This window comes from Vicugna pacos, chromosome 1, assembly GCF_048564905.1.
Source record: "Vicugna pacos chromosome 1, VicPac4, whole genome shotgun sequence".
NCBI classification, from domain to species: Eukaryota; Metazoa; Chordata; class Mammalia; order Artiodactyla; family Camelidae; genus Vicugna; species Vicugna pacos.
The window spans coordinates 85337307-86346670 of NC_132987.1; the positions used below are offsets into that span (position 1 = coordinate 85337307).

At 34.1% G+C, this 1009364-nt stretch overlaps 1 protein-coding gene and 1 long non-coding RNA gene across 3 annotated transcripts; one reads left to right on the forward strand and one right to left on the reverse strand.

Annotated features, from left to right (window-relative positions):
• Positions 1-6466: 6466 nt before the first annotated feature.
• Positions 6467-730595, reverse strand: EPHA6 (EPH receptor A6). The gene is made up of 18 exons (XM_072966895.1): positions 730214-730595; positions 667194-667258; positions 585876-586539; positions 415112-415267; positions 400265-400600; positions 287851-287975; positions 249588-249750; positions 220911-221019; positions 217117-217187; positions 212645-212770; positions 185655-185840; positions 130582-130707; positions 115507-115568; positions 98737-98946; positions 33545-33694; positions 18576-18769; positions 7612-7761; positions 6467-6581 (listed from the first exon to the last, which is right to left on the reverse strand). The coding sequence occupies exons 1-18, from the start codon at positions 730593-730595 to the stop codon at positions 6467-6469; spliced, it is 3390 nt and encodes a 1129-aa protein (XP_072822996.1).
• Positions 730596-780259: 49664 nt separating this feature from the next.
• Positions 780260-955995, forward strand: LOC140698072 (uncharacterized). Of its 2 annotated transcripts, XR_012075491.1 has the most exons (4): positions 780260-780409; positions 911065-911185; positions 935218-935409; positions 955742-955995. It is a non-coding gene; the product is annotated as an uncharacterized lncRNA (long non-coding RNA). The 2 variants fall into 2 exon arrangements; XR_012075492.1 differs by lacking the exon at positions 935218-935409.
• Positions 955996-1009364: the final 53369 nt, after the last annotated feature.

Here is a 1009364-nt window from a genome sequence, read left to right on the forward strand (position 1 = left end):
CATGTACAGTTAAATAAAAACTTCATTACTTTAATAATGATATTACTGGGTAAATAATTCTAAAGAGAGCAACAGTTACTACTTTGTATAAAAAATTAACTGATATAATTAATGATATTCTGGCTTCTAAGTGAGTGAAGACATGTTTAAGTGAAAATTTAACAAAAACAATTTCTATCTAAATGCATACATTTCATTCTACAAATTACTGAATGTGGAAGAGTTTTAATTTATTGTAAAAGCAACTGAAGAGGACATTTTAAATTAGGTAAAAATCTTGAAAGTGTGTTGTTTATTAATCTTTATGATTTAGCACTATTCACTCCATCTATCATGATTTCAAAAAGGTAAATGATATTTGGTCTTTTTAGAACAAAGGTAAATTAAGACTGTTTTAAGGATGATGATCTATAAACATAGAAAAACGTGTATAGAAATGTTCGCATCAATATTGCTTGTCATGTAAGCTCATATTTAACTCATGATAATGAGGACATCTATCTTCAAAGTTAATAATGCCTAAATATAAAATTTGAATTAGATATATGAAAAATGAAGGTTCTCATGTCCTTGGAGTTTTCTTTATAACAATGTATTATTTTGGAATAAAAACAATTTTCCCTTCAACCAGGGCTAATGAGATGGAGACTCTGATGCTAACTAAACAGGAAACCTGAAGCAGAGCTGTCTTCCTTTCATTATTGTGTTGGACACTTTAAAGCCATTATCTCAGTTGTTCTGATTTACTATTTGAGTTGATAACTTACTATCTTAACCAAAAGAAAGTTTATCATGACAAATTAAAGACAGCCAGAGGTTACAAGTAATAGAGAAATATGGATAAGGACTGAGCTTGAGAGATTTTCACTAATTCTGATTATTTTTCTAATTTACAACTCTCAGGAAATTGTGTCGTTAATCTGTACTTTATTTTCCAATCAAAAGTAGAAACCACATCTTTATATATTACGTTTAAAAGCTATCTTTCATCCTCATCTGTCAGGTAATTTTCCTTTAATGCCTTTGTTATTCTTAAGGATGAATTAAGTCTAAAAGATAGTGGAATTCTTCTTTGAGATTTTTTCCCTTTTCAATGAAACAAATAAAAAATGCTTACAGAGATTTAATATTCTGATAAACCAGTGTGGAAATTCAAGCACGAACCTTCTTTGTTTTGCCGAGAAAGAAACTTTGCTTTCAATGGGCAAGTGCAAAAACATAATAAAATGGAGGTAACTTGGTACCATTAAGAGACACACAACACTTCATATTTGCCAGATTCTTTTCTAAGAGATGAAGTTTATTTATTTTTTTTAGCAGTGCTTTGCTACCAATAGTAATTGAAAGTTTTTTTTAATGTTTTGTTTCACTTTTAAAAACAGTAATTTTGAAACAACACTTATAAGCAAAAGAACACTTTCAAATCTACTCTAAAATCCTAAAAAAGCCAGCGTCACCCAAGTCTTTCAATTAAGATGTAAATATCCTTTTTTAAACATTGTATATAGATCATCATTAATTTGAAATTGAATCTAATTATTAGTCAGAAGAAAGAGGATTAGTTAAAATTACATTTTGATGATCTGGATCCTCTTCTGGATCTTTTGACCTTTTCCCTGAGGAGACATGTATGTGTCATATGTGTCCTCTTATAATATAAAAAATATATTTTATCCTAAGAAATCTTTGAAACACTTGTCTAGTATTTGCCTTTTTAAGGGAACAGAAAAATGGGGTATTTACTCTTCTGCAAGATAAGACTTTTCTTTTTCTTTATTTCATCTAGTAATATGTAGATCTGGTCATGAGTAATCATCTCTTTCCCTTGTTAAATATATCATGTTTGAAAGAATTTTATGTAACCACTGCAGGTGTATACTTACTATTACATTTCCTAAGACCAGTGAATTGGCTTGGGCAAGAGTGTATCCCAGAACTGTTTTTGAAAAATGGCTGATGTTGTCTAATTTGAGGCCTCTTTGAGCGAGTCTACATGTGAACTGAAAAGTTTGCCACGAGAATGCAGACATCTGACTCCTGAGGAGGATCAGCTGTTAACAAGAGAGATCGTCTTAGAGAATCCAGCAGGTGTGCTCCCCTCTGCCATAGGAAGTGTGGAGTGTTCTGTGAAAATCTGAGGTCCAGAACATTTCTTTCCATTGGGATTGCAAATCCAATTCACACTGGACAAGGTTTTACTTACTTAATGTATTTTTGTTTTATGAAAAGAACTAACCCTTAGTGACATGGCAGTCACAGCCAGCATAGCAGATAGGCTCTGACTTCTAAGTTTTAAGCTTAAGAGTTACTTAGAAAATAAGGACAGTATAGTCAAACTCATCTTTGCCATAAAACTTTATGCATGTAGGAGATACCTTATAGACATTTGTTACATTGAACTAAATAAAGCTTACACTGCCTTTATTGAGCATTATATAAAAATTGAAAATCTGTCAAAAATATTGATCATAAAAACCAAACATTGGGTGACTTCAGTGCCTGGTATTCTAATGGAAGAATACCATCAATCTGACCCAGTGTATTCCTCTACCTTTTGGAGTCTTCATATAAAAAGCTTTAAAATATTCTTGGATTGAATGTGAATATCAGACTTTTCTAATTAATGGAATTTGAGCTTGGAGAAGTTAAGGTGATGATACTAAAAGAAGTGATGACATCTGATTCTAATCTCTTTGTTATATAAAGACATGTATACCAATCTTGAGTTGATAATAACAGTTTTTGATTCTTAAAATATTCATTTCTTTTAAATTAATAATTATTTTCTTAGCTAAAGTGGTAGAAAAGGATTATCTTCATCCATCTTGAAATTATTTTCAAAGCACTTAATTTCCAGTTAATGAAAAGCCAGAACTCATACTCCTTGTGCAAATGCTCCCATTTGTGTGGTAGGACCCAAAATATTAAAGTATGACTTTTGCTACATTCCTTTTTTCCTCCACCCTCTGCCTCTTCTAAGGAGATCTGTAAGATATTTGTAGATTTTCTGTGCTAATTTTCTTTAGTTGATATGGAGAGGAGTGGTAGAAGCTGAGAACGGAAAAAAAAGATGGGATGGAGGAATACAGAGAGAGGAATGGAAGGAGCTGGGAAAGAATGTTGTAGAAAACTTAATAAGGGAACAGAAAAAAAGAGACCTAGTACTGGTGAAAATTTTGAGGTAAGGGATTTAACTGGCTGCTTTACAGAACAGAAACTTGTTCGGGCAAGACAGAAAAATGGATTTTTAAAGAAATTGTGGTTGGGAGAGAGGTAATGTAATGTGTTCTTCACCACCTCTTCAGAAGACCTTCTGTAAAGATTTTGCTTTCGAAGGATTGGATTTGGATTTGTTTTTCATTCATGGGCTAAAATAGGCCTTAAAGCTGTAGCTGGAAAACTGTTTTCTTCAGATGATAGCTGGATAGATTTTAAAGAGTAATACAAAGTGAAATAAGATAAATCTTTTTTGATTATGGCATGCATAACTTATTTATCTAAAGTTATAAGATAAGTCAGTGCAAAAGTGCTGTGATTCTTAATTCTTGTTAGGCCAAGAGCTTTGCAATTTCTGATGGCTTTTTTAGTGTCATGATTTACATACCTAATCTCTCTTCTTGATTGTGCATTGTTTTTACAATTTTTTCAGTTATGTCTTATACTATGAGAGAACGAGTTGGCTACAGACTGGAAACTGACCACCCAGAAAATAAAATGAAAACGGTTCCTTCAACTGTCCGATTTTCAAAATCCAAAAAGCCCCTCAGTAGTATAGCCTAGGACATTTAAAATAAAGCAGTTACTGAATGTATATACATATTTTAGTTATCAAAGATTACTTCTGAAGGCTTGGGATTTATGGAAGGTACTTATATTCTGTCTATAATTAAGTTTTATGCTTATGTATATTAAACAGTTTTAATTACTGAATATGTGCACTAGTAAATCTCAAAATATTTCATGTAAAAATTTTGAGTCTGTGATTGGTAGGCAGTAAAGAAATAGATATCCTTATTTTTTAATGTTTTTGTTTAATCTTGCACACCTTGCTCTGACCATGATGAGGTTTAAATTTACAGTAAAGATTATCATGCTTACAGTTCCAAAAAATATAAATGTAATATAAATGTAAATTTTAAAGAGGATTTGGGGTAAGAGACAAAGTGAAAAGGCAGTTTTATAATACTAGAGAATGGTGTTTGGGAAGAAAAAAAAGTATAAATTAATAGGTATAGAATAAGATCATTGGACTTTTTAAAGAAAAAATATCTTAACAGAGAACTTCAATCTTTCAAGCACTGAATGCCCATCCCATAGAAGTTTAAATAATTTATAGACTTTATTTCATCAAAGAATACAGATGTTGCTGACAGAGTCCTATGGAAGACCATAATTATTCTATTCCTTATTTTTCTAAATATTTTTGTTGTATTATAAAAATAAATATATATATGATTAATAAATTTAATCTGTTTTACATCTGTTCTTATTTAATATATATTTGAAGACAGGTAAATATGGAAATTTTATATTTCCTCTAAATGTATCTGGGTTTATGTAAATGTATCAAGCAAACTGCAGCTAGTCTGTGAGTGATGCATGACCGTGCAGGTGATGGCTGGAAAATGTTGCTAGCTATTTCTGACACACTTACTTAAAAAGTGATGGATTTCCCACTTTTTTCTGTTTTAGTGTACTTTAAGGAATACTTTTAAAACTCCTCCTTCTAGCTCTCTCTCTTTTTTTAATGAGAGAAATTTAGCTGTGGTAGGCAAAAAATCAGGAGATAAATCAGCAAAAGAAAATATGTGGAAGGGTCTGGTCTAATGGGACAATCAACGAACCTTAAAATAAGGAAAAGAGAAAAAGCAAGGCTCCTTTTATAGCAAGAAAGCTACTATTGCTAAAAAATGTAATTTAGGTAGGAATCTGAGAATATGGGTAGGGCACCTTTATCTCTGAGATCAAATAAAAACTAATTTTAATTAAATCAGCATCTTCAGACAACCTGGTCTTTTTTCTCTTAACACATTCTCCCTACTCTCCCACCTAGCACAGCCATCATTTTTTCAGTTTCACAGGAAACAGCTGATTCTATAATTGAATTTTTTCATAAAACAGTACTATTTTGATAAGCTGACTCAGCTTAATTCAATGAAAAGTGTATTTGCCTGTTTTTGCAGATTATGGCAACAGTACACCTTAGCTGTGTTTACGTTTTTATGTTACTGTATCAAGGACCCAGATTGACACACAATTCATATATGCTCCTGTGCCAGTTCTGTTTATATCCTCTTTGGTGTATGCAATGGCATACCTGTCTCTTGGAAGGTTTGGAAAACAGCTCAGCATGTTCATGTAACTTATTTTTATGAGTGAAACATAAAAATTCTTAAATTTGCAAAATGCACCAATATCAGACAGTTAGCTAGATGTGCCAATTTTCTTGGGCTACCATAAAGCTATCATAAAATTCTGCTTAAATTAAATTAATTATTATTTTTACATTTAATCTAAGGCTATAATCTGAGATCTTTTATTCAAAGCAACCTAGAATAACTGATTTCCTCAGTGCTTTGATAATTACTTTTGCAAACTTGTGAAGATGAACCAAGGGAATAGTCATGGATTTATTCCATGCTTCACTCTATGAAAGCCTTTAGAGCAAAAAACTCACTCTTGGTCTTTCCAGGGGTGATTTTTGAAAGGTAGTAGAGAAGTATATTATAGCTAGTAAAAAAAAATTAGAAGAGAAAGCCTCTAAACCACCACCTACTCTGAAATATGTGGGACACAATAAAAAGAATTAAAGAAAAAAAAAAGACAAATCAAGACTTAGAAGATTTAAAAACACAGTATGTTTCCCCTCGCCCTCCTGGATGACTCTTGTCTCACCATAGTCACACCTGATAAGAATTCACTACATGAGATCGTTGGTCTTTCTGCAAAGAATTCTGACAACATCAGACATCACCAGTTAAACAATTATAGAATAAAGCAACACTATGACCCACAGAGCTGAATATAATTATCTAAAAAACAAATATCCATGTCAATTTGAATGCTATTTGATCACAAAACATGAAAGAAAGAAAGGTCAATTACTTCTTTTTCATCTACCATCAGACTCTAAATACATCATTAAGGAAGCCACAACTGGGCAAATTCCTTTGTGTCAAGTCCTTGAACCCTTCTGAAATACTGTTGTATAAAGTTACACATCCATGCTGAGTTATTTACCATTGTGTAGTGATAATCTGCAGTGGGTCTGATTTGCAGCTTATTCAGAGAAGAACTATGAAGAGTGATTTTAAAATCCAGGTTGGAAGCATAAACGAAAGGTGTGTGCCCGTAGTCTGAACAGGAGACTGCAGTTTGTGAAGTGATGTTTGGAGAATCAGAAGAGAGGGTGGTAGAGAGGATATCAGAAATGCTGAGGCACAAAACACAGGTGCTTATAGTACGTTCATACATGAAATCCTTTCTCCTGTATGTGCATCATGTGTAAACGTAAAGTCTGTATACTGCTGACTATTCGTCTCTGGTGTCCAATGAGTATGACTCCAATTCTTCTAATGTCACTGTGAGATTGAGGGAGAGAGAGAGAGAGAGAGGGAGGGAGGGAGAGAGAGAATGTGAACATTTAGGTCTGGTAAGTACATAGAGAGGAAATGAACATTTAGATATGGTAGCTCTGCCCCATGTTAGACTTGCTTGAAGAATTTGCCAAAAATTGTTTATCTGCTAAAATGAGAGTTTAAGTAGGAATATAAATGACCATCAGGAGTCTAACATTTTTCTTTTCCCTAGTGCCAGAGAGTGCATCAAATCAACCTCAAATATAAGGGTACAAAGAATTCAGGTACCAATGTAATGTTCAGAAATTTCATAAGCCTAATGGTTATATAATCTATATAATTATACAAATTTTCAACAGAATTAGCAAAATAGCAAGTAGGATAGAAAGTATAATGTGGACTCCATTTGTATTCTCATGGTCTTTTAATAATATGAAAAAAATTCCATTGCATTACGTTGAACAATATGAATTGCCATTATTATTTCAAAACAATGGCAACTTCACATAGCTCAATCTACTAGTTTTAGTACCTATCCTTTAAGCATATGCTGAGCATTTTCACTGCACCTAAGGCAAAGGATAATCTTTGAGGCAGTGTAAAAATGCCCAGCCATTACAATATAGAGAAAAAGCTCTGGTAGGACATGGTAATACTGTATTATCACAATGATTACATTTGATGAAGGTAATAGTAATTCATTTAGTCTACATGACTCATAAATAATTTGCCAGGGTAAAACTATGTTGATGTAAGGTCTACAACGTGAACAAGAGTAATATGCATTTTAGAAAGCATTTAAAATTTTTAAAATAGCTATCTGAGTTAAATATATTATTTCAAAGGAAAAAAGTTAAAAGTGTAATGTCCAATTTTCACTAAAATGATCATGAGAAATGGTGAGGAAAGATGTGGAAATACCATACTAGTGTTAGGAAAGTTAGTTTAACCATGATGTTCTTGATACAGTATTTGAATTTATAATCTCCTGAGTGGAGCATCTAAGTATAATAATAAATCTGGTATCACCTACTCGATGCTCATTCTTGAAATCAGGTCAAAAGTCGTAAACCCTGCTGCCATGAAATTATTCTTATATTGCCCCATCTTTATAGAATCCAGCCAGTCACCAACTGTCACAAACAAAGGATATTCGGGAACTTCGCCAGGGGACTCTGGCATTCTACAAGGGAAAAACAAACAAACAAACAAACAAACAAAAACCTGTGGAGACCATTTAAAAGCCAGATACTGCAAAAAATACCCAACTTTATTTTTCAATTTTACAATATTCTTATATCTAAGTTTTTCATCCTCCATGGAAAATTAGAGATTTAAAACTTTTCCATCATATTCAAATCAGCCATTTTTATCTGGTCAGTTTTACTTGCCAGTTTCTTTTGTCTTTTCCTGCTTTTTGCCATGACTGGGTTTTTATACTTGATATATCTTGAGAAAACTCACATCTTGCTAACTTCTCTTTACTTTTTTCTCTGGCATGAAATTGTGTTTTAAAACTTGAGGAACAGCCCAAAAGAAAGTAACTAGCCACACATAGGTTATTCACTCTTAAACTTTCCAACCTGCCACCGAATCCACACTCTTGTCTTTTTCACAATTGCTGATAGCCCCTTCTCTTTTTTACGGTGAATTCATTGATTAAACTTCCACTTACTTGTTTTCAAACATTCAACAGAAAAATTATTCTTTATTAAAAAGTAATTTCTGCTATCAGAGAGCTCAATTGCATGAATAAGATGTACATACATCCTAGCATAGGATAATACAGCCTAAAGCACAGATACTAATAAAGTACAAAACTAAAGCAAAATCAGTGGAAGTTTGGGTTAGTAAGAAAAAAGAAACCCAGCACTGATGGGTCTTTTAAGTGATACAGAAATCTGTATTTCTGTTCCTAAGATCTGATGCAAAGGGCATTCCAGCTGGGGATTTTTTTTAGCTTTAATATAAAAATTATATAAAGGTATTATTTTGAAGAGGCTAGTGAATTTTGTGTACAAAAAGAGTTTTATATAAGCTAAAGCCAGAATAAAAGTGGAAATAACCTCAGAAATTATAGTAGAATACATACATATATTTTAATGATTTATATAATTATATAATTATATTATATTATAATTATAAATATATCATTTAAAAATTATTATGTCTAGAATTTATATTAAATAGTAAATCAATAGCAATTTTTTAATGTTTGGTGTTTGAGTCAATCAGTATTTTCTAAGCAATGAAAAATTTCCCATTAGAAGTAAACCACTGAATTATTTTTATATTGAATATTGAAGGTTAATCCAACTTTCATTTACTTTGCTTTTAATATTTTACAAAGTTAAAGGATGACACAATCCACAGAGGTTTAACTAGAGCCAGAGTTTTCAGCAATAATATTTGGAATATTTCATCTAAATAGTTTTACCATTCATATTTGAACTGTTTCAACTTTAACTACAAACTAATAACATACGACCACATATGATTAAACCACATGAAATAAGAATTTCTCTACTGTGAAGCAGAATGGCATATGCAAGCTATATAAACCTGGTATTGCTCTGTTAAGACTACATGGGAGTGGGAGTTAGGTTCTTGGGTGAAAACTGAAATTCTCTAACAATCAAAATTACCTTAAAAGTCCTTTAAATTACCATTAAATCACGTGGACCTGGGTTTTTAGGAGCATAAAAGCCAGAGATGTACTGCAGAGCCATACAAATTGTGCACTGTGATTCTCAAAGACCCTAAAATGCCCCTAGGGATTGTTCAAGACACAGTCCCTTCTAAAGACCTGAAACTAGTTTCTTTGGTTTTCCTTTGACTGCTACATGGACTTCCCTTTTTCTAAACTATTTTCTAGTTGAAGGTGGGTGAAGGGGTGAAGGATGACAAAGAAATCCAGGGGTTTTCGCTCTTTCTATATAATTGAAATTTGCATAAACTAAATGCATGTGTCTTGTGATCACACCTCAGTCCCTACAGAGTCTGATTACCCTTCACAGAGACTTGTGTCCTTTTTACCACTACTCAATTCTGTAACCATATTCTCTATTTTGGAGGCTGTTAAGCCACATTCTGTTTTCCTGTACTATAAGTTGCAATGCTATTTGATCATGGACTATTTCATTCTAATTAATATCAGAATGATTTATAATTTGACCCTAAACAAAGTTTAGTTATGTTCAAAGATTGAAAAGCTATCATAGCATCTACCAGTAAACACTGTAATTATTGCTATATTTCTTTGTTTCCTAGAGGTTTATACTAATAAGTATTATCAAATAAATACAAGTTTGTATATAAATACAAAATAATAAAGGTCTCCGTGGCAAATAGAGTTAAACAGGGTTTTTAATTGTGGCATCTCTTAGAGTCTTCACTATTCTAATATGCAGTATGAATATGTAGGAGGATTCAGAATAGCTTCTGCACTATTTTCCCAAATTACCTGACCAGTTTCTATGGAACATACTTTAGGAAATACTGTGGTAGTAAGTTCACTGACCAAGTTTAAGTATCAAAATGACCAGGGTATCCTTACTGCTTATAAACATAAACAAAACCACACACGTTAGAAAACTGAATGCCCTATTTCAAAACAATGTGGCTCTCATATCTTTTAATTACTTGTCAGAGAAATTTGTTGAAACTGAACAAAGTTAAAAGCATGTGTCTAAGTGACTTTCTCTTCATCCTCCGAGGCCATTCTTGATGCACAGACATAGTCAGATGACTTCCACTTCTCTCTCCTGAGATAACTCCGGAATAACTCTTGAGCTTTCACAATTTCATATGATTGGTGAGTGGAAATGTAATTTGCTAATTTTATGTCCTTAGTATAGAAAGGTCATGGAAGGACATTCTGTACACCAAATGACTTAAAATGGCCTATTTCTCTGTTGAAAAGCGTCTACTGTCTGCTCCCACAATGTTTCAATACCATAATTTCCTTTCTCTCCACACATCTTTAGTAACCTAGTTACTCTTTGGCCTTTATATGACTGCATTGGCAGCTGATTTAGTAAGGTCAGGGTCCCCTGATTGTTCACAGCCTCTGGGAAATAACTTTTCTTTCCCCTTACAACGAAATTGAAAAATGCTGCTATCTTCTGGCTTTGAGGGCTGGGTACCATCACCCGCACATGAATTCTCTGGAATATTACCTAACAAACAATAAATGCCCTTTCTTATCAACCACATACAATGATAAATTCAGTCTGCTATTTGCTGAGCATGTAGAAATTTCTGCTGTTGGATGATTAGTGGAAGCTGCCCACCTGAGAAATGTCTTTACAGCAAAACCTGTAACTCACATAAAAAGTACATATTGTAGAACAGAAGGTCAAAGGTCTACTACTTTCCTCAGAAAAATAAGAAGGGGGTAGAATTAAGACATTCGAGGTATAAATTATAGTCCATTTAGATTGGAGAAAGGGCTGAGCTATAGCTAGGATAGGTCATACTATAGTTTCAGGTGCAATAAATACATAATCCCAATACATCTAAACATGTAAAAATGAACAGCATGGATAGGGCCAGGAAGTGTTTATTCTAGTGAGCCCTTTGAGTTCACAATTGTACCAGTCTTTTAATTTACAGAGCTCTTAGGTTGCCAGTAGGTATCAAAACTCCTGTTAAAAAGCAGGAGGGTTTTTACTCTCCTAAGTTTTCCATGTTTCATACCCATCATGTAAATATAAAAGTAATAGACATATTAATAATGATTCAAGAAAGGTTATGTTTTGAGAAACACTATTCCAAGGTAGGATCTCACTTTAATATGAAACTATTACATGCTTAAAGGCTATTCTCCCCTCACCACTCTAATGTAACTTCTTTCTTCCTAGCTCTGACATTTATATATGGTGAGCAGAACTGCGCAGATTCTATTTTGTATTGCCTTTATTTCACATATGTATGAATATTTGCCATGTTTCAGTGGTCTTCATAACTAATACTCAAATAAGCACATAATATTCTCTATGTTGATGCTTAGTAATTTGTTAATTCCCTGAAGTCAGACTCTTAGATTCCTATTAGCCTTATTTTGTAACGGATGATTATGCAACATTAGAGTATGTATCTTTTTGCTTCATTTGAATTACTTCTTTGGGAAAAATCCATAAGACAGAATAATTTTTTTTAAAGAGTAAGTTAAAACTCCCTGATGGCAGGAAGCATACCTCACATGTCTCTCTAATTTTCTGTAGGCTTTAGCACAATGCTGAAAGTATTTACAGGAATTTATTAAATAAGTAATGATTTAGACTTGACTATTCTCTACTGAAAAGTCTGGCCCATGACATAATCACCTATTAATGATGAATGATATATTTTCATTTAACTCATTAAACGGAAGAGTATGTGCCTGCTGATGTAATGGTCCATCTGTTAATGAATATGCTGTTTATTTAACTGCTTCCTTGTATCGTGGACGTGTTTGCTTATCTCTGTGTCGGTTTCGGAGTGGAGGAAGAGGCAGGTATAGGTGAGTGAGGCAGCACAGGGTTAAGGGACTCAGAACCACACAGCACAACTGCAACACTCACCTTATTCAATATCACTGTTTTAAAATGAATTTCTCTTCTCATGACTAGGGGATTATACTTCACATTATTTAGTTAATCCATAAAACAATCTAATACCACATACTACTTACCTAACCTTTGAAGGGAGAATTTATTTAATAAAATCAAAAAGAAAACATTGCCCTCCCTACAATTATGCCTAATTGTCAACTTGAACACAAGTCAAATTAGTGAAATAAATTAGACAGTCTTTAAAAAATTTGAAGTGTAATTTTTCATGAGATGCTATAAAATCCTAAGAGCAGAGAACCATCCATAAATCTTGTGACTATTTCATGGCTATGGGCAATATCTCTTTGTTCCAAACAATCTGACTCTTCACTGCGCTAAATTGGGAGCATGATTTATTTTTTTGTCAGTCTTTTATTTTCAGTAAGTCTTCAGGTTATTTTTTTTAATTGCTATGATTATTTAACTCTCATAATAAGGCTGATAATTGGTAAAAAAAAAGTATGAAGGAATGAAATTCAAAGGAAATTTTAAAATTAAAGATATGTTTAAATATTATAGGGCTAGACACAGGGTAGGAATAATACTGTTTACATAGTTCCCATAGTCTGAGTAGAGTACTTAGCACAAGGTCACTATAGTAACAGTAATAGATCAGTGAACCTCAAGGAAAGCCTATTTCAGTGGGTAAATAATTCAGGGGCAGAAATAGATTTCATATCACATGCCAACTACAATTCATTGGCAGTGGTTATCAAAATGTGGTCTTGAAAAGAAGGAGTGTTGTGATGATTAGTAATGTCTACTATAACAAGACAAAGAAGCAAAAAAAAAAAAAAGCATACATTGCCAACACTGCAAAAATTCAATCTAAAAAATGCCTGAGGATGTAATTCTGGAACTATGTTGCTGCCATATTTTCCTCATTTCTTTATTTTGTTGTAGTTACTACTTTCTTTTTTCAAGTAATGCTCCCCAAGTGGCTGAGCATTGTGGAAGGATGTTAGGGGGATACGCAGATTATGTGTTTGCTTCGTATTTCCATGAATACTCATTCTCTCCATTCTTCTGTTTGCTTAGTGGAACATAAAATAACAGGCTGTGCCCTACCACAAGTTCTTTTTAGGATTTTAATATACTCCATCTATGCAGTCTGATAAGTCCAGAGAAAATCTAGTTGGAGATGTAAAAATGTATCCTCTTTTCTTATAATCATATTCCTGAAACAGTGCTATACAGGAAAAAATCTTGTAATTTTGGATGACTGTATACTGTGTAGTGGAAAGAAGGGTTTTGCAATTGGTGGACCACATTCAAATTCCTGATCTAGGAATTACTTGCTGTGTACCCTTGGGAAATTTATCCCTTTGGTCTCCATTTCCTTATACGAGGGATGGAGATAATAACAGTGAGGATTAAATGGCATGACAGCTAAAAGTGCCTAGTACAGTGAGTGGCACAAAGGAGGCTCCTAACAAAATGCAGGAATGGTTACTGTTGATACTGTTTATTAGAATTTGTATCAGTGTTAGTTTTGGTATTATCATTAGTAGTATGATATTGTGGCAACAGTTCATATGAACTGAATTTAGATTTTCTAATGGGCAGAAATTTCACACTTCCTGATGAGTAACATTCTGTCTTCCACAAAGCTTTGCTTATCACTCAATTACAACACTGGTTTTGGCCAGCCAGTTATTTCTCTGTCATAAAAAACAACATTAAAAGTGCTAGTTACAAAATTTAAACAGAACAAGTTGTCCGTGACTTAGTTTATAGAGATAAACAATTTAGCAAGTGCTGATTATGTACCGCCAAGGCAGCGCTGAGCAAGATCTTTGAAAAATCAGGAGAAAAATTTATATCAAATTGTTGAAAGTTGGTGCCCTCAGAAGACAGCATTATAGGTGCTTTATTAAGTGGAGGGAAGCAGGTAGCATCATTTAGTCTTACGATGTTTACCCACAATTCTCTAAAGCGGAGGTTCTTAATTACGACACTGGTTTGAGCCTTTCCCTTCTTCATGATTCACATATTACAGGAATCCAGTACTAAGGAAGTGGTGGCTCCAGTTACTAGAGCTCAAATATTAAAAGATTCCTAACTGTGGTCCAGTGGGTAGCGAGAATATTCCTATGTGCCTTGGCCTGGGCAGAGTATGATTTCTGGGGCAGGTGACGATCATGGACTGGTCCATCTGGTCAGTCGCTGCTCATCTCTGAATGCTACCTTTTAGCTGATGTTGTCAAGGAGCCTATAATCTGTAAAATTCTTATCAGTGATGAGCTGCGGATCTGAAACAGGAACTGGAGGAAAGAGCTATTTCCCTAGTACCTGGTAGCAGTCTCCAGAACCGCATTGGCCAGCTGACTTCAACCAGTGTGTTCAGTAGGCAGCAGCATACGGAGGAACCAGGGGTTGGGGCTGAACAGGCTGGAGGGAGAATGTGTAGGACAATGTGGGTGGGTGGTGACGGTGGGGCTGGGTGAGGGAACATCCCTACAGTCATCAACCTACTTTGTGCTATTAAACTCCTGGGCCCCAGATGTAACTCTGGCCTCCATGGCAATATCCTTGACTTGCGGCTGACAGTAACTCTTAAGATTGATCCTGAGGGTCAGGGGAGAGGGAGCAAGAGGTGTTTCAAAGAGCACGGCCAGGCACTGCTCCTGACGCCATTCTCCACGTGGCCTTGGTCTCGAGCTGGGCTTTTCCCCAAGGGCTGTGCGTCATTTTGACAGCTACAGATACTTCTTTGAAGGGAGGTTATAAGGCCTCATTGTACTGTGAATGAAAGTGAAGGTAGTTTGAAATTCATTCACGAAAAGATGACTATCTATATGACTAAGGTAATTTCACAAACTACTTTTTACAATCAATTGGATTTACGGTTGTGCTTATTAATATCACTACATTCACGTATACATTCAAACCCTTTCTTGAGTGGGAGAGAAAGCTGGAAGGCTGGGAACTTCACAAAGCTCTGAACACTCCCATGGGAGTGTGTCAGGCACAAGACTGTCGGTATTGTTTGGAGTGGTTACTCCAAATAATAAAACTCTTCTCTGACCAACAATTTTTTTCTATTAGGTGTTCTGTCTTTTGAAAGAAAAATTACAGATGTAAGGTTTATGAAATTTCCAATATGCTAGTATAAATTTAGTAAGCTGTGGGTTTCTCAGCCTTCCTCCTCCCTGAGTCACCTTAATTTCCTCCCCTCTTCCTACTTTGTCAAGAGAACAGATAAAAGCTTCTCAGGTGCATTCCTGAGAAAAAGCAATTAGAGTGGAATAAAGGCCATGGGGACCTAGTGAGTGAGAGTTATGTCAGTAGAGAAGCGTGAGAGAACCCTGGGAGTCTGGGGATAGTAGAGAAAAGGCGGGCATAGAAGAAGTTAGTAAGCGTTGCTGTGGATTATAAGCGCTTAGACTCCTTTACCTGCTTGAGAGACACCTGAGAGGAAGCACCGCAGCCCTACACGCTGTCGTGTTTCCTCAGCCCAGCGCCGCTCTGGGGCGGACCACTGGGCTTTGGGATTTGGGGGATGGAGAGGCAACATCACGGTTTTGTAAGCATAAAACAAACCAGGCATTCTGTCGCCAACATTGCCATCCTTCAGTCCTCCACCTCTCTTCTGCCTAAACAGTCTCAGTTCTCTGGGGTCAGGGTGGGTGGGTGGCACTGGGGAGAGGGAGTAGACAAGGAGGGTACACAAGGGGAACCCAAACAAGAATGCTGACAGAGGTTCAGGGATGATACCCTTAGAACTCTTGCTCCTTTTGCTTCTCAAACAAAAGTATATTAAGGGCAAAGGCGGTGGCACATATGTCTCTGCCAGAAACAAGGACAGCACATCAGTCCTCAAAACTTCCATTTGCTCTCCCAGAGATTAAACTTCAGAATTGAATCAAACTGCCAGCTTTATATAAATCACCCAACCGCTAGCCCATGTGTGGCAGTGCCGGCCCGGAGCCTGACTTTCTCTGGCCTGTTCCCATTAAACAAAAACTTCTGGCCCTCAGACCCACACCCTCATATTGACTTTACCTCTGGATCATTTTGACTTTTTGGCATCATTATTTTCCAAATACGATGAACATTCATTATCTTGAAAAAGCAGGGAAGAAACGGTTTTATCTGGTTTTCTTCGAAAAGAAGGCTCTTACCTGCCTGCTTCTACAGCCATGGAACAGTCAGAGAGCTCCGTGGACGGGCACTGGCTGTGGAGTCCGTTAACCCTATACCACGAGAGGCCCAGATTAAATGATTTCACACTCGCTCTGGAATTCCTGTCTACTAGCTCTTTCTCCCCAACATTAGAGCATGCATGTCTCCAATAAAACCTATGAAAACAAAACCCCCAAAATATTTTCTCTAATTCCTTCTCTTTCTCTTCAGAGACAGGTTTTTTGAGAAAACAATATGGAGCTTGGCACTTTGTACTGCTCCTCTCTCTGCCCTCAGATTCAGTCCCTCTCCCACCCCCGCACTGAGCTGTCTCACACAACTTTATTGGAAATGCCCTTGCAGAGGCTGCTTGTGAACACCTAAACACACAGTTGCTAAATCCAGTGGACACACTTCGTTTTTATCTTACTGGAGCTTTGTGGCACCTTGGACATCACACTCCTTAAAACTGCCTCCTCTTCTGGCTTCTAGAATACCTCTCCTTTTCTGCTTTCCTCACTCCCTGTCTGCCTCTTCTTTCTCAGTCTCCGTTGGGGACACCTCTTCATTTCTTAAATCCTGATGTTCCAGAGGGTTGAATTCTTTTCCTGTGTCTCTGCATTCTGTATATTCTCTCTGGGTTTTCTTAACTATGCTTAAAGCTTCAGGTATAATCAATACGCTGATATTGGTCAAATCTACATCTCTAGCCCAGATCTTTTTACCCGAGTTAAACCAATGTAAATATAAGGGCCTCTTGGATAACTTCTCTTAGATGCCCTTCAGGAATCTTCAACTCAGCAGGCTTGAAATGGTCTCGTTTCTATTGCAAAAACTTGTCCTTCTCTCTCTGTCTTAGTGGTAATACCATTAACCTGCTTGTCGAAGAAAAGAACCTGACAAATGTCTTATTCTTTTCTCTCTTTCTCCTTCCAAGTTCAATCAATGACCAAGACACATTCGTTTTTCCTTGCCTAACAATAAGTCCATTCTCTTATCTCCTGACTCCAAACTTACTCTCATTTCGTACGTCAGGTCCTGGCCTTCCCAAGCTTGGATTGTGGAGACATATTAACTGTCTCTGTGTCCAGTCTTGTTCCTTGTTTTGCACTTGGACTTTAAATCAGCCCTGGAGTGATCCTTCAGAAATGCAATTGTGATCATGCCATTCTCTTGCTTAAAATCCTCCCATGGCTGCCCGTTGCTTTTATGATAAAATCCAAAGTGCTTCCCCTCTCCCTCCACTGCCTCCCTCCGTCACAGCTTCCCGTGGTGGACTGCTTCAGGGAAGACGGACCAGAGTAATAGTTTAATCTCTAGCTATTTCATGCTTGGCTTCACTTTACTGAGGCTGCCAATTAGTGATTTAGAGGTGAACTCTCATGCGCTCCGCTGTGAACTGAGGCCAGCTTCAAGTAGTCCTTGAAGAGCCTTCGGCCTTTTTATCACTAAAAACCTGCACTGGCCTGAAACTGTGACCTAAAGTTGAACATCTGTATCTCCTATTGGCCATCCCCTGAGTCGGGAAAGTGAGCTTTGAAAAATGCTTTGGTTATTTTAAGTCCAATTTGGCCTAAATTAAGAAATATATTTTCAACTTAATAATATTTTAAATGTAAAACGTTCAGACATAGATGGTAGTGTTTTTTTCTTCTACTCTCCCTCCTCTTATAATTGCTTTTCAGAGAGAGGTGAGTAGATCTTCTCAACTCTGCTGACTTTTATGAAATGGTGGATGAGTGGCTTCATTTTCTTGTCTTGTCATCTGTCTTTTGCTGGTTTGAGCAATGGAAAGTAACAACAGCTGAGTGTGATCAGATCAGCAGGAAACATCCTTGCTCCCGGCTGATTCACAAATTGCCCCTGTCTTGCTTGCCATTTCAAATAGAGGGATGGAATATGGAATGGACAAGAAAATTAAAGGGGCTGCAGGCACACAAATTCTACTTATAAAGGTAAGGGAGGGTCAGTAAATAAAGAAAAGAATTATAAATACCATAGACTTACATAGAAAAAATATTTAAAAAGTGATTCAGAAAGATTAGATATGGAGAAGAGAAAAGGGGAACCTGTTTTCTTATGAAAAAGATCATTTAAAAATGTTAATAAATCGCTTTTCAGTTGATAAATAAAATATGGTTTATACACACTATTCTAAAAGGTCAACCACTAGACGGTTATCAGAGCAGACTTTGTCCTCTTTACCTGTTAGTCTTGTCTGCAGCCTGAAAGAAATTATGATTGTCAAGGGGAAAAAAATCAACATTATGCATCTTACACAAGGATGTCCTCTACCAAGGTGTGAAGGGCACTGGGATTGCGGATCAGTTTGTCAAGGAAGCTGACAATGTCAGTAAATTTTGGTCTGTGGTTTCTCTCCTTCTGCCAGCAATGGAGCATCAGCTGGTGTAGAGATGCCGGGCAGCCCATGGGAGCTGGAAGTCTGTAACCTTCTTCAATGGACAGAATGACCTAAATGCAAACATACACAGGTTATTCTCTTACCTTAGGGGAAAAATAACACATAGGTTAAGTTTTAATTCCTTTTATACAGGAAGTAGAAGCCAAAACATTGGTAAACATGAAAACTACTTGCGAGTACACGTGGTCCAGACAAGGATAAATACAAAAGTTGTGAACAAGAATTGCAAATATGTTCGTACCATCTGATCACCCAGGTTTTTTAACCTTGTGATGTACGGATGGGAGGTTAAGTTTCATCACAATGTCCCAAAATAGTTTTTGTGGGATTTACCTGGAATCTCTCAAAACCCAATTAGGACATCAGAAAGCCAGCCTAAGATCGATGCATTTAGTGAAAACCACGTGTGACAAATGTTTTAAGCAAAATTGTACTTCTGCTGAAGCACTGAATTCCTGAATCATTTTTCATCCTTTTATAACAATGTCAGGGTGTATTCTTTTGCAGCCATCATTTCTTCTTTCTTCTTTATTGCCTATTTAACTCCTCTTCACTTACTTCTGGCTTTCCCTTAGTCTGACACTGATATGATTACGAAGTCCTTTTATAACTTCTAAGGTCACTTAATCTTTGAAATGCTATCAGTGCCTAGCTTAAGGCCACAGAGCAACAGGACATTTGGCCTGAGTATCCTCTGGGCCAGCACTCTCCAGTGGAACTTTCTGTGAGGACAGAAATGTTCTCTCTGTCCAACATGATAATAAGTACGCACTTGTGGCAACTGAGCACTTGAAATGTGGCTAGTAAGACTGAGGAACTGAATTTTTAGTTTTAGTCAATTTTAATTAATTCACATTAATTTTTAAATAGCCACATGCAGCTACTCTATGGGACAGTGCAGCTCTAGGGAAAGGAATTGCTATAAGTTAAGAGTAACAACAAGATGATATTATTATTATTATTATTAGTAGTAGTAGTAGTAGTAGTAGCAGTAGTAGTAGTAGTAGTACTTAGGAAATCACATACAAAATAAGGCAAGATATTTATCTATTTATCTGTTTACTATATGACCCACTGGGAGTTTCCTAACAATGCAATAAAATTGGTTTGGAATTTATGTAGCTTATTTTTAAATAAAGTGTTCAAAGGTGTTCATGCGACTCTTTATTTTTACATCATCTCTGGAAAAAAGACAAAGGAAAGGGCTTATTTCCCCCATTTTTGATGTGGGAATATTGAGGGACAGACTAACATTTAAAGAGAGGCACAATTCAACCTCCCCTCTTCCTTGTGTCAACAACAGAAATACAAAAGTGCAAGTGTAAATGTTGTTAGCAGCACTCTCTTTTTTGTAACACCATCTATATACACTTCCTATAATTTTTAAAAAACATACCTCATTTTAATTTCTCTTTTAATGCACACTATTTGACATGACTCGAAAATATCCATAATTAATGCTAGAGGCAGTTTGTTAAAAGGAGCAAAAAAACACCTTCAGGAACTTAACTGCTAAGCTTTCATTTTTTTAGTAACCAGGAATTTCTCATAATCCCATCAGTGTCTTTGTGACCAGAACACTTTCACCTGTCAGGATACTAGCTTTTTTCTGTTCACTTTATTTCCCATTATTGGATAGGATTTTTTCTTATCTGTTTTCTGAGTACTTTTGCTACCAACTAGGCTTAGATTTTATGACATTTTGCAATACATTTTAGTAAAACAGGATGTGTGTAAAAATGCTTGTAATGTATCAAAACTACTGTGGATAGTGAGAAAAATAGAATAGAACTCCATTAGAGAAAGACTTTAAAATCCCACACCAGGAGAGCTCTCTAGTCAATTCACCACAGTTACCTAATTATAAGTGCACAGAGTAAGACAGATGACAAGTGAAGCTACAGTCTGAGAAAAAAAATTAGCTGCCTTTATTGAGTGTCATGTGCTAAGTGCTTTGCATATTCTTCTTAATTTACTGCTTTAAATAACTCAATATGGTGGTTATTATTACCGTACTCTTAAATGAGAAAATTTACACTCAGAGAGGTTAGGAAACTTGCCTAAATTCACACAGCATAGGTGGCAGAGCTGAAGTTTGAGCTTAGTTTCTTTTAGCTTCCAAACTTTCCCTCTGGCCATTCCCCAGAAATGCTATTCAGCTCTCATGACAACATCTTCCTCTCCAATCTCATATCACCTGACCTGATTTTAGGACTGATGATTACCATTTTATGTTTCTTATACATCTGCTAACTGGACTTCAGTGTTTTTATTTGGATCCTAAGTTTTGTATTCTGGGTAAATCAAAAACATATTTACTTCATAGTTTGTAAAATGTAATCTCTGGCTGAACAGGGTCATTTCTGAATGCTTCTGAGTCTTGTACACATTTCTATTATGGAAGCTATTACATTGTATTGTAATTTTCACCTGCTTTCCTCTAAGGCTAAACATACTTGAAAGCAGGAACTACGTCTCTATATTTTGCATTCTCATCCTTTATGTGTGGTTCCTGACATATTAATAAATGTTATTGACCAAAACTAAAGCTGTTAGAAGAAATTTTGGGATTTGTCTTGATAGAGGAGTGGATTCTTAGAAAATCTAGAGTCTCAAGCTACCCAGGATGGAGTGAAAGCACAAGCATGTCAGCATTTGGAGTACCTCTGAAGGAAACACTAACAAAAAAATTGGTGCATCAAGCAGCATTGTCCAAAATGATCTCATGACTCCTCTCTGGTTTGCTTGGACAATGAACCAGGTGAGACGGGGCCTTCCTTGCTCTTCCTTAAGAGAGAGGCACTTGACCCAAACTCCACTTCCTGTAAAACTGGTGGCTTCTTCCTCCTGTCCAAAGGGTTTACTGTTTCCCATTGGCCCCAAGGTCCTTAGCTGCTGGGGAGCTGACTTTCCCAGACAACTCCTGTAAACAGTTGACACCCAAATCCAGACTGCTTGGTGCCAAGCAGGCTGTTTATTCTTTTTTGGCAAAAAAGATTGCTCTCATGATTGCCCTGTAAGAAGAGAGAGTGACAAGGAAGTGTGGTCCTTCGCCTGGAACCTTTATCCATAATGTGTTCAGCATGTCTGGTCCCAGCATGCTTTTCTGTGGGGACAGTGAGAGGCTCAGGGACTCCTGACATTTCTTCTTGCTGACCTCTGCTTTTGCGAGTTCTTTATCTCGCAACTTTGTGAAATTTGTCCCGAGCCCTGGTACATGACAGAGGTCAAACATGAAGGTCCCACCTTATAGGACAAAAGTATTAACAACAATAATAGCAGTGGCAATAATAATACTGGGAGCTCTTGGATACTTCCAGGTGCCATTTCTAAATGATTCACATGTGTCAACTCTGCTAATCTCCAGAATAATACTATGAGGTGGGTACTGTTGTTACCTCCACTTTACAGACAAGGTTTACATAGAGAGGTTTAACTTGCTGAATGTTACACACCTAAAATTTATGGCTTCAGAGGACAGATTTAAGCAATATGATTCACAAAAATGGTTAAAAGACACAACGTCTTTCTAATGGGTTTTTAATTTATTCATCCAAACACAAAAATATTAATCACTTAAAGTGTACTATTGAGCATCCTATGTATAAGTGATAACATAATGGGTAGGAAATATCTCTGTCTTTAGGAAACGGATAATCTGGCGAAGGTGACCAAAGAGTCTGAATATGGTTAAGTGCCATCTAGCACAGGGAGTCATGGGAGCATGTCGGAGGAGTACCTAACCCAGCCTTGGGAAGGCTTCTCAGAGGAGATGAACTGAATGTGTAAGGTAACAGGGTCAACTAGACAGGTCCAAGAGAGGAGATGTGACCTGATCAGGGGGTGAGAGTAGATTCATGCGACTAGAATAGAGTCTTCAAAGAGAGAAATGGTGAGATTGGAGACTAGAAGGTTAAGTAAGCACTGTATTTCTTGAGATCATGAATGATTTTGCATGCTATAAACAGACTTTATGCAAAGGGGACAAGGGTTTTAGCAAGTAAAGACAGTAGGTTTGCCTTTTGGAAGCTCACTCTGGAGCCCTGCAACATGAAGAGTGCACTGGAGGGCATAGGAGGCCAGGAAGAAGGTCGACAGTGATCCAGGCCAGAGGTGAGGAGGGCCTGGTGGAAGCAGTGCTGTGGGGTACCAGTAGACTGATCTGACAGGGATGCGGGCTTGGGTGACATTTGATATGGAAGTAGAGGGAGAAGAATGACTTCTAGATTTTTGGGTTGGTCAACTCGTAAAAATAGAAGACAAAGGAGGAAAAGCAATTTAGGGGCTGGAGTGACCATGAATAAAGCTTTCTATGAGCTTTCTGGTTTCAGATTCAAGGAACATTATATAACTTCGATAGCTTATTATACACCAATTTCCAGGCTAGGTGTTTTAACACAGCTCACCTCATTTAGGTCTCAAAATGCCTAAGTGAGTGTGGTTTTACATAGTCTGTAGGTAAGAAAACTGAAGCTGAAACTGATGAGATTAACTCAATATCACAGCTTACAATTCCACAACGGACAGACTAATATTATCATCTTGGTAGCCCCTCAGTCATGATGGTGGTAGAGAAAAGTCTGTCCAGAGTCTTGAGTCATCCCTCCAGAATCAGATCTTGAGCCTCTTTATACACATATACACTGCATGCTTTCACACTCACCTGCCGGCTGGTGACTTTCATACATGCAACCCTCGCTCAGCTTTCTTTCCAGATCTCTATGTCTATCACCCTTAGGACATACCAACTTCATAAAGTTGCAAGTGCAAAGTCATACAGGTACCGTGATTCATTTTGTTCAGAACTAACCCTGTTCCTCCTGTGCCATGTGTCTTTTGAAGAGGGTACCACTCTTCAAGTCATAGGTTAGGGAGTTGCTTGCCCTCTGCCTTCCCTGATGGTCAAAATTAACTGAAGACACGTTGATTTTCCACCACCTTTACATATTTTAAATCTGCCCACTTTTAATCCTCTCTCCAAAGAATTTATGTTTCATTCTGATCACTGCAACAGCCCCCTAACTTGTCCCTTTGTCTCCCCCTTTCCACCCTCAGTCGTCTCCCACAGTGCAGCCAAAGCAATCCTGCGGAAGTGGAGCTGTGCTCGTGTTCCTCCCACGTCTGAAATTCAGCAGCGGCTCACCATGCCCCTGGCTCTCAGCCCTCGCCTCTGGCTGTGTCCGCTTCCCCTCTGCTTTGGCTGCTACAAAACACTTGCAGTCTCTCAGCTGGGCCAGCCGAGCTCCTCCAGAGCAGGGACTGTTTCTTTTTTGCATGTTCCCAGCATCTAAAACAATGCCTTGTCAAGTTGAAAGAGTAAGCTCCCATTGTCATATATGTGATCTATGAAAACAGTATATTAACATTTATCTTCATAAACAAGCCTTTTGTGAGAAGTTTTGCTTCATAGGTATTTTCTTATTCCTTAGTTAAGGATTGACAGGGAGCCAGGAGCATATGGGGTGCTTTGTCTAAAAGACTAATTGAGGTTTGTTGTTTTAGGATATGAAGGGGTGATAATTAACTCGAGAGAATTTTGTTAACAGCTTGGTTTTATGATAGTTCTAGGCTGTCAACCTTTGAAGAAGAGTTATACAAGGTTATACCCTTATTTGAAAATGTAAGAAGATTAAAATAAAGTGAAAAAATATGAAAATGACTGCAGTGATAACTTCCATGCACAGGAAGAAGGAATCAGATTTTGTCAGAAATTATTATCTAAAACCTGGCTGGTTATTCTATGCAGACCGTACTGGTTCTTTGTCATTGACACTGCAATTTTTAGCAGCCTAGAATCAACACAAGGCTCTGCTGGGGCACGTAGCTGACTGTTCTGCTCTCGCTGAATCTGATGAGTTTTCCAATTGTGTTGACGCTTTCTGAATCGAAGCAGGCAGTGTGAACCTTTTATTAAGCTAGACAAACAAGGAGTAGACAGTCAATACGAGGACACTGAGACATCCCTGAACGATACCCCTGAACAAGGGCTGCTTGGGTTGGGCAGGGAATCACATTTTTATGTTATAAGACTGCTAAATATCTCCCAAAGAGAAGTGCATTGAATTTACTTATTCATACTTGCTTTTAAAAGAAACTGTCTCAAAATTTTAGCAAGGACTGAAATGTACACCCGTACATGGAGTATGAAATGATTTCATTTTTATCTTCCCTCTCTTCATCATGGCTTTATGGAAAACCTATAATTTCAGGTTGAAGGGGGACGGTGAAGGGTCCCTCAAGGGTCCCAGTCTATCCTTACTTTTTGTGATAATGAATACTTATAGATATCAGCATGCTTAAATTTATAAAACAGTGATAGTCAAAACACTGGCAATGTATTTTCTGATATTCAGTATAAAGGTTGTGCCTACATAGGCACAAGGAAGAAAAGAAAAAAAGAAAGGAAAGAAGTGGTTCTAAGAAAAAACCATTTATAATCTTATACCTATTTTCTTAGTCAATATTTTTCAACATACAGAATTTATAATTCAGTACAAATAATCAAGACCCAAGTGAAATTCAGTATACATTAAGAAAAAGGGGGACAGGGTGGTAAAAGAACATACAGACAGAAAACAATTTTTCATAGGCTAATTTATAATTTATAAATCATTAGGGTTTGGAAACCTAAGATTTCCTTTCTAACTTTAAGACAAAGAATTTCTTAAAGCCCTATACTTAAGACAGTTCTCCAACTTCATTTTTTTGGAAGTCACAATAGAATGTCAAGGACTAATAAAAATGGAGAGGGCTTGTCTTTGGTAGCTTACCATCTTTCAGACAGTTGAATGAGTAGACAAAATGGGGAAAAATATGCAGTGTAGGACTCTCCTAGGTTAAAAGGTTGCTGATGATAAGATTTATGGTTTGGAAAATCTTTAGCCCTAACAGCTGAAAGCCCTGAGATGATTAACACCCTCTGTGCAACTACGCTTCAGTGTGTAAGTCATGGAGAGAGCATTAGTGAAGGAATCACCTGAACTGCATCTGAGCCCTAAACTGTCACTAACAAGCCCTGTTCTTGGATGAGTCTCTGTCTCCTCATTAAGGAAAGAAAAGAAACGGAAACGGGATTCAGTGCTTGCCGTAGTACCTTTCAGCTCAAGAAGCGATGTTTCTGGAGGCAGTGAAACTGAAGACCTAATCTGCGGGAACTCTGGTGACATCTCTTGATCTCAAAGTTCTGTCACCTCCAGATCTAGATCTGGTCTCCTTTGAAAGGACTGTCTGCCACAGAGCTCCAAGCGCAGGGAGACAAAAATCCAGGTGGGGTCAGAGGATATCGTGGTAAACTGAGGCCAGGAAGGTTTGGGGAGCCATGATATTCATTACTATGCCAGTTCTCCTCCAACAAAGTATACTTTTTGGGACTATAAAGACATATTCCATGTTCTTAAAACTCAGGCCCATTTCTGCAAGTACTCTCTGTGAAAAAACTAAATATTTCTTCACTGGTGCATCATTTCCATTATAGAAAGATAACAGGCGACTTAAATACTGTATTTCCTGGGTCCATTAAAAGTATCTGAAAGCTATGGAAAATCGTTTATGAGTACAAAGGAAAGGGGGATTTTAAAGTACCCTCTTTGTAAAAATGCTTTACACAGAACACAAGTTATAAAAGTTATAAGAGCAAAAGATTGTATATACATTTCTTCCAAACAGAAACTGAAAGTATAATTAATTTTCTATTAAAATGTTGCTGACATGTTTACATTTCCTAGTTTTGTGGTCATTTAGTTTAAAAAAATTTCCCTTGAAAATTACACTGTTGTGATAGCATATTGGCTATTGGTTTCCTCTAGTTGGAACTTTACTATTTGAATTATTTACAATGGCGATTGATTGACTCTCATAATATCTTGGGTATTACTCTTGTCTCTGTAAAAGACATGCATCATGCTGGCATGATTAGCATGTATTTAATTAAAATGTTGCTCTTGCCTATAGACCAATAGTAGGAATTATCGAAAAACTGAGAAAAAGAAGGCCATTTTGAAAATTGCTTTGGTAGAAACATATTCAAACAAGTGCAAAAATTCCCTCCGTAAAGTGGAAGGTTGAAATAATGGGAATGCGCCTTTAGCAATTTACTGTATCTTACATAGATCATTACACAAGGACCATCACATAATAAAGCAGAGTTTGGAAAATCTAATCAGAGACAAAAATTGGAAATGACTGGACTCTCTAAGTCATAAAATCATACAGCATTTGTAGGTAAGTGGATTCTACACATCCACATTCTTGGCTGAAATACTGACCTATAACTGAGAAACAAGAAATATGGTAAAAGGTGATTTTCTTCCTTCTCAAATTTTGAAAAGAGGGATCAGTTCAGATAAGGTTGAAAGGTGATTTCCAACCACATCATCTATAAAAAAAAAATCTTAAAGCTCAACTGTAATTTTTTTTCTTCAGGTAAGCTTCAGAGAGCAATCTAAAGCAAAACTCATTATTATATTAAAAACTTTTGAAAAGTAAAGAGAAAAAAATACAAAAACACTGAGGCAGCATTATGTTTCCTAGTAAACCTCAAATGAGATGTTCACTGACAGCAGTTCTCTTTTTGGGAAACTGAACTCAGTAGCATATGCCTAAATGATACCATACCCAGGAGGCATTTGGGCTTCAAATTGCTTCAAGGTGAATTGTTTCCTTCTTTCTTTTTTCCTTTTTTTTTTTTTTTAACGGCAACATGTCAGGGAAACAACAAAACAAACAAAGCCCCAGACGCCAGTTTTGCGTTCAGATCATTAGTTCAAGCTAAGTCGCCTCTCATTTACATGGTGCTAGTTTTCCCTCACATATTAGCTCTGTGGGGACTTGGTTAGCTGATGTTGCCTGCTGTTCATGTTTTGCTTGCATATTCTTCTGTTAAGCACATTATACAGTGTAAGTGTTGGAAGGACGGCAGTGCCCTTGGTGTCATCCTTGGAGCCAGCGTAGCTCCTAGCATTACAGTGCACTCCTATTATGCAGTAAACAACAATTATTTTGAACTTGGATGAAAATAATATAAAACACTACCTTGCAATATCTTTTAAAAAATGCTAGAAAATAGCAAGGAGCTGTACACCTTCAGTGTGCCTGTGACGGGTTCCTGGTAATCAGCTAAATATACTGATGATTAGAATTTTATTTTAAGCTACTGCCTTAAATATTTTTAAGAAATATAATAAATACAGTGCATTTTATAAATTTTTAACATCAAAACAAAACATACTGCAGAGAAGAGTTATAGTTCCACACAACTAGGAGTCAATCCACATTCTTTTGCTAATAGGATATGATGAAAAAGCTTCTCTTTTCAGAAGCAGAAGTAGCATATTCCTCTGAAAATTAGACTTCTACAGTATAGCTTAGAGGGGAGAAGCACACACTTTGGAGTAAGCAAGGGGGCTTCAACTTTGGTTTTACCATTAACCAGCTAATAACATTGGGTAAGTTGCTTAAACTTTCTAGAAAGCCTCTTATCTATAAATGGGAGTAATAATAGTTTCTATCTCAGAGAATTATTTTGAAGATTAAATGAGCCAATAATCTAAAATACTTGGCTCATAATAAACTTAGAAATTGTAAGCTATGATTATTACCATTTATAATCATAATTAAGTGTCTTCTATGTACCAGTTGCTTTATGTGTATTATCTCTAATTCTTTCAAATCCTGCAGTTGAGTATTTTGAAGCCCATAATAGATAGTATCTCAAAAAGCTTAAAACACTTATTTAAGATTACATGATCAGTAAATTGCAGAGCTGGGATTTCAATCCAAATGTTTTTAGCTCTAAAGCAGTGGCTCTTAACTGGGAGTGATTTTTATATCTCACCTCTGACTGGGGAACAGTTTTGGTTGTCATGACTGGGAGGCTGCTACTGTCATCTAGTGGGTAGAGACCAGGGATGTGTTAAACATCCTACAACACACAGGACAAGCCTCCCCCCACCCCAGTAAAGAATTATTTGGCTCAACAATAGTTCTGAGGTTGCAAAACCCCTCTTTAAAGCTTTCAGGATCTTTCCAATACACTTGCTGCTTCAGGAGAAGATAATGATGAACAATGTTAATATTTTGGTGCCATTTGATATTGTAATAAATACAGCTGCTCTTGGAAACAATGTACAGAAAAGAATAATACAGTTTATCTCTGGCAGCACAACTGATTTCCTTTGGGGACTTTCTCCCTCACTCTATGTGCTTATGGGGGATATTGGCAGTCACAGTGCTCCTTCCACCTCCTAATGCACAGGCTGGTACCATAACCTTTCTCTGTCAATCACAGTATCCATTTTCAGGCATGATTTTGGTTCAGCGTTGGCTAACAGAGCCAGTCAGTCTTTTCTGGGATGGGTGTATGAACTTTCACAGGGAGAAGGCCCCATTTTACTGAGATTGCTAAGCCAAAATGCTGAGTTCTGTAGTATAAAGATGAATAAAGCAAAGAAGAAAACTTCTGCAACTGCAGAAAATGAGGTCAATGGACCCACTGCTTGGGAAGCACTGAAGTCCTGCATGACCCCTCAGATACGGCACTGCCTAACCACCTTCTCACGAATCAAAAAAAAATTTATTTGTTGTTAAGTTAGTTTCAGTTGAGTTTCGTTCATTCATAAGCAAAGGAATCTTGAATAATAAAGTATGCGTGCTTTTAGGGGCATCTATTAAAAACAGCCATGTTGCAGTCACACGATGTTTTTTATAAGAAAAAGAAAAAGATAGAAGGCCTGAGGTCTACCCATGAGAGGATACATTCTACCTGGGGGCAGGGGCAAGACTTAGACAAAAGGCAGAACTTCACCTCCTCACCTACAATGAGGGCTCCTTGAGAGTGAGGGCTGGGATTTCTCGTTCTCCATCTCCACCCCCATGTCCAGTGACTGGCACGTGTGTTATCAGTAACTGCTGAATGGCCTTTTATAGACTAGTCCTCTGCACTCTATTTTTTCTCATTCTCTAATGTATATTATCACTCATCTTTGGGAAACTCATTATATTATTCACCAAAATGGATTCTGCAAACTCAGAATTATTCATTGTAATAAAATATGCCACAGTCTGCAGAATGGAGGGACCACTTCATAAACACTATATGAAATGTCCTAAACTCATTTAAAATCTTAAAGCATGTTAACATTCCATATTTAACTATATCCATAAATTAAACTCACCAAAATGAAATAAAAATATAAAACAGTAACAGAACATACTTGAAATTTTGTCTAAAAATTACTTTCCTTATTGAAAATACACTTTGGTCGCAAAAAGTCAAACACAAGACTGTACTTTGAATGAACAAATGAGAAATGTAGGACAAATAGAAAATAACCAGTATTTGGAGAAAGCAGCTCGGAAAGTTTTGATTAAGCTATTTGTGCTTCCAAACAGAAATTCTGGTTACAGGATCTGTCACAGATATGCTGACTTCCAATGTGTTAAGCTAAACAGAATTCCAACTCTCTTTACTGCAGCAGCAAAAAATATTCACAAGATACATGACAGATTTTAGCTCTTACTGCTTTCCTCTCCTCTTGTATTGATCTGAGGACCTCAAGGGTTTGGCTTCCCCTCACCCCTGCCCCCCCCCCCAAACTTTTTGTTCTCCTCCAATTTTCAGATTCTTGCTTGCATATTCTTTGGTAGCCACTCAAAGACCATGAAAATAACCAGCCTAGCCCTTAACCGGTCCTTGAAAAACAACTAAGCTCTGGGTGGAGGGAGCATTCAGCCTTGTGCTGCGGGCACTGGAAAATCTTGAACAAAAGAGAATGGGCTTAACCTCAGATGTCTATTCCTGGCTGCAAGCAACTTCTGATTCCAGGTAAAGTCTTTATGGCCAAGGGAGGTTTAATACACAGAACGGCTCTCTAAATGATCATTTTGGATGCAGATCATCAATGTACATGGACAGAATGGCTGGGTAAACAATTGGACGAGAGCCAGGAAGGGAAGGGGTGACTACAGGGTGTGGATGACTCTAGGCAACAATTAAGAACAATGGACAGGGGGTCTATGTCGGGAACTATACATCTGGGCTTTTTCTCTCAGAGGTTGCTCTCCTAGAAAGTCTCTCTTGTGGCCTGGTACCTTCACCTGCACCTGCTCTGCTCCGTGGGAGCTCTGTTGAATTCTTGCACCTCCACAGAGGTTCAGGAAAGCCCTCAACTTCAGAGAAGAACAATCTGAGTCACTCACTTGCTGAGGCAAGAATGATAACTATTTTTCTAGAGACTATAAGTTCATAGCATGTTACTGTTAAAAGGAATATTAAAACATCATTTAACCAAGTCCTTTTATTGTATTTATTGGTCATGAAACTGAGGCATTTTCATGGTTGAATTTCAGTCTACATTAATGATGGCCTTAGTTACTAGCTTGGTGGTACAATGTAACCCCAGGTGGTAAGATGATAATCCAGGGGGCAGGAAAAAGAATGGAACTTCTCTTTATGTTTATTTGTCTCATCCTACTATTAGGAAGACTATTTGTGCATGTCTAATAAGAGTAACTAGACTTTTATGACCATGACAAAATGACTATCATCAATGTATTTGGCAATATGCATATTTAAACCCAAACCCCTAGCATTTCTTATCCTCCTTTCTTGCTTTTTCCCCCAAAGCAGTGATCATCATTTTATATACTGTATATATTTTACTTATTTACTTTGTTTAAAGTCTGTTTCCCTCTCCCTAGAATTGCTGGCCCATGGACTGTAAACTCAACTACCATCCAAGAGGCAGTGATTCTGTCTTCTCCTTGTCCAAGGCTTCTTCTACAAGGTTCTTACAACTGACTTCTAAGATCATTGTCAAAGCGTTTATTATGTGATTCTGGGGATATCTTAGTGCTTCTCTGTGCCTCAATTTCATAACCAAGTTCAACGTGGGTTGGACTAGATCATCTGTATGATCCCTTCTAGGTGTAACATTTGTTTTCTGTTGTATCTTTAGTTCCTGGAACAGAGAAGACCCCCAATAAATATTTTTTAATGAAAAGGAAATATATTAGTACAGTAGTACTAGCACATAGTGTGCCAAGAAATATACACATGTTAGCTGTGAAGGCTCAAGAACTTTTTCCTGCAAGGCTATATGATTAGTAAAATTTGGAGCCCTCTGAATTAGGCAGTTTTTAATTTTAAGTCTGTCAGGGAACTGGTCAAGACAAGGACTAAATGAGGTTCTAGTTAAGGAGGGTACTTGAACTGAGGGCTCTTCTGTGCAGTGAAGACTTTGACTCATCTGGAGGAGGACTTTTTATTCTAGAGATTTGCTTGAATGGCCTATTTCAGTCGTGTCAAAGTGAGACAGGCAGGCAAGCGTTAAAGTGGGTTCAGAGAAGAACAAGAACTATGGAGACTGAAGCCAGGCTTCTATTACCTTGGATAACTGGTTAAAAAAAAAGGTGAGTTCTTTCTGGGAGAGAAGGAACACATTTCATTTCTGCTTCTGGGATTTAATCTTAAGACGAGTGTGAGAGGTAGTCACAAGTCACCCCAAACAAGGCCCAGAGGCAGGAAGGAGCAATGAGGTCCTTCAAATAAAATTCCCTGAATAGTAAACTCTAGGCAAAAGGCCTGGATCTAAAAAGTCTAAGTGCTGGGAGTGGAGCAGAGGTTGCTGGTTACAGCACACTCTGCACTCAAAGGCACATGCTCTGCAGGACTGAGCCACCCAGCTGTGTGTTTTGATGATGTGCTTTAAAGAGCAAGCCTGGGCAGTGTGTATGACCTTGAATCTGCTGCCGTGCAGTTTCTGGACCTGGCGTTCTCCACAGAATAAGCAGGCACCCACAAGCCTGAGCAGGACTCAGCTTGGAAGCAATGCTCCATGTCAGAGAGAATTGATAGCCATGGTGAGCTAACCACAGCCCAGGCTTCTCCGTGCCCGGCATTCAGAAAGGAGAAACTCTGTCACTGAACAAAACCTTAAGATACCTGGACGACTTGAGGCTGGGGTTGAGTAACAAGGGTGACGTGTGGACGGCTGGCTCAAACAAGCGAATGGAAAAAAGGGAAGAGATCTGATAAGAGTTGACTCTGCTTAGGGTGTACAGTCACACAGTCTTTGTTTTCACCTCTGAACATTCAGAATCCCATTAGAGCTAATTTCCCACTGCCATTGTCTCAGAGACCATTAGATGCTTTGAGAAAGGACAAGGTCTAAATTCTGAGATGAGGGAGTGATATTAAAATGTATTTTCAGTTCTGACAGCACACTTATTTACACTGTCAGGATGCTAGCATATTTTGACGACTGTCTCTACTACTTTGGACAGGCCACAGAGGTCAAATGAGTGTTAACTATCTGGTTCTATAATATTACTAACCACCAAGGTAATTTTTACAGATAAAGCAAAAAGAAAACAGATTGTGTAAAGAGTCATGCATGCTAGATGACATATTGATAATACACTGCCTGAAAGCATTCAGTCTTTTTCTATTAAGTGATATCTAGTCTCAATTAATTTGCTCTTTACAGCAGTGCATTATACTGCCCTAAGGACGAAATGAGGGTAAACATGATTCTTGGTTTTCTGTCACTTGTAGATCAAGGCGTTGCATAAGCATTAGAACAATATGTGTGGACGTATCAGATGGAAGACATGGGTCAGGTGCTCACATGGCAAACACCGCCAGCTGGCCCCTATGGCAACAAACACCTCAGAGTGAAAGGCTACTTAGCTTCCTAAGTTCAGCCACAGACCCTGAACCACTCTCAGGAAGACAAGGGCTAATCTGAGGGAGGGTGAAGCATGTTTCCCCATGCATGCTATTGTGTCTGCATTCACAAGATGGCAGTTTAACTCTGGGTGGCACTTACATCTTGGTTAGACATTTCCCAGTAAGGTCTCTCTCCATAGGACATGACCTCCCACATGACGATGCCGTAGCTCCATGCATCACTTGCCGAGGAGAATTTTCTGTAGGCAATGGCTTCTGGGGCTGTCCACCTTATGGGTATTTTCCCACCCTGGAAAACAAATTGGAGATTTTTTTCAGCTGGGTCACAAGTGTATTAAAAACTGAAGTGGCATTCCAATTAAATAACTTTTATTAGAAAGACCTAAACACTGCATGATAGCATTGGCATTTTAAATAAAAGTAAAAACAAAACCAGAGTAATGTAAAAATGTCAGGAATATTTTTCCTGTAATAGCTACTTGGTGAACACAGTTTTAATGGGACATAAGTCACACTTCAGAAATATTTTATTTCATTCATTAGAGAAATTTATTTTCACTTTAGAATCACACAATTAAACTCACTATCATGCCATTTGAATAAAGTTCCAGATTATAGGACATTAAAACTAAATATCATCCAACATTCATTAAACACTGTACTGCATGTATAAATAATAATGATAAGTTCTAACCTAACTGAAGTTAAATGGTTAAATACAGAATTGAGACATCCTCTACAAATTCAATTTTTATCAGAAATCTATTTCCCTTTCATTCTTTTTCATCTGTTTTGATTATGTTTATTTGAAATAAAAAAAAATTCTTGAACATTATACAAGAGCCCCTGAGAAGGCTGATCTTTCCTTAGAACTCTTTAGTCTAGTTTATACTTTTCATTCTTCAGTGTTCAAGTTAACATCTGAACACATTAAAGAGACTAAATTGCATGAATTTAATCTATACTGTTCAGGTATTAAAGCCTGCGATGCTGTTATACTTATTTTTATCAACACATCACATTTTATCTCTAGAAACACCTTATAAGTCCCTTTTTCCTGTAATGACAAGAATAAAACAATTCATCCATTTGATTGACAGTCTTTGAAATCTGCTGCTCTGGACAGCAGGTTGGGCGGTCGGGAGCGACCGGGACGCCACTAGATGGCGGAAGAGAACAAGGAGCGGCTCCCAGACGGCGGACTCGACCCCGCGGAGACGGCTTCTGTTTCCAGCTGATTTTCGACAGGCAGAAAACCCACCACCACGGAACTGTTTCCTCATTGTCAGCACTCTCATGATCACGGCATCCGATCACCTGCTGTGCTCAGAGTCTGGTGTTGGGGTGAGTGGGGTGGGGGGAAATAAAGATTGCATTCTCCGGCCCTTGAGGAATTGAGGGCTGACATCCTTAAACAGGAAGCTGTTAAAATCGAGTAACCGAAGTTGAAGGGAAAAGAGTTTCTTCCGAAATAGGAATAACTAGATTTCACAAGGCAAATGAGAACATTAACAGAACCCTCATTTTAAAGACTTGTAGCAAGGAATTGTTAGAAGGAACCCTGAATTCGGTCTTGTCATTTTACAGGAGAGCATACTGGGCCCAGGGTTCAGAGATTTAGAGGTAACTTCTCCACATTATCAAAAGCACAGAGTGTCAACTTATGTCACCGTAGGAGTATTACGGGACATTGATACAAAGACGCAAATATTTCAGCATGGGGGGAAAAGCGGGGCCAAACTAACTTTAGCGTTGTTTTAACTTTGAGTATCTATAACCATAGATCATAGCAGTGGAACGGAAGGGAGCCTAAAACCTGGGGTTTTCACCTTTTGGGGCAAATTAAGACCTGGAAATTGATTTTACAAAGTTGGTGACCGAAGTTTAAGAGGGTAGTGATTTGGGGGAAGGAAGCTGCAAGGGGAGGATTCATTCTTGAACCCAAGCGGAGTTCCAGATAAAATATAGGACCCATGGTTAAATTTGAATTTCAAATGAGTAACACATACTTTTTTTTCTTAGTATTAGTATGTCCCATGAATTATTTTTTTTGTATAAGTATGTCCCAAATATTGCATGAGACATGTTTATACTAAAAAATATTCATTATTTATCTGCAATTCAAATTTAACTGGGCATCCTATATTTTTATTTACTGCATCTGGTAATCCTTAATCCAGAGCATTAAAAAAAATTCAGAAATGGGAACATTGATCCTACAGAATACAATTTTTCTGAAAAAACTAGGTGGTCTGTAGTGCACGAGGGGACAAGGATGCTGTGATGTATGTTCGTGCACCAGCACGACAGCAGCCTTTGTTTTACTGCGTTTGTGGCTGAGGCTCCTCTGTCTTGTTGCTCTGCTTTTCGAAGCCACTTAAGTCCGGCTCAGGCTTCTTTAAATTACGGAAGCCATCCTTCCAGAGAATAAATACCAAATCTGTAGATTTGGCCTCAGAACAGATGCAAGAGCAGCAGTCTCATCCAGCATTTCTGATTCTGGATCTTTCTTGGCCTCTTCTGGTAAACAGGATGTGGAAGTGTGACTTGCTAGTCTGCTGAGCTGTCCCCTTGCTAGATTTTGCTGAGTTTTATTGAGACAGGCTAAAAACTGGAGTTAAGGGCTATTTTATGTACATTCACTTATAAAGGACATCTCATATAAATGAGCCATATAAATGTATATTTCCTGTAACTTGATATCACATGTAAATGATAACTTTACCACTTTTCTTCCTAAGATTTTATTTTTTTTTTTCCTCAAGGGGAAGATATTGCAGAATGTTTGATTAATAGCACCATTGCTACCTGTTGTGGACTGAATTGTAGTCCCTTAGAATTCATATGGTGAAATTCTAACCCTTAATATGACTGTAATCTGGAGGGAGGGCCTTCAAAGAGATAAAGTTAAATGAGGTCAGGAGTGTGGGCCCTAATGCAACATGACTGGTGTCCTTATAAGAAGATGAAGAGACACCAGAGGCCGGCAGGCACAGGGAAAAGGCCATGTGAGGACACAGCAAGAAGTGACCACATGCAAACCAAGGAGAGACGCCTCAGGAGAAACCAAAACTGCCTGCACCTTAAATTTGGATGTCCAGCCTCCAATAACTGTGAAAAATTTGAGCCACCCAGTCTGTGGTATTTTGTTGGGACAGCCCTAGTGGACTAATACACTATCCCCTAAAAAAAATTTTCCCCCTAAGATGAGCAACATTGCAAAACTGACAGTACATCTTTATTTCAAATTTTATTTCAAGTGTCATATTGTAATGGAAAGTGAGCTAGAATGAATCTTAAAATATGAAACATTGGCACAGAAGTTTTAATGTAGGAGACACAATTCTAATTAACAAAAATGCGTGGTACCAAGAACCTGACGGTATGCACAAACAGTAATTCTGAGCATACACGGGATGGAGATAAGAAAGCACTCAAATCTTTGTTTTTTCAAATGGAGGATATATACTAGATAACAGTTTATATCTAAGTGCAAAATGAGACAGAAGGGACGAGGCCCTTAAGATTATTGTATTGTCTCTATTGCCTTTCCTACTTTAGAGGAAACAATGAAGTCCAGTTCTTTTTTTTTTTTATTAAATTGAATGGACCAACAAACTTCTGTGGCTTAATCTCATCTACTTATTTTTGCCCAAGATCTTGAATCATAGACAGAGGTAATGCACTGATGTATTTTTTTCCTGAAAGCATTAACCACCAGATGTTTGTTTCAGGTTTCAGTGATGAACAAACAGACTTTTAGATTTGAAATCACAATCACTGGAACATTACATGTTGCTTTACCATATGTTTATAAGAAAAAGGAAGTTACCAAAGATGCTAATCAAAATGACTGAATGTAACTCAAAAGCCTTCTCATTTACTAATACCTCTGTTACCCAGCAAGCTTAATCACTGAGGGAACAAAGGAGAAACAGGAAGTAAGGAAGCTGGATATCACCACTGAAAATGTTATTAAGAAAACTTTTCTCTGTTTTTCAAGTCACATTCAGATCTTGATTTCTACTAAGTAGGTTATAGGGGTTATAGCAGGGAAAGTGCTAAAGGGGGAACCAGGAGCCTGGGTACCTGTAAACTCTGCACCCCTTGTGGAGCTGTATTAACTCACATCTGAGTTTTAGAACCTAATCCTCTATCTTCAGTGGAGGAAACAATCAATTGAAATATAGTAAGGTTTAGAAGCGTAGTACTGAAAACAAATGGAAAAATTCCACTGAGCAATAAGAACACAGTAAAAATCTCCCTCTTTTCTCATTCACTGGATTTGATGGTTATCTTAAAGGCAAATGGTTTGAATAGGCACCAACCTGCCTGCAGACTTTCCTTTTTTTATTTCCTCAGGCTACCTCTTTAGTACCCAAATTCCAACAAGTATAAAAATTACAGTACAGAAAACACATATACTATGCTTAAAGATTAATTTAAGGAATTTCTAATGGCAATTCTGGCTAAACAATATTTTTCCTCACGAGCTGCAAATTAGAAGTGAGATGCAGTTTTACTGTAATCCATTGTGTGATCCTGGGCAAGTCTTAACTCTGAGTCTTATATTTCAGATCTGCAAAATGAGGGGATTTGAATTAAAGATCATAAAATGGTAAACTATAATGGGTTTTAATATTGCCTACAATTTCTCAGCTCCAACAGCTCTGATTAAATTGTAAGGAGATAGGTCATATGAGTTGGTACTTATACTGTGTGAACAGACAGCCTGATGACAGACAGCAAAGCATGGAGGCACACTCTTAATTTTACATCCCAGGTCAATAATTAATGGTCACAGTGATCATATTGAGTGGGAAGAAAGAGTTAAAATAATTCAATCACTTTTTGTTTAAGAAGGTTACAGCATGAATAATACATCTTAGGAGGGCATGGAATCAAGACATTGACTTTTTTCCCCTTTTGTTTTTTAATAGGGTTAATTAATCCCCTTAATGGGTTAAAATACTGTTAATGAGTAACCATTGGTTATTTGGAAAACTCATTATAAGGAGACTTATTGATGGCAGATGAAAGAGGCATTAATGTGTTTACTGAGAGATCACTTTACATTATAATTTCTTGTCAGTGGATTATCTGTGGCAGAGTGGTCTAGTTTTGGGAGCATTGATGGGGGAATCAGCATCTGGGATCTTCTGCCTTAACTCACAGTGGTGTCCTGGAAAGCCATAGCAAATCACAGAAAGATCACACAGTAGTTATACAGACAACCCTCACTGAGGGGATATTTTTCTTTCTCTTGGGAATTACTGATCTTGAGAAATAAACCCATCTCTGAGCATCTATTTCTAGTCTGTATTCTCAAATCAACAAATTAAAACAGTCCAGTGCACAACTGTGTAATTCTGTGTAAGCCTTTAACTACTCCCTCTCCCTGCTTCTCAGAGGGGCACATAGTCTCCTCCTTCACTAAGATCTACTGATCTAGGGCAACTTTGGTACTTTGTGAAGCTTCATTCTCTTCTGAAGTATGGGGGTAATTTCTATCCTTCCTTGAAGAAAGTCTGAGAACCACAATACAATGAATTCTCTTGTGGTCACAAAGGAGAAAGCTTCTTATATTTTGGCTTCCAGCTAACTGTTGAGGGGATTAAACAAGACAGTATGCATGAAGCAACTCTTAGCTGCCAACACATGGTAGGCACTCAGCAAATGTTACTTGTTTCCTTGATTTATGTATTTAAAATTTGTCTTTTGAGGGGACTTGCTTGGCTTCCAGCACAGACCAGCATCCCAGGTCGCTCATCTGGAGTCACTGAGCCTACCTCCTACAGTGCCCATGTTCAAGGGTGATCTTCTCAAACCAGAAGCACCAATTCTGCTGATGGACAAGCTCTGACTCAGCTCTTGTAATTCAGACCATGTCATGTCCAGTTTGAGTTTGGTTCCATGTCTATGTTTATCCTGTTGCCCCACCACTGCCCTTTCAAACCTGAAGACCTATCTCATTCATCTTATTTTTTCATAGGTAGATTTCTATCCTCAAAGAACATTATCTGTGGCTGAATGTTGGCACCCACATTTCTGCCTACAGTTGGAACCATCTGATAATGATTCTCTCTGGAATTCTTGCCTTTTCCTTGAAAGTTTCTCTTCTCTTTGTAGAGCTGTGACACACTGGATGAGTTACAAACCTTTTCCCTCAAAAATGCATATGCAGATACACACACACACCACACGCACAAGATTTTGCATCAGTATCATGAGATTCATAGATGTCGATCAAGATAATCTTGCAAAAGACCCTTTTAGGCATAGTATTTTAAAAATGTAAGTCATGGGTTAATAACAACCAGTTTTTATAGGATGATAAGTACTGTAGAAATCTATGGTACATAGCATTGTTTGGGGCCAAAAACATATGAAACACACCATTTTTTCTCTTTTACATAAAATAAAGACTTCCTTAACAGTTGTTTCTTGTTCCTGTGTGGGTGTTCTCTGAGGTCTCAGGGTCTTGGATTTTATGAATCCAGAGCTCACTATTTGACCTTGGGCTGAAATAGGCCTACAGTTAGGCTTTCCATGGCTAAGTTTTTTAAGTGAGTATAAATGTCTTCAGACAGGCCGTGGGCTGCCCAGAGCACCGCCACTCCACTCTGCCGCTTCACCAAGTCTTTCATCAGACGCACTTGCCCTATTTCCATTACGCTCATGGCTCCTACAGGCGTTGCTGTTCCCCTGTCCCCACCCTGACTTTAACCCAACCTCCTTGTTCTGATTAGGAAACAATTATCTACTTCTGAAATGTATTTAACCGTATTTTTCATAAGGAATAGGAACAGCTGAGGAATGACTTCAGATAAAGTTGAATGGCTAGCTTGTCAGCTTTGTTTTCCACTCTCTAAAAAAACTCCTTACTGTGGAAAGACTTTCTCATTCTTCTCTCCTCACGCTATCTACTTGGAACTACACTACATACTTATTCACTGTCTAAATGTATAAACAACTCAGTGAATGCTATTTTTTTTGTTCCTTTAATGAGACAGTGCTTATCATGCTACTCAAAGCCTCAAGAATTAGAATCCTTTTCACATGTTTCCTCCTAAATTGCTCCTGAAAACATTTCATTGCCACGTATCTCTCAGTACGTACTCTCTTTCTGATGAGAATATAGTTGCTTTATCATTAAATGAATAACACTATTCTGAGGGTATCTGTTAAATTAGATTTTCCATTCCATCCTATAAGGTAGATAAAGGAGGACACAATGTTACTATCATGCACGGGGAATTAAACATATATATATATGTTTAATAATATATAAAATATGTTTAATAATATATAATAATTATATATATATATATAAAATTTTATCTGAGTGTAGATAACTTAAACGCCACTGACAGTAAAGGCAGATTAAAAAAATAATCTATCATTCATTATGATTTTACAAATATACTGTATGGTAAGGTCCCAAGGGGATAACTGATACCAATAGAGTGAAAAACACTATTCCACTCTTCTCTGGACAGTACACTGTTCCCCTAGAACGTCCTCTCCCTCTCTATTTTTCTCTCTCCCTCCATTTTGCATTTTAATCCAGCTCTTCAGAAGATTAGCTACCCCTCCACTTCTTCCCCAATGTATTTTAACGAGCTTTTCTTAAGCGTCTCACCTATAGTTCTGATGGCAAAGACTTATGGAAATTAGCACAGAAGTAACAGATTTTTAAAAAATGTACCACATAAATCATAAAGGGGAATAAAAGATTACTTATTTTGGGCCATTAATATTGAGACAGTTAATACATTAAATGCTAATGTAATATACAAAATGATAATATAATGCTTCCTACATATAACACTGGAGCATTTACAAAGCATTTTTATCTGAATGGCCTCAAATTGATGTATACCACCAAAGAGCGAATACTTTGCTTTCTTGTCAAGTGGCCCTGCGAGAATAATACCAATACAAAGCAGTGATTAATCCTATACATCCCATCCCCGTCAATAATTGGATGCTATTTATTTGGGGAAAAATTCAGATCCCAAAGATCTGACATTCAGATGTCTTCAGGAAAAGAGACTGTGTAAAAGGAGGTATGTCTATATTTACAGTAGTATTATTTGTAAACCCTGTTTAAAAACAAATATTTAAAAAGGACGGAGAAAGTGTATAGGACTCCAGGCACACACAGTAGTGATTCTCATAATCCCAGGGGTGCCTACTTTGGAGAGAAAGTGTACTATGTGGAGTGAGAAAGCAACTGTGAAGCAAAACCCCCGGCTTCTAATTCCTCTTTCCCCCTAATCTGTTGTGTGATCTCGGGCAAGCTACAGATTCTCTGTCAGCTGAGAGGGCTTGACTGTGTGATCTTGCAGGTCATGGGAAGTTTAATACTCTGTGATTTGTCAATACACATCGCACCCCAGTGAGTTAAAACAGAAGGCACAACCTCCACTTCCGTCTGAGGAAATGCAGCAGAAAGGGTGAGTGCGGAGCTCAGTGGCTTCCTGAGTCACTGTTGTGCCCACAGGCGCTTCATACATGAAAGCAGACTCTTCCTGACAGACCCACAGTGCTTTGACTGAACGTATCTGAGAAGCAGGTCTTCTCTTGCAGCTGTGGCATGTAGTGTTGTGATGTGTCAGTTCAGAGTGCAACTGTGACCTCAAATTACCCACTGTCAGAAAGGCTAGCTCTGAGTGTAACCTGAGGAGGAGAGACAAGACGACATAATGACATCTTTAGGGGCAGTCTGTTTGCGACCGGCTACGCTGACTGATGAGCACTCGACAGAAGAGAGGGCAGTCTTCTGAAAGAGCGAGAAAGCATCGCTCTGCGGGCAGCACAAGGCTGAGGTGCTCACTTGCAAAGGTGGGTAAGAACTGGAGAAAAGTCTGCAAGTCCCTGGGACTGGAAATACCAAAACAATGTTTAGTGCAAATACATCTATTTTAAAGGTAGACTTTGGCTGTGAGAATTATTAAAATGCTAGTGTGCTCAGTAAGTTTTAAAGTTGGGATCAAACGATTAAAATATGGAGAACAGTTTTCTTATATCCTCGGGTTTTTAGTAGAGAAAATTTCTACAAACCTTTGTTCATTCCATTATTCCAACACGGCATGCTGTCTTGTCAGTTTTTCCTCAGGTGCTGTTTTGTTCATGACTAACGTGCTTACTCCTCTTCACCCTGCCTGAAGCACCCATTGTCTGCCTCACTCATTTGGCACTTAGCATCACGTACCTTCTACATACCACTATTTGGCTTTTAAAAATGTGGATGTGCTGTCATCTCAGGAAGGTTATAAAAATCTTGGAGGGTCTTCTATTCTTTGTAATCTACTTTACAGTGCTATGATTATATAGGAATTTAATGATTATTTGCTGAGGGGATGACTGGATGGGATGAATTAGGCAAATGATGTAAAATGAAAACCACAGTTTCAGAACCATACGTGTGTGAGTGGAATTCAAATGCCACTTTTTAGTTTCTTCTTAGTCACCATTATGAACTTGGTTAATGACAAGGAAAAGAAGAAAGGGAAGTTTCCCATTCTAAATTTTCAGTCTATAAAGGGCATCACACAGAGAGGCGCTGAAAATCCCTGGTGGCATTCACATTCGTTTCCTTCCTTCCTTCCTTTCTTTCTTTTTTGATCAAACTGTTTTTTTTTTTAACACATCTCACATGCCAGGTGCTTGAGTCACAAAGACATCCTCCTTGTCCTTAGGGAGATTATGTTAGAGCAGGAAAGACATCAATGTAAACAAATAACGGCAGCGCAGAGGGTAAGGGCTCTAACAGAAGTCTGTACAAAATTCATCTGGCAGCAAAAAAGGAGGGCCAGCTGTTTGGGATGGCTGTGGGGAGAAGCAGAAAGGTGTCATAATAGAGCTAATGTCTTACACAGAGTAAAAAGAAAAGTAGGAATTTGAAGAGTAAGACAGAGGCCAGGGCTTCCTTTCAGAGAGAACGGTGAGTTCAAAGGCACACAGAGGGTGGAAGAGCATAATATGTCCAGGGACTTGCAAGCTGCCTAAAATTGCTGCTTCCGAGAGTCCAAGGAGGAAACCAGTGGCCATGAAGGTGGAAACATCGGTGGCCATGTCACTGAAGGCTTGGTTAGGCATTTAGAATGGTAGTCAGTACAGTTTCATAACGTCATCGTAACTTGAAACGTGTCCCTGGAAAACAGAATCTTGTAATTTGGGGTGCTGTCACAATTTCTGTATGCAAAATTACATACAACTTGGTTTGATTTGTTTGTTTGTTTTCATCCTAATTTTGTTGTGGCTTAAAGATCTGTATCATTTGATAAAAAGTGCTATAAATAAGTTAAAAAAATTATTTTAAGCATAAGATAACAGGGATCCCAAACCTCTTTCTTGACCTTTTGCACTAAATGTCTAATAAAAAATTAAATTACTTTTAATTCTGGCAGAATCACCTGCAATAAGTGTGTGCAATCATGCACCATACCAAGCAGGTTGAAAGGTCTGCTTTTACTTGCATAACATAGTCACTGTTTTATAGCAGATTTTCCCAGTGACTAAATTTTGGAAAAGCAATGCTTTTAAAATAAGCTTCCAGCTTGTTTTTCTCAGGATTAAGTACATCATCTAGGTTCTGAAGTCTTGTTCCTTGTGGGCAGCAGATGGCTCTGGGGGACATCGCTGGAATGCTGAACAGCATAATATGGCAGAATCTGGATGTGATGAAGCAAGGAACCATCTCTACCACCTTCAAATAATATCAGGAGGCAACCACAAAGTTTTAAATGAAAGAGGACCTATCTAGTTGTGGATGGGGTCTCTTAAGAGATCAACCTGAATTTTTATGAGCCCATTCCATTTTTATCTTGAATGTCTCCTGGTTCTTATTTCACTCTGTACACTCTTCTCAATCTATTTTTTTTTCTTTTGCTCTCTACTGTCCTGTTTCCTTTTACTATTCTTGCCAACAAATACTTGTTGTGTCTGCAGATTTTCCTGAGGCAAATCTGATCCTTACTTGATCCTTTGCTAATTTTCTCAGAGCTTAGAGATGAGTCTGAGCATAACAGACAATCAATATTAGTTAAAGGAATTGGAGCTGTAGCATAAGATCATGACAGTGCTTATTATCTAATGGGAGATAATAACACACAACAAAGGATGTTCTGAAATGTGACAGGTACCATGAAAGCAGAGAGTCAGGGAAGGCTTTCGAGAGAAAATGGTGTCTAGGCTCGGGCCTTATGGAAGACTGAAGTTAGATGAATAAAAGAAATTGGGAGAGGAGGAGACCAGGGATGGAGAGAGGAAAAGACTGGTCCAGGCAGAGAGAAGAGCAGGTAGACAAGAGAGAGCATAACAGAGTTAGAGGTACTGAGAGAATTTGACTGCAACTGGGAAGTAGAATGTGTGATGAGGGAGTGGGGAGAGAGAGAGACTAGAGAAGTGAGCAAGGTAGTGATCATGGGGGGCTTAAATGAACTTAAAGGAGGTGGGCAGGGATAGCTCAGTGGTAGAGTGCATGCCTAACATGTATGAGGTCCTGAGTTCAATCCCAGTACCTCAACTGAAAAAAAAAAAAAAGATCTTGAAAGACTTCAAGCAATGGGGTGATAAAAATAGAGGTTCTGCGTTTATTATTTTTTAGATCACTTTGGCTGCATTATGCAAGAGTGATGGGGGAATAAGGGACCAAAAGGGGGAATAGCAGAAATAGGGAAGTCTTGCCATCTCTAGAAAGTTACTACATTATTTAATAATCCTATAATAGTCACATATGACACCAAGTTTATGTTATATATGTTTAACACATTTATGTCAATTTCTCTTACTAGATATTTGCCATATTTCAGAGAATAATGGAATGACATTTACGCTGTCTAACATAACATGTCTAAATGAGAGTCCATATTAATTATGTAAACAAAGTTGAGGGAGGGATATTAAAAAACTCATTTTGGAAAATTCTCAAGGACCATCCTGAAGCATCATTTACACACACTATGTATTAGAGAAAACCCTCTAAGGACCTGCTAATTACACTAGAAAGATTTCTTATAATATTTAAAATTAATAATACCATGTTTAAAAACAATCTACCTTTTCCCTATTTAATCAGTAATGGTTTTTGTGTGCTTAAGTCTATATAAAATTCATAGTTTAACTAGTTTACTTGAAAGGTAGAAGGATAAATGTCCAACTTTTTGTCTTGTTTTATTTTGTTTCCTCACATATGTATGTGTACTGGGTAGAAGAAAGAAAATTCACTCAGAAAAGTTGCTTTTCAGTGCTGTCATTTATGAAATTCTATAGGATCAATTTTTTAGTTGTTTTTCCCCTCTGACAACAGACTTGCTCAGGGAAAAGGACTTCACAGGGGCTCAGTATTATACTCCAGAGAAATACACCCAAGGTCAAGTTGCTGAAGCAATTCAAGGCATCAAAAACAGCAGTTACGGTTACCAGAAGCTTCATCCATTATTTAAGCATAAAAGGTAATTTATTTGATAGTGTTTTTGATATGGTTAGTTTTTACCTATACTCTTGGTCTTATGTTTGTATTTTGTTTTGTTTTTCAGTTTACTGGTAATTTTAGAGCCAGTGTTGGTTGGAAAGTTTTATGTGATGTGCAAGTTGCTACGTCTTCTGTTCTGCTTGTCATATTATGGCTCTAAGTAAACATCTTTCACAGCATTAAACTTGTTCTCGTATCTTTCTGGTAAACAAAACTGAACTTAAAGCAGAGCCCTGAGAATTCAGGAAGGAAAAATATATCTACTTGTGGAAAAATACCTGAGATGTTAAACCCAATATAATATTAAAAAATAACACCTTAATTTACACGAAAGCTCCTTTCATTTGAGGATGGCTGTGCTCATATTCTTCATTTAAGACTAACTTGGTCATCTCCAGTTAGTCTTGGGTAGGCTTTGGCTAGCAGTCCACAAGCAGAAACATTTGGCTCAGTTTTACATTATTGACCGGCTCTTCCCAAATGCCTTCTTTCTGGAATCTAGAGGCAGTTTCACGTCAGCATCGTAGTGCATTAGCGTGGCTGTCAGCAGTGCCTCCCCGGGGCCGACTGCTTTCTGCCTGGCTTCAGCCAGTGTTGTCAGTCTTTTACTTTCATGAGCCCTAAGATGATCCCATCCCCTTTCTCCTAAGTATCTCTTTTTAAAAGGCAAAATTACCTTTTATAATTCAAGGAAAAAGATTTAGTACAGTGGGTGCTCATGCTGATGATGGTAACATGAGGATGATAGTTTAACTAAATTAAACTTGGATTTCTTTATTTAGGACTCTTTATTTGTTTGAAGAGAAACTCCTAGAGGTTTTAGTAGTTCACTGCATTAAATGACGGCTTTTATGATCTAATCAGTAAAACCCCATGTTTCAGTCAACCCATGCTAGTTGAAGCCAGAATGATTTGCATGCCACCTCCTAAAAGCATGACCATTGGAATGACAATAAAAAGAAATAGTGATTAGGTTGTACCCATTACGTGACAGAAAAGTGCAAAAAAGCTCATCATTTTTAGGCATTATGATAAGAATTGTCTTACATTTAAAATAAATGGAAAAAAACCAACTTCTAAAAGGTTTTTTCTTTGCTTAGATTTATAAGTCAGGGCTTTTAGAGTTTTTAACTTTTTGCTGAAACATGCTGCAACTCTTCTTGGAAGCATCATGTTTCTAAGAAAATTCAAAACTCCACACTTTTATCCCTTTTCTAAATGTGCATCTATTTTGAACAGATGCTTAGTTTCCAAAAGTACTATGGAATTTAAACACTGCATCCATCTTTTTAAAAATATAACTTTCTTATTTTGTCCAATGGGAACTTGCAGTAAGCAATAAAAAAAAGTCCTTGTTAGTGTTTCCCTCGTCCCAAATCACTTCAGCAGTAAAGAAGAAAAAGTTCTTCCTCTATTCTAATACATTGATCTTCACAAAGGTTGAAAGATAATAAAATATCTGATAAAAATGCATAGCTTTGACTCTCAAAATCTGTGTAAGTGAAAGGGGAGTGAATATTTCTGAATGCTAAAATCGGTACTACAATCATATTTTCTTGGCAGGCTGATTTAAGGAGCTCCCCATGACAGTCAAGTTATACTATCCTTGACAGTACAACTGGGTGAAAAGATTCAGATCTGTTTTTATATTTAATTGGAGTGTAAGGGTCAGGCTGTCAGAGCAGGAGACTCGTGCCAGCTGTCAGGAAGGGCTACTTTTGAGAACACTGAACTAGGAATGCAGATACCTTACATTATCTTCAACCTGGCACTCAATTTATAAATTTGGAGAAATGGCTAGGTATCTCTATAGATTATTTCTACCACGTATCATTTATTATGCATTATGTTGATGGGGGATGGAAAAGAAGAAGGAAGGGATTACAGGTGAATGTGAAAGTCAGATAAGTATAATTGATACTGTGTGACAGTTAAGAAGGTAGGTAATCATTATCAGACAAATTCAAATAGTAATATTAAATTTTAGTATTTAAAATGAAATTATATATATGCATATATTCTATGATTGTGAGAAGTATGTTAACTTAGAAATATGTTAGAATATCAAAATACACAATAAATGATAGAACTTTTGTATTTGTTGCCAGTCTGAAATAGTATTAAGCATCAGATATAATAAGTGCTCAATAAATTTTTGCTAAAAGAATATCGTTAGCTGTCAGTGTACTGACTAACTAATGTTCAGGAAAATTAGTAATTAAATGACTTTAACCTGACTTTCTGCCCTCTCACTGTCTCTTCTCCCCAAGAATGAATCCTCAGCCATCACTGGCATACTATGCTCTCTCTTAAGCTCTGGGGCCATTAACTACCCCTACCAGGGAACCCTGAAAGCTTTAAGACTCAAAATTGAGTCAGCCTTGTGGTGTCCTCCTTGTCCATTAGCTCCTGCTTGGTTCTTTGACACCAATCCCTGTTTAGTTCTCATACCTGGATAATTGTCCTGCCCCAATATGGTGTAAAGGTCACAACAGAGTAAGGTGATAACTACAGTTCTTGACCCTAGACCCCATAAACCATGTCTAGCACAGTTTGCTTGCCTTCCTGGACTGCGATTCATTACCTGCTGCCAGGTGCTCTGCCCACCACCAGGGAAACCCTTCTCTTTACCCTTTGACACGACCCACCTGCCTCCTGGCCTTTGGCCTGTGATGTGGCCTGTGTTGAGTTTTCCTAACATTCTTTTCCTTCTGAATGCCATTTCCATTCTTCTCCCTGCTGGCCTGCCCTGGTCTACCATCATGGTAGATGGACTACTGCCTCTGAAAACCCACATCTTTTCAGAATTGTATTTCTGAAAATCCATTGTTTCTGTTTGGATTATAATATGCAGGACCAAACATTTTGTGAGATTGAAGGAAATGAATATACATGTGTGTATACATGTATAGTGTGTGTATATGTGTGTATTTCTTTTTTCCTCTATACGTCACACTTAGAGATGTTGTCATACCTTAAAGGAGATAGTTCTTTCTTAATGGCCTTGACTTTAGATATTCTGTTCAGCTCAGTTGAAGAAGCTGATTTCCTAAGCTGCACAAATATGAGGGGATGTGTCAGCTTCTGTTAGCCTCATCCGCTCCGTGGACCATGCCGTCACCCCTGAGTGCTGACGGGGCACTTGCCTTGGGAATGCCAAGTCCACCTCCACTCCTTCAGGTCCATCAGCTACAGGCTCAGAACTGGTGACTTCCATCATCACTCTGGACTTGAATACACTACACACAGAATGTGGAACCTGGCATCTCATGTGGTCACTGAAGGTGCCAGTTCACTCAACTTGGAAGTCTGGGGGAATTAATTCACAATATGGTGAACACTGGCCAGTGGAAACAGGAGTCAGGAAGGAGCTGCACAGAGAGATCTCTCCTTCTTCCTTCTTCCCATGAACGATGCCAAGCGTGGTTCCTCCGTACAGCCCATTTGGAGACGTTCTACATGGTGAGTGGACATGTCTCTCAACCGCTGTGTCCTTCACGGTCTGCGCGGAGGGGCAGCAGCACAGTGATCCGTTGTGATGCTGGCCCCATTCTTCCCTGTCTCACCCCCATTCTTCCCTGTCTCACCCCCGTTCTCCCCCATCCAGGTGCCCTAGTTTTGTACCCCACAAACAGAGCCTCGTCAGTTTACATCCTTTCCTGAGGCTCTGTGTTCCAGGGAAACTGGGTTCAGACAGTTTCTACAGAATCACTGTATTTACCACCCCTCAAAAACTCAGGGTATTTGTTCTAGTCAAATGTGAGTTTAGATGAAATACAGTTAGTTAAATGCTGAATTGAACACATGTTCTAGAAGATTGTGGCATAAGGGAAACGGCAGCAAAAAGGGATTCATTTTCACGTTTTCGAGACCGTCCTCATCTCTCTGTGGGGCACAGTGTTGCGTTCTTGCTGAGTTAAGGTTTGGCGTCTGTGCTGAACTTGGGAGTTGCATATCAGAGTCCTTTCTGTGTGGCCTCTACTTTATTTACTTTCTGGGACAGTAAAGCGTAGAGGTTAAGAGCTCAGGCTCCGGGTGGCATCGCTTAGATCGGATCCTGCCTCTGCTACTTAGAAGCTGTGTGCCTTTTGGCCAGTTCCGTTACCTCACCATAGCTCACTTTTCTCAGCCGTAAAGAGGAGATAATGATCTCTCAATGAACCTATGGGGCTGTTCCGTGGATTAAAAAGGAGAATGCATGTAAAATGCTTGTGACAGTGCTTAGCTCACTAAGAGTAATTATTAGTATTATTTCTTTTCATATTTAGTTTCTGTGCTAAACACTGTGCAGAATACACTCAAGAAAAAGGGAAACAACCAATTCTACCTATTATTTATTCTTTATCTCCACCAAGAGGGATGGCATTTGTTGCTAACTGTAAGTATCTGCAAGGAATGAGGGGGAATAAACTAGTTCTCCAATGGACCCCTGAAGTACATGCTTCTGAAATCTTGTCTGTATACACCGGGGGATTCTGTTCTGGCATGGTGAAGAGAATTCCATGTGTCACAATGCCCAGTATTTGATCTCTTCTCACAACCACCATGGCATTTTCCTTACCGGTTGTGTAACACTAGGTCACTAAAACTTTGGGGGACTCTGCTTATCTGTAAATGGAAGATAATTCCTCACTGATTTATTTACTCGTCATGAAGCATTTAGTGCCAGGCACTGGGCTAGGACCTGTAGACACGGAGATAAATAAGGCCAAGATCCTGTACTCAGTTTATTTATTGCTAATAAAACCAGTTGCCACCCTTTTCAGACAAAGAAAATGAAGATCAGAAAAGGCAGGAAAAATGTCCAGGGCAACACGGCCAGCCAAAGTGCCAGACCTAAGACTGGATGCAAACCTCTGCCTTCAAACCATTGCTTCTTCCATATTATAATTCTGCCCTCCTTTTGTCAACATTCAGTAAAGTATTATGATTAAAATATTCTATAACTATAAAGACCTTCACACATTAAATTTATCGTGCTATTCCCTTGAAACTTGTTGTTTCACTTTTTAAAGCATTAGAATGTCCTCTTTCAACTTTTAGAGGCAAAAGACCAGTGGAGGTAAATTTTCCACAAGGAAGAACTGGTAGGTGGTGAAACAGTTTTATAAAGAAACCTTTTATGTCAAGAATTAGACGGTGAAGCAGCTTGCTTGTCACTATTTTTTTTCTTCTTAAGACAATGACTCTTTATCAGTAAATGAATGAATAAGAGAAACATACAGTAGTTATTTTTACTAATTTGCTTTTATCTTAAAATTCACTAATAGTTTAACTGGTTTACACTTAAGTTAAATGAACATAAATTAATAATTCACTTAACACGCCAAAAAAACTAAGGACGGGTGCAGCATGTAAAAGAGGCTAGAATACTCGTTCAGCCCATTTTGGGAGTGATTTTTTAAATGGAAGCAGTCTGGGGAGGAAGGCCAGCAGCACCCGCACGTGCGGGGCAGACTGACACAGTGAGGCGGAGACGCAGAGGGCCCCACGTCCTGTCAGTTCAGGCGACTATATTGGATGCTCTGGAAATGGATAACCCACCTCCAAGCCAAACTACACACTGACAGGTTGATACCAACTTCATCATGATCTAACCGGTGGATCCCTGGGAGCACTCTAGAACAGACGGCCCCATGGAAATTGCACACATAAATCAGCCGAAGTGAAAACTCCTTTCACGACCCTGAAACATTTCTTGAGGTCTGGAACACATTCATCTTCTAGGGTTTTTACTACTGATGAAGAGACATAGCCACTCGTTCCTAGAAGCCATACGCTCTCGTGTCCTTGTCTTTCAGGTTACAGAAAATGGCCTTTATTTCTGTAAAGGGATATTGAAGTTGGGCTCTTTCTGTCTCAATTTCAGTCAAGGCCCAGGAAGGCCAAGGAGAAGACAATAACAGTAGCGATCCCACTTTATAAACCTCTCCCACGTTATAACAAGGCTTCAAAAGGGAAACTTAAACACAAAGGAACAAAACCACCGGTTTTGTCACCTGTTGCTCGTCTCCCAGACCATGGAGGAGGTTGGGGTGGAGAGAACTGTTTCTGGAGAATGTAGGTGGAGTGGTGGGGCACCCCTCATGGCAAAGCTAGTGAGGGACCTCTATAGGAACACTGGGAGAATTTTCCTTTGCCATTGGAGTTTGGGGAAATACAAGGCACTTGCTTTGAATCCATGGCTGGAAAAGCTTAAAGGTGATACACTGGCTGGTTGCTACCTGTACCAGTGAGAGGACACTAGTATATAGTTCTAAATCTGAATTTAGTATTTAGTGCTAATATAAAACTGATAATTTAGTGTCATAATTAGGAGCTATGACCACCAAGGTTTGAGTTTTGGCTCTCTCTCATCTCTGGGTCTTGTAACTTTGGTAAAATCAATCTATGCTTCAATTTTTTTTTAACCTGTAAAAGTGAGGATAATCATAATCATACCACTCTTCTCTTCTTGGGAAAGTTCAATAACTTAATACATGTAGACAATGCCTGGACCATCGTATGCCCTCTGTAAAAGTTAGTTACTGTAATTATGATTATGTCAGTATCTGGTTGTGTTTTCACTAACAGCAGGGCAAAGGAATGTATCTCTGAATCAGATGTGGGCCTTGTAGGATGGGACCAGCTTCATTTTTCTTTTTTCAAAGGCACTTTCTCCAAAAGTGTAAGATGCCAACAGAGAAGTGAACAGCTGGAAAACAGAGACTACCGAAATGATTGTGAGCTCTAAAAGGCACCGAATCTGTTAGGAAATCTTCAGGAAAGAGGTGTATACTGATTGGGGTAGGGGGTGGTCCGAGAGCACCTATGAAAGTAATGAGAGAGTTTGAATTCCCCAGCATGTGACATCATCAATGCCAGATCGGGAGAGTACCAGTTAAGTCAAATCTTACCTATTCTTCTTCCCATGACTATGAAAGGGTCAGAGATCTTATACAGAAAGCTGGGAGGAAGAAGTCCTATCTTTCAAGATCACAATAGAACAAGCAGCACCAAGAAAAGTGAAATTTTTTCTATTTGCGATCCATGATGTCTGGCTCTTTCAATCTAACAGTTTGGTGTCAGATATTATTCTGTGGTTTTGAATATGATACAGAAAGTTATTAAGAAAATTATTAATTTGGGGAGGAGGGTATATAGCTCAGTGGTTGAGTGCATGCCTAACATGCATGAGGTCCTGGGATCAATTTCCAGTACTTCCATTAAAAACAACTAACTAACTACCTAAGTAGACAAAAACCTAATTATCTCTTCCCAAAAAGTAAAAAAAAAAAAAATCATTAATTCAATGTAGCAAGTATCTTTTGAGTGCCTAATGTGTGCAAGATTCTGTGCAAAAGAAGATGCTGTAACAAAAGTGATCAGCTTACATCCTGAAAAAATTAGTTGTCACTCAACAACTGTTTTGTGATACGTCTGGTTGGTCAATGACTTGGGGCATAATGCATGTATCATTACAAAATGTCACCTGTAGACTGTAAATATACAGGATAACCAGTAGTCTTACAACAGACAGCTTCTTACAAGAAGTTCTCAGGTTTCTTAAAGATAGTTAAGCAGAACTAAGTCTGTGTCAAATGTTTGATTGAAGGACAAAGGATGACTTTTGGTTTCTACCGAGCTATCCACTCTCTCTACAGTAACAATATTAAAATTGACAGTGCTTTTACAACCTTACCTCGTGGACTCATCTCTTTAACTTGTTTTCAGTTTCAAAGGACATTTTAATATACTACTATACATGAGTTCTGGCACTAGAATATCACCAACCCTATTAATCAACTGAACCTGCCTGTGGTTTTCCATGATGGTGTCATTTCTTGAGTAATATGAAATCAGATAATCTCTCACTGATGGTGTATCTCACTAAATCACTCTCTGAGTGCTGATAACATAATGACAATAACATATTAGCATAATTCATCATCACATGTACCTTTGCTCTGGGGATGTTTTATTGTAATGTATAATACACTGGCTGTCACGCTGATGATGTATTACAGCAAGACTTCCTCAGGAAAAAAACGCACTTTGATGGAATAGTATTCATATCAGATGGTACTGCCCAGGGATAAACAGTTGAAGAAAGTTTGACTTCGTTTGCCATGGAATTCTCATGAAGGTCAAAGGCACTACAAATAGTAAAAGATAGTTTGAAGACAACAGGGATCTACCTCTCTGTTATAGAACAGGTTCTAAAAGTTCAATTTTTGGTTTCAAGAAGGTTAAGGCAGGTTTTTATCCCTAGTAAATATTTGATGTCCCTCGCACGCTGCAGTGAAGTTTCTGCAGCCCGCGGTACTGCTCAGCAAAATGATGCTCTTAAACCAGATGCGGAACTTGCTTGGGGCAGAAGTAAGGTGACTTCCAAGGACAGATTAAAAGTGAATGCCATACATTATAATCGTTTTCCTGCAATTTTGCCCCTTGAGCTACCCCACAGAATACTAGGCAAGGTACTCATAAATATCACTGATTTTAACTGTGGCCTAGAGAGAGTAAGACTTCCTCTAGGTCACATAATAGTGAGAAATGTTAGAAACTAGATTTTTGGGTAACTATTTCAGTGCTTGATAGAAAAAAATCAAAATGAATGGTGGGTCATTTACAATTTAAATACTACAATAGGGTACACGTATGGGGACAATATGCTGAGTATTAAGGAGTGCTTTATTTCTGTTCCCTTTGAAGGAGGCCTTCATGCAAATCAGTGTCTACTTGACTGAGCACAACCCCAACCATATGGTAGAAAATAATAATGATGGCTAATAATAATAACAGCAATGATGATGAAAACAGGTAACACTTACTGAGTGCTTACTGGACACTGTGATAGACGTTTTGCCTTTTCAGTTTGCCTAAACACTTGCTCTAAGACATGGATTTCAGAAAACAATTTTATTTTTTCAGTTCAGAAGCAAAATGAAGTTTTGTTCTTTGATCAAAGAAAGGAGAGGTGCGAGCTCCAGCTCTAGAGCACATGCTCTTCTCCCAGAAAACAATGGTCTTAAGTCAGCATACACAATCTTATTAACATCATTTCTTCTTCCATACAAAATCCTGCTCAGCATGGAAATGCACAAGGTTCATATGTCCTTGGTGCAATCACTCTTGCTAATAATTACAGTGATTGTATACATCCATCCTGAAATCATCCTGATCATATTTTCCAAATAGTAAAAACAATTGTTCCTTAGAAGAAGACTAGGCATGATTTGTTTTATTTACTCCAGTTTTCCGAAAAGAAAACACTTTTATTTCAACATATACTGATGTTGTTGATCCAGACATCTGAATTTCTCTGCCAGCAATTTATATGCCTCTCCTTATTCAGTTGATGCTTTTTGGTATTTTCCCCAGATGCCTAATTTAAATGATAAGGCACCCGCACTGTGGGCCCTCTGCATCTCCTTATGCTCTGTGTAGGGCCGACTGAGCACTCCGTAAGCGCTCAATCTTATTTACAAATGCCTATCTCACTGAACCAGACAATATTTCCCTCATTTACCTTCTTTATTACTATCAAGCCATCATGATGCCTTGACAAGGGCCACTTACCAACCACACATGCCGCTCTCTGAGTCACCATCATAGCTGCAATGTAAACATTCCAGCTGACCCTAAGAAACATTAATAATATTACAGCTTTTAATATCTCAGTAGATGCTCATAATATTCTCCTTATTTCTAAAGGTCAGGTAACCGTTGGTAATGGCAGAATGCACACAGACTAATGATCTCTTGAGTAGTGCTATTTAATGTATAACTTTGTGAAGAGACTGCCCACGTGTATTTTTTAATTTGAAAAACAACAGGGCAGAAAATTGAGGTCACTGATAACTGAGCCACAGTCATCTGAGGATGAATGGAAAAATATAATGTTTCAGAAAAAGTTTTCCAGCAACTTTCTGCTACTATGAAAAGATGTCACTGTAAATCAAAAGCAAACAAGTAACACACGGAGATGTTTCAGTGCTTTTTACAAGGTACTGTAAATCACATAAATTATTCAGAAAATGGCAGCGAGGTCCAGTAGAACGCCCGAGCTAGCTGAGGATTCAGCACTGAAGGGTCAATCGGCTTAGGACAAGAATGGCCTTTTTGAGATTGATGGCATTTCCGGCAACTCTACCATAAAAGAGACCTGAGTCAGAAAAAAATGACAACGAAATCTTGTTTTTGAAATGCCCTCCAAGCACCTTCTTTAAAAATTCTGATCAAATACTGATTATTTGCAAAAGGTTCACTACATATGCCAGAGGTACTTCTTAATAATCTATCATTGAAAAAGACGAACACAAGGGATAAGAGAGTTAATTACATTCAGCTAGAAAACTTTCGTGTAACTATAAAGAACAAGAAGAGGAAAGACAGATGAAAATGACCTGTTTTAACAAACTTGGCAGTAGGACATGATCTAAATAAAAAAGCACGTCCCATGTAATAAAGAAGGTGCTGACAATGGATTCCAAGTTTTATAGTACAAACTTTTTACCTTGAGAATGGAGAGGTGAGTCCCTTAACATCTTAGGACTATTATGAAAGCCTCTTCATAACACCTTTGCTACCAAAATAAACTCAGATCCAAGGAAAGACCATGGTTGTCGGGCAAAACATGACATCAACAACATTTTCCCAGTTCTGTGTATTATTTCTATGACTGCTCTTCTCTGGTTTTAAGGAAATATTCATGTTTCTTCACAAAACAAGTTTGTAGAGTTAAAAGGTCAAAGTAAGAATAACAGAAGGGGTTAGAAGTAGATTTTCTCCTTTTCTAAAACTCCTGGTATCATGTGGTTTGTGCCCTCCCAAACTCAATCATGCTCACATCAATGTTAGTTTACAACTATTCCTTCAGTGGATATTTTAGTGCAAGGAGATAAGTTGCCATGTGCATTGAGTGTTAAAAGTTATTAGAGTATGAAATTCAAATATACAGTTTTTCTTAAGCAAGAATTTTATGATAATATCCAAAGCTCAGAGATGTTTAGCATGTGAATGTATGTATATTTATAAAGTCAACAACTCTTCTCTCTGTCACACCCATGTCATTCATTTATGAGATAATTTACTAGACTTTCTATGTGTAATTAAGGCAAAACAAAAAAGCAAATGAACAAAAAAAGAAAATGGGCTAAAAGGAGCTTCCCATTTTGATTTTAAGAATCAGGTTGAGTTGCAAGGGACCCACAAAAGCCAAGATAATCTTGAAAAGAAGAACAAAGTTAGTGGACTCACACTACTGAATTTTAAAACTCACTGCAAAGCTATCCTAATCAAGACAGTGTGGGACTGTCATAAGAACAGACATACAGATCAATGAATAGAATTGAGAATAAAAATAAATGTTCATCAATAAATATTATGGTCAGTTGATTTTAGACAAAGGGGTCAATAATTCAATGAGAAGAAATAGTCTTTCAACAAAAGGTGTGGGACAACTGAGTGAAGTTAGACACCTACCTCACCGCACAGACAACAACTGACTCAAAGGGGATCACAGATCCAACTGTGAGAGCCAAGACTGTAAAAAATCTTAGGGAAAAAACCACAGTGGTAAATCTTTGTGACCTTGGATTAGGCAATGATTTTGTAAACATGACACCAAAAGCACAATTAATAAAAAGAAAAATAGAGAAATTCAACATCATAATAATTAAAATTTTTTGTTTCAAATGACACCGTCAAGAAAGTGATAAAACAACCAACAGAATGTAAGATATGATTTACAAATCATATATTTAAGGGACTTATATCCAGAATATGTGAGGAACTACTATAACATAGTAATTTAAAAAACACTCTACCTATCCAAAGAAGATATATGAATGGCTAATAAGCACATGAAAAGATGCTCTACATGATTAGTAATTAGAGAAATGTCCATCAAAGTCATAGTGGGATACCATATCACACCTACAAGAATGGCTATAATCAAAAAGACAGACAATAGCAATGCTGGCAAGGATGTATTGAAATTAGGACCCTCATTCATTGCTGGTGGAATTGTAAAATGGTGCATCCACTTTGGAAAATAATTTGGCAGCTCCTCAAAATGTTAAACACAGACTTTCAGTCCACCATGACACAGCAATTTCACTTCTACTTGTATATCCAAGAGAATTGACAACATACGTGCACACAAAACCTTGTACACAACACCTTATACACAACACAACAGTTCACAGTGGCATGGTCCATAACAGCCAAAAAGTGAAAACAACTCAAATGTCCATCACTGATGAATGGATAAACAAACATACTATATCCATACAATGAAATATTACTTGGCAATAGAAAGGAATGCAGTACTGATTCACGCTGCAACAGAGATGAACTTTGAAAACACTATGCTTAGTGAAACAAGCCAGTCACAAAAGATCCCATGTTGTATGATCCCATTTGTACGAAATGTCTGGAACTGGCAAATATATAGAGATGGAAAGTAGATTTGGTTGCCCAGGGCTGTGAGGTGGTGGGAACAGGATGGGTCAAGACTGCTAATGGGTAGGGGAGTTCCTTTTGAGAATAATGAAATGTTCTAAAATTAGGTTATGGTGATAGCTGTACAACTCTGAAAATAAATGAAAAAAAAAAACCCCATTGAATTGTACCCTTTAAATGCGCTTTGTGGTATATAAATTATATCCAATAAAGTTGTTGGGAAAAACCCACAGCAATACAAAGACTGGCTCACTCAGCTGCTGGAACGAGGCTCCGAGTTTCTAGCTGTTCAGTCGCAGCCCAGAGCAGGCTGTCAGACAGGGCAAGTGAGGCTTCCCCTCAGGCTGGGGTCACAGCTGCAGTGACCCTGTTCACCTCCCTCATGGGCGCCATCTCTCAAAGCCCACATGCAAAAGACAAAAACTGGCTTCTAGAAGAAAATTTATCTCTGTATATCTAGCCAAAATCAAACAACATGCTTTTCAGACCATCACTGATTTCAGTCAGTGGAACTGAACATTTATCTTACTATGATGCTGGAAGGACAAATTGTTGGCTGTACCACATTTACTGGGACTTGTAAATGGCTGAACATCACAGATGTTTGAACGAACACAAATCATTTGGCCAACCTCCAATACAAACACCAAAGTTTACTCTTTATTCTGTGAAGTTTCATAGGACTACTTAAGTTCCCATTATCTGCAGATGGTAATATTTGGCAAGATGCATTTACTTAACATGATATCTGCTGTTATGAGTTTAAAGTGTCTAAAACTAAACCAAAGATTTTTAAATCTTTTTACTATTTCAAGTTATGAAATGTTATAGCAATTACAAGGCAGGTCAAATTTCACAGGGAAGAACTTTGAGGAGATAAAGGTCAAACTATATTGAGCATTTATAGCATTGGTATCTATATTTTTGGTATACTCACTGAATAATGACAATTTTAAATATACAAAAATATTCTTAAAAATTAACATATTTTAAATGATTTAGGAAGGAGGGTTTGGCTCTCTTGTGGATAAAAGGGGCTTTACTGTTTTAACGAAATGATGATTTCTTTCTTACAATTAGAAGTGGGCCAAAGCTCAAGTTAGTTTTTTAAAAAGTTATAATCTTATTCAGAAAAGAAGTGGGTAGAAGTATATGTTATTGTTTTTTTTAAGTGATAATTTCATTTGAGAAAGAACCATATTACTAGGTGGTTTTATATTAATTCTAAAGCATATGGTAGAAACATGTATCATTCTTTGACCTAAATTGAAGGCATGAAAGACAAGTAGAAAACTACGTATCAAATAACAGAAGAAAAATCCCCCCAACCCCAAAATAAGGTGGTTTTGCTTAAAGTACATTGAAACACAATCAGAAATTTCCACTGGCAATTTCCATATTCCATACGAGGAAGACAGAGTCATAATTGAGACTTACAGTAGACTGTATTATTTGGTCACAAGTCTCCCTTCACTCCCTGTACTGGCCACTGTTCAGTGGGAGTGAAGAGTACTTCCCTGCCTCATTAACAGAGCTTGGCACGAGACTTCCTTGGCCAACATAAAGTGAGGTAAAGCATGTCGTATCCAACCCGGGCTTTAACGTGCTTGGCTTGTTTGGCTGCCACCCTGGCACTTCTGCCCTCCACCACCAGGGGGCGTGCTCTGGAGAACAGCTGCTGCTTCAACCTAGGTCCCGAAACAGGAAAGGAAGAACAAACGTGAACTTAACTGATATTTTAAGTAGAGCTGCGGCAGCTGACCTGCAGACTTATGAATGAGAAATAAAGGCTAGTTGGAAACCACTGAGATATTTTTTGGAGGGCTGCTTATTAGGCGGCATTACTACAAAAATAGCTCTTTTTAAATTTGTTTTGTTTTCTCAAACTTTCTATCATACTAAAAATGTTAATGGTTTCAACAAAATTATATAGAGTCTGCTGTAAAAGAAACTATGTAGAAAGGAGGTGTACCTCATACCCAGAAAAGAGAATACCGTACAAAATAACTTAACTAGGGATCCTTCCTCAGTCTCAGTCTGAAACAGGGAATATGCTCATGACATTATTGTATTACAATCTCTGACAACTAAGAAGGAAACAAAATACTTGCTCCCAGTTTGAACTTCTCCCAAAACATTAGCATTTTTGGATACATTATACCACCGTGTCCAATGATATTTTAACAAATATACAACCACCTGTACTTCTATACAGAAAACTGAAGACACAGATTGAGATAAAACACTAACCAGCTAAAACATCACACAAAGGTTATCTTTGTTCTTTATAGTGAAGGAACTATGACAGACTAAAATACATAAAGCATCTGAAGAGATGTAATTGGACAAGAAAGCAAAATTAGACCTCTGACACTAAGAGCGGAGACAGGATATCATGCCAGTAATTAAAGTTTGGAAAAGCAACTTTTATGAGCAGGAGAGATATTGCAGGGGAAAGGACTTTCATTTGTCCTCTTCATGCACCATAAGAGACAAAAAGCCTGACACACAAATCATTGCAGGTGAAGTACAAGTAAGACTTTCCACCAGATGGCTGTAAACAACTCTCAGAACCATAAGAGTCAGACACAGAATTTCCCCCCACAAAATACGGGAGACGTTTTCTGCTGCGCCACAGGTAAACAATGTATACCCTAAAGCCAGTGAAGGAAGTAAGATATTTACTAACAGATGTCAAAGAACACAGAAGCCAAGAGCCAGCGTTCCCTGATGGTTGTAAATGCATCTCTTTACTATAATTCTGAGTGATTTCAGTGAAAACACTTGAAATCTTATCTAGGTAAAAGCTATAGCACCATGTGTCACTGTAAACAAATGTGGGTACGAAAGCCAGGAAAGATAGTGCATGTCAGCTATAAACATATCAGTGAATGAAACCAAAAGGTCTTATGCATTAGAGAGAATGTTAATAAATTCATGATGAGAGCTGTAATAAACATATCCTGGCAAATTATAGTCTGGTTCTGTGCCTATAAAATCAGGCATATGTGTGGAGTTTGAATTTCCGAGACTTTCAGTGTATCTCCTTGAATCTTGCATTGCATTTATGCATCTCATTTATGGCTGTGATTGTGAGTGCCATAGGGACTAGATTTTTCTATTCCTGTTTCTCTCTCCAATTCCAAATACCTGCCATAGAAAATGCAATACATTTTTGTGAAAGAGAAGGTGGAAGGAAGTATGGGAAGAGGGAGAGAAGGAAGAAAGCAAAGAGGGAAGGTAGGAAGGAAGGAGGGGAGGTAGGAAAGGCAAGCTATTGATCACTGGCAATGAATCATTACAGCTGTTAGATGTCCAGTAGGGATCATAACAGCTGTAATGATCTAACATTGGATAATTCCTCCAATGTTACAGGAGTTTCCTCCCCTTATTTTTCTGCACGAAACTGATGTGACAATTTATTATAAACGAATAACTATTCATTTATAACTTCTGAATGTGTTTCAGAAATATTTATTGAATGAGCAGGATGATTGAGAGCTTAAACTATGTTGCTCGTTAAACTAGAAAATGCAGGGATCTTAACTGTATTACTTGTCATAATTGTTCAGCAAGGGCATAGTGCTTGGAGTCGTGCCTTTTGCTATTTCAGGGCTTAGGAATTTACCAAAGAATGTACATCCAAGGAGGTGGAAGCACAAAGGTTAAGCTTGTGGACGCTGGAGCCTGCATTTGAAGCTTAGCCTTACATTTTATTATTTCTGTAATATTTGTCTAGTTACTTACTCTTTTGCATGCTTCGGTTTTCCTATATGTCACTTAGTGATAATAGTACCTGTCAAAGTCATTATTGGCTGTTTACAAATATCTGTTCTTCTCCCTCTAGGAGAGATTGTTTTTGCCCATTTCTTTGAAGTTAGGCACGGCCATGTGACGTGCCTTGGTCAACAAAATCTACATAGAAATGGTGGGTGTCACTTCCAGTCAAAGCTTTTAAGAGTCCATGTGTATCTGTCATTCCCTTTCTCCTTGTTCCAGTGACTGGAGATATTCCAGATGGTGGAAGCACTGCCATATTGTCTTTATGTGACAACCATATAAAGCACAATTTCTAGCTACAGGATATAAAGAGTGAGCAAGAAATAAACCTTTATTGTATCAAGCCACTGAGGTTTGGGGGGTTATATGCTACTTCTGTATAACATCGCCCATCCTGCTGATATGGTAACTTCACTGAGTTGTTGCAAATAAAGAAGTAAACACGTGCAACATCCTTAAGAAAGCATTCAGTAAGAACTAGCTATCATTCTTATTTTAGGCTGTTGCTTCATTGGAACGGGGTACCCACTGGCTGCATTTGTGGCTGAGTAACTTTGCTCACTTCTTCATCTGACAACAGTTTTATAACGTCATTTTCTATAAAGAAAATACAAAGGAAATTCAGTCCTTCCCCTATCATGCTGGGTCAAAATTTGGTTTTATTATTAGTTTAGAAAAATTTCTTTCTGCTTCATAATTTTTTATGGGTGATACCATGTAAATTTTTATGAGGGTTGCTAAATTTGGGAAAACCTATCAAGTTTAATATATTAGCTTTTATAGGCAAACTTGCTGTTTTCAGTATTATTACAGATTTGCTTCCTACAAACAGGAATTGATATCTGTTTCATGCACTACCCATTAAAAGTGAAAAAAGTTATAGTGCTTTTAAAATTATATAACTGCACTATCAAAAATATTTTTGACAGGAGAGAGATTCTGTTTCTGTTGGACCTTGATAAGAACTGACTCCTCTACTTATAATTTTCTATAGCCGATTGAAAAAATTTTAAACTGATCAGTTTCTGGCACCCTCCCTTTCAATCCTTGCTTCTCCTTCACTAGTAACATTTTTTCAGGGCTGAGTACGGTGTGTTCAATCATGTTAATGTTTCTGGCCCCGCACCTTTGTATCCTCTTGCAATGATTCAGCATGGTGGGTGGAGGGGTATTTCTGGAAGCCATTCCTATACCAGGTGGCTACTTGTAACTATACATGGAAATGACTGAGAAACACATGAATATATTCCACCGAACTGAAAATAAATGTATCCCCAACTCAACTTTCTGATAACTGAATTCCCAAAATGCTCATGGTCATTCCAGCACTGGGAGAAATGTGATGGAGGACAAGTCAGTCGACTGGAGTCAGCGATTTGAACCAACTGCTGTTAAAATATCTTACTTTAACAAATTTTATACTAGATGATCATAAGAACACATTTCTATAGCTCTTCTTAGGTTCTGACAAGAGACCACTAAAACTTAAGCTTTGTTAACTTCACAGTAATTTTTTTCTATTCTTATGGATTAAATATTTGTTCTTATATTCATTCATCCATCCATTCATTGAGAAGTATTTGCTGAATATTTAACATGCTTCGAAGATACAAATGCACATAAAGCAGGACCCATAATCAGGCAGCATAATTTTCATGGAGAGGTTAACATATATATACATAAACAAGAAGTAAACCTGGGGAGTAGCAGATACTTTTAAATGTCTATCCAATAATGACTCACCAAACTATTTCTTCTTTTTGAGTAGAACTAGGATTGTGTTGGGTAACCCACCATATTCCACATAATTATATTCACAAAACCATTGGTGGTAATGGTTTCTCATTGCCTGTGGCTGATGTAGGAATGGGCACTGGCCACTGTGAAGTGGGTGGAAGTCAGCTGAGGTGCTTCCATAAATGCTTAGTGAACAACTCCTCTTCCTCATGCTAGACAAGTCTGGATGAGATGACTAGACCTGTCTTGGCTATCTTGCAACCAGGAAAAGAGCTAAGCTGAACACAGAGGGGCAGAGCAGTAAAAAGGAAAGAAGTATCTAAGGCCTTTTGTGGGGTTGGTGAGCAGCTAAATTAATCAACCCTCAGGCTACTTTGCTCCTGGGCTGACAATGCTTCAGGGAATTCAGAACCCAGAAAAAAAATTTTTTAATAAGCTAGAAAGCTGCATATTAAACTGTGACAGGCTATTTTCTTGCCAGCTAGACTCTCCTCTCTGTAAAATTATAAAGTTTCATTTTTCATTGCTTTAATTCTGGTCCAAATATGAAAAGCAACTAAATACCTCAGAGGGTGATCTGATTATCCTTTTATAGTTACTACATCTGCACTAATGTATTGGGGGCTATTATGCTGTTTATTTTCTATAATTTTTCCCAATAACAGTTATTATCAGGCGCTATCTTTGTTAAATGAATGTTGCTGCATACATCAGAGAAAGTGTAGTGATAGAAGGCAGACTACCTTTTTATACAATAGTCAGGAACTAAAATAGCACCTTAATGCAATTAAAACTGTACATGTTCGCAAGAGCATGGTGTCAATAAAGGCTGAGTTAACTGACATTAGGAGAATTTAGCCTAGTTAAAAATTATGATTTGAAAGTATTCTAAGACCTCTTTTTTTTCCTTAAAGGGGAAACATTTTTTCTAATGGTTTCTGACTATAAAATGCATATATAGCCAATAAAAATGATACCTGGGAAAGTACTACAGACAGTTCCTATAAAACTTTTAAGAATGCACTCGAAATGGAAGGGAAGATTTTGTTGTTTGTTATTAAGATGTAGTCAGGTTACAGTCAGTTGCTGACAGTTGTTACATTTGAGCTGTAAATAGCTGAGTCATCTCCGTGTTTATAAATTCCTACAGTCCAATATGGGAGAATGCATTTTGTTTTCAGCAAGTGAGGAGTGACAGACAAGCTGTCCACAGAGTATACAGATGACAGATCAAGAGGAAAATGAGCTCTTAGATAGATTTTCAGTGTTCTTCTCTAGAAAAATAGCCATGTGACATGTGCACTGTGCACAGTGGGCCTCCGTGTGAGTGTTCACGCTGCTGGAAAATGCACTGCTTGAACTAAATGCACCCTCTATTGAGCACAAATGATTCAACCACAATTTAATAGGGAGATCATTACTTCTGCAAAAGGATTTTCAAGATGAGCAGCGAGGAGTCATTGTCTACAGAGGAAACTGAGACATTACTTGCTCAGCATTATAAAATTGTATGGCAATACAGAGAGACATTGTCTGCTCTTTATGTCAATAACTGGAAGGGTCAGTTTAAAAAAAAAGTGCATGCTTCAGGTTGGTTGTAAATACTAATACTTCCAGACAGCCATATTAATCCCTGGGAATTATTTACTTTCCTTAAATCATCTTATTTTCAGCTTCCAATGGTACTCTGAAAAACGATCTACTGAGGGATCAGAGTCGAAACATTTCACATCATCTCTTTTCCTTCAACCTGTTTAAAGTCAGGATGGTTTTCATCACATTATTCACCTTCCACTGATAGACCGAAGATGTACAGGAGGGTTGGCTAACTGCCTCATAGCCTACTAGGTGATCTGAGAAATAGTCTACATAAGAAGGAAGTTTAAATCATCGAATTAGATGGGCTGCCCATGATTAAGGAACAATGTGGCTGCTGTCAGTGCCTGAGAGTCTGAGTGTGATGCTGCTCACATCTCTGGAATCAGTTACCCTAAACTTTCAACTGCTTGGCATATAAATATGAGCTTGCCGGGCTTTATATGATGGCTGTAACAAACCTTATGGTTATAGAGGCCAAGTATACTTTTAAAATTACATGTGTCATACTTTTTTTTTTAAAAAAGGATTCAAATTATACAGAACTACATAGTATAAAATATATTAGCTCCTTTTCATCCCTCTCCCAGTCAGTATCAACTGATGAGCTTGGTGAATATCATACCAACTCTGTTTCAGCATATTCTTCTTCTTTATTTGTCATGTAGTTTTTAATTCAAAACAGATCAGAGCATCAGATATTTGAGGAGTTTAAAGAGCCTCTGCAAGCAACAGAATCATGAACTGAATGAACACACACAAGTTTATGTAAAAAAGTATTATGCTCAAAATCTAAATTTCTAATATGCTTTTAATTTCTTCCTTGCATACTATGTTCTAGAGATCTTTCCAAGTCAATCCATGAAAATTGGCTTCATTATTTTTAATATCTGCATAATATTTCATAGGATGAATGTATAATTATTTATGTAAAACTATAGTATTAGAGAATACTTAATTTACCTTCAATTTTCTCTGCATAAACAATGATGCTATCAATATCCTGTGCATAAGTCTGTTCTCATATGAAAGTATTTCTGTAGGCGAGAGTTGGCTAAAAGTTGCAAATTGAAATTTTGAGATACTGCCAAATGTTCTTCAAAACAGGTTTATCAATTTATACCCCCACCTACAGTGTATGAAAGTGTTTATTTCTACTTATCACTGCCAGCCCTGGATAGCATAAATCTTTTTAATTTCTGCTAGTCTGAGAATTGACAATACAAGCGTGTTGTTTTAGTTTGCATTTTTCTGATTACTAGTGAGGTTGAGCAGCTTCTCATATGTTTACTTTCATTTGCATTTCACCTTTGGTGAATTCCTCTTTCTTTTCTCAATTTTTTCCTATTTGGCTATTTATTTTTTTCTTACTGGTCCATGCACCTAATATCTTACCATTTTTGTCTTTACCTACTTACTTTTGCCTTTTATGAATCGTGATGCTGATTCTGTATACTTTTCCTATGCATGTGTGTGGTAGAGCAGTTACAAAAAGCACCAACTTAATAGATTTCCATTATAAAAGTAAAAATACAAAGACTTTTTATTCCCTCATTTTGTAGAAAGTACCTTTAATTTAATGTCTCCTTTTATTTTAAACACCTCAGTATGTGAAATATTTGGAAACTGATATGTAAACAAATCATGTTGATATAAACTCATGTCTTGGCATTTTTAGTCAAATGCTTACATCTGAAATAACTGATGAGTTGGAGAACTCAACCATTTTTCACTTTTCACATTTGTTGTGTGACTTATTCATTCAGCAACACTCCAGTACCTACACTGCAAACAGTAGAAATATAAAAATAAATATGTCCTTAGATGCCTGCTTCAAGGAATTGAGAGTCTACTAGAGAGACGCACATGTACATGGTTGTTGAGAGACCCCAGGTCCACATGGTACACCAGGGACCTGGCCTGCCAGAAGTCTGCTTCCACAAGGCTCCTCTCTCAGAGAAAGCACAGTAAGGGATAGGGGAGTGAACATTATGAGCTTGACACATTACCAAATCCTTAGATATCAGATAACAGAAGGGCATCTATGTGCCCGTGGCTGTAATTTCTTGGTCCATTCCCATCACTGGGTTTATATTTGAGTTGTCTGCAGATCTGAGCAGAGAGTGGGGAAGGGGAGCTAAACATCAAAACTGACAGAGGTATTTCATGAAAAGCCTAAAAGATACAAGAAACACTTTGGGAGATCTGTAATCGAGTATAACTGTAAGGAAGTTAAAGTGACTCCTCTACCCATTTTGCAACAGAACATCATGCAGCAACATTCCCCAAAGTAGGTTGTACTGAAAATAAATTGCCGATGGTAAGCAAGAAAAAGACTGTATGGTCAAATATCTTTGGGTCACAAAGGGTTAAACAAATGTCTTAATGTTGCGCCTTCTGACAGCCTTTTTAAAATTGATGTCCCTTGGTGAATCAGCCACAGAGAAATACAAACTCAGAATACCTTAAAAACAGACCATCTGTGGGGTGCCCCAGGAAAGCATTTCTCAAAGAAAGAAGCTTTGGCATTTTGAGGGGTCTGGTACCTCTGTATGTGCCACAGATTACCCTCTACTCACGTTCAAGACAAGATGAAGGTAAGAAACCAAAATTGCTGGGGTTATTTACTCTTAGATGTACTTAAAAGCAAATGATTGACTAGGGACTGAATTAAACATCTAATTATATTCCAGTTAATGATTCTTTCATTAAGCATGTGCCGTATTATAGGACATTAATCAGGCATGAGATACTTAAAGTTACTTTTAAACAGCTTCCTGCAACCTTGTTTATCACGCCCACTAGTACCACAGAATGCATTTCACATACTAGAAGCAGTGATTTATTGGTTTAGGTTCTTTGGGGAACCAATACACTTTGTATACTAGTACACATAGAATTCCATGATTATCCTGTAGTTCAGGGAAACTACCTGACTGTGTGTGACTAAGCCCTCCCCATTCCAAACTCCCACTGAAATAAGAAAAGGGATTAAATAGATTCCAGATTAATTGCTAAAATCTTGGAAGCAGTGGGGCAAGAGAAGTAAAAGAAAGGTAAATTTTCTTCTGAGAGTTGAAAGGGTAGGGATACAAAATATGTTTTAAAAGCAATTTAAAGGTAACCACTAGTGGAAAATGTCTAACTCACTGATGAATAATAGATAAGCAGAGTTACTTTGATTAATGGAGCAAAACTAGGAAAATAGGAAAAGACAATTTGGAAAACTAAGATCACAAAGTAACAGTAAACATATCAGTTACCACAAGAAACGGAGATGTGTTGAATTATTTATTAAGACATAAAGATCTCACTGAGTCTCATGCATACATGTCTGTACTCATTCACCTAACTATGTGTTACTTGGAAGACAGATATCCAAAATAAAATGACCCACAAAGGCTAAATATAAAAGAATATGCAAAAATATTTCCCATCAATCAAAACAAAAGTGAAATTAGGGTTGTACTATTCATATTAAAATGAATGAAAAGAATACTTATAAAATTTTGTACATCAAATAGCCATCAGCAAGGTACATAAAGCAAAACTATCAGAGTCCTGGGAGAAAAGACAAAACACAATTGTACGGACAACTTTACTTCTCTTAGTTTAAATGCTAGGCTTTCAGGTCAAATGCTAGTAAAAGGACAACTGAATCACCTTCCTGGGATCTTTACCTCCACAGCAGGAGTGAAGCATATTCCATATTTTTTGGCCCACATTTTCTAATAGAAATATAATGTGAGCTGTATGTGTAAATTAAAACTTTCCAGCAGGCACATTAAAAATAAAATAAAAAGTTTAAGTTAAAATCAATATATTTTACTAAATCCAATATATTTAAATATTATTACAACATATAATCAATATAAAATATTAATGAGATATTTTACATTTTTCATTCTATGAAATCCAATGTGTATCTTACACATATAGCACTTCTCCATTTGGATGCTAAATTTTCATCAAAAATGCTTGATCTATATTTAAGTACCATAAAATTTATGATTGTTATCGTAGGATTACATATTCAAGATTTTCCGAGATTCTTAAATTTTTCAAAAGATTGAAATGAGCATCAATTTTTAAATCAAAATCAAAATTAATTAAAATTAAATACAATTAAAAATTCAGCTTCTCAATCACACAACTCACATTTCACTGTTCAATAGATACATATGTCTAGTGGTTGCCACTTTGGATGGCAAAACCTTGGCTAAATTTCCTACTCTCTGAGATGACTATTCCATATATATCCTTTCTTCCTAAGCTGGTTAACACCTCCTAACTTATCCTCAATTTTAACTGATTGTATTTCTAACATGATTGATAAAACAAATATCCTGAAGAGAACGTCGACAAACGGGTAGGACCACATCTGGTTCCCATGTACCCTGTTTTCTTTTCAGTACTTGAGATGAACAGTTCTTACCCCCATCTAAAGCCAACCATTCCTCTTGGGCATTATATTCTATTCTCAAGGATATAATTTCAGGAAATCTGTCCTTCCTCTCTTATATCACCTACTTTTACTTTCCATAAAAAAGTTCTACTGCTCTCATTTCTCCTTCCAAATGGTGCCTCATTTCTCTGCTTCCTTCTATAGCAAAACTCCTCAAAGGTTGTCTGTACTTCCTGGCTTCACTGTTTCTACCCTCATTTTCCTTTAAATCCATTTCTGTCAAATTTTACCTCTATCATTTCACTGAAACTACTCTTTTGATGGCACCAAGACCTCCTTTTTGCTAAATCCAATGGTCAGTTCTCAATCCTCTTCTTTGATGACTCATTTCTCCTTGAAATACTTTTTTCCATTTTTATCCCTGGATACCACCCTCCATTTTTCTTCTGCCTTGATGATTATTCCTTCTCACGTTTCTCCTCATCTTCTTCTCAACCTCTTAGCTTAGAGTGTCCCACGACTCTTTCATATCTTGGCCACTGATGTGCTAGTAACTCGCAAGTGTACACCCGCAGCTGGACTTCTTCCTTCAACTCTCACTTATATACATATCTTTCTGCTCAACATCTTCCCTTGGATATATAATTGACACACAAAACTTAACATACCTAAAATCAAGCAATTTTTTCCCCCCTCTAACTACTCTTTCATGTTTTCTTCCCTTTTAGGTTGCCTCAGAAGCCTTGGAATTTTCCTTTTTGCCTTTAATTTTTTTTTCTTCTCATCTCCAGTGTAATAGAAATGCTATTGGCTCTACCTTAAGAACACACCAAGAACTGGATCACTTTTAATCATTTCCATTTTTTCTTTTTACTCCTGCATACATTTTAGAATTTAGAGAAGGCAGCCATTCTTTGCCTTTTAAGCTGAAAGACTGCAGGCTGACATCCATTCTAACAATAATCTATTTTTGATTTAAGATCTAATTTCTCTATGTCAGCATTCTGGAAGTTCAATGAAAAGATCTGATGGAATAAACTAGTTTTTGTTCTTATAAGGTATATAGATAAATATTCAGAGATCATAGAGAACAAGTGTTTCATATAAGGTTACTATCTCATGTATCATAAAAGGCATTCCAAAGTTATGCTAGTAAAGTTGCATTCTGTTCTCCTAGGGCCCAAAATAAGAGTTATGCTATGTAGATTCTTTGTGTTGTCACTTTCGGTTGGGTCTTTGTTATTCTTTAAACTTCCCATCCAAGGCTTGTGGATTTTGTTTTACCATAAAACCAAAATTGAAGCAGGTCCCTGACTGCTTTCTGCTGTTCTTGTTGTGAAGTGAATGAATAACAGTACTTCTATTTCTTAGCTCGTCTCCTGCAAAGCACAGGCCCCAGAGATGGGATTTTCATCTGAATTGAAGCAAGAATCCCCACATGGTTGTGTATCTTGACATATTAGAATCTTGCAAGGTTTTAATTGCTTGTGTAATCTCACCCCAGATTCTGATGCACACCCCATCTTCCAGCTGAGAATTCCTGGTGAAGTGAGTAAAAAATGGGTTTCTGCCATAGCCTTCAAATAGACTAGGATGGGGAAAGACAGAGAACCACAGCTTATAAGGTTGTGGTTTAAAAGATGTGCTTTAGATGACAGCAGTGAGTAACAAACACAGTGCCTGCTCAGCAAATAGTTTTCCTGTCTCCTTTTAATTGAATCAGTCAGTTATTAGACTCAAATAACCATTTCCTAAAGTGGCTGCAATAAGCAGAAGCCATTGTACTGTACTTCTCAAGGACTTGATTCAAACTCAGTAATTAAATTTTGCTGATTCCTCTAAGTCACAGGGCCACAATGCTAGCAGAAACCAGCAGAAGCTGGTTCTGTCTAGAGAAAATTTGTTTTCATCCTCTTTAGGTTGAAAATGCATATTAAGGGTCTATTAATTAATACAATAATTAAGTAAATTATTTTATTGCCTAAAAAGGAAAATTTTGCATAGCAAGAAGTACCCAAATATTCTTAAAAACTGCACGCTCAAATGGATACAACCGAATTGCTGAAAAGAAGTCCATTGCAATTGTTCTTGCCTGAGTGTGTTACGAAGCATCAGTAAGCGAGCTGGTGTGGATCAATGCAGCCTTATTAAAATCCTTAGGTGGCTAGTAGAATTCAGACAATACGTGCATTTGGTTGGAATGCAGTTTCAGATACTTAGAAAAGAAACATGACACTGTTAATATGCTTCCATTACCATTTCACACAGACATCATTTCTTGGGCAATGAATCACTACCTAATGATCTAGGTTTTTATTCTTCTCAGTATAGTGTTAGGCTTAGCTTTTAGGTTTCCTTCTATTTTTCTGCACACGCATTTTAAGTATAGCTCTTTCTTACAAAATGCTACTCTTTTCTTCGAAACATTTTAAAAGACTTTTGGAAAAGCTTTTACACTCTACTACTACACAAGCTATATTATTTAAATCGAGAGTAAAATATATTCTTGTTAACAGTAGACAAAGTTATAATTGAAGAATTATTGCAGGAAGCAAGACGCAGTTTTTGTCAGAGCAGTCAGACGTGTCAGGCTAAAGTCGGTTGAGACGGCCCTGGCCTGCTACTCGGGGTGAGACCTGTGCTCCTCAGGTCACTCAGAAATGCACTAAGTCTGGAGCAAAAGATTCTTAGGAAGATGGACTTGGCCAACGGCTCAGTCTGTGGAGGCCTGTGGAATAAGGTTTACTCTGATTTGGGGGCCTTTCCTTGGGAAAACTTGTTTTGAGGTCCTCATATTGTGGTAAATCTCTCCTTACATGTGACCTAGAGAGGGACAAATGGTCTCAACCTGAGCCTAACCTGTTTTCTGCCAGATTAGGTTAGGCTGCTGGCAAGACATCCCAGCACTCCATTGGATAAACACAGAGAAACTTTATGCCCCAATAACTAACTAATTTAGCTCCCCTTCCATCAGTTAAAAGTGAGTGGATGGGAGTATTATCCATTCAAAGCCATGGTTTTATGTCCTCCCCTCGCCTGCTTTGTCTGTAATTTGTTGGAATATTCATAATATTCCCCTTCCTGGGTAACCCCGATTGTCTCTTCCTCTTCTTTTTCTTTCTCCCTCTTCCTGTCTCTAGGTTTCCCTTCTTCCTTGAAGCTTTTTTTTTTTTAACACCAAGGTTATAGAAATAATATCTCAGAAATGAGTTTTTGCAAACCAAATACTTGCAACTCTGACTTTAAAGAAACAGAAACTAGTGATATGGAAGTGGTGTGAGGATAATTAACCTTTAAAGAGGTTTCTTCAATTAAAAAGTGAATTCTCCACAGGGTTCTGTTAATAGCCTGTCTCCTTAAAGACTTTTTTTTTTTCATGGTCCGACATATAGGCATTTGATTTGCAGAGACTCAGTTCTGCACACCTCTCCTACGAGGTACGGGGGAGTTACACCTGGTGAAGTTTTGATTTCCTTCTCGCCACCCAGATCATTTTCACTTTGGAATGCAATTGCATCAAAGCTGAAGTTTCAGTATGAAAAATCCATTTCAGCAAAATCAATTTTAAGGAAAAATACAGAGTTAAGTTTTTGAGAGTAAGGAATAAGTTTCTGCTCACACATGACCCTGCGAAAAGTCGCTTATACAAGATGGTAACAAAATCAATCTTATCAGAGTTTAAGGAGGACTTCTTTTGACATGTTCAAAGGTATTCTTCCCCTCCCATCCTCCCTTTCTCTTCTAAAGGGCTCCTTCCCCCTCTCCCTTCCTCCTTCCTCCCTCTTTTTTTCTTTCCTTCTTTCTCCTTCCTTTTTTTTTTTTTCTGTCTTTCTTTTAAAAGTAAAAAACAGCCAGCTAGGAGCGCAGCAGGATACGTTCACTCTCCTCCATGTATTTGGCTATCTTGCCCCCACATAACCTTCATGACTTTCAGAGACCTTGCAGTTCTTTACTATCTAAATTTCCCCTAACTACTCCCTGACTCCTCTCAACATGTAAAAAGAATTGTAATAAATAAACCTCTGGTCTTGAAAGCCAAAAGACCCACCTAATTTGCAGAAATAAGAATAGTCTGGAAGAAGGACTGGTCACAGCAAAACACTTTCAGAGAGAAGATGCAGGTAGAAAAGCATAGGATTATCATTATAAAGGTAAGAAGTATTCAGCAGAAAGTAGCATTCTTTTGAGTTGGAAGTTGGAGCGTTATTTGGTAGACCTGTAAAACCACTTTGGGTGATTTAATAGGTAAGAACCAGAACCTGGAATTGGAATTGAAAAGATATAATAATTTAATCTCTTTGGCTAGGAAAGGAACAACACAATTTTGGATCTAAATTTAATTGGGATTTAACTAGATTCTCTGAAACTTTTCCATTTTTCATCTGGAAAGCATAAAGTGCTCATGCTTTCAGGAACAATGATGGACTGCATAATCCAACTGTGCATGGGGTATCCTAAATCAAGCTCTCAGCAGCCACTGTGGGGCAGTCAAAGGTATTCCAATGGAAATGAGAATCTAAACAGCTTTGCAGTGTGCATAAGGAAGGAGGTTAAACCTTTTGGAAAGAAAATTATCAAAATCATAGCTTCTATTCCTGCTTTTTTTTTTCCTTTTGATATTGAAAATCTATGCCAGGATTTCATCTTTTGCCCCAAAATTCCTGCTGCAGTTTCTTAACAATTCCCACTGACATAGGGCATTGGAAAAAAAAAGCATTAAATCATTTTGGCCTGAGTCTATCCAAAGTCAAAAGTACTTTAAAGTACTATCTTCCATGCAAACAATACCAAGATTACAGCACGGAGACTTGATATTAAAGAATAATAAGGCAATGTGTGAATTAAGCATATTATATTTGACTTCCATCAAGGACTTTGCTGCTAGCACAATCCAATTGAATACGCTCTCATAAACCCAGACTTTCCAACACATAGCTCTCATATACCACTCTGCGATCATGCAACAGCAGACCAGAACAGGCTTTTTCAGAAATATTACAGTGACTGGGTAAGCACTTATCTCACCTGCTTCTTCCTTATGAACATATTATAGAAGTCCACATGTCATCTGTCATTATTCCTCTTCTCCCTCCTGCCCCACTTCCTACCTTGGCCCAGCCTTTGGGGATGACAGAATTGAGAGAGAGGGCAGGTGATGACTGAATGGTGTGGCTATTTGTGAACTCAAGTCCCATGTCTCCTGGTCTCAGCCAGCTTTCGTTTCACAGGAAGCTATTCATGCTATAGACAGGCCAAGTTTAGAATAAACCACGTAAGTGGTTATATTTGATGGAAAAATGGAGTCTCAGGTGATAGGCTATAAAATGTATGGTCAGGGACTAAGTCAACTGTACATTTTTTAATTTTACTTTTAATTTTAATTTTTAAGCCACCAAGGATCCTGAAAGAAGCTAAGACCCTCTGGAAGACCCTCCATGATAATTTAAACTTAGGTATTCTTAGAGTTCCTTTGCTGTCCTGTAGCTCCCGGATCTGATGAGTGAAACCCTCATTTGTGGAAGTCCTAGGAATCCTAAGCAGATGAATAGCAAAGTCTAGTACAAAAGTTAGAGGAGCCTTCACAAAATCTATTTGGAAGAAAGAAATGGAAGAGTGTGTGATGTGGTGAGAGACAAAGGACCTCGGCAGACAGCAAATATACTAGAATGGGGTGAGTATACTATATGCTAAAAATTCATTAAGTTAGTAGACTTAGCTGAAATCAAAGAGTTTTTTTTTTCTGTTTAAAACTATCATGAATCATGATGTTGAGCTGCCCATAAATTAGCTGAAAGTGCATGATCCAGGCTCTGTATGTTGCAAGACCAGACAGTTGCAGATACACAAGAATCTGCCATTGAGTAAGAAAGGTCCTAACACTTGATATGCCTTTAATCGTATCATATGGCAGTAATATCCCAGGAGACCTGAGAAAGCCATATGGAAAGAAAGATGCATAAGAGACGGAAAAAGTGGTGAAATAGGTGAATCTTATTAGAGATAGCCAAATATTGTTTTCTACTGTATTGTGTGAACGTATCTGAGAAGAAAGGGTTACCTTTATCCCTTTTTGTTTAATTTCTTCCCAGTTCGGCTAAGGATATCATCAACAGCATTTTGAAACCCTTATGGGAAGCAATTTTTTACTCTCTGCTTAATTACCTGATAATCTAGCTGTATTTATGGTGTTTTGTGTGGATATTTAGCGACATGTTTTGTAATGATAATTATGAGGTATTTTATTCCCAGCAAATGGGTCAGGCCAATGTCTTCTGCTCTTGTTTGACTGCTGAATATAAGAGCTAGCTCTTTATTATCTGCAGAAGGGATGGTCCTTTTTTTTTTTTAATTGAGGTACAGTCAGTTTACAATGTTGTGTCAATTTTTGGTGTACAGCACAATGCTTTAGTCATACATGAATATACATAAGTGACGGTCCTTTTGGGTAGGATATTTATTACACAGAAAATCCCCCAACTACATTTCCATATGCCTAAAAACTTGGCCTTTCATCAAACTTGCTAACAAGTTGCAAGAGACGAGTGACTTATTCCCCAGAGAAATAGCCAAAACGCATTAAGGAGAAGGTGGAAGAAGCTGAGAGCTTGGATAATCCATCAGCTAGTTAATTCACACCTGAATAATTGGGAGTTTGCTTTACGGTTATTGAATATTTACGAAGGTTCCACAATGTGCGGAAAAGTAGATGCACCAAGTAAAAACACAAAAATAAAACCAATCTGCACACAGTTTATGTTTAATATGGACCTTACTACTTACTTGACTGGAACACACAGAACAGAATGTGTTTTCAAATATTAGCGTGTAAGCATCATGAAGAAGTTGTGTCTGTTGAAACTGCAGATTTCTAGATAAACCTCAGAGGTGCTGCTTGGGAATCTGCATTTCAAACAATTTATCCCAGAAGATTCTGAAGCAGGTGGTCTAGACTTTCCTTGGAGGAAATATCACTGTAGGTAGGGACAGGAAAATTCTATTTCCCAGGAGGCACAAGATAAGAAATCAAAAATACACTGACCTATGAATTGGAGAAAGAAGCCAAAAGAGAATGCCTGTTTGCATAAAGGAGAGGAACAGGTATAAAGAAAAAGAAAAAAAGGAAGGAAGAGAATAGAATCATGGTACCATAAAAGAGCTCGGTATCTTAGAGATCTGCTATAATGCTATGATGTCTGTAATCTACTGTAAATTAGTTAGTGTAAGTTACACTTTGGAAGTGGCCATTTACTGGGATCTTGCAGCTCAGTGATGCCTCACTAGCATTCTAAAAGAAAGCCAGGACTCTGGAGAGGGCTCATACACTGATTTAGCTATTTACGCTGGATCAATACCAAAAACTTTACTAATTAGTATAATGAACATCAGAAAAGGAATTCCACTGGTTAAACTGGTGGATTGTTAACCAGCATAATGCGGTTAGAAGTGGACCCTCACTGGTGAAATTAGGGTCATTAATGATATGTGGATCAGCTAAAATATTTTAGCAGAGAAGCCTATAGCTAGCCTGTCACTTGAAGGATGGGTGGTGATTTCTCAATAATCCCTAAATGGTTGGGACAGTTAATCTGAAGATGTCCGATTGCCTGGCCTATAAGGCTACAGAATCTTGGCTCTGGGATGTTGTTTAGGCTTCCTTAAGTGATTTTTTTTTTTTCAGGCAAGACATTTAGGGATACCCTGTAAGAGTGGAGAGTTAGGACTTGGTTTCACAGAATAAATATACTGTATGAATGTCTTGTACCTGCTTGTTAATAAATATTCTTATGATAAATGTTGACACACAAGGCAGAATTGTTCTGACTTGCTCTAATTTTAACTTGAATCAAGTTTGTGGTGGTGGTTGCTCATTCTCAATCCCCTCAAGTGTTTTTATTGGTACAGCTAGCCACAAAAAGACTTTATGAGTTGTCATGCCTCAAATGGCACAGGTTGTGCTTAACACAAATGTAAAAATCACAGAAACAAACAAACAAAAGACAAAAACTTAATTGGAAGAGACATTTGGTTAACCTTCTCTTGGTGATCTTTCTCTTTTGAGGAAAAAAATTGATAAAGGGAGCTATAGTTTTTGTGCTTTCTGTTCTCACAAGTGTATTCATTGTTTTGCTCTTTCTGTTCCAAGAAAATAGGGTCAACAGACGCTTGAAAAGAAGGAGTTTCCAAAGGCATATAATTTCTACTGGGTCATTCACTTCTCTCATTTGCTCCATGAAAAAGAGCAAACAGGAGAAACTGGGGATAGAATTTTGACTTTTCAGACCCTGGTCCACTATACTTTCCAATGGGCCATGATCTCTATGTTATTTAAGATCTCATCTAGGCTATTCTCTAAAAAAAAAAAAAGGTACTTTAAAATATTTGACTGTCTCATTTCCTCCAACCCGCAAGTAATTGTTGGTTTAAAAAAAAAAGAAAAGAAAAGAAAAGCTAATCAGAAAGCTCTAGTTGTGTGTTCCTTAATTTTCCTTGCTTAAATATTTTGAAGTGATCAGATGCTTCAGCATATCTGCCTAGAAGGGAAGTTATATCAGTTAATACCTTTCACATTTATTTATATATAGGCATTCAGATATAAAAATGTTCAAAAGTGTTGCATGATAATTTGTTTTTTTCTACAGTGAAACTGAAACTGTAAATGGGAAAATGGAAATGTTGTTTCTATATCTATATATCCATAGCAACATCTTTCCAGAGGTGATACTGTACAAAAATAAATTCAGAACATTTAACCAAAAAGCCTTCCATGTTGAATGGTAAAATATCTATGAGGTCATTTCAAGATATTAAAGAGTCAAATTATGGAGAAGCAGATTAATTAAGCCATAGACACCGTGAATGTTTAAGAATGTTACTCTAAAATGTCACACTTTCAATAAATGTAAAAGATTCAGTTGGGTATTCTGTAACTTTTATAATTACATGATTTATTAGACAATGTTAACATGCAGACAGAAAGGGGGAAACATCTATAAATAACTTTGTATATATTTGCCACAACTTGCCAGCTAATTATCATTTTGAGATATGATGATTCTGATTAATAAATCAAAAGGGAAACTCAATTATGAATGCATGCAATCAAACTTCATATGCAAGCCAAAATAAACCCTGTATTTGTAAGTCAGAAAAATCCATTAGGGAAATGAATATAGTAGTGTTCCAAGGCTACATTGTGTGGAAAATAATGCTCTCCTGTTTAATGGAAAGGGGTAGGTAAGAGAATACTTAAAAGACGAACTACTTGGAGTATTTTGTCTGAAAACAGGACACTGACTAAAGTAAAGGGCTCAAATTGAAAAAGAAATGACAATGTCTTCAGTTCTTTTCAGTTGAGTTCAAGGAATATTTAATGAGTAATAAACTAATTAGTTGAGTCAAACTAATGTTATGAGTTGAACTGTCCCCCCCAAATTCCTATGTTGCAGTTGTAACCCCAGTACTTCCGAATATGAACTTATGTGGAAATAGAGTTGCTGCAGATGAACTTAGTTAAGTTATGATGAGGCCATACTGAAGCTGAGTGAGCCCTTAATTCAATATAGCTGGTGTCCATAAAATAGGGAGGAAATTTGGACAGAGAGGCATGCACACAAGAAGAATGCCATATGAACATGAAGGCAGAGATTGGGATAGTGCTTCTGTGAGCCAAGGAACACCAAAGATTGCCAGCAAATCACCAGAAGCTAGAAGAGAGGCATGAAACAGATTGTCTCTCAGCCCTCAGAAGGAACCAACCCTATAGAGTACTTGATCTCAGCTGTGTAGCCTCCAGAACTGTGAGACAATAAATTCTGTTGTTTAAGCCACCTAGTTTGGGGTGCTTCGTTGTGGCAACCCTGGCTAACAAATACAGGTATAGACATAACAATGGAGACATAATCTCCATCCTCAAAGTGCTACAAACAGTTATTCTCATGGAAAAGTTTGTAGAGAATCCTACTGGCGGAGTTTTGTCAGTCAAACGGCAAAAGTCAGGAGCCTGGAAACAGAAGAAGATAAAAGGGAAAATGCATGTTATCCCCGGGTGGATTTTGACAAGGTTGAAAATGAATAGGGCAGGGAATTCAAGGCATGAAGGTGCATTCTTAAAATAGCTGATCATGAGATCAGGGTTGGGAAGACAACTGAGGGAAAACAATGTGGAAAAGTGTGCTTATGAGCTACAACAAGAATAGGAAAAGTGGAGTCAGTAGGAGAAGTGAAAGATTAGGTGGTTATAGAATTCTGCTTTAAGGACTTTTTCATCTCTAGATTTGGACAGATATACTCTTTTTGAAGGACAAATGTGAGGATGCTGGAACTTTTAACATTTTTAATATGACAATATATGTCTTAATATTAATGAAAAGCATGTAGAATTACCCTTCAATCTTTTCTAAAAATCATTCTAAAATATTATAAAATACTTCATACACGTAAATCACATAAAAACAAACTTATGGTTACCAGGTGGAAGGGGTTGGGAAGGGATAAATTGAGAGTTTGAGATTTGCAGATAATAATTACTGTGCATAAAGTAGATAAACAACAAGTTTATACTGTCTAGTATAAGGAACTATATTCAATATCTTGTAGTAATCTATAATGAAAAAGAATATAAAAACGAATGTATGTATGTATACGTATAACTGAACTATTATGCTATACACCAGAAATTAACACACTGTAAACTGACTATATCACAATTAAAAACAAACAAACAAACAAAATCTAATACAATGATCACCCATATATCTACAACTTGGTTTTAAAAATATGTTATTTCTCTATTAGGTTTCTTGATTGTGGTGATGGTTTCATAGGTGTATACATCTATTAAAGCCCCAGGGGTTCCCCTTCCAGATCTCATTTCTTCCCCTGACAACCACAGCCGGTACCTCCTACTCTGAAATCACTCTCATGCATTCTTTTTTATATTCTCCCGCAGAGTTGTCCAGGTCAGAGGCAAGAGTGCTGGAGCCTTTATACCCTTGTCTCTGCCAGTGCCAGTTACTGGTCCAAGACTGTCCCTGGTGGGTTGTGAATCTCAAGTTGCTTCCCAGGTCTTATTACTTGTAGGCAAAGTAGATGCCAGCCGTCTTTAGGGGAGTTTTCTCATAAAGTCCCAGGTACTGTCTGCTGGAGTAAATGTGTGACTGATCCTAGTGAGACTTCCCAGGACAAACCCCACCCCAACCTCATGTCCTCTGCCTATAGTTTTTGTAGGAAAACTTTAGCCTCCTAGGCCTTCACTGAGTTCCAAAGAATAAATTTAATCAGAGAAATGAGAAAATGCAGAAGCAAAGAAAAACAGCCAAGCAAGACAAAATAATAGTAGTTTAGCCATTAAACAAAGTGAAGGACTTTTACTTCCTTCTCAAGGACTACAGATAATATTATGAGTCATAGCCTTTGAGCTGTTTTGCAGATACTGAAACCCCCACCAAGGGGAAGAAGTTAACTGCATGATGACCACATGCACTTAGACCCCAGACCATTGGAACCAGAAGGTTGATGATACTGACTCTGGATTACCGCACCACCAATCCACTAGAAAGAAAGTCCACAAGCTGATCATGTACCCCACAGGCCTCTCTCTCACCCTGTCTTTAAAAACCTTTCCTAAAAGCCTTTGGAGGGTTTGGGTATTTTTGAGCATTAGCTGCCTGAACTCCTTACTTGGTACCTGCAATAAATGCTGCACTTTCCTTCACCACAACCAGGTGTCAGTATATTGGCTTTACTGCACACAGGCAAATACACTCAAGTTCAATTCGGTAAGAAATGCATATTAGGGGCCTGTGTACATAATAATGGTGAAGGGAGGTAAGAAATACAGGAAGCCCAGTGTTAATGTCCGCTACCTCTCCCATCATATGGATACACCATACTTAATCTATTTTCCTGTTGGTGGACATTTAATTCAAGTGAGTATTTCATTTGTTCCAGTTTTTAAGAGCAGATGCTAAGACTACCATAAAAAATAAGCATTCCTTAAAGATTTATTTTATTTTGCAATTCAAGAAAAAAGTCTCCCATGAAGTCCCCCTCTATGAGAAATCAGCTGAAGGGGTGGAAGACTGTTCTGGACTATCAGAGAGGAAGGGGGCTGTGAGATGAGCTAGAACCCCTTCTCACAGAGGGCAACTCGTTTTGATGCCTTAGGTTTGGATGCTGCAAGTGAGAGCTCCTTGCTGCAGTTGTGGGCAGGGTCTGTGTCCCGGCCTCCTAAGATATCCTCGACAAAAAGAATCCTCCATTTCCCAGGGCACTGTCAAATCCTTTAAAGTTCCATTTTATATCTTGCTTAATTCTTGGTTACTCTGTTATGTTTTAAAACACTTTTTTCTTACTCATTTAATTAATATTTAATTTTTTTAAAGTTTTAAAAAAATTTTATTTTAGGTGGGAATCAGAGGAGATATTTGTAAAACGAGACAGGCTGACTGCCCAAGCCCAGGGCAAAAGAGGCTTGATATCTCTTCCTCCTTCCTTATTTCCCTCCTCTCCCCACTCCCTCAGCTGTTAAATTTTGAGGTACTAAAGAGATCTCTGTTTCTTATTTGAGCCCTGGATTGTCTCCAAGACATAAAAGGAAGTCCTGTGGGCCAGGACAGCAGCCTAAATCATACATACATAATACTTTTGACATCTTGACATACACTAGGGGAGAAGCATCGTTCTCTACCCAAAGAGCAAGTTACTTTTCACAAATTTGCCAAGAAGCAGTGGTGATTTTGTTCACACAGCTCATGAACTATGTATCAAAGACTACAGGGACATCTAAGAGAGAAAATCCAACTGTGTAAACCTCCAACTTGAGCACACTTATTTGAGCCCCAAAGAGGAACTGTAAAAGATGTGACTGGGTAGCATTGCTTAAGGAGGACCCTTCAAATGAATGCAAACCTCGTCACAACTTTAATTTTAGGATTCTTTTACTCAAGTATTAAAATTTCCCCTTAAATGGCTTGGTTGAAAGATAAACAACCAACACACAACCACCACCACAGAAAAAGCAGGTCTTCCAGGGTAAAATTTTACACATCTCCTAGTTTTCAGCTCTTAAGGATTTGGTTAGTGTGATGGACTGAATGTTTATGTCCCTGCAAAAATCGTATGTTGAAAACCTACCCTCCAATGTGATGGTATTCAGAGGTGGGGGCTTAGGGGGGTTATTAGGTTTGGATGAGGTCATGAGGGTGGGGTCGTCATGATGCAGTTAGTGTCCTGATAAGAAGCAGAGGGATCAGAGTTCTCTTTCTCTTTTCATCATGTGAGGACACAGTGCGAGGGTAGCTGCAAGCCAGGAAGAGAGTTCTCACCAGGGAACTGAATAAGCCAGAACCCTGATGTTGGGTGTTCAGCCTTCAGAACTGGGAGAAATGAATTCATACTGTTGAAGCCATGCAGTCCATGTTGTTTTGTTATAGCAGCCCAAACTGACTAAGAGAGTTAGGTTGAGAAAATTTCTGATAAGTGTTTTAGATTGGATGTCTGAAAACCTGATTATATACTTAAAGACTGTAGAATGGACAGCTTAAAAATCAAAGTTTCATGAACTAGAAAATGTCTCAGTCATAGTTCCTCGTCCATCATAAACTCCAATGTTCTATCAAGTTTCTTTAGTGTTTGTAGCCAATGGAAGAACTCTGGAACTATGTTAAAATCTATCTTAGGATGAACATGGGGGCTTGAGACACTTCCAAGTAAGCTGAACAACATTAGGGAGCTCAGTCTTTACAATTCCTTTTGCTCTGAATTTCTTTTGATAATATTGTACCAAAAAAAAAATCTTTATCAATATTTCCCATTTCTATGAAAAATGCAGTGCATAGTATGAGGACTTGGAAAGAGACTGGCGGTGCTATGGCGTGATGCAGAGACATGTTATTTCTGGATTTACAAAGCCAGCAGGAAACTAGTATTTCCCACTTTACTAAAGGAAGTAACTCATCTTAGAATTAAAGTGAAAAAGAACTGCCCTTAACATGAACTTTGAGCAAGTGTACTGATAGAAATGATAAGCATTAGAAAGGTGTCATTGAAAACTGGAAAAAGAATTCAGATTAGGCCAAAATAGATCACTGTCTTTGACACTTTTCCACAAATTTTGACTGAGAAGAAATTGGAATTTCATATTAATATGTTATTTTCTTGTATGTTGAGCAGATCTATGGTTAATTTAATATCTGGTAAAATGTATTTTGTTTTATTTTCATAACACAGGTTCAGGCTATTCTGAGTCATCCTTTGGTCATCCCCGCGAACCCAGAACTGAAGAACTGTCCAGATACTGTATCTATTGATAACTACTGGTAGAGCCTCTGAGACTGTGACAGCTAAGATTCTGGGCCAGTACAAGTAAAATCAGGCAAGGAGTACACCTTACAGAACGCTGCTTTAGTGGGGCATATTTTTGTCACGCTGTGCCACATTCGAATTTTATTTTTGTTTTCCTTATTTTTGTTTATTTATCTCTTGTAAATTGTGGCATATGTCACTTATCCTCTCTTCTATCTCGGATTGTTCTAGGCAAGCTATATTCAATCTACGTAGAGTGAAGAACAAGGGACTTTATAGTCTGGTCTCAACACCTTTTGAAATACAAAGTTCAGGTCATTTCCTGCCAATGTGAATGGCAGGATGACTGCAATTTAGACAGTGGAGGGACATGAGTTTTAAAAAATACTTTCATTAGAAATGTGATCTAGATTAACCTCAAAAATTCAAAGCTAGAAAACTAGTAAAAATGAATGTATAGTGATATTTTAAAAAATCAAGAGAACAGTACAAAATACCAAAGGGAGTACAGTGAATGATATCTTAAGATTGTTTTTATAATCCTCTTTCTGTCAATGTTTTATAAGCTTTCAAGAGTAGGAATTAAAAAGAAGAATAGCCAGAAACAGATTTCAAAATATCACAGAAAATGTTCTGCTTTGTTCTTGAAACTTCCTTATATTCTCTTATTTTAGGATGAGGAAAATAAACATTTACAAATAGTTTTCCACATGCTCTTACGAGGTGCTAAATTGGCTTATATTTTTCTGTGCTGTTTACAACACTTGAATAAATTTGTAATAGTTTTAGTGGGTCAGGGGAAACTGGACAAATTTGGTCTAAATTCTATGGTAATATAACCTGTGTATAATCTCTAGTAATGCTGGAAAATAATTTTGAATTGTTTTATTCAAAATTAATTTATGTATTACCACCCTCATATCCAAAATAAATTTGGGAAAACATATCCATAAAATAAGTATCATTTATTTTTCAAACTAGTGTCTGCAATTGCTATTATTATTTCTGGTAATTTTCCTGATACAAACAGAAAATCCACTGGAATAGTTTGTATTTCAGTATTCTTCTCTGACAACCCTTGAGAATTTCTCTCTTCATTAATTAGGGCTTTATCAGGTTGCTGAATTTTATCTACCCTTTTTTCCACTTATTTGTATCAATTATATATAAGCACAGAGACCAAATCTGTAGAATCTCTCATTGCTTTAAATCTTCCAAGATCATGGTTGCCCTCTTGCCCTTTAAGACATCCTCAAGGTCTCTTAGATGTTCTCAGAACTATGAGTTTCATTTATACACACAAAAACTTAGCATTGGCATTTAAAAATGTCAATGAAAAGTCTGCATGTTTTATTTTCTTTTCCAATAAGTTTCTCTCTACTTCTTTCTGTCTTCAACCCGATTTGTTTTAAAGATGCTGCTTTCACTTACTTTAACAATTCCTTTTTCTGACTTTACATTTGATCTTCTCACTGGGATTATGTTTCCATTTATACCTTAAATTTCATAGGTAATAACACCAACTAAATCTTTTTAAAGTCCAATATTGGAATCCCAATATAAATTTGAGTAACTTCTCAGTTTGAATATTAGGAGTCAGTTTTCTCTGATCCTTCCTTCTATCTTAGGAGTAAATAGTTTAAAGTCATTAAGCTTTAATAAATAACATGTAAGTAAAATCCTTGTGGCTCAGGGCTTATTAAGATGTATGTCTTCTATCTCAGACAATAATAAACTAAGAAAAACAAAGTTACTCTTCCTTGATTTCCAGAAACCTTTTCAAACGTCCTGTGTCCCATTCATTCACCACAAGGGGGCACATCTGTACAAGTGTATAAAGACCTCGTGGTAGCATTTTATGATGATTACACAAAGGTTTAGTTTTGTTTTATTTTGTTTTGTTTTATCATGCTTTTGTGTATTTTTTCCCTCTAGTATGTATAGATTTTATAAAGTGATCCTAATACTACCGTATTTTCTAATGTTGAGTGTGGAGAATGAATTTCATTTTAGAACCAGAAGGCGTATTCTAGGTCAGACTCTAGAAACTGCAATTCCAGCAGTTTCTGCTATTTCCCATCAGACATACTGGAGTTCAAGCAAAGTCTAATCATGTCCAAGTATCCTGAAACCCTATCAACTTTAGAGATATTAAGCATTCAATGGCATAATCTGAAATATACATAATTATTTTAAGACTCAGAGAAAATTCAGCACCTGGGGCAACTAAATGACTTTGCTGAGCAAAGTTATTCACGTTTGGCCACATATTATATTTATATCATAGTTTAAAGTACTTTCACAAAATTTTACAGGTCTTTTACAAGTGCCTAGAGAGGGGCATACATTTCTATATTAGTCAATATTGGAGGAAAATGACCATCACAGATAACTTACACCAAAGAAACTGCATGAAAGTAGCAAAGCAGAGACTCCTGAAGCCATTAAAACAATGGTAACACCAGAATAAAAAACTGACATCGGGGCTAACAATTTCTCTCTTTAGTTAGTAAGCATGTTTTACACTGAAAACTATCTTCTGTGAGAAAATGAAAACAAAATACTTGGGCTACACGGAACATTTATTTGAAGAATAATATCAGAGAGGCAATTACTTTTTGTTGCACAGTGTAGTCTCTCCATGTGAGCATAACAAGTCTAACTTTCCATTGTCCGCGCCACTCACCTCCCCTCCTCTCCCACGCACCTTCCCACTGTACTGACAAATCTTTTACCTGCCTGTGATTTCTGTTTTATTTAAGGCTGGAGGAGGAAATAACTGGTTATGTGTCTAGATTACATTAGGGCAGTTAATCAAAATGAGGCCTTTAGATTGCCTGTTTCACAACCACCCGGGGGGTTTATTGAAAACCCAGATTTCCAGATCATACCTTGCTACTCCTCCCCCAGACCTACTGAATGAAAATTGATCTCTGGGGCTGAAAACTGGGAATCTGTATTTTAAATAAGTGCCTTAGGTGATTTTTAATACTGTTCATCTCAATAGCAGCTGTAATCTATACTTAATCTTATTTATTATCTTGTTGGTTATTGTAACATTTTTATAGAATGGAAAGTTTTATCAAATCTATTCAAGATGCAGAAATTGAGGCGTAAGGATTTTAAATTGCTGATTCCCGTTTGTTCACTGGATTATGGCCAGACTGAGATTAAAATCCGAGCTCCATGTATACAACCCACCATTTTTTTTTCCGTATTTGTTATAGTGTTTTCTCCATTACTTAGTGATTCCATCTACATATTGGCCTATTGTAATGCCCTCATTATGAAATTCTATAGAGGGTGAGGCAAAGATTAGAGTATAACAGCTTACCTCTTATCTTTGTTAGCTATTAATTTCTATGAAGAAAACTTGGATCTATTGAATTTATGCTTTTCTTTTAGTAGCAATTATTTCTAAAAGCAAATGTATTTGCAACTTAACTAGGAACAACCATAAAACTTTCCTAAAAAAAGAAATCTGAGCCCATAGAAAAATACATGCTATAAACACTTAAATTAAAAATGTTGCCTTCCCTTAAAGAGAGTTTACTTTTACAGCATGTATGAAAAATAAAACTTGGAACCACTGAAAAGAACAAAATGATTCAGTTTCTATAAAAAGAAGAGAATTAAGGATCAGAATGTGTTAGGACCTAAATTATGCAATATATACAGGCAAGAGTAATCTAGAAAACATTATCTTTATGTATAATTCATTTAGCAGCTGCCTATTTGTGACACATATTATACACTGATTAAGAGCATGGTTAAACAACTGAATAATGTGCATGCTTCATATAATAATACCCTGTTCTTACTGCAAATTTGAAGAAGCAGAACTAGGTATAGTGAAACTTTGTTCATGTTAATTAGAACAGGTCATGATCTGAATATACGATAATATTGATGGATTATAGATGCATTCAGAGCTGTTCCTTGCAGAGAGAAAGGTCCAAGTGAGACTTTAGGGAAAGTTCCTTGCAGTTACCTTTTCAGTGACCTCTTTTTGCTTTCCTGTAATGAGCCATGGCTGCAAATGCTGGCCCTATGTAAACCTGATTGGTAAGTGGCTAGCATAAATCAAACAAGGAATAGACAAGTGAGAAAATGGGGTAAGTATTTATTTCATGACAAGGATGCTAATACATTTTTGAATGTTTGGAATTCAGTTTTATGTCTTTTAAAAGTACACTTCAAAATTCCGTAGCACTTTCTCTAGCTTTTGATCTCCTAACGATTGTTTACAGCTTGGAAAACTTGATGACTGTGGGGCTTAATGGTAGGCCCTGCGGTGACAGCGAGGGATAGGTACTGAATTTGAATCTGTGGAAGAATCTGAGGATTCTTGGAATATTGCCCAGAATTCCATCAAAAATATCAGTAATGGTAATGTTCATTTACTTCATCTCTTCATCTTTCATTTAAAAATAACTGTTGCCCAGCGAAATGACCTCCAGCCATCTTTTTGATTACAGAAGTCATATTAAAACAATCAAACATGTTGTTTATTCACTGACTAATACCAGGGAGAAGAATTTTTAGATATACTGATCAGAATGATATCTTGGAACTCTGCCAAGAGCTATTTCTCTCTATTTTTATAACATACACTGTTTTCTTTCTCTTATCAAGAAAGTAAAATATTCATTGCAGAATAATTTTAAAAATTCGGTAAGTAAAAGGAAAAAACATTTTGAGTTACATGTGCGTTTGTGATATATCTCACCAAAGACTAAGAGATCATTCTCTTTATTTCTCAGTCTTCAAAGACTTTCAGCTACAGTCATCTATTACCTTGTGCATGGGTCTCAGGGGTGAGAGACAGAAGGAAGTTTGCATATGATAAAAGAGAATTTGCAGTGGGAAGTATCGAAAGAGAAGGAGGAAGATTCAATTGTGGAATGGACACTTTCCTTCAACAATGTCATTACAGCAATAATTAATTGACATCGTTTCCTTTGTAATAGCCATGTGACTTGAGCACATCACTCAATTTCTTTGGGCCTCAACTTCCTTATTTAAAAAAAATTATAAATACATAAATACACACACACACTCTCACATATCTTGGTGGACCTACTGACCCAAGATATCCCAAGTCTCTTCACCACTCTTCATTTTTTTTTTTATTACCACCTTACAACAAGCTACTATCATTTCCTGTCTAGCATGGTGCAAATGGATCTTTTGCTCTCTCTCTTTGACCCTCTACAATTCATTCTCAACATGTCAGGCACAGTGAGCTCTTAAAAACACAAGTTTTATTATGTCACCAATTGCTTAAAATCTTCCAATGGCTTCATTTTAGTTACTCTACTCCATTCCATGAACTCTGAATTTCTGCAGGATCTGGCCCCTCAGTCCTAGTTTCCTACCACCCTCTCTGATCTCTCAGTCTGCCAACCATACTGGCCTTACTCCTACTATAAAATATGCCAAGCTTGTTCCCATTTCCAAGCTATGCCTTCCAAGGTAGCTACTCAGTTTGATTTTTCATGTTTTTATTTTACATCCAGAAATTATTACCATCTAAGATTGAGATTCCTTTTCTCTTTTTTAAACTTTATTTATTATCTTTAGTCCCACTGTACTCAAGGCTTTAAACTCCTTAATAAAAGTTTGTTTACTGGAATATCTCCAATGTCCAGAACCATGTGTAGCACAGAAAGGCACTCAACACACGTGTGTTGTGCAGAATCTCAGATTATAATTACACATGATTATTTAATGTTGGTCTTCTCCTCACATGTTAAGTATTTTTATCTCCAACTTAGCACCTAATAATACTAAGAAACACATGTTAAATGAATAAATTATGATTACAGAATCCTCAAACTTACATTTACAGTCTGCTTAGATAATCTAGTCAGGTGTGTATGACTGAGGTGATAGTTTACTTCAACTAATCTTTTCATTTTTTAATGTATACTATCTATTAATCTGGAAGCTTTCTCATGTGTTGATTACTGTACCAGAATATCTTCAGATACAAGTCATGGAGTCATAGACTGCACAATTTTCGGGAGCTTAAGTAAATAAAGTGTTTAATTAAATTACAAACAACTAACTGGAGTAAGTGGTTTCTGTATGGACATAGAAATGTAACAATTTCATCAGAGAACCAGGCTCTTTGCTCTCCTACCCAGCCTTCTTCAGAACTGGTTTGCCCCTTAGGCTTGTTGCCTCCTGACGGAAAGATGGCTGTCACAGCCCCAGGAGCATGTCCTTCCAAAACTGTATTTGAGGCGATAAAGAAAAAAAAGACCAATACTAGAAAGCTCTCTATTCATGCCTGTTTCTAATAGACCTCAACACCAAAACATTCACCAAAGTTGCCAGTCTCACTTTACTTTGCATTTAAGTGACTGAAGTGTAGAATTTAAGTGTCAAGTGTCAATGTAACTAGCTTGTATATAAATCATGATTTATTTCTTGGACCTGAGTTCATTATAAACATCCAAATACAGATTTTATTAACAAGGAAGGTATGACAAGAGAGGTCAGATAGGCAGCTAACAGGGTCTGCCACTAACAGCACAACTAACTGATCACCTTTTTCAATTTATTTGCCATTGATGTAAAGCTCTTTACACTGGGAATAAGTAAGCTTTTTAAAGACTTTTCATGTGATTTATGCTATATTTATGTTTTCCTTTCCAGTTTCTTATTGTTAGAGGAAAAAAAGCATTTTTTTGACCTCAGAGATGAAACTAGCAATTAAGCATTAGTAATGACTTGATTTCTTCAGATGCTATCTTTGGAACTCTAGGTCTAAAGTCAGCAACTTTGTGTACACTGTCTTACTTTGTCTTTTTTCTGTGCAAGCAAGATGGGCCAATGAACATTGTGCTTTCTGCTTGCTGAACATCTGCTCATTGATCTTCCCCAGTAAATCAATTTAGTCTGGGTTTGTTCGAAAATCATTGGGAGCAGGGAGAGTAACTCTGAATTAGACAGTGTTGGATGTTGCTGAAACAAAAACAGGCAGTACTTAGTATTTCCTGTGGTTCCTGGCTAATTATCAAGGTGTATCCCAAATATCTTGAGAACTGTGACTGGTATTTGTTTTTTCCTCATTGATTCACCGTTTCATTAGACAGACTGGATGCATTTCAGATGTTTGCAGGCTTTAAAATATTACGTACTATGCGTTTTTCTGAACAATTTGTCTTGGGTCTTACCCATGCACATAGGCATCTTTTTGTGCTCAAACATTGGTAGGATGTTTTCAGAGACTTTAAAACTGAATTTTTCCCTTTGTTTGTGAATACCCTGACTCACTGTTGTAAGTTCTTCAATGTTGTTCCATTTGCTGCTTTCTATTGTAATTTTTTCATCTCTTTATGATGCATTAAGGATTATTTTAAACTTCTTTATTTGGTGGGTTGTGATTAACTCACCTGGTGGTTGTGAAAGTGATATCAGAGGAGAAGTAAATGTAATTTTACAATGTTCTCATAGTTTCAACCACTTTCTACCATTCATATTGGTGTAATTATCAGCAATTAATTAAGCAGCCAATAAGCAGTGTATTAATCTAAATGCTGAAAAGCTTTAAAAAATGTAAAAGATAAATCTCCTGCTCTCTAGGATTCTATAAAAATCTATAAGGATTCATGTTTTTAGGAAAAAATAAAAAAAAAGAAAACTACTTGTAAGTTACCCTAAGCCTTGAGAGCTAAACAGGAAGTTTTTCAGTGGCTTCTTGTCTTCAATAATGCCTCCCCAGGTCTAAGGCCTTAGCATCCTTTTTTTAAAATGCACATTGGAAAGAGACAGGGCTTACAACTACAAAGGACATGATTTTGTACAAGCTTTGCACAAATGATAGATGGAGATTCTCCCAAAGCATGGCTTGGTGTCTTAACGGGATGCATGACTGAAGTAGATGGTCCTCTCGAGCTTCCAGTGTTCTGATGATAGAGCTGTCTGTCTGCACAGTACTTTTCTACTCAGTGTTTGACAAGCTTCAAACCTTTTTCATTTATTTTACTACCAACAGCTCTGTAATGATCCCAAACCCTTGCTTCCTAAGCTTCAGAAATGAGACTTTTTTAGCAAATCACTTCTTAGATACTAATCTCCTCTAATATTGCTGATTGACTCCCATTTCCTTCTTATGCTCAAGATTTGTGACCGTCAATTCACCCAACTAGTCCACTTCAGAGAATTCTGTGCCCTCTGACACCACTGTCCCAGACAACTGCGATGAAGATTTTGGGTCTCTCGGTCTGTGATCCAAGCTGGTATGTAAACGCTCACCTTTTGAACAATTATTGAATAGTCTTGTTCACATTCTCCTGGTTTAGTATAAAGCTTTGTTGCCCTTTTGTCTCCACTGTTGTGGATTTGCTTTCTGGCATTTGGGCTCAAAGTGTGAACTATATTCCTGAGAATATAGTTCTTATGCATTAGGTCATTAGAATTTCCTTTACAAAAAGTTTATATTGACAAAGATAAATAAAACTGTCAGATTTTCTGCTCCTGAATTAGTCCATCAAACACTTGCTGGTTCAAGGGTACTTTTTCCCTTTGAATTTAGGAAACTTAATATTGGCACATCAATTTCTTCCTCTTCAACTAATTATAATGGTCTATATATGTGACTGAGTTTGACTGACTGCTATCATAGTATCTGTCAAGTGAGAACTGTTTTTTGAGAAGAATCATGTTGTTGTTTTCCCCAAATGGAGCAGCTCCCTTCTCAGAGATGAATTTGGTTTATCAAGCCAGGATTTTACTGTTTTTCATTCTTCCAAGGTTTATTTGTTCGCCATCTTTTTATTGAAAAAGAAGTTACTTAAATCTTCACATTACAGCCTTCTGATAACACTGCTATTTTTCTCACTTTTTTCCTTTAAATTCAGGCTGCTGAATTACATTTGCCTAGAAGAAACTGTCATTTCCTTTACCTGAATTTTTCATTGAATTCTGTGCAGAAGACTACTCTTATATTCCATTTATGCTAATGATATGTAGCTTTTGGGGGGCTCATAGGTTTCACAGTCCTCTACCCCAGCGTCTGCTTTTGTGCCCGAAGCTGTCATATCACTTCCATTTTCTGCTTGGTTAAATCTTAAGGAACAACTGAAGTAAAAGTCATTCTTCAGTCTGGCCCTGGTTTACCTATGCAGACTTAGTGTAAGATGCCTTCTACCACGTGGTGTATCTTATCACAGTGTCACCTCTACCGTCAATGACTTGATGGACAGTATTTTAAAAAATTCTTACTGTGTAACTTTTTACAGTGATTCTTTTATTTAAAAGAGACAGAAATGAGCGAAAATTCTGTGTATGTTTTACTAGCTGGTTAAGTATCATCTCCAGGCAAATCTCAACCGTTAACAAAGTAAATTAAAGCACTTAAAGGCAGAATAGTTAAGATCCAAAATAACTTTTATCACACTTTTATTAAAAATACTTATTCTTAAAGCTGGACGTGTCCCAAGATTTAAAAATTCATGTCAAAAAGTCAAGCTAATTTAGAAACATTTGAATTAGCAAAGGAGGATCTTCCCTCAACTTCAGAACATACATGGAAAAAATGCCCCTTATGCTGCTCCATTATTTGCTATAATTATCTCCATGTTGGGTATAGATTGTGTTTCCTTAGATTGACTTCCCTCATATCTTATGTGGACTAGGGGAGGTGAAGAGTTGGAGAAGTCTTATGAATGCAAAGTAAATAGAATTAAGATGTCAACATAAGTGTGATTTTGCAGATTATGTGTGGTCAATAAGGAGACTTTGTACTTCAACTAAGAAAGTACTAATACGGAAATAAGTGCTTTCTTATAAGTAACATGCTGCCAACTAAGAAAGAAAAAAAGCAAAATTTATCTTGGGTAACACAAAATAAACATAATGGAAAGTTAGAATCAAGGAATTTTATAATTTTTAGCAAATATTGTGATAAAATGACTCATTTTGTTTTGATCTTTAAAATATAAGAAATAGGGTTACTCTTTATAATTAAAAAAAATTCTGAACAGCAACTGCCATTATATGTATTTTAAATACAACTTATTTCTTAAAACAGGTAAGAGTGTGCCATAATTTATCTTTTAATGTTCTTTTTTGGTAAATCTCATTTCCATAACTGAGAGAAAAGAGGCTTAACATTTTCAGTGTAAGTTTAAGACTGGTTGCTTAGTAATAGTCAAATGAGAGAGAGTCCCTTCTCTGGAACTGGGTGTAAAACAATTGTCCACGTGAATGTGTGTCAGATTCAGTAAAGGAAAAGATTTCCTAGCACTTAAATCATAACCAGAAAGGAGACCATATAATCAAATGAGAACAGTCCAAACTCAGTAAATTCCGTGCAGATTGTTAGCCACATATCACTGATTGTATATGTATTGTTAGATGTGGTTCATAATCATTCACCAGTCTCCCTTCCCTGTGTGCCTGGTAGGCTCTGCACAGAACTGTCACGTAAAAGCAAGGCCTCTCAGGCCTTCTCTAGGTTCTATTTTTGTGCCTTTTTTTCCCCACAATGCATACTTCTTGGTTTTCATGCCATCAGTACTTAAGGTCCCTTTGCAAAGGCTTGATGTATTTTATTACAAGGCTTACCAAGAAAATCTGCTACTTCTGTTGCTTTTCATGCTGCACTGCCCACTCTTGGTGTCCACACATCTATTGGTTTTATTACGCTTCATTTGTTTGGTTACTCTTGGTTCTCCCTCCGTACAGCCATCTATTCTCAAGAATCCTTTTATTTTTGGTAATTGGCCTTCCAAGGAACAGAGCCTTTAAACATGGTAGCTCCATAATCAACTGTGTTGAATACATGCTGAATGAATTGTCTTAGACTTGAAGTGGGAAATGCAAAAACACTCTTAAGTTGCAGGAAGAAATACTAAAATTTCTACTTATGACCACTTGTAAATCTCATCCTTTTACTTACTTTAGTGTATTTTAGAGTGTAGACAATACATTTTCATATATTACATGCATAGGTCTTCTGAATAGGGCACTAAAGGACTCACTAATTGTTGGCAGAGCAATCTTTCTTGTCATATTCCTTTCTGGTCTGGCCAGTCTGGTTCCAATGGTCATTCTGCTCACCTACCACATGCTGACCAGTTCAGTACATTAGCCAGTACTGGAGTCATACTGGTCACTCCATCTTTCCAGCCTGTCTTTTAACTAGTTGTTACTGCTCTTTGCTGTGATATGTGCTCTCTAAATTGGCAAAGTCACCTTAATGGAAAATGTCTATTTATTCTGCCCCTATTTTGTCTCAGAAATGATAGTTTCAATGGGGCATACTGTTTTAAGAACTATTTTCTTGAAGATTCCAAAAAACCCCCAAAAAACAAAAAAAAAAACACTTTATCCATGATGTTCTCCTGTTTTTAAAACCATTTACAAAGCCTCCCTTTCCTCCAAACCCTTTGTGATGCAGATTATAAAAACATGTATAAAGAAACAAGGAAATAGCAATTATACTTACACAGCAAGAGAAAGGATCAGAATCATTTAAGGTAAAAGATATGTTTCAAGAAAGTTATATACAGTTAAAACTTTAAAAAATGGAATCATACTTTAAAAAAATGTATCAAGAGAGCTTGCTATTTATTTTCATGTTAATGTTTTTATAAAGCAAAGAATCATTTTTATATAAATGACCATTCTTCTTCAGTATTTTATTTTGTAGGGTTTGCTTGTATTGAGGCATATATTCACCAGGCAGTCAAGTTTTGTAACTATCTCATTCCTTTTAACAGGAACTAGAAAAAGTACATTTACATGAAATCCTAAAATTTTTATACAGAATTGCAACAGAATGACAAAGTTCAATCAGGCATTATCTTGTTGAGTTTGAGACAGAGTACCTGTAACCTTTTGTTATAATTTTGCTTTGTAATTTAATGCTATTAGCTAAGCCATTGCTAACAGGAACTCTTGTCTTGATTAATAAAACATCTCCAGTCAACTAGTTGTTCAATCTAGAAATATTGGTGTTATCTTTAAATCCTTCTTCATCTTTATAATTTGTATCTAGTTAGTTACTGAGCCATGTAAATTGTACATTCATGAAAATTTTCAATTTTCTACCCTCTTTATTCCAAATACCACTGTCCTTATTAAAGCCATATGACCTTTATGGTCTACAGCAATAAGGCCCTAACTATTCTCTGTTACCAGTCCTCCTGTCCTTCAAGCCTTCCTTGACACTGTTTCAATAATACTTACTAAAACATGCATGTATTTTATTATTTTTCTATTTAAATCTATCGATTTCTGTCTCTTCATTACTATAGAAAAACCTTCAAATTTCTTGAATTGTCATCTCACTACCTTCACAATTATTCCTAAGAAACCTGGCCCATCTGCTTTTCACCCTCATTCCAAACTGTTCACATTTGCATCAATATGCCCATCCACTTCCTCAAATTGCCGTGTCTTTTTCTCTGTTTCCTCTATCTGGACCTTTTCTTCAACTGTCTGCCTAATGAAATCTTTTAGTATTTGGTTCAAATTTTATGTTTTTTTGTGATGCTTTCCCCAGACCTTTGTTTTCTGAAACTTCCACATTTCTTTTACAGAGCCTTACAACAATACTTAATGCACTGAATAGCAAAGAAACATGAGTCTGTCTACCTAGTCAAAGGGGAAGAAGCTCTTTGAAGGCAAGATGAATGTCCATGCTTATTAGAAAGTCAAGTAATCAGTGTATGATATTTTGCACCCCAGGATCCTTTGAGCAGTTAGATATTTCTGAGTGTTTTTTTTAAGTACTTGGTTACATTATTTACCATTTGATTGATACCTCAAAATCAGAGACTTATTTCTTAATCGAGATAGAATCTATAGCTTTTTAGGGGTATTTTTTGGAGTCTTATTCTCTGGTTACCTAATTTGATGTTTAATTCAATAGTCATATTTAAATTAAGACAGCACTGTTCCAGGCCTGTCTGTTTCTATAATCATATATGACTGAAAATGTCTGGAATCTGGATGTCAAATCTGACCCAACAAAATCTATATATGCTTCAAGATTTGGGTTACCCTGCCAATTTTATTAGTATTTTAAATTTAGTTATGAGCTTCCCATTTTAAAAAAGCAGTTAAAATATTTAATAAAGGATTTCAAGTGTATCTATATAGGTATACACCAAGGAGCCTCGTAGTTACTTCCTGTACTATTCATTATTTCCTATCTTATTTTGTTCTTTTAGTAGATTGTATTTGTTGCAATTTTTACAAACTTTGTGTTTTATGATACTTACATAATAACTTTAAACATTATTTTCTAAGGTTGGAAATAATACACATAATGGAAAAATCCTACATGAATTGCTCTATAACTCGAAAAGTTGCTTCAAGTATTACATTTATAAAAAATAAAAGAGGAGAAAATAAAAACTTTGAGAAAAAAGAAAATAATTATGATGTTTTCCAATCGAATTGAAAACAATCCTTTTTCTAAAATGAACAATTTAGTTTAAAATTTGACAGATTTTTATTTTTATGAAGCTTTTTGGTCAAATTAAAAGATCAATAGATCTTATACCTTATATATTAGACTCCGAGAAATTAATTTATCTTCCTTAGAATTGTATTTCTTTCTTGGAGAAAATCATGAAAATATCATCAATAAATTAATATAAAAGATTTTTCAAAGCAAACATAGTAAGGGCATAAGATGTTTTTTGCCTAATATTAAACTTTCATCCATTCTAGAGCAGTTGAATACAGTGAAGTTTCAAAAAATCTCATAGAAAATGAAATAAAAGAGAATTAATTAAAAGATTTGCCTCTTTTAAAGTAATGTGTAAAATCAGAAAAACAGAAGAGAATAAAAACATCTTGGATTAGTTTTACTGACTTACTTTTCATTGAAGCAGACTATCAAATGAGTCAATGGTGAGAGTTTTGTTTAAAAAAAGAATAATGGTGAAGCTTTTTGACAGGTGAAGAGAGACTTTGAGGCTTAACTCCTTGAAATAATAATCAAAGAGATGAGTGGAATAAATTGGTTCATGAGTTAAGTTGAGATCATATAATTTACAGAGGATAGTTTGATTCTAAAGTTTTACCTTCGATTGCTGGTCATATATTCCCCAATTACCATTCAGAAAAAGGTTTAAAGTGTATTCCTATGTCTCCAGAGAAACCTATGTTGTTCATTTTTAAGCATGATCAGATCATTCCATAACATTTGCTATGAGAAAGAAATTATCATTTTATAACCACTATTTTTTCACTATCACTGACTTAATTGATGGCACCACTGGCCTGTACAAAATGCCATGTAAAGAAGATAATTATCGATGCATCAAAAATACCTCAGGTGAAGGCAGATTTTTGTGAGCGCTGTCATGACATAGACCTCAAGCATGATGTGACAGTCCCCACACAGTGGAAGAAAGAAAACAGTCAAATATACCAATTCTTTTTAAACCACACACTCAGATAAAACGAATACTTCTCAATTAGATAAAGTTGTTAAATTGAGAAAATGATGAATGAGAGCAGAAAATTAGGAAGACAAAGCCAGGATTACTCTAATGACATTACCAGCAATACAAGTAAACAAACTATATTGGAAAAGGGTGTGCAAACTTACAGTTGTCGTATAAGCAGCTTCTGGATCATCTTCTAGCACCCGGGAGAGACCAAAGTCAGACACTTTGCATACTAAGTTGCTGTTGACCAGTATATTCCTGGCTGCTAGATCTCGGTGAACATAACCCATATCAGAAAGATACTTCATTCCTGATGCAATGCCTCGGAGCATCCCAACCAACTGGATGACTGTGAAGTGGCCATCATGTTTCTGAAAGAGAACCACAATTATTTACATAGATTTTCTTTATTGTAGTGTATGTGCATGCATGCAAGCTGTGTGTGTGTATGTGTGTGAACAGTATTAAATAAAAATCTTGAATTTATTTTACTGGATCCAATGAATATAAGCATCAAGTTTGCCGATCATCGACTATCTTCATAACCAAGGGTAAAAATCTGTTTGAGATTTAAAGGAAAGCAAAATCTAGCTTGAAGTGATGAAGGAGGACAAAGGATAGAGGAGAATCAACCAAATCAACTTCCAGAAAAAAAAATGATTTCAAAAACTTTAAATGACAAAAGGGAATGAAAGTCAAGGAGGGTAACAGCAATGACTACCGAGAAAAGAGAATTCACTTTCCATAGTAGCGAGCTCCCAACCAGCTGTACAGGTGGGCAGAAGGGCAGCAAACCCTAGGATTGGATGAAAGCTGTGTAATAACTGGAAATATGGTGAAAACTGATCACTCAGAGAAAAAGAAAAATTGCATAAACAGAACAAGTTTAGGAAAGTTGTAGGAGAATGAGGGAAAAAAAAACACATGCCAACAGCAAATAACTGGATTTTTCCATTCTTTCCTTATACAGTTGACCCTTGAACAACATAGGTTTGAACCTCGCAGGTCCACTTATATCTTAACTTTTTCAGTAAATACACAGCTGGCCCTCCACATCCACGGCCTCCACCAACCGCAGACCATGTACAATACAATGTTTATGATCCTCAGTTGGTTGTTATCTGAGGATGCAGAATCTGCAGATACACGGGGCTGACTAAGGCACGGAAGCACCTGCGTATTACTGTACCTGGGGTGGGTCCTAGAACAAATCTCCCATGACACACAGGGACAACTGTCCAGAACAAATGGAAAGAAAGGTGTTGGCAACTGACTGAAACAGCCCTATTTTAGCTTCCAGCTGGGAAAATTATAAGAAATCATATGAATTAACAAGCCAACAACAGCACTGGTATGTAGTAATCAATCCCTTGACTACTTATGCCCCTCCCTTTGATTTAAAAATAATATATTTTTAAACTTAGGTACAACTGATTTACAATATTGTGTTAGTGTGAGATGTACAGCATAGTGATTTAGTATTTTAGCAAGTCAGATACCAGTATAGGTCATTACAAGATGATGGTATACAGCATTCCCTTGTTGATTACCTATTTTATATACAGTAGTTTGTATCTATTAATCCCATTCCCCCAATTTGTCCCTCACCCCTTTACTCTTTCATTTGGTAACCATAAGTTTGTTTTCTATATAAAAATGATTTTTTTAAAAAGGAAAATTTTCCAATTGTCATTATGTAAGGTGTGCATACCAATAAGACTAGATACAAATAGTGCAATAATACAGGTAGTAGAGAAAACGAAAATAAAAATAGTTTAAGTTTGAAAATAATGCATATTCTACTTAGTTATTTGGAGATTTTTTTGTCATTAATGGGGTTATAGAGAAACACAAAAGATTCTCAAGCTGGTTTTACACATCAGGTAACGTTTATTTACGAATGATATTAAAAATTAATATCTAGTAAGACACTAGAGGACTTTATTACTTTATACAGTGTGGGAGAAGCATACATTAAGAGTATCTTAAAATTTGCAAAGTTAGAGCAGTTTTCATGGATGTATGACTTAAAATTGTAGAGTAGCTTAAACACAGGGATGATCTGACCATAGCACAGTGACAGTTTCCTGTACAATGATGACTCATTGGTCAGTTAAAAGAATAAGCTCATACTGCAAACAAGATGAACTTTGTCTTACTATATCAACTTATCTCCCTGATAGCTCTCTGACAGTATTTCCCAACTGAAGTGCAGAGTAAGGAAAAGAACCCCCTCTTAAAAGAAAGATTCTACAACAAGCATATCCATTTAAGCAGGCTCTTCTGTATACTTAATGTATGAAAGATAACCTTACAAAGAAAATCTCTGGTGTTATTAGCTCTTTATGTTTCCACTCTGTCTTCCTAGACAGTTCACTGTTGGATGAGATCTGCCTTTTCTATCATTAGATACCTACCTCTCCCCTATTAGGAATCTCAAAGCCTTTGAGTAGAACTGAAAGCATAAATTCTTTGGGCCTAGAAAGGATTACACTAAGTTTGAAGAGATGTTTCCTTTACATATTAGTAATTGAAGTTGCCTAGTATCACAGTTCTTGTCAATGCATAATTTCTGTATAGTAGACAGTATTAATGGGTGATCTGAAAACAATAAAAGAGTGTCTCAGTTTTCTTATCTGTATGAGAATAGAGTAATCTAACTCAGTATCGTAGTGAGAATCACATACAGAACACATGGTGCAGTCCATTTATTTTAATAATAGTTATTATTTAATAAAAACTTATATGTAGTCTTTGTAATTTTAACAAGTCAGAAAACTCTCCTCTCATTTTCCTAAGAAATCAATTGGCAACACAAACTCCTAGGTCATGAAGAGAAGTAGTTACTTAAAATTAAATTTCCTATCTTGTTCTGAGGGTTGTACAAAGACCAAGTTATTTCTTTAAAAAAAAAAGACTTCATTTTTTAAGAGCAATTTTAGGTTCATGGCAGAATTAAGAGGAAGGTACAGAGATTTCCCATATCTCTTCTGCCCCTACACATGCATCACCTCCCTACATCCTTTGTCAGAATGGTACATTTGTTACAACTCATAAACCAACCTACAATGACAAATCATAATCACCCAAATTCCATGGTTTGAACATTAAGGTTCATTCTTGGTGGTGTACATTCTATGGGTTTGGACAAGTTTATAATGACATGTACTCAGTGTTACAGTATCATGTGCTACATATGTATAATATCATATATCAATAACAGTATTTTCACTGCTCTAAAAATCCTGTGTTCCACCTATTCATCACCCCTCCCCACTAAGCCCTCTGGCAACCACTGACCTTTTTATGGTCTCCATAGTTTTATCTTTTCCAGAACGTCATATAGTCAGAATCAGTATGTAGCCTTTCCAGATTGACTTCTTTTACTTAGTAATATGCATTTAAGGTTCCTCCATGCATTTTCATGGCTTGAGAGCTCAATATTTTAGTGCTGAATAATATTCCACTGTCTGGGTGTGCAGTTTATTTACCCATTCACCTACTGAAGGACATCTTGGTTTCTTCTAAGTTTTGGCAATTATAAAGCTGCTATAAATATCCCTGTTTATAGCATGTTTATAGCAGCTTATAGCTGCAGGCTTTTATGTGGACATAAGTTTTAACTCCTTTGGGAAAATACCAAGGAGGGAAATAGCTGGATCATATGGTAAGAGTATGTTTAGTTTTGTAAAAAACTGCCAAACTGTCTTCCAAAGTGGCTGTACCATTTTGCATTCCCACCAGCAATGAAGGAGAGTTCTTATTGCTCTACATCCTCATCACAATTTGATGTTGTCAGCGTTACTGATTTTGGCTATTCTAATAGAAGCATAGTGGTATCTAATTTTAATTTGCATTTCCCTGATGACTTATGATGAGGAGAATCTTTTCATATGCTTATTTGCTATCTATATGTCTTCTATTGTGAGGTGCCTGTTAAAGTCTTCAGCCTTTTCATTATTTTTTTTCTTTCCATTGTCTTTGGTTTTCTTTTAGCTTGCTTTTTTTAAAAGAAAAATTGAAGTATAGTTGATTTACAATATTATATTAGTTTCAGGTGTACAACATAGTAATTCAATATTTTTATAGATTACACTCCCTGAAAGTTATTAGAAATACTGACTATATTTTCTGCACTGTACATTACATCCTTGTAACTCCAGCTTATCAATAATTTCTTTCTTGTATGGTGCCTTTGGTGTTGTATCTAAAAAGTCCTTGCCATATCCAATGTCATCTAGGTTTTCTCCTATATTGTCTCCTGGGAGTTTAATGATTTTGCATTTCACATTTAGATTTGTGATTTATTTTGAGTTAATTTTTGTGAAGGGTGTAACGTTCTGTGTCTGGATTTTTTTTTTAACATGTGGATGTCCAATTGTTACAGCACCATTTGTTGAAAAAACTATTTTGTTCCATTGTCAAAGACCAGTTGACAATGTTTATCACAGTCTCTTTATTCTGTTCCATTATTCCATTTGTCTATTCTTTCACCCATACCACACTGTCTTGATGACTATAGTTTTACAGTAAGTCTTTTTTTTAATGAAGTATAATTACAATGTGTCAATTTCTGATGTACAGCACAATGCCCCAGTCATGGATATATATACATATATTCATTTTCATATTCTTTTTCATTAAAGTTTATTATAAGATATTGAATATAGTTCCCTGTGCTATACAGAAGAACTTTTTCAAAAATCTATTTTTATATATAGTGGTTAACATTTGTAAACCTAGAACTTGTATTATTAATAGGAGTTATCTAAAAAATAGCTGGCCCAAAGTTTGCCATAATGACTCAGTCTGAGCTGGTTTGGGCAGCAAAATTTAGCTTAATAAAGCAAAGTATAAAAGAACTTTGAGACCATTAAACCAAAACAAACAACAAACAGACAAATAAGAACACTCCAGATAAGCCAACAAATGAGGGTCTATTTATCTACATCTGGCTGAGAGAATAGTCCCACTTATTCACACATGAGGTATGGCAAAAATCTGTTTCTCGACAAATGGTGCAGCTCCCTCCTTCAAACAAAATCTACATTCCTCTTTCTAGTCCTTGTCAACATAGCCTCCTTAAGTGTGGTTTAGGATATATTGGTTTTCTTGAATATGGTGAATGGTTAATAAACGGTGACTGAATTAAATAACCTTTAATATTATCTTGTAGTGCACTGGTTGCTGTTGCTACATTATTCCTATTGCCTTGAAGAAAAAAGACTGCTTTCTCTTTTTTTCAAGGTAGGACACTGGTTTTCTCCTGTTTTTTTTGTAGCAGTTCTATCACAGCATCTACTATACTGCCATGCCTGGTGTCAGCACTCAATAAATATTAATTCCAATTGAATTGAATTGTTTATGAGGGGAGGAGGAAAAAAGTGAGAGCTCTGAGATTTAATATCTTTGGGCTGCCTTCTAGAGATTAATCAAAAAGAAACTGAATTTTTTTTATGACATATGTTTTTTTTTCCCAGGAAGGCAGATTCAAACGAAAGAGAGCGAATGTGGCATATTTACACACTGCATCTCAGAGCTTAGTGACTGAAATTCAGTTTGTCTTCATTCTTTTTCTTTGCTCTCTCAACCTGACTGCTGAGAAACATGGAGCTTAACCTCTAAGTGACAGAGAGGGTGAGTCTGATGGGAAGGTGGCTTCTGAGAGCTATACATAATAATGCCTGCTACTTCCAAAACCACAGAGCTCCACCAGATTCTCTCTCTCAGACCCTGGAGCACAACGTCCATCAGATCTCAGCAGTCACTGGCATGCCGCATTGTGCCCCCACAGTAATGATAGCTGTTAACAATGGCTTTCAAAATCCTGACTTATGGTTGTGCCCCACAAATACTTTAAACTTCTTGGTGTCCATTCATCTTAGGTTGAGCTCAAGTACTTAGTCTGTGCTCAGGGCAAATGTAGGATTTGAGTGCTATGTTGTCCTGAAGTCATCACATTATTGTCTAACAATGTTTTGGGTTATTTTAAACAAATACATTCAAAATTTCTGGAAACACAGAGATTAACCTCTCATTCATTTGCTGAAAACCCTTCAGAGACCTTCAAAGACAGAATAAAATATAGTATTCAATATAAAGGCATGACCTTTGCTTTTATCTCTAGTCTCATATCCTATTCTGATTCAACTTTTGTGTATGTGTATTTAATTCATCCCTACAACATGTTATTTCATGTCTAAGGTGGTTTGTTTATATGGTTCCCTCTCCCAGGAATGCCCTTCCAGTCTTTTGTCACCTAAGCTTTTCATGATCAGTATCATCTCTTCTAGGAGATCCTTGATGAATCCCCAAGGTCACTCATTCAAACAAGACTCATTTAACATCTACCATGGGCCAGTCATTGCTCTAATGGCTAGAGTGAAAGTGGGAACAAAAGAGAAAGGTGTCTGCTCTGGCTGTAACTATATTTAGTTGGAGGCAGGGAGACAGAAAATAAATATTTGAAAAATAAATGTGATACTTTACAATGTAATATAAAATCAATAAAATGAATGATATGAAAGAGAAAGACATAATGGAGCCTGGGACTAGTTCCCAGCATGTACAAAGGGCTTAAGACAGGAATGAACTTGGCATGTGCGAGACTTGAAAGCCTGGGAGGCTGGAGCTTGCTGAGGAAGAGGGAGAAGGAGCCCGGAGAGGTGTACAGAGGCAGAATCAGGTAGGGCCTTGTAAGCCACGGTAAAGCGTTTGAAATCTATTCTAAAAGTAATGAGAAGTCAGAGAAGAATTTTCACTGGGGAGTGATATACTCTGACTTGTGTATGGAAAAAGGAAGCAGAGAGATCAATTTGGAAGCTATTAGAGTAACACGACAGAGAAACTAGTGGCTTGAGTCAGATTTGAGATCTATTTTAGAGGCACAGCCAGTGGGACCTGCAATAGATTGGAAGGATGGGGGTGACTGGTCAGAAAAATGGAGGAATAAAGTAGGACCAACTGTCTCTCCTTGCTCTCAAAGCATCCTGCCTACAACAGAACTGGCTAAAACCAAATGCGTATCTGTCTTTCTCTCTCACTCCCCCACTGGCTTAAACATAATCTCATTTCAGGAAATAAACATTCCTTGTCTTGTTCGTCTTCAAAATCTCCAGATCTAGTACCATGCCTGACACTCAGGAGATATTCAACGGATAGTCACTGGATTAAACTGAACTGAATTTATTTTTCTCTTAATGGAGTAAAGGACTTTAAGTTTTTAGTCAGTAGTAGGATATTTTCTTTGAGCATTTTTCATGGAAATTTAGGTTTACTATAAGAGATTCTCTGAGGAAATGATGAGTAAATGAGAAATATTGACTGTACTTCAGGCATCTTCACTTCTGAGGGCAAGACTCTGGTTTGACTCAGATTATGACCACCAGATTCTTACATTTCTGCTGCAGAGTGAGGAAAAGGGGACTAACTAGATTATACAGATGTCTGCAATATTTCTTTCTAGGTCATCACTGGAGAATTTTAGTAATGTTGAGCCCACCAACAGAATAGCCTTACAAAATATCAAAGGTCTGTGGGCCACAATATAAATCACTGTCCTCAAACTTTCTTGTTGAAAAATGTGCAGTACTCCTTTGTACAGAGTAAATGATTACTGTGGTGACTCACAGTCCTGAAAACATTAAATATGAGTGATAAAAAATACTATACCTAGCAGATGATAAGCTGCTATTCTAGAGTAGAGTTGATAAAAATCTCACATCATCATTTAATAAACATTTACAGAGAATTCAATTCACTATGCAGTGTCTTGGTTACCTATAATAAATAAATCAACTTCCATATTCCTCACAAATCTGGTGCAATAAACACTATTAGATAATGACAATTATGCTGTAAAATGAAGCAATGGAAGTTTGGTTCATATGTATGCCAAAAGACTTTTTGGTTTACTAACTATGAGTTGTAAAAAATGGCAACAGCCTTTCAGAACAGAATGACAACAGTAGAAGGGTTAGCTGCAGGGCTGTAAAATTATTATTTCCAAAACACTGATTTGAGCTATAATATGTACGCAGGAAATGTGCTAATTTACTACGTGGTTTACTCATGATTGAAGTATACAAACAGTGGACACTTTGTAAACTTCTCATCCCCTTACTTCTGTGTTGCTTGAGGGCTATTGTGAGAAAACTGCATGTTGAAAAAAACACATTGGTTTCTTAAGACACAGAAGATGAGAATCTATGAAGAGCCGCAACAACAGAAAGGAGTGGACCTCTGTGTTCCTAATTGCTCTTTAGTCTAAAAATATCCTCACTCGTACGGTCTGAATGTTCTCATTTCTTTTTGGTTTGCTACCTGAAATTCCATTATTAAATTTCGATTTGGGCTAAATTCACAGAATCTAAGAGTGGAAAAGTGGTTGCCAGGGGCTGGGGAAAGGGGGACATGGGGAATTAATCAACAGGCATAAAGTTTCAGTTAAGCAAGATGAATGAGCTCTAGAGACCTGCTGGACAGCACTGTACCTGTAGTGAACTACACTGCAGTGCACACTTAAAATTTCGTCAAGAGAGTAGATCTCACATTAAGTATTATTATCAGAATAAAGTTTAATGAAAAAAATTATTTGGATTTACAAGTTCATGTAAAAAGTGCAAAATCATCTGGAGGAATTAAAACAGTATTTGTGAATCACGTATAAATATGAATTAGTCTCACTTTATATCCAGTTAAGATAATGTAAATGAGAGAATGTGAGCTAAGGTCAGGGCAAGGTGAAGGTCCAGGTTACAGGTGATTCTATGAAGTGGAAAAAGGCCTAGCCTGGGATAAGAGGGGATGGCGACAGTGTACTACCATATGGAATTTAAAACAGTAAAAGTTGAATATTTGAGGACCTAAGAAGAGGAGCTGAAGAAAGGGGTGGATGCCATAGCAAAACAGCCTTTACATTGTTTTTTATTTTATTTATTTTTTGTCCAAGACCAGGCAGGGAGGGGGTAAAAAACACTCTTTTTTTTTGGGAAGGAAACCATAGGCTCCCTTCCATATTGAAAGTTACATCCTTTACCTGTAGTCTGTGTTAAACAGGTTTTTATGGGTCTGCCTAGGGACTTAAGCAGAAACTTTAAAAGAAATATTTATGGGAAAATGCTTTCTGAGTTCTCAACAATTGATTTATAAGTGACTTTGCAGAAAACAGTCCTTGGAGAATTACTTCTATAACTAAAGTTAAAATTCATTTTTTATATGTTTCTAAATCAAAGTTGACCATGTTATGACTTTTAAAAATGCTCCTGAATTTGTAAAAAAAATGGCTGAGGTTATTTACAGATTTGAAAAGACCAGATCACATTTTAAAACAACCACTGAACAAATAAGAGTTGGTAGCTCCTTTTTATTTAAATTTTGGCTCCTGTGGCCTCTCCAGTTGAAAATCTTATTATAATTTCCCATAGAATATTTATTAAATCCTTCAAGGAGTTTTTTCTTTTGTCGTCATCATGGATTTGGACTTGAGCTAGGCAGAGTTGTATTTTTAGTTATAGAAGGGAGAGGCCACCAAGAGTGGAATCAGAAATTCCAATCTTAAGGAATAAAACTGTCATTTCTAATATATCTAAAAAATCTAGGAAGAAAAGTAGCTAGGGATTTGTGAAACATGGAAGTTGGATTTCTGAATTGCATTTTAAGAGCTTAAAGTGAATCTGAATATGATATAGCTTTAACTTACAAAGCTTACTACTGAATTTGATTTTTTTTTTTTTTTGGCTTAGGTTTGTATAAAGGTAATCTACATTAGCTACTGTGTGCTGCACTTAAACAAAGCCAAGAAAATTTTAAAAAGTTTTTGCTTGGCATCTAGGGCAGGGTGTCACAGAGTGTCAAGATCTTGATGAAGCCTCATTAGTGTGCATCAGAATTACCTAGAGAAGCTTTTGCAAAATATATGTGCTTGGGTATACATGTATATTTTGAAAAAAAAAATCTCACTAGGATGATGATTCTGATTGCAGGCATGGCTGAACACCACAAGTTTTGAGTCTAATATTTAGTTCTGTAAATCCAAAATCTCCTGTATGGTCAAAATGAGGGGTAAGAATGATAACAGAGAAGTTCAGGAAAATGCATGGAACTTCTCTAAATATCACTATAGCTATAAATTACACACCAATTAAAAAAATCAATTTAAGTCCTGTATGCAAAAGGAGAATTAATAAGGAGTATTATAAAATACAATTTCACGGTACCAGGTGCTACAAATGACACAACACATTTACAGTATTAAAATGTTTAAGGAGATAAATTTAGGCCATTGGAAGTTGCTACTCTAACTCCTAATTTAAGAATAAAACATTCAGCCATTCATCGGCTTGGTTCCAAGCACACTATGCTTTCACATATTTAGGTGTTTACCATCACATTATTTTTAGACTAGTCTTTGGCATTAAGCTGGTACAGGCTTAATAAATAATAGCATTTGCCTACATGAAGTTTCACATATTTTCTTCTGAAAAATGTAATCAAGGGGGTGTAATTCAACTGTTACTTTTATGGTTTAAAAACATATTGGTGGATAAATGTAACTTCACTTTTTTTTTTCCACTGTTGAATATAAAATGAATGTGATGTAGATTAATTTTGCTCTTATACCCCAGCACAAACATAACTCCACACAACACAATTTACAAGAAAAGTGTGCTAATAAAACACAGCTCTCATTATTAATATATAACTAGCATAAGGTAAAATGCCATCTTTACTAAATTTATAATTTGAGTACATAAATATTTAAAAGATCCCTTTAATTTTTTAAATTAATATTTGCTTTGCATTTGTTCAAGGAAACTTCACATGACTCACATTGCTTTTGAAATGCTGATACGCACTTACATGTATTATTTAAATACTCATATTTGTGGGTTATATCTAGATTTTTTTAAATGGTGAAAATTAAAACTACTTTGAGTCACTAGAAAAACAGACCAAGATGTAACAGAAAAATAATTTTTAAACTCTTAGTGATGTCTTCTGAAATATACTATAATAATAATAGATAACATTATGGAGACCTTAGCATGTGCCAGACGTTTTCTAGGAGTTTTAGGTCTATTCGCCAGCTATTCAATACAATAAAGTCACAATAACCACAAGAAATGGTTATAGCCTATTCCTGACCTTATTTTGTGGATAACAGTCATCCTCGAATCTTCTCTTTTGCTTAAACACTTTATTCAATCCCCCAGCAGCAAATCCTATTGGCTCTATGTTCAACATACATCACAGAATCTATCATTTTCCATCAACGCAACTGCAACTAACCTAACAAAGCCGTCACAATCTCCTTGCCTAGATTATTGCAAAAGCCTCCTAATTTCCCTGCGTGCATCTGTACCTCACTACGGTCTCTTCTCAACGCGAGAACAAGCCTTTTAAAACATGATCAGATTATGTCGTGCCTCTACTCCAAAGCCTAGGATGGCTTCTCACCTTACCCAGAGAAAACTCAAAGTCCTTTCAATTGTCTACAAAGTCCCACTTCACTGGCTTTCCAACTTGGTTGTATATTGGATGCAACTGAGGGAACTGAAAACAAATATTGATGCAAGTGTCCCACCCCAGGAGATTCTGACTTAATTCATCTGGGGTGCACGCCTGGAATTTGGGATTGTATAAAGCGCTCAATTGAATGATTATAATGTGCAGCCAAGGTTGAGAACCATTTCTCTCTAAGATTTGATCCTCTTTCTGCCTTCATCCACTCTCTGACTTCAGCTTTTACCATCTTTCCCCTTACATACTCTCTTCTAGCCATAATAATAGGGCGATTAATAGATTTTATCATCTCTACTGTAGAGTGAAAGGGTCACTGTTATAATTATGAAGAGACAATAGGCATGAATCAGAATCATAGTAGGAAAAACAAGCTTATAGTCATTGAGCTTAAAGACGTAATTTGCAGTTGAAAAGGAATAAAATGTTCCTACCTCAGGGCATTGGCGATTTTTGATTTTACTCTCTGGATTATTTTCCCCCAGTTCCCTTACTCCCTTGGAGTTCCCTTACCTTCTTCTGATTTTTACTCACATGTAGTTTTTCAGTGACACCTTCCCTGTCCACTCGATTTAATACTGAAAGTCAGTCTCACTCATAACTTCACTTGTGTTTCACTTTTCTCCCAGTTTTATTTTTCTCCAGTATCTGATGTACCATATATTTTGCCAAATCCTTTATTTTTCTTCCCACTAGATTTTTAATTTCTGTTTTGTGTGCTTCTGAAGTCCAAGATCTGGAATAGTGCCTGGCCTACTATAGTCTGTCAACATATACTTGTGCAAAAAAAAAAAAAAAAGAATGATTTATCAGCTATTTTAACATTAGGCAAGCTACGTAATTTGCTTTGCCCCAGTTTCCTCATTGGTAAAATGGGGATAATAGTAACACCTATCTCATAAATGCATGAGATTGGAATAATGCCTGAGTCAGAGAGAGCACATATAAATGTTAGCTACATTAGTTAATTAAAGACATTTATCTTTATTTTTACTTTAGCTACCGACTCCTAGACCACACCTGGAAACTGTCATCCCTGAAATTTCTTATTCAGAAATCTTAGATATCAATATAGTGTGTTGGTAAACTGGCTCTCTGGAGGAAAACAAAACAAAAAAGCTCTGATTTGTAATATTTGCCAATTTCTGTAATGTAAATCTTTCAGTCATAGCTAATTTCAAGTGATGACCGTTTAACAACCCACTCCCCAAATTCCTGACTATTTATTTAATCATCTCTTACAAGTTGGTATAAGCTGACTCTAACAACCACTGTCAATATTCTACTTTCTGGCCACATTCTTTTTTTCCTTAGCTCTCTCACCTAAACAAACAATTATACTTCCTCTTCTACCTAATAAAGACTTCCAGCCCATAAAATTTCTATTTATTTCTAGCCTAGCAGCCTCTTTATTGCCTTCATTTTCTAACCTGCTTTTACTGGTTGCTTACCTCAACTACCATCCCCAATTCCCATTTTTTTTCTGTTGTACCTGCTCTTCAAACAATAGCCTCTATTATTTCCATTCTACATTGGCCAGAGCAAGGGTTGGGGTGGGAGGTCAGAGGGAGGCGGGTAGGGGGCAGGTGGTGAACTGTTCCTGCAGGAAATCACAGAAGCATGCATGCCACTGTCAAAACACAGTCATGTTCTCCACCATCACCTGGATGTCAGCATGACTAGTTAATCATCTCATTTTCTCCAAGACCAAAGATGGAGAGTGGCAGGAGTGGAGGCAGAGTGTGTGTAACTAACACAATCACTGGGTTAGCATGACCCAAATTAAACTCACCATCTTCTCCCACTACCAGCCCATCCCCTTCCTCCTTTTCTGTATCTTTATTGCAGTTGGTGGCACCACCTTCCCCACATTCCTCCTACTCCCAACTGTCCTTCTCTGAGCGTGGTTTTGGCTATGGTTCCCTTTACTCAGCCTCATTCTGTTTGCTTTTTGTCTTTGTTCATTTCTCCAATTTTTTCTTGTTATTATTTCTGGATGACACTCTTGCTTGCTTGTTCATGTGACTGTATGCTATAAACAGTGTATATATATCTTTTCTCTCATGTCAAAAGTTTTTAGGTGGGAGCAGGAGGCTGCAGCCTGAACACAATATACCATCTTGAGCTGAAACCAGTGGTGTTATATTCTCCTATAACTGAATTTGTGATTTGATAAACAAATCCACACTCAACAAATGTTATAAGATAAAGGATTAATATTTTGTGGTTGATATATGATATCTCAAAATTTTCAAGTATTTTATAAGTATTTGTATTTTGATTGCTAGTTAATGTTGCTGTAAACATGGAGGTCCAAAGACTGAGGGAAAAAGAGTTGCCAGGTAAGTGCCACAAAGTATTTATGAAATCCATATGAATAGCTGGAGAGAGACTGTTCAGGGAAGATAGTCAAACTTGCACTTAATTCATACTAGTGTATTTCCTTGGAAAAGTTAGGAAAACTTGAATATTAGTGAGGTCATACTTAGTGGGCAGCCAGGCTGATGCTCTGCTTGCTAAGTCAGAATGCATTTTATTTTAAAATTTAAAACACACACATACATATGCACCCACACCCCTTTTGCACAGGTATGTGTATGCATGTGCGCGTGCACACACACACATACACACACACATAAACGTACTCACTTAACCACACTACCCCCTGCTAATATATATCTGGAGGAATGTCCACAAGGATCCAAACAGTAGATTTATGACTTTGGTGCAATATCACAGCCAGCAAGCTACTGCCACTAGATTGTAATCTTGTACTTAGTTTGCTACCAGTCTTTCATATAAAACAGTGAATTGAAGTGAGTTTCAAACAGTGTGGGAGACCAAAGGGAAATCTTTTCTACCCCCAGCAAGCACAGAATGCTATTAATGAGCCATGGATGGCTCCCCCACTACGCTGTGCACTTAGCCACTTCCTTCTCTCTGTGCTCACAGAAGCTGTGATTATCAAATTCTAAAGCAGTAGTTTGAAAAATGACTTCGCTTTTGAGAGTTTGTTGGAGATATATATATAATTTCTGCTTGCCATAGGGAATTGAGTGTCTGCTATTGACATAAAGTTTATAAAGCACTTTGAGCTACTGGGATAAAAGAGATATGATTACAAAGCAGGGTAAGAATATTAAAGGAAAGTGAAAAGGGAGTATTGGCCTTATGTTTTTTTCCACTCATCCATATGATTTTTATTTTAATAGAAATTCTATGTGCAGAGGGGGCTCAAGACCATATGGGGAGATGGCAATGGGCTTAAAAGAAGAAGCAATAAGTAATTTAATAAAAAGATAGAATTCACAGTATATGAGAATATGGCTTTTTGCTTCAGAGATGAGTATGAATCCTCACTCTACCCCTTAACAGTAAGTATATCAGGCATTATTCTATATGCTTTACAGTAATCAACTCAACTAACCATTATAACAATTGTATCAGGTAGATTCTGTTAATATTTCCATTTTATATATGAGTAAACAGAGGCATGGAGAAGTTAGTCACTTGCTCAAGTCACAAGGTCACATAGCCAAGTGGCAGAGCCAAGATGAACTGAGATAATATATGTTAAGGTTCTCATAGGATTAGTAATGGTAGCCACAATTATTTGAACATTTACTCTTTTCCAGACTGCATTGGGTCTTACCTACACGGTACATAAGGGCTGAAAAATATTAGTTTTTAAATTTTAAATGATGAAATATACCACTTTTAAACATGTAGTAGGATGTTTACAAGTAAATATTTTATTTATAACATATTATCTTTCCCTTATAATGTATTTTAATTAATTCATGGTTTATCTCTTAGCAGGCTAAAAAATATATCTGAAGCTAATATTTCTCTCCTAATTTGCTTAAGGAAGTCATTTGGTCCAATTTTCAGCAGCAGTTTAGATGAGTATCTGTTACATTATTTGCCATTATATTCAGCCCTAGGATATAGTTGATAAAAAAATCCTATCACAAGTATCATTAGAAAATAAGTCATTTTGATATGTATCAGATAAAAATGAGGTTTTGGATAACCATAATGGAAGCGTGTAAGTATATATGCATTTCAAGTACCATAGGTGGTCCTGATAAATTATTGTAAAGTAATTTAGCACATTTACTGGAGAAATGTATACAAGCTATAAAATAACATTCTGAGAATGACTACAGAAAAGAACAAATAGTTCACGACCCCAAACACCTATGAATTTCATTTTGCCTTAAAGAGCATACTTGGCTGAGAGTATGCACTGTGTGAGGAGTACTGCTGTATAATGACTCAACGATTTTGCTGAATTCAGCTTCTGGCATTGAATCTGCACATCAAGTCCAGTTACAGTGTAAATATATTATTGTTGCTAATACTGAGAGCAGTTGGAAGAAGAGGGCATGGAATCAAGAAAAATACATGAAAATGAGATCAAGAGAGAGAGTAGATGCACATAGCACTTGTCCAAATAACACTGAACAAAAAATGAAGTGAAGAAAGAATGCTTGAGATTGTTTATTCACATAGAAATGAAGAAAAACAATATAACACATTTCAAATAGCAAAAGTCCACTCATTATATAAGTAAGAAAATTGGCGATGTTTCTGTAGATAAATATATATAAAAGAAAAGAGTGACATGCAAATATGTGACCTATGCTGGGGATAAAAATATTTACTCTATTGATTATTTTTTATATTTCTTTTTTTTAAACTATCAATGAATATTTTTGAAGCAAATTGTAGCTTTTTAAATATTAAAGTTATTACACATACATTTTGAAATATAACTTCATGCTGCCCTCTCAGCTATGTTATCCTGTACCATGATATAAAACAAATAATTTTTTAATACACCATATTTTAAAGGATAAGTCACTCAAAAAAGAATGCTTTAAAATTTTTTCTAAAACAAATCTGTGCCAAAGTTTCATTCTTTCTCCTTCTATTTTCTGAATAGTTAGCCAAATGATCTTAAGAGGGATAAAGCTGATAAAATCCATTTTCTGATATGAACTCGAATCATTATTGGTAAATATACATCAACATAAGGGGTTCAGCATTATAGATAATGCATAAAATATCATACTGAATAGTTAAATGTGATAAAGTCGAATGAATGGCTATGAGAAGCAACTGAGGTCCATTTAATCTTTCTTTATACCATCATTTGAAATATGTATATATTTATATGGCAAGTGAATTTATAGGAGAAATCAATTATATTATTACGTGTATCTACTCCCTCTTTAGTAATACTCTAATGTATCACAGTATCAGAGAAATGCACCCTAGAGAAAATGCTGTTATTCTTCATAGAAAAATCCGTGAATAACATTATGCAAAAATTAATTTATAATGAATGATTTAAATCTAGAACTCAGAATAGCTTATTTAAATGCTATCAGAAAAGAACACCTCACCCGCAAAAAGGAGTCTAGGGATCCATTCTCCATGTATTCCACCACAATCATTACTGGTCTGCCTGCAAAAAGAGCAAGAGAACACACAAGAATTAGAGCAATTACAGAAATATGTGCTCCAGTTAGAGATTTCCAGCTGTGGCAGCTGAATTACTTGTATTTTAGTAATAGGAACCTCATTTTCCAACATGCTTCTATAAATGTACTCATGTTAAAGATAGGGATTTCTCCATTTCTTTATAGCATTATTCCCTTTGAGTTCGTAAAAAGAACATGGATTACAAGATGAATTACAAAGGAATTAAGCACTTCCTTTTCTAAAGTCCTGCAATCTCTTGTTTAGATTGCATGCTTTTGGCCCTGATCTTTTTCTTAAAAGACAGTCAACAATCTAAAGTCAGAGTTTAAGCAGTTACTGTAGCTGCTTTGGCAGTTGTGGTACAACTTCTCCTCCAGTGATGCAGTAATTATGGCTGAATTACATTAGACCGGGCATTTCTGAAATACTCCTAAGGCAAAGCAGAAGAGAGAAATTCATAAATTCTCTTTAAGAAATTATAAACCATCGGTCATAGTCTGCTTTTAAGGGCTTTTAAGTAGAAAAACGTCAGTAAATTGATGAGTGCTACAAAGTTAGTGGGATTTGTAATAGTTCTTGATCATCTCTTTGTTGGACAAAGATTAGATCAACAGAACAATAATGGCAGTACATAAAAATAAGTAACTGATTTCGTAGTCTAGTGCAGAAGCTAAAATCAGAAACTGAGCATCATTTATTTCTTTTTATCACATCTATTTGCAGTTGTTACAGTTCCCAATATACCTCTATTAGGTAGAATATTCAACATAAATAACTTTGATTTGTTTCAAAGAAAAGAATCTATTTGTTCTGCCCAATTGCCCAAGTTTAAAAGATAAACTCATTTCAGATGGAGGGAAAATGGTATTTACCTGAAATAAACATGTATGACATATTTACTTTTTACTTCTATATTCTTGCTTCTTATTGGAATTTTTAGCAATTCAATCTGGACTGTGCACAGAGTTTTTCCTCATGAGCACAAAGAAGATCTGGAAAGAAATATGTGTACCAATGATGGAAGTATTAGATCTCATATTGTAATTCATGTCCCTTTTATGAACTCAAATCCTTGAGGGTTAGAAAGGGTGACTGTGACAAATTAGTACAATGTCTGCAAATGCTAGATTTTATATTTGAATCTGTATTTTAAAGAAAGATGTGTTAAAGGTTAAATGTAGTAATAAAGCTCCCAATTTATTATGCATAGAATTAGAACCCAAAGAAGTTTTCCGTTTTGGTGAGTTTCTATAATGTTCTTTAAAGTCATTAATTTCACCCAAATACAGATAAAAAAATTTTATCAGAACATACTGAGGTCAAATGGACAGAAAGCATTACTGCAGGCAGAGATCTAGAAGTTTCAGGTTTTAAATCTGAAAGTTTGTCATGAAATCTTCTATTTGGCCATTGATTTCAGAGAGCTTGGAGCTGGGCGCCTAATGCAAATACTTGGTTAGCCACATAGCGATAATAAAAGGCCATTTTTATAGTTAAAAATAAAATTCTGAGACATATTCCAGTTTGAATGATAACAGATTATGAATGTTAAGGGGGAAATTTGGGCTATTACAAAGCATGAGTTCTTATGCTCACAATCAGAACTTTTCAATCAACGTTGACCATTGCTGTCAGAGCAACATATTTAGTTTTATGAAGATATATTTAAAATATATATATTAAAAACCCCCTGGCATTCCCTAAGAATACTAACATATTATTATTATCCCTATTACACAGATAGGAAAATGAGGGGTAGAAAATTAAACTACTTCCCAGACAGCAAGTGAGTGGCAGTATCAGGCATCTGTCTCAGAGCTTAAGCTCTTAACCTTTATGCCACAGGTGCCTCTCAGGCACGATTTATAGACTGGAGTGTAAGGCCCATCCTGTCAGTCAGTCCTCCTCAGTAATGGACCTCTCATCTCTCCTAAGTAGCCTTATCTACTGCCCCATCAATTGTCATTATCGCCTATATTTGTTCAGTCCTGTCTCTTTCTGACTTTCCTTTCAGTATTCCCCTACCAGGATTATCTCCCAACTTGCTTCTCTCCCTAAAAACAACCTATACCTCCCCAGAAAGTATACACTCACCTCTTCCTTGAAATTCTCCCCCCGAGACATTTCCTATAGTTGCATTCCCAATATATCTATTGTCTGCATTACAAACTGTGTGCCTGATTTTGTACTGAGTTGTTTTTCTTTCTCAACTCCCTGCGGATGCTTTGTATCCCCATTCACTGGGTTTCTCAAGGTCACCTCCCACAGAGCTGAGCAGAGTAGGTGCTTCATGGAAACAAGTTGATTTTTCTCATCAATTTCACAAATCCTAAGAGAGTAACACTGAACTATTTCAGCAAGACTCTGATCTATGTAAATACAAAGTACTTTAAGATTAGTTCTATCTATAACTCCTTGGGAGACACTTTATACAATCTTAAAATTCATCAGTGACAAGTTTCATCTTCTCATTAAAGATAATAAAGAGTCAAATGAAGACTCCCCCTGGTTTCTTGTGAATTAGAAGTTTCACACCTGAGCTCTGCATCTTTTGTATTTTGTTCAGTAGCATCAATTGAAAGCAGGTGTCATTAAATTAAGGATTTTTTTTTTTTTAGAATACCACTGGCATCTAACCTGTAATTTGTTTCTTAGTGGTTTTCTATAGGGAAGTTAGTTACACTGTGAAGATTACAAGCTTATAGTCTATGATTACATTTTAAAATCAAGAAAATAGATAAATACAAGGCAAATTATAAAAGTTAGGATGGTAGTCTTCAAATATGTAGTTAGGTGAGAGAGAACAGTGCTTTTCCTGTGTTATTTTTAAATACATAAAAATTATATATTGCGTTTACACTCCTGGAAAATATATTTGGAGGTGATTAATTCTCTTTTTTAATATTTTCTACTTCAGCTTATTTCCATTTTTATAGTTTTTTTTTTTTAGAGACTTTCTGCTGGATGTAGTGTTTTGTATTAGTTTGGAACTTTCTAAGGTGTAGTCATTAATTTCAAGAATCTACACAAACCTCAACAACCCCAAAACTCTTATCACCAATTTAAATCAATTCTAGTTTATTTAATGTTATAGTACATCTACATTTTGTCTGACAGCTAACAGAATTTGTGATGATAATTTGGATTGACGGGTTGCCTATATTTTTTCCTCCCTAATTGCAGTTCAGGACTTTTTGAGTCAGTTAATTAATCACTTTCTACTTCCCTATTTCTGCTGTGCCGAGACTTATAATTATAATCTCAAATGGGTTTGATAATAAATGAAATAATTTTCTTACCCCTCTAAGGCATTCAAAAGATAAGGATGACATAAATTTGAACAAAGTTACATATTTAATATTTATTTTTAGGCACAAGATGAGTCCTAAAATTGGAGGATTGTTTTTCTCTTAACACTGCTGCCTGGTGATTATCAGATCATGTCCTAAACAAATTCTATCCTCAGTGAGTTCAAATCCAAACTTTAAAAATTTCCCTTGAACTTATCTTTTCCTTCTATATTTCTGTTTTGGTTAAAGCATCACCATCTATCTAGTTACCCAGGTTTGAAAATCTGTGGTACTACTGGACTTCCCACTTTATCAAATTCCATTAGTGGTTTAATATTAAGTCATTAAATGGTGCTGATTCTATGCAAAATCTATTATTACCCATATTCTGCCTTTGTTTTCTTTTGCTTGTTTTGCTTGTTTACTGGTTGTACTTGTTAATGCTTGTATATCGTTATTTTAAACATTCAGTGACACAACAAATATGCATTTCTAAATGGCTACTCTGCATCAAGTACTCTTCTGGTTTCTGGAGAGACATCCTCAGTAACTACAAGACTCCTGCTCTCACAGAGTGGACACTGGAAAGGAGGACAGCCAATTACTATAAAGGGCCAATGTCCCCTCCCCTCCTTTAAAGACTGTCTTACTTATTGTATTGTTTGCTGCAGGATTAAAGTCTAAACAGCTTGGCAATTAAGTTCCTTCGCAATCTCTCCTCTACCTTTGTTTCTCTTGTCATCTTTGACTGCCCCTGTCCCCGTACCTCCTGTTTTTCAAATTCTCTAGGGGACTCATAATTCCTTAAGTATGCCTTTACTTGTACTTTCCTTCTCACTATCCCCATTTGGTAAAATCATATACTTAAAAATAAAAAAAGGAACTTAAATACCATCTTCACTGTCAATTCCCCTATGTCACTTTTTTGTTTTAGGAGGACCTGATTGTTTACTTTTGCTTCCCTTTATATCTTAAAAAATTATATAACACTTATAGTATGGCATTGATACTGACTACAGTGTGTCTGCCTCCCGCTGTAAAATGATGGACTTGTGCGTAATGCTTCTCTTTAAGTCCGCTATCTACTACAGGGTGTGGCATAGAGTAGGTATTCAATTTAATTTTTTTTGGACTGGAATGTCAGAAGGAACATACAAATAAAGATGCTTCCCAGGAATAATTGAGACCTAGAGAAGAGTTACTGAATTAAAGGACTTTAATCCTAAATTACTTGTATTATAAAATATACGGTCTTGAAGAAAAAAACAAAATTCAAATGTCAGCTCTGCTACTTATTCATTGCATGATCTTGGGAAAGTTATTTTAGCTCTTTCAGTTTCTGCATCTATAAAATGAGGATAATATTACATACTATACATAATTTTCAAAGGATTAGATGAGAAAACATAAAACTGACACAGCGTCTGGCAACAGTTGGCATTTAAAACTGTTGGTGTATGTTCACTTTCTTTCCCTTTTGGGCACAATTATCTGCTTTCCCCTTTTTATTATAATTGTCCACTATGTAGCAAAAAATAGCTCTATGAAAATGCATCATTTTCATGTTCCATTGTCGTTTGACTGTCATGAAGATTCTTTCATATCCTACAGCAAAGAAAAAAAAACTGCTGGTTACATGTTTAATATATTAAGCAGCATATTTCTGGTTTTAGCTCTGAAATCCTTGTGTCCCAGGCAAATTGGGATGGTTTATTACCTTATGCTTTGTGTGCTCAGCACAGTGCAATTAGAAGATGTAGAATTAGAGTAAGACTGCATGATATTGAACTTTTCCACTTTGGGCAGGTGACCTTTCATAACTCACTTATCACTCTGCTTCATTCTCATTTGTACACTATATACATTCCTTATTTGTATATGGAATATTATTACATAACAACACCTCCATTGCTTGAGATGAATTAAATTACGATGGAGGAGGTATTAATCTCCGTCCTCCACTGAGTGAGATGTGAGATTAACTGAAATAATGTGTTTACAACACAGAGAATAGTATCTGATACTATAAACATTGAAACATCCAATAACAGCTTAAAGAATGAATGGATAAATGCAAGTGTTATATGTTACTGTACTGACTAGACGTTGAATCCTAAGCTAAGAAGTGGTTTTCAGAGTTAAGAAGGTTCATTACTGTAAATGACTAAGGTCAATACATTTTGGAACTTTCCTGATGGTCTCAAAAGTCTATTTAAATCCTATACAACTGAAATTGATAGGTCTGAAGTTGCTTTAAAGAACAAGATGGTTTCTCCTAGAGTAGAGTTAAATAATCAAAAATGGGTATTTTCTTACTTTAAATAACATACTGTAATATACAGTGTGAGCTGGTCTTGAGTTAAGGCCGTCGGACCCAAGGCCACCATCAGAGCAATGAGATGAGTTACAGCCGTGGAACCCGAGGCCACGATCAGAGCATGTTTGTAGTATGCAGTAAATAATTGCTCCACGCATGCGTCAATTATATAAGATTTAGAACAAAGAAAATACAAGTACGCATGTGCTAGAGATACTCTGTAAGCCTAATGAACAAAGAAACTCAGACCGCGCATGTGCTGACAGAAAACAGATAAAAGCGGGACAGGTGCATCATAGGCGCACCTCCCTGTGGCAATAAAGTGGTGTTAACCCCATGGTGTCTCCGGCTGAAGTCTATCCGGCGGTACGGCAACTCCTCGTGCATTTTCTCGCTTGGGCCGCTCACCTCCTAGAACCCCATATCAGCCTCCCTCGGCTGACATACAGTTTCTTAGAAATAGCTTTTATAGGAAGTAAATTCTTATTCTTACCTAACAAGCAATCTTGTGTCTTACATACTCTATTTACAGATTTGTATCTGTATCAATATGTCTTAGGTTAATTTGGAATTGATTTCAACCTTAGAAGTATTTGAAACTCCTACATCTATATAATAACTATGTTGATTTGGTCCCATGCTTTGTCTTAATTCTTTATTTTGCTTTTTGAATTTAAAGGGATCTAAATGCCTTTGGATTAACGCTGAAGAGTATTTTTATTCTGTGATCAAACATAACTCACTTATGAGTTATGTGAGCAGAAATCAGGAGGAGTGATTTGCATTTATGAACACAGTAACATTTCTTAATCTAGATTTGTTTTCGAGTAAGTCAAAGATGTGAGGCTAACGAAATGAAACAAATTTCCTGACAGTTCCAGAAAACAGTGACATACCATCTGCATCAATTAATGTCAGTAATATTCAGTACTGTCCTTCCTTTTACTGGAAATTACCATATGGGCAAAAAGATTTCTCCTTAACTAGAAATGTCTTACTGACAATGAGAATTATTGCCAAAGATGCCTGATGTTAGATTGTGTTTTCAACGTAAGACATTAATTACACTGCAAAATTTTAATAACATAAAAAATTTTTAAGAATGATTGATTTTGTATTACATCCACATTTATAAAAGTAATATAAGATTATGATCAAATTAAAAGCAGATGCATTGAAATTAGCTGAATTATGACTTTTAGCTTTCCAATTATTATGAAAGAAATAATTGATTATATAATAATCAATAGTTTAATTACCACTAGGTAGCAATGAACAAAACACATCAGAGAATTCTCATGACTTGAAATACTGTGGAATGGCTAAGTTCAAAACCAAATTAAACTGCATGTCAAATAAATAATTTTATGTTACCTTTGTTTGAGGTTTCTTTCTGCAAAATCTGTAGTGTGGGTAATTTAAAAATAGATACTATATCTTAATCAACACATATGTAACAACAACTTAAAAAATAAGTTCTTCAATGTGCCAGACATTGTTCTAAGGGCTTTACATGGGTTTACTCATTTAATCCTCGCACCAACTCCTGTGGTGAGTATAATCGCTAGTTCAATTTAACAGATAAGATTACAGATGTACTGAGAGTTTAAGCAAATTGTCCAAGAATACACACTGAGCAACTGGCAGGGCCAGAGCTTGAAGCCAGGCAATCTGGCTCCAGAGTCTGAATGCCTGGCCATCTTGTCATACCCCCAAATAATACTTGGGTTTCCATGAGAAATTTGGAGAACAGGAAGCAATCAGTACCCCAGATCTCTGTGCCTCATCTTAAAAACACATCTTAGAGAGCCATAATGGCCTGGTGACCATGTTGCTGCCAAAGACATTTTATCCTTGAGAAGTTTTAGGATTTTAAAGCCCAATAAAGCCTTATAATAATCTATATAAACAGGAAATACGTGCTAATGAAACTTGCTGGAAAAGCCTTTAGATTTTGCTTTCTCGGAATCCCAAACCTCAGTTTATGATAATGATCTCAAGGTTCCCTTACAAAGGAATCTTTAAAGAAAGAGTCCTGAAGCTTTTGGAAGAAGCTGTCATATTTTCCAGCAATGTTTCAAGTGCTATGTTTCACTTCTAGTTTCAAAAGTGGGTTATGATTACATAAGTGATCAAATAGTCAACCTTTTGGTCTTTCGTATTATTCACTAATTAAAAGAAAATCAACAGAAAACTTAAAAATAAAACAAACCTCTGGGCAGGATATATTTAATCCTAATTACATAGGTTATTTGTGGTGAGATTTTAATTATAATGGAGGAAATACTGTCAAATGAATCATACATATGATATTAATTAACTACCAACTACCTTCCTTTTTTTCCCCCAGGAAAGTTATGACATTTTTGAAGGCTTTCTGCAACTTCACAAAAGGTTTATTTTTTTTAAAAATGTTCAGTTTTGCTAAATGCACTTTCTGTGACACCTCTGTGAATAGAAGTATGAAAAGCTAACATTGTGCCACCGGGCAACTTCCAGTGTGCTTTGTCCTACAATGTAAAAGAATGAACAGGGAGACGAGACATGTTTTATATCAGGGCTGGTCTTTCCTAGCTTACTTACGTTCTTAAGTGGCCCAGCAGCCCAGGAGGGCAAGAATGCTGCCCTGCGAGAGAGCAAGAGGCATTGAAGCAGCTCAGCTTCTTATCGTGTATCCCATTAAGTTGAAAACACACCGACACAACAATCTCAACCAACGCAAAGATTAAACACTGACTCCCATGGAGACCCAGCTCATTTAGCAAGCTGTGTAAAGTTACCCAGAATTTTTCTTTGCAAAAAGAAAATGACTCTTGGATGAATCTTTTGAAAGTGTTGCTAGTTTCTGTGAATAGGCCAAAGTAGACGGCACGATTTGCAATAATACAACATGGAGGTCTCTAGGGGGTAGACATATATTCTCGACTGAGAATTTAAACTGTCATATAAAGTTCAGATTTTTTTAAGATTCAAGCTTATTCAAGTGATATGTAGATAAAAGAAGCACTCATGCTAATAAGAAAGCACAGCTAAAGTCAGAGGCTAAAACTATTTAAGGAACCTGAAAATAGAGAATTAAAAAGAACTAGTAAAAAAAAAAATAATTGGAAATTACTTAAAGGCTCTTGAAAGATTTTTTTTCATGTCTTTCCAGCAGGAAAAAAATAGAAATTCTCTTTGTAAATGTTCAAGAGCTCCATATCAAATAAATTGTGCTTTTTTGTTTTCTTTTAAATGCACTGTCAGTCTCACACAAAGATGTTGCTGCTCACTGTGTTAGTTAAACATGACTTAACATAAAGAAACTGAGTTGTTAATAATCTGTGAAATTCTTCATTTATGAACTTCAGGATATCCAGAGATCTCCTGAAATTATATGGAATCATGTACATATATGATCAAATGTCCATTTTCTTGGAGAAGAGAGTCTTATTTTTGGCCAAGAAAAAAAAGTATAATCCATAAGGAATCTGAATCTGTGACCTATACCACAACATCAGGACTGCCTATACACAGGAGTCCTTAAACTCATAGACTGTGATAGATTAAAGTTTTTATAAACTAAATGTTATTTGAAGGCTTGAATTACACCTTCATCTGCAGGCTTTCCTCCTGAAGTCTGCAGCTGCACAAACTTTCTGGGGGAGAGATCTCTAGGCGACAGAACTGTGCAGATGAATATTGAGTAGGGCCTATTGGGGCTTGAAATCACACAGCTGACAAGGAATAAAGAAATCAGGGGTTAGGAATCCAGATGAATGTTTTACTTTTCACCATTGTTTACATTTTTGAATCATTTATTCAGGACTTTACTTTGCATATTTAATCCAGTTTATCCTATTATTATTATAATTAGTTTCTGGTTAAAGGAGGTACATACACAAATACTCATTGACACACACATCATTCAGGGTAATTGGCAACATTCTCAACTGCAGAAATACATAAAATGTACATCGTTCAATTAAAAAGTTTTTTTTCCCTGAAGATCTCTTACTTAAAAAGTGAACCATCGTCTCTTATCTTTTATGTATATTTATTACAACAATATGTGTTAAAGATAAAATAAGGCAAACTGCCATATACACCACAGAAAAAATATAAAAAGAATAATCATCTCAGAAGAACTATAGCAAGTAGAAATTCTGTCAAAAGTGGTCAATTTTTAAAGGCCCAATTGTAAATCTAAAACAAAGTTACTGACTTTTTTTAGAATGCCTGAACATATAAAGGAATGAAATGGTTTACTTTGATTTTCCTGAACTGCAGTTTGATTGTATTTAAGAGATATATATTTTTCCATTGTTGATTTCCCTTGGCATACTGAGTTCATGCCAATTTTCCTTAACTCACTGTATATTCTTTCAAAGTCTGCCACCCAGTCATATATTTGCATTACTGCTTTTCTGCAGTCCTCTATATGCATCAAAATCTGATAACATTATATTTAGTAGATTTTAGCTTCTTTGCAGCTTCAACCTTATTTTTATTTTTCCTGGCTTATTTCTAAAATCTAAACTATATGCCTTTTCAATAGAAAAACTTTTTTTTTTGACTGGATAATAGTGCCTGTGATATTTGCCCTGCCTCCATATCAGATAGGATTTCATATGAAATATGGAAAGGAAAATATTGGAAATCATTGTTAATGGACTTTGAAGACATTTTAATTTTGGCTCAGCCTTGTAAGTCCTTTGCTATAGAAATGGTCTAGTGGGATCTGTTACTGGCTTATAGAAAATTGGACTGTGAATTCATATCCTAGCATGACTAATCAGGGGACAGTAACAGGGATATGAAAAAGTCTCACTATTTGTGTATAAGGCTCATCCAGATCTCTTTCCAAGGGTAAAAAATAAACAATATTAAAATTACTATTAATCATATACTTAGTATTGCAGATCTCGTTTTTCAGTCCCCATGTATTCGCATTTCTTTTTTTTTTTTAAATTGATTCAGAACAAGCAGAGAGGAAGTCTCATGGGATTACACAGCAAAAAGGTGAAGACAGCTATTCACTTCATCTTTGCCATTTACCTTGAACTTAACACGTGGTATGCAATCAAAAGAAGCTCAGGTAAAAGTGTAACAAGAGGTGTTTTATATATATACCATTAGATTTAAAGCATAGACAGACAAACTGAGATGGTGTTTCAGAAGAACATTCTCTCAACAATTAAAGAGCTTCCAAGGTTAACCACAAAGGAAGTATTAGGAAGATCTTAGCATTGATTTTTTTTCCCCAGAATTTATTTATTTATCTATTTCTAAATCCTACATGCTGCCTTTTTCTGTGTTTTCTCTTTCAGAGACTTTGCTTATAATTGAGAAATTAGTTTTTTAGGTTAAGGCCTACATCTGAATTTGGCTTAGAATCTAATCAATATATAAGTTACTTCATTAATGAAAAATGTTACCAAGTTTCCCACAACTGACAGAAAACTTCTAGAAAGTAAGGTAGAATTCTGTTGATCTAATCATATTCAACCAAAGCTATTATTTTCTAAGTAATTTTTAGATAATGAATATGCCTTTATATAACATAAGTAAGTCTAGTTTTTAAGTAATATTTGGACCTCATGTAAATTTAAGATACCACATGATATCAGATAGTTATTGCTGTGAACTGACAGAGAAGACAGTGAATCAGTGAAACTTCCATATATTATTCCATCATTGGTGCATAATTCTATTTCACAATGACTTTATTACTCTCTTTTTATTTGTGTGTGGTAAGCATATGAAACCACTCACAATATGAAGGGGTTGGGTAGAGATGAAGTCTATCATAAGGTGAGCCACCAGTCTAACACCCTATGTCTTAGGGTCTTGGCAATTCTGAAACTAATGCTGTAGGTTTACAAATGGTTTTGAAGAGTAATAGGAATATTAAATCACTATCCTGGGAAGAACTTTTATGTGGGAAAGCTAAAACTTTCACTGGACTTCAATGCTTGAAGAATGCTCATATGTGGAATCTAAAAAACAAAAACAAACAAACAAACAAAAACAAAGCATAAATACAGGACAGAAATAGACTCATGGACAGAGAATACAGACTTGTGGTTACCAGGGGGGTAGAGGGTGGGAAGGGATAGACTGGGATTTCAAAATTGTAGAATAGATAAACAAGATTACACTGTATAGCACAGGGAAATATATACAAAAAATGTTATGATAAATCACAGAGAAAAAAAAAAGAATGTTAATTCTGAATTGGGAACCACAGAATGTTCTAATAAAATATAAACTGTTCAAGTGTGTAGGTGCCCCTTTTTGCCAGTTGTCTTAGTTCTTAAGCAAGTCACCATAAATAGGAAATGAAGAAAAGAAAAAGAAAAGAAAACTGGAGGCAATTCTGCCCTATGTATAAGCAATACCTTATGGTATATAAAATTTCTAACCCGTTTTCAGATATTGTTTGACTATAGAAATAAATTAAAGAAATAACTAGAGGAGCAAAGAGAGCAAGCTTATCAACATTTTAGAGTATGTACCTGAAAACATCTTTCTAAGAGTGACATTAGTTCTTTCAAGAGGGTAAAATTTGATTTTTATAGGGAGGAATCCAGTGGGGAAGACTAGATTTTAAAATATATAATTTCAGTTATGTCATCCTAATTTCTCATCTCTTTCCTCATCCTCTCCTCTTCTCTCCTGGGATTTTTCTTACCTCACTGGGTAACTACTACTTGAAAGGCATTGCAGTAAATATATGAATATACTTGCTATTCAACTTTCAGTCAATTATTTCCTGGTGTTTTTCTCTATTTGAAACTAAGAATAATTACCCTTTACTGTAACCTTTCTGGAAACAAGAAAGGTCATATAAACAAATGACAACCACTGCATAAATACTGATTTCAGGCTTGTCTGCTTTCCGAGTCTCATGATTCAATGATTTTCTTATTACTGAGGTTGGTATAAAAAAATACTGAAAAAAAAATTGCTCCTTGATAGCACAGTGTGACATGAATGCAAAGAAACTATTTTATACAAGACATCATTATGTATCTCATTTAAATTTGATTAAGGTAACTGGGGACTAAACAAGCATCATCATTAGAACAGATTTTGTGATTCCTTGAATGATACAGCAGATGACTTATGAGACCCTAAAAGTATTGTGACATACATACAATTGATAGAAAGGAAATTAATTTCTGCTCAATAGGCATCGTCCTTTGGCTAGCAATTTAAGGTGCCATGATACAGGTCAAGAGAGGAACTGCTTCCTGCCCCCAAACTGAAGAGTCACTCAACTATTATATGGCAAAGAACCTGCATAAGGCTTTTTTTTTTTTTTAATATGAAACAAAAAAAAGAGTCTCATGATCATTGCTTCATTTCTCTTTATACAAAATTATAAAGAGAATTCTTGGGAAACAAGCTATAGGTGAATGGAAGAGGATAAAAATTATATTTAAAATCATAGCAGTTATAACTAAAAAGTAGCAGAGAAAATGACCAGGGACCACTTATCAAAGTGATTTAAGTCAGGAAAAGTGAGATGAGTTAATTTCAGTTTGAGGGAACAGGAACAAGTTTAGACCTATAAATTTTTTATGAAGCAATTTTGTTAAACCTGATTTGTATGTAAGTCATGAAAACTGAACTGAGTTTTCTCTCCTATGAAAGCTGGAGGCAAATTTGGCTTACAGCCTAGAAGAATAGAGTGCTAGAGTGTTCTTTTACATTCCTCTCTGGAAAGTTGTTTCTATGTATGTATTACACAAACATCATCTTGCTTCTATCATTCTCAGTGGCTAAATGACAAAGGTTATCTTTTTTACCAGTGATGTTGAATAATTCAAGTCACTACTGAACTTTGTAATGTTATTTTTGCAAAATATACCTAAATCCACCAAGATTTGCCATTCAGAGTTAAGGATTAAACCATAAAACTACAAATCATTTGTTCAACTCTTTAATTCCAATCACTGAAATATTAATAATATATGTGAATGCTACATTTTTGTATTTGCAGTTAACTCTGAGAGCTCAGTTTATTAGATTTTTTATCTCCAACTTTTTGCAACACCACTATCACTGCCTCCACCGCCACCGCCGCCGCTGCTGCCACCACCGCCACCACCGCCACCACCACCACCACCACCAATAAAATTTTTGCGCAACTTATACTATTTTTGTTTCTAGGGAGAGAAAGCGTGGTATAACATTCATTAGAATTAAAACTACTAATTTTTATTTCATATAATTTTGGTTCCTACTCTGTCAGTGGCATTATTGGCCAGAAAGTTTCCAACCACTTCAGTAATTAACCCATGATAAAACCAGATGACACTGGAGCATAGTTATGGTTTGTTACTGTTTGTATGTTTTAATTCAGCAGGCAAAGGTGATTGAAAGGCAAAAGAAAAACATCAGTGTAATAACTTTAGGCTTTGATGGCATCATTTTGCCAAGAAAAATAAGAAATGTGCATGATGGCATTTTGTTTCCATTCTATTTCCTGATTTTTTCAAATGGTCCCATTATACTGCTAGCTGGGCCAGCCCTCCTCAAAATACTGGTGTCATCACCATAATTTGTAGCGTAATTACTAATTATGATAGAAACATAAGAATTATGATAAAAAAAACTCCAAGAATCAATATCCTAGTTCCATTTTCTACGACAAATGTAAAATACAAAGTAGATATGTGTGCTTCTGGTGAAAGGGAGCAAGGCAGCAGGATACTCTACAAAATGGTAAGAGTAAAACAATCTGTGACTGTAATACCACGGATAATCTACAAAATGATTTACTCAACTTCAAAATTGTACTTTAAAATGCTCAATATCTTATATTTTGTTTTTTTTCTCATTGATGAAATATGGCTTTGGTAAATTGTTATTTTTTTTAGGGAAAACTGCACATTAATTTTCTTTCTCAAAAATTTCTTCCAAACTTACTACTTTTTTTTTTCCAAATCATTTTTTTCTTAAGTGACATGGAACTTTATTTAAATCTCTATAAACTCACCCAAATATGGAATTACTTTTTCTGTGAGTAACACTCAGCTTTAAATTCTCTTTTCTAGCCAATTCCAAGTGGCAAAGTGGCTCAAATTCATCCTTGTTTTATTCTTAAGTTACAAATTTGGGACCTGAATCTCTAGTTTTTATTAATGAAAAAACTTTCCTTGAAAAAGAGGCAGCACTATGCTGACTGGGTGCCCAGTGTATAGATCCTTCATCCACTTCTTTTACATCATTTTTAAGGCTTTAGAGATCACAGATGTGGTTCCTGCATTTTAACAAGTCACTTGCATTTCTTTTCAACAATGTATTGTAGAAATATTTATTTCTGTATTGTGGGTCTATCAATTATGAGCACAGTCCTACTGCTGTATGTGGTGGCAGAAAATTTCATTTGAAATACCTACCAGCAGGTATCCTGGAGGGCAAAGATCCTCCCCCTGGCACTGGATGCGGGGCCTGGATGCTATTTAAAAACCCTGCCCTCAGGAAGCTGGGGCAAAACGTTTCCACCCCAATGGCCGGGAAGGATCCTTTCAAGAGATAAAAATTAACATTAATCATAAAGTTTTCTCTTTGGAAAAGCTGTTGATCATTTAATTGGAACAAAACCTATAATCAACAAAGACATCAAACCGTACAAGGAAGCTATAAAATTAAAAGGAATGAAATGCATTTTTATTCACAGATTTGAAAAATAAACCTAGTTTTCTGAAAAGAAAGTTACTCTTAATTAGGTACAATTAAAGAGGATTTAGAAGCATCAGAATGCTAAGATAAAATTTCTAAATCTACATTTGAGAAAGGGGATTTAATGCAAGCCACTAGTGTTTTCTATCTGCAGAATTCACGTCCACACGAGATATAGATACATAGAAAACAGCCCCAATAGGATCTGAGATCTGTGCTGCACTAGAAGGCACAGTGCTTTACTTTAGGTGTATTAATCTGAGAGTTTAAAATGAGGACAGCTTTTATACTCCCCAGTAATTATACAGGTTTTTGAAATAGTGGTAAGAAAAACAATATACACATTTCTTAATTTGCCTCACTTTTCTGTTAGGGACAAGACATGAGAGTTTGCAAAGGTAGAACCACATGCTTTTTCATTTTTAAGAAGGCTATTGAGAGGGAAGCAAGAAAAAAAAACTACTTAGATATTTATCCACAAAATTATAATATAATGAACCCTAGAATAAAAGAGTATCAGTGCTGAAAAGGACTTTGGAGATCATCCAGTCAAAAAAATCTACGTTTTACAGACCAGCAAACTGAGGCCTGGAGTAGGGAGTGATATTACATTGCTGGCAGTCTCCCAGGACAGAGTCTTTCCAACATAGGTTAAAAATAAACAATGAGCCACTTCCTATCTGAGAGATTTTGGGAGCTCTCCCCTGAATGTGAATTAGAAACTTTGCACTTTGGAATAGTGTTATTACAATTTGGAGTCTCAATGACCTGAAAGACACTAAAATCATTCAGAAGAAAATTTAATATACATGCAACATCAGTGCATGGACAGCCCTGGTAATTGATATAGTACATCTAAGTTTAAATCACAATAATACCCTGAAAGCAAGTTCCACTGATGGTTGTAAGAAATACATCTCATTCGAGACCTCTGAAACTCCCACCAGTCACAACAGTTTTCATATGTAGAGAGTTGGGATCTCTCCTCCCAAGTTCAGATTTAGCAAGTCCTGTATTTTTGAAGAGACTTCACTCTGCTCTTTGACATAAATTTCGTACCTAAAATAAGTTAAAATTTGAGGCTTCTTTGAACTTTGACCAGGGTTAAAGGGATTTGGCATACCATACCCTATACATCCTGCTTCTATGGAGAAAGTTGTTGCTAAAGAAAAAAAGCAGTATTTCCTGGATCTTCAGAGATGTTTTTATGAAAGAGCAAAGTTACAATGAATGTTTTAATGGGTGAGGGCTATACATTGTGCACTGGGTTAAAGAATACATAGAAAGAAAGTCATATACTGTGAATTAACTGGTTTTGATGTGGATTTTATGTGGCTTTAGTAAAATGACCCAGCAGAGTTAGAGTGCCTTAAACATTAAGAGGTGTGGCAAAAATGCCTATTAGTAAGGCTTAAAGTGCTCTGAGGTAGCCTTCGAGGAACAGTGAAATTAATTTCTCTTCTGTTACTACATGGGATATTTATCATCGAGCATAAAGTCAACATAAGCCCTTGTGGAGTCGCTCACACAAGGCATTTCCCACATTGCAGTGTTTCATCACCATCTGAGAGAACACTCATTAACGTAAAGAGCGTCAGTGAATGCCAGGTGGAGATAATTATATCATATATTTATAAGGCATTCTTATTTAAAGTTATGAAAGAAATGGTGATTTTACAAGAGGGAAAATAATTACAAGAAATTCAGATTTTATTTTATGCTCTGAAAACAAAAATAATCCAATTTTAGCTGATCATGGATTTGTTGAAGTCAAATAATAAGTCTGGTTTAAGAACCTACACCGTAAAGAAAAAGAATAACATCATTGTGCCCAAGAAAAAGAAAGGGACATAAATGTAATTATTTTAAGGGAAATTTGAAGAAAAACAAAAGCATATCTAGCGGTAAATCTAAAAAATGTTAATCTGCTTCACTTTTAGAGGTTTTTATCTGAGTTTCTGCTATTTTTTCTAACATTATTTAAAACTGTTACCTTAGAAAAGATGTCAATTATTTTAACTCCTTGAAAGAAACTAATTACAAATATTATTTTATTGCTATGATTACATTACTATTTTTGTTGTGACAGCCTGTCATATTTAATAGTGGCTTTCATTTTCCTAAACTTGGTGCATCATTTGCAATGGTTTTGTTATGTTTCATTACTGTGGGTTAAAAGGACTTTCACTTATTGTGGCAACTTTTCCTTAAGGAACTATCATTTTTTTATATCTGAAACAAACAAGCAGAAAAGCTGGTTGGTGGGCATGAATACATATTCCATTGAGATATCATGTTATGTGATAATAGTGGCTTATCATTTTTCTTCTTAAGGCCAATCATGTCAATAGAAATTGCATGAAACACTGAAGCTCTATGTTTTCACAGTTCAATCAGGAAAACTGAAATTATTCTTTGTTATAATTCCCTTATCTCTTAATCCACAAGAAATTAAGTTCATGGAGCTTTTGGAATTTGATATGAAATAATTTTAGCATGGTTTGCACTATTGCTTAAGGTGCTGACCCTCTCTGACTGTTTATTTTTTAAAGTAATTAGAGAATTTATTAATCAATTATATTGCAGGGGTATAAGAAATGATGTCTAATATCTTTAGCAGAACCATATAAATTTCCACGAATATTTTCTTTTTAGTTACTTTCAGTAGACTATTTGTCAATATAAATTAGATTTTTATGTAATGAGAATATTCCTCTATCCTTACAAGTTTGAAGTAGGAGTCACTCCAGATGCTTTTCTAAATCTCAAATACTTGAGTTTCCCATTTGTCAGTGACCTTGAGTCAGTGGGTTAAAGAGAGACCAAACTGTGACATTAGCATTATATTGTCTCTAATAGAGAGTTGCCAGATAACTGGGTGTTCTGTATTTTTTACTTGCTAAATCTGGTAACCGTACTCTAATATAATTTTAAATACTTATGGATATCAGATGGATATGGATGAAAGACACAATTCACTACTGGTGTAAGATAAATTAACAAATGTCACTAACAAAAGATAAAGTAACAAATTAACAAATGTCAACATTGGTGATTTATCTGTCTTTCATTAGCTCGGTGGTTCTCAATGCATTTAGGGAGCCCTGAAAATTATGACTGGGGAAAGACACCTCTGGTGTTTAGCAGGTGGGGTTAGGACGCATGCTGAAGGCATTGCAGTAAGTAGTATACTCTCAACACAAAGGAGAATTCTCTTTCAAAATGCTGGTGGCATCCACTGGAAAATGTTGTCCAAGAATAAAGAATCTTAAGAAAATAGTTGCTAATGAACAAGTCATATAAAGAGGCCACAATATGAAGAAACAAGGTGAAGAAGTTGACGTGGCCTGTACTCTGACATTTGGCTTGATCAATTAATGGAGGACTGATTACTCAGATTATGTGACAGTAATCTGGCCTGTAGAATAAGCAATTTTCAAAGAATTATAATAAATATATTTAACACAAACTCAGTGAAACAAAATCCCATTTTAACTTGATATCACAGCAATCTCCCTGAAATAACTTTACATTGGAAACTAGACAACGTTAAGAATTTGTGTAAGAGATAACAAGCTATAACTTGAAAGTTTTTGTGCCTCAGTTTTCTTATCTGTGAAATGAAAATAACTGACCCTACTTAATGGGGCTGTTTGTGAGGGTTAAATGAGAGTAAATTATCATAAATATAAGGTAATATTATTAGATACTTCTAATGTTTTTAAAAAAGAAACCATTTTAGGTTAGAAAGTGAGAAAAAAATTAAATTTTCTAATGTAGAAACCCCCCACTCTCACATACACAAATTCCTAATAGAACAAATTTCATCTTTGAAGATTACATACCAATAATTTAATTTTGATGCCATGAAGTTTAATAAGGGCAATATCCCTATAACATGTGAAATTTTGAGATCTCACTTTTTCAAATTGTTTTCACTAGGCTGTATTTTTGCAGATAACCATTTTGATCTATGGGTTGACAGAGAATGCACAGGCTTAATCAAAGATAAAGACTTTAGAATTGGAAACTGAAAATACATGCATGCAGATGTATATTAGATAAATATAGAATATGGAAAAATCTGTCTACAACCCCTAAAATGAATTCTTTGTCGACTATAATATGAAATGCAAGGATGATCTAATCTGATCTAAAAAGAGGAGATCACAAAAAGTCATTGGGAGCAGTATTTGGATTTACACTTACAAAAATATGAATTTACACTTATAGCAAACCTGGCCTGAATATGTAGCATTTTATGTATATTTTGCCTAGTGTGTGGTGTGGCTATTATTTCTAAGTATTGAAATACACTGAACTTACAATCAGATCCTAAATTGATAAAGTTTGCACTGTTAATATAGAGATGAATATTTCAAAATATTGTAATTTCATTCCTTTATGATATTTTGATTGGATTATAAATATAACAATATAATAAATACAGTAAAACCATAGAGATATATATATATGACTTGCAGCTAAATTTGTATTCATATAGTAGAGCATTTTGCCTCAAAAATATTTACTGTTGGAGAACTAAGAATTGAGTATGTATAGGTTCAGAGCAGACATCCCTTCTTCACCCTTAAATATCCAGTATTGAGTTCTACAACTGACACACAGTAGCCTCTTCATAACTGTGTGGTTTAGATGAATGATGGTATCTCCGCTACAGTATGAATAACTTCAAAATTCAATGAGAATATAGTCTGTTAAACCAAATGCTGTGTCAAGGGCCATTTTTTCTGAGAAACTCTAACTGCTGGAACCTGTAATGATTCTCTACCTCTTTATCTATCTATCTATCTGTCTAATTTCAGTTGTCCTTTCTTTGTCAGACTGTTTGTGTTTCCCTCCACTCCTTGTGTATCTCATGTTTTCTCTTCTATGTGCCTCTTTCTTCTTTTTCTGTTACAGTAATTTATAGTATTACACATTCTGTCCTCCACTGGAAGAAGTAAAAGAAAAACATAAATTCATTAGGTTTGTTTGAGTATATGCTTCCTAGTTTTCTGCGAGAGTAGATGAAGCCTCAGACTCTCACATTTACATAACCAGTGAAAAAGACCAGTAGTAGTCAGAAGAGGCATTTTCATGTAAGGCATTGGAAGAATACATCTTTTACTGCACTGAGACCTTTATTTTGGGTCTCTACATAATAGCATAAAGGACTAAGCTGCTCTGCCTATTTTGGTAGAGAAAAGATTCCTGCCTCGTTGTGATGCATGAGATGGGCTAGCTGGAAGTTCAACATGGTCTCTTCTAACCTGATCAGAAGGTGCACAGATTAGGGTTTCAATAAATATAAGCTGAATAAGTGGATACATAGATGATGGAATCAAAAGTGGCAAATTGCTCCTTGGGCAAATCCCCTGGCTTCTCATTTGCTCCCTAGGCCAATGACAACTTTCTAATGACTAGCCAAGAGCTACTTTTCAATTAGGCTTAGAATGTGAAAAAGGATAAACTCATTCATTTATCCTTTTATCCATTTATGGATTTATTCACTTATTCAGTAAATATTTATTAATATTTACTAAATATTTATTGAAATACCTGTATTTTACCTGGCACTATGACACATTTCTAGTACAAGAAAAGGAAATCAAATAACTTTTGATATGACACTATTATTTTCAGGAAATGATTTTAAATAAGCTAAGCAATAAAGATGCAATTACAAAATATTGTCCATTTCCTAAATTCTTATAGATGGAAATATGCCTACAATTAAATTAGTGTTTTCCTTTTAGCATAGTTAATCTCCATGAAGATTCTTTGCACCAAATACAATTAAAGATCATACGACCATTATTGTTTTGTTTTGAGTTTTTTTTTTTATCTTTCAGGTCACTGCAATATGAATTTTACAGATTCCTCATCCTGCTGTTGTTCAATAAGTCACAAAAAGTTATTGAAGCCAAAAGGGGAGTTTCATGGCTAGATTTTTATGACTTATTCTTCACTGCTTTTAAAAGAAATTTTCAGCTCTCCCTGAGTTTTTTTGAAACTTGTAAGATATGTATGATAAAATTATGATTATGTAAATTATTATTTAAAATCATAGCATTAAAAAGGATAACTAAAATATTTTGAAGCTAATTAAGAACAAGACATTTATTGAAAATGCATCTTAATTAATATATAATACAGAAGTTCTTTGACTTTTTAAAAACAAATATTTAAAAATAACCGTTTTCTTACCTACAAGATGAACTTGGACTAGAACTTCCCTGAATTTCCTTTAAGCTTAAAAGTCTGTTTACATAATTTTTATCCACTACCCCAGTGAATTAAGCATATATTTTCCCCAGATATGGGTTATGTCCAGTGCTCTTACCTATGTTTATGTTCAATAAGACTTGGAAGTTTAACTACCAAAAAACTGTCCTGACTAAATTTGCAATCTGCCAATATATCCATCAGGTTTAATAGTGAAAATGCCTAGGCCTGAGGCCAAGCAAAACTTTGACTCTACCATTCACTGTCTGATTAATCTTGGATAAGTTATTTACCTTCTCTGATACTTAGTTTCTTCATCTGAAAAATGCAGCTAATAGTAAACACCACTTACACTGGGTTTTAGTGGATCATATGGGAAGTACCTACTAGTGGCTGACAGTAAGTGTTCGATAAATGAGGGACAAATATTTCTTCTCTTTAATTCCCTAAACTTGACCTATCATTTCATGTGTACACACCTCCATGATATTTCCCTCTCCTGGAAGGATTTCTGGCCTCTGTCAAAACATGCCTGACATACCTGGGGAGAACTCGCTGTTCCCTCCTCCATGCCCGCCTATAATGTTAGCTACTATGATAGAGGTAGCACGCTATCATAGGTACCATATTTTCTCATTTACAATTTTGTAATACCAAACTCAAATGCCTCTAGGGACCTGTCAAGTGCAATAAATAAGTATATCAGGTTGGTGACAAAGGCATTCAGTCACACTGAAGGGTGAAAGTTCTGGCTAAGGATAATGAATTAAAATGTTTTAAAAACCAGTGTAGAAATCAAATAAAACACAGCTCTTGGCTGACTTCAGCCTGTGGGCTGCCAGCTGGTGACTCTTGGCTGACATGTTACTTGTGATTCCTGAAGAACAGGGCTGAGTCATGCACATCTCACTCTCTCCTGCGTGGCCAGTCCCAGAGCTTGTGCCTGGTAGGAGCTCAATGTAATATTTATCAAGTTGAATTAAAATCATCTTAGATGAATAGTTCAAAGGGAGTTTGACTTTATCTGGATAAATAATAGGTTGAGTTTTCCTGATGTCCGAGTTTTAAAAACTATGTATACTCTAATACCATAAATATCCTCAAAACTGTATAATTATTCAAGTTAAGTGAGTGACTTACCATTTTAAACACTATGAAGAGCCGGGGTTTGGGAACCAGGGACAGATTTGTAAAAATTCTAAAATTCTTTCATTTAAGAATTGGGGAAGGAGTGGGGAAGGAGTGAACTGAAATTGCAAAGTGTGTCCTTGGTTGGCAGATGCCTACCAAGCCTTTTCTTTTTTGGTCAGACTTTCAAACTATTTGTCCTTAAAAAAAATGCTTTTACAGTTCAGGTGCCAAGGAGTCAGCTAAGGAGCTGTTAAGCAGCATTTATCAGTGTATATGAAACTGATATCTATTTAGCGCACAGCCTAAGTATGTTGTACGTTTAATATTTATGAACTAGTGGTGTATCTGTCACATTACGAAAGGGAAGGTTACACCTTTAGCACACCTGCTAAAGAGGTCATGAGGCAGGCTGCATCTGCCTCTTTGTAATTTTCCAAGGCTGTCTACAAACCAAACTGGCCACTAGTTGCTAGCATGCATCCTGCTGTCAGGTACATCCCATTGTTGCTCTCTCCCGTACAAAGCATGAAAGAGCATGTCTGGGATTTCATCTCCAGTTATTGAGGATAACACCCTTGGCAGCGTTATCTACAAACAAATGTATTAATACAAAGGGCAATTCTCAATTAAGGCTAAGATATTTACATTCCTTTGTAAGCCTTGCTGGCTTTTTCAGGTCAGAATCATACTCATTTGGCATCTATATGGTGTGGAGTGTAGACGGTAGGATAATTTGGCTTGGTAAGTACCATTCTGGAAATTGGATTGGTTTTGAAATAATCAGGAGAGTCTTGAAAAGAACTGAGAGCACCCAACAGAGAATAAAATTCATCAAGCCCCTAACGACTTGACATCAATTCTGATACCATAAATGGATGACTGGGGTGGCACCATAACGACGGCAGTGGTGGAAGGACATCCACTTTTCCAGGTAGCCACTTTTTGCTTGAGATAAGCATGTGGGATTTCTTTTTTTTTTTTTTAATGTGCTTCCTAACTGCATGTTTCTTTTTTTTTTTTAACATTTTTAATTGATTTATAATCATTTTACAATGTTGTGTCAAATTCCAGTGTTCAGTGCAATTTTTCAGTCATTCATGGACATATTCACACTCATTGTCACATCTTTTTCTGTGTGAGTTATCATAACATTTTGTGTGTATTTCCCTGTGCTATACAGTGTAATCTTGTTTATCTATTCTACAATTTTGAAATCCCAGTCTATCCCTTCCCACCCTCCATCCCCCTGGCAACCACAAGTCTGTATTCTCTGTCTATGAGTCTATTTCTGTCCTGTATTTACACTTTGTTTTTGTTTGTTTGTTTGTTTGTTTTTGTTTTTGTTTTTTAGATTCCACATATGAGCAATCTCATAAGGCATGTGGGATTTCTGTCCATGCCACTACCTGCAGCCATGCACGGTGGAAACACTAACAAGGACACCTCCCTGCATCCTTCCAGTTCAGATCATCTCACTCCTCAGCTTAAAAATGTCAAAATCTCCTTACTGCTGAGCACAAACACAAGACCTAAGAATGGCTTCAAAATCCATCACTTCTTACTCCAAACATACTATTATAACTATTCTTATTGGAATGTGTTGCTCACTCCTGGCACAAAGTGAGAATGTTCCGCCTTGGTCTGACCCATTCTAAATGTCCTGCTTCAGTGTCGCCTCTTCTAAGAGACTTTGCATTTTGTCACTGCTGGAATAAGCCTGCCTTCATCTGTGCTCCCCCAGGAGGAAGCAAAGATGCCATCGGATGGGTACAAGTTCTGGAGTCAGAGGGGTCCAGGGTCAAACCTCATGTGCCACAACTCACTGGATGACTGCATGCAAGTCACTTCAACTCCCTGAGGCTCAGTTCCCACTTTGGTATCATGTGGAAATGGTCAGTTATGAAGACATTTGTACAAGGTAGCATTTATAAAATGTCGAGCACTAGGTGGTCAGTCAAGTAAGACAGTTCTTGGCTCTTTTCAAACTCTTTCATGTATAACACTCTTGCATTTTGCCTTGTACTATATAATTCTTTCTGTTCATGACATATCATAAATTTCTTGAAGAGTTTCCCATTTTGAATTTCCAATAGAACTTAGCATGCTATGTTGCATACGGGGGTCAATTGTGAAGGCAACTTTTAAAAACAGGAACTAGAATAAAGCATATCTTTTTTATTTATGACAATGTTATTGATGGCTTTGATAGCAGCTTCTAAGGGTGAAATGATAAGATTCATGCAATTGGTTTAGCAAGTTAGTCAGAATGCCATTAGAGTCATAGAAATGTTGTGACTTGTGAAGTCACTCTAACATTAACAGACAGACACTGAATGACACTAATGGCCAGGTGTAGGGCCTCCTCAGGCGTCCTCTCCTTCATTTCTCTCAGTTTTGCCTAGCTGCCCTCTCATTTGTGTTCTTAAGGGACAAAGAGTAGCTCTTGAGGGCAGAGCAATCTGAACTGCTTAAGACCACAGGAAAGGTCAGGCGCAGAGCTGGAGATGACGTTCTGTGGAGGGAGAGGCTGACTCCGTGCCCCAGCTCTCTTAGAAATGAGCCAGCAAATTCAACTACAGCCTCAGGCAGATGAATAACCGTGCTGGGCTCTATTTTCAAAGAAGATTGTACGTGTGAAAGGGCCTTGGAAAGAGTCAGGCGTTATCCAGTCTAACGTGTCTTTTCATTTTTATCGAGGTTATTCCTTTTTTTAAGCTAGATCTCTTTGGGGCCTATATTAACTTTCAGGTCTGATCTGAGGTAACACTCACTCCTGATAATAAGGCAGAAAATGGAAACAGACTCAAAGAAGCCTGATTTGATTACTCTTACGCCACATGAACCGGGCATGTCAAGATGGCCTGAAATAATAGCTCCGCTGCCAACCTTGCCACCCCTCGCTGTGCTTCCACGCCTGTCTGCCATTAGGCTATCCCGGGCAGGCCATTAGCCGGAGTTCAGACTGAGGCTCCAAGTACAGCTTGTTCTGTGAGAATTGTTGAGGGAGATTCATGGATTTTATAAAGAGAAAAAGTGAGAGAGAGAGCTAGCAGGTGTTCCCTGTTGAAAATGCTCCTCTGAACGTTCGCTTCAGAGCTAGTTCTGAGGCCCTTTCAGACTCTTGTATCATTAGATTACTGGTTCACTTAACATACATGCTTTTTATTACATTCTAAATATTGGCTCAGATGTAAATTTGGGTAGTTTGCAAGAATGTTCTGCTAGCGGTGGTGAATGATTATAGCTTCTTGAATATAGTGACAGTGTGGGAGAAACGGCAGCTTTTGACATGATATATGCGGAGAGGAAAACATTTGAAAGCAGTTTGAGTGTGTTTTATTTCTGCATGGGCTCTTTGGGCACTCAGCCATTGTCAAAGCATTATTTAGCAAATTACGGCACCACAAAAAACATTTTATGCTCTGGATATTAGTTTTCAAAAAAGGAACCAATAAATATCTGGAGTTAGTATCTAAGAAACAGGACTGAGTTAAAATTAAGAGAACGTTTCTATTTGCAAGTGAAAAATAAAACCTTACTGCTTTCAAAGTATTACATTCAATTTTATTGCTATTTAAATAGACTCATTTTATGTACATGTTGTTGTGTTAATACTGAAAGAAAAAGATGCTTGTTTATTGATACTTTTAAGGGGCCACATCCTTTTATTATACAGTGGTAAATTTATCACCAAATTTTACAGTTTCAGAGTTTCTAGAACAATGATGCACTTTTGTTTACCTTTGATTTATTAAAAAATAAATCCAAACAAAACAGCTCTTTTATTTACCCCTTAAATACTGGCATGTGTGCTCCTAAATGCAGCAGATCATTATAGAGTCTTATTGTCTGTGGTTGTGGGTAAATATTGTGTCATATGAATCACCCTTTATCATCAATAAAGTTGGGTCAGTGGAGAACTGGGGTGATGAAACTACTCCTTGGAAGAAAGCTGTTCACCCATGTGAGGCAAATTTAGTGTGCTGGGTGAGGTAATTTGCTAAATGGTACCCTGGTGCCCTGGAAGACTTAATTCACTTCAGCTGAATGAGCAGTTGGCTCAAACTCAATCATTGAGAGCTACCCATTCATACTCAAAGGCATATAGATCTCAAATTGAATGTTCTTTAATTGGGTGCATATAACTCCAGGGTGACCCAGGTACAGGGCTGGGAAAATAAAAATGAGTGCAGCCTAATTAGAAAGCCCCATTTCAACTTGCTTTTCAAATCACATTTTCACCACACTGAATGGCAGTGACCTAAGGAGATAAAGTGTTTTCAGGAAAGGAAAAAGTAAGTGACAATATCATTGCTTAACTGTAACCACAACCTCTGAGTTTGGAGAGAGACCCAGAAAGTGTGTATTTAAGTACAGATTTAGCTATAATCTAGCAAATTGTATTTATAGAAAAGTGCTGGCAAAGATAAATACTGAATAGTGGAATAGGCTTGTCAGGAAATGAACAATGAAGAGGAGACAGATATGGGGGTAAATGATTTATATAGATCAAAGAAAAATGGGTGCATAAAGTTTTATGTTTGCGTGTCTCTGTGTAAGTTTATCAAATATTGATTTACCAAACTTTTAGTACAATCTCATACAATAAACAAATGTATAAGACTTTCTCAAACATGCAGTCTTGAATGAAACAACAAATTTTATTTTCATGAGATATTTTTCTTTGATTTATAATGTGTATCTTAAGAAAAAACTTCGGAATAAGCTCCACTATGTAACAATATGCCAGCTGAAACAACTTTTAAAGACAAGCATGCTTAGAGCACATGCTGGGTATCCCACAAAAGGAATGTCAGTTCATATTTGATGCCTGAGGAAAGTCCTGCATCTCGAGTTGTGCTCTGACCTCACGGTAGCAGAGACTGTTGGTGACCCATCAATGTCTGTTTCTTTCTTCCTAGTTTTAGAATCTCTGATTTTGAGCGGGCACTTGCTGGCCAGAATAAATACAATATTTTTTCAGCTTCCTTGTGCAACCAGATGAGGCTATGTGATTAAGTTCCGACTAATGAGTATAAGGGGAAGTGTCCATAAATGGAGGACATATGACCATGTTTACCCTTTCCTCTTTGAAGCATGGAGCTTAAGCTTACAGAGCCATCCTGGACAGTGTACTAAAGACAGCCACCCCAGGAAGGCACTTGGTCTTTGAGATTCATGAAGCCATCCTCCCAGCCATAGCTGCCTACCTCTAGATGTTGCTTATGTGTGGAGAAATAATTTTTATTCTTTCAATCCACTGTTAATTTGCAGTTTTCTGTTACTCCCAAAAGAATCTATCCATAAACTGGTAGTTTAATGTGTCCTTTTTTAACACTCCTAGACCTTGAATTAACGGCATCAATATCCTGTGATGACTTCATCCCACACTTTGAATTTGAAACAGCTTTCATACTTATCATTTTGGCTACTCTAGACTATTCTTCTATACCTCCACCATTAGACGGCAATTTCTGAGGCCAGTATCATGTGATCTTGTTCACTATATCTCCTGCACTTAAAAACTGATGAATGACTGAATGAATCTTTTTTACTATATATTTTCTACCATTATTTAGATATAAAAATTTTACTTTTGACAAAGATGAATACTGATTAGTAAATGCAAACATCCCATGGGTCATTTCTAATCTAATTTTAATGTCACAGTTTTATATACAAATGAGATCTTATTTTCATTTTTCAACAGTAAAGCAAAGTATATTGATTAAGTAAGGATGGTGCTTTGAACATAGAAAGACAAGTATTTTCTCTTTTTTGAAATGAATTCTTCCACTTAAGTTCCACAACTTTGGTATCAGCTTGAAGGCAGAAAATTATGCTGATCCAAAGGATCCAAACTTGTCCAGACTTATGAGTCAAGTGCACTGGGACGATTCTAACAGAAGACATTGCTCAACGTTTGGGCTTTCGCCTGAATGTCAGCTCGTTAGGCTGGCTGGTGAGCAGGACACAGGGAAAGTGGGAGGGGACAACTCTTTAGAAGGTGAGACTGATACACTTTCTCCCACAATGATACCATAGGTAGATGTAGCTGTTCCTTGGATAACTAAACCAAAAAATATCCATTGAAAAACTTTGTGGAATCTAGAAATTTCTTGAAACTTCATAGAAATCTAGGATATTTAGATGAAACTCATTTGCCACTGATTCCTTCTATGGAAGATGGGTACATTTTTTGTGGAAAAAAAGATTAAATAGGAAAATATCTTTGAGATAGCCATCCTATTCAAAACCTCAAATTCCTCAAGATAGCAAGGATCTAAGAATTACAACTTCTGTAATCCATCCTCCAACACGCACACATATGTCTTCGTATCTCTAACTCAGTGAATGGACTTGACCATTCAATTAATTGTTAAGCTGGAAACGAGGGTCATTTAGACTCCTTTCTCACAATCACCTTCCTATCCTAAGGGGCGATGTCCTATGGAGTCTATGCAGTAAATATCTGTCTTGGTCATTTCCTTCTTTTCATTGTCATTGAAATTGCACAACCTTGTTTAGGCCCAGCATTAATTTGTACTCTGGATTATTGCCTTACTTTTTAATCGACTTCCCTAACTCCAGTTTGACTTCTTGTCCATCTCCCTTATATTCAGCTGGCAGAAGAATATTATTAAGATGCAAATGTGTTTATGTGATTTCCCTACTTAAAACCTTTTTAAAGGTTCCCTGCAGATTTAAGAATAATGCTTATAATTTAAATTACAATATAATACACCAGTATATACTAATTAAAAATGCAAACAATTTAGAACAATGAAAATTCTCTTGTATTATTCATCTAATCCCAACTGCTGTCATTTTGATGTGTGCCCTCTCGGATGTTTTTATATACCATGTATATTTATATACATTGATTGAAAGTTAATAGTTTTATGCATTCTTAACTAAATGAGATTATACAATGTATCTTATACTTAACTTGCTTTTTTACATTTAAAACTGATTACATGTTTTGGAGATCCTTCATGATACTGATTTAACTTTTAACTGCATCATAATATTCACTAGTACAAATATGCAATGATTCATCAAACCATTTCTTTCTTGGAGATTATTTAGGCTACTATATGTAATCTAGGATAGTAACATAGTGGTAGACTTCTGGAGTTGAACGATATGATCATTTTAAGATATGGTAGATACTTTTAAACAGTCCGCCAGAATTCTGTGTCAGTCTATACTCCTATCAATGACAAGTATGTTCTTATTTCCCCATAACCTCCCTGGCACTAATATTATCAGTCTCTCCAATTTTTTTTTTTGCTAATTAGATATGTTAAATGATTTAATTTTGGTTTTAATTCGCATATTACTAGGTATTTGTGAAATAGAGTATATTTTCTTATTTTTATTGATCATCATATTTGTTTTTATGCAAATTGGCTCTTCATATTTTTGCCCCATCTTATATAATGGGGTCTTTTAAAAAATGATCTGTAAGAATTCATTGTATAATGTCCATATTAACCCTTTGCTTAATTAATATTGCAGTTTTTCTAACAGTTGTTATTCAACTTATTGATCTCTCTGGTCACATCTACTAATATCGATTTAATATACCCTTTGCTCCCATAATAAGAAAATGCTTATAGATTTGTTTCACACTTCTTCCTATATGCTTTCTCTGCTAGTAATATATCCTTTTGAGACAGGAGGGAAAGGGGCAGGACACAACCATTAAAAGAATGACACAGCAAATGAGGATAGGTTAACTGGTTAGAAACAACTAAATCCAAGATGGTGGAAGACTTGACTTATAGTACCTTGACCTTCATTATATGCTCATTGTAATACATTAGCATGCTAAATGACACACCCACAGGTGCCAGGACAGTTCTGAGGCTGGCCATAAAAGGTCAAAAAGTAGATGGGGGCCCTATAATTGGAAATCCTTGCCCCTTCCCCAAAACAGCTGGAATAATCCTATTTGTTATGAAATTACCTGGCCCACAAAAACTAACTACCCCCACACCTTGTGGCCAATTTCAGTTTCCCAGATGACCTCTTGCTCTGGCGCCACCTCTTGCCTTTTGAGATGGACTGCATTCTGCCTGTGGAATGTGTATCTCCTAAGTCTCTCTCACTTTCTAAGATGACCCTATCTCCTGGGGCCACTTCTCTTACCTTCTAAGATGGCCTGTACTCTGTCTATGGAGTCTGTATCTCCCTGAATAAACTTGCTTTCATTTTACTATGACTTGCACTTGAATTCTTTCCTGCACAAAGCCAAAGACCCTCACTTGGAGGGATGCATCACAAGGACTTGCTGAAGACCTGGGGCATGACCATCCTCTCACCCCATTTTCCTGCAACACTTTCCTCACCCTTCTAACCAAGTTAACTCTTAGTCATTTTTCAAGAATCTGCTAGTGTTACTCCCTCTAGGGAACCTTCTTTTATTCTCATTCTTCTTTACAGAGATCCGATTTGCTTACCTTAAACCTCATTCACTCATCTATCACATAGTATTGCACCCAAGTACTAATCCTCAACCTGTCTGTCACTTCTACTAGACTTATATACTCCTTGGGAGTAGAGACTGAGCCTTATTTGTATTAGTGTCCCACTAGCTGTTCAATATACGCCTGCTGATTGAATGACTCGATAAGTGCAAACTTCAGGATAGATTGTTGAAACCATTCCTCCATTAGGTAATGAAATTTGGATTTCTCTGAGAGGAACCCACAATTATTTCTGAAAGCAATCAAATAAATACTTCTTTCTAAGTTGCTTAAGTAAAAAGAGGGTGAAAAGTGGCTTGGTCCATATTACATGATAGGTTAACAAATAAAAGGAAAGAAAAATACCACGGCTTTCATTCAGGCAAAAGATCTTAGAATTGAGAAAAGCCTGGACATCCTAGACATTCTTTTGCTATTCTATTTGCATCTCTGTGACTATGCTGCTTGCCAGTATGTTTCATTGTTGGGCTTTCCTAATTAATGTAAAATCAATATAAAATTTGTCTTCATGCAACTCCATCCAGTGGTTTCAAAGTTGCATGTGACAACACAAATTATATCTGGAGAAACCTATTACTTTTCCTTCCATTTTCTTCCTACATTTTTGAATGTAGGCCAAACATATTTTGATCTATCAGACACTTATTTTAAAGATTTCACCATCTTGGTTACCCTACTGGTGCAAAAAAAGCATACTCTGTCAATGTTAACTTTAAGATGTGTCAACTGGAACTGATACTGTATACCAGACGTAGACCATCAACAGGCTCTTTCATTCCTTAAATATGGTATCTTATATCATTGATATATATAATAGCTTATATCAGTGGAACCTAACATGTAGTTAGCTTTTTTGTAATAGCCATGCCCTGCTGCTATCTATTGTTGAACTTGTGGCCAACTAAAATCCCTTGGTGTTTTTCAGTTGACCTGCATTAATGCCTTCCTCTGCTTAATATGATCTAAAAGCACACTGCTTCCTATTTATTCCTTTAAGTTTCTCTTGCTTGTTTTGACCCTTATGACTCATATTGAATTCCTCATACACATATAAGAAGATTAACAACCTCATGCTATACTTTAAATAGTCCAACAACTTCCAAACCAAGTCACTGGGAGGCACAGTTGTTTAATATAGACACAGTTGTTAGTAAAAAGCTGTGGTAAGAGTTTGGTACAATTCTTTAGTAAGAAATGTCAGTTTTCTTGCTTTATGCTTAACTCAACAGTGTCATATAGATAATGGATTTTTAAAAATAAATTTGTGGGCAGAAAGTAGAAGATTAACCTAATTAAAGAGCATGAGCTTTACAGTAGGAAGGACATGGATTCATATCTTGACTTTGCCAATTACAAGCTGTGTGATATTGAATACACTACTTAACATCTCTGACTTAAACTATTTATTGTGAAGTGGGGAAAATGATGATGATGATGATGATGATGATGATGATAATAATAATAATAATAATAATAATAATAATAATAATAATAATAATAATAAACCTTATAGTGTTTGTGAGCATTAGTAAAGCTAGATATGAAAAATGCATAGCATAGTGTCTGGTATGTAGTAGGCATAGAACAGGCACATGAGAAGGAAATCACATCAGCAAAGTTGGTCCGTCCTGAACCAGCTCGACAACAACACAGAGGAATCCTAAAATAAAACTTATCTTATACATTTATACTCTCCTAAGACTTCATATCTGGGAACCAGAAGGCCAAGAACCATGTGGGGTATCATTTACGCCATTATATGCCATTACTTGGCTAAGGTCTTATATTACTATGAGTGCTTTATAACCCAATAAGCATGTTAAAGGATAAGTATAACACAAAATCAGAAAAGCGGGAAAAGAGAACAACTAAGGGATTAGTGTTTAAAGTGAGGCAGGCGTTAATCAGAACCATATAGATTTCTGGTCCAAGAAAGCTTCTACTTTAGATAAATTGCCAAGATTAAAAGGATAGTTTGCATATATACATAAAATGCTGACCGAAGGGAAAATGCAAAACTGGATGAAAATAGCCTCACGGTTTTGTGGACAGAAAGTGGCAGTGGAGGTATAGTTAAAAAGCTGCTACTGTGCTATACATTGCAATGGCGGTTCTGAGTACAGTGCAATTTTGCAGGCAAGTTTCATTGACCTTCTACATTTCACATTGACCTTGATGCTTATAAATGCTGCAGGGCTCAGCAATTAGTCTTTTGTGAACTGAGAATTCACTTCTTTGTAGGTTCTTAATGTTCGATCTCAATTAAAACCTATTAAACAGCAAATTCATGGTGAGTCAGAGTAACAGAAAAATTAGGGTCTAATGTGTATCTGTTGTGTAGTGTGAAACAGAGGAAAGAGTTTTATTATGAGTTTCAAGGCAGAATTTCTTTTGGTCCTAGGGAGATAAAATATGACTTACATGTAATTTTTGTCCTTACATCATAATGAAATAGCAAGCAAAAACGCCATTTGAGATGATAAAGCAGTAGCCAGGTCACTGAGACAGTGACTTTTCTAAAAGTACAAGAATTTAGCTTGTAAGTCAGCTTCAGAATCTGTCTATTAGTACTTAAATTTTGGAGAAATTACCTAACATATGCAACTGCTCCAAAAGAAGTTTCTTTTTGTTTTTTGTTTTCATTTTTTTTACCTTTAGAACTTTTAAAAAAGGACTGTTTTTCTCTTGAATTTTCATGTCTACCCCTATAATCCCATTTCTACCATTTTACCTCTAGCCCTTAATTACCTGTAATTTTGACTATTGCAATAGGCTGCTAATTGGTCCCTTTGTTTCTACTCTTTCCCTGTTAGGGTTTATTGAGTTCCCTGGGTACTCTGGCAGCAATATTTTGTAACAGGCGAGACTGCTGTCCCAAATGACAGCTTCCTACTGTGACACATGTGATACATTTATATGTGATAACATAATCTGACCTGGGCTCTACCTACCATGTATCAGTTCTGTTCAGTCCAGACTCTACACGTGAATTTAGGCTTTGAGTTTCAAATTCTTTTCCCATGACTCTGTAAGTGAACTATTCTAATCTGATCTTTCTCTGGCCCACCCCTCAGTTTTTACCAGAATCTGAAGATGACTACTCTGTTGCTACATTCTGGCTTCCAGACCCTACAATTGCTGGTGGAAGGAAATTATTTCTTTGAAGTCTGTCCTGAATTCGACCTCGAGCTTATCCTAGCAATTCTGCACACCATCCCCTTCAGGAAGAATTGTCATCTTTCCATTCTTCAAAATTTTCTAATCTTCAAAACAATCTTTCTAATCTCAAAAACTCTTACATTTCCATAGTATGGTCTCACACACCTTTCTAATTTATATTTTAATTCCTCCCCATCGAAACCTAATGCTTAAAGCAGACTGAGATGCTCTCATCTCCAAAACACAAGAATGCTCTTGCCTTGTGCCTCTGCTCACATTGCTTCCCCACCTGGAATGCCTTCTACATCATCTCCTTGACTTTTCAAATCCCAGGTATCCTTTAATTTCCAACAGATCTTTCTCTAAATGAAGTTTTCCTGACCACTCACTTCTATGAATTCCTCACATTTGTATTTGTGTCACAGATATATTTTATTTTATTTTGTATTCTTATTATCATTATGAGTTTAAACCATAAAGTGGTTGGTGGCAGCTGGGGTAAAATAAAAATTAGTAGTGCAGCCCAGTACCAGTGCCAATGGATTCTGTACATAAAAGGAACTTTTTCATGTGGAATTCAACAGGGTTTGATTCAACAAAAGCTATGGTCACGTACACAATCCCTCTCTGGTCCTGTACCCCAGTACAGAGAAAAGCCACAAGGGAGTAAAAACTGATCACAGTAATCATTCGCTCAACCAGGAAGGAAAGAACTTTGCTCTTTACAATAAATGGGTGTATTTTTATCTGTATATTGGAAAATACCAGAAACTACAGAAATACTGTTTATAATAATCTAAGTTCAGAGTTTTCCAATATATGCAGACAGAAAGCGTAAATATTCTTTCCAATTAAAACAAAAGCCTTGCCTCCAATTTTGTGTCTTTAAAAACATTTTAATAACAATGTATATCACAGTTACTATATTCTCATTTGATAATCATAAAACATTCTTAATAATATAAATATATATTCAGCTAATCTTTCTAAAAGATTCTAAAGAAAAATCCTTTCTAAAGGATTCACCTAATCCTTTCCCTCATTGGGAAGGAACTATTACATCCCAACCTCTTTGCATAGAATGGAAGTAACTTGCCCAAAGTCACTTAAATAAGTGACCGAGCAGAGAATCCCAGCAAGTTCTGTGCTTTTAACTGTCACCAAAGCACAGAGAATCCAGCATTTATTTCCTGCCAAGTGAAACACTTCACTGGGGGACTGCTGGGCCCATTCAATATTTCCTCTTACATTTGCTCATCCATTTATCACTTTATTTTTTTTTTCATTTTGTTCATTAATGAAGCAGACACTTACTGAGCACTTGCTATGTGGCATATGGTGAGATACGGCATAGAGACTTCCTGCTGTCCTCATGAGGTACTTAGGGAGACAAATGTATATCAAGTCATAAGGACAACACTGTGTTCTAGGTGCTATGTTAGATGTTTGAGTAGGTAATCACAGGAATAAAATTTTAAAATAATAAAATGTTTGGGTAGGGAAAATAAAAAAGAAGTCATAATTCTATGTGGAGGAGGGAAGTTTTGATTTGAACCTAAAAAGGAATAGTGTTTGTCACTGAGAAAAAGGAGAGGGACATGCCAGGCAGAAGGAGCTGCTCTGGGAGCGTAAGTGGTTAACAGAGCTGAAGTATGCGCAGCAATTAGCAAAAATCAGCCCAGAGAGGAGGCAGGTGCCAGATCAACGGGGCGTTGAGTACTCTGCCAAAGAACCTGGACTCTGCCCATCAGTCTGTGGGAAAACTTGGAGATTTTTATGCAGGGGAGTAATTTTATCTATTTTGTATTTTACAAAGATGAGTCCTACAGCAGTGGGTAGGACGAACTGAAGGATAGCAAAAACTGAGGAAGGGATACAAGTTATGTGATTCTTTCTCTAAAATTAAGGAAATAAATGATTAAAAATTTATCATTTTCAAGTTAGTAATGGAAATGAAAAGGATGAGATAAATTTAAGAGTAGAGACAAGATGGTTTGGTTCTGGATTAAATGTGAAGAGTAAGGGAAAGGAACAATCTATGATAATTCCTGAGTTTATGCTTGAGGAGAACCATATTTGGGGAAAAGATGATGACTTCTGTTCTGGGCATAATCTGAGCTGTGCATTTGATATCTAGGTGCAGAAAAGCATCCAGCTGGTACATATTTCGAACTCAGGAGAATGATGTTGCCTATAACTTTGAATTTGGTAACCCATGAATGGCCATTGATGCCCAGAATAAAAAGAGAAGAGGATTGATGCTCGAATATTGGAATGTATCAATACTGAAGAGCAGAGGAAAAGGAGGACATAACAAAGACATAAAACAGCTAGTCAGAGGAACAGGTGGAGAGCTGGGAGAGAAGAGTATCAAATAAGACTAGAGAGGCTTTCTAGAAGGGAATAGGCCAACGTGGCAAGTGTTATAAAGAAATATGAGATGACCAATACTAATCCAATGGTTGTTGAATATTCTTATTTTCAAAAGTCAATAGACTTAAAATATATGAGCAGTGCCACATTTAGAAAATAATAAAATACTTCCAAATTTAACTATGACTGACTTTAATGTGGCTGTTATATTCTCCTAAAGATGCTGTAACAAAGTACCATGGATGGCCTAAAACAACAGAAATATGTTCTCCCACAGTTCTGGAGTCTGAAAGCCTGAAATCAGGGTGTTGGCAGTGCTAATTCCTCCTGAGGGCTTTAAACGATAATTCGGTTTCATGTCTCTCTTAGCTTCTGGAGATGCCCTCAATTCTTGGTATCTCTTGGCTTGTAAATACATCACCCCACTCTCTGCTTCTACCTTTGCAAGGCTGTCTTCTCCCTACGTGTCTCTGTGTCTTCACATGGCATTCTCCTCCTTGTGTATCTCTTTCTCCTCTTCTTATAAGGAAAACCTGTCATATTAGATTAAGGGCTTATCCTATTCCACTAGGACCCCATCTTAACTAATTACATCTGCAGCCAGTCTATTTCCAAATAGGGTCATGGTCTGGCAGGGAGAACATCAAAATATCTTTTTTGGGGGACAAAATTCAATCCATAATAGTGGTCAACTTTACATTGGACACTTTCACACATTATCATATTAAATCTTAAGAGCACTCTGTAAAGAATCATTAGCTCCATTTTATAGATAACGTTGCTGGATTTCTTCTATTGTAATCTGTGTGAATGATGTCCTCTGAAGCTGAGTAATACAGCAGGACTGATTTTAGTTCTGGCATATGAGCCTTTAAGTTATTTTTTCTTTACCATATCATACATAAAATTGCAATGATGTATATACTTTTAAACCAATTTACATATGAAGAGAGTAGACTCAGAAAGGCTTGGCAGCTTACTCAAGGTCACACAATTAGGTCTCCCTGCTCCAGTACCAATGCTCTTTCTGTAATATCACAATATTAAGTGGGCCAGATGTGATGTCATCTTAATAATTAAATAAAAAATGAAGCCAACTGAAAGTAATGGACATCTCCTGATTTTGCTTATCTACAATTCATGTTCCTTCAGTCTTGGAAGAGCCCATGAATTTTCCTTAAAAAGCACCCTCCCCTTCTCCGATTTTGTGGGTTTCTATTTGGTAGTGGTGGGGTTTAAATCTATCCCTCCATCCCTGTTGAGCTCTAGGGGTGAGCCTATGGCATGTCAGGCCAATGAAGCTCAATTCCTGGACTTTGCTACAACTATTAGGGAATGAAGGACATTATTCATTGGAATTGAAGTAGGTAGGGGGTTAACCTCAAGATACAGTGGCTGCCATATTAACAATAGCTCAGAATAAAGAATAAAGCATAGCTAAGAGACTAAAAGACCAACTTAAAACAAAACAAAACAAAACCCGCCTAGATTCAGCCATACCTGCAGCTAAATGATCCTGAATTTCTAGTTGCAAGACTTAATAAATTCTCTTTGGATGAAGACAATACGACCTTGATTTCTGTGACTTCTCACCAAAAGTGCCCTGACAAATAATACATTTGGTAATAAACATGGATAATCAATATGTAAAATTGACTTCAAGTCATTGCCCAGTATTAGATTTCAAATCAATGTTATTTATTAATCCAAGATTTAGTGATAATTAAGGATATGATATTTAGCAGAATCATTCCTTAGATTCTCAAGTTTCTCATTGAAATTTAGGGGGCTTGGCTAGAAAACTTTACTACTGAGATTCCCTGCCAGTGTTTACTTGGTAAATTATATATTCTTCCTTTCTTTATGAGATCGTCCCATGGTAAGAACTTGAAAATTTAAAAAATGTTAATAAATATGTGGGAAATACATTTGTATTTATAATAATAAATTCTGACATTTTATTATATTAATATCTAATCTATTCAAGGTACATTCTGCTATTTAGTTACTATCAGAGCTAATGACTTGTCAAAGGTAAAATTATTAAGAAAGCAGAATTTAAAACTTTCTTTTCAGAATTAATAAATCATACACATAATTATTCCAACACAAATTCTTCTCACTTAAAGCTGCAATTATAGGTTATAATGGCCATCTGTAATAATAAAACTGTTAATATTACTTCAAATGCACAATTACTTGATTATTTTCTTTAAGCTAATTTACCTTAAATATTTATAATGTGCTTTATATATCATGGCATCTGGTTAAGGTAGGAAGCTTCATGGAACTGTTCTTGACTGCTCAAATTCCTTTAGATATTTACTCAATTGATTTCTTTAGATATTTACTCAATTGATTTCTTTAGGTGCTTGTGAAACAAAATTGTCTTTCTTAACATCAAATTTTGGTAGGGGACTCCTTGACTCACTTCTGGTTTTTATTGCTCTCTGTAAACCACCTCTCCCTTGGCATGTGGACTGGATGTCAGGGATATCATCTAAATGCTGATGAAAGTCACCTCTATCCTTCACTTTCTACTCTCTTTTCTGACACTGGGAATGGTAATTTTCAAGTTTTTTCTGCCTCCAAGGTGCTGTATTTGCCAGACATTTACTTGGAACATGCGTAAGCTTTCGTTCTCTTATGAGCTCTGATTATGCAGTGATTGGTCTTAAAGGGTATAACAGCTGCAGACAACTTTTCCAGCTTTGACATTAACATCAGAGATCTTTGCACATTGAAATTTTTATATTGATTAAATCCAACAAAATGTTACTATTCTCTTCTTTTTTTTTTTTTCTTGTATGTAACTCATTATGTATGAATTATTTACCTTTTGGGAAAAGAAAATGTTGGATGGAAATTTTTGTCATGACCCAGGTATCAGTTTTTAATACTCAGTATTACTTGCAATTTTTATCTATTTATTCTTTAAATTTCAACCATGCACTTTTCACCAGTGGGCCTGAGGCACTGAGAACAATTTTTAAAATTTGCCTTTATTGTAGCTGAACTGGCTTTATGGCCCATTTTTGTAAATATGCCATTTTTAATGTGTGTTGTGGTTACTTACAGTAAACAAAATACACATCAAGAAAAAAGAAAGTGAAACATTATTTAGCATTTAAAATTTGTAGTTTTGCCAATCAATATAAATTCTATTGTGAGAAAAAATATCTGTAATATAAACATAATATAAGTCCCATGTAGTAGAATTATTATAAAGCATGGCAAGCACATAGTTAAAAATTCAAATGCTTCGATTCAAAATGGTATTAAACGACAACTAAAAGGTCTACCAGCCCTTGTAACCCTTTTGCTCCTTAGAGATAACCATTTTTTATACATTTCTGATTTGTTTTTCTAGGGATCATAATAATTATAAGTAATAGATTTTTACTGGTATTTTTTGATTTATCTGATTTAAACAGAATCAACTGACACCCTGTTAATATACTGACTTCTTCCTGAGTTTTGTTAGTTACTTTTGTTAGTTCTTTTCAGTTTTTTCCCACTAATTAACTCAATGCTTTTAAATAACATTTTAAATTCTATTAATTATTCCACCAACATTTCACTATGTGAGAAGAAAAAATTTCATTAGCTTCTACCTTCTGATTTGTCAGTTTTATCATTCTTTTAAATTTGTATAACCTCGTATCTGTAACTATTAATATGATTTTGTTTCATTCTTGGCTTGTAGATTGATTATGAACATTTGATACTAAAAAATCAGGTTTATATTAGCTTGTTCACATAATTATTTTCTGCAAAACCCACTATTGTGATTAATTTGTAGAAAAGGAAGTACAATTCTATCACTAATCCTGTTATTTTTGAAGGAGAATGTTTCAGACCTCAAGGTTAAATGAAAGTTTAAGAATTAAACTCCATTCACTGGATAGCTCACTCCATACTTCTGTCTGTATCCTGTTTGAATTAGGAACTTTCTTGTAAAATATATTTACTTTTTCTGAAGTTTTTAAACAAAATTTGCTTCTACACTTGCATTTCTAGCATAAGTTTGATACCAAAACATCTAAAGTGATGGTTTGAAAACATAAATTTGATCATGTTACCCTCTCCCCCTATCACAAATTTCCCACCTACTCCCAGAATAAAATCCATACCCCGCCTTTTGTCTGTGAATTCCTGTAGGGTCTACCTCCTGCTTACTTCTCTGGCATTCTTTCCTGTTACCTCCTTCCTTGTTTGCTATTTTATAGCCTTTTTGCTGTTGTGTTACTTTTAAAGTTTTTCACCTCTGGGTCTTTTTTACTGGTTTTTCTCTTTACCTGGAAAATGCTTCCTACAGATTTTCATGTGACTATTTTTTTACCTCAGTCCCCTCACACATCACATTCTGAGAAATCTCCACTCACACCCAACTTCAAACAGTCCTTGCCCTCACCCTCTATCCTTTTATACTGCTTTAGTCTTGCTTTTAGCAGCTGTCAACCTGTCCATTATATTACGCATTATTTATTTATTCTCTATCTGTCTGTTACACACTAAGTCCTCCACGAGAACAGGGTCTTTGCTATCTCGTTGTGGATGCTACATTCTCAGCCTTTCTAATTGTCAAAAAGAAGCTATTCAATGGATTTTGTCCAAAGATGAGTGAAAAATATATGCTCACCATACCAGTAAGACCAAAGCTGTTCAATAGAGTCTTCAGCGATGACGAAAATATTTTATATACGTGCTGTGCAATCTAGTGGCCACTAGCAGTATATGGCTGTTGAGCACTGAAAACGTGGCTAGTGTGACTAAGGAAAGCAAATTTAAATTCAAATACAAATAGGTGTGTGTGGCTAGTAGCTAGTCACTAGTGACTGGATGCACTGGCTTCACAATCACACTGTTGAACAAGACCCTTACCATTCTTCTATTTAAAGATACTCTTTTGGAGATTTAAGACTACTTTTCTAGTTTAGGCTAATTGTTCTCAAGGCATTGTATATAGCTGTCCTCAATGGATATCTTTTATTTCAGCTCACGTAACACATTTTTGGGAACCCAAGTCTTCCTATTTATAAATGTGTGTGTGTGTGTGTACATACATATATATGTATATATGTGTGTGTGTGTATATATATAATTTCAATAATGATTTCAGAAAGAGGAAGTTTCTTGTTCCTTGCACATCTAAACAGTTCTTTGTTTTTGACTTTCATTCTAGATAGTTTGGCTGAAATTTTTCCCTGAATGTCAGCCAGTTCTTATTTTATGGATGCTATATATTTTCCACTCTTTCTGAGAAAATAAAATAGCCTTTTAAAAAAAGAGTTTCTTATGTTTCCTGAGTAGTTTTTATGGTCAATATTTGTATTTTTTCCTCTTACTGCTTTGCTTTTGTGCCCTTGGTTCTTCTCAAAATCTGGTAAGCCTAGTTGTCCATTCTCCATTCCCAGAGCTGCTTCCCTAACTAAGAAGGCTAACTAATTGCTATTGCCTGGCAGGTTTTAACTCTAGGATGCACGAATGGATGGTGGGTAGGCAAATCTCCCCGTGCATTTTCCCATGCAAAAAATAAGGGAACTTTACTCCGGGCTGCCAGTGCCCACATAGGAGCTCTGCTGCTCTTCAGGCATCTTGCTTTACTTTAGAAAGCCTGCATCCCCTCTTAGCCTGAGGCTGTATGCCACCCTTCCAGCACCTCAGAATAAAAGGAAGTGGGGGAAGAAGTATGTGGAGAAGGAGTAGTTTGGTAGAAATTTATTCATTAGCCCACTCTGATTTCTGATTACTTTCCCACCTTCCCTCTCTCTGATGATTCAGAACTTCATTGTTGCTCAAAGAATGGCTCTGACAGTTTTACTTGTGGATTTTTTGAGCTGTAAGTTCTGCTTCTCTGATTAATCTATCTACTCAAAACCATCTATTTGATGGTTCTATTTGCACATATTCATCAAAATCTGTAGAGATTTCTCCCATTGTTTTTGATATTAATTCAGATTTGTTTTCCCTTTTGTGCATTGTCATTATCATTTCAGTGGAATTTTGGGAGGAAGGTAAAGTTAATTCAAGCTTTCACCTTGCTTTTATTAATGGCTGTGTGTACTGTGTAATACTGATAATACTGGTTATATGTATTGTGTAATACTGGTAATATTGGTAGTTTGTTTTTATCTTACCTGTTCTGGACTGGCCTCTTGCCAGCCTTCTATATTATTTACTCTGAAGTTCTCAGAGTATGCATCTTTATGCATGCCACACATTACTTACAAATAAATCCTATTATTTCCAATATTTTCAACATTGAGATGTATTTTTTCTCTAAATTAAACCTATGCATGCCTTGCACATGTTGGCTGGTTTACTATCAATTTCTGTAAGTTATCAATAAATATTATAGAAACAATTCCTAAACAAATATTTTAAAGTTATAAATAATTGTATTTTGTCTCATTATTAGTATAAATAGAAAGGTTCAATCTAACAAAAATATTCATATTCTAAGTTCTGATATTCTTGGTAAGTCCAGAGATAAAGCTGATTGTCATACTTATTTTTGCTTAACATATATCAAATACTACATGTATATTTCCCACAAATATTGTAAAGCTGCACTGCTTCCTAAAAAACGTATTTGAGATGAAAAGCTTAGACATATTTTATCAAAGCCTTTTAAAGTATTATTTTACCTCCATTTTTCTAAGATACACTAATATTGCCTTATGCACATATATGCTTGCAAATATATACATATGTATATAGGAGATAGAAATGTAGCAGAAAGCACAGGGAAAAGGAGAAAGAGGACATGAGACAGAACAGCCAAGGCATTGGGAGAGACAGGAAATAAGCAAATGTGAGGGGGAAAACAGAAAATCTAAGATTTACTCATTGACTGAACAGATGGTAGCCAGTGGCCTGGTAAAACGCTCACCTCACTTGCAGAACCTGAGGTGAAGTCTGTCGATTCTGAAACTATTTTGGGGAGCCCAGTAGCTGAGTGGATGCTCTTATCATGAGAGAGGAAGTTCTGCTGCAGTTAGCTGACTGTGGTTGTGGGAAAAAAAATTGCCATTCCTGCTTGAGATGAATATGCCTTCAATCAGCTGGAAAAGGACCTCCCATCCCTGCTGCAGAAACCCAAGAATCAAGTGGCCCCACTTCCTCCATCCCCACTTACGCTTCAGCAGATAAGCTCTACAATGGAAAAGAAAATCTGAGTAGTATTTTAGTGATTGCCAAGTCTCCCACTATTTGCCTTGCACCTGCGCTGAGGGACCAATCCTCTGACATTAATCAGTAAGGAAGAGTTAAGCAGAGTTTAAAAAGGAGACCAAGTTGAACCACCACAGCAGATGGCTCCTCTATGGCAGATACGGTTGATGAAATGGAAGAGTAATCAAAAATGTGTGCTGAGAATTCTTAAGGTGATACAATAAGATATTGTTACAGAAAAAGAAAAAAGCATTAGGAAAATTTTACAAAGGGAAGGACCGTACTGAAAACTCAATGCTCATTTTTTAAAAATATGAAAGAACCATCTTAAAATCACACAAGAATGGATAATCTCAAGTTAAGAAATAAATTATAAAGGAGGATTAATTCAGGATATCTAGTGTGAATATTCTGAGTTCTAGCAGGAGCAAAAAAACTGAGGTGAAGCAATTTCCAAAGAAATAACTGAAGAAAACTCCCATAGAATGGAGGAAAAAGTGACTTTTCCTCAAGGGCACACTGAGAACTAGTCAGAATTAATGTAAAGAAGACATATTCTTAGATATATATTGGGGACATATAAGGTGCAGAGACTATCTTATACATTTCTAGACAGAGATAGGAGGTTAAAACTAATAATAATCAGTTATATACCCTAGGTTAATAAAGAGTGAGGGTCATGAATAGGCAATTGTCTGAGAAAGAGATGAAAAAAGCTAATAAACATAAAAATAATGCTAAATAACCCATATAGTCGAAGTTCTGCAAATTAAAGCAGTAATGAGGTGCTTTTACAATCAGTCACATTGGTAAAAATTAAAAAGATGAGTAACAGGTATTGCTAAGTAAAAATTAATAGGCACTCAATCCTTTAAGAGGATCCTAAATTGATACAATATTTTAGAAAGTAACTTGCTGTATCTATTTTAAAAGAATATCACATATCCTTTGATTTAAGTATTACACTTCTAAGAATCTATCCTATAATAATAAAAGCATGATCTGCATGTAAATTACAGCATAGTCTAAGAACAAGGAAAAAAGGGAAGAAATCTAAACATTTATTATTAAGTGAAAGGTTGAATAAAATATAATATGCTAATATAAGACACACAAAATTGAAAGATTTTCATGTACTAATCTGGTACATGATATTTTTGTAGCATGGCTATCACCCCCTCAATATCCATTATTTCATTTTTTTTTTTACTGTAACAGAGCCCATTGTTTTATTTTTTATTTAACTTTTAAAATTTAGATATAATTCACATACTATAAAATTCATGCTTTTAGTTGGTTTTTAATTCTGTGATTTTAGTATATGCACAAAGTGGTATGTAAACATCACTATCATCTGGAGATGTTTTAAAACGTCTCCAGGATTTGCTTTATCAGGTAGAGTAAGACACGCAGACTGAAATGACAGTCATGAAGGAAGAAGCATTTTATACTCAAAGATCTCTAGAAACAGGAGGCATAGCACATCACAAAGGGCCACGAATGGGAACACCAGGGTTGGTCAGGAGGAAGAGGGAGTGAGGGGAATGTGGGTGAGCCTTTGTTAGGATTTTAGCAGGAAGGAGTGGGTCAGGTGGTGTAAGCAGGAGGAGCAAGTTTAGGATTTGCTAGTCTAAATAATTTTGCAGACTTTGGGATATAAGGGCTGCTCCTAGTTGTCTGATACCTGGCCCTGGGGTGATCAGAATGGGGAAAGATAGCGTGGGATGTGCTCAATAAAGAAGGTGGGGAGTGTGGACTTCAGATCTATCGGTTTGCACATGAAAGGTCCATGTAGATATAGGAATTGGCTAGCCCTGGAAGGGTCAGTCTCTCCAGCATCAGTAAGGTCCATATGTCAAAGCATCAAAAAATACAGAAAATAAAAAGGCATGATTAACACTGATAAACATGATCACCAAGGTAAGAACTACATTCCCCAGCCTCCCTGACAGCTGTTCTCAGCATAATCTTCATGAAGTGTTCTTCATGTGACCAGCAAGCAGTGTTCTCTCTCCTGCTGGCTAGAGGGTGGACAGATAGTTAGAACTAGGGCAACATCTTGGCTTATGAGGCTGAAGTCCCATTGAGAGGAATGAATAAATGAGATAGAAGGAAACTGACTCCTTAATGCTCATGCAACCAATCAGTGGGGAAGAATAAAGTTTTATCTTACTTTTTTAAAATCGAAATATAGTCAGTTTACAATGTTGTGTCAATTTCAACCTTCCTACACTGCTGGTGGGAATGCAGTTTGGTGCACCCACTATGGAAAACACTGAATGGAGATTCCTCAAAAAAAAAACTAAAAACAGACTTACCATATGATCTATCTTATTTTAAGCCACCATGATTCTAGTTGTTCAGCTACTCAAACATAATTCTAAATAATATAATTGCTAAATTAAAAATACTGCAACTAACTTGCATAGCATGATTTCAGTTCTGTTCATTAAATAATATAGAGAGACGTATACATAGAGATGCATCTATGTAAGTTTATAGAACATTTAGGAAGCCTATCTCTGGATTATTAACAGGGGTTAACTCTAGGGGATGGAGCAGTATGGCAGGAAGATAATCATATTTTATATTTTTTTCTAGTGAAAATATTCAACCTTTTCACTTCCATTTGCAATTTCATAGTCTTTTACATCATAAATCTACTTTGCTGTCATTTATTTTAACAAAAATTTTCAGAGCCCCTTATCACTTCTGTCCAAATCTTTTTTTTTTTTAACAGACTTTATTTTTTAGAGCATTTTCAGGTTCACAGCAGAACTGAGCAGGAAATACAGAGAGTTCGCACATAGCCCCCTCCACTCACATATATATACTGCCCTACCCTCAACATCCCTTATCAGTGTGGCATATTTGGTATAATCGATGAACTGACATGGACACATTATTATCAACCAAAGTCCATAGTTTACATTAGGGTTCACTCTTGATGTTGTACATTCTTTGGGTTTTGACAAATGCATAATGACATGTAGCCACCACTATAGTACTATACAGAGTAATTTCATTGCCCTAAAAATTCCTTGTGCTCCACTTGTTCGTTCCTCCCTCCCTCCCTCTCCTCAAACCCCTGGAAACCATGATCTTTTTATTGTTTCTGTAGCTGTGCCTTTTCCAGAATGTCATTTGGTTGGAATAATACAGTTTATAGCCTTTTTGACTGGCTTCTTTCATATGGCCTTTAAGTTTCTTCTATTTCTTTCATGGCTTGATAGTTCATTTTTTTACTTTTTCCACCGCACATATATTTTTTAATTTACATATATGTACTATTCATTGTTTCTAAGAATGTTTAGAGCTTCAGCTTTTTGAACTTACATAGTTATCAAAGGAATAAAGCCAACCACAAAATAAGAATTAATTCAAAAAGATACATACACTCTGTTATTAACAGCAACATTATTTATACTTGCCAAGCTATGGAAGCATACCAAGTGCACTTCAACAGTTGAATAGATAATGAAGATGCAGCATATCTATAATCACATTTTACATTTAATAATACTTTTTAAATGGCAGGGTTATGATTTACTTTCACTGTTTATATTTTTGGTTTTGTTCAAATATAAATTTTAAAAAATCCATTTATTTTCTTAACTCCTTTTATTAAGCTCATATTGAAAGAAAACATAAATTGTAATTAATGAACATCTCAATCATGGTTACACTAAAAGCTGTTGCTGTAAACAATGCATTTTTCATAAAATATTTGTTTTTTATCATTCTGTTATTTCATGACTCACCCTGCAAATCTGATAATGTATGTTATTGTCATCCATAGATTGCAATACAAATATAGAAATAGTTATGCTTGTAATTATCAAAATCAAACAAGTAACTTTTCTAGAGATATTTTTAAACCCATATAGTGAACAGCAATCACTTCTTTTTTTGTTTAATCTTTGGGGAAATCCCCTTGCTAATTCCAAGCTATTGTCAGTCTTTCTTTCCAGAGGGGACAGTGTGTTACACAGTTCAGCCAGAGCATCTTATCCACCTGGACACAATGATTACACCAAAGATTTGCATATGGCCCATCTAGGGACAACTCAGTCACTAGATCTTCAGGGAACCATCCTTCCCACCAAGTGGAAAGAATCTGCCTAAAAAGGAAGCCAAAGAGAGCACGCAGAAAAAAGTAGAGGTAATGTTTTGGTCTGTTTGTGATTTCACTGTCATGTAAGCCCTGGATCTAGCTATCCCTGTCCCTGGATTAATGTTGGACTTTTTAGTTATGTGACCCAATAAGTTATTTTTGTTTCCTTAAATTAGTATGAGTTGGGTTTATGTCATTGATTAGTTTACTCCTTTATCTGGCAAGATGTTTTCCTCAATTGTTTGAAGGGTTCAGTTATTAAAAAACATACTGTGCATACATGTAACGTTCCATTTCTAAGTTGGCCAACTCACTTGCAAATTTAATTTATTAGAAATGGTTCCTCATAGGTAGAACCGTATGAAATTTCCAACATTCAAAAAATTTTGACCTACAAAAGTGGCAGTTTCATAAGGTTGTTTAATTTAGTGTAAGGACATTTTTCAACATTCCTTAGAAACAAAATGCCAACACAATATTTGTTACATTGTAGGAAACAGACAATGTGCAAAAATACAAAGATGAAAACAAAATTATTCCAAAACTATAATCCAAAGTTGAACGCTATTATATTTTTGGTATGTTCTCTCTCAAACAATAAGTTTGGTTTAGAAAATAATTTAATAGAACTAACAACAAGTTAACGACAAGTCTGTTATTTTGGGAATACATTTAATTAAAAAATTCACCTTGCTTTCCAACAAACATGCTTTGTAAAACTAACTTACTATATAAAAATATCCTCCTTTAAGCTTTTCTTTAGGGTTCTTTTTATTAACTAATTTGCAGACAGGCTAATCCATCTAAACTGAAAAGAGTTCTCTATATAAATCTCAGCATATGCAGTGTGTGATAATTCTATTATTTACTACATAATCCAAATTTTAGAATATTTAGAGTAATTATATGCCTAGCTCATAAATAATTTTAAAAAATCCTACTAATATCCAATTTGATGTATTATAAAAATATTTTACAGAAACACACATAATTGTGCTCTGGTCTACATTTTATTTTAAAATTTAAACTGAATACATTTATTTGGTCTGAATAATCTGCATTTGTTAATGTCCCAAAATAAAGGCATAAGTAAAACTGGAAATTCCAGAAATGCTAGCATGGTATCACTTCAATGATACTGTTGCTTAAAATGGTTCATTCACTTATAAAGCAACTCTCTACTGAGTTCTTACTTCCATACATGCTAGAACTTCCTTGATGCAGAATATTCTGAACACATAGAAACAAACCCTACATGATTTCACAGAATTATATATACAAGGAAAGAAAGCAGAACAACGGTACAGGATAAAGACTGTCTGAGGGTGAGGAGGCGGATTACTTTAGATTTAGGCAGGGTTTTCAGGTTTTCAGAAGCCAGTCTCGTGAGGGTATTTGGGAAGGTGGTGGCAGTAAATGAGAACATATGGAGCTCTGAGCAGAAGTGAGCTTGGCGTGTTCACAGCATGCAGCTAGTCTGGAACAGCGGATTAGAAGGGGAAAGAGATGGAAAACAACAGCTGAAAGCTAAGCAGGGTCCAGATCATTAAAGGCATTGTGGACCAAAGTAAAGACTTTAGATTTTTCTCCCTGAGTGCAGTTTGCAATTTTTTTTTTTTAATAAAGATCCTTCTGGCTGAGTATGAAGAATGGGTTGTGGTGAGAGCAAGAGTGACAGCAGGAAGAGCAGTTATGAAGCAGTTGCCTCAGTCTAGGGAAGATTTCTTTAATTTAGGGTGCCAGAGAGCCACAAAGTAGACAGTGACAGGTCTAATGTGTTCATTGAATGGTAGTTAATTTGACCATTGTGAACAACGTTTTGCAGGACAAGATTCAATTCAGGGAAGCAAAACGGTTGTGAGATATTAAAAGGAAAAAAAGAAGTCATAGCTTTAAAAAATCAGAATATACAGTATTTATAACTAGATAATAATTTTTTTATTATTTCTGCATCAATGAAGAAGTGCTTTTGGGACAAAATTTAGAAACTACAAAAGTAATATTTACTGCAATACTTACTTCTAATGTTACCCTTTGAGGTTAATGTTTGAAGTAGGTTTATTTTTGTCTTTCCAAAATTGACTTGCCAAGATTCAGAATTGTAGTGTGGCTTTTATCACACTGTTTCTGAATAATTTTTGACGTTTTTAAATTGAAATATAATTGACATACAATATGATGTTCATTTCAGGTGAACCATATAGCAATTGACACTTGCATATACAGTATTATGAAATGATCACCATTATGTGTAACACCCGCCTGTCCCCATACAAAGCTTTTACAATATTATTGACCATATTCCTTATGCTGTACATTACATCCCTGTGGCTTATTTACTATATAAGTAGAGGTTAGTACCCCTTAAGCTCCTTCACCTATTTGCCCCCACCCCTCATTCCTTCCCTCCAGCAATCACCCATTTCTTCTCTGCAATTGAGTCTTTTTTAGTTTTGTTTTGTTTGTTTTCTCTTTTAGATTCTACATATAAGTGAAATCATATGATGTTTGTCTTTCTTGGTATGACTTATTTCACTTAGCATAATAACTTCTAAATCCATCCATGTTGTTGCTAATAGTAAGATTTCATTTTTTAAAATGTCTGAGTAGTATTAAATTGCATATATAACACAGATTCTTTGTCCACTCATCTATTGATGGACACATTTAAGTCTTTAATTTATTTCGAAGGTTTTTTTGGGTAAATGATGTGAGAAAGCAGTCCAATTTGATTCTTTCACAGTTTTTTCAACATCATTTATAAAAGAGGCCGTCTTTTCCCCACTGTATATTCTCACCTACATTGTCATATATTAATTGACCACGTTAAGAGTGGGTTTATTTCTGGGGTTTCTATTCTCTTCCTTTGATGTGTTTTGGTGCCAGTATCATACTGTTTTGATTACTGTAGCTTTGCAGTATAGTTTGGAATCAGGGGGCATGATACTTACAGCTTTGTTTTTCTTTCTCAGGATTGCTTTGGTTAATCGGGGGTCTTTTGTGATTCCATACAAATTTTAGACTTATATATATGTTCTAGTTCTGTAAAAAATGCCATTGGTATTTTGATAGAGGTTGCATTAAATCTGTAGATTGCCATAGGTAGTATGAGCATTTTAACAATACTAATTCTTCTTATCCACGAGCATGGCACATCTTTCCATGTGTTTGTGTCATCTTCAATGGTTTTTCATCAATATCTAAGTTTTAAGAAAACATATTTTACCACACATTTATTCTTAATTATTTTACTATTTTTTAAATTTATTAAATAAATTTATTAAATTAATTTTTTTATTGAGGTATAGTTAACTAACTGTATCATATTAGTTTCAGGTGTACAACATAGTAATTAAAAGTTGTATAGATTAAACTCCATTTACAGTTATTAAATATTGGGTATATTCCCTGTGCTGTACAATAGATCCTTGTAGTTTATTTATTTTAAATAACAGTTTGTACTACTTAATCTTGTACCCCTATCCTGCCTTTACCCTCTTCTCTTCCCCTACCATCACTAGTTTGTTCTCTATATCTGTGAGTCTTTCTTTTTTGTTATATTCACTAGTTTAATTTTTTGATTCCATATATAAGTGGTATCATACAGTTTCTTTCTTGGTCTGACTTAACACACTAAGCATAAGACTCTCCATGTCCATCCATGTTGTTGCAAATGGCAAGTTTCATTCTTTTTTATGACTGAGTAGTATTCCACTGTACAAACAAAACACATTTCTTTATCCATTCATCTATTGATGGACACTTAGGTTGCTTCCATACCTTGGTTACTGTAAATAATGCTCCTATGAACACTAAGGTGCATTTACCTTTTTGAATTAGTGTTTTTGTTTCCTTTGTATATATACACAGGAGTGAAATTGCTAGATCATAAGGTAATTCTATTTTTAGTTTTTTGAGAAACCTCCACACAGTTTTCTACAGCGGCTGCAACAATTTACATTCCCACCACCAGAGTAGAAGGGTTCCCTTTTCTCTACATCCTCACCAACATTCTGACAGGTGTGAGGTGATACCTCACTGTAGTTTTAATTTGCATTTATCTGATGATTTAGCAATCTGTTCATGTGCCTGTTAGGCCATCTGTATGTCTTCTTTGGAAAAATGTCTGTTCAGGTATTCTGCTGACTGTTTAATTGGGTTGTTTGGTTTTTTTGATATTGAGTTGTATGAGCTGTTTATATATTTTAGATATTAACCTCTTATTGGTCATATCATTTGCAAAGGTTTTTCTCCAATTCAGTGAGCTGTCTTTTTGTTTTGTTGATCATTTCCTTTAATGTACAAAAGCTTTTAAGTTTAATTAGGCCCCATTCATTTATTTTTGCTTTTATTTACTTTGCCTTCAGAGACAGATAAAAAAATCATTACAGTTATTTACGTCAAAGGGTGTTCTATGTTTTCTTGTAGGAGTTTTATGATTTCAGGCCTTATATTTAAGCTTTTAATCCATTTTGAGTCTATTTTTATATGTGATGTGAGAAGTTCTAATTTCATTCTTTTACATGTAGCTGTCCAGTTTCCCCAGCACTATTTATTGAAGAGACTGTTTTTTCTCTGTTGTATATTTTCCCTCCTTTGTTATAGATTAATTGACCATAAGTGTATGGATTTACTTCTGGGCTCTCTATTTTGTTCCATTGATCTATGCATCTATTTTTGTATCAGTATCACACTGTTTTGATTACTGTAGCTTTGTTGTATAGTCTGAAGTGAGGAGTGTGATGATTCCAGCCCTATTCTTCTTTCTCAAGATTATTTTGGCTATTTGGGGTCTTTCTTGTTTCCATACAAATTTTAGGATTATTTGTTCTAGTTCTGTGAAAACTGTCATTAGTATTTTGATAGGGATTGCATTAAATCTGTAGATTGTCTTGCATAGTATGAGTATTTTAACAATATTAATTCTTCCAATCCAAGAACATGGTATATCTTTCCATCAGTATGTGTCCTCTTCAGTATCTTTCATCAATGTCTTACAGTTTTCTGAGTACATGTATTTTACTTTTTCAGGTAGGTTTATCATGAATCATTTTATTCTATTTTTGATGCAATTATGAATGGGACTGTTTCCTTAATTTCTCTTTTTGATAGTTCATTGTTAGTGTATAAAAGCACAACAGATTTCTGTATGTTAATTTTGAATACTGCAACTTTACTGAACTCATTGATGAGCTCCGGCAGTTTTTTGGTGGCCTCTTCAGGATTTTCTATGTCTAGTATCACACTATCTGCAAACAGTGACAATTTCACTTCTTCCTCTCCAATTTGGCTTTCTTTCATTCCTTTTTCTTGTCTGATTGTTGTAGTTAGGACTTCCAATACTATGTTGAATAAAAGTGCCAAGTGTGGGCATTCTGGTCTTGTTCCTGATATTAAAAGAAATGCTTTTAGCTTTTCACCTTTGAGTATAATGTTAGCTGTGGCCTTATCATATATGGCTTTTATCGTGTTGAGGTATGTTCTCTCTATACTCACTTTCTGGAGAGTTTTTATCATAAATGGATGTTGAATTTTGTAGAAAGGTTTTTTCTCAACCTATTGAGGTGCCCATATGGTTTTTATTCTTCAATTTGTGAATGTGGTGTGTCACACTGACTGATTTGCTAATACTGAATGATCCTTGTATTCCTGGGATAAATCCCATTAGATCATGGGGTATGATTCTTTTAATGTATTGTTGGATTTTGTCTGCTAATATTTTGTTGAGGATTTTTGCATCTATGTTCGTGAGTGCTATTGGTCTTTATTTTTTTGTGTGATATCTTTGTCTGGTTTGTGTATCAGGGTAAGGCTGACCTCACAGAATGAGTTTGGAAGCATTCCCTCCTCTGAAATTTTCTAAATTGTTTGAGAAGGTTAGGTGCTAACTCTTCTTTAATTGGTACAATTTATCCGTGAAGCCATCTGGTCCTAGACTTTTATTTGTTGGCATCATTTTAAAATCACTGATTCAATTTCATTATTGGTAATTGGTCTGTTTATATTTTCTATTCCTCCTGGTTCAGTTTTGGGAGATTGTACATTTCTAGGAATTAGTCCATTTCTTCTAGGTTGTCCATTTTATTGGCCTAGTTATTCATAGTAACCTCTAATGATCCTTTGTATTTCTATGGTGTCAGTTGTAACTTCTTTTTCACTTCTGATTTTGTTGATTTGGATCCTCTTTTTCTCTTGTTGAGTCTGGTGAAAGGTTTATAAATTTTATTTATCTTTTCAAAGAACCAGCTCTTGTTTCATTGATACATCTTTTCTATTATTTTTTAAGTCTCTATTTCATTTATTTCCGCTCTGATCTTTATGATTTCTTTCCTTCTCCTAACTTTGGGTTTTGTTTGTTCTTCTTTTTCTAGTTCCCTTAGGTGCAAGTTTAGGTTGTTTGAGAGTTTTCTTGTTCCATGAGGTAAGCTTGTATTGCTATAAAAGAACTGCTTTTGCTATGTCTCAAAGATTTTGGATTGTTGTGTGTTGTTTCATTTGTCTCAAGGTATTTTTTAATTTCTTCTTTCATTTCTTCACTGACCCATTGGTTGTTTAGTAACATATTGTTTAGTCTCCACATGTCTGTGTTTTTTGTAGATTTTTTCTTGTAGTTGATTTCTAGTCTCATAGTGTTGTGGTAAGAAAAGATGCTTGATATGATTTCAATTTTATTAAACTTACCAAGTCTTGTTCTGTGAACTAGCATATGATCTGTCCTGGAGAATGTTCCATGTGCACTTGGAAAGAACATGTATTCTGCTGATTTTGGATGAAATGTTCTATATGTATCTATTAAATTCATCAGGTCTAATGTGTCATTTAAGGCCAGTATTTCCTTATTGATTTTCTGTCTGGATGATCTTTCCACTGACATAAGTGGGATGTTAAAGTCCCCTCCTATAATTGTGATACTGTCAGTTTCTCATTTTATGTCTGTTAATATTTGCTTTACGTATTTAGGTGGTCCTATACTGGGTGCATATATATTTATATTTGGTATATCTCCTTCTTGGATTGATCCCTTGATCATTATGTAATGTCCTTCCTTGTTTCTTTCTTTCAAAGTCTACTTTATCTGATACAAACATTGATATTTCAAATTTATTTTGATTTCCTTTTACATTAAATACTTTTTCCATTCCCTCACTTTCAGTCTGTGTATTCCTTTATATATGTAATTCTCTTGTAAGTAGCATATGTACAGGTCTTGTTTTTATATCCATTCAGCCACTCTGTATCTTTTGATTGGAGTACTTAGTCTATTTACATTTAAAGTAATTATTGATATGCATATACTTACTGCCATTTTATTAATTGTTTTGGGGTTGTTTTCGCAGTTCTTTTTCATTTCTTTCTTCTTCTTTGTTCTATCCCCTTGTGATTTGATGACTGTATTTAGTTTTATGTTTGAATTCCTTTCTCTTTTTTTTGTATGTATGTATCATAGATTTTCGGTTTGTTGTTACAATGAGGCTCATATAAAAACTGATACATATGATGAGCTTGAGTTGTTGATCTCCTTATTTTAAATGCATTTTAACAACTCTTCGTTTTTACTCTCCTCCCCTCATGATTACTATTTTTTGACATAGCTTACATCTATTTGTTTTGTATATTCCTTAGCTTCTTATTGTGGATATAAATGATTTTACTGCTTTGTTTCTTTAATCTTCCTAACTAGCTTTATATGTGGTTGAATTACTACCTTTACTGAATATTTGTCTTTACCAATGAGCTTTTCCCTTTCATAATTTTCATTTCTCTAGTAGTGATATTTTCTTTTTCACTTAGAGAAGTTTCTTTAACATTTATTGTAATGCTGGTTTGGTGATGTTAAACTCTTTCTGTTCTGCTTTCTGTAAAACTTTTGATCTCTCCATCAAATGTGAATGAGAGTCTTGCCTGGCAGACTATTCTTGATTGTAGGTTTTTGCCTTTCATCACTTAAAATATATCATGTCACTCCCTGCTGGCTTGCAAAGTTTTTGATGGAAAGTCATCCAACAGCCTTACGGGAGTTCCCTTGTATGAAACTTGTTGTTTTCCCCTTGCTGCTTATAATATTCTCCCTTTACCTCTCCTTATATTTAATTTTTTTCCATTTTAATTATGATGTGTCTTGGTGTATTTTTCTTTGGGTTGATCTTCTTTGTGACTCTCTGTGCTTCTGGGACTTGGATGTCTATTTCCCTTCCCAGGGTAGGAAATTTTTTTTAGTTATCATGTCTGAATATGTTCTCTGCCCCTTTCTCTCTCTCCTCTCATTCTGGGATCCCTATAATGTGAATGTCAGTATGCTTGATGTTGTCCCAAAGGTCTCTTAAACTGCCTCATTTCTTTTTATTCTTTTTCCTTTTTCTGCTCAGTTTCAGTGATTTCCACTCTGTCTTACAGCTTGCTGATATGGTCTTCTGTATCGTTTAGTGTACTATTGATTCCTTTTAGTGTATTTTGATGTTGTCCCAGAGGCATCTTAAAATAAACTCATTTAAATTTTCCCCCCCTGTTCAGCTTGGGTGATTTCCATTAATCTATCTTCTAGATTGTTCTGTATCATTTAATTTACTGTTTATCCCTTCTAGCATATTTAAAATTTTCAGTTATTGTATTCTTTAGCTTTGTTTAATTCTTCTTTATATTTTATAACTCTTTGCTGAAATTTTCACTGTGTTCATCATTTCTTCTCCTGAAATCAGTAAGCATCTTAATGATCATTACTTTGAAGTCTTTATAGGTAGATTGAAGTGAATAAAATATTTAGAAAGGAGTTTGCTCCATCTGTATCTCTTTCCCTACCATTTTTTTTCTTTCTGCTTTCTTAGCCAGTTCTCAATTTCTTAATTAGTAAGAGGCATAGGTTCTTATAATTAGATTGAAGGGTGGGCCTCCTAAGCAATTAAGAATTCCCCTGTAGCTAAAATCTGGGAAATATATCAAAGAACTGGTAACGTTATTTTAGTTTAAGCAATTGTTTAATTTGGCCTATCTTATTAAAAACAGTAGTTTTAAGCTTTACAAGTTGTATGATTAAAACTTTCATCATTTGATAAACATAGTCTTCCAAATTTTTTTACTTGGAGGTAGTCAGTATGAAATATTTTCTGAGTCTGTTACCGAACACCTGCATGACCTAAAAACATTGTTTCATTTAAGTAGATTAATTGGAACATAAGAGTTGACATAAGGGAGGTTTTAGTTTTAGTTTTAGTAAATTTATTTAGCTAACATGTAAGAAATAATTGTATTAATTATAAATCCTCTTTTAGGGAAAAAACTAGTTTCTCCATTTTGGGGGAACAAACTAAGAAATTCCTCTAAGGTTTACCCTTGAATCTTCCTCTCTTTATGCAGCCCTTGTTTTTGCTTGAGTTTCTCCAGCAGACTTATACTTCCAATCCAGAACTGCTTTCTCTAGGGAATATCCTGGAATTTTTTGCAATGAGATATAATCTATATTAAAGAAATCATTAAATCACAGAAATTCTAGCTCATGGAAGGCATTTTTGTATACTTTCATTCCAGTGTAATGGAAGACTTCAGTGATTAGGTATATGAAATAGTGACAAAGTCACAGAGGTGCTACAGCTTTTTGTATTTATGGATTGCTGCACCAAATACAATAGCATGTCCCATATAATATACGGCTATGCCAAAATGAAAACTGAACTTATTTCAAGAGAATCATGCCATTAATGTTTAGGGGAAAGGTCAATGCATTATTTTCAGGCCTCAGAATCCTGAAACAGCCATTGCATCTGAATGAAAAGTAGAAAGAAAATCACTGATGTCTTTGGCTGACATTTGTGAGGAGTGGAAAATGAATAAATTCACTTGCAGTGATTGATGTAACCTAATAAAAATGTCAATAAATTCACATTATTCTGTTGCTGTGTCTCAATCATGAGTGGCTAAGTTGTGCCTACTTTTATTTCTCAAGTCAAGAAATACCATTATGTCTTCATCCATTCCAAAGTTGAGATTGAGTGATATAACATATAAGGTATAGACTAAGTAATGTGGGGGTACATAAAGATGAATTATCCACGGTCCTACTTTCAAATTGACTTTAGCCTGTAGTAAAAAAAAAAGACATGTACCTAAATATATAATGTAATATATATATAGTTAAAATTTCAGAGGAGAAAAACAATTAAAATATGATTGCTGTTCAGAGGAAGGAGAAATTACAGAGGTACAGACAAGCACAATTATGAAAAAAGCTGCCACTTTCATATAATTGTAACTGATATTAGAGCGTATTCAAATTTAGAACTGGGCTTGAAATCCTTAAAAAATTAGGTTCCTGCTTTCCTTTACTTTCTTCCGTCTTTCTCTTCTTTTTATTCTACCTCTATCCTTTCCTTCTTTTCCCTCTTTACTTACCATTTTCCTTCATCTACATGTACTTAGTGTTTACTGTATGCTCAGCACCATGCTAGGCACCACAATTAATAAAATAAAGGTATCCTTAACAGATTATTGCCTCCCAAGCCCCCATTCCAATATAGTATAGCATTTTCACTCTATCCAAAAGCATGTAAGTTTAAAATATATATTAGGGAATATATATTGGAGATTTGGGAGGAGGAAGCTTAAGGGAAGAGTGAGTTGAAGCTAGAACAGAAAATTAAAATTAAGTCAAAACATCATAGTACTGGCACAAAAACAGATTTACGGATCAATGGAATAGCACAGAGAGCCCAGAAATAAACCCACATACTTACGGTCAATTCATCTTTGACGAAGGAGGCAAGAATATACAATGGAGAAAAGACAGTCTATTCAGCAAGTGGTGTTGGGAAAACTGGACAGCCACATGTAAATCAATGAAGTTAGAACATGCCCTCATATCATACACAAAAATAAACTCAAAGTGGCTTAAAGACTTAAACATGAGACAAGACACTATAAACCTCATAGAAGAAAATATATAGGCAAAACATTTTCTGACATAAATCTTAGCAATGTTCTCCTAGGGCAGTCTACCTACCTGGAAATAAAAGCAAACATAAACAAATGGGACCTAATTACACTCGTAAGCTTTTGCACAGCAAAGGAAATCATAAGCAAAACAGAATGACAACCCACAGAATGGGAGAAAATATTTGCAAAAGATGAGACTGACAGGGCTTAATTTCCAGAATATATAAGGAGCTCATACAACTTAATAACAAAAACCCAAACAACCCAATCCAAAAGTGGTCAGAGGATCTAAACAAGCAATTCTCCAATGAACACATACAAATGGCCTATAGGCACATGAAAAAATGCTCAATATCGCTATTGTCAGAGAAATATAAATCAAAACTGCAATGAGGTGTCACCTCACACCAGTCAGAATGGCTATCATTCAAAAGTCCACAAGCAATAAATGCTGGAAATGGTGTGGGGAAAAGGGAACCCTCCTATACTGCTAGTGGGAATGTAGTTTGGTGCAGCCATTATGGAAAATAGTATGGAGATTCCTCAAAAAACTAAAAATAGACTTCCCATATGATCCAGCAACCCCACTCCTGGGCACATATTCAGAGGAAACTCTAATTCAAAAAGAAACATGCACTTCAATGTTCATAGCAGCACTATATACGATAGCCAAGAAACAACCTAAAGGTCCATCAACAGATGACTGGATAAAGAAGATGTGGTATAGTTATATAATGGAATACTTCTCAGTCATAAAAAGTAAAATAATGCCATTTGGAGCAACATGGATGGAACTGGAGGATGTTATTCTAAGTGAACTAAGCCAGAAAGAGGAAGAAAAATACCATATGATATCACTCATACATAGAATCTAAAAAAAAAAAGAGAATTAAAAAAAGACACTAATGAACTTATCTACAAAACAGAAACAAACTCACGGATGTAGTAAACAAACTTATGGTTACTTGAGGGAAAGAGGGTGGGAAGGGATAAACGGAGTTCGAGATTTACAAATACTAACTACTAAATATAAAATAGCTAAAAAACAATTTTCTTCTGTACAGCACAGGGAACTATATTCAAAATCTTGTAGTAACCTGTAATGAAAAAGAATATAAAAACGGATACATATTATGTATATGTATGACTGAAACATTATGCTGCTCACCAGAAACTGACACATTGTAAATTGACTATACTTCAATTAAAAAAAAGATTAAATGGAGTAAATGGGGTAGGCAATACACTATGTTCAACCCTTTTTTTAACAGGAAATTAAGAGTAATCATGAACCAAATGAATGGCTCGGTAGTTTTTCTCTACTGATGGGCAGTGTCCAGGCTGCTGGAGCCTCTACGAGGGATGTGGACAAGCAATGTGCAGGTGAGAGGAAGCCCCAACAGGGGTAGAAGACAGTGCAGATGCTGTACTGCTGCACCTGAGAGCCTGGTGGGACTGTCCCAGGAAACACTTAAGGGCATTGCAAAAGGGTGCTGAGGTCCTAGTATTATGGGATAAGGGTTAAGAAAACAGTAGACTTTTGGGCCATATATACAAATGATAATTATAGGACAATATGTTAAGTGCAATGTAGATATCTACCAGTAGAGATTAAGCAAGGATATTTCATATAAACTGAGTCATCCATCATAAAATGAATTTGCTGGCTGAGTTAAGGGTGATGGGGGTGGGGGAAAGAGAGGGTTTTCCAGGAAGAGGGTCAAGTACGATTCACCTAAACATTCACTTGAATATTTCATTTGAAATCTGAATCAAATAATGATTCACTGTTAATAGAATATAAACTAAGAGGTAGAAAAGGCAGGATATAAGGCTAAAGATATGTAAGTGGAGGCCAATCATACAGAACCTTGGATTTCTATATTCAGTGGCATGGCATGATTTTAGTCTTGTGGGTGAAAGAAAGCAGTGAAGGATTTTAAGCAAAGAAAAAAAGTTAAAAATGAGGAAAACTAGTTTTATATCTTAAAATACTAATTCAACAAATGGTGCTGAAATTATCTATAAGCCAAGAAAAAAAAACAAACAGAGAAACGTTGGCCCATACCCCAAGCTTTCTACAAAAATTAACTCAAAATGGATCATAGACCTACATGTATAGTGTAAAACTATAAAACTTCTAGAGGATAGTAGAGGGGAAAATCTTTGTGACCTCAGACTAGGTAGAGTTCTTAGATTCCATGCCCAAAAGGACAATCCATAAAAGAAAAAAAAATCAAAAAGTAGACATCATCAAAATTAAAAACACTTACTCTGCTAAAGACACTGTTCAAAGAATAGAAAAACAAGCTACAAACTTGAAAAATATCTACATACCACATTTCTGACAAAGAAATGTATTCAGAAAATATTTTTAAAAGACCTTCAAAGCTCAACATTAAGAAAAAAACCAACTCAGTGAAAGAAAGTGGATAAATGGAAGACACACTTCACCAAAGAAGATATAAGGGTAACAAATAAACATATGGAAAAAGATCTAAATCAGTCATCATAGGGAAATGCAAATTAAAATGACAATATGATACTAATATTGACTCACTAAAATGACTAATTTTTTTTCTTAAATGACACTATAAAGCATTGTTGGTGATGCAGAGCGCTGAAACTCTCATTAAGTACTAGTAGGAACATAAAATGGTACATACAGTTTAGAAAACAGTTCAGCAGTTTCATATAAAATTAAACATACATTTACCATCTGATCTAGTCATTCCACACCTCGCTGTTTCTCCAAGATAAACATAAATACATGTTTACACAGAGACTTATACATGAATGTTCCTAGCAGTTTTGTTAATAATTATCTGAACTGGAAACAACCCAGATGTCCTTCAATCACTGAATGCAGAACCAAAGGATAGTACATGATACAGTTTTCGCTCAGCAAAAACAGAGATGCACGAATTTCAAGTGCATTCTGCTTAGAGAAAGAAGCCGGACTTGAAAGTCTATACATTGTGTACATCCATTTACAGAACATTCTGGAATACAGCTCTTCCTTAAAGAAATGTTTTGATTAACAAACAGAGAAGGAAAGAAATAGAAAAAATCACCATTAGAATACAACAGTAGTAACTGCTGCAGGCAAGATCTACTATGGATGTTGAACTTAACAGGAAAGAGTTTGAGGAAAGACAAGGTATTTGCAAAGTCTAAATTAGCTTCCCCTAAACATGCATTAGTGACAAAAGGAGAAAAGTAACTTTTCAGTGAAGTAGTCTGGAAGATACCACCCTTAACCAAGTGATCCATGTTAGCACCCCTAGGAATATTGCATGTGAACACCATGTATCCCCTGATATAATGCCCTAAAGAGAAGATACAATGCTTGTGATTGTCCTGCCAAAAATGCATAACCACAAACCAAATCATGAAAACAGAGGACACACCCAAACTAAGGAACATTCTACAAAATCACTGGCTAGTACTCTTGAAAAGTGTCAAGGACATAAAAGACAAGTAACGACGCAGAGCTGTCACAGATCAGCCACAGACTGGAATAAGAAGATGCGAAAACTAAGGCAATGTGGGATCCTGGATGTGGCTCTAGAACAGACAAAGGACACTATCAAAAAAGCTGGTAAAATCTGAGTAACAGTCTGTAGTTAAGTAAATAGTACTGTATAGATGTTTATTTCTTGGTTTTGATAATAGTCCTATGGTTATATAAAACACATTAGGGGAAACAGAGTGAGGGTTACATGGGAACTATATTATTTGAACAACTTTCTCGAAGTTTGAAATTATATCAAGATAAAAATTTAAGAACAGTTATAGTAATTTATTCCCACAAAACAAATATTAAGATATTCATCATGGGATTAAATAATAAGGACTTTGCTAGATTTCCACTCATTAATTTCACATGTAATTTTTTATCAAAAAATCACATGTACAAGAGGCCCATAATCATTTTCAGTTGTTAAGATTTCAACTGGTCTTTTTCCATTCCTACGTAAGAGCATCAGGAACTTGGTGAAAAAGTGTCCAAATAATCATTGATTGCAGCCTGGAAGGTTGGTACTCATTCTCTTGAGATCATGGATGCAAATTAATGTCTATAATACAGGTTTATCTATAGCCCTTCTCAAATTCAGAGCCATCAAACTCTACCAGAACAAACTGCACCAGGAATGATTTGGAAAGAATGTTCACTTTTGAAGATGAGTAAGATTTCACCCTCTAGATATCTCTATTCAATTTTATTTAGAGGTATTAAAAGGAACATTATGTATGCAAAAAGTCATATTATATTCTTTTTCTCTCCTAGTTCTTACAGTGACAGTGTTATGTTCAGAGTGAGCATTTGTTACTTGAATTTTTTAACCTGTTACTTCTTGTTATAGCCTACCTGATAATTAGCAGACTGGTTTGGGAAAGGGAGAGGATCACAGGAAGGAGACAGTACTTTAGAAGTAGATCTAGGGAGGTGATTGGAGTGAATGACCTTGAGAAAACCCAGATATTTAAACACTGAAGAGACAAGAATGAATTCGTTCTGAATACAAAGGAAGTTTATTCTCTCCTGTAAAGAAGGTAGTACTCTCTGGCAGAAAGAAAATAAGCTGGTGATCCCAGTTAGCCCCAGTGCTGCTCGAACAGTGTGACACACAGAGCCACCAGACTATGTCATCTTGTTACTGTTTGTTACAGTCACACTGAGGTTCATTTTCTACTTATCAATATGTATACGTTATAATTCCAAGTGGCAAATACTCTGCAATAAATATCCCGAGATTCCACTGAGACTCCAGAAATCACACAACAATAATTCATCACTATTTCAGCAAATAGTAGCAGTAAATAGTAAATATTAAGAATGGTAGGAAAAGAGAGAAAATATGGAAAATCTCAATTTCTTCCTTTTTTGTTGCCTCTCATGTCTCCTTGTCCCTCATTTGCATCTCTCCCCACTTTTATGCTATCAACAGCTTCTGTCCTGATCTCTATTTTCTCTTGCATCTTCAGTGATACCCACAGTCTTTATAATCTTTCTTAATCAGTTTTCTTTCATACTTTTCCTAAGAGCTACTTCAAATATTCACCAACACCTCAGGCCCTCTACCTATGACCTCAGCAAATGATCTAGCTTTGCAGATCATTGAAAAAAGGAAGGCTAACAACTCCAGAGGCAGCTGGGCCTTCTAGGACCAACAATCTGCATATCACAGTTATCCATGTACCCATTTAGTGTCAGCATGGTACATTTCCTTCCAGTTTCTCAGGGATTCAGAAGAGACGCAAGGGAGAAATGACAGTAAGTTTTGAGATGCTTTTGCCATTTAGTATGAATGCAATCTAGGATTCAAGACAGACTTCTTAATTTGCACTGGCAGCCCAGACTCCCACCCAGGCTTCAGAGGTTTCCTGGAAATCTTTAAATATTCAAACACCTCAAACTTATCATGTCCAAATTAGAATTCATTGTTTTCGCTCCAAATCTATTATTTCTCCTGAATTTCCTCTCCATCTCCCTGCTTATGTAAACCAGACGCTTAGAAGTCATCTGAAACCATCCCCATTCATTCCCTCATTCCCCATCTATAATCAGTCACAGAAGTGTCTTAATTTAACCTTGGAAATAGCTCTTGAATCTACTCCTTTCTTCTTATCTTTACTTACTTCATCTATTTTCTTACTGTTTTTTCACTTGGATTACAACATCAGCCTCCTTACTGTTTTGCCTGCCTCCAGTTTTTACTTTCAACATGTAATCTCTACTGTTATTACTTTGCTCCAGTTCATTTTGATGTTCCGCTAACATGCTCAATTCTTTCCTAGTAAAAGGGTTTAGAACTTGTTTCCTCTGCCTGTAATACTCTCCTACCAAACCTTGGGATGGCTTTCTCTGGCACTTTACTCAGTTTTTTTTTTTTCCTCTCTTTATCTAAAATTGTGTTCATATATTTAGATTCCTTTTTGTTTCTTCCAGCAGGTAGAAGCTTTGTCTTTTTCACTACTCTGTTGACTAGATTGGCACCCAGTAAATATTCTCTGAATAAAATAATGAATAAGTTAATGAATAACTGTATCCAAAATAGCACACACTTCACCTATTTGTTTATTGCTCCCTGTGGGCTGGAGCCAACAAATGAGCTTCTCTAGAGCACTGAGACCTTCTTTTCTGTATCTCTAGGTTTTAATCAGCAACAGAGTCTGACACCTTGGTGGTGCTCAGCAAATGTTTCTTGGAAAACAAAACTCTTAACCTGCCTTTGCTAGCTGAGTAGCTGAATTTCAGGGAAAACATTCTAGATTCTTTCATTAGAATCAGTTTTACAGAATGTTTTATCCTATACAACATACATTCCATACATCCAAACCTTGATTTTGCTTACAGCAAAATTTTACCTATATGTTTCTACTTAACAGATTGCAAGATAAAAACTTCACTGAATATGAAAACAAACATATGTATGTATGTGTCAGACTGGGACATTGTGCTGTACACCAGAAATTGACATACAATAACTGACTATACTTCAAATAAAAATACAGACCCAGATATCTCTGTCTGTAGAATCCATGTTCTTTTTACTGCTCTAGGAGTTGTCATTTGTCATTAAAATTCTACTGTCAGGAAAAAAAAGTAGTGTTTGTTTCTTCCTGAGCCTATCTTCTTGATCACTGATATGTTATAATATATATTATAGTTATAATATATATTATAGTTATATATAATATATATAGTTATAATAAAGGTAGAGGTGGGGTGGTAAGTTATCACTGGCACAAACTTTCTTCACAAATATCCCATGACCCTTCTCTTGGCAAATGCATGGAATACAAAAATATCAGGGCTAGACGTGACCTTTATTGTTTTCTAATCCAATCCTGCACTTTTCCATTTTTTGTGCAGAGGAAAATATTGAGGTCTAAATACACTGACTGACTTACACAGGACCCTGCGGCTAGTAGCAGAATATACAATCAGGTGGACAGGCAGCTATCATATTGGTGGCAACAGTAATATTCAAAGTCTTGGGGATTCTATTAATTGACAAGTAAAATGCAATTCTTGGACCAGAGAAACAGTTCTCATGCATTTACTGTACAAGGTATTTGACTGGCTTGAATCTACTCTCTGACTTAGATTCCATGTGGACATTTCAAAACTATTTGGAAAGAACCCACTATACTCTGAAATATTTAAAGATGGTTTGTGCAGGCTGGTACTTTCTGTTATAGTTTCTGTGCTGTTCCATGAGTTCTGAGGAATGTCTTATGCTGAAATGAAATTATGTTTGGGAATTTGTTTGCTATCATGACTGACTTCTATTATTCCTCACTGGATTTACGATTTATTTGAGATATAGTCAGTATATCTAAATTTAGTTGTTACCTAAGCTGGGATATAAAAGCACTTCATTATCTCTCCTTTTGGTTCTTTCATATTATCATGAATTCAAACTGTAGGGCTCAGTCTCCAGGAGTATGGTTACTGCAGTATATTTCTTTATCATTTAACCACAATTCTCATTGTTTTATAGAAGGGTAGAACTTTCTCTTTTGGTTACGTAGTTAATGATACTGGTATATACATTACAGTTACACATTGCTACTATCTATGGTACTAATGGCTACACATCTGTTGTCTAACTGATGGCTTCTATTTGCTTCTTGGAGAAAAAGAATATGCTGAGCATATGGTGTAGCTGGATTTATTTCTTTTTGTATCAGTTGTACCTTAGCAAGTTAATGACATTGTGATGTGTATCAAATAAACAGGTTCAAATTTCATCAGACATACTTTTTACATAACACAGCTTTTAATCATTTAATTTTGAAGTTTAAAATTATGTAAAAGTAGTTATATGCACAAGTATGAAAGAGCAAAATGTTCCCCAGAACTTTATATGTATCACTCAGTGATAAAACTTTATAAGATAAAAGTATGCATATTAAGAATTTATAAAAGGATCTGATGAAGATTTTGATCTATAATTTTGCATTACTTTCAACTGAGAGTCTGTGCATTTATTTCTCAGAATCCCAGAATACTCTACTGACATGACCAAATAAACCTATACTGCATCTTTATCTTTGTCAGTATAATCTTTTATGCAATATGGTAGTCCTTAGGGAGCGTTAATTGTTAGCTATCTCTTAGCTACTTAAAGGCAATCTTGGAACAATTACCATGTATTTATGGGAATGAGGCATTCATTTCTTTATTGCCTTTCTCCTAAAAATCCCATAGCATTTGAGTTAAGAAGACAACAGTATAAATATGCTCATTTATCTTTGCGGGAATTATTTTCTCCACCTCCACCTCCCAGCATCGCTACAACGCCCTTATATGGGGTTCATGCTAACAGGTTCAAATTACTATGGTTATTGCCACTCAAAAGCATACTGAATATACCTTTCTCAATTATTGTCTTCTCTCTCTCTTTTTTCTAAAATGAAACTAGGAACTTCACTTAGGAATCATACAAACTAAGCTATGTAAAGATCCCTGGTCTCAATTTTAGACAAGATTGCCAGAGATGTAGAGCAATCACTGTGTTAACTGTTTGGATGTTTTTTTGTGAAATAAACTGAGTGTTTCAAACTGGCAGACAAGAGCCATAGATTACCTAATTAAACCTATTCAGTTAATTTAGAATAAATAATTCCTACTACTACATAGGGCCAGATTATATAATAACTATTCTATATCTAATAAAATACATCAGAATACATGAGAAGTTCACAGAATATGATTTATCAAAGGTAAAAAATAAAGATACAATCTTTGAATTTAGTGTTGGACACTTATTTCCAGATATTTCATGCATAAATATGCATGTGAGGACTTTAACAACATACTTAAATTATTTTAAATGCTTTGCTAAGAATCATAACCTAACTTTAAAATTGTCTTCTTCCTTCCAGAGAGATTAAAAACAGAAGGAGTACCTTGAAATGTTCATGTTACAGTAATGACAAAGAAGTCAGAAAATATAAAAGAAGTAATTAGCATGTTGTTTCTTCTCTGCTTCTTTCTTTTACATGATTTTTTTTTTTTTGCTAGCTATCGAGGCATATCTGGATCTCTCCAAATTTTACATACTAGAGATAATTCCATACCTAAATATCTTCCTTATTTTAAAAAAGTAATAGTGTGTTATTTTATTCACATTGTCATTTATTTTATGTCATTTAATTCAGAGAAGACAAAGTATAAAACTCTTGACTTATTCACTGTGATACAGCAAAAAAAACAAAAAACAAAACACAAAACCCCATTGGTTTGTCAAACAGACTTCAGTTTGAACATCAGCCATGCCACTTACTATGGGTTAGAAGTCCTTATGTGGGTTAATTGACCTGTCTGAGCTTCAGCAGAAAATGAAGGTTCAGCAGATACTCATGAAGGTTACCATGAGAATGAAATCGTGAACTACATGGGTAGAGTTCCTGACACATAGTACCAATATTAGCTACCATGTAATATGGCTTACTATGAGTCCCATGCTATACTACATGCTTTATACATTTATAAAATTAATCCTTACAGCATTCCTATTAACTAAGAGTTATTTTGGCCCCATTTTATACATGTAGAAGTAAAGGATAGAGATGTTAAATAATTTACCTAAAACTGAACAAATCTTCAGTACCAGGAGTGGAATTCTAAGTGGGGCCATCTGTGTGGTTATCTACTGCAGTGTAATAAACTATCCAAAACTTAGCAACTTAAAACAACAACCATTTTCTTCTCTCTCATGATTTTATGTGTTAACTGGACAGAGCTGGATGGATCCTCTGCTCCACAAAGTATCAACTGCAGCTGCAGCTACCTGGTGGCAGTGGTAGTGGGAAGGGGTTGTAAGTTGTAATGTCTGGGATGGTTCATCACAAGGCTGGCACTCAGGTACTATCTGCTGGGAGCTCAAGTAGAGCTGCTGACTAGAATGCCTCAGTTCTTCTCTTTGCTGTCCTGCATGTGGCCTCACCATATGGATTGGCTTCCCTTAGCATTGGAGGATGGGCAACAGGAAGGAGTGTTGCAAGAGGACAAGCTCCAATGTGCAAATAGGTAAGATGCCTCCACTTGCATCGCACTTGTTAATGTCCTACTGGCCAATGCTAGTCACATGGACAAGCCCAGAATCAATGTAAGACAGAACAACACAAGGGCATGAAGATGAGAAGGGTCTACTAAGCCCATTAAAATAACAGCCCACAGGAACAGCTGTCATCAAAAGCTCTCTTTTGTGCCCTCCAGACTATCATGGGTATCAGTAATCAGCATGTTGGTCAATGCTTTGTGAGAAGGACTTTGGAGCTTCAGACACAGAGTCAATTAAATGTTGTCAGCAAGCGTTTACACTTTCCTGCTTCCAAGTATAACATAAAATTTCAATTTCACTTAAATGATTATAAAAGAAACTTCAGTTTTATGAAAGAAAAATGAATCAAAGATTCAAAATTATTTTTATGAATTTTTAAATGCCATTTGTATTGGGTTTTATATGCTATAATTCATTAGTGAATAAAATAAGGAGAAATATTAAGCTTTATGCCTTATTATTACCCAAATAAAAGTGAATATTGCAATCTACTTCTTAGAGTATATGATTAATTTTGGGTTTTTAAGAAACTTTTTCGAAGAAATGGTTTTGATTCCACTATTTCTGTAAAAACAGGATTTTTATTTCAGAAACTGTAATCCTTTTCTGCATTTTGTATAAATTAAAATAATATAGTTCTAATGGCATTTATATAGACAGTTTCCATAAAGAACGTTTTGTTTAAAAGCTTTACTTTAGATAAAGCATTCTATATTTGTATATGAAATTTATTTCCAAAAGAAGTATTTTACCTTAATGACCCAAAATATTTTGTTTTTCCTATTAATATTGAAATTTAGGCAGCTTTAGAAGTGAATAGCTTATAGAAATTAGGGAAAAAATACATATGCCCCTTTACTTTTGATATATTACTTCATGTTAAATTAGGCAAATGATTTACAGGTAATAAAAAACATTTCAAAGCTGTTTGGTGACCAATGCAAACTCTGATAATGTCATAGCCTAATATCAAGACTCTCAGGGGTGATAGCTGAAGATGATATTTGAACGAAGTTATCCCCTAAATGGCCATGATATTGCTACTAAGCCTTTTTTTTTTTTTAAGGAACTGAGCTAGATGTATAAAAGAAGTAAAGAAGATAACCAGTACTTACTTTTTGTGACAACACCTTCTAAACGAATGATATTTGGGTGGTCAAACTGACCCATGATACTAGCTTCTCTTAGAAAATCTCTTCTTTGCCGATCCACATGGCCACCTTTCAAAGTTTTGATGGCAACTGGGATCTCTCTTTTTCCTGGTGTCTTCAAACGCCCACTACAGACTTCTCCAAATTCACCTAAAAATATGAACAAAAGTAGTTAGTTGTTTAAACAGAATACTTATATTCCAGAAAAACTGAATGGTCATACAGTACCGTCTTTTTGTGTTTTAACATAATGACTCTGAAGTGTGTTATTTTTATATAGAGATCTCTTTCTTAAAAATTAAATTTGTAATGTCAATATGTTTGTCAGCATCATTTATAATGAATAATGGAATGCATTTTCATATGCTGTACCACAGGAACTACCATTGACAGATAACCCTGATCTGCTGAGAAATTATGACTAGCAGAATGGGTGATGCTAATGTAACTCTATAGAAAAACAATCACTGCATAACATTTCCTGTTCCTGTTCTCAATACCGATATATGGGCCAAATGCCTGCTCTGTTCAGGGAATCCATCAGGCATGTGTAGTTGATTTGATCCCATAGGTCATATGTCTGGGCTTCACTGCCACTAGAAATCAATGCTAGGGTCAACTGGTATATGAACATACTGAAAAACTACACTGAACATAACTATAGTAAGTGATTATACAGGCTAAGTTATAAGTCACATGGTTTGAATACAAATACAGTAAGATTATCCATGGTTCAGCAATGGCTCCATTGGGTAGATTAAATACTAGCCAAGTATTTATCATGAATTTACTACATATATCCAGTGCTAGAGTGCTGTGGATTTCAAAGAAGTATAAGACTCTCTGTTCTTAGTATAGCAGGTCTCTATTATAGTCTAGTACAAGACTTTAGATGAAACACGAAATAATGAAACACTTAGGAAACTAAGAACCAATTCCTGCAAATGCTGTATATAGTTAAGTAAAAAGAATGGGAGCTGGACACTTCTTGGAGGAGGTGGACTTCTGCTGGATGTTGAATGATGGGTAGGATTTGGATATTCAAGAATAGCATCAAAATTCTAGACAGAAGTACATGGAGTGAGGGGAGTGAAGACAAAGATTTAAAGGTCGGAAACAGTAAAGAGAATGATGTGGACACCGGACATTAAGGAGTCAAGGCTGAAGAGAGGGGTTATTGTGGAAAAGAAGGTTGGAGGCTTTCTCAGCACAATGCAATAAATTCAATAAAGCTTGAGATTCCAAACTTAATTTTTCTAGGGGCAATTACCTGCATTTACTTAAGAGCATACTGCTTGATCCCAAACTTCTTCACCTATGAAGTGAACACAATAATAAAACCTTCCATAATTATACAATGTCCCCTCCACATAAGGATGCTGGGAAGATCAAAAGTGATAAATTTGTGAGAGTGCTAATAAACTGTAAAGTACTATTCATGTGCTTTAAGTTACATAAATCTTCAGAAAAGTGAAGAATGAAAATTAAAATATCTTCAGTTGGTTTATTAGGCAGCAGGTCTGGCCAAAAGCAAATGCTCTATAAGCTGAAGTGCAGAGGATCAAGTTAAATTTTTGTAGTACCTCAGATTTCAATTATCCCTATTTTCTTTAGACCAATTCATTATAGTCAACTAAATGTTGACTATTCATGAATATTAACTACCTTTTGGTATAGAAGCTAAGATTTTCTTGTAAGTGAAAAAAAAAAACTAGAAAGGAATGAAGCCAAACTTTGCTTCCTAAATTATGTGTTAACATGTCCATTAGAAATAGAAAGCAGTCTAGCAAGAGCTTATTTTATATATATATATAGTCATATATATATATATTTTATATATATAGTCATATATATATATGTCATATATATATATATATGTTTGTCATATATATATATATATATATGACAAACAAACAAATAAGCAAACAAAAAACGCTGACTAGAATGTGGTCCGTAAATTCAGTGCATATGATATTGGGGTTTTACAAAACTTGCATAATTTGACATCAAAATAAGAATAGTCTTTTTTTTTTTTCATAATGATGCTCTCAACCTGTTGGAAGTTAAATGTTTTTATGTTCACGGGAGAAAGAAGCCATAGCTTTCCAGTTTTGTTTGTAATAGTATTTTTGATTTTTTAAAGATTTTTCTATTGGACATAAAAAAATTGGAAACTGATAGAAATTTTAAACATTTTTCTATTGATACTCTGAACCTTGAGAGTAAAAGTACATGTACCTGTTTAAATTAATGTCTGATACAACCAGGCCTACTAAGATACTTGAAATTCCTTCTCACATCACTCTGGTTTGCTACAATGAATATCCAGAACAAGGAAAATACTTTTTCTTTTTATTTTGTCTTAAAAAATCTGTTAGTACAGCTAACAATTTAACAATATTTTAAAACCCCTCACCTGCCACAAGCCTAGACTGCAAGTGATTTTCTGTTAACATTTCGTAGTCATTCATACAAACTTTTGAACATAGTAAAATGAATAGCAAACTCTGTTGGTATTTTATCAAGATAGACATAGTGGCAATTTACTTTGGTTTTCTGTTGTCTGAAATTCATGTATCTTATTAACAGTAGGCAGGCGTTTTCTTCATGTCAAGCTTTGCGTTATCAAGCTGTTATCACACTTATTTCAGTGACACTAAATATGGCTGCCTCAATTAAAGATCTGAGACTCCTAGGGCATTCTTCAGTCAAAATCCAGAAAATTCAGTCACAGAATGTATTAAAACCCTTATCTGTGGTAGGCCTGGATGTATCAGACAAATCAGGCAGAGAGGAAGAAATATTTTAAATTAAATGTGTACTGTCAGATATCGCCAAAGACTGATCCATTATATGACTAAGTCTGTAGCACAAGTAGAGGACCTGTATAGAATAAGTAAGAGAATTCATTCCTTAATAAGATCTGTGAATGTTTATATATACTGGTTAGTTTATCATTAACTCATTGACTATAGGAATATTGTGTTAACTACCTTCTTTTTTTCTTTAACCAATCATTGTCACCATCATTATTACAAAGCCAGCACTTACACAGTGCTTATCATGAGCCAGGTCTAAAAACTTAATATATATTTTAATCTTGACAACAAATCTTTGAGGAAGGTACCATTATTATCCCCACTTTGCAGGTGAGGAAACTGAGGCACATGAGTTAAATAACTTGTCCATGGTGACATAATTAGAAGTGGTAGAGTTGTAATTTTAACCTAGGCAGTCTGGCTCCAGAATCCATGCTTATGATCACTATTCTCTGCTGTCTGGGATGCTTGTCATTATTAATGTTGTTAATACTTCCTTGCGTTACTATGCTAAATTCCCAATTGGTAACAATGGTGTCCTCAGATCAACTATTATACAGTGTTCAAACACATTTACTGGATATGCAAAGGTAGATGGAATGATAAAACCATATGCTAGGAATCGTTCACTATACAATGAAAACGGAGACCTAGCTTAATCATGCTGTATATTAGCTGGTCTGGAAAAATCAATACATCCTACCTAGTCTTAAGAGAGCAAAGAAAAATATATCTAGGCTAACTGATCTGCCACTGACAGCCCATGCACTAGCTCACAATACCAATCATCTCCCTGGATGGTGGTAAAACCTTTCTGGACAAGCAATTTTGTTGTATAATATACAGGGTCATATGAAAATATCAATTAGAATTGGGTTTTCCACATAAAGCCTATATAATCTAACTGAAACTGTGAGAGGAGAGTGGAGGCAATGAGGGGCAATCTGCCCTAAAGGACTGTCACTTCACCATCCCCTGGAGGCTTTCAGATATTTGACTCCAGCTGTTCTGAGATTCTGGTATTCCCTTACCTACCACCCCTTGAGAGTTGCTGAAGCAAAGAGCCACACTTCTGATTTTTTTTTTTAAACTTACCTCTCAAATGTAATGAGGTGTTTCCTTCTTCACACGTGCTGTTTCCCTTTGATGAGGATGCTGCCCACAAGTTGCCCCCTTCCTCCCTTGTCTCCACCCTCAGTCCTTCTCTATGTGATGGCTTCTTATTAGCAGTAAAGGCCAAGCTTTGAGATCCCCCTTCAGAAACTTTCTCTGATTTAGTCCCCAACCACCATCAGTTCCTTATAAGTGAGAAAAAAATGGCAGCTCTACAATCAGAAGCTGGCCTGGCTCTCAGAGCTGGGCACTGTTATTCTCCTGTAAGACATGATATCAATCTCGACAAGGTTACTTTGAGACCTTGATAAAATGAGACTAAGCAAGGTTACTGTATAGCTTTGCCTAAGCATAGACAAAGGCCAGGTCACATATCTCCTCCTCTCTTGGCTAAAATGAATGGCTGCTCCTTCTCTACCAATTATAACCTTATTCTTGTTCTAGTCTCCCCTTCCTGTAGATAAGATTCACTAAGATACTATGGCATCAGTCCTATAGTTAAGGCCCAGTATTACGTGCTGCTTTGACATCTGGGGGGAAACCAGGAGGGCCTCCAATACCCTCACCGTAGGTTCTCCTCCTCACTCTACTCCCACAGATAAGGTCCTCCAGCCAAACAACCCTCCTTATCCCTGAATAGCAGATTTCACTTTCCTGCCAGTCTGTGGAATGATTCAAGCAAGCTGATCACATCCTCCTGAGGGAAGGCAGGGGGCACCCTACCCTCTTGATACTACAAAGCTTGCTTCCCAGAATCCCTGGCTGTCCACTCAGTTCTCAAGCATAACCCCTGAGTGGCCCTAGGTGGCATGTGGTGTTTTGCCTCCTCCCCTGGGGTCTTAAATGTATGTAATTTATAAATACCTGCTAATCGCATCTGTCCAATGTCAGGTGTTGCATATTTGGCAAACCCTGGGAGAATACGAGGCAATGAGAACAGATACTCAACCACAGTTTGCCGCTGCTTCCTGACAGCATTTAATATGGAGCAAACGTCTGCTTCCTTAGACCCTCTCTCAAATCACCCAGCCAAAGCCCAAATGCTTTAACAGGTTCTTTCTAACACCCTCACTCTGAGACACACTATGGTTCCCTAAGGTATGTATGTGTTTTCCCTCACTGAAATAAGCAGTACACCCAGCTTTTTCAACTATAGTGTGATTCTGGGGTCTTTGACTTGAGATTATTAGCATAATATATTTACTGCATGGCACTTTTGACTATGTGAAATGATCTTTGAAATTCATTTTTAACTAGTTTACACATTTATTAACTATCCCTCCATTTCAACACCTCCCCTTAACCCCATCCTGTCAACTGTAATATAAGTCATGTAGGAATGAGCCTTAACTATTCCTATTACAAATTGTATGTTTAGTACATCATAAACACTACTTTAATATTTGTTGCCTGAATGAAATGAATGAATTAAAGGAAAAAATGACTCTAGACCCAAAGTTGGGATATCTTAGAGTAGAGATAGACAAAAGTCTCCAATATGCTAACTTTTAAAATTTGCATACTGTCTTTTCCTTTTGTTTCATTTTGTACAGCTAAGAGACACCTTGAAACCTTTTTAGTCAGTGGGTTTTTTTTTTTTTTTTTTGGTCTTAACTCCACAATTCATTTTCTGTAAAGGAAATAGGAAGATTTATGTGTCGTATAAAGAAAGAGTTAAAAAGAAGAGGTATAGAGGAAAAAACATATAACAGATTTTAAATTCAGTTCCAGAGAGATTTGTTAGTCTCTTGAGGTCTTAAGGTAAATTCCATTATTATTAATGTTATCAAGAGGGTCACCTACTCAATCGTATTCACTGCCTGTCTTTCAAGGATGAAATATCAGAATCCTTATGACTAATTCTGCTTGATTTCTTTCTGATACATAGCACACATTCTACATACAAAAGAGAACAACATTTTTTGAAAATATAACCTGACACCAGTTGAAGTCATATTTGAATGCCTCTGATTCAACTTCACAGAAAGGTTCAACACAATGCAAGATTTCTTATGCTTAACAACCTGTCAGTAGGAAGAGTCGACTAAGACATGGAAGAGGACAGGTTCTCACAAGTCAAGGCTTCTATTTCTGGCCTCGCCACTAATCTGTTTTGCGGCGTTGGAGGAAGCCTTATTATTTTTCCTGCTTTAGTTTCATTGTGGGTAGGTTAAATACATACCACCTGTCTACTTCTTGAGAGATAAAGATTAATGTGTACGTTTTTGCAAAGCTTTTGGAGTCTAAGAAAAATTCCATGTAACCGCTGGGTTTTTTTAAATTATACCGATACCAGAGAGGAGATGTTAAATATGTCACTCTAAGTATCCTCCACTGATTGCTAGGTTCTTAAAGCCCAGGCCAGGGAGCAGGATTTCTCTAAGACATGAGAATGAGGTTTTTAAACTTCTTACCAAACAGCATGTCAGGATTTTTTCAGTGACTAAGTTCAGTAACACATTCTCCATTTTTCCCCATGCCACATTCCAAATGTCAGACAGCCACCTTTTCTTTTTCAGCAAGGTCTTATTCTTTTCTGCTATAACATGCTCTCAAATACAGTACTGTCCTCAAGGAGATCAAAGATTTCTCTCTCATTCTGATATCATACAGTCCAGTATATTACTTACTTGTTGGATACTCTAATTCATATTATTTTGACTTTTCAAACTCACTGATACCTCGACCCCTAGAAGACCTTTTTAATCCAGTGTCTCTGCCTCTACCACATGGCCTCTCTGACCACCTGCCTTCTTGCCTCAAGGTATATTAAAAGAGCTTCTCTTTAAACTACAAAATATTTGCATTTCAAAACTCTGCTTGATGCTCTGTCAAAATTGATTCTCTATTCTGCCATCAGAAAAATCGTTTCAGAAATAAAATCTAATTTAAAAACTCTCTGTGACTTAGAGAAAGTTACTGAATGTCTTCAAATCTCAGTTTCCTTATCTAAAAAACGTGACTTATCTGTTTTGCAGAATTATAAGTAAAGGGACCGCCTCTGGCTTCCACTAGCTTCCATACGCTTCCACTAGCCCTGCAGCCACCATTTCTCTACAAATAAAACCTAGGACCAATCCAACCATCGGCCAGTCTCTCCTCCCACAGTCAGGTTGCTGAGCACCCTGCACTGGATCTCGGTGTTACTAGAAATGTATGGTTCTTTTCTCAGCTATATTCCCTTTTCAGTACACAGACTATCTCAGGGTAATAGCTTTCACTACCACCAGCTACTGCCTTTAGGCTGTTAAGTTTCAAATCTACACGTGCAGCTCAGACTTTTCTCTTGAACTCCAGACTTGTATAACCACTGAGAGGTCTCCTAAGGGCAGTCCTGTCATTATCTTTTACACTAGTAGCATTGGGCTACTGTTAAAAAATACTATAGATTGGGTGGTTTAAACAACAGAAGTTAATTTTCTCATAGTTTTTAAGGCTTGGAAAGAACAAGGTGCCAGATAACTGGGTTCCTGGTGAGAGATCTCTTTCTGGCCTGTGGATAGCCACATTCTAATTGTGTCCTCATGTGGCCCTTATTGGTGAGGCCATGGGGAGAAAAGAGATCTCTCTCTTCCTCTTCTTATAAAGCCACCAGTCCTATCAGTAGGTCCTTATGATCTCATTTAACCTTAATTAAAACCTAGAAGCCCTATTTCCAAATTCAGCTACATTGGGGGTTAGGGCTTTAACATACGAATTTTCAGGGCTGAAGGGACACAGTTCAGTCCATAGCATCTCTTCAAACTCATTTTCCTGTCTTCATTCTGTAATTCATGTAGTAGCTGTGGTTGGTTGAATATTGGCTCTCCAAAGATGTCCACATTCTAATCCACAGACTCTGTGAATATGTTACCTTGCATAGCAATATTACAGATATATTAAGTTAATAATTTTGAGATGTGATTATCCTGGATAATCCAGTTGGGCCCAATGGGTTCTTATAAAACGGAAGCAGGATGACAGTCAGAGAAGGAAATGAGATGATGGAAACAGAGGTAAGAGAAGTCAGAGAAAGACTTGAAAATGCTAAGCTGCTGGCTTTGAAGATGGGGAAGGGGACACAAGCCCAGGAATGCAGGAGACCTTTAGAAGTTGGAAGTCAAGGCAATAGATGGTTCCCTCATGTGCCCAGAATCCATCAGTACTGTCAACTCCCAGGGTTTTAACCCAGTGAGACTGATTTTGGACTTCTGACTTCCAGAACTGTAAAATAATTATTTTGTATTTTTATTAAGGCAGTAATTTAAAAAAATACATGGATGGAGAGATTTTGCAGGTGCTAACTACTATATATAAAATAGATAAACAACAAATTTCTTCTGTATAGCACAGAGAACTCTAGTCAGTATCTTATAGTAATGTATAATGAAAAAGAATATGAAAATGAATATATGTATGTGTATGTATAACTGACATATTATGCTGTACACCAGAAACTGATGCAAAATTGTAAACTGACTATACTTAAATTAAAAAAAAAAAAAGAAAGAAGAATCCAAAAAAAACCCATGGATGGCTTTTAGCACAGAATGAGTGCTCCAATACTAGTTTCCATTTTAGGCTGGATAATATCCCCCTCCTAACCATGACTCCTTATTACTTTCCAATGTGCACCTTTTACATTCTTCTGTTAACAAGACTTCTCTCATTAGCTGTGAGTTTCTGTTCACTCATTTCTCTCACAACACTGTGAAAATTTTGAGCACAGGGATTCTGTCTTCATTGTAATTCCCAGTGTCTAGCATTGTGACCAGCACGGATAACTAACGTTTACTGAACACACGATTGGACAGACATCCTCACGTTGGACACCTTCATCAGTATTGAGCTCTCTATGTGGAAGTACACACTAAACATCTTCCACTGTTATTTGAGAGGGAAACCATGAGAGAATATCATTTACCCCAGCATGTGTGAATTCTTGCACAAGCCAAGTAAGACATTTTGGAATTCAGTCAGGCAATAAACATGATCAGTATTCACAGTGGAGGACTTGTGTTTAGACAAGCATGACTAAGAGACGCTAGTGGACTGTCAGCTCTAGTGGTCAAAATGTTTTCAAAAGAGGGAGAAAACGCAGCTTTCCAAAAACATGTAGATGATTATTTTGATTTAAAAAGCCAATGAGTGTCCTGAGTTACTATTAAAAATGATATTATGCAATTTTTTAATAGCAATAAAGACTTTGAATAGCTTTAATATACCAAAGGTTTATAATGGAACTAAATAATATTAGTTCATTTTATCTTAGACTACAGAAAATATACATTGATAATCACTAACACCTCTGTAAATTAAACCATGATTCAGAATTGTAGACATTTTTATGTGATTATTTATTCTCAAGGGATAATAACAGACAGATATTCTAATAAAATAAACATTAAAAAGTTTTTCATGTTAAAGTGCTATTTTCACTAATGTAAACATTATTTTAGGCAAACTTTTATTCAGTCAGTTTTGTGTCTCAGAAGACATTAATTGTGTTTCATCTATTAAAAAGTTTATGCTTCACTATTTTATTTATTCAAAAGATAATGTTTTCACTGAGTCCTAGATTGCAATATATACCATTATTATACGTACTTCTAGGAAGGAAATACTATTGTCAATTAAACTATGAATGCTATCAATTGCAGGATGCTACCTAAATTCACTGATATTAAAATGAGAAAATTTACTAGAGCAAAACCAAAAGAAGAGGAGAAATCGCCCATATGCCCAATAACTGGAATACAATCTTATTTTGGTGTATATATTTCTAATCTATTTCACAAGCATAAAGTTTATATTGTTTTTTCTTTAAGTTATGCTCCTTCTATATGGTATTTTTATGTATATACTTAAGACACTTTATTGACTTGGTATTATAATATATGTAGTTTCCATGCTATTACATATAACATAATTTAATTTAACAAATCTCTTTTTAAAGAGCTTTGTAATCAGTCCCCAATTTTTCTATTACTGAAAAAAAAGTTTTTACTATCAAATGTCATATAAGTCATTATTGTAAGCATTACAGAGCAACATTTTTGCCATTTAAAATTTGTTACAATTTCACTAACTAAACAAATAAGCACTTTCAATATAATTAATGAAACAAATCCAAAAGAAGTGAAGAAATAATTTTTGCCCAATGATATATCCAACCTAAGAAAAACGCCGAGCATTACATTTCATTAATCTTAAAATATAACTAAAAAACTTTTTTCCTAGCTCACAGCTTTGTCTGGAATAAAATTTTAATATTCTTTGAAAGAGTTAGTGTATCTGTACTTTTAGAATTATGCATTTGGTAAAATTTGCTCCCCAAACCCTAAATTTCTGGATCTGAAATTCCTTTGTGGGCAAAAAGTTGTTAGATACTGATACAGTTATGGAATGAATATAGAACAATATAGGATCTTAGTTCTCTTGAATTTTTGTAATATACAATGTTCTAGAAACTTGTCTGCTTTATCCAGTTTTTACATTTACCATCATAAAGCTGTTTATATTTTCCTATTGATTTTTAAATATTTGTTTATTGGTATTTATAGCCTTCCCTTTTGCATCTGTAATACTGCTTACTTATGCCTTATATTTTTCTTGATCTATTTTGTCAGTTTTATAGTTTAATATTTTTAAGAAAATAATTTTTGATTTTGTTGCTATTTTGTTTTCTATTTACTATTTTAAATATTTTCTTTAATATTCCTCTCCCACTTTCTCTGTGATTATTTTACTCCTCTTTTTCTAAATTGTTAAGTTGGATGCCTAGATCATTAAGTTTTAGTAGTTCATTTCTAAAATAAGCATTTTAAGGCTATATATGCATTAACCTCTCAAATACTGCATTTGTTGTACCCCTTAAATTTTAAAATATTTTCATTATTATTTAGTTGTTCAGGTTTTCTAATTTATATTAAACTAACCCATGAGTTATTTAAAAATACGTCTTCAGCTAATTTTTTATGTTACCTTTTTATTATTTCTAAGCTAATTGTATTTTGGTTAGAAATATATTCTGTAAAAATCTGAGTTGTTGCAAACTGCTTTATGGCCTAGTATGTGATCAGTTTTCATTAATATTTTGTGTACATAAAGAGAATGTGATTTGGAAAATTTAGGATTATTATTTTATCTACATATTCATCAGGCAGAATTTGTTAATTGTATTGTTAACGTCCTCTAGCCTCACTGATTTTTTTCAACTTGATCTAGCAATTATTAAAGGAAATTTATCAAAAATTACATTCAAAATCTATACTTTTGGGATGGTACCTGCAACTCTAAGTTTAAAACTATATACTATTTCAAGTACGCCCAAATTAGCCAGGAATAGCAGTAGCCACCCCAGATTAGATGGCACCAGATATCACCTCTGAAAGGAAAAATAATGAGTTCAACTCTACGACTTTAGCTCTTCAAGAGTATCTGCTAAAACTACAGAAACAACATCTAGTCTTACTTATCAGATTAAAAGCTCAAGAAATGGTTGATAGCTGCAATATTATCATAAGTTTCAAGTACTTTCTAAGTTTAACCAAATTTTATTTTACTTTGTAGATTTTTCAGGGGGAGGTTAATTAGATTTACTTATTTACTTATCTATTAATTATTTTTTAATAGAGGTTCTGGGGATTGAATCCAGGACCTTGTGCATGCTAAACATGTACTCTACCACTGAGCTATGCCCTCCCGACCACCACATTGTGTTTTAAAATCAAGAGTGAAAAAGCATAAGTTAAAAAAAAAAACTCACTAGGCCAATGGAAGATACAAAGACAAAAATTCATAATAATGTAAATATATATATATCATATGACTCATTGAAATTTGAGATTAATAAGTCACAGAATTTTCAGAAACTTCAAAAAACATGTGCAGACATAGAAGACTGCAAGCAGAGAAGAGAGAGATACTAAATATTTGTCATTGTTTCTGTTTCTTTTTTCTCTTTTGAATAATGAAAAGACAGATGATTCCTTTGAATTTCACCACGCAGAAAATCATGAATCAGGGAAAATAGGACAGTGTCTGTGTTCATGTTAGTGGAATAAACGAAAGCTGCATGTCACTTGTCATGGATGCTGTTTCTTTTTGATTAGAAAAGAAGTCAGAAAAAATATCTACAGCTAAAAAGTAAAATCTATTGCAAATGTATATAGAGAGAAATTTTTGTGATATTATAAAACTGGTATTTCCACACACTGGCTGCTATCTTTAGATAAAAACAGATCAATCTATTTTTTGATCCATCATTTGCTTTCATGTTTTATTTAATCAAAAGTAAGCACAACATGCTCTTTAAACAAAACATGTTGAATAATATGGATTATTAATTGGTTTTTAATGTCAAACATTTAAAGTTTAAGAAGATAAACAGGAAACAATTCTAATAGTCTTATTTCACGTTGTGAAAAATGACATGAAAAGGGTTTGGATTAAAAATAAGGCAGAGTCAGAAACCAATATATATTAGAAGATATTAGAAGAATACATTTACTTTTGAGGGCTCTCCAGGGCTTGTCTCAATTTTGTAGAGAACTGAAAACACAGTAGGTCTCGCAATTGTTTAAAAATGGTAGCATGAACATGTGCTTATTTCCCTTCCCTGTCTGATATCCCTCTAACAATAGAAAAGAAAACACTAAACCCTTAAAGACAAAGGACCAGTGAGGGGACTTCAGTGGATGAGAGCTTGAAGCAAACTTTTGAAGATGGAAAGTGACTGGAGAGTATTGATGGGTGCAGTAGGGCATAAAAAGGGAGAGAAGAGGTTGCTTTTGTTGAGAGGAGAGAAATTCACATGGCAGAACCATAGATGGACTCTTGGCTGGGTTGCAACCATTATGGCAAAGGGCAGGAGTGAGACATGGGCTCTAAATAGGGCAAGGGTATAGTGTGAAAGTTCTACAAGGAAGAGTTGACCTCTAATTTCCAAAAAATATCAGAAAATTCTTTTCTAGAAAAAAAATATTTCCATGGAAAATACAAATCACATATTGGCAGTTGAGTATCTCCAATGAAACACTTCCGTCACCAACCAAGTGTTGTCTGCATGCTCACTCTGGCTCCAATCAGTGCCTCACTCATGAAGATGAATGGAAAGTCACGCATCACCAGACATGTGAGAAAAATACCCAGTATGAAAGAGAGGCAAAAATAATAAAACAGAAACAAGTAAACTAGAAGAAAAAATGATGGTGTGCTAGAAGATATTTCATCTATCAAGAAAAATCTGGATGCTCAAAGAATGAGCTAATAAGAACATTAGAGAGATATATGGAAATTAAAATTATAGCAGAAAAAATGCTCAGTAGAAGTCTTGAAACATAAGTAGATATAGCCGAGGAAGTCTGCTACAAAACAGAACAAATCTGCATCTATGAAGAATAAACCCAAAAACCACATATATGAATTTAATGTTTAAGACGGTAAAAACTCAATCCTGGGTTTCCATAAATGACTAATAGGAATTCCAGAGAGAATAAAGAGAACTAAGATGAGGAATATTGTCTAGAAATACTACTAAAGATTTTCAAAGAACATCTCCAGATGAAAGTACCTGTATGTGTACAGCACATCAAAATGTAATTTCAAGGTAGACTCTCCTGGCATTGAATTGGTCAGGAGCAAGGCTGTCTCCTAAAACACAGTAGAGCAGTGCCATTAAAATTCAGAGGAAAATTTTTTTTAACTTGCAATTCTATGCCTAGATTATTTATTGCATTTACTGAAAAGACATTTTCAGATGCAAAAGAAAATATAACTTGTCTGCAAACTTTCCACTCTCAGGAAGCAAACGGAGGGTTTGTTTCAGCAAAATGAAGATGGTAAATAGAGAGAGAGGAAAGTCCTGGGATATAGGAAATAGTAACTCTAACTTAGTTAAATGACTAGGATAAAGGATGAGTCCCATGTATCAGTCCAAATGGAAGGAGGAGAACAGGATTTAGGAATGCAGGTGCTCATGTGGCAGAGTCTGGATATACTGGACGATGCTCTAGTCTTAAAGCAGCCTAGAGCAGGTGTTGGCAAATATTTTCGTCAAGGGCTGGATATTAAATATTTTAGGTTTGTGCAAAATTCTGACTCTGTTGCAACTACTTAATTCTGCAGTTGTAGCCCAAGGGCAGCTATAGACAATAAGTAAACAAATGCATGTGGCTGTGTCCCAATAAAACAGACAATTTGGTCCATGGGCCAAAGTTCGCTGAAGCCCACTCTGGAGAAGCTCAGCCATGAATTCCCAGCAGCATTACCAATAGGACACAGAAGAGCAAACCTACTCTGGAGAAGGTGGTATCATGAAAAAGGATCTACACAATTCAGCAGTCAGGTTAAGAATGGCTAAACCTTTCTCTTTTCTCAGCTTGGCAAAAAAATGACATCTGACTACCAGGAGCTCCTGTATTACAAATTTAGCAGAAAGGGCCAAAACATTTAAAAATACTATATAGTAATTTGAAAATAAGTTGTTTTTACATTTCCTCTTTGATTATAGGTAAGAAACTACCAAGTGCATACAAATAGTATGTCTATTTGTTGGAAAAATATATAGACTTAAATACAATATTTAAAGTCATAAAGGTAACATCAGTTACAAAGGTAACAACTATATTGAGAGGACAGGTGGCTGTCTAAGGAAGTGAAATATTTATCTATGACAAGAAGAAGTCAATAGACAATGTCTAAAGTAAAAATGGATATGGAAGTAATCATGGGAATTATAAAAGAGAATAAGTTAAAAAGTATTACTGCAGATGATGGAGAGTCAAGAGGAGGAGTGGTATGCTTGTGCTTTTCATTATAAGCCCTTTTGTTTTCTTTAATAATTTAGGCATGTGCAAGCTATGCACTGTTAGCATCAAAGAGAGACTACCTTTCCTGATGGGATGAAGCAATGTAGGAAACCAGAGGACAGATTCTGGCAGGAACAGAAAGTCAAAGGTTTCCATTTAAATAAGGAAATGCATTAGACCACACGGAAAGGCCATGGACTTCATGTTCTAAACAATCCTTACGTTAACACACTTTCCCATCCTGAGAGTTTATTTACTCCACCATGAAAGCAATAAATGAGGGGCTATAAAATATCATAAATACCTGCCTTGCTACTGTTTCCATCTTTCAAAAAGTCATCAGGAGTTGTTAGTTGGATTTAATTCTGAATAAAGACCTATGAAGTGTAAGGGGTGGGAACTTGGGAAAAACTGAAACGATTTTCATTTTAAGATACCTAACAGCCTAGGGGGAAAAAAAAAAGCATTGGCCATAATTGTAGATATTAAACTTCAGGGTGGCAATTAAAAAAAGTCCATGGATTGAGTACAAATTCATGATCAGAGATTCTATAAAGGGTGAGGAATTAGTATCTATAAAATACAGAATTCCAACAATGCAAACACAATTATTCCAAAGAAGAAGAAAATTAGAGAGTATACTAAATATTTGCTGCATAGAGAGCTCTAAGTTTAGATAGAGACATAGAGCTAACTTCTAAGGCAGAACAACTTTTGGATGACTGGAAAAGGATGATAATTGTACCAACTCAACTAACTGAGATGGAGAAAGACCTCAACAGTTTGTGAAAATTCACCTGTAAAAGCATGATGAAATTGAATAGGAATATTTACAAAATGGGAATATGAGACTATATGAGTTTGGATAGATAGATACACAAGAGATATGGTTTATATAGATACATAGTGTGGGCATATTAATAAAATATAGCTTGCACTCAGCATCATAAAGTCAGTTGGGCAGGTACAGAAACAGGCCTGGCTTAAAAGTAACTCATTTGAGAAAGACCACTGGGGATAAGCTGGTAGTAAGCCATCCCTATGCCAACAGTGCATGGCAGCTATTCAAAAAGTGAATGGAAAGCCAGGCTGCATTAATTGAGGCCCAGCAGGAAAGGTGCTCTAGCTCTGCTTTCTACGCTGATTAGAAAATGTGGGGAATATTGGGCTCAATTCTGAAAAGATTTAGAGAAAAACTCCAGTTCTCCAGAGGAAGGTTATCAGCATGATGCAGTACCCACGAACCATGTCAGATGGACATGGTTGAAAGTTTTAGACAATTTAGGCAGGAAAAGAACAAGATTTATGAGGCTCACATGTTGTCTTCAAATATCTGAAGGGTCATGAAGTAGTGCAGAAGAAGGACTAGGTTTACTTTGTATAAGTTCCATTTTGCAGAACAAGTACCAGTGGGAGGTGTTATGAGATTACATACAGTGCAATAAGGAAGCACACTTGTACTCAGAAAGATTTCCAATTTATTAGAACTGTTCCTAAGAGAACAGGCTTCCTGGTGAGGTCATGAACACTGTCACTGGCAGTATTCTGATAAAGTTGGATAGTCAGTTAGAATCTTTTGTATCTCATTTGCTTTTCACAATAATCATGAAGTAGAATGGCATTTTATTTTTACTAGTTGCCCAATAAAAGCAAAAATCATTCCTCTTTTCTTTAATCATTTTTCACTCACTAAGTGATTAAAAACTAAAAAGTCACCAAAATAAAAAGGCACTAACCATTACTAATAGCCAAGAAGAGGGCTTGAGTCACAATTATGTCAAAAAAAAGGAAAAGCCTAGGCCTTGAGGAAAAATTAGACATAATAAAGAGCAAGTGCTACCAAACTAAAATCTCTTGGAAACGTCCAAAATTCCTCTTCACCATCTCCACATCGCTGTCCTACCACTTCTCTCTCCCCCATCTAACCCGCCTTGTCCTCACCTCGGCATTCCTTATCTTTCAGATGCCATCTCCCTGATGCTGTCTGATCCACTCCTCTGCAGTGAGCTCTAGATTCTTTGAATTTCAATAGTGATTTATATGTATGTTCTGCTCACTTACGGTGATGCTTCTTTCTACCCTGTCCTTTCTATCTTCTTTCTACCTTATATATTAGGCTTTCCTTAGCTTCCCTCTTGAGGCTGAGGTTCTTTTTCATTCATTTTTGTAAACCTCACAGTACCTAACCCATGGCAGATTACCTAAGTAGTTGCTAAATAAGGAAAACATGAGTATCATTCATTAGGTATATGAAGAAAAAATGGTCTTGAAGACAAAATAGTAAATAAATTCCTAATCTGTTATTCATAATAGGCTTGAAAAATAATGATTCCTTTTTAATTTTTTTTAAGAATCAGCTATGTGGTGGGTTGCAAAACATGACTACAAATTCCTCCCAACTCTGGGAGGAAAAATGTGTGTTCCTTTGCAGTGTGACTTTGCTGCTCTTCTTGTCAAGAGGTAGAATCTGTTTCTTCCCTTTGTTATGTTTGGGCTGGCCTTGTGACTTGCTTTGACCAACATAAAGTGTCAGAATTATGTTGTAGGAGTTCAGAGCCAAGGTTTAAAGAGGCCTTACAACTCTTTTTCTTATCTGCTTAGAACACTGCCTTGAGACTGTCTCATCTAGCCTGTGGGTGGAGTTGAAGCCATATGGAGTACAGATGCATCATCCCTGCTCAGAATCCACCAACTACCTGACAACAACATGTTCATTTGAGCCACCATTTATGGGAGTAACCCCAAGTGAGACCAAAAGACAAAATCCCCAGCTCCAGCTGAGTCCAGCCCAAACTGCTGACCCACAGAATTATGAATAAAATGAAACAATTATTATTTGAAGCCATTTAGTTTGGCGATGGTTTGTTACATGGCAACAGACAATCTGGACAGGCTACAAAGACAAAAGCTATTAGTTAAATACACAGACAATTAGACTGAGAACACAAGTATCACTGTGGGAACAATCAATTAATTACCTTATGCTAGATGAACATGGTATGGTATAAGCAAATCATATAATCAAATTTATTACCTTGATTCACATCTTACTGTTCACCAATGTAAGAATGCACATGGTCTCTCAGGCGGCATTATTAAATAATTGTAGAACATAAACCATCTTTTACTTCCTTATAAGAGAGAAATTTAGAACTACACCCATTTTAATGTAAATTTTTATATAAAACTTTTTGGGTTTTATATAAACAAAATATCCAAATTATATTTTAAATGAGCTTGCCATCGTCAGTATATTCATACTAACCTTAAAACTCCAAATGAACTTCAAGTTTGGAAGTTTACTATATGTGGTAGTAGGTGTGGTAAGATGTGGTGAGATGGCCTGCAATGATCCCTGCATCCTGGCATGAATGTCCTTGTGTGATTTCCATTGTGGATGAGACCTAATACCATACTTAATAGCCAACAGAATATAACAAAGTGATGTGAGGTCACTTCCATGATTAAGTTACAATAGATAGTGATTTCCATCGTGCTAGCAGACTCTCTTGCTGGATTTAATGAAATAATCTCATGATGGAGAAATCTACATGACAGGAATCTGAGACTGTTCTCCAGCCAACTAGCAGTAGGAAATTAAGGCCTTCAGGGCAACATACCTCAAAGGAACCATATAAATGAGCTTGGAAGCATATATTTGCCCAGCTGAGCCTTTAGATGAGATCACAGCCCTGTCTGACACCTTCATTGCAACCCTGTGAGCAACCCTGCAGAAGCTAAGCCATGACTGAATTTGTGACCCTAGAAACTGCAAAATAGTAAATGTTCTTGGTTTAGGTTTTAGGGCAATTTGTTATGTAGCAAGAGTTAACTAAATGTACTGTAGTAAGGAATAAAAATTGTTGCTGTTGATGTGTGGGTCTTTTTTCTCTTTTGGCTTTTAGAACCTTAAGAAAATATATCATTATTTTCTTTTTTTCTTTCTATGTAAGATGTATCCACTCTGCCCCTGTCTCTCTGGAGTACTTTTTAAAAAATAGGTGTCACATTTCCTTCATTTCACCAAACATTTTAACAATACACAAATCAGAAGAAAAGGGGAAAAAGTATGAAAATTAATAAATTCCTTATAAGTTATAAAAATTTTTCAAAATTATCTCATCTGTTATACAAATACAGTGAAAATAAAGTATCAATGTAATCTTTTCTGTAAGATTGTGAATTTCATTATGTGACTACAAAGGTATATAATAATTTCTATAATTTTAGGCTAATTTATCAAGTAAATTGTTAACATGAATTATTTCAATTACCATAATTCACAACTATCCTCTAAATTTGTTCTTTTGTCTTATTTTTACTTTGTATATATTAGGTATTTGATTTTATATTAATTGTGTTATACTTTAAGTTACACTTTACATTAGGATTTTGTTGATAACCAGATAGATGTAGTCATTTAAAATAATTACTTAGAAGTAATTCTATATCCTTTCAGTCGTTCATTTATTTACTAATTTATTTATTTAACAAGTATTTCTCAAATAACTACTATGATGAGGCAACTTGTAAGATTGGAAAATGTATACGTGAGATAGCAAATATAAACTAAATAGCCCCCAACATAAGATGTAGAGTGTTGAAATGTAAGTAAAATAATATTAACTTAAGTCTATTATGATAGGCTAAGCTACTAAGTTCTTAGATGTGCCAGGAATAAACTGATAAGATTAGTTTACAATGATTTTATATTAATATATTGAAGTAAGGTTTCTTTTGTTAACCTCATTTCATCACATGGCTTGTTAAGTTTAAAACAAAAATAAATACATATCTAATAATTATGACCTCACAAGGTATAAGAAAAATTAAGTTTTGAGTTTCTTCCAAAAAAAAAAAAAGAACTTCTTGATATGGGGATAGTCCTTACCGCATTGACAAAAAGAAAACTTCATTTTTAATTACTAATTTTCAGCAAACTCTGAAAATCATAGATATCATTCCAGTTAACTAAGGCACTGACTTTGAACTCTTCATAAGCACATATTTACATTATAAAATATTTTGAAAGTTGGGCATAAACTGTCATTCTTACCCATCTCAACTGTATGTATAAACTATATCTCTTTTTAACCTAATAGTCAGTTTTCCACCTTTTTACTGAGTGTCTATAGTATGACAGGTCTTCAATATGTGTCATCTCTAATCCTTATATTAATCTTACAGGATAGCTATTATTATTATGAATCTATTTTATAGGTGAACAAACCAAATTTCTGAAAGATTAGTAAACTGCAGAAGGTCATTAAGCGAATTAGCAGCAAAACTGTGATTTAAGATTGCAACTGTCTGCCTTCAGTCTCTTTCTTTTTCATTCATATCATAATGTCCAGTGAGAATGGATAAAGCCCGTCTTCCATTACATCATTTGATTTAGGAAGTTATGGAATTCTTGAATAAAAGGCACTAAGGTCTTGCTATAATCTGTCATTGATCCCATTCTAAGTTGGTTGGGCAAAGAAATTTCTAAGAATGGAAAAGAAAATGAATCTGACCTCTACCACAAATCCTTTAAGTTGATGGACAAGGACAAAATTTGTATCTGATAAGATCATCTCACCTAAATATAGAGGAAATGAGCCATAAATTCAAGATTCTTTTTGTAAAGAGTGAATTGTGGATTCACATCTGGAATACTGCTGAAATTTTTCACTGTCATGTTGCAAGAAAATATACTATAGCTGTAGAAGAGGAACAAAAATAATAAAGGTGATGAGAGAATTTCAAGATAGCTAAAATATAATAGATTCTATAGTACAGAGAAGAGGCTGGCTGGGGGATCGCAGGGAATTAGGAAAAGTACGTAGAGTAAGCGTTTTGCTTTGCACATTATCATGTGAAACTATGACCTCAAAGGAGGTGGCAACACCTGAACCAAATACTAGGCTGAATAAATCACTGGTTTGATACTCATTTTTTTATATCCCTTTTACTGTCTTTTTGACTTTCTTTTACCTGCAGGTGATTGCTGAGACACCAACAGTTAAAACTTTCTGATTCTTCCATGAAAAAAAAATTATGGAGACACTAAGCCAGAAGAGGAGAGGGTTGATAGCGGAAGCAACGATGAGTTTTTATAGATAAAGGGATAGAATATGAATGACGGGGAGATATTATGCATTTCCACTGAGGCTATGGAAAGAGGGAAAGCCAAACATAAGAAGGGTGCCCTATGGGCTTAGAGACACAAGAATGATTTTTTTTCAATGGAATAATGTTTCAAAATTATACATACTCTGCTGGGCAAGTTTTTCATTTAATGGTTTAGGTTCAGTACTACCCCGAGAAATGGATAGCCTTTCAATGACCTTTTCAGCCCATGATTAAAATTCAGTTTACTAGTTTTCTCATTATCTCTCAAGATATGTGTAAAATAATGATTCTACCTTAATCTGGCTCTTTTAGCCTGGGAATTTCTGTTTTACAGTCCTCTGGCCACAGTTTTTCACTTTATGATGCAAAAAGTCAAAGGAGATAGATGATCTTGATAGGCTCCTATGCAACAGAGCTCCTCACTTCATTTAAATGGAAATGTGCATTTTCATGGAAATTGAAGCCTGTATTGATCAACAAAGATAAGTTGCAACTACTATTCAGAATAGTGATATACAAAAAGTGTTCTAGGAAACTTATTAAAAAAAACCCAGTAAGATATACACTGAAAGACAGGGATTTTTAAGAATATATATATAGCCTAGACACTGGATATGTTAGGTAGTTAAATAAGTGGGGGCACCAGGCAGATAAGGTGGAGGAGAGGGAAGATGGTCTGGAAGATGGTGATATGCCCATGCTTGTCTTCAGCATAAAGGGGCTTTACTTCCTCTAAATGAGTGCCAGCAAGAAATCAATTAGAAATCAATGGCTGTGACTGCACAGTAGTGATAAGGACCTAATCAGACACGACCCAATGCTCATTGTAATATAATAAGCTTTGCGTTTTAGGCCCCCACTGTGGGTTTTTCTGTGTGCATCATGGGTAAGGACATGTACAAAAGGGGAGGAGCAAGACTAAGCACTCCAGGGACAAGAGCCATCAATCAATCATGAGACCACCTCTAAGCGAGGGTAAAAGAGGAGGGGCAAAAAAAGACCATTGTTACCCACCCTTGGATCAGCCCACCTCCTGTTCTTGTAGGTGTACTTTTGCGTTACTAATTAAATTGTTAAAAAATCTTTCACTACCCACAGCACTATGCACTTCTTCCGTCTGAATTCTTCTCTTTTGGGCAAGACAAGACTGAGGTTTTTCCCTTCCCCTTTTGGGGTAATGGATAAATTAAATTTTCTCAGGATTTACTGCATAATATTTGGATGGTTATAAAGTTGAAAATCCCAGGACAAAGGCTACAAAACATATATTGAAGACATATGTCTTTAATAAGCATAGTGACTTAATATGAAAAAAACTAATTAATTAGTACACTGTCTTTTTATATAAGTAGATATTAGCCATCTAATAAACATTCTTCAGTGAACATGTTAGAAATGTCACAGGTTAGGTGTGATATGCCATGGCCTTTTCTTTCTTAAAATTTTAATGTAACTATTTTGGGGTTCATTTTTTAATAACACATTTAAGAAATACATAATGATTATATATTGTGTCTCCCATCTGGAGATCTAAAAAGCATCCTTAATTATTTCTTTGTGAAAAGCCCTGCAGGTCTTGTAGATTTTTCCTCAGCAATGAATTGTGAATCTAGGTATCCCTGTCTACAGCTACTCTCAATGCCTTAGTCAGACCTGGTATCTTTCACCTGACAGTTACCAAGACCTGGTGTTTTGCCTCTCTTTCCCATCTCCCCCAGTCCCCTTCACCTCTGTACAGCATCTACACTGCCCCTTAAAGCATTTAGTTTACACTTTCAAGGGGAATATCTAATGCACTCAGATGGTGAAGAAGTAGAGTTTGAGAAGAAACAATCAAATGGGTGGGGAAAAATAAAGGTAGGAGACAACTTAAGGAAACTATTACAGTAAAAAGTTGGGCAAGTAACCAGTCGTGCAATTATGTTAATGGGGTTCAGGGCAGGCTGCCCCGGAATGTTCCACTTTGGCATGTAGATTATTTTGAACCAAAAATCAAGGCTCCAAAGACTCAGGGAGTGGTTTATGCCATCCCCTTAACTGTCTAAAAGCATCTGGATAGAGGGCCTGGTCCAGGAAGAGAGCTATCACCAAAGATGACTACGGAGAGTAAGTCCTAGGAGTGATCAGCCTGCAGGAAAATGGGAGTGGGTCTGGGGATCACATTCCTCTCTGCCTTCCATGGTCAGTTTGGCTTGGCAAAATTTGTGTATGAAACATTTGCTCTTCCTATCCCCCTGTGAATTATCTTCCTTTCTTTTGAAACCCCAGGCCCACCCTCTTCTTCTTAGCTCAAAGTGGCCTGTAAACTTTAACATTCCTCTCCTACAATGTCATGGATGGTATAAAACTCTGTTAATTTTCCTTTAGTTTGATTGAACAATGCTTTTTCCACACTGCTGCTGTGGGGAATGTCCACATATTCATTATATTTTCATATGCAAATAGAGTTTTAGGAACAAGACCTAATGGGTTTAATTAACAACAGAGCAGTACAGGCCAGGGGCACAAAGAGGGATGTTGCATTACAACAGTTTTTTTTCTCATAAAGCATTTTTATTTATATGATTTTTCTGAAATGGACAGTAAAAGGTCACTTAGCATGATGTTTGAAAGTTGAAATAGTCAAAGATGAATAAATACAAAAAAGAGACACTGACTTATAGTATTAACCCCATGGTTTAGATATTCCATTTTTGCCAAATAAAAGGAAAACCCTTATGACTTATCAGAATTTAGACAGGAAGAATATGATCGTAAAATAGTCTCTTTAATAGTTATTGTTTGATTTGGCAACATCTGTCATATTTTTTTTTAGGACAAAATGATATTTGGTTAAAAAAAAACACTAGAGAAAAACTGAATTTCTTCATTTGTTCTGCCAACTAAAGAATGTGCATAACACTAGCCATCCGGCTCTACAAGGACTGAGTCCTTGGCCACTGCAGCTGCTGGCCTTTGACATGTCTTGAAAGGAGTTCAGGGCGGAAGTCAGGAAGGAGGCACTCTGTACCCTGGGAAAACTGGCAGAATAGGGCTTGGAGACAGTTACATATTTTATGGAGAAATTTTTTATGAACTTAGATTCTTGTATCTTCCCATACTTAGAAAAGCACTAAATTAACCACATGTGTCCCAGGTGACTAGCAGCAACCTTCTAGTGAGATGTGAGATGTGTACTTGGTTGCATATACACTCTTTGCCAAAATCACACATATCCTGACCTTCCCACTTACTAAAAGGGAGCAGGACTCTGTGTGCCCACAATCCCTGACTCATGTTTATAGAAAAGCTGAAGTCTCCAAGGCCTCTCCTAGTCACAGAAGAGCAGGCTCAAGCAGTTGATTAGGAAAAGCCTGCAGGCATTGGGGGATGGACGACTCTGACCCCCTATCTCACCAATTAACTGAGATTACTCCTGCGTTTCCTCTTAAAACTTTCATGGCTGAACAGAATCTTAGGAGATGGTTTTTTTGTGTGTTTGTTTTGTTTTTTTTTTAGGAATGCTGGGTGCATTAGATCGCAGGCATTCTGATTAAAAGCAGCCTTCCTTTTTGTTACCAAGGCTGTTTGTTTCCCCCAGGATATACCCCTGCCCTTCCCTGGAATAGAAACCAATTACTCTTATCTAAGTCTCAGGGGGCAGCTGCAGAGAAGAAACAAGAATTGTTTAGAACCCAGTTCAAGATGGTAGAGGATTTGACTTCCAGTGGACCTTGAGCCTCACTGTAATGTATTAACATGCTAAATGACACAGCCCTCAGCACCATGACAGTTGATGACTGCCATGACAAGAACCGGAAAAGCCCATACACGGACTGAAAAACTCGAACAAGGGCTGATTGGCTCCATCACACTAGGAAGAAAGATATGTTGGCAGAAGCCTCCCATGAGAGTACATGTGGCCCAGCCCGGCCTGGAGCTGTCCATATCGCCCCTCTTGGCTGATGGTTCCCACTCGAATGCCTTCTCCTCACTCAAGTGCTTTTCTTCCCTTCTCCCTGCTCAAGCACTTTCTTTTCATTTCCCCGTCTGAGCAATAAAATGGCTGTTCTCTTTGTCCCTCTGCCTCTGCTGTGCGAATTCTTTCAAAGCCAGTGGCAAGAACCCACACTTTGGTGGGCTTCCTAATTTAGGGGTCCCTCCATCTGCTAACATTACCTCTTCAGAACAGTTTCTCAGAGCTATCTAAGAGGCTGTCTCTTGGGCAATATTCCTCAGTAAGGCACTAAATGAACTTAACTCACAGCTTTTAAGTTGTGCATTTTAACTTGACAGTTTACCTCTCAGATACTTGATTTATCTCTCAATATTATGATTTCAGACATTGGTGTTTAATTCCTGTATCTACAGAAGCAATGGAACAATGCAGTATAAAAGGTCACACCACTTTTTCTTGGGGACCAGAGGAAGAAAGCAGTAGGGTGCAGTGAAATTATTCAACCTCCTCTCTTTTCTATTTCTCTGCTGTCTTAAGAAAATAAACCCCCAAACTAAATGAATATAATGCAATCACTCTTTTCAAGTATGCCTTAATGCCTGTTGATATGCTTTATGTGCAGCAGAATAGAATAGAGGATCTGGTTCTATTCCAGGTTCTTAATCTTTCTGATAAGACAGCCTCTTTGGCTCCAAGCAGTAAGATTTAAGTGTATAGGACCCTTATGTCAGATTTCAGAGGGAGAATTGGCCATGCAGGAGATGAGATGATCCATTGTGCATGGGGAATAAAATGATATAAAGTAGGACTTTCTCCAAACATCCCTGGAATTCTTGATGTGGTGCTAGTTCTCTGTGCACCTGGAAAATGGTCAGTTTAATGGGCAGAGTCACGTAGAGCCTTGAGTTTAGGAGGGCCCTGCTGTTTGTTTAGAACTCTGCTGTCACTGTCTTGAAATTCTTAATCATTTTTTAACATTTTCTATATTTTCATTTTTCACTGGTCCCTGCAAATTATGTGGTCAGTCCTTCTGGTGAAGGGTTTTGGAAGAAGAAAGCCTTTTAGACCTTTGCAAAGACATGATGCCCAGATGGAATGGTATATTCTGCTCTCTGTAAAGGATTACACAGATATCTAACATCTAGAGGACACTAGTACTCCCCTTCAGGATCCAGTCTTTCTTTTCTATTTAGTAGCACATTCCCCCTCCACTTTTAGGCTGCATAGCTGCCTAGTCAGAGATTGTATTTCCAAACTCTCTTGCATTGAAGTGTACCCATGTGATTGTATTTGGAATATTGAAATGTGAATAGACATGGTGCAGTTTCCAGGTTATTGTCTTAAAGACAAAGCTAATTACCTAAAGACAAAAAGACTGAACTCTCTTTTCCTTCTGATAGGCCAGAAGGAAGATGTGCTGGTGACCAGCTTTGACTGTTCAGAGGAGGACGACACCATAGGGGAAGGCAAAGCAAAGAATAGAAAGAACTTGGGTCCTTTCAAGACCTCCTGAATGAGAGCCACCAGGGACTACTCACCTTGGGTCAAGGACTTGAAAGAGGAAAACATTTTTATCCTGGGTCTCTTTGTTATACTGGTGCGGCCTCTGCCCTAAGTAACATACAGAAGAAATTCTTGGGAGCTCACTCATAATAAATTTGTATTTATCCAGAACAGTTGAATAATATAGAGGGAAAATTATTAATTTGTATTAAAATTATATAAAACTATATTGAACCTAATTGTATATGAGTGATTCTCAGAACACTTCTAGATCTTGCAGGGCCTTAAGGCCATCAGTGTGAATACTAATTATAGTATATGCCTATAGATGTTAGGACTCAAGTAAATATATAATAACCTATGACAAACTCCTGAAGCTGCACTTTCAAAATAAATTCTTGATTCACTCTAGTTTCACTGTAATTTATCTCAATACTGAAAGAATGACTACAGGATGTTAAAAATAACTTTCGTGGATTTTCTCATTGTTTGGAAACTGAATTTGGGCATTTGCAATACTTTTTAAAACAGTAACAATATATATACAAGATAATTTTACTTCTCATTAAAAATTTTTTTCAATGACTAAAACTAATAAGATTTAAAATATTATGTTGATAAACCAGTTACAAAACCGCTAAGAAACCATATCTTCAAAAGTGTAGATTTTATGTTTACCTGCCCCAATGACTCTCTCAATCCGTATCCTTGAGGGATCAATCTCCTTTGCAAATTCATGGACTGCTAGGGATGGGTCTTCGTATGTATCAGGATCTATGTAAGTTTTAATTCCTGGGAAGCGTACTGCAACAAAACAAAAGACTGAATTAGTTCAAGAGTATTCTAGTAACCACACATCTTGTGATTATGTAAAATGAGGTGTGATGTACTGAAGTAGTCATTTTTTTTTATTGAAGTATAAATGACAGTATTATGTTAGTTTCAGGTGTACAACACAGTGATTCGATATTTATATACATTACAAAATGATCACCACAATAAGTCTTGTCACCATCTGTCATGATACAAAACTATTATAATTTTATTGACTATGTTCCCTGCGCTGTACATCACATACCCATGACTTACTGTAAGTCTGTATCTCTTAATATCCCTCACCTATTCCACTCCTCCTCTCACTCCCCTCTACTTAGGCAACAGCTAGTTTGTTTTCTATGAGTCTTTTTCTGTTTTGTAATGTTTGTTCATTTGTTTTTTTTTTTTTGGATTTCACATATAAGTGAAATCATACAGTCTTTCTCCGTCTGACTTATTTCACTTAGTATAACACCCTCTAGATCCATCCATGTTGTCGTAAGTGGCAAGATTTCATTCTTCTTTATGGCCGAGTAATATCCCATTGCATATACATACCACATCTTCTTTATCCATTCATCTATCAATGGACAGTTAGGTGGCTTTCATATCATAGCTATTGTAAATAACGCTGCTTTGAACACGGAGGTGAATACATCTTTTCAATTTAGTGTCTCTGTTCTCTTCAGAAAAATACCCAGAAGTGGAATTGCTGGATTGTACAGTGGTTCTATTTTTAATTTTTGGAGGAACCTCTATACTGTTTTCCACTGTGGCTGCACCAATTTTCATTGCTACCAATAGCATGAGCTTTTCTTCTCCTCCACATCCTCCCCATCACTTTTATTTGTTGTCTTTTTGATAATGGCCTTCTAACAGCTGTGAGGTGACATCTCATTGTGGTTTTGATTTGCATTTCTCTGATGATTAGCAATGTTGAGCATCTTTCCGTGTGTCTGCTGCCCATCTGTGTGCTTTCTTTGGAAAAATGTCTATTCAGGTCCTCTGCCCATTCTTTAGCAGATTGTTTCATTTTTTGAGGTAGTCATTCTTGTTAATCACTTAAATTCAATTCTGTCTTCTCTTCCTGTCTCCCTTCTCCCCCGACCCAACCCCATCCCCATCAAAACTTTGAATACTTGGAATCAAAATTTTATTTACCTAACTGTTGATGTAAAATGACCTGATGGTTTTAGAGAGAGTGAGCTGACAAGTTGAAGAAAAAAAAATTTTATTGTATTTCTGTAAAAAATGTAATTAGCTCACTTAGCCACTAGCACCCAAAAATTTTACATTGACGTAGCTCATGGCTTGGGGGAAACGAAGCATAAGCCTTCCCCTCAAACAAGCAAGCCCCTTAGCGTCCCTCCTGGACTCTATACTCTAAGGCAGTAGGTTTTCCTGAATTCATGTCCCAGTCCTGTAGTCTCTCTCCTTCCAGAAACTCTTGGGCAGTAAAGCATAGACCCCCACAGCACAGTGGCAGGGAGGACCACTACACTGTGGATAACAGGCCTTTCCTGGGTCTTGTAGTTGCTTCCACGGTCAGACTGCACACTGTCTGTCCTGGAGGCACAGATAAGAATCAAAGGTCCAAGTCTGATCACTGGCTGTGTAACTGTTCCTCCTTCTCTGGTGGGGGTGGAGTGTTTACAGCCTGTGGGCAGTTAGGAAGACGAAGGGGGGTGGCTGGAAAACTTGAAAGCCTGGTTGCATATTAATTTTCAACTTCTTCATTATGTGAGGAAGTAACAGACTGCCTGTGGATTTTTCTCTGTTTTGCTCATTGGTTTCTGTTTTCCACATTAGATTGCTAGGTCCTGGAGAACAGGAGATAATTTCTTATACATCTTTGCATCTTTCCAAATACCTTAGGTATGGTTTTACAGGCAATAAGCACACAGCACATTTTTATAGAATATGAATTAGTAGGGATTAAAAGATCAATGCTAAATTTGTGGCATAGTGAAAAACATTTGGTTTTGTTGCTTCTTAGATTTTGAAAGCCATACGACACCCTGAGATAAGCATTGTCTAGGTCTCCTTAGAAATATGCTCTTGCATGAAAATCTCAAAGCAAACCAATGAAAGGTAATAAAGTGAGTTGACAGGAGGTGATGAGATTATTAGCAGTAATTGTTTCATGAGTTCTACACCTGTTGTCTTCTTTCATTAATTTTGCCTCCTGTCTTCTAGTACTGGGTATGTACCCATGAGATTAGTAATTCCAGAAATAGCACTAGTATGGCATATTTCTAGATAGACTTGACAATGATTCTGAAATGCTATATTTTTCTTGACTTTCTAAAGGCAAGGTTTAACTTTAGACTGGAGGAAAGGAGAACAGATCATTTGTAACTCTAGTTCATATTCTTAATGATACTTTTGTAATATAGGAGTTGTGATTTCAGATTGAATACTAGAAACTCAAATCTGGTGGCTACTATTAGATGATTAACAGTATCTAACAGGATATGTGGTCACGTTGATAACATTACTTTAGGCACAGATAACAGATGTAATTTATTAACTCATACATGGTTTTAACAATTCAACCACTCAATTTTTAAAAAGTAATATACATTTCTACAGAACAAACTGTTTAGTTAGCATTGTAGTAGAGAATAACCTTTGTTTTGTTGGAGGTTTACAGGGACACCATGACCTAGCCCAGGGGGATGGCTGCAAGAACAAAGAATGCCTGCAGCAAGAATATTGCAACAATCAACCACACCCCTTCCCTTGTTTTTTTGTATAAAAGGAGCCTGTATTCTGACTACAGCAGGATGGTTCTCCAAGATATTAGTCTGCCATCCTCTCTGTCTGCCGGCTTTCTGAATAAAGTCGCTATTCCTTGCCCCAATACCTCATCTCTGGATTTACTGGCCTGTCATGCGGCGAGCAGAACGAATTTGGACTCGGCAACAGCATCACTTTATTTTTCTTGTAAATACAGTATTTATAGTATAGGGAAAAAAAAAACACCAAACTTAGTTCCAGTTTTGAATATCTGGTTACTTATTTAACGTACTCTTGTTTCCTTAAACATCTATTACCTTTCTTCTACTTCCTTGTCTGCCTCAGGTTATTTTCATTGTTTCTTGCTGGGCCCATCTGGTTTAGTTTATGCTAAACTGCTGGTTAGAAAACAGATTAATAAATACCTCAGGAGCATCTTTTTCTTCTGCATTTCAGTACTAAAAGTCCTGTAGCGAATCTTAAGGTTGCTCAGCATAAGTCATTGGTCCAGGTGTCTGGACCCAGGTTTCTGCATCTGTCTATATTATTTTCAGCTTATCCCATGTCTAGTATCAGCTGCCTCAGCTCTCCCTTCCCAGCTAGGGTAGTTTCTCAAATTCTTTGTGCAAAAGAACAACCTGGGAGAGCTTGCTAAAATGCATTTGTGCTTAGCCCTGCCCTGGACCTTCTGAGTCTGAGTAAGGATGGAACATTCTAATGCAGATGGTCCTTAGACCTCTCTTTGAGAAACCACGTGAGCTTTAGAAATAGCCCTAAAGCAGCTCTCTGGTTTATAATTTCCTCACCGAAATCCTTTCTGTCCTCTGGAGGGTTATATAGATTGAAAAGCCCCTTATTACTTCAGCTTAATTTGAAATGGAAGAAAAGTTTAAATAGTTAAACAACTTGCCTCACATATTATCTCTATATTGTGGTTAATTAGAGAACATCCCTTTCTTGTTAATTCAGCATCTCATGACAGAGAAACTGTCTTGACAAAGTAGTCTGCAATTGGGAGGTGGAGGTGGAGGTGGGCGTTGGGGAGAAGAAGGTGGCAATTATCAAACCAACTATACTGGTAATTACAGCTTGCTTGGGAAGAGATCCTTCAAATGAGTATAACCTTGTAGTCAGCTCAAGGATTTCATACATATTCTACAAGTTAAAGAGCTGATTTTCTTTTTTAGTGTTACTGAATTGTAAATTGATTTGTTATATGTTAAATGACAGTCCCTACAAGAAAGAATAAGAATTCCTTAATATTTCTATGGCTAATGCTCCACTAAATAAAACTAACTAATGTTTTGGAGCCACTGTGAGTGGTAAATAACTAGATTATCATCAGTCATCTTGTATTTTTAGCATATTCAGTCTGTTGTTTTCTAGCTAGCAGAATTAGGAAAAAGGTAGAATCATTTAATGAGAAGCAGGTGCAACTTCCATCAACAAACCTAGAAACCAGATGAAAAGTCTTAATGCTGAAAGGTTGGAAGTGTATTTCTTTGGTTTTCTCAACTCAATGGATACAAGTTTAAAACTAATTCTTTAAGTGCTGGAACAATAGAAAATAATGGATGAGTCACTGAACTACTTACAATGCCCATTCTGCAAGTCCTTTCTTCTCTTCTCCTCTGACTTCATTTTGGCTTTTATGTACCATTGACACCTTTAAGAAAGGTAAACAGACTCTTAAGAATTATGCTGGATACCAACCGAAACCAGTTAAAATGCATTTCACCCATGGGCAAAGCTCTTATCATAAAGACCACTTTTAAGAACATCCTTGTAACATGTGGAAATATTCCACAGAAGGTTTTATTTTTATATCAAAATTAGCCCCACATAAGAGTAAAATACTCCCAAGTGGACTTATTGATCCAAATGATAGGAATCTTAGAAAATATTTAATAACCAGCAATAACCATCAAGTCCTTCCTTATATGGCTTCTAATAGCTAGTCAATGAAAAGCATTAAAAGTCAAAATGGAAAAATTATTTTTGATTCAGAATCTCAGAAATTTAGACAACTGTCTTCCAGTTTCAGTGCTAAACAGCATGTTGTTTTTGTTTGTTTTTAATATCAGAGATGTAGTAGAGGCATGTTCTGTTCTCTCTTGGAAAAATCGTACTTTGAAGAACAGAGGTAGGTGCTTATTTCCTAAGACTTCTTTGACGTGAAAAATGCATCAATATCCATATGATTTGATAGTTCATCAAACTGCTAACTCCAAATGATTAAATGGAATACATCTGTGGTGCACAATCCAATCTTTCAATGTGAATTTGGCCTCAAGTCCTATGACATATTGAGTATTTATTCAGTTATGCCTTACCATTTTCATAGACTAATTTCCAATGAATGCTCCCCTAGCAAAGTGCTTAAGAGGTGCTTCAAAATCAATTTTTTTAACTTATGTAATTGAAATTGTTTTCTCCAGTTAAAGCAGTTTCTGATGTCATATAAATTGGCAAACATAGAAATTCAAAGCTGAAAATAATCTAGTCCAATTTTTTCATCATTATTAAATTCTCTTTTTAAATGGTATTCAAATTCTGTTTCAGGAATCCCAAATAAAGATAACAGATGAGCCTCTCTTTCAAGTTTATTAGGCAAATCTTATTTAGCCTACAATGAGTATAAGATCTTCTTTCAAGTTTGTCAGATTTATGTGTTAAGGCAATATTTTCTGATATTTTAATGAAATGCTTTTCCACATATGTATGTCCTATTTAAATCACTGTTCACTGAAATACTCTGAGGAAATAAGGCCTTAACTCATGTTCTACAGATACATAAAATATAACTCAAAAGTTACATCCAATTTTGCTATGCATTGAATCATTATTAAATAAAATATCATTTGAATCAATTTCCATTATGTACTTAGTTGATAAATATTACACTGCTGTTTAAATGAAATCATGCTTAAGAAAATTCTCCAAACTTCTTCAAAGAAACTTTCAAATAAGAAAATAAGAATCTTTCCGAATGAAATTAATCATCACATCTAAATTATCACAGCCTAGTTAACATGACATAATTTGTGTCTTTGGAGTTAAGATCACCTTATAGGACCTTATCATACTTGAATAATTAAACAAACTTTCCGGGCTCCAAACTGATTGTCTTTATCCATGCAAAGCATAGTATTATCAAGATATCAATGTCCCCAAATTCACACTGCACGGGCAGTACCCATGTTATAAATGGCAATGAAAATACAGTTTTTCTCCATAACATTTTTATAATGGTCGACTAAACTTATTGCAACCCATAAAGTGTTGGTATTTTAATTTTTTTACCTGTCCAAATTGTCATTGTGACTTCACATGCACCAAAATTCTTTTATTCTCTTCTTTCCTTCCTTTTACCAGACTTAGATCTGTAATTCTCTCAGTGAAATTTTCTTGTTTCCTTTCCTAGCCATTACTGTCCTTTAGTCCCCTCTGCTTGCAAGAGAGTTCTAGATAGAATCAGAACTTCAGCATTTTTTTTTTTTAAGCAAAGAAGCTTATTCTTCCACCAGTACTTTCGCTTGTTTATTTTATAAGCTGTCCCCTGTTAGTGATTAAGGTTTTTGTAGGTCATATCTGGTATTTGTAGGCTATGGTATTGAATACGGTGTTTTCAAACTAATTGCAGGTTAGTTTAGAGACTTCAAAATTTGTTTCCTGTCCACTGGAAAAGATGGTAGTATCAAAGCTGTGATAATGGCTAAGAGCTGTCAGAGAGAGGTTAGGTCTAGGTTCAAGGAGAGGAACAGGAGAGTGCTGAGCAGCAGTATCTGACTGTGGTACCACAGTAGGCCCAACCAACAGGAAGACTTCAACATTATTTCCTGCATTCCTTCTTATCAATTTTTTTTTCTTAGTATAGCTAGCATTCTTCTATCAGCTAATCAGCCTCCTAAAGCAGGAGACTCAGACACTCTCCGTTAATTGAAAGAGTAATACTGTCTACTTATACACTTGAAAATTTTAAGTAAACATAGGGGTAAATGTGCCCCTTTTACAACTGATTTCATGAGGAAGTCACCATTTCAATGTAACCACATTAGAATATTCATCTATTTCTTTGTTCCTTGATAAATCTTGTAAAACTGGATTTGTTACAACTAAATCTGATACTTTTAACAGGTAGGTAACAGTTAAATTTCCTCAGGGACCAACACTGGATAAGTGCCTTTCTAAGTATTTATCAATTTATTGGTCTATACTTTTAGTCTGCTGTCAACACTTCAGATAATATTTTTCCATATATGCATAACTTCTATAATTTTGTAATAAATTTTAATAAAATATTGGTATGTAAGAATTCAAAAAATGAATAAAACAAAGGGTGTTCATAGTTCATTGAACTATTGGCCCTGAGGTAGCTATATGTTATTTCTGGTAATTATCAAATATCAGGGTGTACTAGAGTCAATTAGGATGTGTACTATTTGGCTGGCACTATTAGCACAGTTTTAAATCATGATACTGATATTTTTTGCAGTATGTGTGTTTCAGATTATCAAGAAAACTCTCGAGATATTTTGTGCCACTGCTGATCATCTAGATGGAATATTTTCCCCTTACAGCATTGAGAATATGAAGATTTCACAATTTTTGACAAAAGTCTGGGCCAAATAACAAGGGCTAAATAAAAAATAAAGTAATTCTTTTAAATAATTTCATACACACTTTCTTCATTCATATCTCTGTATTGTCACAGCTGGCTCATGGTAATAATCTAATATACTTAAAAGTCAATAAATATTTTAATGCGTTGTCACACCAAACTGTGTAAAAATTAAAATCTAAGGTTTAGATGGACAAAGCACTTTCACCAGCTGGTCGGGATTCAAACTGAAGTCTTTTGCTCAGTTAAATTTATTGGTATTTTAAATTTTTACCCATATTACTCTTAAGTGGATAAGTAACTTGATTTATAAAACCAATAATACAATTGTAATATAGATACTTTCAATATTTAATGGCTAAAATAAAACATTTCTGTAACATTATATTTATAAAACACTTTAATATAAATTGTTCAGTGTCTCTGTTGAAATACAATTTTCTAAGCAAAATTCCCTTTGTGAGAGAATGTGACTGTAGCAAAGAAAAAATTCAGAAGTAACTTAGTATGTAGGATTTTATCATTCATCATTTTCAAAGTGTTTTTATCAAGTCTCTGGTTGCTTCCATATTCAGGGACCTGCTAACACTGAGAACCAGCCATAGTGGTTCTGTTGCCACATAAAGTTCACTGTCAGAGAGGAATCTGCCCTAATCCTTTTTTTTCCTACAGGTACGCTTTGTTAAGTTTAAAAGCTCTTGAATACACAGTGTATAAAAAGAATGGCTATTCACAAATCTTGGAAATGATCCGGTGTGCTTCCGTTACCTCCCAGTGATTAGGAAGAACAAAGTGAGAATGACGAGGAGAGTGAATCCTCCCACAGCCGCGGTGGCTATCACGAGAATCTGCCCCTGTTCTGCCGCCATGTCCGAAGCTGAAACACAGAAACAACACGCGCATTTCCCTGGGTGACATTTCACCACCACAGTTATTCTACAACTTAGTACATGCTTGAAAGCATGGTAATGGATTCCAAAACCCCCACCATATATGCCCTTTATCTGCTGTCTTAAGATGCAAACCCAAAAGGAGGGCTGAAGATTGAGGTCATAACCCACAGAATAACCTTTCCTTTTTTTTTTTCTCTTTTTTCACAAAAATACCAAGAAAGTAGATGGATTCTTAGTACCCTTCGTTTTAAGATTAGGTATGTTTTGCAAACTTAAATCGGCAGATGGACTAAAGGATTTTGTTTATATAGTTGCTGAATTATTTCCTTAAATGGTTTTGCCAACTGTTGGGCCGAACTCTGTAAACCTGCTAACCTTGTAATTGCCCAGCTGAGAGACCAAAGAAAGAGTCAGGGGACAGAGACATCAATAGTCTATTGCTAGGGAATCTTACAAATCTGAAGCAGTCCTGGAGTGACACGCCACCACGTAAGGCAGACAGCAGGCAGGATGCAGCAGCCTTCACTGCAGGACCAGGAGGTGGGGGTGGGGTGGGGTTACCATTTATAGGGGGAATTGATGGCAGGTTGGCTCATCAGTTACCAGGGAAACCAGCAGGTGGGGCAGGGGCAAGCACATGGGCAGTTACTGATTAAGCCCAATAATTAAGAGGATTGGGTAGTCACATAAGTAGGGTGTAGGGAAAGCAGGGACTGGTCGAGCAGGGGATGTCCAGAGAGCAAGAGAACAGCTGTCCTGAGTGTCCTGATCATATGCTAGTGAGCCAGGCTTTACACATAGTTTTGATGCCTGTATTCACAAAGTGGAAAATTACTGCATAATTTGTTTTAAGAATGAACTTCTTTAAACTTCATAGAGCTTAATTCAAACATCAGTTATGAATTCACCCTCTGCAGCACAAGGTTGTACACAGTAGGTGCTTAGATGTTTGACTGGCAATCATTTAAAAACTGACATTTAAAACCGTCCTTGTTTGAAGAAAAGTATCGACTATGGTTGGTAATAGCATATTACTTCTCTCACTGACAAAACTGTATCAAAACCACATGTGCTTGCTGCATGTTTCACTAACCTGCCAGGAATCTTCTAAAAATATCTTAGCTTATTTAATTCATTAATACTTTTTGTTCTCTGTATTACTGAAGTTATCATGAGATATACTTTTATGGGATGGGATATGGACGATTGCCTAATAATAGAGTTAAGGAAACTGAAGCCCAGAGAAGTTAAAGAACTTGACCCAGCTTACACATGACCATCACCAGAAACCAGGCTTTAGATTTTTATTTCATTTCTTCTTCCAATGCTATAACTCGCTATAATAATTCACTTAATTATCAATATTACAAACTATTAAATTAATCAGTATCTCCAATATCCCTTAACCTGAATAAAGCTTGACTTCTATTTTGATTACTATCAAAACATTAATCTAATCACTTGTAAGTAGCAAACTGAATCAAAGAAAGAATATAACTGAAAAGCAAACCACTTAATTCTCTACCATAATAATTTAAATTTATTATACCTGAATACTTTAAGGTTTCCACAGAAGTAGCTCTTTTTCTGGGAATCAAGTTTGTAGTATACTATGTGCAAATTAATATCCAGAGTAATAACTTTCTCATAAAATTGACATATCTACTAGAGAATGTCTAAACCTTAAACACTATTGTTGAGTCAGTAAGAAACAAGTCACAGCATTTAAGAGGCTTTTTAGGAAATCTAAATGTAAATAAAAAGAAGTCACTTATGTCCAGTTTTTAGTAAGAAATTTACTAAACATTGAAATTAGATTTTGGTCACTATGATTATATCAAGGTATTTCAGGCAATCTATTTCAGTGTTGAGTTGTAGCTCATAATCTGTGCAGAGACAAGTTAAATAGTTACATCTTACCCAATAAATAATGTACTGAAAATTTTTATTAGGCCCACACTGGATTTCCTAATCTTCAAAATAGCACTGATATCATGGGAATTAATGTGTGCTCTAAAATGTCACATTTTCTCATTGAAAATTATTGAAATGCAAATTTTAAGGAATAGATGTTATAGGAAACAACATTAACTTTTTGAAGATAAAGAAGGTGGCATTTAAAAAGAAAACATTATTTACTTACCAATTGTTACATTTATAAAATATATAATATAGTTCAAGAGTTTTAAACTTAGAGCATGTTATTTTCACAGTAGTCAGGTAGCAAGTGATTTATTGAGACCACGTATTCAAAGCTCAGATGGAGGAGAAGATTATGTAATTGGGTGCCTTTGGAAAATCAGATTACTTTCTTATAGAAAATTGTGCTGTTTAACTTAAATAATTGCTTAGTAAACTGCCAGCTCTACTAATACATCTTCTTTTTCACTCTTGTGATTACATGCTTATGAACTTTGCTTCAATTAAAATTTTAATTGGATAACAATATTAAGTTGTGACATTTTGAAAAATGCCTATTTTGCATAATTGTTTCTTAAACCTCTGTACTAGGAATTCTAAATACTCTTCTGTTGAGAATTATATATATATATGTGTGTGTGTGTATGTATGTATATATATATATATGCAATAAGTCATTTGAAAATAAGAGTATAAAATGTAGATGCACTGTTACACTGGGAGTAAAATTCTATGGATGATGGGGCTGGGGTGATTATGTAAATATTGTGAATCTCTTCATCCTCATCAACAAAAGCCACTATGTATTTAATAGTAAACTACCCCTAGAATTATGCTTAGTGCTTAAAAGTCATTATCAAATTTATCTGCACAACAATCTTAATAGGTAGGTACTATCATTATTCCTAGTTTAAGTGGTTGTGTTACTTGCCTGAGGTCACACATCTTGTACACAAGAAAACTGGCCACTCAGCCCTGATTTGTCAGGCTCTAAGCCCATACTTTTGTCACTATCTTGCACCGTCTTCACTAACATCACAACTGGCCAGGGGCTGTTTTGTGTGTTCTAGAACAATCATAGCCTTGCTTGACCTTTGTTTCATGTGTGTAAAATGAGAAAGTTGAACTAAATATCCTTAGCATGACCCTTCAGAGCAGTTTTACTATGATATTGGCTTATTCATTCAGCAATCAAACACTGGGAAGAACGAGGTTTGCCATAAGGAAATAAGAGGAAAATTCAGGGTCTGTGCGGAGGCTTTTGGTCCTGACAGAATTTTGGCCTTTTGATTGTATTCATGTTGGTCAGTTACAGGGCTCCGACTTTATCTCAGGAGAGAGTCCAAAGCCCTTAACTTTGTTAACAAGACTCTCTAGAAATGGCTCCAGCATACATCTCCAGATTCTTCTCTTATCATTCTCTATGCTACATTTTTTCTAGTTCCTTCAATGCACCTAACTTTCTCTCACGGCCAATTCCTAGTCAGTCCTCCTACCTAAGCATCACGTCATTTTCCGGTTGTTTAGATTTCGTTAGGTCCCCAGACACATGTTCCCATAGACCCCTGTACTACTTTTACCTACATATTTCTATCATGTTTTATTGAAATTACTTTAAAAAAAAAGTACTCTGTCTTTTAATTAGATTGCAAATTCCATGAGGGCGGGGACTGTATTCAACATAGTATGTACAGTGTGTCGAATGATGACATCCCCTCCTTCCTCCACCCAAAAAAAGGAATTTGTAGGTATAATTAAGGACCTCAATCAATCTAGATCAACCAGGTGGGCCCAAAGCGATGACCAGAGTCCTTATAAGAGACAGGAGAAAAGAAAGAGGACAAGGCCATGTGAAGACAGATGAAGAATGGAGTTATGCAGCCATAAGCCAAGGAAGGCCTGGAGCCATCAGACGATGGAAGAGGCAAGAAAGGATTTTCCCCTAGAGCCTGAGGAGAGAGTGTGCTTCTGTTCTAAGACACTTGTGTGGTAATTTGTTGTACTAGCCCTAGGAAACTAATGCAGAGCCTGATACATGGTGGTAGCTCAATAAATATTTGTTTGTGTGAATGGATTGAATGCATTCATTGACTGCATTCATGTACATTGGATGATTATGATAAAAAAAAAGAAGTCAGATTAACCCCAGATAATCCATAACCTCATCTTCCCCTTGATAACATAGAAATTTTACACTGAAGGTAAGACGTTTTGTAATGTGAAGTAAGTCTATCCAACACAATCTTAATCAGAAGAATCCAATTCCGTATCCTTGGAGATAATGCTTCCGGGAAGGCAGGGACTACTACAAAGTACAGACTTCTACATTTAATTAGGCTGAGCAGATAAAGCTTAGACATGTGAATCCAAGGTTGAGAATTTATTACTTCATTCACCAAATGTTTATTGAGCACTTATTACACGGCAGGCACTGGGGCAGACACTGGGGATACAGTGGTGAACAACAGACTTTCCTCCTGGATTTAAGGCTCAATGGGGAAGATAAATGATGAACAAATAATTACAAGAGTAAAAACTGTTACAAAAGAGAAACTGCAGTGTGCTCTGAGAGAATAAACAGCATCTGGCAGTGAGTCAGCAAAGTGGGAGTTTGGAAATATAACATGTTGGAGGGAGGAGAAAGAGGAAGGGGAGGGGAAGGAGAAGGAGGAAGGAAAGGAAGGGGAGAGGAAGGGAGGACGAGGAGCCGTTCTTGGTTAGAGGCCTCAAAGACTTGACTAATCGACAGACACTTAGACAAACAAACCATAATATTATCTACCAAATGGATTCCATAAAAATATAGTATAGCTATAAACTTCTCTGTTGTGAAAACTTGCCTGTGGTACCACCTATTAATTTTTTTCAACTCTGAGAAGAAGTTTATTTCTAACTAGCTTTGTAGGAGAAAATGTATATATATTTATAATTTACCCACACAAGAACACCATAGAGAGCAAACCTGTCCTTAAAAAGAAACACAGTAAATCCACGGTAAAAAATAAAATTTATTTGTGACTGGCTCATTGGAAATGTTTCTTTGCTCTATGGAATGAGTCTGTAGTCTTAGAAAAAGATAAGTATATTAAAATGATATATTTCATTTTACGGTTTGGAAAGAAGCACACTTCCTTAAGAGGAAGCAATTCTCCAAAAAGAGTTGCAAAATTGTTGGTGAGCAGGTCTTAGCACCTAGCCAATGCCTGGCATAAGTCACGATGACATTATTAAGAAAGGTTTGCTTTAGTTGTTTGTATTTAAAGAAAAAGAAACTGAAGGTCTTTACTTGGAATCCAAATTCTTAAAAAAAATAGATTTCGTGTCTTTAGGAAAGTATGAGGGAAAAGCAATTTGGCTATTTTTAACCAAAGAATTTTCTTATATGAAGGCATATGATTTTGTCTCTGTGTAATCAAGATTATTCTAGTTTATATTTACATTTCAAAGTAAAATCTGTTATTTGTATTTTGTGTCATTTTCTATGCAATAGCTTTTTAAAGTTAACTCTTTTCTGTTTGAACATGTTTTTAAAGTTACTGAAAACAGCAGTTACATGATTTTTTTTAATAAAGCATTTCTCAAAATGCTGCCCAGTGAAAAATGGTGGAATGCATTTGTTTCATATTCACATGTTTTATTTATGACTCTCAATTTTAGAGTAACTATTAAAATTTCAAATGATATTATCTCATCACTCCACCAAAATAATTTCTTAAAACACAGCAGAAATCTCAACAAAGTAATGGATGGACAGTACCTAGTAAGTTAATCTTAGGGTTTACTGGTAATCAGTTCAGGATCTCCTTTGCATTATTTTTTTTTTCAGGAAAAAAAAAAATTCCCCCTCTCAGAGGGTATATATTGCAATCAGGATTGGTTTGACCTTCTGAAATGAGGCATATATATAAACATGTAGCAGTATACAACGGAGACTCATCAATCTGTGAAATCTCAACACTGTATGGTCATGTGGACATAGGAGTGTGAGATAGGAATGAAAGCTGAGGAAATACTTCTCCTAGATGAAGATAATCTTGTGACTTTGCAAATAATCTTATACTCTTGGCCGCCTGGACTTGAAACCTGAGGTCATCTTTGATTTTACCTTTCCCTAAAACTCCAGGTCCAGAGTCAGATCTTTATTGTGTCTTCTATTGTCTTATTACCACTGGTATCACCTCTAAGGCTCCAGCCTCACATCATTAGGCTAGTTTTATGATTTTCTATTAGATTGCCTTTCTACAGTGTCTCTTTCTAACTCATCCCCCAGTATGTGGCCAGATAATTATCTTCAAAATAGTATTTTGAAATATTCAGACTTTCTCATTTCCCTAGAGGGTAAAATCATCCCATCTCAGTAAGTACACCATTCTTAGAAAAGTCCAAGTCTGAAACCTTGGACTTAAGCCCTCACACAATTCAGGTGGTTCGTCCCTGCATTTCAAAGTATTTCTTAGATTCATTCCCATTCTCTCCCACCCCCACAGGGATTTTCCTGGTTCAGATACTCATGTTATCACATGTATTTGAATTCGGCTAGATAGCAACTTCAATTACGTGGAATGCAGTGGAGCAGTGGTAAACAAGACAGACAAAAAGAGCCTCTGAAGAGAACATTTGACAGGTGCTCACGTACTAAAGAACGCAGGGTTTACTCGTAGAACAGCCGCAGTGCCTCGCACTCTTACTTCAGACATGTTTATTGATTTCCAAGCTCACAAAGCAGTGTAGCAGATGTAAATTAAATGTTAAGGCCAGGCATGAAATATCTAAAGAGAGGGAGTTGAATGGAAGTGCACACTGCTAGGCTGACTGAAAGAAAAAGCAGGAAAACTGCAAATCTCATATAAAGCTTCAAAATATATACTACTCTGGAGCCAGGAATTTAGGATCAATAGTCCTATAAAATTCAAGGCACACCAAAGGGCTCACTATGTTAAAACTCAATACATTAACATGATCATCCAAGGCCAATTAAAAACTGCTGAGATTATGTCCAATATATTTTATTTAGAAGATAGGAGTTTGTGGATGCATGATTAGAAAAATGTTTCTCTCCAAAATATTTAAAAATTATAAAAATAACACTTTAAAGGCCAAACCTCTGTCTGAAAACTTCAACTATCAAAAATGGTTCATTTTCTGAAGATTTTCTTTTTTTTTTTGGCCCATTTCAACTATACCATAGGCTTCTTGAGGACAGAAAGAATATAATTCAACTTTCTATATCACATGAAGTCAACATAATGCCTTACACAGAATAAGGATTAATGAATGTATACTTTCATGAAGAAGAGATAAAGACAGTGTTCTAGATACAAGGATTAAATGCCTCTGACTAAAAAAAAGCTTTCATATATGATTAGTTTGGTAATAGTAATGCTTGAAAACATCCCAGTGACATAAATAATCTCTTATTCATTTGTATTTTGGTATTTAATAGATTCAGAAATAAATTAATAGAAAATAGTGTGAGTTAACTTTTTAATTCAAATATCCCTGCCTAGGCTTTGAATGAAGTAGATATTGAGAGGAAGAGGTACTGGCCTGAAACTGTATTAACACGTTCCTTTTACATTCATTCAGTATTTGATGCCATCTGCCAACAGGAAAAATATCTCTAAGACTGGTTTACAAAAGAGAGAGGAAGAGAAAGACAGAGAGAGAGAGAGACTACCAAGAGACTCTCTGTTCTACTCTTCTAAGCCAGTTACTGAATCTGTCTTCTCAGCTGGATGGAAACAAACCTCATGGATCGTTTCTATTGACGTAAAGACCCTTAGCTGGGATTATACTTTTTCAGAAAATGGTTTCACAGATGTCTTTCCTCCACTGCTCTGTCACTTCCCCAGAAACAATGCAATTCAGTACACCAAACTGTGGCTACTCAGGGACACAGAAGATTTCAAGATTCACTCCTCCTGATGATCTTAATTTACTTGTCAGATAAAAATGCCAAATGACACAGGGATAATTGGAAAATGTGAGTCTGGTACGACTTGATGGAAAGGCAGAAGCAGAGGCAGGTGCTGTAGCATGATGAAACACTTTTTGTCTTTTTTTTTTCCCCCAGAGATTCTTATCTGCATTAATAAATGGTCAAGAGGCCTTGCTACAGGTAGGCTTCATGTGACAAATGTCAAAGAACAAAGAAAAGAGATTGAAGCATTTAAATTCCTGGAACTATTGTTAACATACTAATTGTCAAGAATTTAATTTGTAATTTGTCTATATTTCATATAGTTACTGACAGTTGAGATAGGTCTTTGATAACATTTTTTTTCAAGTGAAATACTCACATTACCAAAATACATACTTCAACTCTTTTTTTTTTTTTTTTTTACAGATTCAGTGTAGAATAGAATTCCTTACAAATTTCACAAATTCCCTGAATCACTGACCTGGGGCCAATGATGTTCAATTTCAAACAGTATTCAACATGAACCATAATGTTAATAGTAGGTATTTGCATATTGGTAGGCACATACATGCACTTAAGGTTATAGCTTCTTAATATAAAGGTTAGGGTGGTTTGAGGTAAACAGGTTTGTAATTACATGTACAGAGATCACAAGTTTCATAAGTCTTATAAAATAAAAAATTTACGTAGAATCTGTTTTCCATAGAAAAAATATTTAAAGAAAACAATCCACCAGAAATTGACACATTGTAACTGACTATACTTCAATTAAAAAAAAAAACGAATAAAAAATACACATTGATTATTTAGAAAAAGTTCTAGAAAATTTCCTGAGGACATTCTTATTCATTGAGTCATTATTCATTCGAAAACAAAAAACGTTAAATCATTTAGAATGTGCTGAACACCGTGCTGTAAGGGTTGGGGAGACAAAGCAAAGCAAAGCATATTTTCCTGTCCTCACAGTAGTTTCTCCTTAGTGAGGGGGACAGACGTGTAAACCTTCACTGTAACACAGTAACACTGTTGCTAAATGGAGGTATGTGTGAAGGTCATGAGGGAAGAGTAGGAGAGTAACAGCCTTGAAAGGAAGAAGGAGAGGAAGGTTCACAAAGGAGGTGATTCTTAAGCTCAAGCTGGAATGATGAGAATAAATTTGCAAGTCACCAAGGTGATGAGTAGCTTTGGGACATTCTAGTCTGAAGAAACGACATCACAAATATGGAGACCCCAAACAGCACAACATCTTCAGGAGCTTATTCTGTGTACTCTGGGAGGTCTGAGGTAAAGATCAAGAGGCCAAATAAGAAGCTGGACAGAGAGGCAAGTGATGGATTATGAACATTTAAATTGGCATCAGTCATCATGCCTGTTTTTCTCAAGTCACCTTTCATACTCAGGGTCAGAAGCAGAGTTGATAGACATGTGAATTTTATCAGAATTGCACTTTTTACTGGAGATATAAACTCTTGCAAAAATATGGAAAAAATCTTCCTAGAAATAAATCCAATAGAGAAGAAAGCAGAACTGAGACTGAGAAAGTACTGAGGACATGCTGGAGAGCCTGAATCTCACACTACTCCTTGACTTTGGTTACAGAAAGCAATGATGACCCATTTTTTCAATAAGCCAGTTGGGGTTTTGCTACTTGAAATTGATAGTCCTATTTAAGATAATGAACCAAAGAGGGAAGAATTTAGCTATATTTATCCATATACATATCCTAATACAAGGGGAAGGGAGGGTATGTGGGTCTTTATATTTCTATACTATGTACAATAACTTCTCATTGTTTATTATGTTTCTTGAGCTGGATATTCTCTTTCTCCATTTGCTATTTTTTAAAATTTGATGTTGGACACAGCCTTCTGAGTATGTCTGCCCCCATGACTGGATGGTTGGGTTGGAAGGATAAGGTGAAATGGGATGGTGGGGTTTAACCTTTATAAAATAACCTTTTGTTATACAAAGAATACCAAATACTCTGCCAAGAGATTCCCCCTCCTTTTTTTCTTTAATAGACAGATTGGTTTCAGGGGGAAATTAGTCCTGTTTATCATATATTTAAAGGATCTCACTCACCGATTTAATAAAAACTGAGTGAATGTAAAAACAAGCAAATCAAAATAAAAACACATGAACTGACATTTCTGGCAAGTTTAGCAAGACAACATGTCAAAATCAGACTGTGGAAGAATCTGCCCAATTTAAACCCATCTAATTATAAACTCATTACCACCAAAGCTGGAGCTAAACAAATTCCTATGGAAAACCTTTACTTAATTTTCTCAGTTAATGAAAGCAGATTTGAGGCTACACTTTTCCTTTATATGGCTTCAGTATAAGTATTTTTTTTAGATAGAAGTATAGTAGGTTTACAATGCTGTGTTAGTTTCTGGTGTACAGCATGATTCATATATATATATATGTACATATACATATATATTCCTTTTCATATTATTTTTCATTATAGGCTATTACAAGGTATTGAACATAGTAGGACCTTGTTATTTATCTATTTTATATATAGTAGTTATCAGCACAAGTATTTATGAAAGCACAGAAACCAGCAGTGTTGGAGTGGGGATGCAATCTCCCTTAGCTTTATGGACACAAGCGCAGTGCCCCAAGTGATTTAGATCCCAGGCATCTAACAGGGACCTGCTACTACTTATGCCAAAACTCATTTCATCATCCCCTGAAAGTGAGTAAGTTGTAGGGTAAGTTTTTGGATTCATTATTGGAAACTGGTTGAAGCCTGGTCTGAATAACACCAAACTAGTTACGCTGACTCCTAGCCAATTGCTACCACTGGTTCTGGAAAGATTTAAGGAGAATCAGCTCTGTTTTAAAAAGGACCAATCCATAGTCCTATAAAACTATGGCTCTATTAATTTTCTCTGAGCCCATCAATTATTTAAGTTACATTTTCCCTTAAACCACAAGTGAGGTGTCCAAGTTAAACAGTTTGTACTAGAAGCAAGAGGGTTTTGGGTACAGTATTTCTCTACTATTTACTGCTATTCTTTTCAAGAAAATAAGATTGTGTGTTTTGCATATTGCTCTTTCACTAGACTTTTACTTCACTGCCCAGAGAATCAGGTTAACTCAAAACTGAGGCTTAGTATGATGATTCTGGAAACATGGGAGTAAAAAAATACCACGCTAAAAATTGGTGAACTAAAGGGGAAAAACTTCCTGACATACCCATTCACAATTTCATGTAATATAAATCAGCATTGTGTTTTATTTATTTATCTTTTAAACTAATATCTTCACAATATGATACTGATTGTAGACAAACTGCTTTTGTGCCATTTTGGTAGATAGACTCACACCCTCTTTCTATATGCTTGTTGATATGGGTTTCACTTTCAACAACTAGAATTGATTTCTGGATACAAATAATTCTGCCATCCTACTGCTGCTGTAAAGAATTGTGCACCATCAACTTTATCAAAACTGAAATCGTTTTCTTTGGCAGACAAAAGGCAATGGTTCAAAACTCAACAAAATGAGACAACCTATTCCATTTTGTATAACATACTTTTTCCATAGCTTGTCCTAGAAAGTATACTGCAGGACTACGCAGCTCAATATATAATGTTTTCCACAGGAAAAGTCCTCCGTGGGGTTCCTTTTGATGATTTGGAACACCTGCTCTGAAAATTTTCCAGGTCAGAATCATCATTTTTTTTGTCCTGTGGTTTGGAACTCTGGGCTTTCAATTTAGAATAGGCTTAATTGTGGGAGTGGATTCAAATCTGCTCCCCAAGGACAGTCTTTGCTTTGTCTGCGGCCCATTTCAGTGCTAATGTGGGGAGGTTTTATTTTTGCCTGAGCAAAAATGTCGGTTGGGCACCTTAGCTTTAACAGCAGAAAGATATCTGCATTTCCTTCACCTTCCACCATCCCTCAAGACAAAAATCGAGAATTCACATTATAAGCCTTCATTAAACACTAGTAAGCATCTTTTAGGGTATTTGTTCAGAGTACACAGAAACAGCTCCTGTCTCCAAAAACTGCCTCACCCAGGGCAGGGCCTTGGAAGACTGTTCTCTCTGTCTTCAGCTCCCAGTCTTGAATTGGGAGATCTGATTCAAACTGGGCCACTCACATTCTCTCTTCCAGGAATTTGGGATTAGGATTGTGAATGAAAATACTGCAACTGTATCAGTAAACAAAGAATGCTGAAACCAAGTCATCAGTGGCTGCCGCCACCCCCAAGTGAGGACAGGCCTGCAGTCCAGCCTCTGCAGCCACTCACAGTGGTGCCCTCTGAGCGGACTCAGAATAATAAAGGACAAAATAATGACCCTAGATAGCTAGATGCTTGTCAAAGGAATGAATTCAATAAACCCAAATGTTTGCTTCCTCCCATACATAGAAAACCGCTAAATTCTTTAACTGGAGATGCCTGCTTTTCTTTAGATAACAAGTAATCTTTTATTCTTCCAACTACCTGGTCTTTGTTGTAAAGCTCCTCTATATCCTAGCTCCGCCCCTACCTCTTCGGGGCAGTCCCTCAGAGCGTCTGAGAGGCTGTCATCTTGGCTCGAGTCCTCCCACCAAAGAAAACATAAGTCTCAACTTTTAGGCTGTGCATTTATTTCACTCGACAGGAATTCACAGTGTTGGCTATTTTGATCAATGGTTGAAATGAAGGGGAAATGTGAATTTGCAAGCCATGGGGCAGATAGATACTTTTTCCTAAATGAACATAGATGCAGGTAAAACTATCCTTGAGAGAGAGAAACAGAGATGTGTGGCTTTGTGGACCAAGAAAAAGATTGGCTGCCTTTCATTTCCAGGGCTGTCCGATTTCTTGTTTCAGTCCTTTTTGAAGCCTGGATTTATGCCCCATGTTTCCCCTGCAGTCCTGTCTGGAACATTTTTGTAGCTCTTTTCCCTTAACTTAGCTTATGTTATTTTTGGTACTTAACAATCAAAGGGTCTTAGGGTATTCTAATTTTCACTTCCTGACCAAAGGACAAAACATTTAGAAAATCGATTTGAGGGGTGATTCTTTTCATTCGTTCACTGGGTATATTTTCTCTTTTGAAATCTGTATGCATGGAATACACTAAGTAACCTTCCTCTCTCTTTATCTCACTCCATTCATAGGAAAACCACCTTCAGTCAGTGACACTTTACTTCAGGTCTGCTTCTATCAAAGGCTGTGGTCAGAAAACACCACGTGAAACAAACAAACTTCTGCATTTGTTGAAAAAACTCTGCTTGAGGCCATTATCCTCAGTGGCCTCCATACAGCTTACCTCCAGCATTTGTGCTTCATACTGTAAAAGCATGATCACTTTTCTATTCTCTGGCTGCTGCCAGAAATCTCAGAGGCAGAGATGGTGAACACACACAGCATCTCTAGCAATAATGATCAACACAAGACTTTGTTCTCTCTTGTTTTTATGGATCTAATTTTCTACTTCCAGTTCTAATTTATTAAACATTTTATACATTAACATTTTGTCTTAAACTGCCTCAAATGTTTTTAGGGAGACAAGTAAAAATCAACATTCCTCTGTTTAGTTAGTCAAGCTTTCTGAGAAGGCATCCCCATAATAATTAAGGGCAATTTAGATGTGTTAGCATAAATGTGGGAAAAGTCATGCTACTAACTGGCTGAAAGCATTCAGCTTTCTTTCTAGAACACGAAATTTGATGATCTGTGTAATTCTCTCACACCTCTAATAAGTGATATTAATGATTTAGATTAGTTATATATGTTTGGGTGTGCTCTGTTAAGCAATATTCTTGATTAAATAATTCTGAATGATTAACAAAAAAATTTAAGAGAAGTCACTCTATCACCTTTTAAAGCACATGAGAAGAATTTCTAAATTTCATATTCTTACTGGATTCACTAATTCACGTGTTAAGCTCTTCCCTCCCATTCCTTCCCCCCTGCCTCTCGGGCAACAGAAGTGCATATATCTAGCTTCAAGTACGTTTTTCTATTCTGCTTCTCTTCTGAAGATCAACAAAAAGTATTTTTCTAATTGTTTTCATTTTCCAAACTGAGTTTTGGCATTCTTCACCAGTCCGGATCCCCCGATTTCCATAGTATTAGCTACTGGAAGCCTTAAGTTAAGGATGCATATAAGACTATCTCAACTATCCTCCCAGTCATGGACCAAATACGATGCCCCTTCTCTCCTCATCTGTGTTAAATTCTCAGGCCTCACTCTAGTTGTCACTGATCAGTGCTAAGGTAAAATTACTCCATCAACTTCTTATTTACCCAATTTGCTTTCATTTCCAGTAAAATACTATCTTAAGCAGACAGAGTTTCATGTGTGTAGGTTTCATCTGTGTAGGTTTTTTTTGTTTTAATAAAAACATTAAATTTTTCTTGCCTGCTTCTAGTAATAATCTCAAGGGTTGGGTAGAGCCTAATCATGAATGATATACTTTTATAGTCCTTAAAAATATTGCTGAATTCAAGCAAATAGCAATTTCAAGGTACATAACTTAAAAGAAGATCACCATGGGTGTTACTGGGTGTCTTAATTGCCTGTTTCGTTAATACAATTTGAAATCCATCATCCCAGAGGACAGTTAAGCAAGAAGAGAGAGGGAAAATGACAAAAAGACAGCCAGGTAGTTATAATAGGATGCAGTTGGTAAGATGGATAAATACAAATAGTGAGAAGTGGGTCTCTAATGGACAAAAATTGGCTGTCAAGGATTTAGAAGGATTCAAAAGGCATTTTGAGCTGCAGTACAAAACACGACAGAAAAAAGAAGAGTGTGCTAAAGGCCCCCTAGTCGCCTTGGTTTGTTCCCACTTGGTGCTCTGTCTGCCGGGCAACTTGGGTTAATTTGGAAAAGAATGCAGTAGCCCTCTTTCCAGTCATTATGCAAGGTAAAATGTGATTTTATAAAAGTTCAAAAATTCTCAAACTTGTATCCATTCCATAGTTGGAAAAAGTTAAATCCTTCTTCAAATAGGATACTCATTCTTATTACTTACAGAAGTAGTTGCATAACCAATACCTATTCTGAGTCACAATATAGTTTTCAATATACAGCTGAACATGATTTTCTGTGGGATGCTTATTCCTTTGCAAGGAAATCAGTTATTCAGTTATTTATTTCATTCTCAAACATTTATAATGGGGTAGGCAGCTACGGGTAATAAGTCATGTCATTTCTTGTTGAGAGCCAGAAGAGGACTCCACAGAGGGTACCCTAAGGGAGGTTTCTTACCAGAATTACATTATTCTACTTCCTTCTTAATTTTTTTCTTTCCTGTTTATGGAGATGAGTGGCAGCTGATTCACAGCCCAGGATCACTCAAAAAATCACATTAGACTCAGTGAAGGAGTCCCCCTCAGAAGAGTATGTGATTATTATAATGACACTTTTAAAGTGCTTACATGTACCATCTGCAGTTCTGACACTTCACGTGTCCTGACCTCTTTAATCTTCGCATCATATGAGACAGTAGTATTACAAGCTTCACTTTATAGTTAGAGAGACTAAGGCACAGGGAAGTTAATTAACTTGCCCATAGTCATGCAGACAGAAGTGGCAGCACCAGACTTCAGTATAGATGGTCTAGTTCTGGAGTTTGAGCTTCTAACCACTATGCTATGCTGTCCGTTGGGACTAAGACTTTTTATAATTTAAGTACCTAAAAGAAAGGTGGCCCAACCCATACGTAGTTTGATTACCACTGAAACAGGATGGACAGTGATTCCGAGTCCACAGGATGATGTTGCTGGAATGGGACTGATGGAGGCTCCCTGACTTGCCTACTATGCTGGCTAAGATCTGGTATCTTAGAAGTTCAAGTGTGGAGCTTCTTTCCTTGTCTGAGTCCAGTTCTCCACTGCTTAAGCCCTGGAAGGTCAACTCATCTTGGAGCACCTCACTCATTCTTATACATCACCTATAAAAATTAAATAAAAACTAACACCAAGATTAGCGAACCATCTCAAGGGTGAGCTAAGGAGCATGAAAAAATAAATGTCAAAGGGAAGGATCAGAGAATGACTTGATTGCCATTGTAGGATGTCTACATGCAAGAAGACAACAAAGAATATTGTCTTTTTTTTTTAAGTACAGCTTTGAATTTGCTAGAATGGAATTTTACAGTTGAAAATTAATATCAATAAAATCTGTATTAATAATCAACACTTACTGAGCTATAACCACATGCTGGATAATCTGCCAAGTACTTTACACACACTGAACCACTGCATACTCAGAAGAACACTAGAAAGTAGGTGGTATTCTTATATCCATTTTCAAGATGTAGAAACTGAGGCACATGGTGGTTAACTGACTTGCCCAAAGTCTGGTATCTAGAAAGTGATAAGATCTAAATTCAGGGTTCAGTACAAAGCTTGAGCTTCTTACCAAAATTCTTCTTCACTAGTTCTCTTTAGTTGTTGATTTATCTGTGATATATCTGCCAAATGGAATTGCTTGAATCAGCTGATATCATGAATAATCTCCTTGTTGTTTATGCTTATTTATATCCTTCCTTTTCTTCAAGGCCAACCGCAAAGCCCTCCTCCATGCAGTCTTTTTGCCAGCTGCCTAGCTCACAGTCATAATTAGGATTTTAGTGAGAGTTAACATTTCACGACCACATCAGGAGGGAGGTACTCGCTAACCTCCTCCTCAGCTGTACTCTCGTCCAGAGCACTTCTCATCACCTGTCTGAGATGGACTTCTATGACACACAGATTCTGCACCAGGGCTCTGTCTGTAGCAGGTTTATTGAGAAGTGACCTCAGCACAGACATGCAGGGGAGGGAGGGAAGTAGAAATGGGAAAACGGAGCAGTTGAACTGCGATGTGGTGGCTACAAAGACCTCAGCCAGCCTCAAGGAGTTCTGGAGCTGAGGTGGTCCCTCAGAGCTGTCCTGAATTGAAGCAATGGGACCAATCTTTGTGCCTCCTACTGATCAGTCTTGTGTTCTGGCTGCCCCTGTGGCACGCATCCTCTTTTGGACAGAGGCGATGTTGGGGAAAGGAATTCAACGGTGCGTCTTCAGCAAGCAGCACAGCCACGAGCTGAGAGTAGGTCTGGGTCCTGAAGTGGGGGTTGAGGCAACACACTGAAGCTCTGCATCACCTGACATTCTAAATATTTTACTTATTGTTGGTTTATTGGCTCTTTGTCTATTTCTGCTCTATCCCTAGCATGTGGAATAGCACTTAGTACAGAATTCAGAATGGGTTCTCATGAATATTGGTTGAATGAATCATTGTACAAGCAAATGAATACATCTAGTTTTCGGATGAGGAAACCAAAGCTTAAAGAGACGAACTTGCCCTCCTTAGGTCCTAATGGCTACGGAGCATCAGAGCTTGGATGCTGATCCAGACTGGTCTAGCCCAAGTTTTTAATCACTTTGCTAGGAAGTTTCTCATTTGTAGAGCATGGTAAGATAATCTGGCACATTCCCTTTATTTTGCTGATGAGGAATTAAAGCCTAGAGTGCAGCATCCTCCGGGACCAAAACACCAAGTCCTATGCGGCCTCCCTGAATGTATCATTTTCCTTTAGCAATCAGAACACACAACAAAGTTACTTAGCCTGGGACGAGTCAGTGACACATTTGTGTGGCACATGAGTCTTGGTGTCTAACTTTGCTTTGCTAACATATCACTGTTACCTCTCTGATATCTAGATTCATGAAGTTTCCCAGATAACTTAATTCCCAGGACTTCTGCAGCTGACCAATTTTTATTGAAGGTTTGGTATGGGATGGCTCAGCTCATTTTCTCAGGAGGCTCTGGTGAGCAGGTCATAATTCACTGTGTCTTGAAAGTCCAGAGACCAACTACGAACTGTCAAGGAGAAATATGTAGGCTTACACGCTGGCAGAGAGCAAGCATGTGTTAGAATTTAAATTGATAATTCCCAAGGTTCCAGCACCTTCAGTAGGTGAATTCTTAAGGCTAAAATAGTCTCCAGGAGATTTGGAAGTTATGACATCTATAGGCATGACAATGAAAAAGATATCTGGAAGGTTTTATTTTTAGTGTGGATAAAGTGAAGGTGTGGAAATAATTAGATGTGCCAGCAATGGTTCCAGAAAAGTCAGTTATGGAAAGCTTGCTCTGACTGGCTTGCCTGTGTCCAAAACTACAGAAAACTGGAAGAAAAATTAAAACTCAGGAAGGTTTTAGCTTCAGTAGCAAGGTAAGGGGTGGCATTGTATGGCCCCTGCTTATGAACCTAGCCCCTTGTCTTATGTTTCCTGTACCAAGATTATCACCCCCACTGCTCCTTACCCGTTTCCTTGTACTCTCTGATGAAGCTACTGCTTCTCTAACTAGAGTGTCCATCAGAATTACTTGGAGGGCTTGTTAAAACAGAATGCTCAGTCCCATCCCCAGAATTTCTGACCCAATAAGGCTGAGGTAGGGTCTGAAAATTTGCATTTCTAACATGTTCCCAGGTATAGCTGGATGCTTCTGGTGCAGGGTTCACATTTTGAGAACCACAGTTCTAGCCATATTGAAATTCTTTCAGTTACTAGAAAGTTCCATAATCTTTCATCTCTACATGCACACACGAGAGACTCCCCAATCCTCTCATCCCATCCCCTCACCCCACCCTCCATTCCCAATATTTTCATGGCCAAGTTTTATTTAACTTTAAAGTCTCCTTCAAGATATTATTACTTTTTGGAAGACTCTGTAGACACAAGTTGGTTTGGGTTTTTCTCTTTGTGCTCCTCAAAATATCACATGTAACCTTGTTTAATCTCTTGTAATTTTATAAAAATATCACATGTAGCCCCATTTAACCTCATGTAATTTTATGAACTGCCCAACTAGCTTTTGTGAAAGCCAGGAACAAGTTTATTCTTTTCATCTCTGAATCCTTAGTGCCTGTCTCTATATCTGGCCTATTCTTTAATATTTTTCAATTGAGTGAAGGAGTGAAAAAATAAACTCGACAATTAAACATTCTTCTGCCTACTCTAGCTTTTGCTGCTTCCTTTCAAGAGCTCTTCACTTTCTTTCTCATTATGTCAAATTTAGGAACAAACTTTAGATCAAATTTAGAAATAAATCCTTTTACGTCCAAGGATAACAGCTTATGCAGCAATACTGAAAACAGAGCCAATTTCGCTCCATTTTAGAATGAGAATAGGAAGTGTGTATAAATGCAGAATAAATGCATTAAGTATATGTACATATATATATATGTACATATGTATGCTAAGTTCAGTAAGTGTATTGTGATTTTATTATAGCAATGTTTATTGTTTACAGAAATGTTGAAATTGATTGTTGAAAAAGTCATTTGGTCTGCTCTCCGGTTTTGTAGCCAGTAAATACAAGATAACTATTTAAGTTAAAAATACCTACAGTGCAAGAACATTTTAAAAAGGATGCTCAGTTTTCCAAAAGCATAAGAGAATATGAAGCTCAGTTTGTTGTGACTCAGCTATTTTACATCTTGTGGTCAGGTTGCTACACTCTGCTCCTTTGCCCATCACAGAGTCCGTAATCTGCTCACGCCTGTATTGCTCAGGTTTGTGCGCACACAGCTAAATCTTTCAAACAGCTCCTGCTACTTTGCCAAGAATTCTTGTTACTCAATTTAAATTCAGGGAACTACTGTTTCCCTTGAAAAAGTAAAGTGTAACGCAAATACTTAAGCTGCTTCTTAGTTCTTCACATAGGCCTTGGTAGAGCTGGCTGGGTTTATTTTATAAACATCCGTCCATTCAGTACTGTGACGTCACAGTAAGATAAAGCAAAAACACATGCCTTGTGTTGGGTTCGTACACATTTAAAAGATAGTACAGTAGATAATTTAAAATTATTTTTACTGCGTACTGGTACTCTGGCAGATAAAATTCAAACTATATATGCTATGTTTTGACATTGGCAGAAAATATTTACTGTTCACATATTTCATATAAAATACTTTTTACCTGACTTGGACATTTTGAATAACTCTTTCATTCAACTCTCAAAAATTTTTGGCTCTGAAAATGATGGATTACCAGGTGAATGGAATTCAATCAGGAAATAGGAAATAAATAGGAAAGGATCCAAGGCAATGCTGTGTCATCCTTGCAGTCCATGACTTCTAAAGGATACGTCCATCCCAGCATCATGTGTTTCTAGCCTCTTCCTGTAAGAACTACATATTGCCCCTGGGCATCACCCTATAGCTAACTGGAACTACCCTCATGCTTTAATACACCATTCCAGAAGTAACGAGTGAACAACACAATACTCCCAGCCTGGTCTTGAGAACAGCAAGCGATCATGCAATGGATGAGGGTGAGAGGTCAACCACAATTAAGAATCATACCAGCAGTTCCGGATAGCTTCCACAAACCTGTATTAAGGGATTAGGTTTTCTTCGCTTTGCCCTTGATGCTTTTCTAACAACTAAAATATGACATTTTTAAAAGCCACTTCACAATATAAGTCAATAAAGCTGATTTGTGTAGTCTAAAGAATGGCTCTAAATCTTCAAGTATTATACAGGGAATGTATTTTTCACTAAATTTGGAGCAATTTGAAATGTCTTAGGAACTTTTTTTGCTCTGTTAAAGAATTCAAGGTTGTAAAGTCAAATAGCTTGACAGAAAAATTCAGGCAATTTATATCATGGCTGATAGAAAAAAATCCATCTCATCTCAAATCAAGTCAAATTAAAATTAGACTTTGGGAAAGACATAAATAAGGAACTCTGTATAAGAGCCTCTAGTGATGTTTAGTGTTGAGCTTCCTGAAGACAGAGAACATATATTATTTATCTTTTTTTTCCTGCAGCTTTATTGAGGTATAATTGACAAATAAAAATTGTATGCTCTATGGTGTACAATGTGATGTTTTGATGTAAGTATACACTGTAAAATAATTACCACACTCAAGCTAATTAACATATCCAACATCACTTCACATATTTTGTGTGTGTGTATGTGGGTGAGAACATTTAAGATCTCTTCTCTTGGAAAATTTCAAATATACCATACAGTATTATTAACCATAGTCACCATGCTGTACTTTAAATCTTCAGCTTATTCATCCTACATAATTGAAACTTGCACCCTTTGACCAGCATTTGATATACTGCATTATTAATATATACACAAATAAACAAATAAAAGTAAGGTACTAAAAACATATAGATAGACTAATAGAACACATGTAGTTTGTTTGAAACAACAGATGTATGTTCATTAAGTATTTACTGGATAACATCAATTCATCTGATATTCACTGAATGCTTTCTATTAGTCAGGCACATGCAAAGCAATACATGAGGTACAAAAATGAAAAAATAAAAGGTTCCTGCTCTCAAGAAAAAGATTTCAGTCAAAGAATGATGGTTTTTAAAAAAATAAAAATAAAAATAAATAAAAAAAATAAAAAAGAATGATGGTTTATATTCCAAAGAAGTCACTTTTTTTGTTTTGCTGTAGGCTATTGGCTTAAAATAAAGCTATATTCTGTTTTAAGAAACAGATCCATTGCTGTTTGTTAGTTCCCTTTCAGATATGATTCAAATTGTAACACTCCATATTGATATGCACATTTTATAACTTCTAAGTACCTGTTAATAGTTAATGATTTTCTTTCCAGCCCATTTAGCAAAGTTATGATCCTTAATATTTTTCATATTAAGGCCTTCAATCTGTCTTATGGTACATAAGCTCTGTTCCCATCATTTAAAATCTTTATTGGATCCATGCAGAACTGAAGCAAAATGTCTTTTGTTTTTGGTCAGTGCAGGTTTCTGAAAAGGAGACTTCCATCTTCTATGCAAATAGCTATTCTTCATCAAGTTCTTGCACATTTAAGATAATGGGGCTAACGGCATTATTTTACTTTACTGCTTTCGAGTGCTATACTAGGTCTACTATGTGTGCATTAATCCATAAAACCATATGAAAACACAACTCTCTGAACTTGTTGCATGGTGATTTGTAAACAGTTACAGTCTTCTGAAAATCTGTGTTTATATTCAAACACATATTATTCTAAGGAGGAATATAATTAGTTAAGGGATGGTGGAGAGGTAAGAATGAAAAATAATCATGTAGAAAATTAGAAGCACTAACCAAGCTGAATAAGAAAAGTGAAAACACTGAATAGGCAGAAGGAGAACTCAGTCCTAGCTGTGGGAATTTGGTTAAGTAACTAAATTTCTTTGTGCTTGGTTTTTCCAGTCCCTAAATAGTGGGTATGATAGCAGTACCCCCTTTCCAAGTTGTAAGTATGTTAGTAGCCATAAAGAACAGAACAGTGCCTGAAACATAATTAGAACTCGATAAATATTACCTGTTGTTATGAAATCTCAGTATTAGAAGTTACATCAAGCTTCTAACACATCGTCCTAAACAAAGCAGGGACATCCTTAACGACATGCTGAATAAGTATCCAGTTAGCTTCAGAAACAGTCTTCATCACCTCGTAAGGTAGGCCAATTTATATTCAGACAATCTAACTGTTAGAAAGTTTTTCATTCCTACTGATGTTTGCATATAGATAGCTATGGCTGCCAACACTGAAAGTGTGCTATTGATTGGAGATTATTTCAAATTAAAGTCTTACATACTGGAATTCATCCTTCTCTGGGTACACTCATAAATATGAAATCTGCCTCCTGCTTGATTAATTAACTTTATTTATTGCTCCACCAGGTCAGCTGGTCCTCTTTCTGCTTCATGCTTCACCGTTAATAATCATCCCCAAATTTCTGGCTGCTGTTAATATTGATGCAGCTAATTTCATCCTAAGTCATTAAACCATACAGGTTGGGTTTCAACCAATAGACTGGATTACACATAGCAGCGATTTTTCAAAAAGGTGTTTAAGGAGGAAAATACATTTAACAACAAAAAGGTCATTTTACTCTATTCAAATACTCCCAAATGTTAGAATTAACAACTAATTTGTAATTAGAATTGCATGTATCATGTTAAATACAACTCAAGTCAGTTATAGCTTATTACCCAAAACATAGCAAGTGATATTGCTTATCTGTGGCAAATAAAAATATTTGATTCTTTCTTATTTTTACTGGTAGGCAACATGCTATTCTTCCATATTTTAGCCTTTTGAAATTATACATTCTTCACTTATCTAATGAAATGTATATTAGAAACTGTGTACCAGACATTTAGGACACACAAGGATACATAGGTTACAGTTCTTGATCTCAAAGAGCTAAGAACCTGGCAAAGAATTAAGCCTTCCCACAATAAAATATTATAGAAAGTTTGAGGAAAGAGTGATGACGTCTCATTGGACTGATCAAAAACACTTCAGGAGGAGTAGCATGTGAGATGGACTGACCATTCACAATATGATAGGTTTTTGATTATTCCATATAGGAGTCATGATGAAGAATCAGAAAATTTTGTGCATAAAGCATTTACACTTTTTCAAGTATCTGTTAACCAGAGGGAGACAGGACAAAAATGATGTCAACTGGATTAGACTGGAGGAAAACTTGAATATTTGTTGAGAAATTCACATTTTATTTGGTAGAAAATATACAATGACTTGGGGTTTTTAAGTGTACAAAGTTAAGTATAGAAAAATTAGTCAAATGGGGACATAAAAAATAGATTAAGGAAGAAGAAACTGGAGACACAATCTTCTACCTTAATTTTCAGGATCATTTCCCATCTATAAATTGTTAAAACTAATTAAACTGCTTTAATATGAAGCCATACTACAAAAAGCTAAATCTTATGGGTGTTTTCAAAATAATTAAGTGATTAAATTCATTCATTTATATCTACATAACTCATTGTCTAAATGTACAAGACATGACATAGATTCTAATTTGCAATAGTATGATTCAGTAATTTATAGCTTGTTTAGTTAATGCTGTTCATAATGATTTTTGTGTGGTTAATTATTTCAACTGATATAAATTTAGTCCATCGTTACTACTTTTGGTAAACAATAGCATATTTTAAAATGATGGCAGATGTGGCTTTCGTGCTATGAGAATGCTTCATGTAGCTTATGAGTGACAACCTAAATTTACGTGTTGTTAAAATTTAAGGTATAATTAATCTTTTCAGGGAAAAGGAAAGCATCGCTTATATGTTGGCAATGCATTAATTCTCCTGGATCATTCTGGATAACCATAAAGGCAATGGAAGAGGTAAGTTACATGTAAAATTCCAGTTTTCTTTCAAAAGTTGGCTTTAAGCTATGGATTCTCCTACCTTTTGATAGCTTCACAAGCTCTTTTATATTATATAAGTAAAATGTTTAAGTTGACTGCAATATAGCAGGATATATTTTATTTTGGTTTTAAAAATGAACCCACAAAAGTATTTTCTGTTTCTGTAAAATATATTTGAATATTAGATAAATCTTGGTGATGTTTTAAATAAAAACAAATGTTTGACTTTCTTTTCATTAAATTATTTCTTTTTAAAAATATAGGTGTAATTTTAACAGAATTTTCTTAAACTTGAATCAAACGTGGTTTTCAAGCAGTTTTTAAGGATTTGGATAACATTATTGGCTATGTAGATAACTTTTGAGTTTTAATTCTTATCTTTTTCTCCATTGGAAAGGAGCACATTTTCTCCAGAAAATAAGCACAGAAATAAAAATAATCATGAGGCAGTTAAAATTTCCTGTTTTATCTATAAGAGCTAAAAAGGCCTATAATTAACCATTGTATGTGTATGTGTGTGTGTGTGTGTGTGAGAGAGAGAGAGAGAGATACTTTGGGGAATAAAATGATTTTTATTTTAATTTGAGAAATGTCTTATATTAGAGAGCTTCTAACAGCTATCTATTTTTCACCTATCTTTCAAGAAGATTTGCATGGAATATTTATATATTCTTACTTTCTCACTACTGATTCTGTAGCTTATTGTAATTTTGTTAAATCAATTCCAAAAAGGTGGGATAATCAATAACAGTACCTAATAAAAAGACAAGTACAGAATAGCCACTCAATAAATGCTTTTAGTGGACATAATATTTAGTTACATATTGTTAGTCCTGAAAGAGATTAGCAGACACACAAAATGTCAGTATTGAAACACAAAAGGAAAGTCTTTCGTGATTATATATGAGTGACTATCTATTAACCTATTTATCTATAGATTTATCAATCAATTCTATCTATCTCTTCATATACAATATATTTAATGAGGTTGTTCTATAGAATTAGGAAGAGAGGAAACCAATTGCTATAGTTCAAGCAGGCTCTTTTTACAGTGCTAGCAGTCATAATTAGTAATCTTTAAATTTGCTAGCCAGTTTCCACTAGCATATTCTGACTGGAAAAACAAAACAACCACTGGGATAAAAGAGCAAGAGGAGTCACAGTAATTGTTCTTCAGACACCACCAAGTTTATAGAGCACAAGCAGTCAGTTAAGAACATGATGATTTTGAAAAGGAATTATTTCATATTTTATATTATTGTCTCAATAGTTGTGAGCAAACTAAAAGCTGGACAAAGTAAAATAGGTATGGTTAATTACTACTCATTTTGCTTACTATAAAAAATTTGAACCAGACCATCAAATGAGAGAGTACCTAATTTCACCTCCCTACTTCACACCCCATCTCAATGCATTATAAAGTCAGTTAATTAAACAGAATACACAAGAGAGAAGTTAATAAGAAAGCAGACATTACAAAGTTCAGGTACTACCAGAGAAACAAAAGGTATAAAAATTTTAAGATGCACTGTGATGGTATATAGAGAAAAAAAAATCTGATGCTGTCAGTTGGGATTCATATCATTATATTCCTGAATTTATAGTAGACCTACCCATATCTTACTATGACATTATTCATTGAAATTCTCTTCTGGAAATAAACAGCACGCTTTGAAAATGCAATTTAAAGCTAACCAGATAAAAAATGATCCTTTAAATGATTTTCCCTCAGGCTGTAAATTGACTTGGGAGCCACTCTGTGTACCCAAACTCCAAGTTTAGACAAACATATTTTTCAGACTCTTCTCAAATATTGTGTCTCTTCAAGGGTGTAATAAAAGTCACTCACATGACATTTACAAATCAGTAATTCAGAATATGGTTTTGCTGTCTGAGGCTGCCACTGTCAGGTGCCTCTAAAGTTCTCTTATCAGATTTTGGTAAAGCTACTTAGGTCTCCAAAAAGAGATATAACCTTGTCAGAATTAAAAAGATAATTTGTGTAAATTGCTCAGCAGAGAGTCTTGCACATATTACTGGCCATGTTACTCCCTAATTATAATCCTCTCATGAATGCCCAATATCGTCATAAGGCCCAATACCCATAACACGGCCAAAAGAACGCCTTCGTTTGGGCCTCTGTATACAGTTCTTGCCTTTAGCTCCCTATGTTTTATCTTTCATAGTCTCCCCACTGTTGTCACACCAAGTAGTTGGTTCTTCTTCAGATTTTTCATGCTGACTCAGGCCTCAGTGCTTCTGCTCTTTCTTTATTACCTCTCTTCCAAGAATGAGCCCCTTTCCCATCCTCCAGCCCGTCATGATCCATTCATGCTGAATCAGGGCCTCTTCTCTACGCTCTTATAGCACAGTTTCCATATCTACCTGATAGCACGTGTCATCCAATCTTCTATTTTTTATTTAAATTTTCATTTTATCTCCCACAAATCTAGACTATAAATTACGTGAAGACAGAGGCTGTAGAGCTTATCATTACCTTTTTATCGCCAGAGCATCACATAGAGTGTAGCACATATTATCTTAACACATTTTTTGTTGAGTTAGTAAATATTACACTGGGTCATTTGGTAAGTATGGGACCTCTCTGCTAAGGCATTTTAAAGTATTTATCTTTTATAAGACCTCTGAAAGAATTCTAGTCCTGAAAGTGCGATTAGTTCAAATTTCAAGTTAAAACCAAGTCAATATTTTAATACTTAGTTAAGAACTTACTGTTTTCTTATTAGATTAGACTCTTCATCTAAAAGTCCCAGATGAACACAAATGACTTACCTAGATTTAGCATTATAAGTTTGTCTGAGAGTACATTTCTGACTTGATGATATAATACTCAAAACTGTCATACTTGTTAAAAGTTAGCTGAATTTCTTGATCTGTGAAATAAGATGCAAGGATGCAATAACACATCCTGGACAAGACAATGATGTGAGTCTTCCCTGGACAAAACTTACCTTGAATTGCATGTTTGGCTTTGTACCTAGGTTAAGTTTTGATATGGGGACAGGGAAAAAAATAGTCAATAGGAAATAGTAGGGGCACTTTCTGAATATTTTACATTGCTTTTGTTTACAGAGTTTTGCTTTGTGATAATTGCACTCTGCTCCCAATAATTTCATCTCTAGCTTGAAAAGTCAACCGTCTCTGGTAGGATTATAAATGACTATCACTGGCTTTAAACATCTAGGGTATAAGTAATCTTTTTATCCCTTAGTTTTCTCTAATCCGAAACTGTGTTCTTTCTTATTTAGATATGTCAGTGCTCGTCCACTTTTTAGTTAGATATAGTTGTAACAAAAAAGTTCTTATGGATCAACATTGTGCATTACTATAAAACAACAATAAAACACTCTTTCTGTCACATTCAGCTTAGCTTCACTTTCACTGATAAACCAGAGGAATTATGGTCTAATTAGCGGTCTTACCATTAGCACTTTATAATTCAAAGGAAAGGACTTGGCCGGATGGTGGAGTAGTTAAAAGCACAGGCCTTGGAAGAAGATGGCCCTCAGTTTCAAATTTTAGCTTTGCTTTCTTACCAACTGCATGAATACAGACAAATTGCTCAACTTTCCTAGGCTTCTGATTTCTCAGAAGTATAATTAGGAAAATAATGCTGGTCTCATTGGATGCTGAAACATTTAAATAAGATAATACATGTAAAACACGTCACATCATTTTTGGCACTTATGGGAGGCTCATTAAATGGTAGCTATCATTATTGTTATTCATAAAGAATTTTTATAATAAATTTGCTATTTTTACATTCTTATACAAATCTAAGTATTTTAACAATGATGGGAACAGATTTTTATTACAATTAGGTATTTGGATATTTTTCCACCAAAGTACACAGCAAAAGCCAGCTGTATTACCCTTACAAAGATATTAATAGGATGGATTTCTAAACTCAAAAATATAATTCAATGATAGAGCTGAGTTTAAAATGAATATGACATTTAATGCTATGTGACATGACTTTGGAACACCTCACTCCCCTCGTCTCCCATTTTGGTTTTCAGTACATTGAGGCTATGGAATTAATTTGAGTTTCTAATCAAGCTCATGCATCTATATTTAAAACTTTTAATGTGCACTTCAGTGGAGTTTGTCGCCTGATCACTGTTTTTATTGATAACAAGCCAAAGCTACACAATTTTGAACTAACTGCTAACATCATTTGCTCATGGTTTTATTCTCTTTCAAGTTTTCATTAGTATCACATTATGATGCCAAGACTGATGAACAATTAGGCTAACACCACCCACTGAGACTCTATGTTATGGCCTGACTGATGAATTCCGCATAAAGAGACATATTTGGGCCACATTACAATTGTGATAGAGCAAGGCAGTTCATGGAAATATTTAACAATAGCACTAAAACATTAACTGAAATGACTGTTTAAGTATTTACATGAACAGAATTCTGCTTGATGAGACCATTCAAAATTTGGGACATTAGATTTTTTAACTACCAGGTCAGATTCAAACGGTAGTAAAGTAACATCTTACTTTATGTCTTTGTGTGAAACTTACTTTCATCTCCTGTTTCAAATTCAAACTTCTGACTGTAGCTACTGTATCCTGTTGCAGTCCTCACCCGGATGTGAAAAATATACTTTGTGGCTGGCTTGAGACCCGTGATGATGACACTGGGTGCCTTGGACCTCGTGGAGGAATAGGTGAGCTGCTCGTGCTCCTGGGGACAGAAAAGACGAGAAAGGAAATGAAGCAGTTATTCTACTTTTTCCTAGAAACATTCCAAAGTTAAGCTGGGGAATTATGCTCTGACTTTCAAAATACTGATCAAAAAGTGGTGTAAGCATAGTTTTCCATAATTTAGCACTTACTTATTTACCAATTACTATGCACATGGTATGGTCTTGATTTGAAAATTTACTAAGAAAGATGATCATCTTATATAAACTGCACTTGTATTTGTGGTGCCTTGGATTTCTGATCCAACTCTAAGGAATGGTGGTGGCGTGAGAGCACGTTTACACAGAATGGCAGCTGCATCTTGGATAAAATGGGCACACTGGATCAGACCACACCAGCAGAGTGCAAGGAGCAAGGTGGGAGAATTCAAGTACCCGCTACTCACTTCTACCCGCAGGTAGTGCCAAAATGCCGGCGCTATCCGTGGGTAGACCTGTGGGTGAAAGGAAAAATAAATTAATTGTTTTTTAAAGTTTGAAATCTTTTATCCTGAATCAATTGCTTTGTTCTGAAACTCAGTGATTCCCCAGCAGTAACAACTGAAGTTGATTCAACTTTAGACATAAAACGATGACAATTTTCCTTTGAGGGGAAATTGACTCCCCACCAAAGACCACAGTTTTTTTGTAAAGAGGTACAAGTTACCTAGGGATTATGAGGTGGATTTTGAAACTGTCTGTGAAGAAACATAGAAGACAAAGAAAGGTATGAAAGACAGCAGCAAATCAGGCAGGACTGGAGGCTTAATTCCCAGTCACTTGCAAGTAACTGCCAGCCCACCTCTCCCCACTAACAGGAACCACAGCTAACTGAACGCTCTAGTCATTCAGGGTCTTTTAAGTGGGCTGTCTTGTCCACCACCTCAGAACAATTCACCTGTGCACATAAGAGACAGTCCACAATATGCTGGTGGTGGGGACACTTTAAACTCAGTAATGTTTTTGTATAGTGTTATTGTTCAGTAACTTTATAATGGTGTTTTAATACGGTATTTGAAAAAAAAAAACCCTTTATTTCTATGAACAACTCTTCTAAATTCATTGATCAAATCAGGCCACCACGCCCTTGAGTTACAAATCTAAAGACAGAGATTCTCAGAACTGGAAGTGACTTTCAAGATCATTTACTGAATTACTGATTTGATCCTTAAATTCTATCTATAATATTCCCATCAGGATTTATTTCCACCTTTGTCAGAAAAATCTCTGTTGTTCAGGAGAACTTTCAGACTAATAAATAACGTTATAAAAATCTACACACACGCAGAATGTGTCAAACTGCATTTATTGACTGGTGACGCTTTAAGATTTAAAGCTATGAAAATAATTTCCCTTAAGCTATTTTTGAGAAAAGAATCCTTTTCTTAAAGATAAATTTTAAACTGTATGGCCTTTATTTGTCAGAACTTTATATGCTAGATAGTTATTCTGTGTCAGTTGAGTAACTGAATTCCCCACCTATACCCCAAATAGAACTGTTTATTAAACACAAAGTACAAAGTAATAAATGAATTAACAATAGCAACATTTTAAGTAGAAAAGACAAAACAGACAAATTGCAACATACATCTATCCCTAGGTAATTTTCAGATTAGAAAGTAAATAAATATCTGCCTACCATAAAATCCAATGAAATAAAGTCTATAAAATCATTGATGGCAGTCATTATCTGCTAAAAGAAGAGGCTTTCTAAGATCAAGGCCTCTATAATCAGAGGGCTTAACATCCATATTGCAGACAAAAAAAATGTGTACTACTAGAAGAGATAATATTGTTTGTGGTAGAAATTTGCAAAAAACTATTGGATTGTTTATTCTCATATACCAGAGGAGAATATTCTACCTCTCCCAGAATTTTCTGCAACATGAGAGTTATGGTGTATAGTGCTTCATAATATAATAGTGCTTCATAATATAAAATTATGACTAAGAGACATTAAAAATCCTGCAAAAAGAATTTAATTTCATCCTTAGAGGAGATACAGATTCAAAAATTTACTCTCAGAATGGCCTCATAATAATTACACATTATATCTTGGTTGCCTCACCTAAAAACATAGCTAAATAGTAATTTCTTACTCAGTAAAGTTACAGGGAGCAAAGGAGACCTTTTGCAAATAGCTTATGGCATGTCTGTTGTTATACAGAAGTGTATGTGTAGCTACATCCCTGGAATAAAAAACACTAAGTAGGAAGTGTGCTTACATGGTTCCTCAACCTAAATCACAGCAGCATGGAGGCTGCTGCCTTGTCTTACGTATTCCCACCTCTGAGCCTGCCAAAGAGAGCTCAGAAAGCAGAGTCAGGGGAGTCCTTCCTTCCAGTGCACAGCAGCCCTCTCTCCTGCTATTTCCAAGCTCTACTGTCTAGGAGCTTTGGCTAATGGCCTTTCTGCTGACATATCAGAGTAGCTATCACCAGATAGAGACAGTGCTTTGCCACAGAGCCATCTAGATTGCTTTATTTGCCCAGGTGGGCTTAATTCTGAACATGCTTGAATAGGGTATGTGTGAAAATTTTTCTAGAGTTTGTACCATAACAGAATTGCTATTTGTATGATACTTATGTCTTTAACTTTGCTAGGTAATACATTCCATTGTTCATAAAACTCTATTACATGTTTTTCATCTTTGCTAAATGGTAAAACCCTCTTTTCACTCTTAGCATTATTTATTTTAATACTTTCTTTTTTTTCTTGATCAAACTTTTCCAGAGATTTGAACCAACTTTTGGCTTTATCTATTGTTTCTTTATTTTCTATTTCACTTAATAAGTGCTCTTATTACAAATTATTTTCTTTCTTCTTTGTGTTAATTATGTTGTCTTTTAACTTCTTACATTTCATGCTTAACTCACTAATTGTCAGTATATTTTTTCAAATATATTTTAAGTCTATAAATTTCACTCTTAAGTACCGCATAACTGTACTCCATAACTTTTCATGATACATTGTCAATCAGCTCCAAGTATTCACTAATTTCCAGAAATGCAGTATCTTTTTAGTCTTTGTGGTAGATTTAGGATTATTATTTGTACACTTTTAAAGGTCAAGACAGGTTGTCAGGCAGTAAATAAATGACATAAAATGAAGCTCCCAAGGCATTATCCCATGGGCTGCAAAGCACACTGGACAGTGGAGGCTCATTGCTGAGAACACTGGCAGTCTTCTGCACTAATGTTTGTTGGCTGAATGTGAAACAGCCTTTGCACTACTTGGATGGGCATGAATAATAGCACCAATTGTGGAAAAAAAGCATGTAGTAGCAATGCATTTTAACATACTGCTATGTATATCATTTCCTAAAATAAATGTGTATACAATTTCTATTTTATATATTTATATCTACATATATTAAAACAATAGTTCAGAATTAAATAGTGTAAATGCAAGGCATTCATTGTCAAACAGAATATGCATGTATTGTTCTCTAGAGATGTAAACTTTTACTTCAGGTCTCTTCTCAAGGGCAGATCTTGCAGCTTAGACTCAGGAATTGCTCTTTCCTAGCTGCTGAGAATCTAGGCTTTCCTGGGAGTCTAATCTTACTGTCACATTGAACCTTTCATTTGCCTAAAATACTGAATCTAAGCTTATATCTATTGATGTCAACTCTTCATGGAGACTAGCAGGGATGTTCTTACTGGAGTCTACACACTCTTAGCATTCAATCTGAAAATGTAACATAGTGAAAAGAAATAGGCTCAGGTGCCCAGTTAACCGTGGCTGCATCTGTCTGCAAGCAGAGGTAACGTGGTCTGTATCAACAGAAGGCAGCATGAAAAGAATTCTGGACTGGAATTCTCCTGTCTTGGGTTTGATCTTGGTTCTGCTTCTATTATGTACCTTGGTAATCACCTTTAAGACTTGGTTTACTCCTACGGAAAAGTCATTCTTTCCCCAGACATTCATGGAAGGTAAAAGTTCTAGGGTACTGTAGTAGATTTAGCTTGATAGAAGACTGTGGAGATGTCCCCAGAATAATTCTCTCAAAACTAAACAAATTAAAATCACACTTAGAATGTGATTCATTATCTGAAGCAGGATATTTTTCCTGACAGGTCAAGAAATGCATGGCCTAGAAACATAAAAGTTTGAAAGATTATCAAAGAATCTTGTTGCCTAAATATGGTATTAGCAAATCAGAAAACATTTTACTTGAATGAAAGTTATTTCATGTGTAACTGTTAAATATAATTATGTCCAACTTAGGTTTTTGGTAGACGTCCATTTGAGAACTTTTCCTCCTTTTTCTTATACTGTAATTTTGTTAGTATTTTGTTTTTAAAATGTGAAATGGATTTTGAATGTTATAAACAATTTATCTGTTTTGATAAGGTAATTATATGTTTTACACCTTAATGTAGTATACAATTGTGAAGAACTATCTTTGCACTCTTAGGATAAACCCTACATGTTAATTCTTGTTCATAAATAGTTATATAATTTTATTGCAATTTTGGATTCAATTTGATAATATTTCAAATAGAATTTTTAAACTTCTCTTTATAAATGATCTTGACCTAGAGTTTTCTAGGTCAAGATTTTCCCTTTTTTATTATCAATCTTTGGTTTTTTCCCTTTTTTATTATCAATCTTTGGTAAGCTATTTGGGTTAGGGTGTATTTGGAGAATGAATTATAAAATTTTCTATTTTTTAATGTTCTAGAATATTGATACAATATGATAATTATCTATTCCTTAAAAACTTAATTGAAATAGACCATTTCAGGGATAGATATTTGACCATCCTTTTAAACTTTTGGTCAATTAATTGTTGACAAAGGAGGCAAGAACATACAGTGGAGTAAACACAGTCTCTTCATCACACCATACACAAAAATAAACTCAAAATGGCTTAAAGAGTTAAACATAAGACAAGACACCATAGACCTCTTGACAAAAACATAGGCAAAACATTATGTGACATAAATCTTGGCAATTTTCTCCTAGGGCAGTCTACCCACATAATAGAAATAAAAGCACAAATAAACAACTGGGACCTAATTAAACTTATAAGCTTTTGCACAGCAAAGGAAATCATAAGCAAAACAAAAAGACAATGCATGGAGTGGGAGAAAATATTTGCAAAAGATGAGACAGACAAGGGCTTAACTTCCAGAATATATAAACAGCACATACAACTTAATAACATAAACCCAAACAACCCAATCCAAAAATGGGCAGAAGACCCAAACATGTGATTCTCTAATGAAGACATACAAATGGCCAATAGGCACATGAAAAAATGCTCAATATCGCTAATTATCAGAGAAATGCAAACCAAAACTACAATGAGGTATCACCTCACACCAGTCAGAATGGCCATCATTCAAAAGTCCACAACTGATAAATGCTGGAGAGGGTATGGAGAAAAAGGAACACTCTTATACTATTGGTGGGAATGTAGTTTGGTGCAGCCATTATGGAAAAAAGTATGGAGATTCCTCAAAAGACTAAAAATAGACTTACCATATGATACAGCAATTCCACTCCTGGGCATATATCCAGAGGGAACCTTAATTCAAAAAGATACATGCACCCCAATGTTCATAGCAGCACTATTTGCAACAGCCAAGACATGGAAACAACCTAAATGTTCACTGACAGACAACAGGATAAAGAAGTTGTGGTATATCTATAGAATGGAATTCTACTCAGCCATAAAAATAATAAAATAATGACATTTGGAGAAACATGGATGGACCTGGAGAATGTTATTCTAAGTGAAGTAAGCCAGAAAGAGAAAGAAAAATACCAATTTCACTTATATGTAGAATCTAAAAAAAAAAGAAAGACAAATGAACTTATTTACAAAACAGAAACCATCTCACAGACATAGAAAACAAACCTATGGTTACCGGAGGGTAAGAGGGTCGGAAGGGATAAACTGGGAGTTTGAGATTTGCAGATACTATCTAATACCTATAAAATAGATAAACAACAAGTTCATACTGTATAGCATAGGGATATGTTGCAGTAACTTACGCTGAAAAAGAATATGAAAACAAATATATGTATGTTCGTGTATGACTGAAGCATCATGCTGTACACCAGAAATTGACACAACATTGTATACTGACTATACTTCAATAAAAATACATATATACAAAATTACTTTGTCTTATATTCAGATCTTCTTTTCTTTTCAGTTTGATAATTAACAGAAAAATATCCATTAAATTTATGTTTTACATTTATTGATATAAATTTACATCTACCCAGTCTTGTCCTATTATTGAAAATTTCTTCCATAAAGAACATTTTCCTCCTTCTAGCCAAGCTTGTTCACTTTATCAGTCTTTCAACTACACTGGATTTTGATTTTTTAAATCAAATACACTTTTCTTGATTCACTTTCATTAATTTTTTATTTTACATTTATTTACTCCTTCTTCCTCACCTTCTTCTGCATTAGTCATATACAAAGTTTTGGATATGTATGTATCTCAATGTCTTTCATTTTTAAATAGTTTACAATTTAAGTCTATTACTCTTAAACATGTGTTATTTAAGAAAATATTTTAAATCTTCAAATGAATAGATTTTGGTGGTGAGATGGGGGAGTTTTTAAACTTTTTTATTTTGTTGTGTGATTTTCAAGGAATAATTCAAAGAATGATGGAAAAATTTTATACTCTCTGGTTCCTTCTATAGTTATTTCAATGTATAGCAATATATATCCCCAAGTAGACTGTTATTTCCTCAAAAATGTGACCTATATTTCCCTTAGAAAACAAAACAAGAAAGCAAAGGAGTGCTCGATGCATGGTGTTTAATAAATGTCTATTGACTGATATTCAGAGGAATACCTAGATCACTTAACATGTGGTCACATATCATTGGGAAATGGGCTACTAAAACTGCTGCTCCAAAGTAGGAGCACAAATTAGGATGGTTTCCAGCTGACAGTGATTCTCCTGTGACCAGATCTAAGTTAACTGCACCACCAGGGGAAAATGGGGATAGTGTCCCAACAAGCTGATTGCTCCGAAGATAAAAGCTAGCTAGAATGATTACAGATTTCTCCTCCAATGAGACTGAATCCATGAAGAGACGATACAGAGAAAGAACTGCACTGAAGTTGAATAACCTCAGCTTTTCTGGTTGCTGACTTCCAGAGTCTAGGACGTTCTGCTCTGCCTTGGATTCAACATTTTGACACCCATAAATAATCATCAGAGTTGGATTTTGTTGGAGGGAACCAAAAAGAGTTGTTTTCTTTTCTCACATTCATTTAAGTACATAAGACAGAGTTTCTAATTTGGGGCAAGAAGGGGTTAACAAGCTATTTGGTAGGGTGTTCTAAGTAGTGGGTAAGGTGTTCTGAAATATTTTTAGGTAAAAATTGGCTATTGCTATGACAAAATTATAAATTAAGTGTAAGCAAGAAAAATGTAGAAGTAGATATTCTATGTACATAACTACTTTCTGACTGCACTTTTAGAGAAGTATCATTTACCATGGCTATAATTTACTATAATCAACTCTTGATTATCCCCAGTAATCCAAAATAAGAGATAACCCTAAATCACTTTTAAATGCATTTGTGACTTTTTTTTCTTATATTCCTTCCAATGTGTATCTTGTTTCACCTAAAATGAAAATTAAATGCATTCCTTGAACGTTATATGTTGAGCAATAGTAGGAGATGGCCTCAAAGTACACCTGATGGGAGAATGATACAGACCTAGAATTAAGCATTCACAACTGATTTTCAGAAAACAGATAACTTATATGTAGATAACTCACTGCTTGAAATAATGGTTAAATTTACTGTTAGGGAGAATGGCTAAATTATTACAATGCAACCTTTACAAAACTACTGGTGCTAGGATGAGTTCAGTGGAGTCCTAGTTGTAGTCAGTTCACCAATGAAAAATGCAAAGATTATACCACTTCAAAGGGTCAGGCTTTTCGTAAGAAAAAAAGCAAAATAACATGTAAAATCCTTTTACAGGCTCCAGCAGATGTGTTTAGTATTATTTCTTTCTTTTAGGAGTCATTATCAATAGGTGGTACATTTAATCTAGGGCAATAATAGGCTTGTGCATTGAGGTAATTCTGCAGATGCTGTGAGAGGTCTTTCAAAAAATTTTGTATGTGTTTTGTTTCCTGTTAACCTTTATATTTTCACTGCTTAATGCAGTGTGCCTAGCGTTGTAGGCTCCCATGATATATTAGCCAAATATATTGAATAAAGAAATTAATGAATTAATTGCTCTGTAAGTTTAGCTTTTAAATTATACATATTGTTATAGCAATTTAAAATTAGTTTGCATAAATTAATGGTAATTCAAATGAGAGATGAGAAACATTGTTTTGCTGGCTTATGGTACTTCCACAATCAAAGTGCAATAATATTATGTCAGTATAGCTGGCTTGTTTTCTTTGGAACATTGTGGGGAACAGCCAAAATTTTACTTGCCAAAAAATGTTTTGCAAAACGGTATGCTTAAAAAAACTAAGATTTGTGCTGAAATATCTTTTAATACATATTTTTAAAAATATTTATTCACTTTTAACTTTCCCATCTGTCTTCATGTAACCTACCTTTGTACAGACGGGATATAGAGTTTTCTTCTGTGTTCTATTACTCTATAAATATTTATAATGGTGTATAGCTATTCTCTCAGTATAGCTCAAAAATTTCTTAATGATTTTCTTAAAGTATATCACAGACAAACAACAACTTTATATTCATCATTCATTCTTAAGGATTTTGATAACTTACAAGAATTATAAAACCATGCATAAATTTGGTAATAAAAAATAACATACAGATAGAAAAAAGGGGGGAATATATGTATAATAAAATATATATTTAAAATTCATATTTACCTAAGAATTGAGGATAGATAAAATTATTTTATCTAAAATGGGAGAAATGAAAGGAAACAATCATTATAAGAATATTTGAGAGTTACATTTGGTTTAAACTAAACATTTTTAGAAAAGTTTACAAGTTCCTCCTTATGTCAAATAGTTTGGGTCAAATATTAAAATAGCTACATAAAAGCTAGTTAAAAAACAACATTTATCATAAAATTAGGATAGTTATCAATAAATGCCACTGAGGGAAAAAATACATGGCATCTTTGGAAACATTTACACACATATGTTGACATCTTCAAACATAAATGGTATTCCAATTGTCAAACTGAAAGTTTTTGGTTAAATCATTGGAAGAATATGGCTGAATGGAGCAGCAAAAAATTAGAAAGGCAACACATGCACTGTGCTTTGATTAATTCTTCCTAATTGTGGAATGTGGATTAAAAAATAAAACTAGAAGTAATAACATGTTTTTTATAAAAGAAAAATATAGAGGAGTTATATTTTTTCACAATGGCACTCACTGAATTATATGATAGGTAAGAAAAATAAAGAAGAGCAGAGAATAAGTGTTTAAAAATGAAGTAACTAGACAGTAAATCCAAGTGCCTGGCCTCCAAAACTGCTCCTTCATTGCTAGTTATTCTGACAGAATTAAAGTAAATAATAAGGAAGGTAAGATTTATAGATAAGAATACTAAGAGTAATAAAGAAGGCAGAATTTCGCTAGAGTGAAATGGCAGTAGAATATTTTTAAAAAATGCTCTGTGGAAAAATCTCCACTAAAAAACAGTATCATCTGTGAATACCAGGTAGTCTTAATATTTGTCCAAATCAGCCACAGAACATGGTGTTATAAGAGCTGCTTCTTGCAAAGAAAAGGAGGCAGAAATTCATTTAAATATACACGCATGAGAATGCCTCAGTCTCATTTAGAATAGGAAGAGGACTCTTTCTGAAGATTTATTTTTCATTTTTAGCTTTCCATGTAAATGTATTTTGTCACCATGGTGAAATTTTAATTTTTTGTTATATTTGGTGATGGGTCTTTATTGTGATCTGATGACAACTATATTTGTTTTGTTCAAAACTGAAACAAAGATATCTGTTAAAATTGGTCTACAAAGCTACAAAGCATAATTTAGATTTCAAGGAATACAGCCCCATCCCCTCAAAAGAGAGATTTTAAACTTAAAGCTTTCTTTGTAAGTGGTATCATCTTGACTTGAAAAGCATCCCATTATACTCCAAATAACTCAGTATTTTCAGTTGATGATCTAAAGCAGTCACTGGCTTTGAATTTTCTCAGAGGACTGGTGATACTAAGATGTGCATCAAGTGAATGCCTCAAGATTTATAATAAAATACAATAAAATATAGATTTACCAAGATACTGTGACTAGAAACAGAATAATATCTCATCACTGAAACAAAATAAGTAATATAATACTAGTAAACAGATTGTAGCTTCCCATAGACCACACACACAGAGAAACACCCTATATAAACTAGTTTTCAAATCAAATTAGAAAGAGAAAAAATTACCTACCACAAGGCAGTAAGTTAAATTTAGGGTAAAAGAAAATATAACCTGGACCACAGTGAAGAAGCCTCTGTTCTTTGGTTATGGTTACAATGTTGCCCATTTTAAGTATTTATGCAGTTTGTACTTGGGGAATTTCTGGTGTTAGTAATGGACACTTTTTCCTTGGATAAGCAGAAGTCTCCTTATTTTCAACTTAGATAATTTGATCTGTATAATTTTATTTTATTTGTAATGAACATATTGGCACAACCCAATGTATATTGCAGATTCAAAGAACTGAAAACTTTCTCAGTGAAAGTTGTTTTTTTGGTTTTACTTTCATAAATTTACTACTTTTTTTTTACCCTGTAATATCTCCAGACACAATTACATAGATTTTGAATTTTTAAAATTTCATATACATTCAAAATTAATAAATTTGTTTTGACCTAGTACTGAAGAAATTTATTTTTAAATTAGTACAATTAGAAACAAAGCATATAATGTAATGTTATGTTGACCTAAAGTCAAGTAGTACAGTGAGTTAAAATGGTGGCTAGTTCTTTTACACTCCTCTCAATGAAGAGTCAGGTCTGTGTCGCTGCCCCTTGAATCTGGTCTAGCCTGTGACTGATATGACCAATAAAGTGGTTACTTGCCCAGTCCCTAAGAAAACTGACAATTTCCACTTCTGGCTTGGGGCTCTGCATTGCAGTCTAAGATGTATGACTAGCCTGACTGTCAAACTATGTAGACTCCCAAGATAGCCACATGGAGGAATCTTGGAGAGTGGAGTGGACAGGTGGGAGAGGAGAGAGGGAGGGGAGGGAGAAAGGGATGACGATGCGATCTTATGCACAGCCATTCCTCAGGTGTCCCAGTCCCTAGCCTATTTCCTATCATCCTAACTGAGGTCCCAGAAATTGTGGGGCAGAGATGGCTGCTCCTGCTGGGTCCTGTTCAAGTATCTGACCCACAGCTTCATGAGATGTAATACTTATGAATTGTTATTTTTAAGTCACTACATTATCGGGGTAGTCCGTTATACTGGAAGAGGTAACTGAAACAAATAGATTGACCATTGATAAAAGAAAACTTCACATATTGAGATATAGGAAAGTCATTATGGTTTAAATATATATGAGTTAAACTTAAATTTTATGCTAACTAAAATAGCCTGCTTGTGGCCTATCAAACATACACTGTATATCTGCTTTAATTATTAAAGAAAAGGGCATACTGACCAAAAGTAAAGTTTATCCCAGTTGAATATTAAATGCTCCTCTTCCTGGAGCACCAATCACCACTTTGATGATAAGACGCCCTTCCCAGGTACCAAGTCCATACTGACTTGCTGTGTACGTGCCAAGTGCTGGTCTGTTATTTTATTTTATTTTTTTACCTTTGAAGAAATGTAACCCTAACTTGTTTAATGTTCTTTGTTCTGACAAGATATAAAACTGTGCTGAAAACCCTGCTTCTCCAGAGCAGTTTCTCAGAGTAATCTAGTCCTCAGTTTGGCTCAAGTAAAATTCTTTTGTATTCTTATTATTGATTGCTTATTGATTATTTTCATTGACACCATTAACCTGCATTTCACAGACTTCAACTAATATGGAAAAGTTTTGATTCTATTTTTTGTCACTAGATTGGCTGATGGTATTTTGAAGATTCTGTCTTAACATATAAAACTTAATCAACTTAAACATTTCAATTATCTAATTTTTTGAAAAATCAGATAATTTTTAAGCCTGAAATGACAGGTTAAAGTAGTCACAATAAATCAATTAGAGATATAAACAGAACATATACAGCGAAAATTTTTCAATGTTAACATCTCATAGTACTTAATGTTCCAGCCTCTATAAGCACTCCCAATACCCAGAAAATCCTGTTACTCTGTGAGGCCTTACAAATGACAAGACTGAGATACTCAATAAATTGGTCACTCAATAAGTTGGTGATAGAGCTGGGATTTGAATCCAGGGAGTCCAGCTCTGGATTCTGTGCTGCCACTTATTACGCTATATAGCTTCCAATACCAAGTATCTCAATACAGACATATATCATTAGAATTTTATATATTAAGTATGTTACAGTTTATATTCCCTTTTTACTAATATATTGACAAACACAGAGGAAAAGAAAAAAGTTAATCTATATTTTATATATTACAAATAATCCACAATCCTAATGAGAGTATAAGAACATCTGATGTTCAAAGTACTCAGTCTAACAAATGTGTACATAGATTATATTTTGTTACTATTTCATGGGATTTTGTACCACTGGTGGGCTCCAGACAAGTATTCTCTTCCTCTTTTTATAATATAAGGCAAGAAACTCATTAGCAAGAATGAAACTGTTATTTCTTTTATCACAACAATTAAAATTAGTATCTAAGCTCATCTATGAAGGCAAACTAGAAATAGTAAGCCAAACTAATTTCTTTATTTGAACATTCACTTCAACATTTCCATCACAGTGAGTTTAGGAAGTTATCTGTACTACAGATCAAAAAACTAAGAGCTTCTCAAGGCTTTACACTGAGTTTACTTATTCTGTTATAGTTTCAACAGGATATTCTACATTCAGTGATAAACTGATGAACCTACTAATTAAAACACTGAATTGGAATTTGGAGATACAGTGCTGTCTTTTTGTGACTCACAGACAGAGGAACTTAAGCATGTCATAATATTACAGAGCCACAGCATAGTCAGATTAAAAAATCAACAAAACCCCTCAGCTCCATCCACTTCACAATACAGTTCTGATGCATCAAATAAGAGTGCACACAAAAGTGAATTCTAAACTGGAACTGGAGCATCCTCTTCAAATACAAGATGGAATGATTATTGTTATCAATGTTGTTAAATAGATGTCTATGTAGTTGGTGGGAACATCTGTCACTTAGACTAAGACATAACATTTTAATAATGAATTATATTCTGAGTTAGTAAATGGGAACTGCATTGGTTATTTAGTAAATTAATCACTCACAATTATAGAAACTTTCATATTTTAATTCCATGTCAGTGAAGCTACTAGAGTAAGTCTGCTGAAAGCCCAGGAGTCTGATGCCTTACATGATTAGTGGTGCAGTTGAATCCGTGGGTGAGAATAACGCCAGTGTCTAAAAATTTCTTCAGATGACATATCCTCCTTTAGAGTTAGTTACTTGGGCCTCAAGTCAGTCATTTACATTTGTGGGTGGGAGCAGTTGACTAGTTATTAATGTAGCTCTCATTGGTACAATGGCACCATGTTGAGATTAAAAAGAGGGATTTATAATAATCCTGAATGTGCCATGTTTCAGGAACTAAGAGGCACTATACCTCTGTCAGCTACCTCCACCTATTTGCTATGCATAGCAGTATAAAAAAAAAAACACTGTGCTAACCAACAATTGAACTAAGTTGTCAGAAAGACTATATGGCAGTTTTTAAAAAATATGGGGCTGTTAAATATGCTAAAAATGTTATGATGCATGATCCACTAAATAGGAGGAAAATTACCAAGAAGTTGTTGATAGCAGCAGCTGTAATAGCTGTACACATTCAGGCATAACTAAATTAGAAAGATTTCATCCATCCACCTGCTGTGATCTACTCCACGAAATCACAAGAATCGAGGGACATATGGAAATAATGATTGCTTTGATTGCCTTCTTTAAACGTCCTTGTGTGAAATAGAAGGATCAAACACAGGGTCTGGGAGCAATTTGCCTTTGCCAACTGAAATGTAGCCAAAAACAATTAATTTATATTGCACTCAACCATGAAGAACTGCAGAATATTTCCTCAGCTAAAACTTCACATTTTGTAATTACAGACTTAATGATTTTCTCTTACTAAAGGCTTAAGGAGTATCTAAATTAATTATAATATTTTCACTTTTTAAATCATTCTGTGGAAATGTTGATATTTCTAACAATATTTAAGTCATTAGTTTCTAATTAAAATATACAGATACATATAGCAACATGAACCTGTTTTTTCAGCATGTACACATTGAGACAAAATTTTAAGAATCAGCTATCTAAAGAAACTCAAGTAGTATAAATATTCACCAAGAAAGTTAAAGACATTAAAGAAAAACAACTTTTCAAATGTTAAAACGCTAATAATAATGAACTTTTCTACTTTTCCATTGATATATTCAAGTAAATGGGCAGATGTCTATTCTTATTTATTTTCCCCTAAAACAGATCAGTATGAATTCTACAAGGTCACTGCAAATAACACAATATTAAAACACAGCCAAATTCTGTAGCAACATAAATGTTTTTATGAGCAGCAGGTGTATTCTTTGAAAGATTGTAAAGCTATTAACAGCTCAGTAAGGAGTACATAATAATAGGCCATTAACTCAGCCTCCCTTAGAAGAGTACTGAGGAAGGACATTTTGAAATCATTAAGATAAATGCATTTTAAAAAGTAGCCAATATGAATGCTTTATGAAGAGAGGTTCATTTAAACTTTATCTCATTAAAATAATGAATTTAGTCTTCTTGATTTGAATACACTCATTCAAAAGACTTATTTAATTACTCTGAATAAAAATCAAATCATAATTTTGAAACCAAATATGTTCTAGTCAAAAGTACTTGAAAATGAAATCTAAGTTATTTTATTTTTTGCAAGTTCCAGAATTTATTCCAATACAAATCCACAATACCTAGCACAGGTATGTGCCATCTAAGAGTTTAGTAAGCCTTTTTTCATGAATGAATGCATGATGTCCTAAGATATTTTATAAATTGTTGACATTTTTGTTGCTTACCTTAGAAAAATTATTTGTGATTTGACTCCGATGAGGACACTTCTAGGTATCTGTTTGAGTCAGAGAAGTTTTGGTTTTATTAGTTTATTGGAACTGTTTTCTTCTATAGTTGCCTCACTCATTAAATCATTTGAAATTTTCTTTAAATTTAAAAAGAATGAGGCTATTAAAATGTTTCTGGTTACAGGTTATTTGAGGCATAGACTATTTTATGATGCCCAATAAACTACATCTACTTTTTAATTTTTTATTGTTTTGAATAAGAATTTTATAATGAATTATTTAATTTGATTTGGATATAAAATCATGCAATATTTGAAAATTAATAAAAATAGAGTAAAACATATTTACTTTTATTTTTTTTCCTTCCCTACCTCAAATTCATGCTTCAGTGAAATAAACAAAACTACACATCAGAATGGCAGAGTTATTTAATAAAAATGTTGGAGTAATTTACTTTGGCATTGAGGATTATTTTTCATAGTCCTTATTGTGAAAGTAAAGAATAAAGGATAAAGTTGAGAAAAGAATACTTACATCATTTTAAAATAATATTTTCTTAATATAAAGAGTTTGAGAGAGCTAAAGAAGTAAACATTTATGTTTTTGTAATTTCCTCACTTGGCAGCAGCAGTTTGACTTAGAAGATCATTTCCCAAAAAAATTCTATGAAACATTATTTCCAAGGAATGTGTCATTATGGCTAAAGAGAAAAATGTCTTATGATTGTGTAAGTTTGAATCTTCTGGGGAGCAGACTGAAAGTGATGGTGAAAGTGAAGATATTCATGGAGGAAAATACTTGTACAGGGTAAATCTGTGTAAGGAAAGGGATCAAGTAGGCAAGGAGAGCTTTCAGATCACAGTGCATGTCTGAGTCCTGTGAAAAGAGAGAAGTGAAGAAATAGGATTGGGTTGAAAATGCCTCAGCACAACCCTGAAAGTATTGGCCAGGCATTTGGGAGCCTCAAACAGGTTTTGCATTTGTCAAGAAAGGCCTGGCGCTAGTACCAGGGGCTCAGGAAGAATGATGGAAACTAAGGGGCAACTCCCTGCAGCAGTTTCTCAAAGGGAGATATTGTGCACTCTCACGGCCGCCACCAAGGTCAAATAAACTTGGAAAGCACTAGGTTAAATAAAATTAAGTAGGTTAATTAAGCAGGTTTTCCCTGAGCATTTAATTATGCCCATGTGCTTTGTTAAACTACAGAGGTGGAAATATACATGCTGAATTTTCCAAATTGATTTGATACAACCCTATGGTGATTTAAAAAACCACCTATGGAGACTAGCTCTAGAGCACATAGTTTGGGAAATATTAGTTTAAAATATACTAAATTAATACAAATTCTGAGCTATCAGGAGCAATGGCACACAAACTATTTTCTCTCTCAACGATACTATTAACTTAGATTTAGCTCCGTTTCTTGCTATTCAATCCCCTACCTCTTTCACAGAAGTATTTACTAACTTGAATTTTGTGTTGATCATATATCTTTGCTTAAAAAATGGGTTGTCACACCTGTTGAGTATATAAATGATATATTGTTTAGTTTTGTATGTTTTCAAGCTTTCTACAAATATGGTAATACTGTTTGTAGTCGTCTGAGACTACATTATGTTTCTAACGTTTATCATATTGTGGCATTACATTTGTTCATCATGTTCATTTGTACATTATGCTCATGTATATTCGTACATAATGTTTATTTATTTTCACTAATATACATTACTTGTTTCAGTATACAATTTATTTACATCTCCTGAAAACAGAAATTTGGATTTTTTTTTTGAACGATGATTCTTAAACATCCTAGGGAATTTTCTTGACCACATACGTAAGATTTTTAGGGTATACACAGCAGAAAAATTGCTGAGTCACTGGATATGAGAATGTAAAAACTGATAAAATTATTTTCCAAAATGATTTACCAATTTACACTGATAATGTAAGAGTTCCTATTGCTCTATATCATCTCCAATTTTTAGAAATGTCAGATTTCTTAATTTTTGCAATCAATATGTGTAAAATTTTATCTCATTGCAGTCTTAATTCACATTTTTCTTATTACTAATGAAGTTGAGCATCTTTTCTTATACAGGTTGACATTTTCTATTGGGTTGTTCTTTTTCTTGTTTTGCAGGATTTCTTTATGTATTTTGGACAATTGTATACATGGCAGCTATTTTCTCCTAGTTTGTGGCTTATCTTTATACAGTCTTAATAGGATCTTTTGACAGAATGAGTTCTCAAAATGAATGTAATCAAAGTTACTGTTTTCTTTTATGCAAGGATTTGCATCTCATTTATGAAATCTTTTCCTTACTCAAGGTGCAGAAGATATTATTCCATACTTTTCTTTTAAAATGTAAAAAGCTTTTCCCATCACATTTATGTCCTTAAAATATTTAAACTTAATTTTCATAAATGATTTGAGGTAAGGATCCATTTTCTTTTTCTTTTTTTCCATTATAGATTGTCTGGCACCAGGAAATAAATAAGACATAATAAGATATACTTTTCCTACTGATCTGCAATCCACCAATATCATATGTTTAAGATCCACATGTGTGTAGGTCAGTTCCTAGGTTCTTTATTATGACACATTGGTCAAGATGTTTCATTCACAGCAATGTCACTCAGCCTTAATGACAATACTTTGGAGTAATTCTTCATATTCGTCAAGGCATGGAACCCTGACTTAATTTCATCAGCAATGTCATGCTCATTCGGTCCTCCCTTTTTCTTCTTTGCTATATCAATTTAGAATCAGTTTGTCAATTTCTACAAAAAAAACTTGCTGGAATTTTTATTAGAATTGCACCAAGTCTACACATCATTTGGGGGGAAAGCAACCTCTTCTTGATAGTCTCTCTTATCTTTGAATGTCAACTCTCCATTTATTTGAGTGTTTTTAAATGTCTTTCTATAAAGTTTTAAAACTTTTGCATATACTGAAAAATATTTTAGATTTATTACCAAATATTTTACAGATGATGTTGCTATTGTAATGTTATTCCTTTAAAAACTGTATCTTCTTTTTGCTACTGGTATGCAGAAATATATTTGAAGCCAGGCACCCTGCTACAATCTTATTATTTATACAATGTGTATGTAAATTTGGTGAGAATTTCATATCGTGTGGGATAATGTGAATTTTCTTTTTACAATTCATATGATTTTATTTATTATTTTATCTTTATCTATTGAAATGGCTACACCCTACACTATTTATTAGAAGCAATATTAATAGGCATTTTATATAGTTCCCATGTTTAGGAGATTTAGTTTAACATTTCCTCATGAAGAAGTATATTTGCTTGATTTTAATCACCTTAAGGAATTTATATTCTTATTTCTCTAAGAAATTATACTCAAGAATAAATATTAGATATCTAATGCCTTTTCTGCATCCATAGAGAGCTTTCTCCCTTAATCTACTAACATGGTAAATTGCATGTATAAATTATCTACTGTTAACACCATCATGCATTTCTGAAATAAACCAGTCATTTTTTTGGCTTTCTACTTTTATAATCTGCTAGATTATTTGGTTAATATTTAGCCTACAATTTAGTATCTATGTTTTTTCTGAGTGAGATTTGCCTGCAGTTATTATTTCTTTTGCTCTCCTATCTCAGTTAGGAGTTTATTCTGGTGATATATAATAACTTTCAGATAATTCTCTTTTGTTTTCTGTTCTTAGGAAGTGTTTACATATTTTTGGAATAATGTGTTTCTTGATAGTTTGGTAAAATGGCATTTAAAACTATCTAAAGCCAGAAACTCTTAATTTTAGAACAAGTTTTATCCCGTTTCAAATTTATAGATAAACAACTATTTAAATAGTTATTCAAGTTATCTATTGCTCCTTCAGTCAAATTTAGTAAATGACATTTTAATGAAATTTTTGTTTTTGTTCAATGCAAGGTTTCACATTTATTTGCATAAAAAGTTGACTGTAGTAAATTCATTATCTTTTCAATCTCCTACAATATTTGTTATTCTACCCCCATTATTATTGTCATTAATTCTTAGTTCCTATTTCTTTCGTTTTGATCATCCTATCTAAATTTTATATAATTGATCATCTTCTCAATTTTGGTCTGTTGATCTCTATTGTATCTTTGTTTCCTTTATCTCTATTTCTGCTCTTGTAATTATTTCTTTCCTTCCACTTTCCTTGGATTTATTCTTTTTTCCCTTTTGCTAAATTTATAAGTAGAATACTTAGAGGTTTACTTTTTAAATTTTATTATTTTATAATATGAGAACTTCTTCCCACTTATGAACACATTTCCATTTATGAACTGCTTTCCCATAAAGAAATTTATGATTTCTTTTTTGACTCATGTATGCTATTTTTATCCAGTATTTGAGTTCTCTTCTTGAAATATTATTATTTTATACAGGTAATGTTTGTTCAGATTTATATATATGCTTACTATTTAATTTATTCACTTCTTGCTTCTTACACTATTCTTTTGAAATCATTTTTCTTCTTACTATCCCTTAGGATTTCCTTTAGGTAGGCCTTTTAGTGACAAACTCTTTTTATTTATCTCCAAAAGTCGTTATTTTACCTTTGTTCTCAGATGATTCTGGGTTGATAAATGTTTTCTATCAAACCTTTGAAGGAAGTATTCTTAAATTTTCTGTTTTCTGTTGTGCTAAGAAGTCTGCTTTAATTCTATTGTTCCTTAGTCAATTGTTCCTTAGTCTATATGTTTAACTTTAAAATTGCCCCCTTTTTCTGTACCTCTTTTATATTCTGCAATTCTACTATACAATTCATGCATTCTATACATCTAGAAACATGAGTTCTTATTTTTCCTATTTTGGATATGTCACGCTTTGTGGATTCACTGGTTTTAGAAATACAGCCATAATTCATGTATTACTCACTCTCCATTCTTTCAGTTTGTTCTTTCTTCAAATCCAGCTCAGTGTATATTAGATACTGTTATTCTATCTTCCACATCTCTTTATTTTTCTTTTATATTTTCCTTCTACTTGTCTCTTTGTTTTGCATTCTGGGCAATATTTTCATATATATCTTCAAGTTTACTAAATGCCTCCTATTATTATTTATCATGTGTAAAGATACATAATGTGTAACTTTTTAAGCCATTGGTTGCTTTTTTCTTACAATAATTATATTTTTTTCATTTTAGAAGTTCTATTTTCCCCCAATCTGCCTATTCTTCTTGTCTTTTTCTCACTTTCATGATCGCATTTGTTATTTTTTTAACATTCCATATATAGCTGTTCTATGTATGATTCTTTAACAAATGTAGTCCTTGGGATTCTAAATCTGTTGCTGATTGTTTCTGCTGATTCATTCATGTCTTGCTTTTTCCTGTGCTTGGTGTTATTTGATTGTGATATTATTGCCTGATCATAATTTGTGGTGTCTTTGAGTCCTAAATTTTGAAAGCTCTTCTCCAGAAAGAATTTACTTGTACATCTGTGAGTAGCCAGATTGCATCACTTTAGTTTCTCTTGAGCTAGCTTAAGACTGGAGATCCAGGATCTGTTCCCCATTTTAGCTGGTGGTCCAATACTTTCATCCTGATAGTGATGCTTTCAGACCATCTACTCTCAGACAAAGTCCACTGCACAAGAATGACAGCTGTTTCTCCTCCATTCTCTCTCTTGCTCTCTTATTGAACAGGGAAAGGTGAGTCCTTGAAACTTTCTTTTAGCTTTTGCAAGATAAAAATTACTGTCAAGAGTATGTCTTACTTATCCCTTCTTATCTTGCAAAGAAAGATCCTTTCAGAATACCTACTCTGGCATCATTCTAAAAGCCAATAAACCACTTTCTACCAAGCTATGTGACATGGCACTTTTTTTTCAATTAAAATAAACATAGGAGAAAATAAAATGGAAGTTTAAGAGTGACAAATCATCATTAGTACACTTATTCCTCAATTTTTATTTAATTATTACACTAAGTTTATCAAAGTACTGGTTGCTGGAGATGCAAAGATGCACCAGATATGATCCCCAAAGGACTCATAACCTAACATAGTCATAGAAACATCTGCAGAACTTACAATTCCCTTTTGTCCCTACAGAATCTTCTTCACATAGTAATTGACATATATGCTTAAAATAAAGTTATAATTGTTTTAAATACACATTTAATCATGGCATACATTTCCTGAAATACTTTCTATTTTGAAATAATGTAATATTTTGTTTTGGACTCATTCCATGCTAAATATTTTGGGAAATTAAATTTATGAATCAAATGCACTATTATTGTGATTGCAAACATTTTAAAGAAAGACATTTTTAAACACCTGTCTCTTTTTGAGCATTTAGAAAGGAACATAAGTGAATAAGAGCTATAAAACTGATTTCTTTCCTAAGGGTAAAAAATCACTGGAAGTTAATATGGTATTAATGAAAGACATGAAAATATTCTATAATCATGAAAGGCAAAAAGGTTTTAGTGAGAGTTAATAATATCTTAAGCATATTTAACCAAATAGAATAAAAGACTATTTAAAATTTTAAATGTCATCTTTAACATAAAGCTGTAGTGCTAAACATCATACATGTTGTTCAATGGATATCCGTAGAATCAGGGGAGGAAGGAAGAAAGGAGGAAAGAAAGGAGAGGATGACAGAAAGAAAGAAAGGGAGGGAAGATGTGTTTAGCTTTCTCCTGCACACTTTCAATCTCATCTCCCCTTCCTCATTTAGTATACTCAAGCCATAGTAAATTGTCTCCTCCTTGAACTTGCCAGATTCCTTGAATTTCTTTTTTGTCCTGGGTTTTGACACAAGTGTTCCCTTTGCCTGGAATGTTCCTCTCTTCTCATTTTGCCACAATTGTTAATGTTAAAATATCTCCCCATTCTGGGTTAATCCCTAAGCCAAAAATTAAAATCTTTGATCTCTTTAATTATTTAAAGTTGTATCCATAAAGGATTTTTATTACAGAGATTCATTTAACTCTAAATTTGAATGTAACTTTAGACTGCAAAAGAGTCTTGGATTTAATTTTCAGTAGACAGCTTGACATAAAGGAAAGAATTCTGGATTTGCTGACAGATAGCAAAAATGTGTAGCTAAGAACCTGGTACATAATGGGTATCTAACATATTTTAGTTCCTTCCTTCTCTTCTTGTATTTGCTCTTCACTTTTTCCTGTATTAAAACAAAATATTAATACAGGGTAAAGTGTTCATTTGTAAGAATAAAAAGGAGTAAGTATTTTAGATTTTTGTCTTCCACAGATTACAGTACTAGGCCAAAAATTGGGTTCAGAATGTCTGGGTATTAGTAAAATTGAGAAATATATTTTATTTTTGACAACAAACAATATAATGCTAAAGTTAGAAAAACAAATTTTCCCTCAAACAATACTCAAGTAGGAAAACACAATTGCTTTTTAAAATAAAGGCTATTGAATAAATCAGTAGACAATAACTTCAACTGATGTTTTTGAAGACAGAATACAGGCATATTATTGAATTTCAATTGATTGGAGAAATTTTTTTCAAGAAGCTTAGATAATGTATTGCAGACACATTTTTTTTGGATCTTCTAATTTAATAATGGGATAGAAATCAGAGACTGCACATGAAATGTCCATTTTGTGGTCTGCTCCAAATAAATCCTCAAATGAATTTCCTACAAGCTCCAGTTCTCATTCAATTCAGACTACTTGCTTAATAAGTTCTTCTAATAAAACCAAGAAAAATACTTCCTGTCTGCAAACTTTGTCAAAAATCCAGTAGAATTTTTTTCAAACCAAAGGATCTATATATGATCAAGTTAGTAACCATTACACAGGACCAGTTTGAGTTTGTTTTGGTCCTTTCACAAATTCACATCCTAACCTCAACAATATCATGTCTGAAATATTTTATACCATTTTATACAGTTTGTCTTCATTTCAAATTTTTCCTTCAGCTATATTTTCTTCTAGAAAAATTTACAAGCTTCAAGGTATCAAAGGAATAGATAAGACATAACTAAAAACACCATTCTCATCTGGAGACTAACTGATACCGGATGATTATAATCGGACACTCATGCACTAATATTAAGAGAAGTAGAATGTGATAAGTTCAAAAACAAAAAAAAGTGATAAATGCAGATGCTCCTATCAGCTTCACCTTGCCTTAGATTACATACAGACAGCTTATTCCCAGTGACTATTTAAACTGTTTTCTCCTGTAATTTTTCAGTGACAGCAACATCATCATACATTGTTTGCTTCATTTTATGAGAATCAAAGTTTGCATGACTAACGTTGCTAACTGGAGAGGATTTTGAGTAAACTTTTTAGAGCAAAGCCACCTGGAGTACTCCGTTTTCCCCAGAGAGACTCTTCTGTTCTGCAAGAAAGACAATCAGGAAATTCTCTCCAGACCATTTTAATATGAAATACAAAAGCTTAGAAATCCCCTCTAAATAATTGAAGGAAACCATTAGGAGTACAGCCAGCCAGTCTCTTAATGGAGAGGTCATGAGAGACAGTAGGCACAGAACCTCTCTGAAAAGTCTAAGGAACATTTGGTGGTTTATAATTGATTTTTCTGGGCAGATTTCCTTTTTTTTTCAAGTAGTAATTATATCAGTATCATTAATAATGGCTGCTGCAAGGGGCCTTGCTTTACTCTCCAAGGTAAAAATTTTATCTGGTCAGAGAAGCCTCATAATTATTTCTACTTATTTGAAGCAGCACGCAGACTTAGGTTTTTCCCCCCTCATTTAAGAATCTAAGATACTTAAGTCTTCCCCTGAGGAGTCAGGATAATAATAGCAGAGCCGGGAAATGAAGCAGCTTACTACACATCACTTACTATGCGGGAAGAAGCCAAAAGAGTTTTGCTGTAATAGTTTAACTCCCAGAGCACTTTTGTAGTAATTATTTTTTTCCCTAAATTTTAAAGGTCTGATGCATATCTTGAGAATGTTAAGTATCTTTCTAAATTAAAAAAATATGGCATTTTCGCAAAGAAATTTCTTTTTAAAGAGATGCACCGAGTAACAATTAGAAAAGACAAAGATAAATAACACAGTTCAGGGGACTGGCTGAAGCAGGGATGCTTCAATTTTTAGCCATGTTTTTATTAAGATATTTATTTGAGTATAGGAGAGAATACAAAATTCAGGTACAAACTTCTTAAGAAATGATCTTTCTTGATTTAACTTTCCATTTACTCACACACACACACAAACACAGATTCATGTAACTCTTTGGGCTACATTTTCCATACTATGAGTATAACCTATTAGGTCTTCCCATGGCTCCATATATAACTATGCACGTAATTTGCTTATGATACTTTAACTAATACTGATTTATGAAAAAAAGTTAAAATATTTTATTTGTTAATGACTTGAGAAGCACTATGTTGGTTCATATAATCGAGTTTAGAAATCTCTTTAATAATTAAATTTTTAAGAATTTACACAACATTAACTATTTTCCTGTATACCTTTACTACCCTGGAGTGATTATACAAGGAGAAGAGACTTCTGTTGTTTCCAAGGAGGGCTTTATCCTTTCATAAAACCAGAAGATTTTGCTTTGGTGAAATTTGGTCTGATTTAACTATCAAAAATTGTTAAGGTCCTGCAAGAGTCAAAGCAGGATAAATCCTTAGTTATAACTGAATATAAGGCTAAACTTTTGTGTAAAATTTTCTGTTTAACATTCCTAAAGAGGAGCATGCATGTGATTGCTTACTTGGAAATGTAGTTTGGTTGTTTACTTTACTTTTATTTTACAGACAGAAAATCAACTACACAGGCTTTTAAATGACATGACTGAGTTATTTGGAAAAAAGAGATCTGCCAACTGTATGAAGTTAAGCTTTATATGTTGAATTTTGGACAGTATAGTCCAATCTTCCAGGGAAATTCTACAAAATGAAATGGCCATATCACTGAAGTCTTTAGAGTTGGTTTTAGAAACCACTGGTATTTCAGAATAGGTACATCCCTTTACCTTACAGATAATTTTTCTGTTGAAGCCTAATTGAAGCACCAGATTCTTCCAAGAAGCCTGATACAGTGGCCAGCTTCCAAAATAGACCCTAATGATCCCCTCCTTCTAGCATTTACACCATTATGCAATCCCCTCCCATATTATACCAAGGTTGGACTGTGTGTCCAATAGAATATGACAGAAGTGATAGTAACCGCTAAGATTAGTTAACTAAAGACATCGCCTCTTTGGTCTTAAATGTGCATTCTCTTTTAGATGTGATCAAGTTAAGATGTGATGAGCAGCTGAAGCTTTCTGCCCATAATCCCATGAGTGAGCTTGAAAAACAGCTGCCCAGCCTCAGTTAAGCTTTCAGCTGACTGCAGCCCACAACAGCTTGGCTGCAATCCCATGGGAAACCTTGAGATAGAACCACCTAGCTAAGCCACTCTTAGATTCCTGGTTCTCAGAGATTTTGTGAGATGATACCTATTCATTGTTCAAAACTACTAAGTTTGGGGATAATTTGTTATGTGGCAATGGAGAACTAGTGCATTTGATCTGTAGTTGAGGTTAATGTTCAGTATCTTTTCCTGTAAGGGAAGCCTCTGAGACAAGAGAGAATGTTAGAAGAGGACTGGCCTTGCATTCAGGACACCTCTATTGGGCTCTTGGCCAGTGTCACACAAGCTGCAATTATTCTGGGTCTAACTTCCTAATATATTTCAGAGAGTTAAATTAAAGCTGTCCTAATGGCCATTCATATTTTTAAATTCTGTAATGCTAAGAGGGTTCTCATGGTCTCTGGGAATCTCTCTGTAAATGAAATCTTTAATTATTTACCACAGCATTGTCTACTTTTCGATATATTTTCTCTACTTCAATATTTGTCTCTATTTTCACAAATGATTAATAATTAGAGAGAAAAGATTGCTAATGCCAAGATAGTAAATGAGGGAAAGAAAATGTTTGGCTGCTGTGTATCCTTGTATGATCTACTCTGGCCTTTAAAGAGTATGAAGAAAGAAAAAAATGAAACCTTGAGGGAAGATGTGAAAAGGTGGACACATCAGAGTAATTTTCCATAACTACAGAGTGATGAAATAAATCTGCCAAACTAAATAGAATATCGTGCTTCATGAATTATTCTCATATATAAAAAACTTGTCTTAAACAGAAGAGAATCTTGTTTCAAAGCAAAATATAGTCTGCATTGTCATCAATATATCTAATATGTACTTGGAGAGTACATAATAATGAAACTATTTTTCCTTGTTTATGGCCATACTACTGTACATTCATGTCTAATTGGGGAGGAAAAAACCTTTTGGTATTTTATTTAATGTCAAATGTTTTACAGTTCATAAACTATGTAAATCATAATTTAAGACATCAATTCTGTAATTTCCAAATTAGAATGTTATCATATGCTTATACTAAAACTTCTTCAGCGACAATAAAATAATATTATGGGATGGTATCAATTGGTTAATATTGATGTAGATGGTTGTTTTTAAGTGTAGGAACTGGTTCTATACTGTGGTTTACACATTAGTTACTATCTTTACCCTTTACCCCTGCCATTTGATCTATAGACTAGAATAATCCTTTTGATAATTATGCTTGTAGTTTGGGTAAGATGGTATTCTGTTTGGGTGAAGAAAATTTAAAGGTCTTACTGTGCATGGACTAGTACCATCTTAAAACCAAAACTGATACTAATATAGAAATTAATACCAATTTTAGTAGGTTCTATGTATTGAATGCTTACTCTTTCCTAGTAGCATATGAAATGATTTACATTTAAAAGTCTCATTTAATATCTTCCTCATAATAGCTTATGTGGTTGTTATCATTTCTCTCCCAAGAGACGAGGAAATTAAGTCTTAGCGAAATAAATCTAGTTGCCTATGATCACACAGCTACTTGGTATCAAAGCCTGAGTTCTAACAAACACAGGTCTCTCAAAATCCACTATGACTAGAGTATGTATTACTTCCTTTGATTCTCAAGGATCTAGAAAAGAGTTTAAAAATAATATAATAAGGCCATTTTCAATTTGGTTGATAAAAATTAAAGCAAAGAGAAGTTTACAAGCTTGTCCAAGGTCTATAACTAGTTAGAGACAGAGTTGATAGAACTATCCAGTTCAGTTTTGTTTCAACTATTTTATGATTTTTAAATTACAGTATATTTTTGTTCTTATGTGGAAAATATTTTATTTCAGAAATACCAATGTGAATTGACTAAAAAGCCACCAAAAGTTAAAAAAGCAATAGAAGAAAAATAAAATAAGCAATGAGTAGTCCAGTCACTTTGTTCCATCAATATCTAAATATATTTATATCACACGTTCTTATTAAGTTGCCAGTTGGAGGTTAAAATCTAAATGGTAATCATGAATTAGCTAGAAGCTAATTAACTTGTATTAAAATGAATTAATGCGGGTAAAGTATGCTTAGTAAACTACTATTTGTTAATAATATTTTCGTTTTTCCATAATCCAATTTAGGTATTAACACAAAGATTTTGTTCTCTACTTTCATTCATGATTGGAGAAGTAGTTTTAAGGATTAGAAATGTGCAAATATTTTACCTTCCAACTCATTTTTATTTTTCTAATTTATCCAACAAAATAAAATCTTGCTCCTAAAAAACAGGTGTCCTAACTCTGGGTACACTATAAATCTTGAATGTTAGACATTCCTTCCAGCATTAAAAAAAAAAACAAAAAACAAATTGCAAATCAAGTCAGGCAGCAAGGGAACAGAGCAGCTTACATATTTCTGAAATAAAAAGGTTTAATTTTCTTTATAATCTTACAATATTTTGAAATCTATGGAGTCTAATAAAAACCATGTTTAAAAACATGCAGTTTAAAAATATATACACACCTTTCACCAAAGTATTTATTAGAGTGAATTATCCAGGGAGGAAATCCCACCAAATTCCTGATTTGAATACCAAGAAAAATTGCTAATTCCACCTTACCCTGTGAATGGTTCATATTTTCTCTATTAGCATTTCCAAATAAATCCCTGGAGGAAAATGGAGCCAAATAATGCACTCTGTAAACAGCCACCTTGTATTTTATACGAAATCTCTCAAGGTAACTTCACATGATTTTTCATACAATTACAGCCTTCAAAACCTTCAGAAGAAATGAATGCATTTTTGTTTAATTTATTGATTTTTCTCATTAAGTTCATGATGAAAAAAGCAGCAATACGGTATCAGAAGAGAAGAAGCAAATTTATGAATTGGTAATTATGTTTCTACTTCTAGCCCCAAAATGTAATTGTTTAAAGAATAGACAAAAATATGGTTGCATTTGCAACTGCATTTAAAAATGAACAAATCTTACATTTCTCCCCAGGGAGTATGACTCAGTCACCACTTTAATAAGGCCAGTGATCAAGGGGAAACTTGCTAAGGGTTAGATAATATACTCTAACTAGAGTTGTAGCTCTTAGCTTGAAACTTATGTTCGAAAATCTGGCAAGACTTACCCACAGGCATGATATAATAGTATTTACCCTTTCATCATTTTAGGATAGAAAGGTAGATGTTTGACTTGTATATTTGGTTTTCTAAAATAATAACATTATATTCACATTTTTGGTTAATGGAAGAGAGGTTCTTTGAAGGCTGACTAAATGCAGTCTGAACTAATAGAAATGTCACACTCAAATAATCAGTGCCTGTCTGTGAGATTTGTTTGTCTGACTGTCACCAAACTAGACCTGAAACTTAGAGGAAGTTTGAATTTGTGTCCTTGTTACTCCCCAGAAGAAATTTTCTGAAGGAATGAAATTATAATAGAAAAATACCAATTTTGCATACTCCAAGGCTATCTTGATTCAGGTGGGCATTAACCCAAATGCTTTCCTAGAATAGTTTCAGTATTCCTTCCCACCACCTCCCCCTACTTAAAGGGACATTTGATATTGTGGATTCTATAACCTCTACTCCCAGCTACATGTTACAGTGCAATATTTCTTCTCTCCAAATGTAGTAGAGAATAACCTTTGTTTTGTTAGAGGTTTACAGGGACACCATGACCTAGCCCAGGGGGATGGCTGCAAGAACAAAGAATGCCTGCAGCAAGAAGATGACAACAATCAACCACACCTCCCTTATTTTTTGTATAAAAGGAGCCTGTATTCTGACTAGAGCAGGATGGTTCTCCAAGACATTAGTCTGCCATCCTCTCAGTCTGCCGGCTTTCCGAATAAAGTTGCTATTCCCTGCCCCAACACACCTCATCTCTGGATTTATTGGCCTGTCATGTGGCGAGCAGAACGAGTTTGGACTCGGCAATACAAACAATAACTTTTAAGAAGAGACAGAAATTTATGAGTGGCAATTAATCTTTTAAAAATAGCCTTATATTTTTCTCTTTCCTTAGAAACGCAAAACTTGTCTGTAAAATACTATAGATTTTCAAATCATTGAAGAAATTGAACTACTCGTTCATCCTTAAGATTTTTATGTACTTTCCTGTAATTTTTTAAATATTTCATATTTTCATTGGAAACATCAAATCTCTCTTTCCTTCACTACTCTTACTCGATAATTTCTTATCACCTTGCGTAGCAAAGCAAGACACAATAAAAATACTAAGTTTATGCAATCATGGAATTTCAGAATTGGAAAAAAACCTAGTTTAATCTCATCAAAAAAAGACATGAAGACGTGGAATTCATTAAAGTGATGAAGAAGTAATTTAAGAAAAGTCTGACCAGGAACATCCAAGCAACTGATTATGACTTTAGGATGTAAAATTGAATTAAAATGTTACGGACTTTAGTGGGGAGGGTAGAGCTCAGTGGCAGAGCACATGCTTAGCATGCACAAGGTCCTGGGCTTAATCCCCAGTACCTCCAGTAAATAAATTAAAAAGCCTAATAACCTTTCCCACAACAGAAAAAGAAAAAAAAAAAGGTTAAAATGTTACGGACTTTAGAGCTGACTGAAACATACCAAGTTGGCAGAAGTGTGATTAATGTGAAGCCTTAGGTAGACTTACAAAATCAGAGCTAAGATAGGACTTCTCGTGACTACATATCACCAAAAGAACCCCAGGCCCTCTGAGCACACTGAAGAGGGTATAGATTTCTTTTCCTTAGAAACCAAAACATAAACTTTGATATTCGTTATGAAGGAAGATTAATAAAATGGCCGCATTAGGTTAACAGTTTGCTTATTCTTATGCTTGTCCTTAAAACGGTCAACTGACCTGAATGACTGGTTTTTACTCATAGTTCCAGGCCCAAAACTAAATCTATTGATCTTACTGTTTCTACTTTATTCCAGTAATTAAAAGCTATAATCATGCTTGGTCTCTGAGCTGATCTTCAGGGAGAAGGTCATAGGACTTTAACCTTATAGAATAGCCTGAATTACCAAGAAGACCACACGTTGGGTGCTTATAAGATAGAGAGACTGAAAGAGTGACAACCACTAGCCTCTATAGAATTGGTTGCCTGGAGGCATTATGACACCATTCTAAGTCTTCTGATGAGAAAATGATTCTGTTGATTGTTATAGGGGCTTTATTGTTTGAGCTATGGCTATATAACCACCCCATCCCATCTCCAAAGTGGGTTCGCAGTCCTACTGTTAAGTCCCCTTTGCCCGTCAAAGCAATAAAGTTGCCTCTTTCCTTCTAAGCTCTAAGACCTTGTCTCTGGGTTACTTGGCTCATCAGGGATGGGGGCCGATCTTTCAGCAACAATTATGTTTATAACCTCCATTTCAATCTATAAATTTAGATATATTCTGAAGTTTAAATGAAGTACATTTAGAGTATTTAGTTCTACCAACTTCAATTTTTCCTTTTTTGGATGTATCAAATCTTTGACACACTGAATGTAGCTTCTATAATTTTAAAGAAATCCATTTTTCAAATCAAACAAAAGTTAGTGAAACTCTTAAGAAATGAAGACAATTTGAAGCTAGAGGAGTCAGTAGACACTAGTAATTTTCGTGTGGGTGCAAACTCTATACTAGATGCAACAGTGAAAGTATCTTTTAAGTTTTTTCTACTTAGATACACTCAAACCATACATGCAGCACTGGCACCAGTCCCAGGCATGTGACCCCGAGAATCTCTGCTCCAGGCCTTGTGGGGACTCCCTGGGTTCGCTAAACCAGACAGGCTTCTGCACAGTGTACTGTTTGCTACACAACATGGAAATTGGCCGTGAAATGTCCATCACGAGTGTCTGTATCAGTAAATTCTCTCGCTGTCTATTTTTTATCAGGTAATGTTCTTTTAATCAGTACTAAATGCTCATATCTAATTTCTCTGTGGTGGACATGGCAACAAAATAAGAATTACGAAAAGAAAGTAAAAAAAAGAACACAAAACTAGTTACCAGCTCAGGAATTTGATGATTCCACTAGAAACACTCAATTGTATCTGAAACTGGCTCGGTCCCTTATTTACTACATCTTGCTTCAGATTAATATTTTAGATTCAAACATCATACAAGTCATGTAACATCTACAGTGGTCCTAGCCAGTTACAAAGATGGTTCAGTATTTAAGTTCATGTGTATGTTTAGAGGGTTGTGGTTATTTTCTCTCTGTCTATGCCTTTCAGGTGAGGTAATGGAGAAGCAGGGCCTCTAGAGACGTACAATTCAAAGTTTGGTCCTTGGAGTGGCACTGCATTCCCTGGGGGATTGTTCCAAATGTAAACCCTCATCCCACCTCCAGTCAACAGACTCATAGTCTGGATTTAAACAAGATCCTCCTGTGATCCAGCTAGTCCACATGCACTTTACTTAATTACACTGTTCTTAATTCTTATATAATAGCCACATTTGGTTTACATGCAAGTTTACATTTAGGATACAAAATGTACACGTGAGATGGTCTTTGGGGAAGGGAGACACGGAGAATGAACGAGATATGTTTCTGTGCCTAAACAATGGATGGAGGTAAGAGTAGCATTCGTGGAAGTGAGGAAGTGAAGAGAAAATTCTCTTCTTCCCTTGGGCAAACATCTAAGTGAAGGAAATACAACAAAAGAAAATAAAATGTATATTGAACATTTTATAAGAAAGGAAAGCAGGATTTTTTTTCTTTTTCAGTTGATTATTTCTACAATAATTGCTTCATATATTTTTAATCAAATAAAGATGCAGATTTAGTGATCATATATTTTAGAAAAAAAGAGTGGTATTTATTGAATTGTTATTGTTGGAAGAAAAACCTGAGAAAGTAGAATAAGAAGGGAGAGAAGAGAAAAAGAGACTTATTGTGCAAAGTTTGTTATTGAGAAGCATGTGACTTTTATAAAGGATACCAAGGATTTTAAATTACCCCTGAGTGGTGAAAGTATTTCCCATAATAAGCAGCTTCCCACAAACCTCCTCACCTTTTTCATGACATGAAATTATATATTTTTATATAAACCTCATGGATACTTTTTATTCTATTATTGGTGGACTAAGTGAAACAATGGAAAGTTATACGAATTCAGTATTTCATGTGGATAATTACTGACCATCTGTACATAAAAAATGTTTTCTTTCTTATGATGAAATTTCTTGAACAAAATCTAAAAACTGCTGACTGTGGTTAAAAAAAAATTAATGAGAGAATTATAAGGAGAAGAGTTTACCAGTCACAGTGTCTTTAAATACTGGATGTAAGAATAATGAACTATTATGGGGGATTCATGTTTGCAAAATGAGCTACCAGTTGGTAATTAATGGAGCTGTACAACACCCTGGTGAGGTAGGTGTGTTTTATTGCTGCCATTTTACAGATGCAAAATGGGCAGCAGAGAGTAATGAAGTACTTGGCCCCAGGGAACCTAGAAAATCAGCATCAGCAGAAAGCACTGACTTTTCTAAAATATCTGATTGTGATGCAAATAGGTATTAACAATCACTTATTGCCTGGGTTCTTTTGGTGAAATTACTTAGCCTCCCTGTACCTTAGTTTCCTCATCTGTAAAATGGGAAGAGTAATAGTACTTATCTCAAAGGGTTGTTATTACAATTGAATTATTTAATCCATAAAAAAAACTTTTAAAAGTACCTGGCATATAACTGGTCAACTGTCGCTATCTATGAATTATTAACTATGTGCCTTTCTGAGCACTGGGGATATGAAAGTGGACAAAAGATGCCCCTGTCCTCATAAGCATACATTCTGTTTATTAACAGAGAGTTCTCTCAGCCGATGGATATCAGTGTGAGAGTCTTTCTTATGAACAGGTAGAAACAGGAAGTCTCGGGGGCTTGCTTTCTTTGTTTTTTAATTGCTAAGGGTAATTTCACAGTCACTAGGTAACTTGTCTCAATTTCCTGTGAATGAGTTCTGAACAAGGAGGATTTTATTAATTTTTAAAAATTTTTACTGAAAGTAAACAGCTATGTTAGGCACTGACTGGAGTTGGGCAACAAAGACAAGAAGTGATCTTTCTTCAGGGGCTCACAAACTAGTGAGAGAGTCAGATACACATAGACAAGACTTAAATCAAGACGAACTTTGATAAACGTAGTAAAACAGCAAAGAAGCAAGAGAGAGAAAAGTGCTATGGGCAGAGAGAAAAAGAAGAAGAAAAGTAACAATGCAAACACGAAGGATAAAGAAAAAAGGGAAAGAGGAGAGATACTGGAAGGGTATGTTTGATTTTCAGTGAGAGTTTTGGCATTTAGTGACTGCAGGGGAGTCTGCAACATTTCAAAGGTACAGACTGAGACCTGGGTTGGGAGCAGATGATGTCTTAGTTATGCTGAAATAAATTTCTACATCCAGGATGGAGCCACTCCCATCCAGAGTGCCATTATCAGCAAACCAAAACTTAGATCATGTTTGTGTCCTTGTAAATGTTCTGCTTCAAAAACGCAGTATATCCAGTTAGCTAATCCCCAAATGCCAAGCCAACTATTCTTCCTCCCCTGTTCCTTCTCACCCTCAACAAGGTTGACTCTGTGGCTCCAGCCAATCAGATATTTTCTATTTTTTTCTTCCTTGTTCTTTATTCTTTGTCCTATAAAAGCTTCCTGTCTTCCGCCCCATTTGGCAGTTCCCTGAAAGGAGACCATCCACTTCATGAAGTGTTATATAAAGTGTATATATCCCTAAACCGTCTTCATGGTTGTTAACAGTTCCCTCATTACGAGTATGTTCTGCTTTTGGAGAAAAGCATTGTTAGTAAGTAAATACGAAATATAATTTTTTTTGGCAACTTATACTTGACTTTCTTCATTATTTTCAGTGTCTTTTCACACTCAAATGATATTCATGTGAGTTTAAAAAATAAAACATTTTTTGAGTACGAACAGGGAAAACTAAGAATTGGGGGAGTATGATTAACTAAACAGAGAATATCTAACTAATTATAACCAACAAGCAGTATGTTTTCTTCCCCATACCCCTCTCATCACTCACATACACACATGGAAACAGAAGACAACAATAGCAGGGTCTTATTTTTATACATAATTATGATGTGAAGGTTATTATTCCTTGTGGTGAGGAATTTTTTAAATGTGTGTATGCACTTAATTTTAGTATATGTAAGTTACTTGAAAGACAGTATAACCTATCTATACAGCTGTATAACACAAACAGTAGCATTTCAAAACAGCTGAAAATGTAAGCAATTATCTTTCCAGATCCTTATTTTACAGATGAGAAAATAGGATTAAGAGAGGTCTGAGCCAAACTCAAATTTTTGAACACTTAGGCCAGGCCTTTTTTCTAAGCAAAGGTCACTGGTGACAATACTGTGTGTTTGACCTTAGATATTTGCAGACACCCACATACTAAGCAGCTTAACTCCTTTTCTGATTTACAGACCAATGCTTCTAACACAATGAGAACTTAAACAGAATCACTTTTTTCAGAGAAAGGTATGAATATTAATCACTTGTGTATTAATTATAGGTTAGAAATACAGTGTATCTTTGATTGACAGGAAATGTAAGGTTTAGATGCCATAAATTAAAGATGGCTGAAGCACCAGTATTAAAGATGGAGGAGAATATGAATATTGGAATAAGCTGAGGGGTAAGATTCTCTCATAGCTCTCTGAGCACTGAGGTGCTTTAGTTATTAGCTGGTGCACCACCAGATCTACTTGAATCACCTTTACCTGTTCCTGCTCCCATGCCCCAGCTTCTATATGTTTTGCTTTTTAAAGGTTTGTACCTGCCATATTGTTTAGACACCTAACCTTGGGCTTCTGGAGCCAGTCCAGAGAACCAGAAGTGCCTAAGACTTTTTCCTGCACACCACATATATGCCTCCATTCAGGTCTGTATTCAATGACAGACTGAAGCCAGAGTATGGAAGCTCAGCTTCTTTGTCTCCATAGAATGAAACTCTAAGATGTAATTTAGACTCCAGCGTTCCCCTTAGTCGCTGAATTTGATTGGCATCTTCCTTCCCGGCAGGTCCTGCTTCCCCCATTGTCTTACCAGTTCTCCTGGGAGCTTTCTTAACTAATCACTTGCACACAAATTCCCATCTCAGGATCTGCTTTTGGGCAACTAGGTCTAAGATAACTACCAAAGCTATTTAGGATCTATCCATTCCTGCATCCATCCATATTTATTTATATTTGAGACCTCCCTCTCTCTTTCTTGCCTTCGTCTATGTACTTCCATACACTTGTCCCACTCTAACCCAACAGGTCACTTGAAACAGCATGTTTTCATTCTATACTCTCTCTATTTGTATAATCGTACAAATATCTAGGGCGATATTTGTTTTCCCAAAATAAGATCATTTGTACATATATTTCTTTGTATCTTGCTTTTCTTACTGAGCAATATTTCAATTTCTAGTAAATAAGGAAATTAGCACTTTAACTGAGTTCTATTTTAAGTTGCACTAGTTCAAAGCTTTATAAAAATATTCCTTGGAAGGAGAAACCATGTTATAGATGTAGATATGTAAAATGTATAGTAAGAATTTGAAGTCATAGTTGGGGAAAGGTTTAATGCTGTCAATCATTTTATGCTCTCTCTGAAAGGTCTGATATTCTAACATCTTTCATTGGGTGCCTACACATTATGTATTTATGTATGAAGAGATCATGATTTCTGTTTAGTTTGTACATAATTCCCATGCTATTGTGTCCTGATTTTATATCGTATTATACGTCAAATAATTCACTAACGCTTTCTTAAATGATACTGATTTAGTGCACTCTTCATCTTTAGGTCTGTTTACAATTAATCTTTAAAACCCACTAGAAGGGTTGATATCTTTATTTCCAGTTTGTAAATGTGAAGTATGAGACATAGGGAGATTAATTGACTTTTTCCTGGCCACAGGCATAATGAGAGTCAGAGTAACATGAATCAGGAATCCTTGGCTTCCAACTCTAGGTTTACTCCATTAGCGCTGGCTCATTGCCATTTTCTTACAAAATAAACTCCTTCATAACATTATTTATTCTATCATTAAAACATGGATATTATGTTAATGACCATCTTTCAGGATCTTATTATTTTCTAAAATTCTGATTGGATGAATGTTGTTTCCTTTTTATGGAATCTGTTTAATTTGTCTTTAACTAGAAATACTGCAAGTTATCCATCTTCAAACATATGAAGTATAAATGACTATAGAATGAAAGTAATTTTCTGTGTGAAATGTAACCTTTATAAAACACAAAGAAATATTTTCATCCTAAAAAGTTGGTTATAAATATGAGTGCATTGCTTTTTAAATAATCAGAAGGTTTGAGTACATGAGTATATTTAAACTAGATGACAGAAAATATGTATATTCTTGTGACAGGTTGCTACAGGTTGTAACATTTGAAAGGATAGCCCAATAGGATTTCTGAGCACATGACGGCCAGACTAATGTATAGAATCTGTAATCCAATTTAAACCGAGTAAATTCCTCCATTCTCAGACTATGAATTTATCCTCATCAGTTAATAACAATGATAGTTTCCACTGACTACATAATGCTGAAATTACTAGATACAGCTATGCTACTGAGTTGGTCTTCTCCCTTTTTCAAACTTATATTTGCTCTGAAGCAGTGGAATAGAAAAATATAGACTTCTGTTTCTCTTCTTGCCCTATATTTCTTCATAGGAAATCTAAGTTTATTTGTATGTTCCTTTGCTTCTAAAAAGTTACAAAAATTCAAGAAGTTCTTTCTTATTTTGGTATACCAATGGGGAATTACATATAATTTTTAAATTTTAATTTTTTAATGTAATTCTCCCTTATCAATATTCCAGGGTAGTAGTAGCTCAATGAGACATATTATCAGAATTGACTATGTGGTCTGCAATAATATGTATAGCAGCAATATCTTAGTGGTGACAGACAGTGGGGGGAAGCAGAAAGAAAGAATATGAATACAATAAAGCTAAGCAAGTATATAATTTGGGAAAATGTAATTCAGAAAAGTTTTAAATGACAGAAATGGAAATTAAGGTTAACAACTGATTTATTTATCAGATTTATCTTGCTAGCTTATAAAATAAAACAGGTAAATGTAAAGAAAAAAATTAAATTCATCAGCTATTTCCATTTATAACTTAAATCATCCTTCTAAATTATAGCAGACCATAACTTTAAACTTACTGGCAAAGAATATGACCTACACGAACTTGCTTTAGGTTATGGTAAATCCATTCTGTTATTTCTTCCCAATTGAGTTTTAGAAACAATGTTATGTCAATTAAACTGTAAGTTGGAGTTGCTACTTCTTACTATACTGTAAAAAACTCCCTAGAGTAGGTCAAGATAAGAGATGAATATGTTGTATCTTCTATTTTAATCTGACATAAAACAAAACAAAATAATTAAGAAATTATAAGCACAATAGTAAATTGGAGAGTATTCAAAGACATAGTAGGTATGAGATTAGGCCAAAGAAGAACAGGTTTTAAAGTAAAATAATATTGTATATCAACATGCTTAATATATACATATATGCATATATATGTATATGTAGTTTTTTTAGGAAGCTCCAAATAAGACCTACTTTCTCATAGTACTTGATCTCGTAGTCCAGTATGGCTCCATTGGAAAAAGCAGGTGCTTGCCATGATAGGGCAATGCTATTTTGAGATGCCCAGTCCTTCCTTACCATACCTATCAGGGAAGGTGCTGAAAGGAAAGAAAATAACTAAGAATTAATTGGCAGGAATCATTCTCCATAATCTTTTCTTTAATATTTTGTCTTCCAGGGAAAACATAATTCTTGTTGAAGAGGACAGCAATTGTTGATGTCAGATTAATATGATAGCCTTAGGATATACTTGACTCAATCCAAATAAAGTATTAAGATATATTTAGAAGCACTACTAGGGAACATAGGAAAAAACTCAAATAGTCTAAGAATAAGGGCCAGACTCATCATCTCTGGTTTTTTTTAGAGGATGACAATTTTCCTTAAACTGGTTTTGGTTTTGTGCTACAACATGAAGTACAATACACTTGATTCTTATATTTTATAAAATCTAAAGCTGCTATAGAAAAGTCCTCTGCAATCACAAGATCATTTAAGACTTTTTCTTTCCTTTTGACTTAGTACTTCATAAAATCATAGTACTTAATAGACGTTTATATCACAATCTTAACTACAGTAAATTATTGCTTATCAATGTGAAGATTATTTCTTTTGCATGTTTTCTGCGACATCTGAATACAACTGAAATATTTAAGTTCTGAAGTTTATTTTCATCATCATGTTTATCTCCTTATCCTATATAACATTTTAACAATACAATCCTAGTCCAAAGTTATCTTGTATTAAACTTCCAAAATTTACCTAGAATGTATACAGTGTAGGTTCTTTTATCTAACAAAATATTTCTCATTTTTAAGTATTCTAATTATTTTCAAAAGTAGTTTTCTACATAGATTTTAAAACACTCTTAAAAATACAATAAATATACTGAGATTGGGAAAAAATCCACCTAGGAAATTAGAAAAATTCCAAAAATTTGGGGCTCTGTTGGTCAGACTAAGGGGAAAAGCACTTTAATACACTGGTGATGTAAATGCAAAAAACCACAACCCTTATGATGGGAAATTTAATAATTTAAGGTAAATTATATATTCATTTACACTAGTTTGGGAATCTATCCGAAAGATATACTGTACAAATACAAAGTGACATATTTACAAGACTACTTACTGAGATTTATTTATAAAGATTGGAAACAATTTAAATGCCCATCAATAGGAAATCAGTTAAAAAAACTATGCTACATGCACCATAGAATTATGAAGCTGTAAAAATGAATTGTGACTGTCTATAAATACTACAATGGAGTTATTTCAGGATATATTTCTAAGTGAAAAAAGTAAGGTGAAAATGTATAAAAACAATGTAAGGATAGACCTAAGAATAAAAATAATAACAATGGTTACCCTTAGAGGGTGGGAAGCAACAGGATGGACTCTACAGGGTTAGAAGCAAAACATGTCTGACTATATCTCCCCTTGAAGGTTTACTTTGGAACCCTGAAAATATTTTAAATAATTTTAAAAAACGAACATTAAAAAAAATCTCAAAAAAATTGAAAGAAAAATAAAAGAAATCTGTGTATTGAGTTTAAAGCAGAGCTTCCAAGAGGAACTACTTAAAATGATGTTAAAACACAGTAACAACATGTATCCCAATGGGACATATTTTTAGTATTTTAAAAATACTGCAAAAATTATTAAACTATTTTTTAGTAATGATACTGTTAGAGGTAGTGTTGGTATTTTGATTCTGAATATGTTTGTGTAAATTGAAGGATAAAGCAAATGAGTAATTATGTTGGTGTTAGGGTATTTTTCTTATGAGAAAAGGAGATACAGGTATTGGACCAATGAAGGTAAGTAAAAATCCTGTACTAGTAAACTCGAATTAGAAATAACGTTATGAACTCTTGACATCTTTCCAGTTTATTTTCAGATATCCATCCAAATATACCAATTGCAGTTGAGAATAGGATTTGAAAAATTGACTCTCTATGATTACAATGAATATACTTTAAATTTCTAAAAATGACTCAGGTATTAAATTTTGTATTTAATTTCTCAATGTTGTTTTTATATATTAAGGATAAAGTATTATCTTAAATTTGTAAGAATGACAAGTTTAGTTTTCTTAAGGAAATAAATACTTTAGAATCTACATTTAAAACTCTTTCCAGCTATTCAATGAAAGCATTATTGTTGGACTGAAATATATCCTTAAAATGAGTAATAATTATAGAAATTGCTAAGACATATCAAAGTTTATGCCATAAGCTAAGACAGAAATACATAACATGCTAAATAAGAAAGTGTTCAGAATTTACTATTTAAGTTGGGTCACATTCACTACTAATAAACTATCTCTAATAAATTTATCCCACTGCATTAATGATCTTGAATTATAATATAATAATTAAATGGTGATCTATGGAAAAATTATAACTCTAAAGTGAATCATACAAATTAGAAGCTGATTTAAGTATACCAGTTCATTACAACTTTGGAAAATGTCCTTTTCCATGTATACAATCTTTTGGTTAATTTTCAGTCTAATGTACAATGTCACAAAGCACTATTATCAATGTATGACATTTTGCCTCATAATTATTTAGCACTCAAGGTCAAATGATACAATCCTTGCAAAACTTATATGACATTCAATTATGGCAGCAGCATATTAGAATGCCTACTGATTAAAACATAGGTGCTATCTTTTCAATTTCCAGTTCTCCAATGGTTAATTAATTGTACAGACATACCATTTAAATTTTATAGGAGTCTGCTCCAATACTTTTATAAAATAGAAATAAAGATAATCTATTCCCTGACTACACAGATTCTTACTTATACATGAACTTCAGGGTCTAAGAACTTTATAAATCCTAAATTCTCTTCACTTTTGCACATGCCTTTTGTATGGAAATATCCATATTTTACATAGTTTTAAAATATAAATATTTTGGATAATTCTGTTTTCAAACCCTAGTCCTATTCTAAACCCTAGTTCATATTTTAATATAGTTTGCATAATTTCTACTCTAATGATTATTATGTTGATAATTTATCATCATTCCTCTAATGTTAGATGGAGTTTCCAATATTGCCCTGTGAGAGTTCTGATATTTTATGCACTAATTTTTTGTGCATATATTTTCACTTTGATAAACTATTTTATAGAGAAAATTGTGATTATCATTTGGAGTTTGTGCCATATTATTATTAGCATATTGCTTTTGAAAAAAGCTGTATCAATTTATGCTAAGCATACATTTTAACCCCTTAAGTTTTAAAGCAGAGGATGTGGGAAACAATTTATAGGTCAATATACACCCCAAATGCTGCATTTTATGTTTTGAGAGGACAATACTTTATGGAATTCCATTTTAAAATAAGGTTTCAATACATAAAGCTTCAGGCATTTGTTCTGAATGTATTTAATGAATTTGCTTTCTTAATAATCCAAGTTTATATAACATCTGAATTTGGCATACTGTGACAACACTGTAGTTCCAACGAATATAAAGCAGAAAATACATTTGTTCTTCCACATGAGAAAAACTGATTTTAGGACACAAAAGGGCAACTATTGATTTTGACTTCTGGTTCTAAAAAGTCAGAGAAGGAAAGAAATAGTCAGGATAATAATGTCTTTTGGAGTTTGTAAGATCAGAAGTTAACTGAAAGACTTGAAGACTCAAGTACTATTTCCCAAGGAAGAATTAATGTATTCAGTATAACCTTCAGTAGAATTGTATTTCTGACATACATTCTTTCTTAAGTTATCAAAAATCTTACCTTTGACTTTCAAGATAAATGTTGAATAGATTACCACATTCTTGAAAATGGTTGTAATACAAACCTTTCTGAATATTTTCTGAATCACAAATAGTTTACCAAAAAGTATGTAACAAATATTGAAAAGAAAAGTACCAAGCAGAGTTAGTTAACCAAAAAGATCTCACTTACATTTAGAAAAGTATTGCTTTCTTACGCTTATGTGGAGGTACCTGAAGAAATAGTGAATTACTCTAGATAATTATTTTGCTCCTAATTAGGAACTAATGCATTTTTATTAAACATTTACTTTATACCATGTATGTTATCTTATTTCATTCTCATAAATCTATGGGAAAGGGACTGTTTCCACTTTAAAGATGAGGATGTTGAGGCTCAGAGAAGTAATTGTTTAAAGACAAGATGTGAAGGCCAATTTTGACATTAACTCAAAATGCCAAGAAAGAAGTGGAACATTAACATTTTTGCTGCACTTTCCCTTAAAATTCACCCTATTTAGTACTGTAATATGTTCAAAATTAAAATCTGTTCTCAAAACTAGAAGCAAGGAATAAGGCAATGTCACAAATATCCTTGTTGCCTTTGAGTTCGCTACTTCTTGAAATTTTAAAACATCAAACACTAACACTGCTGCTCAAAATCTCACTGTGGATTATTACAAATATGTCTTATTTTGAGCATGTAATCAAGATTTATGACATGGGTCACGAGGTGATGATTTTTACTAAAGATCTGTCAAACGCTGCTAATTCTTGGTCATCTACTGAGCATATGAAGATTTATATCTTAGGATATCTCTGTGTGTGTGAGTTTGTGTGTGTTTTGGTGAGAAAGAGGTCAAAGGGAGAGAGAGTGAGAGGACATTTTTATACATATGTGTTTGTGACAATGAAAATCTTAATGGAGAATGCTAAATCATAGAATCTTAGTATTAGGACAGATCTTATAAGTCATTTAATTCATTTTTTCAGCAATGCAGAAAATCCTTCAACACATCCCTGACAGCTGAGTCTCCACTTCTTGCTGTAGCTATTGCATTAAAGAGAACACCATTTCACAAGGCTATCCATTCCCTGTTGAAAATCTTTAACTGATAAAAATTCTCACTTGGAGTCATTGCTTTCTTCCTATAATTTCCACTTAGATCCTAGCATTGAGCTTTCATTTAAGTAGAAGTAACTCTTCCACTTTGCTTATCTATCAACCTCTTTCTTCTCCTTTTTAATTCTTTCTCTCTCTTCCTCTATCACTCTTCCTTCCTTTCTCTCTTCATTTCCTTTTTCAGTGCTTTTCAGGGTCTCTTTGCTTTATCTTCTCCTTTCTTTTCTTCCCTGTGTCTTCTTCTAGAAAAATACGTGTGTGTGTATGTGTATGGTTTAAGGAATTACAATCAACAGCACGAGGAAGTGTGAATTAAAAACAATAATATAATAAATAAATGATATAAATAAGAAAGTACAACTCAGAAGAGACTTTAAGACTATATGAGTTTTCCGTTTTGTTTGCTAATGAACCAACGAGTACTATTGCAGAGCTAAATTATGTAATAGTATTTCTTCCTGTGTATGGTCAGGAAAGAGACATGCTATATTTAATATGATAATTTTACTTCTGAAATTTTGTAAATGGGTTATCATGTGAATTGATATTTTTTGAAAGCTAAGAACATGCTTCAAAATATCTCTGATCAATATCTTGTTTTGGAAATGTTTGTTAAATACATTGTACTATAGATAGCATAATATATGCTAATGATACTTGCCTCATGTGCGTTTCTTTTGTTGTATTTTTTTCCTGTAATCACAGTTTAACGGTAATATATATATGTGTGTATATTGTTATCTACTTTCCCCCTGTGGTTAAAACCTGATCATGAGCTTGAAATACACATGTGATACTTATACATAGCAGAAACAGTGATTTACTTTCTTTCTAGTTTCTGTTTCGTATCTATACACGAGAGTAACACTGTGGTATGTTAAACCATATGACAGCCATGATAGGATGAATAATGACCTTCAAATATGTCCACATTGTAATCCCCAGAACCTGTGAATGTTCTTCTCTGGTAAAAGGGACTTTGCAGTTTTGATTAAGTGAAAGATTTTGAGATGAGAGGATCTTGGATTATCCAGGTGGGCCCAAAGTAATCATAAGTGTACTTATAAAAGGGAGGTAGGAGGAGATTTATCTACACAAGAGAAGGCTGAGCACCAAGGTATGCGGAAGCTGGAAGAAGGAAGGAATGGATTCTTCCTGGAGCCTCCAGAAGGAATCAGCCCTTCTGACACCTTTACTTTAGCTCTGTAAGACTTATTTTGGATTTCTGACAGGTAGAACTGTAAGATAATAAATATGTGCTGTTTTTGAAACAGTAACTTGGTGGTGATTTATTATGGTAGCAATAAACATCTTAACAACAGTTCAACTGATTTATCTTTGAAGATCTTAATTTTGGATACATTTATGATTCAGCAGAGAAAGTGGGTAAGTTTTTTTTAAAAAATATGTCTAAAGCAGTAATCAAGACATCTATTTAATTAACTAACTCATTTGATGTATTACTTTTAAAAAGGATATGTTTCTTTAAAAAATATTTTGGATACTCTCGTCCTACAGATTTTCCTTATTTAATCTACAGTGTCAGGATTCTCTCTTCTCTGCCTTTCTTATTCAAAAAGGGAGAAATTTCCCTCTTTCTGATGATATTACCTTAAGTTATAGGTGATACAGGACTAATTTTTACCCAGCATTTGCTCAGTGTTAATGTTGTTCTATTTTTTTAAAAAGCCTTTAGCTATGAATTTCAAGAGTCTTTCCCAAGGAAAAATTAATATCGCATTTAACACAAAGCTTGCTCACTCCTTCTCCTTCTTCCTGCCATGCCAACCTGATGCTGGCAGGTAGTTTGACAAGACATTAGTGAAAAATGTGTGGAAATATTTGTTCAGAACACTCTCACTACCTGTGGAGGCCACATTAAAAAGTCACTATTAATAATGAGTCAAAGTGACACAGCACTGTCAGCATTTAATTTTACAGAGTAAAACCTGAACTGTTATCTTTAAAGTTCTTTTCAGTATAATCTGTGTGTTTTAAATTTCTATTTTACGAATTTTATGACTGGCTGATTTAATGTGCTCACTATTATGCTTCTCTTTAGACTGCTGTTTTCAGTAATTTATACCATATACCTATACTGACTATATCATTTCAGAGTCATTTGAGAAATGGTTTATGTGACAGGTGCTATAAAATGCAGTTTCTTTGAAATATATGGGGAAAAAAATCCTCAAATTAGACCAGTCTTAGATTCTTTTGCCCTTATTATTACCTGTCAGGTTTCAGTAAAAGATATATGTTATATCAGTATTTTCTAGGAATCTAGCAAATGCTGTTCATGAAAATCTCAGAAAGACCTGGTCCTAGAGAAAAATCCCTTCTCATCTTAATTTTGAACAATTTCCTTATTCATAGCATCCACTGTATTAAAATTAAAATATTGGTTTTTAGTAATTATTCTAGGTAAAAGTACTATTATTTGAATTATACAATTACATAAATTATATATAAAATTACATAAATATAAAATATAATATCCTAGCTATATATGAATATGGCTTGTAACTTCTGGGTCTCAGGTGATTCAACAAAAAGTTTGTATCATGTTCCAAGTATAGGAAAAAAATGAGCCAACTTAAGAACTATCAAAAAAGAGGAAAAAATTCTGTTAAACTGACCAGGAATGTCATTTATAAGTAAATGACTAAAATTATCCTAATATATATTGTGAAATGGAAGCAGCTAAGTGATAAAGATTGCAAAAGCATACATTTTAAAAATAATATAATGGATAAAATTTTACACACAAATTTTATTGCTTCATTTAAAAAAACTCAGACTTTTAAAATAAATCCATACAATAGATTCCAACGAAGCTGCTTAAAAATGATATAGGTACACAGGCATGGGAAAATAAGTGTAATATTTAAAATAGCAAAAATAAGTAGCAAAATGACATACAGGCCATGATACAATTATTTTTTGTAAATAGTAAATACCTCCCAAGTTGTATAACTCAATTGTGTAACTATTGTATAACCAAGTTTGGAATGGACCATGAAGAGGATGATGACCAGTTCCTCTCCCCATCTTAATTCTGCAATATTAAAAAAAGGTCACTCAGTGGTACACCCACAAGGATGACCCACCTCTTGAGGATGATGAGAACAAAGAAAAGCAAAGAGATAAGGGAGGAGGGTATAGCTCAAGTGGCAGAGTGCATACTTAGCATGCACAAGGTCCTGGGTTCAATCCCCAGTATCTCCCCTAAAAATAAATAAATAAATAAATAAGCGAGCCTAATTAAAGCAAAGGGATGAGATTCTTGTCTGGGACTAAGAATTCCTGAAAGTTTCCCAAGGAATACTTTTTGAACTTACTCTGCCTGCAAACTATTTAGACATCAAAGATTTGGTTGATAGTATGTGCAAGTCTGTTGCCAATATGATCAGGGGGAAAGCTCATGAGGAGATTCCCAAGACTTTCAATATCAAAAATGACTTTACTGAAGAAGAGGAAGCCCAGGCAAACAAAGAGAACCAGTGGTGAGAAGAGAAGTGAAACGTTGTGCCTGAAACTGTAACACCGAAAGGATTGTTCCAAATAATTGCTGTGCTGTTGTGTTTACAATTGCTAATATTAGACGAACAGTAGACATATGCAGCAGTGAATCAACTCTATTTGCAAAACACTGTCCTCATTGCATGTATTGTTTTAGAACAGATTCCAAATCTATGGCTGAGTTTCACTTAGTGCGATCAAAAGTTTGTCTTGTCTTTGCTCTGAATAAAACTGAACTGTGGGTTCTCTAAATAAAAAAAAAAAAAGGAAAGAAAAGAAAAACAAACAACCCCCCCCCACATATATATATATATATATGTAATCACCTGTAATACCATCAAATTATTAGTAGTGGTTTTACCATGCTGGTCTAGTAAAGTTAGATGTAACAAGAGCAAAACAGAAATAAATCTAATAATAGCCCAATAGTTATTGATTTTTAAATTACATTAACAGATTATTATATTATTCATAATTTTTGAAACTGTTTTAAAAGGAATATGATTTTATTCCAAAAAGCCTCACTAGCCTTAGTCTTAGCTTATGTGATATTCTGAAGATTGTTTTCAAAAATATGATTCAAAATTTTAATAAATTTCAAAAGGTTGAACCTAAATATGAATATATTTATAAGCTATGACTATAAAGTAATACATGTGGTTTATGGCGGAGTCATTGAATTTTAGTCTTGTCCTTTTTTTTGTCATCCTTGAATTTACATGATGATACAAAATTGCAAAGAAAGCTAGCTGAAAGACCACTGGCTTCAGAAGTATTTTAAATGAAGAAGCTTTATGAAAATGAGTCTCATAAGTGTTATAGGTTTGCTTATTGGATGTCTAAAGAATGAAAAAAAATTTCTATGCTACTGGGCCCCTAAGGTGCATAAAGAAAGAAGAAAATTTGAGTCACATTTTGGGGCTGTGAAACAACCCATGGATAACCTTGGAAATTTTAGAGGAGGATTCACATGTAAGGACTTCTAATCATATTCATAGATAAAATAGCAGCAATTACCTTTTTTCCCTTAAGATAGAACCCGGACTACCTTAAGACTCCTTTGATCACTTCAGATGGAATTGATTTTGATGTCTGAACTCCTAAAACATTTATTGTCTATTCCACATGGCATGTAGCAATTGACTGCCTTTATCTTAAGCTCTTGCTATTCCTCTTTATCGAATAAATAATAACGTATTGTACTTGACTTTTCAACTTCCCATGCTCTTTCACATACATTCAATCACCTAAAATACACTGTAACTTTCTAAGTACAGCTATTCTCATTTTAAAGATGAGGAAAGAGGATCAGACTGGAAATGAATTACACTTACATAAGAGATAAGGAGCAGACTCCAGACTAAGTCAAGCATTTACTGACTGTACCTTAGTGATTGTGGCACATTACAAGATCTGAACCTCCCATAGGACCTAGGAGAGTACCACACAAACACATTATGTACCTTGCATGTGACTATCTTCTTTATTCAGAACTTGTTTATTAATCTTGTTTCAGGCTTATCAGACAATTGTCCCGCACTCTGGTTTTGTTCTATAAATCCTTTATGGCACCATATGAACACTATCCAATTAATTCACATACTTCAGGTATATAACCATCATTTTGCGAGAGTATAGTTAATGTAATAAAATAATATTAACATACAATATATAGTAATAATAATACTAGAACATAAGGAAAGATTATTGCAAAGTGATGAGTTTGAACATATGGTGATGATGAAAATGAGTATTATGCAATAATTTGATTGTGTAATATTAAAACACATCTTGGGTTAGTTTCTTGAATTTTCAGTGTTTTCCACTATTTAACTGTCTCATTTGAAAAAAAGCATTTGGATTGAGAAATAAATGCACAATCAAAATATTCTAAGTTATTTGATTATTGATTTCAAGTGCTCCCAATATCAACTGCCTTTTCACTAATTCTAAATTCATTTTCCTTATTCCCATACCTGCTCCACCCTATAATCTTAGCTCTCACTTTTCCTAGTCACAGTGTAACACCCCCGGTCCATAAAATTCTGCCAGATTCCATAGATTTTCTATGTTATAAAGCTAAGATTCTATGTGCTTTCTATACAATCCAGCTATAAAATGTTTAAGAAGCTGTGTTTGGGATTTTCTTCTCTATTATTTTTGGGGCATGAAAGCTATAGTCACAATTATATATATTTATATATTTGTTGTAGAAAAGCAAAATTTGCCATCCCAAAATGTGTCTCTTTGGCATGAGGATTCATTTAGGCTAAGTATTAATTTTTAATTGAAGTATAGTTGATTTTATAATAATTTCAGGTATACAGCATAGTGATTCAATATTTTTATAGAATATACTCCATTTAAAGTTATTACAAAATAATGGCTATATTTCCCTATGCTGTACAATATATCCTCATCGTCTATTTGTTTTATACATAGTAGTTTGTATCTCTTAATTCCATGCCCTTATCTCATCCCTCCTCCCATTTCCTCTCCCCACTGGTAATCAGTGGTTTGTTCTTTATATCTATGAGTCCATTCCTGTTTTGTTATACATATTCGTTTGTGTTATTTTTTAGATTCCATATATAAGTGATAACAAAGAATATCTGTCTTTCTCTGTCTGACTTATTTCATTAGAGGGCCCAGAAATAAACCCATGTGCCTATGGTCAACTGATCTATGATAAAGAAGACAAGAACATACAATGGAGAAAAGATAATTTCTTTAATAAGTGGTGCTGGGAAAATGGGACAGCTACATGTAAAAGAATGAGATTACAACAGTAACTCATACTATATACAAAAATAAACTCAAAATGGATAAAGACCTAAATGTAAGATGTGAAACCATAAAAATCCTAGAAAAGAACATAGTCAAAATACTCTTTGACATAAATTGTACCAACATTTTTTTGGATCTGTTTCCTAAGGCAAAAGAAATAAAAGGAAAAATAAATAAATAGGATCTGATTTAACTTAAAGGCTTTTGCAAAGGAAACTACTGACAAGATAAAAAGACAACCTACTAAGTGGGAGAAAATATTTGCAAATGATACAACTGATTAAAGGTTAATATCAAAAATATATAAACAGTGAATACAACTCAATATCAAAAAAGCAAACAGCCTGATTAAAGACTGGGCATAAGATCAGACATTTTTCCAAAGAAGACACAGAGATAGGTAACAGGCACATGAAAAGATGCTCAACATCATTAATTATTAGAGAAATGCAAATCAAAAACACAATAAGATATCACCTCACACCTGCCAGAATGGTTATCGTCAAAAAGTCTACAAATAAGAAATGTTGGTGCAGGTGTAGGAAAAAGGGAACCCTCATACACTTCTGGTAGGAATGTAAATTGGTGCATCTACTATGGAAAACGGTATGGAGTTTCCTCAAAAAGCTGAAAACAGAACTACCATATGATCCAGCAATTCCACTCTTGAGTATATAACTGAAAAAAAAAAAAACCCACCAATTTGGAAAGATACATGCACCCCATTGTTCATGGTAGCATTATTTAAACTAATGGAAGTAAACTAAGATATGGAAGCAGCCCAAGTGTCCGTTAACAGATGAATGTATAAAGAAGATGTGGTATATATATATATAATGGACTATTACTCAGCCATAAAAATGAATGGAATTTTGCCATTTGCAGCAACGTGGATGGACCTAGAGGGTATAGCTTAGTGAAATAGATTGATTACTTTTAAGGAACAGAAGACTCAGGAAGCCTTTTACCTCCTCCTTAGCTGTCTAAAGAATTTAGGTAAAAAGCCTGTTCCCTGAATAGAGGTATCACCACATGGGCTAGATGTGGTGGGAGAAACTTGTCAGGCCTGTCAGAATTCACTGAGTCCCTTTTCTTCTGCTGCATGACACAGAAAACCTATGCTTTTCCATCTCCACATGAATTGCCTTCCTCTGTTCTGAAGCTCCAAATCACTACCCCAGTGTCCTCTTCTGTATTTAGCTGAAGATAGTACATAAGGTGAAAATTTCAAACATTTTGGTAAGTTACTCAGTTTTCCTGAATACCCTCACGCATACATGTTATAAAACTTTTGTTTGATTTTTTTCTTTTAATCTGTCTTGTCAATTTAATTCTCAGACCAGCCAGAAGAACCTAGAAGGGTAGAGGAAAATTTCTTCCTTACCAATACTGTGTGTGTGTGTGTGTGTGTGTGCACGCGTGCACATGCGCACGTGCATGCACTTTTATAGAAAATACAGAAAGGGAGAAGGTACTCATGCTGCTGGCAGCTCTAGGGAATGTTGAATGATCCTGTCACACAGATGCAAGAGGATGCAAGTGTATTCCTGCCAATTCACCAGAAAAGGGACTGTAAAACTGCTTTCATTCTCCCATTAAAGAACTAATGCAAAGCAACAGCAGATTTATTGGCAAGGTTTCTGGTTCAAGCCGAGAGAAATAAATCTTGATTCTTCCTTGATGGAGGCAGTGTTTGTGCAGGACAAGTAGCCAGGTGTTCCCACAGCTGCCTTGAAAAATTCATGACTTCCTGAGGATATGGGTGATTTTGTTTTCATCATTGATCAAACAGAGTAAATCACTGACGTAAAATAACACCTGGCTGAGCCTTGTGTTTTCCTTTCATTTTCTCTAGTTAGTCACTGTTGTTTACAAATCATTACTGTATGTGGAGAAAAAGCTTGTGTTTTCTCATATTGGCTGCTAGCTCATAATTTCTCCTTCATGTTCTCACAGTAGCTTCAAAGGTATTTAGCGCATATGTTATACTTTTTCCTCCTGATTTTTGTGGCTACTTTTCCTCCTGATTTTTGTGGCTACTTTGTGAACAAGACAAATGGCATTGTTCCATATTTATTACAGGAATTAATAGGATTACAAACATGTTTAAAACTAAAAATGATCTAATTATTATTACTTATTATGAATAATGCAAATCTTAGCCACGTTTTCATACTTTATTTAAAATGCAACATGATGTCCTAAATAGTTATGTTTTTTGTTCCGTAAATTCTGTTTCTAGGGGAAAAATGTGTGGATAAAACAACTTTTTTTTAGCCTACACATTTGCAAGTTGAGTTCATGCAACAGAGTAGTATTTGTTTTCTTAACATTAACTTATAATTAATTGTATAGTATATATGGAAAACACATGAGTATACATTTTAAAAACTAAAATTGCAATTCAGCAACGAATACTTTCTGAATATTCAAATTATATTAGGCTAATGTAAGCAAAGTGATAGGATAACAAGGAAATAGTTCTGATGTTTTAATGATGGTATTTCAATGATACACACACACTATCAAAGCCATATCAATAGCTTATAGCCAGCACTCTGCTATCTGGATAAAGCCCATGTCATAAAATTTGAAAGTATTTTGCGTGTCACCCTGAATATATGTACCACTGTCCTTAGAAACTTTAGAATTATGTCATTTACTGTACTTCTTATTGTGGTTTTCTGGCTTTAACTTAAGAGATCAATTTCAATTAACGGGCAGGTTTTTTTTTTTTTAAACTACATACATACCGATGTGTATATATTTGTCTGATTTTTATTTGCAGACTTCAATTGCATGATTTTGCCTGGTTCTTAAGGAAACCAAGTATTTGTTTAAAGAGAAGGGGCCTATCAGGCTAAAAACTGGCCCACATCATAAATCGACTAAGAAATGATCTCTGCTTGCTGGACATTTTGTTTTCCAGATACTCACAGGGATGTTCTCTTGCTCGCAGCTGTGCTTCAGAAAAACCTGAGAATACTTTGTTCAGATCACCTTCCTAACTTTAGTCATTATCCTCCCACATTTGGGCTGTTCTCCTGCTCTCTACACTTTATATATGTCACTGTCCAGTTGAATTTTGAAGGGATCCAGAATATACACCACTATAAAAGTTTTGCTTTTTGTTTTTTTTCAACTTCTAAACTCTACTTATCTGTCTAAAAGCAGAGCTTCCCAAAAGAATTCAACTGTCATAAAGGATCCCCTCCCCAGGAGTTTTGCAACCAGGGAGGACTGACCCCGAACACCAGAGAGGAGAAGTTACACGGGGATAAGAAATCACCTAAACAGACATTTTCACAGAACTATCATATCTGCCATTTATTCTCCTAAGGTCTCATTTATCTTTTCTAAAAGTCATTTGTTTTCCCATAAGTACTCTTATTTCCCTCCCCTCCCCCTGTTAAGACATGTTATAAGCCCCCAATTCTAATCATCTCCTTGAGTCATGATTTTCAGTAAACTCCTATGTATGTACATGAATAAAAATGTCTTTTCTTTGATAACCTGTCTTCTATCAATTTAATTTGCAGGCCCCCAAACAATAAAACAGGAGGTAGAGGACTTTTTTTTTCCTTCCTGACAGTTTCCGTGCAACAGGCCTGGCCTCAGCGTTAGTAGTATAATTGCAGATGGTATTGCTGGCTTAGAAGTTTCATGAGAACATGACTGAAATGCTTATACCTATCAATGTGCCATTTTATGATAATATATGAGGGGTTTAAATAAAGTGATATTTGTAAGGAATTAGAAGGAACTCCACAGGGTGCTACAGTTTAGGGAGTAAAGATCTTTAGATAGTGGATCCTTGAAATAAACCTAGGCCTAAATTTCTTTCCTCTTTTCTTTCCTTATGGATGTCCCTTTAGGGTTTTCCCATGTAGGTGTGCATTGTCCTTTATTATAGACTCCTACATAATGGCTTTTTGTGATAGGAGTACATTTTAAACAGCTATAGCTAGAATTATCAGGGTAGATGCAATCTTGATATGCAACTAATGTTGGAATTTTGGAAGAAAGTCTATAGGGTCACAATTATATTGATAGTGACTTAGTCCAACTGTGACTTTTCAAGGACTGACATCAAGTGAGTGGCCACTTAAAGATAATCAGATAAGATCCTTGAATATAATCCTTAAAAATCCCTTGACCTCTTGTATAATGGCTTCCACATCAAGAGACACTAATTTATGGTGATGTAAGAGGTAATGCTAGATTTTGAGAAGACTGAGAAACGTACGGTGTGTTGGAACTGGCATTTGTCAGCTTATCAGAACCTACTTTGCCTATCTTTTAACAACAACATTCAAACTATGTCACAATCGGTCTTTCAAAAAAAGGATTTCTTTATATTTTGCTCTGGGGAGCCAGTTTTTAAACACCAGCATATCTCTGGTCATAACTCATATTTACCAAACTTAGGGTGGTTGTAATTTTGTTCTTTAAGACAATGATAGGTGTTTCATGAAGAAGATACTCTATCTCCAAACAAGTTTGGATAATGCTTAAACAATGTTACTGTAAATATCCAAAAAAGAGGCAGCAACGTATTTCTTTTATTTCATATTATCTAAAATAAAAAATTTTACTGGCACTACGTTCATAAAAATATCAGAATGCTAAAAAACTACTTTTGGAAACAACGTTAGCCTAAGCTTTGGAAACTTTATTCTGTTGACTCTGGCTCAAGAATTTGTACTGACTACCATGTTCCTGGTGTATAAGAGTCAGAAAGACTATAAAGTGTCTAAAGCTTCTGAAGCAAGACTAAGTTTCCCCTCCACTGAGATACCTGAGTAGCCACTGGAAGCCTCAAGCTACAAATGAGTCGGAATGGAGGGGGATCAGGAGAGCCCCAGTGCAGGCTCTCATGATAAGTGCTGGTGGGGTGCTGTGACTAAGCACAAGGGCTTTGGAGCCAGGATGCTTGGTTCTGAATCCCAGCTCCGCTACTCACTGGTTATGTGACTGTGATCAATTTACTTCACCTCTCTATTTCCTCAGCTTTTTCTTCCAAAAAGTAGAAATAATAATATCCACCCTTCAGGGTTATTGTGAGGATTAAATATATTATTTCATTTAAAGCACTTAAAGTAATTTCTGTCACATGCCAAGCACTCAAAATTGTTGGATACTGTTACTGCTGTGAACAAAAAATAACACTGAACAAACATTGTTATTGTCATAAAAGAGCTATTTCATCAATAAAGGCTATAGAAGATTTTGCAATAGTCAACATCACAAATCCAAGAAAACCTTACTTATCTTACATGCTAAAAAGCCCTGTAGGAAACAACTTGTTTCTTTAGTATGAAAGGATTTTGGCAAAAATTTCCTGAAGGATATTTCTTAAATTTGAATATCTTTGGTAAATGCCACATTAAGAATAATTTTCCAGAAAATTATATGCCTAGAATTTTAATAAATGTCACACAGGAAAAAGGTTTTGTAGTTAAACACATTTTGGTGAACCCTACATGGGAAAAAAAAAAAGCCAAGTAAGTTTTCTTATTGAAGGAATTATCAAAGCTTTTAATGTGTTATTCTGCTTTGTAAGTAGTGAAGAAGGTCATATAGCATGCACATTTCCTTAACGCAACTGACCAAGGAATCACTTTTTTGGAAAGCGTGTCATAGGATTAATCCTCTGTGGAAACACTCTGTAGACTGCTGATCTAGAAAATAAGCTCAGGAAAATCAAACATTTATTCAAACTTATATACTTGAAATGCTTCAGGTCCTGTTAATTGCATACCAGTGAACATACATAAATCTCATGTTCCCCATTGGTACCGGATTAGTTAAAAACATGCCAATATGCTAGAACCTAATTTACAGGGCATGTTTTCGATAAATAATTTCAATAATATGGGCTTGATATTTTTCCCTGTCTTAATTCTGCAAGTACATATTCACCAAATATGGGTAATGCCCTTCTTCCAATGTTTCTGGATGTGTCTAGCATATGTCAGAAAATTTTGGCAGAAAACAGATATAATTCCCATAATGTGTGATGTTAAAGTCTCTATTAAAATCAAATTTTCATGTTAAAATATTATAAAAATTTACATTATAAAAATATTAATGAATCCATTGTTTATTCACTATATCTACATACTGAAGTTCTAATTAATCTTTCACTACCATAGAATAAATTCCTATCTCTTGGTCAGTCCATTAAGTAAATTACTGGTTAAATGCATCAATGGTTTCCTATCACTACAAAGTCAATGTGGTACTTTCCTTTGAACCAGATGATACCTTACTTGTTAAAAGGGTGTGGTGGAACAGATGGCTGTTTTAACAAACATTCAGATCTTCAGTACATGAATAGATAACATCTTATTTACCGTTACTGCTACTGTTTTCTGAACATACTTCAGTAGAAAATAATACTGTCTTTCTTCAAAAGGAATACAAAAACTTAAGCAAGAAGCACAAATACTAAAATTGAACCTAGATTGAATCTCTAGTACAACTGGTTGAAAGTAATCCAATCCATGGTTTCCTGTTTATTTTGTTTTCATATTAAAATCTGAAGTATGTTTGATTTTATCCTCATAAAGTTTTTTTTTTTTAAATACCTGAGTTGTTGATTCATCTCTGTACGAACTATCAGGTGGCTGACTGTGTGACTAGCACAGATCACTAAAGTTAAAAATGCTTTAGTTATGTGAAAGAGCACATCAATTGAGCACTACTGTGTTTGCCCAAGTCAGAGTGGATCCTAATTGCTTTGACAAATTTCCTGCTGGGAAATTGATCTTCAAAGATTTCTTAATGCCTTTTCTTTTTAACCCATTTACTTCATTTTAAAACTTCAAAGTCTTCCTTTCTATTAATTATCACATATACTGGAAAACACAAAGAACAAAATGCTATGATTTATTCATCTAAGCAGGGCAGCTAAACACTAAGTTACAGCAAAGATGGGAACTTATTGAAGCAAAGGTCATCCTCTGTCAAACAAGACCATAAGAGACTTTTCTTTTAGTGGAGAATTCATGAATATTTTATCTGAACATTTCTATGAACTTGCTGTAAAAGCTATGTTTCTTGGCATTTACTGAGGATGTCAAAATCAGTTACTGTAATTTAAATCTTTTGCTAATATGCTTATCAGACTTTCCTTTAAAACTCGTTCATCATCCATACACTAGTTCACCTAAAATATATATTTCTAAATGGTTAACATTATAGACCTTTATGTTAAGTAAAAACAAATTCTGTTTTCGTTTATTTGTAAATAAATACAGGTTATTTTTTCTTCTAATATAAAGTTGAGAATCTACTGGAAAAATCACAATAAAACCATGAGTGAATTAATTCTCTTCATCCGAATGACAACAGAATATCTTTATAAATGCCTCCAATGTTTAGGCTAAGTGCTAAGCAGTCTTTGGGGCCCCAAATGATGAAAGGATCAACCCAAACATAACCACAGCTCACAACCTACAAAAATTTCTTTAATTTACCGAGGCATGATTATTTGATGTTCCAGAGTACTTCTAACACTTACAAGTCTTAAAAGAAAGTTGTTATTTGCATATAACATACACATCAGCAAAACCACTCAACCTGCTAGTATTCTCACTTGGCAAGAAAAAACAGAAAAAAGTTTTTGAGAATTCCTATGATTGCTCTCATGACGAAGACATAGGACTTGAATAAATTGGTGTCTTTTTGACTTGATTTTTCCAAGAGTGTGATGTGGCCTACTACATAGGGGGATATACCAGCAGGACTTTAAAAAGTCAAATCTGGAGCTAGATATCCTTGACTTTGAATCCTATCTCAGCAGTTTAACCCTTGGTGATTCATTTATTTTCTCTACACCTCATCTTATCATCTATAAACTAGGAATACGAATAACATCTATCTATTAGGGTTGTTGTGGGAAGTGTAGGGAGATAATCTGTATAAAGTGACTAGCTCAGAACTTGGGATATAATAGGCATCAATAAAAAATAAATAGGCTATTATTCCCATGATTATGCTAACTAATCTTTCCAGAAACTTTGTATAATAATTATATTTTGAGAAATTATTTTTATCTTATGTATTTCATTTACTTCAAATCTTTCAGGTATATTTCCATTAGAAAAATTTATTTTGTTTTACTCATTTATTTTGATTGGCAAACATAAGCTACCTAGAATATTTGTATTACAGGAAGACTGCAAAATGTTGAAAGTTAATATAATTCCTATGTCATATTAAAGCCAACATAGTCTAAAATTAATAATAAAGTCAGGAAGAAAATGCTACAGTAATGAAAGGGCAATTGACTAGATTAAGGAGAAAAAGCATCTATATGAAGAGGACTTATAACCATGAAGGAGATGAAACTATGCTAAAATAAAGCTAACATGTCATAATAATTTTTGAAACTGCAGTAAGTTATAAGGCAGATGCTGCTTTAACATCTAGGAGTTAGGAGGTCTTAGACTGTACATTTACAAAGGAAACTTAAAATGTTCACTATTACAGTATTACTGACAGACATTTTCTATATAAATAAATTGGAATTGTTTCTTTATTATAAATTCTTAGATAAGTTCCACTTTTTAAATACTCTGTGACTAGCCTATTTGACGTTTTATATTTGATTCACTTTATAGTTGAAATATTTTAGTAAGTACTTTTTTCCTTAAGAATATATTTCCTAGAAGAGTATATCAGACTCTTTTCATTTTTTTCCATAAGAAATACAACTTGTCTGGGTATGAAAGTTTGTGTCACAGTATTTTCCCCTCCACACCTAGTGCACTTTGAAGGCTGAGAAGTTTCCTAGGTGTGCTTAAGGCAGACACTGAATCTCTTTAACTTGTGAGCATCATTTTGCGCATGTAAGTATGTGTGTATGTGCATTTCTCAAAGTGGTCAGTGACTGCAGAAGGTAAGAAGTCCATATATAAGGAGCACCTTCTAGGATTTATTCTGAGTATAGGTCTGATTAATTATTTTCAGTAATTATGTTTTACTATCACAAAACCTGCAAGATATATATTTTTAAATCCTTGTGTTAAAGGGAAAAAAAGTATATACAACCAAAACATGTCTGGAGATTGTATCCATGCAATATAAATGAGATGAACTTTTCATTCTGCAGATCAAGTCTTAAATTTTGTGATGACTAATTTGGGTCTGTTTTCAATTACTTCTGGATGCTTCCTAAGGAGAACCAGTGGGCTAGAGTTGTTCTCTATCCCTCCATGGATCTCTGTCTCACTACTTTAATTACTTTTCTATTACTAAAAAAATGCAGGGTAAGCATTAAAATTTGTCTGCCACATGATTAGTTTGTCAGTCATTTCTACATTTCCTATCATGACAACTTTTATTATTCTCTATCACGTATTGTTTTCCTGATGACTTCAGCACATCTACCTCTCATTTCATATCCAATTGTTTTTTTACCTTATGCTTTTTCTCCCCATGAGATCAAAGCACATCCTTTTGAAAATCATAAACAGTTTTTCTATCTATGTTTGTAGTTTCAATAGTAAAAATATTTTCAGAGGTCTGAACTTCCTCTTAATCATCTATATTATGTTCTTTTCCTTGGTTCTGAAATATTTTTAATTGGTCACATAATGGCTTTTGCTTTGTTATTCACTATATTTCAGATGAAAGAAATCGCTCTAGTCTGAGCTTTGGTAACTCATAGTACAGGAGAACTGCCTTTGTTCCACTTTTGTCCATGTGGGGCCTTGTGTCGTCTACTAAGACTCAGAGCTGGACAACATGTAGGTATGCCTAGACATTCAGATTCTAGATGAGTTTTAACAAGTATAATTCTACTAAATATTCTCCTATCGTCATTATCTGAATCTTTGGCACCCATAATACGGAATCTACATCATGAACTGTTACTTATATTCTTCTTATCTCCCTCAACCTTCCACCAGCATAATTCATCATTTCTTGGCATTGTTTTCCTTACTTCCCAATTTTCTGATGAGTATGAATCCCTCAGTGAATGTAGAAAGTAGCAGTGCTGGCAAGAAGCCTCACTGTCTCAAAAAAGCAGGGCCCACCAGGCAGAAATGATTCGCCACTGTTCTGATTCAGAGCTTACATTTTTGAATCAAAATACAATGGGCCTAGTTCCATGAATAGAGGAAGGAGCAGAAGAAATATTTGAAACTATAATAATGACTGAGAATTCCCCCAAATTAGTATCAGACACCAAACAACAGATCCAGGAATCTCAGAGAACACCAATCAGGGTAAATGCAAAAAAAAAAAAAAAAAAAAAGCAAAAAACAATCCAACTACACACTACACCTAGGTATATAATTTTCAAACTACAGAAAATAAAGGTAAAGAAAACATCCTGAAGGAAGCCAGAGGAAAATAAACATAGAGAAACAAAGATTAAAATTACATCTGAGTTCTCAAAAGTCACACAAGAAAGGAGAACTGTTTAAAGTGTTTAGACAAAAAAAACCCCACCAACCTAGAATTCTGTACCCTCAGAAATTATCCCTCAAACTGAAGGAGAAATAATGACTTTCTCTTAAAAACAAAAACTGAGGGAATTTGTTGCCAGTAGACCTGCCTTGCAGGAAATGTTTAGAGAAGTTTGCAGAGAGAAGGAAAATAATACAGGTTAGAAACCCAGATCTACCTAAAAAAGGAAGAACATTGAAGAAGAAATAAATGAAGGCAAAATAAAAACTATTATTCTTATTCCTAAATGATCTAGCACATTATATTTTCTTCAAAATAATAATACTAACAATGTATTCAACTATGTATGCTTATGTGTATATATATATATGCATATGTATACATCATATATACATGTATATATGCTCATATGTGCTTGTGCATAAGTGAAATGAATGACAACAGTGATACAAGGGGTGGGCAGGACTAATTAGAAATATTTTGTTATTATAAGGTACTCACACTACCTGTGAAATGTTTAGTGCTATTTGAAAGTAGATTTGGATGCGCTATAAATGTATATTGCAAACTCTAGGGCAGCCACTACAGAAAGTATAAAAAAGAAACATAACCAATAAACTAAGAAAAAAAAAAGAAGAAAATAGAATCATATAAAATGCCTAATTAAGAATGATAAAAGGCAGAAAAAGAATGGAAGATAAAAATAGGAACAAAGAACAAAAGCAACAAATAGAAAACAGTGACAAATATAGTAGATATTAATCCAAAAATATCAGTAATCACTTTGGATGCCAATAGTCTAAATGCACCAATGCAAAAACAGATTGAAGAAGGTGGGAAAGGCTGAATACTCTCTTCACTTTCAGAAAAGTAAACAAATGATAACTTATCATTCCAGTTCTTTCTGCCTTAGATACCTAGAGAATCCTTTCAGATTCTGCTAATATGCTATTAGTCCTAACAGACTGCACACCTAGAAATATTCTTTTTTCATTATGTTTTTATTTGTGCTTTATAGACATCCTTAAGAGAAATTGCAACACATGATCAACCAGTTCTACTAGCCAGATGATCTTCTAATCGTGTGCCTGCTTATTTCATTTTGAACACTTCCACATGTAGGTCAGTTTATTTTTTTAAAGTAACTTCATGCTTAAGTTTTACTAAAATTAGTGCCTTTTAGGGAAAAAAACTGGATTGTACTGATTTGGATACCTCTATTATTATATAGTGAATTATTAAAATTTAATGTTTTCCCCTCGCTATTATAGGATGCCTCATATATAATTAACGGTATATATTTACATTGTACAATTTGGTAAGTTTTGACATAAGTATATGCCCATGAAACCACTGAGATACTGGATATTTTTATTTCAAGCAAAAGATACCATTTGCAATCCCTTCCTCTCCTACCACTGTCACGGACAACTACTGATCTGCCTTTTCTCAATATTAGGTTGGCTTGCATTTTCTACAGTTTCACATAAATGAATCATACAGTATGCAATCTTTTTTTGTATGAGCTTTTTTCTTTTAGCATAATAAATTGAGATTCATCCATACTGGTGCATATATTAGTAGTTTGTTCCTTTCATCTGCTGAGTAGCATTGCATAACTAATTTTTTTCAAGCATTAATTTTATATCTGTAAGAAAGGTCAAATATTTTAAAACAATATTTATTAACATGATACTCATACTTTTTCAGGAAAATAAGCAGAGAAATATTACCAAGGATATGCATCAATCATTCTTTTTTCATAAACAATGCCCTTACTTCTACATAGTTATAGTTAGAAAAAATTGATTAATTTCTTTGTGGCTTAAATAAATAAAAGTCAAAAGAAAAATGTATGTTCAAAAAATTTTACTCTATAGCTTTTGCCACCTCAGTCCCTCCCTCCTTGTCACCCTGACCCAGGAATTGATGAGAATAAAACATGGTAAAGTTACCATGTAGCTACATAGTTTAATATGCTAATAATTATGGAATTCACTGAGTACTTCTCCCTGGTATTTTCCCAAAGATGCTAAAGAGACTAATTTTAAATCACAAACAATAAAAGTGGGAGAGAGTAGTTTAATGATTAAGACAACTATTTTCAAAAATACCCTCCCTTTTATTATGCAAGGAGAAAAATAAAGGTCTATGTAACAAGATGATCAGTATATCTAGAAAGTACACTATCTGTTTTCCAAATTTCACAAGCTGTCAGGTTTTGTTAGTTGGGGAATGAGAGATACCCTTTAATTTGTGGAAGAACAGGAAAAAGAGAAACTAAAGAGGTACAGTAAGAACTATTTTTGCCTTGTTCACTATTGTCTGCCCAGTGCCTGCATGGGCTTAACACACAGCAGGTACTCAATAAATATTTGTCCTATAAAAGCATTAGGTTTAGAAGGAAGTATTGACCAAGACCATGTAAAGCCAGAAAACATGAAGTTGTAAATGTCATTGGAGAACAGGGTAAATATTTAAATCCAGTAGTGAAAAGTGTGGGGGAAAAGTGGCGATATAGGTGGCTTGTCAAGATGGGGAGAGAAGGCATCAAAGAGAACAGTTAGAAGACTGTTGCAATAATCAAAGTTCGAGGGAACTGCGGCGGGGGGGGGGTGGGTTCTGGGAAAGAGAGGTAATGAGAGCTACCAAAACAGGATGGTTCATTTGGTAACTGATTCCTGATTGGTAGGTAAGAATGAGGATGTTAAAGGTGAAAGATGCCAAAGGACGGAAGAGGGAAGGTTTTGAGTCTGGGCAGCTGCGAGGGTTGTGACAGCTCCTGTGACTGTGGGAAGCTGGAAGCAGGAACTACTTTGGAAATAGGAGTGGGGGAAGGGTATGAGGTTTGGAATTTAACTTTTACTTTAGTTCTTTAACATGTATAATGAGCCTAGAATACAGGAAGTACTGAGAGAAACAGGAGTTCAAATAGCTACTACTTCCCTAAGTAAAGGAAAATAAAAGTAAAGAAAAAAAATAAAAGGAGAGCATAGTTTGGTTTCTGAGAAAGTTTTGAAAAGTTTTACCTCTGTTGAAAAACAAAAGCCATGGATCTAACAGTGAAAAATAACCTTAAAGAGACCCTCAAAAACCCAAATAATTTTCTTTCAAGAATTACATATCTAACAAATGCTTCATATAAACTATTTTTCTATAATGTTACACAGCAAACACATTTACTTCAAAACAAAAACAGGCAAAGGACTTTTTTATACAAAAGAAGAAGTATGCATTCCACAGAATGAGATAGTTGTAATGGCTTTTTAAATTGACTACAATATATGAAGTCTTGGTGATATAAAGCAAGATAGTAATAAAAGATAAGTTCGGAATCAAATGGCATTTTCTTTTAAAAATGATCATCTCTGTCTTTCAAATCACATTATAATAACTCAAAAGCACTATTTCTTATTACAGGTACTACTTCCTAAAAGGCTGAATAGTTACTGACTTTGTGGCTGATGAATTCAAATAACAAGCCATTCTTGGATCAATTTTCTGACTTCAAAATTAAATGACTTGTGAAATAATATTCTAATTTTACTTTATCTTTTAAAATGACTTACTTTCCTTATTAACAAAGAAATGGATGTGATCACAGTAGCTGGGAACTTACAAATTTTTCAGCTTGACTCATCAGAAAAGAGGAATGTCACCAACTTATTCCCACAGCCTGTTATTGTGATTGATACTTTATGACTAAGCTGCCATCACAAAGCTGAAATGTGAGATCAGAGACATGGTGCATTTTTTAAATTGCAAAAAGAATGTAAAACTACCTTATCCAAAATGTTTGTTCTTAATTTTGCTACAGCCAGTTAAAATAAAAATGTACATTTCAAAGAGGGATTGGAAATAAAAATTTTCATTTCAAAATTACATTTCATAAATAGAAATTACTGAAAAAAATAGTGAAACAAATCTTTTATAATGTAAATCACCAAAATGTTCTTAAAAAGGTAATTTTAAGCACAAGCCTGTTTATTATGAAATTTCATACAGACAGAAAAGTACAATAGTATAATGAATATATATATATATATATATATATATCTCACCATCTAGTTTTAACATATAGAAACTTTGAAGAATTTGGTTCCTATCTATTTTTGTGTAATTAAAAACAAAACAACTTTCCAGATAAATAAGAGTCCTTTTTGTATTCTCCTTAATCAAATTCTCTTGTTTTTTACCCCAAAAGTAACAATTAACCTGGAGTTGGTATGTATCTTTTTCATGAGTGTTTTCATGTTTACTATAAGCAGATGTATAAATGTAAAATGCCTAAAATAATGTTATTGTGATATGTAACAATACAATATATATTATATATAATATAGTATGAAATATAGTATATGGTGATTTAATATTGTTTGGAGTGCTTTTAAACTTTACTTAAAATGAATTATTTTATGTGTATTGTGCCTCTAAGTTAATCTTTCATTTTCTAACTTTCTAAATTTATCTATCAGTGCATCTGCATCAGTTCATTCACTGTAACTGCTGTATACTATTTCATTGCATGATTATATCAAAAGTTATTTACTTATTCCTTTATTGATAAAAATGTAAGCCCTTTTAAAATTAATGCTATTGAAACCAATGCTGCATTGAATGTCTCTGCCCACATCTCCCTAACCACACGTGAGAATCTCTTTTAAGTGTGAACGTGAAACTAGAGTCACTAGACTGTAGGAAGTTAGATACATGTCATCATACTGTCTTGCTCTCCAAAGAGATTATACCACTTGATAGGCTCCCAAACAGTGTATGAAAGTTTCCCTTTTCCTACATCTTTGCCTATATGCTTTCTTTTAAGAATCAAATTTAAAATTTGACAGTTTGAACTTACTGTACCTTTAACATAAAATATATTTGCTAAAATGTTATGCTGAATTTGATATTTATAATGAAAAGGCTTTAGGACCCATGAATCCCTCAGATCATTGTGGATCCTCTTGCATGGATTAAACACATTTAGCTACAATAAAATTCAGCTATGGTTGGGACCAGGCTTTTCATCTCTCACCCTTATTCATGATCTCAGAAATAGAAGAAATTAGAATTCTCTAGCATCCGGGGGAGGATGTAGCTCGTGGTAGCGTGCATGCTTGGCATGCACAGGGTGCTGGGTTCAATCCCCAGTACCTACTCAGAAAATAAGTGAATAAATCTAATCACCTCTTCCACCAAAAAAAAAAAAAAAAAAAAAAGAGTGCTTTAGCATCCAACAGAGGAAATAAATCAGATGATGCCTTACACTCCAGTTCCAGACATGCTTGCTTACATCTCAGCTCCATTTCTCATTAGCTACATGTCTTACACAACTTATTCAAACTTTCTGAACTTCAGATTCTTCTCTGAAAAATGGTGATTCTAATTGTAGCCTAACAATATTGCTTCAAAGATGTAAATCAAATAACGTTTTTAATACACAAACCACAATGCTTAACACAGAGTATGTGCTAGAAAATGTCCATTCACCATACTGTAAGGAACTAGGCAAAAGGTCATGTTAAATCCAATAAAATAAAGAACTTTTAATATATAATAGCTGCTATATATTTCCTTCTCTCCTTTAGATACTGCAGCATTTAAACCAATCTGGTGGTGATATCAGTTAGCATTTCACAAATACTGTCTAATATGAACCCTGAAGTTCGTCTTGTATATAATTTGGCCTTACATGATATGTAAATTACAAAGTACATCTACCTTGCTGGATACATCCATAATACAGCACTATAAAAGTGGCAGAAAAATAGTAGCAGACAAATATGTTGGGACTATACATTTTCCTTGTCATACTATGAACTGCTTGGGGTCAGGAATTTCCTCTTATTCATATTTATATTTCTAAGTTTGGCACAGAGTCAGCATTCTCATATACCAGATGAATGCATAAATGAATGAATGAAAACAATTATTAATATTTATTCTTGTTTTAATTTTTAGGAAAATTGAGAGTTTTAAGATAAGGAAAAGTATTCCTCAGCATAATCAAATCACCTTCTTCATAAATGGAAGCACTGATGTCTTTATCTGTGTATCAGTCAGTTATCATAGGTACTACATTATAAGCTCCAAACTCAGTCTGGCTGTTTGCTGCTATAGGAGCTAAAATGCCATATGGCTGAAAATGTGGGGTTGTGTGGAGGTGGGGGTGGGGAGGGTGGAAGGACTGTCTAATGCTTTGCTGTCAATTCCAAATCAACAATTACTTGTTTCTCATTGTTAGGCACTGTGGGGACTAAAATGTTATACACCGTTCCTGCTTTCATAAAGCTACCATCCTCATGGAAAGAACAGAAGATTGAAAAATGTGATTTTTTTTTCACCTAGTAGATTGTTGTTATATATTAGCACTGAAAATAAAAGTATCATTACGCAAATATGGTAAATATCTAGGGCTATAACTCTAGGTATTATTTATAACCAGCAAAATATAGGAAGGGCACATGATTATTTGTATATAAATGTTTTAATGACAGAGAAAGTAAATTACAGCCATAAAATGTATTACTGTGTCAATCAGTAGAACTCATAACACGAAACAAGAAATCCAAGGAGTAAGGAGTAGAAGTCAAGATGAAAATCACACTGGACTTAAAGCAAAAAGCTGATTGATGCCAGTCACCTAGGCCAGTTTGATCATTAATAACTGGAACCACCATCTACCCAGTTGCTAAAGACAGAACTTGAAAGTCAACCATGACTCCACTTTTCCCCTTGATCCTTCGTATCCACCAAACAATTGTCAGCAAGTCCTGCCAGCTCTACTTTCAAATACATCTTGACTTTATTCACTTCTTTCCATCTCTACTGGCATCACACAAGTCCACGCCATCTTTATTTCTTGACTGAACTAATGAAAATCTTTTGATTTATTTCCTTTCACACTTGACCTTATCCAAACCCTTCCCCACGCTGCAGCCTGACACATCTTTTAAAAAGGTGATTCAGGTAATGTCTTCAATGTCTTCCAAAAATAACTTAAAAATAATATAAACTTCTCACCTGCGTGCTTAGGATCCTAGGAACCCAAAATTCCATCATTCTATCATGGAGCTTTCCTCCCTCATTCACTATAGCTCAGCTACAAACATCCTCTGTCAAGACATGGAAAACTCTTCTTTCAGCTCAGAACTGTAGACTTTTTCTTGTTTCTGGAAACTGTTCACAAGCTGGCTTACTCTCATTCTTCAGATATCAGTTTAAGTATCAGTTCTTTAAAGAGACTTTTTTTGACTTCTGTATCCAAAATAGATCAACCTATCTTTCATAGCAAGGAGGTTATTTCCTTTACAGTACTAATCACAAAGAGTAAATATGTATTCACGTACTTACTTGTTTATTATATGTTTCCCCCACCTGCATACAGTGATTATTATCTCTAGCACTTGGGTTGTGCCTGACATATAATAAGTACCTAATACATGGATGTTCAAAGAATGAGTGAATGCCTTCTTACTTGTATGCCTCTCTAGAGATATTTAAAGAGGTTAACAGACAAACGAAGTTGGGATTTGGAAAAAAAAATTTTTTAAATTTCTTTTATGTTTCATTTCATTAATTCATTCATTCTGAAAACATACCACCACTGGAACAGACTGAATTCTTCAAATAAAGGTGTAGCAAATATTAGTTTGACTAGAATATATATTTTATAAGGTAAAAAAGAAAATCCATTAGCTATGCAATATTGTTCATGAAAATAAAAATGCTACTTATCTTTGCATAGGCATTTATATTTTCAAATTCAGTATATTTATACATGTTGAAGTATTTTTATTTAAACGCTTCAAAACTATCCACATACTATATTTTAGTAGAAGCAGATATGATAGTCTCTCATTTTAATCTGTCAACGTATACTAGTATGTTTTCCTTTTGCAAAGGATAAAATATATAAAGACAATAGACAGAAATTAAAATATGTCTTCAGGTTGTGATTAACTGACATTTATCCCAGAAAAATACGTAGCTTCTGGCATTTGACTTTTTCCAATATTATTAGGAGAAGGCTTAAAATATTCCAGATGAGTTCAGTGTTTACCAGCATATGGTAATATTGTCAAACAAAGAACATGTAAATGTTGAGCTTTGAAGTCTGCACATTGAACTTGCAAGAGAATATATGAATTATTTAAGAAGTGTGAAAGTAATGCTATGTTATATAAGAAAGTAAACTGGAAAATAATCACAGTCAGACTCTGTTTATGGGGCATGCTACATTGCTTTTTGTTTTTGGTCTTGCATATTTTAAATGCATACACATTTTATTTTAAGAGATTATATCTAAAGTGGAGACAGACTCTTCACTGGAATATTTTTATTGTTCTTCTTTTTTAACACAGATGTTTTAGTTAGTAGTTGTATTAGCTTGCCAGTGTTATCTGAACTCCCCTAAAATGCCTCCTAATAGCAAGAATACTGTACCAGTTAGGTTACCAACAGGAACTGGACAGTATACTCAAATTGGGATTATTCTGGAAGAGTTTATAAAAGGGACTTCTTACAAAGGTGTAAGCAGGGTGTAAGAGAACTAAGGGGATAAAGCAGAGCTAGAAACAAACAAACAAAAACACAATTGTTACTGTCTTTGGGTCTAATGGAATGGATTCAGCTGTTAACCAGAAAACAAAGGAAAGTCCGAAAGAGAAGCTGCCTGGAAAGGAGCAGTGATCAGTTATCTAGGGACACAACCAGCCAGAAGTAACCTCGCAGGAAGGGAGCCAGGAAAATAAATGCTGGGACCTCACTATCCTCACTGCTGTCCCATGTAGTGTCTTAGTAGGTCAAGGCTGAGCACGTGACCTGGTTTTAGCTGATTTGGGAGGTTAACTTACTCTCTATTTAAAGATGAATTCTGATTGTGCTGAACACTGGAATTTGACACAACACTGTAAAATGATTATAAATCAATAAAAAATGTTAAAAAAAAGATGAATTCACAAAATAAACAGAAAATGTGTTAATCAATCACACTTTAATAATAATATTACTATAGGTTTCAGTGTTTGTAACACAATAGATAACAAAGCTCTTTTCATTTTTTGTTATTTCATGTGTGGCCTTGTAAAAGCACTCACAGGTTAAGAACCATGGGTTTTGAAGTAAGACATCCTGGGTTCAAATCTCAGTCCCCACTCATGAACTGCATAACTTTGATGACATTTCTAATTCATGTACCATCACTTCATCAAAGGGAATAGTAATACTATTTCCTCCTGTGATGTTATGAGGACTCAACGAATCAGCACCTTTAAAGCTCTAAAAATAGTTCCTAGCATGTGGTTCAGTCCAGAGTGATGGCCAGCACTTATTATACTCATTTCACAGAAAAAGAAGTGAAGTTCAACAAACTCATGGGATTCAAGGCCACAGTTTCCAAACAATGGTGAGGGGTAGCGCATGGTCCAAGTTTTCTGAATTACAATAAAATATTTTTTTTCAGTCTACATAATTACATAATCACAGTCTATTATTTAGTTTAGTTTCTCTAAATATACACTTTTTGTTGGTTTTGCTTATTTATCATGTCTGGTTATTGTTTATCCCCACTCTTTATTTTCATAGGATAGTGAAAAACACACAGTGCTGGTGTGCTATCAGTTCCAGTCTAAGATTACTCTATTAATAATAAACTTATTCAGAAATAGCATTTCCACACGTATGAACACAGTGCCTTCTCTAATAGTTATCTAAATGATTCAATCTAATGCTTAATTTTAGAAGAGGGATCTACCACTTTAAATCACTGGAAAACTATTGACAACTGGATTTACTGAGTGCATTGATGACAGCATCGTGAGTGCTGCCTGGTAACAGTAGGTGCTGAATAAATATTTGTTGAATTAATTAATTAATAAAAGTGCTATAACTAATACATTGCCTTCATTAATATTCAAGAGAGTAAATTGCCGAGAATACTAAAAAACCAAGAAAAACGGAAATATCTGGGTTTAGATGGAAATGCAGAGGATCAATAAATCACAATGTGGAGTTTTTCTATAGTTAGAAAGGCTTTAAATCAATGTGGTCTTTCAATACAAGCCAATACAACAATCCCATACTGAATTTTCTCAGACTGTTATAGAGTGAGCCTGCTGAAATTTCAGTATCTTACTACAATCATCGTGAGAGAGAAATGTTGACGGTACAATAGTTAAGTGTTGAATCCAGATTGTAGCAACTGAGAGTTTTATGCCACTGAGTGCACGAGTCTTACTCCCCACAGGAGAATAAAAAAATTATTTTTTATTTTACATAATGTTGTAGAAAATCAAAACAAGATAAAATTCCTCACCTAAGGATGATTAAAACAGAACACATCAACTCCCCCCTCCCCCAATCACAACCACAACCAAAACCAAACAACTCCCAAACAACCTTTTATTTAAATGCAGCCATGGATTCTTTAAAGGAAAACCACAGGAATAATGTATGGAGCTAGTGTCCACTACTAGAAATGGAGGTGTGAAAAATATGACCTATTAAAATGTCTCCATAATTTTTTCTATCATAATATTTAAAATAATGCCTGCTAGGTAGTGTTTCGAAGAAATGAAATAGAACACTATTGAGCCCGAGGCTCACCTATTGCTTTGGCATGTCTTTATTCCAAATAAAGAAATACCTTGAAAACTCTTTAAAATGCCTCTAAATAAACTCAGTATCATATTGTAGCAGTTCTAAATAAATACTAAACAAGTTTTGGTTATATATATACAACTTAGATTATTATTTTAGTCTTTGCAGCACCTGTGACTTTTCTAATATATATTTCAGGGGCAATATGAGGTGTTTATGGCTTTTGATATCTTCTACTGAAGTACCTGCTGCCAGTTTAAGACCTGCTATTGCGTACAGAGAATTCTTAACCTTAGGATCAACATCTCCAAATTACTTCCTATACTAAATAAACTACACTCACACACATAAAAAAAATCTACAAAGTATACAGTGAATTCTCATTGAATCCTATAAATAAGTAATTAAATTACTTCCATTTCAAACATAGGTTTTGCTCCTTTTTCAGAGGCATTACAGCCATCTTAATGAACTTCCACATATCCTACTTTACTAAGTAGGACCATAAGTACCTTCATAGATTGGATGATCTGATTAAAATAAAAATGAAATTGAAACCTTGACTCAGTGGTTTGCAAACTTCAATAGATTTTCTTTCAAGTAAATTAACATGTGAATGCTTGACTGTGGATTCAATTAACCCATAGGGTTCTTTTTGCTATATTTTTCATAAAATAGCATGAAACAAGGTACATTCATATTTTTAAAATGTCCAGCTACAACTCCTTTAAATAAAATTAACACAACATAATAAGATTACAAAATTAAAGAAACAATCAGAAATAGTAGAAATAACATCTTCTTTAATTAGCCCATAAATGTAATATACAAATCGTGTTTTTAATTACTATTTGGCCTAAAAATGTATAAATAAATAATACATGTGAAATGATAATTAAGTGTCATAAAACCTTTAGCTTTCTCATCTTCTGAGTTTTAATTATAAATGTTAAATGCGAAGGGCTTTTCTATAACAAAAACTTTTGAGCTATAATGCATTGTCATTTTTTCCATAGATATGTGGTTTAAATGAATTCTTTTAAAAACACACATGGACATGCTCAAAAATAAATATGTTGATTGACAGTATTGAATAACAAAATTATATACATCAATATTTATCAAACCCAACTGGAAGTTATTTAGGACCATTAATTTCTGTGAAAATAAGACACATCTAAATCTTCAACTTATTTGCTCTCATTGTACATTGAAATATTCTATTTTATCACAGTTCCTATCAAATTGTACTTAAATGATGATTTTTGTGTGTATTTAACTCTCTCCTTTCCCAAATGTACTTTCAATCCAAGTAATGACCATGTCAACCTTGTTTCTTGCTTTATATTCAGTGCCTAGCACAACTTGTCAGATCTTAGATGTTTAAGAAATATTTTCTGAATGAATAAAAACATTTTTAGATTAATTGCCTGATTTCCTTTAGGCTCACTGCCTCATTTCTTTCAGATATGGTGTCATGACTTCAAAAAAAAAATCTGTTAGTAGGTACCCATGTTAAATTGCATGACTCATATTAAATTTCTGCTGCTATTCACGACAACTGCTCCTGCACCTGGCATTCTGCACAGCGCTGAAGCTTACCCCTTAGTGTTAAAAATAATTGATCACTTGATCGCTTTTGCAAAAGACTCAAGCTGTTAGACCGGGATTATTTTGGGGATGCTATTAGAGCCCAGCAGGTGAAAAAACAAAGCCATTTATTTAACACAGTTTCTTACTGATAGTTACAAAAGCTCTAGGTGTGCACATTAAGGAGGCAGGCTGCTTAGTTTGTGCCAAAAATGATGCATACCTATAAAATTTCTGTGCTGTTCACATAAAAACAATGAGGTTCCCACTAGATGTATTAACAACAAAGCAATCCCCCATTGGATGAAAGACTCAGCACGGCACATCACAATTATATCTTTGGGAAAACAATTCAAAAGGGCACATCTTATTGATGGAAGGAAGCTGAGTAATGTCTCCTACAGAGACACCTTCCTTAGTGAGCTTCGCTGAGCTAATAGGGCCAACATAAGCATACACAGAAGCATTTCAGTAGGGCCACTAGCTAAGCACTCAGAGCATGCATAAGGTGAGATGGTAGAGGTTGACAAGTAAATTAAATGGTACTGTTTGCTTACTTAATTACTTTTTTCCTTATACTATAAATTATACTATCTGAGATAATGCCCTATGTAGCTGATTCCTCTGATCTCATTTAGAGTTATGTCTATTATCTTCTAGATAAATTTTATTTTCTCAAGTTACACTAACCAAATGCGGTTTGAGTTAAATAATGCAGCACAAAATTCATTATGCCATAATCTTAGAGTCATACTGTGAAACAGACATATGACCTTATCCATTCGTCTAACCACATATACTTACACAGACATACAAGAAAATGATTTCTAAATGTTGCAAAATGTCTCATCAACTTCACTGACCATATTTGAAAAAAATTAAAAATTAATGTTCAAAAATCAGTTTTCCCCAAATCTATAAAAAGACATTAAAAATTACTAATATTTTATAGTGGTATGTGTACAGATAAAGTTGATTAAAGATTTCATATAAATTTGTAAAGCTCCTATATTTTAGAAAATCTTTTTCTATTCAAAAAATTTTCCCACTTACCTATAAAATTCAAAGGTGAGTCTAATATAAGACAACAATTCAATAAAGGAAATTTTACACAACTAGCTTTAATACTTTGAACATGGACTATTGAGGTCTGCAAAATCATCTAAAATCATCTCAAATATAACTGTATATTTCACTCTTAAAAGTGAACAGAAAGCTTTACTATTCAAATATTATGATAACATTTTTGAGAACTGGTAGGCTGAATTTCTACAATGGCCCCAGTGATTCACAGCCTTCTATAATCCCCCTTCCCTCAAGTGTGCGCAGAACCTGTGACTCGCCTCTAGTCAACAGAGTATGGGAAATGTGATGGGATGTCACTCTTGTGATCACACTGGGTTATTAAGACTCCTTCTTGGTTGAGTGGAGCAGAAAAGCCTTCTGCTAGTCTTGAAGAAGTGAGTTGCCATGATGTGAGAGAGCCTATGAGAGGAAAACCAGCCCTCACAGAAGTTAGCATCTTGGTCCTACAACCACACAGAACTGAACTCTGCCAACTATGTGAGTTTGGGAGAAATCTGTGAGCTCTGAAAAGGAACTCAGCCCAGCCAACACCTCGACTTCAATCTTGTGAGACACTAAGCAGAGGATCCAACTAAGCTGTACCTGGACCCCCACGCACAGAAATGCTGAGAAAATAAACAGATATTATTTTAAGCTAAGTTTGTGTTAATTTGTTACACAGCCTAGAAAACTAACAAAAAATTACGGAAAGTAATAGATCATACATCCAAAAATAAATGCAGAAATTTGTCTGGTCATTATAAGTAGTGAAGTACTATTTGCATAGCTCCTTAGTAGTAAAAATATACACATATTTTCTGGCTTTTATTTGAGAAAGCTTTATTTTTGATAGTTTTTCATCTTTAAGTCAATGGCGTTTCAGTGAAATCAGATCTGAGTCACATAATCAAAATTCCTATTTCACTAAAGGACAGTCACACTCTTGGGCATGAAAGGGACCCTCTACTTTCTAAGACAGTTTTCCTCAAGGCAACTTTCTCTTTTCTGTTTATACCTGTAGATTCCATCAGCAAGAATTAAAAATTAATTCTCCTTCAATACAGAAAACACTAATAATACTTTAGTTTTTTCTCATGTTCTCGCTTTGGCTGGTGAGATTTTTTTTTTCTCTTTTCTGTGTTTTCTGTACCTCGTCATTTGCTCACCTATTTTGTCCTCATTTTTTGATATTTGCATCTCCAGTCCCCTGTTAACTGGCTAATTTTTCATATATTGCTCCATTTCAGCTAAGCTGTTGAATGTAATTGGCATAAAGTTGATCATAATATTCCCTTGTTATCTTTTAATGCTTATGTAGTCAGTAGTGATGATAGCTCTTTCGTTCATGATATTGGTAATCTGTGTTCTCTTTCATCTTGCTCTCTTACTGTCTTGTGAGTTGTGTGTCAAATTTGTTGACATTTTCAAAGAACCATTTTGGTTTTGTGAATATTCTGTACTGCTTGTCTATTTTCTATTTCATTGATTTCTGCTCTTATCTTTATTGTTCCTACTTTGTACTTGTATTGGTTTTATTTTGATCATCTTTTTTCTATCTTTTTAACTTTAAGTTATTGATTTAGACATTTCTTCTTTTATACTATAACCAATTAAAAACTCCATATTTCCCTCTAAGCCATTTAGTTGTATCTCACAAATTTTGGTTTGATGTGTTCTAATCACAAGAATATCTCATCTTATTACATTTCACTTTATTGTGCTTTTCAGATACTGAATTTTTTTTCAAATTGAAGGTTTGTGTTCACTTTGTTTTGAGCAAGTCTAGTGGTGCCATTTTTCCAATACCATTCACCCACTTTGTCTCTCTGAATCACATTTTGGTAATTCCCCCAATGTTTTGAACTTTTTCATTATTACTGTATGAATTATGGTGATCTGTAATCAGTGATCTTCAATGTTGCCACAGTAATTGTTTTGAGGTGTCACAAACTGTGCCCATGTAATATAGCAAACTTAATAAATGTTGTGTGTGTTCTGACTGCTCCACTGACTGGCCACTTCCCCAACTCTGTCCCTCTCACTGGGACGCCTTATTTCCAGAGACACAGCAATATTGAAACTAGGACAGTTTAACACCTCTACAATGTCCTCTAAGTGTTCAAATGAAAGGAAGGGCCACGTGTCTCTCACTTCAAATCAAAAGCTAGAAATGACTAACCTTAATAAGGAAGCCATGTCAAAATCTGAGATAAGCTGAAAGCTAGGCTTCTTGCCTAAAGCAGTTAGCCAAGTTGTGAATGGTCTGGATAGAAGATCAAACCAGCCACAACATTCCCTTAAGCCAAAGTAAGGCCCCAACTCTCTTCAATTCTATTAAGGCTGAGAGAGGTAAGGAAGCTGCAGAAGAAAAGTCAGAAGCCAGCAGGGCTGTCTCTATAAAATCAAAGTGTAAGGTGGAGGAGCAAGTGCTGTTGTAGAAGTTGCAGAAAGTTATCCAGAAGATTGAGCTAAGATAATTAATGAAAGTGGTTGCACCAAACAACAGATTTTCAATGTAGACAAGACAGCCTTATATTGGAAGAAGATGCCATCTAAAACTTTCATAGCTAGAAAAGAGAAGTCAATGGCTGGCTTCAAAGGACAGGTTGACTGTCTTGCTAGGAGCTAATCCAGCTAGTGGCTTTAAGTCAAAGCTAATATTCATTCAATTCTGAAAATCCTGGGGCCCTTAAGCATTATGCTAAACCTGATCTACCTGTGATCTATAAATGGGACAACAAAGCCTGGATGACAGCACATCTGTTAATAACATGGCTTAATGAATATTTTACACCCACTGTTGAGACCTACTACTCAGAAAAAAAAAAACATTCCTTTCAAAATATTACTGCACACTGGCAATGCACATGGTCACCTAAGAGCTCTGATGGAGATGTGCAAGATTAATGCTGTTTTCATGTCTGCTAACACAACATCCATTCTGCAGCCCATGGATCGAGGAGTAATTTCAACTTTCAAGTCTTATTATTTAAGAAATACATTTTGTAAGGCTGTAGCTGCCACAGATGGTGATTTCTCTAATAGATATGGACAAAGTCAATTGAACACCTTCTTAACAGGACTCACCATCTAGACAGCATTACTGATCATGGGAAGAGGTAAAAATATCAACATTAGTATGAGTTTGGAAGAAGTTGATTCCAACTCTCATGGATGACACTGAGGTGTGCAAGACTTCAGTGGAAGTAGCTGCAGATGTGGTGGAAACAGCAGAACAGAATTAGACATGGAGCCTGAAGATGTGAACAAATTGCTGTTATCTCATGATAAAACTTTAATGAATGAGGAGTTCCTTCTTTCCGATAAGCACAAAAAGTGGTTTCTTGAGATGGAACCCACTCATCATGATGTTGTGAAGACTGCTGAATGACAACAAAGGATTTAGAATATTACATAAACTTACTTGATAAAGTAGTGGCAGGGTTTAAGAGGATTGACTCCACTTCTGAAAGAAGTTCTACTGTGGGTAAAGTGCAATCCAATAGCATTGCATATTCTAGAGAAATTGCTCATGCAAAGAAGTCAATCAATGCAGTAAACTTCACTTTTTCTCTGATTTTAAGAAATTACCACAGCCACCTCAACCTTCAGCAGACATCACCCTGATGAGTTAGCAGCCATCAATGTAGAGGCAAGACCCTCCACCAGCAAAAAGATCATGACTTACTAAAGGGTCACATGCTGGTTAACATTTTTTAGCGATAAAGCATTTTTTACTTAAGGTATGTACATTTTAAAAGACATAATGCTATTGCACACTTAACAGATTATACTATAGTGTAAATGTAAATTTTACATGTACTGAGAAGTAAAAAAAATTCACATGATTTGCTTTATTGCAGTATTCACTTTATTGTGGTGGTCTGAAACCAAACCTGCAATATGTCCAAGGTATGTCTGTATTCATTTCCAAATATTTTGCAATCCTCTTAACATTCCTTCTTTACGTTATTTAAAGTGTGTTGTATAATTTCCATATAATTATTTTATCTTAGTATCTTATTGCTATTGACGTCTAATTTTGTCCCACTTTAGTCAGAGTATATCTGCTACGTTATTTTAATCCACTTAAATGTCTTGATACTTGTTTTACAGGCCAGCATATTTTCTGTTGTGGTTCCAAGATTTTTGATTTTTTTTTTAACATAGTTTGATTATAATGTGCCAAAGACTGGCTTTCTTTGTATTTATTCTGCTTTGTGGATCATCCTATATTTGTAAATGTATGGTTTTTGCCTAACTTGGGGGATTTTTTGCCTTTTTTTTTTCACTTATTTTCTGTCTCATTTTCTTTCTTCTTTCCTCCTAAGATTTATATATATAGTTTTGATCTTGTCCCATGGGTCCTAGGGCACTTGTCTTTTTAAAAATTTATCTTTTTTTCCTGTTCTTCAGATTGGAATAACATCTATTGATCTATTTTCAAGTTCACTGACTCCTCTGTCATTTCCAACCTACTGTTAAGCCCATGCAGTGAATTTTAAAATTCATGTATTTTATTTTCGCCCTATACTTTCTATTGGGCTCTTTTTACTTTTTTGAACACGGTTGTAATAACAGTTTTAAAATGCTTCTCTGTTAATTTCAAATTTTGGGTCATTTTAGGATGTCTCCATTGATTGTAAATTTTTTTAGTTTGAGTTATATTTTCCTATTTCTTTGTATGTCAATTAATTCTGGATTGCACCTCAGGCATTGTGAATGATACACTGTAAGGCTCCATATTCTGTTTTGTTCCTTCGAATATACTGATTATTATTATTATTTGAAGTAGAACACCTGGCTGAATTCAAACTACAAACTCCCTTTTTTGTGTGCATCATTTGAAATCTCAAAACAGTTCTTTTTGCCTTAGCATGGCTGTAAGAATCTGCCCAACATCCATTCAGTTCGAGGATCAGCCAGAAATTAGGGTAGAGTCAATACACATAATTTAGGCCTTCCCTTCTGTAGCTCTCTCTTTACTGGCATTTCTCACCCCTCACTTACCAGTTGTTGTGGTTACTCCAAACTCTGTCTTCTAGTTCTGCATGCTAGTAAGACAGGATTTTCTCTGCTAATTTAGATACAAATTAGGGCATACACTGGGGACTGATCTCTAGCAAAAACTGTACAAATGGCAACTAGTCCAGTGCAGTTCTCTTCCTCCAGGTGTCAACATTCCCAAACATCTGTCTCCTTTTAGTAGATCTCCAGAGCCTTCAGATAGTGTCTGTGTGTGTTTAATATTTTATCCAGGGTTTATAGCTGTTATTTGTAGAAAAACTGGCTAAATAGAAGCTACTCAGCTATTACACAGAGGCAGAAGTTCTTATCACTTACTTAAAATCCACATTATTATTGCACATTTTTACTTGTTCATTCATTTATTCATTCATTCATTTCTTCATTCAGTAAACCCAGAGTTTTTTTTAGAGGAAATGATGATTCTGGTATATGTGTGAAGTATTGAACAAGACAGACACTATTGTACAAATCTGTAGTGCATTAGAACATTTAGAGCTATTAAACTGACCCACTCTGTATCTGTTCAATGAACTTCTCCTGATCATTTTCTTGATTAAGTCTAGCATAGAATTCTAGATCTTTGTATTAGGTTATGTGGTTTCCTTTTGTCAATACTGTAGGTCATGTTTATTACTATTTCTTTTGAATGTGATGATCTATTTTTAATGGCAATGATAAACCAATATAAGAGATAATAGTTACATTATATTGTAATGGTTAATATTTACTTCCATCTTCCACCCCCTCTTCCCACTCCCCACACCTGAACCTGTAGACATTCTGAACAAGAAAAGTTTCCTTCTATTACTTACAGGTTAACATTTTTTTCAGGAAAAACAAAGACAGCTTGTATCATACATAATCATCTTCTAATGATTTTAAGTTATTTTCTAATCCCAGAATAGCTACTTCAATTACTTCAAGTTAAAGATCTCTATTTTTTAATTTTAAACTCATCAGAGTAAGTTGCCTCTATTTGTCACTGAAAACTATGAGTCATTTCAGGAATAAAAGAAATTGTTTTAGTAGATCTGTTTTCATTAATAACTTCCCTCAAAATACTTCTTTCCAAAAATTTAAACATGATAAAACTTAAGACACCAGTTCTTCCCCCACATTAACAAGAGTCATCTCCCTGGGATTGCTGATAATTTTCTACTATTGGAAACAAAAGAGGGCATAACAAAAACCATAGAATCCCTTTTAGTTGAAAATCACATGGATATTGCTCAGGATTAGAATTTGTTTGAGTATAGAATTAGTCACTGTTTCATAAGAATTGAATAACCTGATCCAGGTCACCTCTGAGCTCAAAGTTGGCCACAGTCTATTTTTAAAATTTGAAATCACTGTATAAGAGCTATTTTGGCATGCCAAATGAGTTTTTCCAGCCCATTCCCACTGCATCCACTAACATCTTTCCGTCGACAAATTGCACTTTGGCATGAACAGAAGGATGGACTTCTGCCACTTCTTTGGTCCCTAGTAAAATAGTTATGAACATATGCAGTGTGTTGTTCATTTTTAGAGCTTGAGGATAGCAGGTTTAATGATAATAAAAGGGAAATGTATGGATGGCAAGTTGAAGACCAAATAAGCTTAGCAGGAGATGTTCAAGGCCATTTAGGAAGGCCTATATATGCCAGGTTGGAATTCTCTGACATCTCATATTTTAGCTTCATCCCACAGGTCATAATTACCTTCCTATTGTTAACCTTGACTAATTAGAACCTGTTAGCAGGAGAGATTAGAATTTTTTCTATAGGGTTTTAAGCACAGAACTAATGTGCAGGAAACAACAGGGAGCCATATTTGGAATGGACTGTGGCACATTTGCTAATGATGACAGCTGTCCAAAAATGAAATGGAATGCCTTGGAGGTTGTTAAGTTCTACATCATGGAAGTGTTCAGGCTGAAGCTGTACCACTTGAACAGGCTGTTACAGTAAAAGATGAAGCACATGATGGGAATTAGATTGGGTGTGTGCTGAAGTGTCCTCTGTGATGTTCTTTAAGGTGTACCCACTGTGTACAAAAATAATATTTTCACAAAACATTAAAAGAACTAGTTTTAATTTACTTCCTTTTTATTGCAGACTTTCTACAATACTTTTCTTTGAGTCACTATATTTGTAAAATAATCTAAATATGAATTATATAAGAAAAGATTCAATATAAAAAATGTATCGGGTAGGTCTTTTCAACTGCTCTGCATTGTGTCAATCTGTAGTAATGGACTACTTGGCTAATTAAGTCTTGAGTAATAAAAACCTTTACTTATCCTTCTAGCATGTTTCACCAGTTCAACAATGTCTTCAAGGGCTTAGGGATTTTTATCCGTCTGCTTCACCATTCTCAGTATGAAGACCTTTTATACTCAGGTTTTTTGCTTCAGAATAAGACTGCTGCTAAATATCCCACCCTCTCTCAATGTAATCCAAAGCTAGAAGGGTAGAAGAGAAAAGGCAAAAGTCTTTCCCTAATGCTACGTTTTGATAAGTAAGCAAAAAATTTCCCAGAGGCAATCCATTAAAATTACTTCAACATCACATCACTGAGAACTTGGTCACATGGCTGCTCTTGGGCCAAAAACAGGCAGATGGCAGGATTATCATGATTAATTTGAACTATTGTTTCTCAGCTAGATTGGTACAACTCTCTAAGGGGTATTTGGAAAACTTTGAGAGGACTTTTTAAAAAATTGTCACTGAGCCTGGGACATAAAGCTGAACTTGAATTGTGGGGGCCAAGAATAGTAAACTCGATGTTAACGTCAAAGAGTTAAACTTGATCAGGACTTTCTGTTTCAAAAGTTTCATTAAAAGCACAAGTTTAGGCAAAAGTGTACCTTCCCTTGGGGACGGGCACATTATTGCCTGAACAAAATTGTATTTAGAATGGGAAGAAAAAAGGATGCTTTGTGGTAGGCAAGCAATTGTGTCTGCCACAATTTTATGCTGTCTCTCCATGACTCATTATGCCTTTCTTTTTATAAAACTCCAAATCACAAGGGGAATGCATGTATAAAACTGTATATACCTTGGGTAAGATATATCACTTTGACTTGCTATTGTTTTGCACAATGCTCTGTATTTCTGCCACCGTAAATACTGGTTGATGATGCTGACTACGGCATGTGTGAGGGATTGTAGATTAGCTTGAAAAGAAAAATAAGTATATCTGGTGACTATAATTGTCAAAGCATTACTCACACACTTGAAGTTAGCTTTACTCAAAAGCTTTGTCATGGGCCTGAACTTTGATTCTTTTCATTTCATATAATGGACCTTTAATGCTTTTAAAACCGGAAATCCTGATCAAACCCAAGTCTGAAGGTAATATTCCTCACTTTTATTAAAAACTTTTATATGAGTAAAATGGAATTTTGATATCCAATAAATTGAAGGAGTATTTTAATAATGCATGGAAACTTATACCAATATCAATTTTAAGACTACATGAAGCAGTGATAGGAAATAGGCTTCAATATTCAGATAAGTACAAAATAAATGTTAGGATATATAAACTATTTTTATAGGCAGTATAAAAGCACTGTAGTTAGGGAAGTACCCAAAAGAGCCTACTGAAAAGTTCAACTCATTTGTTATGGTATTTTAATTATTTCTTATAATTGTCTATTGTTAAAATTATATTACCATTGTAACTAAATTTGGAAAGGACTGCCAGGTCCACTCCATCACTTTTATTAATACTCTTCCATCACAGAAAGAAAATACCTATGACTACTATCTGATTCCATCCCAATCATGTATGCTTCCAGACTCTGGCTCTATTACCTAACTTCTGATAAACTTAATGGATATATGTTTGATCAGTGCACGGTAAAATACTTTGTTGATATTAATATATTTAACATTTTATCTAACTGTCTTAGTTTCCTGCATTTATGTAATTTCATAAATTACATTTATGTAACTACCTTTGTGCTCACCTAGCCCAGTTATGCACAATTAGTTGCATAATAAATGCTTTTTGAATAGATAATGATAAATTACCTTTTCCAGAATGATTCTCAAGTGAACTGAAAGAATTACTACATAATTAAAAAAAAAATCCACTGCACTTCACATGAGAAATTAAACCTGTTTTAAATATAATTTGGAGAAAATAAGATTAAATCTAGAAAGCTCTAATAGTTATTTCTTCCAGGTTTTAATATGCATGCACATTCACTTGGTCTTAAACTTTGAAGTTAGATCAAAAAAATTATAAAATCAAATAATTAGACCAAAGTTAGTATATGGATACCATAGTCAACTGAATTTGCAATACAATATCAGGGTAATCTTTATTATAAGATTTATATCTTCTGAGGATAAAATTAGAGTTTTAGGAAAAAAATTTGGCTTATGACATTCCATTCCTTATAAGGAATCATATTATATACTATATACTACATTGTCATTTTCATACAATTTTACTTTTTAACATTAGCACAGAAATGTATGTAAAATAATTTCCTTTCATACACAAACACAAAAATATGATTGTTCAAAAATTAAAGTTTAAAAAGTGATGGAAATGTTAGCTATCTTGATTGTGGTGGTGGTTTTATTGGTGTATACATCTATCAAAATTCATCAAATTGTACATCTGAAATATGTATAGTTTACTGTACAAGAATCATACCACAATAAAGGTGTTAAAAAAAGTTTATCAGTGCGTTAAACAAAGAATAGCAGTTTTGCAAAGTTTCAGAAAATCAGTAAGACAATAGAGTGATTAACTGTAAGTAGATGTTTGTAACTTGATGCTTCTTTAATCAAAGATACCAGGTCTTGATAGAGGCTCTTAAAGAGATTCAAATTTTAATTCAATTCTTAAGTGAGAAAAAGGTACTTGCCATAGAAATTCATTTCAGAAATACTGAAGTTTATGGAAAGAGTCTTTAGTTGATAAAATACTTCATAAAAGCATGCTAAATTTTAGCAAGGAAGTTGCCATACACTGAAGCTCCTCAAAGGCAATGACTAACAACTGTACTTTCTCTAAGAATTTACTCCAGTCTATAAACTTGACTTATTTAATCACAACCCTTTTCCCTTTCAAACATTTGTTTCTAGAATGAGAACTTAGTAGAAGTAACCTCATAGTCATTTCCATTGGTAACTTCGAGCCACTTTTGTATACCATATTAACCTTCCCAGAATTACTGTGGGAATACATAGTTCTTCCCTGACCCCCAAAGTAAAAAAAAATCAAATTATTCACTGAATAATTTTTTGGTAACTTTTTTGTACACTGAATTCCTAATAGGCACTGGAGATGTAATAATGAACAAGAGACAGTTTTTACCCTAGAAGCAAATATATTTTACCTTATCAAAGAAAAATCAGTATCAATTGATAATGAACATATCCAAAATTTTAAAACGTAATGCTCCTTAAAAACAGAGAACTGATTATAGAGAGGCCAAAGTGCTATATCTAGGGAAACAAATTATGAGGATATTTTATGGGTCCAGGCAGAAATTAATTGGACTAGACTGGGTGTTTGAAATCATGAAAAGACAAGAAAGTAAAGTGAGGTGGTAAGAACTATAAGATTTTGTGATGGCTTGAATCTCCAAGGAAGGGAAGAGGAAGTTTTAAAGATGGAAGTTTTTTTTTATACAGCAGGATAATATATTGCAGAGACCACTGGTTTTCCCTCCAATTACTACTCTTCTTCTTTTCAGTAATAATAAAAATATAAGGTAGACATTCTGTGTCCTAGCTAAAGACTACATTATCTAACCTCCTTTGAAGCTGTATATAGCTATGTGACTAGGTCTGAGCCAAAGAAATATGAACAGAATCGATGAATGCAAAATGGGTCATGCTTGCAAAATAAAGGCATATGCCCTATGGACTTTTCTTCCTTTTCCTCTAATTCATGAAAGAGGATGTGATAGTAGGAGCTGAAGAAGCAATTTTGGACCCTGAGATGGAAGTTTTGAGGATGAGATAGTGACTAGAAAAGAAGCCTGGATCCTTAACAATATGGGACCACCATATCATACTGGTACTGCTAAGAGGAATAAAATTGTAACACACAATTGCAAACTTTGAAAGGAAGAATACAGGGACATGAAAGAGATTACAACTGATTAGCTAAAGTGGAATATGCAGGATAAAAAAAGAGATAGGAGATCCATCCTCCCTTAGAGAGGAAGAAAATAAAAATATCAGAAGTTTTACTAGTTACCCATAAAATGATACGGAATTTTATAAGAAAAGAAGAGAGAACTGGGAGAATATGTTATAATGGGGGTAAGATTTAATTAATAAAAAGCTTGCAAGGGTTTCTTCAACATAATCTTGAGAAATTATGACTTGCTTTTACAATGCTAGTGGGTACTGGGGTATCAATAAAATCCATCAATACTTTGAAAAGCGTAACACTCATTTTTCATTCAGTTACTCAAAATTTCAAGCAGCTATAGCTACTAAAAAGATGATCCATCAGTATTAACGAGCCTTGCATTTTTTAAAAACCCAATTAAGTTATAAATACTTTGTGGGCAAATAGTATGCCATGTGTTTATATATTTTTGAGGAATTCAGGATTTATTGCTAAGCACAAAATAGGTCTTGAACATTATTAAGTTCATAAACTCATAGGGAAATGCCATCTAGTCAATACCTGATTAAGCACTAATAACACAGCATATTTGAGATCAATAAACTGTAGGTGAATTCTGTGGAATCCCCTTATATTTCTGGGTCCACTTAAACCCAAATAGAAGACTTGCCTTGTCATCAGCCTCTCATTAATTCATCTATGGAGTGCTTATTCACGTCAGGTGTTAAAGCGCCAGAGATAAAAGGCAGGAGTAAGATTCTTAGAAAAGTCATCTCATATCAGAATGGAGTCATGGCTTGTGCTCCTCTGACTCCTCGACTATGCCCTGATTGCATTCGCGACGCCAATTTCTAAGCAGTTTGCTTTGACCCTGTTTCAAAGTGCCACATTCAAAATTTATGCTAATTACATTCAGTACATACCTCTATTTGCCTCACTTTATTTTGACATATCCTTGATTTATGTACAAGTGAAATATTTTACTAATAGTATTCATGTTCCGAATTTTTCTTTCTCATTGAGAATCCCTACTTGTATTTCCTTACTTTTCTATTTGACTTCCCTGAAGTAAACAATCCAGAATTTATATTTTTGCTTAGGCTTTGAACTTCTACCCCAAGCTTACCATTTGGCAAACACAAAAATCCAATCCTTTTTTTTCTCCTTTCTCCCTCTCCCTCCCTTCCTTCATTCTTTCTTCTTCTCTTCCCCTCTTTCTCTCCTATAGAATCCATGAAATTCTTTCCAAGCTAATTTTAAAAAGGCTATATGACATGATTAGTCATTAGGGAAAGCAAATTAAGACCATAAACACCTACTAGAATGATTAAAATTTAAAAGAGACAATACCTGTGCTGACAATGGTATGGAGGAACTGGAATTCTCATAGACTACTGATGAGAAATTTCAAATGATAAAGCTATTCTGTGAAACAACTTGGTAGTTTCTTATAAAGTTAAATACACACTTAGCATATGATCCAGCAATTCCACTTCTAGACATTTACCTAAGTGAATTGAGAACCTATGTATAAATACTGTATTTGGAAGTTTTATTGTTCACATTTTAAATAATATTATTCAAACTAGCCCAATATTAGGGGAAACACAACGAATTTCATTAACTTGTTAATGAGTAAACAAATTGTAGGAAATCCATTCAACACAATACTACTCAGCAATAAAAAGAAACAAAGTTTGACACAACGTTGTAAAAGATTATAAATCAATAAAAAATGTTAAAAAAGAAAAAAAAGAAACAAACTACCGATACATGCAACAACTTGGATGAATCACAAAGGCATTACAGTCAGACTTAAAAGGCTAAATATTACCTAACTCGCTTTGTATGACATTCTGGAAAAGGCAAAACCACAGAGACAGAAATCAGAACATTGGTTGCCAAGGCTGGAGTTGAGAAAGGAGGTCAGCTGCACAGGGGCATGAGGGAATTTGTTTGAGTTGATAACAGTGTTCTGTATCTTGATTGTGGTAGTGATTATACAACAATATACGTTGCTCAAGACTCACCAAAGCTGCAAAATTAAAAAGGATTAATTTTACCATATGTAAATTATATCTCAATTTTTTAAAAAGTGAGGATCAGAGGTAAGATTTTATTTAAAAAACACTTATAAACTACACTTGCTCTGAGTTCTGATTCTGTGAACATAGGACTATATGGATTAGGAAGTAGAAGGGAAAAAAATAGACTTCTCTGCTCTTTAATTGTAGGCAATTTTTTGAAAGAGCCATGTTATCTTTGTAGCCATTTCTTTTCTTATTTCTCTCTGTATCCTGCAGCTCCTCTCTCTATCTTCCCAAACTCTTGGACCACTTTTGATGTCTTCAACTCCAATACGTGTCCTTCATGTAAGTCTATACTTTTTGTCCTACAATGGTTCATTCTTCACAATTGCCTCCTGTTTCACCCTCTCCTTAAATGGAAATCTGCTAGTAAATTTTTTCCCAGTAATGTATCTGAGGAAGTTGGTTTTATTGAATTTATACAAATATATGAAGGCATGAAACATAAGAAGATAATTTGGCAAAGAAAATAAATGTCTTTTTTTCCTTCCAGTTCTATTAAGATATAATTGACATATAGCACTATATGAGTTTAAGGTGTACAGCATAATGATTTGACTTGCATACCTCACAAAGGGATTATCACAACAGGTTTAGTGAACGTCCATCATCTCCTATAGATACATATCAAAGAAACAGGAAAACATGTTTTCCTTGTGATGAGAACTCTTAAGATTGTTATACTTTAATGTATAACACACAGAAGTGTTAACTATATTTATCATCTCTTGTACTTATCCACTTATAGGTGGAAATCTGTACTTTTTGACTGCCTTCATCCAGTCATTCCTCTTTCCATCCCCTAACTCTGGAAACCACAATCTGATCTAGGGAAAGAAAACAGATGTCTTTTAAAATTAATTTTAATTGCTATATCATCAAGCCAAGTCAAAGAAATTGAGAAAAATAAATATTTAATTTTAAATAAATATGTATTAAATTTACCATATATTAAAATCAGGTAGTGAGGGAGAAAATATTAATATTTTTGACTGAAAGCACACCGCCATAGCATGACAAGTCTCCAGTTGTTGAGCCAGAGCTTTTAAATTGTTTTCTTTTTCCTCAAGACTTTCCTTGCTTTTAATTTTAAATGCACAGAACCTCTTAAAGTCCCAAGTGTTTTTATGACAGCCACTGTATTCACTGCTGTTGGTTACCTCCACACAGGCATTTTCTCCTTCTTACTTGTTAACAAAGTCATATTTCATTCAATCCTTGAGTATTAGGGGAGGCCGGGACCACTCTGGCTCAGTCAGGTAAACAGTCATGGTAATTTTATTCCCTTTGCCAACAAGGGACTTAATTGAGGAGAAGTTGACTCAGGGCTTCTAGGAAAGATTTTTCTCATAGTTTAAAAGGGACATGGGTAAGGTTTTATGGATAGCAATGTGCTGCCCCCAAATTCATATGTTGAGGCACAGATCCCAAAGTGACTGTACTTGGAAAGAGAGCCTGTAAGAAGGTAGTAAAAGTGAAGTGAACTCATAAGGGTGTGGCCTTAATCCAGTAGGAAAAGGAAGAGTTGCCAGACCTTTCTCTCCACACTAATGCAGAGGAAAGGCCATGTGAGAAGGCAAGAAGGTGGCTGACTACAAATGAGGAAGAGAACCCTCACCAGAAAACAACTTTGCTGGTTGTTAATCAATCAATGGATTTCTAGCCTCCAAAATTGTGAGAAAACAAATGTCTACTGCTTAAGCTACCTGGTTTATGGTAGTTTGTTATGGTAGCCCCAGGAAACTAAGACATAAGGAAAACACCCATTTTCTCTTTGCAGGCTTTGGACATAGCTCTGTGAAAAGTTGATGACTGGAGCTTCTGCAGTTATTTTGAGTTCATGAAGGGAAAAGCCTGAGAGCAAAAGCTGACAAGCTGAGGATATCAGGTGGAGAGAAAGGATATGAGTCCTTGATGATTGCACTGAAATCTTGTATAAACCAAATCTCTCTCTCTCTCCCCACCCACCCAGCTTGTCACTTAGTTGGATTCCTAACTGTTCAGATCCCAACTGACAGAGTGCCACCAATGGTGACAGTGATGTCTCCTAATATGGGTGGGTGTGGGAGTACAAGAACGACAGAGACCATCTATAGATACACAAAAACGTTTTGGGCAGGAACTGCATGAATAACAGTTTTCACCTTTGGAAAACTCTTCAATGTTTAACTGAAATCCTTCATGCTACATTGTTTGGAACAAAAGTCTTATCTTTTGTAGCACTTGCCCCTTATAGACTATAAATATCCATCTCATAAGTTTTTTTAATCTATTTTAAAATTTTATATGGAGAAAATATTTTGGTTATCACTGTTTCACACAGACCCTAAGCCCTGTGACAAGCCAGCTGGCTCTGGCCCAGACAGTGACTTTCCTTGGCACAAAGGAGGTTTGGTTCTTAAACAGCTCAAGGGAAGCTAAGCTACCAGAGCTCCATTCTGTTGTCAACCCTTCTGTGGCATCAGTGAAGGCCATCTGTCAACCTCAAAGCCCTTATCACTCAGTTCAGAATGTTGGCTGCTTCTGTTGGGGCAGGTTTGTGAGCTTTGGGGTGTCCAGGAGCTAGCTGTGAACTGCTATTTTCCCCTGCAATACATGTTGTTTCTTCTACTGTCTTGTGACTTGGGCCCACAGCAATGCACACTTGATTTTGTCCTAAGCCCTGTGAAAAGCCCTTATTATTTATTTTAATCCTAACAGTTACCCTCAGTTAGGTATTAGCATCCCTGTTTTGCAGATATGAGGTAACTTGTCTGAGGTTATCAAGAGAGTAAGTGGCAGAGTCAGGGTATAAATTCATATTAATCTGACCCCAAAGCCTGTGTTGTTAAATACTTCAGTCTATTTCCATTGTGAAATATCACATGATAGAGGGGCTGCTCAGATACTATTAATTCTCTTCTTTCTAGGATGAGGTAAAAAGGACTTTAAAGAAGAGAATAGGAAGGAGTGAAGAAGAGATGGAGGCCTGAGAGGTCAAAGTGACATCAGGCCAATGCAATCTGTGATAATCTAAGTGCTGGACCCCTGTAAGGGTTCAGTCATGAAGCATGTTGGGACCATTGAGAAGTATCTTTTGTTTGTATCTGCCCAGTATACCTGCTCCCATTCCCATACCCTATAGCTTCCTCCACACTCCATGTCATTTTGGTAGGACTGCCCATCACAACACTCCATTCCTTTCATTAAGTGAATGGTCTAGAAGTGAGTATGTTATCCAAGTCACAACAATCACAGATTATTAATTCAGTGAAGATAATAAGGGGCCATCCATCTCCTTTCTCATATTATTAAGCAGAGATGATTTCAGGATAGATCATTATAGTCATGTTTCCAACCTCTTGGAAAAGAACATTTATGCAGTAGCAAAGAATGGGTGGAGAAAGACGGAAGAGCCAGAATTTGAGAGACAATCCTAGTAACAATTGTATTTCTGGTTCCAATCACTGAGATCCCTAGAGAGGACTTGGTTCCTGTGACAAGGCTTCTGATATGTGAAATGTATGCCCTTCCATTAAGTCTTGCCTAACCTTTTTTTGCATTTCTTTAACTTGCAACCAAACAATACTGACCATGGCAGACTTCAGGGGATAAATAGCACAGCAAACACCAGGACCACAAACCACAATATCCAAAGTGGCATGATAAAGTTACAACCTGGGCAAGTGACAAAAATCTCAACTATGTGATACAGTATGTATCTGCAAGGCTTTTAGAGTTTCTAGGTTGTGATGATATGTGGAGTCAGCTATAATGGGTTTGGCAGCATTTTCATTCCTGAGATTCAAAGAATAATTAGCTTGAGTTGAAAGAGAAGCCTAGTGTCCTCTGGGCAAGGCCATAGCTGAACATATTTGATGTTCATACAAGAGCAAAATAAACAAAAATGTAGTACAAGATCTGGGTAGATATTCAGAGACAGGTTAGGGTATGGATGCATTCCAGAGACTCCACAGGTGCCAAATAGTTAATCTTAGGTACAATAAATATCATGTTAGTGACAGAAAGAATATAGTGCATGGCTTCATTCATCAAGATTTAATTGCATACCTACTATGATCAGACATTCCCATTATGACAAAGGTTGGTTCTGGTTGGTATAAGATCCAGTCTGTGGTAATCATGTAGAACTGCATAATGTGGCAGGACTATGTGGGCAAAAGATCCCAGGGGATAGGCTTTCAAAGGATAATCAATTATACTTATTCGTGGGGGAAAAAAATCAGCTATTATTTGTGATTTCCTCATACTTCCCAACTTCTTTTCTTTCCACTGAGTTCCAAGCTCATATATCCATCTTCACTTAGAAATCTGAGAGTTATGTCAAATTTAGCAGGGTCAAAATAAAACTATTGTTCTATTAGTCTTGTCTATGTTAGTAAATGGCTACACCATTCACTCACTGAGTTCCTCAAGTCAACTATCTCTGAGTCATCCTTGTTTCTTTCCTCTTTTAATCTGATACAAACTCCCTTTATCCAACTCATCAACAAGTCCTCTTAGTTATTAGATTGTTAAGTTATCCCAATCAAAGAAGTACACTGATACATAAGAAACAAAGCCCCCCTCAAAGGTCCAAGAGTGAACCGATAAATTCTCACGGTGTAAACATGATGACTGTGATATATCTATAGGGGTATTAGCTAAACCTTTCAATTTTATTTTATTTTAATAAAATTTACCTTTTGAATATTGTGTTTGTCATACTTATTAAAATGAAATTGGTACTGCTTTCAGTGTTGACAGACTCATTTTTCCCAATTATAGTTCAAGAGTAGTAAATATGCGTCCTTGCTGAAAGTTAGCTTCACCCCTTTCTACCATAGGTGGGAAAAGTTTATGGCACAGGTGTTAAAAGCCAGTAAATTATGACAAAAATGTTGTTTTGTTATATATCCCTTGAGTTTTGTTTCTTGAAAAAAATGTCTCCTGTATAAACACTGGCATGGTGAAAGTAGAATTCACTCTATTTTTATTCTTTTAGCCTAGTGAAATGGGGAGAAAGGGAAAAAGTGAGAATAATTAAGAAAAGAAATAGAATGACCAATTAAAATTTAGCATACCTCAAAATAATGGGCATCTGGAAGAATGAAAATATTTGTAAGGTCAATTAGGTCTTTAAACATATAATTTACTATTTGAAAATCTTCCTTTGAGAGTAGTGACTTCAAAGAATTTGCAAATTTGCCCTATAATAAATTAGAGATTAGGTACATCATCTGCAGGTGTTATGTGGTATGCAACTAAAGCAGTGATAAGAGGAAAATTTATAGCACCAAAATATTTACATCAGAAATGAGTAAAGGTTTCAAACCAATAGTCTAAGTTTCACCCTCAGGAAACTACAAAGGAAGAGCAACAAAACACCAAAGCATGCAAAAGGAAGTAAGATAAGTACAAAAATCAGTTAAATTGAAAACAGAAAAACAATAGAGAAAATCACTTAAGCAAAAATCCAGTTCTTTGAAAAAAGGCAATAAAATTAGAAAATCAACAACTTAGAAGAAATTTATGAATTTCTCAAAAAACACAAATTACCAAAACTCAACCAAGAAGCAATAGACAATCTGAATGCTCTTTAATCATTAAAAGGGTTGAAATAATAATTTAAAATTTCTCTAGGAATTGTCCAGGCCCAGATGGTTTCACTAGGGAATTCCACTAAAAACTAAATAACTAACAACAATTTTACACAGAGACTTCAGAAGACCTCTTCTTCCAGAAGAGGAAAAAACACTTCTCCGTTCATCTTATTAAGCCAGGATTATCCTAATACCAAAACCAGACAAAATAAATAAATAAAAATAAAACAAATCTCTCATGAACTTAAATGCAAAAATCCTCAGTATAGTATTAGCAAAATGAATTTAGCAATGCACTAAGAGAATCATACATCATGACAAAGTGAGATTTAGCCAATATATATATGACTGTTTCTTTAATATTTGAAAATCAATGTATAACCCAATACATTAATAAGCTAAAGAATGAAAATTGTATGATGAATTGACATAGAAAAAGCCTTTGACAAAACCCAATACCCATTCATGATAAAAATGCTCAGCAAGATAAGAATAGAGGGGAATTACCCAATTTTTTTAAAGAGCATCTATAAAAACATACAGATAATATCACACTTAATGGTGAAAAACTAATGCTCTCTCCCCAAGGTGAAAAACAGGCAAAATGGCTACTCTTACCACTCTTATTTAACATAGTACTAGAAATTCTAGTCAGTGCAATACAGCAACAAAAAGAGACAACAGGCATTCAGAGTGCAAATGAAGAAACAGAACTAACTCTGGTTGTAGATGACATGATTGTCTACGTAAAAAATTCTTAATGAACATACAAAAAACCTCTCTTGTAAGTAATAACTAAGTCAAGACTGCAGCAAACAAAATCAACACATTAAAACCAATTGCATATCTATATACTAATAATGAATGTGTGGAAACAGAAATTAAGAACTCAATGCTATTTATAATTGTTCCAAATAAAAAGAAATGGTTATATATATTCTTAAAATACATATACAGGATCTGTATGTCAAAATTACAGAATGTTGGGGAAAAAAATCAAAGACCTAAATAAATGGAGAGATACACTCTGTTCATGGACTGGAAGACTCAACCTGGTAAAGACATCAATATTTCCCAAATTGGCGTACAGGATTAGTGCAATCTCTATCAAAATTCCAGAAAACTTTTTGTAGACAAAGACAAGCTTATTTGAAAATTCAAAGGTACAGACCTCAGAATATCTAAAACAGTCTCAATAAAGACTAATAAAGAGGGAGAAATATTCAACCTGACATAAGGCTTACTCTGTAGCTATAGTAATCAAGACAGTGTGGTGTTGGATAAAATGTAGCCATATAAATCAATGACTCAGAATAGAGAATCCAGAAATAGACCACTCATATGTGCTCAGGTGATTTTTGACAAAAGTTCAAAAGCAATCATTCAGTGGAAGAAATATATATAGTCTTTCAATAAATGACATTGAAACAAGTAGACTTCCAAAGGCCAAAAAAAAAGAACCTCAACAAAAGCCCCGACTCAAAGTGAATTACAAACAGTGTAGGTGAAAATTTACTTCAGTGTAAAATACAAAATTTTTTAGAAAAAAAGCACAGGAGAAAATATTTAGGATCTAGCAGTTGGCAATGAATTCTCAGACTTGATATACCAAAGCATGATCCAGAAAAGGAAAGCTGATAAATTAGAACTCAACAAAATTTAAAACTTTTGCTCTATAAAAGCCCATGTCCTGAGGATGAAAAGACAAGCTACAAACTGGCAGAAAATATTTGCAAATTACATATCTGACAAAGGAGTAGTATTTAGAATATATAAAGAACTCTCAAAATTCACCAGCAAAAAAATCAATTAGTTAAATTAGAAAATGTAATAAAGATATGAAAAGACATTTCACCAGAAAGGATACACGGATGGCAAATAGGCACATGAAATAATGTCCAACATCATTAGCCTTTAGGGTAATACAAATTAAAACCACAAGGAGATATAGCTACACACCTAATGAAAAGGTTAAAATAAAAAATAATGATGACATCAAATGCAAGAAAGCAGAGAAACTGGGTCATCCATATCTTGCCTGCCAGAATGCAAAATGGCCCAGGCACTCTGGAAATGAGTTTGGCAGTTTCTTATACACTTAAGCATCCAATTATGGTAGGGTTCAGCAATCTCACTCTGGGCATTTATGCCAGAGAAAGGAAAACTTATCTTCACATAAAAACCTGTACATGGATGTACATTGTCATTTTATCTGTAAGAACAAAAAATGGCACCATCCAAGATATACTTCCACAGATGAATACTTACATAAACTGAGACACATAAATACCATGAAATACTACTCAACAATAAAAAGGAATATAGTATTGATACAACTAAGATGAATCTCCAGGAGTAATTATGCTGAATGAAAAAAGCTGGTCTCAAAAAGGTTACATACTGTAGAATTCCATTTACATAATATTTTTTAAATGATAAAATTTTAGAAATGGAAGAGAAATTAATGTTTGTCAGAGGAGAAGGGATGGAGAGAGGTGAGGGTGATTATAAAAAGACAACACAAGGGATTCTTGTGGTATTAGTATTTTTCAGTATCTTGGTACCCAAACCTACACAGGTGATAAAATTTTATAGACCGAACACACACCCACACCCACACATACACACTCCAAATGAGAATAAATAAAAGTGAAGAAAGCTGAAGAAAGTTGCTGGATTATATTAATGTCAATATCCTGGCGGTGATACTATAGTTATGCAAAATGTTCCACTAAGAAGGAAACCAGATAAAGTACATATGGAGCATAGAAGGACCTCACTGTATTAGTCTTTACAACTGCATGGGAATCTACAACCATTTCAATAAAAATGTCAGTTAAAGATATAAACCAAGACTACTCTTCTTAGTAAACATTTCTTTTGTTTTAGACAATACAGCTATGCTCTATAAAAATGTTATTTATGTTAACATGTAATGATCTTACTGTTATTAAATGGACTAATAAATGGACAAAATAAACTTGGAAATCCCCTTAACCACCACTTACTTTCTTCTCTGTTTACACTAAGGCATACTGCATATAAATTGTAAAGTAGTTCATGTATGTTTTCATTTTCACTTCATGTTCACAAAACAAAAGGAAAACATCTTATTAGAAACAGAATCTTTACTGATATGGATATGTGCAAAGTAAACCTAGAAATGCATTTTACATAAGGTAATGGCCAAATTATTTTTAGGAAGATATAAAAGAATTGCACTTAATATACAAACTTACAGCTCGTAAATATAAAATAGAGGTGGGTTGGTTGCATCACAAAGTTTTTTTTTTATATTTTATAGTGTAATTTACTGCTTATCATTTTTATCTGTAAATTTTCCTGGTTCATTCAAAATGTAGCTGAATTTAAAAGTGACAATAAGCCTTTCTAGGCTCAACCTTCTTCCTAAAACAAAGTTTGATAGCCTCGATGGCAAGAGCGTTACTTGCAGTACTTGGAAGACTGAGCTCTCCACTTGGCACGGAGAAGCTGCTGTGTAATAGGGAAATTACTACTATAAGTTCTTGTTTGAATTCATAAAACTTTGATATACACCACTGTGCTAAGGAGTATCAGTGGATTATGCAGTTTTAATGCATATAAAGACATTTCTCACATTTAATTCCAGAGGATTTGCAGTGAGGCAAATCATATTTCTTAGAATTTTCATCAGATTTCCAGTGCTTTCTTCTACAATTACAGCAGTTCAACAGTTTGTCTAAAATTATTTTGTCCTTTGCTGTGATAAAGGTTTTTGCTGTTTCATGATGTGTACTTCAAATTTCTACTAATAACATTTGCTTGACTAAAGACTAAAAACCTGAAACTTTTGTAAAGAGCCTGTATTTCTGCCTTAAGTTGTAGAAGTTTAAGCTTCTTAAGTTCTAAGTGGTTTCTAAGGGAGTATCCTTAATTCACATTTCCTCAGAAATGGGTTGTGGGCACTTAAATCTCTGCAGATGGGGTTATTTTCACATTTTGGTCAGATTATTTTCCTGATTAATTCTTTTCCCCCTTGCTTTATCAGTACTAAGCTAGCTAGAAACAGTTATTCAGAGGAAAAATGTAAGATTTATATTGTTTAACATGATATGCTGAAAGTAAGAAAAAAGGGTGGCTGATTTATAGTGTCATAACTAGAGTACTCTAAATAGTGTACACAATTCTGCAAAAAGCAACTGGCAGCAGTTTCTTTTCCCTATCTGTATATTAAATAAAACTCAGTCATTGGACACAGTTATAACTGAAGGAAATTCCATGTGAATATTTCTAGATTACAAATGTCTATGAATTGATTTTTTTCAATTATTGTACCATCTGCAATTCTCTAAGAGTGACAAATTATTTTTTATTGGTGTTATTACATTTAATATCTTATCCCGTTATCACATCAGCCTTCTATTTTTTTAAACATTTTTTTATTGAGTAATAGTCATTTCACAATGTTGTCAAATTCTAGTGTAGAGCACAATTTTTCAGTTATATATGAACATATATATATTCATTGTCACATTTTTTTTCACTATGAGCTACCAGAAGATCTTGTTTATATTTCCGTATGCTATACAGTATAATCTTGTTTACCTATTCTGCATTTTAAAATCCCAGTCTGTCTCTTCCCACCGCCTGCCCCCTTGGCAACCACAAGTTTGTATTCTATGTCTATGAGTCTGTTTCTGTTTTGCATTTCTGTTTTGTTTTATTCTGTTTTTAGATTCCTCATATGAGCAACCTCATATGGTATTTTTCTTTCTCTTTCTGGCTTACTTCACTTAGAATGACATTCTCCAGGAACATCCATGTTGCTACAAATGGCATTATGTTGTCGGTTTTTATGGCTGAATAGTATTTCATCATATAAATATACCACATCTTCTTTACTCAGTCATCTGTTGATGGACATTTAAGCTGTTTCCATGTCTTGGCTATTGTAAATAGTGCTGCTATGAACATTGGGATGCAGGTGTCTTTTTGAAGTAGGGTTCCTTCTGGATTTATGCCCAGGAGTGAGATTCCTGGGTCATATGGTATGTCTATTCCTAGTCTTTTGAGGAATCTCCAAACTGTTTTCCACAATGGTTTTCCTTGCTTCTCTCTCCCACTCTTAATGATTTAGATGTCTTCTTTTATAATTTTGTGTTTATTCTTTTTGCAATTCATGGCAGTTATCTCCTTTCCAGTTATGAGTTTCTCATTTTTGTAGCATCCTGCTTCTTTTCTATTTAGAGTAGATCTGTCAATATTTCTTTTAGCATGGGTTTAGTGTTGTTAAACTCTTTGAGTTTTTGCTTGTCTGTGAAGTTCTTTATCTCTCCTTCTATTCTAAAGGATAGCCTTGCTGGATAGAGTATCCTAGGCTGCATCTTTTTTTTCATTCAGGACTTTGAGTATATCTTGCCACTCCCTTCTGGCCTGTAGCATTTCTGTAGAGAAATGAGCTGAGAGCCTTATGGGGGTTCCCTTGTAACTCACTATTTGTTTTTCTCTTGCTGCCTTTAGGATCCTTTTTCCATCCTTGGCTCTGGCCATCTTGATTATGATATGTCTTGGTGTGGGTCTGTTTGGGTTCTTCCTGTTTGGGACCCTCTGAGCCTCTTGTACTTAGATATCTGATTCCTTTAGGTTTGGGAAGTTTTCAGTCATGATTTCTTCCAATACCTTTTCAATCCCCTTTGTTCTTTCTTCCCCTTCTGGAACCCCTATTATGCGTAGATTGGCACGCTTTATATTATCCCATAGGTCCCTTATATTGTTTTCATTGTTTTTTATTTGTTTTTCTTTCAGCTGTTCTGATTGGATGCTTTCTGTTGTCCTGTCTTCTAGTTCACTTATTCGTTCCTCTGACAAATTATTTTGAATATAGTGTCTCACGGGTAAAATAACTTTCAGTAATTCTGTATTTGCTCAGACTAGTAACCACTTTTCTCATACAGTATAATATACATGCAATATATATTATATTTTATACACATTTCTATCAAACTGTTTGAATCGTTCATGTTTCAGTTATTCTTATTTCCTGAATTATTCTGTAGTAATGAAAAATGCTTTGTAACTTAAAACAACATAAAGTTTTTAATATGCAGAGTTAAGAAAACATTTCTGGAAGCTTAAAACTTCAGTTAAATATGATAAGATAATGAAATATTTATAGTTGTTAGATTAACAGACAAAATTGCATTTAAGTTAAATAGGCATAGGCATAGATCACAGGAATCCAAATTTGAAATTATCTTTAAATTATAAGGAAAAGAAGTATTCGTAATAAGTCAAAAACGATCAGAAGCTAAAGGAACAAGGCTGATGAGCACCACCATGACCCATGTTAAATATGTGCCAGCAACGGTTTTACATGCTTTTCATGGATGAAATGTACCCTCCACCACCCATGCATATATTGAAGTCCTAAGCCCCAGCATCTCAGAATTGACTGTATTTGGAAATAGGATCTTTAAAGAGGTGATTATGTTAAAATAGGGCCTTTAGGGTGGGTCCTAATCCAATTTGACTGGTGTCCTTGAAAGAAGAGGAAATTTGAACACACTGAGATACAACAAGGATGTCCAACCACAGAGGAAAGACCTTGTGAAGATACAGCCAGAAGGTAGCCTATGCAGCCAAGAAGAGGCATCAGAAGAAACCAAACCTGCTGACACCTTCTTCTTGGACTCCCAGGATCCAGGACTATGAGAAATAAATTTCTGTCAGTAAAGCCACCCAGTGTGTGGTACTTTGTTATAAAACAACTAGTAAACAAATATAAAAAATTAACACAATTATTCCTCATACAGTCTCTATATCATTATGCCTATCTTTTAAGCGAAGAAATCAAAGAGTTGTTAAGTGACTTTCCCAAATCATACAGCAGTGAGTATAAAAGCCTAGAATTACACCCAGCCAGCCTGGTTTGAGTGTTAACATGGTTAATCATGATGATTACCACTCAGGACGAGGCGATTAGGTTAGAAACAACTGCAAAGTTAAAATCCATCCATTCATATTTATCTATCATTAAACATTTACTGAACGTGTATATGCAAAAGACACACTTACACATCAGTGTAAATCCATCCTATATTTTTCCTCAGAAAACTTAGAAACTGGTAGCAGAGGAAAAAAAGAACATGCATAAAGGAACAAATTAGAAGAAAGAATAAAATATGTTCCTAAGCCGTGAAAAATGACTCAGGGTATTCAGAGGAAGAAGTATCCCTTTGATCTGGGAGGTTCAGAAAAGTCTTGGAAATGGAGGTGGCATATGAGTGGTCCCTCAAAGTATCTGTAGAGTCAGAATCTGTGAGGATGGGAGACATAGCATCTATACGAGCACAGAGGGAGGAAGCAGTAAAGGGAAAAGGTGGCAGACTGGAAAACAAGGGTGGAGGGATGCAGCGGAACTGTATTAAAAATGCTGAGGAGCTCCTGAAGCTTTCTGCTGGCTATGAAGGATCACTCAACCAACAGAACCTGCGTCTTCTCTTTTTAAATCTAAAAAGCCACTTCAGTTCCTAGACTAAGCAAATAAGAAGCGACTTCAGATTACATTCCCATTAGTATCCTTCTCTCTGATAATTCTAAGAATAATTTTCAGTTGCTCCCCTGTTTCTCAGTTCTATTTCAGCTTTTTATATTTCCACTAAAATATTGCCAGTTGTAATCTCTCCTGTGCTTTGAAACAGTATTTCTCTCTCCCTATGGTACTACTGGGAGAGATATTTTCTTTTCTCTTCAATTTTATTCTGCTTAAAGTCAATAAATACCATTTATATTTTGTAATTTTATCAAACCCCTTCTTAAAGTATTTTTTAAATGTAGATTTGCATATAGAATTAAATACATGCTTTGGAGGACAGATTTCTAGAACTTTCTCTTCCACAGAGTACAAAAGATTTTAAATATTTCACAAGGTCCATTGATATAGTGGGTTTTTTTGGAAGTTCCATGATTTGGAAACACATCTGGTACTGATTTATATAAACATGACCATTTGATACACTTAACTAAGCCAGTGAGTTTTTTCCTCACAATACTCCCTCATTCTCACTTATATATACTTTATTCCCAATTTAACTCACATCAGCTCACTAATAAGTGTTTTAACTACATATTTTTCCTTTCATATATGAATATACCTTTCTCCTACCCTTCTTTCATCAGAATAAAATTTCTCTCAAAAAGTTAATAAACTTAATAAATGTTTTCCTTATAAATTTATAGTCAATTACACTTCAGAATTTATGTAGATTTTATAAACTTATTTTATCATTCAAACTCTTTTCATAGGGCATATATCTTGTCAGAGGCATTCTCAGTTGCATGATCAAATACTTAGAAAATCTACAGTGGCTAGAGTATTTTGTTCAAATTTATATATGCAGTTCTTGACAGCTTTTTTAAAAAACTACAAAAATACCCTGAGGGGTCTAATTTTCTTTGTCATCCACCTGAATAACTTCAATTAACATTAATACAAATGCTAGCATAGGAGCATCTGCTTTGAATATGTAAAAGAAAGTAATAAATGCTAGGGTTGAAGGAAAAATCTGATTAGTTAAATAATACACTGAGCAATGTCATTATGTAGGCCAGCTCTCATTAGGAGAATTGTTCTTCACAGAATCAAATACCGTAATTAAAACATTAAAGACTCAAAAAAAATCTTAGTTTTTCCATTCAGTTAAAAGGAAAAAAAAATGCCACTAAAAATGTAATTGCATTTCAGTACAGTGACTTGGTTTTACATCATTGCAAATACTTAGAATTCAAGAATCATATAGAATAAATCCCAATGTATTTTTTAGCATAACGTCTCTTCCAGTAATTTTTTGGCCAATAGAAAAATGTTGCATTAATAAATGAGATATAGTCATGTTATAATGCTTTCTTTCCTTTTAAATCAATTATTACTGCTTTGATAGCAATTGGTTGAGAACATGAAACCCAGATAATAGTTTCTTATTTGCTGTGGAAAGCAATGTCACTTTGAGAATAGTGGGTAACTTCTAAAGGTCACTTTGTGTGTACTGTCATTTTCATTAACAGTACTTTTCTCTGCAAATCTGCTGACAGATGGAGAGATACTTGAAGCTTCTGGATATGCTGTCCATAAACAGGAAATGTTATAAGAATGGCTAAGTGGAATTTGCTTTTATTTGTATTTTGTTTTAACTTTCGCTAATAATAAAAAAATTTTAATATATTTTAAATTCAAGGATCTTAAAAAGAAATAATCAAACAAAATAATATTTTGCCTACTTCAGCATTAATTTTTAAAAAATTTTAGCTAGCTAATGGTATTTTATTGAATGTGTATATGGATTATCTCAGTTTCAGGTTGCTTTTTTTAGAAAAGAAAACTGTAGTGTAAGGAGGTCAAGTTTTTCTTCATTAGCAAATGGAATTACAAGGTTAAATTTTCACAGGTAGAACCTGGAAACAGAGCTGGCCCATGGCATGCAGTTTATTCAGTAACATGGGGTCCAAAGCTTAGAATGGACTTGTGCTTAGTTTAACGTTTGCTGCTGTTGAAATTCTTAATAATTCTGAACAAAGAACTCCGCATTTTTGTTTTGCACTGAGCCCTGCAAATTATGTAGCTTGTTCTGCCTGGAAATATGATTTTTACATGCTGTTGGCTGGGCTGAAACTAGTCTAGAGTAACACAAATAATTTGTTGACTCTTCTTCCAATTTTTATACTAATAAAAGTCAGTCTATTTACACATAAATTATTCACTGTTCAATTGAAGTCTTCAGTTTATTTTTTAACACACTGCAAATGTCATTTTTAAAAAGTGAGTCAAGCAAAAGACAGACATATTTTCAGGTGATATTTTAGTCACACACACCATTCAGGGTCTTTAAAAAGTTGTTTATCTCCCATTGGGTCGGGGCAAGACAGCATGAAGAATCTAGCTTGAAAATTTGGATAAGACAAAATATTTATATGATAAAAATTGAACAAAGATAATGATTTTTTGACTATATCATGAACGAATAATATTTGGAAATGTACTAGAGCCCCCATTACCTTCCCAACAAACAGAAACTGTATTGAGTTAACAACTCACACTCCAGAAAGTCCTCAAGAATATTCACGGGCTTAGTGTTTTCAAGTCTAGTTAGGGAATTATTGACATCTAATATCCAAAGTGACAATCCAATTCACTTCTCAGGAGGGAAAAAAAAAAGAACCATCTGGAAACCTCTGGAAAAATAAGTGTGGTAACCTGATGCTGAATCATTTCAACATTGATGAATCTAGCCTACTGCTTCTAATAGATAAGTCGTAAACCATTTCTAAGATTGCTCTACCCAAACAATAAAAGCACCCTGAAACCTGACATTTCCACAGTGATGCATGCTAGATGAAATCATATGAAATGTCAAAATAAAGACAGAAAAAAATCAATAGTTCTGCAGATGAAGCTATGTAAGTTCAATAGTTTCAAAATGTTTGTGACAGCCACCCATGTTTTTTTGTGTGACAATATTTTTTAATGTGCAATAACTCCAAGCAGCGAAAATTAATTTTTGAGATGGAATTACCTTTTGACAAGGATATAATTAAATTCATACGTTTTCCCCTTGAGAACACAGAATGATGTGGTAAATAAACTGCCCCTTCAAGGTCAGAATTATGTTTGGTTTCGAAGCCCAGGAAAAGTGAAGCATCCCTTGGGTCCAAAGGAACGTCATCTTTCTTTCTTTCCCAATTCTTAGCTATTAGTAGGCAGAATCAGAGACGGTGCTGGGTCCTCTTCCAAATTTCTCACAAACATATGTACTTGGGACTGGGAGGGGTAATGCAGTTTAAGAGGAATACAAGTTTTGGGTAAGGAGATCTTTTTCTCTGTGTCTTTGAAAGAGGAAGGCAGGGAGTGATAACAAGTTTCTCTCCAGCCATGATTTTGCCCATTGTGCGTCTCATGGAAAAGATTCAAACTTTTACTCCACTCGAGAGAATACTGAATAGACAGGCCAGCAGAAGATTAGTAAGTTAACATATCTCAGATACAACATTGCATTTCCTCATTATTTGCCTTCTATTTTGTAAAAGTAAGTTAAGGTTTTATGACACAGAAAGGAAAAACTACAAGGATAACTTCTTTATTACTTAAAATGCATCTGTTTGTATCATAGCAGGATGTCACAGAGTATAGAAATCATTAAAAATGCCTCATTCTAAGTTGATTTGGAGACTTGGTTCACTAACAAAATGTATTGTGTTGCGCTAAATATTTGTTCTCTGGTCTGAAATAAGAAGCTTTTATTTCCTGAGAGTGTGTAGTTAAGATTATAATCCCACGCCAAATTTGAAACAAAATGTTGATGATAAAGAAGCAAAAATAGAAAAGGAAAGGGGCCGTGGGGGGAACTAATTTTTTATTCTTGATTTTAGAGAAAGTTTTTAAAATGAAATGTTGTGAAAATGGATTGATGTTCCATAGTCAGCACAAGTTTTCAAAAAACTAACTGCTTGTTCGAATATCTAAGCCACCCTTAAAATCATGACATAACTAGTGGCATTATACGTTGTATCTACTGTTTAAAAGGTTTAATTGTCTCATTAATTTTACCTAACAGAAGGTAGTTTGCCTTTAGGCTGACTTAGGATATAAAAATACTTTATATAATATTAAGAAAAAAAATTATAGCCTGTGTGTGTATATATATATATATATATATAACTATTTTCCTGTTTTGAAAGAGTGAAGAGTAGGTACATTTTTTTATTCCTGTTTTGAAAGAGTGAAGAGTAGGTACATTTTTTTTATTCCACTTTTATCAGAAAAAAAGTGTCATGGAAATGCTGAAAGGGTCTAGAATACTGATGTGATTAAATAATTATATTAGAAGTTATTTCTAAAATTTTATAATTAAAAAATTAAAAATTTTAATATAAAGTTGTCTTTTAACTGAAGTTTTAATGTGAAGATGGAATTAAGAGACATTCTCCTTTTTTCAGAGCGAATGCAACTAGATGAGTGGTTTTAAACTGAAGCAAAAAGTTGGAAAAATTATACATGAAGACATCTCTGTAATGATAAAAGTACAACTGATATTGTAAAATAACTTCTTCTAAATATAAAGGAATAGACTAATATCAACTTTTGATCATTTAGTTTGGCCAGTATGAAGTCATATAACTTATTAATATCCTTTTCCTATTTCTTATTCTAGAAAAACAAATTCAATTATTGGAAAATTGCCCATTTTTTACATATAAATAATTACCGTAAAGAGCTTACATAAATAGAAGGACTCACTTCATTTGCTTACTTGAAAGAAATCACTTCAGTTATTAAAACATTTAGTGATAGTTTATCAAATTTTTATAGAAAGTCGGTTTTGTTGGATAACTTTAATCAAAGCCATCTGTTGACTGTGATATTTATATAATACCATAGACATCTCACATCCCTGGTCATCAATCCAATTAAGAAATACTGAATAAACTCAGGTTGTTAAGGAGGATGTGAGAAATCCAGACTCTGCTTTTTATATCATTCCTACAGGCTGCAACATAATTTGTTATTTCACGCAGTATGGTAAAGTAAGCTAGGAACTAAAACATATTTATTATGTTTGCAAGATAACAATTATAAGACATCTTAACAGTAAGTTGCCTGAGAAGAGAAGCCAGAATACAGTCAAGAAGTGGTGACAGTGATATGAAATTAACAGTGAATAATACCTTCTGATTAGATTGTCAGGACCTTTTCAATTCCTTGCCCCTGTCCTCCTGTATTTATTCTCTTTATATTTTGAGTTTTAAAACTATTCTGAACTTTAACATTACAATGCCCCACAATGGCATTGTTGTACTTCAGTTGGAACCTGTAATTCCTCTATTGGTTTATGTATTTTCCCAAAGCAGATCTTAGCATCTGATGATTCTAAACTCTAAATTATGTATCTATAAACTGAGACTTGGAAATCTGGCTCTTGGGTTCTTTGCATACAAGAGTAGATAATCTTCAGAACAATTTTCTACAAGTCTTGCATTTGAGTCTCTTTGCTGGCAAACCAAACACGATCTGCTGATTACCTGTCCACTTGGATTATAACCAACAGTTCTTTCCAGCTTACATGTGTATGGCTTCTTGGGATTCTGTATTGTGTTGTATCCATCCTGTCATTCCTTTCCTCCTCTTGCACTGGGAAGCTTTATCTCCATGGACCTCTAGTAATCATCACAGACCTAGAGGTTTCTGCACCCAATTATCTCATTTTCCCCAATCACCACCTGCTTCCATTTGTCCTGAAGGAGTTTGTGGATGAATTTCAGACACTGTGCATTAGGTATAACCTGGATTATTACAGAATTTTGTTTCATGGGGGCATAAATTATTTTAAAAAACCCTTCATGTATAATGATACGTATAAAAAAGGAGCACAAAGTTAAAAGGTTGAACAGTAATCTAGTTATCAGTTAAATCCAAGGGGTGTATCTAAGAAAAGTAAATGGAAAAAAATATCAAATAACTTTCAGGAAAATTTTGTTACTTCATTATCATAATAACTATAATTTTAATGAGTATTGAAGTAGCTTTCATCATAGAATTAAAAGCAAATACATTCTTTCATAGTATGTTAAAACATCAATGTGTTTAGGTTACACAGGTGGGCAAAACAGAACTGACTTATAGGTCTTACTGTTTCTTCATAATTGAACTTTTACAAGAACTGTGTGGATGGAGAGTGCTGTAAACATGATCATCTCCAGGAGTTCTATACGTGACATCAAGGATTTTGTTGATCTTTTGGGAAGATAAACTAACCTTTCAGAAAATCATAATGAGAGTGACAGTACCACAGTGGCCTTTCTTTGATCACTTTTTCTTTTCTTTTCTTTTCTTTTTTATCTGTCCTAAGAGGGCAACCTGAGGTACCAGTTGAGTTTACAACATATACGTGATGCAATGTTGTTTTAGGTATTATAATTTCATTATTATATTGAATTACTTAAAATATATTAATAAGTCAAATAGTATCTAGAGGTGAACATAGTCTTTTTAGAGTTTACCTAGTATATATATCTCTTTCACTTTATAGATAAAACAGCTGAGGGCTGGCATGTTTATTCTTATTTTCCAGGATCACACAGCTAAATAAGAACATATAGCATCTGAGCTATTCCTGTCTTTTGGCATCCATCAAGAATCTGTTTGTTAAGATTATAAACATTTTTAATTAAATTAAAGCCTTACTGAAAACCTCCCAAAGCATTTGTGGTATTCCCATTTCTCCTATCTTTCTCCAATTCTTAATACTACTTATGAAATAAAACTAGAAAAAAAAAGATTTCATAGTACAATTGGCATTTTAGCTTAAAAATGTGAATAATTCTCATATGGGTAAAGAAATATGAAACTAAAGATAAGTAGATAAATTCACTAGGTCATTCCAATATCTAGACGCCTGAATCTGAATGACAAAATATATTTTATAGCATCAAGGTTTGGATTCTAATACTACACTCTAAAAGGGACTATCAAAATACATGACATACAACATTTTAGAAAATGCAGAAACCTCTGGAAAGATGCCTTATTTGTGAGTCTTTTCCTTCTGGTAAGAACACTTATTATTTATTCCCCCTGGATTGGTGTTCCTGGGGGAGTGCACAATGCAATGCATATGACTGCATCTGATCATAAAGTATTTGTATTTTAACACTTGTTTAATGTTAGAAAATAAAACTTGTCAGTTGTCAGTACTGATTTTTTAAATTCAGCAAACCTCTTGTGATTTTGGCTCAAGTATTAGGTAATTTTTCATCTGTCTGTTTTGGTTTATGTAAAACAGCTAGCTAGTTTGAAAAATATTTTTTTCTGTATCTGGAGGGAAGTGTATTCAATGGAACTTAGTCATTCATTGTAATACCAAATCATTTTTAAAGCAATTATAAAACAAAATTCTAAAAGATGTTTGAAAATCATTAATTATATATTATATATAACCAATTAGCTATATATTTAAGCAAGAAAATTCTTTTATAAGCATTCTTAATGTAGAACCAGTTCTAATAGTTCTGAATTTCATGAAATAGCATTACGATTATGTTATAACTTAAAATTTTATACAGACTTATAGAAAGATAAAAATGATGGTGGAAAGAACATAGGACATGAAATAGGAACCCCTGGCTTCAAAACTGGCCCTGACACTTTTCAGTGTGAACCTTAGTTTTCTCAACTGTGAAATGGGAACAACAAACATCTCATAGGGTTGTTAACAGATTAAAGGACATAATATTTGCTAAAGTTTTTTTTTGTTTTTAATGCTCTAAACCCCTTGTGCATAGAAAGTTTAGTTTTCTCATCTGTGAAATGGGAACAACAAACATTTCATATGGTTGTTAAAAGATTAAAGGACATGATAGTTGCTAAAGCTTTTTTTTAATGCTCTAATCCCCCTCCGCATATAAAGTTATACCAGTAATAAAACTTGGCTAATGTTATCCTATTCTCTGGTTTTCAAAGCCACTTTTAAGAAATATTATACTCATATAAAGTTCATTATATGATCTCTAAGCTATGTATCTCCTATATTCCACCTTTGATTCTAATTCTTCCCTTTGTATTACTCCTTCTCTTCATATAAGTTTTTGGACAGAGTGGAAGACACTTATTGTTTAAAATTCTTTTACAGAGACCAGCGAAGATATATAAAAGCCATCTCATTTGGGAAGGGCAAGAAATTTAGTATGTAGTTTCTCTAATGTTATAATACACTGACTGTTTGCCATGAAATTAATAAATTCAACAGGCATGTAGTTGTGCATTTTTTTCTATTCCTTATTTTGTTTACATAAACTTTGTATTGTGCAACCCCTTTGTATTGTGCAACTTTGATGATAGGCAAAAAACGAAGCGGAAAGGGAATAGTTTGCTATATCATGGTGTCAGTTGCTTGGATGGCAACATATATTATTTTGTAAAAAAGTCTGAATCTACAGGTTTCATTTACAACATTTATGAAAGATCATTAGAATTGTAGTTAATTCTTTGTATCTGCAAGCTCCTACACAGAGAACTCTTTCCTTCTTGAAGGAGTAAAATCAATGTGATTCATACTGGCTTATTTATTTCTACCATGTAGGCATGCAACCAGAATTCAAAAGTACTCTGATTTTTGAAGTAATTATTTTAGTCTCTATAGGATGCTTTGGATATATGGGATAATTTTCTTTGAGCATACAGTGAAACAGCTCTTATAAAGAAGCAACTAGTGATAAAGACTTAAAGAATATTTTTTTGTGTATGTGGTATTGGTCACCAGTGCATGCCAGTAAGTTTGATTTAGGGTTTCAAACTTGTCACATCAACTTCCACCACCACCTAGTTTTGACCATCTTCTAAGTTAACTTCTGTTTTCCCTTGCACCCCTAGCACCTACTTAATATCTATTTAATTTATTTCTTTTACTCAATTTATTTCTTCCCTCCAACTTTTCACAAACACTTTAGAATTTATTATTCTCTTACTTATAAAAAATAAGTTATTTTTGCCTCATATTTGAGCTTGTGATTCAGCATGAAGGTTTTCAGTGCATATGGGGAGCCTCAAATTTTCAGCTCTTATATTCTGAATCAAGCAGTACACCTCAGCATGAAATAAAGACCCACTGTTGGAAAGCATAATTCATTAGTTGCAAACCTTATTATAGTCCCTAGTGACTCAAGATTCACTAATTGTCCTTCCGAATTATGAATTCTAACATTCCATAACTTCTATGTACACGCCTAGTTAGATAAAAGGAGAAACAATACTATGGAATAAGATCAATCACTACATTTTCACTGTTGTTATGTTATTTAAATGACTGAGCATTAGAGGAAACTAATGGATGTCAAAAAGGAGTATTATCATACACAAATAAAGATTAAATTGGTAGTTTCCACTGTATATAATATACAGTATATTTGGAATATCATAAAGATGACTATTAAAGCTAAAAGAAGAGACGGTGATGCAACTACGCATGTGTAAAGTTTTAGATAATCCTTTATTTCCATTTACTTAGATATAGAAAGTCAGAAAAGATCACTCTCACTGTAACAATGACAAAACAAAATATGAAGTCACATTTTCAATATGTGTATTTAAAGTCACTGAAGTTTGTCAGTGTATAAAAAGATGCAAATAAACTAATCTCTGAAAGGAAAAAAGCCTTTTCAAGGTTAGTGTAACCAGTGGTCATTTCCATCCCCAGGGTAACTTAGCTAGCTTGCATGGCTGCTGGAGAAACAAGCTCGCCAAAGACAGAAACTTTTCTCAACAACGGAGAAACTTTTTGTTTTCCACTGGAGTAAATAAACACATTTTGACAGCCACGTGTGAGCTGACACGGCTTATAACGAAATTTAGGAGCGCCTATAAACCAAGCTAGATCTTCTTGCCTGTCAGTTTTCCTATGGAACATTTTGCTGAGCAAGTGGCAATGTAAGAAGCTGAGAAAAGAACTGGAAAACAAAGAGAGGTTCCCTAGTCTTTCAGTCCCCAGATGCCATAGTCCTGTTGAGGGAATACGAGATTCCACTTCAAAACTTATGAAATCATAGATGGGCTGAAGTTTACTAAAAATGCCATATGGTCCCTTATCTAGTTTAATTATTAAAAAGAACAGTGAATTAGCTCCTCAGACTGGCTGCCAGACAGAGAATAATTGGTCCATTAAAGAATAATATATTTGAAACAAGATGTTTTGCATACAATTAAAAATGACAAGATAGAGAAAGCAGGAAAAATTGACTCATAATCAAGATAAAAAGTCAATACAAGCACACCACAGATACTCCAGCTATTCATGTTTTCAAACAAATGTTTAAAAAGAGCACTAGAAATATATAAAAAATTTAGAATGAAAATGGATAACATGGGTAAAAAGTATTTAGATGGAAACACTGAGAGAGAGAGAGAGTCAAATGGAAATGCTAGAACTAAAAATATACTATATAAAATGAAGATTTATTGGATCTGAAGGTAGACTGGACCCAAGAAAGCAAAGACTTGTGAAATTAAAGAAGAATCATGGAAGGATCACAGCACATCGTAGAGATGATGACAATGATGATGACAATATTCGAAGCACAGCATTTGAGACCTGTGGAACAATACCATCTACTCTAAGTGTAGCTGAAGACAAGTAAAAGAGCAAGAACTGGGCAGAAGAAATATCAGAGATAATAGTAAAAACTTTTCAAAATTTATGAACGTTTTTAGCTATAGATCCAAGAAATTTCATAACCCCTACACAGGATAAACATAAACAAAACCCACACCTAAGCATAATCTTAGTCAAACTGCTGAAAACCAATAATAGAAGGGAAAATCCTGAAAACTGTCAACCCATCACCTACAGGGGAAACAATAATAATTTGGTTGGTTTCACATCAGAAAATGTTGAAGGTAGGACATAAAGGAATGGTATCCTCAAATTACTGAAAGGAAAAAAAAGTCAACATGGAATTATGTAACTAAGAATTTATCTCTTTCAAATGAAGATGAAACAAGTCATTTTCAAATGAAAAAATTCTGAGATTGTCAACAACATCACACACTCTGAGAACTGTCAAAGGAAGTGCCTCAAGCTGAAGGGAAGTAATCCCAGATGGAAACATAGATCTTTAGGAAAGAGTCAAGAGTTCTGGAAAGAAAACCATCATTTTTTTTCTTTAAAAAATCAATGACTATTTAAAATAAAATACGACAATTCACTGTAGGGTCTATAAAATATATACAGTAAAAAATATATGGCAACAATTAAGCAAGGACTAGGCAGAACTTATACTGCTGAATGATTATTACATTGCTTGTGTGGTGGTATAGTATTATTTCAACACGGGTTGTAGTAAGTTAATGAAGCATTGGTAATCTCTGCAACCACTTAAAAAATAAAAAGAAATCTCAAATGTCAGTAAAGGAGATAAAAATAAAATAAAAGAAATATGATTAATCCCAAAAAGGCAGGAATTGAAAAGAAACAAAGAATAAATAGAAAAATGGCAAACAGTATGAAAGCAGGCTTAAACCCAATGAAATCTAGTTATATTATATATGTTTAAATACTCCATTGAAAGCCCAAGATTATCAGACTTCATAAAAATAGAATACTCAACCATTTGATACTTGTAGGTGACTCACTTTAAATGTAAGGAGATAGTTTAAAAGTAAAAGAATGAAAAGAGAAATAATATACAAATTAATCAAAAGAAGCTTGTGTGGTTATATTTATATAAAGAAAAGCAGACTAAAGATTATTAATTAACAGAAATAAAGCAAGGAAGTTCTATATAATAAAAGGGCTGATTCATCAGGAAGATAGGTGATCACAAATATGTGTGTAACTAATAACATTAGTTCAAAATTCATGAAGCAAAAATTGACAGAACTAAAACAGCAAACAGACAACCATCATAGTTGGAGATGTGAATTCACCTCACTAAGTGATTGAAAGAACAAGCAGAGAAAAAAGCAATAAGATACTGAAGACATGAAGAATCTGCAACAAGCATGACCTCATCAATATTTATAAAGCACTGCAGCAAACAAGTGCAGGATGCACATACATTTCCAGTGTATATGGAACATTCAGTGGACCATAAAGCAAACCTCAACACATTTAAAAGGATTGCAATCATACAGAATTTTTTATCTGACCACAATGGAATTAAACTAATAGAAATAACAAAAAAATTCTCCAATATTTTAAAAGTAAACAACCACTTCTAAAAATTTCATAAGCCAAAAAAAAAAAAAAACCCAAATCACAATTGAAATCAGAAAACATGTAAATACTGAGTGGTGATGGAAGTTTGTAAAATGTAATAAAAGCTCAGAATAAAATTTGACCTTGAACTGAGTTATACCACGAACTTTTCTGGTTCTGCAGCTTGCAGACAGCAGATTGTGGGACTTCCCAGCCTCCAAAACCAAGAGAGCCAACTCCTGTTTCTCAGAAGAACTCTGTTTAATACAACTCAAAATCATTAAGGCGTTAATTCTCCCTGAGTTGATTTATAGGTCCAACTCATTCCCATTCAAAACTGCAGTGAGGTATGTGTCTATTTTTCAGAAATTGATAAGCTTATTTTAAACCAGGTATAAAAATACAAAGGACCTAGACTAGCGAAGCCAATCTCAAAAAAAAAAAGGTTATAGAAATATTCCATACGATTTCAAAATTTATAATAAAGATACGGTAATAAAGTCAGTGTGGGCTTGCACATAAGGAAAGACAAATCAATGAAAGAGAGTCCAAATACAATCTAGTCACTTGACTATTTTGTTTTCTTTGATGTTGCCATTGCAATTCAAAAAGGGAAAGGAAACTTTTTTCACTAAATGGTGCTGGAGCAACTTGATATCTGTATTATATTAAAAAAAAAAAACCCAAATCACTGACCCAGAACAGATAGCTATTTCATTTGGCAAAGCATCATCCAAGGGATGATTCAGAGTAGAAAGGGCTGTGTCTGGGCAAGTCTTCAGAGAAATCAGGACAGCCAGAGCTTGACAAAGACACCCAAGATTGGAGAGGAACTTAGGATAATGAGAGCACTTCAAACATACATTTGAAGATGTGCTTAGAATCATCTATTTTAACCACTTTATCCCAGAGAAAAGTGTTTTGGTTTGTTAGAGTTCGTATCTTCAGAAAATAGACATGATATTCTGTCACCACTTTCATATCTCAGCATGGAGAAAAGGAATAGAAGAAATATTTTTCTAGCTTTGGCACTTCAGCATCCAGGCTTGCAAAGGCATCCAACTCACTAGAGTTGTAAAGGCAGGTGGAGCCATGTACCTGAGACCACCTCTCTTTTCTTCTAGTTTACTCATCAGGTTGATCAACCTGTCTCCAGGGGGAAAGGGATAGTCAGAGACATACTCTGTGTGTGTGTGTGTGTGTGTGTGTGTGTGTGTGTAAATAGACACTTTGCAAGAAAAATATCAAGGTTAGCAACACATGGAAAAAAGATTTTTGTAACGATCCTGGGATTAGACAGACGGATCTTAGAGAGAGACTGACAGAAAGTTGCTACTTCAGCTATTTCAAGGAGAGACAAAGAATCAATAAATATTTATGGAATAATTTTTATGTTTAAAACACCTCATGGACACTTTGGAGGACCAGAAATATATAGTTATAATCTAGTTGCAAGAGAATACATAAAAAAATACATCTGTTGAGGATTAGTATTTGTTGAGGAATTAACTAATTTTAAGATGGATGACCACGTCAACACAGCCTTTTCTTTGAGATATGCGACTTCAAATTTACTGATACTAGCAGTAATAACCAACGTGATGTGATCAGGCTTCTATTTTTAATTGTCAATTTTTGGGGCAACAGTGATTACCAAATTGTACATGCTGCTCTCAAATTTCCACAGGAACAAATCAACAATGCTCACATTGGTTCTTCATGCTATCCAAGATTCATGTATATTTCATGAAGCTCATTTTCATCTCAGCATCTTCTTTCTCAAGCATTTCAATCGTTTTATTATAAATTCTATCATATTTGAGATCAGGTGGTCAGTTGTGGCTTCCTTTTTCTAAATTGAAAGGGCTTTTCCTTTTCAAGTTACATGTGTTTATTAACAGCTTTCATGATACTCATTGACTGCTAGAAAACTGTGAGAAAGCATTTTCTTTAGTGAATAAACTTCTTTGAGTTGAGTTTTCTGACATTTGCAACATGAACACTTCAAAGGAATAGGATACAGTATTGAAAAGATAAGGTGGGATAGATTTTATAGTCTTCAGAGCTGAGCAGGGTGGGGATTAAGAAGTTTGGCTTTCTCCTAAAAAAAGAGTCACTAGTCTTTTGACCAGGAAAATTACATGATCCTGCTTTTTTCTGAAGATTTATTAATGGCTTTTTGGAGTAAATCATGGTTTTCAAAAGGGTAATGTGAAATTGTTCTTTGACAGTTCAATGTCTTATGATGGCTACTGTAAACAGTTAAGCCAATTATTTTTTTAAAATGCCCATCTCTGTTTTGTTGTATTGTTTTTAAATTACAAAGGTGGTTACTGGAAACATTTGTTGGTTCATCAAAAATTTTTTTAGATGTTTACCCCAACAGTTTCATTCTGTCAAAAAGTGTTCATTGATTATACAGAAAAAGTATTACTGAAATTATACTAAAATTTGTCACTAATTAGTGAAGTAGTTTAGGGAATAAAGACATAAAAAAAAGATAATTAAATACATAAGAAGTACTTGAACACGTTTCCAACCAAATAGCAATTTAAAAATTAATTTAGTACCTGTTTTTAGTGTATAGATAACTTAGATATTTGAATTACATCATAAAAATACTTTCTAAAGTATAATAAGCAATTTTCCTAATAGAATTTTGCTTTTTCTCACTAGATATAAATACATAATACTACTAAATAATTGGTATTTAGTTTTTGAAGTTACTGTATTAGTTTAATGATTATTAATACCTTTGAATCTCTGAAAAAAATTCTTGTACAATATCATACCAATCTTATAGACTGAAACATGGTTAAAACAAGAAGTCATATTGCTAAATATATAGGTGAGTGACCTGTATTACTCGACAAACATCAGGTTCATAGCATAATAAGTGAAAAACTGAATATACAGAATGAATTTTTTGCCAGTGTCTTAAAAGCACACCATTATGTCATCTAAGTTATGTATATCAGAGCTTTCACTTATTTAATAAATATTGATTGATCATGTCAAGATTAACAGGAAGAAAGATATGAGTAGCCTAATAAGAACAACACATTAAAATGACTAACAGTTAGAGACTCTGGAGCCAGACTCCCTGTGTTTGAAACCTGGTCCAAGACTTACAAGTTGTTTGATCATGACAGACAAGGTATTTGTTCTTTCTCTGCCTCAGTTCCCTTATCTATAATATGAGGAAAATAACAAGTCTTTCATAGTGTTGTTGTGAGAAATAAATGAATTTATATTTGCAAACCATTTTGCACATTGTCTGATGCATAGTGAATGCTATGTGTTTGTAAAATTAAATAAATTTTGAAAAATTAAATAAACTGACTAAAATTAAATAATCAACAATCAAAAGAATAATAAGTATGTCTAGTTAGTCAACATGCTGAATTTTCTGGGTTGTGGGATTATTAGGGAAAATAGAAAATAGTTAAAGTTAAAACTTGCTTTCTAGCTAGCATCTGTCATTTCTCTTTTTAAAAAAATACTCTGACAAGATCGGATTATCTAAAAGTAGCCGAAGAAGATACACAAGTGGTCACTGCCAAGACCAGAGGCTGTTGTAGGCTTGCTATTTGGATACACAGAAGCTAGAAACTAGAATCTCAAAGTCTGGGGAGGATAGTTTAACTCACAGGCATTAATTCTGAATGGCTTCAAGAAGCACTGAGTTTTCAGTGGATCCTGATGAAAGGAAACACGTAATTTCAGGGCTCTCCCAGGATGGAATCTCACTGAGACAAGTTCTAAATGCCAGGGAAGATATGGAGATGGCACTGCTCCTTTGTTTTTGTTTTCTCTTGTCATGCCTTGAGAGTGTAAGGTCTTGCTTCAAGCCTATTACCATGTAGCCCTCAATTCTAAACCAACTTTAACTGTTCCAAGTCCCTTCTTGCCCTGAATCCTGTCTCCTCCAGGACTGGCCGAGCTAACCCAAATTCACTGCAGAGTATATCTAATAAAACTGACTCTGGGCTGGGGCTAGATATCTCCTGGTATTTGGAAGGTATCAAAAGCTCTAATCACATTCCTACCAATTAATTGATGTACCATCACAAACGTGTCTCTGATTTACCAAAGTTGATCCACTGTCCACCACGTATGTGGGGAAATGTGTTCATATTTGGCGGGGGGAAAGTGAAAGAGATCATCTGTACAGCAGGGACACTTTGTTGGAGTGACTGAAGTGGGGTGTGAGCAATGTCTTATATGAAAGTCAAGAGTAATGCACAAAATTACTGTCTTTACCCAGGATACTCACATACTTTTTGTCTTCATTCAAGTTACAATTATTATTGGAATTCATAGTGCTTTTTCATCCAGACAGATACAGTGAAGCTTGAAGTACTACAGTAACTGTTTTTGTATTGGTGTTAAGCCATTTCAAGATCTGAGGAATTCATAGTTTGATTTCTCTCCATTTATTTTAGATTTTTTTGTAATAAAAGGCTATTATGATAAAGGGAATAATAAAGGAAAATATTAAAGAGTGAATTCATATCTAATCTTCTTGAAAGTTATGAATGTTTGTTTATTCTTAGTTTCAACTCCTGAGGTTTTATTTGCTTTGAAATATTTCTTTGAACATTCAGAGTGCAAAATATTGCATACAAATAATGGAATCCTAACTTTACTATTATACTGTCATAATGAAACAGGTGGCTAATAAATTAACCAAGGGTATGCAATTTATTATTAACTAGGTTCAGTTCAACAATGCTATTCCCTAAAGGCCATGTGTTTCTCATGAAATATGTTAAATGAAAAACTTCTTTTCTAACCTAGGCATAACCTTAGAAAAGTCTAGTGATAATTGCTATTCTGGGTTTCAAGGAAACCACATGTGATTGGTCAATTTATTAAGAGAAAAAAATTTCCCAAAATAAATTTTCCCTTAAAGTAGAAAAAATATAAGACCATATACATAGTTATGTAACAAAATTATCAAGTCATACAAATATATTTTACATAATGGGCTTTGTCTTCTCTGATCACCTTATAAAGTCTCTAATGCTGATAGACACTTGGTGCTCTTAAAACTTCCTTTCAGATAAAAATAAATGTCTATTCTTCTCAAATGGCTGCTTCAGATCTCCTAGGAAAGATCCTTCTAATTTAAAAGTTAACAATGTCTCCCTCATTTGTTTCCCTTTGGTCTTGGTTCTAGGCAAAGCAACGCTTTTCAATCCTTGGGGTATATGGCTTCAATCTAAATACGTTTTCTTTTTGTTCTTTCTTGAGTTTTGAAAGGGATAGCTTACCTAAATGATAAAAGGAATGCTTGTACATGACTGTATAGTATCTGAATAGGAAGACTATGAGGTCTAAAACACTCACACACACACACAGGTGTGTGCACGCACTCTGATCAGCAGTAGAAAACTATCCAGCCAAAGGATAGTTAAGAGGAATTTAAGACAGACTGAAGTGTGGTAGATTGTACAGTAAGTTTCTGTGTTGATAATAACAGTAAACCTAATTCTGTAAAATTTTGTTCCAAGAAACAGCTTATTCTGCAAGCATTGAGAGTGCTTATTCTGTAAGCACTTTTATAAGATTATCAACTGGCAGTGTTTTAAAAATGCATGTTAAATAAAACCACTTCAGAATCAGAAAGTTAAGTAGAAAAAAAATGCAGTGAGTGATTTTCCCAAGTTAATTAGGAAGACTGCAACAAAGTTAGAATTTAAATTTCAAATTCCTAATCAGATTCTATATATTTATGAGGCATACATGCATGATTTTCCCCGACATTAGGAAAAAAATAATAATTACATTTGTATTTATTGAGCTTTGGTGAAGAGTAGAATGGTTTAGAAGCAAATCAATCAAAAATATCTCAATATATATGTGTGGATTATAATGAATAATGGTTACATTTCTTACTAAATAATAAACACTAGCTAATCTTTATTTTGTCTATGATTAACAGAAAATTTGTTTCTTTTTATATATTTGGTAACAAGGATTAAGTCATGCATTCTTAGCATGTTACAGACAATTTAGACATGTGTCAAGGTTAAAAAAGCTATTTAAAGAAGGACCCAGAGTATAGTTCATTTTTAAAGAGAATTGTCAAGTAAGGTGATAGCCTTCACACCACATTTAATTATTTACTAAGATCTTCCCATATCCTAGAAACAAGCAACTAAAAGTGAAACAAAATGCTGTGATTCCTTTAGCATAGTGGTAACTGTTACCTAATACTTGCCTGTGCTCATGAAAAAGTGCAGTCACAGCCACACTAAGATTGATTTGTGGGAGTCTTAACCTTTCATTCTTTACAGAAATTAGCCATAAAACTTGATCAAAACCCATCTGTAGAACTGAAATTCCCATTACTAGGGCAAATTCAGGAGACAATGAGAGAAATGGAAATAAAATGCTTTGGTAAAACTCTGAACGATCAGATAAGGCAAATGTGGTTTTATGTTTGGTACAAAATCTGTCAATGGATTTGGAAAAGGAATAAAAATAGAATACAGTTGTCTTTAAAACTCCTTTAAAATGATTACTCAAGTTACTTTATTAAGATGTCAAAAATGATGCAAGAATATTTGACATACAAATACATCAAGATGCTGTTGTCACAGCAAGTATAAAGCTATTTTAGAGCTAATGCCTCTCAAGAATGAACATGGAAAGCAAGCTTAACTGCTATTTGGTACATTCTCTTGGTGTCTTCACATTAGTATTATGTAAACTGTTGTTTTTAAAGTTCATTTATTTTACAATTACAGTAAGGAGAATAGAATTTTCATTTCTTAATCTAGAGCTAGATAAAACATTCATATCACATTATTAATATCAATAAAAATTCATATCAGAAGTAAAAATCAACCTTAATAGAAAGAAGTAGTAGTTGTTAATACTAGTGTTGATTAGAGAATGATCACAAATATTAGTTCAGATGAAAGAATGTTTCAAGTATTTTTGTAAAAATTTTAATATGTATTTTTTGGAATATATTTTATTCCATATATGCATATATATGTATATGTATGAATATTATTTTGGAATATTTTTAGAGTATATAACAATTGGAATAAATTGTTTAATAATCATGTTTTAAAACATGAATGAAACAAGGTCACTTAAGTATTTGTTGACCAGTGAGAAAGAATTTGGTATTTTTATTTGGACAAGTTTATCTCATATTCTTGCAGAATTTTCCTAATAATTTAATTAAATTTTATAATTTATTAATAAGATTTCTATTTAAAAATAAAGTTACAACCTATCTTATGATTTAATTATGTTAATTTATTGTACACGTTAGGTCTTTCATAAAGGGTATCCCTAAGTAGCTGATTTAATTTTTTGGAACGATCATATCAAAGTACGCTGATTGTAAAATCTAGCCATAACTAATTTTCTACTTTACTTGGCCTTATAATTTAGTTAGATAATTTATAAGTATATAATGAACATCTAGAGAATACATTTATCATATTACCTCTATAAATTATGAGAAAAAATTTAAAAATACTCTGAATATTCTGAGCAAAAAATACTACATACCCAATGTCTTATGCTTATTAATTATAGTCATGCTTTTGTGTAATTAATTAATATTTGACAAAGTAGAAATATTTAACCATCACTAACATCTCTGAAGTTTATTATTAAAAGATGAATAGTGGTTGTGTTTTAAATTTCAACTGCGTGGCTAGATCAATGACTACCAGCAGTGGCTTATGGGGTGGCAATATCCTGTAGGTCAGACAAGTTTTCGACGGATATACAGTCAAAACTCTCCCTAAACTACTACATCTAATACCATTTAAATGCTAAGCATATAAACCATAAAATTGTTAAAATAAATGATGGCATTTATATAATTAAATGTGTACCTATCGGCACCCGGTTAGCTCAATTGGTAGAGCATGAGACTCTTAAATGTGTACCTATCATTCTAATTATTGTATTGGTATAAAAATTAAGGATTTTATGTATCTGTATTTCTTGGGATGAGAAAGAAATGCGTTGGGGATTTGTTTCTTCCAACTCAATAGCAACCGTAATAAATCATTATTGTAACAATAGGGTGAAATCTGGAATAGTTCACTATTTTTCATGTCATGTTATTCAGCACTTCTACTCCATAGTGCTGAACTGGCACTTCAGACATGGGTGCCCCCTTAGTGTATGAAATTGGCAGTCACATATTTGGAAGACGTTGTTTTTAGAAAAGCTGATTCAGCAGAGGAGTAGAGGTACTAACTGAAGCATACAATTTAAACATGTAAACAAAAGAAAAAGGAGAGGAGATACAAAATAGGACTCATGGGTAAAGAAAAGGAAAAAAAGTAAATGAAAGATTTAAAGGGAGAAGGTGGTCTCTTAATAAGAGTTAAGATTACAAGAGAAATGAGAGCTCTTAACTGTTCTTAAACAAACAAACTTCTTTCTCCCTGCAAAACCAGGGGGGAATCAATTTTAATGTGGAACTTGCAGAGAATTTTTTTTTTATTCAAAAGTAACCAAAAGGGCACAGATTTCAAAAGCTAGTAAAACAATAATGATGAAATATATGTTGTGGGAAAAATATTAACTCTGCTTTTATGCAAAGTAGGTATACAATGTCATGAAGAGTAAATATTAAATAAATTTATTTAAAAATTATAGGGATATACATTTTTTATACAGGGATTTACTGGCTCAAACATGCATTCTCTATTACATGCTACGCAGTAAAGTAAGCAATGAGTAACAGAAACATAAAACACAATTCTTGAAAACATTTTAAGAGTAGAAGAAGAGGATTATGAGATCATGGAATTTATTACATATGTAAGTAAAGACTGTAGTTTGGAATATAACTTTAAATTAGAGACAACTAAATTTGTTTTAGTTTTGTTTCTAGTTGATTGTTTGAATTGAAACTTGATGCTTTGCCTTTTTTAGAACTCAGTCTCATAAAATTTTATTTATCACAAATAATATGTCATCAAATGTGGTTGGTTACTTAAAAATAATTTTGATTACTATTTTTTAATATATAAACGTTAGATTGCTTAACAATACTGAATGTATAATTGGCTACTGAGAAAACTATACCCTATCATTTTCTTTGCTAATTTAATCATAAAGTTCAAGAAGACTGGCATAATTACATTATTCACTGAATGTTTGTCATAATTTATGAGATTTTTTTCCTATTTGTCTTAATGTCCACAAAATAATATTTTATATTTCAAGTATTAATCTATTATAGGACTAAAATTTTTCAAAATTAATTTGATTTGTCTTTTTTTGTATAATATAGACTAATCTACTTATATGCTTTTTTCTTTTTAATATGGTTGGTTGTTAGCTTGAAAATTCATATTCCAAGTCAGTAACAGGGAATAATGCAGAAAACATACAACAAGGCAATTTGGTTGTGGTAGCATAACTTAGTTTACTTTTTGTTGAAAATTAATCTGCCAATAGCATCCTTTGTTTCTATGATGGCTGATGTTAAATGTCTGAGTATTGATTGAAACTGTCAGTCTTTCAATAAAACTGCTGTAAAAAGCTGGATATGAAAACAAGTCCCTATGTGAATACTGTAAATATCTTAAGAAATGTACTTTTAATGGGAAGTATGTTCAATTTTTTAAATTGAAGTATAGTCAGTTACAACATGTCAATTTCTGGTTTACAGCACAATATCCCAGTCATTCATATACATACATTTATTTGTTTTCATATTCTCTCTCATTAAAGGCTATTACAAGACATTGAACACAGCTCCCTGAGCTATTCATAAGAAATCTGTTTTTTTAATCTATTTTTATATGTAGTGGCTAACATTTGCAGATCTCAAACTCCCAAATTTATCCCTTCCCACCTCCTTCCCCCCAGTAACCACAGATTATTTGCTATGTCTGCAAGTCTGTTTCTGTTTTGTAGATGATTTCATTAGTGTTCTCTTTTTTTCTTTTTTAAGATTCCACATATGTATGATATCATATGGTATTTTTTTTTATCTTTCTGGCTTACTTAACTTAGAATGACCATCTCTGAGTCCATCCATGTTGCTGCAAATGGCATTATTTTATTCTTTTTTATGGCTGAGCAGTATTCCATTGTTTAAAGATATCACAACTTCTTTATCCAGTCATCTGTCAATGGGCATTTAAATGTGTTCAGTTTTTTAACTGCTACATGTATAAACATTCTTTGGTTATCACAAGATAGGCTCATATACTGTCTTGGAACTCCTAATTGGCCACATACCACACTCTTGTCATGCATGCCGCATTATATAAAAACTTAATGATATTTTCCAACTTTTTCTGCAATATTCATATCCTTTAAATTATTTTCAAAAGAGATTTAATCTATACATATTGTGAAAAAATTCAAACTCACTTTAAAGTTAGAAAGTTAAAAATAAGACATTCTTTTTGTTTTACTTGATTTCTTTTTTTACTAACATTTTTTATTGAGTTATAGTCATTTTACAATGTTGTGTCAAATTCTAGTGTGGGGCACAATTTTTCAGTTACACATGAACATACATATATTCACTGTCACATTTTCTTTCGCTGTGAGCTACCACAAGATCTTTCCCTGTGCTATACAGTATAATCTTGTTTATCTACTCTACATACGCCTGTCAGTATCTACAAATTTCCTTATTTTACACTACGCTGTTTTGGGGGGTTGCTATCATAATAATGTCGTCAATCCTTTGCCAAAAAGTTTCCAATTCTACTTTTTAAAGCCTGGATTGGTACTGAATTTTGTTTGGAGATTTGGAGGGATCCTTTAAGATGATGATTGTTTTCTCTTTTGAGTTAGTAATAGATTTTCTGACATTGGATAGCTTTGCATTTCTGGAGTGAAGTAAACATTTAATTAATGATATTAGCACTGCTATTCATAAGTATAATTCATCTAATTATTTCTTTATATACTATTTTTAAGGCCTTGTGTAATGCTGGCTTGGATCAGGTTGTCTGAAAATTTTTCTTTCTTCTCTGTGCTCCATAAATGACAGAAATTGTCTTTTACTTAAATATGTGAAAAAATTCAACTCTGACAATACCCAGGGCTTTGATAAAATTTTCAGTTTCATCCAAGTTTGTCTAGTGTTATTTCTTCATACTTTGAAAGGATACTTGGTTTTCTTAGGAAATCATGAATTTCATCCAAATTTTGAAGTTTGATATCAATTATTATGATGTACTCTGCTAAATTATCTCTTTTTCTGGGCTTATTTCCTCAATTTAATTTTTAGTGTTTTCTCCTCTGTTATGTAGGAGAAAATTCACTTGCAAATTGTTGCTGTTTTCAAAATCAGTCATGGAATTGATTTACACATCCCAGTGTTCCTTCTGTTTTCAAATATATTTTGGGGGGCTTTTTTGTCATTAATTCTTTATTTATGTTTATTTTCTTATTCTTTTCTTTCTAGCATTTTGATTTTGACATTCTCCATTTTTATTTGATCACTCCCTCATATTATACATCTAGGTTATGCATTTCTGTTTGAGATAATACAGAAGAAATGCTGAAATCTCATCACTAAAAAAAAATATTGAATTCTCACATCCCAAGGCAATGCTCATTCGCCTTGACTGGTGATGACAACTTGGATCACTTTATTCAAGTGTTATCTATTTTATCCATAATCTAGTTCTTATTTTCCCCTTTTTAATTAGTGAGTAACTTGGGAAGAATATTCTTTGACATCATGCAAACATATTGTTCTTCATCACATCACTCCTGTCCCCAGGATGCAGCCTCACTGTTAATTCTTGCTTGAATACACTTTTGCTATGATGACTGCAAGACAGTAATTTTCTAAGTCTTTCATATCTTCTATATCTTTTAGAAGACATTCTACTGCAGAAAGAGTTCACTTTCCCTTATTTATTTTTTTCACTTCCTTATTTTCTCATTTATTTGTTCACTTTTATTGTCAGTATAGATTCATCAATTATTATTTTATTCAATAGGTGATCATCTATTGCTGACCGTATGTATTTCAATGTTCAAACTGGTCCCACAATTGGCCACTGCAGTATGTACCCATGCCTTATTCTGTTCTTTGCTATTTTTAATTAAGTTAATAGTTCTGTAGGAGAGCTAGTCTGGAGAAGTAGTACAATCCAGCAGGTAAGAATTGTCAAAGACAACACTGAGTTGGAGGCACAATTAACAAAGGCTATTTATTCATAAACTGGCAGCAAGTGAACCTATTTGCTGTATTTTGGCAATGCTTCTAGGATGTTAGAAGAGAGAGTGTAAGTGCTATAGAATAAAAAGAAGAAATCTTGAGACAATCTCTGATCAGCAAGCATAATATTAAGGTGTGGTTTTGGGAAATGACACACCTTTGCATACCTTGGCTGCAAAGGTATAAACAAACAAATCGGAATCTTACAAAGCAGAAATGATTGTTCTGAGTTAGAGGTGAGGGTTTTTTTGTGGTGGGACATTTCTTGAAACAAGTAGTAGTCTACGGAATGCTTTTTTTGTGTGCAAACTGTCATTAACGGCCCTTAAGAGAGTGGTTCTCAGGGCAGACAGTTTCTCAGATCACAAACATAATTGCAGCTTCCACACTCACCAGCTGTGTGATCCAAGTCAAGTAACAAAAATGTGTTGGTTAAGCTGATTTCCCTATATTCTTTCTTTAACATCTATGCCCTGTTAGATACCCTAGAAAACTAACCCATATGAACTACAACACCAGAGCTACCTTGACCTCTGGATTCTAGGTGGGTTTCACCTATGGGAGGCATGGGTAGGGAGCAAGAGGAGAGACATTTGGGATATTTCTTCCCCTTTGTTCTGTTCTTACCCCTCCAACAGCGTTTGGTGGCTGCATTTCTCTACAGTTACAGCTCCAGTGTCACAGCCTCAGTCTGAAGAAGCAGAGTTCCTCATTCTCTTTAAGCCCCCAAGGTGATGGTTCCCCACTAGGCTGGAGCCTTAGATCTCACTATCCTGTCCATTATCTTAATCCTGCCTACCCCTCTATAAGCAGTGCCTTCATTCAATTCCTTTGAAAAGCTACCCCTCTTTAAATGCGACACCTGGTTCTTACCAGAACCCTCACTGACTTAGCACTCACTTGTGCCTCAATTTATTCATCTGTTAAATTAGGATAATACTGTTACTATACTCAGGCAGGTTGTGAGAATCACATGTGTTAATACACGCAAAATCCTTAGTACCTGGCCCGTAGAAAGCACTGAGTAAATCTAACTAATAACGATGATAAGGATGTTGAATATACTGTTATTATTACAATCACAATTTATTTCATTTGCCTTATAACTTCAGCCCCTTCAGGCTTCTTTTTGGGTATTTTATGCAATTTTCTATAGTGTAGGGTGAAAAATGATTGGAAGCAGAGTGAGAGTCTGGGGCAATAGGCACACTTGATTAAGAAGGTTGAGAATTTGCTCTCCCTTAGCAGTACGAAAAATGTCTAAATTAACTTTTAAAAAGAGATATGCAAATAGAAATAAAAATAATGCAAATTAAAATACAAACTAAAATGGAATGCCACCCTTCTCTTTGGCATATATGCTTCCTTTTCCCCAAGAGAAGCTGTAAGTTAATTGTATTAAAGTGGATAATTCTAATAAAGCAGTGACATTAAAACACACATACACTTTGAATTAGTCATTGCAATTTAGTTCACAACTTTACAAACTGAAAACAGAACTCTCCTTCTTTTTTTCGGTAGCACCTTCTGCGTGTCATCTGGTAACACTAAACTCTCTTGCCCGGGAAGAGAGGAGACATTTTCCCTCACTGTGTATGATATTCTTGGGGCAGTTCAACTTTCCCTCTTCTGCCAAGTACAAGTATGGGGCACATTCTAGGAATATCAGGGTCTTTATTTTGTTTATTTGAACCGTGATAGTACTGATGAAGGAAAAAAAGTTGGAGCTGAGTCATATCAACAATAATGCTCTGAATGTCTACTTTTCTAGATCCTAGACTGCCTTAATTCCTGTCCTTTCTTAGATTCGTAGTTCAATTTTTCTTAATTTCTTGAGATCCCTATGTAGCTTAAGTTAATCAAAGTCAATTTCTTTTGTTTATAAACAACCCTGATAAAAAATTTACTTAATTTTAAAATAAGGCAGAAATTGCCAAGTGACTGAATTATGATAAAGATATATTGATAAAAGACAAAAGTTCTCTAGTATACAGAGAACAAATTGCCAACTCTGGATTTACCATCTGTTAAGTTTATCATTTGAGATGGGGAAATGGAGTCAAACTGCTTGTCTTGCAGGACATGCTTATTATGTTCATAGGTACATATCAAAGGGTGACAGAGATTTAACTCAGCTCCACCTTTGAGAGTGAATTCCAGAAATGCTTTAGTATTCAAACTTGCCCTAATGTTTGTTTAAAGCATGAAATTCACAACCTTAGGAAGAGATGTATAAGGAAAACATAAATATTAAAATAATTTAAGAATATGTATATATGATAGACCTCAACTGTATAAAGATATTAAGATTGTTGATAAAAAGTCCTAAAAATCATACATGTGCTAGAAGAGACCATAGAGATAATCTAGTTCAACCTCTTGAAAAAGCCCAGAAAAATAAACTTCCTTGAGACAGGTCAAGATAAGTCAAAATCAATATAGGCAGGAGAGAGAAAGTTGTGATCCAGGTATCAGTGAGTCTTACCATGTTTACTGTGTTTCAACTGGTGTTTGCTTGTTAATCCTATAAGATCCTTTGGTTTGCTAAATAACAAAAATAATAATGTTTGAGCACATACAATGTGCCAGGAACTGTTTGAGAATTTTATTGATGTCACTGCATTTAATCTTCACAGCAATCCTTCAAAGGGGACACTATTATCAACCCTTATTTCACAGAGAGGAAAATCCTGCAGTCTAGGTACTTTCCCAATCTTTAGATGAACACTTTCATAATTTCATCTTTCAATTATTTCAAAATGCTTGGAAGCATACAATTTATTCATGGTTATTTCTACTCTATAATGAGATTAACACCACCTACGAGTCTGATAGTATTTGCTCTAATCTCTCTGACCTTTCTCCTTCTAAAGAAAATTTGAGAGTGAAAATGTCACTCATGTCTTCAGTAAAAATCTACGTTAAACATTTACTCTTTGCTATCTTCTTCCATCCTTGAATCCACCTTGATCATAACCAGTTTTCATTGATTCTCTGCTTGGCTTCCTGCCTGTGATGTATTATGTAACTAGATTTGGACTTTCTTGTAAAGTGCTCTTTGGTTTCACTTAAGCCTTCCTTGATTTTAATTTGCACTTCCCCTGCTCTGACCTGCTTTGCTTTACAGGTTTCCCCGTTCTCCTCACTTGAGTGATCTGACAGCATTCAAAAGATGCCTGTGAGGGCTCATTTTTTTGCTTAATCACAGTTGTTAGGGTGACATTTTCTTTTTATAAAATAGCATACCTTTTGCAGGGGAGTTTTAATAAGATAAAATTTGTAAAAAAATATTTTTTTCTAACATTCACAGAGCACTGGTTTGTTTTTGTTTTAATTGAAATACTGTCAGTTATAACGTGTCAATCTCTGGTGTACAGCACAAAGTCCCAGTGTTGCATATACATACATATATTTGTTTTCATATTTTTTATTAAAGGTTATTACAAGATATTGAACATAATCCTCTGTGCTATACAGCAGAAACTTTTAAAAAAATCTATTCTTATATATAGTGGCTAACATTTGTAAATTTCAAAACAGAAACAGACTCGCAGACATAGTAAACAATCTTATGGTTATCAGGGAAAGGGGTTAAACCAATGTTAATAAGTCATAAATAATATCTATAGATTAAAAATAACGTATTTCTCCTTCCAAACAAATATTTTAAGAACAGATTGAAGGAAACCACAAACCCAGGGTGGATATTTTGATCCTTTTCTCACTTTTTGACTTGTGTGTTCTCATTTCATGACTCGACTATTTAGGAGACACTCTAAAATACTTAAAGAGATGAACTGAGAAGTTAGTTATAGCAGCTATTGGGTCTAAACTCTCATTTTATTTTTTACTGTATATGCTTTGAAGCTTATGACAAATCAAAATAAGAGAGAGAATGACATGAATGCTTAATGAACATCCTTTAAGGAGCAGCTATTGATTTTCTGTTACTTATGAAAAACTGAAAATGTATATGACATTAATTAATTGGCTTAATTTAAACTGTATAAAATGTAAATATTGTATGAATTATAAGAGAAATTCTGGTGGACTTTTTATCTTTAAAAACCTTTAAAGTGATTTAAAGACAGAAGGCACACAGAAAAAGGCAGTAAAATATTTAGCATGGATTGATATTTTTTATTTTAACAAACTCAGGAGACAAATCGTAGATTTGGTGATTAAGGCTGCACATGCAGAATGTGCCCATCCAGAAGCTCATTCATTCTATCACCACATCAAACTATTTGTATCTGGGTTTGCCTGGGACAATCCAGGTTAATGCCTCGTGTACTGGTATGATAATAAATAGCTTCCTCTTTCATTCCAGAAATGCCCAAGTTTGGATGTAAATTATATTGGTCAATTTACTCCTTGACCACCTATCATCTGGCTTTTACCAACTGTCACAGGTGAGGGGATTAATGAATGCCTGGATTTCCAAATATGAAATATGCTCTGGAAGGGCTATATATGTCATTTGAATCCTCAGTGGTCCCTATATTTAGGCAACCATAGGGTTTGGGTAGATTAAATCATTAACTATAGACTATTTTTTGACTCTGGGAATTCAGGGAATGCCTTACAGGTTCTCTGTTTTGCAGTGATATTTACTGCATTTGTTCATAATAATGTGCACTTGTGTATGAGTGAAGAAGTTAAAAAAGGAGTAGAAAAAAGCATTCTGAGCCTGCACTGTAGACATTCTACAAAGGAACTGTACTGTAGAGTATTATGAACTCTCTAAACTTGGCAACCCTGCTGCTGAGTTTCAACGGTTAGGAAAACTGAACTAAAGTATGAAATATTTCTGTCTTGTTTTGGCTATAGTAACATGACCTAATTCAGTTATGCTATGAAGTTTTGAATGCATTTCTGTCATAAAGGCAGAATGGAGTTGTTCAGAGAATTTATGTTGTCTAAGGCAAATATGACTGACTTAATAAGAGGAAGTATATTCTCTTTTGGTTAAAAAAAATGCAAATGCAATAACGTACCCTATAGCAAGCCAAGATGACACATATCATTAATTTCTGGCAAGATTGCTAACTCGCTTTAAGCCCAGAAAGAGGTCTTGGGAGGATAAAAAGATTTCTTAACCGGCAGGGGAAAAAATGATGAAAGTAATTCCCTGAAGGAGATTCTTTATCAACATATTCTTGGGCTCCTCTTTGGCAACGTAGCACTAGAGAAGTAGAAATAGAATTAGTAGGAGAATTTATAGGAGAGACAATAGGAATAAAAATGTTTACAAAATATTTTCCTTATTTTTCAAATGACTTTTTGGAACAATTTTTCTTTCGCTAATTGTAAAGTCTGTAAAATCTAACTATTGATACTGTTAAATTCTATCATTATTTTTAGCCTTTTCTGAAAATTACATTCCTATTGACAATGCTAAGGCAACCCAAACTCAAACTGTGGATTCACAAAGTATATTCTATGTCCCGGCAACACTGGATTGTGAAATTAGCAGTGAATTTAAACATCTACAAACTCGAATAGTCAAGTATTTTAATTAATAAAAGACAATTACTGAAATAATAAAAATTCAAGATCATATTATCAAAAAATGAGAATTAAAATATTTGTGTGTGTGGGTGCAACGACTAACCATTGCTTTTGTAATTTTTCTATTGTTTTTTGGATTACTAAAACTTTACTGCTTCTAGATCAGACAGAACTTGCCTACTGTTTCTTCAAAGTTACTTAATGGCTTCACACACATACACACACACACACACACACACACACACTAAAGTGAGACAGAGACAGAGAGTTCTTTTAAGAGCATGGAACCTAGTTTAAAACATGATTATGAAGAGGAAATGATTACCCACAAGGCTAAAGTACAATAAAAATAAGTGTGATTGTTCACTGTAATGGAGGAGTGCATTCTTGAATTTCTGTCTGAAAAAACAAACCAATTTTAAATTTCTTATCTTTTGTGAATTTGAAAAAGTTTTCTTATTAACAGATCCAACAAAATATGGATTTAACTCAACTGTGTATTGCAGACAAAAGAAATGTAAAGATCTCCCTAAGCAGAATAACACCTTTGAGGAAGGACACTATACCTTATTATTTTCTGACCTATACTATTTGATGGTATGAAGTACTAATAACACAGTACGGTTTAATAAATCTCTTCAATAAATTTATAAAATAAATATTTTATAAGTAGAACTATTTACTTAGTGAATATTAAAGTATAAGGAACTTACTAACATCCCTATTATTATTTTCCTAGAAAAGCTAATCTTCATTGTTTTAACAAAATATCTTATTGTAAAGTGTTTTTAAAATACAATAAATAGTAACAAGAAAAAACAAGTGATCACTTCATATCCCCAAAATAACCACTTCTAAACTTTTAGAATTTAGCCTTCCAACTGCTTTCTCTAAACCTAGAAATAGGATTTATGATCTAAATACTGTTTATAATTCATTTAAATTTTCATAATGGTTAATTTTCTCAGAATCTATTATATAGTTCAGTTAACAAACACATTTGCTAAAGATTACTGTGACAGACACTACAGGCCAACCTACTCAACACCAATTTTCAAATGTGTTCTTTGCTGTCATTTTCTCCTACAGGGATTTAAATGCACCAAACTTGATTTTCCAGCCTGCTTTGCAGTTATGAGTGGCTACAGAGCCAAGTTCTGACTACTGAAATCTAAACAACAGTTTGCTGGTTATGGTTTGCTAGAAGCCTTTTCTTCCCCAGTGAAAAGGGACAGACAGAGGTATTGTCACCATTTTGTTGTACATCCTTCCCCCTGCTGTGATTGCTCCCAGGATGTGCAGCTTGCATCTTTGCAATCAGGAAGAAAGACGCCAAGAATCTTTGTATGACATTATAGAAATACAGAAAGATCCAGAAACCATGAATTATCACTGGATAGTTCAACTGCCTCCAGTGAGACTCTACCTCTGTTCTTGTTACATGAGAAAAATAAACTCCTTTTTGTTTAAGAAAAGTCAGTCAGATTTTCTGTTTCTTTAGCCAAATGCATTCCTAACTGATAGAATTATTTACTTATCTTTATTCTCTGTGTTTTCAGACATAATTCCCTGGGAATCTCTCTATTGCTCAGAAAACAAAGACAACTACTGAATATTTATCCTAGTTAAAAGAGGAAAGACGACTATTTATACAACACTTTCTTTAGCCTAGAATTCCCCCAATTCAAACTTACTTCACTGTGATCATATGTTTGGTGATTTTTAGACTTAAACATGTCAATCTTCTTCCATTTGGGTCAAGAGAAGAAAATAAAAACAAAACTTCCTAAGCCAAAGTATGGCTATGAAATCAAAAGAAACAGTACACATAAAGAAAAGTTTCTTTTTCTCATTTTTTCATTCACTCATTTAGTCAGTCAACCAACATTTATTTGAAGGTCCATTACATGACACATACTGTATCTCAGAAAAGATATGGCAAACACTTATGTGTTATTTCCTTCCTTCCTTTCTATTGATCTTAAACTATTATTCTAATAAGGGCTGGACTCTGACAGGCATTATGAAAACAGATCTAAATTGGATTATAGGTCTCTATTTTAGTTGGTAAAAGAAAGTGTCTCAGACCACAGAGGACTGATCATCTGTGGTCAGAAAAAAACATTAAGCAATTTCCTACCAATACAGAACCCACAGGAAAAAAAATTACAATAGGAGGAAAAAGAGGGAGACTATAGTACTTTTATTTAAACTGACTTGTGGAACAATTTGCAATTATTTAGTTACCTTTTCAACATAATGAAATGTTCACAGGTATAGGAACGCATACTTACAATGTGAAGACGCAAACAAATGCAACAACAAAAATGTATTTAATTTTCGCTTAATAAGCAGATTAAACTCGTATTTCAACATTAAAATAACAAATTGCTGTAGTTACAAAACATTAACTACAGATCTCAATAGTCCTGTGTCTGTTCTATTTCATGACAAGACCTCTCTATTCTTAAATATTTCTAATGGAGAATGGAGTATAAACTGACTTTATACACAAATGACTTTATCTATATACAAATCATCTCATGGAAACCTCTGGTGAAATACTTATGTACAGGCCCATCTTTAAAAAAATAAAAGCCAAATATCAAATTTTAAATTCTTTCTTTTCTTTGTATTATATTTGTACCATACTTTCAACTCATTCTTACTTGGTGGCCAGGATTTGTGCAGTTCATCAAGACAATGATGGCTCAAATCAATTAAATTTTAGTATCGTCTTATTGTACCAATCTATCCAGACTTTGACAACTGCTTTTGTATTGCATTTGCAAAGTTTTAAAGCAACAAGCATATAAAAGTGAAAGCTAAACAGCTGGAATAAGTTGTTACTTGTTAGTGGTAGTGAAATATCTACGAAAGTCTAGATTTATTGTTTTTAACATGGAATCTCTGTAAATGATACCCATGTGGAAATAATCCCTATTAACTTGAAATCTTAGTGTTTTAATTATCCATTAAATTTAATTTAGTTTTGTACTGCTCATCCTCAAATGAAGTCTGGAATTGGAGGAACTGGAGAAACATAAAATTTGACCATTCCCCAAACTAGGTGAGACAATTTGTTTAGATGATACTAAAATTCTTTAATTCATACTGTGTGTATGCATTTACATAAAAAATGATCATAATTTCATTTTCTCACAAATTAAGATTCACAATGCCTCACACTATTTTAGGAAAACTAAAAGCCTTAAATAGCCTTCATCACTTTAAAATTAAAAAAAAAATCTATCTACCTTAAAAGGATGATTTCTAAATGAGAAAACCATCTGTCTTCAGAGAATATTTCCTTCTCCCTTCAGATTTCAAGTATGGGCATATTAATCCAAAGCATCCAATTACTTTATCTAAGAATATAAAGTTTTATCACGTGGGCAGGGTTGGTAAACTATGGCCTGTGGGCCAAATCCAGCCCAATACCTATTTCTGTAAGTAAAGTTTTATTAGCACACAGCCATGCTCCTTCATTTAAGTGTTGTCCAGGGCTGCTTTCCTGTTACAAGGGCAGAGTTTAGTAGTCTGATAGAGAATATATGGCCCACACAGCCATATACTTTATGATACTTGCTATCTGGCCTTTTATAGAAAAAGGTTAGATTATAAGGGGATACGTGAACTGATCTAGAATCTACCTGCATAGAATCCTCACATTGTTTATTTGGAATAAATATTGGAAACTGTCCTTTTATGCCATGAAAAAGCTCTGGTACCATACAGAAAATTACAAGGATGTTCCAACTTCATCCAAATAAGATGAATGAGAATGGTTCATCAGAATGAGAATCAGGAGCTATAGACCCTCGGTCTGAAGTCTATCTACCACACTATACTCTCCTCTCTAGCAACACACATCTTATCTTAATTTTTCTTCTTTCAACTTTGAGTGTCACAATTACACTAAGACGGTATTCCTTAGAAAAGAGCTTTGATATAATCACACAAAATTCTATAACTTAAAGGTATTTTAAAATTCTACATCTTTTACAGACATATTATTAAATACAAAATTTCCTAAATATAACGTTTTACATCCTTATATACTTTAGTAAATCATTATAAACGAAAAAAATTGGTTGTACTGTAAATGTGTTGTATTGCAAACTTTGTTTCCCTATGTATACATATCCCCTTTAAGTAGAAGGTGTTTAGTAAAGCATCATGAAAACTTAACTTAGAAGTCCATCCCTTTACTTAATCATTTACATAATCCTTTATTCAACAAATGTTTATGAATGACTCCTAGGTGGTAGGCACTATATTAGGCCCTGAGGATACAGTAATGAATTCAATACATTTCTAACTACAGAGCAGAAACTGTTTAGACTGGCCATGATAACAGCTTTAAAGATTTGTTATTTCAAGTAATTTTGACATGTTTTATAGTTCCCCCAAAACACATCTCTAAGCCCTGCTCATAGTGTAGGTATGGTCATTAAAATATAAATTGATTCTGCTTAGCAGTTAACATCACCTTTTAAAACAAAATGCTGATCCTACAGAGTATTTTAATAATTGACTAGAGTGAAAATGTCAAAGTAATGTCAAAATAAAAGATACTTTAACTGTAAATATTAGGTAGTTTTATATCAATTCTAATTTACATACGCTATCTAATTAGAAAATGGCTACTAAGTTATCATGAAATTTAACTCAAAAAATATTCAGTTATTCAATTATTCACCCATTCAATAAACGACCCTGGATAACTGGCATGAGCCAGGTTCTATTCTAAACACTGGGAATATAGTAAATAAAAATGACAGAAGTCTGCCTAAATGGAGCTCACATAAAAGTTGGTGAAAGACAGAAAATAAACATTTGAATAAAATGGAAAACGGTGATAATTATCATAAGAAAAAAAAAGAAGGCAGAAAATGGAGTTGGGAGTGGTGGACATGAAAAATTACAATTTTAACTTAAGCGGCCATGAAAAGTTTCCATGACCAAGTGCCATTTGAGCAAAGACCTGAAGGAGGTAACAAAAAAGAGAGATCATGAGGCAGGAATGTCCCTGGGGTGTTTGGACAACAGAAAAAGACTACCATGGCTGGGTGGAGTGGCTCAGGTTTTATGAAACACTTTTCTTTTGGAATTGACAAAACACATGTATGTGAAGAACTGTACCAGAGAATATATGCATTTTAAATATGAACCCTTCCTTCATTTTCTCTAAAATGTATAAAATGTACCCTATTATAAACATATAAACAATAAAAATACTTGTTTCAGGGTCAAGACCTAAGAGTTTGAAAGACCTAAGAATCTTTTTTTTAAGGAGACACTTCTGAGTTTCAGTATCCTCCTCTGATTTACAGACTCCAATTTAGGCAAGTTTTGTGATAAGAGGCTAGAAAGGACAGCTCAATAGCCTCCTGCAGTCTATACATTCACTGTGATGGCTCATCATATTTTCTATAGGGTCTGATAAAAAGCTACCTTAATCTTTGTGTCTAATCTTTATTTTCTGAGGTAGGTATGTTTCTGATTTGTAATAGAGAAGAAAAGAGACTGGTATGAGTAAGTTGTGACTAAATAATTAGAGTTTTATAACTACTGTTGCTCTCTTGGGGCCCAGGTTAAAAAGGCCATGTACTACCAATGGTTAGGAGTGCAGACTTCTGGGCCCAGACACCTAGCTACAAATTCTGGTTTGTCCATGTCTGGTTTGTAACTGGGTGATATTGGCATTTTACTTAGTCTCTTTGTGTGTCAGTTTCCTCATCTGGAAAATACCTATATTGTCATATCTTATTAATAATAAGGTATTTTTACCTTACTGGGTGGGTTTATTTTAGGATTTAATGTAAGTGCTAAGGACAGTGTCTGACCCAGTAAGTGATTTTTAACTATATCACATTAAATGAAAGTTGAACTATATTGTTCCTAAGATCCATCTGAACTCCAAAGAACAGATTCTTTCTTGAAACATTTCCTCAAACAGTATTAAAAATCATTAAGTCAAGGAGGAAGTCACTTAAAGAAGAAGCTGCTGTCCAATAAATGTCTAAAGACAATCAGGGCCATGGAGTGCAGCAGGTACAGAAAAATAAATGAAGGACTAGTTAAGAATTTTGTGACTTATCTTCAAATTTTTAAGGTCACATTCACTTTAAGTGCAGTCATTCAGATTAGCACTTCTGCCATGAGAAGAGCTGGCAGGCATTCTAATGTCTGGTCTGCAGTGGTAGAGATAGATGCCCCGGAGCCTCCTCTTCCCTCATCTACCACACAGGTACCAAAATTCTGATGCATCTGTGAATTCACTTCCTGTTTTTAGCCTAGTAAAGCTATTCTCAGAGGAAGTCTCCTTTTCATATACCTGCAGTGATCTAACCAGATGCATAATAAACCTCTCCCCTCTGCTTTTTTTTTAACCTGAACTAATCGTTATTTGTACATCTCTATTTTCTAATATTTCCTCTGAGTATTCCATTAAGATAAAACACAGCTTTATGATGCCCTTTCCAATCAACATCAGACTATTTGTTTCAAGATAGTAATTAACTTCCTGCTTAATTTGTCACACTTAATTTGAAATTAGGCATGCAAGGCTATTAAAAACTGTGGTTGTGGTGTTTGCATCTGGCTGAGGCAGTAGCCACTGGCAGCCTTGATTTATCACTCTTCATTTAAATTCTTGTGCCAATGATTTTAGTTCCTAAATGCTGTGACTGGCATTTATGGATTTCAAAATCAAAGTGAAAATAAGCTACAGTTAAGAACTCAACAGCTCAGATCGATGAAGAACGGTTTTATAACTGAACACCCTGCAGTTAAATCCTAGGGGCTTGACCAAAAAGTGCTTAGTGCTCAGAGATGTTGCTGTGGGAAGACGAGCATCCCACTCTAATGGCTGTTTATAAATCACTATCAAAACTGTGCATCTTGTAAAAGTGCCATGTATATTTCCTCCCCATGGAAGTTATTTTTTGCTAAGCCTGCTTCCTTAAAAGAACCACTCCCCACTCCGCCACCACCAAAGTAAGCTGCTTCTTCTGACAAATCTCTTCCTTGATATTCAAATCTTTTTATCCAGTGCTGCTCATGTTTGAGGAAGCAGAATAGAACATTGCTACTAAGACCTAGTCCATAATTCTGCGTGCAAATTGTTTCCTAAATTGAATGAGCATGATTCTATAACTTTCTTATCAAAGACTGACTGTGGTGTAAATCTTGATTCAGTGAAAGTTTCTTCAGATATGCACATGAAGAATTAGGCTTTTTGAAAACCTGGCCAGCAAAAAGTTTTTTGAAAATTTGTTCCGCTCCTACAAGGCTTCATAATCTCAAGGTTCAACACTCCTTATACGGCCAATCCAAATGCTATTCTTCCTTTAGGATAAAGCTCCTCCAGGAAGCATTCCAGCTCAATTAAGCTTTCCTCCTCTGAACTACAGCCTTTGTGTTCTGAATCTTATAATTTAAGCACTTAACTGAAAAAATGTTTCCTTTTATTTTTTGCTAGCCTTTTTCAGTCAGCTAGCCTTGTGTACCCAATTACAGTAAAGGAAGGCATTTGAGGAAGCCACATTAACCTCTTTCTTTCTTACCAGCAGTATATGATGGGCCACATGGCTTAATGAATTTTTGTTCATTCATTTATTAAGCAAATATTTACTGAGCTTTATACCTAGTACTCTTCAGTTCTCCAGGGATAGAGTAGCCTGATCAATAAAATATAGTGGAAAAGTCCAGCCCTCATGGACCTTAAATTCTGTTGTTGAAAGACCAAATTATATTTGGAATTTATTACATCATGGAAATAAATAACAGAATAAAGAATATATGCAAATCAGTTCAAAGAGTGACTTAGATACAAACTCGAGAAATAAACATACAGTCAAAACAAGAGGTAACCAAAAATCAAATACGAGGAGGAGGAGGAGGGAGAAGGGTAGGGGAGGGGTAAACAAAGAAAAAGAGTCTACAGTGACAGACCAGAGTGTGAGGAGGGAAGAAGTAAAGAAAAAGAGTGAACAACATTCTTATTTTTATTCTTAAACCATGAAAACTGTATCTATTTACATAAACAAGTATTTAATGTGACATAATAATGTACTTATTTTTCAATAATACATAATTTCCAATAATGTATTTATTTTCCAAAAACCATAAAGATTTTTACTTCTTCTCACTAGAGTAAAGTGATATGGACTTGAACATGGGATGAAATGTTACTAAGAAACTTCTCCTTTACCTCTAAAAACAACTGTACAACCTGAAGTCACCATGGCAAACTTTCAATAATCCTGCAAAGTATTACAGTATAAGACCTACAGCAAGAGCTGTATGCTTGGAAAGTTGGTGAGACTTTTAGGAGAAGGTTTCTTTTTACTGAGGTGTCAAAAAGAGTTTTGCATGTTCACAAACTGTGTTGTTTTCTTATATTTATTACATCAAGTCTTGAAGTTATATAGAAAACTTATTTTAAATATGAAAAGACTGCACATAGAAGGCTCATCATGTTATCCAATGCAATATCTTTATTCTGCCAATGAAGAATCTGAGGTCCAGGAAGATTACATAACTTGCCTGAATTTACACATCTGGATAGCAGCAGTTTAGGGACTAGAACTCAGAGTTGATCAGATTATGACCATTTGTTTGACTTGCCTTTCTCTTTGACTAAACTACTGGACATTTCAAGAGAAAAAAAAAAAGAATGGCATTATGAGTTATAAATTCATGAGAATGCAGATGGTAAACAGCAGACAAAACTATATATACATAGGAGATGGAATTTCAGGCACCAGAGATCTATAAAAACAAATAAACAATAATCTCTCCTGCATATTTTCAGGGTGTTCCTGCTTAGGTTTACACAACTGAACACTATGCCTTTGGCAGTTCTGTTCCAGGAAGTTGAATTGATGAATAGAATGCTTATTGTCCTAAGTGAGCACTTTATGACTAAGGGGCAAAAGTATCACAGTATTAAAGCTTTAAAAGGTTCACTTTAAGTATAGTAGAAATTGTGTGTGTGTGTGGGGGGGGTAAATGTATATATGTCTATATCCATACCCTTAATTCACTAATTTATTTAGTAAATATTTAATATAAAGATTTTATATGAAATATGCTATGTTAGGCCTTGGGGGTATAAACATTTAGGGCTAATCAAATAGAAAAAAACATTCCAACTGACAGCAGTTGGAATGCAGAGCATAGTAAATACTGTGAGAGGGTAAATATAAGGAGATATCAAAGGACATTCAGGGCCAAAGCATAAAGAACCTTACAAGTCACTTTAGGAGACTAACCAACCATATTACTACCACACAGAGAGGAACAGTGGCAACATTAGAAAATTTTGCCATTCATTTTCTTATGACTATATGTGTACAACAGTTTACATAATTGGGTGATAATGTATATAGAGTTTTTAATCCTGCAGCACTTACAATATTGTCAGCATTATTCCCATTCAACTTAACATTCCAAACATATTTATTTTTCTTAGTTATCTAATAATTGAGCAAAAATGATATTAGCGTCTTTTGACCCTAGAATTATAGTTATGGGTTAATACCTAAAATATCTAAACAGCTCATACAACTCAATATCAAACAAACAAACAAACAAACAACCTGATGGGGACAGAAGACCTGAACAGACATTTTTCCAAAGAGGACATGCAGATAGCCAACAGGCACATGAAATGATGTTCAATATCGCTAACCATCAGGGGAATGCAAATCAAAACCACAATGAAGTATCGCTTCAAACCTATCAGAATTTCTATCATCAAAAAGAACACAAACAACAAATGTTGGCAAGGATGTAAAGAAAACGCAACCTCAAACACTGCTGATGGGAATGTAAATTGGTACGCTCACTCTGGAAAACAGTATAGAGATTTCTCAAAAAACTATAAATAGAACTACCATATGACCCAACAATTCCAATCCTGGGTATATATCCAAAAGAAACAAAAACAGTATTCCATTGTATAAATATACCACATCTTCTTTATCCAGTCATTTGCAGCAACATGGATGTTACTGGAGAATGTCATTCTAAGTGAAGTAAGGCAGAAAGAGAAAGAAAAATACCATATGAGATCGCTTATATGCAGAATCTAAAAAAAAAAAAAATAGATACAAAACAGACTCATAGGCATAGAATACAAACTTGTAGTTGCCAGGGGGATGGGGTGTGGGAAGGGACTAGGATTTCAAAATGTAGAACAGATAAACAAGATTGTACTGTGTAGCACAGGGACATATATACAGGATCTTTGGTGGCTCACAGTGAAAGAGAATGTGACAATGAATGCATGTATGTTCATGTATAATTGAAAAATTGTGCTCTACACTGGAATTTGACACAACATTGTAAAATGACTATAATTTAATAAAAAAAAAGTTTAAAAAAAAACAAAAACACTAATTCAAAAGGATACATGCACTCCAATGTTCATAGCAGCATTATGTATAATTGCCAAGATATGGAAGCAAACTAAGTGTCCATCAATAGATGAATGGATAAAGAAGATACGGTATGCATATACAATGGAGTACTACTCAGCTATAAAAAAGAACAAAATTTTGCCATTTGCAACAATGTGGATGGGCTTGGAGGATATTATGCTAAGTGGAATAAGTCAGACAGAGAAAGACAAATACTATATGATATCATTTATATGTAGAATCTAAAAATACAACAAACTAGTGAATATAACAAAAAAGAAACAGACTCACAGATATAGAGGACAAATTAGTAGTTACCAGTGGGTAGAGAGAAGGGAGGAGGAGCATTATAGGGGTAGGGAATTAGGAAGTACAAACAATTATGTATAAACTAAGCTACAATGATATATTGTACAATGCAGGGACTATAGCTACATAATAACTATAAATGGAGCATAATATTTAAAAATTGTGAATCACTATATTGTATATCTGTAATTTATATAACACTGTACATCAACTATTACCTCAATAAAAAATAAAGTAAAAATACACTTTTCCCTACAAAATCAATACCCTATTGGCCAGATTTATTTCAAATAAAGGGTGACTCTTCCCATATTCTTTCTGTGGTGCTTCTGATACCATGATAAGCTGCAATGGATTTAAAAGTGACATGAAGACAGGTTTATGATTTCATTCCCTCTTCTTGAAACTGTGAGCCACCACAAGGGGGAAAGGAAAAGTGTATGGAAGTAGAAAATAAAATTCAAATTAATAAGAGAAATGAAAGTAATTGACACTTATAGGAAACAGTTTAGAAAAAGATATTGAGTTCTAGATCATAGTACAAGAATGAGGATTTCTACCTTAAAAGATCATCAAAACTTTAATTCTTCACATGTAAAGAAAGAGGGTACATCAAGGATGTATCATAATAAAAGGACCATCAGAATTTAATGCAATTAGATTACTTTTTGCATTTCATCTATCATGGATTTTTAATTGAGAAAATTAGAGTAAAAATTACATATTAACAATTTATTTTTAAATTTTATTTCTAACAAAGAAATAAATTATTTTTTGTAAGTTCACTATATCTAATATTTGCTTTCAAAATATCAATAAACTGTATGATATGACATTTATAAGAAACTATTTTTACAATTTTATTAAATCAATAATTTAAAGCAATACTTTTTAATGAGATTTGAACATAAACCTCTAAAACTTTTTCCCATTATAGTTTATTTAAATTTGATATAAGCAAATAATCTCCTTATTCTAATTTATGCTACATAAAATGTGCTGATTATTGAATATTTCAAAATGTGTTACATGTTTTTAGCATGACTGTGTTGGATTTAGCTTAGTCATATAAAACAAGGTTCAAGCACCCTGTAATATTTTCACATGGAATTTCATTTTGTGAATTTTACCAAAAAATTTTTTAAAACTAGATAATTTAAAAAAGACAAACACTTTCCTCTTTTAAGGATCTGGGTTACAAAAGTTTGAGCTACAAGAGTGACTAAACCCAGCATTTGCTCATCATCAGTAACTGCACACTAATTAATTTTGTTTCTTTGTATAAATGTTCCATGGAGGCACCATTACTGTGCCAGAAGAACATGGTGGAAGCATTCAAATTTTGAACAGCTTTCTGGATTCCATGACTCTCATTCTCCTTTTGGACAGGTCTTCTCCTCTGGAACGTACATTGCTTTAGCAGGCATTTAAGAGAATGACTGAGAGGCCCTCAGATTATCTAGAAATTACATCCAGGAAGTATGTCTTGAAGAATCCTTGGTCTGATATACTGTCACTCCTCCTGTGACACCCTTAAGATTTGTGACCATTAATGCAAAACACTTCTAAAGTCCATTAGAAACACAGAATTGAAGAACAGTGGAAGAAGTCGGGTTGGGGGTTGATAAACTGGCAAATAATAAATGAGATAAATAAAAGTTATCTAACTAGAATGTTCTACTGATGGTCTTCCCATCTACAAAGAGTGATAGTGCAGACAAAGGGACTTTCTATCTCCTTAAGTGCAATTTATTTTTTTGTATTTTCTTCTTAAATAGGTTAATAGGCAGAAGGAAAGTTTTAGGTGAAATATATAGAATACCAGCCTAAAAGAGTCAGTTAAAAGATACAGGGGGACTGGAATTCCTTAGAGACCTTTGAAATGGGATAAAAATAATATTTATTTGTAACATAAAAATATATTTATCTATATAATGTTATTTATAACATTTATATTTATATCTTGCCTGATGACTTGAAGTCTGTATTCTCTTGGGATTCTTTAAGGCATATGAAAACTGTCACCTTGTAAGTATAAAACTAATATGAGTTGGCAGTGGTAAGGTTAATAAACTTCAGATGGTGGAAAGTAGTTTATTTTAGGACATAATTTTGCATGTCAGTTATCTTTAAATTTAAATATATAATTAAGTAGCACTTCAAATAGAGTTTTATTGTTCTGCTCTTAATACAAGTATCTCACATTTTGTAAAATAGCTAAATAAAAACAGCAGTTGAACATTTTAAATATTCAAAACTGTTCAGCACATTAAATATTTACTCTCATAAAAGCAGAATGAGGACCCTATTCCCAATTTCTAGATATCTAAATGTGCAATTCACATCTACAACTTACCAACACATTTATCTTTATGAGAAGTAATAAAAAAAACTTAAAAATATAAAATTATGATAGGATGTAAGTAGAAAATAAACATCAAAATATAACCTAAACCAATAGAAAATAGTCAATCATTCAATATTTATATAAAAAAAGCCTTGAAATAGGAAATCAAAAACAGAGGGCATTATTTCACTTGAGAATTATAAAGTAAAAGGTAATCACATCTTAGAGATTTAGTGATTCAGCAGAAAAGTAAAATAAATTTTTTAAAGACAGAATGAAATAGAATAAAAAGTACATTTCTATTCACATAGTTACATTTATCATTCTTGGAATATTCATTTATTTGCTTCAGTGAAAGATTACTTAAGAAATATGTAAAGGGGACAACTACTTGAAAGGATGAATACAAATAATCCAATGAGTCATGGCATAATTATTTTCAGGGAAAAAAAGAACTTTTCTATCTTAGGGTGCACCTTGGAAGTGACTCAGTAGGACAGTACAGAGCAGAGCACAAAGGGATCAACAGCTATGAAACCTACTTTCAGGTCTATCAGAATGTCAAAATAATTAGAATAGCATTAGGCAAATTATACAACTACCTTTCAATTTTTTGTTTTTAATCTTTCATTACCAAAAGCTTTGTTCATTGTCTAACAGAATAAATATGCGGTAAAACAACTAGTCTCTTTCATAAAAATAGAAAAGTGAAATGTCAACATTCACTGTCATCTCACTAGTTAATCATTTATTACTTTATGCATATTTTAAGGGCTTGTGTACTAACTAATATTTAAGGCACTCAGTTCTTGAAAATGTATGTTAAATCAGATATCATAAGTTTAGTCTTTTTTACTTAGCCAAGCTCTCATTTCCAAACTTTAAAGAAGGAAAAGACTGCTGACTTCTCCACAGTGTACACCACATCTCAAACACTCAAACATGCATCTTTCTTTCACTACACAGCATGCAGAACGGTACGTGGCACATCACAGTTACTGAATATAGTTTTTTTGCTGACTAATCCATAAAGATAAATGGGAAAAACAGTGACATCACTATGTTATAAAATGTTTCATGAGTGTGACTTACACAGCTGCATAGCTCCCTAACCCCACTTAGGGTTTAACGCTCAGCTGTTGCCATCTTGAAATTCTTAATAATTTTATCTTTAACTCATGTTTTGTAAGTGAAGTCTGCTGGGACAATGGAGCACGCACTGGGAGCTTGAATCCCCGGCTCTAGACAAAGTCTAGGCTCTGGCCACCTACCCCACTACAGCCCTGTGGATGTGTTTTCCCTGCACACTCTCCTGCTCTCCGCCGTACAGTCTTGCAATTCCTGCCCTGTTCCTTGATTGCTGTCACTCTCCACCTGGGTTAAATGACTATGTTAACTTCTGAGGATGGAGGACCACATTCCTGGGTTGTCCCTTGTCTCCAGTGGGGTCCCTCTCTTCCTTTTTCCGAACTTTCTGAGTCTTACACTTGTCTGTTCTGGTCTACATGAGACACCCTTGGGTACTGGAGATGGGGAGTGGTGCGGGACTATAGGAAAAGAACTGTGTGATTTTTATGATTCCACACGAGTTAAATGCTCTTATATTTACATTTAAAAGAAGCATTGAGCAATATAAAGACAAATGGTAAAGTGTATGGTAATAATTTGAAATTTACTTTTTCTTTACTTAAAAGGACATTAAATGGCAATTAAAAAAGCACCATTACAGGTTGAGAGAGAGAAATTGCAGAAGGAAAAAGCTTTATATTTTAGTACCTTTAACGGCCCTTTTTTCCTGCTTTTTGAACAAAAGGTCCTGCAGTTTCATTTTTCACTGGGCATCACAAATTATGTAGCTGGAACTGACTGTTTTAGAATCCAAACCAAATAGAAAAGTGCTGAGGAATACATGGAAGAAAAAAAAAAAAGGCTACTTAATCTAAAGATGCTATAGTGGATTTCAGTCTGATTAAAAGGTCAGCAATTAGTTTTCAATGTTTACAAACTATTAAGATGAAGACATTTCACATTTTTAATAATGATCAGAATAATCTGTCAGTCTTGACAATGTTTTAATTTTATTATTACACATTAACTTTTTAAAAATCTTCATTAATATTTACTTTAAAGTAAAAGGGATTTTTGGAAAATTTTCCCCTGAAATTAAAACCTAGTACTTTATAGTAACCACATTTGAATCAGTTATCCAAATCAGTCAGTCTCTTATGCAGGCAGAGATTAGTTAATGAAATTAAACTGGCTTCCATTTTCAAAACAAAGAACTACATTGAAAATAACAAACAATTTGCCAGACATTTGGTTAGCCATAAAGTAGAGCCTTATATCAGATGATAGTTACAGATTATGTAAAATGTGATCATATGCACTTATCTTTGCTGCTAACCAGTTTATTTTTATAGGATTTAAAATATTTTACCAAACAATCCCTATTACTACTTTCCAATTTGTAGGAGAAATGCCATAAAATTGTTAATCTAATAGTAGAGGCATCAAAATAGCAGTAAGATCTAATTATTTTATTGCTAAAGAAAACATTTAGTCACCTTTCCCGAAAAATGGACAAATGAGAATTTCTCAGAGAAACAGCTGATGATTCTAAAAGCCAACTGCTTAAAGACAAGTTTAGGATTAAGCACATTTCTCTACCAATGTATGATCATCAAGAAAAACCATGATTGCTACTAACGGATGGTTTAGTGTTGATTAAAACCTTTTGCTAAAAATTCTATAAGGACAGGACCAGAGGACTTAGTGACCATGAAATTTAGAATATGTTGAAGAATATACATGCAATAATATCTTCTAGTCACTTTCTAGACAAATTCCTGGTTAAATTTAAGGCTTTGTTCTTTTGATTCCCACTGCCTATAATCATCTTTTATATTCACAGGGTTTTCTCCTTAATTCATGATCTGCTCCAATGTTATGTTGTCAAGAGCAGTCTATTTGGTTGCGCTATGTAAAAAGCCCCCTCCCCATTACTTCCAAATCTCTTATTCTGCTTAGTTTTTCATCATGGGACATATTGCTAATTGGCACTAAAATATAATGTCCATGAAGGAAGGTACCTGGTTAACTATTTGTATTTCTCCTTTACTGCTATATTCCTAACACATAGAACAGTTCTGGGCAGACAGTAAATATTCAATAAATACTTTGAGTGAATGAAATAATGAATGAAAGATTAACTGAAACCATCAATAATTTTTGTTAATGTGGTAAACTGATTTATTAAATTACAGACAAAATAGGTTGAGGATATGCTCAAATAACACATCATTGTTGTTTTCAAGAAGCTTACATATTGGTCAGAAAAGCAAACTATCAAAATATGATTATGATCCAGTGCGACAGACACGTGTGTGCTATTGTGTGTAAGTGGCTGGGAGCAGTTCGATTTCTATACTTGCTGACTGCGAGCTGAGCCACTGACCAACTTCAGTAAACTCACTGCTAGGGTCTAAAAGCCTTTTCTACATCATTCATTTATTCAAAAGATGCATGCCACAAAAAGACACTAGACTTGGAAGTAATTTGATGTTTCCTAGGAGTAAAAACAAAGTTTACAATCATCTAGACTCTATTATAATTTAATTTTGGGCTAGAATATAAAGTTATTTAGTTATGATTAACTAGACTGACATTTAAATTATCTCCTTTACATAAAATATTCAGTGCACTTTTTGGAAGAAAAACACTCTTCCTAGGAGATAGGAATTTTATCCTTCAATATAAAGTGTAGCTTTTGAATATGTAATTTTCTTATGTCTAAGAAATATAAAAAATACAAATAGTATAGTATCACTCAGCTTAAATTATGGTTACTGCTTTTTCCTTTTCTAACTTATCATGTCACTGGCTTATATTCAGTGTATTTTTAGTAAGCATTTAAGATTTTTTACACCAATTTCTTTTATTTTGAATAGACTTAGGAAAAAAGAGTATTCACTGTCAAGAATTTTGAAAACACACTGAGGATTATGAGGGATATCCAGACCAAAAACAATTAAAATACAGACATAAAGATGAATGAATCTTTACAATGTCCCTAATTACCTACTCTAGCAACATGCAAAAGGTCCATATTTGAAACAGATTGTATTTTCAGAATGCAGTGAACTGTAAATCAAATAGATATTTCAAGTTTATACATATATGGAGACTTTTGTTTATTTAAATCTATTTTCAATATCAGTTCAATTAATTATTGTTGCCTGAGCAAATATATGAAATCTGCATATATTAGCCTGCAAAATGTAATCCTAAGGCAAAACCTATACAGAATACCCACGCAATGGCAGGGATAGGACTGCTGAATATATATTTTAAGAAGCAAAAGAATTGGACAAACTGCTTCTGACAATAATTGCTTTAAAGACCCTTTAGGAAATACCAGCAGAATTAGTTTGTAATTTAGCATGTCTTTCACTTTGAACATAGTCCCTAAAGGCTTTTGCACATGTCAGGATACCTACAAACACAATTTGTTTCAGGCTGACTATCCATGATTAACATTTTCCTATACTGTCTACGACCTGAATAATTCCTTCTACTAAACTACATATCTTATTTTTTTCTAACATGCACTGAAGATTAAAATCAAATGCTTCCTAGGTGTTGCTCTCTTGTTTTCCCCTCTAAATGAACCACCTTTAAAGACCATTTAAATAAACTATGAAAATAGAAGGTTGCAAATATAGCTCTTAGGGATTGTAGAAGTCAGTTAATTAAGGTTTATTGCAAAGATTTCTAATTATAAGAGTCATAGTTCTAAATCTATAATCTTATTTATCCAACTAGAATCAGGATAATCAAGGAATGTTTCTCCTAACTATAGGTAAATGGTTCTAAGTGATTTGGAAAAGATTTTTTTTTTACATTTATTTAATTGTAAACAGATAGCAAACAATTAAGTCAAGGTTGTTTAATGTTGTTTCCTTAATACTTCTTAAGTATGAGAAAAGACATATACAAATAATTAACTTCATGAAAGAAAAGCGAATTTAATGCAAACTTTCCCTTTATCCTCAAGCTCCACACTGTGCATACATAGAGTAATAAAAACATAATTAGTGCAACTATCTATATTTCTCAGTCTCTACTACTTTACTTAGTATTCAAATGTCACCACATGTGTAATATTATTATTCTGCTGATTTTCTTTTCTCCTGTCTATAGCCCTGATAATATATCAGCATCTTCTGCTAAATGGTTGTTTCTCTAACTTGTGTTGTCTGTTTTGCAACTCATTTCTCCAAATTTAAAGTTAAATCTTCAGTTCCTTCCCCAAATCCTGTTGTGCCTCTGCAATATACCAACTTCTTAGATGCTCTTAGTATGTTAGTCATTAGCACCTAATCCCTCAGTTGCTCAATCTTTGCTTGGTTCCTTCTATTCTGCATTCATTCCCTTCTCCTGGCCTCATTTGACCTACCCACATTCTACTCATCTTCGGAACTGAACTTAATTTAAATACTGCTTCCTCAAGAAGACCAGCCCTTATCCTTCAGACCTGAAGAATACATGCTCTCAGAGCACCCTGGATTTTCCTTGGTGGGACTTATCACAATACTACTTATGTCTTTGTCAAATTATTTGTTTGTTATCTGCCTCCCCACCAGAATGTAAAGTTCATAAGGGCTTGCTCACCACCATATATATGTTGAATAAATCAAAAGCTTATGAATAGCTCATATCATTTTGTATAGTCTCAATCTATGGATACTGTATCTTATTTCATGCTTAATATACTTTCTGTCCTTACAGCAATACATTTTGAATAAATTCTCTCATTTTCAAAGTGGGAAATAATTCACATTCTGCCCTTCTGCTAGGTAGAAAAATGGCCTAAATGAACTCTCTTCTAATCCTAGAATGAAAGGCATAGAATGTACATTTCACGTATGAAATTATGTAAACATATATATATATATATATTTTATTTAAAGTGATATATTAGTTTTATTCCCAAACTTAATTATTTATATCCTATAGTTAAAATGGTTGTACTGGATTGTATTTTTTTGATCAAGTGGCAGAAAAAAAGCCTTAGAAATAATTTGCTAATGCAGAGAGGAACAGAAGATCCTAATTTGTCTCATTCTGAAGACATATTTGACAAGATTTTGTTTAGACTATGGGAAAGAACTAAGGAAACAGAAAACAGAAATTCCATTTTGAACAACTATAAAGCAGATTCTATGATGTGAAGCAATTTGCTAAATGAAGGGAAATACTACATAGTAAATATAAAAATGGTGATTGTACAGTACTCTTTGTCTTTGCTTTATTTATTAGCTGTATTTCTGAAGATTATCAGCAAAGTGAAATTATATACAATATTTGAATAAAATGGTCATATCCATTATTACAAATATGCTTTTAGTAGAATATTAAAGTTTTCTTCCTGTGTTTTACAGGTTTAGCAATGTTTTTAAACTTTTTATTTTGCAATAATTATAGATTCATAGAAATTAGAAAAAAAGTATAGCAAGGTCCCATACATCCGTTACCTAGCCTCCCCCAATGTTAATTACTTGCATAACTATAGTACAATATCAAAACCAGGAAATGGACATTGGTAAAATCCACAGGGCTCCTATATGTATGTATGTGTGTGTGTGTGTGTATGTGTGTGTGTGTGTGTGTGCAGCTCAATGCAATTTATCACATATCTAACTTCATGTAACTACCATCACAATCAAGATATTTAAATATATTACCACTACGAGGTTCTATCCTGCTACACTTTCACAGAGACATATCTCCCCCCCTAATCCCTAACCCTTGGCCACCAAGAATCTGTTCTCCATCTTTAAAATTATGCTATTTCAAGAATGTTACATAAGTGAATCCTTTTGAGATTGGGTTTTTCACTCAGCATAGTGCCCTTAAAGTTCATCCAAGTTGTATCTGCCCACAGTTTGTTCTTTTTCGTTGCTGAGTAGTATTCCAACATTTTTGATATATTTTCATTTTAAACATCACCAGATGCTGCCTTTATGCATCTGGAATGGACTGACTTGCAGTCCCTAAAATTCATATATTGAAGTCCCACCTCAGTAGCTTAGAATTGTGACTGTATTTGGATGTTAGGGCCTTTAAAGAGGGAATTAAGGTAAAGTGAAGTCATATGAGTGTGCTTTAATTCAATATTGATGGTGTCCTTATGAGAAGAGATTAGGACACAGACACGTACAAAGGAAAGAACATGGGAAGACACAGGGAGAAAATGGCTATCTGCAAGCCAAGGAGAGAGGCTTTAGAATAAAATCAACTCTGCAGGTACCTTAGTCTTGGACCTCTAGCCTCTAGAATGGTTAAAAAATTTTCTGTTGTTTAAGGTACCTAGTCTATGGCATTTGTTATAGTAGACCTAGAAAACAAACACCATGTATAAGAGTAGTTTTATCTGCATAAATTTGTCTCATCTATATGTGTTCATATACAACAATACTTTCTGCTATAACACAATCACTTGTGTATCCACCTAATTTATGAACGCTTCTCAAAGGGAGTTTTTAAAATCTCTGAAGCTTTTCCTATATCATGCTCTGTGATAAATTGTTATGGGGGAATTAAAGAGACTATATACTTATAAAAATCATAGGATATCCATGCCTAACTACACTGCAGAAAAGTCCTATAGTGTAATAAAGGAAAGGAAATCTTCAGCTGAAAGCCATTGGATTTTTAAAACAGACAGTTTAACTACTTTTTACAAAAAACTTCACCTAAACAACAGCACTTAGACTCATTTCTAAATATTTTTTGCTCTTTCTTTTCAGAGTGGATCATGGTCAGGCATATTAGCTATACTGTTCTTATAATATAAACAGGAATTAAAATCAACATAAATTCCTACCATCTTCTTATTTGACATGCAAAAGAGATGGCTACATATGTAGGGCAACTGAATTTCAATCCATTTAGCAACATTTTATTTATGTTTGATGTTCACTGGTAATTCAATGGACTTGCTCATAAACAAAAATGCATAGATACTAGAGAGAAGCATTATATCCAATTAACCATACTACCATACTACTAAGAGGTAATATCAAAAATACCTTTCTGCACCTTGGGAAACAATAAGGACAACCACCAGAAAATGTATAGAGACAACCACCCCTATAATGTATAGAGTATACAACTGCACCTCAGTGAATATAGGTCCACCAGGGACATTAAGGAATAAAAAGGAATGATAGGTCTGTTTCGAGAGAACAGCAATGGAACTTACCGTCTTGATCTGTGGTCACTGTAATAGCTGTGAATGACTTGGGAGAAAAGCTCAACTCAGAGACTCCATTCATGGCTTCTATTTCAAAAGTGTAATTCACGTGAGACACAAAGTCAAGTACCACCACGGAATTGTTGATCAGGCCAGTATGTCTTGGGATGAAGCGGAGTCCTCCACCACAGTCCTCACACTGGCTGGTGTCTAAGCCACATTTCTTACAGATTACACTGTATGTGAGATCTTTTCTCCCTCCTGTGTCACTTGGTGGGCTCCATTCCAAAATAAGGGCTGTTTCATTGATGTTAAAAGCCACATTTCTGGGAGCTGAAGGTGGCCCTAGAGAAAGCAATTAAAAAACAAATGTACATGTATAGGACAACGAATGATGCTAACTTGAAAACGTCATCAGCAAACATTTGCTGGTCTTTTATATTTGCACTCTTTCTTCCACTGGGAACGATAAAGAAACATGGTTAAAAACATCTGATTAAGTCTAATAAGTAGAGAGTCTTAGGAGTGGAGATGGTCTATATCTTAACTTTTTGGTATAATGATTTCAGTATTTAATGTCAAAAGCTACATCTCCAAAAGATACAGTAATTAAACTTTTAAAATTTGTTGACTGAAAATATACAATAACCAAACATTATTTTAAATCATGTGATAGTTTTAATTACATTTTAATAATTACACCACCATTTGAAAAGTTTGAAAAAATAATAACTTACATATATAAAACATATTGTATTCAGTCTTTCAGTCTTCAAACTATGTTTGATTTGTAACTAAAACTCCCATTCATTACTTTTGACAATCTCTGAGGATCTGCTTCTCATAGGCTGAGAATAACCGGCCATAAATTTAGCATGGACAGGCAGTTTGGAAGAAGAGGAAGAGGAAGGGAAACTGGAGGTTACACAAAAGCTTTTACTAGGTCTTGCCAATTTCATGGGATAGAAGCATTACACAGAAGGGATAAAAGGAAGTATCCATATATATGGTGTCTAGACTTTAATTTAGATGAATTTTACTAAACACAAAGTAAGTGTGTCTTTAAAAGCTTATCAGGAGATCCACACAATCCTCTTACTCGTCAATGAGACTCTGCATAAACCAAGTTGGTCGTGGATGACAGATGAGCATCTTCCCTCAGGCTTCTTTCTGTTTTTCAATACAGATCACACTACATACAGTACTTATTATCCTCTCACTATTACAGCCTTTTCTTAAAATTGTATCAACAGTCTTTTACAACTATCATAGTCCTTCAAACCTCAGTTTCATATCATTCATTGAACAAATATTAACTGAAGGTCTACTAGGTGCCAGGCATTGCACCATGTACTTCATTGTGAAATACCAGAGTCTTTTCTGTAACAGACTGTGCTTAAGATACATATTTGAAAAATAATTCATTGCATAAATAACAAATTAAATAACATTCTTACCATGTTTGAAAGGCTTAGTTTTAAGAAATCAAAAACAGCTCTTTAAATTTGATATCAGGAAAATTTGCTTAGAAGATGGAAAAGGATTCTCTGTGACATTCTCTCCATAGAAAGAAATTCACGTTTTTGTAAAAGCTCCTTTTGAATTTCAAAATACAGTCATTCATTTATTAAATACTTTTCTGTAGTAATCACTATGTGTGTCACATACTTTGCTAGATCTTGGGTTTACAGCATGAGTCTGAGAGACATTATTTCTGCTTTGTTTTTATTTACATTTAGCTGAATGGCTAGGTAAACATAAATACATGCACATCGACAAAATAATAAAACTCAATTTATAATAATTGCAGTTATGAAAATCAAAAGGAAAAGACCTGAAATAAAAAGTATCATGGGGACCAATCTTTCTTTTTAGGCTGTGCATTTATATCAGTCAATATATATATACATATATATTGTATATATATATATATATATATATAATTGGATAACACAATTACGGAGGCTGAAAAACCCCAAGATCTGCAGTCGGAAAGGTGGAGTCCTAGGAAAGCTGGTGTGTAAGTTCCAGTCTGGGTCGAAGGCCAGAGATACCAGGATTACTGATGGTATAAATTCTGGTCCAAGGGCAGGAGAAAACTCCAGGGGGTCCAAACAGAAACATTCTGAGAAAGCCTCATGCAGATGATATGGAAGATGTATAGATGAGTTGGAAGAATATTAGAGCTAGAAGATGTGTAGTCTTTAGTCAAAAGTATTTTAAAATAGTCATGGAATTGGCACAAAATCACTGTGGCTAGAATGCAAATGGGGTAAGCAAGAAATGAGTTTTAAGGAACAGGAAGGGATCAGACAATGCAAGGCTGCTAGGCTCATTGGAATGAGTCTGGATATTTTTCTACATGTAACAGGAAGAAACTGACAGATTCTATGCATAGATGTGATGTATTTTAAAAAGAGCATTCTGGCTACAGTGTGAGGAATGGTCTAAATGAGTACAGAGGACTCAGCAAGATCTGTTTTACGGTATTAAAGTAACATAACATCACTCTTAAATCAATATGACTGTGAATTGGGTTTGAGATATTAAGAAATGTTATATCTTCCTTTTTTATTTTGCTGGATCCTGATATCAACAACATGATGGGTAGGAATCTCAGTCACTATATGCATATCAACTAAAGCCCCTAGAAATTTTAGGGGCATTTAGTTTTTCTAAAAGGTTTCTGCATACCTTGTTTTATGCCATTTCACGTTTCAGAGCATTATAAAAATGTCTGCCGTCAGAAAGGAAAATATGGAAGGAATTATAAACTAGAGCACAGAGACAAGTGTAGGTTCTTATCTCCAACCTAGACTCATGCCTAGGAGATAAAGATTCATTATCATTGTCGTAATAATGTCTTCCTAGAGAATGATATATTCTGGTATATTCATATTGTTGTTCTTTTCTCTCATTTATAATGGAAAACATGAATTATTACTAACTTACATTTCCAAGAACAGGAAGAATGCTATCACTTAAGTTATGGGTGTCTGCAAGTGTATGACTGTCCGCCTAGAGATACTTTAAAAAAACAAGGCAGACACCCTTCTTACTCAAGGGCCCTCATACCAATTTGCATGACGATTAAATAGCTTTTTAATTGCTGTTAAATTATGCCAGCTAAACTGTGATTTCATGCAAATATTAAGCTGTAATGACATGCAGTGAATCATTTACTAAGATTTAGAACTTAGAACAAAGAGAGACAATTAATTCTAATCCTCAGATTCAACTAAATTATGTGTCACTGGGCTTTTATGAATGTGGCCTGATTGCTTTGTTATCATTTATAAATTATACAAAGATTATGTGACACATTGAGAAAAAAAAATCTTGGCAGTCATAACTCTTTTGGCGACATATGCATTGAAAATTCTCAGGGATTTCCTTATGTTGATTTTATTTTCTTCAGATGAAACAAGTAATTCACATAGAACACAAGCAACCTCCACACTTCACCCTCCAGGTGACCTCGTACGAAAAGGGCAATCATTTTGATTTGCAATCAGCTTTATTTTTCCAAAGCCCATCATATAATAAACTTATGTGAAAACCACAATTTTACTTCCATTAGTTTATCAAAAAAACACATTTTCAATTTTCGTCTTCTTTTTCTGGCTTCAATTTGTATTTCCCCTTTACATTTTAAACAAATAAAGGAATAGTGCTCCAGTAGTAAACTTAGGAGAAGCCTGAGGCAGTGCTGTCAAGTCCCTCCCAGGAAGAGCATCTGGCTCTGCAGCCCACACTTTTCTCTCAGAGTAGCAGAGGGTAGGGGGTGGGGGTGATTTTTGTTTTATTTCATTTGATTTTAATTTTTTCTTCATGTAAGTATTTGAAACAGAACTATATTTCTCAAAATATATCCTGTGTAATATCTCTGGTCCCACGAGAGACCACATAAAAAAATGAGTTTGGTGCTCAAATTAAGATTCCTCTGACAGACTGATGCTGAAACAAAAGTTACACAATTTGCTTCACTTTGTTGACTCCTATATTTCCCAAACATTTATTCACAGAACGTTATTTTCCAAGAAGCATCTGAAGGAATGCTAGCATTCTGCAGAACACCCTTAAATAAAGGCTGACACTGAAAGAGAACAAACTTAGGGGTCACATTTCAGTTACTACATCAATTGCCGTAGATTTAATATTTTATGTTTATAATTACAGAAATATGTTAAGTCATAAACAAACAGGGGCCTTTTCATATTAACTCTTTTATATTAAGAGTGACTATTCACTCATCCATGAACTCTTAATGTTTTTATGTCTCTTTAAGAACAATGAAAATTTGACCCAAATAACTGAGGATATTAAGTCATGAATGGCTACTACTATTAAATTGTATTTTATAGTTTTTAAGTTACTACCTGGCAATAATTTAAATGTATTTATTAATGTAATGACTACCAAGAATGTAATAGGACAGTTCCCTAATAAAAAGCATATTTCTTCATACCTATGAGGTTACAAATGAAAGAAAAGTAATTCCATGTTAATCGGTGCCAAAGAGAGCATTAAATATACATATATTTATTGTGTTTATGTGTATGTATGTATGTGTGTATATATATATTGCTATATGCTATATTGCTATATATACATAGCATGTGTGTGTATATATATATATATATATATATATATATATATACACATATACACACACACACATAGCATGTATATATATATATAGAACCATCTAGAGATGTTTAGGTAAATGTTTTTCCAAAGGAGTAAATTGTAGAATTTACTAAAGAAATATAAATACATATGAACAAATGAAAAAGTACAACTCCAGATTTTAATAATGTACAAAAAATATCAGTTGTCAGATCTACATATAGACATAACTTAAAACTCTAAAAGTCACTTCATTCTATGCACTATCACTATCAATTTTAACTGTTATCTACATTTATATTGTTAATCTAATGTCCTTCCTATATAATCTTTGAAAAAAATACTTAATAAAAGTTTCTATAAAAGAAATTACGTATTCTTTTCTAAACCACTAAGTGCTCTATCTGTAAGTTTTGTTCATAAAATGTTTGTATATTTGGAAATGGATGATCAGTAGTCACAAAATGGGCTTCAACTTCACCACAGGGAAGGGACTAAATCAGTTTATTCAGATAAAGAAATGAGGCCCAAGAAAGTTCTGTAATTATGTCAGGGTCATGCAGTGCACGAGGTAGGATTATACCTAGGTCATTTCATGTTTGGTTTTTTTCCTACTCTATCACACTGTATTTATCTTTTAAATAGAGAAAGTCAGGTAAATAAATATTTAAAGTATTTTATAGTGGTTTGTTTAGAGAGTATTGTCAAATACAAGTTTTTAAAACACACCAATTAGAGAACAATTTATTTGTCTTCCTACAACAGATTCCTGTTAATAATGTTACCTTAACACATTTAAAAATAATTTTTTTTACGGAAGAGCAATCAAGAATTAAATCTTCAGGATAAAATATTGCTGAGGATACAGCAACATGTACACTTCAGATCTTTTGAATTCTACATATTCTCATTTTCATCAATATTACTGCACCTATTTCAGTAATTAATTGATATCTAAAATTAAGACTTATCTATTAATTGTTTCATAATACTGTGAATGAGGACTTAGATGATTCTTTTTACATTTTCCATTACTTCTAAAACTCATAGTTAAAGAAAGTAAACATTAAAAAAGAAATCTAATAGACCAAATACCATTCACTTCCAGAATAAAATCTAAATCTCTCAGTCTCTCCATATGTCTTTATAACTACGCCTGTCCATTAACCGCTTTCTCCCTTTTGCTGTACCTCAATGCCTTTGCACATGCTGTTCCATTACCTTTTGCTGTGGAAAATTCCTACTTATCATTCACACTCTGATTTAGATGTTACCCTCTTTGCGACACTTTCCTACTGCCCTCAGGCAGGACTGATTACTTTTATACATTGTAGGTGTGTATTCAAAGAAATAAAGCCAATATTTTTGAGCCCACTTTTTTGTTTTAAGGAATGCACTTTACATTCCATTCAATTATCACAATAAATCTGTAAGACCGCTGTTAATATGCTATTTATAGAAAAGGTGACTGATGCTTACCAAATGTACATATTACAATCAAATATTTGTATTCATGTACACAAGTCTATTATGGTCCAGCTTGATACAAAGGTGACATGCGTTTTAATTAAGGGAATGAATAGAATGCTTGGTTTTGTACAATCCTCCAAAAATTAATTTTTACATAGTACAAAGTTTGACAAATATTGGAGAATAGAGAGTTCGAGTTGCAAGAATTCAGTGTTAATTGATTCAGGATACAGCCACATGACTTGAAAATCACTTTTATGAAGTAGAAGGGAATGTTTATATTATGAAAACTGGTGTTAAGGGGGAGGGTATAGCTTAGTGGTAGAGTACACGCTGAGCATGCACAAAGTCCTGGGTTCAATCCTGAGTATCTCCACCAAAACAAACAAGCAAGCAAGCAAGCAAACAAACAAACCTAACTACCCCCATCAAAATAAATAAAATTTAAAAACACATAAATTTTTCTTTTAAAAACCTGGCATTAACTAATAAAAACTCATATCAAAATGGGTAGGCACCCATCATCTCTCTACCCATTGAGAAGGAATGGAAAGCTCAAAATACAGTTCTGTACACACTGTAAGCATTTGAAAAGTAAGCATTTGTGGTTCTAAATTTCTGTGCTACAGGACATAGACATACTATTACCTTGGGAAAATTCCAAAAATAGTTATCAACTATTCTCATCAATGCAGAAAAAAATTCTCAATATCAACCCATAGAAAACTAATGCTAAGAATTACAGAAATATGCTATAACTGTGTGTGAGTTAAGAGTTAAAGGGAAAAAATACATGTATAATGAAAGGACACTAAAACATGAATGAAATCATGAGTGGCCTAGGCTTGGGTCTTTTGAGTTAAAAATCATCCAGTTTCCCTAATACCATGAAAAAAAATTACCACACCTACATATAGCCATTTCTATATTTGAGTTAATTATTTTTAATTAAACACTCATTAGAAATCAAAAAGAGAAATATGAAGAGACTAAGCACTGTCATAATTTGGGAGGGAAAAGAAAAACAATAAATAAATAGATAAAAGCAAATTAATAAACCTTTCTCACAAAGCATAACACTGTAGGGATAATTATGAATGCTCTCTTTACAATTATGGATGATTCATGGTAATTGGTCCGTTATGTACAAGTAGATGATATTAAATGGTACAGTTCTCTCTGAGTTCCGAATGGTACAGTTCTGAGTTCCAACTGTAGATGACAAGAATAGATTCACCCTACAGCAAGTGGTAACTCAATTCTTTAGCATCAGCAGAATAACCACTTAATATCTCTTCCTATGGAGGAACCTCTTTCAGGTAATTTGATAAAAGGAACTTGGCTGAAATAAAAACTAAAGTATTTGTATTTAGGAAACTCCATGAAGCTCAACTGACATCTTACATCAGTGATCTGTACTGAGGAGACTAGGATTCATTATATACAGGTATCTCTTCTGTAATATAAAGACCATTTTAAATTTAAACTATATTACTGCAATACAGAGAGAAATATTTGGAGTTACTTTCCATAATGAAAACAAGTCTAGAATGTAACAGGCTGCTAGAGGTAACAAAATTCATCTTTGCAACATCTCCCTTTCTGGCCTCCACAAAATTGTGGCTGTTACATTGTGTTTACAATGAGCCACTTAACCAATCAGTTGACCTTTTGCTATTTCAGTTGTGAAATGGAAAAGCAAGGAACTAGAATGTTTTTTTTCCATGCAAGACAAGCTTAGAAAGGAGACAAAAAAACAAAAACCAAAAACAAAGAGATGAGGGGGAAAAAAAAAGAGAGAGAGAGAGAGAGAGCAGGAGTACCTGGATGTGAGCATCCTGTCCTTACCCAGAAGTGGGGGACCTGAGTAGGGCAGCTGAAGTAGGGAAGAGCAACTTTCCTACTGCATCTCAACACAATATTTGTTCTACTCAAAATGAATGAGAGAATAGCGACTTTTTCAAGCAATTATTTCAGAAATAAAGAAGCCATGCTTTACAATGTTAGCCTTAGAGCAAAAAAATTCAACTTTTACACTTTCATCCCAATCACTGTCACTGTATATCAAACACAAAGATACAAAGACATGCTATTCGCCTGTGTATTAAAAGTGAAATTGGAAGAAACTGGTTTTACTCAAGGTATCTGATTATCCTCAGTGATGTGCATTATAATTACCCACATATATGATTTACATTTTGTTTTGAACTTTTCTAAGTAAGTAACACAATGTTTGTTGAATGTGTTAATCTTCCAGCATCTGTTCAGCAGTTTTAAAAAAACAATCCTCCTATTGATTTAAAAACATGAGAAACAACAAAGTGAAAGTGCTATGACTGTGGAATTATATTCTGTCTAACTTTTTGTGCATCCATGTATTAGACCCTCTTTTCATTTCTCTCAATCCTTTCATGCTCTCAGCCTTTCTTGTTTGACAAGTACTTTCTTAGTAACTCATATAGTCCTTTGTTTCTCCAACCTTAGTGAGCATTTTTCCCTTCTGGCCTAGAAAAGCCTTAGGCAGTTATTTTGATAACAGACTTCTTGGCAGGCAGCAGGATCTCCTGTGCTCTGAACTGCTCTCAGAGGCAGCCCTAATTGACCAAGACCTGGTATTGTGGAGTGTCCTCTACAGCTCATCTTTTAAAGCCCAGAACATACATTAAAGAGTCACCCGAGAAATAAAATTAAGAGTTTAAGAAGTAGATTAAGATTATAGAGAAATATTCCAGCATTTCATTTCAAATTCCTTATTCCTAATTTCTTTTATATATTTTGCAGTTCACACAAAAGGAGCAGAATGAATTTTTTAAACAATCAAGAAGGCCCAAACTTACAAGTATGTTGCTGGTATAACTGCATATATACTAGGACTATTTGAGAGGTCTTAGTATAGTTAAAATTGGAAGGGGAGAAACAGGCCACAGCTGGACTTTGGTTTCCTTGAATTGACTATTACAACTGTGGCTAATAGGAGCTGGAGTTTAAAAAAACTTTAGGCAGAAGAAGTGGGAGTACGAACAAGGTTTTGTTTTTGTTTTTGTTTAAAAATCATATTTTCTAACAGTTTGGGAAATGTGGACAGATGGAATCCTAAAGGACGGAGACTTGCCAAAATATTATTAAATTAGCTTGAGAGAGTTGAGGACCTTAACAGAAAGGGAAGGGCCAGGAATTGACAGAAAGGAATGGACAGAAGGAATACTAAGAAGCAGAATTGCTAGGACTTGTGCTACTTGGACAGACACATCAAGGAGAGGGACGGGGGTTACGATTCTAAGCATTCTGGCTTTGATGCATGGGTAGATGAGGATTCACCAGGGTAAAGAAACAAGCTGGGTTGGATGAGCAGGCTGAGGTATGAACAATAAAACTGGCATTTGCAGGTTGAGCTTAAATGATTAGTTTATTTGTTCATCAAATATTTATTTAGTGCCTGTATTTGCCAAGTACTATCATTAGCGCTGGAGATACAGTAAAGAAAGAACATTCATGATCCCCTTGTAATCTAATGTGAGCAGAATGACAATAAATAAGGAGATGTGTGCACAAATAAATGAGATATTTTCAAAGAATGATATAATCCATAAAAAATAAAGCATCTGACACAAAAGACGATAATTCAGAGGGATTCTATTTTTGAATGGATGGCCAGGAAATGGCTATCTTAAGACCTGACATCTGAGTCTGAACAGCAAAAAGAAAACAGCCATCATAGGACCTAAAGGGAGAGCATTTCAAGTAGAGGGAATCGCTGGCATTAAGGATGAGAGCATGTTCAGCATCATGGAAGTCCATGAGTTTAATACCAGGGAAAGTATGGTATGACACAAGGTTGAAGATGTGGGCAGGTTTCCATAGGACATACAGATTGTCAGATCCCATAATTCATTGGCAAGATAACTTTGGACCTTGGGAGAGAAGATTCGATAAAAACATAGGCATCATCTATTTACAGGTGATGTTTGAAGCCATGAGATTGAAAACATGTGAAAAGGCAAGGCAAAGAAACGAACAAGAGAAAAATTAACATTTAAAGAGTGAGTAAAGGAAGAGAAACCATTGATAGCAACAAATACAATGGTCAGCAAAATAAGAGACTAAAGGAGAGATTGTAGTCTCAGAATATAAGGAAACAGATGGTTTCAAGAAAAAGGAAGTGACCAACAGAACTGTCATGAATAGTAAAATGAAAATGGTTCTCACACAAAATGGCAAAGAAGATCATTGGTGATTTTTCTTACACAGTTTACCTGAAGTGGTGGAAGAAAAATCTAATTGCAGTGGAGTAATGAACAAAAATTTGAATGTAGTAGAGTAAATAGTAAATTAAAGTGTGTGAAGCAGTAGCCACAGCCAATGAAGAATGCTTTCCCAAGGTGTCTGTTGTGGAGAAGAAAAAATATTGGACAGGGAGCATTTTTCTAATGACAGAAATTTGAGTATACTTATGGGCAGTGAGGAAGGAGTCACTGGAAACAAATGTCAAAAGAGGAAATTAACAATAATAGCCAGGGCCAGCCGAAGACTGAAGGATTAGATCACCCCAACCCTCGACCAATATTTGAGGGATTGGTTTGATTATGAGACATCTTTTTTTTTAACTGTAGTCATTTGAAACATCTACAAATCTTTATGTGTATACCTCACCAAAGAAGATGCAGATGGCAAATAAGCATATGAAAAGATGCCCTGTATCAAGTGTCATCAAAGAAATGCAAATTAAAATAATAATAAGGTACCACTATACACCTATTGGAATTAGCCCAATTCTAGGACATCGGTAACATTAAATGCTGACCAGGATGTGTAACACGGGAACTCTCATTCATTGTTGGTAGGGATGCAAAATAGTACTGTTTGGTGGTTTCTTACAAAATTAAACATATTCTTACCATATGATTCAGCAGTCACACTCTTAGGTATTTACTCAAAGGAGTCGAAAACTTATGTCCATAAGTTTTTATAAGTACAAAAATAAGTACAAAATACAAAATTCCATAAGTCCAAAGACTTGTGCATGCATGTTTTTAAGCAGCTTATTCATAACTGCCAAAACTGGGAAGCAACCAAGCTGCCCTCCAGTAGGTACATGGATAAATAAACTCTGGTATACTCAGACAGTGGAATATTACTCAGCACTAAAATGAAATGAAATATCCAGCCATGAAAAGACATGGAAGAATCTGAAATACACATTACTAAGTAAAAGAAGTCAATATGAAAAATGCTACATACTGTATGATTCCAACTATATGACATTCTGGAAAAAGCACATGTATGGATTCAGTACAAGGATAAGTGGTTGCCATGGGTTCGTAGGAGGAAAGGATGAACATGGGCCCAGCAGATTTTAGGGCAGTGAAAATCCTCTGAATGACCGTATAATGGCTGACAGATGTTATTACACATTTGTCCAAATCCACAGAATGTTCAACACCAAGAGTGAACCCTAATGTAACCTACGGACTTTGGGTGATTATAATATGGTAATATAGGTTCATCAGACATAACAAATGTACCACTCTGGTGGAGGATAGTGATAATGCAGGGGGCTATTATGTATGTCAGGGGGCAGGGAGGTATATAGGAAATCTCTATACTTCCTCTTAATTTTGTTCTGATTCTAAAACTGCTTGAAAAAATGAGAAGTATTTTTGTGACTATATCATGTGTATTGTATGTCTCAAGATTATGAAATTTAAAAAGACATCTATCTCGATAGTGAAAATCCAAAGAAATTAAAAACTCTTAATGGTGAAATCACATGCTGTGTAGTACCAGAAATATATGGGTCATTCTTGTTTTGGTGATAGCACTAAGGAGCAGGGAAAGGTCTCCTGAGGTCCTTAGAAATCATATTACTTAAATGCTTACATACTATACTTATCTATGAACTTCTTCCCTACTAGGCCATTTACTAACTGAATGTCTTAGGTTAGTCATTTTCAATATTTTAGTCCTTCATTTTCTTTTAAACCCCAACATTCAAAACCTCTCTGCCCCTGATACCAAGTGAAAAATTTTTAAAAATCTCCTTTTAAACCCCTGGAAGGTTTTCCATACTAAGACAAAAAAAAAAAAGCCATGGTTAAATCATAGACACAAGATCTAGAAGTTAAGGAAGCTTCTGTCTATTAAGAGTATTACAAATTGGCTATTGTTTGCATTGATAAAAATGGAAATGTTGACAGTTTGTTTGATTCTTGGCTTCAGAAGTTTTACATCTTGGTGAAGCTACCCTGCTCTTCTTAAGTCAAATCATTCAATGGCCTCTTTGCTTGTTATTTTCCTGGTTTTTCTTCCTCAGCAATCTAATCTTTTAATTTTCGGGGGCATGATGCTTTGGAGTTTATGGTCCTTGCTTTTTCTGCATATATTGTAATAACTGCTAGGGTCTCTTATCTAGTCAGAGTATAATTCAAAAAACTTTACTGATATCAGATATGCACAGAGTAAAGGATTTAATAAATTTTGTGAAAAGGTTGTACAAATTTAGCACATTACTTTTTCGGTTTGTAGGAATGCAGATGATGGAAGCTGTGAGCTCAGCATAATACTATCAACAAAGTGTATTTAATAGTTTAAATACTAACTTATCAAAAATTATATAAAAATGAATTGTAAGAGAACAACTTTCTGCATTAAACACTTATTATCTACTACATGCTAAGTAGTGTTCCTAGTTTATTTAATCATTATAAATGACAGAATGAGGCAGATGCTGTTATTATCACTATGCATGGTGCAGCAGAGGTTGAGAGGTTAAATAATTTGCCCGAGGTTGCACAGCTAGTAAGTACCAAAGCCAAGATTCACGCTCATAGTCTGACTCTAAAAGATGCTGAACTTACTAGCATACTGTGTGAAGTTTTTCCTAAAACAAGGCAAAGAAGTCCTCGAGGAAGTAGCAGAGCTTCCAGTGGCCAGACTAGGGGAGACTTGAGAAAAGTTTTCATCTTTCTTTGGGTTCTCTATTCTAAACCCTGATGGCAACACATGCCGTTCCCTGTCTAAAGCTCTGCCAAATGATGACCAGAATTAAAACTTTCTCTGCTTCCATTTGGTACAGCCAAAACAGGCTAGCATTATTGTAAACATAAAAGCATTAACAAAGTATTTTTAAAAAAAAGAAAATCTAAGAAACATAAAATGTTAAGCTATTAAGTACACGTATCAGATTGAACAATGACTGACTAGTTTACTGAGTTCATAGACCTTGTCACATCCTCTATTTATTTTCTTAATAGTTTCTCACACAAAGAACTAAGGCTTCCCAACTACCTCCTCTGCCACCTCACTGAAGGGGTTATATTGATGGAAATGAGTTTATTCCTTCAATGTGTCAACTGTCTATTTATGGCCCTCCAGTTAAATAAAAAGAGGAGATTCTCCTCTATCACTCACCTAGGAAGCATTATTTAGTTTCTGATGTAAGTTTTGAGGGAACTTCTCTGGCAGAACTATAGCCATTTGAAACACCACCATCTACCTAAGCTGGAGTATGCTTTTCACCATATAATATAGTAATATACAGCAACCATGCAAAAAGGATTGAATATGAAATGATAATAGAAAACTATTCCTGTTCAAAACTATTTCCACAATTAGGTGAAAAATTATATTTAGAATTTTTCTTTTCCTACTTATAAACTTAGAATATGCTCCTAGAAAAAAAAATTTCCTACGCTACAATTTTCTGAAGAAAGTAGTCATTCAGCATTTACAATCAGAAAGGAAAAATTACATCTACTAATGAATCTGTTGCCTTTTTATTAAATGTGTTCCATAAAAATGCTTTATATTTTATGTCTGCAGTAATACACACAAATCTATAAACTGCATTAGTTAAAATGAATGGAACATCTCATTGTCTCTAAGAAGTATGTGACATTACATAATTTTCAATCTATTTCTGCTTCTATAGAATTACACAAGATAAGCAACATTTTGGCCCCAATTCATCAACAAGAGGGGCAAATTTTCACTATACCTTATTTAAGTATTTAACAAGACTTTCACAGCTACCTTAAGAGGTGACATTTTACTTTTGCATGGCTTAGCATTGCATTAATATATTAACTTTTATTTTTAAAGTATACATATATTTCACAACACCTTAGTAACAGGAGCATACAAATAATTTAAATTCTCAGCACATGAATTAAAATGACCTTCACATTTACATTTAATATTCTATTGGCTCCAATCCCAAAACTGGAGAAAAAGTGAGAGGCAAAATGTGGATAAACTCAAAAATATCTTCCTTTAAGGACAAATGTCAAGTTTGAAAACTGGAACTTTTCCACATAACAACAACAGCACAACGACTTTTAAAGTTCCATGTGGAAGCTCCCCGACACAGCAAACTTGATGGTCCTAAATTGATGTGCCTTCAAACGATCAAGGTTTGAAGCAAAGAACAGAAGTTTTGTTTATAAATTCTCAGGTAGTTTTAAACTGCTTTAACTTTCTAAGGACAGGATTATGGTTAGGAAAATTTTGTAGGGCCTCCAAACCAGTGCTGGCATTTGCACGTCAAGGATCAATGTGATATTTGAAGAATTAATACATTCTCTGCAAGCTGTTGAAAAGCAATTATGCTAAGAAAGAAAGAGAAACTTTTTCCTTGACTTTTATCAAAGACAAATCACATTGATGGTAGGATTTTGTATCCACTTCTTAAAAAAAAAAATCAGGCTTAAGACACCAAAAGGTTGGAAATAGGATTTTCAAATGCAAAATGGATAGACTTACTGGTACATGCCATGGAAGGTGGGTCTTTCTCAGCTCGATAGTAACCCTTTTCACACTGACAGACAGAAGTTGCTTCCATGTGGGTTAGACTGTGTGGAGGACATTTAGAACACTTTGTGTTGCCAGCAAATGCTTTATAGAATCCTGGTCTGCAAGCTGTAAAAACAGAAAAAAACAATTATTTTTATTACTGCTAGAACTATTTAATTTGTACACATACAACATAATCTGAATTATACCCACTTCAGATCTCAGAGTTCAGTGTCACACATACACAGAAAAGTCAATATATGCTAATATTAATGAATAAAATTTGTTATTCAAAATTAGTAACACAACAGTAACCTCACATGTTAGCTGAGGTTGCTAATTTAAAAGGTATTTTTTAAATCCACATATGCAAGATAACAGTGCTTACCAAAGTGTGAGGATGCCCACATTAAAGGAGATTATTGTGTAGTTCTGGGAGACGGCATTAAACAACATTGAATCACATTGTTTAAAATGTTTTTACATTCCATTTCTCCCTCAGTCCTCTTGAGTACCCAAGGGAAAGTCTGCTCTAGCCACACTGGCCTCCTTCAGAATATTGGGCATCCAAAGCACTCTCCTGCCAGTGGGCCTTTAACACTCACTCTCACCCAGTGTCTGAATGGTTTGCTCCCTCCCTTACATCAGATCTTTATTCAAATATTACTGTGTTAATAAAGCCTTTACCAATTCTGTTTTTATATTGCAACTCCCGCTACATCCCATCTGAGTAATCCATATTACTCTCCATTCTTTTTCCCATCTCCAAATAACTTAACAACATCTGACACTTGATATATTTAATTTTTGAAGCCATTTCCCCCTTTAAATGTATGCTCTATGAGGGTGGAGATTTCTATCTGTTTTGTTCACTGTGCCAGGCATTATTAGGCCCTCAATGAGTATTTGGTAAATGAATGAATGAATGAACTGCTGAGGGACTCCTTTAACTTCTATGTGTTTACTATACTTTCACCTGCTTTGAGCCTTTTCCTCCCTTGAAAAATCCCTTCTCTCCATCTCTACCACATGACCTACTCAGGTTGCTAATTCCTAGTCATCTTTTAGGTCTCACTTCTATTAGAAAGTCCTTCCTGACTTCCTAGACTAGTTTCTCCAAGCACCTGTGCCTTTTCCATGTTAGTAACCCCTTGACAATTACTTGTTTCATGGCTGTAAGCACCACAAGGACAGGCTGGCACAGCGCTTGTCAGAAAGTCGGTGATTGGTCCATACTTGTTTTACTGATTGGGACAATGTGTGAGTACTCTGATAATTAAGTTCCTGCAGAAGATTACGCATGTCTACTCAGGGTATGTTCTGATCATAGCATAATTCATCTTACTACAAATTTATAGATTTTTTTGGACTTTTTGAATTATTATAAATAAGGGACAGAAACAGCAAAAATCTTGAAAGTGATTCAGCTACAACTCAAAACTGATTATTTTAATATTGCAAAGTGAGCTGGCTGTTAAAAAATTTTCCAGTTGAAATTATTATTTATATGAATTTATTTATTTACTTATTTTTGCCTACTGCAAAAAATACAAATACAAACTGGATACTGGCATAACAACTCTCAAGTCTATGCCTGATTTTAAATGTTTGTGTACTCAAAATTACCTTTGAAAACCTTAAAATTTCGAACTTATAAAATATATCTGGATTCTTAAGTTACTACCTTAAATATTTTAATACTGGAATTTAGTCTATAATTTCATTTCAAATTAAGGATTATACTTTTTAAATGTTAAAAAAACATTTTTTCAGGCAGTAACATTCTTTTCATATAGCACACATTAATGGTATACAGCATCTTGCACTCTTTTTGGCTTCAAATCATATTATATTACAACTACTTGATCAAATCATCACCTCAACTTCTTGTAAATGCCACAAGCCAAACACAGGCCTTACCATTCTTATACCCACAATGCATGTTTCAAGTACATGTTTAGTTTCTGTAAATGCTTGAAAAGTTGAATGAGTGAATGAATAAATCATTAATTCATTAATGTCTAATATGAGATAACTAGAATTCTGTAAGTGGAATAGACATTCTACATATCTTTTAGTTAGTGGTTTTAGGTTTTGTTTGTATTTCTTTAAAAATGGGATATCAGTACCAATGTCTTGAAAACTTTTAAATTACTTTCTTATACATCCCTTATTCTTTCTCTACCTCTTCCTTATTTCTCTGTTTATTAAGTATACAAACTTCATTTCCGAAAAACAAACAAACCACCCAAGATAAAAATATTTCCCAACAAACGTCAATACTGCAGCTAGAAAGTTAAATATTATGTAATTCAATGGTTTCAAATGTTTTCTTTTAGAAAAAAGCTATTCAGATATAGAGCTTATAGGTTAAATCTGCATTTTCTGCAATGACTTTTTTTAAGTATCTATTTCTATATTTTAAAAATTCATGCTTATATAAATGAGATCATAACAGGTATGTGCTTTTTGTATGGACATTTACTCTAGAATATCATTTAGAAATCTGGCTTACTTCCACCCTTTCTGCCTTCTTTCCTCTTTAAATATCATTTTCCTAAAATGCCAGCACATCTCTGTGTAGATATATGTTTACAAAAATATGATCAGAATGATTTAGTATTGCTGCTTTTTAACTCTGAGATAATATCAATAAACTTTACATTGTTTTCCTCAGTTATCCAGTATTGCATGGAAATCACTCCAGGTCAATGGTTGTACTCAATTTGCTGTAATGTATCTGTAGTATTTGTACCAACAATCTTCCAGTTGAGAGAAATAGTTCATAAACTATGCTGCTATAAACACCCTCATGATGACACCTGTATTTCCATTCCCAAGAGCAGGAGCTCTGAGCCAGGGTATATTAATTACTTGTTTTAATACAGTATTTCCATGTTACATGCCTTAACATTTTTCAAACTCACAGTAATGTAAGTGAGCACCCTAACCTTTCACCCTACTAATCCCTGTAATTAATGTTAGTTATTCTTTTACCTTTTGATAATATGTGGAGTTAATATTGCTTCTTCAATTGAAGTTTCCTAATGCTACTAAGGCTGCACATTTTTTTCACATTTTTACTGGTCACTTGGTTATACTTGTATATAAACTGCCTTTTGATCTTTTTCTTTTGATTTATTGTCTTTTCCATTAATTTGTAAGAGCTGTTTACTAGCAATATTAATGCTATGTCATTTTCATTATATTTTTCTATCAATTTTATAATGAAATTATGCATAAAAAGTCTCATTCACAATAGTATCAAAAAAGTAAAATACTTAGGCATAAATTTAACCAAGGAAGTGAAAGACCTATATAATGAAAACTACAGATTTTGATAAAGAAATTGAACACAATTCAAACAAATGGAAAGATATCCTGTGTTCATGGATTGGAAGAATTAATACTGTTAAAATGTCCACACTACCCGAAGCTAATTATAGATTCAATGCAATTCCTTGTAAAATTCCAATGGCATTTTTCACAGAAATATAAAAAACAGTCTTAAAACTTGTATGAAACCACAAAAGATCCCAAACAGCCAAAGCAATTATGAGAAAGAAGAACAGTGCTACAGGCATCACATTTCCTGATTTCAAACTACACTACAAAGTTATACTAATTGAAACAATATGGTACTGGCCTAAGAACAGACACATAGATAACAGACAGAACAGAAAGCCCAGAAACTTTCTGCATAAACAATAAACTAATATTTGACAAAATACTCAATAGGGAAAGATAGCCTTTTCAATAAACTGTCAGGAAAGCTGAGTAACCCCATGAAGAAAAATGAAATTGGACCCTGACCAGACACCATTCACAAAAATTAACTTAAAATGCATTAGACACTTAAACATGAGACCTGAAACTGTAAAACTTATAGAAGAAAACATAGGAGAATGCTCCTTGCTATTGGTTTTGGTAATAATTTTTTTGAATAGGACAATAAAAGCACCAGCACTAAAAGCAAAAATGAACAAGTGGGACTATACAAACTATACAAAAAAAGCTTCTGCACAATGAAAGAGTCAAAAACAATGAAAAGGTAACTGACAGAATAAGACAAAATATTTGCAAACCATATATCTAATAAAGGGTTAATACCCAAAATATATAAAGAACTCAGAAAACTCTATAACAACAACATCAAAAAATGCACAGTTAAATTAAAAAATACACAGAGCAGTTGAATAGACATTTCTCTAAAGAAGACATACAAATAGCCAAAAAGTACATGAAGAGATGCTCAATAACATTAATCATCAGGGAAATGCAAATCAAAACCACAATGAGGTATCACCTCACACTGGTCAGAATGGCTATTATCAAGAAAACAAGAGATACATGTTGGTGAGGATGTAGAGAAAAAGGGAACCCTTGTGCACTGCTGGTGGGAATGCAAATTGATGCAGCCAATATGGAAAACAGTATGAAGGTTCCTCAGAAAATTAAAATTAGAATTATCATGTGATCCAGCAATCTTACCTCTGGGTATACATCCAAAGGAAATGAAATAAAGACAGTGAAAAGATATGTGTATTCCCATGTTTATTACAGCATTATTCACAATAGCCAAAATATTGTGAAAAAAAACTTATGTCCACCAACAGATAGACACCTACAGAAAGAAGACCTACAGTGATTCTATATTTTAGTTTCTATGCATAATGCTATAGTTTTATTATGTAAATCCACATTTCTTGGACTACTGCATTCATCTCAGGTCTGCCTGGCTCTGTTTCTCCCCGTTCACATATACTCCCCAGTTATTGCCCATTACATTTCTAAATGGTAAAAATGACCATATTTAGCATACTACTCTTTACTGTCTATAGTAGGAGTTGGTAATCTACTGCCCTTGGCCAAATCTGGCCCACTATCTGCTGGTTTTGTACAGCTTGTGAGCTAAGAATGGCTTTTACATTTTTAAAGTAATCATATAGGTACATGATATCCTCAATTTTGACTCTTGGCCTGCAAAGTCTAAAATATATACTATCTGTCCCTTTACAGAAAAAGTTTGCTAACACTTACTTCTAGAATAAAGTCCAAACTCAGTTTAGTGTTTAAATTCCTTCACAGTTGAGCTCACATTGATTTCTCTAAATTTATGTTCCACTGCTTTAGAAATTTTAAATTTGTTAGCACTCCCCACACACACCATACTATGTTTTCACAGCTTTACTGAGATGTAATTGGCATGCAAAAAACTGCACATAAAGTGTACAATGTGGTAAGTTCTGACATATGTATACAACTGTGAAAACTTGGCTACAAGCAAGACAGTGAACATATCCATCAACCCAAAAGTTTCCTTGTGCTTCTTTATTTTCACTTTTATATTTAAAATATGTTTCCTACTGGTAGTATATACCAGGATCTTGCTATTTTCTTTTAAATCCAATTTGGTAACCTCTGCCTTTTAACTGACATGTTTAGACTATGTATATTTCATGCAATTACTGATATGGTTAGCTTTAAGTCAGTCTAGCTATTTGTTTTCCATTTGTCTCCTCTGTTCTTTATTCCAGTTTCTCTTTGTCTGACTTCTTTAAGAATAACTACATGTTTTTTATGATCTCATTTTATCTCCCTTGTTGTTTTATTTACTTATTAAGCAAAACTCAGGTAAATACTCATGGAGAACCTCTGCACACTGCTAGAGTTCTCTTTCAGAGAAGCACTCTCCTCTTTCATATTGTCTTATGAAACCTAGCTTTCTTGGTTTACATCCACTATCAGGTCTGCCTTGTTATTCCATGTAGAGGGTGTACTGGGTTCTGTCAGGGTCCTTCCTCCTGGAACCATGGTCTGGAAACTCTCAAGACACTAAGTTGGAACAACTGTAGGACTCTCCTCTTTATTTACCATCTTTCAGAGATTACTGCCCTATATTATCTGATTTTTTTGCCTTAAAAATGACTTTTTTTCATACATTTTGCATGTGTTTTCTCTGTTTATTTTAGGCAGTAGATGTTACTACATCTTGGTTACAAGTAAAAAATCAGACTTTAGTCATCTTGAATTCTCATTTTTCTAACTGTCTTCATATTTAACTTCCTTTATAATGTCCTCCTCTTATCTACTACACTTATTTTCTCAAAGATATACTTTAAAAACTTATTTCAAAGTATAATGCAGACTTCTACCATCTACCAGAATGCCTAAGGTGAAAAAGGACTCACAATACTAAGTGTTGGTGAGGTTATGGGGCAATGTCAGCTCTCATACACTGCTGCAGGAGTTTAAAATGATATTACTACCACTTTCTATAAATGAACATACACATATCTTCTGACATAACAATTTCACTCCTTGGTGTATATCCAACAGAACAGCACAAAGTAAACACAGCTTCTCTCCCTACAAGCAGTCAGACCAAGTTCCATTGCTAAGTAAGTTATCACTTAATTTGATTTTCACTTTCTGCAATTTGGTTGACATGTTGACCTTTCTCAAGTGATGCATTTTCTCCTCCTTTGATTTGCCCTTGTTAATGTAAACCTTCTATAGTCCCTTACTCATTTTTATGGAGTGTCCAGAGGATACAGAGAAAAATTAATATGCTCAATCAACCATGTTTAACAGAAAAGTTTACACTTTAATAATTTTCTAATCATATAACTGGAGTCTATCACAAGTCTATTAATAACAAATTGTGGACTGTGCTTCAAAATATTCAATCTAATTTTCCTTTTCCTTTCCTATAAAGTCCTCAAGATGATAATGTATATAAAAGTGTCCTGTTATGAACTCTAATTTCTTACTTCTTCCAAAGGAATATTTAAAGTGGACTTTCTCTTAAATAAGCAAATAGAAAAAAAAAAAAGACATCAGACCTACCTACAAAAATATACTGTAGGTTATATGACTTTCATTCTAAAGAATCAGAGGGAGGGACTCTGGAAAATATGGAATAATCATACCGCATCCTTTTTCTCCTGCTTATCTGTCAACTCTGGGCACAATCCCCCAGCAGACTTGAGGACACTGAAAACTAAGTAGAAGCAGGTGCATTGGAGAAGACCAAAATTTGAAGTATTACCAAGCTGGTGATGAATTTACCATTCTTCTCTCTCTCTCTCCCCTTCCCGCTTCCTCCAGTGGTTGGGCTGGAGCCTGGACTGAATGGACTGGAAACCTGGAAGTGACCACCAGGTCACAGTCAGAGCTCCAGCTCACCTTGGCCCTGGAAGTGGGAGGTGGAATTCCTGATACTCAGGAGAGAATGTGGAAATCCCTTCCACCTTTGTTTCTAACTCTCTCTCTCTTTCTTTCCTGTTCTCTCATGCCCAGCCCTCAAGTAATCATGTGGTAGAGTGGTGGTGATGGCCAGTAATGGGAACCCACAGGAGCCAAAATTCTCAAGAAGAAAAATCTTCCTTTTCCTTCACTGAAGCTGTGGTTCTGAGAGGGTGGAATCAATCCCCGCCTTTCTTTTTCTCTCTGTCCTTTTTTCAATTGGCCCTGGAAGATTCAGTTGCAGAAATGCACAACAGAGTGGAATAATGAAGTCCCAGCCAGCTTTCTAGACAAAGGACCTTAAAGAGGAGTCAAAGGAATTGGGAAAGTGCTGGGAAAAAACATGGAGAGACAGGAGCCTAGGAAAGCAATCCAATACACTTGTTTATGAAAATCTGGGCTTACTCCCAAACTGCACATATGTGGAACTGATTCTATTTAACATACCAAAGACTTTGAGAACTGAACCAAAAGACTGCTACCCAGGTCTCCAACTAGCAGTGAGGTTTTAAACCTTTGGTTAGGAAGAAAGAGGAAACCAATCTAAAAATACATATACTGGGTTTTTTGTTTTTGTTTTTGTTTTTGTTTTTGTTTTACTATGTAACACAAAAACTTATAAAACAAACAGGGATATATACTCTCAAACCCAGGTAAGTTGCTCTTTACAAACATTAAGTGGATACATTAGATCTTAGTTTTATCTTCCACCATCTTTTCTCATTACAGATTAATAATTCATATGCTAAAGAGATTTTTTTAAAGTGCTTTTATTCAAGAGATGGACAAGCATCAAAAACAGGGCATTACTTGGAATATAACACCAGAAATACTTTAGTAGCCTGAGGCTGGTATCATTTAAAGTTAAAATTCTAAAGCTGTTTCTAGATTCAGAGGAAGGTAAGTGTTTTTATTCCAGAAGTTAAAGTATGGAGACTAAAGGTTTATATTAGCAGTCTTTAGGATTTCACACCATTTTTATTTTAATTGCCAGTTTGAACTCAGTCTGGTAATAATAATGGCATAACATAAAAAGCTAACTATAATGTTTTCTAAAAATACAGATTATGTTTTAACTGTTCCAAAATCTATCTTCTAACACTATTTTTATTTAATTTGTTGTCCCTAGGTATATTTTAGTCAATGAAACTTAAGGCTACATTAATACTACTTCCTTCCTTCCTATTTAGCACTGCTTTTAAAAAGCGTGCTTGTTGAATCTATCATCACATTTTCAGGTAGTCTGAAATGAGATGCTATTTAACTTTTTATCCCCTCATCAGAGATTCTTATTCCTATTAGTTATGTTTTCAGACATCAGACATTTCCAATTTTTCCTTTCAATATTCCTTTTTTGCATACTCCTTAAACCAGAGTAAATTTACTTTTCTGAATAAGTAAAACCATCATCAAAAAGAAAACCAGCTGCGATTCACCGTAAGATATATTACTAATAATAACTACAGCAACACTGTTTATAATATGTGTAAAGTGATCAGAAGGGTGCCTAGCATATTATAATAGGGATGAGGAAACTGAAGTTAAGGAATACTAAGTAACTTGCTGTGACAGATTATGTTTTCCAAAAATGGTCTCAACAGTATCTCCCATCCTACACAGGCTTCTGACAACCTTTCATGGATACTCTTTTCCATAAAGAGTTCAGGTGTATGTTCCCTTCTCTTAATCTGGGTGTGTCTGCATATATGGTGAGTTTCTAGGCTATGACATAAGGTGACAGAGCTTCTGCCTGTTTCTTCTGGGATGGTTAGTTTTACAAGCTAGCCATCATGACAAGAGGAAGGTCAAGCAGCCATCAAGAGGCCCACGTGGAGAACTTAGGCCTTTGGTGCACAGCTGTGGCTGAGCTCCCGGCTGACAGCCAGCACTGCCCTGCCAGCCAGGTCAGTGAGCTACCTTGGACGTAGATCCCCCAGGTCCCAGTGAAGCTGCCCCAGCTAATGCAGCATGAAGCAGAGATAGCTGCCCTTGCTTAAATCTTGCCCAAATTTATAAGTAAAATAAACGCTTGTTGTTTTAAGCCACTAAGTCTTTTTTTTTTTGGGGGGGGAGCATTTTCTTATGCAACATTGGGTACCTGGAACACTTGCTCAAGGTCATATGGTAGATGAGCCAAAAATTAAGACCTAGCTCCATTCCAATGCATAATCTGAGTTCTCATCACAGAGTATGTTCATTACTCACTGTATTTGGAACAGCATACCTCTTTGTTATCTAGAGCAGTGAAGGATTCAACCACAACTTTGAAAGGAAAATGGGTGACAGTGTCTGGATTATAAATAACTGTTGTAACAAAAAATACTCTTTTGTGGGATTTAATTGACAGATGTAGTTTTGACTAATGGCTTTCTGTTCTCTTATAGACACTTTTCTTTTTTGGAAGAAGCAAAACATAATTTTATTCAGACAATTAGGAATGAAAATGTATTTCACAACTTTTATTTCATAAAAAATGCGTTATGTACATATACCCCTCATTTTATAGAAAAAGCAAACAAGATATTTTATCTTTCAATGTAGAACTGAAGAACAGACTCATCATAAATGGCTTGTATGCATGATTTCAACATTTTGACCAAATTCACTCATCACTGCTCAAAGTCTCATGTACTCTGACACCTCAGTAAAGTTTGACAACCATATCTTCTGCTGGCTTAGCAACAAATTTATAATCCATTCTTCAATCTGACAATTGTGAATATCCTGCTGTCATGTATCTGTGGCATTTCTGTAGCTAAACAGTGCACAAAACTAATGCAAAAAATTACTGAACTACATACACTATAAAAATTTTACTAGCAAGAACATACATTTCCTTTTTATAGAGTTACTAAACATACCAATAACTGTTAATAACAATCAATTTAATGTATGCTAAAAATTGGTGTTTTACAAACATCATTATATTTAAGTATTACAAAACTAAGTGATGTAAATATTAATATTTTCATTGCAAAAATGAGGAGACAGAGGCTCTAACAGTTGCTCAAGGTCACAGATGACAGTATTTGAAGCCAAGTTTCTCTGATTCTGTAGCCCAAACTTTATTTGAAATAATACTCATAATTATATAAATGTATATTTATGTAAACAAACATGCACATAAAGGTGATTTGTCTCAAAGTATTTTCTTATTTCTTTCTTTTTCATTGACCATTGGTTTTTTAATGGCAAACTGTTTAGCCCTCAAGTGTTTGTGTTTTTTCCTATTTTAATTTCAGTAATTGATTTCTAGTTTCACATCTTTGTGGTCTGAAAAGATGCCTGATATAATTTCTATACTTTAAAATTTGTTGAGACTTGTGTTGTAGCCTAGTACATGTTCTGTTTTGGAAAATGTTTCATGTGCACTTGAAACAAACGTTTATTTTGCTAACTTTGGATGTAATGTTCTGTAGGTATCTATTAAGTTCATTTAATGTGTCAGTTAAGGCCACTGTTTTTTTACTGATTTTCTGTCTGGCTGATCAATCCATTGAGGTAAGAAGGGTGTTAAAGTCCCTTACTATTATTGTATTACTGTCAATTTCTCCCTCCACGTCTGTTAATATTTGCTTTACACATTTAGGTGCTCCTGTGTCAGGCTTATGAATATGATATTCTCCTCTTATATTGACCCTTTTGTCATTACATAATCTTCGTCTTTTATTAGAAATTTTTTAATAAAGTTTATCTTTATAAAGTATTTTTTTCTATTTTAGTTATTGTATGTCTTGCTATGGTTTTCTTTGGGTTCATCTTGTTTGGAACTCTGTACTTTTTGTACCTGGTTATCTGTTTCATTCTTCAAATTAGGAAAATATTCAGCCATATTTTCATAAAATACATTTCGATCATTCTCTCTCACTCTTCTCCTTCTGGGACCCCTGTAATGTGAATGTTACTAGGCTTGATGTTGTTCCAGAGGTCCCTTAAACTATACTCATTAATTTTTTTTTTCTTTTAGCTGTTGTGAGTGGGTGATTTCTACTATTCTATCTTCCAGATTGCTTATGCATTCTTCTGTGTCACCCAATTCGCTGTTAATGCTTTCTGGTGTACTCTTCATTTCAGTTATTGTATTCGTCAGCTCTCACTGGTTATTTTTTATATTTTCTAGCCCTTTGTTGAAGTTTTTACTGACTTCATCTAGTCTTTTCCAGAGTTCTGTTAGCATTTTTATTATTATTGCTTTGAATTCTTCATCAAGTAAATTGTTTATCTCTGTTCAATTAGGGTTTTGTTTAGGGGGTGGTTATCTTGTTCTTTCATTTGCAATATATTCCTCTGTGTTCTCAATTTGTTTCCTTTCTCTATGAATTTAGATGAAACAGTCACCTATCCCAGTCTTGAAGATGTGTCGTTGTGTGGGAGTACCTGAATGCAATCTGCCCAGTGGCTTTGGTGGAACAGCTAGATTTGAAGTTAGCACAGGTTGTTTCTTCTCCCAGAATATGTTGGCAGCCACTGCCAGGGTGAGAAGTAGGGCTGGAGTCAAGAGTGGCTGAAGCCAGAGCCAGGTGTGCTAGCGAGGGCTTCTCCTAGGCTCACTGAGGGTTGCTGCCCTATCAGTGGTGGGGTCATGTGCCTGAGGAACTGGAGCAGGCACCCTGAGGAATTTGGGCTTCTCCCCTATGTGATGGCATTATCCACCTGGGCTGGGGCGGGGGGTGTAGTCGGGGTCTGAGGGCTTGCACCTGCATCTCTGAACTGGCTCTGCTCTGTTGGTGACTTAGTGTTTTGGCTTGCTGTGCACTGGGCAAAATGAACCTGGTTTGGTAACAATTATTCTATAAATACTTGTAGTTTTGATGTGTTCTTAGCGGGAGGTGAGCTCAGGTTATTCGGACTCTGCCTTCTTGATCCCTGTCTCTATTCCCGTAATGTTTGTATGCTGAATAACAACTAATGATGTTACTAAACAGCAGTTTATTTACCACCTTTCTATTAATATTTTAAAATAGCTTATCAAAACCTTGGTTTACATTTCACTGAAATATTCTGCACATACTGAACTGAAGTAAACTGGTGCATCATCTTCACTAGTACAAGCAGAGTACCCATCTTGATCCAGCATGGTTGGATCACAAGGGCAAACTCAAGGGTGAAATGCTGTATGCAGCAGCAACAGCAGACACTCAAGATTCATAACTTCCAATGCACTGCTTACAACAGTTCTGTATGATGTGTGATCAGCAGAAACTAGAATGTGCATGTTTTACAGATGTGATGGGTCTGACCAGAATATGGTCTTTTGATTTGGCTCATATCTAGTTCCACACGTGTAGAGCCATTCCATATATTAATGCTGTTGGCCTGAGCCTGAATTTCCCAATGACTGTTTTACACCCAGGAAGATCATCTGTAAGCTGGTGTTTGAATAATCCAATTTTCACGACAAGCAGGAATTCTTCTCTAAAATCAGTTATAGAATTTCATGAACCTGTAATAAGTATTTCTGTTGGAAAATCAGGGACCACAGAAGCAGTTTTCTATTATTGAGCTATAAATCCCATTAATCAAAAGTGTATATATACAATTTTGTGTAAGAGTTTTGTATAAATCTTTCCATGTTAATCTTTGGTATATATATGTGTAAATATTTTAAACACAGTGTAGCAATTCTTAGCAGACCTTCCTTTATGCAATTACAAACTCTCAATCTATTTTATATATTTGCATATCAGATTTCTTTAAATTGAGACAAACTCTATAGATACTGTGGTCAAATAAGCTATTAAACCAAAATGACTACATTATCAACATACACTAATTTGTTTGTCTCTCCTCTTTGTCTTAAATGCATATTGCACAGGCCTCCATTATAACAGGTATTTGTTTTGCAGTGGTTTGATTCCATGACCATTTCAACAGTGTGTGAGCACTTGTGAGAAGAATATACCTTTCTGTTAAAATTCTCATCCTCTAATACAGTGCTTAGTACACAGTAGGTGCTCAGTAAATACCTGTTAAATAAATAACTAAAAAAATTAGCGGTCTTTGATATTCTTTGACTTATAAAACCAAAATTTTTCTGGTCAGTAAGTATTACTAAATTATAAGTATTCTAATACAGCTCCTTTAAAGGGGCAGGAATACTTGCAAAAGACACTTGGAATTAATATGATACTTCACTACAGCCATTATCAAAGAAACATCATATTGAAGCACTATTTAGAAAATTAATCCTAAATTTTAATACATACTTTTATTTTGAAGCCTGAAATTTAAGAACTTTGGCTCAAATTGCCATATTGATAAATATATTCAGCTGTCATGTTTGACTGCATATTTTAATTTGAGTGCATATGTAATATTCCTTTTTTACACCTTTACAAACTGGAGAACATAAAGATAACAGTGTTATTGCAAAAATCATCTAGCTGATACTGCATTTCCAAGTACAATCACCTCTGATCTCAAGTGGAACAACTTTGGTAACTGTACAATTGACTGCAATTACAATTTACTCAGTATATAATAGAGAAGTCAGGGGTACAGGTTATATAAGACCCAGTCCCTGAAAAGGTAATGAGTATGGAGCTCAAGTTATATGATAATATTGGATACTATGTGGTTATTGACTCATGAATGGTACAGATAATAAATGCCTGGAGTTTCAAGAAGAAACACATTAATGTCAAGTAGAGTAGCTAAAATTAGCCTAGAGATGTGACATTTTAACCAGACTTTTTTAATGGAAAGATAGAATGAGATGAAGAATGAAAGAAAAATTATCTGGAAATGAAAATGGGTATTACAAGTTCCTCGATATACAGAGGAAACCAACTGGGATAAAATGAAGAATAGACAGTGGGGAGAAGAGAGATATAAAGTAGTTAATGGAGGATGGCTATTGAGTCTTATAAGAAAGCATAAATAAGTTTATATTGATACTAAAGGACACAGAAATATTTGAACAAAGGGATAGAGCTTATTTTAAGTGGAGTCTTAAAGAGATATGAGACAAGAAGTAAGAGGACCAGTTAGGAGACTAAGGCACTGATTCTGAGAATAAATGTTTAACAACAAAACAAGAGTGGTAGTAATGAAAAGAGGAAAATGTGACACTGTGAAGAAAAATGATTTTAAAAATATCACGGACAAAGGATAAGGCAGATATTAAGTACAGGTTATATTTAATGATGTTGAGTATATCACTGTGGATAGAATTCAGTGCTTTTTACATAGAAATTTTATATTCAAAGCCTACTGGTTGAAATATATTGCCTTAGCCTTAGGTAAGTTATTTAACCACCACAAGTCTGAATTTATTTATCTGTAACATAGAGATGAGAACTAACCTATCTGTTGAGATGATGCACAATATAATTATGTAATTAGTTTAGTTGGTGCCTAGTTCATTACAAGCAATGAATAAAGGCCAGATTCGTAAGTTTTGAGGTCATCCCACAAAAATTCATAATGCCAAGAAAGAAACTTTGCTGTACCCAAAATAGTCAGGAAATCAGCTGTAATCGTTAAACCAAATATCCTAGTCATGTATATCACAAATGAATTGCCACTTTCCAACAAATAGAATTAAAAATGCACAGTATAATACTATAACTAAGCATAATAAAATATATTCTATCTTACATATCAAAAAAGTACTTAAGAATTTAACAAATTTATGTTTAAGTTTTACAATGTCTGATTTTATCCAACTTAATATCATTCAATATTTTTAATGATACACACACACAAACAATGGATTAGATTTGCTTTGTGGCAGAAAGGTAATCCAGGAGAAAGAAATCTTTGCACATTTTTTAACTCAGTGGAATAAAAGTTCTTGCTTAAGTCAAGTGAATTTATTTTTGTTGGAACTTAATTTATTGATTGAATAGGTCCAAGATTTATAACAGAATTATATACATATACTTGCCCAATTTTTATGTGTACTTTTAAGAAAAATTTAAGCCTGGTAGATAGATCTACAACATATCCAATAAATACTTCTCTCCTCTTTTTATCCTGTAGGAAGGATATCTTCTAAGCAACTCATCTTAAAGATTAGTAGAGAAAACATGCTTATTGCAACTGAATCTACTTGAATCCTATTCTAGAATTAATTCACTCAACAAATATCTTGTTTACTTAATTTATTCAATCAACTCTGCTGAGTGCATAAAAAGTCTTTGGTTTATCATTTAAAAAATTTCTTCACAATTCTTTTCCATGGGATTTGAGCGTCTTTGTTTTTTTTCTCATGATGATGGAGAGTAATTTATCATAGGAATCCAGGAATTGTTTCTCTATGATAAATTCTCAAAGAAAGAATAAAGGTCTTCCTTTATCATTCTTAGATATAATGCAGCATTTAGGGGCAGAGATCTGAGTGCCAGATACTGCAGATTGAAATCTTGACCCATCCACTTATTAACTTTGTGACCTCAGGAAATTTAGTTAATCTCTCTGTATCTCATTTTCTCATCCATGAAACACTTGTAAAAACAGCACTTAGTGTGTAGAGATATCTTGAGAATTAACTGAGTTCTTATTTCTAAAACAGTTAGCATCTGGCCCATGGTAGGTACTATGAAATGATTCCCTTACACATTATTTTATCTACCCATGTGATGGATCTTTACATTTTGGGGATCTAAAACACAAGAAATCAATTACTATTTGGAGAATGGATAGCTATTCAATACATAGATAAATATTTCATAATTTCACTGTTAAATAAAGCAGTATTGCTTTTCACATGGATAAAATTTACTCTTTTCAAAGTTCTAGGATGTTTTCAAGGCTTAAAATAGTCTACCATTTAGTGAAAAAATCATTTATAACACACAACTGTATATACTTTTATCATGCCTCTCTCGCCCATTATTTTTCCAAAAGAGAAGACAAATAGAGATTATGAAATGTTTAAGCCATTAGTGATTATAGAGATGATTTTTTTGTAATTCAATGAATTGCTTTTTAAAATACAAATTTGTACAGAAAAAAATCCCTCAGTCACAATCTGTACCATACAGTCACTCTGTCCAATATGCAGAAGACATGGGAGCCCAAGCAGAAGGAGATGGGATGGGCAGCTGTGCTCTGCAGAAGTGACATGTGCTCAGACGACATGCAGTATGGGAAAACCTTGAGTTTACTTTGTTCGCCAGTATATCTTAGCACAAAATAGTTCGTTTTAAAATAGCACTCCTCTTTTACAAGGGAGGAGACAGAGCTTTAGAAAAATAAAGCTCATTCCTCAGAATTACACGTTGAGATAGTAACAGCTGGACTTAGAATTCCAGGCTTCCAACTCCCTGGATTGACATTTTCCCTCCACAACATAATCACTCAGATCTCTACCCCTTAAACATTTCATTAGCTCTTTCTGGACTTTTTTCTAATTTATTTCCTTCTCCTTGAAGTATCATAATCAGAGCCATCTGTAGTATTGTGGGGCAGAGCTACTACGGTTTTGTTCAAAATCGGGTACGATATTCCGTTTTATGGCAACTCTCCCATTCTTACATTCTCTATTACCGTCAAAAGTCTTATGTAGTCTCCTAACTTTGCATGTAGCAGGCAAATCACTATATCCATTCCTGTGGCTCCATCTCCAAAATAGATCCTAAATCTGTCCCTTTATCTCCGCTTCCCCTGCTAATACCCAAGTACACATCACTACCATCTTTTGCCTGAATTATTCCAATAATTTTCTGCACTTCTGCAAACACCACCTTACAACATAGTTTTGATAGTATAGTCAGAGTGATCTTTAAAAAATGTCAGTCAGCACTTAAGGATGGAGACTCTGTCTTTACTGCTTAATCTCTCCAATTGCTAGAATTACATTTTTAATAAAATCAGATTCCTCTTGTAGTGTAAAGGGTGGTTCTATAAGATCTGGCCCCTCCTACCTCTCTAATCCCTCTCTTCCACCCTCACTTTGTTCCAGTCATCCTGGTCCTCTTGTTCCTTTGGAATTCACCAACGATACCTGTGCTTTAGGACTGATCCTCTAACCACTCTCCATCTTATCACATGTTCTTATTTTTTGCATAATGTTACTACAATTTGAATTTATTTTGTTCATTTATTAGTTTTTTACTGCTCTTATTGAGAGTAGGAAACACCATTCTTGTTTATGACTTATCCCTCGCACCTAGACAGAAATTGGCAAGGGGAGTTTACTTAGGGAGTATTTGCTGAATGTGTCTATTTGACTCTCATGGTCAAGATAGGTTCAACTATCTTCTCACTCATTTATCAGTAAATTGTTATTACTATTCACTAGAGAAGATATCATCTTTAATATTCCTTCTCCAGCACACCCTCAGGATGCCCCTATCAGAGCTTGGACTTCAAACTTCTTCAGAGTTTTTGCAATCAATTTCAACAGTACTCTCTTATTCTGTAACAAACATGATCTCTGTTCACAGAAAGAGAGCCTGTTTTTGAGTATCATAAAGGAGCTTCTGGCGTAAAGAGTATATAAGAGTTCTGTCTGAGGGAAAATATTCATTTATGTCTCTAGCCTTTCAGTAATTTTCCTTACTTCATAAAATGCAGTTTTCTCTATTACTCTGTCATCTCCTTGAGGCTTCTTCTTTTTGCGCACATGGAACCCTCAGCTGTAAAACCAACGTCGTCAGCATGTTTGGCTGTGTGTGTACGCATTAGAGTGCCTAGTTAGAGTACCTTGCCAACGATGAGCAATCAAAAATTATGAGCTAGTGATGAAGATTCTGATCCTTATGTGCCTATGTGCCAGCATTAATTCAGGCAGTGAGGAATTTATGTCTTCACTGGGTATTGGGTATTGGGAAATATAAGGGCTATGTGCTGCTGCTTATAACAGCACTTTCTTAATTAAGATTGGAAGCCAGATTTAGCTTTACTCAATATGCATTATTGCCTTACAGATGAGAACACTGAGGCAGTGCAGTGGGATGAAAGATGTAAGCAGTTTAATTACACTATCTTAGTGTTATATAAAAAAACTGTTCCTTTACAAAAAAAGTTATTAAATTACTAAAGAGGGCTTACTATTTGCTTTCTGGGGGTTTTCCTTTCAAGTACACTTCCTAATTAAATAATAGTTTTTTAGACAAGTTTACTTTTCTCCAATAATAAACAATGCTCTACTGGTTGTATCTTTTATGTTCTCTAGGAGATAAGCTAATATGAATCGGATGACTTGCATAAACTGCCCCGAGGATAAGACTATCCCAATTAAGAATTCAAGTTTTTGTAGCAAGTATTAATAGATTTTAGGCTTCAGGTAACTTTTATTTTCCTATATTGACTGTAACTATGAAAAAGATTTTGAATATTTAATAAAATATTTAAGACTGAAGAAATAATCAAGACCAATGCTAATCAAAAGACTCTCAGAGACAATTTTTCAGTGTTGTCATATTTATAGATGTATTTAATGAGTAAACTACTTCAGTGATTTAAGAGACGTTAGAGAAACTGACAAGGGTTACTGCTTGATAATTTATTGGAGGAAATGAAACTTTCATTTACCAAATTCCATAAAACATACCTTGATATCTTGGATATACTCATGTTGAAATGCAGTACAATTGTCCAACTGACAAATGAGCTTTTGTTTGGTTATTGAAAAATAGATAAAATTCACAAACTGAGCAATCAGACATTAGACTGATTGTTTTCTCTGCTTCCTAAAATGCAATTTGATTTTAATTTATATGTAATTTCTGAACCAAAGTACCTTAGGCCTTTTGCCAAATGTTTCCAACTTAAACCAGCCATTACACTTCAGCCTAATTAAAAATAAACTGCACAGAACTATCACATTTTCACATCTGCCCTATTTATGCCTCCAGCAGGCAATCAAAGCTATGTCCACATCTATTTCCACTGTTGGATTGCAGGCTCCTGGTGTGCAGACAGTATGCCATTTTCATCTTTGTATCCTCTCACACCTAACTTGGAGCCTTCTACATGGGCTGCTGAGCACTACTAAGCTTTCAGTAAATATCTGTTGAATTAAACTGGAAGAAAGGACTGAGAAATTATACTAAGAATCTGAGTAATAGAGACAGTCAGCATTTAACTAAGCAGTACAGGTAAAAACGTTGAGTGTGGACACTGGCATTGCTAGAGGGAACATAGGCACAGAGGTTGCCAGACTGAAAACACCACAGGACAGAAATTTATAATTTACTGAACATTTATTATGTACCAGGCATGTCGTAAAACATAACTGCACCATCTCACTTAATCAATCACAGACAATTTGTAAGGTGGAAAGGATTTATCTCATTACAATATACATGATAGGCCTGAGGCAATACAGCGCTGTGGTTAAGCTCATGGATTCTGCTTACAGACTGGAGTTTGATTCCTGATTTTGCCAATTAAAACCTCTCTGTAGCACTGACTCAGGTAGAAGCCTAGAGGGAGACTGGGAAACCTCTCTCAAAATGTAAAACACAACACTTTCTGACACTGCTATCAAATTTCTATTAAGGAATTCCACTTACACTTGAATGAGTAGTGCTTGGTATTTAAGACCCTTCACAATCTGGTCCTGGGAAGCCTTCATAACTTCTTGCCCACTGTCAATGAACACAGCCACCTTAAACTACTTTTTCTTTTTTTTTCACCAAACACACCCTGCATTCTCCAGAGCCTTTGCAAATGCTGCTCTTTAACCTAGAACATCCTTATCTGAGGCTGAGCTCAAATCCTAGTTTTTTCATGAGATTGAGATTTTTTCTATTTACAGGGCAAATGTTTGCTGTCATTGTTCTCCATGATTTATTTCTATCAATAAGGGTCTGTTTCAAAGTTAACTTGTGGCCACCCCCAGCCCCTCTCATTAGCTAATGAATTCCTTGAGGTTAGAAGACAATTATGTGATTCATATTTACATTTTTTAAATTTTAAAATATGTATAAATATTTGAAATTATACATTAGTTATTTAAAGAACCAACATAATTCCATAGAGGTTAAGTCTGACAAAGTGGCAAAGCCAGGATTAGAACTCAGCTTGTCTTGCTCTCACTGGTGGTTTTCAACCTCAGACGCAAACTAGAACCAGCTAAGGAGCTCTGAAAATTACTGATGCCCTGGTTATACCCTGGGTCAGTTAAATCAGAATCTCTTGTGGTAGTGGTGGAGGGGGCAGTTCCTCAATTTTCTGAGGTTATTCTAATGTACAGCCAGAGTTGCCAAGTACCATGACATGACACATGTGTTCCCCATAAACCCATTCTTACATTTATGAATGCAATTAAGAAAAATAATATCTATATAACTGCCTTGCTTAATTTTACCACCCCTCATGTCACATTCTACGAAAAAGGACCCACAGATTTCAGCCATGGCTCACCAAGGATTTAACAATAATCAAAACCAAATTCATCATTGTATTCTTTTCAGACAAGATGCTTGTCACCGGCTAACGGAAGAGGAGCTGGAAGCTCTCTCCCCTCTAACTTTCTCCTTGTCTCATATATGCCTGTACCAACAATGCTGATGCCTCAAGGCTGTGGGAGTTGTGCTTGACCAGTGAACTCTGGTCAACTGTAATTAAGCAAACTCCTTCAGGAAACAGAACTGGACTTGCCTGGCCAACTGGGGAGAGAGCAGCAGTGAGAGTAGGCTGAATAAATGTCAGACACCTCTGAGTCACAATCACCATCCAAGTGTAAGAAAATTACATGCACATAAATGCCAAGCCAGTGAAAACCATTTTGTTTTCCTGATGTTGATTTCACTCTCATGTAAAATGTGTTCAGACACGGGCACTTTCAATGTTAAATTGCTCTAATGACTTTTCATTATAAGTGGCTTTGTTATTTCAAGAATTTCACTGGGCAAAGAAAAAATGGTAAGAAAAACTCCATTTTATTAACTGTAGTTTTTATCCCTATATAAACTTTGGTTTTGGTTCCTTTAGCCAAATGAGTATCTCAGTAATTCAATGGGCCAAAGCAAAGTGCTCACTAGTTTCACCTTATCCCCTTAGGTCCTCTTAAGATGCTGCTGAGCAATCCAGTGTGCTATTTATGTCCTGCCCTGTGCAGAACTGGCAAAAGTGGAGCCAGGGCTAGGGAGTTCTGTAGTTATTGGGCTAGAATTTAGAATCTAGAAGCTGGACTAGCCAGCAGATGAGAGCCAGCAGCTAAATTGAATCCAGAATCAAAAGTATGTCAGATGTAAATGACAGCACCAGAGGAATTTAAACAGTCACAGACAGATTTTTCTTTCGGTATGATTCCCTACAGCTCCAGCAATGCTTTCAGAAACTAGGATAACTTAAAGGTGTCTTTTAACTGACAATATTCCTTGTTTCCCTTTGGACTGCAATGAAATGGCTTAAAACTATTTTAGGAAGCTGAGTAAGAATAAAGAATGCAACAATGTAATATTAATTTGGGTTCTTTGATATGTTGACTCTGAAACAAGAATCCAGCATAAATTGTTTATTTGGAAAGTGAAGGGGGCCTGAGGAAAAATGAGATAAGGAAGTGAAGCTAGCATATAAAGATGTTTTAAGCCAGGTACTAGTATGGGTGACTGGAGTTTAATCCAGCTGGGGAAACCATGACAGCAAGAGTAGGACACACACCTCAAAATTATCCTACCTAAGACGGAGAAGAGGAGAGTTGGGTTATTTATACACCAACTCTCATAAGTCATTCACTGAGAACTGTTCCTGGGTACATTAACTCCCCATAAAGTAAAATTCAGGCTCAAGTGACCAGTGGATTCTTAAGTCATAAAAGTGAAAGGCTGGGGCATGATAGCACCTGTTACAAATATAGATTTGGCTGTAGTATATTGCTCCTTTCAGAACTGTATTATGTCTTCACTTAGACTCTAGGGATACTTAAATTATTCAAACTCTCATAGGCAGTCTCTACTGACCCTGCCCATTGCTTCTCCTAAGTATCCATGGCTTACGGGTTGCTCTTTCTTGGGACAACTTATGAGGGATTCTGGCATTTCCATTCAGGTTTAATCAGATCCTCCTGCAACACATATACACTGTCACCAAGAGTGAAGGAAGCTCTGCTAGAGTGTGAAACCCTGACCTCTTGGTGCATGAAATTTTCAGCAAAGTCACTAGCATCTTTAAAATATTGATGATTTTTTTTTGTATTGTAAAAGTAAAAATAGTTTATTTGAGAGAAGTTAAAACTTCTGAACTAAGTAGAAAGCACATGTGACCTAAAATCTGAAATGGAGAAAAGCAGACCTACGATAGTTCTGAGCTCCTCCTGGCTCAGACTGTAATAACTTCCCATCTCCAGAATGGAGAGGATATAAAGGCTAAAATGAAAGGACTTCGTGATGAAAAGCAGAGGAGACCCTAGGACATTTCTGAAACTAAATTTACCTTTCTAAAGAGATATAATTACAATTCTATTCTACTTCATTTAACCCATTTCTAGCCTAAATCATGATATGGAATTGCCCAAAGAATGTAAAAAGCATAATAATTTTGTTTGGATAAAATGACTAAAAAAACAAACAGACAAACAAACAAAACTGCAGTATGATTGTTTTTAATCTCACTGCTCACTGTCTTACATAAGTAACAATAACATTTTAGGGAACAACATCCCACCTGACCTTCTTAGGACCTGCATGAGCCTGCATTCTGAAAGCAAGCTTTTATTTCAAAAGACATATTTCTTAAAGAATTTAAAACAAGTATTTAAAATACATTTTATGATATAGATGATCTTCACTCATACCCATTGGCCCATCTCATACCATAGTGTCCATAAAGTCTGAAAACAGATAATGTTATTAATTTTTTACAGACAGAAGTTGTTCTCGTTGGTATCCTATTTGTATGTTTCCAAACTTTATAGACACCCTATAGAACAGTTTTTAGCATCATCCCCAACAGAATAGAACGTAGTAATGTTATGGTGGCAGATTAACTTGCACCATAGAAATTTGTTTCTTCCCCACAATAATGTTCTTAAGAGTCATCCATGCTGATATATGTAGATGTAGTTTAGTCACTGCAAGGGAAGTTGACATTCCAAATATGAAAATACTATTGTTTATCTATTTCTATATTGCTAGTCATTTAAGTTTTTACACCTATCTGCTCTTAAAAATAATGCTGTGATAAACATCTTTGCATATACTATTATGTATACATCTAGGAAATTTTTTGCTAGAAAAATATGGAATTTCTGAATCATAGATTACTACTCTTCAGCTTTACTAGATATTACCAAATTTGTCTCTGAAGTGATTAAATCAATTTATAGTTTCAATAACAGTGAATGAGAGTTCCTGTTTTCCCATATCTTCAAATATACTTGTCATAATCAAAATTTTGGATTTTTTGCCAATCAGATGTGCAAAATGGTATTTCTCTCGTTTTAATTTGCATTCTCTTGACATCTGGGAAGAGATTAGATGACTGTATAATTATTTCTAATCATTTACTGCTCTAACTGTAAAAGGATTGTACCACCCCACCCTATCTAACAAGTGACATTAGGCTTGACCCTGTGTCTCGCCAATAGAAAGGAACAGAAAACATACATGCCATTTCTAAGTAGAAGCTTCAAGAGCTGTCATGACTCTACCATTTTGCTTTTCCCTCTGCCTCATAACAACAAATTTTAGAAAAGGGCTGATACTTCATCCTGTATTACAGAAAGAAGACAAGCCACAAAGCAAAGCCCTACAGCTAGTGTAAACAAGTGGTAAAACTTTGTTGTTTTAAGTTACGAGTGAAATTTTGGGTTCTTTGTCATCATAATATAACCCAGTTAAGGCAGACGACTCATTCATTACATACAATGGCTATGAAAATATGTCATTGCTATAAAACAACAAAACACTAAAATATATGGTATTATTTCCTAGGCCCGGTTAGAGAATAGTTGTTGAGCTAGAAACATGGCAACTGGTATTACACAGTAGTGAAATACTTGGTAACATGTGGTAAATTGCTAACACACCAAGACAGCTTGTAGTTTTAGATTAAAAGATTAGGAAATTGAATGTTATCAGTAAATTTTAAATGCTACTGGCTGTATTTGACAAAGAGGTGAGTTCACAAAAAACTGGCTGTTTGGCAAATAACAATGAAAGTGAACAGAGATCCTCAAAATTCATGTCTTACAAGGTTATAGGAATCAATTGTTTCTCATTTCCACTCACTGAGAAATGTTTTGAGTGGCAAACGCTGATAAAGTAACTCAAGGGTTAGGCTACCACATACTGTATTAAAACTTTTGAATTGATTAATTTGGCACCCAGTAAATCCTTTAAGTTGAATTTGCATACTCTCACATGGCATGGCTCTCTCAAGAAGCCTGATAAAGGTCTAGGTACTGGTAATCAAGTCTAGAGAGAGCCATTATCGCCACAAGATCTATGAGTTAGCACACAGAACACATAAGAGTTACACAATAAAGAAAACCAAGTTTTTGAAAGTTGTGAGCTATCCTGCCATGAAAGCTACTAGCCTGGATTGGAAGAGTTAAAAACTTAAAAACAACCATTGGGCCCCAAATTCCATATATAGGAAGCAGGGTGAGAGGTTTGCTTAGCTGCTGAGGAAGGTATTTTCAAACAGCTGCTCTCAGAAATGGCTAAGGAACATCTTGGGAAAGGAAGGACCCAGACAGTGAGACCATGAGCCATGGAAACAGTGGACTGGGGAGTTATTTCCAGGGTACAGAACCTAGGAAGCAAGGCAGGATCCCGCAGTCTTGAAAACATATTACATGGTATTAATTGCCATTTCTTGCTTTAAAATAAACCTTAAGAACCTTTTCTTTTTTCCCTCTAAGAATTTTACTCTTAATCTCAAAATGAAAATAAAAAAGGTACTAGAGGTGGTTTGTAAAATAAAAATGTCATGGCAAAAGCATATCTATATTCCAAAATAATGAGGCGGAAAATTAGTTCAGGTAAATATTTTCATAATTCCATCTATAAAACTATATAGCTACATATAATTTCTTTGATGACACTTAAAACAATCTTCAGATAAGGCTATTATATTATTTTGAGAAAAAACAGCTGATTCAATTTAAACTGGGAACACAGAAGTGAGCAAATCCTTCTACTGCACTGCTGCTAAAGGCATGTCAGCTGTAGCAGAATCCCATTGATCCCTTTAGCCATCGATTGGTTAATTTAATGGAAAAGGAAGGTCTGAAGTCTGAAGAAACTTGCAATGCTGACTTGACAGGATCTTACCTGAAGTTATGGCCAGGAAAACACACAGGTATATGCATGTACACATGCACACACGCACGCGCACACACACTCAACACTGCCAATAATGACTAACATCTTTAACACTATAAAGTAACACCATTACTTTAAAGTTAGTTAGATAAAAGATATTGACAAAATAAAATCTTATCTAGAATAATCTGCCTATTTTTACATGAATTTGTAAAGAATGCTAATAACTTTTAAGAGATATTGCTTTGTTTTTTAGACTCAAAATGAGTATCTAAAAGACTTTGAATGAGGGCTATGACATTACTCTGCTTTAACTCATAAAAAATATAGTCAGGACATAAAATACAGCTGGACAATAGCATAATTTAGTGTAATCTCACTTCTATCTTATCTATTACAATGTTCTAATTGTAAGTGAAGTTGTACTAATTACTGACGTTGACTTTAACTCTTGTTCTAAGTATTCAGAAATGCTCTATAGTCATTAACTCATCATTCTTCACAGCATTCAAATGAAATGGTAAATAAAAATATGTTTATACATGTATATTTATATAAACCTATATATATTTATACAGAAGTGAAATAAACTAAATTTTATGGTTGTAGTAACAAAAGAGATTCAAGTTCACTGCAGAAAATGTAGACTACAGATAAGCCAAAAATTGTCCTCTCTCAGCCTAATGAAAAATCTTCTGCTAATATTGATATACATATCCTTGAAATATTTTTTCTGTGGATACAATTTTATCTGTGAACATATGTGTGTGTTAAAATTATTATTTTAATTTAATAAAATATGAGCATCTTTCCAGGTTCTTAAGTAGTTAATCATTTTAATGGTTGCATAGCATCTTAAATATATGCTGTATAGTAATTTAATCAGCCAATCTTTATTACACTTTTACTGACTTGTATTCTCTTACAGTTTTATTAAAAATGAATAGTTTTGTTGGAAAATAGCTAATTTTCATTCAGAGTTATTTTCTCAGGAAAAATTCCTAATGGGATTGCTGAGTAATAGTAAGCAATTACATTGCTTTTCAAAATATTGCTAAGTTGCTGGCAGAAAGGTGTTACTGATTCTAATAGTTTTATACAAAAGGAATGATTTTCCTGCCACTGACTATCCTTAAGTATTAATATTTTCATATTACTTAATAATTCATCATTTAAAGTTGTATAGCATTGTTTTAATTTGTATTTAATTGATTTATTTTTCCAAGTTATGCAAGGATTTAATTTTTACTTAAACCTGAGTCAGAGAGAGCAGTGATTTTTGGAAACATTGACTCTGCTGGGTTACACCTTCTCATCAGAAAATGGGGATAACATATTACTCAGGTCACATGTGGAAGTTAAAGAGGTATATGTATGTGAAAACTCTTAATAAATTTTGACTGCAAAGTGTTGTTAAACAAAATTAAGCTAACCAAATAAATGAGATGAACACTATCACTTACTTTCTGGTGAGCCAAAACCATGAGCACTTTCAAATAACATTGAAAACAATGTAAACCTCAAGTGAAAAAACATATATTTAAAATAAATGTATACTGTATAAGAATTAAAGGGGAAAATCTGCCATGTTTAAGCATTTTTATCATAAATTTCATCTTTATTTCCTCTAGCTATAGGTCCCAGGCAGCCACCCACTTTTCACCAAATCAAAGGCTGTAGTCTTACGTATATCATTCACATCATTCATGCTTACTTATTTAAAAGAGACTGAGCTATATCTACAGTCTTTTCTTTTATGAAGCCATGTGGGAAGCCATATTTTTTAAAAATACCAATGAATAAAATGTCAACTTTGCTAAAGGTACTTTCTTCTGGAAAAGACTTCCTGGAGCTATTCTGCACAAAATCATCAGGGCTGGTTGAAACTAGACTGATGTTTCCTGACGTTTCTGACAAGATGCAGTTAGCTCGACTTCATTAATTCTCCATAATGGCAAAATGCTGCTTATGTCTCAGTAGGGAAATCATGATAAGCTAACAATAAAAAATATGTATAGCTTCTAAATAGCCAATTGATAGCAACTAATTTATAAAAATAGTCAATGCATGATTGACATTCTGTGTATTTCTTAAATTTATTTCCAATAATGTTCCCCTTTAGATAAGCAAGTTATAATGTGGAATTATAATGATACATTTGGGGAAGAAAGTATTCTGAGGAAATTTCAGTGGGAAACAATTATTTGTCTCAGGAAAATTCTAAATTGTTGTTTTATGAGAATACATTAGAAAGATATATTTAGGCTATTTTAGTTATAGGCAATCTAAGCCACACTAGCAAAATGAAAGAAGTAAATGTAGTGTGCAATTTTTTGAAAAATTTATCCAGCCTCCAGAAGGGCAGGGGCCCTCCTGGGAACCTTTATAGCAGAGGTGTGAGGGGCTTTCTTTGAGGAACGGCCAGTATGAGTTATCTTCCACAATGCTCGGCTGTCACATTTCTCCATTCCACATTTCAATTTAGAGAAGATGGGTTCCAACTGGTCCAGTGTGCCTGCTTCTTAATGATTCACTATGTTCAGAGGTCAGGGTCAAAAGCACAGCCAAGCTGTGAGGTAGCCACTGTGCACTGGAGCCATCCAAAAAGAGGTGACACTCAAGAAAGACACTCAACAGATTTGGTGTCCATGCCATAAATCTATTTTTCCCATTTGCCTTTTCAGGAAGAGTTATCAACTACTATGTGTCTATGGCTGACACCTCAAAATACATTTACCATATATTCTAATGGTTACAAATAAACTATTTTAGGTCACTTCAAATTTGTGAGATAGAATTTAAAGACAGCAATTATTGCACATGGTACTTGCATGATTTATTCTGCATACTAGGAATGCCTACAAAATGAAGGAAAGTGAAACACTTAGAAAAGATACACATACTACATGTTTTCATTTAAATGCATTATATGTGATTTTGGCAGGATTGTTAGTAACAAATCTATAAATTTAGAGTAATAAACTTTTATTTTCACCTCTGTTTGAATTCTAGACTCTACCTGCATAAGTAGCAGACTGATCATTTCATTATGATAAATATAAGAGGAAACTTTTCTGGGAATACTTGTAGAATTGAGAAGTTGGCCAATGGTCTATTTCCTGATACAATGCTAATTCAATTTGATTTTCTAAACATCTTTCTACTCTCATATCCTGGTATATTTTGGAACTAGAATCCAAATTATCTGATTACAAGTTTAATCATTCAATTACTACAAAGCAGTGACCTCTTTGTTTATCATCCACAATGAGATTTAGTGGATATGTATTTAATATTTTTTCGTATTTGTCTGAACCTTGGGAAATTTTTTAGATATGAACAGAAAAATCTACCAATTCTTTAGCTCACTGTTATGGACTGAATTGTCCACCCCCCACCTCCCAAATCCATGTGTTGAAGCCATAACCCTCAGTATTCAGACTGTAACTATACTTGGAAAAAGGGCTTTTAAAAATGATTAAGTTAAAATGAGGCCCTGAGGGTGGACCCTAATCCAATCTGCTTGATGTCATTATAAGAAGAGGAGATTGAGAGATACAGGGAGACAGGAGGGATGCACACAGAGAAAAGGACATGTGAAGACAGAGGGAAGAGACAGCCACCTGCAAGTCAAGGAGAGAAGTCTTAGAAGAAACCAAACCTGCAGACACCTTGACCTTGGACTTCTAGCCTCCAGAATATGTGAGTAAATAAACTTCTGTTTAAACTGCCCAGTCTGTGGCACTTTGTCATGGCAGCGTGACCAAACTGACATGTTCACGTTTGTTTAAATACCTTGAAAATAATATTTTAAAACATTTAATATAAATCACATTTCCAGAATTTGCTCATATGTCACTTTTGACATCTAAGTTTTAATACATTTCAAAAGTAGTTTATGGCATTTTACATTTATGTTTATTACCACCAGCAAGTTATTCAACTTCCTAAAATTTAAGTCTAGGTCTACTCAAAACCTCTAAGACATTTCAAAACATGCTCAAATATATTTATACAGTAGATGGCATAAGAAGTCATAAAAAGAGACAAAATCTAGTAAGTTAGACTGAAAAATCATATCTTATGGAAATCCATAAGCTAATGTGATAATTTTGTTGTTGCTGACCATGAATCACTTTTTAGATCATCGGTTAATCCAAGGTCAAAGCCATGAACAGCATGCTATTTGTTCAATAAAAATGTAAATGTTCTTGACTCCCTGAAACTGCAACAGTTTGGTTGTGCTATGTAACCAGTCATTTGAACAACAGGGCAGTGGATTGATGATGCTATTTTTCAAAGAAAGTCAGTTGAGCTATTGCTAGTACAACAGTAAGTGCATCTCTAAGTTTAAGAGCAACTCCTTTGTTTTAGTACATTACACTTCTGGGATGCTATGATCAAAGCAGATGTACACAGAATTACAGTGATTCATATTCATGGGTCTGAAGCAATACTTAAAAATGTATCTAATTCAGTCCAATAAACTATTTGGCATTGTGTGCAATGATATGACTGATTTTTTTTTTGCTTAACATTGTGTCTCAGCAATTCATGCTTCTTCCATATATAAGTATTAGTCAGGGATTTTAGAATGAGTAAAATTATAGTACAATTACATCTTATTAAGCTATCTGTTCCTAAAATAGTTGCAATTGGACAGGAAAGTATATAGCTTTCCAGCTGGTCCTCTTGCTCATTTATTCATTAATTCAACAATTATTAAGAGACTTACCTGTGCCGAGAACTGTGCAAAGCTCCATAGGATATATAAAAAAGTTAGTATGTAGTTCCTACTCCTGTGTATTTCACATTTCTTGAACCTAATATCCCAGTTAGCTCACTAACCACTGTCTCACAGCAAACTTTAAAAATAGTAGTTCATACATGCCATGTTCATGCCAGAACCCACCACCTTATTAGCCCATTACAACCTGTCTCAATTCCCACGATTTCACAAAAGCCATATTTTTAAAGGTTGCCAGTAAGCAAGTTACAAATAGCCTTTCTCAACACTGCACCTCAGTATTGCACTGGGCAATGTTGAATGTGCTTCCTTTTCAATTTTCTGCTTTGACTTGTATAATAGCACAGACTTCTTCTTCTGTAACCACTCCTTAATTTTAATCTATACTTCCCCAATGTTTCTTCCCATCCCTATACTCTTTCTCCTTCAGAGTTACTTCTTGGTGATTTCCATGGTTTCAGCCTCTCAGATTACGTAGCCTTGTTACAAATTATCTTCTAGCCTTCTTACTTGTTCCATATTTAAACTCATTATGTCCCAAACTGAACTGATCATTTTCTCTCCCCTCACTAACTGCATACCTGGTCTTGTGAAATCTGTTCCTCCCCTAGTTTGCTGAAATTCTGGTAATAACAGAGCTACCATTCTCACTGTCACTAATGCCTGGATCTTGGAGTTAGCTCTAACTCTAAATTCACCCAGACATCATATCAAATCAGTTCAAAGACCCATGGCTCTAACTTTGCAATATCTTTTTTTTGTGTGTCTGCCTTCTTTTCCACATCTGTTGTTTCTACCTTCATTATCTATTACTTCTTACAAAAATGGCTGACTAGATTCCTGACCACCTTTTTCTTCTCCATATTCTACCCACTGATAACACTCTCCCATACATTTAATCTTCCTACTTATTTCTTCCATGATTAAAACATAATTAAGCTTTATCTACTTCTCTCATCTTCCATTCATTAGATGGTAGATAATTTATCTCTATGCCTTTGGAATGAATGTCTGTACTTAATTTTTTGACATTCATGCACTTATTTATTCAACAGACACTGATTTAACATTTTCTGTTAAATACCATGTGAAATCAATGCCTTTTATCTCTTAGAAACCTGTAGCTGGTGCTAACCTCTTGTGTTCTAGTATCTTTTTCTCTAACTGAGATAGAATATTTTCCTGATTAGTTTCTATAGCTAACACCAAGTTTGTTAGTCCTTTTTATACTATTCTCAAGAAGGGAAAAAAAGGGGGCTCTCAGGGTCTACAATCAGTAATATGTAGAGTGCCTAGGTGTAGAGTGCCTAGGTGTCATTCCTCGGAATTTATTTCTCTCACCTGCTCTCAGACCTGGTCCCATTTCTCCTACTCTCTTTTCACATAAGCTTTTATGTTAGCAACTTTATCTGTGATTATAACTTCATTAAGGGCTCATTTATACAGATTATACCTGTGGTGTTAAAGAAGCTTCTTAAGAGTGGCCTGTCAGTCTATATAACTCGGATTTCTTGATTCAATTGTGAGTCCAAAAGAAACTGCATTAATGGTAACTATTTTCACTTGCTCACTGCTGTCAGCTACGAAACTGTTTCCCTCTCCAGTTCCATCCCATATAGGACTCTCTCACTTCTTGACTTCACTGAGGGTATTTAGCAAGTGCTTACAACAAAACACCTGCATTTTTCTCTACTTTGGCTCTTGTCCAGCCTCCGTGTTCATGTCTTGAAATCTACTTTAGATAAATACATATAGGATTCAAATCTCTACAAATGTTATTTTTAGATTTTTATTAGGGGAAAGTCAACTCACTTACTCAAAGGCCTCAGGTGAGGTTGAATGAGAGGAAGTAGGAAGAAAATTAATATATAAATGGTTCCTTTTATGAGCTATTAGTGTCTAAATATGTATCTGTGCACTTATACTAATTGGACAATGATTCTATACACCTGCAAATGAAATGGGAAGATGTGTCAGAGAATGAGTCTGTCAAAGAGAGGCTATAAAAAACATCTAAAGAAGTATACAATGGAATCCCATTATACATACAAGATAGTAATGATATTTAAACTAGGTGGGGGAGGGGGAGGGGTCCGGAGAGAAAGTGAGGGAAGAGAAAGCAGATTATGTAAACACTGAAGGTAATTCTACTAACTGTTGCACTGAATGAATGTGTATTCTAGATTGAAAATGAAACAGAAGAGAATCTGCTATTGCATCCATATATTTTATTAGCTAAGCCATCATGTGTTTCTCATATGCCTAGCCTCAACAAATGTAATTCAACACTGAAGGGAATTTGAGTGCTTGAAGATATGCATATTTCACTCTGTGTTGGCCACTCCACAAACAACTTCATCTGGAGCTCTGATGAAGAAGTAACAACCTGTTTCAGTGCTAGAAGAAAACCTGACTTGCTGGACATTTTTAGAGAGTATATATAATAAGCTGACACCAGTGTAAAATGCTACCCCATGTATCCTAGAAAAAAAAAAAAAAGAGTGCTCTAGAATAAAGAACAGCAGAGTTAAAATCTTTGATGAAAATGAGAAGGTAGGTGTCAGGATTTACAAATACAGTATTTTGAGTCATGGTGAAAATAATATGATGATTATTTTATAATGACTGTACCAACTGATATTTCCAATTCTGCCAGCAACACTACAAATAGAATTAATTATTTTAATGGTATATGCCATCATGTGAAAAATGATGAATTAATAGACTTTATTTACTTTAAAAACAAAATCTAAAGTGAATTTTCATGACTAAATCCATCCAAAATGCAAATCCATTATAACCTCCAACTACTATTTAAATACTGCTATTTCTGGAATCAAGGAGAGAGAAAAGTCTAAAACCTTAATTTGTATAGTCATGAAGTAAGCAAATAAAGCTTCATAGCATTAAAATTGATGCTATGGAATTAATAATAAAAGTTGTGAGCTATCTCTCTCTTTTTAAAATTTTTTTTTTTTTTTTTTGGTTTGGGGGAGGTAATTAGGTTTATTTATTTATTCTTAGAGGAGGTACCGGGGGTTAAACCCAGGACCTCATGCATGCTAAGCATGCCCTCTACCACTTGAGCTATACCATCTCCCGTGAGCTCTCTCTTTTTTAAGGAGCTTATGGCATCAATATGAGATAGATTTCAAAACTTACTACCCATTAGAATTAATTACTAATGAATAATACTGTTGATTTTAAACAGAATATATACTAATATGACTTCTATAAATTAGGCTGTTCTTCATGAAAAGCATCTTAATGAATGCTATTCTTTGAAGTCTGATAACATGAAAGGACACAAGTAATCATTTATGATACCTTGTAACTTAAAGCACAGAGAATTATCAGCTGGCTAGCTTCATTATTAACATTCAGGGTTCTGAATTTCAAAATTAATGACATGTCTAAATCAATTCTCTAATTAATTTGGATAAAAATTACTTTTGAATAAAATCATAAAAAAATCTCCAAATCCATACCTCAACACACTGTAAAGTTTTTAAAGAAATTAAACTAACATGAATGCATAGGGCGAATCCAAACATAAAAATTGAGAGTTAAAGAGAAAACATGGAGGCTTCATTATTCATTCACATGAATGGTGCCTCTGATAGATTACCTTACTATTCTCCAAAAATTCCCTGCCTTATCTTGTGAGAAGATTCTATATCCATGTCTTGGTGAACTGTGGTCATTTGAATTACTTTGTCCAAAAAAAAAAAATTACACACACACACACACACACACACACACACACAGGCCAAAATTCCTCTATTACTTCAGAAGTTTTAGAGCCTAGATTTGACTTTTGAAACCCAATGTGATAAACAATCTACTCAGGATATATGAGAACACAGGTAGGATTCTTCCACTTACAGAAACCAATATCCACAAGTTTGTACCTTTGATTAAAAAAAAAAGTAAATGCTTTCAGCTTTTCTACTCTAACGACAAAAGGTGAAAGCTTAGATGTTTTTCTAATTACTATCATACTATTTTTTAATTATAGAGGTTTTTTAAAAGTAAAACTTATTGTTAAGAGTATGTAATTATTCAGGACCAAGAGCCACATTTCATGTCCTTCACAGCAGCACTTACATATTTGCACATAATAACAACAGATGGTGTTACTAAATGCTTGTTTCATTAAATTTAAAACATCCTTTGGGAGAGTAATTGCTTTCTATAATAAAACAATCACCCAAATTCAATGTTAAAGAAACAGAGAGGTCCCTTAGAAGGCAAGCCTAATCTAAATAGAAGAAACTCCTCATATTTTTATAGGTGTATAGAAATCTAGTTACATACTGGTCTTTTAAATCAAAACCAAAAGTGTCTGTATTTGTCAGAATGCCTTGCAAACTTGCTTTGTATAGACAAAGACACCCTGTAATTTGTATGGAATAGTTAAAAACACACTTTCAAAGAAATCATTAATCACCAAAAGATAATACCATTTCAACTTCTGATATGAAGCTCTTTTACCTACTACTTTCTAGATAATTTGTTTCACACAATGGTGCTCATTGATGCTAGAGAAAGCTTCATTTCCTTCTGCAGAAAACTTAACTGGCAGAGTCATAATCATCCAAGGCAATAACAATCATTCCTCGTCTTTTTCACTTCAGTCCACACACTCTGACTCTTCTCATTACCAGCCTCAGACATTTTTCATTCCTCCTTAGAGCCAGACGCTGTAAATTTACTTGCTCTGATTTCCAATGCCCATGATCATTATGGAACCTGCAATTCACCAAACACCTATATGAATGAATACAATTTAAGAAATGCTTATTAAATATCTTGTAGTTTAAAATAGTACGTATACCCTGCAGAAGATACATAATTGGGGCTAATTTACTAAAAACATATATAATTTGATGTTGAAAATATAATACACTATAAATTCCTGAAGTAGAATTTAGGCAAGCTCCTGTGAGATTTCAGAGAATAAGAAGGCTATACGTTTTGGGGAGTAGGAGACATCTGAGACAATCTTGGTATGTGGTTGGTATCTCCAAGAAAGAGATTATAGTTCAGGAATAAGGAAGAGACAGCCAGTGATAACAGCATAAGCAAAGAGATGCAAATACAAAATAATGACACATTTTAACAATAAAATGGCTAGTTTTGCACTAACTCTGTATATATAGAAGAGCAGTAACAAATATGTCTGAGAATGTGGGGTGACCCCACAGTGTGGAGGGCCATATATGTTAGACTGTGGATTTCATGTTCAACTTAACTGCCACAGGTTAGAATTAAAGATTATTACTAAGAGTTCTTCTCTTGCAAGATGAAATTGGCCTCAGAGTGGATTGGAGGCAGAAGTGATTATAGAAAGGAAGTTTCATTAAATAAAAGTTCCAGAAAGAGTTAACAGAGCGCTCGAATAGGATAGTGGTAGCAGGAATGAAGATATGTGAAATGGCACCACGAAAGCAGAGCCAACAGGATCTGACAACTAACTGGTTATGAGAGGGAAGTAAAGGTAGAGTTAATTACTTAAACATGAAGAAAAGACTGTCTCCCAAAATAGCATTTGACTGCCGAGAATCACATATGCCACATGAGTACAGTACATCCTCAGATTATATCAAATACTTAGTATCTCCAATTCTCAATTTTAAATAATATTTAAACCAAGCCTGCGGTTGTTTCATAATTTTTAAAGGAAACAATAACACCAAAAAGTACAGAGTAGAAAATAAAAACACAGAAACCCAAGGAAATTAGTTTAAACTTACAGAAATCTAACAGTCTGCATAAAACACACATAAAAAATCATCCAAAATAATGTCAATAATGACAATACTTAATATAGCTTTTTTTTACACAATTTCTATTATTCTTTATAGAATGACCTTAGTCATGGTGTGACAAAATTCAGTTGATACGGGCAGAACAGTAAATTATTGAAAGAATATACTGGGTGACTCACAGAATCTTTGGGAGAGTTAGAGAACTAGAATCAAAGGCTACATCTAAAACTGTGGCACAGACTCCCTTCCAACCTTCCAGCTAGATCCTGACATTAGATGCCACAGTGTGAAACACCAGTACCACCAACTGGAGTCTCTGGAATCTGCCAAAAGAACTGCTGCTGATGCTCCCTCTGAAGATCAGATGCAGCTGCCATAGTCGCCGCTACTTGACAGCAGAAAGAATACTAGTAGTTACTCCCGGTGAATCTCATTTTCAGAAGATACACCATGCCAGGCCTTGGCTGAAAGGGAGCCTTGGAAAGCAACAATCTGGCATTTTTAACTTCTACATGGAAATGGGCTCTAGCATGTTAGAAGAGACCTCAGATGGGTAGGACCAAAAGAACGCTGGACAAAATATTGTTAACAGACACATTTCAGTGCTTAAAGCATATGAAGTTATGTTACTCTATTTAATGTTCTAAGCAGTAAAATTCAGATCGAATAGTAAATATTTTAACTAGTACAAGCATACTTATTAGTTTATTAATACAAAAAAATAACTATGAGGATTTCAGTGATGTTCGGTGAAAAAAGACATTGGACTTGACATTGTTATACATCAGTGTCAGGTCAGGGCTGCCATGAAAATAAGGGATATGTAGAGTAAAAAACTTGAATAGAAGCATGATAAATTTAGGAATAGGATGAGTATTTATTATTATATTACATCTAAAATTTGGATTAAACTATATGACATTATAGTTTATAAAGAAAACCAAAAATGAAATGACAAGTTTGGATTACCATAAAATGTATAGTTGCTAGAATGAGATCCATAAGAGGTACTAGTCATCTGAACCACTTATGATGCATGAATTTATGCCCAAAATGGCCATCTGAGGGCACATATACTATTGGAGGAGGTCATCAAGAAGACATAACTGCCAGATGACCTGAAAGCCGGACCTGGGCAACTGGAGACTTCTCACCCCAACTGCGTACTTGCAATGTGTTTTCTCCTTGCCTTCCTTCTTCTGCACCCCCAGAAGCTGGTTCAAAGATACAGACTTGACATAGAAATGTGGTGTTGAGGCTATCTAGACTGAGTACTTGACTGAACCCACTTAATGCCTCTATATAAAATTTTATGATTCTGAGGAGTGGGTGCAGAAATCTTCTTTTGCAAGCCCCCAAGACATGCCTTGCAAACTATTAAACCTTCCACCAATGAATCTGAAGGCATCTGTCTTTTTCCTTGGTCTCTCCCTGCCCTCCTTGTGCAGGGGCCATTTCAGATTACACCCAGGCATCTCCCAAGGACAAATAGGCACAGAAAATGATTTGATTAAAGTTGCTAATGGCTTTCTCTAGCTATAAAGAGAGCAAGGAGAGCACTGACTGTGGCACATGGTGATGGAGATATGCAAAATGTCTCCATTGGACACATCTAATCAACCACTCAAAGCAAGGATCTGAGTGGCTGTGTACATGACACTTCAAACATTTTTGGCAAACTAACAAATACATTGAAGTTGGCTAGTTGCCCCTATTGTCACTAGACAAAATGGAGAAAGAAAAGGATGAGCTCAGAGATTCAAATTTCCAGCTCAAGAGCCTCATAAATGACCTGACAGCTTCTATGTGTGCCCTCAGAGACTTATCTTCTCTACCAGGCCTAAGACTACTGAAAATAAAATGCGAATCTCATCCTGTGACTGGGTGAATTACAGCGCAAGCTGAACTCCTAACTTTCATGAGTGTTTACGTCAAAGTGAGGGTATTGACTAGGAAAAAATAGGATACTGTAAGTTGGAATAGGGATATGCAGGAAGACCCTGAAGAAACTGGGGACCCTGAAGCTCTAAATTCTGATGAGTCTCCTACTGCCACTGGGAGTGTCCTTTCTACTGCATCTGATGGGATTAACTCTGCACTGCCTGAGGAAACTACCATGGCCTACCCTGAGGCAGCTGCTGTGCAAGACAATGCCGAGTCTACCCTCAGCCCTCTTTGCTTCTAGAGCTGTAACTCTACTAAAGTCTCAGCCAGACCCTAAAGGTGAGGTACAAAGGCAATGCAGGAAGAGGTGCACTATACTCCAAAAGAACCACTTGAGTTTTCTAAGTGAGACAGAAATCTGAGGAGTATGTGAGGAATGATTACTAAAAATGTGAGATAACGGTAGGATATAAAGTTCAGTCAAGCTACCTTTACTGATAATGGGGTTACTAAGCAGAAATTCTGAATTTAATATTACAGCTCAGGAAGTTAGTTATAAAGGGCTCTGTTTGGTTGGTTGGTTGGCTGAAACAAGGACCAACAAATGACCCACAGTGAGCAAGCTGAAAATGCCAGATCTCTCTTGATTCAATGTAGGGAAATGATTTAAAGGTATAGGGAAACTAGAATGTTAGAGTGAATTTGTCATTTAAGACCCAGTCATCTACCATGACTACAAGGAGTAAATTTGTGGAGGAAGCTCCAACATCTTTCAAAAGTATCTGTGATCACTCTGCTCTGAAGATAAACCTTACAGTGGGAACTGCAGTCACTGAATTGGGAAATATAAGTTCAATGGAAGTAACTGGATCCTGTGGTGGCAGAGGCCAGGGACAGCACTCAAATGCCAAGGCAAGGCAAGAGTAGTTACCATAATAGAAGGTAGAGTCAAAGCAGCAATTAGGATAGTCTTGACTTGCACAGACTTACATGTTGGCTAGTTGATTATGGTGTTCCTAGAAGGGAAATAGATTGGAAGCCTACTAAATTCTTAGTTGACATATAAGCAGAAAAGTTATAGGTCAAATGAACAAAAGTCTAGCCAGAACCATAAGGGAGTCGTAGCCTCTCAATCAATTCCCAGATGTGAACCAGTTTATAGCCCAGAAGCCCTGGAATGAAGAGAAGGCCAGGTCCCATCAAGGAAGGACCCTGGTATTATTATATATTATAATTACATTATTAAATTATATTATTAATTTTTCAGACTTTCCCAAAGGGATCTATTGACTTTTTACTAGGATAACTGTGCAGTGAGGGAATGGAAATGATCAGACTTTGGGAAAACTGCTGGACAGGGGGTATGATCTGACATTAATTCCTAAATGTCACTGTTGTGTCCACACATCAGAGTAGGGGTTTATGGAGGTCCGGAGAGCAATGAAGTTTTACCTCAGATGCATCTCACAGTGGGCTCAGTGATTATTTCCCCAGTTCTAGAATTCATAATCAGAACAGATATATTCAGCAGCTGGCAGAATCCCCACACTGGTTCACTGACCTGTGAAGTGAGGACTACAATGGTGAAAAAGGACAAATGGAAACCACTATAACTGGCTCTACCAAGAAAAATAACACTTTACCTCTTCTTCTGGGGAAGAAATTAGTGTGTTTTAAGATGTATGCAAGGTATTAGCTGGAATTATGACCTTGTTATTGTACATTCAGAGATTAAGTATGGTTTAAGGAAAAGCATGTGGGTGTCAAGTTGAAAAGAGATGTACTTGTGATGGATAGTTTTGTTTCAACTTGTCTGGTTCATGAGGTGCCAATTCATTTGGCCAAATATTATTACTCTGAGTGTGTCTGTGATGGAGTTTTTGGATGAATTAAGATTTGAATCAGTAGAGTGAATAAAGCAGGCAGCCTTCCCTAGTATGAGTGGGCCTCATCCAGTCAACTAAAGATGTGAATAGAACAAAAAGCCTGAGTAAGAGGGGTCTCCTCCTCCCTGGCTGCTTCAGCTGGGGCGCTGGTCTTTTCCAGCCTTTAGACTCAGGTTGAAACATTGGCTCTTCTTGGGTCTTGAGCCTTGGTGTTTGGGATGGAATTTATACCACCGGCACTGGTGGTCCTCAGGCCTTTGGACTCAGACATTGTACTTTTGGCCCTTCTGTGCCTCTATCTTACCAACTGCAGATCTTAAAACTTATCAGTCTTTACAACCACATGAGCTTATTCCTTATAAAGAATATCTCAGTCTATCCCTTCCCACCCTCTACCCCGCCCCCCACCCCAGTAACCACAAGTCTGTATTCTCTGTCCATGAGTCCATTTCTGTCCTGTATTTATGCTTTGTTTTTGTTTGTTTGTTTGTTTTTGTTTTTTAGATTCCACATATGAGCGATATGAGGGATAGACTGGGATTTCAAAATTGTAGAACAGATAAACAAGATTACACTGTATAGCACAGGGAAATATACACAAAATGTTATGATAAATCACAGAGAAAAAAATGTGACAATGAGTGTATATGTCCATGTGTGACTGAGGGATTGTGCTGAACGCTGGAGTTTGACACAGCACTGTGGAATGATTATGAATCAATAAAAATGTTAAAAAAAAAAAAAGAATATCTCTTTCTGTCTCTCTAGTTTTCTCTCTCTATCTTTCCATACACACACACACATAACACACATACACATACATACACACACATATAGATCCTATTGGTTCTATTTCTCTGGAGAATCCTGATGAATACAGAAGGTATGTCAAGCATTAACTTAGGAAACTCAGGAACTGAAATCTGAAATACAAAGTTGAATATTTATGTATATTTCTCAATAGAAATGTTATTTGAAGTGTACATGGACACCTTAAAGAAATTATACCAAAAGAAAACAACTACAGAAATAACCGTTGGTAATTCACTCTATACCCACAGTGCTTAAAACAGATACTATCTGCAAGCAATAAAATTTATAATTATCCAACATTCAGAAACTTTAATAAGAATGTATGTTATTTTATAAAGACTAATGTTCACTGTGATAAGATGACAAAATTTCTTATCTTTATCTTATCTTTATGGTGAATTCTTTATTTGTGAAAATATAGTTACACTGACTGAATAAGCTTGCAAGACTTAAGGAACACACTAAAATTTAATGTTTTCTCTATAAATTAGGTTACATCATGAATACTGAGACATTCAGATCCATTGCAAATGAGACAGGACTTCTTATACTTCAAAAATAAGCTCCACTCTTCTTCAATGGGATACTGTTCTTAAGCAAGCATAGTGATAACTTCCATGGTTGTTGTGCTAAGTAGTAAGCACACAGTAATTTCATTACTATTTTTTTCATTTAACATAAGTACCTCACCTTTCACAAAAGAAAGTGCATTTCAAATGTGTTTGAGAATAATGCTGTATTTTAAAACCAGCCAGAAAGAGAAAGAAAAATACCATATGATATCATTCATATGTGGAATCTTAAAAAAAAAAAAGACACTAATGAACTTATCTACAAAACAGAAACAGACTTACAGACATAGTAAACAATCTTACAGCTACTGGGAGAAAGGAGGTGATAAGGGATAAATTTAGGAGTTTGAGATCTGCAGATGTTAACCACTATATATAAAAATAGATAAAGAACAAATTTCTTCTTATAGTACAGGGAACTATATTCAGTATCTTGTAGTAACCTATAATGAAAAAGCATATATGTATGTATATACATGATTGGGACATTGTGCTGTACACCAGAAATTGACACACTGTAACTCACTATACTTTAATTAAAAAAAAAATCAAGGTAATGCCAACATGGAAATGACCCTGCTTAGTTTGCTCCTCAAATAGAAAAGTAATAAATTGACTTTAAACATGGGTAAGAGTAAAACAAGCAATGTTCTTAAATTGTAAGAAGTACAAATGGTCTTCTCCCTATCACATAACTTAAAATATTAAGAGTAAAGCATTTATGTTAATGCCAGATAACTGAAACCTATATGGAAACAAATTTATCTTTATATATGCAACTTTGCCTGTACATAAGTGCATAGATGTAGCTTTAGCTATGACATACATTTGCTAATAAATAAATTTTATTAAACATTTTCATTTCATTGATAGTTCCAGCATCCTCCTCCTCACATTAATCAAGGGTGTTTTAAATTGTCTATTATAGATAATACATGATATGTTCACATCCATTTGCTTACTTAATATTGGTTTTATTAAATTATATCTTGGGGACATTTTTGTTAATTATTTATTTGTATCCAAAGTGTTAAGAATTAGTCTTCTATAAGGAATCTGCTTCAGCTGTGGCCATTTACCCACAAGTCCCTTTTTCTTCCATTATGATCAGAGTTTTTATCAAACTCATGTCCAATTAAAAAGATATTTAGTCACTTCTGTCTTAACATTAATACTCCTCTGACTCTGATTAATATTATTTAAATTTTACAAGCTCATTCTCCAATTTATATTCACAAAGCTAATAAAATAACGTCACATTTATTTACAGTATGTGGTAGGCAGAAAAACGGCATCCCAAAGATGTTAATGCCCTAGTCCATGGAACCTATAACTATGTTACTTTACATGGTATAAGGGACTTTGCAGATGTAATTAAGTCTGTAGACCTTAAAATAAGGATATTGTTCTGGATTATCCATCCATCTGGGTGGTCCTAATCTAATCATATACATCCTTTTAAGTAGAGAATTTTTCTAGCTGGAAGTGTTAAGAGAGATGTAGTGGAAAAGGTGAAGATAATGGTGACAAAAAGGGGTAATCAGAAAGCTTCCAAGCATAAGGAGGCTTTCACAAGCATTTGCTGGCTCTGAGATGCAGGAATCTGCATGCGAGGACCTGAGAGTCCTCTAAGAACTAAGGGCAGTTCTCACCTGACAGTAGGCAGCTTAATGGGACCTCAGCCCTACAAACACGGGAATTGTATTCTGCCTACAACCTGAATGAACATGAAATCATTCCAGCTCTTCCCTGAACTTCCCAATAAGACCTAAGCCCGCCAACAAATTAGCTTCACCGTATCAAATGTAGAGCAGAGAAACCAGTCAAATCAACAGTAATTCTGACGTAAAAAGACTAGAAATTTTTTTAAAAGTACGTTGTTAAAAGGTGATAATTATGGCAGCAAGAGAAAACTAATACACAGTATTACAGCATTTTTGTATTCAGCAATTCTCATATTTATTATGAACTTTATTTATAACCATTCAGATACTTGGGAAGGACATTATTATGTCTGTTTTTTAATGAGTAAGATGGGTCTCAGAGAAACTGAATGACTTCTGGAAGATTCCGCTCGGCACACTGCAGAACAGAGCCCCACCCAAATCTCTCAGGTTCTAGTTTAGGGTCTTCCTTGTAACAAAAATGAGAATTTAACAGTATTTTAAATGCAGAGCAACAGTAAAGTTGGAATTTCCTTTTCTTTCTCAATACTGCCTTTCTTGACATTTTAAAGGAATCTTTATATAATATTTACTTATTCTATTTTCATGATAAGAAAAAAATTAACCTTCTAATTTTCCCTCAGTTATTGTATAAAGCTAACCATAATACTGAAATTTCCAAGAAAATGCTTAGAACAGGGCAATACAATATAATTCCTATTTCACTTACATCATATATAGAACTAGGCTGGTCTCCTTGTATTTCCAGCTCATTTACTTATTCAAATGTGGTATAATAATGTGAATAAATTTTGTATATTTTAGTTCAATTGCCTGAATCAATTCAGATGGCTGCTGAACTTTTCAACCCATGTGGTACCAGGACTATGTCTCGAACTGCCAATCTAGAGGGCACCAAATAGATTGTTCTTGAAGGTATAACCAGCTCTCAACAACAACAAAAAATAGAGTGATGTAAATGTTCATAAAATTTGATCAAACAGGTACATAATAACAGTCAGTGTATTACTATAAATGTTACAAGTTTCTTTTATAAGAAATAAGAAATCTTAAAGGGTACAAAGAAATATACCTAGAAAAAGAAAATGAAATTAGAAACTTCATTTACTATTGTGTAGGGAAAAGGACTAAACATATTTTCCTCATATGTGATAATTTAGATATATCAGTATCCTGATAGTTTTCATGAAAGCCTGAATAACTTTTTATGACATATTTGTATGTCTCATTTTAATTGCAACTTGGTCAATTTGATGAAATAGTGAATATCCTAAACTGAAAAATATTCCCTGTTCAAAATGTATATTGTTCTTCTGAAACCAAACAAAGCATCTGTAGGAGAGTACAGCCATTATGCTCTTAATATTTTCACAACAAAATACTCCAATGACATGTCAGTCCATCTATGTGTTTGATAACTACGTAAATGAGTTTAAATCATGGTTTTATATAATGTTTTAATTCTGTGTTTAAGTTAATTTTATAAGTTCTACTAGAAAAAAAATCAATGATATAACTTTCTGAGACACCATATTAAAATTCACCAGGTTAAGTTTGCAAACATTTTTAAGGGACCATCAGTGTTCCCTAGAATTGACCACACTGGGACTTTTGATGTGGCCAGAAGTAGAACTTTAATTCTGATCATATGCAGCATGGCTTCAAGGACTGGAGCTGTTCTCATAGATGGAAGATTCCATACAACATGGTGAAATTCTACATGGCATAATTAATCAAAGTTTAGGTATAAATAAATATTGCTAGCATTTTATTAGGTATCAATTCTTCCCAGCAATTTCGTGGAAAAAATTTCTTTAGGTAACTATTTTTTCCCCTTGGAACTTTATTACTAACATTTGTATTCAACAAACATTCATCATATACCAATTATTCTTGAAAGTTGGGTCACTACTAGGTTGCTTATTTAAAATGTGCATTTTACAGTCTTTTTGAAAGTGATTCATGTTGTGTTCACAAAACTTTTCAAAGGCACCACTTTGCTTTCATATTAGCAATAGCCATTCTGAAAATACAAAATTGAATGATGACCAGAAGTAATTTTATTATGCTGAGTAAAATGGAAGAAACTGATTATTTTATTTTTGTGATGAAACTATTCATGCAATCATAATTTGATTGTCCAGAATTATATTTCTGATCAGTTATTTAAATGCCTGTCAAGCACTCTGAAGAAAAACTACAATACATGAAAGATATATGTTGATTCTGATTTTATCAGAAACTACATGCAGTGTAGTTTAGGGAGAAGAGTGTACATAATAGATTTTAAAAATAGTCATCAAATTGGCATGGTTATATCTATACAATAGATTAATTAAACTCAATTATTTCTCTTTATGTCCTGGAGTTCATTAGTTTAAAATTTTACCAGGTAAGTAACAGAGATAGTTCTGTTACCTGTGCCTGTTTAGGTCCTTAAAACAATCATTAGGTGACAATGACTCTTTTTACAAGTACAGTCTCTAAATATTTTGGTAGCATCATGAAATACAAAGCAGGTGACATAATAATAGAATTCATAAGAGACGCTGAAGAGATTTCTGCCTAAGCATGGTTTAGGATCTGAATCCTAGTATGCCCTCCTGCTTTGTCTCACTGGAGGGGAAAAAGCCATTGAGTCAGCTTTCCTCCTTATTATCCTTTATTGGAGAGGGACAGAAATGCACAATGAAGTAATTATACAGGTAGAAAAACTAATCATCAAAACCATTCTTACTGTTAGCTTTAAGAAACCACTAGTTGTGCATCGAAACAAAAGTAAAGGATAACAAGTGTTGAGTAAATGCCGAATCACTGAGCAAGGCAGTATGTCAAATCTAATTTTACATATTGGTCAATATATAAAGTCTTTCTTTAGTTAAAACCAGAGACAATATTTTAATTTTTTCCTTTATATATTTTAATGTTAATCCTATAATACTTTCTGTTTAAGAATTCAAAATTACTCATACAAAATATTTTATACAAATTGTTCTTCAACAGGGAATTAATATTAGCTTGTGATTTCAGTAAATGGTTTTACTGTAATCAACTATTTCATATAATTCATTTTATTATAAAATGATAAAGAGATGAAGTTATTACAGTATTGAATTTTATCTCTACCTGCTAATATGAAAATTTGTTATTATTTTTCTTCCCTAAATATAAAAACATTAGGAGAAACAACCCTAAACAATTTTTTAGTATAACTCTGCTTCTCTTGTCAAGGATTACACTTAGTAAAACTCAACCCTTGTAAAGGAGTGTAACCCTCAAATAAAACTTGATTCTTCATCCCCTGTTTCTCAACCATTATGGCCAATAATCTTCAAAGTATATACCCAAGCAAGTTACTCAGCATTTCTAGACTTTAATTTATCTTCCCTTGTTACATATAGAAATAATAATAGAATCTACTTATTAGAGTTAATGTATGTAAATCATTTAACATAATGCTTGACATAGTAAGGAATCAATAAATTTTATCAACAAGAAAAATACTAAAAATGATTAGATGATATAAAAATGTTCTATAATTACATTATAAATGACTTAAAATTGATCAATAATACTATAATTATAGAATATTATTAACATAAGTTATAGTAATTTAAATAATGATACCATAGAGTTATGTGTATTATATTGATTTAAATGGAAATAAATTCATTACTTAATTTTTAGCATGATATCTTCATGCAATGATTGTCTAGATAGAATTATGTTTCAGGTTATTTATTACTTGTCAGGAACTGTGAAGCTTCTCAGTAGGGCACAGAATCTAGTGAAAATCTTTATTCAGTTATTAAAAATAAGGCAAATAGACTGTGCTAAACTCAGACAAACAAGCCTGTGCTAGGTGCTGATGCTCAAATGGCCAGGTCTGACAAAGAAACTAGCAATTACATTTGACTGGCAGATGAGGATAGTTAAAGAAAACATTTGGCTGGGCTTGTGAGGCTTTGGGTTTTTCTCATATCTATTTTTATCTTCTTATTCATTTCAATTTACTGAGTATCTACTAAACATAAGTCACTATAAAACATAAAAGATATATAGTATGTATTTCCTCAAGTAGCCATCACCTGGTACAAGATAAAGGAATGGATTTAATGATTATTTTATAAAGAAGAATAATATGAAAGGACACAAACGAAAAGACCACCTGTAAGTGAACTTAAAAGGGAAACATTTATAATGAAATTGTTATTCAAAAAGACTCTAAAGCATAGACTGGTTTTTAATAGGTGGAGATCCAGAAGCACAGTATTTTAGGTATTGAAATGAACAAAGGCATAGGGTTGGGGGGAAAAAATAGGACCTATTTTGAGACTCAACCCAGGTTGCTGGAGCACAGGTTCTTTGAAGAGATTAGTGCAAAATAAGACAAGAAAGGTACCAAGAAAGCCAGCACCGAAGAGTTCCCAGCTTAAAGCACTGCACTTGTCCTTGAACTTACGGGGACCAGCTGTATGACAAGCTTGTCTATTATTTATCTCAAACACCTAAAAAGTAGGTAGTAAATGCCTTAAAATTTTTGATAAATTAATGAGTTAATGAATTAACTAATGTTTGTACTTCAGTCAATAAGAAATGGGTGGCCATGAGATACAGGTCAGAGGTGGACATCAGAAAGAATGATCAGACAGTGGTAGATTATGATGAATTAAATAGGTTAGACATTAAAGGGGGAGAGACTAAAAGGAAACACTTCTTATGAATGAGGGAAGAGAAAGTCAGTATCAAGAACCATGAGGGGATAAGATTTATTCTACTGCAAGCTTATATATTAGTCTGCCAGTTTCATGGATGGTGTCAGAAGACCAGAGACTCCTGGATCAGAGACAAAGGCTGACAGCTTAAAAGGGTAACCAGATACCAACATTTGTGTAAGTTCCCCAAACCCCAATCCCCACAGAGATAGGTGACATATTCATACCTAATGGGCTGCATTACAGGAGAGGAAACTGAATCTTTTATATGAGGCAGTAAGGTGGCCAAAACTTTGTCCCTGACTGACATTAACTTTGTTATACTGGACAGTGAGCAAACCTGCTCTTTGTCCCAGAGAGAGATACTATTTCATCTAAGAGTCATAATCTTCTTAATCTCGTTTGTTAACTATACAAACATTCTTGAAAGACAGTCCAAAACAAATATAGCCTACAAGATGTACAGAATCACGAAAGACCCATAGAGAACTGTCTCTCAATAGTAAAAGCCTGAATTACAGGGTGGTAGTGAAAATCCCATTCACAGAATCACTGTATTCACGAAAGTTTTTGTGATTTTATTTAGTCTGCAGATCAAAATTTTAACAAGAGCAGGCGATGTTTCTTGTTAAATTATTTTTTCTCAACATTAGTAGAAAATATAATTACTTCACTGCTTCTATACCAATGATCATCATAATGTTACTAGGAGGGAAATGTTGACTTCTAACAAGAATAAATTTTTTGTCAGAATAACACTTCCATACTTTTCTTGAAGATGGGAGTTAAATTCACAGAAATGAGTAAAGCTATTTAAAAGCTAAGGAGTGTTTCCATTATCTTGACAAAATTCAATATTAATACGTAAATAAACTCCATGAATTGGAATTAAAAACACTTAATGCAGTTAGAAAAAGAAATGAATCAATTCTGTGGACAAACTAAAATATTGGAGTCAACATGCTTTGTTCTGAGCTGTGAATATAGCAATGGCTTTAAAAAAGTAAGGCAGAAGCAACACAGCCATACACTTATTAGGTCCTGTGGTAAAGAATTAAATCTTACCCAAAGTGAGATCTGGCCTCAGCTTAGAGAAGTCATCTCTAAACCCTTATAATGTCACACTTGACAGGAATATCTTTGCTTGGGGTCTTTGGATCAACCAGATAATTACAATGTGGTTTAGGGTAAGGGCTCTGAGTCATAACAACAATTTAATTTAGGGTGGGCTTTGGGTCATGTGGTATCAGCTGACATCCAGAGGAAGTGGAGACTGAGATCAGTCACATGGGACATCAACATGCCTACGTGATAGAGTCCCAGTTAAAACTCCGGGACACAGCAACTTGGGTGAGCATCCTCAGTTGGCAATACTCTGTGTGTACTGCAAGTGGGAGGTAATTTTTCTCTTGTGGTGGGTAATTTTATCTTGACTGTATAGGGAGAGGACAGGTGGAAGAACTATGTTTGGAACTCTCTTGGACTCTAGTATGTTCTTCTCTTGACTGATTTTTAATCTGTATCCTTTAGCTGTAATAAACTGTGATCATGAATATAGCAGCTTTAAGTGAGTTCTGTGAATCCTTCTAGTGAATTTTTTAATCTGACAAAGGTTTTGGAAATACCCAAATTTGCAACTATATCACAAGTGAAGGTGGTCTTGTGTGGACTGTGTTCTAACTTTGCAATTCTAAAAAAACATATACATTATATATATATATATAATATATACACATATAAAATATATATACACACATATATTCAGAAGATAATATTTCATCTTTTTGTGGAACAAATTTTACATTTTTTAATTTCAAATTTTTGACTTGCATATTTTAATATGTAAAGAACATTACATTTTATTTTTGATAATACACATTTACATACATGAATGTGTGTATATAATTTCATGAACTTCTAGAATTTGTTTTCCAAATGCATTTTTAAATTTTTCTTAAAAAATCAACAAGACTGACTATATTTCAATTGAAAAGAAAGCATATTAATTTTAAATAGGTATCATTCTTATGGACCAAACGCTCAAAAAATTGGGCATATCTTACCTAAAAATACGTGTGTATTTAAAATGACAACAAATTTGACAATTTTATGACCCTCGGAGGCTAATTCTTCCTCACTTCTATTCTAAGTAATTTTTATCTTACGTATTTCTCAAGATGTATTGTAAACTTAGGGAATTTCACATTTTGAAGTCTTTCACAGGCAATTCTTGAGTTTTCCAATTAGAAATGTTATTAGCATAGCCCTAAGGATCCTCATTAGTGGAAATGTAATCCCAGCTGCCTAACAAAGAGTTGGCGACACCTTTCTACAGAAAATGAGGTCAAATCCACCACACTGATTTCATTAGTTCTTTTAAAGGATACATTAGCTACGGCAGAGACAGACAAACTGACTGCTTACAGACTTCTGCTAGTACAATGGTATGAAAGGCAAATTTATGTGCAATTATCATGGATAATGCTTATCATATGCCTACTGTGTGTAACCTGTACAAAGAGGATTGTCAAGTCTCTTGCCCAGTAAAGTGGTTTTGAATCCAGCCATAGCAATTTTTAGCCTCAGCATTTCAGATTGACTTGGGAGGGCCACGTGCATCAAAGTCCTCTAGGTAGCCTTCATGAGAAAATATGTTCTCATTACTTCCCCTTAGCCCTGTAACCTGGTGACAGTTCCTCTTTTAGTAATGGGCCAGAAGAAGCAAGCCAAAACCCCCGTCATCTTCTAAATTCACAGTGTGAGACTATAACATTTCTTTAAGGCTTCTTTTATTTCTGTCTCCCACTGCCAGTCTGACAGTCAAAGTCACAGCAGGAGATAAAAATGAAAAGAATCATCACAGAAACTCATGTGCAGAATTTCCCTACAGGAGCTTTCAGCAAGAGGGGTAAAAAAAATGAAAGTGGCTACATTGACATTTGCCCTCCAGCAAAACATTAATAAAAGGGAAAAACAAATGTATGCTTGCCCACCCCTCAAATATGTCCCCTGATATCAGAAAATGGAATGTTTCATTTTTGTAATAGATGAAAAGACCAATTGCTTAAACATATTTTGCTGTGAGGGATTTTTAAAATATAAAAATGAAAGTGATCCATAATATTCAGGTAGACAAAAGTCAGTATAAATTTCCATTCATTTCAAGGTCAGAGTTCTATACAAAAATTCTGATAAAAACATGTAGAAAATAATGTCTTCAATTTTGATATAAAACAAATCAGTAACACTATAGTATATGATCATGAAAGCATTTACAGTGCCTCAATTAAAAATCTATATTATAGCAAGCAATGTGTAAGAAAAAATTGCATTCTTAATGATTATAGTTTTCCATTGAATTTTTGAAAAAGAACTTCTGTGTTTTTAAAATTCAAAGTATGCTTTTATAACAAGTCTTCTCTGAGTGCACATAATATTTAGACAATCTGTATACTGTGTTATGTTAACAATTGTATCATTTCGTAAATTCTAATCGAATTTTTGAAAATAAACTTTTTATTATGAAATAATTTTAGATTTACAGAAAAACTGCAAGATACTATGGAAACTAAGTTCTCATATACCCTCAACTCAGTTTCTCACATTGTTAACATCTTAACATTTGTCAAATACATTTGTCAAAACTAATAACCTAAAATTAGCACATTACTATTAACCAAATTCCAGACTTTATATGGATTCTACCAGTTTTCTAGTTTCTTTACCAGGATCCAATCATGGGTGCCACATTGCATTTTGTGGTTATGTCACCCTGGTCTCTGACAATTTCTCTTTCTTTCCTTGACTTTCATAACCTTGACAGTCTTAGGATATACTGGCAGATATCCTGTAGAATGTCCCCAGTCTTGGTTTATATAATTGCTTTTAATCCTATAAATCTGATGCATGTTTGTATAGTTTTGCTTATGTGTAACTGTTGCCTAACTAATCACATACATACATAATGTAAATTTGTTTCATTACTAAGAAGGAGGAAGTTGTCCAGAAAGACCTGGTAAAATTTTATTTACTAGTGAAAGAGCTTTTTAACAAGTAAAGTAATAAGAATGAGATTCATTCATTAAATTGATAAACATTTATTGAATGTTTACTTTGTGCCCAGTATTGTGCTTTTCAGAGGAAACACAGAAAGAAAAGATGCAATTTCTTTCCTCACTGAGGACAGGGTCAAGAAAGGGAAAAGTAAAGTGAACATAAAATTATCAGAGAAAGAGTAATAGACTGGGTGGGAGTTAATGTCAAAGACCATAAAGCCCACAAAGGTAGATACCCGTGACTGTAAAATAATTGAATGTGTTCAAATACATATTGTTAACTTTATAAATATTATGTGCACTTCACTCTATTAGACAGAGGTGTAAAATATATCTACTCAGGCAGAAGAGGTAATATCTGAGAGTAAGTTTTATAGAACGAGTTGAGTTTTGCCAGGGGAAGAGGTGGGCAAAAAGAGATTTAGGCAAAGGAACCAAAAGCTTTAGTGTGCAGGAGCCTGTGATGGCAGTATGCTTCAAAAATGTCTTTTGGATTTTTTTGAAATGAGGATGGGAAGTTAGGAGAGGATTATTTTCTCTATTGATTTAAGCAAAAGCATAACAAATGAGATTTGCATTTTTAAATATATTGACTTATTTTTATCAAAAGAACAACTTACGTCACTTGAAATATTTCTTTTTCTTATTTCCTTTTTAAACTTTGCATGTTAGAAAGAATATTCTAGAAGCAGTGTGGAGAGTGAACTGGAGGGAGAAAGAACTAGAAGCAGAAAATAATTAAGGACAAAACTGTTAGTATAATCAAGACAAACCATGAACTATGGTTATGAACTAGAAATGGAGAAGAGTTTTTAAAGAGAGGTAGAATCTACAGGACATAAATATAATTCAACACGGAAAAGAAAAGAATAAAAGGAGAGTATCACTTCTGAATTTCTACTTAGTTGATAAGGTACCTACTGATGTGAGTTGCCTACCACAGGTAATATTAGAGACAAAAAGTGAGAGGGTAGGGAGATGTGAAAATATTTCAGTTTTGAACAGCCTGGATTTAAGATGTCTGAGTTTGAGGACATAATGTAGAGATGCCCAAAAGGCTAGTGATTATTGGAAATGAAGCTAAGGAGAGAGATGAGTTGGGAATACAGTTTGGGAGACATTACCATATAGATAATATTGGAAATAATAAAACTACATGATATCTGCTAGCAGCATATAGAATGAGAAAGAAAGATGTTGTGGAACTCTCAGAAAACACCCACATTTAATGCATGGGTGGAGATAGACTAGCCAGCAATGGATACAGAGAAAGAATGGCAAGCAAGAGTAGAGTGAAACCAAGAAAATTTTATCACAGAAAGTAGGATGGAGGTTCAATATTCAAGGACAAAGATTCATAAAGCAGAGAAAGGTCAACAGTACCAAAGCTACAGATAGGTAAATTAATATAGGTACACTATTTTAGAAAATAAAGGAGCAATCAAAGAATATACAAAGCATTATATTTTGAACTAAATGTTTCGGGAAAGATTTGCTAATACATGAAAATTAATCAATTTAAAAATATGAAGCATAAATTTGTGGGAAAAACTAATAATGGGTAATTTTTGAGATGTCACTATTTTAACACAATGTTCTATTATGTACTCCACAGCAATGCTTCAAATAACCAAAGCAAAAAAGTTCCCATTAAAGGTAGATCACAATGCATAAAAATTCACCAAAGTGCACCAGAAATCTTTACACTTGGTAAAAGCAGACAAGAATTTTACAACCAACACATTCCTGGAATTGTTGGAAAGTGCTCGATCCATCTTATGATGCATTTTACTATTCTCTTTTAAACTACAGTTTGCACGTAAAACACTCCTTTGTAAAAATACAAAATCACTTTGCAGGATTTATTTCAGCTGACAAAAACCAATCTTCATGTTTAAAAAGTGAATCCTTCAATAAAGGTGGTTTGATACAAAATAAAACACCTATATAGTAGACTTCCAAGACTGATTGGGAATTGCCAAATTCTTCTAATTACAAACGATTTTTGAAAAATGTCCCTTTATAAAAACAGCAAGTGGCAACATAACCACAGAATAGGACATTAGTACAATGCATTGAAATGTTTTCTTTACTGTTGTCATTTCCTAAAGCTAAATAAACTATCTTAAAATTAGATTTAAGAAAATCAAGAGAAATAAAAATAGATAAGAAAAAGATATATGCAAGGAAAACAGGCAACCCAAAATTTTTGAATATTAAAAACACTCCCATTTAAAATGTCAAAAAATAAAACCCATTTGGATCAAGTAGAAAATCAAATTGGTAGGCACAGAACATCTAGAAAGTATTGATCATGATAATTTTATCTGAGAGTTTATGGACAACAGCCTTGTATAAAGATACTGCACAATCAGGGTTACATCTTGTATACTGACAAGGACTTCCAAGATATACTAGGTGGGGAAAACAGATGTAAAAGAATTACAGTAAGTTTCCTTATGTATTAAAATTTTAAAGTAGGAAAGATGGTTATATTTCATTGTACATTTGTTTGTATTGTTTGATTTTATTTATAATGCCTAATACATTTTCAAAGTAAAATAAATTTAAGGAAAAATAAGCTTAATATGAAGTTAAAATAACCTTTTATTCCCTAGTCAATTTTGAATTCTGTGTATACATAGACATTATATGCAAAGCCTATAAACACTTATGTTTTTTACTCTTTTTCTCAAGAGTTCAAGAAGCTTTGAGAAGACGTAGTACAGAAAAACAAAAGGGCATTAATATGGGAAAATTAAGACATAATGTCTAAAAACAGGAATTCAGCAGAGAAGTAAGGCAAAGGAAGTCCAAGAATGAGCAAAAGGAAGTCTCAGGGCAATGGTGAAACAGACAGAAGAAGAAAAGTGCACAGGGGAAAAGAGATGAGATATAATATTTGAGCTATTTAACTGTATGAAAAATTTTATTAAACTATAGAGCATTGGATATATAGATCAACTTACTTTCATGTTTAAAGAAAATTATGCACATTAAGAAAGATATGAGGAGATTATTAATTCCAGGATAAAAGCGTTACAGAAGAAAAGTTTATGTCCTTGTATATTATAGGGCCCAGCAGTGAACAATATTTACAGAGTCATAATAACAAAATTTTGCATATGGATTTAGCAACATCTGAGAAGGGAAAATGAAGCTAGTTAAAAATATTAATCTATCATACTAGACATTTTCTAAAATTGAGATTGTAGTATATGCCTTTTTATTTAGATACATACAGATTAAAAAACTGAAAATAATAGCGAAAAACCAGAACACAGACTGTCCCTGGGTAATGGGATAAGAAAAAAGTGGGGGTGTACAGGAACTAGTTTTTAAATTATAAATCTTATATACCTATATGATTTTAAAGGTTTTGCATATTAATAATTTTACATGTATAAAGTATATTAATGGAAAATATAGAGAAAAACAATTTCAAAAAGGAGAAGATAACTTAAACTCATTGTTGAGCAGAGAAATTTAAATTAAAACAAAAACGAGACCTTCCTGACAAAAGTGGGAAATTCTCTAACATTTACTGTTGGTGGGGATACCAAAAAAGGATACTCAAGTATTACACAAAGTAAGGAAAATCATTGACTGAGCCATGGAAAATGACAATATTATGTTTATAATATTATAATACTTCTGGATCATACTACTTTGGGGTGAATTTATACTGTTCAAAGAATAACTTTGCTATCTAATATTTAGTAGGCTTTTGAGGTAGCTACATGTATAGTTGTTCTTACTATTTTCTCCAGAAAGTGTATTAGAATTGGACCAAAACACAATGAAAACTCCCACCCTCTGACATACCACCATAAGATAATATGGTTATGGTGCAATTTGTAACCTCTTTACTCAATATTTTAAAATTGATTTTGTAACTATTTCATGTTTTTAAGGAAATTATTTGATTATTAATAAACATTAAAACATAAGATGCAGTTAGTGTTTAATTATTCATTAAGATGTAAATGAAGAAAGACAGTAAGTAAAACAAGTTTGTAGGCCTAGAATCATTGGAACTTGGCTAATGATTTAATTCCTTTTTAGCAATAAGTCCCAATATAGCTTTATAAAGATTTTGCTAAATTAATTTCTAGCTATTAAAGACATCAAAACATTACATAATGACTTAAAGAAAACAATATTGAGCACTTGTCATTTTCCAGGCACTGTTCTGAGCATGTATTACCTCACTCAATTCTCAAAACAGCTTCAATTTTGAGACTCAATTACTACCTCCATTTTACAGATTTATAAACTGAAATATGGGGAGAATAAGTTATCCAAGTACGAAGCTATCTAACCCTAGCCTATGTTTTTGGCAAGTAAAAGCCAAGTCTGCAGAATGTAGAATAAACAACGAGAGGGCAGAAAAACCATAATAAATGGCAGAATCTAAGGCCCAAAAGAGAACAAGGCTTTGTCTACATGAAGCAGCACTGGTATCAGCTTTGGCCTCAATACAGCACTATTTTATGCTTACCATTCACAGCTTCCTGCTATATTTTTAGTTTTCTAAGGTATGTGTATGTTTCAAGGTTTCTTTTACTTTGCAGCAAACCCAGGAATGCAATAAAACTTATTTTCTGCATTTAATCCTAGATCTAGTTGAATTTTGTCCAAAAGTTCCCACAAAGAGTCTACTTATCCATACAGCCAAAAGTGTGAGTTCTTTTATATCTCAATCCTCAAGATAAGATACAAGAATCAAGAACATCGGCATTAACTGGGGGCTTGCTAGCAATGTAGAATCTCATGTTGCAGGTGAGACATTCTTAATCAGAATCTGCACTTTTAACAAGATTCCTGAGTGACCTGAATGCACTTTAAAGTTTAAAAGACATGGTTCTAACAGGACCCTTAAAATATTTATTAAAGATTTTAAGAATCAATGAATAAAAATTGAGGTTTGAGTGGGCTTCCTCCAAAATATTTTTAACAACCAGTGTCTACTTTCAGTACTCTATCTTATTTGTGTGTCAGCAAAAAATTTTGAAGTAGAAATGATTTTTCAAATTTTCAGATGTAGGTAGTTCAAAGAGAAATGATAAGGGTTGTGTGCTGGGATATAATCAATAAAGATTAGGAAGTTCAACTGAATGTAACATTTACATGCTTGCATAAATTAAGTGATTTGTCTCAACTTCATGAAAAAGTGAAGTTTTGAATTCAGGTATTCTTTTAAAGTTGGCACCGTAACTCCCATGGGTGTTAGGCATGGGCCAAATAACTCAAACTTGTATCTTTTCAAGTTTTTAAGTATCATCTGGGTATTACCTTTCTGCCTGCACTATCTCCTGACTTTAGGGAAATAACAAAAGTATTTATTTTTCCTGTTTTTTGGTGTACTGTTTAAAGAGCCCAGAAATAAATCCACAGACCTATGGTCAATTAATCTTCGATAAAGGAGGCAAGAATATACAATGGAGAAAAAGAGAGTCTCTTCAGCAAGTGGTGTTGGGAAAACTGGACAGCAGCATGTAAATCAGTGAAGTTAGAACATTCCCTCACTCCATACACAAAAATAAACTCTAAATGGCTTAAAGACTTAAATATAAAACAAGGCACAATAAATCTCCTAGAAGAAAATATAGGCAAAACATTCTCTGACATAAATCTTAGCCACACTCTCCTAGAGCAGTCTACCCAGGCAATGGAAATAAGAGCAAAAACAAACAAATGGTACCTAATTAAACTCATAAGCTTTTGCACAGCAAAGGAAACCATAAGCAAAACAAAACAACAACCTACGGAATGGGAGAAAATATTTGCAAATGATGAGACTGACAAGGGCTTAATTTCCAGAATATATAAACAGCTTCTACAACTTAAGAACAAAGAAATAAACCACCCAATTCAAAAATGGGCAGAACACCTAAACAAGCATTTCTCCAAAGAAGACATACAAATGGCCAATAGACATATGAAAAATGCTCAGTATCACTAATTATCATAGTAATGCAAATCGAAACTACAATGAGGTATCACCTCACATCAGTCAGAATGGCCACCATTAAAAAGTCCACAAAGGATAAATGCTGGAGAGGGTGTGGAGAAAAGGGAACCCTCCTACACTGCTGGTGAGAATATAGTTTGGTGCAGCCTTTATGGAAAACAGTATGGAGATACTTCAAAAAACTAAAAAACAGACTTACCATATGATCCCCAATCTCACTTCTGGGTATATATCTGGAGGGAACTCTAATGTGAAAAGATACATGCAACCTAATGTTCACAGAAGCACTATATACAATAGCCAAGACATGGAAACAACCTAAATGTCCATTAACAGATGACTAGATAAAGTAGCTGTGATGTATTTACACAATGGAATAGTACTCTGCCATAAAAAGGAATAAAATAATGCCATTTGGAGCAATATGGATGGACCTGGAGAATGTCATTCTAAGTAAAGTAAGCCAGAAAGAGAAAGAAAAATACCATATGATATCACTCATATGTGGAACCAAAAAAAAAAAAGGACACTATGAACTCATCTACAAAACAGAAACAGACACAAAGACTTAGTAAACAATCTCTTAGTAAGCAATCTCACAGTTACTGGGGAAAGGGTGTGGGAGGGGATAAATCTGGGAGTTTGAGATTTACAAATGTTAGCCACTATATATAAAAATAGATTTTAAAAAGTTTCTTTTGTAAAGCACAGGGGACTATGTTCAATATCTTATAATAACCTCTAATGGAAAAATATGATGATGAATATATGTATGAATAGGCATGACTGGGACATTATGCTATACACCAGAGATTGACACATTGTAACTGACTGTATTTCAATTTAAAAAAAAGGTAATTTTGAACCAACTAAACAACCCATATGAGATTAAAATGAATTAGTTATTTGTATTTTGGTAACATAAATTAAATGACTGATGTGTTTTTAACTGAAACACTATGCTATAATGATAAGCTCTGTGAAAAGTCAATAATGTCACTCAAATTTTTTCTTAAATGTCTGGTTAAATATTTAAAATGGGTATTTTATAAAATAATAAATCCAAATATTTAAAATTTTTATTCATATACTCAGTTATGTTGAAAACTTTAAAATATCTATTTCTAAATTGAAATAAATGAGCCATAATTATTTACTGAATACTATTATTTAAAGTTTCTTTCCTCATTTATTCTGGTTATAGTCTACTTCTTGATTTTTTTAATTGAATATATGAAAAGTCAGTAAATATAAATTTTATTTTACTTTCTAAAATTATATTAATACATTTTTATAATGCTGTGATTTTTTCCTAGCTTGAGATATGTTTACTGACTCTTCAGATTTTAATCATAAAACATATTCATAGAAGTATTATTAAAAGGAAGCATTTTAATAATAGATAACTTTATTGGTTAACTGTTTTGAAATCAAGTCCAGTACTAAGATCTTGGAAATATTTTCTCATATTTCAGAACAGATGAGCGTTGATTTCTCTCAATTGTTCAAATGCTCTCAGCACTCACAAATCACTTGGGTAAATTTGCAAATATATCAGTGCCCAAAATACTGAAAAAATCAATTAAAATTACCTTAGAATCTCTTTGGTGTGGGACAAAGATATCCGTATTTTTTAAAAGCTCCCTGTATGACTATAACACTTATCTAGAGTTAGGAACCACTGATCTATCTTATTCATTAAAGTTTCAAAGAACAATTCTGTCTGAAAAAATACCAAAGAAACAATCTAAATATATAGCTTTGGCAATAGTATACTGAAAAAGATGCTATTTGATAAATTGCTTTGTCCAGTAGGAAAACACTGGATAACTATAAAGCATATGAAATATAAACCTTATATCAAATCACTCTTCATTTGTTTTTAACTGGTATCTGTCCATAGTCATTTTCTGCATTATGTTGTATTTTTTTTTAATTTCAGGAAAACAAAGGCAAAAGCAATTTTCTTCAGGCTAAATATAAGGCTACTTTTCTAAAGTCACCCTCTGAGCTGCTAATAAAATTTTACATAACATACTCAGTATCATTAATCTACTCTACAATTAACAGCTTGAGTTATGTTGATATGCTTAAAAGGATAAAATTTAGAATTCCCTCTTGGGAACAAATTAAACTCATTATTAGAGAAGACACTTTTGACCTTTTTGATTTCCAAGGTGGTACAGGCATTTATATGGCATCTCATCACTTTTGTTCTGTTAAAATAACAATTACTAATATTACAATTTTAATACAAGTTCTAAAAGAGAATGTCATTAAGCCATTACAAGAATAGAAAATATCAAGAAAATAATATCTGATTTTTAATCCTATATTTTTAGACATATTTTACAAAACACATTATAATTATGTTTGCAAATCTGCATTAGACATGGGGATATTTCCTAACAATTTTAACTCTATCTCTTAACAGTTGAGTGTTAGCATTTATAGTCTTCAGAGTCATTCTGAATGTTTCATCAAATATATATTTTCTTAACAAATATTTAATAAGGGTTCTGATAAATTAATATTTTCTAGGAAAACAGAAGACAAAGCAGATATGAAAAATAGTTGAAAAATCTAGTCAAAACTATCTTACACCAAATTACTCATTTCATTTGAAAATGCTTTAAATATCTGAAAGAAACTTGTCACTTCAGATCTGAGCAACTTTGTCAAAAGTTGACTGCTACAAATATACATGGCTTAATCCAGTATTCTAGGCCCAACATAAATCACTTCCCTACTTTATCCACCCCTCTTTTCCAGTCACAGTAAGCTAGCTGTTCACTCCCACTCGATGTGGTGCCTCTACAATCCAAGTCTACCATCTTTTAAGGGAAATCTCAACCTATACCAATAACTGGAAGCCTTTAAGAACACCACTTAGCTTTTCTTCACCATTCCATTACTATCTATGGACTCATTACTTAATATTCTATTTTAAAACTTATACACATGTATGCCATTTTATAAAGCTACACTGCTAAAATGAGAGGAAAAAAATTGTTGTCTTGAATGGCCAAAGAGTAATACTCTTTCCCTCAAGGGCAAAACACATTTTCTCTAGTTTATTAGTTTATGTCTCTTGAATTTGGTAGCAAGCTAAGCCCGGGTAGAAAGCATATACTGATTGCTCTTCTGTAAATTTACTTTCAGTACCCATTTACTTCTCTGCATGACTGTGCTCTGCTCAGACCTACACTCTCTACATGTAATTGTCCCTTAGCTCAGCTGTGTATTCTCATCTGGTGAAGATTACTAAACCATCACCTTAGAGATTGTAGAATAAAACTTATAATAAATGAATGTGTTAAGTCCTGCAAGGTATATGTGATTTTAGAGGATATTTCTTCATTACGCCATTTCAGGCAGTGAAATAAGCAGGTGAAAAGCAGTTTTGTGCAAGAAACTAGTATGTTTTCTTATTAGTAACTCCCTAACTATCATCATAAAGGGAACCATCTACCTTGCCAAACACAGGGCTTCTTCACACAGGGTTACAGTAAGATATTAAGAAAGATAATAGGTTGAGAGAATTATTTAACAATTTTCCACCTCCTGTAATTTGGAATTTTCCCAAAATCAAATAATCAAAATATGAAAAAAACTTTAAAGACAGCATTTGATACACAGCACTTCAATAAATCATGAGTTCCTCTCTTGGAAAATACTGTAGCTATATCTCAAGACCCTAAAATAGCCTCTGACTTGTGGCAAGTGCTCATCAATTATTTGTTTCATGAGTTAATAAATATCTGCACTGATTTCAAAATGGATAATGTGTGTTCTGTAAAACAAAGGCTCTGAATATAAAGTGAAATGTATACCTAATTAAAATTTGTTTATATATATTTGCTTTCAGTATCAAACTAATAATGTGAGGGCTAGTTTCTCTGAACAGTACAATAGCATTCACAGACTTTCCACATATGGTTTGAAATTTGTTTTAGTATCATATACCTAAGGGGTTTTATGCACATTAATTTGCCTGATCTTTAAAAAAAATCTTTGGTGGAAGAATACCAGTTTAGTTTTAACATGGCAGGTCATTTAGATTATGACAGAAACCGTAATCTGTTGGCTTCCAGAGGCTGATTTGCTGACACACAGCCTGTATACTACTGTATAAACAGACAGACACCCACTTTGATCAAGATATCATCTTTCTTGTTTATTATTTTTAGCAATAACAGTACAATAAGAGGGGTAATATTCATTGCATGCTTTGACTGAAGTGAGAACTTTTCTGATCCATTACCTGTTTGCTGCCAACATGCTAGCAAATTTCTTAAAGCACCAGGCATCTGGTTGGGTCATTGTTAGCATTCCTTTTGCAAATAAGGTTATGTGTACATAACTGCTTTCACTTGGAGAAAGGAAGGACCACATTTATGTAATAAATATTGTGCAAAAATATATGTATAATGAAAATTCACAGATTTTTTCCAATATTTCATCTTTATTTGATTGTCATTTTACTAAGGAAACTGACATAAAAATTTAGTGTCACAATCATTATATATTTATATTTCTGTAGTTCAAATTAATCATTATTATGACTAAGAAATATTCTAAGTAGGCTTGATCTATTTCTATTGTTTATGTAGTTCTTTGGAGATACTGACAAGTGTGTATTATCTATCTTTCTTTTCTTATTCATCTATCCATCTGTTTCTGTATAAAACTATTTATGTATTACTACTTTTATTTATATTTTTTATATCTCCATACATACTACTACTACTGTCATATAATAGGGACTTCTGTATATCCTACTTTACACATGTGTAAAAATTAAGCAAAATACACATTTGGAAATTAATTTACATAATACTACTTTTCTAAATACTAGTTCTTTTTCTCTCCTTCGGTAACTTTAATCTGCCATTGCAGTACTAGGCTTTTTAGAGGTGTAAATCAACTGCACTATTGATTTTTTCCCCATGGAATGATGGAAGAATTAACTAATGAATGATTAAAGATCACTTTGTGCAAATTAAGTGGCGTATGAATGGCTACAATAAAATAATCATAGTAACAATAAACTGCTGCTGGAACACATCCTCTCAGAGAAAATGTTAGACCATCTCACTAGGAAAAAAGATGGCTTAGTTAAAACCAGGGCAAATCACAGGGAGAATAAGTGAAATACTTCACTTTTAACAGTTAGATCTAGGAATGTACACATTGCCTAGAACAGGCATAGTTTTATTAGAAGCTTTACACAGTCATAGCATTATTCATATCTATAATTCTTAATATTCTCCTAATATCAGATAAATTTATGTGCCTATTGACATGAGAATAAGAATTTGTCTTACTGAGATTATATATCAACACAAAAAGAAGCTGATAAATTAGGATATGTGTGAATGGGAACTCTGTAAATCATACTGTAAAATCTGCTTAAGGTAACAGAAATATTTTAACTGGTATGGAAAAATGACAAAAATGGCATTCAAGGCAGAGTCAGGAAATGTGAGTAAATTAGAAATACCTGTATAATCAAAGACGGCATAGACGTTAACAACACAAAAATGTTAATGGGGTTCTCTAAAATTTATATTATATCTGAATTACAGTTAAACCAATTTACAATAAAAGCAAATTGGATATACCTATCTGTGTGCAGAAGAATAGTGAACCTGGTTTGACAGCTGGTAACTAGACAACAAATGAAGGAAAATAGAAAGAACTTGAGATGTTAAGAATATAGCAAGGGTACACAGAATATTGCAGTCATCTGCATAACTCCAGAGTGAAAATAATAGAGGTTGGTTCAGGAAATGAGTGACAATTTCCATGTACAACCACCACCACCATCACCCCCATCACCAAGAAAAAGAGAAATAATTTCACCAATAAATTCCGCTTTGACAGACACCAAGTAATATTTATTTTGATCAAACACAGACTCTGAAGTTCCATTATAGTTTTACTGCACACAATAAACACACAATTGACCTTGGTACCCTTGTACACAATAGATACTCAAGAAGTATTTTCTGAACGATTATGGCTAGGTGAGTCCAAAGAGGACATAAACACTCTGGTAGGAGAAAAATTATAAAAATACTTAAATAAAAATATACATATTTTCAGTGTTTAGACTATATCTACGTCTAACAAGCTAATTATCAAATAAGTATAACCCAACAGAGTGGCCTAGAGGCAGATTAACTTATAGAATGTAATATTCCTTTCATGAAGATCATTATAGAATGGTACTTTTCAGTGTTATTATTTTATGCTTATCATTATTTTATTTGTTTTGTTTTTCAATTAGATCTAAACTTCTGTTGCTTTTTATTGCATCTCCTCCCATTGGCCCTTCCTATTCTTTATGCTCTTACTGAACTGATTTTCAATAAACTAATTTTGATCATTTAAACATCAGCAGAGTTGAATTTATAAACTTGTTTCAGTTCTGATGGATTTAATTTGGTTATCCTCCATCACTTCAAATAGTTTTTTGACACAAGTGAGGGCTCTGAATTTCCACTGTTTCTTAATATAGCTTAAAAAGCAAAACATTTAAATGTGTAAGAACCTAGGAGCAATTAGTTGAGAGCAATGGGAAGTAATCTGCCATGTTTTGCTGCAGCACATTGACAAAGACTCTCTACTTCACCAAACTCTGCTCAAGTTTATCCGAATTCTCTTCTCAACTAGGCTCTGACTTATGGGCTTCCTTGGTCATCTCTGCACGGTCCAATATTAGCAAGAATTCTGCTAAGTCATCTTAACCAGGGTCCCATACTTCAAAATAATCATCTTTGATGTCTGATTGTGTTCCTTATCCTCCACCATCCCAGGTGACATCTGTTTAGCTTGGCCCGCCTTCACAAGAATTCTATTTGGTCAGTTTCACCAGAAGCCTCCCTGATGTTTCCTCTTCATAATGACCATTCACTGAACTTCCCACCCTGCTCCTGGGCTATAAATCGCATCCCTTTCTTTGTTGTATTTGGAGTTGAGGGTGATTTATCTCTCCTACTATAAAACCCCATTGTAGTAACCCCTGGTATACCTATAATGATAGTCCTCCTTAAATAAAGTCTGACTTACCACCTTTAATAAGTGTCATGAATAATTTTTTCTTTAATAGTATCTAAATTCCTAGGAGAAGGCTGTTTAGCAGTGATGCAGTAATAAATTATTTCTTACTATGTCTCTTTATGTAATTATTTGGGGGTAGCTTCCTGGAGTTGTACTGTCATTTGTGCTAAATGCCAAAAATAAAGCAATCTTGGATGAATTTTATATTTTTATTTTGCTTGTTTTCTGACTGAAACAGTTGTTCAGAAAAGTAAAAAAAAAAAAAATTACTCTTTTCCTCTGCACTCAAGGAATGCCAGCAAAAGCCTCACACCTGGAGTTAGTATTCCTGGGCTGTGCTCCAAGCTGCCAGTGCCGTGTTGTAGATACAGAGACAACAGAACTACAATCCCCTGGCTATCTGAATCAGGTGGGAGTAATAACTTGTTAAAGTGGCTACCAGGTCTAAATCAATAAATCTCAAGCCTGGGTCAAGGAAAGAAACCAGAGTGCCTTTTCAAAAGTTTAAGAGACCAGCAATGCTGTGAAGGCTAAAAAAAGTTGTCTTCTAAAGAAGTAGGAAACCCCATACCTGCACCAAGATAGGCTTTTGTCATATAATCACAGCCTTAGGATGCAAGCTTGCTTGCCTTTTGATCTTGAATAAGTCTCATTTTGTAATCCATTCACTAAACCAAAGCACAGTAGGATGTGTGACTCTGATTGAAGCCGTTTTTCAGTCCTCTACAAAGATGAACTACATCAATAGCCTTTACTTACATCCCTATTACAACTGAAATGAATACTCTAAAACAATCTGAAAGCATTTATAACTGGGTTTGAAAGTCAGTGAAAGAGGGTGCGTGTGTGTGTGTGTGTGTGTGTGTGTGAGACTTACCTCCCAGGCTATTTGATCAGCATCCTGTGATTCCATTAATAATTAAAAGTTAACCACTTATTTATTTAAGTAATGCTGTCTGAAAATATTTATTTCACTTTAATCATTTATTTGTTTAGCCACGTAATTACAATGGCTTTATAGTCATTTTTCTACTTGGAAAAGATTAATCTGGTACCTATTTTCAGTTTAGAATAATCAAGATACCAAAAAGTGACTCCTTTAAATTCTTATTCACAAGTCTGAAGACAAATGAATACCTGCCTACATTCTTGCATTAATGGGAAAAGTAACTCAAAATATATACCATGACAACAGATGTGATCTTAAATTTTCTAGAAATATTTCTACTTATTTATATGATAGTAGAGTATTTCAATTTCATACTAGTATAACTGAAAAAAACAGCCTTGTTGAATTGGGTCAGCTTTTGTAGGGATCCTTTCATGTTCTGAACTTTATGCGGTATGCCAAAGCAAGCAATAGAGTGTGCTTCAATACATATCCAAACCAAATATTTTCTCAGCTAAAGGTTAACAGTTGCTTTAAAACATCATTAGATTTTAAGTCCAAAGAGGAAAGTGGCATCTCCTGGGTGGCATTTTCTAAATAAACACAAAAGAAGCAGGGCACTGGTTTTTTCTATCTTTAAATCTGATAGTCCAAAGGCATGCCCTTTTCCAAGAGTCCTTTATGACATCCAGAATTTCTCTAAGCAATACAGCTGGATTTCTTCTAATGAGGTAAAATCCTTCCTTTGGCACTTGAGGGGTCAGGCTGCTCCCAATTAAGATTTGTAAAGCCTTTAAAAAATGGGTCAGTCACTGTATTTTAGTAAAGATGCTTCCAGCAATTCCAAAGACAGCTGCGGAAGTGTGCATGCCCCTTGCTGGCATCTGATACCTAACCTTAACATTTCTGAGGTCAATAAAGACAGGCTGAAGCAGGACCTGCAGTGGTTACTGGGCTTTAGTAACTCCTAGGATTAAGCACATAATTTTAGATACGTCTTGCCAAATCAATAGGATTGTCTCAATATCACTGAATTTTATACTTTATTTCCATCCAGCTGCTCAGGGGTAGGATGCAACAGGGAGAAAGGGGTGTGGTGACCTCCCCTCAAAATAATGTTCAAGGATGAGTCATTTTAAGGCAATTTGTGACCAGATACTTACTAACATTACCTTAAAAGACATTAGAGGAGACCGTCTGAAAGCAAGGTTAGGAAAAATTCAGGAAGGCAAATTAGGTTAGCATCATTCTTTTTTCTTTTTTAATCAGGCTGATTCTCCAATTAGTCATATCCAACTTCTCTTAATGCTTATGATGATAGAAACTGGCCATAGCTCTGTATTAAAATACACAGAGTCCTTAATAAAATATTCAAATATCTTTTAAGATACTATATTTATTCTCTTTAATCATTCCTCCCTAAGTTTTCTCTTGGTGGTGATCAGGTTAACACTGAAATGTTTATGATAAACTGTCTTACCATGTGCCAACATAGATATCATTCAGTGTTGACACTGAATCTGAATTACATGGGGTCAATAAAGAAGTAAGGAGACAAACATGTGTACATATAATACATTTCAAGTGAATATGATAAGTTACAATCCTCAGTTTCCTTACTTCCACTTATATTGATTAGAATCATGGCAATTAATTAATTTTCCAAGGCTATCCTGGTCAAGATATGTATATTCTCGGTATTTTGTTTTTTTGGTGGGAACTCAGTAAAGTAGCATAGCATAAATGTGGGGTTTATTAGAAGGCTACAAAAGCATTTCACAGAAATAAAGCCAGGGTTTAGAGCTGAAACTGGGAACGTGTCAGCAATATAAGGAACTATGCTCCTGTCTCTCTTTCTGTCTCTCTTCCTATCTCTCTGGCAGTGTAGGTAACTAAATGTATAACCTCCAGATCTCAGTGTCAAGAAAGCTCTGATTTGGAGTGTTTGCCAGGTTGGTGTTAAATACACCACCATAGCAGATTTCAAATTACCAGCTGAAATCAACCCACCTGCAAAAATTCCCCCAAATTCAGCAAACAGTTCCTATTGAAATGGAATAAGCTGACATCATTACATTATTCCTCTTGGCAGAAATGTCTATTGATCCTTTTTCTCTACGTGTTCAATCTATCCTTCTGATTCTCGTTGGAGATTGCATTCTATACTGACTTACCATAATGCACATGACTCAAAACAGTTCTCCCAGTACCCTATGAGTTAACATTTCAATGACTATGATTCTAAGTACAACTTTCATGGGGGTATTTTATTGGCTTAACTTATACTACATGTGTTGCTAAGTTTAAGGGAAGGAGAGGTGTTGATGGCAATGAGCTTGAGCATTACATAGCCAAAACCTGAATGCTACTTAAGCAGACTGAACTCTTTTATTGGAATACTATTATATATGGAGAAAAAAGAAGATGAGAAGTCAGGATATCATATACATGGGCTATTAGCATAGAAATATATTATATCAGCACATGTGAATTTTTAGATGCACTACTGAATTTTTAGAGAGAAGAATGTTTTCAATGCAAACCAAGTATTAGCACAACTAATGGTATCAGCTGCTTGTGCTATTATTTTTAGACTACCCAAAATACTGTGAATTTATACCTAATTTGTGATTTTCATTTGCTCTTAGAAAAATGATAAAATAGTAATCATATACATGAGCGTTCTTTTTGATATCAAACTTGAAAGCAGCATAGGTTATAGTTATTTCTAAGTCTCCCAGCTTTTTACCATTGCTAGGTGTCCAGCAATGATATGTTACATACAAGCTAATAATGAATCACTCAGAAGAATTTTGTCAGCCTAAAGATACCTGTACTGTTTTCTTTCTGCCCACTGAAATACATTTTGTTTTATAAAAGGATTAACCACTCAGTAGAAAATTGAAACACATGAAATCAACAGATTTCCATGCTTACCAAACCAACAAGTTGTATAACATGTAATTCTGAAATCCATTAAAGCAATTCTGATTTTTTGAAAAATATGGGTAAATTCAATTGAAGGCTATCAGCATTTTGTTCTGACTATGTGTCAGAGGGATGATATTATTAAGTATGAGAGTCACAAGATTTTCAAGCTGATTCCCTCATCAAGCACAAAACTTGATGCAACAGAGAAGTATTCGAGAATAGCTCAGATGAAAGAGGAAGAAAGTGAAGTTCCTACTCAGTTTTTTTTAATGAAATATCATGACTCATGTAAATTTTATAATAATTCCTAGATTATAACCTAAGTCTAGTATTATCAAATGTGCTATTTATCCCACTTGTTATTGAAGATACATCTGTAAGCAGGTTTAGTTCCTGGCATTAAATAAATAATTAATGAAGAAATATAAAACAGTATCTATAAGCATCAAGTGGTTACTAATACCCTAAAACTGTACAGAAAATATTTAACGTATCTGCAGGCCAGACCAATACACTTAAGCATCCCAGAGAGTTTGAAAAGCAGAGTATGCTGATGATTTGGTGTCCTTCAAAATCTCAACATATCTGTCCAGCATTATTTTAGAGCTGGAATAGATTATTCTGTTTTAGGGAAATTAAAAAAATGGAGCACTGGCTGCAATATTCACCCTTTATCTTCTGCCTTGAATTGCAGCCCTATCCTAGGGTAATACTTTCAGTAGAAGTTGAATCTTGCTATTAACTGGATCCAACCTCTTGAGAAAGCATTTATAGACCCTTCTGTTGCTACAAGAATCTCTGCCTTTGAGCAAGGTCTCTATGATAATGTCACAAGGCTGCCCAGCCAAGAGGACAAGTGGGAATGGAAAATCAGTTTGTATTTGGATTGCTGAAGCTGTCCAACATGTCCAACTGCATCCATCTAGAGGCAGGAATGTGAACCAAAGGGTCATGTGGGCTACAGGTGGCCCAGATCTTTAAGTCCACCTCTCCTTTCCCAAGAGACTTGTGAAAATAATCCTTCCAACTACATACAGGATTATCCCTAAGGAGACTTGTGTGAAGCACTCTTTATCTCCACATGTTCCTGGTGGCATTTTAGTGCTACTCTTAGATTAGCACCTTGGATAACTACACAGCAGGCCACTACTTAAATCCAGCTCATGAATGTGCATTTGTGAATTTTTTTCTGGAGAAAAGGTACACAGTTTTTTATTATTCCCTAAGGTGTTAATATCTTAAAATAATTGGAAACTATTTCTTTAGGGTATTGGAGGTTGAGTGATATCATCAGGACTCTCTCCACAGCGGTAAGAAGGAAATGGGTATATCTTTCATTTGAAATGGTTCATTATACTGAAAAGAATACGGACTTCGGTATAACTTTCTTTTCTCTTAGTAGTTATGTGATCTTTGAAGGACATGATATTTATGAATACTTCTTATAATTAAAAAAATTCCAAACTAATAAGCATTTAAAAAGAGGTATTTATCATCTCAATTTAAATTAATTATACCTTTTACACATTAAATATTATTTAGAAGCCATTGTTTATTTTTATTTATACTATGAAATTATTTTGGGCCAGTACAATAAGATGTATTTACACTTACTTTTTGATACACCATGAAAGCTGAAAACTATTTGGTTTGTAAAACCACTAAATTATAAAATTATTATAATTTTATATAATTTATAATTAAATTGTATATAATTAATAATTATATTCACATATCCCATCAGACCACAGAGATATGATGTTCTGATCTAGAAAATAACATTCTTTTAAACACATTTGGATTTTTTAGGTCAGCTTAAGGATAAGTCATAGTCACAAAACTCAAGACCTAAAAACTGTTTTTGAACATAAACATGGTGACAATCACACTCTTTAAGTAAACAATCATGGTTGTTAACTGATATTTCACTTTTTAAACTCATTCCTTATGTTAGCAGTTGCTTGGCAGATTTTAATCAGTTTACCATCATTTTGTCTTTCTAAATTGTCTGGCAGTTACTACATTTTATGCTTCTGTGCTTTCTTAATCATGAAAAGTTGAATGACTAAACAGTACAAGCAATGTCTACACAAAGTTTTATGAAACTTTTTTTTTACAAAAACATAACATCTGCATACCAAGTTTTATAAAACTCACCTATATTCAGTTTCTAAGAATTACTGTTTCTAGGAAAACAAGAACTATATTACGACTTATTTTAAAAAGATACAAATTGTAAACTAAAAACAAGATGTCTACTTCATCAGAGCATTAATTTTTATGAGATGCAAAAGAAGTATCTAAATTCATATTTTGAATAATTTTTGAACCAAAAAGCAGTATCAGATATACTGACAAAAAAGAATTTTAAATCCAAACACATAAGAGATCTTACGCAAATATCTAACGACTCTAATTTAGTTCAAGTTTTCTTACACAGACTAATTATATCGCAGTGTGACAAAGAGGCTTGCATGTGAGTTCATGATTTTATCAGTGACCTTTGGGAAATAGTGAGATTGTGACAATAGGGCTACAACAGTGAAAAGAGCAAATGGTTCTCAGCCTTCAAAAGGGAAAAAAGGATCCATTTATTACAATGCTGTATACTGATCGTGAGGGAAGTTATACACTATAAATGGAATGATTAAGAACTTCCTCTGAGAAAGAATGGCAAACAAGGAACCTACATGAGCTTGTCAAAAATCATTTGACAGATTAACATGCTCCCCTCAAAAGTAGAGTTAATAACTAAAAAAATACAAAAATATGGGAAACTAAATATGTTCAACCTGGTTTTTCTCTTTTCACAAGTTCAGACATCTCTATTTATGCAGGCAAAACAAAAATATGTTCTTTTCTCCATTCATAATGATCATTCAGAATCCTCCTGTTTTTCGTCTCCCAATTTTTTCCCCATTCCATTTCATTTTTTTGCAGCTACTGGATTTTACTCTGGCTTTTAGCCCTGCTGTTGCAGCTGATACATTGCTTCTGTAGCTTTGACTTTTGCTACCTCATACAGACTGTGGCCTGGGCTCAGCTTTTTATTGTGCCTGCTCCTGGTCTTCTTGTAGACCCTGCCACCTATCACTAGCCCACTAGTTAACAGCCCTGATGACCTGTGCCCAGAGGAATAAACAGGTAGAATCATTCTATGTATTTCACCCAGAATTTGCTAGTTTTCCCTCATGATAACTTGTAGGCAACATGCAGCTAAAGAAATGCACTGGATACTGTAAATCAGGATGGACCAGACGTGGGTGCAAGAATGAGAGCGACAGAGTAGTAGATCAGTGTATAGTTCCCTAGCAGCCTGGCTTGGGTTTACTCCATTCTTAGTTTCAAATTTGCAAAAGACAAATTTGGGAATCAAGCCAACATACTGGCTAACTGAATAAAGTTTCAAAAGATTCCTTATTAAGTTCAAGCCACAGGCAAATTCTAACATGAGGCATTATACCATTGATCATGTAAAAAAGAGAAAACAGTGTGCACATATGAGAGTGCTCTGACACAAAAATTACTTAAAATTTTCCTTGACAGTTTCTTGTGAGTAAACAGCATGAGACTGCCTAAAAGCTAATATAATCTTTGCATTATTTAGTAGTATCTAGAATATTTGAGGTGATAGTATTGACCTGCCAGTAATTGTTAAAAGTCATAAAAGGAAATGAAAATATATTAAACTATTAGGGTATTGTATGGGAATATTTTAGACACTTTTAAATTTAATTCTCACAACAGCTTCTATGAGATATTTGCTGTTAACACCATTTTACATACGACAAAATAGGATGTTAGAGAAGTTAAGCAATCTTTCCAAGATCATAGATACTAAAGTTTGCAAATAGTACTTTAAGCCATGTCTGTGTGATTCTAAAACATTGGGTTTTACACTATATAAATGGATCCAGGTATTCAAACTAAAATAAATGTGGTGAGGAAACTGGAAGGCACTTAACCCTCTAAAAACAGAAAAGGCAATAATGGGTTAAGATTAGGCAAGAGAAGAATCACATTAGACAAAATCTTTATGTTGAGATGCCTCAAACGACAGGGAACTACCAGTCTCTGGGAGGTTTAGCACAGGCTAAATGAGCATTTGTCAAATGTACTGCATACATTAGGACTTGACTGGGCTAGATAGTTTTTAAGGTATTTTTCAACTGAAAAAAATGTAGAGTATCTATGAATGACAAAGTTCCAGAACTGAGCCAGAAAACTTGAGTATGAGAAAAGAAGACAGATGATATTCCAGTGTATGTCTTAGTAATATGCATACTGAAGCTATATGGCATTTCTAATCAGAAGTTGCCAGGTATCCTGAAATAGGTTCAAGAGAACCAGAAGACTTTGAAATAATCCTTTGTATATAAACTTGCTCTGGATCAGTAACTTAAAATTAAATCTTAATCCAGTATAATTATTTGATGATTTTATTCAAACGAATGAATTTGGACTCTTAGCATCCTAATTATTTGATACAGCATTTGAAGATCAAAATGAAGTTTAAAAATACATAATACTCTTTTCACTGGAAAATTTTAAATGGACATTCACTCTGTTCTAATATTATGCCAAACACTAAAGGAGATGAACATAACACTAAATAATACACAGTTCTTGGTATATGAAATAACTACCAAATGGAGGAAATTTATTTTTATGTCTTTTTTAAGACTAAAATAATTATGCTGTACCATTTATGTAACACTTCATTTCTCCTCGTGCCCACATTAACTTCCAGTGTAAGACATCTTTGTGAGATTTACATGTGTAGTTGATTACAAAGGAATATAGAAAGGCTGCAACCTTGATTTAAAGAGCATGATCCTCCAATCTAAAATAAAATATTTTAAATTAGCTAGCATTTTTAAATTGGATGCATGCAATAATCTGCCTCTTAGTTTTTTCCCTTTCTCTCTATATGTTCTCACTAAGAAGAAAATCTTCTTAGATATGGAAGGAAATAAAGACGAAAAGTTCCAGTGCTGACTCATTTCCTGCTTGTCTTTGGGCCCAAATGCAAAAACTCTTTATATAATTGATCATCTTTTGAAACTAGACCATTTGGGACTGTGATTCTTTTTTTAGGGATTTATGTAATAGGATGATGCTGTTTAAGAAAAAGTGCCTTTTATATGCAGTTATTTGATACATTTAGATAAAACAGAAGGGCAGTGCCTCTAAAATATAGTTAAGTCCAGCAATCTAAAAGGGCTTTCACTCAATAACAAAATGAGAAAATACTTAGGATACGATGTTAGATGAGTGTATACAATGATTGATGCTACATAAAGGGACATGTGCCCACAAAGTTGAGGACTCCTTTTTCTGTCTATTCTCATTCTCTCTCTCTGTTTCATGCCACCTCAGCACATCTCATTCATTCCAATGATGTGGGGTGCTGCATGCAGACCATGATGCTGAGCTATAAATGCACATTCCCAAATGCCTGCGGACCAAACAGACCTGGCTGTGCCAAAGTCACATGGAAGATGACACGATTTCAAAAGTGAATGAATTATTACCTGTGATTCTCAGTTCCTTCTCCCCAGTACCTTATTATTAATTACTCTATCACCATTCACTCAGTCATTCAAGCTAGAAACTCCTGTAATTCTCCACTTCTCCTCTCCTATATTTTCTTTATCTGCCTGGCAAGAACTATCTGCTAGTTTTCTTTTCCTTCATTCATAGTTCAGCAGAGTCATCTATGGATTATTTAAACTGCCTCCCATTTTGGCTTCCACTAGTATTCTGTTCTATATATACAACCAAAACTTCCTTTCTGAAATAAAGATATGATAAGTCACTTCCTTTCTCAAAAAGAAAAAAAAAAACACAAACAAAACAAAACAAAACAAAAAATCCTTTAAGCAACTATCCATTAAATACAAAGTCAGTTTATTTTAAAGCCCTTTAATAACTGACTTTAATTTTTGTTCTGTCACATTTTACCATCTATCACTTAGCCTGTTTTCCAACTATATCAAATGTATTTTTCATGCACACTGTGATGCAGATCAGAAATGAGGCTTATCTGTCAAGCATCAGCTCAATTATGACCTCCTTCAATCACTTTATTTTTCAATAAATCTTCCATCAAGAATTAGTTCTGTTTTCAGTGCTCTCAATAGCATTGTTCACAGTACCAGAGAGCATTTATCCAATTGTATTAGATCAGCTTTTATATAAGTATCTTCCACCACACTCGTGAGGATTTTGAGAGGAAAAAAATGCATCTTCTTCATCTTTAAATCCCCTATGCACATAAAAGGAGCTCCCAAATGGTTTTTGAATGAGTAAGTGGAATCATAGTTAAAAAAGATATTTTTTTCTTTCCACATGGTCTTAATCAATGAAGGAAATTATGATAAGCTCTAGAGTTATAAGAATATTAAACATATCTTAAATGGGAAGATGTAGGAGGCTAATGATTTTCATATATTAATATTTACTGAGAGAAGAGAAAACTTGAAAAGTAAATGATACCAGTCATCAAAGTAAAATTCTGAAATTGTGCAATAATATATTATAATAATAATAAAAGAGCACTGATGGTGGTCTAAGCAGATACTCTAGTATGTGATAAGATTTTGTTGTGTAACAATGAGAAGAGACATTTAAAATTAATCCAGTAGCTATAATGTATAACTCAGTTGTATTTGCTGGTGAAATTAAAAATCTTTAAAAATAAGGAATAGCCCATACTGATTTATAAAATAGTCACTTGTCATTACTTAAAGATCTGTGTCAAAATTTTCAGATTCCTTTTCATATGAGCTAAATTTAATCATTATAAAAAGTGATTGGTGTGGCAAGCTCTCCTAAGTGTGGTTCAGGGTTACAAAATGTCTGGTTGTTCATCAAAGAACTTCTCTGTGGTAACATTGCTTTTGCTACATCCAATTTTTACTTTTTTATTTGGAATGAATAGCACAGTAGCAGCAGATGTTACATTAGAGGTAGTAATCACCTCCTCATGGTGATCAGGAACTGGCCATATGTCCCAAGATACCCCAAGCAAAACAAGTAATATTTCTGCAGTATTCCAGAACAGAGAATGCTTAGAATGAATCTATAAATGAAATATAAAGTGATTAAATCTCTCATCATACCTCCTATGACTCCAGATACGCATAAAATATTATTTGTTTTATTTTTCTTTGTAGGTGAACTATGAAGAAATAGTCTATAGGGCATGTTTTCCACTAGATATTTTTGTAAAATAAGATTTTACTATGCCTATGACAGTAAGAATACAATCGGAACAGACTCTACCTTTACAGTACTCAGACCTTGTAGTTATGAATCTAACTCATACACATTAGAAAAAATAACAATAAAATATAAAATACAATAAATGTCACAACAGAAATACAGATGAAATGCTATGGGGATTAAGGGAGGGCAGAGGATATAGGAAGAGGGAGTGGGGGAGACAGAGAGAGAATGAATATGAATGAATGAATGTGAGACAGGTATTCCTTCTGGGTGGAAAAAAGGGAAAAGATCTAGGGAAGATATTTTTTGTAGGTACTACACATGCCACCCAGATCCTCTTCCATGGAGGACTTCATTGTATCAGTTGCAAGGAGTGTTGGCCGCTGATGGAACACAGCTGAGTACCTCGTTGGCCCTGGCCCTCCACCAAAGGGGATGCAGCCCACACAAGATATCTTGCTGATGAAGGGGACCAGGCGATGCCCTAGCCTCAATTATAGACATCTCTGAAATAGGTAACTTAGCTTCAGAGCAACCAACCTGTGAGGCTGAGTGATGCCTCTTTTGCAACTACAAGTCAAGTGAACTTCTCCCTCTGTCCATCACGTTTCCTTCATTCCCTCACAGGTACTGTTCCCTAGTGGACTCCCCAGGAAATTTCCTGAATGCAAATGCTGCTTTAGGGTCTGTTTCTAAGGGAATCTGACCTGAGACAGGACAAATAAAAATCCAAACAATAGTTATACATGTAATTTTCAGAGTATAATAACTTAGAAATATATCTATTCTGGACAGTCGTTATCTATAGGACACCGTTGAGCCCTGAGGGAAGCAGAAGTAGACAAGATTAGGGCCTGACGCACAGTGGAGACTCCAACTGAGAGCTGTTTTTGGAATGAATAACTAAAAGCAAGTCAAGTATATTATAATTACAATTATAAGAACAATAAGCTAGAAAAATCAGGGTGTTGGAATTCAGAGGTTCACTAGCATGACTGAGTAGAGAGAAAAATGATTCTCACATGAATCATTAAGGAAACACAGAGGCTGTCCTGTAAGTCACTGGTAACTATAACTGGGGACAGACAATGGGATTAACTCTACAGTGCAAACTTCAAGAGGAGGAAAAAACTGAAAGTGGTCTACATAAAGAAGGCTATATAAAAGAGACATAAATTCATATCTGAATCCTCTGAACAAATACCTATGAAATATTGTTTGGGCAAAAAAAAGTTACAAAATGTATATTAAAGCATCCGAGGAATCTAGAGAAACTCCCCCATGTCATACTGTTTCAGCCAGAAAGTTAGACTACATTGATTGAACTTCACATACAAAGTTAACTTCTTCATGCACTCAGGGGACAATACAAATTATTATTACCTTTGGACATAAAATTTTCAAATCCTAAATAAACTCTAGAGAAACAGCACTTAGCTTTTCTCCCCCTTTCTAATGTCCCCAAATGTGATTTGTGTCCCAATGTGATTAGTCTGATAGGCCTAAATATTGTGGAAAAGATCACCAAGATAACAGACTTATTTCTGTAATACTCTTTTAATTGCAAACAACATCATTCAAGTCCAAAGTGGAATTAAATTTACCCAGAGTATCAAAGAACTCATGAATATTGTGCTATTTTAGTAAGTGACAGTTTTCACATAAATTATTATCCCAGAGTAACGTTTTAGAAGTTTCAAAATAAAGACATGCCAGCACATAAAATGCCAAAAAATCACTTACACACAAGCAAACTTGTGTGAGAGTAGGAAAAGACAGAAATTAAAATTTCTTCTTTGTTTACTATTCATACAAATCATTAAATGAATACCGTATCTTTAGAAACCACATATTATAAAATGAAATATTGCTGAGGGATTTCTAAGTTTCAGGCAGTAACACTAAAACATGATCTGGAAATACAGTTAAGGCATTCTTCTGCTTTCTTGGAGATGAACAAATTTATTACAATTAATGATTAAAATATAAAACTGAAAGATGTCAGTAAGTAATAAATAAATGGCATTTCTTATCTCACTTTGAAACTGAGTTAAAATAGAGCACATTTAAAATCCTGAGCCTGGGGCTCTAACCTTTCCTCAATCAAGGTGACCATGAGAACTTCCTTAAGTGGCAGTCTACTCAGAGCTTCAATTCGCTTGCTTGCCAATCAGACGGATAGGGAAGAGCAAGGTCTCAGTTACAATTCTAAGCACTGAGCAACTCTGACATTCAGGGATAACATTTACGCAAATACGTAGCTTTAGTAAGAAATCAGTGCATGTTGCTTGAATAGAGGGAAGTAACACAAATAAAAAAAAAAATCCAGAGGATCTTGGGAAAGTTGTAAATTGAGAGAAAGTATGTTACAATAATATAAATAAGGCCTTCCAGTTTGAATCTAACCAGAAAAGCAATTACATTTTTGTTTCCAGGGAAAAATAAAATTTTGATGATTCATTTAAATCATGGTGACCTGCCCACCCAGAAGCTGTTTATCCTTCCTTCCAATTTATCTGTAGATGAAAATATGCACTACATATTGCCACACAGCTGTCATTCTCTACTTGGCAGGAAAATTGAAACTATGATAGCACATATTGCTTATTATGTTAAAAGCTGAAAACAAGTACTTAACTAGGTACATGTCACATACAATTTTAAAAAATTCACTCACAACAAATGAACACCACAATAATAGATCTTAAAAACTCAATTTCAAAGGATATATCTTTTGACATACAAAGAATAAATTCATGAATAAAAATTAAATTTCATGTGAAAATTCTACATTTGTAAACAGATTATTATTGCTGCTGAACAAAGTCTGTTCATGATGAAAACTTCTAGGTATATAACTCAGAGCCTTTATTCCCCAGTTGAGTTTGGGGGATTCACTAAGAGTTGTAGAAGCTCACTAGGTGGTATCATTTCCATTCCCCATACCTTTTTCTAAGGATCTCCAATAATAGAATTTATAGGAAAAATACTGCCCTCTCACTAGCATACAAATCACTGTTTAAATATAAATATACATAACAATCAAATACTTTGCTGTGCTTCTTGCAAATTATGACTTTAGTCTTATCTTAGCAAGATTCTGGGCAAGTCATATCATCTCTGAATTCCAGTTTCCTCTTCTGTAAAATAAAGGGCTTACATCAATGATCTAACATTCCCGGGTTTCTAAGTCAAATAAACAACAATTATAATAATAAATGAAGTATGGGACAATGTGGTTTAACATGGAAAGTAATTTTTGAAAAGACAGTGAATCAGAGGCAACAATCAAATGGAGTTAAGTTTCATTTCTGACTGCCATTTAGCTGTGTAACTGTGGGAAGTTATCTGAATTTTCTCTGAAGAGTTGTGTAAGTGGCAAATTACCATCATGGAGGTACTACCATGACTATGTCTAAGTAACCTGTGCTCATCATCCACCCCCATTTGCAAATATTTTAGTTACTTTCATCCCTGTGCATAAAGATAATTTCAGCTTTTTTACTGGATAGTATTAACTTAAAATGCAGTGTACATGTAAAGTATTCCATATACATAAAGATTAAAATAAAAATTTAGCTTCCTCTTTCATTACTCCAAGTAAGAAATATAGTACAGAATGTTTCAATGTTCCTTAATATCTCCTAGAATTTCATTTTATGTTGATCTAAAATATGTTTCTTGACATAATGCCTTCCCTACACTCCAGCCCTTAGAGAGTGCCAATGATGACTGTGGTTGAAACTGTTAGGTTAGTATATGATTACTTTTGTATTTATCACAACTATCATTAATGATTTGAATAATTACTACTTTTTGTCTGTCCTCCACTAGCCCACATAAGTGTCATAAGGTCAGGATCCTTTGCCCATCCAGTTTACTGCTGTCAGCACATCACAATGCCTTGTTCTTGCTCAATAAAGATTCTGCAGTTAACGAGTAAATGAATGCTATATATCTTCAGATCCTCATCCTCAAGGTCTCTGCTTCTCACAGTTTTGCTCCTTGCTTCCACTTTCGAGTATAAAACAACAACAACAACAAAACTGTGCTTTATAAAAGCTGAAAAAGTAGCTCTTAGTATCTTCATGTTTTCACTACAAGTAATGGAAATATTGACAGCAATTTTTCCAAGTCTCTTTAAAATTTAACTTGAAAGTGTTCATGAAGCTGTATATTTGAGGCCCTAACACTGCTCTCCCTTCCCTGGGAGAGCAGAAGTTGTATTCTGTTAAGCTCTACTTGGCTGAACTAGGCCCATGGGAGACAGTTTTGTTTTATCCCAAAACTAACTTTATAAATCTATCCCAGATTCTATCCTAAGCCAAAGTGGCCTTCACCCTAAATTTGAGCCATGTATGTCTTCAAAGGAGCTAGACTGCAAAAGATCTGTTTACATGTTTGATCTGGCAGGTTTCCCTGGGGTTAAAAAAAAGAACTCATCCAAAGAAAAGTGAATATTGCGTAATTTTGGTTGAGGGCAGAGGCTTAGAGTTGCTCACTCAGTCAACAGATATTTGTGATCTAAAATACATCATAGTTCTTGTTCTCAATCATCTTATACTCTAATAGGAAAAGCTGACAATAAATCAATAGTTACTTTTTTGTAACTATTGTACCAATTGCAACAGGACAAAGAAGTAGTTATAGTTACGACCTATCATCTTTCACTCTGGTTGCCCTATGCTTAGTCCCAGGAATGTTTTAATTGCCACTGGAATTTCTCCTACACTGTGTCCACCGGAGCCTTAGACCTCAACATTGGAAGCCAGAGCAAGAAAGAAGAACATTGACTACAATACTGCAGACATGAAAAAGAGTTCTCACAGCACAATCATGTTAACCCTTGGAAATTTCCAGAAATAACTAGGCGTACTTGGAGAAGTCAAAGTCCCAAAGAGGGTGAGAACAGCACCAGAAACTAATTAGTTTGTTAATGTTTACCTTTTCCATCCTTCTTGGTAAAGCTTGGGGAATGCAGATTGTAGAACAAAACTACTCAAAAATGGGATAGGCTATCTTGTAACATGGTAAATTCTCTGCCTGTATCCTCTCAAATGGTGAGTTTTGCCAGAGGTATATGGGTAGAGGACAAGCTTACTGAAATGTAATCCCTTTAGTTCTTAGATCTCATGAGTCTGTGAGGTCATATAATGTTGCATTATACGTATATTTTGAGCCACTCACTACGTTCTTTTCCTATGTATTTTCTGTCTTTCTTGGCAATGTAGTCATATTTTGAAGAAATAGGCATATAGGGTCTATAAATACAATAAAGGTTGTACTATTTCCTGAAGCCCCTTCAGTGTCATTTCCTGTCCAATCCTATACAAGACTTAGAATGAAAAAAATCTGCAAATATCAATGGTTCATGCTGACTAAGCTATTTTGGCATCCATTGATTGATTTTAAATGGGAACATTTGCTATCCAGTTGGTTTTAACTATTGATAATAACCAGCATATTGTTTTCACAAATTCCTTTTCCTACTGTGCTCTCTACTGACTTTCCACTAACATTTCTTTCCTACTACTTCCTGTGGTGGGTAACACCATGGCAGCTTTTACCTAACATGCAATTTACTAAGGTTTGCACTGCATGATATGGGAAGTACCAGTCAGAATTATAAAGGTTTCAGAGACAAGAAAAGGTATCCTGCTATGTTCTGAATGAGGCCAAACTTAGTGAGGGAAATTTAGGTCTCTTATATACAATAATAGTTCTGGCACTTAGAAAAGTATCATGTGGTTCTATTTGAAAATGCTAGAATATAAGCTTTAAAATTAAAATGTTTAAAATATACAACACATAATTTCACTTTAAAAGAAATGACCCGCTAGCAACTAAAGTGAGATCCCTAGACTGAAAGACTTACAATCTATTTAAGGAAACAAAATAGACAAAAACAATGAGGATACCAAAAGATAACAATCATTAAATGATAAATAAGGAAGTATATTCTTTAGTTACTCTCTAGAGATTCAGCCTTCATAATCTGTCAGAATTGAGGAAATCCTCATGGAAGACAATGGGCATGAAATGAACTCTGAATAAGAATGGAGATATGCATTCCAGAGCATAAACAGCATGATCAAAAGCATGCAATAAGGGTTGAAACAATCTGTATCAGGAACAGGCATGAGATTCAGCCAATTACAAAGAATTATCCTTATGGGAGCTGGAGAGAGAAAATAGGCTAAGCTTATGAAAGACCTTTTAGTTAAAGTAGAGAAGTAGACTTGATTCAGTAGGCAATAATAAAACAACACAGTCCTGAACAAAGGAATCCAATGAGAAAGGGGTATATGATAAACATAAACACAGTGTCATCCAAGATGACTTGGTTGTGCAAGGGAACAGGAATGGAACCAGGGACCTCAGCTTGAAAAATAGTTTGAGAAGCCCAGATGAAGCTGTGCAAGCAGCTCTGTTCATTACTGTTTACTTCTTAGATCATCAGGCAGATTGCACTGCAATCCCACAAAGCTATTCTTTTTTATGGCCTTAACTTCAATTCCCTCACCAGTGCTCAATAATTTGGAAAAATTCTTCTAATATTTTAAGGAAAGTTAAAATGTTACCTCCTTTCATGAAGCCTTCCCCCAGGTTCTCCAGGAAGTTTTTCTAACTCTCTAGTTCCAAGTATTGTGTATGTTCCTTTATTATAGAACTTATAATGTAGCTTTATGTTTTTCTACCTATTTTGGCAGTTAGCCCTTTCAAGCCACTGACTATGTCTCAGTTACTGTGTATTCTAAGTGATTAACACAGTACTTAGAACAGAAGTCTTAGAAGTCCTAAAGTACTATTTGAATGAACTAAAGACTTTATCCTGTAAACAATGTGGAAGTTATACATTTATTTATTGAGATATAATTTACATATCATAAAGTTCACCCAAATTAACTGTGTAGTTCAGTATTAGTTTTTAGTATATTTACAAAGTTGTGGAACAATCACCACAATCCAATTTACAACATCATCATCATCCAAAAGAAATCTCATATGCATTAACAATCTCTCCCTATTCCCCTCTCACTCCAGCCCTAAAAAACCCCTAATTTACTTTCTGTGTCTACAGATTTGACTACTTTGGACATTTAATATAAATGGGATTGAACAACAAATGGTCTTTTATGACCATTTCTTTCAGTAAGCATATTAACTTGGAGGTTCATCCATGTTTTTCCATATTATCAGTTCTTCATTCCTTTTTTACTGGATAATATGCCATATTATGGACATACCACATTGTTTTTCAATTCATCAGCTGACTTGCATTTCAGTTGTTTCCACTTTTTGGCTTACTTCAAAATATACTGCCAAATGACCCTCATTAAGCTATATTACACTTTATAACTCCACTAACAGTGTGGGATGGTACCAGTTTCTCTGCATTCTTACAAACCCAGTGTGCTAACAAACATTTTGTTTTCTGCCAAAATAACAGGTGAAAAATGTATTTCAATATATAGTTTATTCATATATCTGCCTGATTGTGAACAATTCTGAGTGCTGCTTTCTGTCTTTAATAGTCGATTGTATTTCATTTCCCATGAGTTATCTCTTCATATTTTCTGCCTATTTTTCTATTGGATTTCTAATGGCTTCCTTATTGATTTTAGAAACTGCATATTTGGGAAATTGGTCTTTGGTTTGTGAAATAAGCTTCAGATATTTTCCCAGTTTTTTGCTCGCTTTTGCTTATAGTGGTTTTAGACAAGTTTTTTTAAATTTGCATGTCATCAAATTTATCTTCTGTTTTATAGCCTCTGGTTATTATTTCAATGTCAGAAAGTTTTCCATAATCTGAGACTACTGAAAAAAATTTTCCCTTGATTTCCTCTATTTCTTTATGATTTAATTTTTTATATTTATTTTTATTTTAATATTTATTCCACCTGGAATTTTCTCTAATGTAAAGTGTGATATGCAAATAGAACTACATTTTTAGGTGTCTACCTAGTAGTCTCAAAGCATTCACTGAAAAATGCACCTTTTCCTTACCTTACGAAATGCTTCCCTTTCCATATAACACATTCACGTGCATGTGTAAAGGTTTTATTTTGTTTGTTTGTTTTTGTTTTGCTTTTTTTGAGGGGGGGTAATTAGGCTTATTTATTTATTTTTAATAGAGGTACTGGGGATTGAACCCAGACCTCATGCATGCTAGGCATGCACTCTGCCACTGAACTATATCCTTTCACCACAGCATCTGTAGTTTTAAGTAGAAAACTAATGCATTGTTTTAGCAAAATTAATATGCTGACAGACTGCAAAAAGAGATAAAAGATAGGCAAACATGTGCAGTAATCTGGATATTTTACTTAGAAGAAGGTTTTTTTGAAGTAGCAGTTATATTTTGAAGCTGATAAAATTATAGAATAAGGATAGAGAATTACAAGTAATAATGTCTAAAATATATAAATACTTCAATTGAAACAGAAAAGTAGAAAAAAAGTAATATTTGGCATATATCATTGAGCATGTTAAGAATAACAATTCAAAATTTCTTGAAAATATTTGGAACATGTGCCTTTGGTTATATCATTTATCTCCCCTGGTTCCTTCTTACTACCTCCATTGTCTCCCATAGCACAGTGAACAACATGCTATATCTAGAATAGGTTGGGCTTGGGGGCAAACCACCAGCTTATTACTTAAAAGTTATGTGATATGAGCAAGTTAACTAGCCTCTTTGACTTTGTTTCCCATCACTAAAATCAGTTGTGGGCATTAAATAATATTTATAACTGGGTCCTGGATTACTCTGGAACCTGGGAAGCATTTAAATAATTGTTGTCATTTTTATTTATCTTTGTTATTTTCTGGGCAAATCAGAAAGAAATCTATTATGTCCCATAAAAAACTGATCTCTTCACTATCTTTTGTATTCATCAAAACTGCTTAGAAAATTTTAAGCCCCACTGTGCTACTGACTATATATACTATCTATCTATCTATCTACTTTGATCACTAGATGACTGTTTGCATCTAATTATTAGCTGTTTGTTTTGCCAGCTCTTCCTATACTCATAGTACAGTTGTTTTGTCCAATATGATAGTGTCACCATAAACTATGCCATACTGTAGTGAATTTTAGCTTGCCACTTACAAATATATGCATATACACTGTGGGAGACCCTTTTGTTCTTAATTTTCTCTAACTTTCAATATGTTGCTAATCTCAGACATATTAGGCCAACATCTGCAAAAACAAACCCCCAAATTTCATCAAGTATAGGTTTATTAACTCACTTATTTTATTATTGTCCACTTTATAGTTCAATACAATTAGTAAAGGGACTCAGCTCCAGACAGCACTCCATCTTATGCTGCTCCATACCCGAGAGGTCTTGGAGTTTTCCACTGGATTGCCATCATTAGGGAGTGAGAAGAAAGATGGGAGAGGGCTTGGCAGATATGGAAGGGCATTTAATGGGTCAGGCCTGGAAGTGCATTTATCATTTTAAACTACATTCTTAGTGGCCAGAACTAAGTCAAATTGACCCTACCCAGCTACAAGGTATGCTGGAAAATTTCATCCAACTGGGTGACAAAGAATTAAAGAAAGAGAGCTTTGATGAGCACATACTATTGTTTCTGACATAATGCACTATATAATTAGTAAGAGATACTCATTAAGAAATAGCTAATGCTTTAAGAAATGAATAATTTGACAGAAAAAAATTGTGAATATATTTGTGATACCAAAACCCAAATTATATGCAATGTTAAACAGGTTTCTGACAAGAATCTATTCTTAGTTTTAAAGACAAACAAGTGTTTATGATTTTAAATGATCAGAAAAGCATCTTCTAGTTAGAAATCAGAAAGTTGACAGGAAAGAATATTTAAATTTTATGGTTGGCAAAGCATGATGGGAAAGTTGTGGATCAGTATGCTGAAAATAGATACCCAAACTATGATGAACAATAAGAAATCTTAAACTAAATTAATGACTATACATGTTGACTTTCAGCTGCAGTTCACTGGAATAATTACTTTACATTAACATACCAACAAGCCAGCAATCAACAATCTAAAGTCTCAGGTCACTGACTACTTCTACAAATATTTTTATTTTTAATCTATTATTATACAGCCTTCTGCAAAATTTCTGTCCATATTGTTACATGCTTAATTGCACAGAATCTCATAAATTCTCACTGAAAGTATTTCCTTAATGTTAATTTTATCATTATGTTAATGAGAATATAATAGACCTGCACTCTGATACTAATGCTGACAGCAGAAGCCACCAATTTGTTAGCAATCATCAAACAGCAGCAAACACATTCACCAATGATGGACAGAACGGCATGACAATTATATTTCTATTCTCTTGATAGATATAGTAGGTTGCACAGTTATGAATTATGATGTAGCCCCCAAGGTGTTCCAGATACCCTCTTTCTTTTGTAGATTTATAAAAAAAAATCTTTTCCCACTCTACTGACTCTTTATCATAAGCATCCTAGAAACAATGTTAGAGATGCAACTACTTTTTCATCATAACTTAGGCAAAGATATTTCACATAGTAGACCATAACCACATGTCATAAACTGATTTGGATTTAAAATCTACTCAGATCCCTTTGTTTTATCTTTCCATACTTTGCTTGGAATTGTTTTTGTTTTTGTTTTTTTCTCTCTCATAAATTGTGATGCCCATTTATTACATTACTTTAAGAGAGACAATATAAAAAAGCAAGAAGATTAAAGTAATCCTACAAAGTCAAAAGTTAGGTCAACAATTTAAGTTTGTTACTCCCAGCAGTCCTAGAAATTGAATAATATCTAAATAAATTGAAATATTAAATACAAAAAATAAAGTGAATTGTTTAGATATTTTAGAGTTCTGGAATAAGGCCTGAGTAGAACATGTATGTACCCAGGAATCAGACTTGATTCATTCCTTGGCTCTGCCTCTTAGGAGCTATGTGACCTTCATCTCCCTATATTGGAGGGGCCATATCCACAAAAGGAGGACAGTAAAGATGTCATCTTAAAAGGTTTGTGAAAGAAGTTTGTTAGTTTCTACATATGAAGAACTTAGAAAATTGCTAAATATATCATAAATAATAATATATGAGTGTTACTACTGTTGTCCCTTAACCTCATAACTTGAGTTATCTAAATTCAAATTCCTAAACTTAAGATTTATGTTACACTGTTATTACAAAATTTTAATTAGACAGAAGGGGAAATGTGCCATTTTTAATGATATTTTTCACATCTACATCATTATTCACATCCACAAATGTTATTTAATAACCACTGCCTGCTTTATATTTTCTTTTTAGATTTATTAGCTGCATATATTCTTCTAATTTATCAGCTAGTGATTAAAATATTAGGCAGTATTTCTTAGCATTAACTTTGATAATTCATTAATTACTAAAAAAATTTATTTTATCTATTATAAACACAGGCTTGACATATGACATGTGACATAAAATACAAGATATTTTTTGGTACTCAGGATCTTCTAATCTGTCAGTGAAGATATAAATTTTAATCAAATGATCATTATATAAAGTAATCTATTAAAAGTATCACATGATAAATGCATTATAAAAAAGGAACCAACGTGATTTTATCTTCACTGAGATGGTCATTTAGCTACAAGTAACATTTTAACATTCACAACATTTTTTTCTGTTTTTTGAAATCAATGCTTTTAATTCAAAACAATTTTTTTAATAACTGGTGCATCTTCTTCATAAAAAAGTAATGATAATAGCGTAACTGATTATCACATCGTTCACTTTGACTGTCAGGAAACAAAATATAGCAATGATGTCAATCTTGATGGTCCAATCATTTAAATTATTATTTGCATCATTTTTAAAAGCTTGTACTTTTCTTTATATTTTTCCTTTACATATTTTTATTTCTCTTTTATTATTAATTATTTTTCTAAATCACCTGATTTTCTTTATAAAACCTATTTGAAGTTTAAAAAATACTTATCTTTTTAAAAAATCTTGAGCTTCTTAAACTATATTTTTTGTTCTCATAATACCAAAATATAACTGCTTTAATGAGAAACATTAGTAATATATCTGAAAGTTGAACTTTTTTTTCTGCTGGAATATCAATTTTCATGTAAATGATTATTTATGACAGTACATATTCTCAGGGAAATATATTTAAGGAAAATACTAGGAGATAGAGGAATTTAACCTTCAGTTACTTATGATTTTAAAAGTTGGTTAACAGATAATAAAGGCTCTCTTTGATTTGTGTGTTTTTCTCAATATAGGTCTAAATTTAAATACAAAAGCAAAAGCTTATCCTACCTCCCTTATATAGAATTAAGTACCTACTTTCAGTTTTCAATTTTCAATCATTTTATCATTTAAACCATTCTTGATTATTCAAACCTTAAAAAAAAAACCATAAAAAACTGGGTTAAAAAAAGCCAGAATTTACCAATGATTTTAGCTTTCAATAAAAAATAGCTGAATATGCTGACTATTCTTACATATCTCACTGAGAATTTAAATGTCTTGTTCAGCATAACCCATGACATGTTATAGTCTCCTTTTGAGTTATATTCAGTGGTTTAGAAAAATCATAAGGCATGAGGTTGAAGGCCAAGTACTCTCAACACTTATGAAGTCTGTAAATCTCATTATCAATCCTTGTCCTTGAATATGTTTATGTACCATTATGAAATATTCATAGATTTAAACCAGATGTATATAATACATGCTTTTAAACTATTCTAAATATAGCTATGCTGTAAAAACTCAATACTCCAATATAGAATATATTTATATCTCTTTAGTTTAAATATACACAAAGACACATTTTACAAATATATTTTCCTCAAATAGATAGATACATATAAAATCACTTTGTTAAAGTTAGAAATAATAGAAATTAAAGCAAAACCCATTCCTTCAGCTCAAAAATGTCTTAATCTTACGTAATAAATTTCATATTAGGTGCTCAGTCTTCAGTTTTTCATCAGGTGGTAGGCTTAAAATTCCCTAATGTGCACAGGTATTTAGGTAAAAGACTACTATAGACCACTGTCTGAAAGTAGGGGTAGGGAAGTGGACAAAGTAGTGCTTCAATTCTATCTAATACATTTTAATACTAAAAATTAAGTTTGGTTGACTTTGACAGAAAATACAATTAACAGGACTTGCACAATTTAGAAGCTCATTTATCTCTCACAGGAAAACACAAATGTAGGCAGTTCATAGCTGATAGAGTAGCTCCACAATTTCCTGCAAGCAAGTTTCCAACTTTCTATGTTCCTTGGATAGGACCCTCAAATTTATAACTCCAGAATCAGCACCAGCCATCACATTCACATTCTGAGTATTAAAAATAAAAGGAAAAGAAGGCAGAGATTCTCAAAGTGTAGCCTCAGACTAGCAGAAGAGTGTCGCCTAGAAACTTGTTAGAAATGCAAATTTTCAAGCCCCTCTCCAGACTTACTAAATCTTTTACTCTGGGATGGCACCCAGCTAACTGTTTCTTAACAAGCCCTTTAAGTGATGCTGCTACAAGCTAAAGTTTGAAGACCACTGCTTAAAGGGTGTATCTCAGAAGTTACGCACATCACTTTCCCTCACATTCTGTTGACCAGAATTTAGTCATACGATCACACATAGCTTAAAAAAAGGTGAGGAAATGCAGTTGTTACTTTAGTCACAAGCCTCGCTGAAAATCAGGGATTTCATTGGTCTAAAGGGAGATGGAATACTGGCAAACACTATTGGCCTATGTCACATAATTTTATAAAGGAAGGTGTGGGGCAAGAACTATAGAAAACAAGAATTATTTCCCATTAAAAGTTCTACTTTTATTAAGAAAAATATTTTTTGACTGAAAAGGGAATGCTATTTTTCGGGGTATTTATTGGTTTTAATGGCAGCCCTTTCTCTTACCTTATTCAATTTCTAAGTCATGTTAATAATAGAGAATGAGGAACACTGTTGTCCCCATTTTAAAGATAAGAAAACTGAGATTCCCAAATTACAGATTTCTTACTCAACATCCTACACACCTGGCTGGTAAGAAAACTAAGACTTAGAAATTAGGTTCCTTTACCCCTTACATCATATCACATTTATTTAATGAGGGCTACACTCTTTATCCTTAATTTTTCAACACCTTAGCTTTCCACTTTTCTTTTCCTTTCTCAAACAAATTTTTTTCTTGCACATCTTCCCCATGAAAATGCTGAAGGCTTTTTAAATGTGAAGGCTAAAATAATAGTTTACATAGCAAGACTAAAAGAACTTTACAATTACACTGTAATCAGAATGAGACACACTTGACATTTTCCTCTATTTGCTGTTTATATTTCAATCATTGAAACATAAAAGAGGTAACCGGATTTTAATAACTGAGAAGTGCTAATAACTCAAGATAAATAGCTGCCTAACACTAATATTTCTAAACTTTGATTTGAAGTTAAACTAATGTGACAATGCAATCTTTAAGAGACCAGGACAATTGATGTTAAATTGTTGCTTGCTTGTTCTTCCGTTTAAAAAATAGAAAATAGTTGTTATGACAGGAACTATAATGAGAATGGAAAGTGATTAAAAGCTACTGTTTACTTTTGAAATTATGATCAAAATATTCAACTCTATTCAAGTCACTGATTCTCTTCTCTAATATTTTGGAAATAGTTATTGCTAGAGTTCTAACAATAGAAACTATCTGATGATTTACTCTAGCATTTTAGAATTTCCATGTGAAAACAACAAAAAGTGCTATGTAGCTTACAAATATGAAGATAAATTCAACATAACCAATATAGCACAGTGTTAACAGTAAGCATCTATTTTAGAACACAGAATAAAAGAAAATTTACTGAAAAGCCAAATCAGTTGGCACATAACAGTCCTTATACTCTGACTGACATAGGTTTTCTAATGCAGATTCAGCTGCATGGGTGATCTGGTTATGACTCAGGCAGTTCCAGAGGGGACCCTTTTGCTCATAACATGCCCTGTCTGAAACTGCATAGTTACTGACTAAACAGAGCCATCATCAATCTCTATATAATAAATTTCATATTAGGTGCTCAATCTTCAGATTTTGATCAGGTGGTAGGCTTAAAATTCCCTAATGTACACAGGTGTTTAGGTAAAAATCCCAGAAAAGGAGCTGCTTTTCTTTGACAGAGTCCAAAACTATAAAAATGAAGCATTTGTATCATTACCACTGTAGGAATAAATGTTCATAAAATAAGGGCATAAAACAAATAATTCATAATTTTATAAAATTATAAGAATTAATCAACCTTCATGATAAACAGGAAAGAAATAGTACATCAAGCTACTACTAATGAGAGGGAGGAGTAAGTGACCATCTCACGTACATGGAGTGCAGAACATGTGATCATGATAATTACAGCATGCACCATATACTGAGAATTCGTATTTTGCCTGACCATATGTCAAATACTTTATGTACAACATCTCGTTTAATCTTCATTACTTATCTTTCAGGAGTATTATTCTCTTTTTTCAGTCAGGAATTAGAATTATAGAAATTCATTTTTTAGAGTTATATAGTTAGCTTGGTAAGATCGTTAGATAGCCAACAAAAATTTGCACCCCCTTTTTCTAAATGTAGATTAGCAGCTGGTAAGTAGTTGTACAACCTGGAATTATTACATTTCTCAGCCTCCCTTTTTTCGTGTAGGTAGATCTGTTACCTAATTCTTGTCAATAAATAAAGGTGGCTGTATCACTTTTAGGTCAAGATATTTAGTATCTCTTACCCTGCCCATCAACTGCATGAGGAAAACTGGGAGGCCCTACAAGGAGGGTGGACCTATGAGATGGCAGGAGCCTAGGTCTTCAGATCATTTTGTGGAGGACAGCGGCATTACATTTCCATAGTGTTAAGCCACAGACTTTTGAGAATTCTTTTTCTTTCTTTCTTTTTTTTTTTTTTTTTGCCATAGTATAACTCTAATACCTACAGTAAGTGGTAAAAGGTCTGAGTAGAACTGCTCAATATTTTAACATGGTTTCTTCCATTAAGGAGTCACAGTTTAAACTGAACAGAGCACCAAGAACACTGGTAACCAGCTTTTTATATATCCTGAGAGAGAATGTTAATAACTCATCAAAGTAATAATGATAATAATGATGGTGGCAATCATCATTATAATAATAATAAAAATAGTTGAGCTGAGTAAAGCGATTCAGACAATTTTGTAGAGATACTTTTCTCTACCAAATTCAGAGAAAAAAAAAATAGGTCCTCTTCAAAAAAAATCTGTATTCAAGGAGAGACTCAGTTTTGCTCAGGTCTAAGTCTTGTCCTCCAACACAATTTATAGAGGCTGTGCATTTGGAAGTCAGGGAATGCTATCCATATATAGAAGAAGCTGAAACTGTGATCTCCACTTGAATATTAATATTTTGTCTATAACTTTATCTGCTGTCATCACTCCCATTACAGCAATGATACTCGCATTTCTTAGCATATGACCAGCACAGAATAAGATCTGGGTTTAAATACACTGTTAAATTAAAGAAAGACTGAAAGTGGTAAGGATCTGTAAAATCAAAGCTATGTCTTTCCAGGGAAAAAGACCTATTTATTGTTTATTTAGTTACATGTTGTGGTAACTATATATTAAATTAAAAAAAAATTTTGTTAACCAAATAATACATTAAAAAGGAAAAAAATACTTGTTAATTGAGAATATTCTTTAACATAGGGATTTTAAACCCATTAGAATGTCAGAATCACTGGGCCTTTTTCCCTGCCAAGCACACCACCCCACTAACTCAGAAGCTACAGGGATAGAACCTGAGTATTTTTCTTTTTTAAAGGTTCATACTTCTTTTTCTCCAAGTACCACAAGTGACGCTAACACTACCAGACTGAAGGCCATCTTGACAGAAACAATAGTATAAAGCCTGCACAATTGAAATTTTTACATGTTAAGAAGTAGCTAACATTCAATGAGTGTGTAGCATGGCCACACTAAGCAGAATATGGCCATTCTTTTCCTATAATCTTCACAGTAATTCTTTAACATATCTATCAGCTTAATCTTACAGAATGAAAGCCTGAAGGTTAGAGAGATTGTGCATATTTCTCAAGGTCATAAAGTTATTAAATGGTTACTCCTGGATTCAACTTCTTTCCCTCAGATATAGTGCCTATGCTTTTAAACCTCTGTATAAACTTCCTATGCAACAGAACATAAATAGCTGTACTCTTCCTCTGCACTATCTAATTAGAGCATCATTAGCTCTCCTGGGCCTTTCTGAAAAACATGACTCAAAGTACATAGATTTCTATAGCTTTCTTCTGGTCTGTTTTTAAGGTTCTAATACTCTGACCCATAGTAGAATAGATCTTAATATTGTTGGTTTCAATTAGTTTTGGTAGTTTCTTTTGGAAACAAAGCTAAGAGTGGAAAATGACAGACTTCTAAGACTATTTTCCACATTTTGTGGAACATCTAGGGAAAGTCTATTTTGCAAATCACTCTACTGTCTCAAAATTGGTCAGGATAGGAAACCATACAGCTCAGTTTTCTTGGGAGAGTGTTGATTGTGCCCACTGTCCCAATAAAGTGGGAGAAGAGTAATATTTTAATTTAAGGGCTATTATAAAGAATAATATAATAATACATATAAAATTTTTGGCAAATGGGTGTACCTGCCAAGTACACTATGAATGTTAGAGATCATTATAATTATTAGTGCTATTAGCAAGACGTTATAAACATCTAGCCCTTTTATCCTCCACAACATATAATTTTACATGTTTCTTGGCTTTAAGTATAATCTTTATAACTTGCCTGAGTTCTATTTCCCATTCTATATAACAAAGAAATTTTAAAAATAAATCTTAAATCCTTAATTTCTAGAATTTTTTTTTTACTTGTGGTAGTTCTGTTTAGCCTATGAGTCAGTTCATCATGAATTCCAATTTCAGATACAGAATGTTTAAAATTGAGGTAATGACCCTATTATCCATGCTGAAACACAATATTTCAGCTTTATATGTACTATATCAAAGAAAATATGGTAAATAAGTGTTTCCCTTGTAAAATGTAAACAAATTAAACTTGGGTCATATGAGGCAATAAATTAGAATTTGTTTTTCAGTTCCTGTAGATAGCTTTTTCCTTTCATTTCTTGATTTTCAGATCTTATTTGTGCTGTATTTTACACACTTATGAGCTGAATATACTGCCACACATTATAAACTTAGAGTTAAAAAAATCACAACATCTAACCACCTCTTTCTTTATACTGTAATGCCCAACTGGAGAAAAAAAGATGTGAATTTATGGTGTGATCTACAAGTAAATGTATACAATATTCTAAGCCATAAATCACATACAAATAATCCACACTCTTTTTTTTTTAATTTCAAAGGGCTTTACAGCATTTGTTGAAATATCCATTGGTCAAAAAAGGAGAATTAGTAACTTATTTCATTTTGAAATAAATGAAGTAGCAAATAGCTTGTTTCAACTAAACTAAGATAAAAATCCCTATTCTGTTTTCTAGCACGAGGAGAATATAATAATTTTGTGAAAAAGGCCCTTGATGTTTCTCTATTAGGACATAAGATATGAATAGCAATTAAAATAATTAAATATAATTACATTAAATAATTAGTACTTAAACTATCAATTTCAGTGCTCTACTCAGTAATTAAACACACAGACAAAATTTCAATATAATTTATACTGTCCTGTTTCTCACTCAGGAAGTGTTGAAAATAATCTCCTTGTGAGTTTTCAGTTAAACCATCATTGCATTAGCTTTACATCAGGTTTTGAAGCTAGATAGGTCGTAAAACTTATGAAGTGCTCAACTTTCTAAGTGGTTATAGTTTGATGGTTTACCAAATGCTCTAGAAAAGTCACTTTTCCACTTCTAAACTTCCTTTGAGGTGGAAGCTGGCCCTTCTATGGAGCCTGTGAATAGTGACAGAAGATTTTATTACCATTCACATATCATAAGGTTCAAAGCTACTGATACTCAGATTCACAGAATAGGTCTAGAGAGTTTTGATTTCAGTTTGTTTAGAGAGCTCCCTTTTAAAACAACGTACAGAAATAGAAAACGACAGACTTCTGAGACCTGGAATTCTCTCCATTTTGTGGAGAACATCAAGGGGAAACCTATTTTTGCATGACTTTCAGAAAGTTGACATTCCATCATTCGAAGCATCAGTGGATAAAAATTATTAAAGAAAAGTAAGCTTATAGACCACTGACTCAGGTACTATTTTAATTTGTAAAAAATTAAATTCTGTCATCAGCAGTTAGAAGAATAGATTGTGAAAAGATCACAAAATATTCAGCATCTTGTTAACAGGTTTGATATTTACTAATTATTTTTAAATAATAATATTTAACTTGTTTCTTTATTTCTCAGATATGTAAGAGTCAGAGTTTATATTCAGCCAGCACTCACTGGTACAACTTTACAGGTTATTAAAGCATGAAAATTTCTCTACCAAGTGGTAAATACCTGGTGTCCAAATTTGCTGAGTGACTATGTCTCACTGGTTTCTATCCTGATTTCCTTTGTCCTATCCTCTCCAAGAGCTGGCAAGTAGCCCTGGCATAAAAGAAGGTACTAAGGATCCTGTTTTTGTCCAGGATCTATTCAACATCTTATTGGTGTTATAAAACATATGAATGTGCCCTTAGAAACAGACTGTGCTAAACCATCAGCATTCCTTCTCCCAAACTTCCTTAGTGTCTGGAGTGTCAGACCCAGAGGTTGCTTTTAGCTATTATCTTTTTCATTTGGAATGTTAAGCAGATCAGGCTTTGCTGGACTGAGCTGGTGTTTAGCATTTGGGGGAATCCAGGGACACTGACACTGGGAGAAGATGTTAGGGGCTGGCAATTCAAGCAAAAAGTGACGGGGCAAACCTAGCCCCTTCCCAGGCAGGCACTGGGAACTAAGGTGGGGAGTAATCCAAAAGACAGGAGGAGCAGCAAAGTTCAGTCTTCAGAAATACACCTCATAAGAAGTCTGTCCATCAAACTCCTACACTGCTTCTTGCAGTGTGGGCGAATGGAAGATATTCCATGCACAGAAGCTGCTATACCACTGTCCTTCTCAATGTCCAAGAACCCATTTCACCTAGAGCCAGCAAGATTCTTGCTCTTGTGAGCAACCAGATCTTTTTCTTCCCACAGGCTAGGCATTTCTGAAAAGAATCATTTAATTTTTCTCTGACAAAGGGTGGTGTCTGGACAGAAGGCAAGGATCCTTTGTGAAGTGCCCATGTCACAAAACATGTCTGCTTTTCTACTGGACTAAACTCAATATGTTTTGCAGCGATCCTCAAAGCCCTGAGACCTACTCCTCAACTAATAATCCTATTATATTTAACTGCCACTAAAATAATTTTAATAATCTGCAATTTGATAACAGGCTAAAATTGAAACTTTTAAAAAGCAATAAATTAATATATTTTAGATATTGAAACTAGTAATTCAAAAATGTATTCATCAAAATAATAAAACATTCTCCATGTACAAAATCTTTTTACTTTTCTCTATGGCATAATTTTATTAAATCATTATTACTTAAGTAGATGTTTAAATCTTCAGGATGTTTGAAATATTAAATAGTAAAATATAACCAATAAATGTTTAAAAATAATTGCCAATATATGTATGTACATATCTCTCTGTCTGTATACATTTATGTGTGTATATTTATATTTCCTGGTAAACCTTGTGACTTAATACACTTTCCATTTCCTAACTGTATTATTATTGGGAGTACAACAATAATAACTTTAACATTGTAAAACTACATTAAAATATATACTTGATATACTATATATAAAGATATTTAATATTTGTGTTGCATTAAAATTCAATAATTTTTTTTAAAAATCAATAAATTTCAAAATCATTTTTTAGTAAGTACAATACAAGTAAACTAAGAAACGCCTGCTTGGCACATACAGGCACACCTTGGAGATACCGTAGGTTCTCTTCCAGACCACAACAATCAAGTGAGTCACACATATTTTTTGGTTTCCCAGTGCATATAAAGGTTCTGTTTACATTACACTGTAGTCTACTAAGTGTGCAACAGCATTATGTTTAAAGAAACTGTGTATATACCTTAATTAAAAAATACTTTATTGCTAAAAAATGCTAACCATCATTGGAGCTTTCAACAACTTGCAGTGCTTTTGCAATAATGATGCCAAAAGATACTGATCACAGATCACTAAGAAAACTATAATAATAATAATGAAAAAGTTTGAAATATTGTGAGAATTACCAAAATATGACAGAGACACAGAGTAAGGAGATACTTTTGGAAAAATGGTGCAGATAAACTTGCTTGATACAGGGATGACACAAACCATCAATTTGTAAAAAAAACAAAATACAGTATCTGAGAAGCATGATAAAGTGAAGTGCAGTAAAATGAGGCACACATATCTAAACTGTAATTGAATATAAACACTGAAGGATATAAGGCTTTTGCTACAACCAGAAGTTTTAAACTTCAACATAAAGACATTATAGCTCAAAATTTTATAATAGTTATTATATATTGATTTTATATTAATCCAATAATTTCCAGAGAATGTTAAAATAATTTGAATTTATATAGTCATTATATAAATAAATAGTTCTCAAATGGGAATTTTAAATTTTATCTCATCAATTTCAAAGACAGGACTTCTTGATTTATTTTATTGGTAGGAGAGAAATATACTCAGTCTGTGTAACTAAAGAGATGAAAAGTATTTTAAGAAGTAAAACTAAAAAACAAATCAAAGTTCAATTTTATTTCTGAGGCCTAGAATAAATAGTAAAGTCTAAGTGAAACAGAAAGAACAAACCCAATTACATGGTAACATTTAACTCATACTATCTATTTTTATCTGACTTTGCATAATAAATTATTTTTGACAACATCTTTATGGTTTATAAATAAAATATGAACCTGTGAAATGTATTATATTAGGCTATAAACAAGCTGCTTTGATGTCTGATTCATATAAAGCATTATTACTGAGCACCAGATACTCTTCAGTACCCCCAAAGTGACTTGCTTAAGACTGCGTCCAGCCACTCCATCAGAGATTCACCGCACAGGAACACGTTTGCCATGCTCTATGTCACTTATGTTTATAGCAGTATTTACTTCAAGCTAGATATGTTTTATGACTCAGTTTGTCAAAGTTCTTTAACTCCATCACTCAAACTACGAATTTCTAAGAGCAAAAGGGAGAGCTGGTAAGTACAGGACATATAATTCCTAAGGTTGAGTTCATGGAGTGATGCTTAAAGGCAGAATGAAGCTTCCATATACTGACTATACATATAATTTGTGTGAATTGTGTTTAATGAAAGAAACATTTCCTTATAAAATTTTTACTTTCTTGGTCATATTAAGCTAAGTGTAGGAGCCAGTTATAAACTTGGGATTTGAGATTTGCAAAGGCGAGCCACTATATTAAAAATAGATAAAAAACAAATTTCTTCTGTATAGCATGGGGAACTATATTCAATACCTTAAATAACGTTTAATGAAAAAGAATACAAAAAATATATGTATATATTTGCATGACTGGGACATTATGCTGTACACTAGAAATTGACACATTGTATGTAACTGACTACACTGCAATTAAAAAAATTGTTACTGGAAGTCATTTCAAAGTGCAATATTTTGATGTAATCATATATCTCATGATCTTAAAATATTTTAATGCTAACCTGGCACTATTCAAAGAACTTTAAAGTGCTGAAAGTACTTCTATGTAACTATTCGAATCATGGAAAGTATTATTTTGCTAATGAATTCTAAGATCTTTCTTAAAATTTATCTTTAGATTTACAAGTGATCTTTGTAATACTTAGATAAAGTTCTAAAATAATGAGAGCCAAGGAAGTATAATATGTAAGTTATTTTCACATTTATTGTATCATCATCACACATTTATCCTGAGGGCACTGAGTACACAAAACTATATCAGACACTACAGGTTTCTTGTTATTTATTTCACAAGGTCCATGCTCTAGAGCTTCTTATGAACTAATGAAAGATATTTTAAAAATCCTGTAATCAAAATTGTCTATAAATACATAGATACATTCAGAAATGGGTTTAAATTAGACTGAAAGAATTTACAATCAACAAACAGATGTAACAAAATGTCTTGGAAAATTAAATATAAAATAAAACACTCAAAATACAAGTAAACGAGAACAAAGAAAGTAGCACAAATCACGTAACTGGAACTAACTGGGATTAGTTAGGACATTTTTTTGATTGGATGAGTACTGAGCTGGATTTAGGAATAGTAAATGATTGGCAAACAGATACTGACAGAAATTCCAGACAGCAAGAATGGTACCTACAAAGAACATAGGATGTCTGGATAAATTTAAAGTTCTGCCTGTGGTTGCATTAGATTTAGGGAGGAAAGGACTCTGTGTAGCATGTGAAAGGCAGAGAACTTTCTACAGAATAGCATTTCCAGTATAATAATGAAGAAAAGTCGGAGAAATCTGTTATTACAGGGTAGTAGAAATAAGTGTGCCAGTGTATAAGTGTGTATGTGTAAGTGTTGTACAAGCACAACAGAGGAAATGACAGAATGGGAGAAGTCAAGGATATCTGCCTCTATCTGCTATTTTTGTTGTGCACGACGCAAATGAAATTTAGCAATTAGTGTTTTGCAATGGATGAAAAGTAAGATAAAACTGCTTCCATAGGAACATTATAAATAAAATTAAGAGACACAGTAAGTTTACTATAATGAAATATTTAATTTTCCTCAATACTATAAATATAAATAGGGTCTCTTCTGTCTATGTTTATAAATATATACTATATACTAAATATATATAAATGCATACATATATTAAAAACTTTAATAAAAAGCACCATTGCTATCTAAATCTTTGAAGAAGCATTTTAACAGTTTGACCTGCATCTAATAGACAGTTTTATAAGCATTAATATCCACCTGCAAACATATAACACATACATACAATTTCTATTTTAAACAAAAATGAATTCATGCAGTTTTACTGTTATGTTAGCTGTTTTTTGGCTTTGTCCTGTATCATAGACAGCTTTAATCTCAGACTTACTTGTCCTTTCTACTGGCTAAATAGAATTCAAGGTATGTATATACAATAATCTAATTTACTCATTTCTCTATTTGGGAATATTTAGATTTTCTTTCATTATTTAACTATTAAACATAATGATTCAGTGATTCTCTTTGTGTATTTAAGTTTGCAGATTTGTGTCACTATGACTACTAAATAAATTTCTAAACATGGAAAAGCTGGAAATCAATATTTGAAAGAAAGATCTAAAGTGCTGGTAAACATTCATTTGTGGGTAGCACTGAAAATAAGAAGTAAAGATTTTGGTTAAAGGAACAAGTTTAGGAATAAAAAGAAGATCTGTGAATTGTCAACATAAATATAGGTTGATAAAACACTACAGAGAAAAGTGGTAGGTAAAAATAAAAAAGACAAAAAGCTCAGGATAAATCTTACATTATATATATCAGAAGTTTTGTAGAAGTAGTATTAACAATCAACATAATAAGCATGTGATATGAAAAAGAAATAACTGATAAGGAAGCAAATCCAAATAGAGTCGAACTAACAACTGGTTAATAACCTTCAATTATTCAAAATTAATAGTCTTCATTCTAAAACACAAAGGAGGGAGGGATACTGAAATCAACCATGAGATCACTATCACTAAAGAATGGTTCTGTAAAAGACTCATGATTAAACTATAAATTAGAAATGACCAGGCAGAGATAGAGAAATGGAAGTAGAAACACATTTCCAAAAAACTATGGTAATGGTAAGGAAATTAATTTGAGGAAACATCTATCTTCATAAAAAACATTTGTTAGAATAAGTTGAAGGACATTAGCACAAAATAATCGTTAATTCTTATAACGAATGAATGATTGAGGGGTTAAGATAGTTTGCTCTTATGTGGTAGATCTGAGTTATAGAATGAAATGTTAAATTAGAACGGAAAAATCTGGGGATTAGAAGATATTTTATTATATATCAAAGCCAAAGCATTTTCTAATTTAAATATATGTAACATGGGAAGAAAAGTGAGCCTATAAGAAATAGTGAAGGCTGTTAAATTTTACCAGACTGCTCTCAACATACAGTGATAGGAGTTTATGAACTTTAACACATACTACATCTTAAAGAGTGTGAAAAAAGTTGTCAGTCAATACTGAATAAATCTAATGGTATGTAGCAGCAGTTTTGACAATATAAAAGAACAAAGAAATATGCTTACAGATTGTGCCACAGGTCAAAGATTAAAGTAAGTTTTCATGAGTATTTTTATTTTACAGGTGTTACTTGCAAGGCCATCCATTCTTATAGGCAACTAGTAGATCCTGAACAAAGTTAATAGCATAAACAGTGGAATTTTATACTAAAGTGAAAAGGAATAAATTATTTGCACTGAAACTAAATACAGGTTTTCTAAATGCAAGCTTTAAAAAGACTACACATGGCCAGTACCCTAACAGCACAGATTATTGATAAAGCAGGTGAAAAAACTGAACATAGCTGACAAACTGATACTGGAAACAAATAGAGTCAAACAAATAGAGCAAATTCCAAATAGAGTGAAACTAACAACTGGTTAAAAGTGGCAAAAAGTAAATTACATTTAGTGAATCTTTTTATTTTAATACTCAATATTCATGAAAAAGTACTATATATAAAATAAATGACATTAAAAATCAAATGAAATAAATAACTTAGGCTATTTCCACATTTGTCTGTTTTCTACATGTATAAATCTCATATCCAACTCATAAATATTTTGTAATAGTGTTTTTACATTTTTAAAATATTAAAAATTATATGTTCATTTTTGAAAATTGGAAATGTATACAATGTGAAATAAATCACATGATATCCCAATACACAAAGATAAATATCTAATAATCTGATAAATTTTCTTTCAGAATTTTTGATGCAAATATTTAACTATTGTTCTAGGTTGATATATAAATTTTGTTCCCTAAATTTTTCTTTTATCAAGATGTAGTTAGCATTTTCTCCTATCATTAATTGTAAAACAAAATTTTAATGGATGCATGCATATTTCACTATCATTATGTTAATAAACAATCTCTTACATTTGGACACCTAGATTTTTTTTCTTTTAAAATAATATTATAGTAAACATAAGTTCTAGTCTATATCTGTGCATATTCTTAGAAAAGAAGTGGAATCAGATGGTCAAAGTGTATGAACTATTGAAAGTTTCTTGCTACACTGGCAAAGGACAGGACTATATTGTCCTGAAATAGTTATTTATATTCACATCAGAAGTATACAAGTGTGTCAGTTTCAACTGACCCTAGCCAAAAAAAAGAAAAACATAAGCATTTAAAAAATATGCATTAGTTGATAGGGAGAAATAGTTACCTCACAAATTTATATTTGATTATAGTGAGTTTGAACATTTTTATAATACCTATTAGCTTTTCTTTTAATGTTTGTTGGAATTATCTGTTTTTGTCCTTTGATTTTCAGTTGGGACGGTACTATTTTTAAAGTAATTTATAAAAGCTGTTTGCATTTTAAAATCTTTAACACTTCATCTTTCAAGTTATAATTTGTTTTTAGTTGTTCTTATAATTTCTGGGAGATATTTTTAAAATTTTATCAGTTTGTGCCTCACTTCAGTAGACTCACTCATCCTATATTAATTAGTATCTCTGTTAAACTACTGATTAGACCAAGAGTATTTTGAAAATTCTGCTTCTTATGTTTTCACTCTTGTGCCAATTTATCAAAAATGTTTTCTTTCTAAATACAATAGTGGTATCTTATTGAGGAAAACAAAACTACAGCAAAACACCTCCACTTTAAATAAAAATAGTAGACACAAAACTATAGCAAAATTTCTCCAGTTTTTAAAAACGAGCAGGTCATTATTTTTGAAAGTCTGTTTCTCAGATTTTCATATAACTATGAAAGTATATAATGCATAGGTCTATGCATTTTTGTCACAAATGGTCAAATTAATAAATATATACACATGTACACTTTATATAAAAGCATACTATATATTCCTAAATTGAAAGTTTAGGAGAATGTTCATTTCTCAGTATAAGTTGGGTTGTTTTTAGTTCCATTTGAGAAATGCCCAGACGTCATCAGCTATATTTCTACAGACCTAGTAATTTCTATTCTTATTACTATTCTACATTTGTAAACAATCCGAAGTTCATTACACACCCTCTTTAAGTATTATCTTTCTGATGTCTTTTGTATATATAGTGATGAAAACAATTTAGGAGCATTCTCTGGCTGTAGATGAGGAAAACTACATCTTTCTGAGGTCAGTTGATTTGGAAAATAGACTCATTACAAAGAGCACACCAGTATATGAAAAGGCTTCCATATTCTGCCATTGATTTGCCCCCTCTCTCTGCACACACATACAGACTGTTAACATGGATATACACTGAAGACTGTATTATCTTTAAAATATGGCACATAGTGAGCACTGGTATATTAATTAATTTACTCACTGTCACAAAAGGAGAGAAATACAATCTCTATCCACTACACATGGTGTCATGTAAAATATGTATTTCATAACAATAAATATTAAACTGAAAAAATCTTTTGCCTTCACTCAGGAAAAGAAAAATATGTTATAGTGCTATAGATTCTCTAAAAGTTAAACATATCATTATTGCCTTTAAAAGTGAGGCACAATACCTAGAAGTCCCATAATATTTAAATTATTGCAGTAGTAAAAATATGACCCACAAATGTCAACGTTTAAATGGAAAATTAGAAAGAAAAATATTTGGAAGATGTGACATCTAATTACCCAGTTCTGCTAATCACATATCAATATAAAAATTATCTTTATTTTTAAGTGAACAGAAATTCATACTGGTAAAAAAATTATGTAAAATATATGTGTCATACCTCATCTGTTAAAATTCTCTTCTGCTCTTTTGATTCTGTATAATTTAAGCTTCTCAAAATTGGTTTCATTTCCCCCTCTCTTTACTAACTAATGTAGTTCCCATGTTTTGCCTTGAAGCTGCAGACTGTCCTAATTCATGAAGAAAGAAATTCCAAAAAATTAAGAAATAAAATTCCTTTCTTCCACTATAGGTGCAGAAAAGCAGACATCATTCTACATCTTAAAATGCATTCTGATAACATGGTATATTGAGAACATTCCCAAAAGTATCAACTGTACTCCTCAGTCTACTATGGAGACCTGCATAAGAATGTATAATCCTGTTCTGTTGCCAATTATTAAACAGTACTTGAAAGTTTTGTTTGAACTGAGAAGACATTTTAGATAACCAGAGCTCAGAGAATGATGTTGTGACTTTTGAAATGTAAACAATAATTTCTCAAAGTTTGCAACTCTGCTTTATTGTTTACTGTTTTTGTTGATCCCTATAATCATATTTATCCCTGTTTCCTTACAGGTATAAGAAAGAAATGAAAGTTTTGGGATTTTCTTCTTCTTTAATTAAAATAAATTTTGTGACTCTACTAAATTTATTATTCAAATAAAAAATAACTGATTAAAAAACTTTAATCAGTAATAGGCAGATGAATAAAGGGTATGAACAGATCTTCATAAAAGAAAAATATAAATGACCAATAAACATTTTGAAAACTACACAATTTTGCTAGGACTCAAATAAATGTAAACTAACCAAATAGTGAGATACTGATTTTTCTTTTTGAATCTGGCATACATTTTCCTTTAAAATAACAATTTACACTTTTAACAAAGGGGGAGCAAGTCATAAGCTTACCCATAAGTGGATTATCAATAGCAATAATCTTTCATACACACACTTACAACAGAGATATTAATGTAGGATGAGTGAGTCTACTGAAATAGGGCATAAACTATTTTACCATAAACTCTTACAAATTGTCTGGATATTGTTTTATGAAGAGGACATATTACTAATATTGTTTTAAAATTCGCTTTTAAAAAGCTTAACCGATTCCCAAGATATTAACAGACCGTATTAGACACAGCTTCCCTTGTGTAGTCAAAATAAAGTATCACCTTTCTTAAAGTAAAACCTGAAGTTTCTTTTCAGAAATAAGAAGAGGGTATTGTCTGGTTCCCTTGCTGTCTTAGTCAGTTTGGGCTGCTATAACAGAATACCACAGACTGGGTGACTTAAACAACTAATGATTATTTTTCACAGTTCTGGAGGCTGAAAATCTGTGATCAAGGTGCCAGCATGGCTGGGTTCTTGGTGAGGGCCCACTTCCTGGTTTATAGACAGCCTCCTTCTTGCTGTAGCCTCACAAAATGGAGGGAGACATCATCTCTCTCCTATCTCTTCTTATAAGGGCACTAATTCTGTTCATGAGGGCTCCACCCTCAATACCTAATTACTTTCCAAAGGATCCACCTCCAAGTGCTATCATTTTGGGAATTGGGCTTCAACATATGAATTTTGAGGAGACACAACTATTCAGGCCATAGCGCTTGCCTTCTACTGTATTTATTCCCAGTTGGTGATCTAGAAATATAGTGAAACTAGGAAACTGAATAATAGGACTGATTAGTTAATTTTGCTCCTTCATGATATCACCACCTCTTGGATCTCTCTCACGCAGAACTTATCTTCAAGTGAAGAAATCATTCTAACAGTCAGAAATTCCAGATTGAGTGAAAGAGATGTTTGAGTTAGCCTTGATTTGAGGAAATAATTGTGTATTATTTTCCTTAAATCTCTTTTGCTAACAGTCATTTTAAATGTTCTGATCCCCCTGCCCCCCTCCCCCCGAAAACAGGCAATATTCAAAAGAAGATTAGAGGGGAGCTTATATAGCATTATTTTAATATAGAAATTCTCTTCATTCCATATGGTATTGATCAAAAAGAAACATGGAATAGAGAAAAGAAATATGGACTGAGTTTGATGAAATATACACAATTTGCTGCCAAGGATTCCCTGTTCTGATTGGGGGAGGAGGTAACCTCAATTTACAGATTTAACAGTATACATCCATAGTTTCTTATTTTGAATCATATGTGGGGTGGAGTGTCATATGTCAGAGAAAGAATCCTCTCCTCATAAAAAACATAACAGAAGATAGGATAGATACAAGAGGGCACTTTGCTCTACTATGCTGCAAGCAGTTATAGCATTTTTGATGTCAAAGTTAATCTGAAGCCTGGAGTAGAAGATTCACATGCTATGAGCAAAACACACGTCACAGTAGGTTCCTGCACCTAAGAAAAACTTCATGGTTAATTTAAGTGCTGACTGGTACCGTGCCCAAGGGGGAAAACCTTAATACTCTTAAATTAATAAGTCTTTGATAACAGTTGACTTTCAGGCCACAAGTTGCCACTGACAGTGAGCAAATTATATTTCCCGGAATTATTATCAACATTATCTACATTAATTTATATAAAAATAAAATTTGTAAATTACTTACATTAATATATAGTTTTCTATTTAAAGCCCTCATAACTAACTGAATATTTTCAAATTATGTCAATCAGTTATCATCATCTAACCTGTGATTCTCAATTAGTTTCTGTCCCTTTGTTAGCTTTCTAGGGCTGCCATAACAAAGTATCACAAACTGGACAGTTTAAACAACAAAAATGTCTTATCTCGTAGTTCTGGAGACTAGGAGTCCTGAATCAAAGTGTCTTCAAGATTGGTTCCTTCTAAGGGCTGTGAGGGAGAAACTTCCATGACTCGCTCCTAGTTCCTTGGCTTATAAATGGTGTTATTCTTGTGTCTTCACATCATCTTCCCTTGTGAGTAACTGCTTCTGCGTCCAAATCCTTTTTGTATAAAGATACCAGTCATACTGGATTAGGGCTCACCCTAATGATCTCATCTTAACTTGATTATCTGCAAAGACTCTATTTCTAAATAAGGTCACCTTCACAGGTACTGGGAATTAGGACGCTGCCATCTTTATAGGGGATCCAACTAAACCCATAACCATTCCTAAATGCTGGAGAAAAAAGACAGTCTCCTATAAATAACATTGCTTACTTCAATTATTTTTATCATAGGAGTACAAAATGGTCAGGAGTAAAAAGAGTAGCAAACTGAAGAAGGAATAGAGGTGTATACATGAAGTTTCAAAAGAATGGCCTAGGGTATTATAAAACACAATATCTACTTAGGAAAGTCTCCCCACCTTGTTAGAATCACTGACAAAAAACGGATCTAATTCCATTTTCCTAGAGGGAGATGTCCAAATTAATTATGGGGAAAATAATCACCATAATTACCCTTAAAGTTCTAGAATATAAAGGTTCTATCAATTAATGGCAAACATGTCATAGGTTTCCTTGGTAAGCCAGTTAAACCATATCATTTATCTATTTCATTAATTAAGTCTATTATTTGACAGACAATGTTGAGGTCATAGTCAATGTATCAGGCACTGATAAGGCACCGTGGACACAAAGACACAGTGATCACTTTCTCTCCCCTGGATGAAACTGTAGCTTAGGTTATTTAGCCTACCCAGAAGACCTGTTTTCCTACAAAGTTAACTTTGAGCATTAGCTTTCAAACTATTCTCTACTTTGACACACATGCAAGATGATCCTAGCATGCATAAAACATTCCTATGGATATTTAAAACCATTTTCAAAATGCCAAATAATGTTAGAGTAAAAACACTACAGTAATTCAAACTTATCACCATGTTAATATTTTCTGAGAAATACTCACTGATACTATATCGATTATTTATAATGGTTCTTATTCTCCCACATGGGAATATGTGTGAATATATCAGAGATATGATGTTGTGAGGTCTATAATATTTTATAAGAAAATTATTTGTAGACCTCAGTAACTTATTAGTAGTAAAAGAAACCAGTATATCAAGAAGTCAAGGTTGACCTCCTCTGGTTCAGAGAATGGGAGTGCTATTCGTAGCCCCCATGGCCTTCCATCTCCAATTCCCCCAACTCCAAGTCCTGACATAACAGCCTCGCTTTAGGAAAATGCTGCAATATATGAATCTATTTAGCCCAAAACACTGCCAATTATAAAATACAGAATACATATGTTGTTTAATTTTGCTCATTCATATTTAAGCAATATTTATTTAGTGGTGACTATTTTCCAGGCACTCAGTATATGCCCTCACAGAATTACATAGTAGTCAAGAGATAGATGGAATAAACAAATAAGCAAATGGATGATAAACATAATCTCAGTTTTCAAGGAACTCAAAAAAAGATACCACAGAGTAATCTGAGTAGTGGGGGTGGGAGGGAAGTTCTTTTAGATCATACAGCCAAGGAAGGTTTTTCTGACATGTGGTCTAAGTCAAGAAGAATGAGAGGCAGTCATGCCACATCCATGGCAGGGCATCCCAGTAAAAGGATGAGCAAGAGCAAGACTACGTGGTCTGAAAGAGCTAGGGAGGTGGGAGAAACAGAGGCCATACTTCTTAGAAACACTGTTGTTATTATTACACAGAGAAAAAATATTATTAGTATGCACCTTTTTTCTCTATTTTTTCCTATTAATTACATGTTGAATTATACTTAATAACCATGAAGTACATCCTATTAGTAACTATTTTTAAATGTTCAAACTTTAAGAATGAGTAATTTAAAACATATTTTAAACCTATTTTTGATGTAATAATATATTTTATTCAAAATAGATGTTTACTTTGGCAGAAACACTTTACAGCTGTTATGTGCTACATCATTAGACTCCCAAATAAATACTATTTGGGGAAATCCTTAAGTGGATTACTTCCTAATAAATAGTTAGAGCTCCTTTCCTAAAGAAGGTGGCAAAGTTTCTAGAATTCTCCTAACTTTAGAAAAGCTCTCATTTTTCCTTTTAGTGATACTTAAATCATTATATGGAAATACCTTCCTTAGAGTTTCAGTAAAGAGTATCTTCCTCTCACTCAATACATGTATGTGTGTGTATGTGCATATATATGCACACATTTATTCAGTATAAGCAATGTATGCATATAGATATACAAACACATATATACCCTCCTGAAAACTGATTTCTTTATTTTCAGGCAGGAAGTACTACTTCTTTTTACTTGCAAGCTATTAATAATGGGAATGCATACATCTAAGCCCTTCTGGTAAAGGTGCTTCTGGAAAAGGCATTTTTTATTCATCTGTAGCTCACTGACTATTCTATTCTCACAGCTCTATTTCAAACCTTGAGCTTCTTTCTGTAAGCCTTTATTATCATCGGCCTACTGGCGGGCATGTCACAGACCTCTCTTAGTTTCCCTCCCTTCACCTCCATAGTTATCCAAAACATACCTTTGAAGCTTCCTCCTGAGGAAGAGATGCTTTAACTTCCTTTCACACTGAACACCTCTGCTTATACTCCAGATCTTTCAACCCTCTCCTGCAGCTTGTTCTGTCCTTTTCATTTAGGGTTTTAAGTTCTCTTTTTCCATGGCTCTTTCCATCACACATAAAGATACTTAAGTACAGTTTTTCCACCATTAAATAAATTTTCTTTTATCCATGACTCCTTATTGAGCCAGTGCCACTTATCTCTCTCAGCACATTTCAGAAATCAGCCTTCTCAACTCCCACAACTCATTCCCTTCCCTATAGAAAGGGTTGTCTCAAAGATTAATTTAATTGGCCTAAGTTGTCAATGGCTTATTCTCAATCCTCAGTGTACTTTATCTCTCAGCAACAACTGAGAATGTCAATCGTCCCAGTTTCTGGAAAATCTCTGCCCTTGTAGTGTCCTACTACACACTATCCTTGATTTGATTATGCCACTTGGTTGTGTTTCTTACACTCTTTGTCTTTCTTTTCTCTACACCATTTTTTCTCTTCTGTATATATTTCCTGGGTAATTTAAGTCTTCATCATTTCTTCAACAATTACCTTGATCTTAGTGACTTAAACATTTGTTTACAGACTTCCCTTTTTTAGCATAAGATCCAACTGTCCAGCTTTCACTTATTAATTATAATCTTTGTATCTTTCATTTTAAAATTAAAATGTGTAAGATGGAAAACATAGGTTTCTCCCTCCTGAATTTGAAGCTCCTTAGATCATGAATTATGTGTTACTCATAACTGTTTTTCTGATGGAACACAATATTACCTAGTACATGGCAAACACTGAATAAATATTTGAACAAATCTAATATTCAAGGGATTATATGATATAAATTTATGATATAAAGTATGCTACTTAGATGTTTTAAGTAGGATGAAAATTGGTAGTCAGCATAAAGTAAACAATAAACACTTTTGAAATTTACCATTATTTACTCAAAGTATGTGAGGAAAAAAGAAAAAGAATTCCAAAATGGAAGATGTACTATGAAGAGGAAAAAAGCTTTTGATCTGGAAAACTGTACAGGCTTAAATACTATTCTGAAAGATCCTGGTACCAAAAAAAAAAAAAAAAAAAGCAAATTTTCCCTCTTGGCCTATTAAATTGTCAAACCAGGTGTCTGTTCCTTATTCTGTCTGTTCTTTTGGATCAATTTGCATTATCTGGTGAGGATTCCTTTCTTTTTAATACCTAGATGAGTCTTGCCTGCTACTGCACTGATTTGGATATACTTTGGGAAACATTTGGAGCTTAGACGTGTAAAAACTTGATTTCTGAATTAGTTTCATTAAAACAAAAAATGAAAACACATACTTGTAATTAGACTATATCCTGAAATCTCTACAGTTCCTAAATAGCTGACTAGATATTTGATGTGCTAAGAAGGCCTCAGTGAGGCAGTTTACTGCAAAATGTAGGGGAAGGTAATAGCCACAGACTTCTGTTTTGATAAGATAAACATATCTCCTTCTCTTGTCCCTTATCAACAGAAATCCATCCCATTTGGAACACTGGTATGTCTTCCATAGGATTCACCTGGAAATATTTTATGAAACCCTCCTGTTTCCTAAGGTTCCTAAAACCTAGAAATCTCAAGACAAGTAGTCTGTTTTATAACTGAAGTCAACAGTATAAATGACTTTTTGATATTCAGATATATTAAAAAGCACATTTAATTCACATGTTGAGCAGTCCCTACATCATTTCCATTACAGAAGTTTGCACCTTAGGGATTGATTACTTTGTAAAAGTTATGCTTTCTTAAGTTTTTTTTTTTTTTCCTATACAGGAGATTGCATCAGCAGAACAAATGGCAAAGAAGTTCCTGAAAAATTAGCTATTTTGACCATGGTAGATGGAGAAACACTCCTGATTAAAAACAGGTTACAAGGAATTAACAAGAGAAATACATAAACTAGCTGTACTCCCTCCTTGACTCCATTTATTAGAAGTATACAGTTCATAAATTATAAAATGTTCACTCAAGTACCACATACACTCATTTAATGTGACAACAAAGATATACATAGCATACCTCAAGAAATTTGGCCTTGGGAAATATTACACATTGCCTTGAAATAATGTATTTCCCAAGTATTAGCCATCAGAGTCTAATTGTCTTGACATCAGAAACTGAGTTTTATAAGTTTTTAAACTTATTTCCTCATAAACAGTGAACACACAATAAGTTAACTATGAAACAAGTGCTGCACAAACCCCTTGAGTTTCACGTACTTGAATTTTCTCTGAAGAGTAAGTGCATCTTACTCTTAAGAGATAATTTATTTCTAAACAGAAGGCATCTAACATTTTATCTAAATAAAAATCACACATTCAGAAGAAAGTCCCTTTGCCTTGATTAGGTAACATGCATATTTCATAGGTTCTACTTTAACATTTAACCAAGAGATCTGATGTGATTATTTCAGTAACAATTCAATTTGAAATGTCAACTGTGTTCAGCATTTAAAAATTAATAGATAAAACCCTTTAAAGATCAGGAAAATTTTATTCAGGCTGAGAATAATTTTATATCTTTCTGAATCTCCTTGTGCATTGTTTGCATATATTAAACTGTTCTGAATAATGCACTCCCTGTAAAGGCCCATTAGTTCAAAGAATTTTGACAGTCACAGCTCAAAGTATTAATTTCCATACCAGGTATATATATTTTTGATTGGCAGTAAATTTTTCAAACTCAAATATACTTTACCTAAACTGTGAGTATATACATTCTGAATAGGCTATAGCAGTAAACAACCATGAAAAAAAGAGATAACTTAATCAAGCTCTTTCTACTTCCTATTTATTTGCTTTCCGGGAAAAGAACAGTCATTAATTAAAAAAGGAATCCTGAAGCAGCAATCATGGTGAAACAAATGTGGCTGGAGGAAGGGGGGCTGTGCAGGGCTGGAGTTTCCCTAAGAGTAGACATTATAGCAACTCTGAGCATGAGAGGGAGAAATAAAAACACCTGATACGTAATTTTAAAAACATAAGTAGGAAAACCTTGGCCAACATCACTTGTTGGTATTAGAAGCATTCCACACTTAAATGAGATTAATGAAGATACCATTATTTCTGAATGGCACCGAAAAGAATAGAAACTTGTGTGGGCTATCAAGACAATTTTGGCAAAATCTAAAATGATTTGTTCAGCTATTCATTCAAGAAACATTTATTGTTGACATCCTACTATGTGCCAACTACTATGAAAGGTACTCAGAGAGCACAAATAAGTCTCTGTCCTCTTGAAGCTTACAGTTTAGTGGGCAATATAGGCTTAATCAAATACTGAGTATTAATACATAATTACAAATTAAGATGCTAAGAAGGAAAGGAAGCTGGCTCTTTGAGAGCATTTTTCAAGAAAGGAATCTGTCTAGGATTGCTGGGTGAAGGTGAATTTCTTTGAAAGCTGGACAGGAGCATACCTTTAATCACTGCTCATTTTATTTATACATTGGGCTCAAGTCAGGGTAAAATCTGATATTCACACTATGCCACATACGGTTCTAAGAGGTTATGGGTTTTATATGAATTGACATTTAAAGAAAAATAGAGCTAACTCCATGACAAAGTCTACAAACTTTCTTCCTTGGATTTCTCTCTAGAATCTCAAAGGTGTATGTAGAAAGTCAGCACTTGGACAGCTATTTTCATATAGTGCTGGATCCAGAGCCAAGATTCTTTCACAGATTTGGGAGTTCATACCATGGTATCCCCTAGGCCCTTGGTCCTTGTGTCCATAACCTTCTGACCTTGGTTTCCCTCTCCAGCATCATTCACAATAACTTAACTGGCACTCTGTAATCTGTTGGGCCAGTTATCAATTTATTCCCCTCAGCTTCCTATTATTCCTTATTGCTAGCTTTGAGAAAATGGAGCTAGGTCATTTAGTATTTTTTCTTTACCAGCTGTGATGAGGTTAAGTTTTTTCAGTATTGGGAGACAGAGGGGCACTCGAGGAGAAAGGGGTTTTCACTCCTGGTTCTGATATGAGGTCTGGATTGCTCCTGCCAGGCATGCGGCTTGTCCAACACCTGTTCCAGCGTTAGGTTCTTACAGTGCCAGCAGCTTCCTTGTGTAGCACATGGCTCCTGCAGTGCACAGTGGCCAGGAACAGCCAGCATCTCCCCCATGAACCGTCAGGAAATTTTTGTTTGTTTTGTTTTAAACAATCTTCCACAACATTTCTTTTTCTTTTTCTTTTTTTTAATGGAGGTACTAGGGATTGAACCTAGGACCTCATGCATGCTAAGTATGCACTCTACCATGGAGTTATTTCCCTTCCCCAACCCTCAGGCAGTTTTGTACCCACTGGTGACATATCTGTTTGTGAACAGCTTTCTTTGACACTTTAGAGGGCCAATTTATGGCAAGCTACAGAGGGCAAACTTTCAGCAAGTTCCATCAACTCAGCATCCCAGTTACTTCTCTGCCATGTGGTGACTGATTTACAGCCATGTCCTCTTTCCAGCAAAGTCTGGACCTCGACTCTGCAGGTACAGGGTTCAGGGATGGGGAAAGATCTTACTAAGTAAGAGCTTTATCTCAGCTCTAGGATTGGTGCTTACTCCTTTATAGCAACTATTCCTTTATTATTTACAGTTCTCACTACTTCTTTCTAGACAATCCCTATTTATTCAAATCCTGTTATAGTTAATAATTCCCCATGTTAAATTTTTCCTGTTCAACTTACTGTGTGGTATCTGTCTCCTAACTGGACTCTGACTGATACATCCATCAGTGCTGTGTTTTCAATTTTTAAACATACTAGGCTACATCGCAACTACAAATGTTTTCTGTGTCACTCTGTCTTCCTGGAATATTCACCCTCCATTATACATTTGCATAATTTCCATTCAACCTTCAAGATGCAATGATTCTCTGGGAATCTTCACCTCCTTTCTCCTCTCCACTTCCCAAGGGCTAAGGCTGAACTAGCGTCCTTTCTTTAGCCATTCATTCTATGACTACCTCTTTGTGATTCTTACTGTACCTCCATATAATTTTTGCTATACTTCCCTACTTTCTCAAGTACATTAAGAGCCTTTTCAGTGTACAACGTGCCTTTTCATGTCTGTATTTTCAGCACGCAGCACAGCAATAGTATAGGCATTTAAAAGGTTGTTAAATGAATGAATGATCATTTTTTTTTCTTTCTTATTTCCTATCTAATCTTGGCTCCTTCCTGGGCAGTATTATTTAAGTGACTTCCAAAGATGGGCTATCTACATCCCAGTCTTACTTCTTTTTACTTTCTCATCTCCTTATACTTTCCCCATCTCCACTTACCATAAACATATAGTGGTAGAGCTATTTCCATTTTAAACTAATCATGTATTGTCTTTTGGGCATGCTGTCCAACTCTATCAGCATCTAGAAACAAAAGGACTGATCCTTTCTCACAGGGTTGAGCTGCTCAGAGTTTCCATGAGTAAAAGAACAACAGGAAGGAACCTCTGGGTTCAAAGTACAGACCCTGGTTTTTGCCTACTGAGATATGAGCATTTACTGTGGCAGTGTCACCTTCGTTCAGCTCTCCAGTTCAACCCTGTTCCTTTTTCCCATTCTGAATCTTTTTTCCAACTATATTTTGATCTTAAGTGTATCACTGAAGAGGGAGTATACATGTTTTCCATCCTGTCCAATTTCTGCTTCACATCCAAGTCCTGCCCTCCCATAGATCCACCTTCACCTGTTCTGTAATCCACATTTCACATCTCCATTTCTTCGTGTTTGGGTCCTAGAAGAAAAACCATTAGCTACTTCTTCTTCAATTAATTTTCTAATGTCTGTTACCAAGATTCTGTAGTCATCATTCTACTGGAATCTCTAATACACCCAAGTCACCATTATTGGCTTTTCTACTCTAGGGGTTCTGTTCCTGGGTCTACCAGTGAGGTTCTTGGGTTGAGTGTTAGCTGACCTTCTTTAATAATGCAGGATATTACTTAATTGATCATTTTGAAAGTGTAATACTTTGCTAAGAGAAAATTTATGAACAAAAGAAGAAATTCATCGAACTTTTTTCACCTGACATCTGGGTCATCCAAATCATTTGCAAAATAGCTTTACTTAATTCTAGAAGGTCATCAAAATTGTCATTAATTAAATATAAGTTTTTACTATAATATGTATGCTCATTTGATGAAATTACTTTACATTCTGTATATATACTCTACAATACATTAGTTTCCCTAAATTATAGGCAAGAAAGTATAATTAGGTACTTAAGATAATTAATTTAGGTATTACTGTTGATTCCATATTGGTTATTCAACCTCAGTGTTCTTGTCTATAAAAAGAGGATAGCATCTAATAGAAGATCACATAATACATGAAAGTATTAGATGTAACGTTTTCAATACAGGAAGTGTTCAGTAAACATTAGCTCTTGTTTCGCGATGAGTATGTTCAACACATTTGTCTATTTTATGGTGCTTAAGAAATTAGTTTCAATAATTACGAATAGTTATTACAATCTAATTATTCTATTAATTATTTTAGTTACATCTATAATGACCCTAGTGCTAAATTCTTCATTAGAATAAAACTCTCAACGATCAAATTGTTAGAATGAAAATATGAGCTCATTTTTGATGACCTAATTTGTTTTATAGTTTTCAGAAATGCATTTAGGTGAATTGTGAGACCCTCCTGTGCGCTCACATAACAACACTCTTGATGAAACTATATCTGAAATAATTTATTCATTTTAATGACTGAAAAGAAAACCCTACACTAGAGAAACATCTTACAGGAATTGCAATGTGTGTTACACTTATCAAATCCTAAAATGATTATCTTCCCCAAGAAACAGGATTGCCCTAAGGTGTCCAAGGTTTCCTTTCAAATGAAACTATTTGGAATGCAAGAGAAAGAAATGTGCTTTCCTCTGAGACAGCTGGTCTTATTTTGCATAGCTATTATTACAAAGAAAAATCATTTGAGAGGAAAAATTTGATTCTTAGATATCAGGTTCAATGACTCTGAAAATCAGATACTTAGGGGTGTTTATTTGCTTTCCTCTCTTCTGGGGTCCCTCTCTCTGCTTGTATAGCCATGAAAACAACAGTTTTCTTATTCTCCACTTGTTTCACTTTTGTATTTTTTACTCAAGGCTTATCTTTGTCTTTATCTCCTATACTAAATAATCTAAAGACTCCACTGTTTAAGCAGAGGTAATTCTCCCTCCCCAGTCATAGAATGAAAAACCCAAGCTCTGCAGTTAGCTTTCAGTTAAGATCAGAAAGACATTTTCTCTCTAACACTATTCTGCAGCTTCAGGGGTTTTGAGAAGTCATTTCAAATATGAAAATATAAAAACAATCTTACTGCTGTAAGTCACTAAGAAGACTGGTTCAAGCCTTTACATTACTTCACTCTTTACATCAGTAGAATTGATTCACAGATCTTTAAGTAATTTTTTAAAGTCCAGCTATAGGCTAAAAATAATTAAGAAATCCACTATATGATTTATTTGGTCCTTCATATAAGAAAAAAAAAGCTGTTGATTTAATTAAGGACTTTAAAAATTATGCCTTGATCATTTGAACAATTATATTAAAAACAATGATAAAAGTACTTGGCAAAAATTTCCAGCTCTTAAGCAGATTATACTACATACTTCATGTTCCAAGTAAAAAAAATGTGAGTTTATCATTCATATATTATACTATTTATAAACATATACATACCTTTGCAGACACGTATGGCAATGTTTTTAAGAACAAATCCAGATTACTGAATTTTAGAATAACATTAAAAATCATTATGAAATTTTCTGTTGCAATGCATTTTAATGCCATAAATTATTCTAATTTTCTTGCAACTAAAAATGTGGTAAAAATATTGTTTAAATTAAAATAGAAAATACATAAAAAGTCAAAAAATTATTTAGGGAAAACTGAGAGTACAACACTTTATAAGCATGAGAAGAGAATAAAACTGGATAATTCATCTTGCTTTTTCTATGGAGTTAGAAACATTAGTGCTTACCAATGATAAAAGATTAGAGTCTAAATTAAGGCTGCATTATAAGAGTGCTCAATTCTCTCCTCTATTCTAAGAAATAAGACAAGAAGTTCTTTCATGCCCGAAGTAGAAGAGAGAACTAATGTCCAGCTCGGCTATAAACAGTGCTCAAAGGTATCCCCCCACTCTTATACACATACTAGGGGTATTGTTGTTCAATTGAAAAATTACAATATGATAGTTGAGATAGGTGTTTATATTAATGATTCTCAATGTATCAACCCTCCTGATAGTTTTATTTTCTATGTTCTCCTCAAACAAGAACTCTGCGCTTGGTCATGTGATTTGCTTTGGACAATGCGACATCATCAAATGTGACTCAAGCCGAAGCTTAAAATGTCCTTTCACACTGCAGCTTGCCCTCTTGGAACACTGTCATTGCCATATAAAGCCTTTTTGAGGAGTAAAGACCACATGAAGATGAAGAACAAGCTACCCCACCTCTTCAGCTGAGCACAGCCCCCAGGCAACCTGTCTGCTTTATATATACATATGAGTAAGCTCAGGTGAGGCCAGAAATATATAACTGATACAAGAGACTATCCCTAATACCTCCTCCATTAAGCAGGAAGAGAGGATGTAGTTATCAAAATTTTCTACTTTAAATATTGATATCTGGGAGGAAAGAAAAAGGTGGAGAGGTTACTAAGGAAGAATTGTGATTGAACTACCCTGGGCATCCAGTTGAAAGGCAGAGGGTTTAAAATAACATCACACTTGTACCACTATTATTTTCCTTTGTATTGTTTCTGGTTACTACTAGTATATATTTGTTGATTGAATGCATAAATGGGTTAGGTAACTTCCTGCAATTTCTTATCTTTGAACAAGGTGACAGATAGGGATAGTACTAACATATATCCCTTTTGGCCTTAGAATATTTCATTTTTCTATTAGAAGTGTATAATTTATCTAGAAGGAAGAGTATTGATGACAGTTATGGTGGTGGTAGAAATAGTCAAAAATAATAGGTACTATGTGTAATGCACTGTGATCAATCTCTTAACTCAATCACATCTCCTAACAGACGTATGAAAAAAGAAGAACTTTAAGAAATTTTTAAATTAATTTTGAATTTCTACTAAGAATTTTTTTATTGAAGCATAATTGACTTACAATACTATATTGGTTTTAGGTGTACCACATAGTGATTTAATATTTTTATGCATTATGAAATAATCACCACAAGTCTAGTTACCATCTGTCAACAAAGTTACTACAATACTATAGGCTATATTCCCTATGCTGTACATTACATGCCCATGACTTATTTTATATCTGGAAGTTTATACCTGTTAATCCCCTTCACCTGTTTCACCTATCTTCACACCCTCCTCCCCTATAGTGACCATGAGTTTGTTCACTGTATCTATAAGTTTGTTTTTGTTTTGAGATTCCAGATATAAGTGAAATCATACAGTGTTTGTCTTTGTCTAACTTTTTTCACTTAGCATAATACCTACTAGGTCCATCCATGTTGTCAAAAAATGGCAAAATTTCATCATTCTTTTTTTCATGGATGAATAATATCCCATTGTGTGTGTGTGTGTGTGTGTGTGTGTGTGTGTGTCTGTGTGTCTTCTTTATCCATTCTTTCTCCATTCATCTATAAATGGACACTGAGGTTGCTTCCATATCTTGGCAATTGTAAATAGCCTCGATGAATACTGGGATGCATGTATGTTTCAGAATTAGAGTTTTCTTTTTCTTTAGATAAATACCTACAAGTAGAACTGCTGGACCATATGGTAGTTCTATTTTTAATTTTTGGAGGAACCTCCATAATGCTTTCCATACTGACTGTACCAATTTACATTCCTATCAACAGTGCACAAAGATTACCATTTCCCCACATCCTTGCCAACACTTGCTATTTCTTATCTTGATAATAGTCATCTGACAGATGTGAGATTTCTCATTCTGGTTTTGATTTGCATTTCCCTGATAATTAGTGATGTTGAGCATCTTTTCATGTACCCGTTGGCCATCTGTATGTCATCTTTGGAAAAATATATATTCAGATCCTCTGCCAATTTTTTAATCAAATTTTTTGTTTTCTTAATATTGAGTTGTATGAGTTTTTAATAAATGTTGGATATTAACCTCTTATTGGACATAACATTTGGAGATATCTTCTCCCATTCAGTTGGTTACCTGTTTATTTTGTTGACGGTTCCTTTGACTGTGCAAAAGCGTTTTAGTTTTATGTAGTCTCATGTGTTTATTTTTCCTTATGTTGCCCTTGTCTGAGAAGACAGATTCAAAAAAATATTACTAAGACCAAAGTCAAAGCACTTACTGCTGATGTTTTCTTCTAGGAGTTTTATGATTTGTCTTACCTTAACTCTTTAACCTATTTTGAGTAAATTTGTGTATATTGTATAAGAAAGTGGCCTAGTTTCACTCTTCTGCATGCAGCTGTCATTTTCTCAACACCATTTATGGAACAGACTGTCCTTTCATGTTGTATATTCTTACCTTCTTTGTTGTGGATTAACTGACCATATAAGCATGAGTTTATTTCTGTGCTCTCTATTCTGTTCCACTGATCTATGTGTCTGTTTTTGTGCGAGTAACATATGGGTTTGATAATAACTTGGTTGTAGAGTTTGAAATCAAGAAGTGCAATGTCAGCTTTATTCCTTTTTCTCAAGATAGTTTTACCTATTTGGAGTCTTTGTCATTCCATACAAATTTTAGGATTATTTGCTCCAGTTCTGTGAAAAATACCATGGTATTTTGATAAGGATTGCACTGAATTTGTAGACTGCTTTGAGTAGTGTGGACATTTTAACAATATTAATTCTTCTAATCCATGAGCACAGCATATCTTTCCAGTTATTTGTGACATCTTCATTTCTTTCATCAGTGTCTTATAGTTCTGAATACAGCTCTTTAACCTCTTTGGTTAGATTTATTTCTAGATATTTTATTCTCTTTGATGCAATGGGATTGTTTTCTTAATTTCTCTCTCTGACTATCTGTTATTTGTATATAGAAATGCACCAGATTTCCATATATTGATTTTCTATCCTGTAAATTTACTGAATTCATTTATTAGTTCTAGCAGTTTTCTGGTAGAGTTTTTAGGGTTTTCTGCATGTAGTATCTGCAAGTAGTGACAGTTTGTCTACTACCCTTCATACTGGTTTTTTAAGAGAGATTCACTGACTTTACAACATATATTTGCCTTTAACAGTGAGACTTTTTTCTTTCAAATATTTTCTTATTTTTAGCAATGGGCTTTTCTTTTTCTCTTAAAGAAGACCCTTTAACATTTCTTGTAAGACCAGTTCAGTGGAGATGAACTCCTTTAGTTTTTACTTGTCTGGGAAACTTTAATCTCTCCAATTCTGAATGATAACCTCACTAGGTAAAGTACTCTTGGTTGTAAATTTTTCCTTTCATCACTTTAAATATATATTCAACTCCCTTCTGCCTGCAAAGTTTCTAATGGAAAATCATCTGAAAACCTTATAGGGGCTCCCTTGTATGTGACTAGTTCTTCTTCTCTTGCTGCCTTTAAAATTTTATCTTTAACTTCTGCCATTTTAATTATTATGTGTTGTGGTGGATCTCTCTGGGTTCACTTTGAGACACTCTGTGCTTCCTGGACCTGGATATCTGTTTCCTTCATCAGGCTAAAGAAATTTTCGCCATTATTTCTGCAAATAAGTTTTCTGCCTTTTTCCTTCTCATTTCTCCTTCTGGGAACACTTTCAGGTGAACATTACTATACTTGTTGTCCCAAAGGTCCCTTAAAGTATTTTCATTTAAAAATTCTCTTTCTTTTTCCTATTCTGTTGAGTGATTTCCACCATTGTCTTCCAGATTGCTGGTCCATTCTTCTGTATCATCTAATCTGCTACTGATTCCCTGTATTTTTCATTATCTATTGTATTCTTCAGCTTTGATCAAGTCTTCCTTGTATTTTTTTTTAAGTTTCTGTGTTCCTCCATTCTTCTCCCAAGTTTGAGGAGCATTTTTATAATTATTTCTTGGAATCCTTTTTCAGGTGAATTAGTTATCTCTGTTTCATTAGGGTTTTTATCTGGAATTTTACATATTCTTTTTGGGGGAAACATATTCCTCTGTCTCCTCATTTTGTTTGGCCTTTCTGTGTTTGTTTCTATGAATTAGGCAAAACAGGTACCTCTCCTGGTCTGAAAGGTATGGTCTTGTGCAGGAGCATCCCATGTGAAGATAGTAAGTGTCAGGAGGCTTTGGCAGGCCAGCTGAGGATGGTGCAGGTATCAGCATTGGGCAATCTTGGGGTCCACCCTTGAAAGCCAGCTGGTACTGGGTTGGGTGGAGGCTGGGGTTGTCCCAGGACATTCTGTGCCAGGGTCACCTTGGTGAATGGCTAGATCTGTTGTAAAAAGGGACTGTTAATATTCTTATTTTATAGAGAAACTAAAGGTTAGAGAGTTTGAATGAGATGTCCAATATTACACCAACAAGTAAATGAAGATGCCATGTTGCAAACCCAGGTCTTTTTAACTCCAGAGGCTAACAACTGTGCTAAAGTATTTCTACTATTTTTATATTCATCTGCACTACCGGCACAAGGCTTGTGTGAAGGCTGGATCCAGGTCCAAGCAGTTTTCCTTTTACCAAAATAGCAGTGGCAGAGATCTACCTAGACATTTTTCCACTTCTGTGAAGGTGCTATACAACACAAGAGGCCAGGAACCAACAAAAAGTGATGAGAATTATGAACACAAACATCTCCAAATTGAGGGAGAAGGTCAAACTAGAAAGCCCATTCCTCTTGTCTCTTGTGGCAGTACTTCTATGACCTACCATGGGATAGTGATGAAAGAGAAGATTTGTGAAAGTGTTTAAGAGGGAGAAGGAGCTTTTACCTACCGGTACAAGAGAAAGTCAAATTTAGGGTCAGCATATAATTTGCTATCTAAGCCAGGTTAACTGAGAGGAAAAGGGACACTACTAATAAGCAGACTGGAATAACAGGTGTTAACTGTGACTATTTCAGGCATCCTGGTTTATACAGCAGCTAAAAATGGATTTGAGGTAGTTCTGGGATGCAGTATTATCTACTCCAGTAGTGATACCAATCATCTTGAGATAAATTATATTTCCAAGTATTTGTATGAAGTACATACCTCAGTTTTCTCTAAATAATTAAGGTACTGGAAGATTAGCATTCTGGTTATATTTGTATTATTGTCTGTTGTATAAGAAACTATTAATAATACTAGGAAAATCATATTATAAGTATAGAAAATGTTTTACATTGCACAGAAAGTTAAATAGATTTGCAAATTAATATATGATATTTAATTACGTCATACCAAACTTTTCCAAATTAAAATATAAAACTGACTTTTCTACGGTGTTCCATTCTACACCTTTCATTATTGTCATCCCTTAGGAAATATATTATTTTTATTTAAAAATGCAGAATCAAAGGAGCACTGAAGAAAAATATCAGAATGCTATTTAATAATTATAGCTCTGAAAAGAGTACATATATGATCTGTTATGAGGAAAAATCATTTTCAAGCATTTTATAAGAAAATAGATGCCTGGAGGACAGTTTTTCCCCAACATTACATTTTATCTAACAGCTCATTCTGTTTTCTTAATGTCTCTTACCACACTCAAGCACTCCACTGTTCATTTTAGTGTCAGTTGGCAAACCCTTGTGTATTTCCAGATGAATCTAAATCCTGAAAGATTATAAACCTTTCTAAAAATTAATGACCAAGGCAAAAGTCTTTCTATCAACAAACCATTTCTCTTCATGAATCTTAATTAGTAGACGTTTTTAAGCTAAGATTTCCCAAGTTCCCTCTATGGATAAAGAATATCCTTTTATTCTTAGCAACTACATCGTAATAAATTTGTAACACTCCTAGGACTTAAATAAGGTAGGCTATATATATAAGTCTATGTTCTCAAATTTTAATGTGGGTAAGAATCACTTGGGAAGTTTGTTAAAAATGCATATCCCCAGTCTACAGTCTAAGATGTTCAGGTTCAGTAGGACTTGGCTAAGACACAGGAACTTGCATTTTTAATAAGCAACCAAGTCCTTCTGATAAACGTTGCTTTAGAGTGCCTATTGGATATAGTGCTTTTTAAGAGTTAGTCTGCAACATTTTATAGGAGAAAAGTAAATTAAATGTGTTCCCATTCAACTACTTAAAATCACATTACGTGTATGCAATTTAGATTAAAATTTTCAAAAACACAGCTAAGCAGAATCATCCTCATTATTTCCCAAAGAGGGAAATTAAAAAAAATAATACCAGAAATGAAAAATGGTGGCGAGGGTAATGGGAGGAGGAGGCAAAATCTCATTATCTTTAGAAAGGTTTACAAAAAAACAAAAAGAAGAAAAGTATCCACAATAGCTACTCAGTTATAATGAAAGTTGAAAACTTTATATACATACAAACACACATGGACATACACACACACACACACACACAAACATGTGTGAATAGATTCTTACAGGGACTGAAATTATCCTTCCTAGACAAATTAGAAAGAAACAAAAATGAAAATTTGTCATATAAAATAGGCTAAATAAAATTATAACCATTCATTTTTTTCTGAGAATAATACACCTTTTTGAAGTACTGATTAGAAGAAATATTTCTTTCATATTGTTGATAATTGTTACATTCAAGATCTTTTTCAAAATAAAATGCAAACATTTTATTCTCATTTTGGTACATAATGACATATTTACTTATAAAATGAACATTTATTTCTCCCCTTATTTAAGCAGTTACTTAGATCAGTTTAGTGACTATTTTGTCTTATCTCATATCACTCTGCAAAGATGCACTTATTAAACTGTTCTAAAGGGAAAATAAATGAAAGTCAAATAGAAATGCTGGATTTTTTAAGCTAAACTTTCTTTTCTCTATACTAATATTTATTTTCAGTAGCGTCATAAGAATTATGTGTTTGTGAATAACAGAGGGCATCTGGAAACCTAGTTTAGCCATTCACGTAACAAATCACTAAAGGAATATTGAATATGCAGGCCTTAATGCGGTGGCTCTTTTTAGGGATTCAGGTAGTTTTCATCATCTGTGTTTGGTTGCCAAGTAGTTATGTTAGAAACTGCTGCTTTTGCTGTTCATACGCTATTTTCCATCTGTTGCTTGCTTAGAATTTTGTCATCTCATCTGTCAGGTGAGTCACACAGGAATTGGATCACCTAGCCATGAAAGATACAAAGGCAGCCAGTGGGAAAGCAGTAGAAAGAACACAATTGGAAGTTCCAGCCCCAACCAATTTCATCTAGGTTAGGTGAAACACAAAGGCAGATCAAAGTTTTATCGGTCTTGAAATGACATAATTTGAGGTTTCCTTTAAGATAAAGTCACCAGGGCCTGGGAAGGGACCCATGAAAATGAGGGGCCAAACTTTGTTAGTTACATGGAGACTCATGATTCTCCATTATGATAAATGTAAAAAGGAAGGCATAGTGTCTGCCAGACCTACATTGTCAAGTGTAATGTAAGGGGTCTAAATAACATGCGAAAGTGCATTGAGTATCTTGCAAATACAAGTTGCATAGGAAATAGTAGCTCAGTATTAAGACTGACTGCCACTCGTACCCTGAACCCAGGCTCCTTGGAACGTGCCCACTCTTGCACAACCTTCCTGGGTTCTTGGTTGCTTACTTTCCATGGTCTCAACATTGCTTCACTGCCCTATCAGTTCTAGTTTAGACCCTTTAGTAATCATTTATTAGGTGTCTACTCTGGTCAAGAAACTAATTTCCTATCCTTCCCTTGAAGTTCAGTTCTGGCTCACTCATTGGTTCTACCTTAGTACTAGCACATGTACCCACTGCAAAGCATGTATTACTTCCTGGTCCCACAGCTCTGTTCAAATCTGGCCTCCTAGTCCTTCTCCAGGCCAGACTCACCCACAGATCTACTCTATATAGAACCCCTGCCCTTACTGTAGCACTCCACCATTAACTCTTTTCTTGTGCCCTACACTCCTTGCCATTTAAGCCCCGAGATGATATTGCTTTCAAACAAATTCAACTTAAAAAGGCTCAATGATAAAATCTTTATTATTTTATTCATAGGCTATTGCAATACCCTGTGTAAGGCTCCTACCCTAAGTAAGGCCTCTAATTGATCTATGCTTCTAACTTTTCCAGTCTTATAAAACCAAAAGGCCAGATAATATTTTATGCTTTATGGGCCATTTGTGCCTCTGCTGCAACTTTCATCTGTGCCACTGTAGTGCAATCACAAGAGCCATAAACAATACTCAAATGAATGATCATGGTTGTATCCCAATTTAATCGTATTTACGGTCATTTAAATCTGAATTTTGTGTAATTTTCACATGTCATTAAATGTTCTTCAAACATTTTTTCAACCATTTAAAAATGTAAAAATCATTCTTAGCTCTCCAGGTTGCCAGCCTTTAGACTGTCCTCTACATTACTGCTAGGTTCATCTTCAGAAAATACTCCTTTTGTCGTTACTGGTAATTCTGGGTTTCTTAAATCTCCAGGCTCTACCCTTACCATTCACCCAGCATCAGCTAAAAGTACACCTTTTCCATGAACAGTTTTCCTGGCTTCTGTTCTGAATTACTCTTATTTCTCTTGCAGCATGTGCCCTACCTTTCTGACTATTGCAATTGTTTTTACACTTTATGGCCTTATCACACTTCCTGGATATGGGCTTAGAACCACTCCTTCATTCCTCACATTTTCCTCACTCCATCCCTCACCACAAGTCACAGTGTGCCTTTTGTAGATAGAGGTAGAACTCCTTAAATAGGGATAAAATTGTATCCAGGGTGATCTGAGATGTTAACAATTGTTTACAGGATTTCCCAAGTGGTCCTCCTGGGTTTAAATTTTCTTCTGGGTGTAAACCATATGTATCATGTGACTTCCTTATTTAAAATCTTTCAGTCATCTCCCCACTATCATCAAATGAAATCCAAACTCCACAGTCAGAAATTCAAGTAGCTTTATAATAGCTCCTGACACATTTTTGGCTTTGTCTTTCAATCAATTTGATTAACTTAATTTACTTATGAGATCAAAATACACTTTCGCTTTCCCATATACATTCAGTGATGCATTCCTCCACTTAATCATTCACTTAGTCAACAAGTACTGAATAGTTATTATACTACAGACATTATTAAGGCAACTACAAAAATGCATATACCACAGTCTTTTCCCTCAAGGAGTTCACATAATAATGTGGACAGACCAAAAAAAAATATATATATATATGTGTATATATATACAGACTGACAATTTCTAAAATAGGAATTTCAGTTCTCAAGGTAGAGAGGTACAGAAAATTTCCTGCAGGAGGTGACATGTGAGCTGTGAACTGAAAGGGGGGAAAATTTATAAGAGGTTGGAATAAGATATTTCAAGGCAGTGTAAATACACATGACATAGTTCAAAGAAGTAAGAGAGATGTGGGGAGAGTATAACACATGTGTGGTTAACATAGTGTTAAGGTTATGCACTCTGGAGCCAGACTGCTTGGGTTCAACACACAATTTTGCCACTGACCAGCTGTGTGGCCTAAGGCAAGTCACTTTTTTTTCTTATCTGGAAAACGGGAATAATAACAATATTTTACCTCATAGAGTTTTCATGAGGATTAAACAGATTGATACTTGGCATATAATAATAACAAAATAAACAGTGACCACCAATATTACTTCGATCATCATCATTTTGGGGTCTGCAGGTAATTCACTATGGCTACTGGATAGAGTATAAGATACATGATATCATGAATGGCCTTATAAACAGACTCTAACTTTTGGAATATATCATCTGCTGTGTTGGCTATGTATAATCCCTTGGTCAGACTGCATCTCAAATAATATCAGAATCTCTGGGGAGTGAAAGCTAAGAATCAGTAAAACTTTCCAAGTAACTGCATTGGGAAGCCAGGCCTGAGAACCTTTAACTGGATTAGTGAGCTTAACTGGATTGAGACTAACTGAAAGGGATCTTCCTCCAGGGAACTTACTGCAGCATTTACAAATAACTCTGGGGTGCCACATTTAATATTCAGTAAGCTTTAAAAATACAAATTCCTAAGTTTTACCCCAGAGTTTTTGGTCTTATGGCTTTAGGTTAGGGGGCCAAGGAATCTTTATTTTTAAAAAGTATTCTAGGTTTATCTGATGTAGGTGACACACATATCAGACCTACTATAGCTTGTATGTCACTCAGCTGACACAAAGCATACAGTGCCTTGAATTATAATTATTACGTACATGTACCTCTTCTACAAAAAAGCAACTCTCGGTGGGCCTGGCCACACATCCACATACATACTACAGCACTTTAAAGAGAAGATTTAAGAAGTATTTCTACGTTCAGTTTATGAGAGAAAAAAGGCAGCTCTCTGGTGACACTTTTCAAACTCTGCATGTCCCAGTGGCTGTTATGTTGTCAGCAGAAATAAAATTATTCAGGCTATTTAGTGATAAACGAATGAGTGGTACATAGCTTATTAATTGTTTCACAGATTGACTCCAGTAGGGGATTGCCATTCTCAATTTCCACAATTCTCTGAGGGTCCTGACAGGGCTATCTGAAACAGTAGCACAGGACATGTTTCCTGGATAAACTTATTCTTTCTGACAAGATCTATATTTTCAATCAATAGAAGCCCTCATTCAAAAGGATTCTTCACACCAGGGCTAAGTAAATTCAAGTTCTATATTAGTACATAAATTTATTGAGTGAATTCCAAGATTATGCTGAGGATCACATTTTAAAGTCTACTTTATTCCTAAAAAGTCAGGCTGAAATATAGAATGCTGATGCCTTTATGGTAAAAGTTCTCTGCATGGGTAGGACCCAACAAATGAACAGTAATCTTCGAGTTTCTCCTGTCTAAGGCTTTGAAAAGTTATAAATAGACAAATAAATACAAGCATAATAATAAAAAGCAGAAGCTATCACAGATGCAATCTCTGTGCTCAAAATAATGTGTCAGTCTCATAGTTTTAGAATTGGGGACTCATATAAAGATCACTAACACTATTTCCTTACTGCTGCCTGAATTTCCACTTAAAAAAAGATGTCTGATGTGGGGTCCTCATTTTTGGTTTAATGGTAATTTTTAGTGCTTCTTAAAGCAACACACTCCATTTCTGGGGAAACATATTTTCCTTCCTAGTATGCAACTAAAATTTTATAACAATCCATCCACTTGGGCTTTTATCCTCTCCTCGGGCTTACTAATGGCTGTACCTTTTAGCCTTCTGACACACATCCTAGCCCCAGTCACAGGTAGCTCAAGAGCAAATAAAGGTTACTGAGTTACTATCTACTCATTGATAGATGAGTTACTTACAGCATGTCTGCTTCTCACCTTTTGCTTCAAATCTTCTGGCTAATCAGAACCTTTTGGACATGATACTTGCTTTCAAATGTGAGTCTCTCTCTTTCTGTTCTCACTTGGATTTAACACTTCCATAGAGGATTTTCATTCAAACCTCTTAGTGATGCTGTGACTTAAACCTGACCTAGTCCAGTGTCCTAGATCATTTGTTAAGAAGAGAGGGATTAGCAGAAGAAAATATCTGATTTGTCTTCTGACAGTTTTCAAATGACTTAGAGAGAGTTGCCCTTACTTACCTTTAATGCTTCTCTTTTAATTCCTTTGAAATTTCAGTAATTTTTTCACTAGGCACATTTTCCACATAATTTCTATACCGGCTAATAAGCTCTGGGCACAGATGACTTATAAATCTAGATTAATAAATCCTCTTGAAAGCACTACCTGGACTTAAAATTCGACCTGACCCAATATCAGTGTTACTATCTTTATCACAAATCTGGTATTCCTAATTGCTCTGTTGGATTCACCCATTAACAGTCACATTTTCTCCAACTTAAATTGCTGGGATAACAATTCTCTGCTTCCAGGTACTTATTCTAGTAACTTCCTAACTGGTCTCATTACCCTTCAATCTATTTTCAACACAGTAGTCACAGCGATTCTGTTAACATACAAGTCAAATCACAACATTTCTTTGCTCAAAGCTGTCCCATGGCTCCCGTCTCCCACTGAGTAAAAACCAAAGCCCTTATACTGGCCTTAGACAGGAGGCAGCTCTCCAGTTCCTCCCTGACCTCCCAGTCCCACTGGCCCTGATGTCCTTCTGAGGCAGAAGGACATACTTCTACCTCAGGGCATTTATTTTTGCCATTCCTTCCACCAGGAAAAATCATCCCCAAGATACTCCTAGAGCTGCTTCCCTCACCACCTTCATGTCTTCACTCAAACATCACCTACATAGGTGAGGCCCTTAATGATCACCTTATATAAAAACGCAGTCTTCTGTCCTCACCACACTTCTTATTCCCTCTTCATTGCTTTGTGTCTCTCTATAACATTCATTTCCTAACTTATTATGCCTTATTTGTGTTTTTTTGTTTACTAGCTGTCTCTTTCCACTAGGAATAAGCTCTTTGAGAGCAGGGATTTTCGCCTGATTTTGTTCAGTTTTATCTTCAGTACCTGCCAAAGAATAAATATTTCTCAAATGAAAAATGCCTTGTGTGCCAATATTAGAGGTCTAATGACTTGACCTTTACAGTTTTTCTCCCATAAATCCCATCCATCACTGATGTCACAGCTCAGAACTGCATTTTACTGGAACTGTCTTCCTCACGATGCCTCCCACTAATCTAATACATCCTACATTCTACTGGAAGAATAACCTTCAAATTCAATTAACTTCAATACCACTGTTTAACAAATAAAGTCACAACCACACAATGTGGCAATCAAGATTCCTCTATTTTGACCCCTAGGAGTGATATTCAAGCCATTTGTGAATATGTCTCACAAATTTTCTCTATGCCTTCGCACACATGCAGTTTTCTCCACCTGCAACAGCTCTCACTCCAGTCTCTCCTTATGAAACCCTATCTTTCCATAAAGTCACTACTCAGTTATTACATTCTTAGTGTTTTATTCTCCCAGCCAAAATAATTTTTTCCTTTCAACAGATTTGGCCATAGCAGAACTAAATCTGCTTGTCTTAGCTTTCCTATAATTTATAAATCCATTATCCAGAGTGTCAAAGTAAATCCTCCTTTTTAGGCAGTCATTATGTTTGTTTTATAGAATTATTTATATGTTCCATATTTGCATTCTTTTTGATTTTAACAAAACACATTTTATATCTTTATCAACTATATTGATTAAGCTAAAACATGATATTTCTATAAGTAGAGCTGTGTAATAGACATTAAAGAATTACATTGAAGTAGACAATGATCCACTTTTCAACAGTCCTGGAGCTTGACTATTTTTCTTCATTTCTATAAGGCTATTGCAAATTACTGCCAGTGTCTTGCTGAAACTGACATTGATTACAGCAATTCTCCAGCAACTCCTTCAGAAGGAAAATTAAGTTACCCTGATAAGCCTCATTTTTAGTGAACTTATATTCCTAATGATCATTGTTTCTTCCCTTCCAACTTAAGTTATGCAAATCAGTGATTTGATAATCCATCTTACCATTTAAAAATATTAGTTGGATTCAAGCACACTGCACTGCAGATCTAATTTTTTAAATAATCTGTACAAAGTTTCACTATCTGTAGTACAAAGTTTTCTCTCTCATATGATATAAGCTACAAATCCCTCCAATCAGATTATGGATAATATTTTCACTTTTTAATAGTTTCTTATATTCTTAGAGAACTTACATATTGATTAAATCAGTATACCTATTATTTTTCTTTACAGTTTGGCTTGATGGGTCTTATTTAAGAAATCTGTATATATCTTATCATACCACATAGAAATTCAAATCCAGGTTGATAGAAACTTAAAAAGAAAATCAAATATGTCAAAACACTTAAAAGAATACGTAGAGTATTTATAATGGTAGGGTACATATGAATTTCTTAAACAAGATTGAGCAAGACAAACTCTAAATATTTTGAACTGAATTACTCATTTAGACAAATTATATTTTAGTTTGTCAACATTCATGATATACATTTATGTATTCTGAGTATTGAAGGTTCTCATCAATGAATATAGTATATTTATCTACTTAAGTTTTATTTTTTGATCTTCAGGAAGCTTGTGTATTTATTTTCTAAAATCTTTGCAGGGTTTGCTTTATCTTTTCCTAGGATCCTTACAGTTTTTAATGATTTTTATAAATGGAATCTTCCTTTCAATTACAATTCCTAAATGCTTCTTGTTGGTAGACAGAAAATACCCACATATCTACATTTCTACCCATCTTGTTTCAAGAAAGTGATCAAATACTGCTGACAAACATATAGCCATGTCACCATTACAACTATTCAAAAAACACATGGACAAAGCATACTGTCTTTGTGTAATGGGACTATGGATAATTGTTTTCTTACTCTTCTCTATTCAGAACATTTCTAAAAAGTTTGTGTATTGTTTTTTAATTAGAAAACACTGAAATTGAGGATTTTAGAATTTTAAATGACTTATCTGTATTTTTTTGTGACACTTTTGGTAATATTATTTTGACTTCTTTTTATTGAGAAGGAAAATCAAAAAAGGCAAAGAAAAATGAAATAAATAAAGCAGATCAGTGTTTCACACCCCTCATAAAGACTATGTCAGATAAATGTTGAGTCTGATTTTTGCTCTACCCTATTTATGGTAATTTATCATTTTGTGACATTCCAGCCCTTCTTAATCATGCTGTAATTAGCTTGCATGTAGCCATCTGCCAGGGAAACAATCTTGATTTAATTCTACAAGGGTATGAAATATAGGTATCAGATACTTGCTTTAAAATGGCATTTTTGAGAAAGAGAATCTGCATTTTTTAAGCTACATTTACTACATGATGTTTTAGATATCACTTTAGTTATCACAATAAGTTAAAAATGGCATAATTTATGAAAATATTTTCATCCAAACTTAGCTATGGAATACATTAAATGCCATTCATACAATGTTAGATATTGAAATATATCCATAATTACATATTTAAACTTCAAGATATTGAAACTGAACACAATTCTTCACAATAAAGGATTCTTCTATAAGTTTATAATAAAGGGTTCTTCTATAAGTGATAAAAGCTATTTTCTTAATAATTTCTAAAGACTTACTAATTATTTTTTGTTAGACAAACTTCGTGGTATTTCCTATAATATATTCACTTTGACTTTAGAAAAAAATGGGGCCATAAAATGTTTTGGGATTTAGTTCATTTTTCCATTATATTTACAATACCCCTAAACCCTAAGGTATAGCCCAACAATTATTTGAAAGTCAAAAGCTGATTAAGCCCATGTGTCACAAACAATCCCAGAGAAACTGTTTGGTAGTTTGTAGTTTCTTTGGTTTACTTGTCTCTTTTTTCCTTCTTTCCTCCATTCCTCCCTCTCTTCATCCCTTTATTCTTTCCTTCTTTTATTCATTAAGCATTTTAATAGGCATCTTCACGTTAGGTTGGGATTTAAAGAACTGTGTTAGAAAGACACTACCAGTGAAGTCTGAGACCATCCAAAGAAATCCATTATCTATCACTTACACTTACCAGATATTTCACCTTAGGAAAATATAGAATGATGCTAAAATATCTGTTTCCTCATAAAAATGGTTTGCAACAACCAACCTTACAGAATTTAGAGGTTTAAATTCAATCATGTATGTAAAAGCACAATGCATCGTACTTAGCATATAAAGCTGATTAATTGAAAGTTAATTCCATTTTCTTGCTCAGAGTGGTTGATTAATAAATAATTACATTTAATGTGAAACAATTTAAGATTGTTATATGAATGAAATGCTAATGAAACAGAGACAAAAGAATAACTAAATCTTTCTGCAAAAGGCGGGTTATGAATATTTGGCTGAATCCTAAAGGATAAGTAGAACTTTGCAGCTGAAGAAAGACTGGGTAGGTATTCCACGTGTAGAAAACAGCACCTGCAATACATGGAGCTTAAAACTATACTGGATGTATAGAGACTCTATGGCTGGAGGGTAGGAAGCCTTGGAAAAGTAGGAAGAGGTTATGTGGGGCAACAGTCTGTGAAAAAGCATAAATGCCATGCTAAGGAACTGAGTACCATATGTGGACCAGGGATTTCCAACCAATGTGGATACTGACACCTCCAACCATCAGGGCTTTTGGCAGGGCCTGGGGCAGTCCTTGGGTCAATCACTTCTAGCAGCAAACAGGCATATTGACCCAACGGTGCTGAATATATATATTTTCTTCATGTTCCAGGACATTAAAAAGACTGGGAAACATCTAAATGAACCTTAAAATAAAGATACTAGATTTTACACTTGCTTAATTTTAGGTGTTTCTTATCCTGACTGGGTAAGTTAAAAAGTCATAACTAAAGGTGTGAAGGTGGACGTGAAGTGATCCAGCTGGTAAGTCTGCCTTGAAAAGGGGCATTATGCTGTGGCCCCTGCAGTTTAGTACAGAATCAATTAGTGCTCTCTTAGTATTTGTTGAAAAGCATCAGCACAGAAAATGCCTCTATTCTTGGAAAGGTCTTCCAGGGTTCCTGAGACATAGAATGACCCACTTACATTTTACAAGTGTCTATTTATTTCCACTCAGAGGATCAGGGTATCCTTCTGGGACATATGGCTAAACACAGTTCCAAAAAGGGTGGAGCAGGCAGCTCTGGTTTGGGTATACAAAGTGGACTGGCTGTCCCTGCCAAGAGAGAGTTGGTCTGTCTGTAGAGCTGCTGCTGAGCTATTACTCCTGCCTCTGGTCCTAACATACATCAGAGACCTGAGCTATTTTGCCTTTGGCTCATGATTTCCAGAGGGTAAGACTCTTGGGTAAATTCCACACATATTTAGGAATTTCAAAAACAAAGAAGAAAAGTCCAGCCTACTTTATCTTAAAAAAAAAAAGTTACAAGATTAAACAAAAAAGGATGAAATACAAGATCAAAGCAGTATTCATGTGAGTCAGTGGCTGCAGCAGGGAGCTGCTTTACTTTGCCACTCTGCTTTTACAGCTACCTTTTTGCTACCTACTATCTACTCTGAGGGCTCACCTGCTGAGATCAAGCTGGCAGGGAGCTACACTGCTAGGCCAAGTCATTACACCAGGCCCTAGACTGCTTGCTATAATAGAATGTGAGTGTTGAGGTGGTTGTCAAGATTTCAGTTTGATCTGATTGTACACAGGATAGTGCATCTGATCTTACTGCTCATGTTTGGATGTAGACAAGTGTATGCTTTTTACTCAGAGCCTCACCTGCAGTTCAAAAAGTCCAGTCCCTCCTGCCAAGTAATCTTGCCTGCTTTGAAAGCAGGGGAGTTCTCTAATGGCTGGAGCCAAGGCTGGATCTGTGGGGAAGCAAACACCTAGCACTGGTGCTCCAGGCCAACAGAAAGTTCTGGGACATGGAGAGTTGGATAAAAAATGTGCAGGTTTGGGAACAGGCAGTCATAGGAAAATACATCCTCTACTAGGAGGTTTTTATCTGGGTTACAAAGAGGGCAAAATTCTCCCAAGTGATAGAATTCACACCACACCATTACAAAGAAGAATCCAGGGCTTCCTGGAGCAATATCCAATAGACCATTACAAAGAAGAATCCAGGGCTTCCTGGAGCAATATCCAATAGACTCAACAGTCTCAGTTCCGTTTGCAACCCCAGGCATATCACAGGGACAAGGATTGGTAAGAGCCAGAGAGGTTTCTGATTTCAAGGAGTTAATGGCCACATAACAATTATAATACAAAAATATGGGATAAATGATCTAGGAGAGGTATGAACCTAATACTGTAGGAATGCATAGGACTAATCAGAAGGTAAGCCCAGTAGGGGTGGGAGCATCCATTTGGATGTGTTTGCCTAAGAATTCTTGGCACAGAGAAAAGAAACTAAAGACAGTATGCTAATTCATTTCAAGCTTTTATAAACAAGCAAGAATAGAAACAAGAAGTAATTAAAAGGGGGAGGAAAAGAAAATGAGAAAGTAATCTGAATAAAGGCTAATAGAATTCTTGCATAAACAGATCTTTTGCTGTGATACTCCTTTTCAAAAGTGTCATCACTGAATTCTAAACATCATAGGTATAATATATTTACCAATAATATATAGAATTTTGAATCCATGGGCATACATAAAATACAGATAAGACTCAGAGAGCCAATGTTTAATTTAATTTCCCCACTCCACCGTAAACAACTGCATCACTTCTCTGATGGTACTGATTATAAAATAAATTATCTCTGAAGGCTTTGACATGGCCAAAGCATTAAATCATTTTATTTCAGGAATCACCTCCAGGGAGAATGAGAATCCTTGGAAGGTTTTAGCTATGTTAAAATCAATTGGGATTGATCAGAGAAAGAGCGTTGAAATAATAATATAGAAAACATTCTAAGGAGTTCAAGTTCCCATAACATGAAGAATTCTTAATAAGCTTTTCTATCCTTAAGAGCAAAGGCCATGATAAATTGAAAATGGCTCATACACCTTAATCAAGATCTTTGTTATCTTTTGTTTGTTTCTTACTTTAACAACCTATTTTGATATAAAAGTCTCAGAAATAATACTTTTATTTTATATTATTAAATACAATCCATATTTTGGATATTGATTCAAAGACCTTATCAAAATCCCCATTGTTAACATTAGCTTGTTTGTATGAACATATTTTAATTAGTATCTCCCCATACCTTTTGAGACTTGAGATCCAAGTGGATAGTATCTGAAAGCTATTAAAAATAAAGGCAAAAAGACTTGAGAATGTCTAAATTCATTATTTCGAAGAGAGTTTCAAGAATTCAGAGCTGACAAATGTATAATTTTGTAATAAATAGCATCTTCATTATTATTATAATTAGCAGATGTAGTTCTTATTTTAACTACTGCCCTTTCCACTGAAATCTACAGAACTTCTCAAACAACAGGTTGATACATCAAGTTTTCAGTTGTTTTCTCTTTTCTGAGTCATGTTTTCTTTTCATTGTCTTCTGCAGTTTTATTGAATTTAGTAGTGTAAAGGTTACAAGGGCTTACTCTGAGGCTGTAATTTGCTCAGCATCCAATTATATCACAAGGACTTACTGCCTAACTGCTTACTTCAAAATGTCCCCTGGCTGCAACAAAACAGTCAGGATCTAAAGCTATAAACTTGTAGCAAACAGCTGCCACTTTTTCTCTTTACTCTTTAACTCTTTACTATCTGCTACATATGAGTGTTATATAAACATGCACTTAAAACCATCTTTTTTCTTCAGGATATTTGAAACTAAAAACTAAAAATAAAATGCTCAAAACTGAGAAATATTTGAAGTCAAATAAAAATATATACATTCATAATATTCTACTATCTCCTAGTTTAAAAATAAATGTTTCCATGACTCTCATAATCCATTCCAACTAGTTGTTTCTCTTTTTTCCCACAGTTTTTCTATTGATGTTACCTTTACTTCTTCATCTCTCATTTATTCCTCAATTTATTCCAACTTGGTTGTGTCTCTACCACCCTGCAAATTTTATTTTAAGGTCATCTGATTGAATTCTATAAGCTGCAGATTCCAATAGAATATTCATCCCCAAATTTCACTTTAATTGACCTTTTTGGAGCACTCAATGTAACATTTTGAATTTCTTTTTTTCCTTCACACACTTCAATGTGACCATGCCCTACTATTTTCTTCCTTTTTCACTAACTCTCCCTTTCCAGTCTTCTTCCCAAATCCTTCTAATTGCCAACTTAAATATTGACTCTTAGGCCATTTTCTCTTTCTCAATACTGTCTCCCAACTAAACACATCAATAACCAAACTTTAGAGACTATCTCTACACTGTTCAATGTTAGATAAATATTTCCAGCATATGTTGGATACAATTCTCCATTTTAATGTCTTAGTACATTCTCACATTTAATGTGCCCACAAGTAACCTCTTTCTCCTAAATTCGGTTTTTTTCACCACGTTTTGGCATCATATTCTTGATTTTTCCCATTTTCCTCCCTTACCTAACATTCAATCTACCCACAAACTCTACTTTCAATCCCTAACTACTAAAATTTAATCATCTGCAAATACTCTCTTAGAAATACCTCCTCTTTTCTTTACTGTGACTGCCCTCATCCTGTCCAATATGATCCCTCATCCAGTCTAACTGGTTTCCTTGCTTCCCTTCCTGTCTCTTATAATCCACTATCTTTTCACAGAATTATATCATTCCCCACCCCTACCATTTACAATCCTTCAGTGATTTCCCACTGAACTCAGAATAAAATCCAAACTTCCTAGTGAAGCATGTAATCCAACGTGATCTCACCCTCTCTTTTCAACTTTTTATCTGCCCACTCTCACTCAGTAAACTCCAGACACATCAGCATTCACTGGCAAAAGTCAAATATATCCTGCCTAAAGGTCTTTGCATATGATGATATTTTCTGCTGAAACACTGTGTCAGCAGCCCCTCCATATTTTTTAGGTTTCAGGCAAACTGACACCTATTTTTTTTTAATTGATTTATAATCATTTTACAATGTTGTGTCAAATTCCAGTGTTCAGCACAATTTTTCAGTCATTCATGGACATATACACACTCATTGTCACATTTTTTTCTCTGTGATTTATCACAACATTTTGTGTATATTTCCCTGTGCTATACAGTGTAATCTTGTTTATCTATTCTACAATTTTGAAATCCTAAAGAAGTCTTCACTAAATACTTCCAAGTTTAGACCTCTAGTTGTTCTCTATTTCATGCTTTTATATTTCACAGAAATTTTCAAGTCATTGTGATTTTTATGTAAGTGTGTATGTATACGTGTGTGTGTGTGTGTGTAACTCCCCCATGGAAATGTAAGATTCTCGAAGGCAGAAATCATCTGTCTTACCATTTTTTCTTAGTAACTAGCACAGTTTGGGTACATAGTAGGTGCTCTACAAATTTGGTTAAGATATCTACTCTTTAGTTTGCTTAAGTACAGTTTTTATTCCATTGTAGTTTAATTTTTTATGAACAAACTTGAATGCTTCGCTTGTTAAAATCTCAGTATTGGAGGTTGAAGGGGAATAAAACAGGCCACCCCAAAATGTGCCACTTTGGCATGTGAATAATTTGAGCTGAAGTCAATCAAGGCCCAGAAAACTCAAGAAATACTTTCACCTCTTCCTTAACTATCTAAAAGAACTTAGATAAGAGGTCTGGCTCAGAAAGAGAGCTATTACCAGAGGTGAATTTTATCTGAATGACCTAACCATATAGCAGGACAAATATCTAATTACCAAACATCTGCTCTTCTTATTGTCCTGTGAATCACCCTCCTTCCCTTTGAATTCCCAGGCCCTATTCTATTCCTTAGCTCAGGGTCACATATAAGCCTTAACTTCTCAACCTTCCTTTGGGTCTCATATTTTTATGGGGCTCTCTGACATAAGTAATTAAATTTGTTTTTCTCCTCTTAATCTGTATTATGTCTAATTAACAGACCAGCCAAAAGAACCTAGAAGAGTAGAGTGAATCGTTTTCCTCCCCTATAAGGTATTCTAAAAAGTCCCATGATGGTCTATCACATTATCTTACAAAAAACTGCTTACATTATGCTAAAGTATTTCACATATATTTGGTTAGATCTGTTTTCAAGAAACAAAGCCTAAGATAAGGATTCTGACACATGTGATATACTGTGAATATGTTTTCAAAGGAAGTGAAACAGTCAGCACAGGGAAAGGAGGTATGCAAGGATGTGGTCTCCGTTAAAGGTTAGCTTTAGCCGAATTCCACAAGGACCTATACAATGTGAATTACACCACAGACGTTTTCCTACTTTAAGGGAAGGGTTTCAGCCTTTTGAAATCCCTTGTCAATCCATCCATAACCCCTGGTTTCTCCAGGGGTTAGCAGGGGACGTAACTTTCTTGGACAGGCAGCTCCCAGCCAAGCAAATTCTTGGGGAAGAGGGCAGCTGTGAGCCATCAGCAGCCAACACTCAGCAGCTGAGGGATGGGTACACTTGCTCAGCAAACAGAACATGGGCAAGGCATCTAGAGTGCCATTACATATACTTTTTTATTTAAACAATCATCTAACATGACTATTATTATTTCATAACAATGAAATGAAATATAAAAATGTATTATTAGTTCAAGAGAACACTCCAGCACAGGGTACTGCCCAAATTGGAACCCAAGACTTTCACTCTAAAACCAAGTCTTTTATGCATTGAATTCTGCTTGTACCTGCAAAGAGAATTCTGTTTAAGTGAAGACTCTCCAAGTCGGGGGGACAGAAACATTCCTTAGTTGCCAATGATAACTTTTGAAGTTAGGTAAGGAAATCACAAGAAATATTAAAATGTGAAAAAACCTCATGACTCATCTTTTAATAATGATTTTGTTCTGCTCATCATAAAGAGAATCACCATATTAATAATGCAGATAGTACTAGCTAGCATCCACTTGGTGTTTTTTGAAGTCATCATGACTGAAATCACTGAAATGTATTCTCGTAGTTAATATTCTCTATAGCCTAATGGGATAGATACTATTGGTATTCCTATCAGAGAGATGAAAAACTAAACCATAAAATTTTTGTCTTGCTCAAGGTCACAGAGAAGTGGCATATTTGGACTTGAACCCAAGTCAGCCTGACACTAGATTCTGTATTACTAATCAATGTCACTGGCAAAATGAATTAATGTATCTAATTCTGTGTATAACAAAATGACTCTATTTCTAGGACAAAAGTCTTATGAGAGAAATTGAACAAAAATAACTCAGAAAGTGATAAAAAATTAATAACATAATTCACACTGTATTTTTCAAGTCATTCTAACTGCTAAAATACAATAAGGATTAAATCCAAGCACTATCATATACCTTGTCATAACAAATGAAAAATGCAGCTATCTAGTGAGGGAATAAAAGAAGAAATCTCTGACTACAAATGAAGAAATACATAATCTTTACAGATAGAAAGTTGAAAAAAAATTTTAATAGTTTGGAATATGGAATATTCTACAAAAATCCTTTAATTTTGAAGGCTAAATTCCCAACAATACAACAATAAATAAAGATTTTTATCATTAAGGCACAATCCATTCCTTTAAATATATCCATTCCTTTTTTAAAATGGAATCTTAAGGGCTGTTATCACAGACTTCTAGATACATGAATCAAATATTAAATACCAAAGAATCAAGGAACAAGTAACACAATACTAGAAAAGGCATATTACTGTTTCAAAGTACACTTGAGATATTACGAAAAAGAAGGATGATAAAAGGGCAATCATGTAGAAAGGCCTAGTGGCTTTAAAAGTTATGTACGACTACAGCTTATTTCTTAACTGTGCATTCTATACAAAAGAGAAATTTTATCTGCAAAGCATCCTGCTGAGGGACTTGAATTGCTGTAAAGGTAAGGTGCTCTCTCTAGCATAAGAAAAAAGAAGAGAGAAGAAACGGTAGGGAAAAAGCAACCGGAGAGGGATGAGCCAAAATAACAGTGAAAATTTCTGGTGCATGTGCTGTTCTTTTGGGGAAAATTGGTATGCTTTTGACCTATAGAAATATTTTATATAAAGAATGATTTCACTTGTCTCTGAAAGAATTTCACTTGTTTCTAAAAGGGTTTTGTAGAAACTCTAAATCTTAATTGAGAGCAAAACAAGGAACACGGTGTTAAAAAGAAAGAACAGAGTTTTCATTTACTCTTAAATGATTCCTAAAAGCCTGGCATTATACATTCTGGAGATACAACAGCATGTGGATCTATAGCTACAATTTTATTTCTTCCCAAAGAATTATAAACACTCACACAGTACAACAGTGGTCAAGAACGTTTGAAAACTGAATTTTGAAGAAGCTAAGTTGCTCTGCAGTCCCAGAAAAGTTCAAAGGTAAGTAGAAGAAGAACTTTGCACCTGTTTTATATATTGTATTTCCATAAATAATTCAGTTTGGTACCTAAAATAAGTACTTGGGGTGTGTGTGTATGTGCCCGCATATTATTTTTAGTAGCCTGCTTATGTTTGAAAACAACCATGGTAGGTAATCTACTAACAATAAAAGCTAAACCTGAAAGAATTTAAGCAGTCAGGTAAAGGAAAAGCTAACTGCTCAGGCACAATTGAATTCTAGATGTTTTAAAACAACAATTTATTGCAAGAGGTGACTTCAAGCAGGGAATAATGCCTTTAAAAGAACACAGTTGCTGATGCACAAATTGAAACAAATCCTAATAGAAACTGAATCTTCTATTTAGCAAATTGGATGAACCATTCACATTATACTAAATGGTGTTTTCATGGACTACAAATCGTTTTATACATTAAGTCCATAAAAATGAAAGTACTGAGGTTGTGATAATGTACAGTCATGGCACTAATAATTACAAAGATTGTAAAACCCTCCCCAAAGAAGGAAAGTAGAGTTTAGTTTGCTATATCTGTTCACATTAACATCTCATTAGAGGTCAGGAGGTAAAAACCTCATCACTAAGATCAGTTGATTTTTGTCATACAAAAATGAAATTATAATTCAGAAGTGAATTGCATTGTCATTTTCATTAGTAGGAGCAATTTGATTACATCAGTTGAGAAAAGAATGGTCAAACTGAAACTTGTCAAGGAAGTGTTGTTTTTTTTTAAATTTTAAAGTGCCAATGTAGACTTAGAAAACAATATTCTTGCATGATATATACGCATGGCAGAGTTGTATTCAATAATAAAATTAAAATGAATTAGACAACCAAGGTGAACCCCCTGAAATTCAAAGTCACAGTTTTTTGTTTGTTTTGTTTTTAGTGCATAATTCTTAGAAAATGTTTTTTGATTTATAAAACCACAACAAACTTTTGTGTGTGTGTATATATATATTTTTTTTTTTAAATCAAGATTTCATTATCTCAAAAACATGTATTATAATTTTGGGGTGACTAGGCATAATACTATCTTTTTTGCATTCTTAGAACTACACAGCTCTGATTTGGGGCTCTTCTCTAATGCAGTCTTATTGAACCTCAATGCTATTTCCATAGTAATGAACTTGGTTTTTTCATTTGTCTTCCATTCTAGGAATTAAGGAATTTGTTTTGTTTTGTTTTGTTTTGTTTCTTTGGTCTGCACTGACATTCCATATTATCTTTTATTCTAGTTATTGGATTAAGAATATGTTCAGTTCTCTGTAAAATATGTTCAGCATTATGATACTCTATTCAGTCAAGCACCATAATATGGTTATGATATTTTATAGTTAAAACCAGAATGTTTTTGTTTTCTTACTAGTGTTCTTTAAATAATTTGTTTTAAATACTGTTTTTAGAATTTTCTTAAGATCCATGATATATGTGGTGAAAAATTCAGGATGTTACTTCACTTCTTATTTGTGGCAATAGACTCACCACCTTTCACCTATACCACTAAAATTAACTATTTCAATTTTTCCTGGATTAAATTTTGCCATGTAACTATATAACTTTTCTTCAATGCAGAATGATTTGATTAACATCCATGCATACATACATAGAACACTTTAACCACAATTACTGTGATTAAATATGCGACTTCAATAACACAGTATGTGTAGTAAAGATTAAATTGTTATCTCCTAAACCAGTTCATGGCACTCTTTCTGAAAATATGGAATCTCCAGCAGCCTCCTCACACAACTCCTTGCTCAGGATCTTCCATGCTCCAGGGCAGCAGTGCTACCACATTCCTAAGAACCCCTTAACTTTTCTTCAAAGTTTCTCAGTCCCTCCTCCTACCCTGCAATACTTCCATAATAGGGATAGCCTAGTAACTACATTTCAGTATTCTCTAGTTCTTTGGTTTTGAATTAGCCACATCATATATTTTTATGTTAATTAACACACATGTTACTTATGTACTTTTCTTAATAAATTATACACATATATGCACACAATTCCAAAATTTAAAAAGATGGGAGAACTTTCATAACATTCTCAACATAGCAAATAATATGCATGAGTCTTACGAAGTCATATTTATAGTTTATACAATTTTGGATGCTGCTTCTTTTCCTTTAATTTTAGCCTAACCATAATATTTCATCTAGAGGATACACTTTTTTAACTCATTCTTTGATGATTAGATATTTAGGTTGCTTACAATTCTTCACTAAAATAAATTTATCATGGTAATTTATGAGGTTATAATTAGGTACTACACCCAAGCTTTAGGAAGTAGCTAAACTTAATGAAAAGATTATACTAGATGCTCTGGAAAGTAAATAAAGTTAGGAGAACTTTTAGGGGTAGGGAGAGGGAGGAAAAGATGCTAGAAGACTGGAAGGGGTTACAGAAATTGTGGGATTATAAACTTTGTTCTATGGCTCTAACTCTGGATTATGGCAAGACATCAGGTTGTCAAATAGGCTAGCTTCTGGGACAGGGCGCCTCATTCTCTCCAAAGATGTCCTTGCACAGAGAGTGGCAGGAAGATAGCAAACCCTGAATGGTACCACCTGGATACAGTCCAGCAAAGATCAATGGCAGATGATCTGAGGGGTGTCCCTGATTCACAGGTACTGACTTAGGTTCCAGCAACTTGGCACAATTGGGTGAAGTCAGTAATAATGACTGGGGTTGAACTCCTACCTCTTCAGCAGAAAGGTGGTTCAAGAACAGATTTAGACTGATTTGAGGAAAAGAAAAGATGAGAGATCTTTTATACAGCTAAATATTGGGACTAAAATTCAAAACTACAAAATAACCTACTCTGAAAAGAAGGTCTTTTTGCATGTCACTTTATGTTTCTTTTGATAATTTCATGGTAGTGGAATTGATTTGTCAAAGGGTAGGGGCATTTTTAATGACTCTGGAAATGTATTACCAAAATGCTTAGCCAAAAGTCTGATCAATTAATACTGCATAGTCATCATATCCTTATGAGAAACCACTACTGTTATTTTTTGGTTTGTTTATTTTTTTTTAAATCTACTAGTTAAAAATATAATGCCTCCATATTTTCTTATATTTATTTACTTAAAACTAGTGGACTGAAGCCACTGTCCTTGTTCTTTTTAAAGAATCAATTTTAATGAGACATGATTTCTGTAAAATGAAACTGCAGTCAACTAAAGTGTATAATTTAATGAGTTGTGATGAAAACACCACAACAGCAGAGATATAAAATTTACCATCACTCCTGCCAGTTTCAGTGCCTCTGTGGTTCACCCCTTCTTACACATCCAGCCACACAGTTAACCATGGGTCTGCTTTGTGTCATGATAGAATAGTTAGTGCATATTTTCTTAAAATTCATATATCATCCATTACGTATTCTTCTGTGTTTTCGTATATGCTCTTTTCCAACTTCTTTCATTAAGCATATCAATTTTTTATAATTTAGCATCAGAATGTCTCCTATATAATCATTTTTAGGCTTCATCATTTGTCTTCAAATATGATGTTAAAATGCCTATATTAAAATAATTTATTAAAGATACCACATGATATTTTCAATTTTCTCAAATAACAAATGTTATTATTTTTTCCTCTTCTAGTGGTCAAGCCTAAGTTAGAAGCCATAATAAGAATGAAACTTAGAAAACACTTTTTTTTCAAATTACTCCATCATATTTATGCTTAGATAATTCAATATTTTAAAGTAAGTAAATAATTAATCATTTTTCTGTCTACATTTCAAAAAATGGTAAAGTAGAATGAACTTTATGATTGCTATTTTGTAAGAAGTGTAATATAACTAAATTATGTTATATGGGAACTAAATCGATTTTCTAATGTTTGTTTTTGTTTTTACTTAACAAAACTTCTATTTAATTTACTTTTTATTTTTAAATGTTTGAACCTATAATACTCAATAATTAAAAGAAAAAAAGATTTTTTTTTGACTCTGAGGTAAATGCCCATACATAAAAAAGGCTTTTATCAGTTCAAGAATTAAACAAAAGTCAAACGACATGAAGTTTATATTTAATTATGATTAATAGGAATATAAATATTTTATTAATTGGTTGTGTTCAGTTACATGAGAAATTATATCTAAGTTTTATTTTTTCAGTTACAGTGCCTTTTTCAGGAACTTAAAATCAAATAAAATTATTAACAACATATTAAAATTGATTTTCCACTTTTAATAAACTGGAAAATCATCATAACTTTTCAAGCTCTTTTAGAAATAACATTTAATTGTGAAGAGAACTGAATTGGGTAATCAGAACTATAACTTCCTACCTTAACATTCATTGTGACCACACTACCTACAAAGAAGACAAAAGAAAGACATTTTTTATTGAGCTCCTATTATTACCAGATGTTGTATTCGACATTAATCTATATTGTCTCATTTGATACTCCCAACAGTCATAAGGCAGAAGCATTATCTTCACCTTGCAAACTAGAAAACTATTGTTTAAAGTGGCTAAATAACTTCCACAAATTCATCCATGGGAAAAAACCCTGCAATTTAGTTCTCCTCTATGTATAACTAGTTACTAAATCAATCTTCAAGATTTTATTCTCCATACAAAATATACTAGTTTCCTTCAATCATTCCTTGATGGACCTACTAAGCATTGTTAATTCTACCCTGTATATCCTTTCTAAATTTTTTTTTTTACTTTCCATTTTTGGAATATCAAAATATAAATTCAAAATTCTGAAACGATGACAAACACGTTTAAAATGCTAGATAGTAATGAAGCAAATTTGGCACTGACAGTTTTAAGAGGAATTCTAGACACGTAATTCCACTTTGGGACCAGAATATGGGAATTAGAAGTAAGTATAAAGGAAAGAAATTTGTGTAGGTACTGCATATTATTCTTGATTAATAATTATTAGAAACAGAAATGGGTCATCAGCAAGATATTTTACTTTAACCCATAATAGTAGTTATAGCCACAAATGGATGTTAATAAAAATAGACTTTCTTTAACAACAGTATGCCTCTGGGACAGAAGCTATTTCCTCACAGTTTTAAGAAGAACTGAGACCCCATTATAAAGCATTAGAAGGTTTGGTTTTGGTACATTAAACTAGCAACTGGATTCACTTATTTTCAGACAGAGTTTTCATTAACCTGTTAATGTTTATTCATGCCAATTCTTAACAGACTGAAAATAGCTAAAATTCTACTGAGACTAGTATTCGTCAGGTAGCATCAACACTTGCACTTGTAAGAAGTGGATATGAAGTTTCTCTGCCCAGTTACAAACCACTAATGTCAGAATCTTTTGTTTTTTTTAATCAACTCTCTTTCCCAACCAACTCACTCACTCAATATCTCTCCCTCTCTCTCCTTTCTCCCTAGTGGAACTTTAAATTATTTTTCATTAAAAATTTTTGAAATGTGCATATTAATAAGAGCTAATATAGCGAAATGTTTACAAGGTCAGAAGTGCTGTGCTAAATCCTCTATGTACATTATATCATTTAATACTCTCAAAAACCTCATGACACTGGTACTGTCTTCTCCCCTGTTTTGTAGTGGTGGAACTTTGTCAGTGGTAGAACTGAGCTTCAAACTCAGTCAGTCTGACTCCAGAGCCTGCATGCTTCATCATTAAACTACACTGCCTCCACTTAAAATTTACCTATGGAAATAGAGTGTTTCCAATTATATCATAACCAACTCTTTACAAAGGATTATTGTTTTACAAAAAAATTTCCATTTGGCAGTGATTTCAAAAAGCAGAGTCTGTCATTATAGAGTCATTTGTTTTGGGGTTTTGGTGAGTTTTTTAAGATAATTTTTCAAGTAAAACAAGTCAGAATCAAGAGTCCCTTAAAATAATCTAACACTAAAATGGGAAGAAAAGATAGAAAGCAATTAGTGAGTAGCTAGCAAATGCGGCCATTTTGCTGGCACAGACCTTACTCTCAACATGGTATCTTTGAATGTAACACTTGGCTCCTAGAAGATGAAAGTTAAATGGAACATGTAAACAACTTCTTGAATTTTGAAAATTTTGACTAGGTTTTCTCATGTGTTTTATATACTAAGTTCCAGATTCTCAAAGGAAAAAAAAAAACCAAACAACACTTTTTTTTGTTTCATTCCATGCTTTGATCAAATTTGTCATGTTTGATAATATAAAATGTTTATGTTTAGAATTTCTTTCAGCTCAATTAGGAATAAAATATGTCAGGGAATGTGTGCTATTTTTAAATCTTAAAATTGATTTACTCATAACGTTTGCTGTTTATAGTTATAAAAATGACAATTATTTTTAGCATGAAATTATAACAGACTGCAATAGAGACCCACTAATCCCACCTTACCATCCCTTCCTGTGACTGGGATCAATACGTCATTTTGGCTCCAGGAGTTTCAAAGAAGTAGAAATATTTGTGTATTTTGCTATTTGAAAGAAATGGTATGTATTTGAAAAATTAGGCTGTCTTCTCCAATCTACTTCCTTTTCCCTACACTAGGTCTCATTAGGATGAGAGCAGCAGATGGGACCTTCATAAAGTATGTTTATTCGTTTCAGGACTTTGATATGCAAATATCTGTTCTAAAAGAATGAGAAATGAACTGACCACTAGATTTTCTCATAAGAGAATTCCTCTAACTAAAAGAAAAAGAGAGAAAAGAGAGAGACAAGGCTGTGAACCCTGAGATGGATAAGCTTTGACATTTTACTTTCCTATATAATATACTCAAGTGTAAAATATTGCCTCCATTAAAATGCAAAAAAAAAAATCAATTTCAGGATATGAAGTGTAAATGTTGCAATAGATTCACCCTGTTAATCTTACAGGTAATTCTTTACTCAGGCTGATATTTGTCTTTATGAATAATTTAATTCTGTAACTCCTTAGGGAACAAATGAGATATTTTATCTATTTGAGGATTTTCACCTAAATGAACATAAATAAAAAATGATTTTAAAAGAAACACTGTAAAATGGTATTTTAAAAAAAGCCTAAGAATTTAATTCTCAAGTTTATATAATACAAAGTTGAAAAATATATTTTCCCTGACAATTGTTTTTAGTCTTATTTGCTTATATCTAACACTTTACCAAGTTAATACACAGCAGTAAAATCAGAACATGAAAAATAGATTCTGAAGGCAAACTATGAAAATGAAAGTAAGTGATTTAAGAATAAAATCCTTGAAATCTAAATAGGGTTCTAGACATGAGGAATCCCTGATGGGAAAGAAATTCAGACTTGAAAAAAACAGATGTTAAGGCAAAACAAAATAATAGTTAAATTAAAGCATTTAAAATATTTAATATGTAAGTTAGAAATTTTAAACTTAGGAAAAGTATAAAATATTTTATATAATTTAATCTTATAAAATTTGAGAGGATGAAAATAAATCCTCCATATAAAATCCTCATTTTAGGTAAGATATATAATATAAAGCATATTATGCAGCAAAATGCTTCTGTAACTGAATGTTAAGTGGGAATTTTCCCACAGCCAGAAATTTCAGAGAAGGCCCCAGCTGAATTTAGTCACTGCTAGGAATCTTTATTTTCCATTCACAAACTTTAACACTTGGAGACAGTGAACACAAGGAATGGTTTATCAGGATTCTCCAGTTTCAGTGCCCCCAGTTCTCGCAGCAATAATGAGGGATGAGAGAGAATGGTCTTTGGGGGTAATGTGAATGAGGCAGTCAAAAGAATCCCTCATGAATTTCAGGTTGCCTAAAATGTTCCCTCAAATTTATTAAACTAGATCTACTCTCTCTTCTAAAAAGTTGATAAGCCACTGGATCTGCAGACAGTGTAACACTGTCCAGGGTTGAAAATAATGACCAAAACAGAGAGATAGAGGTGCTGGGATAAGGAGCCCTAGGGAGTAACCCATCCTCCTATTCATTGATGAATAAGGATATGCACTTTCCTTGGGTGGGCTGCTTATGAATAAGGTTCCTTGACTTAAGTGGACCTAATAATACACCTACACAAGCAAGTAACTGCAAGGAAAAGGCACCTTAATAAGTAGACTTTTTTGACTTTAATGAAGAATAAAGAGATGAAAGAAATGAAGCTGAATCCTGATCTGCCTCTTCAGTGATCCAAGAAACAGGACACTAATTACATAACTCTCAGAGGGAAGAACTCAGAAGAAGCACAGGCAGTGGGAAGCCAGGTACACGGAGGACATCTGAAGTGAGTGCCAGTCTTAGAAGCAGAAGACTACAATCTCATTGAGTCTTAAGGAGAAATGTGTCCACTCCTGCTACATCACCGATGGAGTTGGCATCTAGGAGTGTGAGATAGAAGAAGTATCTAGAATCCCACCCACACCCCAGTACTCTCAAAGCACAAAAGCTGTCAGCACAGATGGTATGTGTAGAAAAGCTTTGAATGGAACTTAAGATTGACGTTTTAAAATGAATAAGTAATAGAATAAACTAATAACCCAAGTGTCTGAAAAGTTATGGCATCTGTCTAAAAAGGGTCCAGGAAGAGCCCCCAAGTGAGAAAAAAGGGTAAAAATTCCATTATAGCTGGGAGCAATTATTGAAAAAAAAAAAACTAAAACAATATCTTATTTAAATAACAATGGGTTGTATTGTAACTCCTCAATAAACAGGTTACTCTGGTCAGTGGTATACTTAAAATAACATTATTGTGTTCTATCTTTCTCTGTATCAGTATGGATCATGAAGTTCAGGTGTATATCTCTAAGAAAGGGCACAAATAATACACCATTAAAGGGTATGGAACACCCAGAAATAACTATGCCTCATAAATGAAAGCACTGGAAGAATATATTCATTCAATAAATGTTTTTTCAATGTCTCACAAGTGCTAAGTACAATTCTGGGTATAGTAAACTTGGAGATGAATGAAGAGTCAGAATGTCCCTGGTCTTGTAAAGTTACAGTACACTGGGGTAAACCATAGTCAAGGAATAGCTTTCTAAAGAAGTGATATTGCATAGGATGTAGAGAAATAGGAATTTTCACATACTGCTGGTCAGTGCTAGCTGATTCAACTATTTTGGAGAATAATCTGACAAGATTACTTGAAGTTGAAAATGTGCCTAATCTCTGACTCAACTCCACTCTGGGAAATAATGTAGAACACTTGCAAATGTACAGGAGGATGAAGGTGTGTGTGCATGTGTGCGTCCTTGTGTGTGTGTGTATAAATAAAAAGGATGTTTACTGCAGCATTGTCCCTAACATTTGGAAACCACCTAAATGTCCAATAAAAAGGGAACAGACATGAAAACTGTATGTAATTACAACTGAACAGTACACATCTGTAATGAATGAAGTGAAATCATATGTGTAACATGGATCTCAAAATCAGTGTGAAAAGATTATACAGTGATGGTTTATATCATGATACATTTATGGATCATTTATGTTAAAAAACAATGGTATGTATCTTTTATGGGTATATACTAAGTAATAAATGTAAATGATAATACACAGAAAAAGAAATGATATGGCAGATAAGACAGAATAATGAAAACTCATGAGCCATGTAATGATCTAAGTAACAGGGGAGGGAGAGAAGGTGTTATAGACTGAACTGTGCCCCCCCCGAATTCTGAACAAAGCCCAATGTGACTGTATTTGGAGATAGGGCCTTAAAGGAGGTTACTGAGATTAAATGAGATCATAAAGGCAGGATGCCCTTATAAGAAGAGGAAGAGACACCAGTAGTGCACATGCAGAAAGGAAGGGCCATCTGAGGACACAGCAAGAATGCAGCCATCTGCATGCCAGGAAGAGTCCTCACAAGAAACCAACTCTGGTGGCACCCTGATTTCGGACTTTCAGCCTCTAAAACTATGAGAAAATATTTCTGCTGTTTAAAGCCACCAAGTCTGAAGTATTTTGTTATGACACCCTTAGCAGACTAATAACAGAAAAGGAGATATTTGTGTCAGAAAACAACAATGTGAAAGCTCTAAAGGAGGAAGTGCTTGGAGAGCTCTAAAAACTTAGGGATGTGAGTAGGACTGCAGTCACACCAAGTGTGGCAAATGTAGGAGATGAAGTTGCAGAGGCAGGCAAGGGCTAGATCAAGGGGGCAGGGGAAGGCTACTGGGCCATGATGATGAGTTAGGAAATTTTTTTAAAGATAACATGAAGCCAACGGAAGATAAGAGACAAGACCAGCCACTCTTGGAATAATGGATTGTTAAAGTTAATATAGGGAACTGTTAGGCTATTCCAGTCTATATTTGATCTAGGAGGTTAGTAGTGACCAACAGGAGGGAACAGATTTGGGATAAACTTTCAAGGTAGGGCCTAAAGAACTTGCTGATAAATTAATGAGAAAAAAGTGATAGTTACCTGGCTTTGACCATTCTCTCTGAAAGTCTCTTCATTCTAATAGATAGTCAGAGATCACAAGATTGGATATCTAGTTTTAATAGTTTGTGACTCATTAAAATGAAGAAAAGTCTCTGTTAACATGATTTTAAGTACATCCTTCAATGGAGATTATATTCAAATTACATGAAACAATTGAAAAATAAAAAACCCTAAAGGTGGATTTTAATACTTTCATCGATCCCCTTCCGCAAGTAACTTCTTAACCCCATGCCTAGAAGAAATTACTGTATTGGACCAGAGTTAATCTCTTTTTGTGAAACCTCTTCTAGGTACCACACAGAGCTTTTATTCCATGATACTGTATAATAGAATAGGCATTTCTCACTTTATGACCCCCACCATGGGCTGAACACAATAATTCCTAAATTTTTATCCTTGTTAGTATTGATGGTTATAGTTTTGTTTCTCCATGCCACACTTTCTTGACCCGTTATCCATGTTCCAATAGACTTAGGTATTAGCAGGTCCCAGTTTATGTTTTTGTAAATTGAACTGCCCTAGAAAATATCTATTTTTCTAGCTTGGCCAGCATTACATGATGTGTTATCCTGTCATCTGGAGATGAAGACCAGATCTATTAACTTTTTGTATGCATTATCCATATTTTATTATTGTAAGTGGATTCATCTCTATTTATGTTTTTCATCTCCTGTTATTTATTCTGGGGTTTCACTGGGGTCATCTGACCTTGCCTGGATTTGGCAGGGCAACTCTGCTTCAGTCTGTGGATCTTTCTAGGCTTGGCTCCTTATTATAGTAGGGGCTCAGAATCCTCCAGCAAATACTAGTGAAGCTCTTCTCGTGATGCTGGCAAAGGTACAATAGAACTAACAAAAACAAAGCTAGGATCCTTGAGAGGTAGGTTCAGAACTGGCGACTAATTTAGGCTCTTATTCTATTGGCCAAATTAAGTCATACAGCTGAGGCCAAAGTCAAGGAGTCAGGAAAAACACTTGCTGTTTACTGGGACAAAGGGCAAAATTACAAGGGAAAGAGAATTAATACAAGGAGGGGTGAATAACTGAGACCAATAATTCAATTTGCCAGTCATATTCAAATGTCATATCTGTACTCACCTTTCTCTAATTATACAAATTAAAACAAGTATATAACTAATTATGATAGACACACACTTAGGAAAAATTAAAATGTAGTAACTGTGTATATGTCTACATACATGTATGTAATACATACCCACATGCATACACACAGATACTTACACACATATTACTGCAGGGGAGAAGGATGATAAAACAGAATACTCTGAGATCTGCAGAGGGCTCCCTGATAACTTAGCTAAGTGATGTTCAGAACATATGTGTCAGGAAAACTCAATGTTGAGGCACAGATGGCTTCTCTAGTGAATTCTACTAAACACTTAAAAAAAATACCAAATTTGAACAAAAAATTCCAAAATATTGAAAAGTGGGAAATACCATGCAATACTTTTTATGAGGTCAGTAATACTTTGATTCTAAAACCAGAAGGAGATATTAAAAGTAAAGAAAAATACAGGTCAACAGCCCTCATATACACAGATGGAAAAAACTCCAATTAAAATTTTTAGAAATACGAAATTTTTTAAAATATTAAATCATGAAAAAGAGGTATTTTATCCCAGGAATGTAACTAGCATCCTATTTAATGGTGAAAATTTGAATGCTTTCACTTTAAGATTGGGAACAAGGCAAGAATATCCATTCTATTTCTGTTCAACACTGTTCTGAAGGATCTGGAGAGTGAAACAAGGAAATAAAAAATATCCAGTTTGAAAAGGAAGAAAACTTTCTTATTCATAGATGACATGAAAATATGAACTAAAATCATCTATGGAATACATAAAAACATTCTAGAATGAATCAGCGAGTTTAGGAAGGTTATAAGATATGAGATCAATATACAAAAATTATTTGTATTTTTACAACAGTGGGAAATTAAATTGAATGAAACAATATTTACAATATTATCAAGACACGAAATATGTAGGGATAAAAATGGAAAACAATCAAAATGTCCATCAATAAATGAATGGATAAACAACTTATGGTTTATCTGAAAGATGTTCGACAAAGCAAAAGTGTAATAACTATTGATATATGCAAATGTACAAATAAATGTAAAATAATTATGCTGAAATTAAAGAAGCCAAGCAGAAAAATGTGTTTGTACTACATAATTCCTGTAATATAAAATTCTAGAAAATGTGAACTAAAGCATAGAGATTAATGTATAGAGCCACGGTGATTGGTTGCAAGAAGGATAAGGAGAGAGAAATTATAAAGTGTATGAGGAAATATTGGGGATGATGGATAGGCTCGTTATCTTGATTATGCTGATGGCTTCACAGTCATATTTATATACCCCAAATTAGCAAGTTTCATGCTGTAAAGTACAGTTTTTATATGTCATTATACTGAATAAAGCTGTTATAAATGTTTTATATTTATCTCCTGATTTTTAACTAAATTTTACACATTTTATTCTAAAGTAAACAAATCTTCTAAAATATAAATAACTCTTCTCTGTTAGAACTTTTTACATCCAGTTTACTTTTCTGAAATTAAAATATTTATATTAACTAGGCAATAATCTCTATAAAGCAAAACTCAAGTAATTCTTGATGGTAATATATTTTTTATGCATCTAAAAAGAATAGAAGGTTAAAAAAGGGAAGATCACTTCAAATTATTAAAACAAAAGAGATCTGAAAAATAATATATTTAACAGTTTAGGGGGAAACATTTGAAGTACAGATTCTGCTAAAAACACTGATATTCAGAGAAATGGCTTTGAATCAAAATTGCTGAGTTTAGGCCCCGTTTAGTGATAAAACTAGAAAAAATCATTTAATGTTTTTACCTTCACACTAATTTTTCCAATTTAGCATACATTACTTTTACTTTTCTTACACTATGAGGTATAATCAACTAGTAAGCCTTTCTTCTACAATACTTTTGATGTATAATGTTACTTTCTTTTTAATTCCTAACTTTAACTCATAATTTTTATGAAAGGGGAGAGAAAATGTTGACCAATAAAGGCCAGTGATTTGGTAATTATTTTTTCTCCAATAATAAAACTATTTTCAATAATCTTCAGTTTAATTTACTTATCCTTGGAGGCTTCATTAGATCTACTAATGAACTGGGCATCATTTAAATTAGAATTAACACTTTCATCCTTCTTATGAATATATTTAAGACAAACTTTGAAATGTTGGCCATCTGGGAAAACAGTCAAGCTGTCATAGCAAAATGAAGACATTTCTCACTGAACAGTACTACTTCATGGCCACCAGACAGTAAATAAATAGACATTCATTGCTGTCACATTGAGGGAAATTCCCTCAAAAAAACATTGCTGTCTCCTTTAGGAATTCTTGGATACTTTGATCATCCCTTTGAAGTAATAGTCATTTAAAGATATGTTTCACATGCAATGCTAGACTTACTTCCATGTTTCATTAGTAGGCACAAGAACTGCATGGTATTTTTCCCACTTAGCAGTCAAACCATTAAATTCGATAAACATCACTAATATCTATGGTTCAAAGATTAGAGTCTCTTTTTAAGGATGCCAGATATACATAGAAAAAGGAACCTTAACAGAAGAGATACATTAAGCAATCATTTCTCCATTTCCTCCAATTAAGTTTTTGTGTATTTACTCCAGGCCATTAATAAAAGAAGGGAGGGAGGAAGGAAGGGAAGCTGGGTAGAAGAGTGAAAGAAGCTCTTCTATTTAAAGAGCAAAACTATATTCAAACAGTGAATAGCATGAGGTAGACTGACACCCCTTAGGAAGGAGATGATAATGCTTGTCATGAAATACTGAAAATTTATTTTAAGATTAAATGTCATATGACTTTTCCAAATCCTTAGTTATGATTGAGTATAATGAATGACTTGAATATCTATATATATTGAAAGATAAGAATAAGAATGGCATAATACAACCACAGTTCCATAGGAAAGTTTAGTCACATAGTACATAGTCTAAGAAATCTCAAATATAAATGAATTTAATGATAAAATATTCACCATGCAGCTTAAGTTGACTTCTTCAAAGGGCATAAATAAGAGAGATGGTGCAGGGGCTGGTGGCAGGGGGGAGTGTGCAACAAGAAAGAGAAGTCAAAAAAATGAATAAATGACAAAATACAGTAACAGTAAATTTCCAAGGGGGCACTACTGAAGATATATATATATATCCCAAAAAACTCCTAGAGCACTACACAAAACATGTTTTATAATATGAAACTATTATTCTAGCTAAAAATAAAGGCTTTCATTTATATGTTAAACAGGTACAATATACTGCTTATTTTAGAAATATCTTTATAAAAAGATACTTGTTCAAGATTATCAACAACTTGGGGACATTTTTTAAAATGCCAATTCTAAATATGTTTTATAACATAATAAGCAAAGTATACAAAATCATGCGCTCTATGCAAATATACACCCCTTCACAACAGCAACAGCACCATTATTGTGCAGGTCTGTATCTATTGTGTGGCAGGGATCATGGCAATTCACAGCAATTCAGTTGTAATTCAGGATGTAATAGGAAGGCAATAAAGTTTGTTAAGCTTATGGCACACATTAATAAAAACATATTTACCACTGCCAAAAGGTCAAAATAATCTGCAAGTAGGGAGAAAATATGAGAACATACTGGAAATTGAATTTTGCGGTTCACAAAAAAATCTGTTTTCTTGTAACTTCTACGTAAAAGACAATCTGAATTTTACTTATCTGAATTTGCTTTATTTACTGAATTTGCCTGTGTATCCTGTGTATTATAAAAAGAATATAAACTATAACTCACCAATTTTTAACAAATTTTCAGTGCCTGGCATGGCAACTAGTCAAGATGTTTCAGCATGAGATAATTAGCAAAGAGAGACCTTGAAAAGATCTCATCAGCAAACAGCCAGCATTGAACTAACACTCCTCTAAGGAAAACACTCATACACATTTTTTTTTTTACTAAAATGATCTTTTACTCTCAGATACTTTTGCATTTTAATAAAAATCAAACTCTGTTTCCTAAAATAGATCAATATGAAATCCTCTATTGAATGTTTTTGAAATTATATTCCTTAGCCCAGATGCCTTAGTAAATGACTGAATAAAAATGATGGCTAACTTGTGAGGGAAACAGTTCCACTAGAAGTTTTATCCTGTTTAATTGTAAAAATGTTACACACTAATGACAGGCTCAAAAGGACAAGTTTGATCATTTCATTTATATTTCCTAGACATACATTAATTTGTCTACAGGGAAGAGCTCTACAAACACTATTTGCAAAGAACTAGATAGCAGGTATTTAAGTTTATGGGCCTTATGGTCTCTGAAGCAATTACTCAACTTTGCAACTGTGACTTGAAAGCAGTGATAGACAATACGTAAATAAACAGACTTTGCTGTGCTTTAAAAAATCTTAACTCATGACAATGGACTGGAATGGCAAGCAGGGAGTTTGCCAACTCCCGTTACACAGTGTTACCTGATAATGACCAAGAGCCTTTCTTTGACCAAACTTTGTCAGACTCCTCTGAACCCTCTGTTCATCAAGGCCTGACCATGAGCTTTTGTCTCTGTTCCTGTGAAGTCCAGTTTTTGCAAGAATCTTGCTAAATTGATTGACAGAATCCCCCACCCTAAATATCTGATCAATTCCTCATCTCCCACAATCCCCCAAGTGATATGTGATCACCCTGTTCAGCCATTAGAAAGAATCCTGTCAGGATGGTTTAGCCAGAATCCCCCCTTACCCTTGATGTCTCCTCTTAGTAATTTTCCATCCGTTGACCCACACCATGATCCCTGGCTTTAAACTTCCCCTTTTCTTTGTTATAATTAGAATTGAACTCAATTTCTCTCCACTATTGTAAACCTCCATTGCAGTACTCCCACTGAATTAAGTCTGCCTTCAGCAAATGTCAGAATGATTATTTTTTTAGCAGTGTCAAAAATAATCTAGGATTTTCCTTTGATTGACCCAAATCCATATTTAATACCTGGATGATGCCTTCTTTTTTTAAATAATGTTTCTCTTTCACCTTTTCTCCTATTCTTCAAAATTACTGTTTCATCATAGTTGTAAAATTCCATGAAAATCCTAATTTTTATCCTACAAATCAACATCTTTTTGTTATAACTGTGCCTTATGCTTCATTTTATTGCAACAAGAAATTCTCTGTGGAATTTTTCTTGCCCCCAAATAGATCCCTAAACTAAGGTACAATCAGAGGCTACCTGCACACATTCTAAAGAATGATGGTTTCAATGGTGAAGGTAATTCCTCTGGGGCTTGGTAAGAGGTGACACTGCTGGCCCTACACCCAAATCATTATTGCTCTCCCCTCCCCTATCTCTATCCCTTTAAAATAGGAACTGTGGTATTAAATAATCCATCTATTCTTCCTATTAATTAGCGATCTTTATTTTATTGTAGGTTTAAGGATTTCATGTAATATCTATTTTTTTTCCTTTCTACTCAGTACCATTGATAAATATTTCTCTTTGGGAGTTATACTACATATTTTAAATATTTTCCCTTAAATATATTTTAATACCTGATAGGGTTCTTGCTCTTTTATCGTTCTTTTCAAATAATCTATATGCCATTCCATTTAACATTTAACAATAAAAATTTACAATCATTTTTGCTGAGTTCAAAGTGGCAAAACAGTAAGACTCTTGAGTATGATTTCTCTATAATTCTAAATAAACACTCACATCTTTCAAATATTTAAACTTCTTATCCAAGAACACAGTGTGTATATCAAATTACTCTACTCTTCCTTATCCCATTCAAAACAAATTTTAACTTGTTGCATTAAATAGAACATCCTCTTGCCAATTTTTAACAAATTTAAGGAAAACATACAATTCAACATTAAAGTAATAATGCCTCAGGACCAGATAACTTTACTTTATTGAATCAGATATGAGTCATCTAATGAAATACATTATTATATTTCATCAATTAAGTATACAGAGAAATTTTATGGTCACCTCTATAGATGCCAGAAAATTTCTGAAAAAAAATTATAAACCATAATGAAGAAAATATTTACCTAATTAATGTATGCTATTTATTTTATAGGATAATTTTGAAAATTATATAATTAAATATACTATTTCATATGTATGGAAAATTCGTTCATGTTTAGCAAGCTACAATACCCAATAAAATTAGGCTTTCAGAAGATGATGCTCTTGGTCATAATGCAATTAGTAGATTAATAGAGAATCTTTAGAAATATTCTCACATAATCCATATTTAGTGCCATTCCAAAGTATTAACAACTAAAAGTTTTCTAGTTAATTTTATTTAAAATATATAATTGGTTAACAGAGAGAGAAAGAAAATAAGTTTTTCACCATGGTAGGGTGAGATATAAACTATCCTGAATAGTAGTAGTTAAATTTAAAATAAGAATCGGTATAAAACAAGAAAATGAGGATGTGAGTCATTTTAAGAAAAAGACAAAAAAAAAAAGTGATCCTATTTATAGAATTCTATCCAAGACAATGGTTGTTTGTCTTTGTCGAAAGGAACAGGGCTTGCATCTTTCAAGAGGTTTTCATGACTTTTTATAGCAGTCACTTTTGATACTGTCAAATAATGGGAATAAATCATGCTTTTTCCTTGTCCACTGCTGAAGATAAAGCAGAAGTTGTTTTTATGCTCCCAAAGTTCCCATCAATTTTGGTACTGCATGCTTCTTTATATGGTGATAGTCCTTGTATAGAGCAACTAGCAACTGGAAATCTCCATCCCTTTCAGTTTATTACCACTCTACAGTTCCTCATAAAATAGAGACTACTGTTTTTCAATAATACTATAGTCCTTATTTATTAGAACTCATTCTAAAAACAGATAGTTTGTCCTAAGTTCGTATTGAAAATGGTAACTGGTTATACAGAATAATGATGGGGAAATATCTGTAATACCGAAACTTTCCATGTATAGTGTTATATGCCCAAAGGGAAAAATGTTCAAGTACAAAAAAGAGAACTATTTCTTTAAAAGGCCACGTGAAAAATTGAGGACAAAGGAATTTATTTAATTCTTATTGTAAGTCATTATTTCAAAGGACTAAAAATATTAATAATGTCCCTCCAATATCATCATAATGTGTATTCAAGTTTATCATCACTTCTGAATAATCATAGTAACAGTTACTATAAATGAAATAAAAATGTTTTTCTCACAAAAGATAACAGGATATCTTAAATTAAAATAAATATTTTAAGTATATTTATATTAGATACACTATTTTTCAAATCTATCTCACCCACTCCTTTTTCTGTATCAAGTTCTTCCCTTTGATGCCTGCTTTCCTTAGAACTATGTTGTCCTTTGAAATATACTTCCCTAGAGCTTAGATATGTGAATATCCTAAAAACGCAAATTACTACATTTTTGTTCATATGGAGGATGATACACATTCATATCTCTGTAGTTCCAATGCAAGCTCTGACTAAATAATGAAAAATAGTATAATACAAAATTATCCCCAAATTTTAAGATGTATGATATAATTTTACTATTTATATTTGTTATGATGCTTAGAATATTATTTAATTTGAATTATGTACAGACTTACTAAATACAATATTCTGTTATTATACTGTATTTCTATAAAGTAAAAAGTGAGGTCTTTTTCTTCTCTGGTAAAATTTTGCCATTATATCTTCAATGTACTACACGTTATATTCCAGTGTAAAGTTTATCCTGAATGCTCTGTTGCTACTGTGGATGCTACATGGAAATAATCACCTCATCTTCAAAACAGTTGAATCCTATTTATTTATATGGAATGAGAATAAGGTTTAAATTTATAGAAATATTTTTTATTCTAATGTTTAATTTAGCATATTTAGTTCAGTTCATATCTAGTTAAACAGAACATTGATACATAGTCTACTTCTTGTCTGTTGATCAAAAGAAAATCCTGATTATCTACACTGGATGTGGCTTAATATTAAAGTTTAAATGAAAAAGCTTTTACTCTTGGATTATACAATTTTTACAAGTGTCACCATTGTGGGTAAAATGCATATGGCACTTCTACAGCAAGGCTTATAAGAAGATGTGCAATCTGTATGTTCTTTTTCTTTCTCTCATTGGATACAGAAGACTACAAGGCCATATATAATAATGAAGTTACAGATGGGAAATCTATAATTCTCCTATTTTCTGTATGAAGGAAAGCCCTCGACAACTAGGAATACCTTGGACTGTAAAGTAAATGAAAAATGAACTTCTACATATTAAGGCTCTAGAATTTGGAATTTTGTCTTCTTAGCTTTTAAATCTTACCTTAAATGAAGATTTAAGTGTATATGGGGGTGTGTGTAAGTGTTTGAATGTGTATGTGAATATACAGATATATACACACATGGCATTAGCTTAGTAGTCAGGGGGCAAGTGATTTGTAAAACTGTAATAGAAGACTGTACTGATGGGAACCTACATTATACCATAGTATCATTCTTGGTAAACTTTATCTGCAATAACTTGGAAGGCAGGGCAAGTGCTGATTTGTGTTGACTGCTACTTAATACATCAAACAAGATACTTCCAGGAGGAAACAAGCTCAGGCAATAAGTTGAAAGGTTGAAAGTTGGAAGGAGAAGGAAAAGAAGAGTATAGAATTTTAGTGCTTTCAGGATAGGAAAAGATGATATCTTTCAACAACCAGAGACAAAACTAAGAAAAAGGTATCTCTGAGCACCAAAGATAAGTTAACACATCTCAGTTAAACAAACAAACAAAAAAACTCAGCCATATGTTTAAGATCTACTCAACCCAATTGTTTAAAACACCCTGAAGTTAGTTTCTATTAAGCTGAGAAGGGCATGTGAATATTGAGGAAAGTAGGTAAATTAATAAATAAAACATACTTGAAAATTATGTCGAAGACAGAACTTTGGGTTTGGATTTTGTGTGTAGTTTCTGGCATGTAGAATTGACAAATAGATTAAAAGACTACTATGAATTTTAGGAAATCTTATTGCCAACAATTCATGAGTCTAGTCTAAAAGAGCCTGTATCTATGAAATGATCCATGAGCGCACAAGACAGATGAGCATGGAACAGGTATGAAAGCTGTTCAATCACCAAAACTATTTCAAAAATTATCAGGATAATAAGCTCACAGTGTAGCCAAGGATCATTGAGAACAATGGATAAGAGCATCCCACTGAATGAGTGTCCGGATCTGTTGAGGTTCTTCACATTGCCTGCCCATCACTGCTCTGAACCATTCATGGCTGTGTGATTCCTATCATTCTCCTTTCTTAATGGGAGTTTTCTATTTATTTCAACCACTGTGTATTTTGTGTTAGGGACAGGTGGCTTATTATTTAATGTGCAGCTCACCAGCTGAAAAGAAGAAATATTCGAACCAGATGAAAAAAACTTTGTGTTAACAGATATATGAGGATTGGCATGCACATTTTGTGGGTGAAGTGGCAAAATACTGCAGAGATAACCAAGAATTACCAAAAAAATGGGCTTCCTCTTTCATGATAAAGAATTTTTGTTGGAAAGTGACTACTGAGCTAGGGACAACATTTAACAACATCCCACCCCTATTTGCATTTAAGTACAGCCATATAACTAGTTCTCACTGCTGGTATGCAAGAGGAAATAATATGGCTCTTCATATTTGGGTTGGTTAAAAACACATGTGCCTTTTCCAATCTCTTTTTATAATTTCTGAGCTAGACACAGAAAACTAAAGGCTCTAAGAGATGGCTGGTCCACTAAATGCAAGTAGTCCTGGATCCCTGAATCACTGCATGGAACAGAACTGACAACCACAAATGCTAACATGAATTCTTTGGTAAATTTTTAGGAATCTTAAGTTTACTCTTTATAAGGCCTCAGGTATCAGCATTAGTGCCAACCATAAATTCTCCAAGTTAAAAAAAAAAAAGACAAAGAAAACAAGTTAGTACACGAGTTACAATTGCAAAGTACACATCAACACTAATACTAATAAATATTCAGGCCTAATTTCTTTCAAAAATTACCTGAATCTCACTTTAACACCCATAAAGAATAAAACAACATCCATAAAAAAATAAATAAATTATGAAACAAAGGCAGAAATGAAGCAATAACAAGTGAGAATGAAAAAAACTCAATAGATGAAGTAATCTCTTAGATGCAGCAAAAGTGAAAACTCATAACCTGGAAATAAGCAGATTAAAATTTCAAAAAACATATTAAAGAGGATAATACTGAAAGTCTCCAACAAATTATCTCATAGGCATTCTAGAAATAGAGAGCAGAAGAAAGTATCATACACACAGACTTTTTAAGGCTAAAAACACAAATGTGAATGAAGCAGGAAAAAATAAACCCATAACAATTTCATAATAATGTAATTGAAGGCCAAAAATATGGAGCCTATAGTTTCCCAAATAATGTCACTGGCAACAATAGATTCTTATGGACAGGGATATAATATTTGCAGATTGTTGAGGAAAAATAATTATCATCTGGTATTCTATATCCAAACAAACAGTCATTGAAAAGGGAGGGCAAAATAAAGATATTTTTAGATATCCATTAAATAAAGAGCTTAAACACTTATAGAACCTTGCCAAGAAATCTACCAAAGGATATACTTCATCAAATGGAATACCAAACCAAGGGAAAAAAAAGATATAATGATAGAAAAATACAGCAAGAATAAAAACGGTTACTATATCTCCTTATATCTAAGTACTGACTTTATAAAATGATTGATTTTGATTTTATTTAAAACGTAGAGTAGAATTCTATGCAATGTTAACAAGAAAGATAGCAATTTCAGTGGGTGACATGGTGTGTCATATTTAGAAAGAAAAGAGAGATGCTGAATAATTTTATCCTCTCTTAGAAATATATGTATTTCATAGGATTTTTTTAATTAATCATAGGTCTTTTTTAAAAACATTTTAATTGAATTATAGTCATTTTACAATGTTGTGTCAAATTCCAGTGTAGAGCACAATTTTTCAGTTATACATGAACATACATATATTCATTGTCACATTTTTTTTCACTGTGAGCTACCACAAGATCTTGTATATATTTCCCTGTGCTATACAGTATAATCTTGTTTATTATTCTGCATATGCCTGTCAGTATCTACAAATTTTAAAATCCCAGTCTGTCCCTTCCCACCCCCACCCCCTTGGCAACCACAAGTTTGTATTCTATGTCTATGAGTCTGTTTCTGTTTTATATTTCTGTTTTTTTTTTTTTTTTAGATTCCACATATGAGCTATCTCATATGGTATTTTTCTTTCTCTTTCTGGCTTACTTCACTTAGAATGACATTCTCTAGGAACATCCATGTTGCTGCAAATGGCGTTATGTTGTCGTTTTTATGGCTGAGTAGTATTCCATTGTATAAATATACCACATCTGCTTTATTCAGTCATCTGTCGATGGACATTTAGGCTGTTTCCATGTCTTGGCTATTGTAAACAGTGCTGCTATGAACATTGGGGTGCAGGTGTCTTGTTGAAATAGGGTTCCTTCTGGATATATGCCCAGGAGCGGGATTACTGGGTCATATGGTAAGTCTATTCCTAGTCTTTTGAGGAATCTCCATACTGTTTTCCACAGTGGCTGCACCAATCTGCATTCCCACCAACAGTGTAGGAGGGCTCCCTTTTTTCCACAGCTCCTCTAGCATTGGTCATCTGTGGACTCTTGAGTGATGGCCATTCTGGCTGGTGTGAGGTGACACCTCATCGTTAATTAAGCATAGATCTTAAAGAAATATGATTTGAAGGTTTCAAATTGGCAGAGAGTAAAACAGATACTAAAATTAAAATTGAAATTAGGACAAAATAATTTACTAAAAATGATTATTTCAAGATAGTTTATGTTTTAATCTATTTTTTTAAATTGTGACAAAGAACAAACTGTGACATAATTATTTAACTTCATTCTGTTCTACTTGGAAATAATACCTTCTATTTTTTTAGGCTCCTTTGAACCTCTTGATTTCCTATTTTTCTCAAGCCGGATAAAAGTCTGGAATTGCTTCATGCAATAAAGCAGCTTTATTTGGAACTGAAGGCTATATTGTAGTTGTAAGTGTTTATATTTAGTTTGTGAGAACCTTTAGAAAGTGAAAACACTATTTGGGCCAATATGTCTGCCCCTTTTTTCTGATCCCAATCTCACCTTTCAGCTTTTCATCACACCCTCAAACCCCCTTATTTAATGCCAGCAAATCGTAGTGCTTCAAAATTTCTTTATGAGGTCTGCTCCCACAGTCATCTCTGATAACATGATTAGACAGAAGATCATAAATACAGAGCATAAATGTTTCTGAACTGCAGCAGAGGACAGAATCATGAAGCCTTAATTACAAGACTCCTAAGGAGCTCAAATCAATAGCTATGTCACCAAAAGCCCTGCATATCCCATTCACTTCTGTGAGCAATAAAGCAATGGTCTGAGAACTACTATAATTCTTTCCTCCAGAATTTTAAAGCAGCACTAGGGGAAAAATAAATAAATAAGGGCATGTCTCTAGAAAATGTTTTAAAACATTCTCAATGTTTTAGAACTTTAATTTCCACAGCCAAATGTTATTCTGTTAAATTATATCGTCTGATACTTAAAGGCTTAAAAAAGGTATCTTTGCAAAAAATACACATATATATTAAAATCCTAACTAACTAATATCTCTAAGTATAAGTGCCATTACGTTAACATGATTTACTCTAAATTAATATCCCAGAGGAGTTTATTAGGGATTCACATCACTTCAGAAGTCACAACTGAACAAAAATTGTTCAATTTTGCATATTAATTGTTTCCAATTTTCTTCCATAGTGTTAAAATATTCTTAGATATATGAAGTGAAAGACTATTTTATGCAAATTAATGTTTTATGAATCAATGTTATTTTTTATTCAAACCCTTACTAGAATAAATTAAAATAATTTAAAAATTACATCTAATTAAATCTGTAACATCAATATGTCTAAGTATGAGTTTTAATTCTGAAGCTATAAAATAAAAAGTTACGAAAAACAGAGATTGGAATGAAGTATAAAATACTGCTTATTATGTGGAACAACCTAAAGTACTGTGTTTGGTTTTAAATTTTAGCATATCTGCTCAATACAATGTTTATGTCTATTTAAACCTGGTTGAAAACAGTAAGAATAAAAGTACCCCTATCTTTTGTGCTTCTAGAATTTGAATCTAGATATGCCTTAACAATATTACAGAGAACAGAATCTCAAGTGCAAACATTAAGTAGTACAACTTTTAAAATAAAATATAGTAAGTTATTTAAATACAAATAAATATACATCTTTAGATATGGTAGTACGGGGAAACACAGATTTTTACTATTTTAAAGCGGCTTTTTTGTTACATAGCAGGGTTCTCAAATTTATGCAAGTAATGAGGACCATTCCTAAAGCCTCATTGTGATTTTCCCTTTCTATCATCTCTAACAGCAAAGTTCCAGATAAATTTATATTTTTTCTATCATTCTCAGTAACTTGAATCACAGAATAGATATACAGATTCCGTTCTAACAGTGCCCATATGAGATTCCACTAAATAAATACAGAGCAAAAAGGGCTTAATTGATGATGAGAAACTTAGGGCTTCTCTGCACTGTGTTTGGCAGGCAGGAACAGTTAAAGTATCAAGGTAAGGGCATGGATGCCTAGAATGAGGAAATGAAAGAGAAAAGAAGGGAATATGTGAAGAAGTGGAGAAGAGCAGGAGGTAGGGAGGGAAAACACACAAAGACCAGACTGAGAATTATCTAGGCTTTAGTTCTAAATTTAGTAGTAGTTACTGAGTGGGCCCAGGAAGTAGAATTCTATTTTCAGTAACTTAGAATGCTGATTCATAAAATGAAAAATAAAAATATTTTCTAAGACTTTCCAGACCTAAAATACCACAACTCTCCCTAAAGAAAACTTTCCCATTTCACAGAACTGAGAAGAAACAGAATACTCTGTCAATATACCAACAGCTTCTACCTTTAACTACTCAGTAGAACCTAGTTCTATTTATTCATATCAATACATTTCTTAACCTTCATTACACAAATGATTTTTAAATATAACTCTTTTATCTGACAGCCCTGGTGAAACAGACACATAAATAATTAGTACAAATTGTAGCACAGAGGAAAGAGGCATTAACTTTGTGAAGATCTAGATGAATGACATTTGTGCTAGACCCTGAAGGATGAATAAAATTCCATCACAGAAAAGGAAGAAGAAAGGGACGCCAAGCAGCTAGATAAAATATGAAAAAAAAAAAAAACAAAGGACATGGAAAATACATGGATTATTCAAAAGTAATAAAAACAGAACAGGAAACAGAATTTGCCGAAGTTAGAAAATAATAGGACAAGGCCAAATTGTGAAGTCCCTTGAATGCCATGGTGAAATAGATATACAAGTATGAAAGAAAAATTAGATAAACAAGAATAAAAGAAAAAAAAACAACAATAATTTCCTCACATGAAACATTAAAACTGTTATCAGGATTTAGACAGTAAGCAACCTAAGGGGCTCAAACATCTCAGATGAAGCATCAGACAGGTGAGTGAAGCCATTTTGGATGTCTAGCCTTGGTAAATAAACATCTGCATAGTGGCATAAATGATCCCAGATAAAATCATCGGAAGAACCACCCAGCTGAACCCAGTCTAGATTTCCAGACTGCAAGCAAATGACCTGTACAAGATAAGGAGTGCTGCTATAACCAAATTCTAAAATATAGCATTTGTTTTGGTAATAAACAGACTGTGGAGACTGGAAGAGTGGCAACGAGACTATGACTGGAGGATGGAAGAGCAGTAAGATAATTACAATTAGAGATAAGATAATGAAAGGTCATCCAACAACTGGTAAGAATACTACCTGTGACAACTTGGAAAACACAAAAAGCACTTCATAATATTGTGGACTAAATTAAATTTTCACGACAGATGTTTAAACTGGCCATTTGGCTACATGGGCAATTCTTATAACTAAGGAGGATGACTCAGGGCAAAGTCAAGTGATGAAGCCACAGAGAAGCAATCTCAGGGTGCAGAACTGGGTTCTAATAAAAGAACATTCCCTGACCCTATAATTAGGAATCCTGATAACATTCATTGGATTTCTGAATCACAAACAGACAGACTGTTTGTTCCCTGCCTTTGGGAATGTGTGAATCTTTTACAGTTATCCTATCCCTGTCCCATGCATGTTGTGTATGTGAGGATAACTTACCTCATTTAGTCCCTAGTTCTCCAGATCAAGGGGAGCTTTAGCTATGAAGCTTCATTCACATCTAGAACTGATTTCAATGAAGTTCTCCTGAACTTTCAACACAATGCCATAATGGGACAGATCTTTGGGAAGATGTGGGCATTTGTGCATGAAGTGGGGACATTCATCATGAGAATTCAGAGAGTAGATTGTGGTATACTGTTACACTGGCAGCTCCTTGCAAACATACTTCTAGGTATTCAGCCCCTTTTGTAGTCCTCTCATATACTCACTTTATACTTGGCCAAGTGAAAAACTCCCTCCTCAGCCACTACACTTCTAAAAAGCTTGAGTTAGATTCTTTAATGATGTGAGGTCATACAGAGAGAGGTCCTGGATGACAAGTCATCTTAGACTTTCCAACCCCAGTCAAGCTCCCAGCTGAATTCAGCGGCAAGAGTGACCTCTGCTTATTCTACAATAAGCAGAAGAACTACCCAGCTGAGCCCTAAGAACTCATACATTGTTATACATTTAAGCTATTAAGTTTTGGGTTATTTTATCTCAATTGCAATAGACAACTGAAATATATGCTTTCATTTATATTTACTTCTACCACCTATCAAAATAATTAACATATAGTAAGTACTCAAAAATGTTACTAGTTTAAATAGATTAAATGTTCCAACAGAAAAGAACAGAAGAAAGGAAAATGGTATACAGACATTATTTTTCCTGTCCCATTATATATATACATATATAGTTACATTATTACTTGAGCTATGGTTTATTCACATAAATTCTAATTAATTTGCCATTTAGGTTATATTTAATGCAGAGATTCGGTTGTGAGATAAGATGTTAACAGACAGCAATATAATCGGTGGTAAAAATTATTATCAGAGACTAGAAAGCAGCAAGATGAAGCTTCAAGAACACACAAATAAATAGTTTAAAATGGAAATTGGTGGTAGTGTAAGATACCCTTGTCCGAAAATGAGGTCTTCACATCCACTCTGACTTCCTTTGTGCTTGTATACTGTATTCCAATGTACTGTATTCAATTGGAACCAAACATATATGTTTGTGTTTAATAGTCTTTCATATGCTTTATCATTAAATTATTATAACCACTACTTTACTTATTGATAAGAAAACTGTGATTTCAAAGTTAGTAAGCCATAGATTTAGAATCCAAGCCTAATCTTCCAATTTCTGCCATCCCCTACAAGATGATGAACATTTGCTCTGTATCCACAGCCTCATTTTTGCAATCAAATAAGTTATAATAAAAATAATAAGTCATAAAAACAAATTAGTCTAGATAAGCCAATAATTATCATTTGTCCAAAATCAACTCTACCCAACAAGTGAAGGAATTTTAACGTATGTAAATAAGAATGAAATTTCACAGAGAAAAAATATAAAGCAAAGAAATATTTAGCTATCAATGACTGTCACTATCTCTGATTCTGTGGTCAATACCATAAAATATTTTTAATAATAATTAATCACATAAATCCTTATATAATTATTCCTTAAATAATTAAAAACATTATTTTCACCAATATTCCTGCTTCTACCTTATATAAAATATGGCAGAACTACATGGTTAGTATATGTAATATGTTTTATCCTTGGCTATTACTACCTTCTTAATCTCATTGAAAAGTTATTCATAAATGTGAATTTTTCTTTAGTGCATTTTCCAATGTAAAATATTTTATAGAGCACCTTAAAAGTATAATTCATAATGTATTATAACTTATTTCATTCTAAATCCTTGTTATAGGTGAATAAAATTTTTGAATTAAATTTATATAGATAGACTTTCATGAAACACATTTTAATGACTGAATAGTGAAGGAAAGCTGGTTCACACTTTATAAAAATATACTACAGACATTTCATACAGACAATATTTTCAAATGATCTAATATAATCATTACTGGATGCTCTAGTAGACTTTTTGACTTTTAAGAACCTAAGTTTTATAAACAGATAAAACCTTTAAAAATTCACATAGGTTATCCATGACCCTTATATAGAAACATATATGTTTTTTCTTATTTATTTTTATCCCATTTAATGTGTGGGAATATAGCATCAATAAAGAAGTCAATAAATTCAAAATTGGTACTATAGAAAAAAATGAATAAGTAATTTACCATTAGAGGAAAATATCTCTACTATATTACTATTTACCAAGCAATAATTTTATTTCTATATTTATATTTTTATTATGAGTCCTAAATCCAAACACAATTGATATAAATTATCTTTATTAGGGGATATGCAAAAATTTTTAAAGTGTATATATTTATTAGATTAATAAGCTTTCATAAAAGGAATCACATAAAAAGAAAACATTGTTTCATTTTGAAAATATAGATATTCCTTTATCACAACTATGTGAAAGGTATGTTTTAAACTTAATCAGCACTGCACTGTGTTAATACTTCCTAACAATTAGATCTTGTGCAAATTCCACTAATGTATTATATGGTGAGAAACTGTATTTAATAGTAGCAAAAAATAAATTAAGGTTTAATACATACAGTCAGTACTAAATCACCAAACATGTAACACTCCTATAAACTACCTTATATGTTTTGAAACATATATATGATTCATATGCAACATATGAATTCCCCAATTTATTTAAATGTAAGTTCAGTTTACCTAGGTACTATTCAATTATTACCATTTTACATGAAAGAAAGCATTACTTTAAAACTGTCTTTAAATGTCATATTATCTGTAAACTACCAAAACATGAAAGACAGACAAATGCCCAAACTGAATCACTTTTGCTTTTTGCTTCTGCTATTGATGTTGCCTTCCCTTGTAAAAATTAGGTAAATACAGCAAACCATACAGCAACTACTTCACAGAAGGCAATATGGAAGAACATTTGTCATGGTATATAATTTATTTTACATTTTCATACACCATCTCCAGTAGGAAAAAAACCAGAAATTATCTTATATTTAATATAAGTTAATTTCTTCCATAGTTAATCCTGCCGGTAATAGCATTCAAAAATGCCTTATTTGAAAATAAATATACAACAAATTTACCTTTAAAAACCATTATTTAAATGCAAGGTAAATTATTTAAATGTTTCTTTCTTACCGTGGCAAGAACCTTCGATTTCTTCATATCCTGTACTGCAGATACACCTCCCAAGAGGAACTAGCCAATCTCCGTCAGCTCCACAATACAGTTTAGGAGTGTCACGCTCTTCTGCACTCTTCACACAAGAGCCCCTTACTTCAACCAAGGAGGAAGAATCAACCCTTGGGATGGTGTCAGGAAACATGGCCAGGTTACGGACAGTGAAGGGGCATTTTTTGTAGAAAACACGGACCGAAACTAGGGCAATGCAAGCCCCGATGTCTTGAAAAGCCAGATAAAATCCTTTCCTTTCTATAGGCCCCACCTCACGAATTTCGGTGTTGAGTTTGAGGATGCGATCACCCAGATCCATCTGGGTAAAGCTTTCATCAGCAGCAATTGTGTCAATTTTTGTATACTGGCTTGGCTTGAATTTAATTCCATGGGACTCATCTGATTCCACATAATACAGATTAAATGTTTCTTTGCAAGTCCCCAAGACCCATGGGATGCTGTTACAATCCCTCAGTGTGAACTTCATTTCCACATAAATTTTCTGAGCTGCATCACGGGAGATCCAGTTTGTACGAAGCCAGTTGTTTTGGTTTGGTTCCATCACATTGCATACCTGGTACGTGTGAATGGGCCTATTGTGTTCATCCATTTCAGTGATGGCATCCCACTGCAAAAAGAAAAAAAAAAATGATTATAAAACAACAGTTGTAAACAGATACGAATACTTTCAACATTTTCTATTTTACGAAAAGAAAAAATGACTAAAAAGGATACAAATGAAGCAAAGCAAAGCAACAATGGTGCAGGATTTTAAACAGGAGATTTCTGTTAGAGTTTGGGTTCTGAGCATAGCAGCTGCTCTGGTATGAATCTTACCTTCTTACATGTTAGTTGCAACACCAAGAGATACTTTACTTAAGCTCTAGTTTCCTCAGTTCCTCAATGGAACTGATAACAGTACCAGTTTCATAGGATTGTTGTGAGGCATAAATTAGTTAACATAGGTAAAGAAATTTAAATAGTTTCTGGTACTCTAAAAACAATGTAAAAATAACTGACCGATTAACTGATCAAATAACTACACCAATGACAAATGCATCTAGTTACCTATTTGTCTTCATATCCAATTTGTCACAAACTGAGGTGTATTTATCAGTAGTCAATTAAATATTTACATGCCATAGACATATTTAAGAAATATTTATTTGTCAGGCACTTTTCTGGGCAGTAGAAACAGAGCACTGAACAAACACTCCTTGTCCTCATAGATCCTGCTTAGACTGAAGAGAGACAATAAAAACTGTAAACAAGTCAGCCGAATAATGTGGTAGAAAGTACAGTGGGAAAAAAAATAAGGCAGGGAGTTGGGGAAGAGGGTCACAATTTTAAGTAGCATGGCCAGAGAAGGCCTTACTGAGGTAGTGGCATTTAAGTAATGTCTTGGAGGTGAGACAGTGAAACTCATGAGGAGGAAACAGTAAGCATAAATCCTTGATGCTTTAGGGACAGTATGAATGGGCACTAGACAGAGAGGCAAAGAAGGGGCAAAAAAAAAGCCTTTATAAGCACTGGAAACACTTTGGCTTTCACACTGAGCTAGATCACTGGATTATCTTCACTTCTGCGTGTTTACATAAAAGCATTCTGCCACTTATATGAATAGAAAAATCTTGCTTATTCTTTTTTAAAATTTTAGTAAAAATCTTTGAGTACTCTGAAATCAATTGGTATGTCATCATTTAGACATCTAATATTGCATACTTCTACATTATGAATTTAGATTGTAATGTACCTTATTTTTATAATTATAGTAATTTTCAATAAACAAATTTTATAGTCTTTCTGGGAAAATATACTAATATAGAAAATATACTTTCTGGGAAAATATACATCATAGTTTCTCATTTGTATTACAGTGGAAATGATAAGCTATTTTCTATAGTGAATAAGTGATATTTCTTGATATCATACTTCAGTGATTTATAAGATTATTTAACTCAGTCTGTCTATATTCTCTTATTTTAGTTGGCTGTAGAGAGTTTAATCAAGACTGGTGGAATTTAAATTAGTATAGTTTCTTATAGAATGGCTACTTTCCTTAGTCTATCGTATTGTTAGGCGCTAAGTACTTCCAATTATCTACTCTAAATTTCCACAAATAATTTACATTATCCATCAAGAAAACTTCAAAATAATTCTTTATCTAAAATTTCATTTGTTAATTGCTTGCTTGAAATTCAGAAGATACTTCCAGAAAAATAAATGAATTCTTTCAGAACTGTGGATGTAATTTTATAAAACACACCCATTGTCTATCACAGGTAATCCAATAATCTCATGGACACACATGAAATTACCCATCCAAATGCCTTTCATCAGCATATCATAGGTCTTACATGACTCTTACACTTGAAAATTTAAAGGCAAACCAGCATTATCATAGCTTATCTAAAATGGTAAACTAAACATTCAGAAAATAAACAGTAAGACAAGATGCAAACAATAAAATCTGAGAACTGTCAAAATAAGCGTTCAAAATTCTAAGCATTTTATCCACTGGATAGCCTCTATGATTATTCTTATTTTAGATAAACTTCTAATCAGAATTGATTTTGTTTCTGAGGGAATGTATGTAAATTGCATTATTTAAATGTAATATTGCAATGTATTATTGTTGTGTACACCACATATTCTACTCTCCCATATAGAAATATAGAGCTATACTCTCAATAAATTCTGTTTGACTAATTACATTTTAACACCTTCAGACTTCATCTCTTCATATTAATAAAAAGTATTAACTATGCTCATCAATCAATTCTTCTAAAATATGAGATTAACTAAAATGTGAAAAATTGTCTCTATGACAAAAAAAAAAACCCCGAAATCATTACATATCTTTACTTTAATGTATGTTGGGTTTGGGAAAAATGTTTAATAGAAAAAAAGGTCAGGAATTAGAAGAATATGACATGCATTCTCTGAATCAGGACTAATCTGAACCAAGAGATAAGGAATTAACAAAACATGCACAAATAATGAGAAATGTGGTTCTTCTCAAAGCACTGCGTAAGGATGTTTAACAAAATGGTACATCATTTTCTATGTTAAGTTTATGATGTTTGATAAACAATAGTATTTCTTCTCTCTTTAATTAAAAAAAAAAGAAATTAAAGTGAGATTCAGGTACCAAAATAGTCAAAACGGATCACATGCTAAATTTCATCTTCGCCAAGAATAATGAAAATAATTGAAATTAGATTTTAAAATTTGAATATGATTAATTAAATCAATAATACAAGTAAATTCAAGATTGCTATAAGATCTAAAAGGCTATGAAATTTACTAAAAATATTAACATCAGTAGACACAGAAATGGTATTGTATTTAAATCATAATGTAGCCTTTGGAAATATTGTATTTAAATAATTATATTTGTATTTATATAGTTATACAACCTTTTAGTTATAATTTCCAAGTATTAAAATAAATAAGGTCTCTAAAAATGTGGGGTTAAAGGAAAGGATGGGAGCATGAGGGCTCACATACCAAATGTCTAAATATTTTTAAATGATATATCATTCTCCAGATAAGATCAGAATCAAAGTATGTTCTATTTGCCTACTTTACAAAGATACTAGAAAGCTAAGTTCAAATTTAAAATATTTGGAATCCTCAGAATACCACGCCAGCATGTGGTGGTCCATCTAGAGCCAACCCCTAACCTCAGTCAATAGCATTTCTATTCCCTTCCCTGACTAGCTAAATCCCATACCATGAAGGGCTTCACACTAGCACATGTATGAGTAATCTGAGGCCTCATGTCCAACCTGTGTCTCTCTGCTACAAAAAGATGCCAACTTTGGTCCTCTGTTCAACCCAGGCTAAGCATACCAGTAGCACAGTACACCCATTGGTGGGTGGACCCCAACGAGAAGCCTTGAAGTTCTTAAAAGAAAGCTGGAAGCCATCTGAGCAAGAAATTCTGGGGTCTTACCTACAGTGCGGTACAAAAGGAAAGCACAGGATCTAAGTAGCATATTTCCTTATCATCTGAGGTCATTGACTCACAAAAAGGGGTGTAGCTAGAGAAGTGAAAGGGCAAGGTCACCTAAAGCTCCAGGAACAGTGTAAGGTCTTCCCTTCCCAGGGCTAAAGATGGTAATGATGAAAAAAATCCTAATTTGGAACATAAGATACTATAATCACTCTTTAATATCAAAGAGAGTTAAATATTCTAAAAACTTTTAATGTTCTACTTCATTATTTGGTAGTTGTACCCAACTATTGGGTACCATTATTGGGTAACTTTTACCTTAAAACTCTTTTGCCTTATAAAGTACTTCATGGATACTACAGATCATGTGTTAATAAGCAATAAACAATATTTAGTGAATTTACAGTGTATGTTAAGTTCCATAAGAGAAATGAAGAAAGAAGATATAAGAATTTTTGCTGTTCCTAATTTTTAAGGTAACAAATTATGAAAACACAATTGACAGCACAGAACTGAATATAAGAAACAAATAAACAGTATATATAATAAACAGAATAAGTGTCCAAAGGATAGCAACATTTGTGAACTGAGATGGTTTGGCAGGTTTGGCCAAGAAGGAGAAACTTGACTTTAATCTTAAAGAATCACAAGATTCAATAAGGTAGAGAAAGTAGAGTATAGCAATTAATTCATAACACTAATCTATATGAATATACTTTTAGGCAGTTCAGTCCTATACTACATATAGTCAGTGGGTAAAAGTTTTTGCCCCTATTTAAAACAAAAACAAACACACAGGTACTTATTCTCCAGCTGTGAACTATTCAGATGTACATAGGCCAGTAATTACAGAAATTACAGGATGAAAATATGTATCAAATCTAACATTAATTCTGCTATTAAGTTGATCAATACTGTCAGCTGTTTGCTATTACATAATACACATTCAATCCAAAATACTCAACTTCTCAACCTTATGTGTTTTTTTTATTTCTATGTAGGACTTAAAATACCAATATATAAAACAATTTAATGATATATAATGTAGAAAAGAGCTCACTGAAGCAAAAATTAAATCATATATTCTTCTGCATAGTAGAGTATCTTGCAAAATTTATCTATTCTTCTGACCAAGATGAGTAGAATAGAGCCCTTCAGTCTCATGGTCATTTAATAATGACTTTTTTTTGGATCAAGATGTGCAGAAATGAATTACATAATGATGAAAGTAAAAGTTTTGTAACTTCATGTATCCTGCTCAATGAGAAGTTTTAGTTAAGCAAGAATCACTTGTACACTAAGGGGTTCGTTCTTTCATAAATTTCAAGGACATCTTGGATATAATGATTCCTGAGGGCAACTATGTGTATACTGAATTTATATTGTCAATGCTTTTTCACAAATGTTAACTCATTTGGTTCTCATCAATCCAATAAAGTGAGACAGATATTTTCATTTCTACATTACTGATAAAGAATTAAATACTTAGGAACTGTGTGGGCCAAGGACAGGAAACAGGCTTTCTAACTTTATTTTCTGTATTTCATGATATTTTGCTGGTGACTTGTTGGCCTGGGGGAGACTACCCCTCCCTGGGCTAGTCAATTCTTAGAGATAGCAAAAGGCTCTAGGCCTAGAGCCGATCTTTCATATGCAAACCAACCAAACCTGAGTCTATAGGCCCAACTACTTCCTTATCTAACTCACACACCAAGTCAGTATTTCTTCTGCCCTAAATCATCCCAAGGCCAGGTACCAACTAGAGACTACTCCTATAGCCCAGAACCTGCAGGAATCATGCAAATGAGGCAATCCAAAACTGTTTTACTCTGTCCTGCCTTGCATTACCCACAGAAACTCCAATTAAGACTCCGGCTGAGTCTTTCCCCTCACTCCTGTCTTCCGTCACTTGATCAGAACTCACTGCTTCCCTGTGGCCCTGCATGGCATCAATGATCTCCTTCCTGGAACCTGTGAGTATAACAGACTTCTCCCTTCAGACTGTAATTCTTGTTTCCTCCTGTGGCCACGTTGACATTACCATACCATTATCAACATTTACATTCTTAGAACAAACAGCTATATGGTTCATGAGCTAATTCTCCTGGCAACTCTTTAGAAGACAGCTGATTCTGGCTTAATCAAAAGTTTTCATTGAGCAAGACACTCCAAGCGACAAAGCTTTTCTGTTCATCCCATGTAATTCGTATATCCTCTCCCTGATCCAAAGAAAAGGACTCATAAAATGACTATTAGCCAGAGGAAGCCCTCTGTTCTACTTATTCAGCCATAAAAGTTAGATACAGTTTGCAAGATATTCTACCCTGCAGAAGCATGTATTAAAGAAATTAAACAAGGGAGCTATTAGACTGAAGTGGCTCCAATGCCTTGGCAGCCGATGTAAGCAAACTTAAACCTAAGCTACAATAAATTCCTATAAATGCTCCAAGGTTAGGAAATCAAAACCCCAAAACAATCAATCACAAATAGCCAACTAGCCTTTTCCAAATTAGGTAACCACTTAAGTCATAGCCAATCAAGTAATTTCCTTGCTTTGCTTCCATGTCTGCTGTGTAAAATACTTTCCCCTAGCTCCTGTTGGCAAAGCAACCCTACCACTTTCAGTTTGATGCTGCCTGATTCAAACTGATGTTAGTTCAAATAAACTCTTAGAAATTTTAATATGCCTCTGTTTATCTTTTAACACAGGTATGTGTTGAGTTTTGCTTTACTGAGCTTTTTTCTATATTATATAGCAGCAAATTATTTCATATATTGACATTTTAAGTCTTGTATGAAAGTATTAAAAAATTAAAAATCAGTATTAGATGGGGGAGGTTGGAATATTTCAAGTCCAGTTTCTATTTTGTAAAAGCAAGTAGCTGATCAAATTGACCAACTTAACAGCCGACCCAATGACAGGTTTGATTAGTTCATCATACAATTTCTGTGGTTACAAGGTTTACGTACATATTTATGTATGTATTTCAAACCAAAGAGTAAGTTATATGTGTGACTGTCTTAAATAGAGGCAGGAAGTTTTAGCCACTGGAAAACACTTGGTATTAGGCTCAGGTTGCCAAAAATTTAGCACATATAGCTAAGTGCTGTACATCACCTAAGAGTATTTCTTCATTGATGGATCTCTTGGGCAGTCCCATTTAAAATGAATCTTTGTTAGAAGTGATAGGAAATGTAAAGAGCTATGAACAGTACTTAATCCATTTGTGCCTGAGGGTTCTCTAAAAACCCATCTCCATCTACACAGAGTGAATTTTTGTTTCCAAAGCAAGCTAAATAAACTAAGTCAAAAGCTATATTCCTTTTGGCCATAGAAAGTAAGAACAACGAAATTAATTCCTAAAGCAACTGGCAGTCATTGTGGAATCAGATTGCTTTCTTTTCTCGGAGAACAAAATAAAGCAATCAAATAGCCTTTCTAGGCAAGAATATTCAGGTAATTTGCTGGTAAATTGACCTAAACACTGAAAGTTCTAACATGAACCTCTCAAATTTATACCTTCTTTCCTCTGAAAATCTTTAGAATTCAACAGGAATATAAACATTTATTTCAAAAATAAACTTCGAAATTTTATAATAAAAGCAGATTATCTATTTCTCAGCACAGAGAAGGCTGTTGGAAAAAATAATTGTATTTTTTAATAACAGTGATAAATCCTGAAACTTACTCAAAGTCCATAGCTCAAGAAAATTTGTAACCAAGGAAAAGAGCATTTACTTTCATATTAACATGCTTACCTCCACATCTCCAAACAGAAAAGAGAGGGGAAAAAATCATACCCTAGATATCTTAGAACCCTAAACAACTGCAGGGCTGGTCTGATTTAAGGAAAAAAAATAAAAATAATTAAAAAACAATGTTATTTTGTTACTAAGTTGTATGAGCTATTTATAAATTCTAGAAATTAAGCCCTTGTCAGTTGCATCATTTGCAAATATTTTCTCCCATTCCATAGGTTGTCTTTTTGTTTTGCTTATGGTTTCCCTTGCTGTGCAAAACTTGTAAGTTTAATTAGGTTCCATTTGTTTATTTTTGCTTTTATTTTCACTGCCTAGGTAGGGTACCCTAGGAGAATACTGCCAAGATTTATGTCAGAAAATGTTTTAACTATGTTTTCTTCTAGGAGATTTATAGTGTCTTGTATGACGCATAAGTATTTAAGCCATTAATATAGTGGAATACTACTCGGCCATAAAAAAGAATAAAATAATGAAATTTGTAGCAACATAAATGGACCTGGAGATTGTCATTCAAAATGAAGTAAGGAAAATACCATAAGATATCACTTATATGTGGAATTAAAAAAAAAAAAGACACAGATGAACTTACAAAACAGAAATAGGCTCACAGACATAGACAACAAACTTATGGCTACCAGGGGTAAAAGGGGTGGGAAGGAATAAATTGGGAGCTTGAGATTTGCAAATAATAACTACTATATGTAAAATAAACAAGTTTCTACTGTATAGCACAGGGGACTAACTATAAACAATATCTTGTAGTAACTTACAATGAAAAGTATATGAAAATGAATATATGTATGTGTATGTATGACTGAAACATTATGCTGCACGCCAGAAATTGACACAACATTGTAAAATGACTATACTCCAACAACAACAAAAATAATTTAAAAAAAAAGTGTTAAATATGCTGATAATAGAGACTAGGGAAGGAAGCATTGTAAAACGAGACACAGAAAAATATTCTGGTTTTTACCTTTATCTGTGCTTCCTAATGAGTAAGTATTTATTTATATGTGTGTAATATCACTTTCCTTTCTTTGCTTTTCTCTGTCTGCCTTTTTAAAAACCACATGCATTCTGACATTAAAATTAGTAAGTCTTAAACTTATTTCTGCCTCCATTTGCAACAGGTCCTAGCTATAAGCTATAAAGGAGATAACTATGTGGTAAAAATATTTTTTTTACTTTTATTTCTTTAAAATGTAATTATGATAAATATACAAAGGGAAAATATGAAAAGGAAATAGAATATATCAAAAGATCATTTCAAAGATATTGAATCCAAAAGACCAAGTGACTTAAAACTAGCTAGCATTACTACTGGTAGATGACAAATTAATAAAAACAATGAAATAGCTTATCATTATTCAGATTTTTTTCCAAAAGTAAAAGATAATCTAAAGGTAGATTTAAATGAAACAAAGAAACAACAACAAAATCATGATAAATCTATAATTCCAAGTTAGGTTCCCTGTGTAACTTGTTTCCAAGGGTTTTGTGGTATGTCGTTATAACTAATTATTCCTGAAGATTAAACTAAATTAAAATGAGAAAGGGAGCAAGGCAGGGGAAGAAAATCTTCAACTTCATTCTAAGAATAATAAAAATAGAAGTGGTGAGAATGAAAAGAAGTCTTCATTTGGTAAAATGGCATATATCTGATTTGTTCTAAACATTCTACCTTTTACCTTGCATAATCCAAATAAACTAAAGTGGTTGAATGTACACAGGCATCTCATGATGTAACCTGTAGTGGTTTAATTTTTAAATCATAAGCATGTAATATTCTCAACCAAAGATAAGCTTGTTAAAGGGACCTTCTTATTCTAAAGTGATATTTTCCTCAGAACCACTTAAAACATTCACTTTGAGTCAATATACTAACGTAAACTTAGAAAATTAGTGCCCTGAATTCTGCTGCTAGGCATGTAGTTAATAATATAAATCTGTTTTTGCAGCAGAAAAGTGAAGGCTCTGCATTTAAATAACTAGCTTCGGAGAATAAAACAAGAAGCAAAATGCATCATGTGCAGATACATTTCTGTTTCATTTTGGGCAAACATAAAACATTTTTATTAGCAGTACAAAGACATTTAATAAAAAAATCAAGAACTCAATGGCATATCTGGAAGACAATTATTGAGACTCAGTAAGTTTTATAAATAAATTTATAACTTTTGTTGCATTTGTCCTATTAACAGGACCAAAATATTATAGCAAGAAGGATAATTTCCATTAAGAAGAAGTGATTCTTCCCATAAAAAAACTGTCACATATTCATGAAGATTAAAAGTTCTTAGACAGAATCCATCTTCTGAATGTCTGTAAAAGCTTTAATTGGCAAAAAAAGTAAAGATTTTCACTTAACCAATAAATAAGGTGCTGCAAACATCATGTTTGAATAGGATTTTCACAATAAAGATATGGAAAATATTCATCTAAACTGTTCTTTATTATGTTCAACAATACATGACTACCATGCTAGTTTCCACAGGACTTCACAAATATAGAAAGCATGTAAAAATAATCTTACAAACCATTTTTAATTTCATTCCTATATGGTAGAAATAATAAAGCATATTATCTGGGTTTTATGGATGAGGAAATTGACTTAGAGAAGGGAACAGATCAGAGTTTTCAAAGAAAACAGAAGAATCACTGCCACATGAATCTGGAGAGTCCTACTGACCCATATGGAGGCTCTGAACTAAAATAAATTTAAGTACAATGTAATCTCTATGAGGGCAAAGACTTTGTTTTGCTCATTATAGTATTCCTAGCACCAGGAGAATACAAAGCAAGATCACAGTAGGTTCTTAATATTTGCTAAATATAGAAACAGATACTAGAAGGCTTGAATTCTAACTAAAACAATTCAGAAAACTTCCACTAATAAGAGACTACTATTTCTTCTATCCGGATTCTAAATATCACACATTATTGAGAGATATAAACTTTCAGCTCCCTCTTAAACTTATCAACCAATTTTAGAGCTTTCATAATGACTTAGCTGCACAGAGAAATACCAGAGGAATTAACTGAAGCCTGCAAACACCAGTTGATTCAGTCAGCATTATGCTAATGCGTGTGTGTATGTGTGTGTGTATGTTTTCAAGATGGAGGGAGGAGAAAGAGGAAAATGCTATCAAGAATACATGTCTGCATCAGGTGAGAGAGAGAATGGATAAGTGACAGTACGTCCAAGCAGCTTAGAATATTCTTCAATAGAGTACTTCAATATAAAAATGACTATTTATTGATCCAGTTAGATTATCTGTCTTTGCTCTAATTACTAATAAAGTCTACAACCCTGACTCTGATTAACTTTCTATTTTAACTAGAAGTTATAATATTTAAGTATATTATATTATGAATTGGTAATTCTTACAAACATAATGTATGAAATAAATGAACATTCAAACTGTACATGTTAATTCAAGTGGGGAGAGGAAATCCCTAGGAGTGTGAGGCTCTGTACACATTGCAGAACAAAATGATTAATGAAGAAGAAAGTATTTAACCGTATCAATCATCAAATGTTGCTGAAAGGTCCAGTAAAATAAAGACAATCCAATATTTACTGGTTTGGTAAGAGAAGTTATGGCAACTATGATCCATAAAACAAGGTTTGGTGGAGTGCTAATGTGGGCAGAAGCATAATCTTCACAAAGAAATCCGAAAAGATTTGCTTTTTAACTATAAACTTGCAGAGATTCTTTCAAGGTAAGAAGATGATTCTGTACATACTTCTCCGTTCATGTTCTGGCCCATTAACATTGTTTAGCACTTCGAAAGGATACCTATTTTGACTTTGTTTTTCAAAATATATTAGACCTTCACAATTTAATTAAAATTTTAACTCTACCCAGGCCTACAGTTCCATAGGAATGGTCCCTGATAGGTCAAAGTTTGCTTGACATCTGAATCCTACAAGTGAAACTGTATCTAATGATCACCTGCCACTCAATAGCTTCAAGCTGAGATTTGTCTACCTTAATTGACTTAAAGATATAAATTACATGTGCCATAAATGAATGTCTGATTTGCATAAAATCATGATAGGTTATAATAATTTTCTGTGGCATATCTGTATTTAAAGAATCTTAAACACAGCATGTAACTGCATATATATAGTGGGAAAACTATAAAAGCATAGGTACTATTTTTTTTAAATAACTCTGTGGCACTGATTTCCAATTAATTATTTTAGAATATCAAATTGTACTAGAGGGAAGTTTTATACTGCACCTAAGTTAGTAATTTTTCCCCTACACCCCACTTTTAATCTCACAAATTATTAATTACCTAGAGTATATTTTAGATGTATTCTTTCTGTAAGACTGTTTAAAAGAACTGCATGGATTTAAATAGGATCTGACACAATCATCAGTGTGCAATAAGCCAGACAGTGTAATAAACTTACCCTATTTCAAATAATCTTTAGAAAAAGTTTCATTAATTTTTCTTAGGAGAAAAAAAGGGCAAAATTATATTTGAAGCCAGCCAAATAACAATACTTAACACTATTCACCTTGCAAACTTCAAAGAAAATAACCTATCCCTGGATATTACATATTATATTCCATAGAATAATAAACTAAAATTGCTGTTAGCATAGTAATAAGAAAACTTTATTATACATCACACAGAGTCTTAAGGTGATCTTGGGAACATAAATCTTTTAGCTCTGAAATATATGATATAGAACCAATGATCTTAGGTACTTTTGCACTTAGGTGCTTTGTAGCAGAAAAAAATAACTGGGTGGATGTTAAATATAATGCACACTTCTGATTAATTGAATATTAATTAAGTGACAGAAGGAAGAAAAAGACAAATGAGCACAAATACAAAACAGAAACAGACTCATAGACATAGAATACAAACTTGTGGTTTCCAGTGGGGAGATGGGTGGGAAAGGACAGACTGGGGTTTCAAAATTTGTAGGTACTGACAGGTATATATAGAATAGGTAAACAAGATTATACTGTATAGCACAGGGAAATATATGTAAGATCTTCTGGTAGCTCATAGTGAAAAACAATGTGACAATGAATATATGTATGTTTATGTGTAACTGAAAAATTGTGCTCTACACTGGAAATTGACACAACAGTATAAACTGACTATAACTCAATAAAATAAAATTTAAAAAAAAGAGACAGAAGAACATGAAAGTGTTATCAATACACACTATTAAAATACTTTTTATATGATATATTCTCAAAGTACATGAAAAATATCTTACTTCTCTTCACATATATTTGGTTATGGTTACATTACATTTTCTATGAAAATTTACAATTCATAAATCCAATAAGCAAAACATCATACATTTCCTAAGTAGCTCAAAGTTAAAAGGACATAGAATTAAGTGCTACATATACTCAAAGAGATATGGTTCCCACAGTTAAGTGGCTTATATTCAAAATCAGAATCATCTCTAACATATACTTAAAAGATCTAACATATACTAAAAATAGTTCATATTTAGAGCAATAATTTAAGCAAAATAGAACTACTTATAAGTTAATAGAAAAAATCAATGAATATAAATGTCTGAGAAAGTAGAAATACAGTAAAGTAATATATACAAAAAAATTTCAGAAAAAAAAGTCATAAGGGGAGTAAGAAGACAAATTGTAAACCAGCACGTAATTAGGAGATGTTAAATATCTCTTGACAGAAGTCAAAATATTCATGTCAGTTATCAAACAATAATTGTTAAATATCCACTTTTAAAAGGACTCAAAAATTTTATAATAAACAAAATGCAACTGTACTGCACAATCGAATCCCACACATAGCTGTGGATTCACTCTCCTCATTCCAAATTTTCTTCAAACATATCAGATTCATCTCTTTTAGTATTCAGTGTTCAGCCCCACTGTCTCCTGTTTCCAAATTAATACAAAAATATATCAAAGTGCTTGGCAAGACAAAGGATCTTCCAATAATTAACACACACACACACACACACACACACACAACCACCACACACAAAAGAACAAGTGTTACACAACTGCATATTGCTAATAAGGGTAACAACTAAAACAGAATAATCCAAAAGAGTTAAGAGCAAAAGGACTTCCTGGAAAAAATACTGGCATCGGATGCGTACCAACCATGAAAAACCTGGCAATATTTTGGAGAATTCTAAGGTATTTAAGCTATGATTTAGTAATTCCACTTCCGGAAATCACAAGTTTTAAATAACAACTGTGGAATAGTTAAATGATAGAATGTCATTCAGTTATTAAAATTCATTTTGTAAAGGACATTTAATGACTTAGAATAATGGCTTAATAATATAGTAAGTGGAAAAATTGAAACATAAAAAATGAGTTAACTATATTTCCATTTTGAAAACCATTAATAATTAAATATGTAATTTGTTATCTAATAATTATATGTAATTTATTATATAATATTAGATAACCCATATGTTATAACCATGTTATGTAATAACAATATTCACAGAGAAAGTATAGATACATCCACATAGAGCTGAAGAAAGAACTCTTAAAAAAATGGCTATTTCTCAAAGAAGGGATAATTAGTGAATTTTCTTGAAGATTTTTTAAGATTTCTTAAATAATTCTTTAAGGTTAGTAAAGTTTTCAATTTTCTCCCATTTTATGCTTATACGAGGGATAGGATATATATTCTATGTGTAAGCATAAATTCATTATTAAAAATATAGTTTCCAAGCACAAAAAACTGAAGTCTTTACTAAATAGTTCTAGAAAATTTACATACTTCTGATAATAAAAATAAAACCTTATTTACTACAAAAAATTAATAAATCGCTCCCCCATAAAATGTAATAGCAATAGCACCACCAACAAAAATGTGGCTCACACCAACTTGGGAGCAGAAATGTGGACTTAAACAAATTCAACCAAACTTTTAAGAAACAGTTAAAACTTATCTGAGCCATTATTAAGTAACTGTCTCTCAGCTTCGGAGGTGTCCGTATGTACTCTGCTTCGTGATGCTAGGACTGGACCCTAGAGCCACATTTTTTTTTTACATTTTTCTATTGAGTTATAGTCATTTTACAATGTTGTGTCAAATTCCAGTGTAGAGCACAATTTTTCAGTTACACATGAACATACATATATTCATTGTCACATTTTTTTTCACTGTGATCTACCACAAAATCTTGTATATATCTCCATGTATACAGTATAATCTTGTTTATCTATTCTGCATATGCCTGTCAGTATCTACAAATCTTGAACTCCCAGTCTGTCCCTTCCCACCCTCTGCCCCCTTGGCAACCACAAGTTTGTATTCTATATCTATGAGTCTGTCTCTGTTTTGTATTTACGTTCTTTTTTTTTTTCATATTTCACAGAACTAGAACAAATCATAATAAAATTTATATGGAATCATCAAAGACCTAGAATTGCCAAAGCATTACTGAAGAAAAAGAAAGAGGCTGGAGGAGTAACTCTCCCAGACTTCAGACAATACTATAGAGCTACAGTCATCAAGACAGCATGGTATTGGTACAAAAACAGACATATGGGCCAGTGGAATAGAATAGAGAGCCCAGAAATGAACTCACAAACTTTTGGTCAACTAATCTTCGACACAGGAGGCAAGAATATACAATGGAATAAAGACAGTCTCTTCAGCAAATGGTGTTGGGAAAACTGGACAGCAGCATGTAAATCAATGAAGCTAGAACACTCCCTTACACCATACACAAAAATCAACTCAAAATGGATCAAAGACTTAAACATAAGACAAGATACAATAAACCTAGAAGAAAACATAGGCAAAATATTATCTCACTTACATCTTAAAAATATTCTCCTAGGGCAGTCTACCCAAGCAACAGAAATAAAAGCAAGAATAAACAAATGGGACCTAATGAAACTTACTAGCTCTGCACAGCAAAGGAAACCATAAGTAAAACAAAACGACAACCTATGGAATGCGAGAAAATTTTTGCAAATGATGAAACCGACAAAGACTTGATCTCCAGAATATATAAGCAGCTCATACGACATAATAAGAAAGAAACAAACAACCTAATCCAAAAATGGGCAGAAGACCTAAACAAGCAATTCTCCAAGGAAGAAATACAAACATGAGCCACATTCTTGCTTTGCCAGCTGGCTCCCCGTAAGGGTATCAAAAGAAATTCTGAACAACTGGAAGCACATGGTGACACTCTGGTTGGGATACTGTAATACTGATGGGATACTTCCTGTAAATATGTCCATTTTACCCACATTTATCTATAATTTAAATCAATTCTAATATAAATACCAGCTCAATATTTTTAAGAAACTCAATAAACTTATCCTAAAAAGTATAGGAAAAGATAACATTTCAAGAATAGGTAAATCATTTTTAAAAAGGTCCCAGAATGATGCCCTATTGATATTACAATATACTATAATTCCACAGTAATAAAATCTTGTACACTAGCACAAAAGAGGCAAATGGATCATAAAACAGAATACAGAGTTCAAAGATAGATCATGTTTATAGGAAAGTAAACATCAAATAATGAGTATATACAAAATCATAGTACAATTGATGGGCTATTCAGTAGATAAACTGGCTCACTATATAAAGGAAAACAAAACTGTATCTCTATGTAATCCCTTATAAGAAGGTTGATCCCCAAAGGCAACTGACCCAAATGTGAAAGGTTAAACTATAAAGTTAATATATAGTGTAAACAAATATCTTTGTGATCTAGGACTGGGGAAAAACTTCTTGAACAATAAGATGAAATATAAAATATAAAGTGAAAAACTGATTAATTTGATAATATAAAAATAAGAATTTCTACTCAACAAAGGAGACCATGAACACAATTGACAGATGACAGATTTGGATATGGTTTTTACAGTGTTAATCACTATAAGGGAAAAAATTTCTAGACTACATGAAGAATTCTTACAAATTAGTAATAAAAAAAAGCAACTCAAAAAAATACACAAGGATATAGGATAATACCAAGAAGAATATGAAAATATTCACAAACTCATTAAAACTTAAAGAAACTGAAACAGCACTGGAATAAAATTTTAGACTCATTAAGATTGACAAATTGAAAAAACTTTATCTTCAAGTATTGCCAAGATAGAGGTAAGTACAACACTTTATTCATTGTTGATGAGAAAGCAGACACTTGCAGCTTATAGGAAGCAATCTTCTGGTACTTAAGTATGCATACACATTATGACATGCACATTTATACACACACTCACGTATATATAAACCCTGGAGAAATACTCATCAGGCCTATAACTGGAAACGTAGAAGTACCTCATCATAGCATGATTTATGGTATCTGGAAGTTGGATGTAATCACTGAGGTAAGTGAACTATAGTGAAACCAAACAGCAAAATACTACCTTCTTAGCAGTCAGTACTGAAAGATAGATGAACTCTCAACAACAAATTAAGATTTTACAACATAGGGCTGATGAAAAAATAGTAAGGATCAAAATGAAATCTATGGTACAGTATCATTTATGAAAACCAAAAATAACATCCGTAAGACAATTTACATTGTCTAAAAACATATAGCAATGAAAGGTTTTCACCTCAAATTCAACAGAATAGTTGTCTACGGAAAAGAAGAGAAATGTGTATAGGGAGTAAGGTTAAATAAATAAAGCAAGAGAGGACCTGTATAGACTAATGATGATAACGTTGCATTGAACTAAGCAGCCAGAATTAAGAGGCAGCCATGATTGGTTCTTCCAGCCTCTAGAGGCACTTCTCTTCCAGAAAATGAAAATATTAACTAGATTTCACTTCTTATACATGAATAAGCCCTCCTAGGAATTTGGAGATTGGGGAGAGAGCCACATGAAAAGTCTGATTCCTTCTAATCTTGGCAAACTGGGGAACAAGTCTGTAGTATCTTGGGGATATGGTGTTATTTTCCCAAAGCTAGAGGATTTCATATACTGATTACCACAGATGTTTTTCTCTTTATATAAACATGTGTAAGAGAGATCACAGTATAAACCACAGTATTTTTTTCCCCACTATTTGATGTTTCGGCACATCTCTTCACTTCTGTTTAAAGAAGGGAGACAAGAGAGAGAACACTACTGCGTGACAGATGATGAGTTTTCTGGAAATGAACTTAAATTGTCTCTAAGGTGGACACAGAAACACCTAAGCATGTCTGTCAGTCTGCTGCACAATACAGAAGTGTTTTCACTGGATCGCTGCAGTAAGTTGTGAACACTGGTAGAGAATATCTCCGGGAGGAGGAGGAGGAGAAGAAGAAGGAAGAAGGAAGAAGGGGAAGGAGGAGAAGGAGGAGAAGAAAGCTAATCTCTTGTGGTCCCAGGAACAAAGTCCTCAAATTTGGAAAATTGGGAAATAGAGAATTTTTTAATATGAATCTCAGAAATAGTCCAAGTGGCCAAGGGCTTGTAAGGGATTAAAGTTTGTGTGAATGGGTGAGTTAGCCTAACTTGAATCTGCCTGTTGGTGTTCTACGTTGAGATGACAAATTGATGCAGCTATTACTAGATTAGTGTTTAAGGTATGAAGACATTTTCTTAGTTTTTACTCTTCTGTTTCTAAGGGAGTTTCAAATTATTCTGAAAATTCCCCCCCAATGCCTCCTCCTTTATCATTTGTTTTCTTCTTACATATCTAGTTTCTGCCCTTTGTCTTTGGCAAACTACTACTGGGAATGACAAATTACTTAATGGATTCAAAGGGCACATGTAGGTGAGTGAACAAGTGCAATGGCCTAGGAAACACAGGCATGGACCATGCTGCTCCTCTCTACACACAGCTGCTTCTGCCAGACTGAGGCTGATTTGCTTTAGTTAAAACAAAATATTTCAACTTAAACCTAAGGGGGAAATTTTCTGTGAATCTTCACAATGGAATACAGAAAAGTAATCTCGGGAACAGCTGCCTGCATTCTTAGTAAATTCCTAATTCTTTTGAGATTGCACTCTTTTTGATCTAAAATATTGTTGAAGTACACTTAGACACAGGTAATCCTACTGAAAATGGATTTAGTATTAGGACTGGAAGCAGGTCCTGATCAGAACTGAAAACAGAAGGAAGATCATCATGTTATATTTCCCCTTTCACTGCACTACCCAATTCAGTCTCTGTTCCCCAGTTTACACTATACGCCACTTTAATGTAACTTTCTTGCTCAAGAGACAATCAATTCTAAATTCTTCCTTGAATGGCATTCAATTTCCTCCATGGTCTGACATTAATTAATTTTCATTTCATTTCTTCCCTGTAGCAGACGTCAGTACGTCTGCCTAATTCATCTAATCTTTGAGGATGATTTAACAACTCTGTGCATGAGGGCTGTCATTTTATTTCACAAAACTGCAGAAGTCTTTGTCTGTGTACACATTGGTTAGAAATGCTAAGGAATTATTATTCCTAGAGGAGAAGCCCTTCACAAGTAACTCATGGAATTTAGTGTATCAGGCATGTGTTTTATACCATTTCCCTGAATGTCCTGGTGGGATTAACCTCCAGTTATGGGCGATATTAACTAGCTTAATAAAGCCCTCTTTATTGCTGCCATCCTTTTTCTGTATCACTTTTCCTCCCCGATCCATGCTGCCTGCATCTACCAAATAAACTATAAAAATTCAAATTGTTATCTCAGCATCAGCTCACAGGGGAACTGCAACTAAGTCAGTTGGTACAAAAAATAATTCAAGGAAGTAGGTAGCCCAGTAAGTGGATTACTCACTGGCCAAACAGCAACAAGAATGCCACTGCTGGTAGTGAGTAGTGATACCGTCTGGCATTCTGAAGTATCTCAATTACTGCCGTTCTTAACTGGGGTGAACCGGGTTTTCATAAGGTAGAAAGGGTGCATTGGTTTACATAATATCTCTAGAATTTGAAAAAGATGCAAAGCAGAGGTAATTATAAGGACAATGGTTACCGTTAAATGCCATCAATGCATTGAAGGAAGAAAAATGACATACTGAACTCACAAACACCCAACTCCAACAGCCAACACGGTGTGAAATAAAAGGCTTTTTAAAAAAATAATAGCATTTATAGAGACACTAGTCTTCTGCAGCCAAAAGGCATCAGGGATGCAAACCAAGCTCAGGACCTGACTGTGCTAGGAACCAAACTGCAGAGAAGGATGAATTCACAGCCTTGTCATATCTCTTACAAGTCAGGCATGGACAGGGAAGTTTCTATGCCCTAGAACAGAGATGGATGAATGTATTTGAGAACTTGAATCCGCAGATATCCCTAAAATCTATGGGCCTGTAGAAATGGTTCATTCACCCTTTCTAGAAGACAACAGACTCCCTTTGCTTGGGGGGACATGCAGTGGCCTACTCTCAAGTAGATATTTGGCAAGACAAAGCCTACACTCCTCAAGATCTCTCTCTCCACCTCAGTCAAGCTTCTAGGCTACAGCTACAGTCAATTGTCAGTAAAACCCAACAGTGGAAATACTCTCCCTTTATTGGGAGGAAAGTGATTACTGATCAAATAAAGGGTAGAGTTAGGGGTCTGCTTATGAAACTGGTTTCCCAGTTTCAATAAGAATGATGGGATTTCAGAACAGCAGAAGCCAGATGATGACACTTAAATGTAAGAGTGAAGGTGAACGTAACTGTTCTAAATGCAAAAATGGGCAGCCTAGCTTGAATGGAAACCAGGAGGTACTGACACACCAGGATGTGTGGCACTGTCTAACAGACATGACAGTCCCAGAAATAACATGATAGATAAATGAAGGTACTGCTGGACCTACAAAACCAAAGATTTTCAAGACCAGGAGCCATCAGTACTGATAATGAAGTCATTATCCCAGACCTCTATAGAGGTAAAAAGTAGATTAACGCTTGCCTACTGGAGTTTAGGGTAGTTGAGGTGGATGGTGGGGGTCTGGGTAAGGACTGCTAATGAGTACACCACAGCAATGGGGGATACTTTCTAAATTTTATGGTGATGGTTTCACAATTCTAAATATACTAGAGTCACTGAATTATACACTTTAAGTCAATGAATTTTATAATATGCGAATTATATCTATTAATTACATAACATATTAATAAATGTGTCAAATAATAATATTCATTCCTTTCTCTGTTGTGCATCATGGTTGTATTATTTAAGACAGTCCATGTGCAAATTGAACAATCTTAAGTAAAAGGTAGAATTTACTGGTTTCTACTGTACCTCAGAAAAGGAAGGGATGAAGTCAGTCACAAGAAAAAAAGGATTCCAAAACTCAAACGTTGTTAGAAATTTCAGTCCTATTCTCTAGTGTTTGTTTATTGACTTTTGTCTGCCTGACAGCATATGAAGCTTGTTCATATAAAGGTAAATATGGTGTCAAGCAATTCAGGGCTTAAATCCTTATAACTTTTTCTTAAATTTAGACTTTGGAGCTATGCATGCTTGTCTTCAAATCCATAATTTACAAACTATGTGATCTGGGAGATTTATTTTGATCTTCAATTCATAATCAAAGAAATAAAATTAAAAGTACCTTTCTTTCCATAGACCATTTCAATCATTTTATGAGATAACACATGTACAATGCGTAGCATAATACCTAATATGGAGTATATATTGAAAATATTGGTTTGTAATCTAGAGGAAAATCATCTAGGTTAGTGAATGGCAGTAAGCCTCTAACTTAATGGTCAGGAAGTGGGTAAAATCAAATATTCCTTTTCAGAAATGTGAACAAAGAAACATGGGATGCAGATGGAGTGGAGGTGGGAGGACCAGTTAGCATTTGGAACTAAACCTGGAAGTTTATTATACAGAGTGATTATAAAAACAATGAAAGCAATGTTGAAATCAAGCTTATGAAGGAAAGATTCTGGGAATAACTAAAACCGTGAGTTAGTCCCACTATTTTTTTAAGGCTACATTGTTTTACTAGGTGATCCCAATCAGACTGATGATTTTAAATATCAAACTTTTACCAAAAATGTCCAAAATTGTATCTAGAGTCCTGACCTCTTCACTGAACTCCAATCTCATATATACAGAAGTCTTTTTTGAAATATTTACTTAGCTATTTTATAGGTATCACAAAACATGGTTGAAACAGAACTCTTGATTCTCATCCTCTACCCTTCTGCTCCTCTCCTCTGCTAGTCTTACCCATCCTAGTAAATGCAACCAACAATCTACCAGACAGTCAAGGCAATAGTCTAGGAGTATCCTTCCCTTATTTTTCCATCATATCTAACATATAATTCAACAGCTAGTTGTATAAGCTTTACTTCACAAACATATCAACACACATCAATGTTTTCTCCATCTGTGTTGCTAACAACTTAATTCAAACAATCATCTATTACTAGTACTATTACAACTGCCATCCAACTAGACTTCTTGTTTTTAGTCCTCCTACTCACGATCCATTTAGTGATCACAGTGGAGCAAAGGTGAACCTTTAAAAATAAAAGTAAGACAATTATTGGGGGAGACTCACCAAAATGATTATGAAGACTAAGTTTTAGCAACAGAAATAACAAATGTGTACTTCATGTTAATATCTCATTATCAACCATCTCTCCCTCCAACACACATATATAGTAAAGATGCCAAGGAAAAAGCCAGTACATGTAAATCTTAATCATTCAAAGAAGTAGCATTACCAATATTACAGTACTGGTCAATATTATTAACAGTATTCATTGAATGAGGATAACCACTGCATTAAGATTTTACATGTAATATCACCTTTAGCCCTCATAAAAATCCTATTAGGTAGGTAATATTATCCATATCTTACATATAAGGATGACTAAGTCTTATGGAAGCTGAGTCACTTCCCAAGTCAGAGAATTAGCAAACAGCAAAACTAAAAATAAAAACCGTCAAGGATTATGCAGAAAGAGCCCAATATTCAATGAGTTGAGTCATGTTACTGAAGAACAACAGAATACAGGCCCATAAGCTCCCACCGCTGAGATGTGAGAGACTTTTCTGAACCAGCTGCTATGAGGCACAGCTTTACTACATTATCTCTACTTCTTGTGATCTAATAGTTCAGTTTGGGGGGAGACTGAATGCATTGTACATAATTATAGGTCTCTTGAACTTAAATAAAAATTAACAGAACTAAATTATTACTTTTTCCAGCCTCCTAATTTTATTCAACTAATGAGAATTCTAATATAACTTGGTTATTACTCCCAAAGATTCCGTTATTTTTGTAACACCATTCAGTGCTATAGTGATAGGAATTATAAATGACTGAAATGTAGTTACTTCTATTATTCTTTGCAGGTACAAGTTTCTCAAGTCTGAAATATCTTCCCAATTACAGATTCTTTACAGTGAAATAGAAAAGTTTCATTAAAAATGATTAATTAAAGCATGCTTCTGCATATGTGAAAATATTTCCAGACATTTAGAGGCCCCATTTTACAACTTTATTTGGTTCAAATTTTCTAAATTAAATTGAGGACATCTGTAATGTGGCAATGTCCTTAGCCTTCCAATATTGTGAACAGTTATTTCTGCAAACACCCTGCAACTTCACAGATTTCCCTTCATTCTGGGTGCTATGTTTTGACCTACTAGTGCCATCATATTACTGCTACCCAAATCCCTTTCAATGACTTTCTGTTATTTTCCAGATCACTCTGCACATTATTCCTGCTCTGTTCAATATGTTTAAGCTAAGTCTGTAAGTATTTTACTTCATTCAATTGTATTTTTCCCATCACTGTGATTCAGATTTTCTATATCTTTTATCTTCTCTTCTGTACTGGGTTTGTGGTATTATCTGGACAATGTTTTCCTCCCTTTTTGTTAAATTTCATTTTAATGCCTTAATTTTCCTGCCAAATTCACTCATTCATCCATTTGTAAAATGTGTCTTCTGGCTTCCAGGTATCTCTATTTATGGAATTCTAAGCTCTGTAACCAGTGTTTACTTCACATAATTTAATTCCAAAGTTATAACATTCAACTAAAAGGAATGATAATGCCAATAGAGTCCACTAGATTTCCTCCCAGAACCTTAAAAACCTGATAGTTCTTTTCCAGCTTTGGAGTAAGTACATTATCTGTATCCATTTGAATTATGCTAGGTGAGGGAGAGTCTAGTCAGTTCGATGGGTCACAGCTATCTGCATATGCTTAAAGTTTCTGATTCACTCGTCAGAATTAATTCCTATCATCTATCTATGTGCCTCTTATTAGCAGTTTCCCAATAAGCTTCTCAGACAGCAGAGAACATAAAGGGAGAACTTTTTTCCAATTACCAATCTCTAAGCCACCTCTGTATAAACGGATTAGGAATAAACTTGTAAAGAGATTCATATGTACTGAATAATGTTCTAAACTTTTTCATGTTCTTTTTACAGCATGGACTTTTTCCATTTAGCAAGTTTTTGACACTGACCTGATGAAACATTTGCCTAGGAATACAGTGGGCATGTTTACTACTGAATTTCCTAATGAATACTGATTCACGTAACATGAAAAAGGCATTTGTTTTAAACATTTTTATCCCTCAGAGCTACCAGCAAGTGATTCTTCAGTTGATTACTTCAAAGCATATTTTATATCACACAAGCCACAGTTTGTATTTGCTTCTATTTGTAACACTTTTTAACTGACTCTTATTTTTTAATTAAAATGCGTTCATCTAAAAAGTCATTAGCATGAAGTGTGAGAAGGTGGGAAGAAACAGATTCAGTGACATGGATAATAAAATGAGTGTTGTTCATTACGTATCTTTTTAAATCACTGAATTTTGTCTGTGAAGGTTAAAATAAAGATCATTCAATAAAAAGCATCAATGTGAATCTTTACTTTTAAAATCTCTTCTTGTTTCTATAGATGCATTGCCATAATATTTTTTTAGGTCATATATTCCTTTTTTGCCATTAATCTTGGAATTTATCAAAAGTGAGCTCAGAAAAGACTGGGAGTACCGATGCAAATTATCAACAGAACTAACTCTAACTTCCACAACTTTAGTGGAAATTCTTCATACCAAAACTGTTTTCCTGCTGCTTTCCTGGAATACTTTAAATACGTCTGGTATAGACATTGAAAAACCATAAACGGTGTGAATAAAAATCAAGTCTATTCACATGTATGAATAAAACTTATTAAAATACATGGAAAGCTGAATAAATATAACATATATAGCATGCCTATGGATAAAATCACTCAGTACTGGAAAGATATATATGATCCATCTTTTTGAAAGGCACCTTGTCAACATAACATCAAATTTTAAAATGTATACCCCTTTTACAGTATTTCTACTCAGAAATATGTCTACAGAAATACAGCACAAGAATATTTACTGAGGAGTTTTTCTAATAGTGAGAATTAGAGACAAATGAAATGCCTACAATAGGTCAATGGATAAATTGTAGCTGATCTATATTTTAGAATATGTTATAGATGTTAATATAGCTCATTAATCATTCAAATTATTCAATAATTCATTCAACAAATATTTTTAAGAACCTGTTATGTGCCAGACAGTGTTCTATTTAGGGCAGAAGTCAGTAAAAATATAAGACAAATTCTCTGCTTTCCCAGTTCATTATGGGTTAGCTTGTTTAAAAGAAAATAAATTTTAAAGGGAACATACAAAGTATCAGTGGTAAAAAGTGCCATAGAGAAAATTAAAGTGAGGTAAGGTAAGGGAGCTGTAAGTGAATGAGGGGGTATTCTTTTATGGGAGATAATCAAGTGATATTTGAAACTTAACTGAGGAGGCAAGACAAGAGGAATTCTGGAGAAAGAGCATTAAAAGAAGTGGAAATAGATTAAAGAGCATGAGTTGGAAGTAAGCACAGCTTATATGAGAAACAGCAAGGGGCCAGTGTGACTGGAGTTCAGTGTGCAAGGTTGGGAGTGGTAAGAATTGAGTTCAAAGAGACAGCTGAGGAGGAAAGATCACTAATACTCAAGTAGGCTGCAGTGAGGATTTTGGCTTTTACCCTTAATAAGATTTCAAAAGACTGGAAGGTTTTGTCAGAAAGAATGACAAGATCTGGCTTACATTTTAAGTGGGTCATTTTGGTTGCTGTCTGGGATAATAGGCTGCAGAAAGCAAGTGAGGAAGAGACAGCAGTTATGATGCTATTGAAATAGTCAAGTGAGAGGAGATAAAGTTTGGAACAGGATAGCAGCAGGAAATGCAATGATTCCAGATATATTTTCAGGTTGGCCTCTTAGGCCTTACTAATGATTTGGAATATGAGGTGTAAGAGAAAGAGGGAATGGCAAGTATGAGACAGATCAGCACATGCTGATATAGAAGGTCGCCCATGACAAACGGTTAAGTGAGATAAAAGAAATCTGCATAAAAAGGTATAGAACTGGACCATTTTTACTTTAAAAAAAAAAAGGCCTGGAAAGATAGATATGAATTTTAATAGCAGGTAACTCTAAGAAAGGAAGCAGAGCTAGAAACTCACATTTTACTCCATGGACTCTGGTATTAATTGAGTATTTTATCACTAGCACATAACATTTCTGTAATTTTTTAAAGCAATTTTAAAATTGCTTCCTCACTGGATGAAAGAAGATATGTAAGATGAGTATTTAAATTAGAAGTAAATGCAATTCTAATAATTGATTTGTAATTTTTAATAATATAAATACTAAAATGAATTTCCAAATACAACTTTTCAATAGTGATTTAACAATTAGAAATGTAAATCTTACACTTTATTTTTCAATAATATAAACACTAAATTGAATTTTCAAACACAATTTCTCCTGAAAAAATAACTATGTGATTGGCATACAACAAAGTGGGGCAAATCTAAGTTACATGGTATGGTGGAAAAACATAAGCTATAGAAAAATACACAAAATACTGAAATTCAAATACTAACCCTGATACTGGGTAACAGTAAGTTTAGAAAACATTATCTATCTAATGTGCCAGTCACGGTGCTCATGGTGCTTATCAGGCCATTCATCAGAAACCTCAGAGCACAACTAGCTCATCCTCTTGTCTGGATAGGTGTTTTGGGGAATGCTAAATGATGATGGTCTCCTCCTGGCATCATGGAGCGATGACATAAGGGCCCCTCATGGATGATGAGAAAGGATTAAGTTTTCCAAGAGCCCTGGCTGTCAGCATCAGGCCTATGCACCTCCCCTGCCCTTAGCTCAAACCAAGTAAATCACATTTTCTTAGGTCGCTGAGAAACAGTAGAAACTCTTCTCTTTAATTCCTATCTTTCTTCCTCCACAGAGTCCATACTACTTTTCATGACTATCTCAAGTCACAGAGATCTCTTCTATTAATTGTTATAAATATAAGGACTATAACACCAAATTTGCATTTATAATCTACCCACTGCATTGTTTTCTGTTCTCATAAAGGAACCAATTTATGATATAACCTAGAAATTTCCATCAAAAGATGCGATTTTATTAATCCATAGGTTCAACACTTCAAGTAAACTTAAATTAGTTACTTAAACTTATCTAATCTTCAAATTCTTTATCTGTAAAATAAAAAACACAATATAACTTCACAAAGTTGATAATTTTGAATCTCCATTAGTGAAGCTATTTGATAAACTATAAAATATCATGTAAAACAATTATGATAATGATGATGATTATCTATACAGTGTATACTCTTATTATATCATAATCATCTTGATATCAGAGATTGTCTCTTAATACTTAAGATACTCAAATTCTCTCAGCAAAGAATTGTGTGCCTTTTTACTAGGAGGTATTAATAACTGAGTAGTTAGTAATGAGTACTTTGTAAATACTCTTGAAATCTAGTAAGTTCACCTTTAATGAAATAAAATATAATAAAGCTAAAGAAGCATATTTTGATTTCTTTATATCACAAATATGAGATAAAGTACACTAGAACAAAGAATTAAATCAAGTGATAGGTTAAAAGATATAGTGTGTTCATGTATTGGAAAAACTAATATTGTTAACATGACCATAATACCCAAAGCAAAATATAGGTTCAGTGCAATACCTATCAAAATATCAAGGGCATTTGTCATAGAACTAGAACAAATAATTTTAAAATTTGTATGGAAACACAAAGGATCACAAATAGCCAGAACAATCTTGAGAAAGAAGAACTGAGCTGGAGGAATCACATTCCCTGACTTCAGATAGTAATACAAAGCTACAGTAATCAAAACAGTATGGTACTGGTACAAAACCAGACATATAGATCCATGGAATAGAATAAAGAGCCCAGAAATAAACCCACAGACTTAGAGTCAATTAATCTATGACAAAGGAGGCAAGAATATACAATGGAGAAAAGACAGTCTCTTCAATAAGTGGTTCTGGGAAAACTGAAAAGCTATATGTAAAAGAATTAAATTATTAGAACTTTCTTCATCACTTTATACAAAAATAAACTCAAAATGAATTAATGTCTTAAATTTAAGACCAGACTAACCAAAAAAAATTTAAAACCAGAAAACTTAAAACCATAAAACTTCTAGAGAAAACAAAGGCAGAATACTCTTTGACATAAATCAGAGCAATATTTTTTGGATCCATCTACTAAAGCAAAGAAAAAAAGGCAAAAGTAAATAAATGGGACATAACTAAATTTAAAATGCTTTTGATATTTGCAAATGTTAATCACTATATATAAAATAGATAAAAAATGAATTTCTTCTGTATAGCACAGGGAACTATGTTCAATATCTTGTAACAACCTTTAATGAAAAAGAATATGAAAATGAACATATGCATGACTGGGATATTATGCTGTACACCAGAAATTGACACATATAAAAAATTCAATAAAAAAGAATCCCCCCCCAAAAAAAAGCTTTTGCATAGCAAAAGAAATCATCAGCTAAACAAACAGACAACCTACTGAACAAAATATTTGCAAATGATATGATTGATAAGTGGTTAATATTCAAAATATAAACAGTTCATACAACTAAACATCAAAAAAAAACACCTAATTAAAAAATGAGCAGAAGACCTGAATAGACACTTTTCCAAAGAGGAAATGCAGATGGCCAACAGGCACATGAAAAAGTATACAACTTTAATCATCAGAGAAATGCAAATTAAAACCACAATGAGATATCACCTCAAATCTGTCAAAAAGGTATCAACAAAAAGAACACAAATAACAAATGTTGAAAAGATGTGGAGAAAAGGGAACCCTGTACACTGTTGTAGGAATATAAATTGGTGCATCCACTGTGGAAAACAGTATGGAGGTTTCTCATAAAACTAAAGCTAGAACTACCATGTGACCCAGCAATTCTACTTCTGGATATATATTCAAAGAAAACAAAAACACTATTTTTTTTTAAAGATACATGCACCCAATGTTCATAGCAGCATTATTTACAACTGCCAAGATATGAAAGGAACCGAAGTGTCCATCAATAGATGAATAGATGAAAAAGGTGTGGTGCATATATACAATAGAACACTACTCAATTACAAAAAAGAATAAACTTTTGCCATCTGCAACAACATGGATGGACTTGGAGTGTATTATGCTAAATGTAATAAATAAGACAAAGAAAGACAAATACTGTATGATATTATTTACATCTAGAACCTAAAAAAAAAGTAAATATAACAAAAAGTGAACAGACTCATAGAGAACAAACTAGTGGTTACCAATGGGGAGAGGAAAGGGAGGAGGGGCAAAATAGGGGTAAGGGATTAAGAGATACAAACTATCATGTATAAAGTAAGTTACAAGGATGTATTGTACAACAGAGGGAATACAGCCAGTATTTTATAGTAACTATAAATGAAGTATAACCTTTAAAATTTGTGAATCACTATGTTTTACATCTGTAACTTATGTAAGAGTGTATATCAACTATATTTCAATTAAAAAAAACCCAGAAAACTATGCATCAAGCATCCTTTTGGCTCTTAAAAATAGTAATGCAGGATTGCAAAAGTAGGTATTATGGAACTACAATCTGGCTGTAAGAAAAATACTGATCATGCTGGAGAAAATCTTCCTTTTAGCAGTTTCTCAGTTAAGTTTTTCTTGAAAATGAGATTTGAAACATTGAAGCATTTAAGGAATAAAAAACAGATTTTTTTCACTATTATAATGTCACTGCCAAAACACTATCAATTATCAACTAAATCGAAAGAAATGCCAGAAAGTAAACACTAAAATATACTTCATAACTAAGGAAAATTAGAAAACAAAAATAAATGTGGGTTAAATTATATGAAAATTATAATTAGGCATCACTACCTCTCTTATACCACTAATGCCATTAGAAAATATTTCAATGTTAATAATGAAAAACTAGCTAGACATCAGAGATAATGGTAGAAAATTAATATTTAAGCATGGAGAATGGCAATTATGATGTGACTAGCACTATAGATAAATAATGAAAAGTAAAGGTAGACTTGGTAAACACACTAAAACATCAATATTCAAAAATGATTTCATAAAAACAGGAGGCTTGAGAGTTAACACATTATTAGTTATTTTGGATTAAGGGTGTCTTTGGAAGATTATCTCTCATGAATAATGATGATTTGTTGTTTCTGTTCAACTTTCATCATTCAGTTGTTTCAATTTTAAGAATCCAATTATCACAGTCATTTCTCTATGAACTAATATATTACAACTGAGAAAAAGACATGTCCCTTGATTTCACAGAGTTTCAATCTCATGAGGGAGAGAGCCACAACTCAGTACACCTCAGAACAGCAAGGGCAATAAGGATCATACCAGCATTGCGCACAGGGTACCATGGGGGGCCAGGGTCAACAGTGATTAACTCTTGTCTATGAGGTCCTAGACTTCACAGATCAGACAAAGCATCAGCATTTGAATTAGGGAGTGAGCAGTTTTAGCCAGACCAAGAACTAGAAAATAAGAGAATCCATAGTAGGTAGGGGTTGCTGTATTAACTGGTTTATATTTATTCATTCATTTATTTTCAGTTTAACCCTCAAAAAAAATCTACAAAGTAGGCAATATTATTTTAGTTATTTTATAGAGGAGGAAACCAAATATGAAAATGCTAACTGTTCTGATCAAATTCATACAGGTGTGCACTTTTATTTGGGGGGGCTAGGAATATATGCTAATTATTAGAATAAGTTGGGAACCTATCATAACTCCAATATCTGGCTTACACAACCTTTATTAGCCTTGGCCATACAAAAGTTAGCTACTCATTCAATCTGCCCAGATGTACAATTCAGACATTACATGGTGAGTGAAGACAACTTCATTTCAAGGAACCCATTGGTTCTGGGGCTCCATACTACTCAGCACAGGTCTACAAAGTTAAATAGGCTATTGACGAGATGGTAAGTATGGAATCAGAAAATCTATTTAGGGGGACGAGAGTACAGCTCAATGGCAAAGCACATACTTATCATGCACAAGGTCCTGGGTTCAATCCCTGGTACCTCCATTTAATGAAAAAGAAATAAAGAAAATCTATTTAGGAGGCTACTATACTAAATCTAGGAGAAAGATGATGGCACCATGGACCAGAGTGGTTGCAATAATGGTGTTAAAAGGCAATCAAATTTTGAATATATTTTTAAGGTAAAGCCACAGAAATTTGCTGTTAAAATTTTATAAATTTTATAAATTTATAAAGTTATAAATTTTGAGAAAAAGTGAGGTCAAATGTAACTCCAAGTTTTTGTCTACAGATACTGGAATACTATAATTTCCCTTTTATGAAATGGTGATGACTATGGGAGAAGCAGGTTGAGGTGGACAGGTAAGGAGTTCAGGTTTGTATATAAGATGCCAGACAGACATCTAAGTTGAACAGGTGCAATTCTGGATATACAAGTCTGAGTTCAGAGAAGTCCAGGCTAAAATATAAATTCAGGATTCATTAACATATTTAAAGTCTTAAGACTGAATAAGACCATATGGAGAGTAAATGGCAATATGAGTCAAAGTATTGATCCCTAAAGGAGAACCCAGCTAAGGAAACAGAAGAAAAAAAGAGAGAGAGAGAGAAAAGAAACAAAGTGATTTTATGGAAGTCAAGTGATACAACTGTTTCAAAAAAGAGGTAGCTAGTATATGAATAAGTGCCACTCATAAATCAAGGAAGATGAAGACTGAAACTGACTTCTAAATTTCACAATGTGAGTGTTATACGTGATCTTGAGCTGAGTTGGTTTAGTGAACAGTTGGACAAAAGTCTAACTAGAGAGGTTACGAGAGAAGATGGGGACTATAGAGAGCTCTTTCATGGTAAGGAAAAGGAGACAACATATAGATAATTTTTCAAGGAATTTTATAGAAAAATGTATAATAGTTGACAGGGATAAATATATTGCAGTGTATTAATATGTGCATATATATATAATACAATTGATGATGAATTAGAATACCACTACTAAATCAGAGAATATATATCATGAATTGCATAATTCATCTTTCTTACATTTCAATGATACTTCCAAAATCTTAAATTCATTTTCTCTGTTTATCTATGTTTTATTTTAATTTCATAGTTTAATTTTTACAGTTTCTTCTCTAGGAAAATATAGGCTGCTAGCCCATCTTTCAATTTTTAATATAATTATGTGTGTGTACATATGTGTGCATATATATACACAAACATATATACACATATATGTATCTACATACACATATACACACATAAATATAGATAACACGTCTATAGATATAAATAAAGTCTCTATTAGGGGAGAGAATGAAAGGGTTGAACTAAATCATCTTAATTCCCAGACTGTTTCTAAGGGACTATAATCCTTTCTAACAGCCACTTGGGAGATCTGCTTCATTCACTGGGAGCAGATGTTTGTAGAGTTACTGCTTATTTTCACCTCTCATTATGAACTCCTGAAGCTGATCTATTTATGACCCTTTCTTTTTCACTGAAAAAAATGTTTTAACACATTAATTCAAATGATTTACCAATTAACAGGTTAATGAAGTTGGTTTTTCTCTATCTCAACCTGTTAGAGAATCTTGTTACTTGGTCCATTTTCTCTTTATGCATTTGCTTTATACACTTCAGTTTTGCTGATCCATATTATATTCTACAGAACTTAGAGTAGATAAATTTGTCTCACAAAACCAAAGAACCCTACATTATTATTTATTTTATATTTAATAAGTCTGATAACCAGAACTTCAGTTTCACTGAGTATTTACTCAGTGCAACACAAGAAAGTTAGAATTTTACAATACAATTTACGTCATCATTCTAGTTCTGTCCAAGTCATCACTGTCTTAGGCCATTAAGGAGAGAGAGAAGTCACATACACATGTCAAAGTTGCTTTAGAGTTTTCAGGCAGATGGACTCATTAATGCTTCTGAATTGATACCAAATGTTAGGAACTGATAGCCTATTTTTAAACAAGTCAATAAAGCACATTTTTTGGGGCCAAGTATTTGTTTTTAATGCCTGACATTATACACTTAGTTCTGTCAACAAACTTTCTAATATGTGAAAATTTATTAGACCTCACAGCAGACAGAAACCTAAATGATATACTGACATATGATCACTTCTCTAAAGGAGTTTACACTGTAGTGTGAGGGAAAGAAAAAGAACAACAAAAAACACTCCCTTGAAACAATAATTATAATACAAAGCAAATGTGATAAAGGTTATAAATCACATATAAATCACTGATTTTTCCTTTACCAAGTTAGCAAGAAAATTATTAACAATTAGAGAGAGATCCTAAACTTTAGAAGTATCATACTTTAGGCAGACATGTAACATTAGCTCTTATACACATGCAAAGATAATTCTTACTTTTTGTGCACCTATGAATTCAGAATTTAAAATGTCAGGGATATTACCTATCGTGTTTTTTAGATTTTTTATTCAAAATTTAACTTATGTTTTCAAAATATATAAACTCTGAAAATTAGTTTTAAGATTAGTCTTAGGAAGAAAAATGCCCTTTTTAGGTCATTTTGCTAACTCACTGACCTGTAGCTTCAGAGTCTTCCCAGGTATAGATAATTAACAACATTATGTGAAAACTTGTTACTTTTAAACTTTCACTTGGAATCAAGAGCTATAATATACATTTCCTTGAGCTTGAGGTACAGAAAAAAGAACAATATAGAAACAACCTACTGCCATTTATGTAGTATGCACATAAGAACTTGAAAAAGTTCACGTAACTTTTTACAATAATTTAACTTCATACACTATCATTACAATAGATTAGTAACAGCTTGATTTTTTTTAAGTTCATATAAAACAGAACCACGGCGTTTTCTAATTAATTAATTTTGCATACTTTGGAACCATTACATTTCAAAAACAATTTTTAAGAAGCCAGATGCTTATCATCGATATTTTAAAAAAATAACAATTAAGAAATAAATGTTACATTCAAACTAAAAATATGGGCTTTTTAATGTACTTAACTCTGGGGTCTAGAAAGACAAATTCCCATAGAAAAAGAATCTTTCTACTTAAAAATATGCTATTAATGAACATGTTTTTTTCCTAGAAACTTTTCCAACCTGGCTCCTATGGAGCTGCAGCATGTACATCCAGAGGAGAAGTAACAGCGGGGTCTGGTGAGGTGGTCTCTTCAGTGCCTTCTTGAATTTTCCCCCCTTTTAGCAGTGTTGAAAATAGGTCTGGAAAAGCATAGGAAAGCTATATCAAATTTTCCTTAGGAGGTTTTTTCCATACTGTTTTAGCAACTTTGCATGGTGAAGATGTTAAACGGTATGACATTACGTATTCATTTTCACTAATGAGTCTTCCTATGTCAAATCAACAATATTCTCAAGATAAATATAATTACATTGTATTAACTCAAATCAAGTTATATTTGAAAATGTGCATGTCTGAGTAAGATCTGAAGCATCCTTAGAACTATGCATAAGTAAAAACGATTTCTAAGGAAAGCTGAAGTATTTAGAATGATTTCTGTTATACAAAATGAAGTATGTTTCTTCAGGGAGATCTAATTTTGATATGCTATCTTTATAAGCTGGACTTTTAAAAAATATTAAAATATAGCATGTTCTTACACAGATGAGAAAATATTAAATGCATTATTTATTAAGGATAAGTAAAAATTATTTCCATGTGTACTACATACAATAGTTTCACGTATATATGTAATATATATATATTAGTTGCATGTGTTTACCAAAATTAAAATATTGTTGATTACATTTCTAACCTTCAATGAAAAAAATAAGATTGTATGTTGGTAGGAATATATCACCCTTAACGTGTTTCAAAGATCAATGTAATTAGTTACGATATGCAAAATATTTTAATTTGATTTTTCCCCAATATTGACTATCTGACATGTAGTAAAACTACTGATGACTCAGTTAGTTGTTTCCTAAAATGTATAAAAATGTTAATATGAGTACTGTCTTCAGGTTTAGTGAAAACGAACATGGTGAAAAATACTTAAAGGAAGAGAGGTTGCTAAAACAGTAACCACTAATGTAAATGCTCTTAGTGTTCCTGAATCATTTAAGCCTACACAGGGCTTGGGTAGACATTAGAGAACCAATATATTTAATTTCAGTATTATGACTGAAAGTAGGTATAAACTGTAAATGGCACCACCATTCTTCATGGTGCTAGTACATAAAAAACAGGTAATGAACAAAGTTATGTTTTATAATTCCAAGAACAAAAATAACATTTAAAGCCATCATATTTAAAGGACTTTTTTTCCACCTTATGTTTTCATATTTAGCATTGAAATTTCTTTAAAAAAAGACACTTTTATGGTACTTAATCTGTTAATATTTATTTCAAGCACATTTGCCCTCCTAATTGTACATTTTTAAATTTATAACTTTAAAGTTCACTAATACTTGAAGACACTGTAAAGTAATATAAATGTTATAAATTAATTTTTACAAATATTTCTATACCCACTTTCCATATGTCCATGACATAGTTATACATACAGTAAAATTATAGTTACTCAACATGTAGCTAGCTTGACAAAACACAAAATCAATAGAAATATCTATTTCCTTGATATATTTTGTCTGATTATTCTAGAAACATGTATTTGGTTATTTCAAAGCTACAGTTAAAAAATAATGAGGTGTGCTGAAAATAGTTCTAAAAAAACAAATTATCACTTATGAAAAATGATAATTTACTACTAAGATTAGAAAACCCAAATGTGTTAACGTAATTCCTTTAATAACGGCAGAGCAAGATAAAATTAAAATTAATCTTTTAGCATAAACTCTAAAAACAGAAACGAAGACTAAGGCTGTAAGGAAGGAAAAACTGATAGAAATTAACACTGACCCCCATGCCTTTAAATTAAAAATCAAAATAGTCTAATCAGTCAGAGTGAAGTATACAAATAATCTCCTTTGTAGCTTAAATATGAGAGAATTTATTTCCCTCTATGAAAAAAAAACTCAGTAAACCGGAAAATATATTTTACAATTTGAAAGGGAAACTCTACTAGTAACTTACTATAGCATGAACAGTAATAACATATTGTGGGGAAGAAATCTATAGTTTAATGACAGAAACATAAGCTGAAGGTGTTCATCAACATAATATTGCGGACATTTAACACTGAACAATCACAAAACCTGTCGAATTAAAAGTGCTCACAGACACAAATGAAATTCTTTCGACTTATCTAAAAAAAAACAGTTCATAAGAGTCCACAAGAGTTCATAAAAGATTCAATGTCAAAATATATCTTTCAAATTTGAAGATGCAAAGTCAAAATACACAGTAATAGTAAAATTAATTTGATTTCCATAAGTTTCTGGCCAATGAGTTGTTACTTAGTGCAGACAAATAGAATTAAAAGATTCAGATTTGGAGAATAAAATAGAAGCAGGGAAAAGTTTGTTGTTAAATAGAAGGACAATCCAAAATAGAAACCTTCTCAAAGTCATGATTGATAAACTAGGTATATTATACAGGTGAAATCAGTGAAAACTTTATTTTCCATGATTTAGTAATTAAATATAGGCTTCACAAGCCACAGGTGCTGTAATAGGAGAAAAATGGCAAATTCCTTTTCTCACTGGAAGATTACAACAAACAATTAGGTAGACATGACACACAATACTAGTTGATCTTAGCGACATTTTAAATATTGAGTACCAAATTGTTTTAGACAATTTAAGACAGTATCTTATAAGAGATGGAATATAAACTGCAGCTTGAAGGAAAGAAGGTGAGATTTTCTAAGCATAATGAATCCTCAAGTATTAAAATGAGTAAACAAAAAAGACAGGAGAATAATAGCAAGCTCATGAACTCTGTTAATTATAAACATCGTTAGAGAATAAAATAAAGATTAATACAATTAGCTGGTTATTAAAAGGTAAATTTTACATTACCAGTGTGTGTCTAAGTTAGCTCAGAGGGCAACAGAGAACCAGTATACGACAACTGTTAGGGTTATAAGTAGGAACTGAGACCTAACTGAATTTAAGAGTACCCCACTGAACTCTGCACCGCAGCAGGCAGGACTAACTACAATAACCAAAAAGGATTCCTTGGTACAGTATATTCTGGAAAATCTGAGAATGTCCAATTTAAATGTTTTGTGTGTTTGTATTGGACTGCTTATTTCTATAATTGAAAAAATATTTCGGTCTTTAAAACCTTATTTTAATTTAGGAATACCTACCAGGAATGGTATGCTATATTCCTTTTTAGTGAAACCATCATGGGACATCTCTCTCCAGTGTACACTTTAAATAACATTGGCTGATACTGAAAAATATAGTGTGTGGCAATGGCAGAGGCTTATGGTAGAAAAATGGGTAAATTTTCTTCTGAGCTGCCACTGCAAATACCTGGAATCTCTCAGCAATTTCAAAATCTAAGTTTACATAGTTTAAGTTTAGTAATGGGTAGGAGTAGGAGATGATCAAGCACTTGCTAGTTTTGAAATGCTTTCAGGTATACACGAAGCTAGGACCTTAAGTCTTGGGCATGAAAGGACGCTAATCCATCCTCTCCTCATATCCCTGTTAGGAGACTTCTGATAGGTACAGCAATACTCCTGGCACCCTGGGACTTTCCTAATCTAAATATTCTATCCTGGAGTGATGACTCCAGTGCATTTTTAGTGAACTACCTTTCTGATCTAAAAATAAAGCAAAAATTTGTGCTAAGATTAAATTTCATTTGATTGTATGGCCTGATATTAAAGATATCCAGAATTGCCCCCTCCAAAGAAATTAAAGTATAAATAATAATATCTACATATGATATTGGCAGAAAGTGAAAGTAACATGAAATCATAATAAGATGGTAACTAAGAAGAGGGGGGGCACTTCAAAAACACAAACTTATAAAGTCACAAAATATATCTTAAAAGATAAAGTCTTATAGCTCTATGGTTTTAAATATTAGCATGAGGTATTAGCTATTTTAAAAGACTGCTGAAAATACCATTCTGGGATATTTTCAATTTCTGATAATGGCAGAATATAGCTTATGTTGGACTGTCTTTTGTTAATAAAAGGAATAAACTCTGGAAATGGCAAAGGATGAGGGAACTGGAAGAGACTTAAGGGAGGCAGAAACTAAAGGAGGTAAGATCTTTGAAAGAAAAGTATCACACATTTTAGACATCCCATCTACATTAAGCCTATTTCTCAGTCTATAATATAGGGGGTGGGGTGGCTGGAAGGGAACAGAAAGAGCTCAAGCTGGAAGCTGCAGGTTTTTTGACCCCTGACCCTATTGAGGAATCAGAGGTTGGACTTTTTCACTTACAGAGCAGCTGGAAATTGGGTGTTGGGGTGCAGCGGTGGAGAGCTGGAGAAGGGGGAGTCCAAAAGGTGCATATACATATCCCTGAAGCCTTAGCTAACTCAAACTGCTCTTGTTCTGGGAAAGACATGCAGAGGAAGAGATGAAAGCCTGAAAAAGCTTACTACAGATTTCAGTAGCTGCCTACCCCAAAGAAGGTAAGGTTGTATTTCAAGTCCTGACAAATTCAGAGGCTTTGTAAACATTCCAGCTTTCCACTGAAGACCAGAAAAGTCATGCCTTAGAAATAAAGACCTTGTCTCAGACTAAGGGATTGTCTCTACAACCAAGTACAAAACCTTAATAGAGCAAAATAACCCTAACAAAGCCTAAAACTAAGCCTCCAAAAAAGTCAAGGTGATCTGTGAGTAATGTAATTGCCTGACAGAAAAAAACTCAAAAGTTTTAGAGGAAAATCACAATATCCAGAGACTCGAACAACACAGGTTTCAACTGCACAGGTCGACTTACATGCTGATTTTTTCAATAAATATATGTATGCATTTTACGATGCCATTTTATGTAATAAGGACTTGAGCATCTGTGGATACTGGTATTCTCAGGGTCTCCCGGGACTGATCCCCCCAGGTACCAAAGGATGATAACTGTGTATCATCCATAATGTCCTGTATAAAATAAGAATTTACTGAACATGTGAAGAAATAGGAAAATAAGACACTGTATCAAGAGAAAAATCTGTCAATTGAAACAAACAGACAAACCAGTTGCTGAAATTAGTGAAGAGGAGTTTGAAATAGTTATGATAAATCTGTGAAAGAATCTACAAGAAAAGATGACTACATTGAGTCAGGAGAGATATAAAAACTGCAGAACAAAACAAAGCAAAGCAAAACAACCAAGAAAAATTCTGGAATTGAGCAATGCAATATCTGAAATAAAAGAATCCACTGGATGAGATTTAAAGCATATTGGACAAAACAGAAAAAAGGATCATTGAACCTGACATACAGATTAATAGAAATCATCCACACTGAGGTATATAAAGAAAAAAAGAGATTTTAAAAAGAGAAAAGGGAATAAAAGCTCAATGAGCCGAGGGTCAGCATGAAGTAGTATTGCATACATGTTTTTGGAGTCCCAGATAGAGACAGAAGAGAGATTGGGGCAGAAATATTATCTGAAAAAGGATAACAAAAAGTTTCTAAATTTCATCACAGAGAAACCCATAATTTCAGGAAGCTTAGTAAATTCCAAGCAAGAGAAATAAAAAGAAAACTATAGCTTGCTTTTTAAATTATGAACTTGAGAGATTTTAATTACAGATATAATTTGTTCTGAAAATATATGAATTATTTTATAAATTGTTATAAAAGTAGTAAAGCTGTTGGAAGAACAATTCATGCTGAATTAACAACAGCATTAAATTCTGGAAGATATTAGATATTTGAGTTATTTGAAAGTCTAGGGCACCAAACTGAAAAAAAAATAATTACGATCTTTACCTCTTGAAAAGTATAAATATTACAATTTACCAAGTGATGTTCATAAGGTGGCTTCTGTTTCTTTTGTACATTTTATAAATACAATATTACAAAATCATTGTTTTCATTATGCTATTCCTCTTTTAGCACTGGTTGTAGATACTGCATTTTTTTCTGGATGTGGCAGAGCAGGATGAAGATATGGAATTGGTCTCAAAGGATGAAATACTTAGCTAATGGTCATTAAAATTATATGAAGTACTGAAGTTCAAAGACATAGGAAAGAGCTAAAAAGCAAGGGCCATGGAGAAGTTCTGAGAGCTAGTAAAAGGCATGATCACACAATTTATGAAAAAGAAATACCAGTGGTCAATTCCAATAACCAACTAGCAAGCAAAGTACTGCAAATCAAAACAGTTTTAGTCTATTAAATTGGCTAATGTAATAAAACCCAATGTTAATGCCATATGTTCAAAGTTCAGAAACAACAACTGAAAAAACGTGGGTCTGCAGGACAGGTTTGTAAATTACGAGGGTGAGCTTGGTGCATAAATGGGAACCATTTGCCAAAGGTATGGTATCTAAGTATCCACATTTGCATCATTCCAAGCAATCTTACCAGAGGATTTCACACTATTTTTTAAAAAACTTACTAGCTTTGGTGAAGCAGATTCTTACATGGTGCCAATGGAAGTGTAATTATTAATTTCGTGTTCATATTTGCCAAGTAATTTTTGGCACAGCACTGAGCAAAGGACATAAAAACCTCTGCCTTTGTATGACTTACTTCTAACAGTGATTAGTATCAAAAATTTACCAAGTTTGCAGAATATCTGGATGTAAATAAAATCTATTTTTAAGGCTTACTGAGGAAAATATTTTGAATTATTATTGTTCCTTATGGATTTCATGTGGTTGGCTGTAGATCCTTATTTTGCAAAAGTTCTTTCCTTGGAAAAGTTCACCTGCATAGACTCTGCTAACTGCTTCAAAAAACCAAACTAGCAGACAATATTGTGTGCTTCTGTGAGTGTGTGTGTGTGTGTGTGTGTGTGTGTACGCACGCACGCACTCAGGAATGTATGGAAAAGAAAATGCCATAATATTCTGATATTTGTAGAAACAGTAATAAGTAATGTGATTTTTGATATAAGGGATCTTACACTTGTTTGCTACATTAAAATACTGCATCACCTCAACTCACCTCACAGCCTTTTCCATCAATTATTATAAAAAATTTTGTCATAAAATAACATAGAAATAAACCTATTTCTTACAAATAATGACAACTGTTGTCTGGTTATTTCCCATTCTATGACAGGATGATAATCACACTATTATTTATGGTACTTCAAAACAGAAACAAGTATCTATACTCTCCCTTGTCTGACTCCTCAACCTACAACTAGATGATTGTTTCACATATTTAAATTTAACTCCAATTTCAAGTTAAAATGTATAGTCATAAACTTACTCTGTATCCCTATAATTTCACATTAAATTCTTCTTTTCCAAAAAACATTCATATGTCCCACACTGCCTCTACTTCCAGCGATCTGCAACTTGATCCTGAATCTTTCCTGTTTTTCCACTTCTTGCCAGGTGTTAATGAAACTGTAGAATTACAATATAATTCTGTAATAATGTGACTAATTTCATTTGGAGAAATAGGAAAACCGAAGTAGAGGCAGACGAATCCTAAAAAGCTAGGTATTTATCTGTCGTAAAGTACGCATTCTAAAAGTAGAAAAAAACCCTGAAGTTTATATAAACATCTTTAGCTAAGCGAATAGAAAATAAAAGTTTACAACTTTGGAAACTTGGCATTCTAATAATTAAATATTTTATTAATAGAAAGAAGATGTATTAAGGCAATTTAATTTCTTTCTGAATGTTACAGATTAATCCTCTTGAACATTCATCATTTTTTCATTATTTATAATTCATGTGGTTTAAGAAATGTGAAATATGTATGTTAAATACTAGGGAGAAAGTTCTCTCTTTATAGATTTTTGATAAAGAAATAAAATGCAAAAGGTAGGTTGGATAATTAAAGTGTATTCTCTAGCATTTTTTCAGCTATTTGATTTTGAACATTTTCCCCCAAAATAAGAAAGAATACAGGAGGATATAAAGTTGCATGAGCTGCATTATTTACATTTAATTACAAGTATCATATTTTTTACCACTTTAATTTTTTAAAGTAAATCTCAGCTATAACATTCTACTTAAATATATTCTTTGAAAAATACGGTTTCCTACATAGACATAATACCACTGTTATATCTAATAAAACTGACAGTGATTTTTTAGTGTTATCTAAAAATATAGTCAATTTTCAAGTTTACCTACATAACCAACAAGGTCTACATCATGCACTTGGCTGTCTCTCTTTTCCAACCTGAAAATTCTTTTCCCCAAATATTTCATCTAGTGACTTTAATATCCTAGACAACCTTTGCTGAATTAATTATGCCATTAGGTTTTGAAAAATGGTGATTTTCTAATTCTATCATTTCTTCTTGATTTAGTAGGAGGAATTATTCTGTAATGAAAAACTGTCTCTCATGAACTGAGGCCATCTGGTAAATCAGAAATAGCGTTCCTACAGGAAAATGAAATTAAATGCTTAATTCTTTTCTTTAATTACAAATATTTTGAGTAAGCATTTGGTGTAATAGCTGTCATCAAATGTAAGACTTTTTTTTTTCTCCACTTTCTCTCTCTCTGTCTCTCTCATATCAAGGTAGACTGAAGGAGTTTAATAGACAATTTATTTAAATCAACTTCAGTCATTATTCCTTATGATACTTAAATTTTCACAATCTTGGCCAACAGAAGCTCCATTCAACTGGCTTCTATGTTATCACATACATACACACAATACATTAAAAGTTAGGAGCTTTCAATGAATTTCAAAATCATTTCTGAAAATTAATTTATTTAGTATACTTTGGTTATTCTAATCTAAGAGCTATATAAAGGCATTGAGAGATTAGCCATTGCCCAGTCATGACAATCATGAATATTTTAACAACCTACATTAGGAGAAAAACATCATAAAAATGCATGATTTGAAAAATGGCATGTTTTATTTCCTGGATATTTTTTAAATTAAAAAAAATTAGCCAAACATAATAAATGTATTTGAAAAACAATATCATAATATATATGAAAAATAAACACATAAAATGATTTGTATAGTTAACTAATATGTTCCTCTATTCATGTATGATCTGGAAAAAAAGTGCTTACTAATTTTTCATTATCACATGATTTTATCACCTTTAGAAAGTAACATGTTCTCATTGTAGCGCTGGTCATAAACAAAATTAAAATCACGTGTAAAAGTATCACAGTTGAGTTTTTATTATATATATCTCCCTAAATAATCTTCCAGATAAAGTTAATGTATAATCCTCAGTCTTAGAGCAAAACATAATTAGTCTAAACAAAGAAAGTATTGTTGGATATCTGTATTAGAAGTACTTTCTTTTTCTTATATAAGTAATTAATGGCCTTAAAGAATTCTCGGTAGAAGCTGTCTTGAAGTTAATACATGTGGTAATCCATAAAATTTTGGATTAAATAAAACTTTCTTCCTCTTAAAGACTACATAAACCTGTACCTCAAATTCTGTTCAAAACTGAAACAAATTATTTTTATTTCATGATGACTCTAAATTTTAATTATTTCAATTTTTATTACAGAGAACAAAAAATTTTATTAGTTGAAGCTACTTTATGGAGATATTTTATTAAATGGGAGGTGCAGGACTTCCTGAAGAAACACAAAAATACATGCATCCTAAAATGTATATACATACTAAGATACAATGTATTAAAGACACACATACACACAATCATAAAGAAAACTACATAGGAAGTCCTCAAAGGTTTCTGGAATAATTAAGTCACAAAAGAAATGCTGTATATCAACACAAGAACGAAATGAAATATGTTTATAGGTTTGTTTATTTTTGTAAATGGAACTTAATTACCCAAAGGTGTTTGATACTAGCCTTTAAAAACTCCTGAAGAGCAGGTCTTATGCACTACATAGGCATTCAGTCAACACATGTGAAATGAGTAAGTGAATAAGCAAAGGTATATTTTCACTGTGCTTAATATTTTCTGATACTTTCTCTACACTGTAGAGAAGGGAAGGGAATTTTTCTTATTTATCTAATACATAGATGAGAATTACACCCTTAAATTCTTTGCACTCTTCTCATCAGTTAACTTGGTTTTATTTTAAAGTTTAAAGATCTTTTGTTGTAGGAAAATGGATCACTTATAAAGAAAATCCACATGAATACAAAATATTTTGGTAAATTTTAAGAATATTTTTTCCACCAGCTATTTATTGTGATGAGAAGCATAAGATAAAATCAACTTCTGTTGTCTTTCCCCTTGTTTCTTAATTTGTAATGCAAGTATTTTGATTAGCGTTTAGGATATCTTTGCTTACTTTAGATCATGTATTCTGTTGATTTTGTTTCCCTATGATTTTAGTTTTGTACATGCTACTACCAAAAAAAACTTTTTTTGAATGATTATTTGAATCAAATACCAGGGGAACTGGCAAAGGAGAACTTCACAAACTACAGACCTACATTCAGAAATGTACAATGATTTTATGCAGTTCTTTTATTCTTCTATGAAGTAGTATGATACTTGGACAAAATAGTATGGGAAATTTTTAAAAAATCCACACTGTACTTATTAGCAGAAAGAGCTTGAGGCAAAGTGATTTATCAAATGAAAAAATACTAAGAAAATTATTAGTAGAGATGGACACACATTTCTACTTTGGCCAAAGGCATAGGCTTTTAGATCTATGAAACTTTAAATAGTACCCAATAAGTAAAAGTTATTACAGTCAATTATAATCCTTGCCTCAGTAGACTGAAGAAAGATAGTTTCTCTTATTGAAATAGACATAAATATAAAAAACTCCCTAAAGCTAAATTAAATGAAATGCCTAAATGAATCATTTTTAAGCAAGAGACAACATTCCTTTGTAGATAATCCTAATGTACTTCTACAAATTTCTATGAAATCTATTATCCTGTCACAAACTTTAATTGAATTTTCCCTAAAACTTCTTTGATTATATATTTTATATACAGATGTTTAAATTTACTCCTTGCTCTCAAATCTGAATCTAGGGCTATCATCATTCCCAAAAAGATCCTCTAACTTTGAAGTTCATAATACTTCTTCATATTTTTCTAGTTTTCAGAATAGTCTTTTAATGTGCTAATTATTTACTGCTTATAGTAGTGTAAAAATTTTAACATATCTTTAAACCTTGCAAACAGTGGTCATTTTTTTCAATTATACACTTATTAAAAATGACTACATACTATTGCTGCCCATATCTTACTTATGAATAATGTACTATAGTGAATGAGGGATAACTTAAATTTGGTTTTATGTTAACTATAAAATTTGCCTGCTTACATTAAAAAATTTTGACAGATATTTTATTAAAATAATATTTTCTCATTTATTTAATTTACTTTAAAAATTAATCCAGGAACACATTTAATTCATTATGTAATGTTAAAAAAAAAAAAGAAACCCTTCTCCCCCCATAGAAACTTGCTTTTTATTCAGAAAATTAAGTAGATAAGAATGTGAAATAATGAATCAAAAATCATATAGTATGCTTTCAAATCACTGCAATTTGTTTTTGGTCATCCCTCACCTAATAAGCTGAAATCTAAACATTTTTAAAAACAAGCAAGAAATATTACTAAGTAACTGACCGTATCATAGAATAAAGACTAGTAAAACAAATTGAGGTAAACAATCTCTGAAAATGCTAAAATAACTCTCAAAGTGCCGTTTCATAAAATCAAGACAATGCTTAACTGTATAAAGCACTTATTTTTAAGAATCCAAAATAGTTAACTAACTTCCTACTTTCCCCTGGTGCAGACAGCATAAAATATTATAGTATAAGTGACATAATGATGAGCAATTTAAAAGTTTTATAGCCATAAATTTTTTTTTCAGTAAAGTAGAACCCAAATCACATGGTAGGATTCTCGGGTCATTTGTTTTATAAGCTCAAACATTAACCTTCCTGATGGGAGCCTGTACAAAATGTTCTGCTCCAAAATCTCTTTGCCAAGAATTGCTAGAACATGTTTGGACTAAGCTTCATCTAGACTCCATAAATATATATTAATCATCTGATTAAAAAACTTTTTTTTCTTCATGTACAGCATAAATTAACTGAGTTGAGTTGTCTGTAACTCCTGTTCTTTTTAAACCACAAACTATAACTTCAAGAGCTGAATGAACTTTGTGATAAATTTTTCAATGTAATATATCCAGTTTGGAAGCCAAAATTCTAAACAGGTCCTTCTGAATTCAGGTATTTTTATCACAACATTTGTGGCTGCTGATCATAAGCAGAATGTCTTTTTAAAAACACAATTATTAACAGATCCTAAAATTGTATTTACTTTTCCAGTCAAAAACATTTATTTTTACACAACCTAAAACTTTCCTAAACAGAGAATCACTTATCATTGATCGAGAAAATTAAGTCAATTTTTATGAATAGTAGAAGGTAGCTGTTTCCAATTCATCAATACCTCCTACTCTTTTTAGGATAATTTCTTAACAACTTACCAACAGCAAGTCTGTAATTATACTTTAAAAGAAGCCCTGCTCTGGCAACTTTTTCCATACTGACATAAAAAAAATCACTTAAAAGTTGACATGTAGCTTCAGGAATACAAGAGATTTATAAAACATAAAACCTTTTTTTAAGTTGGAATAGGAGCAATAAATTTATATTTTTAGCTGCATATTTAGTATTGTTGAGTGTACCTCTCCAATATACCTTGCTTGAACGGTAGCCATTAATTCTAAAAATATTTATTATTCACACTAAATCACTTACCTTCCTTAGTTTGTATCACAATACTTAGTATAGGAAGGCCCTCGATAATTGTTTGTTAAACACATTATAAGAATGAGAAAAAAAGTTTAAAATCAATACTAGTTTTTAGTTATCTTTAGCTAAATTGTTAATTAATCTTGAAAACTATTTTATTCTTGATAATTAGGTCTATATAGATTATTCATTCAATATATATACTTATTGAGCACCTACTCTATAAAAGGATTTGAGACAGATGCTGAGGATACAGCAATAAACCAGACAGTTTGGTCTCCACCATCTCAGAGATTATGATCCAGGAGTAGAATCACACAATTTACTATTTTATCCCACAACTTACTATCTTATTACAATTATACATGCACTCTGAAGATGAAGTGCAAAGTGCTAAATAAGGGATATGATCAGGTTTGGGAAATTAAGAGAATTCTTCCCTTAAACAAATTTAAAGTGAATAATATACAGTAAGATGGAGCAGGCTTTGCAGCCACAGTAATCTCCCTTAAATGCAAATTGGACTACATCACTCCCTTGGAATAAAATCCACATTTTATCCCTTGAAATAAAATCCATTTTTATTTAATGTGGCACACACAAGGTCTTTCAAAACTCCTCTTGGATACTTTTCCAGTTCCATTTTACACTGCCTTTCCCTCTCTCAAAACCATGCTGTTAGCATGCTTCCATTGTTTAAATAACTGTAATCTCACCTGCTTCAGGATTTGTGATTATTTCTGAAAAACTTTTGTCTTTCTACCTCTCATCTGGCAAAATCCTATCCAGGCTTCAGGTCTCCAATTAGATGCTACTTCTCCTAAGGAGTTTTCCTTAAACTCCTTAACTGGAGTAGGTGCTTCCTCCATTATTTTACAGTAGCTGGTACTTTCATATCAACACATCTAACCTACAATATTGTAATTTCCTATTCACTGTTCTCCACCTCCTGCCAGTCTATACATTTCATGAGGCTAAATCTATTGTTTTCACTATTGATTGACAATTGGTTCCTGGCTTACTCAGAAGGCACATCCCACTAATTCTATTCACTTCAGCATGACAGGACTCTCCTTTAGGGCAAACAAATTTTAGACCAAACTTACAGCATCATAAAAGGGTTGCATTATGTGTACTTAATGACAGACTGAATGGGGTCAGAATTAACAACCCTAAAAAGAAAGGGAAGATTGATACCACTGACAGTAACGAAATTAACAAACAAACAAACAAAAAACCAGGAACTTTTGGAAGGTGAATCTTATTTTTTTCCTTTTTAAATGTATTTCATTTATGTATACTCCATCCCTGTCTAAAATTATTTAAATTTATTTAGGACAACTACTTTCTGTTTTAGATTTCTTGTGTTCCAGTTCTTAGGCATCTAAACTGAGACAGCCTATCTATATTCAGTAGAAAAAGGTAATAGAGGGTAGAAAAACAAAAGACTTTAGAAGGAATAATGTGAAAAAGACATTTAAATCTATACAATAAAAGAGGTATTTTAAAACCCTTTAAAAAGTTAAAAAAATGATAGATTTAACAGCAAATTAACTCAACTTATACAATCATTACCAGGTTATAGATTCATTTAAATGACAAAAGTAAGATAAATTTTCTTATTTTTAATTGTTTTTTAAATTAAAAATATTTAAAACATATCACAAGTTGTAAGTAATAATATTAAGCAGACAAGAATTTGCCCAGCACTACATCTGAACAAATGTTAAACTCTGATTTTATTAATTCCATATCTTTTGCTTCAAAAAAGTAAATTTTTATAAATACCACTAAAGGTCACATCCTCTGCTCTATTCCATGAGTACGCTCAAAGGAAACTGCTATCTTAAAGTTGATGTGCATTTTACTACATATATCCATAATTTTTCTATTAACATAAGTGTTCTCAAGAAGTTAAAGCTTTCAACATTTAAAAAAAAATGACCATGTGTTTTCATTAAAGTGAGATTAACTTGAAAAAGAATAAGATGGGGCTTTAGTGTCTTTGAATAAAAAATTTAATTTGAATGAACAAAAATAGAATCCATTTTCTGACTTATATTCACAAAGTACAAGTTTTAAATATTTAATTCATTCCTGATATTTTATTTTTAAATGGCTTTACTGAGGTATAACTGATGTACAAAAAATTGCAAATATTTAATGTATACAATATATACATATGTATATACCCATGCAACCATCACCATAATCAAGGTGAGAATAGATAATATTTTAATTTTTATGATTATAATATCTACTGTATTATATTTAATCAAAAATTTCAAAAATTGTAACTAAATATTTCTAATTATGTGTGTTGAATATTTATAAAGCTAAAATATTAATATAATAGCAGTCAGCATTTCCCCCTAAATACAGCTTTATTTTCAGAAAAAAGTTGAAATGTCATGGTCATATTTTAAGCAAATATATCAAAGTAAAATGATTCATAAGTCATTTAGAAGCATAAAATATTATAAATGCAATGGAATGATATCTATTCAAGAGAAAAACAATGGTATTTCAGTCAATAATTACTGTGCTCCTTCTATGAGTCAGAAATTCTGCATGGGTAGGTAAACAAGATAGACTGGGAGTCTACATTGTTATGTGGAAACAGACAATAAACAAGTGTTAGGGAGAAGAGAATGGAGTGTAAGAGAATAAAGAGGTATAAATCTGAAAGGCTACTGTGGACAAGTTGGGTGATATTTAGTAGCAAATGGCAAAACGATGTGGGAAGGAGCCATGTGAAAACTTCAGCAAAGGAACATTTAAGATCTAGACAAGAACAAGTTTAAAGGCAAGTTCAAAGATTAGGAAGAAGGCTAGTATAGCTGGAGCAGAAAGAACAACAGAGGGAATGGTAGATGGTGGGGCTGGAGGGGTAGGCTGGCCCTCTTCACATGGAACCCTCAGGAGATATATTAAGTCTTTGAATTTTGCTCATAGAGTGAAAGATGCTATTGAAAGTTTCAAGCAAAACAGTGGTATGATCTGATTTTAAAAGATCACTGCAGGTACTGTGGAGAGATTAAGGCAAAAAGTAAACAGAGAGACCAATTACCAGGCTATTGCTAGGCCGGGACTGAGATGGTAGTGATGAAGATGTTAGGAAGTGTTCAAATTGAATTTATATTTTAATAGTAGAGAGAAGTCACAATTGGGTAGATAATTATGCTTAAATTTACTCAGATTAGAACAATTCAGGAAGAGGATTTTGTTTCATTTTCTTTTTGTTATGTGAGAGGAATCTTGGACAGACCTTTAAGAATTCTCAGTAGACATCTAAGTGGTGATGTCAGAGTTAGATTCAAAAGTCAGGAATTCAGGGGAAACATGAGGAAAAAAAAGATATAACTTTTTAATAACAATGCTAAATTAATGTTATTTAAGCCACCAACTAGATGGGATCACCTGTTATTACTGACTGAGAAAAGAACAACAAAGTAAAAGGAAAACACGTGGAGTACAAGAAGCTAGAAGTCAAATAAAGATGGTATATATAAACTAAAGGGGAGAGACAGTGATCAATTCTGTTGAACCTTTCTGAGAGGGTGAATAAAATGCAAATTGACCAAAATATCTGGCAACACAAAGTTAACAATTTTAAGAGTTGATAAGAGCAGTTTCAGGGGAGAAAGACTGTAAGAGAAAATTGTGAGAACGTAAGCAAAAAAAAAGACACTGATTACAAACCACAGACAAGGTGAAGGAGTGTAACATTAAGAAAGATTGTTTTAAACATGGAAGATATTACAGAACATTTGGGGGAAATGTTTAAGCATGTGGCTAAACTTATAGCGTAGAGGAAATGATACTTGTAAAAGTAAAATTCTTGAGTATAAAGAGGCTAAACTTATAGCGTAGAGGAAATGATACTTGTAAAAGTAAAATTCTTGAGTATAAAGAATCTTATGGATTATTATCAAGTCTTAGCTATATAACTTAATTCCTTCCTTTTTGCCTTCCTCCATTCTTCTTTTCCTTCTCTCCCTCCCTACTTTCTCCTGTCCTTATTTGCTAGAAAATGCAGCCATCAAAATGAGTCAGGACTTGGTAAGGCATCTGTCAAATTTCTGTGATATCCTTCTGTGCACAATGGAGACATACTGGCTAAACCACAAGGACAATTAATTGATTACTACGAATTGAATGGCCATGTCCAAAAGATACTGACCAAACAGATTTTTTCTGTTGTTAAAAAGTGTAACCATAACACAATACCCTGTCCAGTCCTGTATACCACTTTCATCAGTAATTTCTATGAATGTACCCAAAGGCACACTTACCACAATGAACAATGCAAAACTTAGGAAGTGAGACTTTAGCTCACGATAAGAAAGACTTTACTGGTATTTAAAATTATCCAAAGATGGATTGGCATCCTCAGTAATTAACAAGCTATTTGTGGGAGTGTGCAAGAACAAATGGGCTACTCATACCACATGAGAGTGGAAGCTTAGATCATATCTAGAACAACTCCTACATTGCATGATTGAAGATATATATATATGCCCAGAGACACACAGGACCTTGCTCAAGGTCAAGCACAAATTCAGCAGCAGAATCAACATTCACGACTCACATCCAGAGTTAACTATTAAGAAAGCTGAGGTTTTAGGCCAGTGTTACAGTTACTCACATAACTGTTGAGTTCAACAGTTCACTGAGATTTGTCACGTTGTTCAACTTCATTCATTCATTTATATTAAAAATATATATTGTGTGCCTTTAACATAAAAGGCACTGTGAAGGCTTCTTAAGATGTAATATTTAGAATATATTAAAGTTACTCCATCTTTAGTTTCAATGTTACAAATTAATTTGCATAGAAAGTACAGTGTTATGATCAGTTGCCTCATTCCTGTCTGGAAAGAGGTAAAATATAAATAAACTTACTAAGTGAAACACAAATATATACTGTTATTTTTATGACAAACATGCATATATTGTACAGTCAGTTTAATATCTCATATGTGAATATTTGCCATTTTCAAATGCCAAGAGGGAGATAGCAGAAAATAATAAAAATCAATCAAGTAAGTACTGAAATACATTTATGAAACAAAATTCATATATTTTTCCTCATGCCAGAATTTTTTGCTGGTACCTATTTTTGAGAGCAAAGTCAAAGGTTATAAAACTGGTATACTAGCTTAAGAAATTAAAATAAATTATTGGGTTTTTTTCCCTTAATTATCTGAGTGGTGTACCCACATGATCCTCACCCACATGAACTATATTAGTTTAAAAACTAATTCTTTAAGAATTTAACTTGACACTAAGCTCTGTCCTGAAAAATCTCTCCAATTTACTTTTTTTTTTAAGATAACAACAGGACAAAAACAACCAGTTTAAAGAACATGAAAAAATATATCTGCCATCAAAAGTCTGTCTGTCACCATGTCTCTATATCTACTGCTGAAACCTTAGACCATACTGCTCACTAATTGAATCCATATCAAGCAAAAGAAACCTTTGATTCCTGTTCTTTATCTTTCCCAGCTGCTTCAATCAGTTTATTAATCTCCAAAAGCTTTATTTCTGGCTCATAGTAGATTAACGTCAACAAAGGCATCTCCTTAAAACCAGATTAAGATGATCCTTTCATCTCACAGTGCCTCCAAATAAATAGCTTTTAGTTTCAAAGAAATCAACAGTTTACAACAATAAGAACATAGAAAAAAAATGGTTTTCTTTATTGTAAAATTTTTAAAAGAATTCAAATACTTATTTTGCTCTCTTTACAACAACCCTCTCATACCCAACCTACCCTGAGACCTAGCTGCCCCCTGATTCCACTGAACTTCATGGACTCTCTCAGTTAATAATAAATATGGTTACCTCAATATATGAAATGAAAATTGCTAAAATATGAATAGAAAAAAATGAAATATAAATTTACCCTAATGAGCTATCCAACCATGCAAAATATGACAAATGTGCAATATAAAATTGAATCATATAAAAAAGCCATACAATCAGTGTTTCATTTTGCCATACTCCAATACTGATAATGGGACATAGCCAATCCCTGGTGAAATAACTGAAACATTATGCAAAATTCTGTGGTGATTTAGTTTTATTCCTGTATTGCTAGACAAAAATAATAACTGTTAAATAAATAAATAAATAAATAAATAAGACGAAGTTGACCTTTGGAATAAAATTATATATAAAAATGTAATATAGATTCATAGAAGTGAAAACAAAAAACAACCTATTTGTTTAAATGGTACTGAACTTTGTCATTTTCCCAAGGTTGTATGTTTCTCAGAATATATTATAAATTATTTTGTTAAATCACACCAAATATATGCCTTTGGAGAGAGATGACTGGATATCTTAAAAATCAATAATAAAATAATCACTAATTACAGAAAATCAAAAACAGGAAATATCCCTGTATCTTCTCTAGAATCTGACATTTTTTACTGAATATTAAAGATGCTAAAATTAAGAGCATCAATGCAAACACAAGATGCATACAAAGGAAGCAATACCAAGGCAAAGAAAAGAAAAATAAGGCAATTATAAAACAACAATAGGGGAGAAATAACAAAATAATGTTTTCCCCTGTTATCAGCAATAAGTAAATGTTTAGAAATAGCTGCAAGACATCAGAAGCTAATACATCTGACCTGTAACGTTTCCATCATCATAATTTACAACCTCAATAATCAAAAGAAATAAAAATTAAATTTTTTAGTAGGGTATTTAATGAACAACACCATTAACAGTCCCTTGAACGTAACAGACAAACAATATCTATTAATATGGAAATGAGGTAAAATATTTAAATGGCCAATTTTAAAATATTTGCATTCAAAGTACCTATAGTAAAATTTTCCAAACACATCTATAAAAGTGCTAAACACATTTTAATGAATGATATATAACATAAATCACATTATTTATAATTTTTTTAAAACATTTCTGCAGATCCTTTAATTATCACCTTCCATGACATTTCATCAAGAGTAGGACAACTGGCAGGAAGTCATCTTTTATAAATCCAACTTAGTGGTCTGCTTTTGTCCATAATATCTCCATTTTCTTAGTACCCAATTATTTCCTCCTTTGCTGCCACCACTTCCACCAGCATTCCAGGAATCATTTATCTGGAACCTCAGTGTCTGGCAAACCTATACCTAATAATCTTATCCTTTCAGAGCCTGTGTCCTTTCTCATAAACTCTTTTCTTACCTAGTTTCTCCTATTTATTTCCAGTGACCCAAATTCAACACTTTCTATACATACTCTAAACTTTTTAGGAAAAAAAGGTATCTTGAAAACTTTACTTCCTAACTCAATGGTTGTCCTAAACCAACTACTGTAGGATTTTGCTGCTGCTATATAGTCTTATGACCACAAGAAGCAACACAGAAAATTAAGACAAAGAACAAATGGTGTAACTGGAAATTGTAGACAAAGTTGCAAAGACACAAGATGTTCTTTAAAAGGGGGTATGACAGGGTACAAGGGCACATGACTTGTCAGGATGTCAGAACTGGAAGAACCAAGACACAAGTTTCCTTGTTGTCAGTGTTTAAGATGCTCAATGGGTAAAGAAGTGAGGAAAGAGGGTCCCAATGTATTGTGGGACAGGTGTGAGAACATGAGGAATAGAGTTCCAAGTGAAAAGAAACTGAGAACCAGGAAAGATAAAGCCTGGGCTTAAGTCGAACTTACCAAAGATGGCTGACACTTGACCCACTTCACTTACAGGGTTGGTCTCAGAACAAGGTAGAAATCTGAGACTGCAGGATCTGCAGAATTAAAAGTAAAAACAAAAAGAGAGGGAGAGGGAGAGAGAAAGTAGGGGAATGGAAGTTATCTTGCCTGCCACCTTTCTCTCTTTCTCTCTCTCTCTCTCTCTCTCTGGTAGCTATGCTTACCAATTTCTTGGTAAACTAATCTGACTAATTCATTATTTTTTTAAACAGTAAAAACAATAACATTTTTGGTATTTCACTGGGTCTCTCTGTGATTTCTCAATATGATCTATACTCAGCAGACCTTTCGTATTCAGACTTTATAAAACGTAATTCTGAGTTTTGAACTACTAATCTCTCTACATATTCATATGTACATTAGATATGTACTTAGAAAGTTATTCTAATTTAAAAATCTTAAAAGTATGAGATTCTATGATTTGTAGGTAATCTATGATAAAATTCATTACTCCTGTACCCTAAAAATTTCCTGTATTTAAAAGATCCATATGCAATAAATTAAAATCAATTTCTCTTTTCTGGTATTTGTATAGATTATCACTCTTAGTGAATCCTATAATAGTAAGAAAAACCTGATGAGCATAATTAATAGTCTTCTTTCTTGCATGCTATAAGTTTTTTATAGAAGCTACTAGTTTTTCTACAAGTGATGAAACATGTAAGGCATTTCAGTCGAGTATATTTATCATTCTAGAATCCAGTGCCATAGAATTGTGAAATACTTAGTTTGGTTTAGATGACATTACAAGCTTTTTTAATTTTAGTTTTGTAATTATTTTCTTTGCAGAAAAATATAATAATATTCCATATGATTTTTTTGTCTGAAATTTCACACTTTATTCTATGAATTTAGGATGCTGCATGACTAAGCCAAGTGCCATGGATTGAGTAACTGCATGCTCAGAAATTCTGAATGTCAAAAGTTATAATTAAAAAAAAGGTCAAACCCAGAAGGAATATTCTATATCACAAGTAAAATAAGTTTCGAAGAATTTTAAAACAAAATATTCCTATAAAATTATTCACAGACCAGGAAAGGTCTTAAGACCTTGAAGTTCTTAATAGACCCAAGTCACCATAAAACATCCATGATTTAATGAAATTCTATTTGTTGCACCATAAATATTAATGTACTGTGAATTCTAAAGCCATTTTTCTTTGTTCTCTAAGAAATGTTAAATAACTAGGCAATTAACATCTTCAAGCACATGTCACATGTACTTTTTGCATTCCCTAGGCAAGATTCTCATAAATGGTAACACTAGGAAAGAATATGGTTGGTTTTATGGTTTATGGTATGTGTTTGTTTTTCAATATACAGTGCTATTCAGCATGAAAAAGAATACTAGTTTTAATGCTCTTTTGTCAGTGTTATTATCTGTTTACAGAGTTAATTAGACAAGTAAAATATTTTCGTTTTCATTTCTATGAGAGTTAATTTTATTTGGCAGGAGTTTCATGCATATCATCATCCTGTACATCAAATTTAGAAGTACTGCCACTGCTGGAGTTCTTACAAAAATCTACAAATTTCTAATGTGCCTTTGAACAGAGTCTCTCAAAGAGGGCTCCACAGAATATCTGAGTCAAATGAGTTAATTGTTATCAATGCAGGGGGGAAAGGGAACAATACTTCTTTGCCCTGAACCCCTACAATTCTTACCCTTGCTCCCTCTGCACCAGTCATACTGGCTTCCATGTTTTTCCTCATATTTGTCAATCATCTAGTACAAGATAATACCTTTCCCAAGAACACTCTTCCCTCTGCTACCCACATGGCTCACCATCCTTTTTAAGTTTTTAGAGTTCTGCTCAAATATTACTTCATCAGGGAGATTTCCCCCAACTCCAGTGCCATTTAACCATCAGTCTGTCACTCTTCTTTCATTCCTTTACTTCCTCTTAGACCTCACCACCACTTAATGTTATAGTAGCATACACGCAATTATATTCCTTTTCTCTCTGCTAAAATGTAAGCACCATGTAAAATAGAAGCTTTGTCAGTTTTGATTACATTTGAGTCCCCAGTGTTTAAAATATATCTGACATACATAGATGTTTTACATATACTTGTTGAATTAATGAATACAATTAGTATGAGGTAGCAATTTCCTGGAATCCTTTGCTCCCTGACTTGTAGTTAGGTCCTGTCAATGAAGCACTGATGTGAGATTAGAAGCAGGGGGAGAAAGGGCATTACCCCTCCCCACCCCAGCCATTTCTACTTCTGGCTCTGGCAACTGAGGCAGGGGTAGTTAAGCCAACTCGGCAGCACAGCCTCACTGACTCCTGCTCCAGGCAATGCAGATTCAGCAACTGAGCTGTGGACTCCAGGCACGGCGTAGTAGACGAGTCCAAGAGCTTCAGCTGGCTGTGATTCTACAAGATTCCCTGGCAATAGCAGGTGTGTGACTCCTGGCTTGCTGAAAAACGGAGCGTCAGTGGTTTCAACAGCAGAATGGCCTTAGCAGTGCTCCAACAGGAGGCCCTGGATAATCACTTTCTTTTTGCCCCTCCAGCCCAAGGGGTAACAGTAGTTCCCTGCAATTACTGATCTTTTCCTATATTTACTTCCCCCTTTTACTCCTCTAGTCCTTCTAACACATCTGTAAACAAATTCTTGTTTTAATTCCTTTGTTTGAATTAACTAAGGAGGTTCTGGTTTTCCTACTAGGCAAGACTGACCAAATTGCTTTAAAAACCTTCTCTGACAAATATCTGTTCAGTCTAACAGCAAGTGTGCCCACCCTTCCCAAAGCAGCAATTTCACACAATGCTAAAGAACACTAAGAGGTCTCCACTGCCTGAATGCTCTCAATGGTCTTTTCCCATTGTGTTTCTTGTTGGCGATGTAACACCCTGATATATTAAATTAGCAATGAGTTTTGTGACATTGGCATAATCATCCCACTCTGTAGTAAACCACAGTGATGTCTTTAAGTCCTTGTACTTTACTTACAAATACAATAGAGAAAATAGTACCTTCCAGGACAACATTCAACCTGTCTTTTGGTACTACATAGCCTGCAAAATTAAGAGATGCTTAGCAGAACTGACACATATTAGTGGATATGATATGACTGCATATCCAAATACTTTATAATACCACTACTTTAAAGATTTCTTGGAAATTTATCAGTGGTTGCTTGAAAATTCTTAAAAATCATAATTATACTTGTAGATTCTCGGCCAGAAAATGAATCTGGTGTCCTCCTTTGTTCTCCTTGGCAATAAGAATTTTGTCACACATCCTCCTCTACTTTTTTTCCCCTAAGGACCAAGACACCATTCTTATCCATTTGGCAACTCAGGAAGCTGTTGTTGCTCCTTCAATATGAGTTTAAGTTATAAATCATACGGTTTTATTTTTATTCTATCTGTTATGACAACCAACATTTTAATAATTTTATTCCTTTTTAGAAGTCCAGGCATTTTTCTTGCTTACTATAAAGGCATAAAATGAATGTGAATATCATCTATAATTCTTCTATTTTTTAATAAAAGGATATAAGGTGAAAAAAAATAAGTTATCTTCTTCCAGAGTCCTCTCAATCCAATCCTGAATCCAACAGGTAATTGAATTATCACAGTATAACCAACTTATGTTTATATTTGTAGCCAATAATTTTGTAGGCATCATTTTAAGGTTAAAAATAAGGTTGTGTTATACATGCAGTTCTGAAATAGCTGTTTTCATTTAACCATATATAATAGTCATGGCTACCCTAATAAGCCTGTACATATATATCTACTTTTTTTTTTCCTTTGACAGCCAGTATGTGTGCTATTTCATCATTGGCATACTCAAATATTTAGACCTGCTGCAAATCCCATAAATATATTTGGTTTAACCTAAGGTGCCCATGGCAGAGAGCTTCAGAATCTCCTGGCTGATGAATTGATAAAAACTGCCTTGTCTCACTGACAGTATCATTCTCCACGAGTTTTTTTGCCTTTCCTAATATGCTGCCTCTAGGCATCAAATGTCACTATTATGCAACAGAAATGATATTACTTCTTTTCTACTCTCAGCCAAATGTATAGTTAGAATCAACACTGATCACCACTTTCTATTTAGCCAGGCAGTCTAGTTTATCTTCAGTCTGTGGCCAGTTACATTAATTCATTTTTAGTCAAAGATTCAGAATGTGAAACCCATGGATAGTCCAGTTTTTTCATTTTGTTCACAGAAACGCTGTAGGTTTTGCATAATAGCTACAGGACTCCATAATGATACCATTAATCACTTGTTGTTTCAAATGTTTCCTTATGTCCTCCCTCTCACAACAAGTAATTCTTTGAAATCAGTCTTTGAAGGGCCATGACTGACAGAGATGAATGGGATGCTTAATCTCATTGGCACATGCCAGAGCCTATTCCTGTGGCAAACCCACTGTGTAAATCTTATTTAGTTACATTCTGCAGACAATAAAGAATTTCCAAAACCAAACATCTCTTTCCATGCTTGCTAGCATAGCCTTATTCTCTGTTCCTCAAAAGCCCCCTCTCTTTCCTTCCCCATTTCCTATATTTTTATGTTCATTGTATTCACTATCTTCTTCTTTCTCTCTTTTTATTTCCTTTGCTTTTCCTTAAAACTGAACATTAAAACACATACCCCAGAAACATTTATCTTTCCACATATCATCTATCATAAATGAGACTCAACAGGTGAACTTACATAACTGAATTTGCAATTATTTAAAATGAGGATCCTAAAAAAGAAAATTCTGATCCTTCTCCTACAAAAAGGAGTCATCAAGATTAATAGAGCTTAAAAAAATTTAAGTCTCCTTTCAGAATATTTTCAATAATATTCTAATGATATTCAATATGATTTAATTTCATTTGCATAATCTAAGCATCTGGGATAAAAAGGACATGTGTACAAGTATAATATTTAATTTATTACATGTGAAATTTTAAAGTAAATAGTAGCTTTTACATTTTCTTCCAAATTACGTAAGTAGTTTCTCTCGTTCTTGGGATTCTGCAAAACAGATAACACCAACTTGCACAGTCATCTCACTGAATTAGTATCTTCCTCCTCTGTAGTTTAATGACTATGAAACATCAACCATGACTGAAATAAGCTATATCTGATCAATACTTTTTTCTGTGTTGAGGCATGGGAGAGACACAATTATTCCAATTACTAACAAAAAGATCTGTAAATTAATAAATAGTTAGCAGTATTGAATGCCTTGTTTATACGCATTGTCCCAGAGTAATTATTAATTAATGCCCATTTCATTTTCAAAAGGAACCATCTTGGATAATAATCTACTTTAATTGCCATTGATTCACACTAGACAAGAGACCAAATCCTGGCAGTAAGAAACACCCATAAGACCACTAAGAGTCAATAGAAAATGATTATGTTTCCATCATTTCAGAAACTTTTCAAGATCTTTATAAGGGCTGTTGGAGGCCACACCTAAACTGTGAATTAAGATTATATCATAAAATTTGAGAAAATATACAAATTTCCCAAATCCCATTGTTTCCATTATTCTCTGTGTTGTATTTAATATCATTTCTTCAGATTTTACCAAAGACAGCACCCTCCAGGACAACAGAACTATAGCTTATAATGAAATACTAAAAGACCTAAGAAACAGTAATTATTTTACCAGCAAATAATTATCAAATATTTTTCACTAATGTGTATGTGGTTAACTCCCCTTAGCTTTCCAACTACTCCTTGATGAGTGTACTTGATGAGATACTCAAACATCAGATGTTAACCCTGAAGAAAGAAACAGACACTAAACAACAGTATTGACCTGTAGTGGGTTGAAAAGTGCCCACACACTCCATGCTCATCTAGAACCTCTAAATGTGAAACCTCATCTGAAATAAATGTAATCAAGTTGAGATAATGTCATAATGAATTAGGGTAGAGCCTAAATTCAATACCTGGTGTCCTTTTAAGAAGATACAGACATATACAGAGGGAGGACAACCATGTGAAGATGGAGGCATAAAGTGGGGTGATGCAGCCACAAGCCAAGGGATGCCAAGGATTGCTGGCAAACACCAGAAGCTTAGAAGATGCAAGGAAGGACTCTTTCCTAGAGCCTTCAGAGGGAGCTTGACACTGCCACTGCTTTGACTTAACACTTCCAACTTCCAGGACTGTGAGAGAATAAACTGCTATTCTTTGAAGCCACCAGTTTGTGCAAATTTATCACAGCACCCCTAGCAACTAGTATATTATATAATGTATAATATTACATGTAATTCTTGATTACGTTGTACTTTTTACTAGTCATAACTGGTTACTTAAATTATCTACACATTACATTTTTTTCATGTATAAATAATCATTGGTCATTTAAATTCTTTAAGTAATTTACAAATGAGAAAACACTGTGAATAGAAGAGTCCACTGAAACTTTGAATGATTACTCTGACTCCCCTGTGGTAGTGAAAATGAGAAGGTAGGAAGGTACTGCTGAGGCTGTCAAACCATCCATCGCTATTGTTCAGGCTATGACAGATTTCTTCCATCAGCTATGTGTATCCCGTTTCAGTAAAATTCTATATCTTACCCTTAGCATGGCTCCCAATAACAATATTTAAGTCACATTACAAATATTAAATAATTATACAGGCAGAGTTCATTGTTTTAATATTAAAAAGTTTGGATAACGATCATAAAACAGTAACATACCTAAAAGCTTCACTTTGTTTCTGGGCATTGTCTTAGTTAAGGATTAAATTTCAATTATGTAGCATTAGTTTCAATAGGTTTTTTTTTCTTTAGCAATATTTACTCCAAAACAGGTAACTGTAACAGTATTTCTTAAAACTGAAGTAATGTAAAACATTACAAAATCAATAGTTTTCTTTCCACTTATTTTTAGGCTTTGAAGTCTTAAGGTTTTGGAATTTAAATATTATGTATTGAGGGATAAAACATTTTGTCTTGAGAATTGTCTGGCACTAAGTGCAGCAATGGCTAGTTCACCAATGTAAACTAGTTCAATCCTTCATACTATACTTTCCAGGGGCAAATGGAGAAACTACCAAATCACAGACAATGAGAAGCCAAAACTTGCTGTGAAGATTTCTGTAACATCACTCGCATTGTCAATCAGACACTCACAAGATATTTATGAATTCTGGAATCCATCTGGAAAAATTCTTTCACAAAGGAAGTCACTGAACTACACTTTAATTTTAGTTAGCATGCTTCCCTTTATTTTGCTGCTCTCTCTACACATGCAGCTACATTAGAATTTCTGATTATATTTGTTAACATCTGCTCAGGAACAAATGACACATTTAGTTTTATGGAGAGGGAATAGTCTGCAGACGAGCCTATATTGACGACTGCTTTTCTAAATGGAGAGTGAGCCTCTGAACAGAAAAGCCAATCCAGAAGAGAACAGAAGAGTATCTTTTGACTGAGTAACATCCTCTTAGATTCCCAGGTGTAAATCCAAAGAACCAGAGGAAAAGGGTAGCTTGCCCTCTATCTTTAACCAGGGTGGTCTGGTGCTAGCACCTATCAAGATCTGCTTGACAGCAGATTAGATAATGGGAAATAGCTATTTTAATTTTGTGGTAGTTTTTAAATTACTAGTAGGATAAAGGACAGAAATGCCGTTCACGTTTTTTAAAAAATATAATCTTGAATGCCTTTTTCCAAAGTCTGGTTCTAAAATTTTAAATAGATGACTTGCACTTAAAAACTATTCAGTCTTAATAGGTAAATGAAACATTTATAAAAACTAACAAGTGTATAAAAGGTCCTTTATCCCAACAGGTAAGTGTTTGGATAGTGTCTTAATTTTTGTTATGCTGAATTTCAAGTCAAGGCGATATTACAATTCCTTGCTTTAGTAACATTTTACTGTTAAACCTAGAGAAGTGATAAACAAAATGGAAAATTAGAAAATAAAAATTAAAAATTACATAGCCAGGATAAAAACAAGAACTCTTGGGAAAAAAACCGATCACAAATGCAAAGCAATGAGGAGACCTGAAGCCACTGACCTGCTGAGACCTTTGTCTGAAAGCAAGTATTGGTGCTTAGTAGTTTTAACTCTTCAGGCAGGGCAAAGGACAAAAATCATTCACGTGAGACTGAACACAAGGGCCAGGCTTACCACATGGAGCATGACTTTTTCTCCATCTCACTGCCTACGTCAGCACATGAAAGGAAGCTTAAAACAAACAAATATGGCTGCTGAGCAATTTGCAGGCCTAGTTTAGTAACAAAGAATTGCACCAAGCTGAAGAAATGAAATGTTATGGAAATGAGCCAATGAAACCAATAATAACACAAAGTACACATGAATGAAAGTAATTTCACAATGCAGTCTGAAAAGATTCATAAATATATTTAAGATGTCAAATATATAAATGCTGGAATAACTTCCACTATAAAAAAGAGTAAAAAATAAAGGTGGGGGAGGCAAAAGCAGAGTGAAATGAAGTAAAAGGAGAGAACAGCAAAAAAGAAACAATCAGAAATATGCAGAAACTCACACATATGTATTAACTGGTATGAAATTAGGAGACAGGCCAAACACTAGAATGGACAATAATGATTAATATGTTGGAATATACATTGAAATATAATAGTAATAACTTATACTGATTTACCTACAAGGAGAGAAAGTGATTTTAAATTATGAAAGAACTACTAAGAAATACAGGGAACCAGCTGAAAAGTTCCAATATTTATCTTATGACAAAAGAAAACGGAATACATGAGAAGATAATAGTTGTGAATTTTCTTGAAGAGAGGAAAAAAACTAAAAAAACCTCATGAATCCTCAAATTAAAAGTGAATTCTGTGAACAAAAGGATGTTACAGAGACAGTAATGCTCGCCAGTTATTCCTTGAGCTTCCCTACACATCGGACTCCCAATAAAATTAGCCAAGGTCATGTGGTGAGCTCTGGCAAATGCACTGTAAGAATGGATTTGGGCCAAAGCCCAGAGGGGAGTGAGTGAGTGAGTGAGTGAGTGTGTGTGTGTGTGAATATTCCTCTTTCTGTGATGTGCCATCTATATGAAATCACTGGCAATAGCTACTCAAAGGAGAAAATGACCTAAGCCTATTAAGTGCTTTTAAGAAAACATTTTCAAATAAATGATATACCTGCAGTGAGCAATTCTTTTCAGCTCTTAATGCAATCTCTAGGCCTCCAAAACTACACCAGTAGACCATGAAACCTGTGCACCTCACAAGAATAATTCCCCTCCTAAGACTCATCTCAGTTGTGGTTATGGATGAGAAAAAACTTTCTCAAGGGTAGAACCAGGGGTCACAGAACAAAACAAACAAAGGAGTTTCTTCCAGGGAGCAGAATCAACTGTATGACTAAGTGTACAGATCAATGAATTTTTCACAAAGTGAATAGACCCATGTGGTCATCGGTCAACTCAAAAATAGAACACTTTTGAGCATCTTAAAAGCCCTTCTGCCTTTTCCCCACTCACTACTATCCTGACTTCTGACATTACAGGTTAACTTTGCCTGTTTTGAATCCTGCACACATTGAATCACACGGTATGTACTCCTTGATTTCTACTTTCTTTTGTTCAACATTGTATTTGTGAGATTCAGCCATACTACTGCACGAAGACATAGTTTGCTCACTGTCATTGCTTTGTAGTATTGTATTTTGTGACTAGACCACTATTTATCTATTTTCCTCTTGATTGACATTCATGTTCATCCATGTCTTTGGGTGAACATGTTACACAGTTCCACTGCACTCACATCTAGAGGTAGAACTGTTGGGTTGTAGGAAATGCACATGCTAATAACATTTAGTAAACACCGCTGAACAATTCTCCAAAGAAGTTATACCAATCTGTACAATCACTAGTAGTGTATGAGAGCTCCGCTTGCTCCAAATCCTTTCCAAATCCTGATATATTTTTATTCATTTTAGCCATCCTGTTAGGAGTACATTAAAAACTCATTCTGTTTTTATTCTTACTTCATTTCTATTATAACAATGAACATTTTTAAAAATTCAAGCATTTTATGAGTATCTATATCCATCACTTAGATACTATAATTAACATTCAACTATACTTTTTTGAAAATTGCCTATCAATCCTTCTATCCATCTCAAATTTTATTTTTTAATACACTTCAAAGAAACTGAGCTCCTTTTCATATGTGTATTGAGTATTTTGCCATCTTCTTTCTTTAATGCCCTTTCAATTCTTTTGTCCATTTTTCTACTGTATCATCTGTGTTCTTCTCATTGGTTTTTGGGAGGTGTTTTTTAATATATGCTGGATATATTTCAGTTAGATGACTGTATTGCAAATATCTTCTTCTATTCTGTGAGTTGCCTTTCCCAATCCTTAATGGTTTCTTCCAACAGACAAAAGTTCTTAATATTAATACTGATCAATTTACATGATTATGTTTGTTTATCATATTTTGGGTCATGTTTAATAAATATTTGCCTACTCAAAGCTCATGAAGATTTTCTTTTCAAAGCTTTTACAATTTTATCTTTCACATCAAGAGCTCCAAGAATGTAAAATGATTCATCCCCCGTGGAAAACAGTTTGATAGACATACCATTACCATATGAACCAGAAATTCCACAACTAAGTATATAGCCCAAATAATTAAAAACAGGTACTAAAACAAATACAGCTATAAACATAGTAGCACTATTAATGATAACTAAATGGTGGAAGCAGCCCAAGTGTCCACCAATGAATGAATGCATAAACAAAATGAGGCATATACATACAATGGAATATTATTCAGCCATAAAAAGGAATGAAGTATTAGTACATGTTTTGTGGGTGAAACCCATGAATAAAATTCAGAAAATTATGCTAAGTGAAAGAAGCCAGATATAAAAGGTATGATTCCATGTATATGAAATACCCAGAATATGTAAATTCACAGAAACAAAAAGATTGTTCCCTGCCAGGGAATGGAGGAAAGAGAATAGGGAGGAACTGCTTAACAGGTACAGGCTTTCTTTTGGGACAATGAAAATGTTTTGGAACTAGACAGAAGTGCTGGTTCCAGAATGCTGTGAATATACTAAATGTCACTGAATCATTCACTTTAAAATGGTTAATTTTATGTTTTGTCAATGTTACCTCAAGTTTTTAAAAGGGGAAAAAAAACTAAGAAAACTAGATGAGGTATTTATCAGGATTTAATTCACTAAACCTGTAAGGTACTTGGGGCGAATTCACTACAATCTAATAGTGATTTGTCCAATCCATGATATATACTTTCCATTTCTGTAATTCTTTCTCTAAAGACTATCTGCAGTTTCCAATGCAAAGTGTTTTTGCTTATTTCTAAGTGCTTGTGATTTTTGATATGAAAAGTGATACTTCTAATTTTTTTAGTTTTTTGTTTGTTGCTAGTATACAGATATAAAATTGATTTCTGTTTATTGACCTTGTATCAAGTATTAAGTTCACTGATCTTTGTCCTCATTTCTTCTACAAAGGCAAAATGCTGTAAATGGATCTTTAATCAAGTAATTGATTAAAACTGAAATGTAAACAGTATACTTCAAGTGCAATATTCATAGTTTTCATCTGAGAAAAGTATTATCTGCTTTTCTGAATATCAGTTAAGCGGTAAAAACACAGTCCTACAAGACCTTAAAACCGAGAATAGAAAATATATAAGAATTAAATTAAGGACAATGCTAATAACATATTAGGTGCGCTGTGAGTGAAAATTTATGAAGTATATTTTTCTACAAAGATACTAGCACTTACTCAAAAATAATGAGTCAGTTTATTCAGTTTTTCACTTAATAAACTAATATTTATTGACTGTAATCTGTGGTAGAATTAATGTTAAATACTGAGAATAAACTAGTAATAAGGTAGACAACATCTGTGAATGTTCTCGTCGTATGTTTTTCACCATTCAAATTTTACTCCTACTCTGGTAAAAAATTGTAACTCAGTGCTTAGAGATTTTAAACCTTAAAAAGCCACTGGAAACCATCATATAAAACTGTTTTGGAGAGGGGAAACCACGTTGGAATGATACACACTTTTATACGTCTAGAGAGACAAATTAAAACCAGGACATACATGATAACATTTAATGGCATTAGATGATGTCAGCTTCTGCTGCCATCTACACATAACTGCTCTGAAACTAGCCCATTAAGACTCTGTCCCTGTGTTGAGGCTTTCTAACTATTCTGCCTATATTCAACAAGGATAATTTCAAAATGCAAGTCTGCATACTACCCTCTAATAAATTTAGACTGAGATTGGGATAATAACATACTTTACCATGGTCTGCAAGGCCTTGCTTGTAAATGTGCTGACTTCTTTTCACTTTCTGTCTCTTCTTGCTTGACCTACCTCTTGTTCTTATCTTTTTGTTTGACACCTCTTTCTATCTCCCTCAGTCTCCCTCTCTTTCTCTCTCTCTCTGATCTCCAATCATAGGGCCCTCCATTCATTTCATCTCATGCATCTTGCAAATTCTGTTTCCACTTCCTAAGAAGTGATTTCTTTCCTTCTTTTCTGCTCCAAGCACATACTTATTCCTTATCTCCCCTGTATACTGACTTAGAGAATTCCTTTTTTTAAAATTTTCCTGACAAGATTAAATCCCTTTAAAGTCCAGTAGCATCTCTCCTTCATAAAACTTATGCTTACCACATTTGCAATTTTACATTTACTGTATTATAAGATTATTTAATTGTTGTCTATCTGCCACCACTGGTTTTAAGGACAAGGACCACATCTTTGCCAATTATTTCAGTCTTAACAGCCAAGAACATAGGCTTTTAATGAATAGTTGCTGGATGGATGGATAAATAGATGAAAAGACAAATTAATGACTCTATTGAATAAATAGTGACAAATCTTTTCTCTCTGAATCACAATTTCTACCATTTGAATTAAGACAATCTTTCTTAATTTTTGTATCAATTTTAGGTGACATCTCTTAGTATCTAATAAAACCAAATTCAGCTTATTCTTCTTTCTAATTTCAGGAAGCATGTAATAGGCTTTTGAGGTATTTTTCTTACATATATCTAATCTATATTAATTTTATATATAAAACTCTGGATTCCAGAGGCATCTTGAAGTCATTTTCTATTAACATTTGATTGTTGGGAAGTAACAACACTAAATCACACTAAATCCTTTCAAAATGACACAGTATTTATAAATTAAGAAAATCTATATTAGAACATAAATAAATAAAATACATATTAGTAAATGTTTAATTTTAATATTAAGATAAATATATTCCTATTGTAGAGACTTTTTAAAAATAGAAAATATGAACAAAAACCCAAATCACCATATACTCTCATGACCTAGAGGAAAACTTCTTAATAAGTGGTTTTATTTCCTTTCATGTTGTTCTAGCATACACATTAAAAAAATAAAGATTAGACATGTTTTGCTCTTTTTTTCACTTAATATTGTACAGGGCAATGTTCTACTGTAATTTAAGTCTATAGCACAGATACAATTTTAATGGTTGTATAATATGCACTCTACCATCCTAGCATGTGATCTCATCCTCAAATTTAGCTTAGGATCCAAGATGTCTGCTGAAGCTCTAGACATCACATCTGCATTCTAGACAATGAAAGGGGAATGCATTAGTCAAAAAGGTTGACTTCTAGTTGAAAGAGCTCATTTTAAGTAGCTTTCCTGGAAACTGCACAAAATATCTCCATTTATATATCACTGGCTAGAATAGTGTTTTGGTCACAACTAGCTCCAAAATGCGTAAGAAACTATAGGAGTTTTTAGTTTGACATATCAGTTCCTCAAAATCAAAGTTCTATTAATGAGAACAAAAAAAGAGAATGGATATTGGATGACAACTAGTAATTTAGCCCATTCAGCTAAAATCATTTCTTCTTCTTCCCCAGTATAACTTAAATTTTCTGCCTCCCTTGTAGTTAGGTGCAGTAATGTGAATGGGTTGTAGCCATTAAAATATAAGTACTGTGTACCACTTACACATTTTTTATGAAGGAGGATTATCCTTTCCATGGAAGGAAGAGGAGGAATTTCTGACAACTGGGAAAACTCACTTTAAACTATTACAAAAGTGAGAATAATATTCTCTTCTGTTTGAATTATCACATATTTGGGGTTTATTGGTAATCCAGTTAACAATACCTGAACTGACATCATAGTGACTATACAATTTCTCATCCAAACAAGGACACTTAAAAATAAATGGGATACAATTAATTATTCTAGGACAACAAAAATAAATGAGGACTATTCCAGGCAAACCAGGACTTATGGTTATCCAGATAATTAACATAGTATTTAAAATAGAAAGAATAAAAAACATAATATGTTAGCTGTATCTACTTCTTTAAGATTTATAATGTGGGCATTTCTTAGAGCAATTTTTAACAGGAACCATGAAAAAATACTTCTAGTGTGCATCAGAAAACACTACATTTAAGGTAAGCAGATAATTTGATTAAATGAATATCATTGTTAAATTGAGCTATCTAAATCAACATTACAGATCTAATTTTACCTCTCCAAATGTGGTCTGCAGAATGCATATATGTGTGTGTGTGTGTGCCTATATAATGTATTTTAAATCATTGATATACGTAATTATTTGAAAAACTTTTAAAATTTCACTGAAGTATTTTGGTATACACTACTACCTACCTAATTATGGGAGAGATAAAGACTAAGTTAGGCATTACATTTATGAGTACAACAGGTTTTTTTTTGCTAAAATAAAACAAAGTCAAGCCATTTTAAGAACCTATTTTGCTTACTATGGTACATTAGTTCAAAATACTAATTGCATGGAATACAGAGTACAAAACCTATTTAACATTTAATGCTGACCTATGCTTTTTGAAAGCTTGACTGGTTAGTATAAATTCTCTAAAATTTGCAGTCCATCTATCAACCATTAAAAATCCATATGCTCTATTTTTCATTTTCATCTTAATAATAAGGTGCAGTACTAATAACCATCTGGGGTTAATATTTCCCAGATGTGATTCAGATCATCAACTGCTCTAAACTGGTCATTAATTCTTTGAAAGTATATTATGCCTTGATTGGTGTTGCTTAGATAGCTTATAAGCTCTTTTATAGTCTTTTTATTTCTTAGATAGTTATCTTTCCCACCCACATTTCAACTTCAAATTGAATGAGAAAACTGGTAAGGAGAAAATGAATGCTCTGTCTAAAATACAAAATTGAGAGTAAATATATAAACTTTTCTACCTGTTCTCAAAACCAATGCTGAATAAGAACAGAGTTCAATTTTCACAACTGTTAAGTCTTTTTGTCACAGCTGATTCGGCTCAAAGTTAATAACTTTCCCAGCTCCAATGAGAGTTGCAAAATATAGTCTTTAACCAATATGCACGTAAAATAATTTTTAACTTGTACATATACTTAGCTATTCAACCAACTATTACTGCACATCTGTCATATGACAGTCACTAACTCGGATATAGTGACACATCCAATCCATACCTGCAACAGTTTATAATCTTGTAAGACAGACATTTAAATATTGTGAGATAAACACTGTGATATACATTGAGGTTCCTGGTGTTTCCAAAGAGTTTCCTAATTCAGCCTTTGACAGTATGTCTTCTCAGAAAAGATGGAAAATGTTTGCCTTAAAAAAAAAAAAAAAGATAGGAGAAAGCCAGAGAAGGTAGGGGTTGGAAAGAGAACTTTCCAGATAAACTCAACAGCAGAGACAAGAGAAAGCAAATTACAGGGAAGAAACTACAAGTCTCTTCAGAAAAAGCTGGAAGATAGACTGGCTGAAGGTAAAAATGAAGAGGCAGCTCTGGGCCACAGGTTAAACGGTAGGTAAGGGAAGCAGGGGTCAAGAAGGGTAGGGACATGATTAGGTCTTCAGTATGGAAGTTAAGTTTCGGCAACTAGATGAAGGATGGGTTAGAAAGTTTGGTGGAAGGGGCCAGAGAAGGACCCAAAGGAAGTGGATAATTTAAAACATAAGCATGGTAATTTGGAGAAGAATGATGAGGAGCCAAATTGATATCATGATGATAAAGACCGATTTTAAAGAGCTTTAAGTGATAGAGTCAACAGGACTTGCTGACTGGTTGTAGGGATAAGAGTGAGTCAATACAAAAAAATTTACAAAAGTATTTGGCCTACTATATAGTTCATCTAGTTGTTAATTATTTCACAAATAATCCTTAATGGTGTCATGAGAGAATATAACATTTGTATGCGTCTGCTCTGGATTTAGATACAGACTTTCTCATTTATAAATGAAATGGCTTATACATATTTTGAATGACTCTGGTTACAATAAGAATTTTCTGATAAAACTGAATCTTAGCTTAGATTATACAGTATGGGAGTTCATTTTAAAAGGACAACTGGAAACTTCTCTTGGATGAAGGAGACCAAAAGTTAATATTTTATAAATAACAATGTAAAAAAAAAAAGAGAGAGAATAAAGAAAAGACTATATTATGTGTATCAAGGGTAATTGGCTTAAAGTGATCCATATCTTTAAAAATAGATCTTCTTAGAGAAGACACCATCAAGACTAACATTAAAGAACAGCAGACAATGAAAAATGATTTGCAAACATACTTATTTTTCAGTTGTCCACAGAATATGAAGTTAATTACAGACTCACCGATGTCAGTAAATACTTCACATTTGATTTCCTAAATCATAGTTACCTGCTTTCTTCTTACTCCTCTTTCTTATGTCAGAAATAATTTCATCAATATCCAAAACATGTTCTTTCAATCGGTGAAAAATAAGGCAGAAACCCATTTACTTACTTATTTGCACAGGTTGCTATACAGGAAGGAATATTTTGAGACAGTGTAGAGACGTGCCACATATCATAGCTGTTCAGGTATTAATATTTAAACATTTATGGACTCTACTAAACTATGCATATTCATTCACCTGTTTCCCGTTTCCCCGACTGCCTGCCTGCAGGGGAGGTCGTTTACTCATGCAAGAGATGAGAAAAGAAGGCCTACAGCTCTGGGTGATTCACGTTCCTGCATTCTCCTTCTCAAGGAATTCTACTTTCCACAGCTTTTCACGTTTCCTGGTCGAACTCAATACAGTGCCGTCTCTTTTTTCTGCCATCACCATTGTAGTCTTCGTCATCATCATCATCAGGTTTACAATCTGCTTTCCCAGTTTGGTAGTTTACACAAAGGGAATTCATTTTAGGAATATTAAAGAGCTGGAGCTTGAGATTTAACAGCAAACTGGTCAACTTTAGAAGTGCCCAATACCCTGCTCTTTATTTTCTCATGGCCTTTTCTCTGTATGTGCTATTCTCCATTCTCCTCTACTTACTGGCTGGTTGTCCTTCACCTGCTGTTTGTTGTTTGTTTTCCTGTTCTCTTAAAACTTTTACTTGCACATGATTTTTTTTTTTTTAACCACGGTCCCTCTGCTCTCCTTTTCCATGTATCCTTTAGCCTGTCTTTATGGCAGAAGTTTCTGACAGCTGTTTCCTTTTGTCTCTGAACTTAGAACTCCTAAAGCCCTAAAAAGGAATCTGACTGATTTGGCCATTTATGGAAATCACACGTGACAGGTGCCAGGTAGCTGACTAGCCAATTAATTGGATATCTTTCAAATGCCCACTTTTGTCTCAATAAACTATGGTTGAGGAAGTACGGCATCCTAACACTAACCATATTAGAAATCCCTCAATAAGCCTCTTGGTCAATTTGCTTAGAAGACTGTGTGGAAATGACAAGCTCTAACATTACTCTTAATTTTGTTCTCTAATTTTTCTAACATTTCTAATATATTCATTTCTAAAAGGGTTTTTTTTTCAGTTTTGGATTGAACTATTTCATGTTTTACCCTTATTTAGCTGACAGTGAATAACAGACGTGCATAAGGACCTAGTTATTTAAAATGAGACACAAAAGAATAAACTCAGAAGAAAAACACCGAAGAATATTTCATTAGTTCTTTCCTAAGTGGAAAAACATCGAAACAATCTAAATGTGTATCAAATACTTTTATGCCACTAACTAAACAACTGTACTTAATAATTATTAACCGTCCTTAGCTTTGGGATAGACTTTTGTCATCAAAGACACATTAATCTTTTTTTTTTAGCATTTTTCAATAACCACATACCTTTTGACACCTGTTCATTGTAACAACATTGTAACTAGATTAAGACTGCACTTGAGCAACCTTATAGATTATTCTATACTCTCCACAACATCAGTCACAGTGTTGAAAATCGATTCATGGTACATTGAGTGGTTAACCATCCTGGCTTTGGGAATGAGATGACCTTGGTTTTAGTACCAGCTAAATGTCACCACAAACTTGGGCAGGTGATCTAATTTTTCTCAGGTTCAGCTTTTTCATCTATAAAATGGTGCTAATAATATTTATTTCACATCGATATTATTAGGGTTAAATGAAAAAATAAATTAAATGCTTAAGCACAGTTCTTACTGCAGACCCATCACATTAATAATTTGAATATTTGGGGGCAGAAATTTACATTAGGTTTCCTATGAAGCCAAGGTATGTGGAACCCAATTTCTACAAGCTCCTGGGAGTGTCATGGTCTACTTACTGAGCCTGCACACCAAGGAAAACTCTGAAGTCTCCCCTTATTGATTCATAAAAAATAACAGCAGTAATGTCATATAATCAAAGGCATAAAAGCTTGATTTATTTTTTAGATTAAAAGGATTTGAAAATAAAGCCAACTGATACCAACAGTGATTGAAGTGAAGAGAAATTGAAAAATTCGGACAGCTCATGCATTAAAAACAGAAGGCAGAGAAAATTAAGGGAAAATCATAATTTGTGAAACTCTTTAAGCAAATGTTTCAACCAATTATATAATGTTGATGACATTTGAAAATGAAAGGAACTTCTGTGAAATGTGCCAGAGCATCTGATTCTTCTTAACAAGGCTTGCCTTCAGGGAAAAGTATTTTAGCAGAACCTCACCTTCTGGGGGTTTTACCAGAGCCTAACCTACTTGAGGGAAGGAAAATTCCCAGCTCCAGCCAGCTCTAGTCTTCCATGTAGGGGGACACCCTACTTCAACTCCTCCTAGCCATCCTGTCCCATCTAACAGGGGAAAAGAAAACTGAGAAGTCTGGGTGAAGCTGACAGTCCAGGAGCACAGACCCACCAAAAGACTGAGGCTTAATTATGAGCCTATAGACTACTTTCCCTGCCCCTAATATCTTACCACATTACTACAGGCCTATATACCTCAGTTCTTATTACCCATACATTACATCTACTTTTCAATAAAAAAAAATTACAAGATGTACTAAAAGGCAAAAAAACACTGTTTGAAGAGGCTGAAGAGCATCAAAACCAGAGTCCAATATGGCAGGAATGTTGGGATTACCAGAGCAGGAATTTTTTAAAATCATGGATAATATGCTCGGGGCTTTAATGGATAATGTACACAACATGTAAGACTAGATGGATAACGTAAGCAGAGAGATGGAAATTCTAAGAATGGATCAAAAAGAAATGCTAGAGATCAAAACGGTATAAGGGAAATGAAGAATGGTTTTGATGGGCTCCTTCTGAGAAAAGAATCTCTGAGTTGAAGGATATGACTGAAAGAAATTTCTTTTAAATGTGAAATAATATGACTGAAACTAATATGATGGATATTTAGAAAACTACTACATATGTTGTGAAGTTTCTCAGAAAAAAAAAACTATGTAGGTATCAGTTTTGGAAAGAATAACTGACACATTCATTTTAAACTGAAACTGTCATTAAAATTTATATTTTCAGAATTCAAACAGATATCTATAGTTTTGGATAATTTCAATGTACTATAAAATGAACAAAAATGTGGTACTAAAATCTGCTACAATTATAAATTGGTTCTTACCGTAAAATATAGATATTAACTATTTGTAGGTATTCCATTCTCTATCATAAATACACTCTATCTTTGATTTTTCAACTTTGGAACAATATTAGGAATTGATGAACTCTTGCTAATGGAATAAAGGTAACTTTCTACACAGCTGAATTGTAATACAACCCTGTTTTATTATAAAAATCATTATTTTTTTTTCATTGTAAGAATAATTAGTAACTGAACTGCTAGGTTCCCTCATAGCTTTTATTTAGGCATGAATGACTTGAATCTCTATTTTCCTAACTATCTCAGGGTAAACGTCCTAATACCAATTCACTATGCTTAAGAGATAAGATCACATATCTTAAATTATCCTGCATTATTGAAAACCAGATAGGATTACATATCTTATCTTAAGTTGTTCAAACTCTAATGATCACTAAGTTACAACATTTGCAAAATACATATAATATATATTTGAAACCAATATTTGGCATCTAAGAAACACAAAGTTTTCCAATCTCTAGTAAGATGTAACTCATTATACAATAGCACTTCTTTCCCACTGACATTCAGTTTTCTCTTAATTTTTTTTTGTTAAAGCATACTTCACTGTTGAAAGTTTGATTTTGAATACTGGGATGCTTATATCTGAGTCCACTACAACTTTGTAACATAGATCTGATCTACTATGTATACAGTAGCAGCCAAAAGAGGAGAGTGGGGGAAAAATATCCAGAACAAGCAAATCTTTCATTTTCTTGTTAAACATACTACTGTGAATAAAAATAAATGGTGAAACTATTTCATGTGAGTTGATGGAGTACTTAAAAATCAAGTTATTTCCATCAATATTAATTATGTACAATTTTAGGTATATATTAAATAACATGGAATTTCTATTATTATGAAAAGCTATGCTTTAACTATCAGGTTTTGTGGCCACTCAAATAAGTCACTTATTTTTTCAATTATAGTACCAAAATCTTAAAAAAATGTGATTATTACATTTTAAGAAGTATAGTAGTATACATTTTAAGTATAAGTATTTTAAGTAGTTACATTTTAAGAAGTAGTATAAGTACTAAATCTCAAAGTAGAACAATGTAAGTTTTTCTCTTTCTTCTTTTTGTTCTCTTTTCTTATAGTTCGATGACTAGAGAAGGTCCTTTAACATTTATTGTAAAGCTGGTTTGGTGGTGCTGAAATCTGTCAGCTTTTGTTTATCTGTGAAACTTTTGATTTCTCCATCAAATCTGAACAAGAGCCCTTGCTGGATAGAGTATTCTTGGTTGTTGAGTTTTTCCCTTTCATTACTTTAAATGTACCGTGCCACTCCCTTCTGACCTGTAGAGTTTCTGCTGAAAAATCAGCTGATAACCTTATGGGAGTTCCCTCGTATGTTATTTGTTGCTTTTCTCTTGCTAACTTTAATATTTTCTCCTTATCCTTAATTTTTGTCAATTTGATTACTATGTGCCTTGGTGTGTTCCTCTTTGGGTCGATCCTGTGTGGAACTCTCTGTGCTTCCTGGACTTGGGTGACTGAAATAATGTAAGTTTTTAATCATGAAGTCCACTTTTTATATTCTAAAAAGCTTTTCATTTTTCTGTTTAGTAGCAGTCACTTTTTATTAGTTAACATTGAGCCAAGATTCCCCAGTATGACAAACCCCCACTGCTGTTTGGCACTGAATGAGAGGGACCCCTTCTGTAATGAGTATTAAGGATTTTGAATATCAAATTTAATTTACAGGCCCTTTTATTGTATTCTCTTTCATCTAAAATGTTATATATTGGCTAAAATAACCTGAGTAAATAAAATATGAAAGGAAAGGAGTAAACATGAGAGTTAATGTGGCAAGAAAATTTATATGATTTTTCTTTCATACATTTTCAGATTAAGAGAACAAACTCAGGAGATACACATGCATTTTTTAATTGCTACTTTTGTACAAAGTTATTGCATGAGCAGTGTCTTTTGTGTTTCTGTGTTTTTCTCATTAGCATTACAATGGCACGACTTCTTAAAGACTAGCTGCCTTCTTCTCTAGAGATTTTCAAAACTCAAATAGGTCCTTCAGGTTTACATAGTAAGATTCAGTACTTAGCAAACAGAAAATCCAGGGCACATGCCTATACTTAAATGTTTCTGAAAACACTTCTTCAGTATTCACTTAACTTCTATAGTGCTATGCACAAGTTTTTATTCATGCAGCACTCTTTCATTGATTATCATGGCACTGTGTTAGCTACTCTACCAGGTCATCATAATTTTATGACCTTAGTGTAGTATGTTTGACAGATAAAGGATGGAAGGGACAAACACAGGATAAAGTTCTTAAGAGCTTTGAATTATGTAGACATAAAATTCTTGGCATTAGACAGTGAGAGCACAGAATTAAGAATTACAACTATGGGTTCCCAAATTCTCTGAGGTATTCATTCTTTTATAAAACCAAGCTCCAACTTCTATATACATATAGTTATTCAATTTCACTCTGTTTTCCACATACCAGTAATAACACCTACATTTTGAACATTTTTTCTTAATGATTTTCTAAGGTGTCTTTCATTACCAAGGATTTATATTATTGCCTTAAATAAAAGAAATCTTCAATAATTTTTTTTTATTGTGTGTTTAAGTAAATCTGGAAAGTTTTTACCTTTACTTCTACTTACTGGGGCTGAGATATACACTATCTAAATCAACTAATACATTGAAATTCTAAGTCTTCTACAATACAGCTTAGTCTATCATCATAGCCTTATTTCCCACCACAGCCCTTCACTCTAGCCACACAAATGATTCTCAGCATTCCTAAAACATAATGCACACATTTAAAAATTCTGTGCGTGTCCTCATGCCATTCTCTTTGCCTAACAGGTGCTTTCTATCCTCTCTTCCAGCCCATAAGTGATTTCTTCAGTTTACAAGAAAGAGCTGATGTATCACATCCTACTACCACTTTTCCTTGAACAGAACTGATCCCTCTCATTATTATTCTTTCACAAAACATTACTCAAAATTTCCTGAAGACATTCTCTTTGGTCTGATGATTGTGTAGAATTATCTCTAAACTGCAAGACTCCTTGTGCATAGGAAAAAACTCTTAGAACACTTTCACAGAGTACAAAGAACATAAAATTAAAGTTTACTGAATTGAATTCTGGACATGACTTAAAAAAAACAAAGTGTATTTTCTGCACTGGCAAAAATGAGTTAACAAGAAAGCATTTCAGAAAATAAATATATTTTCCTTTTATTTCTACAAAACTAAAACATCATTTGCTCAAAACTACTCATATTTGCTAACCATAGGTACTTATGTTACACTTAAATAACCAGTAATGGTTTTGTTTACAGGCACATCATGAATGCCTACTCCTGTAACTACATTAGTGTGATATTACTGGTGGAATGGGTATTTTAAGTTAAAAAATAAATTAAAAAAAACCACTATGAAATAATTTATTAAATCATATATTTTATACAGTAGATGGTTTCAAAAATATCTATTAGTTCAATTCTTTACATAAAGAAAATGTTATCAATTTTAAAGTTATTCACAGAAACTAGTTTAGTCAGAGAAATATCAAATATACTTTAAATCATAAGATTGCCAAATATATCACCTAGTTGTCTTTTCTCTCCATGACATATTTGTAAAACCAACTGAAGTAGTGTCTCTGAGAAAAGGCAACTTTAATTAAAATTCAAATTAGCATGGCTCAAAAAACCTGAGACCCTCAAAAAGCTAGAAAATTTCAAATAGATATAATTTTAATATGCAGACATAAATGGTAGTTTAAATGTTATAAACCGATTTACAGCTTCTATAGATTTCAAATTATTTAACCAATTATGATGTCTGGATGCTTTTCAGTCTTGCCATTTTTAGTAGATTTCTTTCAAAGCTTTTCATCCTTACCATTTCCTTACTTGTTTTACCTATAAATAGCATTAAGTAAAGCTCTACTCTTGTCAGTAATCTATCCTCTGCATTCAAAGAGAAAATTTAAGCTGTATGTTTTCTTTAAAATTTACTCATGTCATCTATCCATTTTATTATTTCCCTTGATTCACCTTTGTTTTATCTAATTCATGAAGCTTAGTCCATATCCATTACAAAGTATGTCCATGTACTCCAATTTTCAAGTATCCCTACTGGCAACACGTGCCATATATACATTATTATTTGGGGAATAATCTAAAAGTAATATAGCCTATTCTATCAGTGATATTCCAAGGTAGCTGAGTATTCAGTTTACTCTTTAATTTCTGAATCCATGTGCTATTTTTCTCTCTGTAGTCTATATTATTGGTCATTGCCCTTTATCTTTACATGGCAGAATCTTAAAAGAAATAAAAAGTGCACAGCTGTGAAATAACCACCCCTACCTGTGAAGATTAGTCTATATATGGCTCAGAGTTTCTGTTGCATCACTTCTTAGTTCTGTGACCATACTGAAGTTATTTAACATACCCAGGTCTCAATTTTCACATCTTTCAATAGGGAAAAATTATACTTGATTTCTAGGACTCACGTGAGTAAAGTGCTTTGAACAAAGCCTAACATATGGTAAACGCTCAATGAATTTTAACTATCTTTTCATTTTCTACCTTATTCTATTGTATTTATTTTCTACTGTACTCTCCTTCCCATCTTCTTTCTCTTTCCTCTTGCTCATTCTTGGGCTGGTGCCCAACATGTACATCTCAGTTCAGCAGTACGTTTAACAAGGGAGAAAAAAAATCTGAATCAATTATGCAAATATCACACGTAAGTAATTTTCTTTGAAAATTCTTTGAAATTTCTATGAAAGGAATACTTGATTTCTAGGACTCACGTGAGTAAAGTGCTTTGAACAAAGCCTAACATACGGTAAACGCTCAATGAATTTTAACTATCTTTTCATTTTCTACCTTATTCTATTGTATTTATTTTCAGGAAGTTTTCAATGCTTCTCTCTGTTTGCAGTTCCATCGTAAGTATCTGGGCTTCAGAGTCAGAAATAATTTAGTTTGAATTGGAGGCCATCACTCACTATTTGGCCTATAACTTCTTGGCATTTTTTGTTTCTTGCCATCTTTAAGACTGGGCTTCTCCAACAGGGAAAAAGAATTAAGACGTACTTCTTGAAAATAAAGTATAAAATTCTTAGTGCGGTGTCTGGCAAACAGAAAACTATGAGGTAAGTAAGCATCACTTTTCAGACAATTCTTCCCTCTCTCTATAGTAAACCACAAGTAGAAAAAAGCCCTGTTTCATAACACCAATGACAAAGTCATTATAAGTATGATAGCAATGAAGTTTATTTGTAACTCTGTAAGTCTCTGTGTCTCCAGTTACCAGTTTGCTTTAGAAAATGCAGTCTGATCAAACCAAACAAAATCACTAGAGCAGGGGTGCAACTCCTGTTCCTCACATGATTCTTTGGCTATGACTACATAAGGTCAGTGATAGTATGATCACTAAAATTTTTGTCATTTTTTTCAGAAAATGAAAAAGTGAGGCTTATAAACTACCTAACTAGTTGTAAGTTACTTAGTATACTGAGAAAAGGACATGTGTATTTATCTTGGAAGGGCATTACAAAAAAGAAGTTTCACTCACTTTTTGAAAATAATTGTGATAAATGTGACATTCTCAATACACTCAACAGATACTGATATTTATTCATTTTAATGAAAATAAGATAATAAAGAAAAGTATAATCTTAGTTTAAAAGGTATATTTTCAGAAATGGTTTGAGGAGAGCTCTATTAGAATAAAACAAAAATTTCAGAAAAAATAAAACCATAGTCTATAAAACAAACAAATCTAAAGAAACAAATGGCCGGTTAAACAAAGACATAAGAACTGAACTCTTCATAGGAACTTTCAGTTGAAAATATACATGTTTAATGATAACTATTGAATAATTTCTGATATAAAGTTCTGATTTCTGTTTCAAATTCAAACAGCAATATTTGAATGATTCTAAAAAATAAAAAAGTTTTGAGTCAACTTCTCCATTGAGATTTAAATTTGTAGGGATAATGAAGAAAGCAATGTAAAACAATATCAAGTAAGAATGTGATGAATAAGAAAAACACAGTTTCTAAGAAAAGGAAGAAAAGCTAACCCAAGTGTATCTGAAAAAGGTTGACAATTCCATTACTGAAGATTCTGTTTAAACAGAGAAAAGCAAACTAAAAAGCTTCACAACCCATCCTTTTAATTTTAGCTTGAAATGAGAAAAAAAAAAGATGTAGAAATACACTGTCATGTGAAAATGACACAAAATATATCAAAACATATAAAAAGTCAAGTATAACCATAGGTAAAATGATGTTAATACCTGAAATGGTGTACCTTGGAAATTACACATCTTTATAATCTTTTCAAAAGCAACTACATTCTGCTAACAAAATGCTAATCATAATGTATCTTTTTGCCAAGTTCAAAAAACACAAACTGCTTTGGTAGACTCATACTTTCTAATAAATACCAAATTGTTAGTATCTGTAAAATCTATTTACAACAATCTATAGTTTTTTTATGCATAAGTTGAGGTTACCAAATTTAATAAATATATACAAAGAAAAGTATCTTGAACGTAAAATTTTATTTCTAAAGAAAATATTCATATGGGAGCTATTCTAATACTACAATGTATAAACAATATATTAAGGAAGAATTATTAATTTAGAAGAAAGCAAAGAATTTTTATACCATTGATTATCAGTTCTAATTGTATTTTAATATTTCCTGTGGGATTTAAGTAATATGCTAAAATTCATACTAAATACAGCTAAAAATACACTGTTCCTTTAACTATTATAATAGATGCTAAAATTAACCTACAACTATGACAATTTTAGAAAGATATTTAAACTTACCCCATTTAATGGATATGTTTTCCATCCCAGCTCTCCCAGCACAGTTGTTGTATCAAGCAACACAACTGGAATTAAATAAATTAAAAAAATTGCATGAACTTCTCAATTAATGTAAAATGTATCAGTAATTTAAGTCATTAATGTTAACTCCCTTATTATTATTCATTGCATTAGCTTTAATAAGTTGCATTACTAACTTTAAAATTATTTGACTACATGAAATATTAGCATATAATGATATTAAGTAATTCTAAAATGTATGAGGTGCTTACAAATTAAGTTTAAAATATGAAATTTGTGTTTAGCAATGTTAAATAAAATGGATAATTGAATAACAAAACTGATAAAGTCATTTTTAACAGCTGACTTTTAAAACTGATGAATGTTAGAGAAGGTAATAAGGAGGATGTAACCACCAGCTGACCCACGAACGGACCTAAGCAATGAATCGGAGGCTCTCCAGCTCCTCCCCTGTCCTTAGAATGTATGCTCTGCCCACCATTCCCACAGCGGGAGCTGTTCCAAGGAGAGAGCCTTGAGAGAGGAACGCACGGTTGAGACCACCTGGACATACACATGAATGAACCCAGATTCAGTTGAGGCCTCTATATAAACTTCAAGATTCTAATGGGCAAGTGCAGAGATCTATTCGTCTTACCGCTGCCCTAGGCCAGCTTGGTAAGTAAGTTTCCTTACCTACCACCCTCCAATCTGAAGTGATCTGCCTCTTTGTTCAGACTCTCCTTGCCTTCCAGGAGTACAGGGCCAGTTTGCAAACCAACCATGAAATAACCATCATGGCTTTATCTGCCATTTTCATATATAGTTTTTATATCACATTAAAGGAAGAGAAACTATTAAAGCAGGCTTCTTTATTTTCTTTCTGTGTTATTAAATACCCTTATACATGCTTGGAAAAGAATTTTTAAAAAAGGACATTTTGAATAAACCTATTATCTTTAAAGCATAGATTACATTATTATTGTATGCACTAGTATACTTACTGCTAAGGGAGGCAAAAGCAAAAATAAAAACCATGCATCTTTTTTCCTAACCAAAAGTAATTCATAATCTGGTTGAAGAGACATATAAACAAATGATCAGAACATTTCTCTTAAATTCTAAAAGACTATATATAATAGCTCAGCAATTAAGTTAGGCTAAGGCTGATAGGGCAAGTCTGGGAATATTTCACAAAGGAAATGCAATTTGGGCTGGCCTAAGATGAGGAGGTCTTCAAAAAGATGTGATAAGAAAAAACTTTTTTTAAAATACTTTGTATAACTTAACTGAGCTATGACTAAGCCAGTCCTCAGTTGCTGGAGTAGGGAGCAGGAGTAGAGATTATTTGGAGGAACTGGGAGGACATCAATGAGACTATATATAAATGGTGATCAACTTGAGGTGTAGTGCTTCTGGCAGGTTAATATGTAGTGCCCATGATTCAGCAGATCTTTATTTTAACTACTACCTCCATGTCTCCCAGATGCCAGTAAGGTCATGGACCACACTCTGAGAAACAATGCTTTGATATCTTACCATGAGTTTTAGTTCTTTAGGTTAAGAAAGTGCAGGGTTTTTTTTTTTAATAGTTTTTTAAAAATGCCATTGGGAGTGTGTTATTTGGCATCTGCCATTTAGCATCTATTGTAAGGATTCTGTGTTTTCTTCTTATTGGAATCCCTGTGATACATTTTATTGATTTTTAATCATTAAACCATGCTTAAATTTCTGCAATAAATTCTTACTCATTGTAGAATATTCCTTCAGTACTGTTAAAATCTATTCACCAAGCATATACTTGTAAAACTGAGCCATAATTATTTAATTTTTATTATGGAAAATTCTCTTCCAAAAATATTTTAAAATGTGGAGCTAACAGTACAATGAAACCTCATATACTAATCACCCTGCTTCAATAATTACCAACTATAGCCAATCTTATTTCATCTATACATGTTACTCTTTCACTGTGAGATTTCTTTGAAGTAAATTCTAGTAATCATACCATTTGATATGTAAAAGTTTTAGCAAGTATATCTAACATACTCTTTTTAAATATAATTATAATATCTTAATTCATTACTATAAATAGTATGTATTATTTAATGTAATCAAATACCCATCAGTGCTTATTATTCCCATGGTCTCAACTTACTTTAACAGAAAATCAAGATCCAAATAAATCCTACCCATTACAGTGAGGTCTTGTGTTTAAGTATTTTTTTCAATCTATAGGTTCCCCTTTTATATTTCTTAAGTTAGATTTATTGAGGTATAATTTACTTACAATAAAATTCAACCTTTTTAAATGCACATTTCTAGGAACTGTGGTCAGCTTCTACATCCATGTAACAGCCATTACAGTCAAGCTACAGAATACATCTATCACCACCAAAATTTCCTTTGTGATTCTTTATGGCGAATTCCTTCTCTGTCCCAACAACTGGCAGCTACTAATGTGATTTCTGTCTCTATGGTTTTACCTTTCCCCAAATGTTACATGAATGAAATCATACAACATGAAGTCTTGTGAGCCTAGTTTCTCTTACATAGCATAATCCATTTGAGATTCATATATGTTACTGTATATATCAATACACACAACAGAATACTCAGTTCCTTTTTATTGCTGAAAAGTGTTGTATTGCATGGAATTCCCTACTTGATAAACTTTCACATATAATTTTTTAATATTTTTTATTGAGTTATAGTCATTTTACAATGTTGCGTCAAATTCCAGTGTAGAGTACAATTTTTCAGTTATATATGAACATACGTATATTCATTGTCACATTTTTTTCTCTGTGAGCTACCATAAGATCTTGTATATATTTCCCTGTGCTATATAGTATAATCTTGTTTATCTATTCTGCATTTTAAAACCTTAGTCTGTCCCTTCCCACTCCCCGCCCCTTTGGCAATCACAAGTTTGTATTCTATCTTTATGAGCCTGTTTCTGTTTTGTATTTATGTTTTGTTTTGGTTTGGCTTTTTTTTAGATTCCTCATATAAGTGATCTCATATGGTATTTTTCTTTCTCTTTCTGGCTTACTTCACTTAAAATGACATTCTCCAGGAATATCCATGTTGTTGCAAATGGTGTTAGGTTGTCAGGTTTTGTGGCTGAATAGTATTCCATTGTATAAATATACTACCTCTTCTTTATCCAGTCAGCTGTTGATGGACATCTTAGGCTGCTTCCATGTCTTGGCTACTGTAAATAGTGCTGCTATGAACATTGGGGTACAGGTGTCATTTTGAAGTAGGGTTCCTTTTGGATATATGCCCAGGAGCGGGATTCCTGGGTCATATGGTAAGTCTATTCCTAGTCTTTTGAGGAATCTCCATACTGTTGTCCACAGTGGCTTTCCTTGCTTCCCTCTCCCACTCTTAATAATTTAGATGTCCTCTTTTACAATTTTGTGTTTATTCTTTTTGCAATTCATGACAGTTATCTCCTTTCCAGTTATGAGTTTCTCATTTTTGTAGCATACTGCTTCTTTTCTATTTAGAGTAGACCTGTTAATATTTCTTTTAGCATGGGTTTAGTGTTGCTAAACTCTTATACTTTTTGCTTGTCTGTGAAGTTCTTTATCTCTCCTTCTATTTTAAAGGATAGCCTTGCTGGACAGAGTATCCTAAGCTGCATCTTTTTTTCATTCAGGACTTTGAATTTATCTTGACAGTCCCTTCTGGCCTGTAGTATTTGTGTAGAGAAATCAGCTGAGAGCCTTATAGGGGGGGTTCCCTTGTAACTCACTCTTTTTTTTTTCCCTTTCTGCCTTTAGGATCATTTCTTTATCCTTGACTCTGGCCATCTTGATTATGATATGTCTTGGTGTGGGTCTGTTTGGGTTCTTCCTGTTTGGGACCCTCTGAGCCTCCTGTACTTGTATATCTGATTCCTTCTTTAGGTTTGGGAACTTTTCAGTCATAATTTCTTCCAATATCTTTTCAATCCCCTTTGTTCTTTCTTCTCGTTCTGGAACCTATTACGCGTAGATTGGCATGCTTTATATTATCCCATAGGTCCCTTATATTGTTTTCATTGGTTTTCATTTGTTTTTCTCTCAGCTGTTCTGATTGGGTGCTTTCTGTCTTCTAGGTCACTTCTTCATTCCTCTGCATTATCTAGTCTGCTTTCCACAGCTTTTAGGTCAGCTCTCATCTCAGCAAATGAGTTTACTAATTCTACTTGGTTCTTCTTTATAGCTTCTATTTCATTTTTGACATATTTTATATCTTTAAACACTATCTCTTTTAGTTCCTTCAGTACTTTGATCAGTCTTTTGAAATCTTGATCTAGTAGGCCATCAATGTCTATTTACTTGATTGTGCTTTCAGGGGATTTCTCTTGATCTTTTAATTGGGAGTGGTTCCTCTGCTTCTTCATATTGCTCATATCTCTCTGGTACTGTGGCTTAAGGAGTATCAGTTATCTAGTTCTCCTGGAGACGGTATGCCCTTAATGCTTTTATTGAGAGGTCTTTGTGTCTTTGCCCTGTTTCACGAACTCAGCTTGCCGTTTCCAGAGGCCCTCTGTTGGCGCCCTTGTCTATGCTGCTCCCAGTGGCTGTTGGCTAGCAAGTCATGCTCCCTCCTAATTCTGGGTCTGGAGCTGAGCTCTTACCCGGTGGGCAGGCAGGTCACGCCCCCTCCCACTGCTGCAGTCAGATGCTGCACTCCAGGGGGTTGGGAGGCAGGTGGGCGGATCATGCCCCTTCCCAGCACGGTGGTCAGGTGCTGCATTCCTGCCAGGAAGGCGGGTGTCTGCCTGCCCTCTCCTGGAGCCAGTAGCTCTGCTGCTCTGTGCAGCTGCCCACTCCGCCTCCAGTCAGCGCTCCAAAGGCTGGCTCAGGGAAGACCACAGAACGGCCCCGCCCCTGCTCCGTGCCAACTCACAGCTCCTTGTTTGTCTTGGCAGCACAAGTTCTCTGAGGTACCAGGGCAGAAAGATCCTATCTGCTTCAGGCTGTAAACAAGTCTCAGTCCTGACTAGGAGGTTCCAGAGCCTCAGGGTTCGGATTCAGGTCTCGGCCCTGCCTCCGCCTGGGCGCTGCGCACTGGAGGAGATGGCGGCTGTGGCTGTGCCCTGCCTCTCTTCTCAGGAGAAGCACCAGTAATGGTGGCGCAGGCCTGAGGAGACAAAGGCTATGGTGCCCCTCCCCACAGGGCACACCAGCCATGTTGCTTTGCTTTTTTTGCAATTTATGGGGGACCGAGGTTGTTTCAGTCCGTATCCCCTCCCAGCCACGGCATGCAGCCCCTTGCAGTCCCCCAGGGCTGCCTCAGTACAGCCCCCCTAGTCCTCCGCCCAGCTTGAGCAGCCTGGTCCAGCCCTCAGCTGCTGGCTGGCATCTCAGGCGGGGTGTTGCGGGGACCCTTTGTGCCCATTTCACTCAGTTCTGTCAGTCAAAGGGTGTTGGGGCAGATTTGAGCCTCGGAGGCTCCCCCTCTGTCCCACTGGCCTCTCTGTTGGAGGGGGCAGACCCAGTGAATAAGCTCCAGTCCTCCTCTGCTGCTCTCTCCTTGCGGGACCAGTCCCGCACTGTTTTGCTTTTTCTTCTTTCTTTTTTCCTACCAGATTTTGGTGTCTTTGTCTTTTGAAGAGGGTGATGTTCTGTCGGAGTTTGGCAGGTGCTCTGGTTGGCTGAGTGGGTCCGTAGATGTGTATTTGTGGGAAAGGGTGAGCTACAAGTGTCCTTCTACTCCGCCATCTTGCTTCTCTCTTATAAATTTTTATATGAACCTATGCTTTCATTTCTCCATGGTAAATAATGATAACTGGGTTATACAAAGAAAGTTTATGTTTTAAGAAAACGTCAAACTGTATTTCAAAATGGCTATGAAGTTTTACATTTCCTTTAGCAGAATGTATGGCTTTCCAGTTGCTCCACATCCTCACCAGTACTTGGTACTGTCCAGCTTTTTTTTTTTAAGACATTGTTAACAGGTGTGCAATAGTATCTCATAGTTATTTTAATTTGTTTCCTAATGAAGAGCCAGTCATCTTTTTCACTACATGAAATCAAATTTGATAAAAAATATTTGTCCCATAAAAGTTGTTTTATCCCACATTCTAGATTTCCCTTACCATGAGATATCACTGAACATATTCCCCCATTCCCTGTATTTTCTTTAAATTGGTAGATATATTTAGTGGCTTGACCAGATAGATCTAGATTCCACTTATTTTTATTTTTTGTAAGATTATTTCATTGGTGGTGTTTTATAATTTTAATACCAGAAATCAGGGAAGATATGAATGTTTACCAGTGTCATGTCAAAAGGATTCAGAAGCCAACTGTCACAGGCTTCCAAATGGCCAAAAACGGATAATTTGACCATACGCAAGGTTAATGACTCTAAGGGATTGAAACACTTCAAATATGTTTAAGTCTACGCATTCATAATTATAAAATATATCCACTGATAACTTGCAGTACAGTAGGAAACCATATTTTAAAAACTGGTAAATAATCTGAAAAGAATAAAACATTTATTTTGCTTTTTCTCTAAGAACTACTTGTAAATAAAGAAATAGTTAATGATGGGATATTTCTCTTACTGAAATATTTCAGTTAGTAAATGAAGACAAAATGACTGAATTAGGCTACATCATTTTCTACTCTTAAAGAATTAACATGTTTAGGTAATGGCTCTCAATGTTGCTAATGTCACATAAAGATATAAAGACACATAAAAGGCTAGAGCCTTTCAGAAGGCTTTCTTTATAGTTTCATTTACTCCATATTAACACACAATGGTAACAAACCTAAACGTAACAGAAAGAACAAATGGATTATATACCTATATATGAATATATATACAGACTTAACATATATATGTACACACAAAACACACACATGCAAATACACAAAATAACACCTGATGACATTTGGGTTCATTCAGTTTAACAAAAATAATCTCACATATTAGAGAAAAAAGCTGAAGATATCATTATAATAAATATTCAAAACCATAAGTTTATCTTATTGTCAAATAAATGTTATTTTATTTTGTGTATATACTATTGAAAAGAATTCAGAGGTATGCAATCCCGATATCTACTTTGGGGCACTGAAAAGTTTAATGTTACTCATTTAGCACATTTACATTTTTGGAATATATCATTATTTCCCTAGTAAGTTGATAAAGTAATGATACAAATTCACAGTCACTGTAGAAAGGACATTCTATATATTTTCTTCTTCAAGGAATCTCCACATTGTCCTATAATGTCTTTTTTAAAATGCTCAATTTACAGCAGAGAAAACTGAGGCTCAGAGAGGTTACATAATTTTCCTTAAGATCACAAAGTGAGTCCCACCAAGGAGACTGATGCTAGAATGTCCGTTAAAAAAAAAAAAAATTAAAACCTTTCCAATTTTTAAGTGTCTTCTTACTACTTTTTAAATTTAAATATAAAACTTCATTGTTTTATCATTTTATTTTTATAGATGCAGAGAAAAATCACTATTTCTTTTGCTGATTCCAAACCTTCGTAAGTTTTTATCCTAGTTTTCTCATCAGTGGTTTCAACAGAAACTTTACTGGCACTACCTACAAATCATGCCATTTAAATCAAGAGGTTTACTGGAGTAGAGTGTTCAAAGATGCCTAATACTGAAGCCTAGAGACACAGATTTCCTTTTCATAGGTTGACAAATTAATTAATTGATTAATAGATGTAATATTTTTCTAAAACATATTGAGGCTGCTTGGTTCGTAGTATTTATAATTTATAAACTATGAAATATACTCATTTCAAAATAAAAAAAGGAAAATGCGTATATACTTAAACAGTGTATACCCTTAGGAAAAGGTTTTTTTTTTTGTTTATTAGTAGCTTCAAGAAACAATATTTATATAATTGCTTTATTTTCCTCATTAAACTACAATCATACTTTTAAAAAAATTCTTAAGAACAGTAAAATTTCAATTTTGCATTCTTGACAAGTGAATGATGCACTGATATCAAAATAAAACTGAGGATTTTTTAGATTTTTAATACCATTACATGTGATAAGTGTTGAAATTTTATCTTCTGTTTCATATACAAAACCCCCACAAAATCAGGTTTTTCAGGCACACTAATTACATTGAACCCAGCAAGGTGAGAGCTCCTCCTGCTGGCTTTAAGTAAAAGTTATCTAGTCCCTACCAGAGTGGAGGAAAAAAAAATATGTCAACATTAACTTCAATAAAATGTGAACATTTTTAAAATTTTTAATTTAATGGCGAGGTTTTAAACACAGCAAGATTAACATCTCTTATTTATCTAAGGAGTACACATCAAAATATATTTATTCATGTCATACTAATAAGAAATTGGTTAAACCAGAAAATAAATTGCAGGTGGTATCAAAACAAAATTTTAAAATACTTAATAACCAATATAATGCATAGAATATGTTAAACTATATATAATTTTCCTATTAACTTAAGAAGTAAATTTCCAGCATATTATATGTTTCTCTGGAAATGTCTCAATTTATTAGTGCTTTCTTTACTCATTCTTTTGGAAGTTATAAGAAAATGTTATTGTGTTCTAAAAGAAGATATTAGATATTAAAGACAAGGTTGATAGCATTGAATTAAAAATCAGAGTAATGAGTACAAAGATTAAAAAGCTCAATGTTACCTTTTTGCCCTTGAATAATTTATCCTTATAACCCTTTTAGCAAATTTAAGATATATTAGTTTTAAAACAATTAGCATATAGGTTTTACAGTGTATAATAGATCATCTTCATTCCAACTGCACAATAAAAAGTGTAAGATTTCATTTATGTAGCACTTTGAAAAATTAAACAAGGAAGAGATCAATCAACCCACTAAGAAAGTAGCTATTCTTTCAGGATAATTTTGCTGTAAAAATTCAAGTTAATGTCATGTGAACTGAGTCCAGAGATTTACCAACATTTTTAAAAGCTCAGACAGCAGTAAATACAGGCTTGGGATTTTCTCCAATAGTTTTCATGCAAAGAAGGGAAAGCCATTTCTTCTTAGAATCATTCCATTTAGAACTTTTATTTTATAAATAAGATCCAGAAAGGTAAAGTAAGTTACTAAGTCACTTAGTAACAACCTAGTAGAGGTTTTTAATAGTTACTTCCATGTTTCACTGACTGTAACACACCCTACCACCTCCCATAGATCTAAACAAACAGGTAAAATAACTTCCAACATCATGATCAGATAAAATGTAATCAGAATACTTCAAGCTATAGATCTAGATACATAAACAAACATCTAACTATCTATCTACCTATCTATCTACCTACCTACCTATCTACCTACCTACCTACCTATACAGCAACTGTCTATTTCAATGCCAGGTTACCACAGTAACTAATGTTTTGACATAACGGCATTTTTTTGATTGAAAAAAAAGCACAATTTTAACTTCCAGATACTATGAGTCTGTAACCTCACAAAGAGTCAGAATCAATATTTAATTCCTAACAAAATCAAAAAGAGATTGCTTTAGGTAAGCATAGGATTATTACGTTTACCCCTGGTACATCCCTCTGTGTATTGGCATTATTTTTAAGGCAACATTTTCCTAAGAGAATCACCCTTTCTTAAAAATAACAAAAATACTTTTATCTTCAAACTGAGATCGATACTTACTCATTAAGTATACATATAGCATTTTGTTTTGTCATAGCTTTCTTATTTCCATTGTTGCCTATTGGTTTTTAATACAGATATTTTTCATGATTATTTTTTCTACCCCATGTGAGTGTTGAACTCCTATTTGAAAGATAAGGCAATAGGAACATAGAGACGTTAAATAGTTTTCTCAAAAGTAGACAATAAAATCAAGTCTAGAACAATTGAACTCATAATCTTCACTTTCTACTCTCCTAGAAAAAAATCTTTTTCAGAAAGTGTGTTCAAAAGTGTGTTTCTGTCCCTTCTAGAAAACAGATCATTCTTTCTTTCTGTTCTGATGGAAAAATAAACTATAATAATCAGAAATTATTTTCCTTGATTATCACCTTACCTGGAGAAAAAGGGTAAACAATTCAATCTAGCTTGCTATTTAGAAGAAAAGCTGTACTATTCAGGAAGAACTGCCACCGAAAATCTTATCCAAATAATGAATGGTTAGTAGTTGATTAAAAACATAACTAGTAATGTTCATCCTCACTTCCACACCTTCCTATTTGACTCAAAAGAACTCTATACCATTATCCTGCTTGACACAGCTATTTGCTTCAGCCTCATGATCATTTCTAAAGCCTGCCTTTAGACAGGAGGGCTTACCACAGATACCCAAGGAGAAACCAGGTGTGGATTTAATCCATCATAAGGTCACTAAATGATAGGTTCACTCTGGGCTCCCAAACAAGGCCATTAAGATTATCAACGAGTCACTTCAAAGTCGTGCTTTTCCCATCAAAGTGTTCAGTTACCTTTATGGTTAAAAAAGGAAAGGAAAGTAAATTTGGCACGTTCTAAATTAATGACAATACACAATTCTTCCATTTTGACATCTTCAGCACTTCAGTCTATAAAGAAGCTAAGTAGCTTCATTTAGGACAAATATTATTTCCATTTCCTTCAATTACACAGTTTTAATAGGTAGAAAAGACCATTGCGCTTTAGTCTTCGATTGTTAGTCTTGTATTTATCAAATGTTGTGATCTTCTCATCTCTCACAGAAACTTACAACATTTATTACATATACTCCACTTAGCCCAAACCACTGAACCTCCTCCCCATCACTTAAACAGCATCAAGGATGCTTCTTGCCTTTCTAGTTCTTTCTCGTCTTACATTTCTCATTTGTCTTCTGTGGGCTTTGGACACTTGCCCTTTTTAATGAAAATCAAGGTCTGAAATGTGTCTAAATCATTTTTTATAGCATTGATAAAAGAGATTATGACTAATTACTTGAAAGAATTATCTACAATATAATGGGCATCCCAATGCAAAAGCATTTCTATATAATGGAAGACAACCGTATCAAAACTCTTACATTAAAAACAAAAAATAGTGGCTTTCTATTGAGGAGGAAAAAATTACTTTTACTAGGAATCTAAGAAAAAATTATATGAGTAAAGAAGAGTCTGTCTCTTTTCTTGCAAACAGAAGAAAAGAAGTTCTCCTGCAATGTTGTTTTTTCCCTCCATTACACTCACATGGTTGTAATGGAAATACTTTCAGTACTCTTCGAATTCCTTCTTTAGGATATGCAGAGTTACAAAAATGTTACTTGATTTTACATGAAGACATTTCAACATTATTTCAACAAGCATTTACTGAGTCTGTTATATTTAAGTCTCTATATTAACTATTTCAGGGTATAGAAAGTTTATAAGATGTAAAATCTACCCTCAAGGAGTATCTGGTGTTATTTTTTCACTCCTACTGTTAGGATTTTTGTGTCAACCGACATAGTTTATTTAAACATGTAAATAGCAAAACAGATTAAAATGCCCTATTCAGAAGATGCAGAAGAGGAAAGGCTGTAGCTATTTAGTAGAATGTGTAGAAATAAATTGCTATTCCAAAAGGGCAGACATTCAACAGCACATCAATATCACCATCAAAACTGTTGGTAATTGGACCACTTATCTCAGTTCCTATAGAAAAGTGCCAAGGAATGAATAGATTGTAGAAATATATCACAGTAGACAACAGGAAGGGAAACAATTTTTTACCTGAAGGATACTCATCTCTAAAATAATACCAAAGACAAGAAATATCTGCTAAATTTTAAAGGAGAGACATAGGTTTTAGTTAGAGTGGGAGATAAATTAAGAAGTTTTATAAGGATATTTTTCTAATCTAATTTTTAACCATCAGAAATAAAAAATTATCAGGTAAAAATAGTAATTGTCAAATTTTTGATAAATATGTATTAAAAGACTTTGAAAGGAGAATATTCTCATTTTTGTCCACTGAAATTATACCAGATAAAGACACGATCATCAGTATTAAAATACAAATTAGTTCTGCCAATGCAATATGAGCTCCTCAAAGGCAGGGTCTGTGTATGTATGTGTGTATATTTGTTGAAGAAAATGAATAAATGAATGAATGAACAAATGAATGAACTGAATGGAAGGGAGGATGAGCAAGAAACTCATGTCTTGGGTAAAAACATTCTTAACCACATATTGAAAAAGCAGTGCAGGATTAGAGGGGAGGCAGGCACTGCACAAAACTTAAATGGCTATTGTGCTTTTGTCTGTAATGGAGAAGGTCAAAAGTTATCACATATGATCTCTCTAAGATGTGGTTAAGAGACAAAGTGGTCTTCGGAAAAATAAAATCAAAGTAGGCATTTGTGTTAAGCACAGAATGGATTATGAGAGACAAACATTTTCTGTACTCTTTGGTGTACTCTGCTCTATCCAAGGCCCTACCCTTTTAACACAGAGTGCCTTCAGGATTGCTCACTCTCAGTCCAAACCCTGGGTGTCTATCCCCGTCTCTGAGAGTGTGGTGTCCAAATCATCCCCCTCGTGTCTGCTGCCCCACTAAAAGCAATCATCATACCAATAAAACATCTTAACTAAAGCAGCACACAAATGTGCTAATGAATACTCATTTCCCCTTATGTTTTCTACACTATTTATTTATTTATTCAAGCTAAATTTGATTACAGCACCATTCAGGTGATAGTGACTTGAGAGTCTTTCATGTCATGACCAAAATCACACCACAGAAGTAATTCCTCATAGAAATATAGTTAAAGAGAAAACCTAAAACTCCAGTTCCTACCATGTCCAAAGATATTACCCTTTGTTTAGATTATATCTTCTATCTACTTCCTGGGTTCTGTACTTGACTCTAGTATTGTGTGCTTATATAAACTTAGCCAAGTCAAAATTCTTATTCTTCTAATTGTTAGGAGTTGTTCTTCCTTAAGCCAGGTAATACTCTAAGCCATATTAGCTAGCTCTCAACAGACTCTGATCTTGTTAGCCACTCTACCAGGACAGCATGGCTTAGTACATAATAATAAAACAAAACTTTGCTTATTGTTTCATGGGTCATGGTTATCTCCCCTTTGCCCTTTGAATTTCTGTTATTAATTCATCCACTTAGAGCGTCTTCAACAGAAATCTAAAATAGTGATTTTTTTCCCTTAGATTTCCCAATCCCCCTCCTCTGCAGCTGACTACAGAAATACTATCCATACTCTAGTTTCTTTAGTCTCTAAAAAAAGTAAAGCTAAATTGCCAATGTGGAAGACTCTTCTCTACATCAGCTAACTAAACTCCTTATGAACATGTATATTTCACAGTCAGCTGCTTATAAAACATGGTTGTCATGTCATGAAACTTGATAATCTGTTCATATAATAATATACATTCTGGGGATATGCTGAAAATAATAATTTAAATAAAAATGTAATTTTTTAACTCTTTTACCATGATTTCAGCATCCTTGACTGCCTAAAGAAGGTGTATTATCTTCTGAATTGGTAAATTGAATTGTACTGAGGATTTTGTTAAGTAATATTGCCTGTGGAACAGAATAGTCTATAATGAGAGAATGTCATATCATTTAGACATTAAATAGCTTTGTAGCATAATTATTTGATAAATAAAGTCACGAAAATTATGTAGGACAACTTCTTACTGGAAACTATTGAGGAAATGACAGAGTGAATGTGATGCCAGATTTAGCGGCACATGAACTGCAAGACAGCTGATCTTTTGTGGCATATTTCTGTACTGCTGAGGAGTCAGGAGAAGGAATGTTTCATAAATGAAACATTTACAAAGGTGACCCATGCCAAGAGCAGCATGGCTTCAGTATACAGAAAAGAACGACAGATGGAAGCTTTACTGTTGGCAGAAAAAATAAAAGAAAATAGCATTAAAAAAAAAAACAGGAATTATCATCATTACCCTGTAGGGAATGCAAATCATTAAGTGCTATTGTCATACGGTTTATCCATAGGAGATTGTGCAATAAAGTAAATGCAATAGAAATGATAGTGGCATTTTAACATTTAGGCAAATGGAGAATATTTTATCCAACATGGGCTTCCCAGGTATAATTAAGCATAAGAAAGCAGATGCAGGCTTTCATAGGATCTTGATCAGTTTTAATTTATTGATTACCCAAGACATGAATTACGATAAGAAACGTAAAATGTTGAGAAATTCTTTTGGTGAAGTTGTCAAGACCAAAATTCCATCCTCAGCTTTCATGTCTGAGAAGCTCAATTTTTATTCCTCCAACAAGGCGTGATCGTATTTCAGGAGACTACACCTTGCTAATCAGGCATATAGGAGACTAATTTTAAAATGAGAAGGATGATTTATTAACTGATGATTTGTCTTCCCAGGGAGTCTCCCTTCTTGCAGGTAAACACACCAAGAGACAAAATTACCTATCAAAGATTTCTTGGAAAGTACTAAATTACTGGAAAGTAGTAACCCTGTTTTATTTTTTCTTAATCCTCTAGGTTTATTTCTATTTATAGAATTAAGAGTTTTATCTACCCATTTTAAAGCTCTTAACATTAAATAGTGCTGAAAAAACATTGAAAGTTTCTATTTAAATTGTTTTTCAAACATATGTACTGCCAACTACAACTCTGGCATTTCAAACACTATTTACAAGGCATATTATAGTTTCCATTATTATAGTCTTTCTGATATTGGCTAAATTTTAGAAGGCTTAATTTTTATTTTTTGTAAAGAAAATTGGTTCTATCTACAGACTCTCTTTAATTGCAAAGTAGTTTGTATTTTTTCCAAAAAAGATTTTCACATGTGAGTAAAATAAATTCCAATTACTGAGTTGGTTGTATCCGGTTTCAAATAAGGACAGAGAATAATATTTCCTGATGATGTGGGGAAGAATCTAAACTTTCAGGCATGGTATCTGCTATTAGCTGCCAGATTGTTTCGGTCTTAGATCTCTCTTTACAAAGGGAAACACATTGTGGTCCTTATTTTTATTGACAAAGAATGAAGAGTTTAAAAGACTAAAAGCCAGTTGATTTCTTAATGCAAACAGTTTCTGAGCAATTTATCTTAATATTAATAGTCTTCTCCTTTCTCTATGACTTTATTTCATTATATAATCAAAACCCTCCATATTCTGAGTAATGCATAGTTGTACATTATTCAGGAATCTGTTCTCTTGTTTTCTCTGTCTTTATACTTTTCAGAGAAAACTTATCCATTTGGGGATTTCAACTATTATTTCAGTGGTGTCAATCTCCAAAACAGTATCTCCAGCATAACTCTCTCTCTTATGCTTTAGACACAATTAAGAGGCCCCTTGTTGGTTTGCAAACTGGCGCCTATACACAGGGGGTGAGGAGAGACCAAAGAAGAGTCAGACCACTACAGACTGGTGGGTGGTAGCACTTAATACATAAAGGAACTAAAAGACAAGGTTTGTCTTGGGCAGCTGTAAGACAAAAAATCTCCACACCCATTGGACAGAATCTTAAATGTTTATACAGAGGTCTCAACTGGGTTCAGTCCTGCATACCGTCCAGATGGTCTCTACAATACCTTACTCTCTCAAGACTTTGTCCCTGGATCAGCTCCCACTGCAGAAATGGTGGGCAGAACTGTACATTCCAAGGACAGGGAGGGGGTAAGGAGCCTCCCGTTGCCTGAGTCCAACTCACAGGTCAACTAGTATTCACATCTTCTCAATTACCTCTTCAAACACTCTTCAAACTTAACATGTCTGCACCTGAGCTCATTATTTTCACATGAACAGGTACCACCTCCTGATTTCCCTATTTCAGCTACTATTTCAGATACCCAGGATCTGCACAAGTGAAGAAAATTGAGAACCCATATCTAATCCTTGATTTACCTGTCCCAACTCCCCAACATTCAGTTTGCAAATTGGATGTTACAAACAGAATAAGAGTCCCCCGAAGTTGTCTATGCTCTAATCCCAGGAACCTGTGGGTGTATGCTTTGTTACATGGCAAAAGGAAATTAAGTTTGCAAATAGAATTAAGGTTGCTGATCATCTGACATTAAAGTAGGGGACTATCCTATTCTAGATTATCTGGTGGGCCCACTGGAGTAACAAGGGTACCTAAGAGCAGAAGAGAGTCAAAGAAATATGTGACTACAGAAGAAAGGACCAGAGAGATGTAACACTGCTGGCTTGAAGACGGAGGAAGGCAGCCATGAGCCAAAGAATGTGAACAGCCTCCAGAAGCTGGAAAGCATAAGGAAACAGATTCTCCTCTAGAGCCTCCATACAGGAACACAGTCCCACTGACACTTTGATTTTAGCCTAGGGAGATCATATCAGATTCCTAACCTACAAAACTGTAAGGATAAATTTGTGTTGTCTAAGCTGCTAAATCTAAGGTAATTTGTTACAACGGCAATAGAGAACTAATACTGAGCTTTCTAGATCATCTTCAAATCTATCAGTTTTTCTATTCTTTACTTACTTTCTCTTTCAACTGGACAGTATCCTTTGGTCTTGTTCCTTTCATTTAACTTCCACAATGTAGCATCAGTGATCTACGTAAAATTCAAATCTGATTTCTCCATTCTCTATTCAAAATTCCTCAGTGGTTCCCTTATCACTTTAAAAAAATTCTCCCAAAATAATTGCTTCAAATGTGCACTTATTTCTTCACACTGACCATCCGACCAGGTTCTGAGTATAAAAGTGAATCAAAATAAACATGAACTCTGCCTTCAGGGTGATTATAATATAATGTGATAAAGAGAAAATAAACTATAAAATAAATATATAACTGTGCATTTCATAAGTGCTATGAATCTAATTTGGATTTCTGGTTCACATAAAACCTGTAGTAAGGAAGACATGATTAGACAGAGTTGAGCTATTCTCTATATTCCTTTTAGATTCATGATATAATTACATAAAAATGATCAGAGAAGACATAAGATAACTGCTTAACTAGTTTTAACCCAGTATTCTCCTCACTAAAGTTGGAGATGGGCACTAAAAACCTCGTTCCCAATGAATATGTACTAACATTCTACGGCAAATTTTTCAAGACAACGTGGAATGACAACTGTTGCCATACAAAGTTTACTTTGAATTCCTTTACACTGCATGCAAGATCCTTCTTGGCTTGATTCCATCTACCAGTCCTACTTCTTCCTGTTCCTCTGTAGCACTTCATCTCCACCCAGCATTACTATGACGCACTGGTAATCCTGAAACTTACCTTGCCCTTTCACCTCTCCACATTTCATGCTATTCCTTTCTGCATGGAATATTCTTGCTCTTTTGGTCCCAACAAGAAGACTCCCAGTTATCACTTAAAGCTTAACCTGAATTTGATTTCTTCCATAATTTACCCCCATAAGATGGAAATGCTCTTATTCTTATGCCCTACTGAAATTTGCACATACTTCACTGACAGTAATTATCTTACTTTATTTTACCACAAAGTGTGTATTTCTTTGTATAACTGTTCTTCCTTAGACTAAATTCCTTGAAGACCAAAACTGTATATTTTAATCCCCACACTCTTCCTCAAGATTATTTTTTTAAAAATGAATAATGGAATAGAAGAAGAAAATGAAAATACATAGATGAGGAATTCAGAATATATATAACTTCAGTTATTAAGGGCTCAAAATTCGATAAAAATGGATAAGTTAGAACACACAAACAAAAATTATAGTATCCTTTCAGTAGCTGCAAACTACTGAGACAAGTACACTGAGGAAGGAGTAAAGTCTGTGATTATAAACCCAGTGTTCCAAAAGTAATAAATAATAAAGGAACTTTCTGCTTTTCTATCAGATTGTATCAAAAGAAATTACTAGAGCAGAGTCAAATCAGTGGAAAAGTCATAGTAAAAATCCTGAAATCCTGATCATATGGAAAAGAAAATTAAAAAAATAAAAACTACTGAAGTGAAATCACTACTTAAGCAAAAATTTCAATGGAAACCTAGTAGGAGAGATTTTGTGTGTGTGTGTGTGTGTGTGTGTGTGTGTGTATACATGATAAAGTATATCTGAAGTAGTTTTAGGCGTTTTCAGATTAGAAAAAAATATATATATATACACATATATATGATCTGAAAGAATAAACTCAAATGTAAGGAAAAAAACATACCTATGAACAGAAAGAACCATCTACCTAAAACAAAATAAATCAGCTGGTGCTCTGGATAAAGAAAAGAATCAATGTATTATGGCCACTGATGTTGGAGAATGGCTAGGGAAAGGAACATAAGATGGTATTAAAAAGCATTTTAAAAGAGCTACAGAAGCGTCTACAACATCTTTGAAGTTAAATGTAGGGACCCTACCGATCCGACACTTTAATCTTGAAGTGGCCAGAATGGTACTTTTATAGAGTCCCTACATGGTTGGGTTTTCATATAAATTTAAACTTTAAGCGAATTATTTTTATTAGATACTAGATATACTGAAATGTCAGAAAATAAAACAGAATATTAACAAATCCTCATGCCTACTATTGCTCGAGGACATAGTTATAAATTTTAATCACGTGCCTTTGTGCCTTAGAGGAGCAAATTGTGAATATAAGGAAGCATGGAAGCCCTGAAATAATCAAGATTTCACACTGTTACTGGGGAAAGGGGAACCAAACTGACAGTAACCAGCAACATGTAAGTTACTCTGACCATGGGTCAGTGGCAATTATCCTACATACCCCCTATTAGAAGGGCAATGATACCCTGGTCATTCTGCTTACAGAGAAATGGGTGACATTAGAATAATTTTAACTCAAAGGAATTCCACAATGCAACTATTAAATAGTTCTGCTAAAGCCTCAATCCCAGATAAGGAAGCTACTGATGTCAGAAACACTGACAGATACAGTCATTTGCCTCCTCCTTACCTCTGTCAACCATCTATTGAGTACTTAGTAAACTCAAGAGCTGTGTGAGGCACTCAAGTAAATATGGAACAGAAGGGAACGGGATGATGGACAGCAAACCATTTTGCATTAGAAAGTATATTCTGAGATACACAAATTACTTCAAAATCTAAGTATTAGAGTATACCATATAAATCCCTTAAATATAGGGTAGCTGAGAATATTTGGGAATCTGACCCAAACTTGTGAAACTGAGTGACTTAAGGAGAGAACTCTGAATTCATTTTGTCCAGAAGATTAAATTTCAGTGAGCATCCTCTTGATACAGTATTGAACTCGTGTTGATAAGAAATTAAAGTTCTGGTTTTTCTAGAAGATTAATACTCCAGTTGCTTCAGGCCAACTTCAAAATGACACACATTATAATGAAACAGTCCTACCATGACACCATAAATAATGATGAAACTAAGCTAAGTACTATGTCAATTTAAAAACAAAACACAACTTGCAGGTATGCATTTACTCACTAAGCTTTTCTTTACTTAGATTCCTGTTGAAGATGGTATTTGCTCTAGTATCACCTACATTCAACAAAAATTCTCTCTTTTGTACAGTTGAATCAACCTAAAAACATGACTCAATTCTCAATGATGGCTCATGTATAATGAGAACACAGTGAAAAAGTATTTATTACATTGCTTTTATTCCATAAATTGATTTTAGCCTCAATTAATAATTGTGTTACCCTTATGATTCTTAAAAAATAAATGTATATTCTGAGAGATTAATTTGAGAATTGAGATAATAGTAAAAAATAACCATAGTCAGTGTTCTAGTACCTACAATAAGCAGAACCTTTTAAAGTATTTTAGACTAATATTTACTTTTTCCCCATGTGTACAGTACACTACATATTCACACCCTTCAGTTTATAGTAAAACAATAATAAGACAATTTTTAAATCACTATTATAACCAAATCAAATTTGGATTTTTTCAAAAAGTTTTTGGACTAGCAATGATTAGCTGTCTTAAAAATTCTCAGCAATTCTCAAGTGACCAACATTATGCTTCCGTGTCCCTCCAGAATCTGTCACATTCACCTCTCAAGCCTTTTTTCTCAGCACTACATTCCTCAAATTCAGTGCTCCAGGCCTTACTAAATTAATTCAATGTTCTCTCTGATATCAAACTCTTTGGGCCTTCTCACAAACTAATATTCTCTCATCTTGGTGACTACCTCTCCTGGGTCTCAATTTACATGACAGCTCTTGTTGGAAGTCTCTTCTGATTTCTTTTACCTAATGGTAAGGAAATGTCATGTTTAATGATTCTCCATAGATTAATGCATGTACCACACCAAAGAAGCATGACTTTACTATAACTATTCAGTCATTTATCTCCCAGAAGAGACTAGGTTTCCTATGTTTATGGACCTCAGTCACCTTGTTCACCAACTTTTTCCTAGGACTTAGCACCATGACCCTTCAAAAGGCTACTGAAGTATCCAGATGAGGAATGATGGTAGAGTTGGCATAACAAAATTCTCCCAACTGATCAATGCCACAGTGAACTCTCCCTCCCCTAAATATGCTTAGTATGTGTCCAGCTAATTTTTGCTTCTCACTGGAAAGTTATTATATATTAGTTTATATTATTTATAGATAATGTCATGTTACAGATGAGGAGGAATATGGGACCCAGAAATATTATAAGACTTATTAAAGATCACACAGGTAGTTAGTGCTACCACTAGATTAAAATTCATATCTCTCACCAAGAATACTGATTTTCCTGCTATACCATAAAATTTCATTTCCATAACTAGCATTCATGCTTCTAGAGGGTGGCAAAACATGTATTTCCTGTAACTAGGTCACGTAGTAGTTAAAGAAGTATTTGATTATATTATGATTTTATTGAAATAATTAGAGTTTAATTTTATTTATATTTTAGTTTATATATTCATTGTATTAATTATATGTAGTTTTCACTTTGTTTTTCTTTTCTGTCACCCTCCTTCAAAAAAATCTTTGTGATCTATTTTTATCCCATCTTCCAATGAAGTCTCAGGCAGGTATATTATTCTGCTATGCCTTCTTAGTCAAAATATGTTGTATTTCAAAAATTTTAATATTAAACAGCCAAAATTCAAAATTCATATGACTTTGCACTTCTCCGTCAATTTGATTTTGCTTAAGGCCTGTGTACAGTGTGGAAGTAGTTTGTGTTTAGATTCTCTTCATAAGCCACCATTCACTGACTGCTATTTCCGACTCACCGGGGTCAAAGTAGAGAAGGGTATATAGCTTTTCACGACTGGTTCAGTTGATCTGACTTTGGGGCTCTCTGAGACTGGAAGATGGTCAAAGATGGCTTTACCTTATGTGACCATTTTAAGGAAATTTTCCTGCTGGGAAACTAACTCTGAAGAAAACAGTGTCTCTTCCAGTTAATTATTTTCAATGTCCCCTTTAGCTCCTAGATTATATCATCCCACCAGGAAACCATTTGAACATTTGAGGCAGTACCTTTCTAATGTGTATTCCAGGACAGTTCCTTTCTAAATGGTCCACATTTAGGATATAGAAATGCACAGATTTGACCCGTGCACCCTAGTTTATGGAGTTCCCTCCTGGTGCAGCCCTGTATCTGCTCTGCTCTCCTGTCTCTGGCCACCACGTCATAGACTCCCCTACCATCCTTAGGCTCCCAAAATTATAGCCAACACATATTAACCTTTGAGTTGTCCCTTTAATATTTCCTCCACTAAAGCATTACTTCTCCACCCCGAAATGCAATTCCTTTCAATGTTCCCAAATGTAATCACTTATAATAGTTGAAATTGGCCATCTCTAATGCTAGAAAAATTGTTTTTAAAAACTTTTAACTATGAGCTGCAGAGGGGATGCTCTATCCCATACTTCACCTTAGTATGAACCTATATACGGTTCTTGGCTTTGAAATTTCAGCTGAATTCATGAGTCTCTTTTTAAAATCCTATACTATAATATAATAATTTTATCTAACATTAATTGAGTTAATCCTATGAGTCAAACACTTAGCTAAGCATATTATACATGGAGTATCTTACTTGCTATTTATTTCACACTTTTTTTAAAGTTCTTATTACTACCTTCACTTTACCAGTTAAGAAAGCAAAGTCCTGAAGAGGTAAAGAAATGTAATTCAGGAAAGAAATCTAGTAAGAGGCACAAGAATTTGAATTTAATGCCAGTTGGTCTTATATTAAAGCCCAAGTACCTCACCACTATGCTAACATCTCTCTGATCTTGTGAAGGATGAGAGACCAGGACAGTTTAAGAGAGAGGAAAAACAGAGCAGTCAGTATTGCAAGAAGAGTGAAAGGGAGGAAGGATTTTTAACACACGAGATTTGAGAGGTATCCTGTACTCACTTGGTTTTCTGATTAAAAGATTCTAATATGCAGCTATAAAAAACACAGCATGACATAAAAGTTTAGATTATTTTATACGGAAATTTTCCTAACATAAAACCAACAAAATAATTACCTTAATATTTATTTAGAATTTTAGAAATAAAATATCATAAAACTTGATTTTAAATTTAATTGATTTTCCAAGAGTCTTTACTGCCTAATCTCCCACAGTGTGAAATGAATTAATACTGAGCTGGAGTCATCCACATTTCTATTGAACAATAAAATATGTAAGCTGGCACTTTTTAAAGCATTTACCTTTGAATTTTATAATATTTCACACTTAATCTGAGCAACTGGACCAAGGTAATGAACAATCTCATAACAGAAGGCTATGGGCATTTGTATTTGGTCAGCAATTTCTGAATTAAAGCCCTCTGGGAAGCTAAACTTCACGTCTTATTTACTTCAGCTTTGAAGGCTGCTCAAGAAGACAGCTCTAACTCTTGATAAGCATATATTTCCCCTCAGGAAATTTCCATTTTTTTCAAATTGTTCTGGGAAAAGCAGTTACTGTCTGCTGTGTATCCGGAAAGCAGAATTACAGTTATGTCACTTAAGTACGTCTGGACACCAATGTTTTCATGGGTCTAAACAGAATTACTAACCTTGGACATTTTTATAAGAAATATAAGCACAAAGATATTCAGATAACCTAAGAATAGAGAAAACAAATGCAATCTAGTCTGGCTTAAAATACATCTTATTTTTTTAAGGATATAAACATTACCAGTTTACTCCATCTCAAGAAATTCTTGAACATGTATTTCAAAACCATTAAGTATTATATAGAATGGTAAAGTGTATTAATCAAATTTTCATATAAAACTTAAAATATGGAGGTTTAAATATTTTTTAATGATTAATATAGTCACTAGTAGTTTTCACAAACCTTTATTTTAACATATTCTTGGGTATTCTTAGAAAAAATTTGGACTTGACCAAATTTTTATTAAGGTAGAAATATTAGAAATAATTTAAAACTCAATCTAGGATCATTATTATCTGTTTAGAAGCTTAATACACATTAGTAAAATTTCATTAGGGGAAAGAGCACATTAAAAATTTATCATAAAATCTGACTTGCAACACGCATTTAATGAAATAAACGTATACACGAGAATTTTCAGCTTGAAACATGTTTTTTAAATTATAAGTCCATGTGAAATTAATGAATATATTTCCTACTGCTAACAAGACTCCAAATGACTTTTTTTTTTTGCAATGTCCAAGAAAACTGTGAGCGTTACAAAACATATCTCAACAAAATTTCCCATTTTCTTAATACTGGCATTTGGTAGACTTACTATCTAATATCAATAGCATGTACTGAATGAATACATATGACTCTTCTCACTATTTTTTACTCTTTTTTTCTTTGACCCTATATTACCCCTGACCAAATCAAATTGTGAGTGATTTACAATGACTCTGTTGTATATCTTTTGGGGCAAAACTGTATTTTGTCCTCCTCTGATATATAGTTCCTAGATGTCCAAAAATATATAAATACTTCATTTTCCACACAGGTTATCCCCTTATCCACTTAGCAAAAATTATTTCTTGTATAGTTCTCTTCTTAAAGACCATAATCCTAGAATCTTAAGAATCGTCTGTCAAATATTTTATCTCATGGATTATAATTCATACTCATATATTTACTTATTTAAGCATGACACGTTCACTCAGTTCTAAAAAAGCATGTTTCTCTCTTCTTAAAAGAAGCATTACTCAATAATGAAAATAATAAAATAACTAGAATAATGCCTTGATTTTAGAGGATTCCTAAAAGCTTTATTTTTGCCACCTCACCATCTTAGAAAAGAAAAACTAAAGTGTCAATCTATGTTTTGATAAATGTCCAAACTTATTTTATAATTATCACCGTTCAGGAGTAGGGGTAAGAGAGGTCAGTAAATATAAGAAATTACTGACTATTTAGGATTAGTTCCTGATAATATTTTAGTTAATAATTTATCAAGAATCAGATATAAATTTTATTCATTAATAGGACCTAACTAGAATTATGTTTTTTTTATTTAGAGGCAGTATCACTGTTAACTTATACAAGATAAAATAGTTGAGGCAAAAATAAATAGACCCTCCCTCTACTAGTTGAGCTTTTGGAAAAAAAATGAGAGGTAAACTAGGATTCTGAGATATACCAGTTAGCATGCTCTGATGGACAAGAGGGTCCACCCTAAGAGAGTAGGATCCACCCTAAGAGAGCTGCACCAGTATCAAGGAATAGTGACTGCTAAAATACAGGTGAAACATAATACCCAACACTCCCACAGACAATCCATAATACAAGCCAAACACCAAACATACGGCCTCAGGAACAGTCTGGACACAGCTTAATAATAGTCATTAAGATTGTGTCCTTTCCCAGCTACAGCTATGGTAAATAACAATAAGTGCCTTGCAAAAATTTGAGATATGGGATGGGGTAATGGGTGACTGAAACAAGCTTAAAGAAATTTAGTTTCTTGCTTGGTATGTCACATGCAGTAAAATAGTACTCTCTTAGTTTACTCTAAGTTCATCTTTTGGTTGAACCAACTAGGAAATCTAGTTGGATTATTAAACAATGTCTCAAGCTACTAAAGGAGCTATTGTACATCAATTCCACATATCAAATGCATAAAATTATTCAATGACTTAAGACTATTTTCATTTTTTCCAATTATCTTTGGCCAAGTATAAAAATTAGAATAGAGAATAGTTTCCTTCAACTCCACAGAAAAAAGATAGAGGCTCACAGTCTCTTCCTCTATTAGATTTCACAAAGGCATCAATTTTCAAAATGTGACATAAAGACCATGTATATAGTCATCCGGGATGTTTTAATAAAGCATATTCCTGGGCCACACCTCAGATCTACTGGGTCAGAATCTTACAGGGTAGAAATAGGCAATTAGTATTTTTCCCTCCTTTTCTCTCTCTTTATTTTTAAATTTATTTTTAAACAAGTCTCACTCAAAATTCTGTGCAATATAATTTGAGAATCTCTGCTCTGAGTCAGTGACTTTCAACCTTATTGGCTACCCACAGTCAAAACACAGTTTAAACTAGGAACAAGTAAACAGACATAAAGCAAAGTTTCATAGAACAACCCTTGGCTCTGATATAATTTTATATTTTCTATTCTCTTTTGTTTTTAAATTTATTTTATTTAGTAACCTACTGGGTCACAACGCACAGTTTACAAAACACTGTTTAACAATGTAAGCTTTGTGATTTTATGTTCTTCAAGTACCCATTGAGATATAACTTTCTAACTCTATAATATTACCCTCAAATATTAGAAAACATTGTGGATTCATTCCTCACATTTCAAACAGACATGTGAATACATCATCACTGCTTATGACAAGTTTAGCTAACCATCCTTGGAATTCATAATATATCTTGGAACTAGAACTGCTAAGTAGAGCCAGTTCTGAATCTGGAGAACACAAGACATATTAAAGATTTCAGTGTGTCCCTCAGAACCTTACCCTTTATACCAACGAATTCCTTAGTCTATGACCTATTAAGGATATACAGAAATGTGCTGGGTTCCCCTTTCCTAGTAACTCAAACCAAGTAAAACCTGATTAAGTGATGAGATAAGATGAGATAATTAATAAATTAGCTTCCATTGTAGGTAAAATTAGAAATTCACTATTAGAATTCAATGATGGCAGTCAGGAAGTTAGGGAAGGAAAAATATCTTTAGTAATTTATTGGGAGCAATCACCAGGACATTTGGACTGACATCAGCAGAGGCATCAACATAGTTACTTACATGAAGAGTTTATTTTCATTTCCAGTCAGATACTAAGTCTTTGTATGGTAACACATGAGCTACACTGCTGAATGGAAATGAATTGAGCACAGCCTGAGACTAACCCTAACACAACTGCTCAACAAATTAATAAGTTACCTTTAAGACCCAATCTTGAATTCTTACAGACTTATTTTATTTGGAGAAATATAACTTATATTTTTTACATGCTGCCATTTAATTATACTATCCAAAGAGGAGAAATCCATTAAGATCTGGAAATTAATTTTCTTCTTTGATCATAAGGCTTTTCTCAAAGTCTTTCCTCATTCTTTCCTCATTTAAAAATTTCACTCATTATTTCGAAATATTTGTCATATTAATTCATTTGTTTTAATGTTTCAGATTCCAAATATAAGTGAAAACAAATAGTATTTGTCTCATCTGACTTACTTCCCTAAGCATAATACCTTACAGGGCCATCTAAAAAATTAAAACAAGTGACTATAACAAAACAGAAACAGACTCACAGATACAGAAAACATACTAGTGGTTACTAGTAGGGGGAGGGTCAGGGTAAGGGAAAGGCAGAGGAAGAAGATTAAGAGGTATTTTAAGTGGAATATAATCTATAAAAATATTAAATCACTATGTTATACACCAAAAACTAATATTGCAAATCAACTGTACTTCAATTTAAAAAAAAAAAATAAAAACATTTTCGTCCTATCTTGTAGTTTCTGTGCTAAGTTCTGGGGAGACAGTAGAGCATATAACAAATAAATTCAACTTCATTGAATGTACAGTATACTTTATTTTTCTACACATGTTCAAAGACGGCCTCAATTACCATATGATTTATACATCATTTAATTATGTGGTCTCACATGGACTGGATAAACTGGAGATCAGTATCCTTTAGAAAATAATTATGCCTATCATCATTTTGCCTGACTTTTATTTCAGCTGGTGTTCCCCTTTCTTACCCACTGTGTTCATGTTTCTCATACTCACCTCTTCCCTTCAAGTACTATCTAATATTTGTCTCTCACTCTTTCATAGGTCAAGTTCTGTTAGAATTACTGTAAACTGTATCCCTCGATTGCTTACAGAAATCATTCATTTTTCATGGTATAATTTGGTACTCTTATATTTCATCAAAATTTTATTGTTCTCTGGTAAGAATTGTGCCATAATTATGAACTGGCTAATCACAACTCAGATATTACATAAATTTAACCTAAAAAAGTAAACAAACCAATTACAGCAAATGGTTTTTAGTATAGAAATAATTCAGGATTCACATATAAAGATACTTTAGGAACACTCAGAATCAGTACATATTTTTTAAATTTTTAATCCTTTAAGTAAAAGTTATTTTCCAAATATCTCAATCTTTTTCTATTCACGTTTTAACTATATTTATATACACTTAGCTTATACATTCCCATAAATCCTTCATCATATTTGGCATCTCTGTAAGATAAACCAGAAACAGTAAGACCAAATCTTTGGGAAGTAGAAACAGTGAATGTCAGAGCATAATTACAGAGAGTAGATATATCCATAGTCTAGTCTCAATTTACATATGAATAACTGAGAAGGCCAAAGAAGTAATGTATGACATTCATTTTTGTATCCATCCAGTCATAGGTCCCTCAGGGTTAAGTTTAACTATAGGAATTCAGGGCAGACTACAAACACTGTTTCAGGATCAAGTTTGTACATACATGTAAGGAATTAAGCAGAAAGCTTCCACCACTAAACTAAATCAGATTTGGTCTTAGGGAAAAAACAGAGAAGCCCAATGATTAGAATGAATATACAGGATTAACCCAACACGAGAATCTTTGTATAGTGTTAAAGAATGCTGAAACTTTTCAATTAAGTCACAGCTACCCTCCAGCCTGGATGGGAAGTATGCCTACATGTGGGACTCAAATGGGTCCAGGCTTGAGCAAAGAAGAATTTATTAGGAAAGAATGATATGGTTCCAATATACTTTGTGCATTTTACATAACTATAAATATATTCAAATAAAATAACATCTATTAAGCAACACTGGTTTCTTCTTTAAAAATAAGGGAAAGTATAAATTATTAAAGAGGACAATAAAAGAAAGAAAATTTCTTTTTATTTTAAGTATTGTTAAAATAGACCTTTTTATCAAGGTGTCACATAAATAAAGGCTGCTCCAGGATATATTCAAAGTGATAATTCACATGCCCTCAAGACAGCCTATTTTTGGCTGGCTGTCAATCCAGGTAATAAGCATCCATTGTTCCTCACTCCACTACAGTCACTTTACTCTGAACACTCACACTCAAATTTCCCTTGCTAGAAAAAGGAGTTCATGATTTCTGCAGGCTAAAACCTTCGTTACTAACCTTTCTACCTGCTTACTGCCACCTCATTGACAGAGTTGCCTCACATAATTGACAAACATCCATCTCTTCACAACTAACCTAAACTAAACCTGACTTTGTTAAAGAAAGAGTTCAATAAATATTTCTCATCTATAATTTAAGACTATTTAAATGAATATGTGTTTCAAATAACATACATCATACAGATACTCATGTCTTTGCAAGCTCTCTCACCTATTAAATCCCAAATTTCATTATTGCTCATTTATAGATGAAAACTAAGCTCTGAATCTTTAAAGATTTTTTTTAAACCCTAAAGTTTATAGGTAAAATAATGGTAACAGCTGGACCAAAAATATTCTGTCTAACCTCTCCACACTACATTTTCATTAACAAAAATATGAGATCAGTGCCAACCCCAGGTGCTGACAGCTCTGTTCTAACAAGCTGAAAATGAGAGGATGTGTATCAACTTGCACAAAGGAAATCCAACTCATAGACAGATGCTTAGTGGAAGCTAAGTATGAATCCTGCTATGATGAAAGCACTTTCGTCTTTTTTTTAATTGAGGTTCTAATGGAGACTAAATTCTAAATTTTCTGATTGCACCAAATATTAAAGACAGTGAGTTGAAAATTGTAGCTGTGAAAAAAGCTGACATAAATATTCTAAAATATTTACCAAGAGTAAACAGCTACCACATGCAAACCAAACCAACCTCAACTCAAGATTTTAAATAGATAAAAATGTATGAGCTGTAACATTCTAATCAGGATAAGGTGATGCTGCTGGTTTTAAGTTCTGTGATTCTCTCTGCTTACACTGAAAGAGAATAAGATATTAGGAAATCAAAGATGTCCTAAGAGGAAAAAAAAACAGTTAGGATGCAATAAATCCTTAAAGGTCTTAACACTCATCACCCTACATAACCGAGAGAACGGTAGCATAAAGTTGAAATTTATGATGTGTTTTAAAGGGATAAGATAATCATTTAAGCCTGTTTATAAGATTAGAGTTAAAATGTAGTGCTAAAGAAAACAACTAGAGGCTAGGGAGAGGAGCATACTTTGCAGGAAGCCTAACCTCACATACAATGTGGAAAGCAGCTACATCACCTTGGATTTCTTCTCCCTTACCCTGGTCCTCCGATACCAATTACCGGAATATTAAAGACAAGGAAATGGAGCTGCTAACACCTATTCCTGGTTTAGTAGACATAATCTCAGACTTCTTGCTAGTGTAAACTTTATTAATTCATGCTGATATCTGAGATGAGGCTCCCTGCGTTCCTGTATGAAATTGATGGCACCTCTGGTTCTCTCATGCTTTAAGATTTTCAGAGATGACATTTTCCTGCCTACGACCTCAGCCCTGGAGTAGTAGCCTTGCCTGAATCGCATCTTCATTTTAAGAAGAAATCTCAGGCTAAATGGGAGGCTGCCTCTCACTAGAGAATCTAAAGGAAGGCAGGTATTTGGCTCCGTGGCAGCTATATCACAGGTGCCACAACCTAAGAGTATTCAATAGAATGTTTCAGAATAGGACCTTTAACCTGAGTGAGAAATGGTAACAGGCATGGACAGAATTAATTATGGGGATGGTAGCAAAAGCAGCAGACTTAGTGTTCTCATGGAGCTGCTGCCAGTGTTTGACATTAAACCTTCCTTATAAAGAAATACAAATTAATACACTGTCAGGCTTTTACCTCACATATTAGAAAGATCAAAATGCTGCCGATACATACTGCTGCTAGTAATATCAAACAGGTATGTTGTAGAAAGAAAATTTCAGAAGCTCAATGGACTGCACTGTGGTCGTAGGCTCTGCTCATGGTGGTTACTTGGAAATAAACACTGAATGAGAAGCCACCAACCTCATCAATGCATGTCACCTCACAATAGGAAAAAATGAGCCTCTCTCTGAAAGTGTTACAAAGGCACTTAATATAACATGCATATTAGTTGTGATCCAAACTCATTAGACACACTATCCAGGTGACCTCACCTAACACAAAGGTAGCTAGGAAATACAATCTTCCTAACATGCTTAAAAAAACAGAGAACTAGAAATACTGTACGATTATTATTAATTACTACCATCTGTTTTTTTACCTTTATAACTCTGATAGATTTCCTCCAGACTTTGAAACAAAAAATTGATTTTTTTAAAAAATTCAATCTTGTTGACTCACTTGATTGCCACATTGAGGCCAAGGGAAATAGATCTCCTTTCTCCTCAAAATAGTCACTCTAAGGATTAAAGTTTAACAAATTATGATTTTTGTCCCATCCCAAGCTACTATTCAGTAGCCAGGGATCAGTATCTCCTTTGCTTTGAATCAGTACTTTTCCTGTCCTTCCCAGCATTCCACCTTCACCCATAAGAATGGGTCAAGTCTGAGTTAAGAGAGAAGGAATACTGCCATCCCATATACTAGCAGCAGTCAACCAGCAAGCAATTCATTCCCCTTGTCCTTCCTCTACCACCAATCCTACTCTCCTCTTCTGCTCAGATCTGTGAAACTGTTACTATCACTACTGCTCACACCAATGGGCCCAATGTCCATTAAAAAAAAGGCATTTTAAATTACCTGCAAGAGTGATTTAGACCACTGACACACTTGTTAATAAAGATGAAAATAACAGCAAGTTTGTGGAGTCCCTTGCTTGTACAGCTCAAGAGAAAATGAATAATCCTGAATGGATCAAGAGTAGAGAATAATACAGTCCCACACCACAAGGAGAATGTGCATTTTGACAACAAGATGAGGCAGAATGATTTGGGTATTTGGTTATCAGAAAGGTAAAGTAAGAAATAAGAAATAAGAAATAAGAAAAGGCATTATTGCTCCTCACAAAATATAAAGGGACCTCCCAATTCGAGGCACATGGTATGATTGCATTTCTTGTCTCCTTGTTGTTGGGCTCAGACATGTGATTAACTCCCCAGGAGTTATAAGCTAAGTCACACATTACTTTTCACCTGGAGAACTCAATGACTGGTTTAAGATCCTCTCAAAAGCATTCACTCTTTCAGTATTCATTGCCACTGCTCTAGTCTAAGTCACGGTAATTTTTTCCCTGAATAATGATAATAGTGTTCTAGTTGGACTCCCATGATCAACTCTTATTCTCTCCAACCACTGTTCATTCTGGGATCAGAAAAACATTTTTTTAAAGAAATTGGATTATTTAATGCTCCTCTCCCTTAACACCTGCCAACAGTTTCACTGTCATGCAAACAAATGCCTAGTAGATTCCTACAACATCAACAACTTACCCAACATTTAGGACCAAGATACGAAAATCTAAAGCTTACAAAATTCTTAGAAACCAGTTTTCTCTTTCCTAATCTATTGCAGTTATTTTTTAACTGACACCACTGACTCCAGTCTTCACAATGTTTTAGTCACTACCAGAGAGAGCATTCTAAAATATTAATTACATCATATATTTCTTATTTCTTAAAACTCATTAATAATTTCTAATCAATTACAATGCTTCCTAATCAAGTATCTTCTAAAATCCCTGGGTTTCTGATATTAAGCATTAAATGTACAAATGAAAACTTAATTTTGGCTTTGCAGTTTTTTTTAAAAACCAACAGATAAAAAGTCTAATTGTTTACCTTTAAAATAAAAGCCATAGGGATATGAACTAATGGCAGTTAATGGAGATAAAGCAAGTCTTTCTCTCAGTCAGCTCCACTAGCTGTGTGAAACTGCTCATTCTCAGTCACACTGCATTTAATATCTACCCATATCTACCCATAAATGACCACCAATTAAAGTAGAAACAACGAAAAATATTGATGAAGAGTTACGTTAAAAAGATAAAACATGATAAAGACTGTATGTAGTTAACTATTTATTCTGGGGAAGCTTTCATCATGCAAAATGTGTTATGTACAGATGAGTACTTGAAACTGCAAATTGACCTCATTTATTTCATCATGATGCACTAGAATATTAACATTATTAAATTGAACCACTGAGCATTTCAGTGCAAATTTGATAAATTTCAAATATTAAGATATTAAGAGATTTTTATACCATATCAAGTAGACATATTTTAATTGGTATACTAAAATATACTTTAGAATTATATAAAAATCATAATTATTCCTTAAATAATTGATGTTAAATTATGTATTAATAGTCAAATAAAAAAGTAAAATCTGCCTTATATTTTGACTTAAATTTAAATTTACTTTATTATAATTTTCATTAAAATATAATAAAATAAAATGCCTTTACCCAAAGTTGCAATATTACACCAAAAATGATTAAATGAGCTTTAAAGGTATTAAAGACATATCATAGTAAAAAGGATATAGAAGTAAAATATAAAAGTAAAAGTAAAATATTGAAGCATGCTGACTTGATAAACAGTTTGGGATCACCTCATTTTTCTATTTCTCCTCTATTTCCAATCCCTTCTGGCTACCTCCACCTCAAAAAAAAGAAAACTATACTGAATCACTTATTCTTTCATAGGAATGCCAAGCTCTTTAATTCTCTATCTGGAATGGCCTCTTCAATCTTGTGGAAAAGCCCTTTGCTATTGACTCTCCTTCATCATAAACAATGTCATTCAAGACTCTGCACGTAAATACAGACACGTAGATCAATGGAACAAATAGAGGGCCTGCATATAAACCCACACATGTATAGTCAACTGATTTTTCCCAAAGGTGCTATGAATACAAAATGGGGGAAGGATAATCTCTTTAGTAAATGATCTTAGAAAAACTGGATATCCACATGCAGAAGAATAAAATTAGACCCTTATCTTGAACTATAGATAAAAGTCAACTCAAAGATGAAAGACTTAAAAGTAAGACTTGAAATTGTAAAATTCCTAGAAGAAAACATAGGTGAAATTCTCCTTAAAACTGGTCTCAGCAATGATTTTTTGGATATGACACCCAAAGCACAGGCAACAAAAGCAAAAATAAACAAGTGGGACTACATCAAAGGTTTCCAGAAAGCAAAGGAAACCAACAAAATGAAATGGCAACCTATGGAATGGGAGAAAATATTTGCAAGTCATATATCCAATAGGGGTTAATATCTAAAATATATAAGGAACTCTTAGATCTCAAGAGCAAAAAAAATCAAATTATACAATTAAAAAATAGGCAGAGAATATGAATAAATATTTTTCCAAAGAAGACATACAAATGGCCAGCAGACATTAAAAGATGCTCAACATCACATTAGCAGGAAATGCATATCAAAACCCCAATGAAATATCACTTCACACCTATTAGGATGACTATTACCAGAAAGTCAAAAGATAATAGGTATTAACAAGGATGCTTGTAAAGGGAAACTTTGTAAATTGTTAGTGGGAATGCAAATCGGTACGGAAAATAGTATGGAAATTTCTCAAAAAATTGAAAACAGAACTATCATACTACACAGCTATCACACTTCTGGGTACACATCCCAAGGAAATAAACCACTATCTCTAAGAGATATCAACCTTCCCTTTTACACTGCAGCATTATACACAATGGTCAAGATATGGAAATAGCCTTATCCAGTTGATGGATAAATGGATAAAGATACTGATATATACATACACAATGGAATATTATTCAGCCTTTAAAAAGAAGGAAATCCTGCAGTTTACAACAACATGGATAAACTTGGAGGTCATTATGCTAAGTGAAACAAATCTTACAGAGAGAGGCAAATAGTGTATGATCTCACTTATATATATCAGGAAAAAAACTGAATTCATAGTAACAAAAGAGTAAAAAAGTGGTTACCTAAGGCTGGGGCATGGAGGGAAAGGAGAGATTTGATAAAAGAAAGATAGTATAACAGTGGCTTTCAGGGGTTGCTGGGAAGGGATTATGGGAAATTATTTTTTATGGGTAAAGCGTTTCAGTTCTGCAAGATGAAAAGTTCTAGAAATAAATGATGGTGATAGTTGCACTACAGTACGAATGCACTAAATACCACTGGATGATACACTTAAAATGGCTAATATAGTAAGTTTTATGCTATTCATATTTTACCTCACATGAAAAAAAAAGACTGCACAAGCATTATCAACTGTGAAAAGCCTTTGCTGATTCCTTTATGAGTAAGTCACACCAACCTTTCTCATCCTCCAATAACTCCTGTGCATATTCCTACTAGAGGATATTTACCACATTGAAATATAATTACTAGTTGATTATTTCTCCATTCTGTGCTCAAGAATTCTGAGCTTCTTAATTAGAGGTTATTTCCATCTGTTTCAGAAATACAACTTGAGGATGCTGGGCACACCTCTATATGCTGTATAATAGCTGATATGGAAAGTCACCACCATCTCCTAATCTTCGTCTCAAGGAACTCCTCTTTGCCTCACCTTATACTGTCCAATCTAGATGCCTCACCCATTGCCTTCTTATGAGTGGTCCTAGGTAAACTACTTAACCTCTCTGTACCTCAGCTTCCTCATTCATAAAAAAGGGCATAATAGTAGTACCGACCTCCCAGGACTGTGAGGAAATTAAGTGTGTATATTCTACACAAAATAGTAGACTTCTTTCCCTTTTTTCTCTATTTCAGTTAGATAACATAGGATCAGACTATTTAACTTGGCAGACCGAGGCACACTGTGATATGCTGCAGCTAGGCTTATGTGTGCACAGGCACAATCACAGTGATACCTGGACACAACTGGCTCACCTGCCCTTCTTTTCTCTCACCTCCCTCTTCCATTCTTTTTTCTCCTTCTTGACTTGAGAGGGAGGCAGAATGGTTCATCTTTTTAATGCCAACATGAATCACAGCCTCCGGAATTCAATTAAAGTTTGTTCAGTAAATCTAGAATGAATGATTAAACGACTTGATACCAATGTTTAAAGGTGTTCCAGCATTGCTGAGAAATAGTAATGAAATAATGCAGCTGCATAAGCACGCCACAATTTTCAGAACATTTTGACAAACAATATTATATTGCAATAAACCTGTTATCAAAACTTCACCAAGAAGAAAACTGTGGCTCAATGAGAGTGAAGTATTTTCCCAAGGCCACAAAAAGACCAATGTCAGTCAGCCCAACTAGTTAGTCTGTGTGGTGCCTGGGAAAAGTGTTCTTAACTTTCTTAAGCTTCTTCATATCATTTTCCAATGACTTCCAAAAAATTAGCAAAATTTAGGTTAAAAATTAATTACCTAAATGTTTTTTCCCGATAGCTATTTATGCACCAGAAACATGACTGAATAAAAGTGATTTTGGATTTTGAGAAAATGAGAGAGATGATATATGACTATGCTGTTTATGGAAAAAGTCAGAGATTAAAGCAACTTTCAGGTAATGCATCATTTACATAGTACAATGTTTCTAATTATATAGTCTCCAGATTATATTTGAGTTTCTTCATATAGAATTTAGCTCCACTGTATAGAACATGAGATAGATTTTATGTAAGCAGTGTGAGAAATAATCATCATTGACACTTATTTCCCCTTAATACTGTGAAATTCTTAGCAATATTTTTATAAAATTTTCATTGCCAAAGTTGTGTACCTCCATTTAGAAGTGATGTTCAAAGACTTAAATGTAAAACAAGATACAAAAAAACTCCTAGAAGAAAATACAAGCAAAACATTCTCTCACATACATCTCAAAAATGCTCTCCTAGGACAGTCTACCCAAGCAATAGAAATAAAAGCAAGAATAAACAAATGGGACGTAATTAAACTTACAAGCTTCTGCAAAGCAAAGGAAACCATAAGTAAAACAAAACAACAACCTATGGAATGGGAGAAAACTTTTGCAAATGATGAAACCGACAAAGGCTTGATCTCCAGAATATATAAGCAGCTCATATGACTTAATAAGAAAAAAACAAACAATCCAATCTAAAAATGGACAGAAGACCTAAACAAGCAATTCTCCAAGGAAGAAATACAAAGGATAAATAGGTACATGAAAAAATGCTCAGTATCACTAATTATCAGAGAAATGCAAATCAAAACTACAATGTTCATAGCAGCACGATTTATAATAGCCAAGACATGGAAACAGCCTAAATGTCCATCAACAGATGACTGGATAAAGAAGAAGTAGTACATTTATACAATGGAATACTATTCAGCCATAAAAACCGACAACATAATGCCATTTGCAGCAACATGGATGTTCCATTCTAAGTGAAGTAAGCCAGAAGAGAAAGAAAAACACCATATAAGATTGCTCATATGTGGAATATAAATACATACATACATACATACATACATACATACATACATACATACACACATATAAAACAGAAACAGACTCATAGAATACAAACTTGTGATTGCCAAGGGGCTAGGGGTGGGAAGGGACAGACCGGGAGTTCAAAATTTGTAGATACTGACAAGCATATGCAGAATAGATAAACAAGATTATACTGTATAGCACAGGGAAATAAATACAAGATCTTGTGGTAGCTCACAGTGCAAAAAATGTGACAATGAATAAATGTACGTTCATGTATAACTGAAAAATTGTGCTCTACACTGGAATTTGACACAACATTGTAAAATGAATATAACTCAATAAAACATGTTTAAAAAAAAGAATTCACCTACATACAAAAAAAAGAATACACCTACATATAAAAAAAAAGTGATATTTATGCCAATTGATAGGAAAATCACACTTGTTAGGAAAAATCAATGAAAACCCACTTTATATCTTGTATGGAAGTTTCAGTGTGTTTTAGAGTTTCTAGTATTCATTTTGCCAAAAACTGGTAAGTGACTGTGGACAATTCATTTAATATTTTAAATCTCATTTCACTCAAATCAAAATTACAGAATTTTGCTAGCAATCTCTGGCTTTCCATTTACCTCTGATTTCCTATTTTATACACCCAAGTGTCCAAATAAATCAATACAAATGTAAAGCACAGAATTACATTAAGAAATCAAAACATCAGTTATTGCCATCTTCCCATAACTAATCAAAAAAGTCCAATATTTTAAAAAATTATCACTTTGAAGTAAATAGATTAAAATTTTATTACATTTCAATATTAAAATTGAAAACTAAGTAAAAAGACTTTCACTAAGAAAAACTTTGTAATAAAAATACAAACTTTTTCCCACTTAGTATTTTTATATAAGACAATAAAACACATCTTAGAAATAATATATAAATACAGCACATATTTGGGGATATAGAGACAGAGATACCAAAATTTACAGTACCTGAATGAAAGTAGTTTGTCATTAGGTCTATGTAAAGGGCAACACACAATTATGACACAGGTCGATTACATTGCCTACAGTATCTTTCCTTTTTTTTCTCTTTAGTTTTATTTTCCCCTCAGCTTTATTGGGGTGTACTGGACAAAACTATAAGTAATTTAAAATGTACGCCATAATGATTTGATGTACATGTACAACCTCACATATTTTTGTGATGGTATCTAAGTTCTACTCTCTTAGCAAACTTCAATTACACAATTCACTGTCATCTAATACAGTCACTATGTTATACATCAGAAACTTAGGCATGATTCATGTTATAGCTAAATGTTTATATTTCCTCCACCTTTCCACCTCCAGCAACCACTTTTCTTCACTCTGTTCAAGTTTGGCTTTTATTTAGATTCCACATATATGTGATATCATGAAGTATTTGTCTTTCTCTGTCTGGTTTATTTCACTTAACATCACGCCCACAAGATCCATCCATGTTGTCATAAGTGGCAGGATTTCCTTCTTTCTCGTGGCTAAATAATATTCCATTATGTATATATACCACATCTTCTTTATCTATTCATCAGTGATGGACACTAACATTGTTTCCATATCTTGCTATTGATATAATGCTGAAATGAACAGGGAGCATTTCTTTCAGGATGAAAGGAAAGAAGTGAGAATGATGGATCATACAAGTTTTATTTTCAGTTTTTTGAGGAATCTCCAGAATGTGATTGGTGGCTATGGCTGCCCCAATGTGCATTCCTACCAACAGTGTATAAGAGTCCCCTTTTACCCACATCCTTGTCAACATTTGTTATCTCATCTTTTTGATGATAGCCATTCTAACGAGTATGATCTGACAGTTCATTGCGTTTTTGATTTACAATACCTTGATAATTAGTGATATAGAGTATCTCTTCATTATTGGTCATTTTCACATCTTATTCAGAAAATGTCTATTCAGTTCTTCTGCTTGTTTTTCAGTTAGTTTTTGTGTTTTGTTGGGGTTTTTTTTGCTATTATGTGAGTTTTCTATTTTTGATATTAACCCATAGTAGATATATTTACAAATATTTTCTCCCATCCCATAGGTTGCCTTTCCATCTGGTTGATGGTTTCCTTTGCTGTGCAGATTTTTAGTTTTATGTAGTCTTACTTGTTTGTGCCTTTGTTGCCTTTGCTTTTGGTGTCAAATCAAAAACAAACTACTGCCAATACTGACGTCAGGGTTCTCTTCCCTTATGTTATCTTCTAGAAGTTTTATTACAGGTCTTATTTTAATATAATTTGAAATCAAGAAGTGTGATGCCTCTGGACATGTCTTTTTTCTCAAGATTGCTTTGGCTATTCAGGGTATTTTGTGGTTTCACAGAAATTTTAGGATTTTTTTTCTATTTCTGTGAAAAATGTCATTGGAATTTTCATAGGGATTACACAGAACCTGCAGATTGCTTTGGGCAGTATGGACATTTTAACAATATTAATTTTTCAAATCCATAAGCATGGAATATCCCTCCATTTATTTGTATATTCTTCAATTTCATACATCAGTGTCTTACAGTGTTCAGTGTACAGATCTTTAACCTCCTTGGTTACATTTATTCTTAGGTATTTTATTCTTTTTGATGCAATTGTAAATTAGATTGTTTTCTTAATTTCTGCTTCTGATGGTTTGATGTTATTTCATAGAAATAAAGCTGGTTTTTATATATTGATTTTGTATCCTGCAACTTTACTGAATTAATTAATTAGTTCTAGTAGTTTTTTGGTGATCTTTAGGGTTTCCTATATATAATATCATGTTATCTGTAAATAAAGATAATTTTACTTCTCCCATTCTGATTTAGATGTCTTTGCTTTCTTTTTCTTGCTAATTGCTCTGGCCTAGACTTTCAGTACTATGTTGAGTAAAAGCGGCAAGAGTGGGCATCCTTGTCTTGTTTCTGATCTCAGAGGAAAGGCTTTCAGCCTCTCTCCATTGAGTATGATGTTAGCTATGAGCTTGTTAACATGGTCTTTACTATGCTGAGGTACATTCCCTCTACCCCCAGTCTTTTCATCATGAATGGTTGAGTTCTGTCAAAAGCTTTTTCTGCATCTATTGAAATAATATGATTTTATCTTTCATCTGTTAATGTGATGTATCACATTGATTGATTTCCAAACGTTGAACCATGGAGTAATGACCACTTGATCATGGTGTACGATCCTTTGAACACACTGCTGAATTTGGTTTGCTAATATTTTGTTGAGGATTTTTGCATCTATGTTCATCAAAGATATTGGCCTGTAATTTTCTTTTCTTGTAGTGTCCTAGTCTAATTTTGGTATCAGGGTAATGCTGGCCTCATAAAAAGAATTAGGAAGTGTTCTCTCCTCTTATTTTTCAGAAGAATTTGAGAAGGATTAGTACTATCATTCTTCAAATGTTTGGTAGAATTCATTAAGTGAAGCCATCTGGCCCTGGACTTTTCTGTGGGATGGAGTGGTGTTATGTTGATTACTGATTTATTCTTCTTAGTAGGACTGGTCAGTTTAGAGTTTCTATTTCTTCATGATTCAGTCTTGGTAGTTAGTGTGTTGGTTATATCCATGTATTTTGGTATTTTCCAGTTATCTTTCTACTACTGATTTGCATTGTGTCCTTAGCTGACCTTGGATTATTTTTATCCTTTAAATTTGGTAAGTTTTTTTTTTTAAGCTCAACAGTCATGTATATCTTGGTGAATGTTCCATATGAGCTTGAGAAGAATGTGTATTGGATGCTATTCTTGGATGAAGTAGCCTATAGATGAAAATTATATCCAGTTGATTGATAGTTTTATTGAGTTCAACTATGTGCTTATTGATTTTCTGCCTGTTGGATATGTCTGTTTCTGATAGAGGGGTTGAAGTCTCCAAATATAGTAGTGTATCAACTATTCTATGGAACTCCTGGCAGTTCTATCAGTCTCTGCCTAAACAAGTTTGATGTTCTGTTGTTAGACACATACACATGGGGGACTGCTATGTTTCTTGGAAAACTGACCCTTTCATCATTTTGTAATGTCCTTCTTTATCCTTAATAACTTGTCTTGCTGTGAAGCCTGTTGTCTGAAATTAATATAGCTACTCATGTGTTTTCTTGATTCCTGTTAGGATGGTATGTTTTTCTCCATCTATTTACATTTAATCCATATGTTTCTTTATATTTAAAGTGGGTTTCTTTTAGAGAACATATTACTGGGCCTTATTTTTTTGATTGACTCTAACAATCTCTGCATTTTATTTCATCCATTTAGATCACTGACATTTAGTGTGATTAATGGTATAGCTGGTATAACATTCATTACTGTCTTCTACTTGTTGCCCTTGTTCTTTGTTCTCATTTTTTTCTTTTTGTCTTTTTTTCTTTTTCTGCCTTTTGTGGTTTTAACTAGCTTTTATATCATTCCATTTTCGCTGTCTTACCAGTATATCAGTTATACTTCTTTTTTCACCTTTTTTAGTGGTTGCTCTTGAGTTTGCAATATACATTTACTACTAATGCGAGTCTACTTGCAAATAATGCTATACAGCTTTGTAGGTACTGTACCTTATAATAACAAAATAATCCTACTTCCTTCCCACCTCATGTATAATTGCTGTCATTCATTACAATTATACATAAGCATACACACATACATACATATGCATTTCTTTTCATTATCAAGATTTCCATCTCTCTGCTTACACTGCCCATCTGCTCTTGCTTGCTGTCTAATTAATCCATTAGAGACCTTAGCATAGTAATCATAGCTGTTTTAAATCCCCAATCTGATAATTTGAGCGTCCCTGCCATATCTGGTTCTGATGTTTGATATGTCTCTTAAAATTGTGGATTTTGCCTTTTGGTACACCTTATAATTTTTTTTCTTGATAGCTGGACATGATGCACCAGGCACTGGTTCCTGTGGCTGTTTCTGCTTAAGAGTCTCTACTCTGGTAAGCAGTAACTCCTTATATTTGCCTGTCTGTCTCTCTAATCTTGGAAGCAAGCACTTTGCTCCATGTCCTCCCCTATCTTATGGACCCAAGAAGAGCTGATTTTTCAGTCTTTTCAGGTTTTTGCTTATTGTTAGAACCGAGAGGTGATTTATAAGCTCTTTATATGTGAAATCAAATGTCTTTTTCTTTTTCTACCCAGGTAGATTTTTTTAGATTAGTTTCCTTCTTTTCTGCCTTTGAAGCACTAACAAAAATCTTTAAATCCGCATGTAGCATTATCATACACACACACATACATACACACACACACACACACACACACACACACACAAAACCCACGGGTAATATTCTATATTAGAAGCTGAAATAGGGAAATTACTAGACTGTCAGTTTCAAGATCATGGGGAAAAATGCAGTCAGTGTGCCTGCACCAAGACAGCACAAACAGGGGAGGGATATGGCAATGTGCTGCTCACCAAAAAATGCACCCTTTGACTGTTTATTAGTAAATCATCAATAAATATGTCAGACTATCACAGTGATTTTCTGGGTTATCATTAACTTCATGGTTTTTTTTAAATTCCAGAGTACCTTATAAAATGTAACTTTTTAATAATAATAAAAAAAATCCTATTACATAACTCACCAAAATAACTAAAAATAATTCTGAAGTGGCTGTATTAGCTAATAGAAGCTAACTACTAAGATCAACCAACCAACATTTATTGAGGGCCTACTACACACTTAATAGAGTTAACAAGAGTAGGAAGAAAGATGTTCAAAATTCATCAGAAAAAAAGTATGTTTATAAAGGTAGATGTGGGTTGAACTTAAGTATGGGTATTTTTTCAAAAGGCCCCAATATGATTTTGATGTACAGCCAGGGTTAAGAATCTCTGGTCTTTAATGATAAAAAAAAAGCACACCACTTAGCACAGCATTCAAAGCTCTTCATGGCTTGACCCCTGTCTATTTTCCATCCTTCATCTTCTGCCTCTCTCCTCTTTGTAGTCTCTACCTAATCCTATTTACCAGTGTCTCACAAAATGCTATCCTATGTTTTCACCATGTTATTGCACTTGTTACTCCCATTCTCTGGAATGATTTCTTATCACTAGTCACCTGATAGTGACTAATATTTCATCACTTAGTTCAAGCTCTGCTTCCTATAGAAAGTCTTTCTTGATACCTGAAAATGGATATGACAATATCTTCCTCCAAAGCCATTAGTAACTTGTACATATTTCTATCACCACACCTGCAAGAAGGTGTCTCCACCCACTTGACTTTCTCTATTACACAATAAATTCATAAAGAACTAAGTTTACTCTTATTTGTATCCTTGATAAGGGTCATTGGTAACACATTTAGTTGTGTTATTTCAAAGATAATGATCTAAGCTTGATTCCAAAATCTATACTGAACTTACTAGTTCATGACCTTGAGCAAATTCCTCAAAACTCTATGACTCAGCGCCTTCAATGTTGAACTGGAATGAATAATATGACCTACTTCCTAGTTCAGATGAATGATAGAATGCACTAAAGCCCTTAAAGCATAGTAATCACTAGATTAATGTTAACTATTATTTTATTGTGACTGTCATTGTGTGGTCAGGCACTTCTATATATACTGCATTTATAAAATCTCAAAATGAAACCGAACAGGTGTTATTTCTGCTATTTTACAGATGATTAAAGCAAAGCTAAGACAGTAATCCATTTTCTAAGAAACTCATTCTCAATAAGGCATAGGACTGAGATTCAGTCTCAGACCTATTTGACTATGCAGCACTGAGCAGAGAGAAATAAAGAAACAAGAATCAAGCATCTTACTGACCAAACTGTAAGATAGCTCTGCTTTATGGATTATTTCCTACCTCTATTGAAGCCAAGCAGAAAATCCCCCTTAATTCATCTTTAATCTATTCTCAGAGTTAAAAGGAAAAAAAGAATCATGGCTTCCAAGCTTTTACCTCTCTATTCTTGACAATTCAGAGCAACTCTGACATCTCAAGCTTTTCATTATTGTTTTCAATATTTCAGAGTCAAGATATCAGTATACCTTCCAATTACTTCCTACTGACTTCTAACTCTTCTTTCTCATTTTACTTCCCACTGCATTTATTTTTGAACAGAAGAAACCTAGGTTATGCATGACTGTTCCTTAATTCCACAGCTGTTTGTTTTAATTAGAAAAAGCTATGGGCAGAATACCATGCAGATTCTCCACTGTGGTCATTGTGTAATAAGAATACTTTTTTTCAACATTTTTCCTGTTTAATTCACTAATACTCAAGTCCTGGGTTTATGCAAAAGGTATGCTCTACGTGACTGATATATGTAAACAGTCATCAAATAGATACAGCAGAGATCTTCCTTAAAATTTTTTACCTTTCTCTAGAGATTTCTTAAGGGAGACATCTTTTAATATTTAGATAAACACTTTTTTGATATTTAAACGAACTTAATTTATACAAATTTATAGTTTGTGGTTAAATTCCCAGATTATGACTTTTTTCCCAAACATATTTAGTCACAGTTAATCTATTTCATTTCTCCTGTTGTCAGTTTTGAAGAAAAATGCTACTTTAAGCTCCTTTCTCAATGCCCTTACAAAGAGGTACTTCAAGATTCAAAGAAATGTTATTACTTCTTAGTCTGGATTCATTTTCCTAGAGTAGGTATCTTTCCCATCCTAAAATATTATGTATTTATTCAATTCTCTTACCTTTATGGAAATAATATAGTATGTTGGTTAAGAATGTAAGCTTTGGAGGTATAATGTCTAAATCCAAATCCTTACTCTGCATATTTATTTCCTAGTACTGCCATAACAAAGTATGACAACTAGTTGGCTCAGAATAGCAGAAATTTATTGTTTTACACTTCTGGGGTCTAGAACCAGTCTAAAATCTAGATGTCAGCAGGGTTGGTTCCTTCTGAGACCCATGAGAGAGAATCTATTTCATGCCTCTGTCCTAGCTTACAGCAGTCTTTTGGCAATCTGTGGTGTTCCTTGGCTTGTAGATGTGTAACTCCAATATCTGCTTTAATCTTCACATAGCCTTCTCCCTGTGTGCATGTCTGTCCAAATTTCCCCCTTTTCATTAGGACACCAGTCATATTGGATTAGGGGTCCACAGTACTCAAGTATGACCTCATCTTAACGAATTACATCTGTAATGACCCCTTTTCCAAAAGAGGCCATATTCTGAGGTACTGGGGATTAGGACTTAAAACATATGAGTTGAGGGGGGCGCACAATTAAACCTATAACACTCTGTTATCCTTTAACACTGTGTCAAGTTACTTAACCTACTTTGCATCCTGATTTCCTCACCTATGAAAATAGTAATATTAACTTTATAGGTTGTTGTGAAGAGTATACAATTGAATACACTGAAGTACTCAGAATGGGGCCCAGAAAGGAGTAAGCACTCAAAAACTCAGAGTTTATACTGCATTTGGGCAGCTATTTCTGGGAAAATGGCCCATAGAAAAGTAATTCTCTTAAAAGGAAACACTGGCAATCTTAAAATCCAAGCCCCTTAAAATGTCATTTACTAGACAAAAACATAAGGTTTAGAGGCGTATCAATTTTCTTTCTATAGTTTAGGAATTGCACATTCATTCTATAGTTTATTTTTAAATGCATAAGAATTGTGTATGGAAATTGGATCAACAGTGGGCACAATATTTTTTTGTCACAAATTTTCTCATATTAACCAGGCACATGGTTAATGACAAGAATACTGTATAATATTTTAATTTTGAATGCACTGAAATTTTGGACATACACATAAGCATAAGCCACTTGCTAAAAGTCAAATTTCTTGTAAAGAAAAGGTTAGTTCAAGCCACGTATATGTTTCTTTATCTTCTATACTGCAGTTGATAAGCATTTTATCATAACAAGGGGTGTTTCAAATTGTACTTGGGTAAAAGCAAATATACACTATCCTTTTGGGAAATTGGCTTCATGATTCTATTATAATATGCCTCCTAAATTGCTAATACTCTATTGAGGGTAGTAGCAAAATGACGACTAACTCCCCTAGGCTGAACTGGAAGACTCTGTAGACTCTAATTATACAAAGTCATATTCACTTCATAATTGAGTTTTTAGTGGAAGGGCTGAAATTCTAAAGGAAGTTATTTGGATGATTATATTACCAGTGATTAGACATGTGCTAGGTTTTGGCCACTCATTATCCATTCCACTTGTTTTAGTGACATTTTTATGGAATTAACTTTTCTCCTATAGTGTCCATTCATGATAAGTTTGTCAATCAAGGGGCCCTACTCTTTCTATGATACAGAGGCTCATGACCCAATCCAGGCTAACTAGACACACTTTTACAGGATTGATATTTTTAGCTCAGTAATACAATTATAGGAAGAAAAGGGTTGAAATCAATTCAGTTCAATGAGACTGATGATTAATTCCTGGTGTCTAGATCTCACATGCTGCCCTGACTCCTATCCTTTTCTAAAGTTTGTTCTCTAGGAGTCTCTTTGCTTCTGTGGAATCAACATATCCAAAGTCTTACAAATCCAAAAGTTATATTATAAATTCAGTATTTATTTATAAGCCATCTACTTCTTAAAAATTTCTTTTCTGCTTATTTAACTAGCTTTAATTCCTATTTGCTGCAAACAAAGAACTGGAATGAATCCCTAAATCAGGGTTTCTCAAACCATCTGCATCCACATTTAGTAGAATGCTTGTTAAAAATGAACACTCCTAAACACTATCTTGAACACACTAAATCCAGCTCTTCAGAAGTGGTGCTCAGTGATGTGTCATTTGAACAAGTTCTGCAGCAATTCTTATAGACACTAAGACTCGATAGCTGCTAGATCCAAACTGCAGGAAAATAAAAAGTAGCCCACATGGAGGAAAAGCAGGGGCTGAAGACTCAAACTGTATGGCCTCTCATTAGATACTGAAGTTGTCATTATTACTTATTAATCAAGACTGCTTATACAGTGCCTAATGAAGAGTTTAACTATATATGGACAAACTAGTAAAATAAACAGGCAAAAGCACACTGAAATGGGCATTACAAATTTAAAAATAATACATGTAAACAAAATAAAGAGTAAAAATGACAATATTACTCAAGATCATAACTATTAAATGCTAATTTAAAAAGCTGTATGATACAGGGAAAGGAATTCTTCCTTATGTTTGCCAAATAATTCCCTATTCTTTTATTTATTTTATTTTTTGAGTAAAGGTAGATTTATTTAGAGAGAGACATACTGCATAGAGTGTAGTCTGTTTCAGAAGGCCACGAGGTGTCGGGGTTTGGTGCTCAGATTAGCGTAAAAGTAGGTACACACTCGACAGAGTGTAGGCCATCTCCAAAGAGGAGGGAGCAAAAGGGCCATCTCCAAAGAGGAGGGAGCAAAAAGGTGGACACGAGGCGCCATGTTGCCAGTTTTTATGGGCTTGGTAGCTACATATGCTAATAAGTGAAAAGACCAGTCTAACTACCCTGAGGAAGGGGCTGGGATTACCAGGAAGTCTGCCATTTCCCACCCTTTGACCTTCCGTGGCTAGCCTTGGGACTGTCATGGCATCTTTGGGCATGTTATTTACCATCCTAATATATTACAATGAGCGTCTAATGAAGCTCAAGGTCTGCTATAAGTCAAATCTCCCACCATCTTGAGTCTCAACTCCTCCTGGGGCTTAAATCTTTTGCCATCCTGGTGTTAATTATTGTGTTATTCCTCGAATGGCTATGCCCTGTCTCCTTCCTTCCTGTCTCCTTTCCCCTCAGAGATTTTATTCCCATAATCTTATGGGGTTGCAGAGGTGCAAAGGTCAGTCTTCTGAAACTACTTCCAGGCTGAGTAGGGGCGTTGACCCTGCCTATTAGGGAGTAAAAATCTCAGAATACCTATCTAGGGGCCCCAGGGGCAGGATAGCCTTTTGTTCTTGAGTCCAAGGGTGGTATGGGCTGGAATCCTTGCATAGTCATCATCTGATAGGGGACTGTTTGTAACCCACTGTTTCCACTGACTTCTGATGAATCTTATTAAAGATGAAGCACCTTTGTAACAGCAGTTTAACAGTCTATAATGACAAAAAGACTTAAAAGTCATGGTTAAACATCCAGTCAGGCTGTTAATTACTTGCCACATGGTCTTAGTTTGGATGTCAGAGTGGTTGCCTTGGTGGATCTTCTCGAGTCCGAAGAGACAGAGCAATAGAGGAAAGAATGAGAAAAGATCAAGGAGAGAAAAGCCTTGGGCTTGGTGGGCTCCTTCATGGATAGAGAGCTGGTCTCTGCCAGATCCTGCAGACAGCTTCAGCCACCACCTAAGGGCTACTTGAATTCCATGGTGTGGGAGAAACCCCCTGCCACCCTCTGAAGAGAGGGGAGCCGAAGCCCAATAGGCTGATCGAGGTTATGCCCTTTGAGCTCCATTTCTTTATGTATATACCCTATGTTGAGCACCAGAGAGATGATGAAGGAAAAACGTGTGTGGGGCGTGAGGAGGGCTGTGTCCCAGGTCTCCTTTGAATCACTGGGACATGTCCCATCACGTGTGGGTCCTTGGCTTTCCATAGGAAAGAGCAAGCCACAGCTGAGTATAAGTAGATTTATTTAGAGACATACATACTGCATAGAGTGCAGGCTGTTTCAGAAGGCAAGAGAAAGGTCACGAGGTGTGGGGGCTGGGTGCTCAGATTAGAGTAAAAGGTACACACCCCATAGACAGAGTGTAGGCTGTCTCGGAAGAGGAGGGAGCAAAAAGGAGGCACTATTCTTTTAAATGAGATTACCAATATTTATAAGTGATAAAGTTTCAGTGCTTCAAAAAGTTTTCAAAACATTAATGTAGAGGAACAATATTTAAATTCAGTATCTTTGCATTTTTAGTATTCTAAGAGTTGCCTGAAATTCTCCTTTCCATTTAGAAAGTACACTGATCTAACAGGCTTATGACCTGATTTCTTTTTCCTCTGTGGTTACTATTTGTTTTATCAGCTTTGCCAAGTAACTTATCGCCCATATAAATTCCATTAGTAAAATAAGTGCAGTAAATTATGTCGCTTACTTACTTTGGATATGTGGAATAAAAAAGATAAAGTGGTAGAAATAAATTAATACACACAGGTGAAAAGCATTTGGTCTATTTCTTCATTTTTTCTACTATGTCAAATACTCCATCAACTGGAGATACAATCAATTTTTCTATGTGTGTTAATGGGAGAGACTGCTGAGTGCAAAACATGCTTGAGTTTTTCAGAGAAATATCCTCCTTAAGCACAAAGATGCTATCCATTATTTTGAACTTAAATTAGAACTGATTTTCCTATAAAGCACAGCCTCAAGCAAGTTATATCTAGAATACTTAATGTGATATGGCCTGAAATATAGTAGAAAAAATTAAAATGTACACACACTTTAAATTTATAGTTCTTTTCACTAAAGCACTAAAATGAAATACTTGAAATTATGTGAACCACTACACAGTAGCAAAAAATAACTTGTTTATAGAGCAAATATCATAGTGTTTCAGGCTGTGTATGTGTGTGTGTGTGCGTGTGTAATAGACAGTATTAGGTCAGAGTCCAAATAACTGCTAAAGATTATAAGAGCTACAGTAACAATTAAGTAAGCTATTTTAAACTTTTGAACAAAATACAACTCAAGCTCACCATACAATATTTATGTGAAGTATTTTCCATTTCCTATGTATGATCGTCATATAATAAACATTTAATACAGAATTTCACTCATCAAATCAGAATGGTGAAAAGCTCAAGATGACAGGAAGCACATACTACCTCTATTTCCCCATGAGATTGGAAGATAGCTCTTACACTGCCATGGTTACCACATACTTAGTTTTAAGAAGAAATACACATTAATTGTTGAAAACTTATGTTTTCATAATGTTTAAAACTTATCAGTAGTTCTCAAGGACAGGAGAGCAAGCAAATGAACACATCTCTTTTCCTTTGAGGACTTCCAAAAATCACAGATGTCTAATCTAGGTATTTGTAGTATGATTTTATTGGAAAGGGAGCATCATATAGTGCTTGAAAGTACACATTATGATAGTAACTAAACTTCCTGAAGTGAAAGATGACTGCATTTAATTGTATTCCTTCCTCTTTGTGCTATGTGGGCTTAATTTCCCCCCTTTATATATTTGTCACAAGTGAAAGCAATGATCTCACCTCTTCTATCATTTTCTTTAAAAAGTAACTTTTATAACTTAAGCAAAAGTATTCTTGATTAATGGATGACACTCATTAGCTGAAGATAAAGTGGTCTGCGTGCCATGGTATGCCCTCTTTTATAACCATTATAACTGAGCTGGGATACTTTTCAATCTCCAAAACAGAGCCAATAAATATTATCTGAGCCTGAAGTTTTCCTTATAAGAAAATGTAGGGATCTACTTCCTGACTCTAGTGACCCCAACCAGTTTGGATGAGTGACTATTTTTTAAAATAATTTCTCCAAATCTGAAAATGCTGCCATTCAAAATATATCCTCGCTAGAGATTCATTTGCCAGTGACAGCATATAATCAAAATTAATCCTCTAGTTGCTCTAAATCAGGGATGATGTAAATTAGGCTTTTGCCTAGGAATGAAGCAGCAAGGAGAGTCTAAGATTGGTGGCTGTCACTCTAAAATGTATTGGAAGGTTCAGCAAACGGAGCTATGGAGGTGATGGGGAATGAGACAGTGTTTATCATCAGGAAAAAAGAAAAGGAGGCACACAGAGCCCTGCTTCTTCACTTTTGCTAAGACATTCTCTCATTTTCACTTTGGGGGAAATTATGGCCAAATCCCTGACTTCAGAGTTTACTGCCATGAGCAAAAGCACAGGTGACCAAGCTATTCTATGTATTCACAAGAATGAAAATGAAGTTAGTGTGTTTAGAGCGTATGATCAAGACACCATATTGTTAAAGGTACCACTTTCCCCTTTATATCTCTAAAATGCTTCTCTCACATATTTGACATGTGTTTCCTGATAAGAGAAACAGTACACATAGCGGACACAGAGGTGGCTTTCTTTCCTTTTCTTTTTCTTTTTTAAATCTTTGCCCTCTGTAAATTTCGTATGGGAATGCTGTCATGTTAGATAGATGGATGATGTTACCTCCTCTGAAGGGATCAGGAATTCATTTTAGGAGCAGATGAGAAGGGAAACGGTTATCCAGCTGCTGTATTGAATGGGCAAAGTTTTGGTAGAACTCTATTTAGCTGAGTAACTGAACTCTGATACCTTCAGATTTTTTTTCTTTTTCTTTTCCTTTCTTTTTTCTTTTTTCTTTTTTTTTTTTTTTTTTTTTGTTGGATGGTGATGGTGTAGCTAGCCTTCTTTCCTCAGAGAATTTTTAAACCTATTTTCTATTCTTTATTTTTCTGGAGTATAACAGGCTGATAAAATTTTAAAGGTGAAGATGGAAGAAATGATTAACATCTCAGTCATGCAAATAACCTCACAGAACAACAGTCACCATCATTTTTAAACTGTCTTCCTGACTACTCTAAACTAATCCCAGAATTTCCATCAGACTGCTCCTATTGCAAGGCCTTCTCTCCTTGTTCTACATCATCTCTCTTATGTTCTCTCTCAGTAGCAGAACAAGTTTTTCTACTGTCTCACACAGAGGAATTTGGGATACCTCTTGATACACAAGACCTCATTGAAGAAAAATTTCCAAATAAAGGAAGTTAAATCTCTATGAGGATGTTCTTATTTGGGGGCATTTACTTTAAATGCAATTCTTCAGTATTATAAATAAGGCTGAGATGAAAATCCTTGTGTAAAAATCTTAACCTGTCTTTATCTGTGCATTCCCCTAGAATTTAAATTCATAAAAGTGGAATTAATGTATCCAAGTCGATGAATATTTTTCAACATTCTGCTTAATTGCTTTCCAGAACACTTTACATCTTCAAAAGAAATGTGTGTTTTCATAGCATTCTCTGAGGCATGATATATTAACCTGAAACCATAACATATCTAGAAAGCACAGTTAAACAGGATGTGCAAAGATTCTCTACACATTAAAAAACTAAAAAATTAACAGAGAAAAAGATTAATAGACATCATTCCATAAAATTATAAACTCCTCCAAAAATATTAATTAAAATACTAAGAAATGAGAACTGGGGAAGGAAATTTCCTTGCTTTTAGCTAGATACTTAGCCTAAGTTCTTATTCAAATTCTCAATCCTCTTTCAACTGTTTTCCTAGGTTGTTCTACCTGAGGAGTTTTTCAAAGCTGGACAGTATTGGAAGATTGTAGATGTATATGGATATTACATAAATTTGGGACGATTTTTATTTAAACTGGAAGGTAAGAAACCCCACTTAAGAATAAAGTTCCATTGGTTGTAATTTGATGGCTGACATTTTGACAGGGAACTTATCATTGATATATAAATTACTATTAAAGTCATTGGTAAATCAGTATTTTATTCCCCAACTGACTATTGTTCAATGTGTGCATGTCTTCAGAAGCAAATATTAGAGGGGAAAAAATAATAAGTGGGAAAATTTGGAGGTTGAAGCCAATCTTGATATCCAAACAGCAATAAAAATAATTATTTCAATTATTTTTAAAATACACTATATTGGAGGGAGGATGAGAATTATAAAGTGCTGGATTTGAAAATAAGAATAGTATTGTAATTTAAAACTAAATTGATGGTTTTCAGTGCTTTTTAACATTCTAAGTGTACAAATCTAAATGTCAACAGCTAATCATGGATAATCTGCTATTGATTTTTCTGTTTAAAAATAGCAAATTCTGGCAGCAATTTTTATATGTATGTTCTTGTACAGGCACATTTCTCAAATATAAAATACAGGATCTATCAAACAGTAATTTACCAATTTCTCAAGATAAATGTTAAAGAATACCAGCAATTTCAAAGTTATGAAACATTGCTAAAAATAAATATTTAATAGAGTTGGGGAAGAAAGAATTATAATAAAACAAGAATAGCAGGACATGGCAAGAAACTACAGAAACATTTTTAATCCTTAAATTGCATATAATGTAACCTATACAGGTTTTACAATTTTACCGTCATCTAAAGGTAAAATAATCAGTAGATAAAACCACATATAATCCATTAAAATTGAGATTTTTCTGTTGTTATAGTTTTTGTGTTATATTTTTTAAAGTGGCCAACATCATTAAATAAACTACTTCTTAAAGAATACAATAAAACTTTTAATGAAAAAGCCAAGTCATACCATCTAAAAGCTCTATGTTAATCTAAACCATTGTTCACTGGATTTTTTTTTATTTATATGCAGAGTAAGTTTTAATTTTTAAGTGCAGAATAACCAATTCTAAGTAACTTAAAAACAGGTTTCTGGAGGAGTCATTCATTTTAATTCTTATTATTTACATATATTCATGATGATGAATCCTTATAAATGTGAGACTCATTTTCATTTCCCTTGTGTAACTCAAGATTCTTATTTGTTTGTACATTTTTAAATTATTTACTTTCATTTCATCTTTGCTATATTGCTAGTATTTAACTGTCAAGTATATCTCTTCAATTTTACAACACTGTCCTTCAGGCCAGGGGGCAGATCTTATTTCATTTATAGTACTCACACCAAGTTAGGGCCAATATATGTTCATGATCAATATACTGAATAAATATATTGATTCCACAGTGATTCCACATAATAATTCATAGATCCTTGAGAACAGTACTTTTATCTTTTCATCTCTGTAAACAATAATACATAAATGTGAACGTATCTGTGGGACAGCTAAACCCACATTATTTTGCTACCTAAATGAATGTTTTAATTATTCAGTGACATATAAATAGTCTCATTAGTTAAATCTTAAACTCTAAGAAGCCCAGGGCAAAGTGACCCACCTTTGTATTTCTTGTTCCCAGCATAGTGAAAAAACATAGTTAAATATCAACATTTCGTTTAATATTGGATGAATATATATTTAATTTTGAACTAATTTAAGAATTTTAGGAAAATATATATGAATAAACCATATAGGTTAGGAACTGAGTTGATACCTAAGTAACAAAAATAAAAATGAACAAACAAAAACTGCAAGGTAACTATAGCTATATTACAATAAAAATATTTGAGAACTTTATAATAGAAAGAGGTTAATAATTTTATCTGATTTTAAGGCTTGATAATTTTAGGGGAAAAATTTCAGTTAGCTTTAACAAGCATATTAAAACTCTAGGATGCTAACCTTTAACACAAATTCTTAAATTTTAATTCTGCTTTGCTAGGTAATAAGAGCTCTTGAAAAATATAAAAGAAAGCGCGCGCACACGTACAGATATTTGATCATAAACTAGTGAATATCATAAAGGTTCTTACACATGTAATTTTTACTAAACAAACTACCTAAGTGTTATTTTAATAACCTGGGTGAACTACAGTTGTCTAATCTATAAAATAAAGTTATTATACTATAACAGTTTAAGACAGTAAGTTACTATAAGTACCTTTTTTGGTCTAATGATGTGTCATAAAAATAACAATAAAACTGGAGCATGTTAATTTTTTACATATTTTAAACCAGGCTAAGCAAATATGCTATATGAACAATATACACTTCTGAAATTTTTGTTTCTTCTTCAGATAAAAATTAGGATCACTTTCTGACTGCTTCCTCATTAAACTGAGCATATAAAATAGCCAAGGTAACAGTGGACTTTCCTCATTAAATGTTCAAGGGTTCTAAAATTTTCCTGGCTAAATTTCATTCCTTTTTTTTGCTGAAGCATTACAATTGTTAACAAGGTACCAATGTATAGATTTCATTTAATTTTAGAAATGGACAAAAGTCTTACGATTTTGTGCAATGCTACCTATTAGTCTGTTCAGTTTTCTTCTGTCATACATAATGGCAACCACTAATTATTTTTACTTGTATTTATAATTTAAATATAATCCAAGTCTACTTTAAGTCCAGAGGGAGAGTGGAAGGAAATTTTCAGGATTTGTCTTCAATGGACACATTTTTGTTTGCAGAGATTAAGGATCTAACCCAGGGTATTGTTAGATATATAGAACAAGTTCATTTTTTAAAACAGTACCATAACTTAGTTTTTCTACCCCTATTTTTCTTTCATTCTGGCCTGTTTATAGCTACTTAGCTACTGCATTATATTTTAAAATGACCATCAGTTGTCTGAGATATCAATTTTTGTAACTTATTTATTCACTGCCACATAGTTTAAGTCTCTAATTACACATTTAATTTTAATTATTTTTAGCAATATTAAAGTATCATAGCAACATAAGGAACACAATTTTGCCTTTAAAAGTAAAAATTAAGGTGATACTAAGAAAATTCAACTCAAATTTGAGGGCAATCATTTCAATTAGTTTTAGATAATTCTTATTTGGAATACATTCTAATGTAATTTTTTTTATTTCCTATTATACAAAATATTTCTCTTTATCAACTTGCTTAAAAAACACCTAATTTATAATCATCACAGGTAGGCAAATTTTCATATATCAATTTTTTTAATTCATGGGTAAGTGCTTTTCCTAATTCTAGACATTACACTCTATGTACTATCCAAGAACCTGTTTGTCTTTGCAGTGCTCATGTAGCACAAATGAATTATAATACAGCAGTCAACCTGAAAGAATACATACTTATTCTACCGCTATGCTATTAAGTTAAAATAATTAAATTGTGTATACATTTACAATTAGTGCTTATTTTTATCAACTCAGATAGCCACACACCTAACATTACAACAGTAAAATAATACATAACTAATTCTAACTGTTTCTGAACATTCAATTTCTAAGGAGATACTATCTTGATCAAAAAGTAAGTACAGCTTTTACACTTTAAGTTATGAAATGAAATAGGAAGAGCAATAATTTTTCATTTATATCCACCAGGTTCAGGTCCTCAAACAGGTTGATGGCTAGAGGATACAGTGGTGTCCTAGGAAAGTAGCTGAAAGTACTTTTCAGGACATGGACTGAAAATACACACTTTCATCCCAATTCTTGATCCAAAGTTCAATTTAAAGGTATGCTTGCTGCAATTTGAAACTGAAAACTTGTTTCTTTACCATGAATCACAGTTTTTAATAATTAACATACTTTAAATAAACACACCAGAAAAAGGCAGTCTAATATCCTCTAAACAAAAGCTCCTTCCACCTGTCAGTCTATGAAAAATCATCACAGATGTGAAATATTTTGATTTTCTATACATGAATGTGTTTTTAATGCTTATGATTATTTTTCATGTAATTAAATAGAATATATGCCCATCCATAAAACTAACATTAGAAGATTCTTGTGAAGCAATTTTACAAGTAAAACACATGTTAAGTAGTAGTATTTTACTCTCTTCCTTCACTCCTCATAATCTTATTTACTGTGAAATTCCTCATCTTATAAAAATCATTAAGTGATCAAAGAGTAAATATCAATTACTGAAGGATACATAACATCAACAGAGAAGACTCAGTTTCTAAAGATCAGAGACTGTACGATAATCAGTTCCAGCCTCAGAATCTAGCATGATGCCAAACAAAGGGAGATGCTTAAGATAACAACTGTTGAGTGACTTATTTTCTTATCTCTTAAAGCAACTGTAATGAAATAATAGATATTACTTTCAAATGATACATAAATATTTTATATTATGAGGGCTGATCATCAATACTGTTATATATTATCATATAACAAGTGGGTTTTTTAAGTTTTTAAATTAATTTTGGATCTAATTTTAAGAAAACAAAATTTTCCTGCTAGACCTAGAAAGAGACTGAAAATTCTTTTACTGGGCCATATATTCTTGGAGGGGAAGTTCTACTTGAATTCCTTATATATGGTAAGTACACTCCCATCAAGAAGCAGGTCTCTGACAAGTATCTGTTTAAAGAATGATTGTTTTCGCTCAGTTTTAGGATATTTATCTTTGAAAATTAAAATTGTGTATCTCCTAAGAAGTCATAATGTTTAATGAAAGGGAATAACTATAAAATAGTATTTTCCAGAACATTCTAAGCACTGAAGTAAAATATAAGATTTACTATGTCTGAATATATATTTAGGAATACTTGGAAATGTTTCAATGAGGCATCTCCAGAGTATGAATTTTCTAAATATACATAAAGTATATAGGACTATTGTTTAAGTTAGGCCTATTTATGCTTTTATATATTTAATAATTATATTCTATACTATTATTAAAAGGCAACTCAAAAAAATGAATAATGAACTAGTCAGGGAAATTTTTCAAATTACATGCAATTTACTGTTGTTTAGTGGAGACTAACAGTTTCTTCCCTCATCCCCAAGAATATCAGATATCCTAACATCTCATTTTCTGGGTCTCTTACAAGCTTTCTGAAAATTTATTTGTTTCTCTCCATTTGAACAAAATGCAGAGGGAATAATGGAAAATATCTGAAAACACACCTATTTTACTTCTACATTTACGTTTTTGTTTTTACTAACATTAATTTGATCATAAAATTGGTGCCATAACTCAAACTTCCAAATATTGCTCTGTATTTTAATAGACTGTTGGATTACCATATTGCTTTGTGAAAATGTCCCCAACCACTTGTGCCATTATCAACTCTGACAAAAAAGTAACTATATATGGAAAGTTATCATGTCAGAAATCCATTAACAAATTTCACTTGTTGATCCAAAATGAGTGTACTATGTTATACACAATGGTTTGAAATAGCAAAACTGCACTATTAAGAAATATTTTAAATCAGAGCTTGAGATGAGTAAAGTGGGAAATGGACCTCTTACCCCATTCCTTCCTATATTCTGTCAGTGATCAAGGTAATTTTCATGGGGAGTAATGGAAAATATTTTTGGGCCCCCCTGGGAAAAAATGATATAAATGTTGAGTATCTACATTTATTTCTCTGTAAGGATAAAATGGTCCTGTAATCCTACCTCTAAAATATATCTCAAATCCATCTTCTTTCACCTCACTACCAGCACTCTGGCCAGGCCACCATAACCCCTTTCACTGGACAACTGCAACAGACTCCTAATTCTAGTCTCATCGTCTTCCAATCATCACTTCCCTCACTAACCATAGTGCTCTTAAAATGAAAATGGGTTAGAATATCTCAATTGCTTCCCATTTTCCCTAGGATAATATGAAACCACAACTCCTTACCATGGCCTTTTTCTTCTCTGTGGAATCTGGTTCCTGAGTCTTTCAAACCTTAACTTTGTGCTATCCTCTTCCTTGCACAGTAAGCTCCAGTCACACTGGACTTAGGTCTTCAAATATGCAAGTTTATTTCCCTTCAAGGTCAGTGACCAGGCAGTTCCCTCTACCTAGACTGAACTTCTTCCCATTATGTACAATTAGCTCTTTCTCTTCCCTGAGAATGTGGCTTACATGTAACCTCCCCGATAGGCCCTTCCAACCATCACATTTAAAATAGCATGCCCTTCCTATTATTCTCTATCTCAGTGCCTTTACTGTTTCCTGTATAGCATAGCATTTTACTTACTTACTTTTTTTTTTTTGCCACTCTCCCTTACTAGAAAATACATTCCAAGAGGGCATAAAGTTTGCCTTATTTATCCTTTTTCCTCCATCATCTAAATATTAAAATCTAAAACAAACTACTCAATAAAATAAGGCAAAAGCAGAGGTAATATAATTTCTTTTTTTTAAAGATGCTAGTCTAATGAAATTTCAAGTTGATCAAAACCTTAAAGATACTCACATTTATGTTGTCCAATTTATATATATATGATATATACAGTATAATTTTTATTTTAAAAAAACACTGTACAGTATAAACAATTTAATCCTTCCATACAAGTTTAGTTTGATTAGATGACTAACAAAGTACAGTGGACAGAGTTAACCCATTTTGATTATTTAACTATACCTATTGATTTCCACCATATTTATACTCCCAAGAAATGTTGACTCAAGACCACAATGAAGAAATTTCTATTACTTTTGGGGTTTGGTTGACTGATATACAGTGTGAAATAAAATCTATTCTCTCACCATTTGGGACAAACGGAGTATGCAGTCAGAAGTACTTGTATGTGTGAAGACAGAAGAAAGAGATGATTGACATATGGTGCCTGTGATAGGGAAAGATAATTGGTAGAAAGAAATACAAGAAATCTATGATGTCTTTTGTACTTCGTTTATTTCTACTAGCAATGATTGGTGAAGAAAAGAAATAATTTCTACTCTAATATTTTCTTAATATTTCATTTTGTAACATAAAAGTAATATAAGTTCCTTATAGGAAAATTTGAAAATATAAAAAATAATAGAAGATGTAATTTAACCATTCTGTCTTATGCCATTAGATATATATTTTCCCCCTTAGGAAAATCCAAATAAAACTGTTTTATTCATGTCACTTCTGGTTTGAAGAAGAGATCCTTAAAGAAGAGTGTATAATTTTTATGTAAGAAAAAGTTTTTAGATATAGTCTTAACCCAAACCCAGAGCAAAAAACATTTAGATGTTCAATGCATATCAATGACATTTTATATTTCTATTTTAAATACTAATCATGATGACTAATTGCACAATGACATTTCAATTTGTAAATGTATAATAAAATTACATTCTAGTTTGTTTTTATACTTATGGTCAACAAGAAGGCATGTGATTACAATCTCCTACACCTTTACAACTACAGTTTATCCCTGAAAATGAATTTTACCTAAGTGAAAGTTCCTTTAGCAATATTCTTTGGGAATCATTCAGTTTTCCTTACTTAACAAAAATGTTAATATTTTCAGTAAAGTTCACTCAAACTTTTCAAAAACATTTCAATTACTCTCTTTCTATAAGAATATTCACTTTTATAGTTTGTGAACAATATTTATGGCAGTTCAACTAATTTTAGGCTATGAATTTAAATAAGCAGATATTTTTCTGCTCAGGTATGTTCACCTGTATTTACATGCAACTTAGTGCATTTTAAACTCAATTCATTCAAATTAATAAATTCAATAAAACGAGTCAGACTACTGTTTCCCTTGTTTACTTCATCTGTCACTGAATTGCCTAGGCTGGTGAGAGAGAGGGGAATCAATTCACACAATCTTCATAGAAAACAAACTCACTAGAATCTTGTATCCAAACCATATTTTGATTTAATAAATTATTTGAGTATCTGATTGATTATTTTTGGAGTCACACCCTAACAGATGCATCAACTCTTTTTAGGAGAAAGCAGAGTAATCTGAATTAATGGATTCTTGGGGGCTACTAACCACTGTAATCAATACACATGGTTACACATGGTTACTTAAATATGAAACAAGATTGTATTTTATATTCACCTAAGTATCCTACTAGTACAGAAATAAAACTTTACATATATTAAGAGGGTAAAATCTGCTATTTTTTAATAAAAATTACCAACACCAAATACTGTGGTTTTAAACAGAGGGAAAATTAATGGAATAAGAGAAATCTGAGTACAAATCATGCTTTCACTTACTTAATCAGATGAAATGATCTAGGAAGCAACTCTACTTTCTGATCGATTCAAGGAGGTTTGGGTAATAGGAAGAGTCACATTGATTTATTTTGTCTTTATAGTGTAGAGCTTCACAGCTAGATAAACGTCAAGACAAGAGATGCTTCCTATACTCATGTTACTCTTAGCACCATGTTAAGCACCATGTTAAAATTTAGGTAGTTCATTTTTCTATCATTATCACCATTTTACCCTGCCTACCTATAGAAAACTAGGAAGTGGGAAAAGGGTGATTCCTTCATTCAACCATGAAAGATTTTACATAATTTGGTAAAAATAAATAACATTAAAAAGTTTACATTGTGAATATCCTTAATTAGAAGGGAAGTTACATAAAACTGAAATTTTGCCTTCCGTAACAAATTTTTAAAATAAAATACAAATTCCATTAGCTCTTAGGATGAAGTTACTAGGAAAATGAATACTATCTCCTTAAAATTAATATTAATCTAATTACTTATATTTATTATGTGTATAAGAAATCTGATTTATAGTTTATATTTCTATATTGTATATGTACCACAATAATTCTCTAATGCTTTATGTTTTCAATGTTTAAAGATTGGTAAGATATATTGACGCATGTCACCTATTTATGAAACTATAAATAAGAAAAAAATCCCCTGAATGTTCAAAAGAATAACATTTTGAAGTTCCACATTTTATTAACTATTATCGGGATGACTTCAGTAGTCAAAAATTATCCCAAGGTATTATAAATCATAATTTCTAATCACTGATTTTAGGCTACAAAAACCATTTTATAAGTAATCATTTGTGTCTGATGAAAAAATATAAACATATTTTCTCCACAGTCTTCCGTTGAAGAACTCCTTTAAATTTTACCCAACTTAGCCTTTAGGTACTACATTAGCCAAGTGTAAAGGATAGCTTGTGTTTTTAATACAAATTTGAGTTTTAGTAGACTAACTCTAACGATCCTATTTAACTATAAAGTAAACTGAGTAATACACATTCACTAATGGTAAGTTATGCTAATTTATAAAAACACATAAATTACATATAATTGGTAAATATTTTAGGTAAAATGTCTTTAAAAAGTATGGGCAAGCCATTAAAATAGACAAATAAAAATTACTGCAAGAGGTTAACAAATAACTCCTCTATGCCCTTAAATTTAACCTGAGTATCTGAAAGGTCATATTTTAACACTTGACACATTTTGGTAGAATGGCACTTTAGTCATGTGAAGATTCTGAATTGAGTTTTACTCATGTTAGTATCCTCAGGGCCTAGGATGATTACTGGTGTATGGTGGTAGGCACTTAATGAAAAGATAAATATTGACTTAGGGAAATGATTGCACGGAAATGACTGTTAAGATGTTTCTAGTAAACCTGACTCTCAAAGCACACATCTCTTTAGTAACACTAAATACAAACATATAGTACAATATTAATGTCCGACTTTACAATTATTAAAAATTGTTTCTCCTTACAATAAAAAGGCCAAGTACATAATTACATGTTATTTTTAACAATCCTATTTTCAGCAGTAGATTAAACAACTATCCCTTTGATACTTAATGTCAATAGTCCTTGAAAATAAATAAGGTAAGTGTGTGAAGGTATACACCACCATAGGGGAGCATGGCACTATAGGTGGCACTTATAATACATCTTCAAAGGCATGATGGTTCTGTATCACTTCCAAATTTACATATGCATTTGTGATTGCAATCTAGCAAGTCAAAAAAAATTAGGAAAACATGTCAAAAGTAGCAGTTGTATAAATGAAAACAACTGAATATTGATTCTGAATAATTCTATTTCCAGATAAAATAAAGTGGTCATATATGTTCATAATAAAAAAGAAAGCTGTGTTGTTTTACTTGCCTTCTCACCCTCACAAAGAATGTGCACAATTTCACATCATTTAACCTCCATTTTTATATTTATAAACTATTCTGAGGTCTTATATGTTGAATGGTAACTATAATTGAAATTTTATATGTGAAATGTTTGTAAAAATGTGACAAAACAGGTGACATACTGGTGGTCATCACAGTGCCAATGAGTGCATCCAGCCAGGTACATGCTGGAAAACTTTTACGGTCGTTCACTGCTTAGTCTAAGAGGATTTAGATTATGCAGGTGTTTTTTTTATAGATTCTCAGATATTCATAGCAGAAATCCAATGAGATATGTCTCATAAATACTGTTGACTAGAAAGAAAGAAAATGTTTAAAAATTCTCAGGGCTTTCCATTTGCTAAGCGTGACTTTCACTGTTCACACGCCATTCATCTTCACTTTACCACTTCACAGAAACAAAGTCTTCACCCCAAAAATTTGTCACTGACTCGACTTTATGAATAGGATATTCACAACTTATAAATTCACACCTAATGCTTATCCCCGCACCCTCTCCGGGCATCTGGTCTACGATAATTTCCAACAAGTCTACATACACTCGGTTCGAATGGTGTAAAGGGGTTGCAGCTAGGAGAGGACGGCTTAGTTTACTGACGGCTACAAGGGAACGATCCGCTTTCCTGAAAGCATGTGGGAGAACCTACACGTTACCGTTCTGTGAGCGACCGCAAAGAGCCAGAAGTCTCCATTAAGCCTGTGCCACCGAGCCTGACCTCCTGTAGAGACCGCGCAGCCGGTAGCGGTCCCACCGCCACCAGTGGTGGGACCCAACTGCTGCTGATGCTCACCAACCCATTTAAAGATATTTGTTAGCAGAAGGGACCACAGCTCGTGCGACAGCGGGTCCTGGGCGATGGGGGACACGGCGCTCTGGTGAGGGAACATTCTCGACCCCCTCGTGTGGGGAGGCTGGAGAAGCCGACTCCGGGACGAAGTTACCTCAGGAGACTACCAAGGCACCGGTCCTCAGAGCACCCGCCTCCTCCCGCCCTCCCCCGCTCCTCTGCCCCGTCCCTTACCTTGGTTGTTGGAGACGTGACTGCAGTCGCCCGGCCAAGCTGTCAGCAGAGGCAAGAAGAAACCAAACTGCAAAAGAAATTCCCGGACTTCGCAGCCCCCCATGTCTCTCCTCGGCTCTCTTCTCCTCCCCCTTAAAGAGAAGTGGCAGCAGCGCAGCCAGGTGTTCTGCGTAGGGTAGGGGTCCCAGTCCACGTCTTCTTCCTCCTCCTCTTCCTCCTCCACCCGGCCCACAGGGGGTGACCAGGGGCGCCCCCCGCGCGAGGCCCCGGGGGCAGGGCACGAAGGTCCAGGCTGCCCAGGTGCAGGCGCAGCTGCTTCGGAAGAGGACGCTGCCTGCGACGCCAGGGACCTCCTGACGGCTGTAGGCGAGCGGAATTGCATCCACCACCGCGTCCCGCTCGCGCGAGGACTATTCACTTGGGCCCGGGAGAGCGCGCGCGCAGGAGCGAGCTCGGGCTGTGGTTTGGGGGAGGGGAGCGAGGGGCGGGGGCGGCCGCTCGCGGCGGGTATGGGGGAGGGACGACCAGGTGCGGCGGGCAGCTCCCGCGGCCCGAGCGCCTCTCTGGACTGAAGTGAGCACTTGCAGAGCCAGGAGCAGGAGAGGCGCAGCAGCTATGAAGAGAGGCGAAGGGCGAGGGCCGCGGGAACTTTCCTGCCGCCGGTGCGGCGAAAGCCCAGCAACTGAGGCGGCTACGGGAAGCCGCGAGCGGCCCGGGAGAGATGCGGAGCTGCGCCTTCAGCCCCTCTCCTAGGTGGCGACGGCAGCGGCCCGCAGAGCGAACACCTCCAACTCGGCCGCGTCTGCGCTGCGCCTCGGCAGCCGCTTTCCCTGCATCTCTGAGGCCGCACTGAGTACCCCAAGCACTTTGCTCCCCATTTCGCGGCAGCAGCGTCCTGCGTTTCAGGGCTAGTCAGCTCCCAACACGGCTATCCCGACTTCTCCACATTTCCGCCGCCGGAGGGGGCGAGTGCTGTGGGCAAGCGCTCCGGGTCCGGGGTGAGCTTGGCCGTGGCGGACCAGCCTGACCGCTCCTCAGCGCGGGTCGCCTAAACTTGCCCAGTAGGGCGAGAGCCTCAGCTTTGCGGCCGCCTCCGCTGCTTCGAGTCCTAAGAAAGCGAAGGAAGGGAGCAAGCAGCAAAGGAGAGTCACATCAGGCCCGACAAGGGCGGGTGCCTGGCACCACGGCTCACTGAGGTCTTCTCGTCGCCGTGCGGCCGCGACTTCGCAGTGGAGGTCACAAGCATTGTCGCAGACGTGGGCGCTGGGATTCCCGGGGTCCGGAGCGCCCGCGGTGTGGTGGCATCGGACCGCGCGCTCAGAGCAGCCCAAGGGCTGAGCGGCGCTTGGCCACATCCACAGCGGCGCCGAATGCCTGCGAGCGGACCGCTCTCTCCGCGCAAGCCGCCCCCTCGCGGCACCCACTCCCTCCCAGCGCTCGGGTCGGTTGGGAAGCCGCGGCGCCGGCTGCTTGGTGGGATCACGCTGCCCTCGCCCGGCAGCGGGGCGGGGGGAGCAACACGCGGGGCTAACAAGGAGGGGCCCGGCGCCCGTGGCCCTCAAGCTCTCGCCCCGCGGTCGAGGAGGGCATTGTGGGCAGGGACGGAGCCGGAGGGCAGCTAAGCTCCGCCAGCCAGGCGCTCAGCCCGCCTGGCAGCCGCGGCTCGGATGCTACCAGTTCGGCGCTAGAGGGGGTTAGTCGACAACAAAAATGCCTCCACTGCTTGCAAGTGAAGCGGCTTATCATGCAAGGAACTACAAGGAAGGAGGAATGCTCTCAGGCCAAACTTAATGCGTTTCTGAAGGGCGCGCCGAGGAGCCCAAATCGCTGGTGTGGGGGTTCTGTAATAGTCTTTATTCACTGTTAATCATCGCCATCATCATCATTATTATTTTCTTTCTTGAAGGGACTTGGGGTATCACAGTCGAGTGATTTCCAAAAGCCCAAATCAAGTCATCAGAATGTTTTGAAGAAATATTTATGGCAATGGAGGAAAGTGAGCTGAGAAGAGAAAGCTGTGGAATTACGTAGGATGGACGATATTTTCCTTTCAGAGGGCAGAGGGAGGGAAATGGCACAGTGGCAGAATTTGGGAGAGTTAGTAGATAAAGGAGCAAAGGGTCAGCGGTCGACGCTTACAGAATTCTGGAAGAGAAAGCACCCTTCTACTCGACGCGTTTCCGCGCGGCTGTGTTTGTGTCACATACAGTTGAAGTGGTTTCAGTTAATTGTTGTACAGTCAATTGGAGGCAAAGAGAAGGAGGGCAAAAGATGCGCCACGTCTAATTCCGCTGCAAGGACAGAAATGTGAACTGCAAGTGATTCTGAGAATGTGAGGAAGGTTTCCCATTGGTGACTATACTTTCATTCACATTATGAATTCAAACTCTGCCTCTCTTTAAAGGTGTCCAACGCCAATTTAAATGTATGCAAATAAATCACTTATGAAGAGACAACCAAATATAGATTTTTATATATTTGTACTTAAAGGAGTAAAGTCTGATTTTGCTGCTGATTTTATCACTCTTCATGATACTGACAGTCAATATCATTTGTAATATGATTTAACAAACTCAGTTTACAATTTACAAGCTGTAAAATTAAAAAGCTACATTATAATATAAATCATTATTTCGAAATAATGTCCTTAAAAGTGGTGATTCAGTATCCTTATGTTTTGATTCAAGATAATCTTTTTATTTACTGTCAAACAGTATATTTTCATGACCTTTTTATAATTAAATTTGAATTTCTTATGTTTAAATGTTTAAATTCACTTACAGTGAATAGTTTAATAGATTTCATTAACAGCTCACTAAGGGGAAACTTCTGTCCAAAGACGACACTCCTTATAAATGCCTAAAATATACTATATTCTGATAAACCGAAGGAATCTATAATACGATCTGTTAACTTAGAAATTTAAGCTATGTTAATCTATTTCTAAACTTCTAGTTTTTAAATTAACTAGACTTGCAAGGAGTTTTGTTTATTTTTTTAACGGAACACCACTAAAAAGAAATTATTTCCAAAAAGTAATGTAGAATAAAAATACTTTAGTATCAAAGTTTTAACCTAAATTCTAATATTGTGCTTCACTATTACATCTTAGAGACTATATTGTAAATAGAACAGCAATAAGATTCTTCCAAAATTAGGCTAGAAGGGAATGGCTCTAATAGAAGGAAGGAAGAAAGGAAGGAAGGAAGGAGGGAAAAAAGTAAGAGTAAAAAAGAAAAGCTAAAATTCTTCTCAACAATTCACACTTATCTCCAAATCGTGGCACAGTATCTGAAGCATGCACTGTTATTTGCTTCAGAGTAACAATAACAGCTTGATTAAACTGGGTTTCTACCCTTACCCCTACCTACAAATTCACCTACAAAGTCACAAATTTTGTTTGTTTAAATAAGTCATAGTCAAGACATATTAATTACCTGGTCAAATAATTGAAAGTCATATTCTGATTTTGGTTTTTAAGAAAACAAATAATTACAAGATTTTTCCAAATATTAAAATAAAACATGCTTATATGTTAGGCACTGTTTATTGCATGTCTAGAAGACCTCTTAAGTAAAAATTCATCTTGAAGAAGATGAATTGAAATGTAATTATCATGACCTTTGCCTAGACTTATATTCCAAGGGTATGACATAATCAATTTCAAAATACGGTTTTAAAAAAAATTAACATAACCATTTGACCATTTGTGCTATCCAATAAATATATAAAAATATATTTATATATACACATATATTCATACAAAATCCGTATATGCATATTCATTCTAAAATATTTTTGAGCTCATGTTATATGCTCAGTTCTCTTCACTCAGAGAAGAGTTAATGTTGGTGTGAATAAAAATAATTTGTTTTTAGAAGGTAACTTTTTATTTAAAATATAGTCATGGTTAGCTTATGTGAAATAGAAACAATTGAACTTAACAGAAATGTTCTTCCGTTTTGATTTTCCAGCAGGGCTGATATATTTGCTGACATGTGACAGTTTCAAAATTATAAGCCACTCAATGAACCAGATGCAATATTCATGTAGATTTATCTGCACTTGTCTGTTTGAATCATACCTGTATTCAGAAAAGCATGCATGTCTCATTTTTCAGTACTGTATTGTTCAAAATTCTTTTGTTTTCTCTCAGACCATTGTTCTTCGTGATGTATGTGGTCTGGATTAAGGTAAGAATGATTACATTTTTATTAAATAAAGAATATATGACACTAAAAACTAGTCTAAGATTTCATTTATAATAGAAATGATGGTGTTCACAAATATTATTTGCTTTATAAAATGATTAAAGGAGAGACTTAACCTGCAATTAATGCCTGAAGAAAAAAAAATTATGTTTCAATGTATACTGAGCATGTTTCAAGGTGTGAGAAAGTATTTTATTTTGATAGAAGAGTAAATTAATCCATTTATATCTGTAATTTGTGTTCTCTAAGGTTAAGGTAAAAGTGGCATAAATAAAAAGAATATTGATCTTCAAGTATGTCAAAACATCAGGTCTTAAAATATTAGTGTAGTCCTTTGAACAGGTACAATTATCTAAGTCTTTTTGTTAATATAAAATATAGACAGATGTTGCAAACAGAGTTGTCATTTCATCAACTTTAAAATATAAATATAAATATAAAATATTAATTGTATATTTTAGCATGCAGAAAGCTAAAGTGAAAAAAAATTCACAAAGTGAAATACATAGTTAATTTGAGGCCCTTTGCTTTAAGAAAAGATGTAATCAGGGGAAAAAACACACATTATTTACTCCAGAAAATGTCTTTGATATTAGAAGGTAGGTAATATTTTTCTGGAAGAAGATATTCAAAACAATACTGGATACTTTATTGTTAGCCTATCAAGTCTTAAAAAAACCTCACAGAAATAAAAATCAGCTTGAGGCTACATAAGCCATACTATGGTTTGCTGCTGTGATATTGCATTTTGTTCTTGTGTTGTATAGGATTTTATAGTAAAAGAGAAAAATATGTCTTATACCATATATATTATATATATGTCTTATACATATAATATGTATTGTGAGTATATGTATCTGTAATTCAATGAGAACATTCTCTCTAGTGCTTATTAAATTCAGTAACCACCTACCAAGCCAGATTTTCATGTGCATTTGTGCTGAGTATTAAGGGCAAGGTACAAGGATTATTTGGATTTAGTTCCTAACCATCAAAAGTTAATATTGTATTGAAGGGCACAGACATATAAATCATTCCAATCAAAACATACAAACCTAAATGTCCATCAACAGGTGACTGGATAAAGAAGATGTGGTATATTTATACAATGGAATACTACTCAGCCATAAAAACCGACAACATAATGCCATTTGCAGCAACATGGATGCTCCTGGAGAATGTCATTCTAAATGAAGTAAGCCAGAAAGAGAAAGAAAAATACCATATGAGATCGCTCATATGTGGAATCTAAAAAACAAAAACAAACAAACAAACAAAAACAAAGCATAAACACAGGACAGAAATAGACTCATGGACAGAGAATACAGACTTGTGGTTACCAGGGGGGTAGAGGGTGGGAAGGGATAGACTGGGATTTCAAAATTGTAGAATAGATAAACAAGATTACACTGTATAGCACAGGGAAATATACACAAAATGTTATGATAAATCACAGAGAAAAAAATGTGACAATGAGTGTGTATATGTCCATGAATGACTGAAAAATTGTGCTGAACACTGGAATTTGACACAACTTTGTAAAATGATTATAAATCAATAAAAAATGTTAAAAAAAAAAACATACAAACCATTCTATGTTATCCCATAATGGAGTTTCAAATTGTTACAGTTACGTAAGAGGAGAGGACTCACACCCTCACCCTCTAAGGTCTGAATCTCTACAGTCACCACTTTTGCTTGAGGTAAACTTACTCTTGGTATGGATTGATTCATCCTATGAAAGCTAGTGCATGAACTTTTACTAATATCAAATACAATACTAAAGGTTATGCACAACAGCCAAATAATTCTACTAGATTCAAGTAACTTGCATTTTTTAAAATAAAATGTACTAAATAGTCTGTGTAGCATCAGGTATCCACAAAAAATAACAAACTAAATTATGCAGAGACATTTTTAAATGATATATTTAAATTTATTTTAATTTTACTGGTAATGTATTATCATTTCTCTTTCATGCCCCAAAATGCCCAGATGTATCAAAACAACTTTGTTTTCATTGAATTATAATAAATATCATTTAAGATCATGTTCTAAGTATCCAGTGGGGAACAACTAATAATAGAAGTGAACTATCTTTTAAAAAAAATCCATTATAATAAATAAGATATCAGTGTCACAGGACTATTGCCACTAACGTCTATTCAAGTATTTAAATTAACTTATCAAAACAGACTTCGTATTTTGTCTTGTACTAAATTTGCATAAAGATACTTTTTCCTCACTTCAGGAAAAGGCAAAGCTAGGTTTTGCAGTAAAAATACATTGGTATGTCAAATATTTAAATGTTAAATTTATAAATAGTATTATCCATATTAATAGCCATTCTCATTTAAACATTTCACTTATTTTGATATAAATAATGCAAAACCTGCTTTTACTACAATCAAATTGGGGATAGATTAAATGTCAGATAAAGAGAAATGATTCCTTAATGATCTCTTAAGATGGATTTTGTAGGTAAATTTCTTTTTATAAATATGTGTCCTATAATATTTCAGTTTAGTTTGAAATCAGGTCCCATGTCTGCACCTTTGAAGTTCTGTTATTTTTTAAAATATATGTTAAATTTGATTTAAAAAATAAAAGAACAAGCCTTGAGTGACATCACATTATATTTCCAAGTGGGCTTTAACAACAAAAACTTAATATGCCTAATATTTACCTTTTATGTTAGGGGTTCTAAATCATTTTAGTCATAGTGTGTTTATTTACCATGGCTGTTAAAATGTTTACATGGAATATAAAATTTTTCCAATATTACCTTATAATTATTTGATGATTGTAATTTCTGTATAACTCACTTATACTAATCATTTGACAATCAGCATATGGTTCTTCATATTCCTGCCTGACTTTGAAACACATATCCACTTTTCCCAAGGACCTCGAAAAATCTAAAAAGCAGAGAATGTTTCCTTTACATCTCTACAAAAAAAATTGCTAAATAATTTGTGTTTAAATACTAACGATGTTTATCTTTTTGGTCAAATTTACTTTTATTAGCTTTTTTTCATAGAAGATAATTTAATAGTTATATTTTTCAACTGTAAAAATGTATGTAGTTGCCATTTTTCTGTTTGTTACAGATTATTAAATACTTGAGTCATTAGAACTTTAAGTGTTATATATGAATAATTATTATTACATATTGTGCCTATTCTGAACTGTTATGAAAATGGTCTTTTGCTATTTGGGGAACTAAACTCCACTACAGAGTCCATGTGAGACTCCTCTATTATTTCAGTGTTAAATTCCATTTATGGTTCATGGTATAGAAGTATGATGAGGTTCATAGCATTTGGAATTCGATTGTATTTGCTCTTTTCAGAAAAAAAAAATTCTAAATCGGAAAAAAGCAAACATAAGCACTAGGTTGACTTAGATTAGCATTAATACACAGTCAGTGACTATTCTTTTACTTGTTCTTGATTTATTTAGGATCATGGTTTGAAATATATAAGAAATGGGAAGTATATTCATGCTTATTTTTGAGTGTTTTTATCCAATGGAAAAAAATAAGAAATTTTCTTGTTTATAGAGAATATGTACAATTTTAAATAAATATTAAGGTTATATATTATCGAAAATAAATCTATATATTAATACTACCTAATAGAACTTATGGCAATACTAAAAATGTTGTGTATCCTTGCTGTTCAGTAAAATAGCCACTTGCCACATTCACGTGTAGCTTCTGAGTGTTTGTGACTGGTGTAACTAGGGTAGTGAATTTTTAGTTTTTGTTAATTTTAAAAATATAAAAGTAAGTAGCCATGTGTGGGATTGGCGTGTGTGTGTGTATTCTAGTTTTATTTTCAGTACTTCCACTTCCATGTTGAAAATAGGGGGGAACAAGAAAGGGATTTGAAAACCATGTAAACATCGAGTGGACACAGTACAACTTTCTACAAGAACAGCTCGATTTTACTATAGATATAGAATATATATATATTCTGTCACACAGTCATGTTTACCAACAAAAATGAAGCTCATTCTGAACAATAACTTTGCTATTGCATGTGTTTATGCAGTCTTTAAAACTAGCCTGATATGTTGTGCCTTTTTCATATTACATTGATTTGGTCAGAAGACATTAAAAGTAGTCACTCTGATAAAAATGTTAATATTATTAAAATTAATTCAATTCTGAGTAGAATTGCTTTCATATAATGCCTGATCTTGGATGCTACAATTTTAAAAATTGTTCAGGACCTGCCATCAACTCTGCTGTGCCCACTATGTCTATTACACTGCCCTGGGTTCCACAAAATTACAGTGACCTTAGAGATTCATAACAGTAGTGGAGGTTCCAAAACTAATATCCTTACCCAGAGATTTGTCAAAGAAGCAAGAAGCAGCAAGATTTTTGCATTTAGATGCTAGTATTTGTCTCTGTTTTTGTTGTTGTTATTGTTGTTTGTTTTCTTTTTGACTTCAATTTACACGTAAAAACATTGTCAGGCTCTCATTTTTATTTTAGCAGATTTTTTAAAATATGAGGGTTCACAGGAAAGCTGGCAAATCTGTTTACCATTGTTTTATTTATATTGTCCTAAAGTCTGTCACTTGATAATATCCTATAACTTTAATTTGTCATAAGCACCAAAGTAAAAAAAAGAGAATCCATTAAAAATGGCATCATCTTCTAATGAAATCTTGAAGTATGATAAAATAAAACGCATTAATTTTTGTATTACTTAGCCAACAGTTATGTAGTATTTACCATGTGCTAGACACTGTTCCAAGTACAAATATTAATTTCAGAAAATAATTTTAAATACTAATTATGAATAGGAATTCAATTAATCTTCAAAAGAACACTCTGCAGTAGTTGCTATTATTATCCTCATTTTATAGATTATAAAAGGGAAACACAGAACTTGCCTGTAGTCACCCATGCAGTAAGTGGTAAAGCAGAGATGTGAACCCACACGGTCCGGCTCCAAAAGCTGTGCCTTTTACTTCTGTGCTGCCTCTCTTGTATCTCTGAATGTTGACCCAAATAAACACAACCATGCACGTATATAGTTAGCATACATCTGTGTATCTTTCTAGTAAATTTTTTCTAATTCTATGAAATTAAGCTTAGGTCATGGAATCTTTTCAGTGAATCTTCTTCGAAACTGTGACTAAATCCAAATGATCTCATTCTCCATTCTCATGGCCCAACATTTATACATTTGTTACTCTTGTAGCATCCTTTTTCTTTTGTTTTACTTAGCTCTTTCTTTTAAATGGCACCTTTCTCCCAATGCTTCTAGCTCATGTTTATTCAGCAATTATGTTACGCATTCCATGCAGAGCATCTTTTCAAGGCACTGTGTATGAGAGTGAGGAACAAAACAGACTAAAGTGTGCTTACACAGAACTTACATTCTAGTGTCCACACACATAAAATGCTTATCATGTGTCTCACACTGTTCTAGATACAACATACATGCCAGGTCATTTAATATTCACAGCCCTATGAGGCAGTTACTCTTATTATACCCACTTTACAAATGACGAAGCCAAAACATATAGAATATATACTAATAAAATGCAGAGCAGTGATTCTAACTTTTATAAAGAGTGTTCTATCTGTTCTTTGTAATGCAGGCTGGAGTATAAGCAGAGAGAAGAAGTAGGAGGTTTAGGCAGTAATTCTGGAGGGAGACAATAGTGGTTGGTCCTAGGGTGGTGACAGGGAGGGATAAGTGAATGGATTTTCCATACATTTTGAAGGTAAATGGATAAGACTTCTTAATGATTTGGGTGGTGGTTCATACTATCTTGTTGGTGGTGAGAAAAGGCTTAAGTGCTCAATTATACATGTAACAAGTTTACATTACTTTAAAAGCCATACAAACCATAAATTGAGCTGTTGAAGAAGACTTTGAAGCAATCTTTCTACTTTTGAACTTTGTCTTTTCAGAAGGGGAAGTCATTTTGTGCATTCTTAAATCGTACCTAGATTTTTGCCCCCATTCTTATAGTAATAATAATGTATCAATATTGGTTCATCAATTATAATAAATGTACCACACTAATGCAAAATGTTAGTAATAGGAGAAACTATGTTCTGGGGAAGAGGATAAATAGAAACTCTCTGTACTTTCTGTATAATTTTTCTGTAAGCCTAAAACTGCTCTAGAAAACAAAATCTGTTTTTAAAGATGGCATCTTTGCCTCTGGGAAATATTCTTCCATTATTTAGATTCAGTCTCATTTTTGTTTCCTATCCTTGGTATATTTTTATATAGATCTACACCTCCTGGTTTAACTTTTCCATGTCTATTAGTCCTTTTCCTATTTGTTCATATTTTGATGAAGTTTATGGCTCAACTTACTATTATTTGAAAAATTAATAATATTATTCTAATTCTGATTACTCTTTTGTAATAACAGTTGTTTTTGTTGTATGCAGCAATTTTTTTTTGATATCTGTGAGTAATCTATGGGTCTTTAGTTTCAAATAACAGAAACCTATTTACACTGATTTAAGCAGAAAAAGAGAGTAACACTCATTAGCTATTGCTAGTTCAACCTTGGTCAAAGGGACAGATTTTAACAAATCACCATTGCCAGAAGGATACAAAATTCTCCTCATTCGTAACTGGTTCACATGTCTACCCCTACTATCGGGGGATAGATTAATCACTATGAGATCCATGCAAATTGAAAGCAGTAGAGGGTGGTTCTTGAAGAAGATAAAAAGGGATGCTGGTCAGACAAAAACAGTTTATTAGAAGGATAACTATAACACTACTTCAAAATATCTCTGTTCTGCAAGGTCAGCTGTTTTGTTCAATTAACCTATTCTTTTGAGGGGCAGAGTAGGGAAGTAGAGAATTATTTCCCTTAAAAAGTTAGCTATATTTGCTTCTCTTTATATTTATAAATGAAAGAATGATTAATTAATAAAATTAGCTAATGTGGATCTTCTCTTTATATCATAACGTTCTTTGCATATCAAGTCTCTTTTCTCCTTGGAAAGTTGACTGAAAGTTTATACTTCCAGCAGGGACAGTCAGGCTACTTAGACTCCAGTCCATTCCCTTGTCAGAATAATTAATTCTTTACTCTGAGAGAAACAAAACTCATTTTAGGAGCCGTTGTCCTCTTCAGAAATGCAACCCTCTTTCTTTAGAGGTGGGCTCTTGAGTTTGTCCTGGGTCATGTATTGCTGTCTTTGGTCACTCTGGGCACAGGGTAGTCTTTCTTGGGAGCCCCACAGGAAGAACACCCCTCATCTCTACCCCAAACTTCTATGGATGCTTCATACTGCATGTAACATATATTAAAATTGATGTTTTGACAGTGAGCAGACACCAAGATACAGCAAAGACAGATTATTATGCACATTTACAAAGGAACTTTACATGAATCCACTCCATGTTCCCTAGATCCACCTATTAGAAAAAAGATTGAGGCTTAAGGGAGAAGGATTATAAAGAAACTTCTGTGAAAATATCTGCTGTCTTGCTGCAAAAATAAAAGGGTGATACAAGCTGAGAGAGTTCCGTCAGAACAATTTAAGCTCAAAATGTATATGCTACATGTGGGAGACATAGACAGCTGATGCATGATTCATTCCTGATATTCCATTTTTTATAGCTTGTACCTTAGTGGCAAAAAAACACACATTTCATTATACTCAGGACTCAGTGGGGTAGGAATTCAGAGAGGGGACAGCACGAATAGGACTCATCTCTGTTTCATAATATCTGAGGCCTCAGCTCAGAAGATGCAATGACTGTGGATGACTCAAGGCATCTTCCCTCACACTGATACTGGCCAGTACCTCAGCCTGGGCTGTCAGTCAGAACTTGTACACTTGACCCCTCTGTGTGTTCGAGGCTTCTTCCGAGAACATAGGCCCTACAACTCAGGGAGAAGAATATAAGTATCACATCGTAAGAAGAGCATGTATGCTGGAAGATCCTATTGTGCCATTTTAGAAAGGCTAACTAATTTGTAAGAATAAGATAGGGATGCTGCAATGGGAGCAGCCTGAACCTCAATTTGTTGGGCAATGAATGAGTGGGACATATAAGAATGAATATTTCATCAGGTCATTTTGAATTCAGTTTTATAGGGACAGTAAAAGGCTGAGGAACTCCTGTAGTAAAAAACAGGAGATACATCATCAGGAAAATGCAAATTAACACAACAAGTTACCACTACACATGTATCAGAATGGCCAAAATCCAAAACACCAACATCACCAAATGCTGGTAAGGAAGTAGAGCAACAGGACTTCTCATTCACTGCTGGTGGGTATGCAAAATGGTACATTTTGGAAGACAGTTTGGTGGTTTCCTACAAAACTAAGCATACTCTTACCATACAAGCTAGAAATAGTACTCCTTGGTGTTTTACTCAAAGGTATTAAGTCTTTATCCACACAAAAACCACACACACAGATGTTTATAGCTGCTTTATTCATAATTGCCAAAACTGAGAAACAATCAAGATTTCCTGGGGGGAGGGTATAGTTCAAGTGGTAGAAAGTATACTTAGCATACCCAAGGCCCTAGGTTCAATCCCCAGTATTTCCTCTAAAAATAAATAAATCAATCTAATTATCTACCCCCACAAAAATTTAAAAATTAAAAAAAAATTTCCTTAAGTAGATGAATGTAGAAACAGTGATACATCCATACATCCAGAGTATTATTCAGTACTAAAAAATAAAGAGCTGTTAAGTCATGAAAAAACATGGATGAACCTTAAGTGCACATTACTAAGTGAAAGAATCCAATCTGAAAAGGCTCCATGCTGCATGATCCCAACCATATGACATGCTGGAAAAGGCAAAACTATGGAGACAACAAAAAGATCAGTGGTTTCCAAGGATTAGGGGGTGGGGAGGGATGAATAGTGGGGGCTTAGAGGATATTTAGGGCAGTGAAAATACTCCATATGATGCAATAATGATGGATACATGCCATTAAATATTTATCCAAACCCATAGAATATACAATACCAAGAGTGAATCACAATGTAAACTATGGACTTTGGGGGATAATGATTATCAACGTAGGTCCATCAGTTGTAACAAATGTTACTCTAGTGGGGGACACTGATCATGGGGGAGGCTATACAAGTTTGAGGGTAGTACGTATATGGGAAATCTCTGTACCTTCCTCTCAATTTTGTTGTGAACTTAAAACTACTCTTAAAGAATAAAGTCTTTAAAAAAATGAGATAAACACTAGGTTTGTAGAGAATGTGGAATGAGTCACAAGTGTATTCCAATGGAATAGAGATGCATCTTCTCAGTTCAAAGGAACTGTATGAGAAAGATTGCCACAGATGAAAATATCTGAAAATTTTACAGTAGCAGCTCATGAGGAAGAAAAAGAAAGTCAGTGTTAAACACCTGCCAGAACCAGAAACAGAGAAGCCCCACACAATTCAAGTAAAATTCTTTGTATTCCCTTGTGTCTTTTCCCTCCCCTGGTGGACCAAACCACAGCTAGAGTGGAAAGCCTTGAACATAAAGAAAAAGCAGAGATCAACTATATCATTGCACTTGAAAGCAGGTAGCCTCCTCTAGGGTTAACATAGAAGTAGAGTGGGAGGAGGAAAGAAATGTTTTAAGAACTCATACTCCTGAATTAGTGTTCAGTTAGCATTTTGATAGATATTCTGTCTTCTAAATTAAGTCTTTGATTATGAGGCTAAGTGACCATCCATTGCCTAAAACAGAATACTCATGGGATATGTCCATATTTATACACAAGGGTGGGGAAGATTTCCTTCCCCACTGAGAAAATGTTAAGGGACAGGAGGAAATCAGACTACATTTTCAATTAGATGACATCCTGTGAGTCATATGTTTAACATGCTAGTTACATGTGTCTTGATTTGATCTGTTCTTTCAGTCTTCCAGAAATCAATCCATATTTCTATCAAGTCAATGGCCTGCTAAAAGTAATTCTGTGAAATTACACCATTTTATTCTTCACTACTAGCGAGGACAGAACATGCATCCTCAGATGAACCTCAATTCCAAAGAGATACCCAGTCAGATTAGTAGAAAATATTGAACACCAGACTTGCCAACTGATTTTGTTTCAAGTTGCTGTGAAATCTTTTTCAAAAATTAGATTTCTGCTCTCATCTTACTAATTTTCTGTTGAAATCTTTGCCTCATACACTACATCCTTCCAGATTTGGTAACTCCTTGCCTGACAACAGTAACTTATTATGGCAGGTAGCTGGCTCACATGTATTCAAGACATCACTTTATATCAGAATTGATTTAGGAGATATGAAATGGACTTTGATAAGCCCTTGACACTGCAACTGAGGTTGTACAAGCTATACACTGTTGTTCATAGTTACAGGTGCACAGGTATGATATTATCCTGTTGAAGAAGTAGAGTGGTATTCCTCAAGGGGTAACTGGACAACAATAGAAGCATTGGGAGACTATCCAAAGCAGTCTAAGAATTACCACTTCTGGGGATTCACAAAGCTGATTTGCAAAATGAAATTTCCCAACTGCTCAAGTGAGTCATTTGGCATTTGTGGGAATGCTTTGAATTTAATAGAAAACAACAACAACCCCATTAATATTGCATCAATAAAATAAGTTAAAATACTCATTAAATAGTCCCATAAATTAATAGTTTTTGAAATGTTAATTTGCATTTTAAGGGTAGATAAGTTTGTTGATATTTAATAAAAGGGAAGATAATAGTATGACTAAGTAAGAACATTTGTGGGTGTGTGAGATGGCAAGAATGCTGGATATACTCCTAAAGGAGAATTCTAATAGGATTACTTATCAAAAAACATTTACTTGTAGATAAACCTATGCTGTTCTTAATAATAACTGATAAAACCCTTGTATTCAAATGTGAACCAAAGATGTGATTCTTCTCTCAAAGTTTAGAAGATAAACATATTAATATGGATAGCAGATCTTCAAGATAAATAGGCAAAGAGAGTACTGATATGACTAAAGGTATTACTGCTTGCTGGGGAGTTGTGTAAAATATGACGGAGTTATTCTTAAAATACTGATATAACAAAAGCTCTCTGGGATATACAACACAATTATACTCCATGTATATTTCCAGCTTTATACCAGAGAAAGCATTCAGATTATCCTAGCAAAATATGGTAAAATAAAAACCATATGTGGAAAAAATGATGTTCATCTATTTTTAATATGTGTATATATGCTTAATATATTTTTTCAAAGATAGTTTTATGTCCACTAATAATTATCTTGACAATCTTGTTGCAATTGGAAATAATTTGTGAATAGTGAAGATGCAAATTAAGAAAAATATAATGACAAAGAAAAAAGATGATTAATTTGTTTCATTCCACTGTATAAAAAAAGCGATATTGGTGTTCTTTAAAGTGAAAGTAAACAGAATGTATTCTCTTAGTTTTAAAATATAATGGATAAATTAATATTTATTGGGTTGTTCAGAGTGAAACTTGTGGGTGGGTGTACATCTAAATCATAAATTTACACACTTGAAAAGATTCAAAATTATTTATCGAAGGATGTTTTGTTGTGATTTGTATCCTGTAAAAGCATTCCCATGCAGTCATGAGATGAGTTTTCATAAATGTGAAAATACTGGTGGAACCTCTTTTGGTACATAATATCCAAAGATGACTGTTATCAAGTCCTTCCTCCAAGAATACCCATGATCTTCCTCACATCAAAAGGTGGGGTTTAATTCCCTATCCTCTTGAATCTATGTAGTAACTTGTTTGAACTATTAGAATAGAGTAAAAATGACATCTCAAAACATAGGCGGCTAGGTCGTATAGAGAAGCCTTCCTGTAAAAACTGGATAGCAGCATGTAAATCAATGAAGTTAGAACACTCCTTCACACCAAACACAAATATAAATTCAAAATGGCTTATAGAGAAAACATGATAAGACAAGACATGATAAATCTCCTAGAAGAAAACATAGGCAAAACATTGTCTGACATAAATTTTAGCAATATTCTCCTAGGGCATTCTACACAGGCAAAAGAAATAAGAGCAACAATAAACAAATGGGACCTAATGTACAAGCTTTTGCACAGCAAAGCAAACCATAAGCAAAACAAAATGACATTCTATGGAATGGGAAAAAATATTTACAAATGATGCACTAAAAATGCTTAATCTCCAGAATATATAAACAGCTAATACAACTTAACAACAAAAAAAACAAACAACCCAATCCCAAAATGAGCAGAGGACCTAAATAAGTAATTCTCCAGTGAAGACATACAAATGGCCAATAGGCACATGAAAAAATGCTCAATATCACTAATTGTCAGAGAAATGCCAATCAAAACTATAATGAGGTATTACCTCACACCAGTCAGAATGGCCATCATTCAAAAGTCCACAAACAATAAATGCTGGAGAGGGTGTGGAGAAAAGGGAACCCATTTACACTGTTGGTGGGAATGTAGCTTGGTGCAGCCATTATGGAAATCAGTATGGAGATTCCTCATAAACTAAAAATAGACCTACCACATGATCCAGCAATCCTACTTCTGGGTATATATCCAGAGGGAACTCTGATTGAAAAGATACATGCATCCTAATAGTCATAGCAGCACAACAGCCAAGACATGGAAACAATCTAAATGTTCATCAACAGATGCTTGGGTAAAGAAGCTGTGGTATATTTATACAATGATTCCTCCCTCCCACAATTTCCAATTCTTCAAAAATATTTATGATATAAGACCAAAAAGGAGCAGTATTAATTCACTCTGAATTGCTCAATTTCAGCGTTCCTAAATAGTGGAAAGCTCATTCCAGCTGTTGCCTCTCCAACTAAATTTAAGATGGGGTACTTTTGAGCTCTGGAAGGTTAACGTAATGCTATGAAGGTTCCACTCTGGGCTATGTCGGCTTTAAACATCACAGGCAGCTCTCAAGTCAGTTAAAGGAACTAGTTAAAGGAACTAGTGGGAGTGGGGGTGTTGGGGTGGGGTGTGCAGAGACAAGACACACAGCCTGTCTCATGTTCCCATTCTCACTGGAAGATGACCCTTCTGGAACAACACCAGTTTTCCACAAATGAGATTATACCCATCCCCAGGATTAAGTTTAGCTCAGGGGTACACGAGGTCCTGGGTTCAATCCCCAGTACTTCTATTTAAATAAACAAATAAACCTAATTACCTCCCCTACTAAAAAAAAACGCAAAAAAACTGACTCCTACTTCAGCCTCCCAATCTCATTTTCAAACCCACTATGCATAGTGAATAATACCACACTATCTTACTATCAGGACAGATACGTAAGACAAAAATGGAAATGAGTTAAGATGAAGTCATCTGAAATGTACAAAATCACTATCTGAAAATACCAACAAGAGATTTAGTTTAAGTATATTGATATGACAGTTTACCTAGGCTATTAAAAATCAGACTGCTTTCATATTAAACCACTTCCTCCACAACAAATTTGCTTGATTTGAACATTCCTCTCAAAAAAAAAAAAGTAAATACTACTCAGCCATAAAAAATAATGAAATAATGTTATCTGCAGCCACATGCATGGACCTAGAGATAATCATTCTAAGTGAAGTAAGCCAGAAAGAGAAAGAAAAATACCATATGGTATCATTCATATGTGGAATCTAAAAAAGAAAGGAAAAGAAAAAGAAAGAAAGAAAAAGGACACTATGAATTCATGAGATACCCTGAGACAAAATTGCCCAGCTGATCCCAGTCAATCCATAGAAACATAGATAATATTAAACAATAACCATAGATAAAACTGTGTTTCAGTGAGATGAAACATAATAATAAGTTGTTTTAAATCACTAATTTCTTGGCAGGTTATTATGCAGCAATAGAAAACTGGAACAATTCTCGATGAGCATTGTTTGGTATCTAAGGCATGTGATTTTTTTCTCCAAACACTAACAAACTGATGTAAAATTGAGGTAGGTTTTTGATCAAACATGACACACACAGCCTACCATGCCACTATAAACCCAGGCCACATGGAGGCGCCATTGTAGGTGTGTATTCAGTTGGAGTCAGGTGATGCTGCTTTCCTAACTTTACAAATCACAGGCACAAACACACAAACATGTTTTTCAGTTTATAAACTTTAGGGAGGAATTAAAGTTTTATTAATTAATAAATTGCTTCTCTTCATGAATCAGGAACATATACTGAACTAGATACTAGTCAGAGTGCTAGTGTAGAGGCCAGAGCTGTTAGCATTTAGGTCTTAAAACACCAACCTATTTTAGAAAATGTAGCAAAAGAGGTAAGAGCGATTCTCACTGTTTTTAAAGCATCTGGACAAATAGAATTGTTCACCCTTACAACTTAAAATACAACTATGTCAATGACCCTGAAGAAACATACATGTTCTGCTACATTTTAAAGATTTTATTTGAGTTTGGGACTATGTTTATTTATACCAGAGAAATTGCCAAGAGACTATTTTCACCTCATGGTGAGACTTTTGACTGCTGTATTTTTTAAGGTTTTATTTCTAAATTTTGCCAAACTAAAATTTAAACCCTTTCAAATTTCTTACATTCTTTTTTCTCCTTCCCTTTCGTTTTCTTCTCTTCCTTTCTCCTTTCCTCATTTTCTGATTTGTCACCATTATTTGTATGTCATCTTTTACTTTTTTGCATAAGTAAAGTACTAGGATTCAGGTGACTTGGTTTCTAATCTAAATTCTACAAGTAACTAGCTATGTAATCTTGGTTAGATCACTTACAATCTAGAGGACCAAATTAATCTCTTTGAAACTTCAGGGGATTAAAATAGATTATCTTTCTAACCATATCTACTCTAAAATTACATAATTCAAAAACATGTAAAACAAGGCAATTACAAGTTAAACATCAAAAGCTAATTTGAAAAGATAAAAAATGAATCAGGTGCTTAGTATAAGTTACTTACTGCAATGAACTAAAGTAAGAATAAAAAGCAAATTACTTTAGGCTATCTAGTTCTCATAATACAATAAAAGAGAACATAAAATCTTTCTATGGAAATAAAACTTACTTGTTGTCATTGACTTCTAGGAGAAATAAACATGTTTCCCATGTTTAAGGGATATTGGATTACATAATTGAATCTGTATTTAGTTAGAGTATGAAGTGACCTGTCTCTGTACTCCCATAGCACCATAGACATATTGCCACCATGCATATACCAATTTGTATATTTATTTGCTTTAATAATTTATTGCTCATTTGTCTAATTAAACTGAAATTTCTTAGGAGCATCTGACCTTGATTTGTTTGACTTTTTTTTTTATTCCCAGCCCCTACACAGTGTAGAGGGCATTCAACTGGCCCTCAATAAGTTTTTGTAGGCTAAAGAGGTATAGAATCGATCTTCAAAAGGGTATTTCTTTCATCATCACATAAAAGATACCAAAGCCATATGATTAAACTATAATTAAGAAGGGCATGACTGTATAACTCTAATAAGATAGTCAGGTAAGCAGCTTTGTGTTGACCCAGCAATATATTTATAAAGATCCTAGCACAGTACAAAGAAAAAGTGCTCCTTAAAGAGCATTTTTACCAATAATCGATATTCCATGGGAGTTTGGCAAGTACCAGTTTTCAGTCAGTCCAATATTATAATTGACATTAGTCATTAGTGTGCCATATTTTACTTTATTGACTCTTAATATGATTCTAATAAGATTAGGTGGTAGAGATAACATCTTACCATGTCAATTTAGGAGTCTGATGTATAATCTTCCAAGTGGAGGCCTGTCCTATTCTTTATGGCGTTATATCAGAAGGGTTCTCGAAGTAGAAATTTTTCACAGACAGTAGTTTAAAACACTTGAAAGCATGTAAATAAATAGTGGATTGAGATATGTTTGGATCATATGCAGAAAGTTAAGAGTAAATGTCATCAATTGGCCACAGCTTGTTAAACTGCGCCTTCTATAGAAAATCTAATTACACAGAGGCCTTCAAAGATATAAGCTGCAACCCTCTGTCTCCATCTCTCCCACCTCCAGTCACTGAAAGAGCTGATACATGGATAAGATTACTCAATATTTTAAGTTTACAAATGTTGACAAAACTTTAAGATTTTAAGTATAATATTGGTGACGCTATGTGAATGTTTTGGATAGTGGTTAGCCAATCCTTTTGGCTTCTTTTAAGGGGGAAATATTATATAGCACTGTGTACTCCCAATTCTAGATTTCCTATGGAAGTAGCATTGGCAGAATTCTGAAATTTAAGTTTCTAAAAATTATTTTCAGCTAATGGATTCTTGGAATATGGAGTATGGATTCTTGGTTCTAGAGATCTGCTGGCTCCCTGCGCTTGTTAGTGGAGTAAACTACCCTCTTATAGATAAAGGGTATAGAATATATATCCAGCAGACTTGTCAGCAAGTTTCTTCAGGCTTGAGAAGAATATGTGCTTGTTATTTAAACCAAACATTTCAGAATTTGACTTTCATAACAATTGAAATTAGTATAATTGCCTTTACCCTTGTTCCTGGTTGCTCAAAGATTGGATGTAAATAAGATATTAAATCTTACATATAGAAGTTCATATTATAAAGCCTTAATTATTGTAGACAGGGGTTGAAAAATCAGAAGTGGAGGTTTAGAATGTCACATTTTTTACTCTGGGCTTGTTACGAAACCAAACTCATCTAATGTGCAGTAAAGCCAATCTACTGACACCAGCTTGTGGTGAAGGAAAGTTACTTATTACAAGATCCAGATGTAGGGCCAAGCAAAGAGAATGGGTAGCTCATGCTCAGAAGACCCAAACTCCCCAATGGATTTCAAGGAAGTGCTTTTAAACACAAGTTGAGAGGGAGGGTTGAGAGTTGCGTGATCAGCTCATGGACATTCTTCTGATTGGCTGATGGTGAGGTAACCGTGTGATGTTATGACAATCTCAATTATCAGTTTTCCGGCTTCAGTGGATCTAGGGTCTACGTGCTGGTGGTCAGCAATTAACTTCTTCTACCTGGTTGGGGTTTTAGTGTCTGCAAAACAACTCAAGTATATGGTTCAGGATATTATCTATAACCCTTGAGGTGGGACAGAAGGTTCTTGATTTTGTTTTACAGCTAAACAATTATTATTTTATCTTGCTTGACTGTTTTCCTTTGTTTCTGCAGTTTCTCACTTCTCTGATTAAATTTCCTCTTTGGAACTCAGGGAAGGGCTAGGAGGCCAAAGTTTTACTACAAATAAGAGGCAGGCAGGAGACATGGAAATTTGTCTCTGGGAACATCCTGCAGGGTCCTGCTTGGTTTCAGGTTCATCACTGCTGCATCTCAGGAAAGGAGCTTACATGTTGGCAAGTATGGTAAAAAATAAATAAATAAATAAGCCCCTCAGGATGGTAAATTGCAATATTTTGCTTTTGAATCTTTAGGTTGTGTGGTCTCACAATGATTTCTTTCTAATGTTGCCAAGTTTGGATGGGCTTAACACATCCAGATAATGGCTTAGAGCGTTTATTTTTACATTGGAGGAAAATATGGAGTCTTCACGGTGCCTTTGAAAAAGGGTTAATTGAATGCCACAGAGATAAAGAAAAGGATAATTCATGAGTGGTGAGAGTGGGATCAGGTGAGGTGGGCATCAAAAACAGAGTGGGATGCCATACGGAGGTTTTTAGGTAAACCCCAATGAGTTAGGAAAGTGAATACTGCCAATGATGTTTGTTCTTTAACTCTCATAGAGAGAAGCAAGCATTTGCCATTGTCTAGGTAATCATGTGAAAATTGAACAGAATGGTCCTATAAATTATGAAGTCTGGATGGTTTAAATGTTGTCATTAAGTTCAAAATGCTCAAGATTGAACTTAAGATCTATCAAGTTATTCCCCCCCCATATTTGTTCAAGTCAATACTAAGACTGTCTTGTTTAACCTCATAAAGCTATATAAAATAATCTCAGATATCATGTTTAATGATATCTCAGTATTTCAGACTTTTCTTTGTTGGGTGGTAGAAATACAAAATCAAGCACAATAATTTATAAGAGGCTCTAAAATTCTTGCCAGGGCCTGGCTATTAAAGGTGGTTATTATATGTTATTCTAGTTAGTAGATGCACATTTTATTTCACAAACTCAGGTACAAGAAATATAACATTTTCTCATAATTCAACTTAATTTTAATTTCAGGTTTTCATTTTGTCAGAAATAAAATTGCATTATTTATTTCAGGGATCTGCACATTCCTTTCTCCAGAGTTATGCCTCTGTTTCAATGAGATTTTGTTATTGTTGGACGTGGTGGCTTTAGGAACATCAAATCTCAGTGTTGGGGTTGAAGACTTCTAGTCTCAGTGTTGTCTGCTCCTACCAGCTTCTGCTGAGACACTTCATCTTGTGTTTTCCTCATTTGTCTGTCCATTCTGGTTTCAGCTAATCTATTCCTTATTGTCTTCTTAAAGGTCACATAGGTATAATCACTTTCTGAATTATGTTCATGTTATTACTGGATGCATGGAACTCATTCTGCTACTGCAGGTCCACCCTGGGACATGAAAAACTCTATGGAGATGTATAAGACACTATCTGAATTAACATTCCATAGCATGGAATGTTCCAGGTAAAGCATACCTCTGTTGCTTCAGTTGAATCTTTCCAATGTGTTTAGGTGTCTACTCAGACTATAGGCAGAGAGATTCATAGCTTTGTATAGTTTTTGCACTTCCCAAAGGTTCCCAGCCAAAAGAACCGGTGGAACCTGAAACCCTAGGCAGTCTACACCGTAGGCTGAAATCCTAGGCTTCCTCCCTGGCAGAGGGGAAGAGGTACCTTTTACTATACAAAGTGGTTTTGTCCTGAAATGGTGTTGCATTTTGTCACATGCTTTTTCTGTGTCTATTGAAATGATCATACGGTTTTGTCCTCTATTAAAATGGTAGATTAGATTAATTGATTTTCAGACTTTAAACTAACTTGGTATTCTTGGGATAAATCCCACTAGTCATAGTGTGTTACTCTTTTTATATGTTGTTAGACTTGGTTTGTAAATATTTTGTTGAGAAATTTTACATCATTTTTATAAGAGATATTGGCTTGTAGTTTTCTTTTCCTGTGATATCTCTGTCTGCATTAGGGTTTAGAGAAATATTGACCTCATAGTATGAACTGGGAAGTGTTCCCTCTTCTGTTTCTTGGAAGGATTATTATTAATTCTTCTTTAAAATTGTGGTAGCATTCACCAGTGAGGCCATTTGTACCTGGGCTTGTCTTGTGGGAAGTTTTTAAGTTTCCTACTCAATCTGTTCACTTGTTGTAGGTTAATTCAAATAGTTTATTCTTGAGTCAGTTTCTCCAATTTGGGACTCTACAGAAATTTGCTTACTTCATCTAAGTTATTTAATTTATTGGCATACAGTAGTTCATATTTCCTCAAAATCTTCTTTAAGATTGGTACTAATATTCTCTATTCCATTCCTGTTTTTAGTAATTTGAATCTTTTTTTCCCTTGGTCAGTCTAAGTAAAGATTTGTCAATTTTATTGATCTTTTCAAAGAAGCAAATTTTGGTTTTATTGTTTTTTATCTACTGTTTTCTATACTCTATTTCATTAGTACCTGCTCTAATTTTTATTATTTCTTTCCATTTAATTAGTGAGACAGTGTCACCATATCCTCCTTTATTTCTTTAAGTATAGTTTCCTTTAGTTCTCTGAACATAATTGTAGTAGCTTCTTTGAAGTCTTTGTCTCCTAATTACATTTGTCCCTTATGTAGCCAGTTTCTGTTGTCTGCTTTTTCCTTTGTATATGGGCCAATTTTTCTGTGTCTTTGCCTGTCTAATAATTTTTGGTTGACAACTGGGCATTTTAGACATATTATAGAAATTCTGGTTACTGATTCTCCTACTTTAGGGCTTTGTTTATTTTTTGCTAATTTAGTTGGATTATAATGGTGATGTTTATTTTTTCCTTTAGTTTAAAACTTCTGATGTTACTCCCTAGAGGACCTATCCTTGGACATGTATCTAGTCACCTTGAGATGACAGTGAATTCATCAGAGGCTCTCTTTGTTCCTTTCATTGATCTCTCTGTTTAGTGATTTTCCTCAGTTGGTATCATACCCAGCTGTTAGGTTATATTAATTGTTGTTGATTGATTTATTATTTATTATTTGTATACATTATTTTGTAGTGTGATGCAATTAAGTATAGACTGCTTTGCCAGGGTAGTTCTAGAAGCAAGTCTTTGAGGTTAATTCTGATACCAGGAAGGATTCCCTTTATTGTTTCTTTCACTGGTTCTTTCTGGTAAACTAGCTGGTCTACTGTTTAGCTTGTTGCTCTCATGGACCCACTAGACTCCTCTTAAATACTTACCACCGAAATATCCATTGAATTTTGAGAGTGGCCTTAGGCTTGCACTTTCTCATAGTCTATTCCAAATAAAGTCAGTTCCCTTGGAGAGAGATTTAAACTCTGTTCTTATGGTCTATCTTTCCCATTGGGTGAAATCTCTGTTCCACTCTCTGGAGCTTTGGAAAGGGACATTGGCCCATTCTAAAATAGTGATTTCAAGACCTACTCTAAAAATCAACAGTATGTGATACAGATATAAATATAAACAGAGATAAATGGAGCAAAATATAGAGTCCAGAAGTAGACCCATACATTCATAATCAATTGAGTTTTGACAAAGGTACCAAGATAATTCAATGAGAAAAGATGGTTTTATTCTTTTTTAAAAATAGTGCTGGAACAACTAAATACTTATACAGAAATAAATAAATCTTTTCTCTGATTTTATATACAAATTCAATTCTTAATATGTTATATACATGAAAGTAAAATTTAAACCTATAAAACTTCTAGATGACATCCTAAAGATCTGATGTCTAGGAATAGATTTGAAAAGGTAAAGAATTTTATAATGGACACAACAAGCACTTATAAAAAGAAAAAAAAAAAAGATAAGTTGGACGTCATTAAAAAGAAAAACAAGACTCCTGTTCTTTGAAAACCATCCCTAAGGAATGAATGAAAAGGCAAGCCACAAACCAAGAAAATATTTACAATGATATGTATGACAATAGAATTCAAACCAGGATATATGAAGAACTCCATATAAGACAATTCAAAAATAAAATGTGAATAAACATTTGAACAGATTCTTCTCAGAAGATATGTAAGTGAATAATAAGTTCAGAATGATTTTCAAAATCTTTGAAATTCATCTCAAATTAAAGTACTCTTTCTCTCTCAATGTGGGCTTATTTAAACTGAAGGCTGGTAGTCCTAATTTTCCAGTTTATGTAGCCTCTGGCCATCAGCAGCCAATACAAATAGTAGCTTTAAACACACACAGTTTGGGGAAGGTAAGGGGAAAAACAGGAGGTTGTCATCACTCTACTCTATATAGTATATGCTTCCCCTCCCTTTCAAGCAAATGAGTGTGCACTTCAAAAAGAGGGATCTGGTGATCTTGTTGGAAACAACAGTCTGGTGTCTACTGAGATTGAGAGGCATGCTGAAGCAGCCTGTGTTAGCAGAGTAAACACCGAAGCTGAAAATTTTCTGCACTCTCACAGATAGCAGGATAAATGCGAGCTTCTCTCAAAGATCAAATGTGGGCCAAGGAGAAAGAAACAACCTGACTTTTTTTCCGTAGGGCCACTTGGATGGTCTGGAAGATGGCTGCTCAAAGAGGCTGGAGTTATAATGCTGAAAGTCCAGATGAGACGTTAGGGATTATCTGCCAATGGCCAGGGAACATGTATATGGCATCAGAACACTTTAGAGGAAACATCCCCAGCAGTGTGGTGTCTCTATGCCCATGAAAATGCGCTCAAGAAAAGTCAGCTTTAAACATTTATCTCATTCAGGGATACTCTACATCAGCTCTTTCTAGTCAAATGCAAATAATTTTGTGAATAGCAGCTAACTAAGGGTCTTGTTTGAGAATTCATTCATAGCACAGAGAAAGAACTAGCGCGACAAAGGTGAATTTAGTTAGGTAACAATGTGTTAATACTAGAATTATTTTTTCATTGCCTGGAAGGAGTGCCAATTTGGGGGCACACTGGTAACAATCGATAATGAACAAATATGAAATTTGCCTTTATAAGCACATAATTTTAAAATATTAACCAGATCCAGAAACATAAATATTAAAAGAATAGCATGATCATAACTCAGATTACACCTCAATTAAAATAGAAATAAAGTAAACTGTCAACAATTTTATTTTTTTTGTAGTCCTTTCCAGGGAAATTGGGGAAAATTTCCAAAGTGGGTTTCTCTCATTTCCCATACAACTATGCTTCTTTTTGTTGGTTTTTCAGACTAAAAATAAAGATTATCTTAAGAAGTGTCATATTACATAAATTTCGTATATTTTATTTTTTATCCTGACATGGCCTAATGTTGCTTAGTACAAGGCAGCCCTTACATAATTTCAGTAGAAGTCAGATCCCGAATAGTCATAAATACAAAATGCTAAATGGTCAGATTTAAAATTTAATTTAAATATGAAGCAAGTTGCTTATTAATTCACCTTTCAGTAAGACACTATCTGGTTAAAAAAATGTGGGAAAGTCAATTTAATTATATCAGAATTACAGAGATTTAAAAACCTCTTTTTGACCTTTTCACCTTACAGCTTACTATTGCCCTTCTACTTGTCAAATTAGAACTAGCTGTCAAAATTTTCTGGTTACATGTCAGTCTTTCTCTTCATTTTTAAAGTTTTATTTAATTGGGATGTATAGTAAAAATTGCCTTAGATAAACCCTTTGCTCTGGCACTAATTAGACATGTGACATTATTTTCTGAGTTTTATTTTCATTAAAGTGAAAATTATACTATTTTAAAAGCTCATTGTTGATGAAATTAAATGAATTAATGGATAAAAGATCTAACATGGAATAGGTGTTTAAGAAATAAATTCCCCCGCCCCATATCAAACTGTCCTTTTCAATGGAAAATGTTCTTATTTATCAATTTTTAAATTAATTTGACAAAATTAATATAATAAAATAAATTCAAAGAATAAATATATGCTATATTAGAATGAAACATTATTGCAGCAAATAAATGACTGGTGGTACCATTATTTCTAAATATCAATTTTATTAATAATTCTTAAATGTCTTACCCTATTCTCTAAGCACTAAGAAAAATTATAACTTTTATTTATATTACAAATTTTACATCAGATGCCACTAGAGGGACTTGTATTATCAGAAGTGTCTTTCAGAAGCATCAGTAGAAAATATAATAGGAAAATGTATTAAAGTGAAAATGCCAGGTAATGATTTCTAAATTTTAGATTGTCAACATTTTATGAAAAATAAAAATTATTTTTCTGCATTGATTCATTTTGCTTTTATGGACTGTCTCACAATAATTGCTATTTAGTATACTATTAAGAATTACTATGTCTCACGCTTAATTTTAAGTAATTTTAAATTATGTACTAAGAAACAATCCTTTAATAGTTTGTGTTGTGTTAGACTTATTGTTTAAAAGGAGACTCTTTAAAGTATTTTAGGTATCTATGCCTTATTTTGACATCTGCAGGCACAATATTATCAAAATAAACTTTTCACATATTTCCACAGTTGGATAAATTAAGACAAAATCAGTAGTTCTCTTACAATTATATTTAATTCATGGAGTTTTCAGTAGTATGTTCATCTCAAGGTGATATCCAATATAATTGATTTCATATTTATTAAGCATCATCTACCACATTGAAGGAACTATGCCCTGGATGTATACAAAGGTGAAGAGAAGCACAAGGTATGTTCTGTATCACTAAAAGAAATTACACTTTCCTATGTAAGTTTGTCATTCAAGATATCAAGAAGAAAGAGAGGTCATATGCAATTAGGATACACTGATTTTTTATTTACAAAGCTACTTTATAGAAATTTACAGGCCAATTATAGGGGAACCTCAGGGTGGGTAGCCCAGGACTACAGTGAGGAAGAGAGGAAACAATTGCAGGAGAGACAGAGTCCTATGGAGGGACTCTCCGGAGAGGAGCAGTGATCTTAGGTCACAGAAGGTAGCCTACAGTGACCTCCCATGGAGGAACAAGGAGGGAGGGTAAATGCCTCTCCTCTCCTTCTCGTCTCTCCTCATCTGCCAGGGCTCCTCAATTTGCAACTCGTTGATGGAAAAGACTATAAGGGCAGACGTCACGGTAGACAAGAGTGAAGAATCAATCTACAGGGAAAAAGAGAACATATTCAGCTAAAGAGTAAAGACTAAACTGCCCTAAGAAACAATATGCTGAATTCTAAGTGTAGGTGTAAGTAAGTTTCTATGGGAATTTACAGATAAATGATTAATTATGTATTTACAAGATCTAGGAACACTTGAAGGGAGGAGATGACATAGCATATGAGACAGCCAAACAGTAAAGTATAAATTGTTAAAAATGAACAGAAGTGATGCAAAAAAAGTGTAGTTTGAACAGAAGTGATTCCAAATGCATAGTTTGCTTGATTAGAAAACTATTTTTTGTGTGTGTGGCAATGAAAGTTTAATGCACTCTTTAAACTGAAGTATATTTGATTTACAGTATTAGTTTCAGGTGTACAGCATAGTGATTTGGTATTTTACAGATTCTCCTCCATAGAAATTTTTTAAGGAAACAATCCCATTTATCATTGCATCAAAAAGGATAAAATACCTATGAATAAACCTATCTAAAGAGGCAAAGGACCTGTACTCAAAAAACTATAAGACACTGATGAAAGCAATTGAAAATGACACAAATAGATGGAAAGATACTCTGTGTACTACCCAAGATAATATACAAACTCAATGCAATCCCTATGAAATTTCCAATGACATTTTTCACAGAACTGGAAAAAAATTTTTTTTAAATTTCTGTGGAAATACAAAACCATGTAACACCATACACCAAGATAAACTCAAAATGGATTAAAGAGCTGAATGTAAGGCCAGATACTATAAAACTCCTAGAGGAAAACATATGTAAAATACTCTTTGACATAAATTGCAGCAGTATTTTTTTAAACCAGCTCCTGAGTAATGATGGAAATAAAAGCAAAAATAACCAAATCGGGCCCAATTAAATTTGTAAGCTTTTGTACAGCTAAGGATACCCTCAACAAACAAAAAGACAACCTATAGAATGGGAGAAAATATTTGCAAATGATGCGACTGACAATGGACTAATTTTCAATACATACAAACAGCTCATACATCTTAATATCAAACAAACAAACAAAAAAAAAAACCCCAAAACCAAAACAAGCAACCCAATCAAAAAATGTGCAGAAGACTTAAACAGACATCTCTCCAAAGAAGACATCCAGATGGCCAACAGGCACATGAAACATTATAGATAGGTTCCCTTTTCTCCACACCCTCTCCAGCATTTACTATTTACATGGAAAAAAGACACAAAACCCACATAAAGAGCATCTGATTTTCCTTTTAAACATTACTTTGTATTAATTAATTTGATCAAAGTAATAGATGTGTCTAGTTTAAAATGTCAAATGGTACTAGAGGTTAACAATTAAAACAACAATAAAACAAATAGTAATTGCTAATAGATTTTTAAAGTTCTTATCACAAGAAAAAAAATTGTAACAATGTAAAGTGATAAGTGTTAACTAGATATTGTGGTGATATCAGTATCAGATCAAATTGAACACCTGAAACTAATATGGTTAGCATACAACATATCTCAATTTTGAAAAGATCTTGAAAGTTAGATCTAGATGTTTATGCTTGTTTTGCTGTGAATTTGATGAGTTTGATATTTAATATTAAAGTCCAAAATAAAATTCTTTAAATTAAAAAAATTTAAAAATAAGATAAAAATCTTTTCTCTCTATTCCCCAGGTTCATGGACAGACTTTGGAGTAAGTCCCCACCTGGGCCACTATTCAGGGTACTCTGAGAAGGGAGTTACTCTATACAAGTTTGCATGAAGTTGAAACGTAAACAGCTGTTTTATCCCTGACTCAGGTAAAAACTCTCTTAAGGTTTTTTTTTTTTTAATTTGTAAAGAACCTGGTTCCCTTATTATTGTCCCACGTTCTAATCTTTGTTCAAATCAAACTACGTACTTAGAACACAGGTCTTCTGCATTCTCTGGGAGACTGCAACTATCTCATCCTCCCACATCCAAACAAACAACAACAAACAGCAGTTCTCTAGTCACCCTCTCCTACCATGCCCCATTCACCAAGGGGAATCGGCATCTTTCCATTTTCAGTCAACAACAACTGATGCAAATGGCATTACTGGAGATCATCATTCTAAGTGAAGTAAGCCAGAAAGAAAAAGAAAAATGCCATATGATATCTCTTATACGTGCAATCTAAAAAAAGATAGACAAACTTATTTACAAAACAGAAACAGATTCACAGACATAAAAAACAAACTTAACGGTTACGAGCAGGAGAAGGACAGTGGGAAGGGATAAATTGGGAGTACGAGATTTGTAGATCCTAACTGATATATATAAAATAGATAAACAACAAGCATACTTTACAGCACAGGGAACTATATTCAATATTTTGTAGAAACTTATGGTGAAAAAGAGTATGAAAACAAATATATGTATGTTCATGTATGACTGAAGCATTTTGCTGTATACCAGAAATGGACACAACATTGTAAACTGACTATACTTCAATAAAAATATATATATATACTAAAAAACAAAAAACAAAAAACAAAACCTGATGGGCTCATTTAAAACTGGAACTGTCATTCTTTTCATAGCTTCATAATGTTAATGTCTGAGATATACCATCATTTACTTAGCCATTCTCTTATTGAGGGAAATTCACTTTGTTTGCAATTTTTTATCACTATGGACAATTTTACAGTATATATTTTTGTGTATATATACTTAGGTACTTCTGGTTTTATATCTACAAGATACAGTGCCCGTGATGTAGGAAAACAGATGTGGGGGGTGGGGAAGGGCTGTGTCACAGGCTTCGGTTAAGCTCCTGGGACATGTGGGTTGAGCCCGCCAAGTGTGGGTCCTTGAATTCACACAGGAAGGAATTCAAGAGTGAGCCACAGTTGAGTAAAGGTAGATTTATTCAGAAGATACATTGAGAGGTAAGAGAAAGGCCACAAGTTGTGGGGGTTGGGTGCTCAGATTAAAAGTAGGTACACACTCAATAGACAGAGTGCAGGCAGTCTCTGAAGGGAGAGAGATAGGGCAGCCATGAGGCGACACGCCATCTTGCCAGTTTTTATTGGCTCAGTGGTTTCATATGCTAATAAGTGGAAGGACCAGTCTAAGTAGCCTGGGAAAGGGGCTGGGATTCCCAGGAAGTTGGCCATTTCCCACTCTTTGACCTTTTGTGGCTAGCCTTGGGACTGTCATGGGACCTATAGGCTTGTTATTCATCATGCTAACATAATACAATAAGCATATAATGAAGCTTAAGATTTACTAGAAGTTAAATCTCCCATCATCTTGAGCCTCAAGGCCTACTGGGGGTTGAATCTTTCACCATTTTGATGTTAATTGCTGTAGCATTCCTTGAATGGCTGTGCCCTGCCCCCTTTCTTTTTCACCCAGACTATATTGTCATTAAATTTTGGTAAAAAGTCTACTTACCTGTTGCTTAGTCTTTTTTCCCCACATACCTTCAGTATAATCAAGTGTCATTTTAGCACTATTTGTGTAATCATATATTTTGTCTCTTAATTTGTTGATGAAATGAATCTACTGATAGCCTACAATTTTAAGATGCTTGAATTACTCTTATAAGCTGCTTGTGTCAGTCACAATTCTCCACTGCAAATACTACCTCTAAATACCTTAGAGACACTTCCAAATAGTTAAAGCAGAAAATGGACTCTATATGCTGACCCTTTCTTATGAATTATTTCTTATGAAGCAAAGACACCTATAGGTAGAAGCAAGGGAGCCTTGTAGGTAAGTTCTGCTTTCTAAATGGATATTTTGCATATGAAATGTGACAAATTACTAGAGTAGAAGACACATGTTGCAAAGGTGCCAACTGCCATTAATAGCACAACTCTCTACAAGTTTCCTAGAACAGTATTCTTTTGATAAATTGCTGTGTTCAGTTTCCTCTTGTTTTACTTAATATCTCTTATGTACATTCACTAGTGAGATAAGTAGTTTTAATTTTGTACTATTTTAATTTGGTTTTGAAATTAAAGTTAAAATAGTATTTAAAATAACATTGGGATTGTTACAGAAGGTTAGAGAGATATCAGCGATCAAAACTACCTTCATTTAAAAAGAAGTTGGAAACCTTTTTTTGTGCATGTTATACTTAAAATTTCTCAAGAATTATTATTCAATTTTTGTTCAAATTCTCTCTCCAACAATTTGATTCAGTTGTAGATATATTCTGATCTTTCATTTTCTTCTCAATGTTAGACCTTCTTGGGTATGGTGCTATTTCTCAGGAATTTTTTATTATAGTTTTCTATCAAATGTTTTGGCTAAAATTTTCAGTGCAATGTCTTAATTAAGGCAGTAAATTAGACAGTTGTGAGGTACTTCTTCAAATCTTTCAACCACTGGAGGATTTTTTTTAGAGGCTGATACATTTTATTAGAAGGTAATGTATAAAGCTATTTTAATGGATTCATGTTTATCCATCAGTGTATGTTTGCAAAGATATTTCCATAGTGACTTTTTACGCCACCCATCAAATTTAAGCCCTTCTTCCTACCCTATAGAACAAATTCTACAAAGATGAAAATTCTTGAATAGCCTTTAACAAAGTAAAATGTTTTCACTCAGTTTTCAGCAGTAAGAACTGAAAGATTCAATAGGACACCATTTTGTATTTATTCATACTAAGATTCCCATACAAGTACCAGTGTATTATTACAAAATGTTATATCTAGTCTCATGGATAATTTAGAAGTAAATTTTATAATTTGCAGCAACATGGATGCTCCTAGAGAATGTCATTCTAAGTGAAGTAAGCCAGAAAGAGAAAGAAAAATACCATATGAGATCGCTCATATGTGGAATCTAAGGACTCATGGACAGAGAATACAGACTTGTGGTTACCAGGGGGATAGAGGGTGGGAAGGGATAGACTGGGATTTCAAAATTGTAGAATAGATAAACAAGATTACACTGTATAGCACAGGGAAATATACACAAAATGTTATGATAAATCACAGAGAAAAAAATGTGACAATGAGTGTGTATATGTCCATGAATGACTGAAAAATTGTGCTGAACACTGGAATTTGACACAACATTGTAAAATGATTATAAATCAATAAAAAATGTTAAAAAAAAGAAGTAAATTTTATATTATTTCTTCACCAGAGACAGTAAAAGTTGCAAGAGAAAAATTTTTTTTGCATACAGAATGTCAAAACTAGCCTGAATTAAAAGAATATTAATTATCAGTGGTACAAGTGTTTGAAGAATACTCTAATACAAAATAAATTTGAGATTTAATTAATAGATCTTAAAGACAAGGTCAACATAGAGTGTTGTTATATAACAACACTGTTACTATAAGGTTTAATACTAAAAGGAAAGAATAATTTAAAAAGTAGAATTTTTAAAAAATTATACTGTTAGAATATGAGTTAAAATACTAGACATGAACTGTCATATCCAAGAGGAACCTAAAGAAACAACACAGCTAAATGTAGTGTGGTGCCCTGGAAAGGATCTTGGAATTAAAAAAAAAAGAAGACATGAGGTAAAACTAAGAAAATATGTAGATTTTAATTAATGATAATATATCAATATTTTAAAAATTATAATAGATGTGCCAGGTTAATAATAGGAAAAACTGATGTGGGGTATATGTGAACTATCAGTATTGTCTTCAATTTTTCTGTGTATCAAAAACTGTTCTAAAATAAAGTATTTTATTTTAAAATATTGACCAAAATATTGTCCAGCTGTGATTCAGTATACAAATTTTTTCCCAACACTTACTCTGACCTTAAGTTAAGGGCTTTTGAAGATTGAATTCACTCTTTTAGGATTTAGAATCCTTCAAGATCAATATGGTACAATTTCAATATATGGTATTGTCCCAAATTTGAGAACTCTAATTGAAATAAATCATTTTAACACTGCCTTTCCACAAGGAAATCAATGCCAATGATTAAAATTATTCAAATACTATTGATTTGGGAGGTATTCTTATGAGAAGACTAACAACAGATTAATAGAAATATACTTGAATTTAAAGGAATTCCCTTGGAAAGTAAATTGAATATAATAATTCCTTTATAGTATTTGAGCTCTCAATGAGTTAAAAGGGATTTTCTATATATGCATTTATGTTTTGTTCATTCTAAAATGTTATTATAGAGAAATGAAAAATCGTTCACTTAAAAAGTTGCAGTAGTACAATAAAGTAAGATAAACATTTGTCTGTAAATCTTAAAAGGTTATATTTTATCAGTGATGCTGTGCTGCTGATGCTATTTCTACATTTGATAGTTCATTTCTAAGAAATAGCATAGCCCATTTGGACAAAGCACAACTCCATCTGTCCATGAATCTTCTATCTATGGGTTTACATGTTAATTCATTGTTTTAATTGGGTATATTTTTCACATCATTACACTGACTAATGAAATTTCAAATACCTAGTAACCACAGGAAACACACAAATAGCTAAATCTATTCTTAGTTATTATAAAGAAAAAATGTTTAAATATATATTATCTATCATATATTAAGTAGTTAATATAGTATATGATGCTAAGTGCTTTATGTTTATGATTTGTTTGATCTTTAAAACTCCCATGAAACAGTGAATATTATTAACTCCACTTTAGAGGTAAGGAAATTTGCAGCTTTTGGTGTCACAGTAATGAGAAGTCATTGACTAAAGGGAGGGGCCATAAAGCTGGGTAGGATAGATCTACTCCTTAGATCATGAATGTTTATAAGAAGAATAATTCCATCTGAGTTTACTGCAGAAACAGACTTTTGAGAAATACATTGCAGTGTATGCCATTTGTCATTGACAGTTATATGTTGCTATGTCAATTGTTCATTCAACTTATTATGCATTGCAACTGTGGAATGCGATGTTTCAACATTTTGCACTGAATTACAAATGAACAAATAGTATATTTTAAATAAGTAAATTTAGGATCTACTAAAAGGCAGTATATGTACAGATTTAATAGAAACTGATTTTGGCATTTTGACATAGTGCTAATACCATTAGTTGAAGAGTAAAATGATCAGTTAATCAACTTATCTCAACCTACAATCCATTTGTGAATTTCACCATGAGCTACCTATTCCTTTCCTTCCTTTTCCATCTCTCCAGCCTCCCTACCCTTCTCCTCCTCTTTTCATTCTTCCTCTTCTTCCTCAGAGACTAGTTGCATTGTTTGGTTGTTATATTGCATAGGTGGAGTCTCAGTATGTATCTACCTCAAACTTCAATATTCAATAGTAAGGTACAATATAATTAATTGATTAAATTGGTTTCTTAAATGTGTAAAAGCTTCTATATTATGAAAGTTATCATATTCATCTAGGCTTAAAGGAATAGGCTCAAGAATAATGATTTAAATTTGAGCATTAAAATTAATGCAATAATATATATTTTTAAAACACTTCTGAATCATAAGAGAAAATTGAGAAAATTGCTTTTCCTCCTAACTGCATCCTATAAAAACATAGACTGAAGTAGTTATTTAACTAAAAAATTCAATCATAATGGAATTTCCTTTGAATGGAATTTATTTCTGTGAAAGGATCTTTTTAATGTCTCAGGCTTTTTGGACTATATCAAACAACACAGCCAGTAAAATTAATACATGTATACAATCAATTCAAATATTTATCAGGTTTGGTGGATAATGTATTGATGAGGGATTGAAAAAATTTTAATAAATACACATGCTTTTATTTGCACAAAAGTATTATAACCAATTTTATATTGTTTAATTTAAAATTAACCACTGAGTTTACCTTTCAGTTATATGTATTGAACATAAATATTTTGATGTCCTCTAAAAGAATATTAATATGATGCTAAACGTATCCATCATGAGAATATTTTATTTACAGCAATTATCCTCCAGTTAGTTTTGGATTACTTCAAAAGCATTTCTTTCATTGGAAAAGTTTACATTTTTGTTCTGCCTTAGTGAACATTTATACCAAAGTGATGAAACAATTTTTTTCTTTTTTTAAATTGAAGTACAGTTGATTTACAATATTGTGTTAGTTTTAGGTGAACAACACAGTGATTAAGTATTTTTGAAGATTATATTCCATTATAGGTTAATACAAGATAATGAGTATAATTCCTTGTGCTATACAGTATATCCTTGTTGCTTACCTATTTTCTATATAGTAGTTTGGATCTCTTGATCACAAACCTCTAATTTCTCCCTCCTCACTGCCTCACTCCCTATCACCTCTGGTAATCATAAGTTTCTTTTCTGTAGCTATGAGTCTGAGAAACAACTTAATGTCCAAATAAGATATTTCATTAACTACAGGAAATTGAAAAACAAAGCATTTGTGATTTTTACACATGGGTTACATATTTGTTCATAGAAAGTAACTTTCTAAATCCATGGTTATTATCCAGACAAATGCAATATTTAACTTTACATTGACAGCTTAAACTACTGAACCATTTGGGGGTTATGTATGTTGTTTAAACTTATGTGTAATTAATTTTATATGAAATTATAAATTGTCATTGTAAAATTTAACATTAATTACCACATAATCAGACTTTTTGAACTAAGAGATAAATTTGATTAAATAAGCTTGCATTGTAACATTTTTCAAGACATAATCACTATTATATATGAGAAAAATCTGTTGAAAAAACCATCTAGAATAAAAGAATTCTATAAACTAATTCCTCAGTTACATAAATAAAATAATGTGTTATAATGGAATTTTATGATATGTTCCAAAAGAAAATGTCTGCTTAATATGAGTTCTATGTTATGATTTAAGATTTTCTCTCACAGTAATTAGTAGTATGATCTTGAATAAATCACCAAATTCTTCTGTGCTTCATTATGCTCATTTGTAAAGGGAAGACGTTTATTAAATAACTGCCAGTCTTTTTCCAAGATCAGAATTCTCATATTCTGTGTACTATATTTGCTGATAGAAGATGTCAACAGAAGAATTACAAGTAAACTGCTTGATAAAAGGATTTCCCTCTCATTTTATCAAAACAACATATAATTTACCTCAGATTTTTATTACAGTTTGATTATGGTTTTGAATTTTGTGATTTAAATATTTATTTGTTTAACTTTAATGCAATTCTAACAAATAACAATTACAAATTTCACTTGATGTGTTAGGCAAAATTATCTTTTATTTTCCTTAAAATTAATAGTCTTAGGTGCATTTAAAGTTATATGCTGTATAGTATATTCAACCAAAATATACTGAGACATGTAATTGACATGATGAAGGTGGTTTTCTGTATTGTAGCATAATTTCAACGAAGGCTTGAGATTTTATACTCAGTTTGCATTTGTCAGTTTTCTAGTTTTTTTTTTCTTTTATTACGTGCAATTAATCAGAAAACATTTTGAATTAGTTTTTTTGTCTGTTCATTTTTTGAATTATTTGTATATTATATTAGTTTAAATGTTGCTATTAAATTGATCTATTTTTTTCAGAGCTGAAAACATTGTTCTAAGTCTACATTCACTTCATTTGTAGCTTCGGTATATAATTGATATTATATAGATTTTCCCATAGTTTAGTAGGAAAAAATTAAGTTTATTAATAATTTTAGGCCAATAGATATTGTATGAATCTAATGAGGTTATTGATAGATGTGATAGGCAAAATGGTTGCCCTCCAAAAATGTCCACATCCTAATACTGGGGTCCTTTGAATATGCTAACACATAGAATAAAAGGAACTTTGCAAATATGATTAAAGATCTTAAGATGTAGAGATCATCCTGGATTATCTGGTTGGGTCTGATGTAATCACAAGCGTACTTAGAAGAGGGAGACAGGAGGATCAAAGATAGAAAAAAGAGACAATGTCTGAACCAGAGGTTGTTGTGATGTACTTGCAAGATGAAGGATGGAGCCATAGAGCTGAGAATGGAGGTGGCCTTTAGAAGCTGGAAAAGGCAAAGAAACAGATTCTCCCTGAAGGCTCTGGAAGGAATATAACACTGACAATAACTTGATTTTAAAATTCTAATCTCCAGAAAAATTTCATATTTTTAAAGTAATTAACTTTGTAGTAACTTGTCATTGCAGCAATAGGAAACTAATACAATAGCTCTTAAGTATGTTTGTATGTTTCCTTTGTGTCTCTGCTTGTTCCCTAGATCTTTTGTCAATCTTTTGGATTCAGTGTCTTATGAAAGCCAGTACTGCTATTTGATATTATTAAACAAATGAAGTAAAATTAATTAATATTTTCCTAAAACAGCACTACAACTGCTTTTCACACATAATATGTCACTTATGTCATCAATAGAGAGAAATCTAAATTTATTTAATAGTTGTATAATATTTCATAGTATAGAGATAGTTTAACGATTCTTCTGTAAATGGGTATTTATAATGCTTCTTTTCTTTTTTTAACTACTAAAAATTGTACAGTGAACTCCTTTGTAAAACAATACATTGATTTTAACTTTAAATATTTAATCACTTTTATAATTTCTTTCCACTTCTTGGCCAATTTTGGTATTTTACACTTTATATGAAACTAATCCTTATCACCTAGACTTTATTTTACTTTTTTCTTTAATAATATGTATTAGTCTCTCATAATTTTTATAAGCTCCTCTGTCATATTCTGGTAATATTCATCTACACACATACACACACACATACACACAAACTTACATATGTGTGTGTGCATGTTTGTGTATTTTTAATTTGACTGTTTTTCTCTTCTAATCAATATCAAAGAACACTACTTATTATATCGGTAATTTGAAAACATATTTTTTTTTCCCATTTCATTATTTTCAGCATTAACCTTTACTAATTTCTCTTCCTACTTTTGGTTTAACTTCTTTTTCATTTATATTAATACGTTGTCTCATGACTTCTAGCTATTAAATTCATGTTCCAGGCATCAATGAGGAGAAAACGAGAAGGCAAAATAGGTATGCATCCCAGCATAGTCTGCAAACATTTAGTAGCCTTCCAGCCATCACATCGAAACCTCTGCGTATACCTATTGCCTAGCACTTGGTCGCATAGCTCTTACATCTCCAAGGTATGGCAGAAAATGTAATGTTTTATTTGGATACATTGTTGCCATAAGTAAAACTGAATTTCTATTACCAAGGAAGAGAAATAAAATGGGTATCGGATAGTTACTAACAGTTTCTGCTGCATATCAATTATTCTAGGTGTGACGGTTAAAATGTTTTTTGTTTTTGCTTTTGTTTTTCCATTCCTTATACTTTCAAGGTCCTGAGTTTTGTTGAAATCTAGTTTTACGGTTTCCCTTGAAATTTGTCTCATTTCTTTTAAGAAAACTTACTTTACAGCACTACTACGATTTCCCAATTATAGTAACATTAAGAGTCAAATACAAATCCATTTAGAGTCAATTATGTAAATTACAAGTCATCACTTACCACTCTTTGTCCAACATGATCCTCACTTTTACAATATTTTAGTTCTGATTTAATTGTCACTTGGTCATTGAATTTTTCTCAGAAACACACAGATTATATATAATCTGAGTCCATTTATACCTGAAAATGTCATTCCTTTTCTCTGACAGGTGCATAATAATTTGAATCTAATTCCTTCGGTCTCATTAGATTATATTTCATTGACTGCTGAGTTTTAATATTATAAATAAGTCAGATATTAGTCAGATTCTCTTTCCTCTAAAAGTTACTTGCTCTTTGAGAAGCTTATAAGATTTTATATTACTGTTGGGATTAAAATTTTTCATTAGGATATATCTGTGTACATGACCTTTTTAGTAATCCTCCTTGGGACCTCCTAGGAAACCTTGTCAATCTTCAGGCATAAATCTTTCTTCAAATAAAAGAAAATTTCTTGATTTGTTTAAGTATTACCTCTCCTGTACAACTTCCTTTATAAACATATTTCAAGACTCCTTTCATATGCATGAAAATTTTCTTGTCTATGCCCTCAATAACTCATCTTTTCATTAGTGATTGCCATCATTTATACTCTCTCTACATATTTTATATTTCTTTTAGTAGATCTTCCTAGTCAATTTAACTTTCATCCATAAGTATTTTTTTAACTATTGAAAAATTTAAGTTGAAAATCTATTTTGTTTTGTGGTTGTTTTCCACAAATTATTTTATATTTGATGTCCTTCACAGATTTTATTACTTACTTTATCTCATCTGACATTTCCAGTAGTTCCATTTCTTGTGAGATGACTCTGTGTTTCTTTCCCTGTTTTTTATTTTGTTGGTCTTTTTTCTTCTTGCTCATGATTTAAAACACAGTGACATCACAGGCAATTATCATCCCTGCTAGCATACATAAGCCACTACAGCAACTGGGAACAACTCAGCCTAGCAGGGCAGCTATATTCATGGTCCTCCTGTTCTTTAAGCACCTCACTCAAGAGGGCACGGTAGACGTAATTTTCCCCTTAGGATGCTCAAAATAATAGAGTTTGATCTAGCTCTCAAGATCAAACCAAACATGCTATGTGTTGTTGAGAGTTATCTTGACCTCTGATGCATAGCATCTATTCTATTTCTGGTAAGAAACTATGTTTATTTTTGTTTGTTTTTATAAATAGAAAAACTTCTTTCCCATTTTTCAGTTCAAGTAGCTTAGAAGAAAATGATCCTACACCAACATTCAGGGGAGTTTGTTTGACTGAAAACACAGTTGTCAGCACATTTTATTCTGAGTAGCTCTATTGACTGGCTCAAAGAATGACCATAGAGCTGAGAGCAGTCTGTTGAGGCACAAGGCATTTACAGACTGAGAAGTTCACTTCTCCACCAGTTTTATATTTGAAAGGAAAGATCTAGAATAGCTTAAAGTCTTCTTCACACCATGCAAAGCCTTATAAGTCAACATAGATGAGAAAAGAGCTGAGTACTGGGCAGACTTTGTGTTCCTGAGAAACAAGTCTGAAGCGTAAGTTACCTCTGAAGTTTTCAATTGTATGAAAAAAAAATGCCTCTTTTGCTGAAGAGTTTAAAAAGTGATTTTTGAAATATCGTAAAGAATGAATTATCACTGAATGAACTTGTGTAACTCAAACCTACATCAAGAAACAGAACATTGTCATTATACCAGAAGGTCCTTTTCTGCTTTCTAAATCAGTAACATCCAAGGGTAACTACTCCCCTGCAGTCTAACAGTATAGATTAGTTTTGTCATTTTTGAATGTATTTGATTTTTCTTTTTTGGTATGGATTCTTTGGCTTAATATTTTGTTTGTAAGATTCATTAATATTGTCACTTATAATTCCAGTTTGTTTATTTTTATTGATATTCTGGATTTTATTGTGTGAATACACCACAATTTATTTATCCATTTTTCTGATGATAAGCATTTGGGTAGTTTCTATTGGAGGCTATTATTTATAGTAATGTTCTGAACATACCAGAAGTTGTTTTTCAGTGAACATATGTATACATTCGGCTGGGTGTACACCTAGGCATATAATTACCAGGCCAAAGGACAGGCACATATTCGGGTTCAGTATATGCTGACAATTTTTCATAACGGTTATAAAAACTCATACTCCTACCAGAAATACATGAGAATTCTATTTCTTACACAGTTTTGTTAATGCCCATATTTTCATTAAAGACTTAAAATGGTGAGTTTTCTGCCTCTTGAAATAATTTATTATTTTTAAAAACCTTCCTGTTTTATTGGCTTTCCTGGTCTGGCTGTTTTATGTTACAGAGGAAACTTGGCAGGGGGCAGTGGGTAGCAGGGAAGATTGTTTATTCATGTCAAACTCAAGTCTCCATTTTTCTGGAAAATTTCAAGTACTCTATTCCTTTCAATATAAGAATATATATTCTGTATTACACACCCTCTTGTCATTTCCAAGTAACAATGACTATATGAGTCAATGTTCCTACTGTTGCTTTAATTCCTTCTTAAACCAAAGGAATTAATCTAGTTGTGGAGTTACATGGTCACACAATTGATAAGAGGAGGTTGTTTCATTAATCAGACATTGACCTTGTTTTATTTTTTACTCAGGATAAATTTAGACAATGTATTAATTCCATTTAAAAAATAAATAAATAAAAGGGAAAATAATTGTGTCATAATTGTCACTTCCAGAAAATTGTGATTAGTAACAATATTTTTTCTTTGCATGTGGATGTTGAAAGGAGAGTTAAAGACATCATTCCAGTGCAATTTTTATTCTTTTAATTGAAATGACATTATAGATTTTCTAACTATTATAAAATAGCATGTGTAGTGACATTGTTGAATATTTAAATTCAAAAGTAGATTTTAAATGTGTTGCCTATAACTGAAGTTGATAAAATTTTCAGTGACTCTTCCTGAAATAATTTGGGGACTATAAATTAATGTTTTTAAAGAAATTCTCAGTAAACAAGAACAAAAAAATTAAAATGGAAACCTCTAGCTAAGACTCTTCAGTCTTCTTATTTACTGCTCCAGGACAAATTAGAGGTTGGAATGTGGTCAGAATACTCCCTTGATTGCAGTTGTAGCTAAGTGTATATTTTAGACCAACAGATAGAATAGGTCCCTACTATCTTGTGAAGACTTAGATGCCAAGGAGTTCAGAACATGGCCACTTTTGCTCCTGGCTTAACACTCCTTATTCATGTTTCTCAGTTATGATAATGAACCAAGTATCTTTACTGTATCTTATAATTAAATGATTTAATCTGTAGTGATGATGTCTTCTTCTCAGAGATGTTCTAATAAAAAATTAAGTGAGTTTTATCAGATGGCATAGGCTCAAAGGTTTTGAAGGAAACCAATTCTTGTATAAATATTTTATATATATATAGAGAGAGAGAGAGAGACAGAGAGAGACAGAGAGAGAGAGAGGACAAACTAGTGGTTACAAATGGGAAGAAGAAATGTGAGAGAACTGATATAGGGACAGAGGATTAAGAGGTAAAAACTATTATGTATAAAATAAGCTGTAAGTATATATTGTACAACACAGGGGCTATAACCAATATTTTATAACAATAAATAGAGTATAACTTTTCAAATTGTAAGTCACTATATTGTATACCTGCAATTTATATTATAATATAAATCAACTATAGTTCAACAAAAAATTAAAATTTTAAAAATTAAAAAATAAGAATTGTGAAAGAGACTATAAAACAGCTAAAGTAAATGCAATCAAAAAACATTAAGGGTGGAAAATTGTAGCAAATTTCTAAGCAATAGTGATGATAGTCTAGACAGTTAGGCTCACATCTCCTTCATGATAAATTATGGTATTTTCAGATGTGTTATTCTTTTTTTAAACCCAGTGTTGGGAGTAGGAGAAGGGAGAAAAAAGCCAACATTGATTAAATGCCTATTGTTTTCCAGATTCTGTGATATGTAATGTGACATGCAAATTCACATACATAACATTATATCTTGAAACCAGCTCTTTGGAAGGTTTACTGTTGGAAAATTATATCTCACTTATACAGTCTGCTAAATGAACAAAACTAGATAGATCAAACATTTAAAAATAAGTCTGTGGACTTACCTTGTGATCCAGCAATCCCACTCCTGGGCATAAATCAGGAGGGAACTCAAATTCAAAAAGATACATGCACCCCAATGTTCATAGCAGCACTATTTACAATAGCCAAGACATGGAAACAACCTAAATGTCCATCGATAGATGAGTCAATAACAAAGCTGTGGTATATTTATGCAATGGAATACTACTCAGCCATAAAAAAGGAGAAAATAATGCCATTTACAGCAACATGGATGGATCTGGAGAGCATCATTCAAAGTGAAGTAAGCCAGGAAGAGAATGAAAACTATCATACGATATCACTCATGTGTGGCATCTTAGAAAAAAAAGAAAGGAAGGAAAAAAGAATAAAGAAGACACTAATGAACTTGTCTACAAAAGAGAAACAGATTCATAGACATAGTAAACAAACTTAAGGTTACTGGGGGAAGGGGGCATGAAGGGATAAATTGGGAGTTTGAGATTTGTAGATATACACTACTATACATTAAATAAAAAGTAAGTTTCTATTGTATAGCACGGTGAACTACGTTCAATATCTTGTAGTAACCTATAATGGAAAAGAATATGAAAATGAATATATGTATGTACATGCAGTACACCAGAAACTGACACACTGTAACTGACTATACTTCCATAAAAATTTTTTTAAAATAAAATAAATAAAAATAAAAACAAGTCTGTGGAAAACTGAAGTTCTACTTAAACATTCATTCATTCATTCATTTACTTATTTTTTTGTTGTTGGCTAGTTATTTGGTCAGAATCTAAAATAAGTTAGGAAAATCATTGTTGAACTCTCATTCCCTTGTAATAAATGCTAGTTAAAAATTGATGGGACTAGTATTTCCTGTAAACAATAAATGCATCTGCTGTGTTCAAGATTTATAGACATTATTTTGGCAAATATTGTCATAAGATCACTAGATTCTTAAATAAAATACAAAATAATATACTCTAATTTAATAGCTCAGTTTCTGAAGTTGATACTACTCTGAAACAGTCAAGTATTGCAATAATATTATTGCATGACAAGCCATTCCCAAACTTAGGGAATTTGAATAATAATCATTTAATTTTACACAGATTGGTCTGTGAGTTGGTCACAACTCCTCTGATCTAGGCTTGACTAGCTCAGCTCTAAGCTGTGAGCTGGGTTCAGATCTGTTCCATATGTATCTGATTCCTCTGGGACTTACACTGCCTGGGATATATACAAGAGAGGTGAATCGAAGGATTTAATGTCTCTTAAGGCAAGGATCAAAAATCTTTGCTCATTAGAAAAAATCTGCTCCTCATTGATTGGAGATCAAGCAAAGGCTCCACTTGAAGTGGATCTGTTACACAATGATGCCTGCATTCCTCTTGTGTTGCCTACAGTCTTCAGAATTAGTCTTCACTGATTCAGAGACAGGAAGGGGGCAGCTCACAGCCATTCAAGGAATGCCACAGCAATTAACATCAAAATGGTGAAAGATTCAACCCCCAAGTCGGCCTTGAAGCTCAGGATGATGAGGGATTTAACTTCTAGTAGATCTTGAGCTTCATTATACGCCCATTGCAATACATTAACATGGTGAATAACACGCCCACAGGCACCATGGCAGTCCGAAGGCAAGACACAGAAGGTCAGAGAGTGGGAAATGGCCAACTTCCTGGGAATCCCAGCCTCTTCCCCAGGCTACTTACACTGGTCCTTCCACTTATTAGCATATGAAGCCACCAAGCCCATAAAAAACAGGAACATGGCGCCTCGCGGTTGCCCCTCTCTCTCCCTCCTCGGAGATGGCCCACATTTTGTCTATGGAGTGTGTACCTACTTTTAATCTGAGCACCCAACCCCTACACCTCGTGGCCTTTCTCTTGCCTTTCAATGTATCTCTCTGTATAAATCTATCTTCACTCAACTGTGGCTTGGTCTTGAATTCTTTCCTGCATGAATCCAAGGACCTACGCTTGGCGGGGCACGTCCCAGGGGCTCAACCGAGACCTAGGACACAGCCCTCCTCCTGCCCCACATATGTTTTCCTGCATCAGTTCTAGTACAATAACTAGGTTAAATCTTTCTGAAGCCTAAAGACAGGGGTATACTCCCTACTGCTGAGAGACAGTGATTGTTCAAAGGAAGAGCTGCTGCATCTGGCTAAAGTATACTGGCAATAACCAACATGACATGTTTGGGAATATGCCTTATGGATACTGGACCAGGGAGAAAAGAATAAGAAAGACTTAAAAATGAGAGTATTCTTCCATAACTCAGGCAAAGAGTTCATGTTGTCTGTTTATATGCTGCTGGCTATTGAAATGAGACAATTGGAAATTTAAATTGGAAAAGAAAGGCTAATAGTTAAATAGAGTTTCCAGGACTGCCTTAGTATCGTATTGAGGAAGGGCCCAAAATGTTCAGAGAGGTAAACTTGATAGAATTGATTTGTCACATAAGACCAAATTATATGCCATTTGATTATTGGAACACTCCTTTTACTAAAATGATAAAGAATATGTGAATGGAAAGAGGATACTTGCATTGCTGAATAGTTCACTGGTGTATTTTTCTCTCTAGGCCAGGGCTGATAATAGGAAATGCTGTTGTAAACCGACCTCTCCATTGTCACTGTGTGTTTTAGGTATGCAGATTAGCAGATGCCAGGTGGCACCATTTAATTCAATGGCAAGGTGAACGTAATTGCATAATGGACTATAAGGTCAGAAAGCCCTCATTAGTAGATAATAGGCCTATGATAGTTGCTAATAGACCATAGTGTTCCTAAGGACAAGGCAGATGAGCAGTCAAGAAGTACAATGCTTGACTTATATATCCCAAAGTTATCAAGAATAGGCAAAGAGAAGACTGATGTCAGATATCACAGTGTAAAATCACAATTTCTGTCTTAGTTTGTAGACCTGAGTCAGTTCTCAGACATAAAGCACATTGACTGATAGGAAGGCCATGACCATAATGTAGAAGTCTGAAATGCAATACGAATATACTCAGCAGTCATTCACCCAATGGTTTGCCAAATTGGCCTAAATATATTTATAAGAACAATGGCACAGAGGGGAAAGGAGAATACAAATATCCTTTCAGGGCCTTTGGATACTGGGTATTAGCTGACATTGACACCAGAGAATGCAAGATATCATCACAGTACCCTGTTAACATGAGGGTGTGCAAAGGCCATATGATAAATGACAACCTAGTGCTGGTTCATCTCATAGTGGATCTAATAGGTCATAGATTCATTTTATGGTCATTTCCCTGGTTCCTGAGTACAAACTCAGGGTGGATATAATTATTGGCTGGCAGGTTACTCATATTGGTTCTCTTCCTTGTAGAGTAAGAAGCATTACAGAAGGAAATCCAAAAGAAACCACCTGACTCTGTTACCACTGGAGAAGACAGTGAATAAGAAATCATATTGCAACCTAAGTAGATGAAGAAAAATACACAGCACACTCAAAAATGTAAAGGATTCAGATGTTATCCTCAGTTATTTAAAAAAGGTAGTCCTCATAAGATTTTTAATTCATTGTTATGACTCCTGAAAAAAAACACAAAGACCATGGCTGTTGCTGATGGACCGTCATAAACTGAAACAAGTGTAGTACAATCACAGTGTCTGTGAGGAGGTGGTATCTTTACTAGAACACACCAACATAGCCTCTGGTACTTGGTTTGCCCCGTTGACCTAGAAAATATGTTCTTTTTGATCCCAGTCAAAAAGGGAGATCCAATGCAGTTTACATTTACATTCAACACATACCTCTAAGACTATGCTAATCTCTTGCTCTTTAGCACAATAGGCACAATATAGATAGAATAGATCTTGACAATCTAAAGAACACCATGAAGGTCTACCATATTGATGACAGTATTTTAATCGAATGTGTAGAGCAGGAAATGGCAAGTACTCTGGATGGCAAGAGTGCAGACATAAACCCTAAACAGCCCAAGGGCTTGACACATTAGTAAAGTTTTCAGAGGTCAATTTTAAGGGCATTCCAGGACATTCTATGTGTGTCAGTTGGCAAAGTTCAGTTTCATCCTGCTGTTTGGCTGGTTTTGGCTACTGGCTTTATTCTACTACTTTCATCTTATTCTCTGTGTCCAAAGCTGAAGAAGCAGCTTCTATTTGGGCTCTTTGTGGTTCCTGGACCCAATTCCAACGATTGTGTGGGAGCAGTTTCCACACAACACCAAGAAATTCTCAGGCAGCAGCTGTGTCTGAGAATTCAATTCAATTCTAACACCATCTACCCAGAGATAGCATCAGATCCCACAGGTGAAAGGGACAATCCTACAAGACTTCTACTCATCCCACTTCAGATGCCAATTGTAGGACCAGACTATTACTTGTGCTTCTGACTGACTAGCTAGACGGAAGGTCCTCACAACCCCTCCTTGTTTTCAAGGCTAGTTGCAAGGCTATGTTGTTACCTGTATTTCTGACCAACTGGCTATAAATCAGAGGTTCCCGCATACCTCTTCTTTGGGGTCAATTAATTTGCCAGAGCAGCTCCCACACCTCAGAGAAACATTTTACTTAATAGATTACTGGTTTATTATAAAAAGATATATTATAACTCAAGAAAAGCCATATGGAAGAGATACAAAGGGCAAGGTATGGGGAAAGAGTGCAGAGCTTCCATGTCCTCCCCAGGAATGCCACTCTCCCAGCACTTCTAGGTGTTCACCAACACTCTGACACTCCTTTTTAAGGAGGCAGCATTACATAGGCCTGTTTGATTAAATCATTGTTCACTGGCAATTGATCCAAACTTCAGCCCCTCTCCCCTCTTGGATCTGGAGGGGAGGGGCACCATTACCTAAATTTCCAACCTTCTAATCACACAGTTGTCTCCTCTAGTAACCAACTCCTATCCTTAGGGAGGTTTTTCCAAAGTCACCTCATTAGCATAACAAAAGACACATTAACCCTCTCATCACTTTGGAAAGCCCAAGGATTTTGGAAGCTCTGTGCCAGAAATGGAGTCCAAATCAAATATATATATATATATATTAAGTAACAATATCACAGGGGCATTTTCTCTTTTTGGCAGAGGTTGGAAATTCCCAAAGAAGTGAGCGAAATAATCTATGCATTTTAAAGCCTAGGCTTGGAGATAGCATACTGTCACTTCCAACTACATTCTACTGACCAAAGCAAGTCACATGGATAAAGCCCACAATCATTGGAGCAGAGGGGTATTATATTTCTCCAGTGCAAGTCGAAGGGAAGAAACACAAATTCGCAAAACAATTATACCACATCCTCCAAGGTAAATAAGTTATTGCATCACATACCTCCTACTATTTAGGAAAAAAAACGTATCTTTGGTTTTCTACTACAAAAATGGTATTTTCTATATATCCATGTGCCTTTGGGAATCACATATGCCACACTTGGGAATACTGCTCTAACCTGTTTATTAGATAATTCAAAACACTACCAGTTTTGAATGAGGTTCAAGAAGAAAGAAATTAGAGCAGATTTAAGCAATTTGTAAGTTATAGGACCTGACAGAGTCAATGTAGGTAAAGATGCTATGTGGAATCTCTAGCAAGCTCCAATAGAAGAGTATCAGTACAGACCTCTTACACGCTGGAGTAAGGAAATGCCATCTGCAGCAGAGAATTACTCACCAGCAGTAAAGCAGCTTTTGTTTCATCACACTTAGTAGAGACTGTTCTTGAATGTGAGAGAAAATGTGACTATGTTATCAGAGTCGTTCTGGTAGTATTGTCACCTAAACTAAGTCATACGTTTTGGTGGAACAGCAGCAATACACTACACGATAGTACATTCAGTTAGGGTATTAATAAGTCCAGGCTGCGCGAGAAATTACATCAAAAGATAGTGTTATTTACCTTCTCGAATCAGTCTCCACCAAGGGTCCTCCTGCCCAGAGTTCGTCAAGCCAACAGGAGATCGAGTTAGCTTCAGAAGCAAAGGAAAGCGTTACCCTTTGATCAGAGAACGGAGAGGTGTGAGCCCGAGCTCTAGAGCACACGCTCTCCCTGTTGGCCGTGAGGAGGGCTGCTCTATAGGGATCCCGTCACTGGAGCGCGGAGGGGCGGAGTTCTCGCGAGGCGCGCAGCTGTGCTGATCATGCTCCAGATCGCGGTGCTCGGCGCAGCGTCTCTACGCACAGCACGCTGCCGCCATCTTGAACAGAGGTGTCGGGGCAGCGTCTCTGCGCTGAGCTGAGGTGCTTGCGGAGCTGAGGTGTCAGTGCAGCCATTTTGTGCGAGGAGCTCCGGTCTGAAGGGCCAGGTGCGAGGCGTCTGTGCACAGCAACCTACAAGCAAGTAGAACTAGACAAAGCACAAAGGAAAAAAGGTTAGACTTTATCTTATTACTCAGATTCTATTTTTATTTTCTGGGAATTGTTAATGGGCTGTGCAGGTGATCAGTTCCTCCTCTGTCCTGCTTCTCATTATCGATGGGTGCTGAGGGGCCAAAGTTTGCCTTCTGTAACTACTTCTTCCTGCTGATTTGGGCCTTGTCATAACCCAGGTGGAGGAGGAGATCTCCTCAGCTACCTTTCCATATGTTTGTCACAAAGCATTGACTCCATTACTGAGTGACCAACATTTCTCTAACCTTTTGGAGATGTGCTGCATTCCTTTTTTGGTGACCTCTACAGTGAATCAATGCCACCTTTTTTGGAAGCTGTACTGCTTCTAAGAGCTTCAATATGCCAGAGCCACGTTTTACCTGTTTATTCTCCAAAGCATACAGCTTTCCTTCTAAATAGCCCCATGTACGTGTAAGATGGCATTGCATACTGGGAATCTATGTGGACATTTAATATCTTTCCTGTCCCAATCTCTAAGGCTCAGGTGAGGGCTAACAGCTCCATCTTTTCAGCAGCAGTGGAGGTAGTGGCCAGGATCTGCTATTCCATTCCCTTTGGTGGCTGCGAGGGCATTCTCCGTTCCAGTGTCTCTGTTGTTAACATATGCTCCACTGATTCAGTCCTAGTCTCCTTGGCTTGCTATCCCTTGGTGGGGCCAGGGGATCACTCACTGTAATTGAGAATCTCTGTGGGAAGTTAGTCCAGATTCCTGTGCTGACTCGTCGACACTGGAGGACGGCAGGTGAGCTTGCCTCTGGACCTTTTTAATCCTCTGACTTCTCCTCTCATTTATTAAACACCCAGTAAGCAACCTCCACCAGGTGAGAGGTAGGGGTATCTGGTTCTAATTCCAGTTTCTGAAGTTTATGCCTAATGTCTAGGGCATTTTGAGAAATGAAATAGGACCTCATGAGTGTGTTCCTTCCAATGACTCAAGGTCAGTGGTAGTATATAGATTCAGAGGGATTCCCCGATGTGCTCTAGAAATGCCAAAGTGTTTTCTGCCAGCTCCAGGTTGATTTCCTTTATCTTATTCCCATGGCGTGTTTCTTTCCTGCTGCCTGGATTCGCTTTAGGATCATATTTTTATAATGGGTTAGCCTCTGTCTTCCACGCAGTGTCTTGGTGGTCCCAATTGGGTTCATTTTCCAGGAATGCTTGATTCCCTGGTCTGAAAATAACATGGCCTGCATTGTTTCTGTTCTCTTTGTCTGTTTCCACTCTGGCTTTTGAAAGATCATGGCCTTTTCTTCCCCTGTTAGGAGTACATTGAAGGAGGCTTTGAATGTCACCCCAGCTAGGTTCATGGGTCTGAAAGATTCTCCTAGTCAGATTTAGGAATCCCTCTGGATCTTTCCTCAATCCCTTACTATGATTTTTCCAATTATACAGATTGGGAGTGGTAAATGGGGTGGGTACCTGGACGAGCCCTCCTTCTCCACTGGGGACTTGCTTCAAAGGGAGTACTGTTCCTGGTGGGTTGTTGTACTCTCACAGGTAATTAGTCCTGCTTTGTGTATTTGCTGGACCGAGTAATGGAGGAGGCCTGTCTGGCCTATGGCTCAAGTCAGGATCTAAGAAGGAAGAGGTTAGGGAGGGAGCAGTAGGAAGAGGGTTAGGGAGGAGAATAAGATGATCCTTAGCAGGAGAATCAGGGACTGGTATTACCTCAGTGGTGGAGACCCCATATCCCTTTTGAAGGCCTTTGTTCTGATATAAGTTCATAAAATATTGGGCATAGGGAATTTTGTCTCATTTCTTTTGTCTCTGGCATAGCAGGCCAGTTATAAATTGGTTTTGTAGTTTAGAGACAGACTGATGAAGCCCAATAGGGGGAAAAAAAGGTTAGACTTTATTTTATTCCCCACATTCTACATTTATTTCCCAGAAATGTTAAATGGACTTTGCTGATAACAACAGCCTAGACCCAGTGTCACACACATCCATTGCTTAAATGTGTCTTTAATTTACACCATAGGCACCATAGGACCTTTCCTATGACCACATGATACAGGAGAAAACAAACAGGCAAGCAAACTCAGATTGGGTTATGCTTAAGTTGTCTGGAATATGGAAATGGATTTTCACTGCAGTATAGCTTCTGTTGGAGTTAGTACTGAAGTATATTACTGAGAGGGAATCCTTCCACCTGGAAGATCTTTGATCAGTGTATCTGGCCATTAATTTTGCAAAAAAGGGAAGAAATGGTTGGTGATAAGGGTTTTCAAATTTTGGAGCAGTAATGATTGGCTTGACTGGTTGGGAGGGGACCTAGAATGAATATGATTAGAAGCTCAAAGAAAGAAGGTATTGAGAGGAAGTGTATGATTGAAACTATAGTAGAAAGTATAAAAGTGTAAATACTTCTGTGTTCAGTCAATGGCCAACAGTGAACACCAACTGAAGGAAAAGAACTGAACAAACTGATGAGTAGGATAACTTATCTGTCATACATCATGTCAGCCAGTTTCTCTCCTTGGCCACCTGATGCTTGTGAAAAAGCCCATGCCATGGTGGCAGAGATAAAGGCTATAGATAGGTCCAATTACATAGGATCCCTCTCACCAAGGATGATGTAGCTATTGCCAGGGAGGAATGTTTAGATTGTAAGCAGCAAAGATGGAGGTGGATTCCTTGCTGTGGTAAGAACTTTTAAGGAGATCAATGAGCCGTATGATGGTAAGCTACTGTACACCCCTTATACTTAAAGGAGGCAGAATTTCATCCTTACTGTAACTGGTATGTATTTCTGATGTGGGTTTCCTTTTCCTGCCTGCTTCCTTAGCCAGGGCCATTATCTGAGAGTTCATAAAAATGTCTAATTTACCTAATGAGATCCTATGTAACTTCAAAACAAGGAAACCATTATATGGCAAACACATAAAAGTAGGATCAAATAATCAAACAGTGTGCCCCATCATCATCACCCAGAATCTGATAGCTGTATTAAAAGTTAGAATGATACTTCTAAACGTGCAGCTAGGATGCCAGGGAGGCCATGACACCCTATGAATTTAGGGTGTATGTTTTCAAGATGTAGTATATACTTTGAACTAACAACCACTATGTGGTGCTGTATTCCTGATAGTTAGAATTTGAGACTAAGGCTCTGCCCTATTCCAAGAATAGAAGTAAAGACATAGGTTCTGCAATAAATGCTTAGGATTTGGGATTAAATCTCTTAAGATAGAATATTATTCAGTCTAGATCTATGGGGAAGGCTAGTTACTCCAGATCAATATATGGATGAGTGGTTGGTTGGAAAATGGATTATTTGCCCCAATCATACTTGTATAAATTATATTACCTTCATGAATGTCAAAAATAAATTTTGAGTAAAAGTATACAGAATAATACACTGGAACATGTTATAATTTAAAATATGCCATACTTGGGAGCAGCCATCTATCAGTAAATTCAGAATAGACATGTTGGTAGGATCCTAAGATTGAAGAGGCAGAACCTTGGAGAAATCTCTTAGGATTTAGCAAATATTGACTATTAACAAATTTTCCCAAGCTGAAAATTTTATTATGACTATTCAAGAAATTTTTATAAAGCTATATAGTTATTAGAGCAGCACTGAATAAAAATGTCCTAGGGAATAAAAGTCTTTCACTAATACACTCACATTTCTTTCTATATACCTGTAACACTCAGTTGAGAACAATAGAAACCAATTCTGACTGAATTAAGCAAAAAATAAGTGTATTGAAGGAATATTGACTAGCTCAAGGAATCAATAGACAGGCAAGAGAATTAGGTTCAGAATACCACAAGGATTTGAGAATCTAGTTTGCACAAATAGCCAAGGTATAGTGTGTTTCAGATGACTGGCTGAGCAGTCAATATTGCTTAACTCTTAACTCCATTCCAGCTGGATTCCTGCCACCGCCACCATATGGAGTCATTCTTTGACTATCAATTTTGTCTTATGCTTTATTTCTTCAATATTTAAATTTCTGGGAGCTTTATTTAAGTGGCCTAGTCATGCTCTGGCTGCCATAAAATGGGAAGAAGGATCATATGACTAAACAAATTTATAGAGCTATCAGATCTTTCCAAAACATATGCTGAGACTGAACTCAAGTGACAAAGGTTCCTTTGATTTCTGATGTATCAGAAAAGAGGATTTTGCTACTGAAATAATTCAAGATAGATGACATTGTGTTCTGAACGATGCTACTTAATATATGTCTTGAATTGTCTTCTTGATACTAAATACCTCTGTGTCTGTGGCACACATCAGGTGTTTATCTTCATGAGGTCTGACATTGTGAATGGATTACTTACCAGGATATTGAGACAAGAAAAAATTATAGTTTATTATATTGAAGTTTAGATCAATATAATTTCATAAGTGTGTACACCTGGTTGACATCATTTACCATTTTATTATATTTCTATTGTTGTAGACCCTATTGATTTTTGCCTTAATAACTAATAATACTATTGCAGGACTCAATTATCTTATAAGTCAATATCAAACCATAAGTAAATATTCAAAAAAGAAACTTCTAGTAAGAGGTGATTATTGTAGTGATGATTTACATCTAAATTTATATTAATGAAATTCTTTATAAGGAGAATAAGATAAGTAAAGTTTGCCATGATATTTAAAGCTTGCCTAACAGGAATGTAGACCTTTCTTCTGTACCTAATTAATAAGAATAAGTATTCCACAATCCTGTGACACTATGGGCCCAGATCAAATACTCAGAAGAACAATTCCATCAGCCCAGGTGATGCACACAGCTGCTGGTTCAGCCCGAGGCTGTCACATATGGTTGTGCAGTTTGTTAATAGCACAAAGGCATGTGGCTGAGGGAAGCAGTAAAGGCTGACGTCTGTCTAGTCCGCTGCTGGCAGAGCCATGTCCCTCTGGGAACATTCATCTGCTCCAAGGTGGTGGTGTTGAAGTCGTTCCAGGGTGCTCTGTTGTACCAGTTGTGAGCTTATAACTTGGGCCCCTTCCCAATGTGTGAACTAATTTCATGTGGGCTCTGGCTGGATAAATCAGCATGTTGGGGTTTCTTCCTTCTTGGAATAGCACTGAGGTTTGACAGAAAATCCAGGGTAAAATTTTCATCCTAAGTGACTTGTTTGACATTTAGTAAAAGAGTTCTCCTACAGTTGATCCTCTCCAAATGAGACTTTGATAGAATGATATTGATTTATGTTAATGAAAACATATGTGATCCCTGGAGAAGTAATCTTATTTGACTTGCTGCCTCGGCTCCAGGACGTGGGTACTAAGTTTTCCCCTTTTATAGATTTCCTAAAAGCAAAGTAACAATTCCAAATCTGTCAAATAAAATAATATTTATTTTTTAATGGAAAGGACCTTGTTTCAGAACGAATAACTGCATATCAGTGAATATACAGTCTCCGTTTGTGTTGGTCTTTGGAGACTGGAAATGTAGTATTCTTCCTTCTTTTAGCATTGCTGCATAGCTTTCTGTGATCTGATATTTGGCCTCTATAGTGGAATCAAGGAATTAATGCTTCTCTAATTGTAAATTGAAACCCAAATCCATAGTCTCACGTCCTGGTGATTCTCACAGTTTTTTTTGAAAAAAGGAAGGCTGCCACCCAAATGACTTTCAAAATGAGTTATATTTCCTTCTCCAAATGTTAGCAAGCAAGACGGGGAGCAGTGGTAAAATGATCTGTTGCCTGATTTTTGACAAGAGGGAAAAAATTGACACTACAGGAGATTCTAGGAGATCAGTAAAGACTATGAGGGAAAATTTACTTAGGAAACAATTATTTCATGAGTTTTTATCTTCTGCTGAGACATTTGAAAAGAGTTACTTTGTTATTTTTGTTACCTGTGAACCAGTTTTTCCTTAATAATGTAAAGAGTGTCATAATGCCGTGCAGTGATGCTCTCTGTTTATGTGGGGAAAGAGTTTAAGCATTTCAATTATGACTTACAGATCATTCCAACAAGAAACCCACATGCTCAAAAAATTTTTCGTCTTATGTTGGGATTTGCTAATTATGCTAATAAAAAGCTCTTAATTTTAGCAGTAATATGAGGTAAAGAAGTAAATTTGCCATTTCAAATGCCTAACTCAGAGTGAAGCATACATGGAGGGCACAGCCTTCTACAGGAGCAATTGTGGGACAAGTATTGCTAACTGAAAATGAGTATCTTAGCTAATGTTGTCACAGGTTTTCAAAATTCTAGTGCACACTGAACTGACTTGCAGTATTCAAAGAACTCAAACTCAGTGATTTTCACCTCTTAGAACTTAGAGTCTTAAACACACTACTAGGATAGACAGTGGAAACAATTGTAAAAATAATTCAAACTGTAGAAAAATATTAACATATTGGAAGAATATATTTTCTGCTTATGTCACATACATTTGGTGTTTCACATTGACTGTTATTACTAAAATATTAACATACTTACATGGCAGTTTAATCCCCTGATGTATACCTACTCAGTTCTTTCAAAAAAAAAATGTAGAAAAATCTTTTACCGCAGATTTTTCTTTTTCTTTCTTTCTTTCTTCTTCTTCTTCTTTTTTTTTTTTTCTGCTATGCAAGCCTGGTTTTTTTTTTTTTTTTGGTTCTGTTTTTTCGGAAATTTTTCATACCAGAACTTTCTTTAAACAAACATTACTACTCTTTTTTCAAGAAAAGTCAAAAGGAAAAGTCATAAGGAGCTGAAGCTGCTGCTTCAAGAACATACCTCTTGACCTGACCTGAGGTATTCACATCTTTCATTCTCTCCTAACAAATTAATCCTTATGCTCTATCTTTATTTTCTTCCTACCTCTCTGTCCAATCTTGAAAGTAAATACCACAAATATGAGCTATGACCAAGCTTATTACTATCATAGTCATCACAGAGGATTTCAGGGTCCCTGTTTATAGACTGTGGGTCTTTGATTTTCATTCATCCTCTTTCTTACATCATCATGTCATTACCATACATATTGTATCAAAAATCAGTTGGTTTAAAGGAATCAAGGTGGGAGGATATAACTCAGTGGTGGATTGTGTGCTTAGCATGCTCAAGGTTCTGGGTTCAATCTCCAGTACCTCCATTAGAAAAATTATAATATAAATAAATAAACCTAATTACCATCCCCCAGAAAACAAACAAATAAAAGAATATTAGGATTGATAGGAATGGAAAAAGAAAAAAGAGGATATTGTGACTGCATAAGGGAAAAGGGGTAAAGTGTTTCTGTTTTGTCTCTATGGCAATGAAGAAGAGTGAAAATTTTCAAGCAGTCAGTTTTGTAGTGTTGTCATGCTGTCTCCTCTCTTTTATGAAGACTTCAGTCATTGCCCCTTCTGTTTTTTCCTCTAGTGTTGATAGAGAAAATAAAGAGTAGGAATCACGATATTTAGGAACTAGATTGAATACATTGAAAATGGGGACCAGAGCATTCTTTACTTGTCCTTCTGTTTCTCCTTTCATTGGAATTATAACTCAGGATTTAAGACTCTTTCTTGAAATCTTATGAAAGAATAAGAAATCCTATGTGTAATCATTTAGTAAAGTCCCAAAATTCACTGTTTCATTTGTTTTCCATAAAAAACAACCAAATGTTATAAAAATCCACACACATATTTCCAAAAGGAGTTGAAAAATTCAGATTCAGGGTTTAAATGTTAAAATTCTGATTTCTGTCTTCCAAAGGATGGTGATAAAATTAGTGAAGGTAACCATGAATGTTACCAGGTTGGACTCATCTGTTTATCCTCTAAAACATTCATGTGGTCATAATTCAGACATGTGTATGGCTAAATGATTCTTTGCAGGTGTATGGATACATAAAAGGGCTTGTCAGTTGTTGTAAACTGGCTCCCCAAATATCACCAACACTATCTGTTCATAAGACAGATTTGAGTAGATTTCTTACTATGGTAGACGAGAAGACCTTTGTGAGTGGTCAAGAGAACTTTGTAAATGTCTCTTGGGTGGGCAAGATTCAGTTTTACTGAGTAGTTTCAGTTTGATTTAATGTGGGCATTTCAAAGTGGGCAATGAGAGAGATTGATTAAGATTGGGAATGGATCAGGATACAACACTCTAGGATTGGTAGAAATAGCAAAGCAAGGCTTTTGGGGTTAAGGGTTCAAAGAGTCTTAGGATACAAACTATTGATGCTTTATATTGAAGAGTCCATGGGTCTTTCATGAAGTTCCTCTATTAAAAATAAATTTATTAGCCTGGATAAGAGTCTTCTGGAATAGTAAAGTTATGCTAATGAAGGTAACGGAATAATACAATCATATTATGGTAGAAAATGAACTAAATTGTGTAAAAGAGTAGATAGTTTCAATCCTCAGTGTCCAAGCCATGATTGTATCCATCATTTCTTTACAAATGTTTCATTATTTTCCAAATATGCCCACATCATTCTTACTGTTATATTGAAGATGTCATCAGCCACATTTTATGAGGCCCAATGCTTATATAATTTGGCCAGCTCTCTTATAGAAAAAGAACACAAAATTATAAAAAATAATTAGGCACAGGGCTTTGAAAGATGACTTTACCAATGTTATTTATACCTCATTAGTGTCAGAGTAGATCCATTTCTGAGTAGAATAATAAAACAACAAAGGTTAGAATTGTACCCTTGGGTTGCAACTTCATAGAAATACCTTACCCTAAAACAACTCATGACACCCCCTATTATTTAAAGACGAATATTTCCATTCTTGCATGGAATCAAGGGTCAATCATAATTCTTGAACAAACATGTGGCTTTTGCCTTTATAAGTCCCTGACTCATTCTCTTCCCTGGAATGCTTGGTTTTACTCAAATCTGTGTCTCCTGAATTGAAAATTCCCAAATAAAGTTCTTTATTCTTTACAGCCTCCATACTGATTATTGTTTGGCAGAAGAAAGGAGTATGTTTGGAAACAAAGGAACAGCACTAGCCTTGGAAGAAAATTAATCCAAGGTAGTATGAAGATATAGAAAAATTATGGTAAAGCCAGAATTCAGGAGCAATTTAGAATGTATTTGTCCCAGGATCAGAACTGAAGGATGAAAACTAGTTGACAATCAAAATAGCTACAGATTTACAGGTCAGACTGAGCAGGCAATCAAGATAAGGAAATCTTAAGAAAGGTGAGGATAATAAGATTGTTATTTGGGCAAGCAGTATGAACTGCAGAGACCCAGGAAGGGGAATTAGAAATTATTCTTAGAATTTCTAGATTGCCCTTATAATCTCTTTATTTTCTTCATACACTGTCGTGTGGAAGACCTTGATGCTAAGGTCAGGCCAAGCTTTAGTCTTAACCTCTCCATTATGCTTCATGACAAATAATGAATCAATCCTTAGACTTTAATCGGTATTTCCCAAATTTCAGTCTTTTAAAAAATTTTATATCATTGTTTTTTTAAAGCATTATCACTTCCTATAATAGAAGATTACTATGCAAGATAAATTTAAATCAAGTTTTTAAAATGCCAGCCAAATATTGTTGCCTAACAAAGGCTCTAATAACAAAGCCTGCTTTGCCTTTCATTAAAGGAGATTAGTATAAGTGAGGTATAAAGGCATAATAAGAACACATTCACATTATCTTTGATTTAATGAAAAGACTGAAAGATGCTTGAAGAACTTCTGTGTATGTATTTCAGTTCCGTTTAATGCCTGTCAATCTTATGCACATCCTTCATTGCGGAAAACACTTTAGTAATGGGAAATCCTCACTATCAAGCAAAAATGACATTGTAAAATTTTAACCTCTCTAAATAATGATGTATTTCCATTCGTGCTTGTAGCCCACATGGCTACTTAGAGACATGTTCGTTTTCCACGGGCTAACAAAATATTGGTATCAAATCACCATTAATTCTGATGTTACCCTTCAAAGATGCATTTCTCTCAATATAGTATTGCCAGGTAGAGGGTAATAAAAATATGATAATGGAGCTCTACTCCTGCAGTTACATGTCATAGCCATCAACAAATACTTGTGCACATGTTATGCTGTTAAGCATTGTTGCAACATTAGGAATGTACCAAAGACTAAAACTGAAAAAATTACCACTCTCTATATGACATTGGAAAATTTATATCCACTGCACAAGTTGACTACAAGAAATATAAATTAGATAAAAACATATATCTAAATATAACTATAAATATAATTACATAAATATATGGATGCTAAATAAGTACAAAATGAAAATAAATATAAATTCAATGATGGATGCCACTCTTGACACTACACAATGTTGTCACCATTTATTGCCATTGTGAAGATCAATATCATAGACAACTTTGTACAATCCAAATATTCCAAACACTATCTTCTAATAGCCCTATATCTAATGATCTTCTGTGTTGATTGATATCATTTGCAAAAAGTTTTTGCCTGTATAAGGGTAGGAATATTTACCAACTTCTACTGCAGTTACCTTTCTGGAAAGACAATAAGTGCTTGAGTTCATACCTTAATACAGCCAAAAGTTGATCCTGAAGTCTTCTACTGCCATCTCCCTCCATCTCAAGATTCCCTGGAATCTAAGCTCTTAAAGGTAAAACACTTTCTTATTTATATTTGTTTTCCTAATAAATAGGAGAATAAAGCTCTTGCTACATTGTAGGTCATCAATCTTTGTCTTTGAGTAGATGAGTGAAGGAAAGATAAAGATCTTTATCATTTGAATGAAGTAGAAATTTCACTGTGGCTAAATAGAATAAATTGTTTAGGCCTTATTAACTCCTAATGCCAGAAAAAGTAGGAAACACAATTATTTTGTCCACCTCAAAGCATCTGAACTTGTGGAGACATTGTCCTTAAAAACCAAATATTACATAACCCAAAGTCAGAGTGTTTCCGAAGCAGCTGGTGATGATAGCATGCTTTTATTATATATGCTATATTTTGCAACATGCTTCTAATTTGAGAGAAAAGAAAGGAAGGTAAAAAATATGAATCCCAGGTCTTTGGAAGAGACCTACCATGGAAAAATACATGTTCTCAGACTTTGATCACTAGCTCAGTCTTGCTTAATATCCAAGCTTTGGTCAAGATGTTTTGCTTATTTATCTCATGATTATACGGCTTAGCACACCAACTGAGAATTTTTCACTCCAGTTAAATCACTTGGTTCTAAAATTTGTTTGTTTGCATCTGACTGTGACACTGAGATACAACTCCTCACTATGATCTTAGCTCGAGTGGTGCTCTGGTGGGCCTGCTGATTCTTGTTTCCTGTGTCCTAGTTGCTTCTCTCCCAGCTCCATATCCTAATGCTCATCTTTGCTAATCTTCAACACTTTCATGTTATAATAGCCTGTGAGTGCCCTTCATCCATAGTGAGGCAATGTCTCCTAAGAGCTTTTAGTTGAAGACTGCAGCACAGGCAGAGGATCAGGCCTTCTGAGTATTCATAGAGGTCTAATTACTACTTGTGGCTGACCTTTATTAGTAAGTATCAATTAGTGTGGCTTTTCCCTGATTCTAGTCTCCTAAATGTTTTGCTAGAGTATAGAGAGATAATTTGAGGTTAATAGCTGACTTCAGGATGTGTTTGCTTCCTAATCCCATCCTCAGAGATATCCTTTGTAGATTTGATTGCTGACATTTACAACAATCTTTGAACTCTGGTAATGTCAGATAAAAGAATTTAACATTAGTTCATGACTACTGAGAATAAGTTTTTTAGGGCTTACTGTTCCTATAGATCCTAACCACAAAGGTGTAGTATCTGCCTAAAGACAAACAAAAACTTTTCTTGTTTCTATAGAAAAAAAAATTGAAGAATCATAGTTTTGGGGAAAACAGTCTTCTATCTCCCTCCTATTAAAACATTAAAACTTTTTTTTTTTGCTAAGAACTTTCAATCTTTGTAAATTCTCAGAATATACACTAAATTATATGTTTATATAAATTTATTATGTTTATATATTTATAATTTGTATGTTTATAATTAATTTATATAAATATATACATGTTTTCATTTTCTTAAGTTATTTATTTTTTTCTCTACATAAAGAGAACGAATAGATAGAAGAAATACACAAAATGGTGGTTGCATACAACATAAAAGCAATATTCACATAAAATTTGGGAGATTCTTTAGTATTTTAGAACAGAGAACCCATGTGGCAGAACATGAGGTGATTAGACAGGTAAAAAAGATTCTGAGTTGGATGAAAGAATGTAATCTCTATAGGACCAAAAGTGCAATATGCTATGATAGGATTAGATAATGCGCCAAGTTCAATATTCATGGATAATGATGTGAGCTGACAAACTTATAAACCAACAATTTTGTGAAGAGGAGACAAAAGCACTGTTTAGCTAATATTTATTGAGAAACTGATAAGCTCAAAGTTCTAGTTGAATGCTGGTTCTATAAAATTATTTTGTCTCTGCTGGGCTTTCTTGCTGATGGCAGCATCCAATATAGACGCTAAGAAGTAGAGGTGACTCCAGAATTTCTGTATAAGAGGAGTATGTATGTCCACATGGTTTGGGCAACTAGGGCACTGGTCCTGAAGCTGTTTTTACATGATAAGCATGCTCTTTTTATGTATATTCTATATTTACTTGGATACTAGTGTGTGTTTAAGGATTTCTGTTAAGGCTTATGGAAAAAGCTAAATACTCTGTAAGTTATTTTGTTGTTAATTCTGCTGAGCCACCTGATCAATCAATGAAGGAAGCATTCACTGCCAACTAAATTTAATATCTAGTCTAGTTTTTTTTTTACATTTTTTATTGATTCATAATCATTTTACAGTGTTGTGTCAAATTCCAATGTTCACATCTAGTCTAGTTTTGATTGGAGTAAATACATACATTCCTAACTTTGTGGTTTCCATATGAACAAATTTCATTCACCACAGGTTATTTAACTAACCTTAGCTTTCCCTAAAAACACAGTTCAAATTTCAGTTACTACAGGATATTAACTGTGAATATACTTTACCGTTACCTTTTCAGTCCACAAATTTTTATATAAATAATAGATGCACATTATGATCAGTAGACCCATCATATCAATTCCTTCAGGGTCCCTAAGAGATTGGTCACTGTGTTTGTTAAGCAGTTCATGCACAGAGAAAAGCTATAGCCTCTCTGTTTCCCCTGATAAACTGAAGTAACATTTTACAAAGGTTGATAATCAAAAGAAGGGATTGTCCAACAAAGATGAAAATGCATCAAAGAATGGTAATGGTTATGATAATGCTGAAAATAGAACTAGAATCTTGTGTAGATGGAATTCTAGTATAACTTGAGAGACTCTAGAGGAACTTAACGGAGGCAAACTTACTGAGGTAAATGACCAAAGTGGTTGTGATGAAAAGGATGAAGATGTCTTGGAGAAAGTGACTCTGGCAAGAAAAACTCCATGTTAAAGGAACTTTGGAGATATTCTAAGACATTGTAACTGGAAAGGGCAAAATGCTGGAAGCTGATCAAACTTAGAATTCCTTCTAAGGTATGGCAATTTTCCAAGACATAGAAAAGACACTCGCTCCATATTGTAAGTTATGTAACGAGAAGGCACTGTTCAAATTAGTCTTGACGTGTTTTTTAGAAAGAAATAAAACACTTTAATTCTGAATGTTTCCAATATTTTAAATTACAGTCTACAATATATTAGTTTTACTATTTTGAAAAATTTCCCTATGCATTTACAGCCAAGAGCAAGAAAATTTTTAATGTTTTGACAAACATTTCTAAAGGTCATTTAATTGTGTATTGTAGTTTTCCCATTTTTAGTAAGAGTACTTTGTACAGTTCACCTTGCACAGTCATTTTTATGGTACTGAGCTATTACAGACAGTGAGGATTACTAATACTTTAAAAAATGTATAAATATTGGCCAATATCCAGTTTAAATTATATTATAAATTAAGGCTTTTGCTTCCAAAATAAATATTAATAACTAGTATTAATGAGTTGGAGACTGACAGATAAATATGTGGAAGAAACCCATTAGAAATACCCCTATGTATTACAAGTAGTAAAACAAATTACTGTGCTTTACCTTGGAGAACACATTAAACAAAACATAATTATGTTCTTTTTTGCCTCTCTTTTTCTCAGCACAATTTGGTTAAATGATTTATTTTTACTTACACACAATTTGAAAACACTGATGATCTTCCATAAACTAGGGCAACAAATACATGCACTGAATAATATTTTTTTTCCATTTGTACTGAAACACAAGCTCTAGTGGCAAAGTATAATTGAAGAATGATTATAAAAGGTAGCAACTTTTGTTGCCCTCTGAAGATTATCCTATTCTATCACTTTTACTAATGCTGCCATTTTCTGCATCATTGCTGCAGCTGTTCTCTCTCCTGAAATGGTAGAAGACTCTATTTTTCTTCTGTCTCTGCATGTGATTCTAGTAGGAATACCAAAGCTATCATCAAAAAAATTGCAAAAAGAAAAAAAATCAATGGAAATCCCCTTCAAAAACATGTACCTGGATTCAGTTTATTCTTTTCTTAAATTTCAGTTTGGATAGCCAATGAAGCAAGGGCTTTCTGATTCCTAAATATTCTCCACTATTCCCCATTTCTCTAAGTGAACAACTTAACCCTGTGTTTATCAGTGCTGGAAAGTATTTTTCTTTCTCCCTAATTCCAAACCTGATTTCCATGATGGCAATACAGGAGCATCTAGAATTAAGGTAATGATTCTGTAGGCAACCAAAGCAGTCTTTGTACAGCCTTTCGTCATTGTTCCTGAGCTTTGGACCCAGTCTTACAAAGCACATGAGCAGTAGCAGTAGCCTTTCAGGGTGGCTTTCCCATATTTCTTGGGTGATAGTAGGCTTTGACAGAAGCCATGTTGAAGCGTTAAAATATTTATGAATTTATAGCAATAAAAGATACTGAACTCCATGCATGTATTCATTACAATTTGACTAAGCCCCATATTTGTGTAGGACCTTTGACTCTTATTCCATACTCTTAGGTGTGCATGAAATGTTACCTTATTTTCTAACTAAACTTTTTAAGTCCGATCCAGCCCTATCCTGCTAAGCTAGGGTTATCACATAAAAACAGAAACCTAGTTAAATCTGAATTTCAGATAAACAACAAACTATGTTAAGTATAACTATGTCTCATGAAGTATTTAGGACATACTTACACTAAAGCTTCAGGTTTCTTCTCACCAAGCCTAAAATTATTTCAGTAAAACAGATTCATACTTTCTGTTATCAGCTTATTTTGATCAACTTGCTAATTTGAAAATAAGAACATATACGCTATGGTAAAATTGTCATGAAATAAATGTATGAGATCTCTTTCTCTCTGTTTGTATATGTGTATGCATAATATATTACATTATATAAATAAGAACTAAAAGTGTAAATTTTCTTCAATGCAGTGAACACTTCAAGATATTTTAAATTTTATTAACATTTAAAATAATATTCCACTATATTTAACAACTTCTTCTAAAACTATGAATCATGTTACTTCAAAAAATTAAAATTGTTAAAATCTTTTTATTCTCAGGCTTACTTTTAATTAATTTTAAATCCATTATTTAACCATACCTGCTTTCAAGAAGATTTGAAATAGATTTTCATCATACCATGTCCACAGAATGAGAGAATGAGAGTGAAATTCTTACAGACCACTGAAACCATATAAAAGAACAAAATTAGTAAAATTATGTCTTTGTCCTTTATCTTTATCTTTGCTTCCACATTTCCTCAGATTTTGTCCCACTGGCAATAAAGTTTCCATCTAATTCTCAAAACAGACTAAGTGAGGGTAAGGAAGACTCAAGATTTGCTTATTTATTTATGCTCCACCATCTTGAAGAGCTTTTGGATTATTTTTTTAAAAGGCACATATATTAAAAGGGAAATATAAATCATGCTAGAATTATACAGTAATAAATAAGTAGATAAAGTAGGTATACAGACAAAATACACATATCAAACGCTGGCCATAATGTGATATAAGCAAGAACACAAGACGCTTCATTTACACTTGGAATATTTTACCTAAAACATAGGCGTATTAAATTTATCTGTAGTCTTTAAAAAAATCTAGGTAGTAGACTAATGAATACAATCATAATTTCTATATGTACATTCTATTAGAAACTGCATGGAAGGGAGGCGAAAGGAAGGGGGCATAGAATGAGTGGAGCAGCAATGAAGAGGAAGTGACATCTCTCTGAGCCTATCATTTTGTACAGCTCTGGCTCTTAGCACCATAGTAATGTGTCTCGTAAGTCTCCCTACCTCCCCAAATAAACAAATAATGAGAACCAATCAAAATGTTGGCAGAACAAAAGCAGAATATGAACACTAAAAACACAGACCTAACTAAATTAAAAATTAAAGACATAACCACATTGAAGTGGATGGGGAGGAAAAGAAATATCCTTATCAACTTTGGAAAATAGTATCTTGACTACAAGTCTAAATACAAAAAGAACTGTATATAAGTGCTGTAGTCTAGTTAGTAAATATGTTTCTCACAAACAGATGGATAGGTACATAGTTAGATATACAGGCAGGTAGATGGATAAAGAAATATAGATGTGTGCTTATGTATGGGTTACCATATATGCATACATCTGACTATGTCTACAGAGAGGGTGTAGAAGCAATGACATCCCAGCAACAATGAGCTCACCTAGAACCCAGATTTTGCTTTTAAACACCATTCTTTGATAAAAGGAGCGACAGATTCTTTAAAAACTAGTTAGTTCCTCAGCTGGGGCAAGGGCAATATAATATGAGCTTGGAATATCTTGGTCAGAAGGTATGCAAGTGCTCAATAAAAGACTGCCACCTGTTGATAGGACACAGGCATGAACTACAAGTAGCTCCTATTTATCAAAGCTAGAACAATTTGAGTAATAAAAGAAATAATGATGGCATTTGATTTTAACCCCATAAATTAAAGTGAATATATGTGAGTATATTCATAAAATACAATGAATATACATTTGTTTATAATAATCTCAACAGATAATCGAATGAATACATGAAATGGGTATCTGAGCTAACCAATAGTTTTTCTAGTTTATTTTTTTAAGGAGGGTACAATCTTTGTTGATTATGGCCCACATCTGTGTGGCCTAGTGGAGATGTCTTACAAATAATATGTATCTAGTGTGGAATTTTTGGTGTTTCATCTGTGACTGAAATATATAGTCGTATTTTCATTAACATGGTCTGTTTACTTGAATGCATATAAATACACATATAGACAACACCTGAACCGAATTATCTATTGCTATTCAGTCAATGATATATATGCCACCTGTATTTCCAGACGTGTCCAATGTTTCTCTAATACATAAACATAACTCTAGAAGAATTATATTTTTCATATTGCATGATGTAAATACTGCTTTTCTAAGGGATACTCTATGTAATTCAGGCAGCTGCCAATATATGGGGAGGAGATACATGGACACAGAGACCGAGTAGCAAGCATTAAGTTCTCCCTAACAAACTTAAACTATTATCGATATTTTTTTTCTTAACAAAACTTAATAATAAGCTTTAAGAAATACTGTCACTTAATACCAAGATTCAAGGAAAATAAATATTTTAAAAAACCTTGATCTATATTGTAACTTTTATATTCATCTGCTTTTGCCATAAGCATCACAGCCAGGTAAAAATCATAAACGTGTTCTACAATTCCTCAGAGTCAAAAGAAACTTGAGACATTTTTTAGGTTCATTCTAGTAATTTAGAATTCAACAAATAGTTGAAATCTCTATTGTAACTTGAGGGCTCTGTTTATGGAAAATGTCATGTTACTTTGGTTATTTAAGAATTACAAGTTTTTACACTTATAGTCTTGCTATGTTCTTGTTAAATTTCTCACTCTTTATTTTGATGACCACATTTCTCAGCTTTTTAAAAGCTTTGTGACAGATTGCTTGTTGTCCATCAATATCCAGTTTTAGTATTTCTCCATAGTAACTGTCATAACTGGCCACATAGTTGACCAATTTAAATACTATGTTTTTTAGCTTCCCATGCATTTGGGTGTGGACATTTGACTAAATTCTGATCAGCAGAAATGAACAGAAGTCTTTGAGCCATCATGCCTTTTCTTTAAAAGGAGAAAGCATATTCTTCTCAATTCCTTTCACTCTTCTTCCTGGCTAGCAGATGGTGCAAAAAGGAGTAGCTTGTTTGGACCAGAGATAGAAGAGATATATTGAGGATTATGGTACCACTCAGTGATGCCTGGTCAACTTACTACTGAACTCTAACAATAAAGAAAAAAACTTCTATTCAGTTGAAGTGTCTAGTATATCACCTTGTTTAAAGCAGCCTAGCCAATATTCTAACACATGTACAAAATATCTAACTATGACCTAATTTCACATTGGGTAAGACCTATGTGCATATATGCTGGACATACTTGGGATCTGAGGTACATAAAGAAATTTACTTTTCTGTATATACTGTCTCTTTGTAATCTTGCTCTTAGTCTGATGATGATAAACTTAATCAGCTGATTGTACAGTGCCAGCCCCTCTAGTAGCTGACATTTAGGATAGCTTATTGGTTGATTGTTTTACAATCCCCTATTCTTTCCTTGATAAACACTCACGGTGCCTCTGGCAGTCACATCTGTGATAATGTGACCTACCCCCAAGTTACAACAGAAGGAGCCAACAGAGAACTCCTGCCACAACCTCCTTCAGTCTCTTTCCCTGTAATCTGAATTTTCGAATAGAGTATCTGAAACAAGCAGATGTTGAAACTGTGGAATATTTCTTGGAATTGTGAGCTACCTCTGTCATCTACCACTAAAATCCTTAGTTTCAGTGACTTATAACCTAATAAAAATTAATATTTTGTAGACCTAATTCTATGCTTTGTGGTGCTTAGGGTATCCTAGCTCTTTGCATGATGTGTTTTCTGTAACAGTGGCTCGTCACCTCTAATGTATTCTTAGATTGTATCTCCTAAGAGGAAAAGGTTGTCCGACCAGGGATCCAACTATGTCTACACTCTGTTGTATTTCTTTATCTTAAAGAGAAGTGTTGTGGTTGGTACTATCCTTTCTTTGTCCCCCTTCACTCCCCCTTTAAGGGTCTTTTGTTTTACCTATCTTACAAAATTTTTAAGAAATAAACACTTAAGTTTCATTGAAAACTATTATGAAATGATAGATACTTTCAACTTTCCAAATAATAAGTTTCAGGGCATCGAATATAATATATTTTCAATCTAAGGCTATAAATTACTTATATAAGTGAACACATGTAAAAGAATAGAAATAAATCCAAATATATTTACATTATGTGCATAAATTTTTCAAAGGAAATAAAATACCTGGCAAGTAAATGGGACTAGTTTAAACACTGTTCTTATAAAAAAAATGGGGAAAATATTTTGTGATTTCATATATATTTTTTCTTTCAGTTATGGGACCACCTAAGTTTAGAACATCATAAGATCTACATCTATTAGAAAAACTGATTTGAAAGGACCCCAAAGCTGTAAACACTGATGATCAACACTAGCCAGAGATGCTGCATGCTATCTGGGGTGAAAACAGGGCTTTCTTTTTTATAATGTCTAATGTTTCACATACAAAAGGTGTTAATTTTTCAATTTGCTAGTACTTTAATTTTAGTTCAGAATGTTTACCAAACTTTTATTTTTTTGTGGTATGGGAATTGAAGACAACAGAATAGCAATACATGTGCATACTTTTATTCCATGGTATTAGTGGCATAGATGATCAGAATAAACTCTATGTTTAAATTACTACACTGTATTTCAGGGTTCTTATTTTGTATGTTATTGAAAACATAATTATTAGACTAGTATTGTAGAAGTTTACATGTGTTATTTCATCTAATCCTTACAATCCTTAAGTGATATTATTATAACAATTTTAAAGCAAAGGAAACTCTTCTAATAGAAGAAAGAACTCAAGTTTAGAAAGTTTAAGAACCTTAATTACAACTACACACTTAGGAAATGGCTGAATCAGAATTTAAACACGTTTTCTCTTCTTCCAGAGACTGTAACCTAGTATAAAGTGACAGCCCACAGAATTGTATCCAGATTGCTATATTTTTCTGTCTTTCGTATTCAGCTCAGAAAAACAATTACAGTCTATTATTCCCCTTTTTTATTCAGGGCACAGTAAAATACCTACTACTATATGTCCTCAACAAATATGTGTTAAATGAATGTATGCATGCAAACTATAATGCACAGATAAATGAATGACTATATCTGTGCTTAAATAAGAATAGGTCACTCTTTTCAGATTATGGAAATATTTCTTATATTGTTAAATATTTTGTGATATTTTAAGATATCTTAAAATATCTTTTAAACCTATTTATCTTATTTAAGACATTTCTACTACAGAAACTATAATAAGATTTGCCAAACTATTTATTTGTTATTTTCAATTGAAGTATAGTTGATTTGCAACTCACTATGAAACTAACATTTGTGATCTAGATTCTGAGAGCTAACAAGACTGTGAACACTCAACTCTTCCTATGCAAATTCTATTGGGTATCAAATGTAAACATGGGTTATGATTGTTAAATTTCTATCAAGTACACAGAATAAAAATGTGTTAAAAACTCAATACAGGGATCAGTTCAAAATTATTATATGGTGTTGGTACAGATAATATGCTTGCTCTTATATAAAATAAAACACATTTCCCATTACTGTAATAAGAGAAAGTGAAGTAGTGTGAAAAATATTTTATATTTAGGAAAACCATACACTCTTGCAAAATGCCCAGATGATTTAGATAAGCATTCTAAATTTATGAAGTTGTACATGTTTTTAATGATTAAGAGCATTTCTTAGAAAAACTATCTTTCTCAAATTGAGTTTGCTGGCTGTCAAGCTTCTCAACTGCTTGGAAATATACAAAATGTATTTATAGATTGCACTAGGTAAATATTATATGGTTTGCATTTTAGCTACATAAATGATATAAAAATGTCACCAAAGTGTCCCTCACTAGAGTAATTAATACTCAGCAGATGCTTCCGCAGTCCCAGCCCTAGGTAGTTATATGGTTGTTCTGACCACTGTTTCTCAAGTTGCTGCTGTCAACAGTGGTGCTTTGATTATGGACTCACTTCATGGTTTCAGTCCTGCTCAGTGTTAATTATGCTGGAAATAATTTGTTTTTCGCTTTGTACCAAGAGTGATAATCAGCATCCTAACTATTCACCTCCTTTTCCCCTATTCTCAGGTATCTCAGGTCAGTTCAGGGCTGTGACCACTCCTACTTTTTCCTGTGAGTAAAATGAAACACCCAGGAATTTTCACGCCAATCACAGCTGTTTGTTACTTCTCTTCTATTTACTTCTGTGTCAATCAGGGATACTGTTCAATTTTTATCCACATCAATATTATACTCTTGTTCTGCTATAAAAGCTTTGCAGGTTTAAAAAAATTTTCTTTCTCCCATATATTAGATCTTTGGAAAATGATGTAGAGTTGAGTAGTGTTTTAACTGAAGATGCATTCTATCTCTTTCATGTGGAGGAGTTTATTGTGTGCATGTTTAAAACCTTCCTTAGAAATATTTGGGGCATTTTAAGTGATTTGAGATGTAGGATGACTTTTATATCTTCCCTCTTTGTCCCCTCTCACTATCACAAAGTGAATTGGTCCTTTGTGACTAGGCTTCAAGGAGAAAGGATCATTTTTCATTATGTTATAATGTCTTATTTCTGAAAGGGGTATGAGTAAAATCTCAGTCTCTTGGGCTTTCAGGAATTCTAGGGACCTTTCTGGAAATGAAAGGATGGTTGAAGGCATTTATTCATGAAAGGACCGATTTCTAACATGTTTCCTTCATGGTCTTGCTCACCACCCACCTCAGATTCATTTTCTAAGTGATTAGAAATATGTCCTTTCTGTCTGGAGGAGTGCCTCTGAGTCCTTGTCTGATGACTACCAAGTGGACTCAAGAGTAAAGGGACAGACTTTTTCCAATCATTCTATGAACAGGAGAATATTTTAGAGAGTCAACTTCTCTGCCTAGTTCATCAATGTATTTCAAGTACATAAAACAGTGCCTGGTTAGTATGGGTACTGAATATTAAACTATTGAGTAAATGAATTAATGGAATCAGAGCTAAGAGAAGGAATTATATTATTCAGATATTTGTTGGTATCTTTTGTGGTAGCCTACCATTGAAGAGACATATAGGAAGTAGAATCCAAAAGCCATGAGACTTGCCTCACTGTAACTTCTGAGCACTAGTTATAAAATCTTGTCTTTGATTGCCTTCTTACCTCCCACCTCTTTATTACCAGTCTCTCCTGCTGATAAAGGCTTTGTTTAGGTCTGGTATCATTCTAGTTTCACACTCATGTTCCTTCATCAAATTGCTCTCTTTCTTTTGTTTCATCTCACTCTCTAGCTCATTTATTTTCAATGACCTATTTAATCTGTGATCTATCTGCAGCTAGAAAGGTGGCATACAATAAGGGTAAAGAGCAGATATCCTGGAGCTTAATTGCTGCTGGTTCAGTTCCTAGCTCTGCCATTTACTAGCTGTTTGGAGTTTGGTAAAATCTTTGTGCCTCAGTTTCCTAATAGATAAAATTAAGATAACAATAGTATGTACAACATGTAATAATTAAATGAGTTAATATGCATAAATCCCTTAGAATAGGGCATAAAATTATAAATCATTAATGTTAGCTACATCTGCTTTGAGTTGTCAATTATTCACTGTAAATTGGTTTTCTAATTTAATTTCAGGGATTTAGGAAGATTGCTCTATATGCTGCTTTAAAATGTCTTAGAAATGTTAATCAGGGTTATAGTAACATTAAATATTAGTGTCAGACCTTGTGTAAAGTTTTGTGCCTTGTACATTTTGCCACTTAATCTTCAAAAACATTGTATGAATTAGATACTATTATTTATAGTTAGTAAAGAATTTGATGCTTATGTAACTAAGTTCATGATGTATTTGAAATTAAATTTCAGATCATCTTACTAAAAAAAAAGTACACGAGCATATTAGTATATGCTTAATGAAATATATTTTTATGATAAAAAGTATATACTTTTTAGGGATATTATAAAGATCATTTCCACATTACAAGATAGATTGGGATATAACCTGTAAGTTTTTCAAACATTAAAATTCTATTGTCGTAAGTCATTATATGTAAAGGTTTGTGTATACTATAGAATAACTTACTTTCTGTTTTGATCAAACTCCATTGTATTAAGAATCAGTCCACTGTATCTATATGTCTATCTCTATGTTTATCTACTATCTATATCTTGACTCATTATAGTTGAATATTAGTATGATTCATAGATAAATATCAAAAAACTTCCTTTCATTCATTGATTTTGGTGGTTTTGCTTAGTAACCTGCTTACAAAATAAACACAATCAACGGAATGCATCTAGAGAAGTTTCCTTTCCTGAAGTGTGTACTATAAAAATATCCATATAACTCTCAAAAACTTTTCAGATTTACAAAGAACATTGTCATATTGAAGAGTTAGAGAAGTGCTGCGAAAAAAAAAAATTCTGTCTCTTTATTTTCAACATTTCTTGACCTTAAGTCTGTTTCAGAATTTCATGATCAATACCTATGGAACCCTTAGTTCAGATATTTGTTACCAGAGGTTGATTGTCATTATGAATTGATTGGAATATTATTGATTTTTTAGGTACATGAAGTCAGTTAAAATCATAATTTTGGATCTTAATGATGTAATTAAATTTTCAGTTTTATTTTAACCCTTTGATACATGAAAATATAATAAAGTGAGAGGTGTTTGGACCAAGTGAAAATATTACAGAGGAATCATAGTCCTCAGAGTATAAAACTGTAAGTCATTAATGTACAGGGGAAAGTTATGTTAATGTAACAGCATAAATCATTGATATTTTGTGTACTCCAAAAACACTTGTTTTGAATTCATAAGTGGAGCATAGATGCATTTTAAGGTAAAATCAGTTGAAGCTTAGTTTATGAAATATATTATATATGAAAGAGCTCTTAGAACTTTCAGTTTTGATAGATCTCCTTTTCCCTAGGTACTGATTTTCTTTCATTTCAGATATAATTTATAATTTTTTTAAATCAGAAAATTTTCATAGCAATATTTTGAGAATACTAAGCCTCTCTTGTTGAAGATATTATAGTAACCTCAGCTAGGGCAGTGTCTTGGCAAAGAACACATATTTTTCTTAAAACCAACAACTTTTTATGGCAATTTGACCAATAACTGGGGTCAGATCTCAACATGCTTCAGGATAACAAGTATAAATTTTGACCCAGGAGGACAAGGTTTAACCCCCAAAATAATTGGATATATTATCATACTTAGTTCCATGACTTTAAATATCATCTATAAGTATATAATTTTCAAATTTTTTTTTTGTCCTGACCATCTATCCTTAGATCTAACTGTGTACTCACCATCTTCACTTGGATGTGTATCAGATTTATCAAACTTAACATATCCAGTATAGAACTACTCATTTCATCCACTAAAACTGTGTCTCCTATAATCTTTATTACCCCTTGTATGTGGGAACTTCTTTTTCACAGTTGCCAACGGAAAAAAAAAATAAAATTACCATATCCATTCTTGTCTCCTTTCCTTTATACTTTACCATTTTACCATTAATCAATTAGCATATCCTATCTGCATTACCTTCAGAATTAATCCAAAATCATACTACTTAGCACCGTGATCACTCCTACAGTCTTACTGCATGTCACCAGCACTTGTTGCCTGAATTGCTGGAGAATTGTGCTAACTTGTTTCCACGCTTCCATCGTTTCTCCCTTTCAGTTTATTGCCAACTATACATTCTGTAAAAATGTAAGATAAATCATATCTTTCTTCACATTTAAGCCATTAATTATTATTTTTTAAATATCACTTAAGACAAAAGACTAAGACCTTGAAATGGCTGTAATACTCTACACAATAGCCCTCTCCCCCTTCAGCCCTCAATTCCCTCCACAGCCACACCTCTTCAGGGTTGCTAACTTAGCAAAAGCAAAACAAAATCACAACAATAAAAACAGATGTTCAGTTAAATTTGATTTTCAGACAAACAAGTATTTTAGAAAATACATATATACACATATAAATATACATGTTCTGTGTAATATTTGGGATATACCAATATCAATTTTTTCCATTTATCTGAAATTAAAATTTAAATAGATGTGTTTTATTTATTTGACAACACTTTTCCATCCCACCTTTCCCCCAAACACATTTATCTGACCTTATCTCAATATTCTCTCCTTTGATCACTTTACTGCATTACTATATCCACAATGGTTATAATGGGATTATTTTCTCCATAATCTGTGGATTTTATTGGATCATGTAATCCTCTATCAAACAGGACCCTTAAGAAAAAAATCAAAATATTAGGATTTAGGGCAACTTTAGACTTCAGTGAAGTCTAAATGAAGAGACATATTTAGCCTCATGTAAAGTGATATTTTCTAATATCACTAAAAGAGCACTTTCCTCCTGAGGACTGTCATCACCAACTGGCTACAAGCTCAGAACTCTAGAGCTAAGTAGGTTTGGACCAGCCAGACTCTGTCTCAAAGAAGATAAATAGAAGCAAAATACAGAGACAATAGAGATAACAGAATTTATGATTTGGGGCAGGGGAAGCACAATCTCTTGTTTCCGTCCCAATTATTGTACTTCCCCTTGAATTTTTTCAGTAAATGTTAAAATGACTATGGGAAAGATTATTAACACTGTAATTTGTTATTGGTAGATTCAGAGACAATAAATCAACATGAGCTTTAGCTTTGGTTAAAGTATCATGAGATGGAATTAATATATAATTGATACCAAATTTTGAAGTAAATATATTAGCCAACTTTATTTAAAATTATATTGTGGAGTACAAAAATAAGCCAATTCCTTGCCTTGAGGAGAGACAAACTTCAAAATGCCAATTTATGTGTAGAATTCTACATGGTATCAGGCTGAGTCCCAGACTTAAAATTGCACGCTGCTTAGTTTGGTCCATTTCTTTATCCTACACATCCTTGCCAGTTTCTCCTGGGAGTACTTCCTTGGTAACACTTGTGTCTTAAACCTAGACTAGTCCTTTCTGAGAGAACCAGAATCAGGAAGCACCACTTTAATTCTTGTTTTTTTTTAAAATTTATTTTTATTGAAGTATAGTCAGTTTACAGTGTTGTGTCAATTTCTGGTGTATAGTATAATACTTCAGTCATATAGGAACATACATATATTTGTTTTCATATTCTTTTAAACCATAGATTACTACAAGATATTGAATATAGTTTCCTGTGCTATACAGTATAAACCTGTTGTTTATGCATTTTATATATAGTAGTTAATATTTGCAAGTCTTGAACTCACAGTTTTATCCTTCCCACCCTCTCCCCACTCAGGTAAGCATAAGTTTGTTTTCTGTGTCTGTGAGTCTGTTTCTGTTTTGCAAATAAGTTCGTTGGTTTTTTTTTTTTTAGAATCCACGTATAAGTGATATCATATGGTATTTTTCTTTCTCTTTCTGACTTACTTCATTTAGCATGATGATCTTCAGATCCATCCATGTTGCTGCAAATGGCATTGTTTATTATTTTTAATGGCTGAGTAGTATTCCATTGTATAAGTATACCACAACTTCTTTATCCAGTTATCTGTCAATGTAACATTTAGGTTGTTTTCATGTCTTGGCTATTGTATATAGTGCTGCTATGAACATCAGGGTGTATGTATACTTTTGAATTACGTTTCCCTCTGGATATATGCCCAGGAGTGTAATTACTGGATCATATGGTAGGTCTATTTTTAGTCTTTTGAGGAATCTTTTGAGTTTTCCATAATGGCTGCACCAAACTATGTTCCCACCAACAGTGTAGGAGGGTTCCCTTTTCTCCACAGCCTCTCCAGCATTTATTGTTTGTGGAATTTTGAATGATGGCCATTGTGACTGGTGTGAGGTGATACCTCATTGTAGTTTTGATTAGTAATGATCATACCACATGTGATTTTAGCTATCCCTCCAGTTACATGTATTAGACTTACTTAGCCCCCAGTATTTATATTAAATTAAATATTTTGTTGGCATTGGGAAATGCTTTTATTTTCCAGCCTGCTGAGTTCCAGATTTTCCAGGCTTTCTATATGCTTTTTCAGTTATGTTTGTAAAGTGGCTATTTTTCCCCCTGAGCATGTTTTTTTTCTAAATTTTTCAAATTTTATGTATGTATGTATGTATGTATTTATTTATTTATTTAAAAATACAGCTCACAGGAGCCAGCTTATGTTTTCAGTGTTCTTCCTGGTAACCCTCTTTCCCAAGGCCACAAGATCATGAGGCATATTTCCTATTTTCCAGTTTACTCCAGGTGATAGTTGTTACAAATGTTTGGCCATTACATAACATGTCTCTATTTTTCCAGTCTCTTTTAAAATTTTTTAATCTAAGTTTTCAGTCTTCTATAACTATTACTTCCCCCCACCACAGGCCCCACAAATAATGCTACACATTTTAAAATTTTGATGTGTAGTACCCCACTTCTGGATACCAGTTTTGTCACTGCCATCAATATTCTTAATAGTGCTTTTTAAAAAATAAACAACAACAAAAACACAACAATCTTAGCAACATACAATAAAAAGCCTTTATTTCTCATTCATGTCTCTGTCATTTCCTTGGGATAAGGCAGATATAAACTGTGATCAGGTGGATTGTCTCCAAATCATGAGTTTCTGTCTTAGTTGTTGTTCTGTGACCAATGGACTTTCTAGGATATGAACTCATGACAGTTTCCAAAGGAGCAGAAAGCAAGCAGAAACAGACATGTACATGTCAATCTTCTGTTTGATTTGTGTCCATGAACATGCCATTGGCCAAACAAATCATATGGCTGTATCAAATTAGCATGGAATATATGCTACCTCATGTCAGACTGGGCGAACTGCAAAGTCACATGACAAAGGCATGGATAAAAGAAGGAGTAAAGAAAGAGGAAAATTATTTAGACTTCCATAGCAGACTATATTGCTGAACTATATTCAGCCTTGAGTGATAGAAAAAGGATGATTATTCAGTCCCTTGTGTTACAGAATTCTTTTAATAGGAGTACTGTAAAATTTATCCAGTTCCCAGAAAGACATCACACCTATGCCTATTCCAGCTATTGACATGGAAGACAGTGAGCAGAGCTATTCTCCCAGAAAGCAAAACTAGAACCTGTCAGACTGACTGACCAAGTAATTCACCACACTGCCAGGGCAGAGTTCTTGCATTATTGTCTAGTTATAGTATGTGCTATGGCAAATAGACACTGTATATTCTATTTAACCCTTCTCATTTCCAAAGGTATGTTATTAGTGAAGCAATTATTGCCATGGATTAGGGCAAATGTTGTAAGAAGATAAATTGTCATTTAACCGTAACCAGTAGGCCATAAAGAGGCTCCTGAAGAAGGCCTGACTAAGAAAATGGAATACCCCTGCGGACTCTGGACTTAAAACAGATAGGCATAGGTATTTGAAACTCAGTTTTTCTTTTTTGGAGAGGGAATGGATTTGTTTTATAGCTTAGGCATTTTTAAAGACAAATATATCTTCCTATGAATACCTTGATAGGTTTATGAGGTGTTTATAGATGTTGAGTAGACCCCTAAATTTTACTTTACCATTATACATTAACTAAGTGATTTGGGTAGAGTTAACCACACCCTCAACTTCAGAGTTGGGTCCTTGTTGATCTAAGTCACTTATGCTAATGTCACTCACCTTGCCACATGCTAAGTTCAGAATAGGCATTGTCACAGAGAATTTAAGGTGGATCTCAGATCAAACTGTACCTGAAACCTGACCTACACCTAGTCTTTTTAGTTAGAAAAACTAGTAAACACCTTTATTGTTTAATACATTTGATTTTTTTTCCTTCAAAGCATTTAAAAATGAATAAAAACTAAATGCTAAGTTTTTATGAATTATAAAATAAAGTTATCTCTATTTATGAATTGAATAGTTTAGGGCAATGTGGAAAATGTGCCAAGAACAGGAAAAATTAGTCTGTACTGGGTAGAATATGGATTGGCTAAAATCTCAAGTGGAATGCTAGCTGCATAGATGTGGTCCTTTGTGTTCAAATATAGCCTGTGATTGATATTATTAATTACGATGAGATATTGACACGAAATGAGGAAGTGTACAGCAAATTCAATAAGCACAGCAGCTGACCAGGAATTGAGAGACATAAGGAAATGTCAGGGAAGCTTTGGGGAAGGCTCATATCTCCACTATACATAAGCCAAACTCCCTACTAGGTCATGGAATCAAAGCCAAATGGCAGCTAGCTACAGACATACGTTATTTAGTGTAAATTATTAATAGAAAAGAGTGTCTAGTCTGTGTGGAGTGACTAGGAAATAGTCTTTGTGGTACTGTTTGATGTAGTACTGGTTATTTAGTCCTTGAATCAGCATGTTATTTCCCTCACTATTCATTGGTAGAGTCCAGGTCGGAACAGAGTCAGCCCTTTAAATGTATATCAGGTCCTATATATTCTCTAGAAGACATTCCTGCTTCAGACTTTTCTATTGACAATAAATTTGTCTAATTCACAAATCATTAATATAGAAATAAAATGTAGTACTTATATCTTATAAAATATCCTTAGGCAAATGAGCTACTTAAATACAGATTTGTATTTGTTTTCATAGTTTATGGATTATTTTAGTTTTTTTCTTTATTTTATTCATTTTTTTTTTCTGGCTATTGAATGACTTACATGAAGGGAAACACAAAATAATTTAAATAAATTAACTCTAACCACAGACCTTTTCAAGTTAACTAATCTTAGCATATCAGAAACTGTGGCCAAATTGTGGTATGGGCCTTCTTAGGTTTGCCATGACATGATCTAAAGTGCAGTTTTTCAACCCTGACACTTAATCTATGGGTGTATGTTACTCCAGGGACCAATCAGTGCTTTGTTACTTAATCGTAGTTCTAAATGTGGTGTTAGATTGCTTTCCTGCTGCCGGATCCTGTTCACTGCTTTTCAATAGTCTTTTATCATGCAGAGTTCATAGGAAGCAGATGGACTAATGAGATTACTAATTTTTCAATGTGAAGGAAAATATTTTCTTAATAGCTAGGTTGTTGTATCTAAGTAACATCATCCTAAAATCTGTTCTCCACTTAAAAAAAAAGCTTTGTTAAATTTCTGACATGAGTATTAAATAAGAATGATAACTATTATTTAGTGTCCTAGATTCAAAAATCATAGGCCACATATTTCAGGTATAGAAAAATGTGACAATGTTTTTAGGGAAAGTATCTAATTTTGGTCAATTCCAGGTAAACTTGATCATTTCAGATGTATGCTGTGTCAGTTTAGTATATTTTCCTTTACTTCCAATAACCAGATTGGTTTTTAATCTATTGGTATGGTAGTTTTATGGCCTTACTTTGATGAGAGGTTTAATTATTAACCATGCTTGCAGTTCTAGCTAGCATGCAATAAGATGCCTCTGTTTTCAACCAGCCCCTGAATATATGGCTGGGACGAACCAAACCCCTCTTGGCCCTTTTCCTTGTCATAATTGTGAGATTCTTTAGGGCTGTAGGCATTTTATTCCTTTCAACTTACATTCATACATTCCTCCAAAAATCAGAGACATTTGACATCTCTAAAACTACTTTGTGTTCCCAGGATGTTCACTAGGACAGCCTCTCCCTGCTGCTGCCTCAACATTCCAAATAGTGTGCACATGAGAAGTTTTTACTGCCCCTGTGATGGCCCGAGGACTGTAGTGAAACTGTTGCCTCCCTAGGGTCCAGATGGGAAGCAGGCACTGGTTCCCTTTAATCTCAGATTCCCAAAGAGTTTAGCTGATCCCTGTCACTTTGCCCTCCAACTTCTTCTCCTGTCCAATCTCAGTGTAAGTCTTTTCTTTCAGATGAGAAACACTGGCACAGTAAGCATTCTTCTAAAACTTTCTGTCTTATAGCTGAGCTTTTCATGTTAAGTATGATAATTTGGTGACTTTGCTTTCGTCTACTATGCCAAATCCTATTTAGAACAATAGATATTGTGGCCTGGATTGGGAAGGCATCAGTGGACAGGCCTTGTTAGGGAAAGAGCTGTAAGTACTTCACAAAATGATATGGTCTGAAGTGTTTCCTGTATACAGGCACTGTGCTGACCATTTTGTATCCATTCCCTTACTTAGTCTTCACAACCACATTCTGTGCATTAAGAGGATGTGATCTCTGGTTGATCTGTGAGCAGGATCCAGACGATTAGTCTCTCACTCCTCTTCTGTCCTTGGAATGTACGTTCATGCACTTTTTCACGCTAGGAGCCACTCCACAAATGCAGCCTTGAGAGAGTAAAATGGTGTGACGATCTGGATGGTATATGTGATGGAACTTTGTTATGGTCTCTACATAATGTTTTAAGATTATGGCAGGTGGAGACAGAGATCTAGTCACTAGCAGCCACCAAGGAAAAGCCTCATATGTAAGTTCCCTTGCTCATTAAAACTGCCACTTACCCATCTGGGATGGTCTACCTCTTTTTCTGTCTTTTGTTGCACTCCTTGTATGAAGACCAGTTTCAGATTATACTTGAAAAATTCCCAACAATTGGCAAGCCACACAGGGGACCAGAGAAATAGTTCTTGGGAAAGAGGTCCACAGGGGAAATCCCAAGTTGTCCATTAACTTCTGTGTGAGGAAGGGTGACCTATATGTTGGGTGCTTGTGGACCACCACCTGAGTACAAGAACACCTCAGGTTTAATGTGTCTGTGGAACTGTCATAGCGCACTGTAGGAGAGAAGAGAAATGCACAGCTGCCATGGCGGGCTGGACTCTACTAGGGCAGGTCGGCTCACCACTGATGCCCAACTAGAGCCTGAAGCTCCAGTTGGAAAAAGAGCTGAGGTTAGAAAAGGACTGCTCTGCAAGCTTCAGGTCTGGCAGACAAGGTAGGAAAGCAGGATAAGTTGGAGAACTTAGTGTGTTTTACAAAGCTGAGAAGGTGCAAGACTACATGAATTAAGGTCTGAACACTCGTGGCAAACCCTGATTGAGATGCTAAGAGGTGAAATCCTGGGAAAGTAAAGAGACTTAATAGAAGGATGTTACGGTGATTAAGAGAGAAACAGATGAAGTGCCCCATGTCCTTAGAACCCTAATATGAAGAAAAGCAAAAGCACACCAACAACAACCCCAGCCAGTGGAGAAACACCCAACTCAGGAAACATTTATGATGAAAGAATATATGCACACTAGGCTTGTTGATGTATTTGTCCCTTCAGTAGATACAACAGACTGGGTACGTAAGAATAGCCACCACCATAGTGCCCAGATGGGATGAAGTATTGCCAAAGAAAGCCAGATTGGCCTTGAAATACAGTGACTTGGTTGATGCGGTAAAAACAGGTTCTGTGTGCTCAAACACACATTGCCTAAGGAGCCTGAGGCCATCCACCAGAGTTCCCAACTGGTAAAGGAATTGGCAAATTTATTACATAGGCCCTTCCAATTGAGTGTTCTAAATATGTCTTAATGTGCATAAGCACCTTGTTTAGCCTAACCCAAACTTTCCCCTGTTGCCATGCAAAACAGACTCCCACCATGAGGGAATTAAAGAAGCTGAATACCATGTACGGATTCCCTTGACAGATAGAAGTGATCAGGGGTCACATCACTATATGCAACACTAGGTGAAATAACATGATGTTGAATGGAGGTTCCATCTACCCCACAACCTGCAAGCAGCAAGGTTGGTAGAAAGGAATAATGGAATATTAAAGCAGCAATTTAAATTACTAACAAGAAAAACCACCTTGACCAGGTGGATTAAAGTACAAACCCTGGGCTTTAATACATTTGAATGATCAACAGATAGGGCCTGTTATCCCAGATACCAGACTGGGAACCCCTGTCAAGACATCCAGTGCTGTAAAGATAAGGGGAATCTTGAGGCCTTGGGAGATAGCTGTTGCCCTGACTCTCACTGTGGATCACTGTGCTATGCTCCTGAGAACACCAAATTCCATCACAAAGGCATTTTCTACTGGAATTTGCAATGGGATGTCCCACCAGGATGGCTGAGTTACTTCAAACCCCTCAGTGAAGGGGAACTACCCAGTCTCTGCTGTGATCCCATTGTTCTGCTGCCAAGCTGAACCTGTTGAAATGCACTGTGCCTGGAATGCAACATCATCATTGAGATGGGAAAGAGGGTGGGTATCCTGGTCTGATATTCTGCCCCAAGTCTATCTCTGTGTGCCTGACAGTGCTGCTTCCCCTGACTAATATGTATGGTATGCACAACCATGTCAGATTCCCAAAGCTACAGCCACATAAACATCTAAGGATTGAGCCACAAGTGTTACTCTTACAGGAGAAGATCTTCTCATACGTCTTCCTGCTGACTGTCTGTCTTTTTGACCTTCGACTTCTGCTGCTTCTATGATTTCTGGTCGCAGAATGAGCAGCTTATGGAAATACCTTTCTATGGTGAGCACACTTGTATGCCCAGCAGAGGAGTCAATCCAGTTGTTGGATATGTAGCCAACTGCCTCTTTCTAGGTCATCAGGGTTGCCGTGATGGGTATCACTATTCCAGGGAGGGAACTGGAAGGCCCTATATTACATTAAGGAATAACAAGCTAGGACTAGTGCTCTTACCATCTGATATTACCAATACTGGTCCAGAAAACTGGCCTGTGGCACGCGCTATTCATAACACTGGGCACAGGTATTCTTTTTCTGTCAATCAAACTACAAACGCAGCTGGTCAAACTGCTGAAAAAACACCACCATCAGAGCCATGAGTGTCTACACTCAGAGTTGGGGTGGGTTCACTAAGCTTATCTCTGGTTCAGAACATTTGAGCACTCATGTACCCTGATGTTGGCAACAGAAAAATCACTCTGAACAGAACCAACCCAGATATACCAGGGATATGGAATGAATACCACTGGTACTCTGTAGTCATTCTGTCAAGTTAAAGGATACTATAGCACTTCTAAGAAGTCACATCCTGAAAACCCTACTCTCTACTACAGGGATTCTTTACAAGGGAGAATACAATGGCAGGTAAATAGACTTGACTGGAACAAATTGATGGCATAAGCCAAATTAGCTGATATTTCCGTCAATATTAGTCACAAAATATATTCTAGAAATATATTGGTAGGAAGAAATGAATGCAGTAAAGACAAAAGCATCCTCTTAATTTCCATTAATGATATAACCAGGAAAGGAGTTCAGCAAATTAGCAATTATCAAGAAAAATTTTCTGCAAATTCTTTGATTTCCTCTGGTGATTGCTTTAATCATAGGATATGGTAATATTTACACTGCGGTAAATTCACCAGTGAGAATTATTTTTGGTGTTTATAAAACTACCTCTACTCTACATATTCAGAAACTCACAATTCTTTCTGAAATAATGTAATGTTGTATGCAGTGTGTGTTGTATTTTACATACAAATACTACAAATAATATTCATTGGTGCTGTCTCTTGGAATAGTGATGAGTCAGGTTATCAGATGAATCTAAGATTATTGAGTCTTAAACCAGTTTAAAATCATAATCATAGATGTTTTAACTAAATGAATAACAATTTATAATACGACTGGTAATGGTGACAAAAAAATTTCTGAAATTAAGCACCCTTGTGGATAAGCTTGTTCTGTTCTTTTTCCTCATGCTTTCCTACCATTAAGCTTTAGCTATGAAGCTGAAGTCAGGGAGGGAAACTTACCTCTTTTATTTATAATGGATTATGAAGAGAAGGAAGATGTGACAGAAAAGGAAAAAAAGGCACATGTAATTTGAGAACGATGACATGTCTTTTGCCTTTATTCACATTTTGGACTCTTGGAAAATATGACATTTTTGAGTTTCCCCACCAATATCCCAATTCAGCATGAGGGATATCTGCATCAACATTTTGGCTTTGAACCATGGGTAGGCAGAAGGAGGGAAGGAGTTTAATGTCAATAGATTTCTGGAGTAAGGTTGAACATGGGAAGAAACCTGAGTTAATATGAACAGGCCTTCCTTTCGGCCTAACATGGCAAGTAGTGAGGTGACTCTGTGATAGGGGCTGTGAAAGTTTCCATAGTGAGCCTTGGCCCAGAGCTGGACTGAACCTGAGTCATGTGGGGATCAACTTCAGGCGTTGGACATGTTTTGAAAGAACACATGATTAAGTGAGCTTTCAGCTTGGGCCACGGATATTAGCAAAGCAAGCTGAGTTCCAGTGGAAAAGCTGTTAACAAAATGTTAATAGGACCCACGCTTACGTAGAAGGAGCTTTATATTATATACTCTGCTTTATTTAGTCTTTATGTCAATCCTAAGATATGGGTACTATTATTATTATTTCCATTTGACCGATGACAAACTTGAGCCTTAGAAAGGCTGATTTAAGTAAATTAATCAAATTCACACAGCTAGTAAGAAAAGCCCAAGGTTTGAACTCTTGTGAATAATATAACTAAACTTTCATTCTCCTTAAATTCAATTAAATGAGTGGGTTGGAGTGGGGAGGAGAGAAGGAGAGAGAGAGAGAGACAAAGGTGAAATTGATGTTGTTTTATTTATACTTACAGAGTTGAATATTCTTTTTAGTTTAAGAAAATTGAGTTTATAATATATATTCTGATTTCATCTTTAAAAACTTAATGATTATTATATTAGACTTAAGTAACGTGTTCTATTAAACATAATTATAATCTGCTAATTGTTTATCTTAAATTTTAAGATACTTTAAATTACAAATTGACCTAAAACTTGTGGCATCCAGATACTCTTAAATTTTCAAAACAAGGCTTATACAAACTTTGCTACCACAGTCTATCAGACTGTATTTAAATAAAGTCAGCCAAAATTCTTTTTTTAATTGAAGTATAGTCAGTTTACAATGTTCTGTCAATTTCTGGTATACAGTATGATAGTTCAGTCATGCATATACGTAAGTTTATACTGTATAGCACAGGGAACTATGAAATCTTGTAGTAACCTATATGAAAAAGAATATGAAAACAAAATACTTTCTTGAATTTTGGAAAGTAAAGGGAAACATTCATCACTGAAGAACATTTTAACCAACTGAGTTTTTTTGTAATGTCTCATTTGTTTAATTATCACAGTTTCTGCTTCTTGTGCTTCTTGAAAGCAGTGTCATGACCTATTACCCTCAGCATTTTGAATAAGCAATTCAACATCTTCCTTATTTTCACTTTAGACAGGTCATCACTGTCAAAGTTTGACTCTCTTCCTGCTTTTTGAATCCCATTTTGAAATTTAGTGACAGATCTATCAAATTATAGATCGCTAGTCCCTAGCTGGAAGCAGTGTCTTTCTATACTTGGAGTATCAGCTGCATAACCCTCTTTAATTATGGGATTCCCCCAAAAAAGAAAACAAAAATAAGAGAGGGATATAAGGTAGCTAGTGAAGTACTCAACACATTCTACGTTTATTTAGTTTGTAAGCATCACTACTACTCCATGATTAAAGAGCTTAAACTGGAAACAGATTTTTCTTAGAAAACAGCTCTCTGACTTTTGCATCTTATCAAAATCCTGAACAGTAATTAAAAAAAAATAAGCAAAGGTAGTACTAGCTCTCTTGATAAATGATAAGAGGAGACCTAGAAATGCACTTTCTCTTCCGCTTCAAAGATACATTCAAGTTTCTATCACCAAGGGATGAACTTTGTGAATCTCTGCCTCTGACATTTACTCAATTCAAATGTGAGCATCATGATTTCAATATTGGTTCAATTTTTCTAATAATTATCTGTTTACTTTTCTGTTGTTCCTCATTACATATCTTTAAAAATAAGCAAAATGCCCTATTCTCTCTGTGGTGAACATTACACAAATATACCTATGAGATATATTGAAGTTATCATTTACATTTATTCCAGTATGATTGACTCTGTGATATCTCAGTCAACCCCAAGTCTTTCCTTTCTTAATTTGATTGAAACCATCTAATTTAAGCATGGGTTGGGCATTTGTGTTTATGTAGTGCAGAGTGGTCCAACCTTATTTTGGGTCAGATAATTCTTTGCTGAGGGGCCAGGGGCTGTCTCATACATTGTGGGATGTTTAGCAGCATTGCTATCCTCTACCCCTAGATACCAGGGCAGCCCCAAACCAGTTTTGATAGCCAAAAATGTCTCTGGACATTGCCAAATGTTCCCTGGGAGGCAAAATCTCCCCTAATTGAGAACCACAGATCGAGAGCTAGTTGACAATAGTCGTACCATGTCTGTTACACTTTGGGAGCCCTCCAAGTTCTCTTCCATGGTCCCTATGACATACTGTTTACAGGGAGCTCTCAGCAGACCTCTGAGAGATGTTGTGCTGGTGTATGCCAGTATACACATTACTTTCAAATTCCAATTTTCCATTACTAGTATTAAAAAAAACCCTGACTTATGTGTATTAACCTTATATCCTCCAATATTGCTATAGGTGATTCTTAGTACTAGGAGTTTCTTTGGTTGTTTCCTTGGGATTTTTTTAAATAGCCAAGCATGTTGTCTATGAACAAAGATAATGTTATTCTTCCTTCCCAGTTTGTATACCTTATAGTCTATTTTTCTGTCTTATTGCAGTTCTTAGGGCTTCCAGTACAATGTTTAAAAGTAATAGTGAGAGGCATTATCCTCTGTCTTGTTCTTCCAAATCTTAAAGAATAGTGTCTAGTTTTTTATCATTAAGTATGCTGTTAGCAGTAGGGTTTTTGTATGTGTCCTTAATCAGGTTTAAGAAGTTGCCCTCTAATCCTAGTTGTTGAGAGTTTTTATCATGTGTGGGTATTGGATTTTACCAAGTGCTTTTTCTGCATATGATCATATGATAGTTTTCTTTTACCTTTGATGTTGTGAATTATGTGTTTTTTTTCAATTCTGATAATGCATTTTTGTTTTTTGCTTTTTTTTAATTTTTAAATTTTTATTCAAACATAGTTGATTTACAATGCCATGTTAGTTTCAGGTGTACAGCAAAGTGATTCAGTTATACATACACTCCTTTCCAGATTCTTTTCCACTGTAAGTTATTGCTAGATATTGAATATAGTTTTCTGTGCTATACAGTAGGTCCTTGTTGTTTATCTATTTTATATATAGTAGTGTGTACATATTAACCCCAGACTCCTAATTTATATCTCCCCTCCTTTCCCCTTTGGTAACCATAAGTTTATTTCTATGTCTGTGAGTCTATTTCTGGTTTGTAAATAAGTTCATTTGTATCTTTTTTTGAATTCCACTTATGAGTGATGTCATATGATATTTTTCTTGCTCAGACTTACTTCACTTAATACGGTAATCTGTACATTTATCGATGTTGCTACAAGTGGCATTATTTCATTCTTTTTTATGGCTGAGTAATGTTCAATTACACACACACACACACACACACACACACACGCATGCACACTAATTGCCACATCTTCTTTATCCATTCATCTGTCAATGGACATTTAGGTTGTTTTCATGCCTTGGCTACTGTAAATAGTGCTGCTATGGACAATAGGGTGCATGTGCATTTTTGAATTAGAGTTTTCTCTCGATATATGCCCAGGACTGAGATTGCTAGATCATATGGTATGTCTATTTTTAGTTCTTTGAAGAACCTCCATGCTGTTTTCCATAGTGGCTGCATCAATTTACATCCCTGGCAACAGTCTAGGAGGGTTCCCTTTCTTTTACACTCTCTCCAGCATTTATTTGTGGACTTTTTGGTGATGACCATTCTAACTGGTATGAGGTGATACCTCATGGTAGTACTGATTTGCATTTCTTCAATAATTAGCAATATTGAGCATTTCACATGTGCATGCTGGCCATTGGTATGTCTCCTTTGTAGAAATGTCTATTTAATTCTTTTGCTTATTTTTTAAATCTTTTTTAATATTAAGCTGTATGAGCTGTTTGTATATTTTCAAAATTGATCCTTGTCGATCACATCATTTGCAAATATTTTCATGCATCCCATAGGCTGTCTTTTCATTTTGTTCAAGGGTTCCTTTGCTGTGAAAAAGCTTTTAAGTTTCATTTTAGTCTAAGATCAGGAACAAGATAAGGATGCCCATTTTGTCACTTTCAATGAAGCTTTGGAAGACCTAACCACAGCAATCAGAGAAGAAAAAGAAAGAAAAGGAATCCAAGTTGGAAAAGAAGAAGTAGAACTGTCATTGTTTGCAGATGACAAGATACTATACATAGAAAAATGTAAAAACACTATCAGAAAACTACTAGAGTTCATCAGTGAATTTGGTAGAGTTTCAAGAAACAAAACTAATGTAAAAAAATCTGTTGCATTTCTGTACACTAACAACAAAATATCAGAAAAAGAAATTAAGGAAACAACACTATTTGCCATCACATCAAAAAGAATAAAATACCTAGGAATAAATTTACCTGAGGAAGCAAAAGATCTGTACCCCGAAAATTATATGATACCAATTAAAGAAATTGAAGACAACACAAACAGATGGAAATATATACTGTACTCTTGGATTGGAAGACTCAATATTGTTAAAATGGCCATACTACCTAAGGCAATATACAGATTCAGTAAATCCCTATCAAATTACCAGTGACACTGTTCACAGAACTAGGACAAAAATTTTAAAATTTGTGTATAAAGACCAAAGATCCTAAATAGCCAAAACAATCTTGAGAAAGAAGAGTGGAACTGGAGAAATCACGTTCCTTGATTTTAGACTATAATGCAAAGCTACAAAGCTATGAACAAAATAATATGTTACTAGCACAAAACCAGACACACAGATCAGTCGAACAGGACAGAAAGCCCAGAAATAAACCCATTCACTTATGGTCAATTGATCTATGACAAAGGAGGTAAGAATATACAATGGAGAAATTAGAGTGTGGTGCTGGGAACACTGGACAGTAAAAGACTGAAATTAGAACATTCTGTAACACTGTATACAAAAATAAACTCAAAATGAATTAAAGACCAAATACTCTAAATCTCCTAGAGGAAAACATAGGCAGAACATTCTCTGATATAAATTGCAGCAATATTTTTTTGGATTAATCTCCTAGAGTAATGGAAATAAAAGCAAAAATAAGCAAATAGGACCTAATTAAAATGATATTGTGAATTATATTAACTGATTTTCAAATGTTAAATAGCTTTGCATAACTAGAATAAATCTCACTTGTTGATGGTGTGTAATTTCTTTTATATATTGTTGGATTTAATTTGCTATTATTTTGTTTAGAATCTATGTTCATGAGTGATACTGGTCTGTAGCTTTTCTCTCTTGTATTGTCTATGTGGTTTTGGTATTTGGGTTAAGAGTGGCCTCATAGATTGAGTTAGGAAATGTTCTCTCTACTTCTGTTTGCTGGAAGAAATTATAGAGAATGCTGCTTAAACTTTTGGTAATACTCACCAGTGAATTCATATGAGCCTTTTAAAAAGGTCATTAATTATTGATTTGATTTCTTTAATATATAACAGGCCTATTCAGATTATCTGTTTGTACATTTGTAAGTTTTGGTAGTATAAATTTCTTTCAGGAATTATCAAATTATCAAATCTGCAAGCATAGAGTTCTTAATATTTTTATATCATTTTGATGTCCCTGAATCAGTAGTTACAACCAATTTTTATGTCTAATATTGATAAGTTGTATCTTCTCTCTTTTTTTTCTTGGTTGTGCTACCTAGGAATTTGTCAATTTTATTTGTCTTTTCGAAGAACCAGCTTTTGGCTTTGTTGGTTTTTCTCTGTTGTTTTCTTGGTTTCAATTTCCCTGATTTCTGCTCTTCATGTTATGTTTTTGTGATTTCTTTAGGCGTAAATTGCTTTCCTTTCTTTAGTTTCTTATTAGGCAGAGGCTAAGACTATTGAATTTGTATCTTTATTCATTTCTAACATGTAAATTTCCCTCTAAGCATTGCTTTCACTGCATCCTACAAATTATGATAAATTTTCATTTTCAATCAATTAATAGTAATTATAAAATTTCTCATGAGACTTCAATTGATATGTAATTAAGTAATGTTTCGTTTAATCTGCAGATACTCAAGAGAATTCTGGACATCTTTCTGTTATTGATTTCTAGTTTAATTTCATTCTAATCTGAGAGCACACTTTGTATTTTTATTCTGTTAAATTTGTCAAATGGTTTTATGGTCCTAAATGTGGTCTATAGTAGTGAATGTTCTACATAAGCTTAAGAATGTATATTTTGCTATTTTTGGATGAAGTGTTCTATAAAACTTAATTAGATCTAACTGATAGATACTACTGTTCTGTCAACCATATCCTTAGTGATTTTCTGCCTAATTGATCTATTACCAAAAGAGGAATGTTGAAGTTTTTAATTATAAGAATGGATTAGTTTATTTCTCCTTGAAGTTTTAGCCTCACATTTTGAAACTCTATTTTTAAGTGGATACGCATTGTCATGTTTTCTTAGAGAATTGACCTCCTTATCATTATATAATTTCTCTCTTTATCCTTAATAATTTTCCCTGTTTTGAAATCTGCTTTTTAAAAAATTAATGTAGCTATTCCTACTTCTTTTAGATTAGTGGTAGCATATTATATTTTTCTCCATCCTTTCTTTTAACCTATCTGAGTCTTTAGATTTAAAGTTAGTTTCTTGTAGACAACATTTAGTTGGATTTTTTAAAAATATTATATCCATTTTATCAATCTCTGTCTTTTAATTGATATTTTTACACCATTCACACTTTACACATTCAACTATTATTGAAATAGTTGATTTATATTTCTCATGTAACTGCTTTCTATTTGTTGTATTGTTCTTGATTTTTATTTTCCCTGTTTTTCTGTGCTTTTGCTTTTAATGAAGCATTTTATGCAATTCCTTTTTTTGTATCTTTTAACATATCAGTTACACTTATTTTTAAATTATTTTTAGTGGTCACCGTAGAATTTGCAGTATGCATTTATAACTAATTAAGTCTGCTCTTAAATAATACCATACCACTTTATGAATAGTGCAAGCAGCTTATAATAGAGTATTACTAATTTTTCCTTCCTGCCCCCTACAGCATTGCTTTCATTCATTTCATATATAGGTATGCTATAATCACTCTCTATATTGCTGCTGTTATTTTGTTGAATAAATACTCACATATTGTATCAAGAATAAGAGTAAAATATTTTATTGTTCCTTCTTTTATTCCTTCTCTAAATCTCTTCCTTTCTTTATGTCAATTTGAGTATCACTTTCTTTCTCCCTGAAAAAATTTTTAGCATTTCTTGCAGGGCAAGTCTACTACTGATGAATTCTGTTTTATTTATCTGAGAAAGCATTTTTCCCTCATATGACTGATAATATCACTGCATATAGAATTCCTTCCAAGTTGCTGGGTTTTTCCTTCAACACTTTAAATATTTCACTTCAGTGTTTTCTTGCTTGCATGGTTTCTAGCAAGAAGTTGGTGTAATTCTTATTCTTATTCCTCTATAAGTAAGATGTTTTGTTTCTCTGTTTGCTTCTAGGATTTTTCTTTATCTTTGGTTTTCTACAATTTGAATATGAAACACTTAGTTTTAGGGGTTTTTTGGTATTTATCCTGTTTGGTGCTTTCTGAGCTAGCTTCCTGTTTTGTGGTTTGGTGTTTGCAATTAATTTTGGAAATTTTTCTTCTAATATTCTTCAAATATTTTTTTTCAGCTCCAGTGTGTCTTTCTTCTCCTTCTGGTATTCCAATAATGTGTAATTAAACATTTTGAAATTGTTTCACAATTCTTGGATTTTTTCCATTACTTTTCCTTTTTACCTTTCAGCTTGGAAGGTTTGTATTCACCTGTCTTCAGGTTCACTGACACTTCCCTAGTGAGCTCATCAAAAGAATTCTCCATTCTGTCATGTTGTTTTTTATTTCTAGGGTTTTTAAAAATTACTCTTTCTTTGAATTTCCATTTCTCAGCTTATATTACCCATTTGTTCTTTCCCATTGTTTCCTTTTTCACTAGATCCCTTAGCCTGTTAATCAGTTTTTTAATTCCCAGTTTCATAGATCCAGTATCTCTGTTATATCTGAATCTGGTTTTGATTCTTACTTTGTTTCTTTAGATTGTATTTTTTTCTTACCTTAGGAGTTTTTTGTTGAAAGCCAAACATGATATATCAGGTAATGGGAACTGACATAAATAGGATCTTAGTGAGAAGGTTTATGTTAATTTGGCTTGAAATTCAGTTGTGTTCAATGTTTGCTGTAGCTTTAGACATCAGAGGCTTCAATTTCCTTTATTGTCTTTGCTGTTTGTTTGTTTTTTAAATTCCCCTGTGTTTTTTTAGGTTTCCCTAAACATCCATTTTAAATAGAATCTGAGCTTTGCTGGCTCTTTTAGCTATAATCCAATGTTATCATATTGAATCCATATTGATGTGATGGCAAGATGTAGTGGGAGGAGAAGGGTTCAGTAGCCCTCTGATTGTCTCATTCTTTTAGTGAGTCTGTGGCCCTGGTCTCTGATCTCGCAGGTGTTTCTCAGCTTTATCTTTTTCTCCCTTAGGTGAGACAGAAAGACTAGAGAAAGGCTGTAGCTGGGGAATTTCCCTTCCTCCATATAATATCAGTCTCTGGTAAAGTTTTTCTCTTGCTGGGTAGAACTTTGTTATGAAGAATGTTCCTGGTATATATTGAAATGGTTTTCTTTCCCCATCCTTGTCAGAAACACGAGAGTATTTCTTGCTTCTTCATCATGAGAACCTGGCTGGATTCCTAGACATTAAAACTATTAAAATATGGGGGATTCCCAAGACTATGAAATTCAGGAGGTTCTCATTCTATCATTAGGCTACATTCTGCCTCTGGCAATTTGTCAAACTTACTTATTTCTACCAAGATATGCCTCTTATTACTTATGATTCTGGTAAGCTGATATAGGCTGTGCTTCTCTGTATTCACCTGTCTCTACAGATTTTGGTTGGGCTCTATCCTGTGCCCTCAATTCTCAGATGAGTCTAATTAATGTCATTGATTTTCAGTTGTTCAGCTTTTGCTTGCTATACAAGGGGAGTGATGACTTCCAGTCTTTATTTGTCAGAACTAAAACCAGAAGTCAATACTACTTGTTCTTGCAAAAAAAAAAAAATCTATATTCTGCTGAGGCATGTAGTATGATTTTATAATTTACTATTACTCTAAATAGAATTCTTCCTTCAAAGAGACCCAAGAACGAAAGTGCAGCTAGTCTGCAAAACCCTCTGGTCAAAAATTGCTCATAAGCAATTATGAGAAAATACTTATATAAACCATCCAAAGTTTACATACATTTTGAGACTAAATTTTACTTTGGTATCTAATATCTTTAAAAAATTAGTAATGATGCCTACTTTAACTGAATCATTCATTAATTGTGTTACATGATTGGTTTTTGTTAATAAATATATCAGATTGCCAAAACTCATTAATTTTTTCTAATTTAAATTAAGTGATTAAGAACATAGATTAAATTGGGTTTTGAAGTCAACATATTGAATTATTTGTTAATAGCATAAAATAATTTCATTTGTTATTAATATTATGCAAATGCCTGTGTATAATCATATCATTATGCTTATTCATCCAATTAGTTAGAGTACTTTAACAAAGCATCTCCTCAATGCTCATTTTTTCTTAATTTTTTATTATAAAAACATTAACTTAATTTTATTGGTTTACATGGTTATCTCTGAGAATCATTATGCCTATAAATATTCTAGCATTATAGGATGTTTTTAATGTAGGTCATTTTAAAAAGTACCCATGGTAAACATGGTAGAAAAATAACTGAAGTAAGTGGAATTTAAAATATTTATGAAGTCTTTTGAAATTATACTTTTTTAAGCTTTAACATTCAAGATCTACAGTTTGATAACATTTCCAAATAATAAAATTGTTTTATCAGAGAAATAATTCATATAATTCAATGAAAATACTGTATTTTCATTGTATAATTGATATATCCAAGGTACTTAGTTTCTCAGAGTTAATTACTGGTGTAAGATAGATGTGTCCATAGAATGTTTTTCTGGCCTAGGTTGCATCATGGAGCAGAGTGGGCATAGCCTAGTATAAATTTTATATTTTTATGCTTCTCATTTACAATGCATTGAAATTCTCCTGCTGCTTTTATGTAAGCTGTCTTGAAATGGAGTTTCTTTTATTCTTCTTTCATGAACATACACAATAATATTCATTTCACTATTGTCTACATTAAAGTCTTGAAAGTTTCTTTTTAAAATTAAAACATATACATCTATCAAAATTAATCAAATTATACATCTGAAATACATGTAGTTTACTGTATAGGAATCATATATCACAAGAAAGGTGTTTAAAAAAGTTAAGATAGATCATAACTGTGAGCATAGTGTAAGAAAGGGAATATTTTGCTTATGATATTCATTTGAATGAAATCCAAAATAAAAGGATGACTAGTGTAACAAAATGTTTAAAAATAATGCATAACAGTCTATGTTATTATAATATGAAAGACATGCTACCAAATAGATCAGTTGAAGTAAAAAAGTGTGCAAAGGAGATCTGCAGTACCTCCCTGTTTCAATTAAATTGAAAGCAGAGGGAGATGGAGAGAATGAGCAAGAGAGATTTATATCCAATGCAGATAAGATACACATGTATTTATCTTCCTCTTAAAATAATATGACCATGAATATCGTATGAAATAAGTAAGCCAGCACTTGGCTATGCTATTATGAGCTTAGCAATATTGTCTATGAATTATATGAATTACAGAATTCGAGTAGAGTTACAGCTTCAGTATCAGTACAAGGGAGTAAATGAAAGAATACTCATGTAGTCTATCACCATAGACTATGGTAGAAACTGAATTATGAATGTCCTGTGTTACACACAAACATGCACACACATACACACATTCATTTATGTAAGTGAACTGGAGTTCTAAAACAGTTCTATAAGGAACTCTATAAACTTACTATTAAATTAATGCTATTCTTGTTAATTTAATTAAATTTATTCAACAAATAATTTTCGAGGTAATATTCGAGGTCATATACTGCCCTCATGATGCCCATATTTTAGTGGGAGAAGAATTAATATAAAGTAAACACAAAAATACACAGGTTTTTTTCAATGCTTTAAGGGAAATATAAAAGACAATGAATTGGAGAGTTGGATTTCTTCCAGTTCCTATTCTTTCCCTCTTAAAGAAAAGGGAGATACGATATTTTCGCATCAGTACCACAGTCTTTCTTTCTTCTTTGAATTTCAACCATTTAGGTATGCTTTCCTCTTTGTGTGTTAGAAGGGTTTAAATAATCATGACTTCTTTCAGTTCACAAGATTCTCCCAATGTAGAAACAAGTGATTGTGTACATTTGGCTACTTATGCTTAGGTTTTAGAGAGAGATTCTTTCTTTTTTCTCATTTGCTTTCACTTTCATTGGACTACTTTTCCTTTCATTCACATAACTTGGTAATTTGTGTAGCTTGGCATATGGGCCTAGAAGGAAAGGACAGGTGATGCTCAGTCATGTCTAATCTTGGCAAAAGTTCCACACATACTCTAAAAAAAAATTATCAGTGACTTTGGGAAAAAATGTCATTAACTAGGAAATGATATGTTGCCATATGGGCATATACTTTTCCAGGAGTCTCTGGTAGTGGTTGAAGTGTTGACTAATTGAATGTACTGGGTATACTAGATAACAAATATTTTCTCAATTCCAGATAATTGACAAACAAAAATGTAGCAACATTTTTGTGGTATTCTCTGTTTTCTTTTTCAAATTGTAGATTGTATTTAGAGAATTAAATAATAAGTTTCCTGTGATTTAACTTACTAGAGTACACATTCTTATTGAAAAAGGTAATATTTACCTGTTGTAGAAACTATAAAAATAAATAAATATAACTCATACTTCTGTCACCCAATATGAAACTGAATTCTGGCAAACATCTGTTTCTATTTATCTCCTAATCAGCTTGATTTAAAACATTAAGATTGTTTTATGATAAAAGCAGGAGGGCCCAAGTTTTCTCTTGGTCACCCAGGAGTGTCTTGAGTGTCCTCTTCACCTAAACACCCATGCAAGTTTCATAAGGAAAACAATTATTTGATAATTAATGAAATACTTATTAAGAATGTATAGAAACTGTCAGAGATGTTGGGGACACAGTGAAGAAATAAAAAGGCTCTGTTTTTGTGGAATGTACATTATATTGGAAGAAGACATACAATGAAAAATAAATGCATGCATAAGGAAATGATCAAGAAAGCAACTGGAATTCAAATTCTGAATCCAAAATTCAAAATTGTTTTGACATCAAGCAGCAATATCAAACTCTGTTAAATTGAGCTGAACTATTGGAAGACTACACTTTCTCTAAAAAATCCTTTAAAGTCCTTTTTGTAAGTAATAAAACAGCAAGAATAATATTTACTGAGCACTTACAGTATGCCAATATTTTCAGCACTTTACATGGTTTAATTCTCACAATAATTCAGTTAGGAGGGTAAAATATTGACATTAGATTGTTTGATAAAGTTCCTGCTTTCACCCATTGTATGTTAGATCCATCTGGATAATGGTACTTTGTTGGGTAATAATGTTCAGAAGGTGAGATGGTTGTATTGGAAGAAAAAATTGTATCAAAGAGAATTAGGGTGGACATTTTAGCAAAGATTGAGCTGCAGCGTGTTGTTTTCAGTTACCCCAGCAATAACCTGTCTTAAGTTAACAATGGAGGTAAAATGGGATTATTTTAAAGAGTCACACATTTTTGGGTTTACTCTTTAAAATTATTGTAGTTCTAGACATAGAATAGATTAAAAGTTTCCTCTCTAAGGGTTGCACAGTATATTTCTTAAATTTCAAGTTTAATAGATTCAGGTGGTGAATATTTTAACTTTTGTCAGGGTAAAGGAAATTGAATTAGGTATCAGTGTATATAGGATTTTATTCTGGGAGCATTTTTTATTTCCCTTTGCAAATAGAAGTATTTCTGTACTAACTTTTGGCTTTAGCTGGTCAGCAAATTTTAACTGAACATGTGTAATTCAGAGTTAACAATGGACCGGTCAACACAATTCAATAAATAAGTGTCTAGATATGTCATGTGCCCAAATATATTCCTGCTAAGACAACTAAGTATAAATTAGAGCCTCACTCTTCTGATTGGATTTTGGATGATGATCCAATAAGTACAGATCCCCATGATTCTGATGCAACATCATTTGAGGAAGAGTATCAGAGTTAAATTAGCCATACTGTAATGGGGTGGCGGTGATTGCTGTGAAATAAAAGTCACCATAAAAATTCAGCTCTCTGATCTTATACTGGACTCTTATTGTTGGTGATTCATTTATCTTGTGAGAATGCAAGACTAAGACTGTTCCCTAGACTAAGTCCTTGAAATTGACCCCAACGAGATATCTCCATGGAATTTTAGCTTCATCCTTCCTTGGGAGAATAATGCTCAACTAGATAAATCTGGAGCCAACTAGAGATGAAGGACTTTGTTCTTAAAGTCATTTTTAAAACTTTTGAGGGGAAGTCCACAGAAAACTACATCTTGCTTCTGTTATAAGTGTTTAAGAACTTAATGATGTTGAAAAATATGTGCAAATTTTAACAGGTGTACATAAGTCACTCATTGCCTAGAAAGTCATCTAACACAGATGAAATGAAAGTTGTAGCACGGATTTTTTAAAAGCTTGAAATGACTTTAATTAATTTACACTTTATCTAATTCCAAAGTCAATTTAGTATACCTGTAAAATTGTGATTTATAATAAGAAATGTATATTTGACCTTTGTCCCCTATTTCTGGTGCAAATCTCCTAAACCTTTGGAATTTCCTAAATGAAAGTGAAAAAGATGTCTTTTATTATGTGAATGAGGTGGCTTTTGAACTTAACCTAAGGATGGGAGCTGGTTGCCAGGAGAACCAGCTACGTGATTAGAGTGTTGGAAATTTCAATCCTGCTGCCCCATCCCCTTTATTTCTGGGGAGGGGAGAGGGACTGGAGATTGTATCAATTACCATTGGCCTCTGATTTAATCAGTTGTGCCTATGTAACAAAGCTTCCATAAAAACCCAAAAGGAGAGGCTTTGGAGAGCTTCCAGGTTTGTGAACACCTGGAGATGATGGGAGAGTGCTCACTGGGAGAGAGTGGAAGCTCTGAGCCCTTTTCTTATATCTTGCCCTATGCATCTCTTACTTCTGGCTATTCCTGAGTATAATAAACTAGTAATTTAGGAAGCACAATGTTTCTCTGAGTTCTGAGAGCCACTTTAGCTAACCGAGGAGAGGGTCCTTAGAACCTCCAATCTATAACTGGTAGCTCAGAAGCACTGGTGGCAACCCGTATTTGGGCTTGGCATCTGAATTGTGGGTGAGTGAGCAGTCTGGCAGGACTGAGCCCTTAACTTGTGAGATCTTGCAGTGTCTCCAGATAGATAGTGTCACAATTGAGTTGGATTGTAAAACATCCCGCTGCTGATGTCAGAGAATTCCTTGGTGTGGGCGAAAACCCCAACCATACATTAGAAGTGGGTGCAGAACCCTTAGTACCCTAATTGTATTTAGTTTCTCGAATATTTCACCAAGAGAGAAAACACACATACACACAGATTCACACACACAAAAGCCACTATAATTAGAACACAGAATCTAGAACTTTAAAGCAGAGAAGCGCTTTGAATATTATTTGTGCAATCCCTCTCACTCTAATTTTAAAGTTGTGAAAAATGAGTATTAAAGAGAGTAACAGGTAGCGATTATCCAGGGCTGTTTTCCTGATCCTAGTCCATTGCTTTTTTCTCCACAGCAGGCACTTACTGCATATGATATTTTCCAGTATTTTCCCTCTCAGTCCCTGGGTGAACCATGTGTGCTTCTCTTACCCTGGTTCCTCCACTCCCCCTTTATCCACATTACTTTGTTTCTTTAATCCACAATTTATTACTTCATTCTTCAGAAAGAAAAGCCAGGATATCTAGCAGTTCTTGGGCCACTGTACTCAAACTGAATAGATATAAGGAAAAAGAAAATCACTTCTATAATCATCTCCAGAGAATGGAAATGATGATGCTTAAATCTGTGTGAATGACAGCTCCAATTCCACTTCATCTTTTCTATTTCTTGCTGCTGTAAACCCATGTATGGATATGTTAGTAAGTTTTCCTCTTCTAGGTAAGGATATAAAAGGATGTGTAAGGACATATTAATGTAAGAGCCTGGCTCTAGGTAGTTAACTTTATTTATAAAAGAAATTTGTTGTATAAATGAAAGAATACCAAAGAATTCTGTTGCCATTTTCAACTTCATTCATTTATTCATAATGCTAAAATTCATAATATCACACTGATTACCATAAATCATTAGTTATAACATTTCTTACTTTTCCTGAACTGTGCTTTTTCATTTTTGCCTCATTTATCCACAGGACTATACTAATATTCAAGGTTAGTTTTCAAAGCTGATAGCATTGTGTTTCATTGCACGAGCTTTTTCACTCCAGGGTAATTTTAAACAATGCTACTCTCTATGGCTTGATTCATCTAAATAAGATATACTGCTATGATAGAGGTAGCCAATTATCTTTTCAGAGATTTAAATGCATTTCTCAAAGATTATATACAAATCCTTCTGAATCTATTACAAAGGCTTAAGCATTTCTTATACTTAGGCAACTTCAGAATGAATGATGTAGTCATGTTTGATATTCATCTATGTGACAGTAAAACGGCTGTGTCTAGGATTTGGATACATTTAAAGCAACTTAAAAACCTATGGCTATATAAGTTTTATTTCTTTACTGTATCATGCAAATAATGAAGTAAATTTTGCAGAAACATTTAAACTGAGAAAAGATTTAATAATCATCTGATTGAATTACTTCCAAATTTTCTAACTTAGACACCTAATAAGGAAGTGAGTATACAATTATTTTTATGACCACATGTCACCTATGGGCACCAAGACATTGAGTCTACTTTAGGGGTTACCTAGTGCAAAGATACTCTTTATATACATTATAGAGTACCAGTCAGCTGTGTTTGAAAAAAGATTCAATGACAGAGAACTCTTTTTCTCAGTGTGGTCTATTCCATTGTTCTAGCTGGTGGAAATTTCTTCAATCTTTATTTATTTATTTATTTATTTATTTATTTATTTATTTATTTATTTATTTATTTTTTATTGAAGTATAGTTAGTTTACAATGTGTGGCAATTTCTGGTGTACAGCATAATATTTCAGTAATATGTATATATACATATATTTGTTTTCATACTCTTTTTCATTATAGGTTATTATAAGATATTGAATATAATTCCCTGTGCTATACAGAAGAAACTTGTTGTTTATCTGTTTTATACATAATAGTTAGTATCTGCAACTCTCAAACAAATTATCCCTTCCCATCCCTTTTCCCCACTGTTAACCATAGTTTGTTTTCTATGTCTGTGAGTCTGTTTCTGATTTGTAAATAAGTTCATTTATGCCCCCCCTTTTTTTTTTTTTACAATTCCACATATGAGTGATGTCATATGATATTTTTCTTTCTCTTTATGGCTTATTTCCCTTAGAATGATGATCTCCAGGTCCATCCATGTTGCTCCAAATGGCATTATTTTATTCATTTTTATGACTGAGAAGTAAGTATTCCATTGTATAAATATACCACAGCTTCTTTATTCAGTCATCTGTCAGTGGACATTTATGTTGTTTCCATGTCTTGGCTGTTGTATATGGTGCTGCTATGAACATTGCGGTTCATGTATCTTTTTGAATTAGAGTTCCCTCCAGATATATGCCCAAGAGTGGGATTGCTGGCTCATATGGTAAGCCCATTTTTAGTCTTTTGAGGAATCTCCATACTGTTTTCCATAGTGGCTGCACCAAATTACATTCCATCAATAGTGTAGGAGGATTCCCTTTTCTTCACACCCTGTCTAGCATTTATTGTTCATGGACTTTTGAATGATGGCCATTATGACTGGGTGTGAGGTGATACCTCATTGTAGTTTTATTTGCATTTCTCTGACAATTAGTGATACTGAGCATTTTTTCATGTGCCTATTGGCCATTTATATGTGTTCATTGGATAATTTTTTGTTTAGGTCTTCTGCCCATTTTTGGATTGAGTTTTTTTTTTGTTATTAAGCTGTATGAGCTGTTTATATATGCTGGAAATTAAGCCCTTGTCAGTCATATCATTTGCAAATATTTTCTCCCATTCCATAGGTTGTCATTTTGTTTTGTTCATGATTTCCTTTGCTGTGCAAAAGCTTGTAAGTTTAATTAGGTCCCATTTATTTTTGCTTTTATTTCCACTGCCTGTGTAGACTGCCATAAGAGAACATTGCTAAGGTTTATGTTGGAGAATGTTTGCCTATGTTTTCTTCTAGGAGGTTTATAGTGGTCTTGTCTGATGTTTAAGTCTTAAAGCCATTTTGAATTTATTTTTTGTGTATGGTGTGAGGGAGTGTTCTAACTTCATTGATTTACATGTGGCTGTCCAGATTTCCCAACACCATTTGTTGAAGAGACAGTCTTTTCTCCACTGTGCATTCTTGATTCAATCTTTATCTTATTTCTCCATAAGTTCAAGTTAAACTTGGGCAAGAGAAATAGTGATAATATTCAGTTGGTTGAAGGAGATAGAATACACCATTTCTTTAGAAATGTTAGATTGAATGAAAGCTGTTTTTGTTAGATTGAGTGAAAGCTGAAATACAGCATTTTACATGTTTCCTAATGGCTACAAAGGCCAATTATTTTATAATTTCTTACACTTTCAAAATTTTTGACTTGCTTATGCATCCAGTTAAAAGTGAGCTTTGTTAAGATAGAATTTAAATGCTCATAGAGGGGCTAATGGAAATAAAAAGTCTCCATTATCGAAAGTACACATACTCTTGCTAATGTACCCTACACCCAGGGATTCCTAAGGTACATTAGCAAATAAAAGACTTTGAGAATTTAGCTGGACCTGAAGCCTAGCTAGATTAGTTTAACCCAAGTTTCCAAATTGCACCAAAAACACTTTAAAAAATAAGAATAATTATTAGCAGCTGTATGGGCACTCATTTATTACATTTTAGGAAACGCTGCTTTACTTGTTTACTTGGTCTGCCCACTCTAGGCACCAGTACCTTCACTTCAGTTGTCAAATGGATTACACATCTCTTCTAAACATAGTATGGGAAGAGATTGCTTGAAATGGGAATCTGTAAAGATAAAAAAAAAAAGTAGGTTGAGAATGATTGGTTCTGCACAATAGAGGGAGAACAATGTATAATTTTCTATTTTGTTAATGTAATGTTGAGGCAAGGTACCAAGAATATAATCAAATTAAAGATAAGCCTCACCAAAAAATTGATGAAATTCATAGATAACTATAACTTAAGAAGTTATTTCTGTTCTAGCTACTCTATTTTTGTTTAATAGTCTCTAGGCAGTTTAACCAGCAACATACAAATGAGTATCCAGCACAGGTTTTACTGTCCCTTTTGATTTCTTTAATCTATCCAACTAGATAAAAGTATACTTCCTTTTGTAACTGTAATTATCTGTATTCTATTTATCTATTTACTTTAGTGAATTCCCCTATCCCTCTGTCCTCAGTGGATTGTAAACTCCTGTATTATTCTGAACTAGAAAGTTATAGGATTTTTGTTTTCCATACAATATGTAATAATTTAATGGGAAATACCACAATTTTGCTTTTTAACAAGTATGCCCCCTCACTGACAAGTTTTATTATTTTAGTTTATATAAAACATATGATAATTATATTTTAAACCTAAGTATGGCTTATTGATAATCCAGAAAAAATATGCTTATGATTTTTATTAATAATACAAGTTTCAAATATATTTTAGCTTTTTTGCTACCCCTTCCTGAACACATTTTCTTCTCTCCCACTCAGAGATAGCTAGTGTTAATAGATTTGGTGTTTATTATTCACATGCATTTCTTTGTAATTTTCTATATAGGTATGGATCTCCAAATTTCTGCAAAATTGCATATTTTGTATATAAATAGGATATACTGGATGCATTTTTCTTCAACTTGCTGTTAGCATAAGACAGTGTGTGTGAGATTTGTTCATGTTTATACATATAGTTCTGGTTCATTTGCTTTTATTGCTAAAAATGTATTTAACAATGCTCCTCTTAATAAAATAGAAAGTTTAAATTTTTAAATTTTGTACTTTTTTCATTTGTTCATATATATACTTTTGCTATTTTCAAGCATCCTACTCTAATATCTTGTGTGTATCTCCTGTGTACATGTGTCAGAGTTCTCTTGTTTGTAGTGTTAAATTGTAGGATTGTAAAGCATGTATTCAAATGTACAACATAAGTTTCAAACTGGCAACATTATTGTTAAATTATTCTCTATGTAATTTATTGTGTATTCCAAATCTAAAACCTGTCTTTGCCTCCAAAGTAAAGGGCTCATAGCAGTCCTCTAACTCACTTCTTTCCTATTTGGGCATATGTAGGAGAATGAATGGCCCTGACCAGACTACTTTGTAAAATGCCAATGACTTCAATCTGAAATCTTTAAAAACAAGTAAATGAAATATACTAGAAAATTATATTAGCAGGATATATTTAATCTGTATATTTTTATTATCAACAAAATAAACATTGATAAAAGTATGGATTAAGCGTGGCCACATTACTTATCTGTGTAACTGAGGAAGAGTAAACAGAGGAGCCTCCAAACAAAAATAACTTCCCTCAAGAAATATTTTCACATACATTATTCAAAACTGATCTGTTAATTCAAGGCCGAAATTCAACCTAATGCAAGAGAAAAGGAACATTTTTGGAGGTTTCTTCTGATAATTTCAGGTTCCTTCAAAAAGAAGTTTTGTCTGTACCTGATGTTCGTCTATGCTGAGTTTTTAGTAAATTTGGTTGTTGGGTCAAATCTATGATTTGTGTGCAGCTGATTTGACTATTTAGTCTTTTCTGTTAACACAATAACTAAATCTGCTATTTACTATTTACGCTGTTTTCTGATCATAGTGGCTTACACTTTCTGTGTGTTATGGAACGTTTTATTGTGAAATCAGAATTGGGTAACATTTATGTGTGAGAAACCTAGAAAATCTGAGTATTCTAATATATATTAATGCAATTCAATCCATAATTAAACTGTGGAAAAAAAATAATATGTAGACCTAGATGGATTCTGTTATGGACTGAATACTTTTGTCTCTCAAAACTCATATATTGAAATCCTAACACCTAAATAGTATCAGGAGGTGGGGCCTTTGGAAGGCAGTTAGGTCATGAAAGTGAAGGCCTCATGAATAGGATTGGTACCTTTACACAAGAGACCGCAGAGAACTCTTTCAGTCCTTCTGCCATGTGAGGGCACAATGAGAGAAATACGTAGAGAAAAAGAGAATATTGTAAAATGAAGAACATCAGTGAACCACGGGACAACTTAAACTGACCAAATGTATTTGTAGTTAGAGAAAAGGAGCGAGAAGGAAGAACAGAAAAAAATGTTTAAAGAAATAATGCTGAAATAGTTTCCAAAGTGGTGAAAACTATAAACCTATAAATGTAAGAAGCTCAATGAACCCAAGCACAAGAAAAAAGAATTTACACAAGGCACATCCTAATCAAACTCCTTAACAGCAGTGATAAAGAAAAGTGTTAAAAGTAGCTAGGGAACAAAAATAAGAATGGTGGTAGATTTCTTACGAAAAATAATGCAAGTCAAAAGACAGTTTTTTAAATTACTGGGGAAAAAAAACTGTCAGCAAAAATACCTTTCCTAAGCTAAGGTGAAATAAAGACATATAAAAACTGAAAGAATCATCACTGGCAGATCTACCTAAGAGTAAGTGTTAAGGAAAGTCCCCAGACAGAAGGAACATCACACCCATTGGAAATACAGTTTTTATTCTGGGGGACATTGACTAAAATGAAATGTAAGTAAGTTCCTGTGGTGGTCCTGGGAATTTACTGACATCCTACATGATATTTACAACTTTGGTTTACTCTGTGCTGTAGAGTCCTGTGGGTTTTGACAAATGTAGTATCCTTTATCCACTAGTACAGTACCATACAGAATAGATTCATGGCCCTAAGAAATCCACTGTGCTTTACCTATTTACCACACCCACCTTGCACCCCTGACAACCACTAATCGTTTTATTAGCTCCATAATTTTGTTTTCTTCCATAATGTCTAATAATAGGAATCACACAATACGTAGCTCAGACTGGGATCTTTCTCTTAGTAATATGAATTTAAGTTGCATTAAAGATGTTGCATGGATTGATAGCTGATTCCTTTTCATTGTTAAATCATAGTGTGTTGCATGGATATACCAAGTTTGTTTCAATTGTTGACTGTTGACATACATCTTGCTTGCTTGGTGATTTATGAATAACTGTTTTCACACATAGGTTTTAATGTGGACATAAGTTTTCAAATCAGTTAAGTAATTATCTAGGAGTACAATTGCTGGATCATATGGTAAGATTATATTTAGGTGTATAAGCACTGCCAAATTGTCTTCCAAAGTAGCTGTACCATTTACATTCTCACCAGAAATGAATGACAGTTCCTTTTGCTTCAAATTCTCACCTGAAATTGACTTTGTCCAATTTGGGGTTTTAGCTATTGTAATAGATGGTAGTGGTATGCCATTGTTGTTTTAATTTAAATTTTTCTAATGACAAATGATGTTGAGCATCTTTTCATATTTTTGACACTTGCATGTTTTTTCCATGGAGTATCTGTTCAAATATTTTTCCCAATTTTTAATTGAGTTGTTTTCTTGTTGATTTTAAGGAGTTCCTTGTATGGTTTGCATATAATTATATTTTCAGATATGTGGTTTGCACATATTTCACCTATGCTATGTCTTGTCTTCTGATTCTCGTAATAACATCTTACACAGAGCAAGCATTTTTAATTTTATTAGAATCTAACTTATCAATTTTTTCTTTCACAGATTGTGCTTTTTGTGTTGTGTCTAAAAAACCAAACAGACTTACACAGATTTCCTCCTACATATTCTCCTTGAAGTTTTATGAATTTTACATCTTACATTTAGGATATTCAGTTGGCTAACAGGTACGTGAAAAGGTGTTCCACATCACTAATCAGGGAGATGCAAATCAAAACTACAATGACCTCACACCTGATAAAATGGCTATTCTCAAAAAGATAAGGGATAACAAGTGTGAAGAGTGATGTAAAAGGGAATACTTGTGACTGTTGGTGGGAATGTAAATTAGTGCAGCCACTATGGGAAGCATTATGGAGGTTTCCTCAAAAAATTAAAGGTAGAACTACCATATGGTCCAGCAATGCCATTTCTGGGTATATATACAAAGGAAATGAAATCATTATCTGGAAGAGATATCTGCATCCCATGTTCATTGCAGTGTTATTTACAATAGCCAAAATGTGGAAACAACCTAAGTACTCATCAATATATGAATGGATAAAGAAAACATGGCATATGTATAAACAGATACGCATATATATGTTTTAGTCTTAAAGAAGAAGGAAATTGTGTCATTTTTGACAACATAGGTGAAACTTAAGGGCATTATATTAAGTGAAAGAAGTCAGGCAGAGGAAGACAAATACATATGGACTCACTTTATGTGGAATCTAAATTAAATGTTATTGTAGTAATCATTTGGCTATATATATGTGTGCGTGTGTGTGTGTGTGTGTGTATAAAACTATTACGCTGCACACCTTAAAGTTATACAATATCGTATGTCAATAACATAAAAAACAATGCTAGAAAAAAGAGATTATAGACTACTTATTAATGATGAATTATTTAAAGTATGTGGGTAAACATATTAAGTGCACTTTAAGATAAAATTATATTGTATTACTTTGTGTACATGATTTTTGTGGTAATATAATTATAGATTTGCTCCTATAGATTAAATTTGTTTTATGTACTAAGAAAAGTTCAAAATCCAAAAAAACATGTAGGCTTGTTTATCAAATGTGATTAAAATCTTAATTGGCTTGGGCAAAAAATAAAATAAAATTGTGTACAAAATTTTGCCTATTCCAAGTTGTAACATGGCAAAATTAATATTCACATAACTGTCTTAGTAGAAAAGATCCATTAGAAAAATCTTCTTGTCATCAAAGAAGATTTATCTTTTGAATATAACCTTTTCATTTTCTTGTTTTGGGAATGAAGCTGTCATCTAAGTTAGGTACAGACTTACTCTTGACTAGAATCTAGTAGACTAATGATTCATACTTCAATATTTGAAAAAAGTTTTCATTTCTATTGTATAGGTACATATTTAATACATTTTGCTATTGCTACTCATTGGCAGTTTTTATCCAAAGAACACATGGAAAGGGATAAAAATAAATTATCTCATTACTGAATGTTACTTTCTAAGTAAACTAAATAACTTCGAAAGAACTTTTTTCAGCTTTCAGTATGTTTATCAAATTTTAGCGTAGACTACATTTATCATTATCATGTTTTTGGTTAAATACTCTTCATTTATTCAAATAGGTTTTATTAGTAGACTCCATTTTTGAAAGTTTGATTTATAGAAAGATAGTACAGAGTTCCTATATGCCCCTTCCCTCTACACACAGTTTCTTCTATTATTAACTTCTTACCTTAGTATCGTGTATTTGTTACGATTAACAGACCAATACTGATATATTAATATTGTTAGCTAAAATCTATAGATTACATGGGATTCCTTAATTTTTATCTAATGTTCTTTTTGATTCCAAGTTTCCATCCAGGTTACTAGATTACATTTTGTTGTCATGTCTTCTTAAGCTCCTCTTGTCTGTGACAGTCTCTCTAACTTTCCTGGTTTTGGATGACCTTGATAGTTTTGAGGAGTGCTAATCAGGTGTATTGTAAGGTGCCCTTCTATTGGAATTTGTCTGATATTTTTCTCATGATTAGGCTGGGGTTATGAGGTTTTTAGAGGAAGAGGACAGAGATGAAGTTCAATTTTCATCACATTTGAAAAATAGTATATACTATTAACATGATTTATCTCTGTTCATGTTGACCTTGGGCACCTGGTTGGAGTGGTCGTTGTCAGGTTTGTCCACATGAAGTTACTCTAGAGAGTTACCCTTTTTACACTGTGCTTTTTGGAAGGAAGTCCTATGCACAGCCCACACTTAAGGAATGGGGAGTTACGCTCTCTCTCTTTTAGGGTGGAAGCATAATTTTTAAAGCACTTATTAAAAACTTACAACAGACAAAGTTTTCTCATGTGCTTCAGAAAACAACATAAATTAGAATTAATGTAAGGTGAGCAAGGGCCAAAAAGAACAGTTCTTTTGAGGCTTTTCATTCTATTCTCTCTTTGCTTCAGTCTCTCAGATCACTTCTTTCTCTGTGGACTTTCATTCACTGCCCCCACATTGACTCCATATTTTCTCATTGTCAGCACTATTGATACTTTGGGCCACATAATTCTTTTCTTGAGGTAGAATGCCCTGTACTTTGTACAATATTTATCAGGATCCTTGGCTGCTATTCACCAGATGGTAAAAGCACATCTTCCTATACTTTGCCCCTGGCTATGAAAACCAGAAGTGCCTCCATATATTGCCAACTGTCCCATGGATGGCCAGACTCACTTGGTTGAGAATCACTGCTATAGACTATCATCTATCTTCTGAATTAGTGTATAATTCTCTCACTTACATATTTAACATATATATTCAATTGTCAATAAGTATCTCAACATACTTAAACTTTTCCTAGATTATTTATACTCTCCAACAATTTATCCTATCTGAAATTCTCACCACTCTCTAGAAATGGACGATTCTGCCCTATGCATCCATATCCTGCAGATAACATTATTAAAAAGATTCTTCTGCCCCTTTACAACACTTTCCAATCAGCTTTATTTCTCTTTTATGAAAAATCCCTCCAACTGAGGATCAGATTTTTTCATTAAGCTATTATATTTCTACATTCTAATAGCTACTAATTCTCAAATTACTTAAATTCCTCCAGGAGTTTGGCACCTGGCTCTTCACCTCAATTCCTGCTCACTCTAAAAGGAACATCAAAAACACAGATGATGGCTGACCAAGAACCAAAAATGCAGCAAGAAAATTTCTGAGGTCACTGCTTCCTCATACCACCACATCTATTCATTCTTTTTGTCCTGTGAAATCCCTTCCCTATGTTTTCTCAAACTTGTCTCCTACATCATCATGCTTCAGTTCCTCATTTCAAACTCTCTTGCTGAATACTTTCCACAGCATCATTCCCAATCTTCGTCACTAGACTTTCTGCACTTCTTTATCCCTTTAATTTATCCCTGCTGTTCTGTCAGTGTAATATTTTAAGGTTAGGTTAATTTTAACTACAGCACTTGAAAAGTCTCTGTTGCTTCCCATTGCCTGAAAAATGAGGCCTGAACACCTCATTATGGCCATTCAAAGGCCTTTTGATTTGATTCTTAGGTAACTGAGAGTTTACCTTCTATATATGATCTCCTTACATATAAAAACACATCACTTTAGTGTTTTTTCTGAACTTCTTTTCTATGTTTACTTGTGCTGCACTAATATGGTTTTATTGCATAAAATAACACCTCCAACTTCAGTAACTTACAACCATAAACATGTATTTCTCATGTATGAATTTGTGGGTTGACATGGGCACTTCTACTCTAGGCTGCAGTTTTTCAGGTCTGGATTTTCTCTGTATGTCTGCTTCTTCTTTCAACTAACAGGCAGCCAAAGTATAGTCTTTTCATGGGCAGCTTATGAAAATGATTAAAAACATATGATGCCTCTTAGCATTAGCACTGTTGTCTCATCCCAAATTTCATTAGTCAGAGCGTTCAAAAGGTGCAGAGTCAAGGGTTAAGAGAAGTGCCAGCTGCCTAAGATGAGGCCACAAGTACAGTATTCATCAGGGAAGGCTGAGTGTTGGGCAAGATAAAGCTATATAATTTTATACCTTTGTAGCTTTGCATGCATTAATCTCTCTGCCTCAATAATCATCCATCACTACCTTTGTAATCTGGTAAACTCCTAATCATCATTCAACGTGCAGTTAAATATCATCTGTGAAGCTTTTCCCTTTTTAAACAAGAAGACTAAATCCTGCCCCCCTTTGTTCGCTACCACATTTTATGCATTCTTCTTCTACAGCTGTTTTATTAAATCATTAAAGCATAGAGACACTATTATTATTCATGTACCTGACTCCTCCACTGAGGTTATAGCAGATACTTTAGGTTTGGTGATAAATATTCCATTTGTTGTTGGGCCCATGAAATGTACCCAACAAAAACTCTTGAAAGATTAAATAAGTTTAACTCCATCTTTCTGGATGAACAAGATCTCTGGTCATATCTGTGAGGTGTAAAAATCATGGTGGATAAGAAGGTAACAAGAAAAATAGAGAGGAAGTGTTTTTTCCCTAGTATAAGGCCCATATTGATTGTATTGCTGTTTGACTTTTAATACTATATAGTGGCTATAGGCTTATTTTCAAACCCATGAACCAATCTGTAAGAAGAGGACACATTGTACAAATAGAAAAGATAGGTTTTATAGCTGTGGAGGCTGCTTAGTTATGGATAAGATACTGGTCATAAAAACATGTTAAACACAGAAGAGAGAAAATTGCTGAAGCTCATGTTGAAACTATGCCCCTATCTTCATTACTCAGTAGCATAATTTCAATTCTTCTTACTTTAATTTTTATTTTACCTCTGAAATAAAGTCAGAAAACAATCAAACAAAATCAGGGAGAAACTCTGAAATAAATAACATATAACAATTTTATTCCATGTTTGTTAAAGAATTGCATCTAGGTAGGCTTCCTTTGGAAAGATGATTATCTCTATGATACCAGGGAAAAGGGTGAAAGTGAAATGTGTGGTACAATGACATTTATCACTGAGATAAACTGGGCCTATAACTAATTAAATAGTAGTTAGATTCATGGGAGAAAAAAAAAACACAACAAAATACAAAAACTACTGAAGTAGAATACTACATAGAAACATACGTTGGTTTTTAACTTTTAATTTTAAACATGATTTAGTCTCATACCTTAAAACTCTACACTCAAACAAGAGTGTTTAAAAGAATAATCAAGTTCCAGAGATTCTCATTAGCAGTAATGCTATTAAGTAGTATATGAGGTATCTTAACTGTATTTATTATTTTTCTATATTTTTATTCTATAGCTTTTTCTAATAAGGCAACAATATTCATGTTTCAAGTTTTAAGAAATAAAAGAATATTTGCATCATCTAAGTTGTTTTACTGCAATATCAAAGCAGTGACTATGACTAAGTAGATTACAGTCGGGCTACAAATCTATCAGTAGGTAAAATCAATAAGAACCACAAAGTTGCTAGATTTATGGTTGTAACTAATTTATAATAGTGCACAGATGACTAGTTACTACTGCAAAGAATTGCATTTGCTCATTATAAGATGAATATATTACAATTAGCTGTCGATTTAGTTGAACTTTCATAGGTTATTTACTTTTGTTACAAATGAGACCTGTTATAATCATTCTCTCTTCCCCAAACCCATATATTATATTCTTAATCATCAACATATTGTTCCCTAGACAAATTTTAGAATAAATGTGGAGCAAAGAATTTTTCAGAGTAAAATGCTGAACAAAATTTGCAACTCATCATAACTACCAAAAAATCCTACTTTCTAAGGCAAATAAAGGATTGATACAAATCAGAAACATCTCATTAAATGTAACTCTGAGGTTAGACATTTGCTATAATAATTACTTTTATGATCATCATCATGCTTCCCTGGGCAAAATTTTCTAATTGAGTGAGAACTGGCAGAAGAATCCAAGATGTTGCACTTTAAAATGTAAATGAAAAACAAAAGGGATTATGTGATGAGTTATACCATTACATTGATCAACATCCTTGAAGTTTTACTGAACCTCACAATTACTTTCCTATGAAATAAAAGATATTGCTTGAAAGGAACTATGTAGTTTTATATATATATTACTTAAAATGTATTCTGGTTGAACAGCTTGAGAGGGAAAAATGCTCTTGCAATAGAAAAAGAAAAAAAACAATGCTGGCTGTTTCTTCCTGATACATATGATTTTTGTAATGATACTTGCTACTTTGGGTAGATCATTTTTATTCAAATTTATAAAATTATACTTGCTATAAACTTAATTATACTTGCTAAAACTTAGTTTTAGTTAGCCAAGATTTTACACAGCATATCTGTGTGAAATATATGTAATTCACTTGAGCATATTACATGCATCTGATTAATGCATCAAAAAAAATTTAAAAATGAAGGTTTTATTGTTACTGTCACTTTATATCTTTTGTTTGTTTCCTTCCTTTTATTGGTCTTATGTTTAGATTTATTTTTAAATGTTTATAATTTTTAATAACATAGCATATGTAGTTTAATCTCAGTATTTATCAATATTAGTAAATGAATTAATACAATTGGCTAAGCAATAATTAAATATAATTTTCCAAGAAGTATATAAATTTACTCCAAGGAACAAAGTAATACCTTCATAATGATTTAGAAGCCCATAATTCTACATTCTGTTAAATTATATAGAAACAAGCATTGAGAATGTAAGATTACTGACATTAAGTACATAAATGAATTTGTATTTCATATATTTATCTAGAGAAATGAAAAGAGAAATAGGATAGTTTATGTGACAGCTCTTACAACTTCCAATCAGATACTGAGTTTATCACTTCCACTCACTTTCTATTGGTGAAAACTAACATGGGCAAGTCCTACTTCAACTGGACCTGAAAAGAATTCTCCTTCTAGTACAGGTCATATGGCTGGCGATGGGTCAAAGAAGGCACGTAGTTATGCTTGGGCTCAAAAAGTGAAAAAGTGAAAATATTCTTAGGATAAAAGAACTGGACATTCATGAACAGACCAAAAATTATTATGTAGTCTTTGAGTTGGTGGCAGAAACTTTTTGTTAAGAACAGTAGTTGAAATTTTTGCTTGGAAACAATTCTACTATAGTAAAGAATGTTAAGTCACATATTTTTTGTAGATTAATACCAAAATCAGGCTTTATTATTTTTTTGTAGCAGCACAGTTATTTAATGTTATTGGAAAAATGATAACTTAGAAGAAAGTTTCATACATAAATTCATTGTGGACTTAAGTGTGCTGAAAGGTTATCTCATTCACTGGAATATTTAAAACTTATTCCACATGAATGAATCTTTTATACATACATATATATACATGTATGTAACTTTCATATATATTTAAATTATATAAGAGTATTATGCTATCTATAATAAAGCTGTATATAATTTATACATTTTATACACACACACACATTTTGAAATTACCCAATAGTTTTTTCTGTCACAATACTTTTGCTGAACATTATTGGTTAGATAATCCAAGAGCTAGCTATTCCCACATAATTCTCAATGGCTAATCTTTAAATATGAAGGCAAAAATATAAGACTAACTATATTTTCTGCTGAGTTGCACCTAAAGTTGGCCATGGTTCCAGTTCTGAGATATTAGGTGGACCTGTAAAGGAAAATCAGCTGGAATATTTTTCTTACTCTCATTGATAAATGAGATAAAAGTCCCATTTGCTTTTGACTCCACCCCATTCCTGCTTCTGAGTGTCTTCATCATTCATCATACTAGGATCTGGAGTTAACCTGCAGCCATGGAACAAGAAATACTGGAGACAAAGACAGAAAGAAAAATGTAGAGTCTAGATGATGTCTAAAGAGGCTTATTTGAATGTTTGGGACAGCCTACCTTCAAATTTCTTTTTTATATGAGGAAAAATTTTACACCTTCAGCCTTATTTAAATCCCTGCTCCTTTTATTCACTTTTGCTTACAAGCATTGCTGTCTGGTACATTATTCTCAGGAATTATCATAATTGAAACTAAACTAACTGTGTCTTAAAATTGAAATCATCTCTATAAGCATTTGGCTACTTTGCTGAAACAGAATGCTGATTTCCACCAGTTTCTAAAACACCATAACCTAGTTAATTTCCATGAATCTATGTCTCTTCACATATATCACTTCTATCACAAATTTTCAGATATATATAAAATATAGGTGACAGCAAGTCAATATTATATTATATAGATAATAGTAAGTTCATATCAAAGTATTATCAATATAAATTTTATTTATTCAAAATACCGTTTTTTTCTTACTAGTTTTATATAAAAAAAGAGAGAGATGCTTTGCTTTTAAAGAAATTGATCAACACGAGTATAAGCATGACTTTTTAGAAGCCACTGGCATATTTTATAATTGCACTGGTAATAGTAAAATACTCAAGTCCTTAAGTGCTTGAGTTAGAGCTTATTGAACTAGTGTTTGTTCAACTATCGCTAATGTATTTTCTTTGCCTGTACAAATTGTGTCTTTTTAAAAAGAATAATTGTTTTTATAGTACAGAAAAAGGCCTCTTTATTTCTGTCAGTTATCTACTTTAGGTTGTGTTTATACAGTGAAGCAATTCCAGAGGGTGAATTGGCATAATCTAGATGCTTAGTTAAAAATTCCCACATTTTCACTTAAAATCAAAAGAAAAAAAAAACATTTTATATTTGCTTAGGACATTTATTCTTTTCAAAAGTCTTTCAATATATATTTCTGCATTGAGCCTAAGAACAATTTTAAATTTGTTTAAAATATTAACTATTTTGTAAGTGAAGAAATTGGGACTCAAAGATGCTGAGTCATCGCTAAAGCTCATCTTGTTCATAAGTGGCAAATTCAGACATGAATCAAAACTTTTGACTCCAGACACATGATCTTTTGAAGGCAAAGAGTTTTGTGAAGAAATTATAAAGTTTTAAAGATTTTCTTCTTGTCTTTGACTTTCAGCATTTTTCCTGTGTCATAACTCTTTGTAGGTTTCTTTGTGCTTACCTTATTTGGAGTTGATTGAGCTTCCTAGGTATGTGGGTTATCATTTTCCACTAAATTTGGGGATTTTTCAGCTATTATTTCTTCGAGGTTCCAACCCCTCCCCCACCCCTCTTCTTTCTGATGGTCCTGTTATGAGCATGTTGGTATTCTTCATTGGTGTCTGGTGTTTCTGAGACTCCTCTTTTCCTCAGCTTGCCTAATTTCTATTACTCTATCTCAAAGTATATTTGCTCTTTCTTAGTTCAAATGTACTCTTTTGCCTCTCTAGTGAATTTTTAAAATTTCTGTTACAGTAACTTTTCAACAAGATAATCTGTATGTGGTTTCTTTTTATCATTCTTATCACTTTTTTGGTATTCTCTATTTGATGCAACATTGTCAGCGTACCTTCCTTTATTCCATTAATCATGGCTTCGTTTAGTTCTATAAACATATTTATATTGGTTAGTTTAAAATCTTTTTCTGATCAATATGACATGTGGTATCTCACAGTTTCTGTTGGCTGCTGTTTTTTCAGTATATTTTGTATGTCGTAATTTTTTTGTTGGAAGCTGGACGTTTTAGACAATACACTAAAGCAACTCTGGAAATTGGTCCCCTTCCCTCTCTGGGGTTATTATTTTTATTTGCTTGTTTATTTGTTTAGTTACTGACTGAATTAATTTAGTGAAATCTATTCTAGCCCCACTTCCATCACACCCATACCCACACACACAGTTTAGCCTCTGTCATAGTTCCTCAGGGAACGGTGCATTTGAGTTTGCAGACGACAGTTACCCTGAGTTGGCTTTGCTAGGACTCTCTTTCTCTTTCTCCCTGGTCACACCCAGGGGTTAAACGCCACTAATTGCCAGCTGTTATGGTATTGTTTTCAGCAATGCCCTGGGGCATAAATTGCTCTGTATACCCATTCAGTGAAATTCTGGCTTCTTTTAAGGAATGGTTCTGAGGTCAATGTTTGATTTTTGTTCTGACCTAAGTAGGGCTCCTTCCATCTGTTTTATTCCCTAAAATATATTCTGAAAACTGATTTTCTTTCACCATAACCTCCACTATTACTGAGTACCTTTAGGCTTGAACTTCTTTACTCTTTGTTGCAAGTGAAGTCAGTTCCTTTGGGAAGAGATTAGGAACTTTTATATTGTAATGTCTTGTTGGCTGAAATAAACGCACAGCCTAGAAGTTGAGAGTTATGTTTTATTTGGCGGACATTTCTGAGGACTAGAACCCCTTTGAGCCCGGGATAACAGCCTCTCAGATCGCTCTGAGGGATGGCTCCAAAGAGGTAGGGTAGGAGCTAGGATATTTAGGAACTTTACAACAAAGACCAGGTAGTTGGAACAATAAAAGATTACTTGTTATCTAAAGAAAACCAGGCATTTCAAGTTAAAGATTTAGTGCTTTTCCATGTATGGGAGGGAGCAAATATTTAGGCTCATTGAATTCATTCCTTTGACAAGCATCTAGCTATCTAGGGCCATTATTTTGTCCTTTATTATTCTGAGTCCTCTCAAAGTGCACCATTGTGAGTAGCTGCAGGGGCTGGGCTGCAGGCTTGTCTTCATGGGGAGGGGGTGGGGGTGGGGGTGTCGGCAGCCACTGATGACTTGATGGTTTCAGCATTCTTTGTTTACTGATATGGTTTGCAGTATTTTTCATTCACAGTCTGTTTCTCCACTTAGGGAAAATACGTGAGCCAGAGCTCTGTAGTTTGGGATAGGCCCCAGAACTTAGCTTCAGTAACAGAAATGCTGATATCCTGCGCCTCCCTGGACAAAAGTCCGTCTGAATTCCAGGGATAGAGTGAGTCTTGTGTTCTTGCCTGCAGCAGTCTGGAGTGGTGTCTTTACCTCGCTCTGTTGGGAGGAGAGTGAGAGGGAGAGCTCCTGGTTCGAAAACAGTCTTGACTTTCTTAATAAATTTTTGTTGATTTTCTTGAACAGATAGTTCTTCATGTGCTGATCAACCTTAGGACCATTGCCAAAGACCAAGTGGTTATATTTTTTAGTTTTTACCGGTTTCACCAAGAAGTGGGTCAACAGCCCTTCCTCATACTGTCCTGCCACAAGTTAATCCTCTCAACAATAATTTGGTTATTTATTTGCAGATAGGGCTGAAGTGCAATTAGATTTGCTAATTTGATTAGAGGCTTAAAAAAAGCACTGTAATGAGTCAGAGTTTTGCATATAGTTCTGGTGTGAATGATGTAATTTGTTAACTTAGATATACTTCTATGCTTCAGTGCAAAAGAAAATATGTGAAAATGTAAATAGAGTTTGAATCTCCGATTATAAATATGCAAATTTCAAACTATTTGTGGAAATTTAAATACCCTGTAATTTTTTTGACTGAGAATGATGACTCAGGTGGGACAAACCAGTTTAAATAAATTATCTTAAATGGCAATGTATGTGAAAATCAAGTTTTTATGTATAAATTTGATATCTTTTTCTTTCTCTAAGCTTCTGCTAATTTTTAACCTTTAAGTGTGGTAACTACAGTACTGAAGTATAGTCACCAGAATAAATTATTTTAAGGTCAGATTAAGATTTGGGAAAAATATATTTTTGTATAGATATTATGTCTATTCTGATAAATGTCCAAAAGAGGCTTCTCTTTTGAATAAATTAAAGCAACAAAAATTCAGACAAATTTCTTAAAAACTATTCAAGAGAACAATAGGATTTGATTTTCTTACAATTTTCTAGCTACAAATTTATTTTTATAAATGTGTTTCAGCTATATTTTAGACTAACATAAACGTTCTAAACAATTTTGTTATGAGTAAAAAAGTATAAAAATAATTTTTCTAAAAATTAGTTTTTTCTGTTGTTGAAAAGCAAAATTCAACTGAGTAGGTTTGAAGGTCTAATTGCTCTTATTCACATATTCATCACTCAGGCAGCATCCCATCCAGCGAGTAGAAAGGCCCTTCAAGGAGTCATAAAAAACGGAAAATTTGTGCAGGCAGAAAAAAGGTGGAAAAAGGAAGTTAAAAAGTCTATTATTTCAGGCAAGGTTATGATCCCTTAGGAGAAGGCAGGGGGTCTTAGGCACATTACCCCATTTGTGCTGACCAGAATATTCCAGATTGGAATACCTCAGATCATGTAGTACAGTAGTATGTATGTACTGAAAAAAATCCACAAATAACTGGACCTGCACAGTTCAAACCCATGTTGTTCAGGATTCAACTGTATATGAAATTTGATTAGAGGCTAAAAAAAAACCACTGTAATGCTTCAGACTTTTGCATATACTTCTGGTGTGAATGATGTAATTTTGTTAACTTGGATATGTTTCTGTGCTGTCAGTGCAAAACAAAATATGTGAAGGTATAAAGTTTGAATCTCTGATTATAAATATAAATATGGAAATTTCAAACTATTTGTGGAAATTTAAATATCCTGTAATTTGTTTTTGACAGAAAATGATGATTAAAGTAGGACAAATCAATTTAAATGAAAAAATTTTAAATGACAATAGATGTAAAAATCTATTGTCTTGTGTGCATATATATACATATGTATATATATCTGTATATATATAAAATAATCTTTTAACTACCCAACATTCTAACTATCTTCTGAAAGATAATCCAACATGTTGCTTTACCACTCAGGGAATGGGAAAGAAAAATAACAGTTTAGATAAAAATACAAATATTCTGTTTGTTGGAACACTTTGAAACAATGATATGTAAAATTTAAACAAATACTTTCTACTTCAGTCCCAAACTCGTTTTCATTATAGAGCTATAGATAGATTGGCATGAATGCGTGGTTCCTAAGAAAGATTTTATTTCCAACTTCTCTAATATTAAAGTTCCAGTTTTCTGTCAGAATCAAACACATTTAAAAAATTATTTCATTTTAAAACCAGTACAAGATCTACTTTTGTCACATGTTTTGAAAATGTATCAAATTAGTAGTTTTGTTTATTTGATAAAATCACCTCCCATTCTATAAACTACAATAGTTTTTTTTATTGTTTTAAAAGACACTAGAATGAGTTTTTGTATGAAATCAATGTCTAAAGGAGACATACGTAAAATAAAATACATAAATTGAAAAATATAATTTATTAAACAAGCAGTTATAGAGTGTTAACTATGTGTAAAGTACTGGTCTAAAACACTTTCCTTTAATGATAATCTCAGTTCTGAGTATTTTGGAAATTTTTATGCAACTCTGTGCTGTAGTTTGTTCCAATGAGATCTCTAACTTCAAGGAATATTTGACCTCTAATGCTAAATTCCTCTTTTGCTCCCTCAACCTGTGCTTCAGGGATAGTATTCTTCTGGGGTCTAAAGTAGGCTGAATTCTGGAAGAAATAATGAATTGAACAATGAAGCTTTTCTCTTTAGCCCCAGGAAAGATAAAATTTTGACTAATGTTTAAATGGCTGTTTCCATGTTGCAGGACTTGCTCTAATAGTTTCCCATCTTAACTTGTTTAATAAGCACAACCAGCCCTGTGCAGTGGGTTATGATTTAAAAGGAAACGTTATGTGACTTTCTCAAGTCACACAGCTAGTGGGGTCATGGAGCCCAGTTGGTCTGGCTTCAGAGTCCCTGTTTTATTCCTTCTTCACTTCACATCCTGTGAACCTGTGGAGGGAAAATATTTCTATGATTCTGGATGCCTTCATTACCTATCAGTTTGGAAGACAGGCTGATCTTTCCATGACTCCATGTCCCATTTTTGTATTTGATGGTTATTTAAACAAGGAGAGGAGAAGAGCTTCTGTCATTTTACCAACTGCATTTTAACGCTTGCAGCCTAACTCCTTCTAAATAACTTCTAAATAAGGGAGTAGAGTACGTGTTTTTAGATTCTTCTCATGGAAGGGACTGATGATAATTTCTCTGAATTTTATCAGGGTAGTAACTTAATTGGACTTTTGAACTTCCTTTATTCTTCAAGTTGGCTACCTATAATAATGTAAATAGCCCTTTCTGAACCCTTGCATTGCTTTAACCTTAGTTGAAGTCTCTAAGCCATTGTCATCTTTGGCCTATGTTAGTATGTAATAGCCTCCTACTTTTCCCTCCTTTTCGCCCTAGTTCCCTTTTAAGGCTATGTGCAACACCCTTGCCAAAGCTGTCCTAACAAGGCAAGGTAATGCCATTCCTGCTCAAGACTCCACAGAGAGTTTGAATATCACTTAGGGTAAAATTTTACCTTCTTTTCTCCACTGTATTCCTCTCTGCTATCCTCCTCCTCATCCTGATTGGCCTTATTACTGTTCCCTTGTACTTGCTAGGCCCATTCAGGATTCAGGACATTGCTCCTGGCTCTTGCATCTCCTGGAATGCACTTCTCCCCAGTATCCACATATTTCACTCCCTCTTTTCCTTCAAGTTTTAAAGTAACACCTTAGTAATGCCTTCCCTCTCCATCTCTGCAAAAAAAAAAAAATTTTTTTTGTTTATTTATTTTGTTTATTTACTTTGCTTCCTTGTAAATTATGCTTGTTTTATCCATAACTGGAGCTTCTGCATTGAAAACAAAGACTATCATATAGTAAGAGCTTAAAAAATTATTTACTGGGTGAATAAAGAATGAGCTGTCAGATAAGCACAATATAGAATTGAGCTGACCTACTCTAAGGCAATATATTTCAAATCAATTGGAAAAAAAATTAGTTTTTACCCATTCAGGCAAAAAAAGTCAGACTAATTGTGTAATTCTTATTTGACTGTTAGGCTGTTACACTGCTGCTGGGGTTGGTAGGTCCAGGGGAATACACAGGGGCTGTGAGATGTGCTCGTACAACAAATATCCCATCTTGGCCTGGGATCACGTCTCTCTTTAACTCTGACCATCGAGTTTGCACAAGCAGTCCAGATCACAGACTGCGGGTAAGAAAAACATTTTTATTCCCTTCACCCTATAGAAACCCCTTTGAGAAGAGTCTGCTGAATGATTCTCTAATTTGCTTTTCAATCTTGCATTTAGTGTTCCTGTCATACATACCAAGGGCCTCACAACCCCAAAAGAAACAGAGACAAAAGAGCCTGAAACAAAAAACAGACCTTTCTGTTTCCGTAAATGCCATACTTTCTCATGGCTTGCCAACCTGAACATGTCTTTCCCTTTCTTGATATCCTTCTTCTCTTATCTCCAATCTCTTCTGCTCAATCTTTACTCTCAAGCTGTGAAGATAATGTTTGTTTTGTTTACCACTGGATGTCACCTAGTCTGGGGTCTGATTGTGGTGAGTGACTAAGCTTCAAGGTATCCCTCAGGCCTCAGGAGAACTCTGGTGCTGAGGTCCTTTGTTTTAGGTTGTGCTTATCATGGTTATAGAAAAAACTTGCAGGCATGGAGTTTTAAATTCCTAAACTTGAAACTTTGAGAACAGGATTTTTTTTTTTTTAACACTCCTGTTTTTACACTTTGTGATCAGTAAATATTACCTAAGTGACAGAACAAATGTTAGAATCACATGCAAAAACCAGAAATGGCAAATGTGAGAGAGAATGTATTTTCCCATATGATTGAGCTTTAAAACTATTTTAGATTGTAACAGAAAACTTATTATCAGACTGCCTAAAAAAAACCATTCTAATAACATAAGCATTTTTACACAAAAATATCACCTTATATGAGCATGTGTAATTTTCCAAAAAGTGACTGATTATCTTGATATTGAACACAACAGTGGAAAGAAAAAGTGGAATAAGTAGAGCAAAATATAGAGAATGAGGAGAGAAAAAAATTAAAATAAATTAGAATATATGAAAATCTTAAAATGAAAAAAAAAAAGTATGGGGTTTGAGACCAAGAACCAAGTGGATAGGATTTGACATCAGGAAAGAGTGACAGAGGTTCATCTGAGGAGGAATTTAAAAAAAAAGTTCATGTTTATAGTTTTAATTTAAAAACAAAATATAAAATAGAGTTGATTACATTGTTTAATATAATTCTAGGCTTTGCATAAAATCAAAAGTTTGTCAAAATTATTTTATATTTTTGAGAGTAAAAGTTATAATTTTAATGATTTTACCAACAAAATAAGAAAAGCACCATACTTTTAGACTAAGACTAAGCTATATGAATACCATGCTTTATTTCAACAATATTCATAAAATTAATGTGTAAAACTCAAAACTCACTCACATGCATTATAGAAATTCTTTAAAGTATAAAGGAAGGGTTTTTCATTATGTAGCTTTTCAGTTACATCAATTCATAGGAATGTTACAACTATAATTTTATATAGCAATCTTTGAGAAAAATAAATTCAAGTTCAGCTGTGCTTCACACAAATGTTTTAAGCAATCAAGATCAAGTATTCCTCCCTATTCCTATCATCTGTCTTTTCATCACATTAGCAAACACAACATTTAATTCACTGTTATGACGAAATCTAAAAATATTCTTTAGGAATCTAGAGTTTTTTTGTTTTTTTTTTTTAAGTGCCTTATTTTGTGCTAAGCCCTGAGTTAGAAACTAGGGATGTAGACAAAAATGTGATTCAGCCCTTGGCTTCCAAGAGCTCAATCATTGTTAAAAGAAGAAATACGTAGACATATAAATTGCAGTATAACCTAATATTTTACACAAAACTGTGTTAAAGCTCTTACAAGGTAGGGCAGCATAAAGGTAAATATAACTGAGATGGGAAGATTTGTACATTGTTCTTTAGCAATATCAATTATTTTTCTGTTACACAGTGGCATAACAGAGCAAGAAATAAGAAAGAATAAATGTGAAGACTAGTGCAAGTATAGTGTGGCTGAATCTGAGATACGGGGGAAGTTGCTGAGGGAAAAGAGGCCCTGAAGATACACAGGAGCAAACTTTGACAGGGTGTGAATGCCATGTGTCTGGAGCTCAGCTGAGGTGGGAGTCAGGTGTCTGAGAAGCTGGGAAAAGAATGAAAGAATTAAGCCCTTCATCACTTACCACAGTGATATAAACAAGAAGCTAAAACAGGGGAAAACATGAACTCTTTCTATTCCACTTTCCCCTGTGGTATGGTACACAAATCAAAGGTCAGGTGGATCAGGGTAGACATAAGGGGTGAGTCATCTCACTGTTGAGGGAGCCACAACAAAGGCTCTGGTTGTTTTATGGACCCCAAGGTAGGGGAAGAGTATGAGGGATGTGAGGGGCAAAAGATTGAAGTGGAAAAGTACTAGATATTGAGTCAAAGTAGGGAAAAGTATGGGTTTGGTTCCAGACCATCACAATAAATGAATAATGCAATAAGGCAGGTCACATGATTTTTTGGTTTCCGAGTGCATGTAAAAGTTATGTTTACAATAAACTATAGTCTATTAAGTGTGCAATAGCATTATGTCTTAAAAAAACAATGCACATACCTTAATTAAAAAAAACTTTGTTAAAAAATGCTAATCATAAACTGAGCTTTTTGTAAAATGTAATCTTTTTTGCAGTAGTAACATCAAAAATCACTGATAAGAGATCACCAAAAAAAAAAAAATGAAATACTTGAAATATTGAGAGATTTACCATAAAGTGACACAGAGACACAAAGTGAACAAATGTTGTTGGAAAAATGGCACTGTTAGACTTACTTGATACAGGGTTGCCACAAACCTTCAATTTATAAAATATGAAATAAGTGCAAAAATCATAGTAAAGTGAAGTGCAGTAAAACAAGGTAAGACTAAAGTACTGGTTTGCTTTTCCCCGCACATTTATACCTGTTCTTGCCTCTTCTTTTCCATTAACTAATGGCTGTTAAGTAGGAATTCGTGTCCGGAGTTCTCATGTATTTATTAGGGATTTCTATTTGATGTTCTTTCCTGGTCCTCCCAGAGCTGCTTTCAGTCTCTGACATGGAGATAGCAGGATCAGTAGAGTTTTTGTATAATATTAGGTCTCTGAGATCCATTGCAAAGCTGGATTTCTAGATACTTACTTCTACAGATGAAATGATTGGAAGTGTTTGGATCAGGATATCATTTTTATTTTAAAAAGCAGCAGTGTTATAAATGTTATACCCTAATTTATCATGAATCAATGTGTTTAATCATGCGTTGGTATATGTATACATGTATTCGTATTTAAAGAAACATTAGTGACTAGCAATAGTCTAAAAGTATATCATATGATTTTGGAGTTGCTATGGTAACTCGTTTTCTTGGAAAATCCAGTAGATGTGTGGAAACCTGCCGTGGTTGCTTATCAGCTGTTGGAGAAATAGCACTGCATCGTGTTTTTTTAAAGGTCTGTTTATTCATTGTAAATTGTGATACATTTTCTGAATGAAATATTTTCAATTAACATCATTTGAAAAGAAAATGCAAAGCTTTAATAATTAATGTCAGTAAAAAAGAATATTAGAAAATTACATTTCCCCAGTTATCTATAAAATATTCCTTGTTAAAATATTTTATATGAATAAGTCTGAAAAATAGAAACTATGCTATCTATAATTTTTCCCTCAGAAAGACAGAAGGCTATTTTCTGATTGCGGTTTTTATCATGGTTATATATACAATGGGCTAGCCAAGATGAAGTGTAGGGTTGGGGTTACATCAGTTAGCTATTGCCAGATAACAAAGTATCCCAAAATTCAGTGGCTGCAAACAATTGTTTAACAGCTCATGATTCTTTGCTTTGGGAATCTTGTCTGAGCTTAGCTTGGTCATTCTTCAGCTGGACTTGCCTAGCTCATTCACATAGCTGTACTTAGCTGCTAGGTCAACTGGATGACTTCACTTACGTGTCATGATTGTCTTGAGCTACTTCACATGGTAATTGCATTTCAGAAGCACAAGAGAGGACAAGCTCTGTGAGCAAACACTTGTCGAATTTCTCCCTGTATCACACTTGATACGGTCCCATAGGCCAAATTAAGTTACATGGCCAGTCTCAGAATCTGTGGGAAGAAAGGCCCAAGGGCATTAGATGCAGAAAGGGTGAATATGATGACAGTCTGCAGTTGGTTGCATTTTATTCTCTCGTTGTACTAATTTAAATCTCTTTTATGGGAAAACGTACTCAACTTCCTCCAAAAGTTGAATCTCTTAATTTCATCCATCTAAATCAAGTCCAGATGCAGATGAGATTTCTTGAATGAGGCTTCTCAGTGAGGTTTTCTGATATGGCTGCACTTCGCATGGTGGCTAGTTTCAAACAAATTTAAGACAGGGCAAGCCCTAATGTATAAGAACTTTAAAATTTCTAGTTATGTTATATTTGCTAAAGTCCAATTGCCCAAAGCAATCACATGACAAAACCCAGAAACAGTGTTAAGAATTGAGTGTCCAAAAATGAGGATAAAAGGGTAAATTATGTAAAATTATGTAAACCATGGTCTTAGGAGACTGTTGTGTGGGTCTTACACATATCATTTTAATGCATTTAAGATATTTTTGTACACTTTATATTTCTGTAAGTCTCCTTCAAAAATAAAGTAGTAAAATTTATGTTTCCTAAGAGGAATTTGTAGATGTGAAAGAACATCTCCTTTTTTGGTATTATGTCATGAGAGGTTTACCTTCTTTGGATATTCTTTCTTCTCTTGCTTGCTGATTCCTTGTGCCATTACATAGCATCTGTGATACCATGTGATCCACATTTCAGGACCCCTGAAAATTCCCCCAAGTAGTTTTATCTGGAGTGTTATAGTCCCAGTCCAGACCTTGAGTTTCCTTGCTAATATTTCCAGCAGAGGCAGCAGAATCAGTGCAGCATTTGCCCAAGCAAAGTGAAAAGACAATCTATGAAATGGGAGAAAATATTTTCAAACCATATAACAGATAAAGTGTTAAAATATAAATGTTATAAGGAATTCTTCAAACTCAATTACAAACAAAAAACCCCAAAATAATTCAATTAAAAAAGTGTAGAAGACCTGAATAAATATTTTTTCCAAAGAAGATATCCAAGTAACCAACAGGTATTTGAAATGATGCTCAACATCTCTAATAGGGAAATGAGGTATCACTTCACATGTGACAGAATGGCTATTATAAAAAAGAAAAGGGATAACAAGTTTTGGTAAGGATGAGGAGAAAAAGTAAGCCTAGTGCACTGTTGGTGGAAATGTAAATTGTTACAGTTACTCTGAAAAACAATGTGGAGTTCCTCAAAAAGTTAAAAATAGAACTACCATATGAGATTTCTGAGATTATGTCTAAAAGAAATGAAATCAGTATCTCAAAGAGATATCTGTACCCTTATGTTCATTGAGGAATTATTCATGATAGATTAAGAAATGGAAACAACCCATGTGTCTATTGATGGAGGAATACTTAAGGAAATGATACACACACACAATGGAATATTCAGCTGTTAAAAAAGAAGGAAATCATGTCATTTGCAACAACATGGATGGACCTTGAGGGTATTATACTAAGTGAAATAAGTCAGAGAAAGGCAAATACTGTTGATCTCACTTATACGTGGAATCTGAAGAAAACCAATCCAAACTCATACAGAGAGCAAAATGATGGTTGTTGCCAGAGTTTCTTTTTTGAAGAGTCAGGATGGAAGAAATGGGAAAGTCTTGGTTAAAGGAAGCAAATTTCCAGTTATAAGATGAATTCTGGGGATCTAATTTTCAACATGTTAACAGTACTTCACAAGAGAATATTATATATTTAAAAGTTGCTTAAGGAGTAAACTTAAATGTTCTCATCACACATGCATACCCAACCACCCGCCCCTCTTCAAACTCAAAACACTATGATTATGTGATATGGTAAATATGTTAATTAACCTTATTTTGGTAATCATTTTACAATATATATGTGATCAAATTACCATATTGTACACCTTAAGCTTATACAATGTTGTATGTCAATTATATCTCCTTAAAACTGAGGAAAATAAGAAAACTTACCTACAAGTACAGAGTATTTAAAACTTATCTGAGGATTTCCTGTTTGTACAAAATTTTAAATTAAAATGCTGGAAAAATGATACTTTTATGAGAAAATATACAATCTAGATTTTTCTGAAATGATGAATTGGCATAAACTCATAAATGGAAGAAATTTAAAATATAATAAAAATCATACTTTTAAAAATCTAAGGGATTATAAAGATTTACATTTCCAGGTTACTTTTAAGGAATGATAATTCACAATGTAAAATTGTTTCAAAGCATGTAAAAGCTGAAAAACTAATAATTTATTTTTCAAGTTAAGATAACTCTGAAATGAAAACTCTACAAAGATAACAAAAGAAAGTTAAAATAAAGGCCAAATTAATTTGTGTATATTAATCAATATTCCTAAACAACATGTCCTCAAATTTCATATGAGATGCTTTGAAAGAAGAGTGTATCCCAAAGAAGTAAGCATTAACCTGAAATGCAAGATTGATCAATATTAGAAAGTGTTATCAATGTAATCCACTGCAGAAGAAATTAAAATAATAATATATATGATAAACTCCATGAATTTACCAAGAAAGTTAATACAATTAAAGACACATTGATAGCAAATGCTCTAAGAAACAAGGGTTTCTCAAAAAATTAAAAATAGAACTACCATATGATCTAGAAATTCTACTTCTGGGTATTTATCCAAAAGAAACAAAAATACTAATTCAGAAAGATATCTATACCCACACATTTATTTCAACATTGTTTACAATAGCCAAGACATGGAAACAATCTAAGTGTTCTTCAGTGAATGAATGGACAAGGAAAATGTGGTACATATAGCGGAACATTATTCAACCATAAAAAAGAAGAAAATCCTGCCATTTGCAACAACATAGATGAACTTTGAGGGAATTATGCTAAGTAAAATGAATCAGACAGAGAAAGACAGACAACATATGATCTCACATGTATGTGGAGTGTAAAAATAACCAAAAACAAACAAAACAACAGAGAACAGATTGGTGGTTGCCAGAGGCAGGGGTGGGGAATTCGTAAAATGGGTGAAGGTGATCAAAAGGTACAAATTTACAGTCATAGAATAAATGGGTTTTCAGTATGTAGTACACAGTGTGGCAACTATAGTTTACAATAATACTAAATTGTATATTTAAAAGTTGCTAAAAGAGCAGATCTTAAAAGTTCTCATCACAGAAAAAAAAATATGTATGATGATGAACGTTAACTATACTAATTGTGGTGGTCATTTTGCAATGTGTACATGAATTGAATCATTATGTTACAACCTGAAATTAATATGTCAAATGTCAATTATATCTCAAGAAACTGAATATATAATGGCCAATGAGCACATGAAATGGTGTTCAATATTAACTATCAGGAAAATGCAAATTAAAGCCACAATGACGTACTATTTCACACTCAATAGAATGGAGAAATAAAAGGAAGAAAGACACAAGGATAACAAATAAAATTTCACAATTTTGAGAAAATGTATGTAGCAGAAATTTATATTAAATGTTATATTTGTCAAGTAATAGAATCATTTTAATTAAAGTCAGGAATAAGAAAAATATTGTTTGTTTTACTAACATTCAAGGTGATAGTGGACATCTAACAGATACGTTAAGGAAAGAAAAAGAAATATGATTTAAAAAGTTTGAAAAATACAGTTAAATTTTCATTATCTTCAGATGATGTACTTGTTTCCATAAAAACTGAGTACAATCAACTAACAAAAAAATGTGATTTAAAATAGTCCATCAGGGTTGCCAGAACCAAGTTCAAAATAAGAAAATCACTAATGTTCCTACACAACAAGAATAACAAATTAGAAAATGCAGTGGAAGAGATCCCAAAACAATTGAGAAAAAATTATGGAATGTCTAGCAGTATACCTAATAAGAAATGCATTGAACTTTTGGGGGAAAAATTATAAAACATTATTGAAGGGAATAAAATAATCCTAAATAAACAGAAACATAAACCAGTTTAATGGATACAAAACTGTGTTTTAAAGATAGCAGTTATATTCCATGTTAGCGTATAAAGTTACTACTATCCCAATCCCAATTGCAAGTTTCTTTTTTGAAATTGAGTAGCATCTTGAATATTCTTACATTCATAGATAGAAGTGTGATTGTGCAAGTACAAGGTAGACAAATTTTAGAAAGAAAATGTGGGGCTAGGAAGAGGAAGATCTTGAACTTGTCCTCCCAGCTATGAAAAATTAAAAAAAAATATTGTAATGAAAATATTATATCAGAACTGAAGGACAAATCAAGAAGTGCAACGCTGTGGAAAATCAAGAAGTAAACATGAGTTATGAATATTTAGTATACAGTCAAGTTAGCTTTCAAATGAATGGATATAATGGAATATTTAGTTAGTAAAATTAGGACAATTCATAACTCATTTAGAAAAATATAAAATGAGATCTCAACTTCAACAAGTATTAAAACTTACATTAAAAATTTATACATTGTTGAGGAAAAATTTAGGCTTTATTTAGGACTCTTATTTTTTTTTTCTATAATTTTAGAGATTGAAGAATAGATTCTCACCTCTGTGACAGGAAAGGACTTACTGCACAAAATTTTTTAAAAATTATGGAAAAAACCGAAAAGGCAACAACACAACCTGGAGAAAAATTCATTTGGGAATTTGATCAGTCATGACTTCAAACAAGAGGCCATATTTGAATTAAGCTTAATTTGGATTTCAAACAGAAGATATTCTGGGACAACTTAAATAAAAAAATGGGGGCATAAAATTGTGTCAGGTTTGACAAATTGTCCAGAGCGGCTGGAGGTCAAAGTGCACAGTAAAGTTCTACATGCCAGGACTTTAGTAGTGGAAGAAATTCCATTCAATTTCCCATTTGATTTCTCTACTAAACATTTAAGACTATATATATTCAATTTATCTTAATAATACTACTCGGTAATACACTGTTATTCATTCTAAAATGGATCCATTCATTTAGACTACAGGTTTAGACAGTTAACTTGTCCATAGAAACGAAAACAAAACAACACCAAAGCAATCAGATGGTGCATGATTTATGTGGCTTTGGTAATTAACTTCACAATATTCCATTGCTCTCACTTTCTAGAATTGATTAGCTTCTCTTTAGCTATTATTAGACAGAGCTGTAGCCTCTCTGCTGGATGCAAAAAGCTCTCATTTACCTTGATTTCAGAAAGGCAAACAAAAACCAGCTTCAGCTTGATTTCGTCTACCCTTGCTCCCCTTCTAAGGACTCAACCCCACTCAATTTCAGATTTTAGCATGAAGGTAACAAAATACTGTTTATTTCAGCCCTGTTAATTTGACGATGGATAAAAGGTACTCAGAGCCCTACAATGAATATCTTAAAGTGATATTTTCTGCTGCTGAAATAAGTATGTGATTATTACATCAACTGGATCAATGCTTGATTATGATAAATCTCAAATTATTTAGGAGTTAGCATAATTAGGCAAGATTTAGTGGTAAGTCAAAATCGGACTGGTTTATATTTTAATATTATTGTGTGTAACATGTATCAGCCTTATGACTGTTACAGCTCAGCTAACTTTCCTATAGGCCTATTTGCCATTCTGATTCTCTGTATTGCCTATATTTCAGTAATTGATTTAAACTTGAATTTAATTTTTGTGCTTTAACAAAGTATATTTAATTCACATGTGTTGCAACCTAAATTGTACATTTAGACAGTAGCTAAAATTCTACAGAACATTTTTCAGTGCAGTGAGTTCACAAATATAAAATTTTATCACCAGAAAAGAGTACCAGTGCCATTTTCTTGTAGGCTCGCTGGTTTTTGGAGTTGTACCTATCCACCTATTTATGACCATATGTTTATGAAAAATAAGTAGTATTAATACCATAAAGTATATTAATTTTAAATTTTATGGACCCAAACGTATCTAGCAATTATTACATGCTTGTAGTTGTTCTAAGCATTTGACAGATGTTAACTTAGATAATTATTGTAACATACTTATGAGGTTAGTTCTAATATCCTCATTTTCTGCTGAGAAAGTTGAGGCACAGAGAATTAAGTACTTCACTTAATTCAAATAACTTTGAAGATGATGGAGTTTGGGCGACAACCTAGCTGGGCTGGCTATCTAGTATCTGCTCTTACACCCTGCCATACTATGTTGTCTTTTATGTTGGAATGGAAAATTTGACTGTTAAAATCACTTGCCAGAAAATCCATACATTCCAAGGAAATGTCAATTATACTATTTTGTTTTACTCAATAGTAAGTTTTTCTATTTTTTAAATTTATAAAATTGTTGAAGTTTATTTCACTGCTTCTTTAAGGCTAACTGTATTACCTACTAGATACTCTAGAGGTCACTAAATTTTAAAATTTAATATAAATTAAATATCAAATTTAATGTAAGTTTATATTAATACAAATTGAATATCAATTTATTAGATTAAAATTATAATTTAATATAATTAAGAAATGTACAAATTTCATATACTAACTTTGGATAATAAGCTACATTGTAGAATGCTTTAAGAAAATTTTAGTTTCCATTTAATATTTTTTCCTTTCTTCTAAATTTATATATGCACAGTGTACAACATATTAAGCTGTTTTAAACAGATGTTTCAAATGTCATTCTAATATAAATGCAAAAACATAACCTGCAGATAGCAGATAATGTATCTTTAAAAATAATCTTTCAAAAGATCTAACAGTTGTTTTGTCAAATGCTGAAAATGGAGATCAGTGGGGAAAATTAATTTTATTTCAAAAGTTGTATTCCAAGGACAAGACATACTGTGTGGGCTTTCCCAGGATGGGAAAGACAGAGTAGAGGCCACCAGATAAGTAGTCCACTCTAGAACCTAATTTTTCCTCTAAACTTAGAGGTATTTGTTATGTTATTCATGTAGCTAGAGGAAAAGACAGTAATAAACACTTGGGGAGAACAGCAGAAAATACATATATTAGGATATTTTTTGCTTTATCCCACTGAGTGTAAGAAGGGTACTGAGAGTTTGCCTGTTGTATATTTAACAACAGTGCTACCACACCTGGATAAACAACCTATTTATCCTCTTGTGCTCTCTAGCAATGAGGAGCTAAATGAAGAAAACTAGCAGAATAAACTTCAGTGTGTTTTAAGTCTCTGGGGGTACAGAGTCTCTACAGGAAATGCTGCTGGAAAAGGGAGACACCTCACTGATCAAGAAGAAACACTGCTAAGTTTCTTATAGTGCTTTACTGGGGAGGGGGAGATAAATATAAAAGAGAGTATAGATGTATTTTTGGTTTATTTTTGGGGGGAGATAATTAGGTTTATTTATCTATTTATTTTAATGGAGGTACTGGTGATTGAACCCAGGACAGAAACTGACAGATTGTAACTGACTATACTTCAAAAAAAAAAAAAAAAGAATTAATTAAAAAAATAAGAGAGAGTATAGAAACTTCTTAAGAAGTATACTTACTCTTGTAATCAATACATTGTGACCACTAAAAATGCAAGACAATCAGCTACAGATTACATAACACATTCAGATATGTTGTTAGGGATCAGGGCCAGCTACACAACTAGAGAGGTCTAGTGCAAAGTGAAAACACAGAGCCATTTGTTAAAAAAGTAGTTAAAAGTGCCACTAAAGATACTAAAATACAAAGCTTTTACATTTTTTCACAGTTTTTCTGTTGACCTGTGTTAGTACTTTTAATTTTTAAATAAAAATATATATAAATTATTAACATGGATTTTTACCACTAGTCTCTATAGTGTGTAATTCGATTCTTAATGTATATATTAGACCATTGAACTCATATGCACAGTTACTGAAATTACACAATTTGTATTTTATACTTGTATAGGCCTGTGTATTTTATTCCTACCAGAACAGTGGAAATGATGCACAAAAGTAACTGAACTGTTGTCATTTCACTTCTCAATATATGCAGGTTTTATTAAAACTCTCTACTGTCAGCTTTCTGAAATGTGAGGAAAATCTGAAAGAAAAAGGGGTCGCCCTTTCCTTCTGTGTGCTCATTTTCAGTGTACATGGTTGGCTAATACAGAGAATTAACACAAGTAAGTAAGGAAAGTATATGTAAGTTTCCTTTGTCATTCATGTTTCTTAACATACTATTGCTTTTCTATATTTGAAGCAAATTTTGAGTCTAATGGATCCTGTGTGGCTTCTCTGGGTTGTCAAAGCCTGCTTACTTAATTTATAGACAAAACAAGCTTCTCTGTACTTGAGTCTCACTAAACTCCCACGCATTATGGATGCAGTGGAATTCTGTGCTATAGGGATACCACATCATATATAGGAATAGGGCGACCCAGAACAGTGGACACATTGTGCGGATAACTTCTTCATTCATGCTCATGCTCCATTGTCCATTGGAATTCACTTCAAAACACAAGTTCAAAGATGAAATTATTAAGAATTTCAAGATGATTACAGCAAAGTATTAAACCAAGCATGGAATCCTTCTTATCCTGGGACTCTGTATGACTGGCCAGGTTGCATGTCCATGAATCTAGCTGTGTTAAAGATGGTATTATCTTTTACAGAAGTGTTTGAGATTTGGTTACATTACATTTCTAGGGTAGGTGTTTTATTCTAATATATGTTCTTAAGGAAAGTAATTAAAAATATAAAGTAAAGACTCAATTGAAGTATCTGTGCAAATCAAAATAAATACAAATATAAGTCACAAATTAGAAAGAATGTCTCTTGACACTAAAGCAGAAGAAGGTGGCAGAGCTTTGGTGGGTCATTATCAACAGCAGATTATGGAAAGGGGGAAAGGCTGCAAAAGTAAGATAGGCATAAGGAAATGGAGCAGACAGTCTAAGGCACAGAGAAGAGCCATCCCTGGAACTGGGATGATAACGTGAAATGAGTCAGGGCACAGCAGAGGCAAATCTAATTGATTATCATTGGGAGCAACATGTGGACGGGAAGTGATTTCTGAGGGATTCATTTGTTAAAAAAATATCGAGAGACAAAACCGAGGCACTGAGAGAGGAAGGATAGTGGGAAGTAGTTGGAGTACATTAGCTCTATTTCTGGAGAGTCATTGGATTACTGAGCAGAATAACCAGATTTTCAACAGGATGGGGAAGCAGTATAAAATTTTAATTCATAAGAATGAAGGATGCGATAAAGGGAGTTTGGGGGGCTGCAACTGGGACCCTGAATTAGGGACTAGAGCTCACTAAATAAAGCATATATTGGAAGTGGCTGGAGCCAAATCCACAGGGTGGTGTGAGGTCAATTGTGACAGCCACACGGTAGCCTTAGAGTCACAGCTAACTTACTGGCTCTTAGTTTCAGGGCGTGTACTTTAATTATAAACCACAGGTTGGTGTGTAGGAGGCTGCCTTTGCAGCCTTTGCCTTTGCCTACTTAAACAGTTGTCCTGAGACTGGATATGGCTGCATCTACAGGGTTGTGTTACATGTGGACACTGCTAAGATGATCAGGGAGAATAGTGATGATGGGAAAAAAATAGGACACATTATCGAATATTGCAGTTAAATTCTTCTGGGACTAAATTATCCAGATAAATACCTTTAAGTTTCCCTTTCCTTTTAGGAGTAGACCTTGAATAAATGAGAAGAAGGAACAATCAGTTCAATTACTGAATCTACCACATGTGGTGTTTTAGAACATGCATATGAAATGTGTTAGAAGTCTTAAAAAGCACTAAAAATTCTGCCTTTAAATCATTAAGTAAAAATAAGTAGAATGACTTCAGTAAAATAAAATGTTTTAACATACACAGACACGTACATTTTCTAGCCATCTGTTTAGCTCCTGTAAGAGTACAAATTACTGTTACAGCAAATTAAGTTGCAGTATAGGAGAAAGTCCTTACCATTTTAAGGGTTCTGATAATTCAAATAAATACATTTGCATATTGTTATAAATGTTTCATACTTACTTTCCATCAAATTAAGCAATTGGAATATGTAAACTGGCTAATACGTAAACCCTGCTGTAGTATCTGCAGCTACCATATTTCATCAAATTAAACATTCATTTATATTGTATTTTATGTGAATATTTCAATTTACTAATAAGGAAACTGAAGATAAGTTACACTATTATCAAAAATCAGAGACAATTTATATATGCTAATTCTAGTACCTAATAACTGTTTATAATATAGTATTTTGCCTGTAGTATGATAATATATAGTTTCCAGGTTAAACTTACATGATTTAAAAAATGTATATAAAATGTACACACAGTGATATAAGATTCTGTAAGAAAGTTTTCCCATCTGCTTTGTTTATGCTAAAGAAGAGAATGTTGTAACCATATTGAGGCAGAGTTGTGTTACACTACTAAAAATTCCTAGTTTCTGTCCTCTGCTATAATAGGTTTTTCTGTTCAAACTTTTGGCTATCTCCCAATAGTCTCTTCACTGTCTGTAATAAAGAGAGGGCAACTATTTTTACTTCAATTAACAGAGTGTTATGGGACTTTGCTTGAAATGTTTGCTTAGGACCATTGCTGAAGCATTTTCCTGAGTCACCTTCTGGTAACATTTTCTTTTCAAGCATCTTTGACATTCATCTGAGGGAAAAGACGGACCATTCTGATTTTTTAATCTAAAAAATTAAATTTTTTATTAAATTAAATTATTATTAAATTAAATTATTAAATTAAATAAATATTTTTATAGATTAAATAGATTAAAGAAAGGCATTATCTTGGTGGAGAAAACTATGCTCCATATAATCAAAGAGAACAGTTTAGAAGAATTATGTTCCTAACATATTTCTTTAGGGGGACATATTCCATTTCTGAGGTACTACTTTTCAGATTCAAATGCACTCTTACTATGTGTTACCCTTTAAAACATTTTCCAATAAGTAGCCACAGCCAGAGAAATATCCCAATACCAAAAATCTTACCCATATTTAAGAAACTGGGATTATAATTCAGTATATTTGTGACTTAATTTTTAGAATAATAGAATTTTTAGAATAATAATATTCTCTATGCCTTAGAGATAACCAAGGGGAAATTTTCAATTTCCCTGAAAGTTAGGCAAAGATAACTGGAAAGGAATGGCAGTTTCTTAGTTCTAGAATAAGAACATGTATAATTAAAAAGTAATCTATTTGACAAAGTCTGTATGCTGTTGCATATATATATATTGTACACTGCAATGAGGCAATTGATTATCTAGATTATTTTGAGAGGTTTGGAAAGTCAATACAATATTCTAGAAAAGATTTATTGGATAATTTGAAAATACTTTACCAAAGGCATATACAGTGATATATATGTATACATATATATAAAATGGCTCTCAAAATAATGACATGATAATAGAGTTTATGTATAAGAAAAATCTTATAAAAATGCTGTGAGAAAGGAAATGATGGACATGAAATAATATTTGTTGTGAGTCTGTGAGCATTATGATGAAAATATTTGCCTTTGGGGTATATTACAAGCACTAAGATTTTTGATCTAATTCTTGAAAACTCTCCATTCATTTTTACTCTCTAGGTGAATTAGTCTGACTCTTAAAAACATGAACAATTTTAAACTAGGAATTTACAAGTACATTTCCCAGATATGTCTGCAATTATAAAATCCTTGAGGCAATTCTTAATTCCTGAATTTAATTCTGAAAATAATTGACATTTTCATAGACCATTGAATCAGATTAGTTATGAATTTTAATACACGGTAAAATTTTGCTCACATGGAATGGTAAATTGGAATTGGTCTGGTTAACTGAGAATTACAGTATAATCCATACATACGTTATGAACTTTCAAAGAATTAGAATACAGTAAGATATATTTGATATAGAATCTATAGTAACATAGTCTGCCATTTTTGATTATTTTGCTCCTCCAGTGATACAGTTTATATAGTATTTGACAGGAGGCTAATAATATATCCTAGAGTATAAGTTTCTCTTAAGAACAAAACCTTGATAAGTTATTAGGTATACTTTTCTTTTACTTGAAAATATCCATTGCGAAGTTATGCCTGCATTTTTGTTTGGGCCATCAAATATGTTGAGCTTTTTCTATTGTGCTCGTTTTATGCTGTCTATTGCTATTCCTCAAACCTCATATACCTCCAAGAATCTAACTCTCAGCCATATCTTCACTTCCTAAATTACATGTATGTGAGTACATGTGTATAAATATTTGTATGTATATATGTGTGTATTCTGCTCATCCTTACTTCTTTGTTTTTTCTGCATCTAACATTTCTCCTGTTATCTCAAATCTACCAATTTTGCATTGTCCAGCACATTGCTTCACCAATTTTATCCTTCTTTATCATGTGCTATTACTTTTTACTCTGTATTTGTCTATTTCCATGGTCTATGAATGCTTTCCAGCCACTGTCATTCTAAAAATGAAGATACAGGTATGTTTTTCATTATTTGTGACTTTTTGTTGCTTAAAGTTTTAGTTATATTTCTAGACTACAGAAATTTTTGAAAAAAGCCTCCCTCCACCCAAAGTCAATCTTTAATTCCTTGACTCTCTTTTATGACTCATCCTTGCTTTTTTAATAAAACTGTTTTATTGTTCACCTGTGATTACCTGATGGTCAAATCCAATAGCCTACTTTCAAAGAAGAAGGCTAAGTAAAATCAAATGAAGCAATCCACTACCACAAACAATTTTTGTGCTAGGGAGGTGACCATTGCTGCAGTAGTAAACAAACCTGAACATAACACAATAGCTTAAGTTTCATAGGACTTGTAAAACCATTAGTGAGAGTTCTTCTCTGGGGGTGTGACTTTCCTCCAAGTCATGAAACAGGGCCTCGGCACTTTTCATCTTACCAGTTTTAGCACTTGGATCCAGTATCACTGCTTATACTATATAAACCTTTTGGAAATGTAAAGAGGGTGGGATATTGTGTATGAGAGGTTTATATGGCCTGACTTGGAAGTGGTGTTTACCAGTTCTACTCATACTCCATTTACTGCAACTTAAACTTAAGACATTTAATTTCAGAACAAGGTGGCAAATGTAATAAAAAATGAATTTGATAAGCATGTGCTCAGTCCCTGCCACATCAAGATTTTCCTTCTGAAACTTTTGTTTCTTCTGTCTAACTCTTTCTTAAATTCTCTCATTAGGTATGAAGATTTCAAACAGGACCCTAGCTATGGGTGATCTAATCAATCTTTTACTCTGACTCTAACATTTAATGGCAAGACAGAACATTCCATTACAAAGAGCAAGCACAAGTTTGGCTGTCACAAACAAAGCAATAAAAGTATTTCAAATTAGAGGTTAATTTTCATCTCAGGTTATTATATATGTCCCAAAATTGTTTGAAGAATCTGCAAGAGGCTTCTCTATACTCTTCAATTCTTCTCCTTAATTATTAAATGGACATAAAGAGACTTTATTTGCAGGTCTGGGTACTTTCAGGTTGATAACCTTTCCTCTAAAGATTCCCACTTCACATATATTTGTTATATACTCATTTTAATGTAGGAGAGAGGCATACATCATATTGCAGTTTAGTTTTAGAAGACTATAAATATGTACTTGTTGAATAAATTTTCTGTTTCAACTTTTCTGTATTTTAGCACTTATGAATATTAGCATAATTTTAAAAAATCATCCACTAAGACTGTGCTTTGCTAATTATAAAGAAAGGGAAAAGTAACAAATGTTAGTCTAATTAACTTGATCATTGTAAAAGTCAAGTTTTACCTAGGACCAAAGTTGTTTTTCAGTATAGCTAATCCAGTTAAATTGTCTTCATTGATTTTTGCCTGCCAAGATTCACAAATCTTCATTTGCATTGTTTAAGGAGCAAGATATGTTGTTCAATTTTATTTCACTTAGAATTTTTTTTTGCAAAAATAAATGATGTATCTCTATTCTGGAAAATAGGAATCTATACAAAAGTTAATTTACTGTCCAAAATTCCCTTGAAAATCCATCAGCTTGAAAGGTCAGTTTTATTTAGCATTTCAAGTTTGGAGAGTTAGAACAACATAAAAAAAAGCATATTCTCAGTGATTAGATCTATTGAAAATGATTTGAGTGGTTTCATTTTAGTTAGACGATAACTTTGTTTTTCCGGAAGTTTTCAATTCACCCTATGTTGCATCTGATATTGCTTCCAAATTAGCACCAAACAAGGAATGAGTTTGAAATAATAGAATGATTCTTAAAATATCAAGAATATAATATGAATTTGTAAAAAGTGTTCTCACTGAGTTAAGGAATTCTATAATTTTAGCAGGACTGGAATGTAAAAAAGAATATACATTGTTATCTCTTCACTGGATTCACTTTAGTGGCAGATTTAGATATGGCATCATTGAGGCATGCTCATCTGTTTCAGAGGTACCAATTTCTATGTGATTGCATGATTTAATTTAATTGTGCAAAATTCATGGTTGAAAATCAATTTTATTATAGATAGAGTGATCATACAGCCTGCTTTACTTTAGAAAGTGCAGAATTATACCATGATAGTGCTGGTAAAATCATTAATAAATCCTCTCTTTAATCTCAGATGGTCCTAATTTGAATGAATTATACACTTAATACAGATGATATGTAGCTATCCTAATTATAAAAAAGCAAAAATTTTAAGAAAGTATAAATATTATACATTACATATAATTTATGAGTTACTGGAAGTTAATAAAAGAGAAACTATTTTTCATAAATAGAATTCAATATCTTTTAAAATGAGCTGTTAATACTCCTTATGAACCTTTATTGCTCATGATACTGTGCTGCAATGTCATATAACTTTATCTGCATAATAGCATTATGATGCAGATGCTATGAGCATCCCCATTTTGCAGCTCATACAATGGAAGCTGTGAGAGTTTAAATGATATTCTCATGTCTACTCAGTTGGTAAATGCTAGGGCAGGGATGTGAATCTGTTCTGCTCACAAGAGAAACTGAGACCTTAAACCATTTATATAGTGGCCTCCCTGGAAGACTAACTGAATCTAATTATTGTTTTTATGTAGTATGTAATAATACTATGAATAATTTGACCACTGATGGCTTTTTTTTTTCTATTTAAAAAATCTGTCTTTTTTAAAAAAGCCATATACAACTTTTAGACTAAAGTGGAATCTTTCACTTCTATTTTGAACATCAGTGCTTTTATATATAAGACTCACATATTTTCAATTTTGGAAAATTCTGTTATTATTTTCTCAATCATTTATTCTCTTTTCTTCTCTCTATTATTTCCTTCTGAAAATTCTGTTAGTTATACATATGTCTGTCTTCCAGAGTGTCTTATCTGTTTTTCATCTCTTCATATCTTATTTTTTTTTCATGATTAGGTACTATCTTGTAATTCTCTCTTTAACTTTGTCTTTTTAAATGTGCAAGTTACACATTTTATTTTAAATATTTTGCTTTCTGAAATCCTGCTCAATTATTTTATGTATTCTATTTTTTCTTTAATATCTTTGAAACTAGTATTGACTAAGATTTCTGAGTTTGCACTTTGGCCTGTGTTCTCCAACAATCTGAGGGGCTCCTTTTGGTACTAAGATGCTGGACCAATGCCTGGAGATATTCAGAGACATAGTAGGAATAGTCAGGTTGTTGGCTTTAAAAGATGAATTAACTTTCCACTACTCTAAACATTAGGATTCTAGTCTTTGAAACCTATTTCTCATCCTTTGAGGTATACAGCTTTGACTTCCAGTTACATAAGGCAAGGATACATAATATAGTACTGAGAGCTTTGGAAACTTTTATTCTCTTGCTACTTTAACAGAATTTCCTGGCAGGAGAAAGGATGGATATCATCAAACTCTTAGAAGGGAATAGGAGTGGAAAAGAAGCCCTAAGGGGAGAAAAAAAAAAAGTAAAAGTCAAGATAAATCATTGAAAGTCCAGAGAGTCTTGTAGTATAGATGCACCTGAAACACTGAGGCAGTCAAATTGCTACAACAGCAGATAAACTCAGCTCAATACTTAATTGAAGTATTTGAACTTAGGAGCATTTGTATTTAAAGCATTGTAGAAATTACAGTAATTTAAGTAGGCAGTATAAGCCAGTGCCCTAAATGAAATTTTAAAAGAACAATTCAAAAAGCCCTTCATCTACAAAATAGAAACACAGTTAAACAATCTTATGGTTACCGGGCGAAAAGGAGTGAGCAGCAATAAATTTGCAAATGTTAGCCACTATGTATAAAAATAGATTAAAATATTTTCTTCTGTATAGCACAGGAACTGTATTTAATATCTTGTGGTGGTAATGAGAAGGAGTGTGAAGATGAATATATGTATGTATATTCATGACTGGGACATTGTTCTATACAACAGAAATTGACACATTGCAACTGACTCTACTTCAGTTAAAAAAAAAAAAAAAGCCTTTACCTTGTCCATAGAACCTTGGCATAAAGCCTGAGAGACACACAACCTTGAAGATTTCAGTTGTCAACACTTTTGCATCTGTGGCAGACCACTGTGAGGGCAACATTTGATAGACTTGGGTTTTGGAGTGGGCACATCCCCAAGTCAGAGTTGTGTTGGAGACCGAACTTATGTTTGGGAGGCTTACACTTGCCATAATGACTGTTAAAATAGTGGAGCATTTCAGTATTGACTGGAAGTGACGTGGCCCTCTCATGGAACTATCTTCTTATCCAGCAATGAAGGTATTAATGTCAGGCGCCTCTGTGACCTTGTTCTATCTCTACAGCTTGTCTCAGTTTGTTTGGTCAGTACTTATGCTTGTTTTAAAATACTTTCATTATCTCCAGAATTCAATGTCCTGGGAAATCTGTAGAGATAATTCTAGGAAACTTCTTTAAGTGATCCCAATTTGGAGGGATGAAAGTTGGAATCTATGGACTATGAAATATACCAATTTTGAGTCAATTTCTCTGCCATAGAACAGCATTATTTTGAGTTTATAAGTGATGGCAAGATTGGTATAAAAAATGTAATGGATTTAATTTTTGTTTTTGAATGCAATAATTTGCTTGTTTCCGTTAATTTTAATGTTCCTATTGTTGACATATGATTAGTCACATTAAATGTCAATTCAAATTAGTAGAGAAGAAAACATAATTATATTTATGTATTTAGCCTCATTTTTGCTCTGTCACGCTGGAATGCTATAATTTGCATAAGAGCAAACATGTATTGTGTACATAAAGTTTAACCTGTTTGGATTAACCATTGCACATTGAGCTATTGAAATTGACCTATATTAGATTCTGATTGAAAAGTTACCAATAATAACATGCAAATGTGTACTAAAGTTGTGCTTATGCTTTAATTATTGTAAAATACTTGGCAAGTTCTAACAGGTTCATTGTAACCTCATAATAAGTGTGATTCTTATATAAGTATTTTAAATTTAATTTTAAATATTAAATATTTAAACATTTGGTTGAAACTAATGACAAAAACATTAATTCACTGAAACCAGCTTTATTCCAAGGCAAAACTACCTAACAATTGCTTCTTCTATGTGGTAAGACATACACAAGTAATGCATACAAGTAATAATGAAAAAAATAATAATGAAAAATACTGATTTCTTAAAGAAAGAAAAATACACCAGTATCTCTGCAGATGATCTTTAATAAAAACTGACTTTTCTAGGAGATGAATATGTCTATTCTTACTTTTGATGTGTTTTTATAGTTGGTTCACATCATCGCTGCCAGGTCTCATATTTTCAATTATGTTCATAATACTGACCTTAAGTGAATAATATGTTTTAACCACTGGAGATGGTTAGAAACTTATGATATTCTCAACTGAGAATATATTAGATTTTCTTCAAAATTTGAGCCAGGGAGAGATGTCAGAAGAGCAAACACTAGAGACATCTTGCAATAAAAAAAAAAATCACTAGAAAACTAATCTTTAATAAAATTCACTCAGGAACTATCCTTCAGGGCCCATTTATTCCAATTCCATAGAAAAAGAAGAGATGGCTTGACTTCTGTTTGACTGTAATAGTAACCTTTGCTCAGTGTAGATACAACCATAGAATGCACTATTGGATTTTATCTGTTTTCCAGTATGGGCGACTGAAAATTTAAGTATGCACTGGAAGGGAGATAAAAATAAGTATAACTCTTACAAAATTTATTATATCTAGGGAAATGCTGCTAATTTTTTAACAAATCACAGTAAATTAGTTCTGCAATAAAAATCATGGCTATTTGAAACACTGCCTGTGTTCTAGTTGTGAGGTAATTTTATTTTGTCATCCTAGTATTTTGTTCTTGTAGTATTTATTTATTTTAGAATATATTCCAGGGTTATATATTTTAGAATTTTGTCTCATTTGTTTCTGCTTCTTTCTATCCTCTAATAAAGATATGGGCTCTCTTACTTTAGGTATGTCTTTGTTATAATTTGAAACTCTTCAGCAAGCATTCATTCTACTTATTCCTATCTTTTTGAATTCTGGGATGCACCTATTGAGAGCTGGAGATATTAAATGACCTTCCTACATATATTTAATAAGTTTGATCCTTGTCTTTTCCTCTTGATATCTGAAAGCACAATTTGATATTTATCTGATTTTACTTTTCTCTTGTCAACTTTATATTGATTCAGTATGTAACACTGTAGAATATAGAATCATTTTCACAGTTTTCATCATCATTTTTACAATATTTCAGAAGTAAGTGATATCAATTACTGTTAGGCTTTTTTTTTTTTTGCATAAGAGCTAATGTTTTAAGGTAAATGCACTCCTGTGATTTTTTTTAATATTTTTTAAGGAAAATAAGCCCTTATTGCTGTAAGTTGTAGAAGAATCAAAACAACAAAAAAGTCACACCAGAATAAATCATACTAACTTTAAAACCTCTGTGACCAATGTATAATTGATTATATCTGTACCATTCAAAATGTAATAGTTACATTTACTTTAATAGTAATAAAAATGAAACAATTAAAAATTATATTTTTCATTCATATTAGCCATATTTCAAATGCTTAATAGTCACATCTGGCTACTGGCTACTATATTGGATAGTACACAGTTAGGAGATTTCTAACATCTCAGAAGGTTCTATCAGAAAGAACTACTCTAAATCATTGTTGTGTGAATTTTGGATGCAGTTTCAAGTCTGGAGTAGATAATTTTTTGAAAGAATAGCAATATTATAGAATAAAATTAAAATTTATTAAAAAATGTTAATACACTTTTAATTTTAGAATAATTAGGTTTATAGAAAAGTTGCAAAAAGAGTACAGAGAACTCCCATGTACCCCATACTCAATTTCTTGTGTTATTAATATCATTCATTAATCTGGTACATTTCTGACAATCAGTTCACTATATTGATACATTATTATTTAATAATATTGAATAATTGACCAAAGTTTATTCTTTTCTCAGGTTTCCTTTGTTTTACCTAATATATTTTTTTTCCGTCCTCAGACTCCATTCAGGATCCCACATTCCATTTAGTCTTCATGCTTCCCTGGTTCTTCTTGACTATGATTGTTTCTCAAATTTTCCTGGTTTTTGTTGACCTTGAAAATTTTGAGGTGTACTGTCAGGTATTTTGTAGAATGTTCCTCATTGGCATTTGTCTAATGTTTTCCTCATGATTAGACTAGTGTAATGGGCTTTTTGAAAGGAAGACCATAGACATTAAATGACATTTTCATTACATTCTATTACATTGTCTAATATTTTTGCTGTTAATCTTGATCACCTGGCTGAGGTAGTGTGTGTCAAGTTTTTCCACTGTAAGGTTGCTCCCCCCTCCCTTTTCACACTGTGCTCTTTGGAAGAACGTTTCTATGCACAGCTGACTTAAGGAGTGAGAAGTTATGCTCTACCTTCTTGAGAACAGAGTATCTACATAATAAATTTGTAATCCTTTTAGATAGACATTTATGTGGACTATTGTAATGATTTAAACTTTAACAAATGAAAGCAAAAACATCAACTTTGATTTTTACTGGCTAAATGCTTTCTTGAGAAGAATTTGTCTACCTGATCCTGGGCATTTATAAGGGAGACAGCTGACTTCATGAATAACAAGCACATTGGATATTGGAATATTTGTGGAAACCACTTCCATTTTTCTTGGATCAAATTTCTGAGATTAATTAATTTATTAAATTATTTAAACAAATAAATGTTTATTGAGTCCCTAATATTCACTACACACTCTTAAGGTTTTGGACATATGTTTTATTTAAATAAAATTTAGAATTTAAATAAAAGACAGTAATGCCCACTCTCATAGAATTAACATAAGAGTGGGAGTTACAGACAATAAATAATTAAGTATAATGTAATATATCTGATGATGTTAAGTGTTATGGAAAACATAAATCAGAGATCAGAGGTAGTGAATTTTGAGTTGTTGTTTATATTCCCATTAAAAATATTTCTGCTCAATAATTTTTTGAAGTATAGTTAACATGTAATATTATGCTAGTTTCAGGTGTACACCATATTGATTCAGTAACCAAATACATTATAAAATGATCACCATGACAAGTCCAGTAACCATTTGTCATCAACAAAATTATTGCAGTATTATTGACTGTTCTCTTTATGCCATATATTATATCCCTGTGACTTATTTATTTTATAATTAGAAGTTTTTATCTCTTAATCCCCTTTACCTGTTTTGCCCAACTTCCCAACCCAACCTCTCTGTCAACCACCAGTTTGTTCTCTGTATCTATAAACCTATTACTGTTTTGTTTTATTTGTACATTTGTCTTTCTTTTTATATTCTACATATAAGTGGGATAATATGGTATTTGTCTCTCTGTCTGACTCATTTTACTTAGCATAATACCCTCTAGGTGCAGCCCTGAAATGGCAAGATTTCAGTATTTTTAATGGCTAAGTTGTACTCCATTGTAAACACACACACACACACACACACACACACACTCTCTGTCTCTTCTTTATCTATTTATCGTGGACATTTAGCTTGCTTCCACATCTTGGTTATTGTAAATAATTCTGCAGTGAACATAGGGGTACACATGACTTTTTGCTAATTTCTTTTTTTGAGGGGGGTAATACAGTTTATTGATTTATTTTTTAATGGAGGTATTGGGGATTGAACCCAGGGTCTCACGCATGTTAGGCATGCATTCTACCACTGAGCTATACCTTTCATTCTCCATGCATACATCTTTTTGAATTAGTGTTTTTGTTTCTTTAGGTAAATACCCAGAAGTGAAATTGCTTGATTATATGGTAGTTCTATTTTTAAATTTTGAGGAAACTCTATACTGTTTTCCATAGATGTTGTATCAGTTTACATTCCACCATCAGTGCACAAGAGTTTGTTTTCTCAACATTCTTGCCAACACTTGTTATTTGTTGTCTTTTTGATGATAGCCATTCTGACAGGTGTGAGGTGAATAGTGTGTGTTGAGGTAATATTTGTGCTGAGAATGTATGAAAGTATCGGCAAAAGCATTTCAAGTGGAGGGAACAGCACGTACAATGACCAGCATGTTCTATCATCTGTTAGGTGAAAATATGACTACAACAGTATAAAATAAGGAAAGAAAATGTGGCCAGAGGTAGTAGAAGGGTGGTGTTACCTAGATCATCTAGGTCTTTAGGCAATTATGAGAATTTTGAATTTAATTCTGATGGAGGTGGGAAACAATTGGATGGTATTGAGCAGAGGAGAGATGTGACCTGGCTACATTTTATGTGTGCTGATTGCTAAAATGTAGGGGCAACAGAAAAATCAGGAACTACTGCCACTATGTAGGATAAAATTTAATGGTGGCTTTGACATAGAGTGACAATCTTTGATTTGTGGCCTCCTTTGGTAGAAGAATCAGTTTATATCTTTTTTTTTTTTTTTGTGAGTTAGTCCTAGTGTCTCTTTCCTGAAAGTCTAACATTTGGGACAATAACATTTTGGTGACCTTACATAGACTAGTGTGGTAGTGTTGGAGGTGATGAGAACCAGTCACAATCTCTGTGTGTTTGGAAGATGATAGGAAAAGGATAGGACGATGGCTTGAGTATAGGCTATGAGAGAAAGAAAAGGGTCAAAAATAGCATCTGAATTTTTGCCCTGAGCAACTGAAAGTATAAGTTTGCCCTTTATTGAGATGTGACAGTCACATGAAAAGCAGGATGGAATAAGAATTTTAATTATGGTGAATCTGAGATATCCACAAGAATGCTAGAGAATCAGGTGTTCATTAAATATTCATTAAATTCAAGAGTGAAGGTTTTAGTTGTAGATAAATGTTTGTCAACATCGTGTTGTAGAGAAGAGGAAAATCAGTCTTGGGACTGATTTAACAGAGAAGTAAAGGAGAGTAATTGGAAACTTGGAATATATAGTGCTTTCAGGGAGTCTTGCTGTAATAGAGTATTAATAGTATTTACCTCATAGAGTTTTTATGAGTATTAAATATTCTTGGAGGACTGCCAGAGTATTGGAAGAGTCATATATGGAGAAATTTGATATCACTATATATTTTGACTGAGGTAAGCAGTTTGACATATAATTTGAAATTGAAATTTTGGGGGAGAGGGAGAAAGAATGATTTGGACACAGTAATATGGTACAAGGATGACCATTATTTCAAGATAATTTACATCCCTAGGGTTTACAAGATAGCCAGTTCTTGTTAAAAGGAAGAAGGAGAGAAGATAATATCAAAGAAGCTGAGTATGGAGTGATTCTAATGATGAAGTATTGTGGAGTCACAGCAGGAAGAGAGACAAGGGGAAGACGTTTGGGAGAGGCAACATGGAGAGTCAGAGCTGTATGGACAAGGTCCTTTCGGGGCTAATGACTAATAGGCATAAGGAGAAAAACTTCCCGTAAATACAAAATGAGTGGTGAGTATGAGGCTGTAATAATGGTTGTTGTGGAGGAGGGAAGGAAAGAGGTTGCCGGGTAAAGGCAGACCTCTAATGTCCCTCTTCACTTTTGCTTCTGTGAAAATGAAGCCAGGTAATGTCAGTCTTACTCATAGTGAGTGGAGTCCTGGGTCTCTGCCTTTCCTCTTGTTTATGGGAATATTGGAGTCAGAGTCAGGACTATTTTCTTCTTCACCTAAGCACACATAGAATTGTGGAGTTGACTCTATTAATGCCAATAAAGGAGCAGAGTCCAGTCACATACATAGGAGGCCATAGGAGCTCATGTTTGCTGTTTAGAGCATGTCAGCATTCCATATGCTAACTGCTCCATCAAATGTCACCAAGTAATTTTTTGTTATATGGATAATTCTATTTTTAAGACCTTGTGTGTAATGGGGATAGTTTGATAGTAGAGGTGTCTTATTCTCCCAAGAAAATTAGTAGAGTGGAAGGAAAACCGTACTTTCCAGAGAGCTTTATATGACAGGTAGTATTTGTCAGGTTTCATGTATGTATACCAAGAGAGAAGATTGAGGGCTTGGATCTGTAGCAATGTGGCAATGAGTGAACTGTACTGGTATAAGAAAGAAATAGCAATTTTAGTTGTTGCTATAAATTGGAAATACTGAAAATAAAAAAATATTAAAATTTAAGAATATTTGATATGTAATGAGCCCTGCAAACTCTACTCTGTCTTTCAATGATAATCATAGAAAATATCTATATTAATTAAACTTTCAGATTTTGCTTTTCAATGATGGTAAATGTCTATGTAAAGCTCTATGTAAATGTCACTGAGAAACTTATTTAAATATATCTAATATATCATCTACTTCAAAGGAGAAATCCTGTTTCTTTCTCTTTTTCATCTCTCCATAGAACCCATGTGCCTATCAAATGGTGTGCTGGCATACAGAAGAATTCTATTAATATTTATGAATAAAAACATTAATGGTTAAATGGCACCCTCCTGCCATCTAGCCTTCATTACAATTACTGTTGTCTATCGGTATCTGCAAGGAACTGGTTCCAGAACACAGGGTATTCAAAACCAATGGTCAAGTCCCATAATGGGCTCTTCATATGTCAAGATTCCCGCATTCACCAATTCAAAGGCGGATGTGGAACTGCAGATATAGAGGGCAGATTGTATTTATTGAAAACATAAATCTGCTCCTAAGTGGAACTGCACAGTTCAAACCCCTGTTGTTCAAGGGTCGACTATACATGCTCCCTGAACAGAACTCATTGTTTATAATAGAACTTTAAGATTTTGCTCAATGTTAAAATAGAAAACTATGCATTCACAAAAAAGTGGAACACCTATATAAACTTTTGGGTCAAATAGTGACAAAATTTCATTGAGAGGAATAATTCTGAGTTACCAATGATTCTATCCTAGTCTTACATTTGTTTGTTTAAAAATAATTTATCCTCAGTCATTAATAAGGTATATCATTCAAAGACATCTTGGAAATAGCATTTGCATAGGTTAAAAGAAGCTGGGTTCTAAAGTCTTTTAAGACATTTATTTCACCCGTGGATATAGGGATGTTATTTATGAAGTTGAGAATCATTACAGCACAGTGTAATTATATTTCTTGCAGGATACTTGATGATTCAGATTTGCTATGTCAATTTGTAGAGCTATAATGGACTCCTTGATCATCAAAAGCCAGATAACTTAAAAATCTTTGCATCATAACTTGATATGAAATACTCAGCAGTAATAATTTTGAAAATACACACTAAATTGTAATGCAATGCTTTATGTTTTTTTTTTTTCCTGCTCTTTTGGAAACAGAACATAAAACCAGAAGCATCAGTCAAAGTTTCACTTTGATGATGTTTGTTAGATATTTTCAATCAAAGTGTTTACACAATGAGTCAACAATTTTCTTGACAAAACAAAGCCCTTTAGAAGCATTAGCTTCCAGGCAGTGTATTCAATAAGTAATATCCATATCTGAATGCTGATAAGGAAGTGTGAATTACTTTCACAACTCTTAATTGGTGCTATATAGTCTTAGCAAGAGAAATAGAAGCTTAAAAATATCTAAGTAGCTAATAAGGCATTAAAGCAGAAATTTTATAAAATTTTATAGAATCCTAGGAATCAACATATATAGACTCTTTATAAAGTAAATTAAGCATAAAAATAAATTTACATTGGATAGGCTAATAAGCAAATAATGAAGATACTACTCTACACTAAATGTGTATGTTTGGCTACTATTTATCACTGAAGATATGCCAGCTTATTAATGTTCTGCAGCTTTTTTTTTTTTTATTGCTTTCATTACATTTTTCTAAGTAAATATTTAGCTTTGGAAAAGACAAGTCCTTGCCAGAGAAATTTAAATGAAGCTACTACACAGTCACATTTAAGTAATTAAATATCAGATACAATTTTAAAACTTTTGAATAATTCCAGAAATCTTCCACATGTAAATAAATAATTCTGTTGCAACAAACCTTAACCTAGTCTTTTCAAAAGGTTATGCCATTTTCTCAAAAAAGATAAACAAACAAACAAACAAATGGAGTCATGAAGATGACTGTGTATCATTTATGTTTTCTTTTTGTGTTTATTTCTATTTTTCAGTTTTTAAAACTTATCATGAGTTATTTTAGTACTAAGGAAAGTTATAATTTATAAATGAATAAACACTTGTTATTCAAGAAAGAAGACAAATATTCATTTTGACCTCCAACTAAAAATTTCAGATTACTTGTCCACTGCATGAAATCAGACTTACAATTTTTTTCAAAGAAGTGTGAAAAAAATCCATTTAATTTCTTTTTTATTCTCCTAAAATTTTTCTCCAGATACAAATGGATAGTTTTGACTGCTCATCTTAGGAACAATGCATGATTTGAAAGATTCTTTACGGCCAGATCAGGACTATGTTGCTATGGTGATTTTACTGTCATCATAAGCACTGTCACTCTCCAGCAAATGTTTTGCTATGTAGTCTTAGAAAGGCCCTAACCATGTATGTCACTCTTATGAAAGGCAAGTAACTTGAATTCAAAGTAGTTTTATCCAGAAGACTGACTAATATATCTAGGCTAATGGAATGAGATTGGCAAGTAGTTTATTTCCTCTGATTCTCTTAACAGAGATTGTTTCTGGTTTAAGATAAACAATATACAGTGCCCTTTACATGTATATATAATGCAGATAATGAAAAAAAAGATTCTATGTGCTTGAGGGAACCTTGGAAAATATTCAGTAAAAACTCTTTTTGTACGTGAGGTAATGAAGTCATAGATATTTAAATGAATAGCATGAACTCCAACAAATATATTAATTAAAATTCCCTGTGTTATATCAATGGTAACAGCTCAAACCATTTAATCATAAGTAAACAATATATTATAAGAATATCAGAGACTCACAGAAATAAAGGGAACATTGGAAAATAAGGGCAGCGTGGAATACCTTTTTGGAGTGCTAAGAATTAATGTGACACATTTCTAAAAAAATCCTAGTTTCCTTTTTTCTTTTCCAATAATTTTAGAATCAAAATTTCAAATTTTACAAAGATATTAGTAATGGTAACAGATGTTAAAGACTCATTTTGAAGATACATTTACCCACCATCTAGTTTCCCAGGGATTAAGTTATTGGCCACTGAAGTCACTGTCTGACTGTATACCCTGAAAGGAATTCAGAACGAAAAACAGGTTGGGAAAAAGGCCCTTAGGTATCTCAGGAAGAATTTTAATGAACGAAAATTCTTACATATTCCCCTTACATAGGAAAAAAAACCCACGAAAACCATTAATGGAGATATCTGTTCCTCCTGACCAGCAGTAACCTTTTATGGATGTGTATGCTTGACTGCATGTATTCCCTAGCTCAAATCATATAGGTACTGGCTATCCTCCCTCCCACCCCCACCACCCCCTGCCCACCCAACACCCAACACCGCTGCTTCAGAACAGTTCCTCAGACCTGTCTCAGAGGCAGTCTTCTGGGCAATAGTCTCCAGTTAGACCCTGGATATAAATAAAAATAAACCCGCAGCTCTAAAGTTGTGCACTTCTTTTTTCAGCTAACATATTATTATCTATAAAATACTGAGTCTTATAATATATATAAACATAATTTATCACCATTTACTGAGGTCTTTTTTTGCACATGTTATTTTCTAAAACATAATTTTATTTGTAAAGATCTTTAACATATTTAGTTAGATTTATTCCTATACACCATATGGGTTACTATTTCTGCAAATTGAATTTTTAGAAGTTTCATTTCAAAATGAGTTTTGCTAAGCATTAAAGTATTGGTTTTTATATTGATTTTATATATTTTAATTTTGCTTTCTTATTTTATTATTTTGCCTGTAGATTCTATTGAGCTTTCTGTATGGACAAACATTGCCTAAAATTATTACAGTGCTTAAAATGTTTCTTTTTCAATTTCTGTATGCTTCACTCCTTTTTCTACTTTTATTGGCTTGTGTAGGACTTCTAGTGAATATCTTGTTGAATAAATATATGAAAATAAAAAATACATTATGTAGTCATGGTATTATCTTTGTGAATACATTTTTAGTAATGTTCCATCTTCTGTAAGTTTTTGGTTTTTTCAAGTTTTCTTTTTTGACTAAGAACCAGTTAATTTGTTGGCCTTCTCAAAGAACTAGCATTTGATTTTGTTGATAGTATCTGTTATTTCTTTGCTTTCCATTTTTTCAGTTTCTGCTTTTGTCATTATTATTTCTCTCTTCTGTTTGATTTCCTATGCTGTTCCTAAATTGAATACTTAGTTTATTAATTTTATATCTTTCTTATTTTCCTAATCTAAATACTAAAGCTATTATACTTGACCTGAAACAAATAGATTGCCAGATATTTCTCCAAAAAAGATGGGTTTATTCTGGATCATCAGAGAGTTGCATTTCCTGGTCTGCAACCAAGGAGAGCCACATGCAGATCCCCAAACAGCAAGAGAAGGAGAATGCTTTTATAGGGAGGGAGATTTTTGATGGCTATTAGTGAAATAGAGTCCAAGGCTTTTCATTGGCTGAGTCCTTTCCGGGAAAGAAGAAGAGTCTTCTTCCTGTTGGGTTCAGCTACTGTTGTAGGGTCTTTTGGTCTCCCAACTCTATTTAATTGAGGTTTCTGTATTAATTTTTTACACTCTCTAAATATCTCATGCTGCATTTCTCAAGATTTTATTGCTTTTCTTTTTCATTCAGATCTGAATATTTAATGGTTTACATTATGCTCTTTCTGTGACTTCTGAATTATTTAGAAGTGCAGTTTTAAATTGCAAACCATAAGGCTCTTTTCCTGTTATTTCTATGAGGAAAGACTAAACGGATGTAACAGAGAGGTTGAAAATTACTGTTTCCACACTTTGCTCAAGAGGGGTCAGGGAACTCTCCTCTATATGGGGATCACCTGAGAAATTCTTCCCCTTCCATCTTCTGCCTAGGCAGTCCTTTAGGGCATGATCCTAATCTGCATTCAGTCAGCAGAAGCAATAGGAGCACGGAGAAGTGTTCATGGCTAGACCTGGAAATGGCATTTGCTACTTATGCTCACATTTTATTGCACACTAGTTAGATGCCTGGCTATGTTTAACTGCAAGGGAGGCTAGGGATTGTAGTTCAGTTGGGTGGCCAAAGAAGGGGAAGAAAACTTAAGTGGAAGACTAGATAGCAGTCTCCACTTCTTTATGGTGTTTTTGTATTTCCTTTTTCTCCAGAACACATGATCTGTATGATTTAAATAATTTGGTACTTGTTAAGACTTGTTTTGTAGTGTAATAGAGTTCAAATTTTATGATTGTTACACATATGAGTCTTAAAAAACACTATTTTATTATTATGCAGGGTTCTTCATGCATCTATGAGATGCAGTTTATTTTGTTACTGTGTTTTATGAATCTTCTATGTACTTATTTTTCCCACCTATTTTATATATCTTTCTGAGAGTTGTATTTTAAAATCTGCCACAATGATTGTGGGTTTATCAGTTTCTCCCTGGAATTTTCTCAGTAAATACTTTTCCTTTATATAAAGGTTATGTTGTTAGGAAAAAGCATGTTTTATTTTATTTTGTTATTCTGAAAAAAATTTTCTTTTACTATCAACTCATTAGCTGTTTATCTTTACTTTACTTTGCCTAAATTCTCTTCTGTCTAATATTGATAATGCTATACCAGTTTTCTTTTGGTTAGTATTTGTGTGTTCTACATTTTTCTCCATTTGCTTTCAAAATTTCTTTTTTTATCAGTTAAGTAGAAAATAGCTAGATTTTTTTTCTTTCAATACAATTTAAGGGTCTGTGTTTTCAAAGTGATTATTATGAATTTAAGAAAACATTTTGACTAATATTTTAAGTGGGATTCTGGGGAGGTGAACACATGGAGGTGGTGCTGGGAGAGAAGTGTGGCTGGACTCTAGAGCATGGAAGCTCCACAACTTTCCCTCACATTCCATCCTTCGGAAGAGATGCATAGGCTGTTCCTGAGTTATATCCTTTTGGGATAAACTGACAGTCTAGTAATTAAAAAAAATATATATATATATAGACTATTGCCCATCATCTTATTATGTGCTTATTTTGTGTTTTCAAATTTTGTATATATACACGTACATATACACACACATATACACATATACACGTACACATACATATTTGGTTACTTTCTCTTTTTTTCCAATTATAATAGTTACATTTTTTATTCATTTCTCTCTCCTAACTTGGATTTGGTAGCATTTATATTCTATTTATGTAATTTTACTGTATATGCTTATGCTTTTAATATGTTTACTTAAAAATTCTAAAATAAATCAGTTTCATGATCTCTCTTCAGCCAATACAAACACCTTAGAAAACATGAAATTTTTCTCATGTTCTTACCATCTTACATCTTAAAGGGCTTACTGTTTGATTTTCACCTTATTTTAAAATTCCAACACTAGCTTTTTGTTTAAATATGTAGTCGTTTCTTATTTTATTTAAAAGCATGTGTACAAATTTTCTGCTAATCTTGCCTTTAGATGTTTTTCTTTCCTTCTAGGTATAATATCCTTCTTCTTAAATATTTCCTACTATAAGAATTGTTATTTTTATTTTTTTTCCAAAATACTTCAGTGCTCCTATTTATAAGTTACCCTAAAGTTTGATTTTGCTTTTGTTTCATTTAGGGCCTCTGAGGTTTCCTGGCTCCAGTTCTGTTATTATATTAATTTCTTCTATCATGGTTCTGATACTTGGAAGGTCACAGATTTCTCACTTCTCTGAGGTCTTTTTTTCTCCCTCCTTCCCTTCCTCCCTCCCTCCCTACCTTCCTTCCTTTCTTGCCATATTTCCCTCCTTAGCACTTACCTAGGCTGGTGGATAGAGAGGTTCTTATTCCTTTTCCTTAAAAGCATAACTTCCTGTTTTAGTCACCGCTGTATATTCAAGGCCTAGAAATATGTTCTCAGTAATTATGTGCAGAATGATGAATGTACAAATTATAGATTTTATGAGAATACACAATACACAGTGTTGTTATGAGTTAACACTATTATGCAACTGAGTTTTTTTTTTTGAAATTTAAGTCAAAGTACATTGCTAAGTGATCAACTAGCTTTAGTTTTGTACATGGCACAGATATTTAAAATCACTTCAATTATTTCCTCTATTTTTACATATCTATATTAGTGTGGGCCATCTATATTTTGCCATACCAAAATACAACCAACTGGATAATGTAAACAAAAGATTAAGATGTTAGCAGGTTTCATTTCTTCTGAGGCCTCTTGCCTTGACTTACAGATGGCCACCTTCTCGTGTCCTCACATGGCCTTTCCTCTGTGTGCAGGTACCCCAGGTGTCTCTCTGTGTCCAAATTTCCTTTTCTTAAAAGGCTGCCAATTAGATTGGATTAAGGGCCACCCTGAAGGTCTCTTTTTAATTTAACTACCTCTTTAAAGGCCCTATCTTCAAATGCAGTCACATTCTTAGGTACTGGGTGTTAAGGCTTAAGCATGCTAATTTTGAGAGAGAAATAATTCGGTCTATAACAATATCTATTTCTAGCTCAGAGTTACATTCTTTAGGTAAACTTAAAAATGACTCCTTAATATCTATTGTCAGAATTAATTGCTTGATATTTTGTTGCTGGGAGTGTACTGTATCTGTTTTTACAGGCATATATACCTGTCAGATTTACTTAGATTCTGAATAATGACCATGGTATTACATATATTCACCAATTCTATAATAAAGAAAAATTCACTCTATTCAATATGCATTTACATATTATGACTAGAATTTGTCATAATTCTTTATCAGTGCTTTAAAAACTTCAATTTTGAACAATCATGCTCTGACTGGCTAGAAAGATAAGGTTCCTTATCATGTAGGTTTATAAGGGGGCTGGTTAAACAGTTGTTGGAGATATTCTAGAGAGGATGGAAACATTGAAATGGGAATTAAATTTAGTTTCAGAGGTAACATCTATGTCTCAGAAATAATTTTATCATGCTTCTATTCCTATATTCCTAAGCTCACATGTGAGTGACTTTTCCATTTTAGGGAGATGAGCTAGATTGCAGGGTAAATTCTGTAAAGTCCATGTATCATAAAAATGAACCATAGAATTTAAGTTTCAAAGCATTTTGGAAATACTTGTCAAAACACACACATACATTACAGACACACAGACACAGACACAGACACAGACAGACAGGCACACACAATTATTTAGGTAAGCCTTCCTGATACTTAAAATGCAGTTGAGCTCCTGATCATAAGTCATGTATTACTTTTAGATATGAAACATGTTTTTATGATTTTAATATGCTCCATGTTTTTTATATTAACTGAAAATATATAGTGGTGTGTTGCTAATCTTATACTTGTGAGAAAAACAACTAGTGCATGTATGAGTGAAATTTTAATTGAACAGATGGCTGTTACAGGTGAAGACTAAATAGTGAAGAAAATATTCATGTTATTGAAGTGGTTTATCCTACAATATTTGATTAAACTCCTTCCAGGAAGCCGAACATATTTAGAAATACATACCTTTAGAAGTTTGTAGAAGCAGCTTTATAAAAATATATATGATATATATTAAACTCTTAATTGTTCATTCATTCATTCATTTGGTTGCTGGCAAAATCCTGTAGTCAATTAACATAGCTTAAATGAAGTACTTGTATCTCAGCAATCATTACATTACAAATTAAATTTTACTGTGATTCAACTGGTGTGTCATTGAAGACTGTAGTCTTATTGGCTAAAGTATTATTGTCATTGGTATTTTTTTCCCTTTGGTTATGTGAATTAGCCTCTTTTACTATGTTACAGAAAGAGAACGATAAATTTTGGAATGGTTCATTTTCTTGCATCTTGAAATAGTTGACTTTTAATAAATTTGATGCTAAATATAATCTTACATTCATGTCTGGGAGGTCATAAATTTGTAATAATCATAGAATCCTTTTTTGGTCAATCTAATTTACAAATAAAGAGAATATATGTCATAATTTACACCTTAAACCTGAGGAAGCCTTATAAATTTTTCCTGCATTGAACAAAGATCATACTGATGCATTTAAATCACTTAATCATACTTTTTTATGGTCAAATTCTGAATTATGATCACTTTGAAATTGTAATTTTTGGGTAGAACAGATGGGTAAGGCTTCGTTTGAAATGAAATGTCCATAAAAGTAATCTTAGTTGTCAAATGACTGCTCACCTACTAAAGGAGCAGTACCTGAAGAAGCACTTAAGTACATGTTCTTAAAGCTGCATATTAAAGTCAGGTGATTTACTAAGAATGGATATATTCTTTCACAGGTAGCTTTCATTGCTGACCTGAAAATGAGAGAATTTAGGAAATAAATATGCATGCAAATTATAATCTCTTAGAGTTGAATGTTTCTCACTAAAAAATGATTATTTAAAACTTGACCAACTAAGAAATAAAATTTACACATCTTTGAAAGTTACCTTTATTGAACATATAGTCCCATGCTCTTTTTAAAACATTCGTTAAACACAATAGATACTGTTTTTAATGATTAAGAATATACTCAATTGCCACATTTTCAATTAAATCATTTGTTAGGCTAAAGTAACTGGAATTTAAAAAAAAAAGTTAATTTCACCTGAATAATCTATGCAATTATTTAGTGAGCAAGTCTGTTTAGAATCATACATTTAACTCTTTAAGATATGTAAGAAATTTTGGAAGGACAGGAAAATCCTTTACTGCATACATTTCCCGAGTAAGATAGTTTACATATTATTTAACTTTTCTTCAAAATACCACATGAAAAATAAAACAAATTCTTAAGTAATAGTCAGGGTTCACTATCAGGACTCTGACTCCAAAGTGTTTGATATTTTTAAACACATATTTTATAAAAGATGGACAGACTAGGGAAGTATTTTGTCAAGAAAGCCATAACCTTGAATGAACTGAGGCTTCCAAAAGAAAAAAGGTCTAAGATGTCTCAGTAGTCATACGGACATTTAAGAATTTATTTAAGGCAGGGAGGATAAATAAGAAAGAAAAATTCTGTGCACTGTTTGGAATATGTGTTATCATATTAGCAGATGAAGAGAGAAAGCATCTTTAGTTAATAATTAGTATGCTCTTATCTTTTGTATAGAAACTGTGATTATTAATACTATGCTTAAGTGGGGAAAAGATAGCCTAATCCTGTTTGCATTCCCCAGTCTTTCTACTTGATTTCCACTCACACCCTGTAAGTAATCAATTTAATTTCTTCATGCCATTTTTTTCCACATCATTGAGCAGATAAGTATTTTTTCTCCCTTCTTTCTTATGTAAAACTAGTGTATCATATGTATGAATTTGTACTTTGCTTTTCATTTAACAATATATCCTGGATGTCACTCCATATTTGTACATAGAGTTCCTCTTCATTTTTCACAGATGCATAGTACTCCACTGTGTTGGTTCCATAATTTATTCAACTATTCTTTTAGGTATGGGCATTTGAATTGTTTCTAAAACTTTGCAATTAAAAATAATGAGGCTAAGAATAGCTTGCTACATATGCATTTTTGTCTTGGGGGTGTGTATAATCAGAGCCCTAAAAAACAGTAATCCTGGATCAAAAGATAAGTAATTATATTAGTTTATTGGATATTTCCTTCCAGAAAGGTTCCAGCATTTGCCTTTCTAGCAGCCAATATGAGAATGTCAGGTTTCCTATAGTCTTGCCAAAAGAATGGGATGTCACTCTTTTTCATCTTCACCAAGCTGTTAAATGAGAAATATTAATGAGGTTTTAATTTATATTTCTCTAATTAAGAGTGAGGATGAATATCTTTACACACATTTAAGGGCTATTTTTATACCTTTGGTGTGAATTTTTTGTGTACTTTTTCCCTAATTTTCTATTGGGTTTTTTTGCCTGTCATCCCTAATTTTTAAGAGTTCTTTACCTACTAAAAACATTAACCTTTTACTTGTTGTATATATCTCAAGCTTGCAGTATATAATTTCATATTGGTCAGTTGTCTTTTGACTTCATCTATGGTATTTTTTTTTTTGGAGGCTGAGAAATTTACTGCCATTTTTAAGTATAGTTAGTAGCTTATTGTCTCTTGGTTTTGAATTATAGTTAGAAAGTCTTTCTCTGACATCAAAATTACAGAGAAATTCATGCAGTTTTTCCTAGTACTTGTATGGCTCCATTTTAAAAAAAATTAAATTGATGGTCCATTTTGAATTAAGTTTTTGAATATGGTGGTGAAGTACAGATCTAATTTTATATTTTCTCAGATGGCTAACCAATTTTCCTGCAACACATATTAAAATGTCCTTCTTTGCCTTATTAATTTGAAATGCCACCTTTATCATACAAACTTCCAGTATGTACTTGTATCTATTTCTGGACTTTTATTCTAGTCCAATGATCTGTTTTTCTATTCATGAGCCAGTACCACACAGTTTTAGTTAATAATCACTCAACATAATATTTTTTGATATTGATCCGTTTGTGGCATCTGTCAATAGTTTGTGGCATCTATCAATAGTTTGTCTTTTTTTATTCCCAAAAATATTCCATTGTATGAATATATCATGAATGTTTAGCCGTTTTCCCATTGATGGACACCTAGAATGTTCAAGTTTGGTTACTTTGAATAAAGTTACTAGGAACATTATTGTAGGAATCTTTCTGAGGATATCTATTTCAAATTATTTGAGTAAATACCTAGGAGTGGAATTATTGTGATATGAAATAATAATTTTTGTTTGTTTGTTCTAATTGAGAGTTTTTAAAAAAACGTTTTAAAATAAATTGCCAGGCATTTTCCAAACTTGGTTTGCCATTTTACAATTTCACCAACAATATGTGAAAGTTCTGATTGCTCTACAACTTTGCCAATATTTGATAATACTAGGCTATTTTTATTTTTTGCTTTTGTGATGACTGTGGAGTGAGATGTCGCTGTGGATTTATTTTTTCATTTCTCTCCTATCTCATGCTCAGAAATAATGCTGAGTATTTTTCAGATGTTTATAACAGTTTGAATGTCCTCCTTGTTGAAGTATCTTTAAAAAATTTTTCCTTTTCAAAAAAAATTGAGGTTTTTATACTTCCGTATATATCCTGGATGCCAACCTTTTGTCAGCTATGTGTTCTGTGAATACTTTTCCAAGTCTTTGGATTATCTTTCCTTTTTTTTTTAAATGTCATCTTTTGATATTATTACTTTGAGCTCTCTCACATAGACCTTTGCCTATACACAGTAGTTATGACATTATCATACACTTTCTTCTAAAAGTTTTACAGATTTAATTTTCCAGTCTGTGATCCATTTCAAATTAATTGTTGCTTATGATCTTCACTGGGAGTCAAGGTTCACTTTTATTTTACAGACAGTCAATACTTTCAGCACTACTGTAAATTCTTTCGCTTATGATCTTCGTTGGGAGTCAAGGTTCACTTTTATTTTACAGACAGTCAATACTTTCAGCACTACTGTAAATTCTTTCCTTTAACTATTGCATTGTTTTGGTATCTTTGTTATAAAACAAATAACTGGCGAAATGGGGAGATGATCAAAGAGTACAAACTTCCAGCTATAAAATGAGTAAGTTCTGGATATCTAATGTACAGCCTGGAGATTATAATTAATAATATTGAATTATAAACCTGAGAAGAGAGTAGACCTTAAGTGTTTTCACCACAGGAAAATATGATAATTATCTGAAGTAATGAAGGTGTTGGCTAATACTGTAGTATTAATCATTTTGCAATATATGTGTATCGAATCAAACCATTGTATACCTTCATCTTACACAATGTTACACGTCAATTATATCTCAATAAAACTGGACAAAAATCTAAATGACTGGAAAAATGTGGATATAGTTCTGGTCTCTCAATTGTGTTCTATTGATCTGTTTGTCAATTCTTATGCTGGGACCACACTATTTTGATTACTGTAACTTATAATAAGCCTTGAAGCCAGGCAGTAGAAGTCCTCCAACTTTATCCTTATTTTTTAGTGTTGCTTTAAGATTCCTTTTTATCCATGCAAATTTTAGAATTGGTATGCCGAGTTCTTGGGGAAAAAAAATCTATTGAGATTATGATTAGCATTCTGCTGCACCTATTAGATCAATATGGAATTTATATCTTAAGTATATTATATATATTAATTTTCAAACATGGCATACCTCTCCATTTGTTTGTCTGTTAATTTCTCTTAGAATGTCTTGTATTTTTCACTTCAGAGATCTCAAATATGTTTGATTAAATTTATTCATTATATATTTTATGTCTGTTGAATACTACTGTAAATGAAAATTTAAAAGTAATTTATTTTACCATTATTAGATAATGAAAATAAATATATACTTTTTAATTTTTATATGAACTATATACCTTAAGAGCATGTTAAATTCACTTATTAGTTCTAGTGGTAGTTTTGTTAATTTCTTCAGATTTATCTCATACACAATTGCTGTCTGCAAAAAGGGGTAATCTGTTTTCTTTCTTTTTTTGTTTGTTTTCAAAAAAATTTTTTTGTTGGAGTATAGTTGATTTACTGTGTTAGTTTCAGGTATACAGCAAAATAATTCAGTTATACATATACATACGTATATATACTTTTTTCAGATTCTTTTCCATCATATGTTATCACAAGAAATTGAATATAGTTCCCTGTGTGATATAGTAGATCCTTGTTTTTTATCTATTATATATAGTAACATGTGTCTGTTCTTTCTTTTTCATACCTTTTACTTATTTTTCTTGTTTAATTGCAATGCCCAAGAACTTCAGTACAGTGTTGAATAAAAGTGGTGAGAATAGACACCTTTGCTTTGTTCTTGATCTTGGGAAGGGAGGAGAATTATTCAACAGTTAACTTTTAATTACGAAGTTGACTGTCAGTTTTACATGCAGGGTCCTTTATTAATTGAAGGAAGCTTTTATCTAGACCTTAAAGTCTGTTTATATCATGGGTAAATACTACTTTTTGACAAATTCCAATGACCATATGAAATTTCCCCTGTACACTTTTAATAGTATTTCTCACAAGCACAGATTTTCAAATTTTAAGTTTCTTATCCTTTTTATTTTTTAACTGGATTTTTTTTTGTTTGTTTTGGTAACATCTTGTAAAGTAGTTTTGCAACAACATTCACGAAGGCTATTGGTCTGAAATTTTATTCTAATATCTGTTACAGTTTTTTTTGAAGTATAGTTGCTTTACAGTGTTGTGTTAATTTCTGGTGTACAATTAGTGATTCAGTTATATATATATATCCCTTTTAATATTCTTTTTCATTATTGGCTATTATAGGGTACTTAACATAGTTCCCTGTGCTATACAGTAGGACCTTGCTGTTTATCTATTTTATAAATAGTAGTTAGTATCTGCAAATCTTAAACTCCCATTTTATCTCTCCACCCTCTTCCCCTTGGTAACCCATAGAAAAAAATTTCTCTTTTATATCTATCAGTCTGTTTTTGTTTTGTAAATAAGTTCATTTGTCTCATTTTTTTTAGATACCACATATAAGTGATAGCGTATAGCATTTTTCTTTCTCTTTCTCACTTATTTCACTTAGGATGACAATCTCCAGGTCCATCCACGTTGCTGCAGATGGCATTTTTACTCTTTTTATGGCTGAGTAGTATTCCATTGTACATACATTCCACATCTACAGATGATATGATACTATGTATAACAAACTCTAAAGACTCCACACAAAAACTATTAGAGTTGATAGATGAATTCAGCGAGGTAGCAGGATACAAGATTAACATAGAAATCTGTTGCATTTATTTATACTAACAATGAAATATCAAAAAAGGAAAGTAAAAGGAAATCCCTTTTAAAATTGTATATAAAAAATAAAATACTTAAGAATAAACCTTATCAATGAGGTGAAAAACTTACATGCAGAGAAGTATGAAATATTGATTAAGAAAATTAAAGATGATTTAAAGAAATGAAAAGATAGACCATGGTCTTGGATTAGAAGAATGAATATTGCTAAAATGGACATACTGCCCAAATCAATCTACAGATTTAATGTGATCCCTATCAAATTACCCAGGACATTTTTCATAGAACTATAACAAATAATCCTAAAATTTTATATGGAATCACAAAAGATCCAGAATTGCCAATGTAATACTGAAGAAAAAGAGTAAAGATGGAGGAATAACTCTGTATTTATGCTTATTTTCTCTTCAGTGTCACACAAGCCACATAAGAACATATTTTTTATTTGTTTTATTTACTGTTCTTTCCCTACTACCTTGATCAGTGAAATGCACTCAGTAGGTCCTCAATAAATATTAATATATTTAGGAATGAATGAGACCCATGTAGCTCTCCTTGATGGCAGTTCTTCATTCTGGGATCCTGTCTGTTACTTTTAATAGAGTCCCTGCCAGTTTCTGTGTGTTCCTGACTTTTGGCTTCATATATAATCTTTTTCTATAAGGGAAGATACAATTATCTTCCATAATTTATCTCACCTTCAAATACTAGTTATTTCCTATTAGATCTGTCTCACCATTTTACCTATAATAACTATGTAAGAATGACTGAGTAGTGATTGTTATGGCTATATGAACTATCAATAACATTATTTAATTATAGTGTCTTAAAGTCATTAAGATCATAGACCCAGGAAAAAAGAGTTTTTCCAGATTTCATTTTGTTTATAAACTAAAACTTTGGTGATTTAAGTTTTATATTGCTATAATAATCTCATAAAATTTTAAATATGTTTAGAGAGAATAAAATCTCTTACTTTAATGAATGAACCTATTTTCTGTTCAAAAGACAATATATAACATCATATGATCATAATTTTATTGTTTCCAGTATTATACATTCTTCCTTGAAATATAATCTGTATTCTGAATAATAAACCAAGTACTCCCCCTGAAATACTCAAAATATACTTACTTCTCTACTAATCATAAGATGTTTTGACAGGTCCATGTTTTATGAGCTGAGTGACGCCACAGTACACCAGGATCTATAAAGTAAAGCATTCTCTGTGGGGGCACATATATTTCATATAATGTGGCATAATTTATTCTTTTCCATTGTGAAAAGACATTCTGGCACAACTACTCACCAATGAATAAAACACTGAAACAGGCAAGTTGACATTTTTACTAGAGTTCTATGATCCCATAATTTTTTTCCTTGGCAGTACTTCCACTCACGATCTTTAAAAGGTCTAATTTTTTTCTTAAATAATTGCTTCCCCTTAACGTATTACTAATATTGGAGCATAAAATAATGTATAAATAATTTTGACCTTTTCCCGCAAGGTCTGGTGGGACTTGGCAAGCTGTTTTAGAGTTAATAAATGTTACAACCTTTCTTTGTTACAAAGTGGTAAATAGGAATACTTTTTCTTAAACTTCTATATTTTGTGGGGTGGGGGCAGAAGAAACTATTGGATCTAAGTAGAAAATTTTTTCTAGAACTAAGTCTATCATTATTCTAGTAAATTATATTATAAAGAAGTATCAATGAGAAATATTTTAAAATTTAAGCTGCACTGCTAATACAATCAGTTCTCTATTATTGTTTGAATTATACACTATAGAATACTAAAGAGACTAAAATATGTTTTGGTATTTCTTGCTGCTGGCTTGACATTTTCTTTCAAAATTTCAAGTGGTGCAGTTTAGAGCATTTATTTTGGCTCAAAGTGTGTATTAAGTACCTAATAAGCACGAGGTATTGTCAATCACATTTCCTTCCTTCAAGCAGATAAATATGTGGTGGGACTAATGACGAAACAAGCAAGCAAAACACTGGAATACTGGGTAGAATAAGGGGTTATAAACCAAACAGATTCTGACTAATTTAGCATTCCATTTGGTTAAGAGGATTAGGAATAGTTTCCTGGGGTGGTATCTAAATTAGGATAGGGCATTGAAAGGCTGAATTGGTGACTGAAAGCTGTGATGTAGGATGCATCAAAAGTAGGGGATTAAGAGGGGAGCTACAGAGCACAGAGAGAGATAACATTAGAATAGATACAGCAGGGAGATAATGCCCGGCTAGGATAAGGTAGAGTGTAAACAGGAAAGTGAATTTCAATTGACATGATAAATGATGAAAAGTTAACAATGCCAAACTGGTTTTAAGTCAGTTTGACTTGAAAAGCAGTGGTGCCAGTAACAGTCAGAAGGAGGGAGAAAGATGATCTTAGATGTGTTCAACAGGAAGTTGGAAATTACAATCTGGGGTTTGAGAGAGATCAGGAATTGATTTGTTAATTCCTACAAAGTTACGGCTTAAAATAAATACCTGTAGCCTTAGTTTCTCCATTCCTCACTGGCATATTTTCATTGAGTCTACTTGTGCTGCTTAGCATGGATCAGAGTCCAGGCATCAGAGATTTTTCTCCTGTGAACCACATTGGTTCTCTTGGATAGGGAAGTCTCCCTTCCGCCTGTGAATATGGCTGCACCTGTGAAGCTTAGCTGTTACTTCAGTGTTACTCAACACTGTATTGACCTCTCCCACAGCCCCTCAAAATCACCTGCTTACCTGGTACTCACAGCCCTCTGGGAAACATTGCTCACAACCTCAATACTTAAAGCTGAAAGTAGACATTAATCTGCATCAAAGTGACAGGTTGATGTGGGGCTAGGCTTCACCAAATTCTCTCTCTCTTTTTTATTCTGGGCTCATGGGAACCCTTGATTTCCACCTTCCCCTGTTATTAATTGAGACACAATGATGGAATTACGAGTGGAAGTGACGTAAGGCACTTCTGGGCCAAAGCAGTTAAGAACTGGAATGCCTTCCTGAGGCTTCTTCTTCTTCTCCCCAACATTACAACCCAGGAGATCATGCGATCCAAATATTCTAGCTGTAAGTTGGAGAAAGACTTTCCAACCACATCAGACAGATTTCTGTGTTTATCTGTTACACAGCACAGCCTAGCTTATCTTGAAAGGCATATGGGGAAGCATTCTTTTTCCTTTTTTAATTATATTATTGGAAAGACCTCAAAAAAGTTCTGTGTATACCCAAAGGTTTTAAAGAGTTCAGTACATAATCTTTTTCAGCTTTTCATTCCTGTTCTTTGCCTGCAGTAGGACTGAGAGGTAAATCCACTGAGGGATAAAGCTAAGTATTAAATCTGTGATAGTTATTGTATTTTCCACAAAATTTCTCTTTAACTCAGAAGGCTAAGGCTTGACATTGGGTCAAGTTTGTCATGTCTGTCTTCCCCTACCCGAAGACCTCTCTATATAAATAGAACTTTCTTAAGAGATTAATCAGGCATGTACATAAATGCCTGGATCTTAGTAGCAAACAGGGTCTGGGCACAATATATCTTTGCGTCATAAAGAGAAGCTGATTTACAGACATGAACGCTGGTAAATGAAAAGTTTGAATAAATTGCATAATAGCTAGGTTTCTAAGGTCTTCTTAACACTTGTGAAATTAGACATTGCATGTTAAAGTATTCATGATTTTTTGGTTGAGATAACTTGAAAAACATTTCTCTATCATTCTGTGAATAAGACAGTAATGGAAAATATTGCAAATAAAGATTGACATATGTGTCCTAGAATTATATGGACTATTTTACCAGTAGTTTTTATTGTATATGGTTAGCATTTAAGTTTGAGTTAAATTTATGTTCCCAGATTTAAATCTTATAATTTTCCTTTTTCATTTGTGAGAATATGAGAGTACATTGAACGTAATATTTAGTATTTAAATTTTTTTGTGTTAAGAGCATCACATTGCTCCTTGTTAATAATCATTTGAATTTGACATTAATCAGAGCAGTTCCAGTAATTTTCCTGATTAAGATAAATTTCAGATAGTCAAAGCATTTTCTTTTCTCTTTGATGAAGAGGATTATGGGTTTAATCTTGATTGGTAACTTTGAAACTCATCTCAAAAGATTTCTCTGGAGTAAAGCATCTATTTTCCTTTCATTCTTTCCTTCTGGTTACTTTAGAGAATGGAGCTCTCATCTGTTATCCCTTTCCTAGTTTTGACTCTCCTGTCTTTCTCCTACTGTATCTCATGTCTTCTTCCATAATAGTACCTATAAATATATTTTGGGTTTTGGGACAGAGATTATGTCATATTATTCTTTCTATCCCTCATATATATAACATTGCCTGACAAATGGAGGTCCTTAATACATTTTTAAAAAGAAGGAGTGGGTGAGTTATCACATGCATGAATGAAACTTGGAACACTATTTAGGGATCCTTATGTCATCAACAATCACTTCTACATTTAGAGTAAATCTATTACTCTAAAACAGCTTGGGGAATCTACTAGGGCTACCTCAAACTCTTCTGACCGCCACTCATAGAACCATTTCATTATAACATTGGTTAAACTTGGACAAGCCTGGAGAAGATACATTAAAGCTGTTATGAATTCCAGTTGAATTTGAATAATTTTTACTAACATGTCACTGTAGTGGCCTCACTTTAACAACCTCACAGAATTTATTTCCTGAAATCAATATTGCATTCTTTGAACGTAGTCTCCTATTTTTGCTGCTCTATCAGTCTCTCAACATCAGTAACTGTCTTTGCAGTTTCATCAAGATCTCCAATTCCTTTTTGTGTTCTTTCAGTTTGAACATTTTTCTTTTCGATCCAGCACAGATCCCATCACCAATGACATCAGTCTCTTGCTCTTGTTATACTCGATTCTGTTGCCCTTTGTATCCTGTTGTTGCAGGTGTTCTGCAAACCTCAATCAAACAAATATGCATGTCCACTCCAAGGTAGTAATTTTAATTTTTTTTGTGTAGAGTAATAAGTGTGTGCCTAAATTCAACTAAAAATATTTTAATTTCAAGAGAACTATCCTCTACTGCCCTAGATTCTCAGTACCTTTTATTTTTTTCTTTGAGAGTTTTAATCTGATTATTTTCTCTTTACTTTCATCATAAAATCTTTCTTCCTGATTATGTCATTAGCAAATATTCTTTCTTCATTCAATCATCAACTTTTCTTTATATTTACTGTATTTGCTCTATTTTCAGTAGGAAAAAAAGTCCCTTTCCTTTAGTTAAAACAAATATATCCACTTTTATTTTGGATGCAGTTTCTTCCTGCATTACATCATATAGTTCTATGAGATTCTATCTATGAAAGAAATTCAGTCTTTTAAAAACTATTTTAACAATTATATAATAGAGCTAAACTTGAAAATTAGAATGTGTGAATTTGAAAGCTAGACATGTATCATTCATAGAGATAGAAATTATTTTAGGTATCAAATATATGGGGAATACTTAATTTTTATGACTTAGAGTGAGGCCTCGCCTCCAGACTGCATCTATGGAGCAAATGAACCAGGCTACAGTAAATGAACACATTGATTAGTTTCAGTATTGCCATTTGATCAAAAAGACATACTAGGATTTTTGTTAAATATTCTGGGAACAAAATTCTTGTGATTTTCCAACTGAACTTAAATGAGAAAGGATACAGAGCACTACAATACAATATCTATCTTGAAAACATGAATGGAAAACTGGCTGAATTTTGAGAACTTTGGGAGAAAACAGGAGATGAGAGAGAGAAAATCTATTCCTGGTGGCATGACATATAATTTGAACACTTTTTAAATCCTGTCTTAAGCTGTTCTTAACATTTGAGTTAGGTCATTTTGTACCTGTTGTTTGGAACTGAAAAAGAATTCACTAATACAGTATTTAGTATGTAATGAATACTCACGTGTACTTGAGATTAATTACTGATTATTTCAGTTGAATCTGTCTAATTGTGAACCATTGCCACTCAATTTTAACTACTATAATTTTATAATACTTAGTATCTGATATATTATGACCCCTTTAAAACCTTTAAAAAAACAATTTCCTGGCTATTTACAAATGTTTATTTTACTAGGTAAAATTCATAAGCATTTGTTACATTTCCAAATTCTAGAAAAGCAATAACAAAAGATAAGTAAACTAAGCAAAATAAGGAAATAAACAAACAGGATTTTGATAAAGATCACAATGGATTTCTATGTTGATTTGTTAGAAATTTGTGTTTCCATCTTTGAAATATTTTATAGAATGAGTTTTATATACTTATTTTAGTCTTCTTAACATTTCCCAGTGGATTTTTATGATATCTCTCCAAATAGGTATTTATACTTCTAGTAGATTTTATTCTTACTGTTTTCATATACTGTTATTATAAATAAAATAAATTTTATTTACTAAATTATTGAATTTAGGGAAACTGGGATTCATAGGAGGACTGATCAAAGTATGTGAGAGTAAGAGAATGGGAGGCTTCAGTGTGTTTGCACAGCTGAGAGCTCCTGGGTGAAAGGACTTAACAATACTGTTGTATCGTGCAACATAGAGTGGAGGGTTCAACTGAAAAAGACTCTGTCATGAGTTCCCTCCTCATGTTAATACATCATATTGAACAAAACTGCTTATTACTCAAAGAAATTAAACAGGAATCAGTGGTGGCTGACCCTACATTGGGCAGGGTTGGAATGGGTGAAGTATATCATTGCTTTTTTATTGGAAAAAGGATAAAAAAGATCAAATGGGAATGGATATAAGTTGTAGATAATTGGGATCATGCCAGTTTTGTGACTTTAAAGACTTAGGGATACAGCAGAACTCTTGTTCCTCTCACTGATTTTTTAAATATTTCTGCAAATAAATTAGGTTCTCATAATTTCATATTTACTTTCTTGCCCTCTGTAACTGTCATATGAAGGGAAAGAAATAATGGAGATGGTAGAGGCAGGGCTGGAGATCAAGAGTTTCTTATAAATTTTTAATTTGTTTTTTTAAAAGTATTTTTATGTATGTCATTTTAAGTAGTCTGTGTTTCTAAAGATGGTAATAGAAATTTAAAAAAAAATTCAGAAACACAAATAAAAATATGATGTATTTCTAAAGACTGTGATTAACATAAATTTTATACATCAGCCTAATTCTCATACCCATGTATGTTATCTCCTAAGTATCCAAGGGAATAAACTGAAAGTTAATATAAAAAGGACATCCATTCTTTAAGGAACCTCTAATTTGTGTTGATTAAATATCAATGATTAATGAAGCAATAATATTTTTAATAAAATGAATGAGACTATACAGTTTATATTAATTTAAGCTTGACCATAATGATACAGATTTTCAAAAACATATTCACCATATTGAAGGAAATATTAAATCTAGTAAACTTCAGACAAGTTATTTTGTTTTTACCTCTCTTTATTGAAGTAGAAATGTGGAATCATCTCTTATGGAATAAAGACATTTTAAAAACTACTAATCATTGTACAAAATGATGTTAAAATATTTTCCAGTAATTTATGAAAGGAAATGTATAATAATGTTAAAATATCATGAGGAAATGCAAGAACATAATTTACTAATTTAAATTATCTCTCGACTTGCAGTAGAAATAGCCTTTAGTACAATGATATTTAATGTGAGATTTCGAATTTGATAATTTTAAATATTAATATGTTAAAAAGGGTTTTTTTTTTAAATTGACTTTGTTATAGTTTTCCATGGCTTCTATTATTCAGATAATTCCCTGTTTTGAGTTTCCAGTACAAGAAAAATTTTGTTTCAAATGGGAAACTTATTTTTTAATCTTTCATATGTAATAGCCAATTTTGCTCCAAATTCTAGATATTTCATCTTTTATTTTCTCTGAATGAGTGAGCCTCAAGCATTATTCTTAGCAAATTTAAAAGACCATAAAAGAGAGAATACATGGGGAAGTGGACATTTCATCATGAAATCTAACCTTTGGAATTTCAGTGTAATGTAGAAACATGTTATGGAGATAATTTGATTTCAGGGTAGTATATATATGAAAGAAACTCCAGTTAACAGAGAGCATGAAGCTAAAATTATAATGTCCTCATGTTTCTGATTTCTTGAGCTGTATTCATAAATGTAACTGTCTAAAATAAATTGAATATACCAATTTTGATATACTGTCATTAACTATATTTGATAACTTTATTCAGTTTCCTTTAGCTTTTACCTAATACCCGTTTTTCTGTTTCAGAATCCCATTTAGGATACCACATTACAACTAGTTTTCACAAATTATTTGAAATTCTTCTGTATAAGAGATTTTCCTTTTTCATCTCATTTATTTATTTATATGTATGTATGTATATATGTATGTATGTATGTATGTATGTATGTATATCACTCCAGTAGGGACTTGTGGATATTTTTTACTTTGGGTGTTAGCTCTATGCTGCTTTATTTTGTTGCTGGATGTTCCATTTTTTGCAACTGGGAGATGTTTCTGCTGGGTCCTCTATCTTTATCCTATCAATGTAGGTTTTGTTTATTTATTTTTTGATCTGACTAAACAAGAAGCTCCAGTCTAATCATATATCGTTTTCTGCTCATGTCCTAGAATCAGCCATTTCTGCTAGGAACCTGGTTTCTTTTCTTGAAGAATGATATTTGAAACAAAGATATTGGTACCAAGTGTACTCTTTGCTACTGGGGTGACTACTTCTAGGCCCACTCAGCTGAATAGAATAAGAACAAAGAAATGTATGTGTGTATACTAACATGGGTATATACACATACCTAGAAGTACTTATTTTTTATACCCATCTGCATCTATATTAAGCTGAATAGGAGTTCATGCTGATGGCTACAACCAAAGTCCATTACCATATGGATCATTCCAGTCTCTTTTTGCTCATCTATAAACTGCCATTTCAACAATGAGAACCTATCTTCCTCCATCTACCATACATTTGATTATTCTTTCAGTTCCAGTATACATGTATAGCAGTGTAAGAACTGCATCCTTGTGGGAAAAAACTTTGTCAGCTAGAGTCAAATGCTTATTTAAAGTTCCTTTTCTTTAAGTCTTAGACTCTCCACTTATTTCCAGAGTTACGTAGGTCAGCACATCCCCCCCTGGTCTGCCCCCCATCCCTACAGTGAGGTTGTTTCATACATAAGCAGTATTCAGATTGTTCTCTCACGTTCTGCATTCCGTTCTGGATCCTTGGACTTCCTAAATAATTGTACACATTTAGCTTCATTCTTTGTGCTGTTAAGTTCTATGGGTTTTGACAAGTGCATAATGTCATGCATTCACCATTGCAGTATCCCAAATCCCCTGCATTTCACCTATTCAACTCTCCCCCATTCCCACTCCCAAGTTCCTGGCAAACACTGATTTTTAAAACTCTATAGTTTTGCCTTTTGCAGAAATTAACATAATTGGAATCATACAGTATGTTGTTTTTTCTGGCTGACTCTTTTCAGTTAGCAATGTGCATTTAAGATTCATTCATGTTTCTCATGTGTTGATAGCTCATTTCTTTTTTATTACTGAATAAAATTCAATTATATGAATGTATAATAATTTATTTATCCATTCACCTATTGAAAGACAACTTGATTGTCCTTAGGCAGTTATGAATAATATTGTTGAAAACATTCCTATTTAGATTTCTTGTGGTCATAAGTTTTCAATTCAATTGGTTAAATAGCTAGAAAGATTATTGCTGGATCGTTGAGTAATACTATGTTTAGATTTGTAAGAAAACTGTGAAAATGTCTTCCAAATTGGCTGTACCATTCTCAATTTTTTTTTTACATTTTTTATTGATTCATAATCATTTTACAGTGTTGTGTCAAATTCCAGTGTTCAGCACAATTTTTCAGTCATTCATGGACATATACACACTCATTGTCACATTTTTTCTCTGTGATTTATCATAACATTTTGTGTATATTTCCCTGTGCTATACAGTGTAATCTTGTTTATCTATTCTACAATTTTGAAATCCCAGTCTATCCCTTCCCACCCTCTACCCCCCCCCCGGTAACCACAAGTCTGTATTTTCTGTCCATGAATCTATTTCTGTCCTGTATTTATGCTTTGTTTTTGTTTGTTTTTGTTTTTTAGATTCCACATATGAGCGATCTCATATGGTATTTTTCTTTCTCTTTCTGGCTTACTTCACTTAGAATGACATTCTCTAGGATCATCCATGTTGCTGCAAATGGCATTATGTTGTCGGTTTTTATGGCTGAGTAGTATTCCATTGTATAAATATACCACTTCTTCTTTATCCAGTCACCTGTTGATGGACATTTAGGTTGTTTCCATGTTTTGGCTATTGTAAATAGTGCTGCTATGAACATTGGGGTGCAGGTGTCGTCCTGAAGTAGATTTCCTTCTGGGTACAAGCCCAGGAGTGGGATTCCTGGGTCATATGGTAAGTCTATTCCTAGTCTTTTGAGGAACCTCCACACTGTTTTCCATAGTGGCTGCACCAAACTGCATTCCCACCAGCAGTGTAGGAGGGTTCCCCTTTCTCCACAGCCTCTCCAGCATTTGTCATTTTTGGATTTTTGAACGACAGCCATTCTGACTGGTGTGAGGTGATACCTCATTGTAGTTTTGATTTGCATTTCTCTGATAATTAGTGATATTGAACATTTTTTCATGTGCTTTTTGATCATTTGTATGTCTTCCTTGGAGAGTTGCTTGTTTAGGTCTTCTGCCCATTTTTGGATTGGGTTGTTTATTTTTTCCTTATTGAGTCATATGAGCTGCTTATGTATTTTGGAGATCAAGCCTTTGTCGGTTTCACTTGCAAAAATTTTCTCCCATTCCGTAGGTTTTCTTCTTGTTTTATTTCTGGTTTCCTGTGCTCTGCAGAAGCTTGTAAGTTTCATTAGGTCCCATTTGTTTATTCTTGCTTTTATTTCTTCTAGGAGAAAATTTTTGAGTTATATGTCAGATAATGTTTTGCCTATGTTTTCCTCTAGGAGGTTTATTGTATCTTGTCTTATGTTTAAGTCTTTAATCCATTTTGAGTTGATTTTTGTATATGGTGTAAGGGTGTGTTCTAGCTTCATTGTTTTACATGCTGCTGTCCAGTTTTCCCAACACCATTTGCTGAAGAGACTGTCTTTATTCCATTGTATATTCTTGCCTCCTTTGTCGAAGATGAGTTGACCAAAAGTTTGTGGGTTCATTTCTGGGCTCTCTATTCTGTTCCATTGGTCTATATGTCTGTTTTGGTACCAATACCATGCTGTCTTGATGACTGTAGCTCTATAGTATTGTCTGAAGTCTGGGAGAGTTATTCCTCCAGCCTCTTTCTTTCTCTTTAGTAATGCTTTAGCAATTCTAGGTCTTTGATGGCTCCATATAAATTTTATTATGATTTGTTCTAGTTCTGTGAAATATGTCCTGGGTAATTGGATAGGGATTGCATTAAGTCTGTAGATTGCCTTGGGCAGTGTGACCATTTTAACAATATTGATTCTTCCAATCCACGAGCATGGAATATCTTTCCATTTTTTAAAGTCTTCTTTAATTTCCTTCATCAATGGTTTATAGTTTTCTGTGTATAATTCTTTCGCCTCCTTGGTTAGATTTATTCCCAGATATTTTATTACTTTGGGTGCTATTTTAAAGGGGATTGTTTCTTTACTTTCTTTTTCTGTTGATTTATCGTTAGTGTAAAGAAAGGCAACTGATTTTTGAACATTAATTTTGTAACCTGCTACCTTGCTGAATTCTTCGATCAGCCCTAGTAGCTTTTTTGTGGACCTTTTAGGGTTTTCTATATATAGTAACATGTCGTCAGCATATAATGACACTTTTACCTCTTCTTTTCCAATTTGGATCCCTTTTATTTCTTTCTCTTGCCTGATTGCTGTGGCTAGGACTTCCAGGACTATATTGAATAGGAGTGGTGATAGTGGGCATCCTTGTCTTGTCCCAGATTTTAGTGGGAAGCTTTTGAGTTTTTCACCGTTGAGAGCTATGCATTCTGAATTTTTATCAGTGATGAATGAGAGTCCTGTTGTTCCACATCCTCAAAAACATTTGATGGTGTCAGTTTTTTTTTTTTCATTATTTGTTGGATTTTAGCCATTTAATAGGTGTGTAGTAGTATCAAATTGTTTTAATTTGCTATTCCATATTGCTGAATAATGTTAAAAGTGTTTTCATATACTTATTTGCCATGAAGTATATAGTTTTTTGAAGCATCTGTTCAGATATTTTGCCCATTCAAAAATTGAATTGTTTTCTTACTGTTGCGTTTCAAGAGTTCTTTTCATATTTTGAATACAAGTGACTTATGGGAGACATGTTCTACAAGTATTTTCTCCCAGTTACTGACTTATGTTTTTATTCTCTTAACACTGTCTTGGCAGAGCAGAAGTTTTTACCTTTAATAAACTCCCAACTTACCATTTTCTAAAAATTTGGCTTTTGATACTGCATCTAAAAACTCATTGCCAAAACCAAAGTCATTTATTTTTCTCCAATGTTATAGAATAATATATTTTACATTTTTCATTTAGGTCTTTAATCCATTTTGGGTTAATTTTTGTAAAAGGTGCATAAGTCTGTGTTTAGATTCCTTTTTTCTCTTCCTTCCTTCTCTCTCTTTTTTGCTTTCTTTTCATTCTAGGTTCTACTTCTGGGTTCTCTACTTTGTTCCATTGATCTGTGGCTTCCTTTCACCAATATACTATGTTGTGTTGATTATATTGAAGTCATATAGAATCAGTCATCTGCTTTTTTTTTTTTAATAATTGTGTTGTGTATTCTAGGTCTTTTCCCTTTGCATATAAATTTTAGAATTAGTATTTCAATATTTATAAAATGCTGTTATTGGATTTTGATTAATAGTGCATTAATCTATTGATCAGATTGTCAAGAATGATAATCTTAACAGTATCATGTTCCAATCCATATTCATGGCATTTCTCCACATTTATTTAGCTCTTCTTTGAATTCTTTCATCAAAGTCTTACAATTCTTTACATATAGATCCTGTACTTATTTTGCTCATTTCTATAAGAATTTCATTTTGCAGGCAGTTGTTGTAAGTGGTATTTTTTTTAATTTCAAAATCCAGTTTTTATTGTTGACATATAGGTACACAATTAACATGTGTACATTACCCTTGTGTGTAATGCAACCTTGCTATAATCACTTATTAATTCTAATAGTTTTGTCATCGATTCTTTGGGGTTTTCTCTGCAGGTAATGTAGTCTCAGAACAAAAGTAGTTATTACCTTCTTCCAAATTTGTATACTTTTATATCCTTTTCTTGCTGTATCATGGTAGCTAGGACTTCTCATATGATGGTGAATAAGAGTGATGAGAAAGGAAATCCTTGTCTTGTTCCATATCTTAAGGGGAAATTGTCCAGTTACTCACTATTAAATATGAAGTTAGCCTTAGATTTATTATAGGTTTTTTTTTTAATAAAGTTCTTCAGTTCCCCTCTATTCTTAGTTTTCTGAGTTTAATCATGAATGGTCATTATATAACCTCCACTAATTTTCCTGCATCAAGGGATATGACCATATGATTTTTCTTCTTTAGTCTGTTGATGTGGGAAATTATATTAGTTGACTTTTGAACGTTGAACCAACCTTTCATATGTTGAATAAATTTTACTTTTTGTGGCATATAATTCTTTTTATACATTGTTGGAGGTGATTTATTAATTAATATATTGTTGCAGAGTTTCACATCTGTGTTCACATGGAATATGGGGCTTTAGTTTTCCTTCCTTGCAATGTCTTTATCTGATTTGGTATTAGGGTAATGCTGCCCTCATAGAATGAGTTGGAAATGTTCCCTCTGCTTCCATTTTCAGGAAGAGGTTGTGGAGAACTGGTATCATTTCTTTCTTAAATATTTGGTAAAGTTCATCAGTGAAACAATCTGAGCCTGGAGCGTACTTTTTTAGAAGGTCATTCATATCAATTCCATTTCTTCAGTAAATTTAGACCTATGCAATTATAGTGTGGTCTGAAAATCCATTCTAATTCATTTTTTTCACTTTGCTAATTTCTGTTTCTCTCTTTTTCATGCATACACAAGAAACAAATGCATATATGCCTTTATGTATGGACAAACAAATAAACAAAAACTATCGTTATTTCCTGTACACCCAGAGAAGGCCCTAGATAGCTAAGCATCTGCCCCATGTAACTCAAATATGTTCATCCCATTTGAAACATACGTCAACCTATTGCACTCAAAGCTGTCAGGCCAAAGTTTTCTGAACTTAGTATTTTAATGGCATTTCTCCTTTTGCTTTAGTTTCCTTGTGGTTGTCTTTACTTTGTAAATGTTGATGATTATATTTGCAACTCCAAAATTCCCTTTAAATTCTCTCTCTCTCTCTCTATTTCTTATTACTGTATTGACATTCTCTGCTTGATTGGACCTTGTCATCATACTTTTCTTTAATTCATTAAACATAGTTTCTTTTACTTCTCTGAACATATTTATAATAGTTATTTTAAAGTCTTTCTCTTTTAAGTCCAATATTTCAGTTCCTTTAAAAGCAGTTTCTATTGTTTGCTTATTTTTCTATGAATAGATCATACTTTCTTTTTTTCTGTATATCTCATGAGTTTTTATTTTTTTAAACCAGACATTTTTAGATAATATATTGTAGCAATATATACTGACAACATCTCCTCCCAAACTAGGGCTTGTTATTGTTGTTGTTTGTTGTTTAATTTTTTTAAATTATTTGGCTGAACTACTTGAATAAAGTTAATTTTCATCACATAGTGCAGCCTCTGACGTCACGCCTTATAATGTGCAGCATTAGGCATGTGCACAGTTTTCTTTACTTTCAGGATCAGTATGGTTTTGGCCAGGCTGTCTTGACTTTCTTTTTCCCTGATCTTTCCATTAATTTTCTGGCTGATCTGCCTCCTAGCTGTTAGCCTCTACTGATAGATATCTAACTGATCTATGTTTTCAACAGTGCCCTGGGCATTAGTTGCTCCTGACGGTCCTGATCACACAATTCCAATATGTGTGTGTGTGTTTGCAGGTAGGAGGTAGGGGTTCCCACTCATCCATTAAGCAATGTTCTGACACCAGCTAGGTGTCCTACACTTCATTCAACTACATTTTGACATTATTTACCAAGAGATAGATAGATCAGATCTCGCAGGTTGAGTGCAGTCCTGCAATAATATCTGCCTCTAGCCCCAAAACATACTTGGACCCCAGGTTGTCACCTCTGCTTCTGACCTACCTGCTATAGATTGAAGGTTCCAACTACTCCTTCCTCAGGTTCAATTAATTTGTTATAGTGGCTCACAGAACTCAGAGAAACATTTTACTTACTAGATAACTGGTTTATTATAAAAGAAAGTAACTCAGGAATAGCCAGATGGAAGAGATGCATAGGACAAGGAATGGGGAAAAGGCTTCCACACTCTTTCTGGGTGCATCACTCTCCTCCAATCTCCACTTTCAGCAACGAGGAAGCTCTCCAAACCCTATCCTTTTGGGTTTTTAGAGGCCTCATTACAAGTGCATGATTGATTAAATTATTGGTCATTGGTGATTGAACTCAATTTCCAACCTCTCTTCCCTCCTCCCAGAATCAGGAGGGTGGTATTGAAATTTCAAGCCTCCAAATACATGTTTGACTCCACTGGCAACCAGCACCTATTCCAATAGTCACCTCATTGGCATAACAAGAGATAGTTTTATCACTTTCATTACAAAGTTTGGAAATTATAAGGGTTTTAGGAGCTCTGTGCCAGAAAAGGGGACAAAAATCAAATTTATTTATATGTTATAATAAATAAAAATACCACATTCCATAACCTGATCTAATTAAGTTAGACCTCTTTTCGGAAACAGAGTGCTGCCAGTTTCAGGTTTTCTCGGGCTTCAAGAAGGTTCTTCTTAGCTGCCTTTTACAGGAAAAAGCCTTCTAGCTGATCTGTCATTTCTCTTATTGCTATTAATACGTTGGCACTACCAATCTTCACCTAATTTCTTACCTCTATGATTTACATTGTTTTTCAAAAATACCCTTAGAGCATGAATTCCACCAAGCTCTGAATTAGTTTAGAACTCTTAGAGTTGTGGAACTCTGTTTTCTTAAATTTTCCTTTCCTACTGGCAGAATCTTTGTGTTGATTCCTTCATAATCTTCATGTGAGGTGTGGACCTTAGCCCCTGGTCTCTGCTTGTCCCTTTTGGAAAGGAATCTCTGTTCTACAGTGAGCTGAAGTGGGGATGACTGGGGTCCAGTACTCATTCTGTTGTTGTTAGGGTAAAGCTTATGTTCTATGAATGGACACTCAGTGGAGGAAAGAACCCCAGTCCGTTTGGTCACATATGATTGTAACAGAGATTCTACAATACAGAGATGGGAAGGATGTCAGAAATGTTGGCAGCTTTCCTCTCCATAACACTTTATTGAGAGCTTGGAAATACTGTCTTCTTGGCTTCACCTGGACTAAAGCTTTTATCATGTTAGGCTGCAAAGATGTATGTGTCGTGGTGGGGGTAGTATATAGGAGTATATTATATAGCTCAAATACCACTGACTATCATTATCCTGAGATTTATTTGAGTTTCTTGATTAAATATTTTTCATGTGCTGTATTTCCTTTAAAATTTTTGTCATTTATAATTTTCAGCAGTTGAATGAATATTTCTCTCAGAAGATGGCCTGTCAAGCTCCTCCCACCACCATTCTGGAAGTTTCCAGCCCTTAAAATTTTTTCTGGACACAAACATAGAAGTCATCTGTGAATAAAGGTAGAATTACCTTTTTTATTTCTAATTCTATATGCCTTATATTTATTTTTTTCTTGCTTAATTACACTGAATGGGGTCTGAAAACAATGTTGAATAGACTTCATAAAAGGTCACATTATTTCTTCAGTTCTGACCTTAGGGAAAAGGCATTCATTTAGTATTTCACCATCAAGTACATTGTTACTGGTAGGTTTTTGATTTTGTGTTTTATGAAGTTGAGTAATTTCCTTCTTTCCCTAGTATTCTGACAGATTTTAACTTCTTGAAATGTATTAGCCTTTTTATTTTTTAATTTTTTAACTTTTTTTTATTGATTTATAATCATTTTACAATGTTGTGTCAAATTCCAGTGTAGAGCACAATTTTTCAGTTATACATGAACATATATATATTCATTGTCACATTTTTTTCTCTGGGAGCTACCATAGCATCTTGTATATATTTCCCTGTGCTTTACAGTATAATCTTGCTTATCTATTCTACAATTTTAAAATCCTGTCTATCCCTTCCCACCCTCCACCCCCTTGGCAACCACAAGTTTGTATTCTATGTCTATGAGTCTACTTCTGTTTTGTATTTATGCTTTGTTTTTTTGTTTTTGTTTTTTAGATTCCACATATGAGCGATCTCATATGGTATTTTTCTTTCTCTTTCTGGCTTACTTCACTTAGAATGACATTCTCTAGGAGCATCCATGTTGCTGCAAATGGCGTTATGTTTTGGTTTTTATAGCTGAATAGTATTCCATTGTATAAATATACCACATCTGCTTTATTCAGTCATCTGTCGATGGACATTTAAGCTGTTTCCATGTCTTTTGAAATGTATTAGCCTTTTTATATGTTGGATTTTGTACAGAATCTTTCATTAACATTTTTGCAACTGTGGTCATGAGTGATATTGAACTGCAAATTTCTTTCTTCCTTGGGAAATTTTGTTAGTTATGTTGCCACTTCCAGTTATGTATTTTCATATTTTTAGCCTTAGATACCAATTTACTCTGATACAATCAACTTTCATATGAGTCAGTGTAGGTTAATATATTATTTATAACATTAAAACAAATCTTAGTGGGTTAGAATAATAAAAGTTCATTTTACATTCATGCAGAGTTAATTGCATGAATTCTCCTGGATTGTCTTCACCCAATAGTGGCTAAATAATCCTGGCTCTTTCCACCTAATGACTCCTCAAAGCCTTCACTGGATCCTATACATCTATATAGGTAATAGGAAATAAATAAAGTAAAAGGAGAAAATCATTGGAATCTGTAGAAGCATACATCAATTTCTTCCCACTTTCTATTGGTATAACTAGACATTTATCCAAACTATCTCAAGTTAAACATTTTTTTTAACAAGGAATGAAAGTTAATTGGCAGAGAAATATGATATTAAATGGGACTTTATATCACTCCTATTATAGTATTAAATGGATCTCAAATGTAGTCCAAATTTATTCTGGGTCAGTTTAATGAAATGAAAAGTGTACCAAGAAAATACTTTAGGAAGATGAAAGAATTAAACAGTGATTTGTGTAGATTATCTATATGCCCTAAAGCAGAGATAGCCACATTTAAAGTAATTACCTGGATAAGTATTTCCACAAAAGGTAGACCTCTTTTGACCACAAATAATAACATTATCCCTAATACATAAATGAGGATTATGAATTTCTTTAAAACATAGTATGTTGTGTTAAGTTGAGTAAGGCTTTATGAAGAAAGATCAAAGCAACAGTTCCAATTTCTAAGGACCTAAACATCTTCCGGGGTCATATAAATCTGCTAACAGCAGATTTGTAAAACAAAATACAGTGGAGTAGAAATTATGAAGAATGTTCAGAAACACTATCATTTTGGCACTCTACAGAGTGAAATACACTTTAATAAAAACCACATTAAAATTACTAGAATATCAAAATACAATAACCTTCCCTCAAAAAAGAAAACTCCATAGGTAAAGATTTTATACTGAGAAAAAATATCTTAACATATTAGACCTTATTTCGGTTACTTATTGTCTATGAACTTATATTATTATAATATTCCAACTAAGGTTGTAATTTTACTTTGCATGGATCAAAATTATTCCTCATTAGTTAACTACATTGTTCAAGCACACATTATGCATGATTTCAAAATTATACTAAATAATAAATAGATAAATATAAGACCTTAGTAAATTTACACTTGAATTAAAGATGGAAATGAGTATTAAAGTGGAATGAAACATCTCACACTTTCAAAGTAATATTAAAACAGTCTATTTTTTGGTTGAATACTTACAGTGTAAAATTAAATTCCTGTTACCTCAGTCATATTAATATACAATGTAATAAATGACAAAGAAGCACACAAGAAAATGGTCTAACAGAAAGGCTTGCATTATAATGGTAAGAAGCAAAATAATATAGCAATCTCTCAGTCTGCTCCCAATACTTTTCAGCAATGTAATATATACCTAACCTAAATGTGCCTTAGGAGTAGTTAATATTTGTGCTTTTAAATTGCCTACTAGGGTATAGTAAGCACTGCATTTGTATGTCTTAAATTAAAAAAAAAATAGGGATGGGAGGAAGAGTGTAAGAGAGAGATGGAGTCAGGTTTGGAGTCAGGTTTACTGCTCATTTATATCACAGTCCAAGGTGAGCAGCAAGTGGAAGGGATGTCCTTTCTCATAGATGCACTCCAGGCTTCTAACTTGGGGTTTTACCATCCCCTAGGGTTTTAGAGTCTCAGATGAATCCTCTGAATCGTGTTGGCAGTCATGATAAGAAAGAGAGAAAGGAAGAGGAAACAAAAGAAACTTAAAAGCCAGGCCAGAAGTGGTATTGATTATTTCCACTCACATTCCACAGACCAGACTCTTTTGGTTGAAATTTAAACGGTAAGAATCAAAACGTTTCAGACAAAAATTTATTGAAAAAATTCAAAACAGAAGACAATTGTATCACAATTTTGAAACCTGAATCAAATATCCTTAAGCAAGCATTTGCACTTATAGAAAGAAAAGAAAGAAAGAAAGAAACAAACAAACAAACAAACAAAGCAGAAACAACCTCATGTAAGAAACTCACCAGAGGACTGGATAAAAAGCAGGAAGATACAAAATGAATCGACTAAAATTAGCTGAAAATTAGCTGAAATTAATAGATGAAATACAAAATCATTAAAAAATGAAATAATAAATTTCAATGTGATCAAGTTAGGTTTGAGCAAAAATCTAATTAGAAGAGTTGAGGAAATGAATATAGTCAATAGAGTGGAAACAGAAAATAATAATTTGAGAGGGAAAATGGATCAGACAGAACATTATAGATATTTTGATAACATGAGAAGATTTGACATAGTATCTTGGAGTCTGTGATGCATTAAAATTAAAGAATGGGGGAAAAAAGCTAATTTTTAAGATGGAGTATAAGAAAATTTTTTAAAACAGTAGAAGATCTGAATCTACAAGTTTTAAATAGTCCCTCTTACTCTGGGAAATTTGACCTGAGATGGTCTATTTCAAGATAAATAAGTAAAACTTTTGGGACTTAGGTGAAGGTAAAGGTTTATTTTATGGATGTCAAGGAGAAAAGTTGTATTAGTTTACAAAGAAGAGAAAATCAGGTTGGTATCAGTATTTTTGCAGCAGTACACAAGTCTGGACAAAAATGGAGATGCCTTTTCAAGGAACTCAAGAAAACAAAATGTAAGTCAAGAATTTATAACCATCCAAGATGTCCTCCTTTAACGAGTCTCCAGAGGTCAGTTTTTTCATAGGCAAGGACACAAAAATTAACAGTACTCTTTTATCCTTTCAGAGAAAACTTGCAGAACATGAACTTTATTCAATTGAGAAATAATTGGAAAAGGACAGTTAAAGAATAGCTATAGTAGAATCCTCAGTTTTTATCTTGGTACTTGGCCACATAGTAAAGTTTGCATTTCTCAGTTTTCCTTCTGCATAATTACGGTCCTGTTCAAGACAATGGGATATAAACAGAAATAGTGTGTGGCAGCTCTACAATGTATCTTTAAAGTGATTGGTCATGCCATTGTCTCCTTTATTTCTTCTTCTGTTTGTCTGGAGCACTGATGTAATAGCTAGAACTGAAAGAGCTTTGTTGGACTGGGTGGACAAAGAGGCCATGCATCATAGAGAACCAAGTTAGAAGGAGCTAGGTACCTGACAGTACAGAATCTTACATGTAGACCTCAGAGTGCATACATGATATGAGAGATAATATATTTCTAACTTTTTAAAAAATGTTTAGTTGGGGTTTCTAAGACTAGAAATAAAATCTAATTCTAATTAATACAGAGACAGTCCATATAATCCTTGCAGGTCATTTATATCATGTCCAGTATTATCCTAAGCATAAGCAGAAACAAGCATGGTTTTGCTGGTAGAGTTACTGGGAGGAGGGGAATAAAATTTACCACGGTTCTCAGTCATCCGAAAAAAATGAATTTCTAATGGGGGATTGAGAGTGTGATACAAACAGAAGCTTTTATTAGTGAAGTAAAAAAGTAGTAAAATATAGTATACCCCCAAGAACTGGGGACAGGCCAATCCAAGGGAGGAAAGATGGCACCACTCCTTTGTTTTTCCTGTTCTTATATCCTGGCTTTGAGGGCATTTTCGTGATTGATTGATTCCTGGCTCAGGTTCCTTGTGCTCAGACATGCCCATCTCTTTTACTCCTGTTCTTCCCATGATGCACACGGAGAAAACTACTGGAGGGAGCACAAACTGTAAATGTTAACTGCATTATAATGAGCATTGGGTCAAGTTAAGCCTGGTCCTTCTCTCTACTGTGTAGCAACAGTGTTTGATTCTAGCCAGCTTCTTTGCTGGCCCTCATTTAGAGAAAATACAAGATTTTGGAGCCCCTTATCCCAAGCACAGGTATACTTTTATTTTCAAGGTTGCTCCCTCCCCTTTCCTCTCCCCTTGCCTGGTGGGTGCTCATTTTTATATAACTGCCTAATAGAAGAAGGAGCCATTTACTGATCAGGGAACTACTGGTCAGTTAACAGTGGAAGTGGATAAGAAAAATTTAGTTGAATTTTCATGGTTACTTTGGGTAAACCTGAGGGCCCTACCTGTTGAGAATTTTTGCCAAACTAAAAGGGCCATAGGTTTGCCTAGGTAGCTGCAACTGACAGCTGGGCAAAGAGTGTGGTCAGAAAGGCAGTATTTTACTATCGAGTAATTTTAGTAGTAATGTCTTTTTTATTGAAAATGTTAACCTTCCATTTATAAAATAAATCTCATGGGGTGCTATATTTACATATATGATGGCAATAAAAAAATAAGAAACAGAGGAGGATTCTGTCAGCTTTAATTTTTGCAAATCTTTTTAAGATAAACGTAGGATGATGAAAATGAAATGCCAGCGTAATGTTTCAGGAAATGAATTTTAGCAATTCAAGTATAAAATAGTTATTTTTTTTAAATAGCAAACTTCATGCTAATGGTAAGCAAAGTTTTGTTCATTGTGTTTTGAATTAATTCGTTTTCTTTAATTTTCTGAGTTCTCTTGTTTGTAATATTTGTTTTGTTGTCTCCTGTGATGTTTCCCCAACTTTACTATTAAAATAAACTAGACTAGCAATAAAAACTCCAGTGAAAGAACACACTGAGTTTAGGTGACTTGATATTTTTTTCTAACCCTAAGACTGGCATCAGTCGAGTTTCAGCCAAATCAAGGTTCTAACTAAAGGCAGCCAGGGAAGGCAGTTCTTTTTTTCCCTGAGATCTTGGTTTGGAAAAGCATGCATGACAAAGTTCTAGAATAGAGATCTTAAACATAATCTTGTATCCTGTGGGACAGACAGATGGATGTTGGGAGTGTTCCTAAATAGAGAATAGCTTTGGTTTGCTTTGCTTGCTTGCTTGCATCCTTCCTTCCTTCCTTTCTTTTTCTTTCTTTCTCTCTCTCTCTTTTTTACTGTTTTGCATCATTCTGAAAACAAGTATTTATATCAAATATTTAGATAATGTTTTAAACCAGTAAGAGCACAATTTGCTCCTGTGTAATCTTTATGCCTGCCATATTATAATGTTTGTAACATTTCCAAATGATAACCTTTTGCAACTCATGCTCTGCAATTAAAATCACAGACCTTTGTTCAAATAGGTTAGGTCTGGCATAAATTGAATTATATCAAACAAAAAAAAGTTCTGTAAAGATTATATGTTCTTTTATGCTTTCATAACTGAATTTGATAGAACATAAAAATTTCAATACATCTTTTTGGTCGCAGTTCTAACTTATGAGCACTTGAAAATGAAGACAATTGTAACACATAGTATGGAGAGGTTTTTTTTTTTTGGCATGAGAAGATGTGTTGACTTGGAATTGTTAGAATTTTAACAAAATAGAAACTTCAAATCTTTGACATGGCAACAAGAAATAAAGTTCTACTTGTTTAGTAAAACAAAGCAGTAAAACACTAAAAACAAAAAAAGAAAGAAACAACAAAAAAGAAGCTTCATGTTTCTTCAGGGGTGGAGAACTTTCATGCTGAACATAGATACAAGTTTGCTTTTTTAAAGGAGCTTTACATACTGGTATATCATCTAGCACCGTGTTACAGTGTTCTCTAAATCGATGTTAGCAACAAAATCATAGAAAAATTCTCAACAGAATCTTGCACTTTGTTCTGCTTCTTTCTCTTCTCCAAGTTTTCAGTGTCAATCACTGCCTTTTTGAGAGTCTTTGTCAAGAAATGGGTGCTAACTGTATTATTATTTCATAAAACTTATTCATTAAGTACTTGGGTGAGAAGCTTGCTTTGTTATTATTTTCTGTTACTGTGCATGGTTGAGCATCACCATCAGATCCTTAAATGCCAGTTTTAAAATAAAATATATTTTCTTCTTATACAACACAATTTGACCCTGGAAAATGATACTGTTTATGAGACTAAAATATTGATGTGTGTTCAAAACAAATTATTAAATTATACACTTATAGGAAAATCACAAGAATTTTCATTTTCTCATATATTCATAATAGCTGGAGTACATACATAACTTATTACATAGTGTATCTTCATTGATTTTTAAATTTGTATATAGAGTACCAGTATATAGATATTCAATAGAATATAATATGGAGTATTGAATATTTTACAAAAATCCATGTCTTATCTCTAAAATGGAAGGCCTCATTTGAAAAACAGAAATCTCTTTTCACAGTAAGAACAATCTTTCTCAAAGACCATATCAAAAAAGAGCTAATTTTTTGGCATATACAAGGTGTATTTATAGCAGGACTATGTGTTTGAAAATATAAGAAATGCACTAAAATATTTGTAGAAAGGAAATTATCCTAATTCCCTGCAGTATTAGCATTTATAGGTAGTTTACCTAAAATCCTCCAGAATTTTTGAAACATGAAACAGAACAGATAGTGCTATTTTATAAACATTATATTGTTAGTAGGAGGAATGGCATACTCTAAGAATTATTTCTAAAAGTTTGTTTTATTCTACTCTGAATGTATTTGAGTTCCTGAAAACATTATGCATAAAGAGGAAGTAAAAACCAGAAGCCTCATTTAAAATTTTTTTTTGTTTTTAAGTAATTCCATTGTTTATTATAATGGACCATCTCAAATGATTATTCACTGATGACATATTTGTGGGCAAATTATTTTTTTCTAGAAATTGTAGAAGATTAACAAAGAAATACCCATAAAATGTTGAAGAGTTGTTACTAAAATTATTTCTAAAATATATAAGGAGTTTATAAAAATTTTTTTTCTCTTTCCATGTGCTGGAAATTGATTGTCTTAAAACATTAGAGTTTCTTATGCTTCTCTGCTACTGGGAAAAGAAGACTTTGATTATTGGCATATCATTGTTAATGTGTCAACCTATGACTTGTTTAATCATTGTTATGAAGAATAAGCTACTATATAAATGAAATGATCAGTAAAGAAATAATGAAAATGTAAATAAAAAGTGATTGTTAGATGCATGAAAAGAAGCACAAAAATTTATGATTCATGAATAATTATTGTTATTTTATTCTCATTTTTAGTTAGAAAAATTAATTTTATATTGAAAATACCATCCTCTGATGAGTATAGAAATATTCAAGTCTTGGACAAAGTATGTAAACTCTTAGAGGTCAAAGAGATCATAAACATATCTCCCTTAATCACTATTGTAAAGATAATTGAGAGTGGCTTCTATGGTTGCTACTGATGAAGATGATGATAGAGAATCATGATGAACCTGTGGAAGTACTGTGGGTAAAGCAAAAATTTGAAAGGCGCTTTAAGAATGCAACTAAAAATAAAAAACCCAAAATCTGGAGAGGATGTGGAGAAAAGGGAACCCTCCCTACACTGTGGATGGGAATGTAAATCAGTGCAGCCACTATATGGAATACAATATGGAGTTTCCCTAAAAAACTAAAAATAGAGTTGCCATATGATCCGACAATCCCACTTGGCATGTATCTGCAGAAAACTCTACTTGGAAGGGATACATGCACTCCACTGTTTGTAGCAGCAGTTCGTAGCACAGTGTTAATAACAATAAATACTTCAGCTTTTCAAAATGTTTATATAATCAAATGCTGGTTACAAGCTGATAAGTTTTAAGGTATATTATCACACAACAATAGATTAATAGACTAACAATACAGTAATCATCATTTCTGTTTTTAATTCCTTGTTTAGGAAACAGACTAAAAATTCCAAAATATATATTTACTTACTGCAGATACTAGTTTCTGGTGTGAGAGCCACTATCAAATTTTTAGTACTTCTTTCTTTACCTTTCTTTCCCCAGGGGATGCCCCTGTTAGCAATTTCTCCAAGTTTTACAGTAAGGCACATAGTCACTGGTTGTATCCCCTCACTCAGGTTAAAATTCTGGATTTCATCAAGTCTGTCCCTGCCCCTGAATAACTTATTAACTGATATTAGCTCATTAATTATTTTCTTTTACTTATGATCATATATCTACGGAAACCTACTAAATTAAGGCATTGTGATTGGTTTTCCAAATGAAAAGAATAACTTATTCCTGAATTTAGTAATATTATTGTTTAGGGGGGAAGAAACCTATTCTAACAAAAGTATGCTGGAATAAATGTAATATTAATAGTAATGATAATAATAAAATAGTTAGTATTATATAGTTCTTACTAAGTTCCAGACATTGTTATAAAATATTTAATTTATTTTATGCCTTTCTTCAGAGAGGGGAACTTAAGTCATAGAGATTAAATAACTTGACCAAGGTCATCAATCAAGCCACTATATTATATGGCAGTGAAAAATATGCCTGGGAATCAGAGAAGTTTCATATTGGGAAGTGACATCAGAACTGGATCTTAGACCATTTAATATTAAGATGGGAAAACACAAGAGAGAAGAATGTTATGTTATCTTGAAAATTTATGACTCATTCTGGGAACTGGAAAGTTAGTAAAAAGGTAGTTTGAAATGAGGAATGGAGATTTTTTCATAATGATGACTTCAATATTAAGTCAAAGAATTACTAGAAAATATGAGAGAAATAAATTAATTAGGATGATATTAACATTGTCTTTATGAAGAATTATTGGAAATTTGAATTAAGGCAGGAGCAGTGAAGGTGAAGAGATGGGTTTTAGAGATAATTATGAAGCTACTGACTGGATGGAATCAGAGAGTGAGAATATGGAAGGACTGAAGAATAAATACAGGGCAAGGGAGCAGACAAGACATATGAAATAAGTACATGGAAACAAATTCCTGACATGAGTTCACAAATGTTGGATTCTAAGAATCTTTATTCTGTAAAGCAGAGACAATGTTCACTACCTAAAATATTGATTCCAGCATGTCTCACAGCAGCATTTCTTAAATTAACTATTGTAGTAGCATAATCAAGTGAATACATAGGGTGTCTGGGGTCTACTTTGGGATCTTGGAGATTGAATTTCCATTAATTGTAAAATTATTTTTAACAGCATAAAGAAACTTCTCCTTTGTACATATAACTAACTGTTTTGATGGTCTAAAATATTGTGGCTTTGATATTTATTTATTATTTCAATAAACTAAGAAATGACAACTTTTCAACTCTAGTGAATATTATTTGAAAAGTAAAGTAAGTTGTCTGAAGGTAGGCAGTACAAAATCATGAAAAAAAAAGCATTTGAGTCTTACCCAAGCTTTACTGAAAGAGTTGAAGCATCTAGGAAATTAGTTTGAAATTTGTAGTTAAAGTGGAGATATAAAGATACATTATCTACTTGAGTGATTGTAAGTTTAACAACCAACTTTCTGCATATGATTTTGCTTCCTGTCAATATATACTTTTCAGTAGTTCTGGGATAATAATTAGGTTTCTCATAGTGAATTAGAGTTTTGTTTAAGAAGTAAGCCTTTGTGTAATCTTGCTGTTTTTTCTCCTGAGCTAGTATCAAATGATAAATATTCATCATTTAATAAAGGTGACTTTAGGAGCTGAATACCAGAAGGAAGTTAATCTTACTTAATTTCAGACCTCTTTGAAACTAGGTCAGAGTAGGCAGTTTTCTTCCCTGAAGTGGAAAACTGTCTCTCCCAAAACAAACAACTAACAGGTAATTAAACATCCTGTGCTGCCATTGAAGACGGAAAAGGGATGTAAACTATATTTTACTGTGCACCTGTTGTAGACCAGATAGTGTACTCACAGTTGGAGTTCATACTGGTTCTACATTAGCATACTTAGAGTAACCACAGAGTGTAAATGGCCCATGGAAAATGTGAATTTCCAAAGACTAATTTCTAAGGAAAAGATGGCATTTAGGGAACGAGTGAAAGGAGAGGAATAGCAAAAAGAATGGAGGACTGCGGCCAGACCGTTAAGGAGGGAAAGGACAATATGATAAAGCCTAAAGAGGACAAACAAATGTGTTTGGAGGAGGAAATGGTCAACAGTATTGTTACTTAATGGTTGTGCAATCATAGCCAAAAAATATGGAGTTAATTGATGGTTAGAATTTATTAGAATATATATGTATCTCCTATCTGTCCTATCTATCTTATCTCTTTCTCTATGATGGAAGTAAAATGATGGTAGCAAAATGGTAGAAGGCAAATGCAGTAGGCTAAACAAAGACTTTGAGGTATGGAGAGAAAGAAAAAAAGCATATGAAACTAATTCAGTAAGAAGTTTGGAGAGTAAAGAAGTGCTGACAGGAAATTTGGGTTACATGGGTTTTTTTTTTTCTCTTTTTTAATTAAATGTGAGACACTTTTAGATATTTGAATTGATGGAGAGAAATCATGAAACATGAGAAATAAAGATTAATCTATAGTACACAGAGCCCCAGGGGGCAGGAGAGAGGGGCTCCAAAGTAAATATTGTTGGATTGGTTGTAGATAGGCACAAGCACCTTCTAGGTTCAGTCTGCAAACATCATATATAAACATGTAAAATCATTTTTAGGAGTAAATTCTGAATTAAGTCAATGAGCAACCATAGATACTAATTGTTAAAACAATTTAGGCCTGAGAAATCTATTTGTCTTGATTGTCAATAGTTATCTTGGAGAAGCCAACTTTCTCTCATAATGACAAAATTGAGAAGTGTTGGCCCTAAAATAGATACACATCTGAGCTACTGAAATGTACTTCAAATCTATGGCTTGTGATCAGGGCTCTAATAATAAAGAAAGCATCTTATGGGGATATTTTATCACCGAGATTTTGTTTTTACTAGGTTTTCTGAAGGTACTTTTATTTAAGGACCACATTTCTCACTACTAAATATGTTTTCAAGGTAATATGATAAAATACAAACATTTTTTCATACTCTTTCCTATAATAAAAATATATTCAAAATAGATAAATTGTTAAGACCTAGTAAATATTATTAACTCATCCAGTCAAAAATTTGAGCATTTTTCAGATTTACTAATATAGAAGTGACTAGAAGTAAAAAAAATTTTTTTCCATAATATATATTATATTATATATATTATAGAAGAAAAAGTCAATAACTAAAAAATAATATTTATTATATGATATAGTAATAATTTGTAAACTATGTGAAGAATTTTAAAGCTTGATAAAGGAGAGAAACTGGCATTAGGGGTAAATTTTTAAATAGATGGTTGACTCTGTCTCACTGAAAAGATGACATTTTAGGATTTAAAGGAGGTGAGAGAGCAAGTCAGTCTTCTATCTAAGGAAAGAGAATTCCAAGTTTATGGCACAGCAGATGGAAAGGTCTATAGGTAGAAGGAAAACTGACTTATTCTAATAGCATAGCCAGTATGACAAGAATGGAGCAAGAAGTGTGATGAATTATAGGAAACAAAACAAGAGAAGCAACAAAAGCCAGATCCTGGAGTACTCTAGGGATCATGAAGAACATTGGCATTGTTGATACAAATAATCAATAAATGATCTATGACAGGAATAAAAAAGAGTTTTATTCAAGCCAAACTGAGGACAATAGCCTAGGAGACACAGATTCAAGAAGCACTTGAATTGTGCTTCACCGGACTACAAAGTGTGGAAGGCTTATGTAGGCAAACTCCACAAAGTTGCATAAATTGTTTGTCAAGAATTAGGAATGGAGCTGGCAAGAAGTAAGGGTGCTTGTTAAGTAAAGACTGGTTGGCATCCAAAATGGTTGCATAGTTACAAGGGGAGACTGTCAGACGATAAAGCTGTAGCTGGTAGCAGCTAGTGGTTATTGTTTTGAAAATGGCGAGTGGTGTCCTTGAGTTTGATACAGTTCAGAAAATTCAAGTTCTCAGTGCTGCAAAAATGTGTCTGAAACCACATCCAAAATGGCCACCTGGCTCCATTTTGGATGCCTGAACCATAGTTTCATATCTTGTCAGAACAGAGAGCAAATGTCAAGCACTGAAAGGAGTACATTCCTTTAAGTTTTCAAAAAAAGACAAATAATGTAATGGTACCAGTCCAAGGACCACTCTTTGAGTAGCTAGGGTACAGAGCACTCATTAAAGAGTTTTCATGTAAAAGGTCTAGGGAAATAGTGGATCACTGAAGGCTAAATTCCAGAGGTGGATTTCCTTTAAGATGGGAGAAATAACATCATGTTTATATGCCTATGAATAAAAATGTGATGATTTAGCAGGATAACAAAATTTCCTGGAATGCTTTGTTTCAGTTTGGAAGAGGGGTTGAGATCTAAGGCAAAAGCGGGTTGTGTTGGCTTTAACTACCAGTGAACAATTCATTTTGAGTAACAGGAAAAAATTCAGAAACATAATAAATTAAAATTTATATTCAGATAATACAACAAATATGGAGATAACATCTATACTTTACAGCAAAACGTTACAGATTAATTAGGAGAAGACAAACAATAATAGAGTGGACAAGTATGTAATTAAGTGTTACATTAAAGGGAAGATCCAAATGGTTAGGAAATATGTGAACATATACTCAGATTCACCATTATTTTAAAAATTGCACATTAAAGAAACAGTGAGCTAATATTTCTCACTCAGCAGATTGGCCAAAATCATGACTAAATGAATAAATGAATGCATGCATGTATGAATAAGTAAAATGAAAATACTTCCTGTGAATGGAATGATGAAAGTGAATAAACTTATGAATTACTAGCAAGAATGTGAATTTTCAGAGTCATTTTGGAAAACAGTTTTTCAATATATATTAAATTATAAATAGATGTATTTTTGACCTAACAAACATACTTATGTTTTATAAATATATAAGCATACAACATTAAGAACATACACAAAACAATGCTAATTATTGCAGCATTATTGATAGAGGCACAATCTGTATGCACAGTGAATGTCCATCCATTGACAGAAGCTTAATTAAATTCTGGTTCATCCACTTAGTGGATGAATAATACCTAGGATGCTAAATAAACCAATTTTTGTAAAGTAAAAAGTGACAAAAAATATACAGTTGTATGTACATGTGTTACTGTAAGATTATAGAGTTACTTCAGATTTAAGTATTTAAACACACACTAATAGACATACACGTGTGCAATACATAAAAATACATGTAAAGTTTATCCCAAAATATAAACTGAATATCTTAGTATGATGCTATTGTGGGAAATGTTAGCTTTCATTCTTAATTTGCAGTAATTGAGCTCATTTAATATAAACAGGTAATACGCAGAACAATGTTTTAAAATGTTTGAAAGTATAATAGGTGAATCTAATTTCTGTATCTCTGAGGGTGACTGTAAAAACTTATTCTTGGTCATCCTGAAAGGTAAGCCTTGAAAGATAAGAGAAACACCTGCCAAAAAAATGAGTTCTATAAACAAGTAAATCAAAAGGGACATATAATATTTTATTAATGCTTTTTATTTTATATTGTTTATTTTATATTGTTACTGTAGTAAACTGCCTTTAGTTTTAAACATTAACTTATAAATTGTATAGTTTAAGAGGAAGGCGGAGAATAGATTTAAAAAAAGAGCAGAATAAACTATCATCATATAAAAAAAAATATAGGCTATTTTTATAATTTCTCTTTCTGCTCTTCCTAAGTCAGGCATGATATATTAGTCAAGTGAGGCAATCAATCAGCTTATAAACCATGGCCATACTCATGGTCACAGCAAACACAGCTTAACAGTGGATCTCTTTTATTATTAGAAAAGCATTTTTCTTTCCAGTTTAAACAGAGAATGCAGTTCTCATCACACATTGAGAGTCATCATACAACATATAAAATAAACAAACAGGGAAAGTTGACATAAAAATTCAAGTAGATATGGATAAGAATGAAGAATTACTCTGAATGACTTATGCTCCAAAGTGCAGTGTTCAAAATTTTTACTAGAGAATAGTAAAAATTCTCCTGAGTAACTAGTGGTTTGTATTGTTCTATGATGTTTATACCAGTATCTGTAAGAAATAAAGTTTACTATTATTTTTAGACTATAATAAGCAAAAGATAATTTTTAAGCAACATTTGTGCATTATTTGAACATTATTCATGGTTTCATTTATTAATTATGTCATAAATATGCAAAATATTTTCATACATTGTAGGCTAATAAAAGATAATGTCTTTTTCCAAAAACATATTTAACATATCTTTTATTTGAAGTTATATTAAAATAAGATATGTAAACAAATATTTTGCTTTCAACTAAATTATATATCAAACAGAAAAATCTCACAGAGAAGGAAAGAGTTCTGTGTAAGAGGTTAAAAAAATCCGGACTATTCACCTAGATAAACTTAAATAAGTTATTTAGCCCCTCTGGGCTGTTTTATCTTTTAAAAATTGGGGGCAATAATGTTATATTTCTAGTTTAGGGAGTTACTGTTCATATAATGAAACTTCAAAGAATTATACAAATTCATTAGTATGATTAAGACAGAACAGAATTGTGGTTGTGATCTCTGAAGTTAAAATTAGAAAGATCTTACTTACCAAGTTACTTTGGCAAGTTATTTATCTTGGCCGTTTTCCTTCAATGTAACATTACAAAAGAATAAAAGAGATAATATATGCATAGCACAGTATCAGATCCAATAAATGAGATTTTCTTCCTCCTTTTTTTTCAATGTCTTGAAATATTCAGTTTTAAAATAATCTTACAGGGAGAGGTATATTATAGTCATAAAATTAAAATATACTTGTTAATCATAACTTTTATTCTGTTTGATTTGAAGGAATATTCTTTTTATCTATGTATCATTATCCATTTTATTTGTATTTTTATATATAACCATTCTTTTGAATACATTTTCACACAGCAGTTGGAAATACATTCCCCTTTCATTTTTTAATTTTTCCTCTTAGTTGCAACAGGGAAGTAAGTATCACATGGGGTCAGTTTTATCTTTATTTTAAACTACTTCCAAATTTTGGAAGAGAGAAGTTCATATGTTTGTTGGGTAACCAGGCTTGAAACTTGATTTGACTCTGGTATCACTGTACACAATCTAATTAAAATTGAAGTAGCCCTTTAATTAGTTTTTCAACCCTCTCTAAATATGAAGATTAAATGATAAAAATAAAGAAGTGCTAGATTTTAAATTTTGAATATTTAATATAACAATTTTTATGCAGCTGCAAAGAATATATATGAATATATTTTGCTAATTATTATTATGACCATATATAATCAATATGCATTTTATGTCATTTTTTTTAAAGTATATGCATTTCTTAAACTCTGAGAATTCTTAAAGGAAATGACAGATATAATGCTACTTTCCAAGTTTTTTTTTAAAGTTAACGTTTAAAATATGACCTGAGACAACCCTAAAAGATTAAAAAAAATTTAAAGTATTTTGTTGAATAGGGAATTAACTAATGTCTAATTCAGTTTATTCCTTAATCACCAAATTGATTAAACTGATATCAGGTTATTTGATTTATTTATTATTTGTATGTGTCTTCTAGATATTTTTCTTTGTTGTGGTTTGGCATGTGACTAGTCTCAGCAGAAAAAAAAGAACTCAAATGCTTTTAATAAAATTTAGGTAAAAATAACATATTTTTAGTTTTTTTATCATTTTATATTTTTTACTATTACAAAATTTATATCACCTTATAAACTTTAATAAAAGTGTTTTCTTGAAAAATAATTTTTGATATTTGAGTTTGCATATAAAAACTAAAAAGTAATCTAAAATATCAATTAACACTAAAGTCACTGATTAGGTAAGGGGTTAATAAAGAGGGATAATATCACACCTAATCTGATCATTGTATTTGCCTTGGGCCATTATCTAAAAAGATTCTTTGAGGAATACATTATTCCAGATGGAGTAAATATAATCATTGACTTGAATATTACAAATTTGGAATTTCAGTTAGGAGTAAAGCTTGGCTAGTTAAACTTTATTTTTAAAGAAACTAGTGGTCGTATAACTAAAAAATAAATTTTAGGCATTTACTATACATGGACCATAATGCTAAAATAAACCAAAGCAATGTTCAAACTACAGTCTCTGATTTTTTTTTTTTAGGCAATAGGGTCGCAAAAAGTACAAGACCATGAAAGAACTATTAAATGGTAAAATTCAGCAAAGTTAATTTACAATATACAATCATGAACTCTGAGGGTTACCTATATTGTTACAAACAGATCTATGACATACATATGAAGAATAATTTCATCTTTTGAAGTCAGTCTTTCAGAAGAAAAACATTTCTTTACATTTATTATTCTTTATTTTTTACTTGAAAAAAAATCTTTAATGTTTGATTTTAAAATTAATAGTCAACAGCCAGCTTAACAGTTTATTATTGATATAAAATTGAGGATCAGAAGGAAATATTTCCAAATGTCAAGTCCTAGAATCAATCTAAGGTATATGTATGTCTGATGAAGTATTTTGTTGTAAAAGAGGGATTGAGGGGGTTTGGTCTACAAACTTTATCTTGGATTTTTAAATTTATATATGAATTATTTGTGAAATAATGATTGCTTAAAACTCTTTTAAATCCATACAAAACCTAGTTTATAACTGAACTGTGAAAAGCTGTATACACTTTTGTTTTCTTGTAATTATATCATTATTTACTCCCAACTAAATTTTTTTTAGAGCAGAAACAGCTCTGTCTGTTTTTTCAAGTCTTAGAAAAAGAGGTTTGTCAATAAATATTTCTTAAATAGACTTCTTTTTCTTGAACACACATAAATCATTTTAATTAACTGTTAAAAGAGAAATAATAGGCAACATATAACTAAACATTTACCACATAAGAGATAGCATGCTAAACTTGTAACAAATACTATCTCATTTAATCCCTACAATAATTATTTGAGGTATTATTAATCAAGTTAAGGTTTTGGGTGGCTAAAATTTGCAGAAAACTAAAAGTAACAGTAAGTTAAAAATGCCCATTTCCCTCAAAAATGACTGAAGAATGTACAAGGCAATTCTGTTCCATAATTCCTCACAAACCCAGGCTCCTTCCACCTGACTATTTCATGGTGAGGGGCTGGGGACGTGGAGTATTGTGGTTGGGGTTGGGAAGGAAGGATGGGAAGAAAGCGATGAGGAAGAAGCAGCAAAAGGGGGTTGAACAAGCAAATATCTAGAAACAGATACATGGCAGCTTTCATTTGTCAGAACTTAGCCACATAAATAGATATGAGAAGGAAAAAGTAAGAAATTCAGTCTTCATTTTGGAAGATCAGATATTCAGAAAAAAAATTATCTTTGTATTACAGGAGCAAAAGAATATTGGTGGACAATGGGTATACTTATTAATATATTTTAAGAAGATGATCAAGAGGTGGAAAATTATAATTTCCTTAAGTTGAAACAATTAAATGATAGAGTGCTTTCAAATACAGAAAGTTTATCTGAGGTTTATTAACTGTTTTGCCTTTAAAAAGGTGTTTTTTCACTTAGAAATTCTGATGACTTCACGTTGGATTGATTGATTTACTTTTTTTTTTTTTTTTGGTAGGGGTAGGTAATTAGAATTTATTTACTTATTTATTCTTAGAGGAGGTTCCGGAGATTGAACCCAGAACCTCATATATTCTAAGCATGCACTCTACCATGTAAGCTATGCCCTACCCCCTGGATTTATTTTTATCTTTTGTGTTGATGGTTACCAGAATTACAATGGGAAAGAATGTCACTTGTAAAAAGTGAAACAGAAAAACCTCTCAGAGAATAATAAACACCCTAATCCTACCAATCAGAAACAACAATTGCCATTGATTTTGAGTGCATTACCTTTTAAACCGTTTGTTTGTCACTCTGTGTGTTCTTCATGGTCTGTAACATAGAAAGAAATTAAAACTTTAGAAAATCAAATTTTAGTTTTAAGTTGTACTACATAACTCATTAATTTGTGGCAAATATTCATATTATGTATATAGACTTTACAACATACTTCATTTGTAGTGCTTAAGTAGCTAGTCAATAAAAAAGTAAAATATAAAAAGTATACAATATTAAATGATAGGTGAGGTGGAAAGAACAAGTAGTTGAACTTAAGTGGTGCTTAGTTATAAAAGACTAAATTTCTTCTGAGAATCCAAGCATTTCATTACTTTCTCTGTATTTAGTAAAAATGATTTGACATATATTTTAATTCAGAATATTTTGCTAATTCCCAGGAAAATCTGAGTACATGTATTACTCGCCAAATCTAAATTAATGCGTTTTTCAGCCTCATCACAATATGTGCTTGCATAAATTCAAGATGTTTGTGTCAAGATCTTCTTGTTCCAATGCACCTCTTTGAAAAAAGTCTGTGAACAGTACATAAGAAAAGTGATTTATTATATAACTGCACTTCATGACATACAATTTGAACAAGTTGCTTCATTCATTGTAGTAATGATGACATGATATTTATGGTTCCCACTTTAAAATTTGATAATTGAATTATCGTTCTTAGTAATTTAGTGTATACATTAGACGTTACTAACATTTACGACTATCCAGATTTTCTCTTCTTCCTGAGCACTTGAAATATAAATTTTTCAGCTTTCTTGCAACATAGTGCGAACATGTGAGTATTTCTGGCCAACAGGCTGTAAAAAAATTAGTAGACATCATTTCTAGGGTGAATTATAAAACAGTAGTTGAGATCTTATCATATTCTCTTTTCCCAAGTTGCAGGAGATGGCAGTCATATTGTTGAATCCCAGTCACCCTGGATTTATGAGTAGCTACTTACAGCATGCCCCCAGTTGTCCAACTCTCTTGCATTGGACATTTGGTGTAGATGAAAGATAAAAACAAACAACTTCTGTTAATTTAAGACATTGAGATTTTGGATTGTTAATTTTTCTGGCAGTGAAACTAGAATGTCATGATTAATATAACTTGGAACAGTTGAAACTTTAAGTTTTATTATTATTTTTTTATTTATCTCTGAAATCATAGAATAAAGGAGTTTTGAATATAATACTATCATATAATATAATAATAATACCCCCAAATTTTCTTATTATTAGTTTATAAAAATGTAATTAAAAGTTGAATTGTAAATAAATATATTACTTATATACATTTTATTGTTTTACATGTAGTTACTAATGTATTTGATGTAGTATTTTGGCATAACATTTAAAAAACTATCATAGAATCATAGAGACAGAAACATTTATTTGTTGACTTACCATAATAAGGCTGCAAATTTATTCATGAGTATTTTCAACGTTCATACCTAAAATTGAAATTTTATAACTATAACAATGGCCTTCTATTATTTCTCATTCAAAATTTCTGGTTAATCAATTTGTATAGACACTAAGAAAAGCAGAAATCAGACAGAAAACCAAATTCTCATATGTTGCATAAGTTTAAGGAAAAAAATCCCAACTTTCAATTCACAGTCAAAATTTGACTTGAAGTACTGAATTTGAACATATTTTATGAAAGTATGTTTGTGTATGAGTTGTTGCTCTGAGGTTAGATGTAAGGTGAAAAAGGAATAGCAGAGATGGACTCTTTCCTGATTATTCCAGGCAATAGAGCAATCTTTCATGAGATATTCAAGTTATTTTTTAAGAAGTCTGATATTTTGTTCCAGATAATTTATCTAATTCTCTGTATGAACATGAGGAGAACTTTATCGTCTCATTCAATTTTATTTTAATTTCAAAGAATACAAGTGTAAGTAAAGAGTAGTATATTTAAAATTAAGTCTGCACTAATCTTTGTTATAAAACCCTTTAGCTTTTGTCAAATAGGTTTCTGTGAGAAGTAAGCCCTAAAGTCCTGAAACATCCATTGCATATAATAAATTAACTGCTTTCCTATGCATCTAGAATGGTGCCACTTAGGCACTATCTTTGAAAAAAATTGAGAAGATAGTAAAATTATTTTCTGTGTTCAGTAGAGTTGAGAAAGCCATCAAGAATCACTCTATATTACCTATAGGATAAAGTCCAAGCTTCTTCAAAGGACATATAAAAGCCTTATTGACCTGGCCTTAGACATCTTGCCCAGATTTGTCACCAGCCCCCGACTGTAGCCTACAAGAAATAACTTACAGTTCTCTGCACATGTAGTGATGCTTCTTGCTTCCACTACTTAAATGTTTGTTTTTGTCAGTTCCATTTAACAGCTTAATATATATTCATATTTGTTCTCCCAGGAAACCATCAGTGATTTCCAATAGGAGATTAGTTTATTGCCTGTTATTCTTGCTAAGTCTTGTCCAGCAAATACCAGTCAGCTCCACCACCCTTTTAGTTTTTATTGTCTTATGGTTTTCAAGTGCTAGAGAAGTTGTGTAACCAGTGTGCTTCTATGTGTACTTCATCTTTATCTACCTGGATGAGGCTCTTAGTAATTGGGAAACTACACCATGTGAGAGTTTAGCACCGTCCCATTTACCATCAACAATATGGTCTTTGTTGACATCTGATCAAAGGACACAATTCCTAAAGCTCATTCTGAAGACTCTTCTCTTATGCCACCTCTGGTTCCAGCTCTCTTACTTCGTAGTTCGTTCATACCCCACCAAAAAAAAAAGATAATGATGAAACAAGGACTTAATTGCAGCTTATTAATTTGGAAAGTAGTCTTAGGAAGCATAAAAGAAATGAGGGGAAAAAAAAGTGTGTCAAGGGTATCGATAGCATTTTGCCAGTTTGGGAAACAAGGACTAAATAGCAATGGGGACCTCTGCAAGAACACATACTGAACACGCATCACAGTGGTCTTCAAGTGTTGGTATGTTAATTTCCCCAGTTTCTACCTTGAGCCTGTAGTGGTGGGTGAAGTAAGTACCCAAAGTGCTGAAAATTATTTAGGCAAAGGGCTTATCAGTCTACTGGATACCTTGAACCATAGCTGCAGGTGACTTCAGGTGGGTTGAGCTGATCCAGGGCATGGTGGTAACAGTGTCCACTATATTGTCTCAAGACTTCTTTGCATAATGTCACACATTATAGCTATCAGTGTTTTTATTTTCCATGCTGGACTAAGAAACTTGAAAGAGAAAATTATACATGACCGTCCCTGGCACACACTGTAAAGTCTGATAACTGTTAACAATTCCTGTGGATTTAATTTCCCAATTGATTCTTAAATTTGCCTTCCATTCTCTCCCAAGAACTCTACCCATTTCCACATTTTTTTCTACCTCAGTATTAGAATTAGAATACCTTCCTGACTTTCCTTCTCTTGTCTTGCTTTCCCCTTATCCAACTTCCCCATTGTTGTATTAGTGATCTTTCTAAAGTTTCACTGCTTAAAATGACGTGGAAGCTTCTCAAGTTATATATAAATAGCTACCATTTATTAAGTCAGTATGTATGAGATCAATTCAAAGCACTTTACAAAACTCATTTTATAGTCTTACCAACTGGAAAAAAATGTTCTCTTTAGAAAGTATCTGTATTCTGGAAAAGAGAAAGTTATAAGGGGTTTGCTCTTTGAAATGTTTATATGTAACACAGGCCACACAAGCTTTTAATACAAAAAATTGAATGTTGGTAACATAAGTAACTCATATTTCTCTGGGTCTGATCCTCACCTGTTACATTAGGACCTTAGCAGAGTGACATCCTATAAAAATGTCCTCCAGCATTTCTGAGCATTCTTTAGGAGTGATCCTTGTAAGTCTCTGAAACAAATCTGTCAGCTCCTACGGGAAACAACAGCTTCTGTAGATGCTGCTGATGAACTCAAGCCCTGACAGTGTCTGCTAAATGTGGCAGTGTGTGAAGAAACAGCATCTTCCATGTTTTTATTTTATTGAAAGAAAAATAGTATTTTTTTATACCTGGGGATTTTACAGCATTTTTATCTAAAAATATGATCTTTCAAGTTTTTGTTTAAGGCCTCTCTCTCACTCTAGAAAACATGCTAATCCCTGAGAGGTTGAATCTGAAGCTAATGTGAGAGGCAGAGCTCTGCTCTTCTCAGAAACAATCTTCCTTTTTCATGTGAGGTTGTTGTAACTCAACCATGCCCTTCCATGTGCCTATCAAAAGGCTCTGCATTGGTCATTCCACCTGTTTACATATATGACATGGTCATATCTGCATCCCAGGGGACAATGTGTTTAAATTTCAATTGTATTTTCTGCTGAAAAATGTTATTTATAATTTTTATTATATAATAAAACAGAAAAATCAACAATGCAATCTTATATAATTTCTTAATTTTTATATTACCTTCCAATCAATATTTGAATATATATTAATTTTTTAAAGCTAAAAGGAATAAAAACTTTATGGGAATAAACTGACTTAGTTCTCATATATGTGAAAGTCTGTTTTGAATGCATACTTTTCCTACAAGGCATATTATGATATATGAGATTTATTGCGCTATGCTGATGTGCACTCTGGGAAGAATATGTTTTTTGTTTTTTTGGTTTTTTTGAGATTGAAGAGAGTGGGGTGCATGACTGACTAAAGATCAATTCTGAAGCATGTGTCCATTTCAAGAGGCTTCAGAGTAATAGTTGAACAATGTCTTAGCCTCTTCAATTAAGGCTTTTCACAGAAACCTACAAAGCCATATTTGCCACATTTCTATCAGTAATGGTATAGAATTTAGAGAGCTGGATTGTATCTTTCAGAAGTCGAGCTCTGTAGCACAGTTAATAGATTGTTACTTTTTGAAATAGCCTCATCCTACTGTGGAATAAAAAAGACATCCTTCAAAGAGAAAACTGATACGATCCCTTGTCAGGGAGGTCATGCAGAGCATTTTTGTTTTAAAATACGTAACCCCCAGAACCCCTTGCTGCCCTAAGTTTCTATAAATTAATGTTATTTTAGTTTCTGTCTATAAATCATTTCTCTAACATGATTTATTTTCAGTTTACTTCCATGTTTGCAATAGAACTTGCTCTAGGTTACCTTCAATAAAAGAAAGGTCAGTAGATAAATAATGATGTTAACAATACAATGAGATTTTAAACACTGAATACTCAACCCACCAAAAGAAGAAAATGTAACTGAAGCTAGCTACATATGTAGCTGTGGAACAGAAAATCTGCATGATGGGTAATCCACAATCAGGTGACTAAAGCGCTATTAGACCAGATCTTGGAATTTGAGTATAAAGTTAATAGAATTCAGTTTGTGTGAATGCTTTTATGTGATTTTACAGTTTGTCCCAGCAACATGTATGAGAGGCACTGGGAAACTGATGTCATCAAGGTGATTCTGCTGGTGAGATGGAGTAGAAGAACTGCAGGAGTCATCTAGACTCTATGTTGGGTCTATCAAATCCAAATTCCAATCAATAATACCAGGAGATGTCCTCGCAGCTGGGGATACTTAAGGAAATATTGAATTTTGAGTAAGTAGTTTTTGTTCAGTCACTTTTTAAAATGCATTACATTAAGCAACTGATGTTACCTCCTCATCTGCAAAGTGGGATTATTAATACCAACTTACTAGGGCCATTATAAGGATTTCAGTAATTAAATGTGAAAATGCCTGGTCCAGTAAGAAACTCATTAAGTCTTAAATGAGTCTGAAACTTTTAGCTAAAAATGAAAAAAATTATTTCTGTCTTATATAAGGACTTTTGAATCATTCTCGACATGTTTGCTATAGTATAAGTACCAGGTTATTTTGACTCTTGAAGAAAACACTTTTTATTTATATAAAGTTTGCTCAAAAAACCTTTATTTAATTTGTGGATATTTGTAAAATCATTAGTATCGCCACATCTCACTAATCTTTACCATAATCCTTTCCTAAGGCTTGTACTCCATTCAATTCTGTTTCATTATTTCTTCAAGATAAGTCATGCATTTAACCACCTCTTAACTCACCAGAAACCTGGCCACAATTTACCCTTATCTATCATATATTTGGAAACTAAAAGATGGTATCCATTACAGGGTATTTTCTTTATCAATAAGATTTTTCCTTTTGTAATTTTTATATTTCTAGTTGTGGCCTTTTCTTTTTTGCTCAAAAATTTTCCTTTAACATTTCTTGTAAAGCTGATTTTGTGGTGCTTGAAATCTTTTAGCCTTTGCTTGTCTGTAAAAGTTTTGATCTCTCTGTCAAATCTGGGTGAAAGAATTGTCAGGTAGAGTATTCTTGTTGGAGGCATTTGCCTTTAATCATTTTAAATATATTGTGCCACTTCCTTTGTCCTGCGGAGTTTCTGTTGGAAAGTCAGGTGATAGCCTTATGGGAGTTCCCTTGTATTTAACTTGTTACTTTTCCCTTGCTGCTTTTAATATTCTCTCTTTTTCATTTTTTTAAATTTAAATTACAATATGTCTTAGTGTGATCTTCTCTGGATTCAACCTGTTTGGGACTCTTTGTGCTTTCTGGACCTGGATATCTGTTTCCTTTTCTATGTTAGTGAAGTTTTTCATATATTGAAGAATATATGTCTTCAAATATATTCTCTGCCCCCTTTTCTCTTTCTTCTCCCTTTGGACTTCAATAATGTGAATGTGTAGTGCACTTGGTGTTGTTCCAAAGGTCTCTTAAACTATCTTCATTTTTAAAAATTCTTTTACCTTTTTTTCCTGTTCAGCTTCAGTGATTTCCTCTACTCTGTCTTCCAACTTGTTGGTCTGTTCCTCTGTATCAGCTAATCTACTGTTGATTTCTTCTAGTGTATTTTTCATTTTGTTTATTGTATTTGTCATTTCTATCTCATTCTTCTTTATATTGCCTAATTCTGTTAAAACTTCCAACATCTCACGCCAATGTTTCCTGAATTCTTTGAGCATCTTTACAATCATTACCTTGAACTCTTTATTGGGTAGATTTCTTACCTCCACTTCACTTAGTTCTTGTGGGATTTTACCTTGTTTCTTTGTTTCAAACATATTCCTCTGTCACCCCATTTTGCCTAATTTGCTGTTTTTACTTCTGTGTATTTGGTAGGTTGTTTATGCTTCCTGACCTTGGAGAAGTGGCCTTTTGTAGGAGATGCCCTATATGTCTCAGCAGCATGCTCTCCTCTTGTCATCAGAGCTGTGTGCTGTAGGGGTGCCCTCTGTGTGGGCTGCACGAGTCCTCCTGTTGTGGCAGGCTGACTGTTCTGGGCAGCCTCGTAGTTGTGGCTGGCCCCTAGTCTGTTGGCTGCCAGGCTGTGCCCTGTGTGATGGTTGCTGGCCATGGTGGGCAGAGCCAGGTCATGAGACCACTGGCTGCAGAGCCTCAGGGGTTCCAGGACTACTGCTGGCTCGCTGGTGGGTGGACCTGGGTTCAGAGCTGGTAGTTGCAGGGTCAAGTGTCCTGGATCTAATGTTGGCCTGCAGGTGGTTGGGGCTGGTTTTTGACATGGCTGACTGTGAGGTCTAGTGTCTTGAAGCTGGTGTCTCCCTGCTGGTGGGTGGGGACAGATCCTGGGGTGGCTAACTGAGGGGCCCTCAGTTTCCCATCCCTGAGCTGGTGTTGGCCTGCTAGGAAACAGGGCTCAGGTCATCCTGGGGCTGGTGCTGGCCTGCCAGAAGGGGTCTAAGTCCTGACATGGTAGTCTGTGGGGCTTCATTCATCCTGGGGTTAGCGTATCCCTGCTGGTAGGTGACACCAGATCCTGGAGCTAGTAAAGGCCCACTAGTGGACAGAGCTTGGTTATGGGGTTTCTGGCCGCAGGGCCCTGTGTTCTATGGCTAGTGCAGGTGAACTGGTGTGTGGGGCTGTGTCCTGGGCCATCTGGTGGACATGCCAGGTCCTGGGGCGGCTGTGGGCCCAGGCTCTCTAAGGCAGCTGGCTTACTGCTGGGTGAGGGCATATCCCCATACAGCTAGATGCTTGGCCCGAAGTGTCCTAGTACTAGTAATGATAGGCTGGTGGGCAGAGCCTAGGTCAAGTGGGTCCCAGAGATAATGCTGTCTTGCTGATAAGCAGAGCCAGGTCCTGAGGTCTCTGACTGACACAGGGATCCTAGGGCTGGTGTTGGCCCACTGCTGGGCAGGGCTGAAGCCTGGGGGTCCTCTGCTAGTGCTGGTTCACTGGTGGTTGGAGCCAGGTCCCAGGTCTCTGGCTCCAGGGCCCTAGGTTTTCTGGAGTTGGTGTGTTGGCCAGCTAGGGGGTGGGGCTGTGGCCCAGAGGGTCCTGGGGCTTCTTGTGCCTGATCACCATTGGGTGAGGTTGGTCCTGAAGCTAGTGATGGCGCACTGGTGGGCAGAGCTGGATCCCGTAGTCTCTGGCTGCAGGGCTCTGGCCAGAGAGAGTGCACTGTTTGTAGGTGAGGTCATGGTTCTCTTGGGGATGGGGGACAGGGCCAAGTCCTGGGGTGGCTGTGGGCTTAAGGGGACTTAAGGTAGCCAGTCTGCTGGTGAGTGAGTCTGTGTCTCATCTCAGCTAGGTGCTTGGCCTGAGAGGTCCCAGTACTGGTGCCAAGAAGCTGGTGGGTGAGGCTAGGTCCTGGTGCTAGTAAGTTTTTGGAGGATTCCAAAAGTGGTGCTTCCCAGCATCAGTTTTCTTGTAGTGGAACAATCTCATAAATTGGCTTCAACCTGTGTCTATGTCCCCAGGATGAGTTCTAGTTGCCTCCTACATCTCTGGGAGGCTCTCCAAGATCAGCAAGTAGGTATGACTCAGGCTCCTTTCAAGCTGTTTCTGCCCTTGGCCTCTGAGGGTGTGAGATTTTGTGTGCACTCTTTATGAGTGGAATCTCCATTTCCCACAGCCCTCTGGGTCTCACAGGCCTTCAAAGCCAACTTGTCTTCCTGCTGTAGTGTCCCCAGGCTGGAGAACCTGAGGTAGGGCTCAGACCTTTAGCTTTTTGAAAAGAACCTCTGCAATTATAAGTATCCTCCCATTTGTGGATTGCCACCTGGGGGTAAGTGTCTTGATTAACCTGTCTCTGGCCCTCCTATCCATCTTGATGTGATTCCTTTTTCATACCTTTAGTGAAGAATATTTTTTCTGTTAGTCTTCTGGTCTTTTTCATCAATAGTTGCTCTGTAAATAGTTGTAATTTTGGTGTGCCTGTGGGAGGGAGTGAGCTCAGAGTCTTCCTACTTCGCCATCTTGGCCAGTCCTCTCTCTTGATGGACAGAGCATTTTAGTTTTACCTTAGTGTTTGTACTTTGGTACTTTAATGGTGTTGTCCCATTTACATGTTTCTTTAATTTCTGATAAAGATTCTGGGGTTTTTCTGTTTGTTCTCTGTATTTAATATGTCTCTTTACTTCGGATTCTTTTCAGATTTTTCTTTCTCTTTTTTTTTTCAGATTATTCTTTATCACTGAGGCTTAGCAACTGGATTTTAATGTGCTTTTGTGCAGTTTTCTTTTTGTCATTCTTGGATTTAGTTGACATTCTTGGATGTGTAGGTGTAAAATTTTCCTCAAATATGGAAAATTTGTGAGAATTTTTTGAAAATTTTTTCTGTCCACATTTTTCTCCCTTGTTACTCCAGTTGCATGTATGTTAGGTGGCTTAATATTGTCCCACAGGCCACTAAGACTTTTTACCCCTCAGTCTTTCTATTTCTGTGCTTTCATGTAGTATCTATTAGTATGTCTTCATGGTTACTGATTTTTCATTCTGTAATGTGTAATCTGATCTTTATTCACCCAGTAATTTTTTATTTGATATGATGCATTTTTTATTAATATACTTTATTTTTTAAAACAATTTCATGTTCACAGCAGAATTGAGCAGAAAATACAGAGTTCGCACATAGCCCTTCCCACCCACGCATATATACTCCTCTACCTTCAACATCCCTCATCAGTGTGGCATATTTGGTACAATCGAAGAACCAACATGGACACATTATTATCAACCAAAGTCCATAGTTTACACTAGGGTTCACTCTTGATGTTGTATATTCTGTGAGTTTTGACAAATGTATAATGACATGTAGCCACCACTGTAGTAGCATATAGAATAATTTCCTTGCCCTAAAAATCCCTCGTGCTCCATCTATTCATTCCTCCCTCCCCAATAAGATGTATTTTTAAGTATAAAACTGCTACATGATTCCTTTTATATCTTTTATTTCTCCCCACATTAAGTTATTTTTTTCTTAAATATTTGACCCTTTAGGAATCTCTATCTAATGTTCTGAGTTCTGAGTTGTCTGTGAAGTTTCTTGCCTTTAGTTAGTGGAAATGCAAATGTTTCATAGGTGTGAGCTCTAAAATAATTTCACCTTACAGCTTCTGGCGGTCCTTTGATTGGTCTTGTGGACTTTCACCCTCTGCATTTGCACTTTAGATTCAACAGTGAATTCAAGGGGACCTCGGCAATTTTCTTAATCTCTTTTCGCTTCTTATTCTTATTCGCTTCTTATTCTTATTCGCTTCTCTCTGTTATTCTATCCCATAAATCCCACCTGCTTCTATTACTCGAAGCTAGATTTCCATCTCTTTAACTCAGAAGGTCCATTGTACATTGTTTAGTATCCCCGCCCTGGTCTTCATTCTGGAAGATGACTTCAGCCAGAAAGCAAGCAAACATGTTTCTGTCATTTGTTTCCCTTTTCTCTGGGGTCACAGCCAACTGTTGTCCACTGTCCGAAAAATTCTATTTCCTTTATTTTTCTGTATTTTCTAGTTGTTACATCAAGAGAGAAAGTCTGGTAGCAATTATTTTAGTATGGCTGGCAGCAAAAGTCCTGGTCAGTTTTTCCTCAATATTTTATTATTAAATTTTTTAAATACTCAGAAAACTTTAAAGTTAATTTTACAGTTAACATTCACATGCTCACCATCTAGATTCTATCATTCATATTTTTCATTTCACTTGTATCCATATTCATCCTAGTATCCATCCATTGATGTGTTTTATTTTTATAGACTTTAAAATAAATTGCAGACATCTGTACACTTCCTGCTACATACTTCCACATGCATATTATTAATTAGAATTCTATTTTTGTTTACAGATTTATTTAATATATGCAGATTTCTGTATACAATGAAATGTATAAATCTTAACATAAATATGTTCATTGAGCTTTGATATAATCCCCATCTTGATATTGAATATTATCATCAACTTAGCTCATTCATATCCTTTCCTAGTTAATTTCCAGCCCCATCCTCCCAGAGGTCATTACCATTTTGACTTTTCAAGCATAGGTTAGTTTAGCATATTCAAGTAAATGGAATTGTATGTTATGAATTCTTTTATATAAGGATTTTTTTACTTAACATAGTCAACTTTTGAGATTTATCCATGCTATTGCACTTACTGTTTTTTATTGTTCAGTATTTGTTCATTGTATAAATACACAATAGTTGTTTATTTATTCTAGTATTGCTAGACATTTGGTTTGTTTCCAGTCTTTGGCAATTGTAAATGTAACTGATATGAACAGTTTTGTACAAGTCACCTTATGAACATATATTTTTAATTCTCTTTGGTAAACCTAGAATTGGAATTCTTGGATGATGGTGTAGGTGTATATTTAGTTTTATAAAAAGCTGCTAAATTTTATTTAAGTAGTTACACCATTGTACATTAGCAACAAAATTGGATAAGAAATTTTATTGTTCCACATCTTGTCCGTATTTGGTAAAATCAAATTTTAAATTTTAGCTATTTATGAAGGAGTAAATTTTCTAGAAACATCTCTTTATGATTCTACTTTTAATTTCCCTAAGGACTTGATATTAGGCAACATTTTTACCTGTTTTGATGATTCTTTGTAAGTTTTATTTTGAATGTTTACTCAAGATTTTGCCCATTTTTATTGAGTTGTTTTCATTTATTGAGTTGCAAGAATTGGCAATATATTCTAGATGAACATATGTTTTAAAATTTGATGGTATCCAATTTATCAATTTTTCTTTTATGGTTGTTACTTTCTGTGATCTGTCTAAAAAACACTTCATTCTCTTGAGTCAAAAAGATATTCTCTTATGTATTCTTTTTTAAGCTCATAGCTTTAGCTTTTATGCACAGATATGGCTCATCTTAAACTAAATTTGATGTAGGATGTGAGGAAAATGTCAAGGTTACATTTTTTCAAAAGAATATTCAGTTATTCTTTCACCTTTTTGAGAAAAGATTTATTTTTCTTTTGGATAGTTATACACCTTCGTCAAACACCAAATAATTATAAATCTGTGTTCAATTCTGAATTATTTATCTGTTAATCCTTAATGTCAGTGACACACTGTCTTGATTACAGAAACTTTGTATTATGTCTTGAAGACAGGTAATATAAGACCTCCAAATTTGTTTTTTCAAGAATGATACTTATTTCCTATGTTCTTTGAATTTCATATTGATTTTAGATTAAAATTTGAAATTTTCAGAAATGAGTCCTACTGAGATTATTTTTGAAATTGCTCTTAACATGGGCAAATTTGCAGAGAATTGACAGTTTAACAATATTGAATTTTCCAATTTATTAACATATATATTTCTCCATTTTTTAGGTTTTCTTTAATTTCCTTTAGTAGTATTTTGTAGTTTGGTGCAAAAAAACTACACTAAAAAAAGATGGTTGCACATCTTTAAAAAAGTTAACTCCTAATTACTTTGGATGCTATTGTAAATGGACTTTTAAAAATACTCATATTTAGGTTTTTGTTGCTAGTACAGAGAACTACAGTAGATTTATGTATCTTAACTTTGTATATTGCAGTTTTTCTAAATCTACTTATTACTCCTGTGTATATACATGAGAGTAATGCAAATAAATGTCCACTAAGATCATGTGAGGAATTTCATAGCAGCACACTTTTATAGTGCTCAGCTAGAGAAAAATGGATTAATAAATTATTATAAAATCAATGGGATATGATATGGCAATAAACATGAATAAACATGAACTACTACATACAAAACATGAAGAAAACTTCCACATTGTTGAGAAGTACCCAGACAAAAGTAATTTTACTTACATAAAATTCCAAAGCAGATAAAACAATTCTGTAATGTTAGAAGTCAGAATATGATTAAACTTTGAAGAGGAAGGAGGGAGGTAATTGTAGGGGATAACTAGGAAGCTTCTGAAATTAGGGGTTAGCTGGGTGTATTAATTTTGTCATAATTCATGTATGTGTACACTTGTTATTTGTGTACATTTTATGTGTACTGTATTTCAATTTCAGAAGTTTACTTAAAAATTTATCCTGATTATTCTTGTATAGATTTTGTATAACGAAGTATTACAATCAGTATTGTTTTGAGGAAATTATATTCAGTCATTTATTGATGAAGAGTAAAAATGTAGTGAGAAAAAGATGAATGACTCTAATATTACAATTGCTGAACCAAAAGATTTAATAATAAGCTAAAAATAGGGAGGGGAATCACCTTATAATTGCATAAACAAGTTCTTATTTAATATATTTTTGCGTATATAAATAAAAGTCATTGCATTTACTACATCACTAATAAATGTCTGGGTAATTTATATGTTGAAAATAATTCATGCTTTTCAAATAAAAAATTCAACAGTAGGAAATATTTATAAAAAATAACTGGGCTGGACATATGAACAATTGTGGAGTAAAGAAATACTGTTTCTAGGATTATCCACTTCCTTTTATATCTTTTCTAAGCCATTTAATCCAGAGCCTGCTGCTTGGGTAGGACAGACAGATAACTGCCTAAAGTGACCATACATCAAATGTCTAAAATATCAAGGGAATGGATTAAAATATAGTTTTTAAAAGCAATTCTTGTTTTAACTAGCAAAAAACGAAACTGAAAATGTTTCCGTTGCGGTAAATACATATACATCTGCACACATACAAAAAGAAATAATCAGGCATTACAGAAAAGTGTGAAATGTTTTACTGATTTTTTTCTTGACATTTTCTATGACTCAATCAGGAATTAATTATTGAATTTGTTTCTCAATGTAATTTTTATTTATAGATGTTAATTTCTTTCCATTCTTATTAGACAATATTGAATATATTCAATATAATAATTAAAAATGACTAAAGAATATCTCTTTCAAAATAAACTTTGTTATTAGCCTGCTATGACATCTACCTGCAGATCTCTTTATCACACTTTTTATACTGTTTGGTACATATATCTCTCCAGGTATTTGGCTCTGAGCGCAGCATGCAGAGGAGTGAAATGGATTACTAATAACTCCATAGCCTCAAAAGCATGAATAATTCTTTAAGTTTGTAATATTAACTGAGCCTTTGCTTAGAGAGCTATTGTTATTGCCTGAACAAGAAAGAAACTTCTGTTAACAATATTGTTTATAATTAAGATCCGGAGACATCACATGGTTTAGAGCAGGCATGGGCTCCGCAGTATGTAAGGAGATGATCATTCTCCATCAGAGGGTAATAAACAGATCACATGCTTCCACAGGCAACTCTGGCTCCCACACTCTTCTTTTGATTAGTATTTTATTGCTTAAACTGGTAATTTTCTCTCTTGAAAGCATTACTAGTTCTCAATAGTGGACATCTGTTTAACAGTCCTTATAATTATTATTTTTCCTACACCTCTCTAATGTCAGAGATACGCCAGTCCACTTCCTTCCACTCCTCCAGTTCACTGTGAGTAAAACATCTTAGTCACTGCATTCTACAGGGATGTACAGAAACATCAGTGTCTCACTATGGAGAGATGGGATTCTCAATGTTTGCTAGCCGGTGTGAGATTGAACTCCAGAATCCTTAGAATCTGCTTAGTAGCACCATTCCCATACTAACTGACTTAGATTCTGTTTCCTGGAAGCAGAAACTGAGACAAAGATTTGAGAGCACAAGATTTATCAAGGATTTTCTCGTAGGAGAAAAGAGTCACATAAAGAGAGATGACACCACGGAGACCTATGCAAGGATGTGGTCTCAGGTGGAGCCTGACTTGCATAGATCGCAGCACACAGTTGCTCCCATCTTGAGGCAAAGGGCCCCGGAATTTGTGCCCCTTTTCTGTCAGTCCTTGGCTGTGAACTTCCGCTGGGTTGGCAAAACCTCTCAGATGATACAGTTTCTATCTTGCAAAGGGCAATTTTCCAAAGGAGCAGGGAAATCTATAAGCCATTAGCAGTCAACTCTCACAACAGCTGGGGAATGGATGTATTCATTGGCTCAGAAAAGTGGGCTGTTAACTCTGCTACAAGAAGTGAGTTATGGCAAGAATGAACAGTTAAAACTTGAAGTTGATATATGATTTCATAACTTGCGACCTATCTCGTAATTGATATTTCATTTTATCAAAAAGTGATAAAAATATCTATACTGGATATGTTTTATTATCTTTCAAGAAGACTAGTGAAGTAAAGAAACTTCAAAGTACTATTATGTAATAATTTTCCTTATTTTTATAATCCAAGATTATTTGTTACCTTATTGTAATTATCAATAAGATAATATTTAATTAATTTTAGTAAGTGGTTAAATCATTGGTGATAGATAACAACACTTGAAATCATCTATCTTATGTAGAAAACCAAATACTCTACATAAGAAAAATAATGTGGATGCAAGAGAAGAATACTCTTGATTATAATGTCATATTTGTGTAATTTTTGTTAATGATCTTATTTGAAAATTATATTCCCTCATATCTGAGGTTTATGTTAAGATAAATCACTTATGAAACACAATAGATGAATGAGATCACATATAAATTTTTTGGAAAATCTTCTGGAGTAACTAATAAGGCAGCAATGTGGAGGCTGGATTTTTATAAACTCATCAATCAGGCTGGGCAGTCTATAGGCAGGAGTCCCTACTTACAGCTTCTGTCAGTATCCTGATGGATTTCACTGGATTTTATTTGAAGTGAGAGACTGACAAGATGCTTTATTGTGAATGAAGGTCCTCTTCACCACCAGATTTATCAAGTAGGCACTCATTAACAAAACCACACCATTCATTTCATTCAGAGGCTGTTCGCTGACTTGTGTTCCCAGAAGAAGACTACCAATTTTTAACAATAAAATAAAGCCCATGAAATGGTAAAAATATAGTTTTTTATAACAGTGTGCAGTTTTTCAACCACTGTCACATTTTTCCTTCCATCTAATATTTGCAACGGCACTATGAATTTGGCAGGACACCGTGTCTGCATTTTTGGTTTATTTGTTTTATGTTTTTTTCTTTATTGTTTTTGGTGTAAAACGGACATTCATACATATACAAGGTAATAATACAGAAAGAAAGTATTAGATCCAAAACCAGACTCTATCTAGCCCATTTCCTATCTCCATAGCCTTTTAAAATTTATGTTCAGTGTTTTCTCTCAGTAAATAATGAAGCATTTTATAAATACGTATTGGTAAAAAAATAGATAACGTTATTTTTACTTCATGAATGAAATACTTCAGTCACATAATACTACAGGTTTAATAACATTTACAAAGTTTAGTAGGTACCATTTGATGCTTCCCTGTTTTTAGAGAATAACAATTTTACTAATCAGTGACTTTTCAATTGTTAGCAACAAAACATACTTGGCTGAGGATTTTAGCAATGGAATAATAGTTAGCAAAGTGGCCCAAATTCAGGAAGCAAGATAAAAGAATGTTGCAGTACAATTCAAAATACTTTCCCAACAGGAAGCAGTTTAACACGTTTGCTCTGTTCAGTGTACTGTGTGGTGCTGTTATGTCACCTGCTTAACTCAAAGATCACCCAAGTGCTTCTCCCCTCCCTTCTAACGAGGAGGCAGCAGGTGCAAAGATCAAGTCCCTTTCCTGATGTGGAAACATGGCATTCAGCAGAGTAGGCAGGGACTCAAATCAAACAATGGTTGTTAAGAGCATCAACCCTACAGAATAACTGCCAACCTCCTGCACTCTTCAGATTCTGACCTCTTCACCTCCAGCTTACTCCATCCTCCTGTTCAATTTGATCTTTAGGAATGATTCCAACAGTAGAGAATAAACAGCAAGAGTTCAAGAAAATAAAGAAAATGAGAGAATCAGATATTTATACTGCCCGTTTAGAACGCTGTGCTCCTGGAACTGTTACATTCTGGCAGTGTACCACAAGGCAAAAGGGGGGAATCTGAGGGGATTAACGCCAGCTTCATTATGTGACAGCTGGTTTATATCTGAGGCTTTGTGTTCATGCCAGTCTCAGGCCTAGGTAATTTATAATAGCCTAAAGTTCCAATATAAAAAGCACATAGCTGCAGGGAGACATGTCAGCTTCCCTTACATAGCCTGTCATTTCCTTGGAAACATAATAATTAAGATGTCTGGTATAACTGCTTCTGCCAGAAATATTTTTAGATTTCAGCCCATTTCAAGAAATGCTAAATTCAAGGAGAGAATTATTAAATACTGCATGACAAACTAAGGAAAGTACTCTTACAGTTTTGTTCTATCAAAAGGAACAGATTCTTCATCTAAATCTCTTGACAGCAAGTAGAGGACTACCTGGACTTGAATTAAAAATAAAAGGAATGGCATCAGTTTGATTAGAGTGAAAGCAGATGAGATAGGAGAGAATTATGCACTCCTAATCAAAAGCAGTTTTTCAGTCTAAAAGACTGACACGATTTTAAAGGCAGAATGACACCGTCCCCCATCCTCAAATTAATACAATTGCCTCTTCTGATTATCCATATAATTCATAAACAAACTACTTATCATAGCATGGGGTCAGTAAGGAAGACACTATTTCGTATCCATTTGCTTGCAACTATGACAGGAGGCAATCCATGACATTTGTATGGTGAATTAATTTCCTGGAGATATGATAAAACTGTACTGCATTAAAGTGATTTACCCTGTAATAGGTTTAACTTATAGAGGAATACAATTAGACAATTCAAAGGAAGATTTAAATTCAATAGGTTAAAGTAATTAAAAAGAGGCTGAAAGTTCCCTTTAACATTGAAAGCTATGTTTCTGACCTATCTCAGGTTTCCTTAATAAAACCTCTTATTATGAACTGAGGTGGGGCCATAAACTCAATTACAGTAAAACAGTCAATAACTATATGATGATAGCAAAGATTATATTACAATTTTATGATGAGTATTAGGAGAAAGAGTAATTAAGGAGTCATTTAGATTCTACTAGCATTTGTTTAAAACCTAGCATGTTCCAGATAATGTGCTAAGTTACCACCCACACATATGTTATCTCATTTAATCCTTACAACTATGTACTTAAGGATTCATTTTATCCCCATTTTTATGTGAGGGAACCAAATCTCAACATAGTTATTAAAAGGCAATCTTGTAATTTTTCTCTACTACACTTAGTCAATGACTCTTTTCTGTTTGAATTCTATTTCTTTAAAAATTTTATTATCTATTTGTTTTCGTGGAAGACCATTAAAATAGCATGTTAAATTATAATTCTACCATCTATCTACCATAACTTATTGCACAAAGAAGTCCTTGAGAATGAGAATTCCTTTTGAGGAGCTATTTAAGCTACTAGTTTATACTTAGGCTAGACTCCTATTCAAAATGTGATTTAAAGGCATATATAGACTTTGCTAACACAAATCAAAGAAGTAGAACTTTAATGATGTAATGTTCATTCTTCCTAAATTGCTCTATTTTTCTTCAGTACACTGATCACCTCTATTTCTAACTCTATTCCTATCTCTATACCTATTTCTTTTGTATACTTCCATGTATGTGTATCCATCCTCCTGTCTATCATCTGTCTATCTATATTTGCTCTTCTTCCCACCCCCATCCCAATAAAAAGTGAGCAGCACCTTGAGAGCAGATAATTTATCTGTTTGGTTCACTGACAATTTCCTTCACCCAGTTCATGTAAGCTCAATAAATATTTATTGGATGAAGAAAAGATGCACTTATTGACTGTCTTATGAAATGTCTGATTTACGGGTATAGTGGGTTCAATAGCATCCCTGGAAAATTCACGTGCACACAAAACCTCAGAACATGGGAGGCAGCCTCCCTGCAGGCCCCACCTCTACTAGGAGCTAAGCCGGGAGACTGGGGACTTCAAGGTCAAAGGGCGGAGTCAGGAGGGAGCCTGTAAAGTGATAGTCTGTCCCCACTGGGGTCACTGCCACTCTACCAGCCACATGAACTTGTGCATGTTCTGGACGAACAGCTCCAGCTCCTTGAAGGCAGCAAAGTGTCCCCCACAGGGCATGTAGGAATAGGAAAGGAGTTATTTGGAAACTCTTATTTGGAAATAGAGACTTTATAGATGTAATTAGTTAAGACCCTGGAGATTAGATCATCCTGGATTTAGAGTGACTTGAATCCAATGACTGATGTCCTTATAAGAAGAGGAAAGGACCCAGACACACACAGGGCAATGTGAAGATGGAGACAGAGATTGGAGTTATGTTGCCAGAAACTAAGAATGCCTGGGGCCACTAGAAGCTGGAAGAAGTAAGGAGGTGTCTTCCTTACAGCCTTCAGGAAGAGCAAGGCTTTGCTAACACCTTGATTTCAGACATCTAGCTTCCAGAGAGAATGAAATTCTGTGTTTTAAGCCAATCAGTTTGTGGTACTCTGTTAGGGGTGGTTCTAGAAAGCTAATACAATAGGGAAGTCCTTTTGTATTTGACCAATGTTGGCTACAAAATGAATTGACCAAGGTCCACGCTTCCCAAAGAATTAATCACGGTGTATGGGATGCGGAGGTGAATAGGATAAAGTGGTGCCTGAGGAATTTACAGTTTTCTAGGAGAAAGAAAAAGCACACGGACAGTTACAAATCACAAAAATAGACAAATTTGCTCAATGACACAACAAAGTTAGGAGATCTGAGAAAAATCAGTATTTTACGAGTTGTGAGAATCTGAGAAAAAAGCTGCTTCCACTTTAATACGTATTCTGGTTGCTTTTATCTTAAAATAAAACAATGTTGGCAGTATGGCTACCATGAGTACAGGGGGGTGTGTGTGTGTGTGTGTGTATTTATATGTCACAAGATTATTGCATTTGTCAGTTGTCTATTATTTTTTTATTTACATATGTGTATGCACATACACATAGCCATACATATGTAATAAATCACGTATGCATGGAGACAGATCACTAGAATGCTTGGCCTAAAGTAGAGGTTTGAAGTAGAAAGTTGTTTCTTTGTCCTGGATCACTTTCTAATTGAACTAAATTTTAATTACTCTGTTTTTTGTATGAATTATTTTACTTATAGGTACCCAACTGGATTCATCACTTGCTGATGTTTATACTATAAAAGTGTTTTGTCTCTCTGTATCTAACTTGCTATGACTAATCCCCAAATTGTAGCACAAGCACACAATTCTTTTCTAGTCACTATTTTTATTTTCTAATTTTTGTTGAATAAATATGTTCAGGGCACCAGGCACTTCTGTTCATGTGCTATTCTGCAGTTTTGGCAGGTCCTCTGGGCTTGGCTGAAACCGGAGAGTGCTTCCTTGACTCTGGCCTCCAGCAAGGAGATCATCACATTCTGTCTTTACTGCTTTGGAGGTTATTTTCTAAAACTCCTGTCCTTCCTGGTGCTTTGCTTCTCCTTACCAACTGCAATACCTGTTCTGTCTTTGAGCCTGAGTTTAGAGTCTCACCGTCTTATGCAGCTTCTTTTGCCAAATATATATCATCCCTACACAAGAACATGCTCAATATGGATAAGTAAGAGCAGGAGGCCATGTTCCACAAGGCTGAATCCCAGAAATTAGCCTCATGGAAATCTTTTCATTCTTTCTTCAAAGATTATTTCAAAACTACACTTGGCATGAGAGGCACTAGTGATGATGAAGAGATAAAATAATTAGCTGAGATCAGAATGTTTGCCTCCCCAAGCCTTGAGAATGTAATTCTGATGACGATCCTTGGTTTTTTAGGCCCAATTTGCAATATTTTTCCATCTAGGGAAAGAGTAGATGCCTCTTACACCATACATTGGATCACCAATATAGTAGTTTGGATGATGGTCCATCAATATTTCCAAACTGAAGTAATTTTTCAATCAGTACTTCTATTGTGAGCATCCAGTGTTTACGTGTTCCACTGTCTTCACCGCATCAAACTAAAACCTCCCACAATGCTTATTATTTACCTTTAAATTTGTTTCGGGAGGTAGTGATGCTGGGGAGAAAAAACTTAAAACCCTTATTAGAAGTACCTAAGTCAATGAGGCCTTGAAATACAATAGTTGATATATGTTTGTATATTTGTGTTTGGGGGATATAATTTTAAATTATAGCTACAATATATAATCTGGTTTAATTACAATTTATTAAATTATTTCTATGAAAGCATCATTTCAGAGATTCAAAGATTCACTTATATATTCCTTGATAGCTACTAGCCCAGTACAAAATCCATGTTTTCTATATTCACCCACACTGTTGCCAACAGTACCTCACAATTCTCTTTTCAATCACATTTTACTTCCTTTCTATAAGTTCTAATCATGCCCACCATTGAAGAACATATTTAACTGTCATTGTTTTTTGATAGCATTTTTATTGTGAAATATAAACACATTTTTTATATTCTTAAAACTGGAAATATTTGATAAAACAGATTATTTACCATAATAATAAAGTCATTTTAATGACTAGCTGTATAATGAGTTAACTCTCCCTGATCGTTAAACATTGACTAAGCAGGACTAAGAAAGTCTTCAATAGATAGTACTATTACAGATATGCTGTGCCTCTAAAGACATCTCATACTGGTCATATCTAGAATATTAGTGTGTATATTTTAGAGGATCATTGCTGAAAAGGGCTATTTCAAATTTTCATTGTATAGGTTTTGAAATGTGTAACTAATTTGCAATCAAATTTGTCACTAGAAGCAAAAATGTCACCAATCCTTCTTGTAATTTGGAAATATTCGCGTCACCCTCTATACATCATTATACCTCTTTGCTCTTACAACTCTTTGCCTACACTTTACAGCTTAGACCACACACTGGCCTGCAGTTACTTTAAATCTCTGCCATTCCCTAGTCTGTGAATAGCATAAGGACAAAATCTGATTTTTTATATTTGAGCACTGAGTCAGTGACACACCTATAGAGTTCAACTAGAAAACCTCTGCATTTTGTAAGTATGTTTATGTTTAAAAAGGTTAAGTGATTTGCCTCAGAAAATAACATTGCATGTTAACAAGCTGAATCTTTTCCTTTTTTTTTTTAATCTAAACAAAACACTGAAGACAAAGACACTGACAGAAAACTGAGTGATTTTTTTTTTACTCACTAAAGTAGATTTTTGTGTAAGGTGGCCAACATCACTCAACAGTATTTTTTAAAAATTTGTATCTCTGACTATAATATTCACACTGAGGATCTTCCATAATAAATTACTCTCCTGACAACCACTACATTCTAATTGAGCTCATCTTCCCATCAACTGGTAAGTTAGAAGAGGAACTGTAATTTTCACTATACAATGTACTAAATATAATTTTAAGCAAATGCCCCTCCTTAAATTTCAGGCATATATAGGCATAGATAGAGCTACACTTTAGTTCTGAATAGATGTACAATTATTTGATAAGCTTCTTTGGAACATCTGTGAGAGGTAATAGTATTCTGCTGACTGAGATGTTTAAACCTAGTTAGTCCATGGTTATTTCATGCAAAAGTTTCATTTAGACAATTCTACAGACCCTGAATACTCTTTTCTTTTCCAACTGGCAGCATCCAGTCCAGAAAGTATTTTTTAATGTCATTTATCTGTAAAAACTTTGATGCTATGCATCAGTTTTATTCAGTTATACTTCCCTGGTCCCACCAAGCAAGGAAATACAAAAATAGTTAAATTTCATTTGGCAAAGCATAGGTAAGACTATTCACTAAGATCTCCTGTACCAATTTTAATAAATATTCCAGCACTGGAGAAGAAATTATTGAGAAATAGCACATCTCAGAATTCAGTTTACTGTAAAACCTACCTCTTGCTTACTTAGATCAATAATGATGGTATTGTGTGCTATTAAGGAAAAGACTGTTCATTTCCCAAGTTGATATTTTCACCATCTCATTCTTTTTAGTCCCTATGACCTTCTCTGGAACTGGAAACTGTTTTTCTGCCCTTCCCTTCTGATTTTCACAGAGTACATACGCTGACGAACTCCCTTCAAATAGACATCAAGCATTGTTATTAAAATCCCATCAAAGAAATAGTTTTCAAAATAACATTTGTTTTCCATGATTTGCCCTTGGGGATTTTCAATAAAAAGGAAGGATTCCCATTTTAGAAGACTGTAAAATTGTCATGAACTTCAACTCCCTGATGACTTTAATCTAAATAAAGGTCATTGCTGTTCTATTGCAATAAGGTTGTTGAGAATGACCAAGAGAAAACAAAATTGACAGTAAAATCTCTGGTCATAAATATACTCATAAAATCTTATTACTTCAATAGAAAATCCAGGATACTACTATTTTAGCTGTGCCAGTAACAATAGAAATCTGAATCGGTTTAGATCTATCTTTACGTTGTTAACACCTATCTGGCAAGACATGAGCTTTGTAGATTTTCTAACAATGGCCAAATAGCAGTAATAATGAAATAAATATATATTTCTCTAAAACCTAGGCTATGATTATTTCTACTAGGAAGTTACCAGGAAATTGCAGTAAGGCCAAACATCCATTCTAATAATTATATTCTTTAGAAAAAGCCCTATTTTGCAAAGCAAAATGTGATTTAATAATTAATACTCTCAAGGATTAAAAAAAGTTCTAAAATAAAATTATTTAATATGTTTATTAGAAGAAAAACAAATATTAAGCACCCTTCCATATTTATATTACTAGCTTCTTACGAAATTGTGGAGCTAGGTTTATAGAAGTTTAACAAGTTTTATCAATATAATTCTAACTACAAATATTAAAGATTCTTGGTGTGGTTAAAATTACATACTGTGGAACTGGTTCTAACACTTGGGACTCAAGCAGAGTGTTTTGGGAAAATAAAGTCTTGAGATAAGTTCTTTTCTCATTAACAAAGAATATGTTCTTTATGTTTCCTACACACTTGTATTAATTAGTACTTTAATATTCTATTTCTGTATTAACTATGATTAGTTATTCATCTTTTCTGTATATTGCAGATCAAATTGCTATCTTGATGTGTGTTCATTCATAAACAATAAGTAGAATCAAGTGTTAATTACATTATAATGCCTTTTTAGAAAAAATAAAACAAACTTGTTTCACTTTCAGTTACAAATATCGAATCTGGGTCTGAATTCCCTCTTCCTGACATTTCTTGCAAGATGCCATCATCCTAGCTTTGTCTTGAGTGATTCATTTTAGAGGAAAACACATTTAAGAAAGAAAGTTTGATGGTAAACTGGCAAACACCTTATTCACTCCTTTTTTAAAAACAAGTAATGGAGTAACTATCAAGTGTCTGAAACATTTCCCTTTAAGCACCAAATTTAGCAATTATTTTTCGTAGGCATTTTTCTAAAATGGATTGTGCCTTTTATGCCTTCATGGAAAGAATTTCCTAGTGAAAACTTTTTCTTGATGCTCAAGGATATAATTATGAATGTTACTGCATTCTTTTAAATAAAAATGCCTTTAAAATTAGTGATGTATGTAAAATTATCTACTCCTACACTTAAAGGCCATAAACTTACATGATTTTCACATTCTGTATTAGCTTTTCAGAATCTCTGACGTCTTGTTCAATAAGGCAATACCAAAGGAACTTTCTTTTTGTAATTTGGAATTTGTATCTAGCAGTCGTTAATACAATATAAGATTTGCTTCAGAAAAGCTGGGTTTGAGTATAGGGTATATCATAAAATCTGGTTAATGGGTAACCTAATGATGTCTCAGTTGATGACAATTAAGAGGATCTAATCTAGAGTGTTGTGCTGAGATTTAAATAAAATAGAGCATGTATGCAATATAATGCACATGTGCAGTCAAACTGTAATAATTCTACCTAATAAAACTGAAAAAGGAGAAAAAAATAAATAAAATAGAGCATGTAGAGCTACTAGAGTATATAATTAGTTGTCAGGAAATGCCATCTATTGCTGATACTATGACTCTATGAACAATGTGTATTAGGTTGGGCGTTTGAGCTAAAATCTGAGAGTTGAAAAGTCAGCCATGTGAAGACTGGAGTAAAAAATATTCCCAGCAAAGTTGCAACTGAGTTCTTGAGTCACAGAGATGGAGTCACTGTGCTTTTAGTAAAAATCTGAGATGAAGTTGAAGATGTAATGTAAAGACCATTCACAAAGGGCCTATAGAACATGGCAGAAAGCCTGACTTTTTTTCTTAATGTGGCAAGAAACCATTACATGAGTTTTAGTGGAATGGTCGTGATTTGATTTCTGTTTTTAAAATATTACTCTCATTACTTTTTATGAGGAAACTCTACGCAAATAAAAGTAGGGAGACAAGAGGTAAATTGTAGGTAAAAAAAAATAATGGTGATACAGATTAGGGGAAGTTTCATAGAGATTGAAATGAAAAGATGTTTCTTATGTTTTATTGCTTGCATTCCATAAAATTTGATTTTTGATACTCTAAGGGAATTACAGGCCTGTTGATATTTTTTCATGGCTGAGTGCTCTCCTTTCCACATGCCAGTGTTCTCCTAAACATACATATACATATACACATACACATCACCACTTTGTGATTACAACATCCTGATGAGTTTGTGATGGGTTGAATTGTGCACCCCCTACCAAATTCATGTGTTGAAGATTTAATCCTTAGTATTACAGAATGTGACCTTATTTTAAAGTAGGTTATTGCAGATGTAATTAGTTAATTTTAGATGAGGTCATTCTGGAGTAGGATATGTCCCTAATTTAATGATCACTGATACCCTTATTAGAACAGATAAACAAATGAATGAACGAATGAACAACAAAACATCATGTGAAGACATATACATGAACACAGGGAGAATGCCACGTGCAGACTGGAGTTATGCTGCCTCAAGTCAAGGAACTACAAGATGCCACCAGAGAGGGCCCCAGCAGATCATTCCCTAGAGACTATATAGGGAACGTGGCCCTGCTGATACCTTGATTTCAGACTTCTAGCTTCTAGAACTATAAGACAATAAATTTCTATTGTGCTAAACCACCCAGTATACGGTACTTGATTACAGTAGCCCTAGTGACCTAATACATTTATATGGTGTTACTGTCATTCTGAAGAAACTGAGACAGAGGGGTTATATAATTAATCTAAGATCAGTTTGCAGTAAATATTAGAGCTAAAGGTTAAGCCAACAGTCTGACTCCAGGGACTGAACCCTTAATAATGATGCTAAACTCCCTGCTATGTGACATTAAGATATTCCTCTAGTGTGATGGGTTATCTCCTTCCTCTATTTTTTTTTTATCTGATGCATAGAAATTTAAGATTGTTCTTATAACAATGAAAGTGTTTCCCAGAAACTTATATTTGAAAATATTAATTTAGCTTTAAACATAATAGTAAGAATTCATTAGCTAGAATTTATAATAATCTTTACACTTCTGATAATTTTTACAAAAATGCATATGATAAGTAAGTTTTGTTTAGAAGATATTTTCAGGGACTATAATTAATTTAAAATTTTAAGGGAACATTGCAGTGGCCTTGTGCAAAAAATGCTTGTTTGCAGGGCTGTCTTCTTAATTATCTCCTCACACTGTATTTCCATACTATAAACCTTAAAGGTCGTATTATATTAAATTAACTTTTGAACTGTATCTTATAATTACCTAACTTTTAAAGTGTTTTATCTGAAGAATTCAAAATTGATTTTATTTTATACTAGCTTAATCAGAGCAAATATTCTTATTTTATTGATAAAAACATGCATACATAAAGAACATAATTCAAGCATCATGAATTTATCTACTCTCACCATCTTATGCTGTAGAGGAGGAATTTGATGTTCAAAAAATCAAATTCTGGGCTAAATTTCCAGAATGAATGGTAGCACATCCTAGGATAATGGTATCCTGGTTTCTTAACTTTTAGATCTTGAACTTTCCACTACATTATTCTGCCTGTCATTACTTTACTATATTAGGCTATGATTTAAAATCCTCTTGTTCCTTATCCTGTCTAATTATACCATGTACTCCTTACTACTCAAAGATGTTCCAATGGTCAGCATTGCTATTTAAAAAGCCTCTAAATTTCTTAATCATTGTCCTTGCATCTACATTGTAATTTTATAGTTGTGTTTATCTTGAGAACATATTTTTCCCAAATGATAAATTTAGCTTTAAATAGGAAAAATCACCTGTTCCCATTTCTATATCCATTGCCCTCGAGATACAATCCCTAATTAGTCAAATGGTTGTCACCTAATTAGCTGGACTCTAATTTTGATCTGTCTGCTCACTACCTTCTTCTCAAGTGAGACAAGCCCTCGGGATATGAAAGCTTATCATCATAGTTTCTGACTGTGAAGGGTTATGGCTCACATAATTGCTGAATATCCTTGCCTCTTGCTAGGAAAGTAATACTTGACACAAAAATGTATTTATCTGCCTTAACCGTTCTGACTCAAGCCATCTCATAACAGCTCAAGCTAGATCACAGTCACAGGTGCACAGTTTCTATGTTGAAGGCAAAAATAGATATTGTAATTTTAAGCACTCCATACTAACTGTTTTTTTTTAAAGGAATAAAAGACAAAGGAGAGGTTTGGGGGCATCCCTTCCTCTCACTTATATTTTTTAAAAATACTTCCAGCCCTACTGGAAAATATACAAAATGAAGTTGGAAAATAATGTTGGGTTAACTGGATTTGGATTTTCATCATAAATATAGTGATGCGGCTACCTCAGTTTCAGTTATGCTGTTCATTGTCTGAACATATTTCTCATTATTTGCTTTGAGAAGAGTGATCACTTTAGGCATAGACTCTCAGCCGCACCATGATTGTTCATTCCTTGTCAAGTTGTGTAAAATCATAAGGAGAAGAAGACCAGTTGAACTTTCTGGTACGTGTCTGTAAAGCATATGTCATCTGACTGTGGGGTAGTGACACTGAAAAAGCAATTTGTGTTTAAATAGGTAATTATATACTTTTATAAATACTTGCTTTTTTCCTTTATTGCTGTTATATGGTTGGCTGAGTGGGCACCTTATCTTTCTTCTCAGAACATAGCTGGAATTATCTAAGGAGATGAATAAATGTCCCTTAAACAACATGGTTCTTCTACAGAATAATGCATTTTCCTAAGCCACACATAAAGTCATAGAAATTATTTTAGCAATTGGCAGAAGTTATATTATTTAATACACACCAATGTGCAACTTGGGGAAAATAGTCATTGAAGGTCACATTACCTGTAAAACAGAATGCTCATAAGGGAGAATTAGTCCTTTGGTATCTATTCACATTGTATTCTGCCAAACATTTAAAAGAATAGCACAGGTATTTTCAGCAATCTCAGGGCATGCCTCCTCTTGGGTTTCAGAAAATCAGTGATAAAGTAATAAATACCTAATAAGCATTCAGAAAACTCTTACTGGTTGAGTAGCTGATCTGTCTTTATGAAAGCCATTTTTCCATTTATTAACATATTTGATGACTACTCTTTGAGGAAATGAAGGTAAAGTTTCCACCCATTAAGGTATTAGCTATTAATGTGATGAATTAAAATGAATCTCCCCTCCAAAAGCAGAGTCCAATGAAGATTTTCAGTAAGTACATCAAGATTTACCCCCCAAAATCTCCAAATTTTTGCTGCCACATCCTCTCTTCAGCTGACTGGAATTCACATGGTTGAGGAGACAAGATTAAAACTGATTGGATATTTACTCTTCTGTTCACCCAAAGTACTTATTACCCAAGACTCAGTCGTTCATTATATTAAAAATAAATCAGGAAATATCAATAAGAAAAACAAAAGAAACGTCACCCCAAATTCCAACCACACAATGTTAAGCACTTCTATCATTTTGTATAAACTCTCAGATTTTTCCCATGATTTTATGTTGCCATACTATTGGCATCACAATGCATTCTGTTCTGTTTTTGTTACTGAATGATTTTTAGTAGTCGTTTTCTATCAAGAAGCGTATAATTACATTTTCATTTCTCATGGATGAATGTAGTTTGATTGTCTTAATATTCCATAATTTTGCTCTATTATTCTGTGGACCTAGACTGTTTCCAAATTTATAAAAATATTTACAAATTGTCATTTTATATATGGTTAACTAGATATTCAAAATGATTTACATGAAATTTTGACTTTAGCATACACTATATTTTTGTCACTTGTATATTGACCTAGATTTTCTTCTATTTTCATTAATTATTGACATTTTGGTATTATTGGTCTATTTTAATATACTCCTTCATAATAACAAATCTGAATAACCCGTTTGTCTGTCAGTCATTTCAAGAACAATGGTGTTATAAGAAAAGAGCTTATGTGTCTCATGCATTCTTTCCATTTCATCATATAGAATATTAAAAGAGATGTGTACATAAGTTTCTAAATTGAGTAAAATTAATGACGTCATTGCTTCATCAAGGACATTTAAAAAGTGAAACTGGCATTTCTATTTTTCTGTGAGTGGATGGCTTTGAAGAATACAGTAACTATGAGCATAATTTGGTACCACTGCCAGAACTTTTACCCACCATTTCTTTTGGACCATCAGTACAAATGTTAGCACAGTGAAAAAAGGCAATTAATGCCTTGGAATTACTATAAAAATAATTTCTACTTTGGTTTCCTCCAAAAGAAACTTAGAGTCACCAGTCAGCAAACCACTTTTGTCTACTACTGACCTAATGAGACTAATTTAGTTACGTTGTCCATGTAGTCTTAGAGTCACTCACCAGGTATACCCATTAACCACATTTATAGTCTGTGGGGATACATTAATGAACAAAACAGTGAATAAAACTCATTGTTGTCTTTTAAAGTGCATGAATAATCATCATTCGTGAAAATATTGAAAAATATTGACTAGAAGCTGTTTACTGAAGACTACTGTAAGATACTGTAAGATATAACTCCCAATAAATTGATTTTTATGGACATTTCAGTTTCAAGTGAGGTGTTTAAAAAATCATGGTATTTGGTTCATTATTGACGCATTTTTTATAGATGAATAAATATCTCTAGTATAAACTTTGTCTAAATAGATCTTTCAACTTTTGAGCTCACCTTAGAAATTATTTACTAAATTAATTATTTAGAAATAGAAATACACATTGTGGTGCTATTTTTTGGAGAGCTAGTGTCAGTGAAATTTTGTCAATAATATAAAGCAAAGAAAATGACTTCATTAAATATCACAAAGATCGGGTATTAATGCAGTTTTCAGGATTGCAAACTATTCTAATGAGTTACTAGTATGTTCTTTGTCCATAACCCTATAAGATACCTATTTGGCAGAGAAAATAGAGCACAGCTGAAAATCATACAATCAAATCAGTGGAAACTAAGACTTATAACCAACCTATTTCTAAAAATCTGAAATTTTTCACTAGGTAAAAACAACTGGAGGCATATCAAGGGACATAATTTGTGACTTGTAGGAGTTACACTGTTTATCAGGCAAGTATGGTTTGCCTGGTAGTAGCTAAGAATGCTTTAGCCTTTCCAACAGATTACTGCTTGCTGGTTTAGAGATGGCTTATTTTACCAACTATAAAACCCAGGAAACTAGAAATAAATTGTACTTTCCATCATTATCAGTTTCTATGTTTCCAAAAACTTTCTGAGACTTATTTACTCATTCAGTCTGTCAGGATGCTGAGTAGAGGCTGCTGGACATGGTTTTCTTTTAGGAGTTATAACTGTTCCACATAAGATTTACAGGCAAAAACAAAATCAGAATGAGCCACAGGGCAATATATTTTCAGATTAACATATCTGAAAGACAGGCCTTACTGAAGCAATAGCACGCAAGTCTATGAGAGTTGTCCTGTATAAAGGTACTAAAGGTGTCAGGCTTTGTGTGAAAAGATGTATTCATCCATCTCAGGCTGTAGATTGGAGTGCAGGATGTTCTAAACACCCAGATGAATAGTGGCAATAGCAAAGAAATAGTCTCATATTTTCTTCCTTGGCAAACATTAGGTCCATTTGGACATATAGTTTATCAAAGATAAGTAAGCAAAAAAAGTTAAGAATCCAAACTGTGGAATATACTTTGAAAAAGAAGACAAAACAAAGTATTATGTCATAGACGTGTAGGAAGAGCTGACCACAATCAATCAAACAAAGGAAAAATATTTAGATAGGTTAGATTTATATTTTTCAAAAGGTACAAGAAAATGTCAGTTCAATGAAAGGAAAGTGAGAGGTCCTAAGGCAACATCTAGAGGAATGATAGCCGACCAAAGATTGAAAACATCCTTCCTAGATATGAGCACTCACATGAAAACAGAGACTCAAAGGTCGTTGAAAATGTAATAGCAAAATTATGATCTATTCACTTAGGAAACTGGAAAGAACACATTAAGGAAAATTCTAACAGTGATTCTCAGGACATTTTGAGAAGATCTCCTAGAATATCAAGCTAAGGCCAGTAATCCAAACTTTCTAAGAATCACATGGTTGACATTGAGGATAAAGGAAAAAATGATAGAAATTTATAGTATTAACTTATTGGCAAAAAGGGAAAAAAAACAATAATCAAACTTATAATAGAAGAAAGTCAACTTGCTGATTTGACAAATTACATGGGTAGATGTCCCCAGAGTGCTTACTGAACCTAGATAAAATTAGGAGAAGACAATCACGTATTATATTTTGAGTTACAGTTATAAAGGAAAAAATAATCAACATACATCCATGCAAAAACTACCTGGTTACTTACACAAAAAGCTAAACAGAAAAATCATATCAGATTATGTTCAAACTTAGTCTCCAAAAGACTAAATGTCAGGAAAATGATGATCAATATTTAGAGATTAAAAAAACCAAAACTATGTTAATTGTTTGTCACCTAGTAATTCTGACTGCAGATACAATATTGGGTACAGAAAATGATCTCAACTTCCTACCCAGTTATCAGAATAAGGAAGATCGAATTTTTCAATTCAAAATGTGTGCCAAAAATATGTGTCCTGGCCCAAGAACTTAACCTTTTTGGTTGCTATGGCAAGTACATTTTGATTTTCCAGATGGATGCCTCAGAACTTATAAATCTGATGATATTCAAATTGCAGATGATTTTGCTGTCCCCATTTACTTCAATTTTATTCTTCCTAAAGTTTTGTTTGCAAATTGGCTGCCAGTGTAAGACACCTACAAAGAAAAAATTCCTAACAGGAAAATTTATGTCTAGATTTCTTTTGAAGTTGTCACTTCACAGTTCTTGAATATGGATAATTTGCCATATGGTTTATGTATCAATCCAGAATACTTTTAAATAGAAATATTCTTAGTTTGTGAGGGAAGTCTGTGTCTCAAAGATTTAGGACAAAACTTTCTACTATGAAATATTTACTAGTAGATATAAGGCCTCTGTGGACAAAACTAACTGGTTTTACCTTTCTTATTTAAAATTCAGCTTTAGACATTAGGTTACAAACATTGGTTTCTTTAATTTTCATAGTAACTGCAGTAGAAAATTCTACTTTTTCTTCACGTTTTCTGTGAGATAATTGAGCCTCCAAAAAGATAGGAAAATTGACAATGTTCATAGCTTGTTGTCTTGAGAGCCTCCTTTATTAGCATATTTTATAGGCCTTTGTGCAATATGCAGACAAAAGAAATTCATTTTCATATAAATTCCACCACCACCATTAAAATCCTGCTTTGGTAAATTGAAATTCATTGTATTCATTCTAATTCCTGACATTTGCCTACAAAGCAAATAAAAGAAACATGTTATACATTTTTACAAAATGTTGTATCTTGAAGCAAATAATTTGGAGTTTCCTGAAATTTGAGGTGCAGTAAAATCTCATGAATTCTAGATTATTCCAGCAATACTTTTATTGCCTTAACTTCTCCTAGATATACTCAATAGAAAAGAATAGAAGTTACACTTTTCTTACTAGAATCATCAGTGAAGCACATATCCTGTGTTTAAAAAGCGTAATGATCACAGGTTTCTTAAATGGGAGAGTATAGTTCATTTTAGGCATATGGCAACAATGGAAAAGATAAGACAGGAAAGCTTCTCTGAAAGTAACATTTTAAAAATGCCAGATCCTTGCTCAACATCTAGGAATGATGCCCTGTGGCTATTGTATCTGGACTCTTGGCAGTTTCTCCTTTTTTGAGAAATATAGCTCATGTTTGCTGCTAAGTTGCTTTCTGTCTTTGTTTGATAGATACTTGATGAAACTGTGTATATTTAACTAGAGAATTAGTGGGCGCTAGTTATACTTTGGCTAGAGGTGCATTCTATAAAAAATCACTAAGTCACATGTTGTAGGATGTAGTTACTAGAATTGCTGTATTTTATTTGGGTAGAAGAAAATAGAACTAAATTTGGGTACACATCAGAAACAAATGTTTTCTGAAATTGAAGCTTTATATAAAACAAGAAGATAAAACTGGCCATCGCATCTCATATATTTGAAATAAGGGGCTTTTTATAGTGGGATTGCTGAAGTTAGAAAAAAAATTGTTCTGTCATATATAATGGTTTTCTGCCATGAGTTATATTTCTTTTATGTGGGGAATAGAATGGAATTGCTTACTGTGTACATGTGCAAGGCCTCCTTGGTGAAAACCATAATGAGAAATAAAATTACTCTTTTTCATCTTGAGGGAAAACCATATGTATCAGTTATTTATAGCTGCATAATAAATTATCCCAAAGTGATGTAAGGTAACCATAAACATTTATCATTCCTCATAGTTTTTGAAGGTCTGACATGTCTTGTTCAGGCAGTTCTTGAAGTGGGTTGGATCTGTTGCTAGAAGATATTAACTAGGGCTGTAGTCTTTTGAAGGACTGACTGGGGCTGAAAGATTCACTACAAAGTTTACTTATCCTAGCTGGCAAGTTTCTGTTGCTTGTTGGTGAGCAGTCCTAGTTCCTTTACAAGTGGGCCCCTGTACAGGGATGCTTCAGTGTCTATGTGGCATATGGGATGGCTTCTCCAAGAGCAAGTGATATAATGAAAGCAGAAGTTTTAATATCTTTTTTTACTTAGCCACAAAAATAAAAAAAATAGTGTCCAAAATACCTAATTGGCCACAATTCAGCCTCATTCATTGTGGGAGGGAACTACGATACACATGTAAATACAAGGAAATGAGAATCATTGGAGGATGATTAGTTCAGTCCATCTTTCCTCCAATGTTTTCATTCTTATCCCCTCATGCAAAATCTACCTCTTCTCTCCAAAGTCTCTCCAAGTTCTCATCCATTTACAACGTCAGCTCAAATACAGAATCTTGTCTTTGAAATTAGATTTAGGTGTCGGCAAGCCATCTTAGGTCTGTTGCCTAGAATGCAGATCCTCTTGATCTGAAGACCTATGACCCAAAAGACATAAGTTATATGCTCCCTTTCCCCCATACATTCAATACACAGTATGGGATAGGCATAGAATTACTGGCATAGAACTACTAGTTAACAAAGGGGAGGATGGGGAAACACAAAGCACTCACTGTTCCATAACATTTCTGAAATCCAGAATGATACATATTACCAGTTCCTAGGTTATGGCACAAAGGCTGAGAATTATATACTGTGGTTCTTGGAACTGTCCTCTGAGTAATTTCTCTTTTTCCATGAAACAGCTCTTGTGTGCTGATGAGTGACTTTCTCCAGACTGCTTACTTGCATACAGAATTTTGGGTGTCCAACAGACATTGTTTTGCTCTTCTTTCTTTTTTTTAAGTGAGATATAATTGGCATATAACATTGAGTAAATTTAAGGTATACAATATGTTTATTTGATACACTTATATATTACAGTATGATTACCATAATATTGTTAGCTAACAGCTCTATCGCATCACATAATTATACTTAGAATAATATTCTAAAGGTCCATCCATGTTGTTGCAAATGGCAAGATTTTCTTATTTTTCATGACTGAATAATATTCCATTGTGTATCTATATCTATACCTCACATTTTCTTTATCCATTTATCCATTGGCATTTAGGTTGTTTCCATATCTTGGTTATTAAGAATAATGCTGCAATAAATATGAGAGTACAGATATCTTTTCTATATCCTGTTTTCATTTCCATTAGATATATATCTAGAAGTGGGATTATGGGATCATATGGTAGTTCTATTTTTAATTTTTTTGTGAAATTTTCATACTGTTTATAAAACTCCTAGAAGGAAACATAGAGGGGAAACTCCTTCATGTTGATCTTCCCAATGATTTTTGGATATAACATCAAAAAGCAAATGACAAAAGTGAAAATCAAAAGGTGGGGCTGCATTAAACTAAAAAGCTTCTGCACAGCAAAAGAAACAAACAACAAAATTAAAAGGCAACCTGCAGAATGAGAGAAAGCATTTGCAAACCATATATTGAATAAGGGGTTAATATCTAAAATATATAAGTAACTCATTCAACTCAATAAAAATAATTTGATCTAAAAATGAGCAGAGAAACTGAATAAACATTTTTGTAAAGAAGGAAACCGAATGGCCAACAAGTACTTGAAAAGAGACATCATTAATCATCAGAAAAACGCAAATCAAAACCACAGTGAGATATCACTTCACAGGTGATAAAATGACTATCATCAAGAAGAGATGCTATATCAGGTGTTGGTAAGGGTATGGAGAAAAGAAAACACTTGTGCACTGTTGATGGGACTTTTCCCCTCTTGTTCTGTTATTGTCTCTTTCAATACAAGGTGTTAGCGTAGGACAATTCTCTTAAGACTTTTTTAGATCTCCTATGAATAATATTGGGTCAAATTCACTAAACAAAAGCCACACCTGCAAATTTCTTTGATATAAATACTCTTCTACATATTCTTCTGCTTACACTGCTGAACAATATTGCCTTGTATTCTTAGAAGCTGTTATTTGGCATATCAGTTCTCTGAAGCACTGTCCTAGATATGTCTAAGGTTTCAACAAAGGATTTTACACTCACATCCCTGGTTTGATTTTTAGACTGTTTGTGGTCTAATAATCAACCACAGAATAATAACCTGCAAAGATGTCCTTGTCTCAATCTCTGAAACCTGTGAATCTGTTACCTTACATAGAAGTATTTGCAGATGTGATTAAGGGAAAGATCTTGAAATGGGGAAGTTATCCTGGGTTATTTAGGTGGGCCCAATGTAATTACAAGAGTCCTTAAAATATATCCAGGAGAGTCAGAGAAAGAAAATATAATGGCATAATCTGGGGTCAGAGTAATGTGGCCATGAGTCAAAGACTGTGGACAAATGTAGATGCTGAAAAAGGCAAGGAAGAGTAGAGCCTCCAGAAGAAATGCTGCTCAGGTGACACCCTTTGATTTTAGCCCTCTAAGACCCGTTTTGGACTTCTTACCATCAAATTGGAAGAAACTAAATTTATATTATTTAAAGCCTCTATGTGGTAATTTGTTGCAACAGAAATAGGAAACTAATAGGACTGTGTTTCCCTGAGTATGCCTTGGATTTGGTTTTGTCTAGAATACATTGCTTACTTTTAACGCGGTTAGCCACCTGGAGAGGCTGGGAAATTTCAAACCCAGAAGGTTGTTGCTTTCAATTTTTTAAAAATCATTCTGTTGCATTTTCCTATAAGCATCAAGAAGAGACGAAAAGGCACATTCAACACTCTGGTTGGAAATATCCCTATCTAGATCTGACAGTACACTAAGTATTTTATTTCCTATTCAAATTATGATAGACACACTTTCTGCTACTACACAATCTTCTGTTTTCTCTTGCTTTTCTGCTACTTATTATGAATAGATCACTGAGACTTATGTAAATGCTTTTATGAATAAATTTTGTAAAGGGCAGTCACTTTCCAAAACTGTGGGTCTAAGTACGTGCTATAGTTTATAATTTGTAAAACTAGTGAAATAATAAATAATTCAAACTAATTGTTTGGGTAATTTAATTTCAAAATTAAATTATTAGGATTTTAACAAAGAATTCTGTTGATAAATGTGGGGCCAATTCATAGAATAATTATGTTGATTCTGTCATTATAGTTCATCAACTATTTGTTTATATTTATTCTATTTTGCTACAGGGGATGAAATTTTATTTAGTTATTTAAATAATATTTCTTTCTTCAATAGTATATTGAATTACATATACAATGCATTTTTAAACATATGATTAAATCATATTTGGTTTACACAGTAATAGTATTCACAGTATTTCTACTACAACATAATGTGCTATTCTGTAAAGTACTGAAATACAATTTTATTTTATTCATTCAATTATGTGCATATCTCAGTGCTGGTTTATTATGTTATAATAGCCTAGAAAAAATAAACTTGGAATTATATACTTGCTTGGTAAATACATGTCATTAAATAAACAGTTTCAGTGTAAAACATGATTTTTACTCAAATGATACATTTCAATTAGTACAAATGAGGCTTTTCTTAAAATTTCTGTATATACTCTATTTCTGTAGGAAAATTTCTGCTAGTATTTTCTCTTTCTGTGCTTCATATATAATTAATATCACCACTGATATACTATCTATTCAAAAAGCAGAACCTATAAATTACTTTTTCCTCACACCATTCTTAATTGGATAGACACACAAAGGAACATTATTATTTTATTGATAGATGATATGTATATTTCTCAGCTAACAGCTACCTGATACAATTTCTACATTCCCCAAAAGCCAACCAGCTACAGATAATCTCAGCTGACATTCTATCTCTATTTCCTAATCAAATCATCACTCTTTCAGATCAGTTATTTTCTCTTTGGATACATGAAGTGTGTTACAGATACGACATTTAGATTGCTAACACATCCAGCAATTAGCAACAAATGCACTTTCCTAAATTATTTGATCATGAAGGAGTCAGGGCCTGAATGAATGTCATACAGGCTAGTAAACTTACTGTATCAGTTATGAAGTGTTGATGAAAAATTGCTGACTTGCATGGACACCAGAGCAGGGAAAGCATAGACACCAAGAGGTCAAGTTGAGGACACTGAGTTCTTCAAGCTGGACTCAGGGATGCTGGAAGGGAGGTGAGAGGGCACTGAAAACAAACTTGGCCTATTTTGAAATTTTGCCTACAGCTGTAATATACCTCGGTAAATATCTCCATTACTGATTTGTGCCTGTCACACCTGTCATTTTGTCACATAATCATTATAGTCTACATCATTTTTTGCGTGTGAAACCTAATTGCTGCCAACTACCCATTTTGATACTCTAAAAATCTTGTATTTCTTTCCTTATCTCTGATTTTCTTGCCTCCTTTACTTAAATGCATTGACATTAACTTTCTAGTTGATTTTTATTCTTTTTCCAACTAGAAACCCTCATTTCTCCCTTGTGATTGCCCACTTAAAATTAAATGCTTTTGGTACCTGTGATTTCTCCCTATTTAAAGACAAGAAATAGTAATAATCTAAAGGTAAATTCACCTTTCCTAGAGCAGTACAAATACCATTAATTAATGGAAAGAACCACATGATTGCTGAATGCCAAGTATAAAATAATTGAATGTGTGATTCAGAAGCTTAGATTTACATCATTTGTATCTAGATATGTTTGCTTTCTAGCTAACTCAAATACACTAATTCATATATGAAAGTTCCATCCAAATAAACCAACCACAGGATGATAATCTAAATTTGAGTATCATCATATCAGATCATGTTATTCTAGTTCTAATCATTTTAGAATACAGAAAAATAAACTATTTCATTTATTTCTCAAAATTTACATTTCTTCTGTTCTATTTTTATTTAAAGAAATACCAAGTAAATTTTTCCCTATTTTTAACAGTAAGAGTTAATTTTATGTAGGACTCAGAATACAAAGAAAATATCTCAAAAATGTCACCACACAATTGCTCACAACAAAAGTCTATGAGTCATTCTTGATTTTTTTTTTCCCCTCCTCTCCACATTCAACCCACTAGCAAGTCCTTTGGTATTACTTAGGAAATATGTTTTAAACCTATCCATTTATAACCATTTCTAGTGCCACTATCTTAGGCCAAACTGTCATTATCTCATTTCTGATGTACTGTAGTAGTCTTTTAGTTGTTTTATTTGTTTGTTTGTTTATTTTACTTTATCAATGCTTATTGTTTCTCCAACCTCATAATTCATCTCAGTCGTCCTAACATTTCTCTTGAAGTCTGGTGAAGCCTATGGACCATTTCCAAGAATAACTGTTTCTAAAATAAAATATTTTGAATTACAGGGAAAATAATTACAGTTGACCCTTGAACAATAGTGGAGCTTAGGAGCAACAACCCTCCACCCAGTGGAAAATCTGCCTTTATACGAGATTCAACATCTTCAAATTAAACCAACTGAGGATTGTGTTGTACTGTAGTATGTAGTTATTGGGAAAAAATCCATATATAAATGGACTCATACAGTTCAAACCCCTGTTTTTCAAAGGTCCACTGTACATTTAAATATCCCCTAATACATGTGTAAAGTGTAAATCAATTCATGTCATAATCCTATTCAATGGATTATCATTGAATTAAAAAAAAAACCTGCGCTACTTATCTTGAACAAAAAGAGTCAACTGGCCTGTCTCCCCAGTGTCTGCCATCTTGTCCCTTACTTACCAGTTCCTTGATAAAAATATTTTATTTTCTGTCAATACTCAAACTCTTTCTGTTCTCATGTGTTTGAACTTGATGTTCCCTGAGTCTGTCTCACATGTCACCTTATATCCTTTGCCAGTCAGTATTGTTTTTTGATTGTACGCTCAGTTTCTATAAAATAATAGTATGTAAAATGTTGGTTCTATTCTTACTGATCAAATTAGTAAAAGTAAATAAAAGTTGGTCATTGCTTCCAAAGGCCACTGTTGAAAACTTCATTCCAAGGACTGATTTTTTTTAAATGAGGTTTGCGTTGTGTGAAAATTTTAACATTTTCCAACACCATTTGTCATGCCTTCAATTTGGACATGATTAAAATGCAGTATATTTTCTCATTGACAGATTGAAATGGTAGACAGTGGAGTTTTAATAATCTTTTGAAATTGCTTTATCTATACTCCTACAAAATATAAAAGAATAAATATAGTAATAGCCTTTTTTTTTTACTGTATATGGGAAGTCTCAAACCTTAAATATTAAAACAAATTGCTTTGTGGCCTAATGAAGTATATAAAAAATAAGGTTGTGCTAGTTTTGAAATTAGTGATTCATGAGAATATGTCACATTGCTTAATTGGCTAAACTCAGCAGTATATACTAATCATTAATGAGAGTAAAAAGGAATTAAACCACTAATATCCTAAAAATTATTGAAGGGTAGTTCAAGAAAGGGTTGAAGGCTGGGCAAGGGTTATTTATGAAAAGAGTCAACAGAGGCAAAGTGCTGTAATATTCGTTAAAACTAGTGAAGGAGGCTCCTAAAATCGCACCTTAAGGACATTTCCTTATGGTCAGAATTCAAACTAATAATGCCATTTTGTTTTAATGTGGTTCATTGAAATTTAGTCTGGCATTTAAAACATTGGGCATAATAATGATTAGGAATGGAAAGTGGTTACAAGTTTACTGTCAAATAATTTTTAAAAAGCTGTTAGATATTTATTTTATCTAAATAATGAAGCTTTGTTAATGTTGGGCAAGTTCTTTTGTGTTTTTACTGCATTTGATCTTGGAGATCAAAGAACAAAGAACATCTTTACTTACAAATAGTGTTACGAGTAAGAAGATCAACACTTTGTACGTGAAATGGTCTTCGATTTATAAAGTGTATTCACATATACTTGCTATTTTATCTCTTCCCAAAGAGCATATTTATGGCAGTAAAACTATTACATATGTTTTCATCACATATATTTTATATATACACCTAAATAAAGAAGAAAAACTCTGCTTTATGTAACTTTTGAGAACTCTATGAATCTCTTTTAGAAGAAAAATATATAAATACTTTAATTGTCTCAGTTATTTTGCGATGTAATTACAACATAATGTAAATAAAACAAGTATGAATTAACGCAAATAACAATGTGAGTAGCAGAGATCTTGGGAATGATGAAGCTTGTAAGAAGTGATCAGTAATGTAGCTCAGGTAAAAACTAAATGAGTATGTACAGTTTAAACATATTCTTGTCCTCATCAGTCCAGTATTAGTCATTTAGAAAGATGATTACTGAATAGACATTGGGGGGATATTTAACAAAAAGTAGACCATGTTGTTTATGTGCTAAATTGGGGATAAGTAGGGTGGAAGCCAATATTATTCTTAAAAAGTCATGATCATAGCATGTGGTCATTTTCCATGTTAACAAAACAGAGTTGATAATCGTGATTCAAAGATTCTGAAAACCAGTGACAGATTCCAGAGCTGTATCTGTGCACTACCAAACAGATTTTGAAATTCCTTACCACATGTGTTTAAAATGAGACCATTATTGGAAGTAAACTCAATATATGCTCTGTTACTGGCATTTTACTTTGTGATTGTATCCCCCGAATTCTAAAACATGGCTGGTCTCACATAATTTTGTTGTCATCCTCAAAGAAAACAAAACAAAACAAAATAAAGAGTACTTTCTGACTGGGCAGCAACATCAACTATGACAGTATGATTGTAATAGACTCATTTAGATATACTTTAATTTGAGCTAAGATTTCTCTGTGGTTAGCGTGACTACTTTATGATTCCTATGCATTGCAGTTCTTTTCTGATATTCTACTACATTTTAAGTAGCATGGGCATGCTTTTTGGTGGCTGCTCTAGAGGAAGACATGAACATTTTTTCTAGGTAAAGTTGTTAATTGTTGCTCTTATTAAATGAACCAGGTAACAAATCCTGATGAAGCCTCTCTAGTGTAAAGGGGTAAGTCTGATGGTGGCGTCAAAGTCTCCCAGACTTTTCACCACCATACTCCACTGTTATGACTGTGAAACCTTTGTTCCCAGGACATATCTGTCAGAAGATAACAGTACAGTTTTTTCCTAGAAACCTGTGGCTGTGATTCACCTGTGCTTCATGATCTAGTTTTCTTACCTGTCATATTGTATCTGTTACTTTTATGTCTCCTGTTTGGGGCCACTGAGGCATAATAAATCTTGTATGCTGTTAATGTTGATGCTGACAACAGTGGCAGGACTATGGATATCTATTTACGGTAGCAATGCAGCTGTTTCCTCTTGACATCGATGCCCGTGCCTGAGTTTGGAAGATGTCTTTCACAGGTAGTGACTCTCTCAATACCAATAGGGCTCGCGCATGGACACTCAGTGTGCTAAATCTTTTTCTTTTCCCATTTCCTATTATTTTATGTCCATTTTTATGGATTTTTAAAAATATTGTGACTCAAAGATACACCTATGAGAACTTATTTAATAAGAACAATCTTGGGGATGGTAAACTTCCTACTATTTAGAATCGCTCTTTTCTCCAGCTTTGATGTAATGACCATAATGACATAATGAATCAAATTTGTGAGACTCTACTTTTTCCTTAGGGTGAATTCCTTCATAGGTGATTCCTAATATCTTCTTGCCCAGGCAAGTTTGATTTCTACGCTGTGTACAATGTGGTTTCAAACTTGAATCCCTGCTGCTCTGAACTATGCCAGCCAAATCCCTTGAGCATGACATGGGAAAAGACATTAAAAAACACTTTGAATTCAGAAAATGAAGTCTGTTCTATTGAGTGTTGCAATATTGGTCCAAAAAGTGTGTTATTTCTCTTTTTGCCTTTTATAACCATAATCAATATTCTCAGATCACTCCACTTTAAAGATACACTAGTATTTACTTTTTAAGCATTAAATACAGGTTTCTTATACTACTTTTTGCTCTACTGAAAGAAAAGAAGAAAGGGAAGGAAAATACTGTACAAATTGCATTATTTGATAAATTAATCTATCAATGTGTGGATGTATACATATGCATATGTGTTTAAAGCAACACTAGTATTCCTGAATGGAAAATCAACAAAAAGAAAAGACAAATAGATAATATTATAGTAAGAAAAATTTCTGTTTATTTTGCTTGATCATTTAAACAATGTTAAATAAATGTTGAATTCAGTACTATTCTCTCATTGAATGCATGAATTTTTCCTGCAAAATAAATGAACTGTAGCCAATAATATCATTGCAACAACAAATGCAAAGTAGGGGCATATTAATGTCCAGCAATGTTATTTACGCTTTTATATCTATTCTGTGCTTTTTGGCCTAGATTTGCTCTGTTAAAGTCCAACTGTGTTTTGTCTCTCTTAGGCTAAGCATTTGTTTTGGGTTTCTTCAGTTGTAATCTCAAGTTTTCTTCATTAATTTTGGCTCTCGAGATGAATTACAAGGTCAAAATAAACTAAGTTCAGTCATTGTATGTTTCCCATTTCCTTAGGATATGATATTTATCTCTGATAGATTTTCTTTTTTCTAATAACTGTATAATAGTTGATTCTCCATCTGATTTTAATAGCATTAAGTTCTTTTGTTTGCCAAAGGTAAATGTCATAGTAATTTTTAATATTATGTATTTTCCTTTTAATATTCAAATTTGCATTATTTCTGACAAATAAGCAAACATCTAATTGTTTACAAGGTAGAAGATAATTTATTGCTTATTTGCAATACTGTTTGCAAAAATTTTCTTATTTAAAAAGAAATTATAAAATATTTGCCCTCTGTTATACTTTAGGTTAATCACTGTTTAAAATTCTGATTTTAGGAAGGCTAATTTCTGAGTGAGTTTATTATTCCTGTGTGATTGAACTTTTTTCCTTTTGTTTATTTTAAAACATTTAATAAAATACAACTGCTTGTTTAGGGACAGATGCTGAAACAGGTTTTACAAATTTATGAGATAGGTGTCAAAAATTTCATGCCCTTCTGATATCTGATCATTGACCATACTAAACCTTTCTTCTTGTGAAAGGATTTAGGAATTTCCCATCATTCCTTTGTCCTACATTTCTCCCTTGTTTGCCTGAAGTTGATATTTTCACATTCACTGTCCCAAGCTACTGAGAGCTTTTAAAAATTTCATATATTTCCTTCCACACTCTAACCTTATAGTGATTATGTACTTGAATAACAGTTTGCACACTTGTCTCTGTTCTCTCTCTTTTTTTTTTTTTTTACATTTTTTATTGATTCATAATCATTTTACAGTGTTGTGTCAAATTCCAGTGTTCAGCACAATTTTTCAGTCATTCATGGACATATACACACTCATTGTCACATTTTTTTCTCTGTGATTTATCATAACATTTTGTGTATATTTCCCTGTGCTATACAGTGTAATCTTGTTTATCTATTCTACAATTTTGAAATCCCAGTCTATCCCTTCCCACCCTCTACCCCCCCACCCCCCCGGTAACCACAAGTCTGTATTCTCTGTCCATGAGTCTATTTCTGTCCTGTATTTATGCTTTGTTTTTGTTTGTTTTTGTTTTTTAGATTCACATATGAGCGATCTCATATGGTATTTTTCTTTCTCTTTCTGGCTTACTTCACTTAGAATGACATTCTCCAGGAGCATCCATGTTGCTGCAAATGGCATTATGTTGTCGGTTTTTATGGCTGAGTAGTATTCCATTGTATAAATATACCACTTCTTCTTTATCCAGTCACCTGTTGATGGACATTTAGGTTGTTTCCATGTTTTGGCTATTGTAAATAGTGCTGCTATGAACATTGGGGTGCAGGTGTCGTCCTGAAGTAGATTTCCTTCTGGGTACAAGCCCAGGAGTGGGATTCCTGGGTCATATGGTAAGTCTATTCCTAGTCTTTTGAGGAACCTCCACACTGTTTTCCATAGTGGCTGCACCAAACTGCATTCCCACCAACAGTGTAGGAGGGTTCCCCTTTCTCCACAGCCTCTCCAGCATTTGTCATTTTTGGATTTTTGAACGACGGCCATTCTGACTGGTGTGAGGTGATACCTCATTGTAGTTTTGATTTGCATTTCTCTGATAATTAGTGATATTGAACATTCTTCATGTGCTTTTTGATCATTTGTATGTCTTCCTTGGAGAGTTGCTTGTTTAGGTCTTCTGCCCATTTTTGGATTGGGTTGTTTATTTTTTCCTTATTGAGTCGTATGAGCTGCTTATGTATTTTGGAGATCAAGCCTTTGTCGGTTTCACTTGCAAAAATTTTCTCCCATTCCGTAGGTTTTCTTCTTGTTTTATTTCTGGTTTCCTTTGCTCTGCAGAAGCTTGTAAGTTTCATTAGGTCCCATTTGTTTATTCTTGCTTTTATTTCTTCTAGGAGAAAATTTTTGAGTTATATGTCAGATAATGTTTTGCCTATGTTTTCCTCTAGGAGGTTTATTGTATCTTGTCTTATGTTTAAGTCTTTAATCCATTTTGAGTTGATTTTTGTATATGGTGTAAGGGTGTGTTCTAGCTTCATTGTTTTACATGCTGCTGTCCAGTTTTCCCAACACCATTTGCTGAAGAGACTGTCTTTATTCCATTGTATATTCTTGCCTCCTTTGTCGAAGATGAGTTGACCAAAAGTTTGTGGGTTCATTTCTGGGCTCTCTATTCTGTTCCATTGGTCTATATGTCTGTTTTGGTACCAATACCATGCTGTCTTGATGACTGTAGCTCTATAGTATTGTCTGAAGTCTGGGAGAGTTATTCCTCCAGCCTCTTTCTTTCTCTTCAGTAATGCTTTAGCAATTCTAGGTCTTTGATGGCTCCATATAAATTTTATTATGATTTGTTCTAGTTCTGTGAAATATGTCCTGGGTAATTGGATAGGGATTGCATTAAGTCTGTAGATTGCCTTGGGCAGTGTGACCATTTTAACAATATTGATTCTTCCAATCCACGAGCATGGAATATCTTTCCATTTTTTAAAGTCTTCTTTAATTTCCTTCATCAATGGTTTATAGTTTTCTGTGTATAATTCTTTCGCCTCCTTGGTTAGATTTATTCCCAGATATTTTATTACTTTGGGTGCTATTTTAAAGGGGATTGTTTCTTTACTTTCTTTTTCTGTTGATTTATCGTTAGTGTAAAGAAAGGCAACTGATTTTTGAACATTAATTTTGTAACCTGCTACCTTGCTGAATTCTTCGATCAGCCCTAGTAGCTTTTTTGTGGACCTTTTAGGGTTTTCTATATATAGTAACATGTCGTCAGCATATAATGACACTTTTACCTCTTCTTTTCCAATTTGGATCCCTTTTATTTCTTTCTCTTGCCTGATTGCTGTGGCTAGGACTTCCAGGACTATATTGAATAGGAGTGGTGATAGTGGGCATCCTTGTCTTGTCCCAGATTTTAGTGGGAAGCTTTTAAGTTTTTCACCGTTGAGAACTATGCTGGCTATAGTTTTGTCATATATAGCTTTTATTATGTTGAGATATGTTCCCTCTATACCCACTTTGGCGAGAGTTTTTATCATAAATGGGTGTTGAATTTTATCAAATGCTTTTTCTGCATCGATTGAGATGATCATGTGGTTTTTGTCCTTTCTCTTGTTAATGTGATGTATTACATTGATTGATTTGCGTATGTTGAACCAGCCTTGTGTCCCTGGGATGAACCCCACTTGGTCATGATGTATAATCTTTTTTATGTGTTGTTGGATTCTATTTGCTAAAATTTTGGTGAGGATTTTGGCGTCTATGTTCATCAGTGATATTGGCCTATAATTCTCTTTTTTTGTAGTGTCTTTGCCTGGTTTTGGTATCAGGGTGATGGTGGCTTCATAGAATGAGTTTGGGAGTATTCCCTCCTTTTCAATCGTCTGGAAGAGTTTGAGAAGGACGGGTATGAGTTCTTCTTTGTATGTTTGGTAGAATTCCCCGGTGAAGCCATCCAGTCCTGGACTTTTATTAGTAGGAAGGTGTTCTCTCTTTCTGAAACATCTATCTTTTTAAGTTTGTTTTCTTGTAGCACTTGAGGATTGTTTGCTACTTACTTCTCTGTCTCTGATAATACTTTCTCCATGGTTCTGATGAGGAATCTGCTCTTATTTGAACTGCCAGTTCTTTATAGATAAGGTGTGATTTCTGTCTTGCAGCTTTCAAGGTTTTTTATTTTAGTTTTGGAAGTTTGACTATGATGTGTCTTGGATTACAATAGCTTCTTGTGATGTATCCTGTTTGAGGATTGCTCACATCTTGAATATATGTGTTTATATTACTTGACAAATTTAGGTTCATATTACTTGTTATGATTTACTCAGGACCGTTTTTTAGCCCTGTCCTCTTTCTGCTTGCCTTCTGGGATTCCAGTGGCTCAAAAGTTAGATCTTTTGTTAATAGTTCCCAGATTCCTGTATCTCTACTCATTTTTTCCTTGTACTTTTATCTCTGTTTGTCAGATTGGGTAATTTTCTTTATTATAGCTTTCAATTTATTTATTATTTATTCTGTCCTCTCCATTCTATTGTTGAACATATCTTTGGAGTTTTTAAATTTCATTTATTTTTTGGTTATTTTATTTTCATTTTGTTCTTTTTTATATCTTCTACTTCCTTGTTGAGACTTTTCTATTTTCTCATTTGTTTCAAGCGTGTTCATATTTACCCATCAAAGCATTTTTATGGTGGCCAATTTGTTGATTTATTTAGGTGCCAAACAGTTTTTATTTGTGTGCTCATATGATCATTATAATGCTTTGATAGTTACACTTCTTTTTCTTTTAACTTCCTTAATGTAAAAACTGGAAGGTGGCAGAGCTAAGATGCTGGCTGCTTAAAAATCTTTGTCAGATATGTCTAACCTTGTCATCTTAGTGTTCATATATAATTGATAATATTTTTTCATATAGTTTGGGATCTTCCTGGGTTTGATCTTTCTGTATAATACATTATTTTTATTTGAAATCTAACCATTTGAGTATAACGTTATGAGGCTCTGGATCTTATTCAAACTTTGTTTTATCTGGCTTCCTCCGACACCTCTCTGGCAGAAGTACCATCTCATTACTGCCAAGTGGGGGCAGAAGTCCAGTTTATCTATTGGACTTCACTGATACCTTGGGAGGGGGAGCACTTCTCTTGTTTAGTGGGGTCGGACTTCTGGCTCACCAGTGGGCCCCTCTGACAGTTCCCTGACTAGGAGGGAGAGGAGTGCCTCATTATAGCTCCCCACATGACCTGTACTGACACCTCAGGTGGGAGTTCTGGGGAGAATTAACCTCCTTACTGTTAGATAATGGTGAGGAGGCATTTTCTTGGCCCCTCTGACATGACCTCAGAGGAAGAGGGAAGTACCCCTCCTTACTATCAGATGTGGATAGAAACCCAAGTTCCCTGCATCATCTCTCCTGGGAGCTTGTTACAGCCCATTGGGGATGAAAATCCAAGCTCTTGACTTTACCTTAGCTGACACCACACCTGGAGGTAGGGGAATTGGGGCTCCTCATTACGGTCCAGCCAGTGTGGAAGCCTAGGTTACCTCCTTGGTCTTTGCTGGTAAGACTAGAAGTAGACAGTTTTCCCCTCCTGTGGTGTTTAGCAGGTTAGCATGGTGGTTCCTGGCAGTTATGTTTTCCTGTGTTCTGCTGCCCCTTTCTGAGTCTGTTGGTTTTTGTTGGGATTTTGTTTTTTTGTTTTTTTGTTTTTAGATTGTGCCCAATTTTGTCTTTCCAGATTCTTTAGCATCAAATCTGGAATATAGGAGGCAAAAAGGAAACCCAGGAAAGTCACTACCATTTTGTTCTTAGGGTCATGAGATTCTTAGCTGGTTGCTGTCTTCTCTCTGCTTGTCAGTGTCTTTATATATATGTCTTATATGTAACATCCAGAGTTCTGTTTATACTTAAAAGGATGGAATAGAATATCAGCTATTTCTTCTTGGAAATGGAAAACTTTATTCTATTAATTTTAAACTTCTGCTGCCATTTTCTTAATTTGTAATTCTTTCTGATTCTCTTTGTTGCTTTATTAAAACATTACTGATCTTGTGTACCAGGTCAACATATTCTCATTTCAATAGAATAATACTAGTTATATATTTATTTATAATTTGATTCCTTTTAACATTGGCTTTATTTACATTTATTTCCATTGCTTCTATTTGTTGGTTTTGTTCTCTTTCTTTTATAGTAGAGACATTCCACAGATAGTTTATTATCCTTGTCTGTCCACTTTTATTTATGTTTCATGAGAGGCTAATCAGAAGTTCCAGTAGAGTATGCAGGCTTGTTAACTGATTGGACTAAATTTAGCGTGACTGGGCAGGGACTCATCCATTTCATTAGAGTCCTCTAAATGTGAGATTTGTAATTTTCTTGTTTTGAGTAGATGACACAGAAGTACTTGCAGCATTGCAATAGGGAAATGACAGTTAAGGAAGGAAGGAGGGAAGGAAGGAAGGAAGGAAGGAAGGAAGGAAGGAAGGAAGGAAGGAAGGAAGGAAGGAAGGAAGGAAGGAGAAAGACATGGAGAACAACTTGAATATACTTATTCAGATGCAGAGGAAAAAAACAGTATCATGGAAATGATGAGAGAGGGGGAGATGATAGTAATCACTCATGGAAGACGGCAGGAGTAAGAATCGCTTCCTATTGGCATAAGGCCCAATAACAATAAATAAAATACTGTAGAAGCACATAAATAACAAAATGTTAAACATATTCCAGGGGAAAATTATGAAAAGAGACCAAATCCAAACAAAAACTAAGAATAAATGTCTTAATATAGGGAAAAAAAAAACAGTCTACCATCAATCCATGAAAACACAAACAAAACTTGTTGGTTCATTATTTCTCTTCAACAAAATTAAAATGTGTGATTTTCAGCTATTATCACTTAATTTTCATGGAGAATTGTTATTTATGACATCACATATTTAAAAATGCATTCACATTTTATTTACACATAAAAGTTATCATTTGTTTGGGCGAAAATATTATACTTAATACCTTAGTGATAGTGACTTTCTTATCTAGAGTCCATGTATTTAAAGAAAAATCAAATTAGGGGGTTAGATGTGTGGAGATAGTAATTTACTTGGTTTGGATTTAAGTTTTTAAGATAGAGTTTAGTTGTAGAACAGCTTTATGTTCACAGCAAAATTAAGCAGAAAGTACACAGAGTTGCCATATGCCTCATGACCCTACACATTCAGAGCCTCCCCCTTAATTTAACACCTCACACTAGAGTGGTGCATGTGTTACAATTGATTAACCTACATTGACACATCATTACCACCGAAAGTCTATAGTTTATGTTAACATTCGCTCTTTTTGTAGTGCATTCTATGGGTTTTGACAGATGTGTAATGACATGTACTCACCTTTATATTATCACACAGAGTATTTTCACTGCCCTAAAAATCCTCTGAGTTCTGCCTATTCATTCCTCCCCCTCCCCTGACCCCTGGAAACCACTGATCTTTTTATTGTCTTCATAGTTTTGCCTTGTCCAGAAAGACATATAGTTGAAATCATTTAGTATGTACCCTTTTCAATTTGGCTTCTTTCATTAGTAATATGCATTTAAGATTCCTTCATATCTTTTTTTTATGGATTGCACCTCATTTCCTTTTCACCCTGAATAATACTGCATTGTCTGGATATACCACGTTCGTTTATCCATTTACCTACTGAAGGACATCATGGTTGCTTTTAAGTTTTGGCACTTATGAATACAGCTACAATAAACACCCCTGTACAGCCAGCACTTGGTGTTGTAAATGTTTCAATTTTTGTCCATTCTAATATGTGTGTAGTGGTATCTCAGTGTTGTTTTAATTTGCCATTCTGTAATGACATCTGATGTTGGGCATTTTTTTTCATATGTTTACTTGTCTTCTTTGGTCAGGTGTCAGTTCAGATCTTTCTCCCATGTTTTTAATCAGGGTTTTCATTTTCTTATTGTTGATTTTTAATAGTTCTTTTATCAAGTATGCCTTTTGCAAATATTTTTCCTGGTCTGTGCCTTGTCTTCTCATTCTCTTGACAATATTTTCCACAGAGTAGAACTTTTAAATTTTGATGATGTCTTAATTATTTATTCCATGGGTTGTGTCTTTCATGTTGTATCTAAAAAAAACTCATCACCAAACCCAAGATTATCTGTGTTTTTAAATGTATTTGAAATGAAAATTTACAAAATATATCAAGAATGAATTTGTAAATTGGCTTCCAGTAGCCCAAAGTTTGACTAATAGTTTTGATATTTTATAGAAAGTGAATTGTTAGATAATCACTTTTAGACTAGATGCAAAAATTAAAGAATGCTTGGTTAAATGCCACTTAGTGATTTGGGTTCTGGGAGAAGTGTATTTGGGTACATAACTGTTTTTCAGTCACCTTTAACTCTATGTATTTGAAATACACCCCTCACCCGAAACACACAATTATTTTCCTTATTTAGAACTGAACTCCTTCCTTTGGTCAATCTGAATCTTGATTTTGGCGGAGGGTGGGCGGGGGAGAGAAGGAAATAATTGTTGTCTCCTTCTTTGAAGCCTTTTGAACTTCTTTAGGGCATGCAGGCTGCACACTATCTGTCAGTCACTTTTCCAGTATTTTAAAAATGCCTTTATATTGCTTTATATATACAGTTATTTTCCCATCTTCTAGATGCAGATTTCCTCAGGCTAGTACAAGAAGACTATCTTACTAATTTTTATAGCCTTTTGCAGCCATAACTGGGTTAAGATATAAAATCTGAGAATGGTATAGTCAGTAGGTTTCAGATACTCTGCACAAAAAGAAAGGTTAGAAAGAAGCTTGTTTGCTATATGTCTCACCAAGATCCCTTATTCTAAACTGGGTAAGAAATAAAGGATGAGCAAAAGTTGAGAAGGAAACAGAGCATGTAGAATGAGAGCAGTTATTTCCCAGAGTAGAGATCACTGAAAATTACATATGGAAATTCTAGAGCAGTGGATGCTTCCTGCTAAGACTTGATTTTAAGTAGATTAACATGAATCCAGAGAAGTAGCCATGATGGCAAGTATTCAAATAAACCTCAGAGGATATACTTAGGAAAATGGTCCTCAAATCAATAAAAATGTAGAAGCTTAATTAAAAATTTCTCATTAACCAAGAAAGGAAAAATCTAATTAATATATTTAATTAATAATAAGATTTACTAATAAATGATTTTATACAATTGTTAGACAAATACATGCTTCAGTCACATTAGTCTCTCACAAACTATTTTATTAAAAATTTTGCAAGGAGTTTCTAAGATGATCTAAATTACCTAAAAAGATTAAAATGTGTTTTCAGTACTCTTACAATTGAACTGGGAGAAGATTATTTTTGTTCAAATATTGACATATTTGGTCATAAATCTAACTCTAAATTTTCTATGATAAGACTTTCACACTTAAGGAGTGTTTAAGCCATTTATATAAGGGAGGTATTTATAAAACTACAACTGTTTTGCTATTCATCTGGACTTGGATATCTTTAAAAAATAATTCAACTTGGAAAACAATTAAGCCTACAAAATGATACTGCAATTCTAAGTGAGTTTAGTTTGTGTAATCATTATGAATCACTAGGTTTACTATAGAATCTTATTTACAAAGCGCCTTCCTATCACAGTTCTGGGTGGGTCTCTAATAACTGTCAGAAGGGTTCTGGATATTCACTGTTTATATATGAAATCTAGTTAAATGTTCTCTGCATCTCATGCTACTCAGTTTTATGTACAAAATTTCCTTTTTGAACTTCAAGCCTGAGTGACTTCTTCCTGATGCAAGCTAAATTCTACTAAAGCTAAGGTTTTGATCATTGACAGTTAGAAGCTTCTAACCTAGCCAAACTCTATCACATTTCTTTATTGTGTTTTCTAACTCATGTAGTTAAAATGTAGCAGTTATTTGTAATTTTTTGATAAATATATTATTAAAAGTATTTTTCTATTCTAAATATATCTGTATCATTTTAAAACATTTAGATACCCTAGCTTTACCATGTTTTAATTATATTTTTTGATGTTTAATAAAATAAAGCAATAATATCATAGAACAACACATAAGATTTTACAAATCTTTGTATAATATATAAACTTACCAATTTATTATATTAATGCATACTATAATTCTCACCTTTCACTCATTGATTTATGAAACAGTTGTCTTGATGAGATAATTTATAATTTTGAATAAAGGAAAGAAACTATTCAATAATATTTTATATCTTAACCTGAGGTACATAAAGTGCTCCTTTAGAAGCAAGGGCTAATGAGGGAAAGGATGGTGAGTGCATAAATGTGTACCCTGCTTTACCAAAAAAAAAAGAAACTGGGAAGAGGAGTAAAAATAATGTTTAAACACCTATTTAAAAATTATGGGTCATTTTTAAAAAGGTGAGTAAATTGTAGTAAATATTGATACTGGTGGTATTTAAAACATAAGGAAGGAAAAATTACCCATTCAGAAAGAGACATGTTACAGCAGTCAAGATCCATTCAGGAAAATGGAGAGTACGCTATGTATGTGAAAAAGGATTAAATCAGATTGTTGTTATAGTTGTTGATTATTATTATTATTATCATCATCATCATCATTTTACTTGAAGGAAGACCTGAAAACATGAAGAGTATGCAGTGAGGGGACCCAGAAATTAGCAACATCAGTGTGGTGGTTAATTTTATGTGTCAGCTTGACTAAGCCACAGGATACTCAGATTTGGTCAAACATCATTCTAGGTGTTTCTATCAGGAGGTTTTTGGATGAGATTAACATTTAAATTGATAGGTGAGTAAAGCGGATTGCCCTGTCTAATGTGAACAGGCCTCATACAATCAGTTGAAGATCTGAATAGAGCAGAAAGTCTGGCCTTACTCTGAGTAAGAGTGAATTCTTCCTGCCTGATAGCCTTTGATTAGAATATCAGTTTTTTCCTGCCTTTGGCCTCAAATTGAAACACAGCTCTTCCTGGATTTTGAGCCTCCATTCTTCAGTATTTCCAGTCTGAAGAATACATCGGCTTTCCTGGTTCTCAGGCTTTGGACTCAGACTAAAACTACACCATTGGTTCTTCTGGGTATCCAGCTTGCCAAATCACCCTGCAGATCTTGGGACAGCCTTTATAAGGATGGAAAAAAAAAATACAGGAAGCACTGTGTGCTTTAGGTAATGGTCCTAGATAGTGAAGACACATAACTAAGGAATAATTTAAATGAGCCCAGACTCTTACATCTTCCCATACAAGAAGAAAAGTACTAAAATCTTTCAGTTGAGATGTGTGTTCTTTGTGATTAGCAGTAATCTTTTGATATTCGACTACATATTTTTTCCTCAGAAAAAAAAAAAAAGCACCACATATATCCTGGCTCCTCCCTTACCTCTCCAGGGTTGTCCTCAGAGCTGTCTGAGAGGCTGTCTCCAAGGCTATAGTCCTCAATAAGATCCCTGAATAGAACTTAACTCACTACATTTAGGGTGGACATTTTTCTTCAGTTGACACACGAATACATACACACACACATATATGTGGAATGTATGTATCTATGCATCATATATATATATATATATATATATATCTCCTTATATATGCATATCAATTGATCTGTGTATATGCAACCTGCTGGTTTTGTTTCTTTGGAGAACCATGAGTTTTACAATTAGTAAAGAAGCTATCTTCATCCGTATTACTAGAAGAGCAAAGGGAGCATTTAGTGTCAACAGAGACCAGGAGCTGGGGATACACACTGAATTTGGAAACCTGGCCTGACAGTAGCTGGACCTTTGATGGATGTCTTGAGTATCAGAAACTAGAGTCACAGAGAAAACTTAGTCTATGCCAAACATGCTGCCCAATTCAGTGAGTGAGAATATCTTAGCTTCTTTCTTCCTCTTGTTCTCCAATCATCGACCAGGACTTCCTGCTGGCTGAATAGAACTGGAAGATAGTTTACAAAGAAGGCAGGAGAAAAATTCATTAGCACCATAAAACACTGAAAGTAAGGAAAGAGAATTATCTGAAAGCAACTGAAGATGATCTGCTTATATATTAAAATGAAAGACAAAGTATTGCTATAGAAGATTTACGTTTGCACTGAAATTTGTGAATTTAAAGAAGAAATACTGAAAATTTTGTAGCTCTTTTCAAAGTACTATACAATTCAAGAATTATAAATCTCCTGGATGATATATCCCTTGTAAGTTTATATTATTTTATAATGCAGACCTTGTATCACATTGTGTTAGAAAGATTCATGGGAAAGCATTGCAGAGTAAAAGAAAATGCAAAGATACATAATGAGTTTCACTAAATGGAAGACAGTTATCTGTTTTAAAGTGATTAAGTAAGCAGAAGCATTAGATAAAGTATGAGATTTTATGCTGGAGTCAGATTATGCAAGGCCACATTAAAGATTATGAAATTTATACTAAATGCAACAGAAAGCTGTTAATTGTTTTAAGATGGATTAGTGATCTTATTTTTCTTTAATGAGACCAATTTTGGTCACTAACTGGGAAATGCACTGGAAGAGCAAGTAATGATAATTAGAAACCAGTCAGGAAGTCATTCCAGGAAAAGGTGATAGTATATTGGACTTGGAAAATGTAAGAAGAAGAGGGGAAATTCAGGAAATGTCCTGTAGGAACCTTGTAATAGGCTGAATAATAACTCCCTAAGATGTTCACATCCTGATTCTTGGTGTTACCAGAGAGTAGGTTCCTGTTTTGTCACAGACACAATTCAGAGGCGACTGAGGATTTATTAAGTGATAGCACACCTTCTGGAGGGAAAGCGAGTAGGCTCATGTGAGCAGCTGCCCTGAGTTCCTTTGGCAAGCTGGTTATACGGAGTGTGAAAGTGATTGGGAACAATATTCACTGATGAGGGCGGGGGTTGGGTTGTATTTCCTGATTTTCGTTTCAACTTCATCTTCCAGAGGGGAGGAGGGATTTTTGTCCTTATTTGGTCTTGATCTGAATTGTCATGGAGTTAGTGCAGCATGGGTCCTTCTTGTTTGCAAGGCTAATTTTATTGCAGTGAGGGCATAATGTGCAAAATGTTACATTTGAATGCTAAAGATTTCTTGCCTCTTATTGCCTTTCTTGTTTGCCTCTAGGACCCCTGTCATTCACAAGACATATGGTTTCTTGCCAGCCCAGAGTCTCCTGCTTTTCTTTGTTTGCCCTTTAGGCCCTCTGGGCCCTCTGTCATCTCAAGATGTATGATTTCCTGCCACATGGCCCATGCCCCCACCCTTCTCTGCTCAAGTTTGCTCCGTGCCAGCTCTAATACTGGAAACTGTGAATATGATAGTTTCCAATTATTTAAAAAAAAAAAACTTTGAAAATGTGATTAAATTAAGGGTCTTGATATGGGGACATTATCTAGATTATCTGGGTGGTCCAAAGTAATCATAAGGATCCTTCTGAAAAATGAGGAACGCTGGAGAGTCAGAGTCAAAGAAGGAGATGTGATGATGAAAGCAGAGGTGAGGAATAGAGGGAGAACAGGAAAAAAGGAGAGTGGAAGAGAGGGAGAAAATGTTACACAGCTGCGCTTGAAATACAGGAAGGGAATGTTACAGAAAGAACTTCCCAGGATCTTGCAAGTCGGTGGTTCTCAGCAGAGTCTATATACTTGGAACACTTACCTCACTAGTTTATATACTGAGTTAAGTGTTCTATATAAGCCTATATACTGACTTAAGTCGAATGTTTCAAAGTTACTTTTTATTATATCTTATCTAGTTCTCTTTTTGATTTTGACACTTCTTCCCATTTTGTTTTTCAGTCATACTTTTTCTGCACTGGTGGTAGCTGTATCTTTCTTCAAACCCTACTGCCTCCTAGCTCTATATTTATAGTGCAGTCCTTAGATCTGGACACCCAAACACACCCCAGATCCGATCTCTGGAATAGACAAAGTGCAGCCTTCTGTTGACGGGAAACTGTTCATCCTTGACAGCTGATTTTTCAACTTAATAGTTTCTTTAACTTAAAATAACTTCTTAATTATTTTAAAGAGAAAAATGAACAAGGTGTATTTCAGATTCAAAATCTAGCTTGATTCTATTTTCCTTTTCTTAATTCTGATTTCCAGTTAAGTTGTATTCTTCAGTGTCATAGTATGATAACATTTATAAATGCATCTATTTGATTGACTAGGTGAAACCCAGCTCTTGCATCACACATATTATTCCCTGAACTTCTACCAGACTTGTTCAAGGCTTTGGCTTCTTGATCTTTTACAATTAAAATGTACCAATCATTTCTGCAGATACTAAAACTTTTCCACACATTTAGATTACATTCAAGAAATCTCCATATCTTATGTTTACTATTGAAATGATTGGTTAATCAGCTTAGTGCTCAGTGGAAGAAGATTTAATCCTGGTGTTTCAAATTGCATTACAAAAGAATAAATAAGTCACTTTTTAACGTGAAAACTGCTGCAGTAGCAATAAAACATGTCTTGAAATAATTGCCAGTGTAGACATGACTAACCCTTAAGTGTTTTTGGTCCCATTAGGTTTGTTGAGTTTTCATTTCCACATCTGTTTATTTTTAAATAAATGGTTTTCTCTAACAGAGTCAGCTTAATAAATAGAATTATAGTTGATTCTTTACTTAGATTTGTTTTTTATAGCTGTTATTTTTAATTTCTATTAGTTTGACAACTTTATTCAAGATTGAAAATTTAGTCATTTTTCTATAATTTACATCTTAATCAAAATTAGTATGAATATATATATTAGTACGAATTCATCAGGGAAAATTAATGTACTCTTTAGGTAATGCATGCGTTCCTTTTCATTGTCATTTGTGACAACCACTGATAAATACTACTTAGTATCCTTAAAAAATATATATATATTTATTCAGTGACCTAGACTTTTTTCCTGTAAGATTTGTCGGCTAACTCTCTGTGACTTTTTTGTGTGTTTATCTGTTTAATTTTGTTTTTCTCTTTCACCCACTCTGTCACATCTCTCAGGAGCTATTCAGCTTCTGAATTTAAGAGAATTTGACATTTGAATGGCTCTTTCTGAATACCAATATAATGAATTCTTGCAACTGGAAATGAACTCAAATTGATGGTTCACATAAGTTGATGCATATACTTGTCCCAACTAAATGCTACAAGTATATATTATTATGTATTTTCTCCAATATATGTATGTTGATTTTGGTACATTCAGTTCCACTGTAAAGTGGATATTTATGAAACAAAAACACAGCAGTTCTTTGTAAATTTTAACATATGAAATAGATGAACTCTAGCAAATATACATGGTACAGGAAACAGAAGAAATGGAGTTCTGTGGATGAATTATTATAATTTTTAATCAAATATTAGAATTTGGATAGTTAATGAAGAGATTATAATTAGGCATAATTTAATTTACTATTTTTATTCCCTTGTGCATCATATTATGAGTACATTTCCAATTGCAAATGAATTTTTTAAAGAAGATATCTAGCATATAATCAAAAATCAAGAAGCAATACAAGATAATATGACCCATTGTTAAGAAAGAAAAGTTAACAGAGGCATACTGAGAGATAACCTAGATTGAACTATATGAATTATCAGTGACAGAAGTAGACAAATTTGTTTAAGAAACTTCTACTATTTCTTTGAATCATATAAAAATTAGCTCCTTATGGATCATACGAATCTTCATGTCAGTATTGTTTCTGTAGGAAGTCACTCGTTCAAATCAGTGTTTACCTGTATGTAATGTACCTGTTGACTGTGGATATATGCAAGATGCTGTCACTGATTTTCAGTAGTTTTATGTTGTGCCCAGCATAAAACCTTGTATATAGGAGATGCTGGTTATTCAAGCATGGCCAGATGCCAATTCACTGTATTGATATCTTGGCTCTGGAACTTACTTCAAATGGGTCAACCTATGTATATACAAATATAAACCTGGTAGTTATTGCATGTGTATGTATAAAATATCTATTGATATTCTGTATCAACTTTTCATATATTTGAATTTCTCTCATAGTAAATATTGGACAATAAAGGATTATGGAAAATATTTTCTTCAAGGAACTATGACTTTTAAGAACAATAACAAAATAGTGCAATATAGCCTAGTAGAAATATAATCTAATCTAGCACTTGATGAAATATCAATGTACAAATGGTTAAACAGATACAATTTATTGACTTCTTATCTCCATGGTATATTAAGTATACATATCACCAACTTAGAATTCATAGAAAATGTGCATATGTACTCTAGTTAAGAGCATTCTAATTTTATAGTAAAATTAATACTTCAAAACATATTTCAGTTATTTATATAATTCATATTATTTACAAATACATTTCATGTTTTTCTGAATGATAAAATCATATAAAATATAATTTATGTTATGAACTATGTCAAGAGCTATGGTTAGAGGCTAGAGGGTTGTGATAAACCTACATAATGATTTCAAAGAGATTCTATATTCCTAGTTGAAAATTTCAAAATGTACATGGAAAAAGAAACAAAACAAAAAATGTGTTATAATAAACCATTATTAAACAGAATGAGTATCATAGATGATAAATAAAATAGCAAAAAAATGGTATAAATATACTACAGTATATCATATTTGAGAAGCCATCGTTAAGGTTTTCATAAACCCAAAATGATTCAGGAAAAATGGATCTGGGGTGTGAGGAGGGCCATGTCCCAGGCTTTGGTTTAGCCCCTGGGACGTGTGCCACAAAGTGTGAGTCCTTGGCTTCTCACAGGAAAGAATTCAAGAGTGAGCCACAATTGAGTAAAGATAGATTTATTTAGAGAGATACATTTAAAGGCAAGAGAAAGGCCACGATGTGTGGGGGTTGGGTGCTCAGATTAGAGTAAAAGTAGGTACACAGTCCGTAGACAGAGTGCGGGCCATCTCTGAAACAGGGGTAGAGAGAGAGAGCGCGTGGCCACGAGGCGCCATTTTGCCAGTTTTTACTGGCTCAGAGGCTTCATATGCTAGTAAGTGGAAGGACCAGTCTAACTAGCCTGGGGAAGGGGCTGGGATTCCCTGGAAGTTGGCCATTTCCCACTCTTTGACCTTTTGTGGCTAGCCTTGGGACTGTCATGGCACCTGTGGGCATGTCATTCACCATGCACTGGGTGTATAATGAAGCTCGAGGTCTACTAGAAGTCAAATCTCCCACCATCTTGAACCTCAAGGCCTACTGGGGGTTGAATCTTTCACCATTTCACCATTCTGATGTTAATTGCTGTGTTATTCCTTGAATGGCTATGCCCTGCCCCCTTTCTGTCTGAAAAGCAGCAAAAAAAAAAAAAAAGGAAACAGAACCATTTAAAAAATTGTTAAAGTAAAAGAATATCCCTTAATCCAAATTCTTTTTTTCTCTCATAAAGCAAGGCGCATACAATGTTTTGAAAAGAAAGCAAGCCTTTAGAGATCACAAACAACAAATTTCACATTACAAGCAGTTGTAAATAGAGTTATATTCCCTTTAGTAATACACTATTTATCTTTGTGCTTCATTGAGTTAAAAAAGAAAGCATTTTTCAGAGTTTAAACAATTAGCTTCTCTCTTTTTTTCTATTGTAGAAAGGATGCTATCAGAAAAGCATGGGATTAGGAAGCCACAGAGCTATCACAGTTATTCTTAGTGTATGAAATTTCAATTTAGCAAAACATATAAAACCCCAAAGGCAATTAAGACCCAAAACAGGGAAACCATTTTGTTTTCACAGTGTCTTTATTTTGCATCATCACTGACCCAACCGATTTTCTGCTGAATTGAAATGAGTAGGTATTAGTTTCAGACATTATTCTGTGCTGTTACCAAATCAATGTTATGATTTACCTAGAAAATTCCCTGAAAAGTCCCATCAAGCTTCTTGTATAAAATAAAGCTCACAGTGTAGGAATTTTATACATCTGGCATCTAGATTTTATTTTCAAAAGAAATTGGAATACAATAAGTTTATTAAATATGTGACTCATAACCTTAGGGAAGATTAGAAATTAATATATTACCCAATGACTACTCATTCTAATGATTATAATTTTCCTCTATGCTTATTAAAATATATATTTTTAATATCCATAGATTATAAAATAATTTATAGAATAAATAATGGATGTATAAAAGTCAGTTATATAAAATGGGAATAAAAAGAATTACAAGAAGAGAGTGTTAAGAGAAGATGGTGATGGCATGATTATAGTTATCACTCCTTTTTATCTCCTCAAATTCTCCAATAAAAACAGACAAAACCACTAGGATAATAAAACTGAAAACCCATAGGCAGTATCTGTTGAAAACCTTGGTGGCAGAATATCTCTACTGACTCATAAACACAAGTGAGTGGGGATAAACCACTGGCAGCTACACGTTGTGTCCATATGGGAAGAAGCACAGGAATTAAACTTAGCTTCTGCTGAAATTCCAGGTACTGAAAAACTTGTTGAATCAGTCTGAAAGAACAATGGGAACCAGAGAGAGTTATTCAAGATTAATTTCATGAGTAACACAGGACTTAGAGGGCTGGTGCAGTTTGAGCCCTATAAACTCTTTAAATTAACAAACTTAACCCCCTGCCAAGGCAAAGCTCCACACTGTGGAGCTAATACAGGAGGTAGAATCCAAATTGAGCAGGACAGGGCCAGTGTGGCAAAGGAGAGATAAATTCCTTGTGGAAAGCTGGAAGGGAAACAGAAGTGACCGATTTCATAAAGTACAAAGCTATATAATGTATATTAAGAGCTAGTATGTGAGTTGAATTATAATTTATGAAAATTTGTTAGGATGCAGGTAAAACAGGCTTAGAGAAAAAATATAGTTAAAAATAATTGTATTAGAGCAAAGAATATTTGAAAATCAATAACTTGAGTTTCCATTTTAAAATACAATAAAAGAGAAAGAAAAGTAATACAAAATTAGACAGAAGGAAGAAAACAATGAAGGTACAAGAAACCAATGAAACAGATAAAAGACTGAAAATAGAGAAAATTCACAAAGCCAAAACCTAGTTCTCCTAAAATAGCAACAATATTGACAATCTTTTCCCACACTGCTGTGAAAAACAGAGAACCCAAATCAGCAATAGCAGAAATAAAATAAAGGGATTGTCAACAAAGATCCTACAGACACTAAAATGATGAGAAAATACTATAAACAACTTTATGCCAACACATTTTGAAAACTTAAACTGTCTAAGTTTGTTGAGAATATAATTTGTAAAAAAGTTTTGTAAGAAGAAAAGTTATTTAAGAAAACAAAATCTGAATAGATCTATATGTTGAATTAATTGAATTTATTATTAAAAACCTCTCCATAAGAAAACTTTAGGTCTAGAGGGTTTCACTGATAAATGCATTCTAGTAAGAAGTGACATTAATCTTACATATTCTTTTTTTCCTCCAAGTAGAAAAGGAGGGAATATTTTCCAACTCAATTTATAAAGCTAGCATAACCCATAATAGAAAAATCTTACAAGACCATTAAAAAATAAAATTACAGACCAGTAATTCTCATGATTATTGGCATAGCAGTCCTTTAAAAATACCAATAAATTAAACAAGGTAGGCAAAAATAATATGCTATGACCCAGTGGGCTTGCTTCTCCAGCCCCTCAAACTCTTGCAAGCAACTGTGCCATATCTTAGCTCTGTACTGCATTGACAAAAGTGACTCTTCTGGGCATTAAAATTTTTTTCCTAGAAATTCAATCTTGGTATAATACTTTTAAAAAAGATTACTGAACATTTTTTATGTTTTCCATCAATATGTGCTTTAATTATATTAAATATCCCAATAAATATAGAGAAAATTAAGACATAATTAGTAACTGGCAGAAGCGTAGTAAAAACGGAGAGAAGCTAGCTCCAGAATCCAGACTTAGTCACTATAGTATTTTTGTGACCAAATGGTTATAGGACAAAATATAACAGATTTTACCTAAAATTCTGCCTTCTATTATATTCAGTTTTATATAACCATTTTAGATTTAGGGCTCCCAGTGTCATATATCCATGTGATACACAGAGTATTTGGTTTATTTTATTTACATCTTCAATAATTAAGGCAGTATATACAATAGTCAACCCAATCAGAAGACATTTTTTTTTAAGGCAAATATAGTTCATAAAGAAGAAAAAAATTTGGGCTGAATAGTTAAGTTTCTGCAATTTTTTTTTTGCTATTTTTTTAAATTGAAGTATAGTCAGTTTACAGTGTTGTGTCAGTCTCTGGTATACAACATAATGTTTCAGTCCTACATATACGTACATATATTTGTTTTCATGTTCTTTTTTCATTATAAGTTACTACAAGATATTCAATATAGTTCCCTGTGCTACACAGTATAAACTTGTTGTTTGTATCACAGTTACTAACATTAGAAATAATGATAATAATATTTGAATTTCAGAGGAAGATATCATTTCCCTAGAAATGTATATTTAGCCAAGATATTCAGGAAATGCCAGGATAGTCCCAAACATTCAACAAAACAGTACTTTGATGCTGTATCTTTCCTGGAAATTTTTTTATAGTTTTTATTTTGATAACTAACAGAAACATAAAAAATAAGAATGTAAGACTAGTGAAGTGAGAATAAAGTAGAAATCAGAACTCTAGCCAGAGTTTTCTGTTTTCTCATTTCATAATTTTTGCTTAAGATAGTACATTTAATACATGTGCTGATTTGTATCACTTCATGATGGTTTTCTTGGGTGCTGTGGTGTGAATTCTGAGACTGTATCTAAGCTCTTGAGGAAAAATTACCTTGATGAATTTAGGGTGTTTAGATTTCTTTCACTACTGCTAAATATGTCCTAAATACTGAATACGCTTAGTCTTCTTTAATTCCACATGTGTAAAACAGAAAGCTAAGTAGTGTCTCTCCTTTTTAATTTCTTTTAGTTAAAAGAAGAAAGTCTCCTGTTTTAAAAACTTCTGTTATCATGTTGAATTACAGATAATGCATTTATTGTTATATTTTAATGTTTCTCTATCAGAGATAAATTTTAAATAGAATATTTCCTGTCACCTGAAATAATTTGTAATAATTGTATTAGTGTATTCGTGCCCTATGGATGTAGTAACAAAGTACTGCAAAATTGATGGCATGAAACAACAGAAACTTACTCTCTCATATTCTAGAGGCCACAAGTCTGAAATCAGTGTCATTGGGTCAAAATCAAAGTGTCACTAGGGCTGTGCTACATCTGGAAGCTCTAGAGGAAAGTTTGTTCCTTGCCTCTTGCTATTTTGATAGCTACCATCATTCCTTAATTTATGACTGCATCAACCTAATCTCTGCCTCCATCGTCACATTGCCTCTTCCACTTCTGGTGTATCTTCTCTTCCATCTGTGTGAAATCTCCCTCTGCCCTTCCTTATGAGGATACATGTGATTGTGCATTTTGGGCCTACCCAAGTCATCCTGGATAATCTCCCCTCTTAAATCTTTAATTTAATAAATTCTTTTGTTGTATAAAATCTGGACAAAGATTCTCACAGATTCTGGAGATTAGTGCCTGTTATTGTGCTAGGCCATTTTTTCAGCCTAGTACAAATAGTAATAGTAAAAACAAAAGTAATAATAGTATCTAACATTTGTTGAGTGCTTATTGTATGCTTGGCTTTGTACTAAGTGCTTTCAATATATTATTTCATTTAGCATTTCATAGTTCCAATGATACTACATTTTCATGAATCATTATATTGGGACGACAATTAGAAAATTTAACAAACTTAGAAATAAGAGAGTAAATACAATAATGCTGAAACTCATTGATGATAGAGTAGATCCTCTGAGCAACATTAGAAAATGTGTAAAAAATGGTTGAATTTAATTAAATGTACCAAGCAAAATGCAACAGAAGCACATTAGAAAATAAGAGATACCTTTAGAAATTGAAGATGAGAATATTTGAATTTAAAATAGATATCCAGCCAAAATGTCATTCTAAGCAAAAATTTCAGTATAATCCAAGATATTAAATGGCTCAGTATAATATATCATTGAAATAAATTTGATTTGGAATCTGTTTAAAATTTTACATTAATATTTTTTCACCTTAAGAATGCATAAAATATAGGAAATTCAGAATCTGAAAAAAGTGTGTCATGTCTTAAATTATAAAATGAATAGTGATGACATATATTGTATTTTTCAAATAAGAAAATCCATTTAAATATAAAATTTAATCATGGATGAAAAACTTATGCCTCTCAATAAAAAATAATGAGATTTGATGCAAAAACTAAAAAGTGAGGGTTCAGAAGAAGGTAACATTGCCTATATTTTTATCATTAATAAGGTCTAAATAAAAGTTAAAGCACTGTTCTTGCATTTGATTTCAAGTATATGGGTATTACTATAATATATAATGCAATGAAAACTATCTTCTTCACGTAAGTTCTCTAAAAACTGGCTTCAGGCAAAGTTTACATGTTTTATCTTTATTTATTTATTTTTTTAATTTTTATTGATTTATAATCATTTTACAATGTTTTATCTTTATTGGTTGCAGTCCACTGAAGCAAGAATATTTGACAAAAGGAAGTGTTATACACTAGGAGAGAAAGCAAATAAAAAGTGTTGTGAAGCTAAACTCACCCCAGCCTCAAAAGAAACTTGTTGTTTTCTTGGTCACATTTGTCATCCCTGGTGAGATCTCAGAACATCCATCTGGGCCAGAAGAGTGAGCAAATAATCTGCCGGCTCCTTCTTATCTCCTGTTTCTCAATATTGAATGTGTACCACAGGGCGCTTTACTTTACCATATCTGGTTTATGGGATCCAGCCGCTCTTGTCAGCCAGGTTCCCTCTGATATAGTATTGTTATTTAGTACTTCTGTAAATGTACAGTCTCTGTGAGTAGTGCTGGGCCAGATCAGGGTGCTAAAGTTTATATAACTTCTTGCTCAGTTATCATAGTGAGAATTATGCTGAAGTCTTACTCTTTTCATAGAAAGCATGTGAGAGAAGCAGTGGTTTTAGATGAAGAGGCAGTGAAATTGGTGAGAAGGATTTTAACTCTGGAACTGACCGTCAGCCAAGAAACACATGTCTTGGCTATTGTAAATAGTGTTACTATGAACATTGGGATGCATGTATTTTTATGAGTTAGAATTTTCTCCAGATATATGCCCAGGAGTGGGATTGCTGGATCATAGGGTAAGTCTATTTTTAGTTTTTTAAGGAATCTCCGTACCATTTTCCATAAAGGCTGCACCAAATTACATTGCCAACAACAGTGTAGGAGGGTTCCCTTTTCTCCACAGCCTCTCCAGCATTTGTTGTTTGTGGACTCTTTAATGATGGCTTTTCTGACAGGTTTGAGGTGATACCTCATTGTAATCTTGATTTGCATTTCTTAATAATTAGTGATATTGGGCAATTTTTCATGTGCCTTTTGTCCATCTCCATGTCGTCATTGGAGAGATGCCCCCTAGGTCTTCTGCCTATTATTTGATTGGGTTGTTTGTTTTTTTGTTGTTGTTGATATTGAGTTATATAAGCTGTTTGTATATTCTGGACATTAAGCCCTTGTCAGAAGCATCATCTGCAAATATTTTCTTTCAGTTTATAGGTTGTCTTTTCATTTTGTTTATGGTTTCCTTTGCAGTGCAAAAGTTTATAACTTTAATTAGGTACCATTTACTTATTTTTTCTTTTATTTCTACTGCTTCAGTAGACCGACCTACAAAAACATTGTTGTAATTTGTGTCAGAGAATGTTTTGCCTTGGTTTTCTTCTCAAGGATTTATGATGTCCTGTCTTATGTTTAAGTCGTTAAGCTATTTTGAATTTATTTTTGTGTGTGGTGTGAGGGAGTGTTGTAACTTCATTGATTTACATACGGCTCTGTCCAAGTTTCCCAACATCACTTACCAGACTGTCTTATCTCCATTGTATATTTTTGCCTCCTTTGTTGAAGATTAATTAACTGTAGGTCTGTGGATTTTATTTCTGGGTTCTCTGTTCTGTTCCATTGATCCATATGTCTGTTTTTGTGCCAGTACCATCTGTTTTAATTACTGTAGCTTTGTAGTATTGCCTGAAGTTTGGGAGGATTATGTCTCCAGCTTTGTTATTTTCTTCACTATTAATTTTGCAATTCTGGGTCTTTTGTGAAGAAAGTATATTTTGTTTCTGCATCTCTCTATCAGGGAGCAAGGCATTGGATTAAAACATCTGCTTTAGATAACTGAAAACCAAATAAAAAGATACAAAACAATTCTTTTCATATATAAGACAATACACAGCACAGAACAGTGATGCATGAGATAAAGGAAACAAACAGAGTGAATCCTACTTGCGTCTAGGCTGCACAACAGCAAGGGGAAACTCAAAAAGTCTGGCAATCTTGTTGAGTTGCAGAGGCATCCATGACTTTGGAGAGGGAAAGGAAGCTAAAATTTGTGAGGTAAAATATTGAAGATGATGTCATTGCATATTATAGAGAGTTCTAGAAAACTTCAGTGCGGGAGTTGATTGGCTCCTATGTGAGAGGAAAGGAGCAGGCCCATGAGAAGAATCACCAGAAAAGAGAAAGTGGACTAATCCCTAGACAAATTAAAGCATAAGAAGAGAGCGTAGAAAGGAAGACACAGATTTCTAATCTCAGGAATGAAAGAGACACCATCACTAATGACTCTATATATATGAAAATGATAATCAGAAAATACTATTAATCAACTCATTACAAAAAAGTTCAATAAATTGAATCAAATGGACAAATTCCATGAAAAACACAAACTACTAAAGCTCACTCATGAAAAATTTGATAATCTCAATAGTTCTACATCTATTAAAGTTGAATTCATGTTTAAAATATGTCTCACATAAAAAATTCAGACCTTGGTGGCCTCACTGACCACTTCTCACAGACATTTGATGAAGAAATACTACTTACTATAAAACTATTGCAAAAAATTAAAGAAAGAGGAAGCAGTTATAAACTCATTTTTGAGGACAAGATTAACTCTGAATTTAAAACCTGTCAGTGATGGTACATAGTAAAACAAAACAAAACAAAACAAAACAAAACAAAACTATGGGCCAATACCATTCATAAAGTTACCTAAATTCTTAATATTTCACTAACTCGCATCCAGTAAAACAAAATTGGTAATCATTCATGACCATTTACAGCTTTTATCCTAGGAATTAAAAAATTCAACACACATTTATAATGAAACTCTCAGATATCTATTAATAAAAGAGAAATTCCTCAGTCTCATTAACATCATTTACAGGATTTCTGCAACATCATACAGAATTCTTTCTCCTAAAATCAAGAAGGCAATAGTGCTGCTCTCACAACTTATATTCAGAATTTTACTGAAAATTCTAGTCAGAACTATGAAACAGATTTGAAAAGTACAATTCACACAGCTTAGAAAGGAGGAAATGAAAATCCTATGAAATCTACAGAATAGCTAGTAGAAATAATAGTTTAACAACATCACAAAATACAAAGTAACTGTGAAGAACAAATAATTGCATTCTGTTGCTAACAACAAATATTTGGAAATTAAAGAAAAGGAAATATTTATATAATCATCACAATGTGAAGTATTAGGATAAATTTTAATTAAAAGATGCTGAATATTTACACTCAAAACTTTAAAATACGGTTGTGAGAATTCAGAAAAATCTAAATTAATGGAGAATTGCATTATGTTAATGAATTAAAGAACTAAAAAAATTTTTAATGTAATTTTTTCTGAATTCAGTATCAAAATTCATTGCAATCCTTATCAAAATTAGAGTAGGCTTTAAATACAAGGTGACAGGATCTTTCCGCTGTTTACATGGCAATGCAATGGACTTAAAATACTCAAAACTATTCTGAAAAGAAAAGAAAACAAGTTGTGGGATAATCACCATTGTAATGCTACTATACTTATCAGTCTATTATTGGTAGAAAATGGTTACGGTAATATATATGTATAATTGATTTTTGGAAAAAAGTGCCAAGAAAAGAATAATCTTTTCAAGAAATGCTGCTGGAATAACTGGCTATCCATACATAAAAATATTGAGTCTCAACTTATATTTCATGCCTCATAATCGTTAAATAGAAAAATCGATCAAGGATCTAAACACAAAATCTAAAAGTATAAAGTTTCTAGATGAAAACAGGAGAATCTCAAAGTGAAAGTTGGTTAGGTAGAGGATATTTAAAAGTAGCTAGATTTACTGTATAACGCAGGGAACTATACTCAATATCTTGTAATAACCTATATGGAAAAGAATCTGAAAAAGAGTGTATATATTTATATGTATAACTGAATCACTTTGCCATACACCTTAAACTAACATAGCATTTTGAATCTACTATACTTCAATAAGATTAATTAAAAAAACTCATAAATGATAAATAAAATATTGACATTTTGGACTTAATTTAAAATTTTAAAAATTTACACCCTTGAACAGACATCATTATGACATAGAAAATTCAGATCAATGACTGGGAAAAATATCTGCTAAATGCTTATTTAATAAAGACCTTTTGTCCAGAATAAAACAATGATATATGATTATCCAATTTCCAGAATGGCTAAAACAACAAACAGACAAACCCAAAAAACTCCTGACAGTAGCAAGTATTTTGGTAGATGTAAAACAAAGACAACTCTTATATACTGCTGGTGAAATGCAGAAGATAAAGCCACATTGAAAAATACTCATAAATTAAATGCTACACAGTGATTCTACCCCTGGCTTTTATTCAAGATAAGTGAAAGTACACATTAATACAAATATTTGTGCTTCAACTTTCATAGAAGCTTTTTTCATAGTTATTAAATAAAACAATTGGGAAAATCCAGTAAATATTCTTGAAATATGAATGAATAAACAATTAGTATATTCATAGAAAGGAACACTAATCAGCAATAAAAAATAATTAGCTGCAGATACAGAGAACAATATGGATGAATCTCAAAATCATTATGCCAAATGAAATATTAGACACCAAAGAGTATATGTTCTGATTCCACTTATATGAAAATTCTAGAAAAGGTAAGTAGAAAGTACTCAACATTTGGGACAGGAGCCTGATCACAAAAATGCAGGCTAAAACTTCAACGGATAATGAAAATGTGCTGTAACCTTGCTTTTTTTGTTGTTAGATACAAAACTGCACAGACTTTTTAAAATTCATCAAATTGCATATTTGCAGTTAATGCAAGTTATTGTATATAAATTTCTTCTCAATTGAGCTGATTAGGAAAAATGAAAGAACATATCTTTTCCTTTGTTAGATATAGATGCCAGATTATATGAAGATATTTATATCTAAAAAAGTGATATAAAATATAATATTATGAATATACAGGAAATCCTGTAAATCATCAAAAAAAGAACTCCAATGGATCATGCATAAAAGAAGTAAATAAACAATTTACAAGAGAGGCAACTCAAAAGCATAACAGTAACATAAGTGGGCATATTAACTTGTTAATATCAAAATAAAAATAGAATATCACTTTGTATTTCTTAAACTGGCAAAATTTAGTAATCTAGATATTGCCAAATAATAGTGGGCATGTGATTTGTGAAGCCATTTTGGGTGTTAATCTCACACTATTCAGTCAAATTAAATACACATATCCAATATTCCTGTGTGTCTAATCACTGCAGACTTATTCCTGTCCTTATGAGATTATTGGCAGCACTCACTTTTATTCTCCAAGTGTCATGATCTAATGATAAATTATTTGGTCACCCTATCTATGAATAAGCAATATCACTTCAGCTGTACATCCTGAGGAAATCCTTCACGGGTCCATCAGAGAACATACATTAGTATGTTCTGTTCAAGTTTTTTATGTCACCAATTTGAGAATACATTAAGCAGCCACAAACTGTATACAAGCAGTGGGAAAACAGGTAGACAATATAAATACACACAATAGGGTATCTAGAGGAACTAAGATTAATGGGCTTTTTACAAACTTAGGAGCATGTGTGGATCTTAAAATATGTAGCTGATTTTTTAAAAAAAGAAACAAAATGAAGTACATAATGTAGTATTATATGAATTTAAAATAAATGCTTGTACAACATTTCAAAGGATGTATTCAAACTAAAGGATATTCATAAAACATATGAAGATGTTTTCTTGGAGTCAGGGAAGTTAAAGGAAGAGAGTACAAAAATAATAAAGTTTTGTTAAATTTGGTGAATGATTAAATCAACTCTATCTCTACAGAAGGCCCCCAAACCAAAATTCAGTCTGTATCTCTGTATCTATCTGTTTATTTATATTTTCATTTTTGTTGATTTTATCATGTCAGTATAATATAATGGCATCAGTATCCTACAGTGATTATGTTACTGTAATGAACAAATAATACAATATCAATGTCGGATTTTAAACCAAATATTATTAATATAATTTGAAATGTCAGAAAATAAATAATTTTCCATACAAATTATAAAATATATGAGAAAATATTTAATATTTCAATTCCAATCATACTGTATACTCACATTGATTTTATAAACAGTTTACATCTTTGTAATAGTATTTAGAGTAATAAAAATAAAAAGTACAGCCTCAGATAAAATACTACCACAGAAAAATACTTCATGTAATGTGCTTTACTCAGTGTTTGGGTAGATGAAACACACCAACACATACTCTGAAATATGTCAACCATCTTTATAAAATATCTCAAATCCATTTTCTCATTATCTACATATTTTCAGTAAGATCCAAATGAAGTTAATAATTGTTTTGTTAACAAAGTATTGCATATTTTATAACTGAAGTCTCTTCAGTGATTGAATCAAAAGAACAAGTTATCTATCTAACTTTGGTCAATGCAATCAAATTCAACTGGAATTCTCCCAGTAGCTCTAGAAATTATTTCCTGATCTAACACCACAGTGAGTAGAGATGTACACCAAAGGCAGACAGAACTCAAAATAATGAATTTTGTTCCCTTGGGAGAGCTTTGCTAGACTTATTGACATTAAAGCAGCAATTCATAGAATGCTTTTTCCCAAACTGAGTTTTTATACCAAAAAGCAGTATGATTACAAAGAATGGCCAATTATCTTTAAGTCGGGCTTAGTTACCAAGGGCCTCTAATCATTTAAAAATACAAAAGAACTTGAGGCTTTATATATTTATTTTCATTCATTCTCATGTCAAGTTTTCTTCTGTGGCTACTGTTCTCTTTTATTTTTGAACTGTTGTATGAATTCCCATACAAGGTGGCTGTTGATACTCAATGATCTCTATACTTTCAGAGACATGCTTTTAAAATGTATTACTACAAATTTTATTTGAATAGTTAATATGTCTGCTAATAAATTTCTCTAGCTATATCTCCACCGTATAGTTTAACTATATCATAAAATGTGATTTCTACTATATTCTTACATTCAGGTGATGAATTGATAGACAAGATGTTTTATCTGCTGTTGCCAACATAGTTACTTTAACCAAATGCAGAAATTCTAGTATTAAAAGAATAATTCCAATGATTGAATCGTAATTAGATAGATAGGCAAGAAACATCTGTAAAATTGGGAAAGCATTAGATTGCTTGTACAGATTTAAGCATTACTTTATAATCAGTATTTATCATCATCATACTATTATTTTCTGTGTTTCTGTAAGTCTTATGGAATATTTTCTACACATAAAGAACATATGCTCTTATTTGTCTATTTTCAGCTAAGATGTCAATGCAAAAACGTTTGCCTAAAATTCCTTCTGAGAATCCCATGAGAATGACATCAGAATATATATTTGGAAAATATAAGATTAGAAAGACATATTGAATCTAAATTCAAAATTCCTACTGTAACTGCAGAACCAGCCCAAACTGGCCCTATCCTGTTTCTAAAAAGATGCTGGGTTGTTTTGCAGAGACAATACAGCCTAAGTACGCATACAGAAAAAAAATGACCTAAATAACTCCTAGAACCAAAGTCTCCTCCCCACCCCCACTCCATGGAACCAGATGACTGGGATGTGACCTGAACCTGAACGTGGAAACCCTTTCAGAAGTGAAGGGTCCACTGTCCAGGAAGATCTGCCACTGAAGCTCTTTTTATCATATCTTATAAATGGCGAAGATCCAAAGCCCTCCAATCAAAGCCTGCCCTGCCAGTGCTTTCACATAGCAGATTGTCCTCCCTAACGCATAAAAGTTTGACCAAACCTAGATAGGGGAGACAGATTTGTAACTTCCCTCCTGTCTCCTTGCTCGTCAACCTCACTATAAAGTTCTTTCTTTTCTCAAAAGCTGGTGTCACAGTTTTGGCTTCTATGTGTGTCAGGCAGCAAGCCATTGCTCAGTAACACTACCCTAATATATGACACATGGCAAGCAATTAATTTGCATTTAACTATTCTTATATTATTATTTTGTTGTCATCGATGTCATTGCATATCAGAAGCTATGAGACATCTCTTTTTAAATTATTGTGAAGCAAGGGTTCTGTAAAGGAATATTCAAGCATTATATTCTAATTGCCCATGTCTTGTAACAAAGCAATGGGCTCTGGATATGAAAGAGGAAAAATGACAGAACCCTCTAATACTTATTAAAACAAAAGTCAGAATACTGCCAAGAGCTTTTGTTTTATAAATGTTGATGCCATGATGTTTTTGATTCTGGACTCTTTAAGGCATTTCTGATTACTCATTTTAATGATAGTTAACTTTTCTTCATTTAGGATGTTCTTGTTAATTTCACTAACTGAATATTTTTCAGTTTCACCTAAAATAGGATATAGAGTCTTTATAAATTATCTTCTATTTCCAGAAGTAAATTTTTTCACTGGGGTTTAGCTGATATTAATTTTTAGGTTGATTCTTATCTATGTACATGTAAGTCACCAGAAATGGACTATATCAAAAGGAGTGAGAAAGTGTGCATTAGTGATGCAATTTAATGTATATATGTAAGATTAAAGGTTAATGGAAAATTGACTGAAGGAGGTAAATAGGTAGGTAGTTTGGGTAGATATTTTTTTCTCTGATGCAGATTAGATGTGAAAGAGCCAATAGTTTAAAAAAAAGAGAGAGTTTCACTATGGCAAGAGAACATAGAAGAGCTAGAATAAAGACAACTGCAAGGCCAGAAATTTGAAGAAAAATCTCCACATCTTTATGTTGGGGTGGCCTCGGCAGCCACAAGTCAAAGATAACAGTGGTACCATTTTACTTTTACTGAATTTACCTATTTCTGGTTACTCACATTAATTACAGTGCAGATCCTTAGAATTTTAGGAGGAAAACTTTGCTATCCTTTGATGATAAGCATTCTCCTGTCATAATTTATGGCTTGTGCTGGTCTCAGTAGGGAGTGAATGCTTGACTATGGACCCCCACATTAGCACACAATCTGGAATGTCCATAAGGAATCATATTTTGTCTACCACACCAAACCGCAGTGTTGAGTATGCCAGTAAAACTGCATCATCAGACAGATGTTGTTTATGGGAGCTTGAGTTCTAGCAAGAGTTGAAGGCACAAGATGCCTGAGTTTGTTTCCCAGGATTCCATGGCTCATATTCTTGCTGCATTGACTGTTCCCTCTCACCTGCCTCTATAGATTCATGAAGAGTAATGATTCTGAATGATTCATTTATAACATATGAGAGTGGACAGCTAACACGCTACAGACCCATATTGAGGTGGCCCTGAAGGACAATGATGAAGCAAAATCCTCCATAGGGTAGACTGTCAAATAGTATGCAGTTATTTATTTTTCACGAGATAAGATAGAAGCATAGATTTACACTGACAAATACTATGGCTAATGGTTTGGCTGAACTGTCAGGTATGTGAAAGGAGCATAATTTAAAAATTAGGAAAAGAGATGGATAGATAGAACTCTCCAAATGGGCACAGAGTAGGCCCATTTGTGTCCTATGTAAATATTTATTAAAGATAAATCTCAGTAGATGAAGATTTTAATAATCAAGTATATAGGATGAGCCATTCTGTAGATATCAGTAAGATTTTTTCTGCAGCCACCCGTGTCTGTGCTCAATAAGTCTATGAATAAACCTGTCATGGCAACAAATAGAAGAGTATGCACATGGGTTCAATAGCATGATCTTCAGATCTCTCAGGTCTGTTTGACTAGAACAATTGCTGATTATCCAACCTATTACCAGCTGAGACCAACAATTACTTTGCCAATATGGCACAAGTCTGGCACAAATTGGTGTCAGACTAATTACATAGGAACACTTCCATCATCATAGACTAGACCTTTATGTGATATGGATGTGCCTTCCTTTCACACAGTTTTTCTGCCCAAACCACCACCTATGGATCTCTAGAATGTCTTACTTATACTCATGGTATTTCACACAGTATTGTTTCTGACCACAGAACCCATTTTATAGCAAACAAACTGGCAATCTGCTCCTGTTTATGGATTTCACTGGTCTTATCACGGTCTCTATCATTATAAAGTACCTGGCCTAATAGAACTGCAGAATGACTATTAATTAAAATAACCCATTTATTGAGAACATGTTAGATTAACAGAAAAATTGCAAAGATAGTGCAGATAGTTCTTGTATATCCCTCACCAGTTTCAGTTAACCTAACATTCAGTTAATCTTATGTTCCTTTACTATGGGACACTTGTCAAAACTGAGAAACAAATACTGGTACATTACTATTAACTGGTCTCGAGACTTTATTTGTATTTCATCAGTTTTTCCATTAATATTCTTTTTATTTTCCAGTGTCCAACACATGGTAACACACTACAATCATTTATCTTGTCTCCCTAGTCTCCTCTGGTCTGTGATAATGTCTCAGTTTTCCTTAAGTGTCCTGACCTGGGCACTCGCAAGGAGAACTAGTCAGTTATTTTGTAGAATTTCTTTCAGTTGAGTTTGTCTGATGCTTTTGTCATGATCAGACTGGGTTTTTGATTTTTGTAGTGAATGGAATACCCTTTTTATTACACCATATCAGGGCACATGGTATCCATATGACATTACTGGTGATGATAACCATAGTCAGTGTTAAGATAGTGTTTTCTAGATTTCCCCACTGTAAAGTTACTGCTTTTCTCTTCTGATTGCCAGCTCATGTTCAGGCTATCCTAAAGAGGGTGGGAACACTGAGGTTCAACTCCTGAAAGAGAGAATATCTACATGTACTATTTGGAATTCTATAAGAAAGAGTTGTCTTTTCTCTACCATATATTCATTTATTCAGTATTAAATCATTTATTTATAATAGTATGAACTCATGTATATTTATTTTATGTTGTTGGTTATAATCCAGTACTGCATTTTTTCTTTTGTTCAAATTACTACGGTTCTGGCCTTGGGAGCTCTTTCATGTTAGCTTCTGGGTTCTTTGACATGTCTTCATCTTTTAATATTTGAACATTTTCCTTCTCATACTATGAGGTGCTCCAAACTCATCTTGTATTTTTGCTAATCCAGTCCTAGACCACTGCAATAAACAAAGTCAAACAAAATTTTTGGTTCCCCAGTGTATGTGAAAGTTACGTTTATCCTGTACTGTCATCTAATAAATAAGCAGTAGCATTATGTCTAAAAAATGATGCATATACATTAATTAAAAAGTATACTTTATTGCTAAAAAATGCTAACCATCATCTGAACTTTCAATGAGTCCTAATCTTTTTTACTGGTAGACAGTCTTGCCTCAACGTTGATGGGTGCTGACTGATCCAGGTAGTGGTTAAAGGTCAAAGATTAGGGTGGCTGCGGCAATTTCTTAAAATAAAACAATAATAGTATTTGCCACATCAATTGATTCTTTCTTTTAAGAACCATTTGTTTGTAGCATGCAATGCTGTTTGATAGTATTTTACTGCAGTAGAACCTCTTTCAAAATTCAGTCCTCTCAAACTCTGCCTCCTCTTCGTAAACTGTTTTTGTAATATTCCAGATCCTTAGTTGTCGTCTCATTAACCCTCACAGAGCCTCGTCAGTAGTAGTTTCCATCTCAAGAAACAAATTTGCTCACCCATAAGAAGCAGCTCCTTATCTGTTACAGTTCTATCAAGAAATTGCAGCAATTCAGCCACATCTTCAAGCTCCACTTCTAATTCTGGTTCTCTTGTTATTTCTACCACATCTGCAATGACTTCCTCCATGGAAATCTTGAACCTCTCAAAATCATCCATGAGGGATGGAATCGCCTTCTGTCAAACTCCTATTATTGTTGATATTTTGATCTCTTCCCATGAATCATGAATGTTCTTAATAAAATGTCATTGAATTCTTTCCTGAAGGTTTTAATTTTACTTTGCCCCGATCCATCAGAGGAATCACTATCTATGACACCTTATGAAATAAATTTGTTAAATAATAAGACTTGAAAGTCAAAATTATTCCTTGATCTATGGACTACAGGATGGATGTTGTGTTAGTAGGCATGAAAACAACATTAATCTCATATATCTTCATCAGAGCTCTTGGGTGACCAGGTATATTGTTAGTGAGCAGTATTTTTTTTAACTTTTTTTTATTGAGTTATAGTCATTTTACAATGTTGTGTCAAATTCCAGTGTAGAGCACAATTTTTCAGTTATACATGAACATACATATATTCATTGTCACATTTTTTTTTGCTGTGAGCTACCACAAAGATCTTGTATATAGCTCCCTGTGCTACACAGAAATATTGTGAAAGGAATCTTTTTCTCTGAAAACTAGTTCTCAACAGTGGGCTTAAAATATTCAGTAAAGCATGTTGAAAACAGATATGCTGTCATCCAGGCTTTGTTGTCCCATTTATAGAGCAAAGGCAGAGTAGATTTAGCATAATTCTCAAGGGCCATAGGATTTCTGCAATGATAAATGAGCATTAGCTTCAACTTAAAGTCTTCGGCTACATTAGCCCCTAGCAGGAGAGTCAGCCTGTTCTTTGAAGCCAGGATTTGATGTTTCTGTAGCTATGAAAGTGTGAGATGCCATCTTCTTTCAATGCAAGGCTGTTTCAACTACATTGAAAATCTGTTCTTTAGTGAAGCTGTCTTCATTAATTATCTTAGCTAGGTCTTCTGGATAACTTGCTCCAGATTAGGTATGGCTTAAGGGAATGTTGTGGCTGACTTGCTCTTCAGTCCAGACCACTAAAATGTTCTCCACGTCAGCAACAAGACTGTTTCACATTCTTATCATTTGTGTATTCACTGGAGTAGCAGTTTTATTTTCCTTTAAGAACTTTTTCTTTGCATTCACAACGTGGCTAACTGTTTGACACAAGTGGCCTGGATTTTGACCTATCTCAGCTTTTGGTATTCCTTCATCACTAGCTTAATCATTTGTGGCTTTTGATTTAAAGTTGGAGACTTACAACTCTTCCTTTCACGTGAACACTTAGAGGCCATTGTAAGGTTATTAACTGGCCTAGTTTCAGTACTGTGTGTCTCAGGGAGTAGGGAGGCCTGAGGAGAGGGAGAAAGAAAGGGAACAACTGGTCTTTGGAGCAGTCAGAACACACACAACATTTATCCATTGAGTTCAGTGACTTACATGGGCAAAATTCATGGCACCCCAAAACAATTGCAATAGTAAGATCAAAGATAACTGGTCACAGATCACCGTAACAAATATAATAATAATTAAATTTTTGAAATATTATAAAAATTATCAAAATGTGCCACAGAGACACAACATGAGCAAATGCAGTTGGAAAAATGGCACCAATAGACTTGCTCAACATGGGGTTGCCTAAGACCTTCAGTTTGCAAAAAATGCAATGTCTGTGAAACACAATAAAGCAAACACAATCAAATGAGTTATGCCTGTAAAAGGATTTTGAATGTTCTTTTGGAAGGAGAGTAACCCTGTTTTGGGTTTTGTAACAAATATTTGTATCAATATTATCTGGAACTGAGATTTCATTACTGTTTCTATTTGGAAGTTAAGTATGTTTCAAAAAATAAATATATAGATGGTTGAAATAATGTAGGCTCTGGGAGATCTGAAATGTTTCAACTTTAGTTAAAGTAGAACTGCATTTTCCAGACAAACTTTACTGCATAGTTCCTGGGTAGAAGGGGCCACAGAAGACATTCTGAGTATCATTTGAAATGTAAAGGATAACCATATTCTTTTTATGCTTGGAAGGTTGGTGTAGGGTACTGTGTTCTGTTTTCAGCTCATGCATATTGTCGCTGATCTGCTGGTTTGCTTGATTGTTGTGGGGCAGCAGTTGATCTTACGGCTCCACCAGTTTCCGTTATTCCTTTAGGTTTCTCAAGTCTTAGGTTAGGGCATACAACTTGGGCAGCAGTATCCAGGCATTCAGCTTCTCCTTGTCCTGGATAGCTTCCTTCATTTTCCTTGATTCCTGGTTCAGGTGCTTATCTCTGTGGTGATAGCTTCTCCTGAATGTCACCAGCAAAATGAGGATGGAGGCTAGGAGGCAATGAGAGATTGGCACAGGTTCCAGATCCTCCTTGTATGTTCCATTTGTCCTTGCTCTCCCCACTTTACATTCACCTTTCCTTCAGAGCCATTTGCTCTGCTGACCTCAGGCCCAGCACCCAATGAAGAAGCA

Bases quoted from the DNA above. Each gene is read 5' to 3' on its own strand.
- EPHA6 (XM_072966895.1), bottom strand. From the start codon at position 730,595: ATGCAATTCCGCTCGCCTACAGCCGTCAGGAGGTCCCTGGCGTCGCAG. The intron at 18,770-33,544 runs GTAAGTGCCACC...GTTTGCATTTAG, and splicing joins GGGAAATGTCTAACCAAGAT to GTCATTCTGTCCATTGAAGA. The intron at 6,582-7,611 runs GTAGGTGATACC...TCAATCTCACAG, and splicing joins ATTTCAAGAATGAGCATCGA to TGACATTAGAAGAATTGGAG.